Here is a 989,457-nt window from a genome sequence, read left to right as displayed (position 1 = left end):
CTTGCCCTGGCTCCATGAGGTTTCCCGCGGTGGCTGTTGGACAATGGAGAAAAAGGCGGTGGCTTTGGGAACCATGGGAGTTGGTTGAAGGTATCATTCTCACTGACACTGTCAGCTGTCAGTTATTCCAGGGGCCCTTCTCTCTCTGTCTTCTTTACAACAGTGAATCTATTAGATAACTACATGTCTGCATTGGGTACAAAATGAATGTATCTGTGATCCCAGCTACTCGGGAGGCTGAGGCAGGCGAATCGCTTGAACCTGGGAGGCGGAGGTTTCAGCGAGCCGAGATCGTGCCACTGCACAGCAGCTTGGGCATCAGAGCAAGACTCTATCTCAAAAAAAAAAAAAAAAAAAAAAAAAAAAAGAATATATAATCTCTGGGCAACACACACTCCTTATGAGTAAAATACATGGTAGAACCCATTGCAACTACTCAGAAGCCTTTTTGTGTTCAGCATGTATTGGCTGTGTGACCCTGAGTGAAACTGAGTTGAAGCTGACCAGAGTTTTAAAGTATGTGAAATGCACAGTGCGGGTTTCGTTGGGAGCACCTCAGAAGGGCACTGAACCTGGATGGAGCCGAAAGAAAGACCTCTTGGAGGAGTGTCATCAAATGCTCCCCTACCTTGATGTGTAGTGTAGATGGGAGTGGATACAGAGGAAAAGAACCTGTAACAGAAGCTCTGAGCTTTCCTGAGGAAGTGAGGTTTCAGATCTGAAACATAAGTGGCAGCTCACTGCTGAGAAGTGGGAGACAATAGGTGTTCCCTGCAAAGGGACCAGCGTGTGCAAAGGTGCTGGAGCCTTATAACCCCCAGGCATTATTACAGTACTTGAGAACTGTTTTCCTCTCCAAACCCTTTGCTGAGGATTTCCAGGTCCAAACTCTGCGAAGCCAGAGTCCCGATGCTGGGAGAGTGCTCAGCTCATCTGCTGTGCTCTGCCCAGGGGGCTTTCTGGGCACCGCGATGCTTCTCCCTCAGACCTAATCCCAGACAGAGAGTGAAGAAATGTGAAAAACCACTGAATTTAGTATGATCCCCTCCTTTTCTGAAGGGAGGTTGAGACTCAGAGAAAGCAGGTGGTGTCACATAGAATCACTCTAAGCACTTACTAGGTACCATCCAGTGTGCTAAGCATTTTTCCATCCAACACGAGGGAGACACAATTATTGGTCTCCTGTGTCACATGAAAAAAGTGAGGTTCACCGAGGTGATCGTGTTTGAGGTCACACAGCTAGAAGGTCCCAGAGCTTTGAAACCCAGGTAGTTGACCCCAGAACCTACGTTCCTATCCAGTGGGACTCTTTGTCAGAACTTGGCCGGAATCCAGTTTCTCTTGAATGCAGTCTCATGCATTTATCATTGCAATAAAAATTCAGCCTGGCAAATACTTTTTGGGAGGTCTCCACATCTCTGCACTGGGACTGACTGACCTTAGGCAGGTCTAACCCTAATACTACAGGGCACAAAGCTAGAGTACAAATGAAGGACCCTGTGGCTCCAGCCCACCTGCCTTCTCTTGACTCCTTTTCCTACAAGGAAAATGGTTACACGCAGGTGTTTAGACATTTCACCCCATATGACCACGCTCCATCCTCAGCACCCTAATGCCTTCCCAGCAAACAACAACTTGGCCATCCCTCAGGCCACCCTTAGAGGTGGACAGCCTGCCCTTGGAGAAAAGACCCCTGGCAGAGGCCTAGAAAGTGAGCTGGGGGCTACTGAGCTGGAAACAGACAGCTTGGGTGCTCAGAATGTGATCTGGAAGTGGTAAGTGGGTCACAGGCTTAGGGTAAGCCATCCCCTTGGCTCCACAGACTCCTCACCCCACAGTGACAATGTAGCTGGAGGAAGAGCAGGGCAGGGCCTAGTAGCTCCAATGTGAGGGAGTTCTAAATGCAGACAGTGCCAGAGTTACAGCTGGGTCCCCTCTGCCTCATGAGCCAGCTTTCCAGCAGGGTTGACTAGTGCACATTCCTTATGCCCCTGCACAGTCACACAGCCACACAGCCACACCCTAACCTTCTCCAGAGCCTGATTACCTGATAGTGACCTCCCCCCTCTCACCACCACCATCACCCCATCCCCACCTTGGGTCGTGCCCTGACTTGTGTAAACCACAGGTCTAAGTACTGTGCTGAAGCAGAATGAGTCAGGGGCAGAACTCAAGGTGTTGAGCCTGGGAGACTGCTCCAAGCAGGGAAGAGGAAACTCTGTGGCCCCAGAGAGGAATGAATCAGGCAGGAGTGGCTCAGATCCTGGGTTCTGGCTTCTCCTCAGCAAATGAGTAGAGTAGCGGGGGATGTAGGGAGAGAGACTCAGGCACCCCGGTCATGAATCAGGCAGCATTTAGGAAGTCTGTTTTTCCAGGAGAATATGTAGATGTCATTTCTAGCATTGCTGAGACTGCAATTTGCTTATGGGGGAGAATATAAGAAGGTTCCGTGTGTGTGCGTGCATGCATGTGTATATACACACATTGTGTACATATGTATGCCTGTGTCTGTGTGTGATATGTATATGTGTCTGATGTGGACACATTTATACATGTGTCTATGTGTTTGTGCCTGTGTGTACAGTACCTGTGTCACTGTGTGTGAACATGCACATCGTTCTGCCTATGGGTCTGTATAGATGTCCTTGCCTCTGTAGCTCAGGGTGTCCCCATGCTTGGCCCTGGCCAAATGATTCCAGCACCTATAATCTGTTGTTGTTGTTGTTGAGATGGAGTCTTGCTCTGTTGCCCAGGCTGGAGTGCAGTGTTGTGATATTGGCTCACTGCAACCTCTGCTTCCCAGTTTCAAGGCATTCTCCTACCTCAGCCTCCCAAGTAGCTGGGATTGCAGGTGCCCACCACCACCCCTGGTTTACTGTCACTACAACTTCTGCCTCCCAGGTTCAAGTGATTCTCCTGCCTCAGTCTCCTGAGTAGCTGGGAAACAGGGGTGCACTACCATGCTCAGCTGATTTTTTTTGTATTTTTAGTAGAAGTGGGATTTTGCCATGTTGACCAGGCTGGTCTCGAACTCCTGATGTCAAGTGATCCGCTTGCCTCAGCCTCCCAAAGTGCTGGGATTACAGGTCTGAGTCACCACACCTGACCCAGTGCCTATAATCTTAACCACTACATTTGACTGTTGACCCTGTGGGGACAGTCACCACTTCTTATTTTCTCACTATGGTGATAACAGAGCAGACATTCAGTATATATTTGTTGAATGAATATATCAGAAAGGCTCCCACCTGAACCAGCTCCCTGGAAGCTCCAGGAGTCCCAAAGAAAAGGCCCGGTGGAGAGAAGAGCTTCATTCAAGGTGATTCCTTCCTAGCTACAGGACACAAGTCTGAACTGACCTTCCTGACCCTCAGGGGCTTTTGCTCAATGTCCCCCTCTGCCCTGGTCAGAAGTCAAGACACAAAAGCTCTGGGCTCTGCCATAACCTGGCTCTATGATCTTGGGTAAGTCCTTTCCCTCTCTGGGCCTTAGTTTCCCTATCTGATAAAAGAACAGATTGGACTTCTGGATATCAAAAAGCACACTCAGACTCAGCATGGTGTGGTTTTTTACCTTCGAGTTCTTTATTCAGTGGCCCCTGCCCATCTAGACATTGGATCAATGTAATCGTCCCTCTCAGCTCCTTCTCCACCTACTTATGATCCCAGCCAGGCAGCAAGCAGAGGTCCCAACCAGGCCTTGTTCGTTAGGGCCTCATGCTATTGCTGCGAGTGCCTGTCGGTAATCCCCAGGCATCATAATTCAGATCACCTTTGCTAAAAACAGGCTGGAGGACATTTACAGGCTTGGGAAGGGAGCATCTTGGGGAAATGGTGATGAAAAATGCAGTCTTCTAACACCCTGGCCTTCTGGGCCTGTGGAGGAAGGAAGCATTCTGTAAGCTGATTTTTCCAGAGAGCTGGGTTGGGGAGGAAGTCAGAGAAGAGGCAGCGTTGATCAATGTGTTCAACTTTTCTTTCGTTGTAACCATTTCAGGTGGGAACCTTCTCTAGCTCTGCTAGGTGCTTCCCTGCCTTTTCAAACAGGAAGCAAAGCATGATTTCGTCTTTCCTTGGTGACTCAGGACCATCACAAAAACATTAACGTTGGAACTGAGTTTTAAAACAGAGGTATCCTCAAGGGCTGCAAAGATATTTCAGGCTATTTGCCTCTCACTGAAAGGCAAGGCTTTTCTTTTTTGTGTTTAATCTTCTCTCATTGACACTGTCAGCTGTCAATTATTCCAGAGGCGCTTCTCTCTCTGTCTTCTTTATGACAGTGAATCTATTAGATAACTACATGTCTGCATTGGGTATAAAATGGATATGTAATATCGGAGCAAGGGACTTTCCTATGAGTCCTGTGAGTCTACATAGTAGAAACCATTGTGGCTAGTCAGAAGCCTTTCTCTCTTCAGCACTTATTAGCTATATGACCCTGAGCAAGATATTTCTATGACTGAGTTTTCCAATCTATAAAATGAGACTAATAGTAGTATCTGCCTCATAAGGTCATTGCAGCTCAATGTAAAGTTACGTGCAACTAAAGCACTTAGCACACTGGATTGTAACCTTAGCTACTCAGTAAATATTTGTTTTATTCTTAGCTATTTTTTTTTGACTGAGTTTTGGATCAGTGACTTTGCAAGATAAGTACTTGACTCATTTTCAGAGAATGCTATGAGCTGCCTACAAATAATAGAAAATCTACTAACAGTGGCTTAAACAAATAGGTTTTGGTTTGTATTATATTGCAAGAAACACACAGACAGACAGCTGTTGGCATTTGTTCAGTGGTTCAGTGGTATCAGGCTGGTGTCACTGCAGTTCTTTAGGCTTCTGCCTCATAAACTGAATATTGCTGCTGAAGCTCCAGACATTGCACTCACTTTCAAGGCAGGGAAAAGGAGATGGGGTGATGCTGGCTATGTCTACATTCCCAGAAGCCCTTGATGTTTTCTTTCCCAGCTGATTGCCCCTATGTTTCACAGTCTAGAACTGGGTCACATGGCCACCACCAGCTGCAAAGAATCATGAAAAACAAGAAACAGGGATGTCATGATTAACTTACACCACCATTCCATCTCTCCTGGGGCTTAACACATTGTCTCTCCCTGCTCTCATTTCCCATCCAGGGTTATTTTAGTGAGAAGGAGAAATGGATATTGGGTCAGTTACTAACACTGTTTGCCCAGTAATTATTTTTCTTTTTTTTTTTTTTCTTAATAAGGAATTTGATTGCAAATGACAGAAACCCAAATTACACTTGCTTAAACAAAAATAAAGAAATGGATAGAAAGAAAAAGGGACCAAAGAAGAATAGGAGACAATAAAAGAAATGAATTGACTCATATCCAGGGAGAGTTTGTCCTTAGGTCTAAGTATGAGGCCAAATGAGCCAACAGCATTGTCAAGAGATTGCCCTTCTCTGCTTTTTGGCTATTTTCCTGTGCATTTACTTAATTATCAGGTAATTTCTCCTCAGCTGGTGGTCCCTGGGAGCTCTGAGTTCACATTCTCCAAGGCTATTGTTCAGCTGAGAAAAGAGTGAGTCATTTCTCTCTGTCACTACAAGCAAAAGTCCCAGGATGAATATCGATTGTCTGTGATTGGGGTACAAGCCCATCCCTGAGCCAATCACAGTGACCACGGGGAACTCATGCTCTGATTGGCAAAGGCGGGTCTCACACCCAACTCTGGAGCATAGGTTGGGTCCGTTGCCCCCAACCACTGGTGAAGCTTGAAGACTAGACTGAACCTCTCCTGAAAATCAGGGGCAGAACCAGAGGGAGGGGGAATCGATGCAGAGCACTTGTAGGGCTTTGCAGTCTTCAAAGTACACTATTCCACACAGACACCTATGAATTAGGGAAAGCAGGGATTCTGGCCCCATTCTGCAGTGGCAAAATGTCTCAGAGAGGTGAAATGATGTGCCCAGAGTCATTCAGCTCACAGGTAGAAAGAGAGTCCCCACACCTCCAGGATCCTGGTGTTTCCCCGACACCACATCCTGAGATGACTGACAACTGGTCAACCCAGGTATTGTCCAGGAGCCATGGAGCCATGCGACAAAGTAGCTGAGGGACTCCCAAGAGACCACTGGTTCCACACTGGCCTTTGTAAAGTACTTTACGTCCATTGTCGTGTTAGTTACACCCTGTGAGGAGAGCAGGCCCAGAAATTGAGAAAATCTGCATTTGAGTCCATCTAACTAGCGGTGAACCCGAGAAATGTTTCTTTTCTGGGCCTCAGTTTCCCCATCTGCAAAAGGAGTTAGTTGGACTCGGTGATACCTAAAGACACTTCTAGCTCCAGCTTGGTTACTGTCTCAGGTTCCAAGATTTCCCCACCCCTTGTGGTAGCTTCAGATTTCTTGCCTGGGGGAAGAGCTAGGGCAAGTTGCTGCAGTTCTGTTCTCTCCACACAGCAGAGTGGCAAGGCTCCCAGCCCAGAGTGGAGGCTTACCTAACCCCAGCAAGCTGAGCAAATCCCTGAGAACAAAAGGGGGAGAGGACCTGACAAGGGAGGGGAAGGAGTGAGTCTATTCCTTCCTTGCTCAGCAACTTTAACCCCTTCCATGCCTCCCCAGCAGCAGGAGGGTAGGCAGGGTTTCCAGACAGAGGGTAAAGAATGCATCCCAGGCATGCATGGTCTTCCAGGAACTGCTGTGCCACCAAAGCCAACTTTCCATAGGGGAGCCCTCCCTGGGAGCAACCACAGCTGGAGATGCCATTTGTCCTTCATAGACCCAGACTCAAGGCATCAAAGCCCCTCCTGCTTCATCCCCCCAAAAAAGCCAGAAGGGAGCTGCATTCCATCCTTCTGCCAGTTAGGAAGCTGAAGTCTAGAGATGGGAAGGAACTTGCCCAGGGTAACATAGCTTTCGACTCACAGGAAGGGGCCTGGACTAGGACAGTGCCAGACACAGAGATGAATAAAGTGCGTTCAGTGACCGGAATCAAGTCCTCCCCATCTTGCGCTCCTTCGTCTGTGCCTACTATCTTGCCTTTTGGGATTCTTAAATCAAAGTTTCCATCCCCAAATTAGAAGCAGATTGTTGAGGCCTGTCCATAAATTCCTCACTTGAACCTGTAGTGACTAATTCTCTCAGGAGTGTGAGATCAAACCCACCATGGCTATTAAAAATTTAATATGGAGCCCCAGTGCCTGGGGCCGTGCTTTCTCAGCCCCGAAACAGGGCGAAGCCTGCATGTCAGGCGGGGCCAAGAATGCAAAGGCTGGAGTCCCTTCCCTGAGAAGCTTCCTGGGACAGCAACCTTCCTTCTGGGGAAATTCTCAGGGGACCTGCTGAACAAGAAGCATCTTTTTTCCTGCGCCAATCCTAGTCATAGACAAAGTGGGGAGCCCCTTGGCAGAGACAAATCTGGATAAACAGCACCTCCTGACAATGTACCCTTGCCCCTAACATTTCCCACATACAACTGACCTTCATGTGCAACAGGCTCCCGGTCTCCAAAGGTCTTTGTGAACACAGTGTGACCCACAGAGAAAGAAGCAGAGGTGGGGGGCGGTGGAGGAGGTTGGGGGAACAGATCCAGTCTATTGGTGAATTGTAAGCAATGAACATATTTTTGACCTGAGAAAGCAGTCAGAGTGCATCAAATTGGGAGCTTGGGCTCCTGCAGCCAGTGAGGGGGCAGAGGCCCAGGAAGAGGGCTCTGGGTGACCAGGGACAGCAGTGGTTGATGGGAGCTGTGTCACCTACTGGACTTTGTTACTCATGGGACTGACGGTACTATCAGAGAGCATGTGGCCTGTGAACCCAGGAATGCCTTCTTCAAACAGCCTCCCATCCTCCCTGAGAGGTCCCTGAGAGAGATGCAAGCTTCAGGGACAATTTAGTGACTGAGCGCCACTCTGCCTGGGATTATGTTAGGCACTTAAAGTGACAAATAAAATCCGCACGGTTCCTCCCCTCAAGGTCAGTGACAGGTGAGAAATACAGAGATCATCTTATTATTTCAGATGTGCCTGAATCCCAAAGTTGAGCTCTTTGGCAAACCAGAGCCCCACAGGATCCCCAGGCTGTGTTTATAATTTACTAGACATGTACCAACTGCATCCCACATGTCTCTCCGTCCCTCACGAGTACATCTCACCCATCAGTGAGCGCTCACAGCTCTACCTCCAAAACATACACCCTGAATTTCACCACTTCTTTCGGTCCCTCGCCCTACATCCAGTCACCATCTTTTCTTTCCTGGATGATTGTTCTTGTAGTTTCTTCTCCAAGGAGCAGCCAGAGTGATTCGCTCTAAGATAGTAAGTCACTCTCCTGCTAAAACTCTCCATGGACTTCCCATGGCCCTTAGTGGGAAATGCACACTTTCTACCATGGCCCCTGGACAAGACTTTCACCAACTGTCTCCTGCCCACAGGACGTCCTTCCCCTCCACACCGCCCCTTATGCACAGGCCTTCTTTCCACTCCGAGAAGATGACGTACTTGTTCCTTTCCCTGGGCCTCTGAAATTGTTGCTCCTCCTTGGAATGTTTGCCCCCAGCTTCCCATCTTTCAGGTCTCAGCTCAAAAGTCACTTCCTTGAAAAGGTCCTCCTTGACCACACTAACCAAACCCCCGCATCACTCATTGCCCATCATGCTCCCTTATTTTTATGTTCAGAACACTTATCAATAACAGAAATCATCTTATTTCTTTGTGTGTATGTTTACTGCCTGTCAGTCTCCTCCCGCCATGCCCCTTGAGGGTCGTGTTTCTCTTTTATTTCCTTACTACTTTCTACTTAGCACCCAGAGCTCAGTGCCTAGTAGAGTCTCCAAAAATCTTTGTGGCCTCGTTCAATGACTAGCACAATGCTCAGACATAAAATATCCGTGTGAAAAGAGCATAGAGATTGAATCCATCTACTCACTTTATCAGAGGGGTAAATGGAGATTCAAAGAGGAACTGGGACTTGCCCACAGTCATACAATTCCTTCATTTATTCATATAAGCTGATACATGCAGGATAAGAAGGAGATATCCGTGTGAAGATGTGGGGGGAAGAGCTAGTGCAAAGGGCCTGAGGCACGACCTTTACAGGAAAGCAGGCAGGAGGTGAGTGTTACCAGAGCAACCCGAGGAGGAGAGGTGTGAGGGGAGGTGGCCAGGCAGGCAGAAGCCAGGCCATGCATTCGCAACTTGGATTGAGTTCCCTCTAAACCAGGGGTGTGAATTTCTCTGCCCACTTGTGAAAGATGCTCAGACAGCATGGGACCTGGGAGACTAGTTGGGCACCCATAAGAAGCCAAGAGTGAAGATCCTGTGATTGAGCAAGTCCCATGGGTGTGTTTGCCAGGACATCAAAGGTGGCAGCAGCCGCCCGTCTGAGCTCCATTACCGTGTGAGAACTGCACAGGACCCGCCCAGTTAGTGTGAGTGCAGTACTCGCTGTGCAATTACGGCTGCCGCTGCTGGCTGACCACGTGCCAAATTGCTGCACAGTTAGTTACTCATGCCACAGGCTTTGGACCAATTAAGTGAGCAAAGAGGGTGGTTAACGAGGAGTAAACAATCCAAATGCCCATAATTACACTGAGGCTTTGCTCTAATGCATCTAAGCCAGGAGACGAGGATGGGCAGCAGGGAACATGGGGTCTCCTGTCCTTTGTTTTCTATGGTTGGCCCACTGAAATCTTTTCACCCAGCCCACCCTGTCCTATACTCTGCTATCGCTGTCTGCTGATTATTTTTTTCTTGTCTCCCTTTTTTTTGGTGGAGGGGTGTGTGTGCGCCAAATTCTAAGCGCTGAGATTACAACAAAACAAAGCAGCTCTTATGGAACTGACATTTTAAAGTCAAACAATCAGGTAAATCAATATGATGCATCAGGTGGTAATACGTGCTATGAAGAACACTGATACTGGGTAAGAGGAATAGAGAACTCCCAGGGCATGGGTGCTAATTCATATAGCGAGTCTAGCGAAGGCCTTTTTGGGTGAGTGCAGTGGCTCCTGCCTGTAATCCCAGCATTTGGGGAGGCTGAAGCAAGAGCGTCACTTGAGCCCAGGCGTTTGAGACCTCCTGGGCAATACAGCACGACCTCATCTCTACAAAAAAAACATATACTTTTTAAGGCTGGGCATGGTGGCTCCCACCTGTAATCCTAGCAACTTGGGAGCCCGAGGCAGGCAGATCACTTGAGGTCAGGAGCTCAAGACCAGCCTGGCCAACATAGTGAAACCTAATTTCTATTCAAAGTACAAAAAAAAAAAAAAATTAGCCATGCATGGTGGCAGGTACCTATAGTCCTAGCTATTCAGGGGGCTGAGGCAGGAGAATCACTTGAACCCGGGACACAGAGGCTGCAATGAGCTGAGATCTCGCCACTGCACTCCTGCATGGGTGACAGAGTGAGATTCCATCATATATATATATATATATATATATATATATGTTAGCTGGGCATGGTGTTGCATGCCTGTGTCCTAGCTATGTGGGAGGCTGAGGCAGGAGGATTGATTGAGCCCAGGAGGTCAATGCTGCAGTGAGCTAAGATCACACCACTGCACTGCAGCCTGGGCAACAGAGTGAGGCCTCGTCTAAAAATAAAAACTTTTTTAAAAATAAAAGTCTTTTTGATAAAGTGGCATTTGAACAGAGACCTCTCTGAAGGAAGTCAGGGAGCCAGCCGTGCAGTCGCTGGGGAGGGCATCGCAGGCACAGGGAACGGCCAGTACAAAGGCCCTGAGATTTCTGTTTGCAGGGGTAGACCAGTGTGACTGGAGCAGAGTTAGCAATATCATAGGATGATTTGGGATTATACAGCTACAGGGAAAGATGAGGGCAGGTTCCAAGTAGGGAGAACAGCATGCTTGAAAGCCTCCAGTGATGACAAGTGCTTTCTGTTTTTCAAAGTATTTTACCTCGTTTGATCCTCAGAACAATGCTGTAAGGGTAAGGAGGATAGATTTCTTTTTCTATTGACTGCTGAGGACCGAAGCTCTAGAATATCTAACAGTTCAGCCAGGATCACATAGGAACATTCTGATTCAGAGGCAGAGATCTGTGGTCTGCCCTATCCTTTCAGGTCAGATCGGAGGCTCATTCCTTTTGACACCATGCCATTGTGAGCTTCCAAAACAAGATCTGCTCTCAGGCAACCTCTGAATGGGTTACAAAGTTCAAAATGGAGCCAAGCACAAGAAGAGTTGCCAAGCGTGATACAGAACGCTCTGTGGGGAGCGGGTGTGGAAAATCAGCACACGCAGCGCCTGTCATAATTTAACCAATACAGCAGAAAAACGTAGCTTGTGCGTCTTTCGAAGAAACCTTTACAGAAACACTGAAAAGCTAGAATCCTCCCTATGTCCGATCATAATTTAATATTTCTGGAATAAAATCCTTCTAGAATATATGTCCTTTAGAATTCCTCCAAGAAGCTTCCTATGGAGCTCTAGATAAAGTGGACAATCTAAAAGTTAATATGAAGGATTAAATTTAAAATGCCAGCCGGAAAACAAGATTCCCCTGCAAGGGACACATATAACAGATTTTGCAAATGTGTGGTAGATCTGACTCCGTGCCATCAGCGCCTACTGAATTCCCGATGCTATTGTTATCGTCATTTTCACTACTTAGTTTCTAGTGGCCACCACATCAAGTGAGAGTGACTTGATGGGCTGTCACCAAATTTGGAAGGAATGTTTGCAAACATTTTGTATAAAGTATACGCTATGTAGGAAACAAAATTTACTTTGCAGGGCTCAGGCGGGGGTGCGTCTCAAATTGCGAGGGAGTCATCTTAGACACTGGAGGGGCTGCTGACCAAGAGAGGCCCTGCCATAGTTCTCAGGAAGCTGCAGAAAGGGAAGCCCAGAGACAGATTCAAAATTTAAGTCCCATATTGCAAGTCACAAAGACCGATCACTAGCACTGATTTTTGAGGGAGCTGATTCTGACACAGGCTGCTCTGTGCAGCACAATCCAGAAATCTATGACTTCATCGTGTTAATGAGACTGGCAGGCAACGCTGGGACCACACCTCAAGTGGGCCTCTGCTGGAGCATTAGCTCCCATGTGCCAAAGAGTGGGGAGCGTTTCCCTTTAGGCTTATGCAGCAGTTCTCAAGCCACTCGATCTCAGGACCCCTTTACACTCTGTCTTTATTAGGAATTGAAACTGAGAAGACGACCGGATGCAGTGGCTCACACCTGTAATCCCAGCACTTTGGGAGGCTGAGGGGGGCAGATCACCTGAGGTCAGGAGTTCAAGACCAGCCTGGCCAACATGGCAAAACCCCACCTTTACTAAAAATACAAAATTGGCCGAGCATGGTGGTACATGTCTGTAGTCCCAGCTACTCGGGAGGCTGAGGCAGAAGAATCGCCTGAACCTGGGAGGCAGAGGTTGCAGTGAGCCGATATCATGCCATTGCACTCCAGCCTGAGCAACAAGAGCAAAACTCTGTCTCAAAAGGAAGAAAAAAACTGAGAAGAGTGTTTTAAATATTTACATGGTAGTTTACATACTGGGTACCATTGTACACTGCTTGGGTGATGGGTGCACTAAAATCTCAGACATCATTACTATACAGTTCATCCATGTAACCAAACACCCTTGTTACCCCAAAGTTATTAAAATAAAAATAAATACACAAATAAACAATAAATAATAAATAAATATTTATGTGGTGATTTATTTAAAAATAGCAATAAGCCCATTACTATTACATGGTTTCACATAATTATAATATTTTCTTTTTCTTTTTGGAGACAGGGTCTGACTCTGTCACCCAGGTTGGAATGTGGTGGCACAATCATAGCTCACTGCAGCCTCGACCTCCTGGACCCAAACCACCCCCCCACCTCAGCCTCTTGAGTGGATGGGACTACAGGTGCACACCACCATGTCCTGAACCATACTTTCGAAGTAAAAAAAAAATCATGAGAAGAGTGGCATCGTTTTACATGTTTGCAAATGTCTTCAACAGATACCTGGATTCTCCTAGCTGCTTGCTTTGATATCATAAGGAGGCAGCCTCAGGAAAATGCCACTGAGCACTCGGGAGAGTATGAGAGCAAAAAGGTAAACGTGTTGTTGGTACTATCATGAAAAATATTTTGACCTCATGGACCATGTACAAGGGTTATGAGACCCCCCTAGACAGGGGTCCCCAGACCACTCCATGAAAGTCTTAGTGTAATGGTAGAAGCCAAAATTATTGGGGATTTTGGGCATGTTGCTAAACCTCTTCATGCCTCAATTTTCTTGCCTATAAAATATGGATAGTAATAACTGTCCTCATAAGGCCCTTGTGAAAATAAAATTACTTAATATGGGTAAAGTGCCTGACACATAGTAACAGCTCAATAAATGCTGGCTGGTATTAGGAACCGCTCAAGAGCCAAGTCCATGCGTTCATTGTTCCCCTAGTGCAGAGCATGGGGAAGGCACGTGGGAATCTTTCAGGACTAAGTGCAGGCACACGGGGACAACTCTGTCAGTGAGAGGACTTTCCAGCCTTTCCTAGGACTGGGAAAAGTCTTTTTCTCCCCCCTATTAAATAAGCTAAACAGATCAGAGAGGCCGTGTGACTCATCAAAGTCACTCAGCAGGTCCTGTGTGTAGCTGCTATAGCTGTGAATGACCCTCCTGCACCTCTCCACTCCACCCTACCCTCTGCATCCAAACTCATCCGGGCACACTAGGGATGGAGGTCCTGGAGCATCGATTTTGTCCTGTTGTGAAACGTACCTCATGTGCAGTCTCAGGGGCCAAACGAGGTCTACAGAAAACTGTAGCTTAAGACATCCAAGCTCTCTCCTCCCTCTGTCATGCCATCTAGAACACACTTCTAGATTGTAATTACATACTAACTTAGGTGATCACTCACTGCCTCCCCCTCCTGAGTCCTGGGATCCTCTCAGTCTTTTTGGTTTCAATGGCTGTCATGTCAGGGATCTGGTAGAAACTCTATCAATATTTAGATGTCTGTTTTAGGAAAGAAGGAAGAAATAAAACGATGTGTTTTCATTGATGAAAAGAAAGCAAACAACAGACAGCTGAATGTTTTCTCTAAATAATTAGGTGTTTGAGATAGTTCAGAAAGGAGGAGAGAATGGTAAAATGTTAAAACAGAAAATCAACCAAGAGTTAGGGTGTCTGTCTACCCAGAGTGCTGGTTCTGCTTAGTTTTAGAAATAATAACAACAATTATAAGGACAAGAATGGCTCACGGTTCCCGACAGCTTACCATGGGCCTGGCATAGTGCTAAGCATTCTGCATGTGTTGTCTCACTGAACGCTCATTATCTGCTGTGATGTTATTTCCATTTTACACATGGGGAAACAGTGCTTGAATGACTCCTGAAGTCCCATAACCAGTGAGTAACACAGTGCATCAAGGAGGTGGGTCATCCTTAGAAGGCCTGGGGCGTGGAATACAAGCAGGAGAAGGTAGAAGGAGACTGGGATGAGATGGTGGCAGGTTGGGGTGCCAGGTAGTAGAGGAGGCCTGAGTGCAGGTGCTAGAAGTTCAGTGTCTCTGGTCCTGGGCACACGTGAGCAAGGTAAAATGCTGCTGACAAGAATTCTTAATTCTGGGACCAGACACTGACTGGGGCACCAGGCACAGATCTGGAGCACACCATATTTTACAAAAAGAAATGCTGAGGCTCAGAGGGAGAAAAGGCCTTGCCCAAGGTCACCCAACAAGTTAAAGCCCAGCCCAGTCTTGCTCCCAGCCCAGGGATTTTGGCACTGCAACAAGTGCCCCTCTTCTGACTGACAGACTCACACACTTCCACCATGGCAAGCTCCGCTGTCCCGGGCTCCCTGCAGAGAGGATGGCGTGGGAAGGGAGCAAAGCAGCAGCCTTCACTCCAGGATTCCTCTCCCAGGGCAGGAAGGAGAGGGCTGTGGGGGCATGACCAGGCCTGCTGTGGCTAACTAGGGGTTCTCAACCAGCCCCCCAACCCCAGAACAAAGCAAGGTTAATGAGAGCAAATTACAAAGGCTCTGAAAATGGAAAGGACCCTTTGAAGGCCGCCGGAGTGAGAGCTGGGGTGGGACCAGCCTGCTCTCTCTGTCCTCTTGTGCAATGCGCTTCACCCGGGAACAAGCTGGCACAGGACGGTGCTCACAGAAGCATCCATCCCTGTGGTCATTGCTGGGACTCTGGGTTGGGCTTCTACTCTGAATTTTTCTACTTTCCAATTGCCAGAAAAATGAAGATTTCTGATTGCAGACAGCTCAGCAGAGTTCCCCAGCCCTTCCAAGACTTGGGGCTCAAAGGAGATTTGTGGGGAGGAGCTCCACCACACCCAGAACCTCTGCAGCACAGATTAAGGCTCTGCACATCGCTGTGCATCATCTCTGCATTGGTTCACTTTTCTCTTTGTGGTGAGGGGTGGATATAGTAATACGCACTGACATATGTGATTAAATTCTTAGTCTGATGCTAGCACAGTGCTAAGGGGCTATACACCTTAACCCCGACAATAAGCCTATGAGATGGGAATCATCAAATTACCCCTTTGGGTGGCTTAGAGCAGTGGTTATCAAAGTGTATTCTTGGACTAGCAACATGAGCATCACTTGGAAATGTGTTAGAAATGCAAATTCCCAGGTGCTATTGCCTTAAATCCCTTGGGGGAGCATAAGAATCTCCCCTAAGTTGCAGAGCAGCAGGTGGCAGCCAGGACTGCCCCAGGACCCACACTTCTGCCCACTAGTCACTGCTGCCTGTGTCTGTGGACCCTGTCTCCCTTCCACAGGGATCGGTGAGTGACCATGAGCTGAGAGAGGCTGAAAGGAATACAAAAGAACAGCACATTCGCTACCACGGTCTTTGTAATTAGAAAAGATTGGGGCCCGGCGCAGTGGTTCATGCCTATAATCCCAGCACTTTGGGAGACCAAGGCAGGGGGATCACTTGAGCCCAGGAATTCAAGACCAACCTGGGCAACATAGCCAGACCCTATCTCGATAAAAATTAGAAAAGAAAGGATTGGAAACAACCTAAACATCCACCAGCCCTAGGCTGGTTAAATAAACTATGGGGCGTTCATGTAATGCAAACTTTTATAGAAAAAGAGTAGGAAAGCTTTTTATATATACTATGAAATAGTCTCTACAATGGAGTATTAAGCAGCAGAAAGCAAAGTGTAAACACTAAATATAGGAAACTACCATTTGTATGAAAAAAGAGACAATATGTAAACAAATTTGTTTATATGCGCGCGCGCGCGCGCGCACACACACACACACACACACACACACACACACACTGAAAGACAATTCAAAGAACTAGCAACACAGAGACTTCCTAGAGTTGATTGCAAAGGGATGTGAGGGGGACCTCTCATATGTGCTTTGGTACCCTTTGCATGAAACACCTACTCAATTGACAGAGTACAATTCAAAAGGAGAAGAAGAAAGAAGAAGAGAGAGGAGGACCAGACCGAGGGCTTATAAAATGCCAGATACTGGGCTGAATTCTAACATGCATCATCTCCTTTAATCTCCTCAACAACGCTTTGAGGTGATTACTATTATTAGCCCCATTTTGTTGGCATGGAAACAGAGGCACAGAGAACCTAAGTGACTTTGCTTGAGTCACAGAGCTAGTGAGTGGCAGAGCTGGGATTTGAACTGACATATGTGTGACTCCAGAGCCCAAGCTGTAAATCACGATATTACTTTATATGTGTGAGTTTATTTCATACTGCTAACTTTCTTTGGAAGAAGTGATGGTTTTCCCCTTTATAAATAAGAAAATAGAGGCCCAAAGGGGTTATGTGGCTTGGCCAAGGTCACGTTGCTGAAGCATGACCAACCAGGAAGAGAATCCCTAGAAAGGATGTATTATTGCTGGAGTCTGTAGCTGCACGTTCTCACTAGAAGAGAACCCTTCTCAATAGGATAGAGGGGAAAGGCTGTTGTCCTAGATGTGTATAAAGGCAGGGACCATCATGTCAGCTGATTGCCCAGTTTCTGGCATAGCATCTGGTACATGTTGAACACCTGAAAACTTTGGAAGGAAGAGAGGGAATGAGGAAGAGCAACGCTGACCAGTGGCTACCCCAGGCAGGAACTCTGTAAATCAGCTAGGCCAGATAGGCAAACTGAAGCCTAGAGATGGGGAGGGGCTAGCTTAAACTGGTCCAGTAAGGAGGTTTTTTTAATTACTATTTTTTAATTTTTATTTTTAGATGGAGTCTCACTCTATCACTCAGGGTGGAGTGCAGTGGCAATGTCTTGGCTCACTGCAACCTCCACCTCCCGGATCCAAGCGATTCTCGTGCCTTAGCCTCCTGAGTAGCTGGAATTACAGACATACACCTTTTTTTGTATTTTAAGTAGAGATGGCATTTCACCTTGTTGGCCAGGCTGGTCTCAAACTCCTGACCTCAGGTGATCTGCCCATCTTGGCCTCCCAAAGTACTGGGATTACAGGCATGAGCCACTGCACCAGGCCCAGTAAGGAGTTCTGAAGAGAATGGACACAAGGGCAGATAATATTTTTTAATGACCTGCTTTACAGGCTAGGCATGGTGGCTCACGTCTATAATCCCAGCACTTTGGGAGGCTGAGGCGGGCGGATCACCTGAGGTTGGGAGTTTGAGACCATCCTGACCAACATGGAGAAACTCCATCTCTACTAAAAGTACAAAATTAGCTGGTGTGGTAACACATGCCTGTAATCCTAGCTACTCGGGAGGCTGAGGCAGGAGAATTGCTTGAACCCAGGAGGTGGAGGTTGCAGTCAGCAGAAATCGCGCCATTGCACTCCAGCCTGAGCAACGGGAGTGAAACTTTGTCTCAAAAAAAAAAAAAAAATGACCTACTTACCTTGGGAAATTTTCATGATTTCCTTCTGTCTCCCTAACAGGGATGGAATGGGACAGGAACTGGCCAATTTTGTTGGAATGAGAAGAAATATCCATCCCAAGGTTAAATTCAGTGGGAATGAGGGTCTTTCAGCAGCTGTTGAGGTAACAGGGAGGCAATGGATATAAGAAGGCAGCTGAGATATAAAGTAGAGGCCAGTGGATTAGAAATCAGGGGATCTGGGTTCTAGTCTCAGCTCTGCTTTGTGGTAGCTGGGTTATGTGAGCAAGTCACTTCCCCTCCCTGAACTTTAGTGTCTTCATCTATAAATAGCAGAGTTCTCGTGGGACACAAATGAGAATAGAGAAAGCATGCATAAAGTATGCCGGGCCCTGTGGCTCATGCCTGTAATCTCAGCACTTTGGGAGGCCAAGGCTGGCGGATCACCTAAGGTCAGAAGTTCGAGACCAGCCTGACCAACATGGCAAAACCCCATCTCTACTAAAAATACAAAAATTAGCCGGGCGTGGTAGTGCACATCTGTAATCCCAGCTACTCAGGAGGCTGAGGCAGGGGAATAACTTGAACCTGGGAGGCGGAGGTTGCAGTGCGCTGAGATCACACTACTGCACTCTAGCCTGGACGACAAAGACTGTCTCAAAAACCAAACCAAAACAAACAAACAAAAAGAGAAAGCATGAATAAAGTAAATGTTAATATGGGGAGTTATTAAGGACACACAACAGTACTGGTGACAAACTGCGCTGGACAGCTTGCCTGTCGGCACCAGCTATTCTCTTGATTCCAAATGTAGTGCGGAGCTGAGTCCGTGCAGGTCTCCTTCACTTGCTGAAGGGGTGTTAACTGTCTGGGCTCCCTATGAGGCTTTTGCTGACCTCCCTTCCCCCAGGGCAGCACTTACTGTGTTCCTTGCTTAGGTGTCTGCCTCTCTCACTGACAGCTAATTGAGGGCACTGACCATGCAGTGTTCCTCACTTAATCCTTAAACTTAGGACACAGTGGGACAGATGGAGGGAAGGAAGGAGACATGGGTGCATGGATGGATAATGGACAGTTGAATATTTTCAGAATCCAGAGGAAAGATAATTCTAATTCTGATAAGTTAATACTTCTTAGAGAAAATCTATTTGGACTGAGACTTAAAGAGTAGGTAAGATTTCAGTAGGGTGAGATCAAGAGGTTAGAGAGGAGGAAGGTGGTCGGGTAGGTGAGAAGAGCCTGAGCTCAGGCACAGGGCAGGAAAGCTCAAGGCATCAGGCAGTCACGGGCAGTGGTCTGGGATCAACAGAGCGGAAAGAGGGCTGTGGCCTGCTGCTGCTGGAAAGGCAGGTTTGAGCCAGGTTGTGGCAGGCCTTGAAAACTGAGCAAAGTGTCTGGACGCCTCCATCCTCCAGGCAATGGGGCGCCACAGAAGGTTTTGTAAGAGGAGTGACCTGCTCTGCCCTGTGCTCCCTGGCGGCGTGTGGAAGGGTGGGCACCAGGCCAGGGCCGGCTCGGGGAGGAGGTCTCACCACTTGCTGCTCTCTGCCAGGCTCTCCTGAAGAGCTGCTCAGGATCAGGGCTAGATGTGGGAGGCTGTGGATCCTCCTGCAGGTAAGGCTTCCCCCTCAGAAATGGCTAGATTGGACAGCAAGCTTTCCAGGCCTGTCTGCTGGGCATAGAACCATGAGGCCAGACTTACCCTCTGCATTCCCCAGAGCACCCTCAGCAGCACTGCCCCAGTTGCCAGGAAGTGCCTTAGCTCTGGGTTAAAGTCCTGGCTCTTCCACAGACCCTGGGATTTGGGCTAGTCCCTGTGCCTCTCTCGCAGCCCCTGCGTTTCACAACTTCAGGAAGTCCCATTCACACAGGAGACAATGAAACAATGTGCCCAGACTTGTGCAACATAGCGGCCCTGCTTCTAATCGCGGTTTCCTTGGCTGTGCCGAAAGGAGGACGAAGGTTGGTGTGGATCACCTCTACAGGCCACTCCAAGTCTCAATTTATAGCAGTCTGAGCAAAATGAGGGGCTTTGATAGGAGATAGGGGACCAGGGCCTTTGCCCAGAGCCAGAGACGGTGGTAGAGAAGGTTTAGGGGCTGGAGGATGGCCAAACCCCCAAAGCAATCGTGACTCCCTCCTCCCAGGGTGAGACCTGGATTTGTGTCTCTGACCCATCCCTACTCTGTTTTGCAACCATGTAGAATCTCACTCCTCTAGCCAGGTTTTCCATGAATGAACCAGGGAAAAGAGAAAATATCCCTCTTAGGGTGATAGTGAGCATTAAAAGAGGTTATGCATGTCAGGCACTTAGCGGGGTGTCTACTCCAAAATTGTAGCTCAGGAAACTTTAGATCCACCAGAATTTTTGTTTTGTTTTGTAAAACAAATGTATCTGCTTCTGGGCATTCTTACCTTGACCTACCTCAATATCACAATCAAGCCATCCAGGGATGGCCCCAGAGCAGAATTCGCTATTTGCCAAAAGCTCAAAAGGGGTTCTGGGGTGCGAGAAAAGGGAGAGCAGAACACCTCTCTTCCCACAAACAGAATGACCCCAACCTTCCGATGAACCCATTCCTCTAGAGGTGGACATGGCAGCCCGAGGAATCTGGCCAAAGTTTCAGTTATAGCAATGAAGCTGTGATTCTTAAATTTCAGGTAGGATAATGCATGTATGGTTTATCTTCCTGGCCCCTGGAGTCAGGCTCTGTGGGTGGCATATACAGCACCTGGTTGTTGCACTAGCCCCAGCCCAACTTTCCATGGAAGGATAAGAAGAAGCCAGCAGGGAAGACTACTCAGGACCTGAGTGTTTCCAGCTGTCACCTGGAAGCATCTTGCAGAGGAATGGAGTTAAGCTCTGCCCTGCCCTGCCCTGCCCAGGCTGCTGGGATGGAAGGAAGGGCCAGGTGTGCGCCCCAGAGAGACAGGAGAGCCCCATCTGAACTCTGGAGATTGTTAGAGTATGGAAACCAGCAACCAAAATCCACTAGATATGGCTCCTCAGAGTTTTGTGTATTTTCAAATTTTATGTGTTTTTTTACATACCTAGAAAAAATAACATTATACATTAAAAAACAGCTGGTCATGGTGGCTCACGCCTGTAATCCCAGCATTTTGGGAGGCCGAGGCAGACAGATGGCGAGGTCAGAGTTCAAGATCAGCCTGGCCAACATGGTGAAACCCTGTCTCTACTAAAAATACAAAAATTAGCCAGATGTGGTGGCATGTGCCTGTGGTCCCTGCTATTTGGGAGGCTGAGGCAGAAGAATTGCTTGAACCTGGGAGGCAGAGGTTACAGTGAGCCAAAACTGTGCCATTGCACTCCAGCCTGGGCAACAGAGTGAGACTCCATCTCAAAATAAAATAAAATAAAATAAAATAAAATAAAAGCCAATATTAAGTTAGTCTGAAACTCAAAACACATAATCTCTAGTCCTGACTCTGCCACCAACTCTCTATGTGATGTTGAACAAGTTACTGACTCTCTCTGGGCCTCAGTTTCCCCAGCTGTACAGTAAGTACAGATTCCTTCTTGTTCTGACAAACTACCTGTCAAATGGAAGCCATAATTAGGGTGGCGAGATTATAGATGCCTTTGCCATTTGCTTTTTATTTTTTATTTTCCACACTTCTTATAAATGTCCTAATTCTTTTTAAAGCACAGTGTAATGGTAATTTAGCCACAACTTTTATTGTTATGAAGGAAAGAAGGAAGAGAAGGAAGGAGGGAAGAAAGAAGAATTTTTTTTATTTGTTAGAAAGGCAGCCACTGAAAAATCATTTCTCCTCCTCCCCAGCAGGAAACAAACCCCATACTCCAGGTAATTTGATAAACATGGGAACAAAGAGTGACCCTACAGTTCAGTCACCCAATGGGTCACCTGTGTAATTCTGACATTCCAAAAGCCCAGAGCCTTAGAATTCCAGAAAGCCAGAGCTCATCAGTCTTATAAAGATCATGTGGTGTCCAGTTGCCTCCCCTACACAGTGAAGTCTTAGTGAGAGGTGAAGCCAGCTGGACTTCCTGGGTCCAGTGAGGACTTGGAGAACTTTTCTGTCTTACAAAAGATTCATAAAATGCACCAATCAGTGCTCTGTAAGAACACACCAATTAGTGCTCTGTAGCCACCTTGAGGTTTGTAAAATGGACCAATCAGCACTCTGTAAAATTGACCAATCAGCAGGACATGGGCGGAGACAAATCAGGGGATAAAAGCGCCCCCCCCCCCCTCAGCCAGCAGCAGCAACCAGCTGGGGGTCCTCTTCCACGCTGTAGAAGCTTTGTTCTTTTGCTCTTCACAATAAATCTTGCTGCTGCTCACTTTTTGGGTCCATGCCACCTTTAAGAGCTGTAACACTCACTCCGAAAGTCCGTGGCTTCATTCTTGAAGTCAGCGAGACCACAAACCCACCAGAAGGAACCAACTCCAGACACATTAGGATCAAAGAGAAAAGCAGGTGCCTAAGATCATGCAGCTCACCAGAAACAGAGTGGACACATCCAAAACCCGGGAAGGTCTCACATGCCATTGTAGTCTGTGACTTTATATCTTACTATAACTTCTAATTTATTTTTTAAAATAAAAAAGTACAGAAAACTCCCACAAATCCTTGACCCAGATTCACCATTTGTTTATATTTTGCCCTATTTTATTTACCATTCTCTTTCCTACAGACACACACACACAAACACACACACATGCACAGGCATGAACTATTTGGAAGTAAGTAAAAGATAGCATCCCTCAAAGCTTCAGGGTGTGTTTCCCAAAGTAAGAACATTCCCTTACACAATCACAGTACAATGATCAAAATCAGGAAATTTGACTTTGATACAATTTAATCCACAGTCCATATTCAAATTTCCTCCATTGTTCCAATAATTGACTATCTCCCACCCCACCTCAGAACTGGCGATGTTTTGCACTCATTACTCCTGTGCCCAGGAACTTGCTTGCCTTTGGGGGAAACATGAATAAGGTCTTTAATCCTTCTTCTTCTACCCTCCCATCCTCTGAGCGCTCTTGTCCACTGCCCTCCCCACTCCAGCGTACCCAGACAAGACAGAACGGGGGGGTGCCACTATGAGGAACACTCAAGCCTGACCTGAAAGTGCAGGAGGACCCCTGAGACTATGCCAGGTGGAAAGGTGCATGGAAAGCCCAGAGGACACACTCACCAGCACTCAGTAATGCCCACCAGCCTTCCCTGTCCTCTAGGATCGAGAGCAGTGCAGGACACTGACTAGGTCAAGGAGCTTAAATTCTATCTACTTCCAGAGACAATACCCACTCCCATGAAAAATCCACACACCCCCAAATATATTTCAACTGTGAGGGATCCATGTCTGGGAAGGGGCAAGAAGGTACTTTCTGGAGTGCTAAAAATGTGCTGTATCTGAGAGGTGGTTACATGGAGGCACACACATGCAAACATTTAACCAGCCGTGCCTGAAAAACGTCTTCCCTTCACTCTACGTATATCTCAGTAAACAATGAAAGCTGTATGTGTGTGTAGTCAACAATCCCAAGGTGGAACATGGTGCAGTGGAGAAAGGCTGTGAGCTCCAGAGGAAGGGACAGGACAGCTTCTGGTTTTTTCTACCTGCCTGCAGTAGTTCCTGCCTGCCACTTGGTAGACACCAAATAAATACTGTTGAATAATCAAATAAATTAATTTGATGCTGTGACTATATTTCTTAACATGGAAATTTGTCAATGATATCTTGCTAAGTGCAATAAACAGGCTACAGAAGAGTATGTGAGAATTATCTCATTCTTGTAAATATTTATGTTCATATTTTGTGTATATCTAGTCTGGAAGAACACACCAAAATCCTAATAAAATTCTCTTGGGTGAAAGATAAAGACAATATATTTTTATTCTTTTTTTCTTCGTTTGTACTTAAATTTTTTTCTAGCAAATTAAACTGGGTGAAAAAGCAAGTGCGTGTGTGCGTGTGTGTGTGTGTATATATATATCAGTAAATTGCTCCAGGGCAACAAAGTAGGGTCCAGAGCACATCGGAGCCGATTTGTGAGTCTCTAAAAGGGGGTTATAGTATGTAGTGCGTCTCAAGCTTACCTGACCAGAGACCATTTGGGGAACTGCTGCTCTAAAGAGAACTGCATAAAAGGAGTTGGGTCTCTGGTAATTGCATGAAACCATCACAGCAAATCACAACTACTTACATCCAAACTTCTCTTATACACAAGAAAAGCAAACTCTCTGTGTAAGTTAATGTTATTTGGCTCTTCTACCATGCAGTTGAACTGAATTCTAGCTGGTACCGGAGCTTCGCAGAGTGCCGCACACTTAGAAAGTGGTCAAGAACTGCTAACTGCTGTTGTTTGCAGCTATCTAACGGGGTGCCAGGACCTGGAGAGGCTGTTTTCCCAAGACTTCCCCTGAGATGGGATTCCTGAGGCGGTTACTGAGCACAAGCCAACGCCTCCTTTGCTCCCTAAGCTCCAGTAGAACAAGTTAGAGACAGAGTCATGCTCTGGGGCTGGAAGCTTAAAAACCTGGAAGATATCCCAGGCAGGGCATGTCAGAACCCAAATGCGTGTGGACTTGATAGAGCCTGGAGAGTGGCTGAAATCACAGCTGCTCAACTTACATGCGGAAGGCTCCTATCAAGGGAAGAACACCACACATTCTGAGAGGCAGAAGGAAACTGCAAAGGTAACCACTCCAATCTCCAACTTAACGTCTGTTCTCTCCATGGCTTCCCCTCTAAGTGGCCCTCCAGCTCTACTGAGAACCTACAGAGTTGGACGCTCACCACTCCCCCAGGCAGCCTGTTCTGTCTTCAGAACAAAAAGCTCTAGAGAAAGCTTTTTCTTTACATTGAACTATGACTTCCACCCTTTGACCTTGGCTCTGCCTTCCAGGAGGACACAATGCAAATCACACCCTCAAAAATCTTTCATGAGATTTTTCTCCTTAATCAAAATAATCATAATGATAGCTACCATTAATGTGGTCTTTACTGTGTGCTAAACACCATGTTAAACACTTTACGTGCCTGATCTCATTTAATTTTCTCAACGATCCCATGACATAGTGTTTACAATTGGCCCCATTTTACAGATGAGGAGTCTGAGTCTTAGGTGAGATTAAGAACCTTACCCAAGATTGCTCAGCTAGTAAGTAGCAGAACTGAAATACAGAAGCCAGATTTTTCATGTTCTAAACTCCTGATGAGCCAGGCACGATGGTGCACACCTGTGGAGTCCTAGCTACTCAGAATGCTAAGGCGAGAAGCCCTTAACCCCAGGAGTTCAAGACTATGATGACCTATGACTGCACCTGTGAAAAGCCACTGCATTCCAGCCTGGGCAACAGAGCAAGACTCTGTCTCTAAAAATAAAAATATAGTTCCTGAGCTTCACCACTGCACTCTGCTACCTCCTGTGCACACCCACCCCACACATGCACACCCCATCAAGTCTTCTCCAGCAGTATGCACACTGACAACTCTGCAATGTCGAAATAGAAATTCTCACATGGTTCTGAAGGACCTAGAACTTTCAGGTGATTCTGCCAACTTCTCCTCTGGTTTGCACACCTCTCTCCTGCCATCGGCACCTCCTAATGCAGCCCTTGGTTTCAGCTCCTTACATTGTTCTTGGAATATTGCCGCTGCAGGGCATATGGGCTGTTTTCATTTGTCCAGCAGGCCTTCTCCTCCTCATTCCAAGTGATTCTGAGGGGCCCATCCATCGCATTGTCTCCACCCAAACCACCACAGGCATGTAACCTGGGCTAGGCTGGCTCTCTTCCTCCCATTTTGGCACCAGTGATCCATACCGCAAGAGACAGTTCCTTGAACCAGCTTGACAGTTCTTTCTCTGGGAATCCTGTGGGGACTTTGAGAGAAAGAAAAGTTCTCTACCCCCATGGACTACTAGATTAGTAAACGAGAAGATGTAAACCTGGAGGAGTAAGGCCCTTACATTAGTTTCCTACGGCTGCAGTGTTGAGTTACCACAAATTCAGTGGACTTAAACAACATAAATATGTTATCTTATAGTTCTGGAGGTAGAAGTCCTAAAAAAAGAAAAAAGGTGTTGGCAGGGTTATGTTCCTTCTGGAAGCTCTAGGGGAGAATCTGTTTTCTTGACTTTTTTTTTTTTCAGCTTCTAGGCTCCCTACAATCTTCAACTCATGGCTTCTGTCCCCATTCCATCTTCAAAGCTCTCTCTCCCTCTCTCTTTCTCACCTCTGTTTCCTTTTTCTTTTTTTTTTTTTTTTTTTTTTTTTTTTGAGACGGAGTTTCGCCATTGTTGTCCAGGCTGGAGTGCAGTGGCATGGTCTTTGCTCACTGCAACCTCTGCCTCCTGGGTTCAAGCGATTCTCTTGCCTCAATCTCCCTAGTAACTGGGATTTCGAGCACCTGCCACCATGCCTGGCTAATTTTTCATATTTTTAGTAGAGATAGGGCTTTGCCACGTTGGCCAGGCTGATCTCAAACTCCTGACCTCAGGTGATCTGCCCGCCAGGGCCTCCCAAAGTGCTGGGATTACAAGTGTGAACCACCTTGCCCAGCCCTCACATCTGCTTCTATCATCACATCTCCTTCTACTCTGACCCTCTGCCCCCTCTTATAAGCACCCTGGTGATTACATTGGGCCCACCCATAGATAATTTTATCATCTCATTTCATCCTTAACTTGGTCACATATGCAGAATCACTTTTGTCTTGTAAAGTAACATATTCACAGGTTGGGGATTAGGACATGAACACCTTTGGGGGCCATTATTCAGTTCATCACACTCATCCACGTGGAGGAGCTCAGAAGCAGCAGGAGACAGGCAAACATGCAGAGAGAACAGAGCTGAGAGATGGAAATGATAGGACCCTTGATCCAGCCATGCCTGGAGTCACAAGTTGTTGATTACATGAGCCAATGAATTCCCTTTGTGCTTAAGTTAATTTGATGTCAGTTTCTGTCACTTGCAACCCAACAAATTCTGACTACTGCACATGCTTACTGGTCATGATTGTCTTAGCCAGACTTGGCTCTTCAAGCACAGGTTCTCTAAGTTATTGCCACGATGAGTCTGTTTCAAAAACTCCAAATGGACACCTATAGCACAACAAACACACGGCTATGTTTGAGGAACAACAGACATGAGTAGAAAAATTGGGATTAACCTGGAACTCAAGTGGTCTAGGTAAGGATGGCACAAAGAGCAGAGCACTGGGAGAAAGGACACTTGGGTTTAATCTGAGCCCTCGTGGGAGAGATCCCAGGAAATTCCATAGATGCCTTGGTTTTCCCCATCTTCATCCACACAAAGGATTGCTTGGTTGAACACTAAGGTTGCATCCCACTCTAACCTTCTGAGAATACACTTGTTGCTCTGTGTTTCTATCACACACCAAGGCACCACACCGAAAGTTAACAAGAAGGCTGGGTTCTTGTGGTACATAACCAGGGACAATCACCCTACCCCTTTCCTGTTTCCTTTCCCTGCAGGCTTTGGCAGCAGAACAGTGACTTTGAGAGAAAGCCAAGGATGAGAAAAGGAAATGAAGCAGCTCTTTCTTCCAGCTGTTTAAAACAAAATACACACACACTCCTCCACACATACACACAGGTAAAGCCCATCTACCATGTAGCCACTTGTACTCTTGTCTAAGTCCCAATCCAGGCAAGGGAATGCTCTACATTTACTTAGTATGTTTCCCTATTTTTAGCATGTTGTTTTGCAATAACAAACTACTAATTTAGGGAATTTTAACAATAATGTTTTTGGAGTTTTTTCTTTTTCTGTTTTTTTTTTTTTTTTTTTTAACCATAAGATGATCAGATCTCTAAGGGCCCTTCTAGCACAATCACGTGAGGCTTCTCAGGAGCGTGTGCTCAAGGGCGAGGTCAGTACAGAACCTTGGGAATGGCCAGGAGTGGCAGGGCTAACTCGCACCTTGACTTCAAGTGCCTTTCAGAAGGATGTGTTCTGTGGGGGAGTCATTGCACTTCCAGGTCTGCTTCTAAAGTAGCAGCAGGGTCTTGAACTTTGTCCTCTTGGAACAGTTATTTTCCCCCATTGGGTCTTAGTTTTCTCCACTGCAAAATGAAAATATTGGACCAGAAATTAATTAATAAGAGCCCTTCCAGGAGACGTGAGAGAGGTTCTGGAGAGCTAGTTATGTTCTGTTTCTTAAACTGGGTGTAGGTTACACTGATGTGCTCAATTTTTGAAAATTCATTGAATTATACACTTATGATTTGTGCATTTTTCTATATGTATATTTTTCTTCAATTAAAAAGTTTACATTAACTATTTTTTTAAAAAGATAGGAGGCCTACTTGTGTTTCTGAATTAGAAGAATAAAAAAGATTGGAGGGGGATGAGCAGAGATGAAACAAAATTTGATGTGAATTGATCATTGCTGGAGCTAGGAGCTGGGCATGTGGAATCCTGATGCCATCTTCTCTACCTTTGCATATGTTTGAAACTTCCCAGAGTGGAAGTTTGAAATAAGAACTCTTCTATCTCTAAAATACTGTCATTTGAGGAGCTCCCACTATTATGCAAGAATGCAGAAGAAAGGACAAAGGAATATCACAGCTCCCCTCACCCCAGATTTGAATGTCTTGTAAAAGAGAAGGAAATGGACCCAATGTAGTCAAAAAGAGTTACTATAACAGAAATAAGAAGTATTGTGACTGGATGTGGTGGCTCGTGCCTGTAATCCCAGCACTTTGGGAGGCCAAGGGAGGCAGATCACTTGAGGTCAGGAGTTCGAGACCAGTCTGGCCAACATGGTGAAACCCCGTCTCTACTAAAAATACAAAAAATTAGTCGGGTGTGGTGGCACATGCCTGTAATCCCAGCTACTCAGGAGGCTGAGACAGGAGAATTGCTTGAACCTGGGAGGCGGAGTTTGCAGTGAGCAGAGATCAAGCCACTGCACTCTAGCCTGGTCAACAGAGTGAGAATCTGTCTCAGAAAAACAAAAAAAGATTGTGCCTCTTGAACATGGTTTTTTTGTTCGTTTGTTTGTTTTTGTCCTAATTTCAGATCTCATTTGATGTATTTGTGTCTGACAGAGCAAATTAACTGTATTAGTTTGTTCTCACACTCTGTAAAGACATACCTGAGACTGGGTAATTTATAAAGAAAAAAGATTTAATTGGCTCACAGTTCTGTGCTTCTGTTTCTGGGGAGGCCTCCAGAAACTTACAACCATGACAGAAGGCAAAGGAGAAGCAGGCACATATTCAGATGGCCAGCAGGAGAGAGAGAGGGCAAAGGGGTAGGTACTGCACACTTTGAAACAACCAGATCTTTATCACAAGAACAGCAAGGGGGAAAGCTGCCCCCATGATCCAATCACTTCCCACCAGGCCCCTCTTTCAACACTGGGGATTACAACTTGACATGAGATCTGGGTGGGGACACAGAGCCAAATTATATCATTAACTAAGAGTGTTTTACGACACGGCTATTTATTTGTTATCTATAAGAATGTCGGTGAGGTCTGGTGTTGATTGGTTCTCAGTTGTCACAGCCTATGCACTGTTGACTCCTCTGCCCTGGCATGAGCTGGGGCGCTTCAGCTGGTAGCAGGAAGTAGGGGAACGGGGCAAATCCCATAAGGTCCCTCTGGGATTTGGCTTGACCTTCAAACAGTGGGTACGATGTCACCCTCACACTTCAAGAGTTGTGAAACATCATTGCAAAGTGGCCAGGATTCACTTACTACTTAAATATAATGAGCACCTACTCCATTGCCAGGCACCAGTCTTGGGGCTGGAAATACAGCAGTGCACAAACAGACAAAACTCCCTGAACTCATGGAGCTTCCATAATTTGATAATTCACATAATAGCTTTAAAGGCTTTTCCAAGCCAGACACAGTGGTGCATGCCTGTAGTTCCAGCTACTTGGGAGGCTGAGGCAGGAGGATTGCTTGAGTCCAGGGGTTCAAGATTGTAGTATGTTATGATTATGCCTGTGAATAACTACTGGACTCTAGCCTGGGCAACATAACAAGACTTCATCTCTTAAAAAAAAGACTTAAAATTTTTGTAAATTGTAGTAAAATATACATAGCAGTTTTTGTATGTTTTACCACAATCAAAAATTTTTTCAGTTCAATAGTTGTTGTGAAACAGATGTCTAGAACTTTGTTGCTTTGCAGAACTGAAACTCTATACCCATTAAGCAACTCTCTTTTGCTCCCTCTTCCTAGCCCCTAGTAATCGCCATTTACTTTCTATATCCATGAATTCAACTTCTCTAGGCACCTCATAGAAGTGGAGTCATATAGTATTTGTCTTTTTGTCACTGACTTCTTTCACTTAGCCTAATGCCTTCAAGATCCATCCATGAGGTAGCATGTGTCAGAATTTTCTTCCTTTTTAAGGCAGAATAATATTCCACTGTATATGTGTAACACATTTCATTTATCCATTCACCTGCCAATGGAGACAGGTTTACTTCCACATTTTGGCTATTGTAAACAGTGATCCTATGAACATGAGTGTACAAATATCTCTTTCAGATCCTGCTTTTAGTTCTTTTGTGTATGTGCCCAGAAGTGGAATTGCAGGATCATATGGCAATTCCATGTTAAATTGTTTGAGGAACTGCCATGCTGTTTTTCATAGTGGCTGCATCATTTTATCTTCCTATTAACAACGCACATGGGGTCTAATTTTTTCACATCCTTGTTAATACTTGTTAACTGCCACTCAATAACAGCTATCCTAATGGGTATAAAGACTATTTTTTTTAAACTACTTGTACTAGCTTAATTATAGAACAACTGGGCTAAATTAAGTTAGCTGGAAAGCTGGGAAGAACGCACAGCTCAAACTCACCATTTTACAAGTGACTAAATAAAATCTTCTGAATAAAGACCCCATCTAGGCATGCGTGGATGTGAATACAACTAAAATTTAAAAATGAATAAAGAGACTTGTTCAATATCAGGCCACGAGGGACTAATGGAGGTGGCACAGGTTTCTAAACCAGCGGCCAGCAAACTTTTCCCTAAAATATTAGATATTTACTCTCTGTTCCTAAAGCCTTTGCCCACCATAGTCTCTGTCATAGCTTCTCAACTCTGCCATTGTAGTGTGAAAGCAACCACAGACACTCTGTATAACCAAATGCGTGTAGCAGTATACCAATAAAACTTTTGCAAAAATTTGCAAAAATAGGCAATAGGCTGTAATTTTCTAATCCCTGTTCTAAACCAACAAACTAAAGTGTGGGACCAGCAGGTGTGTATTGTTCCCCACCTTCCCCCGACTCTGGTAATAGCACCTTGATTTCCTTTTGATGAACTGCCTGTCTTCCTAGTGCCTGTGATCTTGGTAGAATTATCAGTCAATGTACTTTGCCAGCTCTGGTCAAGAGGTGGGTCCGTGACCCAGGCTGGGCCTTTCTATCTAAGGACTTCGAACCTTACAAAGGTACAAAGGGACAAGATGACTGAAGTTGATCCCACGTGTGTCTTTGGTGACTCTATTGAAGGGTTCCTCTACCTGGATCTCCAGAGTTGCCCAGCTCCTAGCCGTTTCCAAGCCTGTGTAACAATATTCCACTGTCTACGTGTAACACATTTCATTTATCCATTCACCTGCCAGTGGAGACAGGTTACTTCCACACTTTGGCTATTGTAAACAGTGATCCTATGAACATGAGTGTACAAATATCTCTTTCAGATCCTGCCTTCCTTCCAATTCTTGGAAGGAAGATCCAATTCTTTCTTCCATTTTGCAAGCAACCCCACATCCTTTCAGTAATTATTTTTTCTACTAAATGACTTGAAGTCAATTTCTGATGCTCACAACCAGAGAATCCTGACTGATCATTCACTTTTAAGAAAAGATGTGCTATGCAATTACTTTAACCACAATACCCCCAACAGCTAAAACAGGATTTGATTTGATTGCTTTTTTTTTTTTTTGAGACGGAGTTTCACTCTTGTTGCCCAGGCTGGAGTGCAATGGTGCCATCTTGGCTCACCGCAACCTCTGCTTCCTGGGTTCAAGTGATTCTCCTGCCTCAGCCTCCCGAGTAGCTGGGATTACAGGCATGCACCACCACGCCCAGCTAATTTTGTATTTTTAGTAGAGACGGGTTTCTCCATGTTGGTCAGGCTGGTCTCAAACTCCCAAACTCAGGTGATCCACCCCCCTCAACCTCCCAAAGTGCTGGGATGACAGGCGTGAGCCACGGCACCCTGTCCCCTGATTTCTTAAAAAGCAAATTATCTGAAAGTTTAAGGACGTAACAGACCCATCAATTGAGATTCCTGCGTCCATGCCTGCCAGTGTGGCCATACCAAGCTGGAACGCCATTATCCTTCAATCTTCGTTCAACAATTACCTCCAGCCCTGCTGAGCTCTCCCTTGTGCAAGCCCCCGATGCCCTCTGGGTCTTGGATTCTTCATCTGTAACAAGAAGGGACTTAGTTTCCATCCAGCTCCAGACTTGGATCAGGGCCTCCTACTGTCTGCTCAGCACTGTGCTCAGGTATAAAAGAAGGCACCATGATCCCCCCGACTTCAAGGAGCTTGAGGATGAGTTGGGGAGACATGTCGTAATCAGCGGTGACACAGGGTAGCCTATGTAACATGCAGGTGAGGAAAACAGCCAGTGGAGCTCAGACGGGAGAAAGTTGCTGTGGACCGGAAAGGACTTTAGCTGAGCCTTTAGAAGCAGATAGGCTTTGAATAAGGAGAGAGGAAGGCAAAATTACATGCACTTTGGAGGCCTATTCAGCACCCTTCAAACTAAGCTCAGGCAACAGTTCCTGGGCTTCATTTCCATCCCTGAAGCAGCAGAGGGTGAATGGAACCAACCTTTCCAACAGAACCAGGGAATATCTGGTCCCATTCTACTGGTGACATTATTTGTTGCATTGGGTTTCTTGTAGGTATTTTCAGTTGCTGACTGCAAGAGCAGGGTGTGGACAGCTCTGAGTGTGTTAGCTAGAATATCAGAGTCTTGCTGAACTTGCTCATTTTCTGCCCATCCCAGCTGTCCAAGCACTAGAGGCAGCCCCCTGGGTCCACCCGACCCGACCCTTCAGGCAGGCAAGATGAAAGGACAGGGGCTCACATTGTGTGGTCTAGCCCCCCAGGAGGTGCCTCTGATGCCAAGTATTCCTGTGGCTAATGAACCCTGGCTGCAGGGGTTGTGGGCCGGGTGGCACAGGGAGGTAGGGGGTGGCCCTCTCTCTCCTCCTCAGCTTCCTAAAAGCCATCTGTTCCCAAACCCAAGCATTGCTTTCCGCTACACCCAAACCACCGCTACACCCAAACCCGTGGGACTGGTTATCCCCAGCACACACAGCTCTCTGTTGCTGCTTGTGTTTGTTAGTTGGCATTTGAACAGTTCTCTGTGGTTCAAGTTTGAGGCCAGCCTGGGGCAAAATGAGATTGGCAGAGGTTACCATGGCTGCTGCACCTCCCTCCCACTCTCCCACCCATGAGCCCAGACCCCTAAACTTCCCTCTTTCTAACAAACACCACCATCGCCCGGAACTCCCTTCCCCTTCAGGACCCCATTCTTTACTTTTTCAGATGGCTTATTGGAGAAACAACCTCTTCTAAGGGATGAGATGTTGCTAAAGTTCTTTTTCATAGGGGTCCTCCGTGGACAGCACACCCAGGATTCATGAAAGGATAATGGCTGGAAATTCCAGGCATGTGGCAACTTCTGAGGGACAGATGGAAGTAGATTATCTCCTCTGCTCTTAGGTAAATCTTACGTTTTTCTATACATTGTCACCCAAGGTACGTAAGATTTTATTTTCTTTTTCTTTTTTTTTGGTCAGGATTTCCCTCTTCGCTTAGGCTGGAATGCAGTGGCACCATCACAGCTCACTGCAACCTCTGTCTCCCTGGCTCAAGCAATCCTCCCACGTCTGCCTCCAGAGTAGCTGGGACAATAGGCATGTGCCACCAAGCCTGGCTAATTTTTTTTTTTTTTTTAGAGATGGAATCTCACTAGGTTGCCCAAGCTGGTCTCAAACTCCTAGGCTCAAGCGATCTGCCCACCCTGGACTCCTAAAGTGCTGGGATTATAGGCGTTAAGTACCTGGCCCTCTATTCATTTTCTATTCGGCAGACACTGGGATGCACTGGCCTAGCAGGAGTGAAAATTGACTTCTTAATCAACTCAACGACTCATGTGCCGTGTCATCTTCCCTTTTGGGAGAACCTCAGTTTTCTTGTGTGAAGGGGTTTCATTGAGTTATTGCCCCTGGGCTCACAATTTATGAGGCAGTTCTCTGTTTTTAAAGAACTACCCATGAAGCTAGGAGACATGAATTTCCTCCTGACTCACCCTCTGTTTCTCTGCTATTTGGGGTGGCTTTCATTGAGGTAGGGCACTTTACAATTTGCAGGATATCCAGACTGCCCTGACTTGATTCAGTATCCAACAAATATTTTTGAGCATCTCTGAAGTGCTAGGCATGGTGCTGGTTCTGTGGATACAAGCATGAGTGAAGTAAGTGGTTTGGAAATAATGTGCTAGGGAAACGAACAATGTATTCAAAAGGTGCACAATGGCCTGGGGCGGTGGCTCAGGCCTGTAATCCCAGCACTTTGGGAGGCCAAAGCGGGCGGATCACTTGAGGTCAGGAGTTTGAGACCAGCTTGGCCAACACATTGAAATCCTGTCTCTACTAAAAATACAAAAATTAGCTGGGCGTGATGGGGGGTGGGGGGGCGCCTGTAATCCCAGCTACTCAAGAAGCTGAGGTAGGAGAATGACTTAAACCTGGAAGGCAGTGGTTGCAGTGAGTCGAGATGGCATCACTGCGCTCCAGCCTGGACCACCACATGAATGAGACTCCGTCTCAAAAAAAAAAAAAAAAAAGAGAGAAAAGGGAAGTGCACAAGTTCCTTGCAGATGGAACTTAAACTGTAAGGTGGGAATGAATAGAAAGAGCCCAGGGAGGAAGGTAAGATGAGGGTTACCACTGCCATTTTACAGAGAAATCTTGGAGACACCGACTGACCATTCTAGATTGAATGGTTAGAGGCTCCCTCCCTGAGAAAGTGGTGTTTTAGGAGAACACTTCCTAACAAGAAGCAGCCAGCCTTGGGAAGAGCTAAAGGTAGCTTGTGCAAAGGCCCTGAGGCAGGAACCAGCTAGGCCACTGGGTACATTTGAAGACCAGAAATAAGGTCAGTGTGTCTGGAACTTAGTTACTGCAGGATATGAGATTGGAGAGAAAAATAGGGTTGAATCTTTAGGGATTTTGTTTTGAGTGTAACAAAAAGTCATTAGTGGTTTTTGTTTTCATTTTGTTAATTTTACATTTTAAAATGATCATGCTAGCTGCTGTAGCATTATCACCAGCACCACTTTGTACCTTTTTTTTTTTTTTTTTGAGGTGGAGTTTTTCTCTTTCACCCAGGCTCGTGGGAAGTGGTGTGATCTCAGCTCACTGCAACCTCCACCCCCAGGTTCAAGCAATTCTCCTGCCTCAGGCTCCCAAGTAGCTAGGATTACAAGCGTGTGCCACCACGCCCAGCTAATTTTTGTATTTTCAGTAGAGACGGGGTTTCTCCATGTTGGCTGGTCTCAAACTCCTGACCTCAGGTGATCCGCCTGCCTCAGCCTCCCAAAGTGCTGGGATTACAGGTGTGAGCCACCTGGACCTGGCCCACTTTGTGCCTCTTTGATGCACCATTCACTTTGTAATCAATGTAAATGAAGACCTCCAGAGCTGTGCAAGGTGGAGCAGTCGCTATAGTTCCTCCCAAGCCCTGTGTGCTTTCAGGATCTGAGAATCTAGTGTTAAGAGACTTTGGAGTGGAAAGAGTCTTCCCTAGGGGCTTGGATGATGTCAATCCTAAATCATCTTGGAAAAGCCCAAGGGGAGCGCTGGCCCCTCCAGGGTGTCTTTATTGATCTCTGTAAACACTCCCTTCTCCCAAGCTCTTTCATTCGAGAGGCCAAGCCAAGTGGAGGCAGACGCTCGCTCACTCTCTCCTCCCTTCAAGCTGACACTCTGTAAGCCTTTAAGCAGCTTGTAACTCCATCATCTCAGTGCCCCTTGGAAGCAAGCAGCATCAGATTAAGCAAATCTGGGATCCAGGCGCTGAGGAATTTGGGGCCTCTCAGGTTTCTTGGCAGGGGTAACAAGTACCTGCAGAGACTCTTCTTCAGAACAAGTGAAACTAATCCCTTCCAGGGGCAGAAAAAGGCATGCTCTTGGCAAAAGACTTCATAAGATGTTATCTCAACATCTTCTGAAGTTGGAGGCTTAGGAGGGAAGTCAGTTGCTAAACCAGGTGGGAAAACGGATGGGGTGGGAAGGAAAGACTTAGGTGGGTTCCCACATCGGTTCGGGTCCAGGGTTGCCTCTAGAACCAGGTTTCCTGGCCTGAGGAGGGTAGCCTTGTGCCCTTTCCACTCTCCTAGGACTAGACAGGGAGAAAGAAGAATGTGGAAGGGAGGGAAGGGGAGAAGAGAAGAAATGAGCTACTTCAGTTCATGGCCCCAATTCTACTCCTCAAGCTGGACAACTTAAAGAGTTGCAGATGTAAAGTTACAGATGCAAGGAAGCTTCAGTATCATCCAATCTAACCTCTTATTTCTTATTTATTTATTTATTTATTTATTTATTTATTAAGACAGGGTTTCACTCTGTTGCCCAAGCTGGACTGCAGTGGCACAATCTTGGCTCACTGCAACCTCTGTCTCCCAGGTTCAAGTGATTCTCCTGCCTCAGCCTCCCAAAGTGGTTGGGATTACAGGTGCCTGCCACCATGCCCAACTAATTTTTGTATTTTTTTTGTGTTTGTGTGAGATGGAGTTTTGCTCTTGTTGCCCAGGCTGGAGTGCAATGGCACCATCTCAGCTCACTGCAATCTCCCCCTCCCTGGTTCAAGCGATTTTTCTGCCTCAGCCTCCCGCATAGCTGGGATTACAGGCACCTGCCACACCATGCTCAGCTAATTTTTTGTATTTTTAGTAGAGACAGGGTTTCACCATGTTGGCCAGGCTGGTCTCCAACTCCTGGACTCAGGTGATCCATCCCCACTTGGCCTCCCAAAGTGCTAGGATTACAGGCGTGAGCCACCATGCCCAGCCTAATTTTTGTATATTTAGTGGAGATAGGGGTTTCACCATATTGGCCAGGCTAGTCTTCAACTCCTGACCTCAAGTGATCCGCCCACCTAGGCCTCCCAACATGCTGGGATTACATGTGTGAGCCACCATGCCCGGCCTATGAGTGATATTTAAAATTAAAAACAAAGCATGGCTGGGCAAGGTAGCTCACTCCTGTAATCCCAGGATTTTGTGGGGCCAAGGCGGGTGGATTGTTTGAGCCTAGGAGTTCAAGACCAGAGTGGGCAACATAGTGAGATCCCATCTCTACAAAAAAAAAAAAAAAAAAAAAAACTAGTTGGGCATGGCACACACCTGTAGTCTTAGCTACTTAGGAGGCTGAGCTATGAGGATCATCTGAGCCCAGGGAGTCGAGGGTTCAGTAAGCCTGTGTTTGTACCACTGCACTCCAGCCTGGGTGAAAGAGTGAGACCATGTCTCAAAAAAACAAAATAAACAAATAAATAAAAGCACATAAAATGTATTGTGTTATCCCACTGATGCAACAAAAAGTATGTGTATATGCTTATGTATTATTTTATTTTTATAGTTTAATATATATATTTCCAGAAAGATACACAAGAAATATTCATAGTTAATTTACTTCATTTTACACCCGTATGCAGTTTGAAGTTTTTGTTTGGTAGATTTTTATCACATGTATATTACTTTCATTGCAAAAAGAAAATTGAGATGGAAGTTGCTTGGCTGGGATCATGTAGTCATCCAATTACTTTGGGATTGGAACCAGACCAGGTCTCCTGACTTGTCTCTTTTGACTTTTGCACACTGCCTTCTCTTCTAAGCTCAACGGCCAGACTCAGGGCAGAGAGGACTCTGCCTCCTGTCCGTCTGTCCAGTGGCTGAGAACTGGGGCTATGAAACTGTCAGTGCACAGGGATGATGACATTCTAGGTTTTTGGGCTTCTGCCTATTGGATTTCTTTTCTGGCTGTGCCACTAAAAGTAGATATTGAGCAAATGACAAATTGCTTCTCTTTTCTGAGACTCAGTTTCCCCACCTGCATAGTGGTGGCGTGGGCGTGGGTGGTGAAATGAAGCTAACTCCTTCAATGTCCTGAGAACCTTTTAGCTCGGGCTGCTGCTCCTCCAGGCTGGGGAGCATGGGGCGCAGGAGTTTTCATTCCTCGAGCCAGGCTTCCCCCTGCTGGTCTCTGCCGGTAGCGCTCGGTAAGCTTCCAATAAAGTGTTCTAACCGGCCGTTGGAGGGGCAGGGGCTGGAGAGCTCGACATCCTGCAGTGGATGAGACAGTTGTGCGCAGTGATGAATTGTCTCACCTCCTGCATGGCTTTCCAATAAACAGATGACCTGAGCTTCGAACTAACTTCCCTTTACAAACATTAACAAAGTGGTTTGGGTTTGTGCTGTTTTGTGTTGTTTTGCTGTGCAACAGAGATGGTCTCTGTTGCCCAGGCTGGAGTGCAGTGGCATGATAATAGCTAACAGCAGCCTCCAACTCCTGGGCCCAAGAGATCCACCCACCTCAGCCTCCCATGCACCTGGGACTGCAGGCCGGCGCCACCACACTTGGCTTGTTTTTGTTATTGTTGTTGTTTTGCATTTAAGATATATCGAATTGCAAAGACCCTGTAAATCAAGGGATGCTTGAACTTAGCTTGGTCCAGAGCAAGAGTTGTTCACCATCTCAAAAAATCATGTCACCAGTGCCACTTGTGTGGGAATCACCTTTTCAACCCGCTTGTGTCCATCTGTATTTGTAGTCATAACTCTTTGCAAATATGTAACCAAGGAGCTCTGAGACTACCTTTAAGAGATGGAGAACTAAATATTACTAAATTAGCACAAAGATATATGAAATACAGACATTTTATTTCATTTATAAAGGCTGTTTAAAATATATATGATTGCCATGTTTTATGTTTTTAAATTTTTGGTAGCACAATAATAAGAAAGCAATATTGTGAAAAATTATGTTCTTAACTTATTTATATATCTTTTGGTTGCCTGGTTTTTTTCTGCCTGACTGATACTGTTCCCAGATATCTACCACATAAATTTGCTATGCCCCTTATAGTGTAATTTTTCTTTTTCTTTTTCCTCAATCATCTTGTGGTCCCCATCACCTCCTAAAAGATATGGTCTCCAAGTCTTTTGAAGAATCAGAGGCCAAGTGTATCTTGGACATGTGGGGAGTTGTTATGGGCCTCCACAACAGTATGAGTGGCTGCATGGCCTCAAGTGTCACTAAAGCTCAAGATTTTGACCCTACACTTATACACAAGGCCCAACTCATTTGCAAGACTCACACCTCTCCTCATCTTCTCTTCTTCTGCACTTTGCAATTGCTTTTGGTGTGCCATTCCCTTCTCAGTTAACCTTATTATCCTTCCTCTGTTAGTATACATGAATAAGTCGTTCTGTTCTTTACTTTAATCCATACCTCTGTTCTTTTTTTCTCTGTACTTCCTAGATGGGAATGCCTTCTGCTCTCTCTATTCTCTTAAATCTAAACTTTATTCTTCTAAGTAGGCATACACATCTGACAGTTTCATTGTATCTTCTGAAGAGAGCATGCCTCAACATTTACGTACTGAAAAGTTTTGTTTTATTTTTATTTATTTATTTATTTTTATTTTTGGACAGAGTCTTGCTCTGTCACCCAGGCTGGAGTGCAGTGGCACAATTGTGACTCACTGCAACCTCTGCCTCCTGGTTTCAAGCAATTCTCCTCCCTCAGCATCCTGAGTAGCTGGGATTACAGGCCCCTGCCATCACGCCCGGCTAATTTTTTGTATTTTTAGTAGAGATGAGGTTTCCCCATGTTGGCCAGGTTTGTCTCGAACCCTTGACCTCGGGTGATCCGCCTGCCTCAGCCTCCCAAAGTTCTGGGATCACAGGTATGAGCCACCGCGCCCAGCCAAAGTTATGTTTTATGATAACTACTTGCATTTCTCCTTTTATTTTACAGTTGAGGTATCATATTGATTTGTTAAATTTAACTTATCCTGTCTATGAATTTTATTGCAGAGTAGTAGGAAATATTTGTATTCATTTAAAGTGGAAAGACAATCTGCATGCCTGGAGGAGATATTTGCAACATTTACAACTGGCAACGGTTTATTATCAAGAATATATAAAGAAGTCTTGCAAATCAACAAGAAAGAAGAATAAAGCAGAAAGAAATGGACAAACGAAAAGGCATTTTATAAAAGAAGAAATGCGCATGGCCAGCAAACATATGGAGATGTTCAGCCTCATGTGAAATGTAAATCAAGACCAAATAAGATAAGCTTTTATGTCCACTAAAATGGCAAAATTTTAATAGCTAGACAATCCAAGTATTGGAAAACATACGGATCCATGGGATCTCTTACAAATTGCTTATAAGGGTATACATTAGGACACTCACTTAGAAAAACAGTGTGGCATTATCTTGTAAAATCAAACACTCACATAGGCTGCTGTGCAGATCCTTGGTCTGTTTGCCCTCAGATCCACTCTTTGCTATGCCCTTATGTGCTCAGTTTTCCAGCAGGATCTCGGCAGCCATGTCATCTTGCTTCCAGTTGGGCTCAGTCAATAAAAGAGAGAGAATGGAAGGTGGAAGGAAGGGAGTAGCCAAGGTATTTCTCAACCGGCACCCTCCCCCACTCCTCTCAAGTAGCATCTCCTGTGGTGGCCACAGCTCTCCCATGGGTCCAGTTCCCACAGGAAAGCCAGTCATGATTCTAACTTGTACCAGGTGACCCTGGCCCTGGGCTCTGGTGACACTAACCCTTTATTTCTCTAGTTCTAGGGAGGGGTAGTAACAGCTTCCTGCTATTATTAATTTATGGGTGGCCTTACTGCCTCCTGTGAGGCTTCTCAGCTATTGATTACCATACTACTCAGCAATAAAAAGGAAAAAACTATTGACACATGCAACAACTTTGCTGGACCACAAGAGAATTTTACCAACTGAAAAAGCCAGTCTCACATTGTTACATACTATATGATTCCACTTACATAACCTTCTAGAAATGACAAAATTATTGAGGTGAAGAACAGATTAGTGGTTGCCAAGGGTTAAAGACAGGGGTGGGGTTGGAGAAGGACAACAACTTTGTGGGACCACAAGAGAATTTTACCAACTAAAAAAGCCAGTCTCACATGGTTACATACTGTATGATTCCACTTATATAACCTTCTAGAAATGACAAAATTATTGAGGTGAAGAACAGATTAGTGGTTCCAAGGGTTAAAGACAGGGGTGGGGTTGGAGAAGGAAATCAGTGTACCTAAAAAGGGGCAGCCAGAGGGATCTTTGTGGTGATGGGACAGTTCTGTATCTTGATTGTGGTAGTGGTTATACAAATCTACATGTAATAAAGTTTTATGTGTGCATAGAACTATGTACATACTCAAACCAATGCATGTAACCCTGGTGAAATCTGAATAAGGTCTGTAGATTGTGACCTGGTTTCGATACTGCTTTATAGCTATCTAATATGTTATTATTGGGAGAAAATGGGGGAAAGGTACGTGTACTTTTCTGTACTATTTTTGCAACTTCTTGTGACTCTGTTAGTACTTCAAAATGGAAAGTATCTGAAAAACCATAGAGTGGTTTCTGTTTTTTCTGATTAGACCCTGACTGCACTCCTATAACCCCACGATTCCTTCCACTCCTAGCTATATATTTACCTACAAGATAGGCCCCAGAGAAACTCATAATGCATGTGTAGCAGTTATTCATGATAGAAGGAAACCCAACCACTCATAAATAGGAGAATAAATAAATTGTGATACAAACAGAACAAAATCTTATACAGCAGGGCAGATGAATGCAATATGCTATATACAGCAATATGGATAAGCCTCAACTCATAATCAACGTTGAGTGAAAAGGGCAGGGCTCAGGACGTTATTTATAATTATTTTATCAATGTAAAAACAAAGCACTTGTTATAAAATTTAAAATTATCTAAAATGATACTACATATTGCTTAGATATATATGGGTGTATGTGTGGGTGTGTTTTTGCTTATGTTTCTGTGATATTTATTTATTTATTATTTTTTCCTGATCACTAGACAATGTGGGAATGATATTAATTTTTAAACATAAGGGAAGGATAGGCCAGGCGCAGTGGCTCATGCCTGTAATCCCAGCACTTTGGGAGGCCGACGCAGCTGGATCACCTGAGGTCAGGAGTTCAAGACCCAGCCTGATCAACATGAAGAAACCCCATCTTGACTAAAAATATAAAATTAGCTGGGTGTGGTGGCACATGCCTGTAATCCCAGCTACTTGGGAGGCTGAGGCAAGAGAATCTCTTGAACCCAGGAGGCGGAGGTTGCGGTGAGCCGAGATTGTGCCATTGAACTCCAGCCTGGGCAGTAAGAGCAAAACTCTATCAAAAAAAGAGAAAAACCATAAGGGAAGGATAAACACAAAATTCAGGAGAGTGGTCAGTTCACGTGGTAGACACAGAGAGAGACAGGATAGAGAATGAACACAGGTGTCGCCACTGTTCCAGTTCTCAGGTGGGGAGGCAGGCTCATGGGTGTTCAATATATTATTTGATTGATAGACAGATAGATAGGTAGATAATGGCTAGATGATAGATAGATTGATAGATATATAGATGATAAATAGACGATAGATGATAGATATAGATGATAGGTAAATAGATGATTGATAGATAAATAGATAGTAGATAGATTGATTGATTGACTGATAGATAAAAGCAAAAGAGAGTCATGCAAAGACCGACCAAAGACAGTGAGTCTTGAATTAAGGATCACAATGAATGGCTCTATGACTTGAGGTCTATTGCATTATCTATATCTCCATTTATTATTAAAAGGAGGTATGGAGTCTAGTAACTCTGGGACCTCTGATCTAATGAGAACAGACTTCTAAGAAATCCATGTGCTCTTGGATTCAGAAAACTGATGCCCATTCTTGTGCCCCATCAGGGTTCTTCTGAAAGCTTTTCGGTTTCTCAGACTTCAGTGTCCATCTGTCCTGTTCCTAGGTTCCAGGGCTTTTTCTACTGTGGCCTTCCCAATCTCTCATTAGTTAATTTATTTTCTTAACACATCTTGCTGAGCAGCATTTAGTATGTTTCAAGTGCTCAGACCTGGAGACACAGCAATGAGCAGAAGAGACCAGGTCTCTGTCCTCATGGAACTTACATTTTGTACTTTGGTGGGGCAGAGTGGGAGGGGGTGAAAGGTGGTCAGGCAACAAAAGCAAAGAAACAAGAAAATAATTACAGCTTGTGGTCATTGATATGAAGGAGAGATGGGAGTGAGAGGGAGAGACAGCAAAGCCTTTCTGAGAAGGCGGCATCTGAACTGAGAAGCTGAGGGTGCAGAAAAGGCAGGACTAAAGCTGAGGAAAGAGTGCAGTCCCAGAGGGGACAGTGAGTGCAAAGGCCTGGAGGCAGGACAGACTTTGGCCTGTTTCAGGAACAGAGAGGAGGCCACTCTGCCTGCAGTGTACTGACTGAGGGCATAGTGATAGCAGACTCCAGAGGTCATTCACAGGGCACCAGCTGTGACCAAGATACAACCTGAGTCTCCTGGCACTTATGTTCCCAGTTGCACAGATTGCTCGCTTCCTGGTGGTCATAATTTCCTCTACTTCTCTGAATCTCACCCACTCTTCAAGACCAGGTCATGCCCATCTCCTCCCAGAACCTTCCTCAACTCTCCCAGCTCTTGGGAATGGGGGGCACCTAATATGTGTATGGAAGTGGGTGACTGTCTTCACTCTCTTATCTCCAAGCCAGTTTTTCTTAAGGTATGGCTTTCTGACCATCTGAATTACAATCCCCTAAAATCCACCTAAGTTTTAAAAGTATTTTTAGTGAAATATTTGAATTATAGTGAATAGAATACTGATTATTCATGTACTTAATATCTGCTTCTAAGAGCCTTACCATTTGTCCATATTTGCTTCTGTTTTATTTTCATTTTTTAAGAAACAGAACACATTACAAATACATACATGTGGTTACCGAAAGGTCCCAGTCTGGACCTTCTCAATCAGAATTCCTGGAAGTAGAGCTGGGAATATGCAGTTTTGCAGATTTTACATTCCTTCCTCACTCCCCTTCCCTTACCCACAGGGATTTTTTTTTTTTTTTTTTTTTTTTTTTTTTTTTTTTTTTTTTTTTTTTTGAGACAGAGTTTTGTTCTTGTTGCCCAGGCTGGAGTGCAGTGGCGTGATCTTGGCTCACTACAACCTCCACCTCCTGGATTCAAAAGATTCTCCTGCCTCAGCCTCCTGAATAGCTGGGATTACAGGCACGTGCCACCACACCCCAGCTAATGTTTTGTATTTTTAGTAGAGATGGAGTTTCACCATGTTGGCCAGGCTGGTCTCAAACTCCTGACCTCAGGTGATCCATCTGCCTCAGCCTCCCAAAATTCAGGGATTACAGGCATGAGCCACCCCCCTTGGCCAGTGGTTTTTAGACATAGTGAATATTGACAATTACTGATATGTGCCATTTTCAATGTATCCCATCCAAGTAGTTCTTCCTTATAGCTCATCCAAGGGGTCTTGGCTATGCATGAGAATTCTCTGGGGAATTTTCTAAAAATATAGATGTCCAGGCCCCTCCCTAACCTAGTAAACCAGACTGGGCAGGGATGTTAAGAATCTCCATCATGAAAACCTTGCTGGTGGGTTTTTAATGGTAGCAGAGGTTGGGGCAGAGGAGGACCCGCCTCCTGTCTGAAACACTCCTGGTGATCGTCGAAGTGAGGATTCAGATGTCCTTCCATTTGCTGTCTCCCAGAAGAATTTAACAAGCCTTTCCTATGCATCTGCTGAGTACTGGGCAGAGCTGCAACCAAAAGACATTGGTCAGGCATGATGGAGAAGCCCTGACCTATGTCCAGGATGCAGTCCGAGCTCAGACATTAACTCAATGGGTGGACTTGGAGGTACGGTTGGCAGATCTAGCAAAGAAATAGAATGCCTGCTTAAATTCAAATTTCAGATTTCCAACAAACTATTTTTTAGTAGAAGTGTGTCCTAAGTATTGCATGGGACATATGTGTACTAAAAAATGATTTGTTGTTTATTTGAAATTCAAATTTAACTAGGACTCTTTTGTTTTATCTGGCAATCCTACTTGAGGGAGTATCTTCCGCATCTCTGAACCTCTGAACCTATTTCCCCATCTGGGAAATGAGAGGGTTGGACTAGATGTCCTCTGTGGGTTCTGATAGTTTGCATGTTAAGATGCATTGCACAGGCCTAGGAGCTTTTCTTTTAAGCCCCAGCAGGGGGCGCCCTAACCCTCCTCAGCCGCCTCACCAGCTAATGGCTCAGCCAGGAGACAACCGGGTCCTGCTGGCTCTGGAGGGCCATCTGGAAACCAGGTTGTAAGAGCTGGGAGAGTCCAGGTTTGCCCATCCCTAGGACAGCGTATTCAGAAGGAGAGAAGAGAAGATCAGAGTCTCTGAAGATGGGACCATCTCACCCAGCGCCCCGTCTGCCAATATTTAGAAGAGAAGACTGAACCCCTAGAGGGGAAGGCACTTGTCCAGGTTCACACATCTGTCCTGAAAATTAGATTCCTATCACCCTGTCCAGGACTCCTTTGCATCCTTTGAGTACCTTTATTTTTCTGTTTCCAGCTGGAAGTGTTTAACCCTTGCAGTCCTGTAGCCAAAACCAATGCAGACCCCAGCCAGCCCAGTACAGCCTAACAGGACTGAGACAGCCCTGAGTCCCTTCACAGAGGGAGTGTGGTCTGGAAGAAGGAAACATTACGACTCATGGATAAAGGATCAGTCTAGGCAGTGAGGAAAGAGCAGATCCCTCACATTTAAGTTGGGAGTGGTAGGTAACGATGATGATAATTATTATGGTGACTATAATGATTATTTATTGGCTTTCTCTATGCTGGGACACAACAACCTGTGAGGCAAGGATCATTATCGTCAGGATTTTTACCGATGCGGAAGTAAGCTCAGAGTGTTGGATCACTGGACTAAATGAGACTCCATCCAGTTCTGCAGCAGGAGTGGGAGGGAGGGCTGCTTCCGTTCTCTGACCCCTTTGACTTGAGTGCCTCCAATTTCATCAAGAGCCTGGCTAACTCCTCCTCAATGAATTGTACAGGGGACCAGGATTATCTCCAAAGGACCCACACCCTCCCACGAAGAGTCAGTGCCTGAAGGAAGGGATGCTCACCACTTCAGTTTAGGAGATGATTTTAGGAGAGTTACGAATTTGGCATTAACATTGAGTTAATTACAGTTCAATTCTCCTTTGGTCTTTCTATCAAGGAGAACGTCTCTAAGATTTCTTCTTTTAACAAGAAACAGAGCATTCTTTAAGAAGCATGAGGTACATTTATAACTGCATAACATTGTTTTTTCATTGTATGTGTATTTTTTACCATATTTATCTTTAAGGTTTATCTCTATGGTAAATGATACTAATTTTTCATCTAAGGTGATAATACAATTTATTTTAAATGTTAAAATTTTTGTTTTTTTTAAAAAAAAAATTGATTTGAAGTGGGGAGAAGGACAGATAGAAGGAAGTTATAGAAGCTCTGCCCTTAAGGGTTCTGGATTCTGACGGTCCCTGTTAGCTCAGCCGATTAATTTTGCTGAAGCTAGCAGGGCATGCAGCCCTACCCTGTCCTCCCAGGGCCCTGAGCTGATTCATACAGCATGGCTCTTTGATGCTGACGGTTTTTTGAAAACTGTGGCGCTCCCTATAGGGAAACATCCAGATATGAGGCAGGAAGCTCTGGGTTCCAGTTCTCCCCCTTTTTCAGTGCCTCATCACATGACCAAGTCACCCAAGCTCCCTGAATGTCAGTAAGTTGTTGGCAGAGCTAACGTGTATTCCATGTATGATCTGTCCCGGGCTGACCACGGGACAGAGTGCATCGTTCAGTTCATAGGGCAAATGTTACATCTCCCACCTACCTGAAGGAGCAGTCAGTCCAAGTCATTTTCCATGAGAGTTCCCTGCTTTATTTCCTTTACAGCACATGTTTTTATCAGAAACAGTATTGCAAGCTTATGTATGGTCTGCCTGCTAGAATGTTAGAAAGCTCCAGGGGAGCAAGGATCATGCACGCTGCCTACTCATAAGACCCCCTAACACACTGCAGGTACCTGATGAATGTTGCCAAATGACTGAATGAGCCAATGCTGAAATTTACTTTAATTCATCTCTCCACAGATTCCTAGAGATTATGAGACTAGTGCTGGGCTTGCATTCCTCAAATGGCCAGGACCAAATGGACAGATCTCTCCTACTGCTCTCCCTCCCATTGTGTAGAAGAGAATACCAGAATACAGTTTGATTTTTTAGGAGCTTTTATTATTTGAGTAATGTTAACATAACTTAAGAGACGGGAAATGACATCTGGAGATCCAGGTATGTGGCCCACTGCAATTGAGCACATTTTTTGGGTCTGTTTCTCTAAGGGGAGTCTCAAAACACCAGCTCAAAATATGACACATATGACACAAAATACGAACATGCACGAGCTTTGAAAAGTGCTCTGTATTCTTAATGATGTTCTAGAAGAGCACTGTCCAATAGAACTTTCTGTGATGATGAAAATATTCTACATCTGACCTGCTCAATAGGGTAACCACTGATCATGCCTGACTCTCAAGCACTTGAAATGTTGCCAGTGTGATTGGGGAGCTGCATTTTGAATGTTAATTAATTTAAATTTAAATCTTAAAAAGTTATACGTGGGTAGTAGCTGCCGTACGGAACAGTACAGCACTAGAATAATGCTGTGTCCTCCTGTTACACACACTCATGGTCTCTCCTACTCTCCCTTTATTGCACCTGTGACATCTTGCAATTTATATTTTGTTGTGTCATTATTTAATGTATTCCTCTGGACTCTAAGCTCCAAAAGAACAAATGTTTTGTCTACTTTACCATAACTGTGTCTCCAGTGCTTGGCATGGGACCTGGTACAGAGTAGGTACATCATAAATATTTTGTGAATGAATGAATGAATGAATGAATGAACGAACGACCGTGATTAATAAAAGGACATAGCTGCTCAGTCTGGTGCTGATAATGGTGGTAGTGATAAAAAGGGTTAAACCACAGGTCATTAAATGAAAACAGCTAAGTTAGTGCTTACAGGAACCATACACTCCCTGTGAGTAAACATACCAGTGTGTGTGTACAGGTGTGTGTGTGTGAAAGCATAATAATGTGTTTGCAAAGGTTTGCATTTTTGTAGTCGTGTTTAGACATGTATGCTCATGTGTTTGTGTGTCAGGATAATAAGGTGACTAAGACTAAGACACATGCAAATCACCCAGGAAGGCAGTTTCTAAGTCATTACTTTTTATTTTGAAAGATTCGTGAAACTCTTCACACCATGGTGAGAGTTCGTATGATTAATAAGAAGCAGCTTTTTCATGAAATGCTTGGAGGTGAACGAGTTCTCAGCCTGTGAGATCCGACCATCCCATTAACTTTGAAGTTTCTCTTAATTAATAGAAGAAAAAAAGGGAGAATGAAGAAAAGGAGGAACATGCTAAAAAACTTATGACAGTCATCCAAATGCGGGGAAAGAACAACCAATTCACTAACTCCACTTTTTCTATTTTACAACTTTCTACATCTCACTCTTGATTTTGGCCTTCCTGGCTGAAACAGCCTGGCAGTCCCCAGAGCCCCTGAGAAGAGCCCTGATTCTCCAAAAGACAGAGGAGGAGAAGCCCTGCAGGATGCGCTGACCACTTCCCAGAGAACTGACAGTCCATGCTCCCAAAAGTTTGAACCAACAGCCTAGTGTGAAAAGAAACTGCACTGAAAGGTAAAGGAGGAAATGGTGACGAACTGGGCTTATGTGAGAATGTCTATATTTTCATAACACAGCCCTAGAATCTTTCTCTCAGTGACAGCCTCAGGCAAACCACGTTCTGGTTGGTGGGTTCTGCAGGGACCTCTCCCATCACTGGGCCTCTAGTCCCAAAACCATCCTTGACAACATCGTGTGTCTGTTACTTCCCTTTGCCCACCTTCAGGCCACCTGGGGAAGCCCACAGGCAGCCAATACCCTGAAATGAAATGAACACAAAGTCTGACTCGGTGAGTATTAGTTTCAAACAGAATACTAGAGAGAAAAGTTGAAGCTGCAATGTGTGTTTAAGGCAGAGCCCAGCAGATCCATGTCCACCCATGTGCCAATAAGACAATGGGCAAAGCTACAAATGGCAAGAGAAAAATGGGACTATTAATGAGTGTGGAAAAGGCCTTAATAGTTAAGTTACAGCTAAGAATGTCATGTCTTGGGTTAGAATTTTCATTTTTAGCACCGTTAAAGTATTCACTTAAATCTATGTTAGCACCTTGTCCCCAGGCAGAACAACAAACCATCCAAACATTTTAAACATTGGGGGAAACAGGAAGGGGAGGGTTAAAGAGAGAGAATCCGGTACTGCGGAAGGAGTGGATTTAGATCACAAGATCCTTGTCGATATCCTCTGCAAAGCAAGAAAAGATCAGGGTTAAAAATAAGGCTGTGTCGATGATGACGCACTTCCCAAGGAGTTGGTGGACTCCCACCCATCCCCAGGGACAGGGGTCTAGGTGGCCGTCCAAGGTCACCCAGGAAGTCAGTGACGGAGGAACCTCGCTTTCTCTGTCTCTGGCCTTTCCCTGTCTCTTACACACGCTGCCAAGTTACACTTCCTGTTTCCTCTCTGTGTGCCTGCCAGTTCCCAAAATAGTGTTTAGCACAGGGTGAGTGCTAACGCCGGAGGAAGGGAAAGAGAGAGAGACAGTCGGACGGACAGAGAAGGATCAGGAAGATGCCCAACAAACCGGAGTCAAATAGGCAGACAGAGCAGAGACAGGCAGAGAGGACAGACAACAGACAGACCAAGAGAGCAGAGAGTGTGAGGATGACAAGCCAGAACCCTGGGAGCAGTGCTTCTGCCCATGCCCCTTGCTCCTTTGCTCAGACACTCACTCTGCTTGATGCCAAAGCAGCCGGCCCACTCATCCAGGGCGATATACTTGTCATTGTCCAGGTCACAGGTCTCGAAAAAGCGGGTGGTGCAGTGCTCCATGGGGATGAGGGGAGCGCGCAGTGGGGCCAGCTCGGTGTGGGAGAGGTACCTGCAGGGAAGAAGGCAGGAGAGGGCCTGAGGCATGGAAAAGCTCCACACCCAGCCTAGGGAGGCAACCGGGGAGTTAGCCTGCCCCAGAGCGTGGAGGAAAGGATATTTAAAGCAGGACAAAAAGCCAGAATCCCAGGTCTACCCCTAGCTCTGCCACTGACTGCTCTGAGACTCAGAGAACAGCAGTGCCCCATTTGGAACCTCAGTTTCTCCTTCCAGCAAAGAGGAGGAGTTAGCTGTAATCACTAACAGCCCTTCCAGTTCTACGGTTTCATGGGCTCAAAAACAAAGGTCTTTTTGGTGTGTTTGATTGTTTCCCAATTGGCTGAGAACTGGGGGCACAGAAACTTAAAATCAAAATTCAGCACTTCTGCTATGGGTAGATCAAAATCTGGCATAACACAACCCTGTATATTGTCTATGGACACACATTTATATAACTATAAATGCCTAGTAAAGCGTCTAAAAAGCCACACCAATCTGGTGACAGTGCGGCCGTCTGGGAAGGAATGTGGAAAGGGACTGGGATTGGCCGTGAGGGTTAATAGGAGCTCTAACCATCTTCATAGAGCTTTACTTGTGTATCCTGTAATGTCTGAGAGGGAGGTCCCTTGGATGTCTCCCACTGTCCTCCCTCCCTATTCTCCCTGCTGGCCTTAGACTCCAGAGCATGTGTATAATTTTTTTCTTTGTTCCCCAGAGCCCCCAACTACTTGTCCCTAAAACACTCTCCCCGCCAAGGATCTCCAGGGAACAATGTGACTCCAGTTGTCTTCTTAACCTCTAGACCTCCCAGCCCCACCCAGCTCACCAAAGAAATCACACAATGTTTGAACTGATAGGAACCTTCTCCTCCCCTTCATTGTACTGGTGGAAAACCGAGGCCCAGGGAGGGGCAGGGATGCAGGCAAGGTCACCTACAGCCCTGGGATGGGAGGAGGAAGAAGTGGGTCCCCTTGCCCAGGCTGGAGCCCTTTCCCAGATGTACAGTCCTTGCACCCCATCTGGAAGCCTCCCTCCAGGCCCTCTGTTGCAGTGGGATCCAGTTGCTTTGCCTGAGCTCCAGATGTTCCCCCTTGACTTTTCCCCTCCCTGCCACAATGAGTGACTCAGTTGGATCCCAGCCATGGCAAGAGCCTGGGAGAGAAGTGGCCGGGAGATTCCCAGAGCTCAGGAGACCCCAGCCTTCGGGATCACTGGCAGGGTTGGCGGACTCCAGGCACACGGGCTGGATAAAGAGCAAGGGGTGAAAATCCTAGAGAGGCAGTTCCCTGAGTGTGTAAGTAGGGGAGCCCTTCCTTTCTGCTGTGTGTGATGCTCTGCTTCCACAACCCAAGGACAAAGTGAAAACAACTCTGGGAAGGTGCAGGTGTGGCTTGCTCTATCTGAGGCTGAGCAGGAGCTCTCACTTCATCACCACAAGAAAAGTTCAGAAGGTAGTGACAGGGTTATGAACAGAGTATGAGTCCATAAGGGCAAGGACCATGCCAGCTCTGATTGCTGTTCAATCCCCTGCCTAGAATAGTGCAGGGCACAAAATGCACACTCAGTAAGCATTTGCTAACTGACCAGCTGCCTGCTTGTTCTGCAGTGCAGTTGCAAGTGCCTCATAACTCATTTGGACAAGGGACAAGAGTCCTCGAACTGGGGGCTCGCAAAATAGATGGGATTTTTTGGATAACTTCCAGGGTCAGTTGCGCCCTGTTGGGGCTGGGCCTTAGGAGAGGGCTTAGACAGTACCAGGTGGCTGCACTGCCTCTGGATGTTCTGCTGAAGGACAGGAAGCATATGGCTGACACCACCTTGTCCCCTGCCACCCCTTGGAGCCTGGTACTCCTTCCTAACTCACACTCCTTCATTATCCAGATATCCACGCCTAGTACTTGCAGGATTATGGAGCTATTTTGAGCTCCTACTGACTTTCACCTCAGCATGAGAGTGTCTTATTGGTTTCTTTCTCCCAAGTCCACATCTTTTCTCCCGATGCCTCATCTTTCTGCTCCAATCCCCAGGCAAACTGTGGATGCCAGGGCTAGAAGCAGCATAGGCTGCTGAGAGGCTTTCTGGCCCTAGCTAGCGCACCTGCCAGCCTGGAGTCATGGCTCTGTCCACTCTAGGGTCTGGGGTCTTACCCATCAATGGGGTGCTGGTCCAGCTGGCCGAACTGCCAGTGCACAGGAAAGATGTACATGTTGTAGTTCTTCTCAAAGTCCCGGGCCAGCAGCTCCACGGGGTGGTCTCCTGCCTCCAGGCGCTTCTCATTCTCATGGATCTTCTTCACCTGAGGGAGTAGAGACCGTGTGTGACAAGAGGTCCACGGAGATTGTCTGGGCCAGTCGGGCCCTCCCACCCCTGCCAGAAGGCCAGAGCAGGCAGAGACTAACTAGACCAAAGCTCACAATGAGGGGAAGGAGGTGTCATAGATGGGTACCAGCATCTCATTCACAAAAACAGAAGCCTGGGGTGATCTCAAAGAATTCACCGTATAGCTACCCACATCAAAATCACCTGGAGAAGTTCAGGCACACTGGCTCACGCCAGTAATCCCAGCACTTTGGGAGGCTGAGGCAGGCAGATCACCTGAGGTCAGTAGTTTTGAGACCAGCCTGGCCAACATAGTGAAACTCCGTCTCTACTAAAAATACAAAAATTAGCCGGGCGTGGTGGCGTGCCTGTAGTCGCAGCTACTCGGGAGGCTGAGGCAGGAAAATCACTTGAACCTGGGAGGTGGAGGTTGCAGCGAGCCGAGATCACACCACTGCACTCCAGCCTTGCAACAGAGTGAGACTTTGCCTCAAAAAAATAAAATAAACATAAATCACCTAGGGAGTATTTAGAATGCAGCTTCTTAGGCCTGGCTTTTTAGAGACACTGTTTCAGTGGCCTGAGGTGGGACCAAGGAATCTGCATTTTATCAGCATCCTGGGGTACGTAATATGCTCTTTAAAGTTTAAGATCCACAGACTCCAAAGGAAAAAGGAACAGGGCTATTTGTGTCTCTTTTGTTTAATGCTAAGTTAAGCAAAGGGAGCAGGTCTCTGCTGCAGGACTTCTCAGCGATCTAAGATGTTAATGTGCACCACCAGCCTCCAAAGGCGGGAAGAGAAGTACGTATCCTGGTGCTCGGGGGTGAATGCACGCTCCAGAGCAGGATGCCACCCTGCAGTTGGGGGCCCAGTTCTAGGAATGGGACTGGATCTTCGCCAGCACAGGGCCAGCAGGGCCAGAGTCACCACTTACCCGCAGCTTCTGCTTCTCAGTCAGGAGGTTGTTGTCTTCATCCCTCTCATACAGGGTGACCAGGACGTTCTTGAGCCAGTCCCGCATGCGCAGGGGGAATTCGGTCAGCTCAGAGTCCAGGCAAGGGGGGATGTCTAGGTTCCAAACACAGGGGTGGTCAGCACAGACCCTGACTCTCCCTGCCGAGAGCCAAGCAGTTGCCTGGGCTGTGCTCCCCACCCCAGGGCCCCTACACACACCACCTGCATTGGTGGCCTTGGCACAGTGGCTCAACCTTTCTGGGCCACAGTTTCTTCACAGGACAAACAGCATAGGAGATTATGTATGGGAAGAATGCTCTAAAAATGCATTGTGCAAAGGCATGGCTGCTGCTTTCTCAGCCTGATCTCCTCAGATCAGGGAAACGGATGGCTCCTGATGGCTCCTGCACCTTACTGGGTGCTGGGCTTTGGGTGTGATTCTAGCTGAGACGGCTTATGTTGTTCATGTCAACCATTGGCAGGTGTTTGAAGCCGGGAGGCTGAGGGATCACATCTATCCACCGGCCCAGCTTGGCAGGGAGTGGGGAGTAGAGGAATCAGGGATGTGTAACCACCAGAATCTTCTTAGAAATGATTCCAACCTGGTCTTTGGAACTTAGAATCACAAATGTCGGACCCGAAGATTTCATCCAAGTCCACACTTTTCTTTTTCTTTTCTTTTCTTTTTTTTTGAGACAGCGTCTCACTCTGTTGCCCAGGCTGGAGTGCAGTGGCACAATCACAGCTCACTGCAGCCTCGGCCTCCTGGGCTCAACCAATCCTCCCTCCTCAGTCTCCTGAGTAGCTGGGACTAGAGGCATGTGCCACCATACTCAGCTAATTTTTTTTTTTGAGACGGAGTCTGGCTCTGTTGCCCAGGTTGAAGTGCAGCGGCACGATCTCAGCTCACTGCAAGCTCCGCCTCCCGGGTTCACGCCATTCTCCTGTCTCAGCCTCTCGAGTAGCTGGGACTATAGGTGTCCGCCATCATGCCCAGCTAATTTTTTTGTATTTCACCGTGTTAGCCAGGATGGTCTCGATCTCCTGACCTCGTGATCTGCCCGCCTCAGCCTCCCAAAGTGCTGGGATTACAGGCGTGAGCCACTGCGCCTGACCCAAGTTCACACTTTGTACTGGACTTGTTAGAGGTCAGCATGGAGAGAAGGGACTTGCTCAAGGCCACATTGTCAGAGTCCCATCCAGCAGCCAGGGCAGTGTGGTCGCCTGGGGGCTTAGGGTCTGCTCTTCCCTCATCACTGGACCGTGGAAAGTCCCCTCTGTGAGGCTACCTTCATTATTAGCTGGGGGCTAGGAGAGAACATCTGGTGACAAAAACCTTAGGAGTTGGAGTGAGTGGGCAACATGCCTCAGGGAAAGCAAAGTCACTTCGTAAAAGCTCCTTAAGACAGGCACTCTAGTCTCACTGCTCAGGGACTTCCTACCCACGCTTCTTCCCCCAACCCTGCTTCTCTACTCTGTACCTTCTCAATTTCATACCTGGGGCCCCATGAGGAGAACTTTGTTTCCCCTACGTACTTTTCTGCACCCTGTGCACCTGAGGTGGGTGAGTGGCTGTCCTCATTGCCATCGGGCCAGAATATACAAGACCCACAGTGTGGATGTTGCCTTGGAGTGGGAGCAGGTGTGGTCTTGGAGGTCTCCCATGACAGGGAGGATGCTGAACAAGGGACTTGGCTCCACTGAGTCTGTAGCTGGGGTCACTAACCAAAGATCAGACCGCACCCTGGCATCCTTCCCCAGACAACGGGCTCCCAGGTTTCTGGAAGAGGGTGCTTATCCTCTCTCTTCAGAGGGCAGATAGGAATGTAATGGAGTAAAAGGATGATGATATGACAGTACCGAGTAACAGGGCCCAAAGCAAACTGACAGGCATAACCCTGATTTTAAAGCATTCAAATTCAGATATTTTCAAAATATTTTGTAGGCCCAGGTCAAACATCATTTTTGCTTTATAGCGTTGAAGCAAGAAAGATGCAAGTTAGCCTTAGAGAAGAACTTCTTCCTCGTTAGAGAAATGAAACGCGGTTGTCTCCGATGCTAGTGAGAGACTCCAGAAACCCTCCCTGATGCTGACCTTCCATAGTCGCTCAGTCCTTCCCCAGAAAGTACCCTGACCTCAGAGTTGAGAGGAGCCGACTCATAGACGATTACCTCAGTTTATAAACGGGGATGCTGAGACTCAGAAAGGGAAAGAGATTTGCCCAAGATCACCCAGCATGGGGGTGGCAGAGCCAGCATCAGTGCCAGCTCAGAGCTCTCTCCCCAAGACAGGAGTCTGGAAGGGCCCAAGGACACTCACATTTGCAAGGCCCGATGTAGTCCAGGTGGAGCTTGTGGCCCTTCTTGGTGCCCTCCAGGGTGCACTTTGTGGCAAAGAAGTGGCAGGAAGAGTCGAAGGTCTTGTTGTCATTGCTGCACACCTGTTGGCAAAGCACAGAGCACCCCCTCCTTCATTCCCACAGCCCTTAGCTGATACCACTATCCTTGTGCATTTCAGAGATGGGAACAGCGAGGGTTAAGCAAGGAATGTCATTAGCCCGAGGCCATACAGTGGGTTGTGGTAGGGCTGGGACACAAATCCACTCTTTGGGTTCCCAGGTCAATGCTCAGCCCAGGCTGAGAGCCATCGATGGTCTTTGAGCAGAGGCATGACTGAGTCAGGTCTAAGACACAGGGGGAAAAAAATCCTGGAAGATATTTGAAGAGAAAGTTAAAGATGGGAATGGGAGAGAAACAAGAGTGTTCAAAGAAGAGTTAACATACCAGGCCTGGAACTGTTACCCTTAGAAAGGCCTGCTTGTAAGGTCAGCCTGTGGCTGGTGTCTGGGAACTTAGCCGGGAAACAGTTCCCTGCACTGTCGTAAATATTTCCCTAACTGATAAGAGTGGCTCACTGTGCCTGGACTGTTTGTACAAACAATCTGGTTCATGCTGAACATCTGCTTTCCTTCTGGAAGTATGAAATTCTGGTGCATGCTAGGCAAAGGGTACCTATGTGACCAGCCTCCAATTAAAACTTTGGGTGCTGAGTCTCTAATGAGCTTCCCTGGACAGAAACATCACTCATATGTGGTTGCATCTTTGTAGCTGGGGTAAGAATGCACTCTGATGACCCCTCATGGGAGTAAGTCAGTCTTCACCCAGATTCCTCCAGACTCTGCCTGTGTCTTTTTCCCTTACGATCCAGCTGTATATCCTGAATATGTTGCTGTACTAAACCTTAGCTGTGAGTACAACTGTATGCTAGCCACTGGTGTCCTAGTCAATCTCTGAACATAGGGGTGGCCAAGTAGAGATGTTGAGGGCTGGACGAGGGCAGTGGCCATAAGTAGCTGTGTTAGGAGGAGGGGAGCCTGTGTTGAACATCCTGTCTGTACTTGCTTAGTATAGCTTATATGTCACTGCAGAGGGAGAACTGATGGGCACTGGTGACTGGGCATTGGGAGTGGGGAAGGGTGAGGAGGAGGAAAATGTTAACAATGATATTAAAATGTGGAGCCCAGAGGCTATGTAGTCTCTGGAGAAACTGAAGAGGGAGAAGCCAGATGCGAGGCTGTAGGAACAATGCTGGCCCCAGATTTGCTGCCATGAGAGAGACTGCCACTTGCATGATGGTGGGCAGGAGCAGGCACTCAAAAAATATTTACTTGGATGGCTGGCTGGCTGGCTGGCTGGATGGATGGATGGATGGAGGGATGGATGGATGGATGGAGGGAGGGATGGGTCCTATTGGAGAGAAGGGACATATTTGAGAAATAATTTAAAAATAAGTAGCATTTATTGGATACTTGTTATGTACCAAGCATTTTCTGATACATCTCCACAACACTTCTATGAGTTAAGGACTATTTTTATCCTCTCTTTGGACGTGAGAAAACTGAGACCTGAAAAGGTTCGGCAACTGAGCTGAAATCTCACAGTTAACAAGTGATGGAGATGAGGTTTGAAGTCAGCCTTCGGTTTGGCCCCAGAACCCGTATTTTTGGACCTGATTCTTTGCTGATGCTCTTATACTCTTAGCTCTAGAGTCTGGCATAGGACTTGGAACCTGTTGGTGCTGTTAAAGTCTTGCTGGTTGCTGGAAAGATCCAGTGCCAGGCAGAGCACTCTGACTCATCCCCTCTTTCCTGCTGGGACTAGGTCTAGTAAGGGGACTTCTGAGACTGGCGCTGCCCCCATAGAACCACCAAGCCGACAATTTCCTGAGCAGACATCCTGTATTCCGAAGTGCCCAATCCCTACCCCCGCCCCTGTCTCTCAGCCCTCACCTTCTCAAACTCGCCAATGGGGGCCGGGCAGCTGGTGGGGTCCTGGCACACACACATGGGGGTGTTGTTCTCATCCAGCTCGCACACCTTGCCGTGTTTGCAGTGGTGGTTCTGGCAGGGGTCTGTAGGGCAGAAAAACAAGGGAATCAGCATCACCTGGACTAGCACATCTACCCCCATCCTACCTGGACAGATCTCAGGGCTGACAGTCCTTGGCTGTGGCCCCTACTCTGGGCTTTGGGCAGCCCTGAGTCCTGCCTGCTCTTACACTGAGCCTTGCAGTCAGCATTTAGCGGAGCAGCTGGTTCAGCTGGGGATTAGAGGTTTAGCTCGGGATAGAGGCCAGGCCCTTTTGGGGGGCTGGAGGCTCAGTCTGGGACCCAAAAACACTAGATGCCATATGACTTTCCCGAAGATTGAAGCAACCATTGTGTTCCTGGGTCTCCACTGAACAATCACAGTGAGGCTTTTCTGGATTCCAGAATAGGCTTTCTAGAATGGCTTAGAAAGTCAGCTGTTGACACTGAGCCAGGGAGCGGTGAGGCCCAACAAAACAGACTTAAGCAGCTGTAAAGGACAAGGGAGAAAAGCCCCAAGGTCCACGCTAGACAATAGAGCCTGGTAAACACCGGATGAGGTGGGCGTGGAGGCGGGAAGGAACATGACTCAGTAGACGTCCCTCTGTTCCAACAGAAACCCTGTGCCCAGCTAGATCGAATACCATTAACTATCCCCTCAGGATGAGAGCTTAATGTGGCCTTTACCTAGCGATGCTTTATTTTGGGTGTTTTAATAATCCTTTAGTGGATGCCTACTCAGCTTGTCTGTAAACCTTCTGACAGCCCTGGGATGAGGTTCTGCTGTCTTCATCAGCCCTATATGAGAGATGAGAAACTGAGGCTCCGCGATGCTAAGCAAGCTGGCGTGGAGAAACCTAGGTTCAAAACTTGGTTGGACTGCTTCCAAAGTCCATGCTTTTAACCCCTTGGGTACAAATGCCTTGCACCTAGGGCTGCAGCCAGAGCCCCTAGGTCATTTCTCTCCCAGGGCACTAACGCACGGATAGCATGGTATGGTTTATGTCAGATTGCATTTCCTCAGGACCTCGTTTCCTTGGGTTGTGTGAAATAGAATGAGCTTATGAGTGTGCAAGTTCCTGATCTCTTCTCTCAGATCTATTCCTCTGTGGGGCACGGGCTGAGACAGAAGCAATGGGGGATTTTGGCGACCTGATGTGATCAGCAACCTCCGTGGGACTGGGAAACTCAGCTTTGGACTCAGGGCAAAGAGCTATGAGGGGAAAAGTCCATTTTCAGCTGGAGAACTCTCCTTCCTACCACACACATGCATGGCCTGGAAACCGATCTTGCCCAGATCCCAGGGGACTGAGTGCCACAGTTCCCCGGTTATTAAGTCAAAGCCGTGTTTCCTCCATAGCCACTGAGGACCCCACCCTGCATTTCTGCTGGAAGGAGCCTCATGTAGGCTGTCCTCATGCCCCAGACCCAGGCAGCCAAGGGCAGCTTGGATGTGCCAAGTCACAGGGAAGGGACGTACTTTCAGCTACCACCTCCTCTTCGGTTTCCTCTGGACCGTCATCAAATTCTCCTACTTCCACCTGGACAGGATTAGCTCCCACAGATACCTGGAATTGAGAGAGAAGAATGGGTAAAATGGTCCCCACTCCCATCCCAGACCCATAAGGGTAGCTGAAGGGTTCCAGGTCACAGAAAGCACAAATGCAGGGTTAGGAATCCAGATTTAATCTATAGGCCTGTTGTGTTTCGCAGTATGCCTGGGATTCTGTTGAGCTGCCTTAGAGGCCACCAGGGGTGTTAGGGAAAGAGAGCGTGAAAGGAAAATATATCTTGGACCCCAAAATCAGTAAGCTAAGGGGAAAAGTCAAGTTGGGAACTGCACAGGACAAACCCGCCTCCTATTCTATGCAGTCGTCCCTCTGAGGCTCACCTGAGACAAATGCTTATCTGATTGCTTCCTCTCCCCTATTGTTTATGTAAAAATGCAGATTCACTGAGCCAGATCAAATTGTGTATTCAAGGGAAGGCTGATCAAGGACTCAAAAGAATGCAACCATTTGTCTCTTATCTTCTTCTAACCTGGAAGCTCGTACTTCTCAAGTTGTCTTGCCTTAGTGAACTGAACCAATGTACAACTTAGACATATTGATTGATGTCTCATGTCTCCCTAAAATGTATAGAAGCAAACCGTACTCCCAACTACCTTGGGCACATGTCTCAGAACTTCCTGGGGCTGTGTCATGGGCTCATCCTTAACCTTGGCAAAATAAACTTTCTAAATTGACTGAGACCTATGTTCACAAGAGGGTGTCAAGCCTCCACCCCTGCCAGTCACACCCAAGCATCTCCCCTTTCCTCTGTGTGTGTGTGTGTGGTTTTTATTTTTTTATTTTTTATTTTTTAAGACTGAGTCTTGCACTGTCACCCAGGCTAGAGTACAGTGGCGAGATCTTGGCTCACTGCAACCTCTGCCTCCCGGGTTCAAGCGATTCTCCTACCTCAGCCTCCTGAGTAGCTGGGATTACAGGCACACGCCACCACACCAGCTATTTTTTTTGTATTTTTAGTAGAGATGGGGTTTCACCATGTTGGCCAGGCTGGTCTCGAACTCCTGACCTTGTGATTCGCCTGCCTCGGCCTCCCAAAGTGCTGAGATTATAGGCGTGAGCCACAGCACCTGCCCTCCTCTGTTTTATGTTTGGGGAAACTGTGGGTAAACATGGAAGAACAGTTGTTCCACAGCTTAAAAAACAAAAAGTTTAAGGTCTTGGCCCCCAAACGTAGGGTTCCGTTGAAGGTTTGGGAAGCATTCAGGAGTGTGTCAGGATGTGGGGGATACTCAGGGTTTGCATCGATGCTATGCGTGTACACGGAGATGAACGCCCCACTCTAGCACTGAGACCCACAGCACCCGCCCTAATTTCTCAGGGCACAGAAACAGGTAGAGAGGGGCTAAGGGGCTGTGGTCACTGCCCACATACCTCGGTCACCTCTGCCACAGTTTCTTCCACCACCTCTGTCTCATCAGGCAGGGCTTCTTGCTGCTGTTGGAAAGAGAAAGTAGGGTTCAGAGGGGTCAGGAATGAGGCCAGCTTCACCTCCAAAGTGCCTGTGGCCTGAGATACAGGCTAGAGGGGCTTGGAGAGCAGCTCACTGGAGATCCCCAAAGTTGTGTCTCACGGACTGCCATGGGTGAGGGACAGGACAAAGAAGGAGCCAATCATGTGAGCACCGTGGAACACTCAAGCAGCTCTCATTTTATGTATTTTATATCCAAGGTGTCTACCTAAGATTTAGCTTGGAAAAGTATTTCTGCTGCTTTGATTCTTATAAAGTCTGAAAATCACTGATCCAGATCAATTCCCTCACTTTACAGATAGGAAAACTGACATCCAGAGGGGATGACACTGTGAATTTTAACAGATGTCATCATCTTCCTCACAGTCTGATATTATTATTATTATTAGGCAATGTTTCTTGCCATTTCAACTTGGAGTAGGAGAAAGCAAGAAAACACACAACTTTGAGGCCCCTAGGTGGCTGGGGCTGCTTCAAAACTTAAAGCCAACTTTGAGAAACTTTTGCCTCCATCTACCAGCCTGATCAAGATTGCCAAAGTCTGCCATCACTCCCACTTCTTAGTGAAGAAAAGATGAGGGGATCACAGGTTGAAAGAAATTGCACTTTTTGCCTGCGCTGCTTCTTCCTCCTCTCCCGGTGAAGGCTTCCAGATGGGCTGTGGATAACTACTCCTGTCCTCTGCATGTAATGCTTGGAGAAGCTGTCAATCAACAGGCCCCACCCTTCCCTGGCCAAGATGTTGCCTCAGGACCCAAGCTCAGCCAGACTGGCTCTCATTTTTTGAATTTTTAAAAATCTTCTTGGCACATTCTCTCAAGATGTGAAAATTGCTGGAGTCGATTCATTCAGAAAGCAACATCTCAGAGACTGTTCTTAACTCCCAAAGCCTAGATTTGCCCTTTTCCAGTCCTCCCAAGGCCTTTAATATTATAATCTACCTCTGTATCTTCCCCTCCTCCACCAATTTAGTTAGATTGAACGGTTGCTTACAACCAAACAACCCTCGCTGTTTCAGAAGCCAACACGTTCCTCTCTCTATAGCTTGAATCTCTTCTAACAATCCCCCACATCCCGTCTCCTGCCTGCTTGAATTCCTCATATGACAAAGAGGTCATTTCCTTCTAAAGCAATCCTAGTTCATTGCTGGGAGGCTCTGACTACTAAGAAGTTTAGCTAACATTACATGGAACTCTCTATTCTCTGAAGCATCACCCAATGGTCCTCATCCCAGTTTTTCTCCTGAGCTTATTAACTTAAGAAAAACAAATCTTAAAAAAAAAAAAAAAAAAAAAGACAACTAACTTGAAATGGGGAAGTCCCTGTTCCCTTTCAGCATCCAGGGCTGGCAGGCTCAGAACCCCTGGAGCTGGTGGTAGGAATGAAAACAAGAAGATATGATATTTAGGTACTTACAGGGGCTGCCAAGGCCCTCCCGGCCAGGCAAAGGAGAAAGAAGATCCAGGCCCTCATGGTGCTGGGAACCCTATGGGGAGGAGAGATTGAGAGTTCAGTGAGGGTGAGACTTCCTGATTGAGATTTCTGAATTCCTGATATGTGCAAGATAATGTTAGATGGTACAAGTTAAATGGTAGTGAAAAACATGAGAGGAAGTTGGTTCCATTTAATATTCTTTCAATTCTGCTTATATGAAAAGAAAGTCTCAGTTTGGTGCTAAGATATCTTGAACTCCTCCTTTATACTCATCTATCTCCTTTTTTAACAGAGAGAACAGGCCTCCAGCTCAGAGCTTCCACAGGAAATTATATCCAGCTGGAACTGAATAAAGTTGTTGTTTTTGGTTTTTTTTATGTGTTTGTTTTTACAGTTTCCTTCTATTTATGACAAAGGTACACAGAGTTTTCCATTTATGGTAATGATATAAAATCTGCTTTCATAATACATTTATTAAAGTTTTAAAAAAGTGATTCAACTAAGGTGATGGGCTAATTAGCTAAGTTTGGGCAATGCCAAACCAGACCATCTTCAAGGTCCCTTCAATCCCTGATATTCTAAAATTATTTTTTTCCCTAAACCCAATCTCTCCTCCTCCTTCTCTGTTGCCTCCTCCCCCTCCTTCCTACTCCCTCTGCAATGGGAGAAGTTAATAGGCAGCAAGTTCTTGCCAGTTTGAGACAATGAGATCCACATACTAAAACAAAGAACAATAGCCTTGGAATGTAACCCATGGAAACTTGAGGGTAGCCACATTTTTCTCCATTCTACCCAGAAGGGACAGCAGTTCTTTAGTCCTGTAAGGAAACCATCCAGATGCTTCCATGTGTTGCAGAGGGGATGTGTTGAGATCTTGAAAATACCCCTGTTCTGGTAACTGTTAAGGCCTCATTCTCTAAATGGCAAGCTCTAGACTCTAATACTCCCATGACTATAAGTGATGTTGGAGCAGCATCTCCTCTGAGGATTCAAAACCAAAATGCCATTCCTAACATCTCTGTGGTGGAGACACTTCATTTCTTGTGCTAACTAAATGGCTTTTCATTTTTAAGTGACTTTAGAAAGTTCTTTCTTTTACTGATCTAAATCTGCCTCCCTCAAACCTTCTGATCTGTCTACCCTGCCTCCCCTGCAGCCACAAAGAACAAACTTGCTCTTTCTACCCACACATAGTCTTCCAGTCAGGAGCAACAATGGCCATGTCTTCCATCTTTTTTCTCCCAAAACCTCCCTGTCAGGCTCATCATCCCTTAATTCTTCCAAGACTTCTCAACTGACCAAATGGTGGTGGGAGGTAACCTGGCATCATGGAGAAAAACACTCAGCTTGAAATTAAATGCCAGGAGTTCTTGTTCTACCACAATAGTATCTTGATGTACCGGTTAAGTCTTTTGGTCTCTCTAGACCTTGGTTCCCCCATCTATCAATTGAAAGGGGTAGACTACGTGAACTTTGAAGTGGCAGCCTCGGTCCTTAAAAGGCTCTTAAAACACCCCAAGAACATTCTGGTCTTGACACATATCATCTCCTCTGGGATCATTTGGCTTCACTTGTACTATAGCATTTGGGAAGCAGAAACAGGCAGAGGAAGGGCCGACTTCATAATGGTCCTTTCTTGGAATTAAAGAGACACAAAACCTCACCCCCTATTGCATGGAGTGAATGAAATAAAACTAACAGAAATTTAAAGGACCTGGGGGTTTGGTATTGCTTTACAATGACCCCAACTCCCAGAGGAGTCTAGTCTTCCCTTTGGAGGCAGCTTGTGGAATGTTCCTCCCCTCACACAGTTGTTCACTTGTTCCCCAGGCTTAAGTGGAAAAATCTCCCTTCTTGCTTCCCCCTTTGGAAGACGCAACATAAATAACTCCTGCATGTGGCTCAGGACAAATGGAACAGAAAAGAAAACATCAAGGAAGGACTTTCTGAGACAGTTTGAAGTCGAAGGATCAAAGTGAAATGGCAGCTAAAACAAAACAAAACAAAGTCACCCTGTCTGAGTTACAATGACAGGGAAGTCATGTTATTGAAGAAATAGCCCAGCTAGGACTGGAAATGTAGTAAACTTCAGATTAGAAAGACAGGAAGACAGACATTTCCCTGAGTCTGTGTCCTGCACATGAGCAGTGTAACCACGCTTCCCTGTGACCAGGGGAAGGTTTCGCTGGGCAGCTCTTCCGTCTATCCTGCCTCCCCATCTTCCTGAATTCCTTTTCCAGCTGCACACTCACCCTCCCTTGCCACCCTCATCCCTGCTGTTGCAGCCAGAAGAGAAAAATAACTCTAAGTCTTACAGTGTTGCTTCATAGTTTCTAAAGCACTGTCACATAACAGTCTCCTAGAGCCTTCTGACAATGCTGGGAAGGAGGCAGACAGTCATGGAAGGGTTCTTAGTCCCACAGTCCTAATGGGGAGTCTGAGGTTGAGAGGGAGGAAGCACTTGTCCAAAGTCATGCAACATTCAGGCCCTCTCCAAATAGGCAAGCGTTCTCGCTCATGGAGTTGGGGTGAGCCTGATAGGAATTATGCTCAGACAGGTGGGAGTGGGGGAGAAATACAGAGAGACTGTTAAGAACAGAATGCAAAATCTTGGAATACTCCCTCAAAGTTTTGGAAGAAAACTGTAAAAACAAACACAAAATTTGGGTCCTGCCCAGTACCCAGTGCTACACCACCAGTCCCAGAGCGCTTTTCCCCCAGATGATGAGATGGGAGGGAAGGGAAGCGGCTGAACTATTCCAGATGCACAGCCATACTCCCTGCTTCCCACAGGATACCTCTCTGAGGCTCTCTAAACCACCACTGACCAAAGAGGCCTGCATCCATCCTGCAAAGCTAATGGAGTATAACAGTCACCCCAGCAAGGTCAGAGCACAGTGTCGAACCCCAGTATTCAGAACTTACCAGCTGTGATCCTTTGCCAATCAAACCTAGGTGTAGTGTGCCTGGTGAAAATTTAAATTCCCTTCATATAAATGACCAATATTAAATGAAAACACCCTCCTTTGTATTTCTTTAGTCTGTGATGATGCATACATTTATCATTTTCAGGGTGTTTTCATAATCCAGCATCCCACTGGGGACTCAAGCCACATCTTTCTGCCCAATAGTACAGATGAGAAGACCAAGGCCTAGAGGAAAGGAGAAACCTGCCAACAGCCGGTAGCAGTGAGTGAGTGGCAGGACTAGGGTGAGGACCCATGCAACCCTACCCCACCACTGGCATGTCTCTACCTCTGCACACTATTTCCCTTGGCAGTTACCCACTCCCAGGTGGTCACCTGAATGGGGCTCCGTTGGGTCTTGAACTGGCCTGAGTTCCTGGGAAGGAAAATGCCCAGGGCCAGGGGAGGAAGAGGAGGCATATTTCCCTTGGCTTGGTAGCCATCAAATGCAGACAGTCTTAGCCCCCTCCCGGCCGCCACTCACTGCCTCCTGTTTCGTACATAGAGTCCCTTCCTTTTGCCTTTATTTGCTCTGGAGACTGCTGAAAATCCATCCTTGGCTGCCAGCAGGACCTGAAGCTGAGGTCACTTCTCTCTCTGGAAAGACTCCGAGGATGGAAAAGTACAGCCAGCCCCCAGGTTTGTCCCTGAAAACATAAAGGGCCTCCTTTGGGCTCTCCTTGGATGCTAAAAAGCCACTGAACGTTAGAATAGGGGGGATACCTCAGAATCATAGAATCATGCACTGTGGGTCTCAGAATGATAGACTCTTAGAATGTGAAGCAAAGAAACTGAGTTGCCATCTTTAAATCTTATTTGGGTGGAAAGAACTTATGGAGTAATGCAACCCAACAGGACTTCCCAAGATGATGAATATATTCTATATCTACACGGTCCACTATGGTAGCTACTGGTTACAAGTGATTATTGAATGCTTGAAATGTTGCCAGCACAAATGAAGAACTGAGTTTTAAATTGTATTTCATTTTAACCAATTTTTTTATTTTAAAATTTTATACAAAAGGACTGAGGACAGTCCTAAAAATCTTACTTAACCCAGACCTTGTTGAAATACTGCAATAGAGAATAGTGGAAAACATCTTTTTTTTTTTTTTTTTTTTTTTTTTTTTTTTTTGAGACAGGGTCTCCCTCTGTCACGCAGACTGGAGTGCAGTTGGCGCAGTCTCAGCTCATTGCAACCTCTGCCTCCCAGGCTCAAGCGATTCTCCCACTTCAGCCTCTTGAGTAGCTGAGACCAGAGGCACATGTGACTATACCCAGCTAATTTTTCTATTTTTTTGATAGAGATGGGGTTTCACTATGTTGCCCAGGCTGGGCTCAAACTCCTGACCTCAAGCGATCTGCCCGCCTCAGCCTCCCAAAGAGGTGGGATTACAGGCATGAGCCACCATGCCCATCTATTTCAATCAACTTAAATATAAAGTGGCTAGTGGCTACCATGGTAGACAGAGTGGTAATAAACTATGAGGCAGTACAGCATAAAGGTAAGCTCATGGGCTCTGGAGTCTATATAGGTTCAAATCCTGGCTCTGCCACTTAGCAATTGTATGACCTTTAGAAATCAACTTTACCTCTTGGGGCCTCAATTTGTTCCCCAATGTGTAAAATGGAAACAACAACATACCAATCTTGAAAGGCTCATGGGTGATTTACACAAGAGAATCCAAATAAAGAGGTAAGCAATGTCATCGCTGGGAAAAACATCTTAAAGTCCGAGGATCCCAGAATCTCCATCCCCCGAAAGAGTTCAGTGCAAAATTCCAGTGCTTTATAAGCCCAGGGAGAAAGGGGTGTTTGGGTGGAACAAAGGACATATTGCCCCTGTTGGTCTGCGTAAGTCCAGCCTCCAGAGGATACAGTGACGAAGACCAGGCCCAGGGCTGGCCTCTTACTCGGGCAGCTGATACCAGCCAAGCATCTCACTCTCACTATTTGGCTTGGAAACAAGGGCTTCAAAAACACATGTTGCTGGTAAACAAGCCCAAAGTGAGGAAAACAAGTCTAGAGGCTAATAAAGGAAGCCAGGAGCCAGGCCCTCCAGGGAGTTGGGACTCAGAAGGAGCTTGGGCTCTGCTGACGTGGGGACCAAGCCAGGCAGACCAGAAAGGTGGCCACATGCAGCTACAATGGCGCTCCTGCTCACACCCCTGGGAACAGACATAGCAGCTCAGAGGTGGCCTCATGACGTGGAAGTCAGGAGAGCTGAGAGCAAGTCAGCATGTCTCCCAGCTAACTGTGCGAACTTAGGGGAGTCTCTGCCCTCCAGAACTAACACCCCCAGCTTGTCTGTTTGAGGTCAGTGATCAAAATTATGTAAGCCAGAAAATCCTTTATTTCAATGAAATCTTCTTCAGAGTCCGATATTTCAAACAGCTGAAATCTTTTAGCATGTATTGAAACATATGAATGACTATTATCTATTTAATCAGTAAGTGTGAAATTAAAAAACAAGAGCAGGCTGGGCGCGGTGGCTCACGCCTGTAATCCCAGCACTTTGGGAGGCCGAGGCGGGTGGATCACCTGAGGTCAGGAGTTCGAGACCAGCCTGGCCAACATGATAAAACCCCATCTCTACTAAAAATACAAAAAAATTAGCCGGGCGTGGTGGCAGGCACCTGTAATCCCAGCTATTCGGGAGGTTGAAGCAGGAGAATCACTTGAACCCGGGAGGTGGAAGTTCCAGTGAGCCAAGACTGCGCCATTGGCCACTGTACTCCATACTTTCACAACAAAAGTGAAACTCCCTCTCAAAAAAATCCACAAAAAAGAAAAGCAGCTAAAAATGGAGTGGAACTGAGGACTGGGAGTCCTACACACAGGGACATTCCCTAAGATACCTTGGAATATCTGTAGTTTCTCCTAGGAACACAGTGTGGAACCCTTGGGCAAGGTGGTCCCTTAGGTTCTTTTCAGCTCTGATTTTCTGGAACAACTTAGGCAGAAGCTTTTTAGAGCATTACCTCTCTCCACTTGCCCCTTGACTCCCTGCTTCCACTTCTATTTCCTGTGGGAAGAGAAGAAGCTAAAGGAAACTTTTAAGGTGTGGCAGCTAAAACTTAGGACTGGAGAGCTTCTGGGGCAGCTCAGAGATGCTCCAGAGTTTGGGGCCAGAATCAGCCTGAGATTCCATAAAGACATCTGAGATGCCACGTTTCACTGTGGCTAGCAGAGGCTGGGGTGGAGCTTCGGGCTTCCTCCTTGGCTCCCTCTAGGGGACCACTATTGCATCGTGGTGACCACAAATGAAAGGGGGAGAAATAACGTCAAAGTATCCAGGCTGTTGCATCTGGAAAGGCCTCTGAGATCCCAAAGATAGCAAATATGTGGCATATGTGGCAAACACGTGGCCTCCACCTACCTCTCCTGCACATGTGGCAGACATTACTAATCAATCGTCTGACCTCTTCCCCTAAAGCCTAGAGAGGCATCAGAATCCTGAACACAGTTCTTCTGACAGCCACTATCGATGGATTAGTGATGTTGTCAGGCCACATGAAACCTCTGTGTGATGTCTCTTATTGTAGAGATAGAGAAATTGAGGCTTAGAGAAGGAAAATACCTCACTGGAGGTCACACGGCAAGCTGGTGTCTGAGCCAAACTTCCAGATTGTCAAAAACATCCAGATGTTTACTTTGCTTTGCTTTTTTAATCTGATAGGTCTGAAATCCTAATGCCATGACTAACACAAGATGACCCAGGGGGATCCCCAAATGAGAGAAGTTAATACCAAGTTTCTAAAAGAAACCAGCTCTGAAAACAATTGTTGTCTATGTTCATGTTTTCCTTGCAGACAACAACCTCTTAGCTTGATGGGTGAGAGCAGAGATGATTTCCTGTCTAAGCTGCCAGCTGAGGAGAGGCTGTTTTTCTAAATAATTCTGTCAAGTCACTCCTTGCTGGCCCCGGCCTTGCAGAGTCCAGCTGTCCCTGGGTTCAGGATTGGGGTTGGGAGGGAGGGAAGGAGAGAGGGAGGTATCAGGTTCTGTGCTATAGAAACAAGGTCCTCAGGGTTGCTGAAAGCTCAAGGCCAGTTTTCTCTTCTTTCATTTGAGACTGACATTTGGGAGGGAGCCAGCTAGAAGCAAGCAGTCAGCCGCCTAGAGGCACATCGCGCAGGGCCTTTGGGCCTAATGACAAAGCCATGTGGGCTGGAATAGGCACTGCAGGCCAGCCAAGGGGAGAGACAAAGTGCTGCTCACCACTTAGTATCTACAGGACTTGTGTGCATGACTGTGTTTCCAAACTGAACAAATGGGGATTGGGGGAAGGCAAGGTGAACATCTAAATGGTCCAAACACCTGGAAGTTTGGCTCAGACTCCAGCTTGCTATATGACCACCAGTGAATTATTTTCTCTTCCTGAGCCTCAGTTTTTCTCTCTCTGAGACACAGAGTGATATATGTAGGTGATACATGTAGGTTACACTTCTGTCTCATTGTCATGATCCATATTATGTTTGACTGTGCACATCCATCCATCCATGTGTGACTACAAGTGGTGGTGTGTGTTTGTACACCTGATGGCATGTCTGTGTAAGTTACATAGAGCCTGACTGAGCATCTGTGTGTTTCAGCCTGTAATAGGCGAGGATCAGAATTTTCACATTCATTAAGATATATTCCTGGAACTTGTTTGTAAATCAGTGTCATCCAGGAAGAAGTATGTGAGTGAATGACTTTCTGTGTCTGCTCCTGTAATGAGGCACTTATTTTTAGCTGAGCCAGTGGGTGCCTGTTGATGAAATCACTGTTTATGCTCTTCAGCCCTATGGGTTTGTACCTGTCCCTGTTTATCTCTGCATATTTATCTACCTACCTAAATGACTTCAAAAGCCAAATATTCTACTGTTAACCTCACATTCTCAGCCTTTTCCTTTCCTTCACCATTCTTTCTTATTTATAGCTTGTTTTCAGCAAGGAAAGCTGTTCTCATGAATAGCAAACCCCAGTCACACTATTGGTTGACAAATCTCTACAGATGGATAAGGATTACAGCATGATGGTTATGTAACCCAAGATCCCCTAGCCCATCCTTTCTTGTTTTCTTTTCAACTGGGGGTGTAGTAAGGGGGTGTTAGAAATGCAGGCCAACTATTCCTTCAAATAAACACTGTATCTGGGATTTAGGTTTACAGGACTTTAGAGTTAGAAGGGTGCCTGGGAGATCATCTAGCTTAGAATCTCTATTTAACAGATTGGGAAACTGCAGCCTCAAGAGAGGAAATGTCTTTCCTGATGTCAGGCACTGTGAGTCAGAACACACTTTTTCTTTTTTTTTTGTACCCTTGGCCAATGCTTTTCCTACATAGAGGGCACAACAGTCTTGGGAAATACACAAGAAGGTCCCCAAATCAAAATGAAGGTAAACAATATTATGATTTTAAACTTTTTCCTGTCAGCACTTCTAGTAAAGGGAAGTTCTACATGAACCCCAAGATAATGGAGCTGCCAGGGAAAAAAAAGAAAAAAAAAAAGCTGAGAATGATTTCACCAGGTCTTTGGATGCCATTAATCCATCAGTTCTGAAACCCTTTGCATTATGAGGGAACGCCACAATTTGTGCTTCCCTGGGCATTATCCCATTTCTTCCACACACTATCTACCCTCTAGAGGTGGCTGCTGTTACTGTTCTTTAACTGTAGAGGGAATGGGGCCCAGAAAGAAGTATTAGTTCAAGGCCAAATGGTACCTTCAGGGCACAGCCAGAGCTAAAACCCAAGTCTTCAGACACCCTTGCAAGGAGATTATCACGGCCCAAGGCTTCCCCGGAATCCTGAGAGATCACAAGGGCAGGGCCTAAAATTTGCTGCGGTCCTTGAATTTGGGGGTGGGGTACGTTCAGACTGATGTTCTTGGAGGGTTCTGAGCGTCCCCTCCCAGCCAGCAGGCAGAGACCCTGAAAAAAAGGTTACCGTGGCAACTCGCATTCCTGGGAGAGTGAGTCAGGCAGAGAAGAGCCTTCTGGTGGGTGGGACTTGGAGAAAGTTTCAAAAGTTGATTCCTTCTCCAGGCAACCCCCTTCTTCCCCTCCCTCCCCCTCTTTGCTCTAGGCTTTGTCGATGTGGCAGCTGATAGCTGCAAGTTAACTCTCTCTTTCCTCAACCACTCCCTTTTTAAAAGGGAAATACACATGTTTGTTACCAGTCCTCACTCCATCCCCACGTCATGCCCTCTAATCCATTTGAGAATATCTTAAAGCTGAAAGTTGTGAGCACCCATATTCATTCTCTCTCTCTCTCTGTCTCTCTCTGTCTCTCTCTCTCTCTCTCTCTCTGTCACACACACACACACACACACACACACACACACACACATACACACACACAGTGCATACAATTTTTAGGGGCTTACAGATGGCTTGAGGCCCATTCAAAGACCACTCCATAGACCCTGGTTAAGAAATCTTCCTTTGAATATTTTAGAGGACACAAAGCACCTCAAAGAGCCTTCAGTTTCAGCCTTCTTTCTTTACAGATGGGGAAGCTAAATCCAGGTGAAACACTTACCTAAGATCACACATAAAATGCATGCCTGAAGCCTGTGTCCTACGTCTGCTTTGCTTCTCACTAAACCACCAGCACTTGGGGCATACAGAAATTTAACTCTAAAGCATTACTAGCGAAAACATTTTCTCTAATGAAAAAAATGCTGTCCTTTCCTGAGGAAAATGCATGCCTCTCTGTTCCCTTTTGGGCAGACTGGGATTCCTGGAACACATAACTCAACCCAGCGCCCCCTTGCCCTTGGAGTCCTTGGAGTCCCTTTCCCTAAAGAAGTCCACATGACAGCCAGTTCGTGGAGCCAGTGGCAGTGAAGAAAGGTAGTGAGTTTGTCTGACGAAGACCTGACACCCTGACAGGCTGGACACCAGCCTTGGGTGGAGTACGGAAGGGGACCCTGGAAATCTCTCCCTCTTCCCTTCCCCCTTTCCCCCTTCTGAGAACATCTCCCCCCAGCACACTCCACCTCCCACTACACCCACGTCTTGCTTGACGATATCTGATATCTGGGTTCTTCAGATCTAGATAAACTAAGGGCTACTGCCTGTGTTTACCATCCCAGGGAACTCAGGACAGGAGCAACACCTAGCAGAATTTCAGGCAGAATGGCACTGGAGTTTGTGTATGTGGGGGGACGGAAGGTGGTGTTTGGGAGTGAGGAGAATCAGAGGAAAACAGAAGGCTTCCCAGAGGTGGTGATTAATGGTGAAGCCTCCCCCTTTGCCTTTCGGAGATCAAATGATTGTTCGTGCAAAGTCCCTTTTGGAAAACCGAGCCCCTGACCAACATCCAAGTCTAGGAGGTTTCTTCTCCTGGAATAAGGAACAGGAGGACAGACTCCAGTTGCTGGCCAGGTCCCTGTGGCAGCTGTGATGGGATCAGATTCCCAGGAAAGGAGGAAGCTGCCACATTTGCAAAGGGAGCAAAGAGGACAGGCAGGCAGCCTCCGAAACCAGAGAGACAGACACAGGGAGAAACAGAGAGTGAGAAATGCTCCCCTGAAGACATAGTGAGATTATTTTCTGTAAACCTATAAGGGAAGACAAAGTTACACAGTGAGTCCACCTTCTGAAAAGCAACAGGCAGACAGGACCGAGGACCATGATCTTAAGGGGAACCGTGATGGAGCCGGGAGGAGAGGTGCATCCTCAGCAGAGCTTCCCTCCCTTGCACACGAGCTGACGGCGTGAACTAGGGTGTCGGGGTTGGTGCAACTATAGAAGGGAAAGGCTGGGCGGGGGTCACATACCTCAGTGGCAGGCAGGCAGGTAGCAGGCAGAGCGCGCTCTCCGGGCAGTCTGAAGGTCTGCAGGAATGTGGAGGGGTTTAGAGACAGGCAACAGGAAACCACTCAGAGCTCTGGGCTGGGTCTATCTCCCCTCCACCCCGCGGTCCCTCCTCCTCCTGTCTCCTCCTTCCCCCAACCTCCTCCTTCTCCCACAGCCAAAGCTGTCTCTGTCTTTCATTTCTTTCCTCCTCTTTTTGCGGTGGGCTGTCCTGACCAAATGCCCCAACCCTGCCTGCCTCATCTGTTCCGGGGCTGCTGCCTAAACCGACTCACAGAGTGCCAGGGCTAGACAGGCCTGGAGGGATCACCCAGAACAGCCTCTTTCTTGTTCAGAGGGCAAGTGAGGCCTGGAGAGTGCAAGGAGTTACCCAATGGCCCCCAGGGGCAGAACCAGGCGCAAGTGTCTTGATCTTCTAACCAGTGAGCTTTACAGGAGTACTCCCTAATATTAGGCAATGCTGAGAAGGGCGAAGCAATTCAAGGGGCTTGTATTTGCCACAAAGGCAAGGCCAGGACTTGCCACTGTACAGACAAGACAAGCTGCTACTAGTGGTATCATCCTCGATGATTTGGAACTGGTCTTAAAAAAAAAAAATCCCACTCAAACTCCATTTGTACCACTGATAGGCACGTAAGGGATTAGACATCTAACTGGTGGACCTGTGCCACCAATATTGAACAGATAAGGTAACTGATGATATTGATGATAATCAGAAGAGTAACAATAGCCAAGGTTTACTGAGGACTTAATAATCTTCCCAGCAACCCCTTATCTTAGACATTGTAATTATGACCATTTTAATAATAAGGAAACGTAGAGGCTAAGTAACTTGCCTATGATCACCTGGCAAAAAGTGGTACGAGCGGGCTGATTCTACGTTTCAACTTGGGTCACTCCTGTTGTATAGGAACTGCTCAGTGAAACAGGTCTTGGCTGAATATTGATTTTGTGCCTAACACTCTGGGAGGTATGCGAATTAATACCTGGCCTTGTCCTCAAAAAGTTTTGTGGTTTCTGGTTTTGTTTTGTTTTTTTGAGACAGAGTCTCACTCTGTCACCCAGGCTGAAGTGCGGTGGCATGATCTCGGCTCACTGCAACCTCTGCCTCCCGGGTTCAAGCAATCCTCATGCCTCAGCCTCCAGAGTAGCTGGGATTACAGGTGCACATGCCACCATACCCAGCTAATTTATTGTATTTTTAGTAGCAATGGGGTTTCATCATGTTGCCCAGGCTGGTCTCGAACTCCTGAGCTCAGGCAATCCAAATGCCTTGGCCTCCCAAAGTGCTAGGATTACAGGCGTGAGCCACCGCATCCAGCTTAGCTTTGTGGTTTCTTAAGTTGTTTTTTAATTTTTTTAGACTAGTTAAGTGCCGAACTGAGAAGGGAAAAAGAGTACAACAAGGAATTCAATCTGTAACTGACTGTGAATGATCAACCAATTGAGATAACTCACTACTCAAGGAGCTTTGGATCTTGCTGAAAGGTTGTGCCTTACATATACACCCACTTACATATACACCCACTTACACGAGTGGTACAGACTCTAAGGCTTATCCCAGGGCTTCAGATTGGTGGATTCCTGAAAGAGGTGGACCTTGAAGCATGGGTTGGGTTTGAATACCATGGAAAGGAAGAAGGCAGAGAACACTCTCATGATACACTTCCATCCGCTGTGGCCCCTGTCTCTCTTACTATTCTCTCCTCCTACCACTGTCCTCTGTGCCCATGCTGCTCCAGTCACACCAACTTCCTTCCAGTCCCTCAACTACCCCAAAGCTTCTCCCACCCCAGGATTTTTTTTTTTTTTTTTTTTGAGACAGACTCTCACTCTCTTGCCCAGTCTGGAGTGCAGCGGTGCAATCTCAACTCACTGCAGTCTCCACCTCCTGGGTTCAAGTGATTCTGCTGCCTCAGCCTCTCAAGAAACTGGGATTACAGGAATGCGCCACCACACCAGGCTAATTTTTGTATTTTTAGTAGAGACAGGGTTTCGCCATGTTGGCCAGACTGGTCCTGAACTCCTGATCACAAGTGATCCGCCCACCTCGGCCTCTCAAAGTGTTGGGATTACAAGTGTGAGCCACCGTGCCCAGAATCTTTGCACTTGCTCATACCTCTGCCAGAAAGACTCTTCTACCTGATTTTCCTGTGCCTATTCTAATGTCACCTCCTTAGAGAGGCCCTCCCTGGCCACTCAGACAATCTACTTGCCTCTCTCACAGGCACAGTTCGTCGCCTTACACTGTTTTATTTCCTCCCCATCACCTGTCATTCTCAGAAACCATTTGTTTCCCCCACTAGACAGAAGCTTGGTGAGAGCAGGGATTTCACATGTCGATTCACTGCTTTGTGCCAAGCATGTTGACCAGTGCCCCACACAAAGCTGGCTTGCAATATTTTATTCAATAAATAAATGAACTTCCACTTGCCCATCTGAAAAAAGAGGGGTTGTCTTTTACTAGGGTTCCAGCCTGGAACAGTGCCCCACACCCAAGAGACCCTCAAACCACTAAAGTGGAATATAAAAGTTAGGGTGTTTGGTCCTTTTGAGAACCTGAAGGAAGCCATGAACTTTCTCTGCAGAAAAATCCACAAACACCCAAGAAGGAATCTGCTCCAGATGACCCCCAAGGGCCAGGTGCAGTAGTATGTTCCTGGAGTCCCAGCTACTCTGAGGCTGAAGCAGGAGGATTGCTTAAGGCCAGAAGCCTGAGACTAGCCTCGGTGACAGAGTAAGATGCAGTCTGTAATAATAATAATAATAATAATAAGGCCGGGCATGGTGGCTCACTCCTGTAATTCCAGCACTTTGGGAGGCTGAGGCAGGTAGATCACCTGAGGTCAGGAGTTCGAGACCAGCCTGGCCAACATGGCAAAACCCCGTCTCTACTAGAAATACAAAAGAAATTAGTTGGACATCATGGCACGTGCCTGTAATCCCAGCTACACGGGAGGCTGAGGCAGGAGAATTGCTTGAACCCAAAAGGCAGAGGTTGCAGTGAGCCGAGATGGCGCCACTGCACTCCAGCCTGGGAGACAGAGCAAGACTCTGTCTACAAATAAATAAATTAATTAATTAATTAATTAATTAATATCCCCAAGGTCTCTCACCCTGGTTCAAAAGCCAAGAGCATTTGACTGTTGAATACAGGGTGCTGGTGGACTCTCCAGATATCTGTTTTGCCATCTGGACAGATGTATATTTTTATAGGATTGGTTGCTATAGCTCCCAGGCATTATAGGGACTAAAATTAGCGGAAGCTTTGTGTTTTTATTCATAAACTAAAATGATGATTCTGATGAGGATGAGCCAGTGGAAGTCTTCCCAGTTTTTGGCTTGTGTTCCCATGTGGCTTTCGGTTCAGGAATTGGAAGTTTGGTTGGGGCCGGGCTGAAGCTCTGGGACAGAGATCCCTCCTGATGGCCACTTCCAGGTCTTTATGGGGACACCCTGAGCCAGAATCACTCCCAAAAGGAAAACTTGGTAGGTGTTATATCTAGGGATAAGAGCATACGGCCGAGTGTGGTGCCTCACGCCTGTAATCCCAGCTACTTGGGAAGCTGAGGCAGGAGAACTGCTTAAACTCAGGAGGCGGAGGTTGCAGTGAGCTGAGATCACACCATTGCACTCCAGCCTGGGCAACAAGAGTGAAACTCCATCTCAAAAAGTAAATAAATAAAATTTAAAAAAAAAAAAAAAAAAAAAAAAAGCATCCTGGGATAGCAGGAGCCTCTGAAGCAAGGATGACTGACCTAGAAAGGAAGACCACTAGGACTAAGGCTGGTCTTCCTGCCATCTGCCAAGGGCTTTATAGGAAGGGAGAGAAGCACAACCCAGCCAGGTGTGATAGACCTGGGTGTGAGTCCCCGCTCTGCTATTGAGTCACTGAGTGACTTTGGGCTCATCCCTGCCCCTCTCTGAACTACACCTTTTCTTTCTTTCTTTTTAATTGTGTTAATAGAGCAAGGTTTTGCCAGGTTGCCCAGGCTAGTCTTGAACTCCCGGCCTCAAGCAATCCTCCTGCCTTGTCCTCTCAATGTGTTAGTGTTACAAGCATGAGCCACTGTAACTGACCCTACACCTTTTCATTTATAAAATAGGTTGGACAGCAGAATAGTAGTAATAAGAGCCAGCATTTATTAAACACCTACTATGTGCCAGGCACCAGCTAAACTCTTTGCATATATTATCTGATTTAACCCTTATAAATCTGGAACTGTTATTATTCCCATTTTATAAATGTGGAATATGAAGTTCATATCAATAATTTGCCCAAGCTTATGTACCAAGTATATAGTAAATCAGAGAGATTCAAATCCAGGTTTAAGGGACACCAGAGCCCAAGTGCTTGACTACTGCACACTACTTCCCCCTCAATTCCTTTCCAGCTCTGACATATGTGGACTTCAGACCACACAACCCTCTCCTGAGTCAAGTATGTTGCTGATCCAACATTAGGCTGAATCAGCTTTTCATCTTGTAAAGCAAACAGTCAGTATATTGGGGTCCCTGCTGCCTACCCACTGCCCCTTCTAACCACTCTCCAGCTGTGCTTTTCTAGGCACCTCTCACTTTACCCTGATCCTGCCCTCCTGACCTAGCACCCCAGCCACAGCCTTAGAACTCAAGGGACTGCCTGGGAAATGTCCACATGTGCCTGCCATCCAGGCTCCCTACACCCCCAGTACATCAGCTGCCTCATTCATTCATTCAATCTTTGTTGCACTTTGCATCAGGCGCTGGGGATATAGCAATAAATAGGACAGACAAGCCTCTGCCCTCGTGCACTTTACATTCCGATAGGTGGAGGCAGGCCATGAGCTCATTTCAGGTTGTGATCAGTTCCAAGGAAGAAATAAGGAAGATGAAATGAAAAAGCAGTGGAGGATGACTTAGGTAGGGTCATTAGCATAGGCCTCTTGGAGGAGGCAAGATGAGAAAGATGTTGAAGGATGAGTCAATGAGAAGGGCTGGGAGAAGAGTACTCCAGGAGAGGGGAGAAAAAGCACCAAAACCCTGATGTGAGGAGAGCTTGGCTTTTTCAAGTAACTGCAAGTGTGGCTAGAATTACCTATTGGGGGAGATTTCCCTTCTCCTCCTGTTCTTCCTTGTCCTTTTCTCCTCCATTTTCCTCTTATTCATTCCTACCCTTTTTACACCCTTTTAGCCATTTCAACATACTTTCTTGTCCACTATCTCAGTCCTGTGAAACAGTTAGGGTAGGGATTAGAACCTATAGTGTAGATACGGAAAAACTGAGGCCTCTATCACTCAGGGAGGCTGGGGCTCAAAACCAGGTCTCCTGACCCCTGGCTAAAAACCAGATTCTTAACCACACCAAGAATCTTCTTGTCTTTCTGCTCACTGACTCCAGAGACTCTGTCACTAGCTCTGAGACCAGCCTATGGACCACCTGATGAACCATTTCTGGGAGCTGGACTGAGGCCAGGTAAACTATTCCTATACAGGAACAGGAATACCTGGACAGGAAGCAAGAGGTCTGAACTCTGGAAATAGATTAGGAAGGCTCTGTGGATTTGGCTTCTGGCAAGAAGGAAAGCAACCAAGCATAAAGTTAAACAAATAAAAGCAGGGCCAAGAAACATCTCCTAAGGCCATGCATTAAAAACAGCATCGGGATCTCAGCAGTTCAGATCTCCAGGTCATAACTCCTGAGTGGGCCTTTCAGGTTAAAAAAAACTCAACAAAACTTACATAGGAGAACTTGAGGGCCCATGAGGGACCAGGTTTCATTGGAGCAATTGTTACTAAACTGAGAAGAGAGACAATCATATTCAATATTACAGAGCAGACGGTGGGCAAAACTATGTCCATTATCTCATTTAACACAACACTTATGCAGAATATTTGTTTTCTATCATTACTATAGTAAATTACCACAAACTTGGTGACTTAAAAACAACACACACTTCTTATCTTATAGTTTTGGAGGTCAGAAGTCCTAAAATCAAGGTGTCATTGGGCTATGTTCCTTCCAGAGGAAGGATTAATCTGTTAATGAAAGAATCTGTTTTCTTACCTTTTTGTTGTTGTTTTGTTTTGTTTTTTGAGGCAGAGTTTCACTCTTGTTGCCCGGGCTGGAGTGCAATGGTGCGATCTTGCCTCACCACCACCTCCACCTCCCAGGTTCAAGCGATTCTCCTACCTCAGCCTCACGAGTAGCTGAGATTATAGGCATGCGCCACCACATCTGGCTAATTTTGTACTTTCAGTAGAGACGGGGTTTCTCCATGTTGGTCAGGCTAGTCTCAAGCTCCTGACCTCAGGTGATCTGCCCGCCTCGGCCTCCCAAAGTGCTGGGATTACAGGCGTGAGCCACCGTGCCCTGCCTGTTTTCTTACCTTTTTCAGCTGCTCGAGGCCACCTTCATTCCTTGGCTTTTGAACCCTCACTCTGTCTTCTAAGCACATCACTCCAACTCTGCTTCTGCCTTGACATCTTATCCTGACTTTGACCCTCTGGCCTTCATCTTTGAAGAACCCTTGTCATTACATTGGGCCCACCTAAATAATCTAAGATAATCTTCCCACCTTTAAATCCTTAAATCAATCTGCAAAGCCCCCTTTGCCATGTAAGATAGCCTGTTTATGGGTTCTGAGGATTAGGGCATGTCCATCTTTGGAAGGGACATTATTTTGTCTACCATAGGTGAGTACAATTACCGTTCCCATTTTAAGGATGAATAAAGAAAAGTTCTGAGAACTAAATCACTTGGTCAAGGTCCCATGGTGGAGAAGCCAGGAATGCACACAGGTAGCTCCACTCCAGAGCTCTCTCTCCATGGCTTCCCCATGCACTCCACTGCCCATTCTGCCCTTCTGGCCATGGCTGCCTCCCTTCCCCCACTGGCCCCAAACACAAACCCATTCATCCTTCGAGCTCAGATTGGATCTCTCCTATTTTTTCAAAGCTTAGAACTGATAGGGCCCTTTAGCCCTATTCAATCCCAGATTTTCCATGTGTGGCTGGGAACATTGAGGTTTAAAGAGCCCAAGGTTACAGTGTGGACAGCTAGGCCTGGGGCCTCTGTCTCCCAGGCTGAAGCCAACTCTGGCCTGATCCAAATCTCCAGAGGCAGGGACTGGGCAGGCTGACCTCTTTGGGATGAAGATTATGTATCAGAACTCTCAAATGTACTCTTTGTGTGGCTGGCTGAATGTCAAGGCTGCCAAGCTAAGAAGGTTCAAGCACATTGGAGGCTGACTCAGCCTGTTGCCTTGTTACTGTATCTTTCCCCAGGCAGGCCTTTCCATTGTCTGAAGGGCACAAAGAACCCATTGTCATCTGGCCCTGGGTCCCCCAAGCAGAGCATCCACCAACCAGGCCAAGGCCAAACAGAGGAAGATGAAATTTAACCTCAGCACCCTCCCCACTTACAACACACCCACTGAGCAGTTGAAGGTTTCTCCTTTAGCGCTTTGTAGCTCACGAAGGACTTTTTTTTTTTTTTTTTGAGACGGAGTCTCGCTCTGTCGCCCAGGCTGGAGTATAGTCGCACAATCTTGGCTCACTGCATCCTCTGCCTCCTAGGTTCAAGCAATTCTCCTGCCTCAGCCTCCTGAGTAGCTAGGATTACAGGTATATGTCACCACGTCCAGCTAATTTTTTGTATCTTTTAGTAGAGACAGAGTTTCACCTTGTAGACCAGGCTGGTCTCGAACTCCTGACTTAGTGATCTGCCTGCCTCAGCCTCCCAAAGTGCTGGGATTATAGGCATGAGCCACCAAGTCCGGCCCACAAAGGACTTTTATCACCCAATCTTATTGAGTGGCATATTTAGTCTACAAAGTAGAAAAGTCAGGATTCACTAAGCCCATTTTGGGCTTGAGCAGACAGACAGACTTGCCCAAAGTGACATAGTTGGCCATGGTGGGGGTGAAATGAAAGCTCCCAAACTCTTAACACTCAGTCAAGACTCTTTCCACTGCACCCACTGCCTCCACCCAGGGTCCCGGTGAGAGTTTGCCAAGGCACCCCCTTCTCACAGAGCCTCCCTCTCCACTGAGGTGACAAATGTTAACAATGTGTTGGCTGTACCTTCTCATGTTGACACAAACCCACTGGTCTTAGTCTGTTTTCATGTTGTTATAACAGAATACCTGGAACTGGCTGATTTATAATAAACAGAAATTTAATGGCTCATGATTCTGGAGCTGGGAAGTCCAAGATTGAGGGGCTAGCATCTGGCAAAGGTCTTCATGCTGTATCATGCCATGGTGGAAGGGCAAAGAGAGAGCGAGAAAGAGAGCAAGAGATAGAACTTGCAACCTCAAACCCTAATTGATGTTAATCAACTCATAAGGGCAGAGCCCTCATGAACTAAGCATCCCCGATAGGCCCCACCTCCCAACACTGTTGCATTGAGGATTAAGTTTTCAACACATGCTTTTAGGGGTACATGTTTAAACCATCGCATCACCCAAGGAGAAAGAAGCACTCATTTGAATTCTGATTTGGGTTCTTCCCTTAGTAGGGCCTGTGTCCTGAGGCCCTGCTTATACTCTGACTTTAAGCAGTTCTCTTTTCCTTTCCAAACCTGAGTGTTTTTATCTGTAAAATGAGCACGATTAAAACATTTCACCCTCCTGGGTACAAAGTCAGTGTAAGATTCAAGTGAACATAGATTTTAGGGAGTCAGTAAATATAAGAGGATGCTTAGGAGGCCTAGTTTTTGAGTCAGATCTCTGGGTTTGGGTCCTGGGTCAAAGTTATTCAACTCTGTAAGACTTGAGGCATGTTATTAACCTCTAGCCTCAGCTTCCTCAAGTGTAAAGTTCTTGTGAGGTGCTTGTGAGGATTAAATGAGATCATATATGTAATGCATTTGGCCCACTGCTGCATGTCTGAAGCACTTCATAAATGTCAGCTATCTTATAAGTAGATTATCTAATTTAAATTTTCCAAAGTGTGTTTTACAAAATATTAGTTCTATAACATACTCCAGAAAGATAGGGGGACCCTGGGTTGAAGTGCGTTTGCGAAATGCAGCACTCACTACCTTCCTTGCAGATATTCCTGAGGCAGCTTGAAACCTTAAAAGCTCTGAAAATGCCTGCTGAAAAGAAACCTGTTGAACTCTGTTAAAGCTATCACAGAGTCCTCTTCTTCATGAGTGTTTAATGCATTCTACAGAACTTTGTTTCCTAACAAACTCTTTGGGGAATGTTTATTTGCTCCAACACCCTCGTTTGAAGAAGAAACTAAGGTTCAGAAAGGTAAAGTGACTTGGCCTGGGTCTCCCGGCCAATAAATAGCAGAGCTGGGACTTGACTCAAGCTAACTAACTCTTTGACCTATTGCTCTTTTTATTAAACCACACTGAGAAAACACCTTTGGCTGTTGATGTGGCCAATCACTCTCCAAAGGTTAAAGATTTGTATTATTGGTTTCATAGCCCCTCAGCCTTTTTCCAGGGCTCTGTATCCATTACTTTGAGGGTGCAGGGCTCCCTGCTGCTCTGGGGAGGGTTGGAGGAGCTCGGCAGCAGATTGGCTCAGTCTTCCCCAACCCCCGTGTCTGTAATATTGCCGCTGCTGGTCCAGGTCCAGGGAACACTCACACACAGGCATCAATTTTCTTCTGAAACCCCACACGCCAGGAAATCTTCTCTGAAGGAGGGAAAAAGCCCAATAACCCAGCCCTGACAACGTGGCAGCTCTTACACATTCCTTGACGTGGCCCACAAACCAAACCTTTCTTCAGTTTAGCTGCTGTGAGGCCAGGAATAACGACCGCCCCGCCAGCCCAGAGACGTGGCAGCCTATGCTGCATGACTCAGCCAGCCCGAGAGGCAGCCTGAAGGCTCCATCCTCTGGGGTCTCTGGGCTGGGGCAGATGGATGACGAGGAAGGGCGATCTGGACTAAGCAGCTCAGCCCCATCCTCTTCCCTGACCCCTGTCTCTTCTCCTCCACTGCCTGAGACAAGGCGGCCCTCACTGTCATCTGAGGCTGATCCAGCACTGCGGCTTCATGTCATCTCTCCCCACTCCTGGCTCCTGTACCTTTCCTCAGACAGGAGCTTCTTGTCATGATTCTTCGAGATTTCCCATGTCCGTTTCCGACTGCATTCTGTGGAGCTCTGGGAGTTCCATGCAGCAGCCTTAAGAGGACAGAAGGAAGGCCAAGGAGGCAGATCTTCAGACCCCTCGCCCGTCCTTGCTTCAACCAGAGCAGAACTGCTTTTGTCTGTTTGAAGTATTGGGCTTTTGTCTAAAATTTCATTTCTTTTTAAATTTTTATTTGTACTTTGTTTTTATTTTTTAATTTTTAATAAAATTTTAATTTACATTTCAGAGAAACTTTTGTAGTAACGAACTATAGAAATAATCCCTGAAAGTATAGTCTTGTAAGATTTAATTTTCAAAAGTGGTTTCAGTAATTTAAAAAAAACTTTGGAATGCACTGATTTATTTTCAGCCCACTGGCTCTCCAGGTGAGAAAAAAATGAACCCTAGAGAGAAGGGGTGATCTATTCAAAGACCCAGTGCATCGTAAGCTCTCCAGGGCTCTGTGGGAAGGGGGAGAGTTCTAAGATCCAAGCAGAAGCCACGGAAGACTCGAGCCTGCTTGCTGGAAGCTTTCAGTCTGGTCACTCTGGGCAGGCAGGCAGCTGGTAGTCCCTATGTCCCTATGTCCACCCAGAAGCTGGAGGAAGAGACTCCATCTATTAGCCTGGCATCTCCCTGAAAGAAAAAACCAGAGGCCAGGTGCTCACGCCTGTAATCCCAGCACTTTGGGAGGCCAAAGCAGGCAGATTACTTGAGCCCAGGAGTTCAAGACCAGCTTGGGCAACACGGGGAGGCCTGGCTGTACAAAAAATACAAAAATTAGCCTGATATGGCGTGTGCCTGAGATCCCAGCTAGTCAAGAGGATGAGGTGGCAGGATCACTTGAGCCCAGGGAGGTCAAGGCTACAGTGAGCTGTGATCCTGCCACTGCACTCTAGCCTGGGCAACAAAGTGAAACCCTATTTGAAAAAAAAAAAAACAAAAACAGAAAACAAAACTACCAGGCGCAGTGGCTCACACCTGTAATCCCAGCACTTTGGGAGGCCAAGGCAGAGGGATCACCTGAGGTCAGGAGTTCAAGACCAGCCTGCCCAACATGGTGAAATCCCGTCTCTAGGAAAAATACAAAATTAGCGCAGATGTGGTGATGCATGCCTGTAATCCCAGCTACTCAAGAGGCTGAGGCGTGAGAATCACTTGAACCTGGGAGGTGGAGGTTGCAGTGAGCTGAGATCATGCCACTGTACTCTAGCCTGGGCAACAGAGCAAGATCCTGTCTCAAAAATAAATAAATAAACAAAATGAGCACTGGACAAGAATTTGAGAGACCTGGGCTCCTCACCCAATCATTAAATGATATGGGCAAATCCTTTTCTCGTTGTGGCCCTTACTTTGCTCATTTTTTTTTTTTTTCTTGAGATGGAGTCTCACTTGGTTGCCCTGGCTGGAGTGCAATGGTGTGATCTTGGCTCACTGCAACCTCTGCCTCCCGGGTTCAAGAGAGTCTCCTGTCTCAGCTTGCTGGGTAGCTGGGATTACAGGCACCCGCCACCACACCCCATTAATTTTTGTATTTGTAGTAGAGACGGGTTTTCACCATGTTGGCCAGACTGGTCTCGAACTCCTGAACTCAAGTGATCTACCTGCCCCAGCCTCTGAAAGTGCTTGGATTCCAGACATGAGCCACTGTGCCCAGCCATTTTGCTCACTTGTAAAATGAGGCTATTGGGTTAAATTATGGTTTCCAGGCAGTGGGTGATGAGAACCAAGATGATGGGGTTCAGATCCTCTTAGAGGCAGCTGTTGTTTTGCTATGTTAATTGTAAACAAGGATTCTGCAGCTAATAAAATGCTTGAAACTCACTAGGCCATGTAACTTAAAGGCCTTTTGACCATTAAATTCAGTGTTTTTGTCCTCTTTCTGTCTCCTGCTTCTCTTCCTCCCCTGAATTCCTTACTCAAATCCCTGAGTTTGCTGGCAGAGACTTCATGATTCTTCAGGGCTGCATCCCTAAGTCTATCTTGCTGTCTCTCTGGAGGCTGGACTCTGCCCTCTCACTTGCACCATGGGAGAAGAATTGTTCCTTTCCTAAGATCGCAGAACAATGAGGGAGACCCAAGGGTCAGGACAAATCAGAGCCAGCCACCCCATCTGGTCCAATGCTGAGCTCTCCAGCTCCCCCGTCTCCCACTGAACGGCTCGCTTCCCAGCCCCATCCCAAGTTAGGTTATTTTCCTGATTCAGACATTTTTGTGGTGTGAAATCATCTCCGCCCAGTCAGCCGAAGCTGGGAGCTCACTCCAGCCCACTGCAGCTTGCTGGCCCTCCCTTTCCCTGCCACGTCCCCACACCCTCAGCTCCTCTCCTCCCAGCACTCAGAACTTCCATTTGATTTCCTTTCAATTCTGCAAAGAAACAGAGTGTCAAGGGCATGTTGGATTCAGCTCTGTCCTCTCCCTGTAGCTCCTGGTGCAGGTCCTGGCTCAGGATCAACCCCTAAGGGAAGGTGATTAACATAAGTTTGTTAAATCAAGACAGAGAAAGGAGACAAAGGAAGACAGACAGAATCAGACAGTGGAAGGGAGAGACAGACACTGAGAGTCTGCCATGATCAAGAGAGAGACAGAGGCCAAGCATGGTGGCTCATGCCTGTAATCCTAGCACTTGGGGAGGCCAAGGTGGGTGGATCACCTGAGGTCAGGAGTTTGAGACAAGCCAGGCCAACATGTCAAAACCCCGTCTCTACTAAAAATACAAAACTTAGCTGGGCGTGGTGGCACGTGCCTGTAATCCCAGCTACTTGGGAGGCTAAGGCATGAGAATCACTTTAACCTGAGGGCCAGAGTGAACCGAGACCACGCCACTGTACTCCAACCTGGGTGAAAGAGCGAGACTCCATCTCAAAAAAAAAAAAGAATGGTCGGGCGCAGTGGCTCACGCACTTTGGGAGGTGGAGGTGGGCAGATCACGAGGTCAAGAGACTGAAACCATCCTGGTCAACATGGTGAAATCCCATCTTTACTAAAAACACAAAAAATAAAATTAGCTGGGCATGGTGGAGCACGCCCATAGCCCCAGCTACTCAGGAGGCTAAGGCAGCAGAATCGCTTGAACCCAGGTGGTGGAGGTCGCAGTGAGTCAAGATTGCGCCACTGCACTCCAGTCTGGCAACGGAGTGACTCTGTCTCAAAAAAAAAAAAAAAAAAAAAAAAAGAGAGAGAGAGAGACAGAGGTGGGAGACAGAGAAACAGAGACGAGACAGACACAGAAACAAATGTGAAGAAAACTTACCTGCAACTTAGCAACAAAGCAAAAGGGCGACTGCATGTCCTCTCAATGTTAGACTGGAACACGGTCTGACAAGTCCATCCAGGGATCATCTTCTCTAGGGGATATATCTTGATTTGGCTTGCTACTTACTATTGATGAGGGCTCTGACTTTGAAGTTACATGCTAACTTGCAGCTTTCTGTCCATTAAAAAAAAAAAAAAGAACCCCAGAGCTGACAGTGCAATTGCCTTGTAGGGCATTAACCAGCTTTGTATATTACCCAGCAGTCCTTTTCCAGCATTCTTTCAATGCAGTAGCTGTATAATCTCTTTTGGAATTATCTTTGAACCAGCTTTACCATCCTGCTTATTCCCTCATTAATGGGTTAAATAAATCATTAACATGTGCTCATTTTTAATTCATTTTTATTCATTTTTTATGAGAGTCATGTTTTTAACTATGAAAAACTATATTCTGATAAGAGAGGCAGATATAGAATGAGACAGAGATGAAGAAAGAGAGAGAGCGAGAGGCAGAGGCAGAGACAGAAAGGGAAAGAGACATAGGAACACTGAGAGAGGCCAGAGAAAGAGATACACAGACAAACAGAAGAAACAAAGGTTAGAGGGACTGAGACCCTGTGAATTCATGCACAGAGTCAGAGAGAGAGAGAAAAAAAAAAAGGCTAGCAGCAGAGATCAAGGTCAGCCATGCACGCACAAAACACCAGAAGTAATGTTAGCCTCTGGGGAAGGGATACATTGGAGTGAAAATGGAGGTGAAGGGGAGGGACTTTTATATTTATTTATTTATTTATACTTCTATCTTGAATTTCTTTCTTTTCTTTTCTTTTTTCTTTTTTTTTTTTTAAATTAGAGACAGAGTCTCTCTATGTTGCTCAGGCTGGTCTTGAACTCCTGGGCTCAAGTGATCCTCTTGCTGCAACCTCCCAAAGTGCTGGGATTACAGGCCACTGTGCAGGCACTTTAATTTCTTATGAGAATATGATCATGTCTTATTTTATACTTTTATTTTAATTTTTATCTTTTTGAGACAGTGTCTCACTCTGTCGCCCAGGCTAGAGATCTGTGGTGTGTGATCATGGCTCACTGCAGCCTTGACTTCCCAGGCTGAAGTGATCCTCCTGCCTCAGTCTCCAGTGTAGCTGGGACTACAGGTGCACGCCACTAGGCCCAGCTATTTTTTTACTTTTATAGAGATGCGGGGGAGGGGGTCTCACTATGTTGCGTAGGCTGCTCTTGAACTCCTGGGCTCAAGCAATCCTCCCATCTCCGTCCCCCAAAGTGCTGGGATTACAGGCGTGAACCACCATACTCAGCTCATTTTACATTTTTAAAATAGGCATAGAGGGAAAGGCAAAGAGAGACTGTGAAAGAAGCAAAATCACTAGAGAGAGAAAACATCAAGAAAAGCAAGGACAGGTACACCAGCTGTTATCTGTTAATCCAAGCGCGCTTTGAGAGTAAGTAAAATTCTTGAAAATTAACTGTGACGTTTTTTCTTAAACTTTCTAAGTTTTGTAACTATTAAGGCTGATTTTTAAAATCATGGTAAAACAAATATAAAATTCATATGATGAGTTCTTGATAATGGAAACATCATCACTGTGAAACAAATGTAGGCATTGTGTGAGGCACAAGGGCTACAGTGGTGGCAAAGACAGACTAGGTCCCTGCTTTCATGGCACTTACATTCTGGGGAGAAGGCAGTAAGAAAATAGGCCCATAAATAAACACACAAGACAATTTCTTTTTTTTTCTCTCAGACAGAGTCTCGCTCTGTCACCCAGGCTGGAGTCCAGTGGCACGATCTTGGCTCACCAAAACCTCCACCTCCTGGGTTCAAGCGATTCTCCTGCCTCAGCCTCCCAAGTAGCCAGGACTACAGGCGAGCGCCACCATGCTCAGCTAACTTTTTTGTTGTTGTTGTTGTTGTATTTTTAGTGGAGACAGGGTTTCACCATGTTGACCAGGCTGATCTTGAACTCCTGACCTCGTGATCCACCCGCCTCAGCATCCCAAAGTGCTGGGATTACAGGCATGAGCCACTGCGCTTGGCTCTCTGAGATCATTCTTAGCCCCTCAGGCTATGACTGGCTTATGAGGGCCAAGTGCAGCTTGGACTGAATCCAGGCCTGGGACTTTCTACCCCTTAAGGTCCTTTTCAGTTTCCAGCCCAGAGTTTTGGCCCCAAAGACAGGCAGCATCCAGCTTCCCTCAGCTGCTTAGCTGGCCAAAAAACAAGAAAGCCACCTCGTGCTCATGGGAGGGCAGCCACGGGAGTGGGTCTGGGTGGGGCCCAGTGCTGTGGGATGCCCAGGAGTGTATAGATCCATTTCAGAGGCTCGCCAACCTCTTCACCCAGGGACTCTTCTGGGCCTCTCCTCTGCTTTCCAATTAAAAATATCATTTCCGGCCGGGCGCGGTGGCTCAAGCCTGTAATCCCAGCACTTTGGGAGGCCGAGACGGGCGGATCAGGAGGTCAGGAAATCGAGACTATCCTGGCTAACACTGTGAAACCCCCGTCTCTACTAAAAACACAAAAAACTAGCCGGGCGAGGTGGTGGGCGCCTGCAGTCCCAGCTGCTAGGGAGGCTGAGGCAGGAGAATGGCGTAAACCCGGGAGGCGGAGCTTGCAGTGAGCTGAGATCCGGCCACTGCACTCCAGCCTGGGCGACAGAGCGAGACTCCGTCTCAAAAAAAAAAAATATATATATATATATAATTTCCCTAATGTTTCTCAGAGGCTCTCAGAGGGCCACGGGAAAGGCAGCCAGGGAGGAGGCAGGAGGGAGGGGAAGCCAATATCTAAAACACAAGGAGTAGTGGTCCAGAGCAGGACTTCTGAGACTTCAGTCATCGGGTACCATCTTCACCTTTGTTGCCATATCCTCATAACACCTACAGAATTATTTACTTTATTTCAACTTTAAAAAAAAAAAATCTAAATAAATTTAACTTAAAACTTTACATCACAATACTGAAAAAAGAGTATAATTTGCCAGGTGTGTCCACCTTATCCTCTCAGATCCACTCTCTGCCCCTCCTCATCTGCTCTAGGGCAGAGGGGCTGACCTTATGGCCCACACCCATGGCCTCTGTTTCCATCTGGGATTGGCTAGTGGGGAGCGTTAGTAGGAGATTGGGAAGAGGGAGAAACAAGAGCGAAGTTAGAAGCTTTCTTTCCCCACCCCCTTCACTAGAGGATCACAGCAGACTAGCTGTGTTCTTCAACCCAAGGGCTGAGCTCCTGTTCCTTGGCCCTCTCTCTGGTTCTAGTACCCACTCTCCCTTACCCCTCAGGCACCTTGCTGCAGCTGTCCCTAGAGGACTGCACTGTCCTTGTGATTTACATACACGGGGCCTACATCTTTATAAATAGTCCCTTGATGAAATTCTCAGATTACCCATTTTGAAAGTGCCATCTGTTTTCTGCCAGGAATCTGGCTGATATAGTTGTCATAAAGAGAAAGTAATTGATAGTGATAATGCAATTATGCTATTAAATTCTGACCAAATGTAAAAAGGGATGAATAATTTTTACATAATGCTATAGAATGAGCTTCAGAGCATATTAGTAAAAAGTGAACAAACCATAAAAACCAAAATGCAGAGCAATGTTTAGACTGCAAGGGAGAGAAAAATAGAAACATGTACATGTGCATTTGCTCACATACCCAAAAAGAAGCAATTGAAAGGTAAAACTAAAAATTAATAGAGACGGTTACCTTAGGGAGAGGGAAAATGTTGTTGATCAAAAGCAAGAGTTCTTTGATTACTTTGTTATATGGTTTTAACTTTGGAACTATTAAGTGTTTTATATAATTAAATTTACATTAAAATAACATAAGCTATTGATTGGCTATACAATGTTCTTTTGCACCACAAATTCCAGGAACATAAAGCTAATGGGTGAAGGTCACATAGTGCAACTTATGGTAACAGTTTAGGTAATTTATCAACTAGTCTGGAAGCTTTGGTGAAGGAAAGAAAGAAAAAAATGCCTTTAAACAATTGTCCCTGGAAAAGGGGAGTAGAAGGGGGTGGATATCAAGACTGTCTCATACTTATGTCTCTCAGAGCCTGATAAATTTTGCATACTTCACATTCTTGGGACAGCTCTGAGCTACTTTTCTTTCTCAAGGGGAAGTTCTTCCTTAAAACATTGAGAAAGCATTGTTAGAAATTGAAGATCAACATTTTGCAGCCCCTAATAGTAATGGGTCAAAGTAATGATTAATGAATGAGAGGTTGATGAGGAACCATGTAATGGATGGGCCAGGACAACAGTACTTGAACCAATTCAATAATCTTGATAGCTTGTTTGGAGGTTCTAGCAGAGGAGTGCAGCTGTTTTGTACACCCTTGACTGAAGACCGGTCCTGCTCTGTCTGGGATGGTCATCCTCTCAGACCTAGCACTCTGCTTCAGCGGGGACATGCATGGAGCGGTGAGGAAGGACGGGGACACCCGCCTAGCCAGCCAGAGCACCCTGGCGGTCAATGAGGTGACACATATCATAGCCAGATCGTCCACACATCCGAATTCAATAATCTTAACATCACTAAGAGTGGGACAAAGAGAAATCTTGTTCTTCATTTTGTGATGTAATAAAATGTGTATACCATGACCTAGTAAGTACTTATGGCAAAAGAAATTAAACTGAGTGTAACTACCAGTTTATGGGAAATACAAAGGAATAGAGAAATGTGTCTAAAAACAGAAGAATGAAATCAGCCAAACCAAAGTATGATAAATTTTGCAAGACAAATAACATGATTTATTCAATAAATGAATGCCATGACAAAAGGTGGGGAGTGAAGGGAGGAACTCTAATAGATAAAATGAGCCACAAGAATAAAGTGTAGGCCAGGCACGGTGGCTGAAGCCTGTAATCCCAGCACTTTGGGAGGCCAAGGCGGGTGGATCACCTGAGGTCAGGAGTTCGAGACCATCCTGACCAACATGATGAAATCCTGCCTCTACTAAAAAATACAAAAATTAGCTGGGTGTGGTGGCTGGTGCCTGTAATCCCAGCTACTCGGGAGGCTGAGGCAGGAGAATCCCTTGAACCCGGGAGGCGGAGGTCGCAGTGAGCCGAGATCGTGTCATTGCACTCCAGCCTGGGCAACAAGAGTGAAACTCTGTCTCAAATTAAAAAAAAAAAAAAAAAAAAAAAAAGAATAAAGTGTAAAGCATGAGCTTCTTTGTAGCCTGATTCAAAGCAACTAATTAAATAAGCATTTTTCAGAAAACTGAAAATTTGAACACAGACTGAGTATTGAATGATATTAGGGAATTACTTTTTTCTCCTATTTTTTCTTTTAGAGACCTTGCCTTGTAATATTGCCCAGGCTGACCTCAAACTCCTGGGCTCAAGCAATCCTCCTGTCTCAGTCTTCCATGGCTAGGACTACAGGTGTGCACCACCGCAGATGGCTAATTAAGGAATTATTTTAATTTAGTTAGATGAGATGAGGGAGGTGTGGCTACGTTGAAAAGAAAGACCTTATCTGTTAGCTTACAGATACTGAAATTTTTATGGGTATCATGATATAATATATGATATTATATATATTGTTTTGAATTACTCCTGGGAAAAAGTATGTGATGGGGGTGGGTATGTAAAATAAACTGAGAGAAGGTTGATAGTAATTCAAGCTAGCTGATGGTACATGGAAGCTTAATTATATTATTCTCTTTGGCGTGTGCTGGAAAATATTCATAAAACAATATAACAACATCAAATTAAATTAATGCTATTAGGGCCAGCCATGGTGGCTTATGCCTGTAACCCTAGCACTTGGGGAGGCTTGAGGCAGGCGGATCACTTGAGGTCAGGAGTTTAAGACATGCCTGGCCAACATGGCAAAACCCTGTCTCTACTAAAAATACAAAAAATTAGCTGGGCGTGGTGGCAGGCAACTGTAATCCCAGCTACTTGGGAGGCTGAGATAGGAGAATCCCTGGAACCTGAGAGGTGGAGGCTGCAGTGAGCTGAGATCACACCCACCACACTCCAGCCTGGGTGAGAGAAAGAGACTCCATCTCAAAATATAATAATAAAATAAAATAAATTAATTAATTCTGTTAGTTGTGAGGACTCTAGGAAAGATTAGCAAGTGCTAGAAAGGTGTTAGCAACATATTAGCTCCAAACTAAGACTTCCTCCTCATTATGCTCAGAAGCCTTGGAAAAGACTTTATTCTTTCTTCTTCTTCTTTTTTTTTTTTGACTAGTCAAGTGCAAGTGCAGGCCAGGCATGGTGGCTCACCCCTCTCATCCTAGCACTTTGGGAGGCCAAGGCAGGAGGATTGCTTGATATCAGGAGTTCAAGACCAGCCTGGGCAATACAGTGAGACCCTGTCTCTGCAAAAAAATAATAAAATTAGCCAAGTCTGGTGGTGCACGCTTGTAGTCCCAGCTACTGTGGAGGCTCTGGTAGGAGAATCCCTTAAGCTCAGGAGTTGGAGGCTGCGACGAGCCATTCACTGCACTCCAGCCTAGGTGACAGAGTAAGCCCTTGTCTAAAAAAAAAGAAGACTTGGCCAGGCGCAGTGGCTCACGCCTGTAATCCTAAAGGCCGAGGGAGGTGGATCACAAGGTCAGGAGTTCAAGACCAGCCTGACCAAGATGGTGAAACCCCGTCTCTACTGAAAATACAAAAATTAGCTGGGCGTGGTGGTGGGCGCCTGTAATCCCAGCTACTTGGGAGGCTGTGGCAGAGAATCGCTTGAACCTGGGAGGTGGAGGTTGCCGTGAGCCGAGATCGTGCCACTGCACTCCAGCCTAGGCGACAGAGAGAGACTCTGTCTCAAAAAAAAAAAAAAAAAAAAAAAAAAAAAAAAAAAAAAGACTAGTCAAGTGCAGTAGTGAGAAGTGTGGAAAGAGTAGAACAAGGAGTTCAATCTGTGACTGTGAAAAGAAAAAGACTTTAAAAGGAAACAATTTGCTTGCTATGTGAATTCAGTGTTATTTAATGCTGAAATAATCTTCACAACAAAAACATGCTAAGCATTCTACCTTAGGAAGCCTGGTATCGTAAAGTCAACCCAGGGATTGGGGAGGGGAGACATGGAATTTAATTCTCACTCAGTTATGATCTCGATAGGAGTCACCTCGCCCTGGTTCCTTCTTCTGTAAAGCGGGAGTAGTTAGGCTAAAAGACGTCTAGGTCCCTCCCTCTCAAGCTGTGATTCAGTAAATAATGAATAAGTGTTTGACTCATTCAATTATCCAACAATCGTTTATGAAACACCTACCATTTACTGTGCTGGGTGCTGGGATGCAGCTGGACATGCTCCCTGCCTGCACAGAGCTTATGGTCTAGCTATAAATGTACCATTTCTTTTTATTTATTTATTCATTTATTTATTTATTTATTTATTTATTTATTTATTTATTTTTGAGACCGAATCTCACTCTGTTGCCAGGCTAGAGTGCAGTGGCGCAATCTTGGCTCACTGCAACCTTCACTTCCCAGGTTCAAGCTATTCTCCTGCCTCAGCCTCCCAAGTAGCTGGGACTACAGGCATGTGCCACCACACCCAGCTAATTTTTGTATTTTTAGTAGAGACGGGGTTTCACCACATTGGCCAGGATGGTCTTGAACTCCTGACCTCAAGTGATCCACCCACCTCGGCTTCCCAAAGTGCTGGGATTACAGTAAATGTACCATTTCTAAGAGAACGTTAGCTATTCAGAAAATAGATACTGGCCTAGTAGCACATTTTGAAAAAAATGAGGAGCTGTTTTCTCCCAGATCTCGTGCCTATTTAAATGTCCTGACTCTTCCTCCACAGGCCATCTGTGTTTTAGAACAGCTGGGAGGAACAGCTGTTGCCTCCCTGGGACACAGAATGCAGTGCACGAACTGTCCAGGCTGCAGGACATTCTTATCCCTGAAGCTGGGGGTAGAGTCATTCGAGACACACACAGGCCCTGAGCATGGGAGGAGTGGTCCTGCAGAGGGAAACCCAGGTGCTGTTACTGGAGGAAGGATCAATGGATGCCAAGGGACAAAAGGCACCAGCACATTACCTTTCTTATCTCATTATCTCACTGAAAGTGCATACTAGAATAAAGACACCAAACTTCCTCATTTCCTCTGAGGAGAGAGAACATTAAAAATCCAATTATACTTTTCAATTCATCCCATCAACAGGAACCAGTTCAAAGAACAAATGGTTTTAACTTCTCTATCCCAGTTTTCTCCTTCTTAGAATGGGCACAATGGTGCCTATACTTATACAGTAGCGAGAAGATTCAGGAAGAGAAATTCCTATGAAAGGTTTAGCACAATGCCTGGCACATAAAAAAGCCTCAATAAATACCAGTGATTTTATTACCTCTTGTCCACTCAACCCAATTAAGCAACTTCCTGACTTGCCCAAGCATCCTGGAGTGTGACCTTCCTGTTGATTCTCTGTGGCCCCTGCTTTTATCCTCCCCATGGAACCCAGCAAACCCAACCTTGGCCCTGGTCATTTAGCTTGTGGCCTATGAGTCATTCTGTGGGTTGAATGGCCCATGCTTGGGGCTTGCTTGGGGCTCCCAAGAAACCAGTTAAATTCTTGCTTATGAATGTTCTTTGGAATACTAATGACCACTAAAAAAACAAACAACAACAACAACAACAACAGCAAAACACAGTTAACATGCTAGAATGGATCTAACCCATAGTTTTCCTTGAAGACTTTCCCAAATTCCCTTGGCAGACACACGCAGTGCTTCTCTCCATTAATGCTAACCATAGGGCATACTTATCTGCCTTCTTTCAACCTGCCCTAGTTCTCCTAATCTCATCTAGAACAAATTATTTTACCTTTGGTTTTAAGGAGGCACTTCCTAGAACCTCCCCAACAATTCTAAATCCTTTACAATTCAACATTCAGTGGTTTCCCATTCCCCATGTGGTCAAAGCCAGAATTATCAGCTCACCTCTAAGACTCTCCAACATCTGATCTCAACTTCCACCATGATCAGCCTGTACTTGATTCTCACTTTAGAGATTATTCTCTATAAGAGCACATAGCCACCTTGATTTTTTTTTCAAGTTAACGAATACTTTTTGGGCTTTAGACAAGTTTTTTTCTCTCTGTATAATTTGATAGAAATTTCAGGTGTCTCCAGGGATTAGGCAGATGTTAATGATATAGGAGTTAAGAATAAATTATTTTAGGCAGATAGCGAGGGTATGGAAGTCCTCCTCACGCTCTCACCCTTTTAATGAAAAGCAGTCCCCCAAATCATTTTCTTTTCTAACAGAGAGCAGCCTATAAAATCGAGCTGCAGACATACAAAGACAAGCTAGAAGCTTGCGCGAGTGAATGCCAGCAGTTGTGTCAGCAGGAAAGGTCTATCTGGGGACTAGGCATGTTCAAAATGACAACTCCATCTTTCCTTTTCCTTGCCAACCACGCATGCAGTAAGGAGCAAACAACATGGTGCTCACCAAGTGGCAAACTCATTTGCATAATAAGCAAGATTAAGGTCGGGTGGACAGCTTCCTGGTGAATCCAACCAATCTGTGGGCAATATGTAAATCAGGCACTGCCTCCTTAAGCCAGTCTATAAAATCTGGTGCACTCCGCGCAGCTAAAGTTCCACTGGGGCACCTCTCTCCTTCACAGGAGAGAGAGCTATTCTCCTTTCTCTTACTTTTGCCTATTACATCTCAGCTCCTAAACCTGCTTCTTGTGTGTGTCCATGTACTCAATTTCCTTGGCGTGAGACGCTGAATCTCAGGTGTTTACCCCAGAAAAATGATGCCACTTCATTAAGATTTGGTAATGTAACCTAGTTTAACACAAGAGGATGGAGAAGATAGATACCAGAGACTGGGAAGAGTGGGGGTGGCGGGGGGTGGGGGATAAATTGAGGTTGGTTCTGGGTACAAACAGAGTTAGATGGAAGAGACAAGTTATAATGTTTGATAGCAGGCTGGGTTGACTATACTTGGCAACAATATTATGTATATTTCAAAGCAACTAGAAGAAAGGACTTGAAATAATACCAACACATAAAAATGATAAACACACAAGGTGATGAGACCCCAGTTACCCTGAGTTGATCATTACACATTCTTTGCATGTAACAAACACCCACAGGTACCTCACAAATATGGAAATTATTATATATCAATAAAAGAGAAAGGAAAAAAAAGGATAAAGTAGAGCCTGTGGTAAGCTGAAGAGTAGCAGCCCTGTCTACAGACATTCAAATTCAGAATGTTTAACAATAAAGTGACATCCAAACAAAACACATCTATTAGTCTGAGACCTGAAGAGGATCACAGCTATCAAACTCTTTAATAATAGTTCCCCAATTCCAAATGAAATTATACAGACTCCCATTTTTAAAGGTAGTCATATTTTATCAATTTAGATTTATTTTGTTATGTTTATATGCTTTCTAAAATATTTTATGTTTTAAAATTTACTTAAAATGTATGTAAGTGTATATATGTTTATATTGCCATCCAAAAGATCACCAGGATAGCAAAATAGTAGAAAGGAGAGGTTTAATAGTTAACTTTTGTGGGTACATATTAGGTGTATATATTTATGGGTTACATGAAATATTTTGATATAGGTACGCAATACATAATAATCACATCAGGGTACCTGGAGTATCCATCACCTTAAACATTTATCCTTTGTGTTGCAAACAATCCAATTATACTCTTTTAGCCATTTTCAAACGTACAATGACAGTATTTTTTACTATAGTCACCAGTTGTGCCAGCAGATATTACATTTTATTCATTCTTTCTGACTTCTTTTTTTTCAACCCATTCACCATCTCCACTTCCCCCTAATTCCCTCACTACCCTTCCCAGCTTCTGGTAACCATCCTTCTCTATCTCAGTGAGTTCAATTATTTTAATTTTTAGCTCCCACAAATAAGTGATAACATACAAAGTTTGTCTTCCTATGCTTCACTTGTTTCATGTAGCATAATGACCTTCAGTTCCATCTGTGTTGATGCAAATGACAGGATCTCATTCTTGGTTATAGATGAATAGTACTCCATTGTGTATATATACCACATTTTTTAATATCCACATGTCTGTTGATGGACACTTAGGTTGCTTCCAAATCTTGCCTATTGTGAATAGTGTTGCAGTAAACATGGGAGTGCAGATATCTCTTCCATATACTAACGTCCTCTCTTTTGGGTATATACCTAGGAGTAGGATTGCTGGACCTTATAGTAGCTCTAGTTTTCATTTTTTGAGGCACCTCCAAACTGTTCTCCATAGTGGTTGTATTAATTTACGTTTCCTTCAACAGTATATGGGGGTTCTCTTTTCTCCACATCCTCACCAGCATTTACTATTGTTTGTCTTTTGGATGAAAGTCATTTTAACTGGGGTGAGACGATATCTCATTGTAGTTTTGATTTGCATTTCTCTGATGAGCAATGACGCTGAGCACCTTTTCATGTACCTGTTTGCCATTTGTATGTCATCTTTTGAGAAATGGCTCTTCAGATCTTTTATATTTTTATTTTTTATTTTCTGCTTTTTTGAGACGGAGTCTCACCCTGTCGCCCAGGCTGGAGTGCAGTGGCAGGATCTTGGCTCACCACAACCTCCGCCTCCCATGTTCAAGCGATTCTCCTGCCTCAGCCTCCCGAGTAGCTGTGATTAAAGGCACCTGCCACCACACCCAGCTAATTTTTTTGTATTTTTGGTAGAGACGGGGGTTTCACCATGTTGATCAAGCTGGTCTCAAACTCCTGACCTCGTGATTTGCCCGCCTTGGCCTCCCAAAGTGCTGGAATTACAGGCGTGAGCCACCGCACCCAGCCTGTTTTACACATTTTTAAATCATATTGTTAGATTTTTTTCCTATAGGGTTGTTTGAGCTCCATATATATTCTGGTTATTAATCCCTTGTCAGATGGGTAGTTTGCAAGTGTTTTACCCCATTCTGTGGGTTTTCTCTTCACTCTGTTGATTGTTTCCTTTGCTGTGCAGAAGTGTTTTAATTTTGATGGTATCCCGTTTGTCCATTTTTGCTTTGGTTGCCTGTGCTTGTTGAGTATTACTCAAGAAATCTTTGCCTACTCCAATGACCTGGAGAGTTTCCCCAATATTTTCTTGTAGTAGTTTCATAGTTTGAGGTCTTAAATTTAAGTGTTTAATCTATTTTGATTTGAATTTTGTGTAATGTGGGAGATAGGGGTCTAGTTTCATTTTTCTGCATATGGATATCCAGTTTTCCCAGCACCATTTATTGAAGAGACTGTCCTTTCCCCAATGTATGTTTTTGGTACCTTTGTTGAAAATGAATTTACTGTAGATGTATGGATTTATTTCTGGATTCTCTGTTTTATTCCATTGGTCTATGTGTCTGTTCTGATGCCATTACCATGCCATTTTGGTAACTATAGCTCTATAGTATAATTTAAAGTCAGTTTGAAGTATACTATAGAGCTATAATTATAATTATACTGTAGAGCTCCAGTTTTGTTCTTTTTCTTAAGATAGCTTTGGCTATTCTGGGTCTTTTGTAGTTCCATATAAGTTTTAGGATTTTTTTTTTCTATTTCTGTGAAGAATGTCATTGGTATTTTGATAGGAATTGCATTAAATCTCTAGATTGCTTTGCATAGTATGAACATCTTAACAATATTGATTCTCCTAATGCACGAACATGGAATATCTTTCAATTATTTTGGTGTCCTCTTCAATTTCTTGGATCAGTGTTTTATAGTTTCCATTGTAGAGATTTTTCACTTTATTGGTTAATTCCTAGGTATCTTATTTTATTTGTAGCTACTGTAAATGGGATCACTGTATTGATTTCTTTTCAGATTGTTCACTGCTGGCATATAGAAATGCTGTTGACTTTTGTGTGTTGATTTTGTGTCCTGCATCTTTATTGAATTTATCAGTTTTAATAGTTTTTTTGTGGAGTCTTTATGTTTTTCCAAATACAAGATCATGTCATCTGCAAACAAGGATAATTTGACTTCTTCCTTTCCAATTTGGATACCCTTTCTTTCTTTTGTCCGATTGGTCTAGCTAGGACTTCTGGTACTATGTTGAATAACAGTAGTGACAGTGGGCATCCTTGTCGTGTTCCAAATCTTACAGAAAAAGCTTTCAGTTTTTCCCCATTCAGTATATTAGTTGTGGATCTATCAAATATGGTTTTTGTTATTTTGAGGTTTGTTCCTTCTATGCCCAATTTTTTGAGGGTGTTCATCACAAAGAAATGTTGAAATTTATAAAATGATTATATTGTTTTTGCCCTTCATTTTGTTGATATAATGTATCACATTGATTGATTTGCATATGTTGAACCATCCTTGCATTCCTGGGATAAATCTCATTTGGTCATAATGAATGATCTTTTTAATGTGTTGTTGAATTTAGTTTACTAGTATTTTGTTGAGGGTTTTTGCATTAATATTCATCAGGAATATTGGGCCCTACTTTTCTTTTTTGCTATGTCTTTGTCTGATTTTGCTCTCAGGATCATGCTGGCCTCAGAATGAGTTTGGAAGTATTCCCTCCTCCCCTATTTTTTGGAATAGTTTGAGTAGGATTGTTATTAGTTCTTTAAATGGTTGGTAGAATTCAGCAGTGAAGTCTTCAGATCTTGGGCTTTTCTTTGTTGGGAGACATTTTATTATGGCTTTGATCTCATTACTTGTTATTGGTCTATTCAGGTTTTGGATTTCTTCATGTTTCAATCTTGGTAAGTTGTATGTGTCTATGAATTTATCCATTTCTTCTAGATTTTCCAATTTATTGGTGAATTGTTGTTCATAGTAACCACTAATGATCGTTTGAATTTCTGCAGTAATAGTTGTAATATAACCTTTTTCATCTTTGATTTTATTTATTTGGGTCTTCTCTTTCTTAGTCTGGTTGAAGGTTTATCAATTTTGTTTATCTTTTCGAAAAGTCAACTTTTTGTTTTTTTGTTCGTTTGTATTGTTTTCTTCATTTCAATTTTATTTACTTATGTTCTGATCTTTATTATTTCTCTTCTTCTACTAATTTTGGATTTGGTTGGCTCTTGCTTTTCTAGTTTTTTGTTTTTGTTTTTGTTTTTGAGGCAAAGTCTCACTCTGTCACCCAGACTAGAGTGCAGTGGTGTGATCTCTGCTCACTGCAACCTCTGCCTCCCAGGTTCAAGTGATTCTCCTGCCTCAGCCTCTCGAGTAGCTGGGATTACAGGGGTGCGCTACCATACCTGGCTAATTTTTGTATTTTTTAGTAGAGATGGGGTTTTGCCATGTTGGCCAGCCTGGTCTCAAACTCCTCGCCTCAAGTGATCCTCCCACCTTGGCATCCCAACATGCTTAGATTATAGATGTGAGCCACTGCACCTGGCCAAAAACACATGATTATATATATATATTTAAAACAAGTCAATAAGAAGAATGATCACAAAAACTTGAATTGAAACCAGAGTTTGGATGACAATTATAGATTGAATCAGCCTCGGCAGCTGATTTATTGCACAAGAATTATTTTCTTAGATGATACTGACAAAACACCAACTTATAGATATGCAGTTGTAAATGGTCACTGTTTACAAATAGCTCACCTTGCAACACAGCATGTTTTGCATTTAAACAGAATAAAAGAAAAAGTTTATTCCAAGATCTGCACAAACATGTGTTAACCTGATAGCACAAAGATGACAGAGTCGTTGACCCCTAACCTCTCATATTTTATACACGTTTCTTTCCCAGCAATAGAAATCCTGATTTTTAATTGGGTGCATGAAAAACATAATTTTAAAATAGCATTCCCCAATCTGCTTTGCAGTTAGGTGTGGTCATTTAACTAAGTCTGGCCAAAAGAATATAAGCTGTAGTGTTATATGCAATTTTTGGGAAATGTCCTGCTGACAGAATGCAACTGAGATGGTTGGAGTTTGAATAGCCATTTGGAACATGAGGTTTAAACCTCATGTTGAATGTGGCAAAGTCACAAAATATAATCAGTCTAGGTCTCTCATGAACCCAGAACCACAATCTCAGCCCTTGATTATTTGCATCGAAATTTTATTTGTGTGAGGCCAAAACGAATTTCTGTATTGTTGAAGACGTTGCTGTTTTGTTTTCTGTCACTTACTGCTGAACCTGACTGACAGAAAAGCTAAACTGATGAAGCTTTCAGATACTTTTTTTTTTTTTTAAGAGTCTCTCTCTGTTGCCCATGCTGGAGTGCAGTGGTGATCATAGCTCACTGCAGCCTCAAACCTCTGAGCTCAAGCGATCCTCTTGCTTCACCCTCCTGAGTAGCTGGGACTACGGGCTTGTGTCACCACACCTACTATTTTTTATTTTTTTGGAGACAGGCTCCCACTGTTTTGACGAGACTGGTCTTGAACTTCTGGCATGAAGCAATCCTCCCACCTTGGCCTCCCAAAATGCTGAGATTACAGGCATGAGCCACCTTGTCTAGCCAAGTATGTTAAAATTTGATATGTAACATTTATAAGTGTGTCTGTTTCTCCTTATTTAAAATTTCCAAGCAAACCTCATATCTAAAACAGTAGTTCTTAAACTTTTGGTCTCAGGGTCCCTTTATTTCCTTAAAAATTATTATTAATTCCGATAAACTTTTATTTAGTAGTTTTTATCTGTCAATATTTAATGCATTGGCAATTAAACAGAGAATAAGGCCAGGCGCAGTGGCTCACATTTGTAATCCCAGCACTTTAGGAGGCCAAGGCGGGAGAATCACGAGGTCAGGAGATCAAGACCATCCTGGCCAACACAGTGAAACCCTGTGTCTACTAAAAATACAAAAATTAGCCAGGCATGGTGGTGCATGCCTGTAGCCCCAGCCACTTGGGGAACTGAGGCAGGAGAAACGCTTGAACCTGGGAGGTGGAGGTTGTAGTGAGCCGAGATCGCGCCACTGCATTTCAGCCTGGGCGACAGAGTGAGACTCCGTCTCAAAACAAAAACAAGTCTGGGCATGGTGGCTCACACCTGTAATCCCCGCACTTCGGGAGGCCGAGGCGGGTGGATCACCTGAGGTTGGGTGTTCAAGACCTGCCTGGCCAACATGGTGAAACCCCGTCTCTACTAAAAATACAAAAAAATTAGCTGGGCATGATGGCAGGCGCCTGTAATCCCAGCTACTTGGGAGGCTGAGGCACGAGAATTGCTGGAACCCGGGGAGGCGGAGGTTGCATTGGGCCAAGATCGTGCCATTGCATTCCAGCCTGGGCAATAAGAGTGAAACTGTGTCTCAAAAAACAAAACAAAACAAAAAAACTTATTTTAATCAAATGTTTAGGGAAGCTCTGACACACTTTCAGCGATTTAAACGTCTCTTAATAGGATGATGTCTAAGATTCTCTAGCAGATGTTTATGATTTATTGGGTTTGATTTGGGGCCACCAGCATCCATTTCCCCTTCTCGGGAACTATGCCTTGATTTTCCTCTTGGGCAATACCCTCTCCTACACTCTTAGCCCCACTTAGAGAAAGGGCATGTGACTAGGCTACGCCATGCCTTTCCCAGGGCCACAGTAACTCTTTCAGGGACGGACATGAGGTGGGATATAGGGCCGCAACAGAGAATCTGGCCTTCTCCTTGGCTTGACTAGAAATGCACGTGAGATCCTGAGTAGCAGGAGCCTCCCTGAGACCACAGTGGGGGGCTGCATGAACATGAAGCCAACAGGAAAGACAGTAGAGTGGAGAGAGAGACAGACAGACAGACAGAAACAGAGACAACAGAGAAACAGAAAAAGAGAGAGAGAAAGAGACAGAGAAACAGAGCCAGACAGAAAAGGGCAGACAGACAAAGAGAGACAGAGAAAGAGAGACAAAGAGAGAGAGAGAGAGATTGAAAGAAAGACAAAGACAGAGACAGAGACACAGAAAGATACTCATGGAACACTGGTTCAAGTCCCTAAGCTAACCTGGGGCAGACACTGTTATTTGTCTGTTCAGCATCCATTCTCCTCTTCTGCCTAATCAACAGACCCTCAATTCTTCTTATGGAGCTCTGTGTCCACCTCAAAATACTAATCTTTCTAGATTCCTTTGCAGTGCAGAGATGCCATGGGACATGCTTCTCACCAGTGAACTTATAAGCAGAAATCAGTGCATGGAGCTTCTGGGGAAGCTTGTGAAAGAGGGAGACTTTGCTTTTTGTCCCTCTTCTTCCTTCTTGGATGGCATATGTGAGACAAAGTGGAGCCACGGAGAATGGAATCCACAAGGAAAGGCTAACTGCAGCCTGGTGATGGCATGGACCCAGCATCATCCTCAGATGGCCAGATTGCTTGCAAAATGGGATAAAAGCTGCTGGAATCAGGTTTCTCTGACACACAGCAGAGTGTAGTCGTATGTGATATACAGCCCTGTTCCTGGAATTTTCCTTTCCATGAGCCAATAACTCCCCTTTTTGCTTATACTGGTTTGGGTTGGGTTTTTTATCACTTTCAACAGAAAAAATCCATTTTTGACTCGGAGAAGACATCCTGTTTACTCAACAGGTAAATGTCTCACATCTGTGAGAGAAGGTGAACAATAATTGTCCCTTTAAGAGAAAGAAGATGATATTCCTTACGTGTGGCTGCGGGGGAACATCAAAGCAGGAGGTGGAGAGAGGAAAGGAATGTAATGGGGGTGAAGAGGAGCCTTATGGGGAGCAGAAAGTTTCTTCTGGCTTCAGAACAGAGCTGATGCAGTGTCTGGGGCTGCTGTCTGGGTCACAAAAATAATTTTGATGACTCTATAGCCAAGCTATGTAGGGGAAGCTCCTCCAACTTTCAGCAAAGTGTAGTTGGCCCTTACTCTTTTGAGGCATGTGAAGAACTACATTCTTCTGGGGGCTGGGCCTCTTCAAGACTCTTTCTCTTTCCTGGAGAGGGCCAGGGAGGCAAGTGGGGGAAAGATTAAGGATCAGTGTGAGCATGAGCAAACTCTGGAGTCAGTAAGATTTCAGCCTTTTTGTTTTTTGAGACAGAGTCTTGCCCTATCACCCAGGCTGGAATGCAGTGGCACAATCACAGCTCACTATAACTTTGAACTCCTGAGCTTATGTGATGGTCCTGCCTCAGCCTCCCAAGTAGGTGGGACTACAGGCACATGTCACCACGCTCAGCTAATTTTTAAATTTTTTCTAGAGACAGGGTCTCACTATCTTGCCAGGGCTCGTTTTGAACTCCTGGGCACAAGCCATCCTCCTGCCTTGGCCTCCCAAAGTGCTGAGATTACGGGCATGAACCAGTGTCTGGTCAAAACGGAGATTTTTGTTTTGTTTTTGAGACAGGGGTCTTGTTCTGTTGCCCAGGCTGAAGTGCAGTGGCATGAACATGGCTCGCTGCAGCCTCAACCTCCCAGGGTCAAGTGATTCTTCCACCTCAGCTCCCCCTAGTAGCTGGGACTATAGGTGTGCACCACCATGCCAGCTAATTTTTAAATTTTTTTAAATAGAGCCTGTTGCCCAGGCTGGTCTCTAACTCCTGGGCTCAAGCAGTCCTCCTGCCTTGGCCTCCCAAAGTGCTGGGATTATAGGCATGAACCACTATGCCCAGCCTGAAACAGAGTTTTCTATGAATTTTTAATTATATCCCTTTTAATACTCTTAGAGATATAAAAATGAAGATTGTAGCACTTTTAAATGATTTGTAACTGTAACACTTTGTTTTCTTCAATGTGGCTCTTCACAGACTGGGCCATGTGAAGCTTTGGGATTCCCCAGGGTCATGTTCTTCACAGAGGCAGGAGGTCAGCTCTACCGGTTCCCTCACACTGTTCCAACTTCTCTGCCCTCTAAACAGGCTGCACAGATCCTCCAGCCCCAACTATCCTCTCAGAAGAGTTGTTGGGATAAGGACAAAAACAACACCCTCTGTTTCTAGGTCCTTCTGGAGTGTCATCTAAGATACAAGTCTCCTCTCAGCCCCATTAGCTCATCCCACCCTCCCTCCACCTCTGGCTGGATTAAAACCCTTCTGTGCTGGAGGACAAGGAGAATCCTGAAGAGGATTCAGTTAGTTGAACTGCTAGAGTTGCTCCAGTGATTCTCCAACGTGCCTCTCATCCTGAGACTTTCCTGTTGTCCATGAGGCCCAATGGATGGTTTTCCCAGCCCCTCTGCCTATGAAAAAGTAAGTGATAGCAGTCAGGAAGGCCCTGCTGCTGTCGTGCCACCATGCACAACCTAGAAAGTTGCAGTAAATGGAGACTTGTAAGTTGCTTGGGCAGCTCCCGCAGATGGCACTGCTTTTCAGGGAAGTTGTGTCTCAGGTAGTGACTATCTGGGGCCGGTGCTATGCAGGTGGTAAAAAGAATTTACCAAGACAGTTGTAGGTCAGCAAAGCAGATTTGTTAGAGGAAGTATGAAAGTATGTTGCAAGGGTGCAATGGGCAAGTTAGCAAGAAAGGAGCTGACTGCAAGGAGACAAAGTCTTGCTGGGGATTTTTTAGGGTGGTGCTTGTGCTGTGTGCTGAAGAGGGCTTTGTACAGTACAGATAACGCCAAGGTTGCAGTGAGCTAATGTACATTATTCTATCAGCTGAGGTGTCTGGTGATAGTTGGGCACAGGAAGACTGTGAGTTATTTGCACAGGAGGATTGTGTGTCCTGGACCATGAAGAAAGGCAGACGTATAGTTTACCTGCTTTTCTTTCTTCTTTCTCCTGCTCCCACCAGCCTGACTCCTTTTCCCTAATTAGGACTCCACAGGTTGTGGTCCCCACTACCTAGGGTGATAACCTTTGCAGGTTTTGAACTCCATCTGATCAGTTTGCAGTGTTGGGGGATTGCTGCACAAAGAAAGACAGATGCTCCTGGAAAATACCAATATGTCCCATCCCCCTCATCTGGAGCACGAACTTTTGCACGAGCAGAAAGTTTGTTGCTACACCTAGAGGCATATTATTCCCTATGCCAAGGTGTGAATTAGACATCGAGAGGTTGACGAAGGAGTACAGAATTGGAGCAAAGGGTGATCTGAAGGGATGTGACATCTAAGTGGTGTGATGAAGTGTTCCTGCTCCCATAGTAAAGTCTGTCCTCACACAGTGGGAGGCAGTGGTTCTTAGCATAGAGGCTAAAGTGGAGTCTCTGCAGTGCATTGTCTGCATTCAAATTCTGATCCATTCTGAGTAACAGTGTGGCTCTGGGCAAGCTACCCTTCCAGGTTGCAGTTTCTTTTTTTTTTTTTTTTTTTTTTTTTTTTTTTTGAGACGGAGTCTCACTCTGCTGCCCAGGCTAGAGTGCAGTGGCCGGATCTCAGCTCACTGCAAGCTCCGCCTCCCGGGTTTACGCCATTCTCCTGCCTCAGCCTCCCGAGTAGCTGGGACTACAGGCGCCCGCCACGTCGCCCGGCTAGTTTTTTGTATTTTTTTAGTAGAGACGGGGTTTCACCGTGTTAGCCAGGATGGTCTCGATCTCCCGACCTCGTGATCCGCCCGTCTCGGCCTCCCAAAGTGCTGGGATTACAGGCTTGAGCCACCGCGCCCGGCCCAAGGTTGCAGTTTCATCTGTAAAATGACAAAAAAGAAAGTATCAGAACAAGTTAGTACTTGTTCCTGCTATAAGTTGCTGGTCACATCAATTAAATCTCTCAGCCTCTCTGGATCCATGCTTCCTCCTCTGAAAAATGAAAAAGGTTGAATCAAGGGTAGACTCTTCTACTATGACAGTCTCTGAAATCCCCGTGGAGGGAAAGTCTGAGCCACTCCCCACTAAGAAGCTGTTACTGCATGGATGCCTGAGTTTTCAGTGCCTCAGTAAACTATACCACCTCTGGGGAACTCCCAGCCCAAGGGGGAAGACTGCTGAATGACAGAGCACTTTTCATGATACTTGGCTCGGGCTGTGCTAACCTAAACAATGAGCACAGTTCTCAGTCCTGAGGGTAACAAGAACACCCTGCCAGTCTCCAGAGAGAAAACCCTCTGTAAGCTCATATATGTGGGCAGGACTTCCACAGAATTCTGGAATGTCAAAGCTGGAAAAGCTCTTAGGGAGTTTCTAGTTAGGGGTTTTTAAGTCACTTTCTGTACTTCTGCAGTTCCACAAACTATTAATATTCACCTTATTTTGTATACCAGAAACTGCATTTAAAATCGTGGCTGAAAAACAACAAAGACACCTAAATCAGTCGTCTGTCAGATGTGAACACATCAGAGACCAAAATTCATTTATACATTGTGGCAGATTCTGCTAGTGGTCCCCTCTTCCTTTGTTGTAGAAACTATACTTGAGTGGGGCCATACTGCCCTGATTAAACTACATCTCCTAGCCTTCCTTACAGATAGGTAAGGCAATGCAATTAAGCTTTAGTCAGTGGGATGTAAGCAAAGGTTGTGAGTGTGACTTCTGGGAGTTTTCTTCAAGTGAATGGGATGCTCTTCTCATTCCTCTTCTGACTAGCTCTAATATGGACATGATGGTGGAACTCAATCAGTCATCTTGGACTTTGAATTGACAGAGAGAAGGAGGCTTGGTCCTGATGATCACTGAGTCACTTGCTGACTCACTTTCTTACAGTGAGCGCCCTGGCCTGCTCACCTCCAGATTTCATTTACATAAAAGAGACATACAATTCTGTCTTATTGAGGCCACTTCTATTTGGGGTTTTCTGCCTTTTGCAGCTAAATCTAATTGACACATTGGTGTTCTCAGTAATTGATTTTATAATGCATTCATAATATAAACATAAAAATAGCTTACTGAATAACCCTAAGGAAAACCACTCAGGTCAAGGAAACCACTAAGGTCAAAAAATAACATTTTGCAGCCACCCCACAAGCCCTCTGTGTGCCCTGTCCCAATCACAACTACCTCCTTGCTTCTAAAAGCAATCTCTGTCCCAATTTGTATAGTAAACATATCCTGTTATACAGTAATGACACAACATTTCCTTAAAAACATTTTGGTCAGAGACTACTTTTATCTGTTTTATTTGAGATGCTCCTTAAGACTTTGCTTGACAGAAGGCTTCTTCTAATAAAAAAGTTGGCCAATAACTGAAATAGTCTGACCCCTTCATTTCACAGAGGAAGAACATGAAGTCAGAGAGCGGAAAGAACTTTCTTGTTTTAAAACTGACAAATAAAAACTGTACATATTTATGGTGTACAACATGATGTTTTGATGTATGTATATATGTATGCATATATGCAAAAGGACTTTCTAATGTCAACCAGCAAATAAGAGTTAGAGTGTACTAGAACTCATGTTCTCTCTGACTTTTTAACATTTTATTTTCCAATCCATTTCCAGGGAAGCAATCCTAGATACAAGGTACCAGCTTTGTGCAATGACTCAAGGATGGGAAAGACTTGCAAATACAGTCTCTAGTACAGGACATTTTATCTTCAACAAACACAAAACCTGCCTCTTTCCACCCAAATCTCAGGGGAAAGATGCTACCAAGGACTCTGACAATGGTTCTTCCCAGATGGCTTTGCATTTTAACACAAACACGTCGGCAAAGATGCGATCAGATACAGAGTGACACAGTGGGGATGCTGATTGGATGAAGTGATCTTCGCAGGCCTCCTCAGAACCCAGCACCAGGGCATCTCCCCCATAGGTACTGTGTGCACTGAACCTGACACACAGGGGCCCTTGGAGATCACTGGGGCCAAGGGTAATGCTGAGTCTCGAGCAGAGGTGTGAAATGCAGAGATGCAGGCAAGCCCCAGCTCTCTTTGCCGTCTTTGCTAGACTGTTCTGACCAGCATGTAGCTGCTTCTAACTCAATTTCTGGAGAATCCTTCCTGCTCATGAAAGCCAATTATTTATTTATTTTTAAGACAGAGTCTCGCTCTATTGCCCAGGCTGGAGTGCAGTGGCACAATCCCGGCTCACTGCAACCTCCACCTCCCAGGTTCAAGCCATTCTCCCACCTTAGCCTCTGAGTAGCTGGGACTATTGACGCCCGCCACCATGCCCAGCTAATTTTTTTGTATTTTTAGTAGAGATGGGGTTTGGCCATACTGGCTAGGCTGGTCTCAAACTCCTGACCTCAAGTGATTCACCAGCCTCGGCCTCCCAAAGTGCTGGGATAACAGGTGTGAGCCACCGCACCTGGCCAAAAGTCAATTATTTTATATTATGACAGATGTGCATCATGCTTTTGTGCAGGACATGGCAGTGTCCAAGATGGCTCACTGGCCAGATTCCATAGCCTTCTTTGCCTCTGATTCTTGGAGGTTTTTGGGTCAGGCCTATTGGCTTCTTCCTTTTCCTATAGGTTAGAATTAGCAGACAACATTAGCAAAGATGTGACTATGTGTTCTGTGGGGGAGAAAAAGGTGTTCCAGGACTAAAAATTTGGGAAACAGGTGCATACTTTATCTCCTTCTTGAAAAGTCTCAAGTACAGTATTAGTATGTTGAAGGATCTACAAATTTCCATGGTAAACTATTTTGCTTGATTTTGATGGGCCTGGCATTTTTCAAACATTTTTGGCTTTGGGACCTCATGTTTCACTAATAGCATTCTGCACGAAACAGTTTGGCAAATGATACTGCCACCTCTTTGATGGATAAAGGATGTATTCATACACACAGGATAGACAACATGGCTGGAAAATCACCCTTCTGGCCCAGGTAGCCATCCCTCTGGAAAAGTACTGCATTATCTCCGTTTCTGTAAAAATCCATTTCTAATAGCCCCAAGAAGCCACTGCAGAAATGATCTAAACCCGTCTGGGGTGGGTTCCCCAGGGAGAGCTGGCTGAGCCCCACTGCCTGGCACCAGACTTATTGTACCAAGAGCCCTGGCCAGCCGGCAGCCACCCAGTGTGTGTCTTGACTTGTTTTTCCTTCCTTTCCCTCCTCCTTTTAGAACACAGCTGAATGGTTCCAGTCTCTTAGTACTGCTCCTGGCCAACACTGGACCTCTCAAAGTCTGGCCAACTCCTCTTCCAGCACCTTGATAAACAACCCCTCCATGCTGGGAACCACAGCAGTGGACTGTTTTTCTCCCCCATACACCCCAGGAAGCCTCTCCTCTTTGCCTGGGCTTTCTTCCCAGGGCCTTGGCTCCCAACCCATTTTACACCCATACGAAGCCCAGTCAGTCACCTGAAGAAAAGGAGACTCACAGAAGGCCCAAGATGAAAGACTCTTTAATCCTGTGGCTTTTTGAGTTTTGTTTTTAGCAGGAAGACCTTATTTTCAAAACAAATTGTTACGCAGAATTTGCCAGTTTACAGAACAGATGAATAAAGACATTTATGTCAGACTTGTTTATTGTAGCACAACACTGGAAAGACACGAAAAGTCCATCAGTAAGGAACAGATTTAATAAGATTATGGTGAAGTCATACAATGGAATACTATTCTGCCACCTAAAAGCATGAGGCACCTCCCAACAATAATAGCACAAGTTCTGAGAAAATCTTTACTTTATATGGACAGTATTTGGTTAACAGTTCCATTTTAGGGCAAAGACCAAGATTACTACTTGTTTTGTTAAAATTTACCACCTCCTGTTCAAACTTGTCTAATGTTTATTTGGAACTTAAATATGGTGACCAAATATCCCAGTTTGCTTAGAACTGAAGGGTTTCCTGGGATATAGGACTTTAAGTACTAAAACAGAAAATTCCAGGCAAAGGAATGAGTTGGTCACCCTATACTTAACAGAAGTCAACACGTTACTTTAGAAAGAATAGGTAGATTATTATTACTAATTTTAGCCCATGTTAATAAGCCAATATATTCACAAATAAAACTGAACCAGTATTTGTACTTTATTTATTTATTTTTATTTATTTATTTATTTTTGAGACAGAGTCTCACTCTGTTGCCCAGGCTGGAGTGCAATGGTGCGATCTCAACTCACTGCAACCTCTGCCTCCCGGGTTCAAGCGATTCTCCTGCCTCAGCCTCCTGAGTAGCTGGGATTACAGGCGCCCGCCGCCACGCCTGGCTAATTTTTGTATTTTTAGTTGACATGGGGTTTCACCGTGTTGGCCAGGATGGTTTCGAACTCCTGACCTCATGATCCACCTGCCTCGGCCTCCCAAAGTGCTGGGATTATGGGTGTGAGCCACCGCATCCGGCCGGTATTTGTACTTTAAATACAAGGGCAAAACCATGTGAACTGATATGAAACATGAAACTATCTCAAGGTGCAGTAAAAAGCAGGGGGAAAAGGCAAGTACAGAACAGTGAACTGAGTATACTCTCATTTCTTAAGTTATTTTCTCTCTCTTTCCCCCACCCCCAAAGGTCAGAGCAGGGGAGCAGGGGGGATTTGTCCATATAATAAAATGAAGTTTATGACTTGTCTATTTACGTACTCCATCATAAGAAAATGGCTGGGCTGATTTTCACCAAACTTTGAGGATATGTTTGGGGTGGTCTGACTTAAATACAGATTGTTTGGCATATGAAAATTGATCCCAGTAACCCTTCCTTCTGGAGAGGAAACTTGAAGAGATAAGCAGCCACTCCCCAAAGCCGACACTAGTTTAACAGACGAGGCCTATGAGATCACCAATCAGAAAAGACTAACCAGGCCGGACGTGGTGGCTCATGCTTGTAATCCCAGTACTTTGAGAGGCCGAGGTGGGCAGATCACCTGAGGTCAGGAGTTTGAGACCAGTCTGGCTAACATGGTGAAACCCCATCTCTACTAAAAAAATAAAAATAAAAATACAAAAATACAAAAATTAGCCAAGCATGATGGCAGGCACCTGTAATCCCAGCTGTTTGGGAGGCTTGAACCCAGGAGGTGGAGATTGCAGTGAGCCGAGATCGCACCACTGCACTCCAGCCTGAGTGACAGAGCGAGACTCCATCTTAAACAAGAAAAGACAAGACTAACCAGATAGCTTCAGGTCCACTGACAGGGAAAACAAAGACTGGTTTCCAGTGAGTCTCCAAAATAAAAGCTCACAAAGTGGACTCTCCAAATGGAAGGCCTCAGTTTATAGGCTGCCTCCCACATGGGTGGGTGCAGTCAGATGTCCATGTGTGTAAAGATGGCTCATGGTTTTTCTGAATTAGCTCGGCATGGTATGTACCTGTAGTCCCATATACACACAAGGTTGAGATGGGAGGATCACTTGAGCCCAGGAGTTTGAGGCTGCAGTGAGCTATGATCATATCACCGCACCTAGGCAATGGAGCAAGTCCCAAAAAATAAAAAATGTTTTAAAGTGGTTCTTCTGAGAGAAGCAGCTCTTTTGGGTATTAAGTCTTTCATTTGCATAGACAATTCCCAAAAGATGCATATGAAATGGGTAATCATCAGTGTCTCTGAGGACGAGGACCACGGGTCTGAGATGAACAGAATGTATTTTTTATTATGCATCCTTTTGAGTTAGCAATATTTTCCATGTTTATATATCAGGTCCTTTTTAAAAAAATTATAAAATATTTTAAACATACAAAGAAACTATAGAGAGAACAAAGTTAATACCTCCTGCCTTTGACAAATCTTAACATTTTGCAATAAATAGTTCAGACAGACCTCTCTCTGTTAATAAACAAAATGTGTGTGTGTATATATATATATATAATTGAATTGTGTATATATATATAATTGAATTATATGTATAATTGAAACCCAGTCCTATTCCTCATTCTCCCATACAAAAAGAAGTAAACAATACCTTACATTTGGAGTTTATCATTCCTATACATATTTTTGTACTTTTAACACATATGTATGCCTCCCCTAAATGATATATTTAGATTTTAGATTCTGACTGCTATATTGCCTGATGTATAAATATAGTGTGATATAAATTACTGCTTTTATCTTTTCAGTCTCCTTTGGATGGATATTTAGTTTTTTTTTTTTTTTTTACAATTTTATATGTATGCCTTTTTTTTTTTTTTTTTTGAGACAGAGACTTGCTGTGTCACAAAGGCTGGAGTGCAATGGCACAGTCTTGGCTCACTGCAGCCTCTCCCTCTCAGGTTCAAGAGATTCTTGTGCCTCAGCCTCTCGAGTAGCTGGGATTACAGGCATGTGCCACTACACCCAGCTAATGTTTGTATTTTTAGTAGAGATGGGGTTTCACCATGTTGACCAGGCTGGTCTCGAACTCCTGGCCTCAAGTGATCCACCCATCTCAGCCTCCCAAAGTGCTGGGATTAAAGGTGTGAGCCACCATGCTCGGCCTACATGTATGACTTTTGTGATTAAAAAAATAATGGGTGCAACAATAATCATCAATGTCTGCTAAAACCATGAGTTGAAAGCTGACGGGGAGTTTATAATGGATGGACTAGGCTGACAACATCTGAATCCATCCATCCATCTTGATATTACACACAGAAAGACAAGCAGATGTTGTGTGCTGCCTGATGTGATATAAAAGGATTTCACAGCACCATCTATGAAAGATTGTCGGCAAAAATCAAAGGTGGTTCTGATGAAGCATAAACCTAACCACCATTTTACAGGAACTTCAGGGGACTGAGGAACACATTGCACTATGGGGTGCACTCAGTAAAATCTAGAATTACAGAAGACCCTCCTGCACAGAAGACCCAACTTCCTCAACAGATAATTTGCAAGGAGAAAAACAAAAAAGGGCAGGAGTAGGGTTGCTACAGACTAAAAGACTTAAGAAACATCAACCAAATGCAATGTATGGACTTTGTTTGCATCCTGATTTGAACAAACCAAGGGCTTAAGAAAAGAATAAATAAATAACAATAGAGGAAATTTGAACACTGGATATTTTATGATATTAAGAGATTTGTATTAACTTTTAGGTGTCATGATGAATAGTTTTTTTTTTTTTTTTTTAAATCCTATCTCTTAGAAGAAATACAATAATACAAAAATTAGCCAGGTGTGGTGGTGCACACCAGTAGCCCCAGCTACTCAGGAGGTTGAGGCAGGAGAATTGCTTGAACCTGGGAGGCAGAGGTTGCAGTGAGCCAAGATCACACCACTGCACTCCAGTCTGAGCAACAGAGCGAGACTCCGTCTCAAAAAAAAAAAAAAAAAGAAAAGAAAAAAGAAATACAATAATAAAATGAAATGATGCTGGTGTTTGTTTCAGAATAACCCTGTGGGGAATGGAGGCAGGCAGTGGAAGATGAACTAAAACCGGCTATGAGTTGGTAGTTCTTAAAGCTGGGAGATGAGTGTATGGGGTTCATGATATTATTCACTTTACTTTCAGATATTTTTGGAAACTTCCATAATAACATGTTTAAATAAAATGCAGCTAGGTAATTTCTTTTTTTTTTTTTTTTTGAGATAGAGTTTCACTCTTTGTTGCCCAGGCCAGAGTGCAGTGGTGCGATCTTGGCTCACTGCATCACTGCATCCTCTGCCCTCCCGGGTTCAAGTTATTCTCCTTTCTCAGCCTCTGGAGTAGCTGGGATTACAGGCGCATGCCACCACATCTGGCTAATTTTTGTATTTTTAGTAGAGACGGGGTTTCATCATGTTGGCCAGGCTGGTCTTGAACTCTTGACCTCAGGTGATCCACCACCTTGGCCTCCCAAAGTGCTGGGATTACAGGCGTGGGCCACCATGCCTGGCCTCAACTAGTTAACTTTGACAAATAAGAGGTGTAGTCTTGGTAGGAAGATGCCAGGGGTTGGAGCCCCACTCTCAGTTCCTCCCTTTTCCCTGAGGTACGTTCACAGAACCTTAGGTCTCTGTAGAACAGTTTGAAATCACTGATCTAGACCATGGATTATTGGGGGAACCAGCCCCCAATATTTCAACGTAGGTTTTTTCTATTTTCTCTAAGGGTCGGCCAGTCTGAGAAATAAAAAGAGTACAAAGAGAGAAATTTTACAGCTGGGCCTCTGGGGGTGCTATCACATATTGGTAGGACTGTGATGGCGACCCCGAGCCGCAAAACCAGCAAGTTTTTATTAGAGATTTTAGAAGGGGAGGGGATGTACAAACAAGGAGTAGGTCACAAGGATCACGTGCTTCAAAGGGCAATAAAAGATCACAAGGCAAGGGCAAAATTAGAATTATTGATGAGGGTCCGTGTCCCGCTGTGCACACATTGTCTTGATAAACATCTTAACAGGAAATAGGGTTTGACAGCAGACAACCGGTCTGACTAGAATTCACCAGGCTGGAATTTCCCAATCCTAGGAAGCCTAAGGGCACTGCAGGAGACCAGAGCATATTTCAGTCCTTATCTCAACCACATAAGACAGACACTCCCAGAGCAGCTGTTCATAGACCTCCCCCTAGGAATGCATTCCTTCCCCAGGGCTATTAATTATTAATATTCCTTGCTGGGGAAAGAATTCAGCGATATTTCTTCTACTCGCACATCCGTCTGTAGGCTTTCTGTGAGAAGAAAAATATGGCTCTATTCTGCCCGACCCTGCAGGCAGTCAGACCTTATGGTTATCTCCCTTGTTCCCTGAAAATCACTGTTATTCTGTTCATTTTCAGGGTGCACTGATTTCATATTGTTCAAACACACATGTTTTACAAACAATTTGTACAGTTAACGCAATCATCACAGGGTCCTGAGGTGACGTACATTCTCAGCTTATGAAGATGACAGGATTAAGAGATTAAAGACAGGCATAAGACATTATAAGAGTATTGATTGGGGAAGTGATAAATGTCCATGAAATCTTCAAAACTTATGTTCAGAGATTGCAGTAAAGACAGGCGTAATAAATTATAAAAGTATTAATTTTGGGAACTGATAAATATCCATTAAATCTTCATAATTTATGTTCTTCTGCTGTGGCTTCAGCCAATCTCTCCGTTCAGGCTCCCTGACTTCCCACAACAATGGATAGACAATTTTCTTCTGAAAAGGGCAAAATAGTAAACATTCTAGGCTAAGTGGGCCATATGGTCTTCGTTGCCATTCTCCAACTTAGCTGTTATAGTGTGGAAGCAGCCATAGATAATACATAAATGAGTATGACTGTATTTTAATAAAACTTTATTTACAAAAACAGATGGTGGCTCCATTTGGCCTGCAGGCTGTTGTGTGCCAATCTTTGACGTAGACCAACCCTTTCCTTTTATTTGTTTTATTGTTATTATTATTAAGAAAAGATCTCACCCTGTCATCCAGGCTGAGTGCAGTGGTGCGATCATAGCTTCCCGCAGCCTCAATCTCCTGGGTTCAAGCAATCCTCTCACCTCAGCCTCCTGAGTAGCTAGGACTACAGGCAAGTGCCACCACCTGGCTAATTTTAAAAATTTTTTTAGCGTTGGGGGGGTCCCACTATGTTGCCCAGGCTGATCTTGAACTCCTGGCCTCAAGCAATCCTTCTGCCTTGGCCTCCCAAGTGTTGGGATTACAGGTATCAGCCATCATGTCCAGCCTAACCCCTTCCTTTTAAAGTTGTGGAAACTGAGACCCAGAGGGTTAAAGTGGCTCAAGATTGCACACACACACACACACACACACACACACAAAAAAAAAAAAAAAACAGGACCTTGTGAGAGCAACTGCTGCAGATCCCAGTCTTGACTTTAAGCCTGCGTATCTTGGTATTATGGGCAAATGAAAGCAAGCATATGGTGGGTGGGCAGAAGAAATCAGGGAACACAAGCTTATGTATCAGTTAGTGTTAGGTTCAGCTGTATGTATATACCAGTAAGCTCAAAATAACAGTAGCTGTAACAAAAATGAAGGTTATTTCATTCTCACATAGAAACAAAGTCTGGAAATAGACAGTTTAAGGCTCATGTATAGAATCCATCATCTTCTAGCTAAGCGCCATGGTGCATGCCTGTAGTCTCAGCTACTCTAAAGGCTGAGGCAGGAGGATCGCTTGAGCCCAAGAGTTTGAGGCACTGCACTTTGGCCTGGACAACAGAGTGAGACCCCCACCTCTAAAAAATAATAAATTAATAATAATAATAATCTCTGGAGACCCAGGTACTATCCTTAGCTCATGGCTTCAAGCGCTAAGGAAAGTGACATCATGGCCCGATATGGCTACTAGATTACATTCTTCTTTCAGGCAGGAGGAAGAATAAAGAATGGTGAGGGCCTTCTAATTGCATCAGCTCATTTTAAGGAGTCTTTCTGGAATTTCTTTGCATCTCAATTAGCCAGAACTTAGTTATATGTCACACTTAGCGGCAAAGGAACCTAGGGAATGTCATCTTTATTTTAGGTTGCAACGTGCCCAGCCATAAATTAGGTTCTATTACTAAGGAAAAGGGGATGAAAGGCTTTTTTTTTTTTTTTTTTTTTTTTGAGATGGAGTCTCGCTCTTGTTGCCCAGGCTGGAGTGCAATGGCGCGATCACCGTTCACCACAACTTCCGCCTCCCAGGTTCAAGCAATTCTCCTGCCTCACCTCCCAAGTAGCGGGGATTATAGGCATGCACCACCACACCCAGCTAATTTTGTATTTTTAGTAGAGACGGGGTTTCTCCATGTTGGTCAGGCTGGTCTCGAACTCCCAACCTCAGGTGATCTGCCCACCTCAGCTTCCCAAAGTGCTAGGATTACAGGCATGAGCCACTGTGCCTGGCCAAAAGACTTTTGAATAGAAAATTGGCAGTCTCTGTCACAAGTTATTTGAATAGATGTGAGTTGCTCCTTTTCACCTGAAAAACTCCAGGCCCGGGGTGTTTAATGACCATGACAAAGCAGCCTGAATTAATGGAAAGAGCACCCCAAGCTGCTCCCATTTCCCTATGTGAACTCAGACAAGTACCTGCACTTCTTTGTTGCTTCACTTTAGCCATATGCACAGTGAAAGGACTCTAACAGTTCCACTTGTAGGATTTTATTCCTAGGAAATACTGAGTTACCTGATACCAGACAATATACACTTTAATAAGTTCTGGAAACAACGTATTAATAGATCATTCTATCCATCTGAGTTCAGTTGTGGGGCACAGCCACCACCCGAGCTCAGAAAGGGACTTCATCAGGTGCTTACAAAAGGATTGGAAGGGCTGGAGGAAGGGGCTGAGGCTGAGCTTCCAGCATTATGACTCTCAGAACAGTGCAGGTGAACTGGCTACCAGAGGGGCAGCCACATTGCCCCATCAGGAGGGCAGGGAAGCAGAGGGTGGCTGCTGGACTGTGAAGTTCAAGTGTGTACTGCCATGGCTATGATCCAAGGGGTCAGGAAGCCACAGCCACCAGTGCCTCTCAACACCTATGAAACTAGTGACTAGACACAGGAACACTGCTGCCAAATAACCCAATGTCTCCATGCTGGGCGGGAATAGCCAAAATCTGTGGGACAATGGCTCTTCCTGATTTCCACCTTCCAAATGGAGCAGGAGTGAACCTAATCAATGAAACCTAATTTTTTTTTTTTTTTTTTTTTGAGATGAAGTTCCGCTCTGCATGCCAGGCTGGAGTGCAGTGGCACGATCTCGGCTCGCTGCAACCTCCGTCTCCTGGGTTCAAGTGATTCTCCTGTCTCAGCCTCCCAAGTAGCTGGGATTACAGGCTCATGCCCCCATGCCTGGCTAATTTTTCGTATTTTAGTAGAGATGGGTTTCACCATGTTGCCCAGGCTGGTCTCGAACTCCTGAACTCAAGCAATCCACCCTCCTTGGCCTCCCAAAGTGCTAGGATTACAGGCGTCAGTCACCGCACCCGGCCAATGAAACCTAATTTTCAATGAGAAACGTAACTACCAGGAAGTTAGGTTCACGTGGGGCTTGGCCTTCCAGCCTCACATGTGGGAAAGCACACAGGAAAGAGGTTGGAACTGACGTGTAGTGCCGGTGAACTATATGCATGCACCACTCTGTATAACTTAGCTAAACAAATTAAGGTGCATTCGCACAGTGGAATGCTTTCCAGCCATGAAAATCAGTATTTTTTTTAGCCAGTAAATACTTTCCAGTCACTTAAATGGGCAAGAAGGGACAAATCTTAGAATTCCAGACAACATATTTGTCCCTTCAGGGAGTGGAGTTTATTTCCATATGCAACCTTGAATGTGGCTGGACTTACTTCCTGAGAATAGAGAATGAGAAGGTCAAAATCGTAACTTTCTGGACACAGATCCAATCCAGTGTACCACATCAGGTTTAGTCATCAGGTCTTCTTAATCTTCTCTGATCTTTGAGAGTTTTCCAGGAACCTCACGGCCAGGAGTTTGCCAGGAACCCTAACATCATCAGTAATAGATCATGTCAATATCTATGTACCCCCTGAGATAATGAAATAAGATGGAGACTTTACCTCTGTGTATATTCTTCCCCCAACCGCAGTTTAATCATGAGAAAAATCCCAGACAAACCAAATGAGAGGGACAGGCTATATCATACTTGGCCAATAGTCTTCACAACCATTAAAGTCATGAAAAACAAGAAATGATTGCTAAACTCTTAAAGATCAGAGGAGATGAAGGAGACCTGATGACTAAAGGCAATGTGGTACACTGGATTGGATCTGTGTCCAGAAAGAGAGCACTTATGAGAAAGCTGGTGAAATCCAAATAACATCTGGAGTCCAGTTAACACTGTATCAGCCAAACAGTGGCTCATACCTGTCATCCCAGCACTTTGGGAGGCCGAGATGGGTGGATCACCTGAGGTCAGGAGTTTGAGACAAGCCTGGCAAACATGGCAAAGCCCCATCTCTACTAAAAATTCAAAAATTAGGTCGGGCGCAGTGGCTCACGCCTGTAATCCCAGCACTTTGGGAGGCCGAAGTGAGCGGATCACGAGGTCAGGAGACCAAGACCATCCTGACCAACATGGTGAAACCTTGTCTCTACTAAAAATACACAAATTAGCCGAGCATGGTGGTGCGTGCCTATAATCCCATCTACTCGGGAGGCTGAGGCAGGAGAATAGCCTGAACCCGGGGGGCGGAGGTTGCAGTGAGCCGAGATGGCGCCACTGCACTCCAGCCTGGAGACAAAGCAAGACCCAGTCTCAAAAAAAAAAAAAAAAAAAAAATTAGCCAGGCAGGCTGAGGCAGGAGAATTGCTTGAACCTGGGAGGCAGAGGTTGCAGTGAGCCATGATCACTGTACTGCACCCCAGCCTGGGCAACAGAGTGAGACTCCATCTCAAAAAACAATGTGCCAAGGAGCTTTGGTACCAATGTACCAATTAGATCTTAGTTTTGACAAATGTGTCATAGTTATGTAAGACATTAACATCAGAGGAAGCTAAGTGAAGGATATATGGAAACTCTCTGTACTATCTTTCCAAGTTTTCTATAAATCTAAAATTATTCCAAAATAAAATTTGCTGGGTGCAGTGGCTCACACCTGTAATCTCAGCACTTTGGGAGGACACAGTGGGAGGATTGCCTGAGCCCAGGAGCTCAAGACTGGCCTGGGCAACATGGTGAGAGACCCCTTATCGCTACCAAAAAAAAAAAATTATTAAAAGTTATTTTGTTAAGAAAAGGAGATCAATGTTGCTCTGAAATGAAAATAAAACTTGATATGAAAATGCGTCCATTAACTATTCAGTTAGTGAAAGAAGCAGGTAATAAACCATCAATACTAATAAAATGGTTAGTTAGCACTTATTGAGTGCTTATAGCATGCCACCCTCTGTGCAAAATGATTTCTGTGGATTATCTCATTTAATTCTGAGAACCACCCTATGAGGTCAATGCTATTATCCTCAATTTACTGTTAGGGAAACAATGGGCTAGATGGTTTACATAACTTGTCAATAAAATATGGTGTTAGTCTAACTCTGGAACCTGAGTTATATGAAACACTACCATATATCACCATTTAGCTTTACTTATATTGTATATATTTACAGAAGCCTAAAAAGGATATACTCCAAACTGTAAGAGAGAATTTTCTTTGTCATATGGAGACTATGGGGGAGGGTGTCACATAAATAAAATTATTTTAGTTTTTTACAGTTATCCTGTAATATCATAGTAGGTATTTGCATTAATAACAACAAAAAATGAGGCAGTAGGACTTTTGATTTCAAAAGGACTTTCCAGTTCTAACACTTTAGAATATCCAAGGCCCCTGACATCTCTGGAGGTTTGGTCTGAGGCAGAGGCAGAGGCTTGAGATGGCAGTAGGGGGATTTCTCAGCTCTCAGGGTGGTGGGTGGTGGGGTGTGGTGAATTTGAGCTTTTGGAGACTCTGGGCTGTGCTTCTAGCCTTAACCTTCCACCTCCAGCCCTCCTTGCCATCTCAACAGCTTTAGTGGCCTCTCTAATTACTAGGAACACAGGGAGAAGCACAGCTTCTGTTTTGGTAAAAAAAGAAGTCATATACCCACAAACCAGTGCTTCAGTGAGGGTTGTCACCAAATTGGACTCTGGAAGGGGTCTGAGGAAAGCGTAGGGGCCAGGCTTGATGTTGGAAGTAGGCTGACCTAGCAGGCTCCGTCCTTTTACAAAGTTGTAAGATCCAGGGACACGTTTTCAAAGGTGTAAAATGGAGAAGCCAGGCCAGGTGCGGTGGCTGACGCCTGTAATCCTAGCACTTTGAGAAGCTGAGGTGGGAGGATTGCTTGAGCCCAGGAGTCTGAGACCAGCCTAGATAACATAAGTAAGACTCCATATCTATAAACAAATTTTAAAATTAGCTAGGTGTGATGGCATGCACCTATGGTCCCAGCTATTTGGGAGGTTGAGATAGGAAGATCACTTGAGCCCAGGAGGTCAAGCATGTAATGAGTGAGCCATGATCACACCATTGCACTCCAGCCTGGGTGACAGGGTGGGACCCTGTCTCAAAACAAAAACACAACAGAGAAGCCAGGCTTCGATGAGCCCCTACCATGCTGGGTGCTTTATATGCATTATTTCCAATGTAGGTACCATCCAGAGCCACATTCCCCAGATAAGAACAGAGGGAGTAGCCCACCTGGGTTCCTTCTGTGTGATTCCAGGCTGTGCTCCCAGCCTTAACCTTTCACCTCCAGCCATCCTTCAGTAACTTCCCCAAGTAAGCTCTCTCCTTAGGAGTCAGGAACCCTGTGAGCTGGCAGAGGATCAGCGGAGGCCCAGAATGGTTTGGCTTTTCCATGTTTTCTCAGCTTCTACTCTCAAAAAGGCATCAACAAAGGGACTAGTGACCAGGCGGTCATGCTCATTCAAAACTCTTTCTCCAAGGAATGGCTGAGGAGGGAATTTGGGATCTGCCTTGGGAGGTGGAGCAGAAAGGGAGTAGTAGGGAGGACAAAGGAAAGACCTGCTTCTGAGGAATGACCACAGGGAAGGGCTAGGCTGATGCCCCACATATCAAGACAAACCCAGTTCCAGTCCAGAGAACTGCCAGGGATATAGATAAGGGTGGGTTCCACATCAGAACTTCCCCTGGCAGAGCTGTCCAGAGCAGAGCCAGCAGCTCACAGTGCTCCCTTTCAGGGGCAGGGCTGCCGTGCAGGTGAAGGAAGGCTCATGGACCACCCATCAGAAGGAGGGCATGTGGACATCTGTTCCTAAGATCCTACAATGATAATAACAACAGCAAAACTGAGCTCCTTCTATGTACACGTGTCCTCTCACTTCACCCTAAGAAGGTATTACTCTCACCTTACAGGTGTGAAAACCGAGGTCCTGGACAGTTCTATGTATTTATTTTTCAGAGATGGTGTCTTGCTCTGTCACACAGGCTGGAATGCAGTGGCGTGATCGTAGTTCACTGCAGCTATGACCTCCTGGGCTCAAGTGATCCTCCTGCCTCAGCCTCCCAAGCAGCTGAGACTAGAGGCACTTACCACCGTGCCCAGCTCATTTGTCCTGGACAGTTAAGCTATTTGCTCGAGCTTACACATCTGGTAAACAGTCTGTTTATCTGCAGAGCCAGCATTCTTATCCAAGATACAGCTTACTTCTAGGCATCAAGGGATTTACGATTCTAAAAGGATTAAGATCCTTGGAGCCCATGATAAACAGACCAATGGAAGGTAACATCCTTATTTTTAGAGGCTTTGATTTTATTGCAAGGCCCTAGTCAGTAGTCATGAGATTCACCCAGGGACATGAAGACTTTCCTTCTCTGAGGAAGCAGATTAGAAAACTTGTCTTCTTAAACTAAGCGGCCACAGCCCTCAAAGCCATGGAAATCTAAAAGAAGCTCCGATGGACACTCCCAAGAAATTACAGACTTGAGTCTTTTAGAGACTGGCACTAATTAAAGGCGAATGTCACGGAGAGGGCGGTGACCTGAACAACCATTCACCTCCCACACGGCACAATCTTGAGGTTCCATTTTACTTTTCATAATCTGCCGAAGGTGAAATAATCTAGATCTGAAATTTTTCAGACTTCAGTTTTCAAACTTCAAGTCGTATAATTGTGAAACTTTTTGGCCAGACATAAAGTTTTATGTGTGGAATGCCATTATCAAGAATGAGGCACATGAAGATCTTTAATTCTCACGATGGTCAGAGTAGTTATGACCCCCGTTTTCCAGAATAGGAAACTGAGTTGCACAAAAGAATCAGGAGCTTTCCCAAGGTCACACAGTTTTTAAGTGGTGAAGAAATTTAAAGCCGGATCTGCTGAAGTCCAGAACATGGCTTAGTACCACTGGGGCTGTAGGCGGAAGCCCAGTAGATAAAATTGTGAGTTGGGGCAGGCACAGTGGCTCATGTCTATAATCCCAGCACTTTGGGAGGCCAACATAGGATGATGACTTGAACCCAGGAGTTCAAGGCTGCAGTGAGCCGTAATTGTACTGCTGCATTCCAGCCTGGGCCACACAGCAAGGCTCCATCTCTAAACAATAAAAATAAATTAAAGCCTGTAATCCCAGATAGGCAAATACGAAAGATTAGACCATCCTGGCTAGCGGTGAGCCCCGCTCTGGTTTGCCGGGCGAGTTTGGGGCGCCTGTAGTCCCAGCTACTCAGGAGGCTGAGACAGGAGAATGGCGTAAACCCAGAAGGAGCCAGTGAGCTGAGATCCGGCCACACTCCAGCCCGGGTGACACAGCGAGACTCCATCTCAAAAAAAAATAAAAAATAAAAAATAAATAAATTAATTAATTAAAAGATACAAATACAATTATGAGTTGAGCTGCTCTGGTTTGAGTTTGGGTATGTTAGGTTGGAAGAGGCCAGCTCACTGAGACTTTCCCTTGTGCCCTGTAGGACCCTTGGAAACCTTGATAGCACAAAAGCAGTTAAAAAAAACCTGGAAACAAATGTCCTTCAACAGAGGAATGAATCACACCTTCTGGTATATTCATTCAGTGGAATACCTACTACTCAGTGATAAAAAGATAACATTTCAAAATAATTATGCTGAATGAAGAAGCTAGACAAAAATGAGAGCATACTGTGTGATTGCATTTATATAACTCTAGAAAATGCAAACTAATCAATAGTGACAGTAAGCAGATCAGTGGTTACTTGGGGGCAAGGAGAGGGTGGGAGGGATTACCAAGAGGTGCCAGGAAACTTTTTAGGTGATTAATATGGTCACTATCTTGATTGTGGTGATGGTTTCATGAGTGTGTGTGTATGTATGTGTATGTGTTAGATATATATGTATCTTAATTATACACTTTATTCCTTAGGTAGGAGATAGCAAAAAAAGTTTACACTTTAAATATGTGCAGTTTATTGAATGAAATTATACCTCAAAAAAGCAGTTAAAAAAAACTTCAGCTGGGGCCGGGCGCGGTGGCTCAAGCCTGTAATCCCAGCACTTTGGGAGGCCGAGACGGGCGGATCACGAGGTCAGGAGATCGAGACCATCCTGGTTAACACGGTGAAACCCCGTCTCTACTAAAAAATACAAAAAACTAGCCGGGCGAGGTGGCGGCGGGCGCCTGTAGTCCCAGCTACTCGGGAGGCTGAGGCAGGAGAATGGCGTGAACCCGGGAGGCGGAGCTTGCAGTGAGCTGAGATCCGGCCACTGCACTCCAGCCTGGGTGACAGAGCGAGACTCCGTCTCAAAAAAAAAAAAAAAAAAAAAAAAACTTCAGCTGGGTGTGGTGGCTCATGCCTGTAATCCCAACACTTTGGGAGGCTGAGGCGGGCAGATTGCTTGAGCCCAGGAGTTCGAGACCAGCCTGGCAACATGGTGAAACCTTGTCTCTAAAAAATATATATATGTAAAAATTAGTTGGGCATGGTGGTGTGTGCCTGTGGTCCCAGTTACTTGGGAGGCTAAGGTGGGAGGATTGCTTGAGCCTGGAAGATGGAGGTTGCAGTGAGCGGAGAGTGTGCCACTGCACTCCAGCCTGAGTAACAGAGATCCTGTCTCAGAAAAAGAAAAACGACACACACACACACATACACACACACACGAAAAACAACACACACACACACACACACACACCCCACTTCAAAATTCAAAAGACTTGCTCAAGCTCACTCAGCATGCTGATGGGGAGCCAGGCCAGGCCAGAGCTCCCCCTGTGGCTCACACCTATGTGAGGAAGGGAGCCTCCCCCAAATACAGCCCCCAGGCTTCACCCCATACTGAGGGCCAGGGTAGTTTCTCTCCAGTCATGGTAACGTGGGTACTGGACAAGCCAAGGCTCTGGTCACCAGGCAAATGGGTAGGTCAACAAAGCAAAGTTGGTGGGAGCTTCACCCCATCAAGCCCAGAAACAAGGGTTGGTTACTGGGAACAGCCTAGGGGAGGCTGTACTCACAACCAGGGATCTTTGACAAAAATAGAAACCTGCTAGAAGGATTAGAAGAGACAATCTCTTCCTCCGTCAAATTACCTGGGCCAACACCTACTGAGCACCTACCACGTGTGAGGGTCTGCCTTAGCTCGCTCTCTTATGGAATCTAGGTAAGGATGGGATGAGATCAATGCAAGGGCATGACACACTAAATAGGCATCCCCCAAATGGTAGCCATGACTCATCAAATATTCCCTAAGTGCTTGCTCTGGGTGCAGAGGGAACAGATGCTTGGGCTGATCCTCGAGGCCAGGAAAGATACGTGGACAGAAAGCTTTGCCACAACACCGAAGTTTGTGAGATAAATGCTTTGAGGGCCAAGAGGAGAAATAAATTACTTCCAGCTGTGGAGAGGTTTCATGGAGGCTGTGGTATGTAAGGGAGGGAAAGGAATTTGTATATGGGGACAAGGGAGGCTAGTAGAGATCATTCTACTTACAGGGGGCAGCATGAACAAAAGCAAGCCACCTGAGAAGCAGGCTGGCTGGCTGCAGTGAGGAGTGAGAAAGCCTAGAAGGGTGGGCTAGGGCCAAGTGCTCGGGGAAGCCCCAGAGAAATATGTGGACACATCTGCTCCCCATCCCCACTCCTGCAGAAGCCTGAGCTCTGCTGTGTGATTCATTCATTCCGTGGACAGCCAGCTGGGCTGCTGGCAGGCGTGGGAGCTTCCCTAATGCCTCTGTGGCCTTGGAAGAACAGAGCCAAGTGCCTCAGCTAGAAACTTGGATTTCAGCTGGGAGTGGTGTAGAGAGAACTCAAAGGAAATGAACCCCTCTGAGAAGCACTAACTCTAAGAAGCACCAGTGTCTCAACTCTTGGGCGTTCCCAATGGGCCAGCCGGTCTGCACCAGACCTCCAGGGCAACTAAAAATGGAAAAAATCAAGTTTGTTCTCTCAGAGCCCGGAGAAACTGTTCTTTAAAAAGAAACTGTCTTAAATTTCTTTGTGGATGGTCAAGTCCAGGAGACACTGCCATCTGGTGGTCAAGAAACACATTTACCTTGTGGGCTGGGAAGGAGTCCCTGAACTCGAGGGGCCACAAAGGCAGAAATGGCCCTGAGATTTGTTTAGTACTTTCATAATGGGATGGAAATTATGCTTGCAATCAGTTTAGAGTTGAAATAAAGTGTTATTTCTGGCTACTAAATTCCCCGAGGTGCAGGCATTATGCATTGCGCAGATGAGGAAACTGCCCATGAGATAGATGAGGTGGCTGGTCCTATGTCTGAGCTGGTCAAGTGCAGAGCCAGGTCTTATTCCAGTCTCCAGCAGACCTGGGTCCCCAGTAAGTGCCCAATAAATGGTTAAAGTGGTGATTCTCAACATGTGACCCACAAGAGCCTTTCAGAAGGCACATGAGGTTAAATTTAAAAGCTTCTGTAAGATGCCTTTTCCTCCTTAACAATTGTACGGTAAAGTTTTCCGGAGTCTAAATGAATGCAGTGACTTCATCTAGTCCCAATGGCTAATGGGATGTGTGCCTGGGTATTTTTGTTTTAAAAATTCCTGTTGTAATTTCTAATGTAGTATAACCCACATAACCAAAACTGTTTGATAAATTTTTAATTTTTTTTTTTTGAGACGGAGTTTCGCTCTTTCGCCCAGGCTAGAGTGAAGTGATGCAATATCAGTTCACTGCAACCTCCGCCCCCTGGGTTCAAGCGATTCTCCTGCCTCAGCCTCCAGAGTACATGGGATTACAGGCATGTGCCACCACGCCCGACTAATTTTTGTATTTTTAGTAGAGACGGGGTTTCACCATATTGGCCAGGCTGGTCCCAAACTCTTGACCTGAAGTGATCCACCCGCCTCAGTCTCCCAAAGTGCTAGGATTACAGGTGTGAGCCACTGCACCTGGCCAAGATCCTCAATAATTTTTAAGAGTATATAAGATCTACTCAGGAGGCTGTAGCAGGAGGATTGCTTGACCCCAGAAGTTAGAGGTTACAGGGAGCTATGATCATGCCACTGCACTCCAACCTGACTAGTTTCAACCTGACTCAGCCTGACTGGAATTCAAATTGCCATTGTGACAGATTTTTGACTAATGAAATATTTTAAAAATGAGTGGCAGCCAGGTGCAGTGGTTCATACCCATAATCCCAGCACTACGGGAGGCTGAGGCGGGTGTATCACCTGAGGGCAGGAGTTCAAGGCACTTTGGGAGGCCAAGGCAGGAGGATTGCTTGAGCTCAGGAGTTCAAGATCAACCTGGGCAACATAGCAAGACCCCATTTCTAGAAAAAAACTAAAAAAAAAAAAAAGGTGAACTGGGCATGATGACATGTGCCTGTAGTCCCAGCTACTTGGGAGGCAAGAGTGGGAGTATTGCTTGAGCCCGGGAGGTCAAAGCTGCAGTAAGCCCTGATTGCACCACTGCACTCCAGCCTGGGTGACAGAGAGAAATCCCATCTCAAAACAAACAAAAAGCCAAAAATGAATCACTAATATTTTCTGAGTGATTTTTAACCAGCAATCACTGCTCTAATTGATTTATACGTATCACTTCATTTAATCCCCACAACCACCATTTGCAGTAGATGCTATCATCACATTTTATGTCTGTGGACACTGAGAGGTTAAGTGGCCCAGCTGGGAGGTACTGGAGCTTGAACTCTATCCCAGGCAGTTTGTCTCCACAGCCTCTTCCCACTATTCCACTTGCCTTAACATTTGATAACCTTTTGTGCAATTCACCTGATAGACAAAAGTTTTTCAAAATATGAAATCTACGAAACCGGTGAAAAGAAAGGGGATCACTGTTCTGGGTCAATGCCTTTACTTTATAGGTGAGGAAAAAATGAGGCCCAGAGAGGGGAAGTGATTTGCTAAAGATCACACAGCAAAGAATCAGAATCTACAGGGTGTCTGACTTCCAGGTGGGAACTCTCAAAACTCCAACCCGAGTAAGCGTAACCACCTACATGTGAGCAAGCAACACCAAGACTAGGCAAGACAACATCTCCAACAAAAGCAGCTTGATTTTATTGCGGGGAAGCTAGGAAGGAATAGGACAACTGAGGGTCTCCACAGGAACACCATTGCCCAGCATGACTGCCAAGTCCCAGGTCTGTCTGGAAGCCAGGGGAGGAGGATCAGCATCCTAGGAAAGACGGAAAGTTAGGTGGAACAAAGGCGCCATCTGCTGTGGACATAGCGATATTGCAAAGGCAATAAATGCACAAAGAGGCAGGGGTGAGGGGAAAACCTAGGGTACAGATGCAGGGGCAGGACTAGAACCCCAATGTCCAGCCCTGCACACTGCTCCCATGAAGTCTGTTATACTCCCATGAACCTGTTATACTCAGGTTGGCTGGAACGCATTAACCTTGCTAAGCCAATCACTGCCAAAGCCCTCTTCTGGGGAATTTCCAGGGCTGCCAGGATACTCAGTCAACAGCACTCCCTGTCCTGTTACAGTTTATGTTGGAAAGGCAATGAACAAAAGCATGAGCAAATAAATCTGCCAAGAGTCAGATGATTAAGGTGACTTCAAAACCAATAAACACTCTATCTTTGAGGTTCCCAAGCCTGGCTTCAAGTGGGTCACTGAGGAACCTCTTAGAGCAGACTTCAAAGACATGTTGCCTGAGCACGTGGACTAAAGCTGGCTTATTTAGGTGATTCTTACTGAGTACTGTGCATCTGAATTTCCAGGAGCCTTTCCATACAATACATGGTTACTGAAATATGTACTATGATATGTAATATGTAATATGATAAGATTGTATGATGTCTAGAAGTTGCTTCAAAACAATCTGGGCAGGAGGGAGTGGGCATGATGTCTAGAATTTGCTTCAAAATAATCTGGGTGTTTCGTTACCCAGATGAAACAATGAGGACAGTGGAGTTTCTAATTCAAGATGTGTGCATTAGGGCTCCCCCACATGGATATAGATAGCTCCGGAAGAGTTTTTTTCCTTCTCTTCCTTCATTCCTTCTTGTCACAGAGTGCTTTTATCAAAAAATAACAGGCCTTGGTGAAATAAACACTAATTGTTGGATCTGGGTGACGGGTACTTGGGGATTCATTCTATCACTCTACTTACATGTGTTTGAAACTTCCTATCATAAAAAATCTAAAATAAATAAAAAGTGCCATGAAAATTACTAAGCCATAGGAAGGAATGATTTACAGATACGTGATATGACCTGAATGAATCTTGAAAACATTATGCTACATGGAAAAAGGCAGACACAAAAAGGTCACATATAATGTAATTCCTTTTATATGATCTGTCCAGGGTAGGCAAATCCAGAGTAGTAGTAGAAAGCAAATTAGTGGCTGCCAGGGGATGGAGAAATGGGTAGTGGGGAGTGACTTCTTAATGGATATAGGGTGTGTTTCTGACATGATGAAAAAGTTTTGAAACTAGAGAGAGGTGGTGGTCATACATTGTGAATGCAACAAATGCCACTAAATGATAGACTTTAGCCCATTTATGCCTAGTGTTCCATTATTGGAATGCTAAGCTTGTGGGAGTTATTTATATCCTACTGCTCAAGGTCATCACCAAGGTTTGATTTTTCACATAAAAAATTTTGCAATATTCAGCATAAATGGGTTAAAATAGTTAATTATTATGTCTTGTGAATTTCATCTCAATAAAATAACATGAGAAAACATGTTTTCTATGAGAAAAACACATTAAGCTACACATGGTTTACATCCAACAGATATTACTTTTTTAGTTAAAAAAATTCATATGCCGAGGCCTGGAGTTTCTAATCCAAGATGTGTGCATTAGGGCTCCCCCATGTATATAGCTAGTTCAGGAAGAGTTTTTTTTTTTCTTCTCTCCCTCCATTCCTTCTTGTTACAGAGCATTTTCATAAAATACAATCTTACAGGAAGCCCAATATGACACAGGGCTGTTTGGGAGCTATGGAAGGTCCAGAGCCCCATCCACTCACCCTCCCCACGAAACCCTAGGGGTAGAGGAATGATGTAAGAAACACTGTTCTTCAACATGCTGGAAACAGCTGATGTTTTACTTCCCTAGAGGATAAGCCTTCATATGTGGAGAGATTGCACACCAATCCCCACAAGGCAGGAAAGCAGGTTGGAGGTGTTAGCCCCATTTTACCGATGGGCAGACCAAATCTCTGTAATGTAAAAAGTCCCCAAAGTCAGTGTGAAATGAGGACAGAGTTGGAATCAGAATCCCAGATTCCTCGTTATTCATCCTGGGCTCATTCCTGAATATGCATTCTATCTATGGATGGAAAGTGCATGACGAAAACAGATGCATTTGACATCTTGTGACTTGCATGTGATGTTACCACATACACAGAACACTGCCATGGCTCAGGTTCCAAATGTACGCCTTTGGGAAGAAGGCTATCCTCGAAGAGGACCTACCAGTCAGTTGTGGCTGGCCTCTGTCTGCGGGGTCTCCGTGGGCCCATTCACAGGGACAATGCCACCAGTAACAGTTACAGAACCCCGATTCAGGATATCTGACTTTCTTCCTGCCTCTGCCACTCACCTGGGTGGGACTTTGGTTGAATCGCTTCCCCTCTCTTGGCCTCATTTTTCTCAGTCACAGTCAGGGCACCAAACCCCATCAGAGATGTGGTGATCATTGTAATTCACGAGTCAAATGTGCTACATGGGCAATGGCAGCCAGAAGTGCCCTGCTGAGACTGGCTGGATCAATGAGTAAGGTCTGCCTGGTTCCAGAGTGAAGACTGGTGGCACAGTGCCCCTTACTGCCTCACTGGATTACATAAAAGTGAAGGGAACATCTAGCTCAAACATGCTATTGTTTTTGTACCAGTCTGGACAGAGGGCATGCTCAGGAAGCTAACAGTTTCAAGTAGAGAGGGCGGCACAGTCTGTATTAACTCACTTGGTCAGGGCACAGGAGAATAAGGCCCAAGGCATAAGTGTCAACTCTGATGAGACAGTCAGTTTATTAAAGCCAGAGCCATGTGTGGTGATATGTGCCTACAGCTCCAGCTACTTAGAAGGCTGAGGCAGGAGGATCACTTGAGCCCCGGAGTTAAAGGCTATAGTGCACTATGATCACACCTATGAAGAGTTACTACCCTCCAGCCTGGGCCACATAGCGAAACACCGTCTCAAACAAACGAACAAACAAAGGAGCCAAAATGCACTGCTTAGGGTCATAGACTGTAAACTTAAACCCTGCTATCCATGAACTGCAACCCCCAAGTCCGAAAGAGGACTCTGGGAGACTTTACAGTGCTCTGTCCACTCACAGGGGCTGTAAGAATTCCCTGAACTTGTGATTTGCATTAGACAATAAAAAAATATTTGTAACCACTTCAAAGAAGGTAGACAGTGGATTGAAAAGAACCCAGGGGGCTCTTCTGCTCCACTCAAGCTCTCAAAGGCCAAGGTGTTAGCTCTGATGAGAGGTGTGAGCAGCAGGTTTGTTCAGCAAGTGATGGGGCCTTACCCACCTGCCCACTTTGGTCCATCCTGTGGGCTGTGGGGACCAGGTGCCTACTACTCGAGGCCAAGGTAGGAAACAGTCTTTCCTGTTTTCTTCAGGGTTGCAAGCAGAGTGTCCACGCTGTGCTCAGATTCAATGCAGATCTTCTTGTTGGGCAGGTCAATGTCATACTTAACTCCTGCAGGAAGAGGAAATGGGGTATGGGGAAAGGAAGCACAGACCCTCCCAGTTATATAGCAAGAAAGAGTTCAGGCTCTAAATTACTACTCACAACCACCCTTGCCCTTTCCTGTAGAGCAGGGATTGGCGAACTTCTTCTGGAATGGGCCAGAAAGTAAATGTTTTAGGCACTGTGGGCCACATACGGACTCTGTTGTATATTCTGCATATTTTTTTATAACTCTATTCTTGAACATACAAAAATAGGCTGTGAGCAGGATTTGGTCCATGGGCTGTAGTGTGCTGATCCCTGCTCTATACTAGGGCTTTTTGAGACAGAGACTCACTCTGTTGCCCAGGCTGGAGTGCAGTGGCACAATCTCAGCTCACTGCAACCTCCACCTCCGGGGTTCAAGTGATTCTCATGCCTCAGCCTCCAGAATAGCTGGGATTACAGCCATACGCCACCACATCTGGCTAATTTTTGTATTTTTAGTAGAGACAGGGTTTTGTCATGTTGGCCAGGTTGGTCTCAAACTCCTAATCTCAAGTGATCTGCCCGCGTTGGCCTCCCAAAGTGCTGGGATTACAGGCATGAGGCACTGCGCCCAGCCACGTTTTTTTTTTTTTTAATTGCAAAGGTAATATAGACATTTTTTTTCCCCAAAAAAGCAAACATTTCTAAATAAAAGTAGAAGCAGTAAGGCCCCCTATTGATCCTACCCCTTGAGATCACTGTGAACAGTCCGGCTTCTATCCAGACTTTGTCCCAGATAGACAAATGAAAAATAATTTCTCCAAATGGCATCACACTACATAAACAGGTCTTGCTAATATTTTACTTTTTTCTTTGTTTATTACTTTTATTTATTTATTTATTTAGAGACACGGTCTCATTGTGTTATCCAGGCTGGAGTGCAGTGGCACAATCACAAATCACTGTATCCTTGAACACCCAGGCTCAGGTGATCCTCCCATCTCAGCCTCCCATGTTGCTGTGACTGCAGGCACATGCCACCATGCCTGGTTAAGTTTTGTATTTTATGTAGAGACAGGCTTTTGCATATTGCCCAGGCTGGTCTTGAACTTCTGGGCTCAAGCGATCTGCCTGCCTTGGCTTCCCAAAGTGCTAGGACTACAGGTGTGAGCCACTGCACCCAGCCCATTTTTTTTTTTTTTTTTTTTTGAGACAGAGTCTTGCTCTGTCTCCCAGGCTGGAGTGCAGTGATGTGATCTCAGCTCACTGTAGCCTCTGCCTCCTGGGTTCAAGCGATTCTTCTGCCTCAGCCTCCCGAGTAGCTGGGATTACAGGCATAAGCCACCATGCCTGGCTAATTTTTGTATTTTTAGTAGAGATGGGGTCTTGCCATGTTGGCCAGGTTGGTCTTGAATTCCTGACCTCAGGTGATCCACCTGCCTCAGTCTCCCAAAGTGTTAGGATTACAGGCGTGAGCCACAGTGCCTGGCCCTATTCTTTTTTTTAAAAGCTACAATCTTCCATAGTGTGAACGTACCACACATCCACTTAATTAATCCATGTTAAAGGTCATTGAGGATGCTTCTAATTTTTCACCACTATCACAATGTTATAGCAAACATATTTGAACTTGTCTTAAAAAAACTTATAAAAATATTTTTATACAGTGAATTCACAGAATGGAAATTGTGGGGCGACAGATGTTTGACACATTTTGAATGTTTAATAGACATTGCAAAATTGCCCTCCTAAATGACTATGCCAATTTATAGCTCCCCAGCAGCACATGAGAGGACCCAGAGTTTTACTCTGACAAAAGAGCACACAGAAAGAAAGGAAAAGTCTTGAGAGGTTCTAGGCCTGGCCTCACCATTGACTTGCTGGGTGACCATGGATGGCAGGGGTGGGGTCCTGTTTCTCACAGGCCTCAGTTACCTCATCTGTACATGAAGGATTCAGGGCTGGCCAGCTCCTGTGTTCTTTCCAGCTCAAGAATGCTATTAATCTGTGATTCCTCAGCCCTCGCATTCTTCTTTTAGGGCCCTAAGCAACTCAAAAAACCCTCCTGACTTTCTCAAGAGGCCATCCAAGCAGGGACAGTAGGAAAAGATGGGGAGAAACCTGCCGAAGCTCAAAGGCAGATCCTCCAGCAAGGGGCCTTAAAAATCATATGGTTGGGGCCGGGCGCGGTGGCTCAAGCCTGTAATCCCAGCACTTTGGGAGGCCGAAACGGGCGGATCACGAGGTCAGGAGATCGAGAGACGATCCCGGCTAACACGGTGAAACCCCGTCTCTACTAAAAAATACAAAAAAATAGCCGGGCGAGGTGGCGGGCGCCTGTAGTCCCAGCTACTGGGGAGGCTGAGGCAGGAGAATGGCGTGAACCCGGGAGGCGGAGCTTGCAGTGAGCTGAGATCCGGCCACTGCACTCCAGCCTGGGTGACGGAGCAAGACTCCGTCTCAAAAAAAAAAAAAAAAAAAAAAAAAAAAAAAAATCATATGGTTGGCTGGGCGTGGTGGCTCATGCCTGTAATCCCAGCACTTTGGGAGGCTGAGGCGAGTGGATCACTTGAGGTCAGGAGTTCGAGACCAGCCTGGCTAACATAGTGAAACTCCATATATAAAAAATATAAAAAAATAATTTTATATTTTAATAAAATATATAAAAATATAAAAATTAGCTCAGTGTGGTGGCATGTGCCTGTAATCCCAACTACTTGGGAGGCTGGGGCAGGAGAAGTGCTTGAACCTGGGAGGCAGAGGTTGCAGAGAGCCGAGATCACACCACTGCACTCCAGCCTGGGAGACACAGTGAGACTCCTTCTCAAAAACAAAAACAGGCTGGGCGCGGTGGCTCAAGCCTGTAATCCCAGCACATTGGGAGGCCGAGACGGGCAGATCACGAGGTCAGGAGATCGAGAGCATCCTGGCTAACACGGTGAAACCCCGCCTCTACTAAAAAATACAAAAAACTAGCCGGGCGAGGTGGCAGGCGCCTGTAGTCCCAGCTACTCGGGAGGCTGAGGCAGGAGAATGGCGTAAACCCAGGAGGCGGAGCTTGTAGTGAGCTGAGATTCGGCCACTGCACTCCAGCCTGGGCGACAGTCCAGCCTGGGTGACAGAGCAAGACTCCGTCTCAAAAAAACCAAAACCAAAACCAAAAACAAAACCAAAAATCATATGGTTTCCCAGCCTGGGCAACAAAGTGAGATCTTGTATCTACAAAAAAAAAAAAAAAAATAGCCCGGTGTGATCCTGTAGTCCCAGCTATTCAGAAGGCTGAGGTGGGAGGATCACTTGAGCCTGGGAGGTTGAGGCTGCAGTGAGCTGAGGTCGCGCCACTACACTCTGGCCTGGATGAAGTTCCTGGGGTGGGTAGGTGTCCTTGAGCTGTCAAACAAAATTAGGCCCGTTCCCACTTCATCCAGAGCCTGCTGCTTTATTTGAGGGGCTCCTGTGCAGTTTCATTTTTAAAGCGTCAACAGGCCGGGCGCAGTGGCTTATGCCTGTAATCCCAGCATTCTGGGGGGCCAAGGAGAGAGGATCACCTGAGGTCAGGAGTTTGAGACCAGTCTGTCCAACATGGAGAAACCCCGTCTCTACTAAAAATACAAAATTAGCTGGGTGTGGTGGCCCGCGCCTGTAATCCCAGCTACTCGGGAGACTGAGGCAGGAGAACTGCTGGAACCCGGGAGGCGGAGGTTGCGGTGAGCTGAGATCACGACATTGCATTCTGGCCTGGGCAACAAGAGTGAAACTCCATCTCAGGGAAAAAATTAGCCAGGCACGGTGGCAGGCACCTATAATCCCAGCTACTTGGGAGGCTAAGGCAGGAGAATCACTTGAATCCAGTGGAGGGCACGTGAAGCAGGTTGTAGTGAGCAGAGATCATGCCACTTCACTCCAGCCTGGGCAAAACAGGGAAACCCCATCTCAAAAAAAAAAAAAAAAAAAAAAAAAAGCATCAACAGTAGAAGTTGATACAGATACACAAGATATACATTCCTATACCACAGCTGGGGAAACCCAGGCCTGAGAAACAAGGGCCCACAGTCATATGGAAAGTCAGCAGCCAGGTTCTTTCCACTGTTTCAGTTTCTCTCAGATTAAGATTCCAGTTTACAGGGCCAGAGGTCAGCCACTGACTTGCTGCGGGACTCTGGGCAAGTCACTTAACCTCCTGGGTACTGGCATCAACATCCTCATTCCAAAGATGAAAAGTACAGCTCAGAGGACTGCTAATGAGATCACGTCCATGTGGAAGCCATTTGAAAACTTAATGTCATTATTATTTAGGGTTTTAAAACAGAAAATTTTAGAAGATTGTGTGACAGTTCATGTAGGGGAACAAGAAAAGAAAAAGTCTTAGAAGGCTGACTGGCATTGCCAAAACTCTGATCACAACTCAGTTATTACCTCATTCAGTCCCAGGACCAGATCCCAGCCCTCTCTGGGCCTCGGTTTCCCCAGCTGTGAAATGACAAGGCTGGATGAGACTGATTGTTGAAAAGAGGTGCTTTAAGGATATCTACGTGTGGCCAGGTGCAGTGGCTCATGCCTGTAACCCTATCACGTTGGGAGGCCAAAGTGGGCAGATTACTTGAGGTCAGGCGTTCAAGACCAGCCTGGCCAACATGGTGAAACCCCATCCTTATGAAAAATACAAAAAATTTGCCAGAAATTGCTTGAACCCAGGAGGCAGAGGTTGCAGCGAGCTGAGATCATGTGCCACTGCACTCCAGCCTGAGCGACAGAGTGAGACTCCATCTCAAAAAACAAAACAAACAAACAAAAAACCCTGCATGTGAGCGATTCAAAATTACTTAAAAAAATTTTTTGAAGCAAAGAAATAGAAAAAGACAAAATTTTTTCAAATTGTTACTTTTTAAAAATCTTTCTTTTTTTTTCTTATTTATTTATTTTTTTTGAGACAGGGTGTTGCTCTGTTGCCTCCACTGCAGTGCAGTGGCATGATCTAGGCTCACTGCAGCCTCAACCTCCTGGGCTCAAACGATCTTCCCACCTCAGCCCCCCAAAGTAGCTGGGAGTACAGGCATGTGCCACCATGCCTGGCTAATTTTTTTGGTATTTTTTGTAGAAATAGGGTTTTACCATGTCGCCCAGGCTGGTCTCAAGAACTCCTGAGCTCAGGCAATCCGCCCACCTCAGCCTTCCAAAATGCTGGGAACACAGGTGTGAGCCACCGTGCCCAGCCCCATTTAAAAAATCTTAATAGAGACTGGGCAGGGTGGCTCACACCTGTAATCCCAGCACTCTGGGGGGCCGAGGCAGGCAGATCACCTGAGGTCAGGGGTTCGAGACCAGCCGACCAATATGGAGAAACCCCGTCTATACTAAAAATACAAAATAAGCCGGGAATGGTGGCGCATGCCTGTAATCCCAGCTACTCGGGAGACTCTGGCAAGAGAATTGCTTGAACCTAGGAGGCAGAGGTTGCGATGAGCCAAGATCGCACCACTGCACTCCAGGCTGAGCAAGAAGAGCAAAACTCCGTCTCAAAAAAAAAATTTTTTTTAACAGAAAATGACACTCAGATGTGTCATGCAGTATACACTGGAGATGACCAACATATTCACTAGTACTGCCATGGTTCCAGAGCTAGTCCTGGCAGTTCTAGTTAATTTGGCTAAATCCCAGCTCCACCATTTACTGACCATGTGATCCCAGATAAGTTAACGTCTCTGAATTTCAGCTGTCTCCTGTTTAACATGGAGCTAGTCAAACAAGCTATCTGAAATGGCTGTGGTTAGGATTAAATGATGTGATCCACATAAGAAACTAAAAGAGTAGTTGGTACGTGCTAAGTACTCAATACATTTTAGTTTTACTGTTATGATCAGCTTAACCCAAAGCCTCTCCTGCAACATCTGCATGCATCTGAACATGGCATAAGTGCATCTGTCTCCTCTATCCCACCCCTAACTGAGGGCCACTCACTCACCTCCAAGCTTATCAAGGACCCGAGAGACAGCTTCAGCACAGCTTCCACAGGTCATGTCCACAGAGAACACGTGCTTCTGAAACAAAGGGGGAGCATGACCCGAGCCCTGCAGAGTGACCCACACACAGTGCCAGCAGACAGGCCCACTCAGGGTCGAAAGAGAAGGCAGAGAGACTGGGTAGGACCTGGTTGGCATCAGACTCATCAGGAGCCTGTTTCTGAGCCCCAGTCTCTTCAACTATAGAGCAGCTAAGAGTTTCTACCTCATAGGTGGTATTCAATGGAATCATCCCCATAAATCCTTTAGCAGTGTCTGGCACACAGTGAATAGAATCACCTGGAGATCTAGTTTAAAATGCTTTTTCCCAGTCCTACCTTCAAAGCACTGATTCTTGAGCTATGAGCTTTGTCTCAGGGCCACCAATAACTCTGACAGGGATGGGCCCCCATACTTCTAACAATGCTGTTCTGGTGGGCCCACTTATGAACTAGAAAATTATTTTCTGCACTAGAGTCACCTGCAGCTTGCAAAAACTACAGGTTCTGGTCAGCAGGTCTGGGCTGGGGAATCTGTTATGTCTAGTCATTATCCCAGGTGATTCTGCTTTCATCCAAGGGCCGCATTCTCAGAGGCAGCATCTGGGTCCAGGGAAGAGAAAGGATTGCCTGGGCTCCCCAGTGGGTTGGAGGTGAGGCAGGAAGGGATCCCTAGCTCCTAGTCTTCATGTAAGCTCAACATTCTACAGTCTCCAGGATATCTAACAGATCAAGGGTCTGAAGGTAAGCACCCAGAAGACAGACAAAGTTTTGTTCAGTTCACTGCTGGATTCCTAATACTTGGAACAGTGCCTGGACAGAGTACGTGCTTAAAACATATTTTTGAGTCAATGGATAATTGACATGGCTGGTTTGAACTTCTGGGTCTTTTCCTTTGCTTTCACACAAAGATTACATAAACCAATAGTTTATTTTAAAATCTCTGGAAATGAGACAATCTGAAATTAGATAAATCTGGCTTCAGATACCAGTTCTGACACTACTAATTGCATGATCATCAATAAGTTACTTCTCTGTGCCTTAGTTTCCACATCTGAACATTGGGGTAAGAGTCCCTCTCTAGATTTGTGAATGGGATGAACACAGGATTTTAAGTGTGGTAGCCAGCATCCAAGATGGCCTCAATGATCTCTGCCTCTGGTATTTATGCCCTTGAGTAATCCCATTCCAAATGTCTCGGGTTGGTCTGTGTGTCTTATAGAATATGGCTTGAAGTGAGGTTATGTGCCTTCTGAAGATATCACAATGTCATAAAAGACACTGTGACTTCTGTCTTGCTCTCTTTCAGGGGTCACTTGCACTAGAGGAAGTCAGCTACCAAATCATAAAGATATTCAAGTAACCATAAGGAGAGGTCCACAAAGTGAGAGACCCAACCCTCAAGCTAACAAGCATGTGAGTGAGCCATCTCGAAACTGGATTCTGCAGCTCCAGAATCCAAGTCTTCAGATGAATGCAGCTCCAGCTAACATCTCACTCCAACTTTATGAGAGCCTCTGAGCTGGAGCCACTAGGCCAAGCTGTTCCCAAATTCCTGAGTCTCAGAAACTGTGTGAATTACTATAAATATATTTGTTGTTTACTACAAAGTTTTGGGATAATTACTAAGGAGCAATAGATAACTAATACATTAAGGAAATTAGAGCCTAGTACTAGGTTCCATTGGGTAAAAAATTAGCTATTGGGTTATTATTAATTTCTTCCATTTGTCTCTCCTGTTTCCCTTCAAAAATCAATGGCTACATTTTTCACGGAGCACTTCAAAATATTTCAAGTCTATTACCTCAATTGGAATTCTGGGTGTAGCGATATATCTTGCTAGAAAATCACAGGCAAAATCTCTGCTCCAGAAGGGCTCTAGTTCCCTAATCTATACCAAAAGGGTATTAGCTAACTCAGTTTTTTTTCAACTTCAGCATGCATAGGAAGAATCTGGGGACCTTGTGTAAAGTGCAGCTCCCAGACACCTGCCTCAACTGGCTCTGTGGATGTGGAGCAGGCCCTGCCACTCCCCATTTTTAACCTACTGGGGAGAGACAGGGAGGCAAAACTACAAACCTGAAAATAAAGTGACTAAGTGGCTTCTCAAACTCTTTCTAAGTCTCTAAACACCTCTGAGTCTGGATTGTCATTGTGCTCTACAGAGGAAACCAAGACCAAGAGTTAAGCAGCTCGATTTTCCAGTGTAGACTGTATAACCTTTGTGACTAGTAAACTACTACTTTTATTAAGGCCAAATCTGCAAAGTCTGCCTTAAAGAAAATGGTCAGTCTTTCCTTTCTTCTAAACATCTCTGATTTTTTCATCGTTTCATGACTATTCAAAGACAGCAACAATAACAAATTCTGGAAAGAATGATTTGTAGTAGGTATTACAAAATCTTGTGTTTAAAATGTGGTCCTCAACCGAACACTACGATCATCACCTGACAGCCTGCCAGAAATGCACAATCTCAGGTCCCTTCCCAGAAGTCCGGAATCAGAATCCTCATTTTAACAAGACACCCAAGTCATTCCTGCCCACATTACAGTCTGAGATGATGCTCTCCTCTATTAAAAAATTTTTTAGGCAGGGCAATGTGGCTCATGCCTATAATCTCAACACTTTGGGAGGCTGAGGCAGGCAGATCACCTGAGGTCAGGAGTTCGAGACCAGTCAGGCCAACATGGTAAAACCTGTCTCTCTACTAAAAATAGAAAAAAATTAGCCAGGCATAGTGGCAGGTGCCTGTAATCCCAGCTACTTGGGAGGCTGAGGCAGGAGAATAGCTGGAACCCAGAAGGCGGAGGCTGCAGTGAGCCAAGATCATGCCACTGCACTCCAGCCTGGGCAACAGAGCAGGACTCTGTCTCAAAATAAATAAATAAATAAAAATCTAAAGGCTGGGTGCAGTGGCTTACACCTGTAATCCCAACACTTTGGGAGGCTGAAATGGGAGGATCACTTGAACCCAGGATTTTGAGACTAGCCTGGGCAATACAGTGAGATCATGGCTCCATTTAATTTAAAACAAAAAAAAATGTTTCGCAAAAAAAAAAAAAAAAATGATGATGCTCTAGAACATGGATTGGCACAATACAAGCTACCTGTTTTACAAGGTAAAAGGTTTTGTTAAAACATAGCCAAACTGGGACCAGGTGTGGTGGCTCATGCCTGTAATCCCAGCACTTTGGGAGGCAGAGGCAGGAGGATCATAAGGTCAAGAGATCGAGACCATTCTGGCCAACATGGTGAAACCCCGTCTCTACTAAAAATACAAAAATTAGCTGGTAGCGGTGGCGTGCGCCTGTAATCTCAGCTACTCAGGAGGCTGAGGCAGGAGAATCACTTGACCTGGGAGGCGGAGGTTACAGTGAGCCGAGATCATGCCACTGCACTCCAGCCTGGCGAGAGAGCAACACTCTGTCACAAAAAAAAAAAAAAAAAAAAAGAATCAAAAACAAAAAACCATAGCCAAACTCACTTGTTTACTTTTGCACTAGAATGGCAGGGTTGAGTAGTTGTACCAGAGACCCTGTGGTTTGTGAAGACTAAAATGTTTACTATCTGGGCCTTGTAAAAAAAAATTTGCTGAGTCTTGCTCTAGGATAACCAGCAGAAAATTGATTAATCAATGGTTTGCACTTATATACTGAGCCAAAGTTTGGAAGGGTTTGCAAGATCAACCTAAGAGCTAAATCTACTGATTGTCTATTATATGTCAAATTGTCTTTATACAGTATCTAAGCTAGTCCTCACTGAGCCTGGAAAGAAAGCTATTTATCTTATTTCACTCAGGAGGAAAGTGAAGTTCCCAAGAGTTCACTAAGTGGCCTGCAGTCATGTGGCAAATACCTACTGAGTATGGAATATGAACCTAGGCTTTCTTCGCTCCAGGGAAATCCTGCTCGTTCTGGAATAGCAAAGTACACCACCAGCTCTCATAACCGTGACTCTCAGCAGAAGCTCCGAAACTAGAAATACATTTTTAGGGAGCACAGTTTTTTGCTGCCCAAGGACCTGAAGTCAACAAATACCTGAAACTTTCAGTTGCTGATTATAGGGAGTAGGTCCCATCCCCTACAGTATAAAGGTCAGAAGTCAGAAATCAGCTGCTGGGTATAAACATTACAGTTCAGTGCTCTCCTCCTCCACCTCTGAGGGGCAAAAATAAATTTGAGGGTGATGGAAAAACTATTTCATGGACAGAGTAATCACTTCTTTATAGGAGAAGCTCAAGATTGGCTCTACCACCGGATGCATAACTGGGTAGTTCTGGTTCCTCAAGGCCTCTGGGGTCTTTCATAAAGACTTATAAAATGGGTAGATTTTAAAGTAGGTTTTAAAAGTCAGTAAGTGGGGGCCGGGCACAGTGGCTCATGCCTGTAATCCCAGCACCTTGGGAGGCCGAGGCAGGCAGATCACAAGGTCAGGAGATCAAGACCATCCTGGCTAACATGGTGAAACCCGTCAGTACCAAAAATACAAAAAAAAATTAGCTGGGCGTGGTGGCGGGTGCCTGTAGTCCCAGCTACTCAGGAGGCTGAGGCAGCATGACGTGAACCCGGGAGGCGGAGCTTGCAGTGAGCCAAGATCAGCCTGGGCGAAGTAAGTGGGACGATTTTTTTTTCTTTTTTTGAGACGGAGTCTCGCATTGTCTCCCAGTATATATATATATAAACATATATATATGTTTTTTTCTTCCCTTTCCAGTTTTAAGGCAGTCCCTTGACTAACACCCTCCTTCCTTCAGCTGCTCATCTTGTGGTACATGGTGCCAAGCGCCCTCCTCATTCCCATCATTTGCTCCAGAGGGTCTTTTGTCAAAATCCCCAGAAGATACAGAATACACTGATGATCAAGCTGGACTTTTCCTCACTGCCACCCCTCACAAAAAATCCTGGTGACCTTCACTCTCTAAGTCCCAGGGAGATTAATACTGTCTTCTACCATTGCCACAGGCTGACTTGCTCAACTGGTAGGGCTGATTCTGTCAGATTCCTTATCCATACTTTGTTGTTGGAGGATTTGTCTCAAGGCACCTGGCAAGGTCCAAGGGAAATGACACCTGAGATGTTAGTGGCTCTGCCCAGGGGGCGTCAGGCTCACCTGTCAGCTCCCAAAGGACAGGCTGCTAAGACACATGGCATCTGTGGGATACCTCTTGATATCCACCTGGCCCAGAGCCATGAATTACGCACCTCGAAGAAAATGCTAAACACCACATGACCCTAACCAAGATGCAACTGAGATCAGAGCATCTTCCCAAGCCGGTATGACTGCTTTTGCCAGGCACCTCCGATGTGGTCAGGCCTGGAGAGATGGGGAGCCTAAGGATAAGGAGCTGAATCCTGGCTCTGCCAACTTCAACACGACCTGGAATAAGTTACTGGGTTTTTAATATTTTTATCTGTCAAAGCCCTCAATTCTTTTTTATATAAAAAACGAGACCACGAGCAACAATATACTGAGTGATCTGCAAAGGCAGGCTCAGACTGACTTCCCAGACTCTGCCACTGAGCAACTGGTGACTTTGAGGGGGGTTCCTGAACCTCTCTGGGGCTTATGGGTTCAGGCTGACAAAGTGTCTCCATTCAGAGTCGCCCAGAGCTGATTTGAAAAGTAAGCCATAGTGGGCAGGAAAATTTAGAAAAAATCATGAACCTCTGAAAACCTGCCCAGTCCGTGAGGGAATAACCGGGTCCATCCCCATGCCCAGAGCCTCCCCACCGCCCTCCTTCAGGCCAGCTAAGCGGGCGGGGCAGCCAAGAGGAAGGCTCAGGGAGTAGGCGTCTCAGTTCCCGCTGGCCACCAACTCCCCGCGTCCTGCTGAGCGACCCCCTGCCCCCTCTCTGGGTCTGTTTCTCCGTGTACGCAGGAAAGGTGTGCGCTTGTCGCCCCTGGAGGCCTTCCAGCTCCGACGTTTTGAAGCCTGGCTCCTAGATTAAACTCCCTTCGGATCCCATTTTCTGAAGGGTCGCAAAAGCTGGGGGCTGGGTGGGGTAAGCTGAGCCCTTCAAGAGAAGCATCCGGTCAAGCTGTTGTGCAGCCAAGGAGGAACCCGGGGACTGCAAGTGTGCGTGGCGGGCACGGCGCAACCACTCACCGGCATAACTAAGGCAGCGGCGGCGGGGCGGCGGTGGCAGCAGCGCCTCTGGGCTCGGAGGGCAGGTTCGGCTGCGCTTCCGAGAGTGCGCGCTAGAGGCCCCTTCCCGGAAGCCCCACCCTCTCCGGGCCAGGTCGCGAGGGAGGACCCGCCCCCTCCGGGCCTCAACCCTGCCGCCCGCACCGCCTCCTTTCCGCTGGCCGCGCTTATGGTCACCCGGCCTGGACGGAGAGAGGAGGTGAGAGGAGCGCTGCGTTGGCCTCCATCGACTGTCGGCCTTTTTCAGAACGCCTACTTCGGGTCAAGCTTGTGTTAGGGAATACCAGAAAAGGGCACCGCCTTGAATAGGACAGATTCATCCATCCCTAAAAGGACAGTTTCACTCATTTATTCACCGAGTCAATGTCTATTGAGCGCCAGCCAACGAGGACGCAGCGGTGGAAAAGATGTAGCAGGAGGCTGCGAAGGACGCAAGCAGTGATAGTGCCGGGTTAGCAGAGCTGTCGTGGCAGAGGAGGAAGGGCCCTGACTGGAGTGGGGTGGGGGTGGTTGTGGAAGAGAGGCGGCCTGGGGAGGAGGCAATAATCTGGACCTCAGTTAGCCTTTATCGCCCTATTACAGGCTCTGTCTCTAAATGCAGTCGCATTGGGGGTTAGGGTATCAACATAGGAATTTTGGGGGACACCATTCATGTCCATGTCAGAGTTCAGTCCCTAACAGAGCCATACTGACTAGAGTTTTAATCTCAGCTCTATCATTTACCAGCCGTGTGACCCTGGGCAGATGAACTTACCTCTCTAAGCCTCAATATCCTCACGTATAAGATGGGGACAGTTAAGGTGACTATACAATTTTTTTATCTAAACCTTTCGCTAGAGAAAGGAGATGCTATTAATAATTTTGCCAGGACAACAGGCAAACACCATGACTGTTTCAGGCAAACAAGGACACATGGTTCCCTCCAGGAAACCTACTTTGTGGTATTGTTGGAATACATGTAATGTATGCAGACTTCTAAGCACATTGCTTGGCACATGGTAGGCACCAAAATATATAAGTATTCTCTAATTGCTAGGCCCTCGGTTGGCCTCCCTGGCACTGGGTCTTCCCCTGCTCACAAAATACCCCTTAACCATTCATCCCCTACCCAACCTGCCAGGAATTCCCTAAAGATGGAAGGGATGGGGGCGAGGAGGAGAGGGAAGGAGGGTGCTGGCACATTAGGTCCTGTAGAGGCAAGGCTTAGCATCTTGGTAGTCCTGGGTGCAACTTTGCACTGGGGCTAGGGATAGCCAGATTGCCATGAGGGAAGGTGGAGGGTGGCCATGAGGGAACGAAATCCTTCCCAAAGGCAACAGTGCACAGGGCGAGCCACCCACGGCATGTTTTAGAGAATTAGGGGTAGGAGTTGGGGGTATGGCTAAGCCTAGAGACAGCAATTTAAAGAGAAGACAGCTTTATGAAGATCTGTTAAAGATCGCAAATAAAGGCCTATTAAAGAGAAGAAAATATGCCAGACTGTAGTTCCTGCATAAATATATACATACATTCCGTGTATTTACATAAAAATAAGCCTGAAATCAACTACAGCCAATTCTACTAGAAGTTATCTTGGGTAAGTGTAGGATTTGCAGGTGGAATCCCAATGTGCCTACTGTTTAATTTTCAAATAACACAAAGTAGCATACAGTGAAAAGTAGGTCTCCCTCCTACCCTGACCTCTCCTTCTTAAACAAAAGGCATACTATATGCAGTTTTGCACCCTGCTTTTCTCACTTTATAAAATATCTTAGAGGTTATTCCTGGGCCAGGTGCAGTGGCTCATACTTCTAATCCCATTGCTTTAAGAGGCCCAGGTGGGAGGATCACTTAACCCCAGGAGTTTAAGACCAGACTAGCAACATGGTGAAACCCCAGCTCTACAAAAAACACAAAAATTAGCCAGGTGTGGTGGCATATGCCTGTGGTCCCAGCTACTCAGGAGACTGAGGTGGGAGCATCACTTGAGCTTAGGAGGTCAAGGCTGCACTGAGCTATAATTACACCACTGCACTCCAGCCTGGGTGACAGAATGTGACCCTGTATTTTAAAAAAAGAAAAGAAAAGAAAAAGAAAAAAAAGATTATTCCTTAACAGTACATATCAATCCTTTTCTTTCTTGCCTTTTTTTTTTTTCCTCTTCGAGATGGAGTCTTACTCTGTCGCCCAGGCTGGAGTGCAGTGACGCGATCTTTGCTCACTGAAACATCTGCCTCCTGGGTTCAAGCAATTCTCCTGCTTCAGCCTCCCAAGTAGCTGGGATGATAGGCGTGCACCACCCTGCCCGGCTAATTTTTGTATTTTTAGTAGAGACAAGGTTTCACCATGTTGGCCAGGCTGGTCTCGAACCAGCCTGACCTTGTTGGCCAGACCTTGTGATCCGCCCACCTTGGCCTCCCAAAGTGCTGGGATTATAGGCAATGAGCCATCTCTAAGCCAGTGAGCCTGGCAAATGGGCATATAGAATCCCTGCCCTTTCTGGCTGACAGTGTTGTTGTGAGGATAGGAATGTACGCACTGTAGGTATGTATAGATGGTGGGTTCCTCCTGGTATCATCTACCTCTAGACCCAGCCTCCTGGGATGACTCTTTCTTTGACAGATGCTGGGGAGTTTAATTCTTTGCAAAGAAAGGTTTTGTAGCTGCTTGTCTGCTCCCTGCTTTCCCCACCGCAGGAAACCAAGTGTCTGTTTGTTGTATGATAACGCAGGTATACACTATTTGCCTCACTGCTTTATCCATCAAGGAACCCCTTTATCTAGGACCAAAGATTCTGAGCTGAAAGGGCCCTCAGAGCAGCCAAGTCATGCATGAGAAGAGAAGGGCTATGAAGTGGAAGCTGAGGGAGCATGGACTGCAGGCTTGGGAGAGGCAGCATGGTGTCCTGCAGAGCCGCATGCTGGCAGAACTGGGTCTACAGACACATTTCATTCAGTTCCTAAAGTATTCAAAGTATTTTTTGATTAGTTGACAACAGTTAAGAACCCTGAGTATGCTTGTACAACATTGTGAATATACTTAATGCCACTGAATTATAGAGGAATTTTATGTTCTGTACGTTTTACCACAATTAAAAAATAGGGGCCGGGCACGGTGGCTCAAGCCTGTAATCCCAGCACTTTGGGAGGCCGAGACGGGCGGATCACAAGGTCAGGAGATCAAGACCATCCTGGCTAACACAATGAAACCCCGTCTCTACTAAAAAAAACCAAAAAACTAGCCGGGCGAGGTGGCGGGCGCCTGTAGTCCCAGCTACTCAGGAGGCTGAGGCGGGAGAATGGCCTAAACCCGGGAGGCGGAGCTTGCAGTGAGCTGAGATCCGGCCACTGCACTCTAGCCTGGGCGACAGAGCGAGGCTCCGTCTCAAAAAAAAAAAAATAGGGCATGGTGGCTCACGCCTGTAATCCCAACACTTTGAGAGTCCCAGGCAGGAGAATTGCTTGAGTCCAGGGGTTCAAGACCAGCCCGGCAACATGGTGAGACTCCATCTCCACGAAAAATTTAAAATTTAGCTGGACATGGTGTTGTGTGCCTGTAGTCCCAGCTACTTGGGAGGCTGAGGTGGGAGGATCACTTGAGCCCAGGAGGTCAAGGCTGCACTGAGCCGTGATCATGCCACTATACTCTAGTCTATGCGACAGAGCAAGACCCTGTCCCAATATAAAAATAAATTTACTTCTAGACTGACATGTAAAATTAGTTGCTTTCTTATTACAAGCCTAGGAAAAGCATTTTTAAAAATAAAAATTCTAGTTTTTAATTTTTATTTTTTGAGACAGGGTCTTGCTCTGTCACCTAGGCTGGAGTGTGGTAGCGTGAACATGGCACACTGCAGCTGTGACCTCCTGGGCTCAAGCGATCCCCCGACCTCAGCCTCCTGAGTAGCTGGGACCACAGGTGCATGCCACCACACCCAGCTAATTTTTTTTTTTTTTGTATTTTTGTAGAGATGGGGGTCTTGGCATGTTGACCAGGTTGGTCTCATAAGCAATCCTCCTGCCTTGGCCTTCCCTAAGTGTTGGGATTACAGGCGTGAGCTACTGCACCTGGCCTAAAGAAGTTTTTAAAAAGGGTGATGGCCAGGTGCGGTGGGTGGCTCACACCTGTAATCCCAGGACTTTGAGAGGCAGAGGCAGGCAGATCACTTGAGGTCAGGAGTTCAAGACCAGCCTGGCCAACATGGCAAAACCCCGTCTCTAGTAAAAGTACAAAAATTAGCTGGGAGTTGTGGTGGGCACCTGTAATCCCAGCTACTTGGGAGGCTGAGGCAGGAAAATCACTTGAACCCTGGAGGTGGAGGTTGCAGTGAGCTGAGATCGCACCACTGCATTCAAGCCTGGGCAACAAAGGGAGACTCCATCTCAATAATAATAATATTAATAAAAAGGGTGAAACCTATTCAACTAAAGTCCTCAGAATATTTACATTGTATTTTTTAAGTGAGACCAAAAAGTTTTTGTACTATTAGTAAATGTTTTTAAAAAAAGAACACTGAGTCACATAACCTAGATTTTTAATATCTCCTGAAAAACTGAAAGATCTGGAAACATGTCTATAACTGGCAGGATAGGCCAAGTAATAGTGTAGTAACAAACAATCCCAAAACCTCAATGGCTTAAAACAACAAAGATTTATTTCTCATGTGATACGCCCATAACTGGCTGAGTGGGTTGAAGTTGGAGGAGTGGCTCTGTGCAAATTGCTTTTGCTCAAGGACCTGGTTTGAGAGAGAGTCACCGTATAGAATGGCACTGATCTGAAAGTGTCCCGCCAAAATTCATATGTTGACACCTAACTGCCAATGTGATAGTATTAAGAAGTGGGGCCTTTTGGAAGTGATTAAGTAATGGGGGAAGAACCCTCATGGATGGGATTAGAGAATTTATAAAAGATGTTGAACGGAGTACTGTAAGCCCTTTTTGCCCTTCTGCCATGTGAGGGGACAGTGATCATTATAGAAGCCATCATAGTCCCCAGCACTCTTTATGGACTCCCAAAATAGCAGCCAATGGTCAGGGAACATTTGCCATGCTGTCCTCTTCCTCCTTTGTTCTCTGTACCCCTGGGGCTTCAGGTTTCTAAAGATGTGTTTAATGAGACAACCCAGACAAACCTGTGTTCAGTTCCTCGCTGTTTCAGGCATTTAATCTCTCTGACCCTGTCTCTTCTCTTGTAAAATAAAGATAATAATTAGATGTAGCTCATCGTGCTGTGGTGAGCAATAAGACAACACTCAAAATATTCAGCTCAGGGGTATCCCTATCTGTTGAAATGAGCCGTTTGAAGATGAGATGAGTTTTTTTGTTTTTGTTTTTGTTTGTGTGGTTTTTTTTTTAAAGACAGAGTCTTATTCACTCTGTCACCCAGGCTGGAGTGCAGTGGCACAATCTCAGCTCACTGTAACTTTCACCCCTTGGGTTCAAGCGATTCTCCTGCCTCAGCCTCCTGAGTAGCTGGGATTACAGGCATGCATCATTGCATCCGGCTATTTTTTGTATTTTTAGTAGAGACGGGGTTTTACCATGTTGGACAGGCTGGTGTCGAACTCCTGGCCTCAAGTGATCTGCCCAACTCAGCCTCCCAAAATGCTGGGATTACAGGCCTGAGCCACTGGGCTTGGCCTTCGATTAGGTCTTATGTATATTTTATTCTTGTTTCTTTTTTCCTTATTGGGCTTTGAATTTCAAGTGATATAAACCTGAGTCTGATTCTGAGCTCTGCCCCTTTCCAGCTATGGGCCAGTCATTTAGCCTTTCCGAGTCATAGTTTCTACATCTGTAAAAGAGTTGATACTTCACAGAGTTTTTGTAAGGATGTCTTGAAAAACTGTAACTAGCACTGTGACTGTCACATAATAGGTGCTTGATATATATGCTATGTTAGTTATTCCTCTTCTAAGCCACAGGAGGTGAGGACTTCTAGTATGTGGTACCAGAGTGTGCAGCAAAGAACCTTTTGCAAAGAGCTCTGGCTGCAGATGATCAGGATTTGCCATGGACTCCAGAACTCTCAAATCACTTGGAAATTTGTCTATGCAGCATTATCTGGTGTCATGCCTGAGATATTGAAGAAAAAGCCCCAGCCTTTCAGGGGTTTCTGAGAAGACTATGCCTGTTTTCTGTATTCATAACTGTATCTTCCTTCTCTGGGCAGTATCGACAGTGGGTAAAAGAATATGGACTTGAAGTCAGAGTCCTAGCTTCTAGCCCTAGCTATGTGACCAAGGGCAAGTTGTTTACCTCTCTGAGCCTGTTTTCGTAGTTGAGAAACAGGAAATAGGGATGTCGTGAATATTAAATGAGATCGTTCTTGGAAAGAATATTAGCAAGTTACCTGGCGCATGGTCAGTGCTCCACAGAGTCTGAGGAGGTGAGATACTTTTCAAGATACAATGTCAAAGAAGGGAGAAATGCAATTAGGCATGTCTTTCTAAGCCAGTAAAGGGCCTCTTTGGATCTCTGTATGATCTTTTTTTTTTTATTTTTTTGATCCGGAGTCTTGCTCTGTCACCCAGGCTGGAGTGCAGTGGCATGATCTTGGCTCACTGCAACCTCTGCCTCCCGGGTTTCAGCGATTCTCCTGCCTCAGCCTCCCGAATAGCTGTGATTACAGGCACCTGGCTAATTTTTGTATTTTTAGTAGAGGTGGGGTTTCACCATGTTGGGCAGGCTGGTCTCAAACTCCTGGCCTCAAGTGATCCATCCGCATCAGCCTCCCAAACTGCTGGGATTACAGGCATGAGCCAACACACCTGGCCTGGATCTTTGTATGATCTTTGCATGGTAAGGAGCAAAAGGCAAAGAGGTTAGCAGTTTTTGGGGAGGTGAATTAAAACGTGGATGCCTCATTTTCAAAACCTCTTGTAAGGCTGGGTGAAGTGGCTCACGCCTGTAATCCCAGCACTTTGGGAGGTTGAGGTGGGAGGATTGCTTGAGCCCAGGAGTTTAAGACCAGTCTGGGCAACACAGTGATACCTTATCTCTACAAAAATTTAAAAAAATTAGCTGGGCTTGGTGATACATACCTGTGGTCCTGGCTACTTGGGAAGCTGAGGTAGGAGGATCACTTGCACCCAGGAGGTTGAGATTGAAGTAAGCTGTGATCTTGCTAGTGCACTTCAGCCTGGGTGACAGAGCGAGACCTTGTCTCAAAAACAAGAACCTCCCCGCCAAAAACACCCCTCTCATATACCTACCTACAACGGCTAATGTATTACATCCCTTTTGTTTTAAAGATCAAAATTTCTGTATTATAGTTCCTCATATCACTATTAAAATCTACACCTAATACTAATTAAAATAATAATACAGGCATTTTTTTTTTGAAAAAATCACACAGCCAGGCATGGTGGCTCACACCTGTAATCCTAGCACTTTGGGAGGCTGAGGCAGGAGCACTACTTGAGGCCAGGAGTTTGAGATCAACCTGGGCAACAAACTGAGACCCTGTCTCTACAAAAAAAATTAGCTATGTACAATGATGCATACCTGTAGCTACTGGGGAGGCTGAAGCGAGAGAATTGCTTGAGCCCAGCAGTTCGGGGTCACAGTGAGCTATGATTGTGCCACTGAACTTCTGCTGCATGATAGAGCGAGACCCTGTCTCAAAAAAAAAAAAAAAAAAAATCACACAGTACTATAGGGTACACAGAGAAAACTAAGACTCTCTGCTGCCCTAGACAAAGTTCGTCTCCCTTAGCAATCATTAATATTCATTAACATTTTCTTGTGACTCCTTCCAGACATAACCTGTGCATGTATAACAGCAAAAACATATGGGAACAAATGTGTAGTGCAGATAACTAAAGCAATACGTATGTCTTAATGGACATAATCACCCCATGCTATCCCTCTTCCTTTATTATACCAACCCAAGCATACTTTTCCCATTATTCTGCACTTTGCTTCCTTCATTTACTGATATCTCTTGATGACTGCTCTGTAATTATACAAGTAGATCTACCCCATTTTCTGTATGGCTGCATGACAGTCTACTGTAAGTATACTGTTTTGTAGTACTGTAGCCAGTATCATACAGCCAGATATTTCGGTTGTTTTCTGCCTCTTTCTACTACAAACAATTCTGCAATGACTATTAGTAACTCTTCGTTTGCAGAGTATTTTTTTTTTTTTAAGAAGAAATTATTTTCGTTTTCCTTTTTTTGAGACAGTCTTACTTTGGTGCCCAAGCTGGAGTGCAGATCTCCACTCGCTGCAACCTCTGCCTTCTGAGCTCAAGTGATTTTCCCACCTCAGCTTCCCAAAGTGCTGGGATCACAGGCGTGTACCACCACGTCCGGCTAGTTTTTGAATTTTTTTTGTAGAGATGGGGTTTCGCATGTTGCTCAGGCTGGTCGCGCAAACTCCTGACCTCAGGTGATCCACCCACCTCGGCCTCCCAAAATGCTGGGATTACAGGCGTGAGCCACCACATCCGGCATGCTGCATAACATTCTGTATTACGTGTATATCACTGTTAAGCATCTTATCAGTTGATGAACATTAACTGATGTTAACAGTTAATGTTAACATCAGTTAACATGATGAACATTCGGGTTTTAAATATTCCAGCAATGCTGACAAACCTGCAGTGAAAATCTTGGCACATGCCTTTGTAACCAAACATGGCTATCAACCAAGAAGTGACATTATTGTTTTGGGGGATATACACAATTTTATTAGATCTTTAAATTGCTGCTGGGCGCGGTGGCTCACACCTGTTAATCTCAGCACTTTGCAAGGTCGAGGCAGGCGGATCACCTGAGATCAGGAGTTCAAGACCAGCCTGGCCAACATAGTGAAACCCCGTCTCTACTAAAAATACAAAAAAATTAGCCGGGCCTGGTGGCGCGTGCCTGTAATCCTGTAGCGAGAAGAGCAGCAGACAAAACTACTCAGACACCAAGTTAAAAAAGGGGTTTATTTGGCTGGGGGCATTGGCAAGACTTCTGTCTCAAGAGCTGAGCTTCCCGAGTGAGCAATTCCTGTCCCTTTTAAGGGCTCACAACTCTAAGGGGGTGCACATGAGAGGGTTGTGATTGAGCTAGCAGGGGGTATGTGACTAGGGGCTGCATGCACCAGTAATTAGATGGGAACAAAACAAGATAGGGATTTTCACAGTGTATTCCTATACAATGTCTGTAATCTATAGATAACAGAACCAATTAGGTCAGGGGGTCGATCTTTAACTACCAGGCCCAGGGTGCAGTGCCTGGCTGTCTGCCTGTGGATTTCATTTCTGCCTTTTGGTTTTTACTACTTCTTTCTTTGGAGGCAGAAATTGGGCATAAGATGATATGAGGGGTAGTCTCTTCCCTTAATCCTCCCTTTTGAGACTCTCATTCATTTTATTAGTGGGAGTTCTCACTTTCATTTTCACTACCCATGTCTTCTTGCAAGACAGATTGATAGTGATTCATATAGCACACTTGTGCATTATAGTGAACTAAGGTAGCGATGAAGCTTTTTATCATTCGAAGAAGTACAGGTAGCAAACAAGGGAGCAGTAAGTAGGTTCCTATTACTATTATAACTCTTATTATAAGGGTTTTAAATCCTCCTAGCGCTGGGAGTCATTTTCTAAACATGGCCTCAGGATCAAATCTATGCCACACTTGCATGGGCACATGTGTCAGTTTTGTCATATCTCTAACTATGTTTTCAACTACTTGCCCTTGATTATCTATGTGTAAGGTTAAATTTCCTACAGATCTCTCCTTCAGCAGCTAGCAAGTAGTCGAGAGCTAATCTATTTTGATAGATAGCATTTCTCATCTGAGTTTCTTGCTGGACCAGAATAGTCAAGGTTCTGCCAGTTTTATTAGTGATTATTTTTAAGATAGCTTGTAACCGTATGATTCAGTTAATCATGTAAATGCGGGTCCAGTATCCCCACGAGCCATCTTGTGCCTAAGTAGCAGGCCTATAATATTGTATGATTCTCTCAGGGGGCCATTTATTTATTTATTTTTTTCAATTTCTTATAGCTATGCTTCTCTTTTTGTGGGAAGCTAGACAGGGAAGCCCAGGAGTTCGCCTGTTTTTATGGGCAATAGGAAGAAAGATGGTTTAATAGTGCCAATAACACAACTACCTGCCCACTGGTCAGGTAATTTGGCATGAGCTCTATGCCCACATACCCAGTACAATCCAGTGGGGACTATCCAGTCCCGATGGGACTCCGGGTGGGTCCACACGGTTTGCAACTTTGGGAATTTACTAAATTGACTTCTCTCTGTGTGATTTTTAACTCCACCAAGTGACTGTTTTTGTGGTACCATTATACGGTTTCTGTCTTGGACAACTAAGTCATCCTACAGGGTGAGTTAATTCTTTTTCTTCTCTAGCTATGCAATATTGTCCTATAATTGAGGATTTTAGGACCCAGAAATTATCAGGGTGATTCTTTTGAGCTGGGAATTCATCAGGAACTGGGTCTGTAGGTAGTAATTCTCGGACTTCCTATGGCCATTGATCTCTTATTACAGTTCCTCCACATGCATAACATGAAGCGACATTGAGAGACTGTGCTACATGCTTGGCTAATTGCAAAAACAAATTTCTTGTTTTTCCTGGAATTTCTGGTACTGGCACATTTAGTTCATCATAGAAAGTTTGAAACACTGGCTCAGGAGAGCATTTGTAAACTTCTCCTTGAACCAAGATACTTACTGGAGGACCCTGTCTGGCCCCATCAATTCCTAAGGTCACACGCTCCTCTTTTTTTCCAGTGAGGATCAAGGGGATTGGTTATTACTAGCTCTAAGGGGTTACATTGACCCTTAGTACAGGAAGGGTCATTTTTTTCCTTTCTGAAGGTGGACTGGATCCTTTTCATCTTTTTTTTTAATCCAAGTGGCCTAAATGACACAAGACCAGTATTTACATTTATTTCCACACAGTCCTAATTTATGACAGATGTACTTATTTTCTGCCATATAGCCTCTTTTCTAATTAAGAGAACCACACCTTATTCCTAACTTATTACTATTAATGACAGCACAGGCATCAAATTTTCAGGTGACTTGTTTGGGCACCCCCCCCTTTTTTTTTTTTTTTCCTGTTTTGGCTAACACTGTACTCATATCGTTTATGAGCCCCTACCAGTCTTCAGTTCTTAATCTTATTTTAAAAACTGTGGTCATGGGAGGCTCAGATGGGTCATAACACACATCAGGTTGGTCAGTTCCTGGGTTACATACCTTGTATAGAATAATATTATACAAACAAGTTCTTTTTAGAGTTCCAGTACACTTATAACCGTAAAATAATAGGACCATAGCAACCTTTTGTCCTACCCTCAGTGACTTGACGTATACACAGGGAACAGCCCTCAGTCTGAGGAAGGTCAGTTGAAGTCCTTACTGTACAAATCCAAATTTTAAGGAAAATGAGACCTGTGATGAGTTTCCTCATGCTTTGGCTGTGCGTGGACCAGTCAGCTTCTGCGTGTGACTGAAGCAGGGCTTGTCGTCTTCTTCAGAGTCACTTTGCAGGGGTTGGCGAAGCTGCTCCCGTCCACATACCGCTCACAGTCTACTGATGTTTAAGGATGGTGTCGGAGGTTGGGCCTGCTAGAATAAACTGAGTCCAACCCCTCTACACAGTTATGTTCAACTGGGCTCTCTGATACTGGGAGCAAGGTGGTGGGGTTTAGGGTGTTGCAAACTTCAGTGGTTATGTGGGAATTTTCACATAGCAAGCTTTGGTACTTGGTTAATCTAGCATTTGTTAACCAATGATGTCCTTTGGTGTTTATTAAAGTTACCACAGCATGGGAGGGAGGTCTTTATATTCAGGTTTTGCCTAAGGGTTAGTTTATCTGCTTCTTGTGCTAACAGGGCCTTTGCTGCTAGGCCAGCCTTTGGAAACCTTGTCTAGTTGTTTTTGAAAGATAGGCCACTGGCCTTGGCCAGGACCCCACAGTCTGGGTTAAAACTCCAACTGCCATTTTTTCTCTTTCTGACACACAGAGTGTAAAGAGTTTTGTTGGGTCAGGTAGTCTCAGGGCTGGGGCCGACATGAGTTTTTCTTTTAACTCATGAAAAGCTCATTGCTGTTGGTTGTAAATAGATGTAGTTTATCTAATCTACATTTTTATTAACTGTCACCTACTAAAATATTGACTCAAATCCTGCAGCTATTTGATTTCAAGCTTTAAATTGATCTGGTATTCCTCGTGGGACTCCAGTTGCATCTAAATAGACATGAGAGTCGAAAGACCCATAAGGGGCTTCCCTCGCTTTATGATGTCTTATTATTATTTTTTTCTTCTGGTTGATGAAATGCCAGGGTGAAAGGGATAGCCAATTGGACTAAAGCACAGTGCCACTACAGTTATTCAGCAGAGTGCCCAGTAAAGGTCCACCACAATACCACCACACATCTGCTCAGGGATGAACAAGGGCTGACTGATTGATAAGCTCTTGAAAATTCTTTTTTTTTTTTTTTTTTTTTTGAGACGGAGTCTGGCTCTGTCGCCCAAGCTGGAGTGCAGTGGCCGGATCTCAGCTCACTGCAAGCTCCGCCTCCCGTGTTCACGCCATTCTCCTGCCTCAGCCTCCCGAGTAGCGGGAACTACAGGCGCCCACCACCTTGCCCGGCTAGTTTTTTTTGTATTTTTTAGTAGAGATGGGGTTTCACCGTGTTAGCCAGGATGGTCTCGATCTCCTGACCTTGTGATCCACTCGTCTCGGCCTCCCAAAGTGCTGGGATTACAGGCTTGAGCCACCGCGCCCGGCCCCGCTCTTGAAAATTCTTAAGCTCACTGCATCCTTTCAGGTCTCCAAGGAATGCTAAGTTTCCTCCCTGTCGTGAGAGACACGAAGTGAACTTAATATTGGGAGACGGAAGCTGGATGGCCCTCAGGGGCTGAAACGCCGTGTGCCGGACTTTGAGATATAGCAGAGAGAGAGCTTGGCATGACTTATTACCCCAGGCTGTAGAATCCTGGAAAAGAGCTACCATGCAGCCCACACCTGGTCGACTGAAGGACCACCTTAGTGGAAAGGGGACAATCTGGGCCTCTGGCCTGCCATGTGCACAAGCATAACAATTGCTTTTGTTTAACATGCAGATGGAATATTTGATCCATTTTAACCAGGCATTTGCCTCTTGGTATCCTGTCTTAATTGCTAAAGTTTAAGTCTTTAACTTCTATGATCCTCTAGTAAAATGAATGTATGGTTTTAGGGAAATTACAAAAACCAGTCGGGGCAGTCCATCCTTGCTCTTTAGTGGTCCACAGAATGTTGGACCAACTATGGCATGAAAGCTGTACATCAGGGGGCAACACTCATGGTTGGCACTGGGGTCTTTATCAAAATCTCCTCAGATTAAATGGTCCTAGTTTACTAATGCCTAGTCTGGGGAGAGTCAGGAGGGACAGAAGTACTTTTCTGAAGTAGAAAGCTGTTTTTGACTTGGCAAGTCCTCGCAGGGTATAACAAGGCAAGCATTAAATGCAATAGTTCGTGGCGAAATTGACTTGGTTATATTAATAACTAGACGGTCAGCAATAGAATGAGGAAAGAAGAAAGAGTAATAGAATACACTAAAATAATTAAATTTTTCTTAGCTTTAGTTTGGTAGGGTTTTCCCCTGGGACTATGGCCCACAACTCTGGAGGGGGCGGCGCTTTCTTGACTCGGGTGTGATGAGTCCATCCTTTTTTTGCTGTACGAACAGCAGTCTTGGTGGTAAGCAGCACAAGGTAGGGTCCTTCCCAGGCTGGCTCGAGTTTTTCTTCTTTCCACCTTTTGATGAGAATGTGATCTTCAGGCTGGTGCTGGTTTACTGGAAATTCTAGGGGTGGTACATGTGCTAAAAGACTTTTAGTTTTTTGTTTTTTTGGGGTTTTTTTGCAAGAAAGGAAAGTGGAAGATAAACCAAGTATATAATTTTTGAGAAATTGACCTTTTGTTTTAAATGTGGGGACCTTGGGAGTGGACTTTATAGTCCTTAGTGCCTTTTTACTGAGAAATTTCCTTTAGCACCTATTTTTATTAGTTTTTAAACCAAAGAAAGCCAAATACCATTTTACATTTAACAATGCTTCTTGTATGATTTTTACACCAGATAAGCTAAAGGTTATCTTTATATTAGTGTGCCATTAATGTTAAACCTAATTTTAATAAAACCTTGTAGATATATTTATTTAATTTTTAATGTTTGACCATAAGGTAAGATTTTATAGACTCTTTTTAATCTTTTATAATTTTTCCTAAAGAACAGGTTGGTGCTTTAAGAAAAACCTGTTATGCTTTTACTTTAATGTCCAGTTCACAGAAAAACTGGATGATACTTCTTTAACTTTAGCTAATATGCTTACACACAGAATGTTCTTTACAATTAACGTTTTCAAACTTGCTTAAACCTTCAAAACAAAAAAAAAAATTTTTTTTAACTTTTTAATGTAGGTAAAAATGTACAGTCTTATGCCTCCTTATAATCCTTTTACCAAAGGTATATTTTGCTTTTCTTATACACCTTGCACATAAACTGTTTTTTTTCCCCAATAGTTTTACATTCAGGAGGCCTAGTTACTTTTAAATTATAAAACATTTTTTGCATAAATTCTTTTTTAACACACTTTTTAAAATAACTTTTTTTTCTCCTTCACGACTTTTACAGGCAATTTTTCGACATGCCTTAACTTTCTGACTTATTACAAACATTTATTTCTTTAAATAACCAGTTAATTTATTTCAGGACAAGAATTTACCATAAGACACTCCTTTTATATAAATTCCGCCCCCCCCCCTTTTTTCCCCTTTTTTTCCCAAAGATGATAACCATTCTTTTCCAAAGCGAACCTTTTTTTATGTCTGTGGACTAGACTGTCTAAGGCCACAAGAATATAAGTTACTATAATACATGTTACATTGTTAACTTTTAGCAAACTTTACTTTTGTTGAAAACCTTGTAAGTTTGGGATTTTAATTATCCTTTGCTATTCATAAGACCTTGTTTTGTCCAAATTAGAATTGGTATGATGGCTTTTAAAGGAATAGGGTACTTTTTTTTCTTTTTTCTTAACTACTTATTTCTCTCCTTCTTTCTCTTTTGACTTTCCTTTTGCCTCTGTCTCTTCCTCTCTTTGCCTCTTTCTCTCTCCCTCTCTCTCTCTCTCCTTGACTCCCTCTTTGTCTGTCTCTTCCTGTCTCTGTCTTTGCCTCTTTCTCACTCTTTCCTTTCTCTCTCTCTGCTGGTCTTTCCTTGCCTCTGCCAGCCGCTTACGCTGCTGTTCTCTCAACCACTGTGCGTTGGGGGCAGGGGTCTAAAACCAGCTGTAACCAAGTGTCTATGTACAAGAACTGGTCTGGGTTCCCTGGCTTACATGTTACCTTGTGCTATACCTTTGAAACATGGGACCTGTCCAGGCTTCCTTCTAATGGCAAACCTACCTCTAATGCTGGCCAGTCTATCTTACACAAAGTTTTAAGTGTTCCTGGTGTCATAGTACTCTATAGTCTCCCTTAAATCCTTTTTTTTTTTTGAAATTTTTCAACATAGTTCCTAGTGGAGTGGGCTTACTTTGTGCCTTACCCATGTTTCCTCTAGACAAAACACCATGCTAACACCACACGCACACCACAAAAGAACGGGTAAAAAGGGCACACACACACTTTTGTAGTTTACACCAAACCAAAATAAAAACCAAAATCAGAGTATCCAGGAATCCAAGCCAGGTCAAAACCAACACCAAAATATCAACTCAAAAACAAAAACCAAAGTGCCGGTACAGGCACACCGTCGGTGATCAGCCCACGCTTCCCCTCAAATAGAGTGGACAAGTTCCCAAGACCGGTCCTGTCAAGCAACTCAAACCAAATCAAAATCAAAACCAAAGTGCCAATAAAGGCACGCCATGGGTGATCAGGCCACACTTCCACTCAAAGGGAGTGCGCAAGTTTCAAAGACTAGTCTCACCAAATTTTAGATGTCCAGACTCCAAGTGCCTGTTCCTTTCTGGTGTTCAGCCACTGTGTTGATCCTCCACGGGAGCCTGCCACACACTGCTCTGGCGAAGCGTACCACCAGGGCAAATGCCTACCCGGGAGCGCTCTCAGCTCTCCGGCTGGTTGGAGTCCCCCCGCAGGGATGTTCCACAGGACAGGCTTAAGCCGCCTAAGGAGCTGCCTTGACAACATCCACCATTCACCTCGCTTCCCGGTCAGGGAACCGAGAAATGTAACAGGACGAGCGGCAGACAAAACTCCTCAGACACCGAGTTAAAGAAGGAAAGGGTTTATTCGCCCAGGGGCATCAGTAAGACTTCTGTCTCAAGAGCCAAGCTCTCGGAGTGAGCAATTCCTGTCCCTTTTAAGGGCTCACAACTCTAAGGGGGTGCACGTGAGAGGGTCGTGATTGATTAAGCAAGCAGGGGGTACGTGACTGGGGGCTGCATTCACTGGTAATTAAATGGGAACAAAACAAGATAGGGATTTTCACAGTGTATTCCTATACAATGTCTGTAATCTATAGATAACAAAATCAATTAGGTCAGTGGTCAATCTTTACCAGGCTCAGGGTGCTGCACCGGGCTGGCTGCCTGTGGATTTCTTTCTGCCTTTTAGTTTTTACTTCTTTCTTTGGAGGCAGAAATTGGGCATCAGACGATATGAGGGGTAGTCTCCTCCCTTAATCCCAGCTACTCGGGAGGCTGAGGCAGCAGAATCGCTTGAACTCGGGAGGCGGAGGTCACAGAGAGCCGAGACCACATCATTGCACTCCAGCCTGGGCGACAGAGTGAGAATCCATCTCAAAAAAAAAAAAAAAAAAAAACTGCTTGGCAGAAAGATCTGTATCACTTAAAATTCCCTCCAAAAATGAAGGGTAGCCATGTCCCTCATCGCGGGTCACCTGGGTTAAATTACTAATCTGTAAATGTTAAGTTTCGCCAATCTTCTTAGTGTTTCAATTTGAAGAGTCATGTTGTGAAATGCCAATCTTAGTCCACCTTTTAAAAAACTTTGCAGGGGTTCTCCACGGCCCTCAGAATAAAGTCCAGATTCCTTTGCAGAACAGGATCTTGGAGATTCCCTGCTCCAAGAAACTTCAGGGGCTTCTCTCCTGGGGACTGTTCCCTGGTTTTGGGAGCGCCCGGGCAATCGCGAGCCAGGGCAGCGTCTCGCTCAACTCGGACCCAGGCCTGGGGCTCCACTGACTCCGACGGAGCCGGGCTGCTGCGGGAGTGGAGCCCTGAAAGACCAGAAGGGGCTTTCACTTCGCTCCTGGGCTTCCCGAGTTCCAGGCTCGGGTTAGCCAGGCGCAGGGAGGCGAGCGGGCCCGGCTCCCCACAGGTTGAGGCCGGCGCCCGTGCTCCTTTCAGCTCGGCCTCTCTACCCCTATATAGGTGCTCCATGTGCTTCATTTCCAAAATTTTCAGCGAAACTCCGCTGGAGACCCTCCCGCCTGGTCACATGCCCGAACGAAAACAAACCGGGGCGTGTCTGTGCCTGACGGCTGGGAACCAAAGCTATTTCCACAGAAAATGCCCACGGCGACCCACGCAGGGCCGCCCAGCCATGAGTTATAGCCCCGCCAGTGCCTGAGACGCCAGGAGGAGGGGATGAGTCGCCCTTTAAAGGCGTAGCGACGAGAATAAGCCCCCATCCGCGGCAACTGGAGGCTGAACAATAGTGCCGCGGCTCGAGACGTGGTGCGAGGGCCCAAACTACACTGGAGCACGCGCGGACCACCGTGCCTCAGCCGCCACAAAGGGAGCCTCGCCACACGCCCGCGGCCGCCTCGCAGCACTCGCCCGGAAGCGCCTGGCGGAAGGGCGCGCTCCCAGGCGCTTCCACTGGCTACCTTCCGGCGGGAGCCCGCAGGCGGCGCAGGAGCGACTTTCCTTCCCGTGCCCCACAGCAGTGCTGAGTAATGGTGAGGGCAGCAAGGCCCTTGGCCGTCGTATGTAAAAAAAAAAGTTGTAATAAAAACAAAACCACCCGGGAAACTTTGCCACTTAGTTCCCCACAGGTACCAAACTGTGCAGAAAAGGCGGTGTGCACGCCTCAGAGCCGGGACCCAGCAAGTCAGAGAAAGAAAGAAAAGAGAGCAGAAGCCGCAGCCTGCATAGCCTCACAACCGCCCAGAGGGCACGGTCGCCCTGGGACTCGGTCTCTTCCGAGCAGCGCAACCTCCGTGTCTATCAACTCTTTCCGGCATTGCGATTGGCCACAGGCTGTCTTGGCCTCTCGGGCGCCCGCCTCCTAGTTGCTAGGGGTTTACTTCCCCAAAGTACACGGGCCCCACCTTGTGGCGCAACCGCTCCTGCATGGAAAACGGATCTCCGCCCAGGGGAAGACGTGTTAACGAATAAGAGCAGCTCCGCATATTTATTGGCTACTCTGGGTATCAGTCAAAGAACTGCTCACCCGCCTTTCTATTGTACTTTTCGGTTATTGGTCTCTCTTAGTGCCGATCTGTTACTAGGGAAACGAGATCCTCACAGTCTCATAGGCATGAGTCAAAGCCAATCAAGAGCCACGCCTTCATCCCCAGTAAGTGCCCAATTGCTGTTCGAAGAGCCCGGAGGACGCGGTCGGGATTGGTCATCCCGTCGCCCGACCTGGCCGCAACAAGTTAGGGTGAGTGGCAGCTATATAGACCGGCGGCGGAGCACGCGTGTGTGCGGACGCAGTTGCGTGAGGGGTTTCTGCTATCCTTGGTGCTGTGGAGCAGAGCTAGTTCCTCTCCAGCTCAATCAGGTAGGTATGCAGGGGTGTGGGCGGGGCAGGGCAGCCAGAGGACTAAGCCGAGCCGCGGCAATTGTGAGAGGGAGAAGTCTGAGTGGCGCTCGCGGCGGCCGCGCCAGGCGCGTCCCCCACCCCCACCCCAGCCCCAACGGCCGCAGGCGCGCGCGGCGGACGGACGGGAGCGCGGCGGCTCCCCGCTCCCCCTCCCCTCCCGACTGGGGCGCGTGGCCGTGTCCGCCGCGTGCGCGTGCTGCGTTCAACGGCCACGCGGGGCGGGAGTGAGTCGCGGCCGCCGCCCGGGCCCCAGGGCGGCCTCGAGGACTAGGGGCTCTGCGCCCAGCGTTTCCCGCCCGCCACCCACTCCGCCACGCGCCTGCGGAGTCTTTTCGTCCCCTGGCCAAGAGATCCAGTCGGTTCGGACCAGAAGGAAGCTTTCGTTTAAGGGTGGGTGCAGCGCTAAAGTCTAGAGTCTTGTGGTCCGCGCGCCGCAGAAGTGCCTTCAGTTTTGCAGGGAGGAAAGGGAGCAGCGAGTGCACGGAGTGATAGTAACAACCAGTGTTCTTTCCACGCTCTCGCTATGTGCCCGGCACTGTGCGGAGCCGCTTTTCTGCCTTTGATTTGATTGTCGCAGTGAACCGGCGAGGTGGGTACGGCTGTCCTCCTTCCGTAGCGGCCCAAGGCAAGGGTCTGGAGAGCGGGGTCACAGGCACGCACGGGGAGGGCGGGGATTTGCTGACGCCGGGCCCTCTGACTCCGAGTCCCCCGCTTCCCAAGCCTGTTTTATTTTTTGCCCCCAGAGCACTTGTCCCTCGGGACAGCATCAGCCTCAAAAGGCCACCTGCCGAGCAGGCTGCAGCGGCGTTTGTACTTGGGCTAGTTCTGGGCTTCCAGGGAGACAAGGGTTGGTAGTGGGAATGTGACAAAGGAAAAGGGTTTGGGCTGCTTTTCTACGTGTATTCGTACAGGCCGTGGGTAGATGTGCCGCCACAGTAACTTCTGGAAAAAAGTAGGGAAAACGATGAGTAAGTGCAAATGAACATCGACTGTGTTCCTCATCGGGTTTGAAACTCAGATTGGTGATGGGAAATTCCCGCCAGCGGGAAGTTAGGCTCCGGTTTTAGACGTTGAATTTTTTTTCTCTCTCTTTTTTTTTTTAATTGGAGGAGGCTTTTGGAGAAAGACCTTGAGAAGATTAACTTTATAGTTGAAGGAAGTGAGGTGCAAAGCAACGAGTTTCAGATCTCACTAGCATCTGTGGGTTAAAATACGGAATTGGAATGGAAAGGATGGCGCCCAGTTACGATATACATTTGATCTCTGTGGCGCGTGTCACCCTGGCCGAATTACTGGTATTGGAGATGTCTTGGAAAAAACAACTGTGACGGTCGAGATCAGTGGATGAAAGTTTGTGTACACACTCCGTTTATTTAGCATTTACTCTGCTGGGTTCCTGTGTATATGCAGAAACAGGATGCTTTTCTTCAGACACTTGAGATTATATTTTTCTAGTAGAGTTACCGTATTTTAGGTTATTTAAAAGCCAGCATACTCCTTGGCTTAGTGAAATAAATCTTCCTATGTTATAGAAACGCTTCTATAAACATAAACGTTTCTATAAACATGTTCTAGAAACTCTTTCTAGAGAAGCTGTTATGCGTTATAATGTAACAATGTTCCAAGTAACATTTACTTGGAACTTTCCTGGTGTAGCAATTCCGGTTACCTGCCCTTACAGACTGGTTAACTATTGAATTAGCATTTTAACTTAGACTTAAAGACGAGCAATTTAAGTTGTCAAATGGAAAAACACTAGAATGATCTGCATTTAAACTGTTAAAGCTTGAGTCCAGCTAATTTTATTACAGCTTGAGGCAAAATAGAATGAAATTACCTTACGCATTATTGAGGGAAAATTTTGTTAGTTTCTACTTAAAATATTAAAAAAAAAAAATACAGTTCTTGGCCTCAGGCAAATGGTTATCACTTGGGCAGGAATATGCAAATTACGTGATTATTTCACAGACCGGTGCTCCAGCTGATCACTTGTGCATTCCTTTATCAGGAACTAGTGAGTTGAAGCAAATTGTGGTAATGTAAGGCTTGGCAAGGCCGCCCTACATCCCTACCATTGGAGCTGCTTACCGGTAGAAAAGTCTAGCTTTTGTACCTCTTACAGGTAGAAAAGTAGACAGTTCTTTGTTTAACTCAGTTTGCTGTTCTCAGCTGACAGTCCACCAGGAACATTAGGAGATTTTGGTTATGTTGGTTTGTGTCCTACTTAGAGCAGTTTTTCTTTTGTAACTTATGGTTTTTCTTTTTTTCCCCCACTCGTTCTAGTATTTTGCATAGAAAGTGAACGGCAGAAGGCAGTTTTAAGTTTTTGTAAAAGTTTGTGAATTTTATATCGTCCTTAGGACTGATGCGGTTAGTGTTAAAAGACAAAATTTAACATAAAGCTTACATTTGTGACTAAAGCCAATTTTACAATTTTTTATTTTTGTCAGTCTGATAAAAGTACCCACTTGGTCTTTTAACAGTTTGCAAATTGATTTTTTTTTGTTTCAGAATTCAAATAGGCATTGTATGTTGTTTGTTTAATTATATTGTGCTTTGGCTTCCTTGGACAAAACTATTACTGACTTTAGGAAGAAGAATGAATAATTGTGGAAGTAGGTAGGTCACAAAAAAAAAAAAAAAAAAAAAAAAAAAAAAAGGAAGCCTCGTCCGCCCCCCCAGTAATTTGTCCACACCAAGTGGGAAAAACCTTTGGTAGTGCAGTACTGCCCTTCCAAGCCCTGGAGTTAAATTTAGATTCAGCAACTGTTATCTTACATGTAGTTGGTGATCACAATGTGGTGGCAAACTAGGTTTATAATTTTACATCTCAGAAATCAGCTATTTACTTTTTTTTTTTTTGAGTATTCTTGGACATCCTGTCTGTCTTTAGTTGGGAAGGCCAAATTGCAAACCAGGTGATAAGGTTAAGAGTAGGAATAATTCATCCACATGAATAATGTCTTAACACATGAATAGTGTCTTAATATTCTGTCTTACAAGGTGGAAAGCAATTTCAAAAAAATTGCCCTCACAGCCTGTAGCTTAGTAAATAAGGTCTTCAGGCGACTTTGTGATAGAGTCCCTCTTCTGTCAGATGGCCAGTCTGTCATGTAATACGTTTTTGGGATGTGTGTTGTATCTTAGGTACTTAATAAAAAGTAAAGATTAAAGATGATTGAGATAAATTTGGCTCCCTGGATGGTATACACATCTACTTTGTCGGCGTGTAATCTTTGGTGGCTATTAACTTCATTGGCTATATAAAGCATCATTATGTATTTGTGTAACCCTTTGCGTATTTTGAAAGTGCTTTCACACCTGTGGTATTACCATACTTATACTAAGAAGTGAATTGGCGCTCTGAAACCGAATTGTCAAAACTGTTTTGAAAAGCATGTGGTACCTAATAGGGTACTATAGTCAGCTTATTTCCTTAATTTAAAAAACTTAGAGGGATTTTGAATCTGGAATGTATGAATGTGACACCTACCTGCTCTTGCAGGCTTCTCCCATATGCTGTTTATGCAAAGCTATAGGCTGTGCCTTAAGTACACCCTTGTTTCTGCACTCTGAGGTCGCCTAGATTTCCCTGGAGTGTATCCACCTGTCTTGATCATCGGTTTAAGAATTTTGACGATGAGCATTAGTATTAACTGTAACATAGATTTTCACTTGATGAGAAAGAATGAAGGTTTTTCTTTATGAACCTGAGTAGGTTTTAACTTCGGAGTGGGGAAGGGATACACTGAGATAAAAGATAGTTGTTAAGTATTCTGATTCCTGAAGTTTTTTTTCTTTCAGGAAAATGGTATTTTTGAGATAAAATAAGATTTCTGGAAGAGTTGTCATAGAGAGGTCTTAACATACCCATTATCCAGTGTTAACATCTTACATAATCAAGGTACATTTAGCAGAACTGAGAAATTGACATAGATAAAATACTGTTAATGAAAGACTTTATTTGGATTTCCTTAGTTTTTCTAGTAATGCCCTTATTCTGTTCTAGGATCCAGTTCAAGATGCCACATTGTATGTAGTCTCCTGATCTGTGTCAGTTTGTCTTGCCTCTTGTCTTTCATGACCATGACACTTGATCTCATTTGGATTTGATGTTATGATTAGACTGAAGTTACTGATTTTTGGGGGGAAGAATACCACAGAAATTACTTTTATCACATATTGGGTGTCCATAATATATAACTGGTTGAATGAATTTAACCTGATGATTTGGTTAATCTGTCAGGTTAGTATTTTTTCCCCTTCACATACTATTCCTTAGATGCTAGTCACCAAGTCCAGCTCACACTCAAGGAGAGAAGGGAATTAGGCTCTACTTTCTAGAGGGAGGAGAATGTGAATTTGTGGACATATATTGAAGCTACTGTTAGTATTTTGGGGGAGATGCTTCGAAGCCAAGCAAATAAAGTTCCCCTCATTAATTTTACCATTTTAATGGATTTTAGACAAGATCCATTATTATTACTGCTATTATTACTGTTGAGTTCTAATGGTGATTTTTTTTTTTTTTATTTCCCTCATTCCTTCTACAGTATAAATTTCCTGTAAGGAAGATTTGTGTATTCTTCATATTTTTTCTTTTTTTCATTTATATCACTATAGACCATCGGTATTAATTTTATTCTTTGGGTTGTAATCCACAATTATCCTTGCTGATATTTACTTATTTTTGATTATTTATTTTATATTTTTATAAAATATCGTCCAGGCTGGTCTCGAACTCTTGGGCTCAAGCAATCCTCTTGTCTTGGCCTCTAAAGTGCTGGGATTACAGGCGTGAGCCATTGTGCGGGCCACAGATTATTTTGTTGTTCATGTTGTTCCAGCTTTTTTTTTTTTTTTGGCTCTTTTGTCCTTTTGACACTTCCCTGTCTTTTCTATTTTTTGAAAGCATGTTTTTTCTTTCATTAATTACCAGTTATTTCAGGCTTATCTTGTATTTTGCCTATCTCAGGTCCAGAATTAACCATTTCTCCAGGGAGCTGTCAGGAAGAATTTTGAAGGACGGTGACAGGTGGTAAATGCGAAGAGTTTGGAAAAATAGATTGACAGTAGGCCCAGTGATATTGATACTTCTCTCACTCTAAGCACAGACATTGGCTTCTGTATTCACATTACTCTGGTTCTGGGAAAATATTTTGTTTCTAAATTCCTACGATTTAGAGAACCAAATATCAAATTTTTGAATACATAGCATAATCCTGAAACAAAATTTACAAAAATTTAATATATGCTCAAGTTGGTACACACAAACACTTGCTGTTTTCCTTGGTGTTTTTGACAACTTCATTAAAGTAAAAAGACCACTTAAATACTATTGTACTCAGAATTAACATTTGACATTTTGCATTGCCCTTTAAGACTCCTTTTTTTTCTATATGGGTTTCCATTCCCTTCCTTCCAGGGATCTTCTTCACATCTTTCCAGGCTGTTTTATTGATGGGGTAATTTTTAAAAATAGCTTTATTGAGGTATAATTGACATAAACTGCATGTTTTTAAAATGTACTGCCTGATAATTTCAGACACCTTTTGTAATCCCAGCTTCTCGAAAGACTGAGGCGGCAGAGAGGATTACTTGAGCCCAGATGTTTGAGGCTGCAGTGACCTATGGTCTTGCCACTGCACTCCAGCCTGGGCGACATAGCAGACTCTTAAAAAAACGTATACCCATGAAACCATCACCACAATCAAGATTGTGAACCTATCCATTACCCCCAAAAGTTTTCTCATGTTCCTTTTCCCTCTTTCTTGCTTGTTGCTCCCACCCTTCTTTCTCCCTGCAGGAAATCCTTGATCTTTCTATCACTGTAGATTACTTTGCATTTTTCAGAATTTTTGTGTAAATACCTTATGTTCTTTTTTTAATTGCTCAGTGCTAGTCTGTTGTGTAGGTATATCACAATTTATTGGTTTACCTGTTGGTGGGCATTGAAACACAAAAGCTGTATTTCCAGCTTTTTGACTATTACGAATAAAGCTTCTGAACTTTGTGTACAAGTCTTTGTATGGGTATATGCCTTTATTTCTCTTGGGTAAATGCTTAATAGGGGAATGTTTAGATCATGTAGTAGATGTATGCCCAACTTTTAAAGAAACTCCCTGTTTTCTAAAGTGGTTGTACCATTTTACATTGCTGCCAGCAATGTTTGGAGGGTTCCGGTTCTGCCAGTATGTTGGCTAACAGTGTGTATGGTCAGTCTTTTTAATTTTAGTCATTGTGACAGGTGTTTAGTGGTACCTCACAGGTTTTAATTTGCATTTCTGTAATTGCTAGTGATCAGCATTTTTCATTTGGCATTTATATAATTTCTTTGGTGAAATATCTTTAAATCTTTTGCTCATATTTTATGGGACTGGTTACTTAATAACTAATTTTTTTTGAGACAGACTTTCGCTCTTGTTGCTCGGGCTTGAGTGCAATGGTGCCATCTCTGCCCACTGCATCCTCTGCCTCCTGGGTTCAGGTGATTCTTCTGTCTCAGCCTCCTGAGTTAGCTGGGATTACAGGCATCCACCACCATACCCGGCTAAGTTTTGTATTTTTAGTAGAGACGGGGTTTCACCATGTTGGGCAGGCTAGTCTCGAACTGCTAACTTCAGGTGATCTGCCCGCCTTGGCCTCCCAAAGTGCTGGGGTTACAGTCATGAGAGTACTTTATATATTCTGGATAGGAGTTTTTTAAAAATTAGAGATATGGGTTGGGCGTGGTGGCTCACACCTGTAATCCCAGCACTTTGGGAGGCTGAGGCAGGTGGATCTCTTGAGGCCAGGGGTTCGAGACCAGCCTGGGCAACATGGTGAAACCTCATCTCTACTAAAAATACGAAAATTAGTTGGGCGTGGTAGTGTGTGCCTGTAATCCCAGCTGCTTGAGAAGCTGAGGCATGAGAATTGCTTGAATCTGGGAGGTGGAGGTTACGGTGAGCACCACTGCACTCCAGCCCGGGTGACAGTGGAAGAGTCCCTCTAAAATAAATAAATAAATAAATAAATAAATAAATAAATCAGATAAATGCTTTGCAAATATTTACTCCTAATTTGTGGCTTGCCTGCTTGCCATTTCAATCTTTTAATGGGGTCTTTGCAGAGCAAATGGTTTTAATTTTGAGGCAGTCTACATGATCATTTTGCTTTCTTCATTTGCTTTTGGTGTGTCTAAAATCTTTGCTTAGTGTCATGCACGTTTTCCCTAGAAGTTTAGTTTTGGGTTTTACACTTTTATTACACTGAATCATTTTGTGTTAAATTTTGTATGTGGTGTGAGGCATGAATTGAGGTTCTGGTTTTTGTTTTTGTTTTTTCCATATGATATCTAATTGTTTCAATACCAGTTGTTGAAAAGAGTGTACTTTTTCCACTGAGTTGTCTTTGCAATTTTTGAAATACAGTTGTCCGTGTGGATATGTTAGTGAACTCCATTCTGTTTCATGGATCCGTTTGTCTTTTTATGTCCAGCCTGTGTATCTGTGTACGATACCTGGTATTTCCGTATACTAAAAACACTTTTAAATATATGTAATGTTATCACACAGTACATATTTGGGAACTGATTTTTCTTTTTAATAATGTTTTTGAGTTCTGTGCTCACTTTCTGGCAGGCATAAATAGGGTGACATATGTCTTAGTTTGCCAGGGACACTCCTGATTCACTTCAGTTAACCTGACATAATTAATAGGAGTTGTTTTCAATCTTAAAAGTGCTCTCATATGGTTGTCTTAGATATAGAGGTTTCCCTAATGCCAGTAAACCACAACTTAATATCCATTCCTTATTTGATGGACATGTCGATTGTTACCAGTGTTGTACTTTAGAAATAAGGTGACAGTTACTTGTTTTTGTCTTGTGTGACTTTGTTTTGTCTTGGGTGAGTTTCTTTTGTATGCGTACCTAGAAGAGAACTGCAAGATTTTCATCAGAGTGTTTTTGATTTTATTAAATAACGGCAAAATTGTTCTCCACTGTGGTTATACCATTTGAGACTTCATCTTCAGCAGTCCTGCAGGCTCTTTTTTTACTTAGTTGCCAATGTTTGGTATTGACTGAGATTTTAATACTTTGGCGCATGTCTTGTAAGGTATCTCCTGTGAGAAGTGAGAGAATTTATTAATTGCATTTTCCTGGTTACTTACTCTGTTTTGTTTGCTGTCCATTTAGTACTTTCCTGAGAATTGGCAACTCCATTTCATTTACCTATTTTTCTCTTGGGTTATTCTTTTAATGATTTGTATGCAGTTTTATATACATTCTAGATACTAATCTTTTATTATATATTATATTTTCTTATAAAACTGGTACTAAAAATGGGCTATGAAGGCATTTGGCTACTTTATAGATAGAGTGAGCTTTGCCATTAAAAATGCAGGTGGAGTATTGTCTGCCTTCATGTTTCCCTGCCCATCTGTCTGTTAAAAATTGGAAGATAATGCTCATAGATAGATAATCCTCTCCCCCTGCCTGCCCAGCTCTTTGTAACCCAGGCTGGAGTGCAGTGGCGCGGTCTTGGCTCACTGCAAGCTCCGCCTCCCAGGTTCACGCCATTCTCCTGCCTCAACCTCCTGAGTAGCTGGTACTACAGGTGCCCGCCACCATGCCCAGCCAGTTTTTTTGTATTTTTAGTAGAGACGGGCGTTAGCCAGGATCATCTCTTATCTCCTGGCTTCGTGATCGCCTGCCTCTGCCTCCCAAAGTGATGGGATTACAGGCGTGAGCCATGGCGCCTGACTGATAATGCTCATAGTTCTTTAGACCCTTAACGTTTTTATGTTAACTTCAGCACAATTATTGATGGGGAGTTTCTTTAAAGTTACTATGCAATCTGGAAACTTGGGATCAAGTGGAAAATTTGAAAGTTCATGTAGTACAGTTGAACCATGAACAAACATGGGTATGAACTGCTCAGGTCCACTTGAGCAGATTTTTTTCAATGAATATTTTGGAAATTGTTTTTTGGAGATTTGTAACAATTTGAAAAAGCTCACAAACTGAATAGCCTAGAAATAATAAAAAAAAAATTGAGAAAAAGATTTGTCATGAATGCATAAAATATATGTGGATGCTGTTATTTACTACCATAAATATACACAAGTCTATTACAGATCTATTACAGAGTTAAAATGTATCAAAATGAACCCACACAAACACTTGGAGACCATTCAGGGCACCATTTGCAGTCAAGAGAAATGTCAACAAATGTAAAGATAACAGTATTAAGTTATAACTGCATAAAATTAACCTTAGTGTATACTGTACTATAATTTTTTTCCCTAGCCACCTCCTGTAAATACTGCAATTTGCTTACAGCACTGTGTGATGCTAATCATCTTTATGCGAGCAGTTCTTTTCTCCGGTAAATTTGAATGCAGTAAAAAGTGATTTCTTTTCCTTGAGTATTTCTCATCATGTTTAATACAATACTGAAAGCCTTGAATAACACCATGGGACCCATACGACGTATCACTAATGATTCTGAAAGCACTCCCAAGAAACAGAAAAATTATGACATTACAAGGAAATATTAAATTGCTTGATTTGTACCATAGGTTGAGGTCTGCAGCTGTGGTTACCTGCCATTTCAGAGAGGTGATTTGTCTTTTAAACAGACAGCATAAACATATACAGTACTGTAAATGTATTTTGCATATGATTTTCTTATTTTCTTTAGCTTCATTATAAGAATACAGTATATAATATAACCTACAAATAGTTAAATGACTCGTTATGTTATTGGTAAGGCTTCTGGTCACCAACGTGCCATTAGTAGTTAAAATTTTGAGGAGTCAGGTCGTACACAGATTTTCAATTCTGGGCTCTCCATGCCCGTAATTCTCACCTTGTTGAAGGATCAGCTGTAGTTCACCCAAAAGGTAGATAAAGTTTTATGTTAGATGCTTGGGATTTTTTTTTTTAACTCCTTTAGGAAATACTCTTCCATTTTAATCTCTAGGAGAATAAGGAAAATACCCATCCAGGTGACACAAGAGAGTGGGATGTAGAAATGGTTTTCTTCATTATAGTTAATAATTTTAATACTGATAGTAATAATAGCTAACATTTCTTGCTTACTGTCAGGCACTTAATTGCTATAATTCTGATTTTAATTTTACAGACGTTAGAATTGAGGTACAGAGAGATTAAGTTACTAGCTCAAGGTCACAGCAAGTGAATGGTGTTGGAGAATTTTCCCTAGTGAGAATTGGTTAAATAAATTTTGGGGGTTTCCTTTTGTTGTCTTTGAAATGTTTATTCACTATTTAAAAATAACACTCAATTTCAAAGTTATTTTGTCATATTTTACTCATGTTAAAGGTAGCCTTTGACAACTCTTAAACTTTGTCTTAAATTTGGATGGTTCAGTTGGAACTGGTAAACTCAAGGTCATGATCTTTGTAGATCTTAATGGTATCAGTGTATATCATTCTTAAGAATATTATTTATATTTCAACATGCATTGGTGTATGCCATTACATTAGGAACAGCCAAAGTCCATAGTTGTAGAAATTTTCAAAACCTCTGTAGAAAAGGACTTAGTGTGCTGAGAGTATTTATAAATGAGGGAGAATCTTGGACATTTTTAGCATATATTTTCTTTTTTCCCCTTCTGATACTAGCATGTGTTTTCATTGATAATGGATACATTTTTATTTAAAAATTATTCCCCCCTAGAGGTAATTCATAGATTTCATAAAATGTCTGTAACAGCAGATTAGTCACTGGCAAAACTGTCTTTTCTGTGACTAATCTTTTTTTTTTTTTTTTTTTTTTAATGGAGTCTCGCTCTGTTGCCCAGGCTGGAGTGTAGTGGCGTGATCTCGGCTCACTGCAGCCTCCGTCTGCTGGGTTCAAGTGATTCTCCTGCCTCAGCCTCCCAAGTAGCTGAGATTATGGACGCACGCCACCATGCTTGGCTAATTTTTTTGTAATTTTAGTGGAGGCAGGGTTTTGCCATGTTGGTCAGGCTGGTCTCGAACTCCTGACCTCGTGATCTGCCTGCGTTGGTCTCCCAAAGTGCTGGTGTTACAGGCGTGAGCCACCTCGCCCGGCCTTTCTGTGACTAATCTGTTTAAATTTGCTTAATTATTTTTAGATTTGATAGAATTGAGAGTTGATGAACAAGAGTGAGAATTCTTTCTCAAGAGGTATTATGTTCACATTTCTCATAGCTTGTATTTTATTTTTGGGCCAGAAAAGATGAAGATTTCAGAGAGATGGTTTACAATTTTTTAGGATTTATTACACTATATAGATTCAAATTGCCAAAATGTACATTTTCCTTTTTTTTTTTTGCTGTGAATGATCAAAGAAACAGGTTTTTATTTTATTTTATTTTATTTTATTTATTTATTTTTTTAAAAGGCGGAGTCTTGCTCTGTCACCCAGACTGGAGTGCAGTGGTGTGATCTTGGCTCACTGCAACCTCTGCCTCACAGGTTCAAGTGATTCTTGTGCTTCAGCCTCCTGAGTTTGCCACCATGCCTGGCTAATTTTTGTATTTTTAGGAGAGACAGGGTTTCACTATGTTGGCCAGGCTCATCTCGAACTCCTGGCCTCAAGTGATCTGTCTGTGTTGGCCTCCCATAGTGCTGGGATTATAGGCGTGAGCCACTAAGTCCAGCCCAGATTTTTTTTAACGGAGAATAACAAAATTATTCACTAAACTTTCAGTGTGTGGTGTTTGATCAGTGAAGAACTTACCTAAACATTCTTTTTTTTTTTTTTTTTTTTTTTTTGATACGGAGTCATGCTCTGTCGCCCAGGTTGGAGTGCAGTAGTGCGATCTCGGCTCACTGCAGCCTCCGCCTCCTGGGTTCAAGCAGTTTTCCTGCCTCAGCCACCCGAATAGCTGGAATTATAGGTGCATACCACCACGGTCGACTAATTTTTGTATTTTTAGTAGAAATAGTGCTTCACCATGTTGGCCAGGATGGTCTCAATCTGTGTAATCTGTGATCTGCTCACCTCAGCCTCTGAAAGTGCTGGAAATACAGGCGTGAGCCACTGTGTCTGGCCAGTGTTCTTATATTTATGTTTATTTTTATACTTTATTTTTTTGAGATGGAGTCTTGCTCTGGCACCCAGGCCGAAGTGCAGTGGCATGATGATAGCTCACTGCAGCCTCAAACTTCTGGGCCCTAGCATTCCTCCTGCCCCAGCCACCTGAGTAGCTGAGACTTACAGGAATGTGCCACTACACTTAACTAATATTTTCTTCTTCATTTTTTCAGAGATAGGGTCTTGCTTTGTTGTTGCCCAGACTAATCTCAAACATTTTTTAATAATTAAAGAAACAGTGTTATGTTATCTAAATGCTGGAAAATCTGGTAAGTCAGTTTTGTTAGTTAGATGGTCAGAAATCAGCTCTGCTAGTATAAAATTCTAACCTCTTTGTATGAGAAGGTTGAATAAAAAAATTGTGTCTATTATGTGTCAGACATTAAGTTTTGGGGCCAAAAGGTTGGGTAAGAAATGGTCTCTGCTCTTAAAAAACTTAATATTTGGGAAAAAGTTTGTATTCTTTATTCAGTATGTTTTATCTGACCATGACTAATGTAGAGTTTGTGAAGCCTTTGACTATTTTAATTTAGGACTTATATTTTTTTAAAGCAGTGAAGCAGTATAGTTTCATTTTTTTACTAAAAGGAAATACATATTTAGTCATGTGGAATTAAAAAAAATACTGCTACTGTTTCCCTTGAGCTCTTTGGTGGATATTTATTATCAATAGATAATATATTTATTTACATTAAAGGAGTGACTTTAGGAGCCAGCTGCCACTCAAATGGAACTGTTTACAGTGTAAATGGGAAACTATAAGGGTATTTGAGGCAAATCTTCAGTACGAGAGTATTGAAAATTTGGTTTGACTAACAGCTGTTGCATGTTTGCATGTTTGACTAACATGTTGCATGTTTCTGAAGTTGACAGTCTCAACTCAAAGTAGAATCTGTTTGGAAAATTAAATGCTAATTGAGACCCTAGTTTGCAGAATGATATAAACTGTTAAAATGTTAAGTTAATGACAAAGTGATCCGCCTGCCTCAGCCTCCCAAGGTGCTGGGATTACAGGCGTGAGCCACCGTGGCCAGCTAACTTTTAAAGTACATTAGTCTAAGACTTAGGATCCAGATTCTTCTTACTGATATCCTCAATACACATGCCTGAAGGCAAAATACTCCTAGTATGACTGGGAACCTTCATATTGATCTTAGTGGCTGTAGTTTTGGGGACAGTAACAGGCATTGGTGAAATAAATACTAATTGGAATAGATATTCAAGAATAATGCAAAGATGAACTAGGTGAGAGTAAATATATCTTCACAAATTGCTTGTTTAGAAATGGATCAATCTATTTTGTCTACCCTGTTTAAAAAAAAAAAAGCTAAAATTTTTCTTTTCTGTGGTAATTAAATCTGTACGTTATCTCTGTTTGCCTTTATGTTTAAGTTTGGGATAATTTTATCTCTTCTCCCATGAATGAAAAGCTGGAATGATCTCATTTCAGGGTTTTAATTCAAAAAGTGTTTTTTGGTAAGAGCTGACAATAATTGGACTTCTTATGGGACAGGTGCCTTTCTTGGCACTCAAAGGTGTTAACTTTAAATTATCACAATTTTGATACAGTAGGAATTATTTTGAGTGTAAGCATTTTTGTTTGCTAACTTCCCCATTTTATTTTGAAATTTTTTTATTACATTATAGAATGAAGTAGTAAGCATATTGAGAATTTTTAGTTTTGTAGTTTCTTTTTAAAAGATGCTGTTCTAAAAGTTTATCTGATTTAGATGGGCCAGAAAATGTGATCGTTTGTCTCTGGATGTCAAAGCTGTGTTGTTTAAGATTATTGCCTTTGAGTCTAATATTGCCTCAAGTAAGAATGTGCTTATAACTTTATAACTGGAACACTGTTACTTGGGTTTAATAACTTAAGAAAATTGCCGGGTGCTGTGGCTCACATCTGTAACCCCAGCACTTTGGGAGGCCGAGGCGGGCAGATCATGAGATCAGGAGTTTGAGACCAGCCTGACTAACATACTAAAACCCCGTTGTCTCTACGGAAAATACAAAAATTAGCCGGGCATGGTGGCGTGCGCCTGTAGTCCCTGCTACTCGGGAGGCCGAGGCAGGAGAATCGCTTGACCCTGGGATGTGGAGGTTGTGGTGAGCTGAGATCATGCCACTGCACTCCAGCCTGGGCAACAGAGTGAGACTCTGCCTCAAAAACAAAACAAGAAAATTATAGTGGGATGTAGGTTGGAAATACATACCTTTGAGGTTCTTATATATTGAATATTAGGGATAATGATGAATTTTTCATAATGATTTTCCCCTTTTGTATTTATACGATTGCAATACCTTTGTATAAAATCTCAACTGGTCTCTGGGTTCTGTTTGTTTTTATGATGTTTGTTAGTGTTTTAAACGACTTGCTGAAGTGATCTTGTCTCTGAGTTGGTTTCAGCTAAATGATTCGGTCTTTTCCCCTGTGTTTGATCCTTCAGGTTTGGACATATTTGACTCTTTTCCCCCCAGGTTGAATTGACCAAAGCAATGGTGATGGAGAAGCCTAGTCCCCTGCTGGTCGGGCGGGAATTTGTGAGACAATATTACACACTGCTGAACCAGGCCCCAGACATGCTGCATAGGTAAGTAAGACATTTTTCTGCTGCATCATCTAATGCTGTCTTTTAGTATGTGGTACTTATCTTTGAGATTCTCCCACTCATCATCATATACTTTGTAGGGTTGTTGCATAATACTTATTTGCATATAAATGTCCCCCAATTTTTTTTTTTTTTTGAGACAGAGTCTCACTCTGTTGCCTAGACTGGAGTGCAGTGGTGCGATCTCGACTGACCGCAACCTCCACCTCCCTAGTTTAAGTGATTCTTCTGCCCCAGCCTCCTAGTAGCTGGGACTGCAGGCGCCCACACCCATGTCCGACTAATTTTTGTATTTTTTTTTTTGTTAGTAGCAATGGGGTTTCACCATGTTGGCCAGGCTGGTCTTGAACTCCTAACCTCAGGTGATTGATCCGCCTCGGCCTCCGAAAGTCCTGGGATTACAGGCGTGAGCCACTGCTCCTAGCCCCAAAAAATAATTTTTAAAAGTTAAACTAAGTTACCCAAACTTGTACATTATTGGAAAATAACAGTTGAAATGTAAAGGTATAGTTATGCATTATTGGCTAAGAAAGTATAAAGATTGCTGGAGCTGAGGTGGATGTAAAAAATAAGAATGTATTGAAGACAATCCGTGACTGTTTCTGTAATACCATACTTTTGTGTTGATGTGCTTTAAAAAATTACAGTGTCTTTAGTAGAAAATGATGCATGCTTATTGAAAATTAAAACAAATTATGAAAGCAGTAAAACCACAGGAACAGTTTTTCTGTATATATAGAAACATGTTTTAATATACTGTCTTAACTTTCTTACTTGATAATCTGGAATCATGTTTTCAGGGTAATATTTGTATCCCATTAATTTTAGTGGCTACAAAGTTTTTTATGGAGATATGGTGTACTTTAATCTCCTAGTGATGGATCTATAGATTGCTTCTATTATTTTCTCTTACAATGTCACTTTATACAAAACTGTCTATTTATGTGGTTTTGTTAGAATAATTTCATAGTTTCAAAATGTGTATTCGCTGGACCAGAACTATTTTTTCCCTTATACCTTGACCAGCTTACATATTGGATACCACATGATTATCAGGTATAAAATAAAATTTACGAATGTTTTCAGTGCTGGTTTTGACATTGCTCTGACAATGGAATGTATCTCGTGTGTGTGTGTGAGGTGTGTGAGAGTGTGTGTGTGTCGTGTGTGTGAGAGAGAGAGAGGGAGGGAGAGAGAGAGAGGGAGTGAGAGTGAGTCAGTCTCATCTCTCTCCTGGGCTGGAGTGCAGCGGCAAGGTCACAGCTCACTGCAGCCTTGAACTCTTGGGCTCAGACTGTCCTCCCACCTCAGCCTCCTGAGTAGCTGGGACTGAGGTAAAATCCACCACACTCAGCTAATTTTTTTTGTAGAGACGGTTTTACCATGTTGCCCAAGCTGATCTCGAACTCCTGGACTCAAGCAATTCGCTTGCTTCAGCCTTCCAAAATCCTGGGATTACAGGTGTGAACCACCACCCTTGGGTTTTTCGTTAAGGGTTTAAAATTTCCAGAACATTTTTTCTCATTTCCTCCTGATCGTTACAAAAATCTTTAGTGAAGGGTAAGGCATTGTAAGAGAGTTAACTTCATTTTGCAGATACACTCAGAGTGTTTAAAAATTTGCTAGTACATATGCACATGACTGTTAAGTGGTAGAACAAGTCTCTAAGCAGTTTTTACCCTTCCTTCCTTTTCTTTTTTCTTTTTTCTTTTTTTTTTGAGACAGTCTTACTCTGTTGCCCAGGCTGAAGTGCAATGGTGCGATCATAGCTTGACCTCCTGGGCTCAAGTGATCCTCTTGCCTCAGTTTCCTACATAGCTAGGACTACAGGCATGCACTACCATGCCCAGCTAAGTTTGTGTGTGTGTGTGTGTATATATTTTTTTTTTTTTGGTGGAGTCTCGCTCTGCCACCCAGCCTGGAATGCCATGGTGAGATCTCAGCTCACTGTAGCCTCTGCCTCCCGGGTTCCAGTGATCCTCCTGCCTCAGCCTCCTGAGTAGTTGGGACTACGGGTGCACACCACCACCATGCCTGGCTCTTTTTTTTTTTTTTTTTCCCGAGATGGAGTTTCGTTCTTGTTGCCCAGGTTGGAGTGCAATGGCGCTATCTTGGCTCACCGCAACCTGTGTCTCCCATGTTTAAGTGGTACTCCTGCCTTAGCCTCCCGAGTAGCTGGGATTACAGGCATGCGCCACCACGCCTGGCTAATTTTGTATTTTTGGTGGAGACAGGGTTTCCCTATGTTGGTCAGGCTGGTCTCGAACTTCTGACTTCAGGTGATCCGCCCACCTTGGCCTCCCAAAGTGTTGGGATTACAGGCGTGAGCCATCGCGTCCAGCCTTTTTTTGTGTTTTTACATTTGGTTAATTTATTTCAACCCCATAGAATAAAACTGACATAAAACATGACAACAAGAAAGAAGTATAGGCCAGGCATGGTGGCTCATGCCTGTAATCCCAGCACTTTGAGAAGCTGAGGTGTGCTGAGAGGCTGAGGTGGACTGAGAGGCTGAGGTGGGTGGATCACTTGAGGTCAGGAGTTCAAGACCAGCCTGGCCAATATGGCAAAACCCTCTCTCTGTACTAAAAATACAAAAAAAGGCGGAGGTTGCAGTGAGCTGAGACTGCGCCACGGCACTCCAGAATGAGCAACAGCATGAGACTCTGTCTCAAAAAAAAAAAGGTGTTTACCTGGAAGATGGAAGACAAATGTCAAATCTTAATAGTGGTTGTCCCTGGGTTAGAGCATTTTGGTGTGTTGCTTTCCTGATGGAATATTGTTTTAATGAAAATGGATCAAAGAAGGACATAGATGGGTGAAAACTATGAGGAATTGACTTTGACATTCTTAATTGCATCAGCAAAAATGATTAAAAAGTACTTTTAAAACCACTTGCATGAACTAGGTGTTTAAGGGAAACTGCTCACATTTATTCTCAGATACATTAATTAAAGGACACTTGAAGTCTATGGAGAATATAGCTGTTCCAGCCTTACTGCATATTTTCTTCCTGAGTGAAAATAGGAACTTATGTATTGGTGGCCATCTTGACATGCAACTACAAGATCCTTCCCAACAGTATCATCCTACGCCGAAACCTGGAACCAAATCCATTCCCATTCAGCAGATGTTGATCAAGTGGCATGTAGGGGATAGAGAGATGATTGCATACAAAGATGAAAAAGAAAACACATTTCTGCCAGGGCCAGGCGTGGTGACTGACGCCTATAATTCCAGCACTTTGGGAAGCCAAGGCAGGTAGGATTGTTTGAGTTTGTGAGTTCGAGACCAGCCTGGGCAACGTAGTGAGACCTTATTTTTACTTAAATAAAAATAATCAGCCAGGCATGGTGGCATGTGCCTGTAGTTCCAGCTACTTTGGGAAGCTGAGGCTAGAGGATCACTTGGCCGTGGCACATAGAAGCTGCAGTGAGGTATGATCGCATCACTGCAATCCAGCCTGGGTGACAGATTGAGACCCCATCTCCAAAAAAAGAAATTTGCCAGTATCAAACATGAAAAAAAAAAAAAAAACTTAAGATACTTGAAGATGACAAGTAAATCATCTTCCCATTTTACAGATTTTATGGAAAGAACTCTTCTTATGTCCATGGGGGATTGGATTCAAATGGAAAGCCAGCAGATGCAGTCTACGGACAGAAAGTAAGCATTTCAAGCCTTATTTAGGCTGTTAAGCAGGTAGAAAATAACTCATAAAATTGAAGTGGATCATACTTAATAGGTTTTGGTGATGAGGATCAAATTTCTCAACTTTTTAGTAAAAGTTGATGTGTTTTATTACTATTTGATTAATATATTGAAATATTTATGTGATGTCAGATTTGTTAATTTTGCATGATACAAAGCTTGTGTGTGTTGGAAGATAATTGGCTTTAGCATGGGGGTCATCTTTGTGTTAATTCAGAACAGTTATTTAAAAAACTCAAGTGTGGTCACTGGGAATAGAGTATACAAAGAAACATCAAAATCCAGTCTGCGTTTCCTGTAATTTAAATATGTACATTCTCTTTACCTGTGTTTTGTTGAAAGTTTTTTTTTAGTTGGAGGTTATTTAAATTTTAAGGCATTCACAGTTGTGTTTTTTTTTTTTTTTTAAGGAAATCCACAGGAAAGTGATGTCACAAAATTTCACCAACTGCCACACCAAGATTCGCCATGTTGATGCTCATGCCACGCTAAATGATGGTGTGGTAGTCCAGGTGATGGGGCTTCTCTCTAACAACAACCAGGCTTTGAGGAGATTCATGCAAACGTTTGTCCTTGCTCCCGAGGTATGTATAGGGATGATTATTTTGTAATGATCCAAACATGGAAAAAAAAAACAATGAACGGTTGTGCATATCTTTAATAACACTTGAAATTTCAGACTTACAGAAAACTTGGAATAATGGTACAATAACTCCTATACACCTTACCTGGAGCAGCTGTCACCACTTGCCCACATGTGTGTAATTCTTTCTCTAAAATACTCCAGTGGGCATTTCCTAAGAATAAAGAATTCTCTTCCATTCTATAGTACAGTTATCAAATTCAGGAAATGTTGATGCAGTATAATTATTCTATAATCCATATTTAAAATTTGGAAATTATCCCAATAATGTCTTAGAGTTATTTTTTTTCCTTGTCCAACATGGAATCTATAATTGCACATTGCATTTAGCTATCATGTCTCTAGTCTTTTCTAATCTGCAATTGTTCCTTAATCTTTTGGTTTTTTTTTTATTGCATTGACATTTTTGAAGAGCATAATCACTTTTTTTTGTAGGATGCTTTATGTGTGTCATTCATTGCCTCACGTTAGAGAGGCACATTATGTCATTAAGTTGTGATATGAATTTTGATTAGTTAGGTTTTGCCACTGTAAAGTTAAATATGTTTTCTCTCTCTCTCTCTCTTTTTTTTGGAGACGGAGTCTCACTCTGTCGTCCAGGCTGGAGTTCAGTGGCTCCATCTCTGCTCACTGCAACCTCCGCCTCCTGGGTTCAGGCTGTTCTCCTGCCTCAGCCTCCCGAATAGCTGGGACTAGGAGCGTGCCACCACACTTGACTGATTTTGGTATTTTTAGTAGAAGATGAGGTTTCACCATGTTTGTCAGGCTGGTCTCTAACTCCTGACCTCAAGTGATCCACCTGCCTCAGCTTCCCAAAGTACAGGGATTACAGGTGTGAGCCACTGTGCCCAGCCTTATTTTTTCTCTTTTTGATTTGTAAATAAAGGATGGGAGATTCTCTTTTTATCTTTTTTGAACACTTACGGCATAAGATGTTTCAGGTTCATCTTGCACTGTTCCTGGCCCAGCCCCTATTCTTGAATCACCTGTTCCTTCAAGGAGGCCTGGTTCTTTTTAGTTATACTTACGAAAGGATGACAAGTTTATGTTGAATGATTGCATTTGTGTTTTCTTCCGGATTGGTCTAGACTGAACAAGGTTAGGAATCCAGTCTGCTTAAGCATGTATATAGAAATGGCACAGTATGAACTTGTTGATTAAATCATTGTTTCTTCTAGCATTAATCTTAAATTTTCTTTTTAGGATAGCAAACCTAAAAACACCTAAAATCTTTTAACCTTTGAATATGAGATAACTTTTTGTCTGTGCAAAATTACACGAAGCCATTACAGTCATAATTTTTAGAGGAAGGCTTAGATTAAAATGTAAAGATGTGGTAGACTTCTAAATATGCAAAGAATCACATGGAGTATGATTGTCAATTATAGGTTTAATTATAGTTTTTTTTTTCTTTTAAAGGAAGTATCTTAACTTCTCGTTAGTATAATACACTGTTATGTAAACTGTCTCATTTAGTACACAGAGTATTGAAGCATACGTTTATATCTTTCCTTTCTGTTTTTTGAGATAAGAGTCTCCCTGTGTTAGCCAGGCTGGAGTGCAGTGGTAGGATCATGACATACTGCAACCTTGACTGCCTGGGCTGAAATGATAATCCCACCTGAGCTTCCCAAGTAGCAGGGACCGCAAGCACAGGCTACCATTCCTGGCTAATTTTTGTTTTTGTTTTTGTAGAGACACACTCTACAAAAAGTATGTTGCCCAGGCTAGTCTCAAACTCCTGGGCTTAAGCAGTTCTCCTACCTCAGCCGTCCAAAGTGTTGGGATTTCAGGAGTTGAGCGAGCCACTGTGCCTAGCTGATACCTCTCTTTTCACAGAGGAGTAACAGCCTTAGGAACTGAATAACTCATAAATTATATAATTGGATCTGCACTCAGGTGTGTCTTATACCTAGTGCGAGCAATCTTTTTCAGGCTACATTACTCTCGAGTGTTTATATCAATATTTTTGGATACAGACTTGGGGGAATACCTGCTGAAGTTAGGAATATGATTGCCTTTTTTTTTTTTTTTTTGAGACAAGGTCTCGCTCTGTTGCCCAGGCTGGAGCGCAGAGGTGCAGTCTGGGTTCACTGCACCCTCCACCTCCCAGGTTCAAGTGATCCTCCCACCTCAGCCTCCCTAGCAGCTGGGACTACAGGCGTGGCCCTTTATGCCTATCTCATTTTTGTATTTTTAGTAGAGATGGGATTTCACCATATTGGCCAGGGTGGTCTTGAACTCCTGACCTTAGGTGATCTGCCCGCCTTGGCCTCCCAAAGTGCTGGGATTACAGGCATGAGCCACTGCGCCCATCCAGAATATGAGTGCCTTATAATGATTTGAGGTGTGAACTGTGGCATCTTACATACTTAGAACTTTGTCAGTTTCTGCGTATTTATCTTATGGTGAGGTAAAGTGTTTTGAGCAAATATGTGAGTGTAGTCTTGTTACCAGCTATTGTAGAGTGGGCATTTTCAGTCTTGGCACTGTTGACATTTTGGATCAACTAATTCTTTGTTGTGGGAGCCTGTCCTGTGCATTGCAGGAATTTAGCAGCATCCCTAACCTTATAAGTTGTCAGTAGCATTCCCTGTAGTGAATACTGAAATGTCGGCAGGGCATGCTGGCTCATACCCATAATTCAGAACTTTGGGAGACTGAGGCAGGAGGACCACTTGAGCCCAGGAATTAAAGACCAATCAGGGCAGTTTAACAAGATCCTGTCTCAAAAAAGAAAAGAAAAAAGAGAAATTAACCTTTCAAGGTGGCGCGCCACTGTAGTCCTAGCTACTTAGGAGGCTGAGGCAGGAAGATCCCTTGAGCCTGGGATTTCAAGGCTGCAGTGAGCTGTGATGGCCCACTGCACCCCCACCTGGGTGACAGCAAGACCCTGTCTGAAAACCCCACAACAACAAAAACTGAAATGTCTCCAGACATTGCCAGATGTCTCATGGAAGCAGACTTGTCTCAGTCACCAATGGTGTGGAGTGATTTGACTTTCTAAAAGTCTGTTGAATAAATTAAAACTTTCTGTTGGCATTGCAGGGGTCTGTTGCAAATAAATTCTATGTTCACAATGATATCTTCAGATACCAAGATGAGGTCTTTGGTGGGTTTGTCACTGAGCCTCAGGAGGGTAAGTAGTGAAATATTTTAAATTACTTGTCTACATTTTTTTTAATGGCATCAGATTGCCCTTAAGAGACCATGCGTTTCTTTACTGTTTTCATTACACTCTGTTCTTCATTAATAACTAATTATCATGGCATATGAAGAGTCTGAGGTTTTACCCTACTTGAAGCTGCTAACAGGTTAGCTTATATCGTGGATGTTAGTAGAAGATATAAGACTCTTAGGTCAGAAGGAGACAGGTTACCTCACAGCAACGGTAGTAGCATTTTTGCCACATTTACCAACAGGATGTCATGAAGAAGGCTAGATGATACTTCTACTGCAGTGGGTTGTGTTAAAGGCATGGGACACTGAGTTTAGGGAACACAGATCTATTACAACAGGCAGTAAACATGCCTACTCTTTGTGCTGGGGGGTGATACGCTTTCAAAGCTGTTTGCTCTATAAATGTTCTTGAAAGACAGTCTAGAAGAAAGGGTAGGCATGGAAGATGTGTAGACACAGAGACTCATGGAAAATTTTCTCCAAAATAATAGAATTTGCATGTTGTTTATTTGGCTGAGAGTATATTTATTTTGTAATATAGTTTTACAGATAAGCAGTCATTTGCCTAGCTAGTAAAGTGGTAGAGCCTGCATTAGATAACTGCCTAATGTAATTTGGCTAATGTAGCCAGTTATGTGAAAGCCTGCATTAGGCTCCATGCTCTTAAAAACCAAGACACTACAGTAGCCTTAAAGTCTATCCTTAAGGCCGAGCGTGGTGGCTTACGCCTGTAATCCCAGCACTTTGGGAGGCCAAGGCAGGCGGATCACGAGGTCAGGAGATCGAGACCATCCTCGCTAACATGGTGAAACCCTGTCTCTACTAAAAATAGAAAAAATTAGCCAGGCGTGGTGGCGGACGCCTAGCTACTCGGGAGACTGAGGCAGGAGAATGGTGTGAACCCGGGAGGTGGAACTTCCAGTGAGCCGAGATTGCGCCACTGCACTCTAGCCTGGGCGACAGAGCGAGACTCCGTCTCAAAAAAAAAAAAAAAAAAAAAAAACCAAAAAAAGGTCTATCCTTAAAAGCCTTAATTCTGTCCTTAAAGTCAATGCCATGATTTTTACCAAATTGCCCTACTTTATTTATGTGTTTTTCTTCACTGTTGTTTTGTGAACATTGTGAAAGTGAATGTATATGTGAATTCAGTAAGTACAAATTACTTTAAATATCTTTTTCTCACTTAGAATCTGAAGAAGAAGTAGAGGAACCTGAAGAAAGACAGCAAACACCTGAGGTGGTACCTGATGATTCTGGAACTTTCTATGATCAGGCAGTTGTCAGGTAAGAAAATTTTGTTCACATGTCTGCGGCTGCATAAGAACTTGCATTGTCTAGTCTTTCCCTTTGTTGGAGGGCATTTACATATTCTGAGAATTACCTCAAAATAATAATTTCTTAGAAGAATGGTTTTGTTTCTGGTAATTCTGAGTAAACAAAAATATGTAGCTTATTGTTAATAATAAATTGTACTGTGAAGGCAATCTACTATTGCTTAGTTTAAATAATATCGGTTTCTTTTTGGTTCAATTTTTTCTTGGTGTTAAGTGAAAACTTGCATATTGTTTATCAAGAGTTGGATGTATTGAGGTATTAAATGCTTTGACGGAATATGAAGTGGACAGACACCTATTAGAGATTGGGCATAAATTGATATAAATACCAATATGTGAGTTAAGTAGCAATAAAGAATTTCATTACCTTTGTAAGTGCATCATTGTACCTTTGGGTTTTTTCCCCCCTTGTGATTGGAACAGAAATGTATTTGATAGCAAAAGAAATCCATATTTACTTGTTACCATGTGACACTGAATGTTAATATCAGTGCCTGAAGGGTGTTTTCAAGTGTTTTTCAAGGTGTGATGAACTAATCAGGTTACTCACTTGGATTGCTGGTTGAAAATGAAGATTCATGGTCCCACTGCAAACCTACTGAATTAGACTTTCAGGAGGCAAAACATCTGCAGTTTTGTTTTTGTTCTTTTGAGACAGTCTCGCTCTCTTACCCAGGTTGGAGTGCAGTGGCATGATCTTGGCTGACTGCAACCTCTGCTTCCTGGGTTCAAGCAATCCCCCTGCCTCAGCCTCCTGAGTAGCTGAGACTACAGGCGCATACCACCATGCCTGGCTAATTTTTGTATTTTTGTAGAGATGAGGTTTCGCCATAGCCAGCCTCATTAGGTCTGGAACTCCTAATCTCAGGTGATCTGCCCACCTTGGCCTCGCAAAGTGCTAGGATTACAGGTGTGTGCCCAGCCCCTCTGCAGTTTTAACAGCATTCCTGGTTTGATTTATGTGGAATTTTAAGAATTGTATTCTGAATCATAACTAATATATTTTCTCCCCCAAATTCTTTACGTATTTGAAAGTTTTTGTGTGTTTGTGTTAAAAGCCACATATCATAAAATTTGCCATCTTAACCTTTTTTTTTATCTTAACCATTTTTAAGTATAAAGTATAGTAGTGTTAACTGTATAGATATGGTTGTATGACAGATCTCTAGGACTTTTCACCTTACAAATCTTATTGAAGATAACTTCATATACCTTACAAACAGACTGTACCCATTGAATGGCAACTTTCTTTCCCCCCTCCCCCAGCCTATTTTGAGAGTTTTTCTGATGTTGTATGCTAAATGAATTGTAATGATTGTGGGATTCCAGCCATAAAGTGGTTTGGTTCATTTTGATGTCCTGATTCATTTGCTTATCAGAATTTGCCCAAATGGATTCCAGTGAAGTTATTGAGTGGCATTTTAAAAATTACTTTTTAAAAACTCAGATATACGATTCTTAGCTTTTTTTTTTTTTTTTTTTTTTTTGAATAGAGGGAGCTAACTCTATGTTCTGGTTTCTGGTTAATAAATGATGGGGAATTTTTTGCGAAATAAATGGTGGCAGAATGATATTTCTCAAATTTTTCCATCAAAGTAATGACATGGAAGAACATTTAGAGGAGCCTGTTGCTGAACCAGAGCCTGATCCTGAACCAGAACCAGAACAAGAACCTGTATCTGAAATCCAAGAGGAAAAGCCTGAGCCAGTATTAGAAGAAACTGCTCCTGAGGATACTCAGAAGAGTTCTTCTCCAGCACCTGCAGACATAGCTCAGACAGTACAGGAAGACTTGAGGGTATGAAACATGTCTTCATTTTGATTCTATTTCTAGTTATTTTTTAAAAAAGAGAAATCTCTGTTCTGTATTGCTGTTCGGTTGATTTTTGTAGATACATTTTCATATTGGTGGTTCATTTCAGGGAAATTTCTTAGATATTGAGCCATGCCTTTGATAAGAGAGAGGTAAGATGTGTATTAGTTTATTTCATCAAAAAAAACCACTCCCTTCCCCTAGGTAACTTGAATGCCTGTTAGACTAGAAAGTTTAGGTGCCACTGTAGCACCGTGTCAGTGATTCCTTATCTTTTTAATATTCAAGCTTTTACACTATAAATTATTACATGCTTGTTACTATAAATTTATAACATCTTTTTAAGGAAAACAACATGGCAGAATATACTTTTTCTATGAAATTTTTTTGAAGATAACTTTATAGTGGAAGTAGGAATGAACTGCTGAAGTAAGATTTCTTTGCTAGTTGGCATACCTGATTTCGGAAGTTTTCAGTTTGTCCTCCTGAGTCTTATTAGGGTGTTGTTAACTGAACTCATGAAACCTTTACATTTGGCACTCTGAGAAGGAATATAATTTTTAGTGCTGTATTGATAGGCTCAGGGTTATGTCATTTGTTTGTTCAACAATTAATTCAAATTCCTGCTGTGTGTTAGGCATTGTTCAAAGTGTAGATATTGGCAAAACAGATAGGGGTTCTTGCTCTCTGGCAGCTAATAGGTGAGTAGGAAAGAGCAATGTTGAAATGACTTTAGCTTGCAAGTGGAAAAAATTAGCTGGGCATGGTGATGCCTATGTGTGGTCCCAGCTGCTTGGGAGGCTGAGGGAGGAGGATTGCTTAGCCTGGGAAGTCAAGGCTGCAGTGAGCTGTGATTATGTCACTGCATTCCAGCTTGGGAGACAGAGTAAGACCTTGTCACAAGAACAAAACAATAAGAAGCAAGTGGGAAAGTAGTTTGACTGGACCAGATGACCACTTAGTTGGTTATTATAGTAAACCTAGTAAGAGAGAATGATGGTTTGAATTAGAGTTGTGGCAGTGGAAATGGAAAAGAAATAATTAGGTAGAATAACAGGTTGTGACAATTTTTAAATGTGTGAGAAAGGTGTTCATGATGATTCTACAGTTGATATAATTGAGTCAATGTTTGTACCATGGATTGGATTGAATGACAGCAGGAAGAGCTGAGCTGATTTTGGAGGAGAGGGAATTTTGTTTGATTCACAAATTTGAATGAAAGTAGCTTTCCTTGGGCCAGGCGTTGTGGCTCACGCATTTAATCCCAGCACTTTGGGAGGCAGAGGCCAGGAGGATTGCTTGAGTTCAGGAGTTAAAGACCAGCCTGGTCAATACAGTGAGACTTCATCTCTGCTAAAAAGAAAAAATAGCTGGATATGGTGGCACATGCCTGTAGTTTCAGCTGCTTGGGAAACAGGTGGGAGGATCACTTGAGCACAGGAGATGGAGGCTGCAGCGAGCTGTGTACATGCCACTGCATTCCAGCCTGGGCAACAGCTAGATTCTGTCTCAAAAAAAAAAAAAGTGAGTAGTTTCTTGAACCTAAGCCTCTCAGATTTGCCTGATCATCAGTCCCAAGGAATTTCAATACTAAATTTTGAATAGCTGAAAGAGAAGAATCTTAATATATGTATAAACTCCATCCTGCCTGTGAGAATGTGTTACCATTTGTTTTGTACAGGAAATCAAGAGTTAGTAGCTTTTATATTGTTTTGATACATGGTATAATTATGTAATGTTGGTATTGCTCCCTTAGACGTTTTCTTGGGCATCTGTGACCAGTAAGAACCTTCCACCCAGTGGAGCTGTTCCAGTTACTGGGATACCACCTCATGTTGTTAAAGTACCAGCTTCACAGGTAAGGTCTTAATAAAACTTGTACATTAGGCAAGTGTACTTATATTTTGGTAATTTGATTCAACAGAGGTTTAGAGAGTGTGAAAACTGGTCAGGTGCAGTGTGGCTCATGCCTGTAATCCCAGCACTTTAGGAGGCTGAAGCCGGCTGATCACTGGAGCCTAGGAGTTTGAAACCAATTCAGGCAACATAGTGAGACCCTGTCTCTACAAAAAATAAGAAATTAGCTGGGCCTTGTGGCATGCATTTGTAGTCCTAGTTAATTAGGAAGCTGAGGTGGGAGGATTGCTTGAGTCCAGGAGGTTGAGGCTGCAGTGAGTCCTGATTGTGCCACTGGACTGCATCATGGGCAACACAGTGAGACTCTGGCTCAAAAAAAAAAAAAAAAAACCAACCCAAATCAATGTAGAAACAAAACTGATATATAAGACAGAAGAGAAGGGTATAAGGTGGTTTTTAATGATTTTTCTTGTTAGGGAATTGTCCATTTTCTAGTTTAAAATTTGTTAGCTAAGAAACTTCATTAAGAAAAAGGATAAGCCTGCTTTGTTTTAACACAAAAGTTAACTTAAAATTTTTCAGCCCCGTCCAGAGTCTAAGCCTGAATCTCAGATTCCACCACAGAGACCTCAAAGGGATCAAAGAGTGCGAGAACAGCGAATAAATATTCCTCCCCAAAGGGGACCCAGACCAAGTAAGAGCTCAGAAGGGCGATTTCTCGTTTGGGGGATTTTGAGGTGAGAGCTTATTTTGGGAGGGCAGTTGATATTTATATACTTTAAAATAAAAATATTGTAGGGTTGATGGAATTGCCTGTTTTTACGGTGGAGGGAAAACTATTGAATGTGAGCAGTCACTGAAAGATGTCTTCTTTCTCTTACCTTTAATTGATGTTTTTGTCTCCTTTTAAGTCCGTGAGGCTGGTGAGCAAGGTGACATTGAACCCCGAAGAATGGTGAGACACCCTGACAGTCACCAACTCTTCATTGGCAACCTGCCTCATGAAGTGGACAAATCAGAGCTTAAAGATTTCTTTCAAAGTAGGTTATTGAGTTTTGAACACTAAATTCATCTAGTGTCTCTCTAGCACTGTACAGTAGAAATAGAAAATGAGCCACATACGTAATTATAAATTTTCTAGTAGTCATGGTAAAAAGAAAAAAAAAGGTAAAAAGAAACTGGATAATTTTAATAACATTTAACTCTTAAGGCATTGTCATTTCAACATGTAAGAATATTGTGAGAGATATTTTACACTTTTTCATAATAAATCTTTGAAATCCAAATGTGCCTCCCATAATTTTACACTTATGAGAGGCACATCTCAATTCAGACCAGCTGTATTTATATTTCAAGTGCTCGGTAGTCACATGCATCCAGTGGCTACTGTATTGGACTGTGTACATGGAATGTTTAAAGGGAATGGTCTAAGTAGTTATCTGAGAATCTGTTTCACTTGCAGATTATGGGAACGTGGTGGAGTTGCGCATTAACAGTGGTGGGAAATTACCCAATTTTGGTTTTGTTGTGTTTGATGATTCTGAGCCTGTTCAGAAGGTCCTTAGCAACAGGGTAAGCAGCTTTTCATCTTGATTTTTTTTTTTTTTTCAAAGGTTTTGGTTCTTTAGAATATATTTATCTTTACAGCTGGGTCTTTATGTAAAGTGCAGTTTATTCCAACATATTCAGGTAATTTATTCCATTATTTTCAACTATTGTTAAAAGACCTGCCTGGGGGTTTAGAAAAATGAAACTTATGTTTAAATAACTTAGTTTTTGAAAACATGAATTATGAGAATGAGAAAATGAATAGTTATCAGTGCACTGAGATTTACGTAACTACCTTTCCTTGGTGTTGGCTTTTGGTGTACAGGAGGTGAAATACAAACCTACTTTTAACTATTAGATAAGAGCCAGTTTGCCCAGGGCTGTTTTGGGGTACTGCTGTTTTGTAGAGACTAACTATTAAGAACTTCTCCTATAAGTCAATAAATTGGGTTTGGAAGATAAATTATATAGTCAGACTACTTGGAACCACCCTTACTAACAGTACTCTTACCCTGTAAATTCTAATAATAGAAGAATTTGTAGAATGGAAATCTTACTGTGGTAGCCCCAAAGAAAGCTTCCCCTCCCCTAGCAAAAAAACTGCTTTTTGTAGTAGTGGAGAAGAACAAGGGTATAAATAATATTAATTTACTAAGCTATACTTTTTTATTGAGGTGAAATTTACATAACACTATTAACCATTTAAAAATGTACAACTTAATTGCATTTAGAACACATATTGTGCAACCATTACCTTTAATTCCAAAAGTTTTTTACTAAAAGCCATAAGCTCTTTACTCACTAAGCAGTCATTCCTTGTACCTGTCTCCCCAACCCCTTGCAGCCACTAATCCGCTTTCTGTCCCTGTGGATTAAAATTGTGTACTTTAAACCATGTAATAGAAATATTGCAGATCAGTGATATTCTCTAGAATGCTAATGGGCATACTGCAAGGTTTTTTTTGTTTGTTTGAGACAGAGTCTCGCTCTGCTGCCCAGGTTGGGGTACAATGGTGTGATCTCGGCTCACTGCAACCTCCACCTCCCAGGTTCAAGCAGTTCTCCTGCCTCAGCCTCCTGAGTAGCTGGGATTACAGGTGCCCCTCACCATGCCCAGCTGATTTTTTTGTATTTTTAGTAGACACGGGGTTTCCCCATGTTGGCCAGGCTGGTCTCGAACTCCTGACCTCAGGTGATCCACTGACCTTGGCCTCCCTAAAAGTGCTGGGATTATAGGTGTGAGCCAGTGCACCTGGCCATACTGCATAGTTTAGTGTTGTGGTCCTAACATTATGTCAACCTGAGTATGCACATATACATTATCTTTCAAATTATTTTACCACATATTTTTGTGAAGCATCTCCTGCAAAATACTGTTTGAGAAATGAGAGAACAGTGGTTCATCTCACCAAAGCCACTGAAGAACTCAGAAATGTCCAGTAGGCTTTGTAGATAAATCCATCATTCAGCACATTGTTAGGCCTAGTGGCCACCCTTCATTTCATGATATTGATAGAAGTCTACTATGCTTCCTTCAGTAATTTTTTGTGTGAGCAGAAATAGCTTATGTAAGACTGACTGCCCTGGTGTATGACATACTGTAGTGTACATTAGTGGTTCAAAGCTTATTTTTCCCAGTTTGGAGGCCTTGATTTACATTCTCCTTTCATCACTCATTAGTGTTGTGACCCATGGGACAAGTTACTTAACCTCCCCAGTCCTTAGTTTGCTAGTCCTTAAAGTAAGTATCTACCTTCAGAGGGTTGTTGTAAAGGTTAAGTGAGTTAATAAATTTGAATAGAACACTTCCCTGACACATAGTAAGTACTGTTAGATGCTTATTTTAAGAAATTAGAAAATTATATTGCTGGTGAAGAGCATAATTGAATATATTGAAATGTTTGGTAACTTTGGCTCTGTTAGCAAATGAAGCCCAAGACTATCCAAACTTCTCAGGAGGTGAAGAACAAGTTAAAGTTTATGTCAGATTAATGAAGTTTTTATTTTAAATATATACGTACTTTGCATAAATATGTACAGTACCATCTTTTCGCATTGGCGGTGATGAGGTTTTATTCTAAGCCTCCAAATCTATGGAGAAGGTGGCAATTCTTTATTCAATTTACATAATTATATGAGAAAAAATAAGTATGATGAGAGTTAACTTGTGCTGCTGTGCTATTTAAAATGGCTTTTTAAAACTGGCCTGCCTACCTAATCACCTTTCCAGGTATTTGTTAATGGTAAATTGTATGTTCTCAGTTAAAAACTGAACTGTTGTAATCCCAGCACTTTGGGAGGCTGAGGCGGGCGGATCACTTGAGGTCAGGAGTTTGAGACCAGCCTAGCCAACATGGCAAAGCCCTGTCTCTACTAAAAATACAAAAATTAGCCAGGTGTGGTGGTGGGCGCCTCTAATCCCAGCTACTCTGGAGGCTGGGGCAGGGAAAATCGCTTGAACCCGGGAGGCAGAAGTTGCGGTGAGCCAAGATCGTGCCATTATACTCCAGTCTGGGTGACGAGTGAAACTCTGTCGCATAAAAAAACAAACAAAAAACTGAACTGTGAGAATTTAGCTGATTTATAATCTGCTGGTTCTTTTTTTTTTTCTGAGATGGTGTCTTGCTCTGTTTCCCAGACTGGAGTGCAATGGTGCGATCTTGGCTCACTGCAACCTCTGCCTCCCAGATTCAAGTGATTCTCCTGCCTCAGCCTCCTGAGTAGCTGGGACTACAGGCGTGTGCCATCATGCCTGGCTAATTTTTGTATTTTTTTAGTAGAGATGGTATTTCACCATGTTGGTCAGGCTGGTCTTGAACTCCTGACCTCGTGATCCACTTGCCTCAGCCTCCCAAAGTGCTGGGATTACAGGCATGAGCCATTGCCCAGCCTCTGCTGATTCATTATTATAGCTTTCTTTGATAGTGATAGCTCATCACTACTCTTAAGTCTGGTCACCTTGATTCTTACAGCCTATCATGTTCAGAGGTGAGGTCCGTCTGAATGTCGAAGAGAAGAAGACTCGAGCTGCCAGGGAAGGCGACCGACGAGATAATCGCCTTCGGGGACCTGGAGGCCCTCGAGGTGGGCTGGGTGGTGGAATGAGAGGCCCTCCCCGTGGAGGCATGGTGCAGAAACCAGGATTTGGAGTGGGAAGGGGGCTTGCGCCACGGCAGTGAATCTTCATGGATCTTCACGCAGTCATACAAACCCTAGTTCCGACAGAATGGTGAAATCTTCGACCAGCCTTTGGTATCTTGGAGTATGACCCCAGTCTGTTATAAACTGCTTAAGTTTGTATAATTTTACTTTTTTTGTGTGTTAATGGTGTGTGCTCCCTTTCCCTCTCTTCCCTTTCCTGACCTTTAGTCTTTCACTTCCAATTTTGTGGAATGATATTTTAGGAATAACGGACTTTTAAAGAAGAAAAAAAAAAACTGAATTTCCGTGCTTACTTTGCATATACAGACTGGATTTTTTTTTTTAACAGCCATTTCCCCAAAGGAATGTCTTGTGTATTACTGACATTTGGTATGTTTCCTTCATTGGAATATTTCTTATTTTCTATGTGTTTCAAAAGCCTGTAAGAAATACAGGATTTGATAATATTTTGAAGGCAGGAAAAACCCAAATTGTTTCTTCTTTGAGAGTCATGACTACCTTCTAGTGTGGAGAAATTGCCATTGGAAAATTTGACAATTTTGATTCTCACTGGTATGTTTAAAAACTGAATAAAAGGAATAGAAATTTTCTTTTGATAAAGGATCACAAAACAATTCTAAAACCTGTTTTTACCATTGAAATTTAAATTGTGATAATAGGTTTTAAATGTCTAGAATGCAACTGATAGGCTTTTCTTGAACTGTTGTTTTTTAAAGTAGTTTTTTCATGTTTAATTTGTATTTGTAAAAAAACAAAAAGCAAAAAAATTCCCAAAACTTAGATAACAACCAGAGCAAAACTGTTGTGCCTTCTATTTATCTTTGATTTCAGTCTTGGCAATTGTTTAAACAAAAATAATTAAAAAAAAATCTAGATTTGTTTTATTAGGTCCAGAGTATGTGGGGAATTACAGAATCCCTCTTTCATCACTTTGTGTATGTCTTTTGTTAACGTGTTTGTTATGCCTTATTCTAAAATTGAGTCTCAAACTGGAATGCCTTCGAAGACAGATGCTTCTATAGAGGTTCTTTGACCTAAATAGTTCAGCATTTGTATTTTTATTCTGGTATCTAATCAGATTCCTAATCATAGCCCGTAAGAAGGAATGTTACTTTAATATTGGACTTTGCTCATGTGCTCGTGTCCGCATTTTTTTTCTTAAAATCATAGCCATATGGTAAATTTTCTATTTTGTTATGGTTCTTTTATTGATGGGCATGCAGTGGGTGTTACTTGGAAATGGCCAATTTTTATTAAAATATTTCTGGAAGAAAATTTAATCTGGCAATATAGACTAATACTCGTTTCACATATGTGTTATTTGTTGAGTGCTGTGTGTGAGATGGGTGAAGGTTTTGTTTACACGTGTGAAACAAATTTTGTTTGATTATTTGTCATTACTAATTGAAGGGCAACCAGGTTGTAAAATTCAGCGTATTTATTTTCTTAACAGTATTCATCTTTAGGACTGTCGTTTGAAGATAGCATAGGAATATTTGGTTTGCGTTACTGAGAAACTCTAGGTTTGCTGTGATGGTTAAGACCACAGTGAAGTTGGTATTACCAGTTTGGTTCCAGTTCCTCAAATATTTGAAAATTGGCAGCATCTCCTTTACATAAACCTTAATGTAACTGAATCACATGGGTTTTTTGTAGGGTTAGTTTAAGTAACTTTGGTAACCACTTTTGGCCCAGATCAGTGATAATAGGAAGAAATACAACTTATACTTGTGTAGCTTATATTAAGCGTGTGGTGGGTGGAAAGAAAAGTTTAGTCTGAGTTAGTTTGGAAAAAAAAAATTACTTTGTGGTAACTTCAAGGTAATAAATTATGGATAGCCTAGAAATTATCCTTCACAGGTGAATACTAAATTACACATTTCAAAACAGGAGTTCTTCCTACTTGGAGACTTAACGGCATTAACTAGATGCAGCGGTCCTCAGCTTGGCGTTATCACATCCTAGAGGACATTTAGAAATGTGTGAAATTTGGAAGGTTTATTGGAGAGACATGCATCTGGCATTTATTGGGTGGGGTCTAAGGATACCAAATGTGTAAAAATGAAGCAACTCCACTGAGAATACTGATAGTCCCTATTCCTGTGGGTGGGTGGAGCTGTGGGATTAGAAGAACTGGAATGAAGACTCATTCTTTTGAAACTCAGCCTCAGATAAATAAACTAGGAAATGGAAATCTGTTTCAAGAATTACAGTAACGTCTACTCTAAGGAATTAGTAATTTCACTTTTTATTATCTGTACCAAATGTATGTGTGTGTTGTGTATGTGTGTGTAAATGTGGAGAGGTGGTAGCAATTCATGCTGATGCTGCTTGTGATATGTTGCAGGGAATTACTGCACAATCTCAGAAAATACAAGGCTTCCCCAGTACTTTCAGTCATCAGAGTTGGGATGATTGTGAGGTTTAGAATGATAGTATTGGACCTAAGAAATAGGATTAGCATCATGATCAGCACTGTTGAGAATCCTTGTACAATTATGTACATTATTGCATGTAAACATGAGAGCTCAGAGATGTATACATTTCCACTGCTGGAAAATGATAATGTTAGGGCAACATTTTCTATAGGTGGCAGCAGTAGGAGCTCATCACATTGAACATTTTCAGATTTTAAAATGAAAATTTTCATCCATAGGAATGGCCCAATGTATAGTTATTAGCTACTGAACTTAGAACTCTTGACCCATGAGGGTTTTTTTTTTTTTTTTTTTTTTTTTTTTTTTTTATAGAGGCAAGGTCTTGCTATGTTGTCAGGCTGGTCTCAAGCTCCTGGCCTGGTCAGTTCTCCTGCCTTCCAAGTAGCCGGAACTACGGGTGTGCACCATTGCACCTGGCCTCATGAGTATTTTAGCTAGATAAGATTTGTTTGGTTCAGTGGGTCTTAGTTTTTTAAGACCTATTGATTTATAATTAGAGATCTTGGGCCTTAAACTGTATTTTTGTGTTAGTGGTGAGGTTGGGCTTTACTTTGTATATTCCAGTGTTCTCAACTTTGTCAGATATTGCTAGGGACCAGTGAGATTGATAATCCAAAAATAAAAATTTGACTTTGGATGAGTGTGTCATTACCACAGTGTTAGATGATTTGCACTTTAGGTTAGAAAAGTTAATTTTCACATCTGTGCTGCGGATTGGGTGATATTGTCCTCAGCACAATAGAGGAGGAAGAAACTGAATCAGAGCAGTTAAATGACAGGCTTCCAAGTCATCCATGTAGCAAGGAGTGCATTTGCCTCCCAAACTGATGATTTTTCTCTGGAACCATCATGCCCCCCTAATTACATTTCAGTAACATAGACCGCAATGAGCTTCCTACTGTAGGGAGACTTGAGTCTGGAATACATTCAGAACAAGGTTAACATTACATTTCTTAATTTCCTTTAGGGCAAACAAGATAATTAAAGTTGGATTTTGTGAGTCTTTTTGATTTGCAGATTATATATGGTAACACAATAGTAGTGGTTTGTTTTTAAGTTTTTTTCTCATCTGATTTGATAATTTAGTGCAAACTTCAAATCTGGATGTGGATAACAGTATTTTTATTAGAGCATAATCCAGGTGAGTTTATAGAATTTATGTTTTGTGCTTATAAACTGTCACCTTCTGATACTTTTCTTCATCCTTCTATTTGAAAAACCCTTGTAGAATTTAACAATTTAATGGAAAATGTTGCACTTTATAGAAAGCCATTTTAGAACTTATAGGTAACCTTTCTGAAGAGCTTAGATTTGTAGACCACTGTTTTTGCTGAGTGACGTTTCTTTTAAATGGTTGCATTTGTCAAATCTATAAAGATGTCTTTTATATTGCAGTTTTCTTCTTGTGCTACTTAAAGGAATCTTTGCAGTATTGCATACAGATGAGATAATTGTTGACCTTTTTAGTTGAGCCGTTTTTAAACTTGCAAAAGAAGTAACATCAACATTTATTTGAGTATCAGGTTTTTTAGCTAACTGCCTAATGTACCAAAAAAACTTTGCAATGTCTTACGTGGGAGGAGGGGTTGAGTTAAAGTTGCTAATCAAGTAATGGCTATGTGGCACAAAATGATAACTAAGAATTTCTGGTTCTAAGGGGATTTATATTTGGAATTTATATTTGTTTAATGTTGAGGTTCTGGGGACCATAGGTGGGCCTGTCAACTCTTAACAGACTATAGTAAAGGAGAGATGGTGGCACATGTGAGAAAAAAACTTGTTTATATTTACATTCTTACTAGTGGATAGATACCACCTCAGAACAACCCTGAAATTAAACTGCCTTGTTCATGCTTTCATGTCTCAAATCAAGGCCTGAATGAGTAAAAAGATGATTAGAGGTTACCTAAAACCCTTAACCAGTTTTGGTTTTTGATTATGCATATGCGTTGACTTGGAATTAGGTTTTTAGTTTCTGTTTATGTGACTTAGTTTGAGAACATTGGATTCATCTTCTCTCCACAGTTCCTACTTAAACCTAGTAGCTTCTTTTAATTCCCTGTAAGTAAGAGGAAGATAATACAGGGAATCTGATCAACTATTTCTTTAATAAATCATGTGACTTGGGCAATTACAGAAATTCATATGTGTTTAGTATTTTGAAATGTGGCCAGTGTCCCAGATTTGTAAGCTACAGTGTGCATACAATGCATACAGTGTGTCTTAGGATTTTTTTTTTTTAAGTGAATTAAGGATGTTTACCAGAAATTATTGATTTGCTGAATCAAGTATTCTCAGGAGCTCACTTATGGGGAAGGTTGCCTATATTTTTCGTAGTAATTAGAGGGAAGATTAAATCCTGTTTAACCTGGATAGAAACAGTTTTAACTATTGCTGAAGTTAAAATCACTTTGGGGTGGGTTGGGTGGCTCATGCCTGTAATCCTAGTGCTTTGAGAGACTGAGGCCAGAGGATTGCTTGAGGCCAGGGATTTGAGACCAGCTTGGGCAACACAGCAAGACCCTCTCTCTACAGATAATTGAAAAATGAGGCAGACGTGGTGGCGCATTCCTGTAGTCTCGGTCTCTCGGGAGGCTGAGGCAGGATATTGCTTGAGCCCAGGAGTTGGAGGCTGCAGTGAGTTATGATCGTGCCACTGCACTCTAACCTGGGTGACAGAGTGAGACCCTGTCTCTAAAAAACAAAAAATCGGAAAACAAAACAAAAACCACTTTGGTTACTCATTGTCCTTATGTTTTGATGTCAGTTGTTCTCCTAAATTTTAAAATTTTGTTACGAAGATTGGATGTACACTGATTTGGCCCTTTAAATGACATTATACCAAGAAGCTGGTATAAGGAAGTAGGAGAGGAGAAAACTTTTTGAAAAACCATTTGGTGCATGCTAAGGTAATCTTGTAGGACATGTGGTTTTAAGAAATCCATGAATTTTGAAGAAGGATAGGGTGGAAGTAAAATTTAGCTGATAGCATAGGGATCATTTGTCATTTATATAGAAAATAATTATATTTTTGAGTGAGAAGCATCAGACTTAAATTTTTTTTTCTTCTATTTTGATTATTACCACAAAGAACAGAGAAACTCTCAGAATTCTTTGAATCATAGAATGTTAGTGCTGGAAAGGACTAGGAAGTGACCTGTACAACCCCTTCATTTTACAAATGATCAGATAATTGGCTAGTAGAGTCCCAGATCTGCTTCTAGAAGTAATACGGTGATCATCAGTTTCGATTCACTGTAGGAAGGCCAGCACTGTTAAAGTTTGTCAGGAGGAAAAGGGAAGGTATCACTTTTTGTATGTTCACCCAGTTGCTTCTGTAGTTTTCATACCCCTGTTTTCTCTATTTTCTTAGAACTGTCTTTAATGGCTCAGCTCTACCAGGGCTTGTTGTCTAAGGACATTAACTTGTGCTCCCCTCAGGGATGGGTTTACTACTAGCTGTCAGAAAGCTATTGGGTATCCTAATGTGTTAATAGCTGAAACTCAGCTGTAATTTCTCCTAAATACTTCAGCATTTTGCATTCTGTACATTGTGGTGCTTTTTCCACCTTGTATTGTTGTAATTGTAAGCTCCTAGGGGGCAGCAATTTGGTCTTAGGCGTGTACCCTGTTTAGTGCCTGGCAATGCCATGTTTATATCAAGGTCTTAATACTACTTTTCAGTTATTTTTCCCACTCTTCATGGAAGTGATGCTCCAGCCTTGCTAAAACACTTAGGGTCCTCCTGATAAGCCAGGCATTGTGATTCCTTGGCTTCAAGTGCCTTCTCTCTTCCCTGAAGGTCCACTGAGATCTACACTCTCCCCTTTCCTCCTATCTCTTGCCATGTAAGTAGTTTTTTTTAAAAGATCAGTACAAGAGCTATGTTTTTTCCTAAGAAAAAATTGGCAACAGGAATGGGGAGTAGCCCTTTTTGGGGCTGATCTGTCCGAGGAACAAATCCATTCTCATCTACTTTCCACATTGTCCCTCTTGTTTGAGGTCCTGTTCCGACCTTCATTTCTAAAACTGTTCTAGAGCACTTTGTCTTTCTCATAGTTCATAACTTACCCCTTCAATCTAGAATTAGAATTACATTATTTTTACTAGACTGTAAGCTCCTAGAAGATAAGGACTAGGGAGTTAATCTCTGTATTCCACCAGAAGGTACAGTGACTCACAACTAGAGTCTTTAGATGATAACTTACTGAGTTGAATAACTTAATATATTTCTGTTTTCATTCCTAAGGGAGGCATGTCTGGAGATAGACCTTGAATTTAATAAATGTTAGGCACTATACCATTTTAGTGGAGGAAATTGTTGGGAAATTTGGGGGGATGGGTATAGAAGGGGGAGGAAGTCACTGGCCATTTTGAGGTGCTTCCATTGGTCTGGGTAACTAGCCATTTCTTCCTGATTGTGCCTGGTATATCCCAGGCAGTTTGTTTCTGTGCAGAAGAATTTTATATGAAATTTTCATTTCTTTGCCAAAACTTGTTCCTTCTTTCGTTCATGACATCATCCATGCTAAAGTCTGAGTCATCTGCTTCCATTTTTGTTATTCCCAATATCCAGTCTTCAGCTAAGTCCTGTCAGTTCTACCTCAAGTCTTTCACGTCTGTCTTCCTCACCTATGTAATTTCAGTACTCTCAGCTTCACTTAACCTCTTCTTACTCCAGCCTACTTTATACACAATGTTAGATTCATCTTACTGAAACATAGCTCTGACCATGTATCCCATGTATGTGTTCTCTCTCCCCTATTAGACTGTAAGCTCCTTATGGGCAGGATCTGTGTCTGAGTCATCTGTATCTTGCCTAGCACCTATCAATAAATACTTCTTGAATGAACCAATGAATTCTCATTTCTCGACATAAAACGTTGTCTAAAGTGAGATATTTTCCAGGTTATACATAGGTTTCTCCCTGGGGTAAGTGAAAGTTCTTGCATATAAAGTTGGTTAAATAGTAATAATTATGAGTTAACCACAGAAAATTTCAGAAAACTTTAATTTTTTTCCATTGGAATCAGCATGGATATGTGTATATGGATGGTTCAATAAATATACTGTTATATACATGTTTCACAGAAATTTTACATTCCATCTTCAGACTGCAGAAATAGATTTCTTTTTTTACAAGCCAAAAAATAACTGCCATAACTTTTATGACTTCATGCAAAAAAAGAAGGGGAAGAGTAAGGGGCAAAAGGGAATTAGTTGTTGAAGGTTGAGTGTCCAGTAAGAAGTAAAAATGTTACATTAAGGAAGCGATTGCTTAACACGCTGCTTAAGGTGGTAGCCAAACAAATCCTTAACTGCAGCATTAAGGCCATACCAAGTTTATACATATATACAAAGAAATTTCCATATAAAAGACATACTATCACATTTTCTTCTTCATGAGGATGAGGAACTTTGTAATTCTGACCTAATTTTCCAGGCCAATTAATTAAAATGTCCCCAGGCTGCTTTTTAGAAATACTTTCTACTTTGGCTAGCTGTCAGAGTTGCTGCTATGTGGGCTTGTGACTTCTGGTCTGGAATGAAAGTATGAATCATCTTGAACCTCTTCCATCATAGCACTGTGTTGCTTAGCTAATTCACGCTGCCCAGTTAAGCACATTTTCTGCATCCCCAAAGTATTTGGAATCACAGAATTGTTACTTGTGGTTGTCTTACCTGTAACAGACTCCACAGTCGTGCTGGCATTGTGACCTGAAGAATTACACAGTGCCCTTCTTAGATTCTTTGGGGTTACGATAACTTCTTGAATAATGTACTAATGAACCTAATGAACCATAGTGTTTCAGGAAACATGCCCTAGCTATTGGAAGTTCGTATCTAACTTTTACCCCTTGTGGGTCATGATACATTTAACTTAGTAGCTACATTTTTGGAATAAAGGAAATGTAAAATTATTTGCAGAATAATAACCGAGGATTTGCTCTTCTGCCTAAACATCAAACTAGGGAACTTTTAAGACAAAGTGTACACCTTTTGTGCAAGTAAGTGGGCAAAATGGGGAAAACATGAAGGGCAAGTCCTTTGGGGATGACTTCCAGTTAATGCAGAAGTCATTTGCTTTGGCAAGGTTGGGTGGGACTCTGAGATTGCACACTGTTGCCCTGTTGGCAGAAACTAGCCCATCTTAAGTTAGTCAATGAATTCTGACTCAAAACTAAAAGTTGCTAAATCTAAGATCGAGTGTATAAATAAAATAACCCCTTCCTCCAGTGACTGCATTTATTTTGTAATCTTAAACTCATTTTGGAATGTTTTAAATTAAAGACAACTTTGCCATTAATGTTGTCTTAGCAATGAATTCTCTCTGTTGTCCTGTTCATTGCCAGTTTTCAAGTATGTCTCCAGTGTGTTCACAACTATGGCTGCAAGGTAACTTGGTCTCTTTCTATAGCTTCCCTAGGCCAGTCAAGTTTGAGAATGAGGTCTCCCTATGGCCTCTCCTGGGGGAGAGGACCAAGTGATTTGTGATTTGGAAGCACTATCGTATGTCTGAACACTTGCCAAGTTAACGGTCACTGAGTATTCTAATCATGCACCAAGCACTCTTCACCCTAAATGCACTACAAATTATTCATTGCAGTAACTTGCATCAATTCTAGATAGGGTGATTTTTAATGAACAGGTCTACTGTGATGCTGATCTAGACAATGAGAGTGGAATACCCTTTGGCAGTCTTGGAATATCAAGAGGGCTTAAAAAGTATTAGGTTTTTGTATTGGTCACTTTGTGGTTCACTTTGTCCATTTCAGGTCCAAAGCAGTTGAAGACATGTTTTATCCAGTTTATCAGACATACTTGGAGGCCACTGAGGTCCCTGCTATGTTTGTTTTGAATTGAAAGTAAAACTCAAGCTGTTTTTTCTTTTTTTAAACATTGCACTAACCTTTTGTCTAACAAGCACAAGGATCACATTGAGTAGGTATTTTATCTATATCCATTCAATATAATAAGCAGGTGGGACCCCCTCGGGATTTAATTTACTCATACCATTTTAACTGTTGTTAGTGCTGAAAATATAATGGCTTAAGTATTGGAAGATTGAACCATTAGAATATGAAGTAATATGAATTTAAAATGCTCTGAAGTACCTAGTGGGAACTCAATTTTTTAGCCTTTTCTATACCATTCAGGCTAAATTGACATGTTGAGTATGGTATGCTTTTAGATGAGGTAGAGATGCATCTAATGTGGAAAAAGTTGAGTTTAGCAGACTGATGATTTGATATATAAACACCAGTTTTAAAAAAGATTTGAGGCAATCGTGTTCTAAAGAATTTGCTTAAGAAATGTAGCTTTGTGAAAGAAACTATTCCTTTTCTGTGCTTGGACTAGCAATGACTTAATACCAGTCAATTACATGTTTGTCTTTATTTTTTCTACTCATATTTGACTTCTTTTCCCCTCTCTATACCTTTTTTCTTTGTGGACCTGATTTTCATGCTTTGAATAGAGATGTTTGTTGGGAGAAGTAATTTCAGATGCAACTGAGGGTGTAAAAAAGGACATGCTAGACTATGTTTTCTTCAGGTCTGTTTACTATTTCAGTTAGATCAATAAAAGGTACTAATTTGGATCAAAAGCTCTCCTTTAGAAATACCTTCATTGTACTAAGTATTGCCTTGATAACGCATAGAAATAATTTGTTCGGAATCAGTATAGTGAGCTCATAGTAAAACCATGACTTTACCATACCTATCTATCCCCTTTCTAGTGGGTACCTAGGACACACTAAATGCATAGTACTTACTGGTTCAAACTGACACTCTTGAAGATGTGAATTTCTAGTGGGTACTCTACTTCTGAGACAAAGGAAAAGTTAAGTTTGCTCAAAATAAGTACAGGAAAATCTGAGCTGGACTGAAGGTGTCAGCTAATGGAAAGAAGATAGAAAGCCACTCTGTTTGTGAAGGAGCACCATTTTGGTTTGCCTTTGAGAACTGCTATACAAATGAATCCCGACCCTGTAAGCTTTCGATGTAGTCTAAATCTATCTTCCCAAACGTGTCTCCCATTGATTACACTTTATCCAAATGGATAATAACCTGAAATGTGCTGTCTATTTTTAATCTCCATATTTTTGTTCATACTGTTCCCTCTCTCTGGAATCTTGTCCTCATCTCTCAAAATCTCATCTATTTAGATTACTGCTCACATTCCATTATTTAATTTTTGCCCTCTCCATGGGACTCTCCTCCTGCTCCTGTTACTACATCCCACTTTTAGTAGTGATATTGGTGCTTTTATTATCCCCTTCTATATTGTAGGAAAAGGGGCTGTGTTTTTACTCTGATGCCCTGCTGTCATGGTATACCGATTTTCCATAATAGATTTAATATATAGCAGGTGGAAAGGCAGGTATAGGGAAGTTAAAAATCTGAATAGAAAAACTGGAGATTATGTATGCATGTGATGTTTTATGTAATAAAATATGTTCTAGTTCTTCCTGAGCCCATTGTAACTTACACTTTGAAAGAAGATTAAAATGCTTTCTCCTGGCTAAGGAAACATTTCAAAAGTCATCCAAAGACATGTGCGTGGACCTGGAGACCCACTAAACCAGACAGACTTGGGGTCACTAAATAGGGACCATTCAAAGAGTGCCACTTTTCTGAACAACATCCAGAGCTGACCAGAAGGGGTACTGTGCTGGCCCTTAGAGCAGTAGCTAAGACATTCCTGACATCACTGCTGTAGCTCATGGTCCTGTTGTGCCAAAGACCAAGCTAGATGCAACTGAAGAGACAGGTGAGGCCAAGTGGATTCTATGAAGCACAGTCATGGAGGCCTTGTCCAATGAACTCATCTGGCTAGTTTGCACAGACAAAAGGACTTCAACACAAGCAGGAGCATCTACTTAACTTTTTTGGAGAGGGGCAGCTCTGTTGACACGCTTCCCTTGTAATTTCATTTTCCTACTTCATGTCCAGAGCTTGGGTGGGAGTAAAGGGCCGTTAGAAACGGCTCTGCTGGAATGAGACCACAATTACATAAATCCAGCTAGTGAACTGCTATGGAAAAGAACTTTTGTTTAGAATCTGAGCTCAAATGTCCCATCCTCCAAGAGACTTTGGATTGATTGTCTCGGATTCCATTGATATAAAGCATACATAATATCCCTGTTGAGAAAGAGAGTGTTCTGATTATAAGAAGTGTTGAAACCATAGAAGTGCAGAAGCATTTCAGAAACGTTTCCAGGGTGAGGTCTTGTTTGAGGGTGAATATGGAGAGCGCTGGCTCAACTCCAGTCACATCAGGTATAAATTGCTTTTTATTAGTAAGTTAATGGTATGAATTTAGACAAACCCTCCAATGGTCTGGAATGGTCCCATGTTTTCTGCTTTAGCTGCACTTAGAGTAACAGGAACACACCAGGGAATACATTGTTAAATCTTGCTGGAAGTTTCTCACTATGATTACATTGGGGGTGGGGGAGGGGGGAGCAGGGAGGAGTCATTACAGTTATTTCTCTAAGGATATTTCACAAGTTCTGCTCTGATTTCTGATTCTTGCAGAGGCTTTGGCAGAGAATTCAGACAACTGCCATGGGAAGTGGGTTACAGCCTTCATAGGATACACGTGCTAAAACACCAGAGTGGAATGTCCTGATGAGTGATGGGATTCTCAGGTGAGAAGCTAGTCTTAGAGGCAAGTCATCCAGTGTTGTGAAATACCTTGACTTTCAAGGAAAAGGATTAAGATTATAATCTCTTCAAGGGCCAAGACTCACTCTTCTTTTTTTAAATGTTTCCCTACCTACTCACCAGAAGGCCTGAGATGGGGTGCCAAGCCTGATACTAGAATACAATGAAACCTTTTACAACACACCCTATAGCTCTTCTTTTCTTCAACCCATCAAAATATTCAGTTTGGTTTTGAAGAATCTCCTGCAACTCCCTCTTTTTACAGGAGAGTAAATAGGCCAAGAAAGTGAAACAGCTTATCTATATTCCCATGATGAACCTGAGGTTATACCAGAAGAAGGACCCACACCGCTCCCTGACCTGTCTACTTCAAATGGCAGGTGTGTTTAAATAAGATACTGGGTTTCTGGAGTTGCATAAGGAAACAGTTAAGTCTGAAGAAGAGGAGGTTAAAAGACAATGCAGGGAATTGTGGAGCCAGGTGGAGGTGGGAAGGGGAGACCCATTATGCTTGGAATCAGTATGCAGCCAGCAGATGTCTTTTATTCCCAGGTTAGTTAGCTGCTACTGCTTTGTAGCTGGTTAATGGCCTATGTAGTATATAATTTCCATCACTGGGCTCTCTGAAGAGTATATTCTTGGTTTGCTATTCTCTACATTTTGACTTCTCGACCCAATGTTCCAAAGCAGAGCAATGAAATTTCAAAGTGCATGGGCAAGACAATGAACAGAAATTGCAGCCTTAAAGCAAATAAGACAGGAGTTGTTACGTCCATTCTAGTCTACCCTACTTCTCTTGGAAATAAATCAGCATCTTTTAATAGTTCAGTTTCATAAAATAAGAGGCACAAACTGATGAAACGGGATGCTGACAGAAGAGAGGCAGTGGGAGGAGTAGGGGGAAAGCAAAGGAAGGAGAAGTAATGGTCTATTAGCTGAAGGAGCCTTAGTATTAAAAATTATTGGGCAGTTTCTACTGCCCAATACTTTTCTACTTTGGAACTCATTTTGCTGTTCTAATGAATGACAAAGCACCTTAGTTACTGCTTTAAATAACCACATAGCTCCATCAAAACAACATGAAATAGCACCAACGTATGAGCAAACCTATTTAGTGTCTCTACGACTTGAGAAATCCTTAGGAAACAACAGGATGATAATTGGTAGAGGTGTCATCTAGTATGGGCCCTTGCAAATCTAGGTTACTCAGACCTGGGTGAGATATTTGTAGGAAACCTTTGACATTCTGGGATCCTCAGCTAAGACAATCAGAAAAAAGTTATTGGTTTCATTCTCTTAATACTGGGCTTGGTTGAGGAGGGCTTCATTTCAGGATCTTTTTTTTTTTTTTTTAAGTTATTCTATAGGGATTTCAGCTTACCAAGGATGTTCTCCCTCTGCATTGGGATTTCAGGATACAATAAGGCCAAAGCCTTACCAACGTACATGATTTCCCTCATACTGATGCAAGTAGTTCTCAAGAGCAAGGCAGCTCAATTAAAACAACTCATATTTCTCCTACTTCTCCCTTTGGTCAGGATTAGCACTTGTCTCTGGCTTCACAGAACTGCAGGAAAATAGGAAGGTTTTTTTTAAAAATTTTTATTTATTTTTATTTTTTAAGACAGAGTCTCTTTTCACCCAGCCTGGAGTGCAATGGTGTGATCTCGGCTCACTGCAACCTCTGCCTCCTGGGTTCATGTGATTCTCCTGCCTCAGCCTCCCGAATAGCTGGGATTACAGGCACCCGCCACCACGCCCGGCTAATTTTTGTATTTTTAGTAGAGATGGGACTTCACCATGTTGACCAGGGTGGTCTGGAACTCCTGACCTCGGGTAATCTGCCCACCTCAGCCTCCCAAAGTGCTGGGATTACAGGCATGAGCTACCTCACCCAGCCAGGGAAGGTTCTTAATTCAAATTTCTGGAGTTGATTTCTGAGAGGAGGAGCTCAGTGGTAGAAAAGAAGCTAAATTATATTTTAAAAACACGCTGTCTGCTTGCCTATTTAGAGAATTTTGGGGTTGGTTGGTTCAAGAAGGAATGATGCCATATATCAAAGGAAGAGGTCGATTCACTCTTTCTCAACATACCTTACCAGCCCCTCAGAGTGCAAGCCACCTAGCCAACCCAGGAAACATAGCTCACAGAGAAAATCTTGTCTGCCTTTTCAGAGTCGGTGTGGAGGGTGGGTAGAATGTGCAAAAGGTGCTCGTTGAATAAGATGCTTTCTGGAGTGGTATTCATGGCTCCTTAACTGAGATTCCAGCCAGACTAGGAAACAGCTACAAATCTTAGATCTTGACTTCTGTCCTAAAGCTGATACAGATTGTACCACCACCAAGCCTTGTGCTTGCCAGATTCTTCTAGTAAGGAGGCAGTTACTCCAGACATAATAATCACCCCTTCTATTTCAGTGTGTTGCAATTAACTAAGGAATCTAATTTTCACAGAAGACTGTTATCAGTGATGGTACCAGTTTAGGTGGGGCATCAGCCCACTCTGTAATCTAATGCAGCCTCACAAAACACCATCTCTATATTTTATGATGCTCATAAAGATGTGTACTTTGAGGGAAAGGAACCATGTCTCGTATTTATTTTTCTCCCCAGTATGAACAAAATAGCCTATGAAAAAGATTGGTGAGCTTTTGAGAGGGATTCATTTCTTATTTATTGACAGTTTAGAAGGAATAATTTGGGTCAAAAGACCAATCCTCTTGTTTTTTAGACTCAAACTAAAAATAGAGTTAAAATCAAGATATTACATATCCACATACACACGGACATACATTTTTTTTTCCCTTTCTGTTCATGCCTGTTCTTGTTCATTCCTTAGAGTCTTAGCTAACAGTGTTTGAAAGGACTAGAGGGTGTCAAAGTTCAGCCATTTATTTTGACTATTCTTGAAATGAATGAGATACATTATAAGCTAATAAGTGAGAATCAATTAAGCAGAAATTTGGTCTGCTTAATTGGTACCTCCTAGATTTGGCTCCTAGAATTATCTGTAGTTTTGGAGGGTGAAATCACCAATCCTCTATGCCAGTGTCCAGTTCTCACACCATGTATAAATACTGGTGTGGTCTGGATAAGCAAAGAGTTTGAAAACTGGTAAACCGTTCATTGTACCTAAATCAGTTTTTTGGCCACCATACCACTTGGCATCTGTAATCCCAAAGCATAGTATCCCCTGTGCTCAAACTGAAGAGGAAATTAAGAAAGTATTGCCCTGTTCATTGGAGCCACTTAAAGTAATTGGCTTAGCTTATCTGGTTTGATTTTTCCATAAAGATGAAATTCATGTAATTTGTTAAATCCTTACTACATTATACGTTGATGATAATGTCTTTTCCTTGAATATGCTTCCATTCTTAATTCATGATGATATTTCTGACTTTGTAATGATTCATGTCCTTTCCTCACCACCGTTCGCCAAGAGGGGCAAAGAAAAAAGAAATCTGCAAATTTTCCAAAGGCAATAATGTGTGGGTCCATGTGTTTATGCATGCGTATCCACACATCCACCTTGGAGGGTTTAGAAATCAAAGTGACATTAAATTTTTGGTCGTGTGAATTTCCTGTAGACTAGCTTAAACACAGAGTCATAGAGCACTTAGAGCTAAGAGGGAGTTTAGATACTATACTACTCTTCATATTGTGTATTTAGAGAAACTAAAGCCTAGTCCTTTACCCAAGGTCACTCAGCCTATTGTAGTGGCAGGACTAAAATCCAGGTTCTTTTCATTGCTATAATCACTCCACTCATGTTGATTTTCCATAAGGGACACTAGTTTGAAATAGTCTGAGAGAAGATTTCAGTGACATTCCCCCTCTGTGTCTCAAAGAGATTATTCAATTGTTTGTTGGCTACTGTCAACCTGGCAGCTCCCAGTGGGCCCACAAGCTGAATATGGTGGCAGAAGTTCAAGGACCCAGCAGAGGTTGGGCAAATGGCCCAGTGATTTCTCTCTCTCAGATGGATTCCAGACACTACTTATAAGGAGGCTGGTTTGGAATCTGCGGATTATCTGTTTTGAGTGGAGGCAGAATGTCTTAGAACAATGGCGTTGTCTTTAGTTTCTGCTGGAGCGCTAGCACGATTGTTGCCTGATTCACCGAGACTTCAGACATTCTGAATTTAGTCCAGTAATGAGTAAAGTAGGAAGAAGGGCTTAATTTTTTTAGATTAAGAAATGATTTTCCCTAAATAAAGTGAATAAAGTGCTAGTGAAAGGGCCTCTCCAAAGACTCATGCACCACTTGAGAATATAGTGCTAATGAAAGGTGCTGACAGCAGCTCGAAGACTGATGTTCTCATCTTGAAGTGTAGTCGTTCAAGTCCCTCTTTTAAACTTTTCCTCCGTTGGACACATGTTTGTGATGGGAGAAAGAGTGGTCTTCGATGAGAGACTTCTACCCACTTGGCTCCCATCTCCCAAGTTTTCTTAGAAAAATAAGATTACAGGTTCTATCATATCATCCAAAGCTGTAATACAGTTTAGCTTTTTGATCTACACAGGCCAAGAGAAGGGAAGGCAATAATTTATTTTCCCTGGACCTGGATGTAAACACCTTTACCATTCAAGCCTCAAAGCCAAATCCTTTTTTGACTGCATAGTGCATTTTCCTTATGTAAATCTCTTTAGATCTTTGTCTTGACCTGCTAGTTTAGGACTGTATTAGTTATTGTGCTGAGGGAATGGGAGAAAATCCCCTAGGGGAAGGTGCTTTAGGGAAAAGTTAGGCTTCCAGTGTGTCTTCTCTGCTTACCACTCCTCCTCCATCCTGCCTCAAGTTGGAGATTTTTAAAAGACACATTTGAAACCCCAGGCCTCAGGACAAACTGATTGTCAGCTATCTCAACATTCTACCTACACCTTTGATCCAAAGCTCAGACACTAAAGTGCAAAGAAAGAAATGGAACCCCCATACTCTGGCCATGGGCCAAAGCAGGGAAAATGCTTCAGACAATGGTGCCATTATTTCAGGCATAGTGCTGTTGACAGTGGACAGAGGCCTGCTGTCTCCACCTTGCAGACTTCCCATCTGTGATATCCATTTCTGTCAGCAGGACCATGCCCACCCCATCCCCCAAACTAAATTCATCTCCTGGTGCTTCTTTTTTCTGGAGTGCCCTAGCTGTCCCAGGACAATTCTGGCACTTCAGAATTGAAAGAAAAATATTTGTCTAACTTTCCTAAATGTTAAAGCACCTAAAAGGAAAAAAACAGACTTACAAAAATATAACGGGGTCAGCCCCCCAAACTTTGCACATTGTGATATATGATATGTCAAAATATAACAAACATTTTCTAAACATTACTATCTCTCCCCACCCATTTATGTCTAATCGGCAGCAGACTCAACACTGCTGTTTCACCTCTTAAAACTTTACTCTGTAGGACCACTAGAGAATAATTGTATTTCACACCACTGACCCCACCTTCCCAAACATGTACTGAGTTGCAATTCCAAAGAGACTCTCCAAAAAAATAGACATTTGAAAAAAGTATCTGTTTACACTCAGTCTATCTGCATATTATTTTTCAAGTTTCTTTTTTTAACCATAAAAAAAGGTTGCATATTGGCAATATAATGAGAAAACCACGTTGGCCATTTCTGGGTGGTGGTGGAGGGTGAGTGGGACATTGTTGAAGCACAGAAGCAAGAGGGCTCAGAGAGGTACAGTTGTGGCCTTGAGATGTGAGGGTTGAGCTGGGGTTACCTACATTCTCAATCCTTGGCCTCTGAAATGTCTGTCTCTTTAGTCACTCCCTTCTCGTCTCTCCACCTGTCCCCGTTTCCACTACCCCTTCCCATACCACACAGCCCTCTTGAAGCAGAGGCAAAATGGCTTTTTGGCATGTGTCTGCCTGGGTCAGTTTGAAGACGGGTATGGCATTTGGAGGGGTATGATGTGGGACATACACCAGAGCAAGCTTATTTGTGACTGTTTCCACTCTGGGAAAATTTGTCCATTACTTCTGTGACTTTAAAAATTTAAGCAGTTACTAGGCTGATAGGTTAAGAAACAAATCTTTTGTTTTTGTGGTTTTGCATTAATATTAAGCATGAATATATATCATATATTACATTGCTTTCTTTCTGCTCTGGGGCAGACTGCGCTCTCCTTCCCAACAGGAAAACTGCACAGCCATGGACTGAGATTTTTGAAAGCTATTATTTCCCCAATCCCCACCCCTGCCTTTACCCCCTCCCTTCCTCCCAGCCCTCAGTTCCTATATTAGAAAAGTCCCTCCTGACCCCCCGCCCACAGCCCACCCGAGGTTAAATAGTGCCACATTGTAAAATTCATGCATCACTGCATTTTGCTATTGCACATATTGCAGAGAGAGTTGTGTAAGTGTGCCCCCTCCCTCTCTTCCCCTTCTCTTCCTTAGTCTCTCAGATTCCTGTGCTATTCCCACGTTCCCCTCTCCCAGCCTCCCCCAACCTTTCAGACCCTTCACTGGTTGTGGACATCCTCTCTACGGACAATCTTGTAGATGATCCAGTAGAACATGTTGAAAATGAGAAAGGCCATGGGGAAGCCAATGCGGGATATTTTGTCGATCTTCTTAGCCCTCTGGATGAAGAGTTTTCGCATCTCCTCTGGGGACTTACATGGTGCAGGAGGGGGGTTGGTGGTGTTATTGTTGTTGGCGCCCTTGACTGAGATGCCATCCTTGGCCTGCAGACAGGCTGGGCCCATCCCATAGGCAGAGAAGTTAAAGCGGCCTTCTCCAGCTTCATCCTCCTGGAATAGATTCAACATGGGGCTCTACTTAAAATAAGACAAGGGCTAGGCACCCTCCCTGCAAGGCACTCCTTTGGGGGCCAGGCCATGCCCATCTGGTTCTCCCTGCTTTCCAGACTGCATCACTCTAGGTTTTTGGAGGCTTTTTGGCTGGCTGGGGAGTTCTGCCTTATAGAGGGGCGCCACTTGCCTGCTGAAACAGGTGCAAAACAGGGGATAGGAATGTGGTTCAGAGTCTGGAGACCTGTGTTCAAGTCTCAGCTGTATAAATTGCTGGCTGTATGACCATAGGCAAGTAATTTCCTTCTGTGAGTCTCGGGAATTTTTATTTCATTTTTTCTTCTAGCTGGGGGATAAGATTCTCCCCACTACTCCACAAGTTTCTTTTGACCATCAGAGGTTATAATTAAGAACATATTCAAGGTTGTACTGGGTTTTACTTAGAAATTCGGAGGACAATTTGGAGAGATCCCCTGCTTTGCCTCTGTTGCTTCCTTGCCCTCTTCCCCATCCCATTCCCCAATTAATAGCTCCCAGGAGTGATTGGTAAGGGGGATGGCTATAGGCCAGGATGGAGCAGGAGCTCTGGGCCTCACTTCCATTCTACAAGCCAGGGAAGCCACAGCTTCTTCCTGCCTCCATGTTCCCATATCCCTGGCAGTTGTAACTTCAGACAGACCTCTGGATTTTTACTAAGTTTTCTTTCAAGACCTTTCATCATTTGGCTCCAACTTACCTTTCTAGGCCTTCCTTCTCCCCCACCAGATACTTTGCACCCCTCCAGCTTTGTTTGTACATTTTCTCTTGTGCATTCTCATGTCCCTTCCTTATGCTCACTACCAAAATGCCTGCTGCCCTGATCCTTCTAGTTCATCCCTTTCCCAGGTCATGGTGGTCTTGCCCTGGTCTGAATCATGGAGGCCCTATTGTCTGCTCTCCTCATGTCCAGCTTTGTTATCTTTGCATGTGAGCTCTGAGGAGGAATTGAGAGTCTAATGTTTTGGTCTCAACTGAGCTGTTGATTCAATGTTGGCACTGGGAAGTTTTATCAGCTCACATTGCCCACCTAGATAACGCTTTAAGGAAAGGAACGCCATCTTCTGCTTGTTCCCGTGCAGGACCTGGCCAACAGAGAACAAGAAACTCAGTATAGGATCCACTGGTGCCTCTCCATCTCTACTGTAGGACAGGCCACCTTCCAGTTTGTTTGTTTTGTTTTATTTTGTTTGTAGAGATGGGGGTCTCACTATGTTGCCCAGTCTGATCTTGAACTCCTGGCCTCAAGAGATCCTCCTGCCTCGGCTTCCCAAAGTTCTGGGATTACAGGTGTGAGCTACTGTGTCCAGCCCACCATTGCAACAGCCTCCAATCTGCCCCCACCACCCAACCCATCTGAGTCTTTACAACACAGATCTTGGTCATCTTTTGCTTAGAACCTTTTAATAGGCTGCCACTGACTTCAGGTTAATTAAAATCCTGAACACGATAAACAAGGCCTTAGAACCTGGACGCTGCCTGCTTTTCCAGTCTCATCTTGTGCCATTTCTATCTGGTGTCTTTAGTCACCGAAATATTTCCTTATATTTGAAAATGTCATGGTTCTTTTCTTGAATTCCTTTCTTGCCTTTGTGCAAGTTGTTCTCCCTGCTTAGAACACACTCTCAACCCCATCTCTTGGCTCCAACTCCTCTTTCACCTAATTTTTCCTCAGAAGCCTTCTCTGAGCTCCCAAGTATAGGCTAGCCGTTCCTGCTGTGTGCTGCATAAGCTCTCTGTACATATCTCCGTCTTTTTTTAAAGCTCTTATCACATTGTTGGTAATTTCTTCATTAACATCTGTCTCTTATTAGATTATAAGCTCCATGAAAGTAGAGGCAAAGTCTGTCATGTTCACTGCACTCTCAACACTGAACATATGAACATAGTCCCTGGTTCATAAGCTCAAAATTTGGTATATGTTTGTTGAGCAAATGTTTACTTGTATATCTTCACCAGCTTTAGCTGCTTTTTTTTGTTGTTGTTTGTTTGTTCAAATGGAGTTGTATTTTTTAGCACCAAAAAGGTTTGAGACATATGGTAAATGCTCAAGAAATCCTTGGAAAATGAATGAATCCTGTCCAACACCATTGCAAAAGTGAGGAGGAAGAGGATGTGCTACATACAGTGCCTGGCAATCAGGTGTTCAGTAAGTACTTGTCTATGAATAGGGCAACAGTAGAAGATTCAATGCCAGGGCCAAGTAGAGGAGCCGGGGGGAGCCGGCCAAGTACTTAGAAGGGGGTGTAAGTCTGACACTATTGCATTTCAATGAAAATCTCCCCTTGCTGGAGCTGGGGTGGTGTTTTATTTTATTTTATTTTTTATTTTAAACTGGGACCTAGTTAGGTAGGAGGAAGTACCAAATTAACTTTTTATGCTGCTTTGGGTGAATTATTCTTTGCCTTTCATCTGTTAAACATGGGAATGGAAGGAGTAGAGGTTTGGATTGAAGACCCCATCTAGCTAGAGGATTATCAATTTCATACTGTGTCTGGGAGAAAAATTCCCTAGGAATGACTGGTAAAAGGCTTGCTATTCTTATTGGAACCAGCAGGTGGCAGGAAATGCATGCCCAACTGCATCTAGAGCGGCTTGGAGCTGGAGCAGGGGAAATCTGGTAGTGTACTCTGGAACTCAGGGAGGTTGCTAGTAGTATGCCTGCTGAGTCTGGTGCTCACAGAAATGGTTTCCTAATAATTTGCCTAAGGAGGCCGGCCAGAGAATTCGAGAACCAGATGCTTTCTGCACAATAAATGAGACAACATGGGAAGATGGTGGGAGTTGGGAAAGCTGGCCAAGATCACAGGCTCTGAGAAATTCAGGCATGTAGCTAGTTCTTCTCCACTCACCATCTGGGACTTAAAATCCCATCTGCAAACTTCCTGTTAAAGAGAGGTTTCTGCAGAACAAACTGGTACACCTCTAGTGTACAAATCACTTCCAGAGTGGCTTAGTCTAAAGAAAACTATTCTTTATGGTGAGCTTAATTCTGCATCATTGTAATTTCTGATATTTGGGCCAACTTAAGAGCCCTTATGAAAGAGATTACATTAATTCAAATGCATACAGGAGGCAGGCAGGAGAAATGTGAGTGGTAAAGTGAGTTGGGGCTGAGAAATGTCCCTGGTTAGAAGGGATGGTATTAATTGGAAAATGCATTCCCTACCTAAAGGCAGTTCCAGTGTACCAGTACCTTATGGGAAGCACATCCAGTGTGGCTGGATGCTGTGATTTTTTTCTAGTGAAGCCAGAAGTGTGATTTTTAAATGCTGACCCCTTAGTCCAGATTTTAAAAACACTCCAGGCCAAAGTAAAGATATTTGCACACCAAATTTGGCCTTCTGGCTACTAGTTTTTGACCTCTGCCTTGTGATGAGGCTTAGTTTTTATTTAAGATCTAGTAAATGCAGGGCCATTTTTATCTGCTTCAGGATGGACACACTGATGAACAGATAAGAACTCACGGTGATATGGTTAATGTTTGGAGGAGAGTCTCGGGTCTTTCAGCACCTCTCCTGCCTTTGCCAGTAGTGCCTCATGATACTGGTGACTTGGCCTTGCTATTGTGGGTCTCCCTCATCAGTTGCATGGAAGGAGTGGATGGGGTGATTGCTGAGGTATCTTCCAGGAGGGAACTGAGCAGGAGAATCTGATCAAATCTAGCTAGTGGCCTTATTCACACTTTATCTGGCCAGAGAGATAGTGTTTGTTTTCTTCTAGTGTGTCAAACTGGTAGATATTTGGGGAAGGTAGAAGCAGCCTTTGAAAGTACCATAGGCCCACCATACTATATATCTTTAGGAGGCTCCATTCTCATTTTAGTCCATGCAAACAGCATCTACTGGAGCTGTGCAGTGCCCAATCAAAAGGGCTGGTGCTAGTAAAATATCTTGGACATAGTCTTTTCAAATTAGTGTTTTTAACAACTGTCTCTAGCAGACGAAATTACAAAAAGCAGCTAGTCTATGGGGGCGGGGAGAGAAAAGGAAAAATAAAATCCCAGGGATAGTTATGTTTGGTCAGTTTCTTTCTTTAGTTCTTTCTTTTTTTTCTTTCCTTTCTTTCCTTTCCTTTCTTTCCTTTCTTTCTTTTCTTTTCTTTCTCTCTCTCTCTCTTTTTTTTTTTTTTTTTTTTTTTTTTTTTTTTTTTTTTTGACAAAGTCACTATGTTGCCCACATTGGTTTGGAACTCCTGGGCTAAAGCAATCCTCTCACCTCAGCCTTCCTAATAGTTGGGATTATAGGCACAAACCATCGTGCCAGTTTCTTAATTAGACTTTTTTTTTTTTTTTTTTTTTTTTAAAAGCATCAGAGGTTAGGTATTAAATGGACAACATAGAGTAACTAAAACCAGGGGTCATTTAAGAAATTCTATCTGGCTTGCTGAACCCAAGACAATTTCCTCCTTAATGTAGTTTAGAAGGATGGTGATATCTTAATTCCCATGAACGTCTTCTGTCTTGGAATGTCGGCCTCCTCCCTGTGGTAAACTGCCAGAAGTTAATTGAATCAGATTGCTGATGTTTAAGAAATATACTGATGGAAATGTGTGTATATGTAATCATTTAAATCCTTGGCACTTGTGTGGCAGGAACAAAACTTAAAGCTACTTTGGCATCCCCTGATTTAATTCTCACCAGAGTTTCCCTTTATATGCACTTTGCACATGGAGAACCTGGGCCCAAGAATAGGCTAGCTCGAAGTCACATACTAAAGAAAACGAAGAGGCAGGGTCCTTTGTCACAGCACATTGTGCTTGGGCAGACAACTATTTTGTTTTGTTTTATTTTATTTTTGAGCTTTACTGACTAATAGACAACGATTTTATATAGGTCAGTTTAAAGCTTGTGGGACCTGGCACATTGCAGGTACGTGCTGTGACCTGCAACGCTATGACAGGGTCCCTGGTTGCCCTAATCTGTCACTGGAAAAACTTCAGACTCTCTGTCTGGAGGCTTCTTCTTTATTGCTTTTAATGGCCAAAACTGCAATTATTTTTGCATCAACCTAATCGTTTGTTTATCCCTTTGTTGATTTGTTTAACAAATACTTATTGCATGCTCACTGTATGTTAGGCATTGTGTTAGGCACCAGAGATAGACCTTGGAGCAAAAACAAACACGGTCTCTGCTTTTATGGAGCTTGCGACTTGGTGGAAGAGATTGGCTTTAAAAAATCACATCATTGAATTTACGCTTTTAAATCGGGATACATTTTTAGAAGTTTAGAAATTGAGTTCAATTGGAACATGGCATTTGCTAGGACACACAGTGTACTGGAAGAGCAGTACAGGGAAAGAGAACAAGATATTAAAAGTCCTGTGTGTATGTTTGAAGAACTAAGGAAAAAGCCAGGGTGGTTGGATCTTCTGGGGAACTAGTTATGGACCCAGGGTATGGAGCAGTTTGTGAACAGAGGTTGGTAACTTTTCAGAGGTGCCATGTCAAATACTCCTTTTTTCAATCCCTCATATGGAGAGAGAACCCACTCTGGCGGAGATCTTGCTTGTTGCCTCTTTCCTGGAGGCAGGAAGCAAAGGCCTGAACCTGGGCATTCTACTTTAAGATCTCACCTTTTGTGGTGCAATTGTCTTCTGGAATCAAGCCTATTAAAACAATGCAGGCTTGCAGAAAAAAGCCAATGGACATCTCCCAATCTTTTAGATTTATAGTTAGTTATTTTCTTGACCCCATCAGCTTTTAATTAATTAGTTCTGCCTTTAGGTATAACTTGATAATTTCTGTAGTGTTACTGTTACGATTCGAAGAGTGACTGCCTATAGACCCAACTCTAGGGCATTATTTATGGGAGGGAAAGCTGAGACCTCTAGGTGTTTAATTTCTGTTTCTAACCTGCCTTGCACATTGAGAAGGGTGGACCATTGAAACAAATAACACAGACAAGACTGCTTAGAAATCTTTTGTTCACTACCAGCTATCCCTCCTTAGCCAGTGACCCAAAGGCCTACCTTGTGATGTCTCCGCTTCCTCCTGAATCGGAGCAGCTCTTTATGTTGCCGAGACACAAAGTTAACGGCAGCATATTCTAGTAGGGCTGAGAACACAAAGAGCAGGCAAACTGCCATCCAAATGTCAATGGCTTTCACATAGGACACCTAGAGTGGGGGTGGAGGAGAAACACAGGGAGGTGAGAGCAGGGGAGTGTAAAATATTAAGCTCTTCAGTAGTTCCCCACATCACCCACTGCTGTCTGCTCCTCAGCTAGGTTATTAGGGTGGAGGTAGAGAGGAAAACAGAAGAGAAATACATCAAACAGACTGGAAAGAATATCGGGGTAAATAGATTATAGTACCTATGAGAGTACTAAAGAGAGGACGGTGGTATATTTAGCATTATCACTTAGAACAGAATGCTGTGTTTTGTTTAAGGGTGATCGGAACAAACTGTTGTACTGAGCATTAAAAGTGAATGAAGGATGTCAGCAAAAATGTCATCGTAAGGACCTGAAAATTCCTCCAAAAAATTAATGGGAACACTGGAAAAAATTGTCAGTGCCAACTTTTCAGACCTCCACTAATTACCAAAGGCTTATATCAGTCCTGTCAACATTTATTCAAGAAAATCAGCTGAATCTTAATAAGAACACAAGTTTTGTGGCATTGTTTAAAAGTGTTATTGAGATATAATTCACATACCATACAATTCTTACATTTAAAATGTACAGTTTAACGATTTTTAGAATATTCACACATGTGTGCAACCATCATCATCAGTCAATTTTAGAACGTTTTCATTACCTCAAAAATAAATCTGTTACCTTTTAGCTATCACCTCTCTATTCCCCTAACCATAAACAACCACTAATCCATATCTTATATGAATGAAATAATACAATATGTGGCCTTTTATGATCGGCCTCTTTCACTTAGCGTAATATTTTCAAGGTTCATTCACACTGTAACATGTATCAGTATTTCATTCCTTTTTATGGCTGAATAATACCCTGTTTTATGGATATACAACATTTTGTTTATCCGTTAATCAGTTAATGGATATTTAAGTTTTCTACTTTTTAGCTACTGTGAGTAATGCTGCTATAAACAACCAAGTACAAGTTTCTGCACTGACATGTATTTTCATTCCCCTTGGAGCTTTGTGGTGTTTTGCCATATTCCTATCCTAATCTATCCAGCTCCATGGTAGCCTTGAAAACCAACAGCTGTCTGGAAGCCATTGGATGGAGCAGAACACAGTTGGAGCTTCTTCAATGCCTCATTCCCAGAGAGTTATCATCGTTTGACATACCTCATGGTTCCCTCAAAAATGCCACTCATAAGGCTGTCTTTATTTGACCTGATTTGGAGCTGTCCCCATGTGAACAACCTTTTCTTTGAGGGCATTCATCAAAAGCAATCAACAGTAATTGCTACCTGAGGCAGTTGGGGCAAAATAATAAGTTAATCAAAAAGCTGAAAAGGAAAAGCTGGGTAATGAGATGTTTATAGGGGGCTTTGGAAAGCTCTGACATATTCTTGGGCAACTGTGTGCAAACTTAGAGCTGTGTGCATTCCCGGGAAGACCTGAGATGGCTCTAGGCACTCACCTTTGGCTAACCTTGATAGTCTGAGCAAGCAGGAAGTGGAGCCTGAGTCAAAGTTGTAAACTGCCTTGCAGAATGTTTAAGATAGAGAGCCCCTTGGTGAAGGCTAGGAGACTTATAGGTTCCGGCCATTTAAGAAACCTTTGTCTGATTTTAAGCTGACTACCAACCTAACTGAGCAGAGACTTCAGTGGTCCTACAAAATAAATAATACAAACTTTACGGAATTAGTTCAGAAAAGTTACTGAATAGCAACAGCAACAAATCCTGAAGAGAGGGGAGAATTTGATTTTCAAAGTTGCCACATTATATTATTAAAATGTCTAAAATTGGTTGGCAAGATGGCCAAATAGGAACAGCTCTGGTCTGCAGCTCCCAGCAAGATCAATGCAGAAGGCGGGTGATTTCTGCATTTCCAACTGAGGTACCCAGCTTATCTCACTGGGACTGGTTAGACAGTGGGTGCAGCCCACAGAAGGTGAGCTGAAGCAGAGTAGGGTGTCGCCTCACCCAGGAAGCGCAAGGGGTTGGGGATTTCCCTCCCCTAGCCAAGGAAAGCCTTGAGGGACTGTGTCGTGAGGGATGATGCACTCTGGCCCCAGATACTACTCTTTTCCCAGGGTCTTTGCAACCTGCAGACAAGGAGACTCCCTCGGGTGCCTATGCCACCAGGGCCCTGGTTTTCAAGCACAAAACTGGGCAGCCATTTGGACAGACACCGAGCTAGCTGCGGGAGTTTTTTTTTTTTTTTTTTTTTTTTTTTTTTTCATACCCCAGTGGCACCTGGAACCCCAGCAAGACAGAACCGTTCACTCCCCTGGAAAGGAGGCTGAAGCCAGCGAGCCAAGTGGTTTAGCTCAGCAGATCCCATCCCCATGGAGCCCAGCAAGCTAAGATCCACTGGCTTGAAATTCTCGCTGTCAGCACAGCAGTCTGAAGTCGACCTGGAACCCTTGAGCTTGGTGAGGGGAGAAGTGTCCACCATTACTGAGGATTGAGTAGGTGGTTTTCCCCTCACAGTGTAAACAAAGCTGCCGGGAAGTTCGAACTGGGTGGAGCACACCACAGCTCAGCAAAGCCTCTGTAGCCAGGCTGCCTCTCTAGATCCCTCCTCTCTGGGCAGGGCATCTCTGAAAGAAAAGGAGCAGCCCCAGTCAGGGGCTTATAGATAAAACTACCATCTCCCTGGGACAAAGCACCTGGGGGGAAGGCATAGCTGTGGGAGCAGCTTCAGCAGACTTAAACGTTCCTGCCTGCCAGTTCTGAAGAGAGTAGTGGATCTCCCAGCACAGCACTCGAGCTCTGCTAAGGGACAGACTGCCTCCTCAAGTGGGTCCCTGACCCCCATGCCTCCTGACAGAGAAACACCTCCCAGCAGGGGTTGAAAGACACCTCATAGAGGAGAGCTCCAGCTGGCATCTGGCAGCTGCCCCTCTGGGATGAAGTTTCCAGAGGAAGGAACAGGCAGCAATCTTTGCTGTTCTGCAGTCTCCACTGGTGATAACCAGGAAAACAGGGTCTGGAGTGGATCTCCAGCAAACTCCAGCAGACCTGCAGCTGAGGGGCCTGACTGTTAGAAGGAAAACTAACAAACAGAAAGGAATAGCATCAAAATCAACAGAAAGGACAGCCATACAGAAATCCCATCTGAAGGTCACCAGCATCAAAGACCAAAGGTAGATAAATCCACGAAGAAGAGGAAAAACCAGCACAAAAAGGCTGAAAATTCCAAAAACTGGAATGCCTTTTCTCCTCCAAAGGATCACAACTCCTTGCCAGCAAGGGAACAAAACTGGACAGAGAACGAGTTCGACAAAGTCACAGAAGTAGGCTTCAGAAGGTGGAGAATAACAAACTCCTCTGAGCTAAAGGAGCATGTTCTAATACAAGGCAAGGAAGCTAAGAACCTTGAAAAGAGGTTAGAAGAATTGCTAACTGGAATAACAAGTTTAGAGAAGAACATAAATGACCTGATGGAACTGAAAAACATAGCACGAGAACGTCGTGAAGCATACACAAGTATCAATAGCTGAATCGATCAAGTGGAAGAAAGGATATCAGAGATTGAAGATCAATTTAGTGAAACAAAGCATGAAGACAAGATTAGAGAAAAAAGAATGAAAAGGAACAAAGAAAACTTCCAAGAAATATGGGACTATGTGACAAGACCAAACCTACGTTCAATTGGTGTACCTGAAAGTGACAGGGAGAATGGAACCAAGTTGGAAAACACTCTTCAGGATATCCAGGAGAACTTCCCCAACCTAGCAAGACAGGCCAACATTCAAATTCAGGAAATACAGAGAACGCCACAAAGATACTCCTTGAGAAGAGCAACCCCAAGACACATAATTGTCAGATTCACAAAGGTTGAAATGAAGGAAAAAATGTTAGGGGCAGCCAGAGGGAAAGGTCGGGTTACCCACAAAGGGAAGCCCATCAGACTAACAGCAGATCTCTTGGCAGAAACCCTATAAGCCAGAAGAGACTGGGGGCCAATATTCAACAATCTTAAAGAAAAAAATTTTCAACCCAGAATTTCATATCCAGCCAAACTAAGCTTCATAAGCAAAGGAGAGCTTCATAAACAAAGGAGAACTAAAATCCTTTACAGACAAGCAAATGCTGAGAGATTTCATCTCCACCAGGCCTGTCGTACAAGAGCTCCTGAAGGAAGCACTAAACATGGAAAGGAACAGCTGGTACCAGCCACTGCAAAAACATACCAAATTGTAAAGACCATTTACACTATGAAGAAACCACATCAACTAACGGGAACAATAACCAGCTGGCATCATAATGACAGGATCAAATTCACACATAACAATGTTAATCTTAAATGTAAACAGGCTAAATGCCCCAGTTAAAAGACACAGACTGGCAAATTGGATAAAGAGTCAAGACTCAGCAGTGTGCTGTATTTAGAAGACCAGTCTCACGTGCAAAGACACACATAGGCTCAAAATAAAGGGATGGAGGAATGTGTGTGTGTGTGTGTGTGTGTGTGTGTATGTATAATATGTATATTTTTTATTGAGACAGAGTTCTGCTCTTGTTGCCCAAGGTGGAGTGCAATGGCACGATCTCAGCTCACCACATCCTCCACCTCCTGGGTTCAAGCCATTCTCCTGCCTCAGCCTCCCAAGTAACTGGGATTACAGGCATGTGCCACCATGCACGGCTAATTTTGTATTTTTAGTAGAGATGGGGTTTCTTCAGGTTGGTCAGGCTGGTCTCCAACTCCTGACCTCAGGTGATCCACCTGCGTCCGCCTCCGAAAGTGCTGGGATTACAGGCATGAGCAATCGTGTCTGGCAGGATGGGGGGATATTTACCAAGGAAATGGAAAGCAAAAAAAAAAAAAAAAAAAAAAAAAAAAAAAAAACCGGGGTTGCAATCCTAGTTTCTGATAAAACAGACTTTAAACCAACAAAGATCAAAAAAGACAAAGAAGGGTATTACATAATGGTAAAGGGATCAATGCAACAAGAAGAGCTAACTATCCTAAATATATATGCACCCCATACAGACCCAGATTCATAAGGCAAGTTCTTAGAGACCTACAAAGAGACATAGACTCCCAAACAATAATAGTGGGAGACTTTAGCACCCCACTGTCAATATTAGACAGATCAACGAGACAGAAATTGACAAGGATATTCAGGACGTGAACTCAGCTCTGGACCAAGCAGACCTAATAGAAATCTACAGAACTCTCCACCCAAAATCAACAAAATATATGTTCTTCTTAGCAACACATCACACTTATTCTAAAATTGACCACATAATTGGAAGTAAAACATTCCTCAGCAAATGCAAAATAATGGACATCATAACAAACAGTCTCTCAGACCACAGTGCAATCAAACTGGAACTCGGGATTAAGAAACTCACTCAAAACCACACAATTCCATGGAAACTAAACAACCTGCTCCTGAATAACTACTGGGTAAATAACAAAATTAAGGCAGAAATAAATAATTTATTTGAAACCAATGAGAACAAAGACACAACATACCAGAATCTCTGGGACACATCTAAAGCAGTGTTTAGAGGAAAATTTATAGCACTAAATGCCCACAGAAGAAAGCAGAAAAGATCTAAAATTGACACCCTAACATCAGAATTAAAAGAACTAGAAAAATAAGAGCAAACAAATTCAAAAGCTAGCAGAAGACAAGAAATAAGATCAGAGCAAAACTGAAGGAGATAGAGACATGAAAAACCCTTCAAAAAATCAATGAATCCAGGGGCTGGCTTTTTGAAGATTAACAAAATATATAGACTGCTAGCCAGAATAATAAGAGAGAAGAATGAAATAGACACAATAAAAAGGATAAAGGGGATATCACCACTGATCCCACAGAAATACAAACTACCATCAGAGAATATTATAAACACCTGTATGCAAAAAACTAGAAGATCTAGAAGAAATGGATAAATTCCTGGACACATACACCGTCTCAAGACTAAACCAGGAAGAAGTTGAATCCTGGAACAGGCCAATAACAAGTTCTGAAATAAAGACAGTAATTAATAGCCTACCAACCATAAAAAGCCCAGGACCAGACGGATTCACAGCCAAATTCTACCAGAGGTACAAAGAGGAGCTGGTGCCATTCATCTGAAACTATTCCAAACAATAGAAAAGGAAGGACACCTCCCTAACTCATTTTATGAGGCCAGCGTCATCCTGATACCAAAACTCATTTTACGAGGTCAATATCATCCTGATACCAAAACCTGGCAGAGACACAACAAAAAAAGAGAATTGCAGGCCAATATCCCTGATGAACATTGATGCGAAAATCCTCAATAAAATACTGGCAAACCAAATCCAGCAGCACATCAAAAAGCTTATCCATGACCATCAATTCAGCTTCATCCCTGGGATGCAAGGCTGGTTCAACATATGCAAATCAATAAACATAATCCATCACAAAAACAGAACCAATGACAAAAAACCATGATTAGCTCAATAGATGTAGAAAAAGCCTTCGATAATATTCAACGCCCCTTCATGCTAAAAACTCTCAATAAACTGGGTATTGATGGGATGCATCTCAAAATAATAAGAGCTACTTATGACAAACCTACAGCCAATATCATACGGAATGGGCAAAAGCTGGAAGCATTCCCCTGGAAAGCCGGCACAAGACAAGGTTGCCCTCTCTCACCACTCCTATTCAACATAGTATTGGAAGTGCTGGTCAGGGCAGTCAGGCAAGAGAAAGAAATAAAGCGTATTCAAATAGGAAGAGAGGAAGTCAAATTATCTCTGTTTGCAGATGACATGATTGTATATTTAGAAAACCCCATCGTCTCAGCCCCAAATCTCTTTAAGCTGATAAGCAACTTCAGCAAAGTCTCAGGATAGAAAATCAATGTGCAAAAATCACAAGTATTCCTATACACCAATAATAGACAAACAGAGAAGACCCAAATAATGAGTGAACTCCCATTCACAACTGCTACAAAGAGAATAAAATACTTAAGAATACAACTTACAAGGGATGTGCAGGAACTCTTCAAGGAGAACTACAAACCACTGCTCAAGGAAATAAGAGAGGACACAAACAAATGGAAGAACATTCCATGCTCATGGATAGGAAGAATCAATATTGTGAAAATGGCTATACTTCCCAAAGTAATTTATAGATTCAGTGCTATCCCCATCAAGCTACCACTGACTTTCTTCACAGAAGTAGAAAAAAACTACTTCAAATTTCATATGTAACCAAAAAAGAGCCCGCATAGCCAAGACAATCTTAAGCAAAAAGAACAAAGCTGGAGGCATCACACTACCAGACTTCAAGCTATACTACAAGGCTACAGTAACCAAAACAGCATGGTACTGGTACCAAAACTGATATATAGACCAACGGAACAGAACAGAGGCTTCAGAAATAATGCCATATATCTACAACCATCTGATCTTGACAAAAACAAGCAATGGGGAAAGGAGTCCCTATTTAATAAATGGTGTTGGGAAAACTGGCTAGCCATATGCAGAAAACTGAAACTGCACCCCTTCCTTACACCTTATACAAAAATTAAGATAGATTGAGTACTTAAATGTAAGACCTAAAACCAAAAAATCCCTAGAAGAAAACCTAGGCAATACCATTCAGGACATAGGCCTGAGCAAAGACTTCATGACTAAAACACCAAAAGCAATGGCAACAAAAGCCAAAATTGACAAGTGGGATCTAATTAAACTAAAGAGCTTCTGCACAGCAAAAAACCCAAAAAAACAAAACAAACAAACAAAAAAACACACAACAACAACAAAAACTATCATCAGAGTGAACAGGCAACCTACAGAATGGGAGAAAATTTTTGCAATCTTTCCATCTGACAAAGGGCTAATATCCAGAATCTATAAAGAACTTAAACAAATTTATAAGAAAAAGCAGCCCCATCGAAAAGTGGGTGAAGGATATGAACAGACACTTCTCAAAAGAAGACATTTATGTGGCCAACAAACATGAAAAAAAGCTCATCATCACTGGTCATTAGAGAAATGCAAATCAAAACCACAGTGAGACACCATGTCACACCAGTTAGAATGGCCATCATTAAAAAGTCAGGAAATAACGGATGCTGGAGAGGATGTGGAGAAATAGGAATGCTTTTACACTGTTGGTGAGAATGTAAATTAGTCCAACCATTGTGGAAGACTGTGTGGCAATTCCTCAAGGATCTAGAACTAGAATTTGACCAACAATCCCATTATTGGGTATATAGCCAAAGGATTATAAATCATTCTACTATAAAGACACATGTACGTGTATGTTTATTGCAGTACTGTTCACAATAGCAAAGCCTTGGAGCCAACCCAAATGTCCATCAATGATAGACTGGATAAAGAAAATGTGTCACATATACACTATGGAATATGATGCAGCCATAAAAAGGATGAGTTCATGTCCTTTGCAGGGACATGGACGAAACTGGAAACCATTATTCTCAACAAACTAACACAAGAACAGAAAACCAAACACTGCATGTTCTCACTTATAAGTGGGAGTTCAACAGTGAGAATACATGGACACAGGGCAGGGAACATCACACACTAGGGCCTATTGGGTGGTGGGGTGCTAGTGGAGGGATAGCATTAGGAGAAATACCTAACGTAGATGATGGGTTGATGGGTGCTGCAAACCACCATGACATGTGTATACCTATATAACAAACCTGCATGTTCTGCACATGTATCCCAGAACTTAAAAAAAAAAATGTCCAGTTTTAACAAAAATTCTAAGACATGCAAAAAAGGGGAAAGTATGACTCATACATAGGGTGAAAAGTAGTCAAAAGAAGCTGCCCCTGAGGAAGCCCAGATGCTGGACTTAGTAGACAAAGACTTTAAATCAGTTATTTTAAGTATGTTCAACAAACTAAAGGAAACTATGTCTAAACAACTAAAGGAAAATATGAGAGCAGTGTCTCACAAATTATAGCATATTAGTAAAGAGAAATGATAGCCTGTAATCCCAGCATTTTGGGAGGCTGAGGCGGGTGTATCACCTCAGGTCAGGAGTTTGAGACCAGCCCGGCCAACATGGTGAAACCTCGTCTCTACTAAAAATACAAAAATTATCCAGGCATGGTGGTGGTTGCCTGTAATGCCAGCTTACTCGGGAGGCCGAGATTGGAGAATCACTTGAACACAGGAGGCAGAGGCTGCAGTGAGCTGAGATCGTATCACCACACTCTAGCCTGGGCAACAGAGCGAGAGTCCATCTCAAAAAAAGAAATGATAAAATAGAAATTCTGGAGTTGAAAAGTAAAATAACTGAAATGAAAACTTCACGAGATGGAATCAACAGTAGATTTACGAAGACAGAAGAATCAGGAAGCTTAAAGAAGAATCAGTGAATTTTAGATTATATGGTCTGAGGAACAGAATGAAGAAAAATAAACAGCCCCAGAAACCTGTGGGAAACCATGTAATGCACCAACATAATGTTTAGTAGGAATCTGCAGTGGAGACAGGAAGAGAAAGAATATTTTAAAAAATAGTGCCTGAAAACTTATCAAATGTGTTGAAAAATAGTAATCTATACATCTAAGAAGCACAGGGAACTCCAAGTAAGATAAAGAGATCCACACCTACACACATCCTCATCAAAATGTCAGAAGACAAGGTCAGAATCTTTTTTTTTTTTTTTCCAGATGGAGTCTCGCTCTGTCGCCCAAGCTAGAGTGCAATGGCTAGATCTCTTCTCACTGCAATCTCCACCTCCCAGGTTCAAGAAATTCTCCTGCAAAGGCAGAATCTTAAAACAGCAAAAGAGAAGCAACTTCTTTTGTACAAGGGATTCTTGATTAACAGTTGTATTCTCATTAATACCATGGGGTACAGAAGACAGTGGGATAACATTTTCAAAGTGCTGAAAGGGAAAAGACTGCCAATTTTTCTCAAGAATTCTGTATCCCTTAAAAAGGAAAAATATATTTTTAGGTAAACAAAAGCTGAACTACTTCCATTAGCAGATCTGTCCTACAAGAAATACTAAAGGACGTCCTTTAGGCTGAAATAAAAGGATGCTAGACCATAACTCAAATTCATATGAAGAAATAAGGAGTATTAGTAAAAGTAACTGCATAGGTAAATATTCAAGACAATATGAAAAAATGTAGTTTTTGTTTGTAACTTTTTTCTCCTATCTGATTTAAAGGACAACTGAGTAAAGCAATGATTATAAACCTGTGTTAATTAACATATAATGAAGATGTAATTTGTATGATAATAGTGTAAAGAAAGGGGGAGGTAATTGAGCTATATAGGAGCAAAGTTTTTTGTGTACTGTTATGAACTGAATGTTTGTGTGCCCCTAAAATTCATATGTTGACGTCCTTACCCCCAATATGACTGTATTTGGAGACAGGGCCTACGAGGAAGTGATTAGGTTAGAGTTAGGGTTAGGGTTAGGGTTAGATCTTAGAGGTGAGATCTTTAGGGTGAGATCTTACAGGTGGGGCCTTAATTCAGTAGAAATTAGAACTCTGTCTCTACCATGTTAGGACAAAGCAAGAAAGTGGTCATCTGCAAACCTGAAAGAGAATCTTCACTAGCAACTGAATTAGCTGCTACCTTGATTTTGGACTTCCCAGGTTTTAGAACTATGAGAAATAAATTTTTATTGTTTAAACCACCAAATCTGTGGCATTTGTTTTAGTAGTCCAAGTAAACTAAGACACTGTTGTGATTAAGTTAGTATTAATAATCTGAATTAGATGTTTCTGAAATAAGATGAAATTGTAATCCCCAGGGCAATCATGAAAAAAATAACTAAAAAAAAAAAAAAAAAAAGTAAAAGAAATGACCAGGGAATTAAGATGACACACTAGAAAATAGTGTTTTTTTTTTTGTTTGTTTGTTTGTTTGTTTTTGAGACAAGGTCTTGCTTTGTTACCCAGGCTGGAGTGCAGTGTTGCAAGCATAGCTCACTGCAGCCTCAATTTCCAAGGTTCAAGCAATCCTGCCACTTCAGCCTCCTAAGTAGCTAGGACTACAGCTGTATGCCATTCCATCCAGCTATTTTTTTAAAAGTATCTTTTGCAAAGATGGGGTTTCACCATGTTGGCCAGGCTGGTCTTGGACTCCTGAACTCAAGCAACCCAAAGTGCTGGGATTATAGGCATGAGCAACTGCACTCACAAAAATACATATTTAATGTAAAAAGGCAGTAACGGAGGAACAAAGACACAAAAAAGATAAGATATATATAGAAAACAACACAATGGCAGATGTAAATGATACTAAATTGCATTTTTTATTACATTAATTAAATTAAGTAGAAATAGGCTAAACAAACTAATTGAAAGAGATTGTCAGACTTGATTAAAAAATAAAATGCAACTACATACTGTCTATAAAAGACACACTTTAGATTCAAAGACACAACTAGGATAAAAGTAGAAGAATGGAAAAAAATGTACCATGTAAACACTAACCAAAAGAGGCCTGTAGGTGATTATACCAATATCAGAAAAAAAAAACCCACAAACAAACCAATCTTTAGGAAAAAAAATTGTTATTAAGAGATGAAGAGCATTTGATAATAAGTCAATACATCAAGAAATATAACAATTATAAACATCTATGCATCTAACAACAGAGTCCCAAAATGTATGAAGCAAAATTGCCTGAATTGAAGCGATAAATAGATAATTCAACAATAATACTTGGAGTCTTCAAAACCCTGCTTCTTATAATGAATAGAACAATTAGAAGATCGCCAAGGAAATGAAAACTTTAAATGACACTGTAAACCAACTAGACCTAAGAAACACCTATAGAACACTCCACCCAATAACAGAAGAATATACATTCTTCTGAAGTGCACATGGAGTATTTTCAGAATAAACCATGTATTATGCATAGAACAAGTCTCAGACTTAAAATAGTTGAAATCATACCAAATATGTTTTCTGATTTCAATGAAATATTAAAAATAAATAACCAAAAGTAAGTTGGAAAACTCACAAAAATGAATTAATGCATCAAAGAATAAATAAAACATAAATTAAGGAATACTCTGAGATGAACTAAAAACACAACATACTAAAACTAATAAGATGCAGCTAAAATCATTTTTAGAGGGAAGTGTATAGCTGTAAACATCTGTTTTAAAGAGAAGAAAGGTCCCAGATCAATAACCTAACTTTGCACCTTAAGAAACTAGGAAGGCAAGCTAAAGTCAAAGCAAGCAGAAGGAAGAAAATAATAAAGATTGGAATGGTAATAAGTAAAATAGTAGAAAAATAATAGAGAAAATCAGTGAAACCAAATGTTGATTCTTTGAAAAAATTAGCAAAATTGAATAATTTCTAACAATACCGTTCAAGAAAAAAAATGAGAGAAGAATCAAATTACTAAAATAAAGAGTGAAAGAGGGGGCATTATCATTGACTTTACAGAAATAAAAAGGATTATAAGGGAATACTTTGAACAACTGTATGCCAATAAATTTGATAACCTAAATGAGGTGGTCAAATTTCTAAAAAGACACTGACTCAAAAAGAAATAGAGGCCAGGGATGGTGGCTCTTGCCTGTAATCCCAGCACTTTGGGAGGCCAAGATGGGTGGATCACCTGAGGTCAGGAGTTTGAGACCAGCCTGGCCAACATGGCGAAACCCCATCTCTACTAAAAATGCAAAAATTAGCCAAGCATGGTGGCGTGCACCTTTACACCTAGCTACTTGGGAGGCTGAGGCAGGAGAATTGCTTGAACCCAGGAGGCAGAGGTTGCCGTGAGCCAAGATCGTGCCACTGCGCTCCAGCCTGGGTGACAACAGCAAAACTCCATCTTAAAAAAAAAAGAAGAAAATTTGAATACACACATAACATGTAAGGAGATTAAATTAGTAATAAAAATTCGACAAAGAATTGTCCAGGACCAGATGGCTTCCTTCATTAATTCCACCAAACATTTAAAGAATTAACACGAATCCTTCTTATACTCTCTCAGAGAAGTGGAATTGGATAGAACATTTCCCAACTCATTCTAAGAAGCTAGTATTACCCTGACAACAAAACCAAAGAAATCACAATAAAGAAAACTACATATCAATATTTCTTATGAATATAGACAAAAAAAAAAAAAAACTCAAGAAAACACTAGCAAACCAAATCCAGTGACATATGAAAAAGAATTACACATTATGAGTGAGTGGGATGTATCCCAGGAATGCAATGTTGGTTGAACATACAAAAATCAGTCACCATATGAATAAAATAAAGGAAAAATATCACATGATTCTCTAAATAGATGCAGAAACAGGATTTGACAAAATTCAACACCTTTCATGGTAAAAATACTCAACAAATTAATAATTGAAAACTTCCTCAAACTGTAAAGGGCATCTATGTAAAACCCACAGCTAAACTCATGCTTAATAGTGAAAAATGGAAAGCTTTCTATGTAAGATCAGGAATGAGACAGGAATATCTGTTCTTACCAGTTCTGTTCTTCATTATACTGGGAGATCTAGCCAGGGAAATTAGGTGAGAAAAAGAAATAAATGACATCTAGGTGAGAAAGGAAAAAGTAAAGCAATCTCTATTTGTACATCACATGGTCTTGTATAAAGAAAATCCTAAGGATGTATAAAAGACTTAGAGTTAATAAATGAGTTCAACAAAGTTATTGGATACAAGATGAACATACAAAAATCAATTGTATTTCTATGGACTAGAATTTAAAAATTAAACTTAAAAACAATTCAATTTATATAGCTTAAAAGAATATATCTCTACAACACCTGTTATATAATTTAACAAAATAGGTGCAAGACTTGTACACTGAAAACTAGAAATCTTTCTTGAAAGAAATTAAAGATGACCTAAATAAATGGGAAGAAATCCCATGTTGATGGACTGGAAGACATAATATTGTTAAGATGGCAATACTCCCCTGATTAGTCCATGGATTCAATGCATTCTTTATTAAAACTCCAGCTACTTTTTTCATTTCAAAAATTGACAAGCTGCTTCTAAAATTTATATTTGTGTGCAAATGCAAAAGACAGAGAGTAGCCAAAACAATCTTGAAAAAGTAGAACAAAGTTGGAGGACTCGCACTTCCAGATTTTAAAAGTTACTCCAAAGCTACTGTAATCAGAACAGTGTGGTACTGACAAAAGGATCAACATATAGATCAATGGAATAGAACTGAGAGTCCAGAAGTAAGCCAGTCCATTTATGGGTCAATTTATTTTTTTGAGAAGGGTATCAATTCAACAGGGAAAAGAATACTCTTCTCAAAAAATGGTGTTGGGACAACTGGATATTCACATGTCAAAGAATGAAGTTGGGCTGGGCATGGTGGCTCACACCTGTAATCCTAGGACTTTGGGAGGCTGAGGCAGGTGGATCACCTGGGGTCAGGAGTTTGAGACCAGTCTGACCAACATGGTGAAACCCCATCTCTAGTAAAAATACAAAACTTAGCCAGGTGTGGTGGCACATGCCTGTAATCCCAGCTACTCGGGAGGCTGAGGCAGAAGAATTGCTTGAACCCAGTAGGTGGAGGTTGCAGTGAGTCAAGATCATGCCACTGCACTCTAGCCTGGGTGACAGAGTGAGACTATGTCTCAAAAAAAAAAAAAAAAAAAAAAAAAAAAAAAAAAAAGAATGAAGTTGGGCCTCTTCCCCCACATATATAAATAAATCATATATATAAATAAATCTAAATGTGCCAAAGACCTAAACATAAGAGCTAAAGTATGAAACTCTTAGAAGAAAATATAGGTATGAATCTTCATGACTTTGGATTAGGCAATAGTTTCTAAAAAATGACACCGAGGCCAGGAGCAGTGACTCACGCCTGTAATCCCAGCACTTTGGGAGGCTGAGGCAGGCAGATCGCTTGAGGTCAGGAGTTTGAGACCAAGCTGGCCAACATGACGAAATCCCATCTCTATTAAAAATATAAAAATTAGCCAGGCATTGTGGCCGGGCGCGGTGGCTCATGCCTGTAATCCCAGCACTTTTGGGAGGCCGAGGCGGGCAGATCATGAGGTCAGGAGATCAAGACCATCCTGCGTAACACGGTGAAACCCCGTCTCTACTAAAAATACAAAAATTAGCCGGGCGTGGTGGCGGGTGCCTGTAGTCCCAGCTACTTGGGAGGCTGAGGCAGGAGAATGGCATGAACCTGGGAGGCGGAGCTTGCGGTAAGCCGAGATCGTTCCACTGCACTCCAGCCTGGGCAACAGACAGAGTGAGACTCTGTGTCTTAAAAAAAAAAAAAAAAATCAGCCAGGCGTGGTAGTGCATGTCTATAATTTCAGCTACTTGGGAGGCTGAGGCTGGAGAATCACTTGCACTCGGGAGGGAGAGGTTACAGTGAGCAGCGACTGTGTCACTGCACTCCAGCCTGGGTGACAGGGTGACAGAGCAATACTCCATCTCAAAAAAAAAAAAAAAGACACCAAAAGTATAAGCAACAAAAGAAAAAATAGATAAATTAGAATTTATCAAAATTAAAAACCTTTGTGCATAAATGATACTATCAATCAAGTGAAAAGAAAACCCATAGAGTCTTAGTCCATTTTGTGTTACTTCAAAAGAATATCTAAGATGGGATAATTTATAAAGATAAAAAGGTTTATTTGGCTCACAATTCTGATGTCTGGAAAAGTTCAAGATTGGGCATCTGGTGAGGGCCTCAGGCTGCTTCCACTCATGGTAGAAAGTGAAGGGAAGCCATGTACAGAGATCACATGGTGACAGAGGAAGTAAGAAGTGGATGGGAGATGCCAGGCTCTTTTTAAAAATCATTTAAAAAAATTTTATGTATTTTTAAATTTTACTTTAAGTTTTGGGATACATGTGCAGAACATGCAGGTTTGTTACACAGGTGTATTACCTGTGGCCAGGCTCTTTTTAACAATGAATATAGTGAGAACTCACCCCTGAAAGAAGGCATTAATCTATTCATGAGGAATCCACTCCTATGATACAAACACCTCCATTAGGACCCACCTCCAATGTTGGGGATTAAATTTTAATACAAGGTTTGGAAGAGACAAGAATCTAAACCACAGCACATAGAATGAGAGAAAATATGCGCAAATCATATATCTAAAAAGGTCTAAAATCCAGAATACATAAAGAACTGTTACAACTCAATAATAAGATAAATAACAAAAGTGACCAAAAGATTTTAATAGTGAGTGGAGCAGAAATGCAGACATTTCACCAAAGAAGATATAGAAGTGATCGCTAAGCACATGAAATGATGCTCAGCATTATTATTCATTAGCAAAAGGCAAATCAAAATCACAATGCAATACCATTTCACACCCACTAAATGGCTACAGTTAAAAAAAACCAGATAATAATATATGTTTGTGAAGATGTGGAGACATTGGAACCCTGGTGGGATCATAAAATGGTATAGCTGCTTTGGAAAACAGTTTGGCAGTTCCTCAAAAAGTTAAGCATGTAGTACATGTGACACAACAGTTTCACTTCTAGTTATATACCTTTGAGAATTAAAAACATGTGCACACAAAAACTTGTACACAGATGTTCACAGCAGCATTATTTATAATAGCCAAAGTGAAAATAAACCAAATGCCTAACTGCTGAATGGATAACAAAATGTGATATATCTATACTATGGAATATTATTCAGCCATATAAAGGAATGAAGTACTGATGCATTCTACAGCATGGATGAACCTTGAAACACTAAATGAAAAAAGCCAATCATAAAAGGCCGCATATTGTATGATTACATTTATACGAGACGTCCAGAAAAGGCAGATTTATACAGGTAGTAAGTATCCATTTATCGTTACCAGAGGCTCTTGGGAGTGGATAATGAGGAGTGACTGTTGGAGGGTATGGATTTTCTTTCCGGGTGATGAAAATGTTCTGGAATTAGATACTATCTGTAGGAAGTTGTATAGATAGGGTTGTACAACTTTGTGAATATACTAAAATGAACTAACTCTAATGCTTAAAAAGGCAAATAAATAAAAAGTATGAATGAAGGGGAAGGTGGAGTTGAGTGTTAATAACATATGGAGCCAAATATTGTTAACCATGAGTGCAGCAGAATGTTGAGTCTAGTGTAAACCATAAGTAGAGAAGAATGTGGCATCAACTATTAATAGTGAGTGGAGCAGAATGTTGAATCTAGCATAAGGAAAAGAAAGCAGAACATTATGTCTGCTGTTACAATAGCACACAGCAGAATGTGTTGTCAGGTGTTAATAGTGATCAGAGAATGTGGATTCAAGCATTTGTGGTGAATGTAGCAGAATTTGAGGTCTGGTGTGAATGCTTCAGAGAGCATATTGTCGAGTTTTGTTGTAAGGGAATAGAGGAGAGTGTGGTTCTACTGCTGATGGCAGATGAAACAGAATGTTGTGTCTCACATTAAAAGTTAATGGAACAGTCAGTGTCATGAAAAACAAAAAACAGCTAGGAGACTGTTCTAGGTTAAAAGAGACAAAATAGAGCAACTGTGTGCAATATGAATTGGATGCTTGATTGGATCCCTCATCATATTTTCTGATGACTTTTTTGACAACTGGGAGAATTTAAATAAAGGTCCTGTATTAGATGACATTATTGAATTATTTCAAATTGAATTATTTCTAATTCAATAATAACCATTGAATTAATGTTAATTTTTAAAGATGTGATAATGTCATTGTGATTCTCCTTCCTTATTTTGAGGTGAATTGCCATGTCTTTGTTGATTCAGCAAAAATTGCTTCTACCTACCTACCTGCCCATCTATCTATCTATTTATCCATCTGTCTACCTATATTGAGAAAGTGTATGTGGGAAATGGTGACTGGTGAATCTGGGTAAAGGGTGTGAGGGTGTTTATTGTATATTCTTTCAACTTTTCTATGTCAAAACAGAATGTTAAGCAGCATTAATTGGAAATGGTGCAAAACATTGTTTCTAGCAGAAGGCTAAAGGAAGCAGAATGTGGTGTCTGGCATTAATAGTAGAGCAGAATATCATGTCTATTTTTGAGTGAGTAGAACAGAATGCGACTCAAACAATAATAGTGAATGTGGTAGAATGCAGCATGTAGCATTAAAAGAGAGTGAAGTAGAATGAAGCATCAATCATTAACAGTGAAAAGCACAGAACGTTGTACCTCAACTAGGGGTGAATGTAGGAGTATATGGTGTCTAGCATTAATAGTAAGTGAAACGGAACATTATGTTTAGCGTTAGAACTGAATTAAGTAATCCCAGCACTTTGGGAGGCTAAGGTGGGCGGATCACGAAGTCAGGAGTTCAAGACCAGCCTGGCCAACATAGTGAAACCCCATCTCTACTAAAAATACAAACATTAGCCAGGCATGGTGGCACATGCCTGTAGTCCCAGCTACCCGGGAGGCTGAGGCGGGAGAATTGCTTGAACCCGGGAGGTGGAGGTTGCAGTGAGCTGAGATTGCGCCACTGCGCTCCAGCTTGGACAACAGAGTGAGACTTCGTCTTAAAAAAAAAAAAAGGTAGTGAATTAAGCAGAATGCAAGATCTAGTGTTGACAGTGAAGGGAACAGAAGGTTGTATTGATCGTAAGGGTGACTGAAAGAAAAATAGTGCCTGGTGTTAGTAATGGATGAAGGGAGATGCTGTGTCTGGTGTTAGAGGTGAATGGAACAGAGTGTTGTGTCTGGCATAAGGGTGAATGGAGCAGAATGTGTATCTGACATTAATAGTGAATGGAGCAGAATGTTGTGTCTAGTGTTGATAGTGAAAGAAGCAGAATATGGTTTAGGAGTTAACACCAAATGTGGTGTTTAACACTAGAAATATAAGTATCAAATTGAAGTGTGATCAGAAAAGGGTTAACAAAACAGGCCTGAGGCTGCTATCTTAGGAAGGGCCTGCTTGCAAGGTTGCCTCTTGGATGGCATCTGAGAACTTGGATTTTGGGAATATTCCTACTTTCCCTAACTGATAAGGCTGGCTCACTGTGCCTAGATTGTACAATCTGGTTCCTGCTGAACAATCTGCTTTCCTTTTGGGAGTCTGGAATTTTGGCACATGCTAGGCAGAGGGTGCTGATATGACCAGCCCCCAGTTAAAACATGGAACGCTGAGCCTCTAATGAATCTTAGAGCATAGAGCAGACTCTGTTTTTCTTTCCTTCTTCCTTTTTTTTAAGATGGAGTCTCACTCTGTTGCCCAGGCTGGAGTGCAGTGGCATGATCTTGGATCACTGCAACCTCCACCTCTCGGGTTCAAGTGATTCTTCAACCTCAGCCTCCCAAGTAGCTGGGATTACAAGCGCAGGCCACCATGCCTGGCTAACAGTTTCTGTTTTTCTGTCTTTTGGGGCAGAAACATAGCACACACATGTCTGCATTGTTGTTGCTGGAGTAAGAGTGCATTCTGTGTGACCCCTCATGGGAGGGGGAGAGTAAGGAAGCCCGCACATGGATTCCTCTAGTCTCTGCCTATGTTCTTTCCCCCTGATGAGTTAGCCATATCTTCTGAATATGTTGCTGTAATAAATATTAGCTGTGGAGAGCTGAGAATGGGAGAAGAATGGAGTGTGTGAGCAGCACGGCGGCCTCCTCTCCTCTCCTCACTTCACTCTCACGGCCTACCTTTACCCGCCTGCCTGCTCGGCGCCCAGAACACCTTCCACCATGACTGCCTCAGCATGTTTCCACTTAAACAAAGTCATTAAGCATGTGTACATGTCCCTGTCTCAGGGTGAGAGAGTGTATATCTGGATCGATGTTACTGGAGAAGGACTGCGCTGCAAGACCCGGACCCGGGACAGTGAGCCCAAGTGTGTGGAAGAGTTAGTTGCCTGAGTGGAATTTCTTCTTTCTCTGTCTTGTCTTGTCTTTTTTCTTTCTTTTCTTTTCTTTTCTTCTTTCTTTCTTTCTCCCTCTTTCTTTTCTTTTTTCTTTCTTGCCTTTCTTTCTTTCTTTCTTTCTTTCTTTCTTTCTTTCTTTCTTTCTTTCTTTCTTTCTTTCTTTCTTTCTTTCTTTCTTTCTTTCTTTCTCTCTCTCTCTCTCTCTCTCCCCCTCCTTCCTTCCCTTCCTTCCTTCCTTCCTTCCTTCCTTCCTTCCTTCCTTCCTTCCTTCCTTCCTTCCTTCCTTCCTTCCTTCCTTCCTTCCTTCCTCCTTCCTTCCTTCCTTTCTTCCCTCCTCTTTCTTTTCTTTCTTTCTTTGTTTCTCTCTTTCTCTCTTTCTTTTCTTTCTGACAGAGTTTTCACTCTTGTTGCCCAGGCTGGAGTGCAATGGCACAATTTCAGCTCGCTGCAACCTCGGCCTCCCAGGTTCAAGTGATTCTCCTGCCTCAGCCTCCCAAGTAACTAGGTTACAGGTGTGTGAGACTACCCCCAACTAATTTTTTGTATTTTTAGTAGAGACGGGGTTTTACTATGTTGGCCAGGCTGGTCTCCAACTCCTGACCTCAGGTGATCCACCTGCCTCGGCCTCCCAAAGTGCTGGGATTACAGGCATGAGCCACCATGCCTGGCCTGGCATTTTGATGGCTCTAGTATTTTACAGTCTGAAGGCGCCAACAGTGACATGCATTTCGTGCCTGCTACCATGTTTTGGGATACCTTCAGTAAAGACTCTACAAGCTGGTGTTCTGTGAAGTTTTCAAGTACAACCAAAAGGCTGCAGAGACCAATTTGAGGCACACCTGTAAGTGGATAATGGACATGGTGAGCAACCACTTCCCCTGGTTTGGCATGGACCAGGAATATCCCCTCATGGGGACAGATAGGCACCCCTTTGGTTGGCCTTCCAATGGCTTCCCAGGACCCCAGGTCCATATTACTGCAGTGTGGGAGCAGACAAAGCCTATGGTACGGACATTGTGGAGGCCCATTACCAGGCCTGCTTGTATGCTGGAGTCAAGATGGCGGGGACTAATGCTGAGGTCACGCCTGCCCAGTGGGAATTTCTAATCGGATGCTGTGAAGGAATCAGCATGGGAGATCATTTCTGAGTGGCCTGTTTCATTTTGCATCATGTATGTGAAGACTTTGGAGTGATAGCAACCTTTGATCCTAAGCCCATTCCTGGGAACTGGAAGGGTACAGGCTGCCATACCAACTTTAGCACCAAGGCCATGTGGGAGGAGAATAGTCTGAAGTACATTGAGTAGGCCATCGAGAAACTAAGCAAGTGGCACTAGTACCACATCCGTTCCTATGATCCCAAGGGAGGCCTGGACAAAGCCCAGCACGTAGCTGGATTCCACGAAACCTCCAACATCAACGACTTTTCTGCTGGTGTAGCCAACTGTAGTGCCAACATATGCATTCCCTGGACTGTTGGCCAGGAGAAGAAGGGTTACTTTGAAGACCGTCGCCACTCTGCCAACTGCGAACCCTTTTCGGTGACAGAAGCCCTCATCCACATGTGTCTTCCCAATGAAACCGGCAGTGAGCTCTTCCAGTACAAAAACTAAGTGGACCAGACCTCCAGCCATTGAGCCCCTCCTAGTTCTTTATCCCACTCCAACTCTTCCCCATCTCCCAGTTGTCCCAATTGCAACTCAAAGGGTGGAATATAAAGGCCTTTTTAAATTCAAAAAATTAAAAAATAAATAAATCTTAGCTGCAAATACAACTTTATGCTGAGTCCTATGAATCTTTCTATCAAATCTGTAGATATGGGATTAGTGTTGGAGATCCCTGACACACAGTTTTTACTATTAATGGTGAAAAGAGCAGAATGTTGTACTTAGCTCTGAAAGTGAATGGAGGAGAATGTGAAGTTGAGTGTTAACAGTAAATGAAGCAGAATGTGTGTCTGGTGTTGGTAGACAGTGGAGCAGAATGTGGTGTCTGGCAACTCGTACTGAACATAATGTTGAGTCTGGTGGAAGGTTTGATGGATCAGAAAAGTGTAGAACCTGCAAAGATCTGCAGGATCCTGCAAAGTATAGTAGATAAATAAGTAGTGAATAATTCCTTTGCTCCCCATGTTTTAGGCAGAACAAGGAAGTAGATGCTGTCCTTATTTGTCCAGGTGCTCTGTGCTCTTGAGCAATGGGACTTACCTTGGGCAGAGATGCTCGAGAGCCAGAGCTCTGGGTGGTCATGGTGAGCACCGTGGTGATGCCTAGGCCCACACGAGCAGGTGCAGCATCCATGTTGATCCAGAAGGAGATCCATGAGAGGATGACAATGAGCAGACTGGGAATATACATCTGAATCAGGTAGTAACCCATCTGCCGCTCCAGGTGGAACCGGGCCTCAATGCAGGTGAATTTACCTGCAAGAAATTGCAGTGAGAAGGCAGTGTAGCCTGGTGAATAGGACAAAAGGCTCTAGGCTTAGAACAAGCTCGACTGGAGTCCTGGTTCAGTCTCATACTACCTGTGTCCTTAGACAAGTATTTGAATTGTTCTGTATATGTTTCCTCATGTGTAGTAAACTGGGGATAATAATAATAATACCTCTATCATATAGTTACTTATATGATTAATGTGAGGATACAATGAGATGATGCCTATGAAAAACTTAGCACAGTCCTCATACGTTGTAAATGTTCAGGATTGTCAATTGCCATCATCATCACCATCGTCATCATCATCATCATCATCATCAGTATTTTGTTGCTAAGAATGGGCCTAAGTGGCACTTTCTCTACCTTTCTGCCAGTTATCTTCCCAAAACATGACTTGATCCTGTTATTTCCTCTTCTAAAACCTTTGGTCTCCTCCTTCTTTCCTCATGCAAGGCAGTTCCCATTACCTACAGGAAAAAGTTCAAACTCTTTAGCCTGCCCTTTATAACCAAGCTCTAACCAGTCTTTCTATCCACTTCCCCGTCTTTCTTCACCCTAATCATGACTCCCTACATGCCACCCCTTGCCTTGAGCATTCCCTGAACTTTCATGTTTCTGAGCTTTTGATCTTGCTTATCCCTTTGCCCAGAATGCCCTTATTCCTTCCCACAACCAGCCAAAGAAATCTTCCTTCTCCTCCATGGCAGTGTAAATGTGAACATTCTCCCAGGCAGAATGCTGCTCTTTTTCTGTGTTCCCTGAGCCCTGTTCACATGATCATCAGAGCCTTCAAGACATAATACAGTGAGTGAGCGGGCAAGTCAGTCTCTCTCTCTGTCTTCTGCACTAGACTAGGCAGCTTGTCTCCTCCCTGTCTATGTATCCCTGGAACTGGGATGGGCCCAGTCTAATGGTGGGGACTTAGTTCCTGTCTACTGAAGCACAATAGGGAATTTCCTGGAGTTCCCTGGACTGTAAGCTGTAGGCAGGGCCTTGTCAGTCTTTTCTCCTTGCATCCATAGGGTCTAGCACGGAGTTCAGCTCTCACTTAAATGAAAATGGTGAAGAGCAAGTGAAACGAATGAGAATATGCTATGTACATTTAGGTTGTTTCCATATCTTGGCTATTGTGAATATTACTGCAGTGAACATGGGAGTGCAGATATGCCTTTGAGATACTGGTTTTACTTTCTTTGGCTATGTATCTTTGTATCTAGAAGTGGGATTGCTGGACCATGATATATTTCTCAATGGATGAATAGATAAAGAAAATGAAACATTATTCAGCCTTAAAAAAGAAGGAAATTCTGTCATTTGTGACAATGTGGATGAAGCTGGAGGACATTTTTATATTAAGTGAAATAAGCCAGACACAGAAAGACATATATTGTGTGATCTCACTTGTATGTGAAATCTAAAATAGTCACACTTATAGAAGCCGAAAGTAGAATGGTGGTTGCTAGAGGCTGAGGGATGGGGGAAATTGGGAGATGTTGGTCAAAGGGTACAGAATTTCAGTTATGCAAGATGAATAAGTTCTGGGGATCTAATGTACAGCAATGTGACTAGAATTAACAGTGGTGTCCTGTGTGCTTGAAATTTGCTAAGAGGGTAGATCTCCTTTTTACTTTTTTTTTTCTTTTTCTTTTTTGAGATAGAGTCTCACTCTGTCACTCAGGCTGGAGTGCAGTGGCACGATCTCAGCTCACTGCAGCCTCCGTCTCCTGGGTTCAAGGGATCTCCTGTCTTAGCCTCCAGAGTAGTTGGGATTACAGGTATGTGCCACCACGCCCAACTAATTTTTTTTTTTTTTGTATTTTTAGTAGAGACAGGGTTTCACCATGCTGATCAGGCTGGTCTCAAACTCCCGGCCTCAAGTGATCCCCCTGCCTTGGCCACCCAAAGTGCTGGGATTACAGGCATGAGCCACCATGCCTGGCCTTTTTTTTTTCCCTCACATTTTAAGAGTTTTAAAATATATTTTGAATATTTGACTCCTATCAGATTTATGATTTGCAAATATTTTCTCCCATTCTGTGGGTTCTTTATCTTCACTATCTTGATAGTGTCCTTTGATGAACTTTTAATATTTATGAAGTCAAATCTATCTATTGTTCTTTCATTATTGCTTGTGTTTTTGGTATTATATCTAAGAATCTATTGCCAAATCTAAGATTAGGAAGATTTGTCCTCATGTCTTTCTAGAAGTTTTATCATTTTAGCTTAATCTTAAATTTAGGTCTTTAAGAGGGTAGATCTTAAGTGTTCTTACTAGACACACACACACACACATACACACACAATGAGAAGTATGTGAGTTGATGGATATGTTACTTAGCTTGAGTGTGGTAATTATTTCACAATGCATATGTATATCAGAACATCACGTTGCATATCTTCCATATATACAATTATTATTGGTCAGTTATACCTTAAGAAAGCTAAAAAGAAAAAAGAAAAGAAAATGCTGCATAAAGAGTAAAAGACTTGGTATGTGAGGGTCAGTTGTGGTGATTTGACTTGGGAGTCATTGCTTTCATGGCTGCTATGGGAATGCCATTATGGCTCAAGGGATGAAGAGAGTATCTTTGGAGGTTCTGAAACATCTCTGAGGTGACTCAGAAAGAGGCAGCTGCCCAAGACAGACTGCAGCCCAGGCTGCCTGTACCTTCACTGGGCTGTCTAATTACACCAGAGCCTACGATGGTTTCTCTCAATCCCTCTCTTTCACCTCCTGCTCTTGCTGGCCTGCCATGCCTCTCTACTCTGTGCTTCTGGGTTCAGACCCCAGCTTCCTACCCATCCTTCCAGCTGCTATACCAACTGACTGACTTTCTTCTCCCATGCTTTTATGAGCTTGTTCTCAGCCTGAGACAGGACACACAAAGCCAGTCTTGATCTGGCCCCAGTTAGTCATCCAGATATTCAATCTTCCGACAAAGGCATGGGAGACAGAGAGCTGAGCTACACCATCGTGGCTTCTCTGCTGTCTCATAGCTCACAGGCTAGTGAACTTTTTCTAGCTATTTACTAACCTTCAGTGACACCTCTCAGCTCCCTCTTGCTGAGGTCTATTGTGAGCATTCTCTCTACTTTTGCTCTATTGGAAATGCCAGTTCATCTGTGACAGAGACTACTAGGTATCTTCCCAATATCAGTTCTTCACTTCTGCCTTAGAAATAGGATCCATTCTGCTACCTGGAATAATGACTGTATTTACCAGCTTCCCTGGTAATTAGGTAGGGCCCATGCTTCAGTCACTCACTGCAGGAGTCATAGGAAGAAAATGTCAGAGCCACTTTTTTGTTTCAAAACCTATTCTTTTAACCAGTAGGTAATAGAGCTGTGCCCATCATGGGTACTTCATAAGATCTGTTGAATCAATGATTGAATGTGTTTGAAATGACCTCTGGTCCTGGTTGGGGGGTGGGATCTGAGGAGGATGGCCCTTGTACCTACCTGTGTTGTAGTGCTTGGTGCAGTATCTCAAGTCCTTCTCTTCCTTCAAGATAAACTGGGGCAGAGTTAGTCCATCTGCCACCTGCACGGCTCCCTGTTCCTGCCACTCAAAGATGAGGTCATTCATGGTATATCCAACTGGGATGGGATCAGAAGAAGGAGCAGTCACCACTCAGAAGCACTTGTTTGAAGCATGTCAAAGTTGGTTAGGGTTAGAGACTGAGAGAAACATCAGACACTTGATGAAACTTGTGAGACCAGGTTGCTTTTTATTTTCCTCTCAAAAGAGGTAAAAAACAGGTTATTTGTATCTACCTCAGAGCCCTTCCACCTCTCTTCCCAACCTTCTGCATTAGCTTGTCCTGTTGTTCCCTCTCTTACTCCCATGGTGAAATGCTGTTGACATCTGCTATTTTCACCTGCACACCATCCTTGTCAGCCTCCTCTTTTGCTCACAGCAGATATTCCTCTGTGGAACAACTCTATTGCATGCTGTCTTGGTGGGACTAACCACTGGCTGGGGTAGAAGGTAGAAAGTCTGAAATGGTGACTCAAGCTAGGCCAGACTATGCCCCAGCACTTCAGCAACTATTGAGTGAAGTAACAGGAGGTTCAGAATTGGTTTGTGCTCATTCCCTTCACAGGTAGAACTCCAAGGAAATGGTCGATTAGTTCCTGTTGTCTAAGTGCTCTGCCTTGGTTTCTGTATTTTTAAGTTAGTCAGATTGGTTTCTCTGTTTGCAATCACAGGAGTCAGCTTTCCAATCTGTTAAAATCCCGGTCCTCCATAAAGTCTACTCCAATACCCTCTCTCTTTCTCCATCAAAAGGAAGCACTCTTTCTGCCATGAGGCCACAGTGCTTTGTACTTCTAACAACACAACAATCACTTGCCACCCTTTATTAGAGTTATTTGTGCAGTCAGTTGTTACTTCCCCTGCTGGAGTGAACATCTTGTGGGTTCAAAGACCATGACTCATTCAAGTCATTTGTCCTCCATTCACATTAACCATAGACATGGGACAATGACCCTTTGGAGAACGCTGCTGGCTCCAAAACGTGGTCCTCAGGCAATGTAAGGGGAGTTATATTTCTAATGCATTTTCTAAAAGCAAAGTCCTTCATGGAATATTTTGGGTTATTATAGTAATCTCCTGGGCTCTAGTGGTTAGGAGCAGCTGTGTGGGAATTTCTGCCTGTCCCATGGGTAAAAAAGGGAGCCTGGTTCTTTCTAGAGGACTCATGCAAGAGACTCACAGCTTTCCAGTTGCATGATACATGTCTGGACATCCATGGGGAAATTCTTCAAGTCCATGGGGCAGGCCAGTGTCAGGGTGATTCTGGGAAGAGAAGGGAGTTGAATGATGCAGGATCCACACATCAGGGAGGCTGTGCCTCTATTGTAGTTATTGTTAGAAAATCAGTTGTCCAGGGTAGGGAAAGAAGGTCAGGGAACTTGTGTTTGTTTGTTTGTTTATTTATTTTTGAGAGGTGAGATCTCCCTTTGTGGCCCAGGCTGGAGTGCAATGGTGCAATAATGGCTCACTGCAGCCTCAACTTTCTAGGCTCAAGCAATTCTCCTGCCTCAGCCTCTAGAGTAGATGCGACCATAGGCACATGCCACCACGCCTGCTAATTTTTAAAAATTATTTTGTAGATACAGGGGTCTCACCACGTTACCCAGGCTAGTCTCGAACTCCCAGGCTCAAGCAATCCTCCCACATCAGACTCCAAAAGTGCTGGGATTACAGGCGCGAGCCACTGTTCCTGGCCGTGACAAGATTTATATATATAGAAAGCCCTGAAAATTACACACACACACATACAAACTGTTAATGCACATAATGGAATTTAGCAAAACTGAAGGATAAAAAATCCACCAGGAGTTCTGGCAAGAAGCGCGGTGGGAAGCAGAGTGCAGCCAGATGCTTTGGGGACCTGCAGGCCCTCTGACCTTGGAGGTGCAGATGAGCTGGGGGCTCCGGCCTGGCGGCATGCTCTGTTCTCCAGGCTCCCACAGTCCTTGCCGTGGCTCCCACCAGCTGGGCCCAGGCCTGAAGTAGTGACAAACCTCTTTTCCCACCCCACCTCAGTGACCTGGTGGCCATCTGGTCTCCCAGCCAACTTTGCCCAGCCTAGACAAAGCTCCTGATGGCTACTGGGATGCAGCACCTTTGGGTGGTGGCGAGTGTGGACAACTTGTGTGTATTAAATAAGTATGTGTGTATTTCCAAGTTCCTGATTGAAAAATGGAGGCTTAGAGAGTTAAAAGTAGGTTGCCTAAAGTGACACAGAGTCAGGGAACTTCTGGGTTTCTTTGGAGTCTATCTGGCCTCTGGAGACCTGTCTTTAGCAAGTTGCCTGGAGACCAGGGTCTGCTCCCGTTCCATACTCTTCTGCATAGCCCTCAGGTAGGGACAGAGCTCAAATTTTAAGTTGAGCAGCACCCATGTGCACCTGCAGCAGATGTTGCAAGTGGTTCTTGGCTACCTTCTTCACACACAGGGCTCATCAAAGGTTATTTCAAAGAGGCTGTCTGCCTTCTGGGTGTCCAAACACAGTTGACTCACATCAGTAGGCTCATGCTAGGGGTCGACCAGAAAGGGGTGGGCTCCTAAGGATTCTGGGCCAGCTATTTATTTTGGTTGTTCAACCCTTACAGAGGCCACAGACTCAGAACCAGAGGGAGTCCCCTTAACAGAATTCGAGGCCTGCAGCTCAAGCTGGGATACAAGACTCCAGCTTGAAAGGCTTTTCCAACATCTGAGTGCCTGCTGCAGGGGATGGAGAAGAAAGGCTTTCAGAGCCCAAAGAGCCTTAGATCATCAAGCCAACTCCCTCACGTGACAGGTGAGAAACCCAGGGTACAGAAAGGGATAGGCTGAGAGTCATCTAAGGTCACACAGCAAGCTGATACATCAGCCAGGATTCAAAACCATGTGTCCTGGCCTTTGGATTCTGAGTCCCAGGGTGAGGTTGACTTATGTGTTTGCTGGCAGCACTGCTCTCCTGAAAAGCCAACCCCAATACCCTAAGACACATAATTGGTGGTGTTCTAGTGGAACTGAACTGGCACTTTGGCTGCATGTGATGAGGTACACAGCACTTTGTGAACTTCCTTCCTCCAGCTCACACCCACAGCTCTGGATCTGGGCCCCTTTAAGCATAAGGTTAAAGCAAAAGGGGAAAAATGGAAGGGAGAGGGAGAGGAAGAAGAGGGAAAAGAAGGGAGTGGAAGGAGGGAGACAGTGAAGAGAAAGTGAATGCAGTTGAATTTCTGCAGATAAAAGCTCCAAAGTGGGGCAGCTGTCACATTGGGTTAATTTCCTGAAGTCGAATGACCTTGGAAACATCACTTTCTGCTGATTTGTCCTTCTATCATGCTGTACCAGGACTTAGCTTCCTAAAGATAGGAAACTAGCTTGGCAGCAGCAAAATCCAAGCAGGCTGACCTTACCATCCCCCTAGCCAGCCGGGCCTGGGTGGCCATTTCCTAAGCCTGTCACTCCTCTAGTCTGGATGTTTACTTGGGGGGATGGGAAAGTGGGCTCCTGAGCGAGGAAGGCCATATGAGCAGCGGGTTCCTCCAAGCCTTCTCTTGATGGTGAGGTTCCTAAGCTCCCTCCCCTACCCAACCTGCTCTTGGGAGAGACCGAGTTCAGTCAAACCTGAGGGTTAGGATCTGTACAGCCTCTCCCACAGGCTGGGAAAGTTAAGGCTCATCACCCAAAGGAAACAAAATGTGTTTCCCTGAAGGACTGGAGCAGGAGGGGGAGACATTTAGGGCCAGCGCCCTTTTAAGTTCTTTGAAATAAGAACATATTCATATATTGATCAAATATTTGAGTGCCTATTGAATGCCATGCACTGCTGTAGGACTTTGAGAGGGCATCAGATTCACACTAATACAGATTAGAATCTAGGCTCTGCTACTAACAAACTGGAAACTTTGGCAGGTTACTTAAATTTTTCTGATTCTCATTTGTCTAATCTGCAAAATGGGCATAGTAAAACCTGCCTCATGGGGTTATTAGGAGGGCTAGATATAACACATGAAAAGTACCCAGCGTAGTTAGTGAATTCTCATGAATGGTAGCTATTATTATTACATGTGTAAGGTATTTTTTCACCTCTTTGACATTGGTCATTTTCCTTATGCCTTAGGAGAGGAGATCAGGACTTGGTGCGGAGGGGTGGCAGCAGACTCTGAAGGCTTTGCCCCTAACCAGTATCTCAAGGATACTCCACATCTGGAGAGGGAAATCTAAACTCCTAGACCCAATGCAAAGTTTGGGGGATAGATTTTGTAGAAGGGATGGAGTAACCCTGGCCTTGACCGTGAGCAACACCATCCACCTGGCAGGCTCATTTACTTTGAAGTTGCTGTGATTTTCTAGGCTTAGCTCTTGCTATTGGTAATCATGCTTGGATACTCTTTCCTATCTTGTTTGATTGAAATGCTGGGTAACTTAAACCCCACCTTCTCTAGGATGCCTTTCTTGGTCTCCTTGGTTATAATAAATCATTGGCTCCTAGAATAAAATACCCCATTGTATTTTATTATTACTTGCTGAGTATAAGTTACAGAGCTGGGTCTGCCTATTCTGCAAAGGTGTTGGGTTACCAGGGCCTGTTCACCTCTGTTTAGGCCCCTCTTTTAGGGTCTGTGCCCAGAAGGTAGTCGGGTAAGGCACATTCTGAGGAGGGAGTGGGTGAACCTGGTCAGAACTCACCTGATGCTGTAGAGGACGTTCCCATTCCGGGAGATCCTTAGCAATTTGTTGTCTGTGGTGATCTCATGGAAGTGGGCCCCCTTCTCGTTGGCAAAGAACAGGTCAGGTTTCCAGATGGAGTCCAGCATGGATGGGTCCAGGTCCAGAGAGTCGTCAGGGTATTCGTTATAGGCCAGGCGGGGGTCGTTCCATTGCTGACGCAGGAAGATGTTGACCCTATAGTCCTACAGCCAGGAAACAACAAGGTGAAGGCAGTGTTAGGCCCAAGGACATCAACTTTTGGAGAACCTGGGTATTTCTGGTTAGTAAAACCTTTTCTGGAGGATGTTATTAAGTGTGGTTGCATCTTATATGGGAGTGAGACATAAAAGGTGTGTATCAGGCAAAAACCATGGGAGTCATAATTACCCCTGAAAATCCTCTAAATTCCCCATGAGGTATATTCGACCCTGAACTGAGATTATGTAAATGTTATTCTTTATTTTGAAAAAATAAAACTAAAGAAAAGTTCAAAGACGGGTGTAATAAACACTTGTTTTCATCATCCTGTCAATATTTTTTCATGTTTGCTTCATTTTTTTTAAATAAGAGAAAAAATACATTTTTTAAAAAATTATTATTATACTTTAAGTTCTAGGGTACATGTGCATAACGTGCAGGTTTGTTACATATGTATACTTGTGCCATGTTGCTGTGCTGCACCCATCAACTCGTCAGCACCCAACTACTCGTCATTTACATCAGGTATAACCCCCAGTACAATCCCTCCCCCCTCCCCCCTCCCCATAATAGGCCCCGGTGTGTGATGTCCCCCTTCCCGAGTCCAAGTGATCTCATTGTTCAGTTCCCACCTATGAGTGAGAACATGCGGTGCTTGGTTTTCTGTTCTTGTGATAGTTTGCTAAGAATGATGGTTTCCAGCTGCATCCATGTCCCTACAAAGGACACAAACTCATCCTTTTTGATGGCTGCATAGTATTCCATGGTGTATATGTGCCACATTTTCTTAATCCAGTCTGTCACTGATGGACATTTGTGTTGATTCCAAGTCTTTGCTATTGTGAATAGTGCCGCAATGAACATACGTGTGCATGTGTCTTTATAGCAGCATGATTTATAATCCTTTGGGTATATCCCCAGTAATGGGATTGCTGGGTCATATGGTACATCTAGTTCTAGATCCTTGAGGAATCGCCATACTGTTTTCCACAATGGTTGAACTAGTTTACAATCCCACCAACAGTGTAAAAGTGTTCCTATTTCTCCACATCCTCTCCAGCACCTGTTGTTTCCTGACTTTTTAATGATTGCCATTCTAATTCCCTATTTAATAAATGGTGCTGGGAAAATTGGCTAGCCATAAGTAGAAAGCTGAAACTGGATCCTTTCCTTACTCCTTATACGAAAATTAATTCAAGATGGATTAGAGACTTAAATGTTAGACCTAATACCATAAAAACCCTAGAGGAAAACCTAGGTAGTACCATTCAGGACATAGGCATGGGCAAAGACTTCATGTCTAAAACACCAAAAGCAACGGCAGCAAAAGCCAAAATTGACAAATGGGATCTAATTAAACTAAAAAGCTTCTGCACAGCAAAAGAAACTACCATCAGAGTGAACAGGCAACCTACAGAATGGGAGAAAATTTTTGCAATCTACTCATCTGAGAAAAAATACATTGCATATAAATTGAAGTCCCCCTTTTCCCCTCAACCCCAATAGTACAGTACTTCTTAGGCACACCAAGATTTGAGAGTCACTGGTCTAGACAAATTGAAAGAATGAAAGGATATAATCAAAGCTGATGTCTGAGCATTCAAACTATTCTGCCTAAAGAGAATAATTAATTCTCAAGAAGTGAAGGAGGGATGGGCAGAAGAATTCTGTATTGTTCCTGCTGTACCTAGGGTTCATCCCATTCTGTTTTAATCTCAGCCTTCTATAACTTACTGTGACATATGTTGATTTGGAAAGGTTTAATAGATGTCATGGAGTCACATCTTACTAGCTTCTAAACTCAGTGCTTAGTTAATATTTCTCTGATGGGACTGCAGTGTAGTTATTCCACTGAAAGGAAATTCATGAGTCAAATCAATTAGGGAAATGTTAGACCAGATGAAATACAACAGGTTTCTTTATTGCAGGACTTCTCAGAGACCTTAATATGCTGATGAGTTGTGTGCATCTCAAGAAGGGAATAGAATATGATTTATTTTGGCCATGGAATTCTTATGTTTGTGCATGATGAGTATCTTCTATAGAATATAGGTTAGGAATGGCTGTCCTAGTCAAAACTCCATCCCCACCTCCCACCTTTTTTTTTTTTTTTTTTCCAGATGAAGAAACTAAAGTCCAGGGAGAATTGAGACTGGCTCATTGTCACTCTGAAAATGTAGGTCCAGAGCTGATTCTAGAACCCAAGTATTCTGACTCCTAGCTGAGAGTTTGCTCAATTGCCTCAGCTGTTCCTAGAGGAAGTGAAAGAGTCCATTCAGTTTATATTTACAACGTGAGGAGCTGTTATGATATGGGTAGATCTCAATAGCAGAAAACTGGGTCATGCAGTTAAGAAATATTTCCATTAAGAAAGTTTTCAGTCAGGAGCGATGGCTTATGCCTGTAATCCCAGCACTTTGGGAGGCCAAGTTGGGAGGATTGCTTGAGCCCAGTAGTTTGAGACCAGCCTGGCCAACATGATGAGACCTTGTTTCTACCAGAAAATACAAAAGGTAGCCGGGTGTGGTGGTGCATGTGATGGCCTATACAGTAGCCTGTAGTCCCAGTTACTCAGGAGGCTGAGGTCAGAGGATCACCTGAACCCAGGGAGGTCCAGGCTGCAGTGAACCATGATCATGCCACTGCACTCCAGCCTGGGTGACAGAGTGAGACCCTGTCTCAAACAAACAAACAAACAAAACAGAAAAAGAAAGTTTTAAATTTTGTTACAGAGACATTGTAAACCTGGAGTTCATGAATAGCATGACACTACAAGTAGAGTTTAGGGTATATTTGTGTTTCCCAAGCAGGAAGGGCATAGCTCTCTGTGTTGAATCTCCCACAAGGGTCTATAGTTCCCCAAATGATTAATATCCTCAGTTCAAGTCCAGCTTTAAATGCTTTCCTCCAAGGAATAATCTCCACACATGAGGACCTGCTATTGCTTTTTCCCTGAGGGTGCTGGATAAACAGGTCATGCAATATTTTCTTTTGTAATGCTGCTTGTAAATCCTCATCAGTCTTGATCTGTTATCAGCAGAGATAAACTAAAACAAACAAGCTTCCTCCCCACCCTCACCCTCACCCCTGCTCAATTCCTCCTACCGTGCATGCCTTGGTCTCTTTGCCTATAGAAATATCAATAGCTTCATAAAATGTTCCAAGGTATTTTATAGGATTTTTCTATAATTTAATTGCAGCCTCTCTCTCCAGCCCCATAGAAAGTGACATTTGGCCTCATAATCTCATATCTTATAAGTCCCATGGTGGTGGGAGAACTCCAGGCCCGGCCTGAGTGTTGGCTCTTTGTCCTGATGATGGTAATGGACAGCTCCCAATCTGGTCCCATCTGATCAGGGGATTGGAAATAGTCTCTCCTTCTCCTTCTCCCTTGGATTTTGCATGAAGTGTGTGTGTGTGTGTGTGTGTGTATGTGTGTTATGATGAGGCACTGGGCAAGTCACATCAGAGTGAACAGACTATGAATGGTTGGGCAGAAAAAGCCTTCAGTCCCCAGGCCCCAGCTGTACTCTTGATGTTCTTGCCAGTGACATGTCAAGTCCATTTATGTGGCTAGCAGAAAGAAAAGAAAGTGGCATTTCTTAAAATGGTCTGTTAGGCAGCAGGCACTGTTCTAGATACTGTCACATACATTCCTCACAAAACCCCTGCAAGCTAGACATTCAGATTCCCATAGTGAGGGTAAGAAAACAGGTCTGAGAAATGTGTCCAAGGCACAGGGCCAGTGAGTGGCAGAGCTAGGACTGGAATCAGCATCAGCCTGAGCCTCTAGTGAGCACTTGTGATTTACGTCACATGGTGTGGACAGCCAATCCTGTGTGAGGGATGCTCTCTGTCAGACTCATTGCTCAGGCAAATTCTGCTTTCTCAGCTTAAGGCTTATCTCCTGCAGGAGCCTTGATGCCCCAGGCTTCCCTGACCTCTTCCTTTTTGATTCCTAGCAAGACCGAATCACCTGGAACGTTTAATTGAGCACTTCTCCACTGTGTATGTCTTATGTCCTCAGCTTGATTGGGAGCAATTTGAGCGGATGAACCGGACCTTATATTTTCCTGCACCATCTCACCTAGTCACCCAGTCAGTGTATCTATGAGCTACCTAGTACCTATGGGAAGGAAGAGGAGACAAAGTCAGAAAAAGCTGGAACAGAATGTGCTTTTCTTATTTTATATCTGGAAAGACTGAGACCCAGAGGGGAAAGGTATTTCCTAAGATTGCACAACAATTCAGTAAAGAATCTGGAATTAGAACTTGACTCTACTTCTCTGAGCCTCACTGTTAAAAGAAGTTAGGCTAGATGGTCTCTAAGAACTTTTCCAAATCTAACAGCTAATTGTGGTTAGTTTTATTTTTTCCAATAACATTTAACTGAACTCTCTTAAGTGCCAGGTATTATTCTAGGCACTGAGGAATCCACTGAGGACAAGAAAGATATATTTATTCAGCTCCAGAGCCTCCCGTGTAACGTTTACACCACACTGAGATAAGGGCTGTGATAGGGGTTAAGCGCAGGGTTCTGGGGAATATAGAAGACAGGTTCCCACCTGGACTTGGGGGTGCTGATCAAGGAAGTCTCCAGGTAGAAGTGATATTTAAGGTGAGACCAAATATGGTTGAGTCAAAGAGGAAAAGCATTTTTGGGCAGCTGGAAGTGCATATGTGAAGGCCTAGAGGCAAAGCAAGAGTGGGGCACTTTGGAAAGAACAGCAAGTGAATGAATAGAAGAGTGGGAGGACGCATGCACGGTCTTGCAAGCTGTACTGAGAAATTTGAACTTTTTCCTGATAATAATGTGGAGAGTTTGAAGAATTTTAAGTAAAGATGAACATTATTACATTTGCATTTTATTACTAATATTTTAAAATGTTTTAACTGTTATTTCAGAAGCAATGCACGTTGACAGTTAAAAAATATAAACGTACATCATCTAAAAGAAGAAAAACCAAATAAAACCCATTCTTTGTATTTCATAATGAGCCTCTCATTATGAAATGACTAATGAAAAGTTTGAGCAGGAGACGGAGAATGTATCTTGGTGTCCTCAGGCAGCTTGACTCCTACTGGCAGCGCCTGCCCTAGCAGCTGCTACCCAAACAAGTTGCTGCCATTGATTTCCTCCCTTAAATTGGCAAACAGCAGTGAGAAATGCAGTTCAGAAAAGATCAATGTAAGTGGTGTAATAGGCCGAAAGCTAAAGGCTGTTTTGCTTATTTGGCCATAGCTATACATATGCGGGTTGGTGTTCGACATGCTGGGGGCCATGTTCAAGTTCAGGGACTGGAGGAGCAGCAATTGAATTCTCCACCCTAGAACCTGAGGTTCCACCTCTGGGAGCTGGTTTCTAGGTCTCAAACTCTCAAGGGTAGCCCACAAACCTGAAGAAGAAGGGGTTTCCAGAGCTCTGGTTCAACAGTGTTCAGCATCAACTCACCCATCCTGCCTCTCTGATTCCTTGATGATCTAATTTCTGGTAACTGGGCAACTAGCTGCCCTGCTTATGAGACTAAGGTAGAGCATTAACTCATTAATTTATTCATTCATTCATTCCACAGACATTTATTGAGGGCTTCCTATGTACCACTTGAAGTTGGATCTGTCCCCGACCTCTACCCACACTGTGCCTCATTTCAGATTCTAACCTCTCCTAATAAACTCCTCTAAACTCAGTATGGTGGTGAAGTAGGAAACATGAAATGTTTTAGTAGGATAGAGCTAAGAGCTTGTGCAAGAGTGTTGCTGGCAAGGGCATGTGGAATGCAAGAGGTGGGCCCATTGCAGTCAGAACCAAGAGACATTGCATCAAGAGGTAAACAAAAGAACCAGATCCTTATACCTTTTAACATCTCATCATTCCAGTTCCCAAGGGGATATCTCATCTCTAAACTCAATCCAACTCTATTAATATTTATGAGGCTGATTGGGAGTACAGTGAGGATGGAGGCACAGGGTCTTCATTTCTATACTTAAAGAACTCAGTTTATCTAGCAAGCAAGATAAGGCATGGACACAAATATCTACCACACAAAATTGAAAGTGAGAGGGTCATAGGAAGTTCTAATGGCTGCATGTGGTGGCTTATGCCTGTAATACCAGCACTTTGGGAGGCCAAAATGGGCAGATTGCTTGAGCCCAGGAGTTTGAGACAAGACTGGGCAATGTGGAAAACTCCGTCTCTACAAAAAAAGTAAAAATAAAAAAATTAGCTGGGCATGGTGGTGCATGACTGTAGTCCCAGCTACCTGGGAAGCTGAGGTGGGAGGATCAATTGAGTCCATGAGGTTTAGGCTGTAGTGAGCCATGATTGTGCCACTGCACTCAGGCCTGGGTGACAGAGCAACACTCTGTCTCCAAAATAAATAAATAAATACTTTTAACAAATTGCCATTAGAGATGATTTCCAGCCAAGTTGGGCAAATCCGGAAAAGCTTTTGAGGAGAAGGTAGCATTTGAGGTGGCCCCTTTCAGTTTGTTCCATCCTCCAGAAGTTAGCATCTCTAGATCTAGTATTGTTCTGAGATGTGAACAGTATCTGGTTTCACCTGGAACAAGGCCAGTGATATGCTCCAAGCCTATATTTCTCACATCTGTGAGATAAGGGTAAGACATTAGGACTAGGCCTGCAGCCTCAGAGTATTTGGAATTAGAATATGTATAATTGGGGGTAAAAGGAATCTCATGTAGAAGGGATAGCACAAGCAGAGGTGTGTAGGCAGGGGCATTCAAACAGTTGAGTTTAGCTCAACCATTAGCAGCATAAATAGTAACAATTGCCCCTTATTGAGGCCCTATTATACACCAGGCATTATGTTGTAAGCATGCCATACATGTCAGCTTATTTTATCTTTAAAACAATCCTATGACTTGGGCATTTTCAACCTAATTTTTATAGATGAAGAAAGTATAGGGAGATTAAGTGCTTTTTCCGGATTTACACAGTTAGGAAATAGTGGGGCTGGAGTTCAAATCTGGTTTGTCTGATTACATAAAGTTCATGCTCTTAACTACTCTACTGTAATAAGGCTGCAAAATGAATTAATTTGAGACTGTGGATATCTTTAACTGCCAAACCAAGGTGTTTGGATTTTATTTGGTAGCCAATTTAGCACCATTGAAGACTTAAGCAGTGGGGTAATGTCACAGTTTGATTTCAGGAAGATCAGTATGGTAGGAACTACTGTAGACAATTGGAAGCAGGAGAAAACAGGTACAGAAAGACCCGTTTTAAGGCTGTTGTGACAATCCAGTTGGGAGGTAATAAAGGTTCTCAACCAAGATAGCAAGAATGGAGATTGGAGCTAGATGAGAGAATCATCGTTCTTATCATCACTATTTTTATCATCAAATATTACAGCTAGAAAGAACCCTGGAGACTTCAGTCTCAACTCTCTCATTTCATAGAAAGGGAGTCTCCCTCAGGGGCATACCACAATTCAATTGACTAAGGTGGGACCTGCATGCAGAAATCCTGTTGGACAGATGTGAAAACTGGAGCCCTAAAAGCTCAAGTTCTTGCTGCTAGTTACTTGTAAATTCAGAATTGATAATAACAATGCAAATAATACTAATACACTGAGACTTTATCACATGCAAGAAACTGTGTTAAGACCTTTATGTGTGTTATCTTCACAATAACCCTGTGATGTAGGTTCTATTGTTATTCTCATTTTGCAGGGAAATCAAGGTACAGAGAGATTAATGTTCCACTCATGACATTGCACAACTGGTAAGTGACAAAGCTGGGATTTGAACCCAGGACGTTAATGTCAGAGCCCAAGCATTTAACCAGTAGACTACACTACCCATGATATCCCAGATATGCATTGAGTGACAGTTTGATGACACCTCAGTGTCATCAGTACTGCCTCTGGCTGCTATGACGTACCTGTGGGATTTTAGATGCCCACAACTAACAGGAAGTATTGAAAAGGGCAAAGGACAGAAAGCTTCTGCCCTAGATTTAGCAATCCGCTAGTGCTTTATTTCTGCCTCAAGCCATGGAATTCATCTGCTCTCTGCTCTACACTCAAGTCCAGTGCTTGTGGACTGTCCAGATCCCTGTCTGTTGCCTGCTTGGCCCCAGATGCTTTGTGTCTTGAATTTCTCCTACGTCACCATGCTGCCTGGTGCATTCTCATTTAGATATCACACAATCAAAGCTACATTTGTTGTAAAGAACTGTAGATGGTTTGGACGAGTGGAAATTAGCATCTTTATTTGTCTTTAGGGGATCACTAAAGATCAATGTGCATTTAATAATTACATAAAAATGTGAATAGCAGTTCTGTTTATTGGGTGTATTGGGTGTCTAACATTTGCTAAAACTTTTTTTTTTTTTTTTTTTTGAGATGGACTCTTGCTCTGTCGCCCAGGCTGGAGTGCAGTGATGGGATCTCTGCTCACTGCAACCTCTGCCTCACAGGTTCAAGGGGTTCTCCTGCCTTAGCCTCCTGAGCAGCTGGGATTATAGGCACCTACCACCACGCCCGGCTAATTTTTGTATTGTTAGTAGAGACGCAGTTTCACCATGTTGGCCAGGCTTGTCTTAAACTCCTGACCTCAAGTGATCCACCCACCTTGGCGTCCCAAAGTGCTGGGATTACAGGCATGAGCCACCGCATAGAACTTGCTAAACTTTTTGGCCGGGTGCGGTGGCTCGCGCCTATAATCCCAGCACTTTGGGAGGCCAAAGTAGGTGGATCATCTGAGGTCAGGAGTTTGAGACCAACCTGGCCAATGTGGCAAAAACCCGTCTCTACTAAAAATATAAAAATTAGCGAGGCATGCTGGCAAGCGCCTGTAATCCCAGCTACTTGGGAGGCTGAGACGGGAGAATTGCTTGAACCTGGAAGGTGGTGGTTGCAGTGAGCCAAGATCATGCCACTGCACTCCAGCCTGGGTGACAGAGCGAGATTCTGCCTCAAAAAACAAACAAACAAACAAAAACAACCAACAACAACAAAAAACTTTTCATTAACCTAGCATACTGGGTATTATTATACTCATTTCACAGGAGAGGAAACCGAAATTTAGAGAGGTTAAATGGAGGTTATGTTTCTTGCCCAAAATCACATAGCTAGTAGGTGCTAGGAACAGAGATACGAATCCAGGACTTCTGGTTTCCAATTTCACACTCTTTTGACAATTATAGGCTGTATCTTCCCCTTTTAAAAAAATTTTTAAACCAAGTTCAATTTACTTTATTTTAAACCATCTATTTAAAATATTTTAAAAGTAAACATTTATTATTAAAATTATTAAATATGTTAAACATATATTTAAACTTTTTATTAAATATTAAATACCATATTTTAGACTATCTATTGGGTAGATCAAGGAAATATAGTAGACGTAGAATACCAGGCCCCCGCTGAGCCCACCCATGTGACGGGTTGGTGCATAAATAACCTTATAATCAGTATCAGGTGAAGAATTTTGGATTGGGATATTAAGCAGTGAAGTAGATTTATGACTGGTTGCTATAGGGTGCAAATGGAAGGAAGGGTGGATGTTAACCTGGAAAGAGGAAAGCTGATAGAGTTGGCAGTGCAGGGCACAATGCTGAGACATGCCACTAACAAACTTGGAAATATGGAAATTAAGGTCACCCTCTGAGAGTAAAAAAAAAAAAAAAAGGAGATGAATATGCAATGGAGGGATTTGCATTTTCAAATCTGAGGCCCAGCATCAATCTGAATGACCTGTGTGTAATCTCAATGACTTAGGATGGGCATGTGCTTGTAATGTAATGAGAAGAACCCTAATTTATTGTGTTGCATCTTGTTTTATTTGTTGTATTGCATCTGTTTTGTAAACATACGTGGGACATTCATTCTGTAGCATAAGAAAGGGCAGTTCAAGTAGCAGGAATTTGGCAGTTGGTAATCTAGCATCCTCCATCACTATATTTGTGGGAACACCAACTTTTTTTTTTTTTTTTTTTTTTTTTTTTTTATAGTCAGGCAACCTTTAATAAATATCCCATTTCCCATCTCTCAAACCACTACTTTTGAATATCTGCAAGCAGAGTATTCCTTTGGTATTTCCAATTTAATTTATTCAGTTTATATAGGGGTATTTAGTTTTATATATATATATATATATATATATATATATATATATCTATCTTCCCTACATTATATTTTACTTGAATTTAAAAGTCCAATCAATATTATTAAATTCAAAATAGTGGAAAAGAGTATCTTTGAACACATACAAGTATTTAACTAATAAATGAATATATGAATATGTAATTAGATCCAAATTGTGACAAATTATGTTGTCTTTATTTATTTATTTATTTATTTATTTATTATTACTATAAGTTGTAGGGTACATGTGCATAACGTGCAGGTTTGTTACATATGTATATTTGGGGAACACCAACTTTCTTGCCACTAGAAGGAGGGCTTCTGTGTGGTGACACAAGGATGGCTTCTTAGAACTCTCTCTGGCCTGGATGAAATTTCCCTCAAGACTGTCTACCTCTCTTTTCTACAATTCCAGTTATGTTAAAAGCAACTTTTGCTTGGCTTTCCTGGTATTAGGATAGTGGCAAGGGAGCACACTCCTGGTGGACACGGCATTCTTATTATTACAATAGAAAGTCTTACTGTAAATTGGAACAATTTGGCAGTTTGATTTCCCCACTTCAGTCTTTTGTGGGTTTGATGGTCATGAGTCAGCCTTCTGGCATTGGATCTGATGAAGAGTCACGCTCTGGGTAGTCATAAGTTCACTGCTGTGATGCCTCCCCTGGTGTACTGGGAGAGAATCATCCAGCAGATGGTACCAAGACTGCTCATCACCCCGTGCTTTGCTCGTGATAGACTCTAATGGCATTTCTGAGGGCTTTCTCCTTGGTCCTCTCTTAGTCTTTTGTTTACCAAAGCTTTGTTGAGTGTGGCACCATATCTAATTGGATAAGAGTGAACAGACTTTCTCTTGGATCCCCCAGACCCAAGAAGATAAGAAGGGACCTAGCATAAGCTGTGTAGAGAGACAAAAGTATAATGGAAAAAGCAACAACAACAACAGATCTTATGCATAATAGCAACCAACCCCACAAAATATCTATGAATAAAGCTAACATGAAATATGTGAGTTGTATATATTAAAAAAAACTACAAAACTTACTGAAAGGCATGAAGGAATACCCATATAATTGGAGAGATGTACTATACTTATAAAATATTGTAAAGATGTACTTTATTCCCAAATTAATCTTTAAACTCAATGCAATCCTAATCAAAACCTGAGAGGATTTTTTGTTTTGTTTTTGTTTTGAGAGTCTTGCTGTGTCACCCAGGTTGGAGTGCAGTGGCACGATCTCGGCTCACTGCAAGCTCCGCCTCCCGGGTTCATGGCATTCTCTTGTCACAGGCACCCGCCACCACGCCCGGTTAATTTTTTTTTGTATTTTTAGTAGAGACGGGGTTTCACTGTGTTAGCCAGGATGGTCTCGATCTCCTGACCTCGTGATCCACCTGCCTCGGCCTCCCAAAGTGCCGGGATTACAGGTGTGAACCACCGGGCCTGGCCCTGAGACGATTTTTATAGGCCTCAATACACTGATTCTAAAGTTCACATGGAAGAAAGAAAGGGCTGAAAGTGTTAAGAAAAGCTTGTAAATGAAGAACAACAGAGGGCTTTCTCTACCAGACATAGAAATATACGTCATAGAAATTAAAGTAGTGTAATATTGGTACAGAAACAGATAAACAGAACAATGGAGCAATAAACTGAGACTAGAGACTAGAAATGTATACATGGGGATTTAGTTTATGAAAAAGATAGCATTTCAAATCAGTAGAAAAATAGTAACTATTTAAGAAATGGTGTTGGAATAATAGAAACTCAATCAGAGAGAAATAGAGTTAAGCAACCACCAAATTCTTCATATAAAATTAAACTCCAAATGGATTTAGGAGATGCATATAAAAAAAGAAACCTATAATATTATTCAAAATGCCCAGTCAACGTATTAAAAGATGCTCAAATTCACTAGGAATCTGAAGTGCAAATTGAAAATGACAATGAGGTACCATTTTGAAAATCCCATTTGGTGAAAATAAAAAAGCTTGATAATATCTTGGGTTGGCAAGGATGAAGAGAAATAAACAGTATTGTAGGGAATGTAAATTATTGAAGCTTTTTTTTTGGAAAGGAATTGGGCAAAATACTTTTAGAAAGTGAATATTCTTTCGTTAAAGCAATTCTACTTCTGGAATATATCCTAAAGGAATGCACACAGAGAGTTATGTACAAGAATGCTCATTGTAGCATTGTTTGCAATAGTGTAAAGCTGAAAAAACCAAAAATCATGTCAAGAGAAAGTGGTTAAATACTGTGAAATGATGGTGTCTCCATACCATGGAATTTTACCGGGAGGTTATAAAGCCTGGAAACATAGTATAATTTTGTCATATATTTAATGTAATATTAATAAACAATATATTTGTTCTCCCATGTTTCCAAATTTGGGACTGTGTAGAGAGTTAAAAAGAATGAGGCAGATCTATATGTAGCCATGTGGAGAGAGGCGTCAAGCTGTGGTGGAGTGGAAAAAGCAAATTGTATTGCACAATCCTACTTACACAAATACATGTATATGTACCTGAATGTATGGACAATCAAGGAAAGGGGACTAGTATGGTGTACACTAAATTTTATTTGTAATGGTTAACTCAGGATAGGACAAAGGGAATTGGAGGGGAGGGCAAAACAGGGGCATTCTTATTTCTCGTTCTCATTTTTGCTTTTTATTGAACTAATTACAAAAGCTTGTTTTCATATATTACTAATGCGCTTTAAAAATATTCCAGGGTGCTGCTGTCCATAAGCATACTGCAAGTGAACATTGTGACATGGCTTCCGAAATGGGAAGGTCTTTGAGGTGGAATGAGTAGAAATGGATTTTACAGCCTAGAGAAGGTTTTCCAAGGGCTTCCTGGGGGAGGGAGAGGTTGAGAGAGAGGTCAAGAGAATGAGATTCTTGGTTCTCTCTCCACTTCAACCAGAACCACCCATTTAAAAAAATCTGCTCATTAAAGTGCTACATAAGATTTACCTTACAGGCAGGCGCGGTGGCTCATGCCTGTAATTCCAGCACTTTGGGAGGCTGACAGGGTGGATAGCTTGAGGTCAGGAGTTTGAGACCAGCCTGGCCAATATGGTGAAACCCCATCTCTACTAAAAATACAAAAATTAGCTAGGTGTGGTGGCGCACACCTGTAATCCCAGCTACTCGGGAGGCTGAGGCACAAGAATTGCTTGAACTTGGGAGGTGGAGGTTGCAGTGAGCCAAGATTGAGATCGCACCACTCCACTCCAGCCTGGGTGACAGAGCAAGACTCTGTCTAAAAAAAAAAAAAAAAAAGTTTACCTTAGAAATGAACTAAGGTGGGACTGCTATTAAAAACAATGCTTTGAAATTCACTAACCCAGAATAAGGATGGCCCCACTTTGCTCTGCTCGGAACACTCCTTGTGAGACTGGGTCTATTTCTTTTTCTTTTAAAAAAATTGTTATTTTAGAGTCAGGGGGTACATGTGCAGGCTTGTTACATGGGTATATTGTGTAATGCTGGAGCTTGGGCTTCTTTTGAACCCATCAGTTAAATAGTGAACATAGTACCCTATAGGTGGTTTATTTCTTGACCTTTCATCTCAAGATGGAAATCAAGCGCTGGGTGCACTTTGAGGAGAGCACCCTGGTGGTGAAGGGACTGAAAACTAGAGAGAATGGTTGAGGAAGTCAGGCTTGGGGAGGAACAGGGAGAACCGATCTCAATTATGTGAAGGGTTGTCAGTTGAGTTGGTTGGTTCTGTGTGGCACGAGGGTCAGGACTAAAGCCATGGGTAAATGGAGATTTCAGAGCTGCCCAAAGATGAAATGGGCTGTCCCTTTACCATCAGGGTGCTCTCCTCAGTGTGTTGAGTTCCATCTTGAGATGAAAGACCAATAAATAAATTACTTATTGGTTATTATGTTCACTATTTGGGTGATGGGTTCAATAGAAACCCATATGCTAACATTACGCAATATATCCATGTAACAAACCTCCGCATGACCCCTTGAATCTAAAATTGGGAGGTAGTAGGTTCCCCATCACTGGAGGTGTGCGAGCAAAAATACTTGGACACGATGTTTATGGCAACAGATGGGGGTGTGCTTAGAGAACCTTTCACAAATACTGACTGGCTCTTGTGATTTAAGCAATGTGGTGGGAACTGGAAATATAGAGGTGATTGAGGGAAATAAGGTCCCCACTCTGCATGAAAAAGCCAACAAGGCAACAAAAAAACAAGTGAACTTTTACATTTTAGATATTGCTCTGAGGATAATAGAACATGGTGATGTGATAGAGAGTAACTGGAAGAGGAGGATTATTTTAGGTAGGGAGGTGGAGAAGGACCCCCTGAAGCAATGTCTGAGCTAAGACCTGAAGGGTAAGAAGGAGCCAGGCATGCAAAGATCTTTCTGGGCAGAGGGAACAGAATGTGGTAAGAACCTTTGAAACTTGTTGCAGGATTGGAAGTAGGAGAATTCTGTGATCCGATTTGCGTTTTAAAATGATTCTTCTAGCAACTATGGGAAGTGGTAGGGGGCACGAGGAGGGGAAGGAAGGAGACCAGTTAGGAGGCCATTTGGTCAAGCGGGAGAGAGATTATGCCAATTTTAACTAGGAGTTGAGAGCAGCAAAGTGGGAAAAAAGTAGATGGATTTAAGTTTTATTTTTGTGATTCAAAATGTCTGCCTCATTCAATCAACTGATCCCAGGATGGGTTGACTTTGACTTATGACTAAATGACTGCTCCCTAGCCAATGTGTTAATATTTATGGTTGGGTATAAACGGATTATTTTATTAAAGATGGATCTTGCTCTGTTGCCCAGGTTGGAGTACAGTGGCACAATGATAGCTCACTGCATCCTTAAACTCCTGGGCTCAAGTGATCTCCTCTCTCCTCAGCCTCCTGAGTAGCTGGGACTACAGGTGCATGCCAGCATGCCCAGCTGATACTTTAATTTTTTTGTAGAGATAGGGTCTCACTTTGTTGCCTAGGCTGGTCTTGAACTCTTAGCTTCAAGTGATCCTCTCACTTCAGCCTCCCAAAATGCTAGAATTATAGCCATGAACTCCCACACTTGGCTATAAGGGGCTTTTGATCTCCCTGTGTGGTAGCTGTTTTCTTGTATCTTGAGGTCTTATTTGCAAACATCCAAAATGATAGATGACCAAGGTTTTCTTGTGACACAAGTCCTTATAGGACTGGACAAATCCTGCCGTCTAAGTTCTAACCAGGCCTGACCCTGCTTAGTTTCAGAGATTAGATGAGATTGGGTGTGTTCAGGATTGTATGGCCATAGACAAGGACTGCACAAATCCTACTGAGCTTCTTAATGACCAAACGATGCTGCAGAAGACCAGGATGAGGTCATGCCCTCACATGGCCCTGGTGCCCTTGGCTCTGCCACTTCCCACTGCCCTCTTTCTTTATGCTCAGCAAATGGAGTAGGCCAAGAACAGGCCCTCAGGAGTCAGGCAGCCTGGGGATGATAAATGGCACAGCCAGTTATTGGCTGGAAAAATTTGAGTGAATCAAGCTTCTCTAAGCCTCAGTTTCCTTATGTATAAAATGGGATTGTTGTACATAAAATAATTCCCATAATTCACTAACCACAATTACCTGACTTTCAGAAAAGTACTCACTAAATGACAAACACCAATACTAAAACCTCACATTCTTTTCACAGTAGAGCTTTTTGAAAGGCTTATCTTCATGCTGTCTTTGTTTCAACTTATCCTTTGCTTTCTGCATGCCCCTGAAATTGCATTCCCTAATTCTATATACTTACCCTTCCTTCCCCTATCCCCCACTGCCAAAACTACTAGACGATACTTTCTTTTCTTATTTGACTTTTCTTTCCTCTTTTGGCACTATTGGACACACAACAGTTTTTTGAAACCCTTTCATCCTTTGGTTCATCCCTTGAAACTGTTCTCTCCTGGAAGGTTTGAACATGGGAAGTACCATGACCAGATTGCTGCTTTAGAAAAATCACGCAATTTGGCGCTGATCAGTTTAGAAAAAAGAAAATAAGAAAAATAACTCAAAAGCACACAATACAACAGTGCCTGGTACACACATATTCAGAGAATTATTATTAATAATTTACAGAGAATTATTATTAACCTCTGTGTTCCACAGCATCCTGGCATAGCTCTGTAATCTCACCCATCCTACTGTGGTATTATCTTGTTTTCCTTGAAATAGACTCCTTGAAAGCAGAGACCTCCTACTCACTGATGTCTGGTTCCTGTTTACTTCTGGTACCATGGGAGGATTATACTTCTCTTTGGGCAGTGCCATGTGACTTTCCTTGGGTAGCGAAATGCAAGCAGAAGTCACTCCTAGGTGGAACACATTTACTTGCCAGTTGTTATGGACTGAATGTGTCCCTCCGAAATTTATATGTTGAAGCCCTAACCCTCAGAGTGACTGTATTTGAAGATGGAGTCTTTAAGGAGGTGATAAAGGTTAAATGAGGTCATGAGGGTGGGGCCCTAATTCAGTAGTATTTATGTCCTAATAAGGAGAGAAAGAGGTACCAGATCTCTCTCTCTCTCTCCTTGCATAGAGAAGAAGCCATGTGAGGACACAGTGAGAAGAAGGCTGTCTACAAGCCAGGAAAAGGACCCTCATTAGAGACCAACTCTGGTGGCACCTTGAGCTTGAACTTCTAGCCTCCAGAACTGTGACACAATAATTTTCTGTTGTTAAAGGCATCCAATCTGTGGTACTTTGTTATGGTAGCACGCACTAATACACCAGTGTTCAACCCTTTGGTGTATTGTTCTCTTGTGTGGCAAATGTGAAATTGTGTATTGTTATGGAAATGCAATGCTGAGCTACTACCTGAGGGAAAGCAGCCCTGGAGAGCCCCTAGATCTGCAGCAGACTTTAGATGAGCGATAAATGAAACATTATTGTCTAAAGATGTTAAGATTTTGGGGATTTGTTACTGCAGGAAAGCCTAGCTTATAGGACTAAAACAGAACTCTATCTCTAGAGCCTAATGCCAAATTTAGCAAATGTAAGACCTTAATTAATAAATGCAGTGGAAAGAACAAATGAATGAAGAGAGACCAGTAAAAATAAAAACAAGCAAAAAACAAAAGTGAAAACAAAACAACAACAAAAAATTCCAAAACCCAGAAGGGCATTTCCTTATGTTTGGGTGTTGGTGTCCCCACCCAAATCTAATCTTGAATTCCCATGTGTTATGGGAGGGACCTGTTGGGAGGTAATTGGATTATGGGGGTGGGTCTTTCCCATGCTGTTCTCATGATAGTGAATAAGTCTTAAAAGATCTGATAGTTTTAAAAAGAGGAGTTTCCCTGCACAAGTTCTTCTCTTGTCTGCTGCCATGTGAGACGTGACTTTTACCTTCCACCATGATTGTAAGGCCTCCCCAGTGACATGGAACTGTAAGTCCAATAAAGCTCTTTCTTTTATAAATGCCAGTCTTGGGCATATATTTATCAGCAGCATGAAAATGGACTAATACAGTAAATTGGTACCAGTAGAGTGGGGCGATACTGAAAAGATACTTGAAAACGTGGAAGTGACTTTGGGCACTGCTGAAAACATACCCGAAAATGTGAAATTAGGTAACAGGCAGAGGTTAGAACAGTTTGGAGGACTCAAAAGAAGACAGGAAAATGTGGGAAAGTTTGGAACTTCCTAGAGACTTGTTGAATGGCTTTGCCCAAAATGCTGATAGTAATATGGACAGTAAAGTCTAGGCTGAGGTGGTCTCAGATGGATATGAGGAACTTTTTGGGAACTGGAGCGAAGATGATGCTTGTTATGTTTGAGCACAGAGACTGGCAGCATTTTGCCCCTGCCCTAGAGATTTGTGGAACTTTGAACTTCAGAGAGATGATTTAGGGTTCTGGTGGAAGAAATTTCTAAGCAGCAAACCATTCAAGAAGTTACTTGGGTGCCGTTAAAGGCACTCAGTTTTATAAGGGAAGCCGAGCATAAAAGTTTGGAAAATTTGCAGCCTGACAATGTGATAGAAAAGAAAAACCTATTTTCTGAGGAGAAATTGAAGAAATTTGCATAAGTAACGAGGAGCCAAATGTTAATCCCCAAGACAATGGGGAAAATGTCTCCAGAGCATGTCAGAGGTCTTCACAGCAGCCCCTCCCATCACAGGCCCAAAGGCCCAGGAGAAAATTGTTTCATGGGCCAGGCCCAGGGTCCCTGTGCTGTGTGCAGTCTAGAGACTTGGTGCCCTGTGTCCCAGCCACTCCAGCCATGACTAAAAGGTGCCAAACTACAACTCGGGTTGTTGCTTCAGAAGGTGGAAGCCCCAAGCCTTGGTGGCTTCCACATGGTATTGAGTCTGTGGGCGCACAGAAGTCAAGAATTGAGGTTTGATAACCTCTGCCTAGATTTCAGAAGATGTATGGAAATGCCTGGATGCCCAGGCAAAAGTCTGCTGCAGGGGTGGGGCCCTCATGGAGAACCTCTGCTAGGGCAGTGCAAAAGGGAAATGTGGGGTTGAACCCCCCACACAGAGTCCCCACTTGGGCACCTCCTAGTGGAGCTGTGAGAAGAGCGCCACTGTACTCCAGACCCCAGAATGGTAGATCCACTGACAACTTGCACTGTGAGCCTGGAAAAGCTGCGGACACTCAACGCCAGCCTATGAAAGCAGCCAGGAGGGAGGGTATACCCTGCAAGTCAAAGGGGCATAGCTGCCCAAGACCATGAGAACCCACCCCTTGCATCAGCGTGACCTGAATGTGAGACGTGGAGTCAAAAGAGATCATTTTGGAGCTTTAAGACTTGACTGTCCCACTGGATTTCAGATTTGCATAGGGTCTGTAACCCCTTTGTTTTGGCCAATGTCTCCCATTTAGAATGGCTGATTTATCCAAAGCCTGTACCCCCATTGTATCTAGGAAGTAACTAACTTGCTTTTTTTTTTTTTTGATTTTATTTTATTTATTTACTTATTTCTTTTAGACAGAGTCTCACTCTGTTGCCCAGGCTGGAGTGCAGTGGCACCATCTCGGCTCACTGCAACTTCTGCCTTCCGGATTCAAGCAATTCTCCTGCCTCAGCCTCCGAATAGCTGGGACTACAGGCTCACATCACCATGTCTGGATAATTTTTGTATTTTTAGTAGAGATGAGGTTTCACCATGTTGGCTAGGCATGAACCACTGTGCCTGGCCAACTAACTTGCTTTTGATTTTACAGGCTCATAGGTGGAAGGGACTTGCCTTGTCTTGGATGAGACTTTGGACTGTGAACTTTTGAATTAATGCTGAAATGAGTTAAGCCTTTGGGGGACTGTTGGGAAGGCATGATTGGTTTTGAAATGTGAGGACATGAGATTTGGGAGGGGCCAGGAGCGGAATGATATGGCTGTGTCCCCACTGAAATCTCATCTTGAATTTCCATGTGTTGTGGGAGGGTCCTGGTGGGAGGTAATTGAATTGTTGGGGCAGGTCTTTCCCAAGCTGTTCTTGTGACAGTGAGTAAGTCTCATGAGATTTGATGTTTATTATAAAGGAGAGTTTTCCTGCACAAGCTCTCTCTTTGCCTGCTGCCATCCACGTAAGATGTGACTTGTTCTTCCTCGCCTTTCACCATGATTGTAAAGCTTCCCCAGCCATGTAGAACTGTAAGTCCAATTAAACCTTTTCTTTTGTAAATTGCCCGGTCTTGGGTATGTCTTTATTAGCAGTGTGAAAATGGACTAATGCAAAGTCTCTGCTTTGGCTGACTAGTTTAGTAGTAAATAATCTTTTATATTTCTATAGCATTTACTAATGACTTGCATACCTATTACTCTGTGTGATCCTATACACCATTCTTATAGAGCCAGGTACCTGGGGGAACTGTATCTCAGAAGTGTTACATGGTGGCAGAGTGAGAACTCAAACCCTGGTCTCCTGACTCCTGGTTCAGGTCTCTGTCCATTGCCCCTTAACGTCAAATAAGGCCAAACTTGTGGACTGTAGTTGCACAGGCTGTCATCAATCAGCAGGGGTCCTGGCCACCGTGCACCTGTCTTGTGCCAAGCTAGCCTGCTCCTTGGCAAGAGAGGCTGGAACACATGTTCTAATAATGGAAATACTAGGATTCATGCCCAAAGGATGTCAACACTCTCTCTCTCTCTCTGTCTGTCTCTCTCTCTTGTGTTTATATATAGTTTTACACAAATTCCAGCAATATATAAGTCCCTTAATGTGCACACATGTATAGTCATACTCCTGTACTGATACATTTAAACACTCTTTTACTTATTCAGTTGTATTCATATGCACCCACATTCACATTCACATGCACATGCACATACACACACGTAAACATGCCTACTCAAATGCAGATACATACTTAAATATCTTTTTATATATTCACAAATATCCACATACAAATACCCAAAGAAAATAATACACTCCATGCACATTCGTTCTTAAGTACTTTCGTATCTCCCACATATATGCAAACTCACGGATACATGTGTATTCATATGTACAGATTTCCACATATACAAATATAACCACAGAAATACACATAGTTATATCCATACCTATAGATGATCATACACATTTCTCTTTGAAGTTACATGTCTACACATGTTCAAATTAGCATCACATATACACACGTCTATGTATGCCACTGCACAATTCCACAGTCCCACAATATACACCTCCACATACACACTACACAGATCCATAGATGCTCCAGTGCACACACTTATGCACACGTGTCCAGACAAGCTAGAGGTTTTCATCTGAGTTTTAGCTCTTTGTAGACTACCAGAGGGGTTGCTCTAGATCAGGACTCTCTTTCCTCTTTTCCTTTGTACATTTCTTTCTTTTTCTTTTTCCTTTTTTTTTTTTTTTTTTTGAAGCAGTGCCTCACCCTGTCTTGGACCCTTGGTACCTTGCCCAGGCTTGAGTGAAGCAGCATGATCACAGCTCACTGCAGCCTTGACCTCCTAAGGCTCAGGTGATCTTCCTGCCTCAGCCCCTGCTCCAGGAGTAGCTGGGACTACAAGCATGTGCCACCATGCCCGGCTAATTTTTTTTTTCTTTTTAGTAGAGACAGGGTTTCACCATTTGCTCAGGCTGGTCTTGAACTCCTGGGCTCAAGCAATCTGCCCACCTCGGCCTCCCAAAGTGCTGGGATTATAGGTTTGAGCCACTGTATGTGGCCTCCCTTGTACATTTCTGTTTCAACTTTTACCTTCCACTTGCTGCACAGACTCAGAGAGAGTCCTGGAGAAGGTCAGATAAAGGACAGGCAGTCTCAGCCCTCTCCTTGTCAGGACTAGATAGAGACCCCTGTTGCTTTGCTGGCTGCCTCTCTGCTCTCAGGTCTGTTAGCTCCGGTGAATAAAGCCAGATCCTGGGAGGCAGGCAGTTAGGCCTGGGGACTCCAGCTGTTTATAGAGCTGCTATGCACTCCTGCTGTTTCTGGAGAACAAACACAGCCTGGAAAGTTTCTGACACCAGGACGATGTCCATATTACCTTGGACCCGTGGTACACACTAGCTCTTTGTGTGGTTGGAGAGGCAGAGCCCAGGCTGGAAGTCAGGGAGCCTGGGCTGACCGTGCCACTAATTAGCTGCGTGTGTGTGTCTATGGGCAAGTGCAATCCTCTCTCTGGCCTCCAGTTTCTATGTCTGTTCAAGCTCAAGTTCCCTTTTATCTAATTCTCTGTGATGAAAGGAGACAAGGAAGGCCTGAGTAGTCCCAAACATTCAGGAATTAAATATTTACATTTGGCTTAGGAGACCATGCATTGAGTTCAAGTTCTACCCTTGCTACGTATTAGGAAGATAACTTAACTTTTCTGATCCTCAGCTTTCTCATCTGTAAACTGGAGATAACCTTTCCCACTTTATGGGGGTTGTTATCAAGCCTAAATTAGGTGGTGGATACAGAAGTGCTCTGTTCACTGTCTGGTGTGTAGCAGCATATAATAAGTTCTTCAAGAACAAGTTGTTTTTCTTGTTTTCATGCTAATACCAGTTTCCCAAAGATACTTTGAGTGACAAGAAAAGAGGCTTGGATGGGACAGGCATCCAAAAGTTTTGATTGGTGGAATCCAGAGGGAAAAGAAGCTGAAGGGAGGGGAACTAGTGACCACTGCAGACAGCGTCAGACCCGTGTTTCTATCACACGTGTTTCATGCTGTGTGACCTTGCTCAAATGACCTTACCATTCTAACCACCAGATTCTCTCTCCAGAAAATAGAGAGCCAGACTGGACAATTTCTTAAGTTTTTTTTTTAATCTGAGACTTTTTCCCCATATCATCTGTAAAGTAAGTTAAACACACAAATAATTAAGAAGCCAATGGAAAAAAATCATAGTACATAAGCCTTCATTTAACATCATCGACAGGTTATTGGGAACAGACTTTTAGTGAAATGACATACAGCAGTTTATCAAATAATATTTTGTTATAAGGTTGACGACGAGAAAATTGGTCTTGTTACAGTCATTTCGTTGAAAGTTGCAGGTTGTAAGAACCTATTGGTGATGTTAAGTGAGATCTTACTAGATTATGAAATGTGCAAGCTTGGAAATAGCACCCTCTGCCCTACTTTGGTTTAACTGTAATAAATAGGGAGAAAACTGTGTCATTTATGGTCTACCTTCAAGGCAGCACATCATAACTGATCCTTCATTTCCTGTCAGAAGATTATTTCTACTCCAGAGGACCATCTCCTCTAGGGTCCTTTGTTGATTATCTCCATTATCATTACTTACTATTTTCTCTTAAGGGGAGCGGGGCATGGCATGATATTGGGTTGGGTTTCTACTTTTGATGCACTTAGACTGTTGCTTACGTGTACTTTGTAGGTCCTGGTTCTCCAGTTTCTTTAGTTGGTGCTCTTTGGAGTTACAGCAGTGTGGCACGGCACAAACACTTATCTATAGGTTATGAGAACTGGATCTTAATCCTTGCACAGTCACTAAGTAGCTTTGTGATAGGATCTGTACAGATCTCCATTTCCTCAGTTGTAAAATGGGGAACATAGCATGCCTACTTTACAGAGTGGTTGTAAGACTACATATTTGGTGAAGGAATCACGTGAGAGTGTGAAAGTGAAAATGTGCTGAAAATGATAAATGGCATGTAACAATAGCTGGCTCATTGCATGTGCACTTTGTGTCAGGCACTGTGCTTCGCACTTTCCATGCTTTATCTCTTAATACTCACAGCAGGCCATAAGGTGGATGCTACCGGCATCCCTATTTTTAACAGATGAGAAAGCCAACTTTAAAATACCTTGGCCAAGATCACAGAGCTGAGCCTCAAATTTTGTCTGGGCATTGAAGACTGTGTCTAATTACTCTGCTACACTGTTTCTGTAGAAAGCAAAATGCAGCAGAAGTGAAGTCTGGAAAGGCAGTCAGAAGACGTGGGGTGGGAAATGGGGGGTGAGGGTTGTGGGGGTGGGGGTGGAGAGGAGAGGAGGAAGAAACCAAGGCTCAGAGAAGTCTAAGGATTGTTCAAGATTACACAGGAAATCATCAATGATAATGTTGGGACTGCAGTGTCCAGAGTCTCCATCATCATCACCATCATCAAAAATGTTTCGTGAGCCTTTACAAAGCATATACAATGATAACCATTTTTCTAGGCTGGGAATGGTGGCTCACATCTGCAATCCCAACACTTTGGGAGGCCGAGGTGGGTGGATCACATGAGGCCAGGAGTTCGAGACCAGCCTGGATGACATGGCAAAACTCCATCTCTATTAAAAATACAAAAATTAGCTGGGCCTGGTGGTGCATGTCTGTAATCCTAGCTACTCGGGAGGCTGAGGCACAAGAATTGCTTGAACCCGGGAGGCGGAGGTTGCAGTGAGCCGAGATCGTACCACTGCACTCCAGCCTGGGCAACAGGGTGAAACTCTGTCTCAAAACAAAACAAAACAAAACAAAACAATTTTTCTCTACACACTACACATAATAACTTAATGATATCAGTATGTTAATTACCATTGGGATTTTACAGATGAAGAAACTGAGGCTTAAAGACGTGAAGCAAATAAGCTCCTCACAGACAGAGTGAGCTCAGTGTATGTGACTCCAGAGCTGGGCTTTTAGTCACCACAGGAAGTAAGGCTATATCTTTCTTTTTTAGGAATCTGTTTGAAGGAATTAGGTCTGTGTTTGGTCATTATTGGGAAATGAGTGCAGATATGTGCACTTGTCCTCAAATAACCAGGTCCTTTACAGAACCAGGTGGTCCACTCCCTGACTTGGCTTGATAACCATTTACCATTGAGGAAAAAGAGTGGAAGTGTCAACATTTACTGTACATATTATGATTAATACAAATGTCAACATGCTTCTGATCTTGGAGGAGGGGAGGAAAAGCAGAGGGGTTCATTAAGAGTGCTTGTAAGATATCCATTCAAAGGTGGAAAAAAAGTGGCTATTTATTTGACCTGGATATCCAGTGAAAAGCACCCATGTTTGTTCCTAGCTAACAAGTGGAACCATCTCCATTTGGAGATAAGAGGCCTGTTACTTTAGGGAGTTTCACCAGTTGTCCTTTGAATGTAGGCATGATCTTCTTGACCATATCAAGACAGGCCTGTTTGCAAAAGGACAGCTTCTAGACCATTTGCCACCTCATCTTGAACTCAGTGATTTTTGCCAGTCTGGGACTGAAAGGTTGGATGTAATCCCCATAAAGGGTTAGAACCAAATACTGGTTTTAATTGATAAGCAATATAATTGATTTGGTTTATTTATTTTAAAAAAACTGTTGAGTATCTGTTATTCAATCACTGTGCTAGCTGCTGAGGTTCCCACAGGAAATGAGACAAGAAACCAGCCCCCATATAACTTACAGTAGAGTGACAGGAGGGACACATAAGCAGGTTGGTACAGTGGTAATTGTAAGTGGCAAGTGCTATTGTGGAAACTGTAAAATGTGTCATGAGAATGGACAGAAGGGACCCATGCCAGCCTTGGGTGAAGAGCACACGTGAACTCACACACATGACGTGCATGTTAGAATGGGGAGGCTTTCTGTGGAAATAATTCTAAGCTGAGTCTTAAAGGAGAATAGGAATTGGCAAGGGAAAGGAGGCTGGAGTGGGTGCTCTGGGCAGTGGCCTAGCAGCAATCACCAGAAGCCTGTAAAGCAGGGAGTGAGGGACAACCTGGCTAGAGAGCTGTAAGCAATCGGTGCAGCTAGAGGATGCAGCGGGAGAGGGAGGAGATGAAGCAGGGTTATTCACAGGGAGCTTCCTCAGCTTTGCAAAAGAATTTGGGTTTAACACTGAGGGTGATGGGGGAGCCATAGGAAAGATTTAAATCGGGGCAGTGGAGTGGTTAGATTTGTGTTTTGGAAAGGCTAGTATGGGAAAAGGTAGACTGGAAGGGGGCAAGTTGGAAGCCAGCGAGAACCCTTTGCAGTCATGTAAGCAAGCCACGATGGAAGCCTGAACTAGATTAGGGGCGGGTGGATGTCCAGAAATTGATAGGTTAGAGTTAACTTTAGGCTGCCCTGATTATTTTTTTTCACAAGCTAGATCACTTCCTTAACATAAATACAATTGACTTTTCTGTTGAAAAAGCAAAAAAGTCTGAGAAAAGTTTAAAAATACCATTATACTTATTCATAATTACTAATTTAATATTCACCCCTTGCAGACATTTGAAAAATATATAAATACTGTAGGAAGAAAATAAAAATTATTCATAAGTTTATAATTCAGAGATAATCACTGTCACAATTTTGGTATTTTTTTCCTAGGCATTTCTTCTAGTGTAATGGATTTATTTTAAACTTTTTTACTGTGAAAAGTTTTAAACATATTCAACAGTAGAGGAAATGTACAATTAACCCAATATACCCACTTCAGCTTCTATAACCAGCAGTCTTCTGCCATTCTGCAGTTGAATGTTAAACTTAAAAACAGGTCTTCACATTTTCTTTTACTCTAAAAATTTGACTTGTGTAATTTTGTTCTTGTAATCCTGGGCGTTTGGCAGGTGCTTACCCTGCTAGCTCTTTGGCAATTTTCAGATGTTATGTATTCATTCAAAACATTTAATGTGACAGTAAAAACATCTGAGCCTCATGGTATACCACTGGAGACTTGAAAAAAACCCAGCTGATTCCCCACTTCCTTGATGGAGACCAATGCAGAGGATAAGTATTTCATGGAGAGATATCCCCAGCAGGAACTAACAGCTTGTGTTTTGACTACTCACCATGGTTGTCTCAGCAATGGAACCAAAGCTGTTGATGAAAATGTTGCAGCTCACGTTCACTGGGGGACCTGCCAATCAAGAGAGATTCCTGCTTAACCCCATGGCCATGGAAGAACCCACAGGGTAGGACTCATTCCCAGAACACTGACTTCTGGAATGGATCGCCTTTGGTGGAGGAGATCCTTGCTTACTCTCCACCCCACCCCCAAGCACCTGGGATTCCCAGCTACCATTTAACATCTCTATGCCAGATTTCCTGGTCCCCAAGTGAGCACCAGGTACAGAACACCAGAGGCTGAGCTGAAATGTACTTTCATTAACACAGGATAATTCATCATCCGCCATATGGTTGAAATTCCTTCCCCAAGTCCCATCGGCTGCCTTTCAGCCACAAATTAGTGGCTGAAATATATTTATGGCTACAACATTTGGAGGCCATCTTGGGAATTACAAGGAACAGCAAGCTCCTTGCCTTGAACTTATGAACCAAGAATGATTGTCTGAAAGGCATTGATGGGAATTACCAGCTGAGGAATTCAGAAGGAACCTCTGGGGAAGTCCACAGACTTTGTTAAATACTTTCTGAGCAAGTCTTCTGAATCCTACTGCAAAGCGTAGGAAAGAAATGCAGGCTTATTTACTGCTTTGCTATCTCATTGCTAGAGGAAATGTTGTCTCACTGAAGCCCAATCTCTTCACTTTATACTATTAATTATAGCAGTTGCCATTTACTAAACATTAGGGGGGTTACTGCTGTGCTGAGAGTATTATTAACATCATTTCATTTCATCCTTTCAGCAACTCCAGGAGAAGGTATGGTTATTACCTTCATTTTACAGAAGAGAAAACAGAGGCTCAGAGAGGTTATTTGTTCATGGCTACATAACTAGTAAATGGGTGAGTCAGAGTTTGAGTTCAGATTTGTCTAACTCCAAGGGTGCTCATCTTAATGGCTATTCTGCAGGAAACAGGTTTAGAGGAAGGAAGGGGCATGGTCCCGATGACACAGACAGTGGCAGAGTCCAGAATTTTCAGCAAGGGGTTTCCAAATAAGCTGACAAAAAGGGCTGACATAAAATAACCAAAGAAAAATGTGAGACTATGGGTAAGAGTGGTAAAAGCAGCAGGAGTCCAGGCAAGAGAAGTTCTGGAGAATGAGGCAGGAAAGACCTCAGAAAGGTGATGACCTGGAGATGACTTTGAAGGTGAATAGGACTTGGATAAATGGTCACAGCCCTTCACATGAAGATTGTAATTTGCAATTTGTGATTTTCTTTTCAGATCTACTTTCTTGATTCCTATGAGTTACTGAGGTAGGCAGGGCAGAATTCTTGTTCCTACTTGACAAAGGTAGCACCAAGAATTTTAGTAACTCACCTAGGCTCATTCAACTAACAAGTGGTAGAACCAGGACTTGAACCAAAGTTTTCTCATTGTGGAAAGAAGAAAGTAGATATGTCCTTATGCCCTCTGGAACCCATTGCATTCTGTCCCTCTTGAAAAAGTAGCCTAAGCATTTTGCTCAAATTAAGCTAGGATCAGAAGTCTTGGCATATAGGAGGGGACTCAGTCTTGGGATGAGAATCTAGGTTTTTCCTTCAAGGGATTATCAGTATCTCTGGGTTTTGGACATAACTCCAGCACTCACTGGTTGGTTGAGCTTGGCAATGCCTTTTCTCTGTCCTGGGCCTCAATTTCCTCATCAATCTGGAGAGAGAGTAGCTCTTGATCTAGGCAGTCAGTCTCAGCTTCAGTGATGTGGAATTCCTTTATGGAAGCTATCCATTTGCATTTCAGGGTTGTAAGATTTTAGGGCTGGAAGGTTTCTTAAAGGTCACCTCATCAATTTCTCCTCAAACTGAAGTGCAGACAGGTTTATCTGCAGTAGAATCATCTGGGAACCTGTTAAACTACAGATTCTTTGGCCCAACCCCATACTAGGTGAAACCAAATCTCTGAGGTTAGCCCAAGAGTCTAGTGTTCAGAGAGCTACCTGGGTGAGTCTCATGTACAGCCAGGTTTGGGGACCACTGCTGTAGACCAGCTACCCATTCAAGGCTGAGCGCCTGAATACTTCCAGCAGTGGGAAACTCATTTTTTCTTGAGCAGCCCTTTCCATAGTTGGATAGCTCTGTCTGCAAAAATTTTTTTCCTTGTGCTGAGTGGAAGTCTGCCTCCTTGTCACTTCCACCTAAACAAAGGTCAGGTGGAAAAAACCTGAATGGTCAGGATTTTTCTCCTTCATTTAGATTCAGACCCAGGTTTTTTTTTGTTGTTGTTGTTGCCTCATGCCATTAAGATACCCCAAGGAGTTACTGCCTATGCCTTGAAATGATGTGCACAGAGTTCCCATCCAGTCCCTGCAAGTGTCTGGCACTGTGACTCCAATTATAAATTAGTTTCTGATTTATGTGTGTGAGAGGGCGCCAGCCAAAAGGATCCTATGGGGAGGTGTGGTTCATTGAAATAAATCTGAAATTAAATTATCCTTGAGAAAATTACAATTCAGCTGCCTTTGGCAGCAGGATAATGTATATATTTCATTAAATATTAAAGTTTAATTTTGCTTTTTTTTGGTATGTATTTGCATTGGGCTGTGCCCCTGATCCTAGGAGCCATTATAATACACAAAGTCATAAAGAAGACACAGAGTGACAGAGCTGGAATGGCATAGTCCTGCTGGATCATTTTACAGATGCAGAAACAGAGGCTGAGATACAGTAAGTGTCTCATTTGGGGTCATGCCTGTCAGGTAAGTAGAGGGAGGACTGGAATGCTGTTTTAGTGCCCTTTACTTCCACCTCACAGTGTCTTTGCCATTGTACTCTGCAGAGTGTGCTTGGTATTCCCGGCTACCCATGTTTTCACGAGGGTCAGGAGCAGGGAAAATTTCTAGCACTTAAGGCAGCTGCTGCGTGATGGATCCCTCCGTAGAGTTTTTAAACGATACCGACCTCTTTCTATCATGTTGGAGTCATAGGGGCCCTGATCCTCAATGGCCTTTTCAGGAGCTCTATGGTTTGTATGGGGTTTTGGGGAATCTGATTTGTGTCAGTGGAAGCAGGAAAGGCATCAAAGGGCTCAGGGGCAGAAAATCCTCTTGGCAATTCTTCAGGCCTCAGCACAAAGGAGGGCAGAGAAAACTTCTTAGCTCCTGCGGTGGGGCTCCAGGAAGCTGCACCTCATTCTCAGTCAGGTGGGGGTTGAGGGAGTTAAGGCTAGTGCAGGGTTGAGAGGTGCCTAAAAGATGAACTGGTTCTGTAGATATTGGGCCCAAGTGTTCTGAGTAAGGTTCTCAGAGTGGGAAGGTTGGAAGGGCCTTGATTCAGTGGTCAGGATAAAATTTTATTTCTTAAAAATGTCCACTTCTAAGTAAGTAAATAAATAAATGAACAAATAAATAAATAAATCACTATTATTAGAAAAAGAATTAAGTTAGAGTAACTGCGTTCAAGTCTCTGGTTTTGACAGCATGACTTGAAAAATTCACTTAACTACTCTAAGCCCTAGCATATTTGTGGGCTCATTTATTTATTTATTCATTCCTTTATGAAGGTTTACTGGGGCTTTTCTATGTGTCAAGTACAGTGGTATGCACAAAGAATAATACATAAACTCTGGATGCACCCACATTCAACAGTTGAATGAGTTCCTCTCTCAGAGCAAGACCATGGCGCCTCTACATAGGATGGAGTTCTGAGAGAGCCCACCAGGGGGCGTGGTGGACTAGAATTCCTAAAAGCAGCGAGGGACAGAGGATGCAACCTGGTTGTCAAGGGCCCTAACCAGTTCTTGGAAGTGTTTGATTTGGCCGACAAGGTTTTTAAAAGAGACGACTTAGTTGTCAATTTGCAAGATTTCAGATAAAACCTCAGACTCAAGTCTTGTATTGGAAGGCCTGGCTGTACAGGGTCTGCATTCCTGCCTGACAGCTATCAACAAGAGCTGAGAAGTGGCTACCCTTAGATAAGCCCTATGTTTTCTGGTTTTATTTTCTTGTCTCCACCCCGCTTCATTCATATACTATAGTTGTCTTGCCCCTCTAGGTATCAGAGATTGTGACCCTGGTGAAGGCTTGAGCTGAGTGTGCTGGGGGCAGCAACGTTGTTCTTGACTTACCTGTCCTTGGGGTTATGCTAACAATGCTGGAAGCTATGGCCTCAGGAACAAGGTGCAGGGGGAGTGAAGGAGCCTTGAGGTAAACGGGGGAGAGTGGGCCCAAACAGAGACCTGGGTGCATCTCCCAGAACATTTTCTATTTGCAGAGTTGTGCGGAGCAAGCACTCTGAGAAGGGGACTGAGAGCAGGGGGCAAAGTGAGCAAATATTAGGAAGCTGTTACCACCTGTCACATGCCTTGTTTAGTCTTGAACGTGAGCTAAAGGAACAGTGAGGAAGGGCACCTGAAATCAAGGCTTGTCTAGGAGGCTGGCTGCAGGTCCTTGGAATAAGATTTTTGCTAGGGTGCTGGGAGGAAGGTCAGAGTGCATAGGCTGCCAAGGAGGTCCTTAAGACTGCACCTGCAGGGTTCTGCTTGGCAGTTTGAGATGGCTGCAACCTCCTGAGGCATCAGTAAACAAAGGGAACTAGTCTCTTGGTTATAGACACTAAGTTCCCATAGGATTGTGAGAGGTAAAAGAACCTTTTCAGATCATCTGGAGTGGAGTTTGTGAACTGGCAACCCATAGGGCATATGTGGGTCACAAACATGTTTTATTTGAATTTACATGTTTTAGGAATTAGGTAGTCTCACAGAGATCTCAGTATCTGGCTCTTCTTGGAATACTTGATGTTCTGGCAACATGGGGCCTACATTTCTGCAGGGCAACTAGAGACTGGGGCTAAGGAGAGGCTGCCCCTGTAGAGGAGCCTGTACCTCTATTTATTCATAGTCTCTACCACTCCCTATTGTCTTACTCTTGGTTTGCCTCACTGATTTAAGTTATCAACCCTGGTAGGCATTTGAAATTATGACTCTGATTTAGACTAAAATTTTTCAAAATTATTTGTTAGCCCATGGGAAACTTTCAGCTGAAGAATTTTAGTTGGGACCCCATTATTGAAAATAAAAGTGGAGCTGCTTGGGGAGGAGCAGCGTGGGCTTGCTCATCATGCCCTCTGCTTCTCCTTTGGGGGCACCTGATGGAAGCCTGAAAGCTCCGGGAAGCGTATGTTTAAAAGCTGCCGAAGTAACCAAGCCCATCACTGCGCAGATGAAGAAACTGATGCCCAAAGAAAGGGAGAGACTCATCATCTAAGCTCAGAGAATAAACTCGAGCCCAAACTTGAACCCATTTCTCCACGTTCCATGTTTATCCTTCTTCCCATTATACAAGAGGTAGCAGATAGTTTTTAATTCACTTTTGGACTCCTGGAAACCAGAGGTGCTGTTAAATTGAGTCCTCTGAGGCTTTGTCTGGGCTTGGCGGGAGAAAAGACTGAATTGATTAAGAATATCTGCCTTGGGTAGAGGAAAGAGTCATGAGATTCACACTGTATATTTACTATCTGCGTGCAATACCATGCAGCTTGCTGCTTTAATGTGGGAAAGCATTTCCCTGTGGGTCTGGAAGGAATGTTTTCTCTACCTTTAAAATTGGGCCTGATCCTGGCGTCATATCCGGAGGTTCTCCCCATTAACTTATCCAGGAAATCCGAGGGTGACATAGGCTTGGGTGCGGAGCGAGCAGCTTCAGCCTCCTTAGAAGCAGCAAGGCTAAGGAGGAAGAGAGGAAAGCAAAAGGTTAATGATGGCTCTTTCTCACACTGTGATCAGATCCCAGCCTTGTCCAACCTCTGTAGAACCACAAGAGTGTTCTTAGCTGGAGAAATGGGTAATATGGGTCCTTAATGAGGTAAGGCCCCGGTTAAATTGTTTACCCAGCCCAAATATCAGCCAGCATGGTATCCTGGCAGGCAGCCAAGTGTCTGATTGATGCTGAGAAGTCACTGACATTTTTAGGGCTTCATCTCTGGGATTTTGAGTAACCACACTTGGCAGCTGGGTGTCCCTGGGAGAGAAGAGTGGAGGGTGAATCTTTTGGTAGACCTAACCCTGTGTTGGGCAACTGCACTCTCATAGGTCCATGGAGACACACAGACAGAAAGGATGTTAGAGATCAAATAATTTACCGTTTCCTCAAGGTTTATTTTCAGAATCTGAGTCACCAATTTTTTAAAAAGTTGCAAAGTCAGATGCATTCTGGAACACAAATTTTATCAGGCATTTTTACCTCAAGTCTCCTCAGAAGCTTTGACAAGCTTATGTGCTTGTACTTATGGGATCACTGTCTCAAGAAACATATACTTCAGAAAATCTCACTTGGGAAATTGAGGCCCAGTTAGCAGAAGGGACTGATGTAGGACCCAGAGTAAATCGGTAGTAGCCTACTTCACTGTATCGAGAGTTAGGTGATTAGAAATCAGACTGTGGGGATGCATCACACTGTTTCTGTCACCCCTCTCCCACCCCACACCCATTCAACAAAGTGGCTTTAGGGCCCCATTCATACCACAGTATGAATTACTCATGTATTAAGAACGTGACCCTCCCTCTGCCAAACTCTTTATTTATTTATTTATTTATTTAATTTTAAGTTCTGGGATACATGTGCAGAATGTGCAGGTTTGTTACATAGGTATACATTTGCCATGGTGGTTTGCTGCACCTATCAACCTGTCATCTAGGTTTTAAGCCCCTCTTGCATTAGGTATTTGTCCTAATGCTCTCCCTTCCCTTGCCCTCCACCACCCTACAGGCCCTGGTGTGTGATGTTCCCTTCTCTGTGTCCATGTGTTCTCATTGTTCAACTCCCACTTATGAGTGAGAACATGCAGTGTTTGGTTTTCTGTTCCTGTGTTAGTTTGCTGAGAATGATGGTTTCCAGCTTCATCCATGTCCCTGCAAAGGACATGAACTCATTCTTTTTTATGTCTGCATAGTATTCCATGGGGTATATGTGCCACATTTTCTTTATCCAGTCTATCATTGATGGACATTTGGGTTGGTTCCAAGTCTTTGCTATTGTAAATAGTGCTGCAGTAAACATACATGTGCATGTGTCTTTGTAGTAGAATGATTTATAATCCTTTGGGGTATGTATACCCAGTAATGTATTGCTGGGTCAAATGGTATTTCTGGTTCTAGATCCTTGAGGAATTGCCATGCTAAACTCTTAAAGCATATAGATTTCAATAAGAGTCAATGTTGGAGTCTCAAAGGTTGAAGAACACTAATTTGGGTTGCTTTGGGCAACTGAGCTTTCCTAGTAGTGAAATTATATCCAGGAGATAGTTAGGAGCCATGAGCAGCACTGACATGTGCTTGTGGGACTGGGATGTTGGAGGAAATGCATAGAGATATGAATGTGTGTGTGTGTGTGTGTGTGTGTGTGTGTGTGTGTGTAAGGTGGAAGCTTCTGTCACCTAGCCAAGCAGCGCATAACGTTCCCCAAGGATTTGTACCCAACCTGTCTTGTTCTTCCTCTCGGCTTCTTTTCTGGTCTCATCAGTTGTAACTGTTTAAGCAATCAGTTAATAATGGATGACTCTCAAATCTGTCACCACCCTGGCCTCTTCTTTAAAACCCCCTTCCTAATTTGAAAACACCTGTGGGACACATTTATCTCAATGTTCTGCCAGTGTCTCAAATTCATCTCCTAAACTGAACTCTACAGCTTCCTTCCCAGACTTGCTCCTTTAAATCAGTTTCCCCAGATGACATCAATATACTTCCGCTCTCTATGATTAGAAGCCTCAGAGCCGTCTTGTCTCCTTGCTCCTCCACCCCCTCAACACCCATAAACTCACTCACCAGGTGCTGATGTAGTTATCTGTGTTTGTGTTTTAAGAGCAGGAGTCATGGTGGTTTTATTTATTATTTGTTTGTTTGTTCTTTCATTCCCCACTGTGTCTACCATGGTGTCTCATACTTAATTGGTGCTCAGTAATTGCACAGTGAATGAATGAATGAATAATGTGCTACTTTAATTAATCAAATATCCTGGCTAGTAAAAAGTGTTCATAAATATTTATACATGGATTAACAATTTTAAAATAATTAGACTATTATACACAGTAATGGAAAATACTGAAAGCAATCTGGCATTGCTTTGAAGATTCAGAGGGTATTCTAGGACTCTTTAGACACTCTTACTCTTGCTTAATAATCTGAAGATCCTTACTCATATCCTGGGGAGCTAATTTTGATGGACAGGTAAGGAACAAATGCGCTTTAGTTTCTTTGTGTGTGTCTATGGATGTAGGTGAGTTTGTGTGATGTGGGCGGGTTTCTAGGTATGACTGTATAGACGTGTTATGTATACAGATGGATGGATGTGTATGGATGTATGTGGAGACTAGAGTGTGCATGGTGGTGTTTGCAGATGCATAGTGAATTGGGTCACATAGAATCTGCAAAATGTGAATTTCTGTGTTCATGTGTATGTATGTCAAGTATCACATTTAGTATGGGCATTTTTTGTGTGTATATGTGAGGTGTCTGTATGTGAGCTGTATATATACATGGGATACAGGCTGTGAATGTGTAAAATGCTTCTGTAGATGTATGTCTGTGATGTGCATATTGCATGTGTTTGTTTTTGAAATGTACTGTGAAACATAATATAGAATAATGCAAGAGAGTGAAAAGAACAGATGATTTGGAATTCATCCTGTTTTAGTCATTTATTAGCTGTGCTACCTTGGGAAAGTTACTTAACCTGTCTGAGGAGCTTTAGTTTTCTTACCTGTCAAATGAGTTTTGCATGAGGAATAACTGAGGTAGCATAGTTAAAAATACCTAGGACTGTTCTTAGAACACAGCAAGTGCTCGAAACATTGTTTTTCTCTTTGTGGCATGGTGTGTGTGTGTGTGTGTGTGTGTGTGTGTTTGAAGCAGTTCAGAGCGGGTCTGGGGCTGCTCCTTGTCTCACAGCGCTTTCAGCTGCACCATGGAGCCCACATGGCTGGAAAGCCCCCCCAGATGCTTCCCATGGCCCACAGTTGGGGCCACAGTCCATTCAGCACTGGACTCATGGCTGCTGTGCGCCTCTGGTGTGGGCAGAGGGGACCACAGGCATGCAATTAGTGATTTATGACTTTTCTGCTGTTATAATTCACTTCCAGAACCTCTCTAGAAGTGGCAGTTATGAAGCTTTCATAAGCTCCCTTACTGTCTCCAACCCCTCCTCTCTGATAATAAGATTTGGGAATGTAGTACTCCCTTCCAGCAGTTCCTGGAGCACAAGTGATCTCTTGGCCCTTAGGTCTCTCTCATAAGCCTCAATCCTATTAGGCAGTAAAGTGGGAGAATGAATTTGCCCCAAATTATCCCATACCATTTGCTATTGCCATAACATGCCATTTAATACCAGAATCCTCCCCAAAGCTGAAGAGTCTTCTGGTTATTCTAACTTGCATGTCTGGAATAAGGTATTTGCAGTCTGGTCACCCAGCCACTGGCTCACTTAAAACCTTGGCACTGAGCCGAAGTGGAGGGAATGAAGACTCCGGGGGGTTAAGTTACTGGCCTCGGGTCACACAGCACTTCAAAGACAGAAGGAATTAGAACTTACATTTTCAAGTGTTGACTTATCCAAATGCTACAACGTAAGGGAAAGTCCTTCGTAAATTGTGAAGAGTATAAAATCATGATAGTCATGCTATTATTATGATTTGTTTCTGAAGCTTGTTCTGCCCTGTTATATCCAAGCAAGTCAAAACATGTGTCTGAATTCTAGCAATCTGTATATACACTGCTCTGAATTTGCCACACTGAAAAATGGAGAGGAAATCGTTGTGAACTACCCAGTGATCCTCTGTTTTGTCGAGTGATTCACAATAGCATATTCTGAGAATCTCTAGTCCAGCCTCTCCCATATATTGTTTACCAGCTGTTTCCTGTTAGCACTTTCATAATTTTTGCCCTGTTTGTTTACTACCTCTATCATTCACTTAATTATTTTCATTAAATTGCCTCACTTGTTTCAAGCTTAAACTTACTTAAAAGGAAACTATATTTCACTACTCACAAATAGAAAACTAATATTACTTGCCATAATGGAAGAGAACCATAATAGCAAATACAATGACAACAAGACAAAAAGAGAAGAGTTTACAATTCTAGTGATCTGCTGCTTGCCAATGTTCTGAGCCCAAGGCCTCCTCTAAGTTACAAAGGAAGTGCAGCAAGTGTAGGACAGGCGTTAGAGGCATATTAACACCTAACGAGACTTCTGGAGATAATAAGAACGATTGGAAGAGAATTGGTTCAATAATGATTTATTGTTATTGTGTCAATCACTTCAAATCCTCCTCCTCCCTCACTGTGCCCTAGGCCAAAAATTCTCAACTCTTTTCCAAATACAAAGGCTCCATATTAATGCCAAAGTAGCTATGCCTCCCTCCACTTGATAATCCTTGTACATTTCTGTCTATATTTAGACAGCACAATTTGCACAGGATTATTCAAAACTCCCCCTCTCCACCCCAGTGAATCTGATGTGCTGTGCATCTGTGTAGAGTAAATATGCACTGGGGAGCTCTTTTAGTACCACCATTCCCAGTTAACTTAAGCATTTGCTTATAGACCATGAGCTGCTGGACAGAAGAGCTGGGAATGAATCTGAGAAATAAAACACTCAATTGTTAAAATTTTCTGACCTTATGACAGTATTTGGAAATGATGCATTTTTTTTCAGGGATTACTAAAATATGGTGGGTGAATCAGACTCAGTTTAGGCGGATTTGATTAATGGTAAATTTCAGAAAGACAGTGAGGTCTTCTGAGACCAAGTTTTCTATTCCTTACTGAGAAGGCTTATTACGATAGATGCACTGACTATACAAAACATTAGACTATTATACACAGAAATGAAAAATACTGAAAGCAATCTGGTGTTGCTTTGAAAATTCATAGGGTATTCTAGGACTATTTAGACACTCCTGCTTAATAATCTGAAGATCCTTACATCCTGAAGAGCTAGTTTTGATGGACAGGATGAGGAACAAATATATTTTAGTTTCTTTTTGTGTGTCTATGGATGTAGGTGAGTTTGTGTGATGTGAGCAGGTTTCTAGGTATGATGTATTAGGTATGTTATGTATACAAATAGATGGATGTTTATGGATGTATGTGGGGATTAGAGCATGCACTAGACTTTCCACCACCTTCTGGTCAGGGGATTTGTCACACTAAGAGACTTTGGTACTTAAAGGACCTCGGATGTTACTCCTAATGACAGAGACCATGCAAAGCTCCAGGAGTAGAGTTCAACAGAGGGGTTGGAGGCAGGGTGATGTAATGAAGTTGGGGGCTGTGTGACCTTCAGTGAGTCACTTCCCTTGTTGGCTTTCAGTTTCCCCAGTTATACAATGAAATTAAGATGATCTCTAAGAGCCCTTCCATCCCTCAGTCATCATTTTATGGGTCTATAATATTCCTTCTTTTTTTTTTTTTTCATACACCTGGTCTGGGAATCCAGATTTGTCTGGACTTCTTTGGAGGAATGGGATTTTGTATCTTGGTTCTTCCTCACCTAGTCTCAAGACTTTTTTCTCCAAAGGGTCAATCTGTTTCTCAAGGTTTACTTGGAAGAAAGGCCAGATGAATGTTCAGATTCTCATTCTTCAGTTGCAGCATCAATTGGAAATAGGGAATCAATGTAAAACTGTCAATCTGAATTACAAATGAGCTAGGGTTGACAGTAAAACTGGAGAGAAACAATTTCAGCTACATTTTACATGGTACCACACCCCCAAGAACCACTCTGGGTTAGCAGAGGGGATCCCCCTAGTCGATTCCCTCTCTCCAGTTCACCATGAGCAGAGAAGTCCAGGAGGTCAGGATGGAAAAGGGGCAGAAGAGGGACTAAGAGGCTGAGAGCAACCAAGGGAAGGACCCATACAGCTGGAGGAGGAACTTGGAGGTGCAGATTGAGGACAGGGAGGTGGGAGGTGGAAGAGGAAGAGGACACTGTGAAAATGAAGGAGTTTGAGGCACGGTCAGCACTATAATTGAGGAATTCAGTAAGCACAGTGGACAGGTACCCAACTACACTTGGTGAGAGGATGAGAAGTCTCCAAGAGGCTTTGTGGAGAAAATGACGTTTTAAGTAAAACTTGAAGGTTAGGTATGGAGTTGGCCTGGAAAAATACAGGAGGAAGAGTGTTTGGGGTAGAAGGAACAGCATGTGTAGTTTAGAAGTGAGAGACAACTTGGAGAACTGAAAGAAGAGTTTAGTGTGTGTATGAAGGAGGGAGGGAGAGAAGAGAATGGGAAATGATGAGAAATGAAGATGAAACACTTGCGGGTAGGCTCTGTCTTGTTCAGTGCCTGGCAGGTAGTAGTAATTAAAAATTCGATTTGACTGGCCTTTGCCCTCTAATTATTTATTGTCCAGTAGATAGAATAGTTTAGGTACTTAAGAAATTATAAGAGGTTGCCACTCTGCTTAGGTGGCATAATTGGACTGCTATGGTGGCTTAGTGGTGGAAGGCAGTATTTGGGGGTAAAGCAGGGATGAATTAGAGAATTCGTCTGAGTTTTATTAATTGTAGCCTCTGTGTGCTTTTAGAAAGACCCAACATTTGCCATTTTCAAATTGTGTATTCAGGGGAGAAAGCTTTCTCTTGCCCCATTGCCTGTGGGCTGTGTTTTTCTAAATGAAAAAGAAATAGTGATTACTTCCCGTTTTCTTGATCTGCTGTTAGTCCGCCTCGACTCGTAGTTCGCCCTCAACATGCCGGAGCCAGCGAAGTCCGCTCCTGCGCCCAAGAAGGGCTCGAAGAAGGCAGTGACTAAGGCCCAGAAGAAAGACGGCAAGAAGCGCGAGCGCAGCCGCAAGGAGAGCTACTCCGTGTACGTGTACAAGGTGCTGAAGCAGGTCCACCCCGACACCGGCATCACCTCTAAGGCCATGGGAATCATGAACTCCTTCGTCAACGACATCTTTGAGCGCATTGCGGGTGAGGCTTCCCGTCTGGCGCATTACAACAAGCGCTCGACCATCACCTCCAGGGAGATCCAGACGGCCGTGCGCCTGCTGCTGCCCGGGGAGTTGGCCAAGCACGCGGTGTCGGAGGGCACCAAGGCCGTCACCAAGTACACCAGCGCTAAGTAAACCTGCCAAGGAGGGACTTTCTCTGGAATTTCCTGATATGACCAAGAAAGCTTCTTACCAAAAGAAGCACAATTGCCTTCGGTTACCTCATTATCTACTGCATGCAGAAAAGAAGACTGAAGAATGCAACTATACCTAGATGAACTTTCCCACAAGATAAAGCTGGCCTCTTGATCTCATTCAGATTCCAAAGAGAATCATTTACAAGTTAATTTCTTTCTCCTTGGTGCATTCCTTCTCCCTAATAATCATTTACTGTTCCTCAAAAAATTGTCTACATTACCCATCTCCTCTTTTGCCTCTGAGAAAGGGTACATAAGCTTCTGTACCCCACTGAGGGGTTGAGGTAGTTATTCTGTGGTCCCCAGCCCTGTACCTTAATAAATTTGTATGCCTTTTCTCTTAAAAAAAAAAAAAAAAAAAAAAAAAAGAAAAAGAAATAGTGGATGGTGAGGAGGGGTGGGTGGGTGTCCTGGTCTTCTGGGAAGAGGTGGGGCTGAGCTGGGCTGGCACCCTTGGCTTTCTAGGCTGAGCCAGTTTCCTATCCCTGGCTCTGATCCCAAGGGACTTGGGGCTTGTCGTACAGCCTGGGCCCTGCTGGTCACCCTCAGCTTTGCCTGAGTTGGATCATCAGGTCAGCATCTGGCTTCCCCCAGCCAGCTGTGCAATTCTGATTTTATTTGATTGCAGTAAGGGGCTTAGGCTGGCCAGGGAGTGCTTGACATTTTATTACTGTCACTTCATGATCTGCTAAGCACCCCTGGGAACAGAATGTCACAGTTGGCATGCCCTGAGCCCAATTCACCTCAGGGTCTTAGGAAACAAGACACCTCTCCCTCTTCCTGTCCTACCTCCCACAGTTATTACTGCCCCCTATAGGGAACCCTTATCTGAATAAGAAGCACATGTATTTGCATATGATTTTCTTGTTGTAGCAATGTAAAATCCTGGATTCTTGGAGCTGGACTAAACCTTAAAATCTCATCTGGTTCTGCCTCTGCACCTGAGGAAGTCTGGTCCTCTAGGGATCCCATATACTATGTAGCATCAGTTTCCATGTTTTCCTCTGGATAGCCTTCCATCCACTAACTCTCCTGCCTTATTGTGTGTATCCCCACAAAGTAGGGCCACCTAGAGAAAGGTGAATGAGGTACCTAGCAAAATTTAAGGAGGCACTCCATCCCAGGGTTGCATAAGTGCCAATCCTGCACTTGCAGGAACCAGAGAGTGAGCACCTCCTTAAATTTTGTGCCTCACCTGCTTCACTCTAGTCCTGGCCCTGCTACAACATCCTAAATCCCTCAGCCTGGTCTATAGGGTGGGATTTCCTGTAGATTATCAAATCTATTCACCTGATGAGGGGGTCTCTTTACCTCTTACAGCATCCCACTTTATTTTCAAAAAGTTTCTTGTTTTTCTTGTTTGGTGGCAAGAAATGACATTAATTGAGCATCTGCTATTCCTAATGTGGACTCTGAATTGCACATTACATATTTTATCCCGTTTAATCCTCCAAACAGCCTCCAAACAGAGGCAGGGATGCCTGTCCCCATTTTACAGGTGAGAAAAGTGAGGCTTAATCAATTTTGTGGCTTGTGACTTGATCTCTCCAGCTCTGGCATTCCACACTGTATTTGCTTACATTACATTGACGTTTTCTTTTTTCTCATCTTCCTTACTCTATGCGCATGTGTGAAGCCTGGAGTCAGGACAGCCCTGGTCTTTTCTGGTTCAAGCCAAACTTTCAGCTCTGTAACCTTCTTTTTTCTCAGAATTGGGGCCATCAAGGTGTTATATAGACAAAACCCTGAAATCATGATTTTCACAAATGTCTCTTCAGGCTCTCAATAAACATGGTTTTCATGAAGAGCCTGGCACACAGTCAGAGCTCAATAAATATTTGTTAAATGGATGAGCTATACCTGAAATTCCAGAGGAAGCTTAATTTAGCTGTGCAGCATTATTTGGCATCAGTGATAGGATTTGACTGGAGTCCAAAGAGTTCTAAACTCTGGCCCTGATACTCTTAGTCAGCCCCTTGGGAAAATATTTAATGTCCTCAGGGAAAATACAAGGCAGAAAAATAAGAGAAAAAGTCATTTCTTTCAGTGGTATTCACACGAAATGTCTTGGACCACTGGCCTAGGTCAAACCTATGTTTACACATAAACCCTACATTCCTGCTTCCTTATGTCCTTATTTATAATTCTACCACAACCATCTCACTTTGCCCCAACTGTGTCTATGTGTCTTACTCGGAAAAATTTTCCCGTGCCTCTGACTTTCAGTGTTATTCTGCAGTCTGGTCCTATGGTGAAAGAATGCTTGGCTTAAGCCTGGGGGCATCAAGTGGCCCTCAGATGAGTTACAGTGTGAAGAATCCAGGGGGATTCTTCAGAGGCTTGAGTGTGGAAGAACAGGCCTTTTGGGTTTACTCTGACTGAGGGAAAGCTCTTAGCAGGCCCTACATAATCAGCATGCATCCCACAAGTTGGACAGAAGAGCAAATGGCTCTCATTACCTTCAATGCAGCCTTTTTTTTAATCAGATAAATCTCACTGGAGAAATGTGCCTTTGTACAGAATGGAGCCCAGGCTTCTGGACAGAAAGTTTTAGGAAAAAAGATTGCATTAATCAGCAGGCATTGGTCATTTGAGGTTGCAAAGGCCTGGGAGTATAGATAATGAGGAGACATAGCAACAGGATAAAAACAGATGAAGACATGATATTAGCTAATGACAGTAATGGCTATCATTCATTGATACTTCACATATTTCACTGTATTTAATCTCTTCTCAATACCATGACGATGACATCATTATCCCCATTTTACAGATGAGGAAGCTGACACTTTCATTTTCAGAAAATTTACCTGAGGTTATGCAGTTTGTAAATGGTAGCCCCATGAGACAACAGGTCTCTGAAGCCCATGGTATTAATCACTATAATATATTGACTCTTCCGAGTGATAGTGATTTGCAGAGTCCCTCTGAGGACCCTCTCTGGTTCATGATATAACTGTTTCCTCATAACTCTGGAATTAAAACTAGGAATTTTAGAGCTCTGGGAATTGGAAAGTATGGGTTGGGAACAATGTAATTGATAATCACTTGCACACATGTAACACTTTCAGTTTTTATGGCACTTCTAAATCCATCACTACATTTGATCCTCACATCTGCCCTGTGACAGCATCTCCATGTCCAGGTGATGACAGCGAGGCTCAATTGAGAGGTAGGAGGCCTGCTCAGTCTCAGATGGTAGAACCATAACATAACTGGAGGGCTCCAGGTCTGGTCTGGGTTATCCTCTGCTTGACTCCTTGGCCATTCCCCAGAACCAGTCATGATATGGAAAAACCTTCTCGACTGTTTATTACATCATTTCTATCACACTTGATCTATAGTCAACTTGTCTTTTGTTTTGCCTTTTTCTCAGTTCACTCATCTTGAAAATAGTACCTGCCTTTACCAACTGCAGGTGTTTGAATGGCAGAAGGCCACAGTACTTTTACAGATGCTGTGGAAATAAACTCTCATTTCTCAGGTTAGTCAACTTTATTCATTAGGTACTTTTAGGTACTGATAATCTCATTTTAGATCACATTAGTTTATTACTTCATTTACTTATTTACTTAAAATAATTAGGAAGTGCCTATTATATTGTCAGAGATTGTACTAGGTGTTAGAGGAGGTTGCAAATAAAATAATAACAGCCAGCCCTAATTGAGTGGCTATAAAGTACTGTACTAGGCATTACACCAAAAGCTTTATTTGCAATACTTAATCCCCAAAATAACCCTTTGAGTTGGGGTATAATTTACCTCTGTTTTTCTGATGAGAAAAGTGAGGTCCATAGAGATTAAATAATTTATCCAGGTTCACCTGACCTTACAGACTTCTCTCTTAACTATATCAGTGATGAATGTGCAATAGCCGTTGCTTTCCAGGGGCTCTCAAACTAGTAGAGGAAAACTTATGTGAGAACAAATAAGTGCTTTAATATCCAGGGCCTTTAGAAAAAACCATACCACTTTTCCCTTCCAAGTCTATACTAGTTCAAACTCATAGTGGAAAAAAAAAGCCAAGTTGCAATGAACCCATAGGAAATGCATCAGCAAAACTGTAGTATTTATCCCAGAGAAAACAGAGGTTTCATAGGAGTGGAGCTTGGATGTGTGTGGTCTTCAAGCATCCAAAGACTATGATTCAAAGGAGGATGTTCAGAAAATAAACAATCCTTACTAGGCACTGAGGAAGAAATGATTTTAAATTGTAGAAAGGGCAATTTGGATTAAAACCTGAAGCTGCCTTTAATAAATGGAGTGACTGGTCTTCAGAAAGTGAACACTTAACTGTGAGTTGATAGGGTTTAGCTGAAGTGGGTATTTGCATGTAAATACAGAGTTTTAGGGACGCTCCAGGGCTCTAATAATGCTCTCTAAATAGCCTTTGTTGATTCCCCTGAATCCTTTAAGACAGAGTCAGAGCTGCAGCTTTGCTCAGCGGGGTGAAACTTCTTTGTTTCACTCAGCAGGTTCCAAAGTCTTGGGCAAGAAGTGAGTAGCAGAGTCATAGAATTATGAGACCTGGTCATCCTGTGCATTAAAAAAGACATTCACTGATCACCTGCTATAAATTAATAAATGTATATTATACCCCTGCAAGACTATCATCTCCATTTTATAGATAAGAAAACTGACTCAGAGATTAACTGAGAATAGCAAAGGCTACTACCAATGACCAAATACTTTCTAGGTGCCATCCACAAGTTAAGAACTGTTCCATACGGGTGTTCTAATCTTCCCAACAACTTTATGAAGCATCAAACATTTCCTTTTCTATTTTTCAGATGAGAAAACTGAGACTTGGGGAGATTGATAGACTTAATCAAGGTGAGTTAGTGGCAGAGCTGATACATAAATCTAATCGAGGTGAAATTTTGGCATAGGTTTTGGAGCCGCTGTTCAAATCTGCTAAAACAGCTCACTCAATTCAAATATGCATGATTTTAAGTTTCTACTCTTCTGTGGTTTAGTATAACCTTCTAGAAGGAATATTCACTTAGGAGAATTCAGGAAAAGTATCATTGACACCCTGTGGGACTTAATGAGGTGGAAGGAAGAGTGATGGATGATGAAGAAACGACAAGGCTTTGTGGCCAATGCCCCTTTACCCTTTCAGGATAAAGGAGCTCTAGGGTCCTTGCTGAGGTTTTCTTCTCTTCTTGGGATTTCTGTCCTTTTTACCCTGTACCTTCAAGATCCTCCAGCAGGTCACCTCTTTCTAACGCACAGGGGGACCAAATGGGGTCCTGAGTCCCACTGCCTTCTGCCACTTGTTGCATGTCTCAGAGGCAAAGAGAAGCAACCTTGGAAATGCAACAAGCTGTGGATATGGAGTCAGAGATTCTGGTTTGCAGAATTCTACCTGTTGCAATTCTTCCTTGTATGATCTTGGGCAAGTCCTTTATTATGTGTAACCTTCAGCTTCCTCATCCATAGTGTGTAGATAGCTCCTGTTCTAACTTTTAAATTACTATTTAAAATAATGTGGAAGAAAGCATAAGAACTTGTTTTCTGGCTGAAACGTCATGCTCCAGGGCTAAGCACATAGACTCTGGCATCAAATCCAGGCTCTGGCTTTTACTAGCTGTGTGACCTTGGGCAAGTTCTTTATTCTGTCTAAATCTTTGTTTCTGCATCTGTAAAATGAGGGTGATAGTAGTTGTTGCTCATAAGGTTTTTGTAAGGAATAAGCATTTTTTTTACAGTGCTTACTTTGGTGCATGGCACAGTGTACATGTTCAATACAATTTTTATGGCTTCAAAGAGAGTTGGTGGATCTAGGCTATGTGATGGGGGATGAATATATGAACTTCCAGAAGCTTTTTGTGCTTTATATTGGAATCTAGAAGGGCCACCCACTCTGACCCTAGAAGAGTACCACAGCAATCTCAGGTAGTTCTACTATGCTCTTAGTAATTTATCTGTTATGTAGTAAATTAATAGCATTACTTTGGCATTTCAATCAATAGGACTAAGATGAGCCGATGGTAACAGAGTAGTAATTGCTGCTGCACATATGGAAACTGTCCAGTGGCAAAAACTATTTTTCACAAGTTGGCTGGTTACCCTCAGACCAGATTCTTTCAATTCTTAAAAAAAAAAAAAAATTCCTCTGATGATTAAAGCAAAAAATGCACATTGGAAAAACACAATGGGGTTCAAGGAAAAAAATGAAAACCCACCTGGGAATCGCATTATCTAGATATCTACTGTTGACATATTGCTAAATTTCTTCCAGGATTTTTTTCCTCTACAGATTATAATCAGTGTTGTTTCCTCTTTTATTTTTTGACTGAAGATTCTAAATGAGCATTTTCTATTGCTATTAAACCTTTAGAAACACAATTTTAAATGAGTGCATATGCCAGTGTGTGGCTGGCATATGCAGTCATTTAAAATTAGTATTCATTTTGCTCTCCCACAGTTGATAGGCGTTTATATTATTTTCAATTTTTAGCTATCATAAATTATGCTGGAAAAACCCCCTTGGTCACAAACCTCTGTTCATGTCCTAGAAGCAAAATTGCTGAGTCAAAGCTAGAAATATTTCTGAGACAGAAAGGCTGTAGCAGAGTGAAGGAGCCCCTCCCCATCCCCCAGGACCAGCAACTTGGCTCTCATTGAAAATTAATTCTTCATAAGGCAGTGTGCTAGGGGCAAGGGCTGAAGGCAACGGCGAGTAAGTAAAAGTTGAAAAGGAGAGAGGTGACTGCTTCCACTTTTTCCCTTTTTCTCCACTGACTCACATTGCCCATGAAATTGTAGACATTGGAACGTGCTGGAGGGGAGAAAGAGCTCTTAGTAACAGATTGTTCAGAAGCCCAACATCGCTTCGTGCTTTGCATTTCCTTTTCTGTTAAATTGCCCTGCATATGTCTTCTGCCTGTGTCATATTCATTTTTTTTTAATCCCTCAAAGTACTTACATTTTGTAAGCATTCCCTAAATGCTCGAAATGGGGGGTAGGATAGCATGGTGGACTCAAATCTGATTCTGCCATTTATTAGCTGGTTCTGATTTATTAGCTGTGTGATCATTTAACACTTTCAAATTTGTTTCCTTATCAGTTAAATAAAGGTAATAATAGGGATACTTTCTAGAATTGTTGGGCGAAGCAAGAAAATATGTATCAAGTGAGAATTGCAGTGCCAGGCACAGAGGAACTACTGAGTATGTTAGCAATTATTACAAAGAAAAATAAGGTTCAAATAATCTGCACTAAAATCTTATGCCAACCTAAGTTTAACCTAATAATTCTTAAGAACTTCAGAAAAATCTGAAGACTGAGTCAGGAATGCAGGAAATACCGGATGTGGGCTATACTTCACATCTTGGCTAATTTATTATATTCAGTTGTAGGTCCTGCATTTTAAGAGGGACATTAACAGGCTGGAGCAGGTTCAAAAGGGAACAATTGGGCTGGTAAACAAACTTGAAATTGACCTGTAAGGAATAATTAAAGACTCTGTGGGTGTTTGGCTCAGAGAAGACTTAGGCAGAAGGGATTGGTCGGTTGGGCTGTTAGGAGAGGAGGGACCCAACTTAATAAAATAATGATTTGAGTATTTTTATTTTCCAGACATCTAGCTTTGCAAATAGTATTTATTTTTTCTTCTCCAAAACACTACACGAGGTACATATTTGTGTTCCTATTGTACAGATGAAGTAACAGGCACAGAGGCAGAAGTGACTTGACAGTTAATGTGGTTAATAGATGGAATGGTAGGAATGGAGCCAGGTCTTTCTAATTCTACAGTTTGAGTACCTTCTACAGCCCACTGACTTGTTCCAAGTGACTAGGGAAGGCCTGTCGGATTTTAAAGAGCAAAGTGGCTGCCTGATACATGTGAGGAAAGAATATTTAGACCATTAGAGCCACCCAATAATGGAAGAAGCTGCCTAAGTAGATAATGAGTTTCTTGTCACTGGAAGTATTCAAGGAGAGGCTGAACTTCTGCTCAGTAGCATGCTGTAAGGATGACAGCTGAGGAGTGGGCTGGAACTGTGACTTTATTACTTACTTGGATGTTCTTGAAAGTTGCTTAACTTCTCTGAGCCTGTTTCTTCATCTATAAATTGAGAATATGGCCTAATTTTAGAAGACTTACAAAAAAATTATAGATAAATTGTTTAGCCAAGAAGCTGGTATACAGAAGTTGCTCTTTATATATTAAGTGAAAAATTATCTATAATCTTTCTATTTATATCTGTGGCTCTCATTTATTTGGTGACACTGCCTACTCACTTCTTCATTGGGAAAAATTTTAGACTTGGAAAGGTCACCTCCTGGGTGAGTATTTTACTTCACTTCTGCAGTGGCAGGTACATGGTAATTTCTGTCCCCTTAGGCAAATGACAGGTTGGACTTTAAAACATGAGCAGTGGAATAAACAAAAGGAAGAATGTTTAGACTGAAATGTTAAGCAATAGAATAGACATTATTGGGGGAAAGATTAGAACCACACAGCTAATAAACCATGTCACCCTGTGGATCAAATATCAGATGGGTTCGAGGAGCCCACTATATGCCCAGCACTGTGCCATGTGCATTAGAGTTCAATCAATTGGAGGCACTGTCTTTGTCTACAAAGGTCGCAAGGCCTGGGATGGCTCAGACAGTTGTGAAAAGATTAGCTGATAGGACTGAGTGTTATTCTGTGCTATATCTTTTGGTTTGGATTGCAGCCCCTGGGCAATTAGGGAAGGGATGCTCAGAGGCAAGAGATGGAGAAGATGACCTTGCAAGGTCTCTTTCTTGCCTGGGATTTTCTCCTTTTGATGATTCCCAGGATTCTTTCTAGCAGGCACAATGCTGTAATGTTGCAGTTGCAGCTCCCTTGGGCACATTCACTAGTCGTTTCCCCAGGACTTTCCCAGAGCCTGGGAATATGCTAATAATTGTTGTCCATTATCTGACCTGGAGGAGGAAGAGGTAGATGAGGAAAAGGAGGAAGAGGTGAGGAAGAGGAGGAAGGGCCGCCCTTCTGAGGGCTCTCTCAGCAGCCTTCCTTCCTGGGCTTTGAGAACAAGGCAGCATCCTGCCTCCTCCCAGGTATCTACTCAGGCTCCTATTCTGTAGACATCAGTCTAGACTCCTACCAACATCAACCATGGGTCCCACCAGCAAGAAACATGGAGTTAGTTGCATGAAGAGAAAGCTTTTATTGTTGGAATTCGTGATGTGATGATCCTTCCTTTTCTTTCAACAAGATAAGCAGATTCCAACTGCTTTGGAAAATGTCTTCCTTTCTCTCTCTTGTTTCCTCCTCCTGTCATCATTCCTCCTTAACCTTTGCTTCTTCCCTCCTGCATTCTTTTTCCCTTCTGGTTTCTCTACCTTCTTCGTTTTCCTTCATTTGTTTCTGAATCCTGGGATGATGGAGTTGAGAGCGATCTTAGAAGTCCTCTAGTACAGTGTACTAATTCATTTTACAGATGAGAAGAATGCATTTCCAAGAGAGAAAGAGATTCACAGAATGAGTCCTTGGTGGAACCCAGAGTAGACCTGAGTTGAGCGCTCTTCCCTCTTTATTACTCTGCTTATCTCCACATTTCTCTCCCCTTTCTTGTTTTATTTTTTAATTGTTCATTTTATATCTTGCTCAATACTCTTTCTTCTCTTTTGTTTCTTCTTAATCCCATAATGTTAAATGGAAAGAAAATCAGGACTTTGGGTAGAAGAATTGAAAGAGAAGTGTGTTGTCAAGTTCTTTCCATCGTGGCTGTGATTTGGGGTGAGCCCCTCAATTTTCCTCCTCAGCGTCTCTATCTACTTTCTCCATCCTACCCTGCCACGTCTTTGGAGGGGTTTGTCCACTGTCTCTCTCCGTATGAAGACTTTGAACTTGAATTGCCAAGGTGCCCTAAAGGGTTCCTAGGTTGGTAAGGTCACTGCTTTAGTCCCTTCATCTACAAACTGAGGATGATCATCGTACTTTCCTCATAGGGTTGCTATAAAGATGAAGTAGTTAATACATATCGAGTTTTTTGAAAAGTTTCTGGCATATAGTAGGTTCTAAATACATGTTATTCATATTTGCTAGTATTATTAATTATAAATATTATTATTTAGAGGGATTTCTGTCCTTAAGGAGAAGGGTTGAGAGTCACAGATGTCATTCTAATAAATAAGGAGAGAAAAGAAAATTATGAACATAGCTCAGATAAAGACTTGGCAAATTACACAAAGGGTGACCTGATCTCAGCTGTGCTCTGCCTCCTGAATGTGTCCACTTTTTAACCAAAGGCACCATCTTTTCTACAACTATTTGAATTCAAATTGTAGCCCATGTCCATGACTTACCCTGAGAAGAAGCTGTTTGGAACTTAAGAGTAAAGTTAGGCCTTGCTCAGAACTGACCCAGTTTAAGAAGTCCTTCTGATACTTTCCATTTTCTCCCAGGTAGTGTTTAAGATGTGACGACAGAGTGCTGTATTCTCCAAACCAAAATCACTTGCATATCATATCACGAGTTTTGCCCAATTTATGTACTGTTATTTAATTTATTTTTAGTTTGATTTTTAGTCTTAAATGTTATCAATATCATAATGGAATTGGTAAGTTCTGGTCCCTAGTAAAATAAAATAAGAGAACATTATCCTGTACCATTATAGTGTATCTTGTACACTGTTGGTGTAACTCTGATTTGATTTTAGGGAAAGTTGTCTTGGTGATAAGAGACTTGGAATTCTCAGTTCTTGTCTAGGCTGGACATTAATTTACTGTTGGCTTTGGACAAGTCCCTTTCCCTCTGGCCACAGTTCCTCCCTGAGAACTAAAGGAATTGGGACATATAATTCTTTCCATCTCTAACTTTTTTTTTTGTCATGAGTATTTTATGAAATTGCACAGTGAATTGTGTAGGGCTCCAGTCACCCTGATGAGAGTATGTACCATCAATCACGTTGTTCTGAGCACCTAATTCTATAATATAACTCTAGCCTTCCATTTTCCAGTGACATTTTGCTTCCAGCACAATTACTTCTGTGGGAACAGCAACTTCCATTTGTTCAGAAAATTCTTCTAAATACACCAAATAGTTTCAGCCTCTAGGCTGGTTTTTACTTAGAGAAAGCACAATCGACACGGCACTGGTTTGGGTGACTCCACATGTCTTTCTTTCCTACCTGGTACAGGTTGCCTTTTGTTAAGGTGGGCACTAAGTTTGATTGAATGCCCATGCTCTCTGGAATCCTCTTTTATTAAAAAATATATTTTCCAGCTTTTCAAAAGTAATATATATTGTTGTAAAACATTCAAGTATTACAGGAATATTTAATGCAGGAAATAAAAATTCCCCATGGTCTCATTCTCAAGAGATAATAACAACTATAAGCAGTTTTCAGTCCATTTCTGTAGATTTCTTCCCCATAAGAGAACATTAATACATATAAAAAAATAAAAATGGGATCCTGCTATACAAACGGTTTTGCTATTTGCCTTCCCTTCTCTCTCCACTTCTCGTAATCATTCATCCTGGCCATTTTTGACTTTTCTGCATGGAATGAGGTTGCCTGCCCATGATACTAACTGGCTGTGTGACTTTGAATGAATCATTTTTCCCCTCAGGGTTTCAGTTTCCTCAACTAGAAGAAGAAACAGTCCTCTACAACCTGCCCATCTCCTATTATATAAGGCTTAAGGGAGATAATGGAGATGTATGAAAGTGTAGGTGTCCTGAGGGTGGATTTGATAGTAGACTGTTCTCTGTCACCCTCTCCTGCTTTATTGGGTTTAGAGCACTTACTAGGTCCTGCAATTCTATAGTTTTCCAATTTTTCTATTTGTTTGTACCCCCCACTAGTTATTTGTTTGTACCCCCCACTAGAAGTTAAGGTGTGTTAGAGCAGGGACCATGAATCTTCTGTTCCTCAATGTATCTATCCCCAGAACTTAGAACAACTCCTGGTTATTGTAGGAATTAATAAATATTTTTTGGATAATGAACAAATTATCCTCTCTCAGCTGGGCTTCTAATTGATAGAAAGGCCATTGGGAGAGAATAGGGTAGAGCAGGAATGGGATGAGCCAACTTAACAGGGTGGATGCCTGGCCTACCCAGTGGCCTTGAGCTCAACAGCATTCAGCTTGACTGTTCTGCAAGCCTTTTTCCTTTGTTTGCTTCACTCTCCTGATACTCTTTGCCTACCTGGTAAATTAGTCATTCTTTATGGCCCAGTTTAATTATCCTGAGTCCTGTGAAATGTCTTCAATTTATACTGTTTCCCACCTCCAGACAGAGTTAACCAGGCTCTTTCGTATGCTCCCGCAACACTTTGCACCTATCTTACTTTAATTATAGTAATAGTGGTTTTCCTGCTTTGTACAGTTGCTGTGTGCCATATGCAATGCCAACTATCTATATGCCTTCTCCCTTTTAATATGTATGATAATCTGTCCGGAAGAGATAATTATAATTCCCATTTAACAGATGAGGAAAACTGAGACTTAGCAATTTTAAAAATAATCTTGCTCCAAGGCATACACATAGCAAGTAGTATAACTAGGATTTTGGAATATGTATAATTGATTTCCAAGCTAGAGTTTTTAACTGCTGGGCTTTCAATATGCCAACTTAATTTAAGAATTAGATAATGACAACTGGAAAGACCCATAGTCTTTACATAGTTCCATCTCATTTTAGGCATGGAAAAGCTGAGACTAGTTACAAAGTTAGAGCAGAATTTGCAGCGGAAGGAAAATCTTGCTGTAATATCTAGGCTGTCCAATTTTGGGCAGCATAAGGCATTACATTTTTTACTAGGCCGTATCACCTCCTTTTTTCAGTAGGCATAGCTTTTTACACTCCAAGACATATTCAATACATTTATTCAAGGCACCCTCTCTCTAGGCATGATGCAGTCTTTTACTTGGCTCCTGTGAAGACTTTTTCTTTTCTTTTTTCCTACTAGATGTTTTAGGTCACATTGAGGAAACTACCTTTAACTGAGGTAAGTCCATACTTTCTTCATGTTTAAAATTATTTTAGAAAGGTTTCCTTGTCTTATGGAAGGGGCTTCTCCACAGGACTTGGTGATGGTGAAGAGCAGCCTTGTTTATAATGGCTCAGATGTTTCGAGAGGCCCAGAGTTTGGACATGCCCTGTCAGAGAGCAAGGGTAAGGTTGAGCAAGCAACTCACTGCAACAGCTATGGAGCCAGAGCTGCGCCGCCATATCTAGCTCACACTCTCACTGTGACTCATTTCTTGGAGCAGAAAGGGGTCATGGTGAGATACAGCAGTGCTTTAGGGTTGGTTGTTTGGAATCTTTCAGGTCCTGGGCTTCTGCAGAGCCAATAGAAGGAAGATGGGAACAGACACGTGGGGACAAAGCAATTTGATTTAACAAACACTGAGTGTCTGATATACATGAACCCCTGGGATGACATCTATGAGGGGGTAGTGGAGTTAGCTGAAAACTCTGGAAAGCACCAGGGGATGTTTTCCTTTTCTTCTTGTTTGCTTTTCATATGCATCAAGAAATTCATTAAGCGCTAATCTTTGAGGGGCTTACAATCCAACAGGAAAGCTAGAAGGGCACCCAAATGTATGTAAGGTCACTTTAAACAAACTGAGTGCTAAGGATAATGCCTATATTTCCAAGAGGATTTAGGAAGGAGAGTCCATGCCCAGTTGGGGCTAGGCATAGACGCAATCCAGGGACAATTCATGGAGGAAATGACGCCAGACATAGGTTTTAAGGCATGGATAGCATCTCAGAGAGGAGAGGAAATTACCATTTGTTAAGGGATTGTGCTCTGATAGGAAAATGTGTTTGAAGTGGGACTTCGTGTATCTATCAGTGAAGTTGTTATTCTCAGTTTTTAAGATGAGGAACTTGAGGCTCAGGAAGATTGAGCAAACTGCCAAGACTATACAGCAAGGAAGTAACATAGGCAGGATTCAAAATCAGATGAGTTTGAACCTAGAGCTGGTTGGTGTATCTTTTAAGGCAGAGTGAGGGGGGAGCTTTACCAGATTTATGGAGAGTATAGGGCACAACATGAGTTACAATACAGAGATGAGACTTATGGATGTGCTGCTTATGAACAATGAGAAATCCATTTTGGGTTGGAATTCAGTTTGTGTGAAATAAAGGAGTTGGAAATAGCAGTGGGTGCTGTGTGCGGCAAGCTGAGAGTTTCATATTATATTAAAACCTGGCATTTTCAAGAGAAGGGCAGCACAACTGCAAAAATGCATGAGGTAGATCCATATGCACACTGACAAGGTATTCCTGAGCGATAAAAGAGAAGTTGCCAAACATGGTGTTTAGAATAATCCCATTTTTTGTAAAACAGAAGCAGCTTACTAAGGTAGCACAGCAGCTAAGGGATGTCTGAAGCCACACTTCCTGGATTCCAATCCCACACTGACACTTCCAAGCTGGATGATCCTAGGAAAATGATTTAACCTCATCTGTACAATGAAATGAATAATAGTATATGATTTATAGGAATGTTCTGAAGGTTACATGGGTTAAGTTCTATCCAGCTCTTAGAAAGGTGTCAGGCACATAGGAAGCACTCATGTTTTTGTTATTGTTATGTTATTAAAACCATTTAGGAGGATGAATATCAAGCTGTTAAGTGATTTATCCTAGGAAGTAAGATTTACGTGTATTTTAGTTTCAAACATATCTCCTTATGCTGTTTAATATTTTACAACAAATACATTTTATAGTGTATAAAACAAAATAAAGGAAAACAAAATGACAAACCAGCAGGTCTATTTTAAGAGTTGGTAGTAGGGGACTTTATTTCTACTGTATTCTTTTTCTCTAGTAGCAATAAGGCTGGTAGGGACACATTAGAAAATGTCTCTGGTGTCACCCAGAGAGCTATTGAAAACAGATGTCTGAGACTGCATTGCCTGGGTTTCCCACAAGCCATGTCAGGAGTGATGCCAATGGCTATTACGGAGGGCTGGCCCTTTCTGCTCCCCCTGCCTCGTCTGGGCTGGATGTGGTTTCCTGGCTTAAAGATGTTATGAAAAGCCTGCTTTGAAGGTCTGCTTTGGGAGTGATACATCTGGGGCATGTGGTGAGACCTTTAGTGCATGAGGCTGAGCACATACAGAAGATAAGGGAGACTGGGGAAAGTCCTCTCTGTCTGGGGGTTAGAGAACACAGCTAAAAATGTCTTTGGTCTGAGTAAAAGGGACCAAGATTTTAAAAAATTCTTTTCCTGGGCCAGAGACTATGCTGCCCTTCTTCTTGACCTCCTGACTCAGTCAGAAATTCTCCCCCACCATCCTGGCTAGCTTTCTCAATGAAATGATCTTGGTCACACGGCAGGTGGGACAAAGGAGAAAGGACCTTCAGTGGCTGACCATCTCTACCCCTTGACAGAGCTCTAACCACACACCTTATGATGGGGGTGGGAGCTAGTGCAATTTCTCTTGTGTGTCAAGGATAGAGATTGAAAGCTTGTATCTACTTACAGATGCATGTTAATAACTGTTTAACTATCCAGAACCACCTGCAAGAGATTAGCTCTTGATTTTCTAGAGAGGCAAATTCATATCTTTCATCTCTCTCATCCAGTCTAGTCTCCTCCTTCCTCCTCCCTGGTTCTTTCTTAGAGTAATAGTGGCAGGGTAGTGGTGAAAGGAGTGTTTTCTACAGTCACGCCCAATTTTGAATCCTAGCTCTGCCTTTTACTAGTTGTCTTACCTTTGGCAAGTTATATAACCTGTTTATGTATCAGTCTTGTCTCCTGTAAAATGGGGATAGAATAGTACTTTTTATAATAGAACGTAATAGTATTTTTTGAGAATTATGAGATAGGGCATATGATGTTATTAGCTTAGTCTCTAGCATTCAATAAACACTCGGTAAATGCTAATGATTATTTTTAATGAGTTATTGCAGTTGGGGCTGAGATGGGGCATCATGAGGGAAGGCAGAAGGGAAGGTTCAGGAAGAAAGGAATATCTGTTTGCAGTTATCTGTTAACATATAAGGTGCATTTTCTCTGTACCCCAGCAACTTCATTCCTAGTTCTTATTATGTACCTGGAGAAATACCACATGTGTTCATAAAGTTGTAGGTACACTGTAATTATTGTAGCACTGATTGCAGTGGGAAAATTAGAAAAAGTATAAGTGTCCATCAATAAGGGATGGCTAGAAAACAACGGGACATCCATAACATAAAATGCTCTGTGGTGGTTAAAAGAATGAAGTAGAACTGTATGCTTCAACAAGTAAGGCTTCCCAAGACATGTTAATATGTGAACAAAACAAACTGCAAATTGCATAGAAAATATGATTCCGTGAAATGATTGTATATTTTAATGGTTATATACATGTGTGTACATAATGTATATATAATATATATGAATAAAAAATTATCAAAAAGGATAACAGTTGAAAGAGACCTAGAGGTCATTATCAAAGGGGACCTCAGGCTTTGGTGTAGTATTATAATTTCTTAAAAAGGTAATGTATGCATGCATTGTACAATTAAACATGATCAAGGACAGAGAAATAAATGCCTATCTGGCCAAGAGTAGGAAGAATAAGGCTCTGTCAAACAAAAGGCCAGTGAAAAATTTCCAGCTCTTTTTTCTAGGCTTCTTTCCACCCCTGTTATCCACTGGTAGAAGGAGAGGGTTATTAGGCTGACAGCTGTACCAGCTCAAAGGGGCTACATAAATGTATCTCTGTCTATCTGTCTATCTCTGTATATCGGTATGGTGAGTGAGGCGCAAGGAGATATGTGTTTGAATCCTGGTTTTACTCTGAGAATCACAGCATGGTTACCTGCTGTTACCAAAAGGCAAACCACCTGTTTTCTTTAAGCCTCAGTTTTCTCAGCTCTAAAATGGAGTTACTAACCATTGTCCTGTATCTAATTTTTAAGGTGATTGGGCAGCTTATATGAGATCGTGGATATAAAACATGCTATAACCTGTGAAGTGCTTTTTATAAGACAGTACTGCAAATCTGCCTGGCAGCCAGGGTTGCAGCAGCCTTGCCGCATTCCTCTGGAGCTGGCGAATGTTGCAGAACTGAGCACACAGCAATAAACACGCAGCTCTCAAAAGGCTGAAGATCATAGTAGTTACTCTATTTGGCATATAAAATACTAACATGATTTGCAGAAAGGCTGACAGGTTAAAGGGATAGAGAAAAATGAAGATCATGGTCCTGAGGTCAGACAGGTGATGGAATGTGGCAGTGGTCTGTGAACATCTGGGAGTCCTAAGCAAGCCTCTAGCTTTACAAAGTTGAGAGTACAAAAGTTGAGAGAACAATGTACACAGGAAGACTAGTAAGTGAGATCATCTTTGGAGAAAGAAACCACATACCCTCTCCTTCTGACCATCTTGATTCACCTCCTTTATCAATCCTGACACACTCATTGCTGTGTCCCAGGGCCAGGATTTAAAACTCGTTGCCCGGGTGCCCCTTCTCTTTATCTAGTGTCACATAGAGTTCCCAGCGGTGTGAATGAGAGCTTTTGGTGCACTGGGACTTCAGAGACCAGGCCACCAGTTTGGGGATAGCTCCCTGAGAAACCCTCTGGAAGGGTGAATGTGTTTATGAGAAAGGACAGAGTGTGAGGACTGAAGGAAAGAAAGTGCGGTGGCAGAGGTAGGGTGTATGGACTCTATAGATGACATGTAGGGGAGTAAGTTTGGAGATTACGTATGGCTTTGGGAGCTTACCCACTCTATAAACTTGAGGCAGTTATTTATCCCCTCCACATCTGCAAAATAAAAGGGTTGATCTATGTCAGGGGTTCTCTGTCAGAATGATCTAGAGCCTTGCTGTGCAAACCTTTGATCCAAGGAAGCAGCAGCATCAATCTTCTGGACGCTTTAGAAATGCAGACACTCAGGCCTATCCCAGAACTCCTGAGCCAGAATCTGCATCTTAGGAGATCCTCAGGTGATCCTGGACACTGAAGTTTGAAAAGCACTGAATTAGAGACTCTTGTTGACATTATGGGTTTCTGGGTCCGCATTCTGAGAGATTCTGTTTCAGTAGTTTGATTTTGAGAAGCTGTATTTTATTTAATTTAATTTTTAAAACCACCTTATTGAGGTATGATTGACATAAAAAAGCTGTGCATATTTAGGACTTGATGAGTTTAGAGACAAGTATATGCTCATGAAACCATCACCATAATCTATGCCATAAACCTATCCATCACCCCCAAAGGTTTCTTCTTGCTCTTTTATATGTTTATTAATATTGTTGTTGTTATTTGCAGTAAGAATACTTACTATGAGATCTGTCCTCTTAACAAATGTTTGAGAATCTGTCTTTTTGACAAGCACCTCACAGCTAACTTTGACAGTCGTTGAATTCTAAAGCTAAGAATCTACCCCAAGATTCCATGATTCTGCTGATACTCAAGACACTCTGAAGGAAAACACAAATCTCTGAGGGTGAACGGTTGGAAGAGCTGGGAATGTACTTGTGAGAAAGGAAGCAGAGGCTTGTTCTCCATGTGCCTGTGGGTTGCCTAGAATATGAGGCAAGAGAGCATGCTGCCCAGAGCTGCTGCCCATTTCACGGCTGGGATTAATGATTGTCGGCAGCTCCGTTAAGATGGTAAACTAATTTAGCAATGGACACTGAAAACCAGCCCAATTCAAAGGCAGAGAGTGGTAATCTAATTGCACTGAATTAGCCTCAGGAGGCTTGGACAATATCCACTTCAGAAAACCACAAAGGGATCCTTTGAAAGGAGTTTCAAAAGTTTGGTGCCTCAGTACTCCTCATAAGAGCTTGCATTACAAAACATAGGCACTGTGTGGATAAGCCCCTCTCCCCAGCATCTCTGGGCATTGTTCCCTTCTAATGTGCTTTCTGAATGAATTTGCTGGCTGGCTGTATGGCATTTTCATTTTGTGTGTTAGGCTTTACGGGGAGTTGGTTCAGGGAGACAGCTGGAGTTCAAGGCTGAGAGGCCATCAGTCCTGTGAACACCATTGGTGCCTGTGGCCTTGTCCGTTGGCAAGTGCACTTTCTGGTAGTTTTTTTCTGGCTTATTCTGAGGCTCTTCTCATTTCTTAAAACCAGGCTTTTACATAACCAAGGTGATTTCCTTCCAATAATTCTTTGTTGCATGGTGTTTATATGTTCTTTGTCCAATTTATTAATTATCCAATCCAATTTTAAGGAGAAACATATCCCCGTTAGTGGGTATTCATGTCATGATTCGAAGAGCTTACAAAGATTAGATGGCAATTTGGGAATCAGGAAAGGAGGGAATATAGAATTGCGAAGGATTGTCTCTGACTTGCACTTCATTCACTCTTCTGCAGCAAATTACAAATCTCAATTTGCAAAAGAAGCTTGAATTCCTTCTATGTCTTTCCTGGGAGGTGGACGTCCAGGCTCTCCTTGCACACTTCCACTGACAGATACCATCACTACCACTGAGGCAGCCCACAGTACCATTTGAAAGAGCTACCAGAAAGTTCTGATTTATATTTAGTCCGAATTTGTATGTGTGCTTTCAAAAAAAAAATCTATGAGTTTACTCTGATTTTTCTCTTGGAGCTACGTAGAATAAATCAAATCTAATGTTTCCCAATATGGGGTCCCTGGGTACATAGGAGATTCATGAAATAGTAATGAGGACTCAGAGTGCATTTTAAACATTTCAAAGGCTCTAACAAATTGCATATTTACTTCTGACAAGGCTCTCTGGATTAACTAAAAATAATCACAGATCTTTACTTTTGTTTTTTCTTAGGTCAACTCAGTGTGGCGACATTGCTTATCCCAAGGTATTTAGTATTTCTGGCAGTTACATATGCCTTTGATTAATAAAGATGGGAAAAATATGTTAATGATGAATGGTATCTGGTAAACAAATTTTTTTTTGAAAAAACAAAAACAAAAACAAAAAACATAGGCTTTGTGAGGGGAAAAAGAGCCAAACAGAATCATTGATAAAAAGTACAGAAATGTTTGGTCTCTCTTTCTCACACCATTTTTCAGATCTGTGAGTATAGCGATCAGGCCTCATGTTTTCTCATCACAATAAACATTTCCCGCGGAAACTGACATATGTATAGGATCTGTCAATAATCGTGTCTGGCTCAGGATAATTCTCCAAAAAGTGAATTGCTTAGTGAGGTCCTCAATTCTTTCAGACCTTTGAGCCTGACTATACCTTGATGTGGCTATTTCTTATAATAGCTGAAATATACTGCAATAGCTGTAACGAAAGCTGTGCTATCATGGAAGAGATTGGGAGAAGATATCCTAAACTGGCACAGCTAAAAGTGATTTTAGAACGCGATTGGCCGAATCTCTTCATTTTACAGCTAAGGAAACTGAGAGCCAGGAAGGTCTTAGAACCCTCTCAAGGTCATGCCACTAGCTAAATTCTGGATCCTAGGTCTCCTTCCCTTTAGGCCAAAGCCTCTTTGTTTAACGCAAACCTGCAGAATAGTTTCAAGATGGCCAGGCAGGGAGACAGTGCCATCCATCTTAAAAATCATGCTGGCTTCTGCCAGCTGATGAAGGAAATAAAGTTAATGACGCCCACATAAATGTGATGCTGTCGCAGGACGCACGCACAGGCTGCCTGGAGGGGAGCTCTGTGGGTCCTCTGAAGAATGAAAAAATGATTTTAATGTACCTTTAAAGGGAGCAGTGTCTCCCCTTTCTGCAAGGACAGGGACTGTGGCATCTGTCCCTGCAGAGTGCTTAGTTTTAGAGCACATGATAAACAAGTTCAAGTGCTTATGATAAACAAGTTCAAGTGCTTATGATACTTGATAAACAAGTATCATAAGCACATGATAAACAAGTTCCTAGTGAAGAAATGAAGGCAGCGTCACCACCTGTCAATTCATCCTGAAGCTTTGTGGGTATGGACCCCTGCCTTTGATAAAGATCTTATCAGGGGCTGGAGAGAGCGTAGAAGTGTCAGATTCAGTCATTTGAGTTGATTGGTAAGAAAATTGAGTCCCCATTAGAGGGAGAGACTTGTTATGCCCATGCTGTGGGATGGAAGCAAAGCTGACTCTAGAGGCAGGAGTTCTCAATTTATAGCCCAACTTCTCTTTCCACTGCACCATGGACATGGCCGTAACCTCTTTCATAAGGCAATCTAAAGAAAACAATTTCCTAAATATCCTCTGCTTAGGTCATTACCAGTTTGGCAAATATACAGAAGTCATGTGCTGATTCATAACTCCACTTACCAGCCTAGGGTCCCTGTCCCACCTGTCCTTCAGGAGCAAAATCACAACATTTTCTTTTCTGTTTTTTAAGGTTCCTAAGCCCATAAAGGGAGTAGACTAATTGGCAATTCGATGCTTATACAAACTTGCCCAAGGGACTTCATTCGTTGGGGAAAAGTCCTTGGGCCATGTCAGAAACTCCTAGACAAGTTCTGCAGTGCCAAAATGCAGCAGGTAAGATTCAAGGTAGAGTACAGCTGTCTTTCCAGAAGGGAAAAATCAAGACAGTCATCTGCCCTTCTTGACAAGCCTGGAGATGGAGAAGCCACAGGGGCTACCTCAAGGAAAAACCCATTCACCTTTCAACTGGGTAGGTTTTTTCTTTAGGACTGAGATATGAAACAATGTATTTGTCATTTTCCTTTTGATCCTAATGTGGATAGAAACATTTTCCCTTCAAGGTTTTGATGACCTTTGTTAGCAGCTGAGTGGCAAATTCAGTACAAAATCCAGTGCAAGGAAGCACCTACTGGGATGGAAGAGGGAAGTAGCACATTAAAGAAAAGTTGCTCATCTTTTGGGAAAACCACCCAGGGATTAGATCTGGTTCATCTCCCTGCCTTTATTCCCTTCTCAAGCACATGCTAGGTCCCTTTTTGTTTCATCAGGGTGCTTTGTGTATTTCATGGGGGGCATTTTCTCAAGGAAGCTAGACTTTCCTCCCCATTATAATTAGTACATTGGAGCAGCTGATTAAAAATTTGGTCATTCTGTACTGTGGTTTGAAACCTTGGACAATTTTGTCTCCCCTCTGCCCAGGATGTATATTTGGCAATGTCTGGAGACATTTTTTGATGGTCATGACTCAGGGAGGTAGTGCTACTAGCAGCAGGGATGCTGCTAAACATCCCACAATGCCCAGGACAACTTCCATAACAAATAATTATCCAGTTCAAAGTGCCAGTAGTGCAGAGCTTGAGAAACATGGGTCTGTTTGAGTTGCTCAGAAGGCAAGAGAATTTTGGGGTCATACTGGGCCTACCCCAGCCATAAGCCTCTGTAAGGGCTCTGGGGATCAAAGCCAAGTTCCCTTTGGCTTGAAAGGACATTTGAAAGAAATGTGCTTCTACCATTAAAAAAATTTGCCTATTATTTTTGACCAGTCTGGATATACGGCCCCATTCTCAACTGAAAATAAGGGAAAATATTTAGGTTATTGACTCGCAGAATGCCAATTACAGAATTTTAGAATCATAGGTTTAAAAAAATATCAGATCAGGAACTACAGCCAAATCGCCCGATCTTACTTATGAAGACACAGTTGATGAGCATGCAATGTTTTTTGTCTTCCAGGACCCCATGTCTCCCTTTCTAAGACCTTAGTTCCTCCTCTGTGTTGGTACCATATGGGATTTCTGCCTCACTCACTTGATTTTTGTTTTTGTTTTTGTTTTGTTTTGCTGTTGTTATTGCCGTTTCGCTGATTATGTGCTGATGCAGCATGTCTATTATTGAGAGCCTTTCCTAGCCCCCGATTTCCCCAACAAGGTGAGCAGCTGGCATCACTTATTCTAAGGAGTACCTGAGAGCCTGAGATGATTGGATTGGCCTTCCAACACACCATCTATCCCCTGGGGAAGAAGGGGTTATTCAAATGGAACCTGCTAGAGAGCTGCCAGCCTCCATTTACCCCCACATACATTCTAGTAAGTCCTCACATTATAATGCTTCTGTATTTTCGCCTGGAATTTTAAAAATGAGTGAGTTAGAAATGAAAATACCAATTGAACAAATACAAGCTACTCACTTTACTTCCTCATGACTTTTTAAAAAATCTCTCTGAAAAATTGCTGAATTTCCTGAGTTCAATTATTATCTGTAATATGTTTCAAAAATCAACATTTACTCCTCTAATGAAGTAACCATTCCTATATTTTAAAAGTGCAGTGGTGCCACCCACCTTTCCAGCTCTCCACAGTTATAACTCTTCTTTCCTTATAAACACATGGAATTATATTTCACATCCATTGTAGCTCATGTGTGCATTCACACACGTAGGGGAAAGAGATGTAGAATGATGCTTGCTGATAGGCCACCACCAGCTTAGTTGAAGAATTAACACAGTGGATTCATAACCTTATCAAAATGACTACAATGCAGACCTTTTAGACTGAGTCTCCCTTTTGTGAAAGACAATGTCTGGGAGAGGAAAATCAAGCACTGTATACTGTTCATCAAGAAAAAAAGAGAGTGTGTGTGGGGAGAAAGATGTGCTTGGTTCTATTAATTTGCTCTTTAATCTCTCTGATTCAGTTCTGTCTCCTGTAAACCAAACAGAGAATCAATTTGCATACAAATGTTACAAAGTACCCAACCTCCATACATTTTGTAGTTCTATTAAATAGGCAGGGGAGAAAGGATCTGATATTATTAATAGAATACTTCCTGCCCTTTCCCCCATAAAGTAACCACATTTTGATACGTTTCGTAAGGTCCTGGATTGTTGTACTTTTTCATTCTATCTGACTCTCTGACTATTTGCATTCTGATCTGTGGTCAGGACTCTGTGGCCTACAAAATAATTATTTGAACTGGAGATTAGAAGCTTTAGCATTGGGTGTCTCAGAGAAGGGGGCATGCCTTTTCTTCATCTCAGGAGAAAGACATGAAAAGAGGCTGAAATACAGAAACTTACTATTTAAGGGGAGGTGTCATTCATTTAATAAACCAGCCAAGAGATTACTCAAACCAGCAATTCCTATGAAGTGTAATAAAACAAAAATTATTTGCTGTTTTATGTTGGGAGAGGATAATATTTGGTGACCACTTGTTTTTAAAAACAATTTGGAGTGGGTTTTTCAAATGACTGTTAATCCAATGCCACAGTAAAATATGAGAGGCAGGCATCTAAAATGAGGAAGATTAATGATCCCTGCACGTCATGGAAGAAGAATAATTTTTTTCAATTCATATAAGTGGAATTTTTCATAGCCATCTCTGAAGATGGTATGATTCACCCACTTACAAAAGGACTGCCTGTTTCAATCCTTCTTGAAGAGGTGATTTTTCACTTTTCACTTCTACTAACGTAAGAATGCCAAGCCTTCAGGCAGAAAATTTTAACCTGAGAGACAGTGGATGGGAGAACTCAGCTGTTGAGTCAAATATAAGCACAAATTAAAGAACAAAACAAATGAGGATTGCTCATGAGTTCAGGATCTGCAGCTAACAGAGTTTGGAAAGGTGGGTTGGGGAAAGAGGCAGTCAAAGTTTCAAAAGGGAAATGTTTCCCAGTATGTTCCTGAATAGATCCACTCTGCACCCAAGTTCAGGGCTTTACACACTGAGGTTATAATACTATTGTTTCCAAGCACTCAGCCTTAGTAACCTCCCTCCCTCCTCGCAGAGAAAGAAAACAACAGCAAAAAAGGAGAGAAAATGAAATGCTCTGTGTCCAGCGAGTTTGAGTGCAACCTTCCCCGTCACCACTAGTTGTCACTTGGCTCCCAGACGGGAAAGCTGAGGTTTTCGGCACTGCGGTTAGGGAGAATGCAGTCCTAATTAAACTGAGTAACTCCTAAAGCTTCCCCTTAAAGTCCTCAGCCGAGTGAAAGCCAACATGCAGTGGGGCTGGGGACCAATGGTGGGGGGTGTAGCAGACAGAAGGACAAACAAACCGTAAGAAACAGGCAAACAGCTGCCAGAACAGCGACTGTCTCAGACCTCCACGCACAAGCCAGACACCCTGCGGGCGGGGGTGGGGGGAGGTGGCGGGGGGGCGGGAGGGGGGAGAAGGGAGACGGGGGATGGAAGGACCCGATTGCAGTGGAATACAGCACCCCTCTTCCCCAAAATGATGGGACCACGGACAAAGGTAGCCTCTGTACTCTTTCCCCCCATTTCCATCACAGCGATGTGGTCAGTAGAAAATTGCATACCTGAAGAATACAATGGTCTCCCAAAGGTAGAGTCGAAGAGTATTGAAGCTGTACATTTTTCAGGTCCTTGTGCTTTGTAGTCCACGAGTTATGGGGGCAAAAATGTTTCAAATTGGCACTTACAAAACCAGAAAGCGCTATTGAAAAAAATAATCCAGATGTTAAGGGGAGGCGGGGAACAGGGGCACGGAGGGAGAGCCCCAGGGGAAGTCGGAGCGAGGGGGCTGTGGATACCACGGACAGCGGCTGCTGCGAGGCGTTTCAGCACCACGGAGAGCGTCCAGCCCTGCTTTTCAGGAGCGCGAAGAGTATTGCTGTTTGTTAAACTCCAGCGTGTCTGTTGGCTCCCTGCGGCGCTGGGGAGGCACGTTTGGGGGTGGGTATATTTCCTTTTTTTTTTTTTTTTTTTTTTTTTTTTTTTTTTTTTTTTTACCCCTGTTTTTCTGTTTAAACGGCCAGCTCCATGCAAGGAAAAAAATCTTCTGTGGAGATCAGAACGTTGGCCTCGGACCGTTGGATTGGGCGAGCATCTTGGGTAAAGAGAACAGAGCTTTATGGCTCTGGGCCGGCTGAGGGGGTTAGAGGCGAGGGGAAAGCGGTTGACGGTGCTGCCTTCAGTTAAATCTCGGAGAGTGTGCCAGGCTGGCGCATCGCAATCCAGTCTCGGAATCTCATTCCCCTGCCTCGGTGCTATTCTGCTGTTGCCTTGCTATTCCTGTTTCCTGGTCCCCGGTCCCCGCCGAATAAGTTATGATCACTGCAGAAAAGGTGTCCCATTGCTTGGGGCCGCAGGCGTAAGAGAGCCCGGGGCAAGTTTCAGGGGCTACCGGGGTCCATGGCTACCTCGCGGGGCTCAGGAGCCCAATGTCTCAGATGCATCTCGGTTTTCTGAGCTCGCTCATCTTTCCTTGGTCAAGGCTCCTACAGATCTTCAGACTTTCTTACTGCATTAATTTAACAAACTGGAGGCGTGGGGGATGGGAGCGGAGACAGCCGATGGGAGGGGGTTGAGAGGATAAAAAAAGGGGGGAAACTCCTTAGTATCTTCAAACCCTCCCACTCGAGGTGTTCATTGGCCCGCGGCTACGAAAACCAGATCTTCTCCCGGTATTCGGCCAATAGCCTGTTAGACTCCGGGTTGAATTTAACGCTTGGAGTGCTGGACGAGATCTGCGCAATCCCCCTCCTACCCCCAAGCTTCTTTCCGTGTAAGCGGTAGGGTAAGAGAGGTTATGGAATTAATCACTCTAGGTCTCTCAAAAGGTTGCCTTGATTTTTAAAGAATTCAGTTGCATGTGAGTAAAACACATGGTTCCTAGTTAAGACGTGCTCTGGGCTCAATTTATCCTTTTAAAAAGGAAGAGTTGAAGCAGATCCCTGATTTTTTAAAAAGAGCTCTGAAGTTATAATATTTGGCCCCAGAAAGAAAGGAGGAATATCCAAAAAGAAGTCTGGTGGATAAAGACCCCCTCAAGGGTCACCGCAGCAGGGAAATACGAGAGAAATTCTTTGAGCAGTTTCCAGGGTTGAGTGGGAGGTGTTGTGGCTGGCACCCTTTTGAGAGGGAATAAAAACACCTTATTCCAACTGGACAGGAGACAGTTTTATTTGCCTTTTATTTGCTGGGGAAACTGAGCCTCACAGAGCTGTGGCTTGCTCCAAATTGATGGCAGAGCCAAGTTGTACACACAGAGATTGTGTTATGACTCACATTCCCTGTTTTTTCTTCCGCTGTTTTCCCACCTTATTTGAATCTTAGAAGCCAGCTATACATTTCACTCTAAAGCCCATCTGGGGAGATGGAGTTAATCAGATTTTCTCCAAGCTATGGGACTATAGGATAAATACTTTAAAGGATTTTCTGGCTGATTTGAACTCACTGGCACTCTGGGGACTCTCCCTCCCAAGGCTACTGAGAGAGGACAACCCCTTCTCCTTATCCAATAACGTTAGAAACTCCTTTGGTTGGTCTCCCAAGAGTACTCATCAGCTCAGTTCCCTCCAGGGCTAGGCCTTCTCCCAAGCAAAAACTTCTGGAAAGTCTTGTTTACTAGCCTCCTACCAGCAGGATTTTCCCTCCCCTCCCCCTGCACTACAATAGCACATCCCACACTACCGGTTCTGTGATTGGCTCCCACAATCTAGAATTTCCATGACATTCTGAGTAGTGACTGAAAAGGAAATTTTGTTTTGAAGGTGTATATTAATATGAGTTGGATACAAATTTAAATATAATAAATAATATATGTATTTTTATATATATAATAAAGAGCTAACCTTTATTAGCATGGTTTCTGTGTGTCAAGAGCTACTGTGAATTCACATAATCTCATTTACTTTTCACAGTCAGACCTTGAGGTAAATATTATCTTTGTGTATGTGTTTTTGTACATTTGTGAGTATGCTTGGGCAAAACCAGCTTGTATGTTACTGTATATATAAATTTATTTATGATTTGTATCATGCCTAATTCTGAAGTGATTTTGATATGCATATGTGTATTTGTACATTTGTGTTTGTAAATGGGTCTTTCTCCACATACACATAGATGTGTATGTATCTATGTGTGTCTTTGTGGCGCTCCTAGAAATACTGAAACAAGCTGTAAGCTGGCAATTTTGTCCTTGTCCCTCATCTGACTATGAAATACCTGCAAAGCCAGGTGTGATGCAGCATGTGGAAATTTGTTTTTCTTTTCCTTCAAGGGGTGCTGTGCATGTGTGGCTGTTCATGAGTGTGAGTGGCTCCAAGGCTGTGGCCTGTGCAGGAAGTGAGAGTAATTATTACCTGGGGTGGTTGAGGGGCACCTGTTTGTTAATAGGCCTCTGTTTACTATGAGGCTGATACTTTCATTTAATCAGCACATATGAAAGGAGCATGTGCCAAGTATTGGGGATATGACAGTATATAAGATAAACAGTACAGTATATACTGATAGTGTATAAAATAAACTGTAAATAAGATAAACTTTTGGAATATGCAGTTGCTTCAGAAGTTCAGTGGGAAGAGTCCCTCAGGTTAGTTAATCTACACTTTTTACCCTACACATCACACACATCACATATTTATGCCAGGACAGATCTTTTTGTTCTTGTATAGGTCACTATTGAAAATAAATAACTGTGGGCTTGGCAGTCAGGGATTTATGTCCTTATTTTATCTCTTCCTCAAAAGGTTGGATAGGTTGGATAAATGACTAAACTTCTCCAGGCCTAAGTGAAATGAGGGTAGTAATGACACTTTTCTCATTGCAAGAAACTGCATGGAATAAATATTTAAGTCTAAATCTTATTGTAGCTTACCATGCTATGAAACAAAAATCTTCAAGGAATGGAATGGATTGGCTTCAGCTAATGATTCATTTCTATTGGTAACTTTTCTGTGTTGTCTGACTCCAGTGTAGTTCTAATACTTGACTGGTGTCTTATAGGTCCTAGTAGCTGGATTTGAACCCTACTAAGTATGAATAAATTTTGACACACAGTGAAACTTATTTTATTACTAGAAAAGGTTCATTATGTTATTCATTCAACAAATGTTTATTGAGCATTTATTGTGTATCTGGTACTATTTTTGGCACTGGGGATATAGCAGGGAACAAAACAAGCCAAAAGCCCTATTCTAATGTTATGCATCTTCTGTTGGAGGGAGACAGAAGACAAACAAGGAAATATATGGTGAGTTAGGTAGTCATAAGAATTAAAAAGAAAAAGGCAGGTCAGAGAGTGGCATGGAGGTGCTATTTTATGTAAGGTGATCAGATCAGAGAATGGCTCCTGAAAAAGCATTTATGTAATTGAAGGAAGTGAAGGAATGAGTCATGTGAAGCTTGGGGGACGGTGGAGGTAAGGAAAGCTTTCTAAGAAGTGGGAAAAGCAAATGCAAAAGCCCCAAGAGGGGAGTATATTTGCAGTGTACAAGAAACAGCATGGAGACCAGTGTGCCTGGACAGAGTGAGTGCAGGGAATAGTGGTAGAAGATGAGATTAGAGAGGAAGTTGGGGACTAGAGCAGGTACTACGTCCAAGAAAAGATTTCAGGGATGGCAGGAGCAAAATGAAAGCAGAGAGACTAGTTAGGAGCTACTGAAAACGTCCACGTGAGAAATTCCTTAGGATAGTCTTGTTCAACACTTTCGTGTACGGAAGAGGAAAATTATATACAGAGAGGTTAATAGACTTACCCTTTAGACTCATAGCACAGCTGGGACAAGAACACAAGTACCCTAATTATAGCTAAAGGGTGTTTCAACTATTTTTTTGTTTATTTCAGCTAAGATAAAGGGCATGCAGAAAGAAAGGAAAGTCTGTGAGGGAAGAGACTTTACCTGTTTTTGTTACTGACATATACTGATATATATCACATATCGGTATCAGATACTAAATAATATAGTGTCTGGCACATACGAGGGGCTCAGTAAATATTTATTGCAAGGATAAATGAGTGAATAAACAAAAGAACAAAAAAATTCAGGCAGAGGACACAAATACAGGAGAAAGAGAGTAAGGAATATTGTTAATCAGGTAAGATTATGTTGTCCTGAGCCAGCTAATGTAATTAATATAATGCCAAGCCTCTGTCCATAATGACATTCACAGAGGAGAGTGCTGTATGTTTCAACACTGCTTTGATAGACCTGAATGATACTTTGCAAAGAGAGATATTTGGAACAACTGAGCAGCTTACCTAATTGTATTGTAGTATGATGAATAAAGGCCTGAAAATGGTACTGTGGAAGAGTCTTTTCTCCAAAGAATTAGAGGCTTGCTGCCAGCTGTTTCTAATCCTAATCCAGAGTGCTCTTGTTACTTTTTTTTTTTGCAAAGCAATTATCTGTTCTTTATGCTTTAAAGAAGGGACCCCAGAACTACTTAGGGGATCTCAGTGACACCAGAAGAATTTTAGTTGTAAAGAATAGATGCATAAAATACGAAGAGACCTTTCCTCCCATTTTACTAGCTACTCAGGGTCCAGGAAAGGGGAATGACTGGCTTAAGATATCACAACAAAACTGAATCTAGATTGGAGGACTCTTAATCTTTCAGGTCATGGTTCCCTACCTTTTTTTCTGTGAGACCTAAAATAAAAGAAGAGGAGGTACGATCTGTGATGAAAAATGCTTCATATCAAAGCTGACCTGCTCAGAGACCAGAGACTCCCCAGTTTTCTTTTGTAGTCAAGCCTATACTTGTACTTGGTGCTCTAACAGCTTACTGTTCGTAAGAGACTTTTAGCGATCTCCCTGTGCTTCATTTCCATCTTTCTCTCAAACTATCTCTGCCTCTTTTTTCTACTTTCTTCTCATCTGCCCTTACATGTTATTTTATCTTTATTCAGTTAGTTTTTCTTTCTTTCTCTCTTTTTTTTTTCTGAGATGGAGTTTCGCTCTTGTTTCCCAGGCTGGAGTGCAGTGGCGTGGTCTCTGCTCACTGCAACCTCCACCTACAAGGTTCAGGCGATTCTCCTGCCTCCAAGTAGCTGGGATTATAGATGTGCACCGCCTTGCCTGGCTAATTTTGTATTTTTAGTAGAGATGGGATTTCAACATGTTGGCCAGGCTAGTCTCGAATTCCTGACCTCAGGTGATCTGCCTGCCTTGGCCTCCCGAAGTGTTGGGATTACGGTGTGAGCCATTGCATCCAGCCCAGTCAGATTTTTCTCATTGGGTCTCTCATCTCCTACTGTGTCCACAAAGACTTTTGTGATTAAGTAGGCTTGACACAGGACACACTTTTACTGAGTTTGTTCATTCACTCAAAGCCTTGTTCATTTATTTAAAAAACACATATATCTTGAACACTGATTGTGTGTCTGACACTGTGCTGAAGTTTTGCATGTCTAAATAAAGATTTGTTCATTCATTTTAAAATAAATATTTATTAAGTACTGTCTGTGTGTTAGGAACTTTGGAAAATGGTAGCACAAGAAAAGCATAATCAGTGTCATTGGAAGGAAGGAGGTGATAAAGGAGATCCCTGTACGGCATATTTAAAAACCCTTTAATATTGAAATACACATAAATACATACATTTTGATAAATTATTTACAAAATTAGCACTCACATAGAACATTATGAGGACTCTAGAGGCCTGCCTCTTATCTCCTCCCGGTCATTATCTGCCAAAGATATCTATTAATATTATTCTGATTTCTGTTACTTTCATTTTGCTTGCTTATGACTAAATGGAGTAAATAATCTTTGTTCTTGAGGGGGGATCGACCTGTAACTTTCCTTTATTAAAAATGTCTTTTTCAGGTTTTGGTATAAAGATTATGGTGGCATCCTCAAGTTGTGAATGTTTTTTCTTTTCTATTCTTTACAAACATCCACGCAAAGTTGTGCTATTTCTTCTTTCAATGTTTGGGAGTGTTCATTGGTGAAGCCATCTGGAAATTTCTTAGTGGAGGGTTTATATTTTAAGGTTCAATTTATTTAATATATATAGAACTATTCTGATTGTACTTGTTCATGTATTGGTTTTAGTAAGTTGTATTTTTGTAGGCATTTGTCCATTTTATTTAAAATTTACATTTGTATAAAATTTTTTATAATCCTCCTATTTTGTTAGTCTACAGAATCTGCAGTGATGTATTCTTTTTTGTTATATTGGTAATGTGTACTTTTCCTTTTTTATTGATTATCTTTTTCTAGGTCATTAGCCATTGTATTGGTCACTTCATGTAACCAACTTAGAAATTCTTTTCTATATTATAAATTTGTTTTCTATTCCATTTATTTTGCTCTCAACTTATGCATTTTTTTGGGGTTTAATTTGGTTATCTTTTTCTGACTTCTTGAGATGGATGCTTAGATAATTAAGTTTCAACCTTCCTTATTTTCATATATCTTTTTTTCTGACCTTTGTTTCAGCTGCATTCCACAAATTGTGATAAGATATATTTTCAATATTATTCAGTTCAAAATATTTTCTGGTATCCACTCTGCTTTATTCTTTCATTTTAGAGGCATTTAGAGGTATACTGTTGAATAATGTTATCCCATTGTTTTCTGGCTGACATCGTATCTTTGAAAAGTCAGCAGTAAGTCTTATTTTTGATCCTTTTAAGATAATTATTCATTTTTTCCCCCTGGTGGTTTTAAGGATTTTTATGTCTTTGGTTTTTATGAGTTTTATGTGCTATACCTACGTTTGATTTTCTTTACAAAATCTTACTTGGGGCTTATAGAGCTTTTTTGAATTTGTGCCTTGATGTATTTCATCACTAATCATCATTTCATTATTGCTTTTTCTTTATTCTCTCCTCTTCACTTAGAACTCCAATTGCACATATGTTAGGCTTTTTCCTTGTGTCTTGTATGCTGTTAATGCACTTTTCTGCATTTTTTATTCTCTTTTCTTCTCTCTGCACCAATCTCGATCTTCTCTACTTTTTCTACCAATCTTCTCTTTTGCTGTGTTTGATCTGATTTTACACTTGTTAAATTAATTTTAATTATTAAATTAATTAAATATTAATTTCAATTGTTTTAATTTCCAGCTCTAGTGTTACCACTTGCTTCTTCTTTTCTTTTCTCTTTAAAATGGATTCTTGTTCTCTGGTGACATTCCTCACCTTTTTACCAATTTTCTGGAGTGCATTAATCCTGATTAAATTTCCTGTCTGGTAATTCTAAAATATGGGTCATCTATTGGTATGTTTCTATCGCTTGATTTTTTATCATAGATTTTGTTCATTTGTATCTGTTTACTGATATAGTTGGTATTTTTTGAGTGACTGCCTTACATTGTATATGAAAAATTATAGTGGCACTGGATCATGTCATCTTCTGGGAAAGATTAAATTTCCTTTGGGTTGGCAGAGAGAGTATGGACAGATCACCTTGATTTAATCATGGATTAAGATGATTTTAAGTTGTGTTTCAGGCTTCCTGAGGATGTCTCTTTCTGATTTACCTTATTCCATGAGCATAGCCTATTAGGGTCTTAATTGAAAGCCAATTCTCTGCCTTTCTCTTTGGTGGGCCCTGACTTCCGATTTCTGTTCCCTCAACTCTGTAATCCCAGCACTTTGGGAGGCCGAGACGGGCGGATCACGAGGTCAGGAGATCGAGACCATCCTGGCTAACATGGTGAAACCCCGTCTCTATTAAGAAATACAAAAAACTAGCCGGGCGAGGTGGCAGGTGCCTGTAGTCCCAGCTACTCGGGAGGCTAAGGCCGGAGAATGGCGTAAACCCAGGAGGCGGAGCTTGCAGTGAGCTGAGATCCGGCCACTGCACTCCAGCCTGGGTGACAGAGCGAGACTCCGTCTCAAAAAAACAAACAAACAAACAAACAAAACAAAACAAAACAAAAAAACTCTGTGAGACTGCCAAAATCATTGCTAAGCTTTTCAATCCTTAGAAGTTGCTTTTTAAAAAATATGTTTATTATGTCTTGTAATGAAGCTGTCTCTGACCTTCCTCCCTGAAATATCCCTCCCATCACTGTCATTCATTTTATTTTATTTTTAGATGTACAGAAAAGTTCTTATATATCCTTCACCCAATTTCTCCTAATGTTAACATCTTATATAATGTGGTACATTAGCCAAAATTAAAAAATCGATATTGGGACAGTTTTTTTCTTATTGTTTTTCTTACTGTCTTAAGATCAAATAAATGCAGGGTACCACATTACATTTAGTCATTGTTTCTCTTTGGTTTCCTAAAACTGGTGACAGATTATCAGTCTTTCCTTGTTTTTCATGACCTTCAGAGTTTTGAAGAGTGCTGGTCAGGTATTTCATAGAATGACACTCAATTTTGAATTTGGTTTTGTCTGATGATTTTCTTTTGACTAGACTGAGGTTATGAGTTTTTGGAAGAGTATCACAGAGATGAAGTGATATTGTGGGGATTCTTGACATCAACATAACTTATCACTATTGATGATAAACTTGATCATTTGGTTTAGGTAGTATGTTTGCCAGGTTTCTCTACTATAAACAAAGTTACATTTTTTCTATTCCCATATTCTGTTCTTTTGGAGGTTGAGCCATTAAGTCCAGCTCACACTCAAGGAGAGGCAAATTAGCTCCACCTCCTAGAGGAGGTTATTAGCTATGTTTGCTTGGCTCCTCGGCCTCTGACAACGTGTATGTGCAGCTGAGAATTTGGCAAATGCATTATGAGGAATTGCATGCAGAATGTTGAGCTCACTTTTTCTGTGTGTGTGTGTGTGTGTGTGTGTGTGTGTGTGTGTTTTGCGGGGGGATATTGGCTCCTCAATTTTTGGCTGCATTTAATTAATTTTTTGTCTTCCATCCCAGTGAAACTGCTGTGAGATCTAGGCCACTGCTTTCTGTTTTGCCCTTTTGCTCTGTACTGAGGTCAGAAAATATCCTGAGTGAAGAAAGCACCAATTTAGGATCCACTTTGATGTATTTTCCTTCTCTGTGGCTCTTCAAGTTATGGTTGCTCCCCATTGCCTTCAAACATCTGATTTCATTTTTGATGTGATTGTTATAGTTGTTCTCAATGTTTGTCAGAGCCAAACTACTCCTTCATAACCAGGAGGCAATGAGGAGACACTGGAAGGTCCCCATTACTCTGCACTATACCCATGGATTCCCTCAACTGGCTCACTTTTGGTCTTTTTGCCTGTCTCACCTTATGCTTTCTTCAGGGATCAGCTATTACTTTCTATTCTTTTTCTTCCATCAAGAATTATTTTTCTCTAGCTGTCACTTCTAGTTTTACATCCAACCCAGAGTTCATTCTTCACACAGTTAGTGTTTGCATTGAATTGTCTTTATACTTAGAATGAAATACAATTGCCCATAGGATTTATATGTTCAGCCCTGACCCCCCTCTCTGACGACACTTCCTGCCATTCTCCCCATCTCTTACCAAGCCATAGACTTTTGTTCATTCTTGTTTCCAAGCTACAGATACAGATATTCACACAGTTGGTTCTTCTTGTCATTCAGATCTCAGTTAAAATGATACCTCCTCGATAAAACCTCTTACTCTTCTTCCTGAAGTACTTTCCCCATCACTACTATTCATTCTGCTTAATTTTTCTTTACAGCAATCATCCTTACCTAATTTTTGTTCATTTATGTATTTACTTTTTCATTTTAGAATATAAGCAGCACAGTAACAGGGACTTTCTTCTTCCCCAATCTATTACTAGTGTCTGTAGTAGTTCTTGGCACATAGTAAGCATTAATGAATGAATAAAATTTTACAAGATTTATTTACACTGTGACTTGCACTGTATTTCATGCTTCTGATACACTCTCTCATGAAATTATCACAATAACTCTATGGAGTAGAGTCTATTATTGTCCCCAGTTTATAGAGGAATAATGCTTAAGGCACAGAGAGAGATTGTCTTGTTCAGTTACAGCAGGTAACTGGTGGTATTAAGACTTAACCTTGGGGGGGCGGAGCAAGATGGCCGAATAGGAACAGCTCCAGTCTCCAACTCCCAGCGCGAGCGACACAGAAGACCGGTGATTTCTGCATTTTCAACTGAGGTACTGGGTTCATCTCACTAGGGAGTGCCGGACGATTGGTGCTGGTCAGCTGCTGCAGCCCGACCAGCGAGAGCTGAAGCAGGGCGAGGCATCGCCTCACCTGGGAAGTGCAAGGGGAAAGGGAATCCCTTTTCCTAGCCAGGGGAACTGAGACACACAACACCTGGAAAATCGGGTAACTCCCACACCAATACTGTGCTTTAAGCAAACAGGCACACCAGGAGATTATATCCCACTCCTGGCCGGGAGGGTCCCACGCCCACGGAGCCTCCCTCATTGCTAACACAGCAGTCTGCAATCTAACCTCAAGGCAGCAGCGAGGCTGGGGGAGGGGCGCCCGCCATTGCTGAGGCTTAAGTAGGTAAACAAAGCCGCTGGGAAACTCGAACTGGGTGGAGCTCACAGCAGCTCAAGGAAACCTGCCTGTCTCTGTAGACTCCACCTCTGGGGACAGGGCACAGCTAAACAGCAACAAAAGCAGCAGAAACCTCTGCAGACGCAAACGACTCTGTCTGACAGCTTTGAAGAGAGCAGTGGATCTCCCAACACGGAGGTTGAGATCTGAGAAGGGACAGACTGCCTGCTCAAGTGGGTCCCTGACCCCTGAGTAGCCTAACTGGGAGACATCCTCCACTAGGGGCAGTCTGACACCCCACACCTCACAGGGTGGAGTACACCCCTGAGAGAGAGCCTCCAAAGCAAGAATCAGACAGGTACACTTGCTGTTCAGCAATATTCTATCTTCTGCAGCCTCTGCTGCTGACACCCAGGCAAACAGGGTCTGGAGTGGACCTCAAGCAAGCTCCAACAGACCTACAGCTGAGGGTCCTGACTGTTAGAAGGAAAACTATCAAACAGGAAGGACACCTACACCAAAACACTATCAGTACGTCACCATCATCATCAAAGACCAGAGGCAGATAAAACCACAAAGATGGGGAAAAAGCAGGGCAGAAAAGCTGGAAAATCAAAAAATAAGAGCACATCTCCCCCAGCAAAGGAGCACCGCTCATCGCCAGCAACAGATCAAAGCTTGACGGGGAATGACTTTGACGAGATGAGAGAAGAAGGCTTCAGTCCATCAAACTTCTCAGAGCTAAAGGAGGAATTACGTACCCAGCGCAAAGAAACTAAAAATCTTGAAAAAAAAGTGGAAGAATTGATGGCTAGAGTAATTAATGCAGAGAAGGTCATAAACGAAATGAAAGAGATGAAAACCATGACACGAGAAATACGTGACAAATGCACAAGCTTCAGTAACCGACTCGATCAACTGGAAGAAAGAGTATCAGTGATTGAGGATCACATGAATGAAATGAAGCAAGAAGAGAAACCAAAAGAAAAAAAAAAGAAAAAGAAATGAACAAAGCCTGCAAGAAGTATGAGATTATGTAAAAAGACCAAATCTACGTCTGATTGGGGTGCCTGAAAGTGAGGGGGAAAATGGAACCAAGTTGGAAAACACTCTTCAGGATATCATCCAGGAGAACTTCCCCAACCTAGTAGGGCAGGCCAGCATTCAAATCCAGGAAATACAGAGAACGCCACAAAGATACTCCTCGAGAAGAGCAACTCCAAGACACATAATTGCCAGATTCACCAAAGTTGAAATGAAGGAAAAAATCTTAAGGGCAGCCAGAGAGAAAGGTTGGGTTACCCACAAAGGGAAGCCCATAGGACTAACAGCAGATCTCTCGGCAGAAACTCTCCAAGCCAGAAGAGAGTGGGGGCCAATATTCAACATTCTTAAAGAAAAGAATTTTAAACCCAGAATTTCATATCCAGCCAAACTAAGTTTCATAAGTGAAGGAGAAATAAAATCCTTTACAGATAAGCAAATGCTTAGAGATTTTGTCACCACTAGGCCTGCCTTACAAGAGACTCTGAAGGAAGCACTAAACGTGGAAAGGAACAACCGGTACCAGCCATTGCAAAAACATGCCAAAATGTAAAGACCATCGAGGCTAGGAAGAAACTGCATCAACTAACGAGCAAAATAACCAGTTAATATCATAATGGCAGGATCAAGTTCACACATAACAATATTAACCTTAAATGTAAATGGACTAAATGCTCCAATTAAAAGACACAGACTGGCAAATTGGATAAAGAGTCAAGACCCATCAGTCTGCTGTATTCAGGAGACCCATCTCACACGCAGAGACATACATAGGCTCAAAATAAAGGGATGGAGGAAGATTTACCCAGCAAATGGAGAACAAAAAAAAGCAGGGGTTGCAATACTAGTCTCTGATAAAACAGACTTTAAACCATCAAGGATCAAAAGAGACAAAGAAGGCCATTACATAATGGTAAAGGGATCAATTCAACAGGAAGAGCTAACTATCCTTAATATATATGCACCCAATACAGGAGCACCCAGATTCATAAAACAAGTCCTTAGAGACTTACAAAGAGACTTAGACTCCCATACAATAATAATGGGAGACTTCAACATTCCACTGTCAACATTAGACAGATCAACGAGACAGAAAGTTAACAAGGATATCCAGGAATTGAACTCATCTCTGCAGCAAGCAGACCTGATAGACATCTATAGAACTCTCCACCCCAAATCAACAGAATATACATTCTTCTCACCACCACATCGCACTTATTCCAAAATTGACCACATAATTGGAAGTAAAGCACTCCTCAGCAAATGTACAAGAACAGAAATTATAACAAACTGTCTCTCAGACCACAGTGCAATCAAACTAGAACTCAGGACTAAGAAACTCAATCAAAACCGCTCAACTACATGGAAACTGAACAACCTGCTCCTGAATGACTACTGGGTACATAACGAAATGAAGGCAGAAATAAAGATGTTCTTTGAAACCAATGAGAACAAAGATACAACATACCAGAATCTCTGGGACACATTTAAAGCAATGTGTAGAGGGAAATTTATAGCACTAAATGCCCACAAGAGAAAGCAGGAAAGATCTAAAATTGACACTCTAACATCACAATTAAAAGAACTAGAGAAGCAAGAGCAAACATATTCAAAAGCTAGCAGAAGGCAAGAAATAACTAAGATCAGAGCAGAACTGAAGGAGATAGAGACACAAAAAACCCTCCAAAAAATCAATGAATCCAGGAGTTGGTTTTTTGAAAAGATTAACAAAATTGACAGACTGCTAGCAAGACTAATAAAGAAGAAAAGAGAGAAGAATCAAATCGACGCAATAAAAAATGATAAAGGGGATATCACCACCGACCCCACAGAAATACAAACTACCATCAGAGAATACTATAAACACCTCTACGCAAATAAACTAGAAAATCTAGAAGAAATGGATAATTTCCTGGACACTTACACTCTTCCAAGACTAAACCAGGAAGAAGTTGAATCCCTGAATAGACCAATAGCAGGCTCTGAAATTGAGGCAATAATTAATAGCCTACCAACCAAAAAAAGTCCAGCACCAGATGGATTCCCAGCTGAATTCTACCAGAGGTACAAGGAGGAGCTGGTACCATTCCTTCTGAAACTATTCCAATCAATAGAAAAAGAGGGAATCCTCCCTAACTCATTTTAGGAGGCCAACATCATCCTGATACCTAAGCCTGGCAGAGACACAACAAAAAAAGAGAATTTTAGACCAATATCCCTGATGAACATTGATGCAAAAATCCTCAATAAAATACTGGCTAACCGGATTCAGAAGCACATCAAAAAGCTTATCCACCATGATCAAGTGGGCTTCATCCCTGGGATGCAAGGCTGGTTCAACATTCGCAAATCAATAAACATAATCCAGCATATGAACAGAACCAAAGACAAGAACCACATGATTATCTCAATGGATGCAGAAAAGGCTTTTGACAAAATTCAACAGCCCTTCATGCTAAAAACGCTCAATAAATTCGGTATTGATGGAACGTACCTCAAAATAATAAGAGCTATTTATGACAGACCCACAGCCAATATCATACTGAATGGGCAAAAACTGGAAAAATTCCCTTTGAAAACTGGCACAAGACAGGGATGCCCTCTCTCACCACTCCTATTCAACATAGTGTTGGAAGTTCTGGCTAGGGCAATTAGGCAAGAGAAAGAAATCAAGGGTATTCAGTTAGGAAAAGAAGAAGTCAAATTGTCCCTCTTTGCAGATGACATGATTGTATATTTAGAAAACCCCATTGTCTCAGCCCAAAATCTCCTTAAGCTGATAAGCAACTTCAGCAAAGTCTCAGGATACAAAATTAATGTGCAAAAATCACAAGCATTCTTATACACCAGTAACAGACAAACAGAGAGCCAAATCAGGAATGAACTTCCATTCACAATTGCTTCAAAGAGAATCAAATACCTAGGAATCCAACTTACAAGGGATGTAAAGGACCTCTTCAAGGAGAACTACAAACCACTGCTCAGTGAAATCAAAGAGGACACAAACAAATGGAAGAACATACCATGCTCATGGATAGGAAGAATCAATATCGTGAAAATGGCCATACTGCCCAAGGTAATTTATAGATTCAATGCCATCCCCATCAAGCTACCAATGAGTTTCTTCACAGAATTGGAAAAAACTGCTTTAAAGTTCATATGGAACCAAAAAAGAGCCCGCATCTCCAAGACAATCCTAAGTCAAAAGAACAAAGCTGGAGGCATCACGCTACCTGACTTCAAACTATACTACAAGGCTACAGTAACCAAAACAGCATGGTACTGGTACCAAAACAGAGATATAGACCAATGGAACAGAACAGAGTCCTCAGAAATAATACCACACATCTACAGCCATCTGATCTTTGACAAACCTGAGAGAAACAAGAAATGGGGAAAGGATTCCCTATTTAATAAATGGTGCTGGGAAAATTGGCTAGCCATAAGTAGAAAGCTGAAACTGGATCCTTTCCTTACTCCTTATACAAAAATTAATTCAAGATGGATTAGAGACTTAAATGTTAGACCTAATACCATAAAAACCCTAGAGGAAAACCTAGGTAGTACCATTCAGGACATAGGCATAGGCAAAGACTTCATGTCTAAAACACCAAAAGCAACAGCAGCAAAAGCCAAAATTGACAAATTAAACTAAAGAGCTTCTGCACAGCAAAAGAAACTACCATCAGAGTGAACAGGCAACCTACAGAATGGGAGAAAATTTTTGCAATCTACTCATCTGACAAAGGGCTAATATCCAGAACCTACAAAGAACTCAAACAAATTTACAAGAAAAAAACAAACAACCCCATCAAAAAGTGGGCAAAGGATATGAACAGATATTTCTCAAAAGAAGACATTCATACAGCCAACAGACACATGAAAAAATGCTCATCATCACTGGCCATCAGAGAAATGCAAATCAAAACCACAATGAGATACCATCTCACACCAGTTAGAATGGCGATCATTAAAAAGTCAGGAAACAACAGGTGCTGGAGAGGATGTGGAGAAATAGGAACACTTTTACACTGTTGGTGGGATTATAAACTAGTTCAACCATTATGGAAAACAGTATGGCGATTCCTCAAGGATCTAAAACTAGATGTAACATATGACCCAGCCATCCCATTACTGGGTATATACCCAAAGGATTATAAATCATGGTGCTATAAAGACACATGCACATGTATGTTTATTGCTGCACTATTCACAATAGCAAAGACTTGGAATCAACCCAAATGTACATCAGTGACAGACTGGATTAAGAAAATGTGGCACATATACACCATGGAATACTATGCAGCCATCAAAAAGGATGAGTTTGTGTCCTTTGTAGGGACATGGATGCAGCTGGAAACCATCATTCTTAGCAAACTATCACAAGAACAGAAAACCAAACACCGCATGTTCTCACTCATAGGTGGGAACTGAACAATGAGATCACTTGGACTCGGGAAGGGGAACATCACACACCGGGGCCTATCATGGGGAGGGGGCGGGGGGAGGGATTGCATTGGGAGTTTTACCTGATGTAAATGACGAGTTGATGGATGCTGACGAGTTGATGGGTGCAGCACAGCAACATGGCACAGGTATACATATGTAACAAACCTGCACGTTATGCACATGTACCCTAGAACTTAAAGTATAATAATAATAAAGTAAAAAAAATAAAAAAAAGACTTAACCTCAAGCCTGCACTTTTAATCCTTAACATCATTGTTTTTAGACTTTTGATCTGTATTGTACATTTTAGATCATTAGTTATAATTAGGTTTTCTATTAATTTTACATGGGGCAAATACTCTCAATTAAAGAATAATTTTCTTGATAACAAAATATGATCTTATTGTGGATTTCCTTTTTGGGTTTCCACCACAAGAGGTTTGAGAATTGACATCTGGATTTTTGTTTTGCTTTTTTTTTTTCTCCTAGCATACACTTGTCATTCTTCTGATAATAGTATCTGGATTTTCCGTGAAGAGCACCCCTCTTTCATCCTCTGTTGGTAGGATTAGCCAAAGATCTCCCATGCCTAATACAGGACTGCTCAGTCGATATACTCCACCCCCTAAACACCCAATAAACATGTTTATTGCTCAGGAATAAACATGTGACCTGAATCTATCCAATCACAGTTAATTCCGAGTCTTTTGTTGGAAAAAGGTTCACTTTATTTTTCTTTTAAGACTTACCACTTTGAGGATGTAAGTAGGGGAGCCCACTATTCATAAACCATACCCCCACCCACTGTAAACTAAACAAAAAGGATAAAGCCAATACTGAGGCACTCAGAATTGGGAGTTGGAGAGAGGTATTAATAGATGCTAGATAATATTGTTTGATTGTTTCAGAGCCTACATCCAGTCAGCCTCAAACCACAATCTCATCTGGCCTTTTTGATTTAATGCACCAATTAATTTATTTTGTGCTTAAGCTAGTTTTAGTTGGATTTGTCTCACCCTTACACCCAAGATAGCTGTGATTCATACAGTACTTCAGAAATGCCTGTTGATGGTTGATTGACTATGTGGACATGTGACTTGTACAAACCCGAGAGTGTATCTGTGTAGCCTGATTAGAGGTGAAAGGGTGTCTTGCATGACCTTGAAAAAAAAACCTCACCATGCCCCTCCCCCAGCTCTCTGCTTTGGGCCCTTGACTCTGCATGAGATCAAGCTCTTATTTGTTAGGTGGCGGTAATAACGAGCCAGATGGAAGAGTTGCTGATGCTTGGATATCAATTAGTGAAGCTCTAACTGCAGGAAAACCTCTCAGACATGTCCTAAGTGTCTTAATCTCTCAGTGGGCCTTCTCCTCTAAATGCTTAGGTAGCTGGTAATATGTTTGAGCTGTTGATCCTTTCTTTGATCACGTCTTATAGGATTATTCTGAATGAAATGGTGCCGAGGAACTGGGGCTGTTATTTGGTTGTCTTGGCTCACACTTAGGCCATGTTGCTTGGCTCTGGCATTTGTTTTTCTTCTTCCTCTGCTTGTGCTGGATTGGAAGGCTCTCACCAAACATGTGTCTTCTGATTCCCCAGCTCTCACCAAGTTGTGTAAGTGTCAGGTTAATCTTCAAGCCTAGGAAAACAGGGTTTAACAATTCCCTGCACACCTGGTAGCAATTCCCTTTCATCGTCATCTTGCACTTCATCCTTATGGCACCTCAGGGATGGTCAGGGCAGATGTTACAAGTTTTATTTTACAGATGAGAAAAATGAGGGGCAGTGAGATATAGCAACAGTGTAGCAGATCCGCTCCAAGGTCAGTGCTCTCATATTATTACAGCATCTCATAACCCTATGATTATCCAGTTATTTGCTACAACAGATGATCAGTAATATTTCTAATGCTTGGCCAGGCATGGTGGCTCATGCCTATAATCCCAGCACTTTGAGAGGCTGAGGTGGGAGGATTGAGGATTGCTTGAGGCCAGGAGTTTGAAACCAGCCTAGGGAACATAGCAACACTCCATCTCTAAAATATGTATATCTCATACTTTAAGAGACAGCCCAAACAGCATCTCTTCTATATCATCTGCACATATCACCCAGCTAAAAAAACACTATCTTCTGAACTTGCATAGCACTCTTTCCAGTATCCTTACAGTTTTATAAGTTTCTACCTTATAATGTAATCATTTGTGTGTATTTTTATTTTCTCTCCTAGAATAACTAGGTAGATACTCAGATAAACCTACCATGAGCGATTCATAATTGTTTATTCAGAGCATGAACAAGTAAGTAAATGCCTTAATTCTTTATTGGGGGGGTGGGGTTAGTGGAGGAAGGTAGAGGTAATATATTTCAAGGGACCAGAATGATTGTTTCCAGAGTACTTAGAGGGCTGCTATGTGAAGAAGGATTAAATTTGTTATGTGCCATCCAAAGGGCAGATATATGACCAGTGGGTAGACATTTCAGCTTAATATAGGAATTCCTATAGCCAAAGCTGTTGAAAGGTGAAGGGGATATCTTCTAGGATAGTTAAAGTCTGTGTCATTAAATGTATGAAAGCAAGTATTGAGTGATCACTTGGTAAGAAGAGTTCAGAGGAGATTCAATATCTTATGACGGATCAAACTTCCAGGTCCCTTTCTACTTAGACAGTAGTATTTAAGAGATCTACAGTATAATTGGCTTTTGCTTGCTCATGGAAGCAAAACTTATACTCAAGAGGTAAATCCTCACTCATTTAATAAACATATAGGCAGTGGTGCATAGTGACTAAGAATGTGGGCTCTGGAATTCAAGTTCTGGATTTCTTACTTACTAATGTATGACCTTGACAAAGTTACTGAACATCTCCAAACTTTATTTTCCTTATCTGTAAAATGATGGTAATAGTACCACTACTGGGATGTTGTGTAGTCATGCGCAAGGAACACTTAACATAGTGCCTGGCACAGAGGAAGTACTCAATTGTTATTACTACTAGTTGTTATTATATTATGACTCAACTGTTGTTACTACTGAGGCTCTACGTCTACTCTTCCTCTCCTACCAGGATCCCTAAACTCTGTCTGTGTCCTGCACTTCCTTGGGGCTGCCAAAATCCTTCCTTCCTGGTAGCATCTTAGGCTTCAGGCAGAAAAGGTCAGGGAGGTCCCCCAGAGACCTTAGAGCTCGTGCCTCTGAGCATATAGTTGACAGCTGACTGTGAGACTGGCGATCTGAGCCTTTGAGGCCTCCGGCCACTTTCCAAAGCCAACAATGCAGATAAAAACACAATATCGTTTCTCCAATCTCTTCTGGGATCCTGGTTGCCGGCACTCATTAAAGGCAGTTTTCTTTTAGATTTCAGAAGCTGTTTTAAAAGCTTGAGTTTAACATTGGGTTCCCCAAAGGCTGATAGTAGTTGCTTCTGTTTTTCCCCCAAATCCCTGACCTGAATTTCCAGTGGCTGGGTTATTAGTGCATCAACAAAACATGTTTCCTGGGAATAGAAAATCCATTCTTGTCTTTTGGTCATTTAGAGAATGGCAAGGAAAGATCTCAAGTCCCCAGCACAACCCTTGATGGAGAGCCAAGTTGCTCCCAGAGTAATTCTTCGTTCTATAAGGTTTGAGGTTCACTATCAATAGAACAAAACTTAATCAAAAACTTACATAAATTCTTTCTTTATATAAGCTCCTTGATAAGAAATTATTACACATGATCGATACTTAATAAATATATATTTTGTGCACTTAATATCATCTCCATTTTAAAAAAGAGAAATGAGGTAGTGTTATCATTTTTGCTTTAAAGATGAAGAGACACAGAGGGGCAGTAACTTGCCTGCACCCAGCTAGGAAGGATTAGAGTTGAGATCCCAAGGGAGTTCTATCTGATCCTGAAGTTTGGACCATTTATGGTAAATCATGCTGTCTTCTGTTAGGAGAGAATAGGGAAGGATTTATTATTTATAGAATAAACTTAACAAATTAACAAAACACAGTTGCAGACAATCCCAGATATGATAACATAGACATAGAATGAGCTACTGTATCCATCTTCATATTTAGCACTCAGGCCAACCCTGAGGAGTTAATGTTCACGTCCCTGGTCTTATAGATAGGGAAAAAGACTCCAGGAGGTTAAGGAGTTTGCTCAGGAAGCAAACTAGCCCAGGGAAGGAAAGCTAGGACGCAAATCCTGCTTCTTGAACAATTGATGTGGTACTTTTTACCATGTCACAGTTTTAGTTCTATAAGAAATACATTTAAAATATCATCCTCAAAATTTGCCTTTTTAACTTTTTAAAAAGCACTTTCAGAAATCTTGGAGTCTCTTAGTGTTCCAACAAGCTTGGAAGGTCAAGTCTTTGGTGTCCTGTTTTAGCAATGAGAGACCTGAGGCTAGGGTTTGTCTACTGCTCAACAGTGAGACAAGTGAGCAAGATGGGTTAAAACCAGCTCTTCTCACATGAAGCTCAGCTTTGGTCCTGTTCCATTTCATTGTTTGTCCTGCCTCAGCTTCCCAATTCCTTCAGTCATTAAGTTTCTTTTGATTACTCAGGATCTACAATCTGGCAATTTCTTGGGTCTCTTCTTTCCAGGTGTTCGTTCACTTAACACGCTGTAAGCCAGGTACCATGGCAATTGCAGAGAAAAGAGTTCATAAGAGTTCATCTGAAAACCAGTCATCCTGCTTTACTGTTCACCTCTACACACCTTATCTCTCTCCCCATAGGTGTCTATTCTACCTCATCACTCACAAACCAATTGTGTTTTATAGATGCTATGGTAACATAAAGTGGTACCCCTGGTGGGAAAAGGTAAATAACAGGTTGTTAGAGATAAGAGGAGTGCTTGGTGTTGAGATTAAGGGATCTTCGGAGGCAGATAGTATGTTTTCAAGTGTCTATTTGGTCCCTTGTGAGCTGTATGACTTTAGCCAAGTTGGTTAACTCTTTGGCCTTAGTTTCCTAATCTGTTAAATGTGCCTAATTTATGGGGTTATTGTGAAGATCACAGGAGATCATTAATATAAACTATTTAACAAAATGAACGTACTCTTCCATCATTAACTAGGAAGATAAGATTTACATAAACACAGTAATTAAAATACAAAGCAGGCCCTGTATTTTAATGACTGCAGAATCCCCACTGCCTATCTCAGTGCCTGGCATACAGTTGAGGTTCAAGGTCCACAGCTATGGGTATCATCTATTGAATGCTTTTATTGCTCTAGGCTTGTGCTAAGAGTTTAGTGTGCATTATGTGATTTAATCTCTACCAACAACTCCTCGGGAGTATTCTGACTCTCTTGTAGATGTTGCAGATGATGAAGTTGAAGCTAAAGCCTGGAGAGTGCAAGTGACTTACCCAAGGTTACAGGCTATGGAACAGTAGAGTCAGGGTTTGAAACCAGGTGTATCTGACTCCCAAGCCTGTATTCACTCGCATATTCGATTCGTGATTTATTCATTCAGACAACATTCTTTGAGTATCTCCACTGGGGGAGGTACTGAATCAAGTGCTGGGTATGCAGTAGGGAAGATGGCATAATCCCTGCTCATAAGAAATTCTGCATTTATTCGTGTCCTTTGCAGGGACATGGATGGAGCTGGAAGCCATTATCCTCAGCAAACTTAAACAGGAACAGAAAACCAAACACTGCATGCTCTCACTTATAAGTGGGAGCTGAATAATGAGAGACCACAGGGACACCGGGAGGGGAAAAACACACGCTGGAGCCTATTGGCAGGGGGAGGTGCGGGGGGAGGGAAAGCATCAGGAACAAAAGCTAATGCATGCTGGGCTTAATACCGAGGTGATGGGTTGAGAGGTCCAGCAAATCACTATGGTGGGTGTTTACCTATGTAACAAACCTGCACATCCCGCACATGTATCCTGGAACTTAAAGTAAAAAAAAAAAAATCAGCGTCTGGGAAATATGACATGGGTTGTGGGTGTCAGGGGGAAATGAATTCAATAAGGGGAGCAGTGCAGGGACCATGGCACACTCCTCCCCTGGACTTGCTGCCTCCTCAGTGTTTCCAAGGGGGAGGATGCAAGGTGAGGGATATGGTCACCATGGCCTGGAATTCAGAAGACACTTTCTGGAGGAGATGGATCATAGAGAGGAGGGTGTTCTCCAGAATAAGCTTAGCCAGGGCAAACAGGCGGGGGCAGGACTCCCTTAGGAGACAGACTTTGGGTCTCAGCAGAGGGTATAGAGAAGAGTAGTGGGGAAGAAAGCTGGAGAGTAAAGTGAAGACCAAACTTCAGAAAGTGCTGAAGAGCAGTGTGAGGAGGTTGAAGGTAAGGTAGGAGTTAGAAATGAAGACAGGCTTCCATGTGTGGGAGCTCCCATACTCAGAAGGCATTCGCTGTAACATGGCAAGGCCACGATGAATTTGTAGCACTTTTGTTTTTTGTAAAACAATCTTATGCCAGAGCAGGAAGCTGTGAATTTCAGGTAGGAGGTGAGCAGGGCTAGAAGAGGTTATTTTAGGCAGTGGGAGTTTGGAGGTCATCTCAGTTCACTGGGACTCAGGTGTCTTGTTTCACTTCTTGCTCAGGAGATTGGGAACCCTCTGCAAGCCTCAAAGCCCTGTGTGTATTGGGGGTGACTGTCACCGAGGAGGTACGAGGACGGGCCTTGTTTCCTGGATGATTCTGCGGGGGCCAGTACTGCTGCCTTCATGGGAGATCCTTGGAGAGGCCCTGCTGGGCATTTTCTACAGCTGCATTGCAGTGACATTGCCTTACACTGTGATTCCACCAACCAATTGTGAGGTTATTGAGTTATTGAACACCCTGGGAACACCGCAGGTGGGAAGCAGCTCCCACAAACAGCATTTGCTTCTCTGTGATTACATTGCAGTCTATAATGGAAGAACAGTCTTTATATTTATGTATGGGTTTCCAAATGAAGAAGAGAGTAAGCAGTTGAGAGTATGATGCCTTCTTCTTTCTTTCTTTTAAAACATTACAGTTGAGGCTATCTTTTTCCATTTCCATACCAGTTCTGTGTGGTGTAAAATCGTTGGTGGTCCTGGAGAACAGGCCCTGAATTCATACTCGTGTGTGGAGCTAGAACAGGACAATCAGGTTCAGCATTGAGAGTCCTTGATTTGGAGTCCGAGTTCCTCATGACACAGTTGCTCAAACGAGAACACTAATTCCCCTGTCAAGGCTCTTCCTTAACTTCTGGCTGAAATCAGAGCAATTGAGTGCAGTCAGCACCAGTCTCTCAGGATGACTGGGGAGGATGCATATCAGTGGTCAAGAAAACAGGACAGTCATCAAGACTTAAATCATGCAGTTTAGTAGACTGAAATATTTCAAAGTCAGAAATGCACAAAAGAAAATGCAAAATGATCTTCAGTGGTACAAAAGTCAAGAACCACCAGTTCTAATAATCCTCTCTGTCCCCATGTCCCCATGGACTGTTTCTTTTTTGAGTTGAAATCTTGCTCTGTCACCCAGGCTGGAGTGCAATGGTGTGATCTTGGCTCACTGCAACCTCCGCCTCCTGGGTTCAAGCAATTCTCTTGCCTCAGCCTCCCGAGTAGCTGGGATTACAGGTGCATGCCACCATGCCTGGCTAATTTTTGTATCTTTAGTAGAGACAGGGTTTCATCATGTTGGTCAGGTTGGTTTCAAACTCCTGACTTCAGGTAATCCACCTGCCTTGGCCTCCCAAAGTGCTGGGATTACAGGCATGAGCCACTGTGCCCGGCCCCACCATGAGCCTTTTCTAGAGACCCTGGACTACATCTTCTTATCTCCCTCATGTAGAGGAGTCTAAAAATATAACCTTGAGCATCCATTGACTTGGAGAACATTCAAGAAAACAAGAAGGCTTGGATCCAAAGCCCATGGCATGATATTCCATGCCGTTCATGATTTAGAAGCCATATTTCTTTTTGGTCTTATTGCCCATTCTTCACCCCTTTATTCAGCAGTCTGGAATGCTCTTTCTGAATTTCATGCCTGATGAAATCCTAGATACTATTTAATGTCCTTGAAAGGTCATTTTCTCTTTAAAGTTTTTCTTGCCCTCCACCCAGATGTATCTCTCCTGCTTGTACAAATCTGTGGCACTTTGCTTGTATTATAGCAGTTTCCAGAGTGTGGGCTTCATGGGCCTTATGGCCTGGAAGATGATTTTACATAGATAAAGACCTGGTATTGAATAGAATTGGAATACATGCTGAGAAAGTTAGTCCCTCTGTAGTATTTCTGACTGCATCAAGAGGAAGGTGTCATGTTGGTGTCAGTGTGATTTTAAAACACCTTTTTGCCCTTTGCCAGATTTTTTTTTTTTTTTTTTTGAGATGGAGTCTTGCTGTGTCGCCCAGGCTGGAGTGCTGGAGTGCAGTGGCAGGATCTCAGCTCACTGCAAGCTCCACCTCCCGGGTTCACGCCATTCTCCTGCCTCAGCCTCCCAAGTAGCTGGGACCACAGGCACCTGCCACTAGGCCCAGCTAATTTTTTGTATTTTTTAGTAGAGACAGGGTTTCACTGTGTTAGCCAGGATGGTCTCAATGTCCTGACCTCATGATCCGCCCACTTCGGCCTCCCAGAGTGCTGGGATTACAGGCGTGAGCCACCGTGCCCCACCGCTAGGTTTTTTTTTTTTTTCAAATAAAGGAAGAAGACAAAGCAGGCCTCAGGCCCAATCACTTTGGCAGGTGATTGGAGGTAGTTAGAATTTAATAGCACTCATCTAATTATTTTGTTTTTATTTTTTTGTTTCTTTTCTGGTTTTGGCAAGTAAAATGAGTTTTTTATTTATAAAAGTATGACAACATGTAAAAAGAAACTTATTTAAGTCAAAAAGTCAGTCAATGGGAAAAAAGGTTAAATAATAGGAGAAAGTTTTTGCAGGTGTGACAAGTATTGTGACGGTTGTATTGCAGTGATTGAAATTTAACTGCAACAAATTCTCTTGAAGTAGAATTGGTTGTGCCTCCTTTGCTCCAAGTCTGTGAGTGCAGGGCTATGCCTCATTCATCTTTAAGATATTCTAGAACAGGAGTTAGCAATCTACCATCCACAGGCTAAATCTGGCCTGCTGCCTGTTTTTGTAACCAACCAGCTGAAGATAGTTTCAAATGGTCAAAAAAACCCCAAAAGAATAATATTTCATGACACATGAAAATGACACAAAATTCAAATTTCAGTGTCCATAAATAAAGTTTTATTGGAGCATAGTCATGCCCATTTGTTTACATTCATCTATGGCTGCTTTCATGCCACAATGGGCCAGTTGAGAAGTTTTGACAGAGACTGCACGGCCCACAAAGCTGAAAATATTTACTCTCTGGCCCTTGACAGAAAAAATTGCTGTCCCCTAGTCTAGGTCACCAGGCATGGAGTCAGGAGGCCCGAGGTTGATCCCTGGCACTTTCATGTAGTCAATGGTGACTTTGGGCAAATCAAATCCTCTCTCCAAGCCTCAGTTTTCCATCCATAAAATGGAGCTAATAGTAATACCTACTTCATAGGGCCATTGTGAGGATGTGATGCATGGGAATCCACTTCATAAACATGAAAGCATCATAAAAATTTGTAGAGATTTGTAGTTCCTTCAATAGTTCTAATTTTCATTTTGGAAGAGACACAGTACTCACATATACCTGCTATAGCTCTTCACATTTTCTAATAGAATCTGGAGAGCTCTCTTTTACTTTTAATTAAGGAGAGCTTATTCTTTTTTTATTATTATACTTTAATTTCTGGGGTACGTGTGCACAATGTGCAGGTTTGTTACATAGGTATACGTGTGCATATTGGTTTGCTGCACCCATCAACTTGTCATTTACATTAGGTATTTCTCCCAATGCTATCCCTCCCCCAGTCGCCATCCCCCAACAGGCCCCAGTATGTGATGTTTCCCTCCCTGTGTTCATGTGTTCTCATTGTTCAGCTCCCACTTATGAGTGAGAACATGTGGTGTTTGGTTTTCTGTTCTTGTGATAGTTTGCTGAGAATGATGGTTTCCATCTTCATCCATGTCCCTGCAGAGGACACGAAAGGGAGAGATTATTCTTTATTTTTTTCTGCTTCCAACATTTATTATCTATTTTTCACTGTATTCATTCTTTTTTTTCCCGTCACCCCACCCTTTCCACTCCCCACCCACCACCATCCCCAACCAACCAACCAACCCTACCACATAACCTTTTTCTTTGGAACTTCCCCATCTTGGCCACTATAATCAATTCTTCCCCAACCCCAGGATTTTTCTTCAAGACCCAATTGTACTTAAGGACAGACTATCAGATCAGAAGCAAAGTATGTCTATTCAGTATTGTCCTAGATCTGTTGTGTGTTGTATAAACAGTCTTAACTTCTCTTTGCTTTTTTTCAAATAGAATTGGCTCAGGTCGGGCAGGAATATTTGCATACAATTTCAAGTGTGTAAGAGATAGTTTTTGGATGAAAGATATTTAAGGAAGTTACTTGGCATTTAGTGAGCATTTACTATGTGCTGGGCAATGTGCTACAACATTTTCTACTCATTGTCTCATGAAATTTTTAAAATAATTTTAAGAGGGAGATCAAATGATCCCCACTTAATAGACTGGGAAACTGAGGCTGAGGGTTGACATACCTAGCCCAAGATCTCCCAGCAGAAGAGTGAAGGTACTGAGACTGGTCTCCATGTGTGATTATATGCAGCTGGCAGACATAGCACATCAGGCACTGCTGCCTTCACCTGGGAAGCTTTCCTTGATCTCCTATCTGTGCTCCCAGTGCCATGTGGCTCCCCCATTCCAGGATGTATGACACTATATTGCAGTTGCTTGTGTAGTCTTCTGCCTCCTCAACTAGACGCTGAGCCCGAGGAAGGCAGGGACTGTGTTTCCTGTTCACTGATGTATCATCACACCTGACACAGGACTGATACTGAGTGGGTGCCTGCAAATGTCTGTTAATTAAATGAATGAATAAATGAGTATAATGGGCATTCGTATGGCTCCAAGCATTCACCTTGAATCTAAGGGGAAGGAAAATGATATTCTTTTCACCAGTAGCAAATTCCTCTGCTACCAAGGAATCCTTGGGAAAAGAGGAAAAAGGAAGTGGAAGAGCCTGAGTGGATTTCAATCGGGAAAACAAGGCAAGAGGATATATTATGTAATTTGAAAAAGAAGTGGGAAAAAAAGTTGCATGCCATATATTTGTTTCCAATTAATCCAACATTTATCCAATTTTAGTCTTTTGTATCTTTGTGATTGTTGTCATATCTGTGAATCACCTATATTATTTGCTTAATATTTTCCTTAACATTGGCCCACCTTTAAAACGTACATGTATTTATTTTAAAAGGAATCCTCATAACACTACAATAAATGGGAAGCCATGATCACTTGCTTTAAAAAGTAGATGATGTGAAAACAAGTATAACAAAAACAGAAAAAGTAATTACATTCTAGCAGATACTGTTCCCTGATAAAGGACCAGGGCTGGAGACTGCTTTTTTTGTTTAACAAGGATGATTAAGAAAGTGGTAGGACAGGGTTAAAGACACACTAGCACCAAACTGAGGCTTATTGGAAAGTAAATATCTTCCTCACTAAATGGCTCCGTGTGATTTAATGCATCTGTGTCTTAAAATCATCTCCTGTACCATGTAAAGTCATTGTTACGTTGATTGGAATATGCTGAGTCGGTGGAAGTAGGCCTGCTCTCTCCTTGGGTGTGATATCTTAGACAATTTTGCTAAAAGCTATCTTTCTCTTGAAAAACAGAGGATGGTTTATTTCTTCCTGTCTTCACTCACAGCTCTGTTCCTGTGAGTGAAGGGAGGGAAGAGGACAGAGGCAAGCTGCCAATGGTCAGTGCCCTTCAGTTCGGAGCCACCTCTGCTCCAAGTCTTAAGAGGGTCCCCCTAGGCCATCACCTGGAGGTGAGCAGCCATCCCAGGCTGGAGCAGGTAAATCAGGGGGTCTTGGAACCTCTGCAAACAAAGCAAATCTACTTGAAGTCACCTTTTCAGCCTAGAACATTTTATTCTAGTGAAATCTCTCTCCTGCCCCAATTCACTCACTGCAAAAACCAACATAATTTATCTTCTGGAGGGAAGGGTGCAGACTTCAGCTTGGGTTTTTTTTTTGTTTTTGTTTTGGCTCAAGCAACTGCTCAGCCTAAATCATTGGAAGAAAAAGTAGGGGAAAGAAGGCTAGAGCAAGTTGCCAAATTGCAAGTTTGGAAATAAAAATCAACATGGGCATTATCTTAAAGGTTAGGAAGAAGATGGCCTCAGTGGTCTTGAGAGGCAGGAAAGGTTTCCCTATCAATGTGCTCTTTGCCCCATTTCTTTTGGAATCACAGACTTTTTTTCTTTTAGGATCAGGAGATCTTGGAGTTATAGATGCCCCCTTTTAGGAAGTGAGGGGGCTAATATTTGCTGAACACTATGTGCCTGGAAGGGTGCAGGGCATGCCCCCCATAGTTCTCATCTTCTCAATAACCCAAAGAGGGAGGGGAAGGGTCAGCCACATCTCACAGATCAGAAACACCTTGTCCAAGGTCACAGAGACTCTAAATAGCAGAGCCAGGACCGGACTGAACTATCCTGATTCTGAAACCTATGTTATTTATATTGCTACCCTCCAAGGATCATGGGAATAGAACTAGAGATTTAAAAGGAACATTGATGCCTCTATTTAATGTTCTGTCCACACAGGATCTGCTCCAGAGTCCCAAAAGATTCATCTTCTATGTGACTCATTGTCCTGTGGAGCCAACCCATTTTACTGATGAAGGACATAATTGTTAATGGACTTTTACTGAAGTGATTGTTACCTCTTTTCTTATGCTCCATGGACATCTCATCAAGGACCCTTGAAGTGAGGTTACCATTCTTAACGCCCACAGCAAAGGGATCCCAGGAGACTGGACACTGAAGAATCTCATCTTGTATAAAGACCGACCAAGATATGATGGTTTTCCTTTCAAACCTATAAACCCTATGGGATTCATTTCATTCTTTTCCTGCTGCCAGGATATTTAACAAGTATTTCCCTGACTAAGGAAGACATTCATTGCAGAGCAGATGAGAGGACTCCAAGGTGACTTATTTAGGCCATGCAGGGGTGAAAGGCCTATGTTAGGTCAGGCCAAAGGTGCTCACTCCCTGAGATGGGCAAACAACTTGGCTAAGACACCAAAAGATCACAGCCTTCTCATTAAGGCTCTGTGCAGATGGTGGCACCCACCCTTCCTGCATGTGGTGTTTGTCTGCAGAGGCTGAGGACACGCTAGGGCAGAAGCCAGATGGCTGGGATTTTCCAGGCTGTCTCTCCAGTGAGTAATAGTCCCCTCTTAGGGGCTTTTGGGTGCTGCAGAGGATGTTTCTGGTGAAGAGAGGCTAAAGGGAGGAGACCTGGGTTTTTGTTCTTTGTGCTAATTTATTCTGTTATCTTGGTCCAGACCTTCCTCTCTCTAGCCCTTAGTTTCATTTTCCCTAAGAAGGAGATGTCAGTACTATCCCTTTCAGACTCTAAAAAAAAGAAACACACACTAAGTCTCCATCCTGCATTGGCTACTTACAATGTGCAGCGTGGGCTAAGCACAGGAGCTGCATGCCCTCCACTGGAGTGAAGACCATCGTCAGTATTTGCTCCCTGGGGCTTACCAGCTCCTCTTCCCTGGATCCTGACTGTTGGCTTCAATTCATGGCCACTCTCTGCTCTCCTCCCTGATCCCTGGTGGTGGCCCATGACTACAGTTGTTGATACTGGCTGTGCCGCCTCTGGGAGATATTCTGGTCTTGGTGCTAAGACTTACAAGCTGGGCCTGGGGACTGTTGGACCTGAGGTCCTGGAATGACCACTTAGTGGGTGCATTGCTTTAGCAGGTTTCCTAACTTACAGACTTATTGTCTTCTTTTAAGACTTCACCCTTTTTATATCTAAGGGTTGTTGTGAACCTGAACATGAGATGAAAAATGAGGAAGCTGTTTGTAAAGAATCCTGAAAATATGAGGCAGTGCAGTGGGGGTGATTAGGAATGAAGATCTGGCTGGGACAGACTGCCTGGGTTTGAATCTTGTCCCTGTTGCTTCTGAGCTTGTGACTGGGGACAAGTAAACTTACTGTCTGAGTAAGAGGATGCTAGTACTCACCTCACAGGACTTTTGTGAGGATTAACATTTATCTACAGTAAGTACTGAGAACAGAGCTTGACATAGAGCTAGAACTCAATAAAACTGTTCTTGCCCTTACTGTTGTGTTTTTATTACTGTTAGTGTAGGCTGCAGCCTATGTAGAGAGGGAATCTTCAGTGGGGATAGAAAGGATGAAGCAGGCAAGACTTCCTGAAGGAGGGAGGCTTTAGCTGGTTTTTGGAGTCTGGCTAGAGGGAAATTCTAGAGGGAAGGGTGTAAACAAATGCCAAAATTGGAATGTTGGCAGTGTTGGAGGGAGAAAGATGCCCTAGGGAGAAATTTAGCTCAGCAATACTGAGTTATTGAGTGAGTACAGCTTTTCTTCTGGGGCTCACACTTATGTGTGGGATGCTGCTATGGTCTGAATGTGCCTTCTCAAAACTCCTATGTTGAAACTTGATAGTATTAAGAGGTCGGGGATTTTGGGAAGTAAGTCATGAGGGCTCTGCCCTCATGCATGGGATTAGCATCCTTTAAAAGAGGCTGAAGGGAGCCTGTTTGTCCCTTCCACCATGTGGGGACACAGCTAGAATGCACTGTCTTTGAAGCATTGAGCAGACCCTCACCAGACACCCAATCTGCTGGTTCCTGGATCTTGGACTTCCCAGCCTCCTAACTGTGAGCAGTACTTTTCTGTTGTTTATAAGTTACCCAGTCTATGGTAATGCATTATAGCAGACTAAACAGACTAAGACAGGTGCCTTTTCACTTTACTCAGTTGAAGTCAGGCTCTCTCTGACCCCATTTGGGGGGAAATGTGGAGCAGGAGGAGAGCAAGGGCTTTGCATTCAGACAGACCTAGGTTTGAATGCTGGCTTTGCTCCTCACTGGCAGAGAGTCTTTGAGTTAATTGTTAACCTTAACCTCCTTGAGTCTCAGTTTTCTCACTTGTAGAGATGTTGAGGGAATTAATTTAAATGAAAAGATTCTTCCCTCCTCCCTTTCCCCCTGCCTCTCTCCCTCCTTCCTTCTTTCTCATCCCCACCTCTCTCCATTCACTCTCTGGGAGACAGAATCTCTGGCTGCTCCTACAGCTGCCACCTATGAGCACAGCTGGTTGCCAACTCTGGCAGGGTGCCAGGGAGATGGTGCCATGGGAAAAAATTGTAAGTGCCATTGGAACAACGAACATTTCATAGAATCAGAAAGGTCCAAAAGGTATGGGTCACAAGCAGGCAGGCTCGTAAGAATTTTGTTTTGCTGTGTTCTTTGTTACACCCTCCCAGAGTTTTAGCCAGGAGATAGTGTGAGCAGCTTAGCAACTTTGCCATCTGCCCACCCATTATGTATGTGTGTAAACTGCCTCAGTCACTTAAATTTGTGCACTCTGATATAGCTCATTCTTCTTATAGACAAGGAAGCTGAGGTTGAGAGAGCAGGAGTGACTTGCCCAAGCCGTGCAGTGGCTGGGCTAGACACCTGCATCCTTAAACCTGAGCTCATTTCCTCATACAGAAAACAGCGTCAAAAGCAGTGGGATAGGTGTTGTGATGTGGGAAGATGCTTTGCAGTAAAAAGGGAATTTGTTTAATAGGTGAGGTCAGTTTTTCTTAGATTGTTTTGACTGTTCAGTCCCGAATGAGAGTTCCTGTTTTGGATCATGTTCATAAAATCCTGCGGATTGGATGATTCTCACCATCCTTTTAGGCTTGATGAAAAAGATAAAAAAATAATCACAGGCTCTGAATTTTCCTGAGAAACTGTGGCTTCAGCTCCCCTACCTCCTTCAGGGCCCCTCCCAAGGGTGAGTTTTTAAGCATGATGAATTACTGTGGTCAGCTGCGGCAGCATGCCATGCCCAGGGGAGTGGAGCCCTCGGCTCCTTGGCCAGCCTGTGTCTCTCTAGCAGGCCAGTCTGCTGCACACGTTCCTGCACAGACACTGTCACTGCTGCAGCATTTCCTCTGTCCCAACAGAGGCATCACAAATCTCTGAGAGGAACACGTCCACTTCCTGGCCTGGTAGAGCAGAGAGCAGAGGTGGATATTGCAGATAGTTGGGAGAAATTGCTTCTGGTTGCCTGGAGCTTGAATTCCCTCCACTGGACTTGGTTGTTAGGTTTTGCATTGTTTCCTATAGAATGAGCTCAATTGGAGGCCATGCTATAGACACACTTGGGGCTGGTCATTCTGTCCCATAGACACAGCCAGTTCTTTGCCATTCATTTAGCAAGTATTTCTTGAGCCTCTAATCTCATGCTATATGCTTTGGGGGATACAGAATTGCAGATAAGTTTCTGTCTTCCATAGTTATCTTCTAGTTGAAGAACATGTACCAAAGTTAAATAATGTTATAAGCCTCTGGGAGAGACATCACTAGGTAGACATCAATGTATACAGTAAATGTTTATTAACTGCCTACTGTATACTGTGAGCTAGGCATTGGTTTATCATTGGCTGAAGTTCACTGGTCAGGGTGCATGAGGGTTCTGGGAAAAGAAAAAATCTCAGTGGGGTGCAAAGTTTTATTATTCTAATAGCAGCTAAGATTTATTTATCCCCTGCATGGTATTAAACATATTATGTAGATACCAATATTTATCTTGTGGAGGAGGGACAATCACCATCTCACTTTACAGGTGGGCCCAAGAGTCCAAGAACTTCCCCTAAGTTGGTGATCCCAGTGATCCAGTGCTGGGATCAAACCCCACATCTATCTGAGTCCAAGGTAGCAATCCCTAAAGGCTTGGCTCTTCTAATGGGTACTGAGCTGGAATTTGAAGAAGAAGCAGATCCAAGAAGGAAGGATTCTCATGGGTTGAACAACCTCAGAGCTTTGAACTTTGCTAAATAGTTCAAGGTTCCCTTCAATTCTTAAGATAAGAGAAAACTGGTACCAACATAACCTTCTAAATTGCCCTTCCAGATGGGCCAGCTGTTCAAAGCAAGAACATTACCTCCTCCATTATTAAACTTATTCCTGTAGAAGAATAAGCAAAAAGTGACTCCATCTTCCCAAGTGCATTTTCTCTATACACCATATTAGGTCCTGTAGGCTGCCTCCTCCGCCCGGGTACTACCTGCATGAACTTGATATGAGCTTTATTAGGACTTAGTTTCTTTATAATTGGGTATGATAATTACCTTTGAGGTGTTGTGAAGATCAAATAAGATAATATTAAACACATAGTTTCTAGAACAGAGGAAGTACTCAAATAAATTTGCTTTGCTTAATTATTACTCTGTACATTATATTTTGCTTATATTTTGACCTCCTTGCCAGACTCTAACCTTCCCGTGGTATTTTTTTTTAACCTCATGAAATGTAATTTGAGGCCTGAAATACAGTATGAGGCAAAACTGATTGGACATCTAAGAAGGGGTTTTCATATTTACATTGGGTGATGCTGAGTAGGAGCTCAGTTAGCCATTAGCTTCCTGCGTGTCAGTTATGTTTTCATTTGTTCACTTTTACGCTTGCCCCCTCTCACCAATCATCAACTCATTTCCTACTAGGGATGAATAATGGTGCCAGGAATTAAAAAGAAGTTATAGCGGAGATGCTTAAAACTACAAAAAAGTAGAGAGAATAATATAATACTATTACCCAGTTTTAGCAATTATCAACATTTTGCTAATCTTACTTTAACCATTTTTTTAAAACTGGAGTATTTTAAAGTAAATGCCAGAATCATGTCATTCTACCTATAAATGCTTCATATGTAGCTTTAATTAATAAGGACTTCAGATTCTTTGTGCCTAGCAGCATTTCCAATAATCCTGAATAGCATTGGTAACTAGTCATACTTAACACTTCCCAGATTGATTCGAAAATTGCCTTTTAATAATTGCTTCATTGAAATCAGGATTTAAACAAGGTTCATGCATTGTATTGGGTAATTATGTCTCTTAAGTCTCCTTTATTTTTTAATGGTGTCCCCTTCTTCCCACCTTTTAATACCATTGGCTTGTTAGAGAAATTGGTTCTTTTGTAGATTATGAATTTAGTTGATTACTTCTTCCTGGTGTTATTTCAGTTTTTCTTTTATCCCTTCTTGTTATTTAACTTGTTCTTTTATCTCCAGTATTTTCTATAAAGTGGCAGTAAGTTTAGAGTATGATTATATTCAGGCTCCATTTTTTAGCTAGATGACTTTGTACATATTGTGAGTATTGTACTTCCTTTTCTACCACATTCTGGGTGTGTAATGTTAAGTCATCCTAATCTGCATGATGTCAATCTGGTCCCACCATGGCAAAGTTCTCCAGTCAACCTTTCACCTAATGAGTCTGGCATGCCCTGATCATCCTGTCTAGGTCCATCTTTTCATTAGTGGTTGCAAAATGGTGATTTTTCTAACTCCTTTGTTCTTTCCAGGCCTTTTTTTTTCTTTTTTCTATTTTTTCAGGCCATCTTTTGATTTCCTCTTCTATCCTAATCTTTTTTCTTTTTTAACAGAACCTAGGAACATTCAAATGTGGACATGTATGGGGGTTACCAAATTTAGTTTGTGGATTGGAGCTGGACTGGCTACATAAAAATCAATGTGATGTTTATAAAAATACAGATTTCAGGATTCCACTCCTGTGGATTCTGACCCAAGAGGTGGGGAGAAAGAATAGGAAGGGTTCTTTGTTTTTAAATCAAGTTGATAAAATGTAACCAGTCCAAAAGAGGGGGAGTTTTAAAATCCACCATCTAATATTGCAAGAGATGAAGTTTGCTACCACATTTGCATGTCCTTTCTGAATAGGACACTAGGTTGGGGACAGGAGGGGTGAGAGGAGCTGAAATGAATTGGGAATGTCCCACGGATATTGTGGCCTCCATGCTGCCCCTTTCGTGGAATTTGTAGCTACACTTTCTTTGACTGATCCTGGTCTCCCTCATTGCATGAACCTCAGAAGCTTCAAACTGTATGGGTGTATGATTCCTTTGTACCTCTCTCCAGTCTAGATCTAATTACTACAAGCTGTTGGGACTTGAGCATGATGACAGAGGATTTTCTAGGATTATGTTCAACATGTGACATTCAATTACTGCTCCCCAGGAGGGTGGAGGTTAGCCAGGCAGGGAGCTGGTAGGGATGGATGGGATTTCCAGATATGGATGGCAAGGGGCTCAATTTCTGGGGACGCTAGAGTCATGCTGCCTAAACTTTAGTGCCAGCTTGTTAAAAAGAAAATGCTGGAATCACAAATCTGACCATAGGTTTCAGTATGTCTAGGAAAGAACCCAGGAGTTAGCATTTTTTAACAATCTCAGTATTTAAAAGGATTAAATAAAGACTGCTCTGGTGGAAACAGGGGCATGGAGTTAGTCCATTCAGCATAACCGCTTGCTTCTCTCATCAGACTTTAGGATGCCTGCCTCCCGACATCCACGCACAGCCACAAGCTTTCATAAAACCACTTTGAAAACCACTGGGCAGGGTGATGGCTGAAGTTTCTTCCCACTTTGACATTCAGTGATTCTGGGTTTGATCATGTGGCAGGGCCATGATAGTGCTCTCATCCTCACCGATACTGCCACATGACTGAGGCTAGGGGAGCAGAGCTCTCCCTCGCCTCATGCACAGTGAGTGGTTCAGAGGAGAGCTTGTAGCCCAGTTTAAGCTTGAGTCTCCTTTAAGAGGAGTAAGAGCCTCTTACTATCTCAGTGTTGTAAGAGAGAGGATCTTGCTTGTCCTCGCAGATAAACATGAGCACAAACCCAAATCCTAGGTAGCTCTCTTCTAATGAACTTACAGGAGTGAGAATGCTGTAAGGCACCTCATCCTGCTGAGAAGAAATCTAACCTAAATGCATGTCTGCTGATGGGGTGAGAGGGTGGGGTGGAGCTTTTCACGTTCCTACTTTAAACAATGCATGGTGCTGGGTGTTATGCAGTAAGGTAGGCACAACTCCTTCTTCAAGGAACTTATTTATTTGGGGAGATTCTGACATATGAAAAATTAATGAATTAACAATATGTGGCAGTATGGAGTGCAAAACTGATGCTATAAACAGAGAAGAGACTTTTGAGGAATACACTGATAAAGCTTAAAGAATGGATTGAATTTATTGTTTTTCATAAAAAGGGGTATATTATATATATATACACATATATATACACACATATGCACACATAGTTGTTTATTAGAAAACACAGGTGCTGTGTCTCTTACAGAAATTTAATTCACATTAGTATAAGAGGAAATCTATTAGGGCATATAACTGAGAATTTCAGGGATCATTCCAGCTTTAGCCATGGCTGGATCCTGAAGCTCAGTGTCATTAGGGCTCTCTCTTCACTTCCTGGCTCTGTTTTCTGATCTGTCTTGCCTTCATTCTAAGAAAGGATTCCTTCATATTCTGGAAGCAGCATAATGAATCTCCCAGTAATTCTTGGCTAATTATGGTCTTTTTAGCTTGACATCCCAGAGGACAAGCAAGCTCCTCTCCCTTACAATGCTGAGACAGTAAGTCTTAGAGGAGATGAAAGCTCACTTTGGGCCATGAGCTCTCCTCTGAACCATTCGCTGTGCATGAGGGGAGGGAGGGCTCTGCTGGCCTAGCCTGAGTCATGTGGCAGTATTGATGGCGATAAGAGCACTATCATTGCCCTGCCACAACTGTTTGGGTGGGATGGATTGTTCCTCAAAGGACAAGTAGCAGGTAGGCATGCAAATTCAATAGCTTTCTTCCCAAAACATGGAAATAAGAAGGAACAAAATCATAGGTAATCTAACACAGAGGAGGTACACACACACACTCACAACACACATACACACACACACCCTTGTGTGTATCCAGAAAGATGTTCATGCTACTTTAAGTGAAAAACTATAATAGAAACAGTTTATACAACAGCTCATTAAAAATTTTAGTGTGTTTATTCTATTTGAATTTGCATAAATATGTATGTGTTGAAAATATAAAACTGAAATGTACTATTTATTGTAAAGAGTTTTCCCCTTGACAATCATGAACGTCATTCCTTGTCATTAAATATCATGCTGTGTTACTCTTCTCAGGCCTGTGTTGTGTTAAGTGGTTGTAGGATGATTCGGCTGATACCAGGGCTCATTTAGGAAAGCTGGGCAGCATTGCTAGAGCAGGCATTGGGATCTGCTGTCCCTGCTTACTTGTACTTTAGGTCAGAGGATGTCTACCTGGCATCTCCTTTCTGGGTCCTTTCCGAAGGGACCCAGCTACTCAGTCCCAGGCAAGCTTGGGGAGTTGAGTAAACAGGAGTGTATCAACTACTTTTGAAATAGGAATCTCAAGGCCCAGGCATTTATATATAGCCTTTGTCTCAGCAGCCCTGTGTGTAGCTGGCATTTCTGTGGTCAAGGCAGAAAAGATCAGGGACAAGTCAAAGCTGCAGGAATTTGTTGAAGGAAAGTAGGTTGTTTCAAAGCTGAGGTTTGGATTTGGGCTTGACAGTAAACTAGCGTGACTCTAGAGAAGCTGCGTGTGCGCCAAGGCTGCTGTTGTCTCATCTCTCTGGTGGGACTGTTGAAGGTGAAGCAGTTGCAGATGCCATGGACGAGGGGAGGGAAGCACACTTGGGCTGAGATGACTGCCTTTGCAGTGGCCTCGCTGACAGCGCTGCAGCTCCAGTGGAACATCTCCTGGATACTGTGTTGGTCTAGTGGAGGGCACAGTTTTGGTGGGTCCCCCCACTTCACTTCTGGGGAAGACTGACCTATTCATTAAGATGCCCTACCCAACACATACGGCGAGGCGCTTAGAGAAACGGGGGTGCTTCTCTCCAACCTCATAGTAGTGCCTTCCAAACTAAAAAATGTAAAGAAGAAAAGAAAAAAGAATAGGTAGGAGGTGGGTCCCTTTCTTTAAAGGAAATTGTACTTGGGTAGAAAAACACAGGGTTGCTGGTAAAGGCCCTGTGGGTACGTCTACCTGGGTGTGACTCCTGCTCCACTTCCTGCTGGATGGCTTTGAACAAGTGACTTAACCTTTCTAACCTTCAGTTTCCTCATCTCTATAATGGGAAAAAGACTAACAGCTACCTCACAGTCTCTTGGGATTATTAAGTAAGATGATGCACATTAAAAATACTCACATGGAACCTGGTATTAAGTGCTCAATAAATGTTAGCTGATACTATTAACAGATATTAGAGCAAAACACAGACTTGCCTTGATTGGAGCAGAGGTAAGAATCCTGTCTTTTCTTGTCACTGTCACATTTTTGGAGTCTCAGGTATCTAGGGAGTTTGAAAGTTAATTTTTAGAACATTGTATATGATACACGTATAGTTACACATGGAAAGAGGAACAAGCCATACTAGCATGTCATATTAGAAATCGCAGCTTGCGCAACATGATAAGATCCTGACTGTACAAAGAAAAGAATGAAAAAAATTAGCTGGATGTGGTGGCACATGCTTGTAGTCCCAGCTACTTAGGAAGCTGAGGTGGGAGGATCACTGGAGCCTGGGAGGTTGAGGCTGCAGTGAGCTGTGATCAACCACTATACTTTAGCCTGGGTGACAGAGCCGGACCCTGTCAAAAAATAAATAAATAAATAAATATATAAAAGTGCACTAAACTGGAACTATGAGTCCTGCATTCTAGTCTTGATTCTGTCATAAACTCACTTGAAGACTTTGAGTTACTTCACTTCTCTGGGCCTCAGTTTTCCCATTTGAAAAATGGACTCTTAGGTAGCTGGTCTTTAGACTATATCCTGGTGAACTCAGCTTTCAGAGAGGTGCTGGTGATTGCTAGGGGACTGGAGGGGATTATAGGATTACACTAATTATAACCAGCTGTGCTAGCTGTTTTCTGAGGGTTCTTGCATCTCTTGCATGGTACAACACGAGACTGGGAATCCAGGGGGGCAATTCTGTCTTCTTATCCTAGCATTGTTTTGATGGTGGCTTGCATAATCTCATTTTAAAGATGAGCCACGTCAGACTCAAAGGGCTCAAGCAGTAGCCCCAAAGACCAGTAGCTGGTGCCAAGGCTCAATATGTATTCTGGAAAAACACCTCCTATTCCAGTGCTCATTTCACTCCATTGCTTTACCTTTTGTAACTCCTGGACACTGCATTTTATAAAATGAGGCTGACACAGGCTGGGTGAATTCAGTGTTCCTGATAAGCCACCCATCCTAAAATAACACCATCTCACTGTGCTCACATCTCAGATACATTTGTCACAAAAGAAGGGCAGATAGACATTCAGCCTTCATTTGACCTTTAAATTACCTCCTTTTTATCCGCTGTGGCTGATCAGCTGCTCTTTTTGAGAGCAGGTGGGTCGACATAAGATTGATTGGTTTTCTCTGCAGGGGAGTAACTTGGCCCTTTCCAACTCCCTGACCTGCAGAGGCCCTCTGAGCTCTGAGATCCTCAGCAAGAAACAAGAACATGGATTAACAAGGCAGAATGAGGGGACTCTGTGCCTGGATGCAGGAGAAGAAGAGAATAACCAGTGAGAACTCAGAAAGAAGACCCGTCCTTGGGACCTTGCACAAGTCCCTTAGTTTCTCCTGTCCCCAAATCCTAGGGTGTTTGTGACAATCAAATAAGAAGTCATGTAAGTAGATAGAAACTTGTGAGCCCAACGCAGGAAGTTTTGGACTTGGAAACCATTGTGTTGTGGTGGAAAAAGTGTGAGCTTTGATCTAGTACCAAAGATGGGTTTGAATCTCAGCCCTGGGGATATGTTTTGGCTGTGTCCCCACCTAAAGCTCATCTTGAATTGTAGCTCCCACAATTCCCACATGTCGTGGGAGGGACCCAGTGGCAGGTAATTGAATCATGGGGGCATGTCTTTTCTGTGCTGTTCTCGCGATAGTGGATAAGTCGCCTGAGATCTGATGGTTTTATAAGCAGGAGTTTTCCTGCACAAGGTCTCTCTTTGCCTTCTGCCATCTGTGTAAGATGTGACTTGCTCCTCTCCTTCCACCATGATTGTGAGGCCTCCCCAGCCATGTGGAACTGTGAGTCCATTAAATCTCTTTCCTGTATAAATTACCCAGTCTTGGGTATATCTTTATTAGCAGCGTGAAAATGGACTAATACACCTGGCACTGACAAGAAAAAAAGGTTAAGGCAGTTGTGAACCCTTGAGCAGGTCACTAAACTCCTCTGTGCCTCAGTTTCTTCATCTGGAAAAAGGAAATAATAATAATGCTGAATGTGTAGGATTATCATTAAGTTAGGGTAATCAACATGCCTGGAGCGTTATCTCATAGTCAGTGCTTAAAATGGTAATTTTTGTTACTGACATGGAAATGATTTTTAAAACAAAGGCCTCAGGGCTTATAAGGAGCAGTGATGATTTTATTGGTGAACAGGATGTTCTATTCCTGTTGGACCAACTGATAACAGTCACTTCATGAAGGATTTCGAGTGGGATAGAACACTGGAGTTTTCTTTGGTGGTTTTGTCTGGCGGGAGCTATTTAATTACATTCTGCTTAGAACGAACTAATTGTTGAACAGTGCAGCTGATCACACACTAGCTAAGAAGGCCATGTGGAAAAATATCTAGTGAGGTCCTAGCTATTTGGGAGCAAGCCCATCATAAGCCAATATGTGACCCGGCTGCTGATACAGATGAGCCACTCTTGGAGTGCATTAACAGAAGTAGCAAGCCTAAAATAAGGGAGGAGATGGTCCTTCTGCATTCTCTTCTGGCTGGGATACACTTAGAAATATGGGTTCAGTTCTCCAAGAGTCTCATCGTCAAACCTGAGTGTTCTGAAGAATGTGAGTGACAGAGGAAGGATCTGGAGACTTTGCCATATGGAGAACAAGGAAAAGGATGAGAGACTTTTCCCCTGGAGGTGAGAACCTTCATGGTCATCAGTGACTTTAAATTTCTGAAGGGCTGCCACAGGGAAGGAGGAGATGTTGGAACACACCGTGGGTGAGTGGAGGTGGGGTCAGAGTCTAGCAAGCTTGTCCAACCCGCCTTATTTTGTTGTTCTGTTTTGTTTTGTTTTAGACTTTTAGCAGCCTGAAGCCATGGTTTTTAGTTTCTGTCTCTAGTGAAATGTGGAAAAGAGGGATGAGGAAGGGGTTTTGCTGGCCCAACCAGAATCAGAAACTAAGAACCCATAATTGTATTATCTCCATTGGACACCCCTGGATGTCTTTTGGACAAAGTCACAAGGAGGAATACTCAATTTAGGAAGATGCTGAATTGGGCCATCTTGTGAGGCAATAAATCCCCTGGCAGCTGAGATATTCAAACAGAGGCTAGCCAAAGTAAAGCAGTAGATGGTGAGGAGGTTGTGGGAACAGGATTTGATGTTAAATCTGGGTTTAAATACTGGTTCTGCTGTGTGGGCAAGAAGTAAACATCTCTGGATGTACTTGCCTTAGTGATGAAATGGAGACAGAGCTTACACTATGGATTGTGAGGGGTTAAATGACATAATATATGTAAAACCCTTAACAGTTGCTCTTAGCATTATTTTGGTTACTTATCAAGGATGAGCTCACCAGGGTTTCCTTCCCACTCTACATTTCGGGATGCTATGAATGAAACAGGCCACTGCATTTCTCCTTGATTGTTCTTTGTTCTCCACTTCGAACCAATTGCCGTTTCATTGCATTTTGTTAATAATATAATTCTAGAGAAAGCTGGCCTGCCATGACTGTTTTTTAGTGTTTCTTCCTCATTAATTTAGATCTTCTCCAGCTGATGAACATTTTTGCTTAGAAGTTCATTAATTCTCCCCTCCCCCACTCACTCCAGCAATGCAATTTAAACAGCATTAATCCAGTATTTAGTGAGAAAATGGAGTTTTATAATGAGAAACACTCAGTTTGAGACAATCTTTTTTTCTCCTTAAACAACTTTTTAAAAAAATCCTAATTTAATGACGAATTATCATCATTTATGTTGGAAGAAGGTTTGAGAAGAGAGGGAATAATAGATGAGGGTTATGAAATTTTAGAGCCAGACAAACTCTCATCTGGCCTCTCGTTTTAAACATGAGGACCTGGGTCCCAGAAAGGTTGACTTATGGGCTCCAGGCCACTGAAGAGTGAACGGCAGAGCTGGATTGTGAACCTCTTCTTGCCATCCAAGCTACCTTCTGTCTGCTGGGGTGGTGGCAGGCTTGGGTCGTGTTCTCCCACTGTCTAGTCTGAGCTTGGCAAGTTTTTCAGCTTCAGTGAAGCTCAATTTTTTGATCTGTAAACTGCCCATGTAGTAATAGTTCCTCCCTTGTCAGTATTAGGGGTAGGTTAATGTAAGTAAAGCAATTACAAAATTGCTGGCATCTGGTAGGTATAGCAAGCCTGTTGAATGAAGAGACAATAATTTAAGGTCATTACTGTTTAGAGTTATAATTTACCTGAGTGCTTCCCATGTGCTGGGCCTTTGCTGAGCTCTTCCAAACCACCCTATGGATAATGGTTTTCAAGGGCTCTGGCTAGGATATATCCACCCTATGAGGTATTAGAATGGTGCAAAAGTAACTGCTGTTTCTTCCATTACTTTCAATGGCAAAGACCGCAATTACTTTTGCACCAACTTAATAGTCTAACATATTTCTACTGTTATGAGAACTCTGGAACTTTTATTTCCCCATTCCTGTCTTGTTTGTTACCCCCTAAACGTCATCCATTTCCTACAGGAATTAACAACGAAACCTTTAAAATGGAAAGTTATCGGGAAGCTGTTTGAGAACAGTGGAGTAGGCAGTTCCTGGGGGAGATGCCTGTTATTCTACAGTGAAGGGTGAAGATAACTCACAGTGTGGGGTGGGGCTCGGCAGCTGTGAGAAGCCAAGGGAAGCTGGGCGAATCACTGTGGGTACAGGAGGAGTCTGACTAATCATACCTTATACCAGTGGTTTTCCACTGGAGACAGTTTTGTCCCCTGGGAGACATTTGACAATGTCTGAAGACATTTTTGGTTTTCATGAGGGATGGGTGATACATGGGTGTGATACTGTTGTCTAGTGGGTAGAGACCAAGGATGCTGCCACATTCCCTTAAATGCACAGACCAGGCCCCCACAACAAAAAACTATGGCCCAAAATGTCAACAGTGCTGAGGTTGAGATACCCTGTCTTACACACATCCTATGATTTGGTCTTTATGACAAAGTATAAAGTATAAGGAAGGGAGCCGATATTTAATAAGGGTAATAGGATGTCTTCTGTGCCAGGCATTACATTGGGCTAGAGTCGGGAAGACAGATTTTAACTGCCCGATAACTTGATCAGTGGGTAGGAGCCTCTTAGATCACTCTATTGACAAGGATTCTGAGGCACAGCAGGGAAGAAGGCTGCAATCAATGGGCTCCAGTGCTGCCACTTTTCAGCTGTGTAACATTGAGCAATTACTTACCCTTTCTGTTCCTCAATTTTCATGTCTATAAAATGCTGATGATAGGAGTATCTACCTTATTGAGTTGCCATGAGGATCAAATTAATTAATAATTTAAAGAGCTTTTTGAATTATGCCTGCCGTGCAGTTAGTTATCATCATCCTCATTATCAGGAACAAAACAATCTTGCCACATGTTTACCATCTTTGTTTTGTTCAAATTATACACAGTCTCATATAAGTAGATATAGTAGATATGTATAATTTAACATGTGTAATTTGCCCCATTTTTAGGATTAGGAAATTTTGTTTCAAATTGGGTGAGAGGACAGAGAACTGATCTAGAATGTTAAACTAGTGGGTGAGCTTTTATAGACAGCGTTGTCCTAGTTCATGAAGTGTTTCTTCAACCAGTTTTATCCCTTGCCTAACCCTGAAATGTGTATATCGACCCTTGGGGGCTGATCTTCAGTGCGAATTTATATTGTTCAGTTTTGTCTTGAGCTGTGTTCTTGTGAGGCAATAAAGATTGCTTTGGCACTTACTAATATGACCTGTCCATGGGACTTTCAGAAAAAGATAGGTGTGGAGTCACTGAGACCAGGGGCTTACATACAGGCAATCCCCATATGGCATATTTTGTTTACTCTCACAATTTTTTAAAGTTTGAATTTGTGGCCAACGTTCATAAATCAAAACGTAGCACATAAAAATGTAAGGTTCCAGTATTTCTGAAAATGAGAATATCTGGTTACCTTGGACCCACATTACAACATGGCAAAAATTGGCTGAGGTAGCCACTCTTCCCCCTTCAGATGCTGAACTTGCTAGTTTGCCCCACTCCCCACCCTGTGTTATTGTATTCTCAGTACTGAGACTGAGCGGTAGCTGCCGTCTGTTCACTCACACTTGGCCTGCTTCACTTGTTCCTATTTCTCATCTGCCCTGCAAGCACCAGGGTTTGCAGCTGCTTGCACAGAGCTGATTATGCTATCTCACTACATTCAAAGCACTTTCACACAGGCTGACCTTCTGCTACCTGTGAAGAAGTCAGGGCAGGGATTATTGTGTCCACTTTCTAGTTGTGAAAGTAGAGGCTCAAAATTAAGCAATTTGCCCAGGACCCCACAGCAATTTTAATGCTGAGTTAGGAGTAGAGTAGCTTGATGGCTCCTCAAACTTTGGAATTGGTTTGTAAGAGACTGTAAGAACCTGGAAACATGGTTTTATTCCAGGGTCCTCTAGTCTCACAGTTGTAAAAAGGAAGACTGTAGTTTCAAGACTTTGTGGATTTCTAAAACTTCTAAAAAATTGAGAGAACCCGACACATGCTGTCAACTTTGTTGTCAATTTTCTTTTTTTTTTTTTTTTTTTTTTTTTTTTTTGAGACGGAGTCTCGCTCTGTGGCCCAGGCTGGAGTGCAGTGGCCAGATCTCAGCTCACTGCAAGCTCCGCCTCCCGGGTTTACGCCATTCTCCTGCCTCAGCCTCCCGAGTAGCTAGGGCTACAGGCGCCCGCCACCTCGCCCGGCTAGTTTTTTTTTTGTATTTTTTTAGTAGAGACGGGGTTTCACCGTGTTAGCCAGGATGGTCTCGATCTCCTGACCTCGTGATCCGCCCGTCTCGGCCTCCCAAAGTGCTGGGATTACAGGCTTCAGCCACTGCGCCCCGGCTGTTGTCAATTTTCATTTTGCCAGGTAAGAATATTAAATTCAAGATAGAAAGCCACTATCGCTATCATTTTATAAAATAAAGGCTCTATTATAACTATAAAAGAAGGAAGAACATAATCTCAGCATAAAGGATGACCTATCTCAGGAAAGGTGTGCATACATTTGTATACATACATAGAAATATTATTAAACATTTCCTTTATTTTTTTTTCATGTCAACATGGCATATCCAGGAAGTAGTACTTGGGAATCACACGATTGGGAGATCTTTAAGATTATTTTCAGTTTACTCATTCTAAATATTTTTGTTAGTTTTTGTTTCGATGCAACAGTTTTGTGACCCAGTCTCCAAACAGAAATCAGAATGTTGACAGGTGTCATGTAGGTCATTTGGGCACATGCATTTTTGGTTTTCATTTTGCTCCTGCTTCCAGATCACCTGGCTTGGATAAGAGGAAACCAAATTATCTAGTCTTTGTGAAAAAATTATTTAAGAGTTGGGAGTTAATTCCTGACCCCAAGTGGAGCCTCCACCACGTAAATCCATGCTAATGGCTCTCCACGTAGGTGATGCAAAAGAAGCTGCATATATGGGGCCTGCCTGATCTCAGAAAGCACCAACTTTCTGAAAACACTCTTGGATAAATGGAGAAAGACAGAATGCAAACTAGAGGTTGGGGTTCTAATTTTTCTAGGATTTTTTGTGTAACCTTGGACAAGTTACCTCCCTTCTCTGTGCCTGAATTTCCTTCTCTCTAAGGCAAAGAGAATAGATCAGATGATATTTAAGTTCCTCCTACTTCTGACATGCTCCAATTCAACCTAATTCAATTCACAAAATCAAAATATAAGCAGCGAAGGCCCTGAAAGGTCATCTAGTAGGAGCACCTTTTTGTTGCCTGCTCTATTCAATTAAATGCAAATAAAAAGTACCCAGCCACAAGCTTCAAGGAACACCAGACTGTCCCTTTCATCCGTGAGAGCGGTGCTGTGATCTGAGAGAGGCAGGGCAGCTGAGCCACGGAAGAACCCAACTGCAGTTTTGCTGGAGTAGGAAATGGCCTCATTGTTTCATCTGAGTCCAGCTTTGATCCTGGGCTGAGTGGCTCTCACAATAAGGGAGAGCCTTTTGCTATTGTATTTTTTATGACTCCAGCCCATTTTTCTATTTTCAGCTAGGAGCAAATTATAACAATCCCCGTGGGTGTATTTCCCTGCTAAAATTTTTCCTTTGGAATGTCTAGGGATAAGGGGTGCGAAGAGGGGTGTGTGAACTCACAGGTTCTTAGCCTACACACCGAACAGATGCAGTTTGAAGCTTGACTGCTTCCAGGTGCTTTCCTATCCTCTGTTGTTGTAGCCTGTGCTTGCATACTTACTGTGATGGGTCTCTCACTACCTAAGGAAAGCACTTATACTTTGGCCTCTATTGAGTGATGGTCTTTTTACTGAGGTGAAATCTCTTTCCTCTGCATTTTACTCATTGTTTCTGGCCCTGCTCTCTGCAGCCACTCAGAAGAAGTTTGTTTCCTTCTCACTTGTCAAGTCAGCCCTGCATCTTTTCTCTTAATTAAGCATTCTCTTCACCCTCAGCCATTTCTCTTGTAATTTCTAGACCTCTCACCATCTAGATTATTGTCCTTGGCCTCATCCTAACTTATTCATTCATTTACTTATTCAACAAATATTTATATAGTACCTACCATGTGCCAGGCTTTGTGCTGCATACTGGTGATGGTGTGTTAAGCAACACCTGATTCCTGGTTTCTGAGTACTATGGAGAAAACATTCATTGAGTAAATAATTCTGAAGCCCCACTTGGTGAATTTGAACTGCAGCCCCACCATTTAACTTTTGGAGCTGTTGGGTAAGTTGTTTGACTTTTGTAGCCCAGAGTTCCCCTATCTGCTGAGTGGGGGAGGGGGGAATAATAACAGCGACTTCATTAGGGTTGTTATTAGGAGCTAAAAATGAAAAGTACCTAGAACCAAAGTAGGAATGTCGTAAACACAGAAAATGTTAGCTGCGGTTACTACTACAGTACTGCAACTACGACTACAATGGCACAGAAGAAGATGCTCAGGTGCATGGACTGTGGAGTTGTGGAAGCATGGAAGTCTCCTCTAAGGAAGTAGCATTTAAGCTGAGACTTGTAGGGTGAACAGGAGCTGGCCCAGTGAAGAGGGAGAGGAGAGAGGTGAGCAGTCCAAGCAGAGGAAACAGCATGTGCAAAGGTCCTGAGGAACAGAAGGTGCTTGGCACATGGTAGGAACAAAAGAAAGTCAGTGTGGGTAGAGCTTAGTGAGGCAATGAGCAGCAGGAGACATACACCAGAGTGGTGAATGGGTCTGCATGGCACAGGATCTCACAGGTCATTTGAAAACTTTGGGTTCTGTAAGAGCAACAGCCAGATGCTAAAAGGTGTGAATCAAAAGTATCTCAGACAGGTCTCAATCAATTTAGAAAGTTTATTTTGCCAAGGTTAAGGATGTGTTCCTGACACAGCCTCAGGAGGTCCTAACAACATGTGCCCAAGGTGGTCAGGGTACACCTTGGTTTTACACATTTTAGGGAGACATGAGATATCAATCAATACCTGTAAGATATACATTGGTTCGGTCTGGAAAGGTGGGACAACTTGAAGTGGTGGGGGTGGGGGGGCGGCTTCCAGGTCATAGGTAGATTTAAAGATTTTCTGATTGGCAATTGGTTGAAAGAGTTATTATCAATAGAAAATAATGGATTACAATAAGGGGTGGTAGAGGCCAAAGTTTTATCATGCAGATGAAGCCTTTAGGTAGCAGGGTTCAGAGAGAATAGATTGTAAATATTTCTTATTGGGCATAAAGAGTCTGTTCTATTAGTAATTTTTTTTTTTTCTTTTTTGAGACAGAGTCTTGCTCTGTCACCCAGGCTGGAATACAGTGGTGCTGTCCTGGCTTACTGCAACCTCTGCCTCCTGGGGTCAAGCGTTTCTCCTGCCTCAGCCTCCCAAGTAGCTGGAATTATAGGCATATGCCACCACACCCGGCTAATTTTCGTATTTTTAGTAGAGACATGGTTTCACCATGTTGCCCAGGCTGGTCTCCAACTCCTGACCTCAAGTGATCTGCTCACCTTGGCCTCCTAAAGCGCTGGGACTACAGGTGCAAGCTACCATGCCTGGTCTCTATCAGTGATTCCAAAAGGGAGGAGGGTATAATGATGCATGTCAGGCTTCCCCTTCCTATCAGGGCCTGAACTAGTTTTTCAGGTTAACTTTGGAATACCCTTGCCAAGGGGAGGGGTTCATTCAGATGATTGGGGGGCTTCAAATTCTATTTTTGGTTTATAAAGGCTTTAAGTTGTGGAGAAGCAAGGCAAAGGTTTGCCTTTTGTGATCACTCTGGCTATTCCATAGGTTCTGAATACATAAAAATCTTTGGGATCATCATCTCCTTTAATTTGTACCCTCTACTCTTACTAACACAACCAAGGATCACATTTGCTCTTTAGGTGGTTTTATAGAACCAGTGGCTCATATCCAGGGTCTCATTCCATAAGGCCTTGCTTTCACTTACTGGTCTTCAAACTCCCTAAAGAATTACACCATAGAAGCTTAAAGTATTATCCCACACAGATGAACGAAAATCCTAAGGCTGGAAATCTTTAGATTACAAGGGCACAAACTCCAATAGCGTGGTTTTAGGCATTGTAACAGGTGGTGGAGTGGCAGCTTCGGGCAGGGGGACCTACATATAGCCCTGAAATCCTGAGGCAATCCTAGCCCTCTACTCCCTAGGCACAGACACCCTATGATTATATGCCATTTTGGGACACCTATGGGGTACAGCGAGACCTTTTAACCAATACTTGGGTGGAGAGACAATCCTTTTTGAGGCACATATCCTAACTCCTTCCCAAGAAGCTGAAATCTTACTCTGAGTATTTCTTTCTCTTTTTCATTCATGACACTAAAATAACAGGGCAAGAGTAGGGTGGATTGTGGATGACCTGCTGACATCAGTGACAGATCAAATAATTGATTTTCTTCTAAATCCGGATTATGCTGCTGTAGCTCCCAGGAACTATTTATAGTGCCCATCAGTCTTATTCTATTGTGAGCATTTGTTGAGGTGTGTGCACACACACACACACACGCATGTGCACACAGATTTGAGCACATACACACAACTTCAATAGCAATATGCCCAGACCCTCAACCCACAATATCTCAAGTTTATGTACAGACCCACACATTTACTTTTAAAAATTGAGGTATAATTGACAAATAGAAGTTATATATATTTAAGCGTACTATGCAATGTTTTGGTATCTGTATACATTGTGAAAAGATCACCACAATTGAGCTAATTTGTATATTTATCACCTTGCATGGTCATGATTACTTTTTGCGTGGTGAGAACATTTAAGATCTACCCCCTTAGCACATTTCAAGTATATAGTACAGTACTGTTAACTATAGTCACATTGCTGGGTGTTAGGTTTCCAGAACTCACATATAATAACTGAATTTATATAACTGAAGCTTTATATCCTTTAACCAACATCTCCCCATTTCTCCCTCCCTTCAGCTCCTGGCAACTATGGTTCTACTCTGTGCTTCTATGAGTTTCAGTATTTTAGATTTCACATTTAAGTGAGATCATGCAGTATTAATCTTTCTATGTGTCTGGCTTATTTCACTTTGCATAATGTCCTCCAGGTTCGTCCGTGTTGTTGTAAGTGGCAGGATTTCCTTCTTTTTTAAGGCTGAGTAATATTCCACTGCCGATGTACATATACCACAATTTCTTTATCCATTTATCTGTTGATAGACATTTAGGTTTTCATATCTTGGCTATTGTGAATAATGTGGTGTTGAACATGGCAGTGCAAATATCTTTTTAAGATCCTGATTTTATTTCATTTGGATATATACCCAGAAATTGGATTGCTAGATCATATTGATCTAGCAATATTGATATTGATCATATTGATTTATTTTTTTGAGAAACTTCCATACCGGTTCCCATAATGGCTGTGCAATTTACATTCCCACCAACTGTATAAAGGGTTTCCTTTTCTCCACATCCTCACCAGCGACTTGTCTCTTTTTTTGATGATAGCTATTTTAACAGGTGGTCAGACACCCTTTTAACATACCCTTTACAGACCTTCAGATCTGAAGAGGCCATCCTGAGCTTTCTTTTCGTTCCTGGTTAACTGTTTTGTCAGTCTCTGGGATCTTGCTGCTCAAAGAGATGTTGGTGGACCAGCCACAACATCACGGAGGCTGCTAGATATGCAAAATCTCAGGTCCCACCCTAGAACTCCTGAGTCAGAATCTGCCTTTTAACAAGATCCCAGGTGATTTGTATGCATGATGTAGTCTGAGGAGCCATGGGCTAAAATATTTGCCTCCTTTGGCAAACATAGCAGTGGCTCCAACCAGAGCAGTTCTATTTTTATGCTTGATATTAATGGTTTCTACAGAGGATTTTACTGGAAGAAAAGCTCCCCTGCTAGGACGATGCATGAAAGCTGCTGTACCACACTGTGCTGGCTTTCAGGCGTGGAGGATGTTTCCTCTCAGAACCTCTTGTGTGGCCACATTTTTCCATTTGGACACTTCTCATATACTCACCCCATTTCCTAGAATGTTCTCTCCCACATCCCCCCACTTTGCCAGACTAAATCCCATACAACTTTCAGAGGTCTCAGCTTTTAATTGATTCCTCTTGTAGGCTGCAGATGCACAGTGAATGTCGTTTTGCAAATACTGAGCATACTTGGAGTTATATGCATAATATCTACCTTCTCCAAGAAATAGTGAACTCCATAAGGTATTGTTATTTGGTGCTTAATAGACATGCAATAAACAGGCATTGAGAGAATGAAGGATATGGGAAGGTTGCTCAAGGAGGTCTATGAGTAAAGGTCGTTCATTCACTCATGCAAAAAGCATTTCTTGAACATCTGCTCTGTGTCAGGCAGGGTATTGAGTCTTGGGGGCACACATAGCTCAGGCCTGGGTCCTGACTGCAGTTGCTCTTAGTGTAGCAGGTGAAGATGGACATGTAAACACCAAGGCACAGGCAGGTGGGAGCCGATATCAGTTCCCATGAAACACAAAAGAAGGGGTGATTGTACCTCATTTCTGAGATAATTTGTTAATATTTCAGCCAGGGCTCTGGGATCTTCTGTTTCTCTCTGTGTGAGGAATTAGCTGTTCCAAGGAGCTTTCTCAAAAGGAATCCTTGGCTCAGAGGGTATTATGAATCTTGATTTTGATTTTTTCCTAATTTCCATGAGTAAGATTCCCAGGAACAGACACAGATACTGATTTTTTAATTTTTATTTATTTATTTTTATGAGACACAATTTCGCTCTGTTGCCAGGCTGGAGTGAAGTGGCATGATCTCGTCTTACTGCAACCTCTGCCTCTGAGGTTCAAGTGATTCTCCTGCCTCAGCCTCCTGAGTAGCTGGGACTGCAGGCACGTGCCACCACAACCAGCTAATTTTTGTATTTTTAGTAGAGACAGGGCTTCACCATGTTGGCCAGGATGGTCTTGATCTATTGACATCATGATCTGCCTGCCTTGTCCTCCCAAAGTGCTGGTATTACAGGCTTGAGCCACCACACCTGGCCTACAGATACTGACTTTTCAAGAATAAATCTTCAGGCTTTAACTTCTCTTTTTAACAATGATCCTCTATTTCAGTTTGTTAGGGGTGGTTCCTTATTTTTCATTTTTTTTTTCCCAAAGGCCAGATGAAGAATAAACCCAAATATAAGGAAAAAGCAAGGGCTTGAATAAGGAAAACCTTGGATAGGCAAGGCAGTTTCTTCTTTGCTTCCCTCTTTGTCTCCCTCTGTCCTTCCTGCCTTCCCTCCCTCCTTTCTTCCCTCCTTTGTTAGGTGCTGGGGATTCAGTATAGGCTGTCTCCGCACATGGTTGACCATCTAGTGGAGCAAACAGGATTAAGCCATCACAGCAAAGTGTGAAATATACTCTGATGGGAAGGGCAAGCTTCCCTGGGAGCACATAGCAGAGAGATGCTTTAGTCCAGAATTGCAAAAAGCTTCCTAGAGGAAGTGATATTGAGGGATGAGTAAGCTTTAGAAGTGTCAGGCTTCAGGCCAGTAGGGTGGAGGGACAGAGGGACAGTCAGGGTGGTGGGGACATTCTGGGTAGGGCACAGTGTGTGCAAAGGCCCAGAAATAAGAGGGAGCACAGCACATTGAGGGAACTGAGAGAAGAGCAGCAGGGGCTGGGACATAGGAGCTTGCAGAGAAGAGACTGGGGTAGGAAAGAGGCAGCACCCTCATGGTGCTTTAAGGCTTTAAGCCTTTAAATAGTTTGAACTGGATCTTGGGGAAATGGGGAGCTAATAAAGGGTTTTAAGTTCAGAATTGAGACAATCAGACTTGAGTATTTGTGAGGTCCCTAGTGTGGAGAGCATATTCATGGGATAAGTCTGAAGGCGGGGAAACTGAAAGGGGGCTGTTGTAGCTGCTGAGGTAAAAGATAATGGTATTCTGATAATCCTAGTGAGCTAAGTAGGATGGGTACTCCTGGGGATTGGGTTTACCAGTGCTAAAGGCCGCTTTGACTCTGACCATCACTCAGGCAGCCCTTGTGTCAGGCCTGTGCTAATTACTTAATAATTTCCCTTCATTCAATGCTTGTATAATCTTGCCAAGTATGTTTTACCTCCACCTGCCAAAAAGAGACAAGGATCCACCTGTTGTCTTTCTCTGGGGGACCTGGTGACAACCCAAATAAGATCCTGTTTAAGAAAGGGTTTTAAAAAGTGTAAGCTATACTCATAAGAATGATTATGAGCTATATTCATAATTCACTGAGAAGTCAAGTAATGATGTAGTACAGCCCTGGGCCAACCTGGAGGAGGTCTCAACGTGGACAAATTGGGAGTGGGTTATATGGGTGAGGATGTCAGAGACCTCAGAATGGCCCTTGACCCCAAACTAGTTTCTCTGTCACCCTGCAGATATCTAAAATTCTATCAAGTTGTTAGTTGAAATGCAAGTCCAAATGAAACTCTACTATTAAATGAAGGGGTAATGAGTATCTTCCACATTACATAAAAACACCGTTCATGCATGGCATTGGTACTGGTTTCTTGCCTTGTATTTTTTGCCAATAATATACATTTTCATGTATTTTCTCCCATTGATCTGCAGTCTTCATAAAACCCATAAAAGGTAGATGGAGAAGTCTGGGATGATTATTCTCATTTAACAGATGATAAAACAGAGGAAGGCTCTGAAAAGGAAGTGACTTGCTTGCAGTAAATGGCAGAGCTAAACTAGGACCTGGAATCTTTCAACTGCAGGCTGTGAGGCTCAGGCCTAAACCCAGAGTTACCTGAGACTCAAGATGGGTGAGAGCAGACAGCAGGGGAAAGAATGAGATAAAGGAAGGTGCAGGCATCCCTCAGGTGGGAGTCCATGTGCCTGAACTTTCTGGCAGTCCTTTTAGCTGCAACCTGCTTGAAGTGATGGTTTCTTCTTGTTTCAACCCAGGAACTTTCCTGTATGCTCATTCATCAGGTTCACTTTCTGCTCTGCCAGTGCAGTAGGAAAGTCAAGAAACATTTGCTGTAGGCTTTCATTTCACTTGTTTTTCAGATGAGTGAGGAATAAAGATAGATCAGGGAGACCAGGAGTGGGGAGGCAGAGAACATCACTGAGATACTGTTAGCAGACTCTCTTCAAGAGGCTTTTAGTTAAATGAGACAAATAATAACGACATTAAAAATCTTCTGTGTCAGGGAAACTCTTTATGGCTCACAAAATGCTTCTATCTCCATTTATGTCTTAACCCCTTTCTCTAGTGCTTTCCTGCTGGATTTGTTGAGGCAACAAAAAGAGATAATGATATAAAGTAGTTAGAAGTACCTAACTATCATGAGCAACTCATGTCCTCCTCTTCCTTCTTTATGCCATTATGCTAGGTACAATATTTAGTGATAACATTAATTATTGCTTCCATTTATTGAGCACTTACAATGAGCGAAGAACTATGCTGAACTCTTTGCAGGCCTTATCCCATTTAATCTTCATAGTAATTCTCCAAGAAAGGGACTATGATTCCACTCTTGTAGATGAGAACATGAAGGTTCAGAGAAGTACACTTGCTTGCTAAATACGCACAGTTTGTATGTGGAAGAACTGGATTTTTGAATCCAGACTGTCTTCAGACTCCCTGCTCATAATGGCTCAGCCTCCTCAAATCAGTCTGGGTTCCTTCTATTAGCACCCTTTCCCCCAGAACAGTGGCTGTCAGCCTGGGCTACCCAGTGGCTCTCAGCATGGGCTACCCATTGGAATTACCTATTACCTCCAACGGGTAATAGGGAAGATTTAAGAACGTGGATGCTGGGTTCCCACTCTGAGGCACTGATATGATTGGTCTGGGGTGTGGCCTGAGCCGTGGGACTTTTGAAAACTGCAGGTGGTTCCAATGTGCAGCCAGGGTTGAGACTCTGAGTTGCAAAGTGTTAGTATTGTATTTGCCTCTTGTATTTGTCAGAGGTTGACTAGGTGTTTGCTTGATCAAGGGAACTCAGAGACAAATACCTATGGATCAGGCAGAAATGTAAAAACAGTTTAGTAATAAAAAAAAATAGAGTTAAAGTGTGATGATTGACTTAAAGTGTGGCAATTGACTTTGACCTCAGCTTTGGGAGGATACTAGGGAGTGGTGGGGCAACAGTAAACTGGAGAGCCCTTGGACATCTAAAGAGGACCCCCTCGACCCCAATCAGTTATTGCCATCTGGACCCAGTGTGGTCAGATCTTATTGTTTTCAAAAGAAGATGGAAGTTAATATCTATTAAGGGAGAGCTCCCTGTTTTTAAATGTGGGTAATTACTTTTAAAACAGTTAAACATCATCTGGATTAAAGATGTTTTATACCTTGTGGGCTACCAGATCGTGTTCTCTGTCTTAATTATTTTTCTCTACAAATTACTCAGAACCCTGGTTGTTAAGGTTTATTTATTTGCTTTACCATAAACCACTGTGTGTTGTTAATTTACATTAAATAACATAATTTTTAAATTGAGGAATGTAACATATGTATTCATTATGGAAAATATAAAACATGCACATTATGAACACATAAAAATTATTGCCTTTCTACTAAGAAAAAAACATGCTATATACACTTTCAGTCTTTATTTCTCTATCATATACAGATCTTTATACATAGAACGTGTTACAAATACACATCCCTGAATCCCACTCTTGGGCTAATTCAGTATGTTTGGAAGTAGGCCTGGGAATCTGAATGTATAACATATTTTGAGATAATATACAATTATAATTTAGATTCTCTTTTCTTTTTTTTTTTTTTTTATTTATTATTATTATACTTTAAGTTGTAGGGTACATGTGCATAACGTGCAGGTTTGTTACATATGTATACTTGTGCCTTGTTGGTGTGCTGCACCCATCAACTCGTCATTTACATCAGGTATAACTCCCAATGCAATCCCTCCCCCCTCCCCCCTCCCCCCTCCCCATGATAGGCCCCGGTGTGCGATGTTCCCCTTCCTGAGTCCGAGTGATCTCATTGTTCAGTTCCCACCTATGAGTGAGAACATGCGGTGTTTGGTTTTCTGTTCTTGTGATAGTTTGCTAAGAATGATGGTTTCCAGTTGCATCCATGTCCCTACAAAGGACACAAACTCATCCTTTTTGATGGCTGCATAGTATTCCATGGTGTATATGTGCCACATTTTCTTAATCCAATCTGTCACTGATGGACATTTGGGTTGATTCCAAGTCTTTGCTATTGTGAATAGTGCCGCAATAAACATACGTGTGCATGTGTCTTTATAGCAGCATAATTTATAATCCTTTGGGTATATACCCAGTAATGGGATGGTCTTTAAAAACTTAATCCGTAATGAAAATTTTTTGTGACATTTAGTATTCTATATAATTCTTAAAAAATTCATCATTTGAATATATCACAATATAAACAATGTTTTATAAATAATACTGAAATGAACATCCCTCTAAGTAGTTTTACATACCCATTTAATTAGGATACATTTCTACAAGTAGAATTGTTGGATTAAAGAATATGTACATTTTCTGTGGCATATATACACCATGGAATACTATGCAGCCATAAAAAAGGATGAGTTTGTGTCCTTTGTAGGGACATGGATGCAGCTGGAAACCATCATTCTCAGCAAACTATGGCAAGAACAGAAAACCAAACACCACATGTTCTCACTCATAGGTGGGAACTGAACAATGAGATCACTTGGACTCGGGAAAGGGAACCGGGGCCTATTATGGGGAGGGGGGAGGAGGGAGGGATTGCATTGGGAGTTATACCTGATGTAAATGACGAGTTGATGGGTGCTGATGAGTTGATGGGTGCAGCACAGCAACATGGCACAAGTATACATATGTAACAAACCTGCACGTTATGCACATGTACCCTAGAACTTAAAGTATAACAATAATAATAAAAAAAATAATAGAAAAAAAGAATATGGGCCGGGCGCGGTGGCTCAAGCCTGTAATCCCAGCACTTTGGGAGGCCGAGACGGGCGGATCACGAGGTCAGGAGATCGAGACCATCCTGGCTAACACGGTGAAACCCCGTCTCTAATAAAAAATACAAAAAAAATAAAAAAAACCAAAAAAAAACTAGCCGGGCGAGGTGGCGGGTGCCTGTAGTCCCAGCTACTCGGGAGGCTGAGGCAGGAGAATGGCGTGAACCCGGGAGGCGGAGCTTGCAGTGAGCCGAGATCTGGCCATTGCACTCCAGCCTGGGTGACACAGCAAGACTCCGTCTCAAAAAGAAAAAAAAAAAAAAAGAATATGTACATTTTCAGGCTTCTGATATAAATGGGCAAATTGCCTTCCAGAAAGGATAATTTTTTTAAATTACATGCTTATTTTTTGTAGAGAGCATCAATTTTTCCATACTCCCACTAGAACTTGGAATTCTCATCTGAAAGATCAATTTAGTAGCAGCAAATATCTTATTTTCATTTGAATTTACCTGCTGCATGCCAGAGAAGTTTAACATTTTATTTTTATTTTTTGCCATTTTTATTTCTGTTAATGATTGTTCATTTCCTATTCTTGTTATACTGAGAGTATACCTTTTTCTGTCATGTATATTGAAACCATATTTTTCTGATTTTAAAATTTGCCTTCCAAAGCCTTTTTTATACCAAAGTTCTAATTCAGTATAGTCAAATCTGTAGATGTTTTTTCCTTTGTGGATTCTGCATTTACTTATATGTAGGATTGTTGATACAATCTAAGTTAAAAAAATTCATACATTTTCTTCTTCTTTGAAGAATTACATTTTAACTTTAATTTTTTAACCTACTGTAAATTAATTTTGGCATATAATACAAGATATGGGTTGAAATTTTATTTCAGTTTTTTTCTGCTATTTAAATAGTCAAGTTTTCAATGTGCCTAAGTAAATTTTAAGTTACTTTTTCCTAGAAAAGAAAATATTTCAGTGAGATTTTTCAAATTTATTAGCCTGGAGTTATGCACAGTATTCTTTACAGTAAAAAAATTATTCTTATTTCCAATATTTTTAACTTGCTTCAGTCTCTTCCTCTGTTAGACGTTCTTTACGTATTTTTAAACATTTAATGGTTCTTTGAGTAACTTAACAATTCATTAATTTTTTGCTTTTGGATTTATTATTTTTGCTTACCTTAGTTTATTCTTTTTCTAACATTGTCTTCAATTCTTACATTTATTTCCACTTTTTCTTGTTGAGTAATGACACATGTGAAATTTTAAATTTTAATATACATATAGCTTTGACCATCTCACATATATTTTGGAATGTAGTAGCTTCAAATTTTATTGTTCTTGAAATAATTTGTAATAAGGATCTTGATTTCCACTTTCAAAAGTTACTTGGGAGAACATTAATAATTTCTAAGAAGGTGATGTATTAAAAGTTGAAACTTTAATTTCAGATTTTATTGCATTATGCTCTGAAATGTGATCTGTACATTTATTTTTGCAGCTTATTGAGGTATTCATTGTGGCTTAATAAATGACAGATTTTTATGACTTTTATGAGTGCTGGAAGGAAGATATATTCCCTTATTGTAGAGTATCTAGTTTGTTAAATCAATATAATTAATTTATGTTATTTGCATCCTTTTGTCTTAATTTTTGTTCACCTTTCCAGTCAGATTTAGGTATATTTAATTATCTCACTGCTAATCTTTTCTCCTCTATAGCTATATAATGTAATTTATATATATTTCAAAGAAATTTCTTGGTTAATAAAAAACTAATATTTTTCATTAGGCATTTTATCCTTTATATTATTGTTTTTTAAAATTATTATTATTTTTTGAGATGGGATCTCACTCTGTCACCCAGGCTGGGGTGTAGTGGTGCAATTACAGCTCAATGCAGCCTCGACTTCCCCAGGCTCAGGTGATTCTCCTACCTCAGCCTCCTGAGTAGCTGGGGCCACAGGTGCATGCCACCACACCTGACTTATTTTTGTATTTTTTGTAGTGCCAGGGTTCCACCAGGATGCCCAGTCTGGTCTCAAACTCCTGAACTCAAGTGATCCACCTGCCTTGGCCTCCTCAAGTGCTGGGATTACACCTGTGAGCCACTGTGCCCAGCTAAGGCTTCTTTTTAAAACTTTTTCTACTTTTTACATAATACTATTGTGAACCTGATTTCCTAATGTTTAGGTGGTCTGTCATGTCTTTCTCCATTTCTCTAGCTTTTAAACTTTTTTTTTTCCTTTGGTGTGTGTTACTTGGTTTTAGAGGGATCTCCTTTCAATAGTATGAAATTTAGTCGTGTGTGTGTTGGGGGAAGTCACTCATTTTGAGAATTTTTTTTTTTTTTTTGCCGTATAAGAGAGTTGTTAAACTGATTTATATTTATTTCTGAATGTCTATAACTGTCTTATTTATTTTTCTAATGTGAATTATTTATTAGAAAGTACATTTTCTTTTCTGAGAGTGAGACATAAAGGAAATCTTTGGGCAAATGAAATAAACCGAGTTGTTGGGATTAATAAATCAATTTGTAAATCTAAGGATTAATAAAATAGAATGTTAATTTTCATGGTTTCTTGATATTTACTAAAATCGTTTAATTTTTTCGGATCTTTTAAATGTATTTTTCTCTTTATCACATTTTTTGATTATTTTTTCCACAGGTAAAGAAAATTTATCACTATTACTTTTAATTGACACATAATAAGTGAACATATTTATGGAAAGCAGTATGATACTTTGAACATGTATATACTATATAATGATCAAATCAGGGAAGATAGCGTATCTATCACTTCAAATATTTATCATTTCTTTGTGCTGGGAACATTCAAAATCTATCTATTTGAAAATATACAATAAATTATTGTTGACTGTAGTCACCCCACAGTGTTAGAGAACACTGGAACTTACTCCTCTTAGCTAGCTGCAATTTTTATCCATTAACCAGCCTATCCCTGTTTCCCTGCACCCCTACTCTTCCTAGCCTTTAGTAACCACTATTCTACTTTCTACTTATGTGAAATCAACTTTGTTAGCTTCCACATGTGAATGAGAACATGTGGTTATTTATCTTTCTGTGACTGGCTTACTGCACTTAATATGACGTCTTCCAGGCTCATTCATGTTGCCCTGAATGAGAGTATTTCATTCTTTTAATATGACTGAATAGTATTCCATTACGTATATATACCACATTTTCTTTGTCCATTCATCTGCTGATGGACATACGTTGATTTCATACCTTGGTTATTGTGAATAGTTCTGAAATAAACATAGGAGGTCAGATATCTCTTCAACATGCTGATTTCCTTTTCTCTCTATGTATACCCAGTGGTGGGATTCCTAGATCATATGGTAGTTCTATTTTTAGTTTTTTAAGCAACCTCCGTTCTGCTTTCCTTAATGGGGGAAATTGCATAAGAATTTACATTCCATAAGAATTTACATTTTTACCAATAGTAAGAATTTCTCTGTGTCATCACCAGCGTTTGTTATTTTTTGTCTCTTTGATAATGGCCATTCTAACTGGGGTGAGATGATACCTCATTGTGGTTTTGATTTTCATTTCCCCTCATGATTAATGATGTTAAACATTTTTTTTTTATTTTTGTTTAATTTTCCATAGGTTATTGGGGTACAGGTGGTGTTTGGTTACATGAGTAAGTTCTTTAGTGGTGATTTGAGAGATTTTGGTGCACCCATCACTCAAGTAGTATACACTGCACCGTATTTGTAGCCTTTTACCCTGGTCCCCCTCCTACCCTTCCTCCCAAGTCCCCAAAGTCCATTGTATCATTCTTATGCCTTTGCATTCTCATAGCTTAGCTCCCAGATATCAGTGAGAACATATGATGTTTGGTTTTCCATTCTTGAATTACTTCACTTAGAATAGTGGTCTCCAATCTCATCCAGGTTGCTGTGAATGCCATTAACTCACTGCTTTTTATGGCTGAGTAGTAGTCCATCATAGATATTCCACTCGTTGATTGATGTGCATTTGGGTTGGTTCCACAATTTTGCAATTGTGAATTGTGCTTCTATAAACATAATTGTGCAAGTATTTTTTTTCGTATAATGACTTCTTTTCCTCTGGGTAGATACCCAGTAGTGGGATTGCTGGATCAAATGGTAGTTTTATTTTTAGTTCTTTAAGGAATCTCCACACTGTTTTCCATAGTGGCTATACTAGTTTACATTCCCACCAGCAGTGTAGAAGTGTTCCCCGATCGCTGCATCCATGCCAACATCTATTGTTTTTTGATTTTTTGATTATGGCCATTCTTGCAGGAGTCAGTGGTATTGCATTGTGGTTTTGATTTGCATTTCCCTGATCTTTAGTGATGTTGAGCATTTTTTCATATGTTTGTTGGTCATTTGTATATCTTCTTTTGAGAATTGTTTATTCATGTCCTTAGCTCCCTTTTTGATGGAATTGTTTTTTTTCTTGCTGATGTGGCTGAGTTTGTTGTAGATTCTGGATATTAGTCCTTTGTCAGATGTATAGATTGTGAAGATTTTTCTCTCACTTAGTGGGTTGTCTGTTTAATCTGCTGACTGTTCCTTTTGCCATGCAAAAGTTATTTAGTTCGGCCGGGCGTGGTGGCTCATGCCTGTGATCTCAGCACGTTAGGAGGCCGAGGCGGGCGGATTACAAGGTCAGGAGATCGAGACCATCATGGCTAACACGGTGAAACCCTGACTCTACTAAAAATATAAAAAATTAGCTGAGTGTGGTAGGAAGCGCCTGTAGTCCCAGCTACTCGGGAGGCTGAGGCAGGAGAATGAACCCAGGAGGTGGAGCTTGCAGTGAGCCGAGATAGTGCCACTGCACTCCAGCCTGGGCGACAGAGTAAGACTCCATCTCAAAAACAAAAAAAACAAAGCAAACAAACAAACAAAAAAAACGCTCTTTATTTCAATTCAGTTCCAGCTATTTATCATGGTTTTTATTGCATTTACTTTTGGATTCTTGGTCATGAAATCCTTGCCTAAGCCAGTGTTTAGAAGGGTTTTTCCAGTGTCATCTTCTAGAATTTCTATAGTTTCAAGTCTTGGGTTTAACTCCTTAATCTATCTTGAGTTGATTTTTGTATAAGGTGAGAGATGAGGATGCAGTTTCATTCTCCTACATGTGACTAGCCAATTATCCCTGCACCATTTGTGGAAAAGGGTGTCCTTTTCCCACTTTTTTTTTTTTTTGCTTTGTCAAAGATCAGTCGGCTGTAAGTATTTGGGTTTATTTCTGGTTTCTCTATTCTGTTCCATTGGTCTATGTACCTATTTTTATACCAGTACCATGCTGATTTGGTGACTATGGCCTAATAGTATAGTTTGAAATCAGGTAATGTGATGCCTCCGGATTTGTGCTTTTTGCTTAGTCTTGGTTTGGCTATGCAGCTCTTTTTTGGCTTCATATGAATTTTAGAATTGTTTTTTTTTCTAATTCTGTGAAGAATAATGGTGGTATTTTGATGAGGATTACATTGAATTTGTAGATTGCTTTTGGGAGTATGGTCATTTTCACAACATTAATTCTACCTATCCATGATCATGGGATGTGTTTCCATTTGCTTGTGTCATCTATGATTTCTTTCAGCAGTGTTTTGTAGTTTTCCTTGTAGAGGTCTTTTGCCTCCTTGGTTAGGTATATTCCTAAGTATTTTATTTTTGTTTTTTGCAGTTACTGTAAAAGGAATTGAGTTCTTGAATTGATTCTCTGCTTGGTCGATTTTGGTGTATAGAATAGCTACAGATTTATGTATATTAATCTTGTATTTGGAAACTTTGGTGAATTCTTTTGTCAGTTCTAGGAGCTTTCTGGAGGAGTCTTTAGGGTTTTCAAGGTAGACATTTATATTGTCAGCAGACAGTGACAGTTTGACCTCCTCTTTACCGATTTGGATGCCCTATTGGTCTGATTGCTCTGGTTAGTGCCATGGATACCAGCATCTGTTCTGGTGGAGGTGACAGGGGGGTGCAATGGACTCTGTGAGGGTTCTTAGCTTTGGTGGTTTAATGTTCTATTTTTGTGCTGATTGGCCTCGTGCTGGGAGGTGGCACTTTCCAGAGAGTATCAGCTGTGGTAGTTTGGAGAAAAGCTGGTGGTGGGCAGGGCCCTAGAACTCCCAAGAGAATATGTCCTTTGTCTTTTTTTTTTTTTTTTTTTTTTTTTTTTTGAGACAGAGTCTCACTGTCACCCAGGCTGGAATACAGTGGCGCCATCTCAGCTTACTGCAACTTCTGTCTCTTGGGTTTAAGCGATTCTCCTGCCTCAGCCTCCTAAGTAGCTGGGATTACAGATGTCTGCCACCACACCTGGCTAATTTTTGTATTTTTAGTAGAGATGGGGTTTTGCCACGTCGGCCAGGCTGGTCTCCAACTCCTACCTCAGGTGATCCACCCACCTCAGCTTCTCAAAGTGCTGGGATTACAGGTGTGAGCCACTTTGCCCCACACAAGAGTGTATACCCTTTGTCTTCAGCTACCAGGGTGGGTAGGGATTGACCATCAGGTGGCGCAGGGATAGGTATGTCTGAGCTCACTCTCCTTGGGTGGGTCTTGCTGTGGCTGCCGTGGGGGATGAGGGTGAGGTTCCTAGGTCAATGGAGTTATGTTCCTAGGAGTATTATGGCTGCCTCTGCTAAGTCATGCAGCTTTTCAGGGAAATGGAGGAAAGCTGGCAGTTACAGGCCTCATCCAGGTCCCACGCAATCCGAAGGGTCAGTCTCACTCCCACCATGGCCCCCCTAACAGCACCGAATCTGTTTCCAGGCAGTGGGCAAGCTGGGCTGAGAGCTTGCCCCAAGCTACCTGCCTCCCATCTGTGAAAGAAAAGGGCTTTAGTTCTTCCCCCAACTTCCCACCCCCGCACCTCCCCCTGTCCCATACCTGTGGAGTCTGCACACTGGATTTGTGCCCTCCCCTGAGTTCTGGCCAGGAGGCTTCTCCTCAGGTTCAAATTATTACAAAGTTGAGCTGGAGACTTCCTTCTCCTTGTGGGGTTTTCCCCACCCCTCTGGTCACCTTCCCAAAGGATTCCTATGGTGCCAGGCAGGAATGTCCTGCTTAGGGACCCAGAGAGCTCATAGGGCATTTTCTACTGCTTCCTCTACCCCCATATTTTGCTCGACTCTGACTCTCTAAATTAACTCAGTTCCAGGTAAGGTCAGAAACTTCTCCCGCAAACTAGACCTTCATTTTCCCCAGTAGGGGTGTGTGTGTTCAGGGGCAGACGATCTCCATTTCCCACTACTGCAGTTTGGGCACTCACACTCCCCAGGTCCTGCAGGAGCAGTCTGCTTCCTTCAGAGGGTCTGTGGGTTCTCTCAGGATTCCTGGTTTGTTCCTGTAGTCATTCTGGAGCTAAAATTCACAGTGTGAGCCTCTGCATGCTGCTCTGTCCGTCTGAGTTGGAGCTGTAATGTAATCCTGTCTCCCATCCCCAAGATGATTCACAAAGGCCAAAGCATTTAAAAAATACACTTCATATGTATATTTTTACATGTCTTCTTTTGAGAAATACCTATTCAGAAGATTTACCCATTTTACAATCAGATTTTTTTTTCTGCTGTTATCTTGTTTGAGTTTCTTGTATATTCTGGATATTAATTCTTTGTTGGATAGCTAGCAAATATTTTCTCCCATTCTATAGATTGTCTCTTTACTCTGTTGATTGTTTCCTTTGCTGTGCAGAGGCTTTTTAGTTTGATACAATCCCACTTGTTTATTTTTGCTTCTGTTGCTTATACTTTTGAGCTCTTCTCCATAAAACCTCTGCCGAGACTGATGTCCTGAAGGATTTCCCCTGTGTTTTCTTCCTGGAATTTTATAGTTTTAGGTCTTATATTTAAGTCTTCAGTCCATTTTGAGTTGATTTTCGTATATGGTGAGAGAGGGGTCTAGTTTCATTCTTCGTTTATGGATATCCAGTTTTCCTAGCACCATTTATTGAAGAGACTTTTCTTTCCCCTTTATGTCCTTGGCATCTTGTCAAAAATCAATGAGTTATAAATATGTGGATTAATTTCTATTTTCTCTGTTCTGTTTCATAGGTCTATGTGTCTGTTATTTTGTTTACTATACTTTGTAGTATATATTGAAGTTAGGTAATGTGATGCCTCCAGCTTTGATCTTTTTGCTCAGGATTGCTTTGGCTATTTGAGGTCTTTTGTGTTCCCATGCAAATTTTAGGATTTTTTTTTTCTCTTTCTATGAAGAATGTTTTTTTTTTTTTTTGAGAGACAGAGAGAGAGAGAGAGTCTTGCTCTGTTGCCCAGGTTGGAGTACAGTGGCACAAGCACAATCATATTTCACTACAGCCTTGACCTCCCAGGCTCAAACGATCCTCCCACTTAATCCTCCTGAGTAGCTGGGACTACAGGAGTGCACCACACTGCCCAGCTAATTTTTGCTGTGTTGCCCAGGTCTTGCTATGTTGTCTAAGCTGGTCTCAAACTTCTGGGCTGAAGCAATCCTCCTGCCTCAGCCTCCTAAAGTGCTGGGAGTATAGACATATGCCACTGTACCCAGTCTGTCATTAGTATTTTGACAGGGATTGCATTGAATCTGTAGATTGCTTTGGGTAGAATGGCCATTTTAATAATATTAATTCTTCTAATCTATGAACATGAGATGTCTTTCAATTTTTTTTTGTTCCTTTCAATTTCTTTTTACCAGTGTTCTGTAGTTTTCATTGTAGAAATCCTTCATCTCCTTGTTAAATTTATTCCTAGGTATTTTTTTTCTGGTAGCTATTTTAAATGGGATGCCTTTTTTGATTTCTTTTTCAACTGGTTTGTTATTGGTGCACAGAAATGCTACTAAATTTTGTACCTTGATTTTATATCCTGCAACTTTACAGGTTTGTTTATCAGTTCTGAGAGTTGTTTTTGGTAGAATCTTTAGGTTTTTCTTCATGTAAGACCAAGGAAAAGACTTCCTCTTTTCCAATTAGAATATTCTTTATTTCTTTCTCTTTCCTAATTGCTCTGGATAGGATTTTCAGTACTATATTGAATAAGAGTGGTGAAAGTGGGCATTTTTGTCTTGTTCCAGTTCTTGGAGCGTTTTCAACTTTTACCCATTCAGTATAATGTTAGCTTTGGATTTGTTGTACTGAGGTACATTTCTTCTATACCTAGTTCGTTGCAAGTTTTTAATCATGAAGGGATGTTGAGTTTTATTAAAACTGTTTTTTTTTTTTACATCCATACAGATTATCATAAGGTTTTTGTCCTTCATTCTATTGATGCGATTTATCATGTTTATAGATTTGCATATGTTTAGCCATCCTTGCTTCCCTGGATATATCCCACTTGATCATGGTGTATAATCTTTTTAATGTGTTGTTAGATTTAGTTTGCTAGTATTTTGTTGATTTTTTTGTGCCTATGTTTATCATAAATATTGCCCTGTAATTTTCTTTTTTGTTGCCTCCTTGTCTGGTTTTGGTATCTGAGTGATCCTGGCCTTGTAGAATGACTTTTGAAAAATATCTTCCCCCCACCTGTAATCTCAGCACTTTGGGAGGCTGAGGTGGGCAGATCACAAGGTCACAAGTTTGAGAACAGCCTGGCCAATATGGTGAAACCCCGTCTCTACTAAAAATACAAATATTAGCAGGACGTGGTGTCGGGCACCTGTAATCCCAGCTACTCGGGAGTCTGAGGAAGGAGAATCACTTGAACCCGGAAGGCGGAGATTGCAGTGAGCCGAGATCACGCCACTGCACTCCAGCCTGGGCAACAGAGTGAGACTTCGTCTTGAAAAAAAAAAGAAAAATTTATTCCCCCTAATTTTTTTGGAATAGTTTGAGAAGCCTTCGTGTTAGTCCTTAATTAAAAGTTTGGTAGAATTCAGCAGTGAAGTCATTGATCCTGGGCTTTGTTTTTCTGGGAGACATTTTATTACTGATTCAATCTCATGACTCATGATTATCTGTTTAGGTTTTCTCTTTTTTCCTGGTTCAATCTTGGTAAGTTGTATGGGTCCAAAATTTTTTCCTTTGTCTCTAGGTTTTTCAATTTTTTGGCATTTATTTCTGTAGTATCAGTTTTAATGTCTCCTTTTTTTTGTATCTTTTTATTTATTCAGGTATTCTCTCATATCTTTTTAGTTACTTTAGATAATGGTTTGTTGATTTTATCTTTTTAAAAATCAACATTTTGTTGATCTTTTCTGTTTTTTAGACTCCACTTTGTTAATTTCTGCTCTGATTATTTCTTTCCTTCTACTAATTTTGGGTTTAATTTGTCTTGCCTTTCTAGTTCCTTCAGTTGCACCATTAGGTTTATTTAAAGTCTTTCTACTGTTTTGGTGTAGGTGTTTATTGCTATAAAATACCCTTTTAGAACTGCTTTTGCTCTAATCCATAGGTGTTGGTATGGTTTGTGTTTCCAGTTTCATTTGTCTCAAGAAATTTTAAAATTTTCTTCCTGATTTCTTCATTGACCCATTGGTCATTCAGTAGCATATTGTTTAATTTACATGTATTTGTACAGTTTCCAAAGATTCTCTTTTTTATTGATGTCTAGTTTAATTTCACTGGGGTTGAAAAGATACTTTATGTAATTTTGATTTTTTTTTTTAAATTAAAGGAATTTAAAAAGGTAGCTACTCCTTAGGCAGAACAGCCTAATTTTGATTTTTAAAATTTGTTGAGACCTGTTTTATGCCCTAACATATGGCCTATCCTGGCGAATGTTCTGTGTGCTGATGAGAAGAATGGTATTCTGCAGTTGTTTGATGAAAGTCCTGTAAACGTCTGTTAGGTCCTTTTGATCTATAATGCAGTATAAATCTGATGTTTCTTTGTAGATTTTCTGTATAGAAAGAAACTTCCAGTGCTGAGGTGGGGTGTTGAAGTCCCCAACTATTATTATATTGAAGTCTATCTCTCCCTTGAGATTTAATAATATTTGCTTTCTATAGCTGGATGCTCTGGAGCTGGGTGCACATATGTTTGTAGTAATTATATTCTCTGTTTTATCATTATGTAATACCTTCGTTGTCTCTTTTTATAGTTTTTGAATTAATGTCTATTTTATCTGACGTAAGTATAGCTACTCTTGTTTGTTTTTGCTTTCCATTTGCATGAAATATCTTTTCCCATTCCTTCACTTTTAGTCTACTGTGTTTTTATAAATGCAGAGTTTCTTGTAGGCAGCATGTAGTTAGGTTTTGTTTTTATAATTCACTCAAGCAATCTGTATCGTTTAATTGGAGATTTAAGCTGCTTATACTCAAGGTTATTACTGATATGTTAGGACTTACTACTGTCAGTTTGTTAATTGTTTTTTGGTTGTTTTATATATCCTTTGTTCCTTTCTTTCTCTCTTATTATTTATCTTTGTCCTTAATGATTTTTTGTAGTGATAAGATTTGATTTCTTTCTGTTTCTAATTTGTGGACCAGCTCTACTAGTGAGTTTTATACTTTTGTGTGTTTTCATGATGGCAGATATTGTCTTTTTATTTCCAAAAAGAGGACTAACTTGAGCATTTCTTGTAAGGCCATTCTAGTGGTGATAGATTTTCTGTTTTTGCCTGTTTAGGAAAGGCTTTATTTTTATTTTATTTCTGAAAGATAGCTTTGCTGAGTTTAGTATTCTTGGGTGACAGTTGTTTTTCTTTCAGCACTTTGAAAATATTCTGCTATTCTCTATTGGCCTGTAAGATTTCTGCTGATAAATTTGCTGTTAGTCTAAGGGGGGTTTCCTAATATTTGATCTGACACTTTTTCTCTTGCTGTTTTTAGTATTTTCTGTCTTTGAATTTTGACACTTGGACCATATTGTGCCTTGAGGAAGAACTGTTTAGGTTGGATCTGTTTGGGACCTTTTGAGCTCCTTGGATCAGAATGTTTACATCTCTACTACAACTTTAAAAACCTCCAGCTATTATTTCATTGAATGAGTTTTCTATGCCCCTTTTTGTCTCTTCTCCTTCTGGTGTTTTCATAATGTGAAAATTTCTTCACTTACTGGTGTCCCATACATCCCATTGGCTGTCTTAATTCTTTTATATTTGATCTGATTGGGTTATTTAAAAATACCTGTCTTCAAGTTCAGATTTTTTTCCTTCTGCTTGATTTAGTCTGTTGAAGTTTTTGGTAGCATTTTTAATTTCCATTTAGTTTTTAAATATCTATTTCTGTTAAATTCCTCATTTAGATAAATTTTTTTTTTTGACTTTGTTGAAACGTCCATCTGCTTTCCCTTGTATCTCTGGTATCTCACTGAGTTTCTTTAACATCATTATTTTGAATTCCTTTCTAGGCATTTCATAGATTTCAATTTTTTTTTGAGATCTGTTTATGGAAACTCATTGTGTTCTTTTAGAGATATCATGTTTTCTTGATTTTTCGTGATTCTCTTATCACTGCACTGATATTTGCATGTCTCGGGGAATACTCACCTCTTCCTGTTTTACGGAGTAGCTTTTATAGGGAAAGATTAATTTCTGTAGATGTGTCCTATGGTGCGGATTGAATAGAGTCCTTTGGCTTTGGTTTTGGGTGTGCATAGTAGTGTCTCTGTGTGATTTCTTTGGCTGTAACCAATGTCAGTGATGTTTAAGAATGACTCATCGGCCTAGACTTGGGTGTTTGTGAAGGCAGTGGTATGGCTTTGCTGCAGGCAGGGGCCTCCAAGTGGGCTAGTTCTGAGGCCCTTAGAGGGGACACACACTGGGCATAGCAGCATTACTGGCAGTGATGGGCGTGAGGTGGGCCAGTCCTTGGGCTATGGGAGTAGTGTGTGATGTATGGCATCTCCAACAATGAAGTGGGTGGGATTGCTGGTGGTAGTGGGACCCAGGTGGGCTGGTCCTTCAGACCTGGGGATGGGGAATGTATGTGATGGCTTTGACACTTGAGAATGTGGTGTTCCTGGTGGCAGTGGGTTCTGGACATGCCAGTCCTTGGGCCCTTAGTGGTGGGTATATTGATTTTCCCAATTTTAGGGATGGTCTCTCACCACTCTGCTAGACCACCTCTTTCTTGGAGTGCAGGATACTGCCTGAGCTCAGGTGCTTGGGTCACAGTTGTACCCCTTGATACATATTTATGTTGGGGTTATGGCACTGCAGCCCTTTGTATGGGTGTAGTGGAATAATGATGGGGTCTCAGAGGTATGAGGCTATTGGTCCCCAGGAAGGATGCGCTTTAGCAGTGGCTCTACTCACAAAATAGCACTATGCCATAACAGTTTGGGTCCTGGGGAATGGGGTAGACCCAGTGTGAATTCTTTCTCTGGCACAGTTCTGCTGCATGGACTCTGGGCATCTCCCTTTACTGGGCTTAGGACCCATGAGGACTGTTTGGCTGTTCTGCAACTAAGATTGCAGGTGTCTGTGGTGGTAATGGGGATTGCTGGGAACCTCCCACTTAGCTTTGCAGCCATTCTGAGTTTCCATGCCTTAGGGGGTTTATATGACTTCCTTGATGCATTCCATTATTCTCTATTATACACTCCACTTGAAGTGTAATTATTTCTTTATTGTTTTGACCCCTCTCTGCAGAAGAAATGAGCATTGGGCACTTGTAGTCAGCTATCTTGATGATATCTAGCTTATTTTCTGCTTTCTTGTTTTACTATTTTCTGTGTCAGATGGAATATATATAATTTTTTTTCCTGGTGTTTTGAATACTTATATTCTATTCATGATTATTTTAAATGTTTTTGAGAGCTTTGTTTTTTATATAGCTATATAATTTTCAGTCAATAGAAAAATTTTATTAACTTTAAAATATTTAGTACACTTTTAGTAAACTTCTGATTTCCTACAGAATACATATACTCTGATATACTCAGTTTAGATTGCTAGTGTTTACTATCAGTCTTTTTACATCAATCCTGTATTTCTGAGATCTTTTTTTATTTCATTGCCCTTTGGGGTTATACTTTGACTTCTTTTTCTTTTGGGGATATACTTTTACTTCTTTTTCTTTTTGCCTGCTTCATATGGGGGTATACTTTTAAATAGCTTTAAAGAAGTGAATATAGGCCAGGTGCAGTGGCTCATCCTGTAATCCCAGCACTTTGGAAGGCTGAGGTGGGAGGATTGCTTGAAGCCAGGAGTTCAAGACAAACCTGGGCAACATGGCAAAACTTCAGCTCTACAAAAAATAAAAATAAAAAAATTAGCTGGGCATTTTGGCACATGCTTGTAGTCCCAGTTACTCAGGAGGCTGAGGTGGAAGGATCGATCGAGTCCAGGAGGTTGGGGCTGCAGTGAGCCATGCTGGCACCACTGCACTTCAGCCTGGGTAATAGAGGAAGACCCTATCTCAAAAAAAGTGAATATGAATAGTATGTTTTTTCTTAGCCCTTGCTTATCTAGTACAAACTGGCTGAATATGATTCTTGGGTTATAACTCATTTTAGAGCAAAAATATGAGACCTGCCTGATTATTGTTTCTTCACAGAAATCCCCTTTTTTCTTTAAAAAAATCTCTGCATGTATGTAGCATTCCTCCTATTATAAATCATATACTTTTTGAAAAGATAATGCTGTTTTTATATGAGCGTGGTTTTTAATTGAATTGATCTGGAAATCAGCAGACCCTTTCAATTTGTATATGAAAAAGTCTTTTCTATCTGAGTACATTTAATTTATACTATATCTTTGGTTAATGCTTCTTTTTCTTTTGGTTTTGATGACATTTTTAGAAATGCTAAGTATCTGCATATTAGCTTTTGGTTTTTTTTCCAATTTTTTTTGATGGGTTTCTCTTTTTCCTTTGCCTTTGCAGTCTGGGAGAATGTCCCACATTACTGTTGTGATTTTATGCTTTATCAATTTTGCTTATTTACTGCTTCTTTTGTGTATTTTGATTTCACAATTACAGCTATAGTGTTTTTTAATATTTAAAATACTACCTTTTATTTCATCCTTTTATCTCATTGAGTCATAATATTTGTTATATTTTCATTTTAGCTATTTGTCCTAATGACTTCCTGCTCATTTCATGGATACCAGTTTTTTTTTCTTTTGCTCTCTATTGAGAATACAAAACAGTTTTCTGAAATTTTCTTCTGTATCTTGCAGTAGATTATTTCTGGGATCTTTTGGATAATCTTTATTTTTCTTTGTTCTGCATGTTTTCATCTGAAGCTCATGCTAGTTATCTTTCAAAATTTTCAGTTATATCAAAACCTTGAGTTTGTTGATACTTGATGGTCTGACTTCCCTTGGCTTTCACTCAAGGGTATTTACATGGTGATAGGTCAGCTTTACAGTTAGATGGCAATGTAATGTGAATAGCTCACCATATAATTTCCAGGTTCTTAGACATTTATCTATGGCAATGGTTCTCAACTGGGAGCAATTTTCCCCCAAGGGACATTAGATAACATCTGGAGACATTTTTGGTTGTTATGACTTGGAGAGGGGTATGTTTGCTACTGGTATCTAGTGAATCAAGGCCTGGGATACTGTTAAACACTACAATGCATGGGACACACACTCAACAAAAGAAAATTCTGTGGTCCAAAAGTGCTGAAATTGAGAAACTGATCTATAACATTCCAGTTTGCTAAGATAGCATTTTATCCTAGTTCATCTACATTCTTTATAATACTCTGAATCAATGAAACACATGTAAAATCCAATTTTTAGCATATAGTACTACCAGAAATTATTGTTTTTTCCTTTCCCAGGTTGAATCACTTTATATATAAAGCAATTATACATAAAGACATGTTCTAGGATGCAATTTGCCATTTCCAGCCTGTCTTAGTTCATTTAGTGTTGCCATAACAGAATACCTGAGACTGGGTAGTTTGTAAGGAAAAGAGGTTTATTTAGCTCATGATTCTGGTGACTGGAAAGTTCAAGATTGGGCAGCTGCATCTGATGAGGGCCTTGGGTTGCTTTAATTCATGGCAGAAAGCAGAACGGAAGCCAATGTGAGAAAGGAGATCACATGATGAGAGAGAAAGCAAGAGAGAGAAACTGAGGAAGACAGACTCTAACAACCCACTGTCTCAGGAAGTAATTAATTCCTGTGAGAGCAGAAACTCACTCCTGCAGGAGGGAAATACCTATTCATGAGGGATCCTTCCCCATGAACCAAACACCTCCCACTAGTTTCTGCCTTCCAACACTGCCACATTAGGGATCAAATTTTCACATGCATTTTGGTGGGGCCAAAGAAACTACATCCAAACCATAGCAAGGCACTTCTGCTTCATGTTCAGAGAGTTACTGTCTGGCAAAGGACTTAGAATTAAGACATTAGGAGTAGCTATATGAGAATGGATGGATAATGGAATAACTTGTTCATTTATTCAGTTAGCAGGAATTGGTTACTGCACACCATGTGTCAAGCCCTGTATTCTGATCCCCTCAGTAAGCAGCATCCATGCTCTAAAAATAGAGCAGTTTTTTTGTTTCTTGGGTTTGAGTTAGTGCAGACAGTGGGTTCCATGAGATGAAACCTGGATAACTTGAGCCAAGCCTTTAAGTTTTCCTATAGGAACACCAGCTGCTTCACAATGAACACAAATTTCTACTAGGTTGTCTTTTTTTTTTTTCCTTTTTCATTATGTGTTTTTTTTTGTGTGTTTATCTCTGTCTTCTGGTTATTTTAGTGGAAAGTTGACAAAGGCTGCATTAGGGCTAATAAGCAGATACACCTTAGAGTTCCACTAGATTTTTAATAAGTACATGTTATATCTCCCCTTCCAAACTTTTAGCTCCTTGAGAGAAGGCCCTACATTGTATTTGTTTTTGAACTTCTCTTGAAATCCTGTACATGATGATGTTTGGCAGTGACTTGTTAAATGATTAGATTTTATCTGCATTCATAACCTAAAGACCAGAGACAATTTAACACATATATCATTGGAATTTACAGCATAGCTGGAGTAAGGGTTAGTGAACTGGCTTTAGAGGTGGGGTTTGTAAAGAAACTAGGCAATGATACCTGAGATCTAATGTGGACACTTTCAAAGTGTCTTTTCAGAACACTTTAAGCTGTTTGCTCTAGTATCATTTACAGAAAAGCCTGTATGAGGGCCAATAGCAGTGGCAGTTATAGCTGCTTCCTTTTTGCATTGTACTGGATAGAAATACATTAGCTCCAGGACCATCTGGCCAATAAGAACAAGCCAAGGCAGACATCATAAATAGGGGAATAGACCATTTTTGATAGCCACAGAGTAACTGTTCTCTTTATCTCTTAGTGTTTCTGGGACTCCCTCTTTTTTGGGGGGTAAGTCCTGAGCAGTTATACCAATTATATGGACATCTGGAGCACCTCAGGGATGTTGTTATATTGACATTATGTAATGTAATAGATAGACAGTCTTTTGGGCATGCCTGTGAAGTACCTGGTCACACGAGTGGAGAAAAGATACTGGTGGGATGGAGGAGCAGACAGACATCTCTCATTCAAGCCAACCTCCTGTGGCTTTGATTTTTAAGCACTGGAGTAATTCTCACATGGTGAGGTGTGAAGGGAAGGAACCATTACAAAGGTAATGCCAGAAGGATGACATTATTATATGTTTGAGCATTATAGTAACAACAGTCATTTATTGAGCACTTACTACGTAACAGAGAGAGGACACGAGTGTATACTTTGTTACTCCAAGCAAGATTTTCCTTACATTTTCCTCTAAGAGGAACTGTTTTAGGACCTGCTGGGCCACTTCTTTGAGCCATAATTTCCATTTCTAGGTACATGGCCTAGTAGATATTACCTTGGACTTGGGGCTAGAAGTCCTCATTCTTGTCCTGGCTGTCACTCATCAGTTGTGTGACTTTGGGTAAGCACCTTTCCCTCTCTGGGTCTTATTTGCCCCATGTGTAAGTAAGGAGATTGGATAGAGAATCCACAAAATTCTTGGGTTTTTGGCCAAAAGCTTTAGCAGGGCTATTGGGAACTTTGTCATGGTGGTAAACACATTGCAGGCAGGGTCACACCAGCTGCAGAATTCATGTGTGAGAACACACATCTTTTGCTTTCTGTCTCTCTCTCTTCAACCCCCTTCCTTCCCTCTACCCCCAGTACATTGGGCACATGAGTTGTTCTTTCCACTGCCTCTGAAGCACTGCCCTGCAAGTGACTGAAAATCCTGAGTGTGCCTTAGTCCCAACCTGGTGGTTTTGATTTTTAAGCACTGGAGTCATTTTCACATGGTGTGATGTGAGAGGGAGGCACCATTATAAAGATGATGCTAGAAGGATGACACTATTATATGTTTGGTCATTATAGTGATAACAGTCATTCATTGAGCACTTACTATGTATCAGGGATGGTACAAAGGACTTTATTTAAATAAAACACAAATAATCATTAATATTTACTGATTCTTATTATGTGCCAGTGCCAGCTACTATTATAAATACTTCACATATATTTTAAATCACTTAATACTCACAAATACCAATCATAGTAGGTACCATTATTATTGACATTTTACAGAGGATAAAATTGAAGGACAGAGAGGTTAAGTGACTTTTCCAAGGTCACACAGCTAGTAGATAGTAGAGTTTAGCTTAAACCTACATAGTATGACTACAGAGTTCATGCTTTTAACCATTACATAATATAAGGTCTATTGTCAGTTCTTTCAACCCTGTAAAGTATTTAAAATTTCATTATCCTGGCAATTACAGATAAGCAAGCTGAGCCTTAGAGTGGGTAGGTAACTTGCTTTAGGTCACACAGCTAGAGCCACAATTTAAACTCAGGTATGTATGATTTAAGCTCAGATTTCTAATTACTGTATATTGTCAGCAAATTATCTGATGACAAACAGCCCCATGAGATACACCTGTTGGATCTTATCATGCCTGCTGGTCAGATGAAGCTGTGAGAAGTGAACTGTCTTGCTTAAGATTCCACATGTCTGGATACTTCCTTCTCTAGTCCCTGGTCATTCATTTATAGTTCATCCGATGGCCCCAAAGAAAGACCACCTTGGCATCCATATTGAGAGACGAGGCTAAGCATGGAAGTCTTTATAGCAGAGAAAACAGACTGACATTCTCACTCAGGGACAAATATAAGATCCTTTTCTGAAAGCAGACTTTAGTGAAGGGAGAGGAGGACAATATGAAGACATCAGGTCCCTAGGTGGGAGGAAAAGGCATGATGGATTGCGGAGAGTCTGTGCAGAGGCAAGACGCTGAAGTTGTTGACGTCAAATCTCCAGCTGCACAATTTTAACTGGAAACTGGCTTGTTTAATGCACACCTTTTCTGCATTGAATCAATTTTCTCTCTGTAAATTTGGGCTTCCTGCAGCGCAGATACATTTCCATCCCAGCCTCATTGCCAAGCGTCCAGTTCCCATCCAGAAAAGTGGGGGAGGGGCTGGTTTTAATCACATCTCGCTGAGGGCTGTAGAGCAGCCCCATTCCAATGCCCAGACAGAACCGCCCGTCCTCGGGAGGAGATGCATGGGTGGGGTGGCTGCGGAAACGCAGCAGATGGAGGTTGCTGGCCTCCAGTTGGGGCCTGAGCGGAGAGCTGAGCCCCCTCCATCCCATCTGCCACTCCCACCGCCTTCTCCGGCATTGCCTGGCAGTCCTGTAGCCCTTTGTCCAGGCAGAAGAGTGCTGTGCAGTGATGCTCCTAGCAATGGGAGTGAGCGCGTGGATTGGGAGGGGGGAAGCGAGGGAGGATAGACGCAATGCAGAGGCGGCTAAGGCAATCCTTTGGGCTCTCAGGCTGAGGCCGGAAGAACGCAGAATGGAGTGGGTGGGTGGCCTTTTAGGAGCTGGACAACTGGTCAGCAATGGTGCTCTTTCAACCCATGTTTTTTAAAAGGGTAGGAGACAGATGAGGGGTGGACAGAGCTGTTATTCCCATAGATCTAGGATGATTCAGAATGAGGCAGAGGTCAGGGAGCAGGCAAGAGCTGGGGATGTCAGGAATGGGTGAGCTCCATGACTTGAGTTATTGGAGCATTTTCCAATCACCATAGAGACCCTGAGGTATTTTGGACTGGACGGTTGAGGGAGAGTGATATAGATCCTTTATGTTAGGTGGCTGAAAATAAGATAAATGCCTAAGAACTAAATTTGGAGTTAAGAAAATGGGGTTTGCCACTAGCTGCTCAGCCTCCTTTGTAGGGTTGAGGCAGGGATCACACAAATTGCATCACAAATAGAGATTTTCCATATCACGAACACGGCAAAACCCATACCTTGCTCTTTGTGGCGATCTGTGGAGTGACTAATAGTGAGGGCTGGGGTCAGAGAAATCTCTCTCCAACTTGGAATTCATCTGTGTCTCTCATGAGGTGTGGCGTGACAAGTCTTCTACAGGTAATAAAATGCAGAACCAGTGTGAGCTGTTGAAGGTCTCACATTGTGATGGGCGGTGACCAGAATCTGGACCTATAGTTCTTGGTGATAGGTTTGTACCCTCGGGACAATATTGCCTGAACTGTTGAACAACAGTGGGCTTTTCTACACTGAGGCAAGATCAGCCTTTACCCCTGGATGCCTGAATATCATTTACATTTGGAGTCTAAGCAAGTGAATGATTCCCAATGACACTTGATGGTCATCCGTAGTTGGCAAACATGATTGACCACAAAATGGGCGGTAGACCCAGGGAAGAGCGGAGACTTAGGGAACTACTGGCCCAACTCCTTCTGTTTATTGTAATATTGGCTTCTATTTATTCATCACTTACTATGTGTCTGTGTTGTACTATTTGAGTTTTTTATGTGGGTCATCTCGTGTAATTCTGCGAGGTCAGGGCTTTTATATTATTATTTACAGATGATGGTACTGAGTCATAAAGAGTTTAGGTAAGACCCAGAGTCATACAGCTAGAAGTAAAACAGCCAGAATTTGAGCTGAGATAGGGAGAGATACTGGCTAAGGTTATTCAGCAAGTGGCAGAGCTGGGCCTAGAAGCACAATATTTTAGAGCTGGAAAAAAGAAATGCAGGGTTCCTTAGAATTAATCTTCTCCTTGTATAGATGAAGATGCTGAGGTACACAGAGGTTAAGGCTGCTCCAGGATTCCCCAGTGAGTCTCTGGCAGAACTGGAATGCAATTCAAGTCTACTAATTATCTGCCAATCCCCTTTCTGTTACTTAGGCTTCCTAAGTCCACATAAGTCCAGATTCAGTGACTTCATTATTCATTCACCTCTTTAAGAAACTAGAGGGAGAAAAAGAACTGACAAATTATTTCTCTAAGGACCCATATGAGATAACACTAGAAGCTGGCTTTTAAAAGCAGATGAGTTTTTTGGCTAATACTACTAGTTATTATGTGGCCAGAAGCCTACAACCAACTCTATCAATGTGGGATTGCATCAAAGATGCATTGTATAGACCTAGAAACATGTCTAGCCAAAACAAAACAACAGCAGCAGATGCATGCACGAGAAAAACAACAATTTAAGTAGTAAAGGCTATTATGTTTACCATTCCATCCTATGATGGAATGCTCCATGGTAAACTGGGATGGAAAGATATGGAAGACATGAATGCAGTTGGTCTTGATTTCCGTAGTTTCTCTTAGAGTGAACATTTCTCCTCACTGAGCAATATGCCAGTGTTTAAAGATTTGAATTTTAGCCAGGCAAGTGGCATGCATCTATAGTTCCAGCTACTTCAGAGGCTGAGGCAGGAGGATAGCTTGAGCCCAGGAATTTGAGGTTATGCTCTAATTGCATCTTTGAATAGCCACTGCACTCCAGCCTGGGCAACATAGCAAGACCCCCACCTCTTAAAGAAAAAAGAAAATTTTTATATATAGCATGTTTGATGTCTGTACATATTGCTATCCAGTGTTGGCATAAAAGATTATGTTTACTATTTTCTACTAATGAGGGATTAATGGGGTTTTCAAATTATTTTCAGTAATTTGAATCAGGCATTCTTTTCACTCTTTGCTCTGACTTTGGGAATTAATTCCATCTCTGAGCAGCCCTGAAAGGTTTCCTCTGCCACACAAATATCTCCTGAGCCAGATTGCTATAGTAGCTGATATTCCACCATCATGTACTTGTTTAAGGCAATTAAGACTCATGTGAAGACAAACCTTAGTAAGTCAATAACATGTTAGCATGGACTGCTTTTCAAAAAAGAGTAAATGACGAGTTGATGGGTGCTGACGAGTTGATGGGTTCAGGTGCTGATGAGTTGTTGGGTTCAGCACACCAACATGGCACAAGTATACATATGTAACAAACCTGCACGCTGTGCACATGTACCCTAGAATTTAAAGTATAATAAAAAAAAAAGAGCTTGAAGCTTAAAAAGATGGGATATAGTACAAGCACATATTGATTATGGGATATAAATGAGGAAAGGGAAGAGGAATATGGAAGACCAGATTAATGACAGCAAGCTAAAAGAGGAGATGAGAAGATACAAGACCAAGATCTACATCTCATAGTTTCCTTCAGTACATTCCTACTTATATTTGTTTTTCCTTCTGTCCCTGAATGAGCACCTGTCATTTGAGTCCAACTTCTTTCTGCTTTGAGAACTGAATTACTCCCTGTTGCAAACAGTGATTCTTAATTTTATTATCTACTCCCTTATGTGTGTAATGAAAAGTGTAGAACCTGTTTTGGGAAGTGTGCACATGTCTTTGAAGCTTTACCTAGAAACTCAGAGGGTCCTCTGACCCCCAAGGGTAGAAGATCTTGATACAGTCTCTTGAAATGTATGACAGATGTGAAGTAAGGAGGGTTAGGTCCTTGCTCTGGTTTCTCCTCTATATATTTGGGGAAGTCTCTTCTGTAAGCATAAATTCTTTCATTAATAGAACCAAGGGGGATGACCCAAGATGATTCATTTCATTTCAAACCCTAATCTTCAGAGAAGCCCCAGGAGAAGGAATTGAGGCTAGGGGCAGATGAATAGCTCTGCCAGTGGGGCTTCTCACTTTCCATTTTTGAATCTGAGTGGTCTCTGAGCACAGGAATTCTGTTTGGTTAACACTGGAAGTCTGAAGGGCTCAGTGTTATCTGGCTGGTCATTTTAGCTCTTCAAGGAGTGGGAAGGAGTGGTCAGGCTTCCCTTTGGGGTTAAGAGACTCTCAGAACTCTTGAACATACTTGAATATTCATGTGCTTTCTCTTGCCCAGTGCATTGTTCTGTCCCCAGCTGTCCTTTCTTCTGAGTCTGAGCCCCCAGCTCCTTTAGGTCAGGCTTTATTACTGCTGCGTGGGACAGCTTGGTTTTGTTTGACTCTTTGAGAAGAATAGTGCCTAGGTTGGAGACAGGAGGCGGGGAGAGACTGAGGAGGGGTACTCTAGCTCAGTTGTGGCCCTTTTGAGAGGTGAAAGGAAGATTTATGATGCCACTTGTCAACTGCAAGATGGATGGAGGTGCCCAGACTGTGAACTCCTTGTGAAATGAAGGTTATGGTAATAACTAGGGTCCCTGGAGATGTAGCTGTTAGTGGAGTGATCAACTCTCCTAACTTGGTTCCCAAGCCCCCTCCTCTGTCTGTCTCTCCCCTAATGGGTGTTCTTTGTTGCTCTGCTGAGTCTGTCACTCTGTTTCAGGGATAGCCAACTACTGACTGATTATCTGTGCTCATGAAGGGGAGTGTCATCATGCTGAGAAGAAATTTTTTATGTTAGTGTCTTGGACAAATGAAACAATGGAAAATGCAAAATCAGTTTAATTTTGGCTTCAGAATTTTCATGCTTTGCCTGAACTATTGGGAACAGTCTATATTCATGTGCATGATCACCCTTTATTTTGCCTGCCCTTTATCTCCCCTCATTTAGTGCTACCCAGCCTGCAGCTAGAGGACAGAGAGAAACCTGGAAATGCTCATAAAGAACAGAAAACCAAACACTGCATGTTCTCACTCATATGTGGGAATTGAACAATGAGATCACTTGGACACAGGAAGGGGAACATCATACACCAGGGCCTATTGTGGGGAGGGGGATGGGGGGAGGGATAGCATTAGGAGATATACCTAATGTAAATGATGAGTTAATGGGTGCAGCACACCAACATGGCACATGTATACATATGTAACAAACCTCCACGTTGTGCACATGTACCCTAGAACTTAAAGTATTTAAAAAAAAAAAAAAAAAAAAAAAAAAGAATGTCCCAAAGACAGCTAGATGAGATACACCTCCTGGGAAAAAGTCTGAGCACAAGAACTCTATCACCAAATACTTTAGGGAAATTCTATATACACATCAGGGCTGTACAGAGTTAAAATGCACACTGCATGTGAAAGAGTTTGGAAAGTCCTGTTGTTAAAGAATACCATTTGGTTTAAAGTTTCCCATGCTTTTTTGACCTCAAAATGCTTTCTTTGTCACATCACATTTACTAACCCTCTGCAGATCTAGTGTTCAAAACTTACTTTGGGAAGCTTTGGTATTTATAAGGGATATTGGCAATGCTTGATGTCAAAGACAACAGTCTTCCAAGGGAGTGGGGTTAGACGTTTTTCAGCCCAGCATTGGCGCAGACTTGATGTGTGACTTTTGCAAAGTTTCCATATCTTGTTTTTTAAATAATCCTGGCATGTATAGAGTTTATCCCCATTTAGAATGGGCCTTACTGAAGTGTGGTTATAAATTGATGTATTGTGGTAACACTTTTGTGTAAAATCTCTTCACTGAGGTATAATTCACATAAAAAACTCCCGCACATATATATAGAGTGTATAATGTGATACGTTCTGGCATATGTATACATCTATAAAACTGTTACTACTGCAAAGCTGATGAACATATCTATTACCCCAAAAGTCTCTTCATGTCCCTTTTTAATCTCTTCTTTCTACTCCACCCATTCTCAGGACCGCTTCACCCTTTCCTCATCCCCAGGCACTCACTCACCTGCTTTCTGTCACTATTGATTAGTTTGTATTTTCTAGAATTCTGTATAAATGAAATTATAAAGTACAGTATGTACTTTAAAAAATTTTCATTTTTGATTATTATGGAGACATAGTTGTACATATTTATGGGGTACAAGTACATTGCTACAAGCATACAATGTGTAATGATCAAATCATGGTAGCTGGAGTATCCATTACCTTAAGTTTTGATCATTTCTTTATATTAAGAGCATTTCAATTCTAATCTTTTAGTTGTTTTGAAATATACAATAAATTATTAACTATAGTCACCCTATTGTGCTATGAAACAATAGATCTTATTCCTTCTATCTGTCTTTTTGTTCCCATTAGCCAACTCCTCTTTATCCTCCTGTCCCACTACCCTTCCCAGTTTCTGGTAACCATCATTCTACTGTCTATCTCCATGAGTTCTTTTTTTTTTTTTGCAGCTCTCACATATAAGTGAGAACATGTGATATTTGTCTTTCTGTGCCTGGCTTATTTCATTTAACATGATGTTCTGTTCCATCCATATTGTAAATGACAGGATTTCATTCTATTTTATGGCTGAATAATGTTCTATTGTGTCTATGTACCACGTTTTTTTTATCTACTCATCCATTAATGGGTACTTAGGTTAATTCCATATCTTGACTGCAATGAACATGGGAGTGTAGCTATATCTTCTATATATTGATTTTCTTTTTTTCTTTGGGTATATATCCAGTGGTGGTAGTTTTATTTTTATTTTTAGCTTTTTGAGGAACCTCTGTATTCTTCTTCTACAGACAGGGGCTCTACTAATTTACATTCCTGCAAATGGTTGTACTTTTTTTTTTTTGGACTGGTTTCTTTTAACATGATTATTTGGAGCTTCATTTATGTTGGTATATGTATCAATAATTCATTTATTCTCATTACTGAGTAGTATCTCATTGCATGGAATTTGTTTATCCAGTCACTTCTTAAACATTTAGATTGTTTCTACTTTTTAGCTATTACAAAACTGGCCTGAATATTTGTGTACTACCATCTTTGTATGGATATATGCTTTTGTTCTTGGGACTCATCTCACTTCGGTCATGATGTATTATTCTTTTTATATGTTATTGGACTAAATATGCTAAAAGTTGGTTAAGAATTTTTGTATCCATGTTCACAAGGGATATTGGTAGTTTTTCTTCATGTTATGTCTTCATCTGGTTTGAGTATTACGGTAATGCTTGCCTCACAAAATGAGATGAGAAGTATTCTCTTTTATTTAGTTTCCTAAAGAGTTTGTGTATAATTGGTATTGTTTCTTAAGTGTTTGGTAGAATTTATCATTGAAGCCATCTTGGGCCTGGAGCTTTCATTTGGGAACATTTTGAATTGTAAGTCCAATTTGTTTAATAGCTACATGGCAATTCAGCTTATCTATTTCTACATGAACAAACAAAGTAGCTGTGTCTCTATTTATCCTTTTCATCTGAATGACCTTTGTTTTTGGTATAAAGCTTTTATAATATTCCGCTATTTTCCTTTTAATACCTGTAGAATGACTCAATAATGATGTCACTTCTTTTGCTCCTGATTTTGGTAATTTGTGTCTTCTGTCCTTTTTCTTTGATCACTCTGGCTGAAGGTATATCAATTTTATTGATCTTTTAAAAGAGCTAACTTTTAATTTTATTGGTTTTCTCTATTGTTTTCTATTTCTTTGATTTCTACTCTGGTCTTTTTTTTCTAGTTTCTTATAGTAGAAACTGAGATAATTGATTTTCTCTTTTTCTACTATAGATATTTTGTGCTATATATTTTCCTCTAAATATCATGTTAGTGATACCCTATAGATTTTGATATGTTGTGGTTTCAATCTCATTCAGTTAAAGTATTCATAGTAACTTCCTATGTGATAGCTAATTTCCTTTTTAATTTTTTCGTTGACCCATGAATTTTTTAAGATACAATATTAATTACTTTTTAGATATTTATTTTCCGGTTATCTTTGTTATTTATTTCTGATTTAATTCCATTGTTTTCAGAAAACATACCTTATATGACTTGAATCTTTTAAAATCTCTTTTGATTTGCTTTATGGCCCACTGTATGCTCTATCTTGAAACATATTCTCTGTGTACTGAAGAGAACATGTTATTCTGGTTTTGGGTATCAGTGTCAATTAGATCAAATCGTTTAATAGCTTCGTTCATCTATATTCTTACTAAATTTAAGTCTGCTTTTTGCTTTGCTTGTTCTACAAATTGTTGTTTAATTTTAATAAGGGTATGAAACTCTGTGGATTAATCTATTTCTCTTTGCAGTTCTATACATTTCTGCTTTATGTATTTTGAAGATGTATTACTAAACATGTAAATGTTTTGGATTGTTATTTTCTCTTAATGAATCTATCCCTTTATTATTTTGAAGTGGCCTTATTTATCCCCAGTAATATTCTTTGCTTTAGAATATATTTTGTCTGATATTAATATAATGATCCTAGGTTTCTTTTGATTAATGTTAGCATGGTATGTCCTAATCCATCCTTTTTTTTTTTTAATTTATTTTTTATTATTATTATACTTTAAGTTCTAGGGTACATGTGCATAACGTGCAGGTTTGTTACATATGTATACTTGTGCCATGTTGCTGTGCTGCACCCATCAACTCATCAGCACCCATCAACTCGTCATTTACATCAGGTATAACTCCCAATGCAATCCCTTCCCCCTCCCCCCTCCCCATGATAGGCTCCGGTGTGTGATGTTCCCCTTCCCGAGTCCAAGTGATCTCATTGTTCAGTTCCCACCTATGAGTGAGAACATGCGGTGTTTGGTTTTCTGTTCTTGTGATAGTTTGCTAAGAATGATGGTTTCCAGCTGCATCCATGTCCCTACAAAGGACACAAACTCATCCTTTTTTATGGCTGCATAGTATTCCATGGTATATATGTGTTACATTTCACCCATTTATGTCTTTATGTTTAAAAAGTTCTTCTTTTTTTGGCAATCATGTGTTTAAAAATTTTATTTTATTTAATCACTTTATTGAGATATAATTCACATGTCGTATATTTACCAATTGAAATTTTATTATTCAGTGTTTTTTTTACTATATTCACACAGTTGTGCAACTGACACTACAATCAATCTTAGGACAATTTCATCGCCCCCCAAAAAAACCTCATCATATATAGTAGCAGTCACTTTCATTTCACCCTAATGTCTAGCCCTGTCCCAGACAGTCACTAATCTACTTTCTGTCTCTTATAGTTTGTCTGTTCTGGTCATTTCTTATAAATAGAATTATATGTAGGTTTTTTGTGTGTCTGACTTCCTTTTGCTTTAGCATAATATTTTGAAGATTCTTCCATGTTGTAGGATGTATCAGTACTCCATTCATTTTCATGGTTGAATAATATGCCATTGTATAGATATTTTGTTTATTCATTGATTTGATTTACATTTTACTTTTTGGCTATTATGAGTAATAGTCTTATGAACATTTGTATACATGTGTTTGTGTGGACATGTTTTTAATTCTGTTGGGTATATACCTAGGAGTAGAGTTCCTGCATCATATGATAACTATGTTTAACATAGAGGAAGAACCAAACTGTTTTCCAAAGTTGCTGCACCATTTTATATTCCCACCAGCAATTTTATAAGGATTATAATTTGTCGACACTTGTTATTGTCTACCTTTTCTTTGTGTAGCCCTTCTAGTGTGTGTAAAAATGAGTTCATTTTTGCATTTCCTTTTTAACAGAGAAGGTAGGCCCTCAGAGCTATCAGCAGGGAGACTACAGGGTCTAAGTAGAATTTTGACTTTTATTTTCTTTAAAAAAGAAATCATATTCCTGTTACTTCTCCTTCATTTTAAAGTGAGGGCATTATATTAACTTTTTTAAAACAGCTTTTGTTTTGAGATACAATTTACATCCTACACAATTGATTTATTGGAAGTGTATAGTCAATGGTTTTTAGTATATTCACAGAGTTGTGTATCAGAGTTGTGCATCCCTCATAGCAACTCTCGAGTATTTTTTTTACCTCAAGAGGAAACCCTATAACCCTTAACCATTATCCTTCAAATCCCCCTTCCCCACATCCCTAGATAATTGCTGATCTACTTTCTCTCTCTATAGATTTGCCTGTTCTGGAGGTTTTATGTAACTCTACAAAATGCTTATTGTTTTTCCTATGGGAATGTAAAGTTTTCTTTTTAAAATAAATTTATTAAAGCCAAAATTTAGTAAGCTGAAACAATATTAAGTAAAAATAATAAAGGTGATGTGTATAGAAAAGGTCGAAATTGCTGCAGTGGTTAGTGGTGGGCTACAAGTAGAGGAGATACCCTTGTGGTCGAATGCAAACTGCAAGCATTTGGGAAATGGTGTCTGATAGATTTCCTTCTAGACTGATCTAGAAAACTACTTCATCTTTGGACTAAAACAGAGGCAGCCTTGAGTGTCTACTAGGCCCACAGATTTCCATTATCTTTATTTCATTTTTTTTTCACTTTTATGGGATACACGTGCAGGTTTGTTATATAGATAAACTGCGTGTCACAGGGTTTTGGTGTACAGATAATTTCATCACCTGAGTGATAAGCATAGTACCCAATATCTATTTTTAAAGAGTTTCTTATAGGCAGCATATAGTCAGGTCTTGCTTTTGTGTGTGTGTGTGTGTGTGTGTGTGTGTGTGTGTGTGTGTGTGTGACGGAGTCTCACTGTGTTGCCACACCAGAGTGCAGTGGCACATTCTCAGCTCACTGCAACCTCCACCTCCTGGGTTCAAGCGATTCTCCTGCCTCAGCCTCCCGAGTAGCTGGGACTACAGGCACCCGCCACCATGCCCAGCTAATTTTTGTATTTTTAGTAGAGATGGTGTTTCACCACATTGGCCAGGATGGTCTCGATCTCTTGACCTTGTGATTTGTCCGCCTTGGCCTCCCAAAGTGCTGGGATTACAGGCGTGAGCCTGTGCCTGGCCAGGTCTTGCTTTTTTATCCAATCTTGCAATCTCTGCTGTTTAATTGGGTATTATGACTATTGCCACTTAATAGGATTAATATGTTTAGATTTAAATCTACTTTCTTACTATTTGATTTTTGTTCCTTTTTTCTTTACTTCCTTTATTCAAACAGAATATTTGATTTTTTATTTATCCTGTTATTTGTTCTCCTTTCCCTCTTGGTCTTGTCTTCTTTTGGGTGAATTATTTGTTATATTTTCATTGGTTTATAAGCCGCAACTCTCTCTCTCTCTTTCTCTTTTTAACTTGCTTTAAGCCTTATACTATATGTCTTTAACTTATCACAGTCTACCTTAAAGTAAAATTAGGTTACTTCACCTATGGCAAAAGAAACTTACAATAGTATACTTCCATTTCTCCTTTCCCAGCCTGTGTGCTAATGTCATATATTTTACTTTCCCATATATTAAAAAGCCCATAATTATTTTAGTTTGATAACCAAATTATCTTTTAAAGAGATTTAACTATTAAGAACAATATCTCATATATTTACCCACACAATCACCATTTCCAGTGCTCTTTATTCTTTTGTGTAGATCCATGTTTTCATTTGCTATTGTTCTGCCTCAAGGATTTTCTTTAGCATATCTTGCAGGGAAGGTCTGTTGATATTAATTTCTTTTAGGTTTTATATGTCTGGAAAACACTGTATTTCATCTTACTTATTTTTAGACAGAGTCTTGCTCTGTCACCCAGGCTGGAGTACAGTGTTGTGATCTAAGCTCACTGTAACCTCTGCCTCCTGGGTTCAAGCAATTCTCGTGCCTCAGCCACCCAAGTAGTTGGGCTTACAGGCGTGCACCATCACATGTGGCTAATTTTTGTATTTTTAGCAGTGACAAGGTTTTTGTCATATTGGCCAGGCTGGTCTCCAACTCCTGACCTCAAGTGATCCACTTGCCTTGATCTCCCAAAGTGCTGGGATTATAGGCATGAGCCACTGCGCCTGGCCTCATCTTTAGTTTTAAAAGATATTTTTTGCTGGGCATAAAATTCTAGGTTAACTTCATTTCCATCACTTTAAACTTGTTGTTCTATTGTTGCCTTGCTTGCCATATTTTGATAAAAAATTTCCTGTCATTCATATTTTTGTTCCCATGTATGTTATAGATATTTGTGTATGTATATATATATGTATACATATATACGCACATATACACACACAGATATGCACACATATATAGTATATATACACACATATATACATATATACACATGTATATATACACACTGTATATATACATAACTATATATAGTTATACATGTACACATGAATATATGTATATATACATTTACATATATATATTTATTTTTTCTTTGGCTGTTTTTTTAGTAATTTAATTATGATATACCATAGTGTAGTTTTCTTAATATTTCCTATGCCTGCAATTTGTTGAGTTTCTTGGGTCTACGGGTGTGGTGTTATGGATTAAATTATGTACTCCCCAAATTCATATGTTGACATCTTAACTGATGGTATTCAGAAGGTGACCTTATTTAGAAATAAGGTTGTTGCAAGTGTAATTAGTTAAGATGAGGTTAATAGGCTGAGCCCCATTTCAATATGACTGAACTTTGGGTACAGATATTTAGACAGGGAAAATGCATGTGAAGATGAAGGCAGAGACTGGAGTCGTGCTTCTATATGCTGAAAAACAATCATGGCTAACAAACATCAGAATCTAAGGAAGAAGCATGTAATAGATTCTTCCTCATAGCCTTCAAAGGGAACCAACCCTGCCAACATCTTGATTTCAGACTTCTAGGCTCCATAATTGTGAGACAATCCATTTCTATTTTTTAAACCACCCAATTTGTGGTACTTTGTTATGGCAGTCTCTGCAAACTAATATAGCGGGCTTATAGTTTTCATAAAATATAGATATATTTGGGCCATTAAAACATTGTTTCCTACCTCCCTCCCCCACACTTTCAGGCAGCCCTCACTCAGTACAGAGATGTTAGATCACCTCAAGCTTTGTTTAGTTTTTGAATCTATTTTCTCTGTTTCATATTGGGTAGTTTCTATTGATATACAAGTTGATAATATTTTTCCTCTGTAATGTCTAATCTGCCATTAATCACATTCAGTATATTTTTTATCTCAAGTATTGTAGTTTTCATGTCTTAAGACATGAAAGTTTGATTTGGTCTTAAAAATTTCCTTCCATGTCACCAGTTAACATTTTAAATCTTTCCTCTACTTTTCTGCATATATGGAGTATATGTTATAATGGTTTGCTGATTTAGTCTTCTAATTCATGTGAGTTCTGGGTCAATTTTAATTGGTTGATTTTTCTCCTCATTATAGGAAGAGATATTTATATGTTTTCCTGCTTATTTTATTGGATGACAGACACTGTGAGTTTTACTTTGTTAGGTGCTGAATGTTTTGTTTCCCTGTAAATATTCTTGAACTTTTTTCTGGAAGAGAGTTAGTTAACTTGGAAACAGTTTTATTCTTTCAGGTCTTGCTTTTAAGTTTTGCTAGCTGAGACCAGAGCAATTTTTATTCTAGGGCATGTTATTCTCCACTACCGAAGCAGGTCCTTTCTGAGTTATTTATTCAATGTCCTATAATTTATCAGGTTTCTTGGTGTGGGTGGTAGCAATAGGCTTTATTCCCAGCCCTCTGTGAGCATTCTGTATTGCTCCCTTTAATCCTTTCATGTCATTTCCTGACCTTCGGTTTTTTCATTCACACACATGCTGACCAGTACTGTGCTGAATACTTGAGGCAGACCATCTGCAGATCTCTGGAATTCCTTCTTTAGCTCTCCCCTTTACAATTCTCTGCCCTGTGAACTCTAGGCACCTTGGTTTGCCCACTGGGCTCTGCGTGGATTGCCTCTGGCATAGCTTAAAAGTTCTTCAAGGCAGAAAGAGCAATCATGGGGCTCATCTTGTTTGTTTCCCATTTCTCAGGATCATTTTCCTCAGTTGTCTAATGTCTTGGAAACCATTCTTTATATGTATTTTGTCTAGGGTTTTAGTTTCGGTGGAAGAGTAAGTCTAGTCCCTATTAATCCATCTTGGGTGAAAGCAGAAATTGATAACAGTTTTCAATCAGTAATAATCATACCTTACATGATTTTCATGGTCTAGGACCTTGTCATTGGACCAAACTCATAAGAGAGACTGTTTCTTTAAAAAAAAGATTGCAGTAATTCTGGATTAAAAGATTAAAGATCTACTGATGGCACATTGATGTTGAAAAAGCCACCATAGATCTTGGATTTATAAGTATAATAAGAATGGCCAATGTGTTTGGTGGTTTCAGCATGAGATCTAAATGAATAGGATTATGAATTAAAGTCCTATATGGCGTATTTGTTTTTCCCTCTCTATGAAAGTGGACTGACTATACCCCTGACTCTACCTGGCTGCCTCATAAGGGCATTCAACCGTGCAGATTAGGGTGAGCCAGTGTGGTGTATCAGAAAAAGAAGAAATCAAAGAATTGTGAATCAGAAGACAAGATTTTGAGTCCCAACTCTCCTACTTATTAACTCAATGACATTAGATAAGTCTTCAGCAATTGCTGAATTATCTGCTTATCTGTGCAATGGAAACACCAACCTCAGCTCTCTATTTCTCAGTTGATATGAGCATCCTGTGAGACATATGTGAAAGTGATTTGTTTGCTAGAAACCACTAGGGTATATGGTTATTAAAAATCAGAAAGCTAAGTACCGTCTCTTTGTATGATAAAGCTCAAAGGCCTGGTCTGCTGCATAGCACGTAACCCACACAAATCATCTTTGAGTCCCTCCGCTGTATTCAGCAGGTGCTTTGCACACAGTATTATTTCTTTAGTGAAAGATCAGAGAGACTCATTTGCATAGTCCAGTGCTATATAAGAATAGAGATTTCAGAACCACTCACAGCAAAATAACTGTGTATTGTACTCACCCTCTACCTCTACTCTGAGTGAAGACATTTATTACCTGTTAGAGTTGGAGACATTTTAGAAAAGAAATTACAAACTTAGCAGTCTTTAGGCCACATATTCATCGGCATTTTAAGACATTTTTGGTTCGTGCAGGATTTTAAAATATTTGTAGCAGTTGCTAACATTTCTAAATTGGGAGACTCCATACAAAAATAGAGATTTCTAGCTTCTCTTGTGAGAACAAAACAAACAGAACTGAAAACACTTTTCTGGAAGTAAGGAGCAGCTGCCCCTTTTGAATAGGGTAGGCAGGGATTCTTTAATTTGCCTCAGTCTCCAGTTTGGTCTGGCCAAAACTGAGGGTGAGTGGCAGTGACATTTATCAATTGCATATGCTGCTATTATTTTTGTAGTAGAGGTAAAAATAAAATCATATGTACGTTTCTTTATTGAAGTGGGAAAATAAAAGATGAACTGAAAGGGCTTTATTTTTCATTAAAAGTGAGAGAACATGTGTTTGTAGAAATGAATACTGAATACTTGTGTTAAAAATATAGTTTAAGATGCCATTGCAATAAGACCCAGACCATTTTATCCAAGTGTACTACCTGGGTATTTGAATTTAAGCCATGTACTGTAGAGATTATCTATTGTCCTATTTTTATATTCTACAAAGGGAGAAATTGTAGTTAAAGGTCTACAAAGAGGTGAGATTAGGAATCAGATATGGACTCTTAAAAATGTAAGTCTGGCCGGGCGCGGTGGCTCAAGCCTGTAATCCCAGCACTTTGGGAGGCCGAGATGGGCGGATCACGAGGTCAGGAGATCGAGACCATCCTGGCTAACACGGTGAAACCCCGTTTCTACTAAGAAATACACAAAAATAGCCGGGCGAGGTGGCGGGCGCCTGTAGTCCCAGCTACTCGGGAGGCTGAGGCCGGAGAATGGCGTGAACCCGAGAGGCGGAGCTTGCAGTGAGCTGAGATCCGGCCACTGCACTCCAGCCTGGGCTACAGAGCGAGACTCCGTCTCAAAAAAAAAAAAAAAAAAAAAAAAAAAAAAAAAAAAAAAAAAAAAAAAAATGTAAGTCTATTTAATATTTGTAGAATATTGTAGTTTAGTATTTGCAGTATAAACGTTTATTAGCAATAGTGGCACCTCTCCCTGTTGAAGGGAACTCAGAGAGGTGTAAGAGTTGGTAATGAATACAGGAATAGAAACTGCTTTCTCACCGAGGACTAATACCAGTGTTCATTGCTGGTTTATACCTCTACTCAGGCAGTGTCTCAGAGAGTTTAAGTTACTGTACTTCATTTGAAGTGCTGGACAATGTGCTCAGTGCCATGGAAGTTTAAATGGGGATGAACATTTTGCAGTGGAAAAGAATAAGACTTTAGGTCACAGTAGTACAACTCAAAGCAAATTTATACCCAGTAAAACTATCCTTTGGGTATATATACAATCTCATTATCTAAAGTATGCAAGAATGAAAAAAATCAAGATCTGTTAGCCCTCGCTGGAAAAAAAGGTCTAGACTATGAAGTGATGAATCCACATAAAGAAAATGGCTATAGAAGAGTTCTGGTTACTGGGCAGGTGGTGAGCATAAATATAGAATGAAGATTAACTGTGAACATGGTGATTACAAATTAGAACAGAAATGTTATATACTTGGTAATGTGAAAATCACAAAGCTAACAACCTGCATATGGAGGAGAGAGTAAAGTATAAGAGTGTGAATTCTGACATTTTAATCATAGAGACTCAAATGACATTATCCAAAATGAAAACATGATAGTAAAGAAAAAATGACCTAGCTTCTTATGATCTTCCATCCTTTCCATTTTAATAGAGATATTTTAAGAGATAACATTTCATGTAGTAAAAAACCTGTTTTCTGTAGTCTAATGGGTCTTTCTATTTGCCTAATTTTTTTCTGTTAAATTCATGTACAATTACATTTATTACATTTAATTTAAAGGTATATCTATATTATAATACTTTTAATTATGTTATATACATACATATGCACACATGCAAAGTCATAAACACAGAAATATCTGGAATTATCTGAGATTAATGATAATATATTGGAATATGGATTTTGAGTGACTTTTTTTCCCTCAAATTTGTATTTACTGTATACCTTAAAGTTTTCATCATTATTTTTTGGTAAAAATAATAAAATTATTTCTTAAATCACAAAGAGAATCAGAGTATTTTTTTCTGTTATTATTTTTATCTTTATATGCAAATTTTTAAATACATTTTGAATCTTATCAAATATGTATATACTCTTATGTATTGTACCCTCATTTTCCCATGCATTCTTCAATTGTATTTATGTTGATATCGCAAAATTTTTCAAGTTAATATTCCTTTTGTATTCCATAATTTAATTATTTCTTTATTTGGGAGCATTTATATTGCTTATGAAACTATGTTGTTATTAATACATATAAATAAATATGTAACAAACATATGTACTTAAACCTCAAAATTTTTTAAAATTATGCTTTAAGTTCTGGGATACATGTACAGAACGTGCAGGTTTGTTACGTAGGCATACATGTGTCATGGTGGTTTGCTGCACCCATCAACCCATCATCTGCATTAGATATTTCTGCTAATGCTATCCCTCTCCAAGCCCCCCACCCCCTGACAGGCCCCAATGTGTGATGTTTCCCTCCCTGTGTCCATGTGTTCTCATTGTTCAACTCCCACTTATGAGTGAGAGCATGCGGTATTTGATTTTCTGTTCCTGTGTTAGTTTGCTGAGAATGATGGTTTCCAGCTTCATCCATGTCCCTGCAAAGCACATGAACTCATCCTTCTTTATGTCTGCATAGTATTCCATGGTGTAAATATGCCACATTTTCTTTATCCAGTCTATCATTGATGGACATTTGGGTTGGTTCCAAGTCTTTGCTATTGTGAACAGTGCTGAAATAAACATACTTGTGCATGTGTCTTTAGAGTAGAATGATTTATAATCCTTTGTGTTTATACCCAGTAATGGGATTGCTGGGTCAAATGGTATCTCTGGTTCTAGATCCTTGAGGAATTGCCACACTGTCTTCCACAATGGTTGGACTAATTTACAGTTCCAACGACAGTATAAAAGCTTTCCTGTTTCTCCACATCCTCTCCAGCATCCGTTGTTTCCTGACTTTTTGATGATGGCCATTCTAACTGGCGTGAGATGGTATCTCATTGTGGTTTTGATTTGCATTTCTCTAATGACCAGTGATGATGAGCTTTTTTCATGTTTGTTGGATGCATACATGTCTTCTTTTGAGAATTGTCTGTTCATGTCTTTTGCCCACATTTTGATGGGGTTGTTTGTTTTTTTCTTGTAAATTTGTTTAAGTTCCTTGTAGATTCTGGATATTAGCTCTTTGTCAGATGGATAGATTGGAAAAATTTTCTCCCATTCCATAGGTTGCCTTTTCACTCTGATGATAGTTTCTTTTTGCTGTGCAGGAGCTCTTTAGTTTAATTAGAGCCAATTTGTCAATTGTGACTTTTGTTGCCATTGCTTTTGGTGTTTTAGTCACAAAGTCTTTGCCCATGCCTATGTCCTGAATGGTATTGCCTATATTTTCTTCTAGAGTTTTTATGGTTTTAGGTCTTATGTTTAAGTCTTTAATCTATCTTTAGTTGATTTTTGTATAAACTGTAAGGAAGGTGTCTGGTTTCAGTTTTCTGCATATGGCTAGCCAGTTTTCCCAACATCATTTATTAAATAGAGAATCCTTCCCCTACTGTTTGTTTTTCTCAGGTTTCTCAAAGATCAGATGGTTGTAGATGTGTGGCATTATTTCTGAGGCCTCTGTTCTGTTCCATTGGTCCATATATCTGTTTTGGTACCAGTACCATGTTGTTTTGGTTACTGTAGCCTTGTAGTATAGTTTGAAGTCAGGCAGCGTGATGCTTCCAGCTTTGTTCTTTTTGCTTAGTATTGTCTTGGCTATGTGGGCTCTTTGGGTTCCATGTGAAATTTAAAGTAGTTTTTTCTAGTTCTGTGAAGAAAGTCAATGGTGGCTCAATGGAGATAGCATTGAGTCGATAAATTACTTTGGGTAGTATGGCCATTTTCATGATATTGATTCTTCCTATCCATGAGCATGGAATGTTTTTTCCATTTGTTTGTGTCCCCTCTTATTTCCTTGAGCAGTGGTTTGTAGTTCTCCTTGACGAAGTCCTTCACATCCCTTGTAAGTTGTATTCCGAGGTATTTTATTTTCTTAGTAGCAATTGTGAATGGGTATTCACTCATGATTTGGCTCTCTGTTTGTCTATTATTGGTGTATAGGAAGGCTTGTGATTTTTGCACATTGATTTTGTATCCTGAGACTTTGCTGAAGTTATCAGCTTAAGGAGATTTTGGGCTGAGATGATGGGGTTTTCTAAATATACAATCATGTCATGTGCAAGCAGACAATTTGACTTCCTCTCTTCCTATTTGAATACCCTTTCTTTCTCTTGCCTGATTGCCCTAGCCAGAACTTCCAATGCTATGTTGAATAGGAGTGGTGAGAGAGGGCATTCTTGTCTTTTGCCAGTTTTCAAAGGGAGTGCTTCCAGCTTTTGCCCATTCAGTATGACATTGGCTGTGGGTTTGTCAAAAACAGCTCTCATTATTTTGAGATACATTCCATCAGTTTCTCATTTATTCAGACTTTTTAGCATGAAGCAGTGCTGAACTTTATTGAAAGCCTTTTCTGCATCTATTGAGATAATCATGTGGTTTTTGTCATTGGTTCTGTTTATGTGATGGATTATGTTTATTGATTTGTGTATTTTGAACCAGAATTGCATCCCAGGGATGAAGTCGACTTAATTGTGGTGGATAAGCTTTTTGATGTGCTGCTAGATTTGGTTTGCCAGTATTTTATTGAGGTTCATTGCATTGATGTTCATCAGGGATACTGGCCTGAAATTTTCCTTTTTTATTGTGTCTCTGCCAGGTTTTGGTATCAGGATGATGCTTGCCTCATAAAATGAGTTAGGGAGGAGTCCCTCTTCTTTTTCTTTTGTTTAGAATAGTTTCAGAAGGAACGGTACCAGCTCCTCTTTGTACCTATGATAGAGCAGAGCTGTGAATCCATCTGGTCCTGGGCTTTTTTTGGTTGGTAAGCTATTGCAATAGACTACCAACCAAGGTACTGGTAGGCAAAGTAGGTACTGTCCCAATTTCAGAACTCGCTATTGGTCTATTCAGGGATTCCACTCCTTCCTGGTTTAGACTTGGGAGGGTGTATACGTCCAGGAATTTATCCATTTCTTCTAGATTTTCTCGTTTATTTGCATAGAAGTGTTTATAGTATTCTCTGATGTTAGTTTGTATTTCTGTGGGATCAGTGGTGATATCCCCTTTATCATTTTTTATTGCTTCTTTTTGATTCTTCTCTCCTTTCTTGTTTATTATTCTGGCTAGTGGCCTATCTATTTTGTAATCTTAAAAACAACTCCTGGTTTCATTGATTTTTTGAAGGACTTTTCATGTCTCTATCTTCTTCAGTTCTGCTCTGATCTTAGTTATTTCTTGTCTTCGGCTAGCTTTTGAATTTGTTTGCTCTTGCTTCTCTAGTTCTTTTAATTGTGCTGTTTGGATGTCAATTTTAGATCTTTTCTGCTTTCTCCTGTTGGCTTTTAGTGTTATAAATTTTCCTGTACACACTGCTTTAAATGTGTGCTAGAGATTCTGGTACGTTGTGTCTTCATTCTCATTGGTTTCAGAGAACATCTTTATTTCTGCCTTCATTATTTACCCAGTAGTCATTCAGGAGCAGGTTGTTCAGTTTCCATGTAGTTGTGCAGTTTTGAGTTAGTTTCTTAATTCTGAATTCTAATTTGATTTCACTGTGGTCTGAGAGACTGTTTCTTATGAATTTCTGTTCTCTCACATTTGCTGAGGAGTGTTTTACTTGCAATTATGTGGTCAATTTTTGAATAAGTGCGATGTGGTGCTGAGAAGAATGTATATTGTGTTGATCTGGGGTGGAGAGTTCTGTAGATGTCTATTAGATCTGCTTGGTTCAGAGCTGAGTTCAAGTCCTGAAGATCCTTGTTGATTTTCTGTCTCATTGATCTTTCTAATATTGACGGTGGGGTGTTAAAGTCTCCCACAATTATTGTGTGGGAGTCTAAGTCTCTTTGTAGGTCTCTAAGAACTTGCTTTATGAATCTGGGTGCTCCTGTATTGGGTGCCTATATATATAGGGTAGTTAGCTCTTCTGGTTGCATTGATCCCTTTACCATTATGTAATGCCCTTCTTTGTCTTTTTTTTTTAATCTTTGTTGGTTTAAAGTCTGTTTTATCAGAGACTAGCATCGCAACTCCTGCTTTTTATGTTTTTCATTTGCTTGGTAAATATTCCTCCATCCCTTTATTTTGAGTCTATGTATGTCCTTGCACATGACATGGGTCTCCTGAATACAGCACACTGATGGGTCTTGACTATCCAGTTTGCCAGTCTGTGTTCTTTAATTGGGGGCATTTGTCCCATTTACATTTAAGGTTAATATTGTTATTGTGAATTGGATCCTGTCGTTATGATGCTAAGTGGTTATTTTGCCCATTAGTTGATGCAGTTTCTTCATAGTGTCGATGGTCTTTACAATTTGGTATGTTTTTTCAGTGGCAGGTACTGGTTGTTCCTTTCCATGTTTAGTGCTTCCTTCAGGAGCTCTCGTAAGGTAGGCCTGGTGGTGACACAATCTCTCAGCATTTGCTTGTCTGTAAAGGAATTTATTTCTCCTTCATTTATGAAGCTTAATTTGGCTGGATATGAAATTCTGGGTTGAAAGTTTTTTTCTTTAAAAATGTTGAATATTGGTCCCCACTCTTTTCTGGCTTGTAGGGTTTCTGCTGAGAGATCCACTGTTAATCTGATGGGCTTCCCTTTGTGGGCAACCTGACCTTTCTCTTTGGCTGCCCTTAACGTTTTTTTTTCTTCATTTCAGCTTTGGTGAATTTGATGATTATGTGTCTTGGGGTTGCTGTTCTCGAGTATCTTTGTGGTGTTCTCTGTATTTCCTGAACTTGAATGTTGGCCTGTATTGCTAGGTTGGAGAAGTTCTCCCGGATAATATCCTGAAGTGTGTTTTCCAACTTGGTTCTATTCTCTCTGTCACTTTCAGGTACACTCATCAATTGTAGGTTTGGTCTTTTCACATAGTCCCATATTTCTTGAGGGCTTTGTTCATTCCTTTCCATTCTATTTTCTCTTACCTTGTTTTCGTGCTTTATTTCATTAAGTTGATCTTCAATCTCTGATATCCTTTTATCTGCTTGACTGATTCAGCTATTGATACTTGTGTATGTTTCATGATGTTCTCGTGCTGTGTTTTTCAGCTCCATCGGGTCATTTATGTTCTTCTCTAAACTGGTTATTCAATTTAGAAATTTCTCTAACCACCCCCCCCTTTTTTTGTTTTGAGATGGAGTCTTGCTCGGTTGCTCAGGCTGGAGTGCGATAGTGCGACCTCGACTCACTTCAACCTTTGCCTCCCGGGTTCAAATGATTCTCCTGCCTCAGCCTCCTGAGTAGCTGGGATTACTCATGTGTGCTACCACGCCTGGCTAATTTTTGTATTTTTAGTAGAGATGGGGTTTTCCTGTGTTGGTCAGGCTGGTCTCGAACTTCTGACCTCATGATCTGCCTGCCTAGCCTCCCAAAGTGCTGGGATTATAGGCATGAGCCACTGTGCTCGGCCTCTTCTAACCCTTTTTTCACAGTTTTTAGCTTCCTTGTATTGGGTTAGAACGTGCTTCTTTAGCTTGGAGGAGTTCGTTATTACCCACCTTCTGAAGCCTACTTCTGTCAATTCATCAAAGTCATTCTCTGTCCAGTTTTGTTTCCTTGCTGGTGAGGAGTTATGATCCTTTGGAGGAGAAGAGGTGTTCTGGATTTCGGAAATTTCAGCCTGTTTACACTGGTTTTTCCTCATCTTCATGGATTAATGTACCTTTGGTTTTTGATGTTGGTTACCTTCTCATGGGGTTTCTATGTGGATGTCCTTTTTGTTGATGTTGATGCTCTTCCTTCCTGTTTGTTAGTTTTTTTTTTCTAACAGTCAGGCCCCTCCTCTGTAGGTCTACTGGAGTTTGCTAGAGGTCCACTCCAGACCCTGTTTGCCTGGGTATCACCAGCAGAGGCTACAGAACAGCAAAGATTGCTGCTTGTTCCTTCCTCTGGAAGCTTCGTCCTAGAGGGACACCTGCCAGATGCCAGCCAGAGCTCTCCTGTATGAGATGTCTGTCCACCCCTGCTGGGATATATCTCCCAATCAGGAGGCAAAGAGGTCAGGGACATCAGGGACCCACTTGAGGAGGCAGTCTGTCCCTTAGCAGAGCTTGAGCACTGTGCTCGAAGATCTGCTGCTCTTTTCAGAGCCAGCAGGCAGGAATGTTTAAGTCTGCTGAAGCTGCACCCACAGCCACCCCTTCCCCTAGGTGCTCTGTCCCTAGAAGGTGGGAGTTTTATCTATAAGCCCCTGATTGGGGCTGCTGCCTTTCTTTCAGAGATGCCCTGCCCATAGAGGAGGAATCTAGAGAGGCAGTCTGGCTACAGCAGCTTTGCCGAGTTGCGGTGGGCTCCACCAAGCTGGAACTTCCTGGCGGCTTTGTTTACAGTGTGAGGGGAAAACCACCTACTCAAGCCTCAGTAATGGTGGATGCCCCCTCCCCCCACCAAGCTCAAGTGTGCCAGGTCAACTTCAGAATGCTATGCTTGCAGCAAGATTTTTCGGCTAGTGGATCTTAGCTTGTTAGGCTCCATGGGGTTGTAATCTGCTAAGTGAGATCACTTGGCTCCTTGGCTTCAGCCCTTTTTTCAGAAGAGTGAACAGTTTTGTCTTGCTGGCATTCCACGCACCACTGACTCCTGCAGTTAGCTCGGTGTCTGCCCAAATGGCTGCCCAGTTTTGTGCTTGAAACCCAGGGCCCTGGTAGTATAGGCACCCGAGGGAATCCCCTGGTCTGTGGGTTGCAAAGACTATGGGAAAAGCATAGTATTTGGGCCAGAGTGCACCATTCCTCACAGCACAGTCCCTCATGGCTTCCCTTGGCTAGGGGAGGGAATTCCCTGACCCCTTGCACCTCCCAGGTGAGGTGACACCCCACCCTGCTTTGGCTTGCCCTCCGGGGGCGCACCCACTGTCTAACCAGTCCCATGAGATGAGCCAGGTACTTCAGTTAGAAATGCAGAAATCGCCAACCTTCTGTGTTGATCTTGCTGGGTGCTGCAGACCTGAGCTGTTCCTATTGGGCCATCTTGCCAGCCACCATGCCTCTACTTTTTAATACAAATTTCCGGAAGATAATTTATTGTGTCAAAGGCATGAAGATACTTAAAGTTTTTGAAATATATTACTAGATTGTCCATTATGGTAATATATAGGGAGGGCCTGGAAATAGAGATAACAGCTCTTTGTGCAGAAGCAAAATCAGGTGAGCAATATAATGGAGTAAAAAAGAATAGGACTTACTTGGGGATCAGTTCTATATGCCTAATTATATTTTTTGAGAAATAAAATTTTGATAGCAGAATAGAGCCATGTATTCCTAAGGGACAGGTCAATGATATTTTGGCAGCCCCTAGGAACAAATCAAATAGTACATAACTTTTTAAATTTTAAAAAAATTGACATAATAATTGTACAAATTCATGGGGTACATAATGATGTAATTAGCATATTTATTATTGCAAAAAAGTATTATTTATTTGTGATAAGAATATTTAATATCCTCCTTCTAGCTATGTGAAATTATATATATTGTTAACTGTGTCAGCCTACAGTGGTAAAGAACACTAGATCTTACTCCTGTTATCTAGCTGTAATTGTGCATACTTTACCACATCTTCCCTTATCTCTCCCTTCTCCTTACCCTTCCTAGCCTCTAGTATCCTCTGTTATACTTTTAACTTCTATAATATCAACATTTTTCAGCTTCTACATATGAGTTTGAACATGTGGTGTTTAACTTTCTGTTCTTTGCTTATTTCATTTGATGTCATCCAGTCTGATCCATGTTTCTGTGAATGACAGGATTTCATTTTTTTCATGGTGGAATAGTATTCCACTATACATATCATGTTTCTTTACCCATTCATCTGTTATTGGACACTTAGGTTGATTCCATATCTTGGCTATTGTGAATAGTGCAGCAATAAACATGGGGGTATGGATGTCTCTTTGATATCATTTCCTTTCTTTTGGATAGATTCCCAGTAGTTGGATTGCTGGATCTTACAGTTCTATTGGTAGTTTTTTGAGGAACCTCTATACTGTTCTGCACTGTGGCAGAACTCTTCTACCATCAGAGTAGAAGAGTTCTTTTTAATCTGCATCCTTACCAGCTTTTTTTTTTTTTTTTTAGATAGAGTCTCACTCTATTGCCCAGGCTGGAGTGCAGTGGTGAGATCTCAGCTCACTGCAACCTCCACCTCCTGAGTTCAAACAATCTCCTACCTCAGCCTCCCAGGTAGCTGTGAATACAGGCATCTGCCACCATGCCCAGCTAATTTTTGTATTTTTAGTAGAGATGGGGTTTCACCGTATTGTTCAGGTGGTCTCGAGCTTCTGACAGGTGATCTGCCCACCTTGGCCTCCCAAAGTGCTGGGATTACGGGCATGAGCCCCCGTGCCTGGCCATTTTTTTTCTCTCAGTAGTTTGAATATATCACCCATTCTTTACTGGCCTTTTAAGTTTCTGCTGAGAAATCTGCTGTTAGGAGATTTTCTTGTATGTGACTTAACGCTTTTCTATTGCTATTTTTACAGTTCTTCATTTTTGACTTTTGACAATTTCACTCTAATGTGCCTCAGAGAGAATCATTTTGGGTTGAATCTGTTTGGAGTTCTTTGAGCTTCCTGGATCTCGATGTCCATCTCTCTCCCAAGACTTGGTAAGTTTTCTGCTATTATTGTTTATTTGCTTTTAACCTGAATGAAGTTATTCAGTCAGTCAACAAGTGTGTATTAAATTCAATTGCCTCAGAACGTTGTGAACCTTGCTGTAATATCTTTTGACTTTGGATGGTATATTGGTCCTAATAGGCTCACACTTTACATTCATGTGTTCATTGACTGGATTTAATTTTATATTAGTTTTTTTTTTGTTTTTCCCCAAGAAGGACTTGCAAGATTTGTACTTCCTGAGCTCCTTCATGTTAAAAAAATTTACCTTTGTACTTGAAAGACAGTTTGGTAGGATATAATGTTATTTTGTCATATTTTGTTTCTCTTAGAACTTTGTACATATATCCCTTTATTATCTTTTGATAATGGAAATTGCTGAGGAGAATTATTAGGCCAGCTTTATTTTTGCCTTACATATAAAAAAAAAGAAAATATATGTATTATACAATACATATTACACATTCTCTATATATGTATATACACATATACAGTAACACTCGGGTGTTGATACCTATACCTCAAGTTTTATGTTACTATGGTGTGCTTCTTCAGTATGCAGATTTGGTTCTTGCTTCATTTCTGGGATAATTTCTATTTTTTACCTGTTTTTATAGTTGAATATCTTTTCAGTGATATCAGTTATGTATAATTTAGATCATCTTTGTCTTCCATATTGATTATCTGTAATTGTTTTGATTTTGTTCTTTAGTCTTTCACTGTGATGCTATTAAATCTTTGTTTTATGTCAGTCATTCATTTTACAGCTGTGTCTGTCCAGTTTGTTTGTAATTTATCAGTTTTATAATTATGATATCTTGGCTCTTAATTTGTTTCCTTAGCTATGCAATCAGCCATTTAATTTCATTCTGTTCTTTCATAATTTGGCATCTGAATTCTTGTTTTATTAAATTGTATTGGATTTTAAGTAACGTGAAGCTGTTGTGGAGAATTGTCCTTTGTTTCATAGCGTATATTTTCTTCCAGTTGAGGTTCTTCAGAATACCTTTTGCATGCCACCTTTCATTCTTTTAATGTTTCACTGTAGCATTTTTGGACACTTGCCTGACTTTCTCTCTCTCTTTAAAAAACTGCTTACACTTAGTGTAAAATGTCTTAGTCTTTTGGTTGGTTGATGTAATATGAGTGAATTTTCTGTTACTCTTAATAATCTGTTTTATCTGAGTAATGATAGGTCTAATGTTTTTAAATTGATTGGGCTTAGGTGTGACAGAAGAGTGAACGCTGGGACTAAGGAAGTTGCTCATACTTAGATTTTATGTTGCCAATCAATAAAAATAGGGGATTTAAAGATAAAATTACAAAATAATAACGCCATAAGACTGGATAATACAAATACTTACCTGATATACAAAATGTGATAATATGACTACTACTGACTTCCAGAAAATAAAACTGGATCTTGAGCTCTTTTCTACAATTTTGTTAATCCTATTTGTGGTAGTGTTTCTTAATATCATGGTGGTATGGGGATGTTAGAAGATACTCTTGAAGCTGGAATTGTTTCCCATTTCCTCATAGAAATTTGAGTCTTTCCTTCTGGAAAAGGAAGTCCACTCAGTTTTCACTTTCGCTTTCCATCAATCGTTTACATCAATCCTCTCAACAGTATTATGTCAGAAGGAGAAAATTAAAAAAACCCTTCCACAGTTTACTGCTTTTCAAATTTGTGGATATTCATGAGAATTATAGGGATATTATTATAATAATTTACCATTAAATCTCTTGGTGCTGAGGTGGATTAGGCACCAAGGAAAAGGGCTTAGTATTTTTTCCCCCTTCTTACCTCCGTACATGTCAGGATGCTACTGGTACTTTTTCCATTTTTATTAATTAAAAAAATTATATTAAGTTTTTTGTAATTTGGAGGTAATTATTAGGTATTAAGGGAGAGAATCTATAAGCTCTTTTTCTGCCATATCCATTTAGACTTCTTGGTTGTTATATGTATGAATAATTTGAACATTAAAAACACATTTATGTGTCTAGTATTTTCATATGTTTATATTACTTTTATAAGCAAAGCAACATTTTACAAATTTCAGTTTTGATCTCTTCTTTAAGGTCTGCTTCAATTGCCACTTCTTCCAAGAAACCTTCTCTGATATCTCTAGCCAAAATAACTTTTCTTGTCACTGAGTTTTTGCATAATCTTTCTAGTCATATAAAATATATTTTATTAACTGCTATTAAGGGCCAGGCACATTTCTAGGTACAGAGAATATAATTTATAAAATATGATTTCTGTCTTCATGATGTTACCGTTACAGTGATTGGAGGTAGGGAGGAATTGACCTGTTATCTATCTTCACTATTGGTTCTATACATTTTTGCTTATTGAAGTCAGAGTGTTTTATTCACTGATATATCCTCCACAAAATCTCCTATAATGTATGGCACAAAATGGAAGCTAATATGTGTCTGTTGAATTAATGAATCCAAAATGAATGTCTTATTAGCTGGAATGTGGAGAGACAATGCTTATGAGTGGGAAGCAAGAGGGAAGTAATCGTAGCTAGGCAAGATTTCAGGCCTATTTGGCTGACAGGATGTCTGCATAGGCAATTTTAACAGTATCTCAGTGGTACAGGCATATAAAAATAACAAAAATAACAAAGCTGAGCTCACAGTGGTCAAGGCTAGGAAATGATGGGCACAGAGAATATCAATGATTCTTGGAGCAGAAGGAGCCAGCCCAGGTAGCACTGAAAGCGTCCCTGGAAGCTGGAGTAAAGCGGTTAAATCATATTTCAATGTTTCAATTCCTCTTCAGGTTATGAAATTTTCCCACATTACCCAGCATAGAAAGTGCAAAATCATTTATAACTAACTTTCAGAGAGAAAGACTTGAATACCCAGAGACTTAGAAGAAGTTGAATTCTCATAATTAATTTCATTCTGGAAATGCTAAGCTGGGAAATTTTTCCTTTTCTTATTACCAGACTGCCATGTTGCTAGCTGTTGGCAATATAGAGTTGACATTATTCCAAAACAGGAATCTTCACAGGCATCTTATTTTACAGCATCAAGTAATGAAATATCATTCTTTGTAATTACATGACCAAGAGCAAAAGAAACAGGCACAGGAACTAAAGAACCCAAGAAGCTAAGCTAAAAGAAGTGTTTTCTTATATTTTGTGTTAAAAAAATTATTATTTAGGCTTCATGAGCAAACTACGAAATAAGTGGGGAAAGTGGACTGAGGCTTTTGGAATGAATGTAATTTTGAGCAAGTTCATATATGTTGAAGACTATTTGACCATTGATACTTAGATTTGGAAGAGTTGTCTAGCCCAGTCAGTTGATGAATGTGATTTTGGTTAGTCTCTGGTTGAATATCATTTTAATAATTGTGTATATATTTTGGAGTGTATTAGGAAGGGAAATAATAAACTCCAAATTCATTTATATGAAAAAGTAATTAATGTAGAGAAATATATTGGAATATATTGGAATAATGGTACTAGGACAATTTTACAAGTGGGTCTTGAATTGCACGTAAAAAATCTGATCTAGACCAAACTCAGGTTCAGTGTAGGAGAATAGTAAGCAGCAAGTGAGGTGGCATGGGTGGGTGAGGGCTCATCTCCTCATTGTAGATTATCTCATTATTATACTAGTCCAGTCCTTGCTAGAGTATCAGAGTTACATTTTTTCCTCTTAGGTCACACATTCCTAATTTTCACTATGATTCTTTATTTGATGTTGGCTTAATTTCTTCCTTCCTTCCTTCCTTCCTTCCTTCCTTCCTTCCTTCCTTCCTTCCTTCCTTCCTTCCTCCCTCCCTCCCTCCCTCCCTCCCTCCCTCCCTCCCTCCCTCCCTCCCTCCCTTCTTTCCCTTTCTTTCTTTCTTTTTCTTTCTTTCTTTCTTTCTTTCTTTCTTTCTTTCTTTCTTTCTTTCTTTCTTTCTTTCTTTCTTTCTTTCTTTCTTTTTTTCTTTCTTTCTTTCTTTCTTTCTTTCTTTCTTTCTTCTTTCTTTCTTCTTCTCCTTTCCTTCCCTTCCTTCCCTTCCTTCCCTTCCTTCCCTTCCTTCCCTTCCTTCCCTTCCTTCCCTTCCTTCCCTTCCTTCCCTTCCTTCCCTTCCTTCCCTTCCTTCCTTCCTTCTTCCTTCCCTTCCTTTCTTTCTTTCTTTCCTTTCTTTCTTTCTTTCTTTCTTTCTTTCTTTCTTTCTTTCTTTCTTCTTTTTTTCTTTCTTTTCTTTCTTTCTTTCTTTCTTTCTTTCTTTCTTTCTTTCTTTTCTTTCTTTCTTTCTTTCTTTCTTTCTTTCTTTCTTTCTTTCTTTCTTTCTTTCTTTCTTTCTTTCTTTCTTTCTTTCTTTCTTTCTTTCTTTCTTTCTTTCTTCCTTCCTTCCTTCCTTCCTTCCTTCCTTCCTTCCTTCCTTCCTTCCTTCCTTCTTTCCTTCTTTCCTTCTTTCCTTCTTTCCTTCTCTCCTTCTTTCGATGGAGTCTTGCTCTGTCACCCAGGCTGGAGTGCAGTGGTGTGCCATCTTGGCTCACTGCAACCTCTGCTTCTGGGGTTCAAGCAATTCTCCTGTCTCAGCCTCCCAAGTACGTGGGAGTACAGGCACCTGCGACCATGCCCGGCTAATTTTGGTATTTTTAGTAGAGATGGGGTTTCACTATGTTGGTCAGGCTGGTCTTGAACCCTTGACCTCAGGTAATCCACCTGCTTCAGCCTCCCAAAGTGCTGGGATTACAGGCGTGAGCCCCTGCACCCAGCCGTTAACTGCTTTGTCTTTGGGTTACATCTAGTGATACCATTAGAGAAAAATAATGTTAGAAGGAAATGTAGAGATCATTTGGCCTGGTATTTATCAGACTGACAGCACCAGAACTCTTTCTTATCATCTTCCTCCTCCTTCTTATTTTCTTTTTTCTTTCTTTCTTTTCTTTTTTTTATTATACTTTAAGTTCTGGGGTACATGTGCAGAGTGTGCAGTTTTGTTACATAGGTATACACGTGCTATGGTGGTTTGTGGCACTCATCAATCCGTCACCTACATTAGGTATTTCTCCTAATGCTATCCCTACCCTAACCCCCTGCCCCCTGAAAGGCCCCAGTGTGTGGTGTTCCCTCCCTGTGTTCATGTGTTCTTCTTGTTCAACTCCCATTTATGAGTGAGAACATGCAGTGTTTGGTTTTCTGTTCTTGTGATAGTTTACTGAGAATGATGGTTTCCAGCTTCATCCGTGTCTCTGCAAAGGACGTGAACTCATCCTTTTTTTTTTTTTTGTGGCTGCGTAGTATTCCATGGTGCAAATGTGCCACATTTTCTTTATCCAGTCTATCATTGATGGACATTTGGGTTGGTTCCAAGTCTTTGCTATTGTGAATAGTGCCACAATAAACATACTTGTGCATGTGTCTTAATAGTAGAATGATTTATAATCCTTTGGGTATATACCCAGTAATGGGATTGCTGAGTCAAATAGTGTTTCTACTTCTAGATCCTTTAGGAATCACCACACTGACTTCCACAGTGGTTGAACTAATTTACACTCCCACCAATAGTATAAAAGCATTCCTATTTCTCCACATCCTCTGTAGCATCCTTTGTTTCCTGACTTTTTAATGATTGTCATTCTAACTGGCATGAGATGGTATCTCATTGTGGTTTTGATTTGCATTTCTCTAATGACCAGTGATGATGAGCTTTTTTTCATATGTTTGTTGGCCGCATAAATGTCTTCTTTTGAGAATTGTCTGTTCATATCCTTTGCCCACTTTTTGATGTTTTTTTTTTTTTCTTGTAAATTTGTTTAAGTTCCTCGTACATTCTGGATATTAGCCCTTTGTCAGCTGGGTAGATTGGAAACCTTTTCCCCCATTCTGTAGGTTGCCTGTTCACTCTGGTGATAGTTTCTTTTGCTGTGCAGAAGCTCTTTAGTTTAATTAGATTCCATTTGTCAATATTGGCTTTCATTGCCATTGCTTTTGGTGTTTCAGTCATGAAGTCTTTGCCCATGCCTATGTCCTGAATGGTATTGCCCAGGTTTTCTTCTAGGATTTTTATGGTTTTAAGTCTTATGTTTAAGTCTTTAATCTATCTTTGGTTGATTTTTGTATAAGGTGTAAGGAAGGCATCCAGTTTCAGTGTTCTGCATATGGCTAGCCAGTTTTCCCAACACCATTTATTAAATAGGGAATCCTTTCCCCATTGCTTGTTTTTGTCAGGTTTCTCAAAGATCAGATGGTTGTAGATGTGTGGTGTTATTTCTGAGGCCTCTTATTTCTGTTCCATTGGTCTATATATCTGTTTTGGTACCAGTACCATGTTGTTTTGGTTACTGTAGCCTTGTAGTATAGTTTGAAGTCAGGTAGCGTGATGCCTCCAGCTTTGTTCTTTTTGCTTAGTTTTTTTTTTTTTTTTTTTTTTTGTCTTGGCTATACAGGCTCTTTTCTGGTTCCATATGAAGTTTAAAATAGTGTTTTCTGGTTCTGTGAAGAAAGTCAATGGTAGCTTGATGGAGATAGCATTGAGTCTACAAATTACTTTGGGCAGTATGGCCATTTTCATGATATTGATTCTTCCTGTCCATGAGCATGGAATGTTTTTCCATTTGTTTGTGTCCTCTCTTATTTCCTTGAGCAGTGGTTTGTAGTTCTCCTTGAAGAGGTCCTTCACATCCCTTGTAAGTTGTATTCCTAGCTATTTTATTTTCTTAGAAGCAATTGTGAATGGGTATTCACTCATGATTTGGCTCTCTGTCTATTATTGGTGTGTAGGAATGCTTGTGATTTTTGCACATTGATTTTGTATCTTGAGACTTTGCTGAAGTTGCTTACCAGATTAAGTGAATTTTGGGCTGAGACAATGACATTTTCTATATGTACAGTCATGTCATCTGCAAACAGACAATTTGACTTGCTTTCTTCCTGTTTGAATACCCTTTTATTTCTTTCTCTTGCCTGAATGCCCTAGCCAGAACTTCCAATACTATGTGGAATAGGAGTGGTGAGAAAGGGCATTCTTGTCTTGTGCCAGTTTTCAAAGGGAATGCTTCCAGTTTTTGCCCATTCAGTATGATATTGGCTGTGGGTTTGTCATAAACAGCTCTTATTATTTTGAGATACATTTCGTTGATACCTAGTCTATTGAGAGTTTTTAGCATGTAGGGGTGTTGAATTTTGTTGAAGGCCTTTTCTGCACCTATTGAGATAATTATGTGGTTTTTGTCATTGGTTCTGTTTATGTGATGCATTACATTTATTGATTTGCATATGTTGAACCAGCCTTGCATCCCAGGAATGAAGCCAACTTGATCATGGTGGATAAGCTTTTTGATGTGCTGCTGGATTTGGTTTGCCAGTATTTTATTGAGGATTTTTGCACTGATGTTCACCAGGAATATTGGCCTGAAATTTTCCTTTTTTGTTGTGTTTCTGCCAGGTTTTGGTATCAGGATGACGCTGGCCTCATAAAATGAGTTAGGGAGGATTCCCTCTTTTTCTATTGTTTGCAATAGTTTCAGAAAGAATGGTACCAGCTCCTCTTTGTACCTCTGGTAGAATTTGGCTGTGAATCCATCTGGTCCTGGGCTTTTTTGATTGGTAGGCTATTAATTACTGCCTCAATTTCAGAACTTGTTATTGGTCTATTCAGGGATTTGACTTCTTTCTGGTTTAGACTTGGGAGGGTGTATATTTCCAGGAATTTATCCATTTCTTCTAGATTTCCTAGTTTATTTGCATAGAGGTGTTTACAGTATTCTGTGATGGTATTTTTTATTTCTTTGGGATCAGTGGTGATATCCCCCTTATCATTTTTTGTTGCTTCTCTTTGATTCTTCTCTTTTTTCTTCTTTATTAGTCTGGCTAGTGGTCTATCTATTTTGTTGATCTTTTCAAAAAACCAGCTCCTGGATTCATTGATTTTTTTGAAGGGGTTTTTTGTGTCTCTGTCACCTTCAGTTCCGCTCTGATCTTAGTTATTTCTTGTCTTCGGCTAGCTTTTGAATTTGTTTGCTCTTCCTTCTCTAGTTATTTTAATTGTAATGTTAGGGTGTTGAGTTTGGATCTTTTCTGCTTTTTTTTGTGGGCATTTAGTGATATCAATTTCCTTCTACACACTGCTTTAAATGTGTCCCAGAGATTCTGGTACATTGTGTCTTCTTTCTCATTGGTTTCAAAGAACATCTATATTTCTGCCTTCATTTCATTATTTACCCAGTAGTCATTCAGGAGCAGGTTTTTCAGTTTCCATGTAGTTGTGCAGTTTTGAGTGAGTTTCTTAATCCTGATTTCTAATTTTATTGCACTGTGGTCTGAGAAACCATTTGTTAAATTTCCATTCCTTTGCATTTGCTGAGGAGTGTTTTACTTGCAATTATGTGGTCAATTTTCAAATAAGTGCGATGAGGTGCTGAGAAGAATGTATATTCTGTTGTTGATTTGGGGTGGAGAGTTCTGTAGATGTCTATTAAGTCTGCTTGGTTCAGAGCTGAGTTCAAGTCCTAAATACACTTGTTAATTTTCTGTCTTGTTTATCTGTCTAATATCGATAGTAGGGTGTTAAAGTCTCTCGCTATTATTTTGTGGGAGTCTAAGTCTCTTTGTAGGTCTCTAAGAACTTGCTTTATGAATCTGGGTGCTCCTGTACTGGGTGTATATATATGTAGGATAGTTAGCTCTTTTTGTTGCATTGATCCCTTTACCATTATGTAATGCCCTTTTCATTTTTTAATCTTTGTTGGTTTAAAGTCTGTTTTATCAGTGATTAGGATTGCAACCCCTGCTCTTTTTTTTGCTTTTCATTTCCTTCGTAATTATTCCTCCATCCCTTTATTTTGAGTCTATGTGTGTCTTTGCATGTGAGATGGGTCTCTTGGATACAGCACACTGATGGTTCTTGACTCTTTATCCAGTTTGCCAGTCTGTGTCTTTTAATAGGGTCTTTATCCCATTTACATTTAAGGTTAATATTGTTTTTATTATTATTATTTTTAAATTTTCTATTATACTTTAAGTTCTAGGGTACATGTGTACAATGTGCAGGTTTGTTACATATGTGTACATGTTAAGGTTAATATTGTTATTTGTGAATTTGATTCTGTCATTATGATGCTAGCTGGTTGTTTTGCCCATTAGTTGATGCAGTTTCTTCATAGTGTTGATGCTCCTTACACTTTGGTATGTTTTTGCAGTTGGCTCGTATTGGTTATTCCTGTCCATGTTTAGTGCTTCCTGCAGGAGCTCTTCTAAGGCAAGCCTGGTGGTGACAAAATATCTCAGTATTTGCTTGTCTGTAAAGGCTTTTATTTCTCCTTTGCTTATGTAGCTTAGTTTGACTGGATATGAAATTCTGGGTTGAAAATTCTTTTCTTTAAGAATGTTGAGCCAGGTGCGGTGGCTCACACCTATAATCCCAGCACTTTGGGAGGCCGATGCAGGCAGATCACAAGGTCAGGCAATACAGATAATCCTGGCTAACATGGTGAAATCCTGTGTCTACTAAAAGTACAAAAATATTAGCCAGGCATGGTGGCAGGCGCCTGTAGTCCCAGCTACTCAGGAGGCTGAGGCAGGAGAATGGCGTGAACCCGGGAGGCAGAGCTTGCAGTGAGCCGAGATCACGCCACTGCACTCCAGCCTGGGCGACAGAGCGAGACTCCGTCTCAGAAAAAAAAAGAAAAGAAAAAAGAATGTCAAACATTGGTCCCCACTCTCTTCTGGCTTGTAGGGTTCCTGCGGAGAGATCCGCTGTTAGCCTGATGGGCTTCCCTTTGTGTATAACACAACCTTTCTCTCTGGCTGACCTTAACATTTTTTCCTTCATTTAAACCTTGGTGAATCTTGACAATTTTGTGTCTTGGGTTTGCTCTTCTCCAGGAGTATCTTTGTGGTGTTCTCTATATTTCCTGAATTTGAATATTGGCCTGTCTTGATAGGTTGGGGAGGTTCTCTTGGATAATATCCTGAAGAAGGTTTTCCAACTTGGTTCCATTCTCCCTGTCACTTTCAGGTACACCAATCAAACATAGGTTTGGTCTTTTCACATATTCCCATATTTCTTGGAGGCTTTGTTTGCTCCTTTTCATTCTTTTTTCTCTAATCTTGTCTTCTTGCTTTATTTCATTATCTTCAATCACTGATATCCTTTCTTCTGCTTGATCAATTTGGCTATTGATACTTGTGTATTCTTCATGAAGTTCTTGTGCTATGTTTTTCAGCTCCATCGGGTCATTTATGTTCTTCTCTAAACTGGTTATTCTAGTTAGCAATTCATCTAACCTTTTTTCAAGTTTCTTAACCTCCTTTCATTAGGTTGAAATATGCTCCTTTAGCTCCGAGGAGTTTTTTATTACCCACCCTCTGAAGCCTACTTCTGTGAATTCGTGAAACTCATTATCCATCCAGTTTGTTCCCTTATTGGCGAGGAGTTGTGATCCTTTGGAGGAGAAGAAGAGTCCTGGTTTTTGGAATTTTCAGCCGTTTTGCGCTGGTTTCTCTCCATCTTTGTGGATTTATCTACCTTTGGTCTTTGATGTTGGTGACCTTTGGATGGGGTTTCTTTGTGGATGTGCTATGCTTTCTGTTTGTTAGTTTTCCTTCTAATAGTCAGGCCCCTCTGCCTCAGGTATGCTGGAGTTTGCTGGAGGTCCACTCCTGACCCTGTTTGCCTGGGTATCACCAGCAGAGGCTGCAGAACAGCAAAGACTGCTGCTTGTTCTTTCCTCTGGAAGCTTCGTCCCAGAGGGGCACCAGCCAGATGCCAGCCAGAGCTCTTCTGTATGAGGTGTCTGTCAGCCTCTACTGGGAGGTGTCTCCGAGTCAGGATACATGGGGGTCAGCAACCCTTAGCTGAGCTCGAATGCTGTGCTGGGAGGTCTGCTGCTCTCTTCAGAGTCATCAGGCAGGAACACTTAAGTCTGCTGATGCTGCACCCACAGCCACCCTTTCACCCAGGTGCTCTGTCCCAGGTATATGGGGGTTTTATCTATAAGTCCCTGACTGGGGCTGCTGCCTTTTTTTCAGAGATGCTCTGCCCAGAGTATAGAAATCTGGCAGTCTGGCCACAGCAGCCTTGCTGAGCTGCAGTGGGCTCTGCCCAGTTCGAACTTCCTGGCTCCTTTGTTTACACCGTGAGTGTAAACTCAAGCCTCAGCAATGGTGGATGCCCCTCCCCCAACCAAGCTCAAGTGTCCCAGATGGATCTCAGACTGCTTCTCTGCTGGCAGTGAGAATTTCAAGCCAGTGGATCTTAGTTTGCTGGGCTCTGTGGGGGTGGGACCTGCTAAGCCAGACCACTTGGCTCCCTGGCTTCAGTATCCCTTTCCCGGGGAATGAACGGTTCTGAATCTCTGGTGTTCCAGGCACCATTGGGTTATGGAAACAAAACAAAACAAAAACAAAAAACTCCTGCAGCTAGTTCGGTGTCTGCCCAAATGGCTGCCCAGTTTTGTGCTATGCACATGTATTTTTATTGAGGCACTATTTACAATAGCCAAGACTTGGAATCAACCCAAATGTCCATCAGTGACAGACTGGATTAAGAAAATGTGGCACATATACACCATGGAATACTATGCAGCCATCAAAAAGGATGAGTTTGTGTCCTTTGTAGGGACATGGATGCAGCTGGAAACCATCATTCTCAGCAAACTATCGCAAGAACAGAAAGCCAAACACCGCATGTTCTCACTCATAGGTGGGAATTGAACAATGAGATCACTTGGACACAGGAAGGGGAACATCACACACCGGGGCCTATTATGGGGAGGGGAGAGTGTGGAGGGATGGCATTGGGAGTTATACCTGATGTAAACGACGAGTTGATGGGTGCTGATGAATTGATGGGTGCAGCACACCAACATGGCACGAGTATACATATGTAACAAACCTGCACATTTTGCACATGTACCCTAGAACTTAAAGTATAATTAAAAAAAAAATTTAGGACCCACCAGCCCCAACAATTGCATGAGCCAATTCCTCAAAGTAAATATCTTTATGTATGTATCACTTATACATACATGCAACATATGTTAACACACATACATATATATGTGTACATACATACTTATGCCCCCTATTGCTTCAGTTTCTCTGGAGATCCCTCACTGATACTCTTGCCTCATGAAGTGAAAGACTGGGGAATTGGAATTGTTCTGGTTTTCCCATTAACCAGTAAAGTGAATTCAAACAGTCTATGGACTTGTTGAGGACAAAGACTACATTTTCCTTACTGATGTTTTTCTGGCATCTACATAGCTCCTAGTGTACGTTAGGTGCTCAGTAAGTATTTGATGAGTTAATGAATAAATGAATAGTCTGCCTTTTCCTTGGGCTCAGTTGTCTTTTCTAGAAAAAAAGGAGGTTGATTTAACTACATTCCCTGAGGCTCTTCCAGAAATGCAGAGTAGCAATTAAGAAATTTAGGTCTGGATTCAGGCATAATGGGTTGGAATCCCAGCCATGCCACTTAATAGCTATATGACTTTGGGTAATTTCGTTTAACCAGTCAGTATTGCTATTCCCACCAAACGTTACCTCATTTAATTCTCACCACAAGTCTAAATGAGTAATGTTTGGTGGGAATACTCTGCCTATTACAGAAAAAGTATCACTAGCTGTTAATTGCTGCCACTGCCACTGCAGCAACCATCACCACCACCACTACCACCACTACCACCACCATTACCATCATTGTTATCATCCACCCATGTGATTAACTATTTTTTAGGCATCTTTCTTGAAGGCTGTGTTTGTTGGAGAACATCTGATCTGAGAACACAGATAGGAGAGGTATGTACACAATAACTAAAAGTTAGAAAATGAGTTAGAGGGCCAATATTAAGGCTGAGGAGCACACAGAAGTCCCAGGAAGTTGGTATTCAGTGTGTCTCAGAAATCCAGAGATAAACTCTAGTAAAATGGGAATTTTTCATAAACCTTCTACTATAGAGGGAATTTAAAGCACATCCTCCCAGATACTTTAAATTACCTCTAGACTACTTCTAATACTTAATACAATATAGGTGTCATGTAAATAGTTGTTATACTATGTTTACAGAATAATGACCAAAACAAATAAGTCTATCAGTAGAGACACAATTTTTTTCTGAATATTTTCAATGTGTGATTGGTTGAATCCATGGATGCAGAACCCATGGATACAGAGGGCCAACTGTATATTCCAAACCTACCTATTTCTCAGCAGCTTCCTCATAACATCTTAGAATATGCTACTATCATCTCACTCCTTAACTACCACAACAGCCACTAAGGGATGTCCCTGCTTCCTCCCATTCTCCCTTACAGTACACACATCATACATAGCCAATCAATCTTCATAAAATATATCACATCATTCCCCTGTTTAAAACCTTCTCATTTGTCAACATTCAGCATTTATGGCGCCCCCTTATGTGCTAGGCGCTGTTCTAGCTGTTAGAAATACAGCAGTGAAGAAATCAAACAAAAATGCCTGACCTTGGGGAGTATATGTCCTACTTAGGGATGCTGACAATAAACAAACAAAGTGGCTAACGCTGGGGGTGCAATTTTTATATGGGCAGTCAGGAACAGTCTCAAGGAGAAGGTTGTATTTGAGCAATGAATTGAGCAAGTAAGGGAATGAGCCATGTGAGTATCTGCGGAAAGCTCTTTAGACTGAGGGAACAGCCAGGGCAAGGGCCTGGAAGCAGAAGCATGCCTGGCACGTTCAAGAAACAGCAAGGAAATGCCAGGTAAGACATTGTGAGGGCTTGGCCTTTGCTCTGAATGAGATGAGAAGATTTTGGACTGTATTGACTAAAAGATAGATTAAAAGCATGGCATGATCTGACTTACATTTGTAAAGGAACACTCTGGTTGCTATGCTGATAATAGAGTGAAGGAAGTTAAAGCAAGAAGGTAAGGTGAGGGGTTAGTGCAATAATCCAAACAAGAGACGATGGGGTTTGAACTAAGGAATAGCTTTGTAGCAAGTGATGGGTAAATAGACCCCAGACATAATTTGAAGACAGAACCCACAGAGTTTGCAGACAGAGTGGATGTCTGGGAACTGAGGCATCAGGAATGACTTCAGGTATTTTGGCTTAAAAAAACTAAATAGATGGACTCATCCTTCCCAAAGACAGGAGAGACTGTCAGTGAGGTAGATTTGTAGGGACAGAAGGAGATTCAGTTTTGCATGTAAAGTTTGAGTTTCCTTTTAGACATGAAGTAAAAGCATTGAGTATGCAGTTATATACACAGGTCTAGAATGCAGAAGTTGCTTATGGGTATAAATTTGGGGATTATCAGCATATAGAAGGTATTTAAAGTCAGGGGACTGGATGAGATCACCTGGGGTATGATCTTGGGTAGAAATAAGAAGAGAGGGATCCACAGACCCTGAGATACTCTAAAGTTAAGAGATACAGGATAAAAGAAGTAATCAATTAGCAAGAAAAGATGGATTAACTTCCCATTGCACTAGAAAACAATTCAGATACCTTGTCTGCAGGCCTTATGTGATCTGACCCAGTCAGCTTTATCTCCTGCTTTCTCTTCTGTTCACTAAGCACCAGCCAGCCACACTGGACTTTATTTTGATCCTTAAATCAATGAAACTCATTCTTCTTTCAAAGCTTTGAACTTGCCTGAAAATATCTTCTTTCAATCCTTATAGCTAACTTTTTGTCACTCAAGTCTCCTGAGTTTTTATGTTGCTTCCAAGGAGAGGAATTCCCCATCCTGCTCAGTTCACATATTCCTTTACCTTTGTGTGTCTGTCTAGCTATTTTTATTCTATTGCACTTATCACTATCGTAATTTTCTTACCTTAGTTTCCATTTTTACTGTCTATTCCACCCACCTACCCACCCCCAACTCTGGCCAGGTAAACTTAATGAGGGTAAAAACTCCAGGTTGTTTTGTTGACTCCACACAGATGTATCCCCATTACCTAGATTGGCAACCATTACCTAGTAAGTGCTCAACTTATAGTTAAGGAATGAATATAAACCAAAATCTAGAGAGGTAAAGCAGCCTCCTCAAGGTCATCCATGAGTAGCAGAGCCAAGACTAGAGCTCCAATTTCTAACACTAAAGTTATGGTTGGTTGGTTTGTACTCCCAGTTATTGCAGAGAAGGAAAGGATAGTCTAAATGAAACCATTCATACTCATTTTTAAGTTAATAGTTGACCAGTTTAACCCTCTTTTCCCTGGCCACTCTCTGTAACCATTCATAGCTCCACACAGATGTATCCTGGCCACTTGTAACTTTAAGCATGAAAAATCATTGACTAGGATTAGAAGGGAACTTTAAGAAAACAAATTATAGTGTATTGAAGCTTAGATGGGCAGTGGAGGTAGTGCATAGTCACTTTTAATCCAACTTTCCTTTTCCCTTATAATATCATGATCTTGAAAGGTGTTTGGTCAGTGGCCAAAAAAAAAAAAAAAAAAAAGAACAAAACTAATTTACATCTCTACTAGTTTCCTGGTGCCCTTCAGATGTCCCTAAGAGAAAGGATTTTTTCATTCATTCATTTGACAAATATATATCAAATCAACTATTCTAGAAGCTGATGATCCAACAGTGAACAAAAAAAGGTAAGGTTCTTATTCTCAGATGCTTAAATCTGATCAGCGAGACAGACATTAAATAAATAAATGAATAAATGAACAAAATAATGTCCATTGAGGTTAGGTGATGTGATGACAGTAAAATGGGACAATGTGATACAGAGCATGCAGCTGTCTGAAATAACCGCAGACATTGGATGAATTTTGGATACCTGGCTTCCACTCTGGTTTCTGACTTAGCATTAAATCCATACAGATCTTATGGTTCTCCCCTTGGAATAGTGTTCAGTGCCTCCTCATGGGAAATTCTGGGGGCTCCTTGCCCACTCGACTCCCATTTCACAGACCAGAATCAAGCCTGAGGTCCAGCTTCTGTTTGTGACCCAGCATGTCTCCAACTCCATTTAACACCAAATTCCACTGCTCAGGGCGCAATATCTATGAGGACTGGGTCCACATGTTTGAACTAGCTATGTTGCCCCATTGACTAGCTATTGACTTACTCTTTACACACCTAACTGAACATTAGGTTAGTCTGCCAAATGCCTCTGGCAGCACATGTGGCTGTAGCTCAGATTAGCCAGGAGAATAGGAGGAGGCACTGATGTCTTTGCTGTGTGAAACAGAATCACACATGCTTGTCCCTCCACCTGCTTTGCCCACAGAAGAAGAGTTGAAATATATATATATATATTTCCACCTCTGAACAGCTTGGACAATCTCGATCCAGAGTTCTTCACATCTTTGTTAGGCAAGTCTTTGGAGAAATTGTATCCATGGATTTGAGCATTATGCAAATCAAGATGTGAAACAACCTTGCCACTAAACTTCTGTGTGATCTCAGGCAAGTCATTTAATTTCTTTAAATCTCAGCTCATCTGCTAAAGGTGAATAATACATACACTTACCTATAAAGTCTATAGTGAGAATGGAATAAAATATCTAGAGTACTTAGAGTGTCATGGTACATGTGTCACCTAAGAGCTTAAACTTTTGGAGCTGGAAAGAAATTTAGAGATCACACCTCTAATGAATAGATGGGGATACTCAGGCCTAGAGATGGAAAGGAATTTATCCAGAGCTAATCAGCAGAGAAGCCAGAAAGAGACCTTCAGCCCCTGATTCCTACATGTCAGGTTGCCTTCCTGGGGCTCATCCAAAAAGAAAGAGAAGGCTCAGCCTTGTGGCTCCTTGCTCCAGCAGCACAGGTTGGACCAAGCAATCAGCGTTTAAAAATGTAGGTTCCAGCTGCTGCATCAACTTGCTGTGTGTCTTTAGGCAGAAAATGATGTTCCTCTGAACCCAGGCTCTTTACCTCATGTAGAAATGGCTAGGGATTATGGTGAGATTTGTCCCGAGACTGTGAGGTCTAGTTGTACATGCTCTGTAAATCTCATTCCGCCACACCAATCTGCTGCACACCACCAGGATCACTCTGACCCCTCTTCATCCAGGTGTTCATGTGCCTGCAGGCTTAGGGCCAACTACACAGTTAGTTGAATTCCCTCTATAGTAGAAGGTTCATGAAAAATTCCCATTTTACTAGAGTTTATCTCTGGATTTCTGAGACACACTGAGTACCAACTTCCTGGGATTTCTGTGTGCTCCTCAGCCTTAATATTGGCCCTCTAACTCATTTTCTAACTTTTAGTTGTTGTGTGCATACCTCTCCTATCTGTGTTCTCAGATCAGATGTTCTCCAACAAACACAGCCTTCAAGAAAGATGCCTAAAAAGTAGTTAATCACATGGGTGGATGATAACAATGATGGTAATGGTGGTGGTAGTGGTGGTGATGGTGGTGGTGGTGGTGGTTGCTGCAGTGGTAGTGGCAGCAATTAACAGCTAGTGATACTTTTTCTGTAATAGGCAGAGTATTCCCACCAAACGTTACTCATTTAGACTTGTGGTGAGAATTAAATGAGGTAACGTTTGGTGGGAATAGCAATACTGACTGGTTAAACGAAATTACCCAAAGTCATATAGCTATTAAGTGGCATGGCTGGGATTCCAACCCATTATGCCTGAATCCAGACCTAAATTTCTTAATTGCTACTCTACATTTCTGGAAGAGCCTCAGAGAATGTAGTTAAATCATCCTCGTGGGAGGATGTGCTTAGGTTATATGCAAATACTATTTTATTTTTATTATTTCAATAGTTTTTTGGGGAACAGGTGGTGTTTGGTTACATGGCTAAGTTCTTTAGTGGTGATTTCTAAGATTTTGATGCACCCATCACCTAAGCAGTGTGTACTGTACCCAGTGTGTAGTCTTTTATCCCTCACTCTCCACCCATTCTTTCCCCCATGTCCCCAAAATCCATTCATTGTATCATTCTTATGCCTTTGCATCCTCATGGCTTAGCTCCCACTTATGAGTGAGAACATATGATGTTTGGTTTTCCATTCTTGAGTTACTTCACTTAAAATAATGGTTTCCAACTCCATCTAGGTTGCTGCAAATGCCATTATTTTGTTCCTTTTTATGGCTGAGTAGTATTCCATGGTGTGTGTGTATATGTGTGTGTGTGTGTGTGTGTATATATATATATATATACACACACTGACAACAAAGTGGTATTGGAGTGTTATAGGGTTATGGAGAATACCTTCAATCATTAATTATAGGTTTTAAATTTACCTTGGCTTTTAAAGGAATAGGGTACACTTTTTTTTTTTTAACTACTTGTATATATCTCTCTTTCTTTCTGTCTTTGACTTTCTCTCTCTCCCTCTCTCTTTCTCTTTGACTTTCCTTTTGCCTCTCTTCTTTTCTCTCTCTGTCTATCTCTTTCTTTCTCTCCTCTCTCCTTGACTTTCTCTTTGTCTGTCTCTTCCTCTCTCTCTTTGCCTCTTTTCTTCTCTGTCTCGTTCCTTTCTCTCTCTCTGCTGGTCTTTCCTTGCCTCTGCCAGCCACTTATGCTGCTGTTCTCTCAACCACTGTGTAGTGGGGGTGGGGGGTTCTAAAACCAGCTGTAACCAAGTGTCTATGTACAGGAACTCTGGTATAGGTTCCTTGGCTTACAGGTTACCTTGTGCCATACCTTTGAAACAAGGAACCTGCCCAGGCTTCCTTCTTTTTTCTTTTTTCTTTTTTTTTTTTTTGAGACAGAGTCTCGCTCTGTTGCCCAGGCTGGAGTGCAGTGGTGCGACCTCGGCTCACTGCAAGCTCTGCCTCCCGGGTTCACGACATTCTCCTGCTTCAGCCTTCCAAGTTCCTGGGACCACAGGCGCCCACCATTGTGCCTGGCTAATTTTTTTGAATTTTTAGTAGAGATGGGGTTTCACCATGTTAGCCAGGTTGGTCTCGATCTCCTGACCTTGTGATCTGCCCACCTTGGCCTCACAAAGTGCTGGGATTATAGGCGTGAGCCACCATGCCCGATCCAGACTTCCTTCTAATGGCCAACCTATCTCTGATGCTGGCCAGTCTATAAGTTTTCCTAGTATCATAGTACTCTATAGTCTCCTTTAAATTCTTTTTTGAAATTTTTCAACATAGTTCCTAGCAAGGTGGGCTTATTTGTGCCTGACCTATGCTTCTTCGATATAAAACACCACACTCACACCACACGCACACCACATAACAAAGAATGGGTAAAAAGGGCACACACACACACACACACACACTTTTGCAGTTTGTACCAAACCAAAATCAAAACCAAAATCACAGTATCCAGAAATCCAAGCCAGGTCAAAACCAAAACCAAAGTATCAAGCAAGCCAAGTTAAGCCAAAAACAAAAACCAAAGTGCCGGTACAGGCGCACCACGGGTGATCAGGCCATGCTTCCACTCAAATGGAGTAGGCAAGTTCCCAAGACCAATCCTGTCAAGCAACTCAAACCAAGCCAAAACCAAAACCAAAGTGCTGATAAAGGCATGCCATGGGTGATCAGGCCACGCTTCCACTCAGAGTGGGCAAGTTTCAAAGACTAGTCTTACCAAGTTTTAGATGTCCAGACTCCAAGTGCCCATTCCTTCCCAGTGTTCATATACTGATTTGATCCTCCACAGGGGCCTGCCACACACTGCTCTGGCGAGGCGTCCCACTGGGGCAAATGCCTACCCAGGAGCACTGTCAGGATCTGTGTCGCTTGGGCTGGTCGGAGTCCCCCACAGGGATGTTCCACAGGGAGGCTTAAGACACCTACAGAGCTGCCTCAACCATCCACCAATCACCTTGCTTCCCAGTCAGGGAACCAAGAAATGTAGCAGGACGAGCCACAGACAAAACTCAGACACTGAGTTAAAGAAGGAAGGGGTTTATTCGGCCAAGTGCATCGGCAAGACTCCTGTCTCAAGAGCCAAGCTCCCCGAGTGAGCAATTCCTGTTCCTTTTAAGGCTCACAACTCTAAGGGGATGCATGTGAGAGGGTCGTGATTGATTGAGCAAGTAGGGGATACATGACTGGGGGCTGCATGCACCAGTAATTAGATCAGAACAAAACAAGATAGGGATTTTCACAGTGCAATCCTATACAATGTCTGTAATCTATAGATAACAGAACCAATTAGATCAGGGGTCGATCTTTAACTACCAGGCCCAGGGTGTGGTGCTGGGCTGTCTGCTTGTGGATTTCATTTCTGCTTTTTAGTTTTTACTTCTTCTTTCTTTGGAGGCAGAAATTGGGCATAAGACGATATAGGGGTGGTCTCCTCCTTTAAAGGAATCTCCACACTGTTTTCTATAGTGGTCGTACCAGTTTACATTCCCATCATCAGTATAAAAGTGCTCCCTTTTCACCACATTCATGCCCACATCTATTATTTTTTGATTTTTTGATTATGGCCATTCTTGCAGGAGTAAGGTGGTATCATATTGTGGTTTGATTTGCAGTTCCCTGATCATTAGCAATGTTGAGCATTTTTTCATATGTATGTTGGCCATTTGTATATTTTCTCTTGAGAATTGTTTATTCTGGTCCTTAGCCTACTTTTTGATGGGATTATTTGTTTTTTCTTCCTGTTTTTTTGAGTTCTTTGTAGGTTCTGGATAATAGTCCTTTCTCAGATGCATAGTTTGCGAAGGTTTACTCCCACTCTGTGGGGTGTCTGTTTACTCTGCTGACTGTTCCTTTTGCTGTGCAAAAGCTCTTTAGTTTAATCAAGTCCCACCTATTTATCTTTTCTTTGTTGTATTTGCTTTTGGGTTCTTGGTCAAGAAGTCTTTGCGTAAGCCAACACCTAGAAAGGTTTTTCCAATGTTATCTTCTAGGATTTTTATGGTTTCAGGTCTTAGATTTTAGTCTTTGATCCATCTTGAGTTGATTTTTTATATAAGGTGAGAGATGAGGATCCAGTTTCATTCTTCTACATGTGGCTAGCCAATTATCCCAGCACCATTTGGTAAATAGATTTTCCTTTCCTCACTTTATGTTTTTGTTTGCTTTGTCAAAGATCAGTTAGCTGTAAGTATTTGGGTTTATTTCTGGGTGCTCTATTCTGTTCCATGGGTTTGTGTGCCTATTTTTTTATACCAGTACCATGCTGTTTTGGTGACTGTAGCCTTATAGTATAGTTTGAAGTCAGGTAATGCGATGGCTCCAGATTTGTTCTTTTTGCTTAGTCTTGCTTTGGCTATGTGGGCTCTGTTTTTGTTCCATATGAATTGCAGGATTTTTTTTTTCTAGTTCTGTGAAGAATGATGGTGGTATTTTGATGATAATTGCATTGAGTTTGTACATTGCTTTTGGCAGTATGGTCATTTTCACAATATTGATTTTACCCATCCATGAGCATAGGATGTCTTTCCATTTGTTTGTGTCATCAATGATTTCTTTCAAATGTGTTGTAGTTTTCTTTGTAGAGGACTTTTACCTCCTTGGTCAAGTATATTCCTAAGCATTTTATTTTTATTTTTTTGCAGCTATTGTGAAAGGGGTTGAGTTCTTGATTAGATTCTCATCTTGGTCTCTGTTGGTGGATAGCAGTGCTACTGATTTGTGTACATTAATTTTGTGTCCAGAAATTTTACTGAATTCATTTATCAGATCTATTAATATAAGCTTCTTGGATGAGTCTTTAGGATTTTCTATGTATATGATCATAGCACTGGCAAACAGTGACTAGTTGACTTCCTCTTTACCAATTTGAATGCCATTTATTTCTTTCTCATGTCTGATTGCTCTGGTTAGAACTTCCAGTACTATGTTGAATAGAAGTGGTAAAAGTGGGCATCTTTATCTTGTTCCCATTCTCAGGGAGAATGCTTTCAACTGTTCCCCATTCAGTATAATGTTGGCTGTAGGTTTGTCATAAATGGTTTTTATTGCTTTAAGTTATGTCTCTCGTATGCCAGTTTTGCTGAGCTTTAATCATAAAGGGATGCTGGATTTTGTCAAATGCTTTTCCTGCATCTATTCAGATGACCATGTGATTTTTATTTTTAATTCTGTTTTTTTTGTTGTTGTTGTTGTTTGTTTGTTTTTTTGAGACGGAGTCTCGTTCTGTCACCCAGACTGGAGTGCAGTGGTGCAATCTTGGCTCACTGCAAGCTCTGCCTCCCGGGTTCACGCCATTCTCCTGCCTCAGCCTCCTGAGTAGCTGGGACTACAGGCACCCACCACCACACCCGGCTAATTTTTTTGTATTTTCAGTAGAGACTGGGTTTCACTGTGTTAGCCAGGATGGTCTTGATCTCCTGACCTCTTGATCCACCTGCCTTGGCCTCCCAAAGTTCTGGGATTACAGGTGTGACCCTCCGTGCCTGGCCTTTAATTTTGTTATGTAGTGGATCACATTTATTAATTAGTGTATGTTAAACCATCCTTGCAGTCTTAGCATGAAACCCATTTGATCATGGTGGATTATCTTTTTGATATACTGTTGGGTTCAGTAAGCTAGTATTTTTATTGAGGATTTTTGCATCTATGTTCATCAGTGATATTGATCTGTAGTTTTCTTTTTTGTTATATCCCTTCCTGGTTTTGTTATTAGGGTGATACTGGCTTCATGGAATGATTTGGGGAGGATTATCTTTCTCTTCCTTTGGAAATAGTGTCAATAGGACTGGTACAAATTCTTCTATGAATGTCTGATAGAATTCAGCTGTGAAGACATCTGGTCCTGGACTTTTTTTTCTTGGTAATTATTTGTATTATCATTCAATTTCACCCCTTGTTATTGGTCTGTTCAGAGTTTCTTTTTCTTCCTGGTTTAATCTAGGAGGGTTGTATATCTCCAGAAATTTATTATCTCCTCTAGGCTTTCTAGTTTTTGTGCATAAAGGTATTCATAGTAGTCTTGAATGATCTTTTGTATTTCTGTGCTATCAGTTGTAATATCTCCTGTTTCATTTCTAATTGAGCTTATTTGAATCTCCTCTCTTCTTTTCTTGGTTAATTTCACTACTAGTCTATCAATTTTGTTTATCTTTTCAAAGAACTAGCTTTTCGTTTCATTTGTCTTTTGTATTTTGTTTCAATTTCATTTAGTCCTGCTCTGATCTTTGTTATTTCTTTTCTTCTTCTGGGTTTGGGTTTGCTTTGTTCTTATTTCTCTAGTTTCTTGAGGTGTGACCTTAGATTGTTTATTTGTGCTTTTTCAAAAATTTTTATGTAGGCATTCAATTCTATGAACTTTCCTCTTAGCACTACTTTTGCTGAATCTCAGAGGTTTTGGTAGGTTTTATTACTATTATTGTTTAGTTCAAAGAGTTGCTAAATTTCCATCTTGATTTTATTGACCCAATGATCATTCAGGAGAAAGATATTTAATTTCCATGGTTTTGAGGGTTCCTTTTGGAGTTGATTTCCAATTTTATTCCACTGTGGTCTCAGAGAGTACTTGATATAATTTTGATTTTCTTAAATTTATTGAGACTTGTTTTGTGGCCGATCATATGGTCTATATTGGAGAATGTTCTAAGTGCTAATGAATAGATTGTATATTCTGCAGTTGTTGGGTAGAATGTTCTATAAATATCTGGTAAGTCTGTTTGTTCTAGGGTGTAGTTTAAGTCCATTTTTTCTTTGTTGAGTTTCTGTCTTGATTACCTGTCCAGTGCTGTCAGTGGAGTATTGAAGTCCCCCACTATTGTGTTGCCATCTATCTCATTTATTAGGTCTAGTAGTAATTGTTATATAAACTTGTAAGTGCCAGTGTTAGGTGCATATATATTTAGGATTGTGATATTTTCCTGTTGAACTAGTCTTTGTATCATTATATAATGTCCCTCTTTGTCTTTTTTTTGGGGGGGCGGGGCTTAAATTACCTATTTTATTTTATTTATTATTATTTTTTATTATTATACTTTAAGTTCTAGGGTACATGAACACAACGTGCAGGTTTGTTACATATATATACATGTCTTATGTCGGTGTGCTGCACCCATTAACTCATCATTTACATTAGATGTATCTCCTAATGCTATCCCTCCACCCTCCCCCCTCCCCACAATAGGCCCCAGTGTGTGATGTTCCCCTTCCTGTGTCCAAGTGATCTCATGGTTCAATTCCCACCTATAAGTGAGAACATATGGTGTTTGGTTTTCTGTTCTTGTGGTAGTTTGCTGAGAATGATGGTTTCCAGCTGCATCCATGTCCCTACAAAGGACATGAACTCATCCTTTTTTATGGCTGCATAGTATTCCATGGTGTATATGTGCCACATTTTCTTAATCCAGTCTGTCACTGATGGACATTTGGGTTGATTCCAAGTCTTTGCTATTGTGAATAGTGCTGCAATAAACATGTGTGCAAGTGTCTGTATAGTAGCATGATCTATAATCCTTTGGGTATATACCCAGTAATGGGATGGCTGGGTCAAATGGTATTTCTAGTTCTAGATCCTTGAGGAATCACCATACTGTTTTCCACAATGAACTAGTTTTCCACAATTTCCACAAATTGAACTAGTTTACAGTCCCACTAACAGTGTAAAAGTGTTCCTATTTCTCCACATCCTCTCCAGAACTTGTTGTTTCCTGATTTTTTAATGATTGCCATTGTAACAGGTGTGAGATGGTATCTCATTGTGGTTTTGATTTGCATTTCTCTGATGGTGAGTGATGATGAGCATTTTTTTATGTATCTGTTGGCTATATGAATGTCTTTTGAGAAGTGTCTTTTTATATCCTTTGCCCACTTTTTGATGGGGTTGTTTGTTTTTTTCTTGTAAATTTGTTTGAGTTCTTTGTAGGTTCTGGATATTAGCCCTTTGTCAGATGAGTAGATTGCAAAAATTTTCTCCCATTGTGAAAATGGCCATACTGCCCAAGGTAATTTATAGATTCAATGCCATCCCCATTAAGTACCAATGACTTTCTTCACAGAATTGGAAAAAGCTGCTTTAAAGTTCATATGGAACCAAAAAAGACCCCACATTGCCAAGACAATCCTAAGCCAAAAGAACAAAGCTGGAGGCATCACGCTGCCTGACTTCAAACTATACTACAAGGCTACAGTAGCCAAAACAGCATGGTACTGGTACCAAAACAGAGATATAGACCAATGGGACAGAACAGAGCCTTCAGAAATAATACCACACATCTACAGCCATCTGATTTTTGACAGACCTGACAAAAACAAGCAATGGGGAAAGGATTCCCTATTTAATAAATGCTGCTGAGAAAATTGGCTAGCCATAAGTAGAAAGCTGAAACTGGATCCTTTCCTTACTCCTTATACGAAAATTAATTCAAGATGGATTAGAGACTTAAATGTTAGACCTAATACCATAAAAACCCCAGAAGAAAACCTAGGTAATACCATTCAGGACATACGCATGGGCAAGGACTTCATGTCTAAAACACCCTCTTTGTCTTTTTTAACTGTTGTTGCTTTAAAGTCTGTTTTGTCTAAGGATAGCTACTCCTGCTTGCTTTTGGTGTTCATTTACATGGAATATCTTTTTCTACCCTTTTACCTTAAGTTTATGTGAGTCCTTATGTGTCAGGTGAGTTTCTTGAAGATAGCAGATACTTGGTAAATGAATTCTTATCCATTCTTCCATTCTATATCTTTTAAGTGGAGCATTTAGACCGTTTACCCTCATTGTTAGTATTGAGATGTGAGGTACTGTTCTATCTGTCATGTTAGTTGTTGCCTGAATACCTTGGGTCTTTTTTTTTTTTTTCATGTTTTAATTGTTTCATAGGTCCTGTAAGATGTATGCTTTAAGGAGGTTTTATTTTGGTGTATTTCAAGGATTTGTTTCAAGATTTAGTGTTCCTTTTAGCAGTGCCTGTAGTGCTGGTGTAGTAGTTGGTGAATTCTCTCAGCATTTTTTTGTCTGAAAAGGACTGTATCTTTCCTTTATTTATGAAGCTTAATTTTGCTGGATACAAAATTCTTAGCTGATAATTGTTTTGTTTAAGGAGACTAAATATAGGACCTCAATCCCTTCTAGTTGTAGAGTTTCTGCTGAGAAATCTGCTGTTAATTTGATAGATTTTCCTTTGTAGGTTACCTGATGCTTTTGCCTGGATAAGTACTTCGGTTTCTTAGGTGGTGAGTGGGACTATAGAGCTCACAAGAGATTATGTCCTTTGTCTTTGGCTACTCAGGGCAGGTAGAGAAAGACCATCAGATAGAAGCAGGGTTAGGCATGTCTGAGCTCAGACTTTCCTTGGGCGGCACTTGCTGTGGCTGCTGTTGTGGATTGGGAGGTAGTTCTCAGGCTGATGGAGTTACATTCCCAGGGGAATTATGGCTGCATCACACAGGTCACCAGGGAAGTAGGGGAAAGCCGGCAGTGACAGGCCTCACCCAGCTCCCATGCAGCCTAAAAGGCTAGTCTCACTCCCACTGTGCGCCACAACAACCGCCACCCCCAACAGCACTGAGTCCCACCCCAACAACAGCACTGAGTTTATTTCCAGGCAACCAGTGAGCAGGGCTGAGAACTTGCCCCAACTATAAGCCTCCCTGCAGAGAAAGCAAGCAAGGCTTTCAGATTTTATGCCTCCCTGCCTGTGGTAGCTTCTGTGCTGGTATCTGCACTCCTGGTTTGCCTCCTCTCCTGGATTCTGTCCAGGGAGCCTTTGCATTTGGTTAAATTGCTGCAAAGTTCAGCTGGAAGTTTTCTTCGCCCTGTGGTCTTTCCCCAATTCCACTGGCAGCCTTCCCCAAGGAACTGTGAGAGACAAAGTCAGGAATGGCTTTTCTGGGGACCAATAGTGCCCACAGGGCTCTTCCTGCTGCTTCCTCTACCCCTATATTTTGCTCAGTTCTCTAAATTCATCTCACCTCCACATAAGGTCAAATGCTTCTCCTGTCATCTGGACCTTCAGGTTTCCCATTGAGGAAGTGTGTTCGGGGGCAGACATTTCCCTTCTCACACTCTGGGCACTCACAGGTTTTCGGCTGTCTCACAGAGCTTGCAGTGGCAAGCCCCTTCCTTCAGAGGGTCTGTAGATTCTCTCAGCTTTCCTGGTATGTTCCCACAGTAGTTCTTGGAGAAAAGTTTACAATGTGAGTCTACACACACTGTTCTGTCTGTCTGAGTGGGAGTTTCAAGTTAGTCTTGCCTTTTGTCTGCTATTTTTATTTTTATTTTTTTATTATACTTTAAGTTCTAGGATACATGTGCCCAACCTGCAGATTTGCTACATATATATACCTGTGCCATGTTGGTGTGCTGCACCTGTTAACTAGTCATTTACATTAGGTATATCTCCTAATGCTATCCCTCCCTGCGCCCCCCAACCCTACGACAGGCCCCAGTGTGTGACATTCCCCACCCTGTGTCCAAGTGTTCTCACTGTTCAATTCCCACCTATGCGTGAGAACATGCTGTGTTTGGTTTTCGGTCCTTGTGATAGTTTGCTGAGAATGATGGTTTCCAGCATTGGACATGAACTCATCCTTTTTTGTGGCTGCATAGTATTCCATAGTGTATATGTGCCACATTTTCTTAATCCAGTCTATCATTGATGGACATTTGGGTTCGTTCCAAGTCTTTGCTATTGTGAATAGTGCTGCAATAAACATACGTGTGCATGTATTGTTATAGTGGCATGATTTATAATCCTTTGGGTATATACCCAGTAATGGGATCACTGGGTCAAATGATATTTCTAGTTCTAGATCCTTGAGGAATCGCCACACTGTCTTCCACAATAGTTGAACTAGCTTACAGTACCACCAACAGTGTAAAAGTGTTCCTATTTCTCCACATCCTCTCCAGTACCTGTCGTTTCCTGACTTTTTAAGAGACACAACAAAAAAGAGAATTTTAGACAAATATTCCTGATGAACATTGATGCAAAAATCCTCAATAAAATACTGGCAAACCAAATCCAGCAGCACATCAAAAAGCTTATCCACCACGATCAAGTTGGCTTCATCCCTGGGATGCAAGGCTGGTTCAACATACGCAAATCAATAAACGTAATCCATCATATAAACAGAACCAAAGACAAAAACCACATAATTATCTCAATAGGTGCAGAAAAGGCCTTCGACAAAATTCAACAGTCCTTCATGCTAAAAACTCTCAGTACACTAGGTATTGATGGGATGTATCTCAAAATATTTTATTTTAATTTTTTTGAAACAATGTCTTGCTGTGTCACCCAGGCTAGAGTGCAGTGGCATAATCACAGCTCACTACATCCTTGACCTTCCAGGGTCAAGTGATCCTCCAACTTCAGCCTCTTGAGTAGCTGGGACTGAGTGCATGGTAATGCTTGGCTTGGTTTTTCCATGTTGCACAGGCTGGTCCTAAACTCCTGAGCTCAAGTCATCTGCCCGCCTCAGCCTCCCAAAGTGCTAGGGTTACAGGCTTGAGCCACCTCACCGGACCTCTCTGCCATTTTGTGTCAAGGACTTGAGCATCTGTGGATTGGATTTTGTATCTGAGGGAGGTCCTAGAACCAATCCCCTGTGGATACTGAAGGAAGGCTCTATTTTGACAGAACTGACAAGACTGGCTGATGGGTTAAATGTAGATTGATAATGAGGAATCAAGAATGAATTTTAGATTTTTAAATCTAAACAATTAGACAGATGATTGTACCATTATCTAAAAATGAGGAAAACTGAGGGATGGGCTGGCTTTTATTTATTATTCATTTGTTTGAAGGTAGACTTAAGATTTCTTTGGGGGGCATATTCGGGGTCCTTTGAAGTATTTATTTATTTTGGATTAAACACCTAGACTAGGCAAAAAGTTGGATATGTCAATCTAGAGCTCATGGGTGAGGTCTGGGCTGCAGATATAAATTTGGTAACACGAACATGTCTAAAATAAAGGAAATTAGATGAGTATGTCATCCTCTGCTCTGGAGTTTGTTCTTAGGAGTAAAGGTGGAGGAATGGGGAGAAAGGATACCCAAGTAAAAAGGACAGTGACAGGGAAGTGGCATTATTAATCGGCGCCCTATCTACAGAGCACTTACAATGCATATGCACTGTGCGCGGTGCTGGTTTTCCTGAGGTACAAAAGATGAATGTGTTCCTTCCCCTGAGGGAACTTACCTTATAAAGCAGTCTACTTCTAGTACGGCAGCTAATAGGATTATAAGGGACAAGAAAGCTCTATCATTTATTTTGATAGAAGGAGTGGATTTTCCCCCACCCTCCTGTGTTTGAGAATCCTAATTATTAAGTTTGGAGTGGGTCCCAAATTTAACTTGGCATAGATGCATGTGAATATACAATAATTATAGCCAGGGTGAGGGCTGCATTCAAGTAAATGGTACAAAATCCTTGAGCTATCCAGGTCTCTCTTTGGTTGAGGTCATGGTGTGGAGCAATTGTCCATTATTTCTAATTCTCTGTGGATAAAGAAGAAATAAACATTTATTGAACTCTCAGTGTGTGTAATGTACTTAATACCATTTACTTACATTAATTGAGCCCTCCCTGTAATGTATGAGGTAGGTGGCATTATCCCTATTTTGCAGCCCAGAAAACCGAGGCCGAGGAGGGTTAATAAATGATCTCATGTCAAAAAGTGAGGCACTGGCAGATCCAGTACTCATCCTGAGATCTGATGTAATTTCATACTCTTTCAACTCTAAAACCTAAAGGAACACAAAATAAACTTAGTATTTCTTTCACATTATAGTACATATTTAAATTCATCTTACTTTTCCTTCCCAGTCTGCTTTTCCTTGGGCTAAACAACTTCAGCTCTTTCAAATAATCTGTGTGTGACATGTTAACTGTTATACTGCTTGGCATAGTACCTGGTGCACAGTCAGTGCTTTACAATTGCTAGGGAATATGATTCTGCCATGTGACAGCTAAAGAAACTAAGCCTTGCAGGAGCAAAGGGGCTTATCCAGTGTCTTACACCTAATCATCTGCTCTACTTCCAAGCTCTAGCCACATTCTACTTCTGTCAGTTTTTGTTTCTCGAATGCAGTTCAACTAGAATAAGGCCATCCCTTTCTCCTCCTATATTTAGGCCTCTATACTCCTTTTAATGTGGTTTCAATTGATTTGGCCTTCAGGGAACTCTCCTTGTACCCAAGGGTGTGTCTTCTCCTTTGGTTTAATGCAGCAGTTTGTTTATTCATTTACTTTCTGAAACTGGAGCTGGCTGGCTGGCAGAATTTAATCAGAAGATTGTGTAACCATGGCAAGAAGCTGCCCAAATCCATAACTGTAATGAGAGAAGGAGAGACAGGAGAATTGGATTAAAAGGCAGCTCGCTTTGCAAAGAAGGAAACTTCAACTTTTCCTCCCTTCTACCTCTTGTTACCCACCTATGAGAAGAAGGATGAAAACCAAAGGTAAAATTGTGGAGTGAGGTCAGCTCTGAGTGACCCCAGGGAATTTCTAAAGTGATGGGGTTAATTAGACATGTGGAAGTATATCCTGTTTGGTAGGGTCTCTATAAAAAGAGATGGGCATTACTATTCATCCATCTCTCCATCCCTCTACCTGCCATCAATTCAACAATTCTAACAATCAAGTCAACATGTTTGTCTCTAACTTCTCTACCCTCTAATCCATGGCAGACCCATCTTGCTCCCCCAAACCCACCATCCAAGCTTCAGCAACATCAGTCCAACTAGGAGAAAACTTCAGTGTGACCTGCGTGGTTCTGGGTGAGCCAGAGATTGCTGTGGACTTTAGCTGGGGATATCCAGGGCAGAAGGTAAGCAGCAGGTAATGGAGGCTGTGTATATGTGTATACGTGGTGGTGGAGTGTTGGGGCAGCGAGGGGGCAGTGAGGGATTAGTTAGGGCCATGAGATTACAGAGAAGTGGAATCAAGAGATGTTTATCTCTAAGGCTCCCTGAGAAGAACCCCAATTCCTCCTTGTTTAACCCCCCTACTCTTGTGTGTGAGATTTATCTGCTTGGCATTCATTGCTTTACCATAACAACCACAGCAATATGTATACAGCACTTAGGAATATGAAGTGATTTTCACATCTACCTTATTACTTGAATCATACAGAAATTCTGTGAATGCTACAGAATAAGAAAAGGTGGTTTAATGCAGGGGATTTGAGCAAAAGTTTGGAGTTGAGAAGACCAACTTGACAGCCAGGTATGGTGGCACATGCCTGCAATCCCAGCTACTCAAGAGGCTGAGGTGGGAGGATTGCTTGAACCTAGGAGTTTGAGACCAGCCTGGACAGCATAGTGAGACCCCCATCTCAAAAAAAGAAAAAGATGACCAATTTATTATGGGGCTTTGCCATGGTATTAAACCTCCCCAAGTTGTGGTTTTCTCATCTGTAAATTAGGTGAAATGGTACAAATAAATCAGGGCATTTGTGAAGATTAAATAACAATAAAAACAGTAGTGCCTGCCATATATTAAGTACTCAATACATGTTTGCTATTATTATCTCCATCCGATGGATGAAAAAACTGAGAATCAGCCTCAGAAAGTGACTTGTCTGATGCTGCCAGAGCTGGACTGGAGCCTGGATCTCCTGACTTCCAGCCGGCTCTGGCTGTTCCAGCCCATGGAATCAGCGTCATTGCATCTCCTCTCACAGTAAGCACAGTGCCACTGAGGTGAAGATACTTTTAAGTTGACAGGGAAAATAAGCCTTATTGTTTTCTTTTTTCAAATCAGGATTTACTTCAGAGTCATTAAAACGTTGCTATGGTTTGTAAGATTTGTTGGAGTTTCTAAGTATATTTTAATTGCTAAACCTTGCTTGAGGCTCTAGGGCAAAGGTGTTTGGGGTCCTTTGTTTTAAACAAGATGAATAAACAAGGAGGAACATGATAATCAATGAAGAGGTTGGACTGGCTGGGTGCTGTGGTCCTTTAAGCACAGACCCTCAGACTCTTATTGCTCATCCATCACTTCCCAGCACAAACCTGGTGGGGAACTGGCTAAGCACCCAAGTCATACCTCTATGCCTTTTAGATCTGTATTCCCCTAACCTTCCAAGGAAGAAAGTGGATCTTGGGGCAAGGTGGCAAGCTGACTTTTGTGAGAAGCTTTTAGACTACACTTGCTTCCGGGTAGGGCCCTTTCAGTAGGAAGTAGACAAACTGGAGTGTCTTGGCCAAGATCACACAGAAAGTTGAAGAGGCAAGGCTAGAAGTCAGGTTTCTTAATTCCCAGGTTAGTGTGCTATCTGCCAAACCATACAAATAACCCTAAAAGCCTGAAAAGAGTCTCTGAATGTGTGCATGAGTGCATGCGTGCAGGTATGTGCAGCGGGGTATAGGAAAGAAAGAAGACTATCATACTGCATGTCCTCTCCTGTTCTCCTTTCCAACACATGTGTGCTCAAGGGACAGCTTTGGGACAGGATCGACATTCCTAAAGAGTATCAGTTTGAGGCTTGTGTAAACAGAGAGGTGGAGCATCTCCATCACATCCCCTAGAAATTTGCCACCCAAAATGTGGTCTTTGAACCTGCAGCAGATGTGGCACCTGGGAACTTGGTAGAAATGCAGCATCTTGGGCTACAACCTGGACCTACCGAATGTGAATCTGCATTTTAACAAGATGCAGATGTGATTTGTAGGCATGTTAAAGCTTGAGAAGCAGAAACTAAGAGATGATAGAAACTCATAGGCTGGCAATATATGTCTGCACTGTAGGTTGCCAACCTCTGGTCTGGATGGGAAAAGAACAATGAGTCTGTCCCATGTGCAGCTTTGATTCAGTGGTAAATTCTTGGATCACTGTGCTGAGAAATATTGATGGAATTATTTTCATGTTCAATTAGTGATACCTGCCATAGGTTTGGAATGGAGAATAGGCACTTGTGGGCTAGGTAGTCACCATCACTGAACTAGACTACCTCGAAAGCTCTTCAAGCTCTGAAATTCTCTAACTTTCATGCTGGCAAACTACTCTTGGGCTGGAAGCTGGGTGATGCCTTCTGGAAGTTGTATTGGTTCTGCCCTTAGCTAGCTCTGTGATCTTTGAGGAAGTCTCTTCCATCCTTGGAGCCTCAAATACCACGTCTGCCCCTCTCTAGGTTTACTGGGAAGCCTAAATAAGATAGGAAATATCAAACAGCTCTGTGGACCAAAAAAGGTTGTAGAAATAAAAGCTATTTATGTAACAATGATGAGGAGAATGAAGACAATTAAACAGGTTCAAAGAATATCTGTGGCATTCCTAGAACATAGAGAATGAATGGTCAAATCAGAGTCAGAATTCAAATTTCCCAACTCCCGGGTGGATTGACTGTGTCTTGGGATTAGTTCTACATTCCATACCTAAACCCTTGAAAAAGGAAATCATAGAAATGAACACATCCAAATTTAGTGATGATGATATGGTAACTGCTAATACCTATTGTATATGTGTAGTGTGCCAGGAACAAAACATAAAGTTTGTTACATGTATGATCTCTTTTAGTTCTCACATCAACCCTTTGAAGTGGGTATTGTGTATACTCCCACTGTGTGGGAAGAAACTGAGGCTTAGAGTGTGACTTTTCATTGAACATCTTGCTTTTTAATGTGGGATGATGTCTTACATCCAAGGGTTACAGTTATAATGGTGGAAATTCAGGCCCCAAGATAAGCCAGTTGAATGGGGGGAAGGAAAGGTACTTTTTGGGTAGAAGCAGATTGGCATATTCTAGTGCTCCTGAAATTGCACCACTAAGTGGTGGCAGGTTCTGCCAAGAAGGCTTGGCGTGAGCTGAGTTTGTCACCTTGTAGCAGTATGTGCTGCTCTGGCCCCTTTCAGGCTGAAGATACTGTAGCTGGCAGTCCTAGTGTGGGGAAGTGCCAAGTCAAGTTGGAAGGCAAGACTTTTAGACAAGATGACCAGCAAAGGTGGGGCCACAGAGCTTGGCTCGACCAGAATGCTGTGCTCCGTGTTTACAGCATGGAAACCATCTCCAAATTAAATCTCCTGTACTTGTCACTTGGGGAAAGGTGAGGGAGAGCAAATCAACAGAACACAGAAGCAAGAGAACATGAGCCCTTTTCCTATCCTCAACAGCTGGAGGCCCAAGGAATCCTGAGAACATTAGTTCTAAGTTTAACCAGTAGGGTCCATAAAGAAGTTTTCTCCCACCATTAAGCAAAACAATGTAGTGGGTAAGTGTTTGGGCTCTGAATTGATCAAGCCAGTTCAAGTCCTCTGCCACCATTTGCTGGTTGCGTCATGGTGGGCATGCTTGTTAGTCATTAAACCTCAGTTTTCTCATCGGTAACATAGAGACAACAATGGAAACTGCCACATAGAGGCATCAGGGAGATTCAGTCAGATCATACATTTAAATTCATCACAGTGCCTGACACAGTAACTACTCAAAACATTGATGGCTTTGAACAAAGTTATTGTTAGTGTCATTATCATCATCCTGATTGTTAGGGTATGAGAGGTCTAATCGCAACTCTTTTGCTTGAGTTCTGTGTCAGAAATCTTCATTAAGAAATAAGACAAAGAAATAAACAGAAGTGAGACCAAAATGCCACTTTTATTACTGGAAAGCTAACACTGGAGGATGTAGCCTGAATAGACAGAATAACAAAGACCTGCTACTCCATCCTGGCCAGCACAAGCCCCCTTCTTGGGAAAACCTACTTCTGTACAATTCACTGCCAAGACGATAGGCGTGAGTTCTCTGTAGGTCACCTGGCTCAGTGAGGAAAAGAAACAATTGTAGAGCTTTGTACACCTGTCCTCAAATCCTTATCTATAAGCTCCTCTCTGCAAGGAGTGCAGAGATCAGGGGAGGGGAGGGTTGAGATGGGGCAAAAGAGGCTGGGGAAATGTTTAGATTTTATAATAAGGAAGACTACTCCAAGTAAAAGGAAATACCAGGAGTGAGCAAGAAGAGCTTCTTCTAACCTTCATATGTTACTGTGTAACAAAAACAGTGGTGTACTTAGCATATTTGACATTTGGAGAAGATCATTTAACATTGCCTCCCTCAATTAGATAACACAATTATTTTGAGTAATAACTATATAACAATCAGAAACAACCTTTGGTTTTAAAACAATTGACACATCAGAATCATTCATTTTAGTCATTTACTTATTTTCTAGAGACAGGGTCTTGCTCTGCCATCTAGGCTGGAATTCAGTGGTGTAATCTCAGCTCACTGCAGCCTTGAGCTCCTGAGCTCAAGTGATCAAGCGATCCTCCAGCCTCAGCCTCCTGAGAAGCTGGGATTATAGGTGCTCACCAGCATGCCTGGTTAGAATTCATTTTATTTTTAAAGATGTTATTCAAACTCAGTAATAGTTGACATCTGCACTAAATTTTTCACTTACCAAACAAAGATATTATACTTTACATTTTGTACCTGTCTCAGTATTTTACATTTTAAACCAAAATAGAAACTTTAGGTGGTTCCACAGAATGACAGAACTGAATGATCTCAACTTCTGTTTTCCCTGCTTTACAATCACTGTGCTATTCTTGTTTATTCCAAATCTACTGTTTAAATGCTGGAATATGTAGTGCAACGGGGCTGGAGGCAGGAACTGGGCCCAAATTTCAAACTGTCATAAGCTTTCTTTTGAAATTAATGTGTGGGGCTTAGCCTAAACATTTCAAACTTATATATTACATAAGTTCCATAGTAACCTTAGCAATTATTCTGAACTTAGACCAACCAAGATTTTTGGGGGAGGAAGGAGGCATATTTTATCTCTGGCATTGTTTACGATTTCAGGCACCTGGTAATAATAAAAAGCAGATGCTTTTTGATCATTTTAAAAATTACTGGCTGGGCACGGTGGCTCATGCCTATAATCCCAGCACTTCGGGAGGCCAAGGTGGCTGGATCACCTGAGGTCAGGAGTTTGAGACCAGTCTGGCCAACATGGTGAAACCCCGTCTCTACTAAAAATACAAAAATTAACCAGGTGTGGTGACTCACACCTGCAATCCCAGCTACTTGGGAGGCTGAGGCAGGAGAATTGCTTGAACCTGGGAGGCAGAGGTTGCTGTGAGCTGAGATTGTGCCATTATACTCCAGCCTGGGCAAGACTGAGCAAGATTCTGTCTCAAAAAAAAAAAAAAATTCACAATCCTCTACAGACAATGCACACCCTTATTGCCCATATATCAGGGACAGATTGCATCCCTTTTTTGGCTCCTGTTATGCCACTGAATAAACACTGTGCAGGACTGGGAATCAGGATTTCTGGGTCCTAGACTTATCTTTGCAATTCTTAGTTTCTAATTGGGCAACTCTCATTTCCTCCCTTGGCCTCAGTGCTCCTAACTGTAAATGGAGGGGGCTGACCTGGGTCATCTCTAAAAATTTCTTTTCTGCCCTAAACTCTGCTTTGAGAAGTCATCTTTCACCAGAGAGGGTAGACTGGAAAATGCATTTGAAATCTGAATCTCTCTCTGTTCGGGGAGTGATGCTGATTTATGGGGACGAGTCAGTGAAGGGAGATCATATGCCTTTGATTTATACCAGAGGCATGATGTGCTCGGGCATACACAGTTCTGAAGGAGCTGAGAATAAAATAGAGGAAATTTCAGGGTTGGTTGCACTTGACGGGAAGAGGAGGAAACTATGACCCAGTGGGGGTGTTGATGGTGATGATGATGCTAGCAAACATTTATTGAGCACTTATTATATGCTAGGCATGAAATCTTCATAATGTCATCATGATGAAGATAATCATTATTTATCACCAGTTTGCAGATAAAGAATTTGGAGCTGTGCTCAAGGTCACATAGTTGGTAAATGGCAGTTGTGGGGTTTGAATCCAGGTTGTCTGACTCTAGCCTCTGTATTTTAACCACTGCGGTAGAAGACTGGGATGTGAGTAGTTGTTTCCCCTAGACAGTGTCTCTGCTCTGGGCTGGCCATATCCAGGGAAGGGTGTTACTGGGTCCTGGCATTATAGAAAGGGTCTAGGAGGCTCTGTTAAAGCAGGGTTTGGCTTGGTTCCAGAACTTTCCTGTTTCTGGCACATTGTAAAACCACTAATTGTTAATATTCTGAGGTGGTTTTGCATCTCTGATCTACCTTCCTCTTCTTTGAGGCTATAGAGACTGAAGTTTCAAGGAGGGCAAGTGACTTATTTAAGGTGACCTGGATTTAAGGGCAGGTTTGGAACCAGGATTTCATCAACTCGTCCTGCCTTGACAGGCAAAGTGTGACCTGGCTTCTTCCCATAATCTCCACTGTTGGTCTTGGGATTCCCAGGCCACATTTTTCTACGAATTATCCAGGTCTGGCACTTAGCTACCTCTACTGTTAAGTGCTGGGTTAAACAGAGAGATGATATTCAACCCCTTCTCATCCCACCACAGGGATCTTTTGTCCATGGGTGAACTCTGTTGTTCTTGTACTGAGTTTCACAAAGATTTTGAAATTTAATGATTCTACCAAGCATTATTTCCTCCTGTAAGGAACCCAAGAGGCTTATATTATACATTACTATTCCATTCATTTGAGTACAAACTCTCTCTGCTAGGCATTGGAGTCATAGACAGACATAGTCCCTGCTTTTATGAAGCTTGCAGTGTAGTGCAAGACAAATGTTAAATAAGCCACAAAATAATTAGTTAATTACCCTTGTCATTATTTAATTTATTTTTGCATATGAGGGTATGGAGATTTTTTTCCCCTAAATGTTATGTGCAGTCTAAAAAGAGCTATGAGCTCTTTTCTAATCTTAGCTTTTCTCTGAAATCTTATATTTCATTTTTATTATATCTCACTTTGTTTAAAAAATGTGGCATATTTTACAGTACACTGTCAAAAATGTCACATTGTTCTTTATCCCAAACAAATGAAATTTACCTTGTAACCAACTCTCTTTCTGAAATAGCTGCAGATCTGAACAGAGAACAATGGAAGGTAATACATCTTCTACTGCAATTGCCTTAACATTCATCATCTTTCCTCAATTTTTTTTTTATTAAAAACTAGAGATTAGAAGTCTATTTTGTTTATATTTCAGCCAAAGTTTGTTGAAGATTGCAACAGTCCGGGGGCTTCCTGGACATGCATGCAATAAGTTGTAATACCTGATATATGTTATGTTTTTTTTTTTCCTCTCTGGATGTTTCAGTTGTGAACACCAGTCTTCTAATTGCGCTTCACAGTGCACCATAGTAATCCCATTTTATAGAGCAAAATGGGTGAGATGTTTCTCATTTTACACAATGAAGAATAGAATTACTGACTATAAGTTTGGGAATCTTGTCACAAGTGATATTTAGTCTCTTAAAACCTAAGCAGATCTAAATTAGAATAATACCATCTCTGCTTTCATCCATCCATTCAACAGATATTTCTTATCTGTATATATCTTGCACAATCCTGGCTGAGAATACCCTGGGGCACAGAACAGGCTAAGTCTCAGCTTTCATGGAGCTTATATTCTAGTAGTGCTGACTACTATAAATAAGTAAACAAATACACAAGATAACATCAAATTGTGATGAAGGCAGTGCAATAAAATTACTAGGGTTATGGAAATAAGACTAGCTTGGTGGTGATGGCCACATCTTTATTGAGGAAATGCCATTAAGTTGAGTCCCAAAGGAAAAGAAGAAACCAGCCAGGTGGGGAGTGGAACATTATAGCACATGCAAAGACTCTGAGGCAGGAGGCAGCTTAGTGTGTTTGAAATACCAGAGAAAAGCAAGATTTGCGTCTAAAGAGCAGAGGTGGTCGTAGGGAGAGTAATGGGATGGGTGACTACAGACGAAGCAAGGTCAGATCATCTCAGCCTTTAGGGCAAAACTAGGGAGTTTGGAATATTCTAAGTATAGCTGGGAAGCCAATGAGGAATTTAACAAGGCAGCCATAATTATATTTTAGGAATACCATTCAATGGAATAGTTTAAGGGGAGCAAATCTGAAAGAAAGAAAGATGCATTTGGAGGCTGTCACAGTGGTCCAGGCAAGAGATGATGGTGGCTTGGCCTATGACGGTGGAATGGAATTGGAGAGATAGAAAGTTTCAAGACAAATTTAGGGACCGGGGCAAGGGAAAGAGATTTAAGGCTATCTCTGAAGTCTGGCTTGAGAAATTTATTAGTTGCATTGTCTTGGGAAAAATTCTTATCCTTTCTGAATCTGAGGGTTGGCTGGGGCATGACGTGAGACCCTGGGAGGAGACTGAAGACCTAGGTGGGATAAACCCAGGGCAGGGAAGGGAAGATGGGGAATGCTGTTGGGCATCTGTGGAGTGGCTTAAATTGCTTCTCAAGAATTATAAAATGTCATAACCTGAAGAAACCTAAATTACCAATAGTGTCAATTACTCAAGGAAAACGACAGTGACATATATTGTTTCAGCTTACACTCATAATACCTAGTTAGTAGAAATTGAATAAAGACCTTTTCTTACCAAAATATGTATTATTCAAGACTTTTGGGGTTACAAGGAAAAGAAATGCAGCTTGAACTGGTCAAAGAAGAAGAAAAATTATTTGCCATTATCATGAAAAAATAAAGAGCTAAACTTCAGGCTTGGTGAAATCTAGGTGCTCCTGTACTGTTATCCGTCATCTGATTCCTCTGAGTACAGTATCTTCCTTCCTTTATGTTGGCTTTTCTCAGACACATTTTCCTGAAGGGGTAGCTAAGATGGAAACCCTTTCTTCAGGTTGGTATATGAGCAGCTCCAACAGAAAGTAAGCACCTGTTTCCCAATAGTTACAACATTAAGTCCAGGGGTAGGTTCTTTTTGACCTGGCCTGGATTGCATGCTCATCCCTAAACCACTCTCAGTGGCCAGTGAGTGAACTATGTGGATGGCTCAAGGTCTGGCTGGTAAAAGGGATTGCCCCTATTTAAACCATATGAACAGAAAATAGACGATTTCCAAGGAAAATGGAGCTGCTGTTGCTGGAAGCTATAATGCATGCCGGGGAGGCAAGAATGACAGACCCACCAGGGGTCCCATGAATTCCAGTTCAGAAGCTCACCTGCCAAACAGATAAACCCTGCATCTCCCTTCACTCATTGATTCCCCAGAGGTGGTCAAAACGGGGATGTGTACAGTCTGACAATGCACAGAAGGCAGAAGCAATGCATTCCATATTACTGTGGCTTCAGACCTGGGTAATATGAACATTAAGCCAGGTACAGAAACTTTTGAAACAAAGAGTTGGGTAGTTTGGTTTTTCATGCGTGTTAGGGGGAGATGGAGGTAAATGGCAGTGAGGTGGTTTTACTCAGCTCTCCTCCAAAGCAGACATTTCTTAAATCTCCCAAATGCTTGTCAGGTTCCTTAGAAAACATTTTATCACAGTATCATAGATTGTCAGAGCTGGAAGGTAACTCAGAAATTTTTCAATCCAAACTGGTTCTCTATTCAGATGAGAAAACTAAGCCTGGAGCAGTGAATCTGGAGAAAGGTCTTGAATCCAGGCCTGTGGCTTTGTTCCTATGAATAGTATGTTGAGCTTCTTAATTGCTTCCTGGGTGAATTTGCTTCACATATGAGCTGTCTTTTCTCTTTTTTTCCTACAAAAAGAATCTATTTAGTTTCCTGTGGGAGATTATCTTGGTCCATATTTCACTTTGCTAATTCTCGAATTTAAAAATTCCTCTGAGAATTGAAGGTTCTTTGGAAGATGATGGGTGGGTGACAATCACCCATGAGTCACTTTGCCCACAAAGAACTTAAGAGCATGGATAGCTCTCTTGGTTCTTTGACAAACTCAGTCTCTGCTGGACTCCATATACCCCCAGATTCACTTTCATCCACACCTCAGAAAGAAAATGTCTTCTTCAGAAGCATCGCTTTATTCAGTAACAAGCCTGCACATTCTGCACACGTATCCCAGAATGTAAAGTATAATAAAAATTAAAGTAAAAAATAAAAAGCATAAAAGAAGCATCTTGTACACATATCTTATGATAGAGCATCTCCTCCTGAATCAGGGCAGACTGGTCACATTGGATGAGAAACCGGAATAAGTGCCCTGATTAAGATCCTGAATGATGGACTCAAATATCCTTGCCTGTGAATTTAGGCTGTAACATTTATCAGTTGTGTGACCTTGACCAAATTATTAAACTTTGTTGAACCTCAGATTCACTATATTTAAAATGAACAGATTCATATAAGTCTACCTTATTACATAGTTGAGGTAAATAAACGAATGCCTAAAAGTACTCAGCACACTGCTTGGGAGATTTTAAGGGCTGAATTTATATGTTAGTTGGGTGGTAGTGGTGGTTGTTTTAGGCAACACTGGAAGACAGCTTGAAATACTGTGTAATTCATTCAAGATATATAGTGATTCAGAGTGGAGTGTGTACCGTGTGGGTTTGTTGAAAGATTAACTCTACTTGGCCCAAATCCCACTCTGTCTATCTCTCTTTGGAGTCTCTAAAATGTAGAAATTCTGCAGTTTCTGCTACAATAACCCTTTATTTTATCATACAATCTCAGTGACTTGTACATGCTCCCTTGAATTCATTGACTAACCCTGATATCTTCCTCTACTTCAATGGAATAGGTTCCTCCTCTGATCAATACCTGTCACTCAACAAGGACTCAGTGAAATGATGCACATATAGCATTTAGTCCACAGTGGCTGGCACATGGTAACTAATCAATAAAATGTTAGCTACTGATATTACTCTTATGACCACACCCTGGAATTATTATCAAGTACCCGGCACAGCGATAGCAATGAGAATGAGAATGATGATGATGAGGGATATCTGGGGCCACCAAGGCACAGATTTTACAAAAGGCTAAGCTTTATTTACATTTATCATCCTATTTTATTTTTCCTGGCGGGAGAAATAATTTATTAGGTCAACTTCTTCTCATCCCTCTTTTTAAGGTGAATTAATGTCAATCTTTAAAAAACAAAACAACTTTTCTCATAGATCCTGTTTGTTACCTGCTGCTTCCAATCATTTCCTCTTTACTAATCTGGTTTGGTGCTTGAAATAGATCTTAGTGGCTCAATGTCATCCATTAGAGAGACAAGATTTCCCACATACAAGTTTGATTTCATCGTTGACGTAAGTTTTCAGGGCATTCTCTCAAGCATCCTATGATTTAATCCTGAAAATAGCCCAGGGTGCAAGCATGTTACTGTTCCTGTTTTTCAGAGATGGGTTAAGTAACTTGCCCAGTGCCAAAGAGGAGTAAGTGTTCCATGTTTGGATGGAAATTTGCTCTGCTGTATCACAAGGGCTCTCATGGGGTTTGGTGTAAGTTGTCTCTTATAATGGGTCAGCATGCGGGCGAAGTCATTACAGCCGTTCTTCATATTGCCCAGGGGACAAATGTAGGGAGGAAACAGAGCAGAGACACTGACGTTCACCAGAGGCTGAGCATGTGGGCTGCACCAACAGTAGTGGTAGGAGTTTAGTTGGTATCTTTTACCATTACCCTCAAGGGTCCTTCCACTGGCTCAACTCACTGCCTTATATTTGTCAGGTTTAGTAGTGCTTGTTATTTCTCTGTGTCAGTACTGTGACGGATATAGAGAAGGCAAACTAAGAGGACTATTTTTGAAATAAGATATATCTAGGCTTGAAATCAGCCATTTACTAGCTGTATGAGCTTGGGCAAATATAGTATTTTCTAAGCCTCAATATCCACATTTATAAAGTGGAGACAAGAGTGCTTGGGCATATCTTCATATTACAGGGAAGAGTAAGTTAATAGTAAGGATAAGTAAATAAAGCTGATCATCATCACTGCTTTTATTATTTTAAAAAGGAGAGCCCTTGAAGCATGAGGGTTGAATAGAGGAATTGGTTTGCATTCTGCAAACCCAATCATAGGCCCTCATTTCTCACTCCTTGTGTAATCTTGTTATTGCCCTTAGATTCAGTTCAATTCATTATACACTAATAATTTCCAAATGTGTATTTTAAGCCCCAGATATGCATCTGTAACTGCCTAATTAACATTTTTCTTAGGTGCTTCAAAGGCACTACAAATTGCTATGTTGAAAAGCAGGAGTTATAATCAACTCCCAAACCTGATCATGTTCAGGGTTCTCTCTCAGAGTGAATGGCCACTCTGTCTGGCCAGTTGTGCAGGCCAGAAGCCTGAGGCTATTCTTAAACACCTTTTCTGATGTGGCCCATTAGAAAGTTCTGTAGGTTTGGCCTCTTTGATATACACGGAATGTGTCCATTTCTTGCCATGCCCAGCACCTCCCTGGTCAAATCTGGCACTATCTCTTGGCTAGACTGCTACAACAGTCTCCAAGCTAGTTACCCTACAGCTACTCTAGCCTCTTTCGGGCCAGAGGAATTTTTTTTGTGGTAGGCAATGATCCTGTGTCCAATCCCTACTACCCAGTCTTACATCTGAATATCTCTTTAGTGTTTTCTCCTTCATTTTAGGATTAAAGCATGCTCAAGGACGTGGCCTATAAGACCTATCAGGATCTGGGCCCTGGCTCTCCCTAAGGCTCATTTTCCATTATGTTGTCTCTTGTGTTTTCTCTGCTTAGACTTACTGACCATCTTACTGTGCTTCCTGCTCACTATGTTTCAATCGTAGGCACTTTGTCCATGGTTGTATCTCTGCCTGGAGTGTTTTTCCATCCCATCTTCTACCTAAACTGCAACTACTCCTCCTTCAGATCTTAGATTAAGCCTTCCCTGACCTCCACAACTAGTTCAAATCCTTCTTTTATAGGCTCCCACATTATCCTGAACCTCTCCTTCATCGCACATGGTACAGTTGCAATTTTACATATACTTTCAAGATTTTTATTTTATGTCTGTCTTTCCTGAATAGTCTTTCTCTGTTTTGCTCATGACTGTTTTCCAGCACCCAGCACAGTACCTGGCACATAACAGATGGTCAATGAATATTTGTCCAATGAATGAGAATACTCAAAGAGGATTCATGTTTCTGGTCTCAGCCTCCTGGCTTCAAGTGATCCTCCTGCCTTAGCCTCCTAAAATGCTGGGACTACAGGCATGAACCACTGCGTCTGGCCTGATTCATGTTTCTGTACCACAGTTCTAGTTCATTGATCTCTAAGTGGTGTTTTGTATATCATTAGCTAATGTGCATGGTGATTTACTGCTAATAAGTGTCAAAGCTGAAACTTGAACCCAGGTCTTCTGTATGACAAGCAAGCAACTTAAGAGTCTAACTGGAAGGCTTACTGCTTAAATGGCTCCCTCTTGATTCAAGAGTGAAAGGGGTATGATGATCAGAGGCTTGCCTTAGGAGTATTCCTGCTCCAAAGTCAATGATCTAGAACTGTAGGTTTAGAGATGTGGATAAGTAAATGATTCATTGGGAAATGGCTCTGAGCCTTCTGAGAACCTTAGGAAACATATCCTTTTTTACTCCTGACTGGTCATGCATAGGACTTAGAAACGAATGATAACAGAATATATTTCCTATCCCTCTTTGACATCACCTGAGTTTCAGTAAAATGTCATCTTCTATAAAGGGTGGAAGGGAGTTTATAGAGCTGGCAAAGTCTGATCACCTCCTGTCTCTTCCACCAACCCAGATTTATGTTCCTACCTGCTTATTAACTTTTGATGAGAAATGTCCTGGGAAGAACCTGCATCTATGTGTTCCCTTGATTTATGTCTTCCACTGCATTCTCACTGCTACCATCATAAGATCCTTGCCACCTCAAGCACTGGTCCTATTTGGAGTATTGATAATATTCAGGGTACAGCATCAATTCTCCCTGAGCTTATGTATTTCTCATCTCAATATGATTAGTCTTCCTTATTCAGAGAAGCTCAAGGGACTACAATAGTTCCCTGTTACCTGCAACATCAACATGAGGTTCTTCTCCAGGGTCTTCAAGTAATGTCTTTATCTTTTTCCATTTGTCTTCATCTCCTATTACTCCTTAGTATATATCATTAGAATGTTTTTTCTCCCATTTTACATCAACCAGTTATATAACTCACGTGTTCAAATACTTACTGAGCCCTACTATGTGCTAGGCACTGGATTGCACATTAGGGTACAGCAGGAGCAAGATAGTCACAGCACCTTCCCTCATGGACCTATGATCCATAGGGAGAGATAAACATTTAAACAACTACATTCACCATTGCTTATTTGATTAAAATGGTAGCAAGGGCTACAAAGAATGGAGGGGTGCTCAAAGTGTGTTACAGGGGAACCTTACTTTGTAAAGGGAATCAGGGAAGTCTTCTTTGGGAGAAAACGGTGAAGTTGAATCAGAGATAATTCCTTATATTCATTCCCATTTTCTATCTCGTCCTGTGTTTTTTGAATCCCTAGGAAAAGCAGCCTTTCTTCCCTCTTTCTACACAAAAGCTACACATTCCTTAGTTGTAGCTTACTTCAGTGAGTTGACTGAAAAATATGACAGTTAAAAGCTCAGATGCGGCCGGGCGTGGTGGCTCACGCCTGTAATCCCAGCACTTTGGGAGGCCGAGGCGGGCGGATCACAAGATCAGGAGATCGAGACCACAGTGAAACCCCGTCTCTACTAAAAATACAAAAAATTAGCCGGGCGCGGTGGCGGGCGCCTGTAGTCCCAGCTACTCAGGAGGCTGAGGCAGGAGAATGGCGTGAACCCGGGAGGCGGAGCTTGCAGTGAGCAGAGATCGCGCCACTGCACTCCAGCCTGGGCGACAGAGCGAGACTCCCTCTCAAAAAAAAAAAAAAAAAAAAAAAAAAAAAAAAAAAAAAAAAAGCTCAGATGCTTAAATCAGAGAATTGAGGTCAAAACCCAGCTCCACTATCTCTTGGCTTGGTGTCTTTATGCAAGTTATTCACGTTGCTAAGCCATAATTTGCTCAAATGCCAGATGAGGATTATAATACATTCCTCTCAGGATCATTCTGGGTGTGAAGTACTTAGCACTGTGCTGACACTTAGTAAATGCTCAATTAATAATTATCAAGATTACCATAATGATCAACTCCTGGGTTGACTTCCAGTACCTGTTTCCTTCTGTTTTTTTTTTTTTTTTTTCCTAACTCATTCTATAAACACTAGCCAGATACTCTGCCAGATGCTGGAGACACATAAGTAAATAAGGTGACCCTGCCTCAACCCTGGAAAATCCTTTTGGATCTCAGCTCCACCCCCATGGTGAGGGCCAAACCCACTCTTAGGCTCAAATGACATGAACCCAGGCCCTGACGTGACATAATATGGCACCTATTCCCACACCTGCTTTGGAGACTTGGTTCTGAAACTTTTTCTCTGCCTGGTGCCCTGTGCCTGGACCCCTGCCCAGGTAACCTGCCTCTACCTGGGTTTCCCACAGGGCTGGTGGTAGCCTTTTGCTTGCTGGTTCCTCTATCTCATATACCAATCAACACAGCTCTGCTTGCAGAAGCTCCTAGGAAAAGGCTGGTTCACTGATCATGCTGAGAGCTCCAAGATTAACTTTGGTTCTTGGTCAGTCTTATCTTCAGGTACATGGGATTTTTATCAAGCAGTTCATGTTGACTTTGTAGCTTTCACTCCCCAGGTTGGGCAGCACTGTGTGGATGCTAGGAGTGCTGACTTCTTGGCTGGGCAAAACACAAAACCTGCTGTCTCCAGCTCAGGACCACGAAGAAGGTCCATGGGTCTCCTGATTGTCCACTGATGAGAACTAGCTTTGAGAATACAGGATCAAATCTTCCTTTGTGGGAACAACTCCTGTATAGCCTGACTTGAATATCCACAGAATTGGGGGTGATGTATTCCGTATGATAACCCTCTTGGGGTAGTGCAGAAATCTTTCACTCTTACTTAACAGAATAACCCTTTCTTTTTAAATGAACTCTTTATACAACAGATAAAGTGATGCTTCTCAGAGAGGGTGAGGCTTAGCTAGGAGGGTAGTACACAGACTGTGGTTTACCATCCTTGTCCACCTGCCCTCCTCAACCTTAGGTCTGCATTTGAGACCCATCTATGAAACATGCTAACTTAGGACTTGGGAAAACATTCCCCAAGTCTTGATCTTGGGTTCCTCATCTGTGGGGATTCATTCATTCATTCAACCACGCTCTTAACCCCAGATATGTGCCAAGCACTACGCTGGGAATACTGTAATGCACAAAATGGACATTGGGGTGATAGGGCTTACTCAGGTGAGGGAGACACAGTCATGAAAACTAAGCCTATGACAAAATGAGTGAAGGAGAGTTTTGCTGTTCTGAGAGAGGTGTGGTGTGGCAAGGGTGGGTGTGGAGGCAGACCTTGAGTGGTAAGGAACAGAGTCTCTCTCATAACAGTATAAACAAGGGGCAATGATACTATACCTTTTAACCTTACAAGTATTGATTGTGTAGCTAAGTGAGATAATTTGAGAGCTCTTTGGCTTCAGACACATGTAAAAACTGCTTCTCAAAAGTCACTTTCCAAAGATAGTAGCCCCTTTTCTTACACAATCTAATGAGAACTGACCCTCACGAAATCCTAAACTTATCCTTTATAGCCTTAATTGTAGTTATTAGTTAATTTTGTATTTAGCATCTGTTTTCTCTCTAAAGCTATAAGGATGGGGATTGTATCTGTCTTCATCTGTCTAACCCCAGCCCTGACTATAACTGAGTAGATGCTCGATAAATATTTACTGAATGAATCAATAAAGTGATTAGAGAGGACACTGAGATCTAACATGTGGTTTGGAAAATTATAGTATTCTGCAGATTTGGGAAATGTCTCATTTGGGGATTTAGATGCCACTGAATCAACCTTATCTTATGCATGAGAAATAAAGACCCAGAGAGGGGAGGCAACCTGGCCAAGCCACACACTGGGTCACTGGCTCACTGTGTTATTGTTCTCTTAGTTCGTGGTTGTTTTCTTCATAGCTATGGCTGTTTTATCTGAAGTGAGATAAGCTCTTAGGATTGTCTCTTAAAGTATAAGTCTGTGCCTCTGTATAAGGACTCAGGTAAGCAGAGTAGCCACCCTTGGAAATCCCTCTCTCCTGGCCTGCGTCAATGCCTGGCACCCTGCCATTAGGGAAGCATCACATTGCATTCAGTTTTGTCCTCTACAACTGCCTGTTTGAGAAGGCATGTGTGATTGGGAGAGGTAGCCAAAACCCCATTTGGTAAAACATGTATCTAAGTGATCTGCTGCTTGGAATGTGAAATTAATATGAACATGAATGTTTATTTAAAGAATGCTAGCACTGTAAAGAGAGCTATATACAGAAGGGATAGTTAACTGATGGGTAGAGAGGAGGTGTAGGGTATGTGAACTCAGTTGGATGCAGAGAGGATGCCACACGGACACAAAGAACCAAAGGGAAATGTTTGTAGAAATTAAGCATTGGCAAGCAACATGAGTTGCTGCAAGTTGCAGGCACTGCACTTCATGGAGGAAAAGGATGGCATAGATGAACCAGAGGCAGCTCGGTCAGTTTATTGTTGCACTCCCCAAATTGTTATTGAATGCTCCCAGGTGCCCAAGCCCTGTGCCAATGCTTGGAGTCTGGGCAGAGCAGAGAGAGATGGCAGTCCCTCCTCTCATGGTGCTTGTAAAGTGGATGGAGAGACAGCTATTAAGCAAGTAAATCATGGTAAAAAAAAAATGTATATATAAACTGATAATTGTGCCAAAGGAATGGAACGTGATCCTGTGAGAACAAGTAATATGGAAACTCCCCAAGACTGTGTGCAATGGGGAAAGTGAAGGGGTAGGGGTGTGTGTGTGTGTATAGGGAGTGAGCAGCCTTTCCTGAGAAAAAAACGTGAGCTAAAACCTAAAGGGTGAGCTGAAGCAATTAGATAGATGAAGGCATGAGGAAAAGCGAGAGCTCCACGTAGAGGGAACAGCATGTTAAAAAGCCATGAGTCAGAAGGAAGCAGGTAGCAGGAAACGGAGGAAAGTAAGGGAGCCAGGGGGTTAATTTCTGCAACACAAGGCTTGGGAGGGCAAGTAGGGATACAGACCTTGCTGATCCTAGAGGCTCAGTGCTACTGCTACTCAGAGTGGTCTTTGTATGGGGGCTGCACTTCAACGGTGAGTTATAGATCTGTGGGGAGCTAGGCACAGAATGGAGGGTAAGCTTTTAGTGAAACTTGACAGAACAACTTTGTCTGCTGAAGCTAGTATTTTGCATGTCTTTTAAATTCATTTTCAAGAAATTCATTGTTATTTTACAATTTTTCAATTGTTTTCAATGGATTAGAGTCAAGGAAACCTGGTCGTTTACTCTAGAATTTGGTCTTTATTCGGAAGCTGTGGAATGATTTTGAATAGGGGCATGACAAAGTCATATGCTCAGTTTTGCAAGACTGTTGTGGGCATAGCAGAAGGCCAGGAGGCAGCAAGGGGGCTAATCCAGGGAGCCTGGAGAGAGGAGGCTGCAGCTTAGGCCAGGGAGGTGGCTGAGAAGATGGAGAAACACAGATGGATTTAAGATTGGGCAGGACTGGAAACTAAGGCCTGAACTTCTTTGGCAGGAATTTTTGTCAAGGCAGACAAAAGAGAACAGGAAAGAGGACTTCATTTGGTGAGAGCCTGGTGGGTTGGTCGTAGAAAGTTTTATTGCTGGCAGTACAGAAGGTCCTACATTTCCCAGAAAGAAAAGTTCTCATTCCCTCAATGAGCAAGAGAGCTGGGAGCACTTGTCTAGGTGGAGTCAGAAACAGGGAGCCACCCATGGCCCATCCACAAGTGCTGGGTGCTGGGCCAGAGAAGGGCACTGGGGAAGTTTGACCCTTGAAAGTGTTGGCTAGCTCTCTATATGTTGGCTAGCTCTCTTATATATGAACCTGCAGGTTCATATATAATGTGGTTAGTGCTTTCTGGGGCATGTGGAAGAGTGAAGAGCTCAGTAGACTGAGTTGCCATGGTAGGGGAAGACCATGTCCCAAAAAATAGGTTACTTTGTGTGAAGGGAGAATTCTACTCCAGTCTTTGCCAACAAAGCATCACCATTTTGACCTTTGTTTTTGATCCCAGGTGCGGTCTAGCAGTAGCCTAACCAGGTGTCAGGGATAGTTTGGCAGAGGAGAGACAGACATGGTGGGGTGCACCTGAGTGAGCTGTTACTGGTGTTATCTGGGCTCCTAAAGGACTCTAGAAGACTGGCTTCTTTTAAATATTTCTCAGTTAAGTACTGGTCCTTTTGTGGATTCTGCTGCATTTGGGATATTTCATTTATCAGCCACATTGCTGCAATAAATCAAATTTGCTCTGGTCATACTCTTTACATAGTGGCAGTTGGAAAATGGATTCAGGTCTTTGTCAATTTAATCTCAGATCTGTTTTGCTGAAGGCAAAGCCAAGAGGGTGACAGAATCACAGGCCATTGTCACAATAGAAGGATGCTGGTCCTATCTGGTAGCAGTTGGAAGCAGTGGTTAGGTGGAAGGCATGACCCTCTGTCCACACTTCTCCTATTCACAATGCCTTTTACTCCTGTCAGGGCATGCAAATTTAATATGATAGAATTATATACTATCAGAGCATAAAGATATCTTAATAATTATCTATAACTTAGAAATGGCAAAAATAAGGCATCCTTGCCATTACTTCCTTTTCTCTTTCAGGCAGATGTCAAGAATCGATCCCCGTATTTTATGTAGCCTCAGAATCCTTCTCAACACACTGCTCCAAGCAGACACTACTGATCAGCTAGAGTTAGTATGTAGTCTAAGGAGACTTATATTAGTTTCCTTGGACTGCTTTAATAAAGTACCACAAACTGAATGGCTTAAAGCAACAAACCTTTTTCCTTTCACAGTGCTGGCAACTAGAAGTTCGAAATTGAGGTGTCAGCAGGGCCATGCCCTCTCCAAAAGGTCTAGGAAAGAATTCTTTCTTGCCTCTGAGTTTCTGGTGGTTGACATCAACCCTTGGTGTTCCTTGGCTTGTAGGTGCATCACTCCAGGCTCTGCCTCTGTCTTCATGTGGCCTCTTTCCCTATTTGTCTGTGCCCAAATTTGCTTCATTTTATTAGGATACCAGTCACAGGATTAGAATCCACCCTAGTTCAATTGAATAGAGACTCAAACATGCAGAAAATTTGTAAAGTCATACATGAAAATGATAATCTACACTTAGGATGCTGATGAACTCCAGGGAAGAAAAAGAGGGATTGAAATTGAGAAGACGTCCCCAGAGTGATTTGAATCTATTTGTAATCCATTACTGTGCCCAGCTTCCCACAGACCTGTAATTCACAGTAGGAGTGCAGCCCCACACACAGACCACTCTGAGTAGCACCAGGCCTCTAGGATCAGCAAGGTCTGCATCCCCGCTTGTCCTCCCAAGCCTTGTGTTGCAGAAATCCACCCTAGTTTACCCTCATCTTAACTTGATTACATTTGCACATTTATCTCAGGTGAACAGAAATTTTGGGGGGTATACTATTCAACCCAGTGTCAGACCTACAGCTATCCAGATCCCATTCTAAATTCCTATTTTGCAGATGAGAAATTTGAGGTTTAGAGAGAAAAAGGAACTTGCTGAAAATTACATGATTATTAACAATAGGTGCAAGATAGGACTTAGAATTCCAGACTGCCAGTCCAGTGTTTTTCTGGTCTATATCTGAATGAAGCATTAAAATAAAGACAGCTCCTCTTTCCCAGGAAAGACTTAAATAATCTAGTTTGATTATTTAAGTTTGGTTTCTTTCTGTGAATTTCTACCCTCAAGAGTAACCCAGCTGAGCAAGAAAAGTGATGATTCTCGCTTTCAAGTTATGATGCATTCCATGAGACTGAATCTGAAAAGAGATTGTGGTAAAGTGAAGTCCTGACCTGCCATGTGCTGAGTGTTCCTAGCCTGGTTCCAAGCACCACTCTGGTTGTACAGGGATAGATGCTCAACAGGTATTTGGTGAGTTTGATGTGCAACACATGTTTGGTAAATAAAATTTTCATATATCATTTGCTTTTGCCTGTTTTGACACCGAAGAAACTTTGGAATAATAGAGCTGATTTGGGAAAGGTAGAGAGAACTGGAAGTGTCTCTAGACAGACTGTTAAAGATACAGACCAGAAAGAAATGGGAAGTGGCAAAACTGGGGACTGCCTTTTCCTATTGCATTCACATCATGCTCATTCTGACTCTAGTTTCCAGGGAAGGAGGGAAGAGAGCAAACATAGAATACCTTTGCAGTGTTTCTTGGCTTGCATTATGCCAGGCATTGGGCTGGGTGCTTTACAAACACCCTTGATGTAATTCTCTTAACTTAGGTAGATGCTATTATGCCTACTTTGTAGGTTAGGGAAAAGTAATTCATTTGTCCAAAGTCACACAGCTAATAAATCTTGAGGCCTGGACTGAAAGCAAATCTTTTCCAAACCCATTTTATTTTTAAAATTTATACTTAACTGGGTTGTGGGTATCACTTCTGTTTCAGGAGCAAGGCATGAGAGCCCTATCTTTGCAAATAATTTGCTTTGGATAAAGCTATTTCTTTTGTAGAAGCATCACATGTCATCTGAACTTTAAAAACTATTTTTGTGTGTCCCTTAGAAATTCTTGTGAGATTTCCATCATACAGCCTTTAGATAGTGTGATCTTCACAATTACATGGTGGACCCTTAGGACCCTTAGGTGACTTAAAAGAAAAGCTTTACTGAGGTATAATTTACTTATTATAAAATTCATCCACTTTAAGTATGAAATTCAATGATTATTATTATATTACAGAATTATGCAACTGTCACCTAAGTTGAATTCCTTTGGTAGCTTAGTTTGTACACCGAAACGGATCAATTATCCAAGAGGATAAGATAAATCATTGCAGAAATAAGGAACGACATGAGTAAAGGTGTCAGGATGGGCACACAGAGATCATATGAAGAGGAATGGATAGTCCTATTTGGCTGAGTATAAAATGAGTAAAAAGATAGAAATAAATAATACCAGGGCAGGTTAATAACAATGAACAGATCATTTCCAGAGAGCTAGTTTGGTAGGAAGAAGGCACGGACTATTTGTTGTCCAAGGCAAAACTGGTGGAGAAAGAAAGGAGGGAGGGTTAGTGACAGTTCCTCTGCTTTTCTCTGTACTGTAGAGGGGACCCCGGTGGGGCCTCCAGGCCAGCTGGATGACAGCCAGTATGCCGAATGATGGATTTGCCAGATGAGTGAGTCATTAATTCCCTGAGGATATGTTATCTTGGCTTGCTCGTGGCTTTATCTGTGAATGAATGGGCTTTGTCTGACCAGAACTTTATTGTCTCTTAATTTTGTCACATATGGCCCATTCCTGCTGTTTATCTTCTGCCCCTTGTCTTCACCCTGTTTGTTCCCCTCTATCTCCTCCTGCCTCTGTCCTGGAGGTAAAATGGCAGTGGGCAATTCTCCTAGAGTGAATTTGGGTATTTGTCTGACAGTTTTATGTGAACAATCCTTTGCTGAATTGATTTTCACTGTACTAGCTTCTGCCTATCAGCTTTCGAGCCCAGACAGTTGGCTTTGATAGACACTTTGCCACTCCATGATTTCTGCATTGGCCTTTTGGTGCTTCCTTTTTTCCCTGCATATAAGGACAAAGGCCACAGCCATCCTCAGCAGGTCATGAGCTTCAAGAAGGAAGAATTGTAATAGCAATTGTGAACTTCTTAGGCTTCCTCCAAAGGAAAGGGTGAGGTAAATGGAAGGCATTGTACAGTTATTATGTGATACCACATATATTAGTTTTTCTCTCCAAATCATTGCCTAGGGCTCTGTTTTGAAATTGGTTTTTACCCTCCTTGCTCTTATTGCAGCCTTCGATACTCCCATTCCATATTTAACTTTTCTGCAATTCAGCACCTGCTCTGTTAGCACACTTCCCTTCCAGGCTTTTAGCGTGAGGCACCTGCATTTAGAACAGCCTAAGCTGTGGGGGATCAGGGTGCACTCACAGCCCAAACTTCTAGAACTTCCTCTCATTCCAAGGAGGGTGAGGGCCAAGGAACCTGGACCCCAGAAACACTGCTCCTCCTGCCTTATTTAGTGTAGTGATTGAGAGTATGAATTCTGGCTTGAGCCATAGCTCTGCCACTTACCTGCTGTGTGACCTCAGGCAATACCTTAAACTCTCTGTGCCTTAGTTCCCTTATGTGTAAAATGAAAGCCACAATAGCACCCACCTCATAGAGTTGTGAGAAAAACTAAATGAGTTAACCTACGTAAAGCACTCAGAGCAATGTCTGGCATATAATAAGTGCCATGAAAGTATTAATAACATTGATTTTCTTAGCTATTAATTCTTATTTCCTTTTAAGCATATTGGGATGGCGTCAGGAAGCCTGGATTGTGTTCCAGGCACAGTTGTTAAGTTGCCGTGTGACTCAGAGATGTCATTTCTCCAGAATTTGGCTTCCTCTTCAATTAAATGAGACTTACAGTCTCAGACCCCTCCCTGCTCATTGCCCAGAGTTGCTCTGAGGATAAAATGACATAGCAGACATAAACAGGCTTTGTAAATATGAGAGAGCTGCCTGCAGAAATGGTGGTGAGATGTTCCATGTTCTGTGGAGGGATGACCTTGTGAAGGTATTTCTTGGAAGAGGTGGCTTGGTCTCAGGGAACAAGCGGCCTCCTTGGAAACAGTGAGATCCTGATTATTCTCAGCCCTTATTGGCTTAGCATTGTTTTGAGATGTCTTCTTTCTGGGGTCTCCTAGGAGAACAGTGGTGGTATTACCTCTCAGCATCAGCATTCTTAGTTGTAAACAACAGAAATCAGTGCTTGTTAATTTAAGCAGTAAAGTAGCAAAGGAGTTTATTAGATGGAGTTGGGTAGCTCACAGAGTGTCCTGGAGCACCAGAGAACCAGGAGGCTGTGGATCAGTGGCCAAAGTCACACAGCAGAACTGGTCCAGAAGGGATGCCACGGTAGCACTGCTGGGCACAGGCTCTGCAACTCATACTCACATAAGATAAGAGTGTTGTAGGGGACACCCAAAACTGGAATTCATCATGGTCCAGCAATCTCTTAGCGCAGCTACCCTCTGTGGGGAGGCTTGATTCTCCACCACTCCTGACTAGCTTTTCTTTTGGGTGGGAAACAGGACCACATAGAGCTTTGCATCTATCTCTTTTAAGTTCCACCACCAGAGGAAAGGACCACTTTCTTTTGGTTCCCATTCAAGGAAGGCAACCCAGAAGACAAAAGGATTGTCTCTGCTTGGCTGAGCTTTGGGCTATTGCCCATTCTTGGACCAATCAGTACAGAGCTTGGTGGTGAAATGTCAGGACTGGCCCAGCTTGCTGCCACCGGAAGTTTAGCGCCCTGGGTGGAAGGATGCCATTGGAATGGTGCAGAGGAGGATAGATTTCTCAGAAGTGGGGATGGGAGATGGGAAGGGCTGATCTCGGTGGTACTTTCACCATCAGGCGCTACAGGGGGTTTTACAGACTGCCTTTTTGTGTTTGTTTGTTTACGCTATGCGTAACAAACGCATGGACCAGGCCTTCATAATTCCATGGTAGCATTATCTCCCTGTCTCCACAGGGCTGTTTGATCACATCTCTCCTTGTATAAAAAAACCTTCATTACTTTCAAACTAGAGTCCACACTCCTTATTATAAACACTAAAGATTTAACCCCTTTCTTTTTTAAAAATTTGTTTTTTAATAATATATTTCAAGCATAAAGAATAATGACATGAGTACATATGTACCCCCAATATAGCTTTAACAGATTTAACATTTTGCTGTATTTGTTTAATGCTTTTTAAATAAACAGTAATGGATTACAAATAGATTCAAATCACTCTGGGGACCTCTTCTCAATTTCATTCCCTCTTTTTCTTCCTTGGAGTTCATCACCATCCTAAATGTAGGTTATCATTGTCATGTATGCCTTTATGAATTTTCTGCATGTTCAAGTCTCTACTCAATGCGTAGTATTGCTTTGTATGTTGGTAAACTTTATAGAAATACTGCCCTACTCTACATATCCTTTTGCAGTCTCCCTTTTGCATTGAACATTATTTTTGAGATTTATTCACACTGGTATGTATAGATCTAGCATATATTCATTTTATCTGCTATATAGTGTTTTATTCATCTATCTCTGATTGATGTGTTTCTCTTTTTCTTTTTTTCCACCATAAGCCCTGCTGCAGTGAGCATTCTTGTGTAAACCTTGGGGAGTATACCCAAGAGTGGAATCACATCAGGGGGAAGGACAGGCACAACAAAGTCATAGCCCAACAACTTCCCCACCATGCAGAGCTAGCAGGTGATTAAGCCCAGGAAATCCCTGGCAGGGCCGATCAAACAGGATTTAGCGGCTTGTGAAATGGGACTTTATTTCTTTAGATAATCCCTTGTGGGGGAGGGGGAGGGAGATCTGAGATCTGACTTCAGCATGATCTGGAGGTAGGTGAGCCCAGACTACTTAAAATATTTGCTGATCACAGAGATGGGCCTTTTGAGTGACAAGAGAATGGTAGAGTGTACCTTCACTCCCCTTTCTCTCATGCCACAAATGGCATTTACTCTGCTTTGGAAAAATGCAGGGGTAAGAAAAGGCATAGAGTTTGGAGTCAGAGAGAGCCAAGTTTGTGTCTCTATATCTGCCATTTACCAGTTGTGTGACCATGTTAATTACTTATATACTCTGAACCTCAATTTTCTTCCAGTGAAATGAATCCCACTGATGTCCTGTGCTTTCAGCCTCAGTGTAGCCACTGCCCTGAGTTGTCTGGATTGGGCTGTAGCCAGAAACCTCAGGTCCACCATGCCATGGTTCCTTGAGTCAAGTCCTGTTGGCTATAGAACTTCAGGTGAGCTCTGAACATTGATGTTTCCTCTTCACCCAGGATGTACTGCATCTGCAAAGCACTCTGACTGCCTGCTAGGGCCTGAGCCTGTCTTGGAACTCTCTATGCATGACTATAAACCCAGCTAATACTTACCAGGCCTCTTCTTGGTGGGACTTGACCCTAATTCTTATCTATTCCTTCCCTCTGGCCCTGACAGTGGATGTGGAATTTCCAAGAACTCATATTTATATCATCATGACCCTCATATAGGCAGCTCCACTTGTGGAGCGCTTGCTGTAAACCTGATGGTGAGCTCAGCCCTCTTCATGTGTTTACACTGAGGTTGTGTAGGAAGGGTTGAGAGCACACTTCACTTTTTGGAGCCAGATACATTTGGTTTCAAAGTGTGAGCTTCCTTACCTTTTTTTTTTTTTTTTTAAGATAGTATGTTTCTGGATGACTAGATAAATTTAAAAAAAGATAATAAAACTTTTCTCCTGGGGTTATCATAAATAGTAAAAATGTTATAAGAGTAATGCTTTTAGTATAGTGTCCAGCTGACAGTCAGCACTCAACAAATTACAAGTCGACATGCTGTAATAGGTTGAAGGCTACATGTAGAAGTGAGATAGCCAGAGTGATGAAAGACATGGGCTCTGCAACCAGATGGCCTGAGTTTATATTCTGAACCCTCCACTTCTATGATACAGCCCTGGGCAGGTGATCGAACCTCTCTATGCTTCAGCTCATTCATCCCCCAAAGGAGGATAATCATACCAAACTCACAGGTCTTCGACTGTGAGAAACAGATGATGTGACCTGTATGAAGCAGTGGGAACAGTGCCTGGCACACAGGAAATGTTCAATGCATGTAAATAAATTCACTACATTTATTATTTTATTTTACCATTATTTTAAATATATGTGTATGCATAAATGTATAGGCATATATGCCATGAACTCAGGTTACAAGAACATAACATTATTTTCCTAAAACTGAATCTACTTTCCTTCCTGAAGTCTATTCCACCGGAAGGCAGAGCATGGATTCTCATTACTGCCAGAGGAACTCAGTCATTTCAGTTATTTGGGACTTACAGGCTTAAACTCAGACAAATTCAGGATTTCCCTCTTTCCTTCCATTTCCTGGAGTTGATATGGCAAGGTGGCAGTGTCCTCAGACAGGCACACTTGCCACGACCTGGGCTTTGTCATCAGCACCCGTGGTGCTTGGCTGGTAGGACCAAGCTGGGCTATCACTTGGTCCTGTCTGTCTTTCACTGCATGTGGCTTTCTCATTTCCACTGCCCTCAGAATGGCATAGAGGTTGATATGAGGGGTTTTCTGTCCTCCCAGAACTCCAGATATAAATTGGAAGATGAGAAGGGTGGTAAGGAAAGGGGCATAGGGCCCGTTATTAGTGTCTGAAGTCTTTCCTTTTCTTTCCATGGCTTTCTCTCCACTAAGCTGGGAGAACATTGTAACTTAGTGGTAGGGTGGAGCGTGTGTGTGCTGATTTGCATTCTTCCTAGTCTTTCCTGTATTGTTCTTGAAACAAGGCTAAAAGTGAGGAAATTTTGCTGTCATTTTTTTCTGAGTTTTGTTGTTGTTGTTGTTGTTGTTGTTGTTGTTACACTTCTCATTTTCAGAAGTCTTCAAATGTTTTCACCTAGATCTTGGACTTAGGGGATTGAAGGGGAAAAACACATCACAGTATTTTACTCACTGTTCCACCTGGAATATAGTTTCACAAGCTGGCTAACTAAGCACTGCCACTGTTTCCCCCATCATCCAGAAGAAGAAACAAACTCAGAAGTTGAGTAACTTGCTTACAGTCATCTAGGGAGAAAGGAGTGACTTAAAACCAGGTATGTGAGGCTTCAAATACATGCTTCACAACCTCTTTCTATGTAATGAGCCACCTGAGACAACAGCATCACTTCCCCACTGACTGTAGGCATTGCCAGCCTCCTAATCTTCATCAGCCATAACCTGCTAGGAGGCCCACTCCACTCCCTCATCAGGGATTGGCTGAGCCATCCCTGAAGCTGCACAATGTGCTGATCACTGAACATTGGACGGTCCAACCACCCTGTAGCAGAACAGCATTGATAATAATGTGTCTTCTCTCCTTTTGTCTCGCTCAGTCCCAGATTTCTCCATTTCCTACTTGACGTGTGCATACCAAGCACTCAGAAACACATGATTTATGTATTAGGTTGATGCAAAAGTAATTGTGGTTTTTCCCATTATTTTTAATAGCAAAAACTGCAATTACTTTTACACCAACCCTAATAAATCTCTGTTAATAGTGAATGAATGTGTATCAAAGGGTTAAAGGCCTATAAAGGGACTGGCTCTTAGTCCTCTTGGTCTGTGGTACAACACGGCGTCTGAGCTCTGCTCGTCCTAGCGGTCAGATTCATGGCAGGGACTTCTGCAGTGATCTCAGCCATACATGCTGCCTCTTCTGTGTGACCCAGAACAGAGCTCAGAGTGAGGTCGTATTGATTTCATGAGAAGCTGGGCCTGCATCTTTTCTTTCACTCTAGGTTTGTTGGCTCCTGCCTGTAAGATGGCTGAAGGCCATTGTTTTTGTGTGGAGGATTAATTAGAATAGATTTCTTTGACTTAGGATGCCAATAAAACCTGTGGTCTCCAGCTATTGATTTATGATGCTGTGCAGGAAGTGTGGGTCCCGGAACAGGCCCCAAGAAAGTAGTGGTGTCAGGCATTTTGATGCTCGGGTGGTTAATTGTGGCAAACTGGAAAAGAATAAGAATGCATTGGAGCTTTGGGGGGTACCATGGGGGAAGGGAGATTGGTACAAGGGCCACCATGATTCAGTGAATGAAAAGAGAATCTCATTTCCTGTGAATGATGTGACTGAGAGATTGAAAGGGACATTTGTGAACTTTGGAGACCAAGATGATTGTGAGCAAATTAATAGCTAGATATCTGAGACGTTTGTTCTTATGCAGATAATCGAGTTCTGAAGAGAGAGGTCACTGGTCCTTCAACTTCCCCATCGTCTCAGAGTCCAAGTTATGATAAAGTTCTAACTCTTATTTCCCAGATGACCTCTCAGTTTAATTCAATTCAAGAAGCATTTATTAGTACCTACTGTGGTGCTGGGAGGGAAGAGGGTATAAGAAAGCAAAAGACTTGCTCTGTTCTCTTAAGGAGTTTGTCACACATGGGGGTGACATTTTCAAACCTGTGATTAGAATACAAAGTGGACTCTTGGGGGGATGAGGGTGGCGTAGGAGGAGAGATTTAGACTGAGAGTGAATGAGAACTTTTCATGATGGGTGGCATTTGAGCACAGTTTCAAGCACAGTGGCATGTGGCAAGGGGTTCCACACAAAGGAATCATCATCACAAAGAGGGTGTGCTTAGGACTTACTTGGGCCCTTTCCTTGGGTACTACATTAACTGGAGCTTAGGTAGATGTAATAAAAATAAGGTCAAAATATAAGTGTGGCCAAATCATGGAGAAACTGAAGAGCAGACTAGGGAGTTGAGGATTTGATTCTGTAAGTAGCAGGGAGCTATTGAAAGTCTTTGAGGAGGAGAGGGCCATGATTGATCAGACAGCCATTCAGGAAGCATGGTCCTGCAACCTGTGCCAATGGGATCAAAGCAGCAATGGAGGGGCAAAAGATGCCACTGAAGAGGTTACCACCACAGTCAGCAGAGAAGAAGATAGATACGTTAGGGGAGGTAGGGCAGGAAGGAGACCAAGGATGTGGACTCTCAATCCTCAGTTTTCTCATCAGTAACATGGGGGATCTATTTTTGTTTCTAGGGTTTGAAGACTGGAGGACTTAGGGGATGAAAGGAAAGGATGCATCAGAAATTTTTATTAGGTTTGCAGCCTGAGCATCATCTTTCTTAATCTCTTTTTTTCTTATGATGCCTTTTTTTTTTTTTTTTTTTTTTTTAACCTGGGAAGTTGGTGGCTATTAATAGAGTATATCTGGGACCTCAGTGTGTATGAATGAGTGGCCAGTTTGCAGGCACAAGATTAACAAGGTACTGTCTTCCTGCCTAAATACTTGGCTTAGGAGTTGTAGAGAAGCCAGGCGGTGTGAGAGCAAGAGGAGGACATGTGGACAGAGCACTAGGAGGCTCTGCCTCAGACTACTGGCTAGTGATAAACAAGTCCTCCTCCTTCCTGACCCTCTGTCCCCAATTTGTCATTTAGTGATAACTTCCTGGCCTCAGGAGTCTTCTGTAAGGATGAAAAGACATTGTGCTGTCTTTTTAAAAGATAAAATACTAAAACTGCAATTAGTTATTATAGCCCTTTTGGGAAGCAGCATGATGGAGCCAGTGAAGAGCACTGGCTCTGGAGTCCGGCAGCCTGGGTCTCCATTATTTACCAGCTGTGTGATGATAGGTAACGTAAATTCTCTGTGCTTCAATTTTCTCTTCAGTTAACACGAATGTAGTAATAGTCATCTGTTAGGTATGATGTGAGGAGGACTCACACAGTGCCTGGCATGCTTGTTGCTGGATGAATGTTTGCAATGATGAGAATGATGCTGCCACTGCACTGCCAATGATGGGCTCTCTGAATACTAGTGTGCCTTTGATACCCATAAACCCAGCAAAACTATGCTGCTCCCATCTTTCCTTCCAGCTACCTGCCTCAATTGCTATTCAAGGTGGGCATCTCATTGCATCACAGAACATCATAGCAGTTAAGCAAGGAGGTTTCTCTAGTCTAATACTTTATCTGTTATTTCAACTACTGATGAGAAGGAATCTTACCTCCTGGTTACAGGGAATGCTCTACCTCTATAGACAGCCAAGTCCATGTATAGATAGCTTTGAAGGTTAAAGTGCAAATCTAGTTACTGATCTCTTCCTTTTTTGTTTGTGTGTATTTGCATGTATGTGTAAAACACACCCAAAAGAATGACTTCCAGATACTCTTACTAATTCAAGAAGTGAGTCCTTAATAAAACATTGACTGTTGAAAAGGGAACAGTGGTAGAAAAAATAGTAAGATACATACTCAAGATTTGGAAACGTAGAGAAAGAAGTAAAATCAATTGAGAACAACCACCACATCTATAATGAGCTTCCCCCTCCCCGCCAGCCCACCCTTACCTGAGGGGACTTACAAATGTAATGAGAAGAAATGGACTTTTTGCTGTAGGCAGGATTTGGATTAGACATTCAAGAGCTTCCTGCCTGGGAAGTGATCAGGGGATGTCCAGGCTTCTCTAGATTGTTCACATGTCTTCCCTGGATGTGCCAGGAGGTGCTTTCATACCAGGAACTTACTAATTGCAAGAAGGAGAGGAAGGAGAAGGAGAGGAGAGTCTATTAAAATCCACTCTGTTAAGAAGTTCAATAGTGAGGCCAGCATTCAGAATGACTCATGCCCTGTCTGACTTCTTGACAGCTAGAGGTGCTTGGCTGGCTTGGGTTTCCCAGCTGCCCTGTGCTCAGAAGGCATTCAGGGGAGGCCTCCAACTGGCTTTAAGATTGATCTGGTTAGCACCAGTATCACCTACTATGGGTTGTGAAAACTCTTTGGTCATAAAAGTAATAGCAATACAGTAAAAACCTTGGCTATCTAAGAGGCCTCAGGAAATGAAGCATTTTGGATAGTGGAATTTTCCATAAAACTGAGGATTTTTCCATTTAAGTAGAGGCTATTATTTTTGTATTTTAGATGGATTGAATGAATACAACATTTCTTGTTTGCTTGGAGACAACAAACAAATGGTAGTTATTGTTCTATGTCATTAATATAGTAGTTCCCTAGGGGATTAATGAACCACACAGTTTACCCCAAGACTAAATGCTGAAACCTTTGTGCCTGTTGAGATCTTCCATCTGCTTTTTAGTTTTTCTGACCCTCCTTGCTACAAGACATCTTTGCCTCTCATTTCTTGCTAATCTCAGTGCATCTGCCTCAAATGGTTTCTATTTTTTCTCTTAATTTATCTCTCTTGTCTTCATTTTAGTATTATAAAGTACCATTGATCTGGCAAATCGTTGTTGTAACTGGTATCAGATCATTCAAGGTAGAGGCTCTCTATATTAATTTATTTGTTTAATAAACAAGTATTGGGCATCTACTCTGTAGTAGGCAGCATGGTAAGTGCCAAAGATTCAATGATGAAAAACTGAGATGACAGAACCTGCTTATTGTTACAATCTGGCATCTGGCTTCTAAAGGGTGTGTTGGCTCAACCCTTTATACAGGTCCCTGTTTCTCACTATATTCTAGCCTAGTGGTTCTCATATTTGAATGTGCCTCAGAATAATTTGGAAGGCTTGTTACACACACACTGCTGGGCTCCACTCCTGGAGTTTCTGGTTCTTGGGCAAGAAGGTAAGAATGTGCATCTCTACTAAATTCCCATGTCATGGCCTGGGACTATACTTGGAGCGACACTTCCTTCGCCACATGACCTTCCCTTTGTTGTTCGAATGTCAGTCTTGTTTCTACTTCAAGGCATTTGCATTGAGGCACTTAGCAGATGTGTACCCTCTGTCTGATCTTGGCCTGGCTGCCTCTTGTCATCACGTTTTTAGGGAGGCCTCTCCTGAGCATCCTTGTTTATGTTGCTCTAGTCTTCCCAGGCACTCAATGTCACTGCACTTGGTTTTGTTCCCTTCTTGGGCCTTTGTCACTCTTTGAAATTATCTTTATAGGTTTGTCTCAGGGGTGGCTGTGATTGAAGAGATACCAACAGACCCAGGCAAAGAATGCACATTTCTTTAATGCAATTAAAAGAAGTAAGAGTTTAAGTGCATGAAGACAGCTACACAAAGGAGAGGGCAGAGCAGCATTTTTTTCACTGGAAGTCCCAGCCCTTCAAGTCCCCGTGGCTAGTTGTGTCAGCTGACTGAGGCAGAGATCCCCTAAGTCTCCTGAGCAGCCGCAACTCATCCATTCTCAGGGTCTTTATACACCCCAGTCTCCTGTTTACTGATCTGCAGACACAGAGGAGTATTTGTTGCAAGGTCAGTTTCCCAGGTGAAAGGTCTCCCAAGCAGGATGGAACTTCAGATGTTCCTGAGTCTTATATTTTTATTTATCTGTATGATCTATCTTATTTTACTTGATAGCTGTCTCTTCTCCCACTAGCATATAAGCACCACGAGAGCAGAGGCATGTCTGTGTCCTCTTCCAGCATTTTCTGAGCACCTAGACAGGACCTGGCAGAGAATGGACACTTAATATATATAAGCTCCCTTCTCCTTCCCTCACCTAATAGCAAAGTAAGTATGTACCTCTTGAATGTAATTTATTTCTTTCAGGGAACTGAACAAGACACATTCTCAAAGAAAGCCTCTTCTGTTACCCTGCAGCTCGTTTCAGAGCATGCTGAAGAAGGAGAAAGGCAAATACGATTGAGAGGAAATGTTTTTCCCTCTGTATCTTAATGTGGCAAGAGCTCTTGGGCAAGACACCGTCTGTTCATGTTCAGCTTTCTTTTCCCTTCCTGTCATTTCCCCTGTTCTTGTGTCGCTCTGACTTCAGAGCCATAATAACAAACCTATTACTGCAATAAGATGCCAGAAGGGGAAAATGAGACTAAGTTACTGAGGAAGAAAGAGACGCAGCACCAACCCCGAGCCTTTCCAAAGAGTCTGCAGGCTGTTGAATAAGGCATGTCAGTTTAATTGCTTCTTTTCTCCCTTGGTATGGTATAGATGTGTCTGTTCTTTTTCTCTCTTTGTTCTCTATTAGGTTCACAAATTATTTTGCCATAAGATACTAATAGCGTCTGCAAAGAGGCAGTGTAATTCTGGAGTGGCCATTCCTTGGGTTTCTCTCCCTGCCCCCACTGCTCCTTATTTTAACTGTTTCTCCAGCCAGATGAGAAGCTCTTTGAAGACAGGAACTACATCTTGCTGAAAGTTACTTGATGATTCTGTTGCTCACAGAAGCATGCACAAGGTTGCACTCTACAGGCATCTGAAAATTCTCGTAGAAGCAAAGTCTCTATTTCTTTTCCTAGCCCCTTCTCTTCCCACTTTGTGGTTGACTTAACCAAGGGAGATACTGAGTGAATGCTGACTTGTTTTCTCCTTTTCCCAAGGAAGGCTGACAGGTAAGTGCCAGCATTATGATGGTTTATATGTTTATACAAATATGATTATTGCAAACCCTGCTAGGTGTTAGGCTCTGTGCCAGGCATGGGGAATGTAATAGTGATCAAGACAGATAGGACCTTACTTTCTTGAGCCTATTTTCCAAAAGCAAGTTAGTTAACACAGATTGTAATCAAAACTATAAAGATAAAATAAGGGGCCAGGCGCGGTGGGTCACACCTGTAATCCCAACACTTCGGGAGGCTGAGGCAGGTGGAACACTTGAGGTCAGGAGTTTGAGACCAGCCTGGCCAATATGGTGAAGCCCCATCTCTACTAAAAATACAAAAATCAGCTGGGTGTGGTGGCATGCACCTGTAATCCCAGCTACTCAGAGGATCACTTGAACCTGGGAGGAGGAGGTTGCAGTGAGCTGAGATCACACCACTGCACTCCAGCCTGGGTGACAGAGTGAGACTCTGTCTCAAAACAAAACAAAACGAAACAAAAATCAAGGTGATCAGAATAGTGGATAATGAGAGAGATAACCTTCTTTCCATGGAATGGTAAGGGAAGGACTCTGGAAAAGTCATCTGAGACTCTGAAAGTTAATCTGGGACCTAAAAATTGAGAATCAGTCAGTTCTATTGAAGAATAAGAGGATAAGCACATGCAAATATACTAAGGTGAGCAAAGTCCTATTGAGGAACTAAAAGAGGCTTAGTTTGGGAGAGGGAGAAAATGGCATCAATCCAAGCTAGAGGAGCAAGCAAGGACTAGATTATGAGTTGGATATTCATTTTGTTTAAATCCAACATCTTGTTCTATTGCTCCTTTTGTCATTTAGAGCATGAAGAAGCCACAGATTAATTCTCAAACTTTCATGTACATCGGTCTCTCCCAGGGAGCTTATAAAAGTGCAATACTTGCTCAGAGCTTCTGATACAGTAGCCATAATAAGCACAGGTTCTTTCTGTTGGAAGTCACAGAAATTCAACTAAAATCAACCTAAGCAAAACCAAAACAGAAGTAATGACTTCTGTATTTGGGAATCAAAGAGGGGGTGTTAGCTTCAGGCATGACTCCATCTAGCAGTTAAAATAATATCATGAAATCTCCCTCTCTCTTTTTAAAAAAGTTGTTCTAATTTATTTATTGGCTTCATCCTTAGGAATGCTTTTTCCACATGGTAGTAAGAATAGGCATCAGAAGTCCAGGCTTATATTATCCTTACAGGTAGTGATCGCAGAGGAAAGGGTGCTATGTTCTCTTTTTCGTTTCCACGTTAACCCCTCTAATGGATTTGGATTGGCCCTGCTTGGGTCAAATTCCCACAGTGGAAGTGTCCAAAGAGACGATGTACGTAAGTTGGCTACTTAAGCAGAGGAAGTAGGGCCACTTGAGTGATAGAATCACCAGATTCGCATGGCATAGGGAAAGGATAATTTCCATAAAGAAGAAATGTTCAAACAGGAAAGACCAAAAGTAGCAGATATTCCCCACAAAAGGCTTGGGCAGGGCAGAATTGTGACCTCCTAACACTAGCACCATGACTCCTTTATGTTGCTAAATAACAGACAATGCTTTGAAAAGCATTGCCAGAGATCACTTTGCAGATTGAGAAACTGAAACTGAGTTCATAGAGAATGGGAATTCACCACAATGACAGAAAAGAATGCTATGAAAATTGTTAAAAGACCTACAAGAGTCTCATAGTCATAGTCTTGGTTTCTAGGTCTCCTTTCTTGAATGTTAGTAATGTTATACATGGTGGGTTCCCACCCCACTCTTTATTATATACAGAAAGCAGAAGTCAACTTGCTTATTTTTACAAAGAGAAGATAACTCATTTGAAAGATATGATTTGTCAAATAGTTCAGAAAATTCTGCTGAAATTTTAGTTAAAATTGCACTGAAAAATAAGGGGAAAATAAACATTTCAAATGTGAAATATCTGATTGATGACTATAATGCTCTCTTTCTTGGTCTTCTTTTATGCCATTCAGTGAATTTAAAAATATGGTGTTATACACTATTCCTTCATAGTAACTAGCTATTGTATTATTATTTGTACTATTATGAATGAATGTCTGTTTTCTATTGGTTATTGCTGGTGTAGACACATATTACTGCATTTTATATGTTTATCTGAAATCTGGTCACCCTACTGAATTCTATTATTCTATTAGTTTGTTTCCTGATTCTGTTGGTTTTTTTAGATAGATAATTATATCATCTGCTATTATGAAAGTTTTATTTCTTTTCTCCTAATAGTATGCTTTTATTTTTCTTGTCTTACTAAATTGGGCATAGCTTTCAGTATTATTTTGAATGGTACTAGTGATAGATGAAATCTTGGCTTATTCTTGATTTGAAGATTTGAAGACAATATATAGGATTTTCATTAAGCAGGATATTATATTGGATATAAGTTAATAGAATATAGCCTTTATCAGTGGAAGCTCTTTCATCTGTCAGTTTTTCAAAAGGTTTTTATAATTAAATAGATATTAAATTTTATAAAATGTTTTAAAAAAAACCGTTGAGATAACAATGTGATTTTTATCCTTGCATCCATGATTGTGTAGAATTACATGGTTAGTTTTTTCTAATGTTAAACCATCCAACAATTGCCTTTTTTGAATAAATCCTACTTAATCATAATGGATTGTCTGAAAAATTATTTAAAGCTAACATTTTTATTTGGGGCTTTTATATGTGCTTGAATGGATAGATATATAATTCTCTTTCACTTGTAATGTTATTTCTCAGTTTTTATGTAAAGTTTATATAAGCCACCTAAAAATTAATTGAAAATATTTTCCTCTTTTTTTTCTTTTACAGTTTGTACAGCAAGGGATTATTATCTCTTCCTTGAAAGTTTATTAGAACTCTTTTGTAGAATTATCTGAACCTAAGCCTTTTTTTTTTTTTGAGAGAGCAAAGGACTTTCATTATTATCTTAAATGTTTAAATGTTTGATTATTTAATATTTTATATTTTTTTCTTGTACCAATTTTAGTATACATATATATTTTTAAATTTTGTATTTCATTTAGATTTTCTGATTTTATGTATGGCTTATAATTTTGGAATTAAAAATTCTATTTGACCTGTTCTAAATTTATGGTTCAAAAAATTTACATACTGTCTTTAAAATGTCTTAACCTGCCATTTCAGAGGTTTTCTCACATTACTATTTTCAAATACCCATATTTTAGATTTTTTAAATTTTTGTAATTTTTTTTCTTTACTTTATTACTTTCTATATTTAAAAATATATCCATCCTACTTTTTTGGTATATCTGATATTCTTTTTTATTTTCTTGAGTTGAACACTTAGCTTGCTTATTTTTAATTATTATTGCTTTCTGTTAATTACATTTAAAATTATAATTTTTTCTTCTAGTGCAGCTTTGGCCATTTTCTACAATTATCAATGTGTATTGATTTCATTGTTTTTGATAAAAAAGTGTTTTATAATTTCACTCATAAATTTCTCTTTAACTCAAGGATTATTCAGTAGCATTGTTTTTGTTTTAGTTTGTAGACATATGTAACTTTTAAGTTATAATTAAAATTATTAATTTTATTCTACTGTGATCAGACTCTGTAAGATGTTGATTCTTTAGGATATGTTGAGCCTTCCTTTGTGTCTTTTTTTTTTGTAAATTTCCCATGAATGCCTGAAGCATCAATGTACTTCATTTGATAGGTACAAACTTTCATATATGTTTACTAGGTCTAGCTCATTAATTGCATTAAGAAAATCTTCTATATCTTTATTTGTTGTTTACTCGATCTATCAGTTTCTGAGAGGGGTGTATAAAAATTTCTTATTTCTCAATATAGTTCTGTACACTCCAACAATTAAATATTAAGTCCAGTTTTCAAACTTTCTTTTTTTTAAGCCGCAGAATCATTTTGTCACATAAAATCTTGTCCAAGATTCCAGTTCAAAGATAGATAAAAGCAGATCTATCCTCGTTGAAAAGAGGGAGGGTTGTGGGGAATGTATCCTTTCCTTAGTCACCTACAACCCTCCCCAAAACACTGCAAAACTCCGGTACTATAGGGAGCAGGGTTTGAAAACCATTGGGAAAGAGATGGGAGAACCAGACTTTAAGTCAACCCCATTTCTGTTTTTAATTGGCGTTGTCTCTTTAAACAGATTATTCTTCTTCTCCATACAATGAGAGGATTGAGGCAGATGCTTTTTTGAAATCTTCTCCAGATATGAAGTTCTATCATTCTAAATATTTATTGAGTGCCGACTAAGTGCCCAGCACTAAAATAATATGAACTCATATATTTTACCACCAAAAAACCCTACAATATGTCAATTGCTTTTCCTCCATTATCTCATTTGATCTTCAGATCAGCAGGGAAAAGTGGGCGAATCCTTACATAGAGATCTGTTTCCAATTCATTGGAAATGGTCATTAGAAGACAGACAAGAATCTTAGTAGTTAAGACTATGGGGTTTGAAGTCAGGATTCAAATCTCATCCCTGTGACTTACTAGCCATGGGTCCTTAGGCAAGCTACTTAACTACTCTGAGGCTGAGACCCTTTTTCCTCTGTAAAATGGTGGTGGTAATGTGTCTAGTACTGTGGCTGGTACACTGTAGGTGGTCAATAAGTATTAAGGTGTCTTCCATCACAAGAACAGAAAACCAAACATGGGGAGGGGGGAGGGGGGCGGGATTGCATTGGGAGTTATACCTGATGTAAATGACGAGTTGATGGGTGCTGACGAGTTGATGGGTGTAGCACACCAACATGGCACAAGTATACATATGTAACAAACCTGCACGTTATGCACATGTACCCTAGAACTTAAAGTATAATAATAATAAATTAAAAAAAAAAAAAGAAGTAGAGATTCTAGGGTAGGAGACGGAAACAACAGATGGAAAACACACTGTGGAAGAATGCTGCACTTGAACATCAATAGAAGTGACAGTTGGTGCTTTCTGACTTCCAAGCTAGATATGTAAATCTCAGACATGTTTTTCCTGGGACCTCTGGCCTTAATGTGTCTGGACCTCCCTTGGCTCCAAGGCCTCTGTTTTGACTGCCAAGAGAAATGGCACAGAAACTCTAGAAGCCCTGACTCGGAGTCTCTCTGTGGGTCTGCTCACGGCACAGCACTGCATAGGTTCATTATACAGTCACGAGAAGACTTTGGGTAATGTGCTGACCTTGTTATAATTAATGGATAGTGGGGTAATGGGTCTGTGTGACTCATTAGATAGAGAAAAGAGATCCATCTCTTCTCATTTTGTTTAATTGAAACTCTAAAACATTTATTACTTTGGGCACATGATAGTAACTGGATTTTTAAATATCAAAGTGATGATTTTAGCTGTTCCCCAAAGGGAAAACAGGATTGGAGGGGTCAAAGCAATAAAAAGGGAGACCCTGAAAGGGCAGAGAAAGGAAATTTGGAGGATTATGGTTTGTTTGGGTAAATAAATTGGGAAGGAACTTGTGTTCCTTCACCTCTTGGGGCCACAATTTACTCATGGTGAGATGAGGAGATTGAAAATGCTACCATCACAGCGACCCCCTGTACCCCCACCATCATAGTTGCTGAGAACTCGTTAGGAGCGACACTAAGCCAAGCACTTCATGTGCATTGCTTATTTGATCTTCATGCATGGTATAGGTACTATGCTTACTACCAATTAACTGAGGAAGAAGTAGAGATTTAAATAGAGGCTGTCCTCTATTCCCTGAAAATTTACATTCCATGGTACCTCTTTGAGGGGGTGAAATTTAGAGGTAGGAAGAAGGTATTAGCTAACATTTTGTTAGAATTTCTTCCAGGCTCATTTGCTCCATTCCCACCTTTTTTTTTTTTTTTTTTGGTCATAGTTGAGAGTATTTACATATGACTCACCCGAAGCCACCTATTTGAGGGGGTGAAATTGTAGAGGTAGGAAGAAGGTATTAGCATTTGTTAGAATTTCTTTTTTTTTTTTTTTTTTTTTTTTTTTGGTCATAGTTGAGAGTATTTACATATGATATTGTGTCCTTTTTATTTCCTCCCTAACTTAGGAATGTTAGCATTTCTGCAAGTTATTAAAATTACTCAGAATCATAATTTTTAATTTCTGTAAAGTGCTCAATCATATGAGGGGCTTATTACTTACCTAATCCATCCCTTACTGTTATACATTGAAGCTATACCAATTTGTCATTATTATAAATGATAGTATGAATACCTTTGGGCATAAAGCTTAAAAAAGTTTAGATTATTTCTTTGGGATTGACATCTCTATTTAAATCTTTTTTCTGATTGTAAATATTATACAAAGATACTTTAGAAGTAAAGAGTGAGGGAACTAATAACAGTTGTTGGATTTGAACTACTTTGTTCTAAACATGTCCGTTGTTCTAACTCCACAATAACTATGAATACTCTTGTTATTTCCTTCCCCTATTTCTTCTCATGCATCATATCTTTTAAAAAGTGTTTGAGTCCCTTACTATCCTAAGGATCTCTTCCTGTTGTCAAATGTTCTGTGCATGTTCTGTGAGCAGAGGGCACGTTCCAGGAAGCAAATACCAATGTCTCTGCCCATACAGGAGTCTCCATGTGTCTGTCCTCTATTCCCTGAAAATACTCATACATTAGGTAGAAAAAGATTGGTACATTCCATGGTACATAAACGTTCAACTCAGAAAATAAAAACTTTGAGGGGATCCCATGGAAATTTAGAGGAGGAAATAGTGATTCAAAAAGAATTAGGTATTAGTGATAAAATTTATCCATAAAGAACAGAGTGTTAGAAAGGTTTCCCTTCCAGGCTCATTTGCTCCCTTCCTCCTTCTTTCTTTTTTCTTCTTCCTTTTTTTTTTTTTATTTTTATGTTTTGGCTGTGTCCTCACCTAAATCTCATCTTGACTTGGTCATAGTTGAGACCAGTATTTGACATGGTTGGGGGCTTTCCCCCATCCTGTTCTCATGATAGTGATATTGAGATGTCTTCCCTTTTGCTCATTTCCATTCTCCTTCCTGCCAACATAAGAAGCCCATGTTTGCTTCCCCTTCTGCCATGATTGTAAGTTTCCTGAGGAATGTTTAGCTCTTTCCTTTTCCCAATTCAGTGCAAGTATATTTATTTTAAATTACTTCAGAGGTGCATCATAATTTTTAATTTCTGTAAAGTGCTCAATCATATGAGGGGCTTATTTTCTTCCACAGTCAAATAACTTAAAAAATTTCAGAGAAAATGTTCAGTTTGTTTTTCTCCCTCTTTCAGTCAAATAATTTTCAAGTTTGTTTTCTCCCTCTTTCCGTTCCTTCTTGGACCAGCTGAACTGTTTCCTTCTATACAGGTGCTTATTTTTTTGTCAGATAGAGTCCCAACACATGAGATTATTTGGAGAAAGGAAACGTAAATGTTAATTTTTAATGGCTGTTTTGTCTTTTTAATTACTTACTTTTGTTGAACACTGTCATGTATGTATTTAACTTGGTATTCACGGTAACTTCTTTCAGTAGGTAAGGTAAGGGGCATTATCTCCATTTTGCAGATGTACCTCACTGAGATTAAATGATGTGTTCAAGGTCACTCAGTTAGCACATGGCTGAGCCTGTTCTTAAAACTCTTGTGCCTTTGAGGCTTATGCTTTTTCCATTAAATATTTCTCCTCTGCTTCTCCCTGGCTAAATTTTTTCGAAGATTACCTAGGAGAATAAAATGAAGCTCCCTTAGAAAAATGGCCACATTAATTTAAAGATAATGATGCTAACAATGAAGGTGATACTGACACATAATTAAACAGTCGTCAAAGGGAAAGAAGAAGATATTTCCTCACAGTATTGTATCGGGTTTTTAAGAGTGGTTGTTAAGCTTTTAGAATTTTCAGTCCCCTGCCTCTGGTCTTCCATGCTTGAATGCTCAGAAGGATGAGGAGACAAAAGCTGGCCTTTGGCTTCTTTCCATCTTTTGTTTTGGATCTTTCCTTCTGGTGCCTTCCCAGCATCCAATTTCTTCCATTCATGAGGCTGTCTGTGAATGCCTGATGCCGTTTAGGGCTGAAGCCTGTTGAGGATGTTCAATTTCTAAGCAAAGAATAATATCAGGTCCTTAGGGGAAGCAAACCTGTATTCAACACTGAGAAAAACTGAGGAAGGAGAACATGCCTCCGACCTCAGTCCTATCCTTTTCCTACCTAGATTCGGCCCAATTACTTTGTCCATCCTTGTATACTGTTTGTGCATTGTGATCCATCCCCTCTTCCTCTGTTAGTCTTTATACCTGAGTGTGACCACCAGTCTGTGGTTCTCGCTCCCTCAAGTATTTACATTTTATGACTTACAAGAAAGAATGAAAACATAAGCGAATGAGTGATTTGGAGAGTCCTTTTAGTGTTCCTGAAATAATTAATCACGATAGCTAACATTTGCTGAGCACTTACATTGTGCCAGGAACAATTTAACATACATATCTACTCTATGCAGTAGCTAATCTTCTGCTTTTACCAATGAGGAAACCAAGGCACAGTGATTAAGTGACTAGTTCAAAGTCATATACTGTATTTTACCAAGTTTAAATATCTTTATAAATAACTAATGATGCATTAATTATAAGATGCACCATTACTTTGTTTACACTAAAAATGCTGCTAATAAAACTAAGACATGTAACTGATTTTAAGAAATGATAAATGTGAAAATATATGCACCTTAGAATCAGTGACTATACATGACAGAGCTGGGATTTGAACCCCAGTAGATCAATAGCAGTACTTACAGCTTTCTACCATGCTCTGTTTATGCCAAAAGATAGTCTTGACGACCATTTTATTAAGTCAGCTTTTTTTTTTCAAGTGTTTTGAAAGGGAGTAGTGGGTATCAAGGAGCAAAGTGTTCTGTGAACAAGTAAGTTTAGGAAAGGCTTCATCAGACAATATAATTTTTCTACTGTAGGACTTCTTAGAGCTGTTAATTTTTTATTTTTTATTTTATTTTTATTTTCGAGATGGAGTCTCACTCTGTCGCCCAGGCTGGAGTGCAGTGGTGTGATCTCGGGTCACTGCAAGCTCTGCCTCCCGGATTCATGCCATTCTCCTGCCTCAGCCTCCCGAGTAGCTGGGACTACACGTGTCTGCCACCACACCTGGCTAATTTTTTGTATTTTTAGTAGAGACTGGGTTTCACCGTGTTAGCCAGGATGGTCTTGATCTCCTGACCTCATGATCCGCCTGCCTTAGCCTCCCAAAGTGCTGGGATTACAGTCGTGAGCCACCACGCCTGGCCTAGAGCTCTTAACATTAACATGTATTTTGTACCTTCTGCGTCATTTCTCAACCTTTTTTTTTTTTTTTTTTTGTGGTAGAGTATTTTGTGGAACTTGAGCTTCTTGGAACACATTTGGAGTACACAGTAATCAGTAACTTCTCTAATCTGGTAACAAATGTGTCCAGAAGGTCAAGCTTCATTTTGCCTAATGAATCCAGTCTATGGGGGTAATTATTGCATATTGTCTAATTACCTATATCTTCAGGAAATTTTTCTCCTGGTCCACATATTTCATTCAGTATTAATTTTTTAGAAAGGTATTTAACACCAAGAACAGTGCTTTTCAAAGCATGCTTTCTGGCAATGGACTTCAAACTTTTTTGGTCAGGTATCCCTACCAGTAGAAAAAAAAATAAGCCAATGTTATGGTTCCTTTAAGGACAAAATGTACTAATGAATATAAAGATGACTTGCATACTGGGAGGCACTCATTTCCATTGTTTGGTTACTTTAAAAAATTGTTTTGCAGAAACTTTTTGTAAAGGTTACAGTTGCTTTTATCTGCAGGTAACAGAGTACCTGACTAATGATGCTTAAGCAATAACGGCTGTTCAAGTTCCTAAAATAGGAAGAAGTTTGGAGATAGGTGGTCTAGGGCTAATGTGGGTCCTCAACTATGTCCTGAATGACTCAGATGTTTCTTTTATGCCACCACCCCTCCCTAAAGTGTTGTCTTGATGTCTCAGGGACTCAGGATGTTTGCTGCAGTCCCAGGCATCACACCTCTGTCCAAAGCAGAACAAAGAGGTTGTGGTGGCATCAACTATACCTCTACTTTTTTTTTTTAAATGAGAAAGGAAAATGTTCCTGAAGTCTCCAGTAGCCTTCTCTTTATGTGCTGAAAGTGCTGAGAGACATAGCCACACCTAGTTGCAAGCAAACTGGAGCCAGGACTGTCATGATCAGTGTGTGCCAGTGGCTCTCCAAGTGAGGTCTCTAGGCCAGCATTATCACCATCACCTGGGAACTTGTTGCACATGCAAATTCTCACTCCTTACTATCCCCAGACCTACTGAATCAGAAACCCTGGAAGTGGGGCCAGCAGTGTGTATGTTAACAAGCTCTCTGGGTGATTCAGATACACTAGATTTTGAGAAAAACTGTCTCAGACCAATGATTTGTTGTTCCAGACTGGAGTTGTTGTTGCCCTGAGCAGAGCTGAGATTCCATTTGCAACACAAACGTTAGGGTTGGATATCGGGCAGGTGTCTAAGTGTCCAACGCAGGGACATTAAATGTTTGGCTGTTTTATATGTTATAAACAGGGATTATTTTTATTAATGTCAAAAGCAGTAGCAAAAACCAGCATTCTTAGCCTTGAGAACCAGCACTTTATATATTGTTTGCTGTGTAACCTTGAGCAAATCACTGAACCTTTCTGAGTTTGCTTCCTGCTCTTTAAAAAGAGAAATCTTTGCAGAGTTCCTATAGGAATCATCTAATACGATGCACATAGAAGGACTCGGAAAACCCTCACATTTCGTATGGTGTCTGCTCCCATGCGTGGATGGATCACTATCCCCCTGCATCTTAAGCCTTTGGCACTATTGCTCCTGCCTGGCTCAGGCAATCTCTGTGCATTGCTAATAGGGTTCCTGCAAGCATAGCACACCAGACTCCATCAGCAAAGTCCGGGTCTCCCACTTGCTCATGGCAGGGGGTAATGTCTTGGAAGAACAATAGAGAAGGGGGAGGAAAACTTCTGTAATGTACCACGCTTGTGTTTTGTTGTTGCTGCTGTTGTTTTTCTCCTGGCTTCTTACATGAATTCCTTGAATTTAACAACCTAGGGGCTTTCAAAACACTTTGCCAAGTAACTTGCAGCCAAACAATGACAATAAAGAGGTTCACGATGGGATATTGACAGTGGACATGGGTAGGTAATTCTCCCCTACCTTTCATCTCCCTGGCATTTGCAGTAAGAGAGGCAGAATGGGATTTCCTTAGGATGCACCAAGCATTTAAATGGCTGGAAGCTGTTTCTTTCAGTCTGCATGCATATAACATCTTCCACTGTACTGTAATCTCAAGCCTGTTTACAAGCTTTGAAAGTGTTATAACCATAAAGACCAACTGAGCATAGCTCTCCACGATTCAATCAATTCACTGACAAAGATTTATGTAGTGCCTGGGAGAGGATACACACTGATATCCAAGCCAAAAGGGGCACAAAGATGATTATTTTGGTGTGTTTGGCTGGTTGCTGATATATCAGCAGTCATCTGCCCACCAGTTGTAAGAGCCATCCCCATCCCTGAGTGGCAGGCAGAGGGAGAGAGGATGGCAGGGCCCTGGAGAGCTGGGAGACTCTACCATACAACCTTTGAAAACCAAGGTGGCTTTTTGAGACAAAGATGGCCTTGTCAGACTGAGGTGTGTGATTGTTTTAGATTGTAGGAAGGAAGGCTGGTGAGTCCAATCCTTATAGCAGACAGAAGCCCCATGTTACCATCTCAGGATGGAGTCAGAAATTATGGACCAAGAACCATAATCATGAATTCTTGTGAAATTCTGGAATTCTTTTAATTTTATTAACTCTTGGATGTGTCCACATAGCAACTAGCCGTCAATTGTGAAGAAAGCCTGTGTTTTATTTTATTTTATTTTTTCTGGCGGAAGAAGGTAGAGTGGCAGCAAAGAATTAAGGAGAGAATGGGTTGAGGAAGCAGTCATGGCTTCTGGTAGGGAATTAGAGGGAGGGTGGGTGGTAGCAACTGACAGAAAATCATCTGGAAAATGAGGTGGGAACTGGTTTGCAGTTGAGAAAGATCGTTGAGTTTGAGCTATAGAAATTCTGGGTGGAATCCCCTTAGACTTCAACTGAATCAGGTGTCACTTGCGTCAGTGTCTCTTTTTCTCCTTATACCTCAGCAGGTTGGGGATTGGAACTATGTCATACCTTTTACCAAATATTAGACCAATAATTAATTGATTCAACACATATTTTGTATTTCCTGAGCACCAATAAGTGCTGAGTGCCATAAGTAGTGGTTGGTACACACACAATGGTGAAAAGTCATGCAAGATTTCTGCCTCAGAGTTCTGTTCTAATGAAGGAGACACATACTAACTAAAATAAATAAATAACTGTATTTATCAGTATAGGCGACAGGAGAGAAATACAGTGATGAATGAGAGGCTTATCAGTGAGCCACATTGGAGGGGGTGGTCAGTGGGGTCTTTTTTGAAGACATACATTTGAGCTGAGAGTTGAGAATGAGAATGAGTCAGCCACACAAGGTGCTATGGGGAGAGCATTCTTGACAGACAGGGGAATAACCAATGCAAGGGCCTGGAGGTGGGAGAGAGCTTGGCAGTTTCCAGCAGTGGAAAGAAGGCTAGGATGTTTGAAGCATGGTGAGCAAAGGCAAGGTAGAGAGAAAGGTATGAAATGGGATGTGGAGTTGGGGAGAGCCCAGATCATAAGGCCTTCATAGGCCGTGATGAGGAGTTAGGAGTTTATTTTATGACCAATGAGAAATCATTAAAAGATTTTAAGCAGTAGGTTGACAAGGACTATTGATAAAGGTCATTCCAGTGCTAACTGAAGACTGGATTGAAAGGGTCTAAAAGAAGTAGGGAGATAAATCAAGAGGCTGTCATAATAATGCTGAGAGAGAGTACAAGGATTTGGAATGGGGAGAACAGTGAAGATGGAGAGATGTGGATGGATACAAGACAGATTGTATCTAGGATGGCATGTGGACTGTAAGGATTTAAGCAGGTGGTGACAGCTACTAATAGCAACTCATGAGGGACTGTCTGGAAAGAACTGAAAGAGGATACAGGCATACCTCCAAGAAGTTGTGGGTTTGGTTCCACACCACCAACATAAAGTGAATATTGCAATAAAGCAGGTCACACTAGGTTTTTGGTTTCACAGTATATATAAAAGTATGTTTACACTATACCGTAGTCTATTAAGTGTGTAATAGCATTGTATAAAAAATGTACTTACCTTAATTAAAAATACTTTATTGGTAAAAATGCTAATGATCATCTGAGCCTTCAACAAGTTGTAATCTTTTTACTGTAGGATAATCTTGCCTCCATGTTGATGACACTGTTGACTGATCAGGGTGGTGGTTGCTGAAGGTTGGTGTAGCTGTGGCAATTTTTAAAAATAAGACAACGAAGTTTGCTGCATCTGCTGACTCTTTCCTGAAAAATTTCCTTATACCATGAAATGTTGTTTGATAGAATTTTACCAACAGTAGAACATCTTTCAAAACTGGAGTCAATCCTCTTGAACCCAGCCACTTATTTATCAACTACATATATATACTCTTCTAAACCCTCTGTTGTCATTTCAACGATGTTTTACAGCATCTTCACTAGGATTAGATTCTGGCTGAAGGAAATATTTTGTTTGCTCATCCATAAAGAGCACCTCTTTATTTGTTCAAGTTGTATCATAAATTGCAGCAATTCAGCCACATTTTCAGGCTCCACTTCTAATTCTTGTTCTTTTGCTATTTCTACCACATCTGCAGTCACTTCCTCCACTGAAGTCTTAAACCCCTCAAAGTCATCCATAAGGGTTGGAATCAATTTCTTCCAAACTCTTGCTAATGTTGCTATTTGGAACTTCTTCTATGAGTCCTTCTTAAAGGCATTTAGAATGGTGAATCCTTTCCAGAAGGTTTTTAATTTATCCGGATCCGTCAGAAGAGTCATGATCTATGGTAGCTATAGCCTTATGAAATGTATTTCTTAAATAAGAAGATTTGAAAGTTGACATGACTCCTGGCTTATGAGTTGCAGAATGGACGTTGTGTTCACGGGCATAAAAACAACACTCATCTTCTTGTGTATCTTTATCAGAGCCTGTAGGTGACCAGGCCATTGCAAAAAAGCAGTAATATTTCAAAAGGAATCTTTCTAAGCAGTAGGTCTCGACAGTAGGCTTAAAATATTCAATAAACTATGCTGTAAACAGACATGCTGTCATCCCAGCTTTGTTGTTCTATTCATAGGGAACAGGCACAGTAGATTTAGCATAATTCTGAAGGGCCCTAGGATTTTTGGAATGGTCAATGGGCATTGGCTTCAACTTGAAATTACCAGTTGCATTAGGTCCTAACAGGACAGTTTATCTTTTGAAGCTTTGAAGTCAAGCATTGACTTCTCCTCTCTAGCTATGAAAGTCCAAATGGTGTCTTTTTTTTTTTTTAATAATAAGGCTGTTTTATCTATATTGAAAATCTGTTGTTTAGTGTAGCCATTTTCATCAATGCTCTTAGCCAGATCTTCTGGATAAGTTGCTGCAGCTTCTACATTAGTACCTGCTGTTTCACTTTGTACTTTTATGTTATGTAAATGGCTCCTTTCCTTAAAGCTCATGAATCAGCTTCTGCTAGATTCCAATTTTAACTTTTCTCCTACAGCTTCTTCACTTCTCTCAGACTTCATAGAACTGAAGAGAGTTAGGGCCTTGCTGTGGATTAGGCTTTGACTTAAGGGAATGTTGTGGCTGGTTTGATCTTCTCTCTAGACTACTAAAACGTTCTTCATATCAGTAATAAAGCTGTTTTGCTTTCTTATTATTCATGTGTTCACTGGAGTAGCACTCAGTTTCTTTCAAAAACTTTTGTTTTGCATTCACAACTTGGCTGTTTGGCACAAAAAGCATAACTTTTGGCCTGTGTTGGCTTTTGACATGCTTTCCTCACTAGGCTTACTCATTTCTAGCTTCTTATTTAAAGTGAGAGATGTGCAGCTCTTCCTTCCACTTGAACTCTTAGAGGCTGTAGTAGCATTCTTAAGTGGTCTAATTTCAATAGTGTTGTGTCTTAGGCAATAGGGAGTCCTGAGGAGCGGGAGGAAGAGATCAGAATGACCAGTTGGTGTGACAATCAGAACATATGCAATATTTATCAATTAAGTTTGCTGTCTTGTATGAGTGTGGTTCTTGGAGCCCCGAAACAATTATGATAGTAATATCAAAGGTCACTGATCTGAGATATAAGATATAACAATAATAATAAAAATTTGAAATATTTTGAGAATTACCAAAACATGACAGAGACACAAACTGAGCACATGCCTTTGGAAAAATGGTGTCAATAGACTTGCTCAATGCAGGGTTGCCACAAATCTTCAGTTTGTAAACAAATGCAATATCTGTGAAGCTCAATTAAAGTGTAGCACAATTAAACAAGGTATGCCTATACAGGGAAGTATCTGTACTTGGGATAGATCCTTGAGTCTGAGCCATAGAATATCCAGGGTTGAATTCCCTGAAAATAAGTGTTGTACCACCTCTTACTCTGTAACTTCAACTATTTCACTGTGGAGTTAGTGATGGATTGGATATATAAAATAACAGCAGTCATTGAGCATTTACTGTTAATTTGACATGTTGGTAATTTCCTAAGTTCTTTTTATCAAAACTATGGAACAGATCTATTATTGATCCCCATTTTCTGGTTGTAGAGATGAGGCTCAGTAATGTTAAAAACCTTGTTCTGAGTCACACAGGTGAGGAGTGACTGAGCAAACTGAGGCCAGGGATATCTGATGGTAACTTCTTGTTTACATGACTATACTCTCATTTTTTTTTTTTTTTTTTGAGATGGAGTCTTGCTCTGTTGCCCAGGCTGCAGTGCAGTGGCACGATTTCAGCTCACTTCAACCCCTGCCTCCCGGGTTCAAGCGATTCTCCTGCCTCAGCCTCCTGACTAGCTGGGATTACAGGCGCCTGCCACCACACCTGGCTAATTTTTTATTTTTAGTAAAGACAGCGTTTCACCATGTTGGCCAGCTGGTCTTGAATTCCTAAGCTCAGGTGATCCACCTGCCTCGGCCTCCCAAAGAGGTAGGATTAGGCACCTGCCACCACGCCTGGCTAATTTTTTATTTGTAGTAGAGACAGGGTTTTGCCATGTTGGCCAGGCTGGTCTTGAACTCCTAAGCTCAGGTGACCCACCTGCCTCGGCCTCACAAAGAGCTAGGATTACAGGCATGAGCCACCATGCCTGGCCTATACTCTCAATTTCATAGACTGTACTTGGCATACAATTAACTGGACAAATGTCTCCTGTGGATACCTACTCTGTGGAGCATCTAAGCAGGAGATGTGACTTTGAGTGAGATGTGGTTCCTGTTTTAAAACATTGACACTAGAGTAGAGGGATTAAAAAGTGGTTCTTTTTAAAGAAAAAAACTTAGGAACTTACCAACATGTCAGATTAAAAAGTAGCCCCGGATAACTCATACAAACTAGAAATTGATGTATAACACACAAGAGGTTAAAACAAAAGGCTTTTAAGGTTGGAAGAAGGCAGAGTTTTCCCAGACTGTGGGTAGAAGGGTGCAGATTCAAAGACTGTTTCATGAAGGAGGTAACAGTAAAGATGGGTTTGCCTGCAACACCCAGAGAGAAGCCTGGGGAGCGGCAGGCACAGTGGGGCAGAGGCTGTCATTGGTTTAGGGCAGAAGTTGTGAGTATGGTCTGGGGACACTTTGATGTGTGAGATCAAAACTATTAGTCATCAGGTCGAGGTATCACACTGTGATTAACCACATGAGTTTTTGCATCGGCAATCCTGGTTTTTAGTCAGACACTTTCTCTTATTGTCTTCCTGTGTTATTTAATCTCCCTGATCTTTACTTTGTTTAAAAAATTACTACATATAAATGATTATGTATCTACTTCACAGATTTGTTCAAGATATTAAATGAAAGAAGCTATATAAAGTATGTAGCATAGTACCACACCCATTGTTAGGCCTCATATGGCAGCTATTAGGGGTGAATGAGGACTAGTGGGTTGAAGTTATAGGCAGGAAAATTGTACTCTATTAGATAATGCACAATTAAGACACTAGCTAGCATAGTGCTTGGCATCTACTAATCACTTGATAAGTGGTAGTTGCTGTTGTTGATGTAATTATTTTAAATACGAATTTAAATGTTATATGATGTAGAACTTCCATATGCTTAGATTTCTCCCCTGAATGAGTTTGGATGTCGGATTCATTTTCTTCATTCAGTTTTTCATTCATTTATTCACTTACTATACATACTGAATGCTTCATCAGGTACCATACTAAGTGCTGAGGTTACAAAATTTATTAAATGAGTTTTCTGTCCTAGGAAATATGTATGCAAAAAATGGACAATCAGTCATGGAATGCTATAGAGGAGATTCATGCTGAGGACTTCTGAGCAACTTCCCGTCTGGTGACTTCCAAAATTGTATTTCTGTATGACATTAGAATTGTAGAATATCAGAGCTGATACGACATTCAGGCTCTAGAGATTACTTAGTCCAAGAAGTTCCTTGCACCTATCAAGAAATTCAGGTCCTATTTCCCAGTGCAGATCCTGATAATGTTCTCTTTAATATTTAAGATCCCCAAATAATTTTGATTTTGATGGAAGAATGCAAGAAATGAGTAGAATGATAAAGGACATTAATCAGCTTTACAGAAGGCAAATCATTAAATGAGAATTTTTCTGGGCACAAAGTATCATATATCATGTGTATCATAGTGGAGACAGAATAGCCTTGTGGTTAAGAAAACCCAATTAGACTCTCAGGTCTTACATTTGTGTGACCTTTTGTTGCATACCTAAAAAGGCACAGTCTTTTTAGTTCTCTGATATTTTCTTATCTGAAAAATGGGGATAAGGCAGTTAGAAATTACATTCAGCTAGCAGAAAGAAAAAATTCCCCAAAACAGTGACTTGAACAAATTAGAATTTTTTTTTTTTTCTCATTTAAAGAAGTCAGAGAATAGGCAAACGAAGGCTTGTATAGCATTTATCCAATTCACAGTGACTCAGGCTCTGTCGATTTTTCTGTTTGTTATCCTTAGTGCATAGCTTCTTTCTTTATTCTTAGTGTGTGACTTTGTGCACAATATGGCTGCTGCAGCTCCAACCATCACATCTGAGTTTCTTGCAGGTATATAGGGAAAACATGGAAGGGAAACAGTCGTCTGTTAACTGGGTCAGTCCTCTTTCAAAGAATGTTTCCCAGAAACTCTACTCACAAACTTGGCCATGGGACCATCCCTAACTGCAAATGATGTTGAGAGATATACTGTTTTGTCTGGTACTTCACTGCCTCTAAAAAACTGGAGTTTACTTAGTAATGAATATACTAAGATAGTGGCTATTGGATACGTAGCTATCAGTCTTTATCATAGGAGCCAAATAATATCACTTATCTCCTTAAGTTTTGTGAGGATTAAATGAGATGATGCAAGTAAAGCACTTAGCTCAGTGCCCAAGCATACAGAAAGTGTTTATCTAAGAGGGGATGATAATCCCTGTCTTCAAAAAATCTGCCCATTTATTGGGGAAATGGATATACACATGAAATAATAATGTGATAGTATTGTATAGGACAAATGTGAAATTCAGTCACCTCACAGCCCTTCTTCCCTACTGCCATCTCAGGACTGTGTAACAAAAGTTCTAGTATCTGACTTTTGTTGAATACTTCTCATTGGTCAGATTCTATGATATTGCCTTATACACGCATGATTTCATATGACCCTCAAGGCAACCCACATGGGGTAGGTGCTATGAGGCAGGTACTGAAAACTAAGGTTTTTTGAGGTAAGTAACTTGCCTCACTACATGCTTATAATAGGTTAGCTGGTATAGGAATCCAGATCTATGGGATTCTTAACTTGGTGCCGTGCACTAGTCCTGGCTCTGCCTGCAGGGTCCTCAGACAAGCCCTGTCCCCTCTCTGGGCTGCATTTCCTCATCAATAAAACACATGAAACTAGATGAGCTTAAAGGTAGTTTCTGGCTTCAAGAAATCTCAGAACTCTGAACACAGAACTCTCCTAAGAACTGGTAAAAGATAACTAAAAATAAAAGATAAAATCCTGATTTTTCACATTGGCTTTTGATGCTGTTAACCTTCCGTCTTCCTTACCTGAAGGAGTTAGTTCTTTCCTTACTGAAGGAGCATTAATCAGAATTAGATAATGAACAAGACACCTGGAGTCTTTCTCGGTCTGGGTTCAAAGAATGAAAGGATGGAATCTTAAGAGTCAAGGAAGAGGCGCGCATGGTGACTCACGCCTGTAATCCCAGCACTTTGGGAGGCTGAGGTGGGCCGATTACCTGAGTCAGGAGTTTGAGACTAGCCTGACCAACATTGTGAAACCCCATCACTACTAAAAATACAAAACAGCTGTATGTCGTGGCAGGCACCTGTAATCTCAGTTACTCAAGAGGCTGAGGCAGGAGAATTGCTTGAACCTGGGAGGTGGAGGTTGCAGTGAGCTGAGATTGCACCATTGCACTCCAGCCCGGGCAACAAGAGCAAAACTCCGTCTCAAAAAAAAAAAAAAAAAAAAAAAAAAAAGAGTCAAGGAAGAAAAACTCCTAGGAGAAAATGGTGAATTCAGACTCTGTTATTCTACTCTTGCATACTTGACCATTATTTCCTTTGCAATTCCTTATCTAGCATTGGAGAGCATCAGTGATGTTGATGGGAAGGCCTATGCAACTGATTGTGAATAAAAGTCAATTTTGAATTTAAAAAAATAGAAGAAAAAATCATCATTCTCATATAGATATAGACATGAACATGTGTTCAGGATTTTATTTAACTCCTTTAATGAGAAAATGGGTTGTGTGATAACACAACCAGTTAAAGGAGAATCCGCAGAACAGGTACATCTATAGATCATGAATATTGAAATGAATTGAGAAGGGAAAGGTTGTTCCCCCACTGTACAGAATTTATTTGCATGTCTATAGACAATAATTATTTTGCATTGCTATCAGTTAGCAAACAGCTTACATATTTGTGAAATAGTTCCCAAAGTCAGAATCAGCTAAGGTGAAAGGGTGAGCTGTAGAGAATGCACAGTGCTCCCCTGAAGTCATCTTTTTCCCTGCAGTAAGTCTTATAGTCCAGTCAGTCTGACCCTGTTTCCTGCCCAGGTCTTGGGTTTCTGCCTCTCTCAAACATGTGCTGTCCTCTGCTCTCTGATATTTCAGAGACATCTAATTCCTTTGGGTTTGACTTATGGTTTACTGCTTCTAGAAAGTCTTCTTTGATCCTTATCTCTTTAATTGGGCATAGAAAAGCAGGTTGGAGAAGTGACTGAATTGAGAGATCTCATATCAGGAAGCTTCTCCAGGGCATGGCTCTCAGGGTGGATCAACCACCAACTGGTTAAGTAACCCCAGGCAAGTCACTTGACTTTGAGTCCATCTGGAATTTCCCAGAACTCCCTACAAAGACTGAATGGTTCTTGAGAGCTAGGGAAACTTTTGTCTTCTCCCTCTTTCAGAGGGACATTTGGGAGGCCACATGATAAAGTTGAAGTGTCCTAACGATAAAATTTTTTTAACTTAATTTAATTTTAAATTCTGGGATACATGTGTAGAATATGCAGATTTGTAACGTAGGTAAATATGTGTCATGGTTGTTTGCTGCACCTGTCAATCCATTACCTAGGCATTAAGCCCTGCATGCATTACCTATTTATCCTGCTGCTCTCCCTCTCCCTGCCCTCCAAACAGGCTCCAGTGTGTGTTGTTCCCCTCCCTGTGTCCATGTGTTCTCATTGTTCAGCTCCCACTTACAAGGGAGAACATATGGTATTTGGTTTTCTGTTCCTGTGTTAGTTTGCTGAGGATAATGGCTTCCAACTTCATCCATGTTGATACAGGAGTTAGGAAGAAATTACTTAGCCAGATAGAGTTTGGAAGTCGATGATATGGTTTTCCTTTTAATGAACAGTGGCCCCAAATCATTTTATAACAAAGAGCAGCCTGCAAAGTCGAGCTGCGGACATAGACAAGCAAACTGGGAGCTTGTATGGGTGAATGCCAGCAGGAAAGAACTACCTTGGACTACATGTGTTCAAATGGCAGCTCCATCTTTCCTTCTCTGCCAGCCTCGAGTATGGTAAGGAGTAGACAAGATGGTGCCAGCCAAGGGGAGAGTTCATTTGCATAATATTAGGGTGCGGTGGCCAGACTTCCCGACGCTACGTAACCGTCACACCTCATGGAGCCAAACTGTGAGCCCTACGTAAATCAGACACCACGACCTCAAGCCTGACTATAAAATCTGGTGCATCTGCTGCTGGCAGGCCTTTTCCTCTTGAAAGTCCCCTCTCTGTCACTAGAGAGAGAGCTGTTTCATTTCTCTTTCTTTTGCCTATTAAAGCTCCACTCCTAAACTCGCATGTGCCCATGTCCTAAATTTTCTTGGCTTGAGATGACGAACCCCTGGTATTTACCCCAGACAATGTAGCTGCTTCAGTGTCAGTAGCAAAAACATGGAATCAACCCCAAATTTCATTTCTGTGTTGCATCTGTCACTAACTGTGACCATTGGCAAGTCCTTCAATCTTGGTTTGCTTATCTGCAGAGGAGCCACCATCACCCATGCCTGTGAGAGGCTGAAAAATAGCCCCCAAAAGAAATCTACATTAAATCTTTGGAAACTATGAAAAAGGGTCTTTGCAGATGTAACTAAGTGAAGGATCTTGAGATGAGGAGAGTATCGTGAGTAAGTATGGGTAGGTCCTAAATGCCATCACAAGCATCCTTATGAGAAAAGGGCAAAGGGCATTTGACACAGAGGCAAAGGCAACGTGAAGACCCAGGCAGGTATTGCATCACTGCAGTCATGAGTCCAGGAATGCTGGTGACCGCTAGACCCTAGATGAGACAAGGAAGAGATTAGTCCTGGGGGTCCCCAAAGGGAGAATTGCACTGCCGAATTTCAGACCTCTGGCCTCCAGAACTGAGAGAGTATACATTTCTGTTGCTTTAAGGTACTGAGTTTGTGGTAATATATGACAGCAGCTTCAGGAAATTCACATAATGTCCCACTGGCCTCCCAGGGTTGCTGTGAAGCTCAAAGAAAGAATGCAACAGTGCTTTGTAAATGGTCAATGCATGCTAGAGTTTCCATATAAACAAACAATTGGCAAGTATATGTGTATATTATTCATAGATTGCACATTTACAGAGAACTTTGATAAGCAATAGTGACAAATTGCATGAAAAAATAAATGAGATAATTTTTCAAATAAAAATAATATTCAGAGCAAATATTCCCCTTGTCTCCCTTTAGGTATTAACCTCTTGTTGTCAATATAAAGGACTGAAGCTATTGTCTCTGCCTTGCAGCTGCCCTGCCCCCCGAGTTATGGGATAGGCTGTCTGAGGATGTATCAGTGCAGCGCAGGCACTATTTGCTGTATTGAAATAGTGTTGCTACTGAGAGAAGTGACAGCGAGAACGAGCAGCTATTGTTTTGTGGGTCCCATCTCAGAGTGAAAATTCTTGGCACAGCAGAGAGACAGTTGGAGTGGGATGCCTTTGCCCTGGAAGGGCTCGATGAGGCAGACTGCAGTAGCTGCAGTGCAGCATGGCAGGACTGAAATGCAGTGTTGAGATGCTGCCTGCCGATGCCCACTGCATTCCAGAGGTGCAGACACCAATCTGAGGCAGGTGCCGTGTCAGGAGCAGGTGGAGGGGCTCAGCTTGCCAGAACAGTGTGCCCATCCTCCCTTCCCGACACACACACAATGTCCCCCCAAGGTGCTGGGTAAAGGACCCAGACCTAGCTCTTCGAGTATGACCTATCTGGGCTCATCTCTTGTTCTTGTGATTCTCAGCACTTGAGCCCAGCCATTCTACTTGTCAGCACCTCATCTTTGTTCCCCAGCCCAATAGTGTGGTCTATTTTCCCTCCCCAAAATATTCCCACCTATCTGCTCTGGTAACTCACAATTATCACACCAACATTCTAGCCTTTAATTACTGAACAGTGAACACCTACTTTAAGCCAGGCAGAGACACATTGCTGGGATGCATGGTAAGCAAAACAGACTCAATCCCCACCTCCATGGAGAATCTTAATGGGCAGATGGCATTTGTGCAAACAATCAAAGGAAGAACTATATAATTACAAACTATGATATACTATGGAGAAAGGACAATAAGGTGCTAAAGGAGGCAAAAATGGAGCTGTTTTTAGGTTGGAGAAATGAGAAGCCCTCTCTGAGGTAGAAGCTTTTATCTGTAGGCATGATGGATAAATATGTTTCTCTGGTGTGTGCAATTTGGGTTTGATAATGGGGGCAAGGGGTCTCTAAGAGGAATGTACAACAGTTGCAGGATCTGACCTCTGAGGGGCAGAAAGGAGGTCATGTGGCTTCCATGGAGCAAGCAAGGGGACAAGAGGTTGGAGATGTGAGCAGAGGCCTGATTATACTGATGCTATCTTAAGCAACTGTATCTTTATTCAATGTGTGGAGGAATTCACAGAGGCATTTTAAGAAGGAGAATGACACAATCTGATTTTTTGACCGCTGGATGAAGAATGGGTTGGGAGGGCCTGAGTGAAAGCTGAGACAATTAGGAGGATATTCTGAGACAGAGCCTAGTCACTATTGAGCCCAGCCTTTTCCCATAAAGATGGACTTGACTGGTGCCCCAGATTCCCCCATTGAGTTGGTGGAAGAGCCAAATTATTGAACCCTGGTTTAATAATTTCTAGGCCAATATACTTGCCATTGCACCACACTACACTTAAGTTTCTGTTCACATGGATAATTGATAATTGATGTCTCATCCTTCAGTGGGAATTAAAGACATTTTGTGGTCCTATAGTAAGTATTTCATGCAGAGTGATGAAAGGAAATTCAACAACTAGCTTTTCCATGAATTTATAACCTTACATGCATGACCACTGCAGGCATGTTCATCATTGTGTTCAAGGCAGGATAATGTGATCAGAAGATTTAGGGCTGCAGAAACAGATCTGGTTCAAATACCATATTACTGTTTATTAAGCTCTGCCACCTTCAGCAAGTTACTTTACTCTCCTGAGTCTGTTTCTTCAACTAAAAGTGGGTGTAGGTGTAAGAGAGTACTTTATATCATGTTGTTTTATTAAAAGCAAATCTGCATCTGGCATATAGTAAGTGCACAATAACTGTTTATCAGGATGGGGATGATGATGTTGATAGTGTTATGCTCCTCAGTCAAAGGCAGAGTGTATCCTTGGGGAGACAGGAAACTTCAAAACACACATCTTTTCAGAAAACAGTTACTTAAGTGTACTTTTGATGAAGCAGTTCTATAATATATGAAGTGTTTATTATATACAAAGATCTGTCCTAGGCATGATTCATGTCCACAAGGTGTTTATATCGGGAGATAAAACAAGTCTACAGATAACTCTAATACTGTGTAGAAATAATGTTTCCCGGGAAAGATGCTAAGTGAAATGTGGTTTTAATGACAGAGGTGTGCCATTCCACTGGTAGAATTCTGCAAGTCCTGTGGACAAGGTGGTTCCTCGAATGGGGTTTGGAGGATGGGTAGAATTTTGTATTTTGAAAATGACACAGTTACCACTTTGGTTATTTTCTTGGTACTATAAAAGCTATACCTGATCTCTTTAGAAAATTTAGAAAAAAATCAGTAAGCAAATAGAAGAATATCAAAATCTCCTGTGATTTTACCAGGGTGATAACTCATTATCCTTGGGTTGTATAATTTTAAAAATATTTTACTATGCAAATATATACAACCATAATTATACAAATGGCATTGTACTATATAAGTTTTTTTTATTCAAAACACATTATTTTTTCTCTACAAAATTGTATTAGACCTTTTAATGAGTACATGATATTTAACTCCTGGAGATACTATGCTGTGTTTAACCAAACCTTTTTATACTTGGACATAGAGGACGTTTTGAGGTTGTTTTTTGTTTATGTTTTGCCCGTTACAAACAATATTGCCATAAACATAGTTGTAGCTAAATAATGCAGTCACACATGACTATTTTCTTAGGCTAATTTCTTAGTAGTGAAATTCCTAGGCCAAAGGGCATGTACTTTTTATATTTTATTTTTTCTAAGTCCTGGAAATGAATAGCAGGTGTGTGCTTTTAAAAGGCATTTTGTTTGTACTGGGATGGGCAGGTTTTTTCTTGTTCTAACTTTTATTAATAACCTCAAAAAGTTATGTTAGTAATAATCCCCTACCCCTTGGAGACTTACGTATTTATTACCTTCGAATTTTGGAAGCACGTTCACACTCTTTCACTCATTAATCTGATTGTCGCAACAATTCTGTAAGTAGGCAGGTAGACATGATTCCCCATTTTTCAGATGAGGCAAACGAGTCTCAGAGAGTGAAGTTGGCTGCTTAGGGAAACACAGCTAGCGAATGACAGAGCTGGGACGGGCGCCCGTCTGCCAGCATGGAGCACTGTTGCTCTCTTGCCTGGTACCGTGCTGCCTGTCTGCTGCTCACGACCACTTTATCGCTTCATGAAATTAGCATGCTGGGGATTATTAGACCTGTGATATTCACTAGACCTGTTTTTCCAAGTTTTATACCACTTTCCCCTAGCATATTATTTATTTAAAAAAAACTGCAACCTTGGGACATTTTTCTTGGCACTCCACTACTGTCTCAGGTTATGGCTGAATAGGCTTTGAACAGGCAATGAGGAAGAGGAGACAGTATTTCAAACAGTAGGAATAAAGTTGTGTAGGCAGAAATTAGGACAAAGGCTTCAAACTGGCTACTGTCTGGCTAGCTTTGGCTCACAGAATTATGTTGTTTAGCCTATGTTTAAAAAATTATGAACCAGTTGTCTACATTTGATGATAGGCTATTTCATGTAGATTTCTGCATTGCTGGGTTCTTTTCATTCAGAAGCTCTGGTAGCTGTAAGCTGCCTTCAAGCTGAGCCATGATTAACTGGAGCTGGGCAACTTCCACCCTCTTTAGAGTGGGCAGAAACATTCCAGTTTGCCTTCCAGCCTCATTGATCCCTGTTGTTTTCTGAGGGTCAATAGTCATTAGAAGTATGCCTGGTATACTGTTTTACTTACACCTAACTGGCGCAGGCCACCACGTTGCTGGCTGGGCCTTTCAGGCATCTGAGTATACAAACCCTTGCCTTCATCATGTGCATGGAATGGTTTTCCATTTTGATTGGAGCCTAGAGCACATGCCGGAAAGAAAACTGGACAGGCATTGGAACTTTATTTTGTAGACACAAGGAAGCCACTGAGGGACCTGGCACTCTTAACTAACATTTTAGTGCCCTGTCCTGGAGCAGCTGCCTCCTGTTCATTTCACTGTTCTCTCCTTTTGCTGTGTTTTCTCTTTGTCATCTCTGTTCCCAGTGGGGAGTGTTTCCAAAAGACTAGGCAGATGTTTACATCTCCCTTTTAATGAAGGCACTGTGGCTCTTCCCTCCCTCTGAGGACATCTTGTAAATTGCTCTCTTGTTGTGAGAAGAGAACCCTTGTTTCTTCTGAGGCTCTACCTCCTTGGGTGGAGAGGAGGGCAAATAGAACAGGAAGAGTTTTCTGTACTGTTAACAGGTGGATTCTTCAGGACTCAGGAAGAAGAAGAAAGCATTTCATCAGCTGTTACCAAGGGGTTACCAGTTGATCGATTTGTGTGGTGATCAGGTTGTGGGAAGTGCTTGCTTTTTCCTAGGTGAGGCAATCATCCTTTCCACATCTGTGGGATTAGACCCACCCCATCCCATGTCCACATTACAGGGCCAGTTGGAGGACTGAGTGGGAGAATATACAAGAAAAGTGCCAAGTGTTACATAAACATTAGCATGCTTTCCATCAAGAGGAGAAAACTGTTTTCATGGGAGCAAATGGGTCCTGGCCAAGCGTTTTTGCAGGGTGATGAGTGTAAACTCAACACTAAGTGGAGTAGATAATTCAAGGTGCTGAGATAATTCAAGCCAACGATTTCAAGGGGTTTGGAAAACCTCACAGAAAAACATGTCCTTGCCAGCTCACTTAACCTACTTCAAATCCAAATATTAAACTTTTTCTGACTATGAGAGTGGTCTTGGTTAAACTGTCAACCTATAATAAAGTGCCTAAAAGCATAGTCTCTGGCCAGTGGCTGCAACTTTGAGTCACATTCTTTTTCTAGCTATGTGATATTTAGTTCCCAGTTGTCTCATTTACAAAGCAATCATCTGAGCAATAGTATCTGCATCATAAATTTGTTGTGAGAATTAAATAAGGTGTGCAGGTAAAGCCCTTAGCAAAATGCAAGGCCTATCCTAGGTGTTGAGTAAAACCAGCCATTCTGAATAGTTCTTAGCTGCTGTGGCTGACTGATGTGGGAGGGTCTGCATGCAGGCCTGCTGGGGAGCAGCTCTACAGAAGCAGCATCCCCACCCTGGGAAAGAGCATGAACTGAGGAGGCCATGGCAGTCTAAGAAAGGACACAGCATTGGGAGATGGAATGTGGGGAATTCAAATGTCCCCATCTCCATGGTGTTGTCCTGGAAACCTTGTAAAGGTGACAGATCATTGCAGTTTCACCCTCCTTCTCCCATCTCAGCAGGTGGGACCCACCCTCGGTGGTGAGGAGGAGAGAAAGGTAATCAGGTTCCGCTCTGGATGGGCAGCCCTCTCCAGGGAGCCTGTGACGCGCTCTGCAGCAGCCTGGTGCAAAGCCGACGCGGGAGGCAGGCTGGGCGGGGCATCGTGCAGAGCTGGTTATGGGTTACGGCAGGCGTGGGTGTTTTATGGCTGTGGCGGTGGCGCAGGCTTGCTAGTGGCTGTTTGTGAGAAGCATTATTACTTGCCTTTTTATTACCTGCATCGAAGACGTTCTTTCTACAGAGCTTGCCCCTTTGTCCAAAGTCTCTCTCCTTTCCTGTTCTATCAGAAACACGCATTGTGTAGAAGCACAGAAACTACCAAAATCACATCACACACACTACAAATCTGTGCACACATATAAACTGGCGGCCCACCTCCCTCTGTATGCCAAGAATCCCCACACATAGGGAACAGGGCAGCCGGTACTTGTGGGGCATGGGGAAGGCCCCACACCACTTAGCTTCTCCGTGACCTTTGGTCTCTTCCCTCTTCCTTTCTTTCAAAGATCTGTTAAAGGTGCAAATGCAGAAAATAACAGTCAGCATTGCTGTCCAAACTATCAATCCACACATATTTAGTCAGTGTCTACAAATACAAGGCTCAGCATGCTCGTCACCAAGAGCCACACAGGTTTCCAGTATAACTGGAGAAGTGGAACCCACCCAGAGCCCGGAAAGGGGATGTGCTAGACAGGAGTCTTGGTCTTCCTCCTGCCACTTCCTCAGCTGTGTGACCTTCTCTGTCCCTTCCCCTTTCTGGGTTTCTGTTTGCCTGTTTAAGCAATAAAGATTTCATGCCAGGTGATCTCTGTGTTCCCCTTTAACCCCAACATTCTGTAATTCTGTGGAGTCTGTCATCTTGGTTTCCCCACAGCCCTCCACTCTTTCTTTAGAATGAAGCATTATTGGTAAAAGCCCATATTTCAATGCCTTTCGTCTGCACCTGCTAATGCAGTATCTCCAGTCCCCGGCAAGGCCCTTTAAGCTATTTCAGGGGGTCCCTAGGGAGAGTCCCATATGTGCTAACAAATAAATCTGGTCAGCTATTACCTGGCATCTGCCATTTCTCCCTTCTGGATGCCCTCTCTGATGCTCAGAGCAATGCTCTGCTGTGTTCATTGGTTAGCAGATGTTGCTTCACCAGATCCTCCAGTGCCCAGAGGCAAGCCACCTCCTGCCAGGCCCTGCTACTTCCTCAGACCTCCGTGGCCTCCAAGGGAGGGAGCTCAGTGATGTCACAGTGCCCCCCAACCCCGACCCCACTCCCACCTCCGCCCCTGGTGCCTTCGGACTTCAAATCTACTCCAGGAAATCAGTTTCCACTGCTGTCAGTTACTGATTCTCTTGCCACTGTGTGAGGGCTCTAGGGGTAAAGTAGGGGAGAATGCACCCGTTTTTCTTTAGCTCCCCACTGGAATGTGCACAGTTTTGCCTTCCAATGGCTTATAGAATTTTCAGTGGGAATTCTTTCCATGTTGGTTTACTTTCAAGACATAAACCCACCAGAAGCTGGGATGAGGAAAAACTGGAGTGTAAGAAATGCCCTGGATTCAGAATTACTCTACCTTCCAATAATAAAGGATTTGGTTAAGGGATAATATAGAATTGGAAAGTTTGCAACATAGAATTTTCTTAGGGGATACAGGAATGTTTATATTGTATTCTGATCCATATTCTTTAGGCCTTGTGTCTCCTAAGGGACTTACAATTACGAGAGACTGTACTAAATAGAAAACAGGCATCATTTTACTCCAGTGCAGACACTAGCAGACTGAGAGTACGCAACATGAGCCTGAGATCTAAAGGGAAATTTTTCTCCCTCCTGTTCTGAACCTGCATCTTGAGATCTAACTGCCTGCATGGGTCAGGAGAGGGAAGTGATACACCTCACTTTGAGCACCTAGCCTAGTACCTGGCATGTAGGAGTTAGGTAATTTTGTACATGTTGGTTGATTGAGTGAGGAACTAAATATAGGAAAGAAGAGAGGGAGAGACAGAGCTGGGCTCAAAAGACAGGCCACATCTGTCACACTGGCAGATAAGTGAGAATCTCTGGCTCTCTTCTCCCAGACAGTCATTATTCCAAACGTTCCATTATAATTGATTTTGTTTTAGCATATACACACATAGCATGTTTCTTCATTCCCTGATGGTAGTAGTGAGAATGTATACTCTTTGCTTCTCCTGGAAATGTGGGTAAGTAAGCCTAAGATTAAGAGCTGTGCTAATGATTTTAGTAATTGGCATCACCTACCCACAAATCCTGTAAGCTTTTCTTGTATAACTGATGCTTCTGTGCCTTTTAAGCTTAGGGACAAAATGGGTAGAAGCCACAGGAAGACAAAACTCCATTCAAAGAATGAAGTAAATTTTTTTTTTTTTTGAAATGGAGTCTCACTCTGTCACCCAGGCTGGAGTACAGTGACTCGATCTCAGCTCACTGCAAGCTCTGTCTCCCATGTTCACGCCATTCTCCTGCCTCAGCCTCCCAAGTAGCTGGGACTACAGGTGCCCGCCACCACGCCTGGCTAATTTTTTTTTGTATTTTTAACACATATGGGGTTTCACAATGTTAGCCAGGAGGGTCTTGATCTCCTGACCTTGTGATCTGCTCGCCTCGGCCTCCCAGAGTGCTGGGATTACAGGAGTGAGCCATCGCGTCCGGCCCAAACATGAAGTAAATTTTAAGATAAGGTAGGTGATCTTTGGGGGTAGTGTTACTCCTTACTGGAAGTATTTAATCAGAGGCTGTATGACTACTTGGTTAGAAGGTTATATGAGAGATTCAAACACCAGAAGGGCAATAAATTGGCCCTAAAATCCTCTCTAAGTGTAGGAGTCTATATTTGTTTGGAAATTTTTTAACACTAGTTTTACTATAAGTATATAAGGAGCCATCACCCAACCCACATGTTAGACTTCCTTTGTAAGCTTGATACAGAGATGGGTAGGATGAATAAACTGTTCAAAGCTAGCAGGCCATCTAATATCATCACTCATACTGTCAAAAATGGGGCTAAAGGATTTTAAACCATTGGGTCCAGCTTACAATCCCAGTTCAAGTGTACTTTTTCATGTCAACTGTCCAGTGGAGCTCCTCTTTCTCTCTTAATAACCTCTTCACTGATGACCTTATCAGTAAGATTGACTTTCTTCACACTACACTGTAAGGATTACAATAAGAGAGACTATGTCTGTTATATATATGGGTGCATCCTGAGCACCTAGCATAGTGTCTGTCATGTAGTGGATAGACAATGAGTTCGTACTGGTTGATTTAATACCAAACCTCTCCATTTAAGTCACAGTGTACTGAATACCATAAATTCAAGGACAGAAGTCTATGGTCCAGAGATAGAAAAAATACTTCTGACTGCATCTTAGTCCTTGATCTAGAGTGTCAACATCATCTTAAGACTGCTTAAGGACCCAGTTAAAGAGAGGTGTAGGCTTGTTCCTGAATAACAGCTGAATCTGCTTTAGTCAAGGGTCCTATTTTATATATCAGTGCATTTGGGTTGGTGTGGCTGGCTGGTGAAGATGTAATATTTTCAAATGATGTACACTGCAGAATATTAATTGGAGAGAAACAAGTTACTGTGAACTTTTTATCTAAGGAAGCTAGAGGACTGTGTGGATGAGGCTAAGTAAGAGCATTCAGTCTTCATTATGAATCTGTTAGGAACAACTTCTTTCATAGCTAAGCATGATTGCCATAAACTGGGATAGTTCTTTTGCAAATGTGTGTCTTTGATTTCAAAGAGATGGGCTCAGAGAGTAGCAGTGATTGCATGTACTCCATCTATGCAAGTGGAGATAATCTGGAATATAATGTGGTGAGTATTTCTAGGGGTTTGTGATCTTAATTGGATCCTCCATGCAGCTTGGCTATCTTTCCACAGGTTCCAAGTCACATCCCTTCTCCATTTTTCCTTCATGGCTCTTACCCAATTTTACCCCTTTCTGAAAATGCCCAGTTTTGTCATTTTTTTTTTTTCTAACATGGATGAACTTTACTACTTCACAAAAGATGGATCATCATTATCATTCTTGCCACACCAACTGCCTCTTATGATATCTACAAGCATATCTCCTTCTATCTCTTTCCCTCCTTTCTCCCTGTGTCAGAGAGAGAGAGGTGGGGAGAGAGAGAGAGCGAGAGAGATTCATCCTGCTGGCTAAGGGCCATCTCTTTGCCCATCTTTGTATCCAATTCACTCCCTTGTGAATCTTGTTTTGTCAGTCATTTGCTTTGTGGTCTTTTCCTCAATTGCCACCTCCATCATACTTGTTCTTTCTTCTCAGTGTATAAATATAACCAGTACCAGATTCCCCACAAGCTATAGTCTGATTTCTTTCCTCCTCTTACTAGTCAGTTTTCTTCAAAGGCATACGCTAGTTTTCAGCATTTTTACTACAGTCTGTTTATCAGAACCCATTTAGTCACCCAACAGTACGATGTCCTCTCCTCCCCTACGCATTGCAATTGCTCCTTCTACCTGGTAGTAAACTGTGTTTTCAAGTCCTGTAGGTATTTCCTGTGCTATTCCTTCTCAAACTCTTCGTGACATTTGGCATCGGCCATCTCTTTTGATTGCTGTGGCATGACTGTTGCTGGCTTTCCTCCCCTTTGCCCGACAGTCTTTCTCAACCAGGGATCCTCACCTGGGACACATAACACAGAAAATAGTTTGAGTGATGTTATTTTCTCAATTCTCCTATGGAAGGTTCATAACTAGTACCCTTCTGGGAGAGAAGTTAAACCATTACATACAGGGATGCCTCAGGGCATTTGAGTTTCTCTCCCTCAGTGCTTGAGAAAAGCGTGGCACTGTCTCTGCTTTCTTCCAGGATTTCTTTCTTTTTCTTCCCCTCCTCACTCTGATTTCTCATTCTTCTAATCCTAAACATTATCTCTGGATGGACACTTCTAAGCCTGTGGCAGGAACTACCAATTATAATCTTGTGATTCTGAAAACACTCTTAAGCCAGACCTCTGTGCTAAATGCCATACCCTTGTATCTGTTTGCCTCCCTGACAGCTCTCCTTGTATAGCTCACAATTAACTCAAATGCAATATGTCCAAAATAAACTCATCATCTTTCCCGTAGACTTTCTTGTTCTCCTAAATGGTATCATCATTCACCGGGACACCCATGCCAGATCTGGGAGGTGTTTAAGATTCTGTTTTCTCATATATCCTTTCCTAATATAATTATTTACTAAATTGCTTCCATATTTACTTTCTTAGTGTCTTATTAATCTCTTATCATGAATTTGATTCAGGCCCTTAATCTCTAGATTTCAACCAGGTAGAAGCTTCCCAAGGGTCTCCTTATTTCAAAGCACACTACTTCCCTCCCACCACCAATAACCACAGAACAATTAATCTAATATTCAAATGGGATTATGCCTCTCCCCACTTCAATGTTTTCAAGTTCCCACTCCATGTCTACAATAGCTTTTATCTACTACAATGCATTTTGAACTGTTATTTGGTGGATAGGGTCCTCCATGATTGGTCTTTGGTCACCTCTGGTCTCATAGCTTTCTTACACACCATGTATTCTAACCATTTTCATATGTTTACCCATTGTTTACTCTTGCCCTGGGATGCCTGTCCCCGCTTTGCTACCTTAAGGGCCTGCTGCCCATATCTGGTTGAAATTCTTTTTCTCTAAATTTGCTCCCTACTCAGTTACACACTAATCAAGGCACACACCACACAGTAGTTACTTATTTACCTACTGGTCTCTTCAATTAGACTGTGAACTTATTAGGGGCAGAGGCAATGCTTACTGGATTTCTTCTTCTATAACTAGCATTCAGATACAAAGAAGGCACTAAATAGATGCTTATTTAATGAGCAATAAGTCTGAAATAAAATTTTCAAAGGCAGAAGAATAGATTCATTGTTTTAACTAATGGCAAAGAGAGGAGTCCTAGATTTAGAATCAGATATTTGAGATCCCATCCCAACCTACTGATAACTAGTGATCTGTCACTGGGTAGATCACTTAACTTATTTTAGCCTCTGTCTTAGTCTGTTTGTGCTGCTATAACAGAATACCTGAGACTGGGTAATGTATAAAGAACAGAAACTTATTTTCACACAGTTGTAAAGGCTGTGAAGTCTAAGATCAAGGGGCTGGCAGGTTCTGTTGTCTGATGAGCGTCTGGTTTCTGCTGCCAAGATGGCACCTTGACTGGTGCATCTTCTAGTGGGGAGGAACACTATGTCCTCACGTGGCAAAAGGTGGAGGGGCAAAAAGGGCCAAACTCTGTCAAGCTCTTTCATTTTTATTTTTAAATCATTTTTCAAGCCCCAAATCAAATGCATTTTTAAAATGAAATGAAGCATATATAAAATACTAATTTTAATGTTAACAATAAAATAATATAATTAATCCTCCACCTTAAGCCATCTCTTTGTCAAGACCCCAAGTCTCCACTCCATCAAGCCCTTTTATAATGACATTAGTCTATTAATGAGGGCTCTGCCTTTCAATACTGTTGCATTGGAGATTAAGTTTTCAGCACATGAATTTTGGAGGACACATTCAAATGATAGCATTCCATCCTCGGCCCCCAAAATTCATGCCCTTCTTACATGCAAAATACATTTTTTTCATCCCAATAGCTCCTCAAAGTCTTAACTTGTTCTAGCATCAACTTTAAAATCTAAAGTCCAGAGTCTTATCTAAATCAGATATGGATGAGACTAAAGGCATATTTCATACTGAGGCAAATTTCCCTCCAGCTGTGAGCCTGTGAAATCAAACAAGTTATGTCCTTGCAAAGTACAATGGTGGGACATAGGAAAGAAGAAGGGGGTAACAGGTTTCAAGTAAGTCCAAACCCAGCAGGGCAGACAATATTAAATCTTAAGGCTGAATTTTTTTATTTTTATTTATTTTATTTTATTTTATTTTTTGAGATGGAGTCTCGCTCTGTCGCCAGGTTGGAGTGCAGTGGTGTGATCTCGGCTCATTGCAACCTCTGCCTCATGGGTTCAAGCGATTCTCCTGCCTCAGCCTCCCAAGTAGCTGGGACTACAGGTGCGCACCACCACACCCAGCTAATTTTTATATTTTTAGTAAAGACAGGGTTTCACCATGTTGGTCAGGATGGTCTCGATCTCTTGACCTCGTGATCTGCCTGCCTCGGCCTCCCAAAGTACTGGGATTACAGGCATGAGCCACCACGCCCAGCCAGCTGGAATCTTAAGAATTATCTTCTTTGACTCCACATTCTACATCCTGGACACACTGGAGTGGGGGTTAGGCCTCCTAAACCTTTGGCAGCTCTGCCCGGTGGGATTTCCTGAGCACAGCCCAAACTTCAGCATGTACACATTGAAATTGCATCCCTGCGGTTTTCTCAGCTGGTGCTACACAGTGGTGGCTCTACAGGGGTCTCAAGGGTGACCCTGCCCCCATGGCTCCACTAAATATTGACCTAGTGGGGGCTCTCTGTGGTGGTTCCAGTTCCATAGTTCTGCTGGGCATTGCCCAGGTGAGGGCTCTCTGCAGTGGCTTCATCCCTATAGCAGATCTCTGCCTGGGACCTAAGCTATCTGAGGCATCCTTTGAAATCTAGGTGGAGGGAGCCATGCCTCCACAGCCCTCGCACTCTGCTTGCCTGTAGAATTAGTACTATGTGATACCACCGAGGCTCAATACTTATGCTCTCCAGAGCAGCATTCTGAGCTGCACCTGGGCCCACTTGAGCCACAGCTGGGGTCGCTGAGGTGGGCTGCTCTGGAATGTGAGAAGCACAGACCTCAGTCAGTCCTGGGAAGTGAGTTCCAAAATGCCACAGGTACCCTGGGCCCCTTCCCCAAAAACGATTCTGCCCCCAAGTCCCTTGTATTCTGGGCCTGTGATGCAGAGAATAGCCTTCAAGATCTCTGAAATGCCTTTAGGGTTATTTTCCCATTGTCTTGATGAATAACACCTGGCTTCCATGCTAATCTCATTATTAAACTGCTACTTGGTCACAGCCTTGGTTTTTTTCCCTCTAATATGCTTTATTATTCTTTACATGGTCAGATGGAAAAAATTTCAAATGTTTACATTCTGCTTCCATTTTGATGATAAATTCAATTTTTAAATCATTTCTCTCTTCTCGTATTTTACTATAAGCATTTAAGAGAAGCTACATGGAACCCCGAATGCGTTGCTGCTTAAAGATTTCTTCTGCCAAATATTCTAGTTAATTTTCTTGAGTTCTGCCTCCCACAAAGCCCTGGGACAGGGACATAATTCAGCCAAGTTCTTCGCCACTTTGTAACAAGGATGGGCTTTCCTCCAATTTTCAATACCTTGTTCCTCATTTTCCCTTTGAGACTTCATCAGAATAGTCCTTACTGTCATGACCTCCTAAATAAGATCTAACAAGGTGCAGACTTTTCCTAGTGTTCTCTTATTCTGACTCCTCACTAGATTCACCCTTAATGCTCCATTCATGGCAATACAAGATCTTTCCAGCATCCACTTCAAAACCATTCCAGCCTCTGCCCATTAACAAGTTCCAAATCCACTTCCACATTGTCAGGTCTTTATTATAACGACACGCCCACTGCTCTGGTACCAACTTCTGTCATTTCATTTGTGTTACTACAACAGAACAGCTGAGACTGGGTAAGTTATTAAGAACAGACATTTATTTTCTGATGGTTTTAGAGACTAGAAGTTCCAAGATCAAGGTGTTGGCAGGTTCAAGAATCTGAAGAGGGTTCAGTCTCTGCTTCCAAGATGGTGCTTTGAATGCTGAGTTCGCACATGACAGAAGGAAAAAGGACAAAAAGGAGCCAGTGTCCCTCCGCCATGACCTTTTATAACGGTATTAACCTCTCATGACCCAAGCACCTCCCAAAAGGCCCCACCTCACACACAGTGAAAGCATTGGATTAACTTTGCCGTGCATATTTTGGGGGACACATTCAGACCACAGCAGTCTCACTTTCCTCATCTCTAAAGTGGGGGAAGTATAAAGTACCTTATGGGTCCCAGAGGGCAGATTATGAAAGATCACATGAAATCTCATGAGAATCAAGAATATGAAAGGGCTGCAGAGATGGAAGAGATTTTTACTATTTTGTATAAAATAAAAGAGCTGAGAGGAAAGATAAAACCTCTGTGTTCAAGTTTTCTATATCTTGATGTACTGTTCAAAACCACATCTGTGGCTTTTGTGCTCTGGAATTAAAGAATAATCAAGCTAAGTATCTTGCCAGGTCATAGCATATGAGATTATGCTGTTATTCTCCAGCAATCATGACAGTGGAAGCGTTGACATCCATTTATATGTTGTAAATTGGTTCACTCATTCCATTAATTTTTCTTGAGAAACTATATGGAGTCAGACACTGAACTCAGTACCATGAAGAATATGGAGAAGAAATGGACTGAAATCATGTCTTCAAGAAGGTTTCAGTTTAGGAAGAAGCTAATACATGCCACTTTTTACTTTGCTTTGTAGATATTTATAATAAGTCACAGAAAGGCTAACAGAGGGATCCTGGGAGGACTTCAGGGAGGAGATGATATTGGCCTTAAGAGATGGACAGGAGGTGAATATGTAGGGTGGGCAATGGGGAAAGAGACTCTGCAAATGGCATCAACCCTACTTGTAGAAATTCGGGAGTAGGTCAGATTTGCCCAAGAAAAGGTGGAGAGGCATATGAAGAATAAATAGGAATGGTAAGTAGAATCATTGAGTGCAACAAAATAGTGCAATAGAGGATGTGGTCTCATAGTTCTCAGCTGTCAGGATTTTCTTCATTAAGGAAGAAACCTCTATTTGGTAACACCTGAGAGGGGATCTCAATATTTGCTCTCCAGCTTCTGCTGGTGTCATTCTGAATGCTTCCTACTTGACCTGACATTCAATTTCATAACCCCCATTGTAATACTGTGAAGTAAATTTAATAAAACTTACCTTACCTCTCAGGGGTGTCATGGAGTATAAATGACTACATCCTAAGCAAAACATTAATTGGGTTTTTCAGGTAAAGGTGCTCAGTAAGTAAAAATGCTAATGCCGTTATGAGTTTTCCCTCCTTCTCTGTCATCCTGGGAAGCAGGAATGATGTTTACACAGCCATGCAAAACCATCTTCTTCAGCACTCTAACCTTATGGGAGGAAAAATATATGTGTAGTAGTAATAATCAAGCTGGGTTTGAAGCATTGAGAGGGAGGGCTTGTCCACTGGATGGTTCCCTGGGGGAGGCAACTTGTAAACCCTATTTTAATCTTCATCAACAGGAGACATGATCCTGTAAAGGAACATTCTTAAGAAGTAGAAAAGTGTTTGTTCTTGCAGATTGACAACATCACGGATCAGACTGTAGTGCTAATTTTGTTTGTTTCTTGGTGGTACACAGTTAAACAAAAGAGACATGGTCTTGTCTATTTGGCCCCTATGTGGCCCTGCTAAAGTCTATTTAACCTAATTACTTTCAGGTGGAAGCTTTCCAGTCACGTATGGAGTTAGGAAATATTCATTCCCAACAGGGAAGACTTCCAGGAGACGGTCTTCCATGAGCTCTTTCATTTCTGCCTATGTTTTGAGCAAAAGACATGAACAGCCTTGTGTAGGACTATATGTTAAGGATATTTATACAGCAAATAGCTTTGGAAGATAAAGATATTGTTCCCCCTCTGGAGGATAGGGCAGATTTCTTTCCTGACCAGGATAACAAAGATAATATGTTACTCTGGGGCAAAGGTGTGTCAGATTTGCTAGTGTCTCCATGAAACATTGGAGGTTTCCTAAGCTTAGGGTTCCTCAGCTAGATCACAAACACATTGTGCTTGCTGTATCTGCCTGGCCCCATCTCTGTATTGCCCCATAAAATTTGGGGGTAAGGGAAATAGAAGCAAACATGTAGTTTATGCTGCCTGCTGTGCTGTGAGAATAAAGTCCTTTGTCTCTGACCCAGGAATCTCATGCCTTCTGCTAACGTGTATGGAACTATGGCAGACTAAATTATTAGTTTACCAGATCTCAGACCCTTCCTAGTTCTTGATACTGAACTTGCTACCTATTTTCTATCCACATAATTTAATGCTTTTGTATCTATTTTCTTTCCTTTTTTCTCCTAACCATAGGAGCTATGCACTGCCTTAAATCAGTGCCTCGTTATAGCACCCTGGGAGAGGTAATGCAGCAGCTTCCTGACTGCTTTATTGCCTCCAGTCTCTCCTCAGTCTTCATTCATGTCCTACACAGTTGCCAGACTCAAGTCCCTGAAGCACAGCCTTGATCACGTCACTCCTTCACTCCACAATATCTAATGGCTCCCTATTGCCAGAATGAATCACAACCTCTAGATGAAATAAATACCTCCGATGGTCAGGCCTTACTGTGTATCTTCAGTTCTCTGCTTTTACTATTCTTCCTTTTGCACTCCACTTTCTAACCAAGCCAAACCATCCACATTCCCCAAACACAGTCTGCCATTTCCTGCTTCATATCTGTTCTCATGTTGTTTCTTCTGGCAGGAATACTCATATTACTCTATGTCTGCCCCCGAAATTCTATCAGTTTTTTTCACTTATGCTTAAATATGAATTTCTTCAACATGCTCTCTCATTTTCTACCCCAACCAAAGCTACCATTTCTCGTGGCACTTTTCTCATTCAGTTTTGTGCTGCAGTCACTGATATTCATCTTACCGTTAGTTGAGGGCAAAGATCGCCTTGTGCTCTTCTTTGTAACACGTCATCTCGCTCATTAGCACTTTTTAAATGGGCACTCAGGTAAGTGTTCTGAATCACATCTTGATTTGATAGATGACTCCACTGGAGTTCAGACAGGCAAAGATGTTTGTTGAGGCTACACAGCAAATTGGTGAGAAAACATGTGGACCAGAATGTTAGTCTTCTGGTTTGAAGCAAAGGAGGGAATGTTTCACTCCCTGGGAAGCCTGATGTTGGCATTATGTGCCTTAAGGAGTTGGCAGCTGTATGTTAGAGGGGAAGATATTAGTGAGAAAAATCAGGCTCTAAAATCTAACCAAGCAGTTTGCTTCCTAGGTGAAGCTACTGGGCTTTCATTCAAATATTATTTATTCTGATTCTAGTTTACAAATTCACCCATAAATGGAGTGACATTAAGTATCACTCCATTTAGAGACGTGGGGGGGGGGTGTGGCTTCCCACAGGTCCCCAAAACCCTGCTCCAGAGGTAGCTGCTTCAGCCCTGCCCCTGGCTGGTAGCCAGACTCTTGGGAAAGTCCAGTCTTTACTGCCTATTGGAGATCAGGAAGGAGCAGCTAAAATTCCTGCCCTACAGCAAATCTGCTGACTCCCTGGGCTGTTTTGGAAGAGGGAAAGGAAGACAATTTTATCAGTTGTTCTACAGGAAAGAGAAGTATGACTCTCAGGCTGCCTTTCCGGGAAGATGAAGACTGCCTAGCTAGTGGAGGGTCCTTCACTGCTGGGGGTCCCTGACGGAGAGGTGAACACATACTTCTCCTCAAGTTCACATTCCTGACCATTAGCATCTTTCGTAGATGATTAAACAGTGAGCTGGTTCTCTGATGGTAACATTTATTGAACTGTTCATCACATGCTGATCACAGATTCTTAGAGCAGCAAGAAGCTTTGGGCTTGCCTAACCTAATCCGATAGGGAAACTGAGGCCCAGAGGGGCCTCTTAACTTATATTTTCTCTTCTCTCACTCCAAGGCCATGGTCTTTACGGTGACCTTGAGTAGAGAGAATAGTGTTGATTAGGGCAATCAAGAATAGAAAAACACTACAGAAATACTCCTGGAGTCCAAGGAAAATGTGTCACAGAGGAACAGATCCCTTGCTAAGAAAAATGGACTGCATTCCCGGAAGATGAAGAAACAGACTTTAAAACAAAAGTAACGCACAGAACCTCTAATCTGGATAAGATATTGTTTTTTAAGGAACAAATTAAGAAACACTTCTTGTTTTCCACACACGAAAAAGCTGGAAAGGGGTGACAAGGCAACCTTACACAAATGTAAGCACTACCGTGTGCAGTATTAGGTTTATTAGGGCGAGTCGGGGGGAGCTTTTGTCCGTGCCTTGAATCACAATGGATGCAGTGGAATCTCCGTCATTAAAATTTGAAGGTAGATAAACAGTAAATATTTCCAGGGATAATTACTTAGCGCTGGGCAAACCTCAAAGTGTTGGAAGTTCTAACTCCTGTTGGATCAGGGCCATAGAGCTGGGGGTATTTATCTAAAGCTTATCTGAATCATCTCAGCAGCAGAGGTAGGTACAATTTGGCAGCCGCTCTTCACTTGGTTATGTTTGGGAGGTTTAATAATAACAGTTACAAAAAACTCTCCCTAAGGAGACATTTATTATTCCTACAATATCACCAGTAGCAGAATCACTCCTCCCTATTTCCTTTGCCCTGCCCCTTGCACTCCATCAGACCTCATTTACAAATCCCAACAAACTCAGCAAAGCTTCCTTTGCAAAAATGAAGCTCTTCCCTGGATATGTTTCCTGGAACAGTCTTTCTTCAGTGGAATTTTTCAACAACTGAACTAGGAACATGGATATTTGTTGTTGAATGTTTCAATTCTGAGTTGTATTTATTAAGTGCTCTTAGGTCCTTATCCGACAAGACAGGGCATGTTCAGGGTGGTATGGCCATAGATCTCTTACGTCCTTATCATAGAGAAAAATATAGAAGAAAAACATGTCTGTCCACCAAGAGTTTTTGGGCTCAGCCCCCAGTTATGTCATCAGCTTCTAGGGGTTTAACCTTAAATACATCACTTTAAAGCCTGAGCCTTCTCATCTATAGAATAAGGGAATGGATCAGATGATTTTAAGATATGTTCCAGTTCTAAAATACATGAAGCCACCATCAGAGCTAGAATGGATGTTCGATATTTTGCAGTTTACTTTTCAGATAGGGAAGCTGATGAATTGGGATAGTCACTTTGTTTGTTTGAGTATCACGCTTATCAAAGCCAGATGAAATCTGCACATGAGTTGGTTACATTAGCACTAAGGACAATAAATAGCACGTTTCCTCAACGTGTGGTACAGAAGCAAAGCAGCACATTAGGATTAAACATTTTGGGAAGGCTGCATGAAGGGGAGATGGGATTTGCTACAAGAAAGGGAAGGATGGTGGGGCTGACAGCGGAGGCAAAGGCACAGAGATGGGGAGGTGGCAGCCGCGTGGGAGCCAGAGTGAACACTAAGGCGGGGTGATCCGAAGTAAAGCACGTGTCTGCCTGCTGGCACTTCCACCCAGATTCTGGGTAGCATATAGACTTGGTATTAAATGATGTAGAATTGTGTTGTGAGAAAAGTTATTTTCTTTTCAATTCTCTTTTAATTCATCTGATTATGTCAGGGAGAAAGACTCGTGTGTGAGCTAATATATTTTTAAAAGCCTCTCCATGTTTTTTAAAGCAAAAAATGCAAGTTTTAGGTTCAGAGACATCATCAAGTAACAGTGTCTTTTAAATGTAATAACTTTGGCTTGTTCTTGTATTTATTTTGAGGTTTCCTTCTATTTATGGCAAGTGATAGAATCTTTCCACTTGTATAGTAATGTGAAGTTTCCTCTTTAAGTAATTTTAAATGGAAACGTATCTTTTTAAATTAAAGTACTAAGTAAATAACAATGCAGGTGGTAAGAGGGCATGGAAAAGTCCAGAAGTAATGTAGGAGTGATGATGTTTGGAAAATCTTGAGGTGATTGTTAAGAGCCTGGGTTCTGGAGCAAGACAGGAGTGAGTTCCAGTATTGCCTCTGATACTTACCAGCTTTATGACTTTGAGACTGATTTTGGGGGTTACATGGAGATGGAAGAGCAAAGAAAGATAATGACGACTTTAGGAAAGGATTTACAGGATTGTCAGGAAGTGAACACAGCTTGTCTCATGCCTTTCCTTACCACAAGCTCTGACCCTTTGGAAACAGGTGCTCCCGTGTGAAGCACCTCCACCTTCAGGGCTGGGCTGTTTTAATTCACTTTTGGTGCTGTTAGTCCTACTGACCCCCTTTCATTCTGTGGATAGAAAGATACTGTGGCATGGTGGAAGGAACATTGGGCTTGAACTTGGGAGACCAAGCTTTGAACCACTGACTCTTTTTGGAAAAGTCACTGAATCTCAGTGATCTTGAACATCAGTGTTAATGATATGGGGATAATTACATCAAATACCCAGGATTATTGTGGGAATGGCCGCCAGGACATTCCTAGCACGCAGCAGGTCTTCAATAAGTGGCTGTCACTATCCTCAAGTATATATTACATACAGCTCATCAGCACATCTTTTTGGAGTGTTTATCTGTTTTGTTAACACTGTGCCATCACAAGAGATAGATACTGCTCTTTAGGCAGTGAAATTTCTGAGGAGTAAACTGCAGACTGTTAAAAATGCTCAGCATGACTGGGTAAAAGGGCATTTCAGCAAATAGTTCTGCAACCTAATCTGGCAGATTCTTGACATCGGCATGATCTTGGCTCTCAAATTTCCCCCTTCTGACTCTTGACCTACACAAAAGAAAACTTGCAGAGACATCTAAATCTAGCTTTGTATTATGTATTATATGTGGCAATCTTACTTTCCAGGTGTCTTGTATATTCTCAGGCCTCTTTCAGTTACAAGTGATAGAACTGGAATGCAACAGGATTAGTCAGGACAGAGAACTTTTCAACCCATGAAAGTTAAAAGGGGAAAGTGACTGATTCATGTAACTGGAAAATAGGGAGGGTGTTGACTACAGGCATGGCTGGATCTAGGTGCTCAATGATATTATCAGGACTGGTGAGTAACGCAAATATCATTTTACCTTTGATCATCCAAACAGAATTTAAAATGTTGTGGTATATATGTGAGCGATTTAAGGTGTTGTCAACTCTTCTGTGATGACCTCCTCATAGTAGCCATCATCATTCCTAAAGGATGACATTGATTAGACATTCACTATATCTAGAACTAGTGCAATGGACATGCTTAGAACTTTTAGACAGTTGACTCTCTGAAGGAGAAGCTGAAAATCTAAAACCTCACTTCTGTTTCTACTTCAGAATGCCAAGGTAAAGTGCCACATTTATAAAAAGTGTAATGCACTATGATATTAGGGCAGAAGATTCCAGACGACAACTAGGCTTCTCCCTTGATTGTATAGGGGATAAACTTGAGGCTCCGAAAAGTTAAGTTTCTTTCCCAAAGATATACAGAAATTCAATGACCTATCTAGTGTTACAACACAGATTTCCTGAGTCCTAGTTGAATACACTGTTAATTTTTTGAGACAGGGTCTCACTGTGTTGTCCAAGCTGGGGTGCAGTGGTGTGATCTCAGCTCACTGCAACCTTCGCCTCCCAGGTTCAAATAATTCTTGTGCCTCAGCCTCTTGAGTAGCTGGGACTACAGACCCTCGCCACCATGCCCGGCTAATTTTTGTATATTTTGGTAGATATAGGGTTTCACCATGTCAGCCAGGCTGGTCTTTAACTCCTGACCTTAAATGATCCACCCACCTTGGCCTCCCAAAGTGTTGGGATTACAGGCGTGAGTCACCATGCCCAGCTTGAATATACTTTTTCTTCTAACTTGGTCATACCTCAGAATGGCTCAGCCTCTGCCTGCTGAATCTGCCTGTCCGTCTCATTTAACCTAAATAATCTGCTGAGGATTTACTCTTCTGAAAACCCCTAGCCTGGCCCCAAGTAGACTTCTGTGCTGGGACACAAGCCAAGCCAAGATAGGATGAATCTGCTAAGCAGGACAGTGCTATCAGGACATGCTGGGCAAATAGTGAACTGTGGGGCATGAAGTACAATCTGAGGTTCTGAGACTTCCATCTCCCATAAGCTAGAGGCTGTCTGAACTGATTTGCTCAGGCGGTGTTCATTTATACATATTGTCACTGATGAAGCATGACTTGCTCCTGCTTAACTTTCAAAAGTGTCCCCCATTAAACTATCATAAGCCTAGCTACTGTGGCTCTCCACATCTGGGCACTGGTTCTGCTTTGCAAAATTCCTAGTAGCCCAGACTCTTAGAAGTTTGCCTCTGCCTTACTTTTGGCCCCTGGTATCAAGATTTGGAGGTTGAACTTTTAGGGATCGTCTTGTCCATTCTTTTCAGCTGAAGCTGAGGAAACCAAGTCCAGAGACACTAAATGATTTGCTCAAGATCACCAGCAATAAGAGAAAGGCCTTCGGTCACTCATTCAATAGTCTTTCTACTAGATCCTGCTACCTATGTCTGTATCTTGGAACTTGATGACTTACGCTGTCAATCTTGGGCCTGCCTTATGTTTTGCTGTTTTCCTGGTAGTGCCTGGACACATCTGACTATTTGTCCACCTTGACCCTTTGTCATCATTGTAATTCTTAGATCTCTGGATATGTGGCTACCTGTTTATACACGACTTTTATGAATATAAATTTTTTGGAAGGGGGACACAATTCAGTCCCTAGCAACCTCTAAAATATTACATTTATATAAAGGACAATTATGTCATTATTAATAAAAACATTAACTGCTCTAAAATGCCAGGAACATTAATAACATCATCCCTCAAAGGAAAAATGACATCATGAAGCTCATTGAGCTGTTCAAAGATCCATGTGGACTAATTTTGTCCTGGGAGGAGAGAGGGATTTAGGAAGATCTCACTTTGGCTCCATTGAGTCTCCCTGGGTTAGGAGTGATGTTTTCATTTTTGTTTGGTTTTGTTTTCTGAGGAATCGGCAGCGGGTCTAATTAATGCCATCAAAAGCATGACATTTAATTAACTAAATAGCATGTTGAGCCTAATGATAACATATTTCAGCACCCGGCAGGCGGTGATGGTCTCTTGGGCCATTTCAGAGGAGGCCTGTGATTTGATAAAGAGAAACCCTTCTCAACAAAATCAGGAATCCCCCGAGAGTAACCAGAGAAGCTGCAGCAAGAGTGCCAGCCAGGCAGATTCTCTTATCTCCTGGACTCTGCTTGGAGAGGCCCAGGAACAAAGAAGAAGAATGGCAGGGGAGGAACGGGACCGCTGCACAGCCTCGTCATTTTTTAAACATGTTTCTTGGAAATTCAGAGGCATATAGGCGCAAACTTAGCTTCTAAATGGCCTATTCCCATACCTTGGTTTATTCCAGTCCCATTGGTGAATGGATTAGGGGAAACAAGGCAGGATAGACAAGTACCTTGTAAGAGGCTGTCTGAAGCTAGATTGCCAAGTCCCTCTGAGCAGCCGAGTATGTGGACGTGGGTGCCCTCTGCTGGACACTGGAGAATCTACAGTGATGCTTATCTGGACCCTCACCCAGGGACTGAGAGCTTCAGCCTGGAGTTGAACCTTCTGCGTAGAGTCCCCAGGGTCCCTTCAGTCACAACAGGCCCCTCAAAGGCTGTCTCAGAGAAGTGCGCTTTTAGATCATTCCGTGGCTTAACTTATCCACGTCTCTCTTTGCCACCCCATTTTGGTTATGTTCCCCAAACATTCATACTCCCTTAAGTTCAATTGTGCTATTCTTTTTCCCCTCGTCTCTTTTGTAATAAATCTGGATGAAATTACTTGTATATGGCATCACAAACCGCATCCTGTGGGTCGTATATTTAGACTCTGATTTTAGAGAAGGGCCAAACAGAGGCTTAGAGTGGTGAAATGACCTGTCCAAAGTGACAAAGACCCAGCAGGGACTAAAGCTCAGACTACCCCACTCCTGTTTCATTTTCCTTTCCTCGATATGCATCTTTCCATAGAAAGACAGTATATCCTGGTGGTGAGGCTGAAAGCTCTGGAGACAGAGGTCCTGCGCTTGACTCTTGACTTTGCCATGCATTGGCTGTGTGATGTTGGATAGGGTATCCTTTGAGCCTTTTTGTGCCTGTGTTCTCATCTAATAGAGTGGTTGTAAGAGTGAAATAATGTAAGGCAGATAAAGCATTCAGTACAGTATCTGGCACATAGTAGGTGCTCAATAAATAATATTTACCATTAGTTCCATGATTGCCTAGTGGTATTAGTTGGAAGTTATTTTTGGTGGTTCTGTAATGGAACTGCTAGAACAGAATTTCCTAAGTTTTTTTTCTCATTAAACATAAAAATCTACCTCTTTCCAAATGGAAGCACCTTCTAGATAGAGTGAGCAAACTGGGAGGTGGGGGAGTTTAGGGATAATATTTAAGTAACTGACGTATAGTTTACTAGAGACAGTGTGGTCCAAGATGAGACTGGAATAGCTACTGTGAGGTAGGTGGCCTTGAATTTGACTTTATTCTGCATGCAATAGGGGGTCATGGCTGATGCTTGAATAGGGCAGTTTTTCTTTTCCCATTTCCCTTGTATGGATTGCTTCTCCTACAATGTGAGAGCTCGCATGATTGCTGTTTCCATCACGTGTGCACGTGCACATGAACACGCCCATCTTGGGGCTTTCAGTATTCCAATCACCTTGAGACTGTCACCAAGGAGCCTAGTGTTGCTTGCAGCCACGTCAGAATGAAGAACAATCTGGGCTGTCACAGTCTGCCAGTGGTGAGGGCTTGTCACTTCTAGATTGAGTGTTGTTCCTGTGCATGGAAGTCGCTGGTGTGGGTGAAAAAAAGCTGAGGATACTGGCAGAGGGGAAAGAAAGGAGGCGAGTGGCTGCTTGAATGCAGGAGGTGAAAGAGAGAGACTTTTCTGCCATTGCTGTAGGGATTGTCCCCAGGAAAGGGGCAGTCAATCATGTGAGCAAAGGATGCCTTGACTTCCTCAGGGTGTACTTCATCTTCTGTTGCTGGCTACTGATGGCTGAAGTCAATGCTTTGTTCCTCTGCTTGCTTGGCACTTTTGCTTTCTGGATTTTGCCAATTGTCATTTGCTGGGGTGAGCAGGAGATATAACTGGGAGAAAGGAAAAAGGTAGGATTGTGATAGATGTTTCAAATGGAAGCTTAATGGAATTTGCCCTTTGGGGGATGCAGCCCTTATAACCCCCATCAGGGACTCAATAACTTGGAGCTCCAAGTGTCCCTGATAACCTTTTCTGTTAGAGGCAGATTGGCAGGCCTGTAGGCTATGCGTGGATGCATTTGTTTTGACGCTAGAGCACTCTTTTTTTTTTTTTTTCAATGTTAGGATGAGATGGCACAATTTTAAAATTGGATATATATTTTTTTCATTTAGAAATTTGAATTTCTGGCTTCTCTTGAAAACCAGATCATTTGATGACACTGGTCTGCTTTCTTCTTTGGCAGCAATCTATAAGTAATAAAAAGACTCTGCCCTGTTTTAAATAGGTCAAGAATTCTCTAGTTCCCTACAGTTTCCACCCTGATCCATTATCTTGATCAGCTTGGCCTTATAAACACTGTGTAACCCAACAGTGTATGACCCCTGCCTGATCCAGGCTAACCTCTCTATTTCAGAAATAAGAGATGTGAGGCTCAGAGAGGGCCTTTGATTTACCCATGGTCACACAGCCTCCCCCATGGACAGAGTAGGCCCCATTTACATATGATTTGAGCGGTGATCGAAAGCACTTACCCTTTTTCCTTTACTTCCAAGTGAAAAATTTACCTCTCACCCTGGCCTTCTGTTCATTAGAAGTCTACAGTGAACTCAAGAAAGAGAATTATTTGGCTATATTACCTTTCTGGCCTTCTTTAAATCGTATCTTATATCTTTGGCTGTTTCTGCTTAGAGAGCTAACCTCGGTCTGACCCATTCTGACTCACTCAGACACACAGGTAGGCCAGAGGGTGTTGCCATTGGAAACTGAGGAAGTGGAGCCAGAGCCTCGAATCCTCAGGTGGAAATCAGTTCTGGGTCTGGGGCTCCTCATCTGGAAAAAGGGTTCATAACCTCAGGAGGTGGTTGTGATGATTAAAAGAGTAAAAAGTTAAATGTGTTTATCATAGTAGCAGCAAACTGGAAAAAATAGTAACTCAATGTTAGAAGTTATTATTCTAGAGAGACTCAGAACTGAAGGTGTCCCAGGAGATCGTACTGTCCAACTGGCTCATTTTGTGGTGAAAGCCGTAACATGCTTATAGTAAAAATCTGAGGGGAGAAGAAAATACAGTAAAATATAAAATGATTTTTCTCCCTATCACTACCTTCATTTCGGTCTAATTTCCCCAGAGGCAATAATTGTTAAGTTTCTTGTGTGTTCTTTCAGATATTTTATTTGCATGTACATTATAAATAACTTGCATCCTGTATTTTGACACAAATGTAATCAGACTACTCATGCTGTTCTGATACTTGCATTTTTTATTTAACAATATGTAGCAGATCTCCTTTCATGTCAGCACATGAGGGATTTTTTCTGTTTTCAATGGCTGTTTATTTCACAGGAAGTTTATACTATAGCTTATAGACCAACGAATGTATTCTGCAAAAGACCGGATACCTAATATTGTAGGCTTTGTTGGTCATAGGATCTCTGTACCACCTGTTTCTCTTCCCTTTTCTCTTCTTCCTCCTCTTTCTTGTCCTATTTCTCTTTTTAACAATGCTTTGAAGATGTAAAGACCATTCTTAGCTCGCAAGTCATACCTAAACAGGCTGTGGGCCAGATTTGGCCCATATGGTAGCTCATTTACACAACTTTTGGGTAGACAGGTTGCTACTATACATAATGCTGCAACAGGCATCTCTGTGCTGCATCTTTCAGTGTTCGTTTGAATTTACCTGTAGGATATATTCACGGGAGTGGAATTACTGGGACACGTTTCTTTTTTTTTTTTTTTTTTGGAGTCATGGAAAGCCTTCTTACTTTTTTAATTTATTAATTATTATTTTTTTTTGCAGGAATATAAATGATGGGATATAATTTTTTTTAAATTTATTTATTATTATTATACTTTAAGTTCTAGGGTACATGTGCATAACGTGCAGGTTTGTTACATATGTATACTGTGCCATGTTGCTGTGCTGCACCCATCAACTCATCAGCACCCATCAACTCGTCATTTACTTCAGGTATAACTCCCAATGCAATCCCTTCCCCCTACCCCCCCCCTCCCCATGATAGGCCCCGGTGTGTGATGTTCCCCTTCCCGAGTCCAAGTGATCTCATTGTTCAGTTCCCACCTATGAGTGAGAACATGCGGTGTTTGGTTTTCTGTTCTTGTGATAGTTTGCTAAGAATGATGGTTTCCAGCTGCATCCATGTGGGACACATTTCTTAATCGTGAAAGATATTCCATCAAACTCCTCATTTACAGGTGGTATAAGAGGTCCAGTGAAGAGACTGATCCAGAGTTGCTCAGCAAGTCAGTGATAAGAGCAGGACTTAAACTTCCTTTCCCAGCACTTAACTGGGGCTCTTTCCACTGTTATGCAGACCCTACCTGATATGGTTTGGCTGTGTTTCCACCCAAATCTTACATTGAATTGTAGTTCCCATAATCCCCACATGTCATAGGAGGGACCCCATGGGAGGTAATTTAATCACGGGGGAGGTTACCATCATGCTGTTCTTGTGATAGTAAGTTCTCAAGAGATATGATGGTTTTATAAGGGGCTTTTCCCTTTTGCTTGATACTTCTTTTTGATGCCGCCATGTGAAGAAGGATGTGTTTGCCACCCTTTCCGCCATGACTGTAAGTTTCCTGAGGCCTCTCCAGTCATGTTGAACTCGAGTCAATTAAACCTCTTTCCTTTATAAATTACCCCGTCTCTGGTATGTCTTTATTAGCAGCGTTAGAACAGACTAATACATCCCTGCTGAGGGCTCACAGGGAATTTGTTTTGGGACATAGAGTTGGAAAGATCCAAGCTTTCTCAAGTCCAGAGGGAGGCACAGAGCAGTGTCACAGAACCGAGGGACCTGAACGCTGTCAGATCTGTTTTTCCTCCTGTCTCATTTCTGCTTCTTGCAATTGCTTTCCATGATGTGGGGCAGAAGCTCCAGGGTCAGTTTGTGTCATGTGTGTGGCCTGAAAGGAAAAGAAAGCTTTTGCCTGCAATTAACAGAAAACTCTGGCACAAACAAATATAAATACAATTTATTACATCACATAACTCCAAGTTTAGAGGCAGGGCAGTCTCTAGGCAACATGCAGGCAGTGGCTGGATACTGTCCTCATGGACCCTGGGTCTTTCTGCTTCCTGTTTCTGTTCTCAGTGCTAGCTTCATCTTTAAACTGATGATAAAAGGGTTGAACTAGTTCCAAGTGTCATGTTGTCACATGTAGAAACAATGGCAGTCTGTGGCTTCTTCTCAGGAAAGAGAAAACTTTCCCAGCATACCTGTAGCATATTTCCCTTGATTGGCCAATACTGGGACACAGGACGGCTGTTGACTCAAGTACTGATAAGAGGGATGAGAATACCATCACTGACAGAAAAATGATCTGGGGTTGAATGGATGTTGGGGCATCTACTGCCCTGACTATTACTTGGTGCTTATCTCTGAACTCAGGTCTGGAAACTTACAGAGAATAATTTGAGTTGGATTATTTTAGGTTACATGCCCATTTCTTAGACCAATCCCTGTGATCAACGAGATAGGCCATTGTAGTTGTCAAGCTTGACCAATGGCTATGGTGTAAGCAAATGGCAAACTTTGAGAACAGAGAAAAGGTGAGGAGAATCTGCTTCCCCAAGAGAAAGATACCTTCCACTGGTGTCCTCTTCACCTTTCAGAAGATCCCAGGTCTTAGGAGGCAGCCTAAGTAGAGGAGAAGCACTAGCATTGACGTCAGATGTCTTAGTTGAGAGTCCTGCCTCTGCTATTCACTAGGCTGGATTTCCTGTTTCAGTGCCAGAGTCTATCCAATGGGGGATAATCATGCCCAAGATAGGCAGCCAATCTCACAGGTACCTTATGAGGACTGATGAGGAAATGGTGGAAATAAAGCAAGGGACCCTCCAGATATTATAACCTGAGGGATGCTATCTGGTCCTATGGTGTCTCTGGACAGTGGGAGGAAGGAGTCTTTCTCTCTAGGCCCTGTGTGCTTATAACCCAATGTTGTGGGGAGGAGTAACCTTGGAGGAGGGGAGCTGGAGGGGACAGGGAGAGCAGACAGCAGTGCACAGGTGGAGCTTCAGACTGAGGCTTGTCCCTGCTTCCCTCTCCAGGGGCTCTGCCGTATTTCTCTGCTTTTTCTCCTTGTGATCTCTCTGTACACTATTTTGAGACCCAACTGACTATCTGTTCTCAACAGATTATTCTCATCCTTCCTTTTAAATAATTGCTTTGTTAGCATTGAAAAGACACATTTGACTGGGCGTGGTGGCTCACACCTTTAATCCCAGCACTTTGGGAGGCCGAGGCAGGTGGATTGCTTGAGGTTAGGAGTTTGAGACCAGGCTGGCCGACATGGAGAAACCTCGTCTCTACTAAAAATTCAAAAACGAGCTGGGCATGGTGGTGGGTGCCTGTAATCCTAGCTACTTGGGAGGCTGAGGCAGGAGAATTGCTTGAACCTGGGAGTCAGAGGTTGCAGTGAGCCGAGATCATGTCATTGCACTCCAGCCTTGGCAATGAGAGCAAATCTCCCTCTCAAAGGAGAAAAAAAAAAAAAAAATACATTCAACCAAACTGCTTTTCACCTTTTGTCATTTTGTTAATATATATATTTTTTAATTTAAAAGTTTTCATCTCTTCTGAATCTTTAAAATGTATTTGGGACATAACAGGATAGTTCAAACACTTTTACTGAGTGCGGGCTTTAGGCATACTAAAGTGAGAAAACACATGGTTGCTAACAAGTGGGGCTTACGTTCTAGTGATATCAGTGAGCAGAAGGCCACTCCTCTTCCCCTTCTTCCCACCACAGCACTGAATGCCCTATCTGGGGACCTGGGCATCCTTCTGGAGCCAGTCTCTGAGAAAGGGCGGGTGAGAAAATATTAAAGACTAAGACAACAACTGAGATAAATGTGGTCCCAAGATTCCTTTCCCACAAAGGTTTCCTGAAAAATGGCAACAATCCTAATTGTTGCTTATTAGCTATGCAACCCCTAGCAAACATTTGGCTTCCCTAGTGCTTAGTGTACTTATCTGCAAAAAGGAGACAAGACCTATCTCATAAGGTTATTGTGAAGATTACATTAGGTCATCCAAGGACAATGGTGCATTGAGTGTGTAAGAACATTGGCTCTGGGGTCAGGCTGCCTCGTTCATATCCTGTCTCTGCCTCTCTCTAGCATTGTGACACTGAATGATTTAGTTTACCTTCCTGTGCCCCAGTTTCTTGACCTACAAAATGGGAATAATAATAATATCTACCTCATAGGATTGTTGTAAGGATAAAATAAGTCATATAAATTCTTTGATCCAGGCCTCACATCTAGAAGTGCTCAACAAAATTATCATTTTGTCTACCTAAAAGTGTGAGTTTTTTCCGAATAAAACTATCTTTTAGACTGTAAAACATTATGATGACATCTATTTATCTTGATGTTTAGAAAATGATCATCAGTAGAAGGTTATCCCTCATAACTGAACCTTTGTAAGCCGTCCCTTCAGGACACAGATGGGCTGTCATGCTGTGCCTATCATTCACTAGACAAATTATAATTGAGCTTGCATTTCTCACATTGAACTATGATCAGTGCAGGCAGAGGCACACATAATACTAGGCAGAGCAAGACACGGGAAATGGCTCCAAAGAGCTTACCTGGGGAGAAAATATATGCACATATGACCATAGATGATAATAAAAGGCACCTTGGAATTGCCAAATGGAGGGTGGCAAAGAGCTTCTGAGCAGGGAGAAAACCCATGATGTCATTTCATCCTCAGCAATATTAACTGGCTGTGTGACTTCGGGCACGTTGCTAGACCTTGGTGTGCCCCTATTTTCTCCTGCATTACAAAAGGAGATAAAATTTTATTATATTAGCAATCCCAAATTGGTATTCACAGTTGGATTTTGTTTGGCCATTAGAGAGTTGTTAACTTTTAAATTAGGCATCAACATTTAAACCTTCAGAGATTTCATGGAAAACTCTAGATATTGAATTCTTTTTGGAAAATCCTAATAACTGGTAACAGGTAGCTGGAATTAAGTAGCAACCTCCCACCATTTAAAAGGTGAGGTATATAGTTTTCAGGGCCCTCTGCTCCTAGTAGATTTTATTCCCACCTATGCGCTTGGCTCATTTCCGTTTGCTGCCTGGACCCTGTAAGCATTTGAGTTTGTGACACCTGGAGCAGGTCATTTCCTTAATATCTTTTTATCCTTTCAAGGGATTACTAAGTAGGGCAAGAGTTACTACACCCTCTCCAATGAAGAGGAAATAGTGAAAGGTGGAGAGATGGATATTTGGACATACAAGAGATGGAAAACAGATGTTTTCCTCTCTGACTGGTGTTTCACCCTTTCTCCGGGACCTAGAGTGTTTTATTGACTCTTTTGGTGATGATTATGATGATAACTGCTATCATTTAGTATTTAGTATGTCTTAGGTGTTTTCTGTCACTTAATTATTTTGAGCTATTGCTATTAACATCCTATTTTATAAAAGTGGAATTAGAGGTTTAAAAAAGCCAAGGAATTTGTCTGTAACTACACACTTATTAAGTAGTGAAGCCAAAATTTGAACTCAGGTCTATCTGAGACCATATCCCTTGTCCTTAACCTTAAGAGTCACACAATTTTATTTTATTTTTTTCTTTTTATTTATTTATTTATTATTATTATTATACTTTAAGTTCTAGGGTACATGTGCATAACGTGCAGGTTTGTTACATATGTATGCTTGTGCCATGTTGGTGTGCTGCACCCATCAACTTGTCAGCACCCATCAACTCGTAAATTGTTAGGAGGGTAGATGTAATCTTAAATGTTACCACAAAATAAAATTTTTAAAAAAATCCATTAGAGATACACAATTATATTTTTGACCGATTTATACAAATATATTAGGGATGAAGTTGGGAATTTGAAGCAATATGTTAGTAGAGATTATGTAATTTATTTTTTCTTATCTATATTTTCTTCAATGTTACTTTTGTAAAAGGAAGTAAAAAAAGTAGCTTTAAAAAAAAAAAGAGTCACACAATTGCGGAGACAGGGCCAACCTCTTGTCTTGTTGAATAACATTGATATGTACATTTTAGAGAGATTAATTTTATACCTCAAACAGATGCTCATTTCATGTGCTCTGAGCATGAGACCCCTCTGAATAATACGCAAATGATGAAATGTGATGCTCTTAGCAATACACTCACTGAGAAGGAACAAGAGCCCTCCAGAGGGGTCAGGGGTTATCATTGTTATGAGAAAGGAGGCTCCAGCTGTCAGGATGCATATAGGGATGTATTAACATCACTCCCAATGTCAGGGAGAGGTGAAGGAACAGCCTGGCTGTGCATCCCGCACAGAGTCCTGAGGCTGTGCTTCCAGCGCAGTTTGACTCAGCGATCTCCCTTGAGATCAGACTGGCTGGGCCTGCCATAACATCACACATTTATAGGATCTTAGGTTGGAAAACACTGTAGGGGTCATCTAGACCCACTGTTATATGGGGATATTTTCTATAAAGCCCGCAACAGGCAATTTCTGTTCTGTGCTTGAAGATTTCTGGTGATGGCAAGCTCAGTGCTCTATAAGACAATCATTTCCACATGTGTTTGACATTTCTTTACATCAGGTTCTGATCTACATGCATGTTTAATCCTCTCTTCGTTGTGTTGTCCACTGGAGCAGTGTGGAATGCCTCCTCTCTTCTGTATATGTCAACCCTTCAAGTTGTAATGTGGTAAATATGTTCCACCAGATTGTCACTCCTTGGCCATAAATACCCACATTTGCCTAAACTGTGCTACACAGAAGAGTATCCAGATTCCTTCCCATGTGTGCTGGTTATTCTCCATTGACCCCTCCTCTTCACATCCATTTTTATTCTTTTCTGTCCTGTTCCCTACTGTGGCGGATTGACTCATCTGGGTTACTTCACCAGGCTCCTTTGCTGGTTGGCTCTATATTGGGTTAGGCTGATGGGGAATGGAGGAAGGCAACTGGAAGGCAGGAGGAGACAGAGGACGGGGTACTTCTTCCCACTCCTTTCTTGATTCAGCACGACTCTCTGGTAGTCACTGGCATCCCTCCATTTCTCTAGTTCCTGCTGAATGGCTCTTCTGGCATAAATCTGGCTCTCACTGGAAAATGATGACACCATCCCTACTGTTGATGCCCCTTCAGCCTTACAGTGTTAATGGCTTTCCCCTTCTGCTGATCTCCAAGTGACTCAGCATATCTTGTTTGCCCTTTAAGCCTATCTGGGCTTCTAGCAGTGGCTCCTTTATTAAAATGTCTTCATTTGCACCATTGTAGTGAATTCTGTTTCCTGCTGTGACTCTGAACTGAATGTATTATTCTTGGTGCCCACTGCTAAGTTTGCTTACGTATGTTCTGTGTTTTCTGTTTATGAAATTATCAAGTCTAGCCACATTGCCAAGATCATTGCATTTGCTGGTTAGCCACTGGCACACATTGTTGGCCCTCCCAGAGTTTGTGGTTAACTGAAAGTGTTAGGTCCTTCTTTATGGACTCAAGTGTCAAACCCATCTTTGGAGCAAGATCACCTGGGTTTAAATACTGGCTCAATATTAAATAATAAGTTTTGAGCAGGTTACCTTCATCTCTCTGTGTCTCCGTTTTCTCTTCTATAAAATAGGATAACACTAGTATTCATTTCAAAACAGGCTTTGTGCAGATTAAGTGAATTATTGTACATTAAGCCCTTATAACAGTGCCTGATGCATAGTAGGCCTCCAATAAATGTGACTTTCATCATCAAGATAATCATTTTTTACATACACAATTGCACATTTTAATCTAAATGCATAACTTTTTGCCTTTTTTTTTTTTAAAAAGCTTTCTTTACAAGGATATAATCCTGAATGCCATTGGTGTTGTAATCTTGACACTGTCCCCTAAAGCCTTGCTGGTTGAATGTGTGCCACAGATCAGCAGCATGAGCATCGCCTAAGAATTTGTTAGAAATTTGGAATCCCAGACTCTGCTCTAGACATACTGAATCAAGTCCTGTTTGTTAACAAGGTCCCAGGTGATTTTTGCATGCATGAAAGTTGGAAAAGCTCTGCTCTCTCACATTTATTGTTCTGAATTATTGCTGTCAGCTGGTTTGGAGAACATGTCCGTCTCTAACAGGGAAGACACCCATTGCTCATGTTTAAGATTACCAGACAGACTGGTGTTGCAGCTCTACCAAGTCTAGCAATGTTTCCAGGAGTCAAACCATCCTGGGAAGGAAATTTAGAGCAGTGTTTTTCACTGTTGGGATTTGGAGTCAGAAAACCAGGTTTTGAATTGTACTCTGCTTTGTGTGTGTGTGTGTGTGTGTGTGTGTACACACTGGGATACATACATACATGACAAATGAACTTACTGTGAAGATTTGCTATGAGGATTAAATGGAATAACCCATGTAGAACATTCAGTGAATAGTCCATCACATAAAATGTTTCCATTCTTTCTCCTTTCCACAAGTCACACGATACATGCCCAAATGGTAACCCATCCCTGGAAGGAAAAACTGTATTGATATAACAGGAAAATTTGCTTCAAACAGATTGGTAAGATTGGGTTCATTTGAAAGCTGTAGTCAATGCCTCATGGTTTTGTGAATACCACTGCTCATTTCTCTGGCCATGTGTTTCTGAATATGGGTTATATTTAACTCATTAACTGCAAATAGAAGTATGGTATAATTAAGCAGTAAAGAAAAGATTGCTGGTACATAAACTTGAATTAGACACCACTGGCGTATATTGTATACATATAAGTATTTGTAATGTGACTAAAGTCTAAAATAGGATAATGTTGGGGTTGCTGATTAATCTTGACACTAATTAAAACACACCAATTACAGAGGAAGTGATATGCTTTCTGTGATCAATAGTTGACAGATAATCCTGGGCTCACCCAAGGCAGCTGGCCTTTCTTTTCCAGCTGCATAGATCTGAAGTCAAATAATCTGGGCTCACATGCCAGTTCTGCCACTTGCTTCTGTGATTCTGAATAACTTAACCCACATTTCTCTACTACCTCAGTTTATTTAACTACAAAATGTAGAAGAAGATAATTTTACCTGAGGAACACATTCCTGAAGACCATGCATACTTCAGAACTTATGTAATTCAAAGTCAATTTTACCATAGGACCAACAAAGGAAGGAGGGAGGGTATTTCTGTCTTTGAGCTAAAATGATACCACTGACATTTTGAGAATTAAGAATTAGCATAAGCATGAATTATAAATCCCTCAGTTCATAAACTTTAAGATTATATTATATTTGACCAATGTGTGGGTAGGGGAGAGTGGAGAATCAATATTATATTACAGTTTGTGCATAAAGTGAGATTTTACCTGTTTTTAAAAAATTATACTTTAAGTTCTGGGATACCTGTGCAGAACGTGCAGGTTTGTTATGTAGGCATACATGTGCCATGGTGGTTTGCTGCACACATATCAAACTTGTCATCTGGGTTTGAAGCCCCACAGACATTAGATATTTCTCCTAATGCTATCCCACCCCTTGTTCCCCACCCCCCAACAGGCCCTGGTGTGTGATGTTCCCTCCCTGTGTCCATGTGTTCTCATTGTTCAGCTCCCACTTATGAGTGAGAACACTCAGTGTTTGGTTTTCTGTTCCTGGGTTAGTTTGCTGAGAATTATGGTTTCCATCTTCATCCATGTCCCTGCAAATAACATGAACTCATTCCTTTTTTGTGGCTGCATAGTATTCTATGGTGTATATGTGCCACATTTTCCTTCTTCAGTCTATCATTGATGGGCATTTGGGTTGGTTCCAAGTCTTTGCTATTGTGAACAGTGCTGCAGTAAACATATGTGTGCACGTGTCTTTATAGTAGAATGGTTTATAATCCTTTGGGTATATACCCAGTAAAGGGATTGCTGGGTCAAATGGTATTTCTGGTTCCAGAACCTTGAGGAATCATCACACTATCTTCCACAATGGTTGAAGTAATTTACACTCCCGCCAACAGTGTAAAAGCGTTCCTATTTCTCCACATCCTCTCCAGCATCTGCTGTTTCCTGACTTTTTGATCATCACCATTCTAACAGGCATGAGATGATATCTCATTGTGGTTTTGATTTGCATTTATCTAATGACCAGTAATGACGAGCTTTTTTTCATATGTTTGTTGGCCACATAAATGTCTTCTTTTGAGAAGTGTCTGTTTATATCCTTTGCCCAGTTTTTGATGGGGTTGTCTGTTTTTCTCTTGTAAATTTGTTCAAGTTCCTTATAGATTCTGGATATTAGACCTTTGTCAGACGGATAGATTGCAAAATTTTTCTCCCATTCTGTGGTTGCCTGTTCACTCTAATGATAGTTTCTTTCACTGTGCAGAAGCTCTTTAGTTTAATTAGAACCCATTTGTCAATTTTGGCTTTTGTTGCAATTGCTTTTGCTGTTTTAGTCATGAAGTCTTTGCCCATGCCTATCTCCTAAATGGTATTGCTTAGGTTTTCTTGTAGGGCCTTTATGGTTTTAGGTTTTACATTTAAGTCTTTAATCCATCTGGAGTTAATTTTTGAATAAAGTGTAAGGAAGGGGTCCATATAAGGAAGTTTCTGCATGTGGCTAGCCAGTTTTCCCAACACCGTTTATTAAATAGGGAATCCTTTTCCCATTGCTTGTTTTTGTCAGGTTTGTCAAAGGTCAGATGGTTGTAGATGTGTGGTGTTATTTTTGAGGGCTCTGTTCTGTTCTATTGGTCTATATATTGGTTTTGGTACCCATACCATGCTGTTTTGGTTACTGTAGCCTTGTAGTATAATTTGAAGTCAGGTAGCATGATGCCTCCAGTTTTGTTCTTTTTGCTTAGGATTATTCTTGGCTATACAGGCTCTTTTTTGCTTCCATATGAAATTTAAAGTAGTTTTTCTAATTCTGTGAAGAAAGTAAATGGTAGCATTATGGGAATAGCATTGAATCTATAAATCACTTTGGGCAATATGGCCATTTTCATGATATTGATTCTTCCTATCCATGAGCATGGCTTTTTTTCCCCCATTTGTTTGTGTTCTCTCTTATTTCCTTGAGCAGAGGTTTGTAGTTCTCCTTGAAGAGGTCCTTCACATCCCTTTTAAGGTGTATTCCTAGGTATTTTATTTTCTTTGTAGCAATTGTGAATGGAAGTTCACTCATGATTTGGCTCTCTGTTTGTCTATTATTGGTATATAGGAATGTTTGTGATTTTTGCACATTGATTTTGTACCCCGAGACTTTGCTGAAGTTATCAGCTGAAGCAGTTTTTGGGCTGAGATGATGGGACTTTTCTAAATATATAATCATGTCATCTGCAAACAGAGACAATTTGACTTCCTCTCTTCCTATTTGAATACCCTTTATTGCTGTCTCTTGCCTGATTGCTCTGGCCAGAACTTCCAATACTATGTGGAATAGGAATGGTGAGAGAGGGCATCCTTGTCTTGTGCTGGTTTTCGAAGGGAATGCTTTCAGATTTTGCCTATTCAGTATGATATTGGCTGTGAGTTTGTCATAAATAACTCATTATTTTGAGATATGTTCCATTGACACCTAGTTTATTAGGAGTTTTTACCATGAAGGGGTGTTGAATTTTGTTGAAGGCCTTTTCTGCATCTATTGAGATAATCTTGTGGTTTCTGTCATTGGTCCTGTTTGTGTAATGGATTACGTTTATGGATTTACGTATGTTGAACCAGCCATGCATCCCAGGAATGAAGTTGACTTAATTGTGGTGGATAAGCTTTTTGATGTGCTAATGGATTCGGTTTGCCAGTGTTTTACTGAGGATTTTTGCATAGATGTTCATCAGGGATATTGGCCTGAAATTTTCCTTTTTTATTGTGTCTCTGCCAGGTTTTGGTATCAGGATGATGCTGGCCTCATAAAATGAATTAGGGAGGATTCCTTCTTTTTCTATTGTTTGGAATAGTTTCAGAAGACATGGTACCAGCTTCTCTTTGTACCTCTGGTAGAATTTGACTGTGAATGTGTCTGGTCCTGAGCTTTTTTGGGTTGGTAGGCTATTAATTACTGCCTGAATTTCAGAACTTGTTAATGGTCTATTCAGGGATTCGTTCTTCTTCCTGGTTTAGACTTTTGAGGGTGTATGTGTCCAGGAATTTATCCATTTCTTCTAGGTTTCCTAGTTCATTTGTGTAGAGGTGTTTATAGTATTCTGTGATGGTAGTTTGTATTTCTGTGGGATCGGTGGTGATAGCCCCTTTATCATTTTTTATTGCTTCTATTTGATTCTTCTCTCCTTTCTTCTTTATTAGTCTGGGTAGCAGTCTATCTATTTTGTTGATCTTTTCAAAAAAACAGCTCCTGGATTCATTGCTTTTTTTGAAGGGTTTTTCATGTCTCTATCTCCTTCAGTTCTGCTCTGATCTTAGTTATTGATCTTCTTGTCTTCTGCTAGCTTTTGATTTGTTTTCTCTTGCTTCTCTACTTCTTTTAATTGTAATGTTAGGGTGTCAATTTTAGATCTTTCCTGCTTTCTGTTGTGGGCATTTAGTGGTATAAATTTCCCTCTACACACTGCTTTAAATGTGTCCCAGAGATTCTGGTACATTGTGTCTTTGTTCCCATCGGTTTCAAAGAACTTATTTATTTCTGCCTTCATTTTGTTATTTTCCTAGGAGTCGTTCAGGAGCAGGTTGTTCAGTTTCCATGTAGTTGTGCAGTTTTGAATGAGTTTCTTAATCTTGAGTTCTAATTTGATTGCCCTGTGGTCTGAGAGACAGTTATGATTTCTGTTCTTTCGCATTTGCTGAGGAGTGTTTTACTTCCAATTATATGGTCAATTTTAGAATAGGTGCAATGTGGTGCTGAGAAGAATGTATATTCTGTTGATTTGGTATGGGGAGTTCTGTAGATGTCTATTTGGTCCACCTGGTCCAGAGCTGAGTTGAAGTCCTGAATATCCTTGTTAATTTTCTGTCTTGTTGATCTGTCTAATATTGACAGTGGGTGTTAAAGTCTCCCATTATTATTGTGTGGGAGTCTAAGTCTATTTGTAGGTCTTTAAGAACTTGCTTTATGAATCTGGGTGCTCCTGTATTGGGTGCATATATATTTAGGATAGTTAGCCCTTCTTGTTGCATTGATCCCTTTAACATCATGTAATACCCTTCTTTGTCTTTTTAGATCTTTGTTGGTTTAAAGTCTGTTTTACAAGAGACTAGGATTGCAACCACTGCTTTTTTTGCCTTTCCATTTGTTTAGTAAATATTCCTCCATCCCTTTGTTTTCAGCCTCTGTGTGTCTTTGCACATGAGATGGGTCTCCTGAATACAGCACACTGATGGGTCTTGACCCTTTATTCAATTTGCCAGTCTTTGTCTTTTAATTGGGGCATTTAGACCATTTACATTTAAGGTTAATGTTGTTATGTGTGAATTTGATCCTGTCATCATGATGCTAGCTGGTTATTTTACATATTAGTTGATGCAGTTTCTTCGTAGTGTCAATGGTCTTTATATTTTGGTGTGTGTTTGTGGTGGCTGGTACCAGTTTTTCCTTTCCATATTTAGTGTTTTCTTTAGGAACTCTTGTAAAGCATGCCTGGTGATGACAGCATTTGCTTGTCTGGAAAATATTTTATTTCTCCTTCGCTTATGAAGCTTAGTTTGGCTGATTATGAAATTCTAGGTTGAAAATTCTTTTTTTTTAACAATGTTGAAATTTGGTCCCCGCTCTCTTCTGGCTTGTAGGGTTACTGCAGAGAGATCTGCTGTTAGTCTGATGGGCTTCCTTTTGTAGGTAACCTGACCTTTCTCTCTAGCTGCCCTTCACATTTTTTTCTTCATTTCAACTTTGGTGAACCTGACAATTATGTGTCTTGGGGGTTGCTCTTCTCGAGGAGTATCTTAGTGCTGTTCTCTGTATTTCCTGAATTTGAATGTTAGCCTGTCTTCCTAGGTTGGAGAAGTTCTCCAGGATAGTATCTTGAAGTGTGTTTTCCAACTTGGTTCCATTCTCCCCATCACTTTCTGGTACACCAATCAATCGTAGGTTTGGTCTTTTCACATAGTCCCATATTTCTTGGAGGCTTTGTTCCTTCCTTTTCATTCTTTTTACTCTAATCTTGTCCTCATGCTTTATTTCATTAAGTTGATCTTCAATCTCTGATATCTTTACTTCTGCTTAATTGATTTGGCTATTGATACTTGTGTAGGCTTCATGAAGTTCTCGTGCTGTGTTTTTCAGCTCCATCAGGTCATTATGTTCTTCTCTATACTGGTTATTCTAGTTAGAAGTTCCTGTAACCTTTTAACAAGTTTCTTAGCTTCCTTGCATTGAGTTAGAACATGCTTCTTTAGCTTGAAGGAGTTTGTTATTACCTACCTTCTGAAGCCTACTGTCAATTTGTCGAACTGATTTTCCCTCTATTTTTGTTCCCTTGCTGCTGAGGAGTTGTGATCCTTTGCAGGAGAAGAAGCATTCTGATTTTTGGACTTTTCAGCCTTTTTGCACTGCTTTTTCCTCAACTTTGTGGATTTATCTACCTTTGGTCTTTGATGTTGGTGACCTTTGGATGGGGTTTCTGTGTGGACATCCTTTTTGTTGATGTTGATGCTATTCCTTTCTGTTTGTTAGTTTTCCTTCTAACAGTCAGACCCCTCTGCTGCAAGTCTGCTGGAGTTTGCTGGAAGTCAACTCCAGACCCTGTTGGCCGGAGGTCCACTCCAGACCCAATTTGCCTGGGTATCACCAGCAGAGGCTGCAGAACAGCAAAGATTGCTGCCTGTTCCTTCCTCTGGAAGTCTTGTCCCAGAGAGGCAACTGCCAGATACCAGCCAGAGCTCTCCTGTATGAGGTGTCTGTCAACCCCTCCTAAGAGGTGTCCTCCAATCAGGAGGCACAGGGGTCAGGGACCCACCTGAGGAGGCAGTCTGTCTCTTAGCAGAGCTCAAGCTCTGTGCTGGGTTGCTGGGTGATCTCCTGCTCACTTCAGAGTCAGCAGGCAGTAACATTTAAGTCTGCTGAAGCTGCACCCACAGCCGCCCCTTCCCTCAGGTGCTCTGTCCCAGGGAGATGGGAATTTTATCTATAAGCCCCTGACTGGGGCTGCTGCCTTTCTTTCAGAGATGCCCTGCCCAGAGAGGAGGAATCTAGAGAAGCCGTCTGGCTACAGAGGCTTTGTGGAGCTGTGGTAGTCTCCACCCAATTTGAACTTCCTGGTGGCTTTGTTTACACTGTGAGGGGAAAACCACCTACTCAAGTCTCAGTAATGGCAGATGCCTCTCCCTGCACCAAGCTGGAGTGTCCCAGGTCGACTTCAGGGTGCTGGGCTGGTAGCAAGAATTTCAAGCCAGTGGACCTTAACTTGCTGGGCACCATGGGGGTGGGACCCGCTAAGCAAGACCACTTGGCTGCCTGGCTTCAGCCCCCTTTCCAGGAGAGTGAACGGTTCTGTCTTACTGGGGTTCCAGGTGCCCCTGGGGTATGAAAAAACTTCTGCAGTTAGCTTGGTGTCTGCCCAAACAGCTGCCCAGTTTTATGCTTGAAACCCAAGTCCCTGGTGGTGTAGGCACCTGAGGGAATCTCCTGGTCTGCAGGTTGCAAACACTGTGGGAAAAGCCTAGTATTTGGGACGATAGCACAGTCCCTCATGGCCTCCCTTAGCTATGGGAAGGAGTTCCCCGGCCCTTGCGCTTCCTGATTGAGCCGATGCCCTACACTGCTTCTGCCTGCCCTCCATGAGCTGCACCCACTGTCTAACCAGCCCCAGTGGGATGAACCGGGCACCTCAGTTGGAAATGCAGAAATTGCCCACCTTCTGCATTGGTCTTGCTGGGAGCTGCAGGCCAGAGCTGTTCCTATTTGACTATCTTCGAGATTTTACCTTTTTATCAAAGTATTTCAAAATTGTGTAAGCTGTGGCTGTCCTATATGGAACTCACAGGGCTGTGAGAAGTAAATGGATCATGCATGTGCATTACACTGTGCATGGTGTCTTCCCCATAATATTAGCAACTATTTATTCACTATTTATGAAGTGCCAGGCACCAGATTCTTCAGGCATATTATCCCCTTTACTTTTCACAATAAACTAATGAGATGGATGTGTTAGTTATTTATTGCTGTGTAACAAATTAGCCCAAAAATTAGAGGCTTAAACCAACAAGCTTTTATTATCTCTCACAATTTCTGAGGTTCAGGAAACCAGGAGGGTTTAGCCGGTTGGGTCTGGCTCAGAGTCTCTCACAAGGTTGTGGTCAAGCTGTTGGCCAGGACTGTAGTCATCTCAAGGTTCAAATGGGGCTGCAGAATCTATTTCCAAGCTCACTTGTGGTTTTTGGAAGGCCTGAGTCCTCACTGGCTGTTGACAGGAGGCTTCAGTTTCTTTCCACGTGGGTCCCTCCCTATGACTGCTTACAGCACGGCTGCCAGCTTCTTTATGAGCAAGAGATCTGATGCAAGTAGGATGGAAGCCACTTATTTTCTAACCCAGGCTGCAGTGGCATCCCATCTCTTCTGTTATATGTTACTGGTCACACAGACCAACTCTAGTACATTGTGAGAGGGGACTATACATGGGTGTGAATACCAGGAGACAGGCATTAGGGGATACTGCTATTGTCCCCTCCTTCACAATGAGAAGATTGAGACCCAGAGAGCTTATGTAAGTAATCCAAGGTTGCACATTAGTAAGTTAAACAAACAAACAAACTAGGTTTCACATTTAAGCAGTTGGTGGCAACTTCTCCATTCTTAACCACAGCACTATTCTGTGTGCAGAGTAGTAGCATATCCACATTAGCTATAATTGCTGTTATTTCACTCCCAATAACCAGTCTGCAGAGACATAATTCTAGGGTTGGACTCATTTAAAGGCAAGAGTGCTATAGTAAACTTCTCTCAGCCTGGCAGTTTGAGTATGTACAAAAAAATCTGAAAACGGGTCTCTTACCTATATGAAGTATCCAGCCTTGTTAGGGCAACAGAACAGCAGAAATTTCTAAACTTTGAACTTCTATAGTACTTGTTGCCCTTACTGGTTCTTTTTCTGGGTGGTGAGGGGGAATGTTTTATAAGTATTCCTTTTGTATAGTCATTTATTTTTCCTACATGTATTGTTGCCTCTAAACTAGATTGCAAACTCCTCTTGAGTTGAGTTCTGTCCTATCCTTTGTTGAGGCCCACCTAGCATCAAGTAGAGTTACTTTTCACATAATGGGAATCCTCAACCAATATTTAGTAGTGGGGATTATGTAAAATTATTAGAGAACCCAAGACAGTGTAATGAAATGGCAAAGCATAGAGCAGAAACTGCCTTTTGATGTCAAAAGAGAGGGAGGTTAAATTTTCTTCTTGAAATGTGTTCCTTTTTTGGATGCCCAATCTTTGAGCTGTCTCTGAAGTATGGCTTTCTTTTATCTATAACATAACACACTCCTCTGAGAAAATATCCCAGTCCCTGACCCACCCATACCTCTCATTCCCACAATAGCCTTGGTGTTCTTGAGTGAGCCTGTATTATCCACATAATAGCTTTGAAAAGAGTCTCTCCTTATATTTTTGCGGAAGAACCTTCAAGTTTTGAGGTCGGAACTGTCATTAACGAGCCTTTATCCACTGTCATCCCTTGAGGTGAATGTGCATTCCTGTCAATGAACGAAGGGTGTTGATTCCATTTGCACATTTTACCACAGAGTTAAACACTATGATTTCTTTCTCCCCACCCCCATTTCAAAGTAAAATCACCCTTAACTTCTTTCTTTTCTGGTTTGCTTTTGCTTTAGCATAGCGTCCCAAATTCTGGCCATTGCTTGCAAAGTGTTGGAAACCATCACAATTCTTATTTCTTTTCTTTATAGTCATTTCTTTTCCCTTGGCTCAGCCAAATTGAACTATATCAATTGCCACTTTAATTTCTTTCTCCTGTAATGCTTCCAAAGGATCAGCACTCCATATGAAGCCACTCCTCAAAAGTGTGTATGTATTTTATATATTGTCTTCCCTCAGGAGCCAGAGACTCCTGCAAAGGAAAATGAACAAGGACTACAGTGATAGCTCCATGGCATGGCTTTCCTTTTTTCTCATCTGTAATTTTTTTTAAAATTCAGATTAGGAGTCACACTCTGTCACCTAGGCTGGAGTGCAGTGGTGCAGTCATGGCTCACTGCAACCTCAAACTCCTGGGATGTAGCGATCCTCCTGCCTCAGCCTCCTGCCTCAGCCTTCCATGTAGCTGGAGCTACAGGCGTGTACTACTATGCCCAGCTAACTTTTATTTTTTGTTTTGTAAACAAAGGGCCTCACTATGTTGCCTAGGCTGGTCTTGAACTCCTGGCCTCAAGTGATCCTCCCATCTTGGCCTCCAGAAGTAAAATTTTAATTTCCGATACTGACATTCCAAGTGGAGAAATGATTTCCTTGAGTATTTTAGTCCCACTGTTTAAGCTCAGAGAATGTGAAACAATAAAGATGGGAGAGAGGCAATTGGATCACCCAGCTTCTTGTTGCCCAGCTTAACAAGGGTGATTATTAGCACAATTTAAGGGACCTAAACTTTCCAAAATGTTCACTTTCAAAAAGCTGGCATTGCAATGGAATGGGGACTATAATGGGAATCGGCCTTCCTGGGCTCTGTTCTGGCTCTGCTACCTATAAACTGTGACCTTTCCTGGCTTCATTTGTTTCTACCATAAAATGGGATGATTCATTTGCTACATAAACAAACACTTATTGAGCCATGACCAAATTCAAGGCATGGTATTAGGAGCTGGGATCTGGTCCCTGATGTCCTCTCCAACCCTTTGTTCTTCAACTTCTCACTCTCTCTGTTCCATTCAGAATGTCAGTTCCCCAAGGTGCCAGTCTCTTGCTTCTTGCCTCCAGGTTTCTGTACTGCTTCTTACTCACCATTCTGGTCTTCTAGGATTAGATGTTACCTTCTGGAAGGCTTTTCTTACCCCTAAGTCTGGATTTGGGGTCCCTTCCCATTGCACTCTGTATGCACTTCTCACTTCACACTACTCCCACTTTTTGGAATCAATTCTTTACTCATCTGTCTCCTATTACACTGAGAAGTTCTTGAGGGTGGAGACCAGGTCTTACTTGTACATTCCCAGCTCCAGCAACAACCAATTATAACTAGTTTTTACTGATCGTGTATTCTGTGCTGAGCTTTTTGCTAAGCATTTCATATCTATGACCTCAATTAGAACTCAAGTAACCCTTTGAAGTAGAAGCTTTTTACTCCATTTTACAGCTATAGAGTGAGGCTTAGAGAAGTTATGTTTTTTGCCCTGGGAAACTCAGCTGGAAAGAGGCAGAATGGGGATTCACACACAGTCAGTTTGGCACCAGAATCTCCACAATATGTGCTGGGTGCAATACAGCTAGATGTTAAATGAATGAATGTTTCAGTCAGCCTCAGTGATGAAACAGCAATGAATTCTGTGCTTAAGAAGTACATAATCTAAAGCAGGGGCTGCCAGCCCCCAGACCACAAACCTGTACTGGGTTGTGGTCTCTTAGCAATTGGGCCGCACAGCAGGAGGTGAGTGGCAGGAGAAGTATTACTGTCTGAGCTTTGCCTCCTGTCAGATCAGCAGTGGCATTAGATTCTCATGGGAACACAAACCCTATTGTGAACTGCATGTGCCGGAGATCTAGGCCGTGCATTCTCTGTGAGAATCTAACTAATGCCTGATGATCTGAGGTGGAACAGTTTCATGCTGAAACCATATTCCCACCCTATCCCGTCATCCATGAAAAACAGGTCTTCCATGAAACTGATCCCTGGTGCCGAAAAGGTTGGGACTGCTGATCTAGAAGGAGGAGACTTGGAGATGATGGATACGTTCATGGCCTTGATTGTGGTAATGGTTTCATGGGTGCATACTTACCTCTAAACTCATTGGGTTGTATACATTAATGATGTACAGCTTTTTATATGTCAATCATCCCACAGCAGAGTGTGTGTTTTTTTAAAAAAGAAATGCATCATATAATTGGTATATGAGACATGAATGCATATCACTCAGTGTCATGAAAGAATCTGTTTATCCCAGGAGCTCACAGCCCAGTCTGTCATCTCCTGTCCTGGGGGTTCTTGTCAGGGGTGATACCCTCCTGCCACCATTGGCCCAGCTGTGTTTTCTGTGGCTGTGCTCTGCTCTCCCCTGGTGGCTCAGAGGAGCAGGATAGTCACAGTCTAGCCCATCAGGAAACAGGGCTCTTGGGGTAAGGGCAGAGGGGAACTTTCATGTACTAGGAGAGTCTCCACCTGGGGGCTCCCCTTTATTCCTGCTAAGGCCCTTTGGAGTAGTTGGTATTATAGGTTTCAGAGACAAGGAATCGAAGTTCATAAAAGAGAGCTGACATATCTTATAGGTAGTGGAGGGTAAGGTCTGGCTTCAAATCTAAGTTCCTTGCAGTGCAAAGTAGATTTCTATTATGTGGGGGGGAAGGGGGGATGTGATAGCAAGTATAAAGATGACTAACTGCCACCCCTGCCATCTGAATTGCCTGATGTTCTCACCATTAATTACTGGTTTAAATTTTGGAAGGTTTTTTTTTTTTTTTTTTTTGAGTTACTCTTTCTTGAGTATAAAACCAAGAACTCAGCAATTTGTTAGGAGAGTAGGATTCTAATGGGAAGTGACTTAAAGCAGATGTGTAGCTGTGAGAAGGACCTGATTGGGCCTTTAGGGAAACCCCTGCAAAAATGAGAACAGACATTCTATCCAACTGTCTTCCAAACCTGTTTCACTGGTTTGGCTAATTCCCAGAACTAAGAAATCATCCACACTATTCTTTCCCCTCTCCCACCTCAGATCTATAACTCTCCTTCTCCACCTCCACCAAAGGGAGATATCTAGCAGTAGCCTGACTTTGACAAGGAAAGCCTAACGATACAGAGTTACATATTGCTTAGAGTTCAGCAATATCTAACTGCTCTTTAACAAAATACAGCCCCCAAACAATTATGTATATACACACACATCTGTACACAAGAAAAGGCCTGATTCCTAAGCATCTGGGCCTGTCTCCCAGCCATATCACAGGAAGGAGAAAGGTAGCGAAGAGAAAAAAGACTGTTTCATCCCTGCCCTTTATATGTTTTAATTACTACTAAAACGTTATGACTGAAAGAAATGATTTCTAGCTAACCAGCAATTAATTGGTTTTCTGCCTCCCCAGCAAATACATATCTCCTAAGATTTGGATGAGTCTGATGGGCAGGGCGAATGCTGGGCCAGGACCAGCTGTGTGTGTCCATCATAATCCCCTTTGGTCCCCAAACTAATCTGGAAGTAGCACATCAGAATTAGTGGTCTTGGCAGCTAAGGAGGTTGAAAATGGGGTGGGAACAAATGAAAGAAAGAGTATTAGCAGTAGCAGTAGCAGCACTAAACAAAGACAGGTAGAAAAAGCATCCTCAGAATGAATCTTAAAAATTGCAGAATCGATGGACTCCTAGTATGCATCCCATGGATAGACTTCAAGCCCCTTGAAATATAATACAAAACTCTGTGTGGATGGGCATTTTTTCTGGGCAAGGGATCTATGGTTTTTATTAGGGTCTCAAAAAACTTCATGATCCCTCAAGGTTAATGGCCAATAGTACAATCTACTGACCATTCTTTTCAGATGAAGAAACTAAGGCTGAAATGGGGTTCATCGTCCAGGTTGACACTGTAAATAAGTGATAGGCCAGAATTTGGATCAATGTCTCCAAAAACATAATCCTATATATTCCTATTCTACCACACTTCCCCTCTGTCCTGGTTTCAGGGTTAGCACTTGAGTGGTTGATGGAGGTTTAAGGACATAGATAGCTCCAAAAACATAGTGCATTGGCATCATCGGTCTTTGCCTCTCCCCACTCGCCTTCATATAGGTCCTATTCTACGTTGGAGCCCATTTATATAGTTTGACTTTCCAATACCTGATATCTGTTAAGACCCCATCATACCATTTTATTTACCTGAGGACATGGTCACTCTAAGACTGTGAGGGTCTGTAGAAGCAAAGAAGTGGCTTTGGACAGTGGGGCAGGTCAGAGCAAACCTTTCTCCTCAAGAAATATTTAACCTCTTCTGTCCTTGAATCAGCCTAATATCTTCATCGGCCTTTGGTGTCCTTGATTGTTTTTCAATTTACTTTTCTGTTGAGGTACAGCCTACACATAATAAGATATATAAACTGTAATTGTAGAGCTTGATGCATTTTTATATATGCATACATCTGTATGACTACCACCTAGTATAGCACATTTGCAGCAGTCCAGAAGGTTCTCTTATGCTCTTTGCACTTAATATAAACTTTTTCCTTACAAGCATCACCATTCTGACCTTTATTATGATAGATTTATTTTGTCAGTTCTTGAATATCCTATAAATAGAATAATACAGCATGCACTCTTTTATATCTAGCCTCTGTGCTCAGTGTAATGTCTATGAGAGTCATCCATGTGAAGTGTGGCAATAGTTCATTCTTTTCCATTGCTGCATAGTATTCTATTCTATCAATCTATCGATCATGTTTTATTTATCCATTTTCCTGCTGCAGATCATTTGGGATCATTTCCAGCTTTTGGCAATTATGAAAAAAGCTACTGTGGACATTCTTATACAGGTGGAGCAGGAGAGTTATAGATGAGAGATGGGAAAGGGGACAGAATAGTGTGGATGATTTCCCCTAAGGAATGGAATTATTGGATCATTATAAAAACATATCTTTAGATTTAGTAAACACAGCCAAACTGTTTTCTAAAGTGGCTATACCAAACTCCCCTGATTTTAAAGTCAGCCAAACTTATCACTGAGGACTGAACTCTGATCGTTTTGTTTTCCTTGCTACAATTCTTTTCTAAGGTGCCTGGGAAATCATATCTAAGAAACCATAAAGTCTTGTTTAATGGGTTTTTCTTCTGACCTGGCATTTTATGGCTTACTCTCCAACCTGACTCTGGTACGGCATGATGTAAGAGATGGCAGACCCTCTTATCTAACTTAAGCATTCCTTCCTACTGACTCTAAGTCTTTAGACAAAGCCTAATTCTTTCAACCAATTGCCAACTAGAGATTCCCCTAACCCGCCTATGACTTGTAAGCCTCTGTTCCAAGATGTCCTGCCTTTTTGTCTGAGCCAATGTATACTTTCCATGTGTGTATTTAATATTTTATCTGCGATTCCTGTCTCTCTGAAATGTATAAAACCAAACTGTAACCATTGCCTTGGGCACATTTTCTTAGGACCTCTTGAGATTGTGTTTCTCTGGGCCATGGTCACTCATTTTGGCTAGGAATAAACTTCAAATATATTGGCATGACTTGTTTTTTTCCCTTATCGTCACCTACCTCAGACCTTCCCAGATCCATCTGACTGTGTAATTGTCTGAATTCATCTCAGTCCTAATTCCTGTATTAACCTCTTCCCTAACTTCGAATTCTCCCACCTTGGCTTTACTGAGTCATCAAAGGTTAAATCTAATACCTGATCTAATGTGGAAGAGCCCATAGTGAACACATGGTTCAACTCAACATTTCAGAAGTAGAGAAAATGAAGCCTGAGTGTGGGTAGGTGAAGAGATTGTCCAGTGATGCTGAAAAAGTTCTCAGCTGACCTGAGATGACACGGGATTGCAAACTCTTTGACAGCAGCAGGGGATATTTCTTATTCATCCTATCTTTTTCATCTTCCAAGCTTTGTATAGCACTTATTATATGAAAATGCTTAAAGAATAGTTGTCAAAAGAAAAATGAACTGGAAAGATTCTTAGAGATGATGTAGTTTAGTGTTTGCCAAGTTGTGAAAACATGTAAGTCTGGCTTATAAAAATTTTAAGTGGTACCCTGTTAAATGACAGTGTATCCCCTTTGATAAAGGTATTTCCTCTTCAATTCTCTTTTAATCATTGCAGTTAACTTGAGAAAAATGTCTCAATTTGGTTCTCTATGTCAACTCATTAACACTTGCCAAACTCTCCTCCTAGAAAAGGGAGAGTAGGACATCTAGCTAGATTTTCATGATGCTTTGTTTTTGTTGCAGTTTTTCTTTACCTTTTACAGTATTTATCTTCTTTTAGAGAATGTAATAAAAGTTTTTTATTTATGGCTGTGGTAGAAAGATTTCTTTTTTCAAATATATTTATTTAAGCATAGGCAAAAACAAGTGGTTTCACTTGAAGAAAAAGGTGAAAAATGGGGTATACGTACGTGGCAAATAATCATGAAGGTGGTCAAGAATGACTGACAGTTGATTAACATTCATCTAATTAAAATTTGTTTTTGACTAGGTGGGGAAACAGAGCCCAGGGAGAAGGGACTTGAGTGGCCCTTGGAGTTTTCTGCAAGGACCCTCAGTATAGTACTCATTATGTACAAATCCAGTCATGGTACATATTACTTTGGGAAGGAAAGAGAGCTATAGCCTTAGGCTCCCCATTTATGATAAAGGAGACTGAGAGATTATCTGGGGCATTTTAGAAGCTCTTCCACTGAATACAGTTGTCTTTCCATAGAAGCTTCTGTAGGCAGTTTGCTGTCTTGCCCAGAAGAGTGATTTGGTGGGGGAGTAGTGTTCCAACGACACTGTTGCTGTCGTAGTGTAACTCGTGTGGCCCCTTCTCTCCTCTGTCCTAAGATAGGTGTTGTCAAATGGCTTCTTCTCCAGTGCAGCTCCGCTTACAATAAACACCTTAGATGCTCCTGTTGTCAAATTGGTTCTCCTTCCTTAGCCTTAGAGCCCCACAGCCAATTTCCCTTTTCTGTTTTATCTTCAATAATTTTCCTACACTGTCTCATATTCTAGCCACACTGAAACACGCATCTTCCTTGTTTTCTTGTGCATTCCTTTTCAGTGTTTCCTGTTTCTGGAATGTTCTTTCTTCATCTCTGGTCATCCACTTCCTACTGAGCACCTTTGACTACCCTCATCCAAAGGACTCACTCTTTCAAGAACCCTTTTATGATTCTTGAACTGGAGGTGATCTCTTTTTCTCTTACTGTAAACAGGATCCACATTTTGCTGAATACCCTACTAAAAGTAATTTGCAAAGTCCTATTCAAGTGGATTATTTGATTTAATTATGACAATAAACCTCTGAGCTAGGTATTATTACTAAGACTATCATTTTATAGTTGAGGAAACTGAGGCACATAGAGGTTAAGTAACTTGCCAGAGGTCACACTGTTGACAAGCAGCAGAGCCAGGATTTAGAAAAAGATCTTTTCTAGTCCATAGTTCCCACTCTTGATTGACAGGCTATCCTGACCACCCTTGCCACCTGCAGCTTTCTGTATTACAGTTGGTTAAATGAATTATGGGGAGTTCTTTGTTTAGCTCTTCCTGAGATTCTGCAGTAGCCAGACACATGTCTGAAGTGTGAAAGCAGAGATAGTAAATGGCTTTTTTTCTTACTGTCAGTGGTTTGGAAAGCTGAATCTGGCAAAAGTGTCTGCCTTGCACCAGCCAGGGTTGTCCACAGAGTCATAGCACCAGCAGCTGTGGAATCACGGTAAGAAAGCTGGGCCAGGGGGGTACACCAGAGTGCATTCTTTCTGCTTTGATGCAGGGAGACCTCCCAGTTCACAGGAGGAGGAGTTCCAGCTTCAAGGAGAGCGAGAACTTGGCACTTGTCCCTGGGCTGCTGCAGCAGTAGCCTTGCACAGCCTGCTCCTGCCCAGGGATGCCATAAATCGCTTGGCCATGGGCTTGACAGCCAGCTGCGATGTGATCAGAAAGCCAACAGGAGCCACTGCAGAGCCTTTGGTGGCTGCTTCCTTCATGGGCCTCTCATCCATCATACTAGATGGAAAAGTCACTGGGACAGTCACCTTCTTTCCCAGTGGGGATTCAGGGGTGAGACAGTCAAGTCCCAGGTAGGCAGAGTGCATTAACTCTTTCAAAACAGCAATCCTTTATCTCAACAGAGCACTTTCACATTTTCCTCATGATTTCACAGCATTATCTTACTTAATTTCTCCCCATTCATTCATCCATTTATTGAAAAAGTAACTCATACACCACTATCAGGCAAGAGGCATTACTTCCTAACAGCTTCCAAAATATGAGAGAAAAGAAATGGTCCCGTTTTACAGATGAGGGAACAGAGAGAGGAAGCCATGGAAAGCACACCAGCGTAGTAAGCAAGAGCTTCACATTTTAGTTCTGGGATTGCTATTACTATTTGATGAAAGCTGGGAAAATAATTTTCTTTCTCTGAGACAGAGTTTATTCACTGCTTTTCATAAATTATCTGTCCTTAGAATTCATTATTTTTTTTAAAATGAAAGTTATCCTCGCATATGATTAAAATTTAAAACTTCTAAAAGGTATAAAATCAAGCAAAGCTCTGTTTGACCTTTCCTCTTGAGCCCTAGTTTCTCTCTCCAAAGATGACAATTCTACCTTTCTAAAAAAAAATGTGTGTGTGTATAAAACAAATGGGAATATACTGTGCTGAATCTTGCCTTTTTTTTTTTTAAAGCTAAACAGTATATCTTAAAAATGTTTCCATGTCAGCAAGATATATCTAACTCATTCTTTTTAAAGGTTACCCATAATTACATTGTAGAAATGTACAATAATTAATGATTTCACCAGTTTGTCATTGATAGACATGTAGGTTGTTTTATTATTTTCTCTTATTGTTGCTTTATAAATGATGCTGCAGTGAATCTCCTTGTACATTTATCTTGGCATACTTTTGGGTAAATTCCGAGCAAAGAAACTGCTGAGTCAAAAGGAAAGTGAATTTTAATTTTTGATAGCTATTGCTATATTGTCTTCCAAAGTTTGCCTTGATTAGCATTCCAACGAATAGTGAAGGAGAGTACTTGTTTTCTCACAACTTTCCTTTTTTTTTTTTTTGGTAATTCTTTTTTTTGGTCAATCTTATAAAACCTATTTTAAATTAAATAGACAGAGCCCTACTATGTTTGAATCTTACTTTAAATTTGATTTTTTTGCTGTCTTCTGAGCTGTTGTATGTTCTATTTCTGATGTTTGGTTTGTTTTCTTTCCTCTATTAGATATGAGGCTAGGAAAACATAATTGTTTGAATGTAAAATAATAAAGATATATTTTATTTAAAAAAATCAAACTGTAAGAAGAAAGGCAGGTCCACATCTGTGAAATTCTCAGTTAGCCAAAGCTGTGATAACTAAAAGCTGCAAGGGAGGAAGGGAGAGGGCAGTGTCAGGGAATCAGGGAAATTGTCAAGAGTAAGTTTCTAGGGTGCTGAACTATTCTGCAAGGGGTTGGCATGTATTGGTCCTAGTCTTATGATTATAAACTTCTGGCAGCAACTTGCAGGTCTCCTTCCACGATGCTTGTTCTTACAAAACTCAGTCAAAAATGATAGATGGAAGCCCAGATGCTGCAAGGCCTGCTTGGGCAGACTTGGCATATTGGCAGGGTAAGACAAACAAAAACTTCGTAAGTTTATGAAATGTTAAAAGATCTAATACTTACAGCTGTCAATGCCACTAACTCCCTGGGTGATCCTGGGCAAGTCTCTTTACCCATTTGGGTCTCAGATATTTTATCTGCAAAATATAATTAGGGATTGGATGAGGTAAGTTCTCATTATTGAAGTGTGACCCACTAATGGGCCACAACATAATTGTTCTTTTTACTTTTAGTATCGTTCTTATATTTTGTCAAAGGTTAGAGAGTCAAATAATTGTCAATATCAAAACGTACCACTATACCTAATAATTTTACATTTTTTAGATTAAAAAGTTATCGATAAGTAATATGCATATAGGGCCTCTGTGATTTTTTCAGTTTAGCTTTTGATATCTCGCTATAAAAGATAAGAAGTCAGTTGTCTTTCACCAAAAAGCTCCTCCCTTAATTCACACAAATACACTTTCCATTCTTCTATCCTCCTATGTAGTTACTGCATATTCTGTTGCATGAATAGGGTATGTTTATGTTATGTAAATGCTATTCTTTGTTGAGCCATCTAGAGTACCATGATTATTTTTCCTTTCCTCTCTTTTTGTTTTCTGTGAAGTTAATAATTATCTTCTTGTTTTATTTGTTTAAGTTTTTCAAATGTAATTTTCCAAAATTTGTCCCCAACTGCCATAATCCCCCTCGTGTGTGTCAGTCTCCTGTCATTACATTCAGACATGTTAGGTATTCTGTCAAGTACATATTCTTGGAAATATCACTCTCAGGAGCTTGCTTTAATCTGCATTTGTTGCTTTCTGAGTTTGCTATACCACTTTCATTCTGGGTATTTCTTCATCCTGAAGAATTTCTTCTCATTTTTCCTGAATTGAATCTTATGTTTTCCTCTTCCTTGTTTTGCTTTCTCATGTAGTAAAGCACTTCTTTCAGTAGTTTTCTTAGAAAGAACGCACAGGATAAAACTTTTAAAGTAATTTGCATGGCTGAAAATATCTCCAGTTCGTCTCTACGTTCTATTGGTTTTTTGATTGGGTATAGAATTCTGGGTTAAAAGTTATTTTTCCTTAGGATTTTGAAGGCATAATTGCATTTTATTCAAGCTTCTCGTATTGCCATTGATAAGCCTGAAGCCTATCCGCTTATTGATCATTAGTATGTAAGCTGTTTTTTTTTTCTCTTTTGTGGAATCTTCAAAACTTTTCTTTATTCCAGCATTCCAAAATTTTAACTGATGTGCGTTGGCTTAGCCCTGTTTTTAATCCCTTATGTTGGGCTTTTTAGTGGGTCTTTCCATCTGGAAATCAGGTTCTTTGGTTATGGAAAATTATTTTGAATTATTTCTTTGATAATTTTCTTTTCACCATTTTCTCTTTTCTCTCTCATTAGAACCCCCATTATACAGATTTTTCTGGGTGAATTCTCTATCTTTTTCATATTTTCTTATCTATTGCCCACTTTTTGTTTTTCGTCTTTTTGCTCTCGTGTTTGGGAGATGTCTTCAGCTTCCTCCTTCAACCCTTTGTTTAGCTTTATTTTAATCCTATCAAATCTTTAACTTTGAAGAATTCCTTCATGTTTTCAATTACTCCTTTCATATCTTCATATTTTTACTTATAGATACAATATCTCTTCTTCTGTCTCTGAGAATATTCATGACAGTTGTCTTTTGAGGTTTTCATCTTCCTGCATAGTATTTGTTTCACCAACTTGCTTTTTATCTATTTGTTTGTTTGCTATCTTGTTGTGTTCCATTCATTTTAGGGTCTCTCCTCAGATATCTAATCCTCTTTGGTGCTCTGTTCATTGTTAAGGATGACAACTAAGAAGCTAATTGGAAGCTTTATGTACATGTGTGTTTCCATTTTAAAGTTATCAGATTGGACTATTATATTTTATTTATTTGTTTTCCTATTTTCTTGTTTTTAATGTTGGCTCCAATCCAGTAAGTTGACTTCATAACCTACTAATGGGTTATGACCTGAAGTTAGAAAACTGTGCTATAGAAGGTCTAGAGAGAGACCTTCAATTGCAAGTACATATAACACAAGCTGGATACTTGGATACTGTCTTAGACTCTTCACTCGTCATCTTCCACATCCAACAGCCTTCTACATGTTTAGGCTCTATGTCTTACATGCCTCTTGATTGACTTTCCTTCTCTGCATGTACTGTCTCTACTTCCTCCCTGCCACATGGACCAAGCTGACTGTCCTGGTTTCCTTTCTGCTGCTTAGCCCTCTAGTCCACCCTCCAAACTGAAGCCAGTCATCATTCTAAAAAATGCATTTGATGAAAAGTCTGTAATAGTCTTCACTTGTCTACATCCTACACACAAAAAACAAAACTAACAAAAACAAAAACAAAAAACCACTAAATACATCTAATTCCTTAGCCTTGTCTGGCCTTGATTTCTCCTCCAGGGTCATTTGTCACTAATTCTGCTTTTGTATCTCATGATGAATCAATGTTGACTCATGCATAAGTCCTTGAATCTTTCATGCTCTTTCATGTCTTGGGCATTTGCTTTTGAAGATTTTTCTGCCTAGAATTCCCATTTCACCCAATACTGGGCTCATTCCAGGATCAGCTCAATCCTTTATTTGTCTTTTCTTTTTAAAAATTATTCTTTAAGTTCTGGGATACGTGTGTAGAACATGCAGGTTTGTTACATACATATACACATGCCATGGTGGTTTGCTGCACCTATCAACCCGACATCTGCATTAGGTATTTCTTCTAATGCTATCCCTCCCCTAGCCCCCCACCCCCCAACAGACCCAGGTGTGTGATGTTCCCCTCCCTTTGTCCATGTGTTCTCATTGTTCAACTCCCACTTATGAGTGAGAACATGCAGTGTTTGGTTTTCTGTTCCTGTGTTAGTTTGCTGAGAATGATGGTTTCCAGCTCTATCGATATTCCTGCAAATGACATGAACTCATCCTTTTTTGTGGCTGCATAGTATTTCATGGTGTATAATGCCACATTTTCTTTATCCAGTCTATCATTGATGGGCATTTGGGTTGGTTCCAAGTCTTCGCTATTGTGAATAGTGCTACAGTAAACATACATGTGTATGTTTCTTTAGAGTAGAATGATTTATAATCCTTTGGGTATATACCCAGTAATGGGATTGATAAGTCAAATGGTATTTCTGGTTCCAGATCCTTGAGGAATCACCACACTGTCTTCCACAATGGTTGAACTAATTTACACTCCTAGCAACAGTGGAAAAGTGTTCCTATTTCTCCACATCCTCTCCAGAATCTGTTGTTTCCTGACTTTTTAATGATCACTCAGATTGGACTATTTTATGAGAGAAGTCCTGATGTTGGCGTCTTTGAGTGTTTTATCCTTGAGCTGGTTAGATTCTTCAGGTAAGATCTTGTCTGAGGGATTTTGCTGTCATTATTTTGGTAGTCCAATCAGAGAAAACAGGAGCCTCAGCAGTCGGGATATTACTACTCTCTTAGGCCCTTGTTGCTTGTGTAATACCCTCCTCTTAAACTCTTCCCAATACCTTCCTATTCGGAGATCTTTGGTTTATTCATTCTTCAGAATAAACTCAGTTTTCTGTCAAAGTTGGCTAGGGGCAATTTTGCAACTATATAGATTGGGGGAAGACATCTGGAGGCCTAACTTTTCTCTTTCAAAACATTTTATTAAGAAAGGTTTTAAACATACATCAAAGAAGAGAGAAGAGTATAAAACCCAATTAAATACTTATCAATATTTTGCCAGTTTCTGCTACTACCTAAATTTACTCACAACTTATCCTCTTGTGTTCAGCTCTAACTTTGCTTGCTTCCGGAGGTCCTGGTACCACCAATCTCTGAGTGTTTTTTCAGTGTCTACTGAATGGCTTATTCATTCATTTATTCATTTCTTCACCACTACCTTAGGATTCTGCTTTCTTGAGTCCACTAATGAATTTATCACTTTTCTTTTTGCTTTACCGCTTCCAGGCTATTATTGTTATTATCTTCTCTTCTGGTTTTGTTGCCATATCGAAGTTTCAGTTTCCCCACAGATTGTACCTTTTTCTGACACTGGAGATTTTTAATCCTGGGCTGATCTACTCTTTGATGGGTGGATCTTTTATGTCTCATTTCACTCTTCACATTCTCCTAGAAACTTTCCTTGACCTCCCCATTATGACTTCAGGGTTTTTCCTGTACCCTCTCATTTTATCCCTTTCTTTATCCCACTACATCTCTTATCTCATTGTCTTGTAATTACTTATCTCCTTCATTAGACAGCAAGTTCTGGGAGGACAGGGATACCTTCCCAGAACAAATTATACATATAGAAAAGTATTATTAATTATATGCCATGTACCAGAAATAATTGTTTTTCATGAACAACTTATGTAATCCTCAGAATAATTCTAGGATGTAGACAATATCATTATCCTCAATTTATATCCGAGAAGACGGAGGCACTGTTACTTAATTAGTTGCCTGAGTTCACAGCATCAGTAAGGAGAAGAGCTTGGAATGAAACCCAAGTTTTCCACTTTCAGATTCAGGCAGGTAATGGGTAGGGGTTTCAGATCCAGTTATAAAATAAATGAGTACATGAAGGCATGATTGAACTAACCAGTCAGGCCCAGGGCACTAAGGAGGTTAAGAGGTCTCATCTTACCACTTCACCAAGAGCACTTCCATCTTCAGTCCTGTGGCATTGAGTATTTCCAGTCTGTGACAAAAGGGTTGGAAGTCATTACTATTCAGAACCGTAGATGTTCATCTGTTCCCTCCCCTCTGGGCACCAAGAGAAGAGACCTTCAGAATCATAATGTAGTGGTCTCACACAATCTGCCCAAATGGAGAGTTTGAGTTGAATTCTTGTCTGAATTCAGTCCTCTCCAGAGCCTAACAGAGTGCTTGGAATTTAGGGTTCTCAGTATATGTTGCAATAAACCAGGCAACAAGTCAGATTAATCAAATGATGAATTATTTAGTCACTGAATACCAAGTTAGAAGGCATTTTAGCTCACTTCATACCTAAGCTTTTAGCATTAAAAAAATTATAAGGTAAGACTTGGTCTTTCCCTTCCTGTCCTTTTCTTGTACCTGCTCTTTCTCATCCTGGTACTAGTCTCAAATGTCTATTGTCCAAATGCTGTCCATTTATGTGTCCTGATCATTTCCTCAGGATCTCCCACCTGGAATACTTTCTTTGCATATAAATCAACTAATATTTGTATATTCAAAAAATGTCTATAGAGTGTCGACTCAATGCTAGTTTAGTGGTAAGAAAAAAACAGCTGTGGGCCTAAGGATTGTCAAGTCCTTAAATTCCTCTTGTGTATTTTATCTTGGGCTTGGCTTTGTAAGGGTTACAAAAAGGTATGAGGCTATCTCTGTCCTCCAGGAATTTACAGTCTGGATGGGAAAGCAGAACAAATACACAAATAATTAGTGTGCAGTTAAACTAAACTGTGAGAATCTTTGCATAATGCAGTGGGTTCTCTGAAAAGGGAAGCAGCCATGTGGGTGAGGTTGGGCATGTACTGCAGGAATGTGTGCACAAAGACTAAGAACGAGGAATCAAACACTGGAGGGTTCCTTTATAACTGTCGAACTTTTCCACTAGGATGTCAAGACGTTTCCTACTTTGGTCACTCTATGTCACTAGTGCCTAGAATAACGCTCAATACATGGTTGTTGAATGAAGGCATGAATATTTTAGTGGGAAGGAAGAGTGATAGATAGACGAGGCAGATCCAGAGTATGGGCTGACTTTTCTCCCCTGAGGATATACGTTCTAATGCCCCAGGTATTAGTAAATTATCTCATAAACTAATCTAAAAAAATCCCTTCCTGTCCTGACAGTCTCTGGTTTTGTGATTCTAATCCCTGTAGAAGTGCTAATAGTTGATAATGGCTTAATGTTGGATTCTCCCTAGAGCAATTTGCATTTTAACACTGGAATCCTAAAGATGCCTGCATTTCTAACCAGGCATCTTTGGTTCTGTGACAGAACCAGGAGGGGCTTGGGGAAATTTGTGGGCTTCAAGGGATGGACCCCTGAGTTTTAGCTCATATGGCTTTCTCTGCTCTGCCTACCCCGAAGGGTGGCCCATGAAGAATAATTTTGGCAGTCATTTTTTCACCCCAGGGAAACTAGGAGTTTTGGAGATTCTTCCAGCTCCTTCTCCTCTCATTCCCTTTTCTCTGAATCAACCAATGGGCATCTCATACACTCAACTCTGTGGCACCTAAGTTATGTTCCTATAAATTGTCTGCCAGCTCTGATTTTTAGTACTGATGGGCTTTCTAAGGCTGTGTCTCATCTCTCAGCTGCCAAGTGAGTCCCCAGGCTTATAACAGAACAGTTGAGCAGGTGGTCCTTTGTGGGTATATGTGTGAAAGAGTTCAGGGACACAGCAGATGCAGGGTGAGGACAGAAAGAGGGAAGGAGGTATGGGATATAAATGAATAAATAATAGCTAGAAGAAAAAATTTGAAATGTTTCCAGCACAAAGAAATGATAAATGCTAAAGGCAATGGATATCCTAAATCCCCTGACTTGATCATTACACATTCTATGCATGTGTAAAATATCACATGTACCCCATAAATATGTACAAATATGTATCAATAAAAAGTAAATGTAGAAATAGATATATTTGTCAATTAGTTGATCATTTGATTGATGGTCAGGTACTTGGACTCTATTGTATTAATACTCATTAATGTTTAAAATGACATTCCAGGCCTCATTTGGGGCAGTGTTCCATTCCCATTGTACCTTCCCATCTTTCCTCTTACCTTAGTTGATGAACTGTCCACCATGTTTCAGAATAGGGTCCCTGCTTGTATTAGTTAGTTTTCATACTGTTATAAAGAACACTACCAGAGACTGGGTAATTATAAAGGAAAGAAGTTTAATTTACTCCATGTTCTGCCAGTTTAACAGGAAGCATGTCTAGGAGGCCTCAGGAAACTTACAAGTATGGCAGAAGGGTAAGCAGCCACTTTCTTCATGAGGCAGTAGGAAAGAAAATGAAAAGCTCAGGGGAAACTGCCATTTATAAAACCATCAGATCTTATGAGAACTAACTCACTATTACAAGAACAGCGTGGGGTAAACTGCCCCCATGATTCAATCACCTCCCACAAGGGCTCTCCCTCAACACCTGGGGATTACATTTCAAGATGAGATTTGGGTAGGGATACAAAGCCTAACTATATCGGTCTGCCCCTGGCCCCTCCCAAATCTCATGTTTCTTTCACATTTCAAAACCAATCATGCCTTCCCAACAGTCTCCCAAAGTCTTAATTTATTCTAACATTAACCCAAAAGTCCAAGTCCAATGTCTCATTTGAGATGAAGCAACTCCCTTCCATCTATGATCCTGTAAAATCTAAAACAAGTTAATTACTTCCAAGATACAATGGGGGTATGGGCACTGGATAAATGCTTCCATTCCAAGTGGGAAAAATTGACCAAAACAAAGGGGCTAGAGGCCACATGCCAAGTCCTAAATCTAGTGGGGCAGTAATTAAATCTTAAAGCTCCAAAATAATCTCCTGTGACTCCATGTCTTATATCCAGGGCATGCTGATACAAGGGGTGGGCCCCATGACCTTAGGCAGCTCCTTCATGGGCTGGTGTTGAGTGCCTATAGCTTTTCCAGGTGCATGATGCAAACTGTTGGTGGGTCCACCATTCTGGTGTCTGGAGTATGGTGGAGGCTCTCTTCTCACAGCTCCACTAGGCAGTGCTCCAGTGGGGACTCTGTAGGGGATCCAACCACACATTTCCCCTTTGCACTGCCCTAGCAGAGGTTCTTCATGAGGGCTCTGCCCCTGCAGCAGACTTCTGCCTGGACATCCAGGCATTTCCATACAACCTCTGAATGTAGAGGAAGAGGTTCTCAAACCTCAATTCTTGACTTCTGTGCACTAGCAGGCCCAATACCATGTGGAAGTTGCCAAGGCTTGGGGTTTGCACCCTCTGAAGGAACTGCCCCAGCTGTACCTTGGCTGCTTTTAGCCACAACTAGAGCTGAAGTGGCTGGGACACAGGGCACCATGTCTCAAGGCTGCACAGAGCAGTGGGAGTCCCTGAGTGGGGCCCACGAAACTATATTTCCTCCTAGGCCTCCAAGCCTGTGATGGGAGAGGCTACCACCAAGATCTCTGTCATGCTCTGGAGACATTTTTCTCATTGTCTTGGCAGTTAAAATTTGGCTCCCTCCTTGTTACTTATGCAAATTTCTATAGCAAGCTTGAATTTCTCCCCAGAAAATGGGTTTTTGTTTTCTATTGCATCGTCAGGCTGCAAATTTTCCAAACTTTTATGACCTGGTTCTCTTTTAAACATATGCTCCAATTTCAAACCATCTCTTTGTGAATGCATAAGACCGAATGCTTTCAGAATACTCCAGGTCACATCTTGAATGCTTTGCTGCTGAGAAATGTCTTCCTCCAGATACCCTAAATCATCTCTCTCAAGTTCAAAGTTTCACAGATTTCTAGGGTAGGGGCAAAATGCTGCCAGTATCTTTGCTAAAGCATAGCATGAGTGACCTTTATTTCAGTTCCCAGTAAGTTCCTTATCTCCATCTGAGACCATCTCAGCCTGGACTTCATTGTTCCTATCACTATCAATATTTTGGTCAAAGCCATTCAATGAGTCTCTAAGAAACTCTAAACTTTCCACATCTTTCTGTCTTCTGAGCTCTCCAAAATGTTTCAACCTCTGCCTGTTACCCAATTCCAAAGTGGCTTCTACATTTTCAAATTCTCTTTATAGCAGTGCCCCACTACCTTGGTATCAATTTACAGTATTAGTCTCTTTTCACACTGCTGTAAAGACATCTGAGACTGGGAAATTTATAAAGGAAAGAGGTTTAATTGACTCACAGTTCTACATGGCTGGGGAGGCCTCAGGAAACACATTCATAGTGGAAGAAGCAGGCACCTTCTTCACAAGGTGGCGGAAGAGAGAAGAGAAAAGCCCGGGGGAAACTACCGTTTATAAAACCACCATATCTCATGAGAACTCCCTCACTATCATGAAAACAGCATGGGGGAAACCACCCACATGATCCAGTCTCCTCCCACCAGGTCTTTCCCTCAACACCTGGGGAATCACATTCAAGATGAGATTGGAGTAGGGACACAGAGCCTAATCATATTACCATTTTTCCTACCTTTGAGCTTCAATTCTCACTGTTTTTTCACTTGAAGTGCCCCCTGCCTGACCTCCATATTACCAAATCCCACATATTATGAGACCCTATCTCATCAAGACTTTCTTCTCCCTACTCCACCTTATTTGAGTAGAGACCTGAATGAAGTAAAGAGCCATCTGTGCAAGGATCTGAAGGAAGAGGTTATGTGCAGAGGGAACAGACATGGAAAGATTTTGTCTGGAACCTGCTAGGTGGATTTCTAGACCAGCATAGACACCAGCCAATGTGTGATTCACCTTTGTATTGTCCTTGGTGATGATGAAATCTGTTTGGATGAATCGGTGTTATATTAATGTTTGAGGGTTAGACCCCTGAATGGGAGGGGAGACATATACTGGGTAGACATATCCATGTCTACATGGATGTTACCTCATTAAACCTTATGACAGATTTATAAGTTAGGTATGATCGTTACCTACCCTTATTTAAGAGATTAAAAAAAAGTAACATTCAGGTCAAGTGACCTATTCATGGTCACTCAGCTATTAAATACTGACTCTTAGGATACAGAGTCAAATATTTACCACAGCCTATAAGGCCCAGCATGGATGCCCTTCCAGCCAATGCCCTCCCAACCCATCCCTCACACTTCACTTTCTGCACCCACCAAACTGGCCTTCTCTTTATTCTCCAATATGCTGTGCTTTGTCCATTACTGGGTCTTTCCTGGAAGTAGCTCTTCTCTGTAGATGCAATGTTCCCCTCTCTCCTCTGCTTGGTTAATCCCTTATTCTCCAGATATTTTTTCAACTGTCATCACCTAAGGGAAACTTACAGAGGTTTTAAAATAGGCCTATAATTCTCTGCTACTCTTTCTATTGAGAGGAAGGGTCTGTATTCCTGCTCTTCAATCTAGACAGGTTTATGACTGCTTTGACCAAGGATGTGGTGAAAGCGAGGCTACATAACTTTTGAGGCTGGATTACAAGATGCTGTTCAGTTTCTACCTTGTTCATCAGAAGAGTTGTGCTCGGAGACCTGAGCTGCCTCACAGGAATGCCAGCTTTCCTAAGACCCCATGCTGGAGGTGCTTTTTGTAGGTTTTCTGGTTCGCAGCCAGCCAACCTCTTGACTGACAGCCAGCATCCACACTGTTATGGTGGGTAAGCCATTTTAAACACTCAGTTCAGTCAAACCTTCAGGTAACTGCAGCCTCACACCATTAGAGAACCCAAGAGAGAATTCCCAGCTGAGACTTTCCAGAATTTCTGACTCACAAAATTGTAATCAAAATAAAATGGTTGTTTTAAGCTATTAAGTTATGGGGCAATTGATTGTGTGGAAATAGATAACTTTAATGAAATTATCCATTTAACCAGTTTAGATCAGGCTCCTTTTTGCATGCTCCTATAGGACTTAATTCCTTTTCTTCAGAGCACTTGTCTCAGTTGGCCACGATACACTCAGTGTAATTATACGATCATCTGTCTCCCTACTAGACTGGAAGCTTCATAAGAAAAGAACCATTGCTGTATTTCTGGATTGTTCTATCATTTAGGACTGAATATAGCTGCAAGTAATAGATTTTACTAGCAGTGTCCTAAACCTATGTTGCTTGTTTCCCTCATGAGACATAAAATGTGAAGATGACTGGCTGTTGGTATTAGTTTAAGGACCCAGACACTCTCCCTTCCTTTTTGGCCATACTCAGTGTGTTGTATTTTCATCCTCATGCTTGTCCCCTCATTGTTGCAAGATTGATGCTTTGGCTCCAGGTATTATATTTTTATTCATCATCCCAATAAGCAGGAAATAAAAGGACAGAGAAAAAAACATTTTTTCCCCTATGGATATGTTATTTTTCCAGAAAGAAAGTCTCCAACAGATTTTTATTTATATCTCATTGATCAGGACTGAGTCACATTATGGAAAAGAGTTAGCATAGCTGGTAAAAGGCTATTACCTTTAGAAGAACCTGCACGTAAGATTGGCCCTTGGCTGGCATCTGAAAACTTGGTGTTTGACCCATTCCCAACAAATGAGGGTGGTTTCTGGCTCCTAAACTATATAAATAAGATGATTTATGCTGAACACTGCTTTCCTTTTGAGAATCTAGAATTTTGATATGTGCTAGGTACAGGGCACTAATATGACCACTTCCCAATAAGAACCTTGGATTCTGAGTTTCAAATGGGCTTCCCTAGGCAGAAACATTGCACATATGGTACTGCATTTTTAGTTTTATTTATTTTTTTGCTGCTGGAATAGGGAACAATGATGTGTCCCCTTACCAGGTGGTGACAGCATAATGAAGCCTGTGCATGGATTTCTCTAGATTCACCTTGTGTCTTTTCCCCTTGTGGGTTCTACTGTGTATCCTTTGGCTATAATAAACTTGAGCCCTGGATGCTTCTAGTGAATAATCACATGTTTGTATAATCTTTAAGACTCCACCTGGAACACATGCTTTCTAGTAGACCCATAATAATCAAAGAATGGGAGGGATACGATGACTGTCTTAGACCAGCACAATTCATCCCTTTGGCCTAGGGATAGGTTTGCTCCACCAACTGCACACACATTTTAGGTTCTGGGACTGATTGGGAAGGGACTATATATGTGTGCTGGAGAGTGATGTTTAAGCCTGTAACGGTCCCTAGCACATAAAAGGTGTGCAGTACACACATGGGGAAAGAAAGAAAAAGAATGAAGAGGGCAGAGCAAGATTTTGGCTCCAGGTGTCATTCTTTCCAAAGCCTAGATCTTATCCCATGTGCCACATGCCACCTGCTTTGTGTTGTTTCCTCTGAGTGCTATTGGGAGGATCATATAACAGGGCTTTTAAAAGGACCATACGGTATACACATGAGCAGGTTCTCTGTCAGTCTACATGCAATGGCGCAAGGCAAATTTACTTTGTCTACTTGGAAAGTGGATAAAATAGCATCTACTTCCATCCCATCTGGTATTATGACTGGAGTCATATTTTGGACTCCAGTGAGTATTTTGGAAACACTTCTGAGTTGGTTTGGATGGGAATTTTAGTCTGTTTTCTTAAACAATCCCTGCATCAAGCCAAAATAATTTCATTTTGAGAATTCTTGCTTTCGGTATCTTTGTATCCTAAGTAAATGTTCTTCATGAAGAAAATTAGGATCTTGCAGGCAGTGTTTCCTTTGTTGGTTGAGATGCTGGGGAAATTGCCCAGGACAGTGGGACACGAGGATAGGGTATTGTTAACCTAATGCTGAGAGGAGAGTCAAGTGGGATCTTGCACACAGTAGGACTGTCTGTGCATGAGAGCTAACGATAGTGCACCAGGAGGAAATACAACACACAGCACTCAGAGGATATTTACAGTGGCTTTTTCCTAAGTTTGCTGTGACCTCTGCCAACAATAATTATTTGGGAGGCTGTTTATGAAAGAAACGATGATATCATTTTGATTCATAGAATATCACTTCAAAGACTGATCTTAGATTTAAGCCGGTCCAGGACCTCAATTTTACAGATAGATAAACTAAGGCCCAGAGAAGGCAAGGGACTTGTCCAATGTTGCAAAGGAAATTAATGTCAGGACCAGAATGAGAAACTGATCTGCTGACTCTCAACTACCAGTACTTTCCCTAGAGACTACCAATTGCAGAGTGGGTAGTAATAATATTTCTCTAAGATTATGTAGGTCTTTATATGACTTTTCAAGGCATTTTCAGAGGTAGATCTGTATTTTAGTTGTCAGGAGACTGAAGTACAGTGTGTTAAAGGGAGTTACTAGGATTTGAGCTCAGTTCTTCTAACTAACTAACTATTTTTTATTTTTACACTATTCTGGATAGTGGAATTCTAGCAATTATAACAACAATTATTATGACTGCTACTTTCAGAAGGCTTTTGGCTACAATTAACAGAAAACCCACTAAACGTAGTTTAAGTACTAGGGATTGATTTTTTTCATCAAGCAACAGCAAGCGATCTGGGCAGCTTCAGGGTTGAAGAATTTGGCAGCTTAATGACATCATCACAGATGTCATTTCCTTCTATCCTTTTGTTCTGCCATGCTATCAGTAGGGTTTTCCTTTACAGTCACAGGATGCTTTAAATTAGCATGATGATCCTAATGACCAAGAGGCTTGTGGTAGCCTTATTTACCAATCACAGAAAACTTTCCAGGCAGTTAACCTAGAAATACTCTTCTCAGGTCTCAATGGCCAGGATTGGGTCACATGTTCATTCTCAAGCAATCACTGGTAAACAGAAAAGATTAACATTGCATTTGGACCAACCAGGATTCATTCACCGAGACAGGGTGGTAGAGTCAACTGCTGCGTAAAGGTAACATGCCCAAGTTTACACAGCTGGAAAATGACAAGGAAAGAAATGATATGCAGATCTGCCTGACTTCACAAGCAATGTTCTTAACCACTGCATATAACCACCTCCCATTCTTGTTCCCATGCTCTCTCTCTTCTCCCCATCGTTTCCCCTCTACAGTATCGTTTGCCAGATTCCCAGCCTGCATGCCTAAGTTGCTTTGGCTGGTGATTGCAGGATCGTCTCCTTGCCAGGTCAATGTCAGCAATCAATCCCCATCTCCTGGGCATGAAAACCAGCCGATTAGAGCTGTAAGTAGGTGTTTAACAACACAGAGGCAGCCAGAGCGTCAGTCAGCAATTTTTTCCTCTGGCAGCTGGGCATTAGCAAATATGCTGAGAGAGGCACCCCTGTTCCAGCTGCTGGGAGGAGGGAATCTCACCACAAAAGATGATTTGAAAAAAAGAGAATGACAGGATGTCAGAGATAAAAGGACCCCTAGGCATGGCCTAGACCAGCTCCATCCTTGTACTGATGAAGAAACTAGGGTCCAGAGTAGGGAGGAGATTGTTTGGGGGTCACACAGAAAATAATAGTTGGATTCAGAACTCAAGACCAGAGCCTGGACTAATCCAATACTATTTCCAAGACATTTCAAAGCCCAACCCTCTATTCTATTGCTCTGTAATTTCCACCCATGGAATTAGTTTCTTAGTGAAATGACATCTGAAAAAACAAAGGCATTTTGGACTCTATTGTCTAATCTCAGGTGCCTCCTGGCAATTTCTAGAGAGAAGTGGCCACTAACATGGGTTAACTGCTCCAGACAAAGTCCTGTTAGGTCCTTAGCTGAAGACAGGGCAGCTACCTGTAGCAAATTCCCATTCCTGTCCAACTTCCTTCTTCCGTTCCAGCCACTTTAGTCTCTCTGGTTTGATCAATCAGAAAAAGTCCTGGTGAACTGGAAAAATCTAAAGGTATGTGAACCTTGGAGCTCCACAGTCTAAAAGAGAATGTTCTCAACTTGAGAGGAAAAACTTAAAAAGCAGGTCAGAGTGCAAGGATTCCTCCTGACATCTTAAGATGACTTGAGATCCCCATATTTCTAATAAATCATATGTATATGGGTTTGGGGAAAACATAAGAATTTAAATGGCATTTGCTAAATGCTAACAAGAGTGATAATAGTAGCAGTTGCTATTTTGACCTTCACTCTGTGACAAGCACTGTGCCCAGCCCTTCACATGCATTTTTTTCCTTAGTCTTCACAATACATGACACTTTTTTTGTCTATTTGTTTATTGTTTGTCTTCCAAGATTAGAAAGTCTGCTTCACTATCATGGGAACCTTTTTTTTTTTAAAACACAATATCCCCAACTCCCAGAACAGTATCTACCACATAATAGGTGCTCAGTTAATACAAACTGAATTCATGAAGGGACAGTAGGCTGATGATGTATGTATGGTTGTTCTTCATTTTATAGGTATGACAACTGAGGGTTAGAGGCACTAATTTGTCTAAGGTAACTATATCAGTTTATTTTTGGCTGCAATTAATAGAAAACCAACAAATGTTGGTTTAAACAAATAGTTGGGTTTTTTTTTTTGTTTTTTTTTTTCTGCAACAAGTATACTGGTGGTACTGTAGATGAGGATTCCACTTCAATGATGCCGTTAAGGACCCAAGTTTTATCATTCTGCTGTGCTTCCCTCTGCCATCCTCAGTCTGTTGGCTTTTGAATTTGTGCTTGTATACTCATGCTTACAAGATGGTTATGACCTGAAGTGTTTGCTTCAGGCAGCAAGTTTGTGTTCAGGGAAGAAGCAAGAGGATCGAGATAGCGCTAATTACATGTATCTCTATTATTACAAAAAGTGAAAGTCTTTCCAGAAAACTCAGGCTGATTTCCATTTAGATCTCATAGGCCAGACTTGTGTGACATGATTACCCCTAGCTGCAAGGGAGGCTGGGAGAAATGAGTACAGCAGACCCTTGAACAACATGGGGATTAGGAGCCAACCCTTTGCACAGTAAAACTTCCACATATAAATTTTTTACTCCCCCAAAACTTAACTACTAACAGCCTACTGTTGACTGAAAGCCTTGTGGATGACTAACATATACTTGGTGTGTTACATATATTATATACTGTATTTTTACAATAAAGGTAGAAAATAAAATGTTCTTAAGAAAATCAGAGAAAATATATTTTCTGTTCATTAGGTGAAAGTAAGTAATCATAAAAGTCTTCATCCTCATCATCTTCATGTTGAGTAGGCTGAGGAGGAGGAGAAACAGAAGGGTTGATCTCTCTTGGGGTGGCAAAGGTGGAAGAGGTGGAGGAGGCTGAAGAGGAGGCAGGAGGAACAGGCACACTGGTATAACTTTTATTGAAAAAAATCTATGTCTATGTCTAAGTGGCTCTGTGCAGGGTAATTAAGGCTCAGTTGTATTCGGCTTTCTCTGGTTCCATAGAGAGGCAGGAAAGGGATGTAGGGATTAACAATAGGTTTAAGTTAGTCAACAAATGTGTCTGCTACAGTCATGCAGGTAGCAGTGATAGAGGCAGGATTGGGACACAGGCTCGTTTGCTTCCAACGTCTGTGCTCTTATCGACCAAAAATTAGCTGGCCTGACTTTTACTCCTGATCTCAATAGAAAATGATCAACATGGGAATGCTTGTTCTGTTCTGAGTCCTAGTTTCTTTATTTGCAAAATGAAGAACTGGGTTAAATGAGGTCTGTACTCCCTGCTAGCTATAAGATTATATAATTTTGTGTCTCAGTCTGGCAAATACCCACTTTTAAAAGTCTTATTTTTAACCAAATCAAAATCACCATTGCAGCGGGGTAATATATTTCCCAAGGTCCAAATGCGTAACATGGAATTGATTTTTTTGGGGTTTGTTTTCATAGATGGTGGTATGTGTGTTTATGTGTGTCCCTTTGAGGTATCTGATTTAGTTTGAGGCGGTGAATGGAGATTGATTTTTGTCTGTGGTGATATGTAAAGCCCAATTGTTGTTGAGGTTCCTGCTTAAATAGTTCTTCCTCCATCCTCTCCTTTTTTTGCTCCCTTAACAGACCAGCCTGCTGGAGACCTTATGTTTCAGGGTTTGATTTGATTTTCTATTGCTTCTTGCTAGCAGTAATTCTCTTCACAGGGCTGAGAATTACTGCTAATAAGAAGCAATAGAAGATTGCTTCTTGGGGGACATGAGTGCTGGTCCCATGTGTTTCACTAATCAACTGTGGAAAACTGAAGAAGTCCTTCTACTTCTCTTGGTATCTGTTTTCTCATTCATACAATGACCAGGTTAGATGAGATAGTCTATATCTTAGGATCCTCCTCCTAGCTCTGATGTTTATATATCTGCAGTTGTAAGGGGACAAAGCAGATTCTAATTAATGAGCAGAAGAACACATTAGCCTTGTTTTCTTCATTTACTAAATGGTTATAAAGATTGAAAGACAAAATAGAAAATAGTAAATAAATACATGACATAACTACTATTTTAAATAAGTATTCTTAAAACTCCAGGCCAGACATTTATTTGTTTGTTTTGAAAATATACCATTGCATTTAGAAAATTCAGAGTGATGTTTTGGGAGTCTCAGCAAAACATGACACCCAATGATGTGGAAATAGCATTGGGTGTTGAAACAGACCAGTCTGGGTTACATCTTAACTTGGTCATGTTGTGGCTTTGTGACCTGGGTCATGCTATTTATTCTCCAGGGTTCTTTTCTGCAAAATCAGGGTTAAATATATTGACATCAAATGATTATTGTGAGGGTAAAATAAGCAAATTTATGAAAAGCATTCAGCACAATGGTTGGCACATGGTAAAGACTCAGTAGCAGCTGTTTTTAAATCCTTCTTCCTTATTGATGCATCTAGAACCAAACAAAAGATTTGGCTATTTTCAGTTTTCCAGGTGAACATTTTCTTCTCTGGTAGTAGAGCTGCTTTTGACAAGACTAGACATAAAGCTTGATGCATCTTTACTATATTGGCCATCTGTAGTTCTGTTTTTGGAGATGGGGTAGAATGAGTGAATCTAGCTGGCAGGACCCCTACCTTCTATTCTTTCACTTAAGAGATCTGAGACATTAGGAACATCATTGAGTTCCTCTCTTCTTTAGTTTGCACATCTGCAAATTTTGATGGTCATTTCAGGGGGCTTTTATTAGCCCTCTAATAATTTGAACATACTTGACACTTTCTAGAACATTATGAAAATATCAATTATCAGTTCTGTTATTAGTTCATCCAGCTATCTTTAAATTGGTCCCCTCTTGTTCAAATTCTTTCTGAACTTCAAGGTCAAAGTCATTCCACCTGTTAAGGGAAACCTTCCACCTCAACTCTTTAAGATCTCCCCCAACTCTATTCATAGCCCTTGCTGCTTGGCTCACACTCTGTTGGTGATTGGAATAGCAGCCATATAGGGTTTGGGTTATTTTTCCCTTTGTACATTTCTCCCTGACTTGATATTGATATTGCCTCTTTCACATTATTGTAAGTCTTTCATATCCTGTATCCATGCAAATCTCTTAGAGGACAGTTAAAAAAATACATGTTGGCTGATTGGTTTTCTGTATGTGTGCATGCATATGTTTCATTGTTCAGCCCGACTGATTTTCATTTAGGAACAACATATTTTTATTTAAAATGTATTTATTTCTTTGGGAGGTAATATCTGCTCATGACCCCAAATTAAAAATATCCAAAGATTACACTTCTGTGAAATGTGTTCTCCCTCCCCTCTCTCTTCCCTGGTTCCCTCCCCAGAGACAACTGAGAAATTGTTACCAGTTCTTTGATGGTCCTAGCCAGAGCTGGTCTATATATTCCCTTTTCCTTATAATGGTAAGTTTCTCTTATATATCCTCATGTTTTTACTTAATGTATTGTGGATAAATATCTATTATCTTCCTTATCAGTCTAAAAAGATTTTGGGGGTATTTTATAGTTTATTTAAGCAATCATATTTTAATTAAAAAATTGCAATGAGGTAATTGCAGATTCACATGTAGTTGTAAGAAATAATATGGAGAGATCTCATGTACCATTTATCTAGTTTATCTTAATGGTAGCATTTTGCAAAACTATAGTACAAAATCACAACCAGGTTACTGACATACAGTCTACCAATCTTATTCAGATTTCCCCAGCTTTACCTGTATTTGATATGTGCATGAGTATATGTACATTTTGTTGTGTGTATGCGTGTTCAGTTATATGCAATTTCATTATGTGCAGATTTGTGTCTTTACTACCACATTCAAGACCCTGAATGAGGATCTGTTGTGTTGCCCTTTTATAGTCACACCCACTTCCTTTCACCTCTTCTCTGTCCCAATCCCTGTCAACCACTAATCAGTTATTCATTCCTAAACTGTTATTAAAAAATGTTATATGAATAGAATCCTATAATATGTTACCTTTTGGAACTGTTTTTTTTTTTTTTTTTCTCACTGAATGTAAATCCCTGGAGACTCATTCAGATTGTTTCATTTTTATTGCTGAATATGCACGGTCATCTACCACATAACATTTTGTTCAGCAATGGACCACATATACAATGGTAGTCCCATAAGATTATATTTGTGCATTTTAACTGTGCTTTTTCTCTCTTTAGTTATGTTTAATTACACAAATATTTACCACTGTGTTGCAGTTGCCTGCAGTATTCAGTACAGTAACATGCTGTATAGATTTGTAGCCTAGAAACAATAGGCTAAACCATAGGGACTAGATTGTAGTAGGCTAGCCCATCTAGGTTTGTGTAGGTACACTCTGATGTTTGGACAAAAACAAAATCACCCAACAATGCATTTCTCAGAATAGATACCCATCGCATAACTGTATTTATGACTGTACCACAGTTTATCTCACCATTTATCTGTTGAAGGACATCTGGACTGTTTCCAGTTTTTTATTATTATGAATAAAGCTGTGATGAGTATTTGTACACAGAGTATTTGTGAACATGAGTATTTAATTTTCTGTGATAAATGCCCAAGTGTGTGACTGCTGGTTTGTATGATAATTGCATTTAGTTTTATAAAAAACTGCCAAGCTCTATTTTTTACAGTGGCTATACCATGTTATATTCCCACCAGCAATGTATGAGTGATCTAGTCTCTCTGCATTTATGCTGGCAGTTAGTGGCATTACTATTTTTTATTTTAGCCATTCTGATTGGTGTATAATGATATTCCATTATAGTTCTAATTCGCATTTCTCTGATGGCTAATGAGCAACTTTTTATGTGCCTTTGTCATCTGCATATCCTCTTATTTGAAATGTCTGCTCATGTATTTTATCCGTTTTCTAATTGGATTTTTTTTTACTATTGAATTTTGAGAGGTTCTGATATATTTTAGATACTAGTCCTTTATTGGATTCGTGGCTTGCAAATATTTTCTCCCAGTCTGTAGGTTGTCTTTTCATCTTTTTCCCATGGGCTTTCATAGAGTGAGAGTTTTTAATTTTGATGAGATCCAATTTATCAATTTTTCCTTTAATGAATCATGCTTTTGAAGTCAAGTCTAAGAATTTTTTTCCTAGTTCAGGATCCAGAATATTTTTCCCCATGCATTTTCCCAAAAGCTTCATAGTTTTACATGTTATGTTGAGGTCCATGACCTATTTCAAGTTAATTTTTGTACGTAATACGTGATTTAGGTTTATTTATTTATTTTTGTCTATTGATCTTCAATTATTCTAGCACCACTTGTTGAAGAAGCCATGCTTCCTCCATTGAATTACTTTTGCACCTTTATGAAAAGTCAATTGTATATATTTGTATGGTTCTATTTCTGGGTTTTCTTTTCTGTTTCACTGAACTATGCGTCTATCCATCCACTAGTACCACACTCTCTTGACTACTATAATATATAATAAGTCTTAAAATCAGGTAGACTTACTCCTTTCACTTTATTCTTCTTTGCCAAGATTGCTTTAGCTATTCTAGGGACTGTGTCTTTCTAACCTTGTCTATGTCTATAAAATCCTTGCTGAAGTTTCAATAGTCATTGCATTAAATTTATGGGTCAGTTTGGGGAGAAGCAACATCTTTACCATGTTGAATATTTATTATGAGCAGCATATGCTCTCTATTTAGGTCTTTAATTAATAAGCATTGTGCAATTTTTAGCATACAAGTGCTCTGTGCAAGTTTTGTTGAGTTTATATCTTTTTTTTTTTTGGAGCAGTTGTAAATGGTACTATTTTAAATTTCATTTTCCACAAATTCATTGTAGTATATAGAAATGAAATTAACTTTTGTTTTTTGGTCTTGTTTCCTGAAGCTTCCTGAACCCACTTAGTGCTGAACAGTTATAGGAGTTATTTTTAATGGATACTCTGGAGTTTTTATATAGATAATTGTGTCATTTATAAATAGACAAAATTTTATTTCTTCTTTTCTATTTAATATGCCTTTTGTTTCTTTTTCTTGCCTTATTGCAATAGCTAGAACCTCTAGCACTATACTGAGTGAGAGTGGATATCCATGCCTTATTCCTGAGCTTTGTGGGGGAAGAATTCCATTTGTCACCTTTAAGTATGATGTTAGCAGAAAGTCACCTCCATTTTCTAAAGACTACTGAATAACCTTACAATTCCAATGTAAGATTGTACTATAATTGACTTTTCAGGTTCTTTATCAATGAGTTTTTGTTGCTTTCAATCTTTGGCACAATAACACTTTTATGCATGTGCTCATACACCTGTCACTTTTCATATGTTCATGAATATATGGATAAGATAAATTCCTAGAATATGGCCCTCTTTTCTGTTCTGTCTAGACCCACTTCCTAGGTGATCTTTCTCTGCTGTGTGGTTTTAAATACCATACAATGACAACTCCCAAATATGCGTTCTCACTCTGATTTCTGCCCTGAATCCAGATCTGTGTATTCATTTTTCTCATGTAGTATCTCCATTTGGACATCTAACATGCTTTCAAGGTCAACATATCTAAAACTGAACTCCTAATTTGCCTGTATCCATCCCTTAAAACCTGTTTCTTTGAAGCTCTCCCTATTTTAGTAAATAGCATTCTGCCCTTCCAGTGGCTCAGGCCAAAAACCTTGTGGTCATCCCTACTGCCTCTGTTTCTCTCACACACACCCAAACTTTCAGCAAATCTTGTCCTATGATTACTTATCCCCACTCCATGGCTACCACTCTGGTCCAACCACCCTCCTATCTTCCTTGGATTATTGAGTTGCCTCCTAGTCTCTCTCCTGTATTGCTTCCTTACAGTCTGTTCCATACAAGAGCTCACACTGGTTCTCTAAGAACTAATTTCTAGGCTTAGACCTTCCCAAAGGCGTCCCATTTTCCACAGAGTGAAAATAAAGGTTTGTACTCTGGCCTGGAGGGTTCTATATAATCTGACCTGTGATTCCTGCCTGCTCTGGATCCTGCAGCTCTTTGAGCTCCTGCTTTGCTTACTTTGCTCTGGCTATGTTGACCTCATTTATCTTCCTTAAAATGCAAGTACTCTATGATCTCAAAATACATACCATCCCCATGACTGGCATACTCTTTCCCCAGGTATACATATAGCTCATGTCCTCATTTCCTTCAGGCATTTGCTCAGTTTTTACTTGATCAGAGGGGCCTTCCCTGCATACCCTCATCCCACTTTGGAATTCTTCCTTCCCTTTAACCTGATTTGTTTTTCTGCATGTGACTTAGCATCACCTGAAATATTATGTATTCTCTTGTTTATCTGTTTATTGCAGACCTTTTCCCCAATAGAATGTAAGTACTATGGGTGAGGCTTTGTTGGTTTTGTTAGGGGGCTATTTTCAGCACCTCCAACAGTGCTCAATAAATGTTTGTTGGATGAGTTAGTAAGTAAACTTCTGAGTCAAATGGTATGTGCATTTAATATGTGATAGATATTGCAAATTACACTACACAAAGGTTGTACTAATACTATACTAATACTTACCCTCCCATTGATAACATACGAGAACCCTTTCTTTTTTGTACATATGTCATTAATAGTTCATCTTGAGACTCTTAGCTTTGTACTATAACATTCAGAGACATGATGGATTCAACCTCCACACATTTACCAAGCCTCCAGGACAAATCTCAAAACATTTCGTATGGTTCTGGTTGTTTTAACAACAAGACAACTGAAATAACTGAGCTCTCAAGGTTTGCGTTTTCATATAATTTCACAGAGAAGAAGAATCTGGCAGAGCGTTCATAGCTTCTGTGTTTTGTTTACATGGAAATGTGAACAGAGGTAACCTTATCTTTCTATTAGATTTGCCCTCAAATCCCAACTGAGATAGCACAGGAGAGCCCACTTCCTGGTGACTTTTTGGTTTTTTTTTTTTTTTTAGAAACAAGAACACTTCTCTTTACCCAGCAAAGTGCCTCCTCCAAGGTCCCAGAACCATTGAGGGTGTTTGGGGGGTTGTGGGGCTGGGAGTAGAGATTGCATGAATGAAGACTGGACCACTCCCAGGACTAGACCAGAGAACAGGAGACTTGCTACTGACTGACTATTGTATTCCTATTACTGGACCTCTAGTAGGTGCTAGGTATGTAGTTCTTGAGTATTAATTTAATATCTGACTGTTACTGATAAGAACAGTCCTGAATATTAGTATATTGCTTTACAATCCTTAAAGTGGCTTTCCGTGATTCCCAAACAGCACTCATCTCTTGAGCAGAGACCCAAGAGGTAGGACAGGAAGACTGGAAGTGAGATTTGGCCCTGGTCATATTTTCCAAAGTGAGTAACTTGGAATATCAATATATTAAACAGGTTTCTTAGCAGCAGAAGGTTTCTTAAAGCCTCTGCACAGATTCTAGGTTGCAAATGTGCTTTGTGAATAGCTAAGAGGAAATAAAGCGTGTGGTGTTTGCCAACCTATTTGAACCAGTCTTTTATTTTCTAAAGTGTATCGTGGGCCTGGGGTTCCAGGGAATAGGCTTTCAGGAAGACTGGGCATTTCTGTCCAGGGTACGCACTTGAAGACAGATGATCTCTTATTCCAGTCCTGACTCTTTTCTATGGTTTCATTTCAGAGTTTTCATCTTAAGAGAGAAAACTGACACTCTCCTTTGATTTTCAGGATAAAGTGTATAGGACCATCCCTAGAAGGCCCCTGATTCATTTAGGCCATTTGGAGCAGAGCAGTGAAACATCTCCACAAGGTCTGAGTTACTCAGTTCTATGGGTTGTTTGATCTTCTAATTAGCTGTCCTTCTTAATTCATTTTTCACTGGTTGGCACATCTGGCTAAGATGCATGTTTGGTAGAACCTATTCAGGTGAGATCAGCAGAAACAGGGAGGCGCTGAAAGTCGTTAATGAAACCCTGGGTTCTTCACTTTACACTCATTTTCTTCTCATCCAATTTTCTTGTTACAGGTGCTGACACCAGGACAATAATATAAGTTGACACAGATATGGGGCTGCCACTGAGGAGAGAGAAGACTGAAAGAAGCACATAGATAAAAGGTAGATAGGTTCTGAGGATGAGGGCTAATTTTCAGCTGGCAGAATCAGGGGCTGCTTCAAGGAGGAGGTGGCCACTGATATAAACTGTCGTTTTGGGAAGAGTTAAAATTAATAGTTGTTATTTAGGCAATTTGACTATTAAAAAATTTAAATGTACATATCCTATTGCATGATTCCATAGCAACTACACTTCTAGGAATTATTATGTGAAAGTACTCACACGAGAATAAAAATGTATATTTATCAATAGTGAATTATGATATATCCAAATAATAGAATACTATATCAACTTAAAAATAATATCTTTTTGTGTACCAATGTGAAAATATGTTCATTATGTGTTCAAGTAAAAAATCAGGTACCATATATTTTGTGTAGATAACATTTTTGTAAAAAAAGTTAAACATTTAATAGCTTATAATATAAAAATAGAATATAGAATTAAAACATAGATTAAGTTGCTAATAGTTGTTATCTCAGAAGGGTGGGAAACTGAGAAAAATTTTATGCTCATATTTTTCTATAATATTCATTTTAAAAATAAGAAACTGAGAAAAATTTTGTATGCTCATATTTTTCTATAATATTCATTTTAAAAATAAGAGTCATATATTACCTTTATCCCTCCCCCCCCCTCCCCCCCTCCCCATGATAGTGATCTCAAAATGAGTAATGGTAAATTTTTTTTTAAGTACTGTTTTGTTTGTGTGACAGATTGTCTTTTCTTAGTTCTTAAGAGGCACATGGGAATTCCAGAACACAAAAGGAATATGTACTTTCTTTCTCTTTTCTCTTCCTCTTTTCCTATTTCTTTTAGTCTTCACTTAACCTGCTTTTGCTCCTGTCCCTTCTTTGTGCTTTCCAATTCTCTTAAGCCCTCAGCAACCAACCCACCTTCCCTTGTCTAATGCCTGAGTTAGTTTCCCTATAATTCCCTCTTTATCTTTCTTATATAAATGCACTTGTGTAGACCATCCTAAAGTTTAAAAAGCTTTCTCCATTGCAGTGGGCAGTAGGCTGCTTGATGGGTGAACAGAAGGGGGCTCTTTTTTGGTTCCATAAGAACTTTAAAGCAGTTTTTTCCATTTGTGGCTATTTGTGAAATGAGATCCCATTTTGTCATTGGCAGTTTGTGCTGTTGATGGCCATTGAACAGAAATTACTTTGAAAGGGATTTTGGTATACGCTGCTCTACAACTGCATCTCCTTTATGGCATGGTTTTGTCTATTTTTTTGATGCCTCCAGCCCATCTGTAAAAAACCTTGGGCAGTAGAGTTGAATTGAAGAGGTCCTTTACATCCCTTGTCATAATCTCTAAGGATCTTTCCCAAGCTAATATTCTATGATGACTTTAAGAGAATGTATTTATTTATGACTTTAAGGTTTTCTGGCTTTCTAACACTCTCACTGGCCAGAGGAGAAATATCTTTGTATCACATTTCTTAAAAATCAATTGAGATAATCATGTGGTCTTGTCTTTGGTTCTGCTGACAGTGAGGTAGCACTGAGAGTCAGGAAATTCAAAGTCTTGACTTCGCTTTGACCTCATTTTGTGGCCTTGGACCATTCACTCTACTTCCCTGGGTCTCAGTTCCTTAGCTTAGCAGCGAGGGTATCTCTCTCTCTCCTTACTATAAGGAGAACTTTGGGGGTAGATGTGGGTATTGACCTGGCTTTCATCCTAAGAATGTGATAAGCATCAAATGGGCAAGCAAAGGTGAAACCACTTTTGTCAGCCTAGAGCAGGGTTTCTTAATCTTGGCAGTATTGTCATTTGGAGCCAGAGAATTCTTTGCTGGAGGTTGTCCTTTGTATTGTAGGATGTTTAGCAGCGTCCATAGCCTCTACTTATTGAATGCCAGCAAGCTTACCCCATTCCCCCTGACTGTGACAACTAAAATTGTCTCCAAATATTGCCAAGTGTGCCCTGGAGTATACAATCAACCATGGTTGAGAACTGCAGCTGTGGAGTGATATGTAGAGACTTCAAGCATTGTTAATTATATAACTACTTTGAGAGGGAACAAATAAAAAGAAAAAAATCATGTAAGTGTAATTCCAGAGGGTGCCAGAGATGATGACTCCTGTGAGGAACAGAAGATAATACATGAGTGGAGACAGTGCCAAATACAGCATCATTTCTGGGCAGTCATATTTCCTGTGGGAACAATCTGTATCCTAAAGAAAGATGGAGAGATCAATCTTCTTGAGGAACCCTTCCCCATTCTCCGTCCAGCTTTGATCCGTTGACCCAGGAGAGGTAGGTCTGTTGGAGATTGCTTGAGGTCCACTCCGGACCCTGTTTGCCTGGGGTATCAGCAGCAGAGGCTGCAGAAGATAGAATATTTCTGAATAGCGAGTGTACCTGTCTGATTCTTGCTTTGGAAGCTTCCTCTCAGGGGTGTACTCCTCCCTGTGAGGTGTGGGGTGTCAGACTGCCCCTAGTGGGGGATGTCTCCCAGTTAGGCTACTCAGGGGTCAGGGACCCGCTTGAGCAGGGAGTCTGTCCCTCAGATCTCAACCTCCGTGTTGGGAGATCCACTGCTCTCTTCAAAGCTGTCAGACAGAGTCGTTTGCGTCTGTGCAGAGGTGTCTGTGTGTCTTAGTTTACTGTGCCCTGTCCTCAGAGGTGGAGTCTACAGAGACAGGCAGGTTTCCTTGAGCTGCTGTGAGCTCCACCCAGTTCGAGCTTCCCAGCAGCTTTGTTTACCTACTTAAGCCTCAGCAATGGCGGGCGCCCCTCCCCCAGCCTCGCTGCTGCTGCTTGCCGGTAGATCACAGACTGCTGCGCTAGCAACGAGGGAGGCTCCGTGGGTGTGGGACCCTCCCGGCCAGGTGTGGGATACGATCTCCTGGTGTGCCTGTTTCCTAAAGCGCAGTATTGGGGTGGGAGTTACCCGATTTTCCAGGTGTTGTGTGTCTCAGTTCCCCTGGCTAGGAAAAGGGACTCCCTTCCCCCTTGCGCTTCCCAGGTGAGGCAATGCCTCGCCCTGCTTCAGCTCTCGCTGGTCGGGCTGCAGCAGCTGACCAGCTCCGATCGTCCGGCACTCCCCAGTGAGATGAACCCAGTACCTCAGTTGAAAATGCAGAAATCACCGGTCTTCTGTGTCGCTCGCGCTGGGAGTTGGAGACTGGAGCTGCTCCTATTCGGCCATCTTGCTCCGCCCCCCCCTATCTTTCTTATATAAATGCACTTGTGTAGACCATCCTAAAGTTTAAAAAGCTTTCTCCATTGCAGTGGGCAGTAGGCTGCTTGATGGGTGAACAGAAGGGAAAGGGATTTTGGTATACGCTGCTCTACAACTGCATCTCCTTTATGGCATGGTTGTCTATTTTTTTCCCATCTGTAAAATAATAGAGTTGAATTAAATAATCTCTAAGGATCTTTCCCAAGCTAATATTCTATGATGACTTTAAGAGAATGTATTTATTTATGACTTTAAGGTTTTCTGGCTTTCTAACACTCTCACTGGCCAGAGGAGAAATATCTTTGTATCACATTTCTTAAAAACATGCTGACAGTGAGGTAGCACTGAGAGTCAGGAAATTCAAAGTCTTGACTTCGCTTTGACCTCAAATAAGGAGAACTTTGGGGGTAGATGTGGGTATTGACCTGGCTTTCATCCTAAGAATTAGCATCACCGGTCTTCTGTGTCAGCCTCTCAGCGCTGGAAAAGGGACTCCCCTTGGAGACTGGAGGCTGCCTCCTTGCAGACTCCTGTTTTGGTATAACTCTCCTCGTACAACTGCATCTCCTTTATGGCATGGTTGTCTATTTTTTTCCCATATCTTTCCCAAGCTAATATTCTATGATGACTTTTAGAGAATGTATTTATTTATGACTTTAAGGTTTTCTGGCTTTCTAACACTCTCACTGGCCAGAGGAGAAATATCTTGCAGTGAGGTAGCACTGAGAGTCAGGAAATTCAAAGTCTTGACTTCGCTTTGACCTCATTTTGTGGCCTTGGACCATTCACTCTACTTCCCTGGGTCTCAGTTCCTTAGCTTAGATGGGTATCTCTCTCTCTCTCCTTACTATAAGATCCTAAGGTGAGCATCAAATCAAGCAGAAAACCACTAGAGCAGGGTTTCTTAAGGCAGTATTGTCATTTGCTTATTCAACAAGGATGTTTAGCAGAATTGAATATTATTCCCCCTGAGAATTGCATGGATGATAGGAAGCATTTACTCAACTCTCCCATTCAAGTGCCACACTGATCTGTCTAGTATTCTTTTTTTTCTTTATTTTTTATTTTTATTTTTTGAGACAGAGTCTCACTCTGTCATCCAGGCTGGATTGCAATGTGTAATCTTGGCTTACTGCAACCTCTGCTTCCCAGGTTCAAGTGATTCTCCTGCCTCAGCCTCCTGAGTAGCTAGGATTACAGGTGTGCACCACCATGCCTGGCAAATTTTTGTATTTTTGGTAGAGACGTGGTTTCACCATGTTGGTCAGGCTGGTCTTGAGCTCCTGGCCTCGTGATCCGCCCGCCTCAGCCTCCCAAAGTGCTGGGATTACAGTCATGAGCCACCGTGCCCGGCCCTGTCTAGAGTTCTTAATTCTATTAGCTACTTGACCTTGAGCAAATTACTGATTTTCTCTGAGCATTTGTTTCTTCCTTTCCTTTTTGATCCCAGAAGATTATCTATTTCATTAATAAAACAAGACTAATTATTATATTACCCAGAGTTCCATGTGCTTTATGTGTAGTACCTCATTTAGGCTTATAGCAGTCTCATACATCTTGATACAATCTTGTTTTAGAGACGAAGAAACTGAGGATGAAAAAGGTCTTAAACCCAGCTCTCTCTATCTCCAGAGCCCATGTTCTGGTCCACCACTCTAAATATCACTGCTTCACAGCAAAACACTTAACATGCAACACAACATTCTTCATTACTGTTGGTTGCTTATCTCTCTTTCTCATCTTCTAGACTGAACAACTAGAACCCAAGGGTTATGTCATATGCACTGTACTATTCTGAAGTTACCATACCTTAGGAATAAAAAAAACTAATGGTGGAATTTTACACACCAGGACCCAGCAGGGCAGCAGGAGGGCATGGAAAGAAATGAGACAGAAACATTGATCTTTTTAAGCAGCAAGTAACTAAAAGCTATTCATAGACTTATAAACTAGGATTAAGTGGAAACTGAGAAGTCATCTGTTTCCAGTGCTTTGAATTTTAATATAAGGAAAGGAAAGCATAGACAGGTTAGGTACTTGTTTATGCTCATACTGTGTTAGTTGCAGACCAGGGTTGAGACTGGACTCTGGCTTCCAGTTCAGTTTCCTTCCATTGTATCAGTGGGATGCCATGTAGTGTAATGGATTAGAGTGTACCATCTGAAGTCCTGTGACCTGGACTGTGGACTGAGATCAGAGAAAACTTCTGTGACTTTCCTTTTCCTTACCTGTAAAAGGGAGTAACAATAGTTCCTATCTCAAAAGATTGTTATGAAAATTAAATGAGATACAGTGCAAAAAGTCTTAGCACAGATAAGGCACCTTACTACATGCCTATCATGTAGTAAAGTCTCAACAAATGTTAGCTATAATTCTTATTATTTAAAAAATAATTGTAGAGAGATTTCTGGCTAGATGTTTTTGTGTTTTTTTTCTTAGAATGCAACCTATGTTCTTTTAAAGCATTTTACATACAGTAAAATTTACTCTTTTTTGCATATAGTTCTAATGAGCTTTTGGCAAACACATGCAGTCACATAATCACCACCACAATCAAAATTCAGAACGGTTCCATCACCCCAAGAAATTACTACTTTTTTTGCCCTTCTAGTCAACCCCACATCTACTCTCAGACTTGGAAACCACTGATCTATTTTCTATTCTTGTAATTTCGCCCTTTTGAGAATGTCATTTAAATGGAACCATATACTATGTGGCCTTTTGAGTCTGTCTTCTTTCACTGAGTATACTATGTGAAATTTATCCACATTGTTTTACATGTATATGTGTTTATGTACGTGTGTTTGTGTGTGTGTATATCAGTATTTCTTTTCGTTTTATTGCTGAGTAGTATTCCATGGTATAGATATATCACAGTTTGTTCATCCATTCAGCAGCTGAAGGATATTTGTGTTGTTTGCAGTGTGGTGTGATGATGAATAAAGCTTCCATAAACATGTGAAAGGTTTTAGGTGACTATAAGTCGCCATGTCACTCAGTGAATATCTAGGAGTATGATTGCTGTGTTGTATGATAAATGCATGTTTATTTTATAAGGAACTGCCAAACTGTTTTCCAAAGTGACTGTAACATTTTACAATTCTTTCCAACATGTATGGGAATTATAATTTGTCCACTTTCTTGCTAGCACTTGGTATGGTCAGTCTTTTAAATTTTGGCCGTTCATAGAGGTGTTATCTCACTGGAGCTTTAATTTGAATTTTCCTGATGATTAATGTTGTTGAACATTTTTTTGCTTGCTTATTTGCCATTGATATATATTTGATGACGTATGCGTCCAAACCTTTTGCCCTTTTTTTTATTTTTTTATTTTTTATTCATCTTTTTAGTATCAAATTTTGAGAATTCTTTGTGTGCTCTAGATACAAGTCCTTTGTTAGATATGTATTTTGCTAATATTTTATCCCAGGTTGTGGTTTATCTTTTCACTCTCTGAACAGTGTTTTTTTGTGAAGTAGAACTTTTGAATTTTGGATTAGATTTGAATGAAATCCAGTTTTCACCTTTTCTTTGATAGATCATGGTTAAGGTGTTGTGTCGAAGAAATCTTTGCCTAATCTAAAATTGTAGAGATTTTATCCTATGTTTTATCTTAGAAGTTTTATAGTTTTAAGTTTAACATTTATGTGTATAATACATTTTGACTCAATTTTTATAAGGGATGGGAAGGATGAGTTGAGAGTTTTTTGGCATATAGATATTTAGATATTATTTTCATAATGCTAGTTACAATGTAAGCAACGTAATGCTATTACAATGGATGCAGCTGCTGTGGCCGATATATCACTCGTCAGTATCTTAGGGGGATTGATGATTTCTACTACTGTAATTGTGATTATAATTATGATTATCCATCTGTTTGTCCATCGTCTTTTCTCTCAACAAATGATGTCTACTATGAAACAGTCACTGTACTAGGTGAAGAATTATCAATATTATTGACTATGTCCTCAAACATCCCAGGCTAATTAAGAAGGGTAATTACAGAGGGGCACAAATTTATAATGATTATAATCCAGGTGCAATGTCTATTTGTCAGTCTGATGAGAAGTTAATTTTTTGGATATGAGATGGGAGGAAACATGAAACCTGACAAAGTCAATTCTTTTAATTTCATAGCTCACTTCATATCCTGGGGACAAAATAAGCAGGTTTTAATTAAGCCCAAACCATCTCCAGGGACTTTGAAAGTGTCTTGTAAACAGTCTTGCTAGTGGATCACGTACCCAGAGACAGATAGAATTCCAAGAAGAAATTGTTTACCTATCTTGCTTTTTCTCTCTTCTTAGTAATGCATTGACTTGTCTATTTGAATATCTATAAATAAAACTTCCCCGAAGATAATTTTTAAAATGTACTTGACATCTTCAGGCCCATATCACATCAATTTCTTTCCCATGTATGGAGTGGTAGAAAGCACATGGGAATGAACCTGTGGTCCCTCTCTCTCAGCAGGGAAACTATATGGTATACATTTTTATTTTTCTTTACCATAGTTCCCTTATCTCTAATACATATAGTGCCAGCCTTTTGGGTTTTACTAACTTCCAGAGTTATCTTAATTGGATATTAAAGAAATTAAGACAATGACTGTTTTGCTAGAATATCATCTTGCTTTCCAAATATGGTAGGTGAGATACTTCCCATTGCATTAATTCCGGCACCAACAGCACTTATGCAGTGATTAGTCTCTATATGCCAGGCACTCCACTAGGCTTCAGAGATACAATGGTGAATTCAAAACAGACATAATCCTTGGAGCTTATTGGTTAGTAGGGGAGTGAAACTAAAGCTGATAATCACAAACATAAATGTACAATTACAAACTATATTAAGTTGTAGGAAGTTCTATGCTGACTGAGTCTCTAGATCATCTGACATATACCCAATACGTTTTATGAGTTATCTCTTTTCTAAATAATCCTGGGGTTGGTTATAAACGAAGTGTATGTTTATTTTATGAGGAACTGTCAAACTGTTTTCCAAAGTGACTGTAACATTTTACAAGTGGGAAGGAAAGGGTTGTTTCTCAACTAAGAATGAAGAATATTATCACCTTGTCTCAAAAGATTTGGGAAATATAATAAAGTAGCTTCAGTGACCTGTCTTGGGTATACCATGAAAAGTCAATGTCATTTTGCTAGCAAAAACACTAATAACTTAGAGAGCAAAGTAATATCTGTTTTCATTTCTGTATTAAGACTTAAACAGCAGGAGCTGTTTTTTTTGGGGGGTTTTTTTTTTGTTTTTTTTTTTGTTTTTTTGATATGCTCTCTTTAGAATTGATTCTCCAGTGCGAGAGTCTCCTGATGACTCAGAATCATCATCACGAACAGTGATCTTTTGGTCTGTAGGATTCGTTTGCTGGAAAGAACTATGTGTCCCCACTCTGAATGTCCCCTGGCTACAATTTCCTGAGTTCTTATATTCGCTTTTGTGTGTGTTTCTGTTTTTTCCATTGCTGCCATCTCTCAACCTTCCTGTTCTCAGTGTGCTTGCCTGTAATAGCTCCTCTACTCCTTTTGATTTTTTATTTCTAATCTGCTATGGTTTGGGAAATAATAAAACCATGTTCATTAGAATTGTTTGCAAAATAAGAACAGGCTCTGGGAGAAAACAGAAATTATTTCCCTTTTGCAAAGTGTATCAGCTTTATGCATGAAGGATTTTGTATGCTTGAATATCTAATTTTAGGTAGTATTAATAGTTTAGGTCATCAGAAAAGTGTCTTTAAACAAATGAGGTGATTACTATAAACCAGAGAGTTAGGTAGCCAATTAAAAACCTGTTACATTTGCATGGTGCTTTTCACTTTTTAAAGTGTTTTGTTTTGCCTTTTAGCGTACTTTATCCTGTCTAAACCAGGTGGGGAGAGATTGGATATTATGAGGAAACTCAGACCTGGAGATGTGATTTCCTTCAAGCTGCTTGGCAAATTGTTGACGTATTTATGGCCTGAACACAGGACTCTTGACTCTTAGACTGAAGATTTTAGGAGGACAGGAAAAAAGAATAGAACTCAAGAAACTGACATTTTACCTTAACCCACGTAGGTGAACTAGCAACGGAAATCTCAAGTGTTTGGGGGCAGAAAACATAACTTCATTTTGGCCAGATCTGAGTTTCTAGATATGCTTGAATCACTCATAAAGGCACAGTGATCTTTTGGTTCCTTCAATATTTTAAAGTCTTATTTTGTGTGTCAGAGCAAATTCATCAGTGACTGCCATGTATGGAAGTTGGTGAAATGTCAGAAAGAGGATAGAAAATGTGAATGAAAGTAAGAGCTTCAAAATTGGGTTGCCATATCTGATAAAGAGAAATGCAGCATGTCATGGTTTTGACATTAATTTTTTTCCTTTCATTTATTTTTTATTTGTTGATATTTATGAATATTTATTTGGTGACAGGTACTATGCTCTTAGGGTTTAAAGATCAACAAAGCATGGCACTCAAGTTGCTTACACACTAGGAAGGAGGGCTGATAAAAATATTCTCAAATTAGATTGTTGAGATTGCTCTACAAGTGTAAACACATGTCGATTAAATTGTATGCTTAAAATTGGTGAATTTTGTGGTATGTAAATTATACCTCAACAAAGTTGTTTAAAAAGCCAATTAAAAAGCACATGATGAGAGCCACAATATGGGTAAGTTCAGTGCTATGGAAATTTGAACACCACACCCAAATTCAGAGAGACAGAGAGAGCCTCTAGAAGGCCTCCAGAAGAAGTGATATATAACTAGAAACCTAAAGAATGCATAAGGAATACTGGGGCACAGAGTAGAGAAAGATTGAACTTGGCAACAAGAAGAACATGAGCAAACATCTGAAACTGAGTGAGAACATGCCTGGTGTACATAGTGTAAAAGGTAAATAGTTACAGAACTCAGCATAGGAGGAAGAGTGATAAGAATTTAGGCTGGAGAGAGGTACAGTAGTTTAGCATTAGGACCTTACATATCATGAAGAGGAATTTGAAATTTATTTTAAAGGCCATTTGGAGCTATTAAAAATTTCAAGATATGAGAATGTCATGAATAAATTCGACCTTTGAAACATCAGTCTAGCTATAGTGAGGTCATTTGTTTAGGAAGAGAAAGCCCAGAAGAAGACCAGCAATGCAGCTGATTCTATAAACTCATGGAGTGAATGTGAACTACGTAGATGAATGAAAGAAGATGGTAAAATTAGCATGCCAAATTAAATTGCGGGAGGTAAGGAAGTTACAGATATTGCAGATAGGCCAGGCATGGTGGTTCACACCTGTCATCCCAGCTCTTTGGGAGGTTGAGGCGGGTGGATCACCTGAAGTCGGGAGTTCAAGACCAGCCTGGCCAACATGGCAAAACCCCATCTCTACTAAAAATACAAAAATTAGCTGGGCATGGTGGTGCACACATGTAATCCCAGCTACTCTGGAGGCTGAGGCAGGAGAATAGCTTGAATCCGGCAGGCAGAGGTTGCAGTAGGCCGAGATCACGCCACTGAACTCCAGCCTGGGCAACAGAGCTAGATTCCATCTCAAAAAAAAAAAAAAGTATACACACACACACACACACACACACACACAATATATATTTATATATATACATACATATATTTATATATATGATAGTATATATATATGATAGTTCTTAGGTTTTTTATTTGGGCAGCTATATAGTTGAATGTGCAATTTGCTGAGAGAATGAATGCTGGGTATAGGTTAAACTTGGAAAAAAAAAGAATAGTGAATTCAGCTTTGGGCATTTTAAAGTTTAGGTGCTTTTAGGGCATTTAAAGTATACTAAGCAAGTGGGTAGATAAGTCTGATGTTCAAAAGAGAGAGATCAAGGCTGGGGATATAGACTTTGGTGGTTAGCAGCACATATGTGATGATCAGAGTTATGTGACTAAATAAGATTTCTCTGAAAAAGAAGAGGATTTGAAGCAAGAAGAGAAATGGGCAGCAGTGAACAAGATAGACAGAGACCTTGTCCTCAAGCAACTTATATTCTAGTGGGCAGAGATTAAACATGTAAATAAATAAGAAAATGACATAATCCAGGTACCAAAAAGCACTTTAAAGAAGAGAAACTTGGCTGGGTGTGGTGGCTCACACCTGTAATCCCAGCACTTTGGGAGGCTGAGGTGGGTGGATCATGAGGTCAGGAGTTCGAGACCAGCCTGATCAACATGGTGAAACCCTGTCTCTACTAAAAATACAAAAATTAGCTGGGTGTGGTGGCACATGCCTGTAATCCCAGCTACTCAGGAAGCCTCCTGAGTAAGCAGAATCGCTTGAACCCAGGAGGCGGAGGTTGCAGTGAGCCAAGATCATGCCATTGCACTCCAGCCTGGGTGACAGAGCGAGACTTCATCTCAATAAAAACACAAAAAGCAAACAAACAAAAAAGAAGATAGAGTCAATAAGAAGCAGAGAGGCTACTTTATCTAAGGTGGTCAGGGAAGGTAATGTCCATTAGGTTAAAACCCTAGTGGACATCAAAATTCACTGGAAGAGTGGAGGAAGAGGAGACTTAGAAGGAGATTTAGAAGAAATTGCTGGACTTGTGTGAGGAAAATGAGGAATTACAATTACATGGAACTAAAACAAAAAAGCACCATTTCAAGGATGATTAAGTGTTCAGTGTTGCGGAGATATTAAGAATGGATCTTAGAAATGGAATGAAACTTGGCCCTTGGATTTAATGACAAAGAGGCCATTGGTGTCCTTGGTAAAAGTAGTTTTAATGGAGTAATGGAACACTGGATGACAATGGAATGAAGAATGCACAAGAGAATGGGAGCTGAGAGAAAGAAAATAGCTAATGTAGACACATGTTTTAGAGGTTTGGCTCTGAAGAAGAAGGGAAAAGTAAGATGTCAACTGATATGTGAGAATAGGATTTTCTCTTTGTTTTTTTAAAAGAGATCAGATAGATTTTCATATGCCTAAATACTGCAGGAATGGATCTAGGAGAGAAGCAAGGGTTGATAATATGAGAAAGAGGAGTTAAAAGGTGTGCAGGAGACAAAGTAGTCCTAAGCTTCCATCGTCTTTATGGCAGGTTATGTGCTTTGAGTGAACATCAAGGGAGTGATGAAGTAGGTGATTTGGAAGGTCAAAAGAGGTTTGGATCATCTACTGTGTTAAATGTGAAAGAGCATTAAACAGGGAGCCACTGGAGAATTGCCAGGAAGCACTAGAGGTGATAGATTTGTAGTGATGCTAGAATGGATTTTTTTTTTTTTTTTTCCAGTACACAAAGCTGCCCTGCTATAGAGAAAAGAAGTCTGAATGTTGAATTAACTCAGGATTGAGGCTTTGGATGGGCAAAGATAACTCAAAACCTTGATTGAAAATCAAGGATTAAATGAAGAATCAGTCTCACTTGGATGTATATGCAAGAAAATACAGGAAGAGACTGCCAGAGGGGATTCCAGGGCCAAATATTTCAATAAGAAAGAGGAACAAGATATCCTGGGCAAAACAGTTATGAGGGGCAGAAGTACATGACTCAAGAAGTAGAGATAGAAGTCATTGAAATTCAGGAGGTAGACACAGGGAGAGGCCAGGGTGTTTAAATAAAGTCCAAGCTCTTACCCTTTCTAGCCATGTTATCTGAAGCAAGGCAGTCTATCAACACATATTTCTTGATTGCCTACTTAGTGCTAGGTAATGTGGACAATAGTGAACAAGATAGACAGAAGCCTTGTCATCAAAAAGCTTACATTCTAGTGGGCAGAGATTAAACATGTAAACAAGTGAATAAACGAGATAATCCAGGTACCAATAAGCACTTTAAAGAAGATAGTGTCAGTAAAAAGGGGAGAGGCTACTTTAGCTAAGGTGGTCAGGGAAGGCCTCTCTGAAGGGAAGATGCTGTTGAACCTGAGTAATGGGAGGTGGTAGTCATACTAAGAACTGTGGGGGAGAATACACCAAGCAGAAGCAAGTGCAAAAGATCTACCACAGGGGCAAGATTGTCGTGTTCAAGTGGCAGAAAGACAAGCACAGTTGACATGTAGGGAATGAGAGGGAGAGTGTTGGATTTGATGTCAGAGATAGGTGGGTTGCATGATTTAGGACCTTCAATGGTCATTCAAGGGATCTTAGGTTTTGTTCTGAGTGTGATGGGGAGCCACAGGCAGGTTCTAATGGGGATGTGTCTACTGATCTATGCTGCAGTGTGAAGAGTTAACTACAGGGAGTTGGGAGTGGAGAAAGGAAGACCACTAAGGAATTGGTTGCAATTTCTGAGGCAAGAGGCAATGGTGACTGGGGCTGGGCTGTTGGCAGAGGAGATGCTGCAAAATGGTGAGATTCAGGATGTATTTTGAAGGTATAAATGATAAAACTGCTAATGGGTGGTTGGGATTAGAGGAATAAAAATGGGTGGGATTAGAGGAATAAGAATAAGAGAAGATGAAAGGATCACTCCTGTTTTAGACCTGAGAAATGGGTAGATAGTGTTAGGGAGGGGGTGGGGTAAAAATCAATAGTTCTATTTTAACAATGTTAGATTTGAGGTACCTACCACTTCTTTATGTACATGTAGTGCAGGTGGTTAGATATTTGTTTAGATTGCATGACAATTGTCAGAACTAGAGTTATAGGTTTGGGGGATTTGGAACCTTAGGTAGCATTTAAAACCATGGTGCTGACTGAGATCATATCAGGACGGAGAATTGGGAGAAATAGGACGACTGAGGATTGACTCCTGGAGTACTGCAACATTTAGAAACTTTTAAGAGAAAGAAGATTCAGCAAAGGAGACTGAAGATTCAGGAAAGCAGCAAATGAGTCTGGAAGAAAATGAGGAGCCTGTGGTATTCCAGAGGCCAAGGGAAGAAAGCCAATCAGATGAACTATTCCCACTCCCTTGTTGGGCAGAGGGTCACAGGGATCCAGGCTGAGCAGGAAGTCAGGGAAAGGAGATTTGGGCCTTGCTATCCCTAATAGCTCTCTTCCTTTCATTCTCTGTTTTAACTTCAGTGGACCTCACCTTTGAGGAAGAAGATCAACCTATTTTAAGAAAGTCCTTACAGACATGAGCAAAAATCATTAGAAGTAGAAAGTAGTATGTCATTAAAGAGCTTCAGATAAAATCTCTGGAGGGTTTTTGTAATGTCTTTCTGACAGAAAAATGCACACATTCATCTGTCAAAAGCTGGGCCTCAAACATATGGAAATAGGAAAAGCATTCTTAGCCAGAGGAATCAGCATAAGCAAGGCTCAGAGGAAGAAACTGGCAGCCTGGGTGTGAAGGATCCCAATCCATTCACTTTGGTCGGCTCACAAACTGTTTGCTTGATCAATTCTGTGCTCCACCCATGCCCAGAACTCACACAAGAGACATTCAGTGCAATAGTTCTTTATCATAGATAAAAATATAGATGAAGCCAGAAACTCAGAAGCTTAGCATTGCGTTGCTGGAATCCTCTACCAGTACTTTTCCCTCTCCAACCTTTAATCCAAGTTTGTTAAAATCCTTTAAACTGCTGTGGTCTCCCATGAGGAGAGGCAGCAACAGAAATTGTACTGAAACCCTAAGTCTCCAGTGACCTAGCATAATCAAATGGACATATTTCATTAAACAAATGTCTCTGCCATCTGCTATACTCCAATTAGGAATGCATGAAGAACATATTTCTCAATTATGTTGGAGAACATTTCTGGGCTCAAAGGCCCTGGCAAACAGCCTTTCCTCCAGCCGTGCCCAATGGGGAGACCTGCCTCTAGTGTGTGGTGGCCCTCATGTTCTTTCCTGTCTTTCCTCTGAACTCCACCACTAACTTTGTGTTATTACTGCATTCCCTTTGGGATCAGAACCAGTGTGGTCCAGCATCCCAAACAAACATCCTACATGCTGGTTTAAAATTATTGTATTGATTATTTAACAACTAATGTTTACTGAAATCTTTGGTATGGCCAGGAGCTGTGATAAGCATTTTACATGGATTATTTAATCTAAACTTTACATCTTCTCTGCAAAGTAAGATCCCCACTCTATGAGGAAACTGAGGCTCAGTGATCTTAAATGACTTGTCCAAGGTCTCATAGACTGAACTTAAGCAGCCTGACACCAGAGTTCATTTTTTATCCAGTGTGCATTATAAGAAGTACCATACGGTAACAAGGTATGATATAAGTATGATATGAGTGCCACCTGCCTCTAGGAACTTTTTATGTGGATGGAACAGGGGTTTAATCAGGATGGGTGGAGACAAGGGAAGTGCTAAGTATAGGTAGAAAATGGAAGAAATTACCCCTTGAATTCCAAGTCAAGACACTGCTATAGTGTGCTTGAATCAAAACAGTGGTATCGTATGCTTGCACCTTATATCCTATCTGAAGTGTGACTGTAGAACAACCTGCCACATCTGTTTACCCACCTCTGCTCTCTACTTCTAATCCTGTCTGTTATTTAACCAGTCAGCTGGGCTAGCCCTTAGCCCTCATTCATCCCATCAGGGCTCCTGATGCTGCCGGAGAAAAATTACAGAATGTTGTGATTTTCCAGTTCTATAAATTCATGGGCATCCATCTCAGCTACCTACATGCCACTGCCCAGCTATCCTCCTGTCTGTCCTTAGTCCCTCGTTGTTCAGAATTTGTTTCTATCAATCTTCATCATCATCTCCAAGCCTCCGATATCACCACCTTGTCTTTGCTGTGGGAAGGTGGCTTTGCCATCTGCTTCATGTGGAAAACAGAGGTGACCCCTCCAGTTGCATGCACTTACTATTAGCTTCTACCCTTGGCTCATTCCCTGTTATCTAGGTTAAATCGTGAGATTATTGATATTTACTTAGGACATTTTATAATCTAGCTACTACGGAATGTCTACATGCATTAGCTCATCCAAGCCTTAAAACCACCTCATGAGAGAGGAGCTACTTATTATTATTTATTTTTAATTGACAAAATCATATATATTTATGGTGTACAACATGATGTTTAAAAATATGTATACATTGTAGAATGGCTAAATCAAGCGATTAACATGTACATTACCCTACATACTTCTTTTGTGTGTGTGGTGAAACACTTAAAATCTCCTCTCTGCAATTTTAAGTGACCAGTATGTTGCTATTGTATAATAAATCTTTGAATTTCTTCCCCCTAATGGAAACTTTGTATTCTGTGATCAATATCTCCCCCATCCAGTGGCCCCCTCTCTTCCTCCCAGATCCTGGTAACCACTATTTTTCTCTGCTTTTTTGAACTTGACTTTTTAAGATTCCACATATAAGTGAGATCATGCAGTACATGTCTTTCTGTGCCTGGCTTATTTTACTTAACATTATGTTCTCCAGGTTTATTCTTGCTGTCACAAATGAAGGGATTTTTTTTTTCTTTTTAAAGGCAGAATAGTATTCCATTGTGTATATGTATCACATTTTCGTTAGTCATTTATCCACTGATGGATACTTTAGATTGATTCCATGTCTTGTTAACTGTGAATAGTGTTGCAACAAAAATGGGAGAGCAGATATCTCTTTGACTACTGATTTCTGATTTCATGTCCTTTGGGTATATACCCAGCAGTGGGATTGCTGGATCATACAGTAGTTCTATTTTTATTTTTTTGAGGAACCTCTATACTGTTTACCATAATGGCTGCGCTAATTTACATTTTCACTATCAGTGTATAAGAGTTCAAGGGGAACTATTTTCAATTCTCATTTTGCAGAAGAGAAAATGAGGCTCAGAAAGGTTAGGTACCTATTTCTCAGGATTATGTCCTTATAGTGTTTACCTTCTCATTATATACATTCTCTCTATAAAACTGTGCCTTCTTATATGATATCTGTCACCATCTATATGCCATGACCTAATCAATATTTTCATCCTAGAATTCTCCTTGAGCTCCTGTTTATTTAGATGCCCAATGGGTGCCCACTGGCATCTCAAAATTAAACTTCACCTCCATTCTCATTATCATCAATCACTAGAGTTGCTCATTTTGCAATATTTTCTGTCTCCATGAATAATACCACTATTGGAAATTATGGTGAGATTAAGATAATATTATGGTGGTTGGTTATATGGGAAAAGCAGAATTCGATCCCCAGCTTTCCACCAGTCCTTACAAGAGCCCCAAAGGAGACTGATGCAAAGCAAAGGAATAATCTGGTTATTAATTGTGGTTTTAGACCCCGTGACTGGTATAGAACTGAAAGTAAATCAAGCTGGGCTTATGAAGGATTCCTCTCTCCATTCGTAGATGAATTTGAGTGGTACTAAAACAAGGTAGGTTGAAAGGCGTGCTCTGTTTCTAACCCAATACCCAAACTAGAAACTCCAATCTGACATGACAAGCCATATACAAATGTAGGAGAGACAGAGGACTTGTAGCCACTTGCTCTAGACTTTTATAGGCTGGGTTCTAGATGCTCTATAGACAGAGAAGGAGAAAAAATATTCCTTTCTCTAGGCTCGTGGGAGAAAGAGGGTGAGCCAGGCCTCTAGCTTTGTAGAATGAAACAGAAGAGGAAAAAAAACCTGTCTATTTTTATTACAACCTACTACGTCCTTTTTGAAAGCTTCTCTCACTGAGGCTGGGGTACCATACGATGCCCTGGAATTTAATAGTCCAGATCGACATTCTTCTTGGGAATGGAATATCTTTTCTTGATCTCAGTCCTAGGGAAAAGTAATGAAGAGGCTTATGTAAAAAATAGCAAGAGATTTTGAATTCCTTCTTTCAGAAATTTTCCTTTTATATCAGTGCTGTGACTTTCTTTCTTTCTTTTTTTTTTTTTTTTTTTTTAACCTTCTCAAGCCTCAGTTTGTCCCTCTGTAAAATGAAGATAACGCTCTACCTGGTACAGAATAAACCATCTGTAAATGTAAATGTGTGGTGGGGTGGGGGAGTAGGAATGAGAAGGTTGAGGCACTAGTAGCTAGGGTGGTGGCTGTGGTTGTGGTCACAGTGGGTGACAGTAGTGGTTCTTGTGGTAGGTAATAGACATCTACTAGTGAGTTAGAATAGAAACCTGAGAAATGACCTGATTTTTAATCCTTTCTCTTGCTTATCACATTTAATTCATCAAAACATCTATACATTTCATGTCATTAATTTATTTCAGGTCTCATTGTCATTATCCATCATTTCTTTTGGCCTAAGAGGTAGAGTAACTTTGCCAGGACCACACAGGGAGGATCTAGTGCTGTCTCAGTCCTCTGGTTTTAGGTGCTTTCTCCTCTACCAGGGCAGAAGAACAGAAGTGCCAAGAGTGGGCACAACTGGGTTCAACTGTGGCCCCTGCACATACTAACTGTACTCTCTGGGTAACTTACTTGTCCTTTTACTGAACCAGCAAAGCGGATCAGAGTGTCAGAGCTGTCAGGGGCTGCAAATTCTCTCATCCAAGTTCCTCATTTCAGAGATGAGGAAACTGAGGCCCAGCAAGGGGGAGCCATCTGCTTCAGCTCACTTAGTAAATGTGAGGCGTAGCCAAGCTCAGAACCCTGTTTTCTAATTTCCACTAGCTGCTCTTTTTAATCACAGTGATGTCCCACTGCCAGCATTAAAAAGAAAAACATTGATAAGATAATCATGGCACCTACCACATGGGGTTATTGTGAGGATTATAGGAAGTACTGGGTTTAAGAAATAAGTGTTAGCTTTTTGGAGCTTTTGTAACAAAGTGCCACAAACTGCATGGCTTAAAACAAGATAGATGAAATATTTCACACTTCTGGAGGCCAGAAGTTCGAAATCGAGGTGTTGGCAGAGCCTTGTTCTTTCAGATGGCTCCAGGGGAGCCGTTTTCCTTGCCTCTTGAAGCTTCTGAAGTTTGCTGATGATCTTGGCATTCTTGGCTCATAGACGCATGGCTCCAGTCATACAGCTGTCTTTTCCCCATGCGTTGTCACATCAGATTCCTTCTGTGTGTGTCTGTCTCTGTGTCCACATTCTCCCCTTTATAAGGACACCAGTCACATTGGATTAGAACCCAGTCTAATTACATCATTTTAACTTGACTATCTCTGTAAAGGCCCCATTTTCAAATAAGGTCCCATTCTGAGGTACCGGGGTTAGGACTTCAATATATTAATACCTTTCTATGGGGACACAATTCAACTTATAGCGAAGTACTTTGCCCAGCCTTGGGTACAGAGTAAATGCTCAGTAAATATTTTTCTTACCAAAGAGCCTCATCTCTCAAAGCAGAGCCCAGCCCTGAGGAACAAGACTGACAGCTTTGGCTCAGCAAGGCTCACATTACTCAATTATACATTCAGCTCTGGAGGAAGGTGGCCTCTGTGTTCTCAGGGAACATCATCAATATTGTGACAGTCCGACATGTGTCAGCCACTGGGTTCCCCAGGGCTCCTTCTCTGGGGATCCTTCTGAAGTTGGAAAATTAGCCTCCAGTCCTGGGTGGTCTGAGCGATGGCCTGCCCAGAGGCGGGAGGGGAGAGGATCAGAGTGTCAGAGCTGTCAGGGGCCTCAAATTCTATCTCATCCAAGTCCCTCATTTCAGAGATGAGGAAACTGAGGCCCAGCAAGGGGGAGCCATCTGCTTCAGCTCACTTAGTAAACGTGAGCTCAGAACCCTGTTTTCTAATTTCCACTAGCTGCTCTTTTAATTATAGTGATGGCCCACTGCTAGCATCGTCGTTGGTTTTGTTTTGTTTTGTTTTTGGTACTTTGTACAAAGATTCTTTGAATTTCTCCACCTGTGCAATGGGACAGGTGCTCTAGGCCAGCTCTGACTAACAGAAATACAAAGTGAGCCTCATAGGTAATTTTAAATTTTCTAGTGGCTACATTAAATAATTAAAAATATGGGTACAAAGTACACTCTTCAGATGATGGCTCCACTAAGAGCCCAGACTTCACCACTATACAGTAGATCCATGCACCAGAACTGAACTTGTACTCCCCAAATCCATAAAAAGAAAAACATTGAAAACAGATAAGATTAATTTTAACAATGTATTTATCCAAGTATATCCAAAATGTTATTATTATTTTTTTAAAATTTATTTATTATTATTATACTTTAAGTTGTAGGGTACATGTGCATAACGTGCAGGTTTGTTACATATGTATACTTGTGCCATGTTGGTGTGCTGCACCCATCAACTCGTCACTTACATCAGGTATAACTCCCAATGCAATCCCTCCCCCCTCCCCCCTCCCCATGATAGGCCCCGGTGTGTGATGTTCCCCTTCCTGAGTCCAAGTGATCTCATTGTTCAGTTCCCACCTATGAGTGAGAACATGCGGTGTTTGGTTTTCTGTTCTTGTGATAGTTTGCTAAGAATGATGGTTTCCAGCTGCATCCATGTCCCTACAAAGGACACAAACTCATCCTTTTTGATGGCTGCATAGTATTCCATGGTGTATATGTGCCACATTTTCTTAATCCAATCTGTCACTGATGGACATTTGGGTTGATTCCAAGTCTTTGCTATTGTGAATAGTGCTGCAATAAACATACGTGTGCATGTGTCTTTATAGCAGCATAATTTATAATCCTTTGGGTATATACCCAGTAATGGGATGGCTGGGTCATATGGTACATCTAGTTCTAGATCCTTGAGGAATCGCCATACTGTTTTCCATAATGGTTGAACTAGTTTACAATCCCACCAACAGTGTAAAAGTGTTCCTATTTCTCCACATCCTCTCCAGCACCTGTTGTTTCCTGACTTTTTAATGATTGCCATTCTAACTGGTGTGAGATGGTATCTCATTGTGGTTTTGATTTGCATTTCTCTGATGGCCAGTGATGATGAGCATTTTTTCATGTGTCTGTTGGCTGTATGAATGTCTTCTTTTGAGAAATGTCTGTTCATATCCTTTGCCCACTTTTTGATGGGGTTGTTTGTTTTTTTCTTGTAAATTTGTTTGGAGTTCTTTGTAGGTTCTGGATATTAGCCCTTTGTCAGATGAGTAGATTGCAAAAATTTTCTCCCATTCTGTAGGTTGCCTGTTCACTCTGATGGTAGTGTCTTTTGCTGTGCAGAAGCTCTTTAGTTTAATGAGATCCCATTTGTCAATTTTGGCTTTTGCTGCCGTTGCTTTTGGTGTTTTAGACATGAAGTCTTTGCCCATGCCTATGTCCTGAATGGTACTACCTAGGTTTTCCTCTAGGATTTTTATGGTATTAGGTCTAACATTTAAGTCTCTAATCCATCTTGAATTAATTTTTGTATAAGGAGTAAGGAAAGGATCCAGTTTCAGCTTTCTACTTATGGCTAGCCAATTTTCCCAGCACCATTTATTAAATAGGGAATCCTTTCCCCATTTCTTGTTTCTCTCAGGTTTGTCAAAGATCAGATGGCTGTAGATGTGTGGTATTATTTCTGAGGACTCTGTTCTGTTCCATTGGTCTATATCTCTGTTTTGGTACCAGTACCATGCTGTTTTGGTTACTGTAGCCTTGTAGTATAGTTTGAAGTCAGGTAGCGTGATGCCTCCAGCTTTGTTCTTTTGACTTAGGATTGTCTTGGAGATGCGGGCTCTTTTTTGGTTCCATATGAACTTTAAAGCAGTTTTTTTCCAATTCTGTGAAGAAACTCATTGGTAGCTTGATGGGGATGGCATTGAATCTATAAATTACCTTGGGCAGTATGGCCATTTTCACGATATTGATTCTTCCTATCCATGAGCATGGTATGTTCTTCCATTTGTTTGTGTCCTCTTTGATTTCACTGAGCAGTGGTTTGTAGTTCTCCTTGAAGAGGTCCTTTACATCCCTTGTAAGTTGGATTCCTAGGTATTTGATTCTCTTTGAAGCAATTGTGAATGGAAGTTCATTCCTGATTTGGCTCTCTGTTTGTCTGTTACTGGTGTATAAGAATGCTTGTGATTTTTGCACATTAATTTTGTATCCTGAGACTTTGCTGAAGTTGCTTATCAGCTTAAGGAGATTTTGGGCTAAGACAATGGGGTTTTCTAAATATACAATCATGTCATCTGCAAACAGGGACAATTTGACTTCTTCTTTTCCTAACTGAATACCCTTGATTTCTTTCTCTTGCCTGATTGCCCTAGCCAGAACTTCCAACACTATGTTGAATAGGAGTGGTGAGAGAGGGCATCCCTGTCTTGTGCCAGTTTTCAAAGGGAATTTTTCCAGTTTTTGCCCATTCAGTATGATATTGGCTGTGGGTTTGTCATAAATACCTCTTATTATTTTGAGGTACGTTCCATCAATACGGAATTTATTGAGCGTTTTTAGCATGAAGGGCTGTTGAATTTTGTCAAAAGCCTTTTCTGAATCTATTGAGATAATCATGTGGTTCTTGTCTTTGGTTCTGTTTATATGCTGGATTATGTTTATTGATTTGCGAATGTTGAACCAGCCTTGCATCCCAGGGATGAAGCCCACTTGATCATGGTGGATAAGCTTTTTGATGTGTTGCTGAATCCGGTTTGCCAGTATTTTATTGAGGATTTTTGCATCGATGTTCATCAGGGATATTGGTCTAAAATTCTCTTTTTTTGTTGTGTCTCTGCCAGGCTTTGGTATCAGGATGATGTTGGCCTCCTAAAATGAGTTAGGGAGGATTCCCTCTTTTTCTATTGATTGGAATAGTTTCAGAAGGAATGGTACCAACTCCTCCTTGTACCTCTGGTAGAATTCAGCTGTGAATCCATCTGGTCCTGGACTTTTTTTTGGTTGGTAGGCTATTAATTATTGCCTCAATTTCAGAGCCTGCTATTGGTCTATTCAGGGATTCAACTTCTTCCTGCTTTAGTCTTGGAAGAGTGTAAGTGTCCAGGAAATTATCCATTTCTTCTAGATTTTCCAGTTTATTTGCGTAGAGGTGTTTATAGTATTCTCTGATGGTAGTTTGTATTTCTGTGGGGTCGGTGGTGATATCCCCTTTATCATTTTTAATTGCGTCGATTTGATTCCTCTCTCTTTTCTTCTTTATTAGTCTTGCTAGTGGTCTGTCAATTTTGTTGATCTTTTCAAAAAACCAACTCCTGGATTCATTGATTTTTTGGAGAGTTTTTTGTGTCTCTATCTCCTTCAGTTCTGCTCTGATCTTAGTTATTTCTTGCCTTCTGCTAGCTTTCAAATGTGTTTGCTCTTGCTTTTCTAGTTCTTTTAATTGCGATGTTAGAGTGTCAATTTTAGATCTTTCCTGCTTTCTCTTGTGGGCATTTAGTGCTATAAATTTCCCTCTACACACTGCTTTAAATGTGTCCCAGAGATTCTGGTATGTTGTATCTTTGTTCTCATTGGTTTCAAAGAACATCTTTATTTCTGCCTTCATTTCGTTATGTACCCAGTAGTCATTCAGGAGCAGGTTGTTCAGTTTCCATGTAGTTGAGTGGTTTTGATTGAGTTTCTTAGTCCTGAGTTCTAGTTTGATTGCACTGTGGTCTGACAGACAGTTTGTTATAATTTCTGTTCTTGTACATTTGCTGAGGAGTGCTTTACTTCCAATTACGTGGTCGATTTTGGAGTAAGTATGATGTGGTGCTGAGAAGAATGTATATTCTGTTGATTTGGGGTGGAGAGTTCTATAGATGTCTATTAGGTCTGCTTGCTGCAGAGATGAGTTCAATTCCTGGATATCCTTGTTAACTTTCTGTCTCGTTGATCTGTCTAATGTTGACAGTGGAGTGTTGAAGTCTCCCATTATTATTGTATGGGAGTCTAAGTCTCTTTGTAAGTCTCTAAGGACTTGCTTTATGAATCTGGGTGCTCCTGTATTGGGTGCATATATATTTAGGATAGTTAGCTCTTCCTGTTGAATTGATCCCTTTACCATTATCTAATGGCCTTCTTTGTCTCTTTTGATCTTTGATGGTTTAAAGTCTGTTTTATCAGAGACTAGTATTGCAACCCCCGCTTTTTTTTGTTCTCCATTTGCTTGGTAAATCTTCCTCCATCCCTTTATTTTTAGCCTATGTATGTCTCTGCGTGTGAGATGGGTCTCCTGAATACAGCAGACTGATGGGTCTTGACTCTTTATCCAGTTTGCCAGTCTGTGTCTTTTAATTGGAGCATTTAGTCCATTTACATTTAAGGTTAAGATTGTTATGTGTGAACTTGATCCTGCCATTATGATATTAACTGGTTATTTTGCTCGTTAGTTGATGCAGTTTCTTCCTAGCCTCGATGGTCTTTACATTTTGGCATGTTTTTGCAATGGCTGGTACCGGTTGTTCCTTTCCACGTTTAGTGCTTCCTTCAGGGTCTCTTGTAAGGCAGGCCTAGTGGTGACAAAATCTCTAAGCATTTGCTTATCTGTAAAGGATTTTATTTCTCCTTCACTTATGAAACTTAGTTTGGCTGGATATGAAATTCTGGGTTTAAAATTCTTTTCTTTAAGAATGTTGAATATTGGCCCCCACTCTCTTCTGGCTTGGAGAGTTTCTGCCGAGAGATCTGCTGTTAGTCTGATGGGCTTCCCTTTGTGGGTAACCCGACCTTTCTCTCTGGCTGCCCTTAAGATTTTTTCCTTCATTTCAACTTTGGTGAATCTGGCAATTATGTGTCTTGGAGTTGCTCTTCTCAATGAGTATCTTTGTGGCATTCTCTGTATTTCCTGGATTTGAATTTGGCCTGCCCTACTAGGTTGGGGAAGTTTTCCTGGATGATATCCCAAAGAGTGTTTTCCAACTTGGTTCCAATTTCCCCCTCACTTTCAGGCACCCCAGTCAGATGTAGATTTGGTCTTTTTACATAATCCCATACTTCTTGCAGGCTTTGTTCATTTCTTTTTCTTCTTTTTTCTTTTGGTTTCTCTTCTCGCTTCATTTCATTCATTTGATCCTCAATCGCAGATACTCTTTCTTCCAGTTGATCGAGTCGGTTACTGAAGCTTGTGCATTTGTCACGTATTTCTTGTGTCATGGTTTTCATCTCTTTCATTTCGTTTATGACCTTCTCTGCATTAATTACTCTAGCCATCAATTCTTCCACTTTTTTTTCAAGATTTTTAGTTTCTTTGCACTGGGTACGTAATTCCTCCTTTAGCTCTGAGAAATTTGATGGACTGAAGCCTTCTTCTCTCATCTCGTCAAAGTCATTCTCCGTCCAGCTTTGATCCATTGCTGGCGATGAGCTGCGCTCCTTTGCCGGGGGAGATGCGCTCTTATTTTTTGAATTTCCAGCTTTTGTGCCCTGCTTTTTCTCCATCTTTGTGGTTTTATCTGCCTCTGGTCTTTGATGATGGTGATGTACTGATGGGGTTTTGGTGTAGGTGTCCTTCCTGTTTGATAGTTTTCCTTCTAACAGTCAGGACCCTCAGCTGTAGGTATGTTGGAGATTGCTTGAGGTCCACTCCAGACCCTGTTTGCCTGGGTATCAGCAGCAGAGGCTGCAGAAGATAGAATATTTCTGAACAGCGAGTGTACCTGTCTGATTCTTGCTTTGGAAGCTTCCTCTCAGGGGTGTACTCCACCCTGTGAGGTGTGGGGTGTCAGACTGCCCCTAGTGGGGGATGTCTCCCAGTTAGGCTACTCAGGGGTCAGGGACCCACTTGAGCAGGCAGTCTGTCCGTTCTCAGATCTCAGCCTCCGTGATGGGAGATCCACTGCTCTCTTCAAAGCTGTCAGACAGAGTCCTTTGCGTCTGCAGAGGTTTCGGCTGCTTTTGTTGTTATCTGTGCCCTGTCCCCAGAGGTGGAGTCTACAGAGACAGGCAGGTTTCCTTGAGCTGCTGTGAGCTCCACCCAGTTCGAGCTTCCCAGCAGCTTTGTTTACCTACTTAAGCCTCAGCAATGGCGGGCGCCCCTCCCCCAGCCTCGCTGCTGCCTTGCCGGTAGATCACAGACTGCTGTGCTAGCAATGGGGGAGGCTCCGTGGGTGTGGGACCCTCCCGGTCAGGTGTGGGATATGATCTCCTGGTGTGCCTGTTTGCTTAAAGCGCAGTATTGGGGTGGGAGTTACCCGATTTTCCAGGTGTTGTGTCTCAGTTCCCCTGGCTAGGAAAAGGGATTCCCTTCCCCCTTGCGCTTCCCAGGTGAGGCAATGCCTCGCCCTGCTTCAGCTCTCGCTGGTCGGGCTGCAGCAGCTGACCAGCACCGATCGTCTGGCACTCCCCAGTGAGATGAACCCAGTACCTCAGTTGAAAACGCAGAAATCACCGGTCTTCTGTGTCGCTCGCGCTGGGAGTTGGAGACTGGAGCTGTTCCTATTCGGCCATCTTGCTCCGCCCCCCCCCAAAATGTTATTTTAACATGTAGTCAATATGTGATTGTCAGTGAGATAGTTCACATTTTGTCTTCTTGAATTTTTGAAATCTCATATGTATTTAACAGCGTATCTTTTTAAAAAATATTATTTTATTTTATTTTACTTTAAGTTCTGGGCTACATGTGCTGAACATGCAGGTTTGTTAAATAGGTATACATGTGCCATGGTGGTTTGCTGCACCTATCAATCAGTTATCTAGGTTTTAAGCCCCGCATGCATTAGGTATTTGTTCTAAAGCTCTCCCTCCCCTTGCCCTCCTCTCCCGATAGGCCCCAGTGTGTGATGTTCCCCTCCCTGTGTCCATGTGTTCTCACTTAACAGCATATCTTAACTTCAACTTACCACATTTCAACTGCTCAGTAACCATACACGTCCAGGGAGCACTGGACAGCACAGCTCCAGGCCAGTGGTTCCCAGAGCTGCTCTGTCTAGGGCAAAAATGTTGGTGTAAATGTATTATTTCTACTTCCTGAGAAATGACTGTTCTTACTTCAAGATTATATCCTTTCTCTCTTGAGATTTTTGGTCAAAACGTCCTCCCCCATGCTGAAATTAAATCATGGTGATGTACAGACAAAAGATTTTTGGTTTTGTTTTTTAAATGTCTTTATTTGACCAAAATATGGGAACACTAGGCCAGGTCCTTATTAAGAATATTTACATATATAAGTATATTACATGTGTGTATATATTTTTAAATTTTTTAAATGGTTACATTCCTCTTAATGTCATTTCCAAAATATATGTATATTTTTGCTGATTTATGAAATCATCATTATCAATTGTCTAAGATTCATTGCTACTCTGATCTTCTGTAAATGCCATTAGAAGCGAAGTTGAGGTAAAATGTCTCTCTGTCCTTGAGGACAGGGGAATGAAAGCAAAAGTATAAAGAAGGATCTGCTTGGCTAATTGGTTCTGTGCATTGTAGAGCATTTGGGTTTTACATCACTGAGTGGGTGTGTAGAAGGGCTTTTACTGGGCCAAGCCATTGCACTGGATACTTCATTTTTCTCTAGTCTTAGGAAAGAATGTGAAGGAATACTGAGAAATTACTGCATTTCCTCTCTATTCTGTCCTTGGGCAGGCTAACTACTGATCAGTCCCTAGAGAGTGTGCATGGGGCAGGCTCAGTGCCTGGCTCTTACAAGTATTTCCATATGGGGAAGGCAGCCGGATGTTCACTGGGAAAACATAGCCAAGATTAAAGTCCAAATTCCTTACCATGACCTACTCACTCTTACATACTCTATGCCATGCCCAACTCTCATCTCACTTCTTTTCACATCTCCACCTTGTATGACATTCATAAAGGTCTGCTTCCAGCTTCTCAGGCACTCCATGCTTTGTCATGTCCCACGCTCTTTGTACATGCGCTTCCCTTTGCCTAGAAAGCTCTTTCCTCCTTCCAGCTAATCTTTCTGGGTTCAGCTTAAATAGTACTTCCTCAGGGAAGTCTTCCTTGATTCTCCAGTCTTAGTGAGATCTCCTATTATTATTTTTCCTAGCTTCTGCACTTTATAACATCTAGCCCAATTATATTTCAATAATTATCTGTGTGATTTTTTTTGATATATGCCTTTTCTACCATGCTGTAAGCTCCAAGAGGGCAGATACCAACTTGTTCAAAGCTATTTCCTGGCACCTAACACCATACTTGATGCATTAGGCACTCAGTAAATATTGGATGAACAAATGAATGAATGTTCTACATGTTGACAGTGTTTATTTTGGGGTAGTTATTTTACATGCAGAAAAAGGGACAAGCCAAGCAAATATCCTTTTTTCTCTGTCCAGTGGCTCTCATTGGTCCAGTTCTGGGCTCTATGGCATGAAATCCCTTGGCATTTGTAAATCCTAGAAGATTCTGTATGCTTTCTTCTGAGCATACCTAGCAGAGAAGCTGTTGGTGAGTCTGCCATTAGCACTTCACTGGGAATCATGAGGTGGGCGCTTGTCATGTTTCCGCTCCTCATTATCTGAGTGATAGGAAAGCCATTTACATTTTAAACTCAACAGATTGATCTGTCCCAGGTCATAGTTTCAGTTTGGCAGCTTCAACCTGAAATAGGTTTGTCAAGATCTGTCAAATGTTGGAAGGGCTGGATTCATGATCTCTGGAGGTTCTTATAGACTTTGGGGGCTGGAGAAATCTTGTCAGAAACTGTGTTGCTTGTGACTCTGTGTTTTGATAAATAGAAACTTGCCAAGGAAATAAAGGTTACCTCTTTTTTGTCCAAGGTTGCCAGTGAGTCACTGGCTGTGCCTAGAATAGAAATTGGCTCAGGAACATGATTATGACTGTTTTTAAATATCACCTAGATATTTGTTACACAATGAATAGTTTTTCTCTTTTTGAATGGAAATGGACTATGGGTACTGAGGAAAGAGGCCCAGACTCTTAGGGAGGAACAGATAAATTGAGGCCCTGCCCCAGGAACATACTGCTAGGCCTCAGCCTGGGGGAAGTGTACTGGAGCGGAGGGAGCACTGGACTTGGATCCAAGAACCCTGGGTTTTCATTCCAGCGCTAATGCCAACTACAGTGGAGGCACTTGCTTTCTACGCCCCAGTCTCTTTCTCTGGAAGATGGTAAGAATCAACTTGGACCAACTCAAAGTTTGAAACTTCAAAAAGTGTTGATTTTATTTCATAAACACAAAGCTCTCTACGAACAGGATTCCCATGATTATTTTTGTTGCTGACTTGTTAAGGATACTTTCAATGTAGCCAACATATGAGGAGAGTTCTCTTCACTCAGTCATTCATTGTAAAGAACAAATAATGCACCTCTCTGGGACTCAGCTTTCCTGTCTGTGAAGTCAGACAAGTAAATCTTACTCTGTAGGTTTACTGAGTTTCTATGACAATGAAATAAGCAAAGTGATGTCAACTTCCTTTAAAAAATGTGAAGCTTTGCTTCCTTTGCTTTACAATCTTTTGCCTTTGTTTCTTCTTCTTCTCTTTCCCTTTTACCATCTTTACTGGGCATCTGCTATGTTTCAGAAATAATTTCAGTTATAGAGGACACATGTGTAAGACACTTGACCCAAGTCATGCCTTCAAGCAATGTTTGAATTTATGTGGGGAGATAGATATGGACATACATTAATATGATACAGTGTTTTATAACAATTGATTGGGCACTTACCATGTGCAAGGTACTATTCTAAGCACTTACATTAACTCATTTAATCTTCATACTAACCAAGTAGCATCAAAGGGTACTATTATTTTTCCCAGTTTTAAGGAGGATAAAACAAAGTCCAGAGAAGTTAAGTAACTGACCTAAGGATACAGAGTTAGTATGAACTGGGGGTAGTTTAGCTATAGTGCCAGTTCTCTTAACCATTAGCAAGATAAAGCATAGTAGAAACAAAAGAGATAGTGGGAGTTACTTACAACCAACGGAAATCAGGGTAAGCTTTACAGAGGAAATTACAAACCAGCTTTGCTTAGGAGTTTTGCATCAGAGAAAGCATGGGAGTTTTCTAGGTGGTAACAAAGGGAAGGGCCTTCCAGGCAATTGGACAGCTAGAGTAAAGGAATGGAGGTACAGAATAACCTAGGAAAGCATGAGGATCTCCATGATCTGGCTCTTGCCAACATTTCTGACCTCATCACCTCCACTTCTGCCTTGCTTTCCTTGTGCTGCCCACGCTGTCCTTCTGGCTGGTCCTTGGACATGCCAAGCTGATCTTGCTTCGGGTCCTTTGTGGTTGCTCTTTCCTCTCCTGGGATTCTCTTCCCCAGTATAGGTTTATTTTTGCCTGCCTTTCCTGACTTCACTGTAATGTGCAAAAGGGCAGGAACCTTGTCCTTCTTGCTCACTGCTGTGTCTTTAACATTTACAATAGTGCCTAGCAAGTGGAAACTGTTCAATGAGTGTTTTTAGAGTGCATGAGGGCAAAGTGGAAGATTGGCGTTGATGGGATAAGGCTGTTCCTGTGGGCAGGGACCCTACAGTGAAGATCTTGAAATGACTGTAAGCCATTCCTATGACGCCTTTTCTAATAGTGGTTCTTCTCCAGGGCAATATTGCCTCTCCCCTTAGGGGATGTTTGACATTGGCTGGAGCATTTGGTTGGTCACAGTAGAGGAGAGTGGGCATTGCTGACAATAAGTAGGGAGGTCAGGGTGCCATATGTCTTGTCATGCAGAACAATCCTGGTACAACAAAAAGGTCCCATCCAAAATGACAATAACATTTCCAAATACCCTTAAGAAACACAATGAGCAGCCTCCAGGGGGCTGGGCAAGAGCATATTCCAGTCTTAGCCTTTTAGAAAAAAGGGCTTGAAATGGAGTTTAGTTTTATTCATCTGTAAGCTATAGCTCTTTTTCTTGCCACTGGGCTATTTGTGCTAGTAAAGAAGAACGTACTTCATGAACTGTAAGATGCTTTGTTTGTTAGTTATGTTCTATATTAGGTACTTATATTCACATGCATAATACTATCATTGTTATTTTCATGAAAAAGATGTCAGCCATGATTTCATTTGAATTTGACAATTCCCCTTGTGAAGTAGTATGGCAATAGGATAAAACACATTATGTATCTCTATATATGTCTATCTGTTATCTCTTCATCCATCCACCAATCTGTCCATCCGTCCGTCCGTCCGTCCATCCATCCATCCATCCATCCATCCATCCATCCATCCATGCAGCCATTCACCCATCCATTCATGCATCCAACAAAACAAAGACTCCAAGAGATTTTCCCGAGATCATGTGGTAAACAAATTGCAGAGCTGGTACAAAAACTCATGTCTACTGATTTGCTGCTTTTTCTCATGACCACAATATCTTCAGGCCCTTGTTTTTGTTGTATGTAATGATGATGATAATAATAATGCATTAACTTAGTGTTAGGCTGGTTCAAAAGTAATTGAAGTTTTTGTCATTAAAAGTAATACTTTTGATGGTGCAATTACTTTTGCACCAACATAATAATTTAGCACTTTCTATGTATAAGTCATATCACTGAATCTTCATCACAATCCTGTGAGGTATAGGTACGCTGAGCATCGTTTCCCATTACAGATGAGGAAACTGAGGCTCAGAGAGTCAACCTCTCTGAGGTTACCAAGCAATGAAGAGTAAGAAGTGGGATTTGGGGTGACTTTTAATTGCCTTCTGGCAAGGACTGGTCTAATATCTTCATGGCTCAGAGAAAAGTAAGTTTCCCCTACCTACTCTGTGAGCCTCAAAGTTGACTTGCATATCTCCCTGCCCCAACCAACCCAAATGTTGCAGAAGATTGCTGATATGACAGACTTCTGCTGTGCTCACTGCTTTTCCTTAAGCTAAAGGAAGAAAAGAGAAAGGAAGGGACAAGCAAAATGTTAGTGTAGAAGGAGAAGAGGCTGCTGATTCCTGAACTTATGTAGCTACACAGTCACAGATGTGGCAGTGACCTGAGACAGACAACTGCCCTCTTGATATAAATTGCACCTACTTTATTTCTGACAAGTCTTGTCTTAAATTGAGGACCTCTTCTGATGGGGGCTCACACTTTCCAAAGAGACCGTTTCCAAGGATGGACATTTCAAATGGTTAGAAAGTTCTTCCTGCTCCCGAGATGAAATCTTTTGTCCCTGAGTCATGACTTTGGTTATGATTGTCTGCTGCATCCATTCAGTGTGAAGTTGAAATTCCCTTCTATAGGACAGCACTTCATATATTTAGAGTCAGTCTTACCTGAGTTTTATTTTTAGGCTGAATGGTATATAAATTTTCCCAGCCATTTAAAATAACCTATTGTTTTCCTTTTTTTCATCTCCTGAATACTCTGTGGACACATTGTCTGTGTCACTCTTGAAATGTGAAACCTGAAATGGGATACAGTATATTCTGGAGGGGAATTGAACAAATAAACAAGTATACAAACAGGAGAATGACAGGCAGAGTTGCTGTGATAAAAATAAAACAGGAAGTAGTGTGTGCTTTGGAGGGGGAGATGGAGGGACACTGATTTAGATGAATGGAACCCATGCTCTGAGGGTTGATTTTATGGAGACAGAAGTAGGTTATTTACTTCAAAGGCCAGTTTACATGCTAGTAAGGAAAATATATAAATGTACATATGTATTTTATTCAGACTAGGCCTGGGAATGGGTAGACAATGAACTGAAAGTAATTAAAACATCTCTCCACAGCTCAACGAATCTTAGCATTCATTCATGATTTCAACAGACTTTTAGTGATTTTTTTTTGAGTGAGGGAGGACTGTGTGCTGGACACTACACTGCACAGTGAAAGTAGGATAGAGACCAAAACAGAGTGTTCCTCCTTCTCTACCCTGTCTTCCGTGCTGCAGATCTGGCAGCTCTAAAGGGCAATGGGTGCAATGTTAGACTCGTGAGGCAGTGTTAGACCTGCCTTGTCTCAGGGTAGGCGGAGGTAAATTCTGCAGAGGGTTAAAGCTGGATTAACGGCCCATGAACATTTTATTTCTCTCCTGGCTGAGCACAGTAAATATCGATGGTAATATAATGTTCTTTCTCATTGAGAGGAGAATGAGGGACACAAGAGAGGAGAGAATTGACCTTTTAGCTCTGAAAGAGGAGAAGAATATTGGAGAGACAATGTCCTAGTCAAAATACACACACACACACACACACACACACACACACACAGACAGACAGACAGACAGACAGACAGAAGGAGAGAGAGAAAGACAGAGAGAGAAAGAGAAAGAGTAACACTTCTGGAGTAATAGTCTTTTAGTAGATAATTTGTTTTTAACCTCTTCTGTATTGTAGAGACGGCAAGAAAAATAGAATAAACAACTCTAGACCTTTCTCTAGGAAAGCGCACATATGCACAGGCACATTGAGTGCATTGTATGATGTGGTACTCAGACCTACTGAGGAGTATCTATGGCTTGGTAAGGAAAAGACACAATTGTGGTTCACATTTTGAATTTAGTTTGTAGATATACCTTGCCTGGCTTAAAGGTACATTACAATTTTATTGAATTAGTTGCCAAGAACTAAAGTGAGAATATTTCTGCATAAAAATTTGGGTGTCTGGCTTCTCTTAAAAAATTAAAATATCTGGGATCCTTAAGCTTGCATGGTGGCCATTGCTGGGCTCCGATTGTGCTGTCTTTTTATACATGTGGAAAAGTCTCCCCGGTTGTCATCCGTCTTCCTTCTCACACCCACCTATAGGCCTTTTAATTTTGTCCCTTAACTAGAAGGGGTTAAGATCAAGAGACCCCTCCCTCTTAAAGACACCTTTTGTTTTGTTTTGTTTTGGTTTTGGTTTTGGTTTCAGAGAGATCTCTAGGGAACCATGAGGTCTAGTATCCTAAAAACCTGCTTTCAAAGCAAATCTCACATGGTGCCCCAGTGTATGAAACAGATGTCGGGGCACATGGGCTCCACACCACTGCCAGTTAGTTTGGTGTGTCCCAGTCTTACTTCGGTGGCTCCCAAAGCACCTCTGGGGGACCTTCAGGACTCCACAGGGCACATTGGAAAACATTTATGTATCAGCAGGAACTCCTTTGGTTGCGTGTGACAGAAGCCTACCTCAAGCTAGCTTTAGCTAAAAAGATAATTTATGGATTTATGTAACTTTTGGTGTCTATCGTTAGACAAAGCTGGGTCCAGGAATCCCAGTGAGGTTATCAGGGATCCCCCTTGCTCCTTTCTTTGCTCTGAGTTGGCTTCATTCTTAGAAAGCTGGTCTCCTTTGGTGGAAACAGATGACCACTGACAAGACTCCAGACTTGTGTCATCTCCACAGCCAGCAGTCCTTTTAGAAAAAACAAACAAACAAACAAACAAACAAACAAACACTTTCTTCATAGTAGTTCCGACAGAATCTGGGATTTGATTTTTTTGGATCATTTTGGGTAAGTGCCCATCCCTGAGTAAATTAGTCTATGCAGGAAAGTGGGGCCAGCTCATTGGCTAGGCCCCCAACTGTAAGTCCAGTGAAGATTATTATAAAACTCCAGTGAATGGGGTCAGTTTGAAGCACAAACCCAGAACTTTGGCCTCTAATCCTAGTGTATCTTCCATTTTATTATTTATTTATTTTTTTGAGTCAGGGTCTTGCTCTGTCACCCATGCTGCCATGCAGTGACGTAATCATGGCTCACTGCAGCGACGTAATCATGGCTCACTGCAGCCTCGACCTTCTGGGCTCAAGCACCACCATGCCTGGCTAAGTTTTAAAATTTTTTTGTAAAGATGGAGTCTCACCATATTGCCCAGGCTGGTTTTGAACTCCTGGGCTCAAGCAATCCACCTACCTCGGCCTCCCAATATGCTGGGATTACAGACATGAGCCACCATGTCTGGCCCACTTCTTCCATTTTAGACACGGGTTCATCTTTATTATCTAGTTTTCTGTGATTCTGACTGATATGTTGAAGTATAACAGTAATCATACTTGACAATAAATCAATCCCAAAGCCATAGAATTTTAGTGATAAACGGGCCTAAGTGGGCTTATCATTCAAATGAGAAAACAGGCCAAGAGAGACTGACTGACTCATACAAGGTCAACTGACAATTTATATGAGACTATCAAAGTACCCTCACATCTCTTATCTCATTTGACAGTAGGAAGAATCCTATGACACATTGAACTTGTGTAGTGTTTTTTCCAAACATTTTCTCATCAATGAGATCATTTTATCCCCATAACAACCCTGGAAATTAGGAGAGGATAAAAATTATTCACCCATGTTTATAGGTAAGGACACGGGGTCAAAGCGGGTAAGATACTTGCCCAAGATTCCATGGCATATAGGGAGAAAAGCCAGTTTAGAATTAATCTGTCTGGCTCTGGGCTCTTTTTCTGTATCATCTTTATATTAAACATTAAATTATATTCAAGGACCTTCTACATATGTAATAATCTAAAGCAAATGGATAGACTGATCATTATCAAGGTTTTCAAATCTTACCATTGCAAGTTACAGATTTTATTTGTGTTGTACCAATGACAAATACAGGGGCAATAGACTAGAGTAGAATTTGTTCCTTTTAGTCATAGGAACAAAATTTAAATAATGAAATTTTGGGAAAATAAAATCAACAGGTAACACAAAGTAAAATTCAGAAAATTTTAGATCTGAAAAGAATCATGGAATAAAAGGAAGACTAATTATCTTCTTAATAGGTGAGCAAATTGAGGTTCAGAAAGTTGATATAATTTGCCTCAGATCCTATAGATGATCCATAATACAAGCTAGAGAAGAATACAAGTCTCCCAACTTCCTGTTGCCCTAAGGACTTTTACGATGATGATTGAGAGGCAATGTGCTGTGGTATAAGACACTGGATGATCTGCCAAATGTTCTTATTGTTCTTCTGAGAGTGTAAGAAATGCCAGCTGTTGGGGTACTCAAGGGGAATTCTCCAGACCTAGAATTAGGTAACATTGATTCAACCTCTAAGAAGTTAATTCTCATTAATTTTCCTTTAATTCTTCTGACTTTTGATGGCATCAAAGGAAAAGTCTATCTTGGATTCTAATCGGACTTTATGCCTTTCTAGCACTTTCTAATTTCCTTTTTTAGCAGAGTATACAGGCCTTAGGTTCAAAGTATTTGGTAAGCAAGAGTGGTTGGCTAGAATTTAATGGCATTGTTTTGTTTCTATTGCATCTATTAGCCACGTATGGAAAATGATGTTCTTTTCTAATTCATGAAATGATCTAAAGTTTCTTTAAAACTTTACTTAATTTTTATCCAAAATTTAAATCAAAGTATTGATTTATAAAAAGTTTTATACACATAATAGTCAGGGTATGGTAATTGTACACAGATATGACAAAAACCAAAATAATGATGAATGTATGAAGTTGGGGAATTACTGCCACAGGAACTGAATGCAAGGCCATTTTCAGGGCCATGTTGAAGAGTGCACTTTGACCTCAGAGAAACATAGATTTGACTCCCAGTTCTACCACCAAAATTAGCTGTGTGACCTTGAGCTAGATACTTTATATCTCTGAATTTGAGCATCAAAAGTTAATAATATGACTTATTTGCAAGGTTGTTGTGAAGATGAGGAATCTAAATGACAAGTACCAAGCTCAGTACCTTGCACATAGTAGGCGCTAAAGAAATGGTAGCTCTCCAGAGAGCTGAGCTTTAGATCTATATGAATGAAAGAAGAGAAAATGAAAGAATGGGTGGCAATAAGGCACCCAATGCAGCCTTGATTTTAATCTCCCACCTCATTTTTTTGTTTCTCCTGAACTGGTCAGGCAAGATCACAGCTGGTTAAGTACATCTTTGCTCCAGGAGGTCTGTTTGTCACTTTTGGAAAAAGAAAACTATAATCCTTGAGGCTAATTTCTTACTAGAAGACTGACTGCCTGTTTGCTTGATGGAAAAGCAGCCTTGGGGCCATGCTGGGAGGTTGATTCATTTGTTATTCCTGCGTAGGAGGCCTTGGTTTCTGAGTTGTTAAAGAACAAACAAAAATATCCCTTAAAAAGTAGGCTATGGTTTGGTGAAGCTTGAAATGCAATCCTATGGTTCAGCCTTAAAAGAAAATCTTCATCAAGCCTTTTGAGGTTTGCCCTGGTGGGCTGCTATAGTTTGTTGATTTGATTTTTAAAAATTTTGCATTAAATGTTATTTGTCTTGCTTCCTGAGATGTTTGTCTCACCCTCAAATTCTGCAGCTGAGGCAAGTGCCTCACATGCCTCATCCTAGTCCTAGCTGTGTTCCACAGTAACCACTGCACCCCTGCCACATGGGGAAGAGAGATTGTAATTATACCATGAGATTCCCTGGTGGGCTTAAAAGTAAATATTAGAGAAAGAGATTTTTTTGCTCAGTATGATCTGGACAATATAAAATAGTTTGCCCTATGAAGTGATGATAGCCCTGCCTTTGTGAGAGTACGAACTAGAGTAGTGACTTCCTAGCCTAGAGGCTAGGAAGGGGGAGGGTTGTTGTGCAATGAGTGGAAGAGGGATGTAGGACCTTCCTTTGCAATTCTGACATGCATGTGTTGAATCCATTCTTCTGTTGGACCAGTCTATTATTCATTCAACAAACATTATTTCAAGTGTCAGCACTATGCTAGAACTGAATGTGAATACAAATGTAAAGACACCATATGGGTATCCTCAGGAGTTCACATTTCTCACTTATGAGTGTGACAGGAGTAGACTTTAACTCCAACAAAGTAGCTAGCATAAACCAAATGCTTATTATATGCAAGCCACTGTTGCTAGGTACTCTACACAAATTATATGTTTGTTATAGAAGTAAAATGTACATACAGTAATGTCCCCTTATGTGTGGTTTTGCTTTTTGCAGTTTCAGTTACCTGAGGTCAACCTTGGTCTGAAAATAGATGAGCACAGTACAATAAGATATTTTGAGAGAGAGAGAGAGAGAGGAAACCCACATTCACATAACTTTTACTATATCATATTGTGATAATTGTTCTATTTTATTATTAGGTATTTTTGTTAATCTCTTAGTATGCATAGTTTATAAATTAAATTTTATTGTAGATATGTATGTATAGGATAAAAGATAGTATTTATAGGGTTTGGTAATGTCCAAAGTTTCAGGCATCCACTGGGGGTCTTGGAATGTATCCATTGTCAATAAGAGGAGACTACTGTATAGCAAAATCCCCAAATGTTACATTAAAATTTGTTAAGTTTTGATATTTGACCCACGTTTTGATAAACTAAATTCTACCCATGTAACCACCATCCCAATCAAGATATAGAACATTTTCATCACTCCAGAAAGTTTCTATGTGTCCCATTCCCTAGAAGCAATCTCTGCTTTGTTTTCTAGCACCAAACATTAGTTTTGCCTGTGCAAAGGCTAAATATATGTGAAATTAAACAGTGCATTCATATTTGAGTCTGGTTTCATTTATTTAGCATGCTTTTAACATCATATGTATTATTGTGGGTTTTAGTGGCTTTTTTCTTATTACTGAGCAATATTCTATTGTATGGATATACCACAATTTCTTTGTCCATTCACCTATTGGCAGATAGTTGTTTCTAGTTTTTGAGTCTTACAAATAAAGTTGCTTTGCACATTTTTTGTACCAGTCTTTCTGTTGATATGGTTTTCTACTGAGTCATGAGGTAGGTTTATATTTAACTTTTATATATATAAACAAACTACCAAATAGTTTCTGTAGTGATTGGGCCATTTCATACTTCCTCCAGCAATACATGTAAGTTCAAGTTGGTCCTCGGCCTTGTTAATATTTGGTGTTGTTGGTATTTTTTTAGCCATTCTAATGGGTATGTAGTGGTATCTTGATTTTTTTTCTTTTTAAAAATTATGTCTTAAATTTATTTATAGTAAAGTTGACTTTTTATTGATGTATAGTTCTACGAGTTTTAACTACGTCTAGATTTGTATAACCTCCTGCCACTACCACAATCAGAATATAGAATTATTCTATCACCTGAAAAAGTGTTCTCATGCCACCCTTTTATAATCAAGCCCTCCTCTCACTACAACCCTGTAAATTACTGATATATTTTTCTCTCCTTATAGTTTTGCTGTTTCTAGAATATCATATAAATGGTCAGGTTCTGGTGTGGTCCCTCTTCGTGGTTGTAAACAGCTGACTTCTAATTGTGTCTTCACATGGTGGAAAGAGGGCAAGAGAGCTCTCTGGGGTTCTTTTTATAAGGGCACTAATTCCATTCTGGAGGGCTCCACCCTCATTAGTAGGAGGCCCAACCTACTAATACAATCATATTGGAGGTTAGGATTTCAACATATGAATTTTGAGCAGATACACATTCAGTTCATTGCATATAACAGTGTGTATATGATAAAGTGTATGTTTAACATTATTAAATGCTGCCAAATTGTTTTGCAAACTGGTTGTATCATTTTTCATTCTCACCAGTACTCTATGAGAGTTATAGTTGTTCTGTGTTGTGGGTTAAATGTGTCCCCTCCAAAGGATATACTGAAGTCCTAACCCCGGTACTTTGAACGTGACCATGTTTTGGAGTAGAGTCTACAAATATACTCAAGTTAAGATGCGGTTTTACTGGTATAGAGTGGCTTTTTAATCCAACAATAGGTGTCCTTATAAGGAGAGACATTTGGAGATATAAAAATAGAAGGAAAACAGCTGTGTGAAGACAGAGGTGGGTATTGGAGTGATGCAGCCACAAGCCAAGGAATACCAAGAATTGCCAGCAATGACCAAGAATTAAGAGGAGGCAAGAAAGAATTTTTCCTAAGAAACTCCAGAGGAAGTGTGTTCCTGCTGATACCTTGATTTTGAACTTCTCACCTCCAGACTATGAGAAAACAAATTTCTGTGTTTTAAACCACCAAGTTTGTGATAATTTGTTATGGTAGCCCTAGGAAACGAATACACTCCACGTCTTCTCCAGCACCTGTTTCTTTTTCTTTTTCCTTTTTGGGAGAGGGCTTCATTCTAATAGGTATGTATAGAATCTTATTGTAGTTTTAATTTTTATTTTACTAATGGCTAATGATGTTGAGCATCTTTTTATATATTTGCCATTCATATTCCTTAGTGAAATGTCTGTTCAAGTCTTCTGCTCATTTTTTAAAATATTGGGGTTTTTTTTTTGTGTGTGTGTGTGTTTGTTTTTTTTTTTGAGACAAAATCTTGCTTTGCTGTCAGACTGGAGTGCAGTGGCACAATCTTGGTTCACTGTAACCTCTGCCTTCGGGGTTCAAGTAATTCTCCTGCCTCAGTCTCCCAAGTAGCTCGGACTACATCATGCCTAGCTAATTTTCTTTTTTTTTTTTTTTTTTTTTGTATTTTTAGTAGAGACAGGGTTTCACCATGTTAGCCAGGCTGGTCTGGTACTCCTGACCTTGTGATCCGCCCACCTCGGCCTTGCAAAGTGCTGGGATTACAGGCGTGAGCCACTGCGCCTGATCAGATATAGTTTTTTGCAAATATTTCTCCCAGTCTGTGGTTGGTCTTTTCAGCCTCATAACATTGTCTTTTGCAGGGAAGTTTTGAATTTTGATGAGGTCTAACATCAATATTTTCTTTTTTGAATCATGCTTTTCATATTGTTATTTATAAAATCTTTGCCTGGCTTATGTCACAAAAACATTCCCCTATAGTAGAGTTTAAAATTTAACTCTATAACTGATCAATTATCTTTTAAGGAAACTAGAAGATAAACATCTAGCTATAATTTTTACTCCTGTAGTTGCCTTTTCTGGCATTCTGTTTTCTGTTGATCCAAGTTTTGATTCAGTGTTATTTCTCTTCTGCCTGAAAAACTTCCTTTACCACTTGTATGTGCAGGACTGCTGGCAATTCATTCCTTATACTTTTATTAATCTGAATAATTAATTTATTTTACCTTTAATTTTGAAAGATATTTTCATTGGACATAAAATTATAGATAGGCAATTTTATTTTCTTCAGAACTTTAATGATGTCATGCCTTTGGCTTCTGGGACTTCTATTTTCTCTGATGAGAAGTCAGCCATCACAGTTTTGTTGTCCTCTGTATGTAATGTGCCTTTTGTCTCTGGCTGCTTTTAAGATTTTTCTCTTTATCTTTTGCTTTCAGCGGTTTGACTCTGATATGTGGTTTTCTTTATATTGACTCTGCTTTGGGGCTTGCTGTGATGTTTCTATTTCTGATTTGATCTTGTTCACATTATTTGGGAATTTCTCAGTCAATATCTTTACAATTATGTTTTCTCTATTTTTTTCTTTCATCTCCTTATAGGACTCCAAATACACACGTTATATTTCTTGATGTTTTCTTGTATATCATGAGGCTCTGTCCATATTCCTCACAGTCTTTTTTTCCTCTAATTTTTTACGTTAGATTATTTTATTTATCTATTTATAGTTCACAAACCCCTTTACCTGTAGTTTCTCTTTTGCTATTAATTCCATTCAATGAATATTTCAAATCTAATATTGCATGTGTCAGTGCTAGAATTACCACTTTGTTCTTGTTAATTATTTAAATTTATTTTTTGATAATACCCTCTCTTCATTCATTATAATCATTTTATTCCCTGTAAGTTTTTGAGCAATTTATAATAGTTGCACTAAAGTTCTTGTCTGCTGGTTGCATCTGGGACATTCTGGGGTCTATTTCTATTATAGGTATACCTTGGAGATATGGTACGTTCAATTCAAGACCAGTGTAATAAAGCTAATATCACAATCATATCACAATGAAGTGAGCCAAACAATTTTTTTCTTTTTTTGGTTTCCCAGTGCTTATAAAGGATATACTCACACCATAATGTAGTCTACTAAGTGTGCAATAGCATGGGTATAACAACACTGTACATACTTTAATTAAAAATATTTGTTTAAAATGCTAACAATCATCTGAGCCTTCATCAAGCTGTAATCCTTTCACGAGCGAAGGATCTTGCCTCAGTGTTGATGGCTGCTGACTGATTAGGGTGGTGGTTACTGAAGGTTGGGGTGGTAGTGGCTGAGCCTTCATCAAGCTGTAATCCTTTCACGAGCGAAGGATCTTGCCTCAGTGTTGATGGCTGCTGACTGATTAGGGTGGTGGTTACTGAAGGTTGGGGTGGTAGCAGCTGTTTCTTAAATTAGACAACAACAAAGTTTCTTGCATTGATCGATTCTTCCTTTCATGAAAGATTTCTTTGTAGCATGTGATGCTATTTGATAGCATTTTACCTATAGTAGTTCTTTCAAAATTAGAGTCAGCCTAAGATAAATTATTCGAGGGAATTTGTTTAAAAAGGGAAAAATAATAGAGGCAGTTTTCTCAAACCCTGCTCTTTCTTTATCATCTAAAATTTTCTAATTTTTAGAGTCTCTAAGTGGCTCAATTTTTTTTCTTGTTATTTCCACTCACTGAATTAGAATTTTAAATTTCCTTCAAAATATAAAAATATATTTATATGATACTATAAATCCTTAATTGTCATTTCAACAATATCCACAGCATCTTCACCAGGAGTAGGCTCCATCTCAAGAAACTTTCTTTGCTCATCCATAAGAAGCAACTTCTCTGTTCAAGTTTTCTCATGAAATTGCAGCAATTTAGTCACATCTTTAGGCTCTACTTCTAATTCTAGTTCTCTTGCTATTCCACCCCACCTGCAGTTATTTCCTCCACTAGAGTCTTGAACCCTTCAAAGTTACCCATGATGGTAGGAATTAACTTCTTCCAATTACCTGTTAATGTTGATATTTTGACCTTCTCCTATGAATCACAAATGCTCTTAATGGCATTTAGAATGGTGAATCCTTTCAAGAAGGATTTCAATTTACATTGCCCAGATCTAAGAGAGTAATCCTTATGTGTGGCAGCAATGACCTTATGAAATATATTTCTAAAGTAATAAGACTTGGAGGTCAAAACTATTCCTTGATATCTGAGTTCCCAAATGAATGTTGTGGAAACATAAAACATCATAAAAGCAAGATTATTCTTTCTGTACATCTCAATCAGAGCTCTTGGTGAGTAGATACATTATCAATAAGCAGTCATATTTTAAAGAAATCCTTTTTTTCTGAAAAGTAGTTCTCAACAGTGAGCTTAAAATATTCAGTAAACTGTGCTGTAAACAGATGTGCCATTGTCCTTTGTTGTTCCATTTCTAGAGCACAGGCAGAGTAGCCTTAGCACAATTCTTAAGGGCTCTAGGATTTTCAGAATGGTAAATGAGCATTGGTTTCAACTTCAAGTCATCAGCTGCATTATCTTCTAAAAAGAGACGCAGCCTGTCCTTTGAAACTTTGAAGCCAGGCATTGACTTTTCCTCTCCAGGTATGAAAGTCCTAGTTGGCATCTTCTTCCAATAGAAGGCTGTTTGGTCTCTATTAAAAATCTGTTGTTCTGTGTAGCCACCTTTGGCAATGATCCAATGAACTTAGTTACATCTTCTGGATAATTTGCTGCAGCTTCCCCATAAGCACTTGCTGCATCACTTTGCACTTTTATATTATGGAGATTGCCTCTTTCCTGTGCTAGCTTCTAACTTTTCTTCTGCAGCTTCCTCACATCTATCAGCCTTCATAGAACTGAAGAGAGTTAGGGCCTTACTCTGGATTAGATTTTGGCTTAAGGGGATATTGTGGCTGGTTTGATCTGTCCAGATCACTACAACTTTCTTTGTATCAGAAACAAGGGGGTTTAGCTTCCTTATTATTCATGTGTTCATTGGATTAGCATTTTTAATTTCCTTCAAAAATTTTTCCTTTGCATTCACAACTTGGCTGTTTGGTGCAAGAGACCTAGATTTTGGCCTGTCTTGGCTTTCAGCCTGCCTTCTGACTAAGCTTAATTATTTATAACTTTTGGTTTAAAGTGAGAGACATGTAACTCCTACTTTCACTTGAAGAATTAGAGGACATTAACTGGCCAATATCAATGTGTCTCACAGAATAGGAAGGCCCCAGAATAGGGAGGGAAATGGAGGAATAGCCAGTTGGTGAAGTAGTTAGAGCATACACAACAATCATCAATTAAGTTTACTGTCTTATATGGGTGTGGCTCATGACACCTCAAAACAATTGCAATAGTTACCATCAAAGATCACTGTTCACAGATCACTATAACAAAGATAACAATAATGAAAAAGTTTGAAATGTGAGAATTACCAAAATGTGACACGGTAACACCAAATGAGCAGATGCTGTTAGAGAAATGGCGCCACAGACTTGCTCCATGTAGGGTTGCTGGAAACCTTTAATTTGTAAAAAGCACAATATCTTAAAGTGCAATAAAGTGAAGCACAAAAAAGTAAGTTATGCTTTTTTCCTTGAAGATGGGTTACATTTTTCTCTTTCTTCTCTTATCTAGTAATATTAGATATTATAGATGGTATAATAAAGACATTATGTATATTTATAAAAAATTTTCCTCAGATTTATTCTTATGGGTAGTTAAGTGACTGGGTGATTATAATGAACTTGTGGAGGCTGGATTTTACACTCTTCTCAGGTATATATATTTCTGTATTGCTTTTAGTCCTAGGAAGAATCCCTTAATCCTGAGAAGTTGTCTTTACTTCATGCCCTAGCCCTTCTGGAGTATTAATGGAAAGCTCAAGGCATTTTTCAAGCTTTTCTAGCATTGCATGATTAAACCCCCAAATGCTGTCTTCTCTGAAGAGGACAGCAACTGAAATCTCAGTTTAGGCCTTTAGATTCCACTGTGGATTTCTGCTGGGTTCTTTGAGTCTATCTCTCACAAGACCTATTCAAGAGTGGGCCAAAGATTTGAGAGTTGTTTACACCCTAGTTTTCGTGCTTACTGCCCACAGCATCCCTCTTTCCTGAATTTTCTCTGTCAATTTTCAGCCATACTGATGGCACTTAAATTTTTTTTTTTTTTTTTTGAGGTGGAGTCTCGCTCTGTCACCCAGGCTGGAGTGCAGTGGTGTCATCTTGGCTCACTGCAAGCTCTGCCTTCCGGGTTCACGCCATTCTCCTGCCTCAGCCTCCTGAGTATGTGGGACTACAGGCGTCCGCCACCATACCCGGCTAATTTTTTGTATTTTTAGTAGAGACGAGGTTTCACTGTGTTAGCCAGGATGGTCTCGATCTCCTGACCTCATGATCTGCCCGCCTCGGCCTCCCAAAGTGCTGGGATTACAGGTGTGAGCCACCATACCTGGCCTAAATTTTTGACATCTTTAGCATATAAGACTGTGACTTTCTGCTTGACTTCTATTTAATCTGCAACATGTGAACCAGAGAGCGCCTTCAGGAAAATAGCTAAATACACATGGATCTTACCTCATGTAGTTCCCTTGTTTCATAGATATAATACACTCCATTTTATAAAATACCTACTTTGGATCACTCTCAGTGCCTTAAAACAGTTGTGTTTCTTAAAATATTTCATTATTGGCTTATGATTATTATCTGTGGCTGGTTTAGTCCGATACAAATTACTCTATTATTACTGGAATTAGAATTTCTTTCTATTCTGTGAATTATTGAATTTTTCCTCATAAAAAATAATAATTAGCAGTTATTGTTACCACTGTTTTCCTGGTAAGCAAAACAGGCTCAAAAAGATTAATTCATTTTCTCAAAGCTATCCAGCTTATAAGTGGCACTGAGTTAGACTCTAAGTGCTGTAATTTTAGCCACAAATCTCTGGTATTGGCATTATGGTAATTCAGGGTAGAGAATAGAAAAATCATGTAATTTTGGGAGAAAACTCGATGTGTTGATGATGTCAGGCACATGCTGTTTATTTTGTTGGTCTGGGTAATTGCCAAAAAGAGAAGTTACTGCAATGACCCAGGTATTTTATTTATGTCATTGTTCATACAACGTATGCACAGCTTGCAGACTTGGTGCCTGCCTGACTTCACTTACCAGGCTGTGTTCAGCCATTTCATCATAGGTAGGACTGCTTACCAGGAAGATGAGGCAGCATTAGGTAATCCACAAGTAGTCATCTAATAGAAAAATAAGTCATAGAAGGAAGGAAAAGACCTTCAAGACTGTACATTAATTAGCTTGGGCTGCCATCGCAAAATACCATAGACTGCATGGCTTAACAGAAATTCATTTTCTCACAGTTCTAAAGCCTGGAAGTCCGAGATCGATGTTCTGGCTGATTTGGTTTCTTGTGAGAGCTCTCTTTCTGGCTTGCAAATGGCCACCGTCTCACTATAGTCTCACACAGTGTTTCCCTGCTTCCTTTTTTATAAGAACATTGATCCCACTGCACCAGGACCTTACACTCATACTTCATCTAACCTTAGTTACTTCCAAAGGCCCCATCTCTAAATACCATCACATTGGGGCCTAGGGTTTCAACACGTACATTTTTGGAAAACACAACTTAGTTCATAATAGCTAAACGCTGGTATCCAGGTAATAGCTGAAGTGAGTGAGGTCAGGCAGGTAGAGGTAAATCCTGGATAACTTTCCAAGCATCCTTCCCTGCTCAGTGTTTTTTTTTACTGGAGGGTAGCCCTCTGGCTGAATTGGTCAAAGAGGACTCTTCTTTTATTTACCTGTTAGGTATTCTGGAGATCTGTTTAAGAATTGTCCTTGCTTATGAGCAAAACAAGCAACTAACTACCCAGAATTAATTGGTGTGTACCAACTACCCTAAAATATCCCTGTTTCTTGCCTGAAGTTTCCAACATAAAAGGAATGCTATTGGTTAAATGCATGGTCTTTAACAACATAGATAGGTTTGTTAGAGGTGCCTCATTTAAAATTTGAATTAATTGATACAATCCTTTCTCATATGAGAGCTTTAATGGGTAAACACTAATGAGGAAATCTTTCACTATATGAGAGCTCTATCATATTATTAACTTGAATTTCAGTTTCCTCATCTGTCAAATGGGGATAAGGATAGCATCAACCATTTATTTGCTATAAATAAAACCTGAGAAGGCATAGCTAAAGTTCTTACCAGAGTATTTGACACATTGTAAGCTCAAAAGACAGCAGCTATCAATGATGATGCTGATGATGATTAAAAAGAACAACTGTGGGCACTTATGCTATTGGGAAGACTATTTGGGGCTTCCTGGATATTCTGAAAATAGTGTGACTACAGTGGAAATATAAGATCTGTGAGGGGGAAAAAGGGCCACATAGAAAAGAGACAAAGATAAGGGGCATAAATATATACAATTTTTATTTGCCAATTAAAATAGATAATTTTTTTAAAAAGACTACAAAGGCAACCCACAGAATGGGAGAAAATATTTGCAAACCAAATGTCTGATAATATCAGATAATATCTGTTAATATCTAGAATGTATAAAGAATTCCTACAAGTCAATTACAAAACAACCACCAAATTAAAATAAAATGGCAAAGGACGTGAATAGACATTTCTCCAAAGAAGATGTACAAATAGCCAACAAGCACATGAAAATATGCACACTGTCACCAACTATTAGGGAAATATAAATCAAAACCACAGTGGGATATCATTTCATGCCCATTAGGATGGTCATGATCAAAACCAAAACAGAAACTAGTAAGTGTTGATAAGGATGTGGAGAAACTGGAAATCTTATGCATTGCTGGTGAGAATGTAAAATGGTGCAACCACTGTAAAAAAACAGTTTAGTAGTTCCTCAAAAGCCTAAATTTAAAGCTATATAAACATATAATCTAGCAATCTCAATCCTAGGCATATACCACAAAGAACTAAAAGCAAGGAGTCAAACAGACACCTGTGCACCAGTGTTCATAGAAGCATTCTTCACAATAGCCAGGAGGTAGAAACAATCCAAATGCCCATCAACAGGTGAATGAATGAGCAAAATTTGGTGTATATGCATCATGCAATGAAATGTTATTCAGTAATAAAAGGAATGAAATTATGATACATCTACAACATAGATAACCCTTGAAGACATTATGCTAAGTGAAATCAGTTAGACACCAAGGACAAATAATTTAATATTCCACTTATATGAGATACCTGAAATAGGCAAATCATAGAGACAGAAAGTAGATAGGGGTTACCAGGAACTTGGGGGCAGGGGCTGGGTATGAGAGAATGAAGATTTATTGTTTATTGGGTACAGAGTTTGTTTGGAATGATGAAAATGTTCTGGAAATGGCTAATGGTGGTGGTGGCATAACATTGTGAATGGAATTATGTCATAGAATTGTGTACTAAAAGATAGTTAAATGGCAAATTTTATGTTGTATATATTTTACCATAATAGAAGTTTTAAAATAGATTGGAAATGTTAGAGTTGAATTTGATCCACACAATTTTGCCTAGGAGTAATATAAAATTAGTGAACAATTTGGATTTCCATGTACAAGATAAAATAACCAGAGTCCCAAGATAGCAGCAAAGCATATCAGGGTAACCTAGGAGAGAGTGGAGAAACCAGGACTCAAACTCTGTATCTTTGGTATATGTGTTGAGCCTTGGTAGCTAAGAGGTTGATTTTATTAGTAAGCCAATAAAGCAGATAGTTTCTGAGCTTCTGTACTGCACTGAGCCCTGTCCTAGGCCACTTCTGGGGATGATCCATAGAAATGTAAAGCAAAACATTTATGTGGCCGACAAACATATGAAAAAAGCTTATCATTGCTGGTCATTAGGGAAATGCAAATCAAAACCACAATGAGATACCATCTCAGGCTAGTTAGAATGGAGGTCATTGAAAATTCAGGAAACAACAGATGCTGGAGAGGATGTGGAGACATAGGAATGCTTTTACACTGTTGGTGGGAGTGTAAATTAGTTCAGCCATTGTGGAAGACAGTGTGGCAATTCCTCAAGGATCTAGAACCAGAAATACTATTTGACCCAGCAATCCCATTACTGGGTATATACCCAAAAGATTATAAATCATTCTATTATAAAGACACATCCACATAGAAAACACTTGGAACCAACCAAAATGCCCATCAATGGTAGACTAGATAAAGAAAATGTGGCACATATACACCAGGGAATACTATGCAGCCATGAAAAAAGATGAGTTCATGTTTTTTTGCAGGGACATGGATGAAGCTGGAAACCATCATTCTCAGCAAACTAACACAGGAACAGGAAACCAAACACTGCATGTTCTCACTCATAAGTGGGAGTTGAACAATAAGAATACATGGACACAGGGAGGGGAACATCACACGCCAGGGCTTGTCACAGGGCAGGGGGCTAGGGAAGGGATAGCGTTAGGAGAAATACCTAATATAGATGACAGTTTGATGGGCGCAGCAAACCACCATGGCATGTGTGTACCTATGTAACAAACCTGCACATTCTGCACATGTATCCCAGAACTAAAGTATAATAATTACAAAAAAGATATTCTGACCACTTCAGGAACCCCTATAAAATGAATGGCAAATTAAAGAATCTTGAGATGCCATGTAAGCAAATATCACCTGTACCCCAATAACCTATGGGGAAAATTTTTAAAAATTCCTAATCTCAAGAAGTTTGCAATTTGGTTAGGAATAACAGTTTAATCATCCATTCAAAAAAGACTTTTGAGAAATGCAAACTTACAAACTTAAGAGCTAGGTTGGGTTATTTAAACCTATCAAGTACCATAGTAGGTGAGATTCAGCAAGGGCTGGAGATGTCTGGGAAGACTGTGACCTTGAATAGGGCCTTGGTTAGGGCTAACCTGATGATGTTTAAGGTCTGACAAGTGCCAGATCTGCTGCATTAAAGATGGATCACTTCGTGAATGCTGAGTTGTTAAGGGGCCTGTCATTCCAGCAAGAGGCTGATGATTTATTAAAGCTTCCCATGAAAGCTATACTAACTGGATTAGCTGCTAACATGGATTGAGGCTTTGAGTGGGATTAACCCCAATTGCCATGAATTAGTTCCTCTTTTTTATCCTTTACTTTCTTTCCCCTATATCTTGACTCTTTGGCAAAGCCAGGTGACAGGGGAACAATAGTCAGGTTTACTTTCTTGGAGTTAAAGGAATCTGGGAAAATCTATTAAGTGACCTTTCTCTGGTTTTTACACCCTGGGGGATTTAATTCAATGGTGAAGAAACCTTATCCCACAATTTAATTCCTCACCACCAGAGTTTCCATCCCCCAATTCCATAGGCTTAATTAGTGCTTTAGTATTCCTGAAAATCTGGGGGAGGACTGGAAGCCAAAAAGGCAACTCCACATAGTCCCAATGTGGATGCTGCAGAATTAGTCTTTATTAGACTAGTTCAAGGTGGTTTAATCAAGGAGATCCATTTTCAGAGAGTTTTCCAAGTTCTTGCTGGTACTAACGTGGGCTTCATCGATGGAGAGAATGGTTATCAAAATCTTTTCCTATTTTTCTCTTGCCTTTTTCTTTTCTTTTTCTCCCTTCTTTTTCTTGTTCTTTCCACATTAATTGAGCAATGTTACAATATATAAACTCAGTTTTGGGTATACAACAATGCATAATGTGCTCATAGCTGATCCTTAATAAATGTTTTCAAACTGAACTGAATGTATTAGCATATTTTCTTGCTCTTGGGAGTCTTTGCCTGTTATTTAAGGTCTGACCATAAAATGGCCCTACTCACTCTTTGATTTTCTACCTGTTCCCAAAGAATTTTCTAGCCAAAGTTGTCCATCTCATCTGTTAAACACAGTGCAACCATTCCATATTTCAAGTTTGATGTGCTGAACTCTCTATGTGTCTACTCCTTCAAATGTCTTGACCTTTCAAATCTTACTTCACTCCTGGACAGTTTTTCAAGCATTACTCTAGGTCCTACAGTTCTCTCCGTCCTCTGCCTCCATCTTTTTTTTTTTTTTTTTTTTTTTTTTTTTTCTGTATTGCTTCAGTAACTGATGTGTACACAGCAAACTTGATCATCCACCCCTGGGCGATGCTTCTAAACCAGAATGTGTTTCTATGTGTGTTTGTCTCTGCCTGTTTCAGTACTGTTGGGAAATGTTATTGGCTTTTCTCCACATCACCACACACTGAATGATTGCTTTTGCAGCTTGTCAGACCTTTGTTGGGCACCTAATCTCAGTATTGCCTGACATGGGTTTAAGAAGCTCTTCCTGTAAGTCAACCAAATTTTTAGATGACATAGATACTCTCAGCTCTGGCTTAGTCTGTGCCTAGAGGTCATAAGTAAATTTGTGGCTGAGGTTTGGAGTCAGTTTATGTTTGGAATTAAATCATCACTATATATATATATATATAAATTATAATTAATTTACCCTTTATTTGTTTGTCTCACATGGATGTTTTGCTAGTTATTGTATCCTAGCAAAGAGACTGTCAAGTAGTAGACACTTCAATACTTGTTGAATAATAAATTAATGAATGACCTTACTCTGTGGTCAGGATTAAGGCCCACCATTGGCTGGAGTTAAGGCTAAGTCTGTGCCCAGTGATAGATACTAGTCTTGTCTTGTTTCAGGAGTAAGTCTGGTTGTTTGTAGCTGGGGTCAGACTTTATTCGTCGAATGGGAGCACAGTATAGTTTGTGGTCATGCTCAGGGCTGAGTAGATGGCTAGAGTTAAAGCACAGGGCAAATCTAGAGTGTACCGCCTGATTTCAACCTAGAGATCAGTCTAGAGTAGTAGACTGATGACTACTACAGCATGAACTTCAAAGGTAGTTTTCAACTGAATTTTAGGTAACTGGATTTCTGACTTCATAATCCACTGAAAGCTACCATCGCAGTTTGGAAATAAATGGCCCAATTTCAAGTCCTAGATTAGGGATTCTCTCCTACAGTGACTGTTGAGCAACAAACGAGTTGGTAAATTATGATTGTGAATTGCTCATTGGTCCCATGCGCTCACTTGCTCTCTGTTCTAGTTGAAATGTCAGTCCCTGGCATCTCTATTGTGATGTTTCTCTGCTGCTGTGTCTGTCTTGAGTTCCCCTGGCTGGCTGTCTCATTGCCTATCTCATTTTCTTTTGTCCTTTCCTAGTTTTTAGCAGTCACCTTGCCGGGTTCTTGCTGAGGCAGCACCGCTCACAAATGATTAATAACTTGGAAAATGGCTCTGAGTTTGGTGATGGATTAATCCCAGTGGTGAAAGAATAACTAGGAGGTCAGCTGCCCTGTACAGGAAATGACCACTGGAAGCTCTTTACCTGGATTTGGGCAAACTTACTCCCCACTGAGATCACTGCCTGAACATATAGAACTTTCTTTCTTACTGCCAAACCTTCTCATAGTGCTTCAGCTTCCAGGGTCCTGCTACTATTTCATTATCAAAAGTTATCACTATAGAGTCCTATGCTCTGATCTCTCCTTTGAGCCCAAAGAACCAGGTTTTGATCTTAAATTTGTTATGAGTCAGCTGTTATACTTTGCACAAGTGTTTAATCTCTCCTAGATCTCAATTTCTTCATCTGTAAAGTGGGAATGATAGTCTCTGTGAGAATAAAAGGAGGTGATACATTTGTCAGTGCTTTGTAAAATTAAAAGTTTTGTGCAAAGGTAAGAGTAATTTGTATGAACCTTCTCTACAATTTTTTGATATTAGAAGAGGGATTTCAATGTGATAACTAGGAGTCATGAATAGTATGGGCATTGTAGATACCAAGACAAGTTGGAGAAATAGGTATTTGGCTTGAGTGATGGGAAATTTTCAGAAATTTGTATTAGTAAGTTATTTTTGCCTACACGTGTAGACATCCACTTTTTTGATTGAACACAAACACCCATGTATTTACATATGTTTATACATATGCAAACATAATGCAAATTTATACATGACAGAGGGAGTAATTTGAAGATAGAATCTTTGCTCTTTTCTTAAAAAATACCACGATTTTCAGTGAGTTACCTAGTGTTGTTATTTTGTCTAATGGCCCACAAAGACCCATCTACGTATTTTTATTATTAAAAGAAAATACAGACATATCTGATTCTACCCTAGCATTATTCTCCTTGAACTTATTCTGAGCAAGATATTTTGCCCATCTCATTGATTCATCATCTTAGATGAGGAGCCCATGCCACATAAAAAGCCTTTCATGCTTCTCACTCATTGTCTTAGATGAGGGACTTTTCTTAGAAACTTCATTCAGCTAATAGTTTGGTGCACCTGCAATCCACAAATGCTACAGTATTGTCACAGGGGATCAGCTGAAACAAAATAGATGTACTCTCTGTCTGCATGAAGTTTTGTGTTGCCATTCTATTTGCTAGGTACTACTCTAAGCACTGCTAAAGAAATGGAGACAAGGTTCCTCTGATTTTGAGGAGTGACAATATACAAATAATAATAGAAAAAGATATTAGGTAAATTCCCTAAAGAGAATTAAGCACAATGATGTGGTAGAGAGCACCTAGAGGGTGACTACAGATAATATGGACAAGAAACATACCTTGGAGACTGGTACATTTAAGTTGAAGACTATATGACAAGGAGGAGAGAGTCATGCCAAGATTGAAGACAATGAGAAATCAAAGGAAAGTCAGTGTAGTTGGAGCCAGGTGGGCCAGTGGAAGGGTCAGGGAAGATGAGATTGATATAAGTGCAGTTGTCTAGGACATTGTAGGCTGTTCGATTCTAAGTTCATCAGGAATCCACTCATTTTAAGCAACAAAGTGACATTGTTTAATATATATTTTTAAAAGGCCAGTAACTCATTCTTGCTATTTGTGGATTAGGATGATAGCAAAGTCAGGGACACATGCTAGGAGATTTTACAGTAGTCCAGACAACAGTAGTCCAGACAAGAGATTATGGAAGTTTGGATCATTGTATTCATAGTTGAAATGGAAAGAAGAGTAATAATTCAAGTCATATTTTAAAGTGATACCTGTTAGATTTGCCCATCAGGCAAACTGGATGTGAAGGGTTAAAGGAAAATTGCTGTCGTTATACTTTAATACATTTATTCATCCCTCTTTACTTGCAGACTGTAAGCCTTTTGAGGCCAGAATCTGATTCTTTAACTATTCCTTATCATTGGCACAGTGTTTGGCATGGTGGATATATGTTGAATGAATGAATGAATGAATGCATACATGCATGTATACAAGAATGCAAGAAGCAAGTAGGAGCTAGGTTATTTTGAAGAAAGTTACCCTTTTTCTATGTGAGAATTTAAAAGTTCCATATTGTATTTGATATGAATTTTTTTAATTTTTCCTTTTCATAAGTGAGTTTCAATAATGCTAGGGCTGCAAACTACTATTAAAGTCAATTATCCCATGTCTGATCAGTAGTGACTTAAAAGCGTCAAACAGTGGCAACGTAACTTCACCAAGGTAGGTTCTGTGAACTCAATCTTCCATTTTTATTTTACCCTGCTAAAGCCTGTTTCAGTTTTAGCCATCCTAGCTTCTGGACATGAGGCAGTTGTAATTGACTGAAATTGATTGTTCATTGAGAAATGAGGGCTAAACAAGGAAGATTGGAAATTTGAGCTGTAAGTTTCATCAGGTCAGACTTTCTGCAAAGACTCCTCAGCCTAGGGAGCCAGGCTCATTGAACAGGGACTGGTATGGATGGAGGACAATTTAAATTGAAGCTGCTTTTTTGTAGCCTTCAAAAAGCTGCTGATTCATTTACTAAACTAGGGCAGATCAAAAGCTAAGCTGAAGCAACTTTCTCAGATATTTGCTTTAGGAGAGGAATGAGAGCCTGACCTTCCATATATATCAACTCATTGGGACTACACTAACTCTACTGACTGTCAGTGGCCCTGCCAGGAAGCCTAGAATACCCATTTCTTTCTTAATTTAAAGCTTCAAACATTTCCTTGAAGGGATGCTAATGTTATGGAGTTTGAGAGATGATCTTTAAGTCCGTGCCAGTACTTATATGTTATATATTGCCATTCTTAATCTCTGAAAAAGAGACCATGGAACTGTAGGCCATTCTCCAAGTTAAAGCCGGGCATAGGCTAATAAATTCATCCCAAGTCCTTTCAGTCCCAGATATGGTTCTGCTGCTGTCCGTGGTACTGAACTGTGTCAGACAAAGAAGAAACCTGGTCTCCCTGAGATGTTGCAGCTGATAGCATGTTGGAAGTTATGTTTATTCTTTATGTGATTGTTATTTCAATATTTATTTACAAACATATATGAATCATCTCGACTGTTCAAATTAGAAGGGGAGGAAAGGAAATTAGAAACTTAGAGGCCTAGAGAAAAAAAAGAAACCTGCCTGAAGTTAGCCATTTGGTGGCAGATCTGAGAAGAGATAGAAACTTGATCTTAATTCTGTCACTAAGCAACTCTTAAATTAAGCAAAAATGCCCTTCATTAAAACTACAATTTTGTCATGATGTAACCATCTTCCTAATTATAGAATAAGCAGTTATGAACCCTACACTGGTGAAAAATAAACCATTTTCTAGTCCCCGATCATTGACTTCATAGAAAGTTGGAGAACTGGAAATGAATCACCTTTATTTACATCTGATAGGTCCAGAAACATGAGTAAGAAATAGTTGAGACTTATAACTCTGGAGCTGGCTAAATAAAAATTGGGATACATTCCATTGGAAATGTAAAGAGTTTGCTAAGCCAGTGCATGTCATATATGTAATTACAGGACTCTCCCTTCTCTGATCTTCTCAGAGGACCTTCATATTAAACTAGGAGACTAGCCCAAATTAAAAGATAGAGAGACTTGTTGTTTTGTATTACCCACTTAAACAAGTCTAAGTGTTGCCTGGTAGATATCCTTGATTAATTTCATTTAAGTAACTGATGGGACTGATATGAAATTAGCATATAATTAAAAATGTAAGTGTCTTTTTGTAACTTACATGATAATGCTTATTTTCATTTCCTCTGAATATCTTAAAGTACTAATTTGTTTATAAACTTTGTTTTTATACAGGAGACATTTTAGAATAGTGGTGTGACTGAAGTTACACTGAAGTCAGAATGATCATTTCCACCAATTACCGGTTATATGGCCTTAGGAAATTTTATTATTATCGTGGAGCCTCAGTTTTCTTGATAATAGAATGAACACAATAATACCAACTTGGTGGAATTGTTGAGATATTTAAATCAAGCAATGCACATTAAGTCCTTAGTGCAGGTCCTGTCACATAGGTGTAAAATAGTGTGCAGTAAATACTAGCAATAAATTAATTTATAAATATTAATATTGGACCTTTCAAATATTGGCTCCCACTTTCAAACTATCACAAATTTTATATTAGCAGAAGATGACAATAGCTAAGTGAGCAGAAGATCCCATCACTGTAAATATTGGTAATGATGTGCCCTGTTGAACTTAGCCAATACAAATCTGGATTCTTTATGGGAGAGACTGGATACTTATTTCCAGCAATGCCCCCTGAATTCCAAAACCACCCACCTGAAAGGACATGAGTCCCGCACTGACGTCATAAGCCATTATTTTGATATATGGCTCCTTCCAAAGCTCTATTTCAATGTAATCTGTGTCCCAGCCAGGCTGCAGGCTGGTCACACTTTTGCTCTATTGACTTGCCAAGTGGCATTATTTATTTAGCACCAGTAATATGCTCTGTATTCTATGGCGGTTGATGATAATAATAGCTTGGTTTCTTTTAGTGCATTTCTTTCAAGGAGTTGAGAGGACATTTGGATACACAGGGAAGGAGAAGCTGCCATATTGCTTCTCCTAACTCATAGCATTAGGCCCCATAAAAACTACTTTTGGATGATGATAGTGATGATAATGTTGAATGTTGATATATATATTTCTATATATAGAAATATATATTTATATACAGAAATCTATATATAGAAGTCTATATATATAGAAATATCTATAGATTTATCTATGTATAGGATAAAATGACAGTGGCAGGGAAATGAAGAAGAGCAGAGGAAGAGAAAGGAAGGAAAACTGAGAAGAGGGGCAGCAAAAGACAAACAATAAAAACAATTTTATTGCTGTAGAAAGGCAAGAACTATCTTCAAATAATGCTACAGAGGACCTGAAGAGTCAAAGGTAACCAAAAAAGTATGTCACTTTTATTTCCCTTATCTCACTTTTATTTCCCTTGGGGACCAAATTCTCTCCTGGCTTTTATAGATATCCATAACTAGATTCACACCACCTATGTAACTTTCCCTCTATATTCCCAACCTTGCCTGAGTTAGACCACAAACTATCAGGTTCTAGAACTTCTCACCTTATAAAGAAAACTTGAACTAAAATAAACTCCAAAATAATTCATTAATCTCTGAGAATAAAGTCTCAGCATTGGAAGAGATAGGTGTGGGTGGCACCTATCTTGTCAACTCCCAAAGCAGTAATCCTTTCCTCAAACAAGTAAGATAGCTGGTTCTCAAAAAACATTGGTTATGGAAACGCAATACCTTGCAATATAGGCCATCCTAGTGTGAGAAGTAATGGCTGTAAGAAAGCCTTCCTACTGTCAACTTGAAGTGTGCTTATATGCCACTAATGGCTAGTATTATGGAGGACATACTAGCCATTGTTCTGTGTGCTTAATGCGTATAGCTTCCAAGCCTCCCAATAATTTTGAAAGATAGATATTATTACTCCCATATCTATAAACAGAAGAAAATATGACTCAAGGAGGTTAAATGGCTTGTCTAAGCTCACATAGCTTATAAGTTCTGGAGCTATACTCAAAGCCAAGACTGATTCTACAACCTCTTCTTTTTTTGCTTCTTAACTGATGGCATTCCCTTCCTTTTCAGCTATCGAAACGTCACTTGCTTGACAAATACCTAATGCATGCGGGGCTTAAAACCTTTAAAGGTTTTACGATGACGGGTGGTTGGGGGCAGCAAGCCACCATGGCATGTGTATACCTACGTAACAAACCTGCACATTCTGCACATGCATCTCAGAACTTAAAGTATAATTTAAAAAATTAAGAAGAAGAAAAACAAAGAAAAGAAAATGTTACTTTAAATCCCAGTTCTTCTATGAAACGCTCTTGGTCACCCCATCCTGGAGTGCTCTTCTTTCTTTTATGAGCCATTTCCAGCAATTTAGTTCTGTAAAATTCTTATGGCAGTTACTGCATAAGATCATACATCAAGAAATCTCTCCTACTGGAAACTTAAATTTTATTTAAATATTTTTTGATTATGTAAAACTTATGAAATGCCAGAAACGGAAGGCACAAAAGAGGTGATAAAAATGACAATAGTTAGTAGCATTGAGTATTTACTATGAGCTATATATCACTCTAAATGATTTACTTGCATTAATTCACTCAATGCAAATCAAGTATGGATTATGTATGGTATGCACATATGTTTTCACCATTTTACAAATGAGGAAATGGAAATACACAGAAATCAGTTAATTCTTTCATGGTCAAAAGCTACAGCTTCTTAGTTACTCAAATCCACAAGGCTTTGAAGTAGAGTGTGTGTGTGTGTGTGTGTGTGTGTGTGTGTGTGTGTGTGTGTGTATTTGGCAGCAAAACCTGATCTGACCCAAACTGATTTTGTGGCAAAGCTTGTCCTAGCTTGACATCAGACTATTTATAATTATTTATCTCATTTAATGTTAATATTCATATGTTTTACTGCAGAAATATTTATGTGTTTAATTATTGAGCACTGCTCCAGACCTTACTAGGGTTAGGAGGATGCTGTGTAATATTTGGATATTAATTTCCTAACCCTGCCCTTGCACACCCCATCTCCAAATCCTGTATTTGGAAGCACATCTAGCACTTTGGCAGAAAGCACATCTAGCCCTAGGCTTTGGCAGAAAGTATTTAGATCTGTAGTTAGTGGTAAAAGAGTCACAGTTCAAATCAGGCTATTAGATGCTAGAGCCCAGATTCAAGAAAACTATACTAACTTTTCTTTGTAAAAAATTTTTAAAAAATATTTCATTTTGAGTTCTGGGGTATGAGTGCAGGATTTGTTACATAGGTAAACATGTGCTATAGTGGTTTGCTGCACCTATCAACCCATCACCTAGGTATTAAGCCTAGCATTCATTAGCTATTTTTCCTGATGCTGTCCCTCCCTCCACCCCCTTACCCTGCAACAGGCCCCAGTTTGTTTTGTTCCTCACCTTGTGTCTGTGTGTTCTCATTGTTCAGCTCCCACTTATAAGTAATAACATGCGGTGGTTGGCTTTCTGTATACTAACATTTCTGATACTTCTGTTTGAAACGTAACAAAACTTAGGAGAAGTGATCAATAACAAATAGATGGTAAAATATATGTTTTTAATATTTTCGTGACTTTTAAAATAGGACACTTTTCCTGTGTCCATGCCTGGTCTCTCAGTTGAACCCTTAGCTCTTTGGGGGTAGAGGCAGTGCTTGAGGCATTTTTGCTTCTGGCCCCACTACGGCACAGTGGTCAAGAGAACCCAAGCTTTGGGGTCACAGGGGTCTGTATCTGAGTTGCAGTCCACTACTTACTGGTTCCGTGGCTGTCAGCCATCTCCTTTAGCAAAAATATAGAGAAGACAACACCAAAGGGACTTCAGGAGATCATAGATATAAAATGTATTATAGAGCAAAGATTAAAAGAACGACATTTTTTTCTTCATAATAAAGTTTTGATGATTTAACCTAACAGGTTTTGGTATTTCCTTTCCTTATATTCTCATGGTGACAGCAGAAACAACTGCTGTGCCACAATCTCTGTGACTTACCTTTTCAGTACAGTGGGAAGGGCCAGTCCTGCTGAGAAGTCTTTGTTGTTGTTGTTATTTTTCCAGCCAGCTACTTGTGAATCCAATGTGATGAGGCAAACATGGCAGTGAAAAAGATTAATCTTCCAATCCAAGAATCATGAAGTTTAAATCTTAACTTGAGAAAAACTATTTTTGGGCTGTATAGGTAGAGAAAATCCTTACAGATAAGGCATTCATAGATATTTCACAGAGAATTAATATTCAGCCATTGATAAGCTTCATCATTATCCAGTTATTTTCAAGAAAGAAATGATATTCATGGCTGGGCACAGTGGCTCATGCCTGTAATCCCAGCACTTTGGGAGGCCGAGGTGGGTGGATCACCTGAGTTCAGGAGTTTGAGACCAACCTGGCCAACATGGCAAAACCTTGTCTCTACTAAAAATACAAAAATTAGTGGGGAATGGTGGCGGGCACCTGTAATCCCAGCTACTCAGGAGGCTGAGGCAGAATAATTTCTTGAACCTGGGAGGCAGAGGTTACAGTGAGCCGAGATCACTCCATTGTACTCCAGCCTGGGTGACAAAAGTGAAACTCCGTCTCAAAAGAAAGAAAGAAATGATATTCGTGTGAGATAATCCTTCCTTATCCTTTTAGGTAGGCCATATCAAAATCAATTTACACTGACCATCGGCTCTACTAAAGCACCTTTTGTTTTTCATTAGGTAAAATATACTAGATACAAACCAAGGTTTTAGGTTAACTCAATGGGTGAAACAAGTTAGAAGGTTATGTACATTAGAATCACCAGGAAAGCTTTTTAAAATATAAATCCATGTCCTTAGCCCCAGACAGTCCAGATTCAGAAGCTGTGCTAGGACTTGGGCATTCATTTTTTTAAAAAAACACATTTTAATGGGCATATTTGAGGTTTACAACATGATATATGGGATACATATAGATAGTAAAATGATCACTGTAGTGAAGCAAATTAACATATTTATAATCTCACATACTTTTTTTTGATAAGAGCAGCTAGAATCTACTTTTTAAAACAAAAATCCCTAATTCAACGTAATATGATTAATATAGTCCTTATGTTGTACCTTAGATATCTAGACTGGTTCATCCTACACATCTGCTACTTCGTATCCTTTGACTTACATCTCCCCATTTCCTCCCCACTTCACCTCTGATAACTATTGTTTTATTCTCTGTTTCTGATAACTATTGTTTTATTCTCTGTTTCTATACATGTGACCTCTTGTTTTAAGAATACAGATCTAAGTGAGATTTAAAAAAAAATATTCCCAGGTGGTTTTGATGTAAAACCTGGTTTCAAACAACTTTTTTAAGCTAAATGTTGATCTAGGAATGGAAGCTCAATTATTACTTATTAATGTGTTATAGTGCCTCATTAAATCAGGCTTCTCATTTGTAAAATGGGAGCTCACTTAGCCTCTCTCTAAATATTTTCTTCTGTGTTGCTGTTTAATGATTTTATTTCTGAAAACATCACAGTTATAATACATGGCTCTGGACTGCTAATAAGAATAGGTTCTTCTTTTAAAAATTTTTTTGCCAAGATAGGCATTGTGCTATAACACAAGACATAACAAACTATGGGTAATTAATCTTAATAAGTAGAGCAGCAGTGGAGACAGCCCTAGTTTTTAATTTTTATTATTATTATGGTAAAAAACCACATAACATGAGATCTGCACTCTGAACACATTTTTACATGAACAGTACAGTGTTGTTATTACTAACCACAAATGTATTTTTAACTAAGCACAATGTTGTATAGCGCATCTCTAGAGAATTTTTTTATCTTATATGACAAATTTTATTCTCATTGAGCAGCAGCTCCTCATTTCACCTTCCCTCCCAGGCCCTGGCAATCACCATAGTGCTTTCTGCTTCAATGAGTTTGGCTACTTGAAAGTCCTCATATAAGTGGAATCATGCAGCGTTTGTTCTTCTGTGATTGGCTTATTTCACTTAGCATTGTGTCCTCAAAGTGCATTTGCATTGTATCATAGGATAGGATTTCCTTTTTTATGGCTGAATAATATTTCATTGCGTACATGTATTATATATACAATATATAATATGTATTATATATACAATATATAATATGTATTATATATTATACACATATATACTATATATATAATATATAGATATAGCTCACATTTTCTTTATCCATTCATTTATCAATTGACATTTAAATTGTCTTCACCTCTTCATTATTGTAAATAACACTGCATTGAATGTGGGAGTGCAATTATTTTCCAAAATCCAATTTTCAATTTGTTTTGGATATGTACGTAGAAATAGAATTGCTGGATCATGTGATAGTTCCATTTTTAATTCTTAAAGAAACCTCTATACTATTTTCAGTAGACTCTGTACTATTTTACATTTCTGCCGACAGGGCACAAAGGTTCTAATTTCTATACACTCTTGCCACCACTTGGTTTTTTTTGTTGTTGTTGTTTTTAATTGATGAATTTAAAAAATAATGACCATCCTAATAAGTATGAGGTGATAGCTCTTTGTGGTTTTGAGTTTCATTTTCCTGATAATTAGTGATGTTGAGCACCTTTTCATATACGTGTTGGTCATTTTTGTCTTCTTTGGAGAAATATCCATTTAAATCCTTTGCCCATAAAAATAAAAGTTGAGTTGTTTAGGTTTTTTTTTTGCTATTGAGTTATAGGGAGTTTCCTATATGTTTTGGAGATTAATTCCTTATGAGATAGATGGTTTGCAAATAGTTTCTCTCCTACTATTGGGTAGGTTGCCTTCAAAAGAACCTTGCTTTTTGAAGAATAAAAAAAAAGAAACTTAGATTATTTTCTTCCTTATTTCTCTGAAACCTTGTGGTTAGTAGTGCATTTCTTAACCTTCACTAGCTGTCTTCATGTCTGCCAAATTGAATAACGGAACCATTCTTAACTAATTCATTACCTTGTAAATACCAAACAGCTTAATATTTATTAAAATGCTCTGTACCATTCACTTAAATTATTGACATTTTACAGACCATTACCACAGTTCAACTCATGTATAATGTGGGTGTATAGAGAGATAGTTTCCCTTAGATTTCTCCATGCCAAAAGTCATAGAGAAGATCTTTGTGTAATCTCTATTAATTAGATGGAAGGGCATATGCCTTTATGTGACTTTGAAAATGACTGACCATCCATTTCTCTATGTATCCAACCACCCAGTTAAGAATAATTCATGTATGGTAATTATAATAATCATAATAAGTATAATTATAATAGAATTTAAAATACTTATTATAATTACAATAACACCTTGTATTTGCATGGTGCGTTACTGTTTACAAAGCACTTTGGCGTACATTCTTATAGCAGTCCTGAGGGAATGGTTTACCTCTATTATATGGTTCTTTCTTTTTCCTTCTTTTCTTTTCTGTTTTCTTTCTTTTCTTTCTTTCTTTTTTTTTGGTCAGAATCTCACTCTGTCGCCCAGGCTGGAGTGCACAGGTGTGATGTCAGTTCACTGCAACCTCTGCCTCCTGGGTTCAAGTGATTCTCCTGCTTCAGCTTCCTGAGTAGCTGGGACTACAGATGTGCACCATCACGCCCAGCTAATTTTTGTATTTTTAGCAGAGATGGGGTTTCACCATGTTGGCCAGGCTGATCTTGAACTCCTGACCTCAAGTGATCTGCCCACCTTGGCCTCCCAAAGTGCTGGGATTACAGGCATGAGTCACCACGCCTGGCCTATTATGTGACTCTTTCTTGAAGGTTGCCCATTTAGCCAAAGTTTTAATTATATCCTTGCTAATGAGAAGCATAGATGGCTGTCTTAATATCTCTTTAACACATATAGCACAAAATTTGTATTCTCATGTTAATATCAAATTAATTAAAGGAAGTGGTTTTATTCTCATTTTTCTTAGGTGTACCCAAGGTCCAGAGGAAGTCCATGACTTGATTAAAATTAAATAGAATTTTCATTGCAAGACTTGATCTCAAGTCTGAGCTTTCTGATTGAATCCATCTCTCTAGAGTCTGAACCTATGTGCCCCGATGAACCACAGTATCCTCATCCGCATAGGCATCTCTGCTTGCCTCATCCCAGAAAGTGACCATCATTGATTCCTGGCCACCTCCTCCTCTGCAGGGCCGTGGATGAAAAAAACCACGTCACTCTTATCCACATCCTAACCCCATTCTGTCATTTCTGCCTGCATGCTGGTGAAATATGCTTTTGGCTGGGGGAAGAAAATTTGCAAACTGCCAACCCAGAGATGGCCCTGACAGAGTGGTACATTTGATGACCAGGTTCTGGGAGGAGAAATTGTTCTCTGGTGAGGGCTGTCTTCCTGTGGCCTCTGTGTTGAGAAAAGTCACCCCATTTCCTCTGCCAGTTTCCCTAAATTCATTTCATAATGGGCTCTATATGAACACACAATATTTATATATACTCACGGATGTAAGACTGATAGTGTAATGAAGACACATTGGGGTTCATGAGTACAATCTTGCCATTTTACAAATAGGCAAACTGAGGCCTAACATGTTGGAAGGAACTAGCCCAGTAAAATTGTCACACATGTGATGCAGTGGTTTGGCCAGCTCAGAACTCCGGAAAACCTTGCCTCACTCTGCATGGAAAAGACATGACCACCAAACCTTTTCGTAACCACTTATCTTTCTCATCCATTGCACTTACGCAAATGGAAACTGCGTAACTATTTATTTCTATTTTGTTTATTGTCTTCACCACTGGACTGGGAACTCCTTGGAAAGAAGGGAACTGAATCTGTCTTGTTCAGTGTTTAGCATGATGCCTGGCATACTGAGAGTTCTCAATAAATATTTGTTGACTGAGTGAACAAATAAATGAATATATTAATGGTAAATTAATAAACAAGCCTGGAATGGGACCTGAATTTTAGGATTCCAGAGTGGTAGTACTCCCTTGGAGCAATCTGTCCCTCCATATTTTAGATTTTGTGACATATTTTATATTTAATGATGGCATGAATGGATTTTTCATTCATTTTGTGAGCAAAGGCAAAAGGTCCCTTGCTTTTACAATGACAAATACAAAGTGACTTAAAATTATATGGTATATTCAAAACTAGAACAAGACCGCGAATTAGTACAAAGCTGACTAGAGCCTCTGACAGCACAGCTGACTGACCTAGGGAGGGTGGTTGTTCCTAGGGATGTTTTTTTCCCTCTCGATTCCCCATCCCCACCTCCATCCTTTCTTCTCCCTTCCATCCCTTTCTGTCCACTCCATTCCACTCCTCCCTCACCCAATTAGACCCTTGGCTGATTTTTCATGTAAAGGGAAGGAATAACTGATTTCCAGAGCTTGGCTGAACTCTTGGTCACTGGGGGACACTTGGGTATCAGAGCTAATTTTTGTCCAGCTGCTCAGGTCAGCTGAGTCCTCTTTAGCACAAACAGTCTCTCTCCTCCTTCTGCCTTTATTCTCAGATGTTTGTGATCAGGCAGCCCCATAGCCTTTTGGTCCTCGTCTTCTGTTTGGTCACTCCTAGGTCACCGCATTGGGAACAGGAGGGTCACCCTGCTGCATTGTTTAGTCTAGGTGGGCTTCCTGGAGTAGCAGACCTTAGAGGTGTTACTCACTCTATAAGGGACTGCCTGACTATCAACCACACTTTGTCTTTTCACCCTCTTGCCTGACCATGGCCAGTGTTTTCCTCTGTCTGGTCTGGTTGATTCTTATTTCTCTAGACTATTTGTCTGCGCTACTCCTTACCTGAAAGGGTGCTATCTTAATTTGTTTCGAGATTTGAAAATTGGTCAGTTTCAACCTGCTGTGATGCCTATTTCTGACCTAAATGTGCTAAACCTAAGGGATCTTAGGCTTTACCTCCCTCATTATACTAAAGATAACACTGAGGTCCAGAAAGAAAAATGACTTTTCCAAGTCCTCACCGCAAGTTTTTCTCTCATTATTTCAATTAGTGATTTTTGAAGCCAGCCATGAAAGTAACAAGTTGTTAGTAACAGAAAGGTATTTCAAAAGGTGGATACAAAATCCCTGGAAAGCTTTCTAATCTGTTGCCTTTCCATTGGCCTGATAGGGCCCAGGACTGTGCACTTTAAGCCCTTCCTCCTAATGACTCTATTGTAGATTTTCTGAGAGCCACACTTGCATTAGTATGGACCATGAGGGCACCCTGATTGGTAAAGCAAGTATGGCCAGGCAGATAAATGACTATTAAGAGTGCTCTGGATACTTAAAGAAGAGGTAGACACAGAGAGGGTGAAGAAGGTGATTATAGTGGTGGTGGAGGTGGAAGAGGATGAATGAGTGGTACATTTTAAGCAGTGTTCTTAATTGCAAGCAAAAGAAACCAGCTCAGGCTGCCTGTATTAGTTTCCTAGGGGTAAAAAACCACAGACTGGGGTGGCCTATATAACAGAAACTTATTTTTCACAGTTTTGGAGTCTGGAAGTACAAGATCAAGGTGTTGGCAGAATTGATTTCATTCTGCGGCCGTGTTCCTTGGCTTGCAGAGGTGGCTGCCTTCTTGCTGTGTCCTCACCTGGTCTTTCTTCTGTGCAGTGTGTACCCTGGTATGTCTTTGTGTGTTCAAACTTCCCCCTCTTATAAGGACACCAGTCAGATTGGATTAGGGTCCTCAATGATGACCTCATTTTAATTTAATCATCTATTTAAAATACTTATCTCCAAATATAGTTACATTCTGGGATACTGGGGTTAGAACTTCAACGTACGAATTTGGCAGGGATAGGGAGCCAGGGGAACAGAATTCATCTCATAGCACTGTCCTAGGCTCACAGAGTTGATATGAGGCTGATAGACCAGGCTTAGTAATGGGAGAAATCCATGTGGTAGAAGTGGAGAGGATGAGGAAAGCAACATTAGAGAGGAAAACAGAATGGCCTGGTGAATTTAAGGTTTTGACATTCTTTACTTCTCCTTCCTGGAGTGACAGGCATACTTTCAGCCCTGTTGTGTTTCAATGAAATGAAATAGAGTTAAATGTAAGGCTCTCATTCAATTTCAGAAAAATCAACTGCACAAATGCATGTTGAAAAATATGAAGGCATATTGAGATTACTGAGAATAAAATATAGGGTGTGGAGAAATCTAGATTTAAAGCCCTGCTTCAACAACAGAGATGCACATAAATGGAACACTGACAGAAGAAAGCAACCAAAAATGTTGAATTATTATGTAATAGTGGGCACTTAAATGTACCAACTTTGTGCCAGGTACTGTTCTAAGTATTTTATATATATTATTTAATCCTTATAACCACTCTATGAGGTAAGCACTGCTATTATATTTATTGTTCAGATGAGGAATCTGGTACAAAGAGGTTGCAGTAAGTTTCCCAGGACTACCTAGCTGGTAAGCAGCAGAACTGGGAGTTGAACCCAGCCAGTCTTCCTCTAGAGTTCTGTACTATGCTGAAGGATTGAAGAAACTGGACATGTTTATAGAATGGTCAGTTTTCAGATATGTTTTAAGTTGCCATATGGAAACATGTTGTGTTTATTTTGTGTGAGCCATCAGAGTAGATCTAGAATCAATGGCTAGGGAGATATATCATTAATAAGCAGTTTTCAGCTCAGTTTTATAAAGAACTTTAAAATAGTTCAGCAGGGAATTGAGCTACTGAATTGTGCAAGCATGGTTGGTTGCCTATATATAATAGCTGTTTTCCATTCCTCTTTGCTTATAAAACTATTCTTTGTTCAGAGGGCAGTGGGTCCATCTCCAAGGCATGATTTTCAATTGGCCAAGGCAACTTGTAGCAATCCTCTACTCCTCTGTGATTGATTGGTGGAGGGATGCACATGCAATCTTGTTCTGACCAGTGAGGTACTGGGGTAAGTTTCCTGGAGTTTGGGGATGGTTTTTTACCTTTACTAAAAGGGGAAGATATGAGAGAAAAGGCTCCTGTGTGCATCAATTTTCATCTTGCTTTTGATAGTATCATATGGGACAAAGATACTTGATCCAATGAGGAAAACCATCACCGATTTCCAACAAGGTAGAAAGAACCTTGTTCCTTGGTGATTCTTTTGAGCCCCTAACCAACTCAGGTGTCACTTCCCTGTAGACTTGTTGTTAACTGAGAAGTTTAAAAAGTTTGCCTAAATATACTGTTACTTGTGGCTTAAATCATCCTGTTACAAGTAGCTTGGGAGGTAATGAGTTCAATGTCCTTGGAGATGTACGAACAGAGCATAGAGGTCCACTTACAGGAATTTTGTGGCAAGGGCTCCGGCTTTTTTTTTGAAGTTTTAACTAGAGGACAATTAAGGTCACTGCTAGTCCTGGTATTATCATTACCTTCCTGCCCCTACCCAACCCCAGCACAAGTCACTCTGTGTGACTCTCTCTGGCTGTGTGTATTGGGCCAGGCTGGCATCCACAGCAGACACTTTCTGTGAGTCACCTATAGTGTCAGGCCTTGGAAAAAGGCAGAGGCTGTGATGTCACAGCTCCTCCAATGACACAGCATCAGGGGACAGCCAGAAATAGACATGTGGAAGCCCTTGTCACTGGCGCTCTCTTGTACTCTGAAACAACCCATTTCTCTTGGCTCAGACACCAGGCTGCTGGAGAATTGGAGAACCAAAATAGACTGAACGTCTAGTCACCCTCTTAGAATTTCCCATCTGCTCTGACAAAGTTCTAGGGACACCTAGGGTGAAACCCACCCAGCAGAACATTGAGAACATGGCAGAGATTTAGCTGGGCTTTGATTCCTAACCACAGTGGCCCATTCACAAAAAAAAAAAAAAAAAAAAAAAAAAAAAAAAAAGGCCCTAAGACAATGCCTCAGGTCAGTTTTGTCTTCAACACATTCCTGAGGTCTAAGATTGGGATGTGTTAGAGACGAGGGTTTGGTTCATATCTGACTTCCGGTGCTGCAGACCATTGATTGCCACTGAAATGTAGCAGCCAAACCTTTTAGAGCTACACCAGCCATCTGATATAAAGCAAAAAGCTGGAGACCTTTGAGAATCCTGCTTGGAAACAATTTTTACATATGAATGATCATAGCAGCAGCTAATATTAGTTTGACTTTTAGGGAATCAGTAGATGGTACATACATCTTTCCCTAAGTCCAAATGCAATGAAGAGACAGCTATAAGAATCAGAACAATGGATACCAAAGTATCAGGTCCATTATTGATGAATATGAGGTTGGAGGATTTGGCTTGGGGATGAGGCAACAAGGGATATGTTAATACTGTGCCCGAGAGGTTTTTAGCCCTTCTTTGTTGTGCCTAATGCATGACCGAGATCAGATCTCAATGTATTCTTCCAAATGTACACTCTGATAAATCTCTCCTCTCCCATGGGGAATGTGAGCGAGAGTTGGAAGAGAAGCCAGGAATGTTGGTGTAGCTGAAGTTCCTGCATGTCAAAATGTGATGAGTGAGGAGTAGGTATTTTCCACAATCTTATTGACTTAGTTCTTACTAGTTGCCAGATACTGTGCAGAGAGCATCTGTGTAGACTATCCAATTTAATTCTCTTTTCCACCTCATAAGGAAAGTGCTAGTATTGCCTTCATCTTAGTGATAAGGAAACAGAGGCCCAGAAAGACCCACAACTTTACTAAGGTGACACAGCTAGTATGTGGCGAGATGGGATCCAGACCAAAGTCTGTCCAATGCCAGAACCAATCTTGGAAGCACCAGGCTGCAGAGCCTCCCCTGCCTTACTGCACACTGTTGCTAGGCACTATGAAGAGATAAAGGAACATGGGGTTCTGGATCAGAAGGCTTGGGCTGTAGCCCAGGCTCTGCCATTTTTTAGTCTCCACAACTACAGTGTCCTTGCCTGCAAAATAGGGATGATAATGCCTTTCTTGAGAAGCTCAGGGAGTTTCTATGAGGATCAAGTGAGCCGATGGTCATTAAAGTGTTTTGTAACTGGCTGGCCTGGGACACTGTTGTGCATCTGGGGGTAGGAGAGTTCTGAGTTCCGCCGTGCCTCTCTTGGTAACTTTCTCAGTGATGTAGTTCAACCACTTGACTTCTTGTACCTCAGTTTCGCCAGCTGTAAAATGAAAGCAATAGTCCTTGATTTACTAACCTCTCAGAGGTATGGTGATGCTTAAAGGGGATAAGGTTAAGAAAACACTTTCTTTATGTAATATAGAGATGTCAGAAGATGATGAAAATTGTTTTTGTGTGTGTTTGAGATGTGACACTTGAGGCAGAATCTATTTTTCTGACACAATTATTTATTAGACTCTCATAAACTCATTTATCTGAAGGATTTTATTGGTGACATATTTAGCTTTGTATCTCAGCAATTTTATTTAAAGTAAAATACTAAAATAAAAATAATCTAATTAAAAGAAAATGGTTCAACTTAGGAGCACTAACAAGAATCAGCTTTGAACTAAGTCTTACGTGCTAAGGAGAATAAAATAAAAATATCAAAAAGAGGCATATAACACTTACGTGCCTATACTGTTCTAAATGCTGCAACAGGTACTGTTATTATCTGATATTATTTAATCCTCACCAAAAAAACCTGTGAGCAGGCATTTTATTATGTCTATTTTATAGGTTGGTGGGTAGCGGGATGGGGCTCAGAGAGGTTAAGTAACATGCACAGGCCCACGATTTGAATCTGCAGTCTAGCCTCAGAATCTCTCTTGTCTTTTTTTTTTTTTTTTTTTTTTTTGAGACGGAGTCTTGCTCTGTCAAGTGCAGTGGCCAGATCTCGGCTCACTGCAAGCTCTGCCTGCCGGGTTCACGCCATTCTCCTGCCTCAGCCTCCCGAGTAGCTGGGACTACAGGCGCCCGCCACCTCGCCCGGCTAGTTTTTTGTATTTTTTTTTTTTTTTTAGTAGAGACGGGGTTTCACCGTGTTAGCCAGGATGGTCTTGATCTGCTGACCTCGTGATCCACCCATCTCGGCCTCCCAAAGTGCTGGGATTACAGGCTTGAGCCACCATGCCCGGCCCATCTCTCTTGTCTTAACCACTGGAGTGGACTTTATAAAGCACAGTCCCTGCCTTCAAACAGCTTGCAGAACAGCTTACAGACCAGTTGAGAGCAGATATGCGCAGATGATAGATAATCAAGAAAGCAATAAAAGACATTGCTACACTGTATCATAGGTCAAATGATACTGTTTCAACTACAGGTTAAAAATAATCTCAAAGTAGAGCAAGGTAATGAAAGTGATGTGGGAGAAGTGACATCTGACTTGGGCCTTTCATGGCCGTAGGGTGTGAGTCAGTAGGAAAAATAATAGGACTATCCATGTAGTACTCGGTCCTACCTAATGGGACTCATTACTTGAGGAAGCAGCGTTGGCTAAACAAATCATTAAATCAAGAAAAGAAATATGCATCACAAAAAGAAGATGGCTCAGGGAATAAACAAAGGGACAATATTATAGATTATTTACTAATCATATGACAATTTGCGCCTCAGCGTCTTCTGTAAAATGCAGATAGGAAGTTCCATTTCACCTTCCTTACAAAGTCAAACTCCTTTTGAAGATCATAAAGGTCACCCACACGTATTTAACGGGGTAACAGTTTTTAAAAATCATTTATATTTTTATCTTTTATCTTCCTAATTACGTGGGCTTTGCCCTAGAAGATTAGAGGAGTCTATTGCTTAGAGGAAGGAAGAGGGAGATTAGGAATGCCAGAGAATGGATACAGACCAAAGGGAACATCCGCAAATATCCAGTCTGTAGTCTGGAGAGAAGGTTGCCTCAATTCTTTCAGCTGCCTGTTTAGCATATCAAGGGCATGCTTTATCTGAGCCAGAGGTCTCCTCAGGAAGGCCAAGTGGAAGAGCCTGCCCTTTTCTGGCTTCAAAGATAGTGGGAATTGGAAGAAAAGAGAAGAGAGCAGGAGAATAGAACAAAGACACATGGTCCTAATTTTCTCATCTTGGCTTTGGCACAGGAGGCTCATTAGACAAATTGAGACAACGCTGAAAGTAGATTTGCTTCTTCCCCAGCCTAGGGCACAAGATGAACTTCCTAGTCCAGTGTGGTGGCGGCTGGACTTGGAAGCAACCTGAGAGTGTGTTTGGGGATCTTGCCCGAGTGGGTCACAGTGGTTGGGACAGACTGGCACCACAGTAAAGACTGCAGGTTAGACCCGCCAGGTAGGGTGAGTGGAGTTCCAGCCAAACCTCAGAGAAATCTGTGGTGCTAGCAGTAGGCAAGGTGAAGCTCAGGTAGCCCCAGCTCTGTATACTGGTTGAGGCAAGAGAACAAATGACAGTATATGTCAGACCAGCTTCCATTTTTACCATGAAGGCCAGAGGGGCAAGCAACAACCAGAGGGCCAAGGGAGGTGCTCCCTGGACCAGAGTGGGCAGAGTGGGCCATCCCACTACCCTATATACCACCACAAATGCTTGTAAGCCACATCTCCCTCTCACCACCTTTGTAGCCAGAATTTATCTTCATGGAGAAGCGGAGAGAGGTTATATGAGAGATTAAACCATTTTTATTCAAGAGACTGACATTGCCTAAAATGCCCATGCAGATAATAATAAGAACAGACTGAATTTAAACTAGATTGGTCCTTTAGTTTATTTTTCTACCAACTGTCAGATGAAGGTTATAGACAAATGAAAGTTCAGTTACAGGAAAAATAAATTCATTTTACATCCTCATCCAAGCTGAAATGTGAACAAAATGGTGTGATCCAATTACCTATAAAGTTGTTGTTCTTAAATAATTCTAAGAGTAATATCTCTATATATTGAATTTTAAAATATTTAAGTGGCATTAACCTTTGACTGAAACAAAATAATATATGTAAAAGTCCCTGGCATATATTAGGTTGCTAGGTGAATATTAATTGTTTGAATGTTGTTTGAGGTCAATGCCAGCAAAGATAACAGCTACGCTCCTTGGATCATGGCTCTTGGTTCTGCATTGAGAGCCTGAATATTGGGTAAGATGAACCCAGAATAGCATCATTGCTTTCCCTGTGTGTGATTATGTGAGGAATTATGGTCCCAAGCAGAGATTCTTAAATCTAGTCCTGCATCAGAATTATCTGGACAGCTCGTTTGAAAATATAGATCATTTCTCCTCTGTTTCCCCTTGCGATTATGATTCAGTATTTCTGGGGAGGTGCCAAGGCATCTTTTGAAAACCATTAAAATCTGTTCAGATGGCATTTTAAATACCAAGGGGCGCTGTGGTACATCTTTAGTAATTTCTTCTTTGATTGTTGTTGACTCTTACAGACACATGTATGGGTAGACTAGAGAAAGCCAGACTTAATTGTTTTTTAGTTTTTGTCTGTACAAAGTTCTCTGCCTAATCAGCATGGCTCCTGTCAATTCTCTAAATTCCAAAGCAAAACAAGTGTAAGTAAGGGATGATGAGCTTTGTGTTGGGCCAAGTCAAAGAAAATGGCTTCTCCCCCTCATTTCAGCAGAACACAGAGTCTCCAAGCCCAGAGCAATGATTACATGTGTGAGGAAATTCCTCAATCTGCACGGAACTATTTTCTTGTTTTTCTCTCCTCTTTCATCCCTGTTTTCAGGTCCCAGGGGGATATGGCCCTTATCAACTCTCAAACAGGAGTTTTACTGCAGCATGACACAAACAGCAAAGCAGGAAAAGTGTGTGCTACGATTCCTGTAGGAAACCCTCTTTCTTTGGGGTCCTATCACTTTTATCCTACCTCTGTCACCTCTTTTAGTGTGTCATCATGTGAATGTGGCCTCTCCAGCACTTTCTGACTCACAATTTTCTGTTGGTCACCTGACCAAATGATGCCCAGGCTGAAGTTGGCAAATGGCCATTGTGCTGAACATAATCGTTCCAGTAAAACATGGCTTATTAGCATAGAAATCTCTATAAGCCTTTCTATTCTAATTTTGCTGTTACAATTCTGGCCCCTTCGGAGGTCATGCTAACCTAGTTAAGGCTCTTGGAGAAAATACCGTCGTTCCAGCTCATTGCATTTGCATTAAAATATATTGTCCTTCAACTGACATGCTAACCAGCAACCCATCATCTGCAACTTCGTGTAGAACCTGAACTGCAGGGCATCATTTGTTATTTAAGTTGGAGTCTGGGAAGCTCAGTGAAAATATATGATGGGCACCAAGACGTTAGGGTCTTTAAAGTTCTGGCTGTGTGCTCTTCACTCTGAATGAAATGAAAAGATTTTGATGAAAAGCAGATTACTACAAAGTGAAGGATGCTAACTGCTAGGGTCCTTGATGTGTCGCATCCCATAGAGACAATATGGCATTGTGAGGACACAAATGTCAGGGTCAGACTGCTTAGTTGAAATCCCTGTTCTACTATATAGGAATTTTGAAAACTAGTGATAATAAAATAGTCATATCTCACTAGGTTATGTGAGATTATCTCTATAGAGTAGTACATTACATGTGCCCATGTCATTAATTATGATTGTTATTAATTACTAATGTTTTGTATGCTCAATTGATGTCGACTATTTCTATTAATAACAATGTGAAACCTACAGAATGGTTAATCCTTCATATAGCTCACTCTTATGATTTTTGAGAAATTATTTGGGAAAGATATTTGGGTACTGAAGATACATAAGTAATGAGAAGGGATGATTTCCACCCTCGTAAAGATCATATTCCAGATAGAGAATGTGGAAGTTAGTGAGTTACCCCTTAATGTGGGTCCAAGAAGAGGGTGTGAGATCATTTTTCAAGGATGCTATAGATTTGTTTTGATTGGATAGGAGGTTGTAAACTGCTTAGAACAATACGTAACACTACATACTAAGTATGCAAATATTTTATTATTGCTGTTATTATTATTAATATTGTTTATACCCACAATTACTTATATTATCTTGCTTAAATCTTGTGACAACCTTGTGAGAAAGGTACTGTTATTATCTGATATTAATAATGAGGAAATCAAGTCTCAGGGAGGTTAAGTAACCTACCCGATGTCACATAGCTTATACAACAGAGCCCAGATTTAAACCAACTGCATTGACTCCTTTGAAATTCTTGTTTGCTTGAGTTGCTTTGTTATAGGTTGTGTCTCTCAAAGAAATCGGGAGAATTGGACCTGTTAAATATTTGGTGATGGGCAATGAGCTGTTTAAGGTCTTTGGCTGTAACGTGTCCTTGGAAGCAAGGAGCTCACTCCATTTGGTTCCTAGGAAGTTCCTCTGGTTGTGCTATCATCACTTCTTGACCTTGAGAGGTTGCCTACTGCACTCTCTGACTTCAAGCAATACTTTATCTAATTCTTCCTCAAGAAAACATCTACGTTTAAAAATATTCTTACAGAAAAGGGGAATCTATACTCTTTTTAAATGATCTTTAAATAAAATTAGACTCTAAAATAGCAAAGTTGGAAGAAAGAGTGAGGATTATTTAAGCCAATTCCTCCATTTTGTATGTGAGGCCTACATGAGGGGAAGGAATGGAAATGTCTGCAGTTTACATGGTTAATTACTATGCAGCTTGGTGGCTAAGAGTTTGGTGGGCTCTGGAGCTGGGTGGTCTAGGTCTGAGTCCCAGTTCTCTACTTGCTAGCTTAATCTCCTTGTGCCTCAGTTGCCTCGCTGTAAAATGGTGGTAATAACAGTGCTTACCTCATGGGATTGTGGTGAAGATTAAGTAAGTTTCCATGTGTAAGGCACTTGGAATAGGGGCTGGCACATAGTAAACTATATATGAGTATTTACTATTCTTGCTGTTGACAGCACTAGGATTTGGGTCCAGATTGCTTAACGTCCTTGTCTAGTGCTCTTTTCATTTCCTTAAATTCTCTTCCATCAAGATCTTTTTTGTAACCAGCTGAGGTTCTTCCAACTTTAGTTTGACCCATGACCACCAGTTCTCTTCTTAGTCTGGATACCTGTGTGGTTTTTGTGCTTATCAGTTTCAAACACTGTGGTCATGGGACTCTGAGGTCAGATAGACTTGCATTTGAGTTCCAGCCTTACTACATAGAGGTTACTTAGCTTCCCTGTGCCTCTGTTTCTTCATTTGTACACTGGGAATACCAAAGAGCACCTACCTTATTAAGATTGCTGATAGGATTAAATAAGCAGTTATTTATAAAAGCACTCAGCAGAATGCCAGACGCTTGCTAGATATATAGTACATGGCAGTACATTATTGTTATTACTACTGTTATAACTCCTTATGGAATTTTCCAAGTCATGAGTGTACTTTCCTCTTGCAGATTATCTGAGTAGGCTGAACGATCGGTGAAAAGGAGGCCAAGCATCTCAAAAATAGGACACCTGAGAGTATGAAGCCAATGTGACACTCAGGTGAGTTAGCCTTATGATCCCTAAGCATTCAGTCCTTGGACCAGATGCATCAGAATCTTCTGGTAAGTGTGCTAAAATATGGGTTACTGAGACCCACCCTATGTCTGCCAAATCAGAATATTCTAAGGAAGCAGGTCCCAGGGAATATATATTTTAAAGCTCCCTAAATGTACTTTATGGGCTGCCAGACTTGGGAATCACAGGATTAGGTAGCTACTTAAATGAAGACATTTAAATGTGCCAAAAGCTTGTCTTTCACCCATCCATTTATCCATCTATTCACCCATCCATCAATCAAATATGTGCTAGTATCTGGTATTTGCTTCATGACCTGCTACTGCTGTGGTGGGTGCAAAAATAAATGATCAATACTCTCAAAGAGTCAATAGTCTAAGAGAATGGATGACTGAAGCACAAATAATAAAAGATGTGCTATGAAGTATGATGGGGGTCCAGAAAAGTATGTACTTATTCCAGGTTGTGGCAGAAGACTCTGGTGAGGTTTCCTTTTATATAATGGCATGAATTCCCTTTCAGATCCATCTCTAATTTAAGCTTCTCCTACTTCTGACTGTTTGTGTTACATACCAATCCTATGGATTTCTATAGTTTTCTGGAATTACTTTTTACACACTACAATAGAGTTGTGTGGCTGATTCCATGTTTTACTTAGAAGCTGAGAGCTTGATAAAAAGTGAAGGCTGCATCTTAATTATCACCTTTTCCCCTACTTCCTAGCTAGGGTCTGGCTCTGCCTAAGCAGCTGCCATCAGTGTTCAATAAACACTGAAGAAGTTGGGTTGTTGCACTGGTTATACAAAGAAGGAGGCAGTGGGTATAAGCCTGGGGCGGGGAGCAGGGCTGGAACCAGTCATGGAACACGTAGAATTTGAATCAAGTTTGGGCTTTAGTTTTTAGGCAATGAGCCTAAGACTATTTTGGAAGCTATATCCTTTGTTCAAAAAAAAGTTAGAAAGGGCAAGAACTAGGGCAATCTATCACAAAGTGTGGGAGAGGTAATTTTATATGTAAACTATTATAAATCACATTTGAGTTATGAAGTGAGACAATTATTCCCTTTGCAGTTTCATTTTATTCTGTCTAATTATTTCAGGGAGACATTCTGAATTGGGTGCTAGTATTTTAACACTTCTCTAACACTTTCTCTTTTTAAATTCTGTTTATTTTTAATTGACAAATAATAATTGTATATATTTATGGAGTACATTGGGCATGGAGGGCGGGTTATTCTGTGATGTCTTTTTTTTTTTTTTTTTTTTTTGAGACGGAGTCTCGCTCTGTAGCCCAGGCTGGAGTGCAGTGGCCGGATCTCAGCTCACTGCAAGCTCCGCCTCCCGGGTTCACGCCATTCTCCAGCCTCAGCCTCCCGAGTAGCTGGGACTACAGGCGCCCGCCACCTCGCCCGGCTAGTTTTTTGTATTTCTTAGTAGAGACGGGGTTTCACCGTGTTAGCCAGGATGGTCTCGATCTCCTGACCTCGTGATCCGCCCGTCTCGGCCTCCCAAAGTGCTGGGATTACAGGCTTGAGCCACCGCGCCCGGCTAAATTTTTTTTTTTTTTTTTTTTTTTTTTTTTTTGAGACAGAGTCTTGCTCTGTCGCCCAGGCTGGGGTGCAGTGGCCGGATCTCAGCTCACTGCAAGCTCCGCCTCCCGGGTTTAGACCATTCTGATGTCTTGACCTGTGTATACATTGTAACACTTCTCTAATACTTTCTAATCCAGCCGTCCCTAACCTTTTTGGCACCAGGAACCAGTTTCGTGGAAGACAATTTTTCCACAGATGGTTGGGGGATGATTTCGGGATGGAACTATTCCACCTCAGGTCATCAGGCATTAGATTCTCATAAGAAGCATGCAACCTAGATCCCTCACATGTACAGTTCACAATAGGGTTCATGGTTCTATGAGAATCTAATGTTGCCACTGGTCTGACAGGAGGCAGAACTCAGTTGATAATGCTTGTTCACCTGCTACTCACCTCCTGCTGTGTTGCCCAGTTCCTAACAGGCCATAGACTGGTATCAGCCCATAGCCTGGGGCTTGAGGACCCCTGCTCTATGATGTCTATACAACAATAAAATTGCCTAATGATGCATTTCTCAGAATGTATACCCATCATTAAGCGACACTTGGCTGCTTGTGTATTTTTATATATAGCTAAATGTGGCTAGATTAGATGTGATATCTCTTTGGAGGCAGGGATAGTTGGGCAAGTTTCTAAAACACAAAACTGACTGTGTCTTTTCTCTGCTTAAGAACCTTCCATGAATCCCTGCTGTTCATAACCGGATAAATTCTAAGCTGCCTAATTCAGAATTCTAGCTTAGAGATGTCTATACCTGGCTGCTCCCAACAGTCAGTCTCATGTCCTGTCTCAAACATGGGGCTTCAATAAGTATGAATTTTTCCAAGGAGAACTTTATACTCTGCGTACTTTTAAAGGCTCAAGCCTGGAGACCCCCCTTCTTGCCTCCCTTACCCTTTTCACCAGGGCATCCTCTATTCATCCTTCTAGAGCCTCCTCTGGGGAGTCCTTTCCCAATGCCCACTTCCCAGCCTAAGCTTAGTGCTATTTCTGTAGATACCCAGAAACTATATGTACAGTTTACCCTAGTGTGTCAAAGTTATAGTTACTGCTTTAGGAGAGACTTTGAGCTTTTCATCTTTATTACTCGGGCTTCTGCTACTGTGTCAGGCAGGTAGTTGACACTCAACAAATGTTTGTTTAGCCTAACTCAGCTGAACACATGGAGTTATTAAGCTGATTTTGCTGAGTCTGCAACATTTCTTGCATGCATCCCCTGCTTGGAGTTCCAATTACAGTCCTCCTGCTTCAGTTTTCTTGTCACTCCCTTCCTCTGATAACTTTTGCATACCTCTGTATCACATGGCTTACTTTTTGAAAAGATTTTTTTTACATTCACCTGTATTTGTCTCAAATTTGTTTTTAAAAGAGACTTTGTATTACTACCATCACGGAAAACCTTCATCACTTGGCACAAAAGAAAGTTCAAAAAATACAACAAAAGACATTCTACTAAATTCTAGCTAGACAACCTTGCCTGTTCTAGTAGATGCACCGAGACCATTAATGAATCTTTCATCCTACTTTGTGTCATCCTCTTTGCCACATGACTTTGGGTCTCCCTCACCAACTAGGCCAAGTTCCTGTCTTCATCTCTTGATTCAGCCATAACACTTGCTCTGCCCAGTGTTGTTTTAGTAGATTTGACGCATACAGAAGCGTAAAAAACTCTTGTGTGGGCCGGGCCCGGTGGCTCAAGCCTGTAATCCCAGCACTTTGGGAGGCCGAGATGGGCGGATCACGAGGTCAGGAGATCGAGAGCATCCTGGCGAACACGGTGAAACCCCATCTCTACTAAAAAGTACAAAAAAACTAGCCGGGCGAGGTGGCGGGCGCCTGTAGTCCCAGCTACTCAGGAGGCTGAGGCAGGAGAATGGCATGAACCCAGGAGGCAGAGCTTGCAGTGAGCTGAGATCTGGCCACTGCACTCCAGCCTGGGAGACAGAGCGAGACTCCGTCTCAAAAAAAAAAAAAAAAAAAAAAAAAAAAAAAAAAAAAAAAAAAACTCTTGTGTGACTGGGATAGCTCCTCTGCAATGAGAACATGCCTGGGATAGTGTACTGAAAAGATGTGAGAAATACATGAAGCAGAGTCCAGTCATCCCAGCCAAGAACCAGCTGTGAATCTAACCACATGACTTTGAGGCAAGTCCAGACCAAGAGCCTTAAAGACGGACCTGCAGATTCCTGAGCTAAATAAAAGTTTATTGTTGAAAGGCACAGAGTTGTTTTTGTTTCCTACAGATATTAATGTGGCAACAGATAACTAATATAGCTGCCAAGGCTCTGAGCCTGAGACATGTTTTCTCTTTGCTAAAAAGGTAGATTAGAACAGGGGTCCCCAAACCCCAGGCCACTGCCTGGTACAGGTCTGTGGCCTATTAGGAATTGAGCCACACAGCAGGAGTGGTGGGTGAGCCAGCATTATCACCTGAGCTCTGCCTCCTGTCAGATCAGCAAGGCATTAGATACTCATAGGAGCATGAACCCTATTGCGAACTGAATATGCAAAGAATCTAGGTTGTGTACTCCTTATGAGAATCTAATCCTGATGATCTGAGGTGGAACAGTTTCATCTGGAAACCATCCCCCTACCCTGCTTGGGGAAAAATTGTCTTCCATGAAACTGGTCCCTGGTGCCAAAAAGGTTGGGGACTGCTGTCATAGAGTATACTTACACAAACCTGGGTGGTATAGCCTGCTACACACCTAGGCTGTATGGTGTAGCCTATGGCTGCTAGGCTACAATCCTGTACAGCTTGTTACTATACTGAATACTGTGGGGAATTGTCACACAATGGCATTTGTGTATCTAAACATCCCTAAAAATAGAAAAGATACAGTAACGATAGGGTATTATAATCTCATGAGACCATTGTTGTATATGCTGGCCATTGTGGACCAAAATATTTATAGCCTGTGACTATATATGTATATACAACATATATTGTGTTTATATTTATATTTATAATACATTTATTTACATAAATTTTTCTCTACAAAAATTTCTGCCATGTAGTTTTCCTGCTTCTGTTTGCAAACCTCCAGTGAGAGGTGGCTTATTATTCTGCAAATGAGTCTGTTACAGTCCTGATTGGGTGAAGAAGATAGACTTGAGGAACACAAAACTGGAAATGGGGGTTCTTGCAGTAATCCAAGTGAGGGACATGGAAGAGCCAAAATGAGCAGGAAGAATCCGGATGTACTGATAGAGAAGCAAACTCCTTTGGTTGATGCTAAGTGCCATAAAAATGTGAATTGTGTAAAATGTGAATTGTAAAGTGGTTGTGCTCACTTTAGAGCCCAAACTTACTGCATAAACAACTCCCAAACCATACAAACATCTATTTTTCCTTTAAATGGACAAAGCAATGCTGACACCCAGTGGCTGGTTCAGATTACCCACAGCTCCCAGACAGAGGATCCCAAGGGAGATGAAAGTCAACTTGCTCAATCCCTACCATCAGAGCAACCCACGATCTTTAGCTGAAAGGGCAAGTCTGAATTCAGCCAGTAATAGCCAGCCATGTGATGTGTTTGGCACCACATAAAGGATAGTTCCTAGTAAGTTTAATGCAGGTAAAAGAGCCAAATTAAACCTGCAGATAAGAAGAGTATTGAATCAAAGTCAGCCCCTTGCGAAGCAGAGACAAAAGCAATTACCCTGAGTTCCCTGGAGAACTCCCATCCAAAGCACCAATACGAAATGAAATAGTTAAAGGTCAGTTTCTCAGTCAAATCAGTCCTCTGTTTTGCCATAACAGGGCAGGCTTTGTGCTTTGGTTGGAAACCACTCAACTCCCATTCTGACACAGAGTCAGGATGTGATAAAACAACAAGGAACTTGACAAATTGAATGGACAAACCAGTCTAAGGAGGGGAAAATGAGTTTGCTAAGGCCTAAAAGCAAGCTAATGGCAGAGAGGAAACACTAGTGTGCTTCTTGTCTGACTAGACTTAACAGCTGGAGCTCCAGTAGCCATCTTGGACCATGTGACAAGGGCCACAATCTTAGGATGGTAGAGGGGAAAGTAGAAGAGTCTGGTCATGAATGAATTCATGGGGCTGTCATACCAACCTGGAGTCTAGACCAGATTTTTGTGAACTCTCATGCATGCTCAAAATGTCAGTTATCATCTGTATGTCATTGATGCTGATCGTCTATCTACTTGATGTCGCCATTTGAACATCACAGAGGAACGTTCAGAACAAAACTCAGGATCTTCTCCCCACAAATTTGGTTTTCCTTCAGTGTCCCTAAATGACACCACCATCCATTGCACAAACCAGAAGTAGAGGAGACATCCTTGACTCCTTTCTTTTCCTTGACCCCCATGACTAAAAAATCACAAGGCTTGAATATATGACTTTATCCCTTATATTAACCCACTTCTCAACATTCTTCTCATCATTGCTCCAATGTTCTCTGCTTTATCCATTGGACACATTTTGCTTGTTGCTTATCACCTCTTTCCTCTGTACAAGAATGCCAGCTTCCATGCCTGCCCTAGTTTGCATTCCCCTGCTTTTTCTTCAGACACTCTATTCTATTACACTCTATTATTTTCTTCATAGCTCTTATCTGTATCTGAAATGACGTGTATTTGTCTATGAGACTGGGATCTCATCTGTCTTGTCCTTGGTTGTTGACTAATGTAGTGAGAAAAGAGCAGAGATTTTGTCTATTTGCCTCACTGTTGTATCACTATCACTCAGAACTGTGCCTAGTACAAAGTAGGTGCTCAATGAATACTTGTTGGTGAGTAAACATGAATATAGGTACACACATAATGTATATATAGTGCTTGGACAGTAGGAGTATGTGGCAAAGGAAGTCCTGAGTTAGCAATTACCTGGTTACAGACTACAACTCAGTTGCCGGTGCCTTGTTATTTTTGTAGTCAATGACTTTGAAAGCCAATGTTGCGTATCTGACAAGGACTCGAAAAGGTAGTCTGAGATTTGATATCATCGTCATCATCTGATGAAAAAAAAATCAAACCTAGCTTCTGAAACGGGAAGTAGGATACCTGGTGGATGTTGTCTTAGGGCAACTTGGGCTGCCACTTTTATTTTCTGTTGCTTTCCGTAATAGCCAGCATCTATGAAGAAGATGGTTGACTACTTGTTCATGCCGTAGTTTAGCTGGTTTTTGACTGAATCCATGAAAGAAAAGGAAGGAAGGAGGGAGGAAAGGAAAGGGATGGAAAAGGAAGAGAATAAAGGAAAGGAAGGGGAGAGAGAGAGAGAGAGAGAGAGAGAGAGAGAGAGAGAGAGAGAACCTGTTCTGTTTAAAGTATTACAAGGGAAATAAAGAGAAGGTCTTTATACTTCCTCTTTTGTTCATTCCCTGACCCCACATTTGAATTCTTTATGTTACAGCCAGAATAATACTTTCCTCTGCCTCTCTCCTCTTACTCCGTCTCTCTCTTTTCCTCCTTTCTTTTCTCATTGGCTTAATAAAATAAAGTGTATTTTTACTCTGTAACAACTCAACATTAGTGTCCCTGGTTAGCAGGGGGCCACTCATGTGATTATCTAGGAGCCCCAATAGGGCACCTTTTATCTTGATACTCTGAGCTCTTTTAGGGCCTCAGAGATGTCTACAAACCAGGAAAGAACAGAAAGGATCCTGCATGGAGGGTTTTTATAAGTCAAGTGCATGATCTCTGTGAAATATAATTTGTATGGTATCCTGCGTAAAACTTTCAGTGGCTTCCAGCCACGTTAGAATAAAATCCAAATTCTTCCCTGTGGCCTACAGGGTGCTACATGATTGCTCTTGCTTACCTTTTTAAAATTTTATTTTTAACTGACAGATGTTAATTATACATATTTATGGGGTACAACGTGATATGATGTTTCAATACATGAACACATTGCGAAATGATCAAATTAGGTTGATCCATCATCTCAAATACTTATAGTATCTTTGTGGTGACAACATTTAAAATCTAGCCTTTTGAATTATTAGCTGTAATTACCATGCTGTGTAATAGACTACCAGAACCTTTTCCTCGTAACTGAAACTTCACCCAACATCTCTCCTTTCCCTGTCCACAGCCCCCTGCCCCACCTCCAGCCTCTGGTAACCACCATTCTGCCTTCTACTTCTCCTTTTCCTTTTTACTTTAAGTTCTGGGATACATGTGCAGGACATGCAGGTTTGTTGCATAGGTATACATGTGCCATGGTCGTTTGCTTCACCAGGTTTTAAGCCCCGCATACATTAGGTATTTGTCCTAATGCTCTCCCTCCCCTCGTCCCCCAGCCCCCGACAGGCCCCAATGTGTGATGTTCCCCTCTCTGTGTCCATGTGTTCTCATTTTTCATCGCCCACTTATGAGTGAGAACATGTGGTATTTGGTTTTCTGTTCCTGTGTTAATTTGCTGTCTACTGTCTACTTCTGAGTTCAACTTTTTTCAGATCCCATATGCAAATGAGATCATTTCATGTGGTATTTGTCTCTCTGTGCCTAGCTCATTTCTCTAGGCATGGTGTCCTCTAGGTTCATTCATATTATTTCAAATGAAAAGATTTCCTGCTTTTTAAGGAGTACTAGTATGGCATTGTGTGTATATACTGCATTTAAAAAACTCATTCATCTATTGATAGGCACTTAGGTTGTTCCATATCTTGGCTATTGTGAATAATGCTGCATTGAACATACGAGTGCAGATAACTCTTCAACATACTGATGACATTTTCTTTGGATATATTCCCAAAAGTGGGATTGCTGTATCATATGGTAATTCTATTTTTAAATTTTTGAGGAGCCTTCATACTGTTTTCCAAAATGGCTGTACTAATTTACAATACTACCAACAGTGTGCAAGGGTTCCCTTTTCTCCACATCCTCATCAACACTTATCTTCCATCTCTTTGATCATGGCTAATTTAACAGGCAAGAGGTAATATCTCATTGTAGCTTTAATATACATTTCTCTGATGATTAGAGATGTTGAACATTTTTTAATATATCTGTTGGCCATTCTTATGTCTCCTTTTGAGAAATGTTTATTCAGCTTCTTTGTTCTTAAAATGGAGTTATTTGTTTTCATGTTATTGAGTAGTTTGAGTTAATTGTATATTTTGGATATTAACTCCTTATCCAAAATTAACCTACACAACTGTGGCCAATTAATTTTCAACAAAAGTGCCAAGAACACACAACAGGGAAAGAACATTCTCTTCATTCCCTTTAGTTGGTAAAACTAAATATCCACATGCAGAATGAAAATTGATCCACATCTCACCATGTATATGAGAATCAGCTCAAAATGGGTGAAAGACTTAAACTTAAGATCTGAAACTATAAAACTACTGAAATAAAACATAAGGAAAAAGCTCCATGACACTGGTTTGAGCAGAGATTTCTTATATATGACCCCAAAAGCACAGGCAATGAGAGCAAAAATAGACAAATGGGATTGCCTCAAACTAAAAAGCTTCTGCACAGCAGAGGAAACAATCAACAATGTGAAGAGAGAGCCCAAAGACTGGGAGAAAATGTTTGTAAATCATACATGGGGTAAGTGCCTTGGCTACCTCTTTGATATCATTTCCCATCTTTTTTTCCGTCTTCCTTCAGCTCCAAGCCACATAGGCAGGCCTTTTTTTTTTTTTTTTTTTTTTTTTTTTTTTTCCCCTGTTCTTAACATCCTAAGCTTTTATCTGCCTTGGGGCCTCTGTGTTTGTTATCTCCTCTGCCTGGATGCCTGAACTCAGTAAGGTTGGCTGCTTCTCTTAATTTGGCTAACTCAGCCCAGAGAAACTCTTCTTGCCTTCCCTATTTAATATTTCCTTGCCCCTTCCTCAAAGACACTGTTATATGACATTCCATTATTTTCTTCATAGCTGTAATGATATCTGAAATTATAGGTATGTATTTATAAATGAGAGTAGAGACCTATTTTTATTGTATATGATTTTCCATCCTTGTCGACCAGAAGGGGGGCTGGCACCTGGTAGGTGCTTAGTACATATCTACTGAATACTTACTGTGTGGCAAATATTCCTCTAAATACAGCAAAGGCACTAACTCATCTGATTCTCACAACTCTGTAAAAGGACTACTATTATGATCCCTGTTTCATAGAAGAAACTGAGGCCCAGAGAGGTGAGATAATTTATGTAGGGTTATACAGATAAGTTGAGAAGCAGAAATCCTTATTCCAGGGTCTATGACCTTAACCACTGCACTATACTACTTCCAATCAGAATCCCAGTTTTGGAAAAGAATTGAGTATCATTTGATCATCTCACTACCACCAGATGCATAGATAATGCTCTGTGACATTCCTTTTGAGGCTTCCTAACTTCTTGAATGCTCTGGTGGCAGAGTATCCACTTTCTCCTGGGTGGACCCACTCCATTATGGTATGTTAGTTTTTCCCTTATGTTGGGATATACTCTGCCTGCTTATAGCTTCTCCCCCAGAGTTCTGTTGCACCTGTTCAGCTCTCAAGAGGATCCAGCACTCTGTGCCCCAAGGAAGCCCATCAGCAGTGACAGGGTTATTCTCCTGACCTTTCTCTCCTACAAGCTGAATAATGCCAGATTCTTCCAAGGCATGGTTTATCTTTCTTTCTCTGCAAGGATATTCAAAGCCTCTGCTCAAGACATATATGGGTGAATTCATTTTTTTTTTTTTTTTTTTTTTTGCTCCTGTACCATTTGGGAGCTGTGGGCCGGACATGAATTAGTGGAGTTTCTAAGCCCATCTCATCTGATTTCCCTGAATCTCATCTCCCAGCCAGGGTGGTAACAAAAACCCATATGGCACAAAAGCAATTCCTTCTTGGGACCGTGGGGGCTGTTATCTGGTGCTCCTTGGATGATGCTATTAGCATAACTTACAGCTCCCATTCTGCCTTCTCAACCTGAAACTGCGAGCATGGGAGAGGCTGATAAAGAAACTGGCTTATATATGCCTTTCCTTTCATTGCTGATATGCTTGTCCCTCGTGGGTTTCTTGCGGAATAACAGAATTGTAAAGTGAGGAGAAAAGTTATATCATTGGATTAGAGAATATAGAGTTCCATTGTGAAGAGCTGTCTGGGGGTTGCTGATTCAGGGTGTGAGGCAGGCTGCATTTACAGACAAAATAAAATATTTGTGCCTCCCCACCCCCCCAAAAAAGGCAACTTGGTATAGATGAGACTGGCTGACCTGTGCATAAATACCAGCTCTATTTATTTGAGATACTTTGTCTCTCTGATCTTTAAAATGAGGAATTGTACTTATCTGAAACAACTGTTATGAGGCTTAATTACATTTTGGTGTTTTGTGTGCCCTAAGTCCTCAATACACATTGGTTTAGATTTGTTGGACTTTACTGAGGTTTCTTTTAATTGCCACAGGTTCATGTTCATGGGATTTAAATCTCTATCCCAGGCATCTGGCTAAACTTGCTTATTAAATGAGGTGGTACCATAGAGAGGCAGAGAAATTTCTAGTAATGACAGTTAAATATGCCTGGTGCTTACAGTTTTGTGGAATGTTTTCTCACTTGCAATTTCATTTCATCCCTGTGACAACCCTATTAGGTAAGGGTAATTATTTTACATTTCGCACATGAGAAATCTAGGACACAGTAAGATTATTTAACCTGTCCAATATCACAGGGTTAGTGAGGATTTGGTCACTATCGTAGCCCAGAAGACCTGGAACAGGGCCTCGCCTTGAACTCAGGTCATCTGATTTTAAACTCCATTCTGGCTTTCCTTTGACTCTTTTGCTGGACTTGTAGAACTTCGCATTCTGTTACTCATCTCCGTGTTTTCCAGATTAGTGCCCAGTACACAAAAGGCACCAAATAGGCATTTGAATTTCACAGAATTGAAACAAGTTTTAGCAACTATGGGTCATACATGAATTTTGTAGGAATGAGCTTACTTAGTCCCAGTGTACTAAATAAGACAACCTATAAATGAGCTCCCCACACCCATCCTAGATCTTACAAAAGGTTATTCCTGCCTCCATTCTTAGCTTATTTCTGTCTTGGACTGGAGCATTCGAAACTCCTACTATAAGAAAAACTGTGAAAAAAGATGGCTTGGCGGCAGAATCTGTGTTTATGTAAATAGAGGAAGAAAAATGTGAGCATCAGACATTGCTTAGAAAAGTAGCATTTGGTAGTCGGGAGGGTGTAGGTTTGGAGATCAGTTTCTGATCCAAGCCATATGGATCTTGATAAACATAGATCTCTATGTATCCATTCTTGACTCTAAGGCAACCAACCCATTCCATATGTGGCATGGCCAGCACTAGTGACAACAGACTTCCAGCCAAATCCTTAGCTTATTATCTCTCTTGACCCATCTGTTTTTTACCTTTCTAGCACTTGGCACCCTTACCTATTCCCAGCCTCTCCAGCTGCTGACCCCTTGCCTCCTCTTCCATTCATGGCCTCTTCCTTGGGCCTGACCCTAGGCACTACTTCTCTGGTTCTGACTTCTGCCTTCCATTGCATATTAGGGTGAATCTGTTTCTTTTTTTTTTCTGGCTACCCTGAGAAACACACACCTTCATGAGAGTAATTTCCTCCAATTAGCCCTGTTTCTTCAAAAAGGAATTGACCTTGTAGAGACTTTGTTTCTAATGTGCAGTACCTCAATTCATTCATGCCTCTATTTATTCATACCTTCATTCAATCAGCTAATACATGTCGATTATCATTTACTTGCTGCAGACACCAGTGCTGGTGTACCATGTGACTAGATTCCAGTCCTTGCTTCGCGGAGCCTGTTACACAGAAGGGGATATAGTGTAGCATGGTAGTTAAGAGCATGGGAATGGATGTGTGTTCTAAACATGGCTCTGTTGCTCACTGTGTGCCTTTGGTCAAGATACTTAATCTCTCAGAGCTTATTTCTCCATATGTAAAATGAGAATATTGCCTAGTAGAATCATTGTACTATTAAGTAAAATTATCCATTATCCACACTGTACACTCAGTAGATGTTGACTATTGTTTTATTAGTGAGGGACAGATAAATAACATAATTAGAATGTAACATTATCAATGATATAATAGGGAACATATTAGGTTAATAATAGGTCCTTATCCAGGTTTCAGAAGGTTTCTTGGAGGAAGTGATATCCTAGCTCATACCTTAAGGGTGAGCATGAGTTAGCCATGTTAAAGAAACATGGAACATTTCCAGGGAAGGGAACAGCATGTGCAAAGGCCTGGACAAGAGAAACATCATGGCAACATACATGTAGTTCAGTCAGGCTAGAGAAATATTTGAGAGTAAGAAGTGAGAGGTAAGGCCAGGGTCTTGCTTCCTTCCTTTTATTCTGCCTCTTGTGGCTTCCCAGGCCATGAACCCATCTCATTACCCTACTTTTCCTCTTTGCACAGCTGTGATTTGCTAGGGGCAAAGGATGCTGAGTGGAAGTAGTTTCCCCTTGATGACTTAATTACATAATTGCTGAAGCAGGTGCCCCGTGGAAAACTTAGAGCCATATTCTATTTAGGAACATTTTAGCCTTACACAGCAGATCCAGCTACTATGATTTGCCTCATTACCTATTAAGAGGACATTTGCATGGACTTAAATGGTTTCCTCACCTTGTTCCTGAGAGATTTTTCCATGACTGGCCATTTGTCCAATAGCAGGCAAGTTGGAGAAGTGAGAAGGAGGTCACTGAGACCTGCTTTTAATTGGCTTCTGGTAGAAACACAGAATTTCAGGCTGGGAGATACTTTGTGGGTCATTTCTACTCTACTATGTCATGGAAAACTATGAACATTTCAATCCTAGACCCCAGAAATGATAGGGTATAGAAAAAAGCTGAGGCTAGTGAAAGGAGAGTGATGGCAAATGATGTTGACAGGGAAAAAGTGGTTGCAAAGCTGTTAAAATCTGCCTCTCTGATCAGCTGCCTATGGGAAATATGTCCGCCTCTGCCCCAGATTCATGCACCCCCAGCAGACATTACTAGCAGTTGGAGCACTATTCTTTTGAGCCCAGACAGGGCCTCAGAATTCTTCCAAACATAGTGCTGCAGAGGTTCATGGCTGGGTATGTGGAGTTGGCACTTGTAACGAAACACACTAACTACCCTGAGAGCCTCTCTTTTTATATGCAGGGAATGTCAGATCCATCAAAGAGAAGTACTTTATCCAGTGTAAACATGCACATTAATGGCAGACCTTAAGTTAGAGTGTTTTGCTCCTGACCCAAATCCCTGAAAGAATTTCCTCTCTTTGAAAGGTATCACGAAGGCCAGTTAGATTATTCTTTCCAAAAAGTATGCTATCATGACGCTCTCCTGCTGAGCATCCCTCAATAGCTTACCATTTCCAATAAAATAAAGTCTAAACGTATCAGCAAATCATTCTACATTTTTCACATCTTGAGCCCAGCTCTAGTCAAAAGGGATCCCCACCCCTTTGTTTATGCCTTCTCATTCAACTCGCATCCATGGGTCCTCTAAAGCTTGGGTCAAGCCTTTCAGCTTCTCTGAAACCGGCCAATTTCAATCCTATTTGTCTTCTTCCCCTAAACAATTCTAATGATTACGGTTCAACCCACATAACTTATTGGCATTTTAGAGGTTTTAATGGTGGAAAATGACATATGGCCAATATTACTCTAGACCCCAGTTACCCTGGCCCACTCTGAAAGAGCAAGCCACACTTAAGAGGTGACCTTTTAGTGTGATAGATCCTTCTTACCTGCAAACACAGCCCACCTAGGATCCCAGAATCTTGGGACCAATCTGATTAAAATTCCATTAGCTTGAGTTGTAGTGAGTAGGGGGCAGTGAGTGAGTAAGGGGGCTTAGAGAAATCTCCTTTTCCCTTAAGGCCTGCAGTTAACACACATTATCCCTGCCCTCCCGCCTTCTAATTGCTACTTATATGATTTTTCCAATCTATTTGTAGGGCAGTATCTAATTAATTAATTAAAGTAATTTGAATTAATTTAATTGAACAAACACCTGTTTGTCAAGCACTGTGTTTAGAGTTGGAAATACAAAAATAAACAAGACAAGTATTCTTTTTTTATGCAGCTTGTACTCAGGTTGGGTAGACAGATAAGATACAGGTAACAAATAATGCCTTTCTCATCTAGCATACTGTAGGGGGACACAGTATATACTCAATAAACATTTGTTATCTTCCCTTATTCAATACCTATTTGGATTAGTATCTACAGGGTATAGTTGATGGAGGTGTGTAACATTTATTCAAGTATACTTACTGAATATTGAAATATCCAGCAAGTATCTTTTAAATTAGATTCATAGAGGCAGTTAACAAAGATGGTCCAGGAGCATGGAATGCAGAATGATGTAGCCAGGAGTTGGTCCCATGCTTCTAACTGCAACTACATTTAACTGCATTTGCATTCCATGCTGGACCCCACACTGGCAAACTACAGACAGTGTCTGAGGGAGGGTAACCAGGTTGGTATGAAGTCTTTTCATGAAAACTTGAAAAGCCTTTGAAGGAAGTAGAACTGTTTTGGAGAATAGTTTGAGACTTCAGTTGATAGGCAATGGTGGTGATATGGTTTGGTTGTGTCTCTACCCAAATCTCATCTTGAATTGTAGCTCCCATAAATCCCACATGTCATGGGAGGGCCTGGTGGGAGGTAATTGAATTGTGGGGGCGGGTTTTTCCCATGCTATTCTCATGATAGTGAGTAAGTCTCATGAGATCGGATGGTTTTATAAAGGGGAGTTCCCCTGCACACACTCTCTTGCCTGCTGCCATGTAAAACAGCCTTTGCTCCTCTTCACCTTCTGCCACGATTGTGAGGCCTCCCGAGCTGTATGGAACTGTGAGTCCTTTAATCTCTTTTTCTTTATAAATTACACAGTCTTGGGTATTTCTTCATAGCAGTATGAGAACAAACTAATACAGGTGATAATTGTTGGTTGTAAACATTTGAAGTGCTACTACATGTAAACATGATTTTTTTTGTTTTGTTTTCTGGGCATCCAAGAAGATGAAACTGGAATTAGCAAAAATGCCAAGAGGGAGCCCTTAGTTTGATTTAAGTTTTTCCCAAATGAGACACAAGGTCTTGTATGGATGGAGGCTCCCTGACACTGGAAAAATTTAAGCAGAAGTTGCTGAGTTTGTTGTGGGCATTCAAACATTAAAAAGATGTTTTTTTCAGCTTGTCACCAATAACTATGTTAACTTTATATTTGATAATGATTTGTTATGAGGATCATTATTTTGTTTCATGGTTTAGAAAGCATTTTTATGTGAATTATCTGATTTGATTTTCACAAAGACAAGTTTTGAACTACTCCATTTTACAGTTGGGCAAACAGACTTCAGGAGTCCAATCATCACTATTCACAATGGAACTATGATATATGGCTTATGGCTCCACAAACAGCACTTTTTATTGTTTAAAAATGCTTAGACATGCTTGTTGATGCTACAGAATGCTTGCTGACAAATTCTTTGTGTCCTATATATCCTTGACTTTTCTCTTTTTTGAGAGGGTCACTGTTGCACACCTCTCATCTTCTGATCCAACATTTATATGCTTGCTATTGTAATGCCTGTATGTTTCTTGCTGCTTTTTTACTTTTTTCCACATTTAAAATATATATTTGTATATGCATTTCCTCTCCAGAAGTTACTAGGCATATTTACTGGTTGATCTAAGAGGTAGTACTTAAGGGGCCAAACATATGGAATTATTTGCATCATGCCTAGAGAATTTCAACTTTGTGTTTCCTCCCATGATGTTACTCCAGTGTTTTCTTTATTCATTCTTCAAGGGTCAGCCTAAATCTTACCACTTCTTAGAAGCCTTCTGCGACCTTCTTAGGCTACAAAGTTTTACACAGTTTTAGTATTTATTGTGTACCTTATTTATCTTGACTTGTGTACATTCTATTCTCACATACACTTGTCAGTTACATATTCTTGCTGGAGTATAAAATCTTCAGTGGTGTGTTTTTTTTTTCTTTTATATACTCCAAATTTCTTGCCACAATGTTGAGCACCTAGGAATGTTGAATAACTACTTGAAGATTTTTAGTTCACCTCCATGGGCTTTAATTCTTCTCATAGATAACATGTTAAAATATATTTTCTGTTTACCCTAAAGAAACAGAAACAGTATGTACCTTTGGCTCTAGGTCCTCATTATCTTAGGTTTGGATCTTGGCTTTGCCACTTTCTAGAAATGTGACCTTGAGATGGTTTCTTCACCCCTCTAAGCCTTAGCTGTAATGGGGATCATGATTGTATCTACATTTAAGGGACATCATGAAGGTTAAATGAAGGAAAGAAAAAACATTTGTTTTAGCACAGTGCCTGGCACATAGTTAATGCAAAATGAACGTTAGTAGTTATTGTGAGTGCTGTTGTTATTCTTACCACAGGATCTGTCAGATAAAATGACCTGGATTTGTTTAAATGATTTGGTGCTCTGAGTCTAGGGATGTACACTAGTAAATCAAGAGACCTATTTTAGGTATGTATGTATACATTTGTATGCTCGTACTTATTTATTTATTCCTTGTCTTGTCCTAAAAAGACTTTAAGGCAGCTTATTAACATGTACAGCGTATAGCAAAGTAAAGTAAATTTTAAAATAAAAAACGGTGCAATAGGAAAATCAAAGAAGAGAAAAGCAAAACTTAGAAATAAAGACAGTGTATAAGATACATGCCATCAGATATTTTGCCCCTAATGGAGGTAGGCTACAAATCTAGTTTTAAATTTCTGAGAAGCAAAGAGTAACACAGGATTAATTACCCAATTTACAGTGCACAGGAGGTAAAAACAATCGAATTGCTTATAAAAAGTGTTAGGATTCTTTCTAGTGGGATTAGAGAGGATTTTCCTATGGCTCAGAGAGGAAGCTATGCAATGCAAAGAGCAAAATTTTTGTGGTGATTTTCAAATATATCCACATTTTTTTTTTGAGATACCTCTTTTTAAAGATGGAAACATAGGTGTTCTAATTCTCCTCTCCTTAATTGTTGGACATCTGATGTTAGGACATAAAAGGGATTGTGGCTTTCTTCTTATTCTTTCTCTGGGATCATTCACTCTGAAGGAAACCATTTGCCATGTTGTAAGGATGCTCAAGCAGCTCTATGGAGAGGACCTTGTGTTGAGTGATTGAGGGCTCTAATCAACAACCGTGTGAGAGAATCATCTTCAAATAGATCCCTCAGCCCCAGTTAGGTCTGCAAATGATGGCAACTTTCTTCAGTGTCTTGACTATGAGAGACTCTGAGCCAGAGCCACCCAGCAGAGCTACTTCTGGATTCCCCACCCTCAGAAACTGAGGAGATAACACATGTTCATTGTTTTAAGCTGCTAAGTTTGGGGATAACTTGATATGTAGAAATAGATAACTATTACAATTCTCAACACTGCCCCACAGTGATCACAGTGAGGGATTTGATGAGGACACTCTTCACAGTGACCCTCAGTTTATGATGAGTGCAACTTATGTGCAAAATGGTCAGGCTTAAGCAGACCTAAAAAAGTCTTTGAGAGCTTCCAATTTCATGAGGGGAGAAAGACACACAGCCCATTAACCATAATGTGAGGAGGAATGGATAAATCTAAATTAAGGCACAAGTAACAAGCTATGGGAGCTTAGGAGGGAGCATTTAATGTTATTGAAGATTTTATGAAAGAGGTGGTATTTGGGTTGGGTCTTGTAGGATGGCATATTAGAATTCCTTTAAGGAATTCTTCACTTAAGTTTCTCAAGAAACAGACTCTGAGATGAATATTTGCATGTAAAGAGTATATGGGGTACTATTTTTGGGAACCGCACCTGTGAGACAGTGAGGAAGCAGGATTAGACAGAAGTGGGTGTTAGCCTGCAGTTTAGTTGCAACAGAGGCCTCAGCCTATTCTGTGGTGAATTCCAGAGTTAAGATGATCCTTCAGAATTGTATGGAATTGAGATAAGGGGTTGGCTTTTATCTTCTTGAATTGATTAATCAGATGTGAGCTGCTTCTTGGGAGGGGATATAACCCTGGGTGAGACAGTTTCATTTGGTTAACCACATTGCTAGACCATCAGCAGGTAGCATTTCTGGCCACTAAAGGTGTTAGTGCTTCAATCCTAAAGAAGGGTCAGCGTGGCACACTACAGCACACATTCTACTAGCTTAAGCTGACTTTGCAATCATCAAAGTTGGCATCATCATCATCATCATCATCATCATCACCATCACTATCATTATTTGTGGTGATGGCTCACAGATCTGAAAACACAGTGGATTGGGCTAGTTTTAAAGGATGGCTGAATTCTGAAGCTCAAACAATGTCATCAGTAATATACCTATGTCTCGGGACTCTATGTGCCTTCCTATTGGCTTTATTCATATTCTCAGTTTGGCACAACTGTAGGCTTACCTTCTGCCAAACTAGCATCTCAGTGGAAAGAGATCCCTTTCCCAGAATTGCTAGCAAATTCCTGGGCTGATGGTAATAGGCCTGCTGGGGTCACCTGCATATCTTTGAACAAATCACTATGGGTAGGTGAACATGGGCTCTGACTGGTCAAGTGTGGATTATGTACCTATTCTGGAACCATTTCCACCCAAACCACATGGACTGAATTGCATAAGAAGGGTAGACTGTCAAAGAAAACTTAGAGTTACTAATTTTGTTACCCAAAGAGGGGGCAGGCAGATAAAAGTCCTCCACAGGTAGATGGGATGTCAATGAGAAGTAAAGAGAGAGAAGGTCCTTCTAAGCCAAGGGACTAGCTTGAAGAATGACATGGAAATGTTAAAGCATATGGCTTGTTGAGTGACTGGCAAATAGCATAAGCACATTCAGTACATAAAAATATCTGTCTCCCCCAATACATATATAGATCCATATTCCTTTAGTTGAGGGAAGAAGAATGCGTTGTGAGTGATAAATTATGCAGATAATATTTCATATGCACACAGAGTCCAACCACAAGAGACATCGTGCTCCCCTGGGAAACCTGCCTGAAAGACAATGGGCCAGGAGAAGGAAGAGGGCAGGAAGAGAGGAGTAGAATGAGGTCTGGCAGGTTTTGCTTGCAGCTAGGACAAGGCTGAATGAGGCAAAGATTTTCCCTGAGGCTGTTCCTCATGACCAAAGTGGTGTGGATTGGCTGTGGCAGCCTGGGCAGCCAGCTCTGAGACAAATCATGACAGAGTGTGGACCTGATAGGAATTTATGTCGCTCTCTGAATGGTGGCAGCTTTGTTATTATCAAGGCAGCTGGGAGTGAGTTGTTTAGCATATTCGAAAGGTCACAGTGCCTAGGAAAGCGCACAGGACAAGGAATCAGGAGACCATTCCTGGGCCACTCACATCTTGTACGGATGTGGACCAGTCAGTTACTTCATCTGTAAAAAGACAGTGATGAATGCTTAGGAAGGCCCCTTCTAACTTGGTGTCTCTGGATATAAGGAGACACAGAATGGTATAATTTGATGGAGAAAAGATGACTAGATATGGCAGTGGCATACCTTTCAGGGACAGTAAATGGAGGCCCCAAGGGGAGGGCATGGACGTACAACAGGAGTGTTTGAGTTCAATCAAGTCACTGGCCTGTCAGGTAGTTTCTGATCTTGCTAAAAGAGGTCAAAGAGCCTTAACCACAGCATTGACTATACAGGAATAGAGCTAGCAGACAGATAGTTTGGTTGTGTTGCATCATTTGAAAAATAAAAAAAAGCCCCATTTGGGTTATATTTTTTATGGTTATATAAAAATATATTAGCAAAGCTGGGGTTTGTACTCAATCTTATGACACTGCCTTGCTTGATTTGAACATAATTTTCTCCACTAGGGGATTGCACAGTACCTACTAATCAAGTTAATTCATCCTTCCTGAACTACAAGAAGTTATAGAAGAAAAATTAAAAGAAAAAGAGTTATGTAGGCAGATGTGAGGGGTGTACAGAGCGTTCTGGGACAGGTGGAAGGTAGAATATGCCTGCATCAGGGAGATGTATTTAATTCACCCAAGTAACAAGACACAGTGTGTTCCAAAGAAAGAACACCAGACACCAGCTTCCCAAAGCATTTTTCATGAAATATAAATCCTAAAAAAATCCCTGGGCATTGGCAAAATGTGTTTCTCACTCTGGGAAACTTACAAAGAATATGAAAGACTCTGAGCTTATTAAATGCTCTAATAAGTCCTGTAGCAAATAAACCGGCTTAACTCTGTTTAATCAAGTATCTCTTCAACATATTTGACTACTGAAATTCTTCTAACTTTTAATTTTTGTACCTAATACCTGTTAGCATCCTGTAGAAAATGCTTTGAAAATGCTACAATAGATAAATTATATGAATTTGGGAATTTGTCTCTTAATGTCAGCTTCTTTCTATAAAATTACACAATTAGATTAAATGTTTTCCTTAATTCCATTAAGATCCTTTGATTCTAATTGTTGCGCATTGGTGGCAGAATTAAAATTAGAACCAAGGAGACAGCTATGGTTTGAACATGTCCCCTAAAATGCATGTGTAGAAAACTTAATCTTCAACTAACAGTGTTGGGAAGTGGGGCCTAACGGAGGTGTTTAGGTCACAAGGGCTCTGCCCTTAAGAATTGATTAATTCCCATTATAAAAGGGCTCGAAGCTGGAAGTTCAGCCCCTCCTTGCTCTCTGTCACCCTCTCTTTGCCCTTCTGTCAGAGTGTGACGCAGCAAGAAGGCCCTTGCCAGATGTGATTCCTTGATCTTGGACTTTTTCAGCTTCCAGAACTCTGAGCCAATCAATTTCTGCTCGTTATAAATTACCGAGAGTGTGGTATTCTGTTAGAGCAGCACAAAAGTGGACTAAGGCCAGGCAGGGTGAGCTTCTCCAAGCTACCGTTGTCTCTTGCCTGGACAACTGAAATAGCGTCCTTGCTGGTGTCCCACTTTCAGTCTCATCCTTCCCCAAACCACCAACCAGACTTCAATCAGAGAGAACTTCTAAAATGCAGATAAGGCCATCTCACATTGCTGCCACCCAACCTTCAATGTTCCCTCCAGGTTCCTATGCAGAGACCCTGAGACTTTACGTTATACCAGGAAGCCCTACCTAAATATATCACTAGCCATCAGTGCACAATGAAATAACACATTTTTAGGCCAAAATATAATTATTGTATAGTAGAAAGGGAGGACATCAGAAATAAAAGTTTTCTTAAACGAGATGGATACCCAAGGTGCAGTTTGCAGAACTTCTGAATCAGAATCTGCATTTTAACAAGACCATCTGTGTGAACAATGATTTGAGAAGCACTATCTTAGTGACAATTGTTACTGTATGAATCACCAACGAGGCTAAAGGGTTAGGGATTTAATGCATAGACTTTAGAGTTAGGCCTGGCTTTTTGTTTAAGGTGTGTTGTGATCTTGGGCAAATTCCTTAACATCTCTGAATCTGTTTCCTCATCTGTAAAATAGGCGATAAAAGTACTAGTACCTAGCTCACAAATATATTGTGAAGATTAAATGATGGACTATTAGAAGCAGCTCCTATCACTGTGTTGGCATAGAACCCTTAATAAAAGTGTGATGAGTATATGGGGAAGCTGAAGACCACAGAGCAGTGTTACCTGTGGTGGGGTCCAGCATAAGCATCACAGTCTAGGGGCAGAAACCTAGTAGGGTTGAGACAAGGGTAGGAAATAGCAGTAAGATTGATGACCTCATTCACCGAGCAGTTACTGAGCACTCATGATGGGCCAGGCCATCTGGAGTGGCTGGGGCTACAGTGCTGACCAAGGCACAGTGCTTGCCCTCACGAAGCACACAGCCGGGCATGTCAGCCGGGCATCATCATCGAGGAGCATAAGTGCAACTGAAAATAGACTTGGCCGTGCTTTCTCCTTGCTTGGCACGGATCTCACTGCGGTAGAGCTTCGATTCCAGCTGATCCTTCTCCTTGGCTCTTAGTTCTCCCAAGAATTTCTCCTTAGAGAATGAAAAAATAGCCCCATTTTCTGCTCCTCCTTTAGGTATTATTTTGTCCATTTGAAAGGAGAAAAAAAAAAAAACACCCATCAGCTGTTTTGAATGGAAAATGTCTTTTTTTCCCCCTCTCCTATGTAAACTATATATATTTTTCAGGACTTTGTGGGTCACTGAAACCTCAGGATTTGTTTATCTCAGACACTTGGGTGACCTCTTCAATTGCCGAGCAATCTGTCCTGTTTACACAGAGCTTGGCAGCCTCCAGGATGACTTCTCTAATAGAGATATCTCTCTCTTAGCCTAGCCGAGCTGGAGGCCCTCCATGGGTAAGGCTCGAAGGGAAGCGGGGAGTGAGGCACATGTAGGAATGATGTCATTGCTGAGTTTCCCTTGCCCTCTGCCGCCCTCCAGATTACCAAGTTCCATGGGTGTGCAGAAGGCAGTGTCGGTGCAACACAGCATAGCCTAGCCAGCGTAAGGAGGGCTCAAGGAAACTGCCGGCTGGCTTTTATAATTTTGATTAAGTAGTAGCATTTGTATAGGAAAGCTTTGTTGGAATTTTCCAGCAAACATTTTTGGGAGAATAGGGACTTGTCAGTTGAAAATGCTCTCTCAGATGCCATCTGACTGTGTTGGTGGCAAGGAACATCTTTCTGAGAGAGCCGGAGGGAATAAAACTGTTTGAGAGAAAGGCCACCCCCAGGCCAAGGAAATAGAATTCAGTTTTAAGTGAAGCCATCTCCTAAATTACCTATCTGAGGACTTGTGATCAATTAACATTAGCAACATGTTCTTATTCTGACAAAAGGTAACAAACACAGGGAGGACTGGACTCAGAGGCTGACCTGAGATACAGAGGCCTTTTGGAGTGGGAAGTCAGGGTTGTTGACTTTACCGAGACAGGTAACACAAAGTGTGTGCATGTCCTGTGTAGTGTCTGTTCAGACATTTCGTTTCTTCCCTTTTTCCTTTTTTCCTAAACTTTAATTACCTTAAGTCCCTGGTTTCTTTTGTTTAGAAATGCTAAAGATATGAAGTCCTTTTTTGTATGATTTTAGCTGTGTGATTTGAGAACAAATGCTTAATCTTTTAAGTCTTCATTTCTCCATTTGTAAAATGATTAGTTTGGAGCAGGTTATTTCTAAAGATTCTTTCAACCTAGAATTCTGATTCCCAAGGATGCCAGATTATTTGACAACTACTTGCAGCATGTTGGCATTTAGCAATTAGTTGGCAGCTAAAATGAGTCAAGTAGAAATATTTTAGCTGAGATCTCAATAATGTCCACTATCTGTTAAAACAGAACCATGTTAGACTTTTGTTTAGTGGTGTGTGTGTGTGTGCGCGTGCATAAAGGTAGACACCAGTGAAAAGTTAGGGGTAATTATGTAACAATTTATAGGGTAGGAGTGAAGAATACCTGGCATAATGCCATTATCCCATTTCTGATGCCCAAGGGCAGACATTGCTAATCGATCATGTCACTCATTTTTATGATCATATCACTCCTTTCACACCAGGAGGCCACTAAAAAAGCCATGATGAAATCTATTTGTCTCCCGTAGTCTGAGGCATAAAACTGATAACCCGAGTCTTATCAGCAACATTCTCTAACCCCTGGGATATTTGGAGGGTGTTCTCATTTGAATATTCATTCATTCAACACATATTTTTAAGTCCCTACACACACATAGTCCTAGCCAACTGTAGTTGTAGGTAATGGTGATAAGCAGAGGATGAAACAACAAAACTCTCATGGAGTTTTCATCCCAGTGGGGCAGAGGAAGAAAGAGAATAAAATGACATACAAAGTACAGACATACTTTACCTTATTGTGCTTTATGTTATTGCTCTTTGCAGATATTGCATTTCTATTTTTTTTTTTAATTTTACTTTAAGTTCTGGGATACATGCATGTGCAGAACGTGAAGGTTTGTTACATAGGTATACATTTGCCATGGTGGTTTGCTGGACCTACCAACCCATCATATATGTTTTAAGCCCTGTATGCATTAGGTATTTGTCCTAATTCTCTCCTTCCCCTTGCCCCCCACCCCCACATCCCTGACAGGCCCCAGTGTGTGATGTTCCCCTCCCTGTGTCCGTGTGTTCTCATTGTTCAACTCCCACTTATGAGTGAGAACATGCAGTGTTTGGTTTCCTGTTCCTGTGTTAGTTTGCTGAGGATGACGGTTTCCAGCTTCATCCATGTCCCTGCAAAGGATATGAGCTCATTCTCTTTTATGGCTGCGTTTTGTGTGTGTGTGTGTATGTGTTTAAAAAATTGAAGGTTTGGGCACCCCTGCATGGAGCAAGTCTAGTGGCACCATTTTTCTAACAGCATGTGCTAACTTGAATCTCTGTTATATTTTGGTAATTTTTGCAATATTTCTAAGTTTTTCATTATTACATCTGTTATGGTAATCTGTGACACTGGATCTTTGATGTTACTATTGTAATTGTTTGGGAGCACCACAAACTGTGGCCATGAATGACGAACTTAATCACTAAATGTCATGCGTGCTCAAACTGCTCCACTAGCATGCCGTTCCCTCATCTCTCTCCCTTTCCTCAGGCCTCCCTATTCTCTGAGACACAACAATATTGAAATTAGGCTGATTTATAACCCTACAGTGGCCTCTAAGTGTTCAAGTAAAAGAAAAATTTGCACGTCTCTCACTTTTTATCAAAAGCTAGATATGATTAAGTTTAGTGAGGAAGACATGTCCAAAGCCAAGATAGGCTGAAAGCTAGGTCACTTTTGCCAAACAGCCAAGTTGTGAATGCAAAGGAAAAGCTCTAGAAGGAAGTTAAAAATGTTATTCTAGTGAGCACGCAAGTGATAAGAGGGTGAAACAACCTTATTGCAGACGTGAAGAAAATGTGAGTGGTCTGGATAGAAGATCAAGCCAGCCACAACATTCCCTTAAGCCAAAGTCAAATTCTGAGCAAGGCCCTAACTCTTTTCAATTCTGTGAAAGGTGAAAGAGGTGACGAAGCTATAGAAGAAAAGTTGGAAGCTGGCAGAGGTTGGTTTATGAGGTGTAAAGAAGTCATCTCCATAACATAAAAGTGCAAAGGGAAGCATCAAGTGCTGATGTAGAAGCTGCAGCAACTTGTCCAGAAGATCGAGATAACATCCTAACTGAAGGTGGCTACATAAAATAATAGATTTTCAATAGAGACAAAACAGCCTTCTATTGGAAGAAGATGCCATCCAGGACTTTCATAGAGAGGAGAAGTCAATACCTTGCTTCAGTTTCAAAGGACAGACTGATTCTCTTGTTAGGGGCTAATGCAGCTGGTGACTTGAAGTTGAAGCCAATGCTCATTCACCATTCTGAAAACCCTAGGGCCTTTAAGAATGATGCTAAATCTACTGTGCCTGTGCTCTAGAAATGGAACAGCTGAAGCATGGATGACAGCATATGTTTATAGCATGGTTTACTGGGTAGTTTAAGTCCACTGTTGAGGTCTACTGCTCAGGAAAACAAAAAACAAAAAACAAAAAACATTCCTTTAAAAATATTACTGCTCATTGACAATACACCTGGTCATTCAAGAGCTCCACTGGAGATGTACAAGGAGATTAATGTTATTTTCATGGCTGCTAACACAACATACATTCTGCAGCCCGTAGGTCAAAGTGTAGTTTTGACTTTCATGTCTTCTTATATAAGAATGGGATTTCATAAGGATATAGCTGCCATGGGTAGTGATTCCTCTGAGGGATCTGGGCAAAGTAAATTGAAACCCTTCTGGAAAGTATTCACTATTCTAGACTTCATTAAGAACATTCATGATTCATGAAAAGAGGTCAAAATATCCACATTAATAGCAGTTTGGAAGAAGTTGATTCCAGCCCTCATGGATGACCTTGAGGGGTTCAAGGCTTCTGTGGAGGAAGTCACTGAAGATGAGGTGGAAATAGCAAGAGAACTAAAATTGTAAGTGGAGCCTGAAGAGGTGACTGAATTGCTGCTATCTCATGATAAAGCTTCAGTGGATGAGGAGTTGCTTTTTATGGATGAGCAAAGAAAGTGGTTTGTTGAGATGAAATCTACGCCTGGTAAACATGCTGTGAACATTGTTTAAATGATGACAAATGATTTAGGATATTACATTAACTTAGTTGCTAAAATAGTGGCAGGGCTTGAGAGAAGTGACTCCAAATTTAAAAGAAGTTCTACTGTGGATAAAATGCTATCAAACAGCATCACATGCTGTAGAGAAATCTTTCATGAAAGGAAGAGTCCATCAATGAGGGAAACTTTATTGTTGTCTTATTTTTAAAAATTGCTGTGTCACCCTACCTTTCAGTAACCACCACCCTGATCAGTCAGCAGCTGTCAACATTGAAGCAAGGCCCTCACCTTGCAAAAAGATTAGAACGCACTGAAGGCTTAGATAATTGTTAGTATTTTTAGCCATAATGTATCTTTAAATTAAGATATGTACATTGATTTTTAGGCATAATTCTATTGCACACTTAATAGACTATTGTTTAATGTAAACATAACTTCTATATGCCCTGGAAACAAACAAAAATCACGTGACTGACTTTATTTTGCTATTTGCTTCATTATGGTGGTCTGGAACCAAGCCCACAATCTACGTGGGGTGTGCCTGAATGTTTGGTGTTGGTAAGTGCTGGAAAGAAATCAGCAGAAAAAGGATAAATTGAGTAAGTGTATATGGGGTTAGAATTGAATTGCAATTTTATATAAGAATGTCACAAAAGGCTTTGTTGAGGTGAAATTTGTGGAAAGACCTTAAAGGAGAGAGATCGGGTGAGGATGGGAGGTTATCCAAGGCCGTGTAATTTTGAGGTTTCAGAGAGGAGCAAAAATTGTCTTTACAAGAAAATATTCATTAATGAATTGGCCACTTTAAAATTATCCCCATTCAAGAATTCTTTCCCTCTTAATTGTTTTCCCATCTATCATATCAATATTTTTGTTGGTCTATGATAATTAATAGATATTATAAACATCACATGATACAAAAATAAATCAAATTAGTTTTGAAGTAAAATTACCAATTATAGTAAAGATGATGATTTCATGAAGTTGTTGAAAGTTATGTTAAAAACGTACTTGAGTTATAAGCAAATAAGGATCCGTCTGAATATTCAGTTAACAATTGAAGAAGAGAGAAGCACTGAGGATTAAACCCAATAAGCTCTTTCAAAGTAAATGTTTACCTGAAGGATTATGAGAGGACTTTAGAGAAATTTTTATTACTCTTAAATATTTTTTAAAAGATGACCCTGTTATTGACCATCTGTGAAAGTCAAATATGAAAAAAAGAAAAATCTTGCTTTGTTTTTTGGAAAAATGTATGCCAAAAATACTGACCATACTTCAATTACTCCTTGTTGCTTTGTAGAATTAGCATAGACTTTAAAATACCCTAAAATAATATAGACATAACTTATTTTAAAAGAGTTTGGTTTTATTTTTAAGTTGGAGTCCCAATTGAACATCTTCTGTTTAGTGTGCAATTTTAGGATTTGTCTTAAGTGGATTCACTGTAAACTGGTCCATTTTCATGACTAGTTAAATTCCCTTGAAGAGGCACAATAAGTTTGGACAGGTGGAGGGACTCACCCAAGGTCACATGGCCAGAAGGTGGCAGGACCTGGGCAATGCTATTTCTGTGTCTCCCAGTGACCAAAGTTGAATTGAAAGGATCCTCTGGTGGGTTCATAATATGAACTCACATGGGAAATCAGGGATTCTAGGCAGTTAATCGGCAAACCAGCTATTGATTTGTTTTTTGAAAGATTTTTTTTCTTTTAATAAAACTTTGTTATGTGGACATGATTCTGATTTAGAAGACATTCCTCATGGCTTATGGCAGTCTTCAAGGAGGCAGTGTTCTCTTACAAGGCCTGAAGAACAGAATGAAATGTGATTATTAATATTTATCTGCAGAAGATTGTAGTAATACCCTGAACACCTTCTACTCTTAGTGTATAGGTACAAGACCTCTAGTTCTGACTAGGAAACAGGGTAGATGTTGCATTCAATAATAGACAAGAAATTTTAGGAGCTATACTTTCTCTTTTACTCCTGGGGGCTCTCAGAGGAAAAATAGATGCTTTCTTAAGCTTCTGGCCTCTTTATAATATTTGGGGATGCCTTGCATTTCCTTATTTGACCTACAGCTTGAATCCCTATTGGTTTGAAGGAGCACTTGGGGGTTTTTGAATTTACATTTTGCTTAAATCCACATAGGGTGATACTTTACCTGCCATTTACTCCTAAATATAGATGGACAAGTAGATAGATAGATGAATAGACGAGACTGAGATTCCACAAATACCTAAACACTCACAGAACTGACTTTAGAGATCATCTGGTTTCCCATTTTCATTTTATATTGAAGTTGTACAGAGAAGGGATAAAAATACAGTTGGGTCACACGGCAAGGCAGTGACTGATCTCACACTAAAATTCATATCTTCTGAATTATGGTTGGGTGTTCTAATTCACCCCCATATAAATGTCATTCCTATATGCATATATGCATGAGTAGTCATATCCTGTGTTCATGATGTGTGCTAGCATTGTATTTTTTTTAACTGCATTCTAGGACCCAAAGAAGAACATATATTCTGCAGTTGTCTCCATAAAACTGATTACATGTGGTTATGGTTAAGAGTATGTCATACAGAGCTGTACTGAAATATATGTCCTGCTGCTTCCTAACTAGCTATGTGAAATTGGGTAAGTTTTTGAAGTTCTCTATACTTCCATTTCCTCATTTGCTAAATAAAGGCAATAATACTCACTTTTTAGGCTTGTTTTGAGGATTGAGATAATGGATGTAAAGTATTTAAAAATGCTTATAATTGAGCATGGATAGAGCTCAATAAATGTTCGCCATCAGCTATAGCAGAGGAACAACTGCAGAATCTTCGTCATCAGCATCATTAGCATCTTTATCATCATTTTGTTATTGTTATTGGTGAGCTGAAATCAAACCACTGAATGGTCCTTTGAGCACATCCAGTCTAACCTCGGTCTCATGACTTAATCCTATGTTTACCATCCCTGCCATGTGTTCAGCCTGACTTAGATTGAATACCTCTGGTGCCCGGGAACTCATTTCTTTCCAGAGTAGTGCATTGTAATTTCAGAGACAATTCTAAATACAATTAAACTGGGGTTTAAAAGTCTCTAATATTCAAAATAAATGGCCTGTCCCAGCATCATTACTCATATCTGAAATGATTTATATGCCAATTACATAAGGAATTTATTTCTCCTGTTTCACATAAAGATTATGGATCAATTAGGTTCTTATGTTTTCCTTGTCTAAGAAGGAAGATTCTATGCCCAAACTTGGGATCTGGCTGACCAGGGAAGGAGGCAAGAGGCCTCAGCAGTTTTCATTTCCAACATGGTCTTTGTCACCAGCTGTGATCTGGGCTGCGGAGCCCCCACTGCTCTGCCAAGATACTTCTCTCTGAGCCTATCACTTCTCTTACTTTCTGGATATATTGCATTTGAGTTAGGTATTAGACACCTAAGGGGACAGAGCATTCTGTAGCTCAGTGTACAAGTCGGGGTAAAAATACAAATTTGAGAAAATCAGCCTAGAATTGGTATTTGAAGCCATAGGACAAGAGAAAGAGAGTTTGTAGTATACTGTATCAAAAATCCTCTAAAAAAATTAGCGGCAGCAGCCACTGGATTAGCAAACATGCCATTCAGATTTTCTTACTTTGTCTTCCTCCGCTTGAGAAAATATACATGGAGGGCTGTGAGGATGCAAGATGTTGGTTGAAATCAATGACAGAGATGCTATCTTCTTTAGCTCAATGAGCTTGCAATCATCAGATGAGGGAGAGATGCACAAGTCACTAATTATAAAAGAGGGCAGGTGAAAATGGCTATGAAGTGTAGGTATTGGCATGTCCGGGAGCAGAGAACAGGGAGAGGTAGTTCGTTTGTTGGTTATATCAAGGAAGACATCACAGGGAAGATGCTATCTGTAGGGGAACTTGAATGACAAAAGACATTTTAGAGGCTAAAAAAAAGGGTAGAAGGCATTCCAGGCAAAGAGAGACTAGATGGAGAATAGATTCAGAGAGGCAAGAAGAGCACACAGTAGGATTTCAAAACAGATTTGTGAACAGTATCCCAATGACACTGTTTCTAGGGCTGGCCATTTCTCCTTTGCCTGAAGGCAGCCTCGAAATAGATGTGTCCCTGTATTCTGAGGCATAGATCTTGCAGAGCCCAGGGAGAGTAGCTGGAGCCTTTCACCTTGTGCTGAGATTCGAAGGGCAGGGAAGAAACAAACTTCTCCCATGAGACCAATAATGATGACACTCAAGATTGTGGATTGTGAGCTTGTTCCAAAGGTACCATTGGGTATCCACACAGCCTCACAGTAAATCACCGTGCACCAGGCCTCACAGCACATTACTGTCTGGCCTGCTGTATTCTCTCTGGGCGAGCAAGGACAACAGATCTAGAAAGTGAAGTGCAGGTCTGTGGAAAATGTCAAAGCCAGATTGGCATCCTGTGGTGCCCATGCTCCTTACTCCCCAGATTGGGAAACTGAAGCTCTGAGAGAATAGTCGCACACCCAGCTCATGTAAAGTAGTGGCAGTGAAGGCGCTAGAACATGATTTCTCTGATTTATTTTCATGCATGTTTTTTCTACTCTGCCTCACACTTGTTCTCTTTTCTTTGAAGTTCAAAATATTTTGCAGCCTCAACTTGTGTTTATCTCTACTGCCAAGAGACAGCTGCTGTTATCTGCCACTGTGATACCCCTGTCCCTAGCACTTTCCCTCCTCTCACCTTGCTCTCAGGATAAGCCCTGGACAAGTTGAATGCTAGATAGAAGCTCAATCTGTTCATCTCCCTGAGGAATCATGGCATCTTTATGGCTGTTCAAGAAAAAATTAGGCAGTGATGCTTATTAAGCAAGTATGGTAAGGAAGACTTCATTTGGGACCACCATGATAGGGGTACTGCAGCTGGGGAGTGGGATTGGGCTCAACTCTGAATACAGCATGGGCAAGTGGGATTGTATAGCCAAAGAGTAATGTAGAGGTTAGTGGATGGAAAATTACTAAGATAACACATGAGAGGGAAATGGGATTCTGGCTAAACCAACCTAACAAGATTCTTGATGAAGGCAGGCAAGGGTGATGAGGCATTCTCTGGGGGATGGAGGAGGATGAGGAACTCGGTCAGATATCAAGGGTGAGCAGATATCAAGAATGTGGGGGCTCTCAGAAGAGACTGTAACTATCCTTGGAACTTGATTTCTTTTTTTCTGTCTCCCCGGAAGCCAATGGATCCTTTTCTTCTCTCCAAGCTACTGTCTGAATTTCTTCTCAAATGATTTGGGGGCAGACAGTAACTCTGGCTTTTCTGTTCTCTCTCTTGGTCTCCTTGAAGCCTTCTAGGTTTACGGTTGTGGTAGAAATAGAAAAGGAAAGTGCTTTCAAACCTCAGGGAACCTGGGGTGTTGGGCAGTGTAGGATAAATGAAAGGGGTATGAGGTGAGGACATTTGAGATATGTTTCAGGGGCAAGGGAGTTGCGTATAAATTAGGAAGTCAAGTAAGTGGGCATTTATGAAAAGTACAGAGTCCAGCCTGGTGAGATGCAGGCATTCTTGACCCAGGCCCTGGGCCCCGGGCTAAAGGAAAGGGTGGTGTCAAAGCAGAAATTCACAGCACTAGGGGACATTCCCATAGTGGGTGGTAGGAGTGGGCACTTTTACCCTGGTGGACGGAGAGGACTGGACATGTAGGAGGGCTCTGCTAAAGGGTGAGAGCCGGGCCTGAGGTTTGGGTCTTGAGATGGCAACAGCCCAAGAAGCAGAACAAAGGCATGAGATCAAAGGAATAATAAGTAGCCTTAGAGTCCTCATTACCTGCATTGGCTAATCCTGGGTTCTCAGGTGGCCCTGACTAGGGGCTGGCAGGTTTCAGGAGCCTGAGGAAGGCTTGGCCTAGTGATGAGGGCTGATTGAATGGCCCCAGCTGTGAAGAGATGAGGCTGGGCTACTGGTGGTGTACCAGAACATCAAAGCCCTGAGTTTGAATCTAGTGAAACTAGGCTATTACCTCCTTACCTAAAACCCTTCAGTACCCCCACAACCCCACCACTAACCGTGGGTTCAAATCAATGTCCTCAAGGCATTCAGGATACTTCAAGACTAAATTCTATAATCTTCTTGACTTTCCATTCCTGTTTATTTTATTTTATTCTTAAGCTATTTCTCTAGGTCATGCCTTTTCTTACCCCATCTTCCCAATTCTTCCATCTCAATTACTCCTTTTTAGCCTTCAAATCTCAGGTGTCACCTCCTCTGGAAAGCCTTTTCTCATTGTGAGTCCCCCTCAGACTAAGCATTTTTTTTTTCTGTTCCTCTTCCCCTTCCTTTAATTCTCTGACATATTTATTTCATTGTACTAACCATACTAATTATAATTGCCTATTTATGTGCCTCTACTAGTCTTCCCCACTAATGTATGTTCCTTGAGGCCAGGGGCAGTGTTTAGTATATTTCTCATGCCTAAAGCAGGCTCAGTACATACTATTACTCAATAAATAACTGCTGTATGAATCAATGGATAAATGCATAAATGGCTTTGATGTAATATAACCTACATAGCTCCCCTCTGACTCAATTTACATAGCTAAGAATAAGATTCCCCATCCTGCTGCCTTACAGGACTGCTGAGAGGATCAAATTAGGTAATATAAATGTAAACTTCTGAGAACTTTAATGTAAAGGATTCTTACCATCTCATGCCTGCCTTGCACTGCCTGAGTGACTGTACTATCTTCTGCTTCCTTGTCAGTCTTCAGAGGAAGTTTTCGTCCCAAAGAAACTAATTCAAGTTTGTTCCCGATGCATGATGGTAAAGATCGTACTGATACTCTTCCTCCTACTACTCACTGTCCTATTTTCATGGAAACGGGCTGCCCCAGAAGAGAGGAGACAGTCAAAACGTGACAAGCATATTCTCCCTACTGATACCTCTGCATGCTGTGGTGGGTTGTAAAACCCCTGGTGTAGCAGGAAGGGGCCAGGCAGTGGGGTGGAGAAGAAGGAGTAATGATTTGAGATCCCAGGATCACAGGTAGGTAGTGGGATGAAGGCTATTTCCCACTGACATGTTAGATTTGTGTTCTTACCTAAAGAATACATGGTTGATTGGAAGTACCCTCCACTTCATACAAGGGGAAGTGGACTTGTCCAGATGAGACTTTAGCTGTACAATGCCAGGCAAGTCCTCTTTGCTCCCTGGGCCACACACATCTTCATTTGTGAAAGAAGATAATTATTATAACCAAAGTTTAGTGAGGACTGTGCTCCCAACTGGCCTCAGCTATGTGCTTTGTACAGATTCTCTCCTTTAATTCCATCCCATTCTCTCTCATCATTTTAGCTTCACAGAGAAGCGCGAAGCTCAGAATGCCTGAGGCCTGGCTGTGGTCACAGAGCTGGAGAGGGGTGTGCCTGACTCCAAAGCTCTCACTCTCACTACAGTCCCTGGTCTGAGCACATGTCCTCATGGGAATTATATAACGGATGTTTAGGGGAATTTTGGAGGCATTATTATGAAAATGTAATTTATCCCAAATGACATATTTTTATATTCAGGAGAAGATAATGATGCTTTTAAAAAAAATCTGCTGCCGGGCGCGGTGGCTCAAGCCTGTAATCCCAGCACTTTGGGAGGCCGAGGCGGGCGGATCACAAGGTCAAGAGATCGAGACCATCCTGGCTAACACGGTGAAACCCCGTCTCTACTAAAAATACAAAAAACTAGCCGGGCGAGGTGGCGGGTGCCTGTAGTCCCAGCTACTCAGGAGGCTGAGGCAGGAGAATGGCGTAAACCCAGGAGGCGGAGCTTTCAGTGAGCCGAGATCGTGCCACTGCACTCCAGCCTGGGTGACAGAGCAAGACTCCGTCTCAAAAAAAAAAAAAAAAAAAAAAAAAAAAAAAAAAAAAAAAAATCTGCAAGGGGGAGAAGGAACTTGATAAGATACTTTTGTTTAATCTGGGTTTCCTCTTGCTCAGAATAGTTATTTTAACTATGGAAATAGAGCCAGGAACAGTAAACATGAGGCCCCATTTTTGCCCAAATACATAGTAGGCACAAAAATGAGCAAAAGAAGTATTCTTTTAAGGATCTGAGACTCTCAAATGTGCCACAGCGTTTGACCTTGGACATGAAACTTAGTATAGTGATTAGATGCAGAGACTTGGAAACCAAATAGGCAGGAGCTAGACCAGTAGGGGTTTAGAAGGCTACTACTATGTAGTTGTCTTCATAAGGAGAAAAGGTACTGGGGCATGATGGCGCTGTTTCATTTCTTTTTTTTTTTCTTTTTTTTGTTCTTTGAGACAGAGTCTCACTCTGTCACCCAGGCTAGAGCACAGTGGTGCGATCTCGGCTTACTGCAACCTCCGCCCCAGCTTTAAGAGATTCTCCTCCCTCAGCATCCAGAGTAGCTGGGATTACAGGTGTCTGTCACCACACCTGGCTAATTTTTGTATTTTTAGTAGAAGTGGGGTTTCACCATGTTGGCCAGGCTGGTCTCGAGCTCCTGACGTCAAGTGATCCACCCACCTCGGCCTCCCAAAGTGCTGGGATTACAGGCGTGAGCCACCACGCCCGGCCGTGCTGTTTCATGTCTAACCATGAGAAATGATTTTAGTATGTGTTTTATGTGCTTGAAGTTTGTTTCGTGGTGTTAACCAGCCAGGCATCAGGTGCTTTAACTACAGTCAGATGACCATGGCCTGAGAGGGTGTGGAAAATGCTGGAGAGAGTTTCAGTCTGCACACCTAGGCTCAAATGTCAGTTCTGTCTGGTCTCCAGGGGCTTGAGTGACTCACTAAACTTCCTGAAGCCACAGTTTTTTTTTTTCTCATCTATAAAAAATATATTACTATAACAAAATCAGCACTGCCCTCGTCACAGGGGAGTACGTGAAGGTCACTGATTTCCCAGCCATGATTTCAGGACTTGACTACAAGTGACTGCAGTGCTCTCCACCACCTGACCTTGGTCTAGTGTATGTTCAGTCCCCGCCAGAGCTCTGCCTGTCACCTCTTGGGGAGGCCTTTCCAGCCCTACGCCAGATCAAGCCTCCATGTTGAACACCAATAGAACCATGAAATAAGCCTTCATAGCACATTTCTCTGTCACCGTAAGACACTTTAAAGTTATTTCATTGTGCCTCTTTCTACAAGACCATAAGCTTCACAAAGGCAGAGACTATGTCAATTTTGCTCATTGGCATATTCCTAGTGCCACTGTACTGTGTGAAAAGTTGTAGATGCTGAATAGATGTTTGGTGATTGAATAAAAAAGTGAATAAAAGGAATAAAGGAAGGAAGAGAAGAAGAGAGGGAATAAGTTAGCCAGCCAGGTAGCCAATCAGGAAGGTCCACTCAATCTCTCCACACCTTTCAGGTATACCTTCTTAGTTCCCAGAGCTGTAGACAATACAGGAAAGTAAGAAGATGGTACCAAATATAAAATCTAGATAAATAAAATTTCAGAGACTCAAAAGAGTTTTTCTGACCCCATCTCAATCTAAATTTGATCTATAGTTATTTTCTTTCTCTCAATGTGTGTGTGTCTGTCTCAGAATTGTTCTTTTCCTTGTGCTAGGCACAATTTATCTGGTTGGTTATTTTATGTGTGTCTATTGTGCACATTAGCTCACCACTATAACCCCAGCACCATGCACGGTACCTGGCATGTAGGGGTTCTGAATGAATGTTAATCAGCAGTCTAGTGCCATGGGGGAAGCAGGGACACAGAGACAAAATGGACGTGGCACCTGCTCTTAATACATCATCAATATAGTGAGGAGAAGAAGGATAATGAATGTGAAGCATCTTGTTAAATGTTGTGCAAATATAAATGATTATTGGGCACCTTTTGTGAATGTAGTAACAATATGCTGAAACTTCTGGTAACTAGAAATTTCTGGGTTGATTAGCCTGATAGAAGGGTACTTTTAGGAACTGATTCTTTTCTAAGGGATTATTTGTTCATTCAATGCATACTTACTAAGTACCTACTATGTATCATGTTATGTGTTGGGGAGTGGGGAGCAATATACAGGATGAATTGGATCCCAACTATCATGAAGCTAGAAGCTTCCAGAAGTAGCAACTCTTTCATTCTTCTTTTTCACCTTTAGTACCTGCAAACGAAGGGGCTGCTGTCATGTACTGCAGGACCCCTATTGCAGGCCCATTAGAAAAGAAAAGCATTTACACCAAGAAACTGTGGTCTGCCAGGCATCTATCTAGAAGCTGCTTAGAGATTTACAATCATAACACATCAGCCTTAACTGTCCTGCATTTGAGTTAGCAGCTCCCCACACCATTCTCCACGACGTTGTAAAGAATGTGAGCTGCTGCTCAGTTTGGTCCTAACAATTGCTAAATGTAATCTCTGCAAGTCTCATTTTTTCATCTCTAAATTGAGAATAATAATACCCACACAAAAGAATTGTTGTGAGGTTTAAATGAGATAATAGTAATGTAAAGTACCTAGCAAAATCCTTATGGTAAACAATAAATCATTGTTTGTTTGTTTGTTTTCATTATTATTGCACTGACTTGACCAGGCATCTAGTTAAGACAGTGGGGAAAATGGAGCAGCATAATCATATTCTTTTTTGAAAGAGTTTTTTTTTAATTGATGTATAATTGATGCGCATAGTTTCTGGGTACATGTGATCATTTAATACATTCATATAAATTGTAGAGATCAAGTAAGTGTACTTGTGATATCCGCCACCTTAAATATTTCATCGGACTCTGTCTTTGCAGAAAGTGCAAACATCTACCATTTAATTCATTCAAAGGAGCTTTTAGGGAAGAGGAAGGGTAGGTAGAAAGGCTTCAGGAATAGAAGCATAGAGGCTAGTTGTTCAGTAACCTGTGTTCTGATCCCCTTCAGCTACTAACTTTCGTCATCCTGTCCTTGTTTATTTCATCTATAAAGGGGTGGTGCAGACTGGCCCAGTACTCCAAGCTCTTTCAGCTTTCCTTGCCCATGATTCCACCACTAGAGTCTACATGGAACACATTCTTTAGCTTCTGCAAAGTCTGGAGACATCTAGAGCTGAGATGTGTGATCAGGCCTGTAGTCTGCACCAGAAATTGGGCCGGAATCTGCATGTCTATCTGCCACTGCCTGGGGCAAGGAGCTGATGGTTCTATTGCCCATCTGACAGGTGCCACCTCCCCACTCCCCCCGTTCCCAGGCTGGCAACTCCTCCACTGGAACTGTACTGATGACGATCTTTTTGTAGTCCAGATACTCATCCAAGCTCCAACCCGATCTGGGACATTTGCCATAAGTATTGCTGGGCCCCCATTCTTCTTCCCTGCCTCAGCTGCTCTGAGGGATTTTGTTCCTGATCCATCAGCAATTGACAAGAGCCATAAGAAAAGGATAGAAAAAAAGTAAGCAGAGGTGGAAAAGTGAGTGCTGAGTAAATACTGGGTGGATGAATGCTAGGTAGGCTGGGTGAGATTTCATAGATGGATGAATGGGTGATGAAGAAAGATGAGGGACTGGCAGTGCGGTAGACCAGCACAGTGCCTGCATGGAGAAGGCACCGAGTAAATACCTGCCATGTCAATGTCAAATGTAACTGGGAGAGAGAAAATGAAATAGAAGAGAGAAAGAAAAAGGGACAGAGAAATAAATAATAACTTAATAGGGAAGAAGGACAGAAGGAAAGAATAGTAACAGATGGATGTGGTAGATGATAAAATGAGAGACACATAGCTAAAACTTGAGAAGTCCTTTGCAAAGGGTTTCTTCCATACCGTTTGTAAGAGTGAAGTTTCAACACTGACATTAAAAACTTAGTGTATATGTGGATATGTGAAGGCACTCTCCTCTATTAAAACCTGGAATTTCCTGAACTGGACAAAACAAGAAGCTGCTATTAGGTTAGTTCTTCTCAGAGTCGATCTGACAACTGGGTTTGAATTGACGCGCCCATGAAAAGACAGGGAGGCAAACCTAGGCCAGGACTGTGGGCTGCAGTAGTGGGAGAGTGAACACAACAGAGAACTAGGCCCAGCAACAGGGAATTGAAGGCTTCAGATGATTCTCTTACAGTGTAACATCCCTTGACTTCTGTCTCACTGGACCTCTGCCTGTTCCTAAGAACCATCATCAGTTGGGACTGAAAGCCCCTAGAGATTGTTTAGCTCAGGGTTCCCCAACATGGAGTATATACACACTACTGGTGGTAATGAGGATTTTGTTGTTGTTCAACCCAGGTGACCATTTATTTATTTTTATTGTATATAAGGTCTACAATACATCTTGATACACGTAATGAGGTGATTACTACAGTCAAGTAAATTAACGTATTCCTCATCTCACATAATTTCATATGTACTTATATAGAGATCTTCAATTAATCTAAGTGATGCTGCTTTTCCATTATAATAGTGAAATAAATTTTCTTGGTAAAATTTAAGTTTAAAAAGTGAGTTAACGTAAGGAAAGAGTATTAAAACATGATGACACAGCTGGTATGCAGTTATCGGAGCAGCGATGAGATTGCATAGCTGAAGTTAGAGAAGTGCATTTCTAGTTCAAACTCCCCATTTGATAGATAAGGTCATTGGGGTCCAGAGGAAGAAAATGACTTGCTTAGTGGATCAGAATCAGAGGTACAGCTGGACTACAATTCAGGTCTCCACTTTCTAGTTATCTTAGAAATGAAGATAACTTCATTGTGCTGCAATGAAGGAATACCTGAACTGGGTAATTTATAATAGACAGAAATTTATTTGGCTGGCAGTTCCAGAGGCTTGGAAGTTTAAGATCAAGGAGTTGTATTGAGGCAGGGTCTTTTTTTCTGTGTCATCTTATGGAAAAAGGTATAAGGGCAAGAGAGCGTGCATGCTCGAGAGAGACTAAGCTCTCAGCCTCAAGCCCTTTTATAATCATATTAAATCATTCATAATGGTGGAGCCTCCCATTGGGCCCCAACTCCCAGCACTGTTGAGTTGGGGATTAAGCATTAACACAATTGGAGAACACATTCAAACCATAGCACTAGTCAATGAGCTTTCTCCCTGCCTATGCTGCCTCCATAATCCTCCTCTGATAATCCTTCTTAAAGCCCCAAGCAATTGGCCTGTTAATTAGGGATCTGTTTGACAAATACTAAACCTCCTATTGCTTTCATTTAAGGATAAAAACAATATATTTGTCTTATGATGACTTGTCATGGTAGACACCTTGGATTTATATGAGCATTAGACATGGTGTGAGTGTTGTGGGTTGGCCTTGATTTATGGAATAAGTACACACTGAGAAAAATGACATAAAAATCAAATTTGTACAAATTGAATTCCATTTTTCCATTGATTTACTTTATCTCAGAGGTGTTTTTACCTTAATTTTTGAATTATTTACACTTGGTAATTGCTTCAAGCTTTTTATATCTTTATAAAGAAAAGAACACTACACTGAGAGCCTGAAAAAATGGGTACTAGTTTCAACTCGGACACAAACTCACTATGTGACTCTTGAAAAATCTTGAGCCTCTTCACTCCTCGGTTTTTCAAAATGAAAGGAAGAATGACAGAAGTTGAGTGAGGGGATATCTGGGAGCCTTTTCCTCTCTCTCATATAGACTTCTCTGATTTTACATTCTTGATCCCAACTGGCTTTATCTCATCGTTAGCCTTTTCAAGGTCAAAAAAAAAAAAAAAAAAAAAAAAGTTAAGCCACAAGTAGGGACAATGTCAAATTAATTCCATCAGAATTAGTAATATGGAAGTAGGAGGCATGAAGGGATGGTGTGAGGTGATGCACTGGACAGCTTTGTAATTGTCTGCTCAGAATCCCTTTGCAAGGCATTACTCCATGCTCCAGTCAAAACCATTGCAGAAGGATTAGTTAACTCTATTCTACTGTGACCTCATCCCTATGATTGATTAATTCAGGGGCAGACAGGCACCTGACCAAAGCAGAGCTAATCAGGGTATCTCCTGGGGATTGTCATTGTAGTCTTAGAAAATAGAAGCTGGATTCTCTTGGGGTGTCTATACTGATGAGATATATAAAGCTTTAAAGCTGTTGGTGGTTGTCTTCATTCATTGTGTGCTGCTAAAACAGAATACCTGAGACTGGGTAATTTAAAAGTTTATTGGCTCATAGTTCTGGTGACTCGGAAGTCCAAGGCTGAGGGGCTGGCATCTGGTGAGGGCCTTCTTGCTGTGCCATCCTATGGCAGAAGGGCAAAGAGAGGAGGGGAGAGAGAGTGAGAGGAGGTGAGCTCCCTCTTTTATAAGGAACCCATTGCTGTAATAACAAAATGACTCCCACATTAATGGCATTAATATATTCATGAGGGAAGCACCCTTGCAACCTAATCACCTCTCATTAGGCCCTACCTTCCAACACTGTTGCACTGAGGATTAAGTCTCCAACACCTGCTTTTTGGGGGACACATTCAAACCATAGCAGTGGTCATTTTCATCTTTAACCATAAATGCTATGATGCTTTAAGGAAGGAGCAAGAGAGAACTAGAACAGGCACACAGGAAACAGAAGAAAAAAGGAAGAGAATGTGACTTCTGATGGCACTTAAGTATTTGGCTCCATCATTTCTTAGGCTTAACTGCATTTTATTCTTACCCTCAATGAGCCACCCTATTGTCTTTGTCCTTATAAATTATTCTCCCAACACACTTTTCTAGTTACTAAAACTGATTTGAATTGTTCCTTGCAACCAAGGGGATTCTAGTACATCACAGGGGCCCCATCCCAGAGCCACTGAATCAGAATCTCTGGTGCTGGGTTTCAGATATTGGTATCGTTAACTTAAAAATCACACCATTTATAAATTTAGAAAGGAGATTAGACTTTCTTATATAGGGTTACAGCCTGCAAGGTGGCCATTCTGACAGGTTGGGAAGTATAGCCTCCTGCAGAAGCCCAAAAGGCAGGCACTTTGAGGGAGGGGTGGGTACAACAACAGGGATTCATGCTGAATGATTTGACCATGTATACATATTCAACAGGTTATAGGAAGAGCTATGAATATTCATGAGCAGGGGCAGGCATGTGTAATAATCAAATATACATATTACTTATGACTCATGTTGTCACCTTGCAGTAGAGACATAATATTTAAATGTATTACAATGAGGCCCTATATGTCAAAAGGTGAAGCAGGGACCTGAGTGCACTTGGGTACACAGCCTCTATAAAATGGCCAGAACCAGTCCATGTCAGTGAGTGGCCTTATCAGGAGAAAGTTACTGAAGTCAGCCTCATTTACAATCAAAGGTATGGCTATGGCTTGTGGAACAGGAGGGGCAGATAGTCAGCATCTGGCAGTGAGTGACAATTGTTTTAATATTGCTTATTGGGAGACCAGTGCTTGTTTGGTTGCTAAAGAAAAAAAAAATTCCTTGTGGCAGTTAGAACATAGTTTATTCTTTTTAACTGTAGAGGTGCATAATGAAATCCTTGTCTGATACGGCCTTAGGCCTTCTTTATAACTCCAAACCTTATTGCCATAAAGAGTCCATTCTCTCAGTCTTATGATCTCTATTTTAACATTAATGTTAAACCACAAAAGGGAAGGGATAGCTAAACTACAAAAGGGAAGGGATATAATGAGATGTATCTGACCTCCTGTCCCATCATGGCTAGAAACTCCATTTTTAAGTTTTCTTTCTGGGGTCTCCTTGGCCAATAGGGGGTCTGTTCAGTCAGGTAGAGGGCTTAGGATTTTTTTTTTAGTTTACAGTACTTAAAATCTCCTTGGCTGATTTTCAAGTGCAGCCATGCTTGAGACCCCTGCTTAAAGGTACAGCAAAGAGGAAGGAGGTTGCCACATAGAGTGTATGAGGATGCTTATTCCAGGCCATCTTTACCCAGCTGCCCTAGAGCCCAATTCCCAACTGATCCTCAGTCTCCTACCTGTTAACCAGAGATAGTTCTCCTTATCTTACACTCTTTCCACAGCTGCTGGCTGTGCCACAGGTTGTGTTGCTCAGACAGCAGACTCTGCAGGGGAGATTAGCAGGAAGGCTTATTTCAGCATGAAAGCTCTCAGGATCCACATCTGGGAAAGGAAAGAAATGAAAGCAGGTGGGGCAAAGGGAGATGCAGACCCCCCAAGAACTGTGCAGCTGAACTGACCCCTCAGAGCTGCTCTGAGTTGGCCTGAATGAGGGAGCCTTTATCCCCTGCAGTCACCGGATGGCAGTGAGACACATTTCTTCAGCTGAGACAATTCTCTCCAGGAGCCCCCAATGTTTTTGGCACCCGGGATGGGTTTTGTGGAAGACAATTTTTCCACTGACCTGCAGGGAGGAGGGGAGAACTGGGGGGAGATGGTTTTGGGATAAACCTGTTCCATCTCAGATCATAAGGCACTAGTTAGATTCTCATAAGGAGCACTAGATCCCTTGCATGAGCTCAGGCAGTAACACTTGCTCACCTGTCACTCACCTCCTCTGTGCACCGGTTCCTAACAGGCCATGGACTGGTACTGGTCTGTGACCTGGGGGTTGGGGACCCCTGCTCTAAATGAACGAATAGCAGAGGACATCATTCCTGATGGTGAATCTGAATGACACATCTCAGGATCAGTCACCCCCAACACGCGAAGCCCCTTATTTGACAAAGGGAACTCTTTGTCCTCTCCTGAAACCTTCTCCACCTCCAATGTTTCCTATCAAAGTGAAGGGCCCCATGGTACATTTAGACACCTGGTTGGAAACCTCCAGGAAACCTCTTCCTCAACGTCTAATCGAATCAGTCTCCACATCTTTTAGAATCATCTTTAAATATTTTCATTATAGTATTTTCCCTCTTTGTCTCTGCTCCCATTCACTTAGTTCAGTTTGCCATCACCTCTCATCTGAACTATTCCCACAGCTTCCTAATTGGTCTCCCTGCTTCCTGAATTCTTATTCTTAAACTCACCCTGTGTCCAACTGCCAGAAGGACCTTTCTAAAAGGCAGAGCAGAGCATGTTGCTCCCCTGCTTAAAACCTTTGAGTGGTCCCTCACTGCCCTCAGGATATCAGCCAAATCTTAGTGTGGGTCCCGGAGCCCAGAACCCACCCTCATCTGGTTCCACTTTTCCCACCTCTCACTCCCTCCCTCCATGCTGCTTGTCACTCCTGTCACTCAGGGCGCTGCTCTGTGCCCTCCTTGATCTGCTTATGCTGTTCGCTCCTCTTGGAATGACCTTCCCTCTCCATCTCCCTAATTTATATTCATCCTAGAAGATATCACCTCCTCCAGAATATGATCCTGAACTCAGGCTCCCAGAGATTTTTGCCCAACAGAGCTCATCTTTGTATATTAATGTCTTTGCTCCTTATTAAAAATTATGCTATAAGGTTAATAGCCCACATTAATTGAGTGCTTACTTGGTGCACTGTGCCAAATACTTTATATAGATTATCTCACTTCGTCCTCAAAATCACCTGTGAAGTTAGAAATATTATCATCTCTATTATATAGAGGAGCAAATCGAGCTTTGATGAAGTAACTCTTGTTCAAAGTCATTTGGTTAGTGTAGAGGGGATTTGGAATCAAGACTGTCTGCTTACGTTATTCTTGTTTTATTGATCTTTTCACCTCAGTACCCAGAACGGTGCGTAGCACGTAAAAAATAACTCTTGAACTAAACCTAGCACAGTGTCTACATCATGGTTTGTTTTTAATAATTTATTTTCTCCACCACATAAAATAGTGTAGATTGAAAGTGGTAGTAATAGCAATGCTAATATTTAATGTTATTTTTCTTCAATATAAACAAAGGTAAATGGAAGCCTTTAAGGAGTTAAGTGCTGGTCAGGGGACCCTGGTTTCAGACCCTGGACCTGTGTCCACAGAGAGGAATGACACCAAGATTTGACCTACAACTTACTAGATTTGTTTTTCATTTCAGTAGAAGCAATATAATGCCTGTCTGTTTTCCCACATGATAAAGACAGGTCTTTATCATTTAATTTTCAGATCATGTGCAGTAGATATAACTTCTTCTTGAATTGACAGATATCCAATAATTAAAGTAGGAGTAAACACATGTTAAGTGCCTCGTTTAATCTCCCTTTAACTTCTTCCCAAGCCCTCACCAGTTAAGTTTTACCATATCAGTTTATACAGTTTTGCCAACAGAGGCTCAGGAAGGTAGAGTGACTTGGTTAAAGTCACATAACTAACTTATGGATGTTTCAAGACACAACTTCAGCTAACTGCAAAGTCTTTGCCTGTTCCACTGTTCCCCTGCAGTCCTGCCCACCTCTGTTCCTGAAATACTGGCTTGTCCGCAGAGATCTGGACAGCTTCTAATGGGCATTGATGTTCTTAGGCATCTTCAATTGCTGGCATAATGGCTCCCTTGAGGGAAGGAGCTGACTCTTCACCAGCTCTTGTACCCTTGAGTTAGGTATTTAGCAGGTGGCCCCTGGGGAGCCAGGTGAGCATGTTGTAGCAGAACCTTGACCAGCAAGGGAGCTGCTGTTTTCTGAAACAGCAATGCTTCAGGGGTCTTATCCTAGTACATTGAACAAGAAGGAACTAAGAGAGATTGCATAAATTCATAGAGACAGAAGATTAGTGGTTGCCTGGGAGTAGGGTGGGGATGCTGGGAAGTAACTGATTAATGGATACTATGGGGTCTCTTTTTGAGGTGCTGAAAATTTTAGAACTAGATAGTAGTGATGGTTGCACAACATTCTAAATGTACTAATATCATATAATGGTACACCTTAAAATGGTTAAAGTGGTAAATTTTGTGTTGTGTATATTTTACCACAGTGAAAAAAAAAGTTTGTATAAACATGGCCAGATCGGTGGACCATTTGCAAACATGATCACTTCTCCCACTGTTCTTTGTCTAAAATGATTTTTATAGCCACTTTGGTGGTAAATTCAGCAATCAGTAGCCAACCATAGATGTAGCTGCAGCCTGAGTATTGATGTGGCTTGATTTTACTTTTTACTCCTGCCCGGATACTTTTCCTATTAATTCAGGAAGATAACATGGCATAGTCAAAAAAACAGGGGTTTTGGAGTTACGTGGACTTGCATCTGAATCCCAGCTTGCTATTTACTTACTGTGTGTGTGAGGAAGTTTACGTAACCTACCTCTGAGCTTTTGTTTTTCTCACCTATAAAATGGGAATTATAATACCTCATAGGGAGTTGGTGAAGATTAGAATTGCTACCTGTAAAGACTCTGGTATATAGAAGGTAACCAGTAAGTGGTGACTATCCTTCCCCCTTCTCCTCCCTGACCAATGGCCCCTCCCATTCTCCTCCTTCTTCTTCCTCCTCCTCTTTATTCTCATCATAATCATTATGATTACACAAAGAAGAAATGCTGGGGCTAGGAGAAGAGAGCAGAATGTTTTCTACATCATAAAACTGATAGTATTAGCAACAATAGCAATTGTTCTGATGGATGCAGACAATACTGTGAGGTCTCCAAATGTTCTTTTTACTCAAGATCTCATTTATCCTTCACTGCTATTCTAGTGATAGCCAGTATGGGCTTATTATCCCCATTTGACATATGAGGAACTTGAGGCTCAGGGAGATCACACAAGAAATGGCAGAGCCAGAACTGAAACAAGAGCAAGTACTTCCGCATTTATCGCGTGCTGTAGTCAAAGCTCTAGTCAGAGCTGCTAAAATGCTTCATAGCCACTTTGATTTAAAAAGTTAGAGTTGTGGCTGGGTGCAGTGGCTCATACTTGTAATCCCAGAACTTTGGGAGGCTGAGGTGGGCAGATCAGTTGAGGTCAGGAGTTTGAGGCTAGCCTGTCTAACATGGTGAAACCCTGTCTCTACTAAAAAAAAAAAAAAAAAAAAAAAAAAATTAGCTGGGTGTGGTGGCACACACCTGTAATCCCGGCTACTCAGGAGGCTGAGGCATGAGAATCGCTTGAACCCAGGAGACAGAGGTTGCAGTGAGATGAGATCATGCCACTGCACTCCACCATGGACAACAGAGTGAAATTGCATCTCTAAATAAATAAATAAAGTCAGAATTTTGCATGCCAGGTGTCTACCTCCTTGGGGGCACCAAGAGATTCTGAGTGTCCAAGCTGTCCTTAATTCATTAAAGCAGTGGCATAATATGAGTAAAGAACATTAGTACTGCTATCAGGAGACCTGGGTTCTAGTTCTAGTTTGGCCATTTATCCAGCACTGTCTGGAAGATTCCAAGAAGACAACTTAAGTCATGATAATATCATTTCCCTCCCCTCATCTCTGCTTCCCTCCCCCTCCCCTCCCTTTCCTTTCCCCTCCCCTTCCCTCCCTTTCCCTCTCCCCTCCCTTCCCTTCCCTTTCCCCTTCTCTTCCCTCCCTTTCCCTCTCCCCTCCCCTCCCTTCCCTTTCCCCTTCTCTTCCCTCCCTTTCCCCCCTTCCCTTCCCTCCCTTCCCTTTCCCCTTCTCTTCCCTCCCTTTCCCTCCCCTTCCCTCCCTTTCCCTCTCCCCTCCCTTCCCTTCCCTTTCCCCTTCTCTTCCCTCCCTTTCCCCTTCCCTTCCCTCCCTTTCCCTCTCCCTTCCCCTCCCCCTCCCTTCCCTTCTCTTCCTTCTAAGCAAGGGAGCTCCATAATCTGATTTGTGTTTTAAGGATACAAATGGAGCTCCTGTGTGGAGCATGGGAGCAGAGAGGAAAGACAGGAGCCCAGTTAAGAGGCTGTAACAATGATTCAAGCAAGAGTTGAGTGGCTTTGAATAGGAATGATGACAATAAGGATGGTAAGATGTGGACAGATGGATGGTGTATTTTGAGGCAGACACTAAAAGACTTGCTGATGGGTTGACTGTAGGGAGGAAGGGGCATGGATAAATCAGTGATGACCACTACAAATTTGAGCAAGACCCTTGGTAGTTGGAGAAGACTGGGTTTGGGGTATGGGAATAACTAGTTCCATTTTGGACATGTTAGGTCCTAAAGAAAAAGCAGAGTGACAATGTGGAACAGTGAATTCAATAGTGAGACATGGATGTGAAGACCAAGTATAAAGTTCTAGAGCCACCATTAATTTAGTGAGTGACCATAAGCACTTTTCTCTCTCTGGGTTCCAGTTTCCTCATTTATGAGATGAATGGGTTGGATTTGATGGTATCTTGCACTTGTCCTAGCTTTGACATTTCATGATTCTAATAACAAGCTCACTTGTCATTCATGAATCTATCTAAAGCTGTGTATATCTGTTTATAATTGAAGTCTCTCCCATGTCTTTTAAGTCAGTGACTTTTTACTACACAAGTGCTGCTTTCTTAAATATGTGCTTAGGAATCTTTAGAGGTATTCAGATGAGGGTCTTTCATTGACTCCTCCAGAACTGGGTACCAGAGTACAAACCAGAACTTTGGTTCTAGTGCTCCCACCCATTTGTTACTTCTGGGTTTCTGGGCAGCGTCTCTACTGCTTGTTTAGATCTTAAATCAATGGTTCCCAAACTTAGCTGCACATTGAAATTGCCTGAGGATCTTTAAAAAGTACCCATGCCTGACTCCATTCCCCAGCCATTCTGATTTAATTAGGATGTAGCCTGAGTATTGAGAGAGCTAAAAGTTCCCCAGGTGATTGTAACATGCAGCAGAGTTTGAGAACAACTGTGTTAGCGGCTAAAGTGCTAGCTGATAATTAAGGTGTGCACTGATAAATGTCCAGCTAACAGAAAGAACTTAAGCAATCACTCTCCTCTCAGGATTTTAGAAGTTCCTCAAAGCTCTAAAGACTTAAAGGACAGGAATAGTGGAGTGGTAGGATGTATTAGTCCATTCTCCAGCTCCTATGAAGAAATAACCGAGAGTAGGTAATTTATAAAGGAAAGAGGTTTAATTAACTCACAGTTCCACATGGCTGGGGAGGCCTCAGGAAACTTAAAATCATGGCAGAAGGGGAAGCAAACACGTCTTCTTCACATGGTGGCAGGAGACAGAAATGTAGAGCAAAGTGGGGAAAATCCCCTTATAAAAACCATCAGATCTCATGAGAACTCACTATCATGAGAACAGCATGGAGGAACCGCCCCCGTGATCTAATCACCTCCCATGAGGTCCCTTCTCCAACACATGGGGATTACAATTCAAGATGAGATTTTGGGTGGGGTCACAGTTAAACAATATCATAAGGCAAAAAAGCTGTTACTGTAGGAAAAGGGACAGTTATGGGTCTTTTCTGGTAACAGTATGAGCAGGTCTACTTTTCTGACATTTTCTCTCCCATCTCCCTTTAATAGATTTTAGACTTTCATATTATATATTTTGAATCCGAATCTTGCTATATTAGTTAACAAATACTAGAAACATATGCTTTTTTTTTTTTTTTTTTTTTTTTTGAGACAGAATCTTGCTCTGTTGCCCAGGTGGGAGAGTAGTGGTGCAATCTTGGCTCACTGCAACCTCCGCCTCCCAGGTGCAAGTGATTCTCATTCCTCAGCCTCCCAGTAGCTGAGACTACAGGTATGCAGCACCACACCCAGTTAATTTTTTGTATTTTTAGTAGAGATGGTGTTTCGCCATGTTGACCAGGCTGGTCTCAAGCTCCTGTCCTCAACTTAATCTGCCTGCCTCAGCCCCGCAAAGTGCTGGGGTTACAGGTGTACCCAGCCTTAGAAACATTCTATCACTCCCATGTCTGTGACCATAGCAGAAATTAGCAATCAATCTTAGAAGGTGTTCCTCCTGGGCCTGGATGTGGCTTCACAAGCTCTCACTACTCAGTGGTTCTGACAGCCACTGTACCAGTGGGTCAGACTCTAAACTGAGGAATACACACGTACCCACACAGATATGTGTGTGTTTGTTTGTTTTAATATTATAAGACCCTTTATTCCTGATGGTGACTTTGAAAAAAATCCCTTGTGCTCTGTGGTCTTAAGATTTTTTTTTTTTTTAATCTGAAAGAGGAAATTTGGATTATTTAGTCTACCAGTTGGAAAAGCACAAGAGGCCTGTCACTGCAGTGGTGTTTTCTGGGGCTCAAGTCAACGAGAGACAAATCACAGATTCAATCAAAAGCCACATGTGGAAGGCTAAATAGCATATTTGAGAAAAGGAAACCTCGAGGTTATTCATCTTTACCTCATAGGAATCAAGCAGAAATAGAAACTACCTTTCAGGAGAAGGAATGTATAGCTTCCAGCTTTTTGAGATGGGTTTTAGATTTTTTTTTTCTTATTCAGTCTAGTTCCTTATGGAACATAAATTAACCTTAAAGAGTAGCATTGGAGAAGATTGAAAGATTATTGCATTTTTTCTCTCTCTCCAATTTTAAAGTTTAAAAATCGTAGTTGTCTTCTTTTTATTTATCAAAGGCTATGAACTTCCAAAGCATTGGTGAAAGCAACCAAAGAGGGATGAACAGTGTTTCATAAAGGATGAGGGCTTAAATCTCCTCCCTCCTCTCTGAAATTCTTTCTCTGCCTACAGGCTCTCCTCTTTGGAAGGAGTATTCTGCCTGAGAAAGACCCACACAAAAATTTGCATCCCAGCCCTCAGGATTCCAGGTCTTTCCTCATCAGAGGTTGGAAAACATTTCTGCTCCCCTACCCTATCAGCACAGAATACAGTGAATAGAGTCAGACTTTGGAGCCAAATGTGGGTTCCCATCCCACTTTACTTTGTGCTTGTTATGTAGCCTTGGACAGCTCAGCCTCACTAAGCCTTGGTTTCTGCTCATAAAGAAGAAGCTAATAATGCCTGTTTCTCAGAAGTTTGAAAGTCAAGGGCCAAACAGAGGGCATGGCCTGGGGTAGATGCTCTCCTTAGAAAAACTATCCAAGAAAACCTGCTTATAGCATGACAGTGATAACCTGTTTCAAGCTTAACATGTCAAATATTTTCCCTTTTCTGGTAACTGGAGGACAAAACCCTCAGTGGCCATGCCTTCTTGGTGGAAGGTAAATTTCCTCATCTGTCATCAGGCTGTGTAGGAACTCTCTTTTGTCAGCCTCTAGAGATCCGCCCTTCTCTCTATGTGTCTCTGGAGGGGTTGCCAGTCATAGGACCCTTCACTCCTCTACCACAGGAGAGGACAGGTGGCCCAAGCCAGACCAGCCATGTTCTCCTTCCATGTTCTCCTCTAAAGCTTAACGCATGATGGGAACACTCTTGCTGTAGTCAAGTTGAAAAGCAAGAAGTTAGAACAGGGTTATTACAAGCCTGTTTGAGAAAAAACGGTTCATGAATTCCTTCTATGGACAACTCCAGACTCTTCTTTCCTGACTTCATAAGTCCATGACATTCATAAAACTCTAACTCATCCTCCAATTCCAAACACTACCGCGTGCCATCCCATTGAGCTCTTCTTTTTCATGAGAGAGTTAAGAGTAGTGTCTGTTGCCAGCAAAGAACTTAACTGGTATATGATGGAAGTTTTCCAACATGGATGAGGGTCTTCCCTTTTAATATAATAAGACTGCATTTACTAATTAATTCCTAAAAAGCAAAGGTTATATACTTTTGCTTTTATACAAGTATTGACTCTACTAGCGTAGACACGGGATCTTTGAGCCAAGAGGGGCCCCAAAGGACATCCAATCTAAAGTCTTCATTAATAACTGAAAAACCTGAGGGCAGAGATTGAGTGTGACTCCCACTGTCCTTTGGTGGCAGACCTGGGTTTAGAATTTAGGTCCCCTGACACTGAGCCTCGTACTGTTTTACCTCTCGTCATCCTTAACGTATGTTTGTGGACTTAATGCTTTGAGCTCAGCACCCTCAAGACCACAGTAATAGCTTGTATCCTCATGAAAGCTAACAAGATTTCTTTCTTCTGCGTATAATCCACACTTGTGCCCTAGACCAGGTTTCTGGTGTATTTCAGGCTGCTGGTCGAAAGAGGGGATGGAGGCCAGAGAGTGACGTTGAATTTATACAGCCCAGAGCAGTATACAATCAACAGTTCCCAAGCTTCATTGAAGCATGGTCTTTGCACAAGAGAGCCACATACTTTGAATTTCTTCCTTACCAGGGATATTCTGACCCTAATCAATAATTTATCTTCTCTATCCAGAAAGCCTTCAAAGTGGGAGAGAAATCCACTCAACACTAACAGAAATAAAGAAATAGAGACAACAATTTGCTTTTCCCTTTACAGATTTCAGAGAATCTTGAAACAAAACAAAAACAGTAGACAAAAAGAAAAAGCATTAGAGCAAACACTGGGCCTTTTTTTGTAAGCAGCAGGAAAGAGGAAGGAGAAACATGCAAGGGCAGGTGTATTTTTGAAGAACAATTTATTTTTCTTTGGGTAGATACCCAGTAGTGGGGATTCCTGGGTAAAACAGTAGTTTTATTTGTAGCTCTTTCAGAAAGGGTGTGAGTAGGCCTTGTTTTAATAAAGTGTGTGTGACACATTTAACCAGGGGAAAAGAACAAAAACATTGGCTAAGAACTGTTGAGCACTTTCTGTGAGTCAGGCACTGGCTTCAGTGTTATTTGTGCTCTACAGCCATTTTGGGAGGAAGTATTCCCACTTTAGAGATGGGGAAACTGAGGGTAAGAAAATTGAGTTCATTTGTCCAAGGCCACACAGCTAGTAAGTAGTGGAGCTACGCTTGAAACTAGGGTGATTTAAACTCCAGTCCCTTATCCAGTATGCTTTACCGCATCCTAACCACAAAAGGAATGTGTCCATAACATGCTTTTGAAATCTGCAACAAGCCACACAATTCCTTCTTTCTGCATAAATAAATTAGGATAGAAACCCAACTTTGCAAACTTAATCATTCTTTTTCTTTTTCACCTGAACCAACCTTTACCAAGTGCTTGGAAAAGGTCACTTAAATCCACAGCCCAAGAAAAATGTATCTTTGTGATTAATATTTGTTAAAATGAGGAGTGACATGGTAATAAAATGGAAAGGTTTGGGGGCCTTTGGGAAAATCCATCTGACTGCAGGCTGTGGTTTCAGTAATGAGGCTGCTATTTTCCGGTCATGAAGGTAATGTTTTTTGATGCAGGTGGAATTATTAACAAGGTGAACGTATCTGCCTGGAGGGTGGAGGGCTAGAAAGAAACTGCCTTGGGAAAATGGCTCAGGGTGGGAGGCCACATGCCTTTCCTTCTTCATTTTCAGAAGGTATGAAAATTTCACATGCTGGGAGTGGTTTGTTCTCTCTCCTTTCTCCTGCTCTCATGGTAACTCATTCAATGGCATGTGTGTATTTGTGCCTGGAACGGTAGGGGGACAGGAAGAGTACCAGAAGAGAGGCAAGATGAAATTGAAGAAAGTATATACTTAAACCATTTTCTCCACTGTCCAGAAGTTTAGTTCAGGTTATTCTTCCTATTACTCACCAGTAGGGCTGGCTTGCCTGGCAAGTGGAGTAATAGCACCTAGGGCATACTGGGCAGCAATAGAAAGGGGTTAGAGTTTATGTGACGATACAAGGCCAGAGGACCCAGGAGTATACAAACCCTTGCTTTTACCCAGTTATTTCTCTTTTGATAAGCTTCCTGAAAAAAAAAGTAAAAATAAATACCATTTGACCCAGCCATGCCATCACTGGATATATACCCAAAGGATTATAAATCATGCTGCTATAAAGACACATGCACACGTATGTTTATTGCGGCACTACTCACAATAGCAAAGACTTGGAACAAACCCAAATGTCCATCAATGATAGACTGGATTAAGAAAATTTGGCACATATACAGCATGGAATACTATGCAGCCATAAAAAAGGATGAATTCATGTCCTTTGTGGGGACATGGATGAAGCTGGAAACCATCATTCTGAGCAAACTGTCACAAGGACAGAAAACCAAACACTGTATGTTCTCACTTATAGGTGGGAATTGAACAATGAGAACACTTGGACACAGGGTGGGGAACATCACACACTGGGGCCTGTTGTGGGGTGGGGGAAGGGGAGAGGGATAGTATTAGGAGAAATGCCTAATGTAAATGACTAATTAACAGGTGCAACACACCAACATGGCACATGTATACATATGTAAAAACCTGCACGTTGTGCACATGTACCCTAGAACTTAAAGTATTAAAAAGAAAAGTAAAAATAACACTGTAATTAGCTGGTTTTTAACTTAAACTCCAAAGTAAGAATAAACTGGGCCAGGTGTTTGTGTCCTCTTGTTGAGGCCAGAGGCAGCCTGGAGGAAAGTGAAGGAAGTCCAAATGACCTACTTTCCCTCCAAACTTAGGTGCCTGCCCATTCAACACTATGAAAACTTCCACCTGCTGATAAAGAAAGAAGCAGACATCAATGGAAAGACAGCATCTTGCTCCCACTGTCTCCTCAAGCTCTTCCAGGCTAGATAAAGCTCAGGCCTGACTACTCTGCCAGAAAAAAAGAAGACATCCAGAGATGTGGACGTGGCTGGAGAGAGATCCTCCAAGAAGTGGTATCAAGTCTGTATGTCTCTTTGAGAGCACCATCTTCAGAAAGAGCAACTCAATCAGTTTTTTGGACTCTGACCCACCAAATAATCATGACTTTCTTTGTGTGTATGCATGTGGCAGGGTAAGTGGTTGGGGTGGATTTAATGCCTTCCATCCTTGATGGAGAGACAGGAGCTGCAGAGGCACCCATAGTCCAAAAGGAAAGTTACTGACACTCCCCATCGACTCCTCCCCACTCAACGCACCTTCATCATCTTCTGCCCCAGTTACGTCTTTCCGGCTGAATGTGGTGTTCTCTCTTTTCACTCTATTCTGAATTTGCTGTCAGAGTGGTTTTCCTGAAGCACAACTTTGATTTTTTCACTAAATGCTCAAAAATACTCCATGGCTCTCACTCTCTGGAGCAGTGGTGAGCAGTCTGGCCCTCCTGTTTTTGTAAATAAAGCTTTATTGGAACACAGCCACATGTACATATTAGCCATGGCACTCTCATGCTACAAAGTCAGAGTTGAGTAGTTGCAACAGAGAATACATGACCTACAAAGCCTAAAATATTTACCATCTAGTCCTTAATATTAAAAAATTTGCCAAATCCTGGTTTAGAGAAATATGTCCAAACATCTGTTCCTGGCGTTTGAGGTACTTGTCAGTCTGGGCCCAATAAATCTTCCTTGTCTTGTCTGTTTCTGCTCCCCTTCAAGTACCTCATGTCCCAACCGAAAGGGAATCCTGACTTGATACCTTTTTGGTGGTTTTTGTACTGATTTTTTATTGATTTCTAACACACATATAGAAAAATATGAATATTTTAAGTCCATAGCTTGATGAATTTTCACAACATGTGTATCCCAATAACATCCAAATTAAGAAGCAATATGTATTATCCATACCCTAGAAGCCCTCCTCATGATCATTTATATCCTGATTTCTAACACTGTAGATTAGTTGTAGCTCTTTTTGAGTTTAATATAAATACCAAAGTAAGTATTTCTTTTGTTTGGCTTCTTTTGTTCAACAATAGGTTTGTGAATTCATCCACATCATCACACGTAGTTGTTGTGTGTTCATTCCCAGTGCTGTATTCCATTTTGTGTTTCATTATATCACAGTTTATTAATTCTATAGTTGATAGGCATTTGGATAGTTTCTAATTTGGGGCTATTATAAACAATGCTGCCATAAACACCTTTTTACATGTTTTTCGATTAGTATATATATGTATTTCTATTGGGTTAATACCTAAGTATGTCATTGTTGAGTCATAGGGTAAATACTACCAAAATGCTTTTCAATATACAAATATATACTCGTATCAGGAATGCTTGAGAATTCCAGTTGCTATTCAAAATCCTTGCCAACATTTGGGTTCTGGTTGGTGCTGATTTTTTCTCTTTTAGCAATTCTGGTAGGTATACTACAGAATCGTGTTGTGGTTTAAGTATGCATTTCCTTAATCTCTAAGAGGTGGAGCATCATTTCATAAATATTGGCCATTTGGACATCCTCTTGTAATGTGCTTGTTTAAGTCTTTGCCTTCTTCCCTTTCCGATTGACTTTTATTTATTTGTATCAAACTTTTATATATTTTGGCTCTGAGTCTTTTCTCAGATATGCATATTATACATATTGTCTCTTATTCTATGGGTTGCCTTTTCACTCAAGATTTTGATAAAGTTTCTAAACTTAATTCCTTTTATTTTTTTTGTTCATGATTAGCACTTTTGATCCTGTTTAAGAAATCTTTGTCATTTTCAAAATTATGAAGATATTCTCATATTTTCCTGTAAGCTTTCTTCCTACCTTTAGATTTTAAATCAGGAAATGATTTTGTATATAAATATATACGTATACTATAAGTAGGAGGTCAAGTTTTTTTCCCATATGGATATTTAATTGGTATATCTTCTTAAATTTTAATTTTTTTTTAGATTTAAGAGGTACATGTGCAGATACATTATGTGGTTATTTTATATAATACTGGAATAGGGGTGTCTATTGAACCCTTCCCCTAGATAATGAACATAGTGTTACCAGGGGTGAATCTGCATAGGTCTGCATAGGTCTTTATCCTTGCCTCCTCAGAGAAAATAATTCAGCTGAGGGGTAGAAGTAGGTTTAAGGCAGAGGGAGAGGCTAAGGCAAGTTTGAGAACAGGAGTGAGAGTTTATCAAAAAGCTTTAGAGCAGGAACAAAGGGAAGCAAAGCCCACTTGGAAGAGGGTCAAGTGGGTGGCTTGAGAGATTCAAGTGCCCCATCCAGACCTTGGCTTGGGGTTTTATACATTGGCATAGTTCTGGAGTTTGTGTTTCTTCTCCCTTGAGTCTTCCCTTGGGGTGGGCTATCCACATCAGCAGTGGCTTGCCAGCACTTGGGAGGGCCTGCGTGCACAGTGTGTTCACTGAAGTTGTACACATGCTCACTTGAGATGATTTTCCCTTACCAGTCAGGACTTCCCAGAGGTAGGTCATATATCATTTAAACTCTACCATTTTGCCTCTTAGTGTGCATACTTGAACCCATTCACCCAACTCCTGAAACCTTATTGGGAAGCTGCTGATCACTAGCTTCAGGTATTTTCTATCTATTGGAAGACTGTCTTTCCCTGGGACTGGCTGCAACTGATGATCATTTTAGAGAGACAGTTGATTAACTGCCTGACCATCACCTGATAGTCACCTGACATTCCTGGGTGGAGGCCCTCTCCTGCCCTGCTCCTGTCTGCCTAGCTACCTACTCTAACAATAGTACCTGATTACCCAATAGGTAGTTTTTGAGCCCTTGTTCTCCTTCCTCCATCCCCCACTTCTGGAGTCCCAGTGTCTATTATTTCCATATTTATGTCCATGTGTACTCATTGTTTAGCTTCCACTTATTAGTGAGAATATGTAGTATTTGATTTTCTCTTTCTATGTCAATTCACTTAGGGTAATGGCCTCTAGCTGCATTCATGTTGCTGCAAGGGACATGATTTCCTTCCTTTTTATGGCTATGTCATATTCCATGGTACATATGTACCACATTTTCTTTACCCAGTCCACCATTGATGAGCCCTAGATCGATTCAATAATTTTGCTATCGTGAATAGTGCTGTGATAAACATGCAAGGGCAGGTATATTTTTGATAGAACAATTTATTTTTCTTTGGGTAGATACCTAGTAGATACCTCCTGGGTTAAACAGTAGTTTTATTTGTAGATCTTTCAGAAATCTCTGTACCATTTTCAATAGGGGTTAAACTCATTTACATTCTCACCAAGAGTATATAAGCATTCCCTTTTCTCTGCATCCTTGCCAACATGTTATTTTTTTATTGTTTCATAATAGCCATTTTGATTGGTATGAGATGGTATCTCATTGTGGTTGTAATTTGCATTTCTCTGATAATTAGTGATCATGAGCATTTTTGTTACATTTCTTGGCCTCTTGTGTGTCTTCTTTTGGGAAGTGTCTGTTTCATGTCTTTTTCCCACATTTTAATGGGGCTATTTGTTTTTTTTTTTTCTTGTTGATTTATGTGTCTTATAGATTCTGTATATTAGTCCTCCATCACATGCATAGTTTGTAAATATTTTCTCCACATTCTGTAGGTTTTCTGTTCACTCTGTTGATTGTTTATTTTGCTGTGCAGAAGCTCTGTAGTTTAATTAAATCCCACTTGTTGATTTTTGTTTTGTCGCATTTGCTCTGAAGTCTTAGTTGTAAATTCTTGGCCAGAACCAATATCCAGAAGAGTTTTTCCTAGGTTTTCTTATAGGATTTTAATAGTTTGAGGTCTTGCATTTAATTCTTTAATCTATCTTGAGTAAATATTTATATATGGTAATAGGTAGGGTTCCAGTTTCATTCTTCTGCATATGGCTAGCCAGTTTTCCCAGCAAAGTTTATTGAATAGAATGTCCTTTCATTGTTTATTTTTGACAACTTTGTCAGAGATCTGTTGGTTGTGGATGTGTGGCTTCATTTCTGGGTTCTCTATTCTGTTCCCTTGATCTATGTGTCTATTTCTGTATGAGTCGGTTTTTCAGTTACTGTAGTCTTGTAGCATACCTTGAAGTCAGGTAATCTGATGCCTCTGGAGTTTTTTTTTTTTTTTTTTTTTTTTTTTGCTTAGGATTTCTATGGCTATTTGGGCTCTTTGTTTGGTTCAATGTAAATTTTAGTTATTTTCTAATTCTGTAAAAACTGATGTTAGTAATTTGATAGGAATTACATTCAATCTGTAGATACTTTGGGAAGTATGGTCATTTTAAAGGTATTAATTGTTAAAATCCATGAGGATGGAATGTTTTTTCATTTGTTAGTGTCATCTATTATTTCTTTCATTAGTGTGTTGTAGTTCTCATTGTAGATATCATTCTCCTCCTTGGTTAAATGTATTCTTAGCTGTTTTATTTTTTTGTGGCCATGATAAATGAGATTATGTTCTTAATTTAGGTCTCAGCTTGAACGTGGTGTTGGTATATAGAAATGCGACTGATTTTTATACATGGATTTTATATCTTGAAACTTTACTGAAGTCACTTATCAGGCCTAGGAATCTTTTAGAGGAATCTTTAGGGTTTTCTTGGTATAGAATCATGTCATCAGTGAACAAAGATCATTTGACTTTCTCTTTTCCTATTTAGATACCTTTTATTTATTTTTCTTGCTTGATTTCTCTGGCTAGGACTTCCTATGTTGAATAGAAGCAGTGAGACATCTTTGTCTTCTTTTAATCTTTACGGGAAATGTTTCTAACTTTTTTCCATTCAGTGTGATGTTGGCTGTGGGTTTGTCACATATGGCTCTTATTATTTTGAGGTATGTTCTTTCCATGCCTAGTTTGTTGAGACTTTTTATCATAAAGCGATGTTGAATTTTATTGAATGCTTTTTCTGTGTCCGTTGAAACAATCATATGGTTTTTGTTTTAATTTTGTTTATGGGATAAATTATATTTATTGATTTGCATGTATTGAACCATCCTTGCATCCCAGGAATTAAGCCTACTTGGTCATGATGAATTATTATCTTTTTGATGTGGTGCTAGATTTAGTTTGCTTGTATTATGTTGAGGATTTTTGTGTCTATGTTCATCAGGGATATCAGCTTGTAGTCTTCTTTTTTTTTTTATTGTGTCCTTACCAGATTTTGGTATCAGGATGATACTGGACTGCTGTGTCACCATTGTTATTTATCAGTTTGCTATTTTCTTGCATAAATACTGGGCAAGGAAATCGCTCTCTGTATTAAAAGAGTATGTCATTTACAATAGCATCAAAACCTCCACATTCAGAGGAATAAACATAAAAAACGATATGTAACCCCCTACATGAAAACTATAAAACATCACTGGGAAAAACAAAAGATAAAATAATGATAACATATATATGTGTGTGTGTGTATGTGTGTGTGTAGTACAAATGTGTATGTGCATATGTGTATGCACATATATATAGTATACAGTATGTGTGTGTATAGAAATATATGTCTATATATTTATATATATATATAATTTGCCATAGCTTTATTATAGATTCTAAATATAGTAGCCTATGTTGTTGTTCTTTACTTCCACTGGCCTTGGCACTTTAAATTCCCATATACATTTTAGGATTAGGTTGTCAGTTTGTCTTAAAAATTCTGATGTGCTTTCAAAAAGGATTACAGGGAATTTGTAGATCAGCCTGGGAAGAATTGACATATTTATTGTATGCCAATATGTCTAATACATGAACATATACCTTCATTTATTTAGCTTATCTTCTGTTTTTGTCAGTGATGTTTGTAGTTTTCTGTATCTATTGTCACATTTATTCCTAGGAACTTAGTGTTTTTTAATGCCATTATTAGTGCTACACTCCTTGAAACTTAATTTTTCTAATTTATAGTGTTACTAACATATGGAAATACAATTAATTTTTATAGATTGGCTTTATTTCTAATGACCATGTTTAGTTTACTTATTAACTCAAATAGTTTATCTGTCAATTCTTTTGTATTTTATAAGTATACAGTCATGTTGTTTATTTAAATGACAGTTTTACTTCTTTATCTTTCTATCCTTATGTTTCCTATTTATTTCCTTGCTTTATTACACTAGCTAGGACAAATACAGTGTTACATAAAAGTAGTGATAGTGCATATTCAGTTTCTCTCCTGCTTGAGGCATGTGTCCCTCAACTCAGCATGACTTATTGATTTGGTCTCCAGAAACCATTTGAGTGAAAGGACTTGATGGGCTGGTAATTGTTTACAAGGGTCTCTTATGGCTGGGAAGAATAGTTTGTTGTTCCTTCTTTCTTTACTCTGTTTTTAAACTATCCTTCAACTATATATGGAGGATCAAAATCTACTTATTAGATTTTCTGGGATAAGTGAGTATAAACCTCTTTCTTTGGTGTATATGCCATAGATATGATCTTAATTATTATGTAGTAAACATGTATTATCTATTAAACATTTATTGACTTTGCTTGCATGAGTTCATTTGATGATACCAATAATCCTGTAAGGTAGCCATAATTATTTCTTTTGTATAGACAAGTGTCTTTGGAATTAGAAATTATAAACTTGCCACAAATCACCCAGCTGGAAGTGATAGAGTTGAGTTTTGAACCCAGGCGTTTGACTCTAGAGCCCCTACTCATTGTACAGTACTGATCCACATCAAGTTCAAATTTGCCTTTTTATAATTCCTTTGTGACCGCACAGAATAAGCATGCTGTTCCTTTCCCAAGAAAGCCCTCTAGTTGTGTGAAGTTAGCTTTTATCAGTCTTCTAACTGTCCTCCAGATTAAATATTCCTAGTTTCTGACATTCCTTGAATGACAAGCCTTAAAAATATCTTTTGTTTTTCCAGTTACCAATTTCCTTCTCAAAATACCTCTCCAAGCATCGTGCTCAGAGTGGAAGTGGGGCTGGCGATGTTGTATGGTTTGTTGAAATGGTTTAAAACATGAAATAGAACCTTGCCCTTCTCTATTGTGATCCTTATATCCTTTATATTGCATCCTGAGATTGAAGCAACTTGGTATGGATTTTAGAGTTCAGAGATTTTATTCTGATCTTAGTAAAGCAATTTGCAAGTTTTATGACCTTGGGCAAGTCACTAGATTTCCCCAAGCTTCACTTTTCTTATCTATAAAATATGGGACCATAACTCCTACCCTGGTTACCCCCTAGCAAATGATGGGAGACTCATTTGACATAATGGAGATAGAAATGTCATTTGCAAACTAAGAAGAGCTCTATCAGTGTTATTTTTAGCAGATGCATTAGGGTGTTGACACATACTGAGTGAGTATTTGTGCAGAGTGGAGCTGAACTCAGTCATAAAGAAAGTGAACAAAAGGGAATGTAATGGCATCCAGCCAACATAAGGAAATGCTAAATGGGCTGTATAGGGGAGAAAAGGGGGAGAGTGGAATTAGCCTCAGGAAAGAAGGACATATACAGACCTGAGTGTTCAGCTGAGATTTTGGAGAAGGTGCCATGGTCCACAAGGTCAGTGAGGACCAGGAAATCATAGTCAGATCTGGTGACTTGAGATGCTGAATTGTATTTTTTCCTTCCAGTGAAATGGTGAGGCAGAGCCATTACTGCCTCCTCTCCCCCACCCATCCCACAAGGCTAATTATTATAAAAATTCTCTGTCATTTCTTTGCAACGGTCCACAGCCTAACTAATTTAAAAATGCAAATGAATGCTAAATTACAGTCAGGTTCGGAGCTTGTTTCCTGCCTATGCACCTAGAGACGGTAAGCGTCATTGCTACAGCTGGAAATCAATCTTGAGCACCCTGGGTGATTTGATAATGGCCAGTGGCATCGCTGCTGATGTCACAAGATGCTCGGTTGATGGTGAATTTCAGCAGCATTGTGGACTATCAATCTTCAGCCTGTCTCTGCCTCTGCAGTGGCATACTGCAGCATCATGTTTTTTTCTACTGAAAACCAAGGAACCCTCCCTCTGCCATCTGTCAGCCTTGTGATAGGCCAAGTGCTAAGCCTGACTCTGGTGGTTGGATGTGTCTGCCTTATAACAGCCCTCCTAGCTGTGAGCTTTGGATGTGGAAGCCTGTTTGGTGATTACAATGATGATGAGAAATGGAGTCCTGCATGTCTAGTAATCCTTAGATTAGTGAGTCTCGCAGTAACCTCCTAGGATCTGGGGTGTTTTTAAAATGCAGACTCCTGGGCTCCAATTTAAATATACTGCATTGGAATCCCTAGAGATGGATCTTGGAAATGAATTTTTAAAAACAGGGATCCCAGGTGATTCTTATGCATATTAAAGTTTGGGAAATACTGTCTTACATTGTAAAATGATGAATTATTGGGGCTGAAGGAAGCCCTAGAGAATTTCTTGTCCAGTGGTTTTCAGCCTTGGCTGCACATTAGAATTACTTGGAGAGATTTTTAATTTGCAGTGCTGGAGGTCCTACCCTACACAAATGTCATCAGAATCTTTAGGGTTGGGACCAAGCCATCAGTGTTTTAAAGCTCTCCAGTTGATTCCAACATTCAGCCAAGGCTGAAAATCACTGCTGTAGTACAACCGTTGCTTTTACTGTGGGCGATAGTGTGACCCACAGGGGTACCATCTCTGAGAGGGTCAGTGGCCCAGACGGGATGAGAATTCAGATTTCTTGCTGCTGATTGGTACTCCTTCTACCATAGGGATCGTTTCTCTTTGTTGAACCAGTGGCAACTCCTATTCTCTCTCTGGTGTTCTATTTTATCTTGTAATACCTGATAATTTGATTTCCTTATAAGCCAGATCTTGTTCTCTCCAGGTGGACCTCTGACTCCAGCCAGAGATCCCTGACTCAAGCTTTAGCCTAAAGCCTATCCCCAGCCATAGACTCACCCCCATGCCACCCCAAGTTCCCTGAGGCCTCTGTTAATTGGATAAGGCTTGCTGGGCAACCAGGCTTCTAGCTCTGGCATTAGTTTGGTGCATGTGACTTTTAAGCAAACAATAAAACTTCTTTTGACTCTCGTTTCCTTCCCTTATACAGAGTGCATGTAATGAAATCAAAGTGCTTTGCTGAGAAACGGACTGCTTTTCAATGCCATAGCCTAGCGCTAGGCACAGAGTAGGCATCCTGTAAATACTTAATGAAATAAATAATTAATTGAGAAATGCAAATGTAAACATTACATAATCATTCCCACTGGCTTATCTTCTCCCAAGATGATGCACATATTAAATTTTATTTCAAGAGATTTGCTTGCAGTGAAAATTTCTGTATAGTGTATCTATTTCTAGCCCTAGTGAATGGCTTAATGATACCTAACATGTATCTTTCACAACAAAATTTTGTGAACAGAATAACTTGAACTATTCCTGAGAACTTGGTATAATGGATTTTCCTTTAGATGAGGAATAATTATATCTTTACCTACCCAAGTCCTTTTGACAGTGGAAAGAAATTTAAAGGATGAGAGAGATACGGCCAACCAATGAAGGCATCTCTTGTGTTTTATCTGTGTATGAACTAAAGTTCTGGAATTTTTGAACTTAATAATGATGTGTTTTGTTTCATTTGGGGAGATAATTTGATATCAGTAAATCCTCAGAGTTGACTTAGGCTTTCATAATTTCTTACCTATCATTCATTGTAGCACTGTGCTTATTTCAGAACTTTTGGACCATGAGTTTCCAGTTTATAGCTAGGGTGAAAAGCCAGTGGCTGTGATAAGGACATGGTCTAGATATTCATTGACAGATGTTTGCTGATATAAGCCAAGCACTGTGCTGAATGCTGGGAATCCATTGTTGTCTTGAAAGAGACCCACTTCCTGCCCTCCTGGAACTGTGGGCTGGCAGGGGAGGCAGGCGTGAATCAAAGCAGCATACAAGTTGCTGAACAATCATAGATAGAGATGAGCATTGTAAACGAGTGTGGCTCTGTAACAGTATTTAGTAGAGAAACCTGACTCAGGCCAGAGGGTCAAGATGGCATCCCCAAGGAAATGATGACGAGAATACAGGAAAGAGAAACAGAAGCTGCTTGTGTGCAGGGGGCAGGGACATGGTTTAGGCAGATGGCAAAGCATTTGCAAGGCCCATGAGAGGAATGAACTTGGTGAGTTTTAGGAACTAAAAGAAAGTTTTCAGTTAGGTAGGGTTACCTGATAAGCTGCTCATAAGGATAGGGAAGAGTCCATCTCTGACTGTAATTGTCTGGCCAGTGTATCACAACCTGACTTGGAAGGTTAGTCTAAAGAGAGATTTGGGTTAAGTATGTGGTCTGAATTAGGGCTTAATCAGTCCTCTGGTAAGTATCAGGATATGTCCAACATTAGGAGCAAGGTTGAGGCCAATAAATCATCTATATTTTTAACAAACATTTATTGAATTTCTAGCATGTGCCAAATAGGTTAGAGTGGGCCAGGAGAATGGAGTAAAAGTCAGTGTGCAATATGATTAGGCATGTTAGCTATGGACAGACAGCTGTGGGGTTGTGTCTAGACCACACAATGTAAGAGTTTGTTCGTGTCACCTAATTTTTCTGTTTCCATTTTGCAATCATCAAACTGGGGATAATAACAGCCTTTTCAAAGGATGGTTATGAGGATCAAATGAGTTAATGTATAAAAAATACTTAGTGCCAGATGCATCATGGATATAATTAATATTGGCTCTCTGCAAATCAGCTGGAAAAAATAAGAAAAAAATAATCAATCTTTCTAAGTCTGGGCTTTATATACTGAGAAAATCCCCAGAGTTTCTCATGGGACAGGTGAAGGGACAAAGAGAGATTTCCTACCAGCTGCGTCATCCACCCAAGAGACTCAGCTGGCACATTCTTTGTCCCGGTAGACAGCAGCTTGCCATTGGCTGATGGTGGCAGTAGGCCAGTCACTGAGTTTAAATAGAATTTTCTTTGCAAATTGACATAGCAATAAAATTACGAAACTGCTGTGTTTATCTTTCCAAATAAAAGACAGATTTTAAGTACATTATACCAGTGTAATTGAAAATCAGAAGCAAATGAGAGGATGTGCTGTAACTTCTATGCTAATGTGAGATCCCACTCTCCTGACCCCCAGTGAGGTATGGGAGGAGGAGCAGGTGGGGAAAAAGGTATGCTTGCAGTATCCCTGTATGCAGAACTGTTTAGATGAGCTGAATTCTCAGAGTGATAGCAGCTCACTATTTGGGAAACTCGAAGCCCTAGATTCTCTCTAGGGATGCAAATACAGCAACTTGGATTTCAATTAAGATTCTGCCATCCCCATGATAGAGTTCTCTTAATCCTTCTTTAGAGGTGCTGCCTGGGTAATAAAACCTGCAGGCTGCAGGCAGGTTTGTTTAACCCAAACTTAACTGACAAAGCTCTCTGAGACATGCTCACCTGCTTAGAATCTGCGTATCACCTCCTATTGGCTGTGTGTGGGGCATTGCAATGCCTCCATGTGGTACAGGAGGCTGGCCTAAGAGTTCTGAACTGCAAACCTTCACGGAAGATTCCTGGACTGGCTGGCAACCTGGTTTACGTTATTTATGTATTTACGTATTTATTTATTTAGTTGTTTTTGTTGCCTTAGAGGTCTGCACCTGATGGTGGCAGTGAGGAGGTTGAGGTGAGCTTCCATCTCTTGGAATCCCACCATACTTACTCAACTCATGTCAAATTAATACTATTTCCATGTGAATAATTGAAGATATTTCCTGAACTTTAAAAACATGAAAGAAGGCATCTTTTAAGAAAATCTTTGCTATTTAAAAAATACTAGCCATGCACAATCCAGACAAGAAGAATATAGTTTGAGACAAGTTCCTGGGAAGATTATCACCCTAAGCCTCTCCTGTATAGAGTTTTCCCCACTGACACCTGTTCATCCTTCTTTGCTTTATTCAACAGCATCCTATGGCTAACTCCTAGGCATAGTGATGCAATTCTGCCTGGAGATACAGATTATCCTCACATGAGGCACAAAACAGGTAGAAAAATGGGCATTCATGATAGGGGGCTGGTAACAGTGTGTTGCCTGCAGAGAATGGATAATAAAATTTTGCTTGAAGAATATTGGCAATTGAGTATTTGCAGAATATTGACAATTGAGTGTGCTTAAGGTGGCTTTCATTAATGGAATTGTTTAGAGAGTACTCATCTTTGGGCTTTCTGTGTGAGACTAACTGGAGTGAATTCTTAGGCCAGTGTCATTGATGATCAGACAGAAGTTGCTGACTGAGAATGCACTTGGAATTCCCTGTCATTTCTACTTTGACTTGAAATTCCATTCCCTGGTAGTCTCATATACTGAGGCCAGCATGACCTAGAGAATCAAGCGTGTCTATTTTTATTGGGAAACATGTAGAGGTGATATGGTCAAGATGAGATCTGGCTCTTCTTGCAAGATGCCTGTGGTACTGAAGGAAGAAGTTAAACCATGTGGGCATTATTGTCAGTAATATGGACTGGATGCCCTCACCCAGCACAGAAATGCAGGAAATAACATTTTATTTTTTCTTCAGTGAAAAACATTGGTAACAAAACCTGTGTTGTCCTTGCTCTGAGCACTCCTGAGCTGGAAAACCTTTTCTCTTTGTGTCCCGGTTTGCCCAACTATAAATGCAATGTTGGACTAAATGATCTCTAACATTCCAATGTGTGGAGAGAGCTTTGGATCCCTGAGATCTGAGATTGAGTACCACATTTAGCACTGATTGGGCAAGTTCATTCTTTCCTCTGGGCCTCAGCTTGCTGTTAGACTGAGGGGATTGGATAAGATGTCCTTAAGATCCCTCTCAGTCCTGAAGAGTAGATGGACCATCACTATAGCATGGAGGCAATGATCAGATACTGGCCCCTGAAACATAGCCACATCATGTTGAGAATCTAATAGAACAGAGTTATCTTCCATCAGAGAGAATTATTCATCCTGTCCCTCAGTGGGCATTTTCTCTTCCATCTCCTTGGACTACTTTGAGCATCCTCAGAGGCTCAGGCCATGCTCACTGCTCAGTGTTGCAGAGCAAATGCAGATAAATGGATGGTGTTGGGAATTCCATTTCTGCCTGTGCTGAAAGATGTTTTGAAGTTACCATATGCTGCAGGAGATGAAGTGAGTGTGTACAGAGGAGAGATGTGATAAAGGTAACTTAGTTTGATAGCAGTTCAAACAAAAAAATCTTTGACATAGGGTAGCTACTTCACATTAGTGCATTGAGACAATAGTTAATGGGATTGGAGCTAGATTCACTTCTATCAATAGAGGGAAGGATGGTCACAGTTCCATGTAGGAGGGAGACAGTACTCAGCTCCAAACATGTCACTGGAGATACGTTTCAATTTTGTTTGGAAGGAAGCATTAACATGGTGGGGCACATCCAGAGAGACAAGAAGGGAGATAAGTTAAAAACACATGGGATATAAAGAATAATTGAAGTGTGCAGGGTAAAGATGTTAAGCTGAAAGTGATGGGAGAAGACCCTGCTATGAGGAAGTGGTATGTGACTGCAGAAAGGAGAAGGGAGAAGATTTATGTCCTTCTAGATGAAACAATAGTCTGTTGTAAGGAGATAAATACTGACAGGATAAAAAGCCTTTCAGAATTTCACAACATTGGAAGGCATTTTTGCACTAATCAAGGAGGTTGTTATAACTGGAGGTGCTCAAATAGAACTTGGGAGATCTGTCTTCAGAGATGCTGTATTGAATGGGAGGTTTGGCACGGAAACTCTTCTCTAGCTCTGTTATTTTATGCTGGATACATAATAGAATTAAGCCCTCAAGCTATAGTTATGGTTCCTCTACTGACTTGCTATGTGAGCTTAACTGGGTCACTTAACTTTTCTGGACTTCAGTTTACTCATCTGCAAAATTGAGATAATAACGTCTGTCTAATAATACCCAACAATAATGCTGCAGAAGACTGTGAAGATGGAATAATACATATAAAAAGACCTTGATGAATAGGAAAAACTGTGTGTAAATGACACGTTTGTGATGTCCTAATTCCTCATTCTCCAGCCCTTGTCTTGCCTGGCTGTACATCACTGTGATTAAGAGTAGCGGCTCAAGGGTTAGATTGATTGAGTTTGAATCTCAGCTCAGCCACTTGCTGCATATGTGATCTTTGGGAAGTTATTAAGCTTGTTGATCATGTTTCATAGTCAAAATAATGGGACTGATAAGAGTAATGTTGATTTTAGAGGGTCACTGTGAGGGTTAGTGCCATAATGCATGTAAAGTGATTTTCACGGTGCCTAGCACAGAGTATACTCTCTCTAAAGCTTTGTTCTTCTCACCATTATTATCAGCAGGCAGTACTTACATCTCTTCAGTTGATTGTGACACCAGCTAACTGATTTGTTGAGGTGTCTTTCAGAAATCTCTTAGAGAGACTTTAGTCCATCTCTGAATGTCCAAGGCTGCAAAGCGCAGAGAAGGCCCATGTAAATCCCTCGGGGCAGATCTAAACACAGCTACCAAAGTTTGTCAATTTGGTGACCCCAAATGTTTTCTTTTATTTGGAAGCTCATAATATTCCATCATAAATGTTTTATAATTGCTTCATGAATTATTCACCTGCAACTTAATAACCTTAAATTTTATGGGATTATGGTTTTATGGGAGAAAAACATTACAAACCTGGGACCCAGCTGTGAAGAGAAAATGCTGACATTACCAATGTATTTTCACTATGCGATAGAAGGTTTTTTTCTGGAACTATGAAATATAGAATATTAATAAAAGAGCAAATAAAAAAACTAAAAGAGAAGGAAAAATCCTTACATTGCTCTTTTTAAAAAATTTAATCTCAAAACTGTCTTTGCAATATTTTTTCCTATTGCCAAGGAGCTGATTTAGCTCCATTAGAGTTGGTTTCACCTTCTTTGGTGAAGCCAAAGAAAAATTGCTTGTTTTCCTTCCTTAGGTATCTGGTCTTTGTATTTCCCTATACTTTTATTCATTACTGAATTTTTTAGTCTGGAATCGTTAGTGATTTTTAAATTAGTATTACCCTCTTGCCATCCTAGACTGTTAGAGTGTTAGTTTTGAAATGTCAAAGTATCAGTTTTGAAATGTCTAATGCTGTCTAAGAGGAGCATTGTAATATAGTGAAAAAAGCGATGGTTAGATTTGAGTCTGAGTTTAGACTATCACTTAATTGATACATGACTTTAACAATTCCATTAAGTTTTCTCAGCCTTGCTTTCCTTTATAAGAGTAAGACGCTACACCAAGTAGGGAACTAATCCAGCCATACAGGTGATGGAAAGCTGGGATGTTGACAGGGCTGTGGAAGGATGAGTGGGAAGCTCGAAAGAGAAAGCTAGCTCATATCAGATAGCTGGCAGAGAAGTCAACTTGTGTTATGGTTTGAATGTATTTTCTCAAGTTTCTTTGTTGGAAACTTAATCCCCAATACAACAGTGTTGAGAGGTGGGGTGTAATGGGAGGTGGTTAGGTCATGAGAACTCCACCCTCATTAATGGATTGAGACTGATTATAAAAGACACTGAGGCTGTGAGTTTGATCTCTTCCTCTCTTGCCCTTCTGCCTTCTACCATGAAATGATGCAGTAAGAAGGCCCTCACCAGATGTGTGGCTTCTTGTCCTTGGACTTTTCATCCTCAAGAACTGCAAGAAATATGTCTCTGTTGTTTATAAATATCCCAGTCTTAGACATTCTGTTATAGCAGCACAAAATAGATGAAAACACTTGGATTTGAATTTTCATTGGGAGCAAACATAAAGCAATACCATCCTGTTATCTAATGTCAGGTAAGGGTGCTTACTCATCAGCTATTAAAACTGTTTTATTGAAATCATAGGACATGCATGCACTTTTTTTTTTAAGAATCAAAGAATAGTAGAAAGATAATAGAGGCAATGAAAAGTCTATTCTAGCTTTCCCATTTTACACATAAGAAAACTGAGACCAAGTGAGGAGGATAGATTTGCCCAAAGTGTTATGGTAGGTTAGTGGCAGAATCTGGGACCAAAAGCCTGGTTCTTGTTCTTTGCTTTCTACTTCTGGGCACTTGTCTAACAGAGAAAGTGCCACAAATGTGATACAGGTAGGGGCCCCTGGAATGGAAGACAGGGAGTCATTAAGAAAAGTGGGATGGGAGCAGATGTTGGGCAAGGTGCAAGTTGGAGGAAGAAGGCTAAGAAATGTGATTCAACCGTAAGCAAATAAGCCTTACAAGCAATGCTTGGGAGTCAGTGGGTGTTTTTTTGGACTAGTTAGACCTGAGCCATTGAGTTAAAACAGGACTAGGTGTCCCAGAGGCTGTACATCTTCCCCTTCCCACAATTTACACTGACCTCTAATAACATTTTACTAAAATTATCTGCCCTAATTAATTTTCCTGGCTGTTTTCTTTCTTATTGCTCTCCTGGCCACAAGGTAAGGACAATGGCTGCTTCTAATGAATGGAGAGAACAGTTGGGCTCAACTCATTTGCTCTAAATGGCTCTCTTTCCTCTGCCTAATGAAGCTTTGGGGATTTCCTCCCCTTGCTTTTTTTGGATAGATGATGGGAGATGACACCTGTTAGTGTCTGAGAAGACAGGCATTACTAAGAACTTACCCTCTAGGGCACCCACTATCCATAAAAAGATTATTGGTTTTGTTACTGGAAAGTCTGTCTACCTGTTAGCTAAGGAAGGAAGAGAACTGACATTTGCTATTGTGCTTATTGTGTGCTAAGTATTTTTCTGAGTTTTCCTTCTCTGGATTCCTAGAACATCCTGTGTATTCTTCTAACATACAGTTGCCAAGATCTGTTTTCCTGAAAACACTGCAAGCAACTTGAGAGCATGCATGCATAAAAACAGAAACCAAAGGACAAGAACCACATGATTATCTATTTCATATTTCCAGAAAATGCGAACGTAGAAAACATCTATCTCATAGTTGCATTCTTAGTCTCAATGTGACAGCCAACTCATAGTAAGTTCTTAATAGGTGTTTAACTGATAAATGACTCCTGGGTGGTAAATACACACTTTCTTACCCAGTACTCACCATCACCCTTACTCCTATTCATATTCCCATTTTACAGATAACTAAGGCAAGGCTCAGAGGTACTTGCCTAAGGTCTTACATGTAGTATATATATAGTTCTACATGACTGGAAAAAGTCCAGGCTCTTTCCATTGATTAAACATGTTGATCACTTATACGAACAATGTTTTATCTCTGGGTACCTGCTGAATTTCAGCATAGATCCCAATGAAGTGCTACCTTTGGAAAAGATATTGTGGATATATTCTCATGGCAGAAAAGATGCTATAAGCTCCAGTAACAAGTTTGCCCTGTACTTGAAGGTATTATTATGAACTAAGAGATGGCTTCAGATATGGTAGAAGTAGATGTGATAAGATAGCATGTAAATTAGAGACTGAGGAATTGTAATTATTAGAGGGGAAGATAATTTAGGGTCTTCCCTGTATAATATTGCAACTTTTTTTTTTAGCTCTGGCAATGTATACTTGAAATTGTTGACCCAAATATTTTTATTTTTAGTGGTTATGGAGCTATGTTGCTTAATGAGGGGATGGAGGCAGGCAAGAAGGGAATGGCTGAAAACCCTTGCATGTAGGAAGAATTGAAGAAAACAGGTAAAAATAGGAAAGGAGCAGGAAGAAGTAACACCCTGAGAGTTAAATCAAGGATGGACATTATTAAATGGAAGGCAGGGGATTTTAGTTTTGTGAGCATGGCCAAGTATGGGCTTTAGAGCGCCAAGACACTCCCCTGAAATTTTTTATAGGTATATTTCACTGAATATTTTATATGTATATATACATATATTTCATATGTATATTGCACTCAACAGAAGGTACATAGATTTCATTTTTCAAAGTGATCATTAACTTTTCAAAAGACTAACAACTGGTTTTGGGTAAATAAAAATAAGTCAAATTGTTCTAGGACCAGAGTTCCAGAATGTGGGGGATAATACCTTTTCAAAAAATGGATTTGGCAAATGGGTCTATGGGCAAGCCAAAATACTTAACATTTATTGAGTGTAAAACCTGTTTATACCATCAATTTAAGCCCCCTTTTAGATCCCTTTACATGCTATTTTATTGATTCCTCACAATAGTGCTTTGAAGAGGACCCTATTGTTATCCATTTTATATTTGAATAGACTGGGCACATGGAAGTTATGTAAATTGCCCAAAGTCACATTATTAGCAAATACAGAGCCATGATTGAAGCTGAGCAATGTAACTGTGGATCTGTCATACGAATTACACCCTGTATAGTCTCTCTAGAGGAAAGAAAGTGCCTTCAGGGATGGTTGAAGGCTCAGCATTTTTGCATGTCTTCCTATATTACTTGACTATATGACTCCACGATTGCAGCTATCCCAAATGACCTCAAGTTGGGTACCCAAACTAATTGTCAGGAGGGATTCTGGAAGGATAAGGACATGAGATACTGGTAGTCCCAGAGAAGCACCGGGAGACTAATCTCATGGTGGCAGCAGTAGAAAGGTCTTAGAGATTTGGGTGGCTAGGGAGCCTTCTGATCATGGAGAAGTTTGGAGGACCCATCTATGAAAGGGCTTTCTGGAACAGGACTGCTGGAGAGATTATAAAAGTTGATGCACTGCCTATAGAATTTACCCAGAGTTTTGGGGATGCCCCTTTCCACTGGGGGTGAACCCAAGTGGCCTTCCCTGGATGTGTCTCTGTTGCTTAAGCAGAAGCATAGAGAAGTGGAATGATTTCAGGCTCTAGTCATGCAGGCTTGGGCTCTTAGCTAAGCTTGACTCTCAGCTCCTGTCCCACCTGCGTTATGACCCTGGAAAAGTTTCCTATGTCTTTGAGTCCCCTTTTCTGTGAATCTGGGGCAAGTACAACCATCTACCTTAAAGGGCTGTTGTGAGAATTAAATGAAACAAGGAAGGTTTGCATGTAATAAGCCCTTAGTATATGGTAGCTGTTTAATTCCCTCTTAACCCAAGAAAGAACATGCCCATCATTTTCAGAAATGTTGCTTGACCCAAACAGGTTTTTGTTCTCTTGCCAGACTCTCTTATACTTCCTTTCTCTAACCTGCATCTTCTAACAGAATATGCGCATTGCTTCTCTCAGTTCTACATAAACTCTGCTCCTTCAAGGAACCAAGGAACCATTTCCAGCCAGCATTTAGTAAGAAAGGGAGCAAGAAAAAACTTTAATATAATGGTGTGCTGGAGCTATCCTGTACTATCTCATGAGATCCAACTGTTCATTGCTTAGGAATTTTGTGAGCTGGTTGACTTCACTTTGCAACCTTGAAATTGATCTAGGTGGGAATATTTATACTACAGAAATGGTCGAACATTACAACTTAGAGCTCCTCTTTTCTTTCTTCTCTTCAAGAGCTTGTTTTTAACATTGACCAGCACACCATTGAGTGTTAATAGTTAGAAAGTAATAGTAGTTAGGAAGCATGCCATTTGTCAGATGCTGTCCAAAAACTTTACATATAGTAGGTTGGTGCAAAAGTAATTGTGGTTTTTGACATTACCAAAATTTTTTGCTATTACAATACCAAAAACCTCAATTACTTTTGCACCACCCTAATACTAATTTAATTCTCACAACACCTTTTGAGGTGGTTATTGTTATTCCCGTTTTATAATGAGGGAAGTGAGAAAGTGAGTCGCCAGAGGTTATGTAGCTAGTTAATGACAGAATTGAGATATAAACTAAAGCAGGCTGGCTCCAAGGCCTGTGTTCACAGTCAGCTGTTCCACCTCTTGAGGATTCTTGTGAAGATTTAATAACTTATGTAAAGACTTGGCCCAGTCCTTGGTGCTTAGTAATTGCTTGATAAATATTAGCTGTTATTATTTATATCAGGAGTTCTTAAGTTTTTGAGGTCATGAAAATCTGATAAAGAAAGCTTTAAATCCTTTTTTCCTAAACGATGTACATTTGTTTAGTGTGTATCTAAACACACAGACACACACATACACACACACACACACACACACACGGTGAGATACAACCTTAGGGGATCCTGAACTCTTGGACACCCGTTGATTCTAACTCTACCTTTTGGGGGCCACATATAAGGCAGCCAGTCTCTCCTATTTTCCCATTACTGTCTTTCAGTGTTCCAAAGATAGGGATCAAATTTCCTTTGTGTTTATCTTTTTCCAGTAGAACATTCCATGTTTCTTTACCTTCTCTTCAGGTGCTGTTTGTGTACCCTCCCAAGCCACTCGCCCTCCTGCAGGTGTGCCCTAATTTGCTTTGTTTCTCTTGGTATGAGACCCAGAGTTGTGTAGTCTCATAGCCTTCTTCATTTCTCCTGATCTCTGTCTACCAATTGATATTTTTCTAGTTCTGTTTTTTCTCTGGTGTCCTAGCTCTAGAGGACTTTACAAGTTCTCTGGCATCTGGGATATAAAGTTGAGCTACAGTTTTAACACCCCTAACTTCACACACACACACACGCACCAGTATACATCTCACAATTAAACCATAAAATAATTTTAAATATGTGAACACATATCTTGGGGCTTCTTTACTTTCTTCATCTGGGCTTCAATGAACTGTAGACATCTACTTTGGCTTTCTTCTGTCTTTTAAACCAGTGGCCCCCAACCTTTTTGCATCAGGAACCGGTTTCGTGTAGGCAATTTCTCCATTGATGGTGGGAGTTGGGGGGCAGGGTCGGGATGGTTTGGGGATGAAACTGTTCCACCTCAGATCATCAGGCATTAGATTCTCATAAAGAGCTCACAACCTAGATCCCTCATGTGTTCAGTTCACAGTAGGGTTTGCACCTCTATGAGAATCTAATGCTGCCACTAATCTGACAAGAGGTGGAGCTCAGGCGGTAATGCCCACTCACCTGCCGCTCACCTCCTGCTATGCAGCCCACTTCCTAATGGACTGGTACCAGTCCATCCATGGCCTGGGGTTTGGGGATCCCTGTTTTAAACTTTTCTTGTACCTTCATTTTGCTTCCTCAACCCCAACCCCCTGACAGCATGTCTGCTCTCTAGCCTTGAATTCCAGTCTTACTTTCACTCAACAAAAGAAGAATAACAACTAATAAAAATTGCTTAGACTTTCTATGTGTGTATAATTTTGTATACATTCTCATTTAACTAAACCCATGCAACAAACCTATGATATAGGGGTTTCAAAGGAAATGGAAGCATAGAGGGATTAAGTAACTTGCCCAAGTTTTCACAGTTAATAAGTGGCTAAGCTAGAATTCAAACCCACCTTTAGAAGCTCTATCTTTGCGTGTTTTTCTTTGGTGTGCTCTGACTCCTTTTCCTGTATCACAGCATCTAATCGTGGTCTGACACATGGTCCCATCCTGAATATCTGTATTTATCACCGGGCTTTAGAAGTTCATAGTGTTAATAAGACAAAAAGAGATTTAAGTCACGGGGTATTGGGGAAATTCTTGCAGGTGGAGGATCTCTCAGTATTGTGCAAATACTGCCACACAAGTCCCACCAACCCCACCCCAGCCAACCAACCAACCAACCAACCATGTGCCTCACTGACTAGATCCGAGCTCGTTAAGGCTCATCTTCCCTTCTCTTCAATCCCAGAAAGAATTGGGACTAAAGCCTTTATAGAAAATAAAGCCATCCCTCCATGCAAAAGGACCATGAGCTGGATTTTTGAGAGTCCAGATAGCTTTTTATATGAGAAATGTAATTTTTAAAAACCTGACAGGTAGGCATCCTTCCAGCTTTCTGTGGCTTACCAACGGCCCCTAGTGGTCAGTGGCTCCAAGTGCCATGAGTTGTAAGCCTTGGCTTCTTCAGTGCTAGCTGCATGCCCTGCAGAGTTCTGTTGCACTGCATTCCTGATCAACATATTTTGCAGTATTGGGACAGAAAAAATGATGAAGTCTAAAACTCTGGGCAAAGAAAGCATTACGATGGGTGATCAGATCTCTAAAATTGGCAGGCTTTCACGAAGGCCTCTCTCTTTTTAACATTCCAGACCACACACTTATGCAGTAGCCAATATTGTTATCTCCCTGAGGTTCAGAGAGGCTGCTATGTAAACTAGGCTACACACTGGTTAGCAGAAAAGAATACCCGGGTTTGTGTAGGCACCGGTCTATGTAAACACAGGCTCTAACATTTTTCAGGCATGTCTAAAGCAGCATGTAGGTTGTTTATTGGCAAAGCAGTCATCTGGTTTTGGGAAATAATGGCAGCTACCATTTAAGATTCACTCTGTGCCAGGCACATGATAAATGCTCTTACGTGAAATACCCCATTCACTCTTCATAGCCACCATTGTGCAAGATAAACATCTCCAATTTAAAAATGAGAATTCAGTCTCAGCAAGGTCAAAACTGCCCGAAGTCACATAGCTGAAGTGAAAGAGCTGGAAATTAGGGCCCAGGTTCTTTGAATCCAAAGCAATAGCTTTCATTTACCTTAATATATGGCATGTGTGTTCTCCTTCAAGCAAATCAAAGTTGTTAGTCTTTAGCACACACTCACCAGAATCATTCTCTTCCTGTCTTCTAACCCGGCTGTATGCTGGTGAGAGTTCTGACTGGTAAGAGCTCAGGGACTGTTGGCTGGGTGCGATGGCTCACACCTGTAGTCCCAGCACTTTGGGAGGCTGAGGTGGGCAGATCATCTGAGGTCAGGAGTTTGAGATCAGCCTGACCAACATGTCGAAACCCCGTCTCTACTAAAAACACGAAAATTAGCCACATGTGTTGGTGGCACACACCTGTAATCCCAGCTACGTGGGAGGCTGAGGCAGGAGAATTGCTTGAACCTGGGAGGTGGAGGTTGCAGCGAGCCAAGATCACGCCACTGCACTCTAGCCTGGGTGACAGTGAGACTCCATCTCAGAAAACAAACAAACAAACAAAAAACAGCTAAGCGACTGTGTGGACATCTCATGGCCAGTGACCCTCTCAATGTAAAACTTTATACTTGGGAGACTCTTGTGTGTGTGCCCAATGTGCTCAGGAATCCTCTCTAACTGCCGTGGGGTGTGGGTGGCTGCTTTGGAAGGGTCGTTGGTGACTCACTCATTTCCTGGAGTCTTGGAGGGTTTTAATTTGGGAGGCATGTGGACACCGCTGAGTGGTCATTAGGCAGGCTTTGGAGTCAGGAGACATTGGGAGTTACTAAACCATTCAAGACTCAGTTTCCCAATCCATAAAATGAATCTTGTAGGGTTGTGGTAAGAATTACATAGGACAATACATAAGATATTCTTAACATAGCACCTGTCACAGAGTGCCTTGCTAATGTGTTCATGTGTGACGGACACACTGTGACTTGATATAGTTCCCTAGGAAGGTTTCAGCAGCAGCGCTAACCGCTGAGAGACCTGGCCCCTTGTCAGGTGTTGGCAGATGAGATTAGGTTTTGTTTCCCTTGAAACACAAATCACTTGACTTAGGAGTCGAAGCCGAACCAACATACTGATGGAAGAAAGCCAGAAGCGAAGAAGTCCCTCTCCTAGGGATAAACTGGTGGAGTGAAATAGTGACAAAGTATTGGAAGCCACATTCCCCAAATCCCTTGCTAGGAGAGTATTGACTTTTGGTAGAAACAGGGGACAGAGCCATGAAGGAATTAATTTGCCTCGAAAGGAATTGCCATGACTTAATGGCTTTATTGAATCCTTGGTTTTTAGCCCATTGATTCCCGTTTACTTTAATTCAGGGCTATGTAGGAGCTGTACCATTACTTTGCTTGGTCATATTGATTAGTCAATATCCCTCCTCCTCTTGCCTAGGGTTTGTCCTTCACACATCACCATGTGTCTCTTGATCCTATTTTCTGTCCTCATTTCCCCCAGTGCAGTGACTGTGTTACATGCACATGCTGATGGTCCAGGCAAACCCTTGGAGGGCCTTGCTAACTGGAAATAATGGCACCAGGCAGCTCAGTGGTGCCACCTCACCGTTAAGCTCTTTGTGCTAGTTATAACCATGCTTTTGCTTTAGGACTTGTCTTCAAGCTTTGGGGGAAAAAAAGCTTTTAATTTTTGCATTTTTTTGGATGACAATTTCTATGTAGCTGTACCGGAAGGTTTTATTTAAGGCATGTTTTTCAAATTTTACTGTGCACCAGATCACTTGGGAGTTTGTACAAAAGGACATTCCTAGGCCTAACTACTTTGAATCAGTACATTCTTGCCTCCTCCCCTTTTAAAAATTGAGGTAAACATGACATAAAATTAAAATGAACCATCCTAAAATAAACAATTCAGTGACATTCAGTACATTCACAGTCATGTGCAGCCATCACCACTCTCTGTTTCCCAAAACAGTTTTATCACCTGCAAGTGAGACCCTATATCAATTAAGAATCACTCCTATTCCTCTCTCCTCCTTGCCTTTGGCAATCACTTACCTGCTTTCTGTCTTTGTGAATCTACCTGTTCTGGATATTTCATTTAAGTGGAATCGTACAATATTTGTCCAGTTTCCTCTGGCTTATTTCTCTTAGCATAATATTTTGAGGTTTGTCTATGTCTCAGTACTCCATTTCTTTTTATTGCTGAATACTATTTCATTTTATACACACATTTTGTCATTTAAAGAAGGACCTCACTTGGTTCTGCAGCTGGTGGTCGGTCTTTGGTTCAGCTTTGGGAATCATTGCAGTGGAGCTGGGTGTGCCCCCAGGCAATCTGATAACTTGTCAGAGCAGATTCTGGAGAGTGCCAGACCCCAGTTGTCCCTTGGGTGTGACAGACCTTCAGAGATAGGCCTAACAGTGGATGACCAGGGTGTGTTCAGCCTAGCAGGACAAGTATCAGGACAGAGATAGAGACCCAGGTAAACCCAGTGAAATGAGGGTATAACAACAGTGTTGCTCTCCTAGCATTGTTGTTTAAATTAAATAAAGTAATTTATAGTAAGTGGTATAGGGCACAGAGAGAGTAGAGTGAAGCCAAAAGTGGCCATGATTTTCATTGCTTTTCCAGAAAATGGGTAGTATGCAGCTGGAGTCTGGCACGGCTGGTGGGTAACTTATGTAGACAAAGGGAAATGCTCTCAGCAGGGCCAGCCACTGTTCCAGGATTCTATAGCATTTTCAAGAGAATTTATGAGAATAAGACATGGCCCCTGGTGTGGGAGAAACAGGAGACCCAGTTTCCAACATAAGATGCTTAATCCTAGCAATAAGGCAGGAGTCTTGTTTTAAAATGGAACATATCAACAGAATAAAAGCAGTCACAAGGCTAAACTAATCAGTATCCGAATTGCTTGTCTGATTTCCCTACCAGGTTGTGAGTACAGGGAGGGTAGGGTTTATATCTGTCTATTTCCCTGCTGTGTTCCTAGCACATGGTATAGAGTATGCACTCAATAAATACCTTTTCATGGATGGAAGGATGGATGCTGTGTTTCCTATCTAATGCCTCAGGACTGATTCATATTTTCGGAATCAGTTCCTCACACTGTTGGAGGAATATACTCTGCTATTAGAATATTTGTAAATCTGATTTAAAAATTCTCTAAAATGTGCACATTTTTGATCCAGCAATTCTAAGTATTTAACCTAAGGAAATCCCTAGAGGATCATCAAGAACATTAATTGTGACATTATTTAAAATAGTGAAAACAGTGGAAATAATCCCGTCCAACAAAAAGGGATTAGTTAGCTATAGTATAATACTTATATTCAATAGAGTGTTTCAAAGCCATAAAAATAATGAAGTTTGTTTAATAACATGAAAAATGATCAAATTATGCAGTTAGTGAAAAAACAAGTTACACAACATTTTTACATAATGCTACTCTGTGTGTGTTTGTGAGTATAATACTGGAAAGATTTATCTTTGCTTCTGCTCTAAGTGATTACAAGTTATTTTATTTTCAAGCTTTTTTGAGTTGTATCTGAAATTTCCTGTGGTAACAACTTAGGTATTTGACCTCTGGAGTCTGGACCTGCATAGGGTATTGAGTGGCTACAGCTATGCAGATTAGAAAGCTGCAGGGAAGGGCTGGAAACACCATTAGGCAGGGCTTCTGCAACATTCTAAGGATGGGACATGCTGTTCTTGCAGGATAGAGGATGTTGTCCACCATCTTTCGTGTTGTGTCCTCTTTCCTCTCAGACCAAATGTTAGCATTAAATACCTTTCAGCCTGTAGTAGCTTTGATCTACAGGGAGACTGGATCCATGTTCTGGCCTCCTAACTCCTGAGATAATCAGTAACAGATTAGTTTCAAAAAGATAAATTTAAACCTTGTATAGGATGAATTGACCATACAAATTAATTCTGTCCTGTGTTCCAGAAGATTAAAAGAAGAAAGTCTGGGCTGAAAAAGTGCAAATGGAATAAGTATTTCTATTTAATGGGAAACAAGATGACATCTCTTTAGGACTGGCTTTTTATATTTTCAGTTAACTGATTATAAGTACCCTCTTGTCCAGGCCTGAGATTTTGTTCCCCAGCCAAGAGGGTCTGTCTGGCTTCCACTTGTTTGGGGTTAGGCTCTCCCCAGAGGCTCCTGGGCTTTTTATAGCAGTACATGACTCCTGCAGCTCCTCCAGAATTCCTCAATTTGATAGCACCCTAGGGGGGAACATGATTTACATTTATTTTGGGAACTCTATAGAACCTGCAAAGCAACAGTGGTGATGTGTTGTAGAGTGTGCTTTAAAGGAGAAGGATAGGTGCTCAAGGGAATAACCTCCATGACTTCTCTGAAAGTAAATGTTAGATTTGAGTTGTCTTGGTGGTTGCCTCTACCAATGACCAGTGCAGTCCCTTGTAATGGCTAACCTTTCATTGAGTGATTGTTATGGGTCTAGCATTGTGCTAAATGTTTTACATGACATATTTGAGTTCTCCAGGGAAACAGAACCAATAGAGAGAGAGAAGGAGAGAGAGAGACAGAGAGAAAGAGTGTGTGTGTATGTGTGTGTGTTTGTGTGTGTGTGTGAGAATGGGGGAGAGACAGAGAAATAGAGATTTACTGTAAGGATTGACTTACATGATTATGGAGGCTAAGAAATCTCAAGGACTGCGTTTGGCAAGCTGGAGACCCAGGAGAGTCGATGTGTAGTTCCAGCCTGAGTCTGAAGGTCTGGGAACTAGGGCAGCCAGTTGTGTAAGTTCTAATAAAAAAGCTGGCAGGCCTGACACCCAAGAAGAGCCAATGTTTCAGTGCTATGGAGTGAAACTTGGAAAAGACTAATATTCTAGCTCCTGCAGTCAAACAGGAGAAGTGTCCTCTTACGCGTAGGAAAGTTAGCCTTTTTGTTCTGTTCAGGCCTTCAACTGATTGAATGAGGTCCACCCACATTAGGGAGAGCAATCTTCTTTACTGGATCTCCTGATTCAAATGTTAATTTCATCCGAAAACATCCTCACAGATAAACTCAGAATAATGTTTGAGCAAATGTTTGGGTACTTTGTGGCCTTGTCAACTTGACAAAATAAACCATCACACATGGATTATATAATTTAACTTACACAATCATCTTGCAAGGTTATCCCTGTTTTCATTCCTGTTTTACAGATGATGAAACTACACCTTAGAATATTTATAGTTAGGATTCAAACCTAAGAAACTGATTCTGGGGGCCACATCCTTAACCATCATGCTATAATAAATGCTTTAAAATTGATTACTTACCAACTTCTCATATATAAATTTAACAAAAATATAATCACTAACGATAGATTATATTAGACATTCATTAATACCTCTATAATGGCTAAATAAATGTACTGTTAACACCTTACTCCTTCCCACAATAAATTCATGCTTTGCACATTTCTCTTTACTCTGGGAGAGTATTACTGAGTGAAAATGGGTGAGTCTGGTAGAGAACTCAGTTTCTCTTTCTTAATGAGTGTCCTAGGTCATACGGTTGCATTTTAGGAAGAAATAAATTGGTACATTAAGGTGTGGAGGCAGTAAGGACTCTCAGCATTGAGATATTTGTGTTGTGAAGAGATTATGTTACCAGTTCATGGAAATTAGATTATTGGAAATAAGTGAAATCATTTCCTAGGGATTGTCTTGAGCGGATTTGGATGAGGTTAGAGTCAGCTAAGCTCATTCCAGAATCTCAGGAGTAATGGCTCTCTGGGTTGATCATTAGTAGTAACTGATATGTCTTGGAAATATGCTATGCAAATCAAATCCTGTTTTCCTATTGATTTTTATGCTTCTCTAAGATATCCTTCAGTGGACATTATTGTATTCTCTCCCTTCTCCGCTCAGTTTTTGTCTTTGAAATAAGTGCCTACATGTAGGCATAGAGTGCTCTGAATTTGAAGAGTTGCTTTGGAAAAGCAAATTTACCCTCACAGTTTATTACAAGTTGAGTTTTTATAAATTAGAAATTTCCTTAAATCAAGGCACATCTGGATTTATAAGAAAGCATGGGAGAGACTTCTCTATTAAGGTGATGATATATGTTTTAATATGCCATCTATCCAACTAGTTAATACTTTGTCGACTAGGTTTGGTTGAATTTCAATACTTTGAAAAGTATGAAGAGAACAATAAAGCTATTTCAATTTGAAAGTAGGGAAAAGTAAAAAATAAGCTGATAATCTTGTTGAAATATTAACATAATTAGGATTGACTCAGCTGAGAGGAATTTGGGGCTTTAGGGGCCAGGCTGGAGGAAAAGGCTGGCCTGATCCTGGGTAAAAGTTCATTTTGTCCAAGTGGTAACTCCGGGCTAGAATAAGACCCATGTTCATCATTTAAGGGAATTCAACGCAGGCAAATTTTTTTATGTGTGAGAAACCAACCCCATTCATGCTAGTTCAAGGAAAGGAGAGTTTTGAAAGTTTACAGGGGCACTTTACAAAAATGAAACACAGTATACACCTTGTGTCAAAAACTGTAAATTTTGCTTAAAAAGTTCTAAGGATAGAATTTCCTCTTCTGTCTGTTTTTATCTCTCTCTCTGGCTGTATAAAAGATGTTAATAGGCTTTCTCTGGCATTTAACTTTCTGAGATAACTTCTCAGTAAGAACACGACTGAGAATGACCATTCTATCCCCAATTCCGTGTAACCTGCAGTGTAAATATTCGCTAGTCTCTGATCACAGATTTTTCTTCTCTTTGTTCAAACTTTCAAGGCAGAACATTAGTTATTAGCCAGTTAGTAGGTTGGCTTTCCTTGTATTGGCTTTTGTGTGTGTGTGTTAAGTTGGCTGTGACTTGCAGTGGATCACATGCTATAATAAAACACACCTACCTTGACTCACCCCTTCAACAGGGGCTGGTGAGTGGAGGGATAAATTTCTCTGAGAGGAGATTGCAGGGTTACCCGTATCACAAAATTATGTACCACAGTGAGTTCCAGCAGGGCCTACTCAAAGAGTGGTATTCCTCTGAATCACAAGGTGTCATGTGTCTGGGAGCTCAAGAGACAGGATTCATTTCTCAGAAGAAAGGGATTGGTGTGTATCTGGGCAAAGCTCCAACCCAGTAAGCTTAGGTTCAGTACAGAATCCCAATATCAGAAAGGGAATAGGGGTGCAAATCAGGAACCAAGGTGGAGGTTCTGTCACATGGGGGAGCGACATGATATGGGTTCTAAGAAGGCTATAACTTAGAACCATGACTCCAAAATCCATGGGATGCATAAAAATCACCCTGAGGTACTTAATTTCAGGGCACCCACTGAGATCTAGTAATCTGCTGAGGGAATTCTTTTAACAAGATCACGTAGTGAATATGACACAGGGTCAGGTTTGGAAATTTCTGACTTATTTGGCCATCTGCCATCTACACATACCAGATTCTGAGCCAACCTACAGAAACAAGGGCCTTCACCTTCTCTCTTCTGGTCTGAGGCTCTTTATATCCTGCTGCTGCCATTATAGTTGATGTCACCGCAGAACTCTCTTAGAGAAGTAAGTTTTGTGTTGGTGTGACTATTGGCATTTATGCCAGATGATCTGGATAGGCTGGACTGTAGTGGAAATCTTTTTTTTTTTTTTTTTTTTTTTTTAATGTACGTGAACTTTTTTTTTTTTATTATTATACTTTAAGTTCTAGGGTACATGTGCATAACGTGCAGGTTTGTTACATATGTATACTTGTGCCATGTTGGTGTGCTGCACCCATCAACTTGTCAGCACCCATCAACTCGTCATTTACATCAGGTATAACTCCCAATGCAATCCCTCCCCCCTCCCCCCTCCCCATGATAGGCCCCGGTGTATGATGTTCCCCTTCCCGAGTCCAAGTGATCTCATTGTTCAGTTCCCACCTATGAGTGAGAACATGCGGTGTTTGGTTTTCTGTTCTTGTGATAGTTTGCTAAGAATGATGGTTTCCAGCTGCATCCATGTCCCTACAGAGGACACAAACTCATCCTTTTTTATGGCTGCATAGTATTCCATGGTGTATATGTGCCAAATTTTCTTAATCCAGTCTGTCACTGATGGACATTTGGGTTGATTCCAAGTCTTTGCTATTGTGAATAGTGCCGCAATAAACATACGTGTGCATGTGTCTTTATAGCAGCATGATTTATAATCCTTTGGGTATATACCCAGTAATGGGATGGCTGGGTCATATGGTACATCTAGTTCTAGATCCTTGAGGAATCGCCATACTGTTTTCCATAATGGTTGAACTAGTTTACAATCCCACCAACAGTAAGAGATTGAATTTTGAATTTCTGTGTCCATAAGAACTGAGACAGAAAAGGTTAGACTTACTTTTTTATTTTTTCAATGCTGTAAAGCAACATTGAAGCTTTGTTGATGTCATATGTCTGTGCTGGGTCTTCTGGGAACCCTACTATGCATTTCCCTAACTCCAGGACCCAAGCTAGTTGCTGAGGCAGAGGGAAAGGAGAGCATGGCAAAAAATGCCCTGGGTAAAGCTATTATCTCACAGTGACACACATCAGTACCGTCTCTGTTTTATTGGCCAAATAAAGCCCTAATATCATGTTGGCAGGGACATAAAATCCTAAGATAGGCCTGGAAGAAGAAACCTATTCCTAAGGTCTAGCACAAAGACCTTTGACTTATTTTCTACTGTGTCTCCAGTGTCTAGAATGTTGTCTGGCACATGATAGGTATTTAAAATATGTATTGAATAAACAACAAATATACAAGACAAAAATGATAATTTATATTCCACTCAGGGTTCACCTTGGTTCCAAGACACAGGGTTCATTTCCTAGAACATTTTAGGAAATAACCCCAGAAGGGACTATGTTTGTGAAAATTGCCTTTAATACAGATTATGAATGAGTGGAAAGCCCTTGGCTCGAGGAGACAAATTAGATAGGGGCTGCATTTGAGTGCCAAGTTGAGTTTTATATTGGGGTAGGGAGCATTTTTTCATGTTTCTACAAAGAGTGTTTGAAAGGTCAGTCTGAACAATTGTCTGACTCTCAGAATATTAAAGGGTGAGGTGCAGGGCTCATTAGTGGATTTCACAACAGATCTGAGAGTAAAACTACCAAATTGACCATTAACTTCGCAGACAGATGTTAAGGGGATCCTGTTTTAACCAAAATTATGGCTCTTCTTGGGGTTACCATTGGTTCTTCTGTGAAATGGCCAAAAGACACTTAAATGGCTATCCTGGGAGACTTGGCTCCCAAATCTGTAGACACATTGAGATTAATGGCCAATTCCGTCTCCCTGCTTTGTCCTCAATAAGCATGTGTACTCAGACCCACTTCATGCCAAGAGAACAAATGTTTGCAAGTGCCCTTTCTATTTCTGGGAAATCTAAAATCTGCCCATAATTTGGCTAATTTGTAGTTGATCATGGGGAAGATAATGAGTAGGGAAAATTGAGGGAGCAGGGGACAAGGTTGCTAGGAAACAGATTCTCTTCTCACATCCAAACAAATAAACTAAAGAAATGGTGTTAATGAGCCCAGTTACAGACAGTCTCAGTTTCATGAAGTCTCAGTTACAGAAGTAGTGTTACCATGAAAAAGCACTGGACAGAGGCAAAGGCTCTGGGGAAGGGAGTGGAGCATGGTGTTTCAGCACATGGATTTTGTAATGAGATAGACTATAAAAGAAGGCAAATACTAGGCTAATTTATTAGAACAGATTTGCTGATTAAATGAAGTAAGGAAGTTTATGGAAAGGGCTTAGCACAATATCTACATAGAGTAGGTGGTTAGTAAATACCATAATTTTCTTGATTTCCTGTTCTAGCTCTTCTGACTGCAGCATTTTCTTTTACTAGTTCAGATAATTTTTGAATCTTCATTGTGAATGAAGATGACGAATGATGCAAATTCTTATTCCACATCCTCTACAGAGATTGTTGTGAGGGGAGATGTATGTAAACACTTTCTAAGCTTAAAGAAATTTTATTCTATGAAGGACTTTCCTCATCATGATGCTGAACAGCCACTCCAAGGACCCAAGGAGTAATTTTACACAGATGGTTAGGACTCCTTCTCTGCTGCTTCCTCCTTTCTCTGCACCTGAAATTTCAATCATCTTAGCAGCTGTGAACTCTGATCTCCATTTCCTCAATCCAGTAAAACTGCTGTTGTCTGCTTGACTCTATTTCTCTGCATCGGAATTTAGAACATGCCCTCAAGAAGAAAGCATTTCATGTGTCAAATTGGCTGTGCTTAGGGATACCCATAGGATACTATTTCTGGATATGTCTGTGAGGGTATTTCTGGAGGAGATTAGCATTTAAATCAGTGGACTGAGTAAGGAAGATTGCCCTCACTATTGTGGACAGGCATAATCCAGTTATTAAAAGACCAAATAGAACAAAAAGATGGGAAAATGTCAAATTCGGTCTGAGCTGGGACATCCATCAGACATTGGTGTTCTTGGTTCTTGGGCCTTCAGACCAGTGCTCATGTCATTGGCTCCCTTGGTTCTCAGGCCTTTGGACTCAGAGTGAATTACAGCACCAGCTTTCCTGGTTTCCAGCTTTCAAATGGCAGATCATTGGACTTCTTGGTCTTCATAACCACATAAACCAATTGCCATAATAAGCATCATCTCTCTATCTACCTATTTATCCATCCATCCATCCATCCATCCATCCATCCATCCATCCAGTTGACTCTGTTTCTCTTAAGAACTCTAACACAGAGGGTTTTACCTCATGTGCTTCCCTTCTGTCAAGGATCATAGCCTGACATTAATCATTGTCCAGTGCCTGAGAACATTATTTTATATATTGTTTTTGGCATGTACAGCAGAGGTTAAGTCTGATACTTCCTACTTCATCATAACTGGAACTAGAAATTATCCTAGCTTTCTTGAAGCTTTTACTTTATTCTGCTTGGTGTGACAACAAATAAAATATCCTTCAAGTAAACTGACAAATCAATAAGATAATTATAAATTGGGCTATGTCCTATGAATAAAAACAACAAACAAAAAATGGCACTGAAATAGAGATTGAAGAATGGGGAGGGAGGGCAGGATTTTGGATATGATAATGCTTTGAAGAGGTTTAACTTGAAATCCAAATAATGAGTTGGGTCTTCCTTGTATGAAGCAGACATAGGAGTGGAGAACAAAAGAACATTCTGTGAAAATATAGATTCTGAAGAAATATCACTTGCCAAAATTCATGCCACACAAACTAGAACTAGAATATTATATTTACTCTGAATGTTGTGAATTTTTTTTTTTTTTTTTTTTTTTTGAGATGGGGTCTTGCTCTGTCACCCAGGCTGGAAGGAAATAGCATGATCATAACTCACTGCAACTTTGAACTTCTGGGCTCAAGTAATGAGTGCTGTGATTTTAAATAGGTAACTCATTGTAACTGCTATTCAATAGGAGACATCTGGAGACCTTCAAAGGAGATAGAAATAAAGAGATCAAGACCATGCCTAGGGGCTGTATGTGGGACAGAGTTTGGAGGTATGCTATCATGTGTGCTAACTTCAAATACCTGAAGGGCTGTTATGGAGAGGATAGGCAATTCTAGAGCGTGGATTGGCAAACTACAGCCTGGGAACTAAATCCAGCTACATAATCTTCAAACTAATGGAGAGCTACCACAGAGATTTTTTTGTATTTTAAAATGACTACATTTTAAATGTTATATTACTAAGTACATAATAGCCTAAATTTTGTCTCCTGGCCCACAAAACTGAAAATATTTATTATCAAGCCATTTAAGAAAAAAAGTTTGCTGACCCCTGCTCTAGGTCTGTACAATACTTTAATTTGCTGTAGCAAAAGAAATGACTAGCCAATCTGCAATAAAATTTCCCTAAGGCAAAAGTAATTTCCTGCGTGGGGAACTGGAGGGACCTTCCTCATAGGTCCCTCCACCCCTGCTCTCTCACTACACAGTTTTCTCCAGTTCAGCCATGCACAGAGGACTGACATTTAGTTTCTTGAGAAAAACGCAGAGGCACTGGGCCAGCTGGCTAAGTATTTGACTCCGTGGAATTGGATGGTTTTTTTATTTGGTTGAGACAATCTTGTCATTTAAAAACACACAATTAGTGACTAGATCCAAATTGATAGATTGTTTTTCTGAGCTTATTTATCCCCCTAGCCTCTCCTCAATTGGATTTAAGCATAGACAAAGTCCTTGAATAACAGCTTAGTGACCCAAATTAATCTGTGATAGTTCACCAACTAGTAGGGAAGACTAGATTATAAACTAGACCAGTTCCTCAGGAACTAGGCTATGGGATGAGGTACTTCAGAAGGAAAACACTTGTTTCAGAGTAGTCTTCCCTAGCAAAAACCACACAAGTGATGGAATGTCCTGGCATATGGTACATACTTCATTCATTTGTGTATTTATCCAACAAGGAACTCACAGCCCAAAGAGGATACAGGTATAAATAATAGTGAATGTGTGGAATATATATTTAGTTTTTATAGGTTTGCAGGTGTCTCCAGAGTGCTATAAAACTTACAGGACAAGCATGTAGCTTGGCTTTGAGGGAGGCCAAAACAGTTTTCTGGAGGAGATGGTACCTGGGGTCTTACAGAATGGTTAGAGGTTATTCAGATGAAAGGGCGAGGGGAAGATACATGAGTAGAATGATTTAGGAAGAGCCATGAAGAAACTTGGTGTTCTGAGTAGATCAGAGTGCTGAGAAATGATGCTGGAGAGTCAAAAATGGCAGGGCCATGCTATGCTAAGGAATTTGAATATTATCCTGAGGACAATCGGAAGCTAACAAGATATATTAACAGTGACATGATTATATTTGAATTTTTAGAAAGACTGTTCTGATAGTACAACAAGGAGTTGGGTGGAATAACTTACTCAGACTGGGGCTTGGGGGCCATGTTAAGATTGCTGTTGCAGTTATCTAAGTGATAGATGACAGTGATGTAGGCAGTAGAAAGGGTGATGGGGAGAGAACGATGAAGTACTAAGGAGATCAAATGAACAAGATTAACTGTTGCTGGGATGTATGCAGCAAATGAGGAAAGAGAAGTCAAGAATTCATGTTGACCTCCTTGGTACTTCATCATCCTTTCCCCATCACCCTTGCTACTGCTCACATCACTGGCATCCATGTAATAGACTGAATAAAGAAAATATTGTATATACACCTGGGAATACTATGCAGCCATAAAAAGGAATGAGATCAGTCAGGCATGGTGGCTCACTCCTGCAATCCCAGCACTTTGGGAGGCCAAGGCGGGTGGATCACTTGCGGTCAGGAGTTCAAGACCAGCCTGGCCAACATGGTGAAACCCCATCTGTACTAAAAATACAAAAAATTAGCCAGTTTTGGTGGCGTATGCCTGTAATCCCAGCTACTCGGGAGGCTGAGGCAGGAGAATCACTTGAACCCAGGAGGTGGAGGTTGTAGTGAGCCAAGATTGCACCATTGCAGTCCAGCCTGAGCAACAAGAGCAAAACTCCATCTCGAAAGGAACAAGATCATGTCCTTTACAGGGACATGGATGGAGCTGGAAGCCATTATCTTCAGCAAACTAAAACATGGACAGAAAATCAAATACTGTATGTTCTCACTTATACGTGGGAGCTGAATGATGAGAACACATGAACACAGGGAGGGGAACAACACACACTGGGGCCTGTCAGAGGGTAATGGATGGGAGGAGGGAGAGTATCAGCAAGAATAGCTAATGGATGCTGGGCTTAACACTTTGGTGATGAGATAATCTGTGTAGCTAATCACCATAACATATGTTTAGCTATGTAACAAACCTGTACATCCTGTACATGTACCCCTGAACTTAAAAGTTAGAAGTAATAAAAAATACCATTCAGATCTATATGAAATGAAACAAGCATAACAGGAGAGATACGAAAAAAATTAAAACCAAGGGAAGGGAAATTTGCAATATAAAACAGTACTGACCACTATTGGGGGTTTGACTTGGGAATCAGGGAAGGGTCAGTGGAATAGGTGTTATTTGAAATAAGGATGAGTTTTCATAAAGGAGAGTTGGCTGTGTCTCTTATGAGGAGGTTGAAAGTGTTAGCAAATGCTTGAAAGAGAGCAGTGTGTGTAGGGGAATCATCCTTTCAAAGGTAGGTAAGTGCTTGCAGTTCACAGTAATTATTGTCATCTTTCCTCTCATTTGACTGTGGCAATATTCTCATGAAAAGATCTTGGGTAAGTAGCATGATTTCCTTTTCAGAGGCTCTTGGGTAAAATGATGCTTCCAAACTCCCCACTTTGTAAGGGAAACCATGGCTTGAACCCACATGATACTTAAGTATAATAAAGCAACATGAAACTAGATCCAAATGGAAAGGTCAGGTACGTGCTGCTCAGGTACGAACCTGGACAAAAATAGCTCTCAAACAAGAGACCTACTAACAATAGAAGACAGTCTTGCTTGCACTGTATGTCCCAGAAGGTTGGGAGCTGAAATTTGGATAGCAGACTGGGCATTTTAGGGAAAACTGCAAGAACACTGAACCAGAACCAACCAACACCAATGAGGTGGGTGGGAGTGACCTTTATTCTCTTACTCCTGGGAAGTTGTAACTTGCATGTAGCCATTTGGAAAGCATGTACCATACATCCAGGTATTTTTTAGTCCAAGCTTCTAAGACAAAGCTTTAAAGTTGGAAGAACTCTCAGCAGCCATCTTACTCGACACTTTCCAAAGAGTTATCTACAAAATGAGAATTCTACTGGGTGTTAGTAGGTAATATACAGAACAAAACAAAAAGGAGGGTTTTTGGTCAAATAGCTTTGAAAAACTCTGGATAAACAGATATAAATATGTTTTTAAATAAATGCTTTATTTTAGAATAGTTTTACATTTACAAAAATATTGGAAAAATAGTACGGAGTTTCCATACATCACAACCAGTTTTCTCTGTTATTAACATCTGACATTAGTCTGGTACATTTGTTGTAATTAATGAACTGATATGGATACATCATTATTCATTACAGTTTATGCTTTATCCAGATTTTCTTAGTTTTTATTTTTTATTTTTTTGTCCTGATGCCTTTTTTTGTTCCAGGACCCCATTCACTATAGCGCATTATGTTAAGATGCCATGTTTCTTGAGGCTCTTCTTGGCTACTGTAATTTATCAGGCTTTCCTTGTTTCAGATAACCTTGAAAGTTTTTAACAGTACTGGTCAAGTATTTTGTAGAATGACTCTCTAGTGAAATTTGTCTAATACTTTTCTCACAATTAGACTGGAATTATGACTTTTTTGGGAGTAAGACCATGTAGATAAAGTGCTATTCTCATTACATCATATTAAGGCTATATACTATCCGGATGACTTAACCATTGTTGGTGTTAATCTTGGTTAACTGGCTTTGGTAGTGTTTGCTAATTTTCCCCACTTTAGAGTTACTCTTGTTTTTCCTGCACTGCTGTAATTTTTGGAAGGAAGTCACTATGTGCAGCTGATATATAATGTGTGGAAAGTTATTCTCTGTCTCCGTGGGGCAGAGTATCTACATAAAGCATTTGGAATTTTTCAGCATGGGAGATTTGCCTATTCTCTTCCATTTATTAATTTAATCATTTATTTATATCAATATAGACTCATAGATATTTACTTTATACATTGGGTTATAATTCAATATAATTTTATTGTGGTGCTCAAATTATTCCATCTTTGGCCACTAGGAGCCTAAGTTTCTTCCTATGTTCTTTTGACATACTTTCATCATTGTGGTTTTTTATTTGTTTTTTTGTTTTGTTTTGTTTTGTTTTGTTTTGTTCATTTTAGCATGTGCATAGTTTATGACATAAGATGTTTCAGGCTAATTTTGTATATTTTCTGCTCTAGTACTAAAATCAGATATTTTCCAAGGAGTCTGTTTTTTAATATATGAATAGTATTAGAAACCAAGACTTGGGGCTATATATGCTTTTTACAACTTGTGTGCCACTGCCTCTGGGAACTCTCAGCTGACAGATAAAAAGAAGTATATGTTTGTATTAATTGATGTATGTGCACCTATCTATAAATATTTCTGTATGTAACATCTGTATATATATTAAGCAAAACATAATTTCACATTGATGTCTCCAACTCTAATCCTTCACCCCACACAACATTTTAGCCTTCCCCTTGCTTGTCTGTAGTTTCCAGCTTCAGCAGTGAAAACCTGGTTTCCATCATCTCTCATCCAATTAGTTAATTGCTGAATTCCAGTATATATGCTTAGAGGTTTCAGACTTGACTTCCACTCCCTGGGAAAAAAACTTTATCAACTAGAGTACAGTGTTTATGTATAATTTCTTTTGTCTTTGATCTTATAGATTCCACTAATTTCTAACGTTAGTTTTATCCTACTCCTTTGAATGAGGCTGCTTTATGCATTTGTACTACAGTCTTTTGCTATATTCTGCGTTCCATCCTGGGATTCCCGTACTTCCTAATTTTTAAAAAAATTTTGCATGCCTAACATATACCCCAATTCCAGACATCTAGAAGGGAAGCAGGTGTTAAATATACACCATATTGTTTGCAGGAGTAGTTAAGGCAAAGCGAGCCACTCTTATCAGTGCTTGGAATGGTGGAAACTCTTCTTACATCCACATTCCCAGATGCTAGCAGAAGAGCAACCTTGTAAGCAGGTTTTCCTACGGTTAATAGTTTCAGGCCTACTATGTTAACTCTTATGCACATTATATAATGAAATCACACAGCACACAGTCTTTTTCAGACTGGTAGCTTTCATTTAGCAATATGCATTTAAGATTCATCTGTATCTTTAAGTGGTTTGATAGTTTATTCATTTTTATCTTTGAATAGTATTCCATTGTGTGGGCATACCAGTTGGTTTATCGGTGCAGCTAATAAATGTCTTGATTGATTCCAGTTTTTGAAGATTATTAATAAAGCTGCCCTAAACATCTGTGTGCAGGCTTTTGTGTGGACATAAATAGTCAAATCAGTTGGATATGTAGAAGTGTGGTTGCTTGACACTGTGGTATGACTATATTCAGCCTCATGGGAGACTGCCAAACTGTCTTCCAAAGTGCATTCCCACTAGCAATAAATGAGAGTATGTGTTGCATGTCATCCTTGTTGGCAATTTATTGTCACGATTTTTTATTTTTTCCTTTTTAAAAGATTTCAGCTATTCTAATAGGTATGTGGTAGTATCTTATTGTTGTTTTAATTTTATTTCCTTAATGACATATAACGTTAACATCTTATATCATTTGGTGAAGTGTCTATTCACATCATTTGTGCATTTTTAAATTAGTTTCTTTTTTTAATTGAGTTTTAAAAGTTCTTCGTATATTTTAGATACAAGTTTCTTATCAGATATACATTTGCGAATATATTCTGCTAGTCTATTTCTTGTCTTTTTGCTATCTTAACAATGTATTTCATGGAGCAGAAGTTTTTAGTTTAAGTAAAGACCAACTTGCCAATGTTTATCTTTTATGGATTGTGCTTTTTGTGTTGTATTTAAAAACTCATTACCAAATTCAAGTTTTCCTATATTTTCTCCTATGATTTCTTCTGGAAGTTGTATAGTTTTGCTTTTACATTTATGTGATCCATTTTGAGTTAATTCTTGTATAAGATATGAGATCTGTGGATAGGCTTTTTTTTGCATATGGATGTCCAATTGTTTTAGCACCATTTATTGAAAATACTACCATTTCTCCATTTAATTGACTTTGTGCCTTTGTCAAAAATTAATTCACAAGTGCCGCATATGGTGGCTCGTGCCTATAATTCCAGCAACTTGGGAGGCCAAGGCAGGCATATAATTTGAGATCAGGAATTTGAGACCAGCTGGCCAACATGGTACAACCCTGTCTCTACTACACGTACAAAAATTAGCTGGGTGTGGTGGTGCATGCCTGTAATCCAGCTATTTGGGAGGCTGATGCAGGATAATTGCTGGAACCCAGGAGGCAGAGGTTGCAGTGAACAAAGATTGTGCCACTGCACTCCAACCTGAGTGACAGAGTGAGACTCTATCTCAAAAAAAAAAAAAAAAGTCATAATATTTGTGCAGGTCTATTTCTGGGATCTTCATTCTGTTACATTGATTTATGTTTCTTTTTTTTCACCACTACCACACTATCTTGATTACTATAGCTTTATAGTAAGTCTTAAAATTGGGTAATGTAAGTCTTCAGACTTTGTTCTTCTTCCATTTTATTTCAGTTATTTAAGGTTGGTTAGCTTTTCAGAGTTTATTGATAACTGCAAAATGGCTTACATAACTATGTTGTTATTTCAGGACTTCTCGGAACCATTAGTGTTCAAATATGAATTATGAATAACCAAGAAAGATAAATACTTTGTAGCACTTTCCAAACTTATATGAATCTGAAATTCTATTTTATTTCTGGGCCTCTATTGCATGACTCCAGAGATGTTGCCCTTAATTTGACAAAATGAAACAATGAATCTCACTGAGAAAATGGTATCTTGCTAGGTTAATAATTTGATGAGGATCAAGGACTGAACTAAACACTTATTACTTTATTTTGTGGCTATGAATATATTTCAGTCACATCTGTCTGTGGCATATATTGTTATGCCCAGACCGTTTGTTCCCCAGAGAAGACCACCAGAGTCCAGAGTCAAAGCCAAGCGGCAAGGATCTTTACTACAAGTTCGAACTTGGTCCCTCCATTCCACAGCATACAGGAGGGCCTCGAACAATGCGAGTGCTTGCTTTTTATAGCCCGATGTAAACAGGATATGTAAAGTTACAGGGAACAAGGTAGTTCTCTCGGTTACTGCATTACAATTGGTTAACATTATACATTTAGCATTCCTTATCGGAGATCTCCCAGGTGATGTTTTTCTGAAGTTTGAAAGAAATATGGAGGAATGTGTTTGTGCTGGGCTCAGGAAGTTGGGAGATATATGGGGGATGTGCCTCATTCCTTTCAATATCTTCACATATATCTCAGATAATCTTATAGTTAGTTACAAGCTCAGAGAAGCGTAACATAGATATTATCTGGCTTGAAAGATTTCAGTGATTCATGATAGATGAATAGCTTTTCAACTAACTTAGGCTTTCAAAAATAGTGATTAAAAGTGATTATATATTAAATATAGTTTTCTTCACATTTTGATGATGCAGCATTATACAATTTAATATTAAGGGTAATAGTAACATAATTCTTATTATCCCTTACTTCCAGTGTTCATTGGCACTCATCCAATAAACATAATGGAGTTGGGGGACATTCATTGAAAACTATAAAGCAGTGAATTGAACATATTGAAGTAGGTATGAAGTCCATCAATCTCACTGAGCTTTCATTGCCTTTAAAATGCATTCCCCTGACTCTTTTCACTTTTCTAAGGGTAATGGCACTGTTTTGTTACTCTGTTCACCTAAATAGAGCTGTCTTAATGAGTGAATTAAAAGGCTTGCTTTAAGATGGTTAATATAAATGGCCTCTCAATTAAATGCTTCTTTTCTTCTGAACCTCCATCAACTTATTCAAGCAATTCTGAAAGGCCATTGAAGTCATCCTTGAGGTCTCCAGGCTAAGTGGTTACAGAAATGACAAGGTGTGTGCCTTTCTGATACCTTACCCTCTGCTTGATTTATGTCTTTTTATGGAAGTGGTAGGCAAGTCGAAAACATCACCAATGGATGGTTCTATTGGTGGACTGGTAAAATATCCAGATTATCAGTTTCTAATCATTTTGTGATCATGTGTTCTGTGGTGGGTTGAATAGTGCCTCCTAAAAAGAAATATCCAAATTTGGCTGAGTGTGGTGGCTCGCACCTGTAATCCCAGAACTTTGGGAGGCTGAGATGAGTGGATCACTTGAGGCCAGGAGTTCGAGACTAGCCTGGCCAACGTGGTGAAACCCTGTCTCTACTAAAAATATAAAAATTAGCTGGGCATGGTGGTGCATGCCTGCAGTCCCTGCTACTCAGGAGACTGAGGCATGAGAATCATTTGGACCCTGGAGGTGGAGTTTGCAGTGAACTGAGATTGTGCCATTGAATTCCAGCCTCAGCAACAGAGTAAGACTCTCTCTCAAAAAAGAAAAAAAAAAAAGAAAGAAAAAAGGAATATCCCAATTCTAACACTCATCCATATTGAATGTGACCTTACTTGGGATCTTGGCAGATGCTGTTAAGTTAATGACATCAAGATGAGATAATATTGGATCATCTGGGTAGTCTTTAAATCCAATGGCAAGTGTCCTCATAAGAGAAAAAGAGGAGAAGATACAAGAAGAGGAGAAGGCCATATGAAGATGGAGGCAGAGGGTAGAGTTATATTAGAGAGAGTCAAATGCCTGGAGCAACAGGAGCTGGAAGACGTAAGTAAGAAAGGATTCTTCCCTAGAGGCTTTGGAGGGAGCAGGGCCCAACCAATACCTTGATCTTGAACTTCTCAAGTCTTCTTATTCTAGGACTATCAGATAATACATTTTTGTTGTTTTAAGCCACCAAATTTGTGGTAATTTGCATATAACCTATGCACATCCTCCCGTATACTTTAAATCACCTCTAGAATACTTCTAATACAATATAAATGTTATGTAAATAGTTGTTATACTGTAGTGTTTTATTTGTATTATTTTTATTGCTTTATTATTTTTAATTTAAAAAATTTGAATATTTTCAATCCATGGTTGGTACAGAACCTGTGGATTAGGAGGGCCAGGACTGTGTTCAGAACTGGCCCTCCAGGTATTAGATACTTAACATAGAACTCCCATTGCAAGCCCTTTGGCAAATTGCAGGTGTCAGAGAAGACAAGAAATAACCACTGGGGCACTTTTCAGAGCCCAAGGAGGCTTCACAATTAGACTAACAGCTTATAAGATAAGTTGAGTACAGCCAATTGAGAAGGATTGACCTAATTCTTCCTTTTTAATTACCTTAATTTTATGCATCAGGAATTAATTGAATGACTTAGTGATTACAGCTGCTTTCTCTATCTTCAGATAGGGATGAAAACAAATTGCCATCAGAAACATAGGTGGATGGGGGAAAAGGAGAGATTAGGGAATGGGTCAGAAATAGGAGTCTGTACAAACTCTATGCTCCGTAATGATACAAAAATCACTATGGTCTTTTGCTTCTGAAGAATGTATATGTCTTCCTGGTAAGAGGAAAGGAAAGGGAATGCTCACAGATTCTAGGACTAGAGTTTAACTTTGACATTTTGGGCCAGATATTATTGCAGGAGGCAGCGGGGCTGTCATGTCCATGGTAGGATATTTAGCAGTGTCTTTGCCTCTGTCCACTAGATATCAGTTCTCCATTCCCCACAAGTTATTACAAATAAAAATGTTTTCAGACATTGCCAAATAACCCCCTGGGGTCTTCCCAGAGAGAGAAGATCATCCCCAGATGAGAACAACTGGACTAGACTGTTGATGAGGTTAACCATTGGTTACAGGGCTGCTTTATGCAGCTACACAAGCTGTGCAGTGACAATTTCACGGAGCACCATTCTCATAGACTTCAATATTGTTGTGACAACTTACTTCAGATATTTAAAAATATCTGCAACCTAAGGGTTTGGCCTTTAATGTTGAGGCTTTGTAGGCTAAGAACATGTACTTTTCAATTTAAATGCAATGTAAAAAATTTGTGAAAGCTGTGTGCCCGGCCGGGCGTGGTGGCTCACGCCTGTAATCCCAGCACTTTGGGAGGCTGAGGCAGGCAGATCACCTGAGTTCGGGAGTTCGAGACCAGCCTGACCAACATGGAGAAACCCTCTCTCTACTAAAAAAAAAAAAAAAAAAAAAAAAAAAAAAAGATTCAGGAGGCTGGATTCTCAGTCTCCTCTCCCTGAAAATGATCCTCCCCACCCCAACTCATACTGTGGCCTTGGCCTTGTCTCATTTGAAAGCTGTGTGTTCAGAATATCTGATAACTTTAACTTCTTAGAAGATGAGTCACTGGGATCACATTGATTTCTGCCAGTGTTCTTGCCTTCCTCCTCACTATTGCCTAGACCTTATTACAGGTTGAGCATCTGAAATTCACAAAATAAATCTGAAATGCTCCAAAATTCAACACTTTTTGAGTGCTAACATGATGTTCAAAGGAAATGCTTATTTTGTAGCTTTTCAGATTTCAGATTTTCAGATTTGGGATACTCAATCAGTACAGTGCGCATATTCCAAAATCTGAAAAAAATCTGAAATCCAAAACACTTCAGGCCCCAACCATTTTGATAAAGGAATATTCAACCTGTATCATCAGTAACTGTGTCACCTCTGAAATCTTTATTTCAAATATCTTACTCCCTGATTGCCAACTTCTGTGCTTTTTGTCTTGATTCATCTAGTCCTCTCTCTACAACAATATTTTCACCCCAACTGGGTCTCCAATGCACTGACCTCACCATTTTACCCCTGACTATTCTTTTACCTACATTTGCCTTTGTACCCAGGTTAGACGCTCTTGTCCATCATGGTAATCATTCCCTTGTATAACATCCTCAATGACCTTGACTTTCTGGCCCTCTGATATGTTGGTATGGTTAAACCCAATTCAGATTGAATTTAATTATTTGCCTTGTCTGAACCTGAATTTAAACAGATGAGCATTTGTACCCAAATGAAAAACACACATATGGTAGGGTGACCAATTGCAGCTTGATTTCAAGATGTCAGACCTCAAATGAACCTCACACTGCCTAGAATTTTCATCCTGGTAAGTATGGTTTCTCCTTGTCGGGACAATTCTTTCATACTTACTCCCTCGGGTGTCTTACCACCATGTCCACTTATCTGATAACCTTGCCTGAACAAATAGAAGCAGGGGGGACTTTCTCATATACACATTATCAAATCCAGAACATACCATTGTTTGGATCCATTTTTTTTTCCATATTTTCATTGCTTCTACCAAGAGTCAGTCTCCTGTGCTCTCTGTGCCAGAGACTGTAACTTCCTCAATGATTCACTTCTGTGGTTTCCCCTACCTCTGACAGCACAGCTTCTTCCTTTTAACCAAATTATTCCAATTGCATATGAACACACTGTGGATTCTCACATTTTACATTGCCCTCCCATGATCCACATTCTACTTCTTCATTATTCTATTTCTCTCTTCTTCTTCGTAGTAAAAAAGCTTAAAGGAGTGGTCTGTATTCATTGCATCAGGTTTCCTGTCTTCCATTGTTTCTTTAATCTACTCCAATCTTGCTTTTACCATCATTACTTCTCCAAAACCATTCCTGTGCATGATAATCCTGTTTGCCAAAACGGGTGGACATTTCTTTGAATTCTTTTTCACCATTTACTATTGACCTCTTCTTGAAGCTGTTCTTTCAGTTTCTAGAATACCACTCTCTCTTAATATTCCTCTTGCCCCTTTAATCATCATTTTTTGTCTTTTTGTTTGCTGGTTCTTTCTTCTCAATCCTACATTTAGTTGTTAGACTTCTCTACCTGTTGGTTCTGGATGATCTTCTCTGTCTACACTTTCACGTACAGTGACCTCATTCACTCCATGGCTTTAAATGCCAGATGGACAAAGATGGCCCTGAAATTTATAACTACAATACTATATTCTTTCCTGTGTTCCAGATTTATATATCCAGTTGACTCTTTACTATCTCTAATTGGATATATTATAGGTATGTCAAATTCACATTGTCAAAACAGTGTTTTAAAATTTCTCTTTTTTCTTCTTCCAGGTTCCTCTTCAACACTTTCTCATCTTAGTAATTGACACCCTCACCCACTCAACTACTCAACCCAGGAACCCAGAAGTCAACCTTGATTTGTTACTTACTTTCATTCCCTGCCTATAATTCTTCAGCATGACTTTTCATTCTGTTTCTGAAATATATCTTATTTCCCTTGTCAAAAGGGAACAATACCAGACATTTATTAAAGTTGGCAAGACAGATTTTATTCAGACTACTTCAATGGGGGAGAGAGACACAGTATACCCTGAGCTCAACTCCAGCTAAGACAAAGGTGACAGAGGGTTTTAAAGGGAAAACAGAGAAAACACAAAGGAGCTCTGGGGAAGTGAAAAGGAGGAAATAAAAAAAAAAGAGATTAGGGGAGCTGTGGAGCAATAGAAAATTACAGAGGGCAGTAAGTGAAGAATTACTGAAAATGATTTGGGACTGTAGGTTGGAACAATGTATATTTCGTGGTTTGGTGGCATTGTGTGTCACCTTAAGGGACGTGGTATAGTGCAGGTGGCAGCCAGGCTAAAGTTTGGTCATGTCTCTTAGCACAATCTTTGGGCAGATCCTTTGTGCTGTGTGGAAGTTCATACGCTCTTCACTGTTACCACCTTGTCTGTCATCTATCATCTGGTCTTTTGAAAGGGTCTCTTCAGTGGTCTCCTTGCACCTGTTTTTGCCCAGTATAAACAAAATTGTGTGTTAACTATGGAAATGCAAGTCAAAACCACAATGATGTACCACTTCACACCCACTAGAATGGCTATAATAACAAATAAAAATAAAGACATAACAAGTGTTGGTGAGGATGTGGAGAAATTGGAACCTTTATACATTGCTGCTGGGAGTTAAAATGATACAGCTACTTGGAAAACAGCTCGGCAGTTTCTTAAACATAGAGTTACCATATGACCCAGCAATTTCCTTCCTGGATAACTACCCAAGAGAAAGAAAACATATGTTCACACACATACACACACACACACACACACACACACACACACACACACACAGAGTACCCAAATGTTATTGTCTATTCATTATGGATCACAGAAGGGCTGTCTTTATTGCAGTCACTCAGGGATCTAGGATGATGAAGCCGCCACCAATTTCAACAATTGTTGATTGTTATTCTACAGGGAAAGCATCCTCTGGCAGATCTTGTATTAGCAGTTGATACTCTTTACTTCTACTCACAATTTAGAGGCTAGAACTAGTTATGTGTCCCCATCTAATTCAAGAACAAGGAAGTACAATCCTACATTGTGCTTGTGAGGTAGGAAACCAGAAATGGTCAGTGAACAGGTGAATGACTATTCAAGACCCACTCCAGGGCCTGAGACCTTGCTGTTCTCTCATCTTGGTATGATGTTGCTTCACCTCTGCACAGAGCTGGCTCCTTTTCATCCTTTGGTTCTAGAATTTCCCTTAGAGAACGTCTGTGGTTAAGTCAGTTCCAAGCAGTGCCTTAATTTTGTCCCCATTTCTTTTGAGTTCTTTATCCCATCCTCCAATGTGTTGTTATAACCCTGCTTACATCACAATCTAAAATTATTTTGTATATTTCTTTGCTAATTTTTTATTGACTATTCTCCCTAGAATGTAAACTTTTTGAGGTTATAGTGTGTATTCTTCTCTTATTCAATTCCGGAATCTCCAACATTTAGAACAATGCCTAGCAAGCTCATAATAGAATCAATAAATATTCATTAAATAAATGAATGAATATGCTTTTTTACCTTTCTAGCATTTTTCATGCTGTTCCTTCTTCCTTTCTCAGACACAATACTATGTATTATCTAATGTTCTAAGCTTAATGTCATCCTCTCCATAAACCCTTCCCCTAGTCACGGGGTAATTTTGAAGTGAACCATGCTCTCATAAAATTTTACCTATTCCTTTTTGGGTACCAGATAGTCTGCCTTGCATCTTTGTAGTTGTATGCATGACTCTCCACCATTTCCTATTCCACATCTTGGATTAGATTTATACAGCTTTAATACAAAGTATTCTACCTTATGAATGTTTTATGTCCCAGTACCAAGCCTATTCAACAAATATCTACCAACCAATTGTTCTAGGAAATATTCTAAATGCTGGAGATACAGTAGTGAACAGCTCTGGGGAGGCTTATTTGCTATGGAGGCACACAGAACAACAAACAAATAAATATATAACTAGAAGTGATAAGCACTTTGAATAAAATTAAAGTAGGATAAACAGGACAGACAGTGAAGGAGGAGTGGGTAATTTAAAAACGTTGGTCAGAGAAAGTTTTTCTGAGATGTGATACTTGAATAGAGCTCTGCATGAAATGAAGATGCAAGCCATCCATGCACCTGGGAGAAATATGTTACAGATAAGCCCAACAGCAAGTGCAAAGGCCATGATAAATAAGCCAGAAGAAGCCTAGTATAACTCATATGCATTGGAATGGGGGAGAAGGCAGAGAGTTGTTGAGACCACATTTTACTTTGTAGGCCATGCAGTGGGTCTGGGTTTTGTTTTAAATATGTTGGCATTCCATTAGTAGATTTTGAACAGATTAAGGTGGTTTAAAGCATCAAATCAACCATGAGGGTCTCTTCCATAGTCGGGAGTGGGGGCAGCAAGAGTAGAATAAAAAATAAAAATAAATAAAAATAAATAAAAATAAATTTAAAAAACAGATAAGAAGCTATTTGATAGACCAGATGGGAAAGGAAGGTAGCTTGGATTAGAGTAGTAGTGCAGAAATGTTTGAGAAGTGGTCAGAAGGTGAGAATGATATTCAGGGAGTCAAGGAAGAAAGTGTTTCAATAGCAAAGAGAATTAAAAAACATCAATGCTGCTGAGAAGTTGAACAAGAAGAGGATAAATAATTGATACCTGGAGGTGGTGAACTTGATGAGTGTGACTTTCCTGGAGCAATGGAAAGGAAAGCCTGAGTGAAGTGATTCCAAGAAAAGGTGGAATATGAGGACGTGGAGACAGAGAATATAGATTGATGCAATTTTGCTAGTAAAAAAGCAGCATATAAATGAGAGGGGATTATAAGGATTATAATGTGAAATGCATAATTACTTAAAGAATTAACATGTTATTTTTAAAACAACACACAAAAGATAGGAAGAAATTTACTTATTTAGTCTTCTCTCTCCATTCCATTAACTTCTCCCTATCCCCAGGGCAGAGAAAGACCTTCTGTATGTATGAGGGACAAGACGGACTCCGGGGAGATTAGTCAGGGCACTTTGCTTAAAGGCTCTAGAAGGAAGCACAGGAAAAGTGGTAGAAACGCACTGGGGCAAAGTCTCTCTTGTCCATTTTAGGATCTCTCTCTCTCTGTCTTGCCTATCCTTTCTTGGCTATGACACTGTTTTCTCCCATTTTGGGTTTCTGCCCAGTGCTTCTGAATTTTACTTTCCCGAAAGCCAGTTGTCCTGGCAAGAATGCCTTGTTGCAGATGGAAAAGGCAGGGGTAATCAAAATAATGAAAATGAAAGCTAAAACAAAGTCTAATTATTTTATGTAAAAAACATGAATTGATTCTGTTTTTTACCTCCAATATTTTTCCTCATCAAAGAAATAAGACTTTAAAAAATGGAATCAGGTTATGGACCTAGAAGAAAAATGACAGAAAAACAAAAAGCAAACAAAAAATCACTTGACTGTTTTAGTGTATACCAGGGGTCAGCAAACTACAACCCACAGGCTAATCTGGCCTGCCATCTGTTTTTGTAAATAAAGCTTTATTGGAACACAGTCATGCTTATTTATTTTCATATTGTTGATGCCTGCTTTTGTGCTATAATGTCAGCATTGAGTAGTTGTGACAGAAAGTATATGGCTGTAAAAGCCTAAAATATTTACTATCTGGCCCTCTAGAGAAAATATTTGATGACCTCCTCATTTACACTAACATTTCTCAAAATGTGCCCTCAGTGACATTACCTCAGTGGGGTACCATGAGCACACAAGATTGGAAAATTTCAAATTAAATGAGGGTAAGCAAATTTATTAAATGTAGGACTCATGGAGGCTTACATGTGCCACTATGAATTATGAGTCTCTGAAAGGAAGACAGTGTTCTTTGTAGGTTTAAAGATAAGATCTTACGGGAATTAGGAAGGGAATTTAGTTCTGAATTCTAAAAATGCCTAGATCCTGGCCTGGAAGACACCTCTTCTTTTCACAGAATTCTGGTTAAGTAAAATCTATAAGGAAAAATGGAGTGAGAACAAACATACCATTTTATTAATAGTTCTTCAAGTAGCCAATGCCCCAATATAGGGCTCCCATGTAAATGATCATGTTGAAACACACAATATGTAACTTAAGGCATACAAGTGGCTTCCTATCTTCCCCTAGTTTAAATCTTTAAATATTACCATCTCATGCCAGGCTCATGGATAAAGGAAGCTGAGTAAATGAATGGAGCGCAATATGGCAGATCTTAGGTCTTCACTGGCTTTGGTCTAACTTATGTGTCTGGAGGAGGGAGAAAGAAGAGATGACAATCAGTCACACCTGCACAGAAACAGCAGTGTAAATGGAAGCGTGGGACAGCACTGCAGCTTTGTTTATGCCTTTAAGACACAGTGATTGCATACAATCATAATAACAGTCCAGTCACTATCCCAAAACTCTGAGTAATATAATATACAATTCTTCCTTCTTTACTGCTGTCAGACAATTAAAAGGCATTAGCAAAAGTGCCCCGGCACGGTAACAGGATGCTGTAGTATGTTCTTTCCCTACAGTTTGCTGGCGTTCCCCAACTTATCTGACTTCAATATCCTTTGCTTTTCACAGAACTCATAGTGAGACCAATCTTCTGGAAAGAACCCACTTGATCTTTAGTGGGCATAAGAATTTACTGGAGATTTTTGATTAATAATAATTCCCATAACTGTAGTCCAGCTGAAAGATTGCATTTCAGCAGGTTCAGGAGCCTGCATTTTTTTTTAAACTCCCACTTGGTTCAAAAACAGGTAGTCCACTGGTCATAATTTGAGAAACAATAGTCTCAATATTAGCTGGAGAAGCAAAAGGAGTCCTTAAGCTAATGTGTACTTCTGCCCTACTAAGCAGAGAAGGCTGGAGTAAAACTCCAGGCTGGTAACTATGCTTGAGTTAAATCATGCTACCTATCATATTTGGAAACCTCTAACACAGATAAGGAGTTGGCCTAGACTTTTAGTTTGAAATTTTGGCAAACTGAACTCTCTGAGACAGGACTCATAAACCAGATCTAGAAAACCTGGAGAGTCTGAAAGATTGTAGCGGCACTTTTGTGTCAGAATTGGTTGAATCATTTACATAAGGAAACAATAGTTGGAGGACTTTTTAGAGTTACACTCAAGAAAGATTAAAATTCAGTTTTCTGTGTTATTTAAATATGCTGTCTGGAAATTTATGGTATCTCTCTTTTTGTAAGTCACTAATAACGTTAAGAATGGTAGAGATGACATGAAAGATCTTGCATGATTTGCAGGCAGTTTTCAAGAGAAATAAAGACTTACGAGAACAACTCAAATTAAGCTGTCTGAAAAGAGAATGAACTGCCTTGGTAGCCAGCAAACTTACATAATGAAAAAATGTACAAGCATAAGATAGATTGTAGAGGGAATTCAAATATTTCACCAGTTCTAATGTTCTATATTTTGAAGTCCTAAATTTTAAAATTCTTACCAGCTCTGAGATTCTGAGTCTGTTGTATAATCATTTCATACCTTCTTTTTGGATGACAATGCCAATTTTATATTTTATTTCAGTAAATATAACTTACATGTCCACTTGGGGGTAGTAAAGTATTTTTTCGGTATCTCTAGGGATTCGTCAGCATTTCCTCTGCACATCCATTAGATGCAAGTAAAAATAGTACCAACTAGATGTTGTACTATTTCTTTCAGTTTATAAATGACAGTTTCTTCTGGTGCATATGTAAACACAGTAGAAAGTATGGGTAACCATGTTTCATTTTATTTTTCTATTTTTTCTTTTTCTGTAATGCCCAGAGAGTTAAAAACATACAAATTAAAGTGATTTTATCAGCAACAAATATGCCCAGAGTAGGTCCAGGCTGAATGACATTAAAGTTAATTCTACAATGGTCCCATTACATTTAATTTAATTTAATTCGAAATAAAACAGTCCCAAGGTGGCTTGAAAGTTTCTGTGTTATAAAGATATGCCAATAGTTGAGTCCTTCTCCTCCTCCTAAATAATTTCAAGATTATTAAATTTTTACTGTAACAACAGTAACTTAAATTACACCAATACCCAGTGGCTTAAGACAACACTTTTTTTAAAAAAAAATTATTATTTCACGTGGATGAGAAATCCAAATGTAGGTTAGCTGGGTGTCCCTGGCTCCAAGTCTTTCACGAGACTACAATGAAGGTGTCCACTGGGGCTGCAGATACTTCATGGCTTAACCAAGGTGGGGTCTACCTCCAAGCTCACTGGCAGCTGGTTTCTTCAGAGAGAACTATCCAAGAGAAGGAGAGAGAGAGAGGGAGGTATGCCCAGGAGAGAAATCAGTCTTTTTGTAACCTATTCTTGAAAGTGACATCCTGGCCGGGCAGCAGCGGCTCACGCCTGTAACCCCAGCACTTTGGGAGGCCGAGGTGGGTGGATCACTTGAGGTCAGGAGTTCCAGACCAGCCTGGCCAACATGATGAAAGCCCATCTCTACTAAAAATATAAAAATTAGCCGGGTGTGGAGGCATGCACCTATAATCCCAGCTACTTAGAAGGCTGAGGCAGGAGAATCATGTGAACCTGTGAGGTGGAAGTTGCAGTGAGCTGAGATGGCACCACTGCACTGCAGCCTGGGCAACAAGTGAGCCTCGATCTAAAAATAAAATAAAAAGAACATCCCATCCTTTCTGCTATATTCTATTCGTTAGTAAAAAGTCAATAAGTCCAGCCCACACTCAAGGAGAGAAATTACACAAGGACATGAATACCAAAAGGTGGAGATCATTGCAGGGGTCCATGTTGTAGGCTGCCTAACATAGATAAATTTTACAACTAAATAGTTTTAAATTATTTCTCATTTGAAAAGTTACTAAGGTAATATTCCTCAGTTAATCAGATTTCTATTTTATGGGCAGGGAAACAAGAATGTGTCTTGCACTGGTAGTCAGTAGACGTGGATATCAGTTCTTCCTCTGTGTTGAACAGCTGCAACACCTCAGGCACGTTATACAAGTACTGAATCTTGATTCCTCTGTCAATGAAGAAAGGCAGTTTGAGTATACTCTTTAAGATCCTTTCTAGCTTGGAAATTCTTTTTAAACAAAAAATCAAATTCTCTTCTAAGAACATCTAACTGTCTTTCCTCTAGACCAGAGTTTCTCAACCTCAGCACTATTGAAATTTTGGGTCAGATGATTTTGGGGGCCATCCTGGACATTGTAGGATGTTGCACTGAAACCCTGGTCTCTACCTACCAGACATCAAAAGACAATCAAAAATGTCTTCAGACACTAGAGATTGAATCTAACATGCAAATATAATATTCTTTTTCTATAATATCTTGATTTTTTTCCATCAAGAAAAAATCTATAAATCAATACACAGGTGTTAATAATGTAAATGTATTTTAAAATTTAAAATATAAGTGATCTTTTGAGGCAGAAAGTCATGACCTGGAGATGAGATAGTGTTTCTAGTGACTGTGTTAGGAATTGGGGGTGGAGAAGTCACACTATTCATACTAAGCATGAATCATGCACACTCACAGAAAATGAAATGACTAGGGAAAAATCTCTAGGAGCCACAGAAGCAATTGTGTGAAAGTATGTGTGAGTTACTGTGATGGATCATTTTATTTAAATTTTATTTTATGTTAAGTTCTGGGATATATGTGCAGGACATGCAGGTTTGTTACATAGGTAAACGTGTGCCATGGGGATCTGCTGCACCTATCAACCCATCACCTAGGTATTAAGCCTCACATGCATTAGCTATTTGTCCTGATGCTGTCCCTCCCCCATGCCCCCAACAGGCCCCAGTGTGTGTTGTTCCCCTCCCTGTGTCCATGTGTTCTCATTGTTCAGCTCCCACTTTTGAGTGAGAACATGCAGTGTTTGGTTTTCTGTTCCTGTGTTAGTTTGCTGAGGATGATGGCTTCCAGCTTCATCTACATCCCTGCAAGGGGCATGATCTCATTTCTTTTTATGGCTGCATAGTATTCCATGGTGTATATGTACCACATTTTCTTTATCTAGTCTATTGTTGATGGGCATTTGGGTTGATTCCATGTGTTTGATTGTGTGAATAGTGCTGCAATAAACATATGTGTGCATGTATCTTTATAATACAATGATTTATATTCCTTTAGGTATATACCCAGTAATGGGATTGCTGGGTCAAATGATTTTTCTGGGCCGGGTGCGGTGGCTCACGCCTGTAATCCCAGCACTTTAGGAGGCCGAGGCGGGCAGATCATGAGGTCAGGAGATCGAGACCATCCTGGCTAACATGGTAAAACCCTGTCTCTACTAAAAATACAAAAAATTAGCCAGGCATGTGGTGGGTGCCTGTAATCCCAGCTGCTCAGGAGGCTGAGGCAGGAGAACGGCATAAACCCAGGAGGCAGAGCTTGCAGTGAGCTGAGATTGCGCCATTGCACTCCAGTCTGGGTGACAGAGCAAGACTCCGTCTCACAAAAAAAAAAACAAAAAAAAAAAAAAAAAAAAGATATTTCTGGTTCTAGATCCTTGAGGAATTGCCACACTGTCTTCCACAATGGTTGATCTAATTCACATTCCCACCAACATTGTAAAAGTGTTCCTTTTTCTCCACAGCCTTGCCAGCACCTGTTGTTTCTTGACTTTCTAATAATTGCCATTCTGACTGGCATGAGATAGTATTTCATTGTGGTTTTGATTTGCAATGATCAGTGACGTTGAGCTTTTTTTGCATGTCTGTTGGCTGCATGAATGTCTTCTTTTGAGAAGTGTCTGTTCATGTCCTTTACCCATTTTTAGATGGAATTGTTTTTTTCTTGTAAATTTGTTTAAGTTCCTTGTAAATTCTGGATATTAGACCTTTGTCAGATAGGTAAATTGAAAAAAATGTCCCCCATTTTGTAGGTTGCCTGTTCACTCTGTTGTTGTGGGAAGTCAGGGACCCTGAACAGAGGGACCAGCTGGAGCCGCAGCAGAGGAACAAAAATTGTGAAGATTTCATGGACATTTATCAGTTCCCCAAATTAATACTTTATAATTTCTTATGCCTGTCTTTACTGCAGTCTCTGAACATAAATTGTGATGATTTCATGGACATTTATCAGTTCCCAAATAATAATCTTATAATTTCTTATGCCTGTCTTTACTTTAATCTCTTAATCCTGTTATCGTCATAAGCTGAGGATGTACGTCACCTCAGGACCACTGTTGTACAAACTGATTGTAAAACATGTGTGTTTGAACAATATGAAATCAGTGCACCTTGAAAAAGAACAGAACAACAGCGATTTTCAGGGAACAAGGGAAGACAGCCATAAGGTCTGACTGCCTGTGGGGTCGGGCAGAATAGAGCCATATTTTTCTTCTTGCAGAGAGCCTATAAATGGATGTGCAAGTAGGAGAGATGCCTTTAAATTCTTCTCCTAGCAAGGAATATTAAATATTCTGACCCTAAGAAAAGAATTACATTCCTGGATGGAGGTCTATAAATGGCTGCTCTGGGAGTGTCTGTCTCATGCAGTTGAGATAAGGACTGAACTACACCCTGGTCTCCTGCAGTACCCTCAGGATTATTAGGGTGTGGAAAAAATCCCACCCTGGTGAATTTGAGGTCAGACCAGTTCTCTGCTCTTGAACCCTGTTTTCTGTTCTTTAAGATGTTTATCAAGACAATACGTGCACAGTTGAACATAGACCCTCATCAGTAATTCTAATTTTGCCTTTTACCTTGTGATCTTCGCTTTGCCCTTTGCCTTGTGATCTTTATTGGCCTCAGAAGCATGTGATCTTTGTGACCTACTCGCTGTTTGTACACCCCCTCCACTTTTGAAATTTCTAATAAAAACTTACTGGTTTTGCTGCTCTGGGGACATCATGGACCTACCAATATGTGATGTCACTGGAGGCCCAGCTGTAAAATTCCTCTCTTTGTACTCTTTCTCTTTATTTCTCAGACCAGCTGACACGTTAGGGAAAATAGAAAGAACCTATGTTGAAATATTGGGGGTAGGTTCCCCCGATACTCTGTGAAGAATGTCAATAGTAGTTTAATGGGAATAGCATTGAAGCTATAAATTACTTTGGGCATTATAGCCATATTGATTCTTCCTATCCACAATGATGAAATGTTTTTCCATTTGTTTGTGTCCTCTCTTATTTCCTTGAGCAGTGGTTTGTAGTTCTCCTTGAAGAAGTCCTTCACATCCCTTGTTAACTGTATTCCTAGGTATTTTATTCTCTTTGTAGCAATTGTGAATGGGAGTTTATTCATGATGTGGCTCTCTGCTTCTCTATTGTTGGTGTATAGGAATGCTTGTTACTTTTGCACATTGATTTTGTATCCTGAGACTTTGCTTAAGTTGCTTATCAGCTCAAGGACCTTTTGAGCTGAGATGATGGGGTTTTCTAGATATAGGATTATGTCATCTTCAAACAGAGAAAATTTGACTTCCTCTCTTCCTGTTTGAATACTTTTTCTTTTTTTCTTGCCTGATTGCCCTGGCCAGAACTTCCAATACCATGTTGAATAGGAGTGGTGAGAGAGGGCATCCTTGTCTTGTGCCAGTTTTCAAAGGTAATGCTTCCAGCTTTTGCCCATTCAGTATGATATTGGCTGTGGGTTTGTCCTAAATAGCTTTTACTATTTTGAGATATGTTTTTGTTCTGTGATGGTTAATTTTATGTGTCAACTTAACTGGGCCACAAGACACCTAGACATTTTGGTCAAACATTAGTGTTGGTGTGCCTGTAAGGGTGTTTCTGGATGAGATTAACATTTAAATTCATCTGAATATTAGATTGAGTAAAAAAGATTGCCCTTCCTAATGTGAGTGGGCCTCATCTAACCAACTGAAGATCTGAATAGAACAAAAATGCTGAGTAAGAGGGAAATTCTCCTGCTTGACTGCTTGGGATGGAACTTTGTTCTTCTGTCCTTGAACTGAAGCTTATACCATTGCCTTTCTTGGGTCTTTAGTCCTTAGACTCAGACGGGAATTACACCATCATCTCTCCTGGGTCTCCAGATCTCCAACTACAGATGCTGGGACTTCTCAGTTTCTATAATCATCTGAGCCAATCTTTCCTTCCTTCTTTTCTTCCTTTTCTTCCTTCTTCCCTTCCCTCCCTCCTTCTTCCTTTCCCTTCTTTTCCTTTCCTTTTTCTCTCTCTTTCTTTCTCTCTCTCTTTCTCTTTCTCTCTTCTTTCTTTCTTTCTTTCTTTCTTTCTTTCTTTTTTTTCTTTCTTTCTTTTTCTTTCTTTCTTTCTTTTTTCTTTCTTTTTCTCCTTCCTTCCTTCCTTCTTTTCCTTCCTTTCTTTTTTTCTTTCTTTTTTATCTATTTATCTATCTATCACCATCATCCATCTATCTATCCATTCATTCATCCATCCTACTGGTTCTCATTCCCTGGAGAACACTAAGGAGAGTTATGATAAGAGACAATATGGTCATGGAAAACTTCTAGAAGGGATGAGATGAGAAGAAGGTGGACAGAAGAATTTTAGGTGAGTTGCAACTTTTCTAAGCATCATATTCCAGAACCTGGCACTTTATAACACTTGAAAAGTTTTTCCATCTAGCCTGGGTTTCTCCTGTTGCCATCCTCAGCTCATAGGCTCAACATTGACAAGGAATCCCTCCTTGACCAAACTTTAGTCAGGCTCCTTTGAGCCTTGTTTTTACTAGGCCTCTCTATGGCCTCCATCTTTGGCCAGCTGAGGCCAGTTTTAGCTAGACTCCTACTAAGCTGTTTTATAGACCTTGATATCCAGTCAAGCTTCTTTTCATGTGTTTTTTATCTAGTCAACTCTCTCAGCCTCCTAATACCTAATAAAGTTCCTCTTGGCAATTTTTATTGTCTCTTTCACCCTGACTATTGGCTATAAATCCCCACTTGTCTCAGTCATATTTGGAGTTGAGTTCAATTTCTCTCACCTGTGGCACTTGTCTCTCCCCGCATTGTAACTGTGTTGAATAAAGCCTTGCTTGCCATTACTAACAAGTTTCCAGTGCAATTACTTTTTCTTTTACACCATTAGGAAATGACACTCCAATAAGTAAAAATTATAGGGTGAAGTTTGAGACTGAATTCTAAGACATTCTTTCAATTTCAGTCAAAGCATGATTTTACATTTTTAAAAATCCGAGGGTGAGCCACCCAACAGTTACCTAGCGTACTTTAAAGCTATGTCCTTCTGCTGTCAAGAATTTGGTATGTGTGTAAGGAATACAAGCTATTTTTTAAAGCTAATCAAATTAGATAGATAAATCTATTAATGAAATTCTCTTAAATGAGATCCAAAGACCATTATTACACATTGAAGAAGTATGCTTTTTATGTTATAATTTATTTTCTAAATTATACAGGCTATAATCACTCCTCATTCATTAAAGGTAGTGAGGTATGGAAGGAGCCATGGGCCCACGTCAGGAGAAATCAATCCTGATATGAACCTATTGACTCATTGTTTCATCTCCGACAAGCCATATTTCCTTTTTGTGCTTTAGAAAGTTGGTATAGATTTGTAGCTAAGAGCTGGAGGTCTAGACTTGGAACTAATTGGCTGAATTAAATCTCATCTTCAACATTTATTAGCTATATAACTGTGGGTAAATCACTTAAGTCCTCTGTTTCAATGTATTTTTGTTCTGTGGGATGGGGATTATAATAGTATCCATCTCTTGGTAAGGTAAAAATGGATGATAAATGTAAAGCTCTTAGTAGAGTAGATAGAAAACTCTCAAGTGACATTATGGATACATAAAAGTACTGTCGAACTAGATAATCTTGAAGGCTCCTTCATTTTCTAAATGTCTATAAAATGCATAATGTACATAGGAGTTCAAAATAGGCTGCATGTCTCTCTTGAATCAGGGTCACAGTTAAGAAGAGATAGTGAAAGAATGACTATAAATGTCCTTTCAGTCAGTAATCTGAAAACCTTATAATGTGTTTATAGTGCATTTCCACACTATAAAAAAAAAAGTCTTCAGCTAAGTAGAGGAGAATGTGGAAAATTTGCATCTTTTTACAGTGAATCCTGTGGGATATTTAAAAACAGATGTATAGGAAAGATAAGTAGATCTGTTGCTATTTTCTGCACTAATATTAATGGACAGCACTCCACAGTAATACTTCCACTGTAGGTTAATTACAAAATGTTGATGAGGCTTTCATGTCATAATTAGCATGCTTCAGCCTATTTCATCTGGTACCTCTGGGTCAAAAATCTGGTACATTGACTATTTTTTTCAATGAGTTAACCACAACTTTAAGTGGCCTATAATTATAACAGTGTTATTGGCATGTATTCTAAAAACAAATCACATATATTACAACAAGATGGCAGAATGCCAGCATATTAATAGCTAGTGGTATGCTGATAAGCCAGCTAGCTGGGAGAGGAAAAAAGCCCTGATTTGTGGTGTTTGCCAATTTCTCCAGTATAAATATTTTCACTGTGACTGATTTCGAGCTATCAATCATTTGACAACAGGCCTGCAAAAGTCCTAAATATTTAACAGTAAGCTTTTATAAACCAGTCCAAGCCAGTACCAGCATACTCCTGAATCGCTGATACTTTTACATACTGAATTTTTAAGTTGGAATAATGGTACTTCTTTAGCTATCCCACAAATATGTTCATTCAATTAAAATTCATCCATTAAGAGAGTATCTTTATGCAAGACTTAAGTGCGCTTCACAATAGAGGTTATAATAATTTGAGTCACAGACTACTTTGAGGAAATAAGCAAAGCTATACACATTTTCTCTCCAAGGGGAAAAAAGTACTAAGAATTTTGAATACAATTTCAGGAGATTCTTGGATCTCCTTACATTCATTCATGGGTGTCAGATTTAAAATGCCTGCTATTTCTTTGAGCTAGAGAAACTAATGTGACAGGCAACATTCTGAATGTCATTGCTTCAGTTCACTAAGCTTATAGATTACTGGTGTGCTAAAAAGTCACTATCTCATTGCAAAAGAGTTAAGTTACCAATACAGTCATGTGTCACTTAGTGATGAGGATATGTTCTGAGAAATGCATCATTAGGCAATTTTGTTATTATGCAAACATCATACACAAAACTAGCTGGCATAGCCTACTACACACCTAGGCTATATGGCATAGCCTATGGCTCCTAGGATACAAATCTTTACAGCATTTTCTTGTACTGAATACTATAAACAACTGTAACACAATAGTAAGTATTTTTGTATCTCAACATAGAGAAGTTACAGTAAAAATATGATATTATAATCTTATGAGACCACCTTCACATATTAGTCTGTGGTCTATTAATGACTGAAACATTGTTATGCAGCACAGGATTGTATTTTATTAGTCATGTTAACTGTGTGGACTCTTCTATCATTATTCTAAAACTCAGAGACCACAAGGAATTCATAAAAACATGAGGTCAACCATTAGTAGCATTAAACAATTTAGTTTTGTTTTCTCCCTTTGTTCTACGAATTTTATATGAACCATTATATAAGCTAACTCTAGAACTTGTGATGTTTAAATTTTCATTTTGAAATACTTACTTCCTATATGTATATATGTATGTGTATAGATGTATGTATAAAGAAAAACTCAACCAACATTCTTTTATTCTTTTTTTCCTTTTTGAATCTTATTTCCTCCTGACTACATCAAATCCCTTTTTCATATGGTCCCAAAGTACTTGTATTTATATTTTGTGGCACACTTCACAATCAGATTTAAGCAATTAATGTTGTCATGGTTTTCAGAAATAATCATGTCTTCTTCGCGACGTCAACTTTCAAGGGCAAGAAGTTTATAACCTGGCATGATGCACATCTCCTAATGGTCACCAAGTAAAGATTTGTTTAAAGGAAGGAGGAAAGAAAAAAGGACCAAAGTTTTAGTCAACCAGTCAAATTGCTAGCTTTAGTTTTAGTGTGTTTCTCTTTCTATTCACTGACAGCAGCAGCATATTTAGTCCTGGTAATTGGGTGTTGATGTTAAGTTGATGTTTAAGGGCTAATAGATTATCATTGAACAATATCTCTACTTTAAAAGGCAAGTAGAAAGTTTATTTCTCCTCCATTTCTGAGGTTTTGTTTTGCAGAGCCTTTTCAACTTAATCCTCAAATGGCCACAGAATTTTGCCCACTAATGTAAACTATCATGAGAGAATTCTGATTTATTAAAACTGGGTTGTAATTAGCAGAGTTTCTTTGTTTGTTTTAATGTTGAGTATCTGAATATGACTATTAAATTAACAGATGGTGATGTCAGAGACCAATACCCCCATTTATCGTTGGAATCATTCATTCAACTTATGAATAATTCAGAGGCTAAATGCTGGAACTTTTGTGTTTTAGCATCAGTAACTCCTGAGATTGGGAAGGGCCTTCTTGTACCATAGGGACAACAGGCATGTCATTATAATCACAACTGATTGGGTGGCCAACTGAAAGTCAGGTATCTCTGTCACAAACATAATCTTAGTCTTTTATCTCTTAATATGGTTCCATTTGGAACTGTTGCTTAACTCAATACATTGAAATATGAAGCCAACTCACTTTATCACGTATTTATTGAACATCTACCATTGTGATAGATATATTGCCAGGGTTCCAACAACAGAAAAAATGAACACCAGATACATTGTGTCTTTGACAAATTTACATTCTGGCAAAGCAAGAACATAAATCACTGAAATAAAAAGCAGAGTGAAGGAAAAGCTTAAGAGACATAAACTGACAGAGAAGTCAGATACAATATCTATTTGAATAAAATCAAGCAAGGCTTCATGGAGGAAGCACTACACTGAGATGAACACTGAAGGATGGGTAGGATAGAAACAGATGGAGATTGGAGATGAAGAGGGCATTCTATGCATGAAGATCTGCAGCTGGGAAAAACTGTGGGATGCATTTGCATAAGAACAGCAAGTAATTCCATTTGAATAGAGTATACATTACTTGTGATGGTATAATGGAAAATTAGTCTAGGAAGTAGTTTTGTCCATCTTATATGTGTGAAGAGTATTGTGTAGGTAATAAAAGACTGAGTAAGTAAAAGTGGGTTTGAGACCAGTTGTTGCCATTTGACTTGTCTTGGTTCCAAGATACTTCCATCTATACTATATGAAATTAGACATTAGAAATCCAAGTCTAGACCAATTTATGAAAATAACTAAATTCCTGTTTGGTATAGTTTCTGCTTCTTTTGACCTTTCGCCACAGCCCCTCCCTCTTCTCATTCTTCTCTAAGTTGAACTTCTTAGTTTAATCCAATTCCTAATGAGAAATCGCTGATAATGACTTGGCAGTTGGGGTGGGAGAGATAATCATTCTCAGGAGCACTCTCATGTTATAAGGGGGAACTCTTAGAGCAAAGGCTGTAGGACTGTAAGGAATCACACGATAATGGCAGTATATGAGGCAGTAGGTAAATGCAGGCATACCTCAGAGATACTGTGGGTTCAGTTCCAGACCATTGCAATAAAGTGAGTCACACTTTTTTTTTTTTTTTTGGTTTCTCAGTGCATATGAAAGTTATGTTTACACTATATTGTAGTCTATAATAGCATTAAGTTTTTAAAATGTATGTAAGTTAGAAATATTTTGTGGCTAAAAAACAAAAATGATAATCTAAACTGTCAGTGAGTCATAATCTTTTTGCTAATGAAGGGTCTTGTCTCAATGTTGACAGCTGCTGACTGATGATGGTAGTGGTTGCTGAAGGGTGAGGTGGCTGTGGACATTTCTTAAAATAAGACACCAAAAAAGTTTGCTGCATCCAATGACTTTTACTTTCATGAAAGATTTCTCTGTAGCATGCAATGCTGTTTGATAGCATTTCACCCACAAGAGAACTTCTTTCAAACTGGAAATCAATCCTCTTCAACTCTGCAGCTCTTTTATTGTCAGTTTATAGAATATTCTAAATCATTTGTTGTCATTTCAACAATGTTCACAGCATCTTCACTAGTGGTAGTTCCATCTCAAGAAACCATTCTCTTTGCTCATCCATAAGAAGCAACCTCTCATTTGTTCAAGTTTCATGATGAGGTTGCAGCAATTCATTAACATCTTTGGGCTCAACTTCCAATCTAGTTATCTAGCTATTTCTACCATATTTGTGGTTACTTCCTCCACTGAAGTCTTGAACCCCTCAAAATTATTCATGAATGTTGGAAGCAACTTCCTTCAAACTCCTATTAATGTTGGTATTTTGACTTCCTCCCATGAATCATTAATGTTCTTAGTTGCATCTAGAATGGGGAATTCTTTTCAGAAGGATCAATTTACATTGCCCAGATCCATCAGAGGAATCACTATGGCAGCTACCACCTCATGGAAATATGTTTCTCAGAGTTGAAATTATTCCTTGTTCCATGGGCTGCAGAATGAATGTTGTGTTCACAGGCATGAAAACAACATTAATATCCTTGTACAACTCCATCACAGCTCTTGGGTGAATAGGTAGGTGCATTATCCATAAGCAGTAATATTTAGAAAGGAACCTTTATTTCGAGCAGTAAGTCTCAACAGTGGGCTTAAAATATTCAGTAAACCATGCTGTAAGCAGATGTGCTGTTATCCTGGTTTCATTTTCCCATTTATAGAGCACAGAATAGATTTAGCATAATTCTTAAGGGCCCTAGGATTTTCAGAATGGTGAATGAGCATTGGCTTCAACTTCAGGTCACCAGCTGCATTATCCCCAAACAAGAGTCAGCCTGTTCTTTGAAGCTTTGAAGTCAGACATTAACTTCTCTCTAGGTATAAAAGCCTTAGTTAGATGGCATCTTCTTCCAAGATAAACCTGTTTCATCTACATTAAAAATCTTTTTTTTTTTTCTGTAGCCAACTTCATCAATTATCTTAGCTGTAACTTCTGGATAACTTGCTGCAGCTTCTACATCAGCACTTGATGTTTCAGTTTGCTCTTTTATGTTATGGAGAATGGCTTTGTTCTTTAAACCTCATGAACCAACCTCTGCTAGCATCCAACTTTTCTACTGCATCTTTCTCAGCTCTCTCTTTCTTCATAGAGTTGAAGAGAGTTAGGGCCTTGCTGTGAATTAGGTTTTGGCTTAAGGGAATGTTGTGACTGGTTTGATCTTCTATCCAGACCACTCAGACTTTCTTTGTATCAGCAATAAAGGTGTTTTGTTTTCTTACAATAATTTATGTGTTCACTAGAGTAGAACTTTTAAATTCCTTTAAGAGCTTTTCCTTTGTATTCAAAACTTGGCTAACAGCTACAAGAGGCATAGCTTTAAGCCTGTCTGAGTTTTTTTACATACTCACTAAGCTTAATCCTTTCTAGCTTTAGATTTAAAGTGAGAGACTTGCCACTCTTCCTTTCTCTTACACTTAGAGGCCACTGTAGGGTTCTTAACTGGCCTAATTTTAATATTGTTTTGTCTCAAAGAATAGGGACAAATAGGAATAGGCCCATGGAGAGGGACCAAGATGGGGAATGGCTGGTGGGTGGAACAGTCAGAACAACACAATATTTATTAAGCTCTCCATCTTCTATGCAAGCAGTTCATAGGTTTCCCAAAATAATTACAATAGTAATATCAGAGATCACTGACCACGGGTCACCATAAGCGCATAGAATAATAATCAAGTTTATTGTTAGAATTATGAAAATTGACACAGAGACATGAAGTGAGCACATGCTTTTGGGAAGAAAGGTGCCAGAGCGTTGCCACAAACTTTCAATTTTGTAAAAAGTGCAATATTTGAGAAGCATAATAAAATTAAGCAAAATAAAACAAGGTACGCCTGTAGACTGCTGCCAAGGGACACTGATGTGGGCTTCTCACATCACATAAAGTAGAACAGTATGTACACATCTTCCTTCTGTGGCTTACAGTGGCCATTGGTAGCAGGAGTGACAGTCTGACTTGGAATGTAGATGACTCAGGACAAACCAATTCCAATAATGGAAATTAATCAAGGTATCGGTGCCATGCTTTTCCAGTCATGTTCTTGGCATGAACTAGTGAGGGGCACGAGGCAGTTAGAACAATGAAAAGAGAACTAAAAATCAGGCAGTTCTGGGTTTTGAACCCAGATCTAACTCTGAGTTTTCACATTTATTTAAAAAAAAAACAAAACAAACACAAAAACTAGCAATTGTTACATGAGTTGTAGGAGCCATTCTACTTCTCTAATATCATATAAGAAGGCATACATTATGGGATGTTCCTCTCTGAAGTTCTGAGGCATAGAGGAAAGTCAGCTCTGAAAGAATTCAGGTTTTGTGAAAGTGGTAGCTTTGATAGTTTCTTCATGACATCTGTTCACTAGAGAGGGCTGTTGAGAGGTGAGAGTTGTGCATGGATGACTGACATGGGAACTGGGGACCTATATCTTCGGTTAGCTCCACAAAGTGGCATTGTGTCAGGAAGATGTTCCGCTGGGCAGGTGGCACCTGTGGGTCACGCTGGGAGTGCCACTGTTTGTGGAAAGAAGAGATCACATTCTGGAATGCTGCCTGGAAGCGGCGAGACAGTAGGTTATAGATAATGGGGTTGACAGCTGAGCTCAGGTAGAATAAGACACCTGGAATGCAGGAGATTTAAAAAGATGTGCTGAGAAGAACCTGAGTGACAGGCATGAAGGGAGAAGCATACATATTTACAAAGGCCTAAAATCCCTGTGATTGCCTCTTTTGGAAGTGATAATACATACAAGCCTCTAATTGAGAATACAAAATACTCTTAATAGATCTTCCACCTGTGCACTAAGCAATCAAACACAAAGATTAAAGAGTCTTGGAGTAATTTAGGCTGGCATGGGATCTCTCTGAGATGTTCAGCAACTTTCTTTGATCCCTACTTGTTTAATTAAAGAACATGTTTCCATAACACGAATGAAAGATGCTTAAATATCAGAGGGAAGAGAAATGTTTGTATCTCATTGGAATTTTACTTAAATCTATAATTTGGAATTGCAAGTAGTGGAAGAAGGTAAATCAGCCAAGGCTTAGTCCCTGCTAAGACTCCTTATAATGCTAAGATATGGCTTCAAAGAAATATTCCTTAGTGTGCTGTTCCTACCTACCCTTTTCCCTTGATGGTTCCTCTACCTTTTGAAGAATTGTATTTTACCATTTATTTCCTCTACCAATTACCCTTCACGTTGTCATTTTCCTGTTTGGAATACACTCTTCCTTTATTGTCTTTTAAAATTTTATTTCTCTAAAGCCCAGAATGAGCTCAAGTTTGGGAATCAGAGGACCTAGTTTCTGATCTTGGCCCTCACATATCCTGTGGCCTTAGACAAACCCTGGCACTTCAGTTTCTTTCTCTGTAAAATGGGAATGCAATTTCCAGCCCAACTCACCTCTCTGGATTATTGTGAGGGTAAAGTTAAGATACCATCCACAAAGAGGTTGAGAATGGCTAAGAATGTAAAACAAGTGATGGGTACTATTGCCAAAGGGTTCCTTGTTGTCCTTATTTATGTGGTTCAGGACATTCAGAGTGCTATATGCCTTGTTTACAGAATAAACACGGAAGAATATTAAAGGAGAACATTTCCATGTATTAATACTATTAGTTCATTCAGAAAATAAATATTGATTTAACTCTTATGTGCCACGAACTTCAAGGCACATTGGGAGATAGTGAATTTAGACTTTGTTCTCCAAGATCTTGGAACGGTACTACAGAGACAAGATTTATGGGTAAATTAAATACTTAATAATACAACAATACCAAGCAGTATCTGTTAAAAACAAATATGAGATAACAAATCATGCTATAGCAATTCACATAATAGCAGAAACACAAGGACTGTGGTGGTCATAAAAGATTTAGTGGGGGGTGATTGAACCCTAGCCAGACCTCAAAATGGGTAAGAGATCATTAAAGAAGATAGGAGAGGGTGATGCAGGTTCAGGGCATAGCACGCACAAATATTCAGAGGCAGGAATGGCCACATGGTGCAGGAATAACGTGCAGAACTCTCTAATTACCAGTTTGATAAGTAGATGGTCTATGAATAAAAATAATAAAAGTTGGGGGATTAAAAGGCAAGTTGGGGGCATTTTCTGTAGGGTTTAAGAGATTTAGACATAATCTAGAATGCTAATATAAAAAAGGGGGAGATAGTATCTGAACAGGATCATGTCATTATTAAAGCTATAACTTGAAAATCTTAAGATAATTGCCCTGATGCATCCAGAGATATGTAGTCAACTAGTCAAGTCTCATTTAATCTTGTAGTGCTTTCTCATTTATTTAAATGTTTCTGTTTTCTGCAGATTAACCAAAAGGATAAACTGAGAGGTATACATATTTTTGAGCTTTGGTTGCAAATGGTTGAACAGGAAAGTGCTAATGTCCAAGAATAAGCTATACATTAGGCCTGCTGAGTACAAAAAAGAGGGTGACAGAAAATAGATAATATACATGATATTCAGTATAGATGTCATTGTTTCTACTTTGTGCACATCTGGAGCTTAATTTATAAAAGCTGACTTTATCTTTCCTTTCCAGTGATATCTTTGATAATCTAATGAGACCACAGAATCAGCCAGTGACCAGGAAAGGTGGGAGGACAGAAGAGGTCTGAGCCTAAGGCTAACACTGAGTTAGCTGTCACTGACTGAGAAAGAAGAAATTGGGTGTCCATTCTCTGCTCCATTTTAGTAGAAAGAACACTGAACTTGAAGTTAGGTGACTTGGGTGTATTATTTGTTAGCTAAGTGCCTTAGGGCAAATCGTTTCTTCTTGTGGAAGTGTTTTACTTTTGACTATACGATGTTAATCATAATACCCACCTAATGACCTTTTGATGATTATAGAAAGATATACAGCAGTTACAGCTTAAAGAGCTCCTTAATGTCTATTACTGCATTTGCTTCTTACCATCAGTCCATGGTTTGTCTACAGGAGGCATTATTGCCATTTTACAGTTGAGGAAACTTTGGTGTGAAGGCAGCCATGTTCTGCAGATCACTCAGAATAGCAATGGTGAAATTGGGGTACAAATCCAGGTCAACTGACTTACTGACCTTTCCACCATGCTTTCCACAATATACTATAGTATCCTCAACAAGCAGAGTCACAGTAGTCTAAAAGGAGAACTTGGTGACCTATGAATACCTTTTGGTTTTCCTTCGTGAGGATATAATACTTACCAAAGGCAATATGAGATTTCACGAACATGGATGTTTACCAAATAAGAACCAACAGAATTGCATGGCCATTTGGAGCATAATCAAAGGAATCACTCCTTGACCATTTTCCTTCTGTAATCATCACAGTTGGAGTTGAGGTTTTCTATAAAGTAGCCTTGAAAATAGTGATCTGGTATATATGTATTTGGACCAGTACCAAACATAATCAATCTTTTGAATAAAAGAAAAATCGAATGTCTTCATTATAGCATGGCAGATCCCTGTGATAAATTGGAGTACTTAGGCATTTAAGCAAGATGAAGAAGTTGCTGTTACCTGAATACTAGTCATGCACCAAATTCAGCTAAGGTTTTACCTGACACCACATGGACGAGGTTGAACACAGCAGCCAGGGATTCAGTCCACTCCTTCACAAAGCTGAAGAAGAGTCGGTCAACGTGGAATGGGGCCCAACAGATAGCAAACACTAAGACCAAGATAACTGAAAATGGATGATAAATGGGAGAGCAGAAGGCAGTCTGTGCAAGGATAGGTATACAATGCTCACTCTGAGTCAATCATTTCTTCTAGCAGTTTTTCCCTTCAACTTTGTTAAACTGTAACAGTTATAGAGGCAAACTAGATCCCAAAGAGCCTCAGTACAAAACATTTAAAACACAAGAATGAATTGTATAAGATCTAGGATCAGTTTTCCATAAGATTATACAAGATTTCTTGTATAATGTAAAACTTTTTAGAACATTTAAAATAGTACTTAATTCATTTCAAATTCCTGAAAACATCTTATTGTAAAAGATAAATAATAAACTGTTAAATGTATATATAAATTCATCTTGTTATTATAGGAATAATTAGAAGTCTCTCTGAATTCAGTAATTTAAAATTCTGTAATGGGTAGGCAAGGAGAAAGAAGAGATCAAACAACCACAAGCATAATAGTACTTTACAAGTATCTTTTGATTGGAAGGGATGTGTCTGTCATATTATAAATTGCTACAGCACAGAATTCCTTCCAATCTCTTATTTTCACCTACCAAAACAGAGACTGGTGTTACTGTAGTTTCTCTTTGGGGCATTTAAGCACCACAAATTTAAACACACACACACACACACACACAAACTTTTTCTTTTTCCTTTTAAAGTTGTAAATACTTTCCTTTGCTAGACATGATGCTTGGGATTTGCCTAAAGATAATCTTTTGGGGCTGGGGGAAAGATAAGGGTATACATGAAACAAGATTAGCTATGAGGTGATACTTTCTGAAACTGGGTGATGGGTACAGGGGTATTCATTTTACAGTTTTCTGTACTTGTGTACAGATATGAAGTTTTCATAGTAAATAGTATTATACATACATTTCCTGTTGGCATTAAACACATTCGGAGTAAGCTGTTTGCCTGTGTGGTATGGTTTCAAAGATATCTGTAGGTTTCTACTGAATTTGCTAACCCAAGAAAAGTCCCTAATCTGTTCACTACTGCCTACAATTCCCTTTAATTAAAACTTTAATTCCTGACAGGCATGGTGGCTCAGGCCTATAATCCCAGCACTTTGGGTGGCCAAGGGGTGGATCACCTGAGGTCAGGAGTTCAAGAATAGCCTGGCCAACGTGGTGAAACCCCATCTCTACTAAAAATACAGAAATCAGCCAGGTATAGTTGCACATGCCTGTAATCCCAGCTACTCGGGAGGCTGAGGCAGGAGAATTGCTTGAACCTGGGAGGCAGAGTTTACAGTGAGCTGAGATGCCACTGTACTCCAGCCTGGGCAATAGGGAAAGACTCCATCTCAAAAACAACAACAACAACAACAAACAACTTTAATTCCTGTTAAAGTTGAACCCCATACCAAGGCAAATACTTTATAGCATATTCTGTTATTGTGATTTTAATATGAGTGAGCTTCATTTTTTTTGTTTTTTGTTTTTTGTGAGAGTAGATTATGACCAAGGAGAAAAGAGTAGGGATAATGAAGAAACTATGTTTCTTAATAGAGAAAGTCAAGTGCCAGGAGGGGCTAAAATATTTCCAAGAAATAACTCTTACAATCAAGAAGACCCACTTCAGGGACTTCACAGTTTATTTTTTGTTCAGAAATGCTGTATAGTTACAGTGAATGTTTCATATGCATATTAGCCTGGATGATTCATTGCTTCTAAACTTTAGATTTTGATTTGCAAAATATATTATAAATCTCCTTTCCCTCATCAGTAACTCTCATACAGTAGTACTGCATCATATATTTTTATAGCATTCTTTTGGGAGACTGTGGCTCAGTAAGTGAATTTTTAAAAAGGTCTTATTTATTCAAAAGTATACTGTTTGAAACAAAGTTATACAATGTCATATGTGAAATGGCTACTTGGAGAAGCTTGCCAGATGTTCTTAATCTGGAACTAAAAGATCCCATAGAGTCCATGAGTATCAGGGGTTGGTTCATGACCTCCTGAACTGGATTGTAAAATCTTTTGTGTATGCATATTCATTCTTTTTTTTTTTTTTTTTGGAATGGAGAGTCTACAGCTTTCATCATATTTTAAAAGAAATCCATAATACAAATAGGTTAAAATCCTGTTCATTTCACAGAGGGGGAAAGTGAGGCTCAAAGGCTGAGAAAGTGAATGTAATTTACAAAACACCACACAGATTGTATGTCAGTGGATAAAAGTGAGCGTGTTGTTTTGAGGGTTCAAAACCGAAAATGAAACAAAACAGACAGGTCCTAGAAGCTTGAAGAAGCAAAGGAAGACAGATCACCTAGCATTGATATAGACCATTAAGGAGGTGTCTTCATTATATATATATATATATAATGCTCCCCTTTGCTCCTTGATCTTAATCTATCTCATAAATACTGTTTCAGGGTAAATTGGAACCTACCCCCAGCAGCATTTAGTTAGTACCAAATGTAACTCCTTTGCTCTTGTGAACAAAACAAAACAAAAACCAAAATGGAGCACTTACACAGCATCTTGTTGACTGATTTTCTGCAGGGTCTTTGAATATTTGCATTCCCTTCATGTGCCTCAAGTGATTTGTCTTTCTTTAGCTAAAAGGGAAGTAAGTTGGGAGAGATGGTAAGAAAGAGAAACATTTTTCCCTCCTGTTAAAATCTGAGAAACATAACTCAAACACTCATTTTGAACACAGAAGAACTGGGACCTAGAGAAATGTAAGAATATGTTAAATGTTTAACAGTATGTTGAAGGTGGAATTGGATTCAGGTCATCTACTCAACTGGATAAATGATTGTGGCCAAGTAGTAGCGCAATCATGTTTCATATACAGTTACGTGGAGCACTGGCTGTGTAGCATGTTAATAGGTGTTCCATGAAAAATGTAAAATTCTGAAGTTCAAGAAAAGTTAGACAGGCTTTTCAATCTATTCATTCACTCATTCATAATTATTAGACATCTGTTAAAGTGAAATCCCTCTGCTATGTGCTAGATAAATAGTAGAAAACAAAAACAGGAATTCTTCTCGCCTCCAGTATTTATTGTGGATCTTCTCAGAGACTTAAATATGCTGATGGGCATTATGAATTTTCAAGGGGGACAGTGTATCAACTTTCCACTTAACCCCCTGTCTACCTTCCACACTCACATCGCCTACTCACATCCTAGCCAAAAGAAAGATAGTGTTTCTTTGACTAAACAATATTTTCCCCAACCATTTTCAGTGGATTACCTTGTACCATTTTGACAAACACAAACTGGGAAATGTTGTTTTAATATTACAGTAATATTAATTACTGAAAAGAGTATATGTGTTTCTGAGTTAAGATGTTTAAAATATATTCATCCTTGTTGGAAGATATGGAGATCCTTGATGTAACATTTGAAACTTTCAGCTATCAACACTACTTGTATGCACAGTCTTCCTTGTTCAGTTCAAGTCCTGCCTGTTCCCAAAAGATTTTGACGGCCACTTTAGCCCACTGTCTTCTTCTTCCTTTGAACTTCCACAGCACTGAAGATCTATATCATTCATCCAGTTGTGGAAGTTTTTCTCTTTATTCTACACATTTTTTAATTTGTGGGGATGTTGGCCAAATAAAGGAAGCTTTAAGGACTCGTGATAAAATACCATCAAATATCCAGAAGTTAGTATAGTACATAGTGAATATATATTTGCCCATTGATTCTCTATCATTTACTTCTTTCTTCTCTTACTAATAGTACCCTAATTCTCCCTTAGGGAATGTACTCCTTCCCCATTCTTAATCTTTAATTTGGATAGAGGTGTCACTCAACTTCAGTTCCAGGTATACGCCCTAAACAATTTAGCCAATCAGCTTGTCTTATCCTCCAGTCACAATGATTGAATAATGGGGACCAATGAGATTTCAGATATTTGCTTATACTTCTGAAGATGCAAGTTTTTATTTATTTTTTATTGGGGCTGCTAGAGGGAGTCCTTCTCTGCATATGAGATCTGGAATTACAAAAGTTATTTTTTTTCTACCACAAAGAAAAAGTGCTTGGAGCCACCAAAAGATGACTGTGTGCAGTTTGAGGTTGAAACCAACACCATGGACAAAAAAAGCAAAGAAACAGAAATAAAGCTAGGTTTATAAGGAGAGTGTGTGTTTTATTTAATGAATCTTCACCAAGAGCTAGCTCTGCTTCTGAAGTTTTCATGTCTATGCTCCCTTTGGGATTTACCCAGGGTTGGAGTCTCTCACTGGCAATGTAAAAAGTCCAGGCTAATTGATTGAAGCCATCAGGTGGAACGAAAATTTAACTTATTTTATACAGTCACGGCAGTAGATTAGAATCAATCTCTTTAGTTACAGGCAGATAGATTCTAATTCAAGGTAAGAAATAAATATTGATTATGTGCAATAATGGAACAAACTGCTATAAGAAGCAATAATCTTCCTGGGCTGGATAGCATTTTGAAGGAATATTTCAGAAAAGGTATTTAAAATTAAATAGACTTGGAAGAGTGGGTCATTAAACGTTGCCTCTAAACTTCAGCAAATCCATATTTGGTCTTCCTAACAAACATATATGCTCCTTGCAGTTAGGTAGCACTCAGGACCACATAGGATCTAAATAATCCTCTTGGATAACATATAAACCTGGCCATTTGTCTCTTGAATATATCAGAGTGTTCTACATGTATCTGTGTCTTCATAAAGTAAAGGATTAAAGACTCCGTGAACTTAGGACTAGACAGGAAAAATCTGAAGGTGAAAAGTATTATTAATGCAATAGTAAAACAAAGTCATACAGGTAGAGTGCTTATCTCAGTGCCTGGCACATGATACTCAGCAAGTTGTATATTACTGCTATTATGGTGATTCTGATTATTATCCAAAGCATACTAAACAGACATCAGAAAAACTGATTTTTAAAAAATAGAGTTCTTTGTTTATATATGTGAGGTTACGTTTATGGAGTACTGAGTCCCTTTTAGAAATTCTTTTCTCATTGTTACCACTCGCTCACAGGGAGTGCCTGTACAGATACAAAGAAGAAGGCAGATACACTGAGAAGAAAAACACATTCAAGGTTAGAGCAATGCATCAAACTTCAAACTTTACTAACTCATCTTAGATTAAATCTATTAAAGGTTCTAATTATTTCATGCCATTTAAAAAGATTGTGGTTTTTACAGGATGAAGTTATTCTATTATTTTATTTCAGTGCATAATTAACAACAATAAAAAATATTGAGATATATTAGTTACTTCCTGCCTTGTGTTTAACAATTCTCAATGGTAATTTCTCCACCCCAAGGAACAATTTTTAAAAAATCAAACATCAAACAAATAGTTCACACAATGTTTTTATGAACAGGCTTCCTGTAGCAGCATAGTTTACACTAAAAAGAAAATCATGTGATGATGAATTGTTGCTTATCTTGCAGCTTCCTTAGTTTCTAGTGACACAACTAGCCAACCAGAGGAAGAGTGAAAAATTGATTACTTATGTATGGTGTACATTGTTCCAACAGAATTTGGAGTGGTTGGCAGAATAGAATACAATCAAAACAGTTAGTCTAGACAATATTAAATGCTGCTTTATCATTGAATAATTTCACTTCCCTACAGATGTTTAGTAAAGTAGATACTCAACCATTCATTATCCTTCCCCACCCCAAAACTTTTATTTTACAACTCAGGTTACAAAAGGAGGAGTGAAAAATTGTGATTACTATTACTAAATATTGTGATTATTAAAAGTTGTGATTACTATTACTAAATAGTGTGATTACTAAAAATCATGATTACCTTCGTTAGCTACATAAGAGAAAAGTGAAAGGGAGGTTCGTGAGGTTATTATTCAGGTTGATACATTATGCTGATCAGTTGTTTATACTGCTTGAAATCACTCCACCAGATGTTCATTTATATAGTTTGTGGGACTTAGTTTCAGAATACAAAGATTATAGGTTTTGTGTAAATATCTCTATAATCTTAACACAATCTATTTATTAAAAAAAAAAATCAGTGCAACCCTGTGTTGGCATGGTTGAATTCTGCTGCAATTCATACATCCATCCTCATTAGCTCAATCATGAATGCAGCATGCAGGAGATGTAAGAACTAAATCAGACTGTCACTAGAACTTCCTCCCAGATGTGGAGGAACTTGCCCTAGAATTGTCTATTTTCTATCTATATAATGTTCAAATCCTGGAGAGCAGCTCAGTGGTGGCTGTGTCCTGGAATGATGCAGTGTGACTGAATGCTGAGCTATGAGCACAGATACGGGTTTCCTCCTTCTTCCCTGGTCCTCTGATTTCATTAGTCTTAGACTTGCTGCCTTCTGAAAGCAGTGGGTCCCAGAGTCAATCACACCTTCAAACTTTCCAACAGAGTCAATTACTTAACAATCATTAGGATTGCTTATATCTCTTTGAGATAATATTTACAAGTCTTTGTTTTAAAGGTAGAGAAGCTAAAGCCCAGCAACGAAGGAAGTAATTTAGCCTCATTCATTCACTGAGCTTACAGTCTAGTTGGGGAGAAAAAAATTAATTAAGGAATCCGTAAGTATGGAATTGTAAATTGTAATGAAGGAAAATCACTGAGTCGTGAGCACCTACAACAGGAAACAGGAATGCTCAGGAAATCTGGGAGAGCTTCCCTGAGGAAGTGTGATTGAAGTATGACATAAAGAATAAATGAGGGTTAGAAAGGCAAAAGGGTAGTGGTGGCAGACAGTAGTAACATTTCAGGCGACAGGTATATTGTACATAAAGGTCCTCAGGTCAGTGACACAGAATAGGGTCTACTTTTCCTGACTTTCAGTATAGAGATTTTTAAATTCTTCTAGGAGTGACTTTTAAGCAGTTAGTTTCTTTCCTGGTGTCCTCTGGTACCCTGGATAACAGCTCATCCTTCCTGAAAACAGGCTATCAAAAGTTGCATTACATACCCAAAGCAAACCAGGGTGGTTTTTAAACTTCTGTTTGAGCTATCACTTAGCTCTTGATACAAGGTAGCTATGGACTTTTGATAATAAAACACAATGAAACTGATTGTAACAGATTGGAAGAGGAAATGTGCATTTCCTACTCAAAGTTAAATATTTTTCCCAAATTGACCCAAAATAGGTGATTCTTTGGTATTGGATGAGATAATACTAAGTTCTGGGTGGGTGTTTCTCATAGGACTTTCTTTGGAGTTGTATAGAAGTCTTTTCGCTTGAGTGAGAATTGCAGGACATTCTTAAGACATGGCTGTGAGCTAGTGCGGGGTGGTACATGTCTCCGGGAATATAGGTGCTAGCCCTCCAGGAGGGGACTGGCACAGCTCTCTGCCTAAGTAGATTTACTCTTGTGCCCAGATGTCTGTGACACTTAGAATTTGTTCTTCCTACTTAGACCTTGCTATTCACCTTAGGGACAATAGGTATTCAAAAAGACTACCATTGGTCACTTGCTTCTGACAATCAGCTTCTCAGAGATGGACTGAAATAGGAGTATATTCGTTGTCATATAACATATGATGTCAGAGCCATCTCAAAGCAAATAATGTGAGTGTGATGTCTGCTTGTCCTCTCATTTAAAACTCACATTGCTTCACCTCACAGGTTGTTTTTTTTTTTTTTTTTTTTTTAAAAGGAATCATAGACTGTTAGAACTAGAGGGTACATAGATATGATCTGATGTAACCTTTTCATTTTATAAATGGGAAAACTAATTCTAGGAGAATCATGTGGCTTGCCTAAAGGCATTTTATGTGTCTGCTGTAGATCTGGGAGTCTAAATGGTCTCATAACTGTTTACTACACAAGCTATAATACCTCCCTTAAGTGGGTGTAAAATTGTCATTGTCAAAAACTTTTCTCTTCATGAATTTGGGTGCAGAATATACCAGAGAGGAATTACATAGCCTCATTCCTACCCTTATTAAAAATAGTTTCTCTCAGTTAATTTATTACACCCCCTTCTGAAAAAGAAATCAGTTTATCACCATAAACATAGGAAAAGAACCTCTAATTATATATGTTGCAAAATAAGTGATATCTTTTTCTTAATTTCAGATAACTCTTATTCACATTTTTTTTACTCTATCTCATGTGCTGGTTACTTCCTTATCTCTCAGTCTGCACCTGCTCAAAAGAAGCTCAAGTTATCTCAGTCATGTCATTAATATATATGACTATATATATATTATATATAACTATAAATAAATAAATATATATATATATAGTTTTATTTTGTTTTGTTTCAACCTCATTTTAATGAAAGGGTCAGAGCAGCCACAGGAAAGGTCTGATTTTAAAACTGAATACCTATCTGGGACTATAAAATAGTCAGGGATAGTTGATAGTTTGTGTTATACTCAGACCAACTTGGTGTAGAGGAAAATCTCAACGCAGGCAGTGGCCGGGGGCTGGAAAGTGATAACAGGATGCGGAGGAGTCTCTCAAGCTGTGGCCACCTCACCCCACATCGCCTGATGTGCTTTTTTACAATGAGCCTCCACCTCAGACCTACTGAATCCCATTTTCCTGGGGGTGAGGTATCCATATTGCTACCCAAAGTAAGTTTTCTGGATGGTTCTTAGGAACATTTAGATATGAGAACCCATATCTTATTTAGATATGAGAAGACGAGCTAAAGGAAATGATAAATAGTGGTGGTTACCATTCATCTCATTTGAGGCAATTTCTTTAATGCCTTGATTTCCCATCTGAGCTCATTCTATTTTCCCTCTGTTCCCTTCCATTTCTGAATTTCCCCAATTCTAAGTTTTTCTCTGAACTTTGAGCCCGTGAAAACAGAAGGGATGCTGCCTTAAGCCAGCCAGCCTAGATACTCACTCTGAGTGCCATGAGGTAGTAGAGGACACTGATGACAGTCATGGGGAGGAAGTAGAATAGGAAGGAGGTGACCTGGATGATGAAATTGTAGATCCACATGGGCTTGATGACCGTACAGGTGGCCGAACCTGGGACCAGGGACCCATTGGGGAAGTAGTGGAACTTGATGCCATGGATGCTGGTGTTGGGCAGGGAGAAGAGCACGGAGAAGCCCCAGACGACGCCGAGGATCCGGAGAGCCCGGCGCCGGGTGCTCTCCAACTTGGCGCGGAACGGGTGTAGGATGGCCACGTAGCGCTCCACGCTGATGGCGGTGATGCTGAGGATGGAGGCGAAGCACACGGTTTCAAAGAGGGCCGTCTTGAAGTAGCATCCCACAGGCCCGAACAAGAAGGGGTAGTTGCGCCACATCTCATAGACCTCCAGGGGCATTCCAAGGAGCAGGACCAGGAGGTCAGAGACTGCCAGGCTGAAGAGGTAGTAGTTGGTGGGCGTCTTCATAGCCTGGTGCTGCACAATCACCAGGCACACCAGGACATTGCCAATGACCCCCACCACAAAAATTGGCACATACACCACAGACACGGGGAGGAAGAAGTGGCTGCGCCGAGGTCCGCAGAGGAAGGCCAGATACTCCTCGGTGCTGTTCAGGTGTTTCTGGAATGGATCTTCCAGTTTCTGCTGGTAGATCCAGGAAGCATTCTGAAGTTTTTCCATCCCTGACATTAAAATCCAAGGCCTGAGCCTCCCCTGGTACGAGGCTGTTTCAAGCTGAGCCAGGAAAAAAAAAAAAAGAGAGAGAGAGAGAAAGCAGTCAGGAAAATCACAGGCTTAGTGAGGAAGGCTGGGAGAGAGTGAATGTTTCAGCCTCAAAGGTAGGCTGCCTGGACCGCCGATCCCTTTTGAAGAGTCCCAAAGACACAAGCCCCTCCCCTTCACAGGCTGAGGGCCAATGAGAGTGTGTCAGGCTGCACCGGAAGAGAGGAGTGCTGGCTTTGTGTCAGGGAACAGGGGAGGAGGCGGAGACCTCTCTCTGAGTGGGAAGGAGCTGGGAAGGCAGAGCTGACACAGAAGAAACCACTCTGACTTCATGGATGGGCATTTTGAGCAATGCATGTTGCAAAGTTGTGAGAATCTGGGTGGACATAGAAATCAAAGTTGTAGGGTCGTGGGCAAAAGAATACCAGTCTCCACCAATCCTTGTCAGCCGTACAGCAGGATGAACACAGGAAATCAATAGATTTCTCAAGTTATCTTGTTCCACTGGAAATTCAGGGTTCTCTGGGGATTAATGTGATAACATGATTAACGAGAGTTTTTGGTTTTGACTGCATCCAAAACCAAAGCCTGAAAGGGCACGTGCACAGTGCCTAGCTCTGACTGCTACCTGACACTTCAGTCTCTTAGCAGAGCTTTGCTGTAAGCAAAAGGCAAACGGACTTCAGAATTAGGAGCACTCATAGAAATTTAGGAAAGTTGGACAGTTACCCAAACTCTTAAAGGCTCATTTCCTTATCTGCATCATTGATTCGATTGTGTTCCACAAATAACTTCTTGAGGATTCACTATTTGCCAGGGAATATTCTAAGCTTTGTAGAAACATCAGTGTACAAGCAAGACAAGGTCTCTGCCCTAGTGGAGCTTTTCTTACAGTAGGGAATTCTGAAAACACACAAGTAAATGAATAAATTAATATCATTTCAGATAGTAATGGATAAATCATTATTTATCAAGGATGGTGAAAGAAAACTTATCTCAGATGTCGCTTTAGCTGAGTCAGTCATGAAAGAGCTAAGGGAAGTGTATTACTCAGCAAAAGCAATTGCAAGTGCAAAGGTCCTGAGGCAGAAACAAGCTTGATATGTTTTAAAAATATCAGGAAGACCAGAATAACTGGAATTTAATAAGTGGTCAGCAAAGTATGAATGATTAGATTGGAGTGGCTGGCAGGTGCAAGTTCATGTAAACTCTTATAGGCCGTGGAAGAGAGTTTGCCTCTGATTCAAACTGCAGGGAGAAGTCTTTAAAATATTTTGCACTGGAGAATTAATGAGGGAGAAATTTTAACAGAAGGTAGGTAAGAGGCTAGTCCTAAGACATAGTAGTGGCTTGGATTCTTTGAGTAGTGGAGTTGAGAGATTTCTTTGGATTTAGGAATATTTTTGCAGGGGACAATACCTTTTATAGTCATTGAGAAGACTAAATTAAATTATATATAACGAAGCAACTTATACTTTAGAGATATTCGCTAAATGTTAATTTTTTCCCTTTTATTTGTTAAATCAAATGATGACATTAAAAATTAGAGAGGAAAAGTGACTTGTTGAAGAATAAGCTGTCCCTCAAGTTAAGATAGTTTATGCTTCTGTAACGAATGATTGACATATCTTGGTTTAAATAATAAAGATTTATTTCTCTTGCACTTCAAATGTATTGAGGGTCTGTCTCATGCTATACTCACTCATAAACCCAGGCTGATGCAGTGGTCACGCTCTGGAATTTTGATTATCATTGTGATAGAGGAAAAGAGAGCTCTAGATGGTCTTAAGTAGGTAATTATAGGCTCTAGCCCAAAAGTAAGTAACTCATTGCCACTTTTACTCACAGCTCATTGACCAAAGTTAATCATATGTACCCATTCAACCACAGCAGGGTCAGGAAGTGCTGTCTTAGCATGTGCACAGAAGATGGAAAACTAGGAAAAATTGGTGAATAACATTAATAGTAATTATAGACATGTAATAGGTATTGCAGAGCCAGAATTAGAGCCCTCTAGTTAAAGGCAAGTTTTGATGTTAAAATCACTATTAACACACTTTAACATATTTTTCTAATGAAATAGGAAAAGTTTAATGAAAATGTCTCATTTAGATATAAGGATCATTAAATTTATAAGGGTGCACAGTGGCAGACTATAAACTTAGCACTGAGGAAAATGGAAAATACTTCTTTCTGTTTTTTAACAAAAATATTTTTCCATAAGTTATTGGAGTACAGTTGGTATTTGGTTATAGGAGTAAGTTCTTTAGTAGAGATTTGTGAGAACCTGGTGCACCCATCACCAGAGCAGTATACACTGCACCATATTTGTTGTCTTTTATCCCTCACCCACCTCCCACTCTTCCCCTAAAATCCCTTCATTGTATCATTCTTATGCCTTTGCATCCTCATACCTTAGCTCCCACATATCAGTGAGAACATATGATGTTTGGTTGTCCATTCCTGAGTTACTTCACTTAGAATAATAGTCTCTAATCTCACCCAGGTCACTGCAAATGCTGTTAATTCATTCCTTTTTATGGCTGTGTAGTATTCATATATATATGAATATATATGTGAATATATATATGAATATATATGAATATATATAAATATATATATATGTGTGTGTGTATATATATATATATCAGAGTTTCTTTATCCATTCGCTGATTGATGGGCATTTAGGTTGGTTCCACAATTTTACTATTGTGAATTGTGCTGCTATTAACATGCATGTGCAAGTATCTTTTTCGAATAATGACTTCTTTTCCTCTGGGTAGACACCCAGTAGTGGGATTGCTGGATCAAATGGTAGTTCTACTTTTAGTTCTTTAAGGAATCTCCACACTGTTTTCCCTAGTGGCTGTACTAGTTTACATTCCCACCAGCAGTGTAGAAATGTTCCCTGATTGCCGCATCCATGCCAACATCTACTGATTTTTGATGCTTTGATTGTGGACAGGAGTAAGGTGGTATTGCATTGTGGTTTTGATTTGCCTTTCCCTGATTATTAGTGATGTTGAGCATTTTCCCATATGTTTGTTGGTCATTTGTTTATCTTCTTTTGAGAATTGTCTATTCATGTCCTTAGCCCACTTTTTGATGGGATTGATTTTTTTTCTTACTGATTTGTTTGAGTTTGTGGTAGATTCTGGATATTAGGCCTTTGTCAAATGTATAGATTGTGAAGATTTTCTTCCACTCTGTGGGTTGTCTGTTTACTCTGCTGACTGTTCCTTTTGCTGTGCAAAAGTTCTTTAGTTTAATTAGCTCCCAGCTATTTGTCTTTGTTTTTATTGCAATTGCTTTTGGGTTTTTGGTCGAGTTTCTTGTCTAAGCCAATGTCTAGAAGGGTTTTTCCAATGTTATCTTCTAGAATTTTTATAGTTTCAGGTCTTAGGTTTAAGTCGTTAATCCATCTTGAGTTGATTTTTGTATAAGGTGAGAGATGAGGATCCAGGTTTATTCTCCTACATGTGGCTAGCCAATTATCCCAGCACCATTTTTGAAAAGGGTGTCCTTTCCCCACTTTATGTTTTTGTTTGCTTTGTTGAAGATCGGTTGGCCATAAGTATTTAGGTTTATGTCTGGATTTTCAATTCTGTTACATTGGTCTTTGTGCCTATTTTTATACCAGTTCCATGCTGTTTTGGTGACTACGGTCTTACAGTGTAGTTTGAAATCAAGTAGTGTGATGCCTCCAGATTTATTCTTCTTGTTTAGCCTCGCTTTGGCTATGTGGCTCTTTTTTGGTTCCATATGAGCTTTAGAATTGTTTTTTGTAATTCTGTGAAGAATGATGGTGGTATTTTGGTGAGGATTGCATTGAATTTGTATATCGTTTTAGGCAGTATGGTCATTTTCACAGTATTGATTCTGCTCTCCATGAGCATGGGATGTGTTTTCATTTGTTTCTGTCATTGACGATTTCTTTCAGCAGTGTTTTGTAGTTTTGTAGTTTTTTTCTTGAGACAGAGTCTCACTTTGTTGCCCAGGCTAGAGTGCAGTGGTGTGATCTTGGCTCACTGCAACCTCCGCCTCCTGGGTTCAAGTGATTCTCCTGCCTCAGCCTCCCAGGTGTCTGGGACTACAGTCATGCACCACCATGCCCAGCTAATTTGTGTATTTTTAGTAGAGATGGGATTTTGCCATGTTGGCCAGGCTGGTCTTGAACTTGTGTCCTCAAATGGTCCACCTGCCTTGGCCTCCCAAAGTGCTGAGATTGTAGGTATGAGCCACTGTGTGCAGCCAATGTTTCTTAATATATGAGGCAAGAAATCTAAAATTCAAAGGCATTTCCACATTGTGACAGGGTAGGTCTAATCAAACAGGATGATGCCTAGTACAGAAAGTAGTAGCAGGCTCAGTGCAGGGAGATGCTATAGAAGTAATAAAGGCATGGACTGCAGCATAGCTTTGGGATTCAAATCTTGGTTCTGCCTCCTACTAGCTATGTGACCATAAGGAACATAATTAAACTCTGTAAGTCTCAGTTACTCCATCAGTAAAATGAGTAAAATAGCAGTATTGCTTTACAGGATTTCTAGGAGAGTTCAATAGTTCCTGGTAAAATATTCAGAGTAAATTATTTTAAATAATATAATATTTAAATAAGTATTTAATAATAAGATATGCAATTGAACAATAATTATAATTTAATAATATTAATGTCTTTCTTTTTATTGGGGTCAGAAAGACTATTGCAAGATTTAAAAACTGGGAGATGTTCTTCGAGCTGCTAAAATGAGGAGTACTTCCAGCTTTTAATTAACTTTCAGTGCAGTAAAGCAAGTCAGAATAGCTTCTAGGAAAGTATATAGACATCTGTTCCCCAGGTCACCAAGGTTTGCACCTGTACTTACCAGCTATGTGAAGATGGTGAGAATAGCAAGGGGCTCAATATCTTGTAGGTAATGTTTGATGCAAGTGGAGATGTTTTGCCTGAAGAAGACTCAGAGGAGTAAAGTGGGGCATAAGGATCACTTTCAAATATTTGAAAAAATATTTGGATGACGCCCATGGACAGAGGGGGAAATAATGTTTAGAAAACCTCAAAGAACAATAATTTAGAGTCAATTCCACTGAGATTTCCTGATAAGTGAACAGAGAACCTCTCCATCACCCCTGAAAAATAAGAAATGAGTATTTACCCACCAATTTCTGTCCCCTATTGTTTGAGGTTTGCTCCTGGGGCAATAACTCCTGTATATCTCTGGCCTATTCTTTCTCATGGGTTGCACAGGCTTCCATGTGTCAGGGAAGGCAATGAAGTAGAAAAATAGACTTATGATGCAACACTATCAGCCTGGGTAAGTCAGAGCTTGCACAGGGCCATCCTTCCTAGTTGTAGCTAAAATAAAGTGGGCCAAGGGATTATGATTTGGGAGTACCAGTAGCATTTACTAAAATCTATACAATAAAAAACAGTAACACCAGATAACATCTGTTGAACACTTATCAAGGGTTTTCCAGTAGCCTCTGTCCTACATTGATCTCACATTGGAATTTAGGCTCCAACTGGTGTTTTTAGAATTCTCAAAGGAGGATTCTGAAGGGGATCCTACTTAAATTTTCTGCCTAGGAATGACAGAGATCACTTTCATTCACATTTGAGGGCTAAATCCAATTACATGGGAACTCCTACTCCCAAGGAGGGCACAAAGAACCATCTCACCATGTGCTTAGGAGGAGAAAGCCAAAACTACTTGGTAACTAGAATTAATGACTATATGTTGTGCTCCTATGGACATAAACATTCTTTCTTGCAGGCAAAAGACTCTTCTCCCTTCCCTATTGCAGGTACCCCAACATTCCTAGCCCAGTCACAGCTGCAAGTTAAAAATCCAGGATCTCTGAAGAATATCCAGGATGTTCTTTATAACAGAAAATAGAACATTATTCTCTCTGTCACATCCATATGAGGATCCTCTCATTTCAGAGACCTATAAACCAAAAGGGCAAGTTATTAGTTCCCCACATGGACACTTCCAGCTTCTAATAATACTTTTTTCTTTGCCCATTATCTGGCCCCTAGACAAATGCCATATACTTAGAGTTCTATAGCAATGCTCCACTTTCAGATACAGTTTTGAGTCAGTAACTTGGACTGGATTTTGCTGAGGTGACAACCCCAAACTCTCAGTGACTTTAAACAACAAAGGCTTTTTCCCCTGTGTCAATTGTGGCTGGGAAGGGAAAGTTTTGTGTTACACTGTCTTCATCTGGGATAATATGGAAAATTTCACCACCTGAAGCGGAGTAACAAAACTCCTGGGAAGATGTGACCATAGGGGTATTGGCTTCTCAATCCTATCTTTCTCAGGGACTTCTCCTTGTGCTTTAGCATCTAGTACTGTTCTGGGCAATGAGGATTTACTCAGCAAAGGGAATATAAATAAAGAGGCCTTGTAGCAACTAGATTGGATATAAAGCAACCACATTTGTCAAAGGAATAATTAGGCAAATCATCATCATCTTATAAGAAAGTGTTTATTTTATAGACACTAACAATGTGAACAAATTTTTTCAGAAAGTCTTGTTAGTAGGAACAGAACTTTGATTCAGAGGCATAACATTCCAGTTCTCTTCAGCATTGGAATCCCAGGGTGTTAGGAAATGCTGTGACCTTGGATAACAACAATGAAAATAGAGGGTCTAGAACAAGGGGAGTTATCTTCAGTTCTGTTATGCACCAGAACAAGACTATATGCACTAGTTTGAGCAGACAGACACTAGTGGCATTGAGGGTCTTTTCACATATCTATTGGCCATTTTTACATCTTGTTTGGAGAAATGTCTATTTGTGTCCTTTGCCCATTTTTAAAAATGTTTTTCCTCATCACTAAACTGAGAGTATTTTTTATGAAAGCTAAAGTCCCTTTTATGGTCCAAAAATATCAGTGGCATTTGGCTATTCACAGTAATTCTTCCACCCTGATGATCAATCTAGTGTTTTTAAAATGAGGCCTAGTGGGTCTGTACTCTAACAGATTTATAGGAGACAAAGGAGAAAGGTCCTTGGTTTAGATTAATTTTTATAGATACATCTGTGGATTTACAGTTTCCCAGAAGCTCAGGGTAAACTTCTGTGGCAAGAGATGTCACATTCACATATCCAGAATGAGAATCATGGGTGGCTGTTGATTTCTTTCTGAACTCTTTGATGGAAATAGAATCAGTTTCAGCTCCAATCTCAATGTCTTTTACTGATTTAAAACATAGAATGACTAAGGGTGCTTAAAACATTAGCAGATGGAGGCTTTGGTAATTATTTCTTTATGAAAGTAGATACCTGAGTCGCATCTAGAATATACAGTTTGCTCTGTAGATCAGAATGTGACTCAGTAAAGTCCTCCTTGCTAGTGGTATGATTTAAAAGGAGAAAAAAGCCTCCACTGTCTAAAATTTCTTGCCCCAGTCATGCTTAAAATCTTACTATTTCTTTAAGCATCTCTTCTCTGTGAGGGAAAATCATCGTCAACAATGCCAGCTTCCATGATTGACTGGCACTGAGCTAAGTGCTTTGTTTGAATTCTCTAATTTAATCCTTGCAACAACCCAAAGAGGGAGTATTTTTATTACCTACATTTTACAATGAGAAAAGCCAAGATTTAGAAAGGTTACATGCTTCACAGACTCACACAGTTAATTATCATCAGTGCCACAGGACTTGCACAGGACCTGACCTCTTGCTGTCTGAACACAGAGACTTTGCAGTGAGTTGTGGCTCCGAATCACCATGTAACAAAAGCTATGCTATTTTCACATGAATTACTGAGCCATGCATTTCAGGGGTACCTACCTTTAAACAGAGTATTCCTATCGATAAGATATATTCACCCAAGGATCAATCCATAGCTGACATGTATTCAGTTCTGGGATTCACAATGTTGGGGACTTTTCCATTTAAATTACAAAATAAAATTTTATGCACTCAAGTTAATATAACTTGTCGAAGTATTTTTGCACTGAAGTATTTACACCAGAACAGATTGTAAATGTACACAGATGGTTCTGGTGTAAATTAGCTCACAGGATAAAGTAAGCAGCAATTTTTCATATTAGTATTATTTATACAATAAGGTTACCTATAGATAACACCAGTGTGCCAAGCCTGGTGAAAGGTATTTTGAATAAAAATAGTCAGTATATTTATGACTTAGAGAGACAGACTGATCAACTAATCGTATAATAGTGTAAAACCATAGCGGGGTCATACAAGAGAGGTACTTTAATTAGGAATGCTATGAGATGTGATCTAGAGCAGAGATCAGAGAGTAGAAACTCACAACATGAAGTATTGGAGGTGAGGGTTGGAAGAGGAGCATTCCAGGCAAAGCAAAGAGTGTGTGCAAATGTCCAGGGAGGGAAGAGAGGTTGGTACCCATGAGGAGGAGGTGTGGAGGCCACTGTGAGGCAGGAGAATAGGGTCTGGAGGCAGGGAACCTAAGGCCTATTCATGCTGACTTCCTAGAACTAAATCAAAAGGAAAACCCCAACTTTCCATGCCTAAGTATCAAAAGGACCAGAGGTTACGCCCTTTGCAACTTCCCTTTTTCTGCATGGCAGATGAAAAACTGAAAGTACCTCTGATTGGTCTCCTCCCACAACCAATCAGGCTAGTCTTGGGCCAAGTCTTTATTTGCAGAGGAGTATAACTTTGTGACTTCACTTCAGTCTCTGATTGGTCACTTTCCACAACCAGTCAGATTGATTGTAGGCCACTACTTAATTTACATAGGGTGTACACCAAGTAACCAGTGGGAAACCTCTAGAGGGTATTAAAGCCCCAGAAAATTATGTAACTGGGCTCTTAAACACCTACGCTTGGTCAGGCTCCCATTTTGAGGAGTGTACTTTTGTTTTCAATAAATCTCTGCTTTTGTTGCTTCATTCTTTCCTTGCTTTGTTTGTGCATTTTGTCCAATTCTTTGTTCAGGATGCCAAGAACCTGGACACCCTCCACAGGTAACAACTGAGCCTGGGGAGCATGCTGTGAGATCAGGACCATGCAGAGACTTGTAGGCCACACCAAGGCCTTTGCTTTTGTTTCCCTTTGCTATTAAAGAAGCCAATGAAACATTTTAAGCAGGGGAAAGACATGATTTTCAAAAAGATCCCTCTTGGCTACAGGGAGAAAATGAATGGAGGTAGGAAAGATGAGGAGATATAGGCTATTTCACTAGTCTAAATAAGGGATAACAGTCACTTGGGCTTAGATAGTGACAGTAGTGATGGTGGGAGGAAATAGAAATATAAAATAAAGGCAGCAGGACTGCCAAATGTCTAGGCCTCACACTTACTGGCTGTGTGACCTTGAGCAGATACTTAGACTCTCTGAGTCACTATTTCTACGCCTGTAAAAACTGGAGCAACCTTCAGCTGACAAACAAATTGAGCAAAGTTTCAGGATAAAAAAATCAATGTAAAAAAATTACCAGCATTTCTAAACACCAACAACAGCCAAGCCAAGAGCCAAATCAGGAACACAATCGCATTCACAATTGCCACAGTAAGAATAAATTCCTAGGAATTCAGCTACCTAGGGAGGTGAAAGATCTCTGCAATTAGAATTACAAAGCACTGCTCAAAGAAATTAGAACACAAACAAATGGAAAAAAAATTCTATGCTCATGAATAGCAAGAATCAATATCATTAAAATGGCCATATTGCCCAAAGCAATTTACAGATTGAGTACTATATCTACAAAACTACCAATGATATTCTTCACAGAACTATAAAAAACTATTTTAAAATTCATATGGAATAAAAATGAGCCCAAATAGCCAAGGCAATCCTAAGCAAAAAAGAGCAAAAATGGAGCCATCATGTTACCTGATTTTAAACTATACTACAAGTCTACAGTAACCAAAACAGCATAGTATGAGTACAAAAACAGTTAAATCAATGAAACAGGACAGCCCAGAAATAAGGCTGCACACCTACAACCATCTGATCTTTGACAAAGCTGACAAAAACAAACAACAGGGAAAAGACTCCCTATTTAATAAACAGTGCTGGGATAACTGGCTTAGCCATATGCAGAAGATTGAAACTTTCTTACATCATATAAAAAAATCAACTCAAGATGGATTAAAGACTTAAATGTAAAACTCAAAACTATAAAAACCCTGGAAGACAATCTAGGCAATACTATTCTGAACATATTGGGAAAGATTTCATGACAAAGACACTGAAAGCAATTGCAAAAAAAGCAACAATCAGCAAATGGAATCTAATTAAACTAAAGAGTTTCTGTACATCAAAACAAACTATCAACAGTGTGAGCAGACAACCTGCAGAATGGGAGAAAATATTTGTAAACTATGCATCTGACAAAAGTCTAATATGCAGCATCTATGAGGAACTTAAATTTACAAGAAAACAACTTCATTAAAAAGTGGGCAAAGGACATGAAAAGACGTTTTTCAAAAGAAGACATAGATGTAGCCAACAATCATATAAAAAAAGCTCAACATCGCTAATCATTAAAGAAATGAAAATCAAAACCACAGTGAGATGCTATCTCATACTAGTCAGAATGGCTATTAAAAAGTCAAAAAATAACAGATGCTGGCAAGGTTGCAGAGAAAAGGGAACACATATACACTGTTGGCGGGAGTATAAATTATTTCAACCATTGTGTAAAACAGTGTGGCAATTCCTGAAAGAGATAAAAACAGAAATTACCATTCGACCCAGCAATCTCATTAGTGGGTATATGCCCAGTGGAATATAAATCGTTCAATTATAAAGACACATGCATGTAAATGTTCATTGCAGCACTATTCACAATAGCAAAGACATGGAATCAACCTAAATGCCCATCAATGAGAGATTGGATAAAGAAAATGTGGTACAAATATACCATGGAACATTATGCAGACATAAAACAGAATGAAATAATTGTCCTTTGTAGGGACATGGATGGAGCTAGAGGCTATCATCCTTAGCAAAATAACGCAGGAACAGAAAACCAATACTACATGCTGCCACTTGCAAATGGGGGCTAAATGATGGGAATTCGTGGACATGAAGAAGGGAACAACAGACACTGGGGCCTTTTTGAAGGTGGAAGGTGGGAGGAGGGATAGAACAGTAGAAATAAATAGGCTTAGTGCCTGAGTGACAAAATAGTCTGTACAACAAACCCCTATGACACTAGTTTACCCAAATAACAAACCTGCACATGTACTCCCATACCTAAAATAAAAGTTTAAAAAAATGGGGCAATAACAATATCTACTTCAAGGTCACTACAAATGAATATATGTACCTGGCACACAGTAAGTGCTTGATAAACATTACAGTAGTAATAGTTACATTTCCAATTTTGAAATAAAGGAGAAAAAATTGACTGGGATGAAAATATTTTCAATAACCATATTCATAGAAGTAGAATTCTTGAGTCAAAAAGATAGGATTAAGAAAACTAATCCTAATATACAGTTGTCCTAGTTATCTGTATTGGATTGGTTCCAGGACCCTAGTGGATACCAAAATTTGTGCGTGCTCAAGTCTTTTATATAAAATGGCATAATATTTGCATATAATATATGCACATTATCTCATATACTTTAAATCATCTCTAGATTACTTATAATAGCTAATAAAATGTAAATGCTATGTAAATGGTTGTTTTAATGTTTTGTTTTTTAATTTGTGTTATTTTTCATTGTATATTTTTTTGGAATATTTTAGATCTATCGTTGATTGAATTAAATGATGTGGAACCTCTGGATATAGAGGGGCAACTGTACTTCTTTTTAACGCTTCTTTTAAAGCATGTCTTAGAGATATTAGAAAAGTTAAATTCATCTTTCACAGTTTAGTTCTCCTAAAAGGACTATTCAAATTTACAGTTTTACCAAAAGGACTGAGAGTGCACAAGCCCTTAAACCTTAAACCTTTGACAACGCTGGGCCTCATCAATTTTTCCTTTTTGAGGCACAACATTGTCATCTTAATTTGGTTTAAAGTTGACTATTATTTAATGTTTCATGGTCAATTTTTATTTTTTTATTTGAAACACCTTTTCACACAAATTGTCCTGAGTAAATAATAAATAAATAGAAAACTAGACTTTTGACAACACCATAAAGAACAGAGAATAAAAGATACCATTCCAGGCTGGGCGTGGTGGCTCACACCTGTAAGCCCAGCACCTTGGGAGGCCGAGGTGGGCAGATCATTTGAGGTCAGGAGTTCGAGAACAGCCTGGCCAACATAATGAAACCCTGTCTCTATTGAAAATACGCACATTAGTGAGGCATGGTGGTGCATGCCTGTAGTCCCTGCTACTTGGGAGGCTGAGACAGGAGAATTGCTTGAACTCTTGAAGGGAAAATATTTAAGAGAGACTGGAGACCATTCAGGGATACTGGAAAGGATTACAAACCAGACAAAGATGAATGCATGTCTCACTACTCAAGTGTCTGCTGCAGACCAACAGCATCAGCATCATGTGGGAGCCTGTTAGACTTGCAGAATCTTATGCCTAGCTCAACCTCCTGAATCAGAGTGCACATATCTACAAGACTCTCAGGAGACTGGTTTGCACATGAAAGTGTGAGGACTGCTGGATCAGATGACCTCAATAGTTATTTCTGAACTGGTATGATCCTGTGAGTCTAGGAATTATATCCAAAGCAGAGAACTTGGGCACGATGTCAGGGGAACAGGACCTGTTTAGCTGGCAAGGCTGTTAGGGTTTTTCAAACTACTCCAGTCATTCTTGCATCAAGTTCTCAGAGGTACTTGAGGTGATACTGGAAGAAATAGAGTTGTTTAATACAAGATCAATTTTGAGCTGTTGACTCTCAGAGCTGGAAGAAACTCAGGGATCATCTAATTTGCAACTTTATTTTATATAAGAGGAACTGAAGGTCAGAGAAGGACAGTGACCTGTCCCAGGTTAAAATAAGAATTGATTACTTTTTCCTAACTTAATTTATGCCTAGGCTGGTTCATTCTCTCTCTAGCTCACTATTTCTGTCTCTATCTCTGCCTTTTTCTCTTGTCTTTCCTTTCTCCTCTCCTCCCTCCCTCTCTCTTTCTCAATCTATTGCATGCACATACACACATAGACAGCCAAAGTTAAACAACCTGCTTTGTAAATTGATCTGGTGTCTGTCCTTAGGGCCAAACAGCAAAAGCAAGGAGAGGGGGAAATATAATACTGCAGAAGGAGTATTTTTCAGCTGTAGCAAAGCAGGCTGCAAGAGTAACATGAACAGGAGCTGAAGTCTGAAGGAATATAAACTAAGAAGTCAGAAGGAACATAAGCTAAGAATGCCAAAGGTATATGCTCTTCATTCATTCTCCCTCAGACTTTTGAGCTGAGGTTTGTCATTGGTTATTTCAATAAAGAATTCAGGGTTATGATTGAGGGTATAGGAGAAAATGAGGAAGAACAGTGGATGAAAGTCCTAATCTCAGCAGTCACAGAGCCCCCATGGAGTTGAGAATCTACTGACAGGACACTCATTTAATCAAATAAACTCTTAACTTGATGTACAATTAAAATTAGAATGTAATTACAATTTATACTTGCGTGATTATAATTGGAATAACTATGATGAAAGAGAAATGCATGAAGACTCAGGGAAAATGTAATGTGGAGATTTGGCCTTGTCTGGCAGGGCAGAGAAGAAGATTGAGTAAGTCTTGAATGTGGTGCTATTAGAGGATATATAGGAGCTAACCAGGTGAAGACAGCCCAGGGAGAAAATTTTAGGCAAAGATATCAGTATGAAGAGGTTGCAGTTCTAGCAAAAGTGTGATTCATTTGAGAAACCAAATGAAGGGTAATTTGGCTGGAGTATAGAGAGCAAATGGGAGTTATGTATGGAAAGTGCCTGGAGAGTGGCCTGTAACCATGCAGGATGTTATGAGTCATTTTAAATTTTCTGATCTTTAGCCTAAAAGCAATGTAAAGCTATTAGGTCATAAAATGGGAGTGATATGACCAGTTTTGCATTTTGAAACTATGTCTCCAGCTGTAGTATGAACACATTGGAGGGGTTAGGAGTGGATATGAGATATGTCTGGAGCCAATTGTAGGAATGTATGAGAAATAAGGGGGGCTTAAACTTGGGTTTTGGAGTAGAGGAAAAAGAAGTGGGCAGATGTAGGAGAAGTTTAGGAAGGTACAACAGATAAATGTGGTGGTGGATTATATATATGGAAGGTATAGAAGAGAGTGTCAATTATGATTTTTAGGTTTTGACTGGTATAATTGAATGGATGGGGGGCTCATTCTCATTGATAAAGAACACTGAAAGAGTCTGAACTTAGAGTGAAAAACCGTGAGTTTAATTTTGGACGTGCTGGTTGGGTATACTTTTGTGATAGCCAGTGTGATAATCCAGGGGAGGTTAGATTAAAAGGCCTAGAATTCACAGAGGAGGCCTAAACCAGAGGTTGTAATGCTTGATGTAACGTAAGACTTTGTAAAACAAAGTCTCCTACTTTGTTTGTAGGAGACAAAACTGTCAGTGTGGGTGAGTTGCCTAGGGAAAGAGAACAGACAAGAAGGTGACCTTGGTTTCCTTGCGAAGTACAATGCAAGGGCTTCTGCTGAGAGTTATTAAAGAGGTGAGAGGGAGAGGGCTTAGGATGAAAGAAAGGTAAGGGGCCAGGGAAATTTTTGAGGAATTGATAATATCAGCAAATGGGAAACTGTCAGTTAGTCATATCAGCAAATGGGAAACTGAGTTAATGAGGAAAAGTTTTAAGTTTATTGGTGACAATAAAGGTCTTCTTTGGTCTGGTCCTCCCCCTTTAGGGGCTTAGGATGAAAAAAAGGTAGGTGGCCAGGAAAAACTTTGAGGACTTAGTCATATCAGCAAATGGGAAACAGTCAATTAGTCATATCAGCAAAGGGGAAACTGAGTTAATGGGGAAACGTTTTAAGTTTACTGGGGACAATGAAGGCCTGCTTTAGGCTGGTCAAACACTCATTTGGTGAGCGGCCACTGTTCTGGCCCTTGGGATATATGGTGAATAACATGGACTCACTACTCTTGAGGAGCCTACATGTTAGTGAGGAGAGTGGTGAGTGATGTAGGTACTTTGGCTCCACAAGATAACTGCTATCCCTTAAAAGCATGAATTTATTATTCAAGTACTCTTCCTAATACTGTGATTTCAGCCAGTCATACCTGGCTACTTGATTAGAGTCATAGGGACAGTAGATAAAGTTTTACAAATAGAGATACAGATTTGCTTGAAAGGCATAATGAAAAAAAAATCAAAGAACAGAAATAGAGAAACAATGGGGCTTGAGTTCCATTAAGGGTGTTTTAAATAATCATGGAGATTAAGAGAAGAAAATAGAAGAAAGGGGAGAAATGAAGGATTAACAAACTGGCAGTTACAATGAGAATAATTGAAGAAACAAACTGGAAGAATAGAAGATTATGATCTCAATGAGATGTATAAATAGGTCATTTTGGAAGTAAAGTAGTCATGACTAAAGGAAAGGTCTAGGGTGTGGTACAATACAGGGTGACCCAGATGAAGTAGAGATTGTCACTAGAGAGAAGATGACCATGAAAGAGAAAGGTCAGGGTGTTGAATAAATTTCAATTAGCAAGTAGTACTTTTTGAATTGTCTTATATAGCACTGGCTATTCAGGGAGACACTATCCAAAATAAACATTCCAAGCGTCTTCATAGAGAATGGATCCCAGATAGAGAACATCAGGAGACATGGAAGCTCTTCCCTTCTGCCACAAGTCTGGGTAGCAGTTTTAGATGTGCAGCTTCTGAAGTGACTGGATGAGATTATGCCTACTGGATAGAAACAGAAACTGTAAAAGTGCTTTGAAAAATTATAGTCCAGAATATACTGTGGGAAGAAGATAGCAGCAAGCTGAAATGCCATCAAGCAGTTGGTGTTAGGGTTCAGGGAAGGAGTAGTTAAGTTGTACTGAGCTATAGAAGTCCTGGAGCAGTGATTTGCGTAGTTCAGGCAGGAAGGTAGCAATAAGGAAATCAGTCAGCAGAGAGAGCTACACTGGCAAGACTCTAGTTATGTTAATATAATGGCTACATCTCAGTCCTAGAATCCAGCAGCACCAGACCAATTGCCCAGCCAGAGGGGTCAGGCACAGAGCAACCAGACACTACGTACTTATTGGAACTGGGACATAAGGGCACAATAGGAGTGGCAGCAAGAGGAACCTTATGCTTATTGTCTACTCATTTGTCCATTCATCCATCCATCCATTCATCTATCCAATACACCTTGACCAGTGCCTACCAGGTACAAGGCCTGTGCTGCATGGTGGGAATAAAGAGGTGAAGTAATACCATTGGGTCTCCCCAGTTGATATCATCTCTCTACCTGCAAAAGAGTTTTAGCTCTTTCATTCCTTCTCATTTATTTTCTGCTAGTGGAGAAGTGATAAACTTGGATTCTAAAGAAAAATAAAACTCCCCAGTCAGAGATGCACACAACACCAAATGAGTTCCCTTACACTGGCACACTTAAAATCATGGAAAATGCGTATGCGGATGATCAAGATGCAATTTATAGTAAACCACAAGTGCCAAGCCTGATGAGAATGTCACAAATTAGCAATGAATGTATCTTTAACATTCAACTTGAAGTCTTGACCTAAGAATATATGTCAATATATTAATATTACATTGATAAGTACATATAATACATTTCTCTCTCCTAGGGAAATCCTTCTGATAAGGCCAAGATGCAAGCATTTATTCCTTCTCCTTTACCCTTTGGAAGCTCTGCCTTTGTTTATGCCCAGCTCATTATACAGCAGTTGTCTTCATTACCATCTCATGCTTTACGGGTGGGAAAATGTTGCTATGGTGATGCTGGAATATGGGCCTGAACACAGACCAATGTGAACTTATCCTTAGTTAGGGGCAGTACAGCAGTAAGGAGTTAGCAACAGGAGTCATAAACCTTTTTCCTATATTCCTAACATATATGCTTCAGTGAAGGAGTGTTGGAGTTAATGGAGATGAACCGTTAGCAGCAAATAGAATGGATTCAGGTTCTCACATGGTTGTTTCATTTTACTATAATTAGCCTGTTTTTCATGAACCATTGATGAACATTCCCAGGTTAGCAAATACATAGCTCAGCTCCTTGAAGAGCTGATAATCTTGTTTGTTATTTTCTATTTCACAGTTGTAGACTATACTCCAAGTATCACAAATGGGCACCACTAGTAACAGATAGAACTGGAAAATGTATAGATGGCTTCTTGTAAACCCTTTACTACCTTTAGGAAAGCTCAGATTCATGACCCAGACAGAGTAGTTAATCTGAGCGTTTGTATATAAAATCAGAGTAGTTAATCTGAGCGTTTGTATATAAAAACAGATGTTTCTCAACTTACAATGAGGTTATGGTTTCTACTAAATTTATATCATTTTTGTACCTCGTAAAGTCAAAATATTTTATGTTGAGTCATCACTAATTGCGAACTGTCTTTGTTAGAACAGAAGACCCTTAGATGTAATCTAAGCTGAATTTTTCTCTTAGACATGAGGAAACAAGTCCTAGAGATAGAAGAGTGCCTTTAAGGGACCCAGCAACCAAGAGGCAGGTTGGTTTAGCTGAAATGAGAAGCTGTTTTTCCTTCTATCTCTTTGTCTATCTCTTTGTCTTCTACTAGTTTCTGCTTCTTTAATCAAAGACTTTCAGAGAACCCATCTTTTCTTTTCCAGTGGGAAGGAAATTAATGGAGGTGGAGATAAATCTGGAGACCACACTTCCCCACTCCAAATGTTAACCTTGACTTAGTCACTTAAAGTCACTGACCCAAGCCTCCTAATGAAGCATGGCTCACTCTAGAAGGTATTGTTGATGGACCTGAAGCCTTGAGAAGATGAACAGTTTCAGTGCTCAGAACTGGCTTATCAGCAGGTATCCCAGTCAAGCTGACAGCAGGACCTATTACTCTCTTATCTTTGTTTCTTAGTCTTTCAAATACATCAGCATGCATCATTTAATATATTTCTGTCTTTTCCTTCTATAGTTCAAGTGTTATTTACAATGAGTCTTTTGTAACTTCACATCCTAAGGATATCAGAGTGTTTTGGGCTACTGCATTAGTTATAATTAAACTAAGCCATATGGGCCCCCTAGGAACAGTGGTAAATCTTGGCAGAAATGTTTATCTTTTTATTAATAGAAAGGTTAGTTTTGGTCTTCATGCTACTTATTTATGTATTTTTATTATACTTTATGTTCTAGGGTACATGTACACAACGTGCAGGTTTGTTACATATGTATACATGTGCCATGTTGGTGTGCTGCACCCATTAACTCGTCATTCACTTTAGGTATATCTCCTAATGCTATCCCTCCCCCCTCGCCCCACCCCACAACAGGCCCCCATGTGTGATGTTCCCCTTCCTGTGTCCAAGTGTTCTCATTGTTCAATTCCACCTACGAGTGAGAACATGTGGTATTTGGTTTTCTGTTCTTGTGGTAGTTTGCTGATAATGATGGTTTCCAGTTTCATCCATGTCCCTACAAAGGACATGAACTCATCCTTTTTTATGGCTGCATAGTATTCCATGGTGTATATGTGCCATATTTTCTTAATCCAGTCTGTCATTGATGGGCATTTGGGTTGATTCCAAGTCTTTGCTATTGTGAATAGTGCCTCAATAAACATACGTGTGTATGTGTCTTTATAGCAGCATGATTTATAATCCTTTGGGTATATCCCCAGTAATGGGATGGCTGGGTCATATGGTACTTCTAGTTCTAGATCCTTGAGGAATCGCCACACTGTCTTCCACAATGGTTGAACTAGTTTACAGTCCCACCAACAGTGTAAAAGTGTTCCTATTTCTCCATATCCTCTCCAGCATTTATTGTTTCCTGACTTTTTAATGATTGCCATTCTAACTGGTATGAGATGGTATCTCATTGTGGTTTTGATTTGCATTTCTCTGATGGCTAGGGATGATGAGCATTTTTTGATGTGTCTGTTGGCTGCATAAATGTCTTCTTTTGAGAAGTGTCTGTTCATATCTTTTGCCCACTTTTTGATGGGGTTGTTTGTTTTTATCTTGTAAATTTGTTTGAGTTCTTTGTAGGTTCTGGATATTATGCCACTTATTTTAAGCAACTGTCAAACCTGAAGATCTTAAGAGCTCCCTGCTTGGGAAGAGACTTAATAAGAATTATAGTTGAGATGTGGGATAGATCAAGAGTCTTAGAAACAAATGCTGACTCTCTACTGATAGAGAAATCATTTTAAGCTCTCTCAACCTCAACTTCCTGTTGTATAGATCAGAATTGCATGTCTTGTCAGGATTGTTGTACAGAAGAGATGGAATACTGCCAGAGAACTGGATAAGAGACTGACATCTTTTCCAGTCTTCAATGGAAAAGCTGAATTCAATGTAATCTAAGCTGAATTCACATCCTAAGGACATCAGAGTGTTTTTGGGTACTGCATTAGTTATAATTAAACTAAGCCATTTGTGTTGGGACAATATAGGATATATTTTCCCCAGATATATATATATATATGATATACCCTCCGTTAAGTTTTTATTGTTTCTTCAAAGGGATTTTATATTTGTCAACTCACTTGATATTCCCACTATCAGGTAAACATGTAAGAGATAACAGACTTGTTCAGGATTACCATGCACATAATTGGGATACCTACATTTTGGTCCTAGCTGGGCTTCAGCATAGCCCATCTGAACTTGAAAAAGTGATCTTCAAAAAATACAAAATAATGGTGTTGATCCCCAACTTAAAATCCCTCATTTGAGAGTGGTGTGGGACCACCTGCCCATTTCTTCAACCTCATTTTTTGCCATCATCTCCCTCAACCAAAGCATGTCAGCAACAGAGGAGTCATTCCATTGCTCTGACCTACTTTTTTTTTTCCTGCCTCACGGTCATTGCACATGTAGCTCCTTCAGTCTATAATGTTCTTTGCCCTGTGGCTTTGCAGAAATGCCTATTTTTCACATTTCAGTTCTTAGCTTAAGTGTCTCTTGCTTAAAGACTTTCCCCTGAACTCTACCTAAAGCAATATACTGTATTATTTTCTGTTTCAGCCTTTGGTTTGGCACCTTAACAGCACTCTGAATTTATGACTTTTTGATGAATTTTTTTTTCTCTTGTATTTACCTGACTTATTTTATTTGGTCTGTCTATCCTTTTGGGATGTAAAATGTTATGAAAATGGGGACTAGGTCTATTTTATTTATGGTTGTATCTTCAGCACTCAGCACAATTATTGGCACCTATTAAGCACTCAGTAAAATTTGCTAAATGAATAAATAAGTCACTCATTTTTAGCATTTTAGCTCATCATAGGTAAAAATGTTCAATAACTGTAACTATTTTACTTACTGTCTTAACTTCAAATAGAGAAGGCTCTTCTTTTCTGTTATTATTTCTTTCTGGTCTCCATCAGACATACTTCTTCTCCATTGTCTTTTCTTTTACATTTTTCCTCTGTCTGTTTGAGTATATGTTCAACTTGGCATGTACAACTTACTAAGCTAATATTTACAGAGATAAGAGCAGTAGGTTGAAATCTGGAAATCTGAGTTCTGGACTTAGATATGCCTTTAGCTTAAAATGTGATCCTGGATAAAGTTAGATGCCTATTTTTGGACCTCAATTTCTCCCATTTTTGCAGTGAAGAGATTGGAACTGATGTTTTCCACCTAGAATATTATCTAACTTATATTGCTTGTTTATCTTCTGTCAATTAACCTAGGGAGCATCGTAACATAGCCACTTCTAAAATAGTAGGGGTCATCTGGATTAATGTGTGGGTACATTCATTAAAAAAGAAGTCCCATTAGTTTATATTCATGCTATAAAATTTACAATCCCTACGGAGAAACTAAGCTTCAAAATGTCTTGCCAATGAACAATATATCAATGGCCTTGCTGTGCTGGGTGCTTTCTGGAGTAGCTGGGGAGCCACAAGTGCTGGTGAAAACAGAAGTGAGCTGTGTTATGTTCTTATGTTGTTCTCCATATGCTATGTTTTGTAGGTCTGCCAGAATTTTCTCAGCATGGCCCCTCCAAATTTCCTACTTCATCTCAGATTACACACATTTCAGCCTTGGCAGGAAGGTCTGCATTTAAAGCCAGTTTTGAAGATAGCAAAAATGTTTCACATATACTCAGCGTTTAGTACTCATTACCCTGCACCCAGTGGCAAGACAGAGGAAGTATGGTCTTGTGGCTAAGAGATGAGGACGTGGAATTAGAAGCCTGGATTTGAATCTGATGTGACTTGGGATAATGACTTAATCATTTAAATATGTGTTTCTTCATCTGCGAGAGAGGCGTAATAAGAGTAAAAAGCTTTCAAGTTGATAGGGTGAAATGAAATAATCATGTAAATATTTAGCATATCCCTGGCACATGGTAACCAATCAATATGCATTATTTACTGTTTGTATTTCTTTCAGTGCTTGAGTAAAAACTGGAGGATTCCAATCCACATCAAGATGCTCTAGTTTGTATTACCTTTGTTCAGTAGATTCAATTTCTGTGTCATCCTCTGTGAAGTTGATGTTTGGTCTGTGATCTTTAAGGTCCCTTTCTGCTCTGAAATGATAAAGCAAATAGACTGATGAATATTTGGCATTATAAGAGGACAGATACTAGACATTTTAATTTTTCTGAATTATCTAAAAACTCTTGAGTGCTGATCACAAAGTATTATATAAAAGTAGTTACGATTTTCTCGGTTACATCACAGAAACCAGAAAGTGATTGTGTAGCAAAACTGTGCAGTAGGTGACATTTTTAGGAAATCCTGGCCCTTGCAGTCTTTACCTCCCCTGAGATGTCTCTCTTGCACATCCTAGCTTTTTTCCTGCGCCTTCTCTTTCCCTCCCCCTACTTATCTGACTCTGAGTTATATGCCTTATCTCTAACTGTAAAATGAAAGTTCTTGTTTCCTATTAAATAAATTTCATGCTCTGAGAAGCAGGGAGGAAGCATATTTCAAACAAGTTCTGTGATTGGACCATGCTTTCCAGGGCCCTGATATAATGCCAGATTGGTGGCTACTATTTTCTCTCATATTTGACAGATCATTGAATTACGGTATCTCCCTCAAACCAATGATATGGCCACTTCTTTAATGTTCACACACTTCTGGTTCTGGCTTCGGCTACTGACTAATAATACATCTCATTCACAAAGAATTCTTAGAGTTCCTGTCTCAGATTCTAAACTAAATAGTCTTATAATTTTTCTTAACACAAACCTTCTCATTTTACTGATGGAGTAACGGAGGCTCTGAGAAATGACATGACTTAATTTACGTCCCCACAGCTAATAAATAACAAAGTTTCCTGCAATAATACCTGAAATATTATTACACGATATATTCCTCATAGTCTCACTGTTTTATAAATTATTTTTGTTGTTTTAAATAAGAGTCTATCATTCAATTTGCATTTGTTTTACAATAAGGAGCATGCTAACCTGGTAGTAATTCATGGTTTATTTAGATTAGTTGAGAATTTAGGTTAGTTGTTAGTGAGGTCAGAACAGGATCCAGCAAAATTCCTGGGGCAGAAGAGGAACCAGAAGGAGAGGATATGGGTAGTACAGATTGGAATGGAGAACTAACAGTGGGCTTAGCAAGACGAGATTTGTTGGTGACCCTGATAACAGTGGCTTTCATGCAGTGGTGGGGTCAAAAACCTGCCCAAAGTGGGTTAAAAAGTGAATAAATATCAAGTGAAGAGATACTAATATTACATGGATTTTTTTTTCTCTGAAAGTGAGTAGAGAAATAAAATAGCTGGAGAGAGACATGAGGTCAATTGAAGTATTTTAAATATTTTACATATGTGCATCTATATGTAAAATTATAACATATTTGCATGCTGTTGGTAATGATTTCATATTTAGGTGGAAATTGATGGTGAGGAGAAAGACATGTTGATTATAGGCGTAAAGTCTTGGCTTGGTGAGAGGCAGTGAGACCTTGTAATAAATGGAAGGTTTGGCTTTCTCTAGGTGAGAAATCCAAGATTATGAGTAAAGAAGTAGACAGCTTGAGATATTTGGTGTTGAAAAGATGCAATGGTTATCTTTTGGTTGCTTTGATTTTCTTGATGAAATAAGAAGTGAGTCAAGAGCTGAGAATGAGGAGAGGGAGAGAGTGTTGGTGATTGCAGGATGGAAGAGTGAATTTGTTTGAGAAATACAGTAAAATTGCTGGATAGTGCTAAAGGCCCACTTAAGTTTGAAAGTCAAAAATATGAAGAGAGCCAGGTTAGACCTGTGTGAGTTTTTCTCCAGCCTCGTGCAGCTGCTTGAGTGTAGTTGCAAAATAGACGGACAGCTGAGTTGAACTAAAGTTGGGGTTTTGCCAAACTAGGCTAGAGGAGAAAAGAGGAACAAGCAATTTGGGAGTATATAAAACGAGTGATTATACAGATTACTCATGAAATATAAGAAGAGTAAGGAAGGAACTGAGGACACAAAACAGGTTATGAATGGATAGTAAAAAGTGGTGAGGCCAGTGGGATGGAGGTCCTGATGAATTTGCAGAGGAGAGCAAGGCAGATTCTAACGTTAACAGAGCTGCAAAAATAAGAGCAGATGTTTGAAAAAAGATTTAAGGGACAATGCAGTTACTAGTAATGGCAAGGTCTAGTGGTGGCCATGGTAGTGGGTGAATGAGGTGGAGTGAAGTAGAAACCTGAAGGGGAGATAGTCAAGGATTTGGATGGAGACCACAGCATTGGTGTGGAAGTGGTCAAGTTGCTGACAGAATATAGAGCGGAGGAGGTGAAGAGGGTGAAGAGGTGAGTAGTGGTGAAGAGGCAGTGAAGAACAAGATGGTGAATTTGAAACTTAGGTCTTCAGTGGTTGAGGAAAGCAATGAGGGTGGCAGATGACTGCCACAAGGCAGGAGAATAGTGGCAGAGGTTGATGGCATATATTTCCAAAAAGGTAGGATATTTGAAGGAGGAAGGAGGCAATAATTGACTATAAATGATTGTAATGAGCACGGAAAGCACCTAGCCTTACCTCCAGGCTCTGTGTGCAATGTGGGATGTAAAAGGAATAACAGGTCTCACTTGAAAGGCCAGCAAGGGAAGCACTTTTTACAGAAAGAAACCAAGCTTTACACACAACTAGTGGAGGAGCTAAAAAGACATTAAAAGGTATAGGAAATCTTCCCAGTATAGATTGTAAGTTCCAGAGCATCCAGTAGAAGAGCTGGTGTTTGATAATGACTGTGAGATCACATTGGAGATGCAAACTTATCTGGGTATGATAGGTGATCTAGAATACTACTCAAACATTAATGTATTTGAAAATCCCCTTGGGATCTTGTGCAAATTCAGATTCACAATCTTGTTGTGGGGTGGGGAGCTAAGAGTCTGCATTTCTAACAAGCTTCAAGGTAAGGCTGATAATACTTATTTGAGGATCATACTTTAAGGAGCAAGGCTTTGTAGGCTTGGACTAGTGTGAGCAGCATTAAGGTTAGAACCTGAGGAGAGGATGCCAGTGATGGGTTTGATCAAGAACAAGTGGAACTCTGGAGCCTCCTTCAATCTGGGAATATTTAGTAATTGCCAACATTTTTGGAAGATCAATTTTTAAACTGTCTTATCTTTAAATTTTTAAACCTTCTCTGAAACTAAAGCTCATGCATTAAGCATATATTTGTTTCAGTGAGTGTATTGTCTTTGTTTCATAGGTGTGCACACATTATTTCAATAGGACTGTTTGTTCCTTGGAGCCAGAGACTGTGGGGAATAGTGGAACATTATTGGATCATGAATCATAAGACTTAATTTCAGTTCCCATTTGTATTATTAAATAGCTATGGAAAGCAGAGGAAAAGATAATTTACCTTTCTGGTCATATTTATGTGTGAAGTGGGGATAATCATGCCTAGCTGTCAGTGCTATGAGATTCAAATGAGATACTTAGTATACAAATGTGTTGTAAATGGAAAAACAATATAATAACAAGACAATAATTTTTGTCAGACTGGTATTTTTCTGATATATGGCAGCATGGCATATTGGCTGCTGCTTGACATTATTGATCAGTGACCATGCCACATTGGTAGTTAAATATTTTAAAATGTAACTCCTGAAAATTGTGTTTCATAAATTTACTGTTATTTATTCTGTGTCTTTATAAAGTGTCAGCAGAAAAATGGGCATAAAATAGTTGTGGAATTAAAGATTTGATGTAACAAGGTAAATAAAATATATGAACACCTATACCAAGGCACACTGAGTGAAAAGTGAAAGTAATTCCAAAAGTCTGTAGAATGAGTTATTTCTAATGTCACTTTTACCAGGAAGCATTAAGGTGTCAGTTCTTGTTCCCTCACAACAAATTTGAAAGTGACCTCACTATACTTTTTGGCATTTGTTTCCTCTTTAGATTATACCCTTCACATTTTGTAGTTGGTTAATGCAGGTACACCCAGACAAAAGAAGGATGCTAGGTACAGACAAGCTATGATAGACCTAACCCATCCATTCTGTTCTGCAGTAGAACTCTCTGTTCCAAAATGTGTTATGGGGACTCATGTTAAAACTTCTTCAAAAACAGCTTGTTCTCTAACAGTAAAAAATATTTCTTTTATTTTTCCTTTTTTTCTTGGAGAGCTTGCTTTAGTGAGAACTGATTTTCCCAGCTCTTTGCAATTCAGAGTACCCCTTATTAGCTGTAAATCTTAACCAAGTTACTTAAACTCTGTAAACTTCAGGTTTCTCTTTTGTAAGACTGTCATAATTGTAGGATCTTCCTCACATGATTGTTGTAAGAATTGAGATAATGTGCATAAAGTAAGTGCTAGTCACTATTAATGACTATGTAAGAACCTAGATAAAAAAATTTGTGTCCTGAATTTATAAAGTCTCTAAATTCAACACTTAAAAAAACACTTAAAAATAGGCAAAAGGTTAGAACAGACACTTCATGAAGTAAGGTATACAGATGGAAAATGAGCATATGAGGAGGTTTTCTACATCAATATTCATTAGGAAATGCAAATCAAAACCACAGAGAGGAACCACTTCACACTTATCAGAATGGCTAAAATTCTGACACTGATTATCAATAGCAATACCAATGACAAAAACCAAGTGTTAGGAGGATGGAGAGCAAACAGATGTTTCATACATTATTTATAGGAATACAAAATTGTAAAACCACTTTAGAAAAGCATTTGTTAGTTTCCTCAAAAGCTAAACATACCACTACCACATGACCCAACCATGCTTCCCCTGGCCATTTACCCAAGAGAAATAAGGTGGTTGTCCATACGATGCTTTACATATAAATCTTTATGTCTTTGTTTATATAGCTCAATACCAGAAACAACCCAAATGTCCAGCAACAGTTGAAAGGATAAACAAAATGTGGTACATCCATACAGTAAATGCCACTCAGCAATAAAAGGAAATTAATTATTGATACATGCACCAATGTGAACAAATCTCAAAATAACTGTTCTAAGAGAAAGAAGCCAGACAAAACAGTACTTATTGTATGACTCCTTTTATATGTAATTTTAGAAAATGCAAACTATAGTGACAGCAGGTAGATCAGTGGTTGCCTGGAGATGGGACGGGAAAGGAGTAGAAAAAGGCAGGAAAGGGAGATTACCAAAAAACAAGGGGAAGTTTTCGGGGCAATAGATATGTCCATTATGTGTTGATCATAGTGATGGTTTTACAGGTATATACAAATGTCAAAACTTACCAAATTGTATGTTTTAAACATGTAGAACTTGTTGTATGTCAATTATACCTGGAATGAAGTTATTAAGAAAAAAGAGGCTCTCCATATTTTGACCCCATCTAATAACCTTGTTTATTACTGAACCTTTTATTCCATTGAATCTATAACCATATTCCTTATAGGGATTACCCCAAAACATTTCTTTCACTTGTCCATTAAACATATATTCACTGGGTCTCTGTTATGAAACAGACCTTAGAAGAGGAGTTAGGCATCCTTCAGTGATCAAGACAGTCCCAGTTTCTTCTCTCATAAGCTTCACAATCTGTTCGGAGACATAAACAAGTCCACTGTTGTACAGTTATGTACATATATTATTATTGTGTTTATTATTATTTTTATATATTTAGGGGGTACAAGTGAGGTGTCTTACATGCATACATTGTGTAGTGGTGAAGTCTGGGCTTTTAGTGTACCCATCATCCGAATAGTGAACATTGTATCCAATAGGTAGTTTTTCAACCCTCACCCCTGACCCTCCCACGTTTTGAGGTCTCCAATGTCCATTATTCCACTTTGTACATCCATGTACTCGTTATTTAGCTCCCACTTATAAGTGAGAACATATTTGACTTTCTGTTTGTGAATTATTTCACTGAGGATAATGGCCTCTAGTTCCATCCATGTTGCAGCAAAAAACATTATTTTATTTTATTTTTTAGTGCGGGGTAGTATTCCATGGTGTGTGTGCGTGTGTGTGTTTATGTGTGTGTGTATTTTTTTCCCTTTAATCCAGTCCTCCATTGCCTGACATTGATTCCATGACTTTGCCTTTGTGTGTAGTGCTGTGATAAACATAACAGTATAGGTTTTTTAAAAACTATATTATGATTCCTTTCCCTTTGGGTGTATACCCAGTAGTGGAATTACTGGATTGAATAGTAGTTCTACTTTTAGTTATTTGGGAAATTTCATACTGTTTTCCATAAAGGCTGTACCAATTTATTATTTTTGACTAGTTAGCCTTTGATAACCTTGATGTTATAAGATAATCCTCCAATGGGGGCTGCTGGGCCTCTTGCACTTAAAATTTAATATAACTTCCAGTGTAGTTATTTGAAATAGTCTCCCATCATTTGAGACCTTCTCCCATTATTCTTGAATGATTTAATGGGTTTATTCTTAGTCCATTGCCACTTTTTGGTAGACAAGGTAACAGAAAGATTAAATGCATACGTTCTGAAGTCAGACTGCCTGAGCTTAAATTCACCTCTATCTCTTGTTCATCTACTTAACTTCTCTTAGTTTTGCTTCCTCAGCATACTAATTGTACCTGTCTCATATAGTGATTGTGAGGGTCATTGGGATAATTCAAGAAGTTCTCTGAACAGTTCTTGGCATATGGAGTTGCTCAAAATATGTGAACCGTTTTCATTATTTTGGCTTCCTAAGGTAGCTTGATACCTATATAAAAACCACTCCAGCCAAATGTGGTCAATAATGCTAACTGGAAAGCAACTCTGACCTAGAGCCTTGGAGGGAGACTAGATAGGTGTGAATTACATTATCATAGACAAAAAGAGACAGAAATTCAGAGAACCAGTCAGGTGAAACCAAAAATACATGTACTTTTGAACCCTAGAACAAAAGGCAGAAAAGAAATTGAGGCAGTCAAAATTCAATCAACACAGGGTAGGTAAAGTTAGCCTACAAAGAGTTTCCTTTTCAAGGTAATGAGCCATGCTTATTTGGGTCATGATTATGCAGATAGGGAAGCTAAACTCAAGCAACATCATACTGAATGCTAAAATGGCAATTTAATTCTGAAATCAGTGTTGTCCCCCACTGAGGGGATCCATTTATAGTTCTGTACTGGGTAGAAGTTAATATTGTGAGACCTAAGCGGGTAGTGTGTAAACGACTTCCATGGCTAGGAAGGGAATGAGACTTGTGGTAACAGATAGGGGAAAACACACAGAAAGTACAACTTTTGAAATTCATCTTCTTTATTCTTTTTTAAAATTAGCTCATTCTCATCTTAAAACTCAAGATCTGGTAGAAATTTGAATACAGAAAAAAATAACTAAAACAGTATTACCCATTCTCTGAAAACATGTTAACTTGGTTGGCTCTATAAAGAAAATAGGATATGAAAGGGGCCCATATTCAGAGATATTACCCATAGTGCCATGGTGTCACTTTTAAAGCCATCATATAAAACATTCGATACTGAAGACATTTAAGATAGTGGAAAATTGGTGTTTCTCTTAATGAACACGGAGCCAGAAATGACCCTCTGTCATCATGCAGGTTATTTTTTTGGCCTGTGGACTGATTGGCACTGTTATCCCAGAATGTCCAGTGGTACATCAGCATCTGTGTGCAGAGCCCATTCAGTGTTGAAAGGGCATGCAGGGGCAGTGACAGGAAGAAAGTGGAGGGCTTTATACAGCAGACTGATTGCAATGACGGACTTCACTGTTTGCCAGACCCCAGCTAGTGCCTCCTGCATCAGAATCTCCCTATCTCCAAGCTTCTGCTGGGAGGTTGGTTAGTAGCAGAAAATAGGTAAGAATAGAGGAAGCTGACCACAGTCCGGAGGTGAGTGCGATCAGAGATAATTATTAATGCTGAGGTTAGAATAAGATCTGGAACTTCTTATTCAATGTGCAAAGTACAATGTACAATGTACATTGAACTTCTAATTCAATGTACAAAGTAGACCGTTGAATTCTCTAAGCGGTATACCGTATCAGCCTTTCTCCCTGTTTTCAGTTCTCCCTCCTTTACTCCCTACATTCATCCTCTCCTTCATTCCCTCTCATGTGTTTCCAGGAGCCCATAGAGAACTAGGCACTGGAGAGATCCCAAGATGACTTAGAGTCATTTCCTGCCACTGAGAAGCACTGGACAGGGAGTTAGAACAGCAGCTTCTAAGGATCTAGATGACTTAGCGAGGCTCTTTACTTCTTGAGCCCCTAGTTTTATCTCATCAAAAACCTAGGAACTGGAGATGGTTTTATGATCTTATAGCTCTGAAAGTTAACTAGGTTTTAGATATTATCACTTATCATAAGCAAGGCATTCACCTAAAAATGTCATTTTATTCTCATGAAAATGAAACAGGCAAGCACAATTATCTCTTATATTACATATGAGGGTACCAAGACTTGAGATTAAGTAAACTGCAGAAGGGTGCTCAGACAGCTGGTAAGTGGAAGAATCAGAATTTGACTCCAGGCAATCTGACTCTATGCATGACCAATATACTATATTGCTCTTTTTGAAGCTAGTGGGTTTGTTTTATAGCTAGTGTGGCTGGAACTAATAGAAATAGCATAGGTGCATGGGCTTTGGTGTCAGAATTGCCTATGTTCAAATTGGAGTCCCATCACTTTCTAACTAAGCATCTTTGGGCAAATTATTTAACCTTTCTGTGCCTTAATATCAGACTATCAATGGGTTAATAACAAATTTTGGACTAGAAATCATTGCAATACTGAGCTTTGCTTTACAACTCAATAGCCATTGATTTTGAGTCCCAGCATATTCCCACTTTTCCTATTTCAGTGCCATAATGCCTGAAATATCACCATTATGAGGACATTTCTTCAAGAAAAGCATTATCCTTTCAGTAAGTTTCTCTTATTAACAATAAAATATTGACTAGGATTGAGGAATATACTATGCCGGGAAAGATATGAATAACTTTATGCCATCATCTCACTTATTCCTCACAAATAGCATATAAAGTATGTACACACACCATATGTATAATAGTAATTATTCCCAATTTATATATGGAAAAGTGAGTCTCAGAGAGATGGCCAAGATGACACAAATTGTAACTGGTGGGACTGCAGTTTGATTCTAGAATTATTCTCTTAACCATTCTGACATTTTGTTACTAATAAATATGCCTGGAAGAGTTAGCATAGAGTCATGAATATATATATATATATTTCTGTTATTATTTCCCCCATAAGAGGAGGAACCAGAACAGTACAGAGTGTGGTATGTGGAGCCAATTAAAAAGAGAGAGTAAAGCACCTGAAAACCAACTTCCCTTTGCTGAGGAGGGCTGGTTCTGGAGATAAATTCTCTTTTCCTTGTTTGACTTTGCACCTCATGCTGGGGTTGCTGCTGAGAAACATGGCAGACCTGTTCCAATTAGTGTCATAGAGGCTCAGGGCTGGAAAAGAATTTGGAGAGTGTAGCCTTGAATGTTTGTCTGGTGAAGGCATCTTCTTTTTAACATGAACTTTTTTTCTCCTCTTGTCTCTGCTGTCACGCCTCCTTGAACGTGAAATCACTACATCTTTTAGGTGATCTCTTTGACAGTGGTCAGCTCTGCATTTCAAAGCTCCTTTTTTTAAATCTTAAGCTTGACTTTTCCTTCTTTTGTTCTTTCCTGTTGATTGGCAAAAAACAAGCGTGGTTGTTTTTCCATACTATAGTTGTATATACTTTTGGAGGCAAAGATGGCAAGTCACATACTCTGCCTCTCTGGCTGCCATCTTTATTTAAAATCTGATTTATTTACCAGATTTTAACTCAATATCACTTTCCTTAAGAACCCTACCCATGACCCAGACAACACCCTTGTTTTATGCATCCACAGTACCCTGAATTTTCTTTTGCAGCCGTTTGTTCACCAGCAATTATACAGAGATAATTATTGTTTCTCACAAGGTATACACTCTATGAGGGGCAGGGACTTGCTGTCTAGTTCACGTGTGTGTACTAGTCACTGTGCTTATGCATTTTATTTATAAACTTTTATGGAGCATCTCCTGGGTATCAGCCACTGTACTTGTGAACAAGATAGATTTAGTCCCTTACCTCGTGGAACTTATATTCTAGTGGAGTTTTTCATTCTTTTTTTCTCAACTTTTTTTTTTCTTATAGCAATTGACAATAAGAAAACATTGAAGTATGATTTCTATCTATGGTATTTTTCTAAGTGTAAATTGATTCAGAATGGTAGTTTAGACATGTGCTCATTGCCATGATTTAGTTTATGAACTGCACCTGTCCTCATTTCTAAGAGTTAAAAAACTGGGACTGGGTGGTTGGACTGACAGGTGCACAGATGGACTACATCAACGATAGCATCACAGTGAATTGGGAGCCATTCATTAATTTATCTTTTCACCATTCATTCATCTTTTCTCATTCCCTTTGCAGTTCTGCTTCCACCAGTCTTAGTATTTGGGATAATAAAGTCTTTGGCCACAATGTAGGCCAAAGATTTGTGGTCAGAGTGGCTTGAGTTCTATAATATCCAATCTACTTACTTGCTGCACAACCTTGGACCAAACTAAACTCTCCAATTTTTAGCTTTCTGAGAAATATCATTTCCTACTTCATAGTTGTTTTTTTTTAAAAAAAAAAAAGGATGAAATGAGAAGTAGTAGTAGTAATGCCGTCACCACCATTACCACCACCACCATCATCTAACAATTATGTGACACTTATTATGAGCCAAGAACCATTCTAAGGACTTTCTATATATTAATTCATTCCAATCCTATCTATAAGATAGATACTCATATTATCCCTATTTCACAAATGAGGGAAAGGAAGCACACAAAGGTTAATAAACAAATTCAAAGTCTCCCAGCTGGTAAGTACAGATCCAGGAGAGAGACCACAGTGTCTGGGTCTGCATTCCATGCTCCCAACAACGCAGTTGTAGCTGCCTCTGGATAATGCAAGTAGTGCACTCAGCAAGGTGTTCAGTAAAAGGTGTCTTTATGTGGTTAATACAGGTTTGTGACAGCTCAAATTAGTTTGCCCCACTTTTCCTAGGGGATCTTACCAGATAAGAGAAGCATTGTAAGCATGAAGCACTACTTATTCATTTTCTTGCTCAAATGAGCCCTAAACCCAGGCTTGTACCTGCTCTAAGTGGTCAGATTAAAAAACTAAAAGGAATAAATAGGTAAAAGAAGGAATCAGGCATGGAATCTAACAAACAGAAATGAGATTCTGATGTGAAAAATGTCTGCAAGATAATAGAGTTTTGTTCCTGAGTCTTCCACACACGTGTCTTGGCTCTGAAAGCAGAATGGTTCATCAGTGTCAGTTACACCACAGTTCAGTGCCCTCTTGGTGTCCATCACACCAAAAGCTCTGAGATTTAAAATTATCTTGAAAGAAGGTAAAAATGTTTACATGCTCCCACTGTGCATCTCAGTGGTTTCTTTAAAGAGTGGAACAAAAAGAATATTCTGGGCCGGGCGCGGTGGCTCCAGCCTGTAATCCCAGCACTTTGGGAGGCCGAGATGGGCGGATCACGAGGTCAGGAGATCGAGACCATCCTGGCTAACACAGTGAAACCCCATCTCTATTAAAACAACAACAACAACAACAAAAAAACTAGCCGGGCGAGGTGGTGGGCGCCTGTAGTCCCAGCTACTCGGGAGGCTGAGGCAGGAGAATGGCGTAAACCCGGGAGGCTGCGCTTGCAGTGAGCTGAGATCCGGCCACTGCACTCCAGGCTGGGCAACAGAGTGAGACTCCGTCTCAAAAAAAAAAAAAAAAAAAAAAAAAAAAGAATATTCTGTGCATTTTACCTAGTGTGCTGGTTCTGTAACCATAATAGGGTCTCTGCCTTGTAGAAGGCATGAATTCCTTCCCTGCTTTCTTGTGTTATTCCTGACCTTGTTCCAGCCTGCTTTCTTTTCCTTTAAGGAACAGCCCAGGTGCCAAGTCATATTTTTCACTCCCTCATTCATTTATAGCAAAATTTTATGGACGTTTCTACCATGTGTTTGGTACTGAAGGAAGATAAAAGAGAAGAAAACAAGCATGAATCTTGCCTTTTAGGTCACACAAGAATTTGTATTATAAGTTCAAGGAAAAGATTTTGGATAATTTTATGTGAGAATTGTGATCAGATTTGCATTTTGAGAAGATTGCTCAGGCTGCAATGTGGCAGATGGATTGGAAGGGACAATAGTAAATGCTATTGTAATAGCAAGCAAGAGATTGATAGAAATGCCCCATCTCTCAGTTTTGAAACTGACTTTGCAAATTTTTTTTATAAAACACATCACAATTTTATTGCTTGAAGAATACAGCATATGAAATCACAAGAATGTCAAAATGAAAAGTCACTAGGTTTGAAACATATAATACCTTATCAGATCCAGTGAAATATTAATTAACCTGAACTCTGCATCAGAAAAAAAAGGTGTGGAATCTAAGTAAATCTAAGTTGTTTACTTAAGAAACAGATAAAATAGAAAGTATAAGGATGTTACAGTACAAATTAGAAAAGCCTACACACATTAACTTATTATTGTTCTAGACTAGACTACCTTTGGTACTTAAACTTTTTAAAAAATAATTTCTTCTATCTCCTCCAAACACACTTCACAGGTATGACATCCATGAAGTAACTTCAACTTAAAACATTCAGCAAAATTAACTTTTTCACCTCATAGGGGAAGTATATTTAATAAATGTATAACAACACTTCCCTTTTACTAAAACTGCAGAATGTGATCATTAAGAAACCTAATACTTATAAAACTGTACTTATTTAGCTCTCCAATTAAAATTGGAATCCTGGCAGCCACAGTCTATTTGTGGGCTTGGTGAATAAAAAGGTTTAAAAGACTTGCCAACTGACATAGGAATTTAATTACTTGATACTATCTTAAGTGACTTTTCCTTTCTGTTTCCAAAATACAGACACTATGCCATTTCTTCAACATCCTGGATTCCTATAATCACTACCATACCTTATTTATTAGAACCAAATTAAAGGTTCTCTCTTTTAACAAGCAGATAGAAACTATTTACGTTTCATAGAGGGCTGATCAGTTATAACACAACTCATGTTTCATATAGGGTTGATCCGTTAATTCATATAGAGTTGATGAGTTGTAACATAACTTCTTAAGAAAAACTAATATTTTTTTAAAGCTATCAAGTCAATTATGATGGAGACAATAATGTCATCTCAAAAGGTAATGCTGGACTCTAGGCCATCTAGTCGAGAATATGTAAAAGTAATTCTAAAAACAATAAGTAAACTATAACTACAAGTTAAATTAAAAATCCCTCTCTAATAGCAAGCATGCTCATTAACTTTCATTTCTTTCTCCCAGCAAAGGTTTGAATATTCATCAACCCCAGTTAAACCAAGGGAACCAAAGCAATTTTTTCAAAAGTTCCACCTATATATTTGAATAATATGACTATGGATGGACTAGGCAAGTAATACTATCAACAATTATTGAATTGGAGTGAAATAGTAAAATCATGACAGACTTCCAAACTGGGCAGTCTTTGAAATGTCATAGTGGAGTTCCAAATGAATTATGCTGTAATAAAACTATAGTTATTACCTCTATACAAAAGAAAAAAAAAAACCCCACCAAATTTATACAGCTACTATTGAACATACTTCTTCCTAGTTTTTGAATGTCTTGAAGCTTTTCTAAACAAGTATATTTATCTGAGCATACATATTTATTGCCTATATATGTACTCATTTTAAAAGACAAATTCAGATATTACAGAGCTGAACTCTTTTCACCAACCTGATCCAGTGTCTACCGACTTCACACAGCAATCCACTTAATAATTTAAAATTCACAAGTTTTAGTTTAGTTAAAAGGGCAAAGGAAATGCAAATGCAGATTTAGAGCTTTGTATAAATTTCACTGTATTTTATAAACTTGAAGTTTTCTGTAACACTGTTTGTTGATTAAATGAAGGACTTGCTGCTATCTAAAATTTCATAAACATCATTAAAAATTTAAAATTGATATTATACTAAACCTTAAATTTTCAATAGTTCAAAGAGACAGTTTTTACATTTATAGCACACAATAGATGAAACTTAACCACAGACATTCCTAGAATACCAATGACAAGTCCACCAAGATGCATACAAAATTACAGATAAGCATTTCTTCTACTGTTTTTGTTGTGCAGGGAGAAACATTTATAGAAGAAATAGAAATTCAGTTGATGAATTTCAGATATCAGCATCATCTTCAAAAATTTTAACAGTGAAAAACTAGGACAATGAATGAGATCTGAACTAACTGACTCCATCTTGCCCTTAACCTCCAAACTACCCTTGTTCATTCCTGGGCATAGACCGAACTAACTTAGGGAGGAATTTAGTTTATAGCTTAACTTTGAAACAAAGATGATAACAATTCCTCTTTGAAACAAACCGCCTCCTTGCTTGGGGACCAGACTGCCTTTGTAAAACTAACAAACTAGCTACAAGATCTAAAATTATGGCTCAGGAGCCATGCGGTCAAGAGATCACAAGATTCCCAACCTCCCCAATTGCTCTTATAGATAACATTACTATTGTAAAACCTAAGATTGGTGTTTCAGGTATTTTTCAGACCCTGATGGATTCGCTGGTACCACCAAGACCAGTAAACTGACTCATCTGGTCTTGTGGCCTCCACTGAGGAACTGACTCAGCACAAGAGGACAGCTTCAACTCCCTATGATTTCATCCTGACCCTACCAATCAGCCTTCCCCATTTCCTAGCCCTTTGTTTGCCAGACTATCTTTTAAAAACACTAGCCTTTAAATTTTTTAGTGAGGCTGATTTGAGTACTAATAAAACTTGAGTTTTCCATTTAACCGGCTCTGTGTGTATGAAACTCTTTGTCTATTGCAGTTCCTCTGTCTTGATAAATTGACTCTGACTGGGCAGTGGGCAAAATGAACCTGTCGGACAGTTGCAGTTTCATATTTTCTTTTTTCTCAAAAATTCCTTTGCCACCTTAAAACGTCTTCCTGTAGTCTGGTTAAGTTAGTACCTTTTGGATCTTACCTGGTTAACTGGTGAGCACCTTGCTTAGGGTCCCTGTCTCATGATTATCTGCCATGCCCAAAATAGAACCTTTTACATATTTAGTGCCCACTACAACATCTGAGTATTAGAATTTCAGCATTGATAGGGTCCTTAGAGGAAATCCAATCTGACCTCTTTATTTTGGAGAGCTTAGGGTGGTCAAACAACTTGCCAAAAATCATGTATCAAATTAGTGATGGAGATTAGATATAATAGCAACATTTTGAGCCCAACACTAGTTTATGAATGACTTAAGGAACTACATAATACTTTTTCCCTCGTTGTTTACAATTGGTATCTTACAGTGAAACAGGAGAGGAGTGAGTGGTTTCAGAAGAAAACTGTAGAAAAGGAAGTTATGAGGTTAAAAATGAAATAAATATCATTACCTTTTATCTAGAAATGGTTTATATTCTGATAGCGGTGAAGATATCCAGTATTTCTGGACAAGCCAGGTCATAGTCAAGGGGTCAGGGAGCAGAGATTGTGTGACCCCTTAGGGCAAGTCTGGGGAAGGAACACCTGGCATCTTGGTGATAAGGAAAAAATCTCCTTTTTATCCTTCTTTTATTAAATGGTTTGTCTTTTTCCTTCTGTCAGGCCTGTGCATATATAGGGTTTCTGTAATACAGCAATTTTTTTTTTCATGCTCATGTTTTAATTCATGCACACTTAATTCAGACTTTGTAATGTGGTATCTTTGGATTTCACATCAGACATTTGGTTTAGTGACCTAACTCTCCTATGACATGTAAAATATTGGGCAAATATTTAAATCCCTCTGAGTATTAGTTTCTTCATTTCTGAAATCTCTAAAATTATCTGAAAAGTGATGATTAGCTGACATAGCCATTTTCAGGCTGATCTGTGGTAAATCAGTGTTTTTTGAAGCTTGGTTTGTAGACCATCTGCATCAGACTCTCCTGCAGGTATGTAATAGAACTGCAGATTCCTGGGTCCTCCTCTGGACCTTTAGACTCAGAATCTCTGGCAGTGGAAATCTCAGAGTTGGTATTTTACCAAGTGATTCTGATGTGCATTTAAGTTTAAGAATCATTAAATAATTTGGAAAAGTGCTTCATACATTTTAAGATATTATATAAATGCAGTTTTCAGAAAATGTAGTTTTTCCACTCAAACTGCCCTGGTCTTTGCCTTTCCTTGCTAAAAAATATCTCTAGAGAACCACCTCTGCAGGGGTCCTGGGCAGCGTCTAAACAGTCTAAGGACACGTGGACAAAGGCAAACAGCTACCTGAATGAAAATTCTGTAGTCTGCTGAGGTTTGACTCACCAGCCTTTTAAGAAAATGCTGTAATGTTTTGGAGTGCATGTAATATCTGGTTGGGGAATCAGGCAGGAAGATTCAGACACGTCACTGAACAAAAACATTTCTGCAGTTAGAAAAAAAGCAAAATGAAGTTAAGCTTGGTGTTTCATATAAACTCAAAACCTGCACTCTAATGTTTAAAATGTTTAGTTTGTTTACACACAGAGAGTGAATATGAAATGGATACCTTTATTGTCTATTGATTAGATTTCTTTAGTCTCTCAATTACTATCTAGTTGGATGAACTTTCTTGTATTTATTTGTACCTCAGAGTTGGGGAGGAGAAGCTGGGTTAAATCATTTCCTTGTCCCCAGAAAGACGCTGCTGGCTTGGTTGAGGTGGGAAACACCTCACATCATGACATGAACAAAGCACTTGGGCTGGGGCATCACCCCGTTGTCCAGCACTATCTCATCCTTAAAGAAGAAATGTCTTCACAATTTTCTTGAGTTTTGTTCTACATGAAAATCTGGTGTACTCTCAGGCAGACAGGCTATTTAAAAGCCCGAGGGAAATCTATATGGGGTTTAACTGCCCATGAGTAGGGTTGTCCTGATAGGAGCTCTGACTTTGAGGTCTATTTTTTCATTCTATGCTTAAATTTTGTTTTCACTAAAGAAATTAGATTTTTCTTTGAGCAAGCATAAGAATGGAACAGGGAAAGCTATGAAATAGCTGGGATTTATGGTCTATCTCAGAGGTGATGTTTTTCAACTCATCTAGGCTGAAATTACTGCAGTCTTCCCCTAGAGTTCCTTTGGAATTTATTTTCAATTTAGACTGAATACCTGAAAAAAATAGGATGCAGAATGATACTGCAGTTTCTGAAGTGTAGTCTGGAAACTTAGACTATGCTATGCTTATAAACAAATTCAAACATATTTGTTGTAAAGCATTATCTAGATTGAGATTCCAAGTTTCCAACTGCTCTACCTATAGGCTACATTATTAACTCTTTGTTCAGTGTGTTCCAAACCAGGGTCTTAATAGACCCCCATGCTGCTCTGTGAGACACTTTCAGGAGATCCAAAAGTATACTGTGGAAGAAGAGTAGTTATAAGGAGACCTGCATTTTCATGCTGGTTCTGCTTTTCCACATATTTTATTCTAATCAAATCATGACCTTTTGTCCCTCAGCTTTCTCATCAGTGAAAAAGGAAGGATGTTGAACTAAATCAGTGTTTCTGTATAGGTGTTTTGTAGAGCACATATGAGATACCTAAAACTAATTGCATGCACGAATCAACAATTATGATCTCTTTAATGTGTTGGATATTCCATAACCTGATTTCAGGATTAAATATTTAGGAAATCTGTAATATTCCAAATAAAGAAGAGCATGTATTCAAAAGCTTGTTATTTGAGTATCTGGGCTAATTGGAAGAGAAGTCTGGGATCCATTAGCCATGGCTGGCATGCAGTTGGGAACAGGGAGGAGCAGTGTGTGCCCCATGTGTAGGCTGACCTGAACCTGACAAGCCCACCTTTTTGGGAGGATGCATGCACACAAGTGGAGTTAGAACCAGAGGTTGCCATATTCTATCAGGTATTTGTGTCTTTGGAGCATTTAGAGGGTCCTCAGGGCAAAATAGTGAAAAAGATGAGCCCAGTGCAAAATTGCTGTCTGTGAGAAACACGTACACCCTGATAGAATTACATGTGGTTTGAAACTTTTTAAATTAAATTAAATTAAATTAAATTAAATTTTAAGTTCCAGGATACATGTGCAGGATGTGCAGGTTTCTTACATAGGTAAACGTGGGCCATGATGGTTTGCTGCACTATCAACCCATCACCTAGGTATTAAGCCCAACATGCATTAGCTATTTTTCCTAATTCTCTCCCTCCCCACGCCTCACCCCCCGACAGTCCCCAGTGTGTGTCCATGTATTCTAATTGTTCGGTTCCCACTTATAAGTAAGAATATGTGGCATTTGGTTTTCTGTTCCTGTACTAGTTTGCTGAGGATAATGGCTTTCAGTTCCATTCATGTCCCTGCAAAGGACATGATCTCGTTCCTTCTTATGGCTGCATAGTATTCCATGGTGTATATATACCACATTTCCAGTCTATTGATGGGTATTTGGGTTGATTCCATGTCTTTGCTATTGTGAATAGTGCTGCAATGAACATAGGTGTGCATGTATCTTTAAAATAGAATGATTTTTATTCCTTTGGGTATATACCCAGTAATGGGGTTGCTGAGTCAAATGATATTTATGTTTCTAGGTCTTTGAGGAATTGCCACGCTGTAAGCAAAAACTGACAGATGGAATCTAACTAAACTAAAGAGCTTCTTTCTGTGCAGCAAAAGAAACTATCATCAGCGTGAACAGACAACCTATTGAATGGGAGAAAATTTTTGCAATCTATCCATCTGACAATGGTCTAATATCCAGAATCTACAAGGAACTTAAACAAATTTACAAAAACAACAACCCTGTTAAGTGGGCAAAGGACATGAACAGACACTTCTCAAAATAAGACATTTATGTGGCCATCAAACATATGAAAAAAAGGTCAACATCACTGATCATTAGAGAAATGCAAATCAAAACCACAATGAGATACCATCTCATGCCAGTCAGAATGTCAAATATTAAAAAGTCAAGAAACTTCTGTTTTTATTCTGGAATTGTTTGCCCCTCTTTCTTATATGGAAATTCTTTTTCTGATCTTTCTCTTTCATGGTCCAGTTCATGTCCCAGCCTTTTCATGAAGCTCTAAAAGAAGATCCCAGCTTACCTTTCCTTTGTAGGTACTGTGGCAACTTGCACAGGAATATGAAACACAGTAGGTCATAACAAACAAGAATTGGATTGATCAGTCTATAAATCACTAGTTATGCTATCAGAAATAAATGGTGTATATAACATTAAGGTAAATATATAGAGACTTTAAATGAGCATTATAAGCAGTCTTAAAACAAATGGTTAATATTGACTTTATTTTCTTTGGGAGGCCAAGTCAGGTGAATCACGAGTTCAGGAGTTTGAAACCAGCCTGGCCAATGTGGTGAAACCCCGTCTCTACTAAAAATACAAAAAATTTAGCTGGGCATGGTGGCAGGTGCCTGTAATCCCAGCTACTTGGGAGGCTGAGGCAGAAGAGTCACTTGAACCAGGAGGCAAAAGTTGCAGTGAGCTGAGATTGTGCCACTGCACTCCAGCCCAGGTGACAACATGAGACTCCATCTCAAAAAAATAAATAAAGATAAAATAAAAAGAAAAAATAATGACTTTATTTTAAGTGAAATGTGTCTATAAAGAAAATTTAGAGGAAAGTGAACAAAGAGAAGGGTTATATTGCTGTCTAAATGACTGAGTATTAAAGCCTACAGTCTGAAAAAGAAAAAGAAATGACTTTGAAAGAGAAATGAATGAGACTTTTCTGAACCTCATCAGGAAATGCTGATATCTAGAGTCTGCTCTTAGCTAGCATATCATTTAGAGACTGAGGAAGGATACTCTCGGCACAGAAGCGTGGATGGCCAGAAAATTACAGTTATATAATCAGCTTTGTGTGAGAAAACTGAGTCAGGAAAGCACAATATACTTCAAGTAGAAATGATTCAGATAACAGATTTTGTCTCCAACTCATTTTTGGATCTTACAAAGAATCACTGCATTGACTGAGGCCAGACCTCTGGGAGAATAATCAAACAATTTCACATGGACCAAATGTACTGTCTCTTCCCTTCTACTGAAAGAAATAGCATAGATACCCTAACATGTCCATTTTGCTTCTTTCTGGTTTTCTTTGTGCTTACATTCAATGTCTTCATCTAGAATATGACGATGATAACAAGCACCATGTATGATTTTTTCAGATAATTCAATGAGATGATGTATGTGGGTGTGGTTTATAAACTATGAATATAAAACACTTTAAAACCATATTCTACTACTATAGTTTTCTCATTTGATTGGGGATTAAGTAGAATATCTTATACTGGAAAAATACAGAAAAGAACAAAAAAAGTATGGTTTATTGAGTAACCTAGTTAGGTGTGAATCAGGGGAAGAGAAAACCTATAGTTCAGCGTACTTCCTTTTTTTAATCTACATGAGGTTGATTTTTTTTTTTTTAAGAAGAGGACCGTCTATTAGAATGTACCATAAAAAAAGAAACATGGGATAGCCCTCCTTTCCCTTTCCCCTTGCCAAAGACCTGGAGATTCATTTAATACTTGTTTGAGCTCCTACTACATATCAGGAAGTATTCTGGGTGCTGGGAAACAGTGGTGAACAAGACAGATAAGATTTGCACTCTTTTCAGTGGTAATAAGAAAGGGGGGATAGAAAAGACAATCAACAAATTAGTACAATTCTATCAAATATTGAAAGGTACTGTAACAAAACAAGCAAAGGGATGTGATGGATGCACACAGGGCTTTAGTGGAAGGTGAGGTAGCCATGAGAATGTGACTCTTAGATCTTCTACCATGGGGAACAACATTGATTGATAGTCCCCGCTTCTGCAGTCTGAAGCCACCACCATGATCATGCTGAGATTACCCTTCCCCAGAATGCTCCCAGCCAGTGGCTGAACATGACAGGGATACTGAGGCAAGCTCCTTGCTGTGAGATGCGGGACTCCTCCACTCATGACTCTGGCTCAAGGCCTTGCTAAAATGTATCAGAACTACTTCTATTGCCCAAGATACTTCCTACCCAACCTTCTTTCCATTGCTCTCTCTTTCATAGGGATCAGACTTACATCACAGTGTGATATTTTCTCCAGCACCCTCACAGGCATTTCTTCCAATAAATCTCTTGGCATCTGCTTCTTGGAGGACTTTAACTAACTCAGAATTGGTCATTTCAATTTGTGTCAGACAATGCTTGTTGGAGGAAGAGATAATTGAGCTGAGATCTGGAGAAATAACATTTCAGGAAGACAGAGCATCAAGTGCAAAGACCTAGCAGAAGCAGGAATATGCTTGACATATTCAAGATACAGGGAGAAGGCCAATGAGTGGGAATGTGGTGAGTGAGCAGGAGATTGTTGGGAGAGAAATTCAGAGAGAGAAGTAGGGGCCAATCATGTAAGATCATACTGGCTATGGTGATGAAGTTGGATTAAATATGACAGGAAGCCAGTGGAGCATTTTAAGCAGGTGAATAACATGGTTTGAGTGAGAAGATACTTTCTACAGCTATGCACTCTGCAAACATACAGTATTTTTGATGAAGAAAACAATGATTTCTGGAAGTGAGTCTTTCTCAGGCAGATCCCGCATCTGCGTGTGTCTTAGCCATCACAACCTCTTCTTCCTTTGTCTCTCTGGGAAAGGGATAGAAAAAGGTAAGTTTTGACCCAGTGACTGGAAGAGTTGAGAAAAGCCAACCGCAATGACTTTACCCAAAGGCTTTTTATTGTTGATATTCTTCTTGACATCAAGTTTGGGGAAACAATTTCAAATTGGTCAGTGTGTCTATTATTAGAAAGTCTTTAACTCCATATATATAATTTCTTATTGGATCTGGGTTTTATTCAACAATACCCCATCTCTCTTCATGTTTGTCTATGATGAAATTTTAGATATCTGTTCTTCTCTTATATACTCTGGCTGCATGCAGTACTTTTCGATCCTCATCACATTTGTCCAGCACAGGACTTCTGGATTGTCTATAGCTCTCTTCTTTACACAAGAAATTCTTGTATTATGTTCAACAAATGCAGTTGAATGTCAGTCACTTAATGCTGACTGACATTGCTCCCGCATTGTTGAGAACATGCTCACATGTGCAAACTCTTGTTATTGCAATAAGGCCGATGCCCATACAGAACACCAATAGTATGATGTGTGGGGCGTGTCTGGAGGGTAAGCTCTTCTTCAGCTATTTTTTTTTTTCTTGTTTAATGGGAGTGACAACTCAGTCCATAGTAAATTATTTATTAAACAGCTATCATGGACCAACTTCTGAACTAGGTGATGGGGATAAAGTGGTGATGACCTGCACATGCCGAGCTCCTACTCATGGACCTTCAAGTTTGGTTGAAAGGAAAGAGTGTGGAATAAGGGAAGAAATAAGATGGCCTAAGCTTGCAGTCTGGATCCAGTACTTCATAGCTATAGTACCTTGGGAAAAATCACTCTCTTTCATCCTGAGGTTCCTCCTCAGTTAAACAGGGATACTAGTAACTCCCCTGCCTTCCACTCAGGGTGATTACAAGAATCTCATAAAGTAGTAAAAAATTATACCCGTGTAACATTCAGATTTTCTTGTTTTGTTTTAGATGCTCTTGTTTTGCTTCTTGTTTCTTGTTTGATTCTTTGTTTTAGATTTGTTTGTTTTTAGACAAACTTTTTTTTAAATTTTACTTTAAGTTCTGGGATACATGTGCTGAACGTACAGGTTTGTTACACAGGTATACATGTGCCATGGGGATTTGTTGCACCTATCGACCCATAATCTAGGTTTTAAGCCCCACATGCATTAGGTATTTGTCTTAAAGCTTTCCCTCTCCATTCCCCCACCCTCCAGCAGGCCCTGGTGTGTGATGTTCCCCTCCCTGTGTCCATGTGTTCTCATCATTCAACTCCCACTTATGAGTGAGAATATGCAGTGTTTTATTTTCTGTTCCTGTATTGGTTTGCTGAGGATATGGTTTCCAGCTTCATCCATGTCCCTGCAAAGGACATAAACTTATTATTATTTATGACTGCATAATATTCCATGGTGTATATGTGCCACATTTTCTTTATCCAGTCTATCACTGATGGGCATTTGGGTTGGTTCCAACTGTTTGGTATTATAAAAAGTGCTGCAGTAAACATATGTGTACATGTGTCTCTGTAGTAGAATGATTTATAGTCCTTTGGGTATATATCCAGTAATGGGATTGCTGGGTAGTTCAACAATTGTGGAAGACAGACTTACATTTTAAGGGCAGTTTTTGATTGACAGGAAAATTGAGAAGGTAGTACAGAGTTCCCATATACTCCTGCATAGTTTCCCCTGTTGTTAACATCTTACATTAGTATGGTAGATTTGTTATAATTAATGAACATGTATTGACACACTATTATTAACCACAGTTCCTACTTTGATCATTTGCTCTCAGTCTTTCCCTAATGTTCCTTTTCTGCCCCAGAATCCCACCCAGGGTGGCACATTGTATATAGTTGTCATGTCTCCATAGGCCTCTCTTGGGTGTGAACATTTCTCAGACTTTCTGGGTTTTTAATAATCTTGAGAATTTTGAGGAGTACTGATCAAGCATATTATAGTATGCTCCTCTATTGGAATTTGTCTGATTGATGTTTTTTCATGATTAGACTAGGGTTATGGGATTTTTGGAGGAAGATCACAGATGTAAAGTGCCATTTTTATCACATCATATTTGGGCTACACAGTATCAACAAAATTTATGACTATTGATGTTGCCTTTGATCACCTGGCAGAGGTAAAAGTTTTGCAGTTTCTCCACTATAAAGTCCCCCACCCCCTGTAGTTCTATGCTGTACTCTCAGGAAGAAAGTCATGAAGTGAAGCCTACACTGTAGAAGTGGGGAGTTATGCTCTGTGTCTTTGAGGGCACAGTATCTACATCAATTATTTCGAATTTTTCGGCATGGGAGGTTTATCTCTTCTCCCTCACTTATTTATTTATTCAATCATCTATTTATATCACTATAGACTTGTGGATATTTATTTTATACTTTGGGCTATATTCCAATACTACTTTATTTTGTTGCTCAAGTAGTTTCAGCTTTGATTATTGATTGGCTACTGTGTCCCTTTGGCATACTCCAATCACTGTGACCTTCCTTTCTTCCTTCCCTCTCTTCCTTCCCCTCCCTTATTTCTGGTACTACTACATGCTCCATGCTCATCTTACATATTTCCTGCCTCAGTCCTAGAATCCATTGTTTCTTCTGTGGGCTCTGATTCTTTTTATTAGAGAATGGTGTTGGAAACCAAGATCTGCCTTTTGTTTTTTTCTTTTTAACTGGAGAAGGGCATTGGAAACTAAGATCTGAGCACAAAGTATGTTTCTTGATACTGGAGTCTCCCTGTTTCTCAGCCCTTTCATCTGACAGAGCAAGGAAATGTATGGTGTATATCTTAATATGGATATATATTGATATGGTTTGGCTCTGTGTCAACACTCAAATTTCATCTCAAATTGTAATCCCCAGGTGTCGAAGGAGGGACCTGGTGGGAGGTGATTGGATCATAAGACCAGTTTCCTTGTGCTGTTCTTGTGATAATGAGTTCTCACAAGATCTGGTGGTTTAAAAGTGTTTGGTTTAAAAGTGTTTGGCAGCTTCCCCTTCCTCCCCCCATTCCCCTCTTCCCCTCTCTCTTTCCTGCCACCATGTAAGATGTTTCTTGCTTCCCCTTCACCTTCTACCATGATCGTAAGTTTCCTGAGGCCTGCCCAGTCATGTGGAACTGTGAGTCAAGTAAAGCTTTTTCCTTTATAAATTATCCAATCCTAGATAAGTTCTTTATAGCAATGTGAAAATGGACTAATACATATAATCATACTTATAAATATTTCTGTATGTATCCATCTGTATCTATTTTAGGCTAAAATTCTTCATACTGATGTCTTCAATTCTAATCCATTATCATGTGGATGATTCTAGCATCTCGGCCTTTCTCCTGACCCTGGCTTTTGCTTATCTGCAGCTTCCCACTCCAACAGTGAGAAATCTTGATCTCACCATCTACCATTCACTTACCTAATTGTCTGATCTAGTATACATATATAGCAGTGTCAATATTGTTAGCCCATACACTATGGTGACAACTTTATCACTAAAGTACAAGGTTTATGTACAGTTTCTTTGCTTTTAGTTTTACAGATTACAATTGTTTCCAAATTACTTAGATTATTTTCCCACCACCCTCTTCAGTTAAGATGTTTCATATATTGGTAATACAGTTTGATTGTTTTGTCACATTCTGTATTCCATCCTGGGATTTCCCCAACTTCCTAAATGACTTTTTAGTGTGTACTCATTAAAGCACTCTTTTTGTGTTGTAAAGCTCAACAGGTTTTGGCATTTGCATAGTGTCATGCACTTGTAATTACAGTATCACAAAGAATAGTTGCACTTTTCTAAAAATTTACTTGTGCTTCCTCTATTCAGCTTCTCCAACCCTGTACCCCTTGCAACTACAAACTTTTAAAATTGTCTTCATATTTTTAACTTCATCAGAATGTCATTTAAAGGGAATCATACAGCATGTAGCCTTTCAGTCTGGCTTCTTGCACTCAGTGATATGCATTTAGGATTTACCTATGTCTTTATGTGGCTTGATAGGTTATTTTAAAATCACTGAATCATATTTCCTTGTATGGAACATACCAGTATTTTATCCATTCACTTAGTAGTGGACATTTTGATTGCTTCCAGTTTTTGGATAGTATGAATGAAGCTGCTATAAATATTTATGTGCAGGGTTTTTTGTGTGGTACTTTAGTTTTTGAGGCATTTCTGAAATCATTTTTTTCAATGTGATTTTCAGGACACTTGAGGGTAGAGTGAATGAAGTGAGTCATGCCCCTGTTACACATTGGAAAGATACTTTAAGAAGAGGCTCTTGCCTCAGTTTTCACAGCTGGTAAAGGGAAGAGCTGAGACTTGAAGATTTACCTTCTCGCCCCAAATGTCACATTCCTCTCATACATTATTCTGGATCTCAATAAATTATTTGAGAAAATAATTGAAAACCTTTATATACTATCCAAATTATTGTAATTTTTTTTTATACCTTAAGTTCTAGGGTACATGTGCACAATGTGCAGGTTTGTTACATATGTATACATGTGCCATGTTGGTGTGCTGCACCCATTAACTCGTCATTTACATTAGGTATATCTCCTAATGCTATCCCTCCCTCCTCCCCCCTCCCCACAATAGGACCCAGTGTGTGATGTTCCCCTTCCTGTGTCCAAGTGATCTCATTGTTCAGTTCCCACCTGTGAGTGAGAACATGCGGTATTTGGTTTTCCGTTCTTGTGATAGTCTGCTGAGAATGATGGTTTTCAGCTGCATACATGTCCCTACAAAGGACCGAACTCATCCTTTTTTATGGCTGCATAGTGTTCCATGGTGTATATGTGCCACGTTTTCTTAATCCAGTCTGTCACTGATGGACATTTGGGTTGATTCCAAGTCTTTGCTATTGTGAATAGTGCCACAATAAACATACATGTACATGTGTCTTTATAGCAGCATGACTTAAATTATTGTAATTTTATTAAACCAGATCTTCTCAATTTTCTTTGTCTTTGTCACTACACTCATCCTCACATACAAAGAAAAGACAGGGAAAATGTAACCTACTGTAATATAAATGAAAGGGGAAATAAAGAGGCCACCTCTCCTCCTTGCTACTTCTCATTTTGCTGCTTTACTTAGAAAATGCTAAGGCACCTCTTCTTTATATTTTGTAATTACCTTTTGTCTTTACTTTCAACCATTTTGTATGATGTATTAAACATACTTAAAATTAATAATAATCATAATAGGTAGCAATTGAGTGTTTACCATGTACTAGCCACAGTGCTGGGCATTTCATTTACATAACTTCATTTATTCCTCACAACAACCCTCAGGGGTAGCTTCTATTTTTATCCTCATTTTACAGTTGAGGAAATTAGGGTTTAGGAGAAATTATGTAATTTGCCCAGGAACCAGCAAGAGGTAGGAATAGATCTCAGGATCTGTTTGGGTATTTTATTTCATCACCTTATTAGTTATTTCCAGAGATGCATTACCTTCTAAAGCAGGGTGGTCTTTTTAGCGCCAGCTTGATATTGAGGATTTGGGGGAAGGAAAGCTAAAGTGTAGTTATAGCTATGCCACCTTGTGTCGGGGCAAACCAGACAAGTGTGTCTTGTAAACACAGCTACTGAACAAAAGAAGTTGAACCTAAGGAAACAGGCAATAGTATTCCCCCTGGTGACACCATCTAATAAGAACATCAGCTACTCTGGGGCACTGGCCCATTATGTTGAAGTGATAAAACAGCAATTAGCTCTTTCCTCATTTTCCCAAGTTAACCCAAGGGTAAAATGGCACACTGAGCAAATATACTAAATAAATTACATTAAACTTAGTTATCAATTTGAAAATCTTAGCTGCTAGCAGCACAGAGATTAACAGGTTCTAGCAATTTTTTTTTTTTTTTTTTTTTTTTTTTTTTGCTTAAACTCCACTCCCACCCCCAATGAAAAATCTCAGCCATAGCTGGTTGTTTTTGTCAGATGCAATATAACTTTCTGCAGGCAACTCTGCATTGGCTCTGTGAGGTTTCCAGAGAGAACTCTTGGCATGAGTTAGTGGACTAAATCATATGCAGTAACCAATAAATACATCCTGGGAAGAATATTTGCATAGCACTGGGCACAGTGCTAAGAATGAGGGTGATGTTTTTCTAGACAAAAATCCATATGCCTTGGGGACCCTGATCTAGTCAGCATCACTGGCATTATGGAAGCAACATTGGTCAGGAAGACAGAAGGGAATCCTAGTAGTTTGCTACCACCTATAGAAACTCATCTGGTTTTCAGTTCAATGGTGATGAGAGAGCCCCAGAACTTGCCAGGTGTTCCCATCATGCAACTCTGTTGATAAAGGCAAATCAGAGAAAATGAGGTCTGGGGCTATTCAAGTCACATCTATACATTTGACAAATGTTCACTAATACCTTACCATGTACTTGGCACTGTGCTAGGTTCTAGGTTCATAAGGAGAAATATTACATATTTTTTTTCTTCTGCAGACAAGGTCTCACTCTGTTGCCCAGGTTGGAGTGCAGTGGCCCAATTATGGCTCACTGCAGCTTCCACCTTCCAGGCCCAAGCAATCCGCCCACCTCAGCTTCCAGAGTAGCTGGGAGCACAGGTGTGTGCCACATACCTGGCTAATTTGTAATTTTTTTGTACAGATAGGGTCTTCCTATGTTGCTCAGGCTGGTCTCAAACTCCTGTACTCAAGTGATCCTCCTGCCTTGGCCTCCCAAAGTGCTGGGATTACAGACATGAGCCACCATGTCAGGCCGTGACACAATTCTTAACCTCAAGAAAATCACAGTAGGGGGAGACAGACAAGCATATAATGATGTATAAAGCAGTATCATGGGTTAAAAAACGAGGGTCAAGTCAATGTACAGAAACATTCCTTCATGATGATCTCCCAGCTACAGAAGACTACAAATGAAAGAGAGTGACAGTGAGCAGTTGGGAGACAGAGTTAGGTCCTTTTCTGAATGCAAAGTTGCCAAAGAGTGAAGCTGGCCTTTTCCGAAGCAAAGAGATTTAGCTTCCCCAAGAGTGAGATGATAGGCAATGAAGTCATGTGTGTCTAAACTGTGGAACAGAAAGATAGAAGGAGCCTAGTTCCTCCATGTCCTTGTTCAGTTACTGTGTCTTACCTCACCATACCTAGAGAGGTGACGAGATCTCAGCTGAGGGTCTGGGCAGGGGTGTGGGACATCTAATGATCACCTGAAGCTGCACTCACGTTTGACACTGGGACAATGGAGTGAGTGCCCATCTTCAAATAGATCAGATTCACTTGGACAATCTGCGGTGTCACATGGCAGCCACAATAGATGGAAGCCTCCTGATATCCCCTCTATTTTTCTGGTATTATGTAAGTCCCCCATTCCCTGCCATCCCCTCAATAAATAGGTGATTCCAGGGAGGCACTACAAAATGTGACAGTTTCTATCCTGGCATTTGAGAGTTTGAAGTGAAATTTAAAATGTTATATTAAATTTAAATGTAAATATTGGTTAAAAAATAAGAATATAACTTTAAAAATATAAGCTCTTTGTTTTGGAATAATTTAAGATTTGCTGAAAAGTTACAAAGCTGGTACAGGGACTTCCCATATCCCCTCACTTAAGTTTGTATCACCTGTTTCAGTTTCCACTAATGTCCTCACTTTCTATTATTGTGTACATTTGTCAAAACTAAGAAACCAATACTGACACATTACTGTTAATTCTAGCCTTTTTTTTAGATATCACTAATTTTTCCATGGATGTCCCTTTGCTGTTCCAGGAACCATTCCAGAATACCATATTTAGTTATCATGTCTTCTTAGTCTCCGCTGAGGTCTGTGACAAGTTTCTTAGTCTTCCCTTATCTTTCACGACCTTGACAGTTTTGAGACATAATGGTCAGGTATTTTATAGAATGTTCCTCAGACTGGGTTCGTCTCAGCTTTCTCTTGTGACTAGACTGAGGTTATAGGTTTTTGAAAAGAATACCATAGGGGTCAGGTGCCCTTTTGATTACATCATATCCAGTGTACATAATATCACTGATAATAACCTTAAGTAATTTGTTTAGATAATGTTGGCCAGGTTTCTCTACTACAAAGTTGTTATTTTTCCCTTCTAGTACTCTATACTTTGGAAGCAATTCACTAAGTCCAACCACACTTAAAAGGTCGGGGGGAGATTAAGCTTTGCCTTCTGGAGAGGGTAGTTTCTACATATATTTGGAATTCTTTTGTAAGGAAGATTGTCTCTTTTATTTATTTATTCAGGTACTTATTTATATCATTTTGATCTCATTTGTAAGTAGTTTATATTTTGTATTATGATCTAGTACATTGTTATTTATTTTGTTGTATAACTTTTTTCCAACTTTGGTCATTGGGAGCTTCATTAGTTTAGCTCTTGTGTCCCGTTGTCATGCCCCCATCGATTTATTTTTTTCAAAATTTCCCAACATCCTGGTAATACCAAATGCTCCAGAATTATAGATTTTGCCTGCCATAGCCCTAAAATCAGCCACTTCTCTAAGAAGCTTGGATTTCCTTCTTGGATGGTGATATTTCCTTTCAATTTTTTAATTTTTAATTTTTGTGGGTACATAGTAGATATATATATTTATGGGGTACATCAGACATTTTGATATAGGCATGCAATGTGAAATAGGCATGTCATGGAGAATGATATCCATTCTCCATTGGATATCCATTCCCTCAAGCATTTATCCTTTGTGTTACAAATGATCCAATTATACTCTTTTAGTTCTTTTTAAATGTATAATTAAGTTATTATTGACTATAGTCACCCCGTTGTGCTATCAAATAGGGAGGGTGGTATTTTGAAACCAAGGCTTGGGCTGGGCACTGGGAGTGACCATTGCTACTGGGGGTCATTATCTTTAAGCCCTCTCAGCAGACAGAGAAAGGTAAGATGTATGTATACTAACCTATGATTTCATATTTAACTATAATTGTTTCTATATCTATCCATCTCTATATACATCTTAAGCTAAATATGGGTTCATACTGATGTCTCTAATCAAGTACCACCGTGTTATTGTCACCTTCTATTCTTACTTATCTAAAACTTTTCTCTCTAGTGATGAGAAACCTGCCACCTACCACCACCTTCTATGTACTTATTGGTTCAGCTCCAGTATATATGTAAAACAGTTTCAGAATTGTTCATCTTTACCCTCATGTTAAACAACTTTACCAACTAGAGTATAGTGTTTATCTATAGTTCCTATTTTTTAACCTAACAGTTTCCAGTCTAAACACCATTTTCCAAAGTTTCTTAGGCCAGCTCCCTTTCCCCATACCCTATAGTACAGTTACATCATACATTTGTAACACAGTGACATTCATTGTTCACAGCTTGTGCTTTATCTTGGGATCTCCCAGCATTCTGGTTGCTTATTTTTATTTTATAGTTTATATGCATTAATGTTCTTTCTTTATACTATAAAGTTCTATGGATTTTGACAAATGCATGGAATCATATTGTCTACCACTCCAGTACCATGTAGAACATTTCTATCATCCTCAAAGTTCCCCTGAAAGATATAGTTATTTAATATTTTGTGCAACTTAGTGTAAAATAAATTTATCAGATCTTCCCAGGGCAGGTGCTATCTATTGGCTCACTCTGTACCTTTCCAATCCCTCCCTAGTCCAACCCCTCTTTGTATTATATTAAACCATTCCTCTATCCACCATTCCCTAGAAACCACTGATCTGTTTTTCATTCCTGTAGTCTTGCCTTTTCCAGATTGTCATGTGGATGGGAATATAAAATATGCAGCCTTTGGGGTTTGGCTTCTTTTATTTAGCAAAATGCCTTTATGATTTATCCCTGTTGTTGAATGATTCAATGAGCAATTTAATAGTAGATGGAAGACTTAGCATTTTTTTTTCTTTGTTTCTGGTACCATGTAAGAATACCCCCATTCTCACCCAGCACTTTAATAAATACATGATTTTAGGGAAGGACTCTAAAACGTGACTAATTTTTAATTTTTTGCCACCCTGGCAAGTGAGGGTTTTAAATCATATTTAAAATTATCTTGATTGTATAATAATGCAATAAATTAATATTTTATGCAACTTAATATAAAATTTATCAGATCTTCCTGAGGCAGAAACTGTGTGCTGCCTCACTCTAAAGTTATCTGATCCCTTCCTATCTCAATCTCTCTCTTTTTGTCATCTTTATAACAAAGAGACTGGATATCTTTATATATGTAATCCATTCCTCTCTTGCTGCTAAGGATGGCCAGTAATGTAGTTCTTGCCCTTTACTTGTTTACACATCTTCCTTTACCTTTCTTCCTACCTGAAATATAAACCTGCTGATGTAGATCCTGGCTCAAGGCTCAACAATTATCTTGAGACAATGAAGACAAAAGGTGAAATAGAAAGATAGAAGGAGCCTAGTTCCTCCATGTCATTGTTCTGTTATTGTGAAAGCGCTGAATAACATATCCCAGCTTTCTTTGCATGAGATAAATAATCTTCTATGATTTAAGCTACTATTGTCATGTTTTTTATCGCTCAAAACCCAACACAATCATAACTGGTGCATACTGCAATAGCATTATATGCAAAGTACTCTGGCATGTTACAGAAGTGAATGATTACTGGAAATTTAGTGAAATAATTACTTCTATTTAATTAACAATTTTGAGCCATTATTAATTGAAAAATGCTGCTCCAAACTTCCTGCAGGTATAAAAATAACTTAAAAGTCCTTTTTGCCATGAAGAAGCTTATGATATGATATAGACAATGCAGTATATACTCAAGAGAGTCCTGGACTTAGAGTTAAGATCTGGTTTCAACATCTGCCTTATAATTAGTCATGCAACATACCTTCATTTGTGCATTTGCTACTGCTGTTTATTAATAAGTTATTTATTAAATTATTTATTTTGATAAATTCTTTATTAAATATCAGGCACTCTGTGCTAAGACCTATAAAGCAGGACCTAAGGTCATCCCCCATTTTGCAGAGAATTGAGGTTCAGAGCAATAAATGAATATTCACAGTCACATGACCAGTAAATGGCAGAGCTGGAATTCAAACCTGGGGCTGTTCACCTCCAACCTTTCTGACTTCCAACGTCCTCCTCTGTACAATGGCTTTTGATGTATCAGTTTTGTTCAGGGCTGAACAGAAAATGAAATTGAGGATTTAAATAATCTTTTAAGCCATAAAATGTTGAATTCTAGTGTTACTCCCATACCTGGCACATGGAATATACTATCAAATCAATTTAAATGAACACTGGGAATAAACAGACATATGTGTGACCAATTAACTCTAAATCAAGACAGACTGAAAAGTGGAACAAAATGCAAAGAGAAACAAGAAAAAACGATGAATTTTAAGGTTGGGGATCTGGGAAAACTTTATCGAGATGATGGCAACTCAATTGCATCTTCAAAGATGGCCGGGACTTTGAGCATCTGTGAGGATTACTAAGTGAGCACCAGGTATCTGTCACAAGCCCTCACCTCCAGCTATGTCAGAGTCACAATGACGGGAGCCACAACTCATTCCTCTTTCCATCGTTCACTGTTCACAGCACAGGCCTTGGTCATAGTGTGTTCTGATGCTGTTTTAGTTGGATTACTTTGATTAGGGAAGCTTTTGTTTGGCAAAAGTTTTTAGTTTCTTAGGGACAAATTGGTAATAGATTACTTTCTAACTTACTACTCACAAACTTCTTAAGCATATCTCTTAGAATCTCAGGAGCAAATTGTCCCAGTCAGTGCAAATACTACAGGGACTTTAAAAAAACATTTTGTCAACTGTTGTTTCTCCCAGAATAAAATGTGGAGGAATGTCTTCTTCAAAATGGAAAATGAAAGTCAAGTTTAGGCTCATTTATGATAGCCGTTTTGAGTTAGAACTTTTGTCTACATGGCATCCAAATACATGGAGAGAATGGAAAAATCCATAGAACTGGATGGTTTAATTCACTCCTTCATCCATTTTGCAAGAAGTTATGAAGTGCCTACTATGTGGCGGACACTAATATAGGGAGTGGGTATATAGCAATAAAAGAACAAAGTCTTGGTGGCAGGACACATGATTATCAAATATCTACATATTTTTCTTTTCCCCATCCTCCCTCATCCCTACCCTATAAAGGCTCTTTGCAGATCATATCTAGTCTTCCAGTACAATTAGCTTTTTGGGGGAGTAAGGGTCATCATTGTCTATATCTGAATATCCTGTCATGCTTAGTATTGCTGTGTGTGTGTGTGTGTGTGTGTGTGTGTGTGTGTGTATAGGACAGGGGCAGCGAGGAAGAAGCATGAGGAAGTGAATAGAAAATGGGCTTTGGAATCAGGGCAAAATTAGATCCAAACTTTAACAACACTGACCTGACAAATACTTATGAGTGGCTACTGTGTGCTAGGTACAGAAGTTATAAATGTGAACAAGACAGACTTGGCTCCTTCTTTCACACAGTTCATACGCTAGTGAGCAGAAACAGAAAATTAAATGAGTAACTTAGCTCTGTTCCTCGGAGAAACAGGCATCAAGAGATTTATCAGAGAACATGCTTGTGAAGGGAAATGGAGAGGGAGCTGGAGGAGGCTGGGAGAGCCATTAGACCACAATGTATGTCTGGCATCTGTGGAGGAGGGAAAGAAGTAAGGAACACATGTAGGAAAAAATCTCCTGTGCAAGTCACATAAAGTTTTGACAAAGAGAGTCTTCCTGCCTAGCCAGCAATCTGAGGAATCTCACATCTACCAGGAATGAACTGGCCTTAGCATTCCCCTGGGCTCTGTCATAGGCTGGGAGCAGCTGGTGAGGATACGGCTTCAGTGCTCAGGCCATTGAATTGTGCCCCCTCCTTCAGAGACCTGAGAGGTCAATTTTCCTGGCCACCATAACAAAATGCATTGAGTGCCATGATAGGGAAGTACAGGGTGCTATGAGAACACAAAGCAGAAGCACCACAGGCTTCCCCCAAAGAAGAGGCATCTCTCTCTAGGAGGGGACAAAGAAGGGAAAGCATTTCAGGGAGACAGAATGATATGAGAGACAGCGTGCATGGAATTGCTGAAAGAAAGAAAAGAAATTCAGTCTTCTTTGAATAGAGCATGCAAAGGCAGTGGGAGTGGGGAAAAAGAGGGAGGAGTTGCAAGAAGTGAAGCTGGAAAGGTATTCAGGTGTAGAAGCTAGGCAAATACTTTTCTTGGAAGAGGAGTGGTGGTATTTGTCTCCTTTTGCTTCTCTGTCTCTTTTTAAGTCTTAAGCTGATTGACTCAACAAAAGAAGAAATATTGGGAGTTTATTCCTTTAGGAGACTTCCTGACTGCCCCTTGCTGCATGGATCTCCCAAACTACCCTCCCCTGTCTCCTTCTTGAATGTTTGCAAAGTCCTCCTTTACCCAAGGACAGCCCATATCTGCCTGAGGATTTCTCTTCAGGCATCTTAACAGAAAGAGCCTTCCCTTGGGGCAGGGAGCCCAGCACACTTCTCACTGCTGGTACAATGTCTTTTCTCACAGCTGTGGACCCCGTTTAGGGTTGTGTCCCCAGGAAAATCTAAGCTTGATTTCAGAATATCTGAAACCTTTTGTACTCAACCTGAGGTTACTAAAACAAGATGAGGATTATTATACTTTATTGTGCACCAGAAACACCTGAGAGGCTTGTTAAACTATGGACACCTGAGCCCCAACCCAGGTATTCTGAATTAGTATCTTCTAGGGTGGATCTGGACAACCTATATTTTTAAGAAAAATATTCTAGATTTTTGCTTCTATCATGTAATGCTCAGACCAGCAACATCGGACATCACCTGGGAGCTGTTAAAAATGCAGCATCTCAGTCCCCCCCCGGGCCCAATGAGTTAATACGAATTTTTAACAAGTTCCCCAAGTAATTCGTTTCACATTAAAGGTTTTAGAAATACTGTTCTAGATCAGTGGCCCCGTAGGGAAGATTTTCTCCCCAACCCTCACCATTCAGGACAGTATCTAGAGACATTTTTTGTTGTAACTGGAAAGGCAATCCTGGCACCTAAGTAGGTAGAAGCCAGGGATGCTGCTAAACATCCTACAAACCACAGGACAACCGCCACAACAAAGGGCTATCAGGCCAAAAATGTCAGCAGTGCTGATGTTGAGAAACCCTGGGCTAGATGATTGTAATGAAGGCGGTAGATTTATCTGGGGAACCAGCCATCTTCAAAGGCTTAGAAGTAACAGCTACTCATTTAAGAGTTAATCTGAAAGCTCAGAAGCAGGTTTTACATTCTCAAACTAGCGGTAAGATGGTGGACTCTGAGGCCCAGGTGACTAACGTTGAATCCCAGATCTGCCACTTGAATGCTATGTAATCTTAAGCACCTGTGGAAATCAACAAAGCTCAACCCAATGAGAACAAGCAAAGGTTTTTTATTCAAAGCTTGCTATAGCAAGGGAATCAGCCACTATTATTTGTGTTTGGTAGACTTAAAGGGAGAGGAGTGATAAAGCTTTATAGCAGAAAAAAGAAAAGGCTTCCTTACTGGAGTGGGGAAGCTGGAGGGCAGCTACCTAGAAATCAGGCAGCCTCTGAGATTGGTGAGGGAGCTTATTTCACTTTCTCTGGCTGGTCCTAAGTTGGAAATAGGGACCAAAATTCATGGACTCAATTCAACTCTAGGGCATTAGTCAAGTCCTGGCTATTTGGGGGCTGATTGTTCAGAAGATATTGTTTAGCTTTCCTAGATTGTTACTAAAGATAGCAGTCAGATTTTCTACAAGCCTGACTTACAGCAGGCTGGCTCCCTGGGCTGGTCAATGTAGATAAGCAGAGTTGGTTTGCTGGGCAGGTTGCTGCAGCTTGTGGGTCAAAGTTCCATATTATATATAGTCCTGCCTTTGTCTGTTTTACATTTCTTTAGGCCTTCATATTTCTTCATCTATAAAGTGGTTATTATAATAGGGTTATAGTAAAGATGAAATGAGTTAAGTCATGTAGAGCTCTTAGAATTTCATCCAACAAGAAATGAGGCCTGAGTAAACATTCCCCACCGTCATTTTCTATGGCTGTCTCTGCGATCACTCTTGGGCTGTGACCTTATGCAGGTTCACTGGAGGGGTCTGGGTATCCCCAAGAGCACAAGATCCCCAAGATCTTTATGAGTTTAAGAACAGTGGTTGCAAGCCATGGGGTTGTCAGGACACACTTTAATATTTTTAGCTGCAGGGAGGGAACATTGCTATGATATGGAAGTCACTATTCTGATCAGAAATCAAGAATTTGAGTCAGAGACCATCTGGTTTTAATTATAACTGTGACCTCAGGCACATAGCAGTCACTCTAGACCTCTTTTATAAAGCAGGGATGATATTAGCATCGATTGGTGAAGGTGAACTAAATAATGCATATTAAACACCCTAAACAGCACATGGCAAAGAACAAGTACTCTGTAAAAATCAACTTTATTATCGTGATAATCACTGACACAGCCAGGAGACAAGGCTACTCTTGCCCTAGGGACAGAAGCCTCCCATGAAGCAGAAGGGGTTGCCCTCCAGGGTTAGTTGTCATTCTAGGTCTTTTTCTTTAATATTTGGCAATTCAGCTCACATGCACTAGGAACACCCAGAGCATTTATCACAGAACAGAATCCGTATAAGGGAAGATTGGAAATTTGCATTTCAACTACTCTCAGGTAATTCTTATATACACTTGGTCTTTGAAAACCCACCCTACAATATCCCATCATTCCATTTGGGTGCATCGTGTTTCTCTGAAGCAATCCCCAGCTCTCCTCACACCTGCTGTAAGTGACCAGGAAACTCACAGCACGCCTTCTCCCCTTAGAGTCGAGATGGGGAAGATGCATTCTGAGGTCTCTACCAAGAAGTCCTGGCCTGAGACTGGTGCGTCCTCTCCTAGTGTTTGGGTAAGCAATAGTCCACCTTGTTCTGGGCTCTCTGATGCTGAGGTCTCACCAAGATAGCCCAACCACCTTTGGCAGGCATGAGGGATTGTGTTGAAGGTCTCTAGGTGCAGACTGAATCTGCAGAGAGAAGTGTTAAGTGAACAGAATTATAGAAATTTTTCTAATTGCCTGTGTCTTTCAGACACACAAACAGGTCTAGGGTACAAGGTCATCTGCTGTTAATGAGCACAGAGATTACTGCAACCAGTGGCCTCTCTTGAACTTTGCTGAGAGAGTGAAGTACTCAGGGATTATCTGAGTCCGACTTCCCTGAAATAGAAACATGTCAGCTCCACTGTAGGGGCACAAGCAGGACCAGTGAACCTGGACCCAAGGAAGCAGGTATCTACAGTATAGCATTACTGGAGTTATTTATACTGGTTTCTGGAAGCTGTAGGTCTTAGCAGTGTCAGCTAAGTCTTCCATTCCTGCTAAATAGCCAGGAACCTTGGAGGAGTTGAAATTATCTTGCCTTGTGCTGACACATGTTAAAGTTTTGATTAGTGACATCTGGTGTCAGTTTTGGGAAGTTGGGAAGACAGTGGCAAGCATGGATGATTCAAGGGCTTAATTTTGTCTTTGATGGAGCCCTCCTTTCCTTGAGGTAGCTGCCTAAAAGTTTGTTAGCTGAGTTTTGAAGATCGAGCTGTAACTGTAGGTCTTTCAGGCAGACCATGGTACATTGCTCCCAGATTCCACTGGCAGGAAGATTGTGCATTTCACTGAAGCTTGAAATCAGACTAAACCTACAATTCATAGAGGACTGGGAAAGAGGAAGGTATTAAGTGGGGGTATCATGAATGCTGTAAGTTCAAATGGCTGCCTTTCAGTTATGAGTAGAAACTAAGTGATAAGAAAACAAGAAGTCGTCTTATGTTGGGTCCAACTGTGACTGTTCTGATTTCTCCTGAATGGAGATGATTCTTACCTAATTCCCCTACAAATTGCAAGACCTAGAATTTATAAGATGCTCATTTATTTTGACTGTGATAAAGGCCAAAATTCCCAATAAGCTTGATGCCAATGGAGATTTGAGTGAAAATGCACCCCAAGTTCAGGTTCAACTCATCCAGCTTGGCTGTATGAAGGAAATTAAGTTCTTACTGACTCTATAGAAAGTTTTCACTTTGGAACCAAAAAGTTTTGAAGCAAATGGGCTATGGGTTGGCAGAAGGCCTGGCCATCTGTGTAGCATAATCTGAGGTGGTTGTGGACCAAAATTTTATGAAACATTTGAGACAGACCTGGGGGAGAGGAAGAGAAAGAGGGGGCTGGCACTGGAGCCAGGAGTTTCTCAATGACAAGAGGCTGAGGGGGATGAAAAAGAAATAGGCAAGACTTAAACAGAGTGTCTGTAAAGGAAGGACACAACAAGAGAAGGAAATATCTTAAAGATGAATACTCAAGAGGTAACAACTCATACACTTGCAGAGAAGATTAGAAAACTATAAAGCGAGCTGTTGCAGGGGGAAAGATTGACGACTGTGACCTGAATGTGTTACGAATCCTCAATTGAAAATATTCTTGCGAATCTGCATGACACAATATAGAAGTTGGAGAGACAACACTGTATCTGTATTCAAAGAAGAACTGCATCTTAACTAGCAAATGGGCACAAGTGACTGATGGAAATAAGCAACAGCCGGGGCTGACTCTTCTGTCTCTATTCTTGTGAAGTAAAGGGGGAAAGCAGAAGATCTTCTTTCACTCCTCCTTGCAGGAGAGATGAGAAAGGGCCTTCCTTTTCTGACCTGAGAGGTTTGATTGTAAATGAATAAGTACAAAGATAAATTTGCTTCCATAAACTTGAAACTTTATTACCTGCAAACCACCGTCCAAAGAGATGTATGGTCAGATATTCCGCAGAAATGGTTTTAAAAAGTGGGTGATGGCCCGTGATGAGCCACGGTGCCTATACTCCCAGCACTTTGGGAGGCTGAGATGGGAGGATCACTTGAGTCCAGGAGTTCGAGACCAGCCTGGGCAACATGGCAAAACCTGGTCTCTACCAATAAAATAAAATAAGCCAGGCATGGTGGCACGTGCCTATAGTCCCAAGTATTCAGGGGGCTGAGGTGGGTGAATCACCTGAGCATGGGAGGTCAAGGCTGCAGTGAGTCATGATTGCACCACTGCACTCCAGCCTGGGTGACAGAGTGAGACCTCATCTCAAAAAATAAAAGTGGGTGAGGGGGACAGGCAGAGAGCAGGGGTAATGTTAGAAATGGGGTTAATAAATATGGTCCAGACTGTATGACCAAAAAGGTTTCTTCTGTGGGAATTACATCTTTAATAGCAAGAAAATTTTGCTCAGATGTTTCCTGAGTTCCCTCACCCTGACTTGATGCAGCACATTAAAATACCTTTTTCCTCTACCTTTTGATGAGCGATCAAGGAATTCATTTGTTTGGAGAATTAAGTCACCTAGGCCATTGCTATCTTGAGTGGGAATTCATTATGTGGCATAGTCAAACAGAAGGCAACTGGTGTTGGTGCTGTTGTTGTAGTTTGACTTTTAGGCTACACACCTATATTATTAGATAAAAACATTATTTTTGTGTGTTGCACTAGTAAGAGCAAAACAATAAAGTCCCTGAAGAACCTAGACACAGATTTTTGGGGAAGATAACTGTGGACATGTCTGCTCCCTGAACCCTGGAAAGATTTATTTAACTGAACAAATTCTCAGTAAGTGATACAGTCAAAGGGAAATGAAGAGCTACTTCACTTTAATAACTACTAAATTAATCCAAGAAACATTTAACTTGTAGGTCAGGCACTCCCTAGCCCAAAGGCTTTGTAGTTTTTTGTCTTTGGGTTTTTTTCTTTCTTTTGGCTTAGGAACAGAGGAAATAAAATAAAAGACTGAAAGATTATTGACAAAGATCAAGATCCAAAATCAGAGAAGCTTTCATTTGCAACTAAACTCTGTACAAGTGTTCTGCAGGGGCAAATTAACAATTTAACTTAATGCTTGCCAATGAAGATGGTAGCAAAGGCTGTGACCTTTTATCTATGATGTACCAGAAGCAGCAAGCAGTTTGCCCCTTAGAAATCGTGCACAGCAATAAAACTAATGCTAGGGAGAGTACACTGTATTGAAAGCACCCTGGAGTTAAAACTAGAGTGGTTCTATTTAGCCATAGGAATACATATAAAGATTAAATAGACTAAATGAAGAGACTGATATCAACCTTTCTTTTTTATTCTTTAAAACTTGGCTAAACCATGCAAACGAGAATTTGATCTAAATGCCTTAAAATAACATTTGTACATTTTAATCAAAACTTATGAAAAGGCCTAACTAGGTAACTTTTTAGCTGTTTCTCGTTTATCTGTGCATGAAGAGGTAGTGTGTGCAGAGCCTGCACATTCCTTGACTTCTAATGAGAGCCATCCACGTTTCAGCTACAGGGTCTATGAGGAACAAACCAGCTAGTTGAGGGCCTGGCTTGCAATACAATGTTTATGCAATACAGACAAAGAGTGCAGTTCTTTATCTTCTTTTGGAATTTCTGTCTTAGGAGGGCAGAAAGCTTATGGTCAACATTAAGGCTGCTTTACCTCAGTAAAATGTTTCCCATTCTAAGGATTTCATGGCATATTTATAAATGAAGAAAATTGAAGAGACACTTCGGAAACAGGATAGACATTAGAACCTCCAGGTCTGGATTTCTGGTCTGCCATTTACTTACTGTTATCCTGGGGAGAAAAAGTTAATTTTCCACTTATTCTGAAGGGTGTAGATGATATGTTTGTGTTTTTGTTTTCACCCTGTGCAGCCACCCCAAAATCTTCTATCTCAAATGAGCACATCTTCTTACTCATCCCTTCTCTGCTGCCCTAACAGTCTTTGTCATCTGTCACTTTGATTCCCAAACTGTGTTCTGACTACCACTGCCACCTGATCGACCTGAAATGTTTATCAATAGACTTATTCCTGGGGCCCAGCCCTCTCCTCCAGAAAACAATTTCACAAGGAAGAGGTGCATGGAGGAACCATGAAATTGTCATTCTAGGCCATATTCCACATCCTAGGCAGTTGTATCTGAATCTCTAGGGGTGGAATCACAGGTCTCCTGCTCTCTCTATATATAAATACATGTTTATATAAATGTTTATATATACACACATTTAAAATAACTCAGATTGAGAATGACTGCTGTAGGGTATTAGACATGTAGTAAATTTTCAGAGCATGTTTGTTAAATGTCCTCTGGTTTTCCAGAAATGTCATGAATGTAAAATATGGTGTAAAGAATAATCTCACATTCTCTAAACCTGTGTTTAACTGAGAATAAGACTGGAAATGGCCTAATTTTCTGTGACTGAAGGATGTTCTATAAGCTTTTGTTTTGTCTTGTTTTCTTGAGACAGAGTCTCACTCTGTCACCGAGGCTGGAGTACAGTGGCACTGTGTCGGCTCACTGCAACCTCCGTCTCCTGGGTTCAAGCAATTCTCCTGCCTCAGCCTCCAGAGTAGCTGAGATTACAGGCACCCATCACTATGCTCGACTAGTTTTTATATTTTTAGTAGAGACATTTTTTCACCAGGTTGGCCAGGCTGGTCTCGAACTCCTGACCTCAGATGATCCACCCGCCTCAGTCTTCTAAAGTGCGGGGATTACAGGTGTGAGCCACCACACCCTAGGATGTTCTATAAGCTTTTAAAGAAGTGTGGAGAGAGAGTGGAAGGATTAGATATTTGCAGGGAGGGAAAAGGAAGGACAGTTTAGGGCACTGAAGGTAAATGCCACCTCTCTGTCAAGGTAGTCAATGCTGGCCAAGGGTCTTTGTGTTGAAGGGCTCTGCAGAGAGATGATGTCAGAGTGAGATAAAAGGTTTTCACCTGTGGTTAGGCATTACCAGATCTCTTGATTTAGGGCTGTGACATTGCCTTGAGCAACTTACTAATGGAAAGGACTATTTGACTTAGAGGCTTGACTTTTTTGCCCTCAGGAATTTGAGTTACCAGTTTATTATTTTTTACCCATTTAAGGACATTTATTTTCTTGCCAGTAAAGTTCAGATTTCCCACAAGATCTGAAATAAATAGTATATGGAAGTGCAACCTGTAAATTCTCATTTGCTAAGCTCCTACATGAAAATTCATACATTTTTTTCTACAGAAATACTCCTAATCTTGCTTTCTTATGTATCTATAACAGTAAAACATGTCCCTTGCATATAATTTATAGAAGTGTTATCTGAGAATATGCAAGAAAAAAATTCTGGTATAGTTATACTGTTAAGGGTTTATACTATTTCTAAAATAGACTGCATCAGTGATTAAAGAAATTGCTTTGTAAAATGGTTTTTCTTTCTCACTTCTACCCCCATTCTTATGGACTTCTTTGGGTAAGCATTTCTGTGCCTGGGAGTCATTTTCTTGGCAAGTTGGTGTTAACGAGAATGTCCTATCTCTTAGCTGTGCTAGGACAGAAAATCATACAGACATTCACTGTGATAGGCAGACTAATGCCTCCCCACAAAGAGGCCCACATCCTAATTCTCAGAAGTTGTGAATATGTCGCCTTACATGGCAAAAGAAATGGGATGGGAAGGTTATCCTAAGATGGGAAGATTACCCTGGATTTTCTGAGTGAGCACAACCTAATCACATGAGATCTTCCAAGTGTCATAGAAAACCTTTCCTACCTGGGTTCAGAGGGAGATGTAACTATGGAAGAGAGAACCAGAGACTGCAGCATGGGAGGGACTTAGCTCCATGTCTCTGGCTTTGGTTAAAGATGAAGGGGCCAAAGCCAAGCAATGCCAGAATTTCCTAGAAGCTGCAAAAAGCAAGAAATAAGATTCTTTCCTAGAGCTTCCAGAAAGAGACACAGCCTAGTGAGACTCCAATCAGATTTCTGACCTTCAGAACTATGAGATAATACGTGTGTGTGTGTGTGTGTGTGTGTGTGTGTGTGTGTTCAAGTCACTAAGTCGATGGCAATTTGTTGCAGCAGCTGTAGAAAATTCATCTGTCCTGGATTGAGGGTCTGGGGCCTGAGTCCTGGAGTTCTTTTTCTAGTAGCAAGCTTTGCTCTGTGAATTTTTCTACCCTGTACACCAAATTCACAGGTCTGTATTTATAAACAGTGGGCTTCTTGAGTAAGACAGATGAGAAAAATTTTCAGGACAACATAGGTGATTAGTGTTGACAGTCAAAACAAGCATTCTGAAAACTACATTATCAGAAAATAGTGCATCTCTGTTTCAACTGAGTGTTCATCTCCGTAAGAAAGCACATTCTATATTTACTCGGCAGACCAGGATGAAATTGGAGTGGGGGGATTGTCTGAAACTATATTCACCTAAAACACAATTTTGCTAAATCAACTTTTCGAAAGTTCAGTAAAACAATACTTGATTTTAAATGATTTCAGAATAAATTGTTTGACTATATTAACATTTCAAATAGGCATATTTTCAGCTTCTAAGCTAGCTTGTGATTCACGTATGATTTTTTTGTTAACCTCAGTTCATTTGTAAGCTTCAGTATCCTTGGGCGGCTGTGATTTTTGATGCTTATTTCTAATATGTTGAAATGTTACCTTTGAACTCAGAGCTAGAGTTTTAAGATAAACTGGGAATATGGGCAGTTTGATATTCAGAAATAGCATGGAAGATGGAATTGCTCTGTTAAAGCAGGGAGGGATCTGGAGCCAAGTGGAGTGGGAGCGGGTGAGCTGCCTGGACTTCTTGAATAAGCCCAGTATCCAATAGCATGATTATCCCCAGAGAAGATGGGATGGTGTTCTGGATGGCAGCACAATGGATGTGCCGCAACAGGTGTAGCTGAGGTTTTGAAGAAGTGAGATGCAACAGAGCAGTAATCATGACATAATGTGTATATACAGCATACACATGAGTGCAAATATTTACAACACAAAGGCATATTGATCAGTTAAAACAGCATGTATATTTGTAAAAAAAATAAATAAATTACAAAGTATTTGTCATTCCTACCACTCGGAGACTCAACTATGTTTTTGGAAGTCTTCCGGTCTTTTCCTTTTCCTTTGCACCCAGATTCCTTACATAATCACTCTAGTTTACTAAAAGACAATTTGATATCATTGTCAAGATCATGGGTTTTTAAGGTCAGACAGCCCTGGGTAGAGTCAGGCTTTGCTATGTTATAGGAAGCAAGTTATTTAACCTTGTTGATACTTGTTCATACAAGGAAGATGATGATACCAATAACACTTAACAGTATTGTTCTGAGGATAAAAGAGAGAATACCATGATTTTCAATCCTCACTGCACATTAGAATCATCCAAGATCTTTGAAAAATTCCAGTATGCACATCCCACCTCCCCAGAGAGCCTGATGTAATTGTACTGCCTTGGATTGGTGGTTTGATTTTTGTTGTGGTTTCTCGTGATTTATCTAGGTCACTATGATGCAGCCAGGAGGACTGAGAAGCTCTGCAATAATGTTTGCAGAGCTCTAGATACTTAAAGCTGAAAAAGGCATTAGCATCATTATTGTACTTTTTTTTTTTTTTTAAATAAAAATGGATGAATAAAGCCCATTATTGCCTGGTTTTTTTTTTTTCCCACTCCCCTGCCATCTAGGAGCTCTGGAAAAAACCTACCACACTCCTCCTTTAGAGGTAGGGTCAAATCAACTAATTTGATTCAGCTTTCACTGACAAATGTGCAGCTGCCTTGTTTATCAGTTTCCAAGGCTGGATGGTATTCAGTAGTATCTTTATATTCCAATTTACTTAATTAGCCACACACTAGAAATTTAGATCATTGTCAGTATCGTGCTAAAGAATATCATGAATTAGCTTTTGCATATAAGTATATTTATAGCTGTTCAACTATTTCCTTAGGATAAATTCTTAGAGAAACTGCTGGCTCAGAAGGTACATACACTTTCAAGGCTTTTCAACATTGTCAAATTGCCCTTCTTAATGGAGTGATCAGTATCATTTCAGATGTGTTAGGGCTACAAATAAGAAAAAAACTTAGTTCAAATTGACGTAAGCAATAAAGGAGACTGATTGACTCATGTAACTGGCAAGTCTAGAGATAAAGTGAATTTCACAACTAGTTTGATTCAGCATTTCAATAGTACCATCTAGGATCTGTCTTCATCACTTCATTTTCCCCCTTAATCCTATGCAGTACCAGCTTTGTAGTTGAAACAGGGCTGCCAACAATTCCTGGGGCCGCATGCTTCCTAATGCATATACAGGGAGAGAAGATGGCTCCTTAAGATCTCACTGTAAGAACAAGGAAGTTGTTTTCTTCAAAGTTCCAGCAAATCATGCCTTACTTCTGATTGGTCTGGTTCTGGTTGATCAGAAATGTAGAACATGCTGATTAGTTTACCCCTGAGTTGCTGATTAGCTTATGCCTGAGTTATACAAAGAGGTAGGCTTCTTCCAGAGCTCATAGATGATAGGGGAGAGGTTCAGATGTGCTGAAGGAAGGAGAATGTGCAGTGAGGAGGCAACCACAATGACCATGATGAGCAAAATTTGAGAGAATTAAATCTTGTTGCTACCTGCAAAGTTGAGGAGAACGGAAGAAAGTGAGTTTGTGAGAAATGAGCCTTAGCATTATGTTATGAGTCTACCGTAGGCAAATTAAAGACATTACCTCAGCTGTGGGGGTGAATCAGTTGCATGCCCTCTGCCTGAGAAAAGAATCCACTCAGGATGGTTTCATCCACATGAGTCTGGTGAGTTTAAAGAGTGGTAGGTTCAGTATCACAGGGCTATTGGGTTAATCTGCAGCCAAAATGAGTGATTGCAATTTTCTGTAGCATTTTATGTCTCAAGTAAACAAATACACCATTTCTTATAGCAAACATACATAGGAATCTTAAGTAAACCATTGCTTTTGCAAGTCTTGTTTCTTATTAACTGATCGTCAATTGAAGTCAGGTAGAACATGAAGCAAATCTTTTATGAGAATTTCTTGATGATTATAGCCCCGAAAACCCCTTTTCCCTTGAAATACCATAATATAATGATTCTCAAACAGGATTCTGTGCAGAAGAATCCTCTGAAAGGATTGTTAAACATAGATTGCCAGGCACCAACCCCAGAGTTTCGCTTTCAGCTAAACTGTTAGAAATTTGCATTTCTAACAAGTCCCAGGTGAAGCTGATGTTGCTCATCCTGGGACCACCCTTTGAGAAACACTGACACAGTGCATGGACATTTTTGCATCATAAAGTGGTTGCAGGTGAAAGCTTTGGAGTTGGAGGCTGCTGTATTTGAGTGCAGCTTCTTACCAGCTCTGAGACCTTATGAAAGATTCCTTAACGTCAAAGCTTCAGTTTTCCTAACATTGAAATGGGGAGTAACGGTCATACTTCTTATCCTGTTGTCAGAATATGGACGTGCATATTCTTGCAGCCCAACTCAAGTGTCACTTGTTCAGGGTAGCTTTCCTGACATCTATTACTAGGCCAATTTCCTTTCTTACATGCTTAAGTACAGCCAGACTTTTTAAAGGGTGCTCATTCATGATTTTGTGCATTTGTTAGTAGGATTCATTTGATTAATCCGTCTTCCTCAACCAAAGTATGGGTTTCATGAGACTAGGGATCAGTCTTGTTTTTCTTTTTTTAAAGCTAATTATTGTATCTCCAGTGCCCCCCAGCACCATACCAAGCATCTGCTTTACATATATTTTTGAATAAATAAAACTTAACATGTAAAGCAATCAACACATTTCCTGAAATACAGTATGCATTTAGCTCGTTGTGAAAAAGTTAAAACTATAGTCATACATTTAGTTGTTTCAGGGATATTCATCATCTGTCTTAGTCTCCCAACCCACAATCTAATCTCTGTCTCTAGAAGTAGGGAAATATAATGCTTTTTGTGGGTTTGTGTGTGTGTGCGAAACTGATTTGTAAATGGTAAAGTGTTCCATAAATACCCTGTGTGGCTGATTATGAGAACCTTCTAACGACTGTTTCAGGGTTAAGCAAGCTGTTGGTTCTCCATCAATGCCTGCGGTTGGACACATTTGCTCATTAAGAGACACGTAGTTGAGGGATGCTTGTTGCTATCAGCCTCAAGACTGAAACCTTCCTCACCTTGTGTTGGAGTTTGAATATAGGCATTAGGAAAGGTCATGTGTTGATTTACTTTAAAGGCATTGCCTGTGTGGCCAGGTTCTAATTGGATTCCATCTTATCATGAAAGTGATCTTACAACATTTCCTCAGGGTGCTATTGGTCTAGCAATTCTCTTTGATAACATTCTGGTTTGCTACAGCTCTTTCAAATCCAGACCCAGAGGAGTCTGGGATAGGGAAATATTAACATTTAGATTCATTTCTCATGGCAGTTATGTAATTGAATTTCTCTCTTGCCAACCCATTTTACACTGGTGTAACTATCACTGTCTCCAGTGGACCTCTTAAATAGAAAGCATTGGTGGAATAATGTCTACTAAAAAGGATTATATCAATTCAGTCTACCCTCAGCATTCTGCACAAAAAAACTGCCATATTCAGTAGCACTGAAATACATTTGCAAAGGTGTCAGTATTTCTATTCCAGGACCTTTAAAGATTATTTAGTCCCTCTAGGTCTGTAAGTGGAACAATTGCTTGGGAAGGTCAGAAATGTGATTGTCATGATATATGAAAGACACTTTTCCTTATTTCTGCTTACAACCTTTCTGTCAAAATCCAATATGTATTTAATTGTTCAAATAATGTTCTCTAGAAGAGATGATTTGGGGAAATGTGAGGATTTATAGTTTATTAGATACATTCTGTAATACACAGTTGAAACTCATTTATATAAAATGAGTATGGATTTTGTTCCATATATCTAAGTATAAGAAAATAAACACATTCATTTCTTTATAGTAAATTGTATTAAACTCTGAGAACCCACTTTCCAGCTGCCAAGTTTTGGGATACCCTCCTCCTCCCTACTTTCTCAAAATTCAGAGTATCCTGTGTGTCTCTAGGGCATGTAAAAAGCATCCACAAAGTCCAATCTATTATTGGGCTCAGTGTCCAAGCTTGATAGTCTATTTGGGGAAGGGTGAGTTTGTTACTGTGTACTGACTATGAGCCTGGTGACCCTTTATGACAGCTCTAAGCCATGATGGAAGAGGCACTAAAATGCTAACAGAAGAGTAGATTCTGTCCTAGAGTTCATCTAGTATTACCTCTCAGTTTAAGACACATAACTATTGAGGTACAAATTGAGCATGCAGTGACAGTCAGATGTTAGAGCACTGGGACAGTTGAAGCACTCTGAGAGCAAGGCTGTGAGAAGTAGTCAAAGAGTGTCACTTTTCAGAAGTCTTTGCTCCTCCACCAGATCAACTGGGTGGGCCTTACCTGCCTAATTGCTAGCTGGCTGCCTCAACCTATTCTGCCTCCCTGCTCCACCCTAACCTTCGCTGGCATCTAGTGGAGGATCTGTCATATCAGAAAATACAGGTCACCATGCAGATGCAGCCTTCTTCTCTTGTGAAAATGTAACCCTCAAAAGAAAATCTCAGACTTGCTTTCTTCTTCCATTGGAAGACGCTCCCTCAAGAATCCAGCCTACACTGCAGATATGTGGTTGTCCCCCATTAAACATTTATACCATTGCCGTCAGCTCCTGATTTCTATTTGGAGGTTCATGTTGTTCCAGGGAACCTGACCAATCCCTTGAAAAATCCCACCCATTGAATGGGGGTAACTGATGTTGCTTGTTGCTTGATTCAACCCTCCTGGTGGGCAGAAGGTATTCTTAATTCTCCTAATCCAGCCTCTGTCTTAGGCAGACCCTGTGCATTAAACCTCACAGTGGGGCTTTCTCAGTGTTCTTGTTCCCCCTGCTAGGGCTGCAAAACTCTGCCTTGTGTTAGTCTCGTACGAGAGTGTGTTTCCTGCCCCTCCTGCAATGGAGGAGTCTAGACCTGATTGAATCTCCTGGACCTCCTTTAGTAGAAGGTAGCTTTGGGCTGGGACTACTGAGAGGTGAAGAGATTTCCTATGCAGATAGCTTTTATTGTTCCTCTAGGATTCCTTCTTTTTTATCAGATTGGGAAAAAAGTCTAAAGGTTTAACAATATAATTGCTTTTTGGAGAGAAGTTATGCCAAAAAAGGCCTCTTACATTGCTGAACATGGAGCTAAAATGTCCAACTGCCATAGAGGGGAAACTCAGTGTCAAAGAAAAATACATATTAATTTTATCAATAATACCAAACCTATGAATCTACTTCCAAAATATGCTGAAACAATTATGAAACGTGCAAGATCTTTTTGCGCTATTTTTAAAACAAGAGTTGAAACATCCATTAACAAAGACCTGATTGAATAAAAAACATATTTATACAATAAAGTCAGCAAAAGAAATTGAAGGAGGAAGATATCTATGTGTAAATATGACATTTTTATGCTATATTGGGAAATGGAAAACATATAGAATGGTAGGTAGGGAGGTAAATATTATGGTTAATTTGATGTGTCAACATGGCTAGGTTATGTTCCCAGTTGTTTGGTGAAACACTAATGTAGACATTGCTGTGAAGATATTTTGTAAGTGTAACACTTACAGTCAGCTGGATTGCTTCTCAGCATTTTGGCTAAGATCAAATGTAGTACAATCAGTTGGCTTTAAGTACAGCAGATTGCCCTGTATAGCGTGAGTGGGCCTCATTCAATCAGTTGACGGTCTCGAGCAAAATCTGAGGTTTCCTGGAGTAGGCATTCTCCCTCAAGACTGAAGCATAGAAATTCTGCCTGAATTTTCAACTTGCTTGCCTGTCCTACAAACTTTGAGCTTGCCAGCTCCACAATCAAGTTGAGCCAATTCCTTAAAATCTCAAAACCTCAAAGTCAATCTCTTTATCTGATTTCATATTGGCTCTGTTTCTCCAGAGAACCCTGACTGACAGAGCACAAAAATAGTTGCTGTAGTGATATAGCATGCTTGCCTTTTGTGTATAACACAAAATATCAGAGGGAGAGAGTAGAAACTACCGGAAAAAATCAGCTGCAGGAAGCTATTGCAACAGAGACAGGAAAAATTGAAAATGAGACTTACTGGAGTACATTCCACCTAGTTATCTAATAAACTTGTTTTTCTATTGAAATCCAATTTTTTTCATTTTGGAACCATGTCAAGTTTTATCTCTTCAGGAGTTTAACATTATTTTCTTCTAAAATATTGCTATGTAGATATGGATATATAAGCAGTATACTGGCTAGTCTTATAATTTTTTGATTTTTATAGAAATAGAACCATACTACAGAGGAAAGGTTGTCGGGGGTGGGGGGTGGGAATTTGTCAGACATAAAGCAAGTATCTATTCCTGAGATGCATCCATGTTGGTATCTTTATTTTTTCCCCTTGCTGTACATTATTGCATTGAGTATACTACAAGCTTTAAAATTTCTTTTTGATTATACCTTTCTTCTTTAGTGCTGAAGCCAGTTCTGAATGATTATACTTTTATAAAAAATATTGTACAGCTCTTACTACACAAGGGCAAGAGTCTCTAGGGTATTTGTCTAAATGCACAAAAGCAGAATTGTGTCGGGATAAGAGGTTATGGGCACCTTCAACTTACTAGGTAATGCCTGTTTGTTTTTTCAAATCGCACCCCTAGCCAGGAGTGTGTGAGGTGAGTTATCATTGCTCCACATCCTTAGCAACACTTGTTATTGCCATCTTTTCTGACTTCTGATGACCTGATAGTTACCAAGTGATTGTAAATTTCAGTGATTTGTCTCTAGGCATACCTTTAGTAACTTTAAATATTTTTGGGGGGGGCAAGTCTTTATCTCTAAATGGTTCTTTTTATTTTTAAATTGTCCTAGGCTAACTTTTATATTGTTTTTTAGATTTTCTTTTATCTGAAATTCTTGGTTTTAACCATCCTATGTCTATTAATTCTCATACTAGAGGATTTCCTTTTGTGTTTTATAATTTTTTATTGCCTGCTTATTTCAGTGGTATTGTATCTGATTGAATCCTGTGCAGCCAAAGGTGCTATGTGGTTTGTGTTTCATTTTGTTTTTGAGATGAGATCTCACTCTGCTACCCAGGCTAGAATACAGGGGTGTGATCATGGCTCACTGTAGCCTTCAAGTCCTGGGCTCAAGTGATCCTCCTGCCTCAGCCTCCCAATTAGCTGGGATTACAGACATTCATCATTATGCCCAGCAATTTTTTAAAAAAAAATTTATAGAGATGGGGTTTTGCTATGTTGCCCAGGCTAGTCTTAAACTTCTGGGCTCAAGTTACCCTACTGCCTGAGCCTCCCAAAGTGTGGGATTACAGGCATGAGTCACCATGCTGGGACTAGTGCTATGTTCTTTCTCTCAGGTGTTTTTTCATTGGCTTCCGACGGGCACTCCAAGAACCTCAGCAGCTTTGGACCATGCTGACATCTGATAACTTGAGTTGAGGGGCTAGAAACTATTTGTATAAATTTCAGTCTCAAATCCATATGATGCATAAGTTTATGGTTAGAATTTTTCATGGAGAATGTGTCTTTGCCCCAATCCATATCCCAGGTTAAGAAACCAATTTTTAATTGCTTTCTCGTGACTTTTTTTTTCTTTTTCTATTTCACCTTCTGATGAGAAAGCACTGTAAGCATCTTAGCTTTATATAGTCATCTTAATTCCAACTTTTTGCTTCACTTAGGTCCAGGGACCACTCTTCTGTCTTTGGGCAGTAAAACTCAAGCCTCTTAATTACCAGGATTGACAGTGCCCCCACCATTGAGACAGCCACAGCCTCATCACACAGGAGTCTGTTTCCTCTTCATGTTAGGCCCTATGATTTGATTCTGTCTATTGTCTTAGGTATGCATGTGTTACGAGGTTAATTATATTTTATGTAGCATTTCTATATGCTTGTAGTGAAAGTATTCTGAGTTATCTAGCATTGCATATGCTCCAACTTGCAGTCTCTTTAATGTCCTAGTTTATTTACTTATTTTATTTTTAGGGTTTTTTTGTTTGTTTGTTTTGGTGGTGGTGGGTTTGTTTTTTCTTTTTTTTTGCAACTGAAATATCCTAACTATTCAATCTCTAAGCTCTCATGTTCTTCCATCTGCTAGGGCACCTCAGCTTTGCATTATATGTACACTGTTAGATGTCTGGTTTTAGGAACACAATTATAGGCACATGACTCCATGTAATCCTCGGATTAGCTTATGAGGTAAACAACACAATCATCCCCATTTTATCAATAATGAAATTGAAACTCAGGTTAAGTAATGTGCCTAAAATCATACAGCTATTTATTTTCTCTTTAGAATCTGTGTTTTAGCTATAATCCTGTTCTAGTGATGCAGCAAAGATGTTTTCCTTTTGCATCAAGAACAAGCAAGCATCCTAAACTGGGAGAAAACAGGGTGATCCAGTAGAAACAATTTAAAGAGAAAAATGTGGGCTCACTATGTGAAAGTGCATGTTGCCTTTAACATAACATACTGGTGAGTGAGGCAACATACTGTTGTGTTGATTTGTCGCTAAATTGCTTTCACAGGAGCATATGTGTATGTTCTTTCTATGATCTCCCCAAAGTTTTGTAAGTTCTCATGATACTTGCTATATATTTTAAACAACTGTGGCCTGTAATATTCCTCAGTAGAGTGAACTACAGAAAAGGCCCTGACACTAACCCTTTGTACCATAATATTAGCCAGTTACACTCCCACAGAAAATGGGAGAAGAAAATAGTTAAGATAACTAAGATATTCATGAAAAGTACAGGCCTACTTGTTTCTGAGGTGATTCAAAATGATGATGATGCCATTAAAAGCCATAGGAATTTTACAGTTCTATTTGTGCTATTTTATGCAGCTAGAGTATTGGGGAGCATGGTTGGAGTAGAGCTGTTGGATCAAGCCTTTCATGCATAGCCAATTATACCTGGACAGTGCAAAGGCCGGCACACTGTTGCTACTTATGGATGAAAATAATTTTGTGATTCGTTAGTAGCTCTGTAGAATAGGTTTCTAGAAGTGAAACTGCTGAGTAAAAAGGATTTTAATGCAATTTTAATATTGCCAAATTGCCTCCTCACACATAGCATTATACTTTATTATCCCATCAACAGTGAAAGAGATGCTCTTTAAAAAAAGAGTTTAATTTTCACTAAAAATGTTTCTTTTATTTACCCTAAATTACATTTTTTCCCAAACAATTGTTGTTTACGTAGGGGGATCATAACAGTGGCATCTAACTAAGTCCTAACTGCTAGTATTTCTTCCTGGAAATAGGTCTACCTTGGTGAGGGGTGAGAATATGAGGGGGCAGTATTACCCTGTATAACAGAAAGCAAAGTAGCTGAGGATTAATTCATTGGCATATATATGTTATGTTGTTCTAGATACTACTTCTCAAATCTATGCCCTTTTTTTTTTTTTTTTTTTTTTTTTTTTTTTTTTTTTACACGATCTCTTCTCTTTAAGCATGCTGGAATTCTTGATCCTCCTCAGAAGTGTAGCTCATTTATTTTGTTGCTTTGCTTGTATCCTGGCATACTAATAAGGCTTTTGTGAAATGTCAGCAGTCATAGACTCTCTTTTCTCATCCTGCAATTAGTGAATTTGCTGGCAGACTTCATTGTTCTGTTTTGAGAAAAATTGGCTGTTACAGAAATTGTAGCAGCATTTAGAATTATAGGACAGGAATTAGGGTTATTATTTACTCTATTGGATTTAGAAATTCCTGTGTGAATTTGCACATGTTCTTTAGTGTGTTGATTTTCTATGGTATAAAATTTTTTAAAGTCTATAATCTGTGTATTTCTTTTGTAGGAAGAAAATGACAAAACGTAACATACTTAAAGATATAGGGTAGGACAGGCGTGGTCGCTCACCCCTGTAATCCCAGCACTTTGGGAGGCCAAGGTGGGCGGATCATGAAGTCAAGAGATTGAGACCATGCTGGCCAACATGGTGAAACCCCATTTCTACTAAAAATACAAAAAAATTAGCTGGATGTGGTGGCAGGCACCTGTAGTCCCAGCTACTTGGGAGTCTGAGGCAGGAGAATCGCTTGAACCCAGGAGGTGGAGGTTGCAGTGGGCTGAGATTGCGCCACTGCACTCCAGCCTGGTGACACAGCAAGACTCGATCTCAAAAAAAAAAAAAAAAAAAAAAAAAAAAAAAAAAAAAAAAAAAAAATTTTTTTTTCTCGCCAATTAGACCAATTTCAGCTAAGACATATTGAAAATCTCCTGTAAGCCAATTAATATGGAAATCTTAAAATGAGACCCTTGTCCCTACCATCAAGGAAATTAGTTGGAAACACAAATGTTTAAGCCAATAATTATTATGTGTAGATTTTTTTAAAATTGAGTAGCAAAGACAAAGAAATAACTACCCCTCCATTAGGAGCTGCAGAATAAAAGTCATTTTAAGCATATACAAAGAATTTGAGACATGTAAGAGTTACACACATCGTATTAAAAGACAGGTGATGTTTGGTGGGTATTTGAGTTTTCTAATGTGCAACAAATTATCAGAAACTTAGTGGCTTAAAACAACATTCATTTATGATCTGAGTTTTTGTAGGTCAGAAGTCTAGGCCTGGCTTCTCTGGGTTCTCACAAGGCTGAATTCAAGCATCAGACAGGCTGCCTCCTCACGTGAAGCTTGGGGTCATCTTCCATGCTTATATGGCTGCTGGCAGAATTCAGTTCCTTGTGTTAGTAAAACTGAGGTTCCCATTTTCTTACTGTCAGCCAATGTCTGTTCTCAGGTCCTAGAGGCCCCCATAGTTCCTCATTACATGGACCTTTCTATAGGCAGTTTGCATCACCACTTCAGGGGAACAAAAAAGTCCCTATACATGAAGTTATTGACCGTTTCTAAAAGGCTCCTGCCTGATTAATTTAAGCCCACTCAGGGTAGCATACCTTTTATTTAACTCACAATCAACTGTTTTGAGACCTTAATTATATCTGCGAAATGCCTTCACCTTTGCCACGTAATATTACATACTAACAGGAGTGATATCTCATCACCTTTGCCATATTGAGTGGTTAGAAAGTTACAGACTGCCCCCATTCAAGGGGAGGAGGTTGAAGAAGGAAATGAGGCATGTGGGTAACCTTAGAACTCTGCCTGTTTAAGTAGCAACAGGGATTGAACTCTCAGAATCCTTGTTCAGTATTCTAAGGGTCATGGATTCTCTCCTGCAGGTAATGTTGATTTATTGTTAGGTTTTAATCCAAGGAGGACTGCAGTTTAGTAGAATAAAAGATAATTTCTCTGGCTGTGTGAAGAATGGTTTGACAGTTGTGCTGGATGAGCTACAATTAGGAGTTGATTAAACAAGTAGGTAGGATTGTCTCAAGACTGCAGCATTGGCTGTGACCATAAAGACTGGCAGCAGGGACAAATACTAGAAATATTTAGAAGGGAGAATGGAACAGTAACAAGTGAGTGATGGGATATGCTGGTCAATACATAACGGCATTTAGCTGCTCTTTCTCAATCAAGATTTGATCTTAAGGAGACAAACAGGGTATGAAACACAGTCTACAAAGGATATAAGTATATCTTATGAAATAATGTTAGAATTTTATAGCAATTGAAGAAAAGCCAAGAGTTTAATTAGGTTGTTTATGTAGCAGTCTACATTCTCAAAGCAATCTTTACGTATGGGTAAGCTATATGTATGCTTACATTGTTAAGCTGTGACAGTAAGTAGATATTTTGAGAACTTTTTACATCAATAAAACATCAGGTTATATAAGAGTTGCAAGAAAAGAACAAGGAACTTCATTATGTCTTTTGTTCAGATTCATCAGTTTTCATTTGGGCCTATTTACTTCATCATTCACTCCCTTTATATAGAGATACAGATGTGTACATACACTTTTACATTTGAGAGTAATTTGCAGACATTATGCCTACTTATGCCTAAATACTTATGTCTATTTCCTAAAAACAAGGTTTCTATTTGCTAATGTTTTGTGAAAGATTTTCATCTACGTTTATAAGGAATGATTGTTTGGAACCCTTTTAATTCTTTTGTTAGCTTTTTGTATCAAGGGATACTGGCTTCATAAAATGCATTGGAAAGAATTCTCTTCTCTGTTTTACAAATTTGTGTAAGATTGGTATTCTTTCTTCTTTAAATGTTTCATAGCATTCACCAGTTATACTATCTGAGCTTAGGGTTTTCTTTGAAGAAGCCTTTTCATAATGAATTGGATTTCTCTACTAGACAAAGGGCTCTTCAGATTCTGTTTCTTCTGTTTTTTGGGTTTTTTTTTTTTTTTGAGACGGAGTCTCGCTTGTGGCCCAGGCTGGAGTGCAGTGGCCGGATCTCAGCTCACTGCAAGCTCTGCCTCCCAGGTTCACACCATTCTCCTGCCTCAGCCTCCCGAGTAGCTGGGACTACAGGCGCCCGCCACCTCGCCCAGCTAGTTTTTTGTATTTTTTAGTAGAGACGGGGTTTCACCGTGTTAGCCAGGATGGTCTCGATCTCCTGACCTCGTGATCCACCCGTCTCGACCTCCCAAAGTGCTGGGATTACAGGCTTGAGCCACCGCGCAGGGCTCTTCTGTTTGTTTTTAATCAGTTACAAATTTTCAAAGACTTTATCCTTTGCATTTTTTGTTGAATTTATTGGCATTTTTCTTCCCTTATTATCTTATTCTAAGTTTTTATCTTTAAATAATTTTAGACATGTGAAATTTGAAAAAATACCTGTGTACATTCACTCAGATTCCCCAAATGTTAACATTTTAACCCAATTACTTTGTTCTTTCTTTTCTCTGCTTTTTTATACACAGATATTTATAAAATATAATAGGATATAATACATAGCTTTCTGGACTCGATACTCTGTCCTAAATTGCAGATATAATAGCTCTTTATCTCTAAATACAATTGTATGTATTTCCTAATAACAAAGATGTTCTCTTTCATAACCACAGTGTAATTTTCAAAATGGGAAAGTAACATTGTTACAGTACTATCATCCAAAATACAACCTTACTCAAATCTTACCAATTGTTTCCCTAAATATCCTTCATAGTAAAATACATACAAAATCCCTGATTCAAGTTCCAATTTAAGCTCACATATTTAGTTGTCAAATCTCTCTAATTTCCTTTAATCTAGAATACAGTCATATGCCACATAAGAATGTTTTGGTCAATAATAGATAGCACATACAACGTTGGTCCCACAAGATTATAATACTGCAGTTTCAATGTACTTTTCTACATTTAGAAACATAAATGCTTGCCACTGTGTTACAATTGCCTACAGTATTCAGTACAGTAACACACTGTACAGGTTTGTAGCCCTGGGGAAATAAGTTATACCATTCAGCCTAGTACGTGTGTAGTGGGCCCTATTGTCTAGGTTTGTGTAGGTACACTCTGTGATGTCTGCACAATGACGAAATCATCCATTCTTCAGAACATACTCCTGTCATAAAGTGATGTATAAAGGTAGTTCCCTAGTCTTTATTGTCTTTCGTGACCTTGACATTTTGAAAAGTGTTCATTTTGTAGGATGCCCCTCAATTTATATCTTTTTAAAAATATTTTTCTCATTATATATTGTTTCTTACCAGATTTGAGTTAGATGTTTTTGGTGAAGAATATTACAGAAATGATGCATTCTTTCCAATAAATCAGTAGGCATATGATGTCCATTGGACCCATTCATGGTGGCGCTAACTTCGATCACTTGGTTTTATTAGTGTCTATAAATTTTCTTCACCATAAAGTTAATAGGATTTTGTGTGATAAGTATTTTTTAAACTATTAAAATATCTGGTTTCTCATCAAACTTTTATCTATTAGTTTTAGCACTGATCAATGATTCTAGCCTGAAATAGTTATTGCTATGGTATTTAACAAACAATAATTTTTAATCTCATCACTCTCCCTACATTTTAGTTGCATTGTATTATGAGTTTTTGTATCTCTTCATTAATTTCCTTATTTATTTACTTATGGGGGCATGGTCTTATGGATTATTTTATTGGATTAAATCTATTTGTATAGTTACTAATTGTTTTTGCCCAAATGTTCTGAATGTGGTCTCTTTCAATTAGGTTCTGTATATGTTGGCATGTCCCAATCGTTTTTGAGCACTTCCTTACCTCTGGCATGTTCCAGGTGCACGTTGTACTTTGACCCAACCCTGGAGTTAGCCTTTCCTCTGGGAAAACTGGGGTACTTTAGTTGAGGTTGGTATTTTAAAATCATGATCTGGACGTGTTCTCTTTGCTACTGAGTGTCATTGCTTGTAGGCCCCCTAAGTAGACTGAGATAAGAAATATAGGTATGTGTATGAATATACACACACCTGCATACACGCATCCATATCTAGAACCATAAGTTGATGCTGATGCTTTCACTTCCAGTCCAATTCCACAGTTAATTCTAACCTCTCTCTTTTTATATTTGTAAATCTCTTTTCTGACATTGAGAAATCGCATTATCTAAAAGGCATTATTTCCTCATTCCTAGAATATACAAAATAATTTTAGTATTGCTAACCCATAAAACTGTGAAAAACACACCTATTACCTAGAGTTTAACATTTGTTGACTATTTCCTTTTAATACTTGAGGGTATAGAGTGAAACTAATGTATTCAAAAGTTACATGAAATGATTCCTTGTCCCTCTTTAGTATGATTATTTATCTGAATTAGTTATTTTCAATTCTCTTTTTATTCTATTCTTATTTTTCCCCTCATCCTTGTTGACTTTTATATTTTCAAAGTATGGTAAGCATTAGTATGGTTCTGAAAGTCAGAACTACACAAAATCTGTACTGAAAAGAGTCATTCCTCTGCCTTCTGCCAGCCTTCTATCCTTTCCTGTTTCCACATCCTTTCCGCCTGTTCCTACAATATAGGTAACCAGTCTTGTTCATTTCTGGTTTGTCATTTCTATATTTATTTTTGTGAAAATGAAAATATATGTATAAATCTTTTCTTTCTTATGTTATGGCACCCTACTGTACCTTCTCTTTGCAGTTTGATTTTTTTCATTTAACATTTTTTTTTTTTAGGGTTTATAGTGATGTACTCTCTTTCATTCCTGAAGTTGGTAATTGTGCTTTCTTTTTTTTTTTAAATGATCATTATTATTAGGGGTTGATCACTTTTATTAATCTTTTCAAATAACTTGCTTTGGGCTTTATTATTATTGTACTCTTTCTCGATTTCATGTATTTCTGCACGTTAGCATTTCCCTTCTACTTCCATTAGGTTTCATTTGCTCATACATTTCTAGCTTCTTAGATGGAAATATATTTAACAAATTTCACTATCATTCTATTTGACATACTTCTTAATTTCCCTGTTTAACAACTTTGATCTACATATACATTTTCCTATGTATACTTTTTGATTTTCAAGTATATAGAGCTTTTACACATATCTTTTATTTCTAATTTCATTGTGGTCAGAGAGTACATTCTCTAACATAACAATCTTTGGAAACTGTTTCATAATTAAAATTTATGGCCCTGCATATGATTTTTTAAAAAATATTGTATGTGGACTTGAACATGTGTTCTACAGTTGCCAGGTGTAGTGCTCTATAAATGTTATCTAAGTCAAGAAGGTTTATAATGCTCACATTTTCTGTGTTCTGAGTCTTGTTTTGTGGATTTTTTTTTTTTTGTTGTTGTTCTAGTGACTCTGAAGATAACACAAAAAGGAATGCTAAAATTGATAACGAATATTGTGGATCCGTCTGTTTCTCCCTTTAGGTCTTTCAATTTTGCTTGCTGTTTTTTGAATCTCTCTTAATAGGCACATAAGTTTTTAATTGTTGTATTCTTGAAAACCTAAAAGTTTTATCGTTATGAAATATTCTTTATTTTCTCCTGTAGTACTCTTTGCCTTAAATTCTATTTTATCTGATATCAGTATCTTCATTCCAGCTTTTTGATGTTCAATGTTTTCATGATGTATTAGGGTTTTCATTTTTTATCCTTTTATTTTTAGATTATTATATTAGTTTGTCCTTGGATTGCTATAAAGAGATACCTGAGACTGGGTAATTTATATATAAAAAAGGTTTAATTTGCTCATGGTTCTGCAGGCTGTACAGGAAGCATGGCAGCATCTGTTCAGCTTCTGGGAGGCCTCAGGAAACTCACAATCATGACAGAAGGTGAAAGGGGAGCCAGCACTTCACATGCTGGGGCAGGAGGAAGAGAGAGGGATGAGGGGTTACATACTTTTAAACAACCAGATCTCACAATCACTCACTCAATATCACAAGAACAGGACTAGGGGAATGGTGCTAAACTATTCATGAAAAACTGCCCCCATGATCCAGTCACCTCCCATGAGGCTTCACCTCCAGCACTTGGGATTACATTTCAACATGAGATTTGGGCAGGGACACAGATCCAAACCATATTAGTTATCTTTGTCTTCAAATGGTATCATTTTTAGACAGCATATATAGTCAGCCCTCCTTATCCACGGGTTTTACAACTGTGGATTCAACCACTCAAGATTAAAAAGATTGAGGGAAAACACAAAAAATACAACAATAAAATACAAATAAAAATGCAAATAAACATTTACATACCATTTACATTGTATTTGCTACAGACTTGTTAGTAATCTAGAGGTAATTTAATGTCATGTACTGCAAAATGACATTTCAATCAATAGCTGACCATATATACAATGGTGGTCTCTTAAGATTATAATACCATATTTGTACTATAACTTTGTTTAGATATGTTAAGATACACAAATACTTATTGTGATACATTTGCCCATAGTATTTCAAACAGTAACATGCTGTACAGTTTATAGCCTAGGAGAAATAGGCTATACTTAAGTGCATTAAGTGAAACCATCTAGGTTTGTGTAAGTACACACTATGTTCACACGATGAAATCACCTAAGTATGCATTTCTCAGAACATATCCCTGTTGTTAAGCCATGTGTGATTATGTACGGGAGGATGTTTGTAGGTTATAAGCAAATACTATACCATTTTATGAGACATTTGAGCATTCATGAATTTGTTTAGGGTTTCCCTGTGTCTTTTTTCTTTCTTTCCTTAGGTTGATCAAACATTTTTTAGAGGACAATTTTATTGGCTTTTTAACTATACATCTTTATATTTTTGGTGATTACCCTAGAGATTATAATATGCATTTTAACCTATCATGGTCTACTTAGGGTTCACACTTTACCCATTAATGTAAAATACTAGAAATGTGCAACATCATAGTTCCATTTAACTATCTATCCTTGAGGCTATTGATATTTATATTATACCTATTACTTACAGCTCTACTTATGGTGTTGAAATATTACAATTTCTTAAGTAGTTGTGTCTTTTAAATAAGGGAAAAAAAAGAGATTCTTATTATTTACTCATGCATATCACTTTTGGTGTTCTATACTAGTTTCTGGAGTCCTGAGTTTCAATCTGTTATCATTTTCCTTAATTTTAATAATGTTCTATATTAGTTCTTGAATTTGAATAATGTTCTATAGTAGTTCTTGAAATCTGCTGGCAACAAATTCACGCAGTTTCTACTTATCTGAAAATATCTTCAGTTTACCCTTATCTTGAAGCTGATTTTCACTGGACGTAGGTTTCTGGGCAAAATTGTTGTTCTTTTGTCTTCTAGCCTCCTTTGTTTTTGATAAGAAATTAGCCATCATTCATATTGCTGGTAGTATGTCCTTTATCTTTTTTCACTGGCTGCTTTAAGAACAGTTGGTTTATCTTTGGTTTTTAGAAGTTAGACTACAATATCCCTAGATATGATTTTCTTTGTAATTATCCTGATTGGGATTTGCTCAGCTCATTGGATCTGCTAGTTTGTTTTTCTTCCCCCAAGTTTGGGGAATATTTGGCTGCTTTTTTTCTTTTTCAATTTTTTCCCACCTTGTTTTATCTCTTCCTTACTCTGGGATTTCCATCCCACACACACGCACACACATTCTCTGAAGTGAACTCAATATTATATTGTCTTCATAATAAAAGATGAAGTTTAGAACTGGATCATTTGGCTTTTTCTCTCATCGCTCACTACTTTAAAATTCTCGCATTTCTTAATAGTCAGCATTCTCTTAGATCTGCAGTTCGGCTCAACACATTTAAGCCTCATCACAATCTTCTTTGCAGTTTTGCAGAGACTTTTCCAGAAAATCTACTTGGTCAGCCCACCATAGCCTGCTCTGCTTCCTGTCAGAATGAAGCTAGCATACCAAAACCCTTGATCTCCTTGTACTGTGTGTCTATGTCATGGTATTGATGCTTGTCACATTTCTTTTAGGAATATTCTCACGTTTTCTCAAGTACTACAGCCTGGGGTCTGTTGCGTACATTTTAGAACACTTACTATTATCCCATAAGGCTCTGAGTTTCTGATTTATTTTTCAGTCTTTATTCTCTCTGTTCTCCAGATTGGATAATTTCTACTAAGATCCAATCTACCTTCAGGTACTAATCTACAGAAGATAATCTATCTCTACATTCACTGATCTTTTTTCTTCCCCTTGAATCCAGTCCTCTTGTAAAGCCTTTTCAAATAAATTTTCATGATATTTTATTCTTTGGCTCTGGAATTTTCATTTTTTTCTTTTGTTTAGCTGCCTAGTTTCCCTGCCTTCTTTATTCATTATGACATGTTTGCCTTTACTTTTTGAAACATTGATTTAATATACCCTTTTGAGTCCTCGTTTGCAAATTCCAACATCTTGAACATTTCTTTTTTTTTTTTTTTTTTTTTTTTTTTTTTGAGACTGAGTCTCGCTCTGTCGCCCGGGCTGGAGTGCAGTGGCCGGATCTCAGCTCACTGCAAGCTCCGCCTCCCGGGTTTACGCCATTCTCCTGCCTCAGCCTCCCAAGTAGCTGGGACTACAGGCGCCCGCCACCTCGCCCGGCTAGTTTTTTGTATTTTTTAGTAGAGACGGGGTTTCACCGTGTTAGCCAGGATGGTCTCGATCTCCTGACCTCGTGATCCGCCCCAAAGTGCTGGGATTACAGGCTTGAGCCACCGCGCCCGGCCATCTTGAACATTTCAAATTCAGTACCTATAGACTGTTTTTTGTCTTGACTGTGGATTACATGTTCCTTTGTGAGTCTACTAGTTTATTCTATACTACATGTTCTAAATGAAACATGGTAGAGACTGTGATTCAGTTTTCTTCTAAAGGGTGTTTGTTTGTTTGTTTTTCTGATAGGCAGTCCACCTAAACACCAATTGTCTCTCTTGCAGTGGATGAAATCTGAGATCTCTGCTCAGTTCCTCTAGCCTCACAGATGATGTTTTACAGTCTGAACCTTGGAGTCCCCTGAATTCCTATTTACAGTTTAGCCAAGGATTTGACAGGTATTCATATGTAGATTTAGGGGCGTCCTCCTTTTCTAAATTTTCCCCTTCACTTTCTAGTTATTTTGGCACCTCTAAACTCTATGGTCTTACTTCCATTCCTATGCCTTTGACTTTCTTCCTGAATTCTTTCCATTCATTTTCCTGCAGATTAGGGAATGTCCACAGGTACAAAGCTTACTACACCTGAATCTTATCCAGGGCAGTGCCCTTCCTTCAAAGGCCAACTTTCAATTTCATCCTGCTTTCAATTTTTCTTCAGGCCTTCAAAAAAACAGTTGTTTTTGTTGTATTTTGCTGTTTTGTCTAGTGTTTATAAATCTTGTCTGTGGATGAATAAATTTGATAAAAGCTTCACTGCCATTACACTAAGTAGATCATGGATAAGCAGATTTTTCTAGGTGGAAAGAGCAATGATGTTAAGTCCAGATACGATATGAACCACATATATAACTTAAAATTTACTAGTAGCCATATTAAAAATCAGTGAAAATACATAGAAAAAAATACATTTAACTGAACATACCCAAATGTTACTGTTTCAACAAGTAATCATTATAACATGAAGATATTTTCCATTGTTTTTAATATTTAATCTTTGAAATTTCGTGTATACATTTCACTTTCGGCAAAACTCAATTTAGACACTAAATTTTTAATAGTTAAACAGAAATGTACTAATAAAATAATGTAATTATGTTTAATTGAAAAATATTTTATATTGCTTCAGTTTTAAAATTTAAAATTAACTCAGTTAAAATATAAAAACTTAATTCCTCAGTTTTGGTAGCCACTTGTCAAGTACCCAGTAGCCACATGTGACTAATGGCTACCACACTGAGCAGGACAGGTCTAGATGATAAGAAAGAATTTCTATATTTTCACCAAGTGACATGATCTTGATATAAAGTACAAGTACAATTTTATAGAAATTAAAAGTAATTTATATATAAACACTTCTATTTGGATAAAGAAAAAAACTGTTTTTCAATATTTGCAAAGATGAAAAAAAATCCTAAACTTTTGCAAAAATGATTTTTCTAATAGCAAAGCAAAATTGGTTTTCATAATTACACATCATTATGTGCAGAATTTGTCAACAAATTACTGTTTTTAATAGAACACATTGTTCATTCTTCTATGTACTTGTCCTTTTGGGATTCATATTTAATAATATCCTGTCTATAAAAGCTCACTAGTTTGCAAGTGTCCCTTTTTGTTGACTAATTATAATGATGATGATGTTGATTATTGAAAAAGTGGTCTTTTGGTATTATGGTCATAATTGTCTTGATAGAAGTGTGTCTCAATTGGCTTATGTAAAATTCCAGCTCTGTGAAATAGCACAATTCTCATAAATGATGATTGACCTGGTAGAAAATGTATCTACAAACTGAGAGTTTCCTTAGCATTCAATTTGGGGTGGTAGTGCAGTGAAAGCCTATGTTATAATTCTAATAGGACTTCAAGTTGCTTTTAAGTTTTACTGCCGTATCTGACTGATACTATTTGTGCTGAATTCCATCAGTGTCTAAACAAAATGAAGAATATACATAACACTCAAAAATCAAAATCTAAAAATTACAGGATCATAAGGCAAGAAGCTTTGAATATGAGAAAACATAGTGATATACATTTGCACCATACAGTGGGGCCCAAGTACCATGCATATACAGTAAATATGGTAGATGACATAAAGACAGATGTAGAGGAAAAATGGATATAAGAACAGTAATACTGTCTCTCTTCTTGAGTTACTGGACCAAACAGGTATCAGGTAATTAAAGGAGAGAGAAGTTTTCATTGCTCAGGGCAACTCAGTAGACCTTTGGGGCATGTGGTGTCAGATATTTGAAAGCTTCTTGAGCACTTACTATGTATCATGTAAGGCTGACATTCTAGGAATACTACTGTAGTCCCTACCCTCAAATAGATAAGAATCCAGTGGGCAAATTGCCAGGCAAAGTACTAAGAGTTTTACATTCATGACCTTATTTAATTCACTTAAAGACAAAAAAAACCAATAAAGTGGCCATTCTTCAGGGAAGAAAGTTGAGGCCCGAAATATGACTTCTTTAGGGTTACCTAAAATGCATGTAGCAGGACATGGATTTAAACACAGGTTTGACTCACTCCAGATGCCACACCATAGTCTTAGCCATCATTCATAATACCAAAGAGAGGTCATCTCTGAACTAGCATCTCTTTGTTCTGTATGAACAACCCCTGCCCACACACCAGGATGTAATTCTTTGGAAATTGAAAAGCCTGGATATTCATATTTTCGGCTCTGTTGCTCTAATGAGAAGACAGATTATTTCTATCTGTTCACAAAACTTGTTTTTGTCAGATGGCAATGTTGTACATTCTGGGTTCACAAGGATATTGTCCTAGATCTTATACCCTGGGGCTTCAGTAGCGTTTGAACTCGAAGGTGTGATCCAGGCTTTCAAGAGTGGGTTATCCTACTCCTTTGAATTTAAACAACAGGATTTGAACCTGCAAGGGTCCCTACATGATCTTTCCCAACCCTATTGTATTTCAGGTTTGGATAACAATTCTAAGGAGGTAGAAACTTGTTCAAGATCCGGGAGTCAGTGTCAGCCACTAGACTCAAACTTGCCTCTCGACTCCCAGGTGTGAGTATTTCCTCTGTATCAGACACCTTTTGCCTTTCAGAACCCCTTGCATTCTCCAAAGTTTGGACCAAATATTGTTGTAGGACTTTCTCCTTAGTTCAGCTAAAGGCTGGGTTCTTGTCACACAGCCATGAAAGATTAGGCTTGCAGACACTTTAAAGGGTGAGAAGGGCAGGGCTTATTGGATGAAAAGGAATAAAAGGAAACAGGGACTCTCAGCAAAGCAAGTCCTGCTGGTAGGCTTCCTGCCTCACAGATTGAATTCCAGGTTCCCGCCCTGGAACAGGAGAGGCCAGGCTCCTATCACCTGCAAAGGGTGCAAATTTCCGTGGCTCCACTGCATTCTCCCAGTGTGCAGGCTGGTCAGAGTTTCTCCAGGCACCCCTTTATACCTGGCTGTCTCAATACAAGTATAAATAGGAAAACAGGCATGGCAGAACTTCTGGGGGTGTCCAGAAGTTATAATTCTCTCATCCAACAAGGAGGCCGAAATGTTCTGAGCGTTCCTATGGGTGTGCACTGGTAGGTGGAGAGTGAGTAGAGGGCCACTCAATTTAATTATTCTTGAAAAAATAAGTCTCTCCCACAGTGGGAGGAACAATTGGCTTACTTCGTTAGCTAGATGTTTTCATTAAGCATCATGGTTATAAACTGCTGATAGGGAAATTTATATTTCAGAATCAGAATCTCAGGACCGTTTATTGTGCTGTTCTTTCCTCCTTCCCTAGCTAATGATTAAACCCCACTTAAATATCCCCACCAAATAACATCATCTAGCATCTCCTTTGGAAGTTTTTCATATGCAGTTTATCTTTTGTTATTTATAACTGTATCACATAAATAGTAAAATTAACCCCATTTTACAAATGACTTGGCTGATATATGTTAGGAAACAACAATTGATAACTGGGCACAGACGGAATTAGGACTTGTTCTGTCTGAGTCACAACCTGTGCTCCACCTTCTCTCACATAAAATTTTGCTTGCATACTTCCAGTGTTAGGGAACTCATTATTACCCTCCAGGGACAGGAAACTCATTACTACCCGGGACATTCCTGAATATCTGTGGGTTGTTGGGATTATGAGAAAGCTCTTCCTTTAAAGGGACTGAAATTTGTTTCTATTGGGCTTCTGAAAATTAGTCTTACTTTATTTCCTTGTTCTATACGAGCACAAGTGTAACTCTTTTCACACACAGTGATCCCTAAAGAATATTAAAAGAATTCCTCTGGCATCCCTTTTTCTTTTTCCTTCCTCAAGTTATATATATATTCTAATTTCTTTCAAATGGTTCCCTCCCCTACCCCGCCCCACCCTGGGACATAATTTCTAGTTACTTTGCCTTTGGGTCCCTCTGAACTCCTTTCACTTTAAATGAGCCTTAGAGTAAGGTTTCTGTTTTGACTGATGTCTGAGATTGGGTGAAATGTATTATTAAGAGGAGAAAGAAATTATTCAGTATGGTGGCTTAGATAATATAAAATATCTTCTCTTACACATTCAAGTTCAGAGGTGAGTGGTCTAGGCTAGCAGCATTGCTCTGTGATCCTTAGCACAAGACTTCCAGGGTTGCTATTATCCTCATTTGTCAGCCAGCAGTCAGAGGATTAGTGGAAAGAAGCTCCATCTTTAAGAATAGCGAGACTGTCTCAAAAAAAAAAAAAAAAAGAATATAACTGGAAGTTTTACATATCACTTCCAAATTTGTTCAGGTGCCTGGGATGGGAAATGCCACTTTTACCTGGGCAGCCATGTTCCTGGTGAAAACTCAGGAGAGTGGGTCAGGCCTGATGGCTCATTCCTATGATCCCAGCACTTTGGGAGGACCACTTGCTCCCAGGAGTTTCAGGCTGTAGTGAGCTATGCTTGTACCACTGCATCCCAGCGGGGGCGACAGAGCAAGACCCTGTCTCTATTTAAAAACCAAACATGAATTTAAAAAAACCTCAGGAGACTCTATACTGAAAGGATGAAAGGAAACATGGATACTAGAGGATAGTTGCGGATTCTGCCACATAGAGTAAGGTGTAAATAAAAAGCAAAAGTCAAGGAAATATTGACCAGCGCCTGGAAATAGAAACCAGGAAGTTTCAGTTCTTTGTTTTATCTGACTTCTAGCACATGACTTACAACTTTGTCTTCAATTCTAAAAACAATATTAATTGTATTCATTTTTTTTTTTTTTTTCTATTTCACAAAGATAGTGTGATTCTTCTTCTTTTTTTTGTTTTTGAGACGGAGTCTCGCTCTGTCACCCAGGCTGGAGTGCAGTGGTGCGATCTCGGCTCACTGCAACCTCTGCCTCCCGGGTACCCTACATTCTCCTGCCTCAGCCTCCCGAGTAGCTGGGACTACAGGTGCTTGCCACCACGCCCGGCTAATTTTTTGTATTTTTAGTAGAGACGGAGTTTCACCGTGTTAGCCAGGATGGTCTCGATCTCCTGACCTCATGATCCACCCGCCTCAGACTCCCAAAGTGTGGGGATTACAGGTGTGAACCACCGTGCCTGGCCTGTGATTCATTTAAAAAAGTAATTTTACTCGTGTACTGAATGACTGTATTATGTAGTTATGGCTGGTGTGATTATTCCTGAAGTGATCTGTTTGGAATGGGCACATTATTAGGACCTAGAGAGATAGAATTATAGGATAGAAGATTCTCAAATTCAAGAAATGGTGATAAAGTTATTCAGAAAAATGTTACTATACATTAAAGCTCTTCAGCTTTTTTTTTTTTGTCCTCGAGGTTTAATGGATCTTTGGGGGAAAACCAGTTTGGGGTTAACTTTTTTATGTTAAGCAGAAATTTGATACAATTATTTTCCTTATTGAGTTGACTTTGGACAGTGAAACTGGTTCTGGTAATTCTACCGTGATTTCATTGATATGATAATTGGTTGTACTGAGGATTAATCCGGAGCATTTAAAAGTTGTACAATAAATAAAATGTAAGCTCTTCTGAGCCCTGGGCATTTTTATTAAGTCTTTATGCAGTGAATTCTACTTAGAGAACAAAGCATATGCCTTGAGGGTGAGAAAAAGTGGCTTTCATAGGAAGAATTTGGGATCAAAAGGTACTTACCTATTCCTACCCCTATAGTCTAGAAGTAGATACATGAACCCATGAATAGGTCCCAGACTGCCCCTGAGCCATGTCTGGTTCCACACATTATTGTTTCTTTACTTCTACTAGGTAAATATACTCTTCTCACCATACTTCCTGATAAATTGTGACTCTGGTGAGGTGATCTATAAAAGGCTACTGTCTTAGGAGGTTTCAATCCTTGTGTCAGGCCCCATTGCCATAGCAGCAGAGACTGTAGGGCCAGTAGCAGAGGCTGCTAGCATGTCCGCTCTCCCATCTTCCTTTCTAACAGGCTGTTAATAGGCAGTGCCTATGTGCCTAGCCGAAAGCTTGCCTTTCCCGGTTTCTCTTGCGGATGGGGGCTGCGGCCACTAGATATGAACAAAGTCATCAAATAGTGCCTCCATGAAAGCTTCTAAGCAAGACTAAGCATGATGGGGTGTATACTTCAGCTACTATCTCACCCTGACTTTCTGTTATGTGGAATGTGGGTGTGATGGCAAATTTGATGGCAGCAACCATGAGTTAAGGTTGAAGGGAAGAAAGAGGAGCCTGGGTCTCTGACTTGGGGGCTGCTCTATATATCACACTGGAACTGCCTGGTCCCTGCCTCTTAGGGCAAGTTTCATACAAACAGAGCCTCAGACCAGGATTCAGGTATAAACTTGTGAAAGAGAGTGAAGCACCAAGGGGAAATAGGGGAGAAGTATGTGGTCCCACATGAAGCCTAATCTTGGCCTGATCTGCGAGGATGTGGGGAATTCCAGAGCATAAACTGCCCAGGGAGTGGTCCTGCAGAGTCCTCACATTTTGAGGCAAAGGGGTCAACCCTTCGTACCATGTATAAGTCAGCCATTGGCTGTGGGCTACCTCCAGAAGGTGTTACATACAAAACTTTCTGGGGGAGGCCACTCTTGTCAGCTGGGACAGTTCTCCAGAGGAGAGGCACAGAGTCAGCAATCAGCCAGTGCCTCTTAGAGGCTGGTGTCTGGGTATGCCGCCCAGGGCACACACCCAGGCTGGGCTGGATAGGGTGTTGCAGTGTCTTCTATAGTCCACCCCAAACATTGCTCAGAACCACTTGCTTCTCATATGACATTCATTTTATCCAGTTATGGCTTCTCCAGGATTCTGGGTTCAAGAATCCTGGGGAATTTTTTTTATTTTTATGTTTTTAGACGGAGTCTCACTCTGTCGCCCAGGCTGGATTGTAGTGGTGCAATATTGGCTGACTGCAACCTCTGCCTCCCGGGTTCAAGTGATTCTTCTGCTTCAGCCTCCCAGGTAGCTGGGATTACAGGCACCTGCCACCATGCCCGGCTAATTTTTATATTTTTAGTAGAGATGAGGTTTCACCATGTTGGCCAGGCTGGTCTCGAACTCCTGGCCTCAAGTGATCTTCCCACCTCGGCCTCCCAAAGTGCTGGGATTACAGGCGTGAGTCACCGCACCCAGCCAAGTCCTGGGAAATTGTTAAGGGAAGGATTAGTGGGATGAACTACAGCACCTGCTGCAGTAGTTAGTCCTGGGCTGAAACATACTTAACTCCTTTCTCTGCCCCTGATCCTAGACTCCTTTCCCTCTCAGCTAGCACTTCTCAGGTCTGGGTGGCTTGCCTTAGGCTGATCCTCATCTCTAATATGTCTGAAGCTCGGGTTACATGCTTTATCGGGCTATGCTTGATCAACTTTCCCATTTAGGGTTAGAGTTAGGCACAGGAGTATCAAGAGATGCTCCAGTATTAGGAGAAGCTCGCCTAATGAGTAGAAGAAATAATTCATTCACCATACACCACAGCCCCAAGGCTGTGCTCACCTGTTTTAGTAAAGATATCACATTCAGCACAGAAGACCCAGTGGAGACCTCTGCTTGGGAAATGTATTGTTTAACCCACTATTGTTTTGCCATAGTCCTTTTTTTTAAATTTTTTTTGGCAGGGATGGGACTGATTATATAAGATTATGATGGAGACTATCATTCCTACATCCTTTATGTCTTTTTTGGGTTAGGGGGAGACAGGGTCTCACCCTGTTACCCAGACTGGAGTGCCATGGCATAATCACAGCTCACTGCAGCCTCGATCTCCCAGGTTCTAGCAGTTCTCCTACCTCAGCCTCCTGAGTAAGTGGAACTACAGTCATGAACCACCATGCTTTTAAATTTTTGTAGAGGTAAGGTCTCACTACGTTGCCCAGGCTGATCTCAAACTCCTGGGATCAAGCAATCCTCCCATCTTGGCCCCCAATAGTGCCAAGATTATACCTTTATGTCTTTGAGAGTGATGCTAATCTGTCGTGCCACCTGTGTGCAATGCTGTTTTTGATTTATCATGTTAGCTAGGCATGGGAGTAGTTTTTGTGGCTATAGCCTAACCTTTCCTATTATGGTAGTTCTTATCCTACAGGTTGAGAAAGCAATGTGAAGGTTCTGCCAACTGCTAATTGTGTCCTTTCTAATAAAACACTTGGGATCTAGGGACATGACCACCAGTTGGCCTGGATCTACTGACCAACTGGTGGTCATGGGAGAGACCTAAGAAACCTGAGCTAGAATTCCATTTATTGTTTTCTTAATCCCTCAGTCTAATAGGTAGGACATAATACTGCTTCACTTCTTTGGATATCAGTAATTAATATCAGTATTAACCCAGACCCTGTCTCCAACAGCCCTCAAATGAATTGAATAGTCTCTTTCCCCCGGTATTTTGTCACCCAAGAAAATGGTGATAGGTATTTCTGGGGAAGAGCTGGTTGAAATCACTGCTGTATATACTTCTGATGTTGCAGTGTCTTTTCCTCAGGGGAGACTTGCCTACTTCTTCAGTCAATGGGTTCTAGGTGTGAGAATGCTCAGGCCTGGAAACTGGACAGGGATCATAATTATCCATTGAAGCGACCAATTGTATTGCCCCTAGGAACATCATGTTTTATAAACCAACACCATAGAATCCTGCAGGTCAGAGTATGGCTCACCCCTGTAGCTGCCAGTCTAACCTTGCTGCTGATTATGGTAATTACATCCACTGTTTTTGATGTTGAAGTGCTGCCACCTGGCGTCAGTATGGTAATCTATCTCCCATTGGTATTAGAAAACCCAGTTTTGCAACAGCATTTTCTATTGTCAATGTAAGCCTCAGATGCCACCACTGATGAACTATGAATGATGGTGGTCCCCTCCCCTCCAAACACAAGCAAGTGGGTAATTGTGAGAATAATACTGGCCACTGCTCTCATTGGAGCAGTGCTGTGAGCACTGCCTTTCTTAATTCTTTAGTAAAATGAAACGTCCTCTGAGCCCTTCTGAACTTAATCAGCTAGTAGGTTTTCCAGTATATAGTAGAAACATCCTAGTATACCCACTTCTCTATGCCTTTGATTCTGTTCTCCAAAGTTTGCCAAGGCAATTCGGCTATCCCTATTTTTAAGGCTGGCTATGTCTCTTTCCAAGTTTCCAAATATCACCTTGGCAAAATATTAGAACCCTCTCCCAGAGTCTTTTCAGTGTGTTAAATCTTGCCTGAGAATACTGTCCCATATCAACAAATCCTCTTACCTAACTTTAATAATCCATTCCTCTCCACCTTCATCTAGCACAAAGATTCTCTAGGTTCCAGGACATGTAAACAACATTTATGGTTCCACTGGCTGAGACTCCGTCTTCTCTTTTAGCACATCCGTAATGTTTCCAGTTGGGTCATGATGAGATGTTACATTAGTTACTGGTCTGGTGCCTAGAAGGGAGGTTAGGATAGATCCTGAGAAAAGCCAGCATTGCATTTTAAGGGACCTACTGTACTTAGGGTTTCTTCACAGCCATCAACGAAGGGAAAATGGGCCACTTGTTTAATCCTAAAGGATTCAGGATTATCTTGGCATTCTTATTGTTCAACGTATCCAAGAACACATATGCAAATAACCTCATCCCAAGTAGGAGACATCTTTTCTTATCAGGGGCCTCACTTTGGCATAAAAGACGTGTCTAAAATAAGAATTCAGTCTTCTCTGAAGTTCTGCCTCTTCTAAAATTAATGCCTGTGCCAAATTTTTAGCTGTCTACCCTCTAGCTGCAGGAGATGAGGGTCATTTTTTAAACGTTACTGAGCCATATTTTACATATCATAATTTACCTATTTTAATTCACACACCATTTACACCATTCACACAATTCAATAATTTCTTTTTTAGTGAATTTACCTGGTGGTAAATTCATATCAAAAATCAGTTTTTGAGCATTTCCATCACTTCAATAGGATCACACATGTCTATTTAGCAAGAAGTTAGGAGGATCCTCTTAAACTCTGTTGAACCTGCTATAGTTTACCGCTGAGCACATTCAGAGACCTAATGTACTTCCACTTGAATGTGATTCCAGACCAGATGGTGTCAATGGAACAGCCAGGGGCTCTATGACCAGTATTAGGGTACCTTCTTGAGCAAAACACCAGCAAGTGGGTGGTTGTGAGAATAATACAGGCCATTGCTCTCACTAGACCAGTGCAATTAGCAGGGATCCACAAACATAGAGCTGCTCAGCTACTGGCTCCTAAACCTGAAGGAGCATCTGAATCAGAGAAATGCATCAGAAATATATGTGCTTAGGTTCTGCTGCCAGAGATTTTGATTTACCAGGTTAAGGGGTACAGAGATTGATATCCTTAGCAGAATCCCAGGGTGATTCACATGACCCATCAGATTTGGGAGTTGTTATTCTGGGTTATGTGTAAGTTTGCTTTTTTGTAGTATCCATATATTTTTTTCTAGGAAGCATAGTTGTGTTAATAGTATTGGGTCAGAAAGGGTTGGATATATTAATTTTTTATTCATGGTTTCTGTACAGGAAACAAAACTCAGTTATTGGTTATCATACTCATGTGATAACTGAGTATCAAACTCAGTTATGATACTCTTGTACAGAGAGGAGATTTATATCTATTTTCTGAAATAGAAAAGTATTAGCTTTGCCCTCAAGGAGCTAGACCGGTAATGCTTCAGTTTGTTGAATTAATGACTATAAATATAAGGCAGGCAAGAATGACTTGCGAAGATGCTCTGACCCAAAGGTAGGGAAGCTGAAGTTCACAGCGTATTAGAAGCATAGAATAGGATTTGAAATTTCCTGGAAAGTTGTCACCTCCATTGATAATCCACTAATGAGCCCAGGTCATTTTTTGTGGTTCTGTCCAGCTTCAGGATCTCACAACTCTGATTAAGCAATGTAGTTGCTTAGAATGGAGGGGAATATTTGATCATAATACTGGTCAAGCATGAGCATCCCTACACTAGCTAACTGGAAATGTGTGAGTATTCACTAAAGATAAGCCTCTTTAACTCTTTTTACCCCCACATCAGATTTCTCAGCAGATCCTCACATCTCTTTCTTGGAAATATACCCAAAGCTGGGCCACTTTTTCACTTTTTCTCCTGCAAACACTTTAATCAATGTCTCTGTTACCTTTTCCTGGAATTATCACAACCACCTTCTAACTGGGCTCCCTTCGTCCTTGGCATCCCCCTAAAGACACACACACACACACACACACACACACACACACACAGGCACACACATAGACATACACACACACATAATTGGTATTAGGGCAGACAAACTGATTCTATGAAAATAGTCTCTATTTGAAATCTTCCAATAGCTCTGCACCTCACTCAGGATAAAAGTCAATGTCATCATGATCACAGGCCCCCCCTATTACTTCAACAAGCTCATATCCTGTTACTCTTTCTCATGCTCATTCTGCTGTAGTCAGAATAATGGCAAGCTGTCTGTTTATTGAACATACTAGGTGAGCTCCTGTCTCAAGGCATTTGTACTGTGGTTTCCTCTGTCTGCAATGTTCTTTTGCAGGTATCTACATGGGTCACTTCTTCAGTTCTTTCAGACGTTTTATTCTGCCATCACCATCTCAGTGAAGTTGTCCTTGTCCATCTTATCTACAATTTTAATTCTAAGATTTAACCTAAGAATATTTTTTATTCCCTTTTTGTGCTCTATTTTATTTTTTTCTAGACGGAGTTTCTCTCTGTCACCCAGGCTGGAGTGCAGTGGCACAATCTCGGCTCACTGCAAGCTCCGCCTCCCGGGTTCACGCCATTCTCCTGCCTCAGCCTCCCGTTTTTGTGCTCTATTTTACACCTTCAGTATCTAACAGTATTTATTCTAGTACATATTTTACTTATGTATCTTATTTACTGTCTATCTCATCAACTAGACTAATGAAAGCTCTATCAGGACAGAGCAGTGCCCGGTTCCAGGTGCTCAGGAATTTCTGGAATTGAAAATTATCTATTATATGATTATCACCTCACCATTTAATCTTGGAATTTCTTAGTTTGTATTGTGAGTGTGATAAAATTGGAATTTTCTTTCAAAAAAGTATAATGGGTCACTGAAAGCTTGGGAAGATTGGATTTTGTAATCAAGCCTGTTCATGTCATAAACCTCTGACTTCAGCAATCAGGGTGCAAATGCTGTGAGAAACTCTAACATCATTTTAGTCCAGTCTTACATTTTTCAAAAATTTTTTTTTCAAAATTTAGTCCAGTCTTATATTAAAAAAAAAAATTGAGGCTCAGCAAAGAAGTCACTTGCCAAAGATCACCTAAAGCGAGTGGGTTATGCTGATGTAGAACTTGATCTCCTTAATTGCAGTGAGGTACTCTGTCAACTATGCCTTTCTTAGTCTTTTCTTTATAAGCTAATATTTTTTATCTTTTTTGAAATGAGATATTACTAAAATAACCAACGACTGTTACTCTTGAGAAGACAAGTATTTTGAACTTTACCAAAACCCCACTTAGCCTTTCTTACATAATCATTTTATACCTCTTAGGTCGGTGCAAAAGTAATTGCTGTTTCAGACCATGAGTTTAAAATCATTATAACCAGGTTCAAACCTGGTTTGTTAATCAAAATAGGAACCATTACAATCATTACATTTTTGCCAGTGAGAAATGTTTATTTGTTCCTGTAACATAAAAATCCATGCTTTGGGATTCAAGGAACTCTCAGAATTTTCTACATCCTGCTGGTTGTGGAAGCGTTTGCCCTGCAAAAAGTTGCCGAGATTCTTGAAGAAGTGATGGTTGGTTGGTGAGAGGTCAGGTGAATACGGCAGATGAGACAAAACTTTGTAGCCCAATTCATTCACTTTTGAAGCATTGGTTGTGTGATGTGGGATCAGGCGCTGTTGTGGAGAAGAACTGGGCTCATTCTGTTGACCAATGCCAACCACAAGTTCCCCTCTGTCACCCAGGCTGGAATGCAGTGGCATGATCAATCCTCAATGCAGCCTAAAACTCCTGGGCTCAAGTGATTCTCCCTGCCTCAGCCTCCCAAGAAGCTAGGACTATAGATGTATGCCACCATACCTGGCTAACTTTTTAATTTTTTTGTAGAGACAGGGTTTTATATTGGCCAGGCTTGTTTCAAACTCCTGGCCTCAAGCAATCTTCCTGCTTCAGCCTCCCCTTGATGATTAAGTAGAGAACATGTCTTAGAGGATAAAAGCAGAATTAAGAATACCAGTTAGAATATAGAAGAAAAAAAAGTGAATAAAGAGAAGATGGTGACTTGGAGGAAGGAAGTTACAGTGGAGATGTAGAAACCACGTCATACGGGTACCATACTTACCACTGCTTCAGCAACCAGATATCATAGAGCAGTTGAAACCATACAAACTCTTGCTGGTACAACAAAAGGTCAAAATGGCTGCTGGATTTTGTCAAGTCCATCAAAATGGGACACATGTTATTTACCTAGTTCAAAAGCAGATTTCATGAATTGCTGGTCCAGAATGTTGTTCTCTGGCCAAATAAGTGTGGAAAACAGACCCAATAGATGTCCCCTCAGAGATGCACAGTACACAGTAGCATATTGAAAATTCTGAGCAGTCCAGCAGTCAAAAAGACTTTGAACAGAACACTCACTGGTAGCTTGAGGGACATGGTTTTGAACAAACTGATATAGAAAGAGAACCACAGTAAGACACCATCATGTTCTGCCATCACTACCTTTATTTTCTGTGATATTGGACACATAATTTTTCCTGTTGGAACCTCTGTGCTATGGTTTAAATGTGTCTCCCAAAAGTTCATGTGTTGGAAACTTAATCCCTCTGCTCTCACGAACAGATTAATGTTGCTATCTCAGGAGTGGGTTTATTATCTTGTGAGCAGCTTTGTTATAAAAGCAAGTTCTCTTTGGCTCTCATGCTTTTGCCCTCAGGCCATGTTAGGTCTTCTGCCATGTTATGACACAGCAAGAAGGCCCTCACAAGATGCCAGCACCATCTGGACTTGGATTCTCTGGCCTTCATGAGATAATTAAATTTCTTTGCTTTATAAATTACCCAGTCTGTAATACTTTGTTATAGCAACAGAAAACAAACTAAGGCACTCAGTTTTCCCATTAATAAAATATGAGGTCAGAATAATTGTTCATGTACTTTCTTTAATCAAGTTGGCTAATGTAAAGCTGTTTTTGTGTAAATCCTGAAAGAGTACTTGCTTTGGATAAAGTTGCCAACTCTGTTTAAGTGATAGTTTGGCAGTACTGCTTCAGTCCACCCTTTATCTCCCTGAGTCGATCATGACTTGCTGTCTTATACTCTGTGCGGATTTTCCATCATCTTTTGAAGACAATTAATAACTGGATCAGAATGGCCACTGACCTAAGGTCTGACTCTCCCTAGAGAAGAATTATGAAACTGTGAAGTTGGGTAAGAGACCAGTTAGATTTAGAATAGAGCTGATATACTCACTTAGATGTTACTAGGCAACTGCCCACGGTGGGATGGAAGAAATATTGATACTCAGACTGTGCCTTGTAATCCCATTTGCTTCAAATCTCAAGGGATACATTTCTTAGCAAAAAGCATTAAGTATTGCAAAACATTCCTTTGTTGTTCAAAGATTTTGCCGTTCTCTGAAAACAATGAACATGTGAGCCATGTTTCTCTATGTGAATGCCATATTAGCTTTATTTACCAAAGAATCCATCCTTTCTTTCTCCCTTCATTTTTCATCTTTAAAAAAGGCCATCAGTCTATTTCTCAGGGCCTTGAACATTTCCAGGCTATACCTTTGGGAACCACCACCAAGCCTGAGGAATAGGCAGAACAAAGGAAGAACAGCAGGAGGCTTGTAGAGGGGTTAAAAGGCCAGGATGAATGACAGTAGGACAGAGGATAAGAATGAGAAAGGTAGGAGGAATAATAAATGAAGAAGCAAACTCAATTTGAAGATGGAAAGAAGAAGCATTTTTCAGATTGATGTTAACTGTTTCAGTTTGAAGAGACATACGGGATACTAAACCAAGCCCACTGGGATCCCAATCCCTTTTTTGTTACCTAATATTTTAACAATAGAAAAAAAGATACTGCTGGGCATAACAGCTCACACCTGTAATCCCAGCACTTTGGGAGCCTGAGGCAGGCTGATCGCTTGAGGCCAGGAGTTCAAGACCAGCCTGGCCAATGTGGCAAAACCTCATCACTACTAAAAACATAAAAATTAGCTGGGTGTGGTGGTGCATGCTTATAATCCCAGCTACTCTGGAGGCTGAGGCACGAGAATCCCTTGAACCCGGGAGGCAAAGATTGCAGTGAGCTGTGATTGTGCCACTGCACTCCAGCCTGGGTGACAGAGTGAGACTCTGTTTAAAAAAAAAAAAAGAAAGAAAAAGAAGAAAAGATACTAAACAATCTATCTTCTTACAAAAGAACTTTGTAAGTTCAATATCAAATTTGGTAGCTCAGTGTCTGGGCTTTTCTTCCGCTCCCAGTTATCATTTTGGGAAAGGAAGTGGGTATGTGATGAGAAGCAGGAGAGGAAAAGGTTATATTGGAGAGGAGAAAACCCACCAGGCATAGAAGAAATGAATATATTGGGAATGCAAGTAAGGGAGGAGGCCACCTCTCATATTGTCTTATGCCCAATTTCTGCTTCCAAAGAAAGAAGAAGTAAAAACTAAAAGGCAGAAATGAAATCCACAGGCAGACAGCCTGGCGCCGCACCCTGGGCATGGTTAAAGATAGAACCCTGACCTAAATCGGTTATGTTATCTGTAGATTTCAGACATGGTATGGAAAAGCATCGTGAAAATTCCTGTCCTGTTCTGTTCCATTCTGATTACCGGTGCATGCAGCCCCCAGTCACATACCCCCGCTTGCTCAATCGATCATGACCCTCTCACACGGACCCCTTTAGAGTTATGAGCCCTTTAAAGGGACAGGAATTGCTCACTCGGGGAGCTTGGTTTTTGAGACATGAGTCTTGTCAATGCTCAATGCTTCCGGCCAAATAAACCCCTTCCTTCTTTAACTCTGTGTCTGAGGGGTTTTGTCTGTGGCTCGTCTTGCTACACAAGGACAGGGGACAGAAAATAAAGAGACATCAGAGAGCTCAATTTTAGCAAGAGTTTTAGGGAGGTTGCAAGTAATGGGGCAGAAAAGAGGCTTTGGAAAATGTGTGAGATGAAAAAACATGGTAAGTGTAAAGACAGAAAGAAGATTTTAAGGAATGTTTCCGTGGACTGAATTGAAGTTCCTTGTATAATGTTTTTGAGGAAGTCCAGTAAGGATTGCAATCGCTTGTAATTGCTTCTGATCACTCATTCCTGAATATGACATACAACGAAGAATAGAGGGCGTGCCACCATAATTTACATTAAGATGACACAAACGGTAGAAAGGAATGGAAAAGATAAGAGGGGTGAATGAGAGGAGCACATATATAGAGGTAAGTGCACAGCAAAGGAACTGTGACATATTTTCTATCTTCATAAAATACTTAAAATTCTGAACAAGAGAATTTGTGTTAGATCTAACTGCACTTACTGGTTGTAAAAGTTGTACTATGAAAGCTGTTTGATATTCACCTAATTTGGCAAATCTTATTTTTTGCATTGTTAAGGAAATGTTGACTATGGCATCTTTCTGGCCTAGTTTGAGAAGAACACATCTCTCCGAGAACAGAATAAATTGAACATGTTTCCTGATCTTAGTATTTGTGATTCAATGATCCTGTACCTTTGAAACAAATTTTAGTATAGTAAATACCGATTGTCTACTCTCATTCCAGTACACTATTTTCACTGGCTTTGGCCTCCTGAGATTTATTTTTCATCAATGTTCTTGATATTGCTTTTTGTCTTACTTCCTAAGCTGCATTCAAAGAGGCTGGGTATAATGAAATCACCATCCTGTTTCTATTCATGCTAATGTCATCCAGGGCCTTTCAGTGACAACTATAACCACCCCAGAACTCTGTGTTTGGTCAAAGTACCAGTTACTTGACCAGGCATTGTGGGTTTTTTGTTTGTTTGTTTTTTGATTTTTTTTTTTTTTTTTGAGACGGAGTCTCGCTCTGTTACCTAGGCTGGGAGTACAGTAGCATAATCTGGGCTTACTACAACCTCCGCCTCCAGGTTCAAGCGATTCTCCTGCCTCAGCCTCCATAGTAGCTGGGATTACAGGTGCCCACCATCACGCCCAGCTAATTTTTGTATTTTTAGTAAAGACAAAGTTTCACCATGTTGACCAGGCTGGTCTTGAACTCTTGACCTCAAGTGATCTGCCTGGCTCGGCCTCCCAAAGTGCTGGGATTATAGGAGTGAGCCACCGCTTCCGGCCGATGACCCAATACTGTTTTAAGAAAAGTATCAGCATACAGAATTGTTTCACAAGTGTGTTTCATGGGACACTGAGCCTGCAGGATACTGTTTGGCAAAAGTGTTTCTTAGTCAAACAGTTTGATGCATACTGTGCACAAGGCTGGTATAAGATAATAGCTGTGGGGCTAAAAAGGGACTAGATTTCTGGTACTAAGCATGCTCTTAATATTGTGTTACTTTGTCAAGCAGCTGAAACTTTGAGACTGTAAAATAGAGGTCACACTTGTCCTCTTCCCATCATAGGGTTACAGCCTGTAGTTTAGTTGTATTCTATAAAGTCCTGTCTCTATGGTCAGTGAGCCTATATGAGAATTCCAACCCTGCTATCTAAAGCTGCGTGACTAGGTCAAGTTACTTTTTCAAGCCTCATTTATTCTTAGGTGTATATAATATTTATCTTGTAGCGTTGTTAGGCTTGAATTGAATAGTTGATATAAAAGAATTATTGTAGCACTACTTAGTTATTAGACCAATCATCATTAATGGCAACAATATAATCAACAGCAAGCCTTAAATACTATGTTAAGAAACGTTAGTAATAGTAGTGGTACCAGCAGCAGTAGTAACTGTTTATTGAACACTTATTTTCAGAAACTGTTTTCAGAGCTTTACTTATTTACTCCTCACACAACCCCTGTAAGTTAGGTTATTTTATCCCCATTTTACTGAGAAGAATGCTGTGGTTCAAAGAGATTCACCTTGCTCCAGGTCTCACTGTCAGTGGCAGATTAAAATGTGTTCCCCTTCTTTTAGGTGCTAGAGGCTTTTAACCTAACTTCTCTTCCCAAGTTAAGTGAGGCCCTTTTACCTGCCCCTTAGGTGCTGTTAGTCTCTGTCTTGTAGCTATATGAGGACTTTAAGGCGAAAAAGTTTGTAGTTCTCTTCAGAGTTCAGCAGCAAGTCATTGAGAATGGAAATTAAAGTAGTAGACAGGAGTAAGAAGTGTTAGAAGCACTTGTGTTTCCCTACTGCTTTTCTTCTTCCTCAATGGCAATTTTTATTTGAATGTTTAATTGTGATAGTGCTATATCTTGGCTATAAAAAGAATTTGTATAAGTACTGATTATTGATTTTAAAAATTAATTGGATGACACTGAGTTCTCAGAGAGGTTATTGCATTGTGAAGTCCATAAAAGGAGGGGCCGAGACCTTCTGTTGAGCACGCAGTACATATTCTGAAAATGTTGGCAATAGGGTTTCAAACCTTACAGGTCCTAGAAAAAAAAAGGGCAAGATTGCCATCTAGTGGACTCTGAATCAACTTCAGCTAAAAAAAAAAAAAAAAAAAAAAAAAAAAAAAAAAAGTCTCTGAGGTGTGATTTTATTAAACTTATCTAAAATAAGTGATATTAATGGGTGATTTATTTAAATATATAACATAAATATAAACCAGGTCAGACCAATATTCCAGATGAATTCTGAGTTGGCAAATATCAAAGACAAGACAAAGGGATCTCTTGGGGTTTCAGATGCACAGGATGTTGGCACTGAAGAGAACCAGAGATTAACATCTTCAACCTCCTCTCTTACTGCCCAGAAAAGGACAGCAATGTCTTAGGGTCACACAGGTATGATGACTTGTACTCCGGCCTCTCCAGTCCATGTTCAATGCTCAGACCTTTCTATCCTATAGCAGAGAATTTCCTTCCTTCCTTTTCCTTTATCCTTCCTGTTTCTTCCTTCCCCCCTTCTCTCTCTCTCTCTTTCTCTCTCTCTCTCTCTTTCTTTTTCTCTCTTTCTCTCTCTCTCTTTCTCTCTTTCTGTTTTTTGTTTGTTGAGACAGAGTCTTGCTCTGTTGCCCAGGCTGGAATGCAATGACTGATCTCGGCTCACTGAAATCTCCACCTCCTGGGTTCAAGCGATTCTCCTGCTTCAGCCTCCCAAGTAGCTGTGATTACAGGCGCCTGCCACCACACTTGGCTGATTTTTGTACTTTTAGTAGAGACAAGGTTTCACCACATTGGCCAGGCTGGTCTTGAACTCCTGACCTCAGGTGATCCAACTGCCTTGGCCTCCCAAAGTACTGGGATTACAGGTGTGAGCCACTGCGCCCGGCCTAAGTGTTGTCTTTCATAACACTCACAAAAAAATGGAAAGGAATCCATTCCAAATGGCGTGAATTTTCTCAAACTAGCCTCTCTAGATTCATAGTTACAAAAGGAGATGAATGTCAGTGGTAAATTTTCCCAAGTCTTCAGGGATACGTCTAGGAGGCTATTATCACACACTATGGAAGCACTACTTACTTCAGGGTATTTGACTTATCAATATCATACTGTGGACTCAAATAAACATCTATGTACCTGCCGTTTAGAGATTTGTTAAATACATATGTGTGATGATTACGTTATGTAAGTCTTATGATTTCATGACTGTTTATTCCATTTCTATTCAGCTATTAAGTTTTGACCTTTGTTTCTGTTTCCCATAAGTAAAAGAACTTAGAGGGGAGAGGAAATTAGAGGGGAGATGAAAAAAGTTTTACTACCTGTAACTGTCAGGTTAGATATTTAAGGATATTGGAGTGGTGTACCCTTTATTTTGAGTTACGGCTCTTCTCCTTCCAGGCTGCATTACTTGGGGTCTGTTTGTCTTTATATTTCTGGAATAGAGACAGTGAAAATGTGCCATTTAGCTCAAGGTTCTTGGAAGATTTAAGACAGATGAAGCATACAGAAAGTCAAATATTGCATGTTCTCACTCATGAGTGGGAGCTAAAAAGTGTGTACACATGGATGTAGAGAGTGAAATGGTGGGCAATGGAAACTCAGAAGTGGGACAGAATGAGTTAGAGGTGCATAATGAGAAATTACTTAATGGGTACAATGAATGTCATTTGGATCATGGATACTCTAAAAGTCCTGACTCTGCAAACTTTATTGGGTACAAAATTATACATGTACCCCATAAATTTATATGAATAAAAAATAGAGATGAAGCATAATAAAGCACTCTGTAGGCATATTCTCTCTCTTCTCTCTTGCTTCCCTTCTTTCCTTTTTCCTCCCTTCTCTCTGTTGGAATAAATATATATTTTTTAATTCAGCTGTCCTTTTTATTGTTTAATTTCAAACCTGCAGAAAAGTTGAAAAATCATTCACTGTGTACCCAAATACCCTTCTAGATTTACCAATTGTTAACATCGGTAAATCTTAACATTGGTAAATGTTGTATACCTCATTTGAAAGTTGTATACCTCGTAATCTCCATTCCTAAGTTCTTCTGCATGTATCTCCTAAAAATGACAATTTTTCATACATCCATAATCCCATAAACACAACTAAGAAAATTAATGATTTCATAATGTTGTCTAATACCAATTATATTCAAATTTCTTTAATTCTCATGAATAGTTCATGTTAAATATTTTTTTAATCCAAGATTCAACCACAGTTAATGTATTGCATTGGGTTGTTAAATCTCTGAGTTTTGTAATCTAGGATAGCACTCCTAAGAACAAATGTTTTATTTTTTATGGTGTTGACTTTCTGAAGAGTGAGTGAGCAAGTTGTCTTGTAGAATACCCCACATTCTGGATTTATGATTTTTGCTTATAACTAGATTCAAGTTAAATATTTTTAGCTAGAATACTGCAGAGAATATATGTATACTTCTTACTGTATCTAATCAGGAGGTATATTTTAACTATTGGTGATATAAATTTGACCACTTGGTTAAGTTGGAGACTCCTTAATCATAAAGGTATATATTCTCAGTTACACTTAGTAATTTGTGGGGTGATATTTTGAAACTGTGAACATTCTGTATGCAAACATATTTTGGCCCAAAAGTTTTACACACCTGTTGATGAACAAACTTTTACTGAATCAGTTATTACCAGGGAGGTCGAAGAATGGTAATTTTCATCTTTATTTCTGCATTGATTATCTGGCTGTCTTTTAAAATAACTTTGTTTGTTGTTGTTTTACTTTTTTGGTATTACTCTGGACCCAAGATTTTGAACTTTTTATTCAAAGTGTTTTATTGCCATCGTTATCTTTTTACCCAATCCCGTGTTGTCTGAAATGTGGTCCATGTGAGCCCCATCGGGCTGGTTGCTCTGCTCTTCCGTGTATTTGAGGTACTTCCTTGCTTTCTGGCACAAGCTGCCCCAAACCCTTCCAGTATCATTTCTAACCCAACCTGGAATTAGCACTAAAAGGAATGGAGCATTATATTTAGAAACAGATCTGAATACTAGATGAAACTCTATGCAAATATTTTTAAAACCTTGGTGTTGATATAAAATAAGATGCAGAGAATTATCCAGCCAAATTTGTGTACTTAACACCAAATGATCCTTCTATCTGATTAAATCATCATCCTTCAATTCAGTTTAACTATTTCCTCAGAAAATATCAGAAAAGTCCTAGGTTCCTAAGGATTATAATCATTTCCCCATAACACACATGCCCTTGGAGCCCTAAACTACTTCTCTATACTCATTATACTTCTAACTATTCAGTCGGTCTCACCTGAAGCTCATCTTGGGAAGAATCTGCTTCCACGCTCACATGGTTGTTAGCTGCATGCAATTCTTTGCAGGCTGCTGGACCAAGAACTTCAGTTTCTTGCTGGTTGTTGGCCAGAGGCCACCCTGAAGTTTGTTGCCATGTGGCATTCTCCATATGGTATCTTATAACATGGTGGCTTGCTTCTTGAAGGCCAGAAGGGAGGAGAGCTTTAACAAGAAGTATAATTCAACCTTATGTAATCAAGAAAGTGACATCTCATTACCTTTACTATGTTCTATTGGTGATGAGATGTCATCACCAGCAAGTCATAAATCTAGCCCACAAGCTGGGCATGCTGGCTCATGCCTATAATCCTAGCACTTTGGAAGGCCAAAGAGGATGGATCACTTGAGGTCAGGAGTTCAAGACCAGCCTGGCCAACATGGCAAAACCCTGTCTCTACTAAAAATACAAAAATTAGACAGGCATGGTGGCGCTTGCCTGCAGTCACAGCTACTCAGGAGGCAGAAGTGAGAGAATCACTTGAACCTGTGAAGCAGAGGTTGCAGTGAGCTGAGATCATGCCATTGCACTCCAGCCTGGGTGACAGAGGGAGATTCCATCTCAAATCAATCAGTTTAACCCACATTCAAGGGGAAGGGATAACACAGGGTGAGAAGACCAGAAGGTGGAAATTATGGCAGCACCCATAAAGTCTGTCCAACACACTCATGGATTTGTCATTCTCATGTGGGGTCTCAGAGGATACACATGCAAAATACAATATCAGATGATTGTAAACATGTAAAGATAATGAACAGCGTGATAAGATGGAGAGTCATTGGAGAGGGCACCTTAGGCCAGTACCCTGGGGGAGACTATAAGATGGGTTTAAGAGGTAGGTGGTGACCAAGTTATTTGGGGTTTATAGGCCATATAATAAAAATTTGATTTTAATTACAATTTGAAGCTAGTAAAGGAAGGCCACTCTGAAGGGTGAGGAGATCCAATTTCTGCTCTAGTAGGATTCACTCTGACTTCTGTTTTGTGAATGTACTGAGAAGGAAGAGTGGAAGCAAGGAGACCAGCTGGGGCACTGTTGTGACAATCCAGTTGATAGATGAGGATGGAGAGGCAAGGTGATGGCAGTGGATTTGGTGAGAAGTGCTCAGATCCCAAGTATATATTGAAGGCAGGGTCTATGGGATTTCCTACTGGGTGAAATAAGTGTCAGGCCAAGAAAAGATATGTCTGTTGGGTTTGAGTTTTGTGTGGATGGTTTGAAGGGAGGGTGGATACAAAGAATCAGTGTAATGGAACATTTTTTTAGATAGAATATTTTTGGAATAGTTTCACATTCACAGCAAATTTGAATAGAAAACAGAGTTCCCATACACCCCCTCCTTCCCACAGCTGCCTCCACCACCAACATTCTCAGCCACAGTGGCACGTTTGTTAAAATTGATATATCTACAATGACAATTATCACTCAAAATCCACAGTTTACATTAGGGCTAGCACCTAGTGTTACATGTTCTATGGGTTTGAACAATTATGTAATAATGTATATCTACCATTATAGTATTATACAGAGTAGTTCCACTGCCCTGAGAATCCTTTGTCTCTACCTATTTATCCCTTCTTTCCTGTAACTCCTGGAAACCACTGAGGTTTCAAATATCTGCTTAGTTGTATCTATTCCAGAATGTCATGTGTTGGAATCATACAGCGTATAGGCTTCTCATATTGCCTTCTTTCACTTAGTAGTATGCACTTAAGTTTCTTCCATGTCTTTTCATAGATTGATAGTGCATTCTGTTTTAGTGCTAAATAATACTCCATTGCATGGATGTGCCACAGTTAATTTACATTCACCTACTGACGGGCATCTTGGTTGCTTCCAAGTTTTGGCAATTATGCATAAAGCTGCTATAAACATTTGTGTGCAGGTTTTTGTGTGGACATCGACTCTTTTTTTCAAATAGTTTTGGCAAATACTAAGGAGCAAGATTGCTGGATTATATATATGGTAAGAGTATATTTAGTTTTGTAAGACACGTAGACCATTTTTGATTGACTTAAATTCTGTAGACAAGGCCTCAAAATCAACTCCTTTATTTCATATACACTCCATTACAGCTGACAGGTTGTATGTTAGTGCCACATCTATATCAAGGTCTTCGTTTTGTTGCCTTAACACATTTTTTCACAAATATTTCCTAAGATCAGTATAGTGATGTTAATGCTATCTAGTGGAAGTAAAGAAAATGTGTTTTTAAGGAACACCAGCAACAACAAAAAATAATTCATCAACAAAAATACATAAATTTGAAATGTTATTCTACTGTGCTAAGGAAGAGAGATATTCTACTCTTTCGGCTCAACTTACGTGCTACAGTGGAGGCCAAAACTTGAAGAATGGTAGAGAAAAGTAATTAACAAAGACTAGGCCACAAGTGAATATCTTGAATCTGAATTTATTTACCAAAGAAATTTGGGATCCTCGTACAAATGCTAAGTTTTTCTAGGGGTGTGTGGGTATGTGCATGCGCGCCCGCATGTGTGTGTTGGGGAGGAGTTGTGTAGAGGGAAGGGGAAGGGAGAGAGTTTAAAAGATAAACTTGGTCATTGTCTTTTGCTCTTCTAATCTAGTTGTGGGGCAAGACCAATTATGGCAACGTACACAATATGATTCAGTGTTAAACTGTAAATTGCAGACAGGAGGAGAGAGAGAACTCAGAAGGCAGAGTGCTCAGGGAAGGTATCATTACAAAAACTAAACTGGCATTAGTCTTGAAACATGAAGCGGATATGGACAGGAAACAAGGGTATTGAGAAAGAATAAATTCAGGACAATAAAAAAGGTCTGAATATAGAGTTCACCTACAATATCTATGTTGTAATTCACTGGGACTTAAGAGGGGTAAGTGAAAGTAGTAAACTGTTTTAGGAGACTAATGAATAGTAATTTTAAAAATATTAAAACATAATGTTAATATTAAAACATTGATAAGAGCTAATGATTACTGCTATCTTTGACATGTAGTCACTATCCCAAACACTTCTACATATCTCATTTAAACCCCATAATTATCCTACAAGGTGGATATTACAATTCTTCTAATTTTATTTTGTTTTATTTATTTTTTGAGACAGTCTTGCTCTGTCTCCCAGGCTGGAGTGTCTTGGCATGATCTCAGCTCACTGCAACTTCTGCCTCCAGGTTTCAGTGATTCTCCTGCCTCAGCCCCACTGAGTAGCTGGGATTACAGGCATGCACCACCACACCTGGCTAATTTTTGTATTTTTAGCAGAGATAGGGTTTCACTATGTTGGCCAGACTGGCCTCAAACTCCTGACCTCAAGTGATCCACGTGCCTTGACCCTAAGTGTTGGGATTACAAGCGTGAGCTACCATGGCTGGCCCTATTTTTTAAATTTTAATTTGAGGAAACTGAGTCATCAAATTTTTCAAATCTTTCATGAGATCACAAAGCTAGTAAATGGAGGAGCCTTGATTCACATCCAAAATTCAGATTTCAGAGTCTATTATGTCTTGAATTCTGCTAGATAGAGTAAAAGAATTAGGATGAACAGATTTAGCAGCCCGAATTATGGACCTCATTCTGTTATTTACATAACTTGGGAAAATCCCATCCTGTTTCTAGGCATCAGTGTCCTCGTGTACTCGGTGAAAATTTTAAACCACATCACCTGTCAGGTATCTCTTAGTTCCAAAATACATTGATTATATATAACTAGGATTTGAAGTATTTTGTTCTGATAGTTAAATAACACTAAAATATCTGAAGTTATAGAATCCCATTACTTTAGAATTGATGTTAAACTATAGGAGTAATTTAATGCATTCCTGACAGATCACTCCTTTTTCCTGATGTAAGTTTCCCAGCTTGTAAGGTAAGTGTTCAGATTGTCCTATATGGACAACAGTAGTGCTGTATCAGGGTGCGGGGGTGAAAACCAGCTCTGGATTGAAATGCCACAGGAAAGTCAGCTCAGCAAACAGGCAGCCATGGGAGTGCTTCATCCTTGTCTCACTCCTCTCTCACCACTTGCATCAATCGAGTCGTATTGATATAATTCATAAAGTACTCTTGAATCCATGTGATGCTGTATTGATCGATACCCAGGTTCTCCTGAATCCATTCAAAGCACTCATTCTCACCACCTTTATCCTCAGGACATCATCATTGTTCTTGAACTATTGCAATAGCTTTCTAACAGGTCTTCCTGCCTCCAGTATGGCCTCCCTCCAACCATTTTGTTTAAGCTGTGAGCTGAGTAATCCTTCTCAATGAGAAGTCATAGCATAGAAATCTTCAGTAGTACCCCTCCAGTGGCTTCTCAGTGCACTTGGGATGGGTTCCCAGAATTCTCATTTCTTTAACATGCCTAAGCAGTATATCCCATTCAAGTCATGGCTCACCTTCCAGCCCCAGACTTTACCACTTCTTAAAGTGAATCTTACCTTTCAGCCATTTCATATCATATATTCTACCATATACAGGCTTCTGCAGAGTTTTCTCTGAAAGACAGCACTCCACAAACTCCCTACTTTAATCCCACCCCTACCCGGTCCATCTGGTGCTAGGTTTTAGTCTAGATGTCACTATCACTGAAAAGCATTGCTTACTTTACTCCTTGTGGTAATCGAGGTGGCCCTTCTGCCTGTCACCATGGCATTCTGTATTGCAGTAATCATAGCATCTGCCACACTGTGATGCAGTTACTTTTGTTGCTCACTGGGCTGTAAGAACCATGATGGCAAAGATCGTACCTGCATCATTCTCACTTGGTTTCCCAGTTCCAGTACAGTGCTTATTACTAAACAAATGCTTAATGGATGCATGAACAAACACATGAATGAACCAATTGACTAAAAAAAAAAAAAAACCTTAAATATCTAGAAAATGTATAGAAGAGTTTAAAAGGGCCTAGAGATCACATAGCCTAACTCCCATTTAGAACATGCCTGCTTCACACAGACTGTAAAACTGTGCCAGAAATCCGCTAGTCATAGATAAGATAAACCTCAGAGCTATAAGAGACCCCACGCCTCAGCCTCTGCTGCTCTTGGTGCTCTCTGACCTCCTTGTTATGCTGCTGAATAACAGCACCTAGACCATGATGTCCCTTCTGATTACCCTCACCCTGGGAGTTTCCTTCCCCTCTTCTTCTGGGCTGAGTGGGGTAGCCTCTGGAAGCTCTCAGACTGTGAAGAACTATCACACACCCCAAAGAAACCTGTCAGATCTCATTGTGTGCTACTGCTACCTCATGGTCATCTTTTCCCTTGATCAACTACACAATCTTTTGAACTCACCACAGTGAGGTTAGGCTTTATCTTAAGAGTGAATGGGAAGTTATTGAAGAGTTGTTATCAGAGGAGTGACATTGATCCTATATATATCTCCAAAAAAAAAAAAAAAAAAAAAAATTCCCCAGTTGGAGAGGAGCAGGAGGGAGAACCAGGAGACCAGTTAATAACCTGGGTAAGAAGAGATGAGGCTAGGATTAGGGAAGCAGGCAGATACTGGAGATGGAGAGAGAGAGAGAGATGAAGGTAAGAATTTAAAGGTTGAGTCAATAGGACTTCCTGAGAAGTAGAATGTGAAAGTGAGGGATCAAGGATCAGTGTCCGAACAACTATATGGAAGATAGGGCCATTTACAAAGATGTGTAAGATGGAAAGAAACTGATTTGTGGATTGAAGGGGGGGGGGTGAATAAAACTCAATTTTAATATACCATGCTTAAAAACCTAACAGTGATTTTCACACCCCCATCTCTGAAACCTTGTAGAGTCTACTAGTTTCTGTCAGCAGTGTCCTAAAATGTCATTATATGTGGGTGTCTTGGAATGTGTCTGATTCATCTACTGTTCTGGGAATTTGCTGAGCCCTTTGGTGGGCAACTACATGCCCTTTCAGTCTAGGACATTTAAAAAAATAATTTTACTGTTTACTTTCCTAAATTTATTTAGTTCTAGAATTTCTATTTGGATGTTGGTATACTTGAACTGATTTTGAGTGTTTTTTGTTTTGTTTTGAGACAGGGTCTCACTCTGTCCCCTAGGCTGGAGTGCAGTGGTGTGATCTTGGTCACTGCAAACTCTGCCTCCCAGGTTCAAGCAATTCTCCCACCTCAGCTTCCCGAGTAGCTGGGATTACAGGCGCACACCACCATGCCCAGCTAATTTTTGTATTTTTTGGTTTCACCATGTTAGCTAGGCTGGTCTCGAATTCCTGACCTCAAGTGATCCACCCACCTCAGCTTCCCAGTATGCTGAGATTACAGACCACCGTGCCTGGCCTGTTATTTTTTAAACCTATCTTTTTCTATTTCTGTATTTTTGTTCCACTTTCTTGTTTTTATAAACTTTGTTTTCCAGCCCTGTTGTGACTTGAATTTCTACTGCTGTTTCTAATATGCAAGAGCTCTGTTTGGTTTTCAGCAACATAACCTTTTTTTGGTACTCTCCACTTGTTTTATGGATGAAAAGTCTGTTTTTGTTCTGAAGATATTTGAGATTATCAATGAGATTTTGTTTAAGCTTCATCACCGTGCATAGTTTTGGCTTTCTTCTGTAGTTGTGTTTTACATTTGGGATTTGGATCTTTGTAAGAGGATTTTCTCAAATGTTTTAGGATCATTGGTGTTTTTTTTCTTATTAAAGACAGGCCTGGGAGATCTGGCAGAAGCAGTGAGCCTCAGGTTGGAGTCAACAATGGACTTTGCTGAGGTTGATCTGGAAGGACTGTTTTCTTGGGGGATCCCCCAAACGTCAATGCTTTTAGGTCTTTCCTTGCACATTCATCAGGTTTCCCAAAGAAGATTTTTTTCCGTTTGAGAACCAAGAAGGAACAGAGGTCACTAGGACTCAATATTCAATACTCACCATTGACAACCTGGAAAGAAACACCAGGAATGTGTTTCTCTTTCAGAAAAAGAACCTGTTACTGTCATTCACAGCCAAAAGGCAATGTGTCTACAAGTGGATCTCATTTGGATAAAGAGAAAGAAAATTCGCTTTGCAATAAAGATGAACGTTTTATAAATGTACTGGATTAGAGACTGCTTTTTACTGATTTGACATTGAGGTTTGTGTCTTAAAGAGTGTGTGACTCCTGATTATCTAAAAGTGACAAGAAAAGTCTCAGACTATAAGAATTTTCATTCAGGGGTAGAAAAAGAACAACATACATTGAGTAGGAAATTGCTGATAGAAGAAATTGGAGACAGAAATAAAGTAACTTATATCATAGCTCTACTAGTTTCTACTTCATTGTATAAGTTAAACATTATTAAAAATGTACAGTTAACATATTAACCTTCTCTACTAAAATCACAGGGACCTAATAATCTGTTATCTCTGATTACTTTTAATTTACATGTAATTTTTACATAGTAGTTATATCATTTTGGAGCCCACAGATTGACATTATTGTTTGTATACAAGGTTCATACTTATTTTCACATTTACCAACTTGTTTGCTCCCTTCTTAAAATTTCAGAACTACTTTCTAGGTCGTCTTTCAAGTTTTTAGAATCATGAAATATATCCTTTGAAAATTTCTTTATGAAGGCTCTACGGTTGGCAAGCTCTTAAGAATAATTTTTCTGAAAATATATCTAATTGGTTTCATTGGATGCATATTTCTAGATTGACATTTATTCTCTGGCTTTTATTTTTGCTGTTGAGAAGCTTATTGCGAGTATAATTGTTGCTCTTTGCAAGAAACTCATCTCTTCCCTCTGGCGGATTTTAAGTCCTCTTCTTTGATTTTAATGTTTTGCAATAATACTACAATGTGCCTCGGTGTGCCTTTTTTTGGTGACTTATCCTACTTGATGCACAGGGTGTTTAATCTTTGTTTGCATTGTAGTACTGCTGCTTTTAGCTGTGATTGCTTTTTAGGGAACTTCTGTTTAATCCTCTTCCATCATGAGAGGAAGCAATGAACACTTGCCAGAATTTACAAGATAACAAAAGAGATATAACTTTTGGAGGAAATATGCATTGGGTCCTGAGTCATACCTGAGAAGGGGAAAGTGGTCCAGGACATAACTGAAGTCCTGTCTGATGATGAGTCAAAAGGGGTGCTCTTTGGAGGACAGCCTGGCAGGAAAAAGGAAGCCTCACATCAAGAGGCTGTGGAGTGTACTTTTGGGAGTGGCCAGCTGGAGGAGAAGTACCCCTACATCAGGGAGCTGCAACTGGAGAGACCCAACAGTGGGGATGAGATGCTGGAGAACTCCTGGAAGTATCCTCCCCACATCCTCAACCGTGTCTCTCTTGTCACCTCAACTGTTTGTCTCTTTGTCCGTCTAGGTTGATTAAAAATATTTTTAAATAACTCTAAAAATATCTTAAATATCATTTTGGTGAGGTTTTAGGAGAAAACAAAAATAAATATCTATGTACACAAAGGTTCTTAAATGTTTTTTAACACTTAAGTTATATTTCATGTGATATTTGGGACAATGGTTATTTGTAATATTGAATGTGTGTTATGGCGCAGAATAGTAACCACACACTTGCAACCCTATCCCCCAACCAAAGACACACAACAATGCCATTGTGTCAGGATGCCCGAGCACATTCCCCTTGGCATCCCTTTTTCAATCTACTCAGAGAATCCCCTCCTAAATGTGTTTTCTTGCTTTTTTTGTTTAACCTCTTGGTTTTGAAACATTATTATATCTTTACTCTCTATCTGATAATTTCAAGATTTGAAGTCCTCTGGAATCTAAATTTGCTGACTCTCATTTATGGTTTCTTGCTTCCTCATGTGTTTATTTCTGTTCTTGTTTTACCTTTCCTGAGGTCATTTAAGGCTGAACTTACCAATTAACACTAAAGGACCAAAGTTAGGGATGCATTATTCTGTGGTGTACTTGTGCTTGCTTCTGCTGGACCTCGGGAGATGCTGCCACATAGGGACTACTTTATTTCCTTGGCTTGGGATTTCTTTCTGACCAGAAAGATGGTGTCCATTCTAACTCCAGACCCAGGTGAGAGAAGGCCAAGAGCTACAGTTCTCAAGGGAAACTGCATTTGGAAACAACTGCAGCCAGAATTCCTGGTGACCTCCTTTTGCTGATAAGCATACTCTTGCAGGGTATAGTCCCTCTGTGAACCCCTGGCTTAATGTAGGAGTCTAAGTTCAGCTCCAGTACTTCTCAAGGGCCTGGAGTTGCTCGTTTCCGATTTCCTTCTTGTTTCAGCATGCCTTGAAAGCAGTCCTGATTCATGCGTTTGATTGGTGCTGTGGTGTCAGTGCTTTGCTTATTCTCATTGGGTTGCTTTCACTGTTACTGTTTATATGGCTTTATTTTCTTGAGTGCTTAGCAATGAACCAAAAAAATATACATTTGTCATAACTTATCTAGGTCTCATTAAGGAATCTAGTTCACTGTATTGCTAGAAGCAAAGTCTATACTTGAAATTTTTATATCCTTTATAATAGAAGAACTATTATGAGAGAGGTTTGCATCTCTGTTTTGTTCAGTTACATTTCAGGAGTTGCTAGTATTGCTGATCCCATATTTCCTGTTTCACTTTTGCTTTTCATTCAAGTTTTATTATGATGACTAAAAAATAGTCAGTTTCTTCCTTTATAATTTTGTTTAAAAATTTGTCTTAGTGTTCTATTAGACAGCTTTAAGTATTTGAACAGTTTATATTATCTCTTTACAATATCTTTACTGTATTTTTGAAGTCTCCTTAATAATTTTTTACTCACCTGAAAGGTCAAGTTTTATAAGAGAGAAACAGTTTGCTACCTTTTTTTTTGTAGATTTTACCTCCATTGTCTGTAGATGGTACTTTATAGATATCAATATTATATCTTTCAGTGCTAAAAGATCGAATGATAACCATGTGTTTATAGATTATAACCTTAAACATTATAAGGAGATTTTCTTTAATCAACACTTTTATGATATAAATAACATACTGAAATGGGAGAAGTTCCCTTATCCCTCTCGCAGGGCTTGTGACAGGGGTGTGGCTCGCTTCTTTGGTTCCCTGCTGCTCAAACCCCTAGGGGGAACATACAGGCAGGTCATGGGGAGTATTTTTGGGCGCCGAATCCATGGCAGCATCTAAGATTGAGTGTTTACAGCTCCTGAAGCCCCAGTGGGCCTGTGTTACAGTGTGCTCTTTCAAGCTTTGCTGTCTGCAGGTGACTTGTATTAATCAGCTCAATTAGACCCTCTGCCTTATCACAAGGACAGAGGGCTTTCTGTGTCCTGGGTTCCTGCACTAGTGTACCGAAACAATGGGATCACATGTGAACTTAGGGGATGGGTGCAAGGATTTGTTGAGTGGTGGAGGTAGCTCTCAGATTGGTGAATGGGGAGCTAGAAGGGGGATGGAGTGGGAAGGTGGTCTTTCCCTGGAGTCAGGTCGCCCAGCTGCGGGACTCTCTTCTGACTTCCCCAGATCAAATTCCATGTTGTCCCACCATCAATGGACTGCTGGTGTCTACTGGTGTCTGTCAGTGTGCTCTTCTTCTGCTCCTGACATCCAGAAGCTTGTGTCTGTGCTGGCTATGGTCTGGGGGTTTTTATGGGCACAGGATGGGGGCCGAGGCAGGCCAGAGTGGTCTTGGAAAACACATCATTTGAGTGTGAAAACAGGAGTGCCTGTTCTCACTTAGATCTGTGGGCACAGGACTGAGGGTGGAGCCCTCACCAGGGACTGTGCCCTTCTATGTCCAGCACTTCCCTGACCCCCTCCCATATCAATACCAACTTTGGATCAGAGAAAGCCAAATATACATCCCTAACTGATCACATATGATACCCCAAATTTGGTAAATGACCTACAGCCTCCCCAAACCACCAGCCTACAGTCAGGGCATACCTGAAGTCTTCCCGTGTATCCACTCTAAAGCTTCTCCACTGCCCTGCCTGCCTTTGAGTCTCTGTTAAAACTCTGGCTCCCTTGCTACAGCAAACTCTGAACAAATAGGACTTGCTTATTCTCTTTGGGTTGGTTTTCATTCATTTCCATTCACTGTTGTATCATAAGGACTAGGTCAGAGAAAAGGAGCAGGAAAAACAAATGTGCCTTCATGGAACTCGCATTCAAGTGGGGCAGTGATGAGAGGTGACAAACAGTAAAATGTGGTAAGTAAGCGATACGGAAGTATGGGCAGGTTATAAGTGCTATAAATAAAAGACATGGGAGCTGGGGGAGGAGACTGCAATTTTAAACAGGATTGTCAGGGAAGACTTTCTAATGAGGTGACATTTGAGCAAAGCCTGCTAGGAATGAAAGAGTAAGTCACACAGAGGCAATGGGGGAGAGGAAAGCATTTCCAGGAGGAGCCTCAAGTCAAAGTCTTGGAAGCAGGAGATGCCTGGCAGTTTTCAGTAAAAGGAGGACTTGGTGCTGGAGTAAAGGGAGAGAGGAAAGAGACAGGTGTGGTCAGAGATGTCAGGCAGCCAGATCATGGAGAGCTTTGCAGGTCATTGGAAGGACATTGGCTTTTAAGCCAAGGAGGTGAGAAGCCTTTGAGAAGGAGTGGCAGGACTCTTGTTTTAAAAAGATCTCCTGGCTGAATGGGCACGGTGGCTCATGCCTGTAATCCCAGCACTTTGAGAGGTGAAGGGGGAGGATCACTTGAGGTCAGGAGTTTGAGACCAGCCTGGCCAACATGGTGAAACTCAGTCTCTATTAAAAATACAAAAATTATCCAGATGTGATGATGCATGCCTGTAATCTCAGCTACTGGGGAGGCTGAGGCAGGAAAATCACTTAAACTCGGGAGGCTGCAGTGAGCCAAGATTGTGTCACTGCATTACAATCTAGATAACAGAGTGAGACTCCATCTCAAAAACAAAACAAAACAAAACACTCCTGGCTTCTGTATTGAGATTAAGTAGAAGGACCATACGCCCTGCCTTGTGCAGGGCAATCCTAGCTTATGCCTATTGTCCTAGCCCCTTTCACTTTCAAAATGTCCCAAGTTGGAGGATGAAACACAGATCTCCCTAAGAATAAACAACTAGGGGCAAGGATGAAAGCAGACACAACTAGGACGCTGGTTTAATAATCCTGGTTACAAATAGTAGTGATGTGGAAAAGGGTGATGAGGAAAAGTAGTGATGTGGAAAAGGGTGGTAAGAAATGTCCAATTCAGGCTGTATTTTCAAAGTGGAGCCAGTGGGATTTCTACATAGTCTAGATGTATGGAGTAGTAGAGAGAACGAAATGTTAAAGATGACTCTGCTGGGTTTTTGCATTTGAGTAAAGAGAAAATGCATTTTTGTTAACTTCAATGTGGAGAAACTGTGACCTAATTGTCAGGGGAAGACGGGGAGTTTGGTTTCACAGATTTTGTTTTTGGGTTGTCTATTAGATAACTGGGTGATAAAGAGTAGGCTCTGGAATGAGTTTGGAGTTTAGGGGAGAAGTACAGGGTAAATGTGTTTTCTCCATTTATTGCGTGCAATGTTTTACAAATATGCAATTCCCTGTTAAAACTAAGTAGGCATAACTCAGCGATTTGCATCCAAACTGTCCCAGAAGTCAGGGCCTGATATCTCTTTTCTTCCTGTTTCACTAACCACTTCTGTACCTTATGCTTTTAAGATACTTTCTTTTCCTTCTCTTTCTTTCTTTCTTTTTTTTTTTTTTTAATACAATTCTAGTGGGACTCAAATGCAACATACTTTTATTGTTAAAGTCTAACAACTTAAGCAGAATTGTGATTTCAGACATTCTTTAAATTTCCTGGAAAATGAGAAACCTGTTGGACCTTCAGATAAACTCTTGCCTTCACTTCTAAATTATTTTCTTCCAATACCTATTTGAATATTTTTTTCTATTGCAATTAGTTTTTCTCCTTTTTCAGGGGGAGAAATTGTACATGTAATGGTCCTGTATTATCTGTTCCCCTCTACATAGTTACATTTTTCTCTAATCATCTTTATTTTAGTCTTTTTTGACTTCAACATTATATATGATATTTTTCAAGCCTGCCTGCAACATCACTGACTTGTTATTTATTTGTCATAAATGCCATTTCTGCTTTAACTCCTCATCCTTTTAGAGAGTATATGTAAGGGAGGAGACCACCCCTCATATTGTCTTATGCCCAATTTCTGCCTCCAAAGAAAGAAGTAAAAACTAAAAGGCAGAAGTGAAATCCACAGGCAGACAGCCTGGCACCACAACCTGGGCCTGGTAGTTAAAGACTGACTCCTGACCTAATTGGTTATGTTATCTGTAGATTCCAGACGTTGTGTGGAAAAGTATTGTAAAAATCACTATCCTGTTCTGTTCTGATCTGATTACCCATGCATGCAGCCCCCAGTCATGTACCCCTTGCTTGCTCAATCGATCACAACCTCTCAGGCGGAACCCCTTAGAGTTGTGAGCCCTTAAAAGGGACAGGAATTGCTCACTCGGGGCGCTCAGCTCTTGAGACAGGCGTCTTGCTGATGCTCCCGGCTGAATAAACCCCTTCCTTCTTCAACTCGGTGTCTGAGGGGTTTTGTCGGCGGCTGTTCCTGCTACATATGCAATACCAGTATTCCTGTACTATTACTTTTCTTTTTATTGTGTGTTGTGGATTTATTTCATGTTTTATAGCTTCATTATTTTCTTTAATTTCCTTAACAGGGAAAAGCAGTTGGAATATATTATTTTCTTTGCTATCTCATATTCCATATCTCTTTCATTCTTTTAGAGGTTCTGTACTGGGTTATTTCTTCTGCTTACCTATCATTCAAAATGGGCAATTCTATTCAGTTCATAATAGTAAGTATGGTTATTGAATGAGGCAGATTAAGTAAACCTCCAACAGAAAACAACTTTATTCTTTCACTGTTGCTGTTACTCTGTACTGTGTCAAACCGCCTTTCTGTAACCCTGATACTACCTTGAGTATATTCCACAGCTTTTGATGTCACTTGTAGTAGTAATAAACAGTCTCCTTTTTCAGGCATCCAGTCTAATATCAGCTTCAAGATTTCTTCCAGTTTTTGCCTTTACCCCTTTGTGTTGAGCCAGATCTAGGCTTGGTTACCAATGGAGAAAGTGAGGGATGGTCGGACAGCTTGGACATCTGCTCACTTGTCCTTACAGGACTGCTCTGCCTCCTGCATGACTATAGGTTAGGGCTGTAAGAAAAGCGAAGAGGAATTAAAGTCTTATAGGACAGGCAGGGTTGTAATCTCATGTTGATGCTCTCCAGCTATGAAGGCCGGCCCTATGAGGCTTTTGTGCAAACCCAACCTCTTCCACAGAGCCATCCTGAGTCATAAGATGCCATCTAGGACTGTCTGCTGCTGAAGGCTCCTCAGCTGTGTCTAACAGTATGAGGTTATACATACAAGAAAACTTATATAGCAGTGTTAGCTGTTATTATTACTCTCATGAATGGTACTATTGTTATTACTGGTATGAGAGAGATTTTAATTTTGGCTAATTCTATGATGTACTTGTATAAGACAGGTGATGTTTAAATGAGAAATCGTAACTAACAACTTTACTTGGCACTAGATATGTGAGAGAAATCGTAGGTATTTATTTGTAGATTATATTCTGTTTTATTAGAGAGGAAATAACTTAGAGGCTGAGTTTATTTCCATCATTACCGAAGCCCAGAGAGAAACAGAGGCCTGTCTATTCTCTAGGAATAGTCAGGACTGGGACACAGAACTTCAACTTCTGTGTAGTTGTCCTCAGTTTCTGTGGTTTCTCCTTCTGAGGAAAGGTGCTCCGTCCTTCAGGACTAAGTGTAGATCTCACCAGATTTTTCCTGCCCTCTTGGTGGGTAGCTCAGTTCTGACACATGCTTTGATAGATAATGAACTTTTCCTTAAGGTACAAACCTTACCCTTTTAGTGAATGTTTGTAAACCTTTTAAGAATATAGCCACCAGATGTCACCCTAGGCTAGCTTATGCCAAATAAGACTATTGTATCTGTTGCCAGATTTGCTTTGAGGAAAAAATGGGATTAAATAAATGCTATACATCCTAATGTTTTAGCTTATAAGGGAATTTCTAGGGCTGTCTTGAGACAGACCGCCAACCATGAGAACAAAATATGAAAGAATCCTACAGAGGTACAATAATACCAGTATCTTGGTAATTACAGTTTAGTGGGATGTGCAGGAGGAGTCATGTGCAAAAAATTACATGTTACCCATTCCTTTTGCCTGCAAGTGAAATAGACCAAGACAGGAGAAATCAGAGTGAGTGGAAGAAAAAGCTGACAACATCAAAAGGGAGAAAATTGCAAGAAGTCTTGATGGGTGTCTTAGATTTGGGTCTGTAGAGTGTTGAACCTGGAAGAGGCCACTTGATGGGTTAGAAAGGGGTGGGAAGGATGGCAGAGTTAAATGTATAGCAGTGTAAATGAGTGAAATAGCCTGGACTTTTCAGAAGAATGGGAAGAGACCAGTTAACCATTCAAGATGGGATAAGTCCGAGAAGGGTAGCATGTAAGGCTGGCAGTGTGACCTGGTGGCACAAACACAGATTCTACAGACAGGCCACCTGAGTCCAAATCCCAGCTGTGGCACATACTAGTTGTTGGAACATACTTTGGGGCATGTTACCAACTCAAACTCCTCATTGAGAAAGTGAGATGATAATATATTCAACTCATAGGGTTATGGAAAGATTGAGTTTATATTTTTACAGTGTTTAGAAAAGTGTCTAGCTCTTAAGAACTACATTAAGTCTTTGAATAAATAAGTTTCTGTGTAGCAGTAGGCATAAGAAGTCAAAATAAGGTTAGTGATTAAAAGACAATAGTTTGTATTATTTAAGGAATTTATCTGGAAGTGAAGTGAACATAGGCCTGAGATATACCCAGATCAGCACCTGTTCACTGAACACTGTGCCAGACATTTAATGGGTGTGGCATAAAACTTAAAAAACCTATAATGGTGTTGATAATAATTTCTACGTACTGATCTGTAACTAGGGTCTAGGAACTAAGTTTGAAGTACTTTAAATGCATTACTTTAGTCTTCTCCAAAATTTGCAGGGTAGGTTATTGTAATTTCAATTTATAGATTAGGGAAGTGAGACCCAGAGAGAATAATTAATTTGTTCAAGGTCATACAAGCAGTAAATGGCAAAGCTGAGATTCAAACCCAGAGCCTGATCATTTAACCACTGCTCAAAGTACCTAGCAGACATTGAGGCATACTATAAAATCACATTACTTTAGAGCCAAGAGGGACTTTAGTTTGACTGACTCATTTTATGGATGAAGAAACTGAGAATTATAAATTTTAAGGGATGTATTCAAGATCATTTGGTTGAGGGATGGGATGGATGGTATAAGAACCTGCATTTTCTTTCCCAGTCCAGTTCTGATAATAAGGGGTTTTAAAAGTAAACAGGAAGTATCAATCCAGCATATTATTATTCAAAGAGACTATGCTAGATCTTTTATTTGTTTTTTGCTGACATTTTTGTCTTGCTTCTGGGATAGCATGAACTCTGGTGTGTTATAGTGATCCTTGTTGTTTAAGATCTTTTTTCAAGATAAAAGTTAAAGAGTGGAGTGGAAACCTGCCTGGAGAGTATATAGTATTTAGTCCAAAATGTGAGTTACATAGTGGACCTCAGACAGTAAAATCAGCTTCCTTGTCATCAGAGAATTCCAGGCAGGATAAGTTATAAGTTATCAACCTAGAACAATTCATGGAAGTTCATGTCCTCTACCAGGTCACAGTAATTGAAGTTTAATAGATTGCAGGCGGTGGAGGCAGAAAGGTGTAAACACTAATACATGACTAATTGTTTTCTCCAACACATACAATAGATTGAAAATGCGTGTGAATTATAAATATGAAAGAGAGACTAGATTAAGCCTTTGCATGATTAATGAAAAGTATATGTTGGAGAAAACAATTGTTAGTGTATGAGTGTTCACAGCTTTTCTTCCTTTACTGCTTGCCAAGGGGAATTGTGCCTGCCATGCTGTTTCTGAGCTTCATTGTAAAAGCAGGACTGTGGGTAAGACAGCTAATGGAAGTGAGCACAGATAGGCTGGATGGATTTAGTTTGGAATGAGCAAAGATGTCTCTTAAAAGGGGAGAAAATACCAAGGTGGGTGAAATGAGAAAGAGAAGTCAGCTTGGGATGGGTTGAAGAGAGTTTTGCAGTTTTGAATTATAGTCAGTTGCTTTACTATGTTAAATGGGGTTTAGATGCAACAGATGGATACAGAGAAAATCTTAAATTGATAGGAGTTCTGAAATATACCTGCTATGGTTTGGATGTCCCCTCCAAAAGTTATGTTGAAACTTAATCCTCAATGAGGCAATATTAAGAGGTGGGGCCTTTCAGGGGTGATTGAAACATAAGGGGTCTGCCCTCATGAATGGATTAATTTGTCCATAGACTAATGGATGATCACGGGAGGGGAACTGGCCCTTTATAAGAGGAGGAAGAGAGGCTTGAGCTAGCACGTTAGCACACTTGGCCCCCTTACCATGCAATATCCTGTACCACCTCAGAACTCTGCAGAAAGCCCCCACCAGCATGGAGACCTTCATCAGATGTGGCCTCTCAACCTAGACTTCTCAGCCTCCTAACTCTAAGAAATAAATTTATTTTCCTTATTAAATCACCCATGTTTAGGAATTGCATTATAAGCAACAGAAAATAGACCAATATAGTATTTCCTGGAATTTAACTACAAGGAAGCCTGATACAGACTCAAAGGACTCCCTAATTTAAATTTGAACATTAGAATAGTGGTTTTTCTAAATGTGACACCAAGCTGTGTACTAACTCAGGGGCTATCAGATCGATCTCGTCTAAATGTGAGGGGGAAATACATTTGTGTTGTACCTTAAACTACCAGTAAGATCTTCACTTGCATAACATCCTACTATACAGGACACAGTTTTGCAAACTGTATTCCTTGAATCACTTGGATTAATTTTGTTAATAAGTATTTGTACAATAAGGTTTTAAAAGTAATACACAGTCTCTTCCATTCTGAGTGTCACAGAGCACATTAACATCATAAAACCACCAAGAAATTCAGTAAAAAAAAGGAAAAAAATTTACATTTGACCAATGTTTTTCAGACTTAAAAATATGTAGAACACCTATTAACATCTTGATGGGAATATTGTTTCATGGAGTATTGTAGGAAATGCTAGTTCAGTTGAAAGAGCATAGGTTTGGATATCTGGAAACTAATTCCCAATTCTGGTCTTGTAAACTACTTAGCTGCAGTCAGTGCTACTCAAAATATGACCAAGGACTGCCAGTTTGCATACTACCTGCTATTAGACTGCACTACATAAGAAACCAGAATGTAACAAAATGTATAAAATAAGCATACAATTTAGTTGAGCTGGGGTTATTTGTAGCCAGACTGATGAAGGAAGTCATAAATGCTGATTTATATTCTACTGCAAGTCTGACACTCGGAGTAGTATTAGCTGCAGTGATTGTAGTAAATCACTTGACCTTTCTTTTTTTTTTTTTTTTTTTTTTTTTGGAGATGGAGTCTTGCTGTGTCACCCAGGCTGGAGTGCAGTAGTGCAATCTCGGCTCACTGCAACCTCCACCTCCTGGGTTCAAGCGATTCTCCTGTCTCAGCCTCCCAAGTAGCTGATATTACAGGCACGTGCCACCACACCCAGCTAAATTTTGTATTTTGGGGTTTCACTATGTTGGCTAGGCTGGTCTCGAACTCCTGACCTCAGGTGATCTGCCTCCCTCAGCCATTTGTCCATAGATTAATGGTGGGATTACAGGCGTGAGCTGCCGTGCCCAGCCTCACTTGACCTTTCTGATCTCAGTTTCACTTTCACTCAAATGATTAGGTAGGAAAACACACATGAAGATTCAACCTATTCTGAGTTCTATAATTCTAAACCCAGTAATCTTCTGGGAGCCCAGGGTCTTGGGAAAAAGCTGAATATCTCTGTTCTAAACTGGCATAATCCATGAGAATGATAAGGTTTTGACCTGCATCTTCACTTCTAAACTAGCAAAATGGAGATATTTAATATTCTCTAATTCTTGTCCTAATTAGTAACCAGTAATGCTGATCTATATTTCATTGTCTTATTGTTGCTGTTTAAAGTCTATAGCTATTATAGATAAAGACACAAGCCAATCATCAACTTCAGCAATGTTGGCTAGTACTTAAATTGTGCTTGCAATAATGGTATATCTGTTTCTCAGATGAACACATTTTGTTATAGGCCATTCTAGCATATTCTTGATCAGAGGTAAAGATAACAAAGATAATTCCAATATGGATGAGGATTTAAAAGCAGCATGGTACTCTGGAAGGATTGCAGGCTTTTGCATCATGTAAACCTGGATTTCTATTTCATCTCCGTTATGTACTACCTCTGTGACCTTGGCAAGTTTTATTAGCCTTCATGGGTATTCATGTTCCCATCTATAAACCTGATAAGTGTGCTATGATGATTACATGAGGTAATACTTGTAAAGTTTTTATCATTTTTGTAGATTTTTAAAAATAAGAAAAATATATGAGTTAGAGAAAGAATTATAAAATCAGAACAGAAGTGTTTAGGGAAAACAATGTGCAGGTCATAGAATGATGGCCACCAAAATACTGATTTAGACACAAGAATAGAGCCCACTAAAGCCACTTGAATAGTAAAAAGTGAGCATAACTAGCGGTTTCACAAGTTCAGAATCTGGGTTCATAGGTCAAATATAGAGTCAACACGGGAAGCCTAGGCTGGAATAAAGAAAATATCAGCTTTATGAGTTGAAAAATGGCTACATTAACACCTTTATTCTATTCTGTCTAAAATAATAGCATTCTTCAAGTGGGAGGAGAGTTAATAAAAAGAGCTGTAACTGACCTGTATGGTGACTGGAATAATATTCAACAGGGTAAAAAGCTTGATGGTATCAGGTGAGTCAATCAATATATAACACTTAACTGAGTTGTTATCACCCTGCATAGTAGAATTGAGTTCATGTAATCCTAAGTAAAATGGGTAAACCCATTGGGACCTATAATTGCAAAAGATCTCTCAATTTTAAATAGGAAGCCTGCAGATATTTTTTTGCCTCATAATAACTCATATTTTTATAGTACTTCTCAATTTCCAAAGCACCTTTGTGTGCATTGTTTCAATGGAGCATTATGACAGCTAATAAGTCTCTGTGTAGTGTAGCTAAGGACCCTAAAGCCCAAAAAGGTCAAATGGTTAGCATGAGGATGCATAGTCAATACTTGAAAGAGGTAAGATTGCTATTAGAGATCTTAAGTCAACATAACTTAGCTTTTCCCAGAATGCAACAGTGTCTCCCTGAGAATGAACATTATCAGTTACCATCCAGCCCGTTCACTTGTATTAGATGGAGACGAAGTCTCCCTGAAAGGATCAGCAGAGGTATAGTTGACAGACACAGGCTTCACAGCTGAAAGGTTCTCACTCCAAATAAGCCACTTAATTGTTTTTTATTTTAAAATAATGGCCAAATGTCAATATGATTATTTCAGAATACTTACAAGAGGTCACATGAGTTGAAAGCTAAAACTGCAGTCCTTTATTAGTCATGGGTGGTTTAAGTCAGAGAAGATATGTACAGTATATTCAAGCTACCATTTTCCATTTCCATGACCATGACAGTCATCGATAGTCAATTGTGATATTCTTTCTCATTGGATCCAGATGAGCTTCATAGTTCTTTCCAATTTGGTGTTCTAGTCAGGCACTGCTAAGTGTTCAGAACTAGTCTATTTTCCATGTTGCTTTAAGCACAGACATACTTAGAGGTTTGCCTGAGCCTTTTGATCTAAAACCATCCTTGAAACCCCATTTCCTTTTCTAGGTGATATTCAAAACAATTGTATTCTCTTTATTATGCCTGGTACTTATTAACAAGATAGCCTGTGTTACTACAATTCATACGAAATTATGTAAACATTCCAAAGAACATGACATTTGCACAGAAGCTGACAGACTGGGTACTTTGTTTTTTCTACATCTTTGAGGATATTATCATTTCTGCTTGTAAGAAGACACAGTGGCCCCCCAGTAGTCATTCGTGAATTCCCCTCTTCAAAAGCATAATTGCTATGCACTTACTTCCTGTACTTCTAAGAAGTAATTTTATTCTAGGGAGCCGGTGAAGTCAATCATTTACTTTAGAGAAGAAAATTTTTCTACTTTATTGTTCATTGTTACTAGCTCAGAAACCAGTTATTTGTTTCATAAAGTGTAAGGCACTGCTTTAAATTGGAATCTCACTTCTACACCATAATTGAGTTCTTGGCACTCAATGTAACAAAGCAGTATAAGACTGTAAAGTTGTTTTAGAGCTAGGAATGAATCAATCACTCAAGAAAGCTTTCTTGAAATAAATTTGCTTATATTCTCAACTTTATTTCCCTTTTACTGTCAACCTTCAGCCTCTCTTCATTCTGGTTTCCCTGGGGGCAGGTGACTATTGAGGGCAAATGTACCTGTTGGAAAAGTTATTCTAAGTTATTCCATGACCTAAGTCTCATTCTTCCCTGCAAATAAGACCACCGATGCGATGGAAAAGATACTTAAATTTTAAGTCAGAGGACATTGTTGGATTTGAATCTTGGCCTGTCACTTTTTTCCTAGATAAACTTCGTTATTATTCAAGACTGACTTGTTTTCAAGAAACAGAAACCCAATCACACTGGCTTTGGCAAAAAGAGGGGGTTTAGTTCACATATCTAAGGCTGATTCTGGCTGGCTCCAAGTATAGCTGGATCAATGTCCCAAGAATTATTACAAGAAACTTATTTCACCATCTCTTTAGCTCTTCTTTCCTCTCCTTTGGTGTGATTCTCTGATTCTACGTGGGAGCCCCCAATGAATTTAGGATTTCTCTCTCTGTCTCTTATAGCTCAACAAGCCTCCAAGGAAGGAGACATCTCCTTTCTTTAATAAGTCCTCCAAAGACCTTAGTTCTGCACATTGGCTTGACTTGTCCCTTGTGACCATTCTGAAACTAATCACTACAGCCACTGAGGATGAAATAGCTGAGTTTTCTTGCTTCTTGTCAGGAAAGAGATCACTCAGTAATCACCCCTATAGTTGTTATGGCTGTTTGTGGCTGACGTATTCTATGCTGTTCCAGGGCTACATGCTGTGTATTTCTGTTCCTTGGCTACCGGTTCATCCTTAGAGTTAAGAATGGGGGTGATCTCTCCTGAACATAATGATTTAGAACTGGGAAAGTGGTTGATTCTCCGTAGGAAAATTACACTAGGAGAAAATAGAATGAATATCTTTTTTTTTTTTTTTTTTCCCAAGGAAATGGTATCACCACTTTGGGTAGTGTTTTTTTCATATGTAAAACAGAAAGTATGAATCAGTTCTTATGAGTTGCTTAATACATTCTAATTTTCTGTGAAAAGAAATAGTACTCTGTAGGCTTTTCATTACATATGTTAAATTTGTATAAGTAGATGTATATATATGCACATGTAGGTACATACATGGGTCTGTGTGCGATTGTGTATACGTTGCTGTGTTTGCACATAATCAAACAGACACACAGAACTTACTGGAGACACACTGACAAGTAGTATTGGGGCCAGTTCTAAATTTCCTAGTGGAGAGCTTTTTTTTAAAAAAAAAATATATATATATATGATTATACTCATATATTCATGCCTTATCCTTGGAAAGTTAACACTTTAAGAGGATTTTACAATTTATGTCAGTCTCCTTAGAAATGAAAAACTTTAACTCAAAGATATGTGTGTAAAATGCTGGAATTTGGAGTACCATTACCAGAAATGTGCAGGTGGGTCATAACCTTGAGGAGAAAGGGCATTAGAGAAAACACAGGGTCTGCACCATTATTTGGTAAGGCAGTATTTACTTTATAAAGCATCGGCCATTGATTGCTTTTCTACCTTTGTCACCATGGTGTTGCATTTATGGGTATCATGCGAATAGCCTATTAATCACATGCTTCATACTTTTATTCTCACCTGTTATCTAATCAAACAATAAAAAATGCACCAATTTTCTAGAAAGTGGCCTTTCCTACCTCCCTAGCTACTACCTTAGCATGATGTGCTAACAGGGGTAAAAATTCAGGTTGTGGGGCAGCTTCTGATAATTTTTAGATCATGTTATATTAAATCCCTATGTATTCCATATATGTTTGGTTGTTGTTTTCTCTTCATAGGTCCCAGGGCCCAGAAATTCTTTCTCCTCTCCATTTCTGACAAGGGCTTCCTGCAGAAATTATTAGGCAAATACATAAAATCCAAACCATGGGCCAAAAACGAGTCTCTCTATCTCACTTAGGTGAAAATCATGTATTGAATACCTATTCTGTGTAAGTCTGGGTGTATAAAGATGAATTGCTGTCTTATGGAGATAAGGCCTGGATATAAATCAGCACAACACAAGATAGATAGTAATGTGTGTCACAGGAGAGGAAGAGATAAATTGCTACGGGAGGTGAGAGGATAAAGAAGTCACTTTGTTGGAGAGGGGCTGAGGAGTGCTGTATGTTGGCATCATTTGACTGCAAGTAAATGACTGACTTCAAATGCGTGTAGGCTAAAGTCAAAGTATGTTTGCATTTAATTCTGGGGTAAGGGAGGGTTTTGTGAAGGAGAAGGGGTTTAAGCTGAGCCTTGAGATGAGTAAGATTCAGTGTTAAGACAACTCCAAGAAATTCTATAAGGATCCAAATTACCTTGGCAAAGGAATCACTTTAACCCATTTGTGGCTATTGGATGCTTAGCTTAGGGGTGACAGTATTTGTCAGAATTAAGAGGAGGCACCCAGAAATGGATGGGAATAGAAAGAGGAGAGGCTGAGCACAGGCCATGCCCTGAAGAGGCAGGTGATTCTGGGGAGTGGGGAAATGACCTTGAAAGTGGGAGAATTCACTTGTCTGCCTTCAAGTAGGTGTCAGGTAGTTTACACCAGATCAGGGACAGATTTATACATTTTAAAAAGTGAGGATTGACAAATAAGATTTGGAAGAAGCAATATGAAGGACAGTGTTATGGATGAAATATTTGAAAAATGGATGCAACCTTATTTAGAAACAAAGTTGTCATTTCATTTTTATATGTGAAAGTAATGATATGAAAAGGGACAAGACGGTTTGTATCTCCTTACCATAGACAGGCTCTGTTCTCAGTGTTGGAAATACAACAGTGAACAAGCAAAAGTCCCTGCTCCCAGGGAGCTTATAGTCTAATGTGGGGAGAGAATCAGTCAACAACCAAGAGTTACATTTGTAATGTCTGTGACAACCCTGCCTCATTCCTGGGGCTTGAATTCTCCCAAATGACCTACCCCAACCATCCACTTTAATTATTGGTCTTAATTAATAATTTCCCCCACTAGTAGTCATTCAGTTTTTCTTTTATTATTTTCTATTCACTCTTTAATACATTTATTTGACAAACATTTGAGCACATAATATGTTCCAGGCTTTATCACCTGTGCTGGAGGAACTTATGTTCTAGATTAGCGTTATCCAATAGAACTTTTTACAATGGTGAAAATGTGCCACATCTCTTTTGTTAAATGTGTACCTGCAAGCGACCTGTGGCTATTGAGCACTTGAAGTGTGGCTGGTGTGACTGAGGAACTGAAATTTTAATTTTATGTAATTTTCATTAATTAAAATGTAAATAGACACATGTAGCTAGTGGCTACTGAATTGCATAGCATAGATCTAGAAGGAGTGGTAGACAATTAATTAGTGCCCTTTTAAAGAAATAGGGATTGTCTTAGGTGCTGTGAAATAAACGAGGTCTTTAGAGGAAAATGGGAAAGGGTGTACTTTATGGGGTGTTCAGGTACAACTTGTCACCCCATTTGAGATCTGAGAGGTGAGAAAAAAACAGCAATAGAAAGAATATTGTGGAACAAAAGGAAGAAGTCCCCAATAAAGGAACTGGGTTGGTATGCTTGAAGAACTGACAGAAACTGGAGCTTGCTGAGTGAATTGTATTGTGTATGACAGAAAGTTGAAGGAGCAGAAATAGCCACATCATGCAAAACTCAGGCAATGTGTGGGCCAGTACCATGGAGAGCACCATGCTATCTCCCGAGGCATGCACCAATCCCTGTTTTGCATTACAGGAGTCACTTCCTAATGAATCTTTTTTGTAGAGCCCAAGTGCTGGAGCCCCTCACAGCATCTATCATCATGTTTGATCATTTGTCAGCTCTATTATGTGATTTGATTTGAAAATATCAGCGCCTACCATGGAACAAAAAAGTTAGGCAAGATTCTTGCTTATAAGAAGTTTAATAAACTTAATGTAAATTAAATATTGGCCAGAGCAAATAGGCAAGAGAAAGAAAGGGCATTCAAATTGGAAAAGAATTTGTCAAATTAGGCTTGTTTGCAGAGGATATGATCTTATACCTAGAACAATCTAAGGACTCTTAGAACTGATAAACAAATTCAGTACAGTTTAGGGTACAAAATCCACATTTACACGTCTATAGCATGTGTTTATACCAACACAGTCTGAAGAAGATATCAAGAAAAAAAATTATAGTTGCGATAGCTATAAAACCCATGAAATACTGGGTGTCAATCTAATCAAAGAAGTGAAAGATCTACATAGGGACAACTATAGAGCTCTGATGAAAGAAATTGAAGAAGACACAAAAAAGTAAGCTACTCCATGCTCATGGATTAGAATAATTAATATTGTTAAAATGACAATAGTACCCAAAGCGATGTACAGATTCAATGCAATCGCTATCAAATACCAATAACATTCTTCACAGAAATAGAAAAAGCATCCTATAATTTATATCGAACCACAAAAGATTCCTAACAGGTAAAACAATCCTGAGCAAAAAGAACAAAGCTGGGGGAATCACTCTACCTGATTTCAAAGTTTTCTACAAAGGTATAGTAACCAAAACAGCATGGTACTAGCATAAAAACAGATACATGGACCAATGGAATAGAATAAAGAGCCCAGATATAAATCCACGCATTTACAGCCAACTCATGTCTGAAGGCACCAAGAGCATACGATAGGGAAAGGAAGGTTTGAAATAAATGGTGCTGAGAAACTGAATAAGTATTTGCAGAAGTATGAAACTAGACCCCTATTTCTCACTACACACAAAAATCAAAATGAATTAAAGACTTAAGTCTAAGACTTGAAACTATGAAACTACTAGAAGAAAACATTCAGGAAATGGTCCCAGGACATTGGTATAGGCAAAGTGTTTTTTTGTTTGTGTGTGTGTGTGTGTGTGTGTGTGTGCGTGTGCAAGATGTCAAAAGCACAGGCAACGAAAACAAAAATAGGCGAATGGGATTACATCAAGCTACAAAGTCTTCTGCTCAACAAAGTAAACAATAAACAAAGTGAAGAAACAACACACAGAATGAGAGAAAATATTTGCAATGTATGCATCTGACAAGGGATTAGTAACCAGAATATATAGGGAGCTCAAATAACTCCATAGCAAAAACAAACAAACAAACAAAAAATCCAACAACAATTAAAATGTACAAAATGTCTGAATAGACAATTCTCAAAAGAAGACATACAAATGGCCAATAGGTATACAAAAAAATGCTCAACATCACTAATCATCAGGGAAATGCAAATCCAAAGCACAATGAGATGTCATCTTACCCTAGTTAAAATAGCTTGTATATTAAAAAATAGCAATAACAGATGCTATCAAGGATATAGAGAAGGGGTCACCTGTACACTGTTAGTGGGAATGTGAGTTAGTACAGCCACTATGGAGGTTTCTCAAAAAACTAAAAATAGACCTACCATACGATCCAGTACTCCCACTACTAGATATATAACTAAAATAAAGGAAATCAACACATTGAAGAGTTATCTACACTCTCATGTTTATTGTAGTTTTATTCACAATAACCAAGAAATGGAACTAACCTAAATGTTGAATCAGTGGATGAATGTATAAAGAAAATATGTAATATGTAGACAATGGAATACTATCAGAAGAATGAAATCCTGCCATTGGCAGCAACATAGATAGAACTGAAGGTGATCATGTTAAGTGAAATAAGCCAAGCACAGGAAGACACGTTTTACATGTTCTCACTCATATGTGGGAGTTTAAAAAGTGGACCTCATGAAGATAGAGAGCAGACTGGTGGTTCCCAGAGGCCAGGAAGGGTGGGGAGAGGGGATATGAAGGGGGAAAAAATATAAATGTAGTTATTATCACTTAACTGTACACTTGCAAATGATAATGGGCTGGGCGCGGTGGCTCATGCCTGTAATCTCAGCACCTTGAAAGGCTGAGGCAGGCAGATCACTTGAGGTCAGAAGTTCAAGACCAGCCTGGCCAACATAGCAAAGACCTTTCTCTACTAAAAATATAAAACAATTAGACAGGTATGGTGGCATGAGCCTATAGTTCCAGCTACTTGGGAGCCTGAGGCACAAGGATCACTTGAGGCAGAGGTTAAAGTTAGCCAAGACTCCACCACTGTACTCTAGTGCGGGTGACAGAGTGGGTCTTCCATCTCAAAAAAAAAAAAAAAGGAACGATGGCAAGATATATATGTGTGTGTGTGTGTGTGTGTGTGTGTGTGTGTGTGTGTGTGTGTATTTTAAATGTTGTATCAGTAATCAATTGAGAATGATTAAAAGTAGGATAAAAACTTTTTAAAATTTTCTTTTATGATATTGCTAGAAGGAAGCTAACTTATGAGGTCTTGAGACATTTACTTTTTGAAAGCTTTTGAAAGAAAATATGAGAAAGTAAAGAACTGAATAGGAAATTGACCTAAAATAACTTGACTATTTTTAAAGCTGTCAGTCCTTGGAGTTTCTTCTCCAAATGTATAACATTCAGACTGCATAGATTAGTAATTTATGGTGTGAGATATAAGTGATTATGCAGATGAAATGCCCATGGTTGGGGTGCTGGCAAATAGCTGTGTTTTCCAGCAGTAATTTTTGTTAGCTTCATTGATTTAAAAATTTGTCAAGAACTTGAATTCATAATACAGGTTTCTGTTTATATACTTTTTTTTCCTACAGTGTCATGGTACATTAGTTTGAGTTCTAGAGCCAAGAGAATTACCTTTAAATGATTTTTTTAAATGCAAAATGTCATGTGCTTTGTTCTGTAGAAATGCAACTTTTCAGTTAGCTAGCAATATGTATTACAGATAGTCGTTAGACATCACTAATTAGTATAACACTGACTTGAATGACTGCTTAACCTTTTCATCTTGCCTAGTCCAGCACCAAATTTGTACATTTATTGTCTTGGCAGGTTGTTTTCATAACTCTGTGATACTAAATTTTATCACCGGAGCATCTAGTTTGAACTAATGATAATACCTAGTTCTACTAGACTTTAGACTTGACAACATTCATTCATAAACATGTTGTCATTTCATACTTAGCCACATGAGAAAGTACGACGTGTGGGACATTATCTGCCTCTTCTTACAGAGATCCTTGGGACCACCTCTGTTATGCCATGGAGTATTGGATGAAGTGTGGGTAGCACTTGAAATCGGGATAGGCAAGTCATCTTGATAGAATAAAGAGGGAGTACTTCCTCCTCTCCTCCTCCTTTACTATTCAATGTAATTTGATTATAAAACCAGAAACTAGGTTTAAGAGAATCCTTTGAATTCAGAGAGAAAAAAGTCTGAGTATCAATTAAGAATCTTTGTTTCACAAGTAACCAAAATATAACTTATGGTGGTCTAAAATCACAGGAATATATTGGCTCCTATAACTAAAAAGCCCAAAGACAGCAATGGATTCAGGGTTCAAATGATGAAATAATGAATCATCACTCATTTCCTCTGCCTTTGGATCTGTTCCATTATCAAAAAAGACATCTCCTCTTTTAGTGACTCAACTCATACTTTTAAAAGAGCATCCTATATCTTAAAGAGTCAGTAGCACACAGTGGAAAGAATACAAGATTGGAAAGAAGGAAGCCTGGTGTCTATTCTGAACTCATCATTGGCTTTGTGAGTTCCCTGTGTCAGAGCAGTCAGACAAGTGAGTTAGCTAGAATTACATCATTCCATATTGAAATCTAGAGTTTATGTATGTGTGTGTTGGGGGGGGGGGGCAGGGGGTGTACCTTGGTCCTCACAACTCCAGAAAAGGTGTTTTCTCTGTTTGGGATCACATATTTCACAGGCCCACCCAAGAACCAGTGTGGGGGCTTGAGCAACGGAGTGCCACCTGTGAGTCTATACCACCTGAACTATGGAATGAATGACTGTATAACTTGAAATAGGGGGCTACTCTTAGAAGTACAGTAAATGAATTCTAGATGGTCCTGTATCCAACAAATAGTATGCAACATCACATTCACTGATCCTCTATAAATCAAATCTCTAATCTCAATCTTTTTAGTGCCATGAGCTAATCTCCTTGGCTGACTGTTCACAGAACCAGAATTCATCTCTATGCTTTTCTCTCATAAGGACTCCCCAGTCACAAGATGCCCAAAGGGGAACTGGCCTACTCCAGATGGCTTTGATCCATGCCAGTACACTTCATTATGTAAACTTTCCTTCTGACAGCTCACGCGGAACATGTCACATCTTGAAAGAGGAGTTTTCATTAACTACTTTGCTTCTGCCAAATGGAATCAGTGCATTATGTGGCCCCCTGCCAGACGTCAGAGAGAGATGTTCCTTCTGTCTGCAGCACCCGCCTGGCTCCCACATTCAAGCTGGAGTCTCCTGTTTTTCAAAGATCAATACATGTTGCACCTTACATGGAGGAAGGTCTCTTGACCACTGGAACCATAGCCTCAGTAGAATAGAATCTAGGTTTTCTCACAAGAAGTGTTGTGCTCTTTCCATTGTATAGTCCTTAATCTTTAAAACCCCAAATTTGCTACACACACACACACACACACACACACAGCCACCATCTCAGCTTGCCTCTCTCACCTCACTGCCATATGTGGTCAGTCAGGACATTCTACCTACTTTAACTCTTAAGTACTTCTAAATATCTTCACTTGAAAAAAAGTCTTCACTATCTAGGCCACCATCATTATTCTCCTGGCTATTATAAAGTATCTTAAGTGGATTCCCTGCTCACAGAAGACATAGGAAGTTGTCTAATGTAAAAATTGATCAGTTCCTTTCTTAAAACTTTTTGATGGCTTGTAAGATTTTTGCCTCAATGCTCAATCTCGTATAAAGTTTCCTCCACTGCTTTTCTGGCCCACACCCTGGACCCTTTCTCCAATACAGAACAGAACAGTGAGCCACTTTCTGATTTCTTTGAAAGAGCCTGTTCTCCTTTTTTTTCATCTGAAGACCTTTGCACATGATATTGCCCTTATTTGGAATGTTACACTCCTTCCCATCATCACTACCTTCAACTTAACAACGTCTACTCATTCTTTTGCTCTCAGCTTAGAGGTCCCTCATTCTGTTAAATGTTCCCTCACTTCTCAATCTGGTTTTGGTGCCTCTGCTATTTGCCTCCATAGCCTCTTATACTGTTTTATCCCTGCTCACTGTGCTGTCTGTTTTATCAGCCTCTTTGTGTTCACACCACACACACACACACGCCCCTCACTGTAAGCATTTGCTGAGTTTACTGCAGACTTGGAAGTTGTGGAGAAGGAATATGTGACACAACAGGAAGCTTTTCCTCTCACAGATCCTGCTTCTTATCTCCCCTTCACGGCCCTCTTGACCAAAATGAAGAGCCTTCTCCGCAAAAACCCTAGCCTCTACCAAAGGCTATTGTATTTATCAATTGCCTGTGTTTTTTTTTTTCTTTTATAATCAGTTTTCCTTTAGCTTCCACATAAAGCATTTCTTCTGGTGAATGTGTAGTGCAGTCTAATCCCCTTTTACCTAAAACCATTCTTTTTCTCCTCAATTTCTTTATTCAAACAGATGTATGATAATTATTCATAGAGTTTAAGTCCCAGGGGTAGTTCATGTTTAAATAAAAATGGACTCCTTAAAAAAGATACTGAAATGGCCGGGTGCGGTGGCTCACGCCTGCAATCCCAGCACTTTTGGAGGCCGAGGCGGGCAGATAACGAGGTCAGGAGATCTAGACCATCGTGGCTAACACGGTGAAACCCTGTCTCTACTAAAAATATAAAAAATTAGCCGGGCCTGGCGGCGGGTGCCTATAGTCCCAACTACTCCGGAGGCTGAGGCAGGAGAATGGCGTGAACCCAGGAGGCAGAGCTTGCAGTGAGCCAAGATCGCGCCACTGCACTCCAGCCTGGGCGACAGAGCGAGACTCCGTCTCAGAAAAGAAAAAAAAAAAAAAAACTAAAATTTTGGTGATAAAACTTCAGGAGATATCCTGAGAATGACTAGGATGTTGTAGCGAACATCCCAGCCATTCTTAGAATGTCTCCGGAAATTTTGTTAAATCCCCTAGAATCTTGCCTAGGGATAGTAAATCCCTAGAATCTTGCCTTGTTAGTACCTAGCCAGGGTCCCAGAGCCTCAGCGTTGGAAAGAAATTTCAATGCCATATTTGTGATTCTGTGACTCATTCTTCTCCAAAGTTCTTTATAGACCTAAATATTTGTGTGTGTGTACATGTGTGCGTGTGTGCCACCCTGATTTAAGTCACTATTAGTTCTCCAGTAGATCGAGTAAATAACCTATAACCTCTTCCTTTTTCTTCTCTATTTGATTCTCAACATGTCATAGCTGGAATGATATCTTTACAAAATTGGTCATTATGAGTGAAAGCCGAAGTGCTTAGGATGTCCCTGAGGGTCTTTCCTCTATCACTATGCTGATCTCTCCTCTTATTCTTACCCTCTCACCCATTTTACTCCAGCCACACTGTCCCCCTTGTGCCTCACACATGCGAGGCTTTCTCCCTCTTCATAACCTCAGTGGGTGTCCTTGGCCATGCACACTCCACTCCCCCACCTCATTTCCCATGATTGGTTCATTCCTTCTCCTTCAAGGTTTTGCTTCAGTGCCCCTTTCTACATGAGATCTTCCTTGACCACCCTACTTAAAATCACAACTTTCTCATGGCATTTCTGATTACCTGTCTCTGCTCTGTTGTTGTTGTTGTTGTTGTTTGTTTTTTTTTTGTTTTTTTTTTCCCATAGCTCTTATCTAATCTACAATGAATTTATCTGCTTATTCGGTTTATTATCTACCTCCTTAAGAAAGGGTGAAGTCTTGATGAAAGCGTGGTTATCTGGCTGTGTCCTCACTGACACGTGTCTGTCAGCTAGAACAAGTGCTCAACAAATATAGGTTGAATAAATGACCATTGCCTACTTTATACTTCTACTAATTTATTTATTAGCTTTTTGAGAGTTTATAAAACTCTAGGCCAAACTGTAAACTTCCAGTTAGCCCTAGCTAAAGATATAACAATGCTTCTTATATTATCCAATTTATGTTTAAAATTGACATTCTGTTTCAAAAGCACATCTCATGAAGTTCCTAAACCCATTTATTATTTGCCACCTGCCACCCATTCTCCCTACCTCATGGTATTCCTGGTTTCTAACATGACCCTTGTTGATTTCAATCAGCCTCATCTTCCCATCTTGCATCATACCATGTTCAGGTCTGCCTTTGCATCTTTTCCTTAGATACCTTTTGAAAACAGACTCCCTCCCCTTTCTGATAGTTCCCCACTCATCTAGCAATACCCACTTGATAGAATACAGCCATAATTAGAAGGGTTAAAAAAATTAGTTTTTTGACCACTATGAATAGATGCCAGAGTTTATTACTAAATCTGATGTATTTAGTTCATAGAAGTGACGAGTCACTCTATGCACAACCTTGCATGTTTAGAGCTCCTTTATTCTCATGTGATTCCAAAATATTTCATACCAACCAAAAATTTAGTGGCTTAAATCAACAACAGCTAGTTATTTTCAGTGAATCTGTGAGTTTACTGGGCTCAGCTGGTTGGTTCTGCCTTTCATGGTATAGGCTGAGGTCACTCAAGTGGCTGCATTTAACTGGGGGATCAGGGATGGGGCTGCAGTGTCCAAGACAGCCTTTCATCTTCTGAGGCTGCCTCTCGTCCTGGGCCTCTCATTATTTAGTAGTTTGTTCTGAGGTGCATTACAGCATGGAGGTTGGGTTTTTAGAGTGGAAGTGAAACTGTCAGACCCATTAAGGGCTAGGCCCAGAATCAGCATAGCATCACCTCTGAAGCATTCTTTTGGTCAAAGCAAGTCATAAGGCTGACCCAGATTCAAACAGATCCACCTATTAATGGGGGGAATTGTTGTAAGTTATATTTGCAGATCAACTACCATGATTTTTTTCTTAGAACTTACAAGGAGCAGCAATTCAGAATGTGGGGCTGAAGGCAGGGACGCAAACATTTGCAGAGACTTTGGCTAATCAAATAGGGTGTATCAGAATGGGTGTATATGTGCATGGGTGACTGGTGGTCTTTAAACAAAATACATATAGATGTATAAAAGAGTGAACATTTCCAGTAGTATTCATATCTTATGGGATGTATAACATGAAGGCAAAAAGCAGGATGATCCCCAAGAGAATGTGTCATAGCCAGTCATGTAATTGATATGCATATTAAAAAGTTTATCTAATTGCATGTATGCTCAATTCAAATAGATGAGAAAATGTTTATTGTAGAAATTTTGCAGAACAAAAAGCTACATTATTTTCTGAAGTTTTGGGATCCAGAGGGTAAATTTTAATTATTTAAAAATAACTTATGGACAATGATCTATTTCCCATCCATATCGGAAAAGAGTCTTCCTTATAATTTCTTCAAAGTTGATTGTTTTTAAGCATAAGTCTGCACACACAATAGGTGTTTGGTAAATGCTTGCTGATTAAAATCAGGCCATAGATGAAAACTAGAGAAATGTGATGTTATCTTTGTATCCAAAGGCAGATTTTCTTTCCCATAAAGGTTAATTTTATAGCTTCTAAAAATATGAACAATAGGCTTTTTTCTTTTCATAGCAGTGATAATGGTACCTGAGCGAATTAATTACCTTTTTGTTCCCATTAGCTAGTGGCAAGTATGCAGGGCCAACAGCACAGAGCAAAGGAAGTTATATTAGTCATGGTTTTCTTGCAGACCATGGAAAAGAAAATTAGGTTAATGAGAGGGCATGGGGATTGAATACCAGAGCCCATGGTGGAGTGCACTGAAGATAGAGGCTCAGACAATGAGTAATTGGATGGGGAGGAAAATGCATATTCTGAGAAATCAAGGGGTAATTGAGCAAATTTCAAAGAAACAGAGGTAAAACTAAAAAGGTTTTGCAGAAGGAAATGACCAAATTAAAAGGCCACCTATGGAATGAGGGAAAATAATTACAAACGTATATCTGATACAGGGTTAATATCCATTGAAAACATATAAGGAATATCTACTTAATATCCAAAAACCAAATAACCCAACTTAAAAAATGGGCCAAAGAACTAAACAGACATTTCTCCAAAAAAAAAAAAAAATACACAAATGGACAACAGGCACTTGAAAAGGTGCTCAATATCACTAATCATCAGGGAAATGCAAATCAAAACCACAGCGAGGTATCACCTCATACCTGCTGGGGTGGCTGTTATATTTAAAAAAAGTACTGGTGAGGTTGTGTAGAAAAAGGAGCCCTGTACATTGTTGGTGGGAATGCAAATTGGTGCAGCCACGATGAAAAATAGTGTGGAGGTAAAAAATTAAAAGTAGAACCAACAATTATGTGATCTAGCAATCCTTTGGGTATACAGAGAAATTGAAATCAGAATCTTGAAGAGAGATCTGCACTTGTGTGTTCATAGCAGCATTATTCAAATTAACCAAGAAAACGAAGTAACCTAAATGGCCAGAGGCAGATGAATAAAGAAAATTTGGTATATACACACAATGGAATATTATTCAATCTTAAAGGAGAAGATCTTGCCATTTATGGCAGCAAGAATGGACCTGTAGTACATAATGCTAAAGTGAAATAAGCCAGACCCAGGGAAAATACTGCACAATACCATTTATATGAAGAATCTCTAAAATAGCCAAATTCATAGAAGCAGAGAGTAGAATGGTGGTCGCTAAGGGCTGAAAGTATGAGTAAAATCAGCAGATACTGTCAAAGGGTATAAAATTTGTTATGCAAAATTAGTAAGCCCTTGAAATCTATACAGTGTAGTGCCTATAGCTGACAATATTGTATAACTTAAAAATCTAAGAGGTAGATCTTATGTTAAGTGTTCTTGTCACTCACAAAAATGTGATAGGAGTAAGCTCTTGGAGGTAATGGATAAGTGTATGGCATAGATTGTAGGGATGGTTTCACAGGTGTATACTTATCCCTAAACTCATCAATTTGTATACATTAAATAGATACAGCTTTTAAAAAAAATGTCAATTATACTTCAATAAAGTGGTTTAAAATAAAAGAAGGTAACTTCTCCTGAGAAGATAGTCTTTACTTTGGAGAATGTGACTCAGCTCTTGATGGTTGCCCTCTTCAACCATTAAGGAATGCCAGGTATTTAAACTAATACCTATGTCTATAGAATTTGCATTCTTTCCAAATGAGCTTAAGAGTCTCTAAAATCTAACTCCCACCTCATTCAATGTTTATGATACTTGGATCTCTGGCTTCTGTGTGGACACATCTGATGATAGGGAGCTCACTTGCATTACAGGGTTTTGGTTCATTAAGAATACAGTTTCTGGCTGGGCGCAGTGACTCATGCCTGTAATCTCAGTACTTTGGGAGGCCGAGGCGGGAGGATCACCTGAGGTCAAGAGTTCGAAACCACCATGGCCAACATGGTGAAATCCTATCTCTACTAAAGATACAAAAATTAGCTGGGTGTGGTGGCAGGTGCCTGTATTTGCAGCTACTTGGGGGACTGAGGCATGAGAATTACTTGAACCCAGGAGGCAAAGGTTGCAGTGAGCCAAGATCATGCCAGTGCACTCCAGCCTGGGCCACAGAGCAAGACCCCATCTCAAAAAAAAAAAAAAAAGTTTCTGGCCCCTGTCTCTACAAAAAAATTAAAAAATTATGGTTGCTGGTGAGGCTGTGGAAAAAGGGACTGCTTATGCACTGTTGGTGAGAATACAAATTAGCTACTATGGAAAGCAGCTGTGAGATTTCTCAAAGAACTTAGAACTACTGGCCTGGCACAGTGCCTCACGCCTGTAAGCCCAGCACTTTGGGAGGCGCAGGTGGGCAGATCACATGAGGTCAGGAGTTCGAGACCAGCCAGGCCGTGGTGAAACCCTGTCTCTACTCAAAATACAAAAATTAGCCAGGTGTGGTGGCACATGCCCGTAATCCCAGTTACTTGAAAGGCTGAGGCAGGAGAATTGCTTGAACCTGGGAGGTGGAGGTTGCAGTGAGCCAAGATTGTGCCCCTGCATTCCAGCCTGGGCGGCAGAATGAGACTCTGTCTCAAAAAAAAAAAAAAAAAAAAAAAAAAAAAAACCACCAACAAAAAAGAAACAGAACTATCATTCAACTCAGCAATGCCATTACTGAGTATACACTCAGAGAAAAATAAGTCATTCTACCAAAATGACACATGCAGTTGTATGTTCATCACAGTGCTATTCACAATGACAAATACATGGAATCAACCTAGATGTCCATCAGTGGTAGAGTGGATAAAAATGCGGTACATATACACCATGGAATACTATAAACCCATGAAAAATGAAATTATGTCCTTCGCACCAGCATGGAAGTAGCTGAAGGTCATTATCCTAAGTGAGTTAACACAGGAACAGAAATCCAGATAACTGCATGTTCTCTGTAGTTTAAGTGGGAGCCAAACAACAGGTATTCATGGACATGAAGATGGAGACAGTAGACACCGAGGACTACTAGAGACGGGAGGAGAGAAAGGGGCCATGGGTTGGAAAAACTACCTATTTGGTACTATGCTCACTACCTAGGAGAGATGGGATCCATATCCCAAACCTCAGCATCACAATATACTCATGTAACAAACCAGCATATGTACGCCCTGAATCTAAAATAAATGTTGAAATTGTTTAAAAAGCCAGGCATGGTGGCATGTCCCTGTAATCTCAGCTACTCAAGAGGCTGAGGTGGGAGGATCACTTGAACCAGGTGTTGGAGACCGCAGTGAGTTACGATCTCACTGCTGCACTCCAGCCTGGGTGACAGAGGGAGATCCTGTATCTAAAACAAAAAAGAATACAGCTTCTGAAATAAGAAAGACTTACCTAAATCCTCAATTCATAATTGGCCAAGTGTTTTCCTTTGAGTCCATGACATCCTCTCTAAACCTTGGGCTTCACATTAGTGAGTTGGGGGATAGGGAGGAAGGATAGATAGTATTTATATCATAAGGGGATTAAATAAAGTAGTGCAAGTAAAGTACTTAGAGTATCTAGCCCATATTTGTTCCTCTGTAAAAGTTATTTTTCATTTCTGTTCCACAAATATTCAACACTATTGTTCCAATGAAGTAGCATACTCAAAAGTATTTTGCATCCTTGCTTCCTTAGATGCTTGCAATAATAGTTCTCTGCAGTAATTACCATTGTTTTTAGTTTTCTGTTAAGATGACGAAGACCCACGCTCTGTGTTTCTTCTCTTGCTGTTTCTTTTTCCGGAAAAAAAAAGATGAAATTTTATGTTGGTAACAAGTCTTGCTATTCAGAGCTGGCCTGGGACAAGATAGTGCATGAATCACCTTTTGTTTTTGTCCTGTTACCCCTATTCATGGCACCTCCACTCCTAGATGTCAAGGAATTGCATACTATTTCCAGAATCTCACTTGCTAAAGGAAAGACTCTGACAGCAGTCAGCACGTTGGGAAGATGACCTTTGGGTTCTCTCAAAGGTTTTATACTTAGACTCTGAGGGCATTAGGACTTTTCCCACCAAAATGAATTCCTGGCATTAGGGAGCCAGGTGCAAGAAAAGTCTAGAATCATTAAATTTGACGATGTGTTGACAAACTATTATTTCCTACATACATAGGTAGGCATCCCTTTTCCTAGGTATCTCAAGGCCAGGGGAAAATTCAGATCATTCCGTAGCTACAGTTTTATTAGGGAAGGAGCCTGAAATACTTAGACATGAATAGATTTTCATGGAATGTGGGAAGATCATAGAATCGAGGACTGGAAAAGGATTACTGTAGTCTAATCTTAGGATGAAAATTTAATCTGAAGTCCAGAGGCAAAATACACTGTGCTTAAAGTCAGAGTCCATGTCAGGCTGTGCTAGAATCCACATCTGCAATTTAACATCATTGATTACAAAACTCTAACTTCCCTTTGGAATGGTTTAAACTCACTGGGCCTGAGAATAATATGTTTGTCTCTTCTTTTTAAAAAGACTTTCTAAAGCTTTATTCTCATTCCCTCCATAGGTGACCCTGCATGAACACATGAGTCTAGTGTTTTTGCTTTATAAAGAACACTGAAAGTTAGGGAGCCCCTAGCCCTGCTTGGCACCAAGAAGCTGATTGGAGCTGGATACTGGCCAAGGACGTGTCACTCTCTGTGTGCATGCTGTTCGGGCCATCCTGCTTTCAGCACAAAAGCAAAAGGCAGTGGAAATGTGGATGCATTTAGAGATTCATTTCACATTATTGAAGCAAGGCTGGAGTCAACAACCTGAATTTAATTACTGTTCTGACAGTTGGGAGGTAATTAATCCTTCTCTCACTCCTCCTCCTCCTGCCCCAGCTTCAAAGTGTCATTTCTTTTCTTCCCTCCCTCTCATACTAATTAGAAACATGCTGTAGGGTGAAAGGTGACTAGTGTAAAGCTAAAACAGTGTCACCAAAGCCCCTTTCATAGAAAAGAGAGCTCACGGTTGGAGGAAGTTGGTCCCCAACACAGGAGCATCTGCTTCTGAGGCAGAGAAGAAGAATGGGGTGTGGAACTGGCCCTGAGGCCTGACTGCATCTCTGCCACTCACCGGCTCCATAACTTGGGCAAGCCATATCATCTCTCCATTCATATTTCCACTTCTGGGAGTCAAGGGCTCCCAACTTTTCTACTGCTCAGTTGTATAAGGGAAAGCAATAAAAGTGACTGTCATTAGAATAGGAAAAGCATCATTCTAGTATAGGACATAAAGATATGAAAAATGACTCCCTTCAAATACAGCCATGAGCTGGACCTGGAGAGCAAGGATCCTGAAATTCACAGGATGCAAACTTCTTAATGTATTTAAAGGTGGGAGTCAGTTTTTATACACTGTTCTCACTTGGCAAGCTGTCCGCTTCTCTTCACAACACCTCCTTAGCTGCAGTGCCAGGTTCTGCATCAGCCCCAGGGCCTGCTTCATGACAGTGAAGAGAGAGAGATTCAGAGATCCCATGTTGCTTCCTTCATGGATCCCTCCAATGCGGCATTGAGCTTTCTGTTGTTTGTCCTAGTGTCAGATTTGCTAGATATTTATGTTAATACATAGCAAAAGTTTAATCATTTTGATGTTCAGGGTAGGGGAGATTATCATCCCAGGAGAGCTGTAGAGTCAAAGTGACTTTTCCAAGTCACTTGCTAGTTAGTTCTCAAAATGGGGCTGTAATGCAAGCTTTCCAAATCCCAGTAGGAATCTTAGTTTGGTAGTTAAGCTCCTCCATAATTCCTTTCTCCTGTTTAAAGATGATTATGGCTCCAAGTCTCATTACATTGAATGGCTCTTTCCATATGTAAACTACTTGTAGACACACAAATAATAATTCAGCTTATAATGCATCCTTCTTTTCTCTAAGTGCTTTTGATCCATCCAGGCTGCATTTCTTACCCAAATCAGCATGCATTTTTTTTTTTTTTTTTTTTTGAAATTGGCACTTTCTGGAAAACAGAGGCGAACTGTAGATGAAAGTCCCTACTTGTGTCATTGTGGTTCTTTTCGTAAATGGCAGATGTAACAAGATGTGTGTGAGGGAGAGGAAAACATCTGAGAAATATATCAGTTCCCCAATAAAATGAGGTGCAGATTATTCTCTTGTCTCCTTCTGTCCTTACTGTTGACTAACCATGTGACGAGATCCCTTTCCCCTAACTTCAGGTTTCATTCTTTAACATATGGGGCCCTAAATAGGTCAGAAGGGCAAGTAAAAGTTCTGCAGGCTGAATCTTGGTCGCTGATCTGCTTGTTTGACTTGCACTGAAACAAAGTATGTTTTGAAAAACCAGGAAATATTATATAAATTCCAGAGTTTTGACTTCTCTTAGTATATTTGCAAAGCTGGCAAAAGCATTCCCACATTCCTGCCTAAAAACAATGATCCAGTTCCGAGTTGTGGCTACTCTCACAAGATAGGGCATTACTTGCTCCTTGGTTTATCATGGTCCCACCTCCAAACCAGATCACACGTGTGTGTTATCTGCCTGGTTCATGAATGAGGGACACCTGGAATAGGTCATCCTTGGTCTCCTTTCAACTCTGCCTTCACCATAAAATCATTCGTCTTAAAGGCTAAGAAGGAGTGTGACGCTGTGTATCTATGATGACCTGACTCTACCTCTCATTGTGGCCTGGAAGATTTTACTGCTTTTGTGTGTTCTGGCTCCATATGTGATCACATTCTCAGGGACAGTGTCCAAAATGATCTGGATATGACACACTTTGAACTAAGATCATAGATTTTGGGGCTACCATTTTATTGCCTGAGGGCCATTTTAGGCAGCTCTACTCAAGGTGGTAATGATAATGTTATTAATTATGTTATTAATAATATTGCCTATAATATTAAAAGAAGAATAATATTTTTCAGTATTAACTAACATTATTGAACCCAGCCATGAGCCAATCACTGTAAGTGTAGCATCAGTATAGGGATGGTGGGTATCCTCGTGTGCTCCCAAATGACCTAGTGCAACATCTAAATGTGCTCCTATGATATACTAAAGAAGGGAAAAATAGGATGACTTGGAATGTGCCAAACCCTTGGGAAGAACACAAAAGTACAATGTGAAATGAAAGTCACAGTTCTATTTGTTCTGCAACATTGTGAAAATCACATTTTCCCCCTCTAGATAAAAATGAAAAGCAAAGGTACAAGGAGCAATGGCTTATGGAGCAACTCCCCGTTGCCCCCCAGAATGATGGTCCCCCTTCACTAACTGAAACAGCCTGCCACTTGCTTAACTGAGCATTTTACTTTTGGATCCTCATTTAATATCACCACAAACCTACAAGTTAATTTTATAATATTCATCAAAAAGAGTAGAGTATGGAGACTTAGATTAAGTGACTTGCATATGCCATAAAGCTAAAATGTGGATCATCCTGACTTTGGAATCCAAAGGTCATACTACTTTTTTTTTTTTTTTGGACAGTTTCTCTCTCTTGCCCAGGCTGGAGTTCAGTGGTGCAATCTCATCTCATTGCAACCTCTGCCTCCTGGGTTCAAGCAATTCTCATGTCTCTCCTAAGTAGCTAGGACTGCAGATGTGCACCACCACAACTGGTTAATTTGTGTATTTTTAATAGAGATAGAGTTTTGCCGTGTTGGCCAGGCTGGTCTCAAACTCCTGGCCTCAAGTGATCCACCCGCTTCAGCATCCCAAAGTGTTGGGATTAGAGGCATGAGCCACTGCTCCCGGCCTGAAGTCCATACTCCTGATCACAATGCCATTCTGTCACCAATACCATTGAAAGGGTTTGACTTCATGGTCTCGTGGAGTCCTTTCAACACAGTCTATGATTTAGGGTGGCGGAATGGCATAGTGGGGTAGCATGACTTCTTGCCTTATTTTCTACATCTGTAATGAGGATTAAGTATGAACCTGTCATTCTATTTTGCGATCAGTAAACTCAAGTCATAATCATTATTAACATGTGTATCCCCAGTGTTCACAAAACAGTCACTACAAGGTCAAAGACTGTTTCTATTTTTCCCACAGATATTCCCAGTGCCCAGAAAAATTCTTCACATTTAGTAGGCAATCAGTTAAATGTTTGTTGAATGAATGTATGTTTCTTTGATAAACAAATGAAATATTTGGTACGATGGAAGACCATCCTCCTCTGAAAGGAGGAATGTGTGTTTTTGAGATTTTCACTTTGACAAACAAGGTGACTACTGGAACTTACTGCACTGCCATGTGAGCAGGGAAAAACGACTTTATAAATCAGCACTGTCAATCACACCAAATATCCTGTTTTGGGCCGCATTTCCAAGCTGGACCCTGGACATGCTCCTGTGGCCTCTTGTGACCACGAGGGGGCACTGCATGTTTACTCACACCAGGAGCTGAATTTATTCTGAACAATACCCACAGCCAGTCTTTGTGTGGTCTTATTCCTTGGAGATGTCTTTGTAGTGCTTACGAGTGTGGAGCGAGATTGCTTTCTAACTACCTGCATGGCAAATAAATTGTGTTCTTGTTAGTGCAGAATATTTAAATAAAATAGGATAAGAATCAAGTGCAGTATTTTAGTAGGCTGAAACTGACATAACACCATGTGGTGGTGAGGCAGTAAGTGGCACACCATCCCTATTTTACAGCCTTTTCCTTGAGTCTTACTGGAGTGAAACCCATCTATTCATGAAAGGCTAGCTCAGACTGTATGCCTAGGATATAAGCAGCACCCAACATAGGGAGTTATGATTTCCATTATTTTCACGTAGACACCGGAAGGCTAGAACCTCAGGCGTATGGAGGGATCATGGTGTAGGTTTTGCTCCAGGTCCTGTGGCAGCAATTCCAGCAGCAGATATCAAAAGGCTTGGCTGCGGTTCCTGTGCGCTGCCATGGCCCATCACCTGGACTGAGGCAGCGTGGTAGATGAGGAGACACTCTCTTTGCTGGTGAAAAGTTGTCATCGGTTTGGAATTAACACTTAGTCACCTTGGGAATTATTTTCATTTCTTCCAAGAAAAGAAAATTTCACCTGTGTGACCAAGGTGTTTTGGGAATTTACATTCACAGGCAGTATTTTAAAGTGATGGCAAGTATTAGCCACAATATGAGATTATTAGGCCTGATGGACCAAGACTTCAGTTACAGCTGCTGGTGCATATGAGAAATTGCTATTCATGGCTACTAAAGCCTATCAAATTGACTTATCTGCCATCTCTCCATAGAGGTATCCATCCATATGTTTTTCTGCAAAATGTTTTTACTTTACGTTCCAGCCATTTTCTGGCCTCCTGGAAGCCAAGTTGTATGGAAGTCAATAAGGGCTACCCTACCATGCATTTACAGGGACACCTTTCTTGTTGCCTTCAATGTGAATGCCACCCCTTGAAACACAACTCTAACCAAAGTAACTGGACTCAGAGGTGATCCAAAGGTGAGGCCCTGGCTCCAAGTTTATTTTGCAGGATCCTGTCAAATGCATCTCAAACTGAGGCTCAGAAAATGTTCATTTTAAGAAACTTTCCAGATGGTTGTGATGCTGATGATCAACAGGTTCTGTTGATGACTCTTTTGGACTGTGAGGGCTCTTTGTCTTTTCTAGAAGATCCCTCATATTAAGACAGGGGAATAAAGGTAGCAGACTAGACAAAAGCGCACTAGTAGTTATTTGGTGCCAATTCTGCCCCGAGTACTGAGTTGGGCTTGTATGATTTGTTAATGTAACTTAATTGAATTTTACCCAGTGTTTCTGTGTTCACCTTTCAGGTGAAGAACCAGGATGCCATATAATCCTCTAATCCCCTGGTCTCAACGTTTAAAATGTCTATCATAGCCAGTCAGGCACCAAAAACATAGTTAACCAGTTTCTAGAGAATATTTGCACATCTATGGGACTCAAGTCCCACTTTGGATGTTTTCATGTTTCTAGAGATGTTTTTCAGTTTCTAGAGAATATATGCCTCTATTTATTGCCTGACTTGCTGGATTTTTCAAATAAAACTAGAAAAAAAAAATACGTGGAATTTCTTGGTTTGTAAAAAATGTTGGTGACAAGTATAAATTTTATAACAAGTAGAATATAGGATAAACAAACCCCCACTGTGGGCCAGATCCTAGAGCATAACTTGTCCATTTGCAATCCTGATCTAATTCTTGACAATCATTGTTTTGAGATGGAAGAGCCCTTTGGTTATGGTGGAGTAGTAGAAAGGATACCAAATGTGTGGTCAGGGGACTTGATGTGAGTCTCAATTCTGCAAAACTCTAGGAGACTTTGAGTAGTTCTCATCTCTCTGAGTATCAATATTGTACCAAAGAAATGGAATTCATAGTACCTTCTTCACAGGATTACTATAAGGCTAAAATTAAATACTATGTGTCAGTATATTCTATACTTCAGTAACTCAAAAACAACCTTCACTTTTTTTGCCACAGCCAGATAACACATCTATTACTTAATATTTTTCTTTCTATTCACTTTTTAAAAATCTGAAATATCTACATAGCTCTCAGTCAAAGTAATAATATTCATAGAAATAGGAGTTCAAGCTAGGGACATGTTTTTCTCCTGTCATATGATAAATTAAATATAAAACACATTCAAATAGTTTGGCTATATGCCACTTTATACTTCCACAATACTTTCATAAGATTAACATGCTTGTAAAACAAAATAGCAGATGAGTGGGTATAATTGCTTCAGTAGTAACTTTACGGCAAATGTTGATCATTACTTTTAATGAGGTAAAAATAGATTTTATATTTATGAAGTAGCTCTTAAACTAGCAGCTCTCAGTTTAATTTTTTTTATCATTTTTAACTTGGGGCTTGCAATTCCTTTTCTGCTTTCTTTAATAAAAATCAGCATGGGGTAGGTAGGATCCAATAACCTAGGATGTATTTAATATCACAGCTTTTCCTTGATATTGATTTGTATATTAATAAACATTTCCATTTTTTAGCATCTCATTTTAGTGTTAAGTCAATAAACAGTAATATCTTCAAATAGATTTTTTTATTACATGGTTGGTGGGTCTTTAGTATCCCAAGGTTGAAGTTAGATAATAAGGGAGTTAAGGTACCTGATATGGTTTGGTTGTGTCCCCACCCAAATCTCACCTTGAATTGTAATAATCCCCAAGTGTCAAGCGTGGAGCCACGTGGAGATAATTGAATCATGGTGGTGGTTTCCCCCATACTGTTCTCATGGTAGTAAATAAGTCTCATGAAATCTGATGGCTTTATAACTGGGAGTTTCCCTGCACAAGTTCTGTCTTGCCTCCGACCATGTAAGATGTGACTTTGCTCCTCCTTTGCCTTCCACCATGATTATGAGGCCTCCCCAGCCACATGGAACTGGGAATCCATTAAACCTCTTTTTCTCTATAAATTACCCAGTCTCTGGTATGTCTTTATCAGCCATGTGAGAATAGACTAATAAAGTACCATACCTAATTCCTAAGACTGACTCTGTAGTTATTTACTCAACAAAAAACATACTGAGTATACAGCCTGGGCACTGCGAATACAGCAGAGAACAAAACGAAGTGTTAGTCCTTATGAAGTTTCACTCTGGTGAGGGAAAATAATCAAAAATAATATGTTTACTATATCAGGTGGTGATAAATGCTATGAAAACAAAAAGCCAAGGTGGAAAGAGACAGCGATAGGATTGGTCCTATTTTATTAGAGCCTGAATAAGGTGAGAGAATAAACGATGATGTTACCTAAAAGAAGTGTGATCCAGCAAAAGAAAAATTAGGAATAAAGGCCTTGAGAAGGGTGCTGGGTGTGCTTGTGAAGTGGCAAAGAAGCCAGCATAGCAGATAGCTGGAGGAGGAGATCAAGCAGGAAGGAGAGGGGCAGGTAATGGGGTCAAATAACATAGGTCTTTTTTTTTTTTTTTTCAAACGGAGTAAGCGGGAGGCCTTTGGGGGATGTGAGTATAGGAGTGACATGATCTGATATGATTTTGAACTATCTGTCTAGCAGTTATGTGAAAAAGAGACTTGACGAGGATAAGTGTGGGAAAGGCAGACCAAAGACCATTGTTATGCTGCCATGAGAGAGGATGGTAGCTTGGACTAAAGAGATAGCCTTAGAGGTGAAAAAATGTGGTCAGATTCTGGACACATTTTAAAACTAAAGCAGATGATACCTTCTGATGAAATACATGTGGGATAAGAAAGCAAAGAGTCAAGGATAAACCTAAAGTTTTCAGAAACAGAAAGAGCATTGGGAATAATCAAGTTTTGATTTACTGTAATTTTCACCTTTGCTAAGCCTTTCATACTTTTTCCATATGCAGGGCTGCCTTCATAGGGCACCCTGATATAACTTACTTCCCTGTATGGCAAAGGCTAGTTTAAATTCATGCTTTATTATGCAAATTAATATGCTTTTGGCCGGTGACCACTGACCACTTTTGTTAGAGTGGCCAAAAATATCAATTAAAGAGCTCAAGATAAACAGAGAATAATGCTTACTTTTCACCATTCTTCTCCTCTACTTGATTCTTTTAATGATATACTGCCTATACCTAAAAAGATGAACATTTCCCCAAAAGATTCATATCAAGTAAAATAATACGACTTGAATTATTTCTACCTTTCTTGTCCACTTTTTATTCGTATGAACCTAATCATCCACTATGTCCTAAACACCAGTCAGTACTCTCTTCTCTTTTTCTTTCTCTAAATACTATGTATCCTTGCACTTTAAATATTATTAAAAGCTTACCATTGGGTTTTCATCAACCCTAAGTTAGTTGTATTATCTCCTTTTACAGTTGAAAAAACTGAAGTTCAAAGACTTTACTTCAATTAATCAAGCTTATAAATCTCAGAAAAGGTGGTACTGAGATTTGAAGCTGGGAGGGTCTGACTTGCAGTGCCAGCTCTTACATGCTATGCTCTACTGCATCATTGTTCTGCTTTTGCTGTACGGCATTCGCAATGATCACATTCCTCCTACTCTACTGATTCCACTAGCTTCCCAGTAGATTCTATTAAGATGCTGTCTTAAAGAAAAAGTGGAAATTTTTAAGTGGGAGACCTGTCATCACCAGGAAGCCTTCCTTGAATGCCTCAGCATTTCTACAAGTCTCATTTCTTCCGGAAATACTACAATATTGAAATATTCTCACTGGCATGCCTAAAATATCAACTCTTTTGTGAAGCCTTCCAGACTATCACCATTGCAATTTCTCTCTGCTTCCTCCTCCGACAGTGCTAAACCATCTCTATTATGCTACTTGTCAGAGTCCACCTCCAGTCATGGTCCAGTCTTGTAGTGCTAATAGTACTGTTGTTTGTTGGTGGTGTCAACTCTCCAATTGAGTTCCTTAAATGGGCACCATCTTTTTCTATTTTTCATAGCCCAGCATTGGTACTAAATATATTTAATTCTTTGAGCATAAGAATCTACGTTTATTCTATGTGTTTCCCAGTGCCTAGCAATATGGTTGGATGTAAAGTAGGAATTGAATATATCTTGAATGAGCAAAGGGAAAATAGAGAGTTTCTATTTGTCACATTACCTTCTAAATAAAAAAAAATGTATAGTCAGTTTCTCTGGCCTTTGTAGCTTCATGAATTTCCCTTCATAAGGAAGGTTTATATTTTTGTCAAAAGAATTTCTCTAGGATGTACATGAAGCTTACTGAGGCTGAGCTTTCTCTTTCAAGCAGCAAAGGCCAAGTCAGCAGGGAGACTCCTGCCACCCACCCCAGCCTACTCCAAACTTCATGCAATTTTTATTAGCCCTCTTCTAGCCAGCCAACTCAGTATTGCGCTTACATACAAATTCAACCCTCTGGCGTCTGATGAATAAAATCGGGCTATAACTCCGTGGCCAGATATACTTGTGGCAGGGGAGGGATTCAAAAGACATCCAGCTGTGCATCTACTCAGATTTCCTCAGTGGGGCATCCTTCCCATTTCAGTGCCCCTCAGTAATTAGCCCAATGCCATTTGCTCACCTAGAGTGTCTTTGCAGTGGGAGGCAGCAGGATAGAATGACAGGAATACCAGACTTGAAATCAGGAGACCTGCTCTAATATTTACTAACTTTTCCATTTGTCTCAATGTTTCTGACTGCAAAATGGGAATTAAAAATCACTTCAATAGCCACTGGATTGTTTCTAGAATCAAATGAGAGAAGATGTATGAAAATGTTTTCTAATAGATAATTCTATTTACAAAATAACCTTAAAATGACCTGTCTTTGCAAGATGATAATTAGACAAGTGAAGAAGAGGTGTACAAATAAGAAAATGGAGGAAACAATCCATATGAAACACTTAGCACAGTCCTGGAACCTGGCAAATGCTCAGTATGGCTGAAGTAGTTGCTGCTGCTATCGGTTTTGCTATTATAACCTAGTTTCTTGACTTTACCCCTACCATGCTGATGATCCCAGTTCTAAAATTAGTAATAACTATCAATTTTGGGTGTTTGCTAAATGTCAGAAACTATATAACTGCTTTGAAAACATTTTCTCATTTAGTGCTGGTATCAAATATCCCCTCTCCTCTTTCTCCTCCTATTGTTTTACAAATGAGGAAATTTGTGTTGAGAGAGGTTACGAGTAACTCAGTTTATAAGTAGTCTGAGGTCTGAACATGACAGTCTTAACTCCAGAGGCCTTACACTTATTGCTATGAATTATCGGCCATTGGTGTAATGTAACACTGTAAAAATAAATATAGTGAGGTATCTAGCTAAAACAATTCTGGAATTTTATATTAATCATCTGCCTTTTGATCTGAGCAGTAGAGGATATATCTTTAATTACCTTTGTAAATAAGAAAACTGAGAGAGGCCTAAAATGACTTGATGAAGAAATTGTGCCATTTCACAAAATTTTAGAATTCTTGGAGGTCATCTTGTTTAAACCTGTCATCTTATAGAGGAGACGTTTGTGGGGAGAAAGCATAATCTATTCAACTTTATACATTGAGCTACTAATATCATCAAGGCTAAAATATATTCTCATTTAACCATATTCAAGGACAAATTGACCAGGCATGGAAGCATTATCAGTAGTTACATATCAGATCACATGAACTGATCTGTACAGCTTTGGAATGAGTAAGATTTCTCATCTACTTTAACTCCTTGATTGCATAGAAATATGGTGGTAGTTCAGGTCCTGAAGTAAATTCATGCTATTATTTCTACTGGGAGCAATTTTAGATTGAATCAAAGGTAGCTATTGGAGGATTTACCAGGTTTTTTATTAACACCTGAAATGAAAAGTACAATGCAAATGGATATTTTTACAAGGATACTTGAAGCAAATAGGAGGCCAGTGGGGAAACTGATTTCCTCCTTAAGCTAGAGACACTAGAGGGAGGGGATAGAGGCTCATTGACCTTAGTGTGTCTGCCATTCTTGGGAATGACAGAAATGCTAAGCCTTTGTGATCCAACAATGGGTGCCAATGTTTCGTATGTAGTACAGAAACTATGATTTTTGGGATTTTCTCCCTATTGAAACAAATAAGTATCGGAAAAGCACTTATTTTCAGCAAAATCCTAAGCAACAATTCTTTCCTCATCTAAAATTGTATGCCTTGCCAATGATAGTTTTGAAATCTATTTTTTCTTCTCTTTTCTTTCTCCCAGCAATGACAACCTAATAATGATGATGATACTTAAAAAAATAGTAATAATGACTCATAAAAGCTCTCAGTCACTAGACAGAAAACAAGATGCCAAGTTTGAGGCTCTCGAGATTTGGAAGAAATTATTTTTTTGTCATTGACTTATGTACTTCATCAAAGAGCTTGCTATATAACTTGGCGATGGTTCAGAGAGAAGTCCAATGCACATGAAATGTGGACGTTGAATCCAAAAATGCCACTGTATCTCTTAGTGGAAGAGAAAAATATATACTCAGGCTTGTGACAACCGCTAGACAAAGGATGCATAATAATACTTCTGGGGAGGACTTGTACACAGGCTATTGTGGATGAATAAGTGGAGCTGTCCGTGGAACTGGACAAAAACCAAGAATCTGTGCAAAGCCATCTGGAATATTTAGGCCTTCACAATGGGGGCAATCAGACTTCTTCTAAGAGGACTGATTGCTAGTCTTGTTAACAGGGAGGAGTTAGTGATCAACGTGTTTAATCACAGCCTGACAATAACTTCTAGTAAATAAGGACTTAAGGAAAAACATTTTAGACAAGAATCAGTGTTCTATAGTGTTTGAAAAGTTTTGTGTCTTGCTGCTTCTTTTAAAATCTATAAAAAAAAAAAAAAATCTATCAACCCAGGCAGCTTTTTTTTTTCTTTTCAATGTCTTTTTCTTCATAATAAAATCGTATGGATAAAGGATACTGAAATCTGTAGAGCACAGCAATGTGACTCCATGGAAATGTGTGAGTGGGAATCTATAACACTGTAGGTGACTTTGGTTAGTGCTTATGTTTGGGCAAGAATAGGTAGTTGCATATGTGTAAGTATTTTAACTCAATGAATAAAATTCCATTGTTAGCAGTATCACATTTGAGGGTGATTTAGAAATGTTCCAGGCGCAGATTTAAATTATAATGGAGCTAACTGCAATAACACACATTCCCTGATGTCAGATTACAAAATAATATAAAGTATAACAGGTGACATATTATCTAATACACCTTCAGTACAAGGTAAAACTAATGCCTTTACTGAGAGGTACAGACAGTGTAATAGGAATGTAAATGAGAGAGAGAGACATATATCATATATTTGGTAGAAAAACAAAAATGTGAGATGTAGAAATGACATTTGAGAGGGTCTTTGACAAGCAGACAAGATTTAAATCATCAGTAGTGGGTCATGTCAAGTATTTTTCCTATATAGTAATCTTTTATTTTAACGATATAATCCTTCACTGTATTATGACATACTAAACGATTAAACTAAAGGATGCAAATTGGTGGTTTCAAAATTTTTCAACTAGTACAGGTTTTTTGAGCATTTTGTTACATATACTCTTACAGGTTTTTAAAAGCATTGCAATGAAATAGTGTTTTGTTTAGTAATAGAACAAGTGCTGAGTACATATTTTTGTATACCCAGAAAGCATTGTGATAACTTTATTAACCTTCATACATTTGAATATATGACCTCTGGCCTAAATAGTAATGACTTTATCAGATTTATTTCTTCTGAAGACAGGGCTAATGTGGGCAGAATGAGGAATGGGATGTTTTATGGAAAACAGGAGGCATTAAAAGAAAGTACTTGGCTATGGAAAGGAGGGAATGAGACTCCTTTCTATAGAAGTCATTAGTTCCTCTTTTATAGATAGAAAATTGAAACCCAATTAGAATCACACAGTAAGCCAATGGCTAAACTTGGAAGTTAGTCAGTCAACCACTCAACTTGTCACGTGTTGTTTTTCTTTCTTTTTTTCTTTTTCTTTTTTCTTTTTTTTTTTTTTTGAGACAAAGTCTTGCTCTTGTCTCCCAGGCTGGAGTGTGCTGGCGCGATCTTGGCTCACTGCAACCTCCGCCTCCTGGGTTCAAGTGATTCTCCTGCCTCAGTCTCCCAAGTAGCTGGGATTACAGGCACACGCCACCATGCCTTGCTAATTTTGGTATTTTTAGTACAGATGGGGTTTCACCATGTTGGCCAGGCTGGTCTCAAACTCCTGACCTCGGGTGATCTGCCCGCCTTGGCCTTCCAAAGTGCTTGGATTACATGTGTGAGCCACCACGCCCAGCCCGTGTTGTTTTTCTTACACCCTAATAGAAGCTGTTTTCAAAGACAACTGCCTTCTAAATTTGAATATTCACATGCAGCTCATCCTGACAGGTTGACTTACAGGGACATCTCAGTCTTAGGGCAAAAATGATAATGATATTGATGATGATGGTGATAACTTGAACCAAGCAAGCCATAGAAAAAATGTGATCTGGATCAGTGAAAAAGGATACAGATTTAAAAGCATTAACAAGTTCACAGATTTCTAGTTGTTTAGTTGAATGAAGCACTGGCAGTCTATTAAATTATTTATTCTGGTAATATCTTAATATCTCCTGCTGAAATATACAGAAATATATTTTAATTATTTTTTTCTGAGAGAGAAAAATGTCCTAACTACCTGGCCATTATTTGTGTTTTGTCCTCTGACTAGCAATGTCTTTATTGTTTATCTTTTTTGCAGCAGGAATTTATAATGGATAAGAACATTTGGGTATAGGGGAAAATGCTGACATTAGAGATGAATCATTGAGTAAATTGATACAAATTTATTGTGACTGCAGGTCAGTGTGCTGACATCAATTCTCCCAAGAAAATTTATTTTATCAAAATACAAATTAATGAAGAAAAATTTTCTATTTTCTTCCCTTTGAAGAAATTATTCCTGGTCCTTCTTATATAGAGTGCTGAATATTTTTGAAAGTAATTATTCCTCAGGAAAATAAGCTTTGGATAACTTCATGAGTTGTGAAAAAATGCTAATGAAGAATATCTGATTTTCTGGCTACAAGTAAGACATTTTCCTTTTGTGAGACTGATGTTCAGAGTGGACTAAAGCATGCACAGTTTGAGCTTAATAGCACTTAAATATATTTGCATAATATTTTATGTCAGTGGTTGTCAAACTTTATAGTGTATCAGAATAACCAAGAGGGCATGTTAAAATGATACTGCAAACTGCCAGCCCCTGCACCTCTCCCCCCGCATTTCTGATTCAGTAAGTCAGGGGTGGAGTATGAAAATTTTCATTTCTAATAAGTTCCCAGGTTGTGCTAATGCTACTGACTCAAGGACTACATGTTGAGAAAATGTTTTACACTGTGCTTTAAAATTTTCTTTCACAGTAATCATCAGGTTTGTTTGTCAGATAAGCTACATGAAATAGGAGAGGCTGGCAAAATTTCTTATATGTTATGCATGGTAAAAGGGGAGCTGAACTAATTTGCCAAAGTTTGTATGGTAAATCAGTGTTGAAGAACATACTGAAATCCATCTTCTAACCCGTAGAGTTGGCTTTAATGATGCAAAATCTTTTTTAAATGAGGCCCACGTGATGAGGCTAAGAAACAGGATATGAGATGATCTTTATTTGCAAGTAGGATAAGATATAAATTACATATGAACTCTTTTGCCCTGCGATGTGGTTTGGCTATGTCCCCACCCAAATCTCACCTTGAATTTTAGCTCCCATAATTCCCATGTGACATGGGAAGAACCTGGTGGGAGGTATTGAATCATGTGGGCAAGTCTTTCTCATGCTGTTCTTGTGATAACGGATAAGTGTCTTGAAATCTGATGGTTTTATAAAGGGGATTTCCCCTACACAAGCTCTCTTGCCTGCTGCCATGTGAGATATGACTTTGCTCCTCATTCACCTTCTGCCATGATTGTGAGTCCTCCCAGCCATGTGAAACTCTGAGTCAGTTAAACTTCTTTTCTTTATAAATTACCCAGTCTCAGGTATGTCTTTATTAGCAGCATGAGAACAGACTAATACAGTAAATTGTTACCAGTAGAGTGGGGTGCTGCTGTAAAGATACCTGAAAATGTGGAAGTGACTTTGGAACTGGGTAACAAGCAGAGGTTGGAGCAATTTGAAAGGTTCAGAAGAAGACAGGAAGATGTGCAAAAGTTTGGAACTTTCTAGAGACTTGTTGAATGGCTTTGACCAAAATGCTGATAGTGATATGGACAATGAAGTCCAGGATGAGGTGGTCTCAGATGGAGATGAGGAACTTGTTGGGAACTGAGTAAAGATCTCTCTTGCTATGCATAGAGACTGGTAGCAATTTGCCCCTGCCCCAGAGATCTATGAAACTTTTAATTTGAGATAAATGATTTAGGGTATCTGGCAGAAGAAATTCCTAAGCAGCAAAGCCTTCAAGAGCAAGCAGAGCATAAAAGTTTAGAAAATTTGCAGCCTGATGATGCAATAGAAAAGAAAACCCATATTTTGAAGAGAAATTCAAGCTGGCTGCAGAAATTTGCATAAGTAACAAGGAGCCAAATGTTTACCACCAAGACAATGGAAAAAATGTCTCTAGGGCATGTTAAGAGACTTTCATGGCAGGGCCACCCATCACAGGCCTGGGGGCCTAGTAGGAAAAAATAACCATTGCATGTGCCTGGGCCAGGGTGCCTCTGCTACGCAGCCTAGAGACTTGGTGCCCTGCATCCCAGCTGCTCCAGCCATGGCTAAAAGGGGAAAAAATACAGCTTGGGCCATGGGTTCAGAGGGTGCAAGCCCCAAGCCTTGGCAGCTGTCATGTGGTGTTGGTCCTGTGGTGCACAGAAGCCAAAAATTGATGTTTGGGAACCTTCACCTATATTTCAGAAGATGTATGGTAATGCCTGGATGTCCAGTCATAAGTTTGCTGCAAGAGTGGGGCCTTCATGGGAACCTCTGACAGGGCAGTGCATAAGGGAAATGTGGGGTTGGAGCCCCCACACAGAGTCCCCACTGGGGTACTGCCTAGTGGAGCTGTGAGAAGAGGGCCACCATATTCCAGACCCCAGAATGGTAGATCCACTGACAGCTTGCACTGTGCACCTGGAAAAGCCACAGACACTCAATGACAGCCCATGAAAGCAACCAGGAGGGGAGCTGTACCCTGCAAAGCCACAGGGGTGGAACTGCTTTGGGAGCCCACCTCTTGCATCAACCTGACCTGGATGTGAGATATGGATTCAAAGGAGATTATTTTGCAGCTTTAAGATTTGACTGCCCCACTGGATTTCGGACTTGTATAAGGTCTGTAGCACCTTTGTTTTGGCCAATTTCTCCAATTTGGAGCAGGTGTGTTTATCCAATGCCTATAGCCCCATTGTATCTAGAAAGTAACTAACTTGCTTTTGATTTTACAGGCTCATAGGCAGAAAGGACTTTCCTTGTCTCAGATGAGACTTTGGACTGTGGACTTTTGAGTTAATGCTAAAACGAGTTAAGACTTTGGGGGACTGTTGGGAAGGCATGATTGGTTTTGAAATGTGAAGACATGAGCTTTGGGAGGGGCCAGGGATGGAATGATATGGTTTGGCTGTGTCCCCACCCAGATCTCATCTTGAACTGTATCTACCATAATTCTCATGTGTCATGGGAGGGACCAGGTGGGAGGTAATTAAATCATGAGAACAAGTGTTTCCCATGCTGTTCCATTGATAGTGAATAAGTTTCACAAGATCTGATGTTTTATAAAGGGGAGTTCTCCTACACAAGCTCTCTTGCCTGCTGCCATGTAAGATGTAACTTTGCTTCTCATTCACCTTCTGTCATGATTATGAGGCCTCCCCAACCATGTGGAACTATGAGTCAATTAACCCCCTTTCCTTTATAAATTATCCAGTCTCAGGTATGTCTTTATTGGCAACATGAGGACAGACTAATATACCTGGCATTCAAGGTTTTCTTGACCTATCTCAATCTTTTTGTTTTATCTCCAAATTACCTCTATTCTAGTCTCAAACTGAGCATTCCTTAAATAGGCAGATGATTTTCAGCTTTCAAATAGGAAGATACCCAAAGTATTTCCTCCATCTCTTCTCAATAAAATTGTATCTCAGCATTCAGTTAATATGCTACCTCTTCCATAGAACTTCCCATGTCTTTTCTAGTCTTACCCCCTTGTTCACACAGTAAGTACTATGTAAGTATGTACCAAATAAGTGAATAAAAGCACATCATTGTGGAAGAAAAATATTAAGCTTTTATTTGATTTGAGAGGAGGTACACAGACAAATGGGAGAAGCGAGTGGTAAGTTTTCCATATTTCATAGTCCTTTGCTTGTCATTTATTTTCTATTTTTGTGTTTAATTTTTAATAGAACATACAATAAAATTTACCTTTATTATGTGTATGGTTCTATGAGCCTATGTTTAGATTCATGTAACTATTGCCAAAATCAGTATATATAACAGTCCTATTACATTATAAAATGCCCTCATATTATCCCTTTGTACTTACACCTTCCCTAAACTCCTAATCCCTGGCAACCACTGATCTGTTGTGTCACTATAATTTAATCTTTATAAGAATGATATACAAATGAAATTGTATACAATATAAGCTTTAGAGACTGGCTTCTTTCATTCAGTATATCTTTGATATTCATTTGATTTGTTGACTATATCAGTAGTTTTATTTTTTATTTTTACTTTTTAAAAAAAATTTAGTAGTACTCCACTGTATGGATGAAACAAAGTTTATTCACCTACTGAAGAACATTTGGATTTTTTATTCTTTGGTGATTGTGAATAGAGCTCCTATAAACATTTGTGTACAGATTTGTTTTTGTGAATGTAAGTTTTCATTTCTCTAGGGTAAATATCCAGGAGTGGGATTTATGGGGCATATGGTAAATGTATGTTTAACTTAAGAAACTGAAAAATGGATTTCAAGTGACTGTATTATTTTTCATCCTCACCAACCTTATATGAGAATTGTGGTTGTTTGCCATCCTCATCAGCACTTGGTGTTCTTAGTATTTTTAATTTTAACCATTCTAAAAGACATAAAGTGATATCTCATTGTAGTTTTAACTTGTGTTTCCATAACAGCTATCAGTCTTTTGTGTGCATGTTTGTCATCCATATATCCTCTTTGTGAAATATCCATTATTTTGATATTTGACTGTCTTTTTGTGTTTTCAGATTTGGGGTCTCCTTCTGTTGCCTAGGCTGGAGTGCAGAGGTGAGATAATGACTCACTGCAACTTCAAACTCTTATGCTCAAGTGATTCTCCCACGTCAGCCTTCTGAATAGCTGGGATTACAGATGCTAGTCATGATGCCCAGCTAAGTTTTTTAGTTTTGTAGATATGTAGTCTTACTATGTTGCCCAGGCTGGTCTTGAACTTCTGGCCTCAAGCAATGCTCCCTCCTCAGCCTCCCAAAAATGCTGGGATTGCAGGCATGAGCCACCACACCTGGCTGACTCATTGGGCTGTTTGTTTTCTTACTGTTGAGTTTAGAAAGTTCTCAGTATATTCTGTATTTAAGTTGTTAGATGTGTAATTTGCAGTTGTTACCTCCCAGCTTAATCTTCTCATAGTTCCCTATGCAGAACAGAAGTTGTTAATTTTTATGAAGTAACAATTTGTCCATATTTTCTTCTATGAATCATGCATCTAAAGTTGTGTAGTAATTCTTTGCTAAGAAAGGAGATTAGTGGATGGCTAGAGCTAAATGATGAGGAGGAATGGGAAAGGTTGCAAATAGGTATAAAATTTTTTATGCTGGTGAAAATGTCCTAAAATTAGATTGTAGAAAGAGTTTCAAACTCTGTGAACATACTAAAATTCTTCAAATTGTGTACCGTGGGTAAATTTTATGTAAATAATATATCATAAATTTATATATTATAGCTCTATAAAACTAATAATCAGTGATTACTAATATATCAATATTATTTAATTTAAAAATAATTCATTCAACTATATAAATAACATTATTTTTAAAACAAGCTGTTTCATCTAAGATGATAAAGATTTTCTCCTGCGTTTTCTTCTGAAAGAAAAATAGTTTTATATTGTACATTTAGACCCATAATCCATTTTGGGTTAATTTTTATATAAGATGTAAGATTTAAGTTAAGGTTTTTTTGTTTGTTTGTTTGTTTTTTTGGTAAATGGTTGCCCAGTTGCTTTAACATTATTCATTGAAAAAAACTCTTCTTTCATTGATTTGCCTCTGCACCTTTGTCGAGAATCAGCCATATTTGTGCTGATACGCTTCCGGATTCTTTGTTTTGTTCCATTGGTCTATACTTTTGTCAATACCTTGCTGTCTTGATTACTGTAGCTCCATAATAAGCTTAAAATCTGCTAGTGTGATTTCTCTGACTTTATTTTTTTAGTTCAAATTTATGTTGGCTGTCTTTGTTTCTGTATCTTTTCATGTAGGTTTTAAAATAAGCTTCCTTTTATCTATAGGCAATTCTGCTGAGATTTATTTGGTATTGTGTTGTCTATAGGTCAATTTGGGGAAAATTAACATCTTTATAGGATACGTCTTCCAATCCATAAACATGCTATCTTTCTCCATTTACCTACATTTTCTTTGATTTATCAGCATTTTGTAGTTTTCAGCATACAGATATTGCACATGTTTTATTATATTTATACATAAGTGTATTATTATTTTGGAACTTTTCTGCATTAAAAACTTCTGTTTTCAGTTGCTCATTCTTAATATGTAGAAATGCTATTGATTTTTGTGTGTTGATCTTGTATCCTGTGACCTGGCTAAAATCAATTATTATTTCTAAGAAATTGTTACGGATCCTGAGAATTTTCTCAATTATCTTCCTTTACAATGTACATCACTTTTATTTCTTATTCTTAGGTTATTTCACTGACTAAGACTTCTAGGATGATGTTGAAGAGAAGTGGTGAGAGTAGATATCCTTGCTATATTCCCAATCTGAGGGGGAAAACATTCTATGTTTTACCATTATATATTAGGGTAGTGGTAGGCTTTACAATTTTTTATTTTTATTTTTTATACCTTCTGTTAGGATGAGGAAGTTTTCTTCTATTTTTACTTTACTTAGACTGTTAGCATGAATGGATGATGATTTTTAAATGCCTTTTCTGTGTCAATTTTATTCTGTAGGTTTTTTTCCCTTTGGACTGTTAATATAGTAGATTACATTGAATTATTTTCAAATATGGCAACCCAAATGCATTCCTGTGACAAGGCCCACTCACTTGTGGTGCACCTTTCTTTTTATATATTATTGAATTGGCTTTGTTAATATTTGATACAGGATTTTCATGTGTATGCTCATCCGAATTACTGATTTTTAATTTTCTTTCCCTGGACTGTCATTGCCTGTAGTCAGTATTAAGGGTAATAAAGATCTTACAGGATAAATAGAAAAGTGGTAGCCTTATCTTCAGTTTTCCAGAAATAATATGTAAAATTGATATTATCTGCTTTTTAATATTTGGTAAATTCACCGGTGAAAACATTTGGGCCTGGGAATTTTTTTCTAAAGAGTTTCAACTATGAATTCATTTAAAAAATAGTTAAAAAGCTATACAGGTTATCTATTTCATTTATTTGGTAATTCATGTTTTCTGGGGAATGGGTCAGTTTTATTTACATTTATGAATTTATGTATATAGAGGTCTTTGTATTATTTCCCTGTTTTAAGTTATTTTGATGTCTTTAGTCTGTACTGCCATTTCCTCTTTGATTCCAAACAATTTGTAAACTCACTTTTAGTGTCCTTTATTTTATCTTTGTTTTATATTTCATTGACTTTGTTCTTACCTTTATTTCCTTCTTTATGCTTACTCTTAATATTCTTAATTTTTTTTAGTTCCTTAAATAGAAGTTTGGATTTTTGATTTGAGACCATTTTCCTTTTCCAATGTAAGCATTTAATGCTACACACTTAACTCTTAGCCCAGCTTTAGCTGAATTGCATAACTTTTGCAACGTCTTACTTTCATTTTTGAGAGTATGCTAAGTTCCCACTTACCATTGTTTGTTCACAGTATTTTCTAATATCCTTGATTCATGAGACTGATTCATGAAGTATTTACAAATATTATTTTTTTAAATTATACTTTAAGTTCTGGAGTACATGTGCACAACATGCAGGTTTCATTTCTAAGTGGATATTTTTCTGTTATTCAGTAATTTAATTCTAGTTTACTTCTATTATAGTCATAGAAAATGTTTCATATGATTTTAATTCTTTAAACTGACTAAGCCTGAGATATGCCTATTTTGATGAATGTTCTGTGTGTGCTTGAAAAGAATGTGTTCTGCTGCTCTTGGATAAAGAGTTTCAAAGTTGCAGTGAGATTCATTCAATTGACTGATGATGTCCAATTCTTCTGTATTCTAACAAATTATGGTCTATTAGTTCTATTACTAAGAGAAAACTGTTGATGTCTCCAACAATAATTGCAAATCTGTTTTTTCAGTTGTATGAACTTTTGCTTCATGTCTTTTAAAAGTTCTGTTATTTAGTGTGTATATAATTAGGATTGTTATTTCTTGCTGATGACTAGCCCTGTTATCATTATGGTCCTCTTTTTTCCTGTTAATTTTCTTTGCTCTGATGTTTAATTTGTTTGATACTAATATAACCTCTCTAGCCTGCTTTTAATTAATGTTTGTGCAGTATATGTATTTTTCATCCTTTTGATTTTAACTTTTCTATTTCATTATATTTGAAGTATGTTTTTTGTAGATATAGTAATTCTTTTATATACATTCTGACAATCATTGATTTTTCTTTTTAAAAAAATTCTAACTTTTAGGTTCATTGGGTACATATGCAGTTTTGTTATATAGGCTAATTGTGCATTGCAGAGGTTCAGTATACAGATAATTTTGTTACCCAGGTAATTAGCATAGCACCCAATACATGGTTTGTCAATCCTCATGCTCCTCCTACCCTCTACCTTTGAGTTGGCTCCAGTGTCTACTGTTCCCTTCTTTAGGTCCATGTGTACTCTGTTTAGCTCCCACTTATAAGTGAGAACATGAAGCATTTGGTTTTATGTTCCTGTGTTAATTTGCTTAGAAAAATGGTCTCCAGCCCATCCATGTTGCTGAAAAGGCCATGATCTCATTTTTTCATAGCTGCATAGTATTCCACGGTATATATGTACCACATTTTCTTTATCTAGTTCACCATTGATGGACATTTAGGTTAATTCCATGTCTTTGCTATTGTGAATAGTGTTACGGTGAACATACACATTCATGTGCCTTTATGGTAGAATGATTTATATTCCTTTGGGTATATAATCAATAGTAGAATTGCTGGGTTGAATGACAGTTCTATTTTAACTTCTTCAAGAAATTTCAGACTGCTTTCCACAGTGGCCGAACTAACTTAAATTACAACTTAGCCATGTATAAGCATTCCCTTTTCTCTGCAACCTGCCAGCATTTGTTTTTTTTGACTTCTTAGTAATAACCATTATGACTGGTGTAAGACAGTATCACACTGTGGTTTTGATTTGCATTTCCCTAATGATTGATATTGAGCATTTTGTTTCCATACGCGTTGGCCACATGCATGTCTTCTTTTGGGAAGTGTCTGTTCATGTCTTTTACTGAGTTTTCAATGGGGTTATTTGTTTTTTGTTTGTTGATTTGTTTGAATTCCTTATAGATTGTGGATATTGGACCTTTGTCAGACGCATAGTTTGCAAATATTTTCTCCTATTTTGTAGGTTATCTTTTTGCTCTTTTGATAGTTTATTTTGCTGTGCAGAAGCTCTTTAATGAGGTCCCACTTACCAATTTTTGTTTTTGTTGCAATTGCTTCTGGAGTCTTTGTCATGATGTCCTTGTCTGAGCCAATGTCCAGAATGGTATTTCCTAGATTTTCTTCTAGAATTTTTATAGTTTTATGTTTTACATTTAAGCCTTTAATTAATCTTGAGTTGATTTTTGCGTATTATAAAAAGTAGGGATCTGGTTTCATTCTTCTATATGTGGCTAGCCAGTTATCCCAGCAGCATTTATTGAATAGGGAGTCCTTTTTCCATTGCTTGTTTTTCTTGACTTTGACAAAAATAAAGTGGTTTTAGATATGCAGCTTCATTTCTGGTTCTCTAAGCTGTTCCATTGGTCTATGTGTCTGTTTTGTACCATGTTGTTTTAGTTACAGTAGTCTTGTAGTATGGTTTGAAGTTGTGTACTGTGATGCCTCCAGCTTTCTTTTTGCTTAGGATTGCTTTGGCTCTTTGGACTCTTTTGGTTCCCTATGAATTTTAGATGTTTTTTTCTAAATCCAAAAAATGTCTTCAGTAGTTTGATAAGAATAGCATTGAATCTATATGTTGCTTTGGGCAGTATGGCTGTTTAACCATATTGATTCTTCCTATCCATAAGCATGGAATGTTTTTTCATTTGTTTGTGTCATCTCTGATTTCTTTCAGCAGTGTTTTGTAATTCTCATTGTAGAGGTCTTTCAGCTCCCTGGTTAGCTGTATTCTTAGGTATTTTATTCTTTCTGTGACTATTGTAAATGGGATTCCATTCTTGATTTGGCTCTCAGCTTGGACATTGTTGGTGTATAGGAATGCTATTGATTTTTGTACTGTGATTTTGTATACTGGAACTTTGCTGAAGTTGTTTATCAGTTCTAGGAGCTCTTGGGCAGAGACTATGGAGTTTTCTAGGTATAGAAATATATCATTTGCAACAGTTTGACTTCCTCTCTTCCTATTTGGATGTTTTTTTATTTATTTCTCTTGTCTAATTGCTCTGTCTGGGATTCCCAATATTATATTAACTAGGAATAGTGAGAGAGAGCATCCTAGTCTTGTTTCCCATCGCAAGAGGAATGCTCCAAACTTTTGCTTGTTCGGTGTGATGTTGGCTATGGGTTTGTCATAGCTGGCCCTTATTATTTTGAGATATGTTCCTTTAGTGCCTAGTTTGTTGAGGGTTTTTAACGAGGTATTGAATTTTATCAAAAGCCTTTTTATCAATAACCATGTCTATTTAGATGATTATGTGATTTCTGTTTTTAGTTTGGTTTATGTGGTAAATTATATTTATTGATTTATGTATGTTGAACCAATCTTGCATCCCATGAATAAAGCCTACTTGATTGTGGTAGATTAGTTTTTTGATTTGTTACTATATTTGGTTTGCTAGTATTTTGTTGAGGACTTTTGCATGTATGTTCATCAGGGATATTGGCCTGAAATTTTCTTTTTTTGTTTTGTCCCTGCCAGGTTTTGGTGTGAGAATGATACTAGCCTCATAGAATGAGTTAGGGAGGAATCCTTCCTTATCAGTTTTTTGTAAGGGTTTCAAAAGAATCAGTACCAGCGCTTCTCTATTTTATTATTATTATTTTTTGAGACAGGGCCTTACTCTGCAACCAAGGCTCGAGTACAGTGGCATGAACGTGGTTCAGGGCAGCCTTGGCCTTCTGGGCTCAAGCCATCCTCCCACTTCAGCCTCCCAAGTAGCTGGAAAAACAGCCATGCCCCACTAGACCTGGATATTTAAAATTTTTTTTTTTTTTTTTTTTTTTTTTTTGTAGATATAGGGTGTTGTCATATTGCCCAGGCTAGTCTCTAACTCTAGGGCTCAAGTGATCATCCTCACCCAGCCTCCAAAAGTGCTAAGATTATAAGCATGAGCCACCCAGCTCTTCTTGATACAAGTGGTAGAATTTGACTGTGAATCCATTTTGTCCAGGCCTTTCTCTGGTTGGCAGGTTTTTCTTTTTCTTATCTTTTCTCTCTCTGTTTTTTTTTTTTTTTTTTTTTTTTTTTTTTTTTTTTTTTTTTTTTGAGACAGAGTCTTATTCTATTGCCCAGGCTGGAGTGGAATGGCACTATCTTGGCTTACTGAAACCTCCCCTTTCCAGGTTCAAGCAATTCTTCCACCTCAGCCTCCCGAATAGCTGGGATTACAGACACCTGCCATCCTGCCCTGCTAAGTTTTGTGATTTTGTAGAGATGGGGTTTCACTATGTTGGTCAGGCTGGTCTTGAACTCCTGACCTCAGGTGATCTGCCCTCCTCAGCCTCTCAAGGTACTGGGATTACAGACGTGAGCCACTGTGCCCAGTCACAGTCTTTTCATTACTGATTCAATTTTGGAATTTGTTATTGGTCTCTTCTGGATTTCCATTTCTTCCTGTTTGAAGCTGGAAAGGTTGTATGTTTCCAGGAATTTATTCATTTATTCTAGATTTTCTAGTTTGCATGCATGGAAATATTCATAATAGTTTCTGAGGATTTTTTTTTTTTTTTGTATTTCTGTGGGTCTCCTCACATGTGAGATGGGTCTCTTGAAGACAGCATACAGGTGAGTCTTGTTCCATGTCCAATAGTCACTCTGTGCCTTTTGAATGGGGTGTTTAACCTGTTTACTTTAAGGTTAATATTGATATGTTTTGATTTGATCCTGTCATCGTGTTGTTAGCTGGTTGTTATATAGAATTTATTGTGTATTTGCTTTATAGTGTTGATGGTCTATGTACTGGAGTGGGTTTTTGTGGTGGTTGGTAACAGTCTCTGATTTCCATACTTAGCACTCTCTTAAGGACCTCTTGTAAGGAATGCCTGGTGGTAATGAATTCCCTTAGCATTTGCTTGCCTGAAAATGAATTTATTTCTCCTTTTTTATGGAGCTTAGTTTGGCTGGATATGAAGTTCATGGTTGAAATTTCTTTTGTTTAAGGATGCCGAATATAGGCCCTCAATCTCCTCTGGCTTGCAGGGTTTCTGCTGAAAGGTCTGCTGTTAGCATGATGGGGTTCCCTTTGTAGGGTGATCTCCCTCTTCTCTCTGGCTGCCTTTAATATTTTTTCTTTAATACTAATCTTGGAGACTCTCATAACTATTTTTCCCGGGGAGAGTTGTCTCGTATCTCACAGGAGTTATCTGAATTTTCTGAGTTTTTATGTTAACCTCTCTAGTGAGGCTGGGAAAATTTTCATGGACAATATCCTCAAATATATTTTCTAAGTTGTGTGCCTCTCTCCCTCTCAGGAACACCAATGAGTCATAGATTTGGTTTCTTTACATAATCCCATATGTCTTGGAGGTCTTTTTCATTTTTTAAAATTATTTTTCTTTATTTTTGTCTGAGTTAATTTGAAGAACTGGTCCTTGAGCGCTGAGATTATTTTCTCAGTTTTTTTCTATTCTGCTGTTGATACTTTCAATTGTGTTATAAAATTCTTGTGAATTATTTTTAGCTCTATCTTCTTGGTTTGGTTCTTTTTTAAAATGGCTATTTCATGTTTCATTTTTTTGAATTATTTTACTGGATCCTTTAGATTACTTGGAATAGGTTTTAGTTTCTCCTAAATCTCGGTGGTCTTTGATGTCATCCAGATTCTGAATTCTATCTCTGACATTTCAGTCATTTTCTTCTGGTTGACAACCATTGTTGGGGAGCTAGTGCAGTCATTTGGAGGAAAGGAGATACTCTGGCTTTTAGCATTGTCAGAGTTCTTCTACTGGTTCATTCTCATCTGTGTGGGCTGATGTTCCTTTACCTGTGGTGTAATTTGAGTATAGTCAGTTGACTTCTTTTCTGGATGTTTGTAGAGGACTGAGGATTTGTGCAGGGTCTTTATTTGTGACTAAATTCTTGTCCTTGGTTTCACAGGGGGACATAGCAAAGTATTTTTGGTTTTGAAGTTTGGGCTGGGATGCAGTAGATGGCCTTTACATGTAATGGCTAGTAGGTAGGCTGTTGCTCAGTCACAAGGCTCTTCTGTGTCCTTGTGTTTATGGCCATGCTCTCTCTCCATGCTCTGAGTATGAGCTCCTCTCCCACTTGAGTGCTGGCTGCACATCTTGGTTTGGCACTTCCAGGCTGCATACAGAAGCCCTGGGGCAAGCTCAGGCTTCATGTTTCCTCTTCAGCTTGGGGACAGCAGGGGTGGGAACCTTGGCAGTGGCAATGGCAGAGGGCCTTTCACTTGTCTCTTGGCACTCCACCCCAGAGAACCACCGCCAATTGGAACAATCTTCTTGGGGTTGGGTGGCTGCATTGTGGGCCTAAGCCAGGGGCCCAGCCTGGTGATAAGCAGAGGAAGGTGGGGGGCTTGCAGGGGCTCAGAGGGAAGACAGACTGGCCTTTTTTCCACAGGGCACCTGCAGCATGCTGGAGATGCCAGTAAATCACTGAGGGTCTTTGTTCCTTCTCCAGTCCAAGGGCAGCAAGGGCAGTTCCACTGCAGTTGCAGAGGCCTTTCAGTTGCCTCTGGGAGCTCCATCTCAGAGAAACACAGAGCCACTGCCAATGGGAAGGTTCAGTCATGGGTGGTGTGGCTGTGCTGTGGACAGAGCTGGGGGCCCTGCTTGGTGAAGGGTAGTGGGTAGGGGCTCACAGTGAAGAGAGACTAAGCTCCTCTCTGTATGGCAGCTGTGGCATATTAGAGGTACCAGCGAAGTGGCCAGGCCCTTAGTTCCTTCCCCAGCCCAAGAACAATATGGGTGGTACCTCTATAGCTGCAATGGCAGAGGGGCTGTGGATTGACTCTGGGCTTTTCTTCCCAGAGAAAGGCAGAGCTGCCATTGACTAAAGTATGTAGACAGGGGTAGGGCAGCTGTGCTGGGGGCCCAGGTTGAGAGACCCCGGGCAGTTAGGAGTAACAGGGGCAGGGACCCTTGTGGAAAACACTCTGACTGCATTTTGGAAGGCATCTATGCTGTCCTGGAGGCCGGTAATTGTCCATAAGTTCTTCATTCCCCACCAAGCCTGAGGGCAGCGGGGTGGGAGAGAAGAGAGGGGCAAAAATGTCAGGCCTGTCTTTTACCTCTGAGCTCTGTCCCTTGGAAATGCAAAGCTTCTGCTGGCCCCAGAGTTCAGTGAAGAATGGAATGTCTGTGCTGGGATACAAGGTTGAGTGGCCCTGCACAGTGAAGATTAGCAGGGGTAGAAACTCAGCAATCACTGATTTTCAACTGCTGTGATTAAGCCTTTAAACATAATTATTAACATATTTGGATTTAGATTTGTTATTTTCTTGTGTGTTTTCTGTTTCCCATTTATTTGGTTTCTCTCTACTCTCTTCCCTATCTTTCATATTATTTTGAACATTTAAACAATTCTACTTTATCTGCTTTATTTTAAAACTATCTCATCCTATCATTTTGATAATTGTTTCTCTAGGGATTACAAATGCAAATACTTAATTCTTTTATTTAGAATCAGTATTTTACCACCTCAAGCATAATGTTCAAACCTTACACTTTGATATAAGTTTCTTTTATGTTGCAGTTTTCTTATATATTGTGTATACATCTGCTGGGAACCCTATTAGACAATGTTATAATTTTTACTTTCAGTACTCAAATATATTTACTAAAACAGGTGATAGACTAGATTTGGCTCATTGACTATAGTTTGCCAATACCTTTTCTATAAACTGGATTGTAATGGAGGAAAAAAGACACAGAATAACAAATTATACAATCTAAGAACATTAGTGGCTACTATAGGAGTGCTGAAGATGAGTTATCTAACCTAGCACAATAGTGATGCTTAAGAAAGTCTTCCTAGAGGAGGTCGTGTCTGAGATATGTCCTGAAGTGAAAGTGAAATTAAATGAGGAGGCCAGGCTTGGTGGCACACACCTGTAATCCTAGCACTTTGGGAGGCTGAGGTGGGCAGATCATGAGATCAGCTGTTTGAGATTAGCCTGGCCAAGATGGTGAAACCCCATCTCTATTAGAAATACAAAAATTAGCTGAGAATGGTGGTGGGTGCCTGTAGTCCAAGCTAGTCGGGAGGCTGAGGCAGATACTCTCTTGAACCTGGGAGGTGGAGATTGCAGTGAGCCAAGATCATGCCACTGCACTCCAGCCTGGGTGACAGAGTGAGACTCCGTCTCAAAAAAAAAAAAAAAAAAAAAAAAAAAGTTAAATGAGGAATGATTAGAGAGAAAAGGGAGGCATTAAGAGGGCATATTCTTAGGAGAAAATAACGTGACCAGAGTACAAAGATATGTGCAGAGAATTACTCATAGACTTACAATGTTTTCTGAAGAGTAAGTTTTTTGAAGTATGTGTGCTGCTCAAGTGAGAGATGAGGTTAGAAAAGTAGATCAGTAGGGATCCAGTGAAGGTTCTTAGGTGGATAATTAACATGTTCAGGTTTTCATTTTATGTAAATAGTTCTGGTGGCCATGTAGACAGAAGATTTAAAGAAATCCTGGAAGCCATGGCTTTATTAGGAGGCTATCCAGAAGAGGACCTATATCCAGAAACTGGACAGAAGTGAAACGCAAAGAGGGTTGGGGGATAAAATGCGAGAAATATTTAAAAGCCAAAATGAGTGGGATATAATAATTGATTAGACGAATATATTGTATTTGAAGATGAGGGGAAGATAAAAGTCAGAAAATGGAGGAGGTTCCAAGATGGCCGAATAGGAAAAGCTCCAATCCACAGCTCCCAGCATGAGCGACACAGAAGACGGGTGATTTCTGCATTTTCAACTGAGGTACCAGGTTCATGTCACTGGGGCTTGTCAGACAGTGGGTGCAGCCCACAGAGTGTGAGCCAAAGCAGGGTGGGTCATTGCCTCACCTGGGAAGTGCAAGGGGTTGGAGAATTCCCTTTCCTAGCCAAAGGAAGCCATGACAGATAGTACCTGGAAAATCGGGACACTTCCACCCTAATACTGCACACTTTTCCAACAGTCTTAGCAAATGGCACACCAGGATATTATATCCTGTGCCTGGCTTGGAGGGTCCAATGCCCATAGAACCTCACTCACTGCTAGCACAGTAGTCTGAGATTGAACTGCAAGGCAGCAGTGAGGCTGGGGGAGGGGCATCCACCATTGCTGAGGCTTGAGTAGGTAAACAAAGTGGCTGGGAAGCTGGAACTGGGTGTAGCCCACTGCAGCTCAAGGAGGCCTGCCTTCCTCTGTAGATTCCACCTCTGGGGGCAGGGCATAGCTGAACAAAAGGCAGCAGAAACTTCTACAGACTTAAATGTCCATGTCTGACAGCTTTGAAGAGAGTAGTGGTTCTCCCAGCACAGAGTTTGAGATCTGAGAATGGACAGACTGCCTCCTCAAGTGGGTCCCTGACCCCCAAGTACCTAACTGGGAGACACCTCCCAGTAGGGGCCGACTGACACCTCGTAGAGCTGGGCGCCCCTCTGAGACGAAGCTTCCAGAGGAAGGATCCGGCAGCAACATTTGCCATTCTGCGTATTTGCTGTTACGCAGCCTCAACTGGTGATATTAGGCAAACAGGGTCTGCAGTGGACCTCCAGCAAACTCCAACAGACCTGCAGCTGAGGGTCCTGACTATTAGAAGGAAAACTAACAAACATAGAGGACATCCACACCAAAACCCCATCTGTACGTCACCATGATCAAAGACCAAAGGTAGATAAAAACCATGAAGATGGGCAGAAACCAAAGCAGAAAACCTGCAAATTCTAAAAATCAGAGCACCTCTTCTCCGCCAAAGGAATGCAGCTCCTTGCCAGCAACAGAAGAAAGCTGGTTGGAGAATGACTTTGATGAGTTGAGAGAAGAAGACTTCAGATGATTGTTAATAACAAACTTCTCCAAGCTAAAGGAGGATGTTCAAACCCATTGCAAAGAAGCTAAAAATCTTGAAAAAAGATTATATGGATGGCTAACTAGAATAAATGGCATAGAGAAGACCTTAAATGACCTGATGGAGCTGAAAACCATGGCATGAGAACTATGTGATGCATGCACAGGCTTCAGTAGCTGATTCAATCAAGTGGAAGAATAGGTATCAGTGATTGAAGATCAAATGAATGAAATGAAGCGAGAAGTTTAGAGAAAAAAGAGTAAAAAGAAATGAACAAAGCCTCCAAGAAATATTGGACTATGTGAAAAGACCAAATCTATGTCTGATTGGTGTACCTGAAAGTGACAGGGAGAATGAAACCAAGTTGGAAAACACTCCGCAGGATATTATCCAGGAGAACTTCCCCAACCTAGCAAGGCAGGCCAACATTCAAATTCAGGAAATACAGAGAATGCCACAAAGATACTCCTTGAGAAGAGCAATTCTAAGACACATAATTGTCAGATTTACCAAAGTTGAAATGAAGGAAAAAATGTTAAGAGCAACCAGAGAGAAAGGTCAAGTTACCCACAAAGGGAAGCCCATCAGACTAACAGCAGATCTCTTGGCAGAAACTCTACAAGCCAGAAGAGAGTGGGGTCCAATATTCAACACTCTTAAAGAAAAGAATTTTCCTCTGTCTCAAAAAAAAAAAAAAAAAAAAAAAAAAAAAAAAAAAAAAGAATTTTCAGCCCAGAATTTCATATCCAGCCAAACCAAGCTTCATAAGTGAAAGAGAAATAAAATCCTTAACAGATAAGCAAATGCTGAGAGATTTTGTCACCACCAGGCCTGCCTTACAGGAGTTCCTGAAGGAAGCACTAAACATGGAAAGGAACAACAGGTACCAGCCACTGTAAAAGCATGCCAAATTGTAAAGACCATCGAGGCCAGGAAGAAACTGCATCAACTAATGAGCAAACTAACCAGCTAATATCATAATGACAGGATCAAATTCACACATAATATTAACCTTAAATGTAAATGGACTAACTGCTCCAATTAAAAGACCCAGACTGGCAAATTGGATAAAGAGTCAAGACCTATCCATTTGCTGTACTCAGGAGACCCATCTCATGTGCAGAGACACACATAGGCTCAAAATAAAGGGATAGAGGAAGATCTACCAAGCAAATGGAAACAAATAAAAGGTAGGGTTGCAATCCTAGTCTCTCATAAAACAGACCTTAAATGAACAAAGATCAAAAGAGACAAAGAAGGCCATTACATAATGGTAAAGGGATCAATTCAACAAGAAGAGCTAACTATCTTAAATATACATGCACCCAATACAGGAGCACCTAGATTCATAAAGCAAGTCCTTAGAGACTTACAAAGAGACTCAGACTCCCACACAATAATAATGGGAGACTTGAACACACTGCTGTCAACATTAGACAGATCAATGAGACAGAAAATTAACAAGGATATCCAGGAATTGAACTCAGCTCTGCACCAAGAGGACCTAATAGACATCTACAAAACTCTCCACCCTAAATCAACAGAATGTACATTCTTCTCAGCACCACATCGCACTTATTCTAAAATTGACCACATAGTTGAAAATAAAGCACTCATGAACAAATGTAAAAGAACAGAAATTATACCAAACTGTCTGTCAGACCACAGTGCAATCAAACTAGAACCCAGGATTAAGAAACTCAATCAAAACCGCTCAACTACCTGGAAACTGAACAACCTGCTCCTGAAAGACTACTGGATACATAACGAAATGAGGGCAGGCATAAAGATGTTCTTTGAAACCAATGAGAACAAAGACACAACATACCAGAATCTCTGGGACACATTTAAAGCAGTGTGTAGAGGGAAATTTATAGCAGTAAATGTCCACAAGAAAAATCAGGAAAGATCTAAAATTGACACCCTAACATACAATTAACAGAACTAGAGAAGCAAGAGCAAATACATTCAAAAACTAACAGAAGGCAAGAAATAACTAACATCAAAGCAGAACTGAAGGAGATAGAGACACAAAAAACCCTTCAAAAAATCAATGAATCCAGGAGCTGCCTTTTTGAAAAGATCAACAAAATTGTTAGACTGCTAGCAAGACTAATAAAGAAGAAAAAAGAGAAGAATCAACTAAATGCAATAAAAACGATAAAGGGGATTACACCACCGATCCCACAGAGATAGAAACTACCATCAGAGAATACTGTAAACACCTCTATGCAAATAAACTAGAAAATCTAGAAGAAATGGATAAATTTCTGGACACATACATCCTCCCAAGACTAAACCAGGAAGAAGTTTAATCCCTGAATAGATCAATAACAGGCTCTGAAATTGAGGCAATAATTAATAGCCTACCAAACAAAAAAAGTCCAGGACCAGATAGATTCACAGCCAAATTCTACCAGAGGTACAAAGAGGAGTGGTACCATTGCTTCTGAAACTATTTCAATCAATAGAAAAACAGGGAATCTTCCCTAACTCATTTTATGAGTCCAGCATCATCCTGATACTAAAGCCTTGCAGAGACACAACAAAAAGAATTTTAGACCAATATCCCTGATGAACATCGATGCAAAAATCCTCAATAAAATACTGGCAAACCGAATCCAGCAGCACATCAAAAAGCTTATGCACCACGATCAAGTTGGCTTCATCCCTGGGATGCAAGGCTGGTTCAACATATGCAAATCAATAAACATAATCCAGTACATAAACAGAACCAAAGACAAAAACCACATGATTATCTCAATAGATGAAGAAAAGGTCTTCGACAAACTTCAGCCCTTCATGTTAAAAGCTCTCAGTAAATTAGGTGTTGATGGGACGTATCTCAAAATAATAAGAGCTATTTATGACAAGCTCACAGCCAATATCATACTGAATGGGCAAAAACTGGAAGCATTCCCTTTGAAAACTGGCACAAGACAGGGATGCCCTCTCTCACCACTCCTATTCAACATAGTGTTGGAAATTCTGGTCAGGGCAATGAGGCAGGAGAAAGAAATAAAGAGTATTCAATTAGGAAAAGAGGAAGTCAAATTGTCCCTGTTTGCAGATGACATGATTGTCTATTTAGAAAACCCCATTATCTCAGCCCAAAATCTCCTTAAGCTGATAAGCTACTTCAGCAAGGTCTGAGGATACAAAATCAATGTGCAAAAATCATAAGCATTCCTATGCACCAATAACAGACAAACAGAGAGCCAAATCATGAGTGAACTCCCATTCACAATTGCTTCAAAGAGAATAAAATACCTAGGAATCCAACTTACAAGGGATGTGAAGGACCTCTTCAAGGAGAACTACAAACCACTGCTCAGTGAAATAAAAGAGGACACAAACAAATGGAAGAACATACCATGCTCATGGATAGGAAGAATCAATATCGTGAAAATGGCCATACTGCCCAAGGTAATTTATAGATTCAATGCCATCCCCATCAAGCTACCAATGACTTTCTTCACAGAATTGGAAAAACTACTTTAAAGTTCATATGGAACCAAGAAAAAGAGCCCACATTGCCAAGACAATCCTAAGTCAAAAGAACAAAGCTGGAGGCATCACACTACGTGACTTCAAATTATACGACAAGGCTACAGTAACCAAAACAGCATGGTACTGGTACCAAACAGAGAGCTAGACCAATGGAACAGAACAGAGCCCTCCGAAATAATACCACACATTTACAACCATCTGATCTTTGACAAACCTGACAAAAACAAGAAATGGGGAAAGGATTCCCTATTTAATAAATGGTGCTGGGAAAACTGGTTAGCCATAAGTAGAAAGCTGAAACTGGATCCTTTCCTTCACTTTATACAGAAATTAATTCAAAATGGATTAAAGACTTAAATGTCAGACCTAAAACCATAAAAACCTGAGAAGAAAACCTAGGCAATACCATTCAGGACATAGGCATGGGCAAGGTCTTCATGACTAAAACACCAAAAGCAATGGCAACAAAAACCAAAATTGACAAATGGGATCTAATTAAACTAAAGAGCTTCTGCACAGCAAAAGAAACTACCATCAGAGTGAACAGGTAACCTACAGAATGGGAGAAAATTTTTGCAATCTGCTCATCTGACAAAGGGCTTAGTATCCAGAACCTACAAAGAACTTAAACAAATTTACCAAAAAAAAAAATCAAACAACCCCATCAAAATGTGGGCAAAGGATATGAACAGACACTTCTCAAAAGAAGACATTTATGCAGCCAACAGACACATGAAAAAATGCTCATCATCACTGGTCATCAGAGAAATGCAAATCAAAACCACAATGAGATACCATCTCACACCAGTTAGAATGGCAGTCATTAAAAAGTCAGGAAACAACAGGTGCTTGAGAGGATATGGAGAAATAGGAACACTTTTACACTGCTGGAGGGACTGTAAACTAGTTCAACCATTTTGGAAGATGGTGTGGTGATTCTTCAAGGATCTAGAACTAGAAATACCATTTGACCCAGCCATCCCATTACTGGCTATATACCCAAAGGATTATAAATCATGCTGCTATAAAGACCATGCACACGTGTTTATTGCAGCACTATTCACAATAGCAAAGACTTGGAACCAACCCAATTGTCCATCAATGATAGACTGGATTAAGAAAATGTGGCACATATACGCCATGGAATACTAGGCAGCCATAAAAAAGGATGAGTTCACGTCCTTTATAAGGACATGGATGAAGCTGGAAACCATCATTCTGAGCAAACTATCGCAAGGACAGAAAACCAAACACCGCATATTCTCACTCATGGGTGGGAATTGAACAATGAGAACACTTGGACACAGGGTGGGGAACATCACACACCAGGGCCTGTTGTGGGGTGTGGGGAAGGGGGAGAATAGCATTAGGAGATGTACCTAATGTAAATGAGGAGAAAACACTCCCTGATTTACAGCTTGATAGTACTATGAAGTGATATCAAGAATATTGGTAGGAAAAAGCAATTTAGGGGACAAGATAGAAGTTTAGACAAGTTACATTTCGGGCATCTGTGGGAGATGCAGATAAAGTTGTTCTGGCTGCAATTAAATATCTACAACCAAAGGTTGAAGAAGAAACATGAATGTACACAAGAGGGAGAACTGGATGGGATATTGTATCATGTTATTTTTAAAGACTGGAGGAATGAAGGTGAGGATTGGTGTAGCCGCATGTAATTTACAGTTGGCAGTAGGGAAGCTAGTTGATGCAAATCATACTTGGTGGCCTCAATTTTTTGATGCAATAGAAGACTGGACCATACTTTAAGAGAGATATATGGGCTGCATACTGGGCTTGAAGATAGTGATAAAGACCTGTGTGATTCCCATGAAAAATGGGAAAGTGAACTGATTGCAAAAAAACATGAGGCTCATAAGTAGTTTCAACTCATGAAATTTTAAAGACTCTGATTTTCACAGTGAAATCAATCTTTCCAGTGATGCTAGTCACTTAGAAGGGCAGAGAGAGAAGACTGTAGAATTGAGCCAAGGTTATGGGCTTTCTAAGCAGGTATGGTGCTCAGATGAGGTGGATGACAAGGAGAATGCCAGAAAGGAATGTGCCACAATTCCTGAGCACTTTTATCTTTTCTTCTACTGATGCTTGTATTTTCTCCTGCTTTGTCTACAATACAAAGGGTTTTATGCTGTGACTTAGCATAATCCTCAAGATATTTCTCTCTTCTTTTGTGGTTCTGAGGCAAAGCACAACCCTGCTATTATCTGAGAGATATATATGTGTGTGTGTGTGTGTGTGTGTGTGTGTGTGTGTGTGTGTGTATACACACACATATATATATATTTTTTTCTATTTAAATTTCTTTAAGTCACTTTAATGTCATCTGCTTGAAAACTGCCATGGTATCACAACAAATACTTAGTAACGAGGAATGTGAGTGGTGCCCTCTAGAGTTGGGAAACGAAAAATTTACACAACAGTGAGCAGTAGGCTTGGTTAAACAAATAACATGGTCTTACCTCTGGTAAACAAAACATAACATAAAGGAAGATTGAACTAGTGATTCGACACACCAACTTTTGTTTTATTGACTCCCGTTATTTATTTCCATGCCCATACCTGTAATTCTTTATCGAGAAGATCAGCATTTCTGGAATAAATAGATGAAGTGATTTCTGTTCATTCTATTTCACCTTGGGTTAGATCTTACTTCCACATGGTAGGGGAACTTGTTCCATCTACCTAGCGTGTTTTATTCTGAGGAAACCATTCGTAAACACAAACTGTCCCTTCTTCTTCTTCTTTTTTTTTTTTTTTTTTTTTTTTTTTTGAGACGGAGTCTTGCTCTGTTGCCCAGGCTGGAGTGCAGTGGTGCGATCTCCACTCACTGCAAGCTCCGCCTCCTGGGTTCACACCATTCTCCTGCCTCAGCCTCCCGTGTAGCTGGGACTACAGGCGCCCGCCACCACGCCCGGCTCATTTTTTTAAATGTATTTTTAGTAGAGACGGGGTTTCACCGTGTTAGCCAGGATGGTCTCGATCTCCTGACCTCGTGATCCGCCTGTCTTGGCCTCCCAAAGTGCTGGGATTACAGGCGTGAGCCACCGCGCCTGGCCAAGAGTTGATTCGTAGGTACTATTAAAAACATTAAAGAAAATAAGAAGTCATGCTGCCCTTAAAAATAAAAGATATATTATTCAGCTGCAAATAATAAGAACTAGAAATAACAAAGGTTGAAATTTCAAGTAATTTGAGATCAATATAAAGAAAAACTTTCTAACATTTTTGTCAGACCAAATATAAAATGCATAGTGAGAGCTAATAATTTTTGGTCACTTTACTGGAAATTCTGCAGTTTCTGATAGTCAATTTAATTTAATTTAATTTAGTCAATTTTGATGACTGTGCCACTCTGTACAGCTATAACTTTTCTTAAGAATCTATCCAATATATCTCAAAAGTTAGTCAGCTTTAGAATCCTATGTCTGAATGCAACATAAATGAAAACAGATTCAATGAAAATAATACTGTTCGACAAAATTATATTTTAATAATAAATTACATTTATTTCTCTCTGAATCTCTTAAAGGACTTTCATTGTGTTGTTACTGAAAACAAAGTAATTTAAGAAATATTGGCATTGCTTTTCAATTTTCTATAACCAAAAAAAGTGTAAATAATATTTTTTGAAGAGGTTTATTTATTGAGTTGACTTCTCCTAAAGACAAGTATTTCCATGTAATTGGTTAATTGTCTGTTAATAAATGTAATTTGATTTAAAGCTCTTTGTACAAAAAAAAATTCTAAAAACCCACATTAATCTACTTAACCTCCTGAGTCAGGTCAATAGAATTGGAATCAGATGAATTTGGCATATTACCTGCAGTATGGGAATTTCTGTTTGGGTATATACCCTGAGCCCCTCTGATTAGGAAAGTTTATATTCATGCTAGTGTGTGTGTGCATGTGTGTGTGTGTGTGTGTGTATGTATGCATGCACTACACTTGGAAGAGATAATTAATAGTCAAGCAAGAAGCAAGGAGCCATGCCCAGACTCTAGTCAGTGTTACTCCTACATTTAGTTGCTCTGAGCTAACTTAAATCCACATTTCTTCTTTTTCTTCTGGGCAGGGTCTCTCCAGAGACATAGTAGCTGTGAGTCTGTAGCCTCATCTGTTATAAAATTGCTCTGTAATGAAAGGCCTAGATCCAAAGACCTTATTTCTTTTCCCCAGAGTCTTCACAGATGGAGGTTAGGATTTCTATTTCACAATGCAAAAGAGCTTACTATTGGATTTACAGTCTCTGCTTCTCTACTCAATTAAGCAAATTCAAAATCTAACGTCCCCTGCTGCCGACCTTGTTATAGGGGCTGTGCTTGTTTTTTTTTTCTTTTTTTTTTTTAACCTGGCTGTGTCCCCTTTGTGACTGTGCTTTAACTCACTGCAGGACCATACCCTTGCATGGTTAGGACAGATGCTGCAGCTTGGCTCTGTTGAGTAGCATAAGAGAAAGGAATCCACAGAGATGCTGTAAGAGACTTGTGGCTGCCAATGTGAGGTTTTGGAGAATACTGTTCACCATTCTGGACTTTGTTTTTATGTATCCTACAGGAATCCCATTAGTGATCTATAACCTACCTTCTTCCTGTATAATGAGGACTGACTGTGAGACCTAATATATTAGTAATTTGACTAATTTTATACTGTAATTGAAAGAGGTAAACCCCAAACTTATATATTATCCCAGAGCCCTTTTACATCCTCAGGTTATATATATATTTAATTTACTTATCTGTAATTATCACCCATTTTATCATGAATTGGTGCTTCTTTCAGATCAGAGTTTTTTCAAGTATTGCTCCTAAGAAATCTGCATCAGAATCTCCTGGTATACCTGTTGAAATGCAGATTCCTGGGCTCTGCTCTAGGACTATCATTTCCATGTCTCTGGGATTGGAGAAATTTGTGTTTTCAAGTCACACTTCAGGTGATTCCTATGAAAAATAGTGTGCATATGTTTTTGACATTTTGTTTTGAGATAATCTTAGACTTCCCATGAGTTATAAAGACAGTACAGGGAGTTCTTGTGAACACTTAATTCGGCTTCTCATAAATAATGTTAACGTTTTACCTAACTATATAACAAAGATCAAAACCAAGAAATTAACACTGGAACAAAACTATTAACTAACTCTAGACTGTATTTATATTTCATCAATGTTTTTCACTATTTTTGTCCCCTATTCCAGGACCCAGCTTAGGAGTTCCACATTGTTTTTAGTTGTTACATACGGCACGTTTTACTGTTCTATCTAATAGTCCCATGTTCCACGTGACAGAGGCAGAATCCTGGCTCTGAAAGGTGTTAGAGAGTTTATTCAGGTAATGATATGACTAAAACTCAAGTCACAATAACAGGACTGTTAAATAATGCTGCAAATGCTGAATTAGCCAGATTCAGAGTTAGAGGAGAGATTTAAAAATTATTCAATCTTGCATTCTTATTTCATTGATGAGGACTTACAGCCCAGAGAAGAAACATGAGCACGTTGGTAGAAAGATTGGAACTGAGTACATATCACTTGGCTCCCAAGTTCCTTGCAATGTATTTAAATATCTGCCGCTGATTATATTTCTTTTAACTCAAAGCAAGGATCATGAAGAGTTAAAAACATCATATCTATGGCTTCATATGATTCTTCCAATTATCCAGCGAGAAGAACATGAAAATTCTCATTTCCTCCACGTTGGGATTAAGAAAACAGGTTCAGAGAGGGAAACTGACTTACCCGAGGTCGCATGGCCAGGATACAGTTGAGCCATGTCCGTATCTCTATGACCCGATTCCAGAGTTGGTGCTATTTTGCGGTACATCACACTCCTCTGGCCCAGAATGTATGCACTCTGTGCTGAAATGGATATTTTGTGTATTCAAATGGAACATTTGGAGGAGCGAGTATTTATACACAAATTCAAATAGGGCACCCAAATGGGGAAACGTTGTGAACCTGGCATATTTAGCAATTATAAATGGGAGATGTGATTGTAGGAAGAGAACTGACATGAATCAGTGTGAAATTTTGCACTTGGCAGACAGAACTAGATAATCCCAAGGTGTTTCTTTTTTCTTTTTAAATTTAATTTAAGCATCTTAGTCTTTGTCTGTCCTGAGAATGAAATGGGTTGCTTTTATGAATTTTTCTACTGCTGGTAGTTTGGCATATTTCTGAAAAAAAATTGTTCTTGGGAGAATAAGCATAATTTAGGACTCTGCCGTAAACACAGCTACCAACAAAATCGTAGACAGACAAGAGAGAGTTTGTGTTTTGCTACTAAAACTTGTTATGTTCCCATAAGCAAATAACTACTTTTGGATGCTATGCCTCAGTCACACAAAATGTGAAATGAGAGTGTTAGAACTGGTGACTTCTTGGGCAAAGTCATAGCTGGGATAGATCATGGGAGATGCCCAGGGGAGGGGAAGGATGGGTTGAACAACGTCTGTACTATTAGTTGATGGGGGCAGTATTCGCATAAAAAGTATCACCTTTTTCCTATATTGTCTGTGATTCCCAAGGTCTTGGTTTAACACTGTTTCCTGTGATATCTTTTTGTTATCCTTAACAAAAGCCATGTCTGTGCCTGTCTTTATTTTTATTGCTTTAAATGCATAACTAGTTGTAAAAAGGTTCTATTTTTCCTATTCCAGCTGTGTCTCTGGCCTGAATTCCTACACTTTGTAAGTTTACAGGACTGAAGTATCTCTCAGTAGATAGAATAAAGAAGTTTTTTGTTCTTTGAGAGCCTCAGATGACAAAGATTTGCAGAGTGGACAGCCTTTTGGGCAAAGCCATATGAAATACTCAACTGTTGCACCTAAAGGCCTAGTGTGGGAGATAACCTTGGCAAACTGTGGATTAGTGAAATATGGCTTTAGTGTCTGGCACCTAACTTAGTATTTCTATACCCCAGTACCACCTACTAGTATCCCTATTTTCCCAGCCCCTAAATAACAAACATGACCTTAGGGGGTTGCCCTGCCAATAGGATTTGCCTTCCAACATGAGGATTTTATAGGTAAAATTTCTGAAGGGTGTCTTGGATTTTGAGACATTGTTAGCTGACCAGGACATATCTTAAATGCAACCATAAGGGGATTTTTTGTTTTTTATTCTTTAAGGTTAGCCCCAGAAGTTATATTAGAAATTTTACTTAAATTTGAAATACATGACAAACTAAAGTGGCCCTTGCCCTTCTGTATCACCCTCCATCTTTTAAAACCAGAACCACAGTTATAGATAGTGGTAGTTCCAGAATTTAATTGGAGAGTCTTATATGAGCTAGAAACCTTGTCTTGAAATGGACACATTGGTTTAATTTATAAGCTTGTTTGGTATGGCTTGAATGTGGGGTCACTTTGCCAAGGATGGAGACAACCATAGACATTACTTTCTCTGACTTTTCTTTCAATTGATGAGGACACCATGTTCAAAGATGGGAAATAAATTGCCCAGGGTCACAACATAAATCAAGAGAAGGGTGTTATTTGAAAACCAAGTCTGAGATTCTCAGGAAAGCAAACCCTTCCCTATAAAGCCATTAATTAAATTCAAAGCCTCAACTGGAGGGAATGTCTGCTCTTTTAGATGAGTACCCTTTTCCCAAGGCCAACTCAATACTGAGTGTGTTTCAGCCATATTGATTTTACAGAACACCCTTGCAATTCTTCAAGGCGCAAGAGAGGTTTTTATTTGTTTTGAAGTTTCTAGCCAACAGTATTTTACAGGTATTTTGAAGAAAATGGTATCTTCTATTTGGATTCACAAGTATTTTGTAAGTCAGAAGAAAAAGGCAGTAGAGAAAAATTCTCCTCTAAAATTACAGAAGTTTAAGATGTTATATAAAACGTAAGTTTAGTAGAACTAGTGCATCAATGAAGACTAACAAGGCAGTCAAGCCTCATATTTAAAAAGGGGCTCACAAGTCAGCATATGAGGCAAACATCAAGTTTAGTTACAACTATTCTTGAAAATATCCTAAGCAGGTGACATAATATCTCAGAAATTCAACAGAGCCAGTTTTTCCTCCAGTGACAAAACAGATATCTATATCTTTGGATGAATATAGTTAAAGTATTTTCAGGGCTGTGCAATATTGAAAAAAGTGCAGTGTGTCATTAAACACAAATCACATACAGCCCTGTTAGATGTTCTTTCCATGAAGCACAGGTAAGAACCAGATCTGCTAAGTCTCCCACCTCACACTCACTACTGGACATGAGGCTCATTGAGGGGAATGCTGTATGGAACTGCTTATACTATTTAAATCATGCTCTCATGCTTTCTTAGTTTCTCTTCTCATTAACGCTCTCACCCAATTCCTAACCCCCAGAATGGGTCAGATAGAATTTGCCTACATGCATGTAAGATATAGAACTATAGGCTCACCTATAACTCAAGTCTTTCACTCTGGTTCTAGCCTAACATTTATTGACACTTCCATTCCTTCTCTCTCCTCTCCTCTCTCTTTTTTTCACACATATTTAGTTTGTGCCTATCTGTGCCAAAGACTATAGAAAATATTGGGATGAACCAGATAGAATCTTACCCATATGGCGTTCATAGACTTAGGGGAAAAAGTAAAAGCAAATAATTGCTCGTTTATTTATTCAATTGAAGAGGCAATAGAAGTTTAGAGGACTATGAGATCATATAACAGGATGACCTAATCATATCAAGTTTGGGTTCAGAGAAGCAGAACTCATGCTACTCATTAGCTATAGGACCATAAGTATATCACTTACATAACTCAACTTCCATTTTCTCAACAATTATATTAGCAGGTTGTTAATAAGAGTTCAACTAAATAGCGTTTCTGGGAGTACCTGGTAACCTATTGATTGTAACACAAATTATTTGTGCTATTTTTGACCAGCCTGTTTCCGCATTTGCACTGGGCTCTACTGGAAATACCAGAGAAGTAGAAGACACAGACCTGCCTTTTTCTGCTTGGGAGGTCAGATTCATCCAGGGGAATAGTGAAGAGATGGTATTGTGGGACTCAAGTAATACATGCAACATAAGTTCAAAGAAGGGAGGAATCTATCAGTATGGATGGGGACATAGGGTAGTCTTTAAATAGTTGACTGAATTCTGTGGGTTTATTTAGAGGGAAGAATGAGTAACTTGTGTTTCCAAGAGGGGACACAGAACGTGATGTGTATAGGTGTAAGGATGCCATTATACTGGACTAATCTATCATGGACGAACTTCAAAGGCAATCCACTGTGTAGCTAGAATGTTTGTGTTTCGATGTTACTGATATTTTTTCCCACACCTTTCAAACAACGAAATTGTTTCTTCTATAATTGTTCTTCTATAATTGCAGCTTTCAATTATAGACCATTAAAAATGTTGCATTACCATATCCCTATTAATAAATGCACATGAGAATGTTCTCTTTTTTGACCTCTCACTGTTTTGAAGCTACAAGAAACAAACATGGCTGCTTTGTGGAATGGTCATGCCCATATTTGAAGATAGTTTCCATGTGCCCTTTTGTCATACCTCAAGTTTGTTTACTCTTATGAGTTACCTTACTTTTCTATAATTCTGCAATTCCAAAAGCAGGGGAACCATTTTATAGATTTTTATGAGTTGTGTAGACCATGAAATTTTTCTTAAAGTAAAAGTCTTCCTCCTTTTGACCACCATATTTCTTTACTCTTAGTCAAGGCACATTTTTGTGGCTACTAAAATGGAGTTTTATAGTCATAAGCATCTGTGAAGATGTCAAAATTCATTTTAATTATTCTCACAATATACATTTCTGGGTTACACAATAGAGCATGTAATTTTATGCTGTCTTGCGTTGTATTCTGCAAGATTGTTGTCTGTTTCTTTAGGTTCAAAGATACTTTGGACAAAAATCCTATGTGGCCTTTGTATCTCCCACTTAAAATGTCTAGCAGAGCTAAGCATAACATTTTGTAGTTAATTTTTTGACATTTTGATGGACACTGTGTTATATTCTTAAGCACAAAGTAAATATCAACTGAAAGAATGTTTGAGTTTGTTGATGAGTGGGGCTCAGACTACATAATCTTGGATGTCTTCCTATTAGGCCAGAGGAAAATAGTGTTTATCTTTGGTAATGTATCTTGTAAAGCTGCTGTGGAATCAAATAGTCTGGGTTTGAAGATAGTTTTCTTGTTCCACCACTTAAGAGCTGTGATCTTGCATCTCTCAAAATGTAGACAATAATGGTAACTACCTCATGAAGTTGTGAGCATTAAATGAAGCAATGCATATAAAGTAATTTGCAGTCTTTGAATATTATTTATAGTCATTAAATGTTAATTGTCTTTAATGTCAAAAATCTCAAATATGGAGTAGCTTTACTTTTTAATACTTAATTATTAGAGTATTTTTTTTTTCAACCCATTATTGTCAGAAGGAATCACCAATCCATAGAGGCCCATCTCAAGTATTTTTCCCCTGGAGGTCATTACAGTGAGGGATAAGACCTCAGTGGTCTTGATTATAACCTGACCAGCTCATTCCAGAGCATTGCATGGAAATCACAGCTGGCCCTCAATACCATGTCAGACATTAACAACTGACAAGAACTGGCCAGGAATTTCATACCTTTGAGCAGTTGTCTCCTTACCAATTGAGGATTCCCTGTTCACTTGTTTATTACTGGGTGAGTCAAGAGCACACTGACTGATTCTTTACTTGAATTCCAACTCCGAATCCATCTTTGTTAGATCTGGAATCTAACCACCTATCACTTGGATCATGAGCCCTAATTGTTTCCTCTACAGACTTGCCACATGAAAATCTTTAGACTAATCAGCTTAGACAAATGTTATCTTTTATCTTTTTTCAAAGAACCAGAAGTATTTGATTGAAATAGCTCTTGAGTCAGCAACTGGGCAGGAAATGAGAAAATAGTCTCTGTGCTTAAAAGGTTTCCTTTGATAGCAGCTGTATTTGCTTGGGGAGTTGGTGGTGGTTTGTTCACTAAGGGTTATTGCAGGCATACAGACACAAAGATGTTTTAACCAAGGGCACTTCTGTGTTTTCATATCGTGGGTGCTCTACCTCAAAACTTATCCTGAATCTTGCCTCTTCTCTCCATCTTCAAAATCACCTCCTTTAGGCCTCTGGGGTCTCTTGCCGTTGTGTACTGCAGTAGCCTCTAACTTGCTTTCCGCAAAGAATCTGTTCTTCACACAGCAGCCAGATTGACTCATGAAAAAAATAATAAAAATAGCAATAATGATGGCTATCCCTTGTATACCATTAACTCTCTAATGGGTTCTGCTTTTTTTTTTGAAACAGTTTTATTGAGAAATAATTCACATATCATAACAGTCACCCTACGAAAGTGTATAATACAGTGAATTTTAGTGAGAGAGTTGTGGAACAGGCACTGTTACCTAATTTTAGAATATGTTAGTCAACCCATAAAGAAATCCCATACTCATTAGCAGTTCCTTTTCCTACCCCTCAGTCCCTGGTAATCACAATCTTCTTTCTGTCTTTACAGATTTGCCTAGAGTTTGCTGGATATAGAATGATATTCTTTTTTTGTTTTCTTTTAGCACTTTGAAAATGTCACACCACTGCCTTCTGTTCTTCATGGTTTCTGATAAGAAGTGTGCTCTTTTTGAGGACCTCATTGTATGTGAAGACTATATTTTCTTTCTCTTGCAGTCTTCTAGATTCTCTTTTTTAAAAAATTTTTCAATAGCTTAAAATATGATACGTTTGGATGTAGAACTCTTTGAATTTATCCTACCTGGAGTTCACTGATATTCTTAGATGTGTAAGATTAATGTTTTTCTTCAAATTTGGGAAATTTGGGGCTATTATTTCCTAAAATATTCTTCCTGCTTCTTTCTCCATGGGTATTTACCAAAGCAAAATGAAAACACATATCCACACAAAAACTTTCACACAAATGTTCATAGCAGCATTATTTGTAATAGTAAAAAAAGAAACAACACAAATATGCAGCAACTAGTGAATAACTGGATTGTGGTATATACACATAATGAAATGTAATTCTGCCATAAAAAAGAATGAGCTACTGATATCTGCTATAACACGGATGAACCTTGAAAACATTCTGCTCAGTGAATGAAATCAGACACAAGGACCACATATAGAATTCATTTATATGGAATGAAGTCCAATGTATTCTTTAATTTTCATCAGCAAGTATTCCTTTTTGTCATTGTTGTTGGCATGTTCTAATCTGAACCATTGGCAAGTGTTTCTATTCTAAAGAGACTTATCCGAGGAGAAAAAATATTTATCATGTACTGAGTACTTAGCATGTGACTAACAGCAGCCACATGAAGAAGTGCCAGTCACATGTATCTGGAACATGTAAAATGCAAAGATAGCAAGCCCATCAAGGAAATTAATGGTAATGAGCCTACTCCTGATAAAGGGCATATAAAATAATCTGGTGGAATACGGGCTTGGGAGTTAAGCAAGGTTCAATCCCAACTCAACCCCTTTATAAAAATCAGTGATCTTAGAAGGTTTTAAACTTTTGTCTGATTGTACTTTTTTCATTTTAAAATGGGTTTAATTATGCAATGTGGAAAGGTTATCAGGAAAATTGAGTGAGAGAAGTCATGCACTATTCCTGGCATATACCAGGTTCCAAGTACAAGTTCACATAGGAAATTCAATGCTGGGAGACACAACTTTAGAGGAGGCGCTCTCAGAAATGGCTTGCTGAAGGAGCCTAAAGTCTAAGTAATAATTATTATTACAAAAGTATATGTAAAACTTACTTCAAATGAATGACAAAGGTTATATGTATTATTGGAAAAGTGGTGTTGATATAGTTTAGAGTGAGACCAAGATTTGAATGCTGTAGGTATACCACTTAATAACTATGAAACCTTAACCAATTCTTTTTTTTTTTTTTTTTTTATCTGAGGAAAAGAAAATTAAGCTGCCTCTCTCTCTGACTTATGGGAGTGACAGACATGAGAACACTTGAAAATGCCTGATCCCAGGCAAATGTCAGTTCATTACAGGGATTTATTCGGGGTGGAGGGGTGGGGGCGGTAAAAGGAGCGTTTCAGATTCAAATAGGCTGGAAAGAGTTATAGAGATGATAAAGCTTATGTAACCTGTGAACAAGAGTTGAATACTTGGTTTTCACAAGCACGTGGCATTCAATTTCCAGCAACTTGTTACAGCCCCCACAGTACCTGCTTCTCACCTGACCATGGTAGTTGTACTGTCAGCGGTTGCTGTCTGGTTATAGGTTGATTCCAGGTAGAGGAAGAGTGAGATGAGGTATGGAGGCAGGAGTCTCTGATCTCATTGTTTGGATCAGAGGTCTCCAAAGGGTAAGGCCCATACAATAAGAGGCAACACTAGGGGTGGGAGTGAGGGAATATTAAAATTGATGTTTACATGTATTTTATAATAATTTGCATTTTTAACTTTTTTCAAACTTATTTTAAAAATTGACAGATAAAATGGCATTTATTGTATAACATGTTATAAGTATAAATACATAATGGAATTGTTAAATTTACCTAATAGATGTATTATTTCGCAGTTATTTTATGATGAGAATACTTAATATCTACTCCCTTAACATCTTTCAAGAATACAATGTCATAATTAATGCTAGTCATCATGCTGTAAAATAGTCCTTTTGAACATATTTTTCCTATCTAACTATAATTTTGTATCCCTTCAGCCAGCATCTCTCCAACCCACCATCCCCAATTGTCCCAGCCTCTGGTAACTGCCATTTTACTCTATCTATGAGGTAAACTTTTTTAGATTCCACATATGAGTGGAGTCATGTGGTATTTGTCTTTCTGCACCTGGATTATTTCACTTAATAGATTTCCTTCGGGTTCATCCATATTGTTGTCCATGGCAGGATTTCCTTCTTTTTATGGCTGAATGGATTCCATTGTACATACACCACATTTTCTTTATCCATTCATCCATCAATGGACACTTTGGTTGATTTCGTCATATCTTGGCTATTGTGAATAGTGCTGCAGTGAGTATAGGAATATGGAGAGGTCTTCAACTTACTGATACTATTCCCTTTGCATGTGTACCTAGAAGTGGAATTGTTGGATCATATGGTAATTCTATTTGTAATGTTTCAAGGAACCCATAGTGTGTTTCATAATAGCTGTACTAATTTACATTCCCATCAATAATGTACAAGAGTTTTTTTATCCATATCCTTGGCAACACTTGTTATGGTTTGTCTTTTTGATAATAACCATTCTAAAAGGAGTTATGTGATATCTCACTGGATATTTGATTTACATTTCCCTGATGGTTGATGTTGAGCAATTTTTTATATAACGTGGTTATTTGTATGCCTTTTGTGAAATGTTTATTCAGGACTTTTGCCCATTTTTAATTGGGTTATTTAGGTGTTTTGTTGTTTGATTTTGCTATTAAGTTCCTTATGTGTTTTGGATAGTAACCCCTTATGAGATAATAGTTTGCATATATTTTCTCCTATTCTGAAAGTTGTTGCTTTACTGTCTTGGTGGTTTCCTTTGCTATGCAGAGTCTTTTTAGTTTGATGTAATCCCATTTGTACATTTTTACTTTGACTGCCTGTGCTTTAAGTCACATCCAAAAAAATAATTTGCCAAAATCAATGTCATGGAGCTTCCCTGCCATGTTCTAGTAGTTTTATAGTTTCAGGCCTTCTGTTTAAGTATTTAATCCATTTTGAGTTTATTTTTGTATATAGTGTGAGATCAGCATCAACTTTCATTCTTCTGCATGTAGATACTCAGTTTCCCCAGCACCATGTATTGAAGAGACTGTTATTCCACCATTATGTGTTCTTGGCACTTTTGTTGAAAATCAGTTGGGTGTAGATGCATGCTTTTTTTGTTGTTTGTTTTTCTTTTTCTTTTTTTTTCTTCTTTTGGAAACAGAGTCTCGCTTTGTTGCCCAGGCTGGAGAGCAGTGGCAGGATCCTGGCTCACTGCAATCTCTGTCTCCTGGGTTCAAGCAATTCTCCTGTCACAGCCTCCCAAGTAGCTGGGACTACAGGTGCACACCACCACGCCTCGCTAATTTTTGTATTTTCAGTAGAGATGGGGTTTCACCTTGTTGGCCAGGCTGGTCTTGAACTCCTGACCTCAGGTGATCCACCTTGACCTCCCAAAGTGCTGGGATTACAGGCATGAGCCACTGCACAGGGCCTAGATACATGAATTTATGTTTGGGCTCTGTATTCTGTTCCATTGGCCTGTGTGTCTGATTTTATGCTAGTACCATGCTGTTTAGATTGCTAAAGCTTGGTAGTATATTTTGAAGTCAGGTTGTTTGTTGCTTGATGCTTTTAGTTTTATTCTTTTTTCCCAAGATTTCTTTGGTTATTTGGAGTCTTTTCTGGTTCCACATGAATTTTAGGATTGTTTTTTCTATTTCTAAGAAGAATGTATGTGCTTTGGTGTAATCACAGGAATTGGAGGAATCATAACTTTTTTTGTTGTTGTTGTTTTTTATTAACTAAATGACCCTGGCAAACCTCAATTATACCATGATTCTCTAAACACGTGTTGGAGAAGCTGGTGCTAAGAAAATTCATCACCTCTTTCCCTGCCAGGGCTCTATCATAACTCTTTCACTATCCTTAATTGATTCTGTTTCAAACATATAATTTCACTGGGTGACAAATGCTCTTTGTGGTGGAACACATTCCATTCGTGTGGCCCTGGCTGCCTGAAGGGAACGGATTTTTCTCTGTGGAATTACCTTGGGAATCATTGAAGCATCTGTGAAGCCTTTCTTGCCAAGTAATGTTGCTTTATTTTCTCCCCCTACAAGGGAAGGGGAGACTGGAGATGTGGCTGGGGAATCTCTCCCCAGTGAGAATTCTTTGCATTTTAAATAAAAAGAATCCCACAAGTCATTCAATCTATTAACTCATGTGGAAATGGTTATATGGCCCACATCAGTCTTTCATTGAAGACACAGTCTTAATTTTATGCTTAAAAGATATACAGATAGTAGCAGATTTGGACAGCAGAAATATATTTGTTATTGACTTTAAGGAAAGGGATTTTGAAAAAGATATGGTGTGTTTTACAGATTAGATGATTAGGATGAAACATTGCTCTTAGGCAAATGTTGTATTTTTTAAAAATGTAAATGAACTTCCACCATTATTCACTCTGAATCCCCCCAGCCTCCATTATGTGAAATCAAATGGGCTTTTATACTGAGAAGCTGTTCAACTCACAGCAGGCTATTCCCTCCCAACACACTGACAGTTGTTCTGCTTCAGAATTCTCTCAGGCTTCCTGTCAAAGAGGAGGCCTGTTCTGTGCAGTGCAATCAGGGTCAGCTCAATAGGATGTTACATCCACACCTGTGAAAGAGCCACATAAGCATCTTGGTAGTTAATGAGAGTATTGCAGGACCTCCATTCGAGTAAACCAGTGAGCAGAGGGTGAAAAGGTCTGCAAGGAGACTGCTTTAATGAAAAACAGATAGTTTAAAAGTGATTATTTCTGAGGCCATGGCTTCAGAGAAACTGGGAAGTGATGCAAATGAGAAGTGGGGGGTGGACCTAACAGAGTGATAGAAATGGAGAGAGAGGGCAGCATGATGAAGAAGAAAGAACAGCGATTGCAAATCTGCAAGCTGAGTGCCAGCTCAGGTTTTGCTTTTGCCACCTGTGACACCTTGTGCAAATCATTCTACTTTTTACTCTTTGGGCTTACACCCAAACACGGGTGTCTTGGATTACCTTACATTCATGTCTTCTTTTAGCTGTAGTGCTCTGTTGATTAGCAAAGCCCATGCATTTCAATTTCAATCTGGCTGTTTTTGATAGTGCCCAGGATCTTTGATTCTAGGTTTCCATAAGATCCCTGGTATTTATATAAAGTTTTCTCTCTGTGAAAGAGCTTTAATACAACTCAGCACCTAGGTGTATAATCTGTGGTCTATAAAATAGATACATGTAAGGTAGACAGGAGAGTTTTTATCTGAGACCTGGATGTTCATGAACGCGAACAGTGTTTCAAGGCAAGGGATTGAGAAAAAGGAACTTCCTTAGGAGAAGGAGGCGAATAATTAATGTATGATGCTGTGGAATATCCTTTAACCCCTCTGAAATGCACACTGGTGGTGATGCTTCCCTTCTCTGAAAGCACAGGGCACAGCCAGGATATCATTTTAGGCTCTCTGAAATACTGACTTCTGTATGGTTGAATGCATGTCCTCCTAGTTTCTGTGGAGGATGTAAGTCTGGATGCCTCTGGCTTTCACTGAAGCCATCCCCACAATTTCCTTCTCAGCCTACCCACAGAGGCAGCATAATACAGTGATTGAGTCTAACTCCCTGAGTTTGAATCTCAACTTATGTCACCTGCCAGCTTTTAACTTGGACAGGTACTGCACTTCTTGGGGCCTCATTTTTCACACCTCTGGAATAGGAAGAACAATAATAGTCAATTTATAGGGTTTTGTGATGCTAAACTGAAGTAATACATATACATTGTTTATCTCAGGACCTTGTTCATGCTAAGAATGTAGTTAAAAAAAAAGAATTTTTATTCTCATATATTTCACAGCCAACCTAAGTCAACATTTTCAATTAAAGCACTTTTTTGTTACTTTGACCAATAGAAATGTATTCAGTCTCAAATGATAGCACTTAATATTTTTATAGCCTAATTTAGCTCTTGCCCACACACTGTCTTGAATAGTCCCTAATGGCAAAACTTCCCAATCATACAATCAGCTTCCTACTGAAAGAGGAGGGGCCTGAGACAAATTAAGTGTCTTGGTAAAAATGAATCAGGTAATAAATGGCTCATTTCTTATTTTCTGGCTTCAAGGCCAATTCTGTCCCTTACTGTTTCTCAGAACACCTCTTGATTGCCTAAAACAAAGCTTTGCTGAGTTTTCTCATAGGTGTTTCTAAGAAAAGAGCACTTCTCTAGGAGTTAGTAATCCAGGTTTGAGGGCTGTCACTACCAGACTGCTAGACTAACTTACTCTGGAAATATGGGCTCGGGACTTTCCCTCTCTGGGTCTCAGTTTCTCCAGCTTTAAAATGAAATGATAGTAGTCACAATTGAAAAGAGGTTGGGCTGGGCGCCGTGGCTCAAGCCTGTAATCCCAGCACTTTGGGAGGCCGAGAAGGGCGGATCACGAGGTCGGGAGATCGAGACCATCCTGGCTAACACGGTGAAACCCCGTCTCTACTAAAAAAAATACAAAAAAAAAAAAAAAAAAAAAAAAAAAAAACTAGCCAGGCGAGGTGGCGGGCGCCTGTAGTCCCAGCTACTCGGGAGGCTGAGGCAGGAGAATGGTGTAAACCCGGGAGGCGGAGCTTGCAGTGAGCTGAGATCATGCCACTGCACTCCAGCATGGGCGACAGAGCAAGACTCCATCTCAAAAAAAAAAAAAAAAAAAGAAAAAGAAATGGTTCTGATTTTTGCATGTTGATTTTGTTTCCTGAAATGTTGCTGAATTCATTTATCAAATCTAAAAGCTTTTTGGTGGAGTCTAAGTTTTTCTAGACATGAGATCATATTATCAGCAAAGACAGACAATTTAACTTCTGCTTTTCCAATTTGGATGCCTTTTATTTCTTTCTCTTGCCTGACTGCTCTGGGTAGGACGTTCAGTGCCATGTTGAATAGGAGTGGTGAAAGTGGGCATTCTTGTCTTGTTCCAGTTCTTACAGGAAAGACTTTCAACTTTTCTTCAGTCAGTATGACATTAGCTGTGGGATTGTTATAGATGACCTTTAGTATCCTGTTCCTTCTGTCCAGTTTGCTGAGAGTTTTTTTATCGTGAAGGGATGTTTAATTTTATCAAATTCTTTTTGTCTGTTGAGGTGATCATATGGTCATATGGTTTTTGTCCTTCATTCTGTTAATGTGATATATTATGTTTACTGATCTGCATTTGTGGAACCATTCTTGGATCCCTGGTATATATCCCACCTGATTGTGATCTGTTATCTTTTTGATGTGATGTCAAATTTGGTTTGCTAGTATTTTTTTTTAGGATTTTTGCATCTATGTTCATCTGGGAGCTCAGTTTCTTGAGGCAAAATAAAGATACTGATGTACCCCAAGAAAAACCGTAAGGGTGAAATGACATAGTGTGTATAAATCAGTTGGCACAATGCAAGAACAACGTTTGTGTTTTGCTGCTTCTGTTGTTCTTAATAACAATACCTTCTATCACCACCACTACCACTACTACTATCATTATCACCTCTATTAGCTTTTATAGCACAGTGGGATTAAAAAATATAGGATATGAGACAAGCGTGGTGGCTCATGCCTGTAATCCCAGCACTTTGGGAGGTCGAGAGGGGCAGATCATGAGGTCAGGAGTTGGAGACCAAGCTGGCCAACATGGTGAAACCCCGTCTCTACTAAAAATACAAAAATTTGCTGGGTGTGGTGGTGCATGCCTGTAATCCCAGCTGCTCAGGAGGCTGAGGCAGGAGAATCACTTGAACCCAGGAGGCAGAGGTTGCAATGAGCTGAGATTGTGCCACTGCAGTCCAGACTGGGCAACAGAGGGAGACTCCGTCAAAGGAAAAAAAAGAATATTTATATGATATGGAGTCAGACTACCTGGAGTTTTAAAATCAACTCCATTTCTCACTAACTGTGTGACGCTAGGCAAGTTACTTGGCCCTTCTGAGGCTCAGCTTATTTATTTGTAGAATAAGGGTCGCAGCAATGCCTACTTTACAAGGTTGATGTGAGGATTAAGTGAGGTATTACTGTTCAGTGTTTTGTATATTCTCTAGCATGCGAGTATTCAAATATTAGCTGATGAAAATATTTAATAATGACTAACTGCTCAGCTATAACTTCTGTAATTTTCTAGTTATAAACTTAAGCTTTGGGAAAAATTGGAACTTGTGTGTAACTTGGTAAAGCCATCTGTGAGTAGGTGTGAAGTAAATATCCTCTGATGTAGCCTGCCAGACAATTGTCTAGAGCCATTGCAATGGCCTTTGAAAGAAAACAAATGGAACGTGGCAGGCTTTTGGCCTTCCTCCTCAGGACCGGCATCTTGGCTCTGATGTTCAGGCTTCCGCAGACCAGCTGGCCAAATAAAGTCCAGCTGACTTTCTCCCCACTCTGTTCCTCACAATAGCAAATGGAGGGGAGAATACAAGAAGGTGTTCTGGAAGAGGTATGATAAACCCTGAGACCCTATTGTCACTAAGAAAATTGCAACCCTGATGAAGACATTCTGGAGGGAATAAGGGAAACCGAGAAGTAATGGCCAGTGGGAATAAGTATTCTTTGTAAAAAGTACTTCCCATTAGTTCAAAGAGACTTCAGATTAAATATGGGTCTCCTCACAGAATACTATATTCAGGGGGCTGTATAGCTCAGTGGTAGAGCATTTGACTGCAGAATCCTATACTCAGGGGAAGGAGAACTGGGGGCTTCTCAGTGGGTCAAAGGACTTATACTATAGTGGTAAACCAAAAGCAACT

At 40.6% G+C, this 989,457-nt stretch overlaps 6 protein-coding genes, 2 long non-coding RNA genes and 2 pseudogenes across 17 annotated transcripts; 5 read left to right on the top strand and 5 right to left on the bottom strand.

Moving 5' to 3' along the window:
- Positions 1 to 48,206: 48,206 nt before the first annotated feature.
- On the bottom strand, positions 48,207 to 73,216 carry SPARC (secreted protein acidic and cysteine rich). Of its 3 annotated transcripts, XM_050793687.1 has the most exons (11): positions 73,159 to 73,216; positions 72,847 to 72,903; positions 62,093 to 62,162; positions 60,580 to 60,642; positions 59,118 to 59,205; positions 57,561 to 57,682; positions 55,592 to 55,712; positions 53,252 to 53,385; positions 52,144 to 52,292; positions 49,861 to 50,009; positions 48,207 to 49,372 (listed from the first exon to the last, which is right to left on the bottom strand). In XM_050793687.1, the coding sequence occupies exons 3-11, from the start codon at positions 62,147 to 62,149 to the stop codon at positions 49,344 to 49,346; spliced, it is 912 nt and encodes a 303-aa protein (XP_050649644.1). In that variant the 5' UTR covers positions 62,150 to 62,162; positions 72,847 to 72,903; positions 73,159 to 73,216; the 3' UTR covers positions 48,207 to 49,343. The 3 variants fall into 3 exon arrangements, with proteins under 3 accessions (XP_050649644.1, XP_050649643.1, XP_050649645.1); XM_050793686.1 differs by lacking the exon at positions 73,159 to 73,216 and having other exon boundaries at positions 72,847 to 73,142; XM_050793688.1 differs by lacking the exons at positions 72,847 to 72,903; positions 73,159 to 73,216 and adding an exon at positions 68,058 to 68,076.
- Positions 73,217 to 83,184: 9,968 nt separating this feature from the next.
- Positions 83,185 to 83,256, bottom strand: LOC126957838 (uncharacterized; annotated as a pseudogene).
- Positions 83,257 to 128,673: 45,417 nt separating this feature from the next.
- Positions 128,674 to 731,982, bottom strand: ATOX1 (antioxidant 1 copper chaperone). 3 transcript variants are annotated; one of them, XM_050793706.1, is made up of 5 exons: positions 731,979 to 731,982; positions 144,373 to 144,459; positions 138,231 to 138,306; positions 132,140 to 132,310; positions 128,674 to 128,813 (listed from the first exon to the last, which is right to left on the bottom strand). In XM_050793706.1, exons 2-4 carry the CDS (start codon positions 144,376 to 144,378, stop codon positions 132,186 to 132,188), a joined length of 207 nt encoding a protein of 68 aa, XP_050649663.1. In that variant the 5' UTR covers positions 144,379 to 144,459; positions 731,979 to 731,982; the 3' UTR covers positions 128,674 to 128,813; positions 132,140 to 132,185. The 3 variants fall into 3 exon arrangements, with proteins under 3 accessions (XP_050649663.1, XP_050649664.1, XP_050649665.1); XM_050793707.1 differs by lacking the exon at positions 731,979 to 731,982 and adding an exon at positions 408,631 to 408,634; XM_050793708.1 differs by lacking the exon at positions 731,979 to 731,982 and having other exon boundaries at positions 138,231 to 138,303; positions 144,373 to 144,751.
- G3BP1 (G3BP stress granule assembly factor 1) lies at positions 163,048 to 202,385 on the top strand. Of its 3 annotated transcripts, none has more exons than XM_050793679.1 (12): positions 163,048 to 163,123; positions 177,717 to 177,829; positions 181,432 to 181,513; positions 181,969 to 182,142; positions 185,250 to 185,340; positions 186,569 to 186,665; positions 188,312 to 188,513; positions 190,285 to 190,386; positions 190,968 to 191,079; positions 191,297 to 191,425; positions 191,848 to 191,957; positions 194,906 to 202,385. In XM_050793679.1, exons 2-12 carry the CDS (start codon positions 177,735 to 177,737, stop codon positions 195,110 to 195,112), a joined length of 1,401 nt encoding a protein of 466 aa, XP_050649636.1. In that variant the 5' UTR covers positions 163,048 to 163,123; positions 177,717 to 177,734; the 3' UTR covers positions 195,113 to 202,385. The 3 variants fall into 3 exon arrangements, with proteins under 3 accessions (XP_050649636.1, XP_050649635.1, XP_050649637.1); XM_050793678.1 differs by lacking the exon at positions 163,048 to 163,123 and adding an exon at positions 163,461 to 163,555 and having other exon boundaries at positions 177,686 to 177,829; XM_050793680.1 differs by lacking the exon at positions 163,048 to 163,123 and adding an exon at positions 163,539 to 163,555.
- Positions 213,510 to 316,350, bottom strand: GLRA1 (glycine receptor alpha 1). 3 transcript variants are annotated; one of them, XM_050793681.1, is made up of 9 exons: positions 315,306 to 316,350; positions 282,613 to 282,740; positions 277,026 to 277,093; positions 250,511 to 250,734; positions 247,035 to 247,117; positions 245,779 to 245,916; positions 242,090 to 242,304; positions 219,967 to 220,113; positions 213,510 to 213,984 (listed from the first exon to the last, which is right to left on the bottom strand). In XM_050793681.1, the coding sequence occupies exons 1-9, from the start codon at positions 315,359 to 315,361 to the stop codon at positions 213,670 to 213,672; spliced, it is 1,374 nt and encodes a 457-aa protein (XP_050649638.1). In that variant the 5' UTR covers positions 315,362 to 316,350; the 3' UTR covers positions 213,510 to 213,669. The 3 variants fall into 3 exon arrangements, with proteins under 3 accessions (XP_050649638.1, XP_050649639.1, XP_050649640.1); XM_050793682.1 differs by having other exon boundaries at positions 213,510 to 213,960; XM_050793683.1 differs by lacking the exon at positions 315,306 to 316,350 and having other exon boundaries at positions 282,613 to 282,763.
- LOC126956626 (uncharacterized) lies at positions 213,840 to 259,076 on the top strand. The gene is made up of 3 exons (XR_007726433.1): positions 213,840 to 216,145; positions 248,440 to 248,627; positions 258,422 to 259,076. It is a non-coding gene; the product is annotated as an uncharacterized LOC126956626 (long non-coding RNA).
- LOC126956620 (glutamine synthetase-like) lies at positions 239,088 to 241,604 on the top strand (annotated as a pseudogene).
- On the top strand, positions 289,698 to 290,440 carry LOC126956617 (histone H2B type 1-K-like). The gene has a single exon (XM_050793705.1). It carries the CDS (start codon positions 289,765 to 289,767, stop codon positions 290,143 to 290,145), a length of 381 nt encoding a protein of 126 aa, XP_050649662.1. The 5' UTR covers positions 289,698 to 289,764; the 3' UTR covers positions 290,146 to 290,440.
- LOC126956625 (uncharacterized) lies at positions 581,368 to 712,112 on the top strand. 2 transcript variants are annotated; one of them, XR_007726431.1, is made up of 4 exons: positions 581,368 to 581,453; positions 657,012 to 657,102; positions 686,223 to 686,356; positions 710,847 to 712,112. It is a non-coding gene; the product is annotated as an uncharacterized LOC126956625 (long non-coding RNA). The 2 variants fall into 2 exon arrangements; XR_007726432.1 differs by lacking the exon at positions 686,223 to 686,356.
- A 44,456-nt stretch (positions 731,983 to 776,438) lies between the features above and the next one.
- NMUR2 (neuromedin U receptor 2) lies at positions 776,439 to 789,380 on the bottom strand. The gene is given in 4 exon segments (XM_050792962.1): positions 776,439 to 776,749; positions 779,689 to 779,814; positions 782,298 to 782,382; positions 788,615 to 789,380. Coding segments are annotated over 4 exon segments (1,248 nt in total). The 5' UTR covers positions 789,341 to 789,380.
- Between the last annotated feature and the right edge of the window lie 200,077 nt (positions 789,381 to 989,457).

This window comes from Macaca thibetana, chromosome 6 (assembly GCF_024542745.1).
Source record: "Macaca thibetana thibetana isolate TM-01 chromosome 6, ASM2454274v1, whole genome shotgun sequence".
Classification (NCBI taxonomy): Eukaryota; Metazoa; Chordata; class Mammalia; order Primates; family Cercopithecidae; genus Macaca; species Macaca thibetana.
Note: the sequence above shows the minus strand (reverse complement) of the source record. Positions and strands in the feature narration are given on the sequence as shown.

Coding starts and splice junctions, on each gene's coding strand:
- SPARC (XM_050793687.1), bottom strand. CDS start 62,149: ATGAGGGCCTGGATCTTCTTTCTCCTTTGCCTGGCCGGGAGGGCCTTG. Junction 59,206..60,579: donor CTGTGGCAGAGGTGACCGAG/GTATGTGGGCAG, acceptor TCTCAATTCCAG/GTATCTGTGGGAGCTAATCC. Junction 53,386..55,591: donor CTACATCGGGCCTTGCAAAT/GTGAGTGTCCTT, acceptor TTTGGAACCTAG/ACATCCCCCCTTGCCTGGAC.
- ATOX1 (XM_050793706.1), bottom strand. Junction 132,311..138,230: donor GGTCCTTGATAAGCTTGGAG/GTGAGTGAGTGG, acceptor CTCTTCCTGCAG/GAGTTAAGTATGACATTGAC.
- G3BP1 (XM_050793679.1), top strand. CDS start 177,735: ATGGTGATGGAGAAGCCTAGTCCCCTGCTGGTCGGGCGGGAATTTGTG. Junction 181,514..181,968: donor ATGCAGTCTACGGACAGAAA/GTAAGCATTTCA, acceptor TTTTTTTTTAAG/GAAATCCACAGGAAAGTGAT. Junction 186,666..188,311: donor TATGATCAGGCAGTTGTCAG/GTAAGAAAATTT, acceptor TTTCCATCAAAG/TAATGACATGGAAGAACATT.
- LOC126956617 (XM_050793705.1), top strand. CDS start 289,765: ATGCCGGAGCCAGCGAAGTCCGCTCCTGCGCCCAAGAAGGGCTCGAAG.
- GLRA1 (XM_050793681.1), bottom strand. CDS start 315,361: ATGTACAGCTTCAATACTCTTCGACTCTACCTTTGGGAGACCATTGTA. Junction 277,094..282,612: donor GATCAGGCCCAATTTTAAAG/GTAGAGAAAACA, acceptor CTTGATTGGCAG/GTCCCCCAGTGAACGTGAGC. Junction 250,735..277,025: donor CCATTGCTGAGACAACCATG/GTGAGTAGTCAA, acceptor TCCTGGCTGTAG/GACTATAGGGTCAACATCTT.